Source organism: Rhyacophila brunnea, unplaced genomic scaffold (genome assembly GCF_057557595.1).
Source record: "Rhyacophila brunnea isolate RB1 unplaced genomic scaffold, BYU_Rbru_1.0 scaffold_6, whole genome shotgun sequence".
Lineage (NCBI taxonomy): Eukaryota > Metazoa > Arthropoda > Insecta > Trichoptera > Rhyacophilidae > Rhyacophila > Rhyacophila brunnea.
In genome coordinates, this window is record NW_028233276.1 from 43,329,270 (window position 1) to 44,315,797 (window position 986,528).

Here is a 986,528-nt window from a genome sequence, read left to right on the forward strand (position 1 = left end):
AAAATATGTGTATAACTTGAAATCCTTTTTATTTTATGGTCGGCAGAAAGGCATCACGGAGTGGAAGGCGTAATGGGCTTTGAATTACTGGCGCGAGGAGAGGAGCCGTTTTTTTCATGTCTCTTGGAACTGGTAACTGGAAGTAGTCAGACGTCTTTCGGATTCCCGGTCCTCGGACGATCGGATGGCGGAGAACCCAGACCTTCGCTTCATGTATTGCAGGTTGTGTCGTTCCTTGTTTTAATCGTTAATTATCCACTGAATTTCTGTAGAATGTTATTTATATTTTCCATTGTAATACGGCAGTCATTTAGATCAACCGTTCTTACTTATTTACAACCCACGTTCGAATCTAGTCTCTGTGTTAATTTTTTTTGTGATATTTATTAACAGAATATAGCTGATCTTTCCTAAATAAGAGTGACGCCCAGGTTTGATTTTATTTTTACTCTTTCAATGTTCGATATCTTTGCACGTTTGCAACTTTTTTCATTTTAGTTGTACGAGCCCTCCGCAGTGCAAATCGATTAAGTATTGCTTTTCAATTCATTTACACAACACTTTGCCACGACGACGAAGTGCTATATTGAAACAAAGATTCCCACATCCTGATAGTCTCTTGCTCTCTTCATGCTGACCCATTCCATGTTATATGCCCATTTCTAATTTGACGTTCCCTCGAGTTGACAGGTTACCAACCTGAAGGCGAACTACGGCATAAGAAAAACCTCCTTGTGCCGAATCCCACATAACATGGATTCCTATTTATTATTAACAATCTTACATCCGCATCCCAATTCCCTCCTCCTAAGTAAATTCTTACTAAAACTCTCTTAAATATAACAGTAAATAAAATAAATAATTGTATTTATATGTCTAGTCACCTTGTGGATCAGGGAACTCGATAATCTATTATATTATCTGTTCTGTATTGTGGACGTATGTATATACTTGCTAAGGTTTAGCCCAGTAAAACATATAAACTTGACGAAAGGACTAACTTTTTGTTGGGCAAACTGAATTTAGCATATTCTGCGATAAGCCACAATAAGTAAGTACTGATGGGTATGGGTTTACGGATGGTGTTGATTTACACTTTTCCACTTATTAAAAACACCGATTCAGGGACATTAAGTATATTTCGCTTGGCAAGTAACAATTAATTACTAACAACATTTGTAAACGTGCGCTTTGGCGCGAAAAAGGTAGCGAATCGTATTTAGAGGCGACGTAAGGGCTCAACAAGTGTAGGTAGCCGACTGACTGTATCTACTGTCGACCCTCCATCCGCCCAGAAACAGATAACGGTAACTTTCTTTGTTTCGCTGTGCATCATGGTCTAGCATTGACTCATTTACAATTACAATAATATCATTATATTCCCAACTCTGTCGATTGGAGGATTTTTGATGGGGGATTTAGGCATTATGATAATATAATAAATATTATTTGGTATCAGTACCTACCTATTATAATAATACTGCAAGGCTTTAAAGCCCCAGATTGTAAAAAAATATACACCCGTATTATCCACAGAAAACGAATAAACAAGTAAAATTTTATTTTACTAATATTTATGAGAAAAATATGGTCACACGAGAAAATGGATTCGAGCGCCTAATAAAATAAAGTCAATCACTTTTAATAATTAAGGAGTATGTACATTTCGTATTATGTCAATGCCTTTGTCATTTTAGTGAAAGTAATTAGTATATCATAATTGCAAGCCATCGAAACGATATATGATATGAAATAGAAATATAATGTGATTGGAAAATACTAAATTTTGTTTTGCAGTTCTCAATGTCACTAAAAAACAAAGTAATTGAATATTTACGGCAATAAAATGTTTTTACAATAATAATAATGGTATTAAGTACCTACATGTTGTTATGTATCATATCAATATACTTCCAACAATAATTAAAGGAAAATAAAACAATACAATAATAATTCAATCAATGAATTTTAAATTAAAAAAGATGACTTACAGTAGCATAAAAGCAGCATATTAAATTATGAAATATTTTTTGTATAGTTTATACTCTTTCATATAATTATGCACTCGGCACTATTACTAATTATTGACAACTAATACAGTGCAATAGTATTACTAAAATTCGAATTCTCACACAAAATGTTCCCCTAACGTCATTATTAAGTATACACAATATATAAATTTACAAACCTTATGTAAAAACAGATTAATAAACTGTGTTCCTTGATGTTCGCCTACTAAAGAACAAAATACGGTATTTACTTTATTTGTCAAGTGTCAATATATGAATGGTATTTTACATATAACCTGGTATTATAATATAAAATCATACTTATGCATCGACCATACCCGATTGGTTTATCATTGACAAATATACCGATTCTCGTTGGACACAATATTTTATGTAGAGATCAGTACCTACCCGATTATTATTATCTTATCGTAGCGACATTGTCATTGATTAGGTATTACTACAGGATGTTTCAATAAGAACTGACGGTTTTGTTATTTCGATAAAAAGTTAAGTGGCAGGTTTCTTACCTGTATTATTTTCCAGGCTACGAACCACATTCAGCAATATTAAATATGTAATTATTAACCACAATATTATAATATGATTAACTGATCTGAAACATAACGTCATTTTATATCTGCTCTAAGTCAGACCCTTTTTGGTGGTATACCAAATATATATGATCAATTATATATCCGTCATTAGTGTTTATCTCGAAGATTGAAGGTTCAATTCCTAGTTTTATTTTGTATGCGATATTTACTTCATCCGTTACCGTGTCCTTTATTTTTATAACGTCTCTCAGTGACACAAAAAACATAAAACGGTTTCCAGCGGGAATGTTTCCTTACAATCCAATTGTTATACAGTAAATCAATATTGACGGTTAGTCCACCGAAATACGAGAGTAGTTGTCGTACAAACTACAGCGCGATGTATTTAGAGACAATCGAAAATAACGAAACACATGTCGGATCCGTCTCGAAAAAATCGAATCAATATTTTCAAAAATTGATTAAAAATATTTTGTCACTACTTTCCTACTCAAATAATGAATTCTTATTATATTATATGCTCGTGAAAATTTAAAAATAAACTAATATTACAAATGCGACTTAGCACGATGTTTTACACACTTTTAAATATCAACATTTTAACGAGGTTTAAAAATAATTAAAAGCTAAACACTACGAAGGGCCCGTCGTATCCAAACTAAAGATAATATTATTCGTATCATTTTATATACGATTTTTACCAGTAATATCCGATATTTTATCAAAAAGAGATAAGATAGGGAGAAAATAATATATTCAGAAGGCGATGTTTTTACCTACCAGAGACACCTAGCGGATTTATTCTGGATCGGAACCGTTTTCTCGTGTCAAGCCTATCAGGCACCATTAGCGACGGGTGGACGATTAGTAAATGCGCTCCCTAAAGACAAAGACATTTTCAGTGATGTACTTTGCATTTTGTTTTTGAAACATTATTTTTCTGTATTAAATTGTACTTAAGTATGTTTTGATTTAATTTGTTTTTCTGTTATTATTATTATTATATTATATATTGTAATATTTCTTATAATGTAAATCTCATGTTGTGTACGTCTTGAATTTAGATTTGTTATGTCCACAATGTTTTGTATTCTTAAATAAATAAATAAAAATAATATAAAGCTTGCATTTTGAGACATTTTTTGAATAATTTACAATTTCAACTGTATTAATTAATAAATATTTATCTGAAAACATTAAAAAGACAAATATTTTATATTTTAAGTTAAAGGTAAACTTATAATAGTCACTAGGACCCCACCCTATCTTATTGTCACATATTATATTTTATGGTCATATTTATTATTAAAAATTAGTTTATCAAGTTTTCTATGTTGTACGAGTACCTAAGAAATTTTTGACTAATTCATAGTTTTAATATTTATTAAAAAAAAAACATTGATTTTTATAAAAAAAATATGTGTATAACTTGAAATCCTTTTTATTGTATGGTCGGCAGAAAGGCATCACGGAGTGGAAGGCGTAATGGGCTTTGAATTACTGGCGCGAGGAGAGGAGCCGTTTTTTTCATGTCTCTTGGAACTGGTAACTGGAAGTAGTCAGACGTCTTTCGGATGCCCGGTCCTCGGACGATCGGATGGCGGAGAACCCAGACCTTCGCTTCATGTATTGCAGGTTGTGTCGTTCCTTGTTTTAATCGTTAATTATCCACTGAATTTCTGTAGAATGTTATTTATATTTTCCATTGTAATACGGCAGTCATTACGATCAACCGTTCTTACTTATTTACAACCCACGTCCGAATCTAGTCTCTGTGTTAATTGTTTTTGTGATATTTATTAACAGAATATAGCTGATCTTTCCTAACTAAGAGTGGCGCCCAGGTTTGATTTTATTTTTACTCTTTCAAAGTTCGATATCTTTGCACGTAACTTTTTTTCATTTTAGATGTACGAGCCCTCCGCAGTGCGAATCGATTAAGTATTGCTTTACAATTCATTAACACAACACTTTGCCACGACGACGAAATGCTATATTGAAACAAAGATTCCCACATCCTTATAGTCTCTTGCTCTCCTAATTCTGACCCATTCCATGTTATATGCCCATTTCTAATTTGACGTTCCCTCGAGTTGACAGGTTAACAACCTGAAGGCGAACTACGGCACAAGAAAAACCTCCTTGTGCCGAATCCCACATAACATGGATTCCTATTTATTATTAACAATCTTACATCCGCATCCCAATTCCCTCCTCCTAAGTAAATTCTTACTAAAACTCTCTTAAATATAACAGTAAATAAAATAAATAATTGTATTTATATGTCTAGTCACCTTGTGGATCAGGGAACTCGATAATCTATTATATTATCTGTTCTGTATTGTGGACGTATGTATATACTTGCTAAGGTTTAGCCCAGTAGAACATATAAACTTGACGAAAGGACTAACTTTTTGTTGGGCAAACTGAATTTAGCATATTCTGCGATAAGCCACAATAAGTAAGTACTGATAGGTATGGGTTTACGGATGGCGTTGATTTACACTTTTCCACTTATTAAAAACACCGATTCAGGGACATTAAGTATATTTCGCTTGGCAAGTAACAATTAATTACTAACATTTGTAAACGTGCGCTTTGGCGCGAAAAAGGTAGCGAATCGTATTTAGAGGCGACGTAAGGGCTCAACAAGGGTAGGTAGCCGACTGACTGTATCTACTGTCGACCCTCCATCCGCCCAGAAACAGATAACGGTAACTTTCTTTGTTTCGCTGTGCATCATGGTCTAGCATTGACACATTTACAATTACAATAACATCATTATATTCCCAACTCTGTCGATTGGAGGATTTTTGACGGGGGATTTAGGCATTATGATAATATAATAAATATTATTTGGTATCAGTACCTACCTATTATAATAATACTGCAAGGCTTTAAAGCCCCAGATTGTAAAAAATATACACCCGTATTATCCACAGAAAACGAATAAACAAGTAAAATTTTATTTTACTAATATTTATGAGAATAATATTATGGTCACATGAGAAAATGGATTCGAGCGCCTAATAAAATAAAGTCAATCACTTTAAATAATTAAGGAGTATGTACATTTCGTATTATGTCAATGCCTTTGTCATTTTAGTGTAAGTAATTATTATAACATAATGACAAGCCATCGAAACGATATATGAAATGAAATAGAAATATAATGTGATTGGAAAATACTTAAGCAATTTTGTTTTGCAGTTTTCAATGTTACTACAAAACAAAGTACCTAATTGAATATGTACGACAACAAAAAGATTTTACAATTGTACTAAGTAGATACCTACATGTTGTTATGTATTATATTAATTAATATCTATAGTATACAATAAATAATACAATTCATTTAATCAATGAATTTAAATTTTTTTAAAAATAACTTACAGTATGTAACATAAAAGCAGCTAATTAAATTATGAAATATTTGTATAGATTATACTCTATAATATAATAACTAATAATAATTATTAACAACTAATACAGTGCAATAGTATTACTAAAATTCTAATTCTCACACAAAGTGTTACCCTAACGTTATTTATTATACACAAAATATAAATTTACAAACCTTATGTAAAAACAGATTAATAAACTGTGTTCCTTGATGTTCACCTACTAAAGAACAAAATACGGTATTTACTTTATTTGTCAAGTGTCAATATATTATGAATGGTATTTTACATATAACCAGGTATTATAATATAAAATCATACTTATGCATCGACCATACCCGATTGGTTTATCATTGATAACTATACCGATTCTCGTTGGACACAATATTTTATATAGAGTTCAGTACCTACCCGATTATTTTTATCTTATCATAGCGACATTATCATTGATTAGGTATTACTACAGGGTGTTTCAATAAGAACCGACGGTTTTGTTCTTTCGATAAAAAGTTAAGTGGCAGGTTTATAATTTTTATTTTATCATGAAATATTCCTCACTAGGTCTGAGGTTACTAATGATTATACAAACGAACAGTATTTAAATGTGAATATTTTGTTTTCACTTTCAATACTAAAAATGTCGCTATTGTCTGATGTTTAAAAGCGGTATTTCGGGTATCGAAAAATATAGCTCTCATTGATATGACATTTATGAAGTTAAATTTGAAGCCAACTTTCCAAATCAAAGATAATACAAGTACCTATATAATTTAGGCAAATTCGGTAAAAAAAATTACACCTGAATATTTACTTATATATATGTAAGTATATATTATATATACGACTTTAAATGAGTAAATCTCTGTAGAACTCTAATATGTATTATAAATTTAATAAGTTGTGTATCAGATTGATGGCATAGTGATGGGTTTCGGTACCTAATAACAAATTATTTGTCGAATGTCAAAAAATATTGCTTGAATAAGCAAGATGCGAAAGGAAACCATTCACGTTTCATTTCTGATTATCATTTATATAAGACGTATCTCGCTTTAGCGTTTATTTTCCGTATAAATAATATTCAAGATGTCTTATAATATGTACCTTCAAAAGAAGGGCTCGCACACAACTTCCATATTTAATATAAATTTAGTTAAAAACACGGCGGATTAAAAAAATAAAAGTGTTACATATTATTTTTTTCGACCATGTCCGATCCTAATAAGATCATATGGGCCTCCAAAGAGTGGAAGATTGCATTAATAGATTTCGTTTTTACGTGAAATTTATGTAAGCCACTTGATCAACCTATTAGGTGACCAACACAAATTGAAAAACAATATGAGTATTTGTCAGACCCAGGATTCGAACCTGGGACCCACAGCGCTATAGGCCAACGCTTAAACCACGCAGCCATCGTGGGATAATTAAGAAAAATAGTTGGGAGCAGTTTTCACAGCACAGCAGACCTTTAGTAATGCGTCAAATAGGATTCAAATACGTTACTTTAATAATATGCGTATTTTTAATCATAACATTGAATTACATTCCGTGAACTACTCTATGAATAAAATATTGTGTTACTTTTATAGAAACGGGTACAATTTGATTGCTTTGATTCTTAAAATACTAATAAACATAAGTAAATGTTTTTCTTGGAATAGTAATGAATCATTTGAAAAGAATACTTCATTTACAGATTGTTGAACATAGAAATTGCAATAGGTACTTAATTGTATATTAAACTTTAGAGTCGATTTACCGATGTACTTGTGTTGAACCCTCAGTACATCAATAATCGATAATTCATAACATTAAATTTAAAATAAATTTAATTAAAATGCCTAATTGGTGAGGCTAATTAATAGCGTGCTAGCAGCCCGCGGTCTTCATCTGAGGTAGGGAGTCGACATTTTAACAAGAATTAATATGCTTGTCTTTTATCTACAAGAAAAAAGGCACGTGGCCTTTAACGAGGCGAGTCATTTTTCTGCAGGAACTACTTTGTATACAAACTAAATAGTATACATAAAATATATATTTCATGAAGTATTAATAATCTACGCTTTTGAAAACAAGGCCAAATTTGGGTGGTTCACAATAATTTTGGATGAAGTCCATCAAAATAGATCCTGAGATATTTGCACCTAAAGTTAAAACTCCTTTTGTAAAATTCAGGAATATTTTCACTGTATAAGACTTACCTTTTTTGATAGTACATGGATCAATCTTAATAAATAGTCGAAACATAAAGTATATTCAGGCTTTATTAATTAATATTAGCAAATTAATGTTAGCAAATACCTCTTTATACTGCTGAAGGAACCTGTCAAAATGGACATGCTTCACATTCAATTTGATTTATTATCAATACTAGTATTGCCATTTATGCGGAAAATTGTAGAGCTACGATTGTGATATTAACACACAGTAGGTATAGATCTCTGTTTCATCTAGCCATTGAAACAAAAAATTTAATTTTACGAAAATTGGACTTGGTCGATAATTATTATTGTGAACCACCCAAAAACATTATAGAATGTTGCAAATCATTGGAAATTTTGCATTTACAAATGCATTGGAACCGAGGTATTATTTAACTTTCAAATGAAGTGATTTATTTACTCATCATGGAAAACCAGATTATTTGTTTCGGCACCCCGACAAAACCGCCCGGACAAAACCGCACAGACATTACCGCCCGGACAATACCGCCCGGACAATACCGCCCGGACAATACCGCCCGGACAAATCCGCTTAAAAAAATGCAAAACCAATTCGACAGAATAAAAATCTAACACTAGAGGGTAGTCGATGTACAACAAATTTACGTTTTTTCAATAGGAAATTAATTACTTACTTTAATTTTAATATTATTTTATTGAGAAATTATTAGCTTATTATGAAATGAGCTTTTTCATAATAGTATTGATAACATTTAGGTGTGCAGCTAAATTTTAACCTAGTTTTGTTAATTCAACTAGTTAACAGGGTAAAATTAACAAAATAACTTTGTTTCAAAACCATTGCAATGGAGTTCTTCCACATAAGCGCCAGTTAAATTACTAAATATTATCCATTTGGTTATTCGAGTTTAACCCCGGCCCGGTAGCTTTGGATCCAAGCATACATTAAATATGAAATTTCCAGACAGGAGGGTTGAAGTCGTAACCCAAGGATATAGATGCAGACGTCTTGCCACTACTCCACTTCGGTCGCAATGATATCTGATCTGTTTCATATTATCAATTCGGGAATACACAGATTGCACCGTACGTAAGTAAAACCAAGCCAAACGATCGTCGACATAAAATTTACCGGCATCTCTTCCAATGTTCAATTTATTTTATTACCAACCCTGCCCATTTCCAAGATACCCCACTTCCTCCGAAGGTTGTTACGGTGGGTTGTTTATTCCTGTTCCACTCTTTCCGCGGGGTGGGGTTGAGGTGGTTACGCCATCCATAAACCTCGGGTAACGCCTAATTCTGCCACGTGAGCTTTTGCGTTAGATGCAATCGACCGGTGTTTTCCAATTAATCTGTCGAAGCCTTAATTGGGTATACATGTCACTTCACATTTTCGATTCGTTCATTCGATTTAATGTACATGTAGGTAGGTATATACATGCGTAGCAAAGGATTAAGAAAACTATTTCGGTGGGCATACGTCTGATTTATTAATATTATTTACGTTAAATTAACTATATATTTAGTGAATATCAACTGTAACACGCGATAATTAATATCAACAACTAGCAGAAACGCCTGTATCCGCACCATTTAGGGCGGTAAGGGTTCACAGAAGAAGCTAGTAAGATAAAATCTATGGTACCTTTACAACCCGATTTAATAATAGGTATGTTGTATTTCCGTTGTCTAATACGGTAATGTAATTAATCTATTGAAAAGGAGATATATATAGTTGCGCGTTTAGTGACGCTGACTGAGTTTGAGGTTCCTAATATAAGAAAATAACAAAAATTTTAATTCAATAAAAAAGGTTTAATTCTTCGGACACTTCTTCGTAAGCTATTGTCCTTGAAGCATGTGTTCGTATAACATTCAATCAAATGACGAGTTGTTTCGCATTTTGTAACAAACGTACAATATACTCCACGGTGAAATGGTCAACGAACAACTCGTCATTTGATTAAATGCTATACGTTCACATGCTTCAAGGATAACGGCTCACGATGAAGTGTCCTACGGCAAACTGCATACGTACAACTTAAATGTAACTATTAATATGAGGTATTTCACATCGTGGGACCACTAAATCGTTTTCCAATTAATCCATATTTCTGTTCATTTAAACATTTTTCAAATCATCGAAGTCTACATTCTACAGTCGAACTTGGTCATTACGAGGAAGGTGGGACCGACTGAATTTGCTCGTTATAAGCGTTACTCGTTATATCAGATAATAGGTATTTTTAAATGAGCGGTCACATAACACAAAAAGTCGAAAATAAAAAATCTGAAAACCATCGTAAAATCCCCGAAACAAGCATGGCATTCATAAACTACAAAATAAGTTGTTTATTGTAATGAACGCTGGTAGGTACATATAGACTTCACAAACCTTGCATTTTTCAACCACATGCGTGGATACTTTTTCATTACTGTCGGCGAAAACACCAATTAGGTACCTAGATAGTTAGACACTTAACTAGTGTCATAAGCGTAATCCGACCCCGGCGACATCCTGTCCGATAGGATTTTATTACTTATGGTCGAAATGTTTTTAAACGATAACAGTTTTAAGAAAATTTATGACCATATTTTAGCTCGGTGTAACCGATAAGTAGCTCGTTATAAAGGTGAATAAATGTATGGAGAAAATCATAAACTAAAATGTCAACGAACGTTTCCTTGTTACACCCGAAATCAAGCTATATCCTTGATCGTAATAACCGAGTTCGATGTACTTGTGAACCTGCAAAACTGGTATTTTAAGTCGTCACCAAAATGATAAACGGTAGTCTGCTGACCTTTGTCAGAGTTAGGTTAATATATTCATACGTTGTTGCATATTGGTCTGTTTCCGAAATGTAAATATTATGAGACGACAGCAGACCGGAGTCAATATTAGCATCGCGTGTACTTCTTCATAATCGGCTTTGGGCTGAAGACAAACCGAAAACAAAGGATTAAGGGATTCTCGTAGTAAGGGCGGGGGGATTCGTACAGAACATGGCATTAATAAAAATAATTACAAGATAAAAAGAACTTTTTATATCCTACATTTTAAATTTTCTGTTGAATCATATAAACTTGACAATTCTATGTATTAATAAATACTTTTTTTTGTACTTGATAGAAATACTGAATAAATGTAGAACACTGAAATGTCATTTTGACATTTTATATTGATTTCCATAGTAACGCACGTACTTATATATTAATAATTCAGTTGCTAGGACCACCTTAGCAACCAATAATAGTGTTTTCCTTTTTACACGAATTTTTTTCCGAAATAACTTTCCATACAAAACAGAATTAACTGAAAACGAATTCAATTCTACTTAAAAATGGCTAAAAGTATTAAAAGAATGCATTGGCGTCGTGTTCTGTTATATTCTAAAAGTTTCAAATGTTTAGCTAGTCGGGAAGTTAGTTAAAAATCTATTGCAAGATTTGTACTGGATAAAAAACCACCGGACAAATAAGAATACGAGCTAATAAAAACGTTGTAATAAAAATAGCAGAAGGCAATGTCACTTGCCAACATTCTTAGATATGGCTTAGTTCTGCAACATAGATTATTTTGATTAATACTTTGGACGCTGAAGACGCACCTGGCGCGTAATGACCAGGCGGTCGATCGATGTATTTAACGTGAATTTTAAAGGTGGTAATTAAAAAACCATTATCTAGTCAACAGCGAATGAGCAGACTACCAGGAGACACCACCCTTCTTTATAAATTTCCGTCATTCTACCACATATGAATTGTAATGTCGTTCAATAGTTAGTTTCTATATACTCGATATACCAGTAAGTAGTACTGCACTGTAAACATCTGTCAAAGAATAAAATTATGATATTATCCCATCATTTGTTTTATTTCACAACCCAATTAAAATAACGATTGCTTTAGTTGAGTATCAGTTTATTTTTCAAATTTTTAATTTGCGATTACGTGTATGTATAATGTCAGCTAACCCCTTTTAATACGTCTTTCTCCTGTCTTTCTCTCCCCTACACATTTACATATGTTTTCTCTCATGCGGTACAAACAGACACAAGATATTATATAAATCAAGACAAATATAGGTATAAGCGTATAAGATAATTAACTTCACATGTAGGAACCTGTATAATATAATATTTAATACTCGTGTTTAACTATCAACGGTTTTTTCGCCTATCTTCCGTGAACCCAGAGATGTGATACACCTCTGGTAATAATGTGACATTATATTATATTAAAAATTGTGGACGGTCCGGATCTAGAAATATCAGTGGCGAAGGGTGACTTTTGGAAAGAGGTAGGCTGTGGAGATCAAATAAAAAGAGCACACTTGTCAGGTATACTCACGGGAAATAAGACGATAATACGATATTACTGCTGATGAATAGGTACACACTAATGTCAACGTCACACTAAATCGATGAAATTTAAATAGCTCTCTGACGATATAGAATTCAGTAATGAATATAAATTATATATTTTCCTATACCTACACGTAACATACGCCTAAAAATATATCATCGGTAAATATAGCGGTATCAACAGCCCAATATGACAATCTCAACAAAAAAATAAGTTAGTATATGACTGAATTAAATAATAAATAATAATCACGAGATAGAAATATTAATTATTTTTAAAAATATTCTATCTTTATATGTCGTGATTGAACATAGAAATAATTTTTTTTAATTATCGCAATATTAATTATTATTTGAATAAAGCACAAAAGCGACAGTCCTCGACACTAAATATTTAAGCTTTGCCTTTTCAGCTTAGAGAGTCGTATGAATAAAACCAGACAACCCGATGCCCTTGGCACGCAGTCAATACAATAAGCTCGGCGAATTCATCTCGAGTGAATCGATATTCCAATATTGATCGCTAGATGCGCTGTTTTGTCACTTATTATTTATTTATTCTGCATTATTCTGACGATAGACGGCTCTCATTTATATATTTTTTTAAACATTAATTATTATACTGACGATTTATTCAATTGGTTCCCCCCGCACATATTTTTATTTAAGTATTTAAATTTAAATAGGTAGTTTCTATCTATTTTTCTTAGAAGGTAGGCTTCAAATAATCACCTACAATGGAGCCTTCGACACTGAGAAATATAGTAATTGAACATTCCAAAAAATCTTTATGCGTATAGTGTTATTAACCTGAATGCTTGCTTCACCGTCCGAATTATCATGTACGGTTTTTGATAGGAATGGATTTCATAATAATATATTGGATCGATCCTGATAGCCTGCATAAAAACCCTCACATAACATAATATGACGACATAGTATTTATAACAGGTTTATATTATTTCCCACGATGGCTGGGTGGCTTAAGCGTCGGCCTGTGACGTCGTCCCGACGAGGTCCAAGGAATGAGTCAGAGTATGGGCCTAATAGATTGAGCAAGTGGCTAACATCCATTTTTCGTAAAAACAAAATCTGTTAATACAAACCTCCACTCTGTGGAAGCCCATAATATGATCTTATTAGGATCGGACATGGTCGAATAATAATTATATTTGAAAACACTAACATTTTTTGTAATCATAATTGTATGTCTATATGGAAGGATTGAGGAATTCAATTGCCACAAAACGATGACTGTGCAAACATGTGCTGTCACAAGTCATGGACTCTGAGAGCAACGGAGTGGTAGGCAATTGACGCCATCGAAATAAGACTTCAGATATATGAACGGCTCTCGAGAATATTTGTGAGACGCATGGCCCCCACAAGGGGGGGGGGGCTAACAGGGCTTTAGCCTAGGGGCCCGGGCTTAGGAAGGGCCCGGCGTGACGTATTTTGGTATGACGAAATTTGGTCTAATAGTAAAAAAAGTCGCAAATTATTAATAATTAAAACATTTGATTGTACGATGCAATTTTTAACTGTGTGCCGATACTCGACAACTCCATAATTCAAACGGATGCACATCTTAACAATACAAAAAATCGCTAAAAATACACCTTAATTTTACCACGTACACCATGGAAAACGCTACTATAGCGCGTCACACTGCCTTTACCTTTAGCGATAGGTAGGGGGCCCGCTTCAGGATGTGGGGGCCATGGTGAGACGCATTCGGCAGTTTTACATATTATTCCGCGTGGACGAGATAACCTAGAGAGACTGGTGGTGTTGGGTAACCTCCAGGGGAAAAATCTGAAGGATTACGTGATATATTTAGTTCGTAATTCAAGTACCACTAAGGCACTTAACTATATAAATATTTGTCGATAAAATTTAGAATATATACAGTAATTTGATAAAAGGCAATTTAATTTCACCAACACTATTACTTAATATACAAATAATTAGCTAAGCACACTCGAGGGAGCGGTTTAAAGCCTACAGAATATTCGCATTTCATTGTACGTGTGAATGTGAAAATGGAAAAATTTTGACAGCAAACCTTGACCCGTCGCTTGATCCAAAAGTGGTATATCTTACAGTAGCAGTAATCATACCTGAAACAAATAAATTAAAAATCGTCAGGAAAAAGATCTTCATAAACAGCTGTAATTAAAATTCTTACTAAATAAAATCATGTCTCATGATCTCATGATGAATTATCATTATTACCTATCAATAAAGGAAGTCACGTAGAGCTAATGATAAATATGGAATGTGTATAATTACGTTTACAGTTTTATTTACCTAGGTAATTACTTTTACTGTATCTAGGTTACTGAATCGATATGTACTTTGACAATATAACAAACTCTGATTAAGGTAAACCACGATTAAGACTTTTAAATAAATAATAAAAAACACTGTACATACGCTATCCTAGTGGATGAGAACATATTTTCAAATAGGTACTTGTGCATTTATTTAATTAGACTGTCACATCTCTAGGATGTTAAGTCAAATGTAAGCATGTGTCGCCCTCACTCAGCGGACAACTTATACCGGTGGACCTTATATCTGTCGCACACTAGATAACACAGCAACACCCTTTTTTTAAACTTTGTTTTTACTTCTCAGTCCGGCCCGCATTGAAATACAGTGATTTCAATGGTAAATACCCGTCATATGAAAAACATGAGTCGGGCTTCGTAACAATTTTATTGTTATGAAATTGTAAGAATTGCATTTAAAATAATAACAAAAATATTGATTGAAATTTGCAACGATTTTTTTTTTAATATGTATGATTTAATAGATATTTATTTAAACAGTTTTTTTTCTACATTTGTATAATTTGACTAGGCAAAGTAGCGGAACACTGATATAGAGAGGATGTAATTATTGGGTCTAGGACGATTTGGCGCCGTGACAACTGGACGCCACGGAATTCGAAAATAAATATACGTTATGTACTCGTACTAATACGTACTTAAAAAAAAAAATTAATATTATTATTTATACTCAAATTATTATATTATGATTTAATAGTTGGTGAGAATTTAAATATGCACACGTAAATAATGATGTAATCGTGCATATGTTTAAGTTCTAACGAAAAAAGAGTTTTTTATTTTTACATAAAGCCAGGCGTGGTAATTCTCAATCCGCAATAAACAAAAACATTATGTGTAGAGTAAAATGAATTAAAACTACTAAGTAGTAGATAGAAATTGATTAAAATTTATCGTCTACGTTATGTTTACGTGTCTACGACAGTGCGGCATCCAATCGTCCTGGCGTCCAGTTGTCCCATTCCCTAATTATTGGTCTATCAAAAATATCACAAATAAACTTCATCCCCAGGCTATATTATATCAAAAAAATAAATGTCAGCACTTTACGCCAAATTGTACTTAATCGTTTTTGTTTCTGAAAAAGTAAATAAATTATGCACTTTTAGGTAACAGTCCTATGACATATTTGCTGATGTAAGAGGGTTTTTTATTCCGTATATTGTTTAGTGTTGGTTATATCTTAAACAGGAAAGGGTCCTCGAAAGAGTCCCGTCAAATCCAGGACCACAGCGGACCCTTATCAAGGAAACTTCTTCGGGAATGTTCGAGATAAACATCGTTAAATGCCGAGGAATTCGCGCAACTCGAATAATTATTATTGCGACGTCCAACATACAACAATGAAAGTATTGAGGGGAAACATCCAGATCTGAAATGTCGGGTGGGAAAAGTATGCAGTTAGCCGTATTACGTTTCAACGGGAGCTGCTGTATCGGAAACAAATAGCCGTGAACTAAAATATGGCGAAATGTAATACAAATTATAATATGTAAACCTAAAATATTATCAAAGAACTGCTCTGGAATTCACCGTTAAGTTTTTACTTAGACATTTTTTTTAGAATTTTATTCATAACCATGTTTTTGCTTTTTCGTACAAGGTGGTTGTTAGTAATTTTGAACAATCACAAACACCCAGGCTTTGAGAAAAACACATAAATGTTGTGTCCTCGCGGGGAATCGAACCCAGAACTCTCGGCTTACGCACTGCACCACGAGAACCGCCAACTCAAAGACATTGCAGAAAATATAATATGAAAGAAAAACTGACAAAAGTACTTCGGGTTTCGCGGAAAGCGCTTCAGAGAGTATTAATAGCCATTAGTTCAAATTTGTCGCAATTGAGTATGACGCCTATAGCATAGTGGTATATGTGCATGGGCAAGAAACCCGTGCGATGCAGTTTCGATTCCTGCTGGGTGTCTTACTTTTTCAAAAAAGATTTTTTCTATTGGTTATAATATGTGTTTTCAAAAATATGTAAGTATGTTTAATAATTAGAATGGTACATTCTTAAATCTTGTGAATTATTCGTTGAATAAAAAAATAGTTAATTATAGTACCTACCTACATAGTATATAGGTACCATCAAATTTATTTATTTTATGTTCTTTCTCCGTGCTTTTCTCTCCTATGGCACTTTTTAAATTATGTCAATCAGTGAATTCAGTCAAAGCTCACTTGAGCTGCTTCACATCAAACGTAGGGCCTCGTATAATGAAAATATTAGTTGATTGTCGAGAAAGATGCAGCAGTGTCTTGGAAAACAAAACATACGAATTAAACTATCGCGAAAATAACTACTGTTTACAGGTAACCATGCTTACTGTCTCACCAATGTCATTCTTCAAGCGTAAGCGATAGCGCTCACAGAACGCGTCGAGCGGGCGAAGTCGGCGAATGCAGTGTTTATTCATAACCATAATCACACGTCTCTTCCCGCGCATTACCCTTCACCTATGTAATATGCGGCCCAAGTAGCACAAAATAAATATTATTACAGCGCCTCTCATAACAAAGCAATAAAAATATTATATTATTTCGGGGCTTGTAATTAAAATTTACGACGACATTATTCAACCAGCGATAAACTGAACACGCAATAAAATTAAACAATGATTCTCTGTTATTAAATAATTGCTTTTCGCCCGTCCATCGACAACGCCTCGAGCAGCGTAATTTTGGTAGCCGTGTTCAATGAATGGACTCCATTGTATTTTCTTTCATTCGTATCGCCGAGAAGCGGTGATTCGCGAAAAAACGATGATTCATGCGGCGTGCGCGTATAATGCGTCGTGAAATCCAGTGGGCGCTGGCGTATTTGATTACGTTGTATTTTCGTTGATTTACGCGCCACTTGTAGAAATTTTGCGCGAGCGCCGCACTCGCTGCGTCAATGGGCTTTATGCCTAAGAGTGACGCAGTGTTGTCATTGTATGGTGATATTTGACAGGTAGTGAAAATTCGTAAACGTCAAAATGCGCTACGCGTGTAGTTAGTATTTTTACCGGCAGATTCTCCACTATCGTAATACTGCGCATGCGCACAGGTTATGCAAGTTCTAACTTTCAGAAAGTTCAGAAGCCGCTGAACTTTTTTCATCCATGCGTGCAATCTTTCAACTTGTACGATAACACGTGTTTACACGTGCATTGTCTTGTTATGGCCGCGATAATACGTACTGTTATCAGTAAATCCATGCTTGTGTAAACGGGGTATAAAGCTATGCAGACAGTCAATGTATAAGAAATATTGAAAGATGTTTCAAGACAGCACAAAGAGATTCCACACCTACCGCAAAAGATTTCCCCGTGTATGGATGGACAATAGAGGCAGAGACCTTCGAGTAGGGAACATAATAATATTATTATTTATTACTGCGATATTGGTATAGTATTACGCTATTTATGTGGAATGTCAAATTGGAATCCCGGCAGATAGATACCTAAGCCATTAAATTAAGTTTAGAACTGATTATTATTTCAAAAACAATAGCAAGTAGAACTACGACGATGTTATAGACAAGCCATTCTAAGCTTAAACTACGTAGGTATAGTACTACTAGCCAGAGTTCATTGCTCACTTCCAATTAACAATCAATACATTTTAATAAGTCAACCGCTTTGAGGATGGTGACAGATATCCTACGTCGGTTGGCTAACAGAATAGTTTGTGAAAATACACGGGCTAGCAAATATTACCAGGTGATAGCACCACCTGTCCCCATTCTTCTACGTCATTTCCATGTATCGTTCTCATACGGTGACGTTACGTCTGACTGTCTTTGTTCAGGTGTTTCAGACTAAATTATTAGTCTATGACTTGATGCACCAGCCTGGCAAAGTCTTCGTAGTCTCCGTACTTTTCCAAGCGCGCCATCACTGAACTCGTTCATTTGTCAGGCTCATGGTTATTCCTCATCGATATTCCTATTTTCCGATTGATTGTGTATGTTGCCTAAAGTTACAGGACCCTATCCCTATTAAAATTAACCCTTAAATCTCTTAGATAACAAACGAAATGTCCGATCACTCGATATGCAATTACTGCACTATAGGCATCTATCAAACTATTAAGAGACTATAATTTGTTATATTTCACGACCCGATAAACGATTCTTTTGATTTTTCAAATTTAGAATTTGCGTTCATACGTGTATATATGTGTGCGCTGTCTCGCTCTCTCTTACACATGTCCATAATATGTTTTCTTTCATGCGTTAACGATAATCCAAGACAACCCTACCTATACAATAAATATTATTGAGAGAACTCCAAAATATAATATCATTATTATATCTGAAAATGGCGTTTTTATATATTAATCCTATTACATATTATGCCTCCTGTGTGTATGTATAAAAAATACAGGTACACCTCTAATCACCATGTTAACCCTTAGTGCACCACAAAATAATGACCTAAAATCTCGCTATACACACACATATGGTTTCACGGAATGATTCAGATGGTGATGTGATAAATCTAAATAAACTGGACATACTATTTAACTTATTAATTTCTGTTTTAACAAATACTTAAATGAGTGAGGTGTATCAAATAAACAGCGATAAAATATCAACAAATTAACTGTAGATACTTGTCACAGTTAAGGGTAAACGTGTCAACAACAGAATCTTTTTATAAATCGGTTGTCTCTTTTGTGTCCCAAGCAGGTTGAAGGGTTTGTACGCGAACCCTTCATTATCAAACGGAGAAAAGGCTATTTTATAGGAACATAAATGTATAACGCCTAAGGGCTGAGAACCTTGGTAGCACAAGGTGGAAGAGGGGGGGATTAAATGGTTATCTGAATAACTGATTCATAAAAAGTCATATATTATTGAATAAGAACCGACATACATTACTTACTTACTAAATTTATATAACTGGAGACACTTGGAGGGGTGGAAAAGGATTCTACCGGATATAGGATATATATACCTATATGTAAATCAATAAACATTTTTTTTATTCAGTGAATAACACAATATTTGAGAATGTAACATCATTTATGTTGTACGTACTGTCATTTCCCTCCATTTTCGAAAGTGAAAACACTCTGTCACTTTGCTTCGTTGTATGGATTTTCGTCTGGATTTAGGACTTGGAGGTGGACAAATAACACACCGGAATAGTGGTGGAAACGGCAAGGTATTTTTACGTTAATATATTCTAAATGGTTACATTTTTATACAAATTCTTTTCAATTTAATTTTGACGGATAGCGAGGTTAACACTGCTTACTGCGATGCTGTCTAAAATGCTTTTCCCGCTAAAACAAACCGTCGCTTACGAGCGGTACAAATACGGCGTTGCCGTTCGTATTTTTTTAACGGCATTTAGACAATGTTGCCGATCAGATATTTAACATTATTTAATTATTTTCGCAATCAACCCTTACTATTTGTTGATTTGATATCGATTTGGCCATCTCCAGATTCACAGAGACATCCCAAATGGGGGCTATTTGGGAAGGTAACAGTACCTACATAATTTTAAAACACTTTGTATTATATAATATACTAGCTAAACTCTTTGGAAAAACACGTAGACGAATGGGACTCGTATCCTGATGTCAGTTAGTAATTAATTTATGTAATTGATAACATGATTATATATTTCTGAGGCGTTTTAAAATTACATAATACGTTATATAAAGAATGCTACATTCTTAATTAAATCTTGTTAATTATTCGTTGGATAAAAAAATAGTTTATTCAATTTACAATGGAGCAAACTCGGTTTACGAGAAGCCAGGCGGGAACCGCGCTAATTTTTGTGGCCGGTTTTGGCAAAATTCACGAATTCAAAAATGAAAACCTAACCTAATCTAACAAATAATCTAGTATATCGGCTATTTTCAAATTTTGTTTGCCGCTGGCTTCCCGTAATTAGACAAGAACCTTTACAATTTATGTATGTATCTCTATACCGTCTTCATTAATTTTACAGGTATATATTAATAATAATATATTCGTATGTAAATTCTAAAATAATATGGAGATGTTGGCATTGGGGAACAGTGTTTTTTTAATCAATTGAAGAGAGAGCCTCAATAATGAACGAAGAGAGAATTTGACAGCGGGTCACAGTCAAAACCTCAATAAAATTATATACAAATGGATTATTAAGAACGAAAAGCTGACCATTAAAGATTTTAGCTAATTTAGTGATGTTAGAGGAAACATTTAAACGTTAAAATAAAGTAGTAAGAATTCACAACAAAATTGTGTGCTTTCAGCTTTCAAACTATGTTAAAATAAAATCTAACGTAAAATAGGAGTCAGCATTAAGGTAACATACATTCCATCTGATGTTTGAAGAAATTACTTCAACCCCACCGCAAGTCACCCCCATATCGAGTCGAGGGTTGTTAATGATGGGAAACATACGTATCATACACGTGCGACTATCAGGGGTTTTACAAATTAAACACATGTTTACACGTGACTATTGACAAGACCAAGAATATAATGGAAAACATTACATAGATTTTAAATCCAAATAGTAATTATTATTCTTCGACTGAAACCAATTTTATTAAGGATGACTCCCTACAATTACATCTTCGTTCTGATGAAAACCGGTAGCAAATAGACTGCTTAATGGAAGGAGGTTAATGTTGAGGAAATGAAAATAGTCATAGTAGTCAGCAACAAGGTAATGCGTGACAATTTATTCCTGCGTATTCGGCATAAACGAAACCACGAGGGTCAGTTTCTAATATGCATGTTTCAAAAATTCCAAATCCTTTTTATTGTAACATAGTGAGAGTGCTAGGGGTTTTTATAATATATTATAATGTATAATATTTTTCTTGCAAGCTGTTTAAATATATATATATAATATATAATAACTAATATTTGTAACATAATATCTACTCAATGTTTTATTTTATGACTGAATGAATCTTGGTGTGCGGTAGATGAAATAGTATGATGTGTGGTGATACAGTGTTGATAGCTTTGATATTATATTATATAAATATTTACGCAGTATTAACAATATAGAACATTTGGAAGAAGGAAATTCAAGTAAAGTGTACCAAAAAAATACACAATAAATATATATCTTCATACATAGTAATTAAGTAAATAGTATTTCATTGATTATCTCTAGGGATGCGCTGCATTTCCAGCATACATAGACAATAAGCCACTGGTATGTATATAGTAAAGATTGTATGACAAAAATATCATACAATCGTCATATAAGGGCCCGTACTCACACGGGCCCAATTGGTCATGGAGATCTGATAGCAACCGAGGCCAACTTTGCGGCATTCGAGATATTTGCAGCGTCGTATGGAGAGCGGAATAGTCCCGACTCTTCTGTAGACTCATCTATTTCAATTCGTGACACTCAGTATGCGGGTACACAAAGCGCTTAACGTCAGCGGACAGCAGAGCCAGTCCAAAAACAACAAAAAAAATCTTTCTTATCTTTCTTCTTTAAGCACTACGGTGCATGGTTGCAGCATCAGTCCCGTGCGGCTCCGTCTCGGGGCGGAATGAGCACTTAACATCACTTCTTTCAAGCACGTTTAAAGCGTCATGCTTTGTCTGCTGTTCTTTGTTGTGTCTGATACAATATTAATATTTTTATGGATATAACTTGGATGTTTATTGTTTATATTGCATTTATTTCCTTTCAATCGACAAGTGTAAGAGCCGTTTCACATGTGACACTGGTGTCTGGACACCAGTATCTCTGGACACTGCATATGCACAATAAATATAAATGAACGCGTAGCACGTTTGTTTTCGTCTGAAGGCGCCCATTCATTTTACTATGGTACACTTCAGTGTAAAACATTAAAGAAGGTTCTAGGAATATTTTATATACAATATAAATATTATGCTTATGCTACAAGTCAGCATTTTTAAATTTTGATGCTACATAATATCTTTATCTGAATCATGGAAGTAACCATATTTTATCATTATTTTAATGAGCGATTAAAATACTAATATAACTAAAGCGTAATGTAAACTAAGTGCATATCCACGGCTGTGCATATATGACGGGTGGTGGTGGGAACTTTAACGTAAACCTACATTTATTTTATATACATTGCCATTATATTTATAAATTACAATAGTTGCTCGTATCTAAATTTAAATACTTACTGAAACGTGAAAAGATGATTTTGCATTATACTATTAGGTATATAAAATATGGCATTGTTAATAAATTCTTATGATTTAACTATCTTTTTACATTAATAATAAAAAATTAAAAAATCATTATATGGACATAATTATATGTCAATTAAGCATATTATTTAAAGATGGACGAAGCACTAGATGGATTTTTCCACACAAGTCCACCGTTCCACCAATTTAATCCAAACGTTTCACTATTTGTGGTTTTGTCATTATGGGTAGCTAAACTAAACTTAAAAATAAAAACCAAAAAAAACATTTATTTAATAGAACGTCATTTTATGATAATATTAAGTACTTAGGTATAATATTAAATCAGTATCAGATCCTTTACTCCCTCCCTTCTGCATATAGTATGATGACCGGTAAGATTTTCGTGTATATCAAGTGATTTCAAACCATGAAAAATTTGGTATTCGTATATACTTATCTAATTAATATTCAATGTTCTAATCAATCCTTACCAAGCTCGTAATATCAACTTTTGTGATGTGCAACAATCCAGGGACGTCCTATGAAAAGATTACAAAGGCAAGACATACGAATTGGATTCAAACACCCTTAACGTATGTAAACGGGCTTAACATTATAAATTGAAGAGTCTTGAGTTATACGTCGAATGTTGAGTGAGCCAGAACGCACATTGGCAGCCCTTTCCTTGCATTAGTCACACTAATGTCGCAAATCAGTGTGACCTATATTAACTTCAGAGGGAGGCAAATCATACTGATGACATTAATTCATATAAAACAGCACGTAAACAGCGGGGAGGTAAGTTAATTTACGAAAACTAATAATGTTTTTGTTTACCCCGAAAACATTTTAAAGGGCTACACTGACATTAATGACTTTTTATAAGTGGACTACTTAACTCAGTTCAAACATTTCTTATTCATTAGCCAACTATTGAACATGGGTGTATTCCATTTATTTCTATCAAATAGTCCTGGGTAGGGATTCCAATCCCGGGATCCCGAGCTATTTTCGATACCTATGAATCCTGGGATTGATAAACATAATCCCGAAACTTTCGGGATTGATCTTTTTATCAATTTTTATGGAAAATAAAATAAAAACAAAAATATAACAGAAAAAATACTTTTGATAACAAATAACTACATTAGAAATAAACTGAGTTTGAATGAAGTTTGATTTATATCCGTGTGTAAGTTGCCGATTCATTCTATTTTTTCACATAAATTAATAAAAAATAGAAAGATGCTTAGCACTATTAACAAAGTAATTCCACCATGATATCATACGTTTTACGGCAGTTTCATATTTGGCTGACTAATTAGATTTATGAAGCGAAAAGGCCATAAGTACACCATGATTTGCTTTACTATTTTAAATCTCGCTAACCCTTTCATTAAGTCTTTACTATCAGAAACAGCAATCTCATATTAAATTCACATTATTATTTATATTACAATATTATTAACTCCATTAAACTTATGTATTTCCAAGATTGAACGTACACAATATTAACAATAAATGTCTTAAATAGTATAAATTATACTAGATTTATTAATGACCGATTTTATCAATGTTATTTGTAAATATAAAATTTTTATATTAACAATGGAAAAAAATGCCAATCCCGGGACCAGTCCCGGGATTCCGGGATTGTCAAATTGTAATCCCGAAATCCCGGGATCAGAATTTTGGCTCGGGATTGGATTCCCTAGTCCTGGGCCTTCCGCATCCAACCGATGAAAGTCAGCATGAGATAATTATATTATTTTACTTCTTCAAGGATACTATTGTCAATAAATGGTAAATACACAACATGTATTGTTTGTCGTCGAAACACACAAGCAAATAGGTATAGCAATATTAAAATTTGATGGTTTTTTTTTTACTGCTACATCGAAAGTAACCGGTCTTGTGGAATATTGTTTTATTACTTATTCCTTTCCACGCGAACGGTACACCTGTTGTACACTAATTGGCCATTCGATATAATTAGCATGTTATTTAAATGCGGTAATTCAATAGTAATTAATTCATCACGATGAAAATGAGAGGCGAGGTTTAACCTATTTCGACCACGTACTGCGGATCTGTCGAGATAATTTCAACATGGCTTGCCTGTTCTTCAAGCCAACCGGATTCTTAGGTTCTAGAAGACCGCTAAATACTATCCACAGAGCTACGGGATGCTTCCATGACCTAGGAAAAATGGTGAGCGACAAGGATTCTTGCGTATCTATTCTATACACTGGACTGCTTTCCGTCCGCTACGGCAGTTAAATAGGGTAGGACATTATCGAATTATTAACACTTATTGTAACAATTACAATAATTCAGTTATAATCGTTACAATAAGTGCTGTGTTTTAACAGCACCTCTCTTGGCTGTGATAAATTTTAGACAGTTTTGACAGTTAAGACGGCTAGCTTATAGTAATTATTACAATAAGTGTTAATAATTCGATACTTTCCTACTTTATTTAACTGCCGTAAAGGCCGAAAGCAGTCTTGTGTATATAATACATGCTTTGGAGGCCAAAAAAGTATAAGAAAAACTACATTATAATGGATACAGTTATAAATGACTTGTATTTTACAAAAATAATATTTTTAATTAAATGTCAAGTAATAATGTAACTTCAAGAATATGTACATTAAAAATATTAAACACCTTGACAAATGAATATTATCAAGAAAACCACGAAAGCACTGTTTATTTTTTAGATTATAGGCATTGAACAAAAGGAGATGAATAAATTCAGAATTTAGTGGATATTTCGTAGTAATAGATATTATGATAATGAGAGACGTTAAAATGGCCTCCCCCCAGAGAACAATGCTAAACAAAATGGCAGCCATAACAATAATTTATGACACAATAAATAAAAGCTTTGGCAAAGAAAAGCGCCCATCATACTATCATTTCCCATCGTTAAGGTGACCATTAACCCTGCACTAAATTAATAGCGGCCTTTTGTTTTACGATGTATTTATTTTGATTTTGTGTGGGTTGACGAGCGAAAGGGGTTTAATTGGATAAAATACAGAATGATATCTTATTTAACCAATGGTTTGTAACTATAATCCAAGGCTATTTCAAACTTCAGAATAAAGCTTACATTACACATCATATAGAACCAATAATTAAAATCTGCGTATTATTTATTTAAGAAAACAAACCCATGTGGACATAACAAATCTAAATGCAAGACGTTCACAAATTTACATGAAAACAAATATTACCCTCACACAATGACATTAATATGGACGAAGCATCTGGAAAAAAAATTACACTCACTTTTTTGTCGGGTCTGCCGAATGGCATAATCTGTTCTAACGCCATTACAATAAAGATGATATTGCCATACATTCCCGATGCTTTTTGTCGGGTCTGCCGAATGGTTCGGTTCGAACTGGTTCTCTCAAATGAACATTGACACTAGAAACACTGTTCTAACGCCATTACAACAAAGGTCATATTGCTATAAATTCCCGATGCGTGATATCGCATAATGGAAAGTGCGTGACGTCTACCTATGCATGTGCGAATGTCGCTATGCACGAATTTACTTGTTAGCTACTGAATCGAGTGCGTTGTCCATTAATAATGTCATTTCCTTCACAAGAGAGAAGAGAATAATATAATAATAATAATAAAAAACATAAGTACAATTTTATACAGAAAAATTAAATTTGGAATACAAAACAGGTACATAGCACGTCACTAAAAATGTCTACGTGTTTGGGGAGCGCATTGTCTTGTCTTGCACCCCTCGCAAATGGTGCCTGATAGGCATGACACGAGGAAACGTTTCTGATCCAGAATAAATGGCTGCGGCCACGTAGGTAATTGACATGCGTATGTAATTAAAAATTCTTTAGGACACCAGGATTGGAAACCATCCCTGGAGATAGCAGGCAAAAATGTTTCAAGAGCAGAAGTGACCTACGACCTACGAAATATAAATTATTAGCGTATATAAACGTGGGTGAATGTAATATATTTATGAACACCTACTATACTAATTATTTAAATAGTATCTAATTGTAATCATTAAATTGCTAATATAAAAAAGCTGTAATAATATATTCAATGGTTCACTACACAACCCTTATTTTGCCTTTTCATTTTTTTCTTCCCCTCCGACCCATGACTAAGGGTTATTTATGAGCTCTTCGTCAATAGGTATAGTGATTAATAAATTGACCAAAGCAGAGCCAGTTTCTTTATTGTTTTAAATACGTGTATTTTTAGCAAGACGTGCTGCGTTTCAAAAATAGCGGTTAATGTATGCGCTTTATCATCTGTATACCTGGGATCAGTCATCTTCAAACCTAGTTTTAGCCTAACTTAATGGGAAGAAAATGAGCGTGTTGTAAGCTTTAACCCCTTTCAATAAGTTAATTATCAATTCCATAATCGTGTATAATTATTATTATATAAGTGTTCTTTGTATAATGTATAATTAACACCAAAGTACCCATTCGATGGTCTAATGTTAGTACCCCGTACCTGACATATATGACGAAAATGACTTTATTTACAAAAAAACAACAAAAATACTGCCCATCGACTACGAAATTCCCATATCTGTAGTTATTTTAACAAAAATTATACAGCCGTTTTAGTAATTTCCCGTATCTGAACATTGCAGGAATAAACCTGTAATAGCCCGTATCTTGCCTCTAAGAGTCCAAGCTGTGTGTTGCATGACGTGTGTTCAATTCAGCTTCAAAATGTCACTTTCGAATTATTTAAAAGGTAAAACAGTAAGTAATATAACAAATTTAGATGTTTATCTTTAAATGTCACATTTTATTGGATGTTATCATTATATTAGGCGTTATATGCTTTGCTTTGCCACTTTTTACGTTACAGGTTATTGGCATGCAATATAGTTACAAGTTACATGTGTGAACTATTAACAGTCAGATACGGGATATTAAATATTTAGTTATTTTTAGCTTCCTGTACAATTTGTAAACAGTCACTTACAGGATAGGCCATCGTATTATCAATTACATACCATTACACTCTACAGCAGTGGTTCTCATGTGCGGCCACCAGAGGATTTTGCTGCGGCCGCCAACATCATGTTCAGTATTTAATTTAATTAACTACTTTACGTACTAACGTTAAATATGCGTTATTGGATATGTTGATGAATTTATTTATATCAAATTTTATTTATGTATGGTCCTAATATTTAAGCTTGATTTGATATAAATAAAAAGGATTTCAAGTTATACACATTTATATTTTTTATAAAAATCGATGTTTTTTAAAATAGATATAAAAAATATTAAAACTATGAATTAGTCTAAAATATTTTAGGTGATGCTTAGAAAACTTAATAAACTAAATTTTAATAATAAATATGACCATAAAATATATGTAATAATAGGGTGCGGTCCGATTCAACCAATTCACATTTTATTACATTTTTTACAATTGTAAGTTTATCTTTGACTTAAAATAAAAAATATTTTTCTTTTTAATGTTTTCAGATACATATTTATTCATTAATACAGTTGAAATTGTAAATTATCAAAAAAATATCTCAAATTGCAAGCTTCGTATTTTTCCGCTAGGTGCCTCTTTAAAAAAGGCTCAGTGAAGACTTCGCCTTAAAAACCGTTTTAATTATACCATAATTATATAAAAATTTTGGTCGAAGTTATACGTTGACCAAGAATCAAGCCAATTCAGAGAATTGGCAACAATTGCTTTATTAATACTGTCCATTTTTCCTACTAATGTATACTGTGAAAGATCATTCAGTGTAATGCACTTAAAAAAACAAATATCGAAGCCAGTTGACAGATGTAAACTTAGAAGCAGCCAGCCATGCGGCTCGAATTGGAAAAAAAGAGTATTGAGGAATTTCCATTTGTATTATTTTAAAATAAATAGATATGTTGTAAAATGTTCAAATGTCTTTTATTAAATAATAGACTTATTTATAAATAAATTGATTCATTTTTTTAGTAAATAAAATTTAGCTTTAATTTTTTCAATCACAACAAAAATGAAATTTGGTGTGACACTAGGTAGGATTAGAAATGCTACACAATGTCCCAATAAGGTTGTAACAGAATAATTTACACATATTATTTACTCCGTGTATACATTTCAATTACAGAAGCCCATTCAACGAATGTGTACAATGGTCACATTGTCTCGTCGAAAAAAGCTCTCACAAGATGTTGCAAAGCAATACGCGCGACAAAGCCAGGCTCTATAAATTCAAATTAGCAACTGGTAAAGATGAAATTACACTTCCGAGTGGGCTGTTGACTGGCTGGCGGTCAAACAAAAAAGCTGCCTACTGCTGGCATCAAATAAATAATTAAATCGGAGGCGACGTCGAAAACAACGACCGGATGATTTGAAAGCTTTTGATGTGAATTTTAAAAGAAAATTATAAATTGCTAATTTTACAAAGCTTGGAAAGCTACTTTTGTCGATGAATAATAATGCGTCAAAGGAATTTAGTTTCCGTAGGGTCAGTCGATATTTTAATGGACGTGTTAATTTTCATATAGGTATTTGAAACACCCACGTATGGGTACACCCACGGTGGTCGCGCGGCTTGAGCGTCGGACTATCACGCCGTGGGTCTCAGGTTCGAATCCTGGGTCTGGCAAGTACACATATTGTTTTTCAATTTGTGTGTGAGTCAGGGTATGGACCTAATAGGTTGAGCAAGTGGCTGACATCCATTTCTCGTAAAAAACAAAATCTGTTAATACAAACCTCTACTCTGTGGAGGCCCATATGATCCTATTAGGATCGGACATGGTCGAAAAAAAAAGTGTAGGTATGTAGTGAAAGATTGTGGGACCATCCTATGAGCAGCGCATCTATTCTATACACAAGACTGCTTTTGGCCGCTACAAAAGCTATACAGGGTAGGAAAGTATCGAATTATTATTAAATATACAATACGATAGTTGTAATTGTTAGATACAATAAGTACTATATTTTAACAGCACGTCTCTCGGATATGATAAATTTCAGAGGGAGATAGTCAGTTTTGACTATTTAGACGGCTAACTAAGTGTAATTGTTACAATAAATGTTAATACTTCGATTTCTTTCCTACCCTGTATAGCTTTTGTAGCGGCCAAAAGCAGTCTTGTCTATAGAATAGATGCGCAGCCATCAATTTTGAATCAGGATGTGGTCAAGCTCATATTCAATAATTAAGATATGTAGCGGATAACGGTGTTTATTTGAAAATAAATAGGCAAACTACAGTTTACAATATTCAAGTAGTCTAGGAAACTTCGAGTGGGCGAGCGTTAACGACAGAGCCCGGTTCAGCAACAGGCTGAATCCACATATCGACTACTAGGGAATGTAGCATGTCCTACTACCTGCAGCCTGCCTTTAACCAGCTCATTTTCGATACGTGGTCAATTACAAGCTGATGTTGACATATTACTTAATATTATTATTAACAAAATTGAAACTAACTCCTGATTATGGGCCTGCCAGAGGCCGGTATTGATTTAATCACGGCAGGGTGGTGAATTTTATGAACGTCTGTAGATATTAACCAACTTTAACTTACTTATATACATTCATAATAATATAGAACAAAATAATGCATCAACTATAATATATCTTGAGCTTTCGCCGTATATTCCCCCTCCTTCTTTCCTACGCGTTTCTGGCTTATTGCAGAAGTCACAAAAATATAGTAAAGTATACTGTTATGTCTATCAATGGAAACGATGCCCACTAAAATATCAAAAGGTGTTTTGTCCAGCTAAAAGCAAATGTTGTCCAGAGTAGTAGAAGTCCATAGTGTACTGTGGTAATTGTAGCCAGATATGCCAGATCGGACATTGGATTTCGCTGAAATAGCCAGAAGTTATTAAAAGCAATATTCCCGTTGTTCTTCCTATTAATATTGTCAAGGTTCCGATATACCTAAATTATCTCCTGAGAATCACCTTTCAACGAAGAGAAAGAACACACTGTAACAGCCCAAAACCAAAACAAATGCATTTATTATGTATTTAGGTTCCTATAATATTTTAGGCTGCGCATATCTCAGATGGCAATGTGGGAAAAATTGAGGCAACCAGTATCTGCTCAAGATGAAAGGATATTGTTCGAAAATACAATAATTTCAGTGTTCGTCAGTGGGCAATGCTGCAAATAATAAAAAAGGATAATAGGTATATTAACAAGAAGCGATCAACTTTACTTGTACCCAGCGTAATAAACGTGTACTTACCTAATAAATGTTTATTCATGTGAAACAGCGATGGGCAAACGTAAAAAAGACACAATACTTATAAGGAAATAAATAGTAAATTGAGTTACGGTTCAAATACCACCCTTTCTTGAACAAAACAAACGTCATCAAAAAAAAAACAGCCAAACATGACAGTATAATTTGGATCGTTTTATAAAAGCGTTTTCATATTTTGTTACAGTCAATTAAATACTTTGTGTTCGAGCCTTCATCAAAAGATTACCACATCACCATCTTTGTATGTTTATTTTACTGGTACTTTTAACCCATCGTGGTTTTTGGCCTCCTCAAAAATCCGCCTCCAAGATTCCCTCTAATGGGCAGCCCTTCCCGGTATACATCCATTCTGTATGTGGAAGGCCCACACATCCGTCTTCTGACACCTGCCTTAGGAAATTTCAGCTGTTGATCACTATTATCATTATATTACCATGTCGCACCGAAGACGGTGCATATTAACTTCTACAGGATGAATGTAACACGTATTGATTTTTGATGTCGGCCATTCGCGCAATCCATGCCCTAAATCCAAATACGTATTGCTTATTGGTCGAAAAAAATACGTAAGTTAAACCCGACCGCAAAATTCGAACCCAAGTTGTACTCGTGGAATAAGCATGAAATTCAAATATAATAGTCGAAACTTCACATTACTTAGAATATCTTATATACAACTTCCATCAAGTACCTACCCTTGGTATTAAGGTGAAATCCAGTGTTTTGTTTTTTTTTTAAGTAGATTGTAGGCTTACTGAGAGACATCCAGCGAAGGGACTCAGATCCGATTTTGCATAGAAAATGTTGAAATGGATGTTTTGACATACACGTCCAGGGTACCATAAAAATTTCCATAAATTAACAACCCGGTGAAAAATAGCCTTACATATAATATCAAAATAATTATTTCATGGAAAAAACTATGTATGCGTCAAATTATACAAATTTTATACAATGCTGTATACTTATTATATTCTTTATAACACTACAACTGGCCAAGAAGTCGGATGACAGTAATTCATTTAGTAATAGAAGTGAAACAATCACAAACACACAGCCTTTGAGAAAAATCATATAAATATTGATTCTGCTCTCTCCGGGATCGAGCACGTAGCTCCCAGATGTAAGGACAGCGCCTTACGCACTGTACCACGAGAACCGTATATTATATGGCGTATCAATGATTTGACTACATACCTACTTCAAATTTAAGGTAATGGACATTAACAACAATATTCAAAAGTCCTATCTACCTGAAGAACATTCACAGTGGACGGGAAATTATTAAGAGAACCTTAAGAGGCAGGGTTGCAATTGCTCCGGGCGCGAAAAATGAAAGCCGCGGCTAAAGGGTTTATGCAAATTGTCACCGTGTAATTATCGCAGAGGCCAGAAAGTTATTTCAACAATGAAATTGTGAGTGAGCGAGGCGGGGTGAAGGCGGTGGGATAGGGGGAGATATAAGACTCTTGCTGGCTCAAAGAGGACCTAAGTGGCATAATTGCCGCGAGAAAGGCAAGTCACCATCTTTGTCGTTTCCCGCGTTTTACAGTAGGGGGACCATACTACGGGAATATAATAATGCAAGTGCCACATATATCAACGTTCCAATTAGAATGTCAGACTGTTATTGTAAAACCTTAAAACACTCACTAATGCCAAGCCCAGACCAACACACATCCGTCCGAAAGTAAATTAATATTTTGTAAACACATTTGATATATTTCTATGCACTGCAGATGGAAAACATAATACGTTAGTTAAAGGTTGCTTTGATTAAAGCACACGAGTTCGTATAATGTGGACTGTCCAAAAATATTAATTTTGCTGGCGATTTTTGTACGTGTGTGGATGTCATGCGTTGAGTTTCAAAACTTTCAAATAAATGACGGAATTTCGGAAGTAGAAAAGTTTCCAAACGATTGTAAAGTTTGACTGCGAACAATTATTTACCATGGTCTGGACTGGGCATAAGAGCATTTCTCAGTAACATAAGTACCTTACTTACAATGAAAAATGAGACACATATGTAGTATATTCAATTGTGTAGTATCGATGCCTTTGAGACAAATAATAGGTATACGCATTTGAAATGTGATGCTAGAAGTGAATGTTGGGCATCTTGGATCGCTAAACGGTCAAACAAGCCCACCATCAGCGAACTTCATATTCGAAACAGATTTTGATCGGTTTACCTGCGCTGGGCTGCGCTGACTATCGGCCAAAATCCTCAGTTGTGTTCTAACGAAATGAAGTATGGATAATTCTTGCAGAAATGGAATATATTTATGCTGCTATTCTCTATTTTCTTTGTACCTATTGCTATTAATTGGTTATTAAGTAAGTAATTATAATAATATGAACATCTAAAACGTAGACCTAGATCGACAAAAGAATTAAATAAGTTCTCCCGCAGAACATGGCAACAATCCCATAGCAACGAAGGAGAGAAATGTAGTCAACTTGAAGAAGCTTTCATCCAACTGATAATGATGGCGACTGTGTAATATAAATGATGGCTACCCCAGTTACGCACCTACAGCCGTTGAGAAACTGTTTCCGTTTAGCCACCGGAAGCGTCCACAAAATTCTTTTTCTTTTTTTAAATTACAACTAAAAGGTAAAAAAAAAAACACGAGAGAGGGTCAAATATACACTCGGCGTGGGAGTGAAGAGTGCTCAAGACAAGATCGGAAATGACGTTATTGTTATCGTTAAAGGGTTATTTTGTATTAAAAACTGGCTTGGCCGCAAAACGAATAAGTAAGATAGAACAAGGTTCGGTGGAAAAACACCTTAGGCACCAAATGTTATGTCTAATTAGTAAATATTAATTATAAAACCAAAATGAATAATTTCGTTACATCCAGCATTTGTTGCATATCTTAACATGCATTGCTTAATTGATTGAAGTACAAAATTTGCATAACTGTGCTTAAACTGCTATGGTTAAAAACGGATAATTACTTGGGCAAAAAAGATTACTTATGTAATAACGGCAACTAAGCCATGAACAAACAAAAATATTCACATGGAAGTGTCAGTGGCATGTTATAGTCAGGTATGGGACGCGCCAAGGGTAGCTGCCACCCTGGTGCCAGCCAAAATTGCCGCCTCCAAAATACAATAACATTATTTTGTGAAAATATGATAAAAGCCAGAAAGAAACGTTAAGAGCGTACTTCAGTGAAACGGAAAATAATTTTCAAAAGTAGGTGCGACAAAATTTCTCACTAGTCGCTAATCGGAGACCGACAGTCCAGGTGTCTGCACGTCGATTTGTTTTGTCATGGCGTCGGATGAAAATATTCTTAAATCGTGTAAAGATGACTAAAAAACTTTACGTATGTACTTAGAAAAAAACATGTCAATGAACATAGTATTATTATTAGTAATATAACAATAAACATATCATTAAATGGACGCATGTTGGACTTTTATGACAAATTATATTTCGTTCGGCACGCGTCATTTACACAATCCGCGCATCGCCTAGCCACAATCTTTTTAGACCATGCCTCAACTGCCTTAAAGAAAGTGCAAAGCAAAATTGCCAGCTATTTAGAACTATTGTAAATTACATTTTGAAATTTTTGAGAGTTTTTTGAAACAACTTACTGAAATTATTTATTATCTTTATGGATAATATGTACGCATCGTATTTTAGTAGGATTATTGATGAAAAAAATGCTGCATACTCTTATCTATACAGATAATAAATAACTGAAGTAGGCTGTTCCAAAAAACTCATCTGTAAAATATTTGAAATGTGAGTTAGAATAGTTCTGGATTCAGTTATTATTTTATAGTCATCAAAATATACAACATTTTTAATATACCTATATTTCATCTATTAAATAATATCATAGCATCCTGAATTATAATGTTAAGCATCTAAAATCGATAGACTGTGTTGATGTAGCTGTAGTATAAATTATAAATTAATATTTAATGACAATAAGAAAAATGCGTTGCAGACAAGACAAGCAAGGCAACATGTTTTTTTCACTCTGAATGCTAACTACCGCCCGGGTTTTTTCGCACACATAACACTCCTGCTTGGCGCGACCTTGTGTCAGGTAATTATGTCTCCAATGCTTGGGAATCAGACACTCGTTGGATGAAGTATAACATCATTTAAATGGCATCCTTGAGCAGAACGCTATTTGTCAACGTCCTAACATTCCTGTAACTAATATTCGGATATGGACGTAAAAAAATACACCCATAAGAAACAACAGACGTCTTGAGCCACTACAAATAATCGCTGCACGTCAAAGTTCGCGAAAGGGTCAAAGGTACATTCTTTTGAAGTGCGGAAGCAGAGTGTTAACGAGGCACCGGAAGGGTTATTGTGATTTTTTTTATATGAAAACCCGTTTATAGGCAAAAGTATGCGAAAGGATAACAAAAAAATACACTCTCCTCGGAAGTGTGGGGGTGAAGTGTTAAAGCGGTGTTCGAAAATGACATTATTGTAATCGGTTGAAGGGTTACTTTTCGGGGGAGTTCAAAAGCGACCCTCAAATAAACGATTATCTTTATTACTCCTGCGGTTAATTTTAAAAGCGCGATCGTTTTTTGCGATAGCGTTGTAAATTTATTTGATGGTGGTTCTTCGTCTCTCCCCCACGATACGTATTTTATGCTGGAAATTTTACAAAATCGCCGGCCGGAAACGATTGAATTTTTGTCAGAAAACAATGTTTTTGTAATTGCGTGTTTTTTACGTAAATAATAAACTATAGGACGGTTTTTATTTATTTAAAACATAGAAACACTCTGGGCCCACGTTGGTCGCCAGTTATTGAATGATATAGTATTTATAAAATAGAAACACTTCCGATTTAGTATTTATTCAGAGTTCACAGAGATTAATCAACAATAACAGAGCGCTTGCAGCGTCCAGTCAATGGGCAGCGCCATATATGGGTATATTTTCGAAGACACGCCGCTATAAAACATAATAAATTGGACATAGGCATTTCACAAGCAAATACCGATGAACTACCCAGTAATACTAGATAGATGTATGTAGGTCACTATAATGAGGGTTTTACACTTATATGAGGCTCGAGAAATGCCAACATCAGTAAATCAGTAAGAATTGCATAACACATATGATTGTGGTCAAAATTGTTGAAATGTTCATATCAGCTGGGGTCTATTCACTGCTGGATGAAGACCTCCCCTAACTCCATCCACTCTTCTCGGATATTTTGAATCACATACATTAAAATCGTTATTTAGAGATATTATGAAACATTTATTGTCACGCTGAATACTTTTAATAATAATAATAATTGAATAATTTTAAAAGTAAAATTTGTTGTGAAGGCAGAAACATTGCAATACATAAAATGTATAATTTAATGTCAATGCATTCGTATTATTTTTAACATAATTAACTGAAAAAGATTTCAATTCTACTTAAAGATGGCTAAAAGTATTAAAAGAATGCATTGGCATCGTGTTCTGATATATTCTAAAAGATTCAAATGTCTAGCTAGTCAGAAAGCTAGTTAAAAATCGATTGCAAGATTTGTACTGGATAAACAACCACCGGACAAACAAGAATACGAGCTAAAAAAACGCGGTAAAATGGTAGTTGTCAGATTTTTAACATTGTGAATCTCTAGCCCTTTTTTGCCACGTAGTTTATTTTCTTACCCTATTTGGCATACTTTTATAAATGACAGTTGGTGACACTGACATGGATTGTGTTTAATTGTATCATTAACTAAAAATGCAGTGCGTAGAAAAAAAACTAATAAAAAATATCCCAATTCAAAATTACTACGAAGTGTGAAATCCTCAAAACAAAATACGAACACAAAACAGTAGCGAACACAGAAAAAAAATGAAAGGCGAAAAAAACAAAGCAAATCAAAAAAAGCTCGCGATTTTCAGTCGCCCCCGACAATCTGTCGATTTTTCAAACGAATTTGCAAAATGGTCCGAAGTGTTTTTCCGAACACACTCCGCGGGAAACATGGGCAAGTCGACGCACTTAGTAAGTAACTTGATCAAGAATATTATCATTTAAAAATGGTCAATAAAATGTTGTACCCACAACAAACTAATGATGCCGCACAAAGTGTTCTTCGTATATAATTGTATACAAACAAAAATGCATTTTTAAAGAAAACATTTTAAGAAATCCGTTTTTTTTACCAAATATGTCATAAACACAAAACACGAGTACATAGCTTATAATTGGAATGCAATACTACTAAGCTGTTTGTAAGAAATTAATTGTTTCAGATAGAAAAAATTGGAATACGTTATTTAATATTATGAATGAAATATGCAATAGAAAATTTTAATTGTCTACGAAAACGTTTTCGTATTGCATTCCAAGTTAAGCAATAACCAACACCACCATCGTAACAAGCAAATTAGTGCCGCGGCCTGACAGTATATGGTATTGGCATACCTAAGTAGTATAAATGTATATTATATCATTTTATATATATCGACTTTGGAAAGAAAAAAGGGTGTAATACACACAAATCAAATTTTACAGGAGGCACAAAAACGTTATTGTTATGGTTTTCGGTCAAAGTTAAAATACAAAATAGACATCACCTTGAACTGAGTGCATGATAATTTATATATTGTTTATTAAATCATTAATCTGATAATAATTATTCAGTGAATTAAAAAAAAACAACCAAAATGATGGTTAAGTCGTTTGTCCGCGTCATTTCTTTCTTTTATAATTATAATATAATTGCAGCTTACATTCTTTGGAGACAATGTGTGTTTAGTAGTATACAATAAAACATATTTTGAAAAAAACTAAGGGTTACGCCATTTTTCCTTTCCAAACGTCGATATTGTCCTGCAAAGAAACACGATCATGTTATCAGCATATCGTGGGAGAATTTACAGGGAATGCTGTGAATGTAGTCAATCCGGTAGGTAGAAATAAATTTGAATTTAGTGGTTTTCTAAGAAACAACAATAAAATAATTAAGAAAAAAAATCGATAAACAGTTGAAAGAGAAATACACGGAAAAGGGGCTAATGACGTTGCTCCGAATTGTTAAAATAAATATATTTTTAGAATGTAGTTTTAGAAGCATGTCGCGATGTAAAGTAGAAGCATCAATTTTATTGACTGGACAGAAAAAAAGAAATGTCAATCAGACTATGTACACTGTACAGTCTCAGTTTATCAAGTAAAGAAACTAAGCGACCAAGTTGGAGTTGGTTGTAAGTATGGGATAAGAATAAGTAGAAGCCGAGCGAGGCAAGATTACGAAACAAGAACCTAAATAAAGAGCCCATAAAAGGGCCAGCGCCACTCGGAGCGACGGGGACATTTTGGTAAAACTTTTCAAGAGTAACTTGAATGGTGTAAGAATGAAATAACGTGCATGGCCGTGTTCCGAAATGTTTGTTTGATTGACGAACGTCACGTAGTTCGATGATGCACGCCAAAAATGAAACGTCAGACGGAAAAGCATTTGAATATTTTTGCAGTAAACTTGGAATGCTGTCGCTAGCACTTTTGTGTCAATTTTGACGACGCCATATTCTTTTTTTCCCTCTTTTCATCCGAGTCCGATCGCGATGCCCAATAACACTTTTGACATTTTACGTTTTAGTACTGGAAACAGAAAACGTATACACGCCATGTTTGAATTTTCTCCATACAAACTTGAATCCATTTAATAAATTAGAACAAATTTACGATGATTCTGAGTAACATGGTTTTTAGCTCAGTATGTTATGTTACTACTTCAAATGCAAACCCATATAAATAAACTTATATCAATCAAATACATTTTATTCATTCTATACATTATGGAAAAACATACATTTCAAACTTCTGCTTTAATAACACCACTGGTTAATTAATATTTTATGTTATTATGGGATCTTACTTTTTGAAAATACCTGTACCATTTACCAATGGGTAGTGAGCACATAACCTAATTCACAAAACGTTAAAAATATTGGAATAGAAAAAATGGCATGGACTTTTTCAATCTAATCAAGTCATTTTAATCAAAATGGTTATAAGTTAACGTTGTACACCCCTTCAATAAGTACACTGCTATAGACCAGTCGTTTTCAAACTGTTAAGCTTAATGGCGCCCTGCGTGTCTAATTCACGGTCTCTTAAAAACAATTTTATGTGCTGAGCAGCCATTTTAATTATTTTCATCAAAATCAAATTATATGCCCTTTTGCCTTTTTAGCTTTTTTGAACTGCTAATTTTAAAAAATCTACATTCTGGACATAATAAACAGCCCATGTGGAGTTTATTACATATCAATTGATACATTCCCAGCTTAAAATCTCCGTCTGGAGGTTACTGTATAGAAAAATTAGCTATAACTGAGTATATTATTTAATACTTTGGACGCTGAAGACGCACCTGGCGCGTAATAACCAGGCGGCCGATCGATGTAATTAACGTGCATTTTAAAGATGGTAATTAAAAATCATTATCTAGTTAGCAGTGAATCTTCGAGTTCGAATAAGTCTTTTCAAAAACCAAAATTATGATCTGATTTGAACATTCGTGAAGCCTTTCATTTACCATTAACATTGACTATGTGATGTCAGTTTCATATACCCATAAAAACTCTAATCCAGTCTAATGAGTAGGTAATATTAAATAAAACAAAAAGTTCTACAAGATAGACGATAAAATTCAACTCAGTGCATGTTAAACATTATATTGATTGAGTAGGTAGGTACATACTAGCCAAACCAGAAATCTTTACCCTTTAGTTACAAAGACAACCCAGGTAGTCAAGCAAGTTATTGAATTAATAAATCGTTTATCCCAGTTGAATTGGGCAAAAAAACCTAAATAATATTATGTTTAGTTCCTACTGGTCAGGCGCAATCTATTTTCCCTCCATTAGATTACCATACGCCGTATTTGTCAGTCTTCTTTTGGCACAGGGCCGGCGTGCTAGTAGTTGCTACCAGCTGCAGACACAACGCACGCGGCGCCGATGATTGGCGAGCGACAAAAGTACACTAAAGTAACATCGTGGAACAAGGGCAGATGAGCGAAGAATTTTCTCAAATGGAAATGTGTGTGTGACGAATTGATGGTTTTATATTTTCGGGTACATTTTCTAAATTAAACCAAACAGAATTTAATCTTCCCGCTCTGGGAATTTCTATTCTAAAATATATGGAAATATTATTTAACAAAACGCGCATACAATGCAATTGTAAAAAATCATGTTTAAAATAATATATTTTTCGGAAACTACAATATTGTAAAACTGTGAAATGAACGCAAATTATAGAGGAAAATTTAGCAGGCATAGATAGTTTTTATTTTTTAAGACAATAGGTGTTTCACAGACTTTTTTATTCAACACAAATAAGTCAAAATACAGTAGAACCTCTATTATACAAACTAAACGTGGACTGAGATGGTCTAGCTAGATAGACAGATCTGGATATCAACATAATAGTTGATATTGTGTGTACTTATATAATTCTACGGCATATAGGCAGTAATAATAAATTATGAATAATGGTGAAAAACCAAAATATCTATCGACTGATTTTTCAACTATTAACAATGTGCACAATCCATTTACAATTGAAATCAGTACAGTTTCATAGAGAAACACCACTGAATCGCTCTTCAGAGCAAAGTAATCCGATTACCAGAATCATAATAATGGGTTCACACGGTGCGATCTATTATAATTTTTTGCAAATGTAAAGATACTTATTCACGAACAAGCCAATGGCTTGGAAAAGTTATGCGTAGTTTTTCCTGCATGGTCCTATAATGTAATCCATGCGGATCGCCATTACTAACCTCGCGATTGCATTGTACCGATAGGTGGGTATATTTTTTATGATAGTTGGTTGTCAGACATTCATTTGAATACCACACTACTTCAAAATATATATATGTTGGGAAATGCGTTACCTACCTGGTGTGGTTCTAAGAAGGTCCGATACTCAAGTGTGGATAGAAATAATGTTATTTAAAATTACGTCTGTATTATAATATACCTACATTTAAGTTGTAACGTAAACGCAAAGTGCATTAAATATGTGTAACGATTGTGGAAATTCAGGGGGCTTTGAATATTTTGTCTTTAATTGTTCGCTCCTCATTAAGTCATATTAAAACTGTCATCAAAGCCTTGATCTATTGCGACTGACTTTCACATTTATATCTTATTAATCTGTACATTCTTCAATTCTGTGGCATCTATCGTCGCTTGATAAAATTAATTACATAAGTATCTACTAGTTTTAATATATTAATATACATGCCATTAATTTACTTATATATGTTGATGCGGCTCTGTTCTTGTACGTTGGAGTGTTTGCGAGTTAGACTGTGTCCAAACCAAACATTTCGTAGACGTCCGTATAAATGATATCATTTTTCTTCTCGGGTAGCCAATCTGACAATCAAATTTCTGATTATATTTTGAGATGGATAGCATAGCCTGAATAAATCATTTTCACCCCAGCAGCAATATTTTTAGGACGAGAAACTACGAAGCATAAAAAAAGAAACATTCACATTTTTTACAACATGACTTGTACATTTGCAAGCTTATGAAATAAATCCACCGTCATTATGATCGGTCAATATAGCAAACATTGTTAAAGATTTTTTTTTAATTATACATATAAAAAACCAAAATTTAATAATTACATTTACTTACCACCAAATTAAAAATTCATTTAGCAAGGAAAATCCTTTGTTATCATATATTATAGTAGCTGATAATGGAATGTGCTGCATGACATAGGAATAAGAAAAGGCCCTAAGAAAAATACCCTATTCCAAATTAAAAGTCTCAGAAGAATACTTGGACCAGTCTACCAATTTAACCGCAATATAGTTAACATCTTGATGCCACATCATGTTGGTTAGGGATTGGAATACCGAATGAAAATACTAATACCGGTATTTCCTATTGAATACCGATATTCGTGAAATATACTAAATAAAATGAAGTATCTACCAATAAATATATAAATCTGTTTAAAATATTATTTTATAGCACGTGCCATTGCTGGTCGCCAAGAGCGTTGAAGGGCAACGGAAGTAAACCAGACATCGCGTAATCCGACAAAACATACAGTCATGTTAAACCTATTATGACATTAATATATTTTGTTTCCACTTTCAATGTCAAATATATCGGTATTGTCTGATTGTTAAAACCGGTATTGGTATTGGTAAACTCTCTAATATTGGTAAGTGATCAAGAGCTCTCCTTAAGGTTTATGAAGGAACCTCGGTAGACACTTTGTCATTAGGCCGATCCCAAAGGAAATGATTGGATAACACCAATTGGGATGCAGAGTCCAGAGTGTGACGAACTGGAGAAATATACTTCGGGATAGAAATGCATGAAGGACGATTGTGCAGTCGATCATTGACCTAAATAGACAGCTGTACAAGCTGGAGGGAGTACGTGATGTACGTACGCTCATGATAGGAAGGGCAAAAATATATATCATATCATAAGAAACGACTATAATTTCTATCAATGAAATTTCATCATTCAAGGAGGCAGGGTGTTACTTTTGCGGTCTTTTAAGATGTATCTTTCTATGCCACGTTGGGCATTTATTCGTACATAATTATTATTACACAAAAAAAGCTTTATAAATGAGATTGGTGTACTTTGATCGAAAAAAGATATTTATATTCTCTAAATAAAGAATTCGTACACTCAGAAATAGGATAAACAAGGTTAATAATAAATTATGGTTGAATGTCATACTCGTTGCTCCTAATTTTGACGGATGTGGGTGCATTTAACCTGGGGGCTCTAGCGGCCCACATTTAACCATTGCCTACAGCGGTCCTCCAACTTATATTATTAAACCAAAGAGAAAATGTAGTATGTACAGCATGTATTTATATATAAACAATTCTACCCACATTTCTTTAGACTAGTATTGTATTACATACATACATTGTAATTTATAAAATCGGTTATCACTTGATATTCACCAATATACCTAGCTACTTTTGTATACTCGAAAAAGCTCATCAAATGAGCGACACACGGAAGCTTTTTTTAATTTCCATAAATCATAAATTGTGAATAATTACTTTTCTGAAATAAGGTAAAATATTTATAAAATTCAGAATTTAAATAAACATACAAAATATACAAAAGGAAATGTCAATATTATTTGCGTGAATAATAATAAATAGTCCGTAGGAATATATTAATTTCGCCATTCATATATACCTATTCCCTATATTATACAACATTTTAATGCATATTGAATGACGACTGGTACCTAAAATAAAATGCCGTGTGAAGCAATTCAGTGTGGCAAAAACATAAAATATATCTCCGTATACGTATGGGATGATGGTACCTATGGCGTGATTTTACTTATGAAATGATAGCAAGCGATTTGAATGTGTATATTCAAATGGTACAAATTTTACATATTATGCAATAATCGCATGCAATTAGAAAGAGCATAAGTATACATATTAGAGAAAATCCTAGAAAAAAATCACGGTATGGGACTTCAACATCCATCGCAAACCGGGCGGTGATGTTTACCGGTTACGCACTTTTGTATTTTTTAAATCAATGTAGGTATTAACTCTATGTATTAACTTTGATTCCCAGGTGGCATCATAAACTTCCCTACTTAGGTACATGTAATTGCTAAAGGCTATTTACATTGGCATAAGCGCAGATCCATCCAGATACAACGATCCACGCCGACCGTCGTGACCAACGTTTTACACTATAAGCAATTACATGCAACGATTCGACCGCGTTCGTCCTTGATTTAGATTGGTTTAAAATAAACATAGTGTTGCTATTATTAAAAATATAAACTATTTCTTCGTTAGATTGGTGGCTTTTCAAGTCAGTTTACTTTTAGTTTTCACTCGCAATTTTACGTCAAAACTCGGCTCTCAACCTAACCTCGCAAGCGGGCGGCAGCTTCGGATATTTTCGTACGTTCTCAGCAATCTTCGCTTGAATCTTCGTGAATCGTGGCGAACGGAAATAGGATTGTATCCAATTTGCTCACGATCGTTCACGATCTCGGAAAACCATAGATAATAGATATTGGCAATCGTGGCAGACGATTGGGCCAGATGCAATCGGCCAATATAATTTGAGAATAACAATGCCATTGCATAATCACGCATTTTTGGATTGTGTAACAAACCTACTGTTTAAATAAAATAAATCTACTACTAGATACTAACTATTAATTGAACCTCGAAACGAATTGTAAGTTACCATCCAATTGCATACATAAAATATACCTGGGGATACTCTGCATCAACAGCATCTATGGACCCAACGCTACTGATACGTACACCTATTTATAATAGTGTTTTCAGGAAATTATAATAACATAATACTGGAAAAACCTGGATGACAGTTGTAGTGCATTTGGCATTGGCAAAGGGTGCACGCACGTTCTTGGAACGATACTTACCTACATAGTCACGTAGAAGCATTATAATCACGTATTCTACAAAGGATCTCTTCTCGGTACTACGTTATTATTGTGTAGCTACCTGTCTGTAATAATATGAGGACTTCGTGATGCTATTTTTTGGGACGCCGGAGACGAACAGAGGTAACTCGAAGTAGTCATGATTATGTAAACATTCTGCCAAGATGACTTACAGTATGTTTAAAACGACGTTTCCCATTCTAATACTAGAAGTACATATTAGAATTTTGTTTAATAATGCGGTTAAAACTGCGTGCCGCCATAACCACAGTCCACAAGACGTTACGTTTTCCTTCATCAGTTAAAAATTTAACCCATCAATGAAGTTTTTTTTTTAAATTTGTGTCACTGACATGCTTATTAATTATAAAAAACTTATCCCTTAAAAATGTCAAAAAGGAGTGGATGTGATATTTCAATGCCATCTTCAATGCATTCGCAAAAAGTAAAAATTGGTGATAAATATTTGTTTATTCAGAAACAGATGATTGTGCTTCAAAATTAACGTTGTCAGTGTTAAATACATACATAAAATCACTGAAATTAATAAATACCATAAAATATATAAGTTTTAATGAAAAATAATGGTATAAGTGTGTTTGTAGGGGGGGATTCTTCGAGTTTTTAGATAATGTCCAAATTATTCCGCCAAACAAAAAAGATTGAGAATCAGTGATTTAAGGCGTAGGCTCTATCTATATAGAATAAACTTATTCAACATCGTTGGTAACAACGATACCATATAGCCACTACTCAACAGTTCCCTCAAAAAAAAACCGCCCCGCGCCATCCCGAGGCCCTACATTTAGATGTGAAGCATCAGCAGTTGCTCACGCTGGGAATGTCTCAGGGGCAGATACCTGAAAAGACTGAGGTCGCCACGCACTCAAGGTTGCTTTGACTGGTTTGCTGTAACTATGAAAGTGTTGAATTAACCACTGCTGGCTGTAGTTAGAGTTTGGCCCTGCGATTCAATTTGGAACTTTGATGGCGCTAAAATAATGTTCGCCGTGTAGAGTTAGCCGGCTCGCACATCAAAACTCGTCTCGTCTGCAACGTCTCGAATACGACGATCGGACGGCATCGTTGTTCACAAAACACACCTTGCCAAATGAAGCTCCGCAGATTGGTCGAATGCGAATTTTTAGTTTGAAAAAAAATCTAGTGCTGCTATCAACAAATCGCATGCGTTTCGGGCTGCGAGGAGAAAGGCGCCAGAACGCATACACACACCTACGAATTGGTCATTCCTATACCGGCTCGCCGGTCGCCGCATCCAAATATATATACGTTTCGAGAGGTTACGTGCGACTGTCGCTAGGTAGATGTGCGCGGTTTTCATATGCAACATCGGATCGACGTTCTTAGAAGGTTTGATTTATGGCTGTGCGGCAGACGAGGCGAGCAGAAATATAAATTGACTAATTTTTTTATATACTTACATACTTATTCTGTAAATAAAAAACATATCTACAATATAAATACAAAATTATCAATGGTTTTGTTGAGTCACCAAACCTACTCAAAACATTGGGTTTCCACTGTCCATCAAGATTTAGGCGAAACCAAGCTTTGTACCATGTTAGTCGTAGTGATTCAAATTATGCACAAAACTCCTTTATTTGGGGCTCTTCTTTAAATTACAATATGTCTTTCTCCACCGTTGATCCTTTCAATAATACCTACACTGTTTCGTTTAAACGCGCTGTACCCAAAATTTTGTATTATGGATATTAACCAAATTTAAAATGTATGTATATTATATAATATAACTTTTTTTGTCGATAATTATTCCTCATTTTTTTTCATATGTAATTTCGTTATATTTATGCTCTTTTTACTTTCTCACTTTTTATTCTTGTTAAGCTAAAGTATATTATAATTTATATATATGGAAACTTTGTTGATTGCAATATAATTTCACTATTCTTTTTTAAACATATTTTTGTATTCAAAATGTAACTGTTTGTTTCCTTAATAAATAAATAAATAAATAATAAAAAAAAATATTACTTATATGCAATATTGTGATTACACTGTAGCAACATCCACAAACGTCGTGGAAACCCAAATTTCATCAAATCGAGGAGTAGATAGGAAGTAGGTAGGTGGGTATCAAAAAAAATGCCCGAACTTTGGGTTACATCCACTCTTCACGTCAACTCTTTATGGGATCTGACGTAACCGAGAAAACTTTCCATTTATTGACGGGAAATGTGGGTGGAGCACATTTTCCTAACATTCACGACGTTTGCGTTAGGGATTCGTGAATTTTCCCTACATCAAACCGTCCGATTTCGAGTAATATATTATGTTTTATCAAAATATATTATTATCTACAAAGAAATGTATTTAAATAAATGAGAAGAAAGACTATCCACTACATAAATGAATGCACACCACAGGGAAGTATACATTTTTAGCATTTTCAAGTAAAAATTAATTACGCACGGTAGTCAATCCCGCTTATGTATAACGTAAGAAATCATACTTGAACCTAAGCGATGGTGCCCACAGACGCGTCGGGCGCGCGAAGTCGGCGAATGCAGTGTTTATTCATAACCATAATCACACGTCTCTTCCCGCGCATTACCCTTCACCTATGTTATAAGCGGCCCAAGGAGCACAAAATAAATATTATTACAGCGCCTCTCATAACAAAGCAATAAAAATATTATATTATTTCGAGGCTTGTAATTAAAATTTACGACGACATTCTTCAACCAGCGATAAACTGAACACGCAATAAAATAAAACAATGACTTCTCTGTAATTTAATAATTGCTTTCCGCCCGTCGATCGACGATGCCTCACGCAGCTTGTTTTTACTCGCTGTGGTCAATGAATGGACTGCATTGTATTTTCTTTCATTCGTATCGCCGAGAAGCGGTGATTCGCGAAAAAACGATGATTCATGCGGCGCGCGCGTATAATGCGTCGCCATATCCAGTGGGCGCTGGCGTATTTGATTACGTTGTATTTTCAATGATTTATGCGCCACTTGTAGAAATTTTGCGCGAGTGCGGCGCCTGACGCGTTCTGTGGGCACCATCGCTAAGGCCCGTTTCAGATGGGACACGCGCTCGTATATAATAAGGATGCCTTTGTATTCGAATAAAAGGGCCTTTGTATTATGTTTATGAACGCCCCGAGCTAATGAGTCAAAGCGTGTCTGGGGTACACGGCCGCTACATTCTCAAGCCGCCGATACACGTGTTTTTATGACCGCAGCCAGTTTTATGTACTAATTTATATCGCGAAATTATGCGATGACTCATTAGCTCTGGGCGTTTAGTTTATAAACATAATAAAAAGGCCCATGTATTAGAATACAAAGGCCTCCTTATTATATACGAGCGCGACACTGGTGTCCCGTCTGAAACGGGGGTAAGAGTAATGATAGGCACCTATATAGAGAGGGCCTATTTTTCGAGGCCGTGTTTCTTGTGTATGCACAGTAGAACCTAAATTTTATTATTATCAACTTAACTATGAAACGTTATACCATCGTGTTGCTTCTCAGTACGGCTACCAAATTTAAACACAACAAAAATAATTACCGCTAACTTTATATTGGATACAAAAACGATACATTTCAGCAACACGTGCTCGCAGTTTTTAAATGAATGTAATCAGTTTAATCCACTTTTACCGGCGACGTTTTGAAACATATTTAATTCAGCCGTTGAAATTTTATCTTTGTCTAACGCATTGTGCAGAGATATAAGCGTGCCGAATGCTCAATCACTCGCACTTATGGTTCGTTTTTGTTCAAGCCTTGTCTTGAACATTGGCACGAAAGTCCTAACACAACATATTTCTCATATACTAGTTAACTATTTTTCGCTGTACGATTAGTGCGACATCAGCCGCACAACGTTCGAAAGACTCAAAAAATGTAGAGCAATAGGAAACGTTCCACTTCTATCGCATTTGCTCACCATAAATACTAATTTTAATAATTCGTGTATTTTTTTAAATTGGTTAAATTATTGTTTTTTTTTTAATTTAAATTATAATGGTTTTTGATAATGTTAATTACGTTGGTATATACGTACCATTCCTAGGTATTTAATTAAACTAACGCCAGATTTTTTGCCTACGCCTTAAGTATATGTATACCTAATTGAAATTTGGTACACACGTGATAGTGCGAAGAGAATGCATTCAATTCAAAATTGGTAGTGGTCATTTACTCTAATCTGACAGACCCATTACATCGTTCTTTCAACAACTATGATGGTAAAGTGGTGTTAGTTTTTACAAAATTTCATTCATCGTAATAATTAATAAATTCAAAATTGTAAAAGATATCATAACCTCATATCGTATAAATTAAAAGGTACACAGTGATTGTGTTAAATTTTGCACTTTGGCTAACATTGGCCAAGAATTAAAATAGATTGAGGTTATTGAACACAATTTTAATATCGCGTATGTACCTACCTACCTACTTGTTTTGTTGTAGGGAAATATTATGAAATATTCTGTCTTTACACTTTTAGGTCCTTACTAACTGGATGCAAAATATGGGTAGGTAGGTACGATACTTTCATTTTGTAAACAGGAAAATCTTTTCCTAGGAAGCCGAAACATATTGAAACTTTCAAAACTTCAGAAAAGAAAACAAAATGAAACAAAAAGGAAAACGCTGTAAAGAGGCCGGATTTATGAAACAATCCACGTGAGAAGACGGTCGTAATCGGCATTATAGGTGTCTTGCATATTCGATGTTTAATTGATAACTGTGTGCTCAACCCCAACATACTTAAAATGTAATATATTATAATAGTTAAACTTACAACTTGACAGGACACAGATCAAAGAAGAGTTAATCGCTAAACGGATCTAGTTATCTAAAGGCATCCAAGATGTACAATATCAATAAATATACCTAAATGCTACTGGATTAATCAAATAGTTAATTTCTTGAAGAGTACTTAGGGCTTAGATTATAGAAAAAGGGCTTAGGACTTAGGGCTTGCGCAGACAGAGAGCGGTCGGAGTTCTGCGTTCAACCGACCGTTGACCGCTAGCGTTCAGGGACAGCAGACAGGTGGCGGTCAACAATGTGCGTTCCATTTGTGTACAAACGTTGTAGTGACACAGGCGCTGCATAATGCGAGACCGCTATATTCCAACTGCGAGTGGAAGTGAGAAAGCACCGCTGTTGCGTACTCACTCCCCCGTGTGGTTTCCGCTCTATGTTGTTTGACTGCTCAAATTCCTATGACGGGACTGGACGGGAGGTACGGCGTTCTTTGTAATTCCGGGAATAGAACTCTAGAACGCTAGCGTTCCAATTGACCGGCGCGGTCTGACCGCCGGCTGTGTACCCATACAGTATGAAGTCCATACAGTACAAAGAACGCCGAACTCCGAACGCGGAACGCAGACCGCCTGACCGCGCTCTGTCTGCGCAAGCCCTTAAGTGAAGCCTATTGAAATGTCACGCTTACGATAGCATTTTTATCACAAGTTTGAATGATTTTGGAGTTAAGTGTTACGTTGGAATAGACAATGTAGGAAGAGCGTAAAAGACAGACTCTTTCCTGAGACAAACTCTTTAACTTTTTGTCTAGGTGACACCAAATTAAAGGATAAGGGTTTAAATCTTGGTTGGTCACGTGATGCATAATTAGAAGCGTAAATGATTTTTTACTTAAGTGTTATGTTAGAATAGACAATGTAGGAAGAGCGTAAAAGACAGACTCTATGACTGATACGAACTCTTCAGTTCTTTATCCATGTGACACCAAAGGAAAGGAGAAGTGTTGAAATCTTGATGGGACAGGTGATGCATGATTGGAAGCGTAAATGCTAATGATTTTTCAGTTGAGTTTTATGTTGGAATAGACCTGTAAGAAGAGCATAACAGACAGACTCGTTGTCTGAGATGAAATCATCAGTTCTATGTCCATGTGACACCAAAGGAAAGGAGAAGTGTTGAAATCTTGATGGCCCAAGTGATGCATGATTGGAAGCGAAAATGGTACAAGAAGAATACGTAGATAACCCGAACGCAGTATATACCAATCGAATCAAGAATGGGTATGGATCTTTACGTGTGTCGCAAATCAGTTCAGCAGAGTCCATGGACAACTGGAGGAGAATCGTAAGTAAGATTATTAATTGCTCATGATAAAAACTATGTCACATTGCTGAGTGAGACAACGAATAATTCAATAAGCACTATTATAGTTTAAAAGAGCGTTCTGCCATAGTATCATAGTCACTTGACATTTCGAAGAGTGATGTTTGGAGTACGATAAAGTACAACTAACGATGACCCAAACAAAATCCAAGTCTATTCAAATAATAAATGTATCGCTTTACGTTCACTGCATAAACTACAATCATCCCCTAACGCCAGGCTTGGTGAAAATCGCATCCGAAGGGTTAGGTCAGGGGTGGATTTGAGGAAAACTTTTCCAAGTCATCACAGAACTTTATAAATCCTGCGCAGTTTCACTTCGTCCTCTTCTTCGACGTCGATATGTCAAGGTTCCTGACATAAAGGAAATTCTCTTCTCGGAGAAGTAAGTGTATTTAATATATTATATCACCATTGGAAGTTTTCGCATTTACTTTTCGGGTTTATATATGACTGTGTAATAGTAATCTTAGGCCGAAATATCTCATACTGTTCAATAGATATCATCATCAGCCTGAATCTATCCACTGCTGGATGAAGGCCTCTTCAAGCTGCTTCCACTTCTCTCGGTCCTGTGAATTGCGTTGCCACGTACTTCCGCAGAACTTTATCATTGCATCGATCCAGCGGCCTCTAGGTCTACATCAATCATATTTCAATAGATATATAATTACTTATACTAAACTAGGTAAGTAGGTAGCAATGGCGAAGAGTGGAGGTAGGCTGTTAAGATCAGCCATAAATAGTACACACTAAACTTTGTCAGTCATACGTATTAACACACCTTCACGTACTTCCATTTTCTCAGAAGTGTTTTCAAAATTATGTATATTATGTTCGATACTTAGAATATTACATTCTTAAATCTTGTGAATTAATCGTTGAATAAAATAAAAGTAAGTTAAAAATTATTAGCTTTTTCAAGTAAGTTAAAAAAAAAACACTTTAGTTTAACACTAAAATATCTAGTAATCCGTGACGTCGGTTAGTAATCGAAGTAATACCTACTTTGATTTAGAATAAAAAATATAGCCAATAGCCAATCGTAGCTCAATTTGGAAAGTACGTCAGAGAGCATTATAAGAGCCAATAGTAAAAATTTGTCGTAATTAATTTAGCAGCTTTAGCATAGTGGTCTATGCGCGGCGGGCGCCCAAGAGATGCAGGTTCGATCCTGCGGGATTTTTTCTATTCTATTTTCTATTAGTTATAATACATTTTCGCAGAAGGGTTTTCAAAATTATGTATATGTTCAATACTTAATATTACATTCTTAAATCTTGTGAATTATCCGCTGAATAAAAAAAAGTTAACAAGAATTACCGGTACTGTTCGGTTATCAGGAATACAGCGGAAAACACATTATGAAAATAGCCGATAAACTGGATTATTTGTTAGGTTAACCTAACCAAACCTAACCTAACCTAACCCAACCTAACCTAACCTAACCTAAACTAACCCAAACTAACAAATAATCCAGTATATCGGGTATTTTCAAAATGTGTTTTCCGCTGTATTCCTGATAACCGAACAGTACCATATGAATTACCTTGCAGGTATACCTATTGAATCAATAGTATTGATATATTGTATGTTGTTTGAGAACGGATATAGGTAAATAGTCAATACTATTAAAGATAGAACCACATTAACAACATAAATAATATATCAGAGTACAATTTTTGCATTTTATTACTTACAATATTATTTTCTACAGCTTAGTCTTATTACAGCACAGTCCCTCCAGTATTGCAAAATAGCCAAAGGGCAGGTGTTTAAACATAGGAAGGGAAATTCAAACAAGGCAGCTGTTTACATCAGTTGTTAATATAATCAATAGGTACTTACTACTTTTAAATGTTCAATATTCTATGATCTAACTGTTATCAGTGTTACACTTATATTTAAATCTATATACGTGTAATAATAGTAAGGTTATGTGTATGGGCAAAAGATATTTATTAAGTAATAATTACAAGATAAAAAGTTTTATATTTTTTTACGTTTTTATATTTTCTGTTGAATCATATAAACTTGACTTGATTGGCTTAAACGATCAAAAAAATTTGTACTTGATAAAAATAATACTGAAATGTCATATTGATTTCCATAGTAACGCACGTATATATTAATATTATTGATAATTTAGTTGCTGGGACCCACTTACCAACCAATAATAGTTTTACTTTTTACGGATTTCTTCCGAAATAACTTTTCACACAAAACAGAATTAACTGAAAATGAAATCAATTCTACTTAAAGGTGGCTAAAAGTATTTAAAAATGCATTGGCATCGTGTTCTGATATATTCTAAAAGTTTCAAATGTCTAGCTAGTCGGGAAGTTATTTAAAAATCGATTGCAAGATTTGTACCGGACAAACAACCACCGGACAAATAAGAATATGAGCTAAGAAAAACGTTGTAAAAAATATGATTTCAGTTTCATGTAAATCTCGTTATGCTACAATATTAAATTCTAAATTCAAACGAATTCGTAAACCATTTCTTCTTCTTTTTTTGATTGGATGCACTCCTGATAAAACTAGTTTTTTTTTAATAATGAATTATTTTGAATTCAGAAGCTCAAGCTCAACGATCAAAAAGTGTTCCAAATTTTTAAAAAACTACACTGTCTTTGTTACACGGCTGGCTTCATCGGCCCGCAGGAAGTGGGCTTCTTTACATGGGAACTATCCATTGTCCCAACACTCGGCTGGGAAGAGAGAAATGGAGCTATATAAATTATATGAAGTGGGAGCAAGACAATTGAAATTTTTATCCTGGCTTCAACTGGAGAAATTCTATGGTTAAAGTTTCTCAAAGATGCGTTTATTATACAGTAATTAAATAATATCACTTCTATATTAGTTGGCGAATAAAAATAGATCTCACTGAAAACATTTACGATAAGATATTTTCTCTAATCAGTATAGATCCAAAATAATTTATTAAATAATATTATGTAGTGTAGGAGATTGTGGGTCTTAATTTGCTAGGGCTAACTAGGGATTGCAATACATAATGAAAACACCAATTCCGATATTCCCTATTTTGGATACCAGTATTAATACCGGTATTCGTAAAATAATTAAAAAAAAGAAGTATATAAGTACCAATAGAGATATAATATTTATGTAAAAATCTTTTTCAACATATTAATATTATTTTATAGCATGTGTCATTGATGGTCACCAAGGACGATGAAGGGCCACGGAAGTAAAAAAGACATCGCGTAATCTGACAAAAAATTGAGTCATGTTAAAGCCCATGTTAATAATTAATACATTTGGTTTCCACTGTGAATACCGAATATATCGATATTGTCTGATTTTTTAAATCGGTATTTCGGTATCGAAAAATACTGGGATACAGGTTTTGAAATACCGGCACTGCAATCCCTATTTGCAACCAATTAATATATTGCAAACTATATATAAATTCATTACACTTTGCTATATTGTATGGACACATTTTACGCATGTAGGTACCATGGACGGGGTCAATTGAAAAAAGACTAATCCCGGCCAACAGAACGGGTATCATTTTTCATCACGATTCACGATAACTCTAGACCTCATATGACACAAAAAACCGTCAAAAAACTAAGACAGTTTAAATGGGAAGTCATTCGACATTCTGGTAGGGTAGGTACCTACCATCAGATTAAATCTTGTTCCGTAATTTACAAAATCATTTTAATTGGAAACGGTTTAATACCGAAGACGATGTATAAAGAGAGCTTGATTTTTTCCAGATCAAAACCGAAAACCGAGAGAGCAATGGGCAGGATAGGAATAAATATTAAATAATAATGTAATACATACATATCTTGGATTAAGATTAAACAAATAAAATGTTTTAGTATAATCATAACATTCTTAACATAACGCATTATTTGTGGGATGCCCATACGGCTTGACAGAATTTACCACATAAAACCAATGGTAAAATAATAAGCTAACCTTCAAATTTAATAATATCTTTGAATGTATAAAATATATTTTTAAATAATATCAAATGTTGAGAGGCACTCCCCAAAAGATTTTCATTTAAAAAATGGAACAAGCAAAAGAGCGGGCAAGTTTAATTAAAAAATAACTAACGCCAGAATAAGTAGTTCTAAATTTGAAAATCGCATACAACGAGGCTTTACGTTGGCAGGTACCTACTTGCTTACTCCGTTTAAGCTTAAAAAACTGAAACACAGTAGGAACCTAGTTTGTATTATATTATAAAAAGTTAAATCTACGGATTTAATTAAAGTTTCAAAGCAAAAGCGCGGGATTTTTACGTACAGTATGACTCACTGAAAAGAATCTTTATATCTAGACAACATGACAGATATATCACTTTTGTAGGGGATATCGTTCACACACTACGCGATACTCGACTGATTACTTATGGTCATACGGCCAGGTGCATAGTCATACTTACATAATATATTAGTAGCGTCGCCACTAAATAGTGGAATAATTGAGAAATGCAAGAGATAACCACTGAAAAGAATCTTTATATCTAGACAACATGACAGATATATCACTTTTGTAGGGGATATCGTTCACACACTACGCGATACTCAACTGATTACTTATGGTCATACGGCCAGGTGCATAGTCATACTTACATAATATATTAGTAGCGTCGCCACTAAATAGTGGAATAATTGAGAAATGCAAGAGATAACTGTCAAGATATTGTAAGTAGGTATATCTTACACAGAATTTCAGAAAATGTAGTAAGTATTATGTTGAATTATTTGCCACTTGCGTCTCTCAATTCTGCCACTATTTTGGATATTACTAGTCACTAAACGGTCCCCTACGGTTAACCGGCAATTAAGGCCACTTCTGTATATAATTGTGAGTAATGCTTCAAATACATTATCGTCACGTTATGTACCGTCACGTGCTGTCACAGTAAGCTGCCGCTCCGGCAAATAATCTGTAATGTCGCTTTTCTTGGTAATTAAAATGTTATCAGACTGATACTCCCATCCCGTAGCACATTTTGGACCTGTAAACGAACATTGTCAGTTAGCAAAATCTGCCGAAATCGTCAGAACAACAATGAAGTCACCTACGCGTATTGCGTTGCATCATGAATCGCACTAGTTAATGAACATTTTTTTTTAATTATCTGCAGGCCTACACATTTTCGACTCGCATCAATCTATGATTTTAGTGTTTTTATCTGTGGATTTTCTATTAAATTATTATCTATTTCTGCTGTTTACGTCTATTATCTATGGTCGCCTGGTTGGCTTCTGTTCAAAATATTATCCATGGATGCAATATCACAAGTGATTTTAACGTATGCACACGTAGAAACTATTAATAAAATTAATTGAAATTAGCATAAATAATCAATAATAATTCAAAATAAGTACAAATACATTAGAGTTGGCACTCTCTATCATTGAGTGTATAGAGATAATGATCATTAAAAATATTCTGCGGAATGACGAAACCATAGACTAAATTTATACTAAGTTAATGTGTTTGAAGCATAAGATTCTGGATCGTATGTAATGTAAAAATGCAGCGACGAAAGACGCAAAATATAAAAAAATTCTAATGCCATGAAACTCATTTCGTTCGATGTAAGTATATAATTGCAGTAATTTTAAATTTCGAACGAATTATAAACCAGGGACCCATTAATGACAATAATTTTCCACTTCGATTAGAATGAATATCGGTTTTAAATAATAGATTTATTTCGTTCGGGCTTGATAGCTTTCTTCCTATGGAATCATTTATTCATAACACGATAGAGGTGAAATTTATTTAAGCCGGATAATAAATTATGACCAGGCGGCCATTGTGAATTCAAATCATTTCAACCAATCCTCGTCCAGGAGAAAATTGTTAACATAGTTTATTATGCATACATAGTACATACCTACAGATACATATAAAATTAACCACAATAATCACATTTAGATATAAATACCGCCATGTTATTATACGAGTAGTTTAACTAAAGTAACGAATAATTAATAGGGAATGTATTTTGTAAACCTATGTAAAGATAATTACTTAGAAAATTGTATAATGTATGTTTTAATTAACTCATTTCGTAAATAATTATTATTAATATAAAAGTGAGAATATACATAATTCTGAAAATCATGAGAAAATATAGCCAATAGATAACATCTTTTTCTAAAAAAGTAAGACACCCGGCAGGAAACGAACCTGCGTCTTTTGGGTTTCGCGCCCTGTGCATTACCACTATGCTACGACTGCCATGCTTAACGCATTCGCTGCTGACTAGATAATGATTTTTTAACTACCACCTTTAAAATGCACGTTAATTACATCGATCGACCGCCTGGTCATTACGCGCCAGGTGCGTCTTCAGCGTCCAAAGTATTAATTGCGACAAATTTTAACTATTGGCTCAATTAATACCTGCTCATAAGCGCTCTCTAAATTGAGTTTCTTGCCGGGTGTCTTTCTGTTTTCGAAAAAGATTTTATCTAATGGCTATATCTCATGAGTGTTTTCAGAATTGTGTATGTTCAATAATTAGAATGGTACATTCTTAAATCTTGTGATTCTCGTGAATTATTCGTTGAATAAAAGTTAGAATAGTTATTAATTAAAAATGTGAGAATGTTTTGCTAAGCAGATACAAAACCGGTCCTGATTATATATTGCCAGGTGGCAGTACAACATGTCAACATTATCATACATATTCTAACTGTCTCTCCCACGTTAACGTGTATGCTCTGACATTTCAGACTCAATTATTTGTCTATGAGCTACTGCATTAGCCTGGCGGAGTCTTTGTAGAGTTTCCTGACTATGCCGAGCACGCCATCGCTGAACTCCTTCATGTATCAAGCAACGACGCTTAACTGATCGTTCTTCGGCATCCATGTTTCTATTTGTTGATTGATTGTGTATGTTTCCTAATGTTACAGTAGGTTACATCACCCTATCACTATTATAATTTCCCTTAAATCTCTTGAATAACACAATAGGTTCGCGATACCTATTGTAATGCTATTACTGCACTGTCAAACTATTATGAGAGTATGATGTGTGATCTGTGTATACAAATTTAATTCAGCCATAGACAAGATACATACATTAAATTACTGCAAATCCGCGCCAACTGTATATACACCACAATTATCGTATTCTGCCAACACAACTGTAGGTATCCGCATAAAGCTTAAGGCTATACCTCAGTTGAGGCATGGTCTAAAAAGATCGTGGCTAGTCGATGCGCGGATAGTGCAAATGACGAGTGCCGAAAGAAATATAATTTGTCATATAAATCCAACATGCATCCATTTAATGTTCTGTTTATGGTTCTATTAGAAACAATAATAATATATTCATTGACATGTTTCCTTTTTCAAGTAAATGGTTAACGTTTTTTAGTCATCTTTACACGATTTAAGAATTAATACCCCAGTCACCATCACGAAACAAATTGACGTGTTCACAGCTCGACGTATGCTCTCCGATTGCCAGCGAGTCCAAAATTTCGTCGCATCCATAGTTGAAAATTATTTGCCGTTTCACTGAAGTACCTCCTTAAATAATTATTTCCTAATACACGTAACATGAACATGAACATTTTAATTATATTAGGGAGAAATATTTAAAATAATATTCAGTATCAGCTTAGTCTACACAAATAAGTTGAAGGAAGATGCTCGGTAGATCTCCGAGGGGAAGAGACCAGTGAAAAGATAGATACTCCGCAAAAGAGATGTAGGATGTAGTAGGATGGACACCGAGGTGTTGTTACTAGTGGACAGCTAGACAGGAGCAGAGGATTTTTTTGGGGATGTAGCGTCATTGAAGAAGTCTATTAGATTAAGTTGGTATGTAATCGTCAGCCAAAAGAAAACAACAAAAGAATAGTAATGCAGTATTAGTAAATAAAAAAAATTAAGTGCCTTTCTCAAAATGAGACACCTTCTTAAAAATTGAGAACTTTACTTAGGTCTGAGACTGCGTATGCTTCGCTGTTCTTTTAATACTTTTAAATAGTATGGAGTTAGGGACAGTAAGGCCTTCTCCACATGGCGCGTGTCTAGCCGCGATCCGCCGCAAGTGCATGTGGGCACCTCAATGAGGTCACATATAACTGGAATGGGCGCGCGTCAAAACGCGCCATGTGGACAATGCATGCCTAAAATAGGAGATGTTACGATGAGTTCAAGCTTTCGGGGTCTGGCAATACTGCCTCTAAACAGAGGCTCTCTATACAAAGACATTCTCAAAATTCCTTGAGCTGACCAGGTGACAAATGTTGACGTTCTCAATCGATTGAGAAAGGACAGAAAAGTTATGCGTAGTATCAAAAAAAAACCGGAAAACTACAATACCCCAGAATCAATATGAAAGGACAATAGAACAGCATTCCCAACTCGTCATACACATACCAGAGAACGACGGTTTAAAAACATATACGATTAGTACGGAAGCTGCTCGGAACTGTTCCGAGTAGCAAATGATAAAGCTAAGATCACTTTGATGGTGGCTGACTTCCATTAGGGGATGGCACGATAATGAGTAAATAAACGTGAAAAAATGCTAAGTCATTGTTTAAAAAGAAATACATAACAAAAAATCTAAACTGTTGCTAGAACGCACTGTATACAAAAAACGACCGAAGAATGAAGTTAATCAATAGTGCCTAGAACAGCTACATGGTGTTTTTGTATCAGCCACCTGTTTATATGAACCTCACGATACAAAGGAAACAAAACGTCTTGGAAACGACAGCGAAAGGGGAAACGCAGAGCTTTTTTCAAACAATAGCTCCACTGTATTTTTCTTCGATTTAGTTGTAACCTCTTTCGAGCTCTTTATAACAGTGAACGCCAACTAGAACTTATATGGATTCCGATATATGAAATTTCTATATTTCTCCAATACACAATAAAACAAGGAAACCGTATAATATATAAACTACATTAAAAAAACGGTTAACACCAGGTAACTGGAATAATAGCTTGAAAAGAAACCCAACAGCATATCCACCAGAATATAGAGAAAAATTAGTGAAGAAGGTTTAGTAAATCTATTGCATTACCTATGTTATGTAGTATATAATATATCTGATATTACAGTTATTTTCTGAATCCTTTTAACCTAAATGCTTCCATAACATTATAGGTTTGAGCCAATTGATGGTTAACTTAATACCATCTACTGCCATCAGTTTAGTGTATATTTTTATATTATATCTCCCATAATAAAATTTGGCCAAAAACTACAAAATATACCTTAGAAAAAATTGTTCAGAACTCTCCTATCCCCAGTTGATTGCGTATGGACATAAGATATTATTGTTTGGGTAATGATAATATTTTTTTTATTCAAACCACAAAACCCGATAATCAATATTGACGATATGTCAGTTACATTACCACCAGTCAATTTCGTCGTAATAAGGTAGGGGTAGGTGGCTGAGCAATTGCAATGGCAATTTGAACCCGCGCGCATTCTACGTAAATGTGACGTCATTGAGCCATCCACATGTGCTCGCGCCGTGTCATTGGTCGTGCTACAAGCGCAAGCACTCACTAGATTCTCGAGTACGCACGTATTAGGTACGAGTGAGTCGAGGTACTATAGGCGACAATAATTGTCAATAGTTGCAACAATTATTTGTTTGTCTCATGTTGAATAATATCTAGTATAGTAAACTAATTATGATACGCGTTATATGGACGCAGCACACATTTGGTACTCGCGCATAAAGCGCGGTGAGACACGCGCTATCTGGGCAAGGCATTGCCCCGAATCAGATGGATTTAGGTTAGAGTCTAGTCTGGCGTCATATTTAAAAAAAATATAAGTACATATATTATATTTCCAAATTATGTACCTATGTATGTATATTATAATACGATACAAGTCGGTTATGGGGAAGCCAGCGGCAAACACATTTTGAAAATAGGCGATATACTGGATTATTTTAGGTTATGTTAAGTTAGGTTAGGTTAGGTTTTCATTCTTGAATTCATGAATTTTGCTAAAATCGGCAATGACGATTACCCACCTTGCTTCTTCATAACCGACTTGTACTAATTTATTATCGAGAAGATATAATAAACTAAAAAATATATCTAGACGATTTAAAATAATATTATAATAGAGAGACTTATAAAATATAACGTAAAATATGGTCCATTTCAGTATAATATAGATTTAGGTCATGGATTCAGAGCTTCCAAGAACTTTCATTAAATACCAATAAAGGAAAGGCATCCCAGGAAATAAGAAATACAATGTTTGTCTTAGTTAACAATTGAAAAAATCCACCAATAAAAAGATATATAAATAATTTGAAGTAACGTTTTTATAGCCAATCGTAGAGCAGCGAATTCAACAGTTGTCCACAAAGGCAAAACGTAAGACGATGTCGATCCCGCAAATAAAGAAGAACAAAATAAACCTCGTCCCAGAATAATGGCAGCGAAGATTTCAATTCATTCCGCCCCTAACGTACATATACTACACAAAAGCCGACCAATTCAAGGGCCAGTCAAACAATCTTATATTATAATATCGACATCGTTCATTCAATGAATATTTGTGAAGTTATACTTCTTTAGGCACATTTGGGAAAACAGATCAGAGTGTATTTTTGGCGTGTGACGAAGTTGCGCGCGCCGATGCAACACAATTAATTATTATGATTATATTCATTTCGGTCTCGAGGGTACATGCTCATGTACATAGTGTCATTTAGTTAGTCGTTCAATGCAACCAAGTAAACAGCACGTATTGTAAACATAACCAATATTTCTACACTGTTAATTTATATTCATAAAATGTTATTTATATTGGAGTGTATATTTATTTTTCATTGTAAAGATTGTGTGTCAAGATTTGAGGCTATATTTATGTAAGTATTATTTATGAGTAATCAATAAATAAATAAATTTTGTGAATGTTAAGTTGGTAAATAATTCAAAAAATATATTAAAACTTGATTTTTTATTAATTCATCATGGGCACTACTGAATCGATTATAACCGCTGTATGCCAAAGATGAATTTTGGTCCAATAAAACAATTAGATTACAATTTTCATGTGCTATATGAGAAACACATGAATCGCGTACATTTTCATCAACCTAATCCAATGTAATATTAATTTTTGTATTTTTGATCGTTTTGAACTATTTTTTTTATATAGAATTATTCATAACCATGTCCTTGCTTTTTCGTACAAGGTAGTTGTTAGTAATTTTGAACAATCACAAACACCCAGGCTTTGAGAAAAGCACTGCACCACGAGAGCCGCCCGTTTTGAGCTATTGCTGTAATAATTTCGACAAATATACTCCCCTCATACCGATCAGAGACGAACGAGAAATTAATACACGTCAATGGGTACGAGATATACAGAATACAGACAGAGACAACCCGTGCGCAATGAAATCGTGGCAAAGTTTGACTTGGTTGATTTACGTTAAGTTAGTTCTAGGCTGAGGTTCTAGGTATAATATGATACAAGAAAAGTTTTTGTACCGTTGCCAGATCCGCCCATTAAATAGATGTATTTGGAAATACATATATATTTCAGAATCCGTAGTTTAATATTTCCGCAGAATTTATAAATTAAGGCGGTATAAAACGATAAGACGAACAGTAAGTGAGAACGGCTGGAATGTTGGATTTCATTTAAAGGACAGTTCTTATGAAGATTTGTGAACCCCAATAGGAAAGGAGAGCTTGGAGACCAAGACACAATGTAGTGGGATTCTAGTCGTATTAAACTACCAAGGTTCAAGTAGACGAGAGTTAGAACATGACCACCGTATGCCAAACATACAGGTTCCAAAAAAGTTCTCACTGCAGAGATGGTAAGTGAAAGGAGAGAAAATCACAGCTCAACTAAATAGATCCAGGGATGGGGAATCACTGGAGCTTCTTAGCAAGGATTATTGGATCAAGAGCCCGAATCATATTATTATATCTCTTCTTCATCTTCTTCTTCTTCCACCCTATCACGTCCCAACATTGGGGCATAGAGCAAGCACAAGTTGGCACCACTTCCCTCGGTCCATCGCCAACTCCTGCGCCACCCGCCATGTCAGACCTGCAGCACGTAGGTCGCTTTTGTAACATCGCTGCAGGGTGAGGGAGGGCCGGCCACGGCGACGGAACCCTTGACGCTGTGCCACAAGGGTACGAAGTGCCGCACTCTTTGGCGGCATCCGGAATACGTGTCCCAGCCACGTAAATCGTCTCTTCGTGATAACTTCATTGTTCTTTATTTCGTTTGTAACCCTTGAGAATTTGAGATAATCAAAAATTGGAAAAATTCTTAGGAAAGTTGCACTGGATCACAAAAAAATACATGTTTTTTCCAGCCACAGAATCGAACCCTTGACACACGGCTTCACAGACGGCCACTATACCAACAGGGCAATTATGAGTCCTATTTAGCTCAACATAACCAGAATATATCAATCGTGAAAATGTAATAAAATCAAAGAATTTAGACTCTACATAGAAGGAGCCTTATACGCATTCCATATTCGGAGTTTTGAAGGTTGTGGTAATAAGTTATTTTTCTTTGTATATTGGCAGCCCCGAAAATAAAATGGCAGCTTCATTTTTCTTGGAAGTCTACTGCTTTGTTCACATAACGAATGCACACTTTTTTAGAGATTAATTAACCATTTGGAATCGCAATAGTCTTACGTTATAAATGATTGTTGTCCTTTTCAATGTTTCTTCTTTTAGTTTGGCAACACCGAATTGCAATGGATACGAGTTGTTGTGAATTTTGTGCCGGGACTACCTCACTCTCACTCGCGGCTTTGCAAACTCGAGATCCTGCGGAGACGCGCGTCACTACCCCGCCTGACGAAATGACGGATGATCAAACTTTCCCGTCATTTGACGAGACAACGACTCCGTGACTGGCATTTGTTTACCGAAAGATTTCAATCAATCAATGACTAGGAGAAAAGAAAATATATTCGAATCTACGAAACACAAATATTTCTTCATACATAACAAACTACCCACAGTGTGTAGCTACTGTGTCTTATTCTTATTAACAATAGAATATTAATGTAATAAATATTTTTAAGAGCAATAGGCGCCGATTCACAGGGCATAACCTAAATGTGTAACGAAATACACTGTTAAACGAGTCGCATTACAAACTCGTCTCAACTGCAACACGTCAAATTGGTCGATGTCATTTTGCTGGCATTCACAAAACACATCTAACTTAATGCACTTTATGTCCCCGCACACAGAATCCATGAAACATTGAACGGTTACGGAACGGAAACGGTTGAAAAAAGCAGAGCGTTGGAGCGGAGCTCGGAGGAGGAGCACAGAGCAGTGGAGCAATAAGATTTTACCAGGAGCAGGAGCGGAGCCGGAGCACCGAAAGTTTGTAGTGCTCCACAGATTCGGATGTTTTTTTTACTAAGTATTAAATTTTCGTCCTACAATCCAATGAAAATATTATATTTGACAGTTTACAAATATTATATTTGACACTTTACAACACTGGAATTATTTGAAATATGGCAACACTGCCGAGTGATAAATAACCTCACTTTTTTGACAGAAGATGCAGATAATGAAAGACGATTTGCTGCCGAATGTTGTTAATAGAATTAATAATGAAGAGGATGAATAAATAAACCTTAACTCAAAACTACTTTTTATTTTAATTTTTCTATACATAAAACACCTATTAAAACTTTTTACCCAGAGCGGAGCAAATTCAGGAGCGGAGCTGGAGCGGAGCAACTCAAAAAAGGGTCCGCTCCAACCCTCTGGAAACCCCCAAACACGCCCAGGGACACCAGTTGCACTGAACAGTGTCATTACAATTAATAAGTACTTAGGTGGTAAATGAAAATACATTATTTGAAAGGAGAGAATATAGGTAGTTAGCATGACACTTATAGATATTGCAAGTGGAAGAGCCCAATATATTGAGCGAATAGTCAATAACTATTGTGTTAACAATGTGGAATTTTTAACATATATGTATATACCTATCTAAGTATATATAAAAACATCATCAATTAGGATACCCTCAATCGATAATCCAAATTAAATAGTAGGTAAGTATATAAAAATAAACTTTAATCTTTGTAAATTATTGTAAACTTACCATATGTAGATATATGTATACATATGTAGATATATATATGAAATGCCGACATGTGATTCCCGGGTCGCTAAAACCGACTTCTATAAAGTAATACAAAACTCTCCATCAATTATATTGTAAAATCGTATTCACTTGGATACAAAATTTTAATCTGTGAAGATGCGTAGGTACGTAGGAATGTGGATTGTGTAGTGACGTCCCGTAGGGGGGAGCAGGTCATGCGTTGCATAGCGGCGAACGAAGGAACAGATGCAAATAACTTTTCAGAGCAGTAGCAGTTTTGCATGAAGAAGACGAACAGACTTCGTTAAATCCTTACAACATAACTATTATCGTATTGTAACACATATTGTAAAGGCGGTTTATCGCAAAAGCACAATTTTCAGAAGGGTGCCTCCAAACCTGTCAGCACGACAGACCTCCGCGACAGAACACCACAACTGTTTTAGTACGTTTTACGGAAATACTCTAATAGAGTGTATGTCGATTTAAAGATTATTAGTGTATATTTTGTCTGTGTAAAATAGCCAAAAATAAATAATAAAATAAGTAAGTACGTACCTAACCAATTTGGAAATAAAATAAAAGTTGATAGCATTCTAAGAGCAGCATGCACAATCTAAGATTTCGTTCCTAAGGATAAGTCGCCGAAAAGCATGACTTAACTATAGACAATCCTGAGTATAGAGTTAAGGAATCCTTAACCATAGACAACTTTTGTTATGAACAAGCCCCTTTCTGTATTACCATTTACCACTGACAGCTGCTGTCAAAATAAATTCGCATGTCCAAAACACAGTCCATACACTCAAATTCATTTAAAAATGTATCTCAATATGGATATTGATAGTGTTAATTCGTTTGGCATGTACTTGCAGAATATTATTTTACTTTTATACGCCAACCCGCAGAAATACAAAATACCAGGTGAAGAATGACACTTGACGCTAGTGTTACCATGTTAAAAAAATATCTTGCGGTGCCTGTGGAATCACGTATAATGACTTATAACGGAAACATAAGAGTATTATAATTAAATATTAATATGTATTTATAGTTATTGCATTTACAAAATGCAGTTGTCATATTTTTGTCATCGTTTAACAATTATAAAATAATTTACCTAATTTACCTAACGAGAATTTTTAAATATGGTATTATTTTCAATAGGACTATCTTAACTAAGGACAATGTTTCTGCATAGTGTTTTCTGCTAAGGAAATTTTAGTTATGACAAATGTTTCTGCATTCCGCTCTAAGTCTACTTGGGCGGTACTTTGCCTAAAGAAAAAAAATAATGTTCCGTTATGATTTTGGATTAATCTCGATAATCTCGATATAAATGCTATGATTCAGAATTAATGTAGGTATATAAAACAATAAATCATTTTGTTGGTGGGATGGTGGATATAATGTTTACCAGATATTATTTGCAGACATTTAAAAATTGTTTATGATAACATTAAACGATCCAAGTACTTAATGTGATATTTCTATATTATTCGCAGTGAATTGGGAACAAGAAAAGAGTTAAAAAGTAAACGATACCCCGCGGGAGTAATTTTCTATTGAAAGCGATAAAACGTGAACGCTCTTATGGATCCAAAGGTGATTAATCTGAAAACTTTTCGGTTCTATTTGCGAGAAAAAGTTCGGCGATCCGGTTACTTTCGCCGATATTTAGTTCCCAAAATACACTCGTTTCCGATATCATCCCCCGAATAATTTATACATTATTTTTAAAGTTTTCGAAAATTATCATTGTTTTGACGTAGATATCAGTTATCATAAAACTTGTTGGAACCAATAAAAATACTGGATAACTGACAAAACCGTGGGACTTATTTAGAGAGATATTTGAAAAAAGAATATTTATGACGTACCTACCGGCGATTAATTATCAATAATAAAAGATGAACCATATTTCGCTGTTGCCATTGTCGCAGTTACATATTGGCGAACTCTAATTTTACTATTGTCATATACCTACTTTATCGAGGTTTACCGCCTTCCACCATGCATAATATGTAGGTATTGATACCTTTTAGCCTCGGAACTCCTGAAGACGACGGGAGAGGGCAGAATAGCGGTACCTCATTGCCAAGGAGGTTAGCATTATATATAACATTTTAAGTAAACGGGTTATTATAGAATGAAAACACGATATTTGGCGGCGTCGTCTTGACGTAATAAAACATACAAAAATTACTGAGCTACACAGATTACGACAAACCAATTAATTATCCCCATGAGTTGATAAATATGTCCGAACCGAAGCTCGGAGTAAGGGTTGATTTGAGTTACCCCATCTCAATCCGCTATTTATGCACGGCTGCCTTTCATGATACTATAAACGTTTAAACTCAGACCATGAGGTTTAATGACAGTAGTATAGCGAAACCCAGACTTTGAGATCACATAAATAGATTATGACCTCGCTGGGAATCGTACCCGGAGCCCATTCATAAAAAGCCAGCGCCTTACGCACTGGACTACGAGGGCCGGCTATTATAACCGTCCTGACGCGACCGAATGTTATAAGAAAAGCTTTTAACGTATTTTTATCAAATTATAAAAAAAATAAAGAAGAATTTATGCAACATGAGTACCTACTGCATAATATCATGAAAAATATGAGTGGAACCATTGGCAAATCGTCGTGGGCTCCAAGTTAGATCGACTGTGAAATCATAATAATCTACTTCTGTGATTTCATCAAGGCTTGGGTATTTCTGTGATTGTTTCACTACTACTACTACACTACTGTAATTGGGCAGCACCTCATTGCATGCAAAATTATAAGCGTCAGTAAAAAAAATATATATTCATGAATGACGGCAGTAATATAGATACATGTAATATATACATTGTTAGACATGCATGGACAAAACAAAGAAGAAAATTTAGATCACACATCATAAATCAATCAAGAGTAATAAATTTTAAAATTATCGTAATACAAGAATATAATAAATTACCTGATAGACAAATTCAATAATAATTACTATGAAATAATAATTGCCCATGTATCATATTAATATGTTACTGAAAAGATCAATTTTCCACATGTATAAAGTCAGATTTGAACAGCTGTAATTAATTAAAACTTTTAATTGAATTCATAATAATATGATATGCTTAATTGTTACACAAAACCAATTATTGTACTGGGGTCATTATAATACCGAAATAATTTGCTGTGTTTGTGGGTGGTGTTAGTACCCAAAACAATTTGACTAACTAAACCATTTATTTACATATTTCAAATATGCATAATACTAACGATAATTTACTATTTTAAACCAACCCGCCTCGCGCCACACTCAGTCTCAATCGACCTTATCTCGAGGCCCTACGTTTGGATGTGAAGCATGAGTAGTTTTCTGCACTGGTAATATCTCAGGAGCAGATACCCAAGACTAAGGTCGCCACGCTCTCGAATGAGCTTTGATTGATTTTAATGATTTTTTTAGACCATGTCCGATCCTAATAAGATCATATCAGCCTCCATAGAGTGGAGGTTTGTATTAACAGATTTTGTTTTTAAGATAAATGGATGTCAGCCACTTGCTCAACCTATTAGTTCCATACTCTGACTCACACACAAATTGAAAAACAATATGTGTACTTGCCAGACCCAGGATTTGAACCTGGGCCCTCGACGCAATAGGCCGTCGCTTAAGCCGCGCGGCCATCGTGGGTGTCAAATGATTTTACTCTAATACAAAGTGCCGTGGTATAGACAGCAAAATTTATGTGAAGAGATCTTCACGCCCGCAGTAAGACGCCGCAAACTTTTAAAAGGCAATAAAAATTGCCTTTGTGGCGACCAGGTCGGATGGCCCCATGGTGGGTCAAATTTATGTTTTCAACAGGAGTCACACACCTCATAATACTGCACCAAATTCAAAACGTTGGGAATATAACGCTCTCCGTTGACTACAACGTTTAGCCGGCTCCCACATCTAAACTTGTCTCGCTCGCAACGTGTCGAATACGTCGATATGACGTCATCGTTATTCACAAAACACACGTTATCTTATGGACCTTTGATAATCGATGTCTCCTCCGAATCTTAGGGGTAGATTTGTTTGACCACGTTAGAGACACCCGAGTTCGTGAGCAGACACAGCAACCTTCGTGATTGGGGTAATCACAAAGAGACGTTTTACTTGGCTGGGACATGTGTTCCGGATGCCGTTAGAGAGTGCGACACTTCGTCGCTGGCCCTCCCTCACCCTTCAGTGGTGCCACAAGAGCGATCTACGCGCTGCAGGTCTGGAATGGCGGGAGGCGTAAAAGTTGGCGATAGATCGAGGGAAGTGGCGCCAACTTGTGCTTGCCCTATGCCCCAATATAGGGCCGTGACAGGGTGAAAGAAGGGTTACATGAGATTTTACAAAATTCTCCTAGGGTTCCCGAGGCGTAAAAGTTGGCGATGGATCGAGGGAAGTGGCGCGAACTTGTGCTTGCCCTATGCCCCAATACCGGGCCGTGACAGGGTGAAAGAAGGGTTAAATGAGATTTTACAAAATTCTCCTAGGGTTTAACTAAAAGTTAAACGAGAAACGCTATAACGACCGCGAAATCGACAAATTGATTAATTGTATAGAAAATGTGTAGAATAAGAATCAAGTGTAAGGACACTAAAGGTGACCTTTATCCAGTACAAGATTAACCCCCGGTGATTACTATCAATCAAATATATTAATTCAGTTATTATAATACCAGATGTGTAGTAGGCACACTTGTTCACACCCAAAAATTATAGACATAATATTACTGAAAGAATGGCAGACGGTAAATTTTTTATGCGAATGCTATACGAAATAAAACGCTTCATAAATCTGGCAGTTATTATTTATTGAATCATATCTCGACTATGGCTTAACCCTCATAAAATATATACCTAAGATACTATATACTAAATATAGGTAGGTACTTGGCTATTATTAAAAAAACTGTCTTTACCTACATTAATAATTTTAAAATGTGCGCCATACCGTTAGAAGGCAAATGTATCAAGAAATCGATATTTATTATTTAAAAGTGGGTATGCTGAAATCAGTAGGTACCTACACTGTAATAAATAATACATTTTCAATAATTTAGTTGGAATCAAACTTAAAACTATCCATAATTCAATATTTAGTTGAAATACATGTGTAAGCTACGTAAATAATTATTTGCACGATATATTTTTGTAAATCAAGACAGAAAAAAAAGAAATAACATACTTACAGGTACAAACATAAAAAATATTCTAATATCAAATTATGGATAGTTCTACTTTTGATTTTTTACATACTAAAATAGGTATGTAGACTTAAAAAAGATTAATACTATGGATTGAAGGGGATAATTAATAAGGATACACTGAATTCATAATGTATTTAAAATTTTGAACATCTTACTTACTGGAAACTAACACTACTTTTTCACTACACTACTGTCATTGGACTCCATGGTCTGAATAAGTATATTTTTTTAAAATAAATAATAAGCTATACATTGACTAAACTAATTATTTTCAGCCGAGTAGTTTGCTACAGCGCTCGATATGGAAAAGTTTACGAACCGGAGCGCTCGACAGTTTTTTGAAGATATTTAGTTTATTTATCAAATTTTATGTGTATTTCATAAAAATAAGTGTGTTCGTTTATCTATTATATGGCCTATCTAGCTCAGACGGTCGAATTAATTTTCCACGAGACGGGGCGATAATTTTACCGACTTCACGAACAGGAACGGTGCGCTCCGCTCCATTTCGAGCCCTGAGTTTGCATAAAATTAAATTAATTATTAAAAGGAGTTTTGGGAGGACTGGATGGTAGCCACCTGCCTACCGTACTATGGATCCAAATATACGAAACTAAAAAGAGGGCTTTGACCGTAAAATATTGCATATTATGTAAAATACATAACTATATCACAAAAAAACAATGCAAACAAAAAAAAAATAATTGCATGTCAGTGGTTTGAAAATAATGCGATGAGAATAAATATAAAAAGGAATATATATTTAAGTAAGTATATATTATAAATAAGCACATCATAAACAAAGTTTGTCTCGAATAATTAATTATTAAAAAGAAACTTCAGAATTTTCTCATTCCTGCGCGTCTATAGAGAAATAGCGCCATTAGCCCCTGTAGATTGGAAAATTCTTTAATGCTTTCGAGTAGTAAAAACATCGTTAATTTAATACTTAGTTGTATTTTATATACGTAACGTAAGGAAAGTCGGATTGAGTTACTTCATATTGTATATGTTCAGTGGCGTCCATAGAAATGATGTGAATATTTTTATTATATCCATTAACAACTGATTATATTGATACTTAATATGTCCCTATTCCACTTTGATATATACCGACAGAAGATTACTCGTTACTAGGGAATCCAATCCCGAGCCAAAATTCTGATCCCGGGATTTCGGGATTAAAATTTGACAATCCCGGGATCGGTCCCGGGATTGGCATATTTTCCATTGTTGATATAAAATTTTCATGTTTAAAAATGACATTGATAAAATCGGTCAAAAATAAATCTAGTATAATTTATAATATTTAAGACATTTATTGTTAATATTGTATACGTTCAATCTTGGAAATACATAAGTTTAATGGAGTAAATAATATTGTAATATAATAATGTGAATTTAATATGAGATTCCTGTTTGTGATAGTAAAGACGATAGAAAGAAGATAGAAAAGATGAATGGGTTAAAGAGATTTAAAATAGTAAAGCAAATCATGGTGTACTTATGGCCTCTCCGCTTCATACGAGTAAATCTAATTAGTCAGCCAAATATGAAACTGCCGTAAAACGTATGAGATCATGGTGTAATTACTTTGTTAATAGTGCGAAGCATTGATTTTTTCCAATCTTTCTCATTTTTATTAATTTATGTGAAAAAATAAAATGAATCGGCAACTTACACACGGGTATAAATCAAACTACATTCAAACTCAGTTTATTTCTAATGAAGTTATTTGTTATTAAAAGTATTTTTCTGTTATATTTTCGTTTTATTTTATTTTCCATAAAAATTGATAAAAAAAATCAATCCCAAAAGTTTCGGGATAATGTTTATCAATCCCGGGATTCATAGGTATCGAAAATAGCTCGGGATCCCGGGATTGGAATCCCTACTCGTTACTATCTCATCGTACATCGCCGATTTTCTATAGAATTCTTAGACTTCCATCAACGCTAGATTATGGGAACCCTCTAGATTTTCTATTGTATGTGCGGATTACCAACGCATCTGAGCAGTGGCGTAACTAGGGTAGGTGTCACCCGTCAGTGACGGGCCGTCACCCGGTGCACGCAAAAAAGTGCAAGTAAAAAACACTACTTTTTGGCACAAACACTATCACCGTTTAAAAAATATTGTAAGAACTGTGATGTTTTCACAACAAGAACTACTATGAGACTGTACTGACAATGTTTCTTGCAAGTTGCAAGATGTAGAGGACCCGACACATAGGTGGTCATAGATAAATATTAAAATACGTATCGCATACTTTAGCACGCGATAAACAGGATGGATATAGTGATCCCGCTCGACGTAAAATTTCACTTACGTGCTCGCGTTAGTCGCACATAACCTTCGCCTTCTGATAAATGAGTCAAAGAATTGTGCATGTGATGGTTTCGTGCTTTTGAGCAAAACTAAAATCTGACAATGGAAACTTTCTTTTACAATATTTTTGTGTGAGGGCTGTGCGCGGGATGAAAAAATGTGTACGGATATATTTTGGCAGTTGTGCGCGCGCACACCTTACAGGGAACAGTGATGGGAACTTAAGTAAATACTGCTTAAATTAGCTCTATAAAATATCATAATGTTAAAAACCTACGTATCGTATTAGATTTCTTATTCAACCATGAAAGACAGCCAACTTTACAATTATGTGATCAAGTTATTAATACATATTACTGACAAGATTATAATGTATGGCATGAGGTGTTAACTCTAGTCATGGGAAACCAATCACTTAAATTTGAACATTCGTTCTTACTGAGTAGGTCATCGAGTCACGAAATACAAAAATTCTAATCGAATCTTTTGTAAGTACCTATATCGTCTGACTCGCTCCTGCTTTCACAGCGTTCACGAAGTACTAAATGACTCGCTTCAGTCTTCAGCGTGGGTGGTCATGAAAGACGTTGGCTGGATACAGTTTCACAGACAGCCTCAGACTCACATGTTTTAAGTCAGTCGTACATGAACGATGCATGTCTAGTATTATATTATCCCAAATTTATTTATGACGTCCTCTACTTGTCAAGAATTATCAATTTATTTATTATATTTACTATCCAACACATTTAATAATATACAGTTAAATTAAATAATATAGGATTATAATTAATCAAGTAATCTGCCGCCACTGTCTTTCGTGGATTTGTGCAATTTTCTTGAAGCAATTTTACTCACAATATTATGCTGTTTGCATTGAGATTATTTTCCGTACGAAATTGAAGACAGTCATCAAACGAGAATATCTTCTATGTGGAAAAACAGAATTTACAGTTAAGTATTTTGTATGTTCCAAAATGAAAACATTATTTCATTAAATAATAAATAGTAACTCAATTTAGAAAGCGCTTCAGAGAGTATTGCAAGAGCCGTTTGTTAAAGTTTGTCGCAATTAGATAAGATGCCTATAGCATTGTGGTCGATGTGCGTGGGCGCGAATCCCGAGAGACGCAGGTTCGATCCTGTTGGATGTCGTATTTTTTTCAAAAAAAGATTTTTTCTATTAGCTATATATTTTCTCAGAAGTGTTTTTAAATTTTGTAATTAATTAAGGCTATATATACTTCAGTTGGATTGAGCAAATGACGCGTGCCGAACGAAATATAATTTGTCATATAAATCCAACATGCGTCCATTTAATGTTCTATTACTAACAATAATAATATATTCATTGACATGTCTTCTTTTACAAGTAAATGGGTAACGTTTTTTAGTCATCTTTACACGATTTAAGAATTGATACCCCCGTCGCCATCACGAAACAAATCGACGTGTTCACAGCTCGACGTTCGCTCTCCGATTGCCAGCGAGTCCAAAATTTCGTCGCACCTATAGTTGAAAATTATTTGCCGTTTCACTGAAGTACCGTCTTAAGTAGTATCAACAATATTTGAAGTCTGACTAATATAACAGATAGGATATAGGTATATATTCTGGAAATCAAATTACTTATAGCTTGTAATAACTCGATCACCGGATAAGCCAATTAGGGGTAAATTATGATGACGCTATAGAAAATGAGAAATGACGGTGCATACGACGATTATGTATCATACAAAAATGATGACATAATAATTTTATTATCGATACACGTGGAAGCAATTTAGTCTGCTGCTAGTTTTACTGCAGTTAATTTTCATATCCTAGTCTTTCAAAAAACAAAAAATATATGTTATATAGCAACACGTTTATTTTCTTTTCATGACAATATCGCATGGTACCCATTTCATTTTTTTTTCTAGTTGTTATACCGGAGAGATTGTCAATCTCGGCAAATCGGGATAGGTAAATCCAGCCCTGGAGTTGTAAGCCCTAATATAAACCCATTTTAAATAAATATTATATAAGAGAAAGTGCGTATTTTAATCAGTTTCTAGCATGTTGTAAGGAAAAGAACGATATTTTGACTTGTCTTGAGCTATCAAAAATGATATATGTAAGGATCATGGCCCCCACAAGGGGGGGCTGACAGGGCTTTAGCCAGGGGGCCCGGCGTGGCGGGTTGGCCAGATAAATGAGATAAACACACATCGTAAATATGCATTAATAGTAAAAAGTCGCCTGCAGCGCTATTATACTTCATGACCGTTAACATTTTAAAGTATATATTATGATTGTGCGATGTAATTTATGATTATTGTGTGTCCATACTCGACACCTCAATAATTAAAGCAGATGTATTAAAAATACAAAAAATCGCTAGTAATACACTGAATAGGTATCCCTAATTTGACCTAAAACACAAAATGAAAAACGTTAATGGAGTGCGTCACACTGCATTTAACCTTAGCGACACGATAGGTAGGGGCCCCGCCAAAGATCCTAGCCTGAGGGCCCGCTTCAGGATTTGGGGGGCATGGTAAGCATTGTCATATTTAGTTTTTCATTGCCTAGATTTCTTTTCTGCCATATAATATGTATTATTGTATATAGGTACCTACCTAGGGGCGGCAGGTTATATGAAAGTATGGTGAAGCAGGCTGGTATGGTGAAAAAGTATGGTGAGGTGGGCTGGTAATCAAATTGCGGAAAAATTTCCACGTTAACATATTATATGGGTACGTTATAATCACCCAAGTAAATCCTCCGTGATGCCCTGATTTTTTTTATCGCGTCGCTATTTCTCATAAGTTGTCGGCTATTGTTGGCCTGCTTCATTCAGTTGTATGAGAAAGCCGATTCATTGCCCCTCTTTTTATTTAAAACCTCTATGGTACCTACTTTATGTATTAACTAACTAAATTAACTATCGAAACGTAACTAAATACACAAGTACATTGAATAAAAAAAATACACATGGAGTTATATACTCACGTAAATGGTTCATTGTAATCAACTACATAATAAGCTGGGAGGATATGTGGAAACGGCGGCTTACCTGGGGACAATAAAAAGATCATAAATTAGAAAACATTCTGCGACATCTTTTATTTGCTGAAAACGTCTCTATTATAATATTTGCTCCCTTGGTCATAGTTGCAACGCAAGCTTTCCAGCTAAAATGAGTCGTGAAGATTCAAAAATTGGAATCGTGAAACAAGCTTTTTAGTAATTGTCATATTACGTCAATTCAATCATAAATAAATATAATATATATTATTATAAGACACGTACAATCTGTATATTCGCAATCGTGGATGGAAAATGATAAATAAATACCTTTGTGATCAATTATCATGTTCATTTATGAGTTTTATAACACAATAAGATAGTCGGATGAGTAAAGAAAAACGACAAACTGGCCATACATCAAGTCATGCCTAATTACTGGAATACTTTTATCCAACAAAATAGCTGTCATGTTTCCCAAAATGACTATCATAGATTTTAATTATTTTAATACGTATAATATAATACAACTACAAAAGTTAGATATATAGTTATAATATATTTTTGTAGATGTTGAATTCGAACAAATGGTTTAATTGTTGTTGGAAGTCTATTTGATGAAATATCCATTATAGCGACCAAAAAGGCCTCCATGTAATAATGAATAATATGAATAGTGTTCTTTTAACTTGAAGCATGACTTTTTTGTAGGTAAATACTTTGAATTAATAGATATTTACACTTAATACTGTATTAATCTTAAGACGGTACTTCAGCGAAAGGGCAAATGATTTTAAACTACAGGTGCCCTATGTTATAACTTGTGACATGAAGTCACCCGACGACATGACGTGATTGTGACGTGAGCTCAATACACGCATCGAGGCGAGCCGCCCAATGCACACGGCTCACCATAGATATTATTATGCTGAAACACCTATTTGTGTATGAGGACAATGCATAACGCCAGTATTAGAGTAGCGTTAATTTCTCGAAGACTATTAATTGACTCACTCCGATAGTACCTACGTCACAATGATGTCATATGACGTCGACATGTCGCCGGGCGACTTCAACTCGCAAGTTACAACATAAGGCCCCAGGTGCGATGAAATTTCGGACTGGCTGGCAATCAGAGAGCGAAAGTCGAGCTGTGAACACGTCAATTTGTTTTGTGATGGCGACGGGGGAATTAATTCTTAAATCGTGTAAAGATGACTAAAAAACGTTACCCATTTACTTGAAAAAGAAAACATGTCAATGAATAGGTATATTATTATTATTAGTAATAGAACAATAAACATAACATTAAATGGACGCATGTTGACTTTTTATGACAAATTATGTATTGTTCTGCACGCGTCATTTGCACAATCATCGCGTCGCGTAGTCACGATCGTTTTAGACCGTGCCCCAGCTGAAGTATACTTAATAATTTAATAAAATAGGATTTTTTTTAAATCTTAATACCTGAATTCATCAATGATTTTATTACACATGGCTAAAAATAACCAGTTATTTTTAAGTATATTTACATTTCTAGTTGATTAAACGCCAGTATTAATTCGTAATGATTTACTGAACAAAACCAAATAGGACATCACGATATGATTATACACATTAAACGTGATTGAGTATTCTTAGGGGACACATTCAACAGAATTGTATCCACTATACAAAGTTACAGGGTAACAATTAGCATGAGATAATGGCGTGGCTGTAATATGAAACACCAACAAAAAACGAAAAATCGATTGTATGCCATCGATGTAGACAACATATTATTATTATATTTGTTATTAAATCGATAATTTTTTTTTTTTTTAGAATTATTAATAACCATGTCCTTGCTTTTTCGTACAAGGTGGTTGTTAGTAATTTTGAACAATCACAAACACCCAGGCTTTGAGAAGAACACATAAATGTTTTTGTCATGACCGGGAATCGAACCCAGAACTCTCGAGTGGAAGGCCAGCGCCTTACCCACTGCACCACGAGAGTCGCCTAAATCGATAAATTAAGTTATAACTTACAGTGGAACAACTTAACCTTGAAATTGCGCAGATTGCGATTTCTTATACTGCGCACGAATTGCACAGGGTAAATTAAATTATTGTCTCAATTCTTATATCCGACTGCTCTTACTTATATGAGGTCAATTGCATCGTTTTCTCTCGCTCGGCGTCGCGAATTCAGCAAGTCGTATCGGATAACTAGTAACTTGTACAGCTTCTTACGGTGGTTGTTGTAATGGCATTGCCAAGACAATAGTTATTCTTTGACGAAATTTTAAATCGAAACAAAAAAACGAGACAGCCTCAAATAGTGTAGTTATTAGGAATTATTCGCAATAAGGTCCGTTTCAGACGGGAGACACCGGTGTCGATCTCGATATAATATAGGAGGCCATTGTATTCGAATAAAGGGGCCTTTGTATTATGTTTATGAACGCCCCATAGCTTATGAGTCAACGCGTGTCCAGTACACTTTTCCGTCGGCCGCTACATTCTCAAGCCGCCGATACACTTGTTTTTATTACCGCAGCCAGTGTTATGTTCTAATTTATAACGCGAAATTATGCGTTGACTCATTAGCTCTGGGGCGTTCATAAACATAATACAAAGGCTTCTTTATTCGAATAAGAAGGCCTCCTTATTAAATACGAGCGCGACACCGGTGTCCCATCTGAAACGGCCCTTACGGTGGTTTTGTATTGTAATGGCATCGCCATGATTTAAATTACAAAGACAATAGTCATTCTTTGACGAAATTTTAAATCGAAACAAAAAACGGGACGGCCTCAAATCGTGTAGTTATTAGGAATCATTAACAACAACACTCCGGTTGGTAGGTAACAGAATTGATTTATAATCAGTAGTGTAGTGAAACGGAAGCGCGCCTGAGCAATACTCCGGCACTTCTTAAGAACATACATAAGTGAAACGGCAAATAATTTTAAACAGTAGGTGGAACGAAATTTCGCAGTCGTCGCCAATCGGAGACTGGCAGTCAAGGTGTGAACACGTCAATTTGTTTTGTGATGGCGTCGGAGGAATATATTCTTAAATCGTGTAAAGATGACTAAAAAACGATGCATGTACTTGAAAAAGAAAATATGTCAATGAATATACTATTATGATTACGTATATAATAATAAACATAACATTAAAAGGACGCATGTTGATTTTTTATGACAATTTATATGTCGTTCGGCTCGCGTCATTTGCACAATCCGCGCATTGCCGAGTCACGATCTTTTTAGACCATGCCTCAGATGAAGTAGGTATAGCCTTAAGTCAGTTTTCATCAAATGTATGTTACACGCAATAGTTTTGAAACACGTAAATAAAAAAATATGAGTTGTTTTTTTAACATGGAAACAATCGATAATGCGAGGAATGTGATTAATCAGTTCAATTCATAGATTGTGGGAAAGGAAAATGTATATTTTTTGTCAATCAATAATCATTTATGTTAGTCATTACTGTTGCGAAATTTTCTGTATGTATCCGTCATATACTTATTAAAATATGTGCTTTAGAAAAAGTGAGGTTTGGCGGGTGAGTAATTAGGATATTTAAAAACTGCTACTCAGCATTAGCACTACGCCACTGTTATTCTTTAATAACACTGACCCGGAAAGTAAAAAATGTGTGTTCGAATCCCACCCACAAGGTCCAAGATTTTTTTTCTAGGGTTTTCGAATATGTATATGTTATATATTATAATGAACTTATACAGTTTTCACAGTAAACTAATGCAGGTAATTGGAACATTTATGTAGTTAATTTGTTGTCTAAATCTCTTTTGAAAATCGGCGCCGCAGTAGTGTACTTACTGGCGGTAGACTAGTAAGAGCTGCGACAAAGACTATTTGAATAGGACGATAGGTCACCTGAGATGATATCGCCGACTGCATTGCCAAGAAGATGTGCTTGGCTTGCACAATTCCAACTGCATTTGTGCAATGTGCATGCTGCATTCACGTCAAATGCATGCATAGTCTTGACTTGACCCAGCCGGACTGGTAGTTATATATTGTATTATTGTATTTGACAATACAATTTAATAAACAATAATATTCATTGCATTACTTACGTTCAGACATTTTTTATAGAAAAGAAATTAACTATTTTTAATTTGCAAGACCTGTATAAACACTACACTTAGGTATGTACCTACATACTATTATTACATTTAATTCCAAATTCAAAAGAAATATTATTATCACTTACTGCGATATAATATTATTGTAGATACAGTGACTATATATTATGGAATGTGTACATCGTCTATGATACTCTATCTATCATCTGTAATAATTAAAATCAATAATGGGCATTTAAAACTGCGCTGTTCGCAAAATTCATACAATGTGTATACATATTATAGACATACATGCATTAATAATTGGTGTTATACGGCGTTTAATATTTCCAATGTGCTTTAATGAATAAAAGCTTTTTTATTTGTAAATAATCCATACATATACCATACACGAATATAATTGCTTTTCATTCTTCACTCAAAACATTCTCAGATCATAAGATGTTGAAATTTTTACGGAACTTACGGTAACTATCCTAAGATATAGATTTGTATTAAATTTAAACAATCAACAGTTCTATAGCCCATTTAACCCAATCATTATGGGCATTAAGCTCAACCTAACCTAACCGATTTTTTTTAAGCGGTACATGTTCAAACACGCGCGTTAAGATGATCTTACTCCCTACATCAATTTCAGTTTGTCAATTTATAGCTACGGCCGTATGTTGTAGCTTAACCACTGGGGAATGCCAAAAGAAATGGCGTATTTCAAAAAAACACTACCTTATTCTTAGGTCAATAATTATTATAAAGCAATCATTATTCGTAGGATGTTTATCACACTTGAATGGTAAAAGACAAAGCTTATAATATGTATCTTTAGAATTATCTTCAAATGTGTTAATCTTGCCCATTTTTTGAATAATAAAATGCCTAATTCTTGTCAAATTTGGCATCACAGAGATTATCAATATAATTTTCGTAAATAAATCGTAAATATTTCACTATAATAATGTCGACATAAATTATACTAATGGTTTTATAAATGCGTTTAAAAATTAATAAATGTAAAAAATCTTAACACCACTGCACATTTATGTACTGAAATATGACTATATTCTAAAACATTAGAGCGAGAGGTTTAAAAGAATACTATTTAATGTAATAAAAATACTTTATGCAGACATAAAATGTTTAAAGTAAATATAAAGGATAATAAGGTTTCAAAATTATATAAATAGATTATCTACAACGTTTAAGGAATGTCCAGGATCATGCTTTGAAAATATAAAAAAAGCTCCATTTTGACCCACGCTGAGCACGTCCGCCCTTAAGGATGTAATCGAGAAATCGCGAGAAATAATCAAAAAAGGCCAATTTTTCAAAATCGGCCTCGAAAAAATTATTTTCAGATCTTTTAGGAATTCTCATTTCTAAACCTAAATCTTCGAAAGCATCAATAGGAATCTCGAGAAAAAGAGACATTGTCACGGCTGCCAAGCGCAACAGGATTTTAAAAAACTAAACGGAAAATTTCGATACCCATTTAGCTTGCAAAAAACATATTTGCGTGTTTACAAACGTTTTGTCGAACTACAGTTTTAAATGTGCTGAAAAAACACTACAAATTTGTCATACGTAAATTTTTCAGCATTGCCTAGTTTATATATTTGGTTCTTTACCTAGTTAAGTAATAAGACGTTTGTTTATGGTATTTTTATTGTAAAAACGTTGTCAGTGTGCATTTACCATTGGTGAGTGCGCAAAGTGCCCGCTAGGGTTACATGTAAATTGTACGTAAAACATTTCACCGTAGCACAGTCCGCCGTGAGCTTTTTATCGGAAAGAGATGACCGTATACTACACGATCATAATTTCATATCCGATTTTGGAAAAAATCACTAATTTAAGAATGAAAGCCTTACCTAACCTAACAAAAATAAACCAGTAGATCGGCTATTTTCAAAATTTGTTTGCCGCTGGCTACCTGTAAACCGACAAGACTGTGTTTTATTTAAACATGAATTTTATCTCAGTACTATACGACCCAAAGAGGTTGGACGGTCTTATAGGTTAACGATTCTGCATTTATAAAATTAGAAGTATTTAATCTAGGTAACCTAACAAATAATACAGTAAATAGGCTATTTTCAAAATTTATTTGCCGCTGGCTTCCTGTAATTTGACAAAAACCGTGTTTCATTTAGACATGAATTTTATCTCAGTTATATTAAATCTATGATATCAGTACTATACGATATAAAGGGGTTGGACAGTCTTTAATACGTTAGCGATTCTGCATTTATAAAATTAGAATAGGTATTCGATAGAGGATATTACCTTTATGTGTGTTTTTAAAATAAAACATTTATTCCGTAACACGAAAAAGCAGTTATAACCAGAAAAATGTGCACAAAAATACAAGGTGAGTTTAAAAGGTAAGCAGTACATAACCCATTGCCTCGAACTTGCGAATACTTTCCAACAATAATGTACAATTAAAATTTAACAGTAAAAGTTTAATGAGTTAAAAAATTTAATCGACCGAAACAAAACAAGAACACAAGATAACAACTGGTAGACACCGCAGCGCTTTTAAGTTGCTAAGGAAGTCTAAACTGTGAATGTAATTATCATAGAACAAGAGTAATTTTAATGAAAATACATGGGCGTGTATTGGCTGTTATGTTTTAATTGTCAGTGTGGGAAGTGGAAAGTGCTCTCTTGTAGTAAAAGCGTGACTTTTTCAAAACTCGACAACAATAGTGTGAAGAAAGTTCCTAACAATAACAATGTTATTATTATAATGGCGCTTTTGACTAGTGCACGCGACCCTTCGCTACGAGCATGCACTGGTTAATTTTATTCACACTGATAGAAACAATTTTGTTAAAAAAAACTTTTATTTAAATCAGTAAAATTAATAGTGTAATAAAATGAAAGATAACTTTTAAATTATGCGTTGTGACATGCATTTATTTAAACTATTTACAGCTTATTATAAATATTGAGTATGGAACACATTACCTAGTACCTAAATAGCAGTAGCGAAGGGTGGAGGTAGGCTGTGAACTCAATTGTCAATGGGACGCACGAATGTGTGTTTTTGCTAATCACTTTTCAAATGCAAATAACACGTTAATTACAAAATCAATTAAAAGTGCCCGTAGCCATTGTGAAGATCCGTCATATATAATGCACATTAAACTTTGTTAGTCGTACGTATTTGTTTATATTAAACCTTAAACCAAGACTATAATTTACAGAAGGTGTTGGTTGATTTTAAAAATCAATAAGCCAAGTCATAATAGTTTTGGTATATTTTGGGCGATACGACAAAATTGTGCACACTTTTTCATTCATACTTATTTGTTTTCGTTGGATTAAGAATAGGTACATACCTATTACACAATATATTGTTTTGTTCATTTTTTAAATTCATTAAGCCCCGTCTAAACCAAATTATAATAGATAAACAATATCATTATATCTATAAAATATCTTAAGTTATATTTATTATTTAATTGCATAATTTTAGATATTATAGAGTGTTTTTTGACTATTATCTGTTATGGCTTGGTTTTCGCGGGGTTTAATTGAATTTAAAAAACTAACCAACACCATATATAAATTATAGAACAATTTCAATGAAAACAAATACGTATGACTGACAACGTTTAGTGTGCACTATTTATGGCGGATTTTAATTGTCTACCTCCACCCTTCGCCAATGCTACATAGTATATATATAATATATTGTATAATACCATGTACTTTTATAATGAAAGTTAATAAAGGTTATCAAACATATCATACAAAAGCTTACTTCAGCGGAAACGGTTCAATAAATTTGATTAAAACGAATTTCTGCTCCGGTTTCACAATTATATTAAATGCTATAAGTAATCAAAAAATTAAGATAAAAATGTCCAGTTCTGATATACATGTTAGACAAAAATTCCAAAATACTTACAGATGCCATATACCTAACAGGCAGTATATACTTTTTTTAAATAACTAAATAATTTGGGTATAATACCTACTTTCAAATACGACAAAATTTAACCTGTATATAGCAGCGGTATTTATGAATTAGCCTGCAACGACTGTGACCGGGGTTACATCGGAAAAACTATGAGGGCGTTAGCAAATATATTATTATTAGATGCCTAGAAAAGTAACATTTTTCAGAATTTTTAAAACCACACAATAATCATAACTTGTTTAGAGATAGATTTTTTTAATTTTCATCGCTCGAATAAAGTAAGCTGAAAAATAATAATAGTTAAGAATTTCTAAGAATAAATTAAAATATGAACAACAATATACTACATTGCGGGATTCGTGTGCTAAATTAATAATTATTATATGTGGTCAAATATATCAATGGGTCAAAGATGTAGTAATAAATATTATGTGGATATTAGGTAGTAAATAAACCCTGGCCTTTCATCCGGGGGCTCCGGGTACCTACGATTTCGGGTGAGGTCACAATATATTTATGTCATCTCAAAGTCTGGGTGTTTGTGATTATTTCACTTCTATTATTTATATCTACCTATATTAATTTTTTAAAAAAATACCTAGTGATAAAAATACTTTTTATAAATTATGTTTGCTATCCTTATATTAATTGCATATGCGAACTGTGTATATAAGAATACACAGTATATCTCGTGGGAGTAGGCAGATCGTGCGTTGCTTAGGGGCGTTCCTTGATAAAAAGGAAGCAAATGAAGGAACGAATACAAATATTGTTGTATCGTACGGGTAATAATTTCACAAAGGCGGCTTTAAGTTTGGTAGCGCCTCAGACATACACGTAGGTACATGCACCGCTATTTGAGAATTTAATGTAAATGCTCTATAATCATTTAATTTTAATATAAACATCAGTAGATGTGGTGTTTTTTATTTTGATTTTTTTTCTATATTTGTCTGTTTGATAGCCGAAAATAAATAATAAAATACTATTTGAATCTAAAAATTCAAGGGGACAATATTCTAAGTCCGATTAAGGACGGCACTTTGCCTCATCTAATCTTTCCAGAAAATTGTAAACAGGTTTTTCTTCTGTCTTATACCCAGAGATTTGAAAATTGGTACTTACATTAATTATAATGCATTGTATTAAATACATCGTTATTCAAAAAGTTGATTTCAATATGAGCTTTATACCCGAGAGCTTCAATTCCCGACAGCATGACGGAGTTTTTGAATACAATATCAACTTACTTGCTAACTTCGACCCTTGCGAGTTCAAGGAGGCTTGGTTTACTCGCCAAGTTCATGCAATGTGCCACATCTACCCACTACGTAGACTGTAGAGCTACATAAGATTGCATCGTATAGAAACCGGTTTTGACCCCATAACTAATGCGGAGTAGTAGCACCACGAGAAAATAATTTAATATGTTTTTAAAATATATTTATGTTAGAAGTGATTTTTAGAGTGTTTGTTTATAAGATTACCATATAGTGGAGATTTTTTGCAATAAACAAAAAATCCAATAGGTAGGTACTTAAATATAATTTATTAGGTATTGTCCATATGACGTCACGTTCAGCTATTTTTACTAAAATAAACGTGTTTAAATCCATTAGATTTTAAATTGAAATTCCATCAAGTACCTACCTTCGGTCGATAGTATTAATATTATAAATGTGTTTGTCTGAAAATAAAGTTCCGGTCATCAATTACGAGATTGTGTCCAAATTTCTGCCATTTCTTGCAAAATTAAGCCTCAGTATCAGAAATACATCTATATTAAAAACATTTTTTAAACGTACATAAAATAAGTCATCGCATTGATATGGGTTGCTTCTCAACACACTATAATATCCGTGTTATTTACAAATACCGAAATACCATGACTCATCTTGATATGCATAATTCAATTCCGATTATATCGAATATTAGACATAATAAATTGATACGATATATTTTTTTTTTCGAATCTAGACACGCGGTAAGTAGGTACTTACGAGAAATATGTATTGCTATCTATGCCAATTGCACTTGCTGATATGACCAATTCTAATCTTTTAAGATGAATGTATGACTAATTATTCAATATAATTGATTAGGATATCTTTTATTTACACAATATTTAAGATACGAGGGTGGGTCAATAATTCCTTAGAAAAAAGCATTAAAACAGTTTTTATTTTTGTATTTTTTTTTTTATTTCTCAACATAATCTCCTTGGAGCTCAATACACTTGGTTAGACGTTTCTCAATATTTTTTAAACCGTCAGAAAAATAAGTTTTCGGAAGGTCCTCAAAATAAGCATTTGTCCGATCGATGACTTCTTCATTTGAAAAAAAACGTTGTCCACTTAGCCATTTTTTTAAGTTTGGGAAAAGGAAAAAGTCACTGGGGGCTAAACCTGGCGAATACGGTGGGTGGTCGACCAATTCGAACTTCAATTCTTCAATTTTAGCCATTGATCGTAAACATGTGTGAACACGGGCATTGTCCTGATGAAAGAGGATTTTTTTCCTGTTTAAATGAGGCCGTTTTTCTTCAATTTTGTTTTTAGCTGGTCCAATAAAGATGCATAATAATCCCCTGTTATTTTTTTTCCTTTTTCCAAATAGTCAACGAAAATAATTTCACGTGCATCCCAAAATACAGTAGCCATAACCTTACCAGCTGATTTTACGGTTTTCGCCTTCTTTGGACATGGTTTGCCTTCGCAATCCACTGCTTTGACTGTTCTTTCGTCTCGGGAGTATAGTGGTGTATCCATGTTTCATCTACAGTCACAAAGCGACGAAAAAATTCATCCGGATTGCGTTGCATGAGCGACAACAGAGCTTTAGAGGCCACCACCCTACTGCGTTTATTGTCGACTGTGAGCAAACGCGGCACCCATCTTGCAGAAATATTTTTCATGCCCAATTTGTCATGTAAAATAGAAATGACGCTACCTTTTGAGATCCCTGTAACCTCAATTATCTCACTCAACTTTAATCTTTGGTCACTTAACACCATATCGTGGATTTTATTGATCATTTCTGGTGTAGTCACCTCTACAGGACGTCCTGAGCGTGGTTCATCCTTTGTTGATGTACGACCACGTTTAAATTCATTTAACCAGTTATAAATAGTTGCAAGTGAAGGAGCAGATATGCCGTGAACTAAATCCAACTCATTTTTTATTTCCTTTGCTGTTAACCCTTTTATATTAAAATGTTTAATAACAGCTCTAAACTCAATTTTCTCCATTTTTTGTAAACAAGCAATTTTTTTTTTAAATGTACGAGAAACACACAACAACCCGACCAATCTGATTGAAACTTCGCAGCATACTGAATCGGTAGTGCCGCTGCATGAAAACAAACCGCTTACAGTACTAGTCGCGCCACCTGTCGGCTTTTCTAAGGACTTATTGACCCACCCTCGTATCATGTTTTGTGACACACCTTTTTATATAATTACATAATATAGAAACCATCGACATAAATATTATGTCTGATTTTCGTAATATCTTTAATGTACGTAGTCATCATGACACGGGAGTTATGACAAACACTTGGGGAACGAAGTTCCCTTATAATACATTATTTAGATAAAGCAAGTCAAGTCTGTCTTCATTTTGTACATAATGAAGTTTTTTGTCTCTTTGAGACTTTCTCTGTCTGAGGTTTATTAGGCAGCTCAACGACGAGAGATTTCAATCATTCTTCAGTGGCACAACAAAAATTATTCATAAATGAACATTGAAACAGATCTTGTAGCAAATATATAAGTACTAATACTAAGATACATATGCGAATCGCCTATGTAGCCACTGTAAAATGATTTACATAAAAGACTCCAGTGACGAAGTGTGTCTGTTAAACGTAGGTAGGCAGGCTGTGGTAGATAATTTTAAAAATGTCCTAGAACATCCATATTTAAAGTACCTACTTGAATTTTAATTTGACATCTCCAATAGTTTCATTGCTGAACAAAACATATTATATTTTACCATTTCGAAATAAGCAACAGGCACAAAATAGGTATTTAAAATATGAATGCTCTGCCGCGTTTCGAACTCGGGTTAGAAATATTTACAGTCATTAACTATTTTTGGGTGGTAAAGCGCGCCTAAATAAATGTATTAATTTATTATTATATTTATCGCTATAAGCACCGGAGGGTTCGTGAGGCTTAAAAATCTACAGCCTCGCGTGATAGTATGCATTGTGTGTTTTTTTTACAATCCATGTGCAATAATAATATGTATGCGCGAAATATTCGAATTTACTTGCAGTCCTTTTTTATTGTATTGCTTAGTTTATTAGATTGATTGTCGGTCTGGTTATACAAGCATTATATCAATTTATAATACATACCTATAGAGTAGACAGGTGGCGGCTAATTAAAAATATTTATCTTAAGATTGTAGGCTTTAAATAATTGGCAAGTATGGAGCGTTCGCCACTGTCATACTCATTTATAACTTTGAGCATCGTCAGAAGCATATATAATGTTATAAACAGAAATCTTGGAACGAGTTGGATTTGAACAGACAACCGACACAGTTTTTATTCCAAAGTTTTTTTTTATAATAATATCATGATTAAACATTTAACATGTACCTAAAACGATTCGCAAATTTAATAAGGATAATAATATTATAATTCTACGTTTCAGGAAACAAGGGGTTAAATGTTAACTAGACATCAGCTGCCTTTGGGGATATATTTTGCTAATGCTTGAGGCTTGCATGAACGGTAGATATAAAAAAACTACTTGTAATATATGTCTCTATATAGATACAGTAGTTATGGAAACTAAGACCCGTTTCAGACGGGATACCGGTGTCGCGCTCGTATATAATAAGAAAAACTTTGTATTCGAATAAAGGGGCCTTTGTATTATGTTTATGAACGCCCCAGAGCTAATGAGTCAACGCGTGTCCGGTACACTTTTCCGTCGGCCGCTACATTCTCAAGTCGCCGATACACTTGTTAATATTACCGCAGCCAGTTTTATGTTCTAATTTATATCGCGAAATTATGCGTTGACTCATTAGCTCTGGGGCGTTCATAAACATAATACAAAGGCCTCCTTATTATATACGAGCGCGACACGGGTGTCTCGTCTGAAACGGGCCTAACATTCGTTTCTACTAAAATAAATGTGTTTGTTAATAAACTTCTTTTGTGATGCTTACAAGATCCAAATCAGGTTGTAGAACCAAGTTATGAATAAATAATTCACAATTGTTTGTTGATATTCAACGTAATCTGAGGATGTTAGGTATATTTATTTATATGTCTAGATGTAATTCAATTAACATGGAAACACAGAAACCAAAAATAACATTCAATCAGTTAATGTTTCTAGTTTTAGTTAAAGATTGACAGAATAAAATATTATTTTGAAGGAAATGTTGAAACATAATATTCAGCGAAATACAAAACACGAAAGCTTTTGTTCAATTACACGGTTATGTAATGTTTCTTTACTGTAATGTCTGAGGTATTCCATTGTTTAGTTTATAATACAACAAAATATTAAAAATATGTATGTACGACTGTAAAAAAGTTATGTCAGAAAAGCAAACCTTTTCCTTTGAACCAATTAAAAAGAACAAAAACAGGCATAACTATTTTTTTAAATAAGCAAAATTTAAATAAGGTTTACTGCCAACCTTAAAAATATTATGACATACCTACATTTTCTTACTATTTTTTTTTGTCCAAAATCAGATCTTTCGAGCATTAGAATTATTTAGTTGACACAAATGTACATACTTATAATTATACTTATTTGATTCCATTTGAGTATGGAATAACTAGAACAAAACGTAACTAGTGAAGTCAAATTAAGTTTTAATGTCTTTAAATTCAAAAAATTCAAGGTCAAGGAATCTGGCGGGATGACAAAATGTATTGCTAACCGTAGTCAATGAGGAGAAATCCTGATCGAAAGAACCTCATTCAAGAAGACACTGACGAAGGGTAAGTATAAGGTAAATTCGTCGTTGGGCGCCAATGTTAAAATTGTTATCCTTTCTTCGTCAGATCACATAGGTCTTAGATGACTTTAATCAAGCCTTTTTAATACCAAGTTACCTTTCCTTTAATTATTAATACTTGATGTCCTCCAAATAGCAGGCAGTGCGAACACGTGGAGTTCAAATATTTAATTATATTAATCTGGGCGCCATTTTGAGCCCTCAGTGACACAGAAAATTTGAAAGTACAGTGAATACAGTGGCCAAATCAATAAGAGATAGTGACATTTTAGCATAGCACTGTTTATTACCTACAGAAATGAATTTAGCTAACACTGAAATTAATTACGTTTTATTGTCTGCATTTTAAATAATCAATAGTTACGCATCTAAAAACATCATGTTGTAAGTATATCATATCTTAATAAGAATATTTTTTTAATTAAAAGTAAGATAAATAATGTTTAATAATATATCTTTTAGGTTTAGAATGTGACAAAAGATTTTTTAATTGATAGTATTAACGTTTTATAATAAAATAATTGTGTAAACTCGGGATTCGCTTAAGTAACAAGACATAATTCTGAATACAGCAGAAACAGACTTACCCACTTATTAAAATAAAAAAATAGCAGTAATAAAAATAGTAATACATAGCGGGACTCGCACCTGCACCCATACCATACCGTACCATAACACTTCGAAATTAACTAACTAGGCCAGGAGTCGGCAAACCGCGGCTCTTTGCCAAATTCCCAAATTTTACAAAAACTTTTGCAAAATTCATAATTTTTATTTTTTGTCAGTGATTTGTACACTTATTATATTATATAATGACATTATTGCGAGCCTAATTTTTCCTTCGTGATGGTTGATGCAAAGAGGTGTGATTGTTATGATTTTAAATCCGCCCATTGCAAAAGTCGACTAATTAAATTTTTCTCCATTTCATATTGACAAGAGCACTTTTGAAATACAATTTTGTTGGTGCATTTAACAAGCAAAGAGATATGGAGCACCAAATGTGTAGGGCTTGCCACCAAGATTGAGGATTTTGAGAGAGAAAAATGCAATTAAATTTCACAACACAAATGGAGCGCTCTAAAAGATCTACATAAGGTAGATACTGCGATTTTTAATACATGGAATAGATTTCCGAAATCATATTCCAGTCTACATAATATGTATGTGAACAATCATTTTCAAATAATATGAACAATATAAATAGCATTTAGAGAAGCCAAATAACCGATGAGAATTTGGAGTCGCGCCTGAAATTAAAAACTACAAGTTACATACCAAACACACAGAAACTCTCCAAAAAATGCAAGGAAGGTCATTGTTCATATTAGATTAAGGGATGCGTGAAAATTGTATGTAATTCATATTCTGTAAAAAATATGTTTATAATTTCAACAATAAAAACATATATTTACGTTAGTTTTATTCGGGAAATCTTCTTCACTTAATAAAAAAATAATTATAAAATGTAATTAATTCATTTAAATAATTCATAATTATAAAAATATGTATATCTACGTATGGCTCTTGATTTTTTTTAACCTTTGTGCCACTCATATTTGGCTCCTTTGGTCCAAGAGTTTGCCGACCCCTGAACTAGGCGTCCGAATTAAATCAAATTTCGTTAATATCGGCGACCAACTTTTGGAGGTGCACCTATATTTTCAATATACATTTCAAATTATAATACCTATCTATACTTATAATAGGTGCTATGTACAATTGATTAAATGAGTAAACATTCGTCCTCAGACGATAGAGTTGAATGGCTTATAAAAATGAGTTCAACGCCTGATAATAATAATAAAAACCATTAAACATATTGATTTTCTCTGATAAACTGAGATTGTAAATATTATTTACTATGGGTAGTAGGTATAGGTACTAACTGTACTTTGTAACTTGGATTGAAGGAGACAAATTGTCTGTCAGCAATTCAGATTCATTAATATTACTCTTTTTACAACTTATTTATAACTGAGTAATTTATATTAATGAAGGAATGCATCGTTATTTTTGATTGGCTGTATGATGAACTTCATTCAATAGAAGAATTCCAGTGACAGATTTAAAACTGTATAGGTCATCAAGATAAACAGAAACAGTTACGATTTGGATTAGGTACCGAAATAATCATGTGTACCTAAATAACCAAGTGTTCATAAATAAGAATCGTGGCAAATAATAATTATCGATCAGAAAATCTGCCAACGAGGCCTGCTATTAAGGCTATACATCAGCTGGCGCACGGTCTAAAACGATCGTGACTACGCGACGCGAAGATTGTGCAAACGACGTCTGCAGAACAAAACAATTGGTCATAAAAATTCAACATGCGTCCATTTAATGTTCTGTTTATTGTTCTATTAGTAATAATAATATATTCATTGACATGTCTTCTTTTTCAAATACTTAAATGGGTAACATTTTTAGTCATCTTTACACGATTTAAGAATTAATTCCCCCGTCACCATCACAAAACAAATTGACGTGTTCACAACTCGACTTTTGCTCTCCGATTGCCAGCGAGTCCAAAATTTCGTCGCACCTATAATTTGAAATTATTTCCCGTTTCACTGAAGTATGCTTTTAACGCAATAAAACTATCCTTAGTCAGACGGCGGCACTAAATAGCGATTTCCGATGGTAGTGTAAATAGTGATAGTTCAATAACTGTACATAATGAAGGAGTTCGTATTAAAAGAAGATTTTTCGATTGTATATCTACTACGTTTATATTAATTAACATTTATTACCATTTTTTTTTCAATACAAATTAATCATCATTTATTACAGTCTATTTATATACCGCATAAGCATTTTTTTTTTTGATTTTTTAATAACTAGCTTAATAAGTGACTTTTAGTATGCATAGTCACGCATATGCAGATTGTTTGAATGTGCATCCTTCAAAATCATTGAAAAGCGGTAGCCCAAAATCAGGGGCAGGCCAAGCCCCTCCTATGCTAATTTTAACGTTGTTCAGCCAAAGATGATAACCAATTTAATATGTATATATAAGGATTCTACTGTCTTTACTTTTCCCAAGTATTATTAAATTCTTTGTACTTTTGCTGTGTATTGTGACGCGTCACTGATATAATTATGTCACATTACTGTTTGGTGAATAAAGCAATAAGTATATTGCTCACAAGAAAGACGCCGTGTTTAAAATTAAAAATCATTATTATATCAATTATGTACCTACAAATTGTTTTTTCGTGTTAGATTACTCTGTAACATTATGTGATACATTGGCAAAAACTGTAACGCCAACATATTACTAAATCAAATAAAATGTACTAGTTCAATAGAATAATATGTTTCAATTATATTATAAATTAGCATCAAGTTAACGTTGAAAATATAATTATTCTAATGGATTCAAGCTCTGTACTATTCCATTTAAGTCGTTTTTTGCGACCCGGGTTTCGCCTTTTGGCATCTTCAGGCGTCGTTTACACTCACCAAAGGTAAACACACACTGACAACGAACACTCTTAACTCTACCTTATATAGTAAATCAATACAATATTACCTACTTTATTGTATTGATTTACTATATAAGGTAGAGTTAAGATGCCAAAAGGCGAAACCCGGGTCGCAAAAAAACGACTTAAATGGAAAAGTACAGAGCTTGAATCCATTAGAATTTAAATTCAAATTCCATCGAGTACCTTCGGTCGATAGTATTAATAATATAATAATATAATTATTATTGTTGAAACAGCGAAATGACAGATGGAAATACCGATTGGCATGTTTAAGTGAGACAACCTCCATAAAGACCTATTCACTTTCGTTCGCCAAACGACCGTGAAAACGAATCACAGTCGGGCCAACTTTCCCGAGGATCGATTCAATAAAAGAAGTTGACCAATCCACACGATCATGAAGCGCGGGAAATCGTTGAGGGAAGCTGTTAAGGGAAATCCCACTTACAGTTAACGGGGAAACTTGGCCATCGCCGGTAGCGTCGGGTAGTTAGTTGTTGGCATCGATTGTCGCTTTCGACAATGGGAACAAACACAACTGATTTTCTTCGCTACACGTATTTACTATTACTGGATTAGTTGTGACCGGTTAAATAGGGCATACATATCTGCTTAGCAAAGCAAGTCCTGGTTATAATTGCCAACTGAGACAAGATTTTATCATTATACTGATGATTTTTAAGCATACCTTAGCCAGGTAATTACTAAGGGCCACGTGCAAAAACGTCACTATCAAATTAGCCCAACTAAAGGCCAGGTCCTTAGTCGTACATCTTACATTTATTACAGATTTGAAAAAGTAAATGGCAGCTGTCAAAATAATAAAGTGGGGTTTTCAAATAAATATACAAGTAAGGAATCTCGTTTAAATTTTGACGGAAGACTTCGAGTCATGTAAACCTCAAATTAACTAGCTACCTCGATTCACCCCAACCCCGTTCGCCTACGATCGGTGACAGCTCGACGATTAGTGTACATTCTCGGTAATTGTCGACTATGTCGGCTCTCATATCTAAACTCGCCCCGTGTGCCGCACCGTCATAAATCAAACCTTCCGAGAACGGCGATCCAGTGTTGCTTGTGAAGACCGCGCATATCTACCTAGCCAGTCACGCGTAGCCTTCGAAACGTATAGATATTTGAATGCGGCGATCGGCGAGTCGGTATATGAATGACCAATTCGTAGGTGTTTATGTGCGACCTGGCGTCTTCGACTCGGAGACGTGACCGAGAAGCATGAAACTTGTTGATTGCAACAGCAGATAATCTTTTCAAACGAAACAGTCGCATTCGACCAATCTGCGGAGCTCTATTTGGCAACGTGTGTTTTATGAATAACGATGACGTCACATCGACGTATTCGGCACGTTGTACGCGAGACGAGCTTAGATGTGAGAACCGGCTAACAGTGGCACCGATAGTCGACTGAGTTTTTGCATTCTGGCAACGACTCCGTCGAACGATCTACAATCATTGACATGTCATGATCGAGAATCTGATAATGCAATCTTAGTCTTAAAGACAACTGTTCAAATGTGTACTTGTCGGTTAGCTATCATAAGGGGTGTAGTTGTTGTTTGTTTAGTCAACTACCCCCGTTATTATTTTATATTCAGACGGGTCCTTTTCTGTGACATGTGATATTGTATGGGCAGTGTTGAAGGAAAACACGCGTTGGTATTTTATATCGTTTATATGGCTCAAATACATAAGTGGTTATTACACGGCAGATAACATTAAGTTATATTAAGCTATGTTTTACGTGTAAAGGTTTAACATGACTCTTTTAACTTGATAATTTGGAAACGGGCTGAGCGCCCTTGTAACCTCTACATTGATTCAAGGTCTCTAGACAACATTCATTTCCGACTCGCCATTGTCTATGCCCTAAACATCAGTATCGAAGAATGGAGGTAGGCTGTTAAGATCCGCCATAAATTGTGCACATTAAACTTTGCTGGTTATACGTACTTCGTATAACCAGCATACCAGCATAACCAGTATAACGTATTCAACTAAGCTACAATTTACAGATGGTGTTGGTAAGTTTTTAAAAACCAATTAAACCCTGCCTAAACTAAACCATAATGGTTTTGGTATACTTTGGGCGATACAACAAAATTGTGCACACTTTTTCATACATACTTATTTGTATTCGTTGGACTAAGAATACATATTACACATATTGTTGGTTCATTTTTTTTAAATTCAATATGCCATGCCTAAACCAAACTATAAGAGATAAAAAATATTATTCTATCTATGAAATATCCAAAGTTATTTATGATTTAATTGCATAATTTTAGATATTTTAAAAAATAGACTAGTATTTTTAGTCTATTGTTTATTATGGCATGGTTTTGCAAGGTTTAATTGAATTTTAAAAACTTACCAACACCGTCTGTAAATTATAGTCTTATTTATATTCAACGAAAACAAATAATTATGACTCAAAAAGTGTGCATTATTTTTGTCGGATCGCCCATAGCATACCTAAACTATTATGGTTTGTTTTAGGCAAGCTTTAACTGAATTTTAAAAACTAACCAGAACCACATGCTAGATTGTATTCTTAGTTTAATGAAAACTTAATTTATGGCTGATCTTAACAGCCTACCTCCACCCTTCGCCACTACTAAACATGACCATAGACAATAACGTGTCAATTGTGGTAAAACTACAGTATTCATCGCTTACTTTTTGAGCACTGGTGCCTTGAATATAAATGGCCAAAACCCGCATTGTGTTGTGCCGATTATGACGATGATGATGTACAATCAATGCAAGGTTAAATAATCGCGTAGTACAGATAAGTCTCTTCACGTAGTGTGTTACAAAAACTGTAATTAATTCAAATACAGGGGTATTGCTCGAAATTTATCCATTCGGATTCACAGTACCCAAGGCGAAACAACAGGGAGAGATTTTCGACGCCCGTTTCGAAACCGCACTCGGCGTTTGAGGTGATCCAGGCGGGGTCAGGTTTGAGTGGGTTATGTAAGTTAGCTTCTTGCGGTGGAATGTTGGAAGTTAACACATTCCGCGCTGACCCGGATGGACGGATCAGATCTGCGAGCGCCGCTAAGTTTCATTTACTACACTTCCCGTTGTTTCGCATTGTTTACGTATCAAGAAGACACTGCTGGGAATGGTCAAATGTTGAAACTAAAATCTAGCTAATCCATTTCAATAACAATGAAATATTTGAATATTCTTATATCGAATATGTAAAATTAGTTAGTTTCGAAGGATGTAATTATATAAGTATGTAGCGAACGAAATATGAATAAATGCCACATCGCTCGATGAAATAGATCATTGCTGGACAAATCTTAACACCTAAAAAGCCACCAGTGACGAGAGTGGCTGAGGCTGAGATGGTAATGGTGATGTATATATTTATTTATTTAGAAAAGAGTATTATGGCATTACAGCGATTGGCCAATGCGCCATAATACATAATAAATACAAATTATAAAAATGACTTAATTACAAATAACCAATATATAAGAAAGTATGTGCTTCCACAAACATGATATAGTTAATAAATAAATCAACCTTTATGGTGCCATCAAATAAGTTCATCGCACAATACACAGCATCATGAAACATCACATCCGTCCTGCGACGGGGTATCATAAAGACCGTAGAGTTACGATGACATACTTCACTACCATTCTACAATTAATAAATAAATAAGTAGTAAAAAAAAGTAAAAAACTGGGTAGTCTTCTGCGGAACCCTGGGATTCCGCGAACAATGTTAGGGGTGCATATGGGGTTCATGGGGCTCTGAAAGAAGAATTAGCTTAATTATATATATCACTGCTTACTGATTGACACGTCTCTTTTGTAAATAACCATGTGGTTCTTAATTTGTATCATCCATGTAGGCCGGAGGGGTTCACTGAGATTTTATAAAATGCTCCAATATACATAGCAGTGTATTCCAACAATTTTATATTTGAGGACAAGTGATATCAGAAGAAATAAGAGTATAAGGTGGACCGCAAACACGGAAATAAAAACTATAATTTTCTGAATGCGAATACAAAAAAAATATTACTCTTAAATGAAATAATTTATTCTAGAATTTTAATAAAACAATATGTATTTTAAATACTGCTAAACCTACTGATTTTGCTAGAATAGTTAATAATCGTGGCTTCAGGGTTGTTTCGGAGAGACGAAGCGCTGTCATCAATTCAATTTCTCAGTTTCGTTTTTATCACTGACATGGCCGAAATAGTCTTCTCACATAACTAGGTAGTCTAAAATGCGGACCATAATATAGATTTGTAACTTAGAGACAAATATTATTCTTCTCTTCAAATAGGCGATAAGTATGTTTGGACCGGCAGAAAAATTCTCCGGACCGGCGGTTAGAAAACACTGTCCTATAATACTTAATATGTGGATTAATCCGATCTACACGTATTATTGTTTTCCAATGTGCAATTTAATTTTTTTTAATTAATGTCAAAATCAGGGAACTCAGAAATAATGGGATTCTCATTTAATATTGGTGAATTGAAGGTTGCAACACATACTATTGCACGTCTATAATGCGTATTTCGTAGGACACCCACACATTCAAACCCCTGCGTCAATGTATCGGAATATAGCCTATTGGAATTATATGAATTATTTTTATTAATCTGTTCTGTTTCAAAATCATAATATCATGCCAATTCTTGGAATTACCGGATATGAAAATGAGTAATGTACTTAAAAATCACCTTTCACCAGAAATTTTACACACAATCATAAAACACCGGTATTAATCGTTTTTTTTATAAATATATTTGTATTAAACAGATTATATATTATGTTGGTATGTATTTCAATAATTTTATATATCATCATCAGCCGGGGTCAATCCACTGCTGGATGAAGGCCTCCCCAAGCTTTCTCCAACTCTCTCGGTCCTGTGTCGTTCGCTGCCACGTATTTCCGCCGAACTTTACCAGTTCGTCAATCCAGCGGCTTTTAGGGCGACCCTGTGGCCGTTTCGTGCCCCTTGGGTACCATTGGATGGCGGCATTTGTCCAGCGGCCGTCCTTTCGGCGAGCAATGTACCCCGCCTATCTCCATTTCAGCTGTTTGGCAACGTCTATTACATCGCGTACTATTGTCTGCTTCCTAACCCATTCGTTTCTCTTACGGTCCTTTCGCGTGATGCCCAACATGCACCTCTCCATGCCTCGCTGTGTGACTCTTAGCCTTTGGACATCTCTCGTGTTGAGGGTCCACGTCTCGCAGCCATACGTGAGCACGGGTAGCACACATTGGTTGAACACCCTACGCTTAAGACATAGTGGTAGGTCACTCTTGAAGATATTCTTCTATATATATAATTTTATAATATATATTACGATTCATTGTGCTATTCTATGATTCAGACACACTGGCGACTAATTTTTCTTAGGTTATTGTTGTCAAAAGCCATGAACTGATACATATCCCATTAATTAAAACTAAATACTTGGCAAAACGATCAATTTAACGTTCAACAAACCATTAAAACCACAACGACCAGGATATCGGGAAAGGCAAAGAAGATTTCTGTAGCTCTGAACACAAACAGTGAGCTGTACCTGAAGTATACCAACCTAGCGAATTATTTTGTATCACCGCGGAACCTGACGATATTTTTATTTCTTTCTACGATGTTTAAATTAGATAATATACATTGTTCATTTACAACTGACTTGAAACACAAGAGCTGCCTGGAAGTCAATCGTACACAATCTTCCATGCGCATGCGTCATAACTGACTTATCGCGCCATGTCTAAAAAACTAAGTTTTCACCCAGTCTTCGTAATTCTTGATTCTTAAACGTTCTGAAAATATACTGCCCTGCTAAATTAAAATATGTATGTTATTGATTTATGTCTATTTAGAGATTATGTCAAAACAATCCAATAATTTTACATAATATAAGAGAAAATGTAGTTAAAAACTAGGGTTCTCGTTTCACTAAAACGTTAAATACTGTCTTTTTACTTAATAGGGCAGTCAGTATACGTGAGTTGAAGCGTCGTTCATGAAGAATCGTTCTTCATGGTTCGAATGACCTAATCAATCAAAACGGGACATGAGAATGTAATTAACGTAAAAACTTACGTCCATACCTAAGTGACTCATTTCTCATCACTATAATTGACATCATGAACAATAATTGACATCATGAACAATAAAGTGAAGGTATCCAGTATTACACGTAGCATGGACGTCCAACTTGTCATCATACGTATCACAATTAAATCACTAAACGTACTAGTAGTGCACCATGCGATACACAGCACAAACAGTGGTTTTTGTTTCGTTTTGTTTTACAATGACACTTTATTGGTATTGCTACTATTTTTTTTTACCATCTCCATTCCTAATAGAATCATATGGGCCTCCATAGAGTGGAGGTTTGTATTAACAGATTTTATTTTTACGAGAAATGGATGTCAGCCACTTGCTAAACCTATTAGATCGATAATCTGACTACACATACACAAATTGAAAAACAATATGTGTACTTGCCAGACGCAGGATTCGAACCTGGGACCCTCGACACTATAGACCGGCGCTTAAGCCACGCGGCCATCGTGGGTGTAAATTGCTACTCTAGTGCACAATTATTCTACGTATTAATGATCTCTTTTAGTCTAGTATAAGGTTCTCAGTGTGTAGAGTTAACATTACTAAACAAAATCTACGTAATAGTCAACTAATGAGGATATGGAGATGAAATTATGTCAATTATACAAACACAGCTATAATTTTACTGTCCTGGGGCTTATGTAAACATGAACAACATCCCGATATTTGGGGACTACGACTCTTGGCTCATTTTTAAACGCATTGCATTAAATGTTTGTTTTAAAATTAATCATTATCTTATTCAAAGTACCTACTCATATTACTGAAAAATAATTTCAAAATCGGACTTGGCGAATTGAAGGATAGTACGTTGGCACACCTTCAGATTATCATGATTTGATAGTGTAGAAGATCAGTACCTACATATTACGATAACATTTTCTACGTAATTATGTGAAATGCATAGATTACAGTGTAATAATAATTATTAATTATCTAATCTAATAATATGTACTCTGTTCAAATAACATTTTATTTTGCAATTCATAGTCAAAATTTTTGAAATTTGATTTCTTATATACTATGTATACAAACCATATTATTATGTAACATATTTTCTTAGTTTTCTTAATTTAAAATAAATTATCTTTTACAGGCGATGGCAGCTCACCTTTTCGAAGCGCAATAAAACTTATGGCATGGCATAAAAAAGGGATGCGGTAATGGTTCTAACATCTGTTGCCGAGACCTGCATAAAATTTACTGCACAGAGAAACATAACAGGTGATATTCTCATTTCGATTCCCACACAGCAGATAAAAATTAAATGCCATGTTAAATACTTAAATACTACCATAAAACGAGAATAATTTTATTATATTTACGCATTTAATATAATGTCATAAAATATTTAAAACAGGATTTACAAGGCAATGGAATTTATATTTTAATAATACTGTACGGAAAACAATACAAACAAAATTGGAATAAGTATAGTACCTATAGGTAAGGTAGAGTAAATGCTTCATAACTTTGCACTCCGGTTCTAGGATGAAAATGGTGTAAGATGTTTTCTAAAAATATATTTTTCACATATTATAATATTATCGTCTATTTACTACATATTAATACAAGTAAATACTATCATTTTTGATCTAATTTTATGCGAGGTAATCAGGCAATAGCGCAAAAAAGTGTAAAGTTATAAGACGTATAGGTACTCTACATAAGTGACTTAATATAATGTGACAGTAATATTTTGAAATAATGTTACTAGCTTATTAATTTTGAAACATATTATTTTTTTTTTTCTTAAAATTTTCCATATGTATGTATTTTTCTTCAAACATATGTATGTATGTAGTATGTAATTTGCTTGTGTTAATCATAGATTAAATACCTATAATGTTAATAAATAAACAAATATATAGGGGCCAGCCTGTTAGAATTGACAGACTACATTATCAGCTAGCAGTTAGCACAGCGCTCGGAATGGAGCGGAACGCCCCGGAGCGCCGTTCCTGTTCGTGGGATTTCCAAGGATGGCGTTCCTGTTCGTTAAAACCTCGAAAATGGCGTACCGGTTCGTAAAATATCCGACGGACAGCGAGTCGTCTAGTAAAATCCTCAAACGTCATACTTAATATTACGTTCCAGGTTAGATTTAAAATTTACGAAAATGAATTGATAGGTACAAAGGTACAAAAACATAAATATTTTTTTTATTAAAAAATTATTTTACTGGTTTAGAACCACTGAATTTTCTATGACCCGTACATAATGTACTTAAGTTTTTTTGAAATAATGATAGAGTAAATGTAAGACAACGTATTTGAGAACTAACCTTTTTCAAGACAATACTGTTTTCAACGAATTTGGCATTGAATGCACTAATAGACAGACCCTTTTGCGTCAATGGTGATAAAACATTAAAATTGTATACAAAGAAATGCACTGGGTAAGATTTATTGCATTGTCGCACGCACGTATGGGACAATAATTATTTTGAAAAAAAAAGGTTTTTATGATTGTAAGGAAAGGTGAAAGCTATTTCGAGTGCTTAAAGTCAGACAACGTTATCTACAAAAAAAGTGTTTTTTTGTTTTTTTGAGATAACGTTATTTTACATTTCAGGCTACATGATAGTCAAACAACGTTATGTCAATCTTTTCTAATTTGTTATTAAATCGTCAGTAAAGTTTAACGCTAACTACATAAGTTACCCTTGTTTTCACATTTTTTTAAAACTATCCCTATAAATTTTAACATCATCATAAGCAAGATAAATGTACAATACACAATAAATTATAAAATATTAACATTAGGTTTTAAATAAACATTTCTCTTGTTAAGTTACAAGAATCTAAAATAACGATTTTTGGCTCTCCTGTAAAGTTGCACTTTTGTAGATAGTGTTGTTTGACACTAAGCCCTCGATTTTACATTGGAATGTAGATTTACTGTAGTATTAATTTATAAAACAAGAAACTATTTTTTTTCAATTTCATACATATTATTTTAATACAGTTAAGGTTAAGGTACGAGTACATGCCTAAATATAGTGAGTTAATAACGTAATAGTTATAATGCACACTGGAACTTTAAAATTTTTAAATGAAACACATTAAATACATATATTATCTTTACTGTATAAATGACATAATTAATTTGTTAAATATTGCACAAAAAGAACATAGTAAAAATAGTGTGAATAAAACTACGTGCCCTACCTAAGTATCTACCGAGATAGGTATACTATATCTGTCCTACCGAGGGTTGAAATTCTTTAGCACGTTTATGATCAATACGGCAGTAGTAGGCAATTGTTTTTTGTAATGAAACTTTAAATTTTGTATCGAGGCAACCATAATTGACCGAATTGTCCATTTATCATATTATTATGTTAACGAAATTTACATGGGTTTGACGCGTTCATAGTTTTTGTATTTCATAATGCAATCGGGGTCGTTCATTGGTCGTTTATCAATATTAAGTTGTATGCAGCCAATGATAAGCGTTTTCATCAGAGGAAGCGACAAAATTAGACTCCTTATTTTTCCAAATTTAATCATTTTAAGTTGTGTTTTTTTGGTTTCCCATTACCTAACCGGTAACCTCCATGCTTTGCTGCTCTACACTAATTTATTTTTTATATTTCTTACATTATTGATGAATTGATAAAGTTCAGCGGAAATACTTTGCAGTGAAAAACTAAGTAGGTACCGAGAGAGATGGAATAAAATAAGGGAGGCCTTCATCCAGCACTGGATCGACCAAGGTTGATGGGTTGGGTTCTAAATAATTATTATTGCATACATGAAAAATCCTAACTATTGCAGCTGCTTTGCTAAATTTTTAAATTTCCGAAAAACTTGTGCTCTGACATCGTTCAAAAACACTTTTTAGGTAATTAATAGCTTAAATTGTTGTTTAATAATTTCTTATATTCTGTATATATAACAATTTCTATAACATTGGAAACCTATTAGAATAAATTATCCTACATGTCCACATGATGTAAATATTTTTTTTCTAATAATATGTACCTGCACTTCTGAGGTTGTTTAAAATGATTCATATTTAATAAAGAATGCTACATTTATAAATCTTGCGTATTACATATCTTTTAAATTAATTTATTAAAAACCATGCCCTTGCTTTTTCGTATACGATGGATTTTAATTTGATTAAAAAATAGTTTACCTTAATCAAAATATTTCGAATTTACGAAAAATCAGAGCTTTGAAAAAAGCCGCATGTATTTTGTTTAAGCCGAAGTATCTTCACTCATATTTCTATCCACTCTTAGTTGCATATTTTTATTCAAACTGCTAACGAAACCAATGGGAAATTGTGATTAGTTTGTCTATTATTTCATGTATTTTAATAATGTTTCCCACTCCAATTAGATTCATATACGTTTAGTTATTTATATTTGTATAATTATTAATGTATTTTTAAGAAAACGATTTCGTAAACTAAAATGACTCTATATCTGTGTGTTACCACTAATTGTTATAGCCGATAGCGTATTGGGCGAAGATGATGATGAAAAAAGTACATCATGTAAAACTAAAAGTTATTTTTATGTTACAGATATTATTATATCTAATATCACACATTTTTGGAAAATTGTCGAGCGTTCCTGTTCGTGAAATTTTCCATTTCGAGCACTGAGTTAGCAGTTTTCGGGTAAAACGTAACAAGTCAACGGCTCCTAGTGTGAGTCTGCTTCGTCCCCAAGGGAATCAGCAATAAATGGCGATGGGACGAAACTTTCGCGAATTAAGTGACGTAACTATTTACGGAAACGAAACGGATAACTCTCATTGGATGCCTAAAGGGGTCTTGGATAACATCCGGTCACGTAACAATATTATAAATAGGATAAATTAATATTATACAGATAATATCATGCAAGTACTGAACTTTCTGAAGTTAGTAAAATATAGGAGTGAAGTAAGAAGTATATTTCGTAAGTATTTAAGCATTTAATTAAAGTATAGAGTACATGGAGATGGACGGTATTGGTGAGCGTTAATGCTGTTACCAAATAATGGTTGTTATTGCCAGGCATATAAATTATTCAGGTAAATGGAATATTATTTCTTCTTATTCTTCGTCGGGTCCTCATGATTGAGGATCGTCACCCGGATGATTATACTGTCGAACAGTCTATTCCACGGGTTGTTCTCATTCATTTCGGCGTTCTACAACACGCAAGACCTGTGGCCACTGGAAGACCCGCAGTACTCATAAATTGGTGAACCTATCTGGAGTTTCTGTCATGTTTTTATTTCAGCAACGATCAGCGCTATGGCCCTGATAGGAATTGACGAAGGTCCAACAGCAGCACGACAACATACATCACATCGGCCTCTGGCGGTCGCGAAGCCCCCGAGGCCTTGTAATAATTATTAGAATTACCGAAGCCTCCCAGAGATAGCTACTTCATATGAAGGGGATGAAGCGATGAAGGCCTAGCGCCCCTAAACCTGCTTATATGCAAAGAAGAAGAAGGGGTATTCATTGTTTGCTTTAATATTACGATGTTTGTGATGAAGGAGTTATATTAATTAATCTATGGATGTAGGCTTGCCCAAACTGAAAGCGGACAACGTACAATTTTAAGAGCATCTCCGTGAACACAGCGAAACTATCAAACCTGAAATCCACAGAACACTGAGATATTTTGACAAAAATATTTTTATTATAATATTAGTATCCTATTATCCTTTTAATCTACCTGGCCAGCGAAGTTTAGATATTTAAAACAAGGCATGGTAGACAAATCCCGCTGCCTTTTTCTTTTGTGCTTTTAAGTTCGACGCAATGATCCGAGACCGACCAACCTTGCACCTGTTCCTGTTACAGTTTGTTTTTCAAAACCCTACCGGTCGTACCTGACAACGTCGCGAAGTGTCTGCCCATTCGCCAGACCGACGCGGCGCGACGTTGCCGCAAAATTAAAGCTCACAAGTGATTTTTAATTATCGAACGAAATTGTTTTTCTTTGTTGCTCTCGGCTGCCACCGGAGGCGCTGGCTGGCTTTGGCGCGAAAACGCCATCTTGCACATTTTGTTCTCTCGTCTTTTGTTTTGCGCCTTTTTTAAAACCGGGAACGCTTTGTTATTATTATTTCGCTTCGACGTTTTTTAAGAACGGAACACGCTTACATTATTATATTTTTCAGGTTTGGAACGGGAGTTTTGAACGCTGGACGAGGCGAGAAACACGGATAAGTACATAATATTAGCACACATTTCATGTCGTTGCTTTTTTAGAGTTGCAACATAATCATGCTTACAAAATATTTTCATCAAAACTTTTTCATTACATTTTTGCAAGCTGTTAATATTATTAAATTAGTCAGCTTCATACAAATCCTAAAAGCTGATAATATAGAATGTTAATAATGCCAGTATATTGGAATATTCCGCAGAAAATAATAGTAATACCTACATGCTTATAATATAGATACTTAGATAAATATATAAACACGCCATGTTGTTTTTAAATTGTATTAAGTACTTACAAAAACAATTTTAAAACTCCTGTAGATAATCGTTGAAATATGTATCTTACTTATGTATTTTCCACAGAAAGAAATGATTCAGTATACTTAAGGGTTTTTGTGAAGGATCGTATAATCAAAAATAATATTAAACAAAATTACTTATAGAATATTTAATAATATAACTTACTAAATTATTAATTTGTTTACATTTCGTAGTGGAAAAACATCTACTAGCAGGGCTCTAAATGGACCGGAACGCACCGGAGCGCCGTTCCGGTTCATAAAATCTCCAAAATTATCGCTCCGTCTCGTGGAAATATTAATTTGACAGCCTGAGCTAGATATGTCATATGATAAAAAATCTAGCAGACTTATTTTTATAAAATACATATACAATTAGATAACAACCTTAAAATTTTCCATTTCGAGCGCTGTCTACTAGGTATTAAAAGAAATATCTATCAAATTTGAAAATGTGTATCTTGGATGAAATGGTAAGTAGGGACTAGGGAAGTACCCAGTGCCCACATTCTTAGAATAACAAAATATTGTAATTTTTTTTCATTTCGTTAAATAATGCAAAGTGATCCAATCACACAGACAATAAAATTATTAATAGTTAAAAAAAATACATTTGATTTGTATATGTTTATAAGAGTTAATAAGCAAGGAAACTAATAAAGAGATAGACACGTAATAAGTAATCCACCTTGTTAAGTATAAATTCTCACTAAGAGAGACACCTACCTCGGATTATGTTAAATAATTAATATAGATACATTATTAAAAATATTAAGGGTTTAGCAATTGCATTATATGTCATGAGTGTCAATTTTTTCACTTACCAATTCTAAATAATATCCGCATACGAAGTGCAATGTACTATTGTCATCAATTAAAGCGTGTCCTTACCTGGAACATAGAAAACAAACAGTGTTAGGATATAATACTTCAGTTGTTGCATGGTCTAAAACTCTAAAAATATCGTGGCTAGGCGATGCGCGGATTGTACAAATGACGCGTGCCGAACGAAATATAATTTATCATAAAAATCCAACACGCGTCCATTTAATGTTATGTTTATTGTTATATTACTAATAATAATATTATATTCATTGACATGTTTTAAGTACATACGTAAAGTTTTTTAGTCATCTTTACACGATTTAGGAATATATTCATCCGACTCCATCACAAAAGAAATTGACGTGCGAACAGGTCTACTAAATCTCTCCGAATGGCAACGCGGCCGAAATTTCGTTCCACATAGTGTTGAATATTATTTGCCGTTTCACTGAAGTACGCTCTTAATGAATTCTGTATTATTACAGCAAGCTTAAGGCTGATCAGTCTACCATATGTAGCAACAGCATACGAAGCATGCAAATTAATACACTTTAATAATAATCTACATCTAGTTAATTTAACGGGTCGGTTTATGTCGTGGGGCAATGGTTCGAAACTTGGATCTGGCAAATACAAACATTCCTTTTCAATTTGTGTTGGAGACCAAAGTATGGACCTAATAGGTTGAGCAAGTGGCTGACATCCATTTATCGTAAAAACAAAATCTGTTTATACAAACCTCTATTCTATGGAAAATATGTCAAAAGAATAAGAAATTAATCAATTTAAGCTTCCGATCAACAACAAAAAAAAACACCGTGCGCACACCTCTCATTCATATGGATAATATGAGTCACTTTCTTTTGTAATTCGTCTACCCGAGAAAATTAACCAAACCGATGTATCTATAGTCTAAGACCAAACCAAAAATCTGGTACCTATTGCGAGTTTTTTTGACTCACATGACGCCTTAGATATATGATAGAAGTATATGTATCTAATATATAAAACCAGTGGGAGTAGGCAGGCCATGCGTTATTTAGAGTCAGAAAATTAAAATAAGTCTGTTATATCCAGGTTTTACTGTTTTTTATTATCAGATGGGGCCTCAAAATCCCCCAGAACGTAGGGCCTCTACATCACTAAGCGCACAACTGTTCTTCTTTTTATAAAATGTAAATATGCGAAGGTCGCTATGTTGTGTGCTCCTACGCACACGCCGTACACCCGGCGCTGCAATTTGCAACAAATTGACGCAAACTGTTGTGGTTATTGGTTGATTCCAATTGAATCTATTTGAAATAAGCAAGACCTGCGTTGTGGCACCGCAGTCTGTGCCGATCTGCAGCTCCGTGTGTTTTCGATCTAATAGGGTATGTTGACTACAACTCACGTTCATACTCGAAGATCTATAAATAATTAAGTCAAAATAAATGTATAAAAAATCGCCAACGAAACAAAAATCCCCCAGATAGAAATGTTTCCTTCAAACAGTGTGGGTAGCTAATAATTATGTACGTGGTAAAAAGGGAAAATCGAAGAAAAAACTACGGACCCCATTCGTGCCCAATAAAAATTGGTCCGTCAAGTTTGTCTAATGGAGCCTGAAATAAAAATTGTGTCGGATTATTCGAAGCGGCCGCATACTACCCTCTACCTACCCACTCGAGTGGGTACAACGAGTTTGCATGAAAATATTATTGTTTTTAGTGCCCAACAGAAGAAAGCACTTTACCGGGAGAAAAAAAGAGATTTTAACGGCGAATCACGTCGGCAGTCACATGCCAAAAGAACGTATCTCAAATACGTTATAATATGTCAGTTACTACAATGCCGTTGTGACGTGGCGCGTATAGTGATTTATTCGACGAGTGTATTTCAATTGATTTACGTTTTGTATTTTTCCATTTGAGTATTTTTTGCGACCGGCAATCGCAAATGGCAAATGGACACACAAAGAATATGGTCAATTATCGATCATCAAAATATTATTAAGAATGAAAAGAGATGTTTGTGTAGAAAAAATACTCAAAATTGAAAAATACAAAATATAATACATATATAAATTCAAATTCCATCAACTACTCCCTCAGTCGATACTCTACCTTCACATTATAAGTATATTTCTGTTAAGGCTATACTTCAGCTGGGGGGTATGGTCTAAAACGATCGTGCAAATGACGCGTGCAGAACAAAACATAATTTGTCATAAAAAGTCAACATGCGTCCATTTAATGTTATGTTTATTGTTCTATTACTAATAATAATAATATATTCATTGACATGTTTGCTTTTTCAAGTAAATGGGTAACGTTTTTTAGTCATCTTTACACGATTTAACAATTAATTCCCCCGTCCTTATCACAAAACAAATTGACGTGTTCACACCTCCACTTTCCGCTTTCCGATTGCTAGCCAGTCCGAAATTTCTTCGCACCTATGGTTGAAAATTATTTGCCGTTTCACTGAAGTACCGTCTTAAGCTTAGTTCGGCGTTTGCCATTTTTATCTATTTTTCCATATTTTCTGTAGAAACTAGTAGGTAGAATTTTTAAAAACCTCATATATAAATACTATTCATAACGTGATATTTATTTAATCATTATATTTATTTATTTAAATATTTATTTATTTAAAAAAAGAGTATTACGTCATTACAGCGATTGGCCAATGCGCCATAATACACACAAAAATATAAAAATATCTGAATTACAAATAACAACTAATATAACAAGAAAGTATTTAAGACAGCATGTGTTTATGTAAATATTAAAGAAACATGATAATACCAACAATTATACCCATTAAACACCATACTCTCATAAGACCCGAAAGACCTCCAAGGTAGAATGCAAGAACTCGCGGATGTCAGTCAAACGGTCGGTCTAAAGATAAATGTCTCAAAGACAAAAGTGATGAGGAACTGTTTTTCGGACCCTGCGATTATCTGTATTTCTGGCACCCAACTCGAGCAAGTCAGCAGCTACGTCTATCTCGGACAGCAGGTGTCCATAGAAGGAAGCATGCACGATGAAATTGCTCGAAGAACAAAGCTGGTATGGAGTGCTTTCGGACGTCTGCGAAATACGTGGCAGCGAACGACACAGGACCGAGAGAGTTGGAGAAAGCTTGGGGAGGCCTTCATCCAGCAGTGGATTGACCCCGGCTGATGATGATGATGAAACACCAAATAGTACTTTAAAAACGCTAGATAAGTTTTATGTGCACTCCCAAAAATGCTATTCTGAAAGTCACCGACAGCCACTAACAAACTAATATAACTACACATTTTGAGACATTTCAAATTCCCTCAAGAAATGATTGTTTTACAATATTGACTATGTAATTTTAATCGTAGTAATAATATTGCTTACATTTACATGACTTATAATTTGGCAACAGGAGTAACCCAATATTTTATTTGTGACGTCCTTGCACTTGGCAATAAAACAATAATTGTATTTATCATTGCACTGTTTCGTTATCCAGTATGGTCGGGTGATGATATCTAGGGCTGCTATTATACAGCGAAGTCTTGTATGGGTCTTTTGAGGTCTTTCTACGATATAACCGCTCTTAAACTAATTGGATTACTGAACATACGATACAGCAAACTTTAAGGACTGATAGGGATAAAAGGAAATAGCGGAGGCCTTCATCAGGAAGAGGATGAACTTCCAGTGATGATTATGTAAAAAATTGATGGTTACTAATTCACGAACAAACAGACAAGGTGAGAGAAGATTTATGATATGATTTTGTCCTGTATTATCAATACTATGTGAACGGGGGAGGAGGGGTCGTAGTAACTTCAACTTGGCTACTACAAATAGGGGTGGGTCTTGACTTAAAAAAAAGGTACCAATCATTTAGTGGGCATTATAGCCAATATAAGAAATCAAAATAAACTTTGTAAAACACCTCAAAAACATACCTACTAGAAAATGGTGATAAAATGCGCCATCTATACGATGACTGGAGCAATCATTTTTATTTATATACCGATTGATAATAATCAGTGATAAGAGGTGATAGGTAAGTAACACTATTTTTCGATAGATACCACTATACCCCATAATATTACAATTTGTTAACTATTTTCTATCCAATGTAGGTACAATACACAAGACTAATAAACATAGCATTCTTTATTGAGCAATTACACATATTCAAGTAAATGTCTGTTATCAGCTTACTACTAATAAATGTACAGAAATATGAAATAATATTAATCTTGGTTAAATTACACCAAACTCCTACACGACCGTCAGAAACCAGTTCTGGATTAAGTAAGTACCCATAAGTACAAAATATTGGTTTTGTATTGAACTGAAATCCGGAACCGGCACCCAAGTCCACTAAAGCCGATTCTTAAAAAAAAAAAATTGTGGGTTCAAACAGGTCTGATGTCAACTGTTTAAGTGTGATTTAGAATGGATTATTTTTTCCTGAAATGAAATAAATAACAATTGCAGCTAGCCTAAATAAACATCACAGAACAGATAATGAATAGAATAACGATAGGCTATATTCAATACGCCGCATGTTGAACCAGGCTTTTGAATGTGTGAGTGTCCTACGAAAATAAAGCACGCATTATGCACGTGCAATAGTGTGTGTAATACACCAACATTAAATGAGCGTAAATGCATAAACCGAGAGCAGTTTTCAGTATTCGACGTAAAACGTATTCTTAACACGTGTGTAAGTTTAACACGGATTCTTCCTTACTCGAGTCGGTTGCCTGTTATCGCCTTACCCGTTATGTATTTCAGTTCCCATTATTTCTGAGTTCCCTGATAAACATTACTTACTTAATGAGTTTCACCTTTAAAAAAATATTTATAAGAAATTGTGTAGGTATAGGTATATACAGCATTATGTATTTCATATTTCGAGTTGGGCAAGTGGCATTATGGTAAAACAGTTAACTGTATCATGAACCACAGACCGGCTCCAATTATGATTCAAATGTCAACAATGTTTTCAACGACACAAGATTAAAAGATAAATTTTGTATGATGGGTGAACGCGGTTAAAAAGTAATATGACATTTTTAAAATACCACAGGCATTAGTTGAAAAACGGCATTTAACATAATATATGTATAAACAAAATTGCGTATTTAAACTCATTTGAGAATTGCAACATTGATATTTATTTGAATTGTTACGGAGGGTTACACTCATTTAAGATAATGTGATTAGTATGTTCAGGCCCGCAAAGAGAAAAATGTTTTTGGGAGGGGGTCCATTTTCCATAGTACTTTTTTATCGACTTTTAAGAAGCTGTGAGAGGACGGGATCAACAAAATTCTAGCAAGTTCCAATGACAACCACATTTACTCCACCTATTACTTACAGATTCTCGTCGGTTCAATCGCAGAAAGACACAAATTTCCAGGTACATTCCTCATATCAAGACACTCCGCACTTTGAATCTGCCAATAAACACATGGCCTACGGATATAACTAACAGTGTTCGCCTACGAGTTATTACGAGCTGTCGCATCCACAAGTGGTTATTCTTTCTTCTGCCTTGTCTTTTAGACATGCCGCTACGGAATATTGAAGCAATCATTGAATGTTTCAGATAGTTGCACCAATTTATAAGTGACACTGGTCTTGAGGTGGCCACAGGTCATGCGTGTCGTAAAATATTGAGAGGGGTGGGGGCAACATGTTGAGAAGGCTATTCGTTAGTCACGATCCTCATTCGGTCCTGACGAAGAATAAGTAATTTTCAATTCACCTAAGTGATAAATTTGATTGGTACAGGTCGGTTTTTGGGGAAGCCAGCGGCAAACACATTTTGAAAATAGCCGATATACTGGATTATTTCTTAGGTTGGGTTAGTTTAGGTTAAGTTAAGTTAGGTTTTCATTCGTGAATTCATGAATTTTGCCAAATCAGCATGACAATTAGCGCGGTTCCCACCTGGCTTCTCGATAACCGACTTGTTCTATATTTTTTTGTAAATTAAGTCTTAATTAATTGATATAATTTTTGTTTTGAAAAACGCACAAAACTATGTGTTTATATAATTATTAATTTACATCACATTTCAACACACACGTTTGAGATAATAATTAATAATGACGTCACAAGATTTGCCAGCGGCGTGTTCCCTAAATAGTTTAAACTTTTAGCGTTGGCATTTAAGTGGCGTGCGTTGGGGATGGTTATTCATGCGCTTGTCTGCCTATTATACCTGGACTAGACAGGTCTCCCAACAACATTCATTACCTTAAAGTAGAGGCACGGATTTAAAAAAATTAATACAATTTCTAACCGCACACGAGTACACCCCCTCAATTGCCTTAAGCATTGACGTAGTCGACGTAGTGTATGAAAGAGTTAATAAATTACCATTCCACTCCTGAGCAGAGCACGTGAGCATCCATTGAGGGATACCGATATTATTAAAAGACGTTTGTGAGGAATGGTTGTTAGTCATTCGTCTAACGCTAACTCACCATTGGACCATTTTTCAATGGATCAAACATACATTGATAAAACGATATGCACTTTCTCTCAGTCACGAGCTCGAACCCGCATCCCATGGCTAAGTATACGGTCGTTCTAATAAATAAGCAACCATGGGTGTAAAATAAAAGAGCTTTCATAAACGACCATGTACCTACATACAAACTTGGTAGGTATGCCGAAAACCATAAAAAATTGCTTCGCCAAAAAAATGAAACAATGAAATGAATTATGGATTGAAATATTATCATTGCCTACATTTATTAATGAGTCAATTTTCAAGTCAAACCAGATGTTATTGTAAAAATATATGTTATAATATGTAGTTAAAAATTAACTGTACATACTGCCACGACCTCGGACTTCGGGTCTTATACCTAGAGTACCTTTTAGGGGTGTAGAGTGGCCTGAACACGCCCTTGGCCTCGTAGTCAAATAAACTGCACCGAGCCGCACCTTTGATCACCCAGAGGGACGTTTCTTTCCAGAAATAAGTCCCACGGCCCGTGTCTTTGAGGCTGAGGACACGGTTCGTGGAAGACCAGGTGTGAATAAGTAAGAAAGTATGCGAGACGACGAATGCAATTGGGCTTCGCCACTTAAACAGTATAAAAAGTGACCAACTGTCGCTAACAATAATGTATGTAACATGTCAGTAGAATGTATAGAAAAAAACGCCAATAAATTGTAATACCATGTATAAAGAATGAATGGGAAAAATAACTTGTATTGTGACTGAGAGAGAGGAATGTTAGATAGTGCAAGGAGAAGAAAAAGAGTTGTTAGAAAATAATTAAATAACGATAAATGAGCGCCGAGCCGGCAATGCCGTAAATTTTGAACGTTGGAGATATTGCAACGTCGCCCTGAAAGCCGTTGAAAACGGAATACAAGATGGCGGGCAGTATTCGGAAAACAGCCAAACAGTAGACGCACAAATTTTGTCCTCCGTAAAACAAATTATAAAAAAATGTAACAATTATATAACATCCACTTAAATATACCCTGCCGTTTATAAAACAAATTCCGGTGTGTTACGAGGGTGGGTCAATAATTCCTTAGAAAAAAGCATTAAAACAGTTTTTATTTTTGTATTTTTTTTTTATTTCTCAACATAATCTCCTTGGAGCTCAATACACTTGGTTAGACGTTTCTCAATTTTTTTTAAACCGTCAGAAAAATAAGTTTTCGGAAGGTCCTCAAAATAAGCATTTGTCCGATTGATGACTTCTTCATTTGAAAAAAAACGTTGTCCACTTAGCCATTTTTTTAAGTTTGGGAAAAGGAAAAAGTCACTGGGGGCTAAATCTGGCGAATACGGTGGGTGGTCGACCAATTCGAACTTCAATTCTTCAATTTTAGCCATTGATCGTAAACATGTGTGAACACGGGCATTGTCCTGATGAAAGAGGATTTTTTTCCTGTTTAAATGAGGCCATTTTTCTTCAATTTCGTTTTTTAGCTGGTCCAATAAAGATGCATAATAATCCCCTGTTATTGTTTTTCCTTTTTCCAAATAGTCAACGAAAATAATTTCACGTGCATCCCAAAATACAGTAGCCATAACCTTACCAGCTGATTTTACGGTTTTTGCCTTCTTTGGACATGGTTTGTTTTCGCAATCCACTGCTTTGACTGTTCTTTCGTCTCGGGAGTATAGTGGTGTATCCATGTTTCATCTACAGTCACAAAGCGACGAAAAAATTCATCCGGATTGCGTTGCATGAGCGGCAACAGGGCTTTAGAGGCCACCACCCTATTGCGTTTATTGTCGACTGTGAGCAAACGCGGCACCCATCTTGCAGAAATATTTTTCATGCCCAATTTGTCATGTAAAATAGAAATGACGCTACCTTTTGAGATCCCTGTAACCTCAATTATCTCACTCAACTTTAATCTTTGGTCACTTAACACCATATCGTGGATTTTATTGATCATTTCTGGTGTAGTCACCTCTACAGGACGTCCTGAGCGTGGTTCATCCTTTGTTGATGTACGACCACGTTTAAATTCATTTAACCAGTTATAAATAGTTGCAAGTGAAGGAGCAGATATGCCGTGAACTAAATCCAACTCATTTTTTATTTCCTTTGCTGTTAACCCTTTTATATTAAAATGTTTAATAACAGCTCTAAACTCAATTTTCTCCATTTTCCATTTTTCCATTTTCCACAAGCAATTTTTTTTTTTAAATGTACGAAAAACACACAACAACCCGACCAATCTGATTGAAACTTCGCAGCATACTGAATCGGTAGTGCCGCTGCATGAAAACAAACCGCTTACAGTACTAGTCGCGCCACTTGTCGGCTTTTCTAAGGACGTATTGACCCACCCTCGTATTATCTCCACATCCCAATCCAGACCAAAAAAAAACCCATACAATAACCCAAAGTGACACTTTGCTAGTACAAAAAGAACAATTATGATACCCACCTTCAAAAAAACTGAAACTGAGCTAGACCAGAAGTGTGGTGATTTATCAATACCTACTCGTAACTAACTAACTCTAATATGGGTGGATTTTAGATAGTTTGTAGTTTACAGATTTTTTTAACGGGTCCACTTAGTAGCTACTTATTGGCATTTTGTATGAAACGGTGTATCCTGTAGGTATCTACCTATAACTTAACTCTGAACTAATCACCAAGAAGAGTGGAAGGAGCAAGCGGACCCTGGCTGACGATGATATAAACATAGATTTAATATAACGATATAAATGAAATATTCTAAAAAATATTCGATAAAGAGCATGGTTGCCTTGTACTGAGTATTTAAAACCGAAGTTATAATATGCAAACCACTTTGCTTGTCTGTTACGGCAAGGTGGCGCTCTTGTTAAGATTTATGACTCTCTGGGAATGGAAACTACATCATCTTGACATTAACCAGATCATCCAATCAATGCCCGTGCCACTGCCGACCCATAGCATACCAATATTAGATTACAGATGTAGCGCATACTAGAGAAATCCACTTGACATAAATACTTTAAATAAGAATGCGTGCCCTTAAAAAGTAGCCATATCATCTATTAAGACAGTAGGTACATTTACTTCTTTAAATTATCTTGGCAACGCACGCTTTAAATCAAATGATATTTCTTTGGAATGTAAGGTAAAATAACCAAACTGTATAAGTAGGTAAGAAAAAAAGTTGCGAAATACCGTTACATAATTTGCATGCAGGAAAATGTATATTGGGCTGGACTAGACATAAAAGTAACCATTTCTCACGGAAAAGTGCGATTATGATAACAGAAAAAACTGAATGAAAATTTTAAATATATTTTAAAACTACCGAATGATTGCAAATAAGGATTAGGCAAATGGCGAACAACTATTTCTCGTAAAAATTCGAATTCATTTCGAAATTATTAAAAATATTAATGATAATAATATTAAAATATTATACTTAAATAGTAGCGTAAACGTTGATTGTCTACAGATTTGTGGTAGGCAATGCCTACCTACGCATGGCTAGTGGAATATGTTCAAACATGGACGTATACGCAAGTTATGTTGCAATTATTGCTATTACAACTGCAGGAAGATGCTCTATATTCAATATTGCAACAAAATCAACCAAAAATATGCACTCAAATTATGAATTCTTATATCCTGGGTTACAAAACGTGAAGTGTAGTTTGCAGTATCACAGTTAACCGTGAGGTCAGTGAGATGACGTACCGGAAAGACAATAATATGTTCGTATAGCACCAAAAAATGAGGCGTTGTTCTTGGAACACTGCAGAAATCAATGGATCTGACAGTGACGAGTCCCTAGATAAAATGCCGCCCCTAGGCAGCGCCAAAATGCCACCTCATTTTTTTATACATTATTTTTATCATCCTTCATGAGTGCAATATCTAATAAATGTCTTGTATGGATACATTACCAACAAAATATCAGACTAATCGCAAATCTGCAAGTGTGGTCCTTGGTTTCAGGTCACCAAGGACGTTGAGCCCTTAAACTAGTAGAGTTAGAGCCAGTAAACTAGATATCGTGAACCCGATAAAACCAGTGAGCTGATTTTTTTAATGGAAAGATATTTTCATTACTTATTACTAAGTTTATGTAGCTATTTCTACATATTCCAAATAATTTTCCTCGATTTGCTGCCAACCAGTAACTGCCGCCCCCATGCGACGCTCAATCTGCCTACCCCCACGGGACGTCACTGATTTGATATCACATATCTGATAATAACGCTGTCATTATTATCAGATATTTTATGGGTACGACTTGATTCTTACGAGCACCTACCAAAGTTTATATAAAAAAACAAGATATGTGTCGCTACATTTCAAAATCAGCCAAGTCCACCTTTGGGTATTTTTGACCTTTTTTGTGAATTGCTGAAGAACTACTGCTTTCTAACATTTCTGCATTATCAAAATGTGGAATTTATTAATTTTATATATTCTATACTCGAAATAATATAAACTTTCACCCTTGTGACTGTGTATTTGAGAAAACAAAAAGCTGTTTTCCTCCTATTCATCTATTATAGACTTGGCTGATTTTGAAATCTAGCGACACATATGATTGTATTTCTAATTTACTTACCTACCTCTTTTCTCATGTCTTTGTCTTTGTCCGCTGGAATTTATTGGAAGTTTTTCAGACACGAATTTGCTACGGCATACTCCATACGTACAATTTTCTGGAATTTCTGCAGTATTTTTATTAATGTGACCATTTTTTTTCGAATACGAAAGATGGGAGAAAGTCCTACCACAGATTGAAGAGGGTAGAGAAGGTAATAGAAGTTAACTATGCGGGTTGGTGTATTTTCTGAAAGGGTTGGCTATCAAAGAGATATTTCGTTCATTCTATCCCTTCAAGGTTTGCTCTCCGTGGCTTTATTTACTTTATGATAAACTGGCATATTAGGTTAGACGAATTATAATAATAAAAGTATATACTTAATGCTTGATTGTTTTAAATTAGATACCTACATATTATTTCTATAAGGATATTTTCATATTGAACGTATTAAATCGAACTAAGTATTATTATTGAAAGAATTTGTCGGTGGAAAGATTTAATTTTGGTATTTAGTTACTTATAGTTTTTTTTCTTCTATCCGCTGTCATATAAGAGTAAAGAGGGAATAAAAAGAGGGATAACTAAATAAATAGGGTGTTGGTTATAAATGTTAAAATGCACTGTGATTTTAATAAATATTCGACATCCTTGATAAATACCTTTTGACTGACTTCCCTTTTTATGTCAGCACCCATAAATGTACGCATTTCAAGCCTCAATGTTGCTCGTCAAAGCTGCAGACACACTGCATTGCAGTTCATCGCAGGTCTTATTTGATTTCGATTACATCGATTTGAATCACAATTACATAAAACCAATCTAACTGATGATTCTAATCGGATGCAATTAGAATCAAATAAGACCCTGCGTCGACGCACATCTTCTAAACTAAAATGCCGTGTGTCTGCAGCCTAAGGCCCGTTTCAGACGGTAAACCGGTATCACGCTCGATATAATATAGGAGGCCTTTGTATTATGTTTATGAACTAATGAGTCAACGCGTGTCCGGTACACTTTTCCGTCGGCCGCTACATTCTCAAGCCGCCGATACACTTGTTTTTATTACCGCAGCCAGTTTTATGTTCTAATTTATAACGCGAAATTATGCGTTGACTCATTAGCTCTGGGGCATTCATAAACATAATACAAAGGCCCCTTTATTCGAATACAAAGGCCTCCTATATTATATCGAGCGCGACACCGGAGTCCCGTCTGAAACGGGCCTAAGCCACGCGCATTCGATAACCATTTTTGTGGACGCGACACGTCGTGCCTGCAGTTTTAACGGTCATAATTATTTGGATAGTTACTGTCCGTTTGTATCGAAATATTAAAACTAACATGGGTTGTCTTCAACAGCCAAATCATTCTGGTCACGATCCTCAGCCATGAGGTCCTGACTAAGAATAATACAAAGTAGATAATATTCCGTTTACCTAAATAATTCGTATTTTTTCTATTTCTGAGGGGGGGTCCGGTCCCAAATACCCTTGTGTGCGCGTCTGGACATAAATGAAATATACAGATATGTACCTATCTAGTATCTACCAACTTAAACTCACAATCTGACGACATTGACATCTTATATTTTGATCTATCCATCTGACTTGGAGAAAAACAATAAACAAAATGAAATAATAGGCTATTATTATTAAACGAGATTTTTTGGTTTAGATAGGTACCTAGTTTACCAAGCGGCCCGCATGATTCCGATTCATTCCTACTTAGCGCTCACGGACATCAATTCGACGGAATTGGATAATATTTCAATTTGATTTGTAAAAATGTCCATCTTGATTGTTGTGTAATCGCTTTATGTAAGAAGGGAAAAAAGAATTCCCGCAGAGCAAATTGGTACAATCAAAACACTAAATAGACACCCACCTAATAAATACTTACAAATTATTATATTAAATCAAGTAATTGTTTCAACGTCTCAGATATCGTATATCGTGTTTTAAATCAAGGTACTTATCTAATAAGTGCCCTAATTACTAACCATGCCGGATCGCTTCAAATTTTAGTTATAAACGTACCTACGTGCACTTTCGTTGGATAAAATAAATATTTTCTTTGTTTTAAAGTTTTACTAATATAATAAATCATCATCAATGGATGTAAACTGATGTAACCAATGACATTAATATGGACGAAGCATCTGGGAAAAAATGACACTCACTTTTTTGTCGGGTCTGCCGAATGGCATAATCTGTTCTAACGCCATTACAATAAAGGTGATATTGCTATAAATTCCCGATGCTTTTTGTCGGGTCTGCCGAATGGCATAATTCATATTCAATATCGCTCGCTCAAATGAACATTGACACTAGAAACACTGTTCTACCGCCATTACAATAAAGGTGATATTGCTATAAATTCCCGATGCTTGATATCGCATAATGGAAATTGCGAATTTTTGTCACGTGACGTCTACCTATACATGTGCGAATGTCGCTATGCGCGAATTTACTTGCTAGCTACTGTACTGAGTGCGTTGTCCATTAATAATGTCATTGGTTGCAACCCACCTACCCTATAAGGTACCTACTAAGTATTTATAAATACTACTTATTAAAATAGGACTTTTACCAACATAATATGATGCATTGTGGAGATTTTATACAACGCTGCAACTAACATGTTCTTGTTTATATTTATTATTATTATTTCTAGAGCATAGACAAGAACGCAACGGAAATGAAACAGTCGTCAGAGAGCGCTCCTAAAACGTAGTCGATCCGAGAACGTCGCCGTTCCCTTTCAATACCTACTCCAAAAGTATCATGTTACCTACGCCTTTACTCAAAACTGAAATTAATATACCTACATACTGTCCTTTTATAGTGCTGTGTAACAACAACCAATCTATTTGCGCCATAATATAAATAAACCATACAAATACCAACTGTGTGTTTTTCCGTTAATGCTGCCCATCACATACCACACACACGACGCAACCGTCCGAACATATACATACATTAACATCAGGGGTAAGATTCAAACGTCGAACCCCACCCCAATGGCATCAGTAAAGTAAACCGTCTAATTTTATGTAATTTTGTACTCGTAATATTATGTTGATTAGTCGACCGACCACGTGAAATTTTTGATGATATTGAATGAAGCCACTACTGCTAATATTTATTATTGTTGAAAACTCTACCTGCTAGCGAAGGCAGAGAGCACATTCAATGTACTTATCATATAATAATCCCGATAACTGATGTTTTTTTTTTTTTTAGAATTATTAATAACCATGTCCTTGCTTTTTCGTACAAGGTGGTTGTTAGTAATTTTGATCAATCACAAACACCCAGGCTTTGAGAAAAACACATAAATGTTTTTGTCATGACCGGGAATCGAACCCAGGAACTCTCGGGTGGAAGGCGAGCGCCTTACCAACTGCACCACGAGAGCCGCCTGCCGCGTTGGCAAGGTATCTTGAATTACATTACCATAATACCATGGATACAGAGATTTTAAACTCAGGTACTCAACGGAAGTCGTTGCAATGTAATGTTTGTAATAAAACCCACTAGATTACAAAATGTGGTTAAGTTTTTTTCCTGGCACAAAAAATGACTATCGTGATGTTTCATTTAATGTAAAGTCTTTTTAGTAATATAGAGTTTATGAAATAATAACGTTCCACAACAATACACGAAGCATCGTGAAAGGAAAACAAGAAAAGACGTTAATTTCGTTAAGATGGATGCTTGTAGGTTAAATGCGTTGTTACGAGGGGACACTACGCCGAATATATGGCTTTTTATGTGCCAGGAAAACGGACAGGAAGTTGTATTTTCCCCTTTTACCCGACGTCTGGGAAATGGACAACGAAGACCTAATTTCAAATCGCAGTAAGATATATAATAATAAACAGTATGTATACTGCACCACGAGAGCCGCCTGCCGCGTTGGCAAGGTATCTTGAATTACATTACCATAATACCATGGATACAGAGATTTTAAACTCAGGTACTCAACGGAAGTCGTTGCAATGTAATGTTTGTAATAAAACCCACTAGATTACAAAATGTAGTTAAGTTTTTTTCCTGGCACAAAAAATGACTATCGTGATGTTTCATTTAATGTAAAGTCTTTTTAGTAATATAGAGTTTATGAAATAATAACGTTCCACAACAATACACGAAGCATCGTGAAAGGAAAACAAGAAAAGACGTTAATTTCGTTAAGATGGATGCTTGTAGGTTAAATGCGTTGTTACGAGGGGACACTACGCCGAATATATGGCTTTTTATGTGCCAGGAAAACGGACAGGAAGTTGTATTTTCCCCTTTTACCCGACGTCTGGGAAATGGACAACGAAGACCTAATTTCAAATCGCAGTAAGATATATAATAATAAACAGTATGTATGTATATATATATACAATAGGTACCTAACGGATATAAAAGAAAATATATTTTACAAGCGCTTCCTGTTTATCATAATCACATTCTTTAAATTAGATTTTCAAATATCTACAAAATTTAGTTAGGTATCTTAATCTTCGCATGCAAGTTTGTACTTATTAGTTACAAATTAACAATTTAATGAATAATTCTCTGATAATTGGTTTACAATTTACAACTGCCATTCTACCTCAATATTTCTTCTAATTTCAGTGGTTGTTATTATATTAATACTATCGACCGAAGGTACTTAATGGAATTTGAATTTACATTCTAATGGATTTAAGTTTTGTACAATTCCATTTGAGTCGTTTTTTGCGGCCCGGGTTTCGCCTTTCGGCATCTTCAGGCACTATATACACTCACCAAAAGGCAAATATACACTGACAACGAATACAATTAACTCTATCATAAAATATATACCAAATCAATGCAATAAAGTAGGTTAACACTTTATCACTACTACCTATTAAGTCAAGGATCACAATAAAAATAATATCACAATCAAATTATGAATAGTTGAAGTGTTTGTAAAAAAACCCTCTGATTTCGTATCAGACAACCACCCCATATTAGGTACTTCGTCAGCTAGCCGCCAAGATGCAGCAAATAATAGGTTATTCATTAAACACTATGTATTTTAACAGTGTCCCTATAAGAAACGCTACTGGTGTCTGGGTACACCAAAAGAGAAATTTTACGGTAATAAAAAATATGTATCTATTAAAACGATACTACAGTGAAACGGCAAATAATTTTCAACTATGGGCGCGACGAAATTTTAGACTCCCTCACTACTCGCTGGCAATCAGAGAGCGAACGTCGAGGTGTGAATACGTCAATTTGTTTCGTTAGTTAGTTAAAAAGTTACCCATTTACTTGAAAAAGAAAACATGTCAATGAATATATTATTATTGTTACTTATAGAACAATAAACAGAACATTAACTGGACGCATGTTGGATTTATATGACAAATTACATTTCGTTCGGCACGCGTCATTTGCACAATCCGTGCATCGCCTAGCCACGATCTTTTTAGACTATGCCTTAACTGAGGTATAGCCTTGATTATTTAAGATCATTTATTTATTGTCGTATTTTCAGCGAATTGAAGAATATCAAAGTAGATAGAAATATACATAATAAAATTGTAGATGATACAAATTGAATAATGTCCTTTAAACATTGCCTGTGCCTTTCAGCTATAATAACTCCAGCTGCCTTTCCAATATTGAAAAAAGCCAAAATATCAACCCACTCTGCAAACGTAACCTTTATCCCATTACCTAATGTAGGGTAGAGAAACAAGAAACAAACGAAAGGTCGAAATTAAACAGAAATGAGATTCATATTATTACGAGAAATCATAGAATTTCCAAGAAACAGCAGGATAGGAATCATATTGTTTTTGTAAAGGATACGCTAATCAAAGAAAAGGTTGAAAAGAAACGACATTTCGTCATAATATCAACTATACGTATAAATTTAAGATACTTCGCCTGAGTTAGTTCTAAATTTTCATTAAAACTGTTTCCATTTAGTATACACATAACCTCACTTTAATTAAAGTAATTACAAGTAGGTAGGTATATAATCGTCACAAACGTTCCCTCTAATTTTTCTATTCTGTGTCCGGATCATCAACGCATCTGAGCAGTGGCGTAACTAGTGTTGATGTCACCCGTCCGTGATGGGCCGTCACCCGGTGGGGTAAATTTACACCCTCCCCACAAACACACACATACAATTAAAACGTATATTTTTAAGGTATTTATTAATTTCAGTTATTTTATATAATAATAACATTAACAACGATAAATAACTAACGACATAAAATTTCACTTGCGTGTTCGCGTTAGTCGTTTTTTACCTTCGCATTCTGAGAAATGAGTCGAAGAATAAAATTTTGCATGTGACTTGTTTGGCAATGGAAACTTTCTTTTACAATATTTGTGCGAGGACTGTGTGCGGGATGAAAACATGTGTGTGGACACATTGTGGTAACTGTGCGCGCGCACATGCGCACACCTTTCGCTTACAGGGAACATTTCGTTACCAATATAATAATCAAGGCCCACTATATTCTGGCCGCAGCCATTTCGATCGTCGTATTAGTTATGGCATATTCTTCGAATATTAAAAAAATGGTGCCAACTAATTTGTCCTAAATAAAGACCTTCATTTAAGGCATAAAACAGGTTTGTATAATTTGGATTCTAATAACTAGCACAACCACCAGAGCACGAAATTTAGTGCCGAAGGCTGACTATAGACTACCTTGATAATAATCCAAAAGTAAAGTAAGATCTTGTCCAGATGACGCGTGTTTCGCCGCGAGTGTATGTGGACGGCTCAATGAGGTCACATGTGCATGGAATGCGCGCGAGTTAAATCGCACTATCTGGACAAGGCCCAAGTGCAAAGTCGAAAATGCAAATTATTTTTCAATGTTTATTTGATACAGAGCAGGACCCAATGTGTTCAGCAAATATCTTACAGCTTTTAAAAAATCTGTTTATACAAAGCTACTCTGTCGAGGCCTATATGCTTCGCTTAGGAGCGAATATAGTAGTTTATTTTTTGGGAATAAATTTCATTTCTCATTTCGTTAAAAAAAAAAACCTCAATGTTTCCCAAATAAAAGAAGTATGTAAGAACTGTATAAGCATACTTCAATATAGGCCGACATCTTTATGACTACTAGACTAACTAACTCAATACTAAATAAACACTCCATCGAGTATTACAATTTCAGATATAAATAAGACGTACTTACATAATGCAAAAAGTGCACATAATGACTCCTTTAGGAATGTTCCAAATTCAAATAATTTATTAGAGACGTAAACTAATTATTACACTAGCAACACCAGAAACATTGGCACTCATTCCTACAAAACTCTATTGGTTTGTTTTCCATTATATACTTAGGTAAAACATTCGTAAACATCGTAATGTTTATATGTAATTCCATTGCAAATTTTAAAATATAATTTTATTAAAATATTCTATAATGAATTATTTTAATAGAGCTGCATCACAATATACATACCCTTCTGGCGTCTCCGCGAACATTTAGCCCTTCCAGCGAGCGGCTTTTTTATCAATTTTAATACACTCAAGAACACCACTTTTTAGGTTACGGAAACTATGCGTAGTCTCACATAGCTGTTCGTACCACCCAGACTGATTACATTTTATGCTGATGGTCCTTGAGAGAAGGTCATTATCCCTATTTCCAGGAGGAAAGCCTAATACTAGAGTATACGTTCAACGACTATTAAGAAATGTTTGTCTACGATTTATTTTTTATGCCACAGAGCTTGGAATAAATTTAAATAAGCAGCCGACTGTAAACAGGGAAAGACGATGATCATTATTTACCGTTTTTAGTGAGGTGAAATTGGTAGTTATGATAAACTAATTATTATGTTAAAATTGCCCGTTTCAAGATAAAGTATAACACCACCTTTTTTGCACAGCATTATAACGTTTCGTTAAATGTGACGTTTACATGCTTAGTTAGATTATAAATATTGATAGTTCAGGGTATTTTACAACCTATTATATGTACTCAATAACGTTTAATCGTTTGTGTACGTAAGGAATTGCAAATGGCCGACAATAATAAATTCGTTGCCTAAGCAACGGAACAATTCTACTATCAAACTTGCGTTTGTATACAGCTGACTGACTCGCAGCTAAAATTATACTGTCGCGCACTTTCGTAACGGTGTGCGCGCGCAGCTCTCATTTTCACTCTCTAACAAACGCGTGAAAAGAAGACTATAACTTCAAAAAAAGAAGAATGGTTAATTTTATACAAAAATGCATGTTGTAGTTGGACCCGGTTTTGATAATGCCGTAATCATATTTATTGGTGACACGAAGCTCCATGTCGTACATGTTTACAAAAATATAGTTGAGTGAAATGTGCTTTATTTAATGTAATAAAATCTTTATTTTCAAAACTGTGTTATTGTATATACGCCCCTGTGATCTAAAGGGAATGGGACGACTGGACTCCGAACAATTGGACGCCGCACTGTCGTAGACACGTATACAGAACGTAGACGAGGTATTTTAATCAGTTTCTATCTACTACTTAGTAGTTTTAATTCATTTTACTCTTAACATAATGTATTCTTTATTGCGGATTGAGAATTATTATGCCTAAGGCTTTATGTAAAATAAAAAACTCTTTTTTCGTTGGAACTTAAACATATGCACGATTAAATCAATATTTACGTCTGCATATTTACATTCTCACCAACTATTAAATCATAATATAATCATTTAAATATAAATAATAATATTAAATATTTTTTTTAATTACCTTTAAGTACCTAACGTCTATTTATTTTTGAATTCCGTGGCATCCAGTTGTCCCGGTGCCAAATCGTCCTAAGCCCGATCTTAAGCCCCTGTTTTGAAACCATTTTCATCGTGTATTTATCTGTTTTCCAAAGAATAAAAACTGTGTCAGTGAACCGTGGTAGACTCAGAATTCTATGGGCAGACTAGTTTATGGCGGAGCTTCTATTTTTCACATTGTTTTTATCAAGATATTATATCAATCGTTCTATTATTCAAATGTAATCCATTTGTTGCTATTATAAAAACGATAGAATACTATAACCACTGGAAATGTGACAATTTGAATTTTAAAGCAATGTCAGTGTTTTCGTAATATTACCCGAAAATCCCCATTTACAGATCTACAAATAAAAACATCAGAAAAAACATTTTTCGCATTCCAAGATTTTCATCAGAGGTACGCCAACGACGACCCGCGTTATAAAAATACCAAGAAATATGAAATTCATGTGAACATAAAATACATATACTTAATAAGAAAACAAGAAAATTATCACCATTAAATAAATTGGACTACATAACATGAAAGGTAAGGTTTCCATAATAGAACATTATACTACCAATCAATATACTTACCCTACAAACAATTAAATATTAAAACCATCAAAATGCTTATAAGACAGTTTTCATACATGAAAGCAATTTTAAATATAATTTTATTACATAGTCATATATTCGTCACGGAATAACACGGTGGTACTAACACATAATTACCAAATTGTGCAGTGTAAATCTCAAAATAATTGTTGTCATTGATAGAGGAAAGAAGAAAGGAGAGATTAAAAATATTCATACTGCGAGAGGTTTTTCCACTATAGATTCGATCAAAATTATTCACACGGCTAAGTACTGGGCTGGTCGGAAGGGTTACATGTGAATTGTGCGAATTACGTTTCCCGTATCACAGTTCACCGGCAGCTGTCGTACCGGAAAGAGATGGGCGTATAGTATTTAAATCAAAAAAATGCATACAGCAATGTTCCAATTTGATTAGATTCAACAGCAGCATTAATAAATTGTACATTGATTGCAATATCTGATAAAAATGTTGTCATTACGACTTCACACTTCTGAGCACATACATGCTAACCTACCACTTTTAAATCATTCAGAATTAACTTACCTACCTATTTTCTTCTGACTGTCGCCTGTATTCCAGTGGTTTTTAGTAAAGTATTTTAAGTAAGTGTTTTATTTTTGCATGAATTTGGATGATGAATATTTTGAATGAAGGTATACTGCCATGGATTCCGGCTTCCTAGAAGGCCGCCTATAGTTTATACGGCGGAGCTACGGGATGCTGGTTTGACCTGGAACGAAGCAAGAAGACTGGCGAGGGACAGGGATTCTTGGAGGCGCCGCGTGGTGTCTATATCGCACCGTGAGTGTAAAACCAAGACATGTGCAAAAGACATATTTTGGATATATTAGGGTTTGAAGTCTTTGTTTTGATAGGACAAATAGAGTTTCTAAAAAAACCATAATATTTGGTTTATATCTACATTATATGGCATGTTCTTTCAGTTACATCACTTTTACATTATTCACGACTTTTGCAGTTGTTTTGCATTTAATCTCCAAATTGAAAAATTTGCAGATGCCTTGGTTTTACACTTACGGTGCGATATGCTCTGACTAAGGGGCGGACATGGAAGAAGAAGAATACGGCCATATATTTTCGATACAACAGATCAGGGTTAACTGTGATTCGGCTAACTGCACACGTACAACTGGGTGTGGCTCGGAACCTATTATGGCAGAATTCGAGCGTCGGGCAAGCAGGATTAGGTTTTCAATAAAATTAAATATCACGAGAAAAGCCGAGATGATTTTAAGGAAACACGTTATTCATCTCTGCGTAAAAGCGAACAGTTTTCTTTTAGGATTTGAAAGTGGCAAGCCTCTTCGCACGAGTATCGGCAAACTGTCACGTAGCACACTCCCAGCGGACCGCGACTCGCGCGAGTGACTCGCCTGATGTCGCAATATTATTGTACTCAATTTGCCGAAAAACGAAAACATCGCTGTATTAGTGTGTGAGATGAAAATGGGAATATGCGTAGACTCCATTTCTCGCAGTGATTCCCAAATTCATCTAAATAACAGAAAATATTGAACACCATTAACCCATCCTTTACTTTCAGCATTAATTCATTTTTTGTGCCCATTCATCCATTATTTATATTGTATTGACACCAAATTTACAACGTCAAATTAAATACTTAAATTCTCAATCGGAAACCTAAAGACAAATAGAACCGTACTTATTGAAAATACATTAAAAATAAATTATGTTGACGCAATCATACACCGCCTAATAAATACTATCACCTCCGAAGGTGGGGACAGAGAGCTTAACGATGGCCTAATGTTAATATCCCGTAAGTGACTTTTTACCTAGGTTACCTAGTAACTAAGTGCTACATCCATCGCATATAGAAGAAAATAATCTCGTAGTTATCATTTTTCTAAATAATAATTAAGAGAAACTCAGTGACCTTGGAATACTTTAACGAGACAAACCCGACTAACCGTAAAAAAAACGGAAAATTATTTAAATAAATGTCAGTACAAAAAGATCACGGTCCGATAAAGACGGGCGAAACGAATTCCCGCCAAAACCAGGCGAGTTTATTTGTTATAACGTATAATTAATATTAGTAAATAAGTAAAGTGCGATGTATCTCAATACAATACGGCCACCTCTTTCCGGTAAGACAGCTCACGGTGAACTGTGATACTGCGAAATGCAATGTGTACATTCTACATGTAATTTATTTCTGTACCTTCGTCTGTTTTGTAACTTCTAGCGATTCAGTTACGGATGTCACTAGGTACATTAAATTTCGATTGATGATGGTTGATCTCTGTGTTTTCTGATAAAACATTATTTTTTGGCAGCAATAATTGTAGGACAACATTGCTTACAATAGGCACATGAAGGCAAAGATACCAAAATAAGGTGAGAACACCTATCTTGTAAAGTTATAATCCATGCGATACAGTATGTATGTGCCATGTATGTTAGTAATGCAGGACGACTGGGATTCTTGGTTCAAACGATGTCTAACTTGCTCATTCCAACACTCGCTGTATAAAAAAAACTTTTCTAGAGGATATGTCCCTTAGAGGTATGCACACTCACAACATATTAAAAATGAATGTATTTTTCTAGCTACAGGAATGTTTGCTTATTGCCTTTAAAATTGTGAAAAAGTCACGGTTGACTGTAAACGAGGTGTAAACAACGAGAAGAAAGATTTTGAATTTCAGTTATCTTAATTAGGTACTTCGGAAAATTTCAAAATCAACCAGAACTGGTTGATAGTGCATTAAGAATACAAATGGCGAAGAAGCGTAGGAAACGGTTATTTAACAGTGAATATTCATATGTAGGTATATGTAAAGAAACGTGTGACAATATGTATTGAATATTTATGATAACGCAAAAACGACATACTATTTAATTAAAAAATACGCAGTGACACCTCTCCGTCTCCACTGAAATGAATTATTACAGCTTATTCTTCGATATTAAACCATATACAGAACTAAAAACTTATCTGAAGAATGGGATGGGCGAGCCACTGTCAAAAACTACCCAATCAAGACTCGTAACTGGACAAAATCTGACATCTGAATGAAATTTTCAAAATGGCGTTCTATGGTAGTTTGTATTTCCATTTTTGGCCATTCTACAGATAAGTTTGTAGGTCTGTAAAAGTGTGCGCGAGACGTCATACTGATCATACAAAATTATCCGTTTCTATATATAAAAAAGATAAGCGGATTGCGACCAGCTTATCACAGTACCGAAAATGATTTTTTGACAAGACTGAAGGCGGTTATATCATTCTGCTATATTGATTGGTTTCAATATTTTTAACTCACGCAATTAACAACACTCGCGGAGCCCTGGAAGATTGAGCGGCCATCAACTACAATCGAATTTGGTTATTACGATCATGGAAATATGGAGATCTCGGATGTAATGAGGAAACATTCGTTGACATGTTTATGATTTTCTCCATACATTTATTCAATTTTATAACGAGCTACTTCTCGGGTATACTGAGCAAAACTGTTAATATGTCGATCGTTTAAAGACAAGCTTTTCGACCCTAAGCAATAAAATCCGACCGGGCAGTTAACAAAACCGACGCCGCCGGGATCGGATTACGTTTATGGCACTAGTTAAGTGTCTATGTACCTAATTGGTGTTTTCGCCGACAACATTGAAAAAGTATCCACGCATATGGTTGAAATTGCATGTAAAAAATTCAAGCTTTGTGAAGTCAGTAGGTACCTACCAGCGCCGGCGGCTCAGCACTTCATTACAATAAACAACTTATTTTCTAGTTTATGAATGCCATGCTTGTTTCGGGATTTTTTACGATGGTTTTCAGATATTTTTTTTGGCGCGAAAAATGTTATATAACGAGCAAATTCAGTCGGTCCCATCTTCCTACTAATAACCAAGTTCGGCTGTACTTCTCTCCACAGTGCTGTGGTTGATATTAGGTAATTATAGACACAAAGAATTGTTTATAGAAATAATTATATCGAAAACAGATGTGAAAATGAATAAAAGCAAAGATTTTTTGTGAAATTTAAGTGAAATTGATAGGTACGAGGGTGGGTCAATAATTCCTTAGAAAAAAGCATTAAAACAGTTTTTATTTTTGTATTTTTTTTTTATTTCTCAACATAATCTCCTTGGAGCTCAATACACTTGGTTAGACGTTTCTCAATTTTTTTTAAACCGTCAGAAAAATAAGTTTTCGGAAGGTCCTCAAAATAAGCATTTGTCCGATCGATGACTTCTTCATTTGAAAAAACACTTAGCCATTTTTTTAAGTTTGGGAAAAGGAAAAAGTCACTGGGGGCTAAATCTGGCGAATACGGTGGGTGGTCGACCAATTCGAACTTCAATTCTTCAATTTTAGCCATTGATCGTAAACATGTGTGAACACGGGCATTGTCCTGATGAAAGAGGATTTTTTTCCTGTTTAAATGAGGCCGTTTTTCTTCAATTTCGTTTTTTAGCTGGTCCAATAAAAATGCATAAAAATCCCCTGTTATTGTTTTTCCTTTTTCCAAATAGTCAACGAAAATAATTCCACGTGCATCCCAAAATACAGTAGCCATAACCTTACCAGCTGATTTTACGGTTTTCGCCTTCTTTGGACATGGTTCGCCTTTCGCAATCCACTGCTTTGACTGTTCTTTCGTCTCGGGAGTATAGTGGTGTATCCATGTTTCATCTACAGTCACAAAGCGACGAAAAAATTCATCCGGATTGCGTTGCATGAGCGACAACAGGGCTTTAGAGGCCACCACCCTATTGCGTTTATTGTCGACTGTGAGCAAACGCGGCACCCATCTTGCAGAAACTTTTTTCATGCCCAATTTGTCATGTAAAATAGAAATGACGCTACCTTTTGAGATCCCTGTAACCTCAATTATCTCACTCAACTTTAATCTTCGGTCACTTAACACCATATCGTGGATTTTATTGATCATTTCTGGTGTAGTCACCTCTACAGGACGTCCTGAGCGTGGTTCATCCTTTGTTGATGTACGACCACGTTTAAATTCATTTAACCAGTTATAAATAGTTGCAAGTGAAGGAGCAGATATGCCGTGAACTAAATCCAACTCATTTTTTATTTCCTTTGCTGTTAACCCTTTTATATTAAAATGTTTAATAACAGCTCTAAACTCAATTTTCTCCATTTTTGTAAACAAGCAAATTTTTTTTTTAAATGTACGAAAATAAAAAACAACAACCCGACCAATCTGATTGAAACTTCGCAGCATACTGAATCGGTAGTGCCGCTGCATGAAAACAAACCGCTTACAGTACTAGTCGCGCCACCTGTCGGCTTTTCTAAGGACTTATTGACCCACCCTCGTACCAATACGTAATACGTACCGAAGTTCCAATATTGAAATTGCTTCACTGAATAGCTATAGAATTCTAAAAAAAAGTTAAATGAAACTTTTCATGCAAAACCGAACTTCTACTGTGTGCGTAATTTAATTTAATTTCGCCCGACGTCGATCAAGATTAAAAAAAACTTTTATAGCTATCAGTTGCCGACTTATGCATAGGTACCCATTGACTAATAGCATATTCACATTTTGTGATAGATAGTGCTTTGCAACGGCGAAGACTTGAGATACTAACATTTACCTTAGCTTTAAATAAGAGCATTCATTAACTAGGTAAGTACTAGAAAAAAATACCAGGTGGCAGTACCACATTGAAAATTAAAAATTATCTGTCAAATTACTATGAGAGTATCCCATAGTTTGTTTTCTTTCACGACACGATTAAAATAAATGATTCTTTTTATTTTTCAAATTTGAAATTTGCGTTTATGTGTATCTTTCTTTTCTTTCATCTTAACACAGTGAATACGCCTTCTTCCTATCTCGCTCTCTCATACATATTTGCAGATAAATCAAGACACATATATTTCAGTGTTTCTCAACCGGTGGTCCGCAGACATTTTTTGGTGGTAGACGAATTTTTGGCGACCAAATGCCTATTCTAAAAATTCTAATAAAATCTTCAAAACCCATGCACTTTTGCACTGCAAGTGTTTAAGCATTGTGTTTTTGTTCATAAAATAAATCAATAGATCGATCAGACGTCATTATACGTTAAAAAACCTATAAATAATATTTTTTATATCCGTGTTAGCGGTCTGCAAAACGTTTCTACTATTTTCAGTGGTGCGAAGGTGTAAAAAGGTTGAGAAACACTATAAACAGTTACAAATTTGAATGGCACATAACATTTATACTCTAATTTGATTGAAACTGTGTGAAAAACAAGTAATAATAAAAAAATGAGTTGGTAGTCAAATAATGCGTCTGGTTTATTTTTTCTCTTTTCAAATTCACCGACGACTTGATTTCGGGTTTATGCCACGTGTATTTATTTAATTGAAATATACACTATTTTATATTGTATGTGACAATTTTAAATTTAATTGATTTCGTATGTCGTATGATGTGGTATTTATTCATCAACAACAGTATTTATGTATCTATCTAAGTAATAATATATTATAAGTACTTATGAACAATTGTTATTACTAGCTTCGCAGATATAAATTCGAAGAACAGTATTGAAACGATCGTATACATAGCATACAATATATTAATTTAATTAGAATTATATATTATATAATAATATAATTTATATTATCATTTTATGATATGAATATATAAGAAGCTTTTAAAAAGACTGTAGTGAAATACTACCCTGCTATGTAAAAAGACAGATTTTGGTTTTAGTGAAATGAGAACCGAAGTTTTAAACTACATTTTCTCTTATAATATGTAAAATTATTTGATTATTTAGACATAATCTTTAAATATACACTGTCTATTTAGAGAGGATGTCAAAACCAAGCGGCAATTTTACATATAATATAGGAGAAAAGATAGTCTAAAAGTTGAGTTCTCGTTTCACCAAAACTAAAAACCTGTCTTTTTACTTGCAGGACAGAATACACCTCTATTCATTTATTCCACCGCGTTTTATTTGAATCAAACTAAGGCCCGTTTCAGACGGGACACCGGTGTCGCGCTCGTATATAATAAGGAGGCCTTTGTATTTGAATAAAAGGGCCATTGTAACATGTTTATGAACGCCCCGAGCTAATGAGTCAAAGCGTGTCCGGTACACTTTTCCGTCGGCCGCTACATTCTCAAGCGCCGATACACATGTTTTTATGACTCCAGCCAGTTTTATGTTCTAATTTATATCGCGAAATTATGCATTGACTCATTAGCTCTGGGCGTTCATAAACATAATACAAAGGCCCCTTTATTAGAATACAAAGGCCTTCTTATTATATACGAGCGCGACACCGGTGTCGCGTCTGAAACGGGGGTAATATCGACGAGTCAAGTCACGATTAGTATTGAAAAATAATTTGGTTAGGACGGAAATTGGATCTCTAGCTTTATTTTAATTTAATATTAACATAGCGATGTTATTTTATAATTTCATTAATAGTTAATTTAATCGATTGATTTACGATAGTTGGTATGCGGTTATTATTATTATTAAGCTAAAATAACGAGGTCATAATAATATTTCTTTGTTTCAATAGCACAAGGTTATGTAAATTATACGTTTTGACTTAGTATCTATACTGAATATGGCATTAGTGTCATTACTATAAACTGTTTGAAAACTATGTACACATACTTATAAAGTAACGTTTTGTTAAATCTGATAGACAGGCATTTATTTGGAAAGTACCTGTTGGACAAATAACATAAAACGGTGGGCAAAAAATCTAGGAGCATATTACATATCAAAATAAAACATTTCACAGGTTCAAACATACATTAAAAACATCATGCATTCGTTTATCAACCACGGAATCGAACCCGCGACCGACAGCTGAAGAGACATGAACAAAAATATTAATAAACAGCCGGAAAATAAATCGAATTTTCATGCAGGCTTGTCACGTCGTTCGTTATGCAAGATGAGAAGGAAAATATAAGTATGCTATATTTATTGTATTTTACAGTGCATCTATTCTATACACAAGGCTGCTATCGGCGGTTATCGAGGGTAGTTTATCATATTTATGTATTGAGGTATTACAATTGTTACAATAAGATAGTTGTAATTGTTACAATAAGTGCTATGTTTTAACAGCACCTCTCTTGGTTGTGTCAACATTTAGAGCGAGATAGACAGTTTTGACAGTTTAGGCGACTAACTTATTGTAACAATTATATGATTAACTACCCTCCATTGCGACCGATAGCAGCCTTGTGTATAGAAAAGATGTGCTGGTGCTATTAGATATTAGTGGGTAGGTACCATTGGCGAAGGGTGGAAGTAGACTGTTTAAATCCGACATAAATAGTGCGCAATAAACTTTGTCAGACATATTTATTTGTGATCTTTGAACCTTTGATGGTTAGTATTTTTTTCAATTCAAGTTAACCCTGCCTAAACCTGATAGTAATAATAAAACGAATATTTTTTAAATATATTATGGATTGGCGGCTTACGCATTAGTTCAATTTTAAAAACTAACTAACACCATCAGCAATTCGTAGTCGTAGAAAACGAATAAGTTTGACTGACTTTAGTGTGCACTATTTATGTCGGATCTCCACACCCTATTCGCTACTGGTAGGTACCTACTACCACTATAATATTCCATGTTTCCAGCCTAAAATATGAAATAAAGAGACATCCAACCATATACCAAAACGGCGATATACGATCTATTAATTCGACATATTTCCCACCGCCTAAAATAATAAATGATATCCATGAATGTTAAATTATTCCTAAAACGTGTGATTACATTATTATTACTATTGCTTCAGTCAACAATATCAAATAATATTATCATTACCATACATTTCTAGCGTTCACTATCCAAATTTGTATCCATCCACACGTTTTTGAATTAATAATGTAAGTACATAATATTATTTAATCTATATAAAATGACAGTGTGTTCATATAATGAACGTTTTGGTTTCCCAGAATGGAGAAGGCCAATGGATAAAACATGCAATTACGAACATCCTTATTGTATGCACGCTATACTGACATTTTTAATAAAAAAAAACAAACGCGTTTTTCTAACATTGTTTTTTTGTAGGCCCGAAGTTAAGTTTAAGTTTTTTCTGTGCATCTAGGCATTTTATTTACCTGCTTATTTATCAGGAATGCTATGCAGACATAATGAATAAATATACTAAAGATTTGAAATAATTTTTAATACCTATGACCTAACAGGTACCTAGGCTTTATATTATAATTATGTAGTGTACATATCCTTTATAATTCTTTAGTTAGAAACCGGCTTGAGAGAGGGTCGATTTTTTGGGCACCGCATCAGTTGAAATATGGCCTTATGGTGGAGCGAGTTCAAAAGAAATTTTTGAGACTCCTTTCTTTGAGGTTATATGGATACTATCCGTGGCTTTCTTAGGTATGCTTACATGCTGTAGTTTAAATGCTAGAAGATACAGGGCTCGAAATGGACCGGAGCGCCGTTCTGGCTCGTGAAATCGGTAAAGTTATCACTCCGTCTCGTGGAAAAATATTTTGACCGCCTGAACTAGGTAGGTTATATAATAGAAAATCTAACACACTTATTTTTATAAAATACACATACAATTTGATAACTACGTAAATATCTTCAGAAAATTGTCGAGCGCTCCGGTTCGTAAACTTTTCCATTTCGAGCGCTGAGAAGATATCAATATCCACGTATTTTTTTCGACTTATACGTGGTGTAAATGAGAACTTCTTGGTAGTATTGACTTGTGTGTCCCTGATAACTATCTTAGTAATCGGGAGCATCAGATGTTTGTTCTCCCGAGGAGCAGAACTAACATGCCATTGGTGATGCCAATTGGGAGGGCAATAACTCTGTTCAACCAAATCGCTTCGGATCTTGAAATATTCCACCTACGTGAGGATGAGTAGAGGTGGACGTTGTTTTATAAAAAATAGGGTCCACTTAGCTCATTCGGTGTGCTTCCATGCTTTATAAATTATAATTTTTTTATAATTTTTCACATTTTACTTTTCATTTTGTTTTTGTGATACTGTATATATTTATTTATTTTTTACACTGTTTCTTTGTTTTTAAATGTCATGTTGTGAACGTCTTAAATTTATAATTTGTAATGTTTACGATAAGATGTAAAAAAAAAAAAAAAAAACATTGAATAAGTTTGAATTTGAATTCGATCGTTTAATTTTATTTAAAATGCTAGAGCATTAGCTTTTCTATAGTTACTGATAGTATTTAACCGTAATACAAACATTTCTGAAATGATTACAATCATTATGTCCTGTAGTATCTATTAATTGTAAAACAAAGTGTTCGATGTAGAATTCCTCTTTCATTCATAATTTACCCAACATCAGTAAGCCTACAGAAATGCTCCGAAAAGTGAGAGTTCGGTAGTCTAAATTCATCCAAAATCGTGTCAACAGAATCCCGCTGTCGTATAGGACTCATCATCGAAAATGTGATTTACGGTACAGGCCGACAAATAGGCGTCCGACGCGGCTCGTGGCAACATTTTGCGAAGGAGGGCCAAAACTGGCGGCAAACAAACTTTCCGATTGAAATCCTACGGCTCAAAGCGACGAAACGTCCGACCCTGGGGCGAGTATCCAATTTTGCCCCACTTTGTCCAAATTCTATCCGCCTTTCCACGAATTTCAGCTCGGGATTAGTGTTGCCAGCTAGAGAGAATAGCCAATAGTTTATTATTATTCATTAGAGCGCGAGGTGGAGTGGTACATAAAAAAATATGACATGGCCAACGTTCCCTCTACATATTTTTTTGTAAGGTATTTATTAATCTCAGTGATTTTATATAATAATAACACTAACGATATTTTTTTAAGTAGTAAACTGAAAGAACTGTGATGTTTTCACAATAAGGACTACTATGAGACTGTACTGAAAATGTTTCTTGCAAATTGAAAAATGTTAAAGACTAAGAAATGTAGAGGACCCGGCACATAGGTGGTCATTGATAAACACTTAAATACGTATCTTCTTTTCATATACTTTGGCACGAGATAGAACGGGACATATATAGTGACCCCCGCTCGACGTAAAATTTCACATGCGTGCTCGCGTTAGTCGCACTTGACCTTGTCTTCCGAGAAATCAGCCGAAGAATTGTGCATGTGATGGTTTCGTGCATTCGAGCAACACTAAAATCTGACAAAGGAAACTTTCTTTAACAGTATTTTTGTGTTAGAACTGTGCGGGGAATGAAAACATATTGTGTGCGGACACATTTTGGTAGGTGGGCGCGCACGCACACCTTACAGGGAACATTGGACATGACATAGACTGTCGACTTACAGTAGGTAATACAAGTTTGTGAATTTGACAATTTCTGAATAAGTCATAATCAACACCTGAACAAACACAATAAATGCGAGTGAGTGCATTCTTGTATAATCCGAATAATTAGCTTAGTGAAGCTAGAAGTGGAGCCGGTAAAATAAATATTGAATTGACTTATGTATGTGCTTAGGGCAAAATCTGGAAATTGCTGAAATATATAGTTTATGTATGCGAAATATAAAGCAACTGGTAAATTTTAATCAATTTAGTAGAAAATATGGTTAACTGTGTTCAAACTTGGTAGCCGTACAGAGAAGCAAGGTGATGGTATAACTGAAATTATACTGTGCGTAATACGGAAAGAAAACGGCGTCATATAGTCGGACAGTACTTTAATTTTAATCTATAGCATTATTGCTCTAAGGTCGTAATATAAAAATGTCGTAACCTCTACCATGGCCATAAAGGCTGGAAATGTTGCAACTCTTTTCCACGCACAGTGACGGGACCATTTGTTGCGATAAAGGCAAATTGAAATAAGCCATACATAAAAATGTAAAAAAAAAAAAACCGACAATATAATATGGCAACACCGCGACGATTTGTGCCTTACATTTTGATGTTATTGACATAATCATCATCCTGTCCCCGCGCAAATAGCGAAATCTCAATACGGAAGGTCGCCGTTCGCAATGAAAACGGCGGGACACTTCTTGGAAGACCTATTTGAAGGGATCCTATTATACCAAACCTATTGAATGAATAATTTGATTGGCGAATCATGTTCTCAGAAATGTCTTATATAGGAAATCATATTGATACTATGTCAATAATCTACATAGATAAATCAAACATTGCGAAGTAATTACAATCGATTATGTATTTTATTTAACAATTGCGTACCTCTATTTCAGTAATTCTCAACATGTTTTGTTCGGCGGAACACTTGATGTAATTTACATAATTTCAGGGAACCCCTACCTGAGTGATTATTATTGCATTATTATTTGACATTAAGGTACAGAATGGTGTATTAATGCTTAATAAAATAGGTAAGTAGTAAGCAGAATCAAAATGCTATGCATTATATGGAAACATTTTATTACTTTTGCTTGGCTGGATAATACTAAAAATATATATATATATATACCAGTGGCGAAGACTCCATACTAGGCGATTATTTGAAGCCTACCTTCTTAATAAAAATATTTTTTAATTGCATATCACTTGATTATATATTCTATAAAATAATTTATTTTGTCAACGAGAGATGCCGTATGTGTAGGAATGTATTACACAGATAATAACAAAATAATCTGGAAAGGTTTTAAAAAATATACCACAGCGCGCCATCTGTCTTGACGTAAATAAAGGTAGGATTATTTTTCAAATAATTCTGAATTTTTTTCATATGGACTTTACGTCACGTAGCCCCGCCCAGTCTATCGAATTGTATAAACTAAGGTAAGCTCCGATCGCAGAGCCTAAAACTAAATAATTAATAATTAGATAATTTAAAAAAATAATTTCTATGGTGTTTAATCGAAAATTAATACATATAGACTGTTTTTAAAAATAAAAAGAACTTTTATCTAATGATTTTTGATGTGTATAAATGTTTTGAAAAAATACGTAATTTAAACTGATCGCTTAATTTTCTGTCGTCAGTGAGTTTTTGAAGTTTCATTAAATTTGTGTGTCGTTGTCATTAGTGTGTTCATTAGTAGTAATATCGCATTATCTTCTTATTTCTCGTAAGTATACATGACAAGTGTGTTCTTTTTATCAGACCTCCGCAGCCTACCTCTTTCCAAAAGTTACCCTTCGCAACTGATAGGTATATACAGGCGTAAATATTTTATATCCGTTTAGCGCCGTAAGCAGAAAACGTGTCATCTCCACTAAATCTACGTTGTATCGCAGGCATTCCTTCCTAAATTTACAGTCGTATTTAGATTGAGCCACACCTAAACAATGCATACATTTGAAAAAAAAATAACTATACTTAGATACATGAATTATTATAACATAGGTAATTTAATAGTGTGCTGTAACTATAATAGTTTTCTAACTATATTACAATGAATGAGAGAATGAAATCTAAATGCGCAGGCATAGCCACAGTAGAAATATATTTATCATTCTAATACTCAAATGCTGGATCTATTAGTAAGTCAATGATAAATACAATATATTTGAAAATCTAACTGAAGTTTAAAAAGCACATTGACACCCCCGGAAAAATGCGTCAAAAGCTTCGTTACAGACCCCCTCGGAACTTTTGTGCGGGGTCTTCTGAGAGCGGCCTTTGTCAAGATTTATTTTGACTTGTGCATGAGCCACCGGGAACGTTAATATTTACGAAGATTATTAAAATAAGAAGAAACTGAATGAAGACTTGTTTGTTGAAGAATGTTAAAAAAAAAAAAAAAAAAAAAACAATCAAAGGTCCAAATATGAAAATCACACAACGTTATAGCAAATTAACGTACACACTAACCCCCACTTCACACGCAGCGAATAGTATCGCGCGACCATTTTCTATACACACACGAACAATGATCGTGCGATTTTGTGCGGCAAGTTAAATCGTTTTTTCCCGCGCGATTTGCAAAACTATGTATATTATAATACGTAACTATGATATTGGCTTACTTATGGACGCTGTACTAACTAATAAAATGGTAAACGAGAACGACTCTTCTAATAGATGAACATAATATAATATGGGTCAACTACAAATTTGAGAACTTCATTTTTTCATATACAGACAGATCCAGATTAATATTGATAAATAATTGGCTACATTCATGGTCACGTCGTACGAGCAATGTTATCCTATCATAATCTGATAAAGAACCTGTTTAAAGATTGCCACATAATATATACCTACAAGGTATCAGTGGCGGGGGTGGGTTATAGGTTATTTAGATCCGACATAGACAGTGCCAGATTAAACTTTGTCAGTCATACGCATTTGTTTTTATTGATCTAAGACTAAAAAGTGCAGATGGTGTTGGATAGTTTAATTCGATTAAACCCTGCAAAACCAAACCTACCTCCAAATTTCGACACTGGAAGATATAATGCATGTGTTTGAAAAATGAATTCATCTATATCTACTGCAATATAGATGCATATTCCAAATTCGCATTTCTTTCCTATTACGCTAACGTAGGTAGGTAAGATTATATGCATATGTCTATAACTCAAGTATGTGTATGTATGTGTATATGCATGTGTAATTATGTGTATGTATGTATACGTATGTGTATGTATGTATGTGCAAGTATGTGTTAGTTTAATTCGATTAAACACTAAATAAACCAAACCTACCTCCAACTTTCGACACTGGAAGATTTATAATGCATGTGCTTGAAAAATGAATTCATCTTTACCTGAATTCATCTATACCTACTGCAATATAGATGCATATTCCAAATTCGCATTTCTTTCATATTCCGCTAACGTAGGTAGGTAAGATTATATACATATTATGTCTATAACTCAAGTATGTGTATGCATTGTGTATGTATGTGTGTATGTATGTGTATATGCATGTGTATGTATGTATACGTATGTGTATGTATGTATGTGCAAGTATGTGTCGAATATCAGTACTTAAATGTATTATTCAATTACTGTTAGACTACCCGATCGGTGTTTAGGTGTATTTTAGCTTGGCGATGGACCTACATACTTGCAATCCGAAATCCGAAAGTCAACACCAGAAGTTTCTAAGTCGAAAATAATTTTCAGATTTATACGCTACTTACTAAGCTATCGAAATCTGTTTCATTGAAACACAATAATAAAATTGTCATATCATTAAGAAGGTTTCTAGTAAAAGATATTCACACTGAATAACAATAATATGATACTGTGATAGGATGTATTTTCTACTGTAAGTACCTAAATTCTACTGCCATGTTTCCAAACAATGATGACGGTTAAGATATTAAAGTGCATTAAATTTTCTGCAGCCCATTGCTAAAAGCGACAAAACAGTTTCGGGAACCGGAAAACACTAAAAATAATAACAGCTCACGGAAAACATAAAATTCTGATGATTTGCTACACACCCCCCATACTAAAAATGAAACGATCCACTGTTTAATTCCATTAAATCAAAGCTATAAAAACCAAAACAAACATTCACCAATATTAGATGACAATAGTAAAAATCACACCTGTACATTATTTATAGTATGGTATTAAATTTCCCCGAGATAATAATATGTACTAATACCTATTTAACGACTGAATGTTCACACAAAATTTACAAAGATAATTTTTCAATAGTTAGTTATTATTGAAGTAACATCTTCTTAATAAATAAAAATACAGTAAATTAAATCAATATTTATTGTTAGAATAGTTGGGACCGTTTGCTGTAAACACGGATTAAAAAATTAAAGTTTCCGGCCCCAGAAACAAAAAAAAAATCGTGAATGGATTATTACTTTCTGTTCTTCTTCGTCATATCTAAAAGACATGACAGCGCAGATGACACAAACGGACACTGTCAATGGTAATAATTGTGGTCGTGATAACATGCGCATTCGACAATCACTTGTGGCCAGGCCTCCATAGCTATACTCAAAGTGTGGAGTGTCTGGGTATGAGTAATGCACCCGGAAAATGTTCGCGGTTGAAGAGACTAGAAGCCACAGCATGCAGGATTTTGTTAACCTCGCCTCCACCGGCCATCTTACAAAGTTAAAAATAAATTGCAATCGATATTTTCTCGAAATTGCCCCCCAAACCATTTTTATGTGAGCGCCGCCTGAGTAGGTACCAACTTATTTAACATCGAAATCGATTGATTGATCACCGTTCCACAATATGTAATTCGTTTAGTTCCCAACTCATCAATTAGTATTTAAGTATATTATACAGTATCTACTATTTATTTCATACCTTAGCAGTTTTCATCGCTTATGACATGTTATACGAAACACTCCTTACCTGTAAGAAAAAAAACATAAATATATTAGTACTTATAATAAATAGAATTAAAAAATACATAGTTGATACCTACTTTTAATCCACATAATTTCTGTGGAATTTGGGTAAAACTATATAGGTCCATTTTCTTTGTAAATGATATTAAAAAATTAATTTATAGTGTTTTTAAGTAAAGTAAAATTTGAATTGTTAGTTAATCTTAGATATTAAAAAATCTCTTTTATTTTGTTAACTGTCAATTCATGGTGGAACTGCATTGTATTGTTGTTTTATTTAATAAAACGCATTTTTTTGTAGTACTTATTCCACTTTAATAATTAAATATAGACCGGGTTCGTCCGTCTCAGAGGGACATTTTCAACTCAATAAAAAAACGATGCATAAACATAGTAATTAAGCGAAATTTACGTTGAGCATACATTGAAATACTATTGATAATTATAAATAATATAGATCAATAGTGGAAATACAATTTAAATTCTTGTCAATTAGAATTTTGTAATCCCGTATCACTAAATATTATACTAAATATAATGGACGTAATTCAATGTGACTATCGTAGTCTAGTGCATAAGACGCTGACCTTTCATCCGGGGGACCCGAGTTCGATCGTCGGTGAGATCACAGTATATTTATGTGATTTTCCAATTTAAATACACTAGTGACATTCGGGCGTACACCCTGTTGTACATAGTGTTAAAAAAGAAACACTGTACGGCAGTTTCATTATTTTAGATTTTCTCTCTCCAAAATACTTTGTAATATAACATGACACCTGACCTTTTATTTCTGACGTAAAGAATTTAGTCTGTCATACTAAACAATAACTGTAGACAACGATAAATAATTTTGATACATACATAAATAAGGATGCAATTTTAACGTGTTAATAGCGCTCATACCTCTTGATTTATGTTTCATATATATATACCTACATATCATATGCATCTGCACCACGAAACGTTACGTTACATAATATATTTTAACAGTTTTCTCGTTGGCAAAGAATTTGTCTTTTATAATAAAATTCTTTTAGGTGATCAATCAATCAGAGGATGATCTTTTCAAAGAAGTTAAGTTATGTACTCATATATTTCTCAAACACCAACGAGGACCCATTTCCCTTATGTATTAATATTTTACACACTTTCTTATAGGTACATAATAAATAAATACATTTTATTTAAAAAAAACTCACTAAGTATATACCTAGCTATTAACATAAAGCAATGCGATGTTTAAAAATTCCAAATTTAAGTGATTTTTAAAACATCTTAAGCTAAAGTGGGTATTAGGAAACATCACCAATTTAGCTGGGCAGCTTAACAGGCGGAGGACGTATCCGGCGAGCGAAAGATGAGTGTTAGAAATCCTAGAGATGCAGTAGTTCTCTAAGAATTCTTTCTAATAAGAACGTTTCAATGATTCTGATGTTTTCCATGTTATCAAGATAATAATTATTGTAATTATTAGCAAGTTTAAGTACGAGTAGGTAGGGGAGCAAGGGGTAATGGGAGCTTGCGGGAAATGGGAGCGACTGCAAAACAGGTACCATCTAACACTAAAATGACTCGGAAATAACCAAAACATCTTCGTCAATCGTCGGCTAAGCCCGTCGATCGCTGTCGGCTGCTTAGTGGCACGTGCACGCGCGTGGCGAGTGGAAGTGTGTTTTGGGCTAGGTGCTTATATCAATTAACAATACATAAACATCAACGTAAGTACTTAAAATTGTACTTATTTCATCATATTTTGTGTCCATTGTATAGCCAGATACATGTATTTTTGTTTAGTAGTTTCAGAATCAATGTTTAAAATGGTTTGGTTACGTTATTTATCAATCTTCAAAGTGGTTGACATTCGGGTAATTAGAGCCTAGGTGGCTCCCATTACCCCTATATAAATTGCACACCTCTTTTACTAGTAGACAAGATTTTAATTGTTCCAGATGCCCAGAAATAGAAAGCTGACGACTTTCAAGGCTGGTTGAACGGTGACTTCGTTGGAAAATGCCCTCCGAAACCAGAAAGATTATATTTGTGTTTTTTGCTTAGTTCCATAACATGACGTATTATATTCTTTTGATATTTTTAGTACTAGAGCATATTTTTGTTGAATTACATTAGTAAATATTTAACATTTTATTGTACCTATGTCTGTTATAATGTGTGTAAGTGTTTGTAAGCATATTAAAATATGAAGCTCCCATTACATATTTGGTAAACTTTTGGCTCTCATTACCCTACATGTGGGGTAATTGGAGCCAAATGTGTTTTTTGGGAAAACGTTTTTTTTGTACCTTAGTTATAGAATTTTTGAGTGGAAATTGCAGTAATATTATTACTATGTAACCAAAGGACTCATTTCAAGTCTTAATAATAAACGATTAGAACATTTTGTTACTTTTTTTCAACAATTTCCTTAGTAAGCTCCAATTCCCCCTTGCTCCCTTACGTATAAAAACTAAATAATGGAGAGATCCGTGACGTATGTTAGTAATTAAGGAATTTAATTGATATATACCTTAATTTAAGACACAAAAACCGATAGCCAACATTATAACGCAATTTGAAAAGCATTTCATGTAACAACTATTAGTTAAAATCGTTGTAATTAAGTAGGGTGCCCGTAGTTTAATTGGCGCGAATCTAGCGGTTACAGGTTCGACTCTCGTCGGGTGTCATATTTTTTTATTTTTTTCTAAAAAGACTTTTTTTGTGGGTTTGAATGCATGAGATGTTTCCAAATTAATTATGTTCAATATATTATTGTGTTTCGATAAATGAAAACGGTAATCATTTTACACTTAATTTATGCGAACCAATGACATTAATAATGTAATTGATGCGAACACTAAAAATTCATGTAAACTTATAAATAAATACATATAGACAGCATAACATATTATATGTTTTTGTTCAACATCCGTCAATTACGAAGAATTGCCTACGTCAAAAATTAATGAAAATATATAAACATTTTTCTCAATTCCACACGATTTTTACTTTAAAATGGACCTCTCTCAATGATCTGCGAATAGTAGAGATAACATAAATTATATTTTTGGAAAATGGAAAATAAGTGAACACGACATAGATATGTGGGTACCAGGTATGTGCGTTAACTTTTGATTGTATGGATACTGTTGAAAAAGCATAATATCTATTTACATATTATTTGCTACATATTATATTATCGACATTGGTTCTTGTAACAAATTGAATATTTTTGCGGTAGTGTGGTGTTTGTCATTAATTACAGAATCTATGAACTATACGCCACTGGTGGGTACTGGATTTATTGTATTATCTACTTGCGATATCTTTAGTTGTATGTATGGATATACCTATATAAAAGAACAACATGGATTGCAATTAGGCCTAAGTTTTTATTTTAAAATAAAAAATAGTTCGATAATATTTAAGGATAAATTATTCGTATAAGAAATTAATTAGGTATCTACCTATATAATAATATGAACAATCAATAATACAAATACCCATTGTGTATATAATACTTAAGTAGATAAGTATATAAAAATATACAAAAACAACTTTTTATTCATGTCCATTACAGTTATCATTCATGATATCATACTATACAATCATTGTGGATGTATATCTTTTTTCAGTGTTAGTACAAAAACTGTAATTTATATAAAATAACATAATATTATTAATATACAATTTTAAAAAAAGTAATAAATCTGACTAGACGAAGTACTATTCGGCTAACCCCTAAATGGCCTAAATCAGGGGAGGGCAAACTTTTTGGATGGAGGGCCAAATTCAAGAATTCAAAATGAGCGGCGGGCCGCAAGTAAAATACCATTTTTAGATATACACTATTTATTATCACGAAAAATAAACATTTCAAAAAAAATATGAGAAGAATGAAACTGTTTTAAATTCAGGTGTTAATTTTGTGGTTGATATTCTCAAAACTGCTTGTAAATGGGCATCGGAGGTATTTGATCGTAAAGAATTTTTATTGAGGTTCATGATCGAAAATGTTTGTTCACATATATAAATTGATCCAAAAATAACGAACATTTTTCTTGCATAATCTTTAAGTTGGTCGAATTTGCCTGAATTAAGGGCATTGCAAAATTTGGAGATTTACGACGATGCAATTCTCTTAAATCAGTGTCAAACTGCAGATCAATAATCTCAAGTTGTAGCTCTGTCGGTACACTATCAATATCTATTGAAATCGATGTTCAACGTAGAAAATAGTGGTTACATAGTGTGAGACGAGACGCAAGGAAGACGTACTGAGATAATACATTTACGAAACAACAAATTCTTCAAATTTTAATCTATTGTCAATATTTTTTAAAACATTACACAAAAGTTATTCGTAATCAGAAGTACAATTAATGATGGCGGGCCGCAAAAAAATACCCGGCGGGCCGCAGTTTGCCCTCCCCTGGCCTAAATGGATATCATTGGAGTACAAATTATTAAATTTATGTTAAATATTGAATAATACTTTTACGACCAGACAGACATTCATTTTAAAAAATGTATTTAATACCACACATTACTCACTATTAGTTACATTGCTCGCTATTCCGCGAAATTACAAAAGTCTGCGAAACATGTAGGTGGATATATGAAATATGTACTTTACTATCAGTAAAAGATAGCGGACAGACACTTAGAATACCACAGCGTGGTATGGACGGAGGCATCCGTAGTCTAAAACGTAAGGAACTAGCTTCTTCATCATATCTACGTACCTGTGCGTCTTCTCATTTCCTGAATGTTTCGTGATTTTTTCTCTGCTACTACTACACAACTATTTCTCTAATAATAAATACACTGTACTGTTATCGGGCCTAGTGATATCATGCAGTGTTAAATTGATACATGAAAAGGATCATATTAGGCACAATGCGTAAGATCAAAAACGACACAATTGTATACGCCATAAGGGAACAAACAAGGGTAGGTATGCAATGCAATATAGTTTTCGAAAACCCTTAAATGGAAATTTGCAGCATACCACCCTGAACAGGGCATAAAACCAGATTCTAGAGACATATAAAACGTCCAGATCCTGATAGACAAGATAGTTAAGTTCTGCGGGATTACATGAAACATGTACTTATTTTGATGACCATGAGGATTGGAGTCGGCATACAGAAGTCATCACCCATGGACCGATCCAGGCTGATGACAATCTTTAGACTACCACCTGAAATATCGTCCTGTTAATATATCAAACCCAATAAAAATTTACAGTAGACAGAAAGTATTGCTTTACAAGCACAAATTATCAAACAGCCCTCGTAGTCTAGTGCGTAAGGCGCTGGCCTTTCATCCGGGAACTCCGGGTGTTCGATCCAGGTGAGGTCACAATATATTTATGTGATTTTCCCAAAACCTGGGTGTTGTGATTGTTTCATTTATATTACTGATTACATTACTGTTTCACGACACCACTGTCATTGGACCTCATGCCATGCTGTAGTGTTAAAAAGGGGAAAAATCATAACGGCAGGCCCATTTTTAGCAAGTCTCTTTTTTGTAAAAACTTCGATTTGATGACGGTCTAAAATGAAACATTGTACACCAAAGTTTTCTATAGTTTATATTTTTAATTAGGTAACTATATAGAATAGAACATTGAAGGTTTTAGTAAACTATAGAATGTTATATCATAAACGAAGAAAACATATTATTTAAAAAAGCCGTTTTGATAAAATTGGAACATCAGACGTTTAAACACCTCAACAACGATTTGTATGCAGAGTAACAAATTCACCTGAACAAATAGAGTAAGTACCTAAAAAGCTTACCGATGTTAATCAGTTATTTATTTTTAAACTGTATTATTATGATAAAAAAATGTCTCGTAAGGTCAAAACTAACCGAAATATTCATTGAATACGCCAACAGATCGCGTGTGATGCCGAAACAAAAATAACTATGCTACAAAATCTTTTTTTGTTAAGGGCTAATCTAATCGGTATGAAGATTATATTTTTTTAAATAAACTATTGATTCGCATATTTAACTGACTGATTAAGATAATATATGTAATGTGACGATCGTTGACTGTGGTAAAAGCGTGTAACTATATAGATACTTATCAAAGTAAGAAAAGATTTCTCCATAGCCATGCAAGGTCTTACAATCATGCAGTCAATAAACAGATGAGTGTTTATATACTTACTTACAGTAAAGGGTGGAGGTAGGCTGTTAAGATCCGCCATAAATAGTGCACATTAAACTTCGTTAGTCATACGTATTTCTTTTTATTAAACAGAGATTATAATTTATAGATGGTGTTGGTAAGTTTTTTTAAAAATTAATTATTAAACCCTGCCTAAGCCATACCATAAAAGTTTTGATATACTTTGGGCGATACGACACAATTGTGCACACCTTGGATTAATATTACCTACACATATTGTTGGTTCATTTTTTTTTAAATCCATTAAGCCTTGGCTAACCAAACTATAATAGATAACAAATATTATTATATCTATACAATATCCAAATTATGTATGATTTAATTGCGTAATTTAGATAGGTATTTTATAGATGGACGAGTATTTTTTTACTATTATCTATTATGGATTGATTTTTGCAGGGTTTAATTGAATTTAAAAAACTAACCAACACCATCTGTAAAATGTAGTCTTATTTCAATGAAAACAAATAAGTATGACTGGCAATGTTTAGTATGCAATATTTATGGCGTATCTTAACAGCCTACTAACACCCTTCGCCACTGAGTCTTACAGAAATGCTACAAAACAGTTGGTCATGACCTAGGGGCGGCAGGTTATATGAAAGTACGGTGAAGCAGGCTGGTATGGTGAAAAAGTATGGTAATCGATCTGTGCTCTGTGCTTCGGTAAATCAAAATAATTTAAATACAAATGAAAACCTCAACATATTATAATTTAAAAAAATAAGAAATACATACCTACATTGAATACGAATTATTTTGCTGTCGAAATGATATGCTGTAATTTATAATTAAGTAATTATTATTATTACATTTTTTACCCAATAAAAATATTGAATTTTCTTAACTGTAAAATATTGTCCCAGTCACATATAACCATTTTCCATTAAAGTAATTGCCAGCTATTTTTTTTTATAAACTAAAATATATGATAATATAGAGTTTTATTTTACACGTGTAATTGTGATCGTATGCCTACATACAGATAGTATACGATGTGTGTGTAGATCAATTTATTATTAGGTAATAATGGTAAGTGGGTTTATGGATAAAATGTAATTCAAAATGATTGAAGACGTTGGAGGACTGTTATATATATGAGTTAGCGGCAAAGCATGAACTTTTCTATTCAGGATATACAAGTTTTCATCGGTATATTTATATTATATAACATGTTATATTATATAGACTTAAAAAACATACACCTGATTTTTTTTCAGGATAACTCATATTTATTTATGTGGTCTGTGTGGTTTCGTCTGATAAAAACAAAATGTGTAATACAAGAAATGAAAATATAATTGATATTTAATTCTACATGTTTTTAAAAAGATTTGTCGATAGCTAGTCTTGATAATGGTGTTACAACCGAAATAGCTATCGACAAACCTTTTTAAAAACCTGTAGAATTTAATATTAATTATATTTTCATTTCTTGTAAAATGGAATTCTACCAAGTAAATGCTAACTCAATTAATAAAATGTGTAATGTTAGCTACATTAGAAAAACGAATAATCAATTTATTGTAAAGACCAGCTGAAATAATCCTGGTCCTGGCTTCGTCTACCAATAATTCTCAACGGCAGTCTTCGGTAGCCGTTTCTAGGAAACGAATTTTTGAACTGCATTTTTACTGGGTAGTGTTAGTATGTCTAGACATTAAACTGAGCTGAAATCGTCGTATATATACCGTAAAGCTCAGTATTATAGCTTTTCATCCCTAATTTGCTCACAGATAAGAGAGAGAATTAAGTAATTATTTTTGAAAGTTAAATCCCTTTTTCAGATGGAGGAAAAGGAAGAAAATCGCTGTAACTACTGCGCAAGTAACTAAAATAATCAATTACGAATTTATGTTTAAATGGAAAAGTAGGTATGTAGTAAAAATTAAAAAAAAACAGTACTAACTATTTAATGTTACGTTATTTTTAAACATTGTCGTTAATAGCTTCTACAAACAACACCCGGACTTACACATTTGTATTACGAAGGCCCTACGGTTAGGATGTATACTCAAATGTGCTTTCACTGAATTTACATGACTTTAAGTTATGAGTGCCCATTCGCTAACATTAACATTGCACATTCTCCATATGACAATCGCCGTGACATCTCACATTGTCGGTTGGAAAATATGTAAAAACACTAAATTTATTTTCGTAATTAATTTACATAATCGTAATTAGGTACAGCCTTGTCAAGTAGGTACTGTTTCCGCGGAATATTTCATTTAACTACGCAAAAAAAATACTAGGTGCTTACATGATTTTACGGTCTAGCTGCTTTTACTGTATATTATATACTTACTGCCTAGATGTATGAAAAAGAATAAACGTTGACTTGAAATAAAGGAATTGGAGTAAGTATCATATTTTCCTGCCATTGCTGGTGGCATTTATATTTAACAAATAGCTAATACTGTCACTTTTGACACTCTTTTCGTCGTCAGGTGTCGGGTGACATTTTACAAATGGCCAATATCTTGAGAGGAATCGCAATTTACAACGCTATGATAAAAACAGGCGCGCGATATTTTCAAAGAAATTCGACTACTCATGACGTCACGGGAGAAATTCATAATAATATTACATCTATTTTTTACTCAATGTAGTTACTCTTCGCCTATCAATGACAGTTCTCCGACGAAGAAAAACTCGACAGGAGTAAAAGAACTCAAACTAGGAATCTGAATGAAAATTCCCCCCTTCCTCACTAATAAACAATTTATCAGCACCACCCTAGTAAAAACGTTATTGAAGTAAAACTTCTACACCTATAGAAACGGATACCCACACGGATAAACACATACCTACATATTATATTAACAAGACAACAAATTACTTATAATATTCATACTAACTGAAATGGGGAAATCCTTTTTTTAACCTGTGTCAAACGGAACATGATTCCGTATTTTGTTATATGGAAACAACTGAAGGCTGTATCGGGAAAATCCAAAAGCATCTAGACAAAACAATGACACTCACTTTTTTGTCGGGTCTGCCGAATGGCATAATCTGTTCTAACGCCACTACAATAAAGGTGATATTGCTATAAATTCCCGATGCTCTTTGTCGGGTCTGCCGAATGGTTCGTTTCGAACGGGTTCGCTCAAATGAACATTGACACTAGAAACACTGTTCTAACGCCATTACAATAAAGGTGATATTGCTATAAATTTCCGATGCGTGATATCGCTTAATGGAAATTGCGTGACGTCTACCTATACATGTGCGAATGTCGCTATTGCGCAAATTTACTTGCTAGCTACTGTACTGAGTGCGTTGTCCATTAATAATGTCATTGGGAAAATCTATCAGATAGATAAATCGTGCCGTATTACGTTTTTATTATGAACCTAATCAGCTAATACATAATATGTAAGTAAAATGATAAATTATTTCACATATGTATTAGATTAGGTACCAACCCACCTATAAAGTATTTCAATCTACCATTCGGTAGGATTAACAAGGTAGCGTTTACATTTGAGCATATTATTATATAATTAAGTAAAACCTGTGTAGTACAATAATTATAAGTCTATAATATGCCTCATCCACAAAACTGTTCAAAACGACTTAAATATTTCTGAAAAATATTCAAGCAATGTCCATAAAATTTAATTATAAATATAAACCATAACCTATATATTCTGACTTCAATTAGTATATGCGCGCTTTGGTAGTTGCTAAATAGGTATTATGTATAATGGAAAATTTTCTCGACATGACCCTGACCCTAATTGTTCTCCAATACAATCATTAAGAGCGTACTTCAGTGAAACGGCAAATAATTTTCAACAGTAGGTGCGACGAAATTTCTCACTAGTCGCCAATCGGAGACAGACAGTCGAGGAGTCCGCACGTCGATTTGTTTTGTCATGGCGTCGGATGAAAATATTCTTAAATCGTGTAAAGATGACTAAAAAACTTTACGTATGTAGTTAAAAAAGAAAACAAGTCAATGAATATACTATTATTATTAGTAATATAACAATAAACATAACATTAAATGGACGCATGTTGAATTTTTATGACAAATTATATTTCGTTCGGCACGCGTCATTTGCACAATCCGCGCATCGCCTAGCCACGATCTTTTTAGACCATACCTCAACTGAAGTATAGCCTTAAGAATTATTGTAGCCCCGAAATATTATGAGCCATCCTTTTCACAAATTGCATAACTATTTTTCTACTACCACATAATTTTAATCGTATTGACAATAGTTATAAGTCTGATCGCAAATAGAAAATCGTCTCGACTGAGATATCGTTATAAACTATAGTCTCCGGCAATGTTACAGCTCTCTTTCGCAAGCATAGGGACACGCGGCTACCCGAAACGTATTTATACAAAAACAGCTTCTGAATATGCGCCGATGTGACATTTTGCTATTCGAAATTTGTTACACGCGACAAACAGATGTTTTTTCCAACAAAAATATCGCACTGATGCTATGTGCGGCAGTACTTTAAGTTACATGTCTTTTATGAATGACAACAAAATCACATTGACAAATTCGACGTGTTGCAGTCGGGCGAGTTTGTATGTGCGAATGGGCTTATATATAGGTGGTTTAAAATAATTATGGATCAAGTCCATCAAAATGGATCCTAAGATATTTGGACCTAAAGGACCTAAACTCCATTTGTAAAATTCATGCATGTTTTCACTGTACATACTTACCATATTTTGATAGTACGTACATGGCTCAATTAAAATAAATAGTCGAAACATAAAGTATATTCAGGCTTTATTAACATTAGCAAATTAATGTTAGCAAAAAAATCCTCTTTATACTGCTGAAGGAACTGTCAAAATTGAGACGATTCAAATTCAATTTGATGTCTTATCAAGATTAGTATTGCCATTTATGTGGAAAATTGTAGAGCTACGATTGTGATATTAACACACAATATAGAAATCTGTTTTATCTAGCGACTGAAATAAAAAATCGAGTTTTATGAAAATTGGACTAGATCCATAATTATTGTGAACCACCCCATCCATACAATGATTAGAACGTCCATTTTCGAAATACGTGTCGAAAAATATTTTTATATGACGCGAAAGTACATTTTATAAAAAATAGTAAAAATACTTAGGATGACTCTTTTAGTCTTTTATCAGTGCGTAGGACATTTTAGTGGTGATTTATTTAACTTAATCTGTGGGTGATTCATATCAAACCTAGCCTCAGCAGAATAACATAATTTCTGGTGGCCGTTTTAAGCTAACTTCCACACCTCCCACTATCCTCAAGTATATATTATTGTATTCGGGCGGCCATCACGAAAAATTTGCGAAATTATTTTCCCATTATAAGAGCGAACGCAAACTTTTGTTTTCGCAAGAGTGCTGCTGTGGGCCGAAAATTTTTATAAACGCGAAAGGGAAAATATAATTAAATTTGGAATTCAAGTCTCGATTCAATTTTAACGCGGGAGGGAAATTCATTAACCTTTTCGCAGGGTCCGGGGCCTTATAAACGCCTTTTGTAGGCACCCATTAAAATACCTACGAACGTACATATTATATATAGTACTCGTATATACCTACCGACCTATATAAACGGGGTGTTAAAGATTGCCATACCAACCATAAGGATGTACTTACATATATTTATAATAATATAACTCAGGCCATGGGATTAAACAACAACGTATTTTACATCATTAATCCACCACAGTGATTTGTTTATACTTTATTTGCTAGATTTCCTAAGTCATGAATGTATTAAGGTAATTTTATTATTATATAATGTCACATAATATGTTTACTATTACACGTTGATCTATTACGTATTATCTAGTACTTATTATAGGATTTACAAAGGCACACCAGCTGGCACTCGACCTCTTGGCCGCCCTCGACGAAATGGGCGGACAACATTCAAAGGGATGCGGAAAGGCTGGGGATAGTAAACTGGGAAGAGAGAGCGCTGGACAGAGATGTCTGGAGAAACGTTGTGCAGTCGGCCATGGACCTGAACGGCCCCAAGCGCCAGTTTAATAAAACTGGCGCTTGGGGCCGTTCAGGTCCATGGCCGACTGCACAACGTTTCTCCAGACATCTCTGTCCAGCGCTCTCTCTTCCCAGTTTACTATCCCCAGCCTTTCCGCATCCCTTTGAATGTTGTCCGCCCATTTCGTCGAGGGCGGCCAAGAGGTCGAGTGCCAGCTGGTGTGCCTTTGTAAATCCTATAAAGAGTTCTAGATCTTTCAGATCGCACAACGTGGCCCGCCCATCTGAACCTTCTTGACCTCAGAATATTAGTGATTCTAGGTTGGTATCGGTCGAAGAGCTCAGCGTTTGTGCAGATGCGCCACCGGTGGTTCTCATTGACGGGTCCAAGTCCTAGTACTTACCTAGTCTAAATAATCGAAGAAAAAATAAATAATTCATAAATTATTATCATTACTCATTGGTTAATCTAAAAAAAGGGAAAAAGCTTTTTCATGCTGGAAGGCTGTATTATATTACCTAGCTGTATCATGCAAGTTAATGAAGCTGCATCCAAGAAACTTTATATGGATGCACTTCAAAATGTACCTAAACTATTACTGCTAAAAAAAAATATATAATATTATTATAATATTATATAATATTATTATAATCAAATTAGATAAACATAATATATCAAAAATGTTTATCACCATTGTAGTATTGATTGTGAATAGCGGAACACGTGTGAATACTTTTGATATATGTGTATTAGATTTGATTATATGTTAATTTATGAACATATGCGTTGCAGGTGTGCGTGTCGTCCTGAGGCCCGCCACGGACTGACCAAGCAGGGACACTACACGGCAAGTTTGCATTGCCACCCGCAGTCTACCTAATTACGATTGAATTAAACACTAGTCATGCGACTGAAGCATCTCTTAAATTTTGTTAATATTAGCGACCGGTTTTGTGATTTGAATCAAGGTACCGATAATAATTATTACTTGCCTAGGATTCCCAGCCGGTGTCAAGATGTCTCTAAATTTTATTCTTAACGTACTTGTACTCGCTAAAAATATCTTCAGTTTAACGAATAATTCACAAGATTTCAGAATCCTACGTACTCTCGGTTACTACTGGGTTATCACATTCGTCCAGCAGCCACTCTGTATACAATCTGTGTCATTACAGTATTTATTCCACAATTATTATAATGCTTACACCAAGACCCGGTTCGTTCTAACAAATGTTTTCAATTGGTGACATATAGTTTAACACTTCCTGTTGACACACATACAACTTCCCAAATTCTAAGCATAACACAGATATATCTTGTACAAAATGCACCAATCAAATACTTTTACACACTCGGAACGGACAGAACCAAACCAATTATAAAACGCTAGACTATAAAAAAAAAACTTCGCGACATTATTGGTCCGAGTTCACGACCATATTATTTTTAACGTGGCGGATGAAATGTTATAAATTGAATCAACCAGAATAGATCGATATTCAGTTGTTTTATTAATTCAAAACTTAGCCACTTTCAGATATGAGAAACGTCATGGAACTTTGTAATAGACTATTAATACAGGACTGAATTATTAATCAATTAATAATCCAGATCATGGACCTAGGAATGGGCTAATCAAATATTAAACAACTACTTCTCACAAATCGCACATTGGTTTTGTAGATCTAATCAATAATCTAATAATATTTATTAATTAAAGGACCAATAACTTACGTAAAGTGGATATCAAAAAAATAAAGAATTCATTCATTCTTGCTACTTTTTTTAATGATAATATCATAGCATATAAATTCGTCTACAAATTTTCAAGTGAAACATCTCTCAAAGCCCTTAAATTTCAATTATCTTTTTAAAATATCTCTCCGGGTACGTCCACTAATTGGATTTTTTTTCGTTCATGTTTATTTCGAATGAACCGTTCATTGGCTTGTTGATTTTTACTCACTTTATTTGAAATATGGAACAAGCAAAATAAATATTCATTTAATAAGCTACGCACAACATAAACATGTGTATTAAATGTTTCAAAAATGCGGTACGGTACGTTAATGAAAATGAGATTAATATTGAAATAAACTAAATAATAAAATCAATTTGTCCGATTTCATCTTATATAAGGAAAAATTATAAAAGCCTTCTCTATACATAATAATACAGACCCGAAGCATAATACACGTACGTCAAGCCGTGATATACTCAACTGTCATTGCACTCCCTTTCTCCCCATTTGTAAAGTTGGTATAGACTCTAATAGAGGAAGGACAGAAATAGTGACAAGTTCGTTTTATAGTAATAATATGGAGTTATTCCAGTTGAGTGTGAGACTGATAAGTATTTACGCGTCTATCTGGTTTCGTCACGTCGAGTTTCTCGATTTTTTAGTGTTATAATTGGAACTTATAAACCGAATTTGTCAATGTATAATAATTATATATACAATTAGTGTAAAAATGGCTTCTAAAAAGCACTGACACAACTTTGCACCCCAAACGCTCTATATAATATCCCAAATACTAGTAAATATTTTGGGACAAGTTTCGACAGTAATAAGTATTTTTTTATACTGGTAGTAAGTACTTAGTCTTCAGAATCGACCAGTTTCCCCACCTCTAATGGTCAATGGTAGGTACGATTCGTATGTATTAAATCAAATGTATCATTATTGCTATAAGTAAACTCGTCCTCGATTATATGTCGCATTAAGCAGAATCTTCGCTCTGGCCTCCGCCAATTTGAGGGGCTTAGTGGGAAACAAAGAATTTCTCGAGTTCGCGATAGTTTGCCGTTACATTATAGGAGTTTGAAACAATTTTTGATCATAAATAATGGCTTGTACTAATACCGGGGCACACACCTCTGCGTGCCTCATTAATATTTATGACTATATCCTCGGAGTTTTTTTTTCGCAACTTTTAGGCTTTCCTTTTATATGCTGTATGTACACATACGCATTTCTCTATCCGTGAAATATTTATCGTATATCTAGGGGTTGCGGAAAAAACGTAAAATAAAATTAGCCGCGAAAATTACTTAAGGAATTCTAAGTTATTATATTGCACCCATATATCCACCCATTTATTTATATGCAAGAGTAGGTGCACGGTATCAGTTTCTTGCCATAATATTGTAACACAGATAACCTACCATAATTATTTTTTTATTCAGTATTGAATATACACAGGATTTAAAGAATGTTCAATTATTTATAGGTAATAGACATTAAAGAGGTCCAAGAAAATTAAGTATGCCGAGTAGCACACTCACATATTTCACTTTCCGGGTGAGTGCTCTCGCCTTTAAGCTATCGTTCTTTTTTCAGTACAAAGTTTCTGCCCATCACGACAATCAGTTGCTGTTGATTAAGGTCTTGTCCAGATGGCACGATTCGACGCGAATTTTTACGCGCACATTTCAGGTACATGTGACCTCATTGAGCCGTCCACGTGTAATCGCCACGTGTCACTTTTCGTGCGCGATCGACGTACAGGTGATCTCATTGAGCTGTCCACAAGTACTCGCGGCGAGACATGCGTCAACTGGACAAGCTAATGAGTAGATCGTGTACTGGCTGGTTATGAAGAGAGATGAAGCGGGAGTACCGCTGCAGAAGTAAAAGCTGCAAAAGCTGAGATGAAGTCGCACGGGGGTAAGAAGGGATCACTGTGCGTCGAAAACATCTGGTGGTTAGCCCAGAGATCCGCCGTTGGGTCCAGTTACTCCAGGTACTCAGAAGACAATCCGTTTTGTGATCAATTAAGTTAAATGACATCTTCATAACGTCATAGGAACAGACGTCCGGCGTAGGAATTGCAATAAGTACCGGTATTCTGAAAACCGAGATCGTAATATTAACGAAATACCGCGTTTAATAATCTAAAATACCGGTTTACCGATTACCGGTACCGACAGTTCAGACAGCCAACTTATTGTAACAATTAATAACCGCATCATTACATAAATATGATAAAATACCCTCGATAGCTACCGACAGCAGCATTGTGTATAGAATAGATACGCAGGCCCCTTAATATTTTTTGCACAGCGAAGATAGCCTATTAACAACGTACAATAATGATTGTTACAAAGGTAAAAGAATTTTGTTCTGAATGTCGAAATAACAAGATTAAATTACTGGTGGCGAAGTTTTCATATGTTTCCAAATATAGATGTTCCACACAATCATTTTTAACTTATGTACGTATGTAACTACTAAACAAATTTATTAATATTATAAACATTGATAAGAGCCTGAAATTTAGAGTTTTCAGTAGCTTTCCAAAGATTATCAAAGCACTCTGAAATTCAATGTTGCCACCAGCTACTGCCCTTTGTCCCAAAGAAGCTGTTCAGTGACAAGAAACTGTCGACCAAAGAAAATTATTTTACGAAACTATATTATAAACTATTGATATCCAAATGAGGAACAAGGTACCATACGACAATGACGGTTACATGTAAGTTGTACGTATAACACCACACCGTGGCACAGTTCGCCGTGAGCTTTCTTATTGGAAAGAAATGACCGAATACTATACGGTCTCCAATTTTATTAGATTCAATATGAACATTAATTCAATTTTCATATTATTGTTGTTTTAATTTAATAAAACGGAACTTAAGTTGAAAATGTCCCTCTGAGGCGGACGAAACCGGTCCTAATTTATTGATTAAAAGTGGAATAAGTACTACAAAAAATTGCGTTTTATTAAATTAAAACAATAATACAATGCAGTTCCACCATGAATTGACAGTAAACAAAATAAAAAAATCAATTTTCATAACTGATTTTGTCAAAATTCATGAAAACCTAACCTAACAAATAGTCCAGTATATCGGCTATTTGTTAATATTATTTGTTAAATTGTGTAAACAGACAAGAACCGTGTTTTATTTAGACACGAATTTTATGCAGTTATTATACGACACAAAGAGGTTGGATGGTCTTTAATATACGGCCATATATTTCCGATACAACATTTCACGGTGAAGTGTGGTACGGCGAACTGCATACAAGGTAAATTAATTAGTCCAAGAATGTCTTTACTAATGCTAATGAGATTACCTGTACATACAGTAATGGCTGTATTAAATTAACTGATATTTACTAATTTCATTGATTTCACCACACCCACTCCTATACCCTTGAAAGGAGTACATTCCTACATTTTTTTCCCCACGAGACTGTCACTGGTTCAATCGGGACTTAACTAGAAGAAGAAGTCTAGTAATTAAATAGGGCCCGATAACCTTTCCAACCTTACATACACAATGTAATATGAAAGGAAATTAGTAATAACAAAGGCTACTTACGTGAGGTTAGCTTGTGTTATACTCAATTAAGGTTAGAGACAAAAGGTTATCGGACACTGCCGTAATGTCTGGACCTCATACCCTCGCATGGAAAATACCTTAGGGAAGGTCCCAGCGACTTTGTACAGCGCTTACAAATAGCCAACTAAATTACAAACGTCCGACGAGGGCGGCGATACAAAATACTGACATCATAAGCCTTTTAGAACCACAGGATATCAAAATAATACGTAAATATTACATGGAAATATCACTACGAGAGCAATACGGAAGAATATTATGATTGCAATTATCAAAAACAGACGTAGGTTTTATACTAAATGCTAAGCATACATACCTACACATAGATATTTAAATTTCACGCATGATAAATTTCACTATGTAATCGAAATATGCAACAATGAAACTAAAACATAATTTGTGGGACTTTAAGCGGGTCTATTCTATACACAAGGCGACTATCGACCGCTAAAGTGATAGTATTTATTACATCTTTGTATTGAGGTATTATAATTGTTACAATAAGTTAGCCGTCTAAACATTCAAAACTGTCCATCTCGCTCTAAATTTTATCAGAGCCAAGAGAGGTGCTGTTAAAATATAGCACTTATTGCAACAATTACAACCAACTTATTGTAATTATTACAATAAGTGCTAATACTTTGATACAAACCTACTCTAGTAGTTAGCCATCGTATTTATCACTTTACCACTTTAGCGGTCGATAAGTATAGAATAGACCCACAGGGCAGGTTTCAGTAGAATATACAAAGGTTATTTAATGAAGACATAAACTTCTGCAAAGTTAAGTAAATTTAATTTTTAATAGCGAAGTTATTATTTAATAGGTAATTTTGGTCTTAGTACAAATATTATATTTATTAGTGTTTTTCTCAAAGCCTGGGTGTTGTATACATATTAAAACTTTTTAACCAGAGCGGAGCAGACCCTGGAACCCAGCCGAAGCAAGTATTAGGTCCCGGAGCGGAGCAACTCAAAAAAGGGTCCACTCCAACCCCTTGGTTTTTTAAATTGGCATTTCTTGCAAATAAACAATATCGTGATACCGACAGGTGTTTTTGAATGATCCATATGATCCATTAAAGGAGCGATTTCAATGTTTTAAGCAATTACGAATCATATGGCAGTGTCATGCATTAGTAACATTTGTTGATGGTGACCTCCTTTACCTGCCTTCCCGGAATTGGCCAGACCAGGCAGGTAAAAGGTTTGTTACAAAACTACAATAAAACTTATTATTATACCTACTACAAATTTCAGATTGATGCTCAAGATAATACAACGAGCGCCATGATAAGGATTATCTCAAAGGGAGGAAAAACAATTGATAAAGTAATACAGTTGTTCTCGATGAGTTAAGTTAAAACATTGACGCCATATCCCTCTGGGTGTGTCTCGAGACGGTCTTGAAATAATGCAAAGTCTTTCGAAAAACAAAGACCTTTTGAAGTAGATATGCATCTTATAAATGACGCCATTATAAATTGTGAAGCAAAACAGTGAAATTTTAAAAAATAAGCAGATTAATCTCCACACCGTATAAACTGTACACGACCATTGCGCCAGTAAGTTGTGTTATGCCAAGATTGTATAGTGAGTTTATTTGGATGGACATAATAATCACAATCAGAACGAATTAGAATATATTATCACTAGATTCGCGTTGGACTAGGTTATTATTTGGATACTTACGTATTTTTTTCAGACTTATGATGAGTTTCTAGGGAAAAAATTCCATTTTACAAAATACTTAACATTATAAATTATATCAAAATCTAAAATCTAACGGTTGATATGTGATGGCTATTTCGGTTGTCACATCATTATCAAGCCTACAAAGATAAAATTAATTTTCTCTATTTAAATTTTTTAAGCATACCGAATTTTATTTGGATGGGCATAATAATCACAATTAGAACGATAGAATATAATATTATCACTAGATTCGCGTTGGAGTAGGTTATTATTTGGATACTTACGTATTTTTTTCCGACTTATGATGGGTTTCTTGGGAAAAAATTCTATTTTACAAAATACTTAACATTATAAATTATATCAAAATCTAAAATCTAACGGTTGATATGTGATGGCTATTTCGGTTGTCACATCATTATCAAGCCTACAAAGATAAAATTAATTTTCTCTATTTAATTTTTTTAAGCATACCGAAGAATGAGTCAGTTGGACAACGCCACAGAACGTCTACTTACACTAAAATGCCGTACTTTAACGGGTGCGAGACCCAAACAGTCAACTATTCTTAATACCGATGTGCCTATGTAAATCGTAGGTTTAGGAATCTTCTCAAAAGACAAAATAATCTCAATCAATACCCGTGGAAATGGAATTTCGAAAGTTATAAAGAAAAATCTTAACAAAGAAACTTTTGTAGATAACAAAACTTAACACTCCGGCTCTAGGATGAAAATGATGTTTATTTATTCTAAAAATGTTTTTGTTACATATATTATCTATTTATTTTCTTATTACTGCATATATTAAAGCAAGTGAATATCATTTGATGTAATTTTATGCGAGGTTATAAAAAAATTGAAAAGTTATAAAACGAATACTCTACCTACAACTATACATACTATAAGTATGGTAAATGCAAAGGCACATCTTAAAATAATATTTAGAGTCAAGAGGTTTTAGACGCCAGTAACTAAACAGGAAAATTGAATACAAATTTATAATAAATAACGATGGGAAAAGATATATAGAAGAAATCATTAAGTATAAGATTATTGATATACATAATATGACAATGGTTTATTAATAAGTACCTAATACAATTTTCCACTAACTACAGAAAATTATGAGAATAAATAATAATTATAGGTACACCCAGCAGTAGATATATATCTAAATATTATATTCTAATGGTCTTTTTCAAGCTAGTCAAAGCCCCTAATTATATTCAAGTACTTTGAAGTTGTTAAACCATTTAATACAGAATAAGGAATAAGCATTTGTAGGGAAATTAATAATTCAAATGCCAAGAAAATTACAGAGGCGAAGGTACACAAAACACACGAGTGAAACCCACAGCATAAAAGCGCTTTGGTGTACTCAGAAACTAAATAAGGCTTTGCTAATCATAATAATACCGCGCCCACGGTGGAGTGGTGGACGACTGCCGCTGAAGACGTATGTCTCGAGTTAGAATACCGCGACTGAATCGATTTAAATTTTTATTAAGACGCGGATTATCAATACACACGCGTCGTGTCGTATTGTAGAATCGAGTAAATTAAAAAAAAAAAAGTAATACGTAAGTATTAGGTAATACTAATTATTGGTAGCCTTATAGACATAAGGATGCTCATATTGAGGCTTCTTTCACGAAGTTGAAATATCTTAACAAAATAATGTTTTTAATAAACCGTTTCTGTTATTCAAAGAATAATTCACAAGATTTGAGAATGTAACATTCCATATATTGAACATACTTCATCACTTGTAAAAAAATACGCACTGATTAGTATATAAATTATTTTAGTATAATGTTTAAATAGTAATTTAGCGAAGAATATCATAATATTTTAGTTTATACTCAAATATAACATGGAAAAACACAATTCAATTGTTATTTTCCAAATTAATATCGCGATAAAGTTAAGTATAATATTATGTTATATGATTCCTAATTGAAATTTAATAACTTTGTATATTTGATTATGGTACACAATTTTTTAAATGATTTCCTTCATTCTGAATAGTTCGACATTTTCGAGATGGTGTTTTATTCCATAGGGTAGTCGAAATTATTGTGTAATTTTACCAATTACATTAATCCACAAATAAAAAGACTATTTTTAGCGCAAACAAACAGGTAAAATAAAGCCATTTGCGACTCCATGATTATTTCATCTCCGACTGAAATGTTCCGATAGATTTTATTGAATCTACCTGACTCCCGATTTCCCCCCATTACTGGCAAGCGATTGTCTGATTACTTCAAACAATCAAGCCCGCAGTAATTAAGTTGTATACCTACTGAGCGATAACTTCACTGGGATGCGCGATTCTTTTATTATTTTTAAAATCAAATCCCCGATTCAGTCTGTTTTACCACTTTTAACTGTGGTTTATTTAGTGATTAGTCGGTACCGAAGTAAAGGGACTTTTAGTAATGACTTGACAAAGAATAAATAACACAATCGTTAGATAAAAATGCATTTAGTAACCGATTACGTAATGTCATAACTTCATTATAATATATCGTCACCTCAATACTACAACTAGATAACTCGATTTTCACTGTTTTTGAGATAGCTATTGAATACTTATGATTCTACATTATTCCTTCTCTACAAAATGATATATCTAGGTAAGTCAAAAAGTTAATTAAGGTAATTTTATGTTTAGAAATATTAGATAATTTTAGCAATAAATGCATTAAATAAATAAAATATTATATCTACAATATTTTTTCAAACAATTGAACATTATTTAACTGTTCCCAATTAGACAAGCACAATTTTCCACTTTTATTTTAAATACTAATTATAGTTTAGATTTATGTTAATCAAGTAAGGTTTAAATTTCATTTTCCCAACAATGAACAAATCAGAGTTATCAAGTTGTAGCATTGAGGCGACGATATGTATTTGAGACATGTAAAAATGTGAAAATATGTTGCGTCCCTGGATCCTGGAAAAGAACACATTTCTCGGGACAATCCCAGCTAAATCAGGACGGTTGACAACCCTAAATTCTAAACGACACGTGTCATTAGCATCTTAGCCATGGACTCCATGAATTGGGGGAATAACTGACAACCAACTTTCTTAAAAAAGTGGTTGATAAAATAGGTAGACATTTACTCTATGTTGTCTGGTATATGCAACCAACGTAAACAAAATTAATTTTTGACGAGCATACGCGATATAAGTTAAACGCTTTTATTTAGATCTCTATAATCGCACTCCTGATAACCTAAAGGTCTCGGGTTCGATCCCATCTTTACGCGTTCGTCCCACGAGAGCACTTTACCATCAATTTCCTGTAGGCCCAAAGGTGCCAGTACATTCGCTACATGTGTTCCATTTTTAAATTTACTTTTATTAATGCCATAGTTAGGCATAGAACAAAGACGGCGCAAGACAATGTTTATTGATCAATGTATGCATCTATAGTATTAAAAATTGTTTTTTCGAGATTATTTAATTATTATTGAAAGATATTGTTATTGGGAATTACAATATAAATAAAGACATGACAACACAAACATAGACCTCTACAAACCAACTCGCCCCGCACCAAACTCGGTATTAATCGAGCGTATCACGAATTCCTATATTTTATGTGAAACATGAGCAGTCAAGATCGACACGCACTAAAGTTTGCTTTGACTGATTTTACAGATACTTTCTAATACAATACAATAATACGGACATACAAAAACTTAGCGAAGAGATCTTCACATCCGCAATAAGACGCTGCAAATTTTTAAACGTACTAAATTTGGACTTAGTGGCGAACAGATAATATCTATGGCCTAGGGGAACAATCACATAAGTCGAATTTTAAGTTTGTTTTTATTATATTTCTAAAATATATATTTTTTTTTAAATAATGTTATAATGTCAATGACCTATTTTGAAATAATTTTTAGAAATTAGGGAAAGATTTCTTTGAAAAAATGTCACCAGCCTGCGTCCTGAAAAACATGCAATATTGACTCGTGTGATTGCTCCTCCCCCCCCGGTCATCAATATGGAAATGACAATATTGACTAGGAACATTTTCATCAAGTCGGCGTGGCCAAAAATTAGCTGCGTCATATGGAGGAAGGAATAATTCCGATCCCTCCGTAGATTCATCACTTTCAACTCCTCTGTTTCGGCAGAGTTTCAGTACCCGGGAACAGAGGACACTTCATGTCATTATAGATAAATTACGGCAGAGCAAGTCAAGATTATTTTATTTTCTAAAACTCTTTCTTTAAGCACTAAAGTGCATGGTTACTACGCAGGGCTCGAAATGGAACGGAACGCACCGGAGCGCCATTCCGGCTCGTGAAATTTGTAAAATTATCGCTCCGTCTCGTGGAAAAAATATGTTGACCATCTGAGCTAGATAGGCCATAGAATAGAAAATCTGACACACTTATTTTTATAAAATACACATACGATTTGATGACTATGTAAATATATTTGTCGAGCGCTCCGGTTCGTAAACTTTTCCATTTCGAGCGCTGTTACTACGACAGTCCCGTGCCGCATCGCTTCGGGACAAGGAAGTGTGGCACTAAAATCTTTTCATTCCGACACGTTTATATCATGGAAGGCGGCCGTGCACAAACCGCGGCTGCATACACATGGCGGGTAGAGATGGGGCAACTCAAATCAAATCCTTTTCCTCAGTCGGCCATAGAAATCTTTTATTTCCTACCGCAAGATGTCAGTATACCGTTTCGTTTTATATACTTTCTAGGCATTTAAAAAATTAACAAATATGTGTAATAAAATACAACTTTGTAGAGCAAATATGTACTCGTATTATGTAATCTAAGGACGCGCAAGATAAATAGATACATAATATATTTATCTATGTATGCAGCAATGTACAAGTCGTCATAAATTTTAAGGCTTTCTAGGATACGCAGTTTAGGTCGTAAAGCATGCATACTTGAATTTCATAATATAGACATGCCAGTATCAACATTACCACAAGGCGTAGGAAGGATGTATGTCCTATTCATGTTACAACGTTTTTATTGGCGTATTATGTATGTCAGTGAGCTACGTAGGTATAATACGATATTATATTAAAGCGTGCACATATAAAGAAAGACAAACTATTCTGTTTCATATGTAAAAGAAGTGAGATAACAATGAAACATAACAGCAATAGAATATTATAAGTGTTATTTGTTAGAGAAAACGTAATATTCTTTATCAAGCAATACAAAAAATATAAAGGCACAAGTGATAAAAACTACTTACTACTAATTTGTTTTAGTGGATATTTACAAAAAAATCAATTTACAGTACTTTTAAATAACTTACAAATCAAATCAAATAAAATCAAATTTTATTTTATAATATTAATACTATCAACCGAAGGTAAGATGGAATTTGAATTTAAATTTCAATGGATATAAGTTTTGTACTATTCCATTTGAGTATGGAATGGAATAATGCAAAACTTCAATCTATTAGAATACACATTTTATTTATTTTACATATAGTGAACATTATAAATTATTAATTTAAGACGTTCAAAACATGACATTTAATAACAAAGAAAGAAAAATTATTTAGACAGTATAGGTACCTATACTTACATAAAAAAATGTAAGTCATTAAACAAAAGAAAGTGTAAAAACAAAAATTATAAATTAGATAGAAGGAAGTACACCCAATGAGCTAAGTAGACCCTATTTTAAGAATTCATGAAACAGTGGCCACCTATAATACTCATCCTTGCGTATGTGGAATATGTTAATATCTGAAGTGATTTGGTTGAACAGAGTTATTGACTTCCCAATTGGCATTAAGAATGGCAGGTTAGTTCTGTACCTTGGTAGAACAAACAACCGATGTTCCCGAAATTGAAATTTGGCCAATTCACACTCGGCAGGTAAAATTTTTGTTACAATCTTACTGCTAATTTACATATAAAACGTAATCCTTATTAACTCTTGTTATGAAACTAAACCCGTGTGTAAATGGATTTCAAGAGGTACAAACCTATCTGTTATAAGCCAGTTTTGAGCACCCCCTAATAAAATTTAATTCAAGACGTTGGTAATCTGATACGACTGGCCAAGAAAAATACATACCTACTAGAGATGGGAAAACTGGTCGATTTGAAGACTAAGTATACTTTCTACCAGTGTAATAAAATACTTAGTATAGAAACTTGTTCCAAAATACTTACTAGTATTTGAAATACTATATAGAGCCACACATACTGAGTATGAGTAGTTTCATCCGAAACTTCAGTACACAAACTGGTGACAGTATTTCCAACTCACCTATAATACCTAACTACTGGAATTTAGTATCCAACCTCCGATAGAAAACGGCACCATGGGAGGAATTATTGTTTTCTATATTTATTTCCAGCGATAGGTCCTGTTTATTAATTATTGAACTGTGCCACTAAACATCGGCTGGTATTTGGTAGGTACCTATCTACGATATTTTTTTTTCCATCACAATTTCCAAAAAAGCTGACGTTAACGGGTTAGACGGTTTAGGGTCAGATATTAGCGGGTTAATAGGATTAAAGGGTTAAGATCCGCGATCTGATGATTGCAAGATGGCCGCCGCTGGCGTCAGATTAGGACGCGCAGTGGGACGGGTGTCTTTTTATACATTCGCTGTCACTTTCACGACGTAACCTTTTTAAGTGTGTCGTAAAAAGAGCGGGGGGATGTCTTATGCTATAACCCCCTCCCCACAACCGGCTTCTTAGAGCCTACGCGAGGAATTATTGCCAGGTTTCAGAAGCAGGAAACTGTATATGTACTTACTATAAAACATATTAAACGTGTTTAAAATTTCTCTAAAATAATATATTATTCTACAGCTTTTACAGCTTAGTAGAGGCATAGATACATTTGCTAGAAAACAAATAAACATTGCATACAGACAGTTTACAAACATCTGCATGAAAACATTTTAAATGTATGTGGGCGCGACAATCCGGTGTGGGTCCTGGCCTCCTCCAACAGCTCCCTCCACCTGCCCCTATCCAGTGTGGCCGCTTTCCAATTCGGTGTTTGTTTGAGTGTTTTCAGAATTATGGATGATAATGTTTTGTTTTAAGAATATGTGATTCAATCAAGAGTCGTTCGTCTTATACTTGATTCTTCGCCCATAGTGATTTTGCAAGATCATTGCATTCGTTAATAATTTCTTAATCAAATGCAAAAACAACACATTTATTTGTGTACTTACTTCTAAATATAGTATTGGGTATATGCATTGATATACTACTGGATGAATCATATGCTTCTTAAAATGACGCCCGATTTTCAGCGACTCGGCCTTTGTTAAAACTTACTGAGTAAGCCCAACTAGCTTGCATCTTACTCTAACTAATAGTCAGCGCATGACGACTTGCTCTGTCTGCTTTGCGTTGCAGCACCCTTAGATTCACTATTCCAAAAACGCAAATTTAGTTTTACAGCCAGGGCAATACGGGTGAAATACGGGAATCCATGTTATCGGTCTTAACGCATTATACCTACAAGGAAATATTATAAGACGATATTCGTAATATCTTTTGTGGTACATTTTTAAAATGACACTTGTATGGGAACTGCTCATCTAGTAGTATATCAATGGGTATATGTATATAATTTGAACGGTAAAGATAGAAGAGGAAAATATAATCATATGGCATTCTTGTGTCACGTGGACCAATGGGATTTGATTTTATAGCTGCGCTTATGGAGACGCCGTTATAAACGAAAATCAAACGGAGTCCACATTCAATTTGGCCTCATTAAGGAATTTGTAATTGCGGTCAGTTATTTGATATCGCCGATCAATATGCTGACACGGATTGGGTTGTTTATCCCCATATTATATACCTAGATATATATATTTAAAAAAAACCACGAAAAATGAAAGAAAACAAAGAGACAGACCACTGGTGAAAATATTAAATGAAAAACTTACGGATTTGTCAAACGTCTCCCTGAGCCTACTTGGCAACTGGCAACATCGGATACACGATATACTTCCGGTGGGCTGACGTAGTTCGGGTTTTACGAGTCCCGGTAAGTCCGCATTATAAGGCTTTCGAAACAACGTCAATGCGGCCACTTGTTAATACGCCGGATACTAAAGTCATAAGTTTGAAATGTTGTTTTTTTTCGGACGACTGTACGGTGAACATTTTTTATCCCATGGCGGAATTATTTTTATATTTTCAGATGGGTATTAAAAGGGCGCACGATACTTTTTAAGACAGTGGGCGTAATATCGAAACTCATCGCAATTGATTGGGGAAATTAATGATATCTACCTTAATTTAACACACATACACAAAAATCGATAGTCAAAATCAACGCAATTTGATAAATAAATTAATAAAATCGTCGTGATTAAGTAGGATTCCAATAGCTTAACTGGTAAAGCACATTGGCGCGAATTCAGTGGCTACAGGTGCAAGTCCTGTCAGGCGTCGCATATTTTTTTAAATTGTTTCTAGTAAGTAGGTACCTAAATAATATCTAAAGTGTTTTCAAATTAATATGTATATTCAAAATAAATCATTGCCATGACTATAGCGATGTCCGCAAATTTATACGCATGCATTTTGTCTTATCACAATAATTCACCGTGGGTTATTGTATCGGAAATAGATAACAGTATACTATTCAGATCAATAAAAAGTCTTAAGTAGGGACATGCTCAGCGTAGGTCAAAATGGAGCTTTTGTTCTATTTTCAAGGCATGATCCTGGACATACCTTAAACGTTGTAGATAATCTATTTATATAATTTTGAAGCCTTATTATCCTTTATATTTATTTTAAACATTTGATGACTGCATAAAGTATTTTTATTATATAATAAATATGTATTAATAAATATGTAATAGAAACTGCTAGAACTCAAGTGATAGACTGAAGATAATAAGTAGATAAGAAATATAGTTATATCGTATAACTGTCTTTCTATATTATAAAACACAGTACAGAAGTTAAGAAAGACATTATAAAAATAATATCAAATATAAGTTCATAGGTATCTACTAAAACAGTAATAGGTACTAAAAATGATTTATTAAGATTAAAATCAGCATTACATTTATATCCTCAGTATAATATTCGTGTCTAAATTTTGGAAAGAAAGGTATCTATCTACACACTGTTGTGTGTAATTTAAATTTAACATATAATTATAATGTTTTCCCATCTCAAATGCACTGCATATTACATGTAAATGCTACCAATTAGCAATACAAAATATCAATATAGTATGTATATGTGGGAAATTGACTATTACATGAAATGGGCAAAATTTTGCCTAATTCATGTAATAGTCAAGCCCGTTGCCTTATTCATGGTTTAGGTAAATTATCTGCCGAGTGCGCTAATTCGCCAGGGTATGGAATTCTTAAACTGTCAACATGACAGTAGAAAAAGTAAATTTAATACGGATGGTTTTATTAGTTATAATTGGACATAATATAATATTATTATTATTAGGTTAGGTTAGGTTTTGTAATTCTGAATTTAACTGAATGTCCATTTTGAGGTTAGCTAACAAGTGTCAACAAACTATCACAAACAAACAATCGACCATTGCACGATTGATACCCAAGCCCGAATCAAATCGCGAAAATACCTTTTAGTAAAATTCTTCCGTTGTCATATTATAGTTCTAGATCTTTTTGGGCATAGTAAATGGATATGAACGGCATTGTAGTTATTGATTGGTATATTTTCATATAATCAATGACATTTGACACATTTGGTTAGTTTGATTAGTTGCAAAAAACACCACCGGAGCGCGACCATCTATGTTGACCATGAGCATTTGACACATTTGGCTTAGTTGCAAAAAACACCACGGTAGCGCTACTATCTAATTTGCCCAATGCATGAACTAGGCAGAAAAATTACTGCCGAATTCACGCACTCGCACTCGCAACGGGCTTGCATTTTTCATGATTTAGGCAAAATGTTGCCCATTTCATGTAATTTCGCACATTCGGCGTAACATATACAAGGAATTATAATTAATATAATACTATTATTTAATAACAATACTTAAATAGATATTGTAATTTCGGTTAACCTATAATATCCAAGTCTAAATAAAACACTTAATACGTAATAAAACCAAAACCATCGTTGTATAAGGAAAAGACAGAAGAAAATAGGTAGATAAGTAGATTATAAATACAATCACATCGTATACTTTGTGGTTTCATCATTAATCAATATTTAAAACCAATAATGCTATCTCATAAAATACGTATTGAATGTAGGTAATTGGAGCATTAGTATCTGCAAACCAACGCCGCATTTTGTAACATACGTACTTCACGGTGAAATGTTCAACGAACAACGTGTCACTTGATTAAATGCTATACGAACACATGTTTCCAGGACAACGGCTCACGAAGAAGTATATTACGGGAAACTGCATACAAATTTGTACGTAGAAAGACCAACAACCACATCCTGTTTAAAATATGAGGTGCTCTATATCATGGGGAAAATAAATATTATTTTTCAATTTTCTCTCGAGGTATAATGAAGTTGACACTGCCTTCAAAAATAAAATTAAACTGAGACTTGTTTGATTGAAACTGAAAACATAAAAACTAGTAAATCAATACTCACTGTAGCACAGAGGCAGAGCGTCACGCGATGATACAAGGGTTTCCCACGAAAGAAATGTTTTTTTAATTGTCCGATCCTAATAATATCATATGGGCCTCCATAGAGTGGAGGTTTGTATCAACAGATTTTGTTTTTACGATAAATGGATGTCATCCACTTGCTCAAGCTGTTAGGTCCATTACCATTAATTATTACTGCTTATATATTTTTTTTGTATTCCCGTCAACAGGATAGAAATTGAGCGAATAGTGTATAACCAATCCTTAGACGAAGTCTGCCAATTCATTTCCCACACTGAGGGTTGAATTAGTATATTTAGAGTTTATACTCTACCTACACTGTAGGTGTAGATGATAATATTATGTTATTTATATAGAAGGTGTAGTATATTATCAGTTTTACTGGCGTATGCATATAACAGCAAACTGCATTCAAACTATTTAATGCAAATTTGCATCTAAATAGAGTCCGTTGAATAGTGACGTCACGTCGCTGACGTAATACGCGTTATGCCGTGACTAATGTTACCAACTTTTAAATTTTGATTCCCCGATAATTAATTTAAAAATTTGAAATTGTGAAAAGGTGTAAAAATGTGGAAACGGTACCATATAAATTTAATAATTATAAATGAATAATGATCATGAACTTTAAATAATTTATTTGTTATGATATCGTATTTATTTTATACTTCTTAATGCACAAAATGATAAAGTATACCCAGTAAACATTTCCATAATATGGCAATACAGCTTCGCGGGCTCATTTAAAATATTGACATTTCCATCGATCCTCGATATCTGTATACATTTTTACAATTTTATTATTTTTACCATCATGAATCCAATCTATAGCCCAATGACGACGGGCAGAAAACTTCAATCAAGACGAACTAAACCTACTAAAGGCTTGTTGTGATGAACTCATTTTAGACGTATATTAAAGTGACACTGACAGATCGCCGCCATTTTAAGTTTGGTGCGCATTCCTGTACGCATCTTCGTGACGTATGCATTTTTTGTAGTTTTCTTATTCGGCCGATAAGTAACTAACTGCGTTGAGTGCGGTTTGAGACTGTATCAATATGGCTGTTAGTGTCTAACTTCTCCTTCTGGGAATGTTTCTACATTATCATATTATAGTGTCATACATATTTATTATTTAGACGAAACATATTGGTATTAGATAAATAAACAGCTAATAAAAGTAAGGAAATATTTTTTAGCTTATATTAAGAATCAGTTTCAACCCATATTTATATTATATTCGACCATGTCCGATCCTAATAAAACCATATGGGCCTCCACAGAGTAGATTTTTGTATATACAGATTTTATTTTTACGAGAAATGGATGTCAGAAACAACACACAAATTGAAAATCATTATGAGTAAGTACATGCCAGACCCAGAATTCGAACCTGGGACCAACTACATGATAGGCCGACGCCTAATCCGCGCGGTCAGCATGGGCTCATATGCAGGTAATATTGAAAAGGTTAACTAGTATTATGATAATATAATAAGCATGTGCATAACTTACCTCGAGACTTAACTTACTTTGGAGAATCTAGTATATTTTTATTGCATTTATAATATACGTATCCCATCTCCCAATAGATACTTGAAAAGTGTTAAAATTGTCAGAATACCGAAGGAAGACCATTCAATTATATTATTTATAGAGTAGGACCTTAGGGGTTAATGCCGAGCCATAAAAAGGCCAGTGTGCACACCTCTCATCGAAAATTGATAGGGACGAAATTCCAAATTAGGGTAACGATAAAAAGTATAATCTTCCACTTAGTTTGAGCAGGGCTGGACCATAAACAATGTTATGACGTCAAGATTGTTTTAGGACAAAATTTCCAGACATACTTCAAAAGAAACTTCTCATAAAATTGTAACGGTAAATGGTTTATTGATTTCAAAAACCATGCTTATTTATATAATATAATCGGTATTCAGTTATTGTTAAGGGCGGACGTGCTCAGCGTGGGTAAAAAATGGAACTTTTTTCTATTTTCAAAGCATGATCCTGGACATATCTTAAACATTGTAGATAATCTATTTATATAATTTTGAAGCCTTATTATCCTTTATATTTATTTTAAACATTTGATGACTGTGTACCGTTTAAAAAAAATCGGTTAGGTACATGTTCAAACACGCGCGATAACATCATTTTACTCCCTACTTCAATTATTATAGTTTGTCAATATATGGCTACGGTCGTATGTTGTAGCTTAACTACTGGGGAATGCCAAAAGAAATGGCGTATTTCAAAAAAACACTACCTTATTCTTAGGTCAATAATTATTATAAAGCAATCTTTATTCGTAGGATGTTTATCACACTTGAATGGCCAAAGACATAGCTTATAATTAGTATCTTTAGAATTATCTTCAAATGTGTTAATCTTGCCCATTTTTTGAATAATAAAATGCCTAATTCTTGTCAAATTTGGGATCACAGAGATTATCAATATAATTTTTTTATCGTAAATATTTCACTATAATAATGTCGATATAAATTATACTGATGGTTTTATAAATGCGTTTAAAAATTAATAAATGTAAAAAATCTTAACACCACTGCACAGTTATGTACTGAAATATGACTATATTCTAAAACATTAGAGCGAGAGGTTTAAAAGAATACTATTTTATGTAATAAAAATACTTTACGCAGTCATCAAATGTTTAAAATAAATATAAAGGATAATAAGGCTTCAAAATTATATAAATAGATTATCTACAACGTTTAAGGTATGTTCAGGATCATGCTTTGAAAATAGAACAAAAGCTCCATTTTGACCTACGCTGAGCATGTTCCCCCTTAAGTCATTTTGCTTGGCGTTGGCGATAATATCCAATACCTACCCTTCCAATCCATTGAAAATAATCTATAATATTTAGTTGACAGTTTTCAACGGTAGATGAAAACTATTGGACGGACTAACATCTCTCAATCATTTGTCATTTACAGACATGTCTAAACAAATAAATTCATGAATATTTATTTGCGATACGAATAAATTTAACCATTCTTTATCTAAATACGAAATATATGTTGATAAATATTTGACGTATTGTTTGGCAAACGTACGAAACACAATACGATTTTGATAATGTAGGTACGTACAATAGACCAAGGCAAACTATATTCAGGCCGTGACTCGTGGCACTGAATTGCGAGTAACGGTTGTAGTGCCAGTTATTGACTATCTGCAATGCGGTAACCTGTTCGCAATAAATTAAGATTTTACAGAAAGAAGAGGCCTACATTTTAATATGTAATATAAATATATAAATATGTATTCCTCTGACAAATATCAGTAAAAAATAAAACAGTAATTGCCAATAAATGTAATTTATAATATTAATATTATCGACCGAGAGTACTTGATGGAATTTGAATTTAAATTCAAATTTATTTCAGTTTTGTAGTATATGTACCTATTAAGTCAAGGATCACTATAAGAAATAATATAACAAATAAATTATAAATATTAATACTATCGACCGAAGGTACTTGATGGAATTTGAATTTAAATTCTAGTGGATTAAAGTTTTGTACTAATCCATTTGAGCCGTTTTTGCGACCCGGGTTTCGCCTTTCGGTATCTTCAGGCTCAATGTAAACACACCAAAAGGTAAATACACAATACAACATGCAAAAGACCACTCAAATGGAATAGTACAAAACTTAAATCCATTAGAATTTAAATTATGAATGAATGAAGTGGTTGTAAAAAAAACCCTACCTTATCACTAATCATACATTCAATAGGCGTATAAATCGTAAAAACCCTAATAATACGAGGGTGGGTCAATAAGTCCTTAGAAAAGCCGACAGGTGGCGCGACTAGTACTGTAAGCGGTTTGTTTTCATGCAGCGGCACTACCGATTCAGTATGCTGCGAAGTTTCAATCAGATTGGTCGGGTTGTTGTGTGTTTCTCGTACATTTAAAAAAAAAATTGCTTGTGGAAAATAGAAAAATGGAAAATGGAGAAAATTGAGGTTAGAGCTGTTATTAAACATTTTAATATAAAAGGGTTAACAGCAAAGGAAATAAAAAATGAGTTGGATTTAGTTCACGGCATATCTGCTCTTTCACTTGCAACTATTTATAACTGGTTAAATGAATTTAAACGTGGTCGTACATCAACAAAGGATGAACCACGCTCAGGACGTCCTGTAGAGGTGACTACACCAGAAATGATCAATAAAATCCACGATATGGTGTTAAGTGACCGAAGATTAAAGTTGAGTGAGATAATTGAGGTTACAGGGATCTCAAAAGGTAGCGTCATTTCTATTTTACATGACAAATTGGGCATGGAAAATATTTCTGCAAGATGGGTGCCGCGTTTGCTCACAGTCGACAATAAACGCAATAGGGTGGTGGCCTCTAAAGCCCTGTTGTCGCTCATGCAACGCAATCCGGATGAATTTTTTCGTCGCTTTGTGACTGTAGATGAAACATGGATACACCACTATACTCCCGAGACGAAAGAACAGTCAAAGCAGTGGATTGCGAAGGCAAACCATGTCCAAAGAAGGCGAAAACCGTAAAATCAGCTGGTAAGGTTATGGCTACTGTATTTTGGGATGCACGTGAAATTATTTTCGTTGACTATTTGGAAAAAGTAAAAACAATAACAGGGGATTATTATGCATCTTTATTGGACCAGCTAAAAAACAAAATTGAAGAAAAACGGCCTCATTTAAACAGGAAAAAAATCCTCTTTCATCAGGACAATGCCCGTGTTCACACATGTTTACGATCAATGGCTAAAATTGAAGAATTGAAGTTCGAATTGGTCGACCACCCACCGTATTCGCCAGATTTAGCCCCCAGTGACTTTTTCCTTTTCCCAAACTTAAAAAAATGGCTAAGTGGACAACGTTTTTTTTCAAATGAAGAAGTCATCGATCGGACAAATGCTTATTTTGAGGACCTTCCGAAAACTTATTTTTCTGACGGTTTAAAAAATATTAAGAAACATCTAACCAAGTGTATTGAGCTCCAAGGAGATTATGTTGAGAAATAAAAAAAAATACAAAAATAAAAACTGTTTTAATGCCTTTTTCTAAGGAATTATTGACCCACCCTCGTAGATCATTAGATAATAATCAATAATAATACATTCAATAGATGTAAAATCGTCATTACTGGGAATTTATTATTAGATATAACAATAATATAAGTGGTTACTTACTAATAATTCAAATCCATTTGAATTTAAATATAATTTAAATACATGGTAACAAGGGATCACTGACATATTCGACAGACAGCACAGAGTGGTCGTGTAAGATGTAAAATGTAAAATGTTAGATTTAATAATACGTACCTAAATAGAAATAATTACGAGATAAAAAGAACTTTTTATTTACCACGTTTTTAAATTTTCTGTTGAATCATATAAACTTGACAATTCTATGTATTAATAAATATTTTTTTGTACTTGATAGAAATACTGAATAAATATAGAATACTGAAATGTCATTTTGACATTTCATATTGATTTCCATAGTAACGCACGTGGACCCATTAGCAAACAATAATAGTGTTTTACTTTTTACGATTTTTTCCGAAATAACTTTCCGTACAAAACAGAATTAACTGAAAATGAATTCAATTCTGCTTAAAGATGCCTTGCCGCCGTGTTCTGATATATTCTAAAAGTTTCAAATGTCTAGCTAGTCGGGAAGTTAGTTAAAAAACTTCAATCGTCGAATACAAATCTTGGACAAACAAGAAAAAATTTGTACTGGAAAAACAAGAATACAAGTATTAATAACGTAGTAACATACGGGTTTAAATCGTGTCGGTTTTAATTTTATTTTCTTACCAACAGTATTTTTTGTAGCACACTGGATGTTTTAAATGTCACATAGTATTCTTGAACATGTTGTAGATCGATGTTCGATTTATTGGCACTTGGTACTTTATTTATCAAGTGATAATTGTATTAATGTAATATATTCGTTGAATTTAGACTTGAAATATATTGCGTGCGATTGCTCCAATACAATAATCGATACTATACAATAATGTCAATAATGAATACTGATATAATTATCAATATATTATGAAAATCATAATATTGTTCGTGTATATTATAATGTACATAGAATCAGTAGGTATCTAAGTTGCTATCCGTGTCTTTGATTGGCAAAGTAACATTAGTTAATCGAATCTGTCGCTTCCTCAAAGGATCTGTATGTGAGAGATAGTTGGATTTTAGACATTCCCCATGACGCTGTGAGTAATAAACTGTGGAAATTAAATTATAAACAAGATACGTACGACAACATTATGAATATGAAAATTAACGATGAAAACTAAAGTACAAGGTTTTGAATTCCGGAATTCCATACTATTTCTTGATCTGTAACTTCCACGATTGAAGATAGAATTTATTCGAGAATTGCGGATTTATTTTGTTAAAAATAACTTTAAAGGAAGCCCCGTCCTGACGATTTTTTCCGCGAAAATAATTTCGACCACGAAATATGTTTATAACTTTATATCAACGCTTCGAACAGTTATTTTTTTCGTTTCTCTATATTGTAATAATTTATGGATACCTTAGCTGTAGTCTTTGCCAGTGTCGTGTAAAATAAGTCTCCTTACCTGTAAGAAAGAAAAAAACATGATTTAGTATGACATATATAAACCCTCATATAATGAAACAATTAAATCATAATGGTACATTAATGACAGCATTGAGCGCGACCTTAAAAAACTGGGAATAGATGAATGGATGGGATACTCAAGCATGGGCCCCACAAGGGGGGGCTGTCAGGGCTCTAGCCTAGGGGCCCGGGCTCAGGGAGGGCCCAACATGACGGGTCGAACAGATAAACACATATCTTAAATTTACTCTAATAGTAAAAAAAAGTCGTCTGCGGCGCTATTTTACTTCGTGGTTATTACCATTTTAAAATATATGGTTGTTGTGACGTGTTGAGTGATACTCGACAACTCCATAAATTCGATGTGTTAAAAAAATCACTAAAATACACTGAATTTTATTTGACCTCGAACACCATTTGAAAAACAACAATGTAGAGCGTCAGATTGCCTTTAACCATAGCGATAGGTAGGGGGGGCGTCCAAGATCCTGGCCTGGGGGCCCCCGCTTCAAGATGTGGGGTCATGACTGCGATTATTGGACGCACACTATTGAAGAACGAGGCACACACTTAGTTGTAGTGTCAAAAAATAGAAGAATAATGCAAGTTATAAATGAATGTCAGTTCCACGTTATATTAATTAATTGAACAAAAACTATAATACACTCATATCATAAGTATATTTATGTTATGTTCGGTACATTGGTATTTTAATACGTTTCATTCATTGTGTTTTCATTCATAAAAGGTTAAATAACAAAAATATTAATTGAAAGCTCACTTCACGTCTGAGCCCCAGACGGTCCAAAGCGAGTTTGTTGAAGAAGATATGAGCCAATTCGATTATGAGGGTACTCAACCTGGTGGCTCTGATCCAGAAGACGGCCCAGGAAATCGGGTAGGTAAAAACTTCTACAATAATTGTTGTATGGATTGTTATGGAACGAGATCAATTTCATATAAACACATAGTTATATTTAAACTGACTTTACAAGAAATGAAAATATAAATAATATTAAATTCTACAGGTTTTTTTAAAAAGGTTTTGTCGATAGCTATTTCGGTTGTAACACCATTATCAAGACTATTCAGATGGGCGTTTGCCTTTGCTTAAATACTATACGTATAGATAGAGACAGAATACATTTTCGTATTCATTCCAACAATATTATGACTGTGTAACATCAATACTTTGAAGACCCTAAGTGGGGTTTTAATGGTAATCAAAATTAACAAAATTAATAAAATAGATATATGGATAGACAGATTAATAAGATACTAATGTAAAAGTCATCGTTATGTATCAAGGTTTTGAAGCAGGTTATTTTAATTTATTTTATTGTGTTAAAACCCATTCGCTCCGTCCTTAGATATAATTAGCATGTTATTTAAATGTGATAATTAAATATTAATTGAAAGGTCCGCAGCGAATGGGCTGTCAATTCATGGTAGAAATGCATTGTATTTTTTTTAATTGAATAAAAGACCAATTTCTATCGTACTTATTCCACTTTTATGTAATGTCTGAACCGGGAACTAAAATTTATAAATGTCCCTCTGAAGCGGACGAAACCGGTCCAGATATTAAATAAATGTCATGTTGTGAACGTCTTAAACTTATAATTTGTAATGTCCACAATATGTAAAATAAATAAATTGAATTGAATAAATTAAATTGAATAAAAGTGCAACTAGCACGATACAAATTATCGTTTTGTTAAATTAAAAAAAAAAAAAAGGCTACCTTATCACGGTCAGGACATAAAACCCAAGGAATATTTTCCACCCTCGAGATCCGTAACCTGTTATACCACACCTAGTAGGGCCAGTTCTCATTAATTTTGTGTTCCCTGTGCAGGTGTCTCACAAACCACTAATACAGAGTTAATTACAATTATTTATTTATTAAATAAGTTATGGAACAATTATTCCAGTATTTAAAGAGTTAATTACAAATTGTTTGCGTCACGTCGCCAGTAGTATGTTTTAATTATGTTGAGTATAATCCCTTTTCATCAATACTTTGTCACTGAGAGGATAAGGATCCCCCCCCCCCCCCCCGACCAGACAACAATAATTTCGCCGTGCTAAATTTTAAATAAATTATACGCTTGACCCCTAATCAAACCGAAAACTGTGACAGTTTAAAATCACGGACATCCCCAAAGTTATTTGTGTTAAGGCTTAGCCGACAGACGCGCGGTGAAAAGTTTTTACCGGAAAGTAAATGAGTCGGGTTACGTCACTAAAGCGTCGAAGTTATCCTCCTAAACCAATGTGAAAGGTTAAATTAAAATTGTTTTATAAAAAAAAAATACTTCCAAAAAAATCTGGAAATTACAGCTGCATAAATTCTAAAAGCTAAGTCGCGAACGATAATGTTAGGTCTACCCGGACGAATCTATATTGCGATTGACTCGACTCCAAATAATCTTCTTTACCATACAGTAATATAGTAGTTTTTGGCATATTTAACTCAAGTCACTAAAACCTATTCATATCGAATAGTATAAAGCTATCGATAATTGTGAAAAAAGTATATAAATAATAGGTAAACGGTCTACAATAATTCTGTTCTATAAATTATTATACCATCAAGCATGCCCCCCACATCTTGAAGCGGGTCCCCAGGCCAGGGTCTTTAGCGGCCGCCCTGCCTATCGCTAAGGTTGAAGGCATTGTGACGATTGACAATAGTGTTTACCAAATGGTATCTGAGGTAAAATTGAAGGTATTCAGTGTATTTTAGCGATTATGGAGTTGTCCGGTAACGACAAAAAAACGTAACATAAAATTAGACGCCTGGCTAGAGCCCTGTCACCCCCCCCCCCCCCACCCCTTCTGGGGGCCATGCCGTCAAGCAAATGCACAATGCGTAACTACATAATATAATATTCAGATTAAAAAAAATATGTTAATGCCACTTCAGGAGACAGTATTTCGTTCGCGTGCAAAATCTCTTAGATCTACTTGATTAGTTTATCCCTGTTGAAGAAACTTACGGTAAGATCGACGCAAAATCTGAACAACGCGGGGACAAGTATTAGGTCAGTGGTTATTAAATGGTGTCATCTCGCGGCCCCATTTGTAAAAATACCAATAAGTTGGAAGGAAAATTGTGTAGACTCTGGAATCTACTACCAATATTTATGTTATTCTCATTACTCTCTTAAATTGCTGCTTCCAAGTAACGTTTGACCTTCTAGCCACACTAAATATTACTGCAGCAGAGTTACCATATTTTTTTTCAGATTTTGAATCCATGAACAGTTTTTTGTAACCAATCCATAATGTGTGATAGATAGGTGCTGATTACAAACTGGTGTAATAATAAGATATAATATTATTATTGTAATCGTTCATCAACATGTAGTATTAACATTTTTACACAGTTTAAATAGCACTGTCTTCGAACATGAAAACTTGACATAAAATCCATTAAACAGAAAACTCAATTTTATCTCCAATATCATTAATATTATTTCTATGTTAGTTATAGGTACTAGGGACAAAAGTTAAAAAAACATATTGTGAACGAATCATGAAATCAAGTGATCATTTACGGGTAGGTACACCGCGCAGTGACCGGCGGACTGAATGCTCATTACCCGTTTGAAAGGTTTACGGCAGTGACCCGGATAAAAACACGACCTCAAATCCTGGCAAGGGGTGATTAATGCAGACGCGCTGATTAGCTAAAATTAAAAAAAAGAATAACCTAACTTTCGTTAAGGGATATTTTAATACAAAATTGCGGATTCTCAACGGGGATTTATTAAAAAAAATATGGCACCATAATTGTTAAACTCACTAAATTCTGCTTAAAAATCATTTAAGCAAACACGAAGTTAAAAGCTTCCAGCTAAATAAATTAGATACACATTTAGCGTGATAAAGTTCAACTGACTCTATGATTTATACGTACGACTTTTGAGTTAAGTATTTAAATATAAAACTCTCCCTGACAATCCCATTACTAAATATGTATGTAACACATGGTGCGAAAAACGCGTTTAAGCCAGTGGTTTTCGGAGCGCTGTTAGACCAAAAATATTCTTTCACGGCGCCCTAAAAATATATGTGGGATTTGATATGGGTCATCAATGTGGGGTTCGATTTGAGTTACCACTGGGGGAGTTGTCGACATGTCGTAGGTCATGGTGTTGAGGATGATGATGAAGAAGTCGAAGATGGATGCAGGAGCGAGTTTAATTTGCGGAGTAACGGTCGGTACAATAATATGTTACAGTAGTTATGTTACGGATCCGAGGTCCGCATCTCGGTATAATGAAATGTTGTGCGGGACGATGCGGAGATTGAGATAGTAACAGACCGGTAACGTATATTTGAGTGACATTTCCGAAGAATTATTATTCGTTTTTTATACAGTCAAAATAAAATTCTTTTTATTGTAATAATCGAGTCAGCTATTATCCGTCGTTTGCGTCAAAGGATGACTGACTAAGTGAAAAACGGATAGCTACTTACCGAGTTTGCTATATTTTGAGGCTACGGAAAATAGATATTTAATTTGTAATTCTATATATTTACATACCTATCTATGTTCTGAGCAGCCAAGCTTCCAATCAGATTCAAGTAATTTTTAAGCTTTTCCGAGTTGCTGAAAGTTGTCCTATTGGAATCAGACGGAAGAGGTTTTTCTCTGTGCAGTCTTTTTAGGGTAAGTATAACTTTTTCGCCTTTTTAAAACTTCAAACGAAAATAATCGAAATAAATTACGACTGTGGTTTTTGGAAAATAAACTAAATCGTAAAGAGAAGCCGCTAAAATAATTTACAGTAGCAATAGTTGAGAGTTATTTATAAAGTATTATCGCTTGAAAAAAACAGCCACCAAAGCACGCAAATCTAGCATACTGATCGTGCATCAGCGCATTTAGTAATGGCGAAGGGTGGGGTAGGCTGTGGAGATCCGACATAAGCAGGGCACAATAAACTTTATCAGACATAGTTATTTCTTTTAATTTAACCGATACTACATATTGCAGACAGTGTTGGTTAGTTTTGAAAATTTAATTAAACCAAAACCATAATAGATCTAACATAAAACATATTTTTCTATTTATAAAATATCTAAAAGTAAATACAGCCTACCTCCAGCCTGCGACACTGTCGTATACGAAACGTTATTAATTATCCTATAGGATAATTAATATTTCTAACAGCCTCCGGCGCCCCTGCAATCGCGTTGCACGGATTGAATACCACTAGTTTACACTAATTTTAGTTTATAGGTTTTATGTATAATTAGTTTAAGCTATTGATAATTATGAGAAAATAGAAGCGGCTAATAGGAACTACTTTGGTTCCGGGAAACATCTAAAATACTTATTGTCAAGTCAACAAGTCAGATTTATAAAACGGTATTGAGACAGGTTATATTTAGTGGTGCATGGTTTAGAAAAGGGCTAGAAATGGGCAGCTTGTGTTTAAATGAAAAAAATCGGAGAGGCATTTTTAGAGCAAAGAATGAGACAGCAATCAAATAAATGAAGAATTTCGGGAACCAAATATTGACCAGGTCAACATCGGATAGCCGAGGCGCCGGTCATATCTAGTGAATGGAGTCGCATCTACCAGCCAAACAAGGTTTTATAGCAAAATCATCCGACAGGAGAAGTGTTGTGGTGGTTTGACAACATAACCGGGGATGCACTTACATACATCGAATTGGTGCAGCAGACAAAAGTGCAAAAGAGAGATACTAATGGCGGAGAAATCTTGAGGAGAACAGGGTCCACCACACACTGAAGCAACACCGTTTGTTTTGTTTAAAATTGTTGATTAAAATAAAAACACCGAATGAAAATAAATAATATAGGTACTTACTCACTCCCGGTTGGGTAATTTTTCTTTTGTAGGATAAATTCTATAATTTGATAAAATCTCGTACATTTTTTTGACGAAAGCGCTTCATTAATACTCTAACTAGCAAATTTTATAGTCAGCGTTTTTATCTAACAATCTTCAATTATATTGAAATTCGTTTTATGTGAATTTAAATAATGTTACACGAATTCGATAATACTCGAGACACTTCTTGCCGACTTGTAATTATCGATAAAAAGTGATCAATTACGTCAAATAATTGATTCTTCATTATCCCTCTGAAAGTCTTAATATTTAAATTGAGACTCGAATCAGACCAATCAAGTAATTAAATCAATATAGATTCAATAGCTTAAGCGAATTTAATAACATTTACTATATAGTAACCAATAACTAATGGAAAAATAGCTATTTTTATAATATTTCATGTATTTATAGATAAATGTACCTACACCCTGCCATGTAAGAACGGCAACATGTAGATCGCTTTTGTGGCATCGCTGCAGGCGGCTATAAATACCACAAGGGTTGCGGAGTACCTACAGCACTCTCGGACGGTACCCGAAACACAAGTCCAAGCCACATCATCTTATCCGTCACCGACGATTGATGTATCAGCCGCACTAACTCGAATGTTTGTAGCACGGTGGTAGGTATACGTAGAGTTGGGTATTTCCCGAGAAAATCTCAATCTCGAGATTCGGGATTTCCAGAAATTCACGAGAATTCTCGATAAATCGGGAAATTAAAAAAAAAAAACTAAAAATCCTAAAATCTGTGTAAAAACAGACAAATTCCAAAAAAATATGATTTTTTTTATGTATGTAAGAAGACAAACAAAATATAAGTAGGAAAACAAAAATAATTCAAAACATTACTTATTAAAATAGGATTTCAAAAAACAGACTGTCAATCGCTGCGTCTGACAATCGCGTACGCTTTCGAGACACAAAATTCCCTGATGTTGCAAAATTTGCGCTCATTTTGAGTCGACGTTGGCTTCATTGTATTAAATGCCCCTAACAGTTCTTCAATTTAGTGTTTTCTGTCCACTTTTTCCGCATAGAAAATCGTTTTTTCAATTAATATTTGATAACAAAGAAATCCCGAATCCCGAGAAAAGACTCTCGAGGTCCGGGATTTCCCGAAATGTTAAAAATTTCAATTCTCGAGATTCAGGATGGAAAATCTCGAAAATTTCTCGAGAATTCCCGTCGGGAAATTCCCGAAACCCAACTCTAGGTATACGTAATATGCCGTAATACACATGATTGGCGGAGGCAACAAAAAGACAGAGAAAATACGAATTTGAATCGGTGCGTTAATTATAATACATCATATTATATTGAGATGTCGTTTACTTGAGAAACTTGTCTTACACATCCTAAGTAAATATCTTCCAAATATCAGTAAAACACACAGCACATAAACTTACACGTAGGTATAGGTAATGGAAGTGATAAGTAAGTATTATTATAATACCAATATACATAAAAATCTATACTGATAAATATTTTTAATTGTAAAACAAAACGTAGCAAAGTTTCATTGTAATATAATAATTGCGTAACAAAAAGGGCGTGTATTGTGTACGATATAATACATGTAATAATGAATCAGGAAGAAGCTTTTTCCGGAGCTTTGTCATCCACATTCCACGTAGTCGAGAGTGAAAGCTCTTTGCGTCGCAGAACATGACTCGTACGTCACGTAAGCTTTGTAAACGTGCGATTTTCCCGCTTAAACCTTCTCTCCGCGCTACTACAGCCCAAAACCTTTGTCTGTGGCATTGAAACGGTTTCAGGCTGTACAGTCTAAGTAAAACAAAATAAAAACATTAGCGAGAATGAATCCGGGATGTTGGTTGCTAATTGTTTTGACATTTACACGATATAAGGAGTGATGACAGTAATGCTTTCGACAATTTTCTAAATTGAAAAGTACGACCTCACCACTCACAGACAATATGTGTCAATACGTACAATTATAATGACATAAACTCGTAACGACTATTAATTTTGTATGATTTTAATAAACATAGAAACAAGTAAATTTATGAATTATATATGATATCAAATTGATCATTTTAATGGAAGAAATTGATAAAATGTGTTAGAACCCACCTAGTCATACATTTCACATTGTTAAAACAGTAAAATAATTACATAACCGTGTAAGTACCTATCAATCACATATGTATGGGAAACATGGCCCCTCACTAGAAGAGATGTCCATAAAGGTAAGAGTAGCACAGTGTGGTATAGAAAAGTGGAAGCAGTTCATAACGCGTAACGACAAAAAACGAAATAATTGGATAAGAAGATAAACAAGCGTATGCGATATAAAAGGGTTTGCTAAAATCCTTAATAATCAGACCGATTTCAACCGAATGTACCCAAAAAGACGAACGAACGGTAGACCTGGATGGATGGCATAAATTTTCGGTGACACGTGGATCACGTGGACACGTAATCACCTTGGAAAAGTTCACATTTTTTTTAATAATAACAAGAGACGCTGATCCTTTTTCATATGCCTACCGTCCGCTCATTCTTGCATGGAAGCTTATGAGTCGGGTACCTATTGATGTTCCCCCGTAGTGAAAAATTCTGGATCTCTCGTATCTTGTAATGAAACCTGCCCATCGCGCCCTTACAACATTTTGTATGCGGAAAGCTTAATGAACTTCTAAAGAAATGATGAAATGATATTAATTATGTAGTCAGATCTACCCTGCTTACAGTCGATCGAGGATATTTGGACCACATTAAACCGAAAGTAAAATTAGTATTAAATTTGAAATGGTGAATTGATAATTTTGGTTTAAAATTAATATCACCTCTATTGTTCGTAAAAACGTATTTTTTGTTAATTAAGTATTAGTATGTCAATAATTATTGTATAGAGATTCAGACTATAACAAAATATATTGTGTGCGAAAACAATGAATTATTTAAAATAATGTTCTTAATTTTAACATAAGAGAAATTTAAAAAAAAAAAAAAACATTAAAAACACGATGTAGTGACATTTAAAAATCTTGTTTATCAACGTCTTACAAATACCCATTGAGAGATTGAGTAAACTTCAATTTAACAGTTAGTTTGAATTGTGCCTTTTAACAAAACAATTTCACAGTTAAATTTATACTATACGAATAGAATATGCTACAAATAAAGGTTTCATTGTATATGCTATGCTGTATGAATAGTAAGTTTACTTAGGTATCTCAAAATCTATTAATCAGCACAAAACAAACTTACTGTTTACCACGTTTGACGACAAATTGGACTACTATCGTCAGATTAATTGCTTTTTTCTATTGACACTATGTATTATGTTATTATATTATCGGCAAAATATTTTAAAAAATCTACACATAGATGACAACGGTTAATCTTTTGAATTATCCGAATAGCCCCAGTCTACAATACCCCATACAACATATTTTGTTTTAATATAATATTATGATGGTTTCGCACCAATTGTTACCAGTTAAAAACATAACTGAAAACTTATTAAGAATAATTATGTTTGCTAAAAAAAACTACAGTGATATAATTTAGGTCATACGAACTTCTTTATATCACAAGTGTTATACCGTATAAGCAAGTGATATTAAGTTAATTACAGAGCTTAGATTTATCGGAAGAAACAACTCTATCGCATAATTCTTACGCCGGGAGAGATTACTTGCAAGAAATATGTTAATCACTCTCATACATCACCCAATTACTCGCTCGCATATCCTCTTACTTAGCGTGTTAGGGTGGGTTCTCTGCTTTTACACTAGACTAGATCTAGTGTATATTATTATAAGGAAGGATATCGTATACCTAATATATTATGGATTAACACGTCTTGATATGGGCCTCTATAATAAAGTCACTACAACCTCTCATTAAATCAAATAACTAAAGCTATTACATACGTATATCTAACGCCCAAACTTGAAAACGCTCAGTGAGTGATGACGATAATGCGTGGTGGACGGTATTGAATGACCAAAACATGAAATTATCAAATGACTTTAATTTTTTTATCAATAATTTGCACACACTAGTCACATAGAGCTCCCATTGTTTATTTATATTTATTTTATTATATTTTCTAATATTAAATAATTACTAACCAATCCTGTTCATTAAAAAAGTAACGTCGGTTTATGATTATTTTTCATTGTCCACATATTGCGGTGTGGTCTAATGAGGGCGACGAAATAGCAAATAGTATTCAACATCAAGGCTGACTATAGACAGGCCGTGGCACAAAATAGCGAGTTACGTGTTAGTGCCAGTAAAGGAAGATTTTTACAACAAACAACATTTTCTTCAAGCAGTTTACTACAGTGCATTCGAAGAATGTGCAACAACTACCACTACGATCGAAATTTGCAGCTTCAAGCCCGATTCGGCCCTAATCTAAACTGTACCCAATGCGTTGAAGCTGATTTTTTCAATGTGTGCACCTAGGGACGGCAGGTTATATGAAAGTATGGTGAAGCAAGCAAGTATGGTGAAAAAGTATGGTGAGGCAGGCTGGTAATCGATTTGCGGCAAAATTTCCATGTTAAAATTATATTATATGGGTACGTTATAATGACCAAAGTAATTTTTTTTTATCACGTCGCTATTTCTCGTAAGTTGTCGGCTATTGTTGGCCTGCTTCATTCAGTTGTATGAGAAAGCCGATTCTTTTCCCCTCTTTTTATTTAATACCTCTATGGTGTGTACCTACTTATATCTATAATTATTACATAAAAAAAGAGTTAATTAATTGACCGAAATATGGGTAACTAGAAATAAATTTACCGGTAACCCGGTTTACCGAAAACCAGTAATGCATGCAATAATCTGAACTACATAACGTACTATAGGTACATAATGTGTATATTGTATCATAATTTTATTGTATCTTGCTGTGTTCCTTGAAAATGCTAAACAGCTTATTTTTAAACAGATAATACTATAGTGAAATGGATTATATTCTTAAGATATATATTATAAAATATTAACCTATCAGTAACTATATTACACAAACACGTCAAATTCTAAAGTGGCGTGTCCACATCATCGCAAATCACAACAATACCATCGTAACTCTAATTACGTATCATCCACAACGTGTGAACGGTTAAATTGATTAATGTTTGCTCAGTACCCACTGATAACTCGCCGAGTATGTAATCATTCACAGAAGATTATAGTATCAAACACGGCAACGAGACCAGGGAGTGAAACAAACACTGCTGATTTAGATACAGCAGGCTTTCACACGAGGTATCAAGTTCTTGGGGTATATCATCGTGAAAATTTATCATTATTTTAAATTTATGGAAATTTCCTACGAGACAATGCAGTTTTGCGATAATTACACGTATTAGCTACCAATTGATAATTTCTAAGATACATATATTTTTAATGAGTTATTATAAAATTACATTTTAAAAATATATTTTTATCGTGTTCACTAAATATTAATAGCCCTACAATATACGTCGGCCCCACCAAAAAATCAATAAACAGACCCGATGTGGAGACCTTTGTCGACAATCGCCACTAGTGTTGAATTGGCCATTTTAGGACCTATTATTGGTAGGTCCAACTTAGTTAAAATTTGTTGATTTTTTATCAATGTTGCCGCGACTAATATTAAAACATTTTTTTAGCATATCAATTGCTGAAACAAATATTCAATCTCTCGTTCACGATGACAGCATCAATAGATAATAAAATATTATAAGTGATTTCAAATAACATGCTATCCTATTTTTTACGTCCATAAAATGTTATGTCGAACAATTCGTGGACGGAAGCGATAATGATAATTATTAGTGTTAGCGAAGTGACAAGTTATGTTGTGGGTACCAGTAGCGAAGAGTGGAAGTAGGCTGTTAAGATCCGCCATAAATAGTGCACATTAAACTTTGTTAGTCATACGTATTTTTTTATTGAACTAAGACTACGATTTACAGGTAGAAATGGTTAGTTTTTAAAAATCAATTAAACCCTGCCTAAACCAAACTATAATAGTTTTGGTATATTTTGGGCGATACGACAAAAATGTGCACACTTTTTCATTGACACTTATTCGTTTTCGTTGGATTAAGGATAGGTACATATTATTTACACATGTCTAAACAAAACCATAATAGTTTTGGTAGGTATATTTTGGGCAATAGGTACGACAAAATTGTGCACACTTTTTCATTGACACTTATCCGTTTTCGTTGGATTAAGAATACATATTATTACTTACACATATTGTTGCTTCATTTTTTTAAATTCATAAGCCCTGCCTAAACCAAACTATATAATAGATGACAAATATTCAAAGTTATATATGATTTAATTGCATGATTTTAAATACTTTATAGATCTACGAGTACGTATTCACTATTATCTATTATGACATGGTTTTCGCGGGGTTTAATTGAACTTTAAAAACTAACCAACACCTCTGTAAATTTTTGTCTAATTTCAAATAAAACAAATACGTATGACTGACAAAGTTTAGTGTGCACTATTTATGGAGGATCTTAACAGACTACCTCCACCCTTCACCACTGATGGGAACTATGTATATAGGTTAAATACTGTCCTGGCCTAATATCTACTTTTGTACATACCTCCATTTTCGCACACAATTTTCCGATATAGTTTATCGTTGATCTACATGCGTATAAAATGGTGCAATAATAGTAGTATATTAAAATTAAACACTATATATTATATGAAAGCTACATACTAAATTTGCTACAGACTGATAAAAAAAAACTTAGGAACTTCAAAATGCGGCTTCTGATTAAAAAAAGAAAAAAGTTTAACAGAAACCGGTAAATATTCCCAAAATGCAACCAAAAACACAATCTATTAACAAAACAATGAAATGAATTCGTGGGAGGAAACCGTTTAAAATCAGCTATAATAACGAGGGAAAACAAACGTCAAGCTCCACGCAGTCAGAATTTGTTATCGAAGTAAAAGACATAATAATGGAAAAATTAATATGAAGACATTAATTTGAAGCCGGTGAAGTGGAAGGAGGGTAAACAAAAAATCGTGTTATGCAGCTATAAATCACTCTCCACAAACAATGGTAATTGAGTCAGTTCGTTGTGCGTAAGGGAAGGGTACGAAACATTTTGTGACGCGTACCTAAATACGCATTAGTGACATGATGATATGTGATACCAAATAATTTACTTTACACATTGATTGGGATCATAGGACAAGCACACGGTCGTGACAGTTCCCTCGATACATTGCGATGTCCTATACCACTTTCCATAACATATCACCAACGCATTAGCATATGTACAGTGTTGCCAAATTTAGTCATCCAGTGGTATACAAGAGGTACAAAAGGTCCGCAAGGTAGAGCTAGAGGCCGCTGGATCGATGAAATGGTAAAGTTCTGCGGAAGTACGTGGCAACGCAACGCACAGGACCGAGAGAAATGGAAGCAGCTTGAAGAGGCCTTCATCCAGCAGTGGATAGATTCAGGCTGATGATGTTATATATTATAAATTTTGGTTCCACCTAAAAAATAATACAGTAATATAAAAAAAATACTAAGATAAATTCGAAGGAATCAATACGAAAAAACAAGCGCTCGATTCTGAAGCTGAGACCGGCTGGCAAAAAACACATTTATTGATTTTCAATATGTGTTTGATCCTGAGTAAGAACTTGATGGGTTAATTGCTAAAAATCATTCCTCGAGACAGTATACTAATGAAGTCCACATATTATTACACTTAGACATAAAGCCCACCAACGCGGCGCTCGGTGCGCTCTCTACGAAGTAGGCCCCCTCCGACCCGCGTATTACCCTTCACCTTTGTAATAAGGGGCTCAAGGAGCACAAATTAATTAATATTATCAGCGTCTCTCATAACAAAGCAATAAAAATATTATTAAATTTCTCGGGGCTTATAATTAATTATACCAGCGAAATATCGGACACACAATAACTAAACAAAGAGTTCACTGTTATTAAATAATGGCTTCTCGCCCGTCCATCGACGACGCTGCCAGAAGCGTATTTTGTTTGCCGTGTTCAATGAATGGACTACGAAGTATTTTCGTTAACTCGTATCGCTGAGAAGCCAAAAAACGATGAATCATGGAGCAGGCGGGCACAATGCGTCGTCAAATCCAGTGTGCGCTGGCGTATTGGATTACGTTGTATTTTCGATGATTTACACGCCACTTGTGAAATTTTGCGCGAGAGCCCCACTCGCTCCGTTAAGTTATAATTTACATACTTACTTTTTACTAAGTACAACATAAATATCCGTGTACAATATTTACCCACTGGTGAAGAATAACGAAGTAGGCCCCCTCCGACCCGCGTATTACCCTTCACCTATGTAATAAGGGGCTCAAGGAGCACAAAATAATTATTATTATCAGCGTCTCTCATAACAAAGCAATAAAAATATTATGAAATTTCTCGAGGCTTGTAATTAATATTCACGATGACATTATTATACCAGCGAAATATCGGACACGCAATAACTAAACAAAGAGTTCACTGTTATTAAATAATGGCTTCTCGCCCGTCCATCGACGACGCTGCCAGAAGCGTAATTTTGTTTGCCGTGTTCAATGAATGGACTACGTTGTATTTTCGTTAACTCGTATCGCTGAGAAGCCAAAAAACGATGAATCATGGAGCAGGCGGGCACAATGCGTCGTCAAATCCAGTGTGCGCTGGCGTATTGGATTACGTTGTATTTTCGATGATTTACACGCCACTTGTGAAATTTTGCGCGAGAAATACCCTTATAAATAGGTACTTAGCTCTACACGTGCAAATGTTATTCTTTCGTAAACATATAGATACCGAAATAGAGATATAAATTTATGTTGATATATTTAAGTATAGAATTGTTTCCTATTCTACTGACGCAGCTTCAGGCATACACTGAAATATTGTCACATATTATATATAATACCGTGGGTTGTTGCCAAAGGTTGGCAAGTCGATAATTTATTATTAATTTATAATGTCTTCCGATATATAGAACATGCATATAAAACACAAAGAAATTAGCATTATTAGAGGGCATTTCAAACTTCAAATTGCAATAATTACTCCATAACATGATTTTGAAACTTAACAATGTTGGCAGTAACCCCACTAGGTATATACGTGATTATTTCAAATTTGAGTACATGTCTTTGGTATATAATGGTATTAAAAACATGTTGATAGTGTCCCGGGAGCAATCAATTACTTCAAAGCTGAAAAACTACTCAACATTCAGTTGACATATAAACCATTTATAGTTTGAATCATTTCGGTTAAACTAGCTCGCAAACCGACGTCGCTCAACAACCAAAGTAGATCAAAATAATTATTACATATTATGTTTGTTACTGTGATTCAAGATCATTATCTGCTTCAAAAAAATACACTTGGGCCTGTGTGAATTGTGCTTTACGAATAATCTAACGTTGGAAATAATAAATTGTAAAATTTTAATTAGTCAAGAGAAAATCATTAATTTTAATCGCAATGGAGCTTGCTTTTCCTGCGATAAGAACTCATTAAAACCGTGTTTTTCGTTTCGTTTAATTGGATAAAATAATTGAATATTAAATGTTATACGCGTACGTGAATACAGCCAATAATGTATTTCTTGTAAGTTGCTACATTACGTGTTGCCAGATGTATAATAGTGTAGACATACCACTCTGAGATTTACATTAGGATTAATAGTATCAATATAGGTACAATCATTGATGTTACAATATATACTTATATTTTAAAAGTATTTATTTGTTAATGGTTTTTGTTGCAATATTCTCCGCATGCTCATTAATATGCTCAATCGAGAAAACCGACCACTGTAGGTACATAATATGTCTGGGCTCAAACACCATTTATGAAAACAGACCAGAAAACGAATACATGCAGGCAGTGAACTATTGTTACTTTGAAATCCATAAACATCCAAAATCCACGCTCTCCTCGAATAACGAAAATTCAGATTTACTTTTAGTGTTGTGGCCAGTCCAACTATCATTCACAAAAATATGCCAGATACAGCAAGAAAAGAAGCTATAGGTACCTAATATAGAAAAAAAATTATAGAATTTCTATGAATTAAAAAAAAATGTAGAAACTAGTATTTTACAACGTTTTTATTAGGTCGTATTCTTATTTGTCCGGTACAAATCTTGCAATCGATTTTTAATTAACTTCCCGACTAGCTAGACATTTGAAACTTTTAGAATATATCAGAACACTATGCCAATGCAGTTTTTTAATACTTTTAGCCATCTTTAAGTAGAATTAAATTCATTTTCAGTTAATTCTGTTTTGTATGAAAAGTTATTTCGGAAGAAATCCGAAATCCAATCCACTATTACTGGTTGCTAGGAAATTATTAATATATGAAATGATATGAGTGTCAAAATGACATTTCAGTGTTATTTCTATCAAATACATTTTTTTTGATCGTTTAAGCTAGTCAAGTCATGTTTATATGATTCAACAGAATATTTAAAAACGTTGTATATAAAAAGTTCTTTTTATCTTGTAATTATTTAAAAGTAAGTAATAATTATTAATATTTACCAGATAGATGAAAAGGGTATTATTTCACAACTAATAAATATGTCATAGAAAAGTTAATTAAAATTTGAATTATATTGCATATAATCTTTACTTTATTGGAAAGATATACTATACAAAAGGAAAGCACGTTGATTTTCAAGCAAATCTGGTGTAATGTTTTAGCTTTTTAATGAGATGTATTTAAGCTAGGTAGATATTATGACGTATTGTGTCGAAAATACCAAGTAATAAGTAAATTAATATTGGAATTAAAACTAATGCTAAACTAAATTCAATACTAATCTTTCTACGTGTATTTTTGCTAAGCTTTCAAAAAGCTTTTACTCCTTTTAGGCATAGCTTCCGTGTTAGATACAAATAATTTGTAATACATAATATTACGCATTTGTTCACTTCAATTCGTTACGTATAATTAAGTATTATTTGTACAGTTATAAACGGCTTTCCATTAGGCGCCGATGTTTTCCTAAGTAAAATCAATTTATCCGGTACGCGAGTGGCACGCTGCTCAGCCGCGCCATGGCACGGATTTATTGGTCCCCAGGCACGGCTGTTGCTATACCCCCGCGAAATTCTGTCGTCCTGATAAGTCTCTCCGAAGGAATTGGTATACCTATGTGGCTAGCGATTGTTTCTGCGTGAGGCCTTTTTTGCGGCACAACATTTATTAAGTCCCGGAAGAAAAACAATACTTAGGAAATCCTCAGAGAATTGGTTTATCGGAAAGAGATGTTTTGTGCCATTAATATACAGTGGTGGACTTAGGGGCACGGAGCCCCTATGCACTGCGTGATTTTGAGGAATATCATAATAAAAAATAATATTTGATCATGTTCGAACATAAATCATATCGGCCTTCACAAGGTCCACACATGGACGTTATCCACATGCTCAACTTGTCGGTCTCTAAGGTCCATACTTTAACTCCAAACACAAATTGAGTGTGTATTTGTCAGACCCAGAATACGAACCTGGGACACACGACATTATAAGATTATCGATTGTGTCACCTGCATCAAAGAAAATTGCCATTGTTAATGTATACCTAACCTAACATAACATACCAATATTGACAATAATAAATTTGTATTTTATTTAGTATACGTATTATGAATCCCGCTATTACCAAATGCTGGTGTGACGTCATGGAACAACGACTGCTAGCTGAGCATCCCATCGGTGGTACTTTATAGCTCTTCCAAGTGTCTGGGCATGTGGAATGCATGTGGAAAGGTACGTCAGCCCATTGTGGAAGCGACGAGATGCAGTAATCTAATATGCGTGGTGTGACCGGTTCTCAGTCGCGACAGCTAGTTGTGAACATTTGAACTCCGTAGCGAATTGCATCCGTTCAACGAAGTGAGTACGGCCATCCCATAAAAACGTTATTGGAAATGCATCATCGCGTAGTTACCGCTACCGGCTGTGATTAACGGCAGTGTCGCATACTTAAGAGTTTTCAATGCCTGGGCAATTGAACATACAAGTATTTTTCAGCGTACCTATCGCGAAAAAGATCAGGAAGCATATCATTAATTTACTACTCACGTGACATTTCGATTATAATATACGAGTTGGATTCCACCCCCCTCGTCGAATTCAACCCCATCCAAAACCTATAGGTACCTTTCTTCGTAACACTAGAAATGAACGACGATAATGCATAGCTTAAGTGTCACGACCTAGGGGCGGCAGGTTATATGAAAGTATGGTGAAGCAGGCAAGTATAGTGCAAAAGTATGGTGACTGGTGAGGCAGGCTGGTAATCAATTTGCGGCAAAATTTACACGTTAACGTTTTATTATATGGGTACGTTATAATGACCAAAGTAAATCCTCCGTGATGCCCTGCATTTTTTTTATCGCGTCGCTATTTCTCGTAAGTTGTCGGCTATTGTTGGCCTGCGTCATGACGACATTTGATGTCAGTCTTACCAAAAATTAAAGTTGTATGGAGAACCAATGTTTAGAGTTCCGGACCGCCCCCAAATATTAATAGAATGTACTGTTACCGCATTAGCACCTGTATACCGAATTACAATTATCTGGGTATACGATAAACAAGCGAAAAGCCTTTTTGAGAGGGACAGAGAAACACATAATATTATTTTACATCTTTTATAACGTCATATATCCACGTTCATTCTCTTTAAATATTCATACGAAAAATATCAATTTATAAAAATTCTCTTAAATAATGTATGAAGTATTAAATCAAACACTACATAGAGATGAAACATTCCAAAAGATATGTTGGGATTTGTTTATTGCTTCGCGCGACATTCCCTCAGACGCGCGTAAAAAATAAATATGTTAGGTTGTGGAAAATCAGAGGAAAATAAATTCTTTTATTCATGATGCCGCCACGGGAATTGACCTATGTGGACATTTCGGGAATATGGGACGGGCTTAAAAGATATATATTATTTATTGCCCAAAAATATAAGCGAAAGTCAAAAGAAACTAGCTATTTATTCCAACTGGAAATACGGACTTGAACCACATAATATGGACCGCTTTCTTTCATCAAAGTAGCATTTACACAGTGGAACCGATACAATGATTATGAGGCGCACATGTTTATGTTATAGCAGTTGTTTAGTTCACAACTTTGAAATAAGTTATAGTTAGGTACTGAAAATAGTTACTGTCGGTATACTATATTAAGTATCAGTGAGCGGCCTTTGAATAATTTTAGTATTACTTAGTTTTAGATTTACCTAATAATAATTCTGTATAGGTTATACGAATAGTCCTGAAACACGAGTATGTTTACCATGTCTTTTTGCCAAGTATCGACAGATACATAGAATAAAATAAATACCGTTTGAGTGATATACATACATGCTTTTTAAATGATATGTACCGTAGGAACGATCACATGAATCAAATATTTTGTAGAAAAGGTTTATAGGTAGGTACTGTTTGTACGGTCCAAATTTGCACCCTGCGTACTCGCTGCCCGCTCGCAATGTAGAAGATTGCTAAACATATCCAATGTATCACAACTAGGGAATCCAATCCCAAGCCAAAATTCTGATCCCGGGATTTCGGAATTACAATTTGACAATCCCGGGATCCTGGGACTGGTCCCGGAATTGGCATTTTTCCATTGTTAATATAAAAATTTTATAATTACAAATAAAATTGATAAAATCGGTCAAAAATAAATCTAGTATAATTTATAATATTTAAGACATTTATTGTTAATATTGTATACGTTCAATCTTGGAAATACATACGTTTAATAGAGTAAATAATATTGTAATATAAATAATATTGTGAAATTAATATGAGATTGCTGTTTCTGATAGTAAAAACATAATGAATGGGTTAGCGAGATTTAAAATAGTAAAGAAAATCATGGTGTACTTATGGCCTTTCCGCTTCATAAATCTAATTAGTCAGCCAAATATGAAACTGCCGTAAAACGTATGAGATCATGGTGGAATTACTTTGTTAATAGTGCGAAGCATTGTGTTTTCCAATCTTTCTCACTTTAATTAATTTATGTGAAAAAATAAAATGAATCGGCAACTTACACTTGGGTATAAATCAAACTTCATTCAAACTCGGTTTATTTCTAATGTAGTTATTTGTTATTAAAAGTATTTTTTCTGTTATATTTTATTTTCCATAAAATTGATAAAAAAAATCAATTCAGAAAGTTTCGGGATTATGTTTATCAATCCCGGGATTCATAGGTATCGAAAATAGCTCGGGATCCCGGGATTGGAATCCCTAATCACAACTAAATAACTCTACTCAATCTCACTATTTCGAGCAGTAAGTTAACCGTGTCTCTTCGAATATGTGCCAGGATTTTTTTTTACCGAGCTTGATACAGTCCCTGCCCAACCTTAAAAGGCGATTCCTGTTCGTTACATCATGTTAGCAGGCTCTCTTCTTTCTAAGAACGTCGCTCCGATGTTGCATATGAAGACATAGGCACCTAGGGACAATCGCGCGTAATGTGGCTATATTGTGATGCTGCGACCGGAAAGCTGATATAGGAATGACCAAATCGTAGTTGTACGTATGCGTTCTGGCGCCTTTGACTCTCAGCCCGAGACGTATGCGATTTGAAACTAAAATGTCACATTCCATTCCACTAATTTGCGGACCTCTATTTGGCAACGTGTGTTTTGTGAATAACGATGACGTCACATCGACTTATTCGACACGTTGCAGACGAGACGAGTTTTATACGCACGAAAGGGCGGTGAAGGTAACGAATGTATTGCATAAATTATTACAATATATACATATGTTTTATTCCTATTTAGGTGTCTCTGAATTTAGAATGCGTCTGATCAATGGCATCTTACAAACGCCGGCAACAACGATATATTTTGGAAAAGACAGTGGGACAACACATGATTCAGAAAAATCAAAAACTGACTCTGGTGTTGATATTACGGTAGTCATTATTTTAATACTGTTTTGTATTGTCATTGCATGACTTTCATCTTCGATATTTAAAAATAAGGGCGTGTCTTATAAACGGGGGCGTCTTATAATATAAACAATGCAGTAGGATAACTGAGTAACTATAAGTGGCCACATTACTTATTTGAAGGAAATGTCATGCGATTTCATACCAGCTTATATTAAATTTGTCTGTTTTTTTTAACATATTAATCTCGCGGATTGGGAACATCCTAGATGCGCATTTTCTTATAAATTCTTTGGAAAGATAAATGTATAGAAATAAAGAGAAAAAAACACAAAGAGAACGTGTTGTTGAATACCCATAACTTCATTACGACATGATTAATAGAAACGATAAAGACACCGACAACGGGAAACGTAATAGTGCTTCGGATATTTGATATTTGCCAAGATAATTTTGCTTTCAGGAAAGAAATTGCTATTTTTTTTATATTCACTCTACAATGACGATGCTTCACGCATTGCAATTTATTGCAATCGATGTAATATTCACCTTCGCAGGAGTTTTTAGATTTTAAAGAAAAAAATACACAACCAAAGATATCGGTTTAATAAAACGCATTTTATTTTGTAGTACTTATTCCACTTTAATAAATAAATTTGGACAGGGAGTGGAATAAGTACTACAAAAAAATCAACAATACAATGCAGTTCCACCATGAAATCACAGTTAACAAAATAAAAGAAATCAAAGATATCGGATTTGAAAAGTTTGCATTTGTAGAAAAGTTAGGTGCCTTGGTAGAGGTTTATAGTATTTTACGTGGAATGGCAAGAAACCTGATATGATTTCGATTCGTTGGTAGATAATTAATTATAGTTACTTCATTTGCGATCGGGTCTAACCAAGCACATTAATTTTGATACTAATTTACATCAAAGCATGGATATGGAATTGATTTTAAACTTATTAACGGGGTTCGAGATTACAACACGCTCTCTCGGCCTAAAATAGTTTGGGGAAGTTACATTTTTTTAATTGGCTACTTGCTAACAGCAGTGGAAGGGGGAATGGGACGATTTGGCACCGCGAACTGGCCTCCGCCGATTGGCCTCCGGTAATTGACCGCCTGTACAATCGGACGCCGGCCCAATTGGACGCCGACCCAATTGGCCTCCGGGAGGATTGGACGCCGCACAGTTGAATTAAATGCGCAAAGGAATAGACGTACGTTACGATTTGTTGGAGTAAATAAGCAAGTCAGTTTAATATGATTCTATCTTCTCAGTAGTTGTACCGTATACATTTCGCGCTTGACACATTTTTAATATAGATTGAGAATAATTATTATGCCTTATGATGTTTATTAAAAGAAAATAATTCTTCCCTCGCTAAAACTTAAAGATGTGCATAATCAATTAATTTATTGTCTATACATGGCTACTTATTTATATTTACAACAAATATTAAAAATAATGTTGTCAGAATGAAAATTACAATATATTTCAGCGTTTTATCGACTTAATATTATAATAAAGCTTAAACATGTATATTATTATGCATACATGCGTATTTTAAGATAGTATAAAATTACAAACAAAATATTAAGTAAGTTATCTGCTAAGTATAAATGTTTCAGTAGTTTGATTGATAAACTACTTAGGTACTGGGTGCCGGACGAAGTCCCGAAGGCCGAAATCCCAAACGCCGAAATCCCGAAAAACAAAAAAAAATATAAACATCAATAATTTGCGCAATTTTCGCAAAAGAGACAAAACCCATTTTTGCGGAAAATGGGTTTTCCGATTGCGCAACTTTTTCAGGAGAGACCATTTTGTAGAACATATGGAGTTTGTGTCTCTTGCAAAAATTGCGCAATTCACGATTGCGCCATTATTGATGTTTGTATTTTACATTTTTTTATATTTCCACAAAAAATGGGTTTTTGTGTCTCTTGCAAAAATTGCGCAATTGTTGATGTTTGTATTTTTTTTATTTTTCGGGATTTCGGCCTTCAAGATTCCGGCCATTCGGGATTTCAGCGTTCGGGATTTCAGTATTAGGGATTTCGGCTTTCGGGATTTCAGCATTCGGGATTTCGGCCTTCGGGATTTCGTGCGAGGTTTTAACGAGGGAAGAATTATTTTCTTTTAATAAACATCATAAGGCATAATAATTATTCTCAATCTATATTAAAAATGTGTCAATCGCGAAATGTATAAGGTACAACTACTGAGAAGATAGAATCATATTAAGCTGACTTGCTTATTTACTCCAACAAATCGTAACGTACGTCTATTCCTTTGCGCATTTAATTCAACTGTGCGGCGTCCAATCCTCCCGGAGGCCAATTGGGTCGGCGTCGAATTGGGTCGGCGCCCAATTGGGCCGGCGTCCGATTGTACTGGCGGCCAATTACCGGAGGCCAATCGGCGGAGGCCAGTTCGCGGTGCCAAATCGTCCTAGACCCGTGGAAGGGCAACCGATCTTCTCAGGTGTACGGATGCCAAGTGATTATATTATTCAGGCGTTAAAACGTCGCGGATGTCGAACGAAAATCAAACTGGCTCTGCTTTGGTCAGTTAATCACGATTGCAATAATACAGTTTCTCAGGAATTGCCGATGCATTATTACGATGGTAACAGTACTCAGCTACTTACCACATCCATTTGTCAAAATTTAAAATTACTGACCTACAATCTTTCGATATTGCGAATATACTTACCAACAGAAGAGAAAAATTAAGCTCAAAAATAATTATCAATAAACGAACAAAAGCTGCCAAGGTAATATAAGTGCACGTCCAAAGAGTAAAATGGGCTAATAAGACATTATTATCGAGAAACAAATAATTGGTACCTGCCTATTGTAATACATAGTTTTGTAAGTTAGCCATTTAGATAAGGCCTTCAAGACTATTCTACTAGTATAACGTATTACGATTATGTCAAATACTGCATTATATTAACATTATCATCTTTAACGAACAAAAAAAATAAAACGGGACCATTGAAAAAATCATGTCTAAAAAAAAACACAAGTTGTCACAATCATCTATTTTGACAATCTTTTCAGTAAGTATCAGCTGTCATTGTTCTAAGCAAACGAACCCGGGCCCTTATTAATTAATACAATGGGTATTCACTAAAAATTAAAGGATAACAGTATGAAAGTGAAAGAGATAAATAATTTATAATACAAATGCTTAAATCTATTACAATGAGTAGCTCTATGGTAATGTACCTACGATATTTTGAACACTTCGGATTTAATACTTTCATCCTTACCTAAAATAACAATGTTTTCACAATCTTTAATAACGTATTCCTACTTTGATTATAAAGGAGAATTAACAGCTATATTATGTGACTGTGCATTTATTTGTCTGTAAATTCTAAAGTAAGTAGCTGAAAGGCTAAGCCCGTGTAATAGAACAAAACTTAAATCAATTAAAATGAAAAATAATTTTTAAATTACTATTTCGCATAGTATATAAAAAAAATACAAATTCTGCGCGATGTTCGTGCTTGAATTTCTTCAATCAAGACAGAATAATGACAAATTTGTTTATACAATAATCCGGCTTACTGACGGCTTAACTCCAGAATAAAAATGCCCAGAATAACGTTATGAAATTGAAAATTCCGTAGACACAACAAATTAAAGTGCTGAGGCTTCAATTCAAAGCTCTCAGACAAATTAATTGAACAAGAGAGACCTATTACCATAGATATTATTCAAAATAATGCAATCAATAAAATTATGATGGTGTAAGACCGTGTAAGTATAAATCTAGATTGATATGTTTCAATTTAATGAATATTACACAGTCACCAATCAGACAGTACACAACTCACGTGAATAATGATTGACTAATTACAGGCCTCATTTTTGGGGCAGACATAAGGTCAGATGTTTGACACACTTATTAGGTCATTAAGAAAGGTCACAGAAAAAAATGAAAATTATAGTCATCATGAGTATCCATAATATAATTTTATTAAAACAATACACCCAAAATGTATCGTAGATTCGCGTCATAATAATGTCAAATTTAGTCGGGCTGTTACCACCCAAAACTAGGATGTAAGCATGCAAACGATATGACAAAATATATATGAGATTGTGTAAAAATATATATAAAAATTAACACTATCGACCGAAGGTACTTGATGGAAATTGAATTTAATAAATCCATTAGAATATATTATAAAAATGTTGTCTACGAAAAAAAAGTGAGATGATATTAAATTTGACAATATGTATCGATATGGAGGTGCTTATGTTGGAAGGTTTGTTTTGGCTTTAATTAAAACCACGGATTCGGGGTAAGAAATTTGATTTTAAGTAGGTATACTTTACCTTTCACACAAGATATAAGATAAGACATAGACGCTTATGATATTCATTATAAAATTGTAAAGATATCGCGGGAACACATTTTATTTACTTTATGCACTGACTTTCATCGGGGGTAGGTATTACATTTTAATGGTGTATATATTACGCCGAATGTGTGAAATCGACAAAATTTTGCCTAATTTATGAAAAATGCAAGCCTGTTGCCTTATTCAAGAATTATGCATATTATCTGCCGAGTGCGTGAATTCGGCAGGGTATGGAATTCTTAAACTGTCACCATGACAGTAGAAAAAGTAAATTTAATACGGATGGTTTTATTAGTTATGTCCATAATATAAAATTATTATTTGTAATACGCAATTTCACGCATTCGGTGTAACATATATACACGTGCACTTGGCTGAAAGATGGCGAAATAGGTTCGACCGCACCTATGAATTCAAGGGGTAGTTGCTGATTAACCGTTATCTTTTTCTTCAAACCACGCTTGGGTAACTAACTGCATAATTCCCCAGTTAAATTCCCTTGCAATGGCTTAATTTCAAAGAAATAATCAATGGTGGGTTTATTAACAATTTTTTCACGTGGACCACGAATACTTATGATTTGATAACAAAACACATTTGACTTCTATAAAACCTATATATAATATAATTAAAAAATAAGATTTTTAGTAAGAAAAGTACTTAATTTTTTACCCCGGGCCGGAATAAATTTACATGATTCGATTGCACTCAATAAAATATATTGTGTGCGGCGGTCAACACAGCGACATCCTGAAGCCCGAGTGAGTTCAACAAATACGTCGAATGCCATTTTGGAATTCTCCCGGTGATCGTAGAATATGTAGAACTATGAATATTAAAAATCAACAAATAAGGATGATATGTCAGAAAAACTAAATTTCTCTTACTGATGGATTATTATGTGGTTATAATTTTAAATAATGTGTATATTATAGTAGGTACACAATGTGTCAAGATGAGGCTTAACAATTATAATTATTCATGATGTATGTTTATGGTAAATCTTATTTATTTAAGAATGGTATGAATCACAGAACAGATAATAAATAGATTATCGATAGGCTATATTCAATACGCCACATGTTGATGCAGTATTTTGAATGTGTGAGAGTCCGACGAAAAATGAAGCACGCATTAAGCACGTGCAATAGTGTGTGTAATACACCAACATTAAATGAGCGTAAATGCATAAACCGAGAGCAGTTTTCAGTATTCGAGGTAAAACGTATTCTTGACACGTGTGTAAGTTTAGCCCGGCTTCTTCTTTAATCGGAGTCGGTTACCTGCTTCGCCTTACCCGTTATGTATTTCAGTTCCCATTATTTCTGAGTTCCCTGGTATGAATCTAATGGAATTGAAACCCTGAAATCTTCCAATCGATGCGGGAGAGAACCACTTTGCCTATAGACATTTATTGTATAAAATAATACCATAACAATGAGATTCGCGAGAAATTTGTGCAAACGCGGCATACGTCTTTTTAATTAACTTCGTTGATAGGATAAAGCTCGATATACGGTATCCACTTTCCAAACAGCATTTTCCAATTTTCCGACAGCCGGAAAACAAGTCCGGAAGGTCGAGCGTCTGATATTGGTATCCGCCGAAAGCTCATCAGTGATTCGGGCTTATAAAAACCGGGGAAGCTTAGCAAACACGGTTGGCTCATTTCCGGTTGGACCCGCGGCGACCGGGGCGGCAAAAAAAGCTCGACCGTTGGATGCGGTGAGAGTCAAGGCTTCTCGTATCGCGGCTATTTTGAAGCATGACCCTAATTAACGTCCAGCGAATCTGCCAGGGATGTGCGACTGCTACTGCCATCCGCTAACAAATTAATAAATCTCCTGGGAGCGAATTAAACTACTTGTTATACGACACTGCACACGATTATAATAATGGTACACGCGGTAAATTTAATCCATTGGTAGCAAAGAATAGAGCGATATTTGACAAATTAATGAAGACGATAATATCAGAATGCCCAGATATTAACTGTCATAATATAGTTACCCGTTATAAAAAGTTGCAACAGATATTGGTGCTTGTCTTGCATATTTGAAAGGGCTTTTCGTACAGTTTCAGTATTCAAATTTTTAAGAGCGTTGGAGCGGAGCTCGGAGCAGGAGCACGGAGCAGTGGAGCAACGCGGTTTTACCCAGAGCAGGAGCGGAGCTGGAGCACCGAAAATTTGTAGTGCTCTACTGCCCCGGACGTTTTTTTTATTATTAATTTTTTGTTCTAAAAACCAATGAAAATATTATATTTGACACTGGAATTATTTGAAATAAGGCAACACTGCCAAGTGGTAAATAACCTCACTTTTTTTGATAGAGGACGCAGATACTGAGAGATGATTTGCCATCGGCATTTTTTTTTAAATAGAATTAATAATGGAAAGGACTAATAACAAACCTTATTTCAAAACTACTTATTTTTTAACATTTGTCTACATACGATACATATTACAACTTTTTACCCGGAGCGGAGCAGACCCTGGAGCAAGTATTAAGCCCCGGAGCGGAGCAACTCAAAAAAGGGTCCACTCCAAACCTCTAATTAAAATTACTTTCAAATTAGGTATTGATTGATTCGAAAAGGGTTTGCGAGTGGGTCGATTGTTTGAGTGCCGTATTAGGAAATTAGTGTTATTCGGGACAAAGTATGCTTTATATTAATACAGTACAGTGCTTCCCAGGAGAATTAAAAATATTCCGCTAGTTTATTCCAGACTTAATCTATAAGTTTAAATAAAAATAAAACCTTGAATGAACCCAAAGCTGTGCATGAATCGAAAATGTTTACAATAAAATCATTTCCGTATAGTTAGTTATACTTGAATAAAATTTTGGATGGATGATAAATAGCTTATGTAAAAAATGGATTTGAAATAATAGTGGTTTGTTATTCCAAAAGGTAAAGAACTTTGGAAACGAACGCTCGAATAATTAACGATTTAGTTACATTACGATTGATGATTTGTCCGTATCGAAAAAACAAAACTGGCAGAATTAAACATTGAGCCCCTGATTCTGGCATAATGTTGACTGGAAATTATATAGGTTATAAGAGGAAAATGTGAGGAAATAATTCGGAACGGGGTGAAATTTATAACCCTTGATGGCGAACGAGGATTTACACTCGTAACCGGGGGACGTATAATCAATTGGACCAATGACGTTTCCAACTATCACACAACTTTGATTTATTGGTGATTATTAGCGATTTGGCCAATACGTTATCGCTTTCTTTTCGCCGGATTTTCGTATTCAATACGAAATAGTTATGAATTATTCTAACGCTTTTCTGAATGCTTTTTTTATAACTTTTTGACAAAATAATACAATTGTGCCTAAAGCGTATAAAGAGGTTCAGGAGGATCCTCCGTGTGAAACCGCTCTTAGCCCTGTCGAATTTGTCAATATCATTTTGTTGTGATTCACAAAACGAGCAGCTTAATGCACTGCCGCACGTAGCGGCGTGAGACATTTTTTATTGGAAAAAAAACAGCTGCTTGTCAGATGTAACAAATTTCACTCGTCATGGATCGCAGGTAGAATAGCAAAATGTTGCATCGTACGCATGCGCAGCGCGGAAAAGAATTGCAACATTGCCTGTAATACCACACGCTGCGTGGTGTAACTTGCTCGGGAATTTGGAAAATTCAGGGCCTTAACACCTCTCGTACCCCATATACTGCGCTACCACACCGCATCGCATCCACCGTGGACCCCGCACTTTTCCTCCATACATTCCTTATGCCCAGACACTCTGCGCTTTGATGCTGGTATGCATTTGGAATGCTCACTTAAGACCTAAGACTACAAACTGTCCGCTTCGCACCATGATGAGAAACAACTAGGTCCTAGGAAATTATGTGGAGTGGTCATCTCTTCCAAGGAATTCAAAATACGGTCCTCCTGGATACATGAAGCATCCATCACCAGAAGATTCAGCCCGTATTTATATAAATAAATGAATGCCACAATTGTTTGGAAATATAAATAATAATATTAGCGATTATTCCTCATAATTTGTCAAAACAAAAGCTTTATTCTGATAATGCTGTTTTCCAACCAATGCATTAACTGATATTTCACAATTTTATAGTCGTGTTTGCGTAAAACTGGAAAAACGATAAAAATATTTTATATCCCCTACGATCTAGAGCTGTTTTTGGAAAAGCGTCGAGACAGATTAATGAAATAATTCGTTTGGGCTTTTGAATCCGCATCGGGGTTGTTTCTTATATTTTATAATATTATATGAAAATGAATGTACAATAAAATTATCAGGTTAAAAATAGTAAGCGAGGTTTGTTATAATCGTACTTAGAATATACATATTATCGCAGTTTTCTAAAGGAAAGCTTAGAAAGTTTCTTTTATATATATTCGTATTCATTTGTTTTGTATTAGATAATTATTAATATAACCTGTACTAAAAGGTTTGAAATAACAATATTAGGCATTTAAATTGACTGAAGACCTGACATGTTTTTATGACATGAGAAATTTGTTTGCTAACTTTTGACATAATCAATAACACAAAAAGGGCAGCATTCTGTACATACATACAGTGAAATTATTATCTCATTTTAGGCAAAACGTGACATAATGACTGTTTATTCTGAGACCTGGAACCATCGAATTGTTCAGTGTATTTTATATTTTTCGCTTATCGTATATCTTTATAATATTAGTAATTATGCGTCAATTACATTGAGCTACTTTACGAGCTGTTTGTTGGCGAATTTAAAAGCGGGCGATTCAGCTACTGCAATTGTGATGATGACACACAAAACTTTCCATTCGCTGAGAAGCCACAAGCCAGCGACTATTTTGACAGAACGTAGTTCGTTTTTTACCGGGAGGTTGCTACTACGCGCTACTACGCTCTACTGCGCAGACGTGTAGCGTGTAAAGTTGACCGGCTTTCAACTTTTCTCGGTAGATTGTTTACAATCTGCTTGTTAGCTTGTTCAATGATTACACTGGGCGACTTTACAGGCAGATTTTAAATTCACAACAAGCAGCTCGTAAAGTAGCTCAATGTCATTGACGCTTTAGTTGGAGCGTATGGACGCCACACGGTATCTTTAAGGATCCCTTCACTCGACAGTCTGCTTGCGTAGCTCCACCATATTATACACTCTGTAGGCTGTATTTATCGACCTTCGAAGATGCCGAAATTTGATTGGTTTGAAAAACAGATCCAACGGCGCCTCTTCACTCATAGTATGATGAGAGGAACAGCTCGTAAAGTAGCTCAACGTAATTTACGCATTAGGTATAGATACGGTCAAGTGTAAAAATGTCTCCTATTAATTAAATCCATCATTTAATGTGAAAGAAATTATTTATGAATATTAAGTAGGTAGCATAATATTATACAAAATAAGTTAACAAATGCAGAGTATACTAAGATACCCGATCAATTAAATACTCAATTAATTAGTGCTGGTAGAGATTAAATTTGGGCAAACAATTTAGAGTATTATCGGTTTATCTCTATAACATAATATAGTAGACAAACACAAACTAACATCACATTAATTTGATTTAGATGATGCATGTTAACTTTAACCAACCATAAACATGTAATTATCAACAAACAGAACAATGAGAAATTGTTATAATGAAATGTATAATCAATTCGCTATTAAAGTCTAGTTAGTTCAGTAAATTGGATACACATCTATCGGTTATCGTTAGGGATTGCAATACCGGTATTCAATTATTTATCGATACCAAAATACCGGTTTAAAAATTTAAAATAGGTACCGGAATTTTCGGTATTACGAAAGCATATACACTTATGTTTTTCGAAAATGAATTTAATGTTATTTTGTTCACTACTTACTACTTATATTGTATATTAAATTTAGTGTATAAGATTAATGCTGTCTGTCTAAACGCAACTAACTATATTGACTGAAACTAACAAAAGTTAAATAACGATAAAACAAAATCTCGCAAATATCGTTATAAAATTCTTTCGAAGAAGAAAATATTTGCGGCAAATATTTCCAATTATTCTATAACTATTGATCCAACATTGATAGAACACTCAACAAACGTTAAATTTGGGAGATTTTCCTGTACATGGACTTATATTATTTGTAAAAATTCTAGCACTTCTAAAATATTATTCTTCTTCTTTTCTTTCGACCATGTCCGATCCTAATAGGATCATATGGGCCTCCACATAGTGGAGATTTGTATTAACAGATTTTATTTTTACGAGAAATGGATGTCAGCCACTTGCTCAACCTATTAGGTCCATACTCTGACTCACACAAACTGAAAAACAATATGTGTACTTGCCATGCCCAGGATTCGAACCTGGGACCCTCGACACTATAGACCGGCGCTTAAGCCACGCGGCCATCGTGGGTGTAATAAAAATATTATGATCTAACCATATTTATAAAACTCAACATAATAAATGTAGGTATGTACTTTAGGTTTCCATAAAATAATGATAGATTTTAATAGCTATATTTATTGATAGGTATCTAATTATTTTTTCTAAATGTTTTGATGAACACCAGTATTCAATAAGAAATGCCAAAATACCGGTATTGAAATATTAATTCGGTATTCCAATCCCTAGTTATCGTTATTGGATTACCTACATACTACATACACTATGAAAACTCTCTTTTAGGCAGATAATTTATATGGCCATTGTCCCTACAAATATTTCTAATTTAAATTATCTAATTGAAAGAAAACAAAATCAATTATTAATAACAATCAATTTAGTTAAACTATATTTTTCAGTCGTATATCCGAAATGTCGTAAGTCGAGTGGTTGTAGGTAAATCGAGTAGTCATAAGTCAATAATGTAGAAACATTAAAACTGAAATCCCTTTTCAGAAAATTAACAATTTTTACATACAAGATGAATCCATAAATAAAGAGTGCAAACCACTGTAGCAAGGGAAGATGCATGTAAGACATAATACTAATCACAAAATAAACCGATACGGACGCATAAAAGTGTAACTTTTCGATGTGATGAAACTGATTAAATGGCAATACGTAAGACATGCTGAATGCAGTGATATCCAAGGAGTACCAATCGAACACATAGTACCTACTTATCAGAATTTATCAAGTTCAGGCAAAGTGTGTAGCAGCGAAGAGCTAGGGATCAGGAAGAATGAAAGAAACAGAAATGAATCAACTCCAGCTAATGATGATAAGTCAAACTAGAAATATTGCACACTTTTTAGTGAATGCTGTATAGCTGTAACTGTAATGCTGTATGGAGATCTGGTGGAGAGGCAAAGCACATATTGTACCAACATTTACTAATCATATAAATAAAAACAAAGTAGGTACGTATATATTTTCACAAAATACATTATTCATAACGTGTTTTGATTTATTATTATAAATATTTTGGTTTGCGTCCGCGCTAGTTAGTATACTCAGGCAAGATTTCTATGAACCACGGTTTAGAAACCAGCGTCCGCACCTAACAAATATAATATCGCGTTTAAAGTACATAGCCATGTATGTTTGTTTATTCACCCAAGGCACAGATATAACCTGCCATTGGTGATGACAATTGGGTGGGCAATAACGCTGTTCAACCAAATCGCTTCGGATGTTGATATATTCCACCGAGTATAATAGGTGGGCGTTGTTTTATAAATTCTTAAAATATGGTCCACTTAGCTCATTCGGTGTGCTTCCATGCTTCATAATTTTTGTATCTATTTACTTGTCATACTGTTTTTTGGGATACCGCATATATTTATTTCTTATTTACACTGTTATAATACTATTTAGTCTTAATCCTACTTATTTTACTTTAATAGTTACAACCGTTTGTATTATAATAGCAAATATTTTATTTTATTCACATGACCCCAATATTAGTTATACCTACACTGTACTTCAGTGGTGTAGTCAGAGTGAATAAATAAATGCATTCGGAGAAAATGCACGCTAAATGTATTGTGTACGGCTTAAATAGACCAAATTGTTTTATAATTAAATAAACAGGATAACAGAGGGCTTGCGAGGTGTATTTAAAGCAACATTAATGACCTTTTTGGCAAGTTACCTAGCTGTATGGAAAGCGCTAATTGAGAACATTAGCGTAAATTATAATGGAGCGTAATGAAAAAGTAATATAGGCGACTACATATTATTTCGACCGGTTCATGTTCGAGCGAGCTGTATGGTATCCCTATAGGATGGTGTTTACGACAAATTAACATGGGGGTTCCATCAGAGGTACGATGGTAGGGGATTCACCAATGCGCCCTGCGGGCCAAAAAGGGATAATATTACACTGAACAGACGCATTGTTCAAAATCATAATTGGCAGAAATCTCAATATTTGGTTAACGCCGACCCCAAAATTCATACAAACCGATGCGATCACAGCAAGTATCTAGGGAATGGGATAACTGGTCGCCAGGACAATTGGACGCCGCACTGTCGTAAACACGTATACAGAACGTAGACGAGAAATTTTAATCAGTTTCTATCTACTACTTAGTAGTTTTAATTCATTTTACTCTTAACACAATGTTTTTTTTATTGCAGATTGAAAATTACCATGCCTAAGGCTTGATATAAAAATAAAAAAACTCTTTTTTTGTTAGAAATTAAACATATGCTCGATTAAATCATTATTTACGAGTGCATATTTAAATACTCTAGATATATTTTAACATTACTTTCTGACAGATACAGTTGCAGCTCTAATATTTTGCCACATTAAAGAATTGTACAATTTGGAAACTTAAAACGTTAAAGAAAACTGCAGTTATAACCGTCTGCCATCACAGTATGTACCGATATATAAAACAATAATGTGTTAATCGTATATGTACCTACTTACATTAAAAAATCGATTGTGGTTCAGTCTCTGATGATTAGTAGATGAGTAACTTTTTAATATTGATATCTCGAATCTTACCTGAAAATAAAGAAAACAATATATTAGTATAATAATTATAAGACAAGTATAGATATTACCAAGTTTAAGTATATAGTTAAGTAACATAACATTTTCTAGCGTTTGTCTTAGGCCAGTAGGTAGGTATTGACTATAAAAGATATTTGACAAAAATATTTCATGAAAATGTTTTACAGCATTTTTTTAAGAAATTCTTTTATAAAACACGAGAGGCATATTAATTAAACTGCGTAAAATATTTTATAAAAGTAAAGTTTAAAAAAAAATACAATTAATAAGTACGTTAATGTTTTCAGTCTTTCATTTCTATTATTGTAATTTGGGTGGCGATTATTTTAGAGCATTTCATATTTTTCGTGTTCTACAATCAATAATGTTGTTAGTTATGTATTTTCTTGTCATCTTCCATTTTGAAACGTACAGAATAGTGACAACACTTTATAAGTACCAGTACAATATACACAACTTTGATAAAAGGTAATGTCGTGCTTTACTTTTTAAAAAAGTCATATTTTATAAAATATTCTTCATAAAAGACATTTGTCAAAGTTCTCTGATAGTCAAATAACGAACTTATAGTAAATTCGTGACGTCATACGTATTTTGTATCTAGGCTCGATATAAGTAATAATATAAATAATTATAGGAATTTTATACACTCTCTGGTACGCCACTACAGTTTTTTTCTTGGGGCACTCCCCGTTCGTTACATCATGATATACCTACGCCAGAACAGCACACTCTATCATTTTGTCTTTCTTTATTATGATGACTTATCTATACACTGCAACTATACAAAGATGTATCATACAAAATTGACTGCATACTAAAAAGCAAATTTCTCAAATAATATATCAAAGAATCGAGAGAATATTAGATAAAGTCAGGGCTCGGGGTTACTTTGAAAATATTTATATAAAAGCGAGTGACGACAATGAAAAGGGAAGCGAGATAAAAAGAAAGGGAGGCAAAAGCTCATACGAAAGCAAGAAGAAGAAGGATTTATTGGATTCGCGGGATGACAGGTCCTCTCATCGCGCCGTGCTCTCCTAGAGATGTGATTCAGAAGTATTGACACGCGGTATATATCTACAACTACATCGCAACAAAGTGTATCAGTTATTTTGTCTTGAACTTGTCTTATCATAATTAAAATAATGTCAAATAGTGCAAATAAAATATACGAAATAACGGAACGTATATTGTCAACAACCAGCCTCCACCAAGTAAATTTAAATGGAATAGGCATATCGATGCCATCTACTAACCCATCAACATTTATAATAGAAAGTCGTACATCACCATGCATCGACAGAAGCAAAAGTCAATAGAATATCAGTGTGCTCGAATTATTGAAATTTAGAGGGCATATAAAATGTATCTCCAAACGTGGAGAAATTGGAAGTACTTAGTGGAAAAGGGGTCTCTGAACTCTGCGGCTGTCAAAAATTACATGTTCTTTTTGTCTTCTGCAATATGTGCTTGATCTAGCTAAGGTCCACCACAGAAGGGATCAGATAGGTCGAACGAATCGTTATCGAATTAAGAAATCTTTGTCGGTGCGGTATGATCTGCTTACGAGGGAAATGATTAAATAATTTAAAAATATTAAACTTTGCCTAGTGTTCAGAGATTTTGACAAAAAAAGCATATTTACGAATTAGAAAGTAAGTCCTGTCCAATGACACCCCACGTGAAATACAATACAGATTCTTAAGAAGCTTAAAAATTTAAATAAATTTGTAAGTTAACATTACAAATTTGTTGTTCAATAATAATACATATTTCAATGAAGGCAGGGCAAATAAGTTAGCCTGATTATTTGTATCGGGCACTAAACAACTATTAAAATAAATAATCGCTTGCAAGCACAGATATTTAAATGGACATATCTATATTTCAAAAGACTCCGAGACATGTGTGGTGAATACCAAGTGTGTGATAAATTGTATAAAAGGAACTAACTACAATTTCAGACAAAGGTTCGACTAAGTAATATATTTATTTTCGTGCGAATACTCATAAATATTGATACCGCCTAAATGTGAGTCGATGTTGCAGGGACGAAGTATCGATACCCCTTGGCATCTCTATTAGGCCTTGCCGCAGATGTGTTTCTCTCCTCGCCAGCGAATAAACGACACCACAATAACAACGGATAGACGACGTTTTAAAGGGAGATTTTCGGGACCGGCAGAGATTTTGAACTCGATCAGGCAGAAGAAAATGGTTAACAGTATAAAAAATATGTAAAATAATTTTAAAGGTTCTGCTTTATAAAACGTTATGGATGATATTATAATCGGTATATATTTTAATTTATGTAAATGGACGAAGAAGCACCGAAATAACGCCACACATTTAATGGTCCAGGAGGATATAACTGAATGAAGGAAGACCACACTTCGATGGTTTGATGACATATGGTGAATGAAAGCGGAGAAACCAGTCAGAGTGGAGTAGCCTGCTTCAAGCGGTGAAGGTTTATCCCATGCCAAAATACCAGACAATAAAACTAAATTATACTATAATAGTATATTGTCAGGACATCACAATAACTATAATTCAAGTCCACTCGTAAAACTAGTAAAAATGATATAAATTTAAGGTTTAATTTCATCTTTAAAATTTATGTAAGTATTTAAAATGCCATGTTTTTCTTAAGCAGTACTTATCACCGGGTAATATCATAAAATGACACATACTGGTGAAAACCCGTTTGAATGTGATGATTGTCGTTTTATTGAACAAACATCGTATGGTCATGTTGTCTCCAAAACACATTATGGTCATACTGGTGAAGATTGCCTTTTTGGGTATTATGACAAGTTATAGATACAAAAGCTGTCTATTAAGGAGGGGCATGCTCAGCGTAGGTCAAAATGGAGCTTTTATTGCATTTGCGTGTTTGAACATGTACCGTTTTAAAAAAAATCGGTTAGGTACATGTTCAAACACGCGCGTTAACATCATTTTACTCCCTACTTCAATTATAGTTTGTCAATTTATGGCTACGGCCGTATGTTGTAGCTTAACTATTGGGGAATGCCAAAAGAAATGGCGTATTTAAAAAAAAAACACTACCTTATTCTTAGGTCAATAATTATTATAAAGCAATCATTATTCGTAGGATGTTTATCAGACTTGAATGGCAAAGTTTAGTATCTTTAGAATTATCTTTAAATGTGTTAATCTTGCCCATTTTTTGAATAATAAAATGCCTAATTCTTATAAAATTTGGGATCACAGAAATTATCAATATAATTTTTTATCGTAAATATTTTACAAAAATTATCTCGTCATAAATTATACTAATGGTTTTATAAATGCGATTTTTTTGATCGTAAATATTTCACTATAATTATGTCGACATAAATTGTACTAATGGCTTAAAAATTAATAAATCTAAAAAATCTTAACACTACTGCACATTCATGTACGGAAATATGACTAAAACATTAGAGCGAGAGGTTTAAAAGAATAGTATTTTATGTAATAAAAATACTTTATGCAGTCGTCAAATGTTTAAAATAAATATAAAGGATAATAAGGCTTCAAAATTATATAAATAGATTATCTACAACGTTTAAGGAATGGCCAGGATCATGCTTTGAAAATGCAATAAATGCTCCATTTTGACCTACGCTGAGCATGTTCGCCCTTAAATAAAGGTCAATATCTAGGTGACAACTGACAAGAGGTTTTGGGGGAAGAATGTGGAACATGATAAATAAAATACATAGTGCTATGATATACTCGTATAATGAATACATCGTGCCATTTATAATGCTCACGGACCGTAAAGAAATATAAAACGATAATTGCAATGCAAAGAAGAAATTGAATAGTTTTTATTTGCGAAGAGTAGAAACATTAAAATTTTGAACAGATACTAAAAGCACAGCTTGAACTCGCCTGCTTTCGAGGAACGATGATAAAGTGGTACGAGAATTGAGAATGCCTGACGTTCCTGACGAAATCATAGCAATATCTATTTATTTATTTTCGTTTCAGTTTCAGAATGCGAGAAATTGAGAAAAGGTTCTTGTCGACAGCGTTTCCTCATACATACAATGTGAAAATATTCAAGTGGAATTTCCACCAAAGATGTATTGCAGTCGAATTTGAAGCTTTTCTACGTTGATACTGTGGAAAATCCTAACGTATTATTAAAATCAATTGCGTAGAAAACGGATTCCAAACCTTTTTTGAGTCGTGACTCCCTTTTATAATAATAATTATCAAATGGGGAATCTGGGACCCACAACATATTTGCACAAGGCAATTTAATGGGGTGAAGAAACACATTTTATCTCACTGTTTGTAGATATGGATAATTGTCAAAATTTTATTCACTTTACCAATAGAACATAATTTTTGATAGTAAAAAAAATATGCTATCTCTAAATAATCAAATATAACTTTTAGTTTAGTTAAAATTGTCAAAGTATATGTAGATGATACACATAAATCTTATGTTGGATTTATTCAATCAACATTTGCTATGTGAAAAGGTGTCTCGAACCCTGTATTTATTGCGTTTTTGTAGTTTTCACAGAAAAATACAAGGTTGTCCTTAAATTGACATAATATTGTGTACTGAATACTTAATTGATGATTCAAAGTAACCTTGCGAAGCTTTCTGCCTACGAAAAATGCCAATATTTCAAACTTCGAATGATTGCGCAATGATGAAGTTTGTTATATTACATAGCATGTAGAAAATTACAGTTTAATTTCTTCTGGAAATATAAAAGTTTTTATACAATTCGGAAGTGTATGCCTAACGTTTTCAATGAAAGGATCCGTCCCCGCAGCGATACAAAATTTCTTGCTCGTGCTCAGAGATGATTAATGACTATCGTACATTTAAAAATAAAATAAATATAAAAGCTCATTTGGAATTTGAGTGACACGCTGGCTGACACATAGATTCGGCGATGAAAGAAAGAAAAAACTTTGTATTTTTATATCTAAGTATGTCAAAGGGGAATAAAGCAAGTAAAGATAGATAATAATATTATTATAGTAACAGTCAATATAGGAACGAAATAAAAGTTGGTTATCGAACATTTTTTTGAATATTCTATTACTGAAAAAGTCTGTTAATATATTTGATAGGAATTGAATCATTAGGTACAAGGTAAAAAGCGTGTAGATTAAGCTGTAATATAATAATTACAATTTTCATGATAAAGTAATCCTATTTTATCCTTAACCAGAATAATGAGGAAACCCGCGTTACCTCGTCGTACGGCCTGTCACAGGAGTGAGAGAAGGAGAATGTGTGAATCCCACGATTTTAAACGATTTCCCCTTACTGTCGCGCAGTAGGAGAATAGTTTTACGATGAGTGCAATAAGTATGTACCCGAAAGAAGACCAAAACTCAATCAGATATCTCACAATGGGAGGTGGTAGATCACTACCAATTCTGGTAATGGATACTGGATAGTAACCACAGCACGCTTGAAGCTGGACATGCCTGATGTAGGCGACCTTCTCAATGTATCAACTGACAATAAGCCATTTCAAATTACTATATGGCAAAAGAACTGTAAAACTCTTTGAAGACCTATTTTATAGAGCTAGGTTAATTTTCTTCAATAAGTCCTCGGATATACTTATTTAAATCATAGAATTTCAATAATTATTCCACAGTGTGAAACAGCAATGTTTTTAAAATCTTTATTATCATCATATACTACACACAGTTGCGTTGTGTTTTTATCTTCCGCGCCATATCCAGCATGCACCTATCTAAGTATACCATACAGGCAACATTCAATTTCTGGACCTCAATTTAACTAAGGGTTCATTGTATATGCAAATTTCTTATCAGCAAAGGCGTCCGGCAAGGTGATACAATCTCACACAAATTATATAAAACTACCCATGAAAACTTATTCTAAAAAATTTACTAAATTTTAAAAAGTAATCCATAATATACCGACATGACTCAGGAGTATCCCGAGTATTTGAGTCTGACTTTAATAGTCGTTTTGTAAGATTTAGACCTCCAAAGCAAAATAGTTAACTCTGTGCAGTAAGTAGCAAAGTAGGCTTAAAATATATAAACAGAGCATCCTTATTTAAAGGACTAAGATACAAAAAATCTAAGCTCGAAATCGCTACTCGTTGAATAAAAAGTAGGTACAATTTATTATTATCACAGAATAAGTTAAAAGGTTACGACACATTTAAAAATAAAACACTGATAAAACCCATCGTAAAAATGTCGTAAGACGAGGGTTCTTTTTTGCTTATTGCAAAGACTAAATAATGTTACAATATGATGGTCGTGGCATTTTTGTTACATCTCAATTTATCACAAACGAAAGTTTCTCACACTTCTATATTATTTTAACTGACCACTGTAAATCGTAATTGTAAATAGCTTCAAATCGATATATCTAATTATTAATAATTAAGAATTATATACATAATTCGATACCCCATTTCAATAAGGAAACAACTCAAAATTTAAAAAGGTTTTGAGTTAATAATGCAATTCGATGTAGAAAAATCTTCTCTTTTTAATTCAGCAAAAAAAATAGTCAAAAATTTCTTCAATGTGTCATAAAATCGAATAACCCTTTCTGAGATTAATCAGTAATTGCCACATATGCCAACTGAAAATGATTGGTTAATTCCTTATTTAACGGTACAATTTCATTCTGCGTTGCTGAATTTCACTAAACTATAAGTATATAAAAAAAAACATACACTATCGTCAAAATCAAGGCATTGAAATTAAAATGAGAATTTCTGCAAAATTCAAACTCCATTATCTTGGAACAAGGTTTTTTGAGTTGTTTCCCTACTGAACTATGGTATCGATTATATTCGTGAGCAAGATGTGTCAGTTTTCGGTAACTGATGTGATCATGAAAAAGCGCTTTATGTGGCTGGAACATGCACTACGGTTGCCGACGGAGAGTGCAACACTCTACGCCCGAGTAGCAACTGCACAGATTTCGTCATCATTGCCTCTACTTTACCACGATGCAGCGATGCCTTAAGAGTGTTCTACGTGATGCAGGACCAAGGACCCTAAAATACCAAGAAAAACGTGCGTACATTTGCTGCGTTCAAACGTTAGATATTACACAAATCTCGTAAAGAAAATGGACGAGGCCCAATTTTTTTTGCATTTGTTTTTTAAAATGGACTGGTTGAGCTTTTTAAGTGGACTGTAATTATTTTGTGGGAAGATGAGGAGGTCGGATCTAGTGGTTGGGGCGATGGAACAGAATGCCAGACACTGACTTTTATGATGATGTATGATGGCTACGTGGTCTGGTTTCAACTTTCGCTCGCGCGGTATAGTTGTCTTGGGTCACCCGGTTCGTACACTCCCGCACTTTGTGACACAGTTTTATGGATTAATATGAGGGTGTATGAATGATGATGATTATGACTGTATCTATTGAGTCAATCACTTAAGCGACGGAATGCTATTAGAAGCCCGCACACGTCCGCTGTCGAGATGCAACTAAATGTTCTTTGTAACACCGTCTCTCCTGACCCGTAATTGCTTATTGAATGTCTGGTAACAATAACACTGGGGATTAGGAGGTGGGTGAGGAGACAAGGAGTGGAATGGAAACATAAATGGCCCAATCACGGACCATGAAGATCTATCGGTGAATGTTTCAAATAGACAGCACCATTAAAAAGTTAGATATTTTGAGCACCATATGAAGAAAATATCTAAGAAGATGTTTGTACTTAGTATAAAAAATAAGCGGCCCAAGTTTTACACTTAAGCAAGTTTTTATTCTGGATAGTGGGTAAAAAATCTTAAACAGTTTAACGTTAACTTTATACAAGCAAGTTAAAATTCAGTTGGAACAAAAAAACTAGAGGAGGTACAAAGAATGGTTGTATCTTACAATTTATCAATAAGACATTAGACAAAATTCCACATGGAAATAAGAACATAAAATAAATTTCGACATTTTTTACATGGTAAGTTAAAACATTTGAAACTGCGGTACTTTTTTTCTCTCTTTACGACAATAAAACAAATTCGTTCGCAGCCTTCGGAACGCGGAAAAAGTTTTACAGCTCGGGAAAAAATAAATTCATTATTTTTCCTCGAAGCGACAGTATATTTTATTCACAGTGCAAAAAGATTGAAAGCGCTTGCGTAATGGGTAGATAGGTAGTTAGTTATTGAAAAAATCTTATTTATAGAGAAAAGAGAAAAATCCTTGTCGTTTTTAAGTGCTTTAATAATATAATATAATATAATATGCATACGTGCGGAACCCAGCGTATAATAAATTAATAATGTTCTAAAAAGAAAATTGTTTTTTGAAGCATCACAACTTATGTCATCACCATTTTCATTAGGCGGGGTTGATCCTCTGCTGGATGAAAGCATCCCCTAGTTCTGTATTTTTTTTTTCGATTTTCAGCGTTACATTGAATGGAGATTTTTTCACGGCGAGCCGAGCGTCATTACGACATTATTTACAGTTTGTGGTTGGTTATGTACCTATGATATCGCGTACTTTTTCCACTAGTTTATACTGTGATATTTCTGTGTTACGACCAACATGCACTGTTTTATGTTACGTTGCGTTACAGCGCGACTTTTATTCAAAGTCTTCTACGTCACAACGGTCATTTCTGGAACTAAAACCCTTATTCCCGTATTTCCTTTCCACGCACCCATACTCCAGTGTGTGTTAGATATCACGTGGAGTTTTACTAACATTAAAATTCGTAAACCTTCTCGGAAGTAGATCACGTGATTTAACAGTATCAGCGCCTGTGACGTAGAAGACTTGATATAAAAGTCACACTGTACACTATTATTTTTAGACTTTTCTTGAGAAGACATGTAGCACATTAACACTTTACACCTGAGGCCTAATGGCATTATGCTTGATTATATCTGTTGTTTTTTTTAATCACAAATAACGTCTATATATTTATATTATAATTTGCTATAAGTGCTAGTCGGCTTTAATATTGGAAATTTGTACGCCGTAATTGTAGTTTTCTTTCAACAAACACCGTTCTCCGCTGAACGTTGAATTATTCCTATTCATGCCCTACACCGCATCCTGATAATATAATAATAGTTCTCATGTCCCATGTCCCGTCTTAGGCCTCCAGATAATGGGGTTAAATAGGCCTATGGAAACTGAGTAATTGTAAGAAAAAATATAATTATTTAGCATTTAAGTATGCAGTGTATCAGAGCATACAGCTATGGATTCCAATCCCGGGATCCCGAGCTATTTTCGATACCTATGAATCCCGGGATTGATAAACATAATCCCGGGATTTCGGGATTGATTTTTTTATCAATTTTTATGGAAAATAAAATAAAAGCGAAAATATAACAGAGAAAATACTTTTAATAAAAACATAACTACATTAGAAATAAACTAGGTTTGAATGAAGTTTGATTTATACCCATGTGTAGGTTGCCGATTCATTTTATTTTTTCACATAAATTATTAAAAATGAGAAAGATTGGAAAAAACAATGCTTCGCACTTTTAACAAAGTAATTCCACCATGCTATCATACGTTTTATGGCAGTTTCATATTTGGCTGACTAATTAGATTTATGAAGCGGAAAGGCCATAAGTACAACATGATTATTTGCTTTACTATTTTAAATCTCGCTAATCCATTCATTATGTCTTTACTATCAGAAACAGCATTCTCATATTAAATTCACATTATTATTTGTATTACAATATTATTTTCTCCATTAAACTTGTGTATTTCCTAGATTGAACGTATACAATATTAACAATAAATGTCTTAAATAGTATAAATTATACTAGATTTATTTTTGACCGATTTTATCAACGTTATTTCTAAATATAAAAATTTTATATTAACAATGGAAAAAAATGCCAATCTCGGGACCAGTCCCGGGATCCCGGGATTGTCAAATTGTAATCCCGGAATCCCGGGATCAGAATTTTGGCTCGGGATTGGATTCCCTACATACAGTCAATGTATAAAACAGAGAGTAAACGAAAATCAGAAAGAAGACGCGTTTCTTGGCCAAAGAATTTGCTTAAATGGTTCTGCCAACGCCAAACAAACGAGTTACTTATTTTTCGAACTGCATCAAATAAAACGTAAGTAAATAAAAACAATGGTCGCCCAGCCTACCTCGACTAGAAGACGACACACAAAAGAGAACAATCTCCACGACGAAGTTCACACCGATAGTCACAAGAAAATTGGTTACATCAACATTACATCAAGTTTTCATTAAATTCTTACCATACCGAAACGTAAAGGTTAACCTCGTAAATAATGTAGGTATCATTTAATTAAGTGGTTGGTTCACCGACAGAAAAAAATATGTTCGTCAGTATGATAGTGAGTGTAATGTATGTAAGCCCAACGAAAAATATTTCCATACCATCCACTCTATTAAATGTACTCTATTTTTCACTCAACATTAAAATGAAGTTAACGAGAAAAAAAACGTTTCGGGTAAGTACAGGGTGATCAGAAACGAGGATGAAAAATATTAAATAGCATATTATATAAACGCAAAAAAATATAAATAATCTACATAACAGAGAACTATTTGAAGAGGCGAATTAACCCGGCGGAACACAAGTAGAAAGGAAATATGGCTTTCAAATAGGTATATCATACACAGATGTTGAAGAAATCTTTCTTCTTTATCAAAATCGCTGTAGCTAGTTCGACGTATGTGCCATTTTTCTGTACATCAACCTTTAATACTCCTGGAAGCTGCTTTATGCTCTATGTTTAAATTCCATATGTAGAAAGAAGTTCTCTCCAACATCTGATATTACGGAATTTTGAAAGTGTTGAACTAGATCTTATGCCTTGTCCCAAGGTCCAGTTTATATTTTAAATTATACCTATGTCCATATACAGAATATACAATGATTTGTAAACTTTCGTCACTACATAAAAACAAGTGAACAATATTTTTTTGTTAAAATGTTTCAAACTCAAAAGACGTCCACATATGCAAACATTGATATCCAATCAGTATCTACAGAAGGTACACAGTCCAAACACAATTTTTTATGCATTAATCAAAACAATACCATGCGTCGCTACTTCCGATGAAACAGCAGATATTTTACTCAAATATGACAACACTCTCCTTCATTCAGTACATTTGAACATAATATATAAAACATTTAAATAGATTCAATACATTTTATTTAGTATTGTATGCTATGTTTATGTGTATACCGACATAAGTAACAAATTTTAGTATTGTGTTTATTACATTTTTATCTCCCTCATAGCCGTTTAATATTCGGCACTGAGATGCTGTATTATATTTCACTCATTCAATGTAGGTGTAGGTAGGGATGCATTGCATGTAGGTATGATCAAATTTTGGGCAAATTGACTAAAAAAAATCTTGAGCCATCAGGACCTCAATCCGCCGCTGACAACAAACCCCAGTTTCCATTGTGACAATTTATTAGGTCTATTGAATTCCGTGAAAATAAGTGGATTAAAAATAATCCATAATGTACCACACACTAAAAGAGTTAAATATAGTAGGTTAAGCAGAAAGTAAACAAGATGAAACAACACCCAGATTATCATATAAAATAACAATTTCATAATTTATATTAAACTTTAAGTTAATGTATGATATAGGAATAAAATGTGGCTATGTGTAATCAATGAGTTGCAAAATGTGGGATAGCTTTGGGTGGTGAATTCGTGATACTGTCCCGCTTTAACCAGCCGAAACCAGTCCTGATTAGGGAATCCAATCCCGAGCCAAAATTCTGATCCCGGGATTTCGGGATTACAATTTGACAATCCCGGGATTGGCATTTTTTTCCATTGTTTATATAAAATTTTTATATTTACAAATCATCATCATCATCATCAGCCTGAATCTATCCACTGCTGGATGAAGGCCTCTTCAAGTTGCTTCCACTTCTCTCGGTCCTGTGCATTGCGTTGCCACGTACTTCCGCAGAACTTTATCATTTCATCGATCCAGCGGCCTCTAGGTCTACCTTGTGGACGTTTTGTACTTCTTGGATACCACTGGATGACTAGATTTGTCCAACGATTGTCTCTTCTTCGAGCTATGTGTCCAGCCCATCTCCATTTAAGGCTTTTAATAAACTCTATTACATCGCAAACCCTTGTCTGCTTCCTTATCCACTCATTCCTCTTTTTGTCTTTTCGCGTTATGCCCAGCATGCACCTCTCCATACCACGTTGTGCTACTCTAAGTTTCTGGATCTCTCTTTTACTTAGGGTCCATGTTTCACACGCATATGTCATCACGGGAAGCACACACTGGTTGAACACTTTGCGCTTTAGGCACAGTGGAAGGTCACTTTTGAAGACATTATTCAGGCGGCCAAAAGCACTCCAGCCTAGCTTTACTCTGCGAACAATTTCATCAAATATACATCCATCTATAGATACTTGTTGTCCCAGATAGATGTAGCTTTTCACCTGTTCGAGCTGAGTGCCATTGATGAGGATCTCTTTTTGGCCTGCAAAGCAGTTGAACATGACTTTCGTCTTTGTTACATTTATTTTCAAACCTACTTTGTTGCTTACTTCAGCGAGTTCCTGCATTCTGCTTTGGAGGTCTTCTGAGTCTTGCGAGAAAATTACTATGTCATCGGCAAAGCGCAGATGACTCAGGTATTCTCCATTTATGGGGATCCCTTTGTCATTCCAGTCAAGTTGCCTGAATAAGTCTTCAAGGGTAGCTGTAAATAGTTTAGGTGAGATTGTATCACCTTGTCGGACTCCTTTGCTGATAGGAAATCTGCGCGATGGTTTATGGAGATTTACAGATGCTGTTGCGCTACTGTATATATTATTGAAAATATTTATATAGCGTCCAGGGATTCCTTGTTTTCTGAGTGCGTCGAGTATTGAACATTTCTTTATCGAATCAAACGCCTTCTCATAGTCTATAAAACCCATGCATAGTGGCAGTTTGTATTCCTGGTACCGCTCTATGATTTCTCTGACGACTTGGATATGGTCCATAGTGCTGTATCCTCCTCTAAATCCGGCTTGTTCTCTCGGTTGGTTCTCGTCTAGTACATTTTGCAGACGGTTTGAGAGAATTTTTGTGAACGTCTTGTAGAGAATAGGGAGTAGACTTATTGGACGATAATTTGCTAGGTCTTCTCTGTCACCTTTTTTGTGAAGAATGACAATGCTGGCATTTTTCCATACCTCTGGGACATCCTCTTTGCATATGCAGGCTGTGAACAATTGTGCAAGTACTTCATTTGCATCCTTTCCTGCTTTTTTGAGGATATCTATCGTTAAACCGTCTTCCCCGGGGGCTTTCCCACTTTTCATGTAATTTAAAGCATGGGTTACTTCCCAGGATGTAATTTCGGGAGTATGGTCTTCCGAATTTCCATTTCTCTGAAGATCTAAGTCTATAGTCGTATTGTCAGTGTCATCACTGTAGAGATCGCTGTAGAACTCTTCAACTCGGCTTAACAAGTGTTCCCAATTTCTGACGATAGAACCATCTTTTGCTTTTAGTGCTGTGATTTGACGTTTTCCTATCGACAAGCATTGCTTGTTTTTGTTTAAACTTCTGCCTGCTTTCACAATTGCTTGTATGAGGTTTACATTGAATTTACGAAGGTCTTCTCTAATCTTCCTTCGGAGGGTTTTGCAAAGTGATGAAAACTCCATATCGTTTTGCGCCTGTCTATCGCTCTTGGTTTTCCTTCTCTGCTCCATAAGATTCAATGTTGCCTTCGAAAGCTTGGTGGTAACCATATAACTGATAAAATCGACCAAAAATAAATCTAGTGTAATTCATTCTATTTAAGAAATTTATTGTTAATATTGTATACGTTCAATCTTGGAAATACACAAGTTTAATGGAGTAAATAATATTGTAATATAAATAATATTGTGAATTTAATATGAGATTGCTGTTTCTGATAGTAAAGACATAATGAATGGATTAGCGAGATTTAAAATAGTAAAGCAAATAATCATGGCGTACTTATGGCCTTTCCGCTTCATAGATCTAATTAGTCAGCCAAATATGAAATTGCCGTAAAACGTAATGATATCATGGTGGAATTACTTTGTTAAAAGTGCGAAGCATTGTTTTTTTCCAATCTTTCTCATTTTTAATAATTTATGTGAAAAAATAAAATGAATCGGCTACCTACACATGGGTATAAATCAAACTTCATTCAAACTCAGTTTATTTCTAATGTAGTTATTTTTTATTAAAAGTATTATTTCCGTTATATTTTCGCTTTTATTTTATTTTCCATACAAATTGATAAAAAAAATTAATCCCGAAATCCCGGGATTCTGTTTATCAATCCCGGGATTCATAGGTATCGAAAATAGCTCGGGATCCCGGGATTGGAATCCCGGGATTGGAATCCCTAGTCCTGATAAATATTAAAATATTATGTGAATTCAGCATATACTTTTACTTTATTTCAAACAAGTGAAATTCCATGATTTAAATGTCTACTATATTGATTATAATACAATCGTATTATCTCTATATTATATTTTTATCCAAATTTATTACTCGCAGAACAAATATTACGATACATGCAATGTAATAAAATAAATACTACAAATGATATAATTGAGCTTACTATACCACTGAATCCACTTAGTATAAGAACATAATCTGTTTTTACATTAAAGGATTAAATTTCTTAATAGTTATTTGATGTTACCTATTCCGTGGTTGAAACGCTCAGTTAAAAATAATTATCGAGATTAATTTTAAATATCCTGAAATATATTATACATGTTTGTACTAATGTACAAACCAGATAAATGTAATTGAATTACCCTTGAACAGATAATTCTATTAAAATATTTTTTTGCAATACCAATGTGACATGCCCTCAATAAATTGTATTAAGAATAATTAATTATTAATACGAATTTAGTAGGTAGGTAAAAATGTATTTTTTTAGTTAGTTTACGATGTATGCTGACGAAACTGGTAGGTTTTATCCAAATTAATATACGATTAAAATTATATACTTTTAGTAGTGAGATGGAATAAGGAACAGGAGGGTAGGTTGGTTTGACTCCCAAATGGATGAAATGAACCCTGGTTTTATTATCTCCTTCCAAATAAATATTGATTTAATTATTACAGATAAGTTTACAGATTATAATTTAGATGAGTGAAATCACGAGTATGCGTTCTGATGGATTTACGAAATCGACCGGGCGAAGCGGAACGATAACCCTACGGTTGAATCTTAGATAACTGAATGACTATGTTGATTTCTTCTACTGAGTGTTTTATAGTGATTCGATACAATAGAAAATGCTGCTACCAACTACTTAATATTTTGAATATCATGCTTATGAAGTTTATTGTGTAATGCATGATTCTTTCGTAAATTATAAACAATTGATTTCAATTTGAACAATTATGTAGTGTCAATAATTGAGTAAGATTGATTTTCATACAAACAACTTTTGTGCATATCATAGCAAGCTTAAATAGCATTATTTATTAATTTGCGATATTATTGATTAATTGAATTATTAAATTATTTTGCTAAATTAGCTTTCTGTTGAAATTTGATTGACTCGCATAAATTGATTGTTTTGCAATTTTAACAATATTATGTTGCAAGATACATTGTAGTTATAAATTAATGGTTTCCTGCCAAGTCATGCTGGATGGTAGGGTATTGATCCTACATACTTATCACACAATTCAGACGTTCCACTTCGGACGACTTAAAATCTTGAATACTTGCTATTTTAAATTCGTTTATGACTGGAATGAATTAGTAAAAATAAAATGTATTAATTTTACAAAATTTAAAAAACTACCCCAAGATCAGAACTGGGGCGGAATGCATTCGGATCCACTATCCCTGAAGCGTCAAATATAGTGTAGTCTCGATTGAGATACGGTCATAAATCAGCACAGGGCGCAATGTTGCAACTCTTTTCCCTGCGCACAGACGTGGCCATGTCACGACAGTGACGAATAAAAAAAAAACTCCTGGACATGTGTAATACGACATTTTGTTATTCTACTGTGCCGCAAGTCGAGTGAAATTTGGTACACGCGACAAGCAGATATTTTTTCTACCAAAAGTGTACCACCGATGATAATTGCGGCAGAGCCTTGAGTTCGATGTGTTTCATGAATGACAACGAAATCACACTGACAAATTCGCTGTGTTGCAGTCAGGAAGATGTTCAATGTGCTACATGACTTACATAGACATAGTATGGGAGCGAACATGTAGCTTAAATTTTATTCAAGAGGTTCATCAGCAAGGATCAAAGATGAAAATAAATGAGCAAGAGACCAAACATAATAGATAGGTACATAATGAAGACCTTAAAGGTTGTGCAAAGACACCAAGTGAATAGAGAGTGGTTGATAAATGATGAAGCTCAATAAGATTACTAACTATTATATTATATATTGTGTGTTATCTTAATTAAACATATTTCTAAACTATTTCCAATACACATTCACGACAGCTTTGATAGAAAAAATATACGTGCAAAAGTTTTCAAACACCACGTTCACTTAGACATGTATTGAGTACCAGAGCTTTTTACATAACATAATAATATCTAGAGTGAGGTACTTATTTTCAAAAGCTCGGTTTTCCGTCTATTATATAAAGGTATAATAACATTACGAATGTTATGAAGACAGCTGGTAAAACTGTAGGTTGGTATCTAGGTACTTACAAAAAATATTGCCTCCAGTCAAAATATTTTAATAAAGCTTGGCTGGGAAGGGTGGGGTAATGTGAAGTAGACGTAGCAGATTTCCGAGGCAATGTTTTGTTTTTAATAATTTCCTTGTGTTCATTTTTTACGGAGGATATGAGTGAGCTTTAAATCACATTGAATTAACATTAAGTTATGAGTTTATTTATTGCTACTTTAGTATCTTTGACGTAAAAAAATACTGAAAATATACATCAAACGGTTATATAAAAATTATGTAATATTTTCCACTACTTACGTAGGTATAAGTACATATTAATCACTAATTCGTTCGATGCCTTTGTATTCAATAAAGACTGTAATCTACCCCTTTCTTTTTATTGACATCATAGGCAGTGTGATTTCACATATTGTATTAATGTGACGCTCGCAGATAACGTTCGCTACGTCGAACGCGTGCAACTCGCCGCGGCTGTGAATATGGCCTTGTCCAGGTGGCACGATTTAACTCGCGCGCATTCCAGGAACTTAATGAGCCGTCCACCTGTAATCACGCGTGTAACTTCTCGCGCGCGGTCAAGGTACAACCTTATTGAGCCATCCACATGCACTCGCGACGTATCGCGGCATCTGTACAAGCTCTATGTCCGCTAGACGCTGCCATATAATACAAATTACACGTAGACTGTCGCCTACTGCAGATACAACCACTTGTGACAGTTCGGAGCCACCCCCAGATGCCACCTGTAGCATACATAATAATACTACATACATAATAAATACTGAAACATTTCGCGGCTCCGTAGCAGGGGAGGGGGGGGGGGGGGCAGGGCCCACTAGAGGCCGCGCCTTACATTTTGAGAAGTACTGTATTAGAGGACGTAAATTCGTCAATAAGGACGCGGAGTTAATGATAACTCTTCCAGTATCGCTAGTTTTGTGTCAATGATAACAATCTGAGAAATCGGGAAAATCAGCTGTTTTTTCTTCTAATATCACTAACCTGACTTTGGTATTGGCAATTGGGATGGCAATAACTGTCTTCAACCATGTCGTTTCGGATATTCATATATTCCACTTGCGTGAGAGTGAGTTTAAATAGATATACTATTCTAAAAACTCTATAAGATACGAAATACGTAGTTCACTCGATGTATTTACTCTTATATTATATTATATTATCATTACGTACCTACTTTTATTTTTAATCACATAAATTTATAGAAATTTATGAATTAAAATAGAAATTATATATATATATATATATATCTTTATATTATGTTTCATGTCATATCGTTAACGTCTGAAACTTAAACATTGCAATATTCACCCAACTAAATAGATAAAATTAATTTAAATGCAATGAATAATATACCTAACTGCGTTACTGTGGGGTACTACCCGTATAGAACGTAGGTACCTAACTTATCGATTTTGTGGATTCGTTTCTCAGATAAATCAAAATACAGGATACATTTTTGTAACAGGCAACAAATTTGCATACTTATATAAAAAAGGCGTTTCGCACATACCTTGAAAACGTTCGAGTGAATGACAAATAAACAATGTATACAGTTAGCATTTTACTTTGTAATAAAAATAAAAGTTGCATAGAAAACGCTGTTTTAGTCATATTACAGTATTGTAGTATCCAGATGAAAATTTGTGTATGCATTTCCAAATAAAATGCAGAACATACAATGCAATTCCAGCTGAGAAAATTAATACACGAACAAAACCGGCGTTCAGCGAATGAAAAACAAATTAACGCGCAGTATATTCCGGCTTGGACCGTACTCAAAGCAAACGACAAACAAAAATACTCGCTATATATACTCCCTCCATGTAACGAAAGCTAGGAAAATGCACATGATGCCGGGGAAAAACCACACTTAGTAGAGTTGCCCACTGACTAGATTTTCAACTTATCGGATTTATGAACTGGTAGCATTAAGTCAAACTTGGCTTAGTTTCCAAAATAATAAAAAAATAAACACATTTTCTACAGCAAGCATTTACTAAATATAACTAAAATGTATTAATATATTTCTAAAGGGTGAATTAGTTTCCGAACTAAAAGCACTCTTTACAAGACACTTGTAAAGCCAGTGCTCACCTACGCATCGGAAACCTGGACATTAACTCTGCGAAATGAACGAGCCCTGAACATCTTTGAAAGAAAAATTCTATGCCGTATATATGGACCGATCAGGGATGGCATCAATTGGAGGAGAAGATATAATGCTGAGCTCTACGGGCTGTACGAAGATTGCAGCGCAGTTCAATCAATTAAGATTGGGAGACTGCGATGGCTAGGTCATGTGCACCGTATGAATGACAATGAACCGGCAAAGAGAGTGTTGTCCAGCAATCCAATAGGACGTAGAAGAAGTGGGAGGCCAAAGATTCGTTGGTTGGATGGAGCTGCCAGTGACTGCCGTATTCTGGGGGTACCGAATTGGAAAGCGGCCACACTGGATAGGGACAGGTGGAGAGAGCTGTTGGAGGAGGCCAGGAGCCACACCGGGTTGACGCACCCCTGATGATGATGATGATGAATTAGTTTCATTATTTTCTTTTTAACTAAATTAAATTAATAATACATATGAACGAGGCTCCTTACGATGGGATCCCACAATGTAGACGTAACCTAACAGACATTATTAAGATGGTTGTGTGTTATTCATTACAATATGCTCATCTCATATATCAATTAGAAGGAATTGATTAAAACTTAAGTTCAACTGTAGAATTCGTAAACTCTACAATTCTACAATAAATATGCATTAAGTAATATACCAACTGACTATATATCATTTTCATTTCAGATTTCAGATCTACACTTAAGTTTTAGAGACATTATCACAGAAAACTTCGTGGTTCTACACGGAAAAAACGATCTGACCGAGTCTATGATTAGACCAAGTGTAAGATGCTTCTTGTCTCTTAACACCTTCAGCCATGCATACGACCAAATGAAGAGTCGTTGAAGAGCTTTTGAATGGAGTTACGATCTTTAACAAAGGAGCAGAAGTCTAGATGTTGTGTACCTACTTACTATTTATTATGCATTATTGCTAGTTTTTTTATAATAGGTATGTATGTCCCTTAATCAAAGTAAACACGTATCACTAGTACCTTAATTCGAACCTCAAAAATCCATTGCAAAAATTACAGCAATACGTAAAACGATTTAAATGTAAAATACTGGCTAATTTCGTCGTAATTAGGTTGGACGCATGTGGCACAATTGGTGAAGTACGTTTTTTCTTATTATTTTCAAAGATTTTTTTCTTGTAATTATATACTGCTGAAATGAGAACCCAAGTTTTAAACTAGGTACCTTTTCTCCTATATTTTTTGTTCGACCATATCCAATCCTGATACGATCATATGGGCCTCCACAGAGTCGAAGTTTGTATTAACAGATTTTCTTTTTACGAGAAATGGATGTCAGCCATTTGCTCAACCTATTAGGCCCATACTCTTACTCATAAACAAATTGAAAAACAATATATCTACTTGCCAGATCCAGGATTCGAACCTGAGACCCACGACGCTATAGGCCGACGCTTAAGCCGCGCGGGTATCGTGTGTGTCCATATCTAAAACGACAGTAGGTATCTATTAAGAGATTATGTCAAAACACATTAAACAATTTTAAATGATACAAGAGAAAGGGTAGTTTAAAATTTGGGTTCTCATTTCACTGAAACCAAATACCTACACTGTCTTTTTACTTGGCAGCGCAGTATAGGTATTCGCGGTGTTTTCAAAGTAGGTATGTCTCAAATATTGTGAATTACTATACCAAATTACTAATATTGAAAACTACTATTAAATTATTTACAACTAAAAAAAAACAAGTCAAAAATATCTGCAAGGATGGTAATTGGATGGATATGTCAGTGGACACAACACACAGCGATAGTCTGCAAACCAAAATCGTACGTTCGAACACACTCGGACCAAGATTATTCTATGACTTTACTAATATGTATATTGTATGACTATGAGGGTAATTTAATTACGCAGTGGTCATTTAATTTATATGTATGTATATAGATATATCTATATATATGCTTGAGTACGAATCTCTTCAAAAGAACAGTTCAACATGACTTCCCTTCAATATATCAAAGCTGTCGGTTGAGCTGGAGCAAAATAATCCAAAAGAAAACTGTATTTGCAAAAGGAAAGACTAAGCCAACCACCTGTTACTTGAAGATAAAATCGCCGAACGGAAAATCTCTCCAGGAAACGACTATCTGTAGGATTATCCCTTGTGAGAGGATAATTCTTTCGTTGCACATTGACAGCGCCGTGATAGCTGATTTGTACAATAACAGAAGGGAAGTACGTTACAGAAAATCAACTGATTTGTAACGATTCTGATTCGTTAAACCAATGGAATTGATTCTTATTAATTGATGGGATTAACGTGTAAATTCGAGTTCTTTTTTTATGGAAATGAGAAAAATCTATGCTAGTTTTACCATTGGTGACTATCAAAGAAATCGAGAGAATCTCAGTGGTCTGTTCTCCTATAGTGGAAAACTTACCACCCACAGTTTAATAACTTTAATACTGCACTCTGTTTCTTTTTCACACTTCTTTAATAGGTACTACTTCTTGGTTTTTTTAAATATCATATTTAAAATCTTAAATTAATAAGTTGTAAAGTTCAATATATGTTTTAAAGAAATTGATTGATTATCTGTCAAATTAAAATACGTAGGTAGAAGGAAATTCTTTTAGCAATAATAAATTGTATTTGAATATATTATGTCCAACTGATCTGATACAATTATGACTAGACCAGGATAGGGAGATGTAAGTTTCTAAAACTAGCAATAAACAAAACAGCAAATAAGCAAAAAGGCACGTATTTGCCAAAGTAACATTTTGAGACAATTTGACATTCTCGTTTTTCCAACTTTTCTTAAGGCTATACTTCAACTGAGGCATGGTCTAAAACGATCGTGACTACGCGACACATAGATTGTGCAAACGACGCGTGACGAACAAAACATAATTTGTCATAAAAATTCGAAATGCGTCCATTTAATGTTATGTTTATTGTTATTTAAGTAATAATAATATTATATTCATTGACATGTTTTTTTTTTTCGAGAAAATACGTAACGTTTTATAGTCATCTTTACACGATTTAAGCATTCTTAAATCGTCGGAGCGCATCAATTTGTTTTGTGATTCATTAATCACAAAACAAATTAACGCGCTCACAGGTCGACTATCGCTCTCCGATTGGCAACCCAAACGAAATTACGTCCCACCTATTGCTGAAAATTATTTGCCGTTTCACTCTTAAGAAATTTTTCGGATGAATGTGGATGAATCTTTTGATTTATGGTATAAGCAAAAACCAGTATATTTTCAATCGATGCTGTGTTTTCGCTAATGAATCTCGTTATACTGTCGTCTTGTTTAGAATATCTATTGTTTTCATGAGAAAAATGAAAAACAATATGTCGATTTTTATACTACAGAAATAAATTTTATACTGCTTTTGACTTTATGTTAAATGGTTCAGAATTTCACGTAAAGCATTATCTGTACACTAACTGCCTTTTTCCTTATTATGGGGGCAGAGTACTTAAGTAGTACCCACCGCAAATAGTTAGTTAATCTTTGATATACCTACGACTGCAACAACAAAATAATATCTTTATAAAATGATATTTAATTATTGTCTTTTGTATGGCAAGTCGAAGAAAAACATTAAGATATAACAGGATAAGAGGGATTATTGAAATATGCTTTTCAGAATAAAGCAAACCACATGTAGAATCTTCGCAGCAATAAGATAAGAACAGACCGATTTTCACCTGGCGATAAGTCGCCTAAATTAACGAAATTGAGCCTGGGATAATAATATATCGTTAGAATCTTCAAAGTGGAAGAAAATAAACGAGCGCGTATACTGGCCCGCGGGCCGCCATTTAAGGAACTCACACATAAGCGGAACTAATGAACCGACATTAACGAGGGGGATAAGAAAGGATAATGTATTTGGGTTAAGTTTGGAAGGATAATATTTTACGAAATAATGGGTTCCTCGCAGTGGCGGGGTCAGCCGACAAAGCTGAAGGGATTGTGGATGATACTTAGGAGTGTAATTTTATTATCATAAATAAATATTTTTCCAAGATATTGGCTGTTTCAGAATATATTTTCAATCATTCAAATGGATTCCACTTTGCGATATAAGTATAGATCTAACTGGTACTTACTAGTACAGTTTTAAACCTACTTCTACCCACATAGTTTCAAATACAATGCGATTCGTGAACTGGAAAAATGCATGACGTAGGTACTTACTGACAAAGGTAATATGTTTTTTGCCGCCAATGCTAAGTATGTATACTTATCGTATTTCCTTTATATTTATTATTAATATTTATTTTATTTTTTGTTAGAGACATAGTTATAAGTACTTACATAGGGAAGAGTGGAGTGAAGTAGAAAATAGTTGCCCAAGTCGGTTAAATCAACTGATGGGAACGACCATTGGTTCCAATTTTCAATTTTGTCTCTACACGCTCCTCTCTCCCATGGGATGTAAAGTCATGTAAGTAAATTCAATCAAACCACATTCGAGTGCATGGTGACCTCAGTCTTGGGTAACTACACCTGAGATATTCCCAGTCATAAAAAAATATGTTTCACAGCTAAACGTAGGATCGCGTGATACGCTCGATTAAGACCAAGTATGGTGCGGGGCGGCTACGGTTAGGTCGGTATAAAAACTTTAATATATTATGTAATTACAAATAACTGGTTATTTATGTACACTACTTCAAAATGGTGTCCTAAAATTGCTTGAAAAATAAAATAAAACAAGTTTATTTTCTTATGTATCTGACATATACAAATATCAGACATAAACGAGTTTATAATATCACTGTTATCAACCGTACAATAATTATACTCAATTACTTAAGTTGGCGCTACAGACCAATCTGGTCCATGGTCGACTTGCACGACTGTCTTCCAGGAATCTATATCCCTAACTCTCACTTTCTAGTCGGCCTCTCTCGAGACGTTATCCGCCCATCTCTTCACAGGGGTTCCTGCATATTCTTTGTGGAGAATTCTAGATCCATTGCATCTAATCGTCTTCGCGCCCTAAATACATTGACTATAGCTTAAATTTTTCGCAGACCTCAGCATACAATAATTATAATTTTGATTCCATTTTTTTTTGTAAATAGAATTATTAAACGCCAAAAATAGTATAATTTTGAAGGATCCAAAACGAAAAATGATTGGTATACTAAAATTGTTATAAATACCTAGGTACTTATTATATTTATTACAAATTCGTGAAAATGACAAAACTAATATACATACAAAATATGGTAGGTACGCCACTGACACAGTTCTAACAATAATAGCCGTCAAATCTTTAGTGCAGTGAGGTGAATTTGAACGACTGTAGTACACATCAAAAAATATACTTGTTTTGGGCTTTTTTCAAGTGTTTTCTTACCGTAAAACCCAAAGAGAAAAACACTATTACAAAAATACATAAAAAAATATGTGAGGCTTGTCTAACTATACATTAACTTAACTATTAACAGCTACGTAACTACATATAATCAAAGGCTTGAATACCAGGAAGTTATAAAATAAAAATATATAATATTACTAGCTGACCCGGCAAACGTTGTTCTGCCATATAAATTATTTCTAGTGAATATTTTGGTTGTTAAATAAAAAATAACGTAATATGTATAGTAAGTGTGTGGGGATGGGATCTATGACAGAAAGAGGAATAGAGCGCTGTAGACGATGACCGCCGATAAAAACAAAAAAACATCAACCATTCATTTTCTCAATTCAAAATGACTAATGATGTTCATAATGAATGAATTACCTGTGACAGGATCTCGTTGTTTAATGTGTATGCAATATCCGTCTTGTCCCTTCTAGAAAATTAGTGGATATTGGAGAGCGTCGTATGAACGGTGTGTGTCAGCGCTGAACTCCAGATTATTGTTTCTTCTTCGAATCACGATTTCTCGCGTCGATGTGCGGTCGCCAACCATGATTCCAGCAATGTCGTCAACAACAGGTGCATTGAATCGACGCACGTGCTCTCCAGCTGGTGTTTTATCAGGATTGATGACAATAGCGTGATTGTCACTTTGCAATTCGTGCATGTCTGCTTTAAAAAATTTCAATAATTCATTGTGCTCATTCAACAGGGCGTCCAGTTCGCCGACGATGCGCCTGGAAATAGGCGAATTGAGGCCATTGTAGCCGCAACGTGCATCCACATGATTGATGTCCTCACCGCCCATGAAGTAGATTTGTAAAAAAATATTTGGTTCGTTTGGCATTGGCAGCAATGAGCCTACTTTGTGGTATACTTGGCCTTTGATTTTGAACGTAGAATGGAATTGTTGACCATTTGCCGCAGTATTTTGAACTATTTTTGTTGCTCCGAACGAAGTCATTTGGAAGCATGAATTGAATGTGCGAATGGACTTCAGGAACAGGTTTGAATCTGGAACCGTGCCGATGAGCAAGCCGTTCAATGGTTCTGGTGGTATCTCAATTTCTGGTAGTTGCACTTTTCCTGATGCGCAACACATCCCGGCTGACTCATGTTTGAATTTGAGCGCATGACAATGGGGACATTCTTTGTCCATAGCACCAATCAGCACTTTCGGATGAGCGGAATATTCAATATCTGGCTCGTACTCGAATGCGAGACGAAGGAACGAAGCGGATGTAAATGTTCGATGTACTTGTTGGCGTTGTCGGTCATTTGCTCTGCGTGTGTTAACTACGAACCGGCGCGCTTGGCTCCGTTCCAATTGTCGTTGTTGATTTCGTTCAACTCGTGCCTCTTATGATTGAGATGCATGCAATTGCGACATGCTTACACGCACGTTTTTGTTCTCTTGTTGGATTTGTTCGTCTGTTCTTTCTGCTCTACTATTTCGCATGTTTGTTGCTTTATTCGTTCGACGGCCTAAATGGCCCTCCTTGCGTCTTGCTGGCATTGTGCACTGTAATACACGCACATAAAAATAGATAAATTAAAATAAATCGTACAAAATTTTGCACGCACTGCGTTGTGATATGCCGAATGAAATGTCAAAATGACGTGACGCTTCTCTTGAATTCTTCTCGGATGTAGCGCCATCTGTTATTCAACAACATAAATAATTTCGTTCTGTTTGAAATACGAACGACGGTTAAATTTGTTCATAGAAAAATAATAAAATCGCGATTAAAAAATGGGAGGGTGGGGTTATAGGTATGTTTTTATGCCAAATAATAAAAAAAATACAAAAAAAAAATTGTCAAAAAAATAAAAGAAAATTTTTCTGGATAGAGATACCCTAATCACCTAGCGGTATGAAATATACTTGTTGACCTATTCTCATACTCAAAAAATATACATAAAAAAATTCATAAAAATCGGTCGAGCCATTTCGGAGGAGTTCGACCACAAACATCGTGACACGAGATTTTTATATATATAGAGATTTATAACTATCGTAATACAAACATATAAGTTTTTTTTTAATTACCACAGTAAAAATTATATTTCAAAATAACGTGGATATTTCATAAGTTTATCTGGTTGCGCTTTTTGCAGTGGACTGTAATTTGAAGATGATGGTGGATTACGGATCTAAGGTGGAGGTTAAACAGGATGCCAGACACTGCCATTTTATGTTGAGAGCTGGTGCGTGCTGGACCTGGTTCGGTGTTAACGCACTCGCGCACGTAAACGAGCAGTTCGGAATGTCACTCACGGTTTCACTTAGGTTTTGGGGTGAATGATGATGACAAATTCAGGATGGATGATAGACGCGACTTTCACTCCAACCGTATTAGATTTAGCGAAACTAAGGTCGAACAGATGCGTTTTAGATGTGTCACTCTGTGGTTACCGACGACTTGGTTTTAACAAGCCTAGGCGCGTCCGCTGTCTTGATGTAACTGAACGTAACTTATATCACGATCGACAGATGACCCGTAACTGGTGGCGGCTATTGCGACAATAATTGAAAATTCGAGGTAGGGAGAATGGGAATAATAACAAATACCTACTATCATTGAGGCTTTTTTCTAAATTTACAAAAATTGTCAAATTCTTCCGGATTTACAGGGACAGATAGTTCTATGGTAACGAACGGCTGTTTCTTCTTCTTCCACTTCTTAGAAAGATTTCGGAGAAAATATTCTTCTATTGAGACTGACAATGGTCATATGAAAATAAATGCCAATATGTTTGTGCTGAACTGAGATTAATGAGATGCTTGGAGATTAAAAAAAAACGATTTGTGTTACGAGCGTAAATTTTATTAACTGAGCGATCGTCCTCGTGAAATACGGAAACAAAAAATAGACAGACATGCCTACACAATGAAGAAAAAGCCTCGATTCGTACTATCAATAAAATTGTTCAATTTAGGAGCGAATGCTTTTCTATCCGCACGTCACCTCATATTTTTGAAAATTATTGACAAATAATTTGTTCAATATCTAGGCGCGCGCTTCCGAATCCGCTCCTCATCTAATTTCGTCGAATGTGCGTTATTTTCTAATCAAGATATCCAGAATCGAAATAAAAGTCTTATAAGTTGGTACCAATAGTACCTACAGTCCACAAGCTGTGCAAGTTCAACCTATTTTCATCCATTAGTTTTTGAGTTATTGATGGAAAATTTTACGAACTGGAGCGCTCGATAGTTAAATAATACCATATTTATTTAATATAATTGTTAGCGCGAGGGATGGTTTACAATCCTGGTGTCATAATGAATTTGAATTTACATGCGCCTGTCAATTACCTACGTGGTCGCAGCCATGATTTATTCTGGATTGGAACCGTTTCCTCGTGTCAAGCCTATCGGGCACCATTAGCGAGGGGTGCAAGATTATTAAATGCGCTCCCTAAAGACATAGACATTTTCAATCATGCAATTTTCATTTTGTTTTTGAAACTGTATTTTTTCTGTAAGATAAAAATGTTTTTTGTTTTCAAAAATTAAATTTTTCTGTATTAAATTATACTTAATACTTTGGACGCGGAAACGCACACGGCGCGTAATGACCAGGCGGCCGATCGATGTAATTAACGTGCATTTTAAAGGGGGCAATTAAAATCTCATTATATAGTCAGCAGCGAATGCGTTAAGTATGTTTTGATTATTATTATTATTATTATTATTGTTCTTATATTTGTTTTTCTATATTCTCTTCTCTCTTGTGAGGGTAATGTTTGACTTATAATGTAAATCTCATGTTGTGTACGTCTTGAATTTATTCTTAAATAAATAAATAAATAGTGTAAATTTTGTTAAAATAAGTGTGTTCGATAATTTCTTATATGGCCTACCTAAGTCAGACTGGTACTCGGTACGCTCCGGTCAATTTCGAGCCTTGGTTATTGTTGGGAATAGTGGATTGTTTTGAGGATCGTAAATAAGCAACGTAGTTTTAATATACGATTAACTTTATTTATATTAAACTGCATGAATATTATTATACAGAAAGATTACATTTTATATGCGAGCGTTATCAAATAACCGAAGAGAACTAACTAGTATCACGCCGCACACACAGGTGCGGCGTAAGAGTGGGAAGAAGAATCTGTCTCCCTCTTATAAACAATAATCGGTATCTAGCAGCGTCGCACAGCGAACGCTAGATGTAAATACGTGCTTCTTTATTCTTATATTATTAATTATATTATTTAATTATATTGTTATATTAGACGGCTATATATCAACAGTTATAAACAACAGAACAAACGAATAGACAGACGGGTATACACTGAAATTCTATTATTGGTATAGATTTTAAATGTATGACTGGCGAATCGCATAAGATTGCCCACAAAGTTCGAGTGTCTATGTTCTTATATGAAAATATATAGTAGGTAATATGACCTACAATACTACACAGGTCACGACAATAGCTGATGCTGCAGATTGAACACTTTGTGTATCTACTTACGCACGAAAGAATAATTAAGTATAACAATAATTCATCCGGGATTGTTGTGTGACAGTCCGATTCAATCGTCAGTGTTGAAAAAATGGAATAACAAACGGGGAGATTAAAATTCTTCGCCACTGGGGGAGGCAAGGGGTGTCAAAAATGAAAAAGCGCTCTCGCGCCGGCCAAGCGATAAAATTTGATCCAGATTAATGCTTGAAGCGGAGCCCTTCGTTTCGCATTCCCGAGACGTAACCCTATCCACTGCGCATTAACCCTCGCCGAAAGCCCTCATAAAAAAAACAATGTGTTTCTTCCTGAAACGTGCAATCCGATGACGGGCAGTTTTTTTTACTGATTTTTTTCTATCTCAGTGTATTATCGTCGATATCACTATAGGCGTGAATTGATTTTTAAATTTCCTTATTCGTGACTGTACCTACTTAAGACGGTGCCAAACATACGCGTCAGAATGCAACAAACATAACGTCAGTGTTTCATCGATCTGTCTTAATTGTCTAAGAATAAAACCGACAACCATCACCACATTAAAAAAACGGTCAATAAACAGATGCGTCAACAGAGTTAATTTTATTTGTCATCGCTTCTTCGACCATATCCACCCCAAACATGTGCATATGAACACACGGCGCCTCCAAGATACTGTCCCCCACTTTTTCGCTCATTCAAGTATCGCCGTACACACTCCGTAGATGGTATTTAGCAGCCTTCCGGAATCTGGTTGGCTTGACGAACAGACAAATTTATCTTGATAGATCCAACAACGTCATGAGAGGCTACTTGGTCCGCTCTTTTATCTTCTTATTACTCCTACAGTTAAACTACCACTTTCCCAGTGTCCGCCGCAAACATCTATTCTCGAAGCTCAGTACACGGTTGATTTGAGCCTTATGTACAGTGCCATGACTCGATAAAACAACACCGTCAGAATGCAAGCGTCGAATAGGCAGCATTTGGTAAGTCTTAGACTGTCTGTATCAAGTTAAATGTTTTTCCAGCCATTTCCATTCGGATAGCGTACTCTCTTTACAAACTACCATCCCCTGTGGTGTGGATACCCTCATTTTACCCCGTCGCTAATTATGGGAAAGTCTGCAGTGTGTATATTGTACAAAACGTTGGTTTTCTTCACGTTAATTTGCAAACCGACGCGAAACGAAATGTTATACAGCATATCGACTATCTTTTAAATATCCTCGATTGAGTTGTCGAATAGGACAACGTCATTTTCGTATTCCAGGTCGCACAGCTTCTCTGTGGGGGTTACAGATATGCCTCGGTCAGGTGACATTGACGTTTGCCATATCGACATTAGTTGCTATACTTATAATATCACACGCAGAATATGTTTGTATTTATATTTGACACCCAATTCAAATTTTCGTCTCCCAACTTTTACAATTGAATTCTAATGTCAAGTGTCAAGTTGCTGCATGCCAGTTTCATCCTGTCAAGTTAAAGAAATAACGTTGAAATGTAAGTAATATATTAGGTATATTATGCCATAATCAAGTACTCAGATTAAATTAAATAAACAGATGAAAATCTTCATAAAAATTCTACGAAATAGATTGCTATAAGTTTGAATGCAATTCCGAGATTGGTAGTCATAAAAATTTGATACTGAACTGACATAATTATGAATGTACAAATTTCTAATATAAAAAATCTCTAAAAATGCTCAAAATAATTATTTTTTTACTAAAATATACACTTCCATGGTAGTTGTATTAAAAAAAATGTAAATTTTATCAGAATAAAATTAAAGTTCACCAGATGAAAACTAATTAATAACGATGAAAGATAGAATCTAAAACAGCTGAGCTAATTAATTCAAAAAACGTTTTCGAATCATTTCTTTAATTAATTATAAAATCATAGTTCTTGAAGACCTATCATCTGAAAATTAATATTTTAACGAGCTCAGCGGCGAAAGGGCTTAAAAGTACTCACTTTTATTCCCAGGGCTATAACGCGTCTGCATTCATTACGTCTTTTAAGTCTTTAAAACTTGGTACTAACTAATTTAGTGTCAACCGAGTCAAGTAAAGAATGATATGACTACATTGTCCTATTAACTTGGTCGCTTTACACCCGTTTTCATAATGAGAACACACTGCCATTCTTGCTGTGTCCCTGGTAAATCTAATAAGAACCATTGAGTGTTTGTAATCATAAAGTTTAGGTACAATTAACCTGCCATCTAATTGGGAAAACAATGTGTTCAATTAAATTGCGTAAAATATTGATATTTTCCACTTAGGTGAGAATGAGTTTGGGTGGAAGTTGTTTTCGAAATTCTTAAAATGTGGTAAGTACCTATATATAACTCAATGGACGACTTCACATTTCAATTTAAAGTATATGTCATCGCCGACTCACTTTGCATCTAAGAGTTTAGAGTCAAAGAAACCTATCTTAATTTTTAACAATTTTGAGTTACGTATGGTACTGGACATTAAATGACATGTTATGTTAAGTGACAAAGAAACTTATCAAAAAATTCAATGGATAAAAGATAAGTCTATACATTATCTCCTGCAAACACGTTATTGTCAATGTCTGTGTAATGTAAATTTACTAGTGTTTGGGGATCCTGTAAGGTAGAGAAAAATGAAATATGTTTCTTTGACTCTAAGGCATAAAATCCACTTAAGCGGGCATGCGGGGCGCTCGCGCATATTCTATGTGAATCATCGAAAATACAACGTAACCAAATAGCCAGCGCACACTGGATTTGACGACGCATGAGTCATCGTTGTGTGGCTTCTCAGCGGCACAAATTAACGAAAATACAACGTAGTCCATTCATTGAACACGGCAAACAACATCACGCTCCTGGAAGCGTCGTCGATAGACGGGCGAGAAGGCATTATTTAATAACAGTGAACTCTTTGTTTAGTTAGTGCGTGTCCGATATTTCGCTGGTAGAATGATGTCATCGTGAATATTAATTACAAGCCCCGAGAAATTTAATAATATTTTTATTGCTTTGTTATGAGAGACGCTGATAATAATATTTATTTTGTGCTCCTTGAGCCCCTTATTAGGGGCCGAAATTGGTGCACTGTTTACACTCGCTGTCTTTGATTTACACGGTGGTAACATACGTATTTCATACGTAATATTTGTAGACGGTCATTCAATCATCAGCTTTTCTTGATCTTAATTACAACTAAAGAGCTTTTACTTGTACTTTTCGTTGCACATTTAAAAATCAACTGACTGCGTGAAAGTAAAATTATGATGTGTACTTTTTTACTTACATTTTTTTACGTAATATGTGGCATTAGTGTGAAGTCTCTTACAGTTTAACCGGCAATGTAATTTGAGGCTCTAGTGATGCAGTGCGTAATGCGCTGGCCTTCCATCCGGGAGCTCCGGGTTCGATTGCCTGTGATCTCAAAGTATATTTACTTAATCTAATATGTAAATTTCTCAAGCCTGGGAGTTTTGCATCTGTAATTGGGCTACACGGCCTGTTGTGATGTTTAACAAAGAAACAATTAAACAAATTACTTCAACCTGATTTGAAAATTAAATGTTAGTACCACAGTGCTTTTTCCCATCCCCATTATCATATAATTATGATCTGTCTATTAGAGAAAGTTTTCATCAATGAAAGAAAAAAATGAAACTGCATAAAAATAACTTGTGTCCAATTAATGGCTATGTCTAAAAGATCTTCATTTACAAGGTTGTTTTACACACGTAAACTCGTTAACGTAAAAGCAGTGAGAAGTTTCATTCTAAACATACAAAGTTTTTTCCCCGAGTAGAAGTCCTATTAAATTGCACATAATCTTCTTAAATTAATTTTCCATGAGAAATGAACACATTAACTACATAATATGCACTTTTTTTGTGATGAGAATTGGTTATCTTCACTAATTAATAAAATTTAAGTGAAGTACCGTGTATATATACGGACACATCGCAAACAATCAAATGACATCAAAATATTTTCATTTAGACCAGTGATTCCTAACCGAGTCCGCTGAACCTTGGATCCGAGCGAGAATTCGGAAGTCTTGCCCGAAAGGTAGGTAGGTACGTCTTGAAAACTATTTTGTAATAAGTTAAAAGTAAGCTTTAATATGACTTTCGTTTAAGCAATGGAGTGCTTATTCGGAAAGTGAAACTTATTTATGTTTAGATATCGCATCATAGTTCCTAAGTTGTTTAGCGGTAAATGAAAGCAGGTGAGTTGATAGAGGCAGCGGTGTAGATCGATGGATTATCTTAATGCAGAGTACAGAGAGTTACAATGGTATGAGATATGATCGAGACTGTTTGTGTTGATGAACTTAAGAGACTTGATTCGAAAGGAGTGATGGTTAACTATGTCAAGTGAACAACTCGTGACAATAGTAGTGCGTCACGTGACGGACTCAATGAGTTGAGTTAGAATTCACGCGTTGTCGTTCCAATTTATACAAATTCAGTAGATACATAATATATTACAAGAGTTATTGTCGCAATTACAAATCAAAACAGATCCTACTGATCTAGTTATGATTGAGGAAATGCTGACTAACATTATCGCTCTATTCTTTTGTTTTGACAACAAAACATACAAATTAAAGTGTGTCACACATTTAATGCTAAATGCGAATTCTACTTAGGAAGAGAATTTTTCTAGCAGCTAACTGCTAAATGAAGGAACAAACATTGAGAAATTCAGTAGTATTAAGAATTGTTTTTTTTAATAGCAAGACATTCCAAGAGAACGGCAGATTAATGAAGGAATGCGAATGAACCTTTTGATAGTAGGTTACTTGACGATTTGCCACCTTGGACCTGTGTGTCATCCAAGTAGGGGTCCACGAAATTTTCAAAAATGTGTGATGGGTTGTTTAATTAAATAAATAGCGCACAGAGTTGTTATTGTCTTTTCTCAATTTCCAGAATTATTTTCTTTCTTGGAGGTACCTACAACATAATGTATGAAAAATAAAGTATCAGAAAAAAGCAGTGTATGATTCATTTTTCAAAATTTTGAATGCTTTATTGAACATTTCATTGGACTATTGTTAATGGTGTATGCTTATGGTTATGAGTGACTTTGACAGATAATAGCTATCATCGTTAACGTTAATAAGTCCATAGGTCGGTACCCTTTTAGGCGCAACCGTTAATTATTTTTAGAGGTTAGTTTAGTCAGTTTAGTCACTGTGCAATATGAAAATACAGGTGAGAAGGTGGGCAACTAGGCAGATATACACACAACGTAATGAAGTCTTATCGTCTGGAATGTGTTTACCTCAGTTCGAGAATGGCAGTCTCTTGACGACATACTATATGACTACACCCATTATTGATAAAAAGATAAGTAGGTACACCACCCTCAAAGTTAGCATAAATCTTACTATTATTTTATTAATAATGGGCAAATCGTATTTTATGTCGGATTCGCAAATGATTATTAATGTATTAATGGAGTCAGCGCTTATGTGGTAGAACTCTTTTTTCCAAATGATTATTTAAATTATATTAAATAATTCTACAGGAAGTATTTTAAGAAGATAGCTATTTAGGTTATAACACCATTATCAAGACTAGTGGCGAAGGGTGGTGTTAGGCTGTTAAGATCTGCCATAAATAGTGCATATTAAACTTTGTCAGTCATAAATATTTCTTTTCATTGAAATAATTCTACAATTTACAGATGGTGTTGGTTAGTTTTTTAAATTCAATTAAAACCTGCTAAAACCAAGCCATTAGAATTAGATAATAGTCAACAAATACTCGTCTATCTATAAAATATCTAAAATTATGCAATTAAATCATACATAACTTTGTATATTTTATATCATGATGATATAAAGCCCGGGTCAATCCACTGCTGGATGAAGGCCTCCCCAAGCTGTCTCCAACTCTCTCGGTCCTGTGTCGTTCGCTGCCACGTATTTCCGCCGAACTTTATCAGTTGTCAATCCAGCGGCTTTTAGGGCGACCCTGTGGCCGTTTCGTACCCCTTGGGTACCATTGGATGACGGCATTTGTCCAGCGGCCGTCCTTTCGGCGAGCAATGTGCCCCGCCCATCTCCATTTCAGCTGTTTGGCAACGTCTATTACATCGCGTACTCTTGTCTGCTTCCTAACCCATTCGTTTCTCTTACGGTCCTTTCGCGTGATGCCCAACATGCACCTCTCCATGCCTCGCTGTGTGACTCTTAGCCTTTGGACATCTCTCGTGTTGAGGGTCCACGTCTCGCAGCCATACGTGAGCACGGGTAGCACACATTGGTTGAACACCCTACGCTTAAGACATAATGGTAGGTCACTCTTGAAGATACTATTCAGACGTCCGAAAGCACTCCATCCCAGCTTTGTTCTTCGAGCAATTTCATCGTTCATGCTTCCGTCTATGGACACCTATGGAGATAGATGTAGCTGCTGACTTGCTCGAGTTGGGTGCCAGAAACCTATATATAATATATCATAGTTTGGCTTTGGCAGGGTTTAATAAATTTTAAAAAATGAACCAACAATATGTGTAATAATATGTATTCTTAATCCAACGAAAACGAATGAATATGATTGAAAAAGTGTGCACAATTTTCTCGTATCACCCAAAATATGCGAAAACCACTATGGTTTCGTGTAGGCAGGGTTAATAGATTTTTAAAAACTAACCAACACCATCTGTATATTGTAGTTTTAGTTCAATAAAAACAAATACGTATGACTAACAAAGTTTAACAGCCTACCCCCACCCTTCGCTACTGATCAAGACTACAAAAATAAACAACTTAAAACGATTAAAAGTATAAAAATCATAATATAATGAGACGAAATGATTTCTCTCACACCTGTGACTATTCAAGAATAATACCTACCTACTTATCCTACTTGGAAAACGTATTAAAACAATTATTTTATTTTCATGTAGGCCATTATGAATATTTTTTTCCGCGAATCTGAGTCATTTCATGCCCTAAGCCAGCGCTTCCCAAACTCATAGACCGCACCTCTGGGGGGCCGCAAAAATATTTCAGTAGAAATGCAAGTATTTATTTATGAATATCTTTTACAATCATTTAACTCAGGGGGGGGCAAACTTTTTGGATGGAGGGCCAAATTCAAGAATTCAAAATGAGCGGCGGGCCGCAAGTAAAATACCATTTTTAGATATACACTGTTTATTATCACGAAAAATAAACATTACAAAAAAATTAATGAGCAGAATGAAACTGTAGTACATTTTTTTAAATTCAGGTGTTAATTTTGTAGTTGATATTCTCAAAACTGCTTGTAAATGGGCATCGAAGATATTTGATCGTAAAGAATTTTTATTGAGGTTCATGATCGAAAACGTTTGTTCACATATATATAGGTTGATCCAAAAATAAAGAACATTATTCTTGCATAATCTTTAAGTTGGTCGAATTTGTCTGAATTAAGGGCATTGTAAAATTTGGAGATTTCTTCACGACGATGCAATTCTCTTAAATCAGTGTCACACTGCAGATCAATAATCTCAAGTTGTAGCTCTGTCGGTACACTATCAATATCTATTGAAAATAGATCGCGTACTATTGCTAAACAAATTTTAATCTTTTGTCAATATTTAAAAAAAATATATAAAAAGTTATTCATAATCAGAAGTACAATATTAATGATGGCGGGCCGCAAAAAAATACCCGGCGGGCCGCAGTTTGCCCCCCCCCCCCCTGATTTAACTGTACTTACGTATATTTAAATTTGTCAGATAACAACACATAACCTATTATATATTATTATATATTACTAACCGATAACAATATTATCGAAAGAAGAATTAAATACACGGGAGACAACAATAATACTAGTCAATCAATATTTCGGATTGAACAGAGCAAGTTCTTTGCAATCCTCTGGTAATTTTCCTTAGTAATAAATCCTATGGGATAAGATCATTATGGGCCTCCACGGAGTGGAAGTTTGTGTTAACAGATTTTTTTTACGAGAAATGAATGTTAGCCACTTGCCCAACTAACTTGAAAAACAATGTGTATTTGCCAGACCCATGATTCGAACCTTGGACCCACGACATTATAGGTCGACGCTTAGCTGATATACCTACGTACCTTACACGACATTTTGTATCTAAAATTTTGACAATAAATTATTTTAAAATTATAAACCAAAAAATATTCGATAGGCACAGAAGTAAAAACAAAAAGCTATCTCTTATGACACGACAATCTTATCAAACAGTATAATTAAACATTATTTCTTGTATGTAATTGGCCTTTACGATGAAATGGACGTGGATAATGTGGGTATATTGCCCTGCGTTGTTAAAGGTCCAAAGAGGTGTCTTGTATGACTGACAACGTAACAAAGTCGTATCAGAAGGGACTATAATGGTGCCCTTTATGTTAAGTACGCTATACACATTGGATGGCATTAGTGGGTATTCAGTGAGATATGGCCAATCTTTTTTTTATTTTGTATTTTAAATAAACTGGCAATAATTTATTATACATGTCTTTAATTCAAATGGATTAAGGGCAGTGATGCCAACTGTCGTTGACAAAAACATGCCAGACGCGGTACGAAAACAGGCTATTTTGCAGGAAAAACGCCAAATTTTGTGAAAATAAAATTCCAAACAAATTAAATTATTCTACCAAGAATGAAGTCAATATCTTTCCTTCATTCCGATAATCGTCAAACTGATATCACATACCTAAAGCACACATTAAATTATATGATACCATTTCACCATAAGGTCATTGTTTTATTTCTCACGCTACTAAAATAGGTACCGACTTACCTGCATTAACTATGTACTTATCTGATAGTCATAAATTTGATGCGCATGAAAATAAATGAACTAAATATCTAGCATATTTTCAGCACATTTAAAGGTATTGGAGGAATAAAAAATGATAGTAAAAATGCCATAAGCCAGATGCGTTTTTTGCAAGCTAGATATGTCGAAAAATGCTTAGATATGGCAAGTAAAACGTGGCAACGCAGATTAAGGGACCTCGTGAATTAAAAAAAAAACTACTGGAAGGTGATTGATTTAGTTTAATCTAAAATAATCTTCATACCACTTTAATATCTGAGAAGATAAGATACTAATATGGAACTGATAATGTTTTATAGATAATATAAGTAATATTATTTAACTACAGTATCTCACATGACGCTATCTCTTATTTAATACATAAACAAATAAACGATAATTAAATAAACTCAGTTAGCATTTACGTAAAATAAATCTTTATCAGTAGCGAAGGGTGCGGGTAGGCTGTTAAGATCCGCCATAAATAGTGCACATTAAACTTTGTTAGTCATACATATTTGTTTTTATTGAACTAAGCTACAATTTACAGATGGTGTTAGTTAGTTTTTAAAAATCAATTAAACCCTGCCTAAACCAGACCATAATAGTTTTCGTATATTTTAAGCGATACGAGAAAATTGTCCACACTTTTTCAATCATACTTATTTGTTTTCGTTGGATTAAGAATAGATACATATTATGATATTACACATATTGTTGGTTCATTTTTTTTTAAATTTATTAAGCGGCTTGGTTTTCGCAGGATTTAATTCGATTTAAAAAACTAACCAACACCATCTGTAAATTGTAGTATTATTTCAATGAAAAGAAATATGTATGACTGACAAAGTTTAAATGCACTATTTATGGCAGGTCTTAACAGCCTACCACCACCCTTCGCCACTGATATTTATACAATGAGTGAAACACAAAACTACTAACATTTTAACTTATGTCGATAGCTATTTTGTTTTACGCATTATCGAGACTATAATAATATCAAATTTTACATTGCAGAAGCATTTATCACGCATTACGAGATAGTCAGGGAATCATAATATATTGCTAACCTGCTCCAATAATTTGGTTTAATAGCATTATTAATGGATCGGCTTAAAGTAAATGGGATTAGAAATTAAACAAGAATCTTTATTTAATAATCCAAAAAGGGTTTGCAATTCAGGAAAGAAAATTAAAATTTCCGGGATTATGGATTAGTGCCCATCTTCAATCCCAATCAGTGTTGCCATATTTTTCTATGCTGATTATAGTAAAAAGGCGTAAAAATTATAGTACATATTTATAAAAAATATATAGTAAAGGAACATTTTTCGTCTTGAATCCTTTAAAATTATTGTATTTTGGTATATTTGGCGTAAAATTATAGTATTTTACATTTTTCGCGAAATCAAAATTATAGTATTGTACTATAATGATAGTACGGTTGGCATCACTGATCCCAATCCCGGAAAACTTTTCAATGTTTACAATATAGATATGATTTTTAGTTAGCTTACACCCACATCCATCTTCAAATATCCATATAACCTCTAATATATATTTGTTGGTACTTAGACACACTTAGATATATTTAGGATATTGGCGAAGGTAAGGTCTGTATTCTATTAGCTGGCATTCACGTCACGTGGAAAGCATTGTGCCATCGCGTTCGACTGTTGCAAGTTTTCAATGGGAGGCAACGAGAGGACGCAGTGCTGAATGCTGAAGCAGGGGGGGGGGAAACCGCACGCCAGCTTATAGAAGACAGACTCCACATAGAAAATTTCTGTATAAGTACATACTTTTATTTCGATTTTCGGGCACTTAGTGCCTATTTTATTTCGTGTAGGTATTCTCAAGCCGCATTTAGACCACGCGAGCGAATGTTTGTTTTTCCCCCACTCCAGCGAAATTTTATTGACGTAAACGCTTTTTGTTGAGCGAGCATAAGAATTTCGCTTCTAGTGGGAGAAGAATAAACATTCGCTCGACTGGTCTAAATACTCTAAATGGGGCTTCATATTATGTTAATAAATTAATTTGAAATTTAAATTGGGTAATTAAAATCTACCTACATCCATAACGTTGTAAATTAAACTACATAATATTAATGATATTATTATTAATACAATAATAAGGAGGCTAAAATAAAATAATTATGTAGGTACCAATATGATTATATATTTGAGTATGAAAATATTCTTAACATTTAAAAAAGATATAAGTACATAAATGAAACTTTAACCGTTGGTTAATTACCCCTGATCAACAGGAAAGCTGTAAGTGTACGGTACGGAATGCACATATATGGACCATGAAGAAACGGATGACTAAGCAAAAGCTCTGGAAGGAATTTAAAGCTCTACTATACAATACACCGATAATACAGTGCTGGTTATAATATTCCGCTGAATAGTGTGTAGGTACCAGTTAATAATGGCACCTATCTCCTAAGCATACCATAGACTCGCTTGCAGATGGTTTTAATCAGATGTATAGTGAATAGAAGACATCAGAATAAAGAGTACAATTTCGATCTATTCAATATCCATTAATCACCAGGATTTAACATCAATCTTGTTCAAATCAGGCAGCGTTCGCCTCACTATAGATAAATAAAATTATCCTTCTAAAATACATCCATAATCTAGATCAGGATCTAGATGTACTTATTATATATATTTACAGATATACTAATATATTATGTATTATGAATCTAGGCATCTAAGATTGCAATCACAGTTTTTTTACATGAAATGAAAATATAAATAATATTAAATTCTACAGGTTTACAATTTAATATTATTTATATTTTCATTTCTTGTAAAAAAAACTTTTAAAATCCTCACTAATAAATAATGCTATTATTGCGATTACTGATAAACGTGATAAAGCCATTACAAAAATTTAGCTGCCATGGAGCCCATAGGGCATAGACTAAAATATAATGGAAAATTTAACGCGATCTAAAATGCATGCCGTAGTTTTTCAAGGTTTATCGGACACCGTTCAAACTACAATACATACACACTTACTTTCTAAGGTGCCTCGCGTAAAAAAAGCAAGATGATGTCTTTTATGGTAGATACCTAATACTGCTTATTTTCAAAAATCGAACCTTTATTTTATTTTCATAAAATATCCATTGCATAATGTTGCAATGAGAATAATGTACAATGCCACCCTTGAACGCCTATGCACGTAGATGGGTTCAGAATTTTCATTAAGAAAATACCTACAGATTTGGCCATTCTCTACTTTTATCACGTATAAAGCCAACAAATTTAATAGCATGCGTAAACATATTGAGTTTTCTTCCAAAAAGACGAAAGGTTTTATACCTATCTATATGCTGGGGATAATATATAATGCGGTATACATATTATAAAATATTATATATAATATGCTGATACATCATACTATATTAAAACCAATATACCTAATATAGGCAGCAAATGTTCAATGTTTATAAATTATGACTGCAGACATTAAACTGTTTTGATTAAAACGGTTTAATGTTATTAAAATAAGCAAGTGCTTGATAATGGCAGGAAATATTAGTTTACACAAGCTCTAAAATAACAGGGAGTCATATTATTTTCCAATGATATTATTATAGTTAACAGTTGGGAATGGTCGATACTCGATAATTTTTATAGTACCCTCTATGTAGGTACTTATAATATTATTTATTTTTATTATCGCTGAATGAGTAATAATCAATTCTTAGTATTTTACAATGTAAAAATTCTGAATGCAATTATAAATAAAACGTAGGTTAAGTAGGTGATTACTCAATTAGCGCGGTGAGTAATTCGAAAGGTAATAGAGACTAGGGAATCCAATCCCGAGCCAAAATTCTGATCCCGGGATGCCGGGATTGGCATTATTTTCCATTGTTAATATAAAAGTTTTATATTTACAAATAACATTGATAAAATCGGTCAAAAATAATTCTAGTATAATTTATATCTACTATTTAAGACATTTATTGTTAATATTGTATATCTACGTTCAATCTTGGAAATACATAAGTTAAATGGAGTAAATAATATTGTAATATAAATAATAATGTGAATTTAATATGAGATTGTTGTTTCTGATAATAAAGACTTAATGAATGGATTAGCGAGATTTAAAATAGTAAAGCAAATCATGGTGTACTTATGGCCTTTCCGCTTCATAAATCTAATTAGTCAGCAAAATATGAAACTGCTGTAAAACGTACGAGATCATGGTGGAATTACTTTATTAAAAGTGCGAAGCATTGTTTTTTTCCAATCTTTCTCATTTTTATTAAGGGGGGACATGCTCGTCGAAGGTCAAAATTGAGTTTTTATTGTATTTTCAAACCATGATCCTGGACACTCCTTAAACGTTGTAGATAATCTATTTATATAATTTTGAAGCCTTATTATCCTTTATAGTTATTTTACACATTTGATGACTGCATGAAGTATTTTTGTTACATAAAATAGTATTCTTTTAAACCTCTCGCTCTAATGTTTTAGAATATAGTCATATTTCGGTACAGAACTGTGCAGTGGTGTTAAGATTTTTTACATTTATTAATTTTTAAACGCATTTATAAAACCATTAGTATAATTTATTACGAGATAATTTTTGTAAAATATTCACGATAAAAAATTATTTTGATAATCTCTGTGATCCCAAATTTGACAAGAATTAGGCATTTTATTATTCAAAAAATCGGCAAGATTAACGCATTTCAAGATAATTCTAAAGATACTTATTATAAGCTATGTCTTTGACCATTCAAGTGTGATAAAAATCTTATGAATAATGATTGCTTTATAATAATTATTGACCTAAGAATAAGGTAGTGTTTTTTTGAAATACGCCATTTCTTTTGTCATTCCCTAGTGGTTAAGCTACAACATATGGCCGTAGCCATAAAATGACAAACTATAATTAAAGTAGGGAGTAAAATTATGTTAACGCGCGTGTTTGAACATGTACCTAACCGATTTTTTTTTAATTTTTTTTTTAAACGGTACATGTTCAAACACGCGCGTCAATATCATTTTACTCCCTACTTTAATTATAGTTTGTGAATTTATGGCTACGGCCGTATGTTGTAGCTTAACCATTGGGGAATGACAAAAGAAATGGCGTATTTCAAAAAAACACTACCTTATTCTTAGGTCAATAATTATTATAAAGCAATCATTATTCATAAGATGTTTATCACACTTGAATGGTCAAAAACATAGCTTATAATAAGTATCTATAGAATCATCTTGAAATGTGTTAATCTTGCCGATTTTTTGAATAATAAAATGCCTAATTCTTGTCAAATTTGGGATCACAGAGATTATCAATATAATTTTTTATCGTGAATATTTTACAAAAATTATCTCGTAATAAATTATTCTAATGGTTTTATAAATGCGTTTAAAAATTAATAAATGTAAAAAATCTTAACACCACTGCACAGTTATGTACCGAAATATGACTATATTCTAAAACATTAGAGCGAGAGGTTTAAAAGAATACTATTTTATGTAACAAAAATACTTTATGCAGTCATCAAATGTTTAAAATAACTATAAAGGATAATAAGGCTTCAAAATTATGTAAATAGATTATCTACAACGTTTAAGGAGTGTCAAGGATCATGGTTTGAAAATACAATAAAAACTCAATTTTGACCTTCGACGAGCATGTCCCCCCTTAATGTGAAAAAATAAATGAATCGGCAACTTACACATGGGTATACATCGAACTTCATTCAAACTCAGTTTATTTCTAATGTAGTTATTTGTTATTAAAAGTATTTTTTTCTGTTATATTTTCGTTTTTATTTTATTTTCCATAAAAATTGATAAAAAAATTAATCCCGAAAGTTTCGGGATTATGTTTATCAATCCCGGGATTCATAGGTATCGAAAATAGCTCGGAATCCCGGGATTGGAATCCCCAATAGAGACATCTATATAGTTACGAAATGCATGCAAAACATGTCTACGTATTTCTTACTCATAATTTCTAATTTCTTACTCTAAAAATTACAAATATCCAAAGACAATATAAGAAATATACCTTTTATATTTTGATAAAATGACAAATGACAACAATGAAAAAAAATGTTACATAATGAGCATGTTCCCTTCCCTGTTCTCTGCACCAAATTTAAAGTGCCTTCTCCTTCCTTCCAGATACTTCAATCCTTCAACTGTTTTAATAGAATATATAAAATTATCGGTGTCGAAGACTATCTTTCGTACGGAGGTCAAGCTAACTAATTAATAATTGTGCTGATTTTAATAATAAGATCATCCATTCATATTCAGCTTAAAGAACGAATAATTCTCTGCGACGTTTTATTGTTTCTTTTCTTCGTAGCCACAGTACAATAATGTTTCAATCTTTCTTCTTTTGTCCCAGTGCGGCATTAGTGGTTTCGTACTTTTAATTTTATTTTTAATAATATTTTTATTTTAAATAATTTTTAAATTTTAAATAATTTAAATAATATAAAAATAATTTTTAATAATAATATTTATATAATAATTTTATACAGTCGTGTCTACCACAATGTTTACAGACGACTGTATTTGCGGGAACTATCTATATACATATATTTGGTAAATTTATGATAAGTAACTGGAAAACTGGCGATTATGTGTATCTGTGTATCTTTATATTCAAAGTTAATGTTAAATTTTCGTTAAATACCGACGCTCCGTCACTGTATCATATATTAAAAACTACATAGCATACGTCCATGTATAAATCACTCTACAGCACATAATGTTATGAAGGGATGGTATGAGTTGAAATAATGACCCTCTCACAATGCTGTCTGACTAATGTCACTTGCATTCCAACGTGACTCCCGACTGCTGCTTACCTACATTATTGTATAAACAGAATGGATGTTGGCATTAGTCGTTACATATTTCAGATAAGTGCCCTCCTCATTAGCAAGTAGCTAATTGTCAAACTCCCCCATTTATTATATGACATAGTATACAAAACACGATAATATTGTACCTACCTACATACAGTAATCCGAACCAAAGTATAATAATAATAATAACTATCTGTTTTGAATAATGCTTATGATGAGCTTTATGACATCAATGGCCATGCGTGAAAAAACTCGATAGAATAAGGCCGGTTTCAGACGGGACACCGGTGTCGCGCTTGTATATAATAAGGAGGCATTTGTATTCGAATAAAAGGGTCTTTGTATTATGTTTATGAACGCCCCGAGCTAATGAGTCAAAGCGTGTATGGTACACTTTTCCATCGGCCGCTAAATTCTCAAGCCGCCGATACACATGTTTTTATGACCGCAACCAGTTTTATGTTTTAATTTATATCGCGAAATTATGCGTTGACTCATTAGCTCTGGGCGTTCATAAATATAATACAAAGGACCCTTTATTCGAATACAAAGGCCTCCTTATTATATAGTAGCGCGACACCGGTGTCCCGTCTGAAACGGGGGTAATAAATATATTAGTTGTGCAGCGCTTTCAAACTTTAAGAGGTAATAAATACTACATAATAATATGTCGAACTTAATTACAATAGCACCTGTTTCAACCAGATCCAGCAGCCCTATGTTGTAACTTGTAACATGAAGTCACCCGACGACATGACGTATGATCAATACACGCATCGAGGCGAGCCGCCCAATGCACACGGCTCACCATATATATTATTATGCTGAAACACCTATTTGTGTATGGGGACAATGAATAACGCCAGTATTAGAGTAGCGTTAATTTTATTGACTCACTCCGGTAGTACGTCACAATGATGTCATATGACGTCATGTCGCCGGGCGACTTCAACTCACAAGTTTCAACATAAGGCCCCAGGCTTCCTGCTAATCAGCGGTTGATAGAACGTCGAGAGTAAAATGCTGGGTGTAAAATACGTTCAGATAAACTTAGCCTATTAACTCCTCCAAAAATCAAATAGGTTAATTAAACGTTAAACAGCATCGTGGTACACCGTATCTATCCTGCGAAGGGACATCTTTTAGTAGCGAAGCACACTGCAAGAATAGTGCAATGAAAGCACGGCGCAGGGGGCCTAAACGACACTTCGCTCATGAGAAAACAATACCTCGTATGTCACAATATGACAGTATTTGTACATGATGTGAAAAAATCTATATAATCTCTATGATTCCATCAAATTTATCACGTATTTTTCGTATTCAACTTATTAATCTGAATAGTGAAATACAAAAAATTAAGAATTTTTATACATTAATAGTGACTATACAGAGTTTTCTTCGTCTCGTGTTTTGTCGCATACGAGGTGTTATTTTCTCATGAGCGACATGCTTTAAATGCCTCTCGCACCAAGCGTGCATCGCACGGCCACTCACAATGTGATTTGTCGCTAAGATATTACCATTATAAATAATACAATTAGTCCATGTTAGGTAGGTACAAGCAAATTAACAAATATAATCCACTTGACATTACTATTTATTTGAATTTCATACTAAATTTAATAAAGGCGATACATGGATAATGAGATTTTCATTTATTATCTTATTACTATTTTTGAAAAAATCTTTATTTCTTTCAAACTGTTCTAGTAAATTCAACTTTAGTCCTTTATTAAAAAGTGAAGACACCCCCGGTAATGGATTAACCACATGTTGTGTGAATTTTCATCAAATGCTAGTACATGTAGATGCACATGCTTTGCACACAGCAGCTTTGTCGCTTAGACCGCAAACTTCCGAATGATATTCGCGGGAACAGAATATTTTATGATATATCTCGTATGCTATTCAATTTGAAGTGTAATGTTCTAGTAAACTTTAACTAAAAGATGTTTTAAGGAAAAGTTTTTATAATGTATGTCTTATATATTACGGTCATGAGCCTAATACACAGTTAAATATTAAATAGTTAAAATTTATCGCCATTAAGTATGACTCCTTTAGCATAGTGGACTATGTGCGTGGGCGCGATACCCGAGAGATGCAGGTTCGATTCCTGTGGGGTGTCTTACTTTTATCAAAAAGATTTTTTCTAATTCTTTCTAATTCTCATTCTCAGAAGTGGTTTCAAAATTAAGTATTTTATATAATATTATATATATTTAATATGTACGTTATCTGCTATAAAATCTCAAGACTGGAAATAATCGAATGATATAAAAATATTGCCCTTTCCTTTAAAATGTAAAAGCTAAATATTTGTATTTAATACGCATACCCCAAAATTTGTGGTATAGGGCGTATGGACTTACGTTATTATGTAGTACCTATGTTTCGTTGCTATTAATAAAATTGGCAATATAATTTGCGGAATATTCATTTAAAAATACATCAAACCTATTTATTACAATGAAGGTAACTGAAAAAGTTCTCGATATTTTAGACGACCGAAACTGAATAAATTTTTTACCTGTATTTTTCTTCGACACTAAAATATCCTCTAAGCTTTTTTATTTAGTATAAAGCTTTTTTATGGCCGGGCACTACCGCTCATTTACCTTACGACCAACGCGTAAAATTTATACTTACACAATGTAAGTGGGTATCTACACGAAAAAAGTTTTATCGTAACTGTGTTTGTCATGGTTGTACTACAATAAAGTATGGAAGGTATTTTACAGTCATTATGCCCAGCAGAAGTTCTGAAACTTTTTTTCTACCTACCTAAACTTTTTAACCTACTAGATTAAAATAGTTTTATTAAAACTTGAAAGATAATCTTATTTACATAAGTAAAAGCTAATTATTTTTACAGTGGTGGATAAAATCATTTCTGAAATAAGATTGTTTAACATTTGTGAAAGTTCAGTAGCTACATAGTATTGTTATTGAAATGAAACGTAAAATAATTCTATGACTTGACTAGCAAGGAATATTCCAGGATGTGTATGAAATTAGCTTCATGTTATTAGGGTAATGAAGTTTACCTACTCTTTTATTCACTGGCGCATCTAAAATTCCTAAATATATATTATAATTATTTAGAATTATGTTGCATAGATAATAAATGAATCTGCGAATCTATTCTATACACATGACTGCTTTCGGCCTTTACGGCAGCTAATTAGGATAGGAAAGTATAGAAATATTAACACTTATTGTAACAATTACAATAAGTTGGCCGTCTGAAGTGTCAAAACTGTCTATCTCACTTTAAAATGTATCACAGCTGAGAGAGGTGCTGTTAAAACATAAGACTTCGACTTATTATAATTGTTACAATAAGTGCTAATACTTGAATACTTTCCTACCCTAGATAGCGGCCGAAAGCAGTCATGTGTATAGAATAGATGCGCAGATGCGTTAAATACAGGACTCCGAACCGTTTTTTTATCGTTTCGGTTCTAGGGGGGAAAAAAAACATAAATATCGGTTCGCAGCCGGTTTTCGTTCCGAAAACAATAACGGTTTTTTCGGTTTTCACTTTTCGGTTCAGCACCGAGTGATTCATTTTTAAATGTTTAGTTAGTCCCTTCAAAAACGTCATAACGGGTTTTCACTGTATTAACGAATGCAATAAAGAACAATTTAAAAAATGACCCAAGAGTATAAGAATCCAAGGGAAGACGTAAAACGTGTTGTGTATACGATAACTGAGGTAGGTTCTGTGTCCAGTGAGATCATGTTAATGCGCGTGTTTAAGCATGTACTGAACCGAAAAAACTGATATTTTTTCCGGTTCGGTTCCAGTTTTCGTTCCGACAAAAATAACGGTTTTTCCGGTTCAACGTTCAGTCCCGGTTCGAAGCCTTAGTTAAATATATGTCAATTTTATTACATATATAATATTTACAAATACTAGCAGTGATATAGTAATATCTCATGGTTTTTGCTTAATATGTTTCACATGAAGAATTTCTCGCGGCCATGGGAAGAGCAAAGCAAACAGTACAATAAAAAATAGTGCTACAGTGGGAATATTATAATGATTTATCATAACATTTATTGCCCGGCGTTAGCACTGAGAAAATTATGGTTATTTGCACAATATTTCTTGAAAAGAAGACTTTTCTTTTTTTAAGACTATCAGAATTAATAATAAAAAAAAAAATAGACGCAATAAGCCATGTCGTAATTAATTCATCTTAATTGCACGGTATTTCCTGGAATCCCTTTATTACCCAAAAGAATTTGAGAACATTATATTTTTAGGATCCCTTGAAGAGAGCTACATTAAGGGGGGACATGCTCAGCGTAGGTCAAAATGGAGCTTTTATTGCATTTTCAAAGCATGATCCTGGACATTCCTTAAACGTTGCAGATAATCTATTTATACAATTTTGAAGCCTTATTATCCTTTATATTTATTTTAAACATTTGATGACTGCATAAAGTATTTTTATTACATAAAATAGTATTCTTTTAAACCTCTCGCTGTAATGTTTTAGAATATAGTCATATTTCAGTACATGCATGTGCAGTGGTGTTAAGATTTTTTACATTTATTATTTTTTAAAAGCATTTATAAAACCATTAGTATAATTTATGTCGACATTATTATAGTGACATATTTACGATAAAAAATTATATTGATAATCTCTGTGATCCCAAATTTGACAAGAATTAGGCATTTTATTATTCAAATAATGTCGACATAAATTATACTAATGGTTTTATAAATGCGTTTAAAAATTAATAAATGTAAAAAATCTTAACACCACTGCACATACATGTACTGAAATATGACTATATTCTAAAACATTAGAGCGAAGGGTTTAAAAGAATACTATTTTATGTAATAAAACTACTTTATGTAGTCATCAAACGTTTAAAATAAATATAAAGGATAATAAGGCTTCAAAATTATATAAATAGATTATCTACAACGTTTAAGGAATATCCAGGATCATGCTTTGAAAATGCAATAAAAGCTCAATTTTGACCTACGCTGAGCATGTCCGCCCTTAAGCATTTGGAAAGTGGCCGCCGAAGTGAATAAAATAATTATTTAACAACAAACATGTCAAGTGTAAACTAACTTACCCTCATTAATTATTGAGACGATTAGAAGATAGTGAATACTAGTGAAGACGTTTCAATAAAAGTTATAATAAATACGAATGTAAATCTACAATATTTGTAAATGAAGTCTTATTTCCAGACCTTATTTTATACCTACCTACGTCCTTACTTGTAAAATATCAATACACGTTTGTCAAATAAGGCAAATACGCGAACGTCCGTTTGCAATAATCACCCTTATTATAAAGTTGATAGGTACTATGCAGAATTACTTTTACAATATTATGTACCTACATAACAGTGGCGAAGACTCCATACTACGCGATTATTTGAAGCCTACCTTCTTAAGAAAAATATTTTTTAATTGCATATTGACTTATTTATATAATCACTTGATTATATTATATTCTATAAAATAATTTACTTTGCCAACGAGAGATGCCGTATGTGTAGGAATGTATTACACAGATAATTTCAAAACAATCTGCAAAGGTTTTAAAAAATATACCACAGCGCACCATCTGTCTTGACGTAAATAAAGGTCGGATTATGTTTCAAATAATTCTCAATTTTTTTCATATGGACTTTACGTCACGTAGCCCCGCCCAGTCTATCGAATTGTATGAACTAAGGTAAGCTCCGATCGCAGAGCCTAAAACCGAAAAAAATCTATGGTGTTTAATCGAATATTAATAAATATATTATACTGTTTTTAAAAATAAAAAGAACTTATATCTAATGATTTTTGTTGTGTATAAATGTTATGAAAAAATAAGTAATTTGAACTGATCGCTTAATTGTATGCCGTCAGTGAGTTTTTGAAGTTTCATTAAATTAGTGTGTCGTTGTCATTAGTGTGTACCTATTTTTAGTTGTAATATCGTATTATCTTCTTATTTATCGCAAGTATACCTGACAAGTGTGTTCTTTTTATCAGATCTCCACAGCCTACCTCTTTCTAAAAGTCGCCCTTCGCCACTGATATATAATATGCGTAAACGTGTGGATACGTTGCCAGAATATAAAAACAACATAATTGAACGCGAATTAAAAATAAGCATCCTTACTGCAATGTAGACTGATTTAATTCATCAACTACTTTTACTACATTACTTTTTACGAAAGAATTAAATATGTTTGATCAGACACTTGTGTTCATGAGCAGCGTCTTTTACGAAAGTGAGTTTATTCTTGAGATACAATGTTCATTGGTAATTCAATGTTTTCAAAAGAAACTCATCGCTGTGCTAAAATTAATGGTATTTTCATGATTTTTTTGAAAGCTTCAATGTATACACTAATATTTCTCTGTGATAATAATTTATTAGGAAACGAGTATACAAGTGAGGCTAAGTACCTGTGTTAAAATTAGTTACAGGGCAGTAGATATAATCCACTGTAAGAAATGAGGTGAACATCGAATTTTGCTTAATTTTTAATTATGCATAGATATACTGTTTGTATAAAATATTGATTGTTGCATATGCAATCGAAAATCTTCATTTATTGCGAACAGGTTACTAGCACTCCTATCGTAATACGCAATTCAGTCGCACGGCCTAAATATTGGCCTTGGGTCAGTATGTCACAGTTGACAAAATAAAATGACAAAGTGATTATGGTAGGTATAAGCATTATATAAAAGTCCTTACGATTTGTTTTTAACAGAAAGGCTTTCCTTATATGTACATAGCGTTTGTAGTATTTTAGTAAGAAAAAAAGTAATATATAAAACAATATCTGGCTATTTATAACCCGAAAGCATTGATAACTCAATACGTTTGCACTCTAATAAAACTTATTACTACACGGCGAACATAAAATAAAAGAGGTAGAAAACAGGCTCGAAAGTGAGAGTTCCGTCCATATATGATTTACGGGTTTCCATATCAAATATAATAAAAAGTGTTTCCCTCCCCACTGCTAGGGACATAAATTGCCATTGTCTCTAGCAACTTTGCTACTTCTGTGACCCCTTTTGTGTTAAACTTTCAGGGTACCCCATACTTATTTATTCGAAGATAATAATATTATTAAATTGTATTAACTGACTACAATTACGAAACCGACCGAAGGAATCGAGATAAACTATTAATATAATCGTAGTGATACAAAACGATTTAATATTGATGTTAAACTATAATAAACTATAATAACTACATACACGTACAAAAATTTAATCTATAGGACAATATAATAAGCAAAAGCGTTATTCTTACTTAATTTATTACCTGGCTAAAAAGAAATTTAACCTATTTTGTATTAATCACTGTACTCAGTTAAAAAATAACACAATTTTTCGTAGTTCTTGATATAAAATGGCATTGATTTTAAAATAAAATATATAGAAAATGTACAAACAATATTTCCTACATTAATTTCTTTTCAGGAGTGGAAAAGTGGAGTTACTTCAGACTGAGAGCGAGCAGGAGGATGTCTGGCGACGTCACTGGACTGTACCGGCCGTGAGGAACTTATCTAATTGTGGCTTCCATGCATATACTATAGCGTGTGTCTGAACCGAATCCAGTGTGGACATCCCAAGTCTGCTTATGCTTGGATTGAATTGGAGGATTGAATGAATCAGACCACGGAGCACATCGTAGTCATGTAACACTTTTTCCTTCCCCTGAAGAATTTCAGCCATGCAGCATACCCATGCCAAACCGGAAGGATTGATTACTGGCCGATTCCACAGTGACCTGATTTTATTTCCAATGACTAAAAATTTTGAACAAAATGTTTTACTTATTTATTTTTTACTATCGCCATAGTATTATTGATATTAGGAAATAAAAACATGGCATTTAACTAGATCAGCGATTCCGAAAAGTTTTTAGTTGAGAAACAATTGAAATATTTTTTAGGGATATATAGGTAGTTTGGTACTTAAACATGGCTGACCAACATAATATATTAGGTTTGAAAGGGGTAAATATAAAACTTACATTTTTATTTTACGTAATATAACAAATTCTATAAATAGGTATAGGTACCTACATGGTGTAATGACTGTAATGTATACTTAAAAATTGTTTAATTATAACCTCATACGAATAGTAAAACTATGCCGAAAGCTCCAAATGATTTATTGTTATATCAAAGTGTTCATTAGAGTGCTATTTTTTTCACATGTTTTTTGCATACTCTCGCAGAACCCCAACATGACTTCGCCAAACCTGGATTGGATTCTCTTCACTAGATCATGGTGATAAAAAACGTTAGATAAAAGTAAATATTTATTATTTTATTAGAATATAGTTCAAAACAGCGTATGAAGCTTTTTTCAGTTATGATTTCTTAAATTTAAGTGAATTTGGAGTACAGCCCGTGCACACCGTAAACGTAAACCTTGCATCACTAGATTTTTAATTACCAGTGGAAGTGTTACATTTTAGCTTTCTCTTAGCTTTAATAGAACCAAAACCCTTCCTGTACTAGGCTTAAAAGTATATCCATAGAATACTATCAGTGCGACGGATTATCATAGGTAAAATAAAATTTATATAAATATATAATTTATAACAAATTGTAAATCTAATCTGACCCTATTTAGGTACCGTGGAGGAACCTTCGTCATAATACATTAACCATTTATGGAAAGCTTTGTTGTCCGCATTTAGGCGGTGTTCGGTAAATATTAATGAAATAAATTTAAGTTTTGGTTAGGCGGTCAATTATTAGTCTGTTAAAATGGAGTATGCAATTACTATTTTGCTCGGTTTGTAAATACCGTTTAAGGTCTATAATTTCCTAAAGCCGCTTTGCATGTACATTATTATTCAAAATCCTTCTAATTTGAATTACTTTATGATGAATTGTATGAATTTATACAATGCTTAACAAAACAAACAGTGGATATGAATTAATTTTTCATGAGACTAAATAATTATTATTCATGAATTGTGAACCCCGTTAATGACTGGGCTATACACAAAAGCAGTGGCTCACTCAACTAAAGATGGCAAACAATTGTGGCTTAAAGTTAAAGTGTTCAAGAAAATCGTCCACGTGTGATGTGTGATGCCATTTGCTAGAAATACTATAGAGAGCCCTTAGATTATAGAAAAAGCCGCTACAGGTACGTACTGAGAGATTTTCACCAGGAATTGCAATCCCGGACAGAATTTTCAAACCTGGGATTACGAAATAAGATTTTTTTACGTAGAGATACGACTCATTCTGCAAGCTCGGTAGTGATATTAGAGAACTGTTGAAGGAGTGTAAGAAAGAGGTCCGTTGGTGGTAAATGTCACGTTTAAACCGACGACGAAGCTAATGGGGAAAATCAGAACTCAATACCTGCATTCCTGCGGCCATTTTAATAATGACGTGAGTTCTTAACCGATCTAGGTGTTGCCGTTATACTTTGTAAACTAGCCATTAATTCAATAAATAAAACAATTTTGTTTGATAATTTCGTCCAGAACCACCCTCGCAGCCACGTGTATGTGTGTCTCTGTCCGATTTCTTTTGTATTTTATCAACAGAGACAAGATAGAGATCGCTCTATATAAAGACAAGCCAAATCAAAAGTCGCACAAATTTTTCACTAATGCAGATTTATGTCACTGAATGCTGAGAAAGTTAGAATCGAACAATAAAAAGGCTTGGTGATCTCGACTTTTCAATCATGGGGTTTCGAGTAATAATAATAGAGGTAGGTATCTATTAGAAACGTATTGAAAACGTAGCAATTATTTCTTACTTAATGCATTTATCCCCAGCTACATACATATTATAATGTTTCGACGTCACTGAAAAATACTCAAATTGTCCGAATCCTGGAATAATTGCGGTGTATTTTGTCGCCATAAAGCAATTTAAAGGCAATTAAAATATTAAATTTTGTAAATAAAGTTCGGGATTGAGAAAACATACCGTGTTATTTACGGGCCTAACTAATTCATAAATGCTTTCATCAACACTGCGTGACCCGATGTTTACAATGGCACGAATCGAGCGGACAGAAAAATGGAAGAAAAGAAAATATTCGAATAATAAACCCAGATGTCCAAAATTTTGTAAATTAACACAATATTTCTATTACTATACTATGGCATAAAGCACCTGTTCATTGACTACACGATGCACCTTACTTATTATCTTGGCTTATTAATTATAATAGATTTAACGGTTAACATTTTTTACAACGTTTTTCTTAGCTCGGCTTCTTACCGGTACAAATCTTGCAATCGATTTTTAACTAACTTCCCGACTAGCTAGACATTTGAAACTTTTAGAATATATCAGAACACGATGACAATGCATTTTTTAATACTTTTAGCCATCTTTAAGTAGAATTGAATTCATTTTCAGTTAATTCTGTTTGTAAGAAAAGTTATTTCGATACCATTATTGCTTGCTAGGGTTCTGGGGTCCTAGCAACTAAATTATTAATATATACGTGCGTTACTATGGAAATCAATATAACATGTCAAGTACAATTTTTTTTGATCGTTTAAGCTAGTCAAGTCAAGTTTATAAATGATTCAACAGAAAATTTAAAAACGTTGTTTATAAAAAGTTCGTTCTATCTTAAGTTTAAACAAGACCAATCACAGGAGTAAACATTATTACTGATGATAATAAATAATGAATAAGTGGTGGTGGTACCAATAACAGACGGACACAGAGAGCATTATTAACTGATAAACAGTTAATAGAATTAATTTATTAAGGGGGAGAGGCATGCCAGCAGAGAACCTAGCGGAAAAATACGAAGCTTGCTATTTGAGACATTTTTTTGATAATTTACAATTATTTCAACTGTATTAATTAATAAATATCTATTTGAAAACATTAAAAAGATTTTTTTTGTCAAAGATAAACTTACAATTGTAAAAAAATGTGAATTTGTCACAGAACCACATCTTATTGTAACATTATATTATATGGTCATATTTAGTATTACAATTTAGTTTGTTTATTAGGTTTTCAATTTATTCTCAAAACAGATTTTTGACTAATTCAAAGTTTTAATATTTTTTATATTTATTTAAAAAAAACATCGATATTTATAAAAATATAAATGTGTATAACTTGAAATCCTTTTTATATACTTATATTTTATATTCCGATTGTAGTGATGTCGATTTCACAGGAAATTTAAATTGTAACTTTGAATATAACCCGAAGTTCAACATAAGAAAAAGCTATTCCACACCCCGGTCGGTAGGTAGGTATAGTGTGGCTGTGGTCCAAAGAAAGGATGCGCACAACTTTATCGGTTACATATCTAAAATAATTCGGTCTGCTACGCATAGTCATTTGTAACTTATCTCGTCACATTTTCGTTAAACATAAATCTGATCGAGGTGAATCTGTTATTTAGTTTAATTTGTGGTATAGGTAGGTACCTCTTCCTGGCTACTGTAAATAGTTCTTATAAAATAAACACAATTTAGCTGGATAAAAATGAAACGCTTGTGAAAAATTACATGTTTTGATTACCACTCATTCCCTCCTATTCCTTCCTAGTATCTGTCGTCCACTCAAAAGTGAAGTTAAGGGTTACAAAACATAAAAGTAAATAATATATTATCTAAAATATAAATTTTTGGTTCGCGGACCTGGGGTCGGAGGCGTTGAAACGTTCCGTATCAAAACTTATGAAGATAAATCACAACCTAATTTTAGTTGACTATTGCGTCGTTGTAGATGAAAATTAGTTCGCAAACCTTAATGTTGTGTTAATTCAAAATTAAACAATAAATACCTAGAAAATAGGATAACTTTATAAATAGAGCTTTGCAGGCTTATACAATATCATATTGTGAATAAGGAATATACGTATATATTATAAAATAATACTTGAATACAACGATTGTGCTCCTAGCTAGAAGTTTCTGAATATTAAACAACGCGTAAACATCGCAAGACTAAAATCTCTGTTAAGACCAAAAATATTTAATGTTCCCTCAGAAGTTTTCTGTGATTTCCTTACAAAAATCATTAAAGGACGGAATGGAAGGAAGAAATGGACCGGAGCGCAGTTCCTGTTCGTGAAATCGGTAAAAATATCGCTTTGTCTCGTGGAAAAAATAATTTGACAGTCTGAGCCTAGATACGAGGGTGGGTCAATAAGTCCTTAGAAAAGCCGACAGGTGGCGCGACTAGTACTGCAAGCGATTTGTTTTCATGCAGCGGCACTACCGATTCAGTATGCTGCGAAGTTTCAATCAGATTGGTCGGGTTGTTGTGTGTTTCTCGTACATTTAAAAAAAAAATTTGCTTGTGGAAAATGGAAAATGGAGAAAATTGAGTTTAGAGTTGTTATTAAACATTTTAATATAAAAGGGTTAACAGCAAAGGAAATAAAAAATGAGCTGGATTTAGTTCACGGCATATCTGCTCCTTCACTTGCAACTATTTATAACTGGTTAAATGAATTTAAACGTGGTCGTACATCAACAAAGGATGAACCACGCTCAGGACGTCCTGTAGAGGTGACTACACCAGAAATGATCAATAAAATCCACGATATGGTGTTAAGTGACCAAAGATTAAAGTTGAGTGAGATAATTGAGGTTACAAGGATCTCAAAAAGTAGCGTCATTTCTATTTTACATGACAAATTGGGCATGAAAAATATTTCTGAAAGATGGGTGCCGCGTTTGCTCACAGTCGACAATAAACGCAGTAGGGTGGTGGCCTCTAAAGCCCTGTTGTCGCTCATGCAACGCAATCCGGATGAATTTTTTCGTCGCTTTGTGACTGTAGATGAAACATGGATACACCACTATACTCTCGAGACGAAAGAACAGTCAAAGCAGTGGATTGCGAAGGCAAACCATATCCAAAGAAAGCGAAAACCGTAAAATCAGCTGGTAAGGTTATGGCTACTGTATTTTGGGATGCACGTGAAATTATTTTCGTTGACTATTTGGAAAAAGGAAAAACAATAACAGGGAATTATTATGCATCTTTATTGGACCAGCTAAAAAACAAAATTGAAGAAAAACGGCCTCATTTAAACAGGAAAAAAATCCTCTTTCATCAGGACAATGCCCGTGTTCACACATGTTTACGATCAATGGCTAAAATTGAAGAATTGAAGTTCGAATTGGTCGACCACCCACCGTATTCGCCAGATTTAGCCCCCAGTGACTTTTTCCTTTTCCCAAACTTAAAAAAATGGCTAAGTGGACAACGTTTTTTTTCAAATGAAGAAGTCATCGATCGGACAAATGCTTATTTTGAGGACCTTTCTAAAACTTATTTTTCTGACGGTTTAAAAAAAATTGAGAAACGTCTAACCAAGTGTATTGAGCTCCAAGGAAATTATGTTGAGAAATAAAAAAAAATACAAAAATAAAACCTGTTTTAATGTTTTTTTCTAAGGAATTATTGACCCACCCTCGTAGCATAATAGAATATTTAACACACTTATTTTTATGAAATAAACATAAAATTTGATAACTATGTAAACACCTTCAGAAAACTGTCAAGCGCTCCGGTTCGTACACTTTTCCATTTCGAGCGCTGATTAAAAAAAAACCCAATGTAGATTTAACGTAAATGGCACTTGAATGTGCAAAAAATAATATACCGTAAGTATTAATATCTTATCAGGGCTTGAATGAAGATAAGAAGTCCTAGAAGTCCTTCATTTTCATACCTTTCGGCTATATTTTTCTTCAACATTTTTTATCGACACTGACTTAGACTTGCCTATACATGACTACACGTCATGAGGAGGGAGAGGAGATTCACTTTAATATGTGATGATTTATAACGAAAAGAAGGGGTTGTTTAAAATGAGACGTCACAAAATCAAAGTAAATCATTCTGTTTATTTTGCAAGAACGTTGAAAGTACGTAACGCACGTTTTGTTGAATATGTGACGAAATTTAAGAAGGGGAGTAAAAAATGTGATAAAGTTTGACGAAGGATAAAGGTAGGGTCAAGAAACCAAAAATAGTGAGATCATTTATGTTCCCCTTAACTACTTCTGAACTTGTTTAAAATTATTGTTAAAAAATAATCGAATACAATAATTATTAATATTTGCTTTATTGCATACCAAACACATATTATTGAACTGACAATAAAATATATTAAGTATAAGTAAAATAATGAAAGACAGTGTAATTCGGTAAACCTCCCTAACTCTTTCGCCACAAATCATAATATCATATCACAAACCCCTATAGGGCGTTTATATAATATATACAGATATAATATAGATAGATATAACAACTAAGACGAAAAGACGTACGAGAAGTTCTTATATACTGATATAAAGAATAATGAAAAATCCAGATAAAATTTAAGTCTTTTGAAAAAAATTAGAACCAAACTTTAAGGAAATAAATGGCCGCCTGCATACGACGTTATCGGTACATTGGTCGCGTGACAAAGCAGCGTGTATCCAGCGCACCGCCATTCTGAGTGTTGTTTTATATTTTTCCCGTCGCGTTGCGATGTCAACTGAACGGCGCCATTATTCATCGGTGATTTCTTCCCTACTGTCGCGGCAGTCTTTGCTAAGAACAGAGATATTAACTTATTCAGACTGGGGTAAACCAAGTATATTTTTTCTTGGTAGAATGTGACACTTTTAGCACTTTGCTTTGTAAACGCATTCAAAATGATAAACATAATTTATAGTGCTTAACACTTGTACGAAGTAAATTAGCCGAAAACACAAGACCGATTTATAAATGGCAAAAAGGCATTTACAAAAGATACAATAGTTTTTTAAAACAATAATGATCAACTGAGTACCGATTGAATGAGAATTGATAATATCATATTATTTAAATGTAAGCATGTACAGGAAGCATTCAGAATGACTGGCAAGTAGGCACGTATCGTAAATATTATCAATTTACGAGTAGAATATCATTATTTTCAAAATGTCTCATCTCAAAGTGTTATTACTATTTTTTTTTGATTCGTATAAATTGCCACTTTGGGAAAATGCAGTTTAATAACAAATCTATTTGACTTGAATGCTTTCGGTTAATGGTTTCGGCCAATATCCTTTCGTACTGAATCCAAAAATATTGCAATGATATATTTATTAATGTGGTCCATTATAAAATGGACATACAAAATTGGTTATGCTAAAGGAAACTTAAGCCAAGTGCCGTTATATCCATTGCTACTATGCGCAACAGTGGTCGACAACCAATGTGTATTTAAAAAATATTAATTAATTTGAATTGGCGTTTACGTAGTAGAACTCCATTGTAATGGTTTTGATATACCAATACCACGGATTACACTATTCAATTCAATTTATTTATTTTTTAACATATTGTGGTCATTAAAAATTATAAGTTTAAGACGTTCAGAAACAAAGAAATATAAAACAGTATTACATAAAAAAAGAGATAGATCAGTAGATAAATTAGATAGGTACAAGTAAGTACACCGGATAAGTTAAGCAGACCCTATTTTAAGAATTTATAAAACAACGTTCACGTAAACTCATTCTCACGTAGGTGGAATATATCAACACCCGAAGCAATTTCGTTGAACATAGTTATCGCCCTCCCAATTGGCATTACCAGTGGCAGGTTGGTTCTCCACCTTGGGAGAATAAACAACTGATGGTCTCTATTTCTAAGATAACCATCAGGGACACACAGGTCAACACTGCCCAGAATGGCAGAGTTCTCATTTATAGCTCGTATAAGTCGAAAAAAATACGTAGCTGAATAAAGATTTCTTCTAAATTGCTAACTGCAGTATGTAAGCATGCCTAAGAGAAAGTCAGTTGGATAAAGCCACGAATAGTATCCATACAACCTCAAGTAAAGGAGTTTCAAGAATTTCTTCTGTACCCTCTCCACCATAAGGCCATACTTCAACTGATGCGATGCCCAAACAATTGACCCACTCCCAAGTCTGCTTCGAACTAAAGAATTAAATAAAAGTTTTATATCACCCTACGGTCGGCGTTGAAATTTGTATAAAACCCAGCAGTAGGTACTAGGTAGGTACCTTGTTAAAAAATTATACGTTGCATTTTTTGCTCTATGCTCCTAGACTGGATCGCCATAGACCGAAGTAAATAATATGCATATCACATAAAAAAATATATATTGATAAACTATTTACGAGTATCCAGGACTCAACAGGTTATCGGAAGACTGGGACATTATGAAAAAAAATGAAAAGAGAGAATGAAAAACAATGTTAATTAAATACGCGGATAGGGTGAAGAGGAAGGGGCGTGTTGTCAGCCAACATCCATCTTTAGTAATCAAGGAGAGATTTATGGCGCCTCCATTTTGTTTTTATTTAAAAAGCTGTTTCTTCGTGACCTTTTGTCTCGGAGACAGACCTCCTGGGACACTTCGTTATAAATGTGATAATAATACATTAATAATGCGTATTTAATGACCTATTTTCAATGTCCTTATCTATTATATGCTGTGGTTATTCTTAGATAAGAATTCATGACATATTGCAAATAATTATATTTTTAACTTGACCATTTCTTGATAATATTATATTATTTATTTATTAATATATTGTGGTTACAATACCAGAAATGCCTTTTCCTTGCTTCTACTTTTTATTGATCATCAGCGGTTGTTGCTTACCTGTAAATAAAAACAAACACATAATTAGAAATGACATTCGTTATCATCATTCGTGACATAATCATATAAGTATAGAGGAGTTGCTGCCAAAAGTTGGTAATTTAGGTATTTAGAGTTAACAACGGATTATGTGTCTAAATGTATGTTGGAAAAAAATCAATGTCATCCGATATATGGAACATTCACATAAATCACAAAGAAATTAGCATTATGCCTAATTTTAGAGGGCGTGTCAAACCCCAAATTGCAATTATTAATCCACAACATGATTTCGAAAGTTACCAACTTTTGGCAGTAACAAACAATATATTAAAATCGTAAAGGGCACTTTCATAAGTATGTGCTTATATTTAATATGTTTAAATGTAGCTTTTTATGTCACACCTGATATTCCAATTTTAAAATACATTGTTTTTACTCAATGACAGATTTTCAATACAGATGCATGTAGTATTTGATTACATTAGCATTCCGCACTGACGTGACGGGTACCTATTTAAAAATCATAAAAGTTATTAATTGTGATATATTATGATAGGTAATATTATTGAACTTTCATGTAATATTAAACAACTCACTATCCAATAGTTCCTTATCACACCACGTCTGCTCCCATACGGAGCAGTGCCGGGCAGCGAATATTTTCTGAATTGGGTTAACATTCATTTAGTAAAATTGTAGCTACATTGAAGTTAATGGCCCAATCAAACCAAAGCCACCCCGCACTACACCCGTTCTTAATGACGGGACCCTACGTTTGTGTGAAGCATCGGCATTGAAATTGAACAATAAATGGAATATATAAAATTTAACAATAATTATAATATAAATGACTCAAAAGCTATACATCACTGGGTGAGCTTTATCGAAGTGAAGCTTTGTGAAGCTTGCCTGTAGTAATATGGTGGTTTCAAAGCGAGGAGGTCGTAGATGAAGTGACACCATAAAGAAAGCAACTGAATATTAACAATGACTGAGGTAATAAGATCAACACTGGATCGCTCCAGATGGGAAGAGATTGTTGGCATCGGCTGTAATTCTGAATACTGAGGCAAATGATATCACGAAAAATTTCAAAAAGTTCTCAGAAAATATGTAAGTACAGTAAATTCGAAATTCGAATTCGAAACATTATGATTGTTGGTCGTTTTTGTAACCTATCTTATGACGTATCTATTTAATTCTACTGTGTACTCTATAGGTTAATTATGTTGTGAGAATTCCAGACATCAAAGAAAATGACCATTCTTTAAATATTTGAAATATTTTTCCATTCATAATCAAAATGCAAAATGATTCGAAAAGGCTGGCGTGCGAAACAAGGTAACAGCGGTTGTGTTTTCCTTTCAGAAAGTGTTGATAACGTCACACGCGATATTGATTTAAATACATTCGGAAGTTTTCCTGCAAAGGTGTAATAAATAAATCCCATCACCTTTCTAACCATACTTCATTCATTACCCGTCCATATTTCCTCGACGTAACTATGCGACCTACCGACGGGCCCTAATCTGACGTCTATTTATTATCAGGATATAATATGTAGGGCTGGTGTAGAAGTGGGTAGGCATCATGATCATACAACATCTAGAGGAGAACGATTTTTATTAACACGTAGGTATTACAACGTCATGTCCAAGTAACAATGATTTAAAAACCGCAGGGTCAAAAGGTACCGTAGCTTATCAATGGAATGTGTTCAGTTATATTTATTTTCTTTTGACAATATCCGATCCTGACAGGATCATATGGGCCTCCACAGAGTTATATTACAAAGAAAATAATATAACTTATCGTTTATTTTCTTCATTATAAAGAAAATTTATGGGATACGTACATTTTTGGCGAAGAATTGGTTAGAACCTACGCATTTTAATAAAAATAATATTGTATTAAAATAAGATTGATTTTGGAAAAACCCACATGCCTAACACAATATGATAAAATTTAAAATTCACGCAATAACATTTCATAATATGAGATATTGAAAAATGATATACCGACAATCATAAATTATGCGAAATACTTCAATTGAAAATACAGATTGATTTGCTTCATCCATTTTCATAATAAAAAAAGAGAACTGTTCGGTTATACGGAATACAGAGGAAAATACATTTTGAAAATAGCCGATAAACTGGATTATTTGTTAGTTTAACCTAACCAAACCTAACCTAACTTAAACTAACCCAAACTAACAAATAATCCAGTATATCAGGTATTTTTAAAATGTGTTTTCCGCTGTATTCCGTATTGTAACAGAACAGTACCAAAAAAGCTTCCTAGTGTGTGATATAAGAAAACCATCAGTATGTGCCTACTATATAAATATATTTCATGTTAGTACTTAACCACTGTAAACTGGGGGTTCGCAAGAATTCGCAAAAACTTTCAGAAAAGTCAAACTTGTAATGCAATATAGATTTTTTTAAATAATATGACCTATATTTAAACCAAACGGTCACAGGGATGTTTTCATCCAGCAGTGGATCGATACCGGCTGATGACGATGACATTTAAATAATGAATCATTAAAGTATATGGCCCCACCAAACAACACCCGGTCTTGATTGTGCGTATCACGTACATTTGATATATAGCATCATTTTTTTATGACGGGGAATGTCTGGGGGAGCAGTTACCCAGGACTCAGGTCACCATGCTTGTGCATGTGCTTTGACTGAATTACACGACTTTAAGTTAAGAAGCATTCGAAAACATAGCTTAGGGACATATCGAGACATAAATATTATTGCCGCATACTACGCACTGTTAAAACCCAATGCTTACGAGCCCTTTTAATTAATTTTGTAATTAACGTGTTATTTGCATTTGAAAAGCAATTAGCAAAAACACAATTTTGTGCGGCCCGTAAACAAATTGTTAATTTTATGTCAGACAAATGTCAAAATCTGCTGCTTCTGCTGCTTCTGGCAATCTCATTAAATTTCGATTAAAATAATTTTTGGTGAAACAAATTTTGATAATTATCGTGAAATATATAAATCATTGGTTTATTGCTGCACTATTATTTAGCGATAAATGTTGCTCTGTCCATTAATTTTGGACAAAAATATTTGGATAACTCGTGCATTAAAAATACATTGTTCATGTTTGTGGATATATGTATACCTATAACAATATCAATATTATCATGAGATATAAAATAAAGTATGTAATGAATGCATACAAAATTTGACACTTAAAATAATAAGTACTTAATGGCATTTAGAGTATGTTTTTAATGACGGCACTTTGTGTGCAAGTAAGTTTTATCATGTACCCTTCTGGACCTTAATATGTTTGCTGGTCGCGTGGCCAGTAGATACTATTGGCATGGTAATTAAATGTGGTAGGTAATTAATTAGTAATTAACTGGTCATCAGTGATGTGTCAGTCAGGTAGGGTTCGTACGAGATTTTCCAAAATATTCTGAACAAAAAAATGTTTGGTATCACTGACCTATTGGATAAAATCAGTGAAAAGCTTTGGAATATACATATATAATTAGTGTATAACAGTATATATATATATATATACATATACTCGTAGGTCGGTATGCGTTGCAAAAGGATTTTTTGAAAACGAACGAAAGAATTCCTTACTCGAGTTTCATTTATCTTATAAGTATTCCCTTCCTTGAACCGCTTGCAATACAATATACCATAATATATTGATACGAATATAGGTAGGTATATATATTATATATATATATCTATGATTGAATTTTTATTTCCGATTCATCAATTGATCCCATGACATCCCACCTTTTTCGTTGGAAATCTTGGAATAGAATCATTTCAATATGCGAAAGAATTTCTTTGAAAAATAATTTTATGTTGATGAACATGTAGGATATAAGGTAAATCAGCATTTCCATGCTAAGAGGAAACATATGAGTTATATATGTGCCTTGGCATACTTTTAACGAGGATTGGTTCTTAGTATTGACTTACGGATGCAGCAATCATTTGACACACAATAGACCCTACTCATAATCATCAGGGTCTACTCTCGTGTGGTTGATAAATAAACTTTACATAAGTACATGCAATTGTAAATCAAAATTAGTCTTTACAGCACTATTACCATATACTGCTAACGTGTCCGCACATGTTCTCTTAAATAACAGGACATATTATAATATACCAATTACTATTTATGAATAGGTAATATCACCTCGAAATGACGGGGATTCTATGGGGACGCCAACTGTATTTTGAGAAAAATATTGTATGATATTGACAAATTTCATATTGATTTTGTGTAAAATGTATGCACCTGCTTGTACTTTTATGTGCATTTATGTGATTCTGGAAATCGACAACGAAATGAATTTGATCTTACGGCCATCTATTTCCGATACAACATCTGCCGCAGGACGGATGTGACGTTTTTTGATGCTGTGTATCGTGCGATTAACTTATTTGATGGCACCATAAAGGTTGATTTATTTTTTATTAACTTTATCATTTTTGTGAACGTGTTAAATAGGTTAAATTTATATGTAATTGTATTTATCATTTTACTTTAATATATACAAAAGCACATACTTTCTTTTCTATTTTTCTTGTTACATTGGTTGTTATTTGTAATGAAGTCGTTTTTATAATTTGTATTTATTATTATTATTATATTATATTATTTTTGAAGGTATTATGTCACTCTGGCCAATCCCTGTAATACCACACTACTCTTCATCAAAATCATTCTAAATTTATGACATTTATGTGCTCCTTCAAAAACTTCCTCCGTCTTATGCGTAAATTACATTGAGCTTCTTTACGAGCTTTTTGAGCGTAGTTCGTTTTTTTACCGGGAGGTTGCTACTGCGCTCTACTGCGAAGACGCAGTAGGCCCACACACCGGCGTGTAGCGTGTAAAGTTGACTGGCTTTCAACTTTTCTCGGTAGAGTGTTTACAACCTGCTTGTAAGCTTGTTCGATGATCACACTGGGCGACTTTACAGGCAGATTATAAATTCGCCAACAAACAGCTCGTAATGTAATTGACGCTTTTTAGACGATTCAGCACCGACACTTTTCAGTTGATTTCACCGAGCATTCTTAAATCTCTTATGGCGCATTCCAGCGATCTCAGTTTCGGCCGTTCGGTTCTTCTCTTGCCCTCAGGGGTTGGGTTGCGTACATAGCCCGCCATGCTGGTATCTATATCATGTGGAATTCTATGCATGTGACCGATCCAACACAGTATCTGCATTTCTATATGCCACGTGATCTTTTCGTCCCCATAAAGTGTGCACAGCTCCTCAATATACCTCCAAATGTAACTTTCATAAACAGCCCCAAAGATTTTGGACACGTGGGATGCCGCGGTAGGTATATGGGTTAGCAAAAACAACGAATATTATGCAACCTGTCATTCTTCCTGAATACGAAACGAATGCAAAACTATCAATCTTTTTGCATAACTATGCAATCTCGTTACCCGCAGTACATCCGGTATAATTAATTTCGCAACACCGGCGGATAAATCTATTCAACTTTCGAAAGCTCTCGAAACAAATTGTTATCCGAAAGCACTGTCATATTAAACCGAGAGGGGTATAAATAACGCAATAACATTTCCACCGCACGGGGTTGGTATTGTATGAATTATAATAACACTGCACTCTAGTGATATCTGAAACGTGTATATTTTAGTTGCGTACATAAACAAAAATATTAATTCATACGAATATTTTCAATAACTACTGCTTGAAAATACAACATTTTATTTTGTATTTTTGTTTATGCAAAAACTACATCCTACATCATTTTTTATCTATAATGTATTTTAAAACCTGAAGAGCGTACATAAGTGAAACGGCAAATAATTTCCAACACTATGTGGAACGAAATTTCGGCCGCGTTGAGGCGCGTTGCCATTCGGAGTGATTTAGTCGACCTGTTCGCACGTCAATTTTTTTGTGATGGAGTCGGATGAATATATTCTTAAATCGTGTAAAGATGACTTATGCGTCAATTACATTGAGCTTCTTTACGAGCTGTTTGTTGGCGAATTTAGAATCTGCCCGTAAAGTCGCCCAGTGTAATCATCGAACAAGCTAACATTTCGATGATTACACTGGGCGACTTTACAGGCAGATTATAAATTCGCCAATAAACAGCTCGTAAAGAAGCTCAATGTAATTGAGGCTTTAATAACGTTCGGCATGTACTTTAAAAAGAAAACATGTCAATGAATATACTATTATTATTACGAATATAATAATAAACATAAAAAGGACGCATGTTGATTTTTTATGACAAATTATATTTCGTTCGTTTCGCGTCATTTGCACTCGCGACCCGCAATCAGCGCATCGCCTAGTCACGATCTTTTTAGACCATGCCTCAGCTGCATGCCTTAACCCCACGATGGCCGAGCGGCTTGCGCATCGGCTTATAGTGTCATGGGTCTAGCAAATACACATATCGTTTTTTGATTTTTGTTTGGAATCAGAGTATGGACCTAATGGTGGTTAAAAAAAACTTCCACTCTTAGCAGGCCTATATCATGGTCACATTAGGATTGGACGTGGTCAAAAAAAATTAATACTACATTATGGTAAAGTACAAAAGTCATCAGTATCTTTTGCGCTGCACATGTATTTCACACGTATACCCTACTATATTATTTTATGACACGTGTTTTGTTTACGTGAGCAGTAAACGCTTTGACAAGTAAAAAACAGACAGAAGTTTTCGTAATTAGTTTACGTATCTTTATTAGGTTAATACACATAGCGACGGAAAAGGTGTTTTTAACATTAGGTACTATCAATTCTACGAATATTCTTTAACTTCAGATATACTATACAGACACACATGGGCGGATCATAATGTATCAAAGCAGTGGTGGTGAACCTATGGCACGCGAGCTAATTTTTCTTGGCACGCGTTAGAAGAGAAAAAAACCTATAATAATAATAATAGACAGATCGCATTGTATAAAAAATAGCAGGCAAATACTCTTTAAGAATATGCATTACGTTTAATGTAAATAAATATATAATTATATAGGTCGGTTAGGCTTTATGCGTCACACATAATATTATCGCACTAACCTCATCAGGCGGCAGGGGTAGCCGCAACGCGAACCTCTGATTTTTTCTGATTTACAGTGCTTCACACCACTGAATGCCTCATCTGATTTCATTTCTACCCACAAAAATGGCTGCACCGAATAAGAAACAAAAATTTGGAGGAGCTAGTACCTAGTAGTAATTCTGGCAGATCGTTTCAAAATTGATAGACCGAAGTGTATGACGTAATTGAAAAAATTATAAAGCTATAAATATGCGTGCCATGTTATGCGAGTGGTATCTAGAACATCATCATTTTTAATAGGATTCTTAAAAACCATTTTCCCCATGAATCGCTTTCGGCACGTCAAAAAATAATATTTAGGAAATTTTGGTAAGCGTAGGTACGTAAAAAGGTTTGCAAACCCTGTACCAAAGTGTCAAATAGATCAAACGCTTGAATTTATTTTAGAAGTGCGTGAATTTTAGATTTTAAAATTTGGTTATATTATGAAGAGCTATGTTATTTTGTTCTCCAAATACTCTAAACTAATTATTTATGGTCTCAACCGTATGTCTAAGATGAACTGAACTGAGATGAAAAGGGGGGAGACTATTTAGACAAACTGATCAAAATCGAAAGCAAGAACGCACGTTGAGCTGATTAATTATTTACGATTATGACAAGATTGGTGTCGGCAATCTGCTCAGCTGCCTACGATAATAACTGGATAATAATTACGCAAAGAATAAAAAACTGCTAATTGAGTCTCTCCAGCAGTTAGCAAAGGAAATAACATCATTTCCGCCAAGTTGACGGAACTCTTTGAAATTGCATTTTAGTGGACATGTCAGAATAATTCATGAACATGCATAATTTTGAAAACACTTCTGAGAAAATACATTATAACCAATAGAAAAAATCTTTTTTGAAAAAAGTAAGACACCCCACCCCGCAGGAATCGGGTTTCTCGCCCATGCACATTAGCTTATAGTTAAAATTCTTAAATCTTGTGAATTATTCGTTGAATAAAAAAAAATAGTTAAAAAGATATTATTTCATGATTTGCAATTCGCAGTTTAAACACTTTGTTTGCAGGAGTCCTCATTAGGGCTTAAATTAAACACACGTCACGGCAGTTGCAGCTCGTCGACACATGTCTTACTTGATTCCAAATGCAACCGATTAGAATCTCCAGTTGGATAACAAATCTAATTTGTGATACATTTGGAATCAAATAAGACCCGTGTCGATGCGCTGCAACTGCAGTGCAGTGTGTCTAAGCCCTTACACCGTACCATGAGTATCATTCTGTTCTCTCTAAGGGCTTTCCATGTTCGATACTGACTCCCGGTTAGTGACTCTCTGCTGGCTTTACGGATTATTTTTTAAGAAGCTCAAATTCGTTTTCAAGGTCTGGTTGTTGCAATAAAGCTTTTCCTCAATTACGGATTATTTTTAATTAATAACTTTTTTTATTCAACGAATAATTCACAAGATTTATAACATTCTAATTTTTGAACATTCATAATTTTTCAAAACACTTCTGAGAAAATATATTAAGAAAGATTTTTTCTATTGATTTTAATATATTTTGAGAGATGCTGGTCCGGGATGGGTTTCTTACTTTTTTCAAAAAGATTTTTTTTTATCGGTTTTAATATATTTTCACAGAAGTGTTTTCAAAAATTATGTGTGTTCAATTCAGGATTATATCACTGTAGGCATTGTTTTGCACGTATTATACAATGCTTGGCGATGATCTTTTTCTTGGGTAATAATATTAATAAAAAAAATACAGAAAATGTAAGAAATGCACACTATCGCACTATATACACTTTGGTTTATCAGAACAAAATTATCCGTTAATCAGTAGATAAATGTGTACTTTAGCAAAGTTTAGCGCGAAACAATGATGTAAAAATTGTCTCAAAAGAAAATGAAATTCATTATAAAATGAGTTTCTACTAATCTTAAATTGTACCCTCACGCACAGTATAAAAGCTCAGAGATTTTGAAAAGAGATAAGACATGGAACACAGCGTTGGATGATAAAATAAGCATTTATACTTAATTGGTCTATACCATTAAACTTCCTGAAGCTTTCTCTGATTAAAATGATAAAAACTGTAAAATACAATCGCTTTTACTTATATCTTCACGAGACGGTTGGCAATATGAGTACCGATTACCCGTGAATGTAGTTAGAAAAATGAATTGTGACAATAATATAGAGCATCATCATAACCAGGCTGGATTAATCCACAGCCGGATTAAGAACTCCCCGAGCTGATTACGTTTCTCTCGATCTTCTGTTTATATCAAGGAGTGGCGGTAGGTAGTTGGTGCAAGGTTTGCGGAGTAAGAATTTAATCATTCAATGGCACCACTGAAGGCATATTGTCAACCGAACAATCAAAACACAAATAAGTACTAACCGTATAGTAGACAGTACTTAGTAGTCAGAAGTCCGTTAGTCAAGATTAATTGAATATGTAATACTAAGCTTCACACTGTTTTAAATTCGTTGGTAAAATGCGCAGCTTAACTAACTATACACAAACAATAAATTCAGTTTACATAAAGTACAACCTACATATTGAAGAATTATTGGCTCCAGAGTCAAGTTAACCATCATCCGGATGAAAAAAATCACACAATACTCCGCCATAAATTATTCAGCGCCATGATTCTCCCTAAATGTGTCGCACTCTAGCCTAACAACTGTTTTGGACTGTGAATGATTGGTCCACACTTCATATCGTGAAAATGCTGTCAGTATTCCCAGCACAGAATATTATATTCAAACATTTACTTACTAGAGTATAATAGGACATAGGCTCTCATATAAAATCTAAACGCATATACAAAAATTGGTCACATACGCAGAATAGATCAAATACATGAACGCGATTTTGCAATAATCTATAATAATTTCAATAGCAATAATTTCAGTGTAGGTGGATAGAGTTATTGTTTTTAATTAAATTTAAATATAATACGAGGAATCCTAAATCCTATTTACTATTGTTACACCCCCGAATGGTCCCCATTTGGGGATGTCTCTGTGTATCTGGAGAGGCCCGAGTCGGTATCAAATCCAACAAATAGTAAGGACTGATTACGAAAATAAATAATAATAGAGCCGGCAATGCCGTAGATTACGACCGTTGAAAAATATTTGCAACGTCGCCGTTTTTCGACAACGCTCTCGTTGAAAGCGAAACACAAGATGGCTGGTAATACGCTGGAAACAGCCAAACAGTAAACACGCACATTTCGTCCTCCGTAAAATAAATTATTAAAAATGCAACTATTATATAATATTAACTTAAATAAACCCCGCCGTCTCTGATCACAATTCCGGTGATTATTTGTCCACCTCCAAATCCAGAATCCAGACGAAAAAAACCACAACGAAGAAAAGTGACAGCGTGCTTGTCACTTCGAAAATGGAGGGAAATGACACTATGCATACTGTTTTAATAATATTACTTAGTTTTTTAAAAGTCATACTGTGAACGTCTTAAATTAATAATTTGTAAAGTTCGCTATATGTTTAAAAAAAAAAAATGAAATACAAATTGCGGCGACTCGCTGATGCGAATTTAAATGTCTGTTTACCAATAGGAATATCCACATACATTCTAACTATGAAAATTTTATTGAAGAAATCCAATCAAAGATCGCATCAATTAAAATTCTTTTTTCTAATACATACTTGCATACGACGTTTATATATATTTTTATTAATAAAAAAACATAATTATATATTTATAATTACATGCTTCATTATATTTGTCAATAATGTTTTAACATAATATTTAAAACTTAATAAATACATGTAATATTAAAAAAAATACAACTAAGATGTATTCATCAAAATATCTGCCTAACTTATGTAAGTTACATTGGAAAAAAGTGTTAGCCATTACATTTATGGCTGTTTAGAGTGTTTAGACGATACATCAGTGAAACGGCCAACAATTTTCAACTATAGGCACGATGAAATTTTGGACTAGGCATTCGGAGCTTTGGGCTTTGGGCATTCGGAGAGCGAACGTCGAGGTGTGAATACGTCAATTTGTTTCGTGATGGCGACGGGGGTATTAATTCTTAAATCGTGTAAAGATGACTAAAAACTTTACCCATTTACTTGAAAAAGAAAACATGTCAATGAATATATTATTATTGTTACTAATAGTACATTAAATGGACGCATGTTGGATTTATATGACAAATTATATTTATATTCGTAGCCACGATCTTTTTAGACCATGCCTCAACTGAGATATAGCCTTAATGAAAATATAAGGTATAGATTTAATTCCCATTTAATAATATTATATATCATGCAAGAGAATATTCGAATAACGAATACGATAGAACTATGACAACAATACCGTAAGGATATACACTTACTTCAATGGAAGTAGATTTCGTTTTTCAACCACATTCATCTGAATGTACTTACATATCTATAATAAACCATGAGGACGTCGAAAGACAAATCATAGTCTCGGGAAAACAACTGAAATGACATTGATATACTACTGGATGAACCATATGCTTCTTAAAATAGACTCGGCCAGTGTCTAAAAAGATCGTCGCTAGGCGATGCGCGGGTGTAAACGAGGCATGTCAAACCAAATATAATTTGTCTTATAAATCCAACATGTGTCCATTTAATGTTCTGTTTATTGTTTTATCAGTAACAATAATAATATATTCATTGACATGTTTTCTTTTTAAAGTAAATGGGTAACGTTTTAAGTCATCTTTACACGATTTAAGAATTATTACGGCCGTCGCCATCACGAAGCAAAATGACGTGTTTCCAGCTCTTCATTCTCTCTCCGAATGGGAGCGAGTGCAAAATTTCGTCGCGCCTATAGTTGAAAATTATTTGCCGTTTCACTGATGAATCACCTTAATATCAGCGGACTTAACTCGATATAAGCTCACTTAATATTTGTCTTGAAAACGACCTGGCAATAATTATGAGTAAGCCCGATCTAGCTTGCATCTTACTCTAACTAATAGTCAGCGCATGACGACTTGCTCTGTCCGCTCAGACATGAATTTTTGGTAGCTTGCAAGCTTTGGGTTGCAAAACCCTTAGGGTCACTGTTCCAAGAACCCAAATTTAGTTTTACAGCCAGGTCAATACGGGTGAAATTCGGGAATCCATGTCAACGGTCTTAACGCATTATACCTACAAGGAAATATAATAAGACGATATTCGTAATATCTTCTTTTGTGGTACATTTTTAAAATTACACCTGTATGGGAACTGCTCATCTAGTAGTATATCAATGTGAAATGACCTACCTACACGTTTCCGATAATTTGAAAAATACATTATATAAATTTTCATGTCCGTTGTAGAAGGTACATTATAAAAACGGAATAAGTTTTTCACTATTATAATAGTTTTCTATCGTTCAAACAGCACTGCAATCAAATAGATGAAATGTACTGTTTGAAACAACGTAGCTACTTATAAAATAAGAACTCCATACTAATGTCGTAAGAATCAGGATTTAACTTTAAGTTGTAATATATATTATGTATGTCTTCGTTATATATCTGAAAATGAGCGTAGCGTTCAAAGAATTTTCTGCGGCGAATTGTTACAATTGATTGGTAAACTAGAGCACAAAGAAACCAAGATAGTTGAAAGGCAATCTCTTTTATTCGTTAGGAAAGACGTCGGAAAGAGAAACATCCGAAACCGCCTCCAATAAAAATTATCAATTTATCTGTCCGAGAACAAAACGTCCCACGTAAGCCATTACATTCAGATTTAATTCACTTACTTATAGAATTATATAAAATATATCATTTTCTAGAAATGGAATCGTACCGTTATCGAATAAGACCCGCCGGCGCTGGCGGAAAAGCTTTCAGCTCGGGAAACGGATATTGGCTCAACTTTTCGAGTATTCTTAAACGGAGGCTTTGGGGGCGTGTTTCGAAAAGGGAATAATTCCGCAAATACGCTACAATGTTTCGCGGTTTTTTATACATCCGATAAACGTAACGCAAACAATGTAAGGACGGGCTTGAAATTTTACGCGCGAATCGAATGACAAGAGATACATTGGCCTACTTTTAAAGTAGGTAATATGATTTCATTCGTACTAAATTGGTATAATCACACCGAAGTTGCCTGTTTAAATTAAAATTTATTTATTTACATGAGTGAACATCGCAAAATACAAATTTAAGATGTTTACAATGCAACATGAAAATATAAAAAAGATATAAAAGTCATAAATATAATTAAATAAAATATACAAAATTGTTTTATAATGTCAACCACACGTACATACCTAGTACTTACTGAAATACCTTTTTCTAATTACACCAGCAGCTCGCAGTCCCAACGAGATCCAACGATCCACGCCGATCGTCGTGAACAGTCGTTGACTTTTAGGCCCGTTTCAGACGGGACACCGGTGTCGCGCTCGATATAATATAGGAGGCCTTTGTATTCGAATAAAGGTGCCTTTGTTTTATGTTTATGAACGCCACAGAGCTAATGAGTCAACGCATAATTTCGCGTTATAAATTAGAACATAAAAATGGCTGCGGTAATAAAAACAAGTGTATCGGCAGCTTGAGAATGTAGCGGCCGACGGAAAAGTGTACCGGACACGCGTTGACTCATTAGCTCTGGGGCGTTCATAAACATAATACAAAGGCCCCTTTATTCGAATACAAAGGCCTCCTATATTATATCGAGCGCGACACCAGTGTCTCATCTGAAACGGGCCTTATAGCAACTACTAATTAATTTGATTGCTTATATAACCTCAGTTGCTAGTTTTAACACTACATAGTCCTCCGTCATGAGTTGTTACTTAACAATTAGTAACAAATCGCTGAGGTACCTAATTGTTAACATTTAATATTATTAGAAAAAATAATTAAGTCAAGTAACCTTCATTATGTAAATGTAAAAAATTGCGATACATATGTCAACATCGATCGATACACGCCACGTGCGGGCCTTATTGGAGAGTAGGTACATATTATACAACGCATCTTTCATTAGTTAGATGCAAGGTGTTAATTTATTTCTAACTAAGTGCAAAATAGCAATACGAAGCAGATTAAATCGCGCGGATGTAAAACAGACTGAAAAACGATCGGCCGAGCGTCACCTTATTTACATTCGCGTCGGACCAGCGGAAACCAACGCAAAAACGCCAGAAGCTTCGCACGGTGAAAAAAGCTCCCGACGGAAAAAGCGCCGGCGAAATGACGTCGTTCGTACAAGCGTCGAGCGAACGGCGAACGAGCCATGGCGGAGTGTCGATAAATCAGAGAAGCACAGACTATGACAGGGATTCTCAAACGTTATGTGGTTGCGACTAGGGAATCCAATCCCGAGCCAAAATTCTGAGCCCGGGATTTAGGGATTACAATTTGACAATCCCGGGATCCCGGGACTGGTCCCGGGATTGGCATTTTTTCCATTGATAATATAAAATTTTTATATTTACAAATAACATTGATAAAATCGGTCAAAAATAAATCTAGTATAATTTATACTATTTAAGACATTTATTGTTAATATTGTATACGTTCAATCTTGGAAATACACAAGTTTAATGGAGTAAATAATATTGTAATATAAATATTAATGTGAATTTAATAGGAGATTGCTGTTTCTGATAGTAAAGACTTAATGAATGGATTAGCGAGATTTATAGTAAAGCAAATAATCATGGCGTACTTATGGCCTTTTTGCTTCATAAATCTAATTAGTCAGCCAAATATGAAACTGCCATAAAACGTATGATATCATGGTGGAGTTACTTTGTTAAAAGTGCGAAGCATTGTTTTTTCCAATCTTTCCATTTTTTATAATTTATGTGAAAAAATAAAATGAATCGGCAACCTACACATGGGTATAAATCAAACTTCATTCAAACTCAGTTTATTTCTAATGTAGTTATTTTTTATTAAAAGTATTTTTTCTCTTATATTTTCGCTTTTATTTTATTTTCCATAAAAATTGATAAAAAAATCAATCCCGGGATTCATAGGTATCGAAAATAGCTCGGGATCCCTAGTTGCGACACATTTCTTCGCAAATGAACTACATATTCATAAAAGATCACGTGACACAAACACATGCAAAACTGCACTGAATCTGCCATGTACAGTAAGGTGAAATTTCTACGCATCCCCTGAGAAAAAGAGGATACCTACATGTACCTATAGCATGAGATTTTAAGATTCTCGGAGTTAATAGTTACAAAGGGATAGACAAAAATTCTGGAGAAGGCTAAAACCTTTCAAGGATTGTAGAGTGAAAATAATGACGACGATCAAGTGCACCCTATTCCCAATTGTATCCGGTTACATATAAATTCTCCATATTATATTTTACCGTAGTACAGTTCGCCGTGAGCTTTCTTATCGGAAAGAGATGACCGTATACTATACGGTCATCTCTATAGCACCGAGATAATTACGCGTTGTTCGTGCAGCACTGCAAACAATAATGTTTCAATTGTATTAGATCCTAACCTAAACCAATAATCCAGTATGTCGGCTATTTTTAAAATATATTTGCCGCTGGCTTCCTGTAAACTGACAAGAACCGTGTTTTATTCAAACATGAATTTTATCTCAGTACCTACTATCCAAAGAGGTTGGACGGTCTTTAATATACGACCATATATTTCCGATACAACATTTCACGGCGAAGTGTGCTACGGCAAACTGCATACGTATAAAACTCCGATTGTATCCACACTACAGATAATCGTAGGCAAAATTGTTCATATTGAATATTCCAGTTCAAAATGATGAACCTGGTGACATTTTCTCTTTAGCATAATATGATATAATTAATTGGAAGCGTATGAAAAAAATTAATTGATTTAATAACACTTTCTAATATCTAATATATTTGGCAGGACTTAAGCAACTCTCCTGCCTCAATTTTCAAGTACGATTAGTAGCTATCTGCATTTGATAGATAACAGTTCTTTTGGCATAATTCCCACCCTAAAAACCCTGGGATTCGAAGTCCGATCCGAGCCGCGATTTGTGTACGCGCCTTCTTCGATCTATATAAGTATTCCGCGTACCGCCTTTGGAGAAACGTAGTTCTATGGCGCCCGCCAACGGAATAGCGCGGCTGTGTAAATCATAACTTTGCTGTCCGCTGCATCGTCGGTTCGGTGGTTTATGACGAGCTGCTTTTCGTTCGTATGAATTGGCTATAGATGTTAAGTACTTATCAGGGTTTCAGAAATCAATATAATATAAAATAATTACACTATGTAGGTATAAGCACATTCATGAACACCAGCGGCGTGCGGCGACTTTTGCTTTTGGGGATGCTGTTGATAAAATAAATATAAATGCTTACTAAGAACGAACGATGAAGTAGTATGGTGCATGGTATTGCGGGGTAGAGAATACGCTTCATAACTTTGCACTCTGGCTCTAGGATGACAATGGTGTAATATATTCTAAAAATACATATATTATCTATTTATTTATTTATTACTACATATTATATTATTACAAGTGAATATCATTTGATCTAATTTTACGCGAGGTAATCAGGAAAAGAGGCGTATCATTATAGTAAAAACTGCAAAAAAGTTGCAAGGTTATAAAACGTATACTCAAATAGCTATGCGAAATTTTAAAAATATGTACGTAATATTAATAATATGGACAATTAACCACACAATTGCAAAATGCCAATATAATAGTATCATATAGTAGGTACTTGATTGATTAGTTCTTGTGATACTTTTCATATCGAGGGTATACTGACAGAAAGCATTATTTCAGTTTTTGCTGTTTTTCTGTTTTAAATGCCAAAATGTATACAATTTTACGTTCTACGTCCTGGTAAAACGCACAAAGGCATAGGATATAATGGTGAGAAAATAGAAACATTATTAAATCATATTGTTATTTTTTTATTCTGATAGAAAGCATGATAATGACCTAATGCATTCTGCGTATACAAAATACAGGACTTGTAACAAGTCGTATGTTGTGTTTGCCATAAAGGTTAGTCTTTATAATGTAAATTTAAATCTTTTAAATCATAAAAAAATCTACATGGGAGAACGCTTTGAAAAAAAAATTAAAGTTCTTTTTGCGATTATCTCAGAACTTGTTTTAATGAGTTAATGCTTTCTGTCAGTATACCCTCGATATATAGCAGCTACCTGTGTACCGCACGCCAATGATGAACAAACCAAAAGTCCACTGTTACATTATCAACTGACAAAAGAAAATCAAATGATGAAAAATAGCTGTTACATACTGAAATCGACTATTTATGACACCACACATCTATCTGACCGCGTTTCAAGCCGCGCTTTCTATCTAAAAGTCGACACATTTGGTTTACGATACGTAAGTACCCCGGATGCACGAAGTTCATTCCCCCATAGGAACAAAGTGTTTTCAGACCAGCGCCGTGTCTAAGTAACAAGACCAAGGCGCGTTCTCCAACATTGTAATTTCTACTGTATGTCACAATAAATCAGTTTTGAAAAATATAAATACACTCTGACACCACCCCCTTATTAAAAAAAAAACCACGTTTCCCATCAGGGTGACAATCGGAAAACTAAATAAAATACTATAATGAGTCCCAAGAAAGTGTACGATTATGTCGAAAATCGAAAAATGAGTTAATCACAGTTGTTTAACCTAAATAAACACATCTTTCAGACCCAATTCACATTTTAAGGAGGTGACTGTAACTGAAACAAGAAATATCCAAAACCATAAAGCCGTAAGTTAGTTAACATTTTCCCGATAATATTTTTGTACATATGAGGTACTGAATATATTATACCTATATGAAAATATCTCAGCTGCCAACTCAGTTAATGAAGAATTAATTGGTAGTATATTACATATTATTCTGTTCTATATTTTCAGAAAATCCTAATCTTGTTACAAACAATGATATTTTTAGTAATTATTACGATGTTCGCGTAGGTTCCCTAAGGCATGTTATAGTCACTAAGCGCAAAAACAATTTTCCACACTAGTTTGTAGCCTCATTGACAACCCTGTCACGCAAAACGCTATAGGTGTACCGCACACACACTTATGTATTTAGTGCAATTCGCAGGTCACGTGGTGGTTCGGTAACCAATGCACGATCCGCTAGGAACACACGTCACGTCCTCTGGATGAGCCTTCTTCAGTGTTAGCGACCCGTTAACGGTACACACTCTGCAGGGGTGGCCTAACCAAATAAACACCAAATTTATTCGGCGGAAAACAATTCAATGAACTGGATTATTCAGTAATTTCAAACGCGTAAAAATAGAGATAGATAGATTTATTGGGGAAAAAAGATCATTTCACTGTTTATGTCGTATTCGTTGAATTTTATTATTACTTGGGAGCAGTGGCGAAGGGTGGAGGTAGGCTGTTTAGATCCGCCATAAATAGTGCACATTAAACTTTGTCAGTCAGTCATACGTATTTGTTTTGATTGAAATAAGACTACAATTTACAGATGGTGTTGGTTAGATTTTAAAATTCAGTTAAACCCTGTGAAACCAAGCCTGAGCTGAACTGAAAACCGCAAAAGCTGTAATGTTTTCAGAACGAAAACCCGAACTGAACCGATATAAGTATATTGTTTTACTTGAACTGGAACGAATACCGAAACGAAAAAAAATAACGGTTCGAAGCCCTGATTTATTTGTTTTATTTTCACTGTTTTATTTTTACGATCATGTATATTATGGCGTTTTCTTTTAATATTGGTTTTTACTTTTACGTTTCTTAATATGATTTTCCGCACCCCTTTATTAATAATTTACCATTGATTCTTTATACCCAAGCTTTAGTTTAACTTCTCTACCTTTCCATTTCGCATTTTTTGCATTGAGTTGTCCCCAATAATCAGACAAAACAGCACGTACAAACCAAAGAATCTGTGCCTACTTACAGTTAGAGGCATTATTGTACTTTCATGTAGCTCGTTTTAATCATTGATTATAATGGTGCGATTTAATGCACGAACCGTCCTTGACATAAAATACCACGAACGCCTGGCATAGGTATATATTGCAATTATTAATAATGCAGTGGCGCCGTGGTGAGAAATCACACGTGATCGCAACTTAATCATGTTAATGGGACAACGTGAGCCCGCAAACCAAACGTTTAGAGACGAAGGTACTGAATTTGTCGAGCCAAGAATAACCACCCACCAGTGATTTTCTTCATTTCATTACTTTCACTATGCACTCACTATAAAAACAAAAAAACACAATAATTTAATAGATCTTAGATGATGTAAAATAAATATCTTCATAAAATAAATTCACCATATATAGGGTTACCAACACAATAATGCATCGTCAAGGTGTGTGAGATGATCTATTTGACGTAAATACCCCCGGTTATTTTTTGTTCCCCCCACCCACGGTGGTCGCGCGACTTAAGCGTTGGACTATCACGCCGTGGGTCTCAGGTTCGAATCCTGGGTCTGGCAAGTACACATATTGTTTTTCAATATGTGTGTGAGTCAGGGTATGGACCTAATAGGTTGAGCAAGTGGCTGACATCCATTTTTCGTAAAAAAACAAAATCTGTTAATACTAACCTCTACCCTGTGGAGGCCCATATGATCCTATTAGGATCGGACATGGTCGAAAAAAAAATTGTAAATTTCCTATTTCGCACAGTCCGAAAGACGCATTCAAATAGCAGTCAATGCGACGCTTCTTCTTTGGACGACAGCCATCGCCAATCACAAAGAACTAGTATTAATGATTGTAAAACATAAATTTACACAATGTACCTAACTCCGGCCGTTTTTTTTGTAAGCTTAGAGAAGTCTGTAATTAAGTTCATGTTTAGTGTTAAAATTTTAAAAATAAAATATAAACGTCTGCAACTGTATTCTAACATATGACTCAACTCCAAAATAAAAAAAAAAAATAGGTAATAGATATTTAGAAGAGAAAGTAGCATGTTGATATAGTTAACGTTTCATTTTCTTTGAAAAGTGTTTGGGAACCTTCACAGAAATTAGTGTGTAGGTACATAATATTGTTTGATTTACATGTATTTATTTTTGCACAATCTACCCGTCTATTAAACTATTACATAGCTAATTATTGTAAAGTCTGTCACGCCCGAAGTGATATGTCTGAGTTTTTTTTTACTTACGAAAATCAATGGCTGCACGATTATTATTATTAAATCATATTTTATTGCAGTTACAGCAATTTATAAATCTGATAAACTGCTTCTTGGCCGTAATTATGCAGGTTCGCATGAGAAATTATATGTTTGCACGTCTTTTGATAATCATAAGCTTCAGTACAATATAGAAAAGCTTTCTTAAAGAGAAGTAATATGTCACAAAGTTCCGTATACCAGTGGTTATAAAACTATTTCATTTCGCGACGCCGTTTGCGTTTATAGTACCCATAATGAGATGGGTGTGAGCCTGCAATTAATTACATAGCTTTTCAAAATTTGGAATCAAACTATACACAGCTACCCAGTGATAAATCTAGACACAAAATACACCCACATACACAATAGCAAAGCTCTGCAGGCGAAAAATCTGTCAACTCCACGGAATCTATTATCAATAATTATATTATTCGCACTCCTTTCTTAGCTTTCCACCCTCAACCAAAGTAAAATCTGCCTATCCACGCGGGACATCACTGCAGTAAAGCCTCGTTAGGCTGAAATCTTCCATATGAACTTATCGAGTATCTCCTAGAACAGTGGTGGCGAACCTATAGCACGCGTTTGAAGATAAAAAAATAATACGTACAATCATAATAATAAATGACAGATCGCACTGTATATAAAAGCAGGCTAATAGTCTTCAAGAATAAGCATTACGTGTAATGTAAATATTTAATTGCATAGGTCAGTCCTTAGGCTTTATGCGCAATATATAATATTATCGCACTCATCTCATCAGGTGGCGAGGGAAGCCGCGCAGCAAACCTCTGATTTTGATCAATTTACAATGCTTGAGACCACTGTAGCGAGGGAATGCCTCATCTGATCTCACCAATGATTATGCCAATTTGTGCGTAAAGAACCAACCTAATTAATACAATATCATTTCTACACGCAAAAATGGCTGTACCAAATAAGAAACAAAAGCTTTCTTTCAAAATTGGTCGACCGAAATGCATGGGGTAATTGAAAAAAGTGATAAACCTATATGTGCGCTTAGTTCTGTGAGTGGTATCTAGATTCATCATCATTTTAAATAGAATTCTTAAAATCTCATTTTCCCCACGAAAACCTGTTCGGCACGTCAGACAGTCGAAAAATAAGAATTGGGAAATTTTGGGACGCGTACGTAAAAAGGTTCGCCAACCCTGTCTTAGAAAGTATTTTTGAAAGCAGTTTTATTGTATTGTTGCTATCATCCCATGTCATTTGTATGCTTAAATGACGAGACGCGACACTGGGATAGTCTAAGTACCCATTACCTTTTTAAATCATCTAACAATATAGGGAAACCCATATAGCTGCTTAATTAAATATTATTTTAGGAGCCTTCTGAAGTGATTCCCGTAGAGAAGATAATTAAATTGAAAGCAGGCGAGTAATTTTATATTAGTATCTCACTTTTAAGGTGTTTTTAACTTCCTCTTATTCCGCAGAAAATAGGCGTCATTGATACACTGATACCACAAAGTAAAACAACGTTTAGTTATACGAACAATAACGTTTTACTTTATTATCCGTATCAACAAAGTTCACAGATCTAAAATTTAAATATACCTTCCAAACGTGTTACCTGAGATTAAAAAAACGTTGTATGTACTATGTACGCGCGTTAGAAGTTATACTTCTTTGTCGTAACAAAACAAAAACAAAACTTGTGATAACCTAGATTCTTCGAGCTATATAGCTCTGGTGTGGTGATTTAGAGTCAAGTTCCGCTAGAATAAGGGCCGCTTATTGGAGCTCTGCTGGTTTAAAATTATTTTATTGCTTCATTTCGGAATAATTAATATTATTTAATAATACTATTTTAATTATCTTGTTACACACTCAGAAAAAGCGCCGCTTATTGGAGCGCCGCTGGTTTAACATTATTTTATAGCTTCATTCCGTAATTATTAATATTATGTACTATTACTATGTTAATCATCTTGTTAAATTACACACTCGGGAAAAGAGCCGCTTATTGGAGCGCCGCTGGTTTAACATGTACCCTTGAGACCGAAATGAATATAATCATAATAATACTTACATAAATATAGCCTCAAATCTTAATGAATAATCATAATAATAAATTGTGTTGCATTGGCGCGCGCAACTTCCGTCACCGCTAAACACGCCAAAAATACACTCAGGTCTGTTTTCCCAAACGCGCCTTAAGAATTATAACTTCAAAAAATGTATTAGGTAGGTACCAGCGACCAAAAGGTAAATACACACTGAGTACTGACTAGGAATACAGTTGATTCTAACTAATATAATAAATTAATACAATAAAGTAGATAGGTACAAACTTTATCACCTACATATTAAGTCAACGATCACAATAAAAAATACTATAGCAAACAAATTATGAATAGTTGAAGTGTTTGCAAAAAACCCCTATCATCAATATGCAATCAATAAGCGTATAGGTACATCGTCAAAACCCTAATAATATACCATTAGATAATAATCAATAATAATACTACATTCAAGAGGTGTAAAATCGTCAACATTGTTTCAATGTGGTTCAGATTTAGTTTCAACTCTCATTCAACAGACAGTAAGTTGTTCGACGAAAATCGACAACCCACTCACTGACCGTGTGTTAATTTCTTCAATCACTTTATTTTCATTTCACTCGACAGTTCCCGCGTTTGAAAAATTGCTTCAGCGATTGTAAGTCAGCTTCCGGCATAAAAAAAATAAGCTCGAAAATATAAAAGCTCACATACGCCGGGCATTAATATTAAATTAACACTGTGGATACTTTTAACATATTTTCCCTCTTTGTGTCGAGAAAAGGTTTTTTCTCCCGCGCAATAATACCCTGTAGCAGGGGCAAACAATCATTATGAATAAATATAATCCAGCACTTTGCTCTGAATACTAAATATACACTTTTCAAATCGTGTGTCCCGTCCGTGTTTGCTTTGCAAACGCATGGTTTTCTTAATCGTCACATTTTCGCAAAACAAGAAAATGCACAAAAATGAAATTGCATGTTGCTAAAAGAATTATCGTACAACATTGACTGACCATGTAACCGGAAAAAACATTATATAAATTATGTGGATTGAGTACTAGGTATATATTTTATTTAACCTTTCCCATTCTGTGATGTCAAGTCAAGTTATTCAGCTTCTTAAATACTTAATATTTTAGGTAATAATATGAAAATTATCCACATTATATTTCACCTATCCGTAATAGGGATTGCAATACCGAATGAATATATCAATACCGGTATTAATACCGGTATTAGTCAAAACATATTATAGTAAGAAAAAGAAGTACTTATCAATAAATATAGCTATTAAAATCTATCGAAAACACTATTTTATGGCAACCTAAAGAACCTACCTTATTGACCTTTATAAATATGTATGGATCATAATATTTTAGAAATATTAATTTTTACAAAAAATACTAAAGTCCAGATACCTACAGGAAAATAACTCTCAAATTCAATGTTTTTTGTTTTTTATCAATGTTGGATCAATAGTTATAGAATAATTGGAAATATTTGCCAAGAATGTTTTCTTTTTCGAAATATGTTAATTCATCGCGACAATTCAATAAGTATATTAGAGGGATTTTGATTTATTATTATTTAACCTTTGTTGGTTTCAGTCAATCTTCACACTAAATTTAATATTAGTACAGTATAGTAGTAAGTAATGAAAAAAAACTTGATTAATTTTCAAAAAACATTAATGTGTATGCTTCCGTGTTGTAAGGAAAACTTTTTTTTTAATTGCCAGTGAGAGCCAGCGAGAGAGCAAGAAGGCGTAGCCATAGTTTATCAACAGTTTTTGCTACCCGGAATCGTACTTTCATTTAGGTATAAATGTGCCAATATCGCATATATTTAGATTCTGTCTTCAACTAACCCTGAACTATGGTTTCCAAACCGGCCAATACCACCTTCCTATGGACTCTGGTTAAATCTGGTGGGCTGGGCTAGACCCAATCGCAGAGGGCATAGACAGACTAGTAGCACAACACCAGACCCTTCCTTCTCATATATTAATATTTATTTACATAATGTATATAATTAATAAACAGCTTGTGCCACATTGGCTGAATTCCAATGAAAGCAGAATCCAGACATGTCAGACATCATACATTTAAAATATGAATGTCTCTGAGGTGTTATAGGATATCAAATTATACATATATTATGTTCAATTAAGAATGCCACATTCTCAAATAGTGTAAATTATTCGTTAAACAAAAAAATAGTCATTGTTAATAATGAGAAATCTAGTAGGTAGGTCCAAAATGTTATATTTTTTATGTCGTTTTAATAAATTTTAATAACAGTTTCACTTTCAAGTTGTTTTATTTCTAAACTTACTTTTTGAAATATAAAAATTTCACACAGCTACATACATTTTGATGAAATTAAAAAATACACTTTCAATTTTAATATTAGTCGCGAGCAGGGTGGTTGGAGGAATTGAGAAGGGGGGAGGTTTAAATATTTAAAAAAGGGGGCAGTGAGCCATACACTTTTGGAAACTGACATCTTAAACTGAAATTAATAAATCGCACTTACAACATAATATTAGAAGTGGGGTGACAATACTTGTACTAAGTAACCGGGTAGGGAGGTACCTACAAAGTATCAATACTTTTATACGGAAAATAGTAAATAATTTATAAAATGTAAGTATTTACAGTCAGTTGAAAGAGTGAAGTATCAAGTAGTAAGCACCTGGAACATTCAATTTTAATACTAAGCGATAAAAACCTTACAAAGAGGATTATTAAATCAAGAAATGAATGATTACATTTAGCAAAAAAGGTGTTCTTTAAATTGAAGGAATAAAAAACAATTTTCAATTACTTATATGATTGCTCGTAATGACACTGTGAAGTTATCTAATTTATTTAATCTCAAAGGAAAGCATATAACGTTTCACAAACGAATTGTAGAAATCTTCTTGCGCTGCGGAAACGGGAGGGATAAAAAATTTGCTAAACACGGCTCGTTTATTTTTCCATCTTCGCAATTTGCTACTACCCCGCCAATGGAATCGTTTGTTATGAAATATTAAATATCACAAGGCTCATTAAGCTAGCACAGCCCCACCAAAACTGTGGGCCTAGTAAGAGATGTTATATAATTGTTACTATTACATAATATAATATATATCTCAGAAATATAGTAGGATATTAAATAATTTCTCAGTTCTTAACCGGACACGGTGTTTTTGCCTCCAAGCTCTGTCAACTTGGATTAATAGAATCTCTGTCTTTCTTGTGGCGAATTGCAGGATGTCGATCACATCCTCCGGGAGTGTCCCCATATATCGGTTGAAAGATAAGAGCTTCTCAGGTCGGTCCAACCCTCAGTTGGACCAGTTGGCCATTGCGACTTGGTGTCTACGAGAGAAAATTAAAAACAAAGAATTACACGAATCATGGCTGGAAGGAGAGACGTTAGGTAGTCGGGAAGTAGCCCGTGAAACCACCTAACCTAAATGGCCACCGTTTTTTCCGCGCCAAAGTATGCATATCTAGTTTTAATACTAACATGTAATCCAAACTTTTTGTTACTTCAATCAATATTAAGGTGACGCATCAGTGAAACGCCAAATAATTTTCAACTGTACGCGCGACGAAATTTTGGACTCGCTGCCATTCAGTGAGAGAATGTTGACCCAGGAACACGTCACTTTGCTGCGTGATGGCGACGGGTCAATTAATTCTAAAATCGTGTAAAGATGACTAAAAACGTTACCCATTTACTTTAAAAAGAAAACATGTCAATGAATATATCATTATTGTTACTAATAGAACAATAAACAGAACATAAAATGGACGTATGTTGGATTTATATGAAAAATAATATTTCGTTTGACAGGCGTCATTTTCACCCGCCACCCGCAATCCGCGCATCGCCTAGCAACGATCTTTTTAGACCGTGCCTCAACTAATGCATGGCCTTAAATTAAATGTCCTTATATCTCGTGTGAAAAGCAAAATATGTTTAACATTTAATTTCCCCGAATCCATGGTTTTAATTACTTAAAATGTAAACGAACCCCCCCCACATAAACACATACATACCATTACTTATCTAAAATCTGAACTCTACTTTCATTGCAATAAGGGTTATTCCTACAGATTTTGTCCGATGTCTATAACCGTATCTAGAAAAATACCCAAATGCGTGTGGATATATTTTATGGAACGATATATCCTGCACTTACATAATATAGAGCGCTCGACAGTTTTCTGAAGAACGATACATAGTTAGAAGACATAGTTATATAATTGTATGTGTATTTCATAAAAATAAGTGTGTTCGATTTTCTATTAGGTATATGGCCTATCTAGCTCAGACGGTCAAATTATTATTTTACCGATTTCACGAACAGGAACAGCACTCCGGTGCGCTCCGGTCCATTTCGAGCCCTGATAATATATCGATGAATGTAACCAGGGAACTCAGAAATAATGGGAACTGAAATACACAACCATCCCTACCAGTATATAATATGTAGCTACTTAGAAACTTGCGAATATTCCAATGCATATATACCTAAACTCAAATATTCCTCACGTACTTATTCACATATTACAAAATCTTATGTTACTAATTGTAAAATCTTGTACAATGTGGAGGTACGATTTTTTTTCAACAACACCACAATATAATAAACTATTTCTTTTATTCAACGAATAAGACACAAGATTTGAGAATGTAACGTTCTCTATATTGAACATACATGATTTCTTCGGCCATCCGCCCCTTAGTTGGAGCATATGGACACCACGAGGCGCCTCCAAGAATCCCTGTCGCTCGCACGTCTTCTTGCATCGTTCCATGTCGAACCAGCATCCCGTAGCTCCGCCGTATACACATTATTGATAGTATTTAGCGGCCTTCCAGGATGCCGGTATCCGGTTGGCTTGAAGAACAGGCAAGCCATGTTGAAACTCTATTCTGGCATCCGCAGCACGTGGCCGAGCCAAGTCCGACGTCGCCTCTTCACTTTCAGCGTAATGAGAAGCTGCTTGATGCGCTCTTTTATCTCATTGCTCCTAAAGTTATACCACCCCACCGCACACCCAGTATCCGTCGCAAACATACTCACTACAGGATTTTTTTAATACCTGCCTTAATTTAATATACTAAAACTGATAGCTAACATTATAACGCAATTCGATAAACATTTTATGTAACAAATACTACTAGTTTAAGTCGTCGTAATTAAGTAGGATGCCCGTCGCTTAATTGGAAAAGCACACTGGCGCGAATCCGACTCGAGTAAGGAAGAAGCCGGGTTAAACTTACACACGTGTTAAGAATACGTACGTTTTACGTCGAATACTAAAAACTGCTCTCGGTTTATGCATTTGCGCTCATTTAATGTTGGTGTATTACACACACTATTGCACGTGCATAATGCGTGCTCTTAGACAATTGCGTGCTTCATTTTCGTAGGACACTCACACATTCAAAAGCCTGCTTCACCATGCGGCGTATTGAATATTGCCTATCGGTATTCTATTTATTATCTGTTCTGTGAATGTAACAGATAACTGTAAAATAGAGCGATTTAATAGAAGTTATATATGGCTTTTGTGAAGTGTGAGAAAGACATATGGGAAAGACGAAGCGGTTTCAAATCACGGGCAATACATTTTATTATGCCCCATTACGATTCCTTTGCCAGATAAAAACAAAGAGAAAGATAATTGCATAAGCACGTCGTAACTTTGAAACTTTCCCACGGGGGAGTAAACAAGAAACACTTTGGCAATCATTGACTTAAGGCTTCTTTGCTCGGCGTATATATAACGACAAAAAGCGTAGGGCGAAATGAGATTACCTAGATCGGGAAAATCATAGCAATTTATTCTTTTTGGACAACCGACCCGGTATATTAACTGTATCACGAAAATTCGCCGGATTTTTTGCTCGCCAGCAGTTTACGATAAAGTAGTGATTTTAAACAGTTTTAGAGCGGGAAGCTCAAATGGAACAAAAAATCAAAATGTCAGCAGATATTTTAAGCCCCATACGAATTTGTATTACCTACCTACTTACATAAAACAAGAATGAAATTATAATATTGTAAAAGTACAACAAAAAGCCAAAGAGGAGGACCAAATAATGTCTTTTGTTCAACGCGCGTTTGCTACCTGTGCTTCTGTATGGCTGTGAGACATAGCATCTTACTAAGCCGACACATTTGGCTTTTGAGCTTTGAGAATCGATGTCACCGCTGAATCTTAGGGGTAGGTACATTGGTACGACCGTGTTACAAACGCTCGAGTGAGTGGACACAGCAGGCCTCGGTGATTGAGATAATCATGAAGAAACGCTTTACGTGGCTGGGACATGTGTTCCGGATGCCGCCAGAGAGTGCGACACTCCGTACCTCAACCCGTCATTTAAAGGCCGTCGAACAAACAAATGAGTTTTAAATCTCATTTCCAAATAAACTACGACATAAAATAACTGTATCTGAATTCGAGCCTCTGAAGTTTTAAATTAAATCAAAATAGAATAAAATTGGCATCGAGCATACGTCAATCATTGCTCCAAACAATACATAATATAAAATGATAATTATTGTAAGTAAGGTGCTATTGTTTCGGTAATCCTGCGAAAGCGTCGACACTCTTCAGCACGCAACGCCTCCTCAACAAATTTGAAGCTTTTAAAAATTGACTGTACAAACGCAAGCTTCATACAGTTGAAACCTAAAAATTACGGTGATAAAATGGCCACAAATTATTAAAAATAAAACTAGAAAGCTGGTATACTTTGGTCACAATATGATGTAACATCCCGACAGTATTTCCGTACTACTTAAGGGAAGATTTCCGGTAAGCAAGTCCCAGGTAGAAGAATAACGCCTTGGATTAAAAATTTCAGACTGCTTTAACCACAGTAAACTTCAAATAAGTTTAAATTGTTTGTGATCAAATAATATTTGTTAGGCATACCGATATATCGGTTACTCTACTCTTCTTAATAATTTCATATATTTTCTTGTATTGTGCATTCGAATATGTCTTTACCCTCGAATTGAAGGGTTGAAAGTCTATAGGGTTTAAGTGCCAAACATGGGAAACTGAGATATAAAAAGTAAAACCATACATATATATGAAAACTTACATTTTTATTTTCACCAAGTTACAAAAGACCATCAGTATAATAAAGTTTACATAATCCTAAAGATAAAATAAACAAAGTACGAATAAAATATTTAAACATGGACAATATTGAAACGTTCTATGTAGAAGGGTATGTAGGGGCACATAGACCCCGCCCATATTTCAATGTATTTGTATGACAAAAATGGAAGAATTAGAACTTAGACCCTTAAAAATATCATTAGGCTTGGCATATAGATTGTATTGAAGTAAAAAACTTGTTATAGAATTTGTTGGCACTTAGACCCTATAGACTTTCAACCCTTCTATTATAAGTTCTAATATAATATCTTAACCTCTTTTCCAATATGATTTTAAGTCTGTGTCAGAGCACATGATGATAAATGTTCTTTCATCACAGACCGTATAATAAAAAGCACCAAGAAATACCCAAATATCTACTAAATTTAGAAAGCAGATAATAAGAAGATAATAAAGTTTGATGTATGTTTTTTGAAACATATTTTTTTATTTAACACTAAAATGTCTCAAATTTGGCACGGATATAGTTCAATTTGCACAGATGAAGTCATATTATGCAGCTCGCGAGGCAGGAGTTTCCAATGCCTGCGGTAAAGTGTGCGGAGGATCGGGAAAAAAATGGGCTATCCAGAAAGCTGTTTGGCCAGTCTTGAATTTTCTAACTACGAATACCAATTCGAATTTAGAATATTTTGACTACAAACAGCCTAGTTAGAATAACTTTCATTTGAAATTACTTGTACTTCTTACAGTTCATGTGGATTTTCGACTATAATAATAATTAATCAACCGAGAACGTTGTTCAGTAAAGTTCGGTCGACAATTGAAATAAGTAATATCCAAAAATAAACTCGAAAATATTGGCAAGAATAATATATTAAATCTTTACTAAATGATAATAGGAAGATTAACTTATATTACTGATAGTATGGCCCCCACAAGGGCTGACGAGGCTGTAGCCTGAGGTCCCGGCGTGGAGAGTCAAGCAGTTAAGTGATATGAACACACCACAATTTTTGTTCTAATAGTCGCTTGCGGCGTTATTTTACTTAAAGACTAATAATATTTTATAGTATGTGGTTATGCGATACAATTTGATTTGATTGTGATGACTTGACATGATTATATGGTTAATGCACGTGTAGAATTTTATTTTATAATTATTTTAGTGTGTTTCCTGACTAATAAAAATGGCTATTTATCCAATACGGCGAAGGGTCGCAAATTACTTGGCTACCATAATCAGTAATCCATAATATGCTGACGAGTGCCGACATCTCAATAATTCAAGTGGATTTATTTTAAAATACAAAAAATCGCTAGAAATACATGGAATACCTTCAATAATTTTACCTCGATAACACTGGGGTTCCGCGGAATACCATTTGGGGAAAATTAGTGTAGGTACGTCGTGAGTGGCAGCGTTCGGCGCAGCGTTGAGCGTTTTGCGCAACTCAAATAATGTATAACCGTGTGTGAAAATGTTCGTAGACAATGTCTTTTTTTGGTTATACATTTATAGTACATTTATAGACACTTAGAGTGTAAAACACTACACTACCCTTAACCTTAGGTATGGGTGGGGGGCGCTTAAGGGTAGGGGGGAGCTTACTATGACTGATAGCGATATGATTTTAATGTGTTTACGACGAATGACTGAAGTCTGAAACGAAACATTATATGAAGCTAATGCAAACGCAACGAATTCATCATTGTCTATTGTCTGCTTTCTTACCGATTGGTTAATTTTTGGTTTTTCCGCGGTATGTCCAACCTTTCCATGGTTGCGCTACTCCTATTTTTTATTTCTCTTACACCCACACGCATACGAGAGCACTGAAAGCACACGTTGGTTGAACACTTTACGCTTAATATGTACATTAGTTACATATATTGTATCACATCACGTACTCTTGTCTGCCGTATGAATGGAACCAGCGCCACCGTTGGATTAATAAAGCCTGAGCATATCTTTTTACACAAGCAACGAGTGGTCCAATGTTCAGCTGTCAAAATCAGATCCCAGATTGCTTGACATATCGATTCGCTCTTTCTCGTTTCAAATTGAATTATAAAAAAAAATCAAATCAAATATATTAACTATCGGTGTTATTTATAAATAAATATACATTCATGTTATTCATCAGCTGTCAAAGTCAGACTAGTCCTTCACACAAAAACCGGTGGTAATATCGATATCCAAAAAATATGTAGCATGTATGCATTACATTTGTAGAAGGTGTGTTAATGCTAGTGTATTATTTATCATGTAACTCATCTACCCAGATCAAACCATTCCCTGTGTCAAGACAGCTGGAAATATCGATTTGTAATAGCATTTTAAAACTCATATTTTTATTAGCAGTGTTTCTATATATGAATAGTGTAGTGCAGTATGAGCACTCTATAGAACAATGAAAGGCAATGGCAGGTCATTCATAGACAATGGGAGGGACGGAAAAGGTAGGACCAGTCGTGAATGTTTTGGCTTTCTACTTGAGTCGGCAATGATGGAACAGAATTGTACGGTCCCCTATAATACTTACCTACTATTCGTTTTTCGAATCATAGACTGAAATTTTAAATGTTTTATTTGATATTCGAATATGTTCAAAACAATCATATTATAATATTATTATACATACACAAAAGATTCTCCAAAAATGCTGCGATATTTTTCGTTTCAATGTACCTTACTCTCATATAAAAATGTCAATAAAATCGCAGTAGTAACTTTAACAACAATTTTAATATTGAAAGTAGCATATAAAAACGATAGGTTTAATATGAAGGTATTATTATCATACTAAAACGTGGCAATACAACAACTAACTATCGTTAAAATATTATATTCCCGAACATAAAACGATAATGTCCCGTATTAGATTGGGGACACAGAGCGGAGTGTATAAAATAATTGTTTATTGTACAAAACGAGACAGAAACGTTTACCTATATCGACATATTATTTTGTATAATATATTCAATATTAATGCTAACTAAAGCAGTGCATCCTAAACTTTTTTGCAACACATCGCACTTTTCAGTAGTTTTGATCGTTGCATTGTACAATAACTAATTTTAATATAGCGAAGACTCAATAGTAAACAATGACATTATTAATGGACAACGCACTCAATACAGTAGCTAGCAAGTAAATTCGCGCATAGCGACATTCGCACATGTATAGGTAGACGTCACGCAATTTCCATTAAGCGATATCACACATCGAGAATTTATAGAAATATCACCTTTATTGTAATGGCGTTAGAACAGTGTTGCTAGTGTCAATGTTCATTTGAGCGAACCCGTTCGAACCGAACCATTCGGCAGAACGACAAAAAACATCGGGAATTTATAGCAATATCACCTTTATTGTAATAGTGTTAGAACAGATTATGCCATTCGGCAGACCCGACAAAAAAGTGTGTGTCATTTTTTTCCAGATGCTTCGACCATAATTATTAATGTCATTGCATTTTATCATTTAATTACGTGAATTTATTAGGTTGATATATGAATAGACATCTCACGATTATTATAAGCATGGCCCCCACATCTTGAAGCGGGCCCCCAGGCCAGGATCTTGGGCGCCCCCCCCCCTACCTATCGCTATGTTTAAAGGCAGTCTGATGCTCTCCGGTATTGTTTTTCAAATGGTGTTCGAGGTCAAATAAAATTCAGTGTAATTCAGCGATTTTTTAACACATCGAATTGAGTTGTCGAGTATTACTTAACACGTCCCAACAACCACATATTTTAAAATGGTAATAACTTCGAAGAAAACTAACGCCGCAGGCGACTTTTTTGCTATTAGAGAAAATTTGAGATGTGTATTTATCTCATTTATCTGGTCGACGCGTCACGCCGGGCCCCTAGTCTAGAGCTCTGTCAGCCCCCCCCCCCTTGTGGAGGCCATGATTATAAGCCTACTGTATGGGTTCAAAATCTAAACAAACACTGTGATGATGGTATACACAAAATTACGTTTTGCATAAGTGAAATTAGTCTATTGGTGAGGAGCTTACGACATACCAGAAAAATGAAACAGATATATTTCTGAAATGAGCTGTGTACAGGAATAACTAAGTATCCTACATGAATTCCAATAGCGGTTTTATTGTTCTGTTAGTTTCAGCAGAATTCAGATATATATATACATATATACTGACCATGTCCGAACCTAAGAAAATCATATGGGCATTGTGGAGGTTTGTATTGACAGGTTTTTGTTTTTTTACGAGAATTGACTATCGCGGTATATGTCATTAGTAAAAATATATATTATTTATATATACGGCAGCTTACTGTGACGTCATGTGATAGTACGCGACGTGCAGCATAATATAATCACAACTTATGTCTCGTAAGAATTGACTATTCAATTGAGATCTTTGTACGTTACCCCTCCTCCAACAAGTACTCTTCTCTACCGGTAGGTACGCAACAATCGCTCACGGCATACCCCATGATAAGCTTTGAACTACAGAATAATTTGCGACAATTTTCCTAAAAGGTCTTTTATCGGAAATAATATTAAGTTTCAAATACGAAGTAAGCTTTATAAGCACTATAAAGTATAATTAACATAAAGAGAGCGCTATAGTAATAATTAATGGCGAACAGTATTTAATTTAATGGATGCCTCGTATAAATGTATAACTATATAGGTACCTAGGACAAATTTGGTCTTGGGGAGGTAATGTGGGTTAATCGAAAAACACAACTTGCCCAGATGAAACAAAAACGAAAATCTGTTAGTGTTTCCGTCTGTTACTTATTTATTGAGTGATGCGTATGATGAGTGATGTAGTGACGTGGTATTCCATGACGATAAAGAGGAAGACTCTTTCTGTTTTGTGTGAAATAAAAGTGGATATCATCCAATAACATGTCGATGCTAACGTTAAGGTAGGCATACAGCAGACGCAGGCTGGTCGTGCTGTTTGGCCACTAGCAAGCTTTGTGCGGTTGGAGTGTTTCGACATTTAACTGTCTAAAAAATTACCATACATATTAACTCAGCAGTTTCCAGCCAACTAACTTTTCAGACCGTCTATGAATACTCCATCGAAAAAATTCAATTGAGTAAGCATTTTAAACAGAGCGTTGGAGCGGAGCTCGGAGCAAGAGCACGGAGCACTGGAGCAATGGAATTTTACCCGGAGCAGGAGCGGAGCCTGAGCACCGAAAATTTGCAGTACTTCACTGCTCCGGATGTTTTTTTATATAATTAAATTTTGGTAGTAATATCCAATGAAAATAGTATCTATATTTAGGGTAATAGGACACTTTGCAATACTGGAATTATTTGAAATATGGCAACACTGCCGGGTGATAAACAACCTTACTTTTTTGACAGAAGAGGCAAATAATAAGAGACGATTTGCTGTCGGAAATTTTTGTTTAATTGAATTGATAATGAAAATGACGACTATTTTAAAACTACTTTTTGGTTTATTTTTATAACATTTGTATACATGAGCGGAGCTTGAGCAAGTATTAGTTGCCGGAGCGGAGCAACCCAAAAAAGGGTCTGCTCGAAAGCTGTGATTTTAAATAGTCAATGGACGTTCGTTAATCAATTGTATACATAAAAAAATAATTCAGTGTTTCTAAAATTGTTTATAAATGGAGAAAGCTTTTTACTGCAGTGCAGTAGTACTTTTAACTATATCCCATAAAGCTTTGCTTTTTGCATCAAAACTTAATAAATTAAGCTTTAGATATTGTCTGTGGGTATTAATAATTAATAATCAATTTATTTACTAATCTACTTACGTTTCGCAAAAATTCAACACAAAGCGCCAGTCTCACTTTCCTCAAATAACATCACTTTGTGGCTACGAAGTGTCGCAAACTATTACACAATAACCTAACAAAGCTGTATTTTTATAATGAATACTAGGTATAAAATAATAAAGCACGGATAGATAACTAAAAGCTTCGTCGCGTTGAAGTTAGCGGTGTAATGAAAGCTCTGGCGAAGTGACACCGAGCTTTCGACGGAAGTGAAAAAGCTGTCTCTAAAGAAAGCGTCAAACAATAACTTGTGACTCGGTATATTTCAGACAAAAGCTATGCGCAAAACTCAGCCTTAAATAATTCTCTATTATTGTTATACTTTTTAACAATATTACCGTGTTTTGGTTTAAACTTTTGGCCATTATGCTTTTTTTCGCAGATGAAAGAAATACCGTAGGTAGAATTTTCAAACTCTTAAATTACCTACTTTGCAAGTTTCAACATTTCTTTGGACGTGGTATAATAAGAACTAGATTTTTAATACTGAAATAACAGTGACTTAGTAATACCAAGTTTATACGTGAAAAAGCGTTTATTGAGAAAAAAATTATATATCTGGGGCCTAATGTCAAAGGATCCTATGTCAAACGAATCCACTCTCCAGAATCGATAATAAAAAAACTATAATTTATTTATTCAAATGAATAATTTCAAATGTTACAGAAAGGTATGTATGTGAGTAGCTAGCTATCTATATTAGATGATTGTTTCTCTATAAATAAATAACACATATTATTCAAACGTTTGACAATATACCTATGTATTAATATTTGTGAATCTTTATTCTTACTTAATTGGCAAAGCAAAGTTAAGTGCATTTCGTACATTGTATGACAATTTATTGGTATATTTATCTTATTTATATGCAACACATCGACCTTGGGATTAGAAGTATTTGATAAATAAATTGGCAATGTTCACATTACAATTTGATGCGCACTTTTATAACTACGGCGAGACTTTAGAGGTAGGTAGTAGAGTGAATCTACAGTTTTATTAAAAGGTTTAATGAAATACTAGATCCGGGAGATAACAGTGTGAAATTTGCTATAAACGAACTACATATAATATATATCAATATGAAACGACTTTCAGCTAATTTAAACACTATGCATCGTTATTTTTAATGAATTGAACATACATAATTTGAAAACACCTCATGCATCCACTAGAAAAAATCTTTTTACTACTAGTAGTAATTAAGTGGGACGCACGTAGCTTAATTTGAATAGCACAATGGAGCGAATCCAGCGGTTACAGGTTCATGTCCCGTCGGGTGTTCAATGTATAGAATGTTACATTCTCAAATCTTGTGTCTTATTCGTTGAATAAAAAAATATTTTATTTAATGAATTAATAAAAAAAAAACCTTCCAACAGTTGCGTGTTTGACAGTAAATTTGCCCATCTTATTTTATCAGCGACAGAAATTTTAAAATCATCCTACCTAGTATATAGTTCGAAAACCATTGTGAAAAGTTTTATACATTGTTTTATTATTCACTGGTTAGATTTATATTGGGTCTGAACTAAGTATAATTCCTACGGTATAGTACGTCCCCCGTAGCCTGGCTGTTGATAGTCCTACCACCGCGTCCAATTTATGCTTTCCTGTCGCATTCTCATGCTAATCTCGGGTAGCAAGACATTCTCTGGGGCCACTGTTAACACTTGATAAACCTACATTTGCATACTTCTGTGTGTACGACGAACGTCTCGCTGCGATATCGTCGCTCAATCAATTTGCATTTCGCTGCCGGGAGCGCAGGAATGGATGTTATCCTAGCTAGACAAACAGTAAACAACGTCTCAGAGGCCCAACACATCGCGGGTCATCAAAACGCGTTGCGTTTCTGATCGATGCGTCGAAGATATTCACGCTTTGAAGGTCGATATATGCTACGTCTTGAATAGGAAATTGTGATTTTAATCATATTATTTTAGTAAACTGTTTTGGGGTCAGTTTTAGGGAATCCAATCCCGAGCCAAAATTCTGTTCCCGGGATTTCGGGATTACAATTTGACAATCCCGGGATCCCGGGACTGGTCCCGGGATTGGCATTTTTTCCATTGTTAATATAAAAAAAATATAATTACAAATAACATTGATAAAATCAATCAAAAATAAATCTAGTATAATTTTTACAATTTAAGACATTTATTGTTAATATTGTATACGTTCAATCTTGGAAATACACAAGTTTAACGGAGTAAATAAGGTGTAATTTAAATAATAATGTGAATTTAATAGGAGAATGCTGTTTCTAATATTAAAGACTTAATGAATGGATTAGCGATATTAAAGCAAATAATCATGGCGTACTTATGGCCTTTCCGCTTCATAAATCTATTAGTCAGACAAATATGAAACTGCCGTAAAACGTATGATATCATGGTGGAATTACTTTGTTAAAAGTGCGAAGCATTGTTTTTTTCCAATCTTTCCATTTTTACTAATTTACGTGAAAAAATAAAATGAATCGGCAACCTACACATGGGTATAAATCAAACTTCATTCAAACTCAGTTTATTTCTAATGTAGTTATTTTTTATTAAAAGTATTTTTTCTGTTATATTTTCGTGTTTATTTTATTTTCCATAAAAATTGATAAAAAAATCAATCCCGAAATCCCGGGATTATGTTTGTCAATCCCGGGATTCATAGGTATCGAAAATAGCTCGGGATCCCGGGATTGGAATCCCTAGTCAGTTTGGTATAATTATATCCACTCAACACAAATATATATTGTTATAGATAGACCATACGATCTGCTGTAACTTAGGTGTATTTAGGGATTGCAATATGCAGCGGTATTCAATTATTTATCAATATTAAAATACCGGTATTTTCGGTATTAAGAAAGCATACACGTATATGTTTTCCAAAAATGAATTTAATGTCATTTTTCATTACTTACCTACTACTATATTGTAAAATAAATTTAAAGTATAAGCTTTGTGCTGCCAAAACGCAAATATATTGACTGAAACCAACAAAAGTTAAATAACATTAAAATAAAGTCCTCAAATATACTTGAAATAAAACTGTTGCGATGAATTAGCATATTTCGAAAAAGAAAACATTCGTGGAAACTATTTGCAATTATTCTATAACTATTGACCCAACGTTGACAGTACATGCAACAATCAACGTTGAATTTGAGAAAGATCAATACATATTATGTATAAAGGTCAACATAATAAATGTAGGTAAGTAGGTACTTTAGGTTGCTATAAAATAGTGTTTCAAATAGATTAGTTATATTTATTGATCGGTACTTCTTTTTTTCTATAATATGTTTTGACGAATACCGGTATTGAAATAGTCAATCGGTATTGCAATTCCTAGGTGTGTCCCAGGTTGAAGGTATAGACATCCCGAAGTTCGGTCAATTGATCGTCACTGTATGTAGTGTAAAATAGTACGTGCCTCTCATTAAATAGAAGACACAAGGGGATGAAGGTGTTATGTTACATTTTATGACAAAGTCTTTTTATTGCGTGGATGAAGGTGTTATGTACCCATCTCTCATATAGATGTATCAAACATCTTAAAATAATCATTGGTCTGACATTACGGCAAAGGGATGAAGGGACTATGTTACTTTATATGTTTTAGTTTTCTTTTGTTATTTTCTCTAGTGGATGTAGGTGTCATGTACACGTTTTTATAAAGAATTACATATTTGAAGATTTTAACAAACTATTTCTGAGGTTAGTAAAATTGTGTGATCCTTAGTTACCACTTGATACATCACTAGTTAAATTATCCTCAACTGAAAAAAAATACATCAAAAAAACTTTGACCTCAATTCATCACTCAAAACTTTGATTTCCTAACATAACTCCTTCATCCACTTGTGTCTTCAATACAAATTTATAAAATATAAATGTACTATATTACTTACAAGTAGGTAGGTATATTTGCTATATTATAGTATCTCCCGAACCTGTTGAAAGGATGCTTTCCATTATCAGTAATTACAAGTGTATCCACGAAATAGAAAAGCAACATTTCATGTCAATTATCCGTTGAATAAGAAAATGTTTTTTTTAAATAATTAGTAGCAAGTGCGAGTGCGTTATGACTAAAATTTGGAGAGATCCCGACGTCAGCCAATAAATATATTTTGAATTAAACCACAAAAGAAGATTGTCAAAAATACGCAATTTGTTAAATGCTTTAAGACGTAAAATGCTACTAGTTATTATAGATATAACGCACGTGGCTCAATCGGTAATGCGTCAATTACATTGAGCTACTTTACGAGCTGTTCGTTGGCGAATTTAAAATCGGGCGATTCAGCTACTGCGATTGTGATGATGACACACAAAACTTTCCATTCGCTGAGAAGCTACAAGCCAGCGACTATTTTGACAGAACGTAGTTCGTTTTTTTACCGGGAGGTTGGTACTGCGCAGACGCAGTAGGCCCACACGCCAGCGTGTAACGTGTAAAGTTGACCGGCTTTCAACTTTTCTCGGTAGATTGTTTACAATCTGCTTGTTAGCTTGTTCGATGATGACACTGGGCAACTTAACAGGCAGATTGTAAATTCGCCAACAAGCAGTTCGTAAAGTAGCTCAATGTCATTGACGCATAAAGCACATTAGCGTGAATTCAGTGAATGCGTGTTTGTGTCCCGCCAGGTGTTTTATATTTTTTTTCAAAGATTTATTCTAGTAAGGTAGGTATATTTATATATTATCTGAGGTGTTTTTAAATTATGTATGTGCAACCATATGATATTGTACGAGACGAGTACGATTCCTTGGTGACTGATAAATAAAATAAGTAGGTAGATGTCTCAAATCAATAATATTAGTAATCAGTTCATATTAATTTAAAAAAAAACACGATGACATAATATGTAAGTAAACAAAATACAGAATTACCACTATCATATTTCTTAGATTTAACTCTATAATCTAATCAATTTTGTTACTTAATTTGATAACACGTTGATAAGAGTATGTATTCGGTGTACATGTAGCTTTATGAGATATGAGCCTTAAGTTCCGTTTGATATTAACGCAAAGCCCACTATAATCAGGCCATGATACCGACAGTGTTTAGGAAAAAGGACGTAACCCTCACTGAACAAATTTTACAGGAGAGGCAAAAAACGTTTTTTGAGAGTTTTTTCTTTAATATTTTTTAAAAAATAGCCACAGACATTGGGTGCATGATGATTGATGATTTGGTGTAATATATTTTCGATCTAATAATACTTAAAAAAGTTATTACAGAAAAGTCATTAAAATTGCGGATAAATGAGTTTTTCAATAAATTAAAAATTAATTAATCTCAATTAAAAGATAATAATTCGGCATTTGCGGCTTACTTCCTTTTTATAGAACGTGTGTTTAGTTGTACACATTATTAATATCTAATAAAAGCACTTTTCGAAAAATCGAGGGTTACGCCCTTTTTCCTAAACACAGTCGATACAAAACTCTAAGCTTCGATGGCAGTGTTAATTAAATTGCACGCACCTCGAATGCAACATGGTTAACAGTTTGTAGTAAATATTGATAGTTGCATATTGCAAAAAATTATAATAAATCGAACGGATAATCTTCTTCTAAAAATCTTCATTTAATCAGGTTAACCACGGAATAGATTAACACTACGTTTTGAAGCAAGGGTTTTGAATGTATGAGTGTCCTACAAAAATGAACCACTAGACGTGCAATAGTGTGTGTTGAAACCTTCAAATACACCAATATTGAATGAGCGTCAGTGCATAAGCCGAGAGCAGTTGTCAGAACAAAGGACGAGCGTATTCTTGACACGTGTTGAAATTTATCCCATATTCTTCCACACTCGAGATCGGTTGCCTGTTCCGTCACAATATTTACTCCTGAGCTCCCGATGTTAACGCATTGCATTCGAAAATAACCAATAATTTAAACCACCATCGGCCACGGCCTGAATATAGTCGACCTTGTATTAACGGTAGGTTCCCGTTAGCCGAATCAGTAAAAATCTATCAAGACGTTACCACGTTAATTTACATACTTAATAACAAATTTTGTTTTTTTTTTTAATACGAAGTTGACAGAATCAACGATTTGTATATAAAATATCGATATAAAAAATACACACTAAAACGATTCCATCACATTAATTTGAACTCTATAACCATACATACCTAAGTGTTAGAGGATTATGCAATATGGGATTCAATCTGACAGTAATAATGTTCATAATAATATTATTATAATATCCATATATTTTAACTCGTGGTTCGACATAATGTCATTAAATTTGATATTTTGTGCATGCGCATGGTTTCGAAATAGACAATTATGTCTATGAATGATTTTAAATTTCATTAAGTAGGTACCTAGTACCTACCTACTAAACACATTGGTTTTGGAAACAATTATTATAACAACCAGTGGTGGTTCCAGGCAACACAGAATTAAGCAGGTGGTAGTTAATAATTGTTCTGTGGATGCCTATTTCTATTTGACAATAAAATATACATTAGGTATGTAGACACTACACAAGCAATGATGTCTATAATTCTATGTTACGTGGTGTGCAGAAAGAATAATATTCTATTGCAGAGGATCTCAAACTTTACTATTTCAGAGTCCTTTATATACCAACCAAGTTTTCTTCACGGCGTCTTTAAAAACACCAATTAGCGGTATGTACATGTTGTTCACCAATGTTGTTCTTAAAAATAAAAAAAGACAGAGGGAGGTAAATAAAGCATTATTATTGATTTCGACACCATGCCTAAAATCTGCGATAAGGGCAGAGCAGTATGCTGCGTTGAAATTCTGGGTAACCAAAATAAACCTACTTATCTATCGTGTGTATCGGCGTATTAATTTAATATTGACAATACTGCGAATATCATGCGTATTATCGCAGCGCTGCAGAGCCGAAGCGGATACTTTAACAACCGCATTATCATTGTATCATTTTATACGAGTAGATAATTATTAAAAATCCACTATTGAAATGCGCCACTGGCGTCATAAACGCATTCTAATTTACAAACGCAAAGCCATAAAATGCAATAACGCATTATTTATGGCGATGTCGCAGTAATGAAAATCAACTGAGTACCTGTAGCGAAATGACATATCACAATATGGCATATGACATACGAGTCGTGTTGGTACTTAGTACGTACCAACGGTGGTATTCAATTCTTTCAACAACTGGCTCGCTGCACTCAAAGAAACTTTATAGCAAACAATTTACATACTCGCGTGTAGAGTTGGGTATTTCCCGAGAAAATCTCAATCTCGAGATTTATCGAGAAATGATGAAATTTTGAATTCTCGAGATTCGGGATTTCCAGAAAAGAATTCTCGAGATATCGGGAAATTTAAAAAAACATGTAAAAATCCTAAAATCAGTGTTAAAACAGACAAATTCCAAAAAAATATGGTTTTCTTTTATTTACGTAAGAAGACAAACATAATCGAAGTAGGGAAACAAAAATAATTCAAAAGATTACTTATTAAAATAGAATTTCAAACAACACAGACTGTCAATCGCTGCGTCTGACAATCGCGTACGCTTTTGAGACACAAAATTACCTGAAAATTGCGCTCATTTTGAGTCGACGTTTGCTTAATTGTGTTACATGCCCCGATCAGTCTTTGAACGTTATGCCTGGTCCACACCGGCAACAAGTCGCGCGACAACTTGTTAAATTTTACGATAATTATCATAATTGCTTAAGAAATTTTACGATAATTATCATGCTTATCGTAAAATTTAACGAGTTGTCGCGCGACTTGTTTTCGGTGTGGACCCGGCATTATGTGTTTCCTGTTCACTTTTTTCATATAGAAAATCGTTTTTCAATGAATATTTCATTATAAAGAAATCCCGAATTCAGAGAAAATATTTTCGAGATTCGGGATTTCCCGAAATGTTAAAAATTTCAATTCTCGAGATTCGGGAATCGGGATGGAAAATCTCGAAAATTTCTCAAGAATTCCCGTCGGGAAATTCCCGAGACCCAACTCTAAGCGCGTGTAATCCAGTATTCATAATTTGGAAAAGAAAGGCAACGTCATTCGTAGGAGCGAAAGGAGTCGAATCAGCTTCGTAAGGGCTTCATTCAGCAGTTGATTCAGGCTGATGATAATAATCGCATTGAACAGATTGCCATATATATTTGAATTACAAATACTCAATATATAACACGAATTGCGTTAACTATATTATCAATATCCAAAAGCTAGATAGGTATAATCAAACGAAATATCAAACATTGAATTAGGTTAAGTGCGATATTAATAAACTTTTTAACATTCATGATGTCCTTATACTATTCAAAATATGAAAAACTATTTTTGTTTTTATTTGCGTGTTTGTAGAGGTAAGACAGGAGCATCCGTTGTTTGTTCCAACCAAGGTACAGAAGAACTAATCTGTAATTTACAATACCAATTGTTCAATCAAATCGTTTCGGATATTGATGGATTCCACTTCATGGAACCCTCATCCTGAAGCGGGCCCCAGGCCAGGATATTTGGCGGGCCCCATTACGCATAGCTATGGTTAAAGCCAGTGGGACGCTCTACAGAAGCGTTTTCTAAATGGTGTTTCAGGTAAAATTATTTTTAGTGACTTTTTGTATTGTTGAATAAATCCACTTAAATTATGGAGTTGCCAAATATCAACACACAATAATTAAGAATTACATCACACACGTAGATATTTTAAAATGGTGTACAAGTAAAATAGTGCCGCAGGCGAAATGTTTTCCAATTAGAGCAAATTTATGACGTATGTTTGTCTCACTTATAGGGTCGACCCACCACGTCAGGTCCCAGGTTAGAGTCCTGCCAGCCTCCTCCCCGTGGGGGCATGTTCCACTTACGTGAGAGTAAGTTTATAAGTTTTAATATATGGGCTACTCGTACACTCAGTGTAGGTACATTATCTTTTATTTAAATATTGTTTACACTTACTGTATTTGTTTTTTTATTCTATGTTGTGCACGCTATGAATTTGCAATATGTCATGCTTCATTATACGTAAAATAAATAAATTTTAATTTGAACGCATACAAATTTATTGACGTTTAAGAATACAGATGAAAGAAAAAGTATTAGAGTAGATTATAGTGACCGTAACGCCTAACGTAAAGATACCAGAGTGACCGAATCTCGGTGGAAACTGTCCAGGAAAGAAATTCTTGAGAACGAACTCTGAAGAAAGTCGAGTCGAAATCTATAGGCCGTTAAGAGTGCCAGAAAAAGAAAAAAAATATTTATGTAGTATGGCTAATTACGTTATAATATGTCGTTGCATTTTTGCTACCCCATAATTCTGTTCGTGTACATTCTAAAGCATGATTATAATACTTATGTAACTTCTAAAATCTGCCCGTAAGAGTAAAATTCTCCAGTAATTTACCCTTATTTTTATTGCAGTGACAAACGACTGCATCACTAACGCCATTATATTATTATTTTAACAACCGGTTCGCATAAAACGATGAGGTTCAAATGATTGGCATCACTGCTCTGATCACGGTACCACTGGAATGCACTTGGGACATAAAATTAACATTGTACAATGCACTCGATTGAAGTTAGAACTCGGTTGATTTATAGCTTGCAATGCGATATAACATGACAGACGAACAAAACGTGACAACGCTGTGTTCCAGTAATACAGGAAAAGAGAATTTTAAAAATCTACAAGTAATAAGTACATAATTAATATTATGTTTTTCAATTTAACTCATTTTATGCTTTGAAGAATATATAATAGCTGATTAATTGCGGCATTATAATCGTTAAAAGGCGTAATCGCCTGTAGCCATAGGATTCACCTAGGTTGCTGCCGGTCCCAAGCCCGGATGAAGGAGGAGGGTTCATCGTAGGGCTAATCACCATACATGGTAAAAACATCCGATTACGAATACCAAGGCCAAATCCCGCCCCGGAATGTAGTGCCGAGAAAGAAAAGAATCGTTAAAAGGTCACGCGATAGCCATGTGGATGAGATAGTTTATACTGATTGATTGGTGAGCAAACTCAGTAATATACAGAACTGGAAGTAGGTGTCCATCGCTAGAATCATCCGCAGAATGTCTGTGTATGCGGATTTTACACAGGGATCGCTCGACCAAATGCAACTCGCTACGAAGTTCATAACTTACACAACAAACCTGCCGCGTCTCGTAGATTCTACGACGGACTCACGCAGTTTCCCTCGAACACTTCGAACCAGCCAGACCACTGTAAGGTATGATTCTAGCGATTAACACATCACAGTCATGTAGTGCCGCATCCAAGGGTGGATCTCGTAAGCGCTTGGAAGTCTTACGAAAAACTATGTCAACTGAACAAACATAATAATATCACCCCCAGAAATATATAGGTATAAATATGTTTTAATTAAATAAATCGTAGGTAAATACATCTCAAGAAAAATACATTTAAGTACTACTTAATCGAATATTAAATCAAATTTGGGTATGTAATGAGTGTAATGACAGTATCACACAAACGCGTTGCTTTAAGGTGATGTCTCTAGGTAAAGTTGTTATCGAAAAATAGCTAGAAAAGTTTATTAATCGGTAAATATATATTCAAAAGTAATGAGAAAAATAAAATAAAAAATTAAGATGTATCGTGGAGTTCTATATACCAAAAATACGTGTCAAATTCGGTACATTTCTATCGGGTGGTATGGATGAATGACATAAGATTTATTATCAAAATTACGATAAAAATGTACGTAAATCTATTACCTAGGGAAACGCTTAACGTTAATTGGAATTTATTATATCCTTATATCTTTTTTTTCAAATTTAAAAAACATCGATTTAGAGGTTAGAAAGCATGCAATTAAAATCGAAACATCTCGGTTCAGATGTAATTTATCGCAATAAACGCTTAGCGTTTCTATTAAAAATATTATTTAATAATTTTTAGGCTAGTTATTTAAATTTAATCTTGTATTTTTGTATATTAACGAATCGATTGTAAATAAAATGAATATTTGACAAGACTTTATCGACATATGCTACTAACGCGGAAATAAATCGAACTATTTTTGAAACAGTACTTGCATAGATTAAAAAATACATACACACACACATACATTGAAAATAAAGGTTCGCCAGGTACGAAGACAAAAACTGTGTTAATTCTGCTGTCAATAATTTTTGTTTGCGATATTGGAGCATATGTCAATGGACTACATATATCAACCTCCACTTTCTGAAATAGTGTTGTGTAATTATTTCAGATATTTATTACTGTTTTGACGTACCTACCTTTTATAAAGCGATTTTAAAATAAATATAGTTTCATAATAATATAAAGAAAGCATACGAGCGAAAATGCCTAAGATAATTCTGACACACATCAAATTTAATCTTTGTCTAGTAACTGTACAATTTATCCATATTTATGTTAAGTGTTTAAAATGTTATAAGTAAAAAAAAATCGTCTATTCACGTGGTAGTCGCGAAAATTATGAACAATATACAATGTTAAAAATAATAAGAATTGTTAAAATTTCTAGTCACAATATTATTCAAAGACAAATTAACCCGATCAAAACAGCCTCGACAAACTTCCACTTCACTAACTTTTGTTCTATATGTTTATCCTGGATACAGCGGCAAACACATTTTGAAAATAGCCGATATACTGGATTATTTGTTAGTTTGGGTTAGTTTAAGTTAGATTAGGTAATCCTAACAAATAATCCAGTATATAGGCTATTTTCAAAATGTCTTTGCCGCTGTATCCAGGATAACCGACTTGTACCCTAACTTTAATTACATACATACTATTGTACTATATTTGGGCCATCAAACGTTCATTCCTGTCTACGGCCTTAAAATTATTATCTACGTGCCTATATAACTGTATGCCGTCCTGTCAAAAAGTGGAGGTTGATAATTTAGTATGTAGAAAATAGAAGTTATTATTAGTCTCCATAAAATATAGGGTAAACAATTCAGTGAATGAACACATAAGAGGTGAATTTGAAAATAAATTAAATTAAAAACGATTAAATGAACTAAGAAAATTATAACAATAGGTAGGTACAATAAATTGTGTATAACCGTGGTATTACTAATTTTATGCCGTGATGCTTTGATAGTTGAACTTTTCATAATATTTGGATCACTATTTAGTTGCTCATTTATCTGCTACATCATAAAGTCGTAAATATTGTTTTTTTATGAAGCAATCATAAATACAAAAAATTAAGATCTACTTTTCAATCATAGTAGATACCTAGGAATATGGTATAGGTGTTGATAATTTTTAATTATTTATTCGAGATCTTCAGGGAATTACAAAAGTCCACACCTAGAAACCACTGGGCCAATAAGGTTTCTTTTTATATCTCCAAATCCATTTCACTTACACATTTATAGGTAAAATAAATAAAACTATCTTTTATTTTATCTTGCACTGTTCTTTAAAATCGACATTAGATTTTTTCAAAGAAATAACGTTCTGTCTTTTTCTTAGAATATTATGTAATCAGTGGTGCACTTACTTCAAATTCTAAATTTTTTTCTTACGTTTTACAATTTTTTTTTTAATTTGTCACTTATTTTGTCCTTGGGTTTGCTTATCAAGATTTGTTCGCATGTTTATTTACGTTTTTTCTTACCTCCAACTTCTTTTTTATTCAATTCGTTGCGTGTCTTACTTTATTCTTATCTCAGATATAGTTAGTTAGTTAATACAAACCGTCCACTCTGTGGAGGCCCATATGAACCCATTAGGATCGGACATGGTTGAAACGAAATGAATTGGGATGTCTATATAATATCGACATTGTCATAATTATAACTACAGTCGAACTCGGTTATTACAATCTCGGACATAGCGAGATCTCGGATGTAATGAGGAAACAGTCGTTGACATTTGGTATATGATTTTCTCCGTACATTTTTATTCACTGTTATAACGAGATACTTATCGGATATAACGAGCTAAAATACTGGTAATGTGTTGATCGTTTAAAGACATTTCGACCCTAAGCAATAAAATCCGATCGGACAGGATGCCGCCGGGGACAGATTACGTTTATGACACTAGTTAAGTGTCTAATTGTTGTTTTCGCCGACAATAAAAATACCTATTCTCTGATATAACGAGTACCGCTTATAACGAGCACATTCAGCCGGTCCAACCTTCCTAGTAATAACCAAGTACAACTGTATATTCCTTATTTTGTTTAATAATAATTCGAATGGCATTTGTTTTGCTATTCATTTCATATCATTCTTTTATTCCACCTCTAGTAGAAATTCGATGTAATTGTCAATTGTACAAGATTAAACTCAATCTTATAAACATTTGTACTTAAATGTTCATTTACTACTATAAATGAATTTTACTGTAGAAAAATATTTATATTAATTCGTATTGACAACGTAAAAAAATCTGGTTCATTGACTGGACAGGATACCCTTGTATTGCCACTGTAAAAAAAACTACGGTAAACAAAATGTAAAAATCATAAACACTTTAAATCAAATCAAATAGACATGTTAGAATTGTAAATATTTTATGAGGAAAATATTAATTGTAAATATTTTTACATAGGTAAGTAAATATATAATAAATTTAAATGCATTTTTATCAAGCTTATGATTTTTAATATGTGGCGACACACAATATTTTATTTTATATTTTATTGCCATCTGGTTGCGATCGACGAAAGTTTTTAGTAACACATTTTTAGAAATTCATGGTAGATGCCTGTAGATGCCTTTAGATGGCGTTGAAGTCACATTTGATCGTAAATTGAGGCAAAGAATTCGCCTTAATTAATTACTAATATTAAAATAATTATTGAATTTATAAGAAAGATAAAGATTACATTCTCCATCGAAAACCGTAATAATTTATTCCTGATAAGGTAGGTATCTGTTAATGGTTATCTGTTAATCTGTTATAAGTTATAACGAATTTTAATATTTAATTAAACCTCGTATTATGGAGACATCTAAAAATACACATACTGTGTAATTGTTTTATTCATTACCGAAAATAGATAAGGATTAAGAACGTTTGATTCTTAATCATAGAAAATCTCAGAAATAAAAATATTTATAAAAAAAAAATGGACCGAGTGGGACTCGAATTCACGTCTTTCACTTTCCGGGTGAGTGCTTTCGCCACTAAACTATCGACCTGTCTATGATGCGTGCAAATTATATCCCATATTTACGTTTATTTATCTATGATATTTCAAATTGCACCAATCGGGAGGCAATCTGCTTTATGATCAACTAAGGTAAATAACATTACTAACTTAATGGTAATAGTCGTCCGATACTAGTCAAATTAGGTTTATTTTTCATTTTTTTTTGTATTAATAATACCTATGTATGATTCTGAGGTTTTTCAAAATTGTGTTGTTTTACATTGTTATACAATCGTTATGCATGTAAGTACTTACATACGTATACAAAACTAACACAATCACGTTTACAGTTATTACCAAAACAACATTATAACTATATTAAAACCTACTCACCTAATCATATGTAAGCAGTATTCTTTCTCAGTCAAAAAGTCAAAATCCAAAGTATATTCTAATGTGTTGGTTTGCTTACCTGAAATCAAAGAAAAAAAAGATTTATTATCACATCAACTTTACTTTGGTATTGCAAATAATACACAGGTAGATATATATGAAAAGGGTACCTAATACTTCAATACTTCCATCAGTTTGGGGAATCTCGAAGACCGAAACTATGAAAAAAACTAAACACCACACTTCCATTTTGTAACAATACAGCGAACCACAATTCATTTTTGTTTAAATTCACATATTACTTGATTTTTAAACTGATTCACCCGGTATTCTGATTTAAATTAAAAACTAATTTTACTCTTACTAATTTAAAAATAATACATTTTACTTAACATAGTTAAAATAACACGTGCTATCACATAGCGGCTACGTTATAAAATGATATCGTATCAGAGCTAATCTTATCTTATCTTATTTTAACTTATTTTATTATGTCTTATCTACCCAAAAAAAAATAATTTTTAAATCTCTTGAATAACACACTAATTTACTATAAGTATTAACCTTTTGAATGGTAAACAACGATATATCGTTGTTCAGGATACCAGCCATAAATGCCAACCACGATCGTTGTTGACATTGTGACGCCAACGTTCAACTTGGCGTAATTAGATTACTTTTTTAAAACTGCGTTTGCGGGTTAAGGCGAAGTCTTCACTGAGCCTTTTTTAAAGAGGCACCTAGCGGAAAAATACGAAGCTTGCAATTTGAGACATTTTTTTGATAATTTACAATTTCAACTGTATTAATGAATAAATATGTATCTGAAAACATTAAAAAGAAAAATATTTTTTATTTTAAGTCAATAAAAAAAAGGATTTCAAGTTATACACATTTATATTTTTTATAAAAATCGATGTTTTTTAAAAGAGATATAAAAAATATTAAAACTATGAATTAGTCAAAAATCTCTTATGTGATGCTTAGAAAACTTAATAAACTAAATTTTAATAATAAATATGACCATAAAATATATGTAATAATAGGGTGCGGTCCGATTCAACAAATTCACATTTTATTACATTTTTTACAATTGTAAGTTTATCTTTGACTTAAAAATATTTTATTTAAATTATCATTATTATTTATTATTTATTATTTAAATTATCAAAAAAATGTCTCAAATTGCAAGCTTCGTATTTTTCCGCTAGGTGCCTCTTTAAAAAAGCTCAGTGAAGACTTCGCCTTAATCTCTTAAAATGGTGGTAGTTATATTCCAGTGGTGTGTGTAGTAATAAATATCGATAAGTACTAAACAATGACCTGAAACAATAATTATTTCAGAATATTTTTACCCATCGCATTTACACATAAATCATTTGTGGTCATCAGTGCCGCTAACCGTACTATAATTTTGATTCAGCGAAATATAAAGTATACTATTATCTTACTTACTTAAGTTTTTTTCCATTACTTTATTACTGTGTACTATAAATAGTATAGAAAAAGGTGGTAACACTAGTGCAGTCATGGCGTACCTATACCTATGACACTCGAGATTATTTTGCATGGCACGCGAATGTTTTTGAAGAGAGAGAAAAAATACCTTCAATCATTTTAAAAAGTATGAAAAAGATACAAATAAATGTATGTATACATAATATTATAAAAATAATGAGTGCGTATTTTCTTCTGTTTTAATATAATTTCAACGGAAACGGAAACGACGAAATTCATGCGTAAATGACAGATCACATTGTATAAAAAATAGCAGGCAAATACTCTTCATGAATTATCATTACGTTGAATGTAAATATATAATTGAATACGTCGGTCCTTCTGCTTTATGCGCCAAATGATATTATCACACTGACCTTATGAGGCGATTGATCGGCACGTCAGACAGTCGAAAAATAATATTTGGGAAATTTTGGCACGCGTATGTAAAAAGGTTCGCCAACCCTGCACTAGTGTGTTTGCTTATTTTGTGCTAATGAATTTGAATTCTTTTGCTTACACCAGACACATAATTATTTAGGCCGATTGTAAGTAATTAGACACCCGTAGGATCCCCGATTTTGTGGTTCATGTGGTTTAGCATGGTATCTGAAAGTATATCTAAAATTATTCTATAAGATCTTGACCTATAGCGTAAACAGTGTCGTTAATGAAATAAAAGGGTGATTAGAATTAAGGCGTCCAAATTTAGTAGTCGCATGGGTCATCGGTATCTCTGTCATGAATAGCGTTTTAATACCGCAATAAACGAACACCCCAAATCGATTAATGTCGCATGAACAGAATTAAATAGTGGATATGGGTTACATCTGGCACTGAAAGGTGTCGATAAACTATAGAACTGTATTTTATAACAAACGATTAAATGTGTTAATTTGATCTTACCATTAATGCATATTGATTAACTACACACCCATATGCATGAATCCAATAATAATGAAACTACTCGTATTAATACAAAATGTAATCTGTAGTGGAATATTGTCTTCAGCGTGAAGAATTTAGTTTACAGTATAACGTAAGAGCGTAATGCAGAGTTGTGGACATTAAGCAGCCATTCTAAGAAGACACACACCACACATGTTCTTTCTCTCTTCCACGTAGGCGATCTAATAAGAATAATATTAGATTAATATATTTCTCACTGAACTTAGGTCGTCGATATTGGTCTCTTATGCCGGCGCTCCATTGGCACGCAAGTCAGACGATTTACAGTCTTCGGACTTTTTTTCGCGTGGAGCACCCCAGATCTGCGGACTTTTTAATCCGCAGACCAGGTTCGTTTGATTTCAAACATGTTTGATATTTCACTCTCCGAGTTGCCAGACTTCGTCCGTCGATCACTACGTAAATTCGTTTTGACATTAATAATACGCTATCATTCGGACCGAAAAATAATCTGTAACTGTTTATTGATTTTTTTATTGATTGATTTGTTAATTTACACATTAGAAAATGAGAGATATATCAATATTTTTTTCATTTGTATTTATGAAATTCATAAAAGAAAACGTAAAACTTGTGTTGTTTTCATTGCTCTATTACTTTATGCAAGTCCACATATAAATAACACAAAATTGTAGGATTGTCGGAAGACATTACGATAATCGCAGCTTTTGACTTTTGACAGCTCGACTTTTTTATTCGTTCGCTGATCAGTAGCAGAGCATAGACAAATCGGACGATTTATTGTCCTTGGACTTTTGGCTCGCCAATGGAGCGCAGGCATTAAAGTTAGAGGCGAATCTAAGGGACTTACGCGCATAAGTATGGTTCTGCATCGCGCTCTAAGATTAATTAATTAGTCTTTCATTGATGTTATTTATACAAGTAAGCGGACAAGAGGGATGGAATTTAGGAAATATGACATTCGATACAATTAACTAATTAAATCCATGAAGTGTACATAATCATTAATCAATACATGCCAAACTACAAATACGAAAAATAAAATTTATAAAATGAGTGCTTATTGATTGGCTTCAGCTCATTGATATTCAGTTATTTTTAATAAACACTCTTCCAAGTAAATGCTGAGTAGTATAATAAGTTCTATAGAAGGTGTAAAAAAAGTCATAGTTTTAAAATATACTATTTAAAAAAAAAAAAAAAAAAAAAACAGAATTAAAATGTATTTCAACTTGAAATCACTATTATGTATAGGTAAGTACTTAAATTCCACCTTTGGCATTGTGACCAATCTCAATTCACAGTGGCGGATTTATGAACGTGGAGGCCCGAGGCACTGACAGATTTTAAAAATAAAATATTAACCATAAATTATAACTATGAAAGTGGGTAACTAAGAAAAATATCAATGTAGATATCTCTTTTTCCTAGAATCATGTCCTGTAATTAAAAATAATCATTATTGAAGATGACATACTTTTTCTGTGTACTAGTTATCGGTTTGAGTGATTATGTTATAGGCCCTTTTGATGTTAAATGCAGGGATTTTGTTATGCTTCGCTAATACTTTATAGGTACCTGATCAATTCGTGAGAAATACGCATATTTTTTAGATCTTAGTATAATTTAATATTTCTATTGCCGGTTTGAACTGTTTCGAGGCACCCTTATAAATCTCCTAACAAACCGATTGCGTCATATGCGTCAAAGAAAATTACTGCTGACAATACACAAACATCCTAAATACAATAAAGCAATTGAAACTAGTTTGCGAAAGAATGTAAGTAGTAAGTAACTATATTAAGTTTACAGTACCTACCTATGTTAAAAATTGAATTATAGTTGGAAATTTAAACATACTTAATACGTAGGTAAATGAGAACAATTTTAAAATTCGAAAATAAACTGTCCAAATTAATATAAAATTTGAACAATTTAATCGTCCAACATGATACCGATAGATATGCTATAACCATTAGCGGATATGCTGTTAATATTAAAATGAATCGATAACATACTAAATTCACGTAGGTACACAATTTTATTTTAATTGCTCCAAAATACTTGATTAACAACATATCCGTTGAAATATTTTAATTACCTCTAAAACTCCGTGAGGTGTTTGCGAGTTAGTATAGGCCACAGCTTACTTTCGTGTGAATAAGGTGTCCTTATCTGTTGATAATGTATCTTAGTCAAGAGCGATGACTTGATGCATTAATCTAGAACACTTTACCTTTCCACTAAGCTTATATTTAGTATCGTTTCAGACGATCTATCTTCTTTGCTTTTAATGACTTAGCACGCCGTTCAGAATAATTGGTGGCTTTTTAGCTTTTATACGCCGTGCTAAAAATACATTAAATCTTCCTATTGGAAGTAACATTTTGTAAACGTTCTTCTTAAATGTAGGTTATAAATATTAAAAGTTATAATAAACCATTTTAATATAACCTTTATAAAATATCAAATATTAAAATAGATTAATGTAGAAAATAATTAAGTAACTTTTAGGTGGGTACTAGACATTTTTGAAGGTGTTTGATTAAATCACTTAACCTACACCTTGAGAATGACCTTTGTATTAATTATCCTGAAATTAAGCAGAACATACGATAATTACGCAAATACAAAATATTAATAAAAACAATATTACATAACAACCATTGATACTTTTATTCAACGAATAATACACAAGATTACAGAACGTAACAAACATAAGTTGAAAACACCTCAGATATAATATACACATTGGAAAAAATCACATATGAAAAAATACGACGCCCGACGAGATTTGAACCCGTACATCCACTTGTATCGCACCAATTAAGTTACAGGCCTCCTACTTCATTACGATACTTTAGACAAGTAGGTACCCACTACATGAAATCCTTATCAAATTGCGTTATTTATGACTATCGGTTTTTGTGTTTTTTAAATTAAGGAATCATTAATTGCCTTAATTACTAACCGACGCTCAGCTCTCGCCAAATATTAAGTTATAACGTCTACTAGAACTTCTTAATATCTTTTAACAAACCATTTCTTTTATTCAACGCATAATGCACAAGATTTAAGAATGTACATTATTTTTATTGAAAATAGATAATTTTGAAAAAACTTCAGTAAAATATAATTCAGTACCTACCTATCCAACAGAAAAATCTATTTTGAAAAAAAAACGAGAAAAGGAATCGAACATGCGTCTCTCGAGATTCGCGCCCACGCGCATTGATCACAATACTCTCTGAAGCGCATAAAAATAGTTAATTATTATAGACATCCATTTAAATAAAATTACAAGGCGAAACGGTCGCAAAAAGGTTGTTATCGGATTTTCGTAGTGGCCATATCCCAGTGATCATTTCCTACGATAAGGTAGAAAAAATAAACCAAATATCTATTTTGAGACGTCGAAATTTCTCGCAAAAAGCGTCTCCTTTAGTGATCCAATTACAGTAATCTGTTCAGTGGAGCGAACTGAGGCGTCAAAACTATCATCGCCTTAACCGAGGCGCACTTATACCTATCAAAATTATTATTCCGTCATGCCACTGACATCTTATTTGTGATCATAATCCCTTTTAAGTCGGCCATTCAAATGGAGAGACTTACATAATTGCCTTGAGCTGGAAGGCACATTGGCATGCCAACATTTTATTTGTCGAGAGGGATTTGAAGAAAAAATGCTTGAATATTAAAAAAACGTCTTGGGGTTAGGGGTTAGGAAATAAGGCGACAATTGCATTCAGTAACTACATGTATTTATTATCAAAATTGCAAAGTAACCAAGATTTCATTGAGTACAGACCTTAGGTACGAGAAAAATGAATCAAAATACATACAAACGAGTATTGATTTGATTGTACATAGCAGATATGTCTAATGCAGCGATCGATGAATGATAAAATTTAGTCTATCGGAAATGAGTCATAAAAATGTAAAAGGCGTGTACATTTGATTGTAATATAATAAGATTTCAGATGAAATTTTGAAGTGTTATCACTAACCATTCCTATTTTTATCTTTTTAACTTTAACTCCTTAGCCTGTGAGGACACTTGCATGATCTCGTCATATCACTTGACTCGTATTACATCACTCACATTCTGCCGCAGGAGTGAGAGAAAGAGAACTTGTGAATTTCCGCACATTAAACTAAGATAATTACAATAAGTTAGCCGTCTAAACAGTCAAAACTGCCTATTTCGCTCTAAATTTTATCACAGCCAAGAGGGTGCTGTTAAAATATAGCACTTATTGCAATAATTACAACCAATTTATTGTAATTGATATAATAAGTGCTAATACTTTGATACAAACCTACAATAAGTTTGATAGTATTTATCACTTAAGCGGTCGATAAGTATAGAATAGACCCACTGATTAAATTATTTGAAATACGTACATCCTAGAAATTGAGTTTTATTAATAGTATTAATTTTAACTAACCGGATTAACGTTCTTGTTTGCGGTGTCTTTATACATTATATTTACTTATAAGTATGTACCTACATACCCGTAACATAGTGATAATATGAATGGAAGTTTAGAAAGACGAAAATTAAGTACGGCTAACCTCTAGTTATCGAAGAAAAGGCAGAGGAAAAGAGACTGTAAATTGTATTATAATAACTGCTTTTTGAACCCCTAAGGTCAGTGATCCGTCGCCGATACGCCATTGAGTTGAGAAATGAGAACCCACTCAATTTAGCGCTGAAGTACATAGTCAATTAGTGGGAGTGAATGGAAGTTGACATTAAAGGGTTACTTCGATTCCGTCTTAGGACAATATGGGTTATTTTGAAAGGAAATTTATGGCACATTTCACATCTCAACAATCGACCCGTCCTCTGCGACAAAAGATTCACTGGGATATTGAATAATCGCGAAAGTACAAGAACCTTGCAAAGCTGACTCACGCATATCATTGTTTAGAGAACAAAATCGCCAGTATTATTAGAGTAAAACATTATGACATTATTAAATTCATGATTCGGTTAAAATCTAGAGAATAAATTGTACAATTTTGTCGAATTAAATATCCATTCGTGCATGATGATATTGTTTATTAAGCTACTCGGTCAAGTGGGATAACGGTAAATTTGCATTCAAAGACTCATTGACGACAAGGTTACACGATATAAGAACACGAACAAGTTGGTTGAAAAGTTTTTATTTTTCTCCCACGTATTACTAACTAAAAAAATACGGCGCGGCTATCAGCGATGCTCATCTCTATTCCCCATATCCTGGAGAATTTTGCAAGCTTCCTCGATATTATAGAGAAATACCACAATCTTGATTTATTTGATAGTACAGGCATGCCCAACCCGCGGCTCAAATGAAGACTGTTTGCGGTAGAGATGGGAAAACTGGTCGATTTTGAAGACTGAGTATACTTACTACCACTATAAAAAAATACTTAGTATAGAAACTTGTTCCAAGATACTTACTAGTATTTGGAATACTATATAGAGAGTTTGGCGTGCGTATGCCACAAAAGTTTCGTACTCAACTGAAACTAAAACCAACTCCATATTTGTATTTGAAATACGTATCGGCTCAGGGAACTCAGACTGTGTATCGGCTTCAATAGAATCGCTAAAAATACGCTGAGCTCCGCTTGTCGAAAAGTCCCATTTATTATAAAATTTTAAACATATTTTGAATCTATGAGTTGTTTTTCTGTTAGGTTGCAATATTCTTGTTAACAAAAATGAATAACAGTGATTTTTTGAAAAAAAAATAAACATGTTTTGAGTGGTCATATAACAAGCTTAAGCCTGTGCGTCATCTCACCCAGTGGTGTCACATCTCACGCTGCGACACAAAATTTATGACCTATTAATCATACATTCGCACGCAATAGACTAATAAATTAAAATATACCTATATTCAAGTGCTATCTCGTTCGCGCGAATTTAATGTCAATGGTGTTGAAAGTCTACCAACTGGCGAGTGCACAGAACAGCGACTCGCGATCATATCATCACAAGTTTTTTGGAATAAGTTTATTGGGCCACACATACTGAGTATGGGTAGTTTCATCCGAAACTTGAGTACACAAACTGGTGACAGTATTTTCAACTCACCTCTAGTTTGCGGCCCAAGGCCCAATTGAAGTTTTCAGCTTTCTAACTAGAAATTGATAAACTTAGGTACTATTGGCGAACGGAAAGCTAAACTGCAATCATTAAAGAACAATCTGACAACTCAACAAAACATATTTTACAACCAAATTGCACAATCAAACGGTATTGTCAGTGCAAGCTTTCGAGTATATCATATTATTGCTAAGAAAATGAAGCCCTTTACGGACGGTGACTACACTACACCAAAGAGTGTCTAATTGCCGCAGTTGAAGAAATCAGCCCAGAAAAAGTGAATCTTTTTACTCCAATTAGTCTCTCACGTAAAAGTTTTTTTTTATAAATGTGTGGCCCACCTAGCTCAGTAACATTTATTTAGCCCACCAAATGATTTGGGTTGGGCACTCCTACTCTAGTATTTATAGATTTCTGGGTTTTCGTTAAAGAGGTAATTTTCAAGAAACATGTTAAGACTGGAACAGACGTAAATAGCCATACTCTCTGACTGACAAATAAGAGGACACGCCCAGAACACATGGTTGAGATCATGCAATTCGCCAAATAAACATATTTTCATGGCATAGGATTCAATAGCATATTCACATGTTTTTCTTCCACCACGCACCATGTCTCCATATATTTTTAGACTTATGCAGTGGAATAACGAACGAGACGCAGCATTCAAACATTTGCTGGAACTATTTCATCATCATCATCAACTATGTATGCCCCAAAAAACTCCCTAAAACCCTGGTTGTGAATGACGTGCATTGTAGGTAGTATGCAAGATTCCAAATTTAAATCCAATAATTACTACTTCGATCGCGCATAATTATATGAAAAAAAGACCTTTATTCTCGTTTGACGTAAATTCATTAAAATTAAAAAGTAAAACAACTTCCTTCTGCAAAAACCAGTCTGCGCTAGTGCGCACCGAACTGCCTGACTATAATTGGCGGTTTAGGATTCGCTAGATGATTTTTGCGATTCTATTAGAAATCATCGTCCACCGAAGAAACTTAGAGGCCTTCTCTCCATATTTACTGAAAGCTAAATGAAACCTAAATGACACGTTCACACGAGCGAATATATTTAAAAAAAAAGAAAAACAAAAGCACGAAACGTTCCAGTCTTAGAAATCCGCTCGACCATAACAAGTCGTCCGCCGGATCCCGGGGGAGAAGAGTCACCAAACGATTGCCACTGCGAGGCGGATGCATTTATTTCGCCGTCGAGCCAAAAACCTGCGTCCATGGACGAGAGTTTAGGCGCTCAGGCGAGCAGCGCAGAACTACGTACAACCGGCTCTGCGAATGTTTATCGCGCTTTCCACTCGATAAACTCCGATCCGGCTCGCCGGGATGACACCCGCGAATTCTGGGTCGGGTCGCAAAGTCTAGGAAACAAAAACATCGCGTAATGCGAAAGTACAAATCTCATCGAGAGCTAAATAAATGTTTTTTCAGGATCCCTTTGGGTAGTGTTGATGAAAATGAGCAATGTGCCGAATTTGAACTTGTTAATAGTTAGCGGGAGAGATGAGAAACGGGTGTTACGTTTTTTATTATAAAATAAAATCAATAAAACTGTACTCTATCTAGGATACTCACCCACCTTTGTCTAATGTAAAATGAAAGGTAGCGTTAATTAAACATGATTCACTTTCGGGGCTTTAAATTTAAAAACAAATATACTTAAATCGCTAAAGAGTTGTAAGCAATTTTGACTTATGTATTTATGTAAGTAACTAGATTGGAATAATAATAGGATACATATTTGATTCATATAAGCTTTGCAGATCACATTCATTAAAAAAATCTAACGACTCCGAGGTTGCTGAAGCGAATTTGGGTTGAAGATAAATGCCTGCAAAACAATGGTTGTGATAAACTGCTTTCCAGACTCAAAAGCACTGTGATAAGTTAAAAATACGTATATCTTGGACAGTAAACGTGCAAGAGATATAATATAATAACTAAAGTGTGACCATTATAGGAACAATGAGATGTTGGATATTTCGTCTTATGTACTACCAAAAACATATAATTTTGATACCTAACATACATATTATTAAGTACATATATAAAAATAATTTAATTTGCAGGGAGGCAATTTGGCTAGAATGGCTGCCATTTTGTTGGAGGGAAAAATTTTAGGTGGTTCCTCTTACTAAATATTGACAATGTGATTGGATATGACGTATGCCAAGTTTAATGGTCTCATAAAAATTGCAAAAAAAAAATGTTGCTTGCAAGTACTAAAAACAGCAAGGAATAGGTCTAAAGTTGTAAGGTGGCATTATTAAAATGTCCATGGCCACACGTGAATAATAAGTTACTATAGTTTAAATCGAGAATATTAGGTTGATACGGAGAAAAAAGAATAAATCCATAAAGTAAACGTTCTGGTTACTGACGTTATTAGACACAACCGAAAACTTTTGTTCTTTTGTTATTAGACACCTGCTGAATTTGAACGTTAACTTCTTGTATGACCACGGGTGGCGTTGTTTAAGAAATTTATAATTAATTTATTGATAACATTGAGTCAATCTCTATAAAACTAACTAATGTTATATAGCTACATTTGTCCATTTTTAATTTAATAAACAACAATAAATAGTAGCTAAGCTGGACACATCGCACTATATTCATAATAGATAGATTACTCAAATTAAATAAAACATAATATTGTATTTATAATTATTAAAAAAGTACCTTTTTATAAGGTGGGTGAAACACGTCATATCTCGGTCATCCTGAGATAAACAAACATAACGTCCTGTTCTGGCAGAACCCACTAACTGGAGAATACTAGTTTTGAGTAATTTGACTTTGAAGTTGTTAAAATGTTTGAAATGGTCTATCATGTAAGTTTATTAAGTAATCGTAAAAAGGATGACTTTAAAATAAAGACTGTTTGTTTATTAAGAAGGTTTCCAGACGGTAAAGTTTGAAATATGGAACATTTTGGTATAACTAACTCAATATGTCATTTTTTCGAATTAGTGTCTTCTGCCAGAACAGTGACGATAATTCGTACGTGATAATCCTACATTGTAATTAAATGCTGAAGATTGTTATTTACGAGTATACAGTATTTCCGCGGTAATCGGTAGATATAAAATAAAAATGAATAGTTTTTGTAGTTGCTATACCTATAGCAAAAGATGCATTCCGTTGCAATGTCAAATGTCTATTTACGATACCTTGCCATTCACTTTTAGTGCATGAGTTTATCTCAAACAAGGTCTAAAACTGGTTTCTCTAGAACTGCTTTTGAAAGGTATAAGTAATCGTATACAGAAACAGTTCACCCACGCCATATTGCATTTTGCCCTAAGGCAGAGCTGAAGTATTCTCAATACTTTCTGACGAGTTAGCTGTTATATAGTATTAAAATAATATGCTACAGCTACATACAAACTACGTATATGTACGAGTACATACAATAATAAATACGTGATAATTTGGATCCAATAACCTCACAAACTAGACATGTTATATTATATTGTGTTACTGTTAATATAGAACACATTTTTTTTTATTTGAAGTGTGTAAAACACAATATAATAAACTTTATTAAATAGTTTAGAATATTAATTTGTTTTCAAACAAGACAGGCACTAGACAAACATACATAATATATATTAGGGCCTAGGCTATTCGACGTTTATAAAAATGAATTCCGAAGGGAGCAGGAATCTCATAATTAAAAAATACTTACCAGTGACGATAAATGCCTGTTGGACGGAGCTAAACGATTATAAAAAAACAAAATAATAACAATATATACACACCTACATATGTAAAATCAAGTAACGCGTCAGTATCAGAGTATTATGTTCAGTTTATTTTGAATAAGTATGTATAGACCGATTTTTTCTCAAAATACAGCGCACATTATCTTTGTTCATACAAATATTAGTTACGATTACAGATCCAAAAAAATATATGTAATTTTCAAATGTGTAGTTACTGTTTGGCTTCTATAATATATTGACATCTACGTCATGGCGCTGTATGCGATGACAGTATTACATCGCGCGCTTTTTACATGCTTTGCTAGCAACAGTTTTAGTTGTAGAAACGGCCGCGGTGATGTCTCGAAAAAGAATCCGGAGTCTAGTTTTTCATGTAGTATTTCATTAGGGCAAAACCTCAATATTTCGGATATAACGGACAAAATTTACCTATTCATCAGATAATGACATTCAGCTTTATTACACCCAATTTCGTAATCTTTGAGAATTAATTAGAAAAAACCTGCAGACTTTCTTTTTTTCAGACGGTATTACCGAAAACTAGCACCACAACATCGAACATAAACGTCACGCCGCAACAGGTGTGCCTGGACATATTATCATCGGAAGACGAAAAAATAGGAAACCTACTATATTATATAATGGGTTTTCGGCATTATCGAACCCTGTATTAGTCGTCCGTTATATCGAGAGGTTTTACTGTACAGATGGAATAATATACCAATTCGCGCTATTTATAACAATTATCGTTAGGTAGTATGACTATTATGATAGTCAATGTAAACGTTAAATTAGCTTGGTCTTGTAATTGAGACAAACTATGTGGGTACTTATCTATTTGCGTAGGATTATTGGGCGCCATTGTCAAATTCGATATTATTCCCATGGAACCTAAATTTTAATGCCAATATTAACGCGAGTTACATCACGACTAGGGACTCCAACCCCGGGATCCCAAGCTATTTTCGATATCTACGAATCTCGGGATTGATAAACATAATCCCGAAACTTTCGGGATTGATTTTTTATCAATTTTTATGGAAAATAAAATAAAAACGAAAATATAACAGAAAAAATACTTTTAATAACAAATAACTACATTAGAAATAAACTGAGTTTAAATGAAGTTTGATTTATACCCATGTGTAAGTTGCCGATTCATTTTATTTTTTCACATAAATTAATAAAAATGAGAAAGATTGGAAAAAAACGATGTCTCGCACTTTTAACAAAGTAATTCCACCATGATCTCATACGTTTTACGGCAGTTTTATATTTTGCTGACTTATTAGATTTATGAAGCGGAAATGCCATAAGTACACCATGATTATTTGCTTTACTATTTTAAATCTCGCTAATCCATTCATTAAGTCTTTAATATCAGAAACAGCAATCTCATATTAAATTCACATTATTATTTATATTACAATATTATTTACTCCATTAAACTTACGTATTTCCAAGATTGATCGTAGATATACAATATTAAAAATAAGTGTCTTAAATAGTATAAATTATACTAGATTTATTTTTGACCGATTTCATCAATATTTATTATTAACAATGGAAAAAATGCCAATCCCGGGATTGTCAAATTGTAATCCCGAAATCCCGGGATCAGAATTTTGGCTCGGGATTGGATTCCCTAATCACAACGCTTACAGTATAGAACAAGTCCGTAAGATTAGGTACAGACCAAAGTATAGATTTTCTCCGCACGAAAGTTTAGATAAGTTTATCAAAATAATGTTATTTTATTTAAACCCACGCTCTTTTATATCGGATATTACTTCAGAGAGACTGGTATTAGAAAATTTCCAGAGAATTTTAATATTGTGAGCAAGTTTGTTTTCACCAATATAACAAAATATATGATATCGGATACGATAACAAGTCAAGTTGAAAAATCTGTTTAAAATATTAACAAGTCCGCATTTGTTAACACGGCCGAGAATATTATTTTATTAAAAGATAATATCAGACTGTCTTCTGCATTCACGGATTAATAACATACGAATGAGTAAATTAAAAGTAGATTCCTACTAGACCAAATGTATTTAGTATTTAAGTTAGAACTTTTTTTTTATATAATAGTCGTATTATTATATTCAAATCGTGTAAAGTAAATAGCAGTGGCGTGAGGTTTACAGAGATGCAGTAAATAACATCATCATCATTATCAGCCACTGCGATATGGAAGAAAAATAATAATCAATGTATCATTCCAAACGATAATTGCGTATCGAATGATTGGTTTCACCACAGATAACGTTTTCTAATAATTAATACCATATGGTTCGACACAGTAAAGGACCTTTCGGGCTTCTCAAAATCGCAAACCACGTGAACAGCAGAATACAAAGGTCGGTGGAGAAGTATACCGTGGATTGCCTTTTAATAGTCACGATCCTCAACAACGATGAATATGGAAAATAAATCTAATGTGCTTAATTTTGTATTAAATTGATAGTCATCATCATCATCGACCGGGTTCAATCCACTGCCGGATGAAGGCCTCTTAAGGCCTCGAAGGTTCTTTACTGCCACGTACATCTACCGAACTTTATGAACCCATCTAACAAGCGGGGTTTAAGGCGTCACTGTGGGCATTTATTACCCCTGGGGTACCACTGTATAACGGTATTTTTCCAGCGATTGTCTACTCGCCGAACGACTTGTCTAGCAGGTTGAAAGGTGAAACTCTGGCGCCTCAAAACGGGAGACATTTGGCTACGCAAACAGAAAACCACACCGACCCGCACGGGCAACGTGGTGTGCGACGTCCAAATACCCCCCCCCCCCCTCCCCCCGATGGCAAAAAACCAAAAAACGATAGTAATTAAATTTAATGAAATTAATAATTATTCGCAAGTGCAAGTCGTCGTACCGACCGAAATAATAACATCTGACGCCATCTGTATTCAATAAATAATATCGTTATCTTAATTTATATAATCGTAAGTGGGTTTGCGTAGATATCATAATTAATATGAATGATTCATATGTACGGCGACAGCTCAAAAGACAAGACTACTCACCCGGACAGTTAAAGTAGTGAGTTTGATTACCGCTGTAATCCAAGTTCACAAGTACCAAGTAATTTTAAACTTCTACATCCAGTGTCTTACTAACAGTTGAATATTGTTCTCAATGTAGAAACAAGTTTATTGTGAGTAGCCATATTTAGCAAACATGAATGTTATACAAACATAATGTTTGCTAAATATGGGTAAAGCTGTTCAAGAATTCACACAGCAAGTAATATAATGCATTACTGAATTGATGACTCATTACATAAGTATTTTATAAAACAGAGAAAACTGTTGGGTAAATATTTGTGCTCGTTATTTACTATCAATACAAGATAATATAACAGTATGGTATCTAAAAATATTCTTATCATGATTAACAATCTATGCGGGTCTATTCTATACAAAAGGCTGCTTTCGTCCGCTAAAACCGCTAACTAGGGTATGTTTGTATCAAATTATTAACACGTATTGTAACAATTATAATTTGCCGGTATTTATTGTTGCAATAAATGATATATTTTAACGGCATGCCCCCTGTCTGTGCTAAAATTTAGAGCATGGGCGATAGAGAGAGAGCGAGAGAGAGAGACAGTTTCGACTGATTAACTGATTACAATACAATTACAATTGTAATATTTCAATATAAAATGTATGTAACAAATACTAACACATTATCACGTTAGCGGTCGATAGTCGCCTTTTGTATAGAATAGACCCGCTGGTCAACTTGGTGATATGGCTTATCTAAGGATATACGCAAAACTATCGAAATTATTGTTAACTATTAAGAACTTCATGTTGGCAGATATAATTTAAGAAAAAGCTTCATGTAAAATAGCACTCGCAGCTTCATATACATGGCGGGTGGAGATGGGGTAACCCAAATTATTGATGTAAAATAATAGTTAAATATTCTAAGTCCTCTATTAAGTAAGAATCTAATCCCATTATTATATTTTTCCATGGACAAGGAAAATGTCTTGCGTAGGTACGTGAAAGTATTATTTCTACGATTAATAACTAATGAAGTTATCTAAATAGTCAGAATATCTTCTAAAACCTATCATTATTTAAACATTTAAAGAAACCATCATAATATAATATGACATATAATTTAATTAATAACAAGCTATTTTTCGGTGCATAATGCGAATTAAAGCACTCTATTTTCATTTATTTTGGCGTCTACTTCAAAATAATGTTTTTAAAATTGGAACTGTGCAAAGACCAGGCGCTTTCAAGCTTTATTGGAATTTTTTTAAATTATTATCTATATATATAATAATATATTGTATTACGTTACAGCAACACATATACGTTAGTGGCAATACGTCAATGGTTGATGGACGATAATTTTGTCCATCTTTTCTCTACCTGTCGCTAATCTTAATAGGTATGGAATGCTAAAATTCTTCTGAAATCTCATGTAGAAGGCGAAAATGCATCCAAGTTGATGGATACCTTGCAAAATGCCGCATGCTATAGGTAAACCGTCAAAGAATGTAAACTTTTTAGTCTTACGTATAGGTACGTACAATATATCGCACCCTCGCAACTAAACTGCCACAATCCAAAAAACGTCAAACAGAGAAAATCAGCGTTGAAGTTTTTACCTTTCGCATTTATGTACTGTGTTTTCGAAATATGTTTAGATATTGAATAAAGTTTTGACTTGAATTTGATCACTTAGGGATATGAAATTTTTGGTACATATACTATGAACGATAGACAATGAAACGTAGTAATTAACTCAAAACACGTAAATTTGGACTTGTGGCGGTTTAGTCGCGAGAGTGCGATATGAGTTGTAGGTTCGAATGGAATTCACGATACGTAAACTCTTCGACAGGGGAGTTGACCCGAAAGTTTTTACCTTCAATTTCAGCAACACGACGCGTCAGGGTGCATAAGGGGATGTGTTTTGAGATGACTCAGATTCTTACAGGTCACGGAGTCATGCGAGCATACCTGCACCGGTTTAAAATAGCATCTGATGGAAAGTGTCCATGCGACGACGGAAGCGACCAGGACGTCCTACATTTACTCCTAGATTGTCAAATCTTTAGCAAGGAGTGGCACAACCTTAACTTCTTATTACAGATGGCAGATGCGGACATTCGAGACCTTCAGGGGACAAACGAGGCCGGAAGAGATGCACTTTTTAATTTCTGTATTGATGTAATAAAAAGAATAAAAATAATAAATGGTGACATGTAATGATGATTCATGCCATTCAGATTCAGTTACTGCAGTCATATAAGATAGGATAAGTAAGTATATGCTCAGAATATCAGTCCTATACGACATTTATTTTATCACGGGAAAAACTCTGCTACAAATTACAGTCCTCAGTTCCCAATGAATACGACAAAATATTCATCAGAATAACCACCGCCTTGCGCTACATAGAATTTTCCAGGGTTTTTGCAAGGCGGTTTCATAGGCCCTGGCTGAATTCAAATTAACAATACCCGATGCGGGTAGAAGAATAGTTTTCAATAAGGCATATACTCTCAGCCGGCACATTTTGTGCCGGCACATTAACTAGCATCAAGTAGAGTAGTTTGCGTGCCAAAGTCCTTAAAGAAACCTCGATAGTAAATGCGAGGTATCCATCCATAAAGGCATCTAGAAAAAAATGCTTTTTTTGAATGACGTGGAAATATCATCAAAAACTTCGTCAAAAGCAGGAAGATATTATGTTTTATTGTGTACTTATTAAAATATCAATGAATATTTACTTATGTAATTAAGTACCTATGTTTAAAAATGATATTCATATTTTTGTTGAAATAAAATTGAATGCTTTTAATGAAAGGCAATGTGTAAATGCGAATAAAAACGCCTATGTACTGTCATCGAATATAACAAAAATGACAACATGGCAATGACACGCCAACTCCGAAATTAACCAATCCTTCTTCCGTTAAAGGGTAGAATGCATCCAAGTCGAACGTCTCTCTGTCTCCAAAAGGAAGTGAAGAGACACCGCGATACGCCCTGCGAGTTGTTAGGGTACAGGAAAGGAGACGAAACTCCAGGAACGGCGTTTCTCAGTTACCTGTGGGGACTATCAGCGCTCGCGATCGCCCGCATCCGGTGTGCCGGCGACGAATTGGGCGGGTACGACAGACTAAGGAATATTAAATTCATACCGTGCGTATAGTCTCTCCAATCCTTCTTGTCAGCGAATCAAAATTAATAACAAACTAACACATTCGATGAATTCACGCATGATATTCACTTTGAAACGTTAACTCTTAAAAATAATACGTACCTACCTATTCGTGTTTTTATGTTGACTTTGCAATAAACCAATCGAAATCTTGGAAAAACTGGAATGGTATTTGGAAGGTTTTTGTTATATGTACCAAAATACAATAATAAGTTGCTACTTCAGTCAATATTTAATCAACACCCTCGAGCATATAAAGCGGTGATGTAAAAAAAGCCAAGTGCGAGTAGTTAAATCTAAAAAATATTGGAGAAATTCCACGACGTCGGTTAGTAATCGAAGTAATAGTAAATAGTTACATACTTTGATTTAAGAAACAAAAATCGATTGCCAAAGTAGCTTGATTTGGAAGAGCGCTGATGAGTAGGTATTAAAATTGACCAATAGTTAAAATTTTTCGCAATTAGTATGTCACGCCGTAGCATATTGGATAAATGCGACGGAATGGGGCGTAAACCCGTGGAGATGCAGGGTTCGATTCCCGGCTGGGGTGGCTTACTTTTTTCAAAAAAGATTTTTTCTATTAGTTATAATATACTCTCTCAGTAAGTGTTTTTCTAAATTATATATGTTTAAAAAAACCGTGTTTACATATTGTTATAAATATTTTCATGCAATCATGGGAATTTAATTAATTGCATTTCCAAAAGAATTGTTATAACATTCTCAGACATTTTAATTTTTATACACGTACTAATTTAATCAATATTTCAATAATTTATGATACCAGAACACTAAAACCAAACAATTTTGATTATCAATAATATAATAAGGCACTTTTTAAAAGTGAATTAAACGGAATTTAGAATATCTAGAAGATCGCGACTGAAATAATTACTATAGTAAATAAGAAAGAAAAATTTGTCACTTTTCTTGCAAATTCTTCACTATTATACCGTTTGGCCTAGATGAGGCAATATAATAATAGCCTTCTATTGAGATAAGAGACAATATGATATGACATGTGATTGCTATGATAGAATTGAATCACTTGCACAACTTGATTATGGTGTTACAACCGAAATATCTGACATAATGTCTCCATACACGTGAAAAAACGCCGGCATACGCGTGAGATCCGAAAATTATGTAAGTATCCGTCACATCTAAATGTACGTAAATTAATTGGAGGACGACGAGCGTGGCGCTTATAGAAAATATGTACTAAAGCAATGTTTCTTAACCTTTTTACATCCGCGGACCACAAAAAAATCAAACAATGTTTTGCGGACAACCAACATTGTAGGTGCAAAGGTGTCTGAAAGATATGTATTACTTGAAACTTAATGTAAGCTTTTAAAAATAGATACTAACTATTTTTGAACTGCAGAAAATTTTTGCGGTCCACCCAAAAATCTTCGCGGACCACCGGTTAAGAAACTATGTACTAAAGTGTATAGTAACAGTATATACTGTAGCAAAATAGGTTGTCACTTGTCACACAGATACCACTGACAGATTTGAATACAGTAAGGTTAGCTCAATGAACGGCCACGATCGTCTTTCGTGCAACATCAATATCATTCGTAAATGTCAAAAATTATGAATGTGTTAAACTGATATAAATACCAATGGCGTAAAATATGATGGTATAGCTATAGTTGCATCTTTCTAAAATCAAACGTATGAAATGTCTGTCAATTATATCTCTCTTCTACGCACAAGGTTTAACGTAGACCCCCTTCGACGAATCAAACGCTTTCACGTGTAAATATTCACATTATAATTTTATTAGGTATATTGACATTATCACGTCGACAAAAATGTATTGCCTGTTCGCAAATTTACCCGGCGGCATGTTCGTGTTTGCCCCGCGCTTTTACTTAGGTATAATATTAATTGCCTAAATTAATTGTTTCGTAATTAATTAAGTGCTTAGTCAGCTATAAAAAGCCACGGGAATCACGATGGCTTAATTCAAACACTAAATAACAGTGCGTTAATATATAAACTATTCATCTCTAACATTCCTTTTAGAATATTTCTAGAACATATTATATGCTATCCTGGAGGATTTTTAATAATACAATTAAATGACTAGGTACCTGAAATACATCCCTAATGTGTACCTATCTCTATGTGACGTCTTAAATCCAAGATGGCCGCCGATCCAAACATTGATAAGAACAAATCAATGATCACTATCAGACATGTTCTAAGTATGTCGTTTATGTATATGACCTTTTTGTGTACAATAACAAAATAAACAAAAAAGTTAATCCTACATATTTATTGATACCATGTTAGATAATATATAAAAAATTTATTTATTTATTTTAAAAATTGGTATTTCGATGTTTGTATTTAATACGAACATCGAAATACCAATAGTCTAAAGCCGTATCCACACTAAAATATGCAGAGCGTTGGAGCAGAGCGCGGAACGGAGCAGTGAGGCAATGGGGGTTTTACCTGGAGCAGGAGCAGAGCCGGGGCACTGAAAACTGCTTCGGATGTTTTTTTATTATCGTTAAATTTTCGTCCTAAAATCCAATGAAAGTATTATTATTTGACACTTTGCAACACTGAAATTATTTGAATTAATTCTAAGTGAGAAGAGGCAGATAATGAAATACGATTTGCTGTCGAAATTTTGATTAATATAATTAATAATGATGACGAATAATAAATCTTATTTTAAAACTACTTATGTTTTCAACATTACCTATTTGTATTCCCGGAGCGGAGCAGACCATGGAGCGGAGCTGAAGCAAGTAGGTATTAGATCCCAGAGCGGAGCTGGAGCGGAACTCAAGAATGAGTTCGCTCCAACCCTGTGAAAATATGTATTATATCTTTCATTATTTATAGCACTGTTTTAGTGCGATATCAGTTATTTTACAAAGTTTTTATTAGGTCGTATTCTTATTTGTCCGGTGGTTTTTTATACCGTACAATTCTTGCAATCGATTTTTAACTAACTTCCCGACTAGCCTAGATATTTGAAACTTTTAGAATATATAAGAACACGATGCCAATGCATTTTTTTAATACTTTTAGCCATCTTTAAGTAGATATGAATTAATTTTCAGTTAATTCTGTTTTGTATGAAAAGTTATTTCTACACCATTATTGGTTGCTAGGGGTCTGGGGTCCTAGCAACTAAATTATTAATATATACGTGCGTTATTTTTGGAAATCAATATGTCATGTAAAGTACAATTTTTTTTGATCGCTTAAGCTAGCAAGTCAAGTTTATATGATTCAACAGAAAATTTTAAAACGTTGTACATAAAAAGTTCTTTTTATCTTGTAATTATTTTATTAATTGTCCCCTAGATTTAATTATCGAGTCGTGCCATTTTATGATGTTGTCAACGTGTGTGTGGACATTCAATGCAATGTATATTTATTTTAATTCTGGCAGGTTGTTTATTTAAACAAAAAAAAACACATGCAATTATACGTACGGGTGAAAAACCATGTAGGTACATGCAATGTTTGCTCATTTAAATGCTTGCGGCTCAATGTTCGTTATAGTAACCTGCTATATGATTAAAACGGCGTAAGTCGAATATTTTTTTAGATTATCTTTACATTTCGATAGTATGTAATAATAATTCAGTCAGGCATTTTCCAAGGAGTCATGACATCGCACATTTATGCCGGTAGAAAATTCTCAGCGACAAAGTTTCGCTGAGAATAAACTATTCCGTCGCTTTGGGCTTTAAATTTGATATTTACAGATCGTCATTTTCCGGTTACAAGTTAGCCCGGCTAAGCAGGGCGAGATCGCGCGCGAAATGACGGCAGACATTCATCCCTCGCTGGAGATTTATTTCCTTGTCAATTGTAACAAAATTAAATGCCTTGACGTCGCTAACAGGGAGCGAGCGGTATTTGACCTTCTACAGAACATTGTAGGTGTTCAACCCTTAAACAAGGTAATATTACTAAAAATATTGTTAACAATGCACCGATATATCAGAGTTTAATTATATATACCTATATATTATTATATTGTAATTTAATTAATTATTATTATTAATTATTATTAATTAAATAATTCAATTCATTTTTTTTATTTTTCTAACATATTGTGGACAAATTATAAGTTTAAGAGGTTCACAACATCACATTTAGAAACAAAGATAAAACAGTATTACATAAAAAAGAGATAGATCGGTAGATAAATTAGATAGGTACAAGGAAGTACACCGGATGAGTTAAGCAGACCCTATTTTAATAATTTATAAAACAACGTCCACCTAAGCTCATTCTCGCGTAGGTGGAATATATCAACACCCGAAGCAATTTCGTTGAACATAGTTATCGCCCTCCCAATTGGCATTACCAGTGGCAGGTTGGTTCTGCACCTTGGGCGAATAAACAACTGATGGTCTCTATTTCTAAGATAATTATCAGGGACACACAGGTCAACACTGCCCAGAATGGCAGAGTTCTCATTTATACTTCGTATAAGTCGAAAATAAAAATTATTACTTATCCTTCCTTCATCTTTATTAATATAATATAAATATGCATGCGCGCACAGAAACAATGGTTGGTATGTGCAATACAATAATATTAATTACTAATTTATATAGAAGAAGGGGGGCTACATATTTAAGTAGGTACTTTGATTATAATATGATTTCGCTATAATACATAATTATTGTCACTGATGAGAGAGATGGTCACGTACGAGTCGTAGCGATCAGTAGTGCCCACAAGTGGTTAGCGCGTGCTCTAGAGAGAACGGTTCTAATTATTTAGTATCCGTTAATGTCGTCCGTGTCGCTCTGGCCTGTCTTTTAGGCATTACTGCATGGCAACATTAAGATCCGACATAAACAGTGCAAACTAAACTTTGTCAGTCAAACTTTTTTGTTTTCATTGAACTAAAAGATACAATGTGTAGATAGTGTTTGTTAGTTTTAAAAATTCAATTAAATTTTGCCTAATCCCACACTATCTGTAATATGTATTCTTAATTCAACGAAAACAAATAAGTATGACTGAAAAGGTGTGCATTATTTTTGTCAGATCGCCCATCACATACCTATAATATACTATATATAGTTTGGTCTAGACATGGTTAAATTTAATATAAAAAAATAACCAGTACCATCTGCAATTTGTATTATTAGTTCAATGAAAATAAATAAGTATGACTGACAAAGTTTGGTGTGCACTATGTATGTCGAATCTTAACAGCCTATCCCCACCGCTCGCCACTGCCGCATGGTCATATTAGAAGCAAACATTTATTTTATTTTAATAACAACACGGAAAGTAAACACTCCGCTTTTCCTAAATAATTTACGGAACAGAATACATGTACCTACCTATAAACGGGAAATGTTTCAAATAAGAATTTCATCGCAATGATTTCTAGGTTGTCATATATGCTACAGATCATTTTTCTTTCTTTAATAATTCATTGGCATTGTATTGGAAAGGTATTTCTAGCATCCATCGAATATATGAGGATGAAAAACTAAATCCGTATCAGTATATTGATCGGCGATATTAAATAACTGACCGCAATTACAAATTCCTAATATCCATTTCCCGTAGTGTCCAATTATGGCAAACTTAGTAAATAGCTTGCTGCAATTATAATTTTCACAATAACTGTTTTTCGTGGCAGCCATATCCAATGATGTAAACTCTATAATATAGAGTAGCTCACTCAATTATAATAATTATTTCCTAAATATTATTTTCAAGATATTATTTTGATTGCGAGTAGGTACGTCAATAAATCTTCTTCTTCGATGGCGCTACAGCTCAAGTCGAGCCCTGGCCTCCTCCACCGCTGTCCTCCAGCCGGAACGGTCCTCCGCACGTCTTTTCCAGTTCCTGATTTTTAGTATCTGGTTGGCATATTTTGTAACATTATCACCCCATCGTGTGCGTGGCTTTCCCACTGGCCTTTTCCCTCCTGGGTTTCCTTCGAGGATCTTCTTCGGTATCCGTGACTCAGGCATGCGCTGGACATGGCCTGCCCAGTTTAGCCTCTGGAGTTTTATGAAGTTGGAGAGTTTTGAATCTTGGTATAAGCGGTATAGTTCCGTGTTGTACCTAATTCTCCACTCCCCACCATCATTCATGGGTCCGTATATCCGCCTAAGGATCTTTCTCTCAAAGCAATCCACCATTTCAGCTGCTTTCACATTTAGCGTCCATGACTCGCACCCGTATGCAACGACTGTGTGTATGACGGTTTTATAGAGCCGCGTCTTAGTTTTTCTGTGGACATTTCTGGATAATTTTGACGAGTAGGTACGTCAATAAATAGCGGATCATAATTCATTGGACACGTCACTCGAATATAAGTTCCCGGTCTATTAGTATCACAGTCTCTGTATCGCTCTGCACAACATCTCATTCTACCTAGACTCTGACCTCAGAACAGTATCATAAGTATTGTAACATAACTAGGGAATCCAATCCTGAGCAAAAATTCTGATCCCGGTATTTCGGGATTACAATTTGACAATCCCGGGATCCCGGGACTGGTCCCGGGATTGGAATTTTTTCGATTGTTAATATAAAAAAAATATATTTAAAAATAACATTGATAAAATCGGTCAAAAATAAATCTAGTATAATTTATACTATTTATTAACACATTTATTGTTAATATTGTATACGTTCAATCTTGGAAATACATAAGTTTAATGGAGTAAATAATATTGTAATATAAATAATAATTTGAGTTTAATATGAGATTGCTGTTTCTGATAGTAAAGACTTAATTAATGGGTTAGCGAGATTTAAAATAGTAAAGCAAATCACGGTGTACTTATGGCCTTTCTGCTTCATAAATCTTATTAGTCAGCCAAATATGAAACTGCCGTAAAACGTATGAGATCATGATGGAATTACTTTGTTAATAGTGTGAAGCATTGTTTTTTCCAATCTTTTTGATTTTTATTAATTTATGTGAAAAAATAAAATGAATCGGCAACTTAAACATGGGTATAAATCAAACTTCATTCAAACTCAGTTTATTTCTAGTGTAGTTATTTGTTATTAAAAGTATTTTTTCTGTTAAATTTTCGTTTTTATTTTATTTTCCATAAAAATTGATAAAAAAATCAATCGCGAAAGTTTCGGGGTTATGTTTATCAATCCCGGGATTCATAGGTATCGAAAATAGCTCGGGATCCCGGGATTGGAATCCCTAAACATAACTACTGTAACATACTATTGTACCTGTAATAAAAACTCGCTCCTCCATCCATCGGAGCAACCACCAAATCTTGACTTCTTCATCCACAACACCATGACACCCAAAAATCTTGAAGACTGATCTCACTCCATCCTTAATTATAGCAGCGACGGACATGAAGAATATGGTTGACCTCAACGCAAACATCCGATAAAGAATATGGCCCAAAAAGAAGTTGTAAGCCAAAAAAGTATGCCAACATTTCAAACTATTTCTATTATTCCCTCAAGTCAAAAAAGATGCAACATGAGGGTTAAACGGCCGCTCTACTTTCTCGTCACCATCAGTCAAACGTGAAAGGGTTTTATGGGTCCCGAGCTAATGGACAATTTTGATGATTCACGTTTACGGACACTGCGGATTCGGACGGACCGGACGAACCGGCGGAATTTCGGACACGGACGTATTTATTGAATAATAACATGTGTCATCCTTATACGACAATTTCTCCCAAAACGTTGCCAAAGGTGGCTCGTTTTCTTTTGACTGATGCGAATTCGTTTTCAATGGGTGGCAGAAAAAAACACAATTAATGTTTATTACTATAATATTCTAATAGCTTTTCGCCATCGTTTTTATTCATATGCTCCAACTACTCCATATAATGACTATGGGCCGAAGGTACTTACTTGATGGAATTTGAATTTAAATTCTAATGGAAGTTTATAGAGAAAACAGTCAACCTTTGTCTTTTTACAACGTTACAACGTTTTTCTTAGCTCGTATTCTTATTTGTCCGGTACAAATCTTGCAATCGATTGTTAACTAACTTCCCGACTAGCTAGACATTTGAAACTTTTAGAATATATCAGAACACGATGCCAATGCATTTTTTTAATACTTATAGCCATCTTTAAGTAGAATTTAATTAATTTTTAGTTAATTCTGTTTTGTATGAAAAGTTATTTCGATACCATTATTGGTTGCTAGGGGGTCCTAGCAACTAAATTATTAATAATATATACGTGCGTTACTATGGAAATCAATATGAAATGACATTTCATTATTTAGTATTTCTATCAAGTAGGTACACATTTATTTGATCTTTTAAGCTAGTCGAGTCAAGTTTATACGAATCAACAGAAAATTTAAAAACGTTGTATATAAAAAGTTCTTTTTATCTTGTAATTTTTTGTTTAGCTAAAATAAGTTAATTTTATGCCTACACATAAATGGAAAATCCTCACCGATTTATTATAAGTACTTATTAAGTTTTTTCTCGAAATTTAATAAGCTTTTTATGTTGTGAAGTCGTCAGCTATAACCTATTAATGTATAATACACATAAATAATTTAATGCACAGTGACGTTACATGAGGACAGACACGTCATGTATTGCTAATGGGCGACAAATAAGGAGACGTGTATGAACATACCAACATTTCTGCGCATGCAGTGGCGGTGTTCCATGATGGTCGCTTTGTTGGAAAGTGTCTTAAATAATCGATTATCTTTTAAAATTATAAAAAACATTTCACCGTGAGCTGTTGTATCAGAAATAGATGGCCGTATAGTATTAGGATCAAATGCATGTATAAATAAAATACGTAATAAACCCTACGGAATACAAGAACATACGTAGGTAAGTAAATATAAATATAATCAAATCGTATATATTTATATAAAATTCTAAATGATTCAAAAATACGTTAGCAAGTAGGTGCTCATAAGTATCGAGTCGTACCTACCTATCAAATTTAAAATATTTGTTCTTATTGAATCTAATAAAATTGGAACATTACTGTCTGCAATGCTACACGAACAACGCTCTTAATGCTATACGCCCATCTTTTCCCGATACGACAGCTGACGGTGAACTGTGGTACGACTAAATGACGTATCAGGTACAATTTACATATTATTATCCATCTTATAGAACAAGTTTGTTTAATATGGTTTAAGATACGTAGGCATGGCTCCCACAAGGAGGGGGCAGACAAGTCTCTAGCCTGGGGGCCCGGTCTCATGGAAAGCCCGGCGTGGTGAGACGACCGGATAAGTGAGATAAACACACATCACAAATTTGCTCTAAAGTACCTATGTGGTGATGCAATGCAATATTTAATTCGATACTCGACAATTCCATAATTCATGTGGATTTAGTACTAAAAATACATTAAATACCCATAATTTTACCGTGAACACCATTTGGAAAACGATACTGTAGGGCGTCATACTGTCTTTAACCTTAGCGATAGGTAGGGGGCCCAACAAAGATCCTAGCTTGGGAGCCCGCTTCATTACGTGGGGCCATGTACCTACGTATGTGTATTATTTTGTGTATTAATACATCCACATATTCGAGTAGCGTTTCCGGTCACCCTGTTAGTCGGACACCAAGAGAGACTACACGCATGTGATACTGGTAAGCAAGTTCGTGTAGAAAATTATGATAGATTTTTTCAATTTATATTACTAAAGGAGTGTACACGCGATTCGCATTATGGCCGGGGTATTAGATCCATAAATTGAACCGATTTATTATACAACATTTGCCATCTTTTTTTTATACACAAGCAATTTATTTAGGCCAATATATCACGTTATTGATACTATTAGAAATATTGAACTGGGTATTAATTCTGCACCCGGAAATAAGGAGGTACTTCCATCACTGTGGCGGGTGGCCTGTATATTTAAATAAAAACCAAAATTTTTTGACGTAAAACATCTTACATTTCGGTAGATATGAGGTCATCTCGAGATTAAGTACCTACGATTGCTCACAGTGCTCCACGCCTACTTCGACTAAAGCAGTAAACGATACATCGTCCGAAAGGTTAGGAATATGCTAAATCATCGTAAAATCAATATAATCCTACGATATTCACTATTTAGATTTAAAACGTTCAATATCTCGTGTACCACCGAACATACGAAAAGGAACAAATACACTTTACAATAATGATTTTGTGTAATCAAAGCCGGACAATATCGTAACGAATTGTATTTTACAGGTTCACGATGCCGAGACCAACTGCTGCACAAAAGAGGGTTCAGAGTAGAGGTCGGAAAACTGGTCGATTTTGAAGACCAGTATAAAAAATACTTGTTCCAAAATATTTACCTACTAATATTTGGGATATTATATAGAGCGTTTGGCGTGCGTAAATACTCGAACATTACTACCTATTCCGGGACTTAAGACTGACGTCAACTCGACATAAAGTCTCATACTCAACTGGAACTGAAACTAACTCCATATTATTACTATAAAACGAACTTGTCACCATTTTTGTCCTTCACTATACCAACTTTACAACTGGGGAGAAAGAGAGAGCAATGACGCCAATGACAGTTGAGTGTATCACAGCTCTACATACTTGTACTATGCTATCTCGCTCGCGCGCATTTAATGCCAATAGCATGCTGCACAGCAAGGCCCACTATATTCAGAAATTGTGAATTCCGATCGTAGTGTTAGATATTGTTTATAGATCGAATGTAATTTATGGTTAACTGTTTGTATAGAATTTTGATTACTTCATATTGAAAAAAATGGTAATACAATATTATGAAAGAAAAATACATCGAAAATCTTCATTTACTGCGAACATCTTAACGCGTTGCATTGTAAGTTAACCAATAATCAGCACTATTATTAAACTTTTTTTGTTTTTTAACACCGCAACAGACCATGGGGCCCAATGACAGTAGTGTAGTAAAACAGTAATGTAAACAGTAGAAGTGAAACAATTATAAAGTTGTTTTTTAATTATTATTAATGTCCTTGCTCCTGTCCGCCTCCGCTCCCGTTATGTATATGCAGTCACGTCGATGCGCGACCGTCTATCATAACCCTTAGGCGTAAAACCCACTTGCTCTCGCGCAAAATTTTACAAGTGGCGTGTAAATCATCGAAAATACAACGTAATCAAATACGCCAGCAAACACTGGATTTGACTACGCATTGTGCCCGCCTGCCCCATGAGTCACCGTTTTTGGCTTCTCAGCGATACGACTTAACGAAAATACAACGTAGTCCATTCATTGAACACGGCAAGCAAAATCACGCTCCTCGAAGCGTCGTCGATAGACGGGCGAGAAGCCATTATTTAAGAACAGTGAACTCTTTGTTTAGTTATTGCGTGTCCGATATTAATTACAAGCCCCGAGAAATTGAATAATATTTTTATTGCTTTGTTATGAGAGACGCTGATAATAATAATTATGTTGTGCTCCTTGAGCCCCTTATTACATAGGTGAAGGGTAATGCGCGGGTGGGAGGGGCCTACTCAGTAGTGAGCACACCGAACGCTTTTGTGGTGGGCTTTATGCCTTAAGTGTGCCAGTTGAACAATCTCAAACACCCAGACTTTGAGAAAATCACATTTAATATATTGTGACATCATCAGAAATCAAGCCCAGAGCCCCCAGATGAAAGGCCAGAGCCCTACGCGCTGGACTTCGAAGACCGCCAAATTGACCAATAGATAATTATTGTTTTTTTAATAGCATTGTAATAATGAATTCTCTGCAATTGGATTGAGTAGGTAATGTTTTATTGAATGAGTTGGGGAGTATCCGCGCGATTAATTTATTATTGTCAAATCTGATATTTCCAACATTCACGACAGTATCATAGGCTTTGACAACGGTACGAGAACCAAAATAGCCACAGACAAAAACAGAGTAGAGTGTAGAGTTTACTTACTAACCTCAAAATGAAACCCTGTCATATAAATTTTAATTCAATTAATTGATTTCAACATAGTACTTTTAATAAAAAAAAAAACACTAACGAAACGTATAAACACCACCTATGACAAGTTATTGATTGCAGAAGTACTGTTTTATCGACAAATATTATAAATACAAACAACCAGGACCGGTTTGATTTATAGAGATATATAATAATATGCTTTTAAAACAGCATTTTTCGAAAATTAAAAAATAACGTAAATTTGAATTAGCATTTATACGAATCTCGTTAGCCTTAAAGGCTTCGCATATTCAAATAAAGAAACTTAATATTTTTCAATCGTTTTGAACAATACCAAAGCATAAAATAGTAGGTATCTAGATCTATTAGTATAAAATAGTACTGCTTCAATTAAAAAAGTTTTGTCTGTTTGAAGTTTGATAAAATGATGAATCAAACATAAGAACGGTGAGCGATTTAAAATAAAATAAAATAAAATAAATATTATAAATAAGGAATATAGTACATATTATATAACCCACTCCGCAGCACACTTCGTCTAAATAATTAAGAGCGTACATAAGTGAAACGTTAAATAATTTCCAACAGTATGTGGAACGAAATTTCGCAGTCGTCGCCAAACGGAGACTGACGGTCGAGGTATGAGCACGTCAATTTATTTTTTTGTAATGGCGTCGGAGGAATATATTCTTAAATCGTGTAAAGATGACTAAAAAACGTTCCGCATGTACTTGAAAAAGAAAACATGTCAATGAATGTACTATTATTATCACGAATATAATAATAAACATAACATTAAAAGGATGCATGTTGATTTTTTATGACAAATTATATTTCGTTCAGCTCGCGTCATTTGCACAATCTGCGCATCGCCTAGTCACGATCTTTTTAGACCATGCCTCAGCTGAAGTATAGCCTTAATTAATAGTATAACTGTCTACATTTGTATATGTATAGGATTGTCGCAGATGAAACCACTCAAAAATTGGGCGCCACAGTAACAGTAAGTGAAAAATGCCAAGTAATTAAATATTAACAGGCATGGGAAGGATTTCACACAAGAGGAAAAAGAAACTACTTAAGCAATATATTTTAAATACCTACCACATCAAAGTCATAGTTGTTAGTAAATCTCCGCATGATTGGTATGTATCAAGTCAAAAGTATAATCGGTAAGACGCGATAAACTTCGCTGTACAAACTCAAAATTTCGGTGGATGTACGTGGGAGCGAAAAACTAAGTACCGAGAAGAGTGGAAGGAGTAGAAGAGGTTTTTCTCCAGCAAAAAATCGACTCCGACTGATGATGATGATGTATGTTTGTTTCTTAAATGAGTAAGCATTTACTTGGTAGAAATCCATTTCAAAAGAAATGAAAATATAATTAATATTAAATTCTACAGGTTCAAATTCTACAAACCTGTATAATTTAATATTAATTATATTTTCATTTCTTTTAAAATGGAATTCTACCAAGTAAATGCTAACTCAATTAATAAAAAGATGGCAGATATAGCCATCCAAGCAAGTTTTTATAAACCTGTAGAATTTAATATTAATTATATTTTCATTTCTTTTATGTTTGTTTCATTATGTCTTAAACGAGATATTAATTAAAAATTAGAGAAACATTCGTATTTGGCACCAATAGTGGCTTTCCATATTGCATTCGAGGTAGGTATAAATAAGCAACAATTAGGTTGTTCGCATTTTCCCGCCAAATGTACTCGCAGCGAAAAATTAAGTACTGAGAAGAGTGGAAGAAGCCACGGGAGGCTGTCATCCACCAATAGATGGACCCCGACTGGTGATGGTGTATGTTTGTTTCATTATGTCTTAAACGCGATATTAAATAAAAATTAGTAGAACCTTCATATTTAGCACCAATAGTGGCTTTCCGTATTAGATTCTAAATAGGTAAATAAGCAACAATTAGGTAATTTCTTGTGTTGTGTTAACTGTCAATGCATGCTGGAAATGCATTGTATTATTGATTTAATTTAATAAAACGCAATTTTTTAGTACTTTTTCCAGTTTTAATAAAAAAATCTGGATTTATTTAGTTAGATATATCCAGATGTATTTATTCATCATCAGCCGGGGTCAATCCACTGCTGGATGATGGCCTCCCCAAGCTTTCTCCAACTCTATCGGTCCTTTGTCGTTCGCTGCCAAGTATTTCCGCCGAACTTTACCATTTCGTCAATCCAGCGGCTTTTAGAGCGACCCTGTGGCCGTTTCGTACCCCTTGGGTACCATTGGATGACGGCATTTGTCCAGCGGCCGTCCTTTCGGCGAGCAATGTGCCCCGCCCATCTCCATTTCAGCTGTTTGGCAACGTCTATTACATCGCGTACTCTTGTCTGCTTCATAACCCATTCGTTTCTCTTACAGTCCTTTCGCGTGATGCCCAACATGCACCTCTCCATGCCTCGCTGTGTGACTCTTAACCTTTGGACATCTCTCGTGTTGAGGGTCCACGTCTCGCAGCCATACGTGAGCACGGGTAGCACACATTGGTTGAAAACCCTACGCTTAAGACATAATGGTAGGTCACTCTTGAAGATGTATTTATTAAAAATGGAAAAAGTACTAAAAAAATTGAGTTTTTTTAAATCAATACAATATAACAATTAGGTAGTTAGTTCACATTTTCCCGCCAAATCCTGAGATTATTCAGTGATACGTCTTTCTTCTATACATCGATTATTATAGGTACCTACATTCATCCAATATGATTATATATTTTGATTCAGTTTTTCTAATATCACACTAAGTGAGTAGTGACTAAGTACATTAATGTAAAAAACACAAATTCTTTACTGCCAAAAGTATAAAGAAGTTTAAAGAAGTTATAGAAAACTGAGCTATTTTTTTTATAAATAAATCTTGGTAAGAAATGATTGATTTAGCTCATCTTTTAAGGGTAATGCTATTCAACTTCGCCCTGCGATTTATATAAAATTTCGAAGGACCCAAGGCCAGGAGGCGTTTTATTCATTTTGATAAAACGGCCGTCGATCAGACACATCGCAGCTGCTTGCTTTTCAACAACGCAAAGGTTTTAATTTTAAATTAATAACATTTTATACAAACAAAATTCGCAGGCTGCTTTTGCTTGCTCCTTATAATAATATTTATCTCTGCCCTAGAGGTAAACTAACAAATTAACTTTTTAGAGTTAACCGGATTTTCGGGTTTTCTAGTTCTATCGAATAGTACCTATAATAAAATAAAATATTACCAATAATGAAAATAGTATAGGTACTGTTATTGTCGTTTCTTACAAACCGGCTTTAGAAGCTCAATGGCGTATTTGATAATGGTTATTGATCTTCACATAAACACACAATATAGGTATATTAACTCTTGGTTGGGTGATTTCTATAATAATTATATGTTTTAGATACATACATATATATTTAATTAGAAGTAACAGTAACAATTTTCAAGTTGCCAGTCAAAGATGCCTTGCATTCAAGGCTCAGCGAGCGAGCATGGTCAAATAGTACCCCTTTAGTGATTACCAACCATGGCCTGAACAAAAACGAACCATAAGTGCGAGTGAGTAAGCTCACCGCTTCTCCGCTATATGCGTGAGACTCGTTAGAGTAAGATGGAATTTCTACGGCTGAATTTTAAAAAAATTGAAAACGCCGCCGGAAAAAAAATGATTTGGCTGATTACATGCATTTAAAAACTGCGAGCACGTGTTGCTGAAATTTGTTGTTTTTGTGTTAAATATAAAGTTAGTGGTAATTATTTTTAGTTATTTTAATATAACATAATATGGTTAACTATGCTGTGTTTAAATTTGGTAGTCATATTGAGAAGCAACACGATGGTATAACGTTTCATAGTAAAGTTGATAATAACAAAATCGTTGTTCTACTGTGCGTTATACGCTAGAAACACGGTTTTATTTTGCCGAAAAATAGGCCCTCTCTATAAATCATTACTCTGAGTAACCAACCTTTTTTGTTTGGCGGATCCCTTGAGACATTTTTTAAATCTCACGGAACTTGTTCATGGTGATAGTAGACAATGGTCGTGCTAAGGCAATAAGCAAAAGCATAATTAAGCAGATATTCGACGAGGGCAGTCTTAAAAAATGCCTAGTTTTACTATTTTACTCTCAAATTTTATCTGAATTAATTACCTATTGCAGTTTTTGTGTCGATATCTTAAAACGATAATGTATGAATAGAAAATCTTTAACACTACAAACTCTACTCTACTCCACTACTCTACAAACATTCATTTTATCGCCGCAGATGAAAATTTTGTAATCTTTATGTAATCTACAGTGAAAAGTTGTGCTGTTGGTATTTTTTCCTTAAGATGGTCCTCTCTTAGGATATCTCGACCTAAGCAACACACGACCTGCCTACCGGCAAGATGGGATAGCAATCACTGTCGGTAAACAATAATAAGTAGGTACCGAAGTATTAAAAACATATTATTATCTACAACCGTTAATATTCAATTTTTATTAGCTGTTAGAATAATAGATAATAAAATTCTCTTCTTAAGCAGAATTCGCACTATTTCAATAATAACAATGATGCGATATCTAATCCTATCAAGCTCAGCTTTCCATCACTCTACTGTTTAACTAGATGCCACGTACTTACTTTTAGCCTATTAGCAAAAAGGTTTCAAGATGTAACCAAACACCTTTTGGTTGAGCTTTTCCGAATTCTCGCGGAACCCCGGTTCGGAATCACTGCCCTAGATTGAGGCCGCCATTAGTTTTATATAAGCTTTATAATTAAAATACCAACTACATAACCTAATTTAGTTAACAGAAGTTATTTTCTGAGATTATCCTGCAATTTTTAAACATCGATTGGAGAAAAAGTCTTGTAAAATATCCAGTTGCTATTATTGGATTATTAATTATATTATTGGACTGAAAAGAAATTTAAAATATTTATTTACAAATAAACGAGTGACGCAAAAAATGGATTTAGTTCATGAAATTGTCTGTCGAGTACGACACTTTACTTCTGGAGTCGAGTTCTATTATAGATAGGTAAAAGCTTCAGGTACCTACCTACTGTTGAAAATATACGAATTTGACGAAAGACATTCAACAATAGAATTATAAGGCTTTATGCATTTCTAGCACAAGCGCCGCTTGCGTGAAAGTGGCATAGTTGAGTTTTAAAGGTGTGCCGTTCTTTTAATACCTGACCTAAGTATAGTGTTGCAATTTGTACAATGTCACGTAATTTCAAAACTCTTAAAAAATAACATTAAACAATATATTCAACTATCGACCTATGACGTTACTAGGTTTTTAATTGGAATAAATTCACTTCATATAAATTTAGTTATATTTAGTAATCGTGGATCCTAAGTAAAAGAGAGATCCAGAAACTTAAGAGTAGCACAGCGTGGGACGGAGAAGTGCATGCTGGGTATAACGCGAAAGGACAAAAAGCGGAATGATTGGATAAGAAAACAGACAAGGGTTTGTGATGTAATAGAGATCGCTAAAAACCTAAAATGGAAATGGGCTGGACACACAGCTCGAATAAGGGACAATCGCTGGAAAAATCTAGTTATCCAGTGGTACCCAAGAGGTACAAGGTAGACCTAGAGGCCGCTGGATCGATGAAATGGTTAAGTTCTGAGGAAGTACGTGGCAACGCAACGCACAGTACCGAGAGAAGTGGAATCAGCTTGGAGAGGCCTTCATCCAACAGTGGATAGATTCAGGCTGATGATGGTGGCAATAAGTATACATATCAGTTTTACGAACTTGTGACACGGGTTTAGGCATTTCGGCATCTTCAGAGGTTATGTATAACTGAATGCATATTCATTGCATCTTTAAATTATTTTATTTCTCATACTAGTATTTCAATATAGCTGTCGAATCTTTTATGACAGGTTATAACTACTTTTCCACTAGATATTGTCGTCGATTTCCACACAAAATGTATCTCTGATTATTCTTCGATAATTCCATATTATAATCACATAGAAACAATAAAACAGTAGGTACTAATGCGGCACCCACCTGTTGTGTTAAATGAAACAGTGTCTTCGCAACTGCTTTGGACTATCAATAAGATTAAAAACAGGTATAAAGACAGATGACTGAGATATTACACAAATAAATTTATCAGTTTTACGTGGAAACCTTTTCACAGAAAACAAATTATTCGACCTCTAGAAGAATTTTCGATTAAGAATGAAATTGTGTTCGTTTTCGTTGAAGAGCTTTTTATGTAGGTACCTACGTGGGGTCGGGAGAAAATTTGGCTGATTACGAGAAAACTTCTATGTCTAGGAAAGTCGCAATGTTGCGAACGAGAGGCGTTCATTTAACACGACTGTTGGAACTTTGCAGACGGGAGGTTTGGGAACGCTTAACCAAATTGGAGAATGGATTAAAATCATTTTTTGGCGAATTAAATTCACTTAGTTTTTAACGACCTCTATGTTTTAATGGCCGACATAAATCATTGGAAACCAATTGTAAACTGTTTTTAATCAATAAGTTTAGTATTCACTGAATTTATTACATTATTACTTACCTAATATTCAGACCATTGTACCGATGTACGATATTCTGGAATATTTGAATTTTTAAGCACCAGTCAATTATATGCGTGGTCGCAGCCATGACCTATTTTGGGTGAAAGCTGTTTCCTCATATTGTCAGGCTCACCAGGCACCAATTGCGAGGGCTGTGCGGTTGGTCAATGCACTCCCCAGAGATAGATGTAGGCATTTTTAGCGATGCATAAAGTATACTGTTCTTTAAATTCTATTTTATTGTTCAATTTGTTTTTTTTTTTTTTTGAATTACTGTGGTTATTTTATGTTATTGCTTTTCTATAAAATTAGTTTGTGCTTCGTTTTTTTTCTCTATCTTGTTATTTCTCTAGTTGATTTACTTGTACTTTTTATTCTAAATGTCATGTTGCGAACGCCTTGAATTAATAATTTGGAATGTGCTCAACGTCTTTTTTTTAATAAATAAGTAAATAATTTAGAATATAACGTAACATTGGGAAATCCAGCAATAAAAGAACAGATATAACATGATCATAGACATCGATGGCAAACACCCTATACCTACTAAGGTGATTTTATTTATTTATATTATTTATTTATTAAGGAAACGAGTATTACGACATTACAGCGATTGGCCAATGCGCCATAATACATAATAAATACAAATATATAAAAATATCTTAATTACAAATAAGAACTAATATAACAAGAAAGTAGAAAAGACAACATGTGTAAATATTAAAGAAACATGATAATATATACAATTATAAATTTAACCTATTTAATATGTCCACAAACATTATATAGTTAATAAAAAAACAAATCAACCTTTATGGAGCCATCAAATAAGCTAATTGCACGATACACAGCATCATGAAACATAACATGTGATCATTTAATTAAATCCTACTTTCTTAAGAAATATAATTTTAAATAACCATAAGACATTTCAAAGGATAAAAAATTCCAACATGGTCATCATTCTATTGAATTTAAAATTGATATACACAGTATTTGTACTAACATAGAGATATACGGTATATAAGTCTATCGAGTCGTCTACTAACATCTGAAAAAAATGCATGATATAATTAATTAATTATTTTGGTTATTAGTAAACACTACTTAATGGTTACCTACCATCGTAATTCGCATTTCAGTGCCACAGCCTGAATAAAGTCGGCCATGACTTTGACGAGACAGTACAGTACCTACTACAATAAAAAGATTTAATAATATGAAGAACGCTACTAAACCCCCAAGTTTTTGAGCCCCCGAATAATAAGAATATTATTACTATTGCAAAGTAGTATTTTTCCTGTAAAATATAAACTCCCCCACCTCAGCGCACTTAGCATATCTAATCTAGAGTGCCATAAGAGTGGGTGGCACACGCAACGATGCGCCCCGTACCACGTCGGTTGGCAATAAAACGTAGAAAATGGCCGGAGCAGCCGTTCGACCCCCGCTTCATGGAAATTGGACCGATTCGCTCTTTTTTCTTCTTCTTCCTCACTTTATTTCATTTTACTACGCGGCGATCACGCGCCTATAAATCGGCCAATAAACTTGATAGCTCTATAACAATCACGTCGGTGAATTTATTTACATTCTAGATTGTGCAGCCAGGAATAATTCTCAGGGAAGGGAAACAAACGAGACCGATATTTGCGAACGGATTATTGTTTTTAGGATATGACCTTTTTTACAGCAAATTGAAATCGAATAAAATACCTACTATATCTTTACGAGACTGAAACGAGCAGCAGGCAAAGGTTTTAATAAAGATATTCACAAGCTTACGATTACACTTGGGAATGGGTCGATTGTTTGGACCCGTATCTCTTATATTTCGGCTTTTTTATTTAGCCACGTATTTTTATCGACTTATACCTACGTGGTGTAAATCAGAACACTGCCATTCTTGCTCTATGTATCTCCAAAATATCCATAAATAATTTAGTCAATTAGAAGGATACGGTTTTCGACTAAATTGCTTCAAATATCGAAATATTCCACTTACGCGAGAGCGCATTTATTTAGGTTGCGTTGATTTATAATTAGTTATGAATATATATTTAGCTCAATCTATTTTTTATGTTACCTAGTTCATTTTACCATAATATGTTTTAAAATCTTTAAACGGGAGTGTTCTTGTATTGTGGCCGCTAAAATATTGTTATCTACAACAAGTATCAGTGTATGCAATTAAAAATAAATTCTAGGCAGGTAAGTAAATAACTAATTTATCTACATTGCAAATTCGCGTTTATGTAGGTATTTATTTGGCTTCCCGTGTTCACTTCAATATTGATATAGGTAAATTAATAATAAACAATTTCTTTTATTCAACGAAAAATTCACAAGCTTTGAGAATAAAACATTCTTTATATTGAATATAATACTATGTACTTATATAATTTGAAAACACTTCATATGCTTATATGTGAACCTGTATTCACTGAATTCATTTTACATGAAATTGCGTTAATTTTTGGCTATCGGTTTTTGTGTTTTTAAATCGAGGTATCAATTAAGTGTCCTAATTACTAACCGACGCCCGTATTTTTTAAGTGTTAGTTTTTTCAAATTACATATCGACCGTGTTTAGGAAAAAGGGCGTAACTCACACAGATCAAATTTTACAGGAGGCAAAAAACGTTTTTTGAATGATTTTGGTTCAATATTAATAAAAAAAAAATAGGCACATACATTTAGTGCATGATGATGGATGATTTGGTGTAATATCTTTTCAATCTACTAAGAATTAAAGAAGTTATTACAGAAAAATCATTAAAATTGAGGGAAAAAGCTTTTTTCTTAAATTAAAACTTAATTAAAGTTCAATTAATACCTGAATTTAGATAATACATCGGCATTTGCTGCTTACTTCCTTTTTACAGAAAGTGTATTTAGTTGTATACATTGTTAATATCTAATAAAAGCACTTTTCGAAAAATCGAGGGTTACGCCCTTTTTCCTAAACACAATCGATATGCATGTTCAATAAATGTAGGCATATGTTTGTTGATGGTCTTAAAATAATAAATCCAATAATATCTTTCGCATGAACAGATGTAATAAAATATAATATAATACTTACAGCAATCATACAAGTGTGACACACTTCAATATTTATGTTCTGTTGTCAAAACAAACCAAAGCGGAGGAAGTGATTGTCAGCAATTTCCTCAATCATAACCTCGATCAATAGTGTATATTAAGATTTATTTATTTGCGACAATGACTCACGTAATGTATTGAGTTTATTTGTATATATATATATCAAGGAAGATCCATAACTCGTCATCACTCATCACGAGTCCGGTCACTCGACACAGTCAACCGTCATTCACTCGAGTTCAGTCTCGCGGTTCGATTAATCCCTCGATAACATCAATATCATCAGTACATCCGTACCACGAGTATAACATCACTGTCATCTGTATCATCGTATGTATTTATTCTTATATCGACATATAAACTCTCTCTTAATCTCTGCACACCTCATCCTCCCTTCACTCTATTATCCTCAGAATCAAACGTATCCATTAACCAAAACGTATAAGAAACAATACGGGGAAACAGGTAAATGTTTTTGTGACATTAATCTTAGGACCAGGTAATCACTCACCACGTCATGGCAACGGAGATGATAAATAATACAATCTACGCGATACCAATTTAACGGTCTGTTGGTGTCATCTTCGACGTTCGTCCAATGATACGAAACCGACCGTCTATTAAGTAAATTATTGTAGTCATCCAATAGTGAAACTACTAACTATGTATTGGAGAAGAGAAGACAATAGAATCCAACGCCATTATTAAAACCGCAGAAATAATTATTATTACAGAGAGTTATCAGCTGGCTGACCTTTTGCAAGACAAAGGCGTTGAGATGTTGCTTTACGAGCGAACGTTGAATATAATACGTAGTGAATATTATAATAATTTACAATATAACTTTCTCACATCTTTGTAACATCATACGATACGTCAAATTTTATGTGGTAGCTAGAAGGACAAACCATAGATGACACAATTTAAATTGTTAAAAACTATAAAATAAAAAAGGATTACTAGGGAACACTAAATTAATGCAAACTGGCTTACCCTGCTGGGTGTGGTAGCAGTTTTAAAGCAGGGTTCACTTTGGTATTTGGACCCATAAAACTAAGGTACTCACAGCGGGCCGACTGCCCTCAAATATTGAATCCGCGTTATGTTTCCGTGACAAACTTCAATGGGTGTACTTCAAAATGAAAAAGTGCTCAAATAAACAAAAATGTGAATGGTAGAAGTACATACGGTAGAAGTAAAATCTTAATAATGATGCCAAGTCTTTTTTAGTCTAGATGTTTATATGCAATAGATACCTATGACTATTTGCATTATTCACAGATGTGTGTCAATTCTTCCGAATGTTTTAGATCTGACAATTTTCATTTCTTTTTAGTTTCATATAGTTAATAATATCATGCTGTCCAGTGCCTTGATACCGAATTTATGATATTTCGTTTTGATCTTATATTCCGTTTGTTCATGCGGTGTTACGCTGTCGCGACTAAAGATATTTGACTTCAAAAAGGTTTGTTAAATATTATAATGAAAAGAAAACTCGAATATTTAGGTCATGTGATTGGAAGATATATGAAATCGTATACGTACGTTATTTTTAGAGGCAAACAGAAACCGCTTTGAGTATAGTTCATGTAAAATGTGTAGTTTGGATATAGGTACTTTCTTATAGTTGTTTGTTTTAATCTAGTTAATTAATGTTAAATTATTTAGTGATGATATATGAACGGAATAATAAAAAAAAAATGTTTATTACAAAACGAATATAATAAGTATGTAAGTTTTAACAAATATTGCACTAGTATAGAGGAAAAAGACAAATAACAAAATCTATTTTATAACATATTTAGTTGATGCATAATATATCTAATATTATCTCCCCATGAAAATAATATAATATCGTACCAAAAGTGGAATAAGTACTATAAAAAATTGCGTTTTATTAAATAAAAACAACAATACAATGCAGTTGCACCATGAATTGACAGTTAACAAAATAGAAGTAGTGAGTCAAAAGAAATACTTGAAGTTTGCACCTACGTAAGAAATTGCACATACATAGTTTATCCTATATGCAAAAAATATTATTCATTTTACAAAAATTGACGCATAGGTAACATTAAGATAAACAAGGCGCCATTGCTGATAATGCAGTCATAAAAAATGCACATCCATTGTTTATAAATACGACTGTGAATATTATTTTATAATTTATATTATGTTGGGAACAAGTACATCCTGTTTTATGCACGCAAAAATACACAATGTAAGTGATATTAAATTTGACACCAGTGGCTGAAGTCACGCCAGGCATGTAAACATACACATTGTCTAAGAACAAACTATGTTAATATGATAAGGATGTCTTGAGATATTCTGAGAACTCTGTGGAGATTTTTTTTAAATTAATTTATGGACAGATAATTATAATATGAATAAAATCGTTAATTACGTTATTCCGCATACTTGAAATCCACACCACATACGCAATATCCAGATAACTCTCAATCTACATCTTTACAGTCAACATATTATTTCAAATAGAGCCATAGATAAATGCCAAAAAATACTAAGCATATGATTTTCTTACGTGCATTGAATATTGTTGGCGGTCGCAGAGAGTCGCTCGGAGTCAGTCTATATGTACTTGAGAGTTGCAATTATTTTTACCTATAACAAAAAAGAAAAACAGTGAATTAGTAGGTGCAATACAGCATTATAAATGACATAAACCTAAAATTCAACAAGCTAACATTACAAGACATCTAACCCATAAATATCGGAAAATATCGTATTTATAACAACGATAATCGCTTGCGGAAGGGAAAGACTATATCAGCATTTCCCAACTGTCGGTGAGCAGAAATTTTCGGCCGGTCCGCAAATAGTTGTCTCGGTTGTCCTTTATTGTAAAATTCATATTATACAAAAATTCAAGAAAACCCTCAATCGACAAAAATTAATTCGTTCATGGAAGATGTCAAACCATGCTCAAATAATGCCCGAAACAGTAATTCATCATCCACATTTTCGACTACCTACCTATAAAACGAAACAGAAAAACCGATTCCAAAACAACACTGAAGCTATGGTTATCAACCATTCTAGCAAAGATGCAGCAGCAGATTTCACTGACTGATCGGTTTCTGATTATTTAAATGAATTAACAATATAGTTTCTGTATCTTCACCCTTCGGCCATTTCGGTTAACTTCCCTTTATGCCGTCTTCTATCAAAAGTTCTACCAACTAGCAGAACACCTTTCTACTCTAGGTCAATTGTATCAGATCCCCAGCGCCTTCGAAAGTAAGACAAAGGCACTTACCGAGGTAGCGTAGCCAGCTTCTGCTGCCCTCTATCTTTCTTTACATTATGAGTTGACGTAAATTATACTTCTCGTCGCGGAAAATATGGCCGAAGTAAGCCCATTTTCCACACTTGATAATACCTACTCGTAGCTATAAATTATGATGTCTTATTGGCTCATCTTAAAACCACCTCATCGGAGTTGTGATCAGCCCAGGATATCTTCTTAGTACCCCGATACAGTCACGTCTGGGGCCTGAAGGGCTATTCTAATTAGTTAACACGATAACACATTCCGTTATTTTTATTGATCCGGAATAACAGGATAACACATTCCATTGACATAATTTGTATATGTCAGTTTGACTTTTGTTTAACGCAAAAAAAGAACTGGCATTATGTACATAGTTTTATTATTGTATTATATATTGCGTTTATAATATATATTGAGTGTATATTATACATTGTACAAAGGAAGATTGCTTTTGCAATTTATTAAACATATGTCGCGTAATCAATGACATTTCGCGGTTGTGTAATACAATAACATTCGCTTGGCGCGCTGCTCGGTGACGCTGGTATTGTAATGTTAGTATTATTTTCAAAATCGCATCAACTTAACATATAATGATCGCCTTCTATCTCGTTACAGACAGGTAGCGCGGCCGTTCGGAGCCCCAAATAAAAACAATAATTATTAACTCTAGGAATACGATATAATATGTAGCACATTTATGATTTTTTTTATTGATTTTTTCGTGCAAAGTGTTATGTTAGAATAGCCCAACAGAAATAGTTTGACGGCCATGAAAGCCTTCAAAAGGCAATTCACAAGGACAACACTGATAAAATATTAAAATATTATGTATCTGTAAATCTTACTCACAAGCTTTTGTTAGTGCTTTTTCACACGCTTTATGTTGAGAATATTTTTGAATATTATATTTAAATGAGGCAAATTACGACCGCAAATTTTACGAAAACAATTTTTTGCAAGGAATATTTTTATTTTATGCTTCGTTTTCTATTGAATATTAAAACATGTTGCCATAAAATTTTCCGAAGTTTTTGATCAGAAAAAACCACAATTTGAATATTGAGGATGAATAATCTATAAGCGACAAATTTGAGAATTTAAAAATAATATATATAAATGTTTCATTTAACTGTTGTGCAGTTTTCTTATATTTACGAATTAAGTCAGTTTGAATAAATTATAAACACGATATATTATATAGAAAATAGTTGTTTCTCAAGGTCATATAATTTTACAATGATAGGTATGACAAGTGACATTCGTGTACCATTGTAATGATTACTGATTATTAATTAAAATACAACAGAATGTTTAATGCATAATATGCCACTTAGTTTAATAAGACCCACCCTTACCGACGATGGTTGCGCGGCTTAAGCGTCGGCCTATAGCGTCGTGGGTCCCAGGTTCGAATCCTGGGTCTGACAAGTACACATATTATTATTTTTCAATTTGTGTATGAGTATGTACGAGTATGGACCTAATATGTTGAGCAAGTGGCTGACATCCATTTCTCGTAAAAACAAAATCTGTTAATACAAACCTCCACTCTGTGGAGGCCCATATGATTTTATTAGGATCGGACATGGTCGGAATGTTAGTAAGAACATGACCAGTTTCGACGTTTATATGAGACATTATCAACTGATAAAAATTAAACAATATTAATACACTTATTTAGATATACGAACAAATTTTAAAGACTTTATTTATTGAAAATATGGAGAAAAAATACATTTAATTTGAAGAAATTCTCTGTTCAAAAATAAATAAATTACATTTATGTACTGTGCATAAGCTGCATAAAATGAATATTAGCATTTTAATAATGGAAGTTTAGTTATGATAATTATTCCTTATTGATCTCACAGGAAAATTCATTTCACTTTAAAATCTTCTATATATATATATTATAAAAGTAATGTTGATTTTTTCAGGTTTGTTTATCACATAATCTAACGTGATGTTTCGTGCCAAATTTTATTTATCTCAAATTCATTTCTTCATGCGAGAATTTTCACTAAAAACAGTAGAACTCTTATCTATTCATAAACAAACCAAACAAAAAATGACATTATTCGTTTGATGGACGTGCTAAACGTAGTGCACGAGTTTCAATGACGCTACTCACGAACTATAAGGACTCTCTTACTGGAAAAATACTGCATTTCTCATATTATTTATTTACTACAACCGTAACGAGTCCAGTGTTACGTGATACAGCCAATAGTACCACTTAAGTCATTAGTGCATCGGGTTATAATTTCCACGTGTCACTTTTCTTCGAGTTTTCGTGCAGTTGGTAAGTGCTGGAACTTGGATAATTTCTAAATATTCAGTAGCGTACAAACATTACGTGTTAAAATATTCTAATAACATTAACAATTCATTGATTTAATAAAACTCAATAAATGCCTAATACTTATTCCACACAATTTAATCACAATCAGGATATATATTTCGTCTACTTAACAGGACATTTACAACTGCACACTATTACAGCTATTTATAGTTATGACATTTGAATTAATGACCCCATCAAGTCACGCCCGGTTTTAATCGGGTGTATTACGGGACCCTACGTTCGGATATGAAGCATCATTTCTGTTATGATTGGCAATGTCTTAGGAGCAGTTACCCAAGACAGAGGTCGCCTATACTATCGACAGTAGGTACATATAATTATAATATATTATTATCTTATAAATCGGGAATATCAGTTGTTTTTTCTCCCAAGGTGCAGACCTAATCTGTTATTTGCAATATCAATTGCGAGGGCAATAATTGCTTTGGTTATTGATATAGGTACTTCACCTACGTGAGGATGGGTTTAGTACGTTTAGGTGGACGTAGATTTATAAATTCTATAAATAGCACATTAGGCGTACTTCGAACAAAGGCGTCCAGCTAAGTGATCTCCACACTCTAACATAAATTATTTAAGTATATACAAACAACTCTTGACAATTTTTCAGGAAACTTGGCTGGAAGAACAAATGAATCCTCATAAATGGAGAGTATCCACGTTTTTCCGATAAAATAGTCTTCTCGCAAGACTCAGTAGACCTCCAAAACCGAATACTGAATTCAATAAAAAAGCAGGATTCCAAATAAACGAAGACGAAAGACATCGTCAGTTGAATGCAGAACTATTCTAACTCACATTTGAAAAATTTTAAGAAGAGTTTTTTGAAACAGCCTACTTCAGTTATTTACTATTTTATATGGACAAGTGTATGCACCATTTTTTTCATCAATAATCTTACTAAAATATGATGCATCCATTTATCCATTAGGATAATAAATAATTTCAGTACGTTGTTTCAAAAAACTCTTTCCTCAAAAATTTCAAACGTAAGTTAGAATAGTTCTGCATTCAGCTGACATGTTTAACCGAGTATCCTCAATAATGCCACTCAGAACTAAATTTATCTGGGAGAACTATATTAACATATAAAAGGGTGAAATTATTCGTACAATAATGCTAAGCTAGAGTGCTTTTAGCCGGTTGAATAATGTCTTCAAAAGTGACCTCACATTGTGTCTAAAACGCAAATTAGGTACCTACCTACTTACTTCCGTAATGATAAATGTGTGGGCCGTCAATAAAAGTGAGGTCCGGAAATTTTGTGTATTACACCGTGTATATATAATTATTTATGTAATAATAATTACATTCGCACGTCACTGAAGTTTTGCAAAAGTGTCAGAACATTTCCCCATAGTCGTTTCGATAGTCAGCGGTGGCTAAACAACACTCAATTAAGGGCGACACGGCATTGCTACAATATTCGACAGGCAATCGCTACATCGAAATATCTCATAATAATAAATTCATAATATCAAATTAATAAATAATTTTATAACTTAGGTTGCACTCTGTGTGATAGATAGCAGGATCCATAACATTAAAGTAAAATGCAGTGTCAGGACAGCCAGGAAGGCTTTTATATGACTTAAGAAAATACCCATGACACCTGGGAATCAGAATGAGAATGATAAAATGACGCCTTTTTGATCCTACTGTACGTGATGAAGGCTTGAGCGCCCACAAAGATAACGCTCAGAAAACTCGACACTTTTTAAATGTGGGTATACTATACAGACAGATAGACGAATGCTCCGTATCAGCTAGAACGATGAGGATGAAAAAGGACAAATAAAATGATCAATGTTGTCAAAAATAGAGAGTCAGGATACGTTGACCACATTGTGATGCATCCCGAGAGATATCAACGTATGTATATTATTATCAATTAAGGGCATATTTTCGGTAAATTATGGCCTGATATGACGCCGGAAGAATATACTCGCTCGGTATTTATTATACATAATATACAAAAATATAATACAACACGTGTTTCGATAAGTACCGCAATTTGACGTTTGAGTTTGTTATACAATTTTAATCATTGCCAACGATGAGGAATAGCAATTGGGCTGCATAATGTACGAAAGATAACCCTGATAAAATTTACAAAAAATTATTATTTAGTACCTACCTATGTATCTCGATCTCTGATATTTTTTTTAATGTTATAAGCATCCGATCAGCGTTGCCAATTTAGCGTTTTTCTTGACAGCTGTAGCATTTTTCAATAGGCATAGATTGAGCTTGCAAAAAATGCATCTGGCTTATGGCGTTTTTACTAGCGTTTTTGATGCCTCCAACAGCTTTAATTTTTTTGAAAAAAACGCTAGATATTTAGTTAATGTACTTTCATGCACATCAAATTTCTGACTATCATATACTTAATGCAGGTAGCTCGGTACGTATTTTAGTGAGAAATAAAACAATAGTTTTTAGTCAGTTAGTAGGGCAATAAGGGCCCTTAAGATATAATAGTATGTTCTCTAATTATCTATGTCTGCCCGATAATAAAGAAGCTCTCGTATTCAAACATGAAACGAAATTTGAACGCCGTTGACACAATATAGGCATTTATTTGTTGTCAATTTTGAAATTTATTTCTGTTAAAATGTGTGGTTTTTACAATCGATTTTTTTTTCAATTTTTGCACTTTTTATCGATACGACAAAGCAATGGTATTGACTTCATTTTTGTATAAAGTAGGTAATATAGGAAGTAAAATTACTTGCAATTTTATTTTCACAAAATCTATCGTTTTTTATGCCAAATAGCTTGTTTTCCATACCCCGTCAGGCATGTTTTTGTCAATGACAGTTGCAACACTGTGTCGCCCAGACTTGCGACAATATCTAGGGATTTGAGGTAGGTGGGAAAAGGGAATGAGGGCCACCATAATTGGCCCACCCAAAGGCGATAATATGAATGTAATCTTGATACGAACAGTGAAAATCCCTAAGTACCAATTACATTGTGACTATAATAATATGGCGATAACGAATTACTGATGGAAAAAACCATTTGCCAGCGGCTCCATGTTCATTAATATTATTACCTTTCATAAAAAGCCAGAATAACCAAATGATTTCAGAATATTATAAATATAGCTATGATATTTTGAACGAATATTCGAGTTTTAAGTGTGAACGATGTTCCCTGAATTAACATCTTCACCTGCCGGTCTCATATGGAAGGTAACATTGTCCAATACTTGGATTATACCAGACAGACAACACTGCTGATATAAGGGTCTTAACCGTAATTTCAGGTAACGGATTTGATTACATCGCTCAGCTGTCGTAATTTGTCCAAAAGGTAGCATTGAACTAAAGTAAAGTCAACAGAGCAAATATTTGAAGTTAAACGAATTGGGGTGTGTAGAACAGTTTACCCATTACACACTGTGACCATGAAATGCTTTTACGATAGCAGGTACTATGTAAATACATATGAAATTATTTTTGCAATTAAGTTACACTTGCAAATTTAAAGACAGAATTAAGCAGTTACAAATGACATACATACCTATAAGTAAAAAAAAGTTAGTAGCAGTTTTCACATCAGCACATACCGATTTAAGCGTGAAAAATGATTCAAATATGGAACAGCTTCAAAAAGTGGTAAGTACCTAAACGTTTTATTGGACTACACTTCATGAATTTTCATTCCTGTATTATCCTGTTATAATATAATTGCATTTCAAAACAAAATTGGATGTTCTGTATGACATGTGCGTATCGACACTACTGACTAAAAATACCAATAAAAATTAAGAAATACCAATATTTTCTTTATATTATAGTAAAAACGGATCATTTGAAAACAATTACGTAGAATGTAGATTATATGTATAAGATCTGTCCGAAGCAACATGACGGTCTTTGTGCGAAATTCAAAAAGCTGCCCCATTCAATATAACGCATGACAAAGTAATCGCGAAGAGGCATTTTGCAGAACTGAAACATGTGCCCTAGATGCCGCCTGACAGTGCAGTGCCGTTGTCGTGGTTTTGAGCCAAGCTACAAGAACGATCTACACCCAGTACGTGCAGATTGACCTAAAGAGATAACAAGACTTTGGGCTTGCTTATTATCTGATGCTAAAACTCGACAGAGCGAAGATAGTAAATCGACATGCACTCTACGTTATATCGCTTGCATGTTCCATTTCAACTTCCAGTATAAAAACTGACAGTGATCTACCACAATCTCTCACATCATTCGTTTAAACAACAATACTAATTATATTTTACTATCACAAAGAAACACAAATATAAAAATTAGTATAAGAGTTTGCCTTCTTATGGGCATTCGTTGTAAAACTATTCAGCTATAGTCAACAACCCTACTGCGAGACTGTAACGAGAATCTACGACTCCATTTAAAGCGCGAATATCCACATTTTCTCTTTCTCTCACTGCTGCGGCTGGGCGTGGGAGATGCAATACGAATTAAGTGACACAAAGACGTCACGCGAGCCTCCTCATGATTAATTTGAAAACAAGTTTCACGTAACCTGATTAAGGATATAAAAATAGGAATGGTTAATGCTTCCCCATTCAAAATCGCAATGAAATCGAATTATACTAAAATCATTAACGGCACTACATATTTTAATTGTTTATGGGCGGTTTGGTGCGATCGATGCGTCGGATATGCTAACTCTATCAGTTACGATAAAAATGACAAGTATTATTCAATTAGAAATATTAAAATCTCGCCGCATGCCATCTATAATAAAAAGTACACATAAACATTGCATGCAAGCCACAGGCACATGTCAACTTTCGACAGGGACACAATATTATCTTCTACGGCACGTAAATATTCTACCTCGCCCCTCTCCTCCCTCAGAAAAATTGTCACGCGATTATTTTCCAATCACTCCTGACCGAGTTATGACTTCCACCGATCGCATGTCGACTGCAATCGATGCATGGACGTACTGACGGACACAGCATCTGAGGAATACAAGGCCAATATTATAATCGCGCCACACCAATATAAAAAATCCATTGTGTCATAATATGATTGAAAAATGAACTCTACTTAATTTATAAAATGTGCTCATTAGTTTACATTCTTTCCATTAAATATTTCCACTCCCTCTAGCTTGAAATTGTGTTAATTTATTAATTATCAATTACACACATTATATGGCTCATTCAAACCCCCACAACTACAGTATCGACAACTACTCTTTGGTACTAAAACTTGATAAAGGTCATCATGTGAGCGAAATACGTGCCGTAAAAAATTCCTAATGATAACACACTTTAAAAAATATCATGAATTAGCACTGAAACCCTAGAAACGATTAACCCTACATATATACAAACACTTTGTATTTAGCTATATATAATAATAGAAAAGGTACGAAATAACAAGGGCGTGATGCGTTATAAAAATAGACATAAAAACGAGTTTATTCATAGATGGCCTCGGGATATTTCAAAATTTTAGATTTAAAGTCGTTGCACGTGTAATTATTTATAATTTTTATTATTTTATTTTCGCGACTAAAAATGCAGAGGATAATAGCACGTTTTCATGTTAGGGTTTGTCGTGTACAAGTCCATGAATCAATGCAAATTAATTGTCAGCACGTTATCTTCACGCGATAACGTTAAAAATAAAATATAACCCACTACATAAGGGCCCAAATGCTCAGCGTAGGTCAAAATGGTCTAATGTTTCGCAATTATTAATGCCCTTTTGCCAGCTTGAGCCCTTTTATCCTTTATATTTATTTTAAACATTTGATGACTGCATAAAGTATTTTTATTACATAAAATAGTATTCTTTTACACCTCTCGCTCTAATGTTTTAGAATATAGGCATATTTGCCTATATTCTATATTGTGTGATGCTGCTTCGGGGAGGTGGCTTAGATTGCTCGCAGATCCGTCAGTCGCCTCTTATGACGTTGTTAAAAGCTTCCGAGATGAGACAAAATTGTTGACAATTACGATCCATCCCACAAACAACAGCTGATGAATGTCGGTTTATCACATGTTATTTCTTTAAACGGATTGTACAGAACGAATCTGAATGATATATTTTGCCACTCAGGAAATTGGATCGACTAGAACACCAACAGAATTTTGGTTTGACTCGTTTTCCCCTACTCGTGGTAGCATAGTGACGCACACTTAATTTTCCGCCCCTGTGGGGGGCGCTCCCATAAGGAGTAGTGCCTCCCAACCGCTCGGTCTGATCCTGGTAGTCAATGTACCACCGGTTAGATGATTACGACCCTCGACAAAGCAGAACAATATTTAATATATGTAGAAGTCCCGCAGTTTGCTCTGGCAGGTCCCACCACTTCTCAGGGTGAACTGTGGAAGAGATAAGTAGGTCACAGACCATGTACCTACATATAGGTAATAAGATAATAGGATTAAATTTTGACTAAATATAATATGTTTAGGTAAAGGGTTAATTAAGATAGATTAAATATAAAATATGATTTGGTTGTAAGATAATTGGTAATGTATAATTGTAATATAATGGTTAATGAAATGTAATATGCAATGGGTTAGCGAAATAATAAAGTGGGACATATGGACGGGCGTTAATAGTATATGGTAATTAATGTAATTAAAGTAATATTAATATTAATCATATTATGTACATCGATATCACTGTTTGGTTGATAGACTGACATCCGTCAACCTTATATAAATGTGTAGCATATGGCGGTATCGGTGTGAATAGGTAAGAAATACGACCACCCCTAACGGATAAAAAGGCAAGATTCTAAAATCCGAGATCAGTCTGCTTGTGGATCCCGGGGGGCGTCTCTGTGACGCTTTGTTGCCCCAGGACCCACGCGATCTCGTCTGCATAACTAATTAGAAATAATTAAGTTAATGTTAAATAATTAGTTAATAATAATCAAGTTAATTTTAAAATAATTAATTAATAATATTCGAATTAAATTTTAATTAATCAGTAATAAATGTGGTTATTTTTGTGGACTTCGAGATATAAATAAATCAGACGTTTTCAAATGTTTTTTTTTTAATTTCGAGATTTAAATAAATGACTTTTCATAATTTACTTGTGAATTGCGGATGCGAACAATTCAGACCTTTTCCTTTTGGATAATTGTGGCTTGTAGACGTTAAATAATTTTGACATTCGACTTATTGTGATTGTTTAACGAGAATCTAGTTACATATAAACATTATTTCATTGAAATTTGATTATAAACTTTTGAATAAAGGGTGGCCATAAGTTAAATTGTGTAACAACATTGATAATATACCAGTTATGAAGTTTAACCAGTGTTTTCTTGAGTTATCGACTTTCTTTCTCTACCGTAACTTCTTGGTTACTCCACGTCTATGAGATTCCTGCCTGTTCCTCCACATTAATGAACCTCCACTTCCAAGTGCCTGAGCTAGTCAGGAAGTCGGAGGCCTTCAATAGGTATGTATTGGCATGATCTTATATTCAGAACAGAATCTATCACCCACGGCACGATAGTCAATAGACGTATTAAAGCAGCCACGACTATAGTGCTAACATCCGTTGGAATATTTATTACATATTAATAATAATGAAGTATAAATATGTAAAAGCTTGCCGAGCTTTTAAGTTTGATCGGAAATAATTCGATATGAAATACACCATTAAACAAAATATCCCGTTACATCACATCCGACTCCATTAGTCCAAAACAAACATGGCGGGTTGAGGTAGGCAGCGTGTTTACTTTAGGGGGATGAAAATATAACAGGTTTAATTATTCGGCGCTTAAATGAAAGCGGAGCTTTTTTCAAGGTGATTCTTTTGACAGTGAAAAAGCTACAGCGTAGGTGTAAACAGAAGTTACGTTCAAAAGCTTCCGCGAGCTTTTTGTTTGAACATTTGCGCGATGGTGAATGGATAATGTTAATGGAAATCGGCTACACCGTGATTGATGCCAATCATCATAAGTTACGTTAATATTTGTACGTCACTAATTATATACTCATCCAATAGCATGGCGGCAGGGTGGAGCAGTGGTCCGCCAACTTTTCAGATAAGCAACTTTTTTTTTAATCGTGTCTCACGAATCACGATCGGCTGTATTTAATTTTATTTAGTTATTCTTTTGTAAAGATAAAAAATAAGCTTTAAAATAATTATCCATCATCATCATTTCAAGGGGGTTTCATGTTTATTATTTTCTCGTAATTTAATATAATACTTAATAAGTAATACATAAGAGGAGTAGAAAATTACAATTTGGAAAGGCTTATCGTAAGCGGACGCGAAAAGGTCTCCTACACGATGGTTCAACCAAATGTAGGACGTTCTGGCCTCTCGATGGATACACGTTCAGCAATGAGGACGATGGCATTTATAAAATGCAAGACATATACAAGAAGTCACCCTTAAAGTGGGGCCACACCGGCAACAAGTCGCGCGACAACTCGTTAAATTTTACGATAATTATCATAATTGCTTAAGAAATTTTACGATAATTATCATGCTTATCGTAAAATTTAACGAGTTGTCGCGCGACTTGTTTTCGGTGTGGCCGCACTTTTATGAACAATGAGACGAAAATAAAAACTATCATTGACCTGTGTTCAGTAAACGCATGTACAAATTCATATTATGTCAACTGTGCGATATTAATAGGGGTTGCAATATCGGTATTTCGGCAATTGGTTTTATATTTTATTTTTACATAGAGTATTTTGTGAGCTAAACATAAAAGGCTTTACAGAAAGTTATAGTCTCTACCTATATATAGTAGTATAAATTTACGGACCTACCTACGTTTAATACTTTGGACGCTGAAGACGCACCTGGCGCGTAATGACCAGGCGGCCGATCGATGTAATTAACGTGCATTTTAAAGGTGGTAATTGAAAAATCATTATCTAGTCAGCAGTGAATGAATTGAAGTGAGTGAATAGTAATCTATAGATATAGCAAATACGTCAAATTTATTATATTTTTAAGACTACAGCTAACATTTCAAGGCAGTTGTAAGTAATTATTAGCATGGATTTTATTTTCATGTAAAATTTAACTATATTACATAATGTTATCATAATAATATGTACTGTACTTTGAAGTTAGGCTTTACCATATTCCGACAAAAGTATTGTAGGTATTAAACGCAAGTATTTATTTTCACGGGATTATGGTATCAACAACTTTTTTTAGATAACAATAAAACTACGTATTTCATTTCACATTCAAGCATAATAAAGTGTTTAATGCGTAAATTTTAGTACAAATACTGCGAAAAAATTTCGGGGATTGGGATCGAAAAGTAAGTAGGTATGTACCTACTAATCTTGAAATCTCAGGAATGAAAAAAATTCTATCCTTCGTAGGTATTCAGTGGGCAACAAATTATAATTAAATAAAAAAAATATTAATTACTGATATCAAATTCCTGTTGACTATAAAACAATAAAAATGCGGAACATTCGAAAACATTTTCAAAAATAAACGAGTCAAGATATAAAAAATAATGTTAAAAAAATAATATCACGAAATGTCAAAGCAATATGAAAAATTCTGAAATTAAACTTATGTTTCGTACGCACAGTGAAGAAAACATTGAAATGCAAAGAAATCCTACAAGATTAATAACGTTTTTCTTTTTCAAATAAAATTATTTCAAAAGTGAGTAAAGAAGGAACACATAATCTTTTCCGCGTAGTTTTTTTTTGTGCGCAGATACTCGTACCTAAACGTCTTATGAGTAATGACTTATTTCCTAATCTACGAAAAAAATCCCACAAATATAAATATATTACAATTTAATATGAGTTTTATCATAGAAATTTAAATGTATGAATAATTATATTGCATTAGAAATCCAAAATCTAAAAGAAGCGGCTAAATTAGTCCGTAAAGAAGAAAAAAGAATATTAAATATCCCAGTTTAATCTATTGCCATACCTAAGTGAAATGTTTCAATTTGTTTTTGACAAGCAATCATTGAATTGTTAAGAGCTTACATAAGTGAAACGGCAAATAATTTTCAACTGTATGTGGAACGAAATTACGGCCGCGTTGCCATTCGGAGAGCGATGGTCGAGGTGTCTGCACGTCGATTCGTTTTGTCATGGCGTCAGATGAAAATATTCTTAAATCGTGTAAAGATGACTAAAATACTTTACGTATGTACTTAAAAAAGAAAACATGTCAATGAATATACTATTATTATTACGAATATAATAATAAACATAACATAAAAAGGACGCATGTTGAACTTTTATGACAAATTTTATTTCGTTCGGCTTTTTGGCGACCCGCAATCTGCGCATCGCCTAGTCACGATCTTTTTAGACCATGCCTCAGCTGAGGTATAGCCTTAACCAGAGTAGGTACTCAATTTCCAACACGATCAAATTTTCTAAATCCATATTGTGTCCAATCCGTGAATTGAAAACCGATATATGATATTATAAGCTGACATGTTAGTTACCGCTAGCGGCTTGATCAGTGGTTCTTATGTGCGGCCACCAGAGGATTTTGCTGCGGCCACCAGCGCTTTACAGAATAATATTTCAAAAATGAATTTATAAAATTATGAAATTGGTTGAATACACATGACTTACAAATATCGGAACCAGGGGCCTTATGTTATAACTTGTGACATGAAGTCACCCGACGACATGACGTAATTGTGACGTAACCTCAATACACGCATCGAGGCGAGCCGCCCAAGCATACGGCTCACCATAGATATTATTATGCTGAAACACTTATTTGTGTATGGGGACAATGAATAACGCCAGTATTTGAGTAGCGTTAATTTCTCGAATGCTATTATCACTCCGGTAGTACGTCACAATGATGTCATATGACGTCATGTCGGCCGGGCGACTTCAACTCGCAAGTTATAACATAAGGCTCCAGTTAGTTAACAGATGTAAATTTAGAAGCAGCCGTATTGGAAAGAAGGAGCGTTGAGGAATTTCCATTTGCATTATTTTTAAATAAATAGATAGTATTATGTACTAAAATGTTTAAATGGACTTGTCTCTAAATAAATTGATCCATTTGTTTAGTAAATCAAATTTAGCTGTAATTTTTTCAATCACAACAAAGTGAATTTTGGTGCGACCACTAGACGTTTCCATAGAACTGTCAATGTAAATTGTGCGGCCACAGTTAAATTTCACGTGAAACCCACTTGGTTAGATGATCGTGGGTATGTACGGACTTCATAGCATTTTAGTTTAATGATTATTTGAATAACTATTACATACAAGAAACATAGTAGGTATTATTTCGTAGAACGCGCTACTATATCTACTTAGGTATAGCACAATTCCAATGGGGTCCACACTTTAGACTTATGCACAAAGTTTTCTCATATTGAAATCTGTCCTATAAGCTTTATAACATTGCCATGTTTAGTGTGTCAACTTATAAGTTTAGTGGTGTACATATTCTGTATTCACACATATTGAAGTGGCAAGTTAGTGGAACTGGTACACGGCAACTTTGGTGTTATAGTATAAGGGCGAGCGTTGAGAAACCTCAAAAGTGCAACGTAGCATGTTATTTAGAGCAATAATTTCTCCCCACCCAGAATACAGGCCACAACTACAATACCGGAAGCAATAAGGGGTGAATTACCGGTATCGAGAATACTGATCCCGGAAATATATCAAATTATCGGTTTATTAATTTACATATATAAAAGATTTAAAAAATAAAAGCGACATTAATATGCGTAAATCAGTATAATGCAATGTCTCAAATAATAATTAAAAAAAAATTAACAATAGCAAATATAAGAGTCAGGTGAATATGCTAAGCATGACAAATATTCTAGTAATAATTATTGGGAGAAAAACCATAAAGAGAACAGTGACCAGTTGTGAAAGTGCAGGATGTAAACAGGACCACCAACACAGAACGAAAAAAAAAATAACAATGCAAAATCTTTGGCGAAGAAACTAGAAAATGGCACCAACATGATACGGATGAAACCTGAAGCATGACCAGCAAGCCGGCTGGCACATCTAAACTCGTCTCGTCTCGACGTCACAACACAGAAGTTATCTAATGGACTCGAGTGCGTCTCGAGCTGCGAGTCAAAACCGGCAGTATTGCGGATATGCATATAGACACGCTACGAATTTGTCATTCGCCGCATCGCATACATAATATATCCACGTTTCGAGAGGTTACGCGCTGTCGCTAGGCGCTTATGTACGCGGTCTTGATATGCAACATCGATGCGACGTTCTTAGAAGGTTTGATTTATGGCTATGCGGTAGAAGATGCGATTTTAGATGTGATAGCCGGCTAACGTGGCTGTTCGGAAAATAAATGTAGTATCTTGTAAAAATGAAAATAGGTAGGAAATAAGATCTGATCACAGATGGAATCTGTACCAACGAAACGATTTAAAATAATCATGAAATCGGTACCACCAGTAAGTAAAAAATTATGAATATCTTGAAGAGTGTATGATCGTGACCTAACGAAAATCCTTTTTGTTACCAAGTAAATTAATGATTGATTTTAAATGCCGCCTATTCGACGCTTGCACTCTGACGGTGCTGCTTTACGGTAGCAAATCATGACACCTTATGAAGGCTCAGAGCAACTATATACTGAGCTTCGAAAATAGATGCTCGCGACGGATACTGGGTGTATGACTTTAGGAGCAACGAGGAGATAAAAGAACGCATAAAGCAGCCTCTCATCATGCTGACGGTGAAGGCTGAGTGTGACTGAGGTGACTGGCTCGGCCACGTGCTGCGGATGCCAGAAGAGGACCTCAACCTAGCTTGCCTGTTATTCCGGCGTCCTGGAATGCCGCTTAATACTATCTATAGAGTATATACGGCGGAGCTACGGGATGCTTTTTTGACCTGGAACGAAGCAAGAAGACTGGCGAGCGATAGGGATTCTTGGAGGCGCCGCGTGATGTCCGTATGTAAGTACCACATACATAATATATACATGCTGTGGCTTTGTACATCAGAACACTACCACCCCGTTGATGTAACACAAGTAACTAATTGTAAAATATACCGGTTTATTTTTAAATACCGGAACCCATATAGACCGGTGAGATGTCCTTGAAGATTAATACCGGTATCTTGTTTCCGGAGTTCAATCCTCATGCGGCATTCATAGCAGTTATCTATGAAGTGCTAAAGGCCCTCAGGCACTTACCAATTTAGCAATATATTAGCGGGTGATAAGGAACAGTTAACGACTAGCTTAGGTTGTTAGACTCCGTGCACCGAATAACAATGCACTGAATAATGCAAGGTATCCCGCTGTACCGAATATCGGAACACAGTAGGATGGAATTTTTGAGAAATTTTGTTTACAACGAAATCAAAATATTCATTTGTATTTTTCTATACTAATTTTCGAGTTGCCACTAATGCTACTCGTCGCTGTCCTGCTGTCGTCATGATACCCCAGACGATCTTATTTGTTATTTTATGATGCTGTCTATCGTGTGGTTACCTTTACAGTTTAACCATGTTATTTTTTTGCGAATATGTAAAATAGATTTATTTTAATTATTAATCGAATTTTGAATAATGCTGAAGCATCGACTTTTTCCGCGTGATATTCAATATCAGTGCCAACCCATCGTTTATCCCGTACTCTCCCCTCTCCACTTTCCCTGTAATAGCAATTACACCCTATTCCACTATTGACTATACAGTCCACACGCAGATTTCGAAATAATAGCGAAGACTAACGTCGTCTCATAGATTTTTAATTTGACGTACATATATGTATAGTGGTGTCAGATTCTTGTGGCAGCAAGTCATTTAGGTGTTGATACCAATACTAACACTGTTCCAAAGTGATTAGTAGTACTTGCGAATATTTTTGTAATTATGTCATTTAGCATTAAATAAAAGATGATGTACCTACCTACTACTTATATAATATTGCACTTCCACCAAACTGCAGTCATCCCTAGACGTTCATGTTGTATAGTGTATAGTATACACTGTATACAGCACTGGCGAAGGGTGAAGGTAGGCTGTTAATATTTGACATAAATAGTGCACATTAAACTGTGTCAGACATATTTATGTTTTCATTGAAACAAGAATAAAATTTGCAGATGGCGCTGGTTAGTTTTTAATATTCAGTTAAACCTTGCCTAAACCAAACCATATTAGTCTATGTATGCTATGGGCGATTTGACAAAAATAGTGCATACTTTCCCAGTAATATCTATTTGTTTTTGTTGAATTAAGAATACATACATATTACAGGTGTTGATGGTTAGTTATTTAAAATTCATTAAGCCCTGCCTATGCCAAACTATTATTTTTCTTCTAGCGTACTACTTATGTCGGATCTTAACAGCCTATCTCCACCCTTTGCCACTGGTATTTATTACATTGTATTGATTTGATATACCTTGTATAGTCTGACGGCATCCACTTTAATTCACCCTTATACCGCATTTATCGTTTAGTCTGGTTCCTTCAAAAAAAAGATAGATCAAGAATTCACTATACTTAAATTAAACAGTCGCAGTAGGTACCCTTGACGGTTTTATTAATAATACAACCACGTAAAATTCATATATGTACAAATCAAATTATTTATCCGAGGGATCGGTTCCAACGTGCAAATCAAGCTTTGTATGACTTTATGAAATTACTCAGTACCAGTGTATAGAGATACTCTGTTATGCTCAGTGCAATATTGGAAAGGGGCGAAATCGTGCCTCGGATGACCCAAATATTTTGATCGCTTAATATTATTTATGACGACTACAACTTACTACCGCTTGCTGTAAGTATTTGAGAGGCTTATTTCTATATCTGGATGTTATTTATTTGGCTCGGTGACACGGTTCAGAGACGATGTCATCAATTTTATGACTTTGCTTGTATTTATTCCAATTCGCAAGACATTTTCTAATTTGGGGATTTTACAAAAAAAAAATATGATACACTTAGGATAGTTAAGATCTTGATCATACATTCAAGATGTTAAAGAAATTATTTTCTTGAAGACGAAACCTAAATATAAGAAAATTAAGCTAAAAAGACTATGTCTAGCAAAAAACTGCATTTGTCACAAACGGCAACAAGAATTAATTTCATAATCACTTCGATGGTATTAACTATCAATTCCCGATTAATAGATATTGTATTAATTAAAATAAAACATTATAATATCGTCGGTGTTTTGTAAAAAGGGTGAATTAACCAAAATGCTATTTTACAGGAGGAGGATTTTTAACTATTGACATTTATTTGTTTATGACCTGTGGTTGATTATAAATATCTAATAAGTTTATAATAAAGCTTAGAAAGTATACTGACATTATAATAGGCAGTATTATATAATATTTTAAAAGGCCTAATATGTCACATTCGCTTTTTATTCGTAATTTTAATTAATTTAAATTTAGTCGATTATCGTTTTTAAGTACTTTCCTGTGGAGATACGAATTCGCCGTTTTTACACAACAAAGCTAGTGGGGTTAGGTACATATTGTATTTTCATTAAAATCTCGATTTCGCCAAAATAGTTGATTCGCCCTTTTTACAAAACACCGACGATATGTAGTAGGTACTTCATCATCATCAGGGTCGCGACAACCCGGTGTGGGTACTGGCCTCCTCCAACAGCTCCCTCCACCTATCCAGTGTGGCCGCTTTCCAATTTGGTACCCCCAGAATACGGCAGTCACTGGCAGCTCCATCCAACCAGCGAATCTTTGGCCTCCGTCTTCTTCTACGTCCTATTGGATTGCTGGACATCACTCTCTTTGCCGGTTCATTGTCATTCATACGGTGCACATGACCTAGCCTAGTAGTAGTAGGTACTTACGACCAGTTTAAACGGAGTAACCATGTCCTGATCATTATTAAATTATTATGTCATATAACCCCATGGTGGCCACGAGGCTTAAGCGACGGCCTATAACGTCGTGGGTCCCAGATTCGAATCCTGGGTCTGGCAAGTACCTACACATATTGTTTTTCAATTTATGTATGAGTCAAAGTATGAGTATAAAAAATTATCAAAATATTATGTAGTTGTTATGTATGTAATTTCAATAAAAAAAATACATTTTTAAATATTATATATTATATATGTTCAATGTTGAATAGGAAAATATAATTACTTAATAATTATTAGCAAGTGCAAGGAAATTGTAACTAAAACTTTGGATTACTCCTGACGACAGCTATAAGCATATTAATATCACAAAGTAGGTACCTAGTCATTTGACTGAAAGTTAAACACGTCAGATAGTTCGCAAGCACTTAATGTATAAGAGCACTCACCCGGAAAAAGAAAGATGTGATGTGAAAATCAGAGTATTTAAAAGAAATGAAAATATAATTAATATTAAATTCTACAGGTTTTTAGAAGGTTTGTCAATAGCTATTTCGGTTGTAACACCATTATCAAGACTAATTCAGATAGGCCGTTTGCCTTTTAAATACTATACGCATAGATAGAGACAGAATACATTTTCTTATTCGTTCAAACAATATTATGACTTTGTATACTTATTATTAATTGTAATATTATTAATACTTTGAAAACCCTAAGTGGGTTTTTAATGGATATCAAAATTTACAAAATTTATCGAAAGTACAGTGTTCGAGTGCTTTGGTTATTGACAATATTAATCAATTAAAATATTATTAGAATAATTTTGTTAATCATGTGCTTAAATTATACTCTAAATAGTATATATCTATACTTCTCTATACTTCTGTCTCTATAGTATTTAAGCAAAGGCAATTGGCCTATCTGAATAGTCTTGATAATGGTGTTACAACCGAAATAGCAAACCTTCTAAAAAACCTGTAGAATTTAATATTAATTATATTTTCATTTCTTTTAAAATGGAATTCTACCAAGTAAATATGCTAACTCAATTAACGGAGTATTTATATTTCTGGGCATTTCCAAACTACATAATAATATGTACAGTACTTATATCTTAATTTCATTCATTTGATTCACCACAGTTATAAATTATAGCCCAAGTTGGCATAGAAAAAATCCATCCGAATTTTACACAAATGAAAATAGAAATTTGATAAAAATCCACAGACGATTTTTTACTTCTGAGACGACGGTATGTAGGCCGTGGAAAAATTACAAACTCACTAGTGAAGCGGCGATATTTCACACGTTTTACAATGAAATTCGACAATGACAATGAAATACCTGCAATAGACGGGCGCGTAAGACGGCGGATATGTCGTTGGCTGGGTGGGAAAAAAAGCGCGGAATTTTATACGAAAAGATATAAATTGCGAATCCTTCGTCAATTGATTTAGAGCTGCCGTTTGTTTCCGCCAGATGCCGTCCATAAAAACTTCGCCGAAACTGAAAGACTTCCGGAGCCTCTTAAGTTGGCAACGTTTTAAGGCAAGGCAAAAAGTCAGTTATCATTTTGTGATCAAAATAAACGGGGTACTTCCAGCTATTATAAAAGTCGTTTATATACGGTTTATCCGAGAGCTCCGGGTTCGATCGGGTGAAATCACTATATGTAATTTTCTCAAAGCCTGGGTGTGTGTGACTGTTTCACTTAGGTATATTATTAAATACACTAAATTCATTGGGCGGTTTGGCCTGTTACAGTGCTATAAAGAATATAGTTATATAATGATGTACATAATTAATAATTTCCCTAATAGGGATGTGCCCTTTGGCACGCCACCCACCATTCAAAATATTTTTTCAAAGTTTTTTGGCACGGTCGCGTGAAAAGCTTCGCCACCGCAGACCTACAGGGAGCTTCTCATCGGCCACTAAATGTATCTACAAAATGTACATTAAACTTATATAAGTAAATGGTGACAATGGTAGGTTTAAAATAATAAAAAAACGGAATAAAAAGTGGAACCTTGCAATAATTTCGATAAAATTGGAAAAATCTAAAGCGTTTTTGATGACTGGTCAAAAACCGAACCCCAGTGTAGACGTTCAGTCAATTTGAAATACGGTTTAAAACGATAGGCCGTTTCAGGGTCGTAAATAATAAAGTTTTAAATGAAAAGGCTTGAATATTTGATAACCTTTTCCCAGAGACGATTATTTACTATGACGTTTTTTCAGGAGCTATTAGGTAGGTACTACCTACTTATTCTTACCTTTCGACTGAACACACCATTTAGAAGCCCGTCACGTGTTTTATCTATCTATTTCCGTTACTGAAAAATATAGATAAGAAAAATTGTTGAAGACTTAAAAATACCTCATTCTATATTCTAAATCTGGATAAAGTAATCTACCATATTAAAATAAGTTAAGAAATCTTAGTAAGTACGAGGGTGGGTCAATAATTCCTTAGAAAAAAGCATTAAAACAGTTTTTATTTTTGTATTTTTTTTTTATTTCTCAACATAATCTCCTTGGAGCTCAATACACTTGGTTAGACGTTTCTCAATTTTTTTTAAACCGTCAGAAAAATAAGTTTTCGGAAGGTCCTCAAAATAAGCATTTGTCCGATCGATGACTTCTTCATTTGAAAAAAAAACGTTGTCCACTTAGCCATTTTTTTAAGTTTGGGAAAAGGAAAAAGTCACTGGGGGCTAAATCTGGCGAATACGGTGGGTGGTCGACCAATTCGAACTTCAATTCTTCAATTTTAGCCATTGATCGTAAACATGTGTGAACACGGGCATTGTCCTGATGAAAGAGGATTTTTTTCCTGTTTAAATGAGGCCGTTTTTCTTCAATTTTGTTTTTTAGCTGGTCCAATAAAGATGCATAATAATCCCCTGTTATTGTTTTTCCTTTTTCCAAATAGTCAACGAAAATAATTTCACCTGCATCCCAAAATACAGTAGCCATAACCTTACCAGCTGATTTTACGGTTTTCGCCTTCTTTGGACATGGTTTGCCTTCGCAATCCACTGCTTTGACTGTTCTTTCGTCTCGGGAGTATAGTGGTGTATCCATGTTTCATCTACAGTCACAAAGCGACGAAAAAATTCATCCGGATTGCGTTGCATGAGCGACAACAGGGCTTTAGAGGCCACCACCCTATTGCGTTTATTGTCGACTGTGAGCAAACGCGGCACCCATCTTGCAGAAATATTTTTCATGCCCAATTTGTCATGTAAAATAGAAATGACACTACCTTTTGAGATCCCTGTAACCTCAATTATCTCACTCAACTTTAATCTTCGGTCACTTAACACCATATCGTGGATTTTATTGATCATTTCTGGTGTAGTCACCTCTACAGGACGTCCTGAGCGTGGTTCATCCTTTGTTGATGTACGACCACGTTTAAATTCATTTAACCAGTTATAAATAGTTGCAAGTGAAGGAGCAGATATGCCGTGAACTAAATCCAACTCATTTTTTATTTCCTTTGCTGTTAAACCCTTTTATATTAAAATGTTTAATAACAGCTCTAAACTCAATTTTCTCCATTTTCCATTTTTCCATTTTCCACAAGCAAATTTTTTTTTTAAATGTACGAGAAACACACAACAACCCGACCAATCTGATTGAAACTTCGCAGCATACTGAATCGGTAGTGCCGCTGCATGAAAACAAACCGCTTACAGTACTAGTCGCGCCACCTGTCGGCTTTTCTAAGGACTTATTGACCCACCCTCGTATACAAAATAAAAGTTATTAGACCAGCGCTATTTTCTAGCTGAAAGTTTAAAATAAATGTGGTGATGGAAACAAATAGGTACTCAAAATCCGACGAACTGATAAGAAATATGTACTTTAACGGGCCTCGTTGTTGAGTGACGGGACCGCTGTGATATGGGATGACCAGGAGGTGTAGATGGAGAGATGAGAAGTCGAGATTTGGCGGTTGCTCCGATGGATGGAGGAGTGAGTTTCATTTGCAGCGTAAACAGTCGGTACAAGAGTATGTTACAAGAGCGTTATGTTACAATATCTACTTATGATACTGTTCCGAGGTCCGAGCTCGGTGGAACAGAAAGCTGTGCGGAGCGACTGACACGAAGCTTACTGATCGGACTGAGATTAAAAATGATACTAATAGGTATTTAGACTGACTAATTATATGCATGAATATTCAGTAAATTGTCAATTGAGTTGAGTTGAGAATTGAGTCATTGCTGATGAAGTTTGCAATTGACAAATCTATTGGCCTCTGCATTATTGCACTTTGAACGTTTCGATCCCATCGAATAATGTCACGCGTGTAGAATATGCTGACTGTAGATGCGACGATTGTGCGATAGTTTAAATGACTTGATAATTTTTTACACTGTCGAAATAATGCTGAGAAGGCCCAAAGTCATTAGAGCCAGCAGAGCCAGTCCAAAAACAAAAAAATCTATCTTAACTTTCTTCTTTAAGCACTACGGTGCATGGTTGCAGCATCAGTCCCGTGTCCTTATCTACCATAGTCTCCTAAAGACATATTGATAATCACCTTCATTATAAGATACGCCAACCTCTGTGAATTGTAAGCTCCTTAGTGCTTCATATGCAAATTTATGTGCTCGTATACCTCGAATATGTTGATCACCTAAGGTGGGATATGTTTCTATACACATACCTACTACTGAATCGGGCACTCAAAGCCAATGATGATCCCAAGAATTGATAATTTTGAACATAATGTACTTACTACCGATTATTTTCATTTTTCCAAATGGGACGGAGTCTTTAGGAGACTATGGTAGATAAGGACAAGTCAGGTTGATTGAAAAAATATAACTAGTATGATAGTGTTAATAAAGGCTTTTTGTCAAAAATCACATTTTTTTTAAAATTGATATTAGTATTCTTCAATAAAACCAAGACGCACGGATCATACGTTAAAGTTCCCACCACCACCCGTCATATATGCACAGCCGTTGATATGCACGGCCGCTTTCTATGACGCTTTAAACACGTCTGAAAGAAGTGATTTTAAGTGCTCATTCCGTCCCGAGACGGAGCCGCACGGGACTGATGCTGCAACCATGCACCGTAGTGCTCAAAGAAGAAAGTTAAGAAAGATTTTTTTTGTTTTTTGGACTGGCTCTGCTGTCCGCTGACATTAAGCGCTTTGTGTACCCGCATACTGAGTGTCACGAATTGAAATGGATAAGTTTACAGAAGAGACGGGACTATCCCGCTCCCCATACGACGCTGCAAATTTCTCGAATGCCGCAAAGTTGGCCTCGGTTGCTATCAGACCTCCATGACCAATTGGGCCCGTGTGAGGACGGACCCTGGCAAACAGCTCCGCTCGTTCGAGTTCCATAAGCGACGCACGGATCATACGTTAAAGTGCCCACCACCACCCATCATATATGCACAACTGTGGATATGCACAGTCGCTTTCTATGACGCTTTAAACGTGTCTGAAAGAAGTGATTTTAAGTGCTCATTCCGTCCCGAGACGGAGCCGCACGGGACTGATGCTGCAACCATGCACCGTAGTGCTCAAAGAAGAAAGTTAAGAAAGATTTTTTTTTGTTTCATGGACTGGCTCTGCTGTCCGCTGACATTAAGCGCTTTGGGTATACAAACTACTGAGTGTCACGAATTGAAATGGATGAGTTTACAGAAGAGTCGGGACTATCCCGCTCCCCATACGACGCTGCAAATTTCTCGAATGCCGCAAAGTTGGCCTCGGTTGCTATCAGACCTCCATGACCAACTGGCAAACAGCTCCGCTCGTTCGAGTTCCATAAGCGACGCACCGATCAATTAGAAATGCGTTAATTTTTACCATGCCATATTACATATTATCTTTGTGACCTCTAGAACCTATGTCAATTGTCAGAATGCGCTCCGCATATTATTATGTATACGAAAAAGCTGTCTGCGCCGGGTCTAGGAAAAATTATACTCTGTCATATTCTCATTACTCAGCAAATTCGCAGTTGGTGAATTATATCATCTTACTAAAATCCTTGAATTAGCAAATACTTCTCTTCCTTATGAAGGTAAATTATGTAGGTTAAGAGGTCATTAATTAATAAGTATTTAATTACACTTGTGACTGGTTAGCGTTGAAGTGACGTCAGAGCCATATTTCGCCGAAAATGTGTGGGTTATTGCAAAACAAACTTATAACAAGATTCAAGAGGTCTTATCAAATTAAATTCGCATGGCTGGGAGGAAACGATAGCCAATTCTTACTGGTTTGATATCATCAACGGTAGGTACTGAACAAAGATGTATTAAAAGTAGAGATAGGCAACGATTTGGCTTCCTCATAGAACTGAATGAAGCATGCCGACAACAGCCGATAACTCACGAGAAATGGCGACGCGATAAAAAAAAATGCAGGGCATCACGGAGGATTAATTTTGTCATTATAACGTACCCATATAATATAATGTTAACGTGGAAATTTTGCCGCAAATTGATTATCAACCTGTTTCACCATACTTTTTCTCCATACTTGCCGGCTTCACCATACTTTCATATACCATGCCGCCCCTAGGTACTGAATCTGACAGGTCCGTACAAGTAGATGGCTGTAAGTTTGATTTTTTATAGATCTATCTATGAAGGTTTCGTGTCACTCACTATAGAATAATTTACAAAGTGTGTCTTGTTGACTGACTCATTTAATATAAACGGACATAAAATTATGTTCCGTGGTGTCAGTAGCCATTTTTTTAGAATTATTAATAACCATGTCCTTGATTTTTCGTACAAGGTGGTCGTTAGAGTAATTTTGAATAATCACAAACACCCATGCATTGAGAAAAACACATAAATATTGTGTCATGACCGGGATCGAACCCAGAATTCTCGGGTGGAAGGCAAGCGCCTTACGCACTGCACCACGAGAGCCGCCTGTCGGTAGTCATTACACGGCAGCTTATCAATAAATGTATGCACATCATAGGGGGGGCTGACAGAGGTCTATCTTGGGGGTCCGGCGAGGCGGGTCAACCATATAAGTAAGATAACACATCACAAATCTATTTTAATAGTAAAAAAGGCGCTATTGTTCTTGCAAAGTAATTACATAAAAAATATATGTTTGGGTGATGCAATTTTTGAGACTCCATAATTCAAATGGATTTATTCAGGAATAGAAAAAGTCGCTAGAAATACATTATATCATACCTACCTTTAATTTTTCCTGGAACACTATTTGGAAAAGGCTACTGTAGAGCGTCACACTGCCTTTAACCATATTATTGATGTAAGGGGGTACCAAAGGTCCTGGCCCGCGAGCGCGCTTCAGGATGTTGGGGCAATGATACAAATTACGATAAATTCATAAATTTATTATTTTTGATACAATATGTTAGATAGTCCTTAGCAACACGAAACACTACGATGGTATATGCAGAGAACACAAAAATAAGTAAAATGGATATCTTCTGGGTATGCTGTAAGAAGGTAGATTCCCGAGTTGGATAAACTTAAACACATGTTAAAAATGTTATTTTCAAAAAAAATTGCGCGTATAATAATTTCCATTAAAGTTTGTCACGTAATCGAAACGCGCATTTAATATTAGTGATATTTGAGGAAAATTAGAAGGCTTTATATTTCTCGCGATTTATGACCTGGCCGTCATTAATTCATAGACCAATACTGCATTATAAAGTAATGGTCTCTCTATGGTGAATTTCCGCATTTATATTATGATATTAATATGTTTGTTGCTCCTCGCATGCGTTGTGATGTGCTATTTTCGTGCCATATTTCATTTGACTTTTAGTTTTCGCGCCATGGCATAAAAACCAACCCAAACACTACCTACGAAAAACACCTATGTACTTAGTAGGTTGTATCATGTTTGAGTTTGCTTTTGGTTTCAAATGAGCTTTCAAGTTTAGACACTTCGCTAGGGTAGATGACAGATCGTTTTAGCGCGTATTTCCGCGTAGGTACTATAACGATTCCCTTGGTGTATGGGTGGGGTGGGTAGGTTATGTTTATTTTTGCAGTAGTTAAAATGCGTAGGGCCACTAAACAAGTGCCTTTCCGTACCAATATGCACATCTTCTCTTGGTGTCGTTATGTAACGAAGATTGGTATTAAATACCTACTAGTACTAGGCAGCCAGAAATGCTAATGGGCCAGAAATGTTGCTAAACATGAGTGGTACCAAAAGACGAAGTCGCAAAATCGTCTCGACTGGGATAATAGTCATAAATCAAAACTAAGTAACGCAACTTTCTTAGCAAGGCCGTGAGAGGACAGTGACGGAAGACAGCAGCAGCAGTGTGCAAAGGTCCATAACATAACGTGTGTTTTGTGAATAACGATGACGTCACAACGACGTATTTGACACGTTGCAGGCGAGACGAGTTTTGATGTAAGAGCCGGCTCTGGCCAGTCCTATCTACCCTGTACCAATCGCATTAGATCACCAAAGTATTTTTCTTTCAAGGTTCTTTCACCGTTTAGTGAGGCTCTATTTCAACTTCAACCCACGTCTCAGCTGCCGCCTACCTTTATCTGCACTATAAATTAAATCAAACCAAGCAAGCATTTTATTATTACGGTATAATAAGTTTATAATATAAGCATGCAGCCTTACTGTGTTTTATGGTAGCCACTTTAAATGCTTAAAAAATGTACAAATAAAAACTATATAAGTATCTACTTACGTATGTATTTTGTTTGATATCATTTTGTGTTCGCATAGACTTGATACCTACAAGTACCGGAGTATTGCATTTAATCTTACCTGAAACAAATAGAAATACATATAATTAGTACCTACATAATTAATATTTAAATTAAAATATTATATACAATAAACAACACAGCTTCAGAACAGATTAATAAATAGAATTCCGATAGGCGATACCTCAATACATTACATTTTGACGCAGGGTTTTGAATGTGTGAGTGTCCTACGAAAATGAACCACACATTATAGACGGGCAATAGTGCGTGTTGCAACCTTCAAATACAGCAATATTGAATACGCGTGAGTGCATAAACCGAGAGCAGTTGTCAGAACATAGAACAAGCGTATTCTTGACACGAACTTGAACTTGAACTTGAACGAGAAAAATTCAAAAAAGTTAAATTGAACAGAATTAAATTTAGTGAAAATTGATTATCACTTTATAACAGAGGGATCAAGAGATCAGAAAGTTAAATAAATTTTAACTTTGACGTTTGAAAAAAATGAATCAGGAAAATATTGATTTAATTAAGTAAATCTATTTCATTAATAATAATTTACTATACGCGATGAGTCCTTTAAATAAAATAATTTTACTTTTCTAATAAATAAAAATCTGCGGAAGTTGATTTAAATTAAATAATAAATTTTGTTATTGAAAAAATGATTTAATTATACAAGTATACAAATATTTTACTCTAGCGGCCAAAAAAACGAAGCCAGAAACAAAGGACAGTTTGAAACCAAGATATCGCGAGCAACAAAAGTTTGACAAGTCGTAAAAACTAATTTAATGCAAATGAATTGTAGGTTATAAATATACTGATAAAGAAACATTGACCTGTTTTAGGAACTCCAAGTATGTAATAGCTAGGAAATGTTTTAATTCTATTGGTATTAATTTTGTTTCCATCCATATCATTATCATCATCGATATTATACCAACTTAAAGTTTCTGTCATCGACAAGCGGTACCAAAATAATTCTGAAAACTCAAAAAACAAAATTATAATATGTGCAAACAATTAGAAAGAATTTGGGGCAAACCGAAAATGGTAGCACTAAAGATATGTCACCACATATATTATAATCTACATCGAAACATGAAATATAATATTAAATTTAGTGTGGGTAGGAAACTACAAAATGTCACACGGCATATAGGTAGGTACTTAGAGTACGCAAGTAAAAACTATAAGAAACAAATGAAACTGAACCAAACTTTGAATTTAGATAAAACAAAACACGTTAAATAAACGTACTATAATAAATGATTCACAAAACTTTCAATGTTAAGATGACAGCAAAAATAAAAATTAAATATCGACCGACGCGGATGACGTTTCGATTTACGAGATATATCAGAATAATAAAAATGTTGCCAGTCTACGAAAATCACGGAACAAAATGCTTGAAAAGGATAATCGCTTTTTTTCTACAACCGAAGTATGAAATACTGTGACAAAACGAAGGTGAGAAAAAAAACAATTCCGGAAGCGCGCCAATGATATATTAATATTTTGTAGTTGTGATCCTTATCGTCACAACTACAAAATAAAAGAGAAATGGTCTCTAGATAGGATGGAATATAGAGTATAGTTAAATAAAAAAGCATGAGACATAAGCAAAAACAAAAGGAAGGGCCGTGGATTACCTGCATCCTTTTCAAGCTGAACAATAATTACTTCCGTAACCTAGCAACTGACAACTGTAAAATTAAATTAGAAAACAAGAAGGCATTACACGGCTGAAGGCACGTGCAATCTATGATTAAAGATGTACTTAATAAAGTCCTGGACGCCACACGGTCTTGATACCGTAAAAGATTATAATTATATAGCATTTATTCATCCACACCCCATTTCAGTTCCCATTATTTCCAAGTTGCCTGTGTGGAATAGTAGCAAATTGTCATGTAAAGGCGCGGGGGTCTGATAACTTCACATGTAATTTTTGATCCAATGTGGACCAAATTACAAAGTGTCATCGAACATAATATATTGCGATAGGTACCCTAAGGCCCGTTTCAGACGGGACTCGCGCTCGATATAATATAGGAGGCCATTTTATTCGAATAAACGGGCCTTTGTATTATGTTTATGAACGCCCCAAAGCTAATGAGTCAACGCATAATTTCGCGTTATAATTTAGAACATAAAACTGGCTGCGGTAATAAAAACAAGTGTATCGGCGGCTTGAGAATTTAGCAAAGTGTAAGTAAGTAAAGTGTACCGGACACGCGTTGACTCATTAGTTCTGGGGCGTTCATAAACATAATACAAAGCCCTCCTTATTATATACGAGCACGACACCGGTGTCCCGAATGAAACGGGCCTAAGCGTTGTTGTAAGAAATTCTTTATTTTATTTTTAGTTTATTTAATTCTTTTTTATACTGTTTATTATTTGCCTATATTCTTTTTATTCCACTCCCATCAATGTATAACCTAAAACTGTAAAGAAATGATATACCTACGGTGCATTCGCCGTTTGCAAACAAACAAACAAATAAGTAAATAATCATGTAGATCATGTCCCTTAGCCGTGAGGAAAAACAGTAAAGTTATAACTAATTATAATCAATAAATCGAGAATAATTTAGGTAAAAAAATAGGTAAATATACAATTTACGCTCAATAAGCATTGATGCATATTACATGCCGTCAATCATCACCGTGTGACGTAAGGAATCAAACCAATGATCACGAACTCTGAAGGAAGAAGCATGTTGTGATATACAGAAGCGTGACTTATATTTTTTCTCCTTCTTCTTCCTAGCGTTTTCTTTGTTGTGAGAAATCACGACTTTTATTCCTATTCATTACTTGTTATTATGAGTTGTCTGTTTCGAATTGTCATTCAGGTTTCTTTACTTAGCTGAATTGTCGAAGTTATTTGTACAATAAATAAATTGTTTCCCATGAAATTAATAATTGATTTGGCAACACCAAAGACATCTTAAAGACATGGTTTTAAAATAAATAGTAATATATAAATCACCAACGAAATAAGGGACCTAAGTAAAATAGTCAGATATATTATAATATACGGTAATTTACTTAACTTAACTTAAAAATGAAGAAAATAAAGAAATTTTATATTAATTTTGAATTTAAGAACCGTTATAAATATTAAAAAAATGAATCGCCGCCTCTCAAAATTTTGTCACCGGAGAATTCTGCAGTTCTTTGGTCTGACGGGATACCGTTAGTTTGGAAGGGTTCATCGTTAGCGGCGACATCGAGGTTTGCTTAGGTTTGGTTTGTTTTGCGAATGCTTGAGAGATAAAATGCATGCACCCATCCTGAGCATTGAGCTATGGGGAGATATAGGTATATTATTACTATGACATTAATTAAAAGGAGAAATCACAACACTGAAAAAGTTAGGATATATCCAGTTTAAATGTCCTATAAAAAAAATTCAATCCTTTTAGACACGTCCTGAGTACGTACTCGTACACGTACTTACATCTATTATAAAAGCACATGGCGATTTATTACATTCAGTCTCAAAGATACATACGTAAACCATACATCCGACTTGTAAATATTACTATTCCTCACGTATTTATGATTTATCAACGTGCCAAGTATCGTGAGCTTTAAGCACAGCGAGGTTACGCAACCAAGAGCTTACAAATATCCAGAACAGGACCGAAAAGCACTTGGGAGAAAGCTTCCGTATCCATAGGCACCGCTCATACCCATGAGGGAACTCTAGTAACAGTGGCGTGACAAACAGTTTACGCAGATACATAAAGGATTAACTGTAACATAATTGAAACTCGTTTGCATCCCGCATTTACAGATCCTGTACATTAAAGATGAGATGACGAACGAACAGTGGATGAATTTTGTATATTTATTAACCATAATGTCCATCCCTAATTAGGGAATGAAAATGAATATGAGGGAAGGGCAACAGGGCAAGGGGACACATATGATTTCATGAATTTCGATATATTCAACGTAAAAACAGTGCGTAGGTATAAAGTAATGAGTAATGACTAATGATAACTCTCGTGCTACCGGTTACATGTATCAAATATATGTATTGTCACTGTGAATACCAATTCCTCATAAGTTGTCTAGAGTTGTTTTACGGGCGGTCAGAAATACCTATACCAGTAGCGAAGGGTGGAGGTAGGCTGTGATGATCCACCATAAATAGTGCACATTAAACTTGATTAGTCATACATATACTTATGTTTTTATTGAACTAAGACTGCAATTTTCAGATTGTGTTAGTTAGTTTTTAAAAATCAATTAAACCCTGCGAAACCAAGTTCTTTTTATCCCTGTTCTGTTTTGTCACCGTTCTGTCTCTTCATGATCTGTTTATTCATATTCTGTTTTATCATGTTCTGTTTATTCATGTTCTGTTATATCATGTTCTCTTTGTCCGGTCACCAATCAAATAATATGCTATTAGACTAGACATCTGACATCTCACCTATTAGGAATATACTTATTTTAAATAAACCCCTTAGTTAAAGTTACTTCTACGACACTGTAAAATAATCACGCTACAGTTTCTGTTCATCTGGATTATTCTCGATTACGATTCTCTATGATGGCGAGGCCTGTAGAGACAGTGAAGTTGTTTCAAGTGGATGTTTAATAGATTATTATAAAACGCCGTTATGAATGAGTCGTACAGATTTTTCTTAGAATACTGATGAATCAACCGCTACAATTATGAATGAAACTCTTTCAAGCGATTTATGTTCTAAGAAATAACTTAGTAAGTATCTAATGTGATTTTAATGGGCAACATGGATACTTAACATTACAATATTTGGCCCGTTGAAGATCCAAGCTAGTCGCATTCACAGTACCAATATGCTGGCATCTTTGATTTTTTTAAGCCGAGCAAAACAGACGTTACGAGTGCCCGATGAATCAGATGGGCAAGAGATGTTGTCACATCTCTACAGGGTCCACGATCACGCCATAGGATTGAGTTGTGATATATATTCGGTTGTAATTATAATACGAAATCATTTACATAATTGAAATGTTTCTTATTTTTGTTTCGTCAACCAGCTTACGTGAAATTCGATTTCAAATTAACCGAGAGAAAACCCGCGTGACCGCGTCATATCACGTTATTTGTATAGCATCGCTAATGTCCTGCTGCAGGAGTGAACGATAGAGAATTTATAAAACCCCACGCTTAAAACTGAGATGTATTTTCCCATTACAGTCGCGCAGTAGGAGGTACACATCAGGAGAATATGAAAAGGACTACAACATTTCTCAAATTGTGTGTATGCGCGTCCGTATACGCCCCTTAGCATGCGACACGACACAGAAATGAGAAAATTCACAGCTAGACTGACAACCGCTCGTACCTCGCCTATTACCTTACCGCGCCACGGCACTTTTTCATGTAAATTCGGAACGTCTATACACTTTCGATTCTAGCGATGGACAACTGGTCTGTAGATATAACCGTAGGTGGAATCCTCAACTATACCAGTTGTGTTGACCTGTCGCACTCACAAGTAGCTATCGTGGTCTAACGGGTCTGTCGTGGTGAGAACTCACAACATAAGTATTGTTAACCGATTGTGGATAGTATGACATCCCTCCGAACGGACTAAATAGGTTATTATCGGGATTAAAATACGTGGTACGTGGATGAATTAATCTAAAATTTATTTTGTTTTAATTCTTATTGGTGGGTGTTAATAATAATTGTAGTATAAAAATAATATAAAATAAATTTGATGATTTTTTAAATATATATAATATGTAGTCGTTAAAACATGTTATTTTCCATCCCTTTTTTAACTAATGATAGGAGAATGTCAAATAAATGATTCACTTACCCACCCAACGTCAAAATTTACATGACACGCGCGAAAAAAAACGGCCACCATGTTTGTTTTCACAATTCACACATCCGCTCTTTGCGGAAACACGCGGCAAAAATAACGTATCGAACGTTGCAAGTACGTTACATTGTACGTTAATGGTACGTAACAGCGCGTTATTTAATTAAGTATAATTATACGTACGTGACGCGGTTTGATTTGAACAGTACGCCCGCATCAAATCACAAAGGTGTGTATTGGAAATAATAATTAATCACATTTTCAAATGAAGCACTGTCATTAAATAAAAACAACGTACCTGCCTACATTTATTCAAATGCTTGATGAAACTATTTGTACATGTCAAACGTGATAATCACATTTAAAAAATCACCCTGAAAATCAGTCAAAAAAGTCATACCTACTTTTTGACTGTCAGTTCTAAGGACTGAACAAATACGAAGCAAACGAGTGAGAAATCATTCGACATGCTTATATCTCCGCAATATGCATTAGAGTAAGATAGAATTTCTGCGGCTGAATTAAATATTTTTTGTAAACGTCGCCAGTAAATATTGATTTGAATGACTACATTCATTTAAAAACTGCGAGCACGTATTACCGAAATTTATTGTTTTGTGTTAAATATAAAGTTAGTGGTAATTATTTTAGTAGAACATAATATGGTTAACTATGTTTTGTTTAAATTTCGTAGCCGTACTGAGAAGCAACATGATGGTACTTATAACGTTTCATAGTTAATAATAATAAAATTGAGGTTCTACTGTGCGTTATACGCAAGATACACGGTTTCTTTTTGCCGAACAATAGACGCTCTCTATATATTAGTACTCTGAGGTTTTACTTTATTTTTTATAGCGAGTTTCAAAATCATTCAGTGCGTCGTGCCTCTACGTCCCTAAAGCCGACACTGTAGTTTATATTATTATAAAAATGTTAAACTTTTTTCGGTTACCGTTTCGTCGACTCTGTCGACATTAGTAAATATTGCTGGATAAGTTTGAGTACTTATTTTCTTTCGTCAAAACATTGCCTACTAGCCAAGCGTTAAGGTTTAGTGACGAAACTGTATTTTCAACGTAGAAACTTATCAACGTTAATGTCTTGGATATTCCAAAATTTAGAATTCGAGTGTTTGAAGAAACAGCTTTAAAAACGGAATGTTACACCAACATCATATTATGCCAACGTAAATTAGAATGTGAAATTGACACAAGAAACTGGTTGGTTGGTATACAAATATACGATTACGATTATGTGACTGTTAAGTTGTGATTCGTACGGTAACGTTCACACTCAATACAAAGATTAATTTAATTAAATATGAAGTTTTTGAAACTTTAAATAAACTGAAGAAGTTCCTCTGTTTACTGCTGGATATAAATACAATATATCTCAACTTCCACTTCTTTCTCACCTGTCACCAAGTATCTATCTATTAAAATATACGTTTTTTGAAAAGATTTTTATTACTTGGGTAGGTAGATTATATTTTATGATTTTTTTTATCATTAAAATGCAGTTTGATAAGTTGGTGAGTTTTTTAGAAGGTGACATAATATAACACATAAATTATACCTACTTAATTTTTTTTTATAAACTATAGGTAGGTAGGTACCTACTTACACAAAACTTTTATAGACAATTCTTAAATTTTAAAAAAGAATGGGTACCTAGGTCACTAGGTACCTAACCCATAAAACTAAAAAAAATCAAAAATCTTTTCTCACATTTTAACGAATTTATCAAAGCAGGGCTCGACATGGACCAGAGCACAGACCGTTCCGTCTCGCGGAAAAGGTAATTTGACCGTCTGAGCTAGATAGGCCATATAACTAAAAATACGTATTTTTATAAAATACTAGCTGAAGTACCCGGCTTCGCACAGGGTCGCTTCGTGGTTATATTTATCTTAGATATTTGAAAAATAATAAAAGGTAATTATTTTTTTAATATTAAAATATCTGTGTAATACAATATGGCAATATGAAAATAATTCTAATAGGAGTAAAGGTCAAATATAAGAACACTAAAGTAAAATCGAATCCAAAATATGAAAACGTTATTAATGTTATTAATATGTAGTAAAAAAAAAAAAAACAAAATTAGATGGAACAAACAAACAACAAACTTTGTATTTTATATAATTTTCCTTCACCTTCGCCTTCACCTTCGCAGGTGTGCGCACAACAACTGACAAAAGTTTCATCGCAATCGGATGAATGGTATAGGAACGCATACGAATAGTAGAAGAAGATGATTTTCTAATTCAGAAATCTTTGTGGGCATGCGCATGACAACTCACCAAAGTTTCATTGCAATCGGATTAATGGTATAGGAACGCATACGAATAGAAGAAGAAGAAGATGGTTGTACTAATTCAAAAACCTTCGCGGGCGTGCGCATAACAACTGGTCAAAATTTCATCATAATCGGATGAATGACATAAGAACGCATACAAATAGAAGAAGAAAAGATGGTTGTACTAATTCAGAAACCTTTGCGGGCGTGCGCACAACAACTGGTCAAAATTTCATCACAATCGGATTAATGGCATAAGAACGCATACAAATAGAAGAAGAAAAATATGATTGTACTAATTCGGAAACCTTTGCGTGCAAGGGCACAACACTTGATCAAAATGTCATTGCAATCGGATGAATGGTATAGGAACGCATAGGAATAGAAGTAGAAGATGATTTTCTAATTCAGAAATCTTTGTGGGCATGCGCACGACAACTCACCAAAGTTTCATTGCAATCGGATGAATGGTGTAGGTACGCATTCGAATAGAAGAAGAAAATGATGGTTGTACTAATTCAGAAACCTTCGCAGGCGTGCGCACGACAACTCACCAAAGTTTCATTGCAATCGGATGAATGGTATAGGAACGCATACGAATAGAAGAAGAAGATGGTTGTACTAATTCAGAAACCTTCGCGGGTGTTGGCACAATTACTGACGAAATTTTGATTGCAATCGGATGAATGGAATAGAAACGCATACGAATAGAAGAATATAGAATAGAAGAAGAAGATAGTTGTACTAATTCAAAACCATTGCGGGTGTTACCACAACAACTGACGAAGGTTTCATCGCAATCGGATGAATGGTGTAGGGACCATACGAATAAAAGAAGATAGAATGAAGAAGAAGAAGAAGAAGAAGATGGTTGTACTAATTCAGAAACCTTCGCGGGTGTTGGCACAACAACTGACGAAAATTTTATTGCAATCGGATGAATGGAATAGGAACGCATACGAATAGAAAAATATAGAATAGAAGAAGAAGAAGATGGTTGTACTAATTCAAAAACCATTGCGGGTGTTACCACAAAAACTGACGAAGGTTTCATTGCAATCGGATGAATGGTATAGGGACCATACGAATAAAAGAAGATAGAATGAAGAAGAAGAAGAAAGAGAAGAAGAAGAAGATGGTTGTACTATTTCAGAAACCTTTGCGGGTGTTAACACAACAACTGACGAAGGTTTCATCGCAATCGGATGAATGGTATAGGAACCATACGAATAAATGAAGATAGAATGAAGAAGAAGAAGAAAATGATGATTTTTCTAATTCAGAAACCTTCATGGGTGTGCATACAACCACTTACCAAAATTTCATTGCAATCGGATGAATGGTATAGGAACCATTCGAATAGAAAAATATAGAATAGAAGAAGAAGAAGATGATGATTTTTCTAATCCAGAAACCTTTATGGGTGTGCATACAACCACTTACCAAAATTTCATCGCAATCGGATGAATGGTATAGGAACGCATACGGGACAGACAGACAGACATTCATTTTTATATATTAGTATAGCCTATACTCTTCGCGCAAGTGCAAGCAATAAGTTTACAACGTTTTATCGCAATCGGATGAACGGTATGGCTGCGCATTCAATACGAACAAACAAACACACAAATATTAATTTTTATATATTAGAAGATTCATAAAACTGGACAAATATTTCGTTAATATTTTCGGAAAATTATCGATCGCTTCGGTTCATAAGATTTTCCATTTCAAGCGCTGTATTAAAGTTCATTTTAACGTTACCAATATTCATAAAATATTATGTAGGTAGGTACATACTACTAAAAATCGGTTTGCAAGTTTGAAAGTTTATTTTTTTAACTAAAAAAAATTTATGTTCTTAGATGAGTATTGATTATTTTTAATTAACGTTCCTAATAGTAAAATGTACTTATTTCAGATTTCGTGATATCTTTCTTACCTTGGTTGGTGTTTTGAAAATCTGTGTTTATTTAATTTTGTAGGTACCTATAATCTATTCAATATTACTCAATGTGTTTTGATTCTATACCTATGAATGACTAATCTACAGATGAATTGGAATTAAGATACAGCTGAGTCTTGTAATATTGCAATAATTGCAATCCAATTGCGGTCGAAGTCACGGCATCGGAGCGCAGCACAAGATGGCGCCACAGTCGACGATTGCACAAAATGGCGTCACATGAGCCAGCTGCACTTCAAATGGCGGAAGTTGACCGTTCACTTCGCCCCAGGCCAAGTCCATTTCTATACAAAACAATACAAAGCAATCTGGTTGGCCTCGCTATCTCGCGATGAATGCGCCTCGAGTTCGATTCCTCCGAGATAATTGGCCGGCTGCACTATTGCGATACGAATTGGCAGCCCGAACGCTGCCATTTTGCATATAAACTGGTTCAAATGGAGATCCATATACACGCGAACCTTACTCACTTATCTCAATTGAGTAATACGCCACAATGCATTAGGGCAGTGGGTGTTTCCTTGAGATTAGTAGGTAATCACACCAAAACTTTACGTATATATTACTATCTCAGTGGTAGGTATAACCATAACCTATATAGAGTTGAACCGGTTGTTGATATCACTAACCATAGACAATGTTAATGGGAGTAACACAATTTATATATTTTTATCTTTATTCTAAATGCAATTGGAAATAACATACATAGATAAATACTTTGATAATTAAATAAAGAATATTATTTAATAAACTCATTCTTTTATTCAAATTAATAATGAACAAGATTTTGAGAATGTAACATTCCATATATTGAACATACATAACTTGAAAACACCTCAGATATAGACCTACTTATTTGAAAAAAAAATACGAAACTACACGGGATTTGAAGCCGTATAACCATCGGTGTCACCAATCCGTGCATTAACCCTATGATAGTTTTTATATGATAGGCAGTGACGTCCCGGAGGGGTAGGTAGATCTCATTTTGCTTAGGGGAGGCAAAGTAAAGGAACTAATATTATGATAATTACGGTTGTTGACTGCAGTGGCGGTTTTCCATGAAGCGGATGATCCGATCGCATAGAAAGTATCGACATCTTCGTATTTTAAAAAAACTACAAGGGGGCACCAAACTTGATGAAACGACACTGATTTGATAACAATTTAGCTGGATTTCTTTTCATCCATTTGTGAATCGGCCTGAAGATTTTGTATAAATTTGATGTTTTTGTATAAATCACATGAACATATCGTCAGCTGAATGCAGAACTATTCTAACTTACATTTAAAATTTTTGAGGAGAGAGTTTTTTGAAATAACTTACTGATATTATTTATTATGTTTATGGATAAATGTACGCATCATATTTTAGTAGGATTATTGATGAAAAAAAGTGGTGCATACAGTTGTCTATATAAATAATAAATAACTGAAGTAGGCTGTTTCAAAAAACTCTTCTGCAAAACATTTCAATAGTGAGTTAGGATAGTTCTGCATTCAGCTGACGTTATGTTCTTTCTTTTGACCATGACCACTTGCGCAATCGATTAGGTTCACACTCTGACTCCAAACACAAATAATTGTGTATGAAATTAAAAACAAAATGTGTACGTATTTGCCGGACCCAGGATTCGAATCTGAGATCCACGACATTGTAATCGAACGCGTAAGCCGCTCGGCCATCGTGTTCAGGTCATGACAAAAATATGTAGGTAGGTACTTATATAAATGAGGTTCAACCAGCGCTTCTTTATTTTGTTCAGTAGATGTCTCTAATTAAGAATAAAAAATGTAAAACCCATGTAGGGTACTTAATATTAAAAAATATCACGTTTACATTTCAAATTCTGTCATTTTGTTTCGTATATTCCGATACATATACGACTACGTTATACTGTATTATGATACATACAATTTCCTATCCAAACAACTTGAAACAAGGTTCACCCTCGCCGTCTTATCGATAATGTGGCCATAGTACCGTATTGAATGCGATTCTCTTTCAATATTATTAATACGTTCGAAGTAAATGCTACGGAATCATTATATCGGACAGCAACAGCGGCGTAGAATCAATAGGGACGATTGCAACATTATATTTAAATGTATTATATTCACACGGTGCTACCTGTAAAAGGTTACCCCAACGAATGTATAAATTATTGCTTATGTGGAAAATCGGGTTATTGTTAAAATGACAAATGAAATTGGTTATAATTTATTTACCTCATGATTAAGTCTGTTAAAAGCGCAGAAATGGGCGAAAGCAGAAAATACATTCAATAGAAAACTGCACTATAGAAATCAAAAGCAATAGTATATAAAATTAAATTTGCATAATACAATTTTCAACAATAATAAAGAGAGATAATATATAGTCATTCAATAAATTGGCAGGATATTTCAAACAATGATTTCAAAAAGGTTAAAATAAATATTAAGACGCATTCTATATTTATGTTTCTGTAATGAGTGTAAAACAATGATAACATCATCATAAATACGTCATCTCATAGATGGAAGCTAATTCATAGATATATTTTTTTTTTAATTAATAATAAACAGGTCGCGAGACCCAATAAAAGTCGTAGAGTAGTAAACACATAAACAGCCAGGCTTGAGAAAATCATAACGATGATTTGTGAACTCATTCGGGAATTGAAATAGGAACCCTGATAAAGAAACCAGTGCCTTACACATCGGTCTACGATGGTCATTGGATTGCAATTAAATATGACAAGCCAGCCCGCCCTCTTCGAATGGATTCTAAGTAATTAAGTATTTTATAATAATATACTGCAACTTGAAGTCATAGTTGAATACATACTTAAAAATTGTTAATACATAATCTTATCATTTGGAGTGTTTTTTAATTGCTATCGTTACCAAGTGGAGAGGAAGCCACTGGGCAAGCAGCAACTAAGCAAGCAGCTATTCCCGGCCACTTGAACATAGAAGTTGCACGAGTAAAGCACCGATACTTGAATGGCCGCCCATTATATTTGAGCAATTAGCCTCGGGGTGAGCCAGACGCTTCCTGCTTGTGCTACACTTGCCTTATTCAAATTACAATAATATCGCACGGAAATTATGCATTCTACGTCCATGTCTAAGATGGACAACGCGATACACAATAAATAATATGAAAGATGTACTGCATTATTTAATTCCCTAAATACGACAAAAGCGATGAACCTAAACAAAACATCATTCAGTGTCTTCAAAATAAAAGTGAAATATGAATGACAAGATTTTTAATACGTATAAATCATCAGGTCGACATTGAGCTTCTCGGTTACTAGTTCTGAATGTTTGTCGGCCTAATGTTTTCGGTAAATTGACAACCGAATAAGCGTTTTCGTATAAATTACCTAGAATCCTCAAAAATATGTTGTTACTTTAGTGCGCAGCATGGCTTAGAGATAAGAAGCTGTTTTATTTTTACTTTTAAGTGAAAACGTCGAGGATTGACGTGGAAGTGAGGGTTCCCACCCATGCTCCAGGGTGACATCATAATACCTTCATATATCTATTAAAGATAGATGAAAGAAATAAAGTCGGAATCACCGGAGAGGAGGAACATGGGCTTTTATAATGGAGGCATGATCAGTGGTGAAGAATAGGATGAAAAAGAAATATTGTACTAGCTTATTAACGGTTTCATAGTTAGAAGTAAGTAGGTATAAAACCGACTATAGTCAGACTATAGTCGACATAGTGAATAGCGAGTTACGAAGGTAGTGTTAGTTATTGATTATCTTCGGATGCAATCCAGTAACCTGTTCGCAGAAAATGAAGATTATCGATTGAATCTTTCGTTCAAATTAATTAATATATTAACATTTTACAACCATCATTATCTACAAACAATTTATCATATCGCATTCGAACAATAAGGAGGCAAAAAACACCGATATTGTAACAAACGACCATGCTGGACAAAAGAGTTTTTCGATGAGAATTTTACAAAATTATAATGCAGATTTCAACAGAAAAACTAACTACTTAGTCATCTAAGAATAATTACAAGATAAAAAGAACTTTTTAAATACAACGTTTTTAAATTTTCTGTTCAATTATTATGCTCAATATGCTCAAACTTGTACTTGATAAATGTAACTTATTACTTAATGTACGTGATAAAATAAAATAATGATAAATAAAAAATAAACAAATATAGAATACTGAAATGTCATTTTGATTTCCATAGTAACGCACGTATATATTAATAATTTAGTTGCTAGGACCACCCACTTCGCAACCAATAATAGTGGATTGGATTACGGATTTCTTCCGAAATAACTTTTCATACAAAACAAAATTAACTGAAAAAGAATTAAATTCTACTTAAAGATGGCTAAACGTATTAAAAGAATGCATTGGCATCGTGTTCTTATATATTCTCGGGAAGTTAGTTAAAAATCTATTGCAAGATTTGTACTGGATAAACAACCACCGGACAAATAAGAATACGAGCTAATAAAAACGTTGTAAAATGGATTAATTTCACGTTAATTTATGAAAATAATAGCTTATTCCTGCGTTTATCTGCATTCCCTTTAAGCTTAAGGGTATCCCCAGATAAGAGATAAGTAAACGTTCGAGCGCATCTTAAGAAGGTAGTAAGAAGCTACTCCATATGTACTTAATAATATATTATATTTAGAGTCAAAAAAAAAATACAATTCGTCAAGGGAACAGGATATGCGGTGTTATAGAGTTTGCTGTATGTCGGGATACATAATATACCTAAGAGACAGACTCAGTCATCCAATTGAATGGTACCCAAGAGACAGAAAACGTAGATGGATGAGATAATGGAAGTACATGGCAACACAATGTACAAGAATTTTATTGTAAGATAATTAGAAGAGTACTTCACTCAGCAGTAGATTGATCCAGTCGGATGATATTATAATAAGAATGTGTGAACCATAACATTATAAAAAAGTCAGAAGCGCGGGAAGTTTGAAATATAATAAAAAGTACCGCGGACAAAGAATATTTGAATTTCAATAGGCACTAAGCGTTGAAATTGCGGGCATTAAAAAAACTGCCTGTGATAGAAAAATGAGTTGTCATGACGAATAATAAATGGTTGTTTGATCCAATTCGTAAAAACGGTCATGACAAAATTTTAATATTCCTAAAATATTCTTATAATAACAGAGTTTACATCGACCGTAACGGAAATCAGATTTGGAAATTTTCACATGGAATTAAAAAAAAAGGAAAGACCTGACATTGGTAGGTACCTATATACCGCCGCCACTTCTCGTTATGGGAAAAACACAGCACGCTATTTTGATATTAGAAAATTTGTTTAGTCTTTTTGAATTTAAGCATTCATTTAAGTATGCTATTTAGGGACTACCGCAATAAAAACTTTAAATAATAAATCGCAAGCGAAATATGTCAAGGTTTCGCTAATATCGACTTACCATATCATTAATAGACAATATACTTTATAATACAAATTCAGCTATTGATAGAACTTTAATTCCAACTCATAGACACGTTATGTACTAAAAACTTTAAATAATAAATCGTAATCGAAATATGTCGAGGTTTCGTTAATATCGACTTATCTACCATAATATTATTAATAGACAATAAACTTTATAATATAAATTGAGCTATTGATATAGCTTTAATTTCATCTCACGTTATGTACAGATGCAGACAAAACCATTCAATATACGGACCGGAGTTAACCACACGCTTTGGACTGCACTTTTCATACCGTTTGTATGGGAACATCACCACTCCACACCTGACCACTCCATCGCTGATACGTAACCACTTTACGTACTCGTGGTGAATATTGTTGCACGTGTTTTATTCGACAACGATTAGACGTAGGCGTGCGCGCTCCATAACATTTACCTCACCTCACCAATCCACCTATTGGACCACTTAATCTAGTATGGTATTTCCGATTAGTTTTATGCTTGTAACTACGGAGCCAGATCGAGAATGGATATGATAGTTACATTTGCTATAATCTATACCTATAAACTGTGCAAGTTTTATCTGTACCTACTCACTGGTCCGGTAGTTTTTGAATTAAAATCATAGGGTTGGAGTTGAACCTTTTTTGAGTTGCTCCGCTCCATCGCCCTGGTTAAAACGACGAAATGAAATCAGACAGACAAAGATACAAATGAATTATTATATTATGTAGTATATGTGTTTAGAGCTCCAAGAATGACTATAACAATAATTCATCTACTTGTAGATGTGTGAATCATTCGGATACTATATAAATCATCATAACCAGTAACCACGCCCTTTCATCACTCTGCGTTCTCACGATTAAAAAAGACTAAGTAATTGATCTAAAACAGTATTTCTCAAAGTGAGCGATAACGCCACCTTGTGGACGCTGGAGGCTTTCAGGGGGAAGTAGAAGGCTCAAAGAAAATCTAGAGGGGCGACGGCAGACAAACTCTATCTATAAAAATCGGACGGAATCTAGATACGACACCACAAATGTCAACACAGCAGGATCATCCCGTTTAGAAGAACTTATAGAATTGACAACAAACGAAGAAATAAAAATTAAATTCAAGAAAGGCTACCAAGAATTTTGGCTTCAAAAGCGAATCTCTCAACTGTACCATGTGTTATGGTCGGTTGTTCAACGATTTGTGATAGCATTCTCATCGTCGTATTTGTGTGAACGTGGATTTCATAAAGGTATTAAATATAAAGAGGGGCAAGTAATCGGCTTTCTCATACAACTGAATGAAGCAGGCCAACAATAGCCGACAACTTACGAGAAATAGCGACCCGATAAAAAAAATGCAGGGCATCACGGATGATTAACTTTGGTCGTTATAGCGTAATTATATGATATAATGTTAATGTGGAAATCTTGCCGCAAATTGATTACCAGCCTGCCTCACCATACTTTTTCCCCATACTTGCTTGCTTCACCATACTTTTATATAACCTGCCGCCCCTAGGTGGATTTAGTGCTGTAGCAACGTTGATAACTAATAAGAGAAATCGGCTGCAAGTTACTGCGACTTACGGCTGTTTTTAAGTGAATTCGAGCCTGATATTAACAAACTCGTCGAATTGCATTAGATAAGTTTTAAATTCAAAGCCTTTTTTAATGTTAATAAAAATACTTTCAAATATGATTAAGTATGAGTTTTATTTCCTCTCATCGAAACTTATTTGATCTCAGAAATAGGATATGGGTCACATCCTACTATCTATCCTATCCATATAATAATGCATATTTGAACTGTTTTGAAGATACGCAAAAGATGGTAATGTAAAAAGGTAAAATAAGTTAAAAAATATGGGGGCACTAGATTTTTTTTTAATCTCAAAGTGGGCGGTGGTCGAAATAAGTTTAAGAACCTGTGATCTAAAAGGTACACATTTAAAAGTAATTTATACCCATTTAGGACAGGAGTATGCTTAATATTTATATTCGAGTTTATTGATTTAAAACAAGACACTGTGGAATTATTAACTTAAGTTTGACAGCCAGAATAAGCGACAGGTAGGTACCTCCCAATTTACTTTGAAAGATTTGAGCTGTCTACTTTTAAAAATGATTTCCTCTAAGATGAATCAACAAGGAAATGGAATGAAGGCAATAACTCCGTTGATTATTTTTTTTATTAAATGTATAGAGCTTAAAGCTTACGCTACGTAGTTATTATATTTATTTCATAAGACTGGAATTTAGATACTTATGTAATATCAATGTTAAACCACTTTCACGCTAAATTTAAAGCTTCGAGTCTTTCTAAGCATTGTGAAAATTATTGTTCAAAATAAAATTATTTATGTTCACGTGACCTGAACTATGGATTAAAATCCGGGATTAGACTAAACACTGAACCAATTAGCAACTGCCTTAAGCATGGAAACTGGAGAGAGGTACCTATGTACAATTTATATATTTTAGTATTTAAGTACCTACGTAATTAAATACATAAAAAATCGTGATTTAAAAAAAAACCAAAAGTACGTACCTGGGCATTTTCGCCAAAGTTTGTACATGTTTGAAATTTGGGTAATATTATTTTTTCACTCAAATTAACCATTTTTATATAGCTAGCAGATTCCTTGTTCTATTGCTGAATTGGTGATAGCAATTTTTCAGCAAAATATTGATTAATACAATATTTATATCATTTTTATTATGAAATTGGGCATAATAAGTTTCCGTTCCGTGACTACGAAACTTAGCTTTTAAAACATGAATGAAACACTTTTTATCACTTAAAAGAGCTCTATTAGATTAAAAAAACCATACACTTCAAAATAAAACTACAAATAGTCAAAAAATATTATTGAATTTTAATTCTTGGGCACATTTCGTTCCCCTCCGTTACCCTATGTCTATAATGGCAGAGCATTTTTCCTTTAGTATTTGAAAAAACCAATCAATGTTCGTTCTGCTATTTTTTTAAAGACAATAATCACTTTTACTAAATTTTATTGGAAAAATAAATAAGTTTCGTTATTTAATAATCAAATGAAAAATAGTTAACGTTCAACTTTTTTGGGGACATTTTCGGAATGGAACGAAATGGTAACGGAGTGTAATTTGTAAAGCTTAAGTTACATGTTACCATAAAAACAAATTTTTGTTTTATGAAATTTATTTGAATTTTTTGATAGACAGATAAATATTCAACGTGCGTCAAAATAACAAAACAAATCAAACTTAATCACTAAAATAGATATATTTTATAATAAATTTCACAATACTTGTAAAATAAGGTAGGTAATAATTTTGACACACTATACATTACCATAACTTTATTTGGCATTTATATTATTTGTAACTCAGATAAAAAATATTTTTAAGCAAATTAACAATATATGAAAAAAAAATCAGCAAGGGATTCAGACGCGAGTTCCTAGCGCGGCACGGAGTATATAACTTTTACGAAAATAATTATAGTCAAACTCGGTTATTACGATCTCGGACATAGCGAGATCTCGGATGTAATAACGAAACATTTGTTGACAATTGGTTTATGATTTTCGCCATACATTTAATTTTTTCACTGTTATAACGAGCAACTTATCGGATATACCGAGCTAAAATACTGTTAATGTGTCGACCGTTTTAAAACATTTCGACCCTAAGCAATAAAATCCGATTGGACAGGATGCCGCCGGGGTCGGATTACGTTTATGACACTAGTAAAGTGTCTAAGTACCTACCTTATTGGTGTTTCACCGACAATAATAAAAAAGTATCCACGCATATGGTTGAAAAATCCAAGGTTTGTGAAGTCCGTAGGTACCTACCAGCGTTAATTACAATAAACAACTTCTTTTGTAGTTTATGAATGCCATGCTCGTTTCGGGGATTTTTACGATGGTTTCCAAATTTTTTATTTTCGACTTTTTGTGTAATGTGACATGCTCATTTAAAAATACCTATTCTCTGATATAACGAGTAACGCTTATAACAAGCAAATTCAGTCGGTCCCATCTTCCTCGTAATAACCAAGTTCGACTGTATGTTGTCTTGAAATTTAATTGTATTCATCAACATAAAATGTAGCTATACAGGTTGATTGTAATCAAGACGTACTTTTCTGACATTTCGTGAATACCTACAGTTCTAGGTATTAAATCTAATCGAGTACACATTTCTGTTAAACGTGACAAAAAAATACTTTTTCATACATTTTTATAAATTTCTATGCCTAAAATGTATGGAGAAGTTTTAAAATTTTGGTGGCGTATAACAGAAAGAGTATGACAGAGCCAGTGCCTGTCTCGCAATTATTTCAGTCTGGTGTTTTTTCTTTTCCTTCTGTTGTTTTTTTTTATCTCCATACTTTTATGTGCGCTATTTTTGCGTATTCAGACATATCACATACTTTTTTAATCTTTATTATATTATTATATTATAGTCAGGTTATTTTCTATATTTTTTAATGAAAATATTTTTGTTTTTCATACGAACAGACAAAATAAAATTTTTATAATCTATGAAGAACTAAACACACACTGTAAACCCAACTTTATGCATGCCATTTCGTTACTTTTACATTCCACATATACGTTACCACCAATATAGTTTCGGAATGGAAGTAACGGATTCTGTTTCAGAAGTGTTTGAAGCCAAAATTTAGCTTAGTTTTATTGTTAAACCTGCGATATGTTTTATTATATCTGTAGTATGAAAGATAAGCTCCATATGTGTAGTATGTGAAATAGAAATATGTGTTTTCTTACCTTATAAATCGTGGTAACAGTAGTGGAACTTCTTAAATGACCAACCCAGAAAGCAACCTGTTCCGATAGCGATACCGACACACACCAACAATTTAAAGTGTACATGGCGATCAGTGTTATACAAAAATGTTGCTACATTAAAAAAAAACATATTTATAGTGAAAATTTTTCGCCTTCATGCTAAAATCGTGGTAACGGAATGTGGAGTTCCACTTTTTCAAATATCCTGGGACACACTTTAAACGTGATTTTTTTTCAATATTGGTACAAATTTACGAAAAAACTATATATTTTCCAAAAATATATAATGTAAGCTGTTGAAAACACTACGAATTTAATTTTACACACTCAAAATTAATGACGAAATCAGACTTTGTTTATTTGAATTTATGGGTGGGACATGGTAAAAACGCACTACCTTTCGATCTAAATAATCAATTAAAAATATATACAGGTCAGATAGTTGTATTTAACTGATTGAATAGAGTAAATTAATAAATTTGCATGTTAAAAGTACATAACTTTCCAACATTTTATAATATAATAACTATGAAAAAATCAATCAAAGTCATGGGACATGCCAAAAACGCAATGTACAAACTTTGGCGAAAATGCCCACCTACTAATGTAACTATGTACCTAGATAATTTGGTACAACCTCAGAAACATAGAAAAAAATCCTAGATTGATTTGTTTACTGAAAGGGTTTTCCGTTGCTACTGTAGGGCCGACTATAGACCAGTGGCGAAGGGTGGAGGTAGGCTGTTAAGATTCGCTATAAATAGTGCGCGCTAAACTTTTTTAGTCATATGTATTTGTTTTTATTGAACTAAGACTACAATTTAGAGATGGTGTTAGTTAGTATTTAAAAATCAATTAAACTATGCCTAAACGAAACCATGATAGTTTTGGTCTAATTTGGACAATACGTCAAAATTGTGTACACTTTTTCATTCATAGTTATTTGTTTTCGTTGGATTAAAAATACATATTACACATATTGTTGGTTAATTTTTTAAATTCATTAAGCCCTGACTAAACCAAACTATAATGAATAAAAATATTATTCTATTTATAAAATATTCAAATATGTATGATTTAATTGCATAATTTTAGATATATTATAGATAGACATGTATTTTTTGACTTGTATCTATTATGGCTTGGTTTCTCAGGGTTTAATTGAATTTTAAAAACTAACCAACACTATCTGTAAATTGTAGTCTTATTTCAATGAAAACAAATATGTATGTTTGAAAAAGTTTAATGTGCACTGTTTATGGCGGATCTTAACAGCCTACCTCCACCCTTCGCCACTGCTATAGACAGCAGTGACGCATCGAATTAAGAGTTACAGTAGGTACCTACCTAGTAGTGCATATATCTATTATTTAAAGTGGCATTTCAAATATAATCGTTAACGATGTTACATTTGTATGTGCTTATTATATCCAACCCACGATGGCCACACGGCTTAAGCTTCGGCCTATAACGCCGTGGACCCCAGGTTCGAATCCTGGGTCTAGAAATAACACACAGTGTTTGCAATTTGTGTATGAGTCTGAGTATGGACCGAATAGGTTGAGCAAGTGGCTGACATCCATTCTCGTAAAAACAATATCTGTTAATACAAACATCTACCCTGTGGAGGCCCATATGATCATAGTATTAGGATCGGACATGGTCAAAAAAAAAAATATTTATAATTTAATTGAAAAAGTACCTAAGTAATTGAATTACAAGATTTTTTATGAAATATTTTTGACAAATCACTTCCTCTCACCAATCGTCGTCCAGCATTTTTTTCTTTATTGTTGACGAATCCTCGAACTTCGGTCGTAAAAGAGACCTCGACAATAATCGTTCATGTCTTTAAGTTTAGTGTAAAAGCGGTAATTGAAACGGCCGGAGCGTAAAGTTAATTAATTGAAAGGGGCCGTAACTGAAAGTAATAAAAAAATAAATAAAACGAGATAAAAAAGAATCAGCTACAACACACAACTCTTTGATTGTCAACAAACGGCATGCCAATCTTTTTTCGCTTCTCGCAAACGTTTAAAAAGGCCAACAATGTTGGACGTTCTCGAAAAATACTTCAGACGAATGGTATATAGGTATATATATACGGTCATTACAAAAAGTAAATAAAACTCAACAATCAATTCATTCCGCAAATTACAGGACGGAATCGAGACTTTCGTCAGTTATCGTCAACTTTTTTATTTGCGAAATACATTCAAATTACATGAAAATCACATTAACTTATTCTGCACTGTATTATGAGACCTATTATTACTGTTGCGAGATTCTATAAAATAATAGAGGATGCCGATTTTTTGACGAGTCAAACTGGCATGGACCCAAAGACCGCGATGCAGAACATTTGTGTGGGCATTCCATAAAATACGCGCCTATCTTTAAGACGCCATTATCGGCAACTTAGATTGGGTCGCCTACAACACCTAAACATAATAATACATCATATAGCAGGTAATAAATCTACGGAAAAAGGTATCTAGTGCCCAGAACATTTTTTTTAAATATTGTATAGTTAGAAGAATATTATTTGTCTTATATCTTATCTCTTATGGTTTCAGGTTTAATCGAATTTAAAAAAAACCATCAGCAACACAGTCTACCTCTACTATTACGGTTTGGTCTAGGTAGAATTTAATTGAATTTTAAAAACGAACTGATACCATCTGCAATTTGTATTATTAGTTCAATGAAAACAAATAATTATGACTGACAAAGTTTCGTTTGCATTTTTTATGACAGATCTCCACAGCCAACATCCACCCTTCGCCACTGCTATATAGCCATATGTTTCCGATACACACAACTCACATTGAACAGTAATACGGCGAACTGCATACGTACAATTTACCGGATACGCGAAAAAAAATGCTATTCATTATAAGAGGGCAGTTTTGTATCAGATTTCTGTTATTGTTAAGGCAATAATTATTAAGGGCATGTTTTAAGTTTAGTAGTAGCTGACATCTATAAAACAAAAAGAACAATTAATTCACCATCGATATAATAACACTTTTTAGGCTTTCGTAGTACAGTGCGTAAGGCGTTCGCTTTCCATCCGAGAGCTCTGGGTTCGATTCCGGTGAGGACACAATATATTTATATGATTTTCTCAACGCCTTGTACGAAAAAGCAAGGTCATAGTTATTAATAATTAAAAAAAAAAAACGCTTTAGTTTTACGGACCAGACATTGGACGCATACGGCCGGGGATAAAGACCTCGAGTATTGAGCGAACAGTCACGGTTCGGTTGACGGACCCCGACTCTCTCGACTCGAGATGCAATCTCCAAATGGCCATTCATAAAAATCTCTGAAAGGGATGGTTGTTTACAGGCCTGTTCCCGAGATAAATACCACACTAAAGATATTTTTTTTAAATATAGAAAGAATAATTTAACGAGAGGCTTTTGTTTTTCATTTTATATGCTCGCTTTCATTGCAGTTTTTGATGTTATTCTCAGATTCGGTGTTTTTTTTGCTGATATAAATTATATTAGGTATATAAAATTTTATTAAACACCATATAATATAGTGGGTGTGTACCTACCAATGACATATTAAATGGACGACTCACTTCATACCCGGCGCGCACGAGAAATTGTGCATGAAAGTCATTCACAGATGTATAGGTAGATGCCACGTGACCATTGACGTATCCGTTTCCATTATGCGATACAAGCTTCGAGAATTTATAGTAATATAACCTTTATTGTAATGACGTATTAGTGTCATGACTCATTGCGTTAGAAACAGATTCTCGGTTACTTACGACTTCTCGGAAATTAGACGCAAGTGAGCCCAGCGAATCACAGGCGACTAACTGTCCAATGGTTCCTGTCATTCAATTGCATTGAATAAACATTCATCAATATCTTAATATGGCATTTTATAAATAATAAATAATACTAATACATGCAAAGTGATATCCCATCTTTCTTGGAGTGTTTAGTGGATTTTTATTAAAATATGAATTTCGCCATCCGGCAGACCCGACACAAAGTGAGTGTCATTTTATTTTCTAGATGCTTCGTCCATATTAATGTCATTGGTACCTACATAATATGACAAAAATTAATTATTGAAAATTATGGGGAGTGAAGAGATGCACAGATACTTCTGCTTCTTCCACCATATCACGTCCCAACATTGGGGCATAGGGCAAGCACAAGTTGGCGCCACTTCCCTCGGTCCATCGCCAACTCCTGCGCTTCCCGCCATGTCAGACCTGCAGCACGTAGGTCGCTTTTGTAGCACCGCTGCAGGGTGAGGGAGGGCCGGCCACGGCGACGGAACCCTTGAGGCTGTGCCACAAGAGTCTCGGCTTTTGAGCTTTGTGAATCGATGTCTCCGCCGAATCTTCGTGAGCAGACACAACAGCCTTCGGCGATTGAAGTTATCACGAAGAGACGATTTACGTGGCTGGGACACGTATTCCGGATGCCGCCAAAGAGTGCGGCACTTCGCACAGATACAGTGCAGTCAAATATGAATAACAGTTTACAATCACTTTAATAGTATCAAGCGTCAATCATGTATAGAAAGAGGATATATTAATTAAAATAAAACATAATGTATAGTACCTAGTCATCTTCCATCATTTAATAATGATCAGGACCTGTTTCGTCCGCTTCATGACATTCTCGGTTACATGTAAATTCCACGTATAACAGTTCATCGTGAGCTATCTTACCGGAAGGAGATGTATAGCATTGAGATAATAAAAAATATCACGTCGTTCGTGGAGCACTGCAGACAGTAACGTTACAATTTAATTATATCCAATAAATCATAAGGACAGTGACTATCTTCAGTTTAAATCCATTATCAATAAACTCTCATTGCGACACATAGGTCTACTGATGTGGTATTATCAATCAAAAACCCTGGTGGCTAATGTTGTTTAGTACATATTTGTGTTGTCTGCATGAAGCTCTGAAAGCTCATCGCTCATTTTCTAGTAATGGGCAGTCGTTAATGACATGCCCCACTTTTTGAGAAGGTAGGTGTTGCCATCACATGGACAGCAATTATCATCATCCAGTTTAAACAGTTTCAGATAAACTTTCATTGTGACCCATATATATACTGGTTTATGTACAATCAATTAAGCCATAGTGGCTGTTGTTTAGTATTTGTGTTGTCTGCATGAAGCTCTGAAAGCTCATCGCTCATTATCTAGTAATGGGCAGTCGTTAATGACATGCCCCATTTCTTGAGAAGGTAGGTGTTGCCATCACATGGACAACAAGTATCATCATCAAACAGTAGTGGCTAATGTTGATTAGTATTTGTTTTGTCTAGCTAGATCAAGCTTGTCGCCCCCTTTCTAGTAATGAGCCAGTGACGTCCCGTGGGGGTAGGCAGATTGAGCGTCGCTTGGGGACGGCAGTTACCCAAAGGGCGGCAAATAGAGGAGAATCATTCGGTATATAGAAATAGGTACCCAAACTTAGTAATAATGGAAATATCTTTCCAATCAAAAATTCAACTCACTGCTTGGAAATAAAATGTATTAATAATTGACATAGAAGGTTTAACAGGACTGTAATTTTTTTGTCGGGTTCGCGATGTCTAGTTTACTTCCGTTGTCCTCGGACGTTACGTCCTTGATGACCTGCAATGACACGTGCGGATTTGCGAATTACATTTGAATTATAAGTAGGTATATACTTACCTAATTAATTTATCCAAATATTTTGCCGGTCACTCGCGAGTTTTGAAAGTTGTCAGGTGTATTTTTAAATGTATCTGAAACCGTGGACTCGCAATACTGTCTATTGAAGTATAGATGGCATTTAAATTAGATTCAGTGGTATTATATTTTGTTAGTATTTTTGTATACAACACATTTCTTAGATATTAGTATCATGAAAGGATGATAAAAAATACTGTATAAAAAAAAATGGAGCGGCATTGTGACGCTGCCTAGGGGCGGCATTTTGTCTAGGGACGTCACTGTAATGAGCAGTCGTTAATGACATGCCACACCGTTTGAGAAGTGTTGCCGGCACTTGGATAGAAATCATCGCTATTCAGTTTAAATCTTTTCAGATAAACTTAGGCACAATCAATCAAAAACTACTCCTTACAATGCCGGATAAATCCATCGGCTATATTTAACTAATCATAATAATGATCATAAAAAACTTTTGATACTCAAAAAGGGACAACAACAAAATGATCGAAATGAAATTATCGACAAATGATTTGTCATTAAAATGTAAATGCGGAAACAAGAGCAACGGTAATATTTCCAACGTGAAATGCTTTTTGAAAGTTGTATCTAGGCAGCGAACATATTTTCGCAATTCAGTTATTGTTATTTTACGTTGAGTGCTTTGCGAGAACTTTCAAAACAATAATACAACAAACACTGCTTCTGAACTTTCGACTTAAAGTGAAAAGCATTGTTTGCATGTAAATTGAGATGTTTTTTTTGTATAAGTATATTTTTCTTTATCGCCATAATATAAAAGGCATAAATTATAATATACATATTATACTTACATAATCTATATTTGCCTACAAAACAAATTCATTTTTCGAAATCATTAATCCCCCCACCCCGGCGCAATCAAACAAATTAGGTGAAAATGTTCCGAGTTCAGTACATATAATGTTCACACAGAATATTTAATTTTCAGGTGATTCTATATTTTGTTTGTTTGGTGACGTCATATTTGCTACGTCTCACTGGTAGGGTTGCCAACCGTCCCGGATTGGCCGGGATTGTCCCGAAATTGGAATCACTGTCCCCGATCCCGGATGAATGCTAAATTGTCCCGGAAATTTAGAGAAAACTCGGTCGGGCTGATGAAAATTGTGTCTTTAATTTTATCTATCCCTGCGAATACCTCATGCTTACCCAGAAAGAGTATTTAGTCACATGAACAGTGTGTGGACAAAGCCCAAGAATAACATGAATATCGTCTTAGTAAACGCGGAATTGCAAATACTACTTAATAGTATATCGTGTGCAGAATTTGCGAACTTTTTAAATACGGGCTCACTTGCGAAAGAATTGGTGATTCCAGCAAAAAGTGAGAAAAAAATTTGGAAAAATTCATAAAAATATAACGTTAAATTTGTTATTATATTTAATTTTTTATTATTATTATTAGATATGTAATATATATATATATATATGTATGTATATGTTTCAAAAATAGTTAAATATAAAAAAAAAATAAAAAAAAAACTGTATTTTAATTATTTCATAAATACAAAGTTTCCTCAGAAAGAAATTCATTAGAAACCCTACTCACTCATTAGCGTTTTTTTTTAAATATGCCACCGGCATACGCGTTATCCCAAAGACCGGAATGGTTGCGCCACTTTTTTTGTGTGAGCGTCAAGTTGTATGCGTCCCTCTTAAATGTATGTAAATGGCAAGTCGTAGTAGTACAGCGTTACTCGAGAGCATGTAAAATGCCCAGTTCCAATGGGTCTAAGTTAGATGAATATCTACCCATTCCCAAGTGGATGTCGTTCACTTGAAAGACATCTAACCCTGGTTACTACTCGTACCACTGGTAGACCGGACTAACGAACACCATGCGGGGAGGTGTACAGATATAGGTACCTGAGAAAAATTTAACATTTTTATTGTCACGGAAGTAACAATATAATGAGTACAATAATGGGTTGAAATAATTTTTCGGCACGCGGCAAAAATAGAATAAGTACGGTATTCTTCGAATTTACAGAATATTGCAAGATTCTAAATTCACAGAACCGAAACAAAGGATTATATATTATTTTTTATATTATTACGAATACAATGGCTTTGATTTTTATTTGTGTAAAACCTCAAAGAAGGTTGATATCTACGCTCGTGTTACCGGCAATGTGTAGAATCTCTGGAAAAAAAATCTGTAGTATAATCATAGAGTACCTACCAGTGGCGAAGACTCCATACTAGGCGATTATTTAAAACCTACCCTCTTAAGAAAAATATTTTTTAATTGCATATTGACATATTTATATACTTAATCACTTCATTATTTATGTTATATAAAAATAATTTATTTTGCCAACGAGAGATGTCGCATATGGAGGAATGTATTACAGTATTACACAGTTTACAAAACTGCAAAGGTAAAATATACCACAGCGCGCCGTAAATAAATAATAAACGCCGCGACGTCTCGACGTAAATAAATCTCCGATTATGTGTGAAATAATTCTGATTTTTTTCGTATGGACTTTACGTCTCGTAACCGCAGCAAGTCTGCTGATTTGTACGAAATAAGGTAAGCTCCTATCGCAGAGCCTAAAACATTCGCGCATAATAATGTTGTCACGACTGCGCACTTTGTCCAAAATCATTAATAATTAGATAATTAAAAAAATAATTTCAACGGCGTTTAATCGAATATTAATAATTAAGGAAGTATAGATTGTTTTTACAAATAAAAATACATTTTATCTAATGATTTTTGATGGATATACATATTTTGAAAAATACGTAATTTAAACACATCGCTCATTTTTATGTCGTCAATGAGTTTTTAAAGTTTCATTTAATTAGTGTGTCGTTGTCATTTACTAGTGTGTACCTATTCATTAGTAGTAAATATCGTACTATTCTCGTAAGTATTTATACCTGACAAGTGTGCTCTTTTATCAGATCTCCACAGCCTACCTCTTTCCAAAAGTCACCCTTCGCCACTGGTACCTACTGAGAATTATTTTTGGATTAAGTTATTAGAGTAAAATCTACAGGGAAGCAGTTGTTATAGTTATAAATAAGTATTAATTCCTTTTATGTACATGAGGCTGTTATACACACACAGTCGACAGAATAAGAGGGAAATTATCCATTAAAAGACTACTTACTGCCAAACCAAACAAAAATAACAAAGTAAAAAGCTAAGGGCTTGCGCAGACAGAGAGCGGTCGGAGTTCTGCGTTCAACCGACCGTTGACGGCTAGCGTTCAGGGACAGCAGACAGGTGGCGGTCAACAATAAGCGTTCCACAGGTAGTGACACAGGCGCTGCATAATGCGAGACCGCTATATTCCGAATGCGAGTGCAAGTGAGAAAGCACCGCTATTGCGTACTCACTCCCCAGTGTGGTTTCGCTCTATGTTGTGTGACTGCTCAAATTCCTATGACGGGACTGGACGGGAGGTACAGCGTTCTTTGTAATTCCGGGAATAGAACTCTAGAACGCTAGCGTTCCAATTGACCGGCGCGGTCTGACCGCCGGCTGTGTACCCATACAGTATGAAGTCCATACAGTACAAAGAACGCCGAACTCCGAACGCGGAACGCAGACCGCCTGACCGCGCTCTGTCTGCGCAAGCCCTTAGTAAATTGAACACAGTAACTACATATTTATAGTATAAGGGGTTGTAACCGCGGTTAATTACTAAGCATACAAGGTAAAGTAGTAATGACACCATATATTGTAATTTTCATGCTGAGCTTCACCGTGGCCCAATTTATACGAATGTCAGTGGTCATGTGGTGTTCACCAAAGTGAATAGGGCGACATACGCGATGGACGGCAAATATTTTCCGTCCGTACTGCCCTGCTAAGTAAAAAGACAGTGTTTTAGTGAAATGAGAAGTTAAGTTTTAAACTACATCCATCCAAATGCATCCGTTTAAAATCTCAAATTGTAAACACACAGTGTGTAAACGTCTCAGAAAGTACCTGTGTTTCAACACGCATCAAAGGGCGTCAACATTTTCCTGACGTGGGCCATTTAAAGGTACAAACGGTTACCACATGCTACGGACAACATATCTGTACGGGACGGTCGTGCACAAAGCGTCGCTGTGTCGAACACATGTGACTAATTGCGGCAGCGGTTGGGTTCGGCTAAATTTCGGACAACGCCTTACAAACTAGATTGCGTTATGCATTTGTAGGTCAAGTAAGGTTCTGAGCTTTTCCTTAAATATGTATGAAATCGACGCGATGGAGCTTTAGTCATTCATGAAACTTCGTATACCTAAATACATACTAATAATTAGAAAATCAATAATAGGTAGGTACCTGCTATCGACTGAGGCCAGGGTAGTTAATGAAATTTTAATTTTAATTGTTTCATACTTTTCCAATTAAATAGCTTTTCGCCACTCAGCGTATTCAGCCAGTTCATTGAAAGCTGAGATTAATAATATAAAGAGTGGCTATTGTATTGTATTGTATTTCACGCGTATAACGCACAGTAGAACCTCAATTTTATAATTAATAACTTAACTATGAAACGTTACACCATCCTGTCGCTTCTCAGTAAGGCTAACAAATTTAAACACAACATAGTTAAACATATTTTCTACTAAATTAAATAAAAATAATTACCACTAACTTTATATTTATAACACAAAAACAATAGATTTCAGCAACACGTGCTCGCGGTTTTTAAATGAATGTAATCAGTCAAATCCATATTTACCGGCGATTTCCAAAATATATTTAATTCAGCCGTAGAAATTCTATCTTACTCCAACGCATATTGCGCGTGCTGAATGCATTCGCATTCGCAGTTATGGTTCATTTTTGTTCAGACCTTGGTTGAACGTGTGCATAACTCAGATGTTTTACGTGGCCAACGCGATCGTCAGTTTGCGAAAATCCTGGTGTATGCATTTTGCCCACAACAAAACTCCGTATGAAATTGGTTTATAGTGATTTGAAAGGGACGGAAGGCATCAGAAATATTTGCGGTCGTCGGCTGAGGAAATTCTCAGGATTTCTTCGCGATTCGCCGTTTGCATTGAGTGGCGGAAATCTCACCCCTGAATTTATGTGCTCCGGTAATGATGGCAATAAATACCTACTATCAACTAAGAAATATTATCTATAGGTAGGTAAAAATAAATATAAATAATAGATTCATTCACTCGTATGGGGCAGGCAAGTTCATGGCCCCCACAAAGGGGGGGGGCTGACGGGGCTCTAGCCTGGGGGCCCGGGCTCACGAAGGGCCCGGCGAGTCGAGTCGACCAGATAAGTGATATAAACATAAATCACAATTTTCATTCAATAATGTTATTATTTACAATTATGTGGTCATATGATATAATTTTTAATTATTTATCGATATTCGACAACTCCATAATTCAAATGGATGTATTAAAATATACAAAAAAAAAACACTGAATATACACATTCATTTTAACGCGCACCTACACAATTTGGAAAACGCTACTGTAGAGCGTCACACTCCCTTTATCTTTAGCGATAGGTAGGGGGCCCCGCCAAAGATCCTAGCTTGGGGACCCGCTTCAGGATGTGGGGCCATGGGCAAGTTACACTACATTCAGTTACGACACAATTCTTGTGGTCTATGGTGCGATCGACCAAAATCGATTCCGTGATCGACGCGTTAGACATAAGTACTTCTTCTATTTGGCCAGCGATGGCAAATACGTGGCACGCGTACCCAACTTGGCACGCTAAAAGTTTTAGACGGCATACGTTTTTCTATATTAAATCATGTACATTCAAAGACTAGAAATAGGTTGACAAAGGAATATTCAGCAAAATTTATTAATTTGCCATCAACAACATGCATTCATAAGTAATTTTTGGGTTTTAGCCTCATATAAAAAGTCTCGTAAATAACACGAAACATTAATCCTCAAACAAAACTGAATGTGTTACTTATTAAATGTTTTTATATTTCCTTATTTTCTTTCATTTTATGTTATGTGTATAATATACTATCGACCGAAGGTACTTGATGGAATTTGAATTTAAATCATAATGGATTTAAGTTTTGTACTATTCCATTTGAGTCCGTTTTTTTGCGAGCCGGGTTTCGCCTTTCGGCATCTTCAGGCGCCGTGTACCTCACCAAAGGCAAACACACACTTACAACGACACTCTTAACTCTAGCTTATATAAAAAATCAATATAATAAAGTAGGTATGTACCATGTAAGAGTATTATTGAGTATTGGTTGTTTAACTAATGACTTTAATATATCATTAGTTATAATAATAATTATAAACTTTACTAAAACATAGAAACCTTTTTCAATATGTGTATTTATAGAACCCAGTAATAACAAATTGCTGTTTAAAAACCTGTTATTATTAAATTGATTCTTTCAAAATTCAATTATATATCCTTACACGAGCCGGTTTAGCGTCTTATATAAATAATTTATTTCAAAGATGTCGCTGTACTCGATTATAAAACATACTTAACGACATCTGTTGCAGACTCGTGTCATGAAATTTAAGCATTATTCGTGAAACATAATATTCTATAAAGCGCGATCGAGAAGACGTCAGCGATGACTGTAGGCGGAACAGTTCAATCGATGAGTCATCGCTTATCTTTCGCAAACAGCCGCGTGCAGACCCGCGCGGAAAATGTGCTTTGCCAGAGGGCGGCTGAATTTAAAGAACCACCGAAAAAAGTCATTGGGTGTAAGTATGTATGTAACACCTCTAACAAGGATATTATACAAACGAAAACAATTTGCTTCGCCAATTCATTATACCTAAATTATAATATCTTTCTTACACATTATTTGAGTATTTATTGAATATAATATGACTACGCTATTTTGAGGACAACCCCCTCGCCCCTTTATCCACCCATACCAACCGATGTGCTTATATTTGCTTGAAACTACACGTTCAAATCACTATAAACAGAGCGTTGAAGCGGAGCTCGCAGCAGGAGCACGAAGCACCGAAAATTTGTAATGCTCACTACTCTGCTCCAGATGGTTTTTTATTAAGTACTATTAAATTTTCGAACTAAAATTAATTCTAAGCGAGAAGAGGCAGATAATGAAAGACGATTTGCTGTCTATGATTGTTAAACAGGATTAATAATAAAAATGACGAATATTAAACCTTATTTTAAAACTAATTAATTTTAACATATACATATAATGCATTAAAACTTTTTTACCCAGAGCGGAGCTGTAGCAAGTATTAGACCTCGGAGCGAAGCAACTCAAAAAAGAATCCGCTCCAACCTCATCCGTTCATAACAAGTCTAGTCCAACAAGGACATAATCTATAATATCTCGAAAATCAAAATTTACTTGAAATAACATTTACGTAGTAGAAATCCTTACAATTCATCAGTTATTACATTTCAAATAAGTTTTATAGTCGATAGCTATTTCGATTGATACACCACGACTAATATCATATAATATTATGCCTGGTTTTGGCTATATTATATAAATATTATAACATTTCTGTAACGCCGGTGGCCGGACATTTCAAATATGAAATACGTGATTTAAAAATGAATTTATACATCATTTGCTGTCATTACCTGCGTGCGGAGTGGACAATCAAAATTTTATTAACTTATTCACAAATTAGTTATTAATTGACATATGATAATAATATTTCATGATATTAAATTGACCACCAACTAGCACACCGCGTCATATTTGCTTCTCTTAGAGAGCAGTACAGCATCTAATATAATAGTATAGGTACATAATAATGTTGATGTTTAATCAATGGGCGGCTAATAATAATATAATAGTATAGGTAAATACATAATAATGTTGATGTTTTATCAAACCATTTAATATTAATGTAACACGGTGAACGAAAAATATTCAAACATATTATAGTGTTTACTTTCTTTGCAATTGCGTATTATAAGAAACGTTAGTGTCTTATTAAAAAGATATGGGATGGGCGGCTTAGTCCCTTGGGGCGGGCCTGGCGGCTTACTACCTGTGCTACCTGCTAATGGAAAAATGTTATCGCAATGTTTCGCACCTTTGGTGAAACCGTGCGACATTTTGAAAATTATTAGATTGAAGATATGAGTCAGTGAGCAAATAATATTCCAATCTTGTGTATTTTGTATGAAATCGCTTTCCCGTCGTTTCTCGACGGTTGACATGTGACGTCATTATGGCATCAAGGTTAAGTACACCTGAAGAAGCGGAATGTCGGTTACAAAAATATGACAATGTCGGTAAACAGTGTTGCCAACCGTAGGTACTCTTAACATATTCCATAACTTGATTATTTCGTTGATACAGCAGGTGCAAAATATACGAATGATTTTGTAAATAATTCTGAAGAATTTTATGTACGCTTGTCGAAATTTTGAAATTAAGACTAACCATGGATTTCTACTGATACTGAACGTAAACAGAAAATATCATCCGCGGACAGATTCATAAGCGTATTCAAAAAATATTACGGTACTAAACAATACTTGTATCACAACCATCCAGGATTAATCCGCTGCTGGATGAAGGCAGTTATGTAAAATCTCGTTCAATGGTACAATGGAAAGATATATTAAAAATGATTACAAGAAAAACAGAGAGGACAGGCAATATAAGAAGCAAAAAATTACAATACAGTTAGTTGTCCAGTCAATGGTACGTTTTGGACTAACTTAATTTGAAAGAGGAACGAGAACAAAACAGATCCATTCGATCACTAGGATGATTCGTAATTCTGCAGAGTCGAACCACCGACTGTATATGTTTATGGGTAGATGTGTAAAGATAATGTGCGTGTTTGCTCCCTTATGAATAAGGGATACAAATATAATATATATAGGTACAATCAATAGCCTCGAAAATACTATACTGATCTGATATGTTTTCGTAATGTTCTATTAATTTGTTGGATATGTTACAATTTTGAATTTCAGAAAATCTATAAGTATTATGAAACAATGTTATCAAAGAAAACGTAAACAAGCGATACCAAAATGGAAAATAAAGGTCTTAAATCTGGTGGTTCAGAAGGGAAAATGTCCGATTGGGTGCTCGGAAAAAAAGTATTCAAAAATATTATATTAATTTGTATCCAATTTTCGTAAAGATGGCAACACTGTCGCTATGATTGAGACTAGTTCTTGGAAAAATGAAAATATTCCATTTATTTCCTTGAATTTAGAGCCACGTATTTTGAGCTAGGACGGAAGTCGATAATTTGTCTTTTTTATCCGGATTTTTTTATACAGACAAAATATTATACAGATTTAGAAATTCATTGTAAAATAGAAAATTTACTAAAAATACATTCCAGAGTTTTAAAGTAGGCATGGAAACGAAAATTAGCCTTTTTCCTGCATACTTCTAAAATGGATAATGGCAGTAGTAAAGATAATATACAAAAATATTTATCATTGAATACATATATATTATATTTACTTATATATTTATTTTTATTTAACTATATATATTTATTATTGATTTGTATTTATATAGTTATATTTATAATTATATTTATTAACAGTAGAATCGACCACTTGGCACTACGGCAGAGTGAAATAATTAAATGATTTTTGTAAGTTTTAAAAATGTTTTGAATGCAAGGCGTGCAGAGCGAATAGGTAAATATCAATACCTTTTTAGGCTGAGAAAATTGTTAGGGTTCCTGGAGTGTATAATGGCGATTTCGTTCATTTTTACTAAATATTCCCCACGTTAAAAGGGATATAAGTGTTCTATAAAACATTCGAGGCTCCTGCGCGCATCATCAATATTTGTTGCCCCCACCCCATAGAAAATATATTTAAAATTAAACTACCTAAAAGTGGCGCGAAACCCCAGATGTCATAAAAGTAATCCGCCCATGTACATAAGACTTATGTAATTTAAGATACAAAACTTATTAAAACCTCAGCAACTTACCTACCCAATATTTAAAAAATGTAGATACTTATAAAGAAGGATTTACAACACACGTTTTTCGCTTACCGTTCAAGAGCTTTAAACTATTGATAAGTCAGTAAATTATTAACCTTAATTTAAATTACAAAGATAGTTGTCATTATTGACGGAATTTTAAAACATCATGTCCACGTCTATTGTCCTGACTGAATTTAAACAAAAAATCTTTATTTTTATAGTATGTTTCAGTGGCTTTCTGTTCAAACATATATTTTCAATGAAGAATGTTCAAGAAAAATCATTAAACGACTCATATTTAATGAAAATTTTACTTCATAGCAAGATTACATAACAACCTATATTTTATAAAATATATTTTTAATTTGTTTTTACAATAACATTATATTATCGTAGTCGTTATTGGTAATGGGATGTGACGTAAGATTTCTTCGACTTTCCAGTCAATGCGGTATACATTCTCATTTCTCTTATTGTTTTCCGTTTCCGGGAAATCGGCTTATGGCATGGAATTCCTACGTTTTCTTTAATTTTCCTTCAGAAGAATGCGACTGACATCCTTGTCGTAAATATTCAAAGACGGGATAAGCATTTTCTCATTCGTAATAAGTTCCTAATTTTTTTTCAGGTCGAACAAACAATGAGTGTTATTAAAAAATCGGAATTCGAGATGAAATAAATACCTACTTATACGTAACAAAATAACAGGCAAATGGAAATATAAAATAAACTAAGAAAAAATAGATTTACAAGAGATACATTGATCAATTATATTCTAAGCTATATTATAATGTATTATACTTCGCAAAATTATTTATCTTACCTGTCCTTTCGAATGACTGCATGCTATAATTTTATTCCAATATGTAGTATAAAATAGATTGGTCCATACCTGAAACAATGAAACAAAAGCAATATTAGGTACAATTAGCACTATCCGCAAAAGAAAATGTATAACTTGTATTATATAACACCGCCATAGTTGTAAGTCGACTCTGATTACAAGAAAAAAACGTCCCGTATATAAATAATGCATAAGCATAAAAAGTTACTTATATTTAAAATTATGTAGGTATATTAAAATCATAGCGAATAAAATACTTTATAAACCAATCCCAATTCCAATTTAACATGTAAAAAAATACTAAAACCTGAAAATAAAAATTTCATAAAAAACGTAAAAATTTCTCGATAAATCAAATAGTACATTCATTCGAATTATTTAACGTCTAGTGCTTTCAACAATTGATTCACATACTGTAGCCCTCATATAGTCAAACCAGGGCACGAGAAAAAATCATATGTTATTTTTGTTAATGAGTATTAATTAAACGCAATCCAATTCGTGATAATATCACAAATATTAATATTCACTGTATGCAGTTAAAGTACTTGGTACTACTTCACCGTGTTCGATGATCAAATGAGCCTGAACAGAGTGGAGGTTGTATTAACAGATTTGTTTTTACGAGAAGTGGATGTTAGCTAGGTACTCATCCTATTAGCTTCATACTCAAATTTAAAATCAATAGATTGTTTATTTGCCAGACCCAGGATTTGAACCCGGGACCCACGGCATTATGAGCCGACGATTAAGCCGCTCGGCAATCAGATTATTATTATAATGGATTTAAGTTTTTTACTATTGTATTATTAATATAATATTATTATAATATTTCTTGAAAGTCAAGACAAATTGTCATTGATTTATTTTTGAAGAGAATTTCTTTTTAATTAAAATTAGGATTGTTCATATAATTGTTATTATACATATCTTTATTATTATACACCTGTACCAGTTGAGAATGTCCCTCTGAAGTGAACGAAACTGGTCCAGATTATTATTAAGCGAAGTGGAATATTGTGTTTCATTTGATAATTTTAACGAAATACGCAATCGAGGTAGGTTACCGCATTGCATTTGAAGATAATCAATAACTAGCACTACCACCGTAATTCAGTGCAACGGCCTGGACATAGATAGCTGACCTTGAACACAATAATCATTGCAAGTTTATCTTTGACTTAAAATAAAAATATTTTTCTTTTTAATGTTTTCAGATACATATTATGTATTAATTATTACAGTTTAAATTGTGAATTATAAAAAAATGTCTCAAATTGCAATCATCGTATTTATCCACTAGGTGCCTCTAGTGAGTCTAGTAGTTAGAGAATTCGCCTTAATAATAACAACAGCAAATATCTGTCTGGAGTACGACAGAGAAACATCAGAAATAGACTCGATAAGCAGTGTTAAGTTGTGCATCTCTAATTACTGTATAAGCCCTCCCATTGATTACGTTGATATAGACTATAGACCCCCAAGGCGCATAAATGCTCGATGTAGGATCTCTAGGTGGCCCAACAAGTCTTGGTAGCTATGTACCACAATATCAAAACAAGTAATTATCAGAAACAATTTTTTTTTCTACAGAGACACTAATTATTAACTGTGGGTACATGAATAGTATGTTAATCTCAACGAAATCTGATTCGTATACATTTATTCAGTGGTAGTAAATAATATATTGGTTTAACAAGTGATTCGAGATTGTGATATTCGCATGTTTATAAAATAATCATTGACAGCCAGTCTGTCATACATGTTCATATCATCTGATAACATTATTTAGATTTATGACGACAAATATATCATATTTTATGCTACGCCAAAAACACACAATAGAAAAGTAGAAATTTTATATTATTTTGTAATCAAGACATGAATGTTTAAAAAACCATTTCTTTTATTCGACGAGTAATTCACAACATTTTGAGATGTATACCAACTAGAATTCGTATTTTTTACTGAAGTGTTTTCAAGTTATGTATGTTCAACATAAGGGGTCTGAATATTCATAAGATTTACATATAGAAACATAATTATTACAGACCATGTGAATATTCACATGGCATGCAATTGATTTAAAATAAAAATTGAAAAGCCTTAGAATTCAGAAACGTACCTACCTAAAAACATCGTCGGCCTAGTGGAATTTGAATATATATCTTCAATTATTATTATGTAATGGATACACCGAAAGGCCTTATAAACAACCCTGCAAATAAACACGCACGTATATTGTGTGTACAACATATGGGCATATAAATGTTATTAAAAATTAACTTTCAAGGATTGTTTACCTATCCTGCTATTGCACCCACTTAAATACGAGCGTGTCATGTATATAACCACCTCCGGCGGTTATAGTCACAGAACAGATAATAAATAGAATACCGATTGGCTATATTCAATACGCCGCATGGTGAAGCAGGCTTTTCAATGTGTGAGTGTCCTACGAAAATGAAGCACGCATTATGCACGTGCAATAGTGTGTGTAATACACCAACATTAAATGAGCGTAAATGCATAAGCCGAGAGCAGTTTTTAGTATTCGACGTAAAACGTATTCTTAACACGTGTGTAAGTTTAACCCGGTTCTTCCTTACTCGAGTCGGTTACCTGCTTCGCCTTACCCGTTGTGTATTTCAGTTCCCATTATTTCTGAGTTCCCTGGTCACAGCAATGTGGAGTGCATGGGCTTGTCGAATATACCAGTGTCAATGATGAACGTGACGAGGCGCGGTGGGATAATAGGCGAGCGGTGTCTAATACACGGATTGGTATTATTTCCGCACCTATCCAGTAGGTACCTTATTTATGTGGCCAATAAATTTATATACTACAGTTTCTATTAAGGTGACACATCAGTGAAACGCCAAATAATTTTCAACTGTACGGGCGACGAAATTTTGGACTCGCTGCCATTCACTGAGAGAATGTTGACCCGGGAACACGTCACTTTGCTGCGTGATGACGACGGGTCAATTAATTCTAAAATCGTGTAAAGATGACTAAAAACGTTACCCATTTACTTTAAAAAGAAAACATGTCAATGAATATAGTATTATTGTTACTAATAGAACAATAAACAGAACATAAAATGGACGTATGTTGGATTTATATGACAATTAATATTTCGTTTGACAGGCGTCATTTTCACCCGCCACCCGCAATCCGCGCATCGCCTAGCGACGATCTTTTTAGACCGTGCCTCAACTAATGCATGGCCTTAAGAAAAAAATATTTACTCATCGCTATTAAACCGAAATTGTACTATGTATTGGGTTTTTTTAATTATAACTGTAGAACAATATGTATCTCTATAATGACATCATGAAGTGTCAGGGTAATAAGAATACACACGGGAAAATGCGCAGTCGCATTTATTTCTGAACTAGGTATGTAGCGAGTTGCATCCTGAAGCTGGGCCCCTCAGATGGTGGTTACTTAAACCCTGACGGCTAAAATTATTGAACATGGAACATGCTTTGCCTACTGATTCTCTGAATGCTGGTTGTACAAATTCGAACGAAAATTTATTTGTCAAAGTAACCGAATCCAAAGGATTCAAACAATTTTACTTTTCTGAAAATTATGTGATTACAATAATAAAACTAAATAAGTGATAATTACAAACGAACAATACGTCGCACAGAATGTAGGCTACTGACTGAACGTAAAATGAAAATAATCGGCGCGCGTAAGTAATCGGGGAGGGCTGCGGGCTGGCTGCGCGGGCGGACTGCGCAGGTTTTTCTCATGATCTCCAACAACGCTTTTGCGTTGGAGATCATGAGGCAAACATATTCATGTTAAAATATGGGGAATGCAATCCCACCGATGGCTGTGGTTAGTGGTGATTATAATGTTTATGTTTGCAATATTTGTGGGATGACAACTGCCGTAACGAGTCAGGTCAGCTATATTGTGTGCGCAGAAATCGCTAAACGGAATTATGTGAGCTCTAAAGACAGCTGCGCTAGCAACTGTATTATCAACACCGACGTGTCCGATTGCAAAAGCAAATTCCGGTTAATCTGTCTATTCAGGGAATCGAACTAAATAATAATTATGTCGCCTGGACATCGGACGGTGTTCGCCGTCGATAGAGTGCCCAGCAGCCTTATTCTGTATACCAAGGCAAACATTAGCGCGTTAAATAGCACGATTTCAGATCAAAGTATTATGAACCATACCATGAACGTAATTGTTAGAACAACCTATAGATGAAGCAAGTACATAGTTTCATCTATTATAACGGGCTGCAGAGGGAAATTCTCAAACGTATATATTTAGCATAACAGTAGCAAAGGGTGGAAGTAGGCTGTTAAAATCAGCCACAAATAGTGCACACTAAACTCATACGTATTAGTTTTCATTGAAATAAGACTACAATTTACAGACGGTGTTGGTTAGTTTTTAATATTAAATTAAACCCTGCGTAACCAAGCCATAATAACAGTAAAAAATTCTCGTATATCTATAATATATCTAAATTTATGCAATTAAATCATACACAACTTTGGATATTTTATAGATAGAATAATATTTTTTATCTATTATAATTTGATTTAGGCAGGGATTAATGAATTTAAAAAAATGAACCAACAATATGTGTAATATTATATGTATACGAAAACAAATAAGTATGAATGAAAAAGTGTGCACAACTTTGTCGTATCGTCTAACTAAAGTATACCACAACTATTATGGTTTGGAAAAACAAATACGTACGACTAACAAAATTTAGTGTTCACTATTTATGGCGGATCGTAATAGCCTACCTCCACCCTTCGCTACTGTAACATAATATGTTTATAATTAACTATTTATTTTATTCAACGAATAATTCACAAGGTTTAAGAATAAATCATTCTGATTATTGAACATATATAATTTTGAAAAACACTTTCTGAGAGAATATATTATAACCAATGGAAAAAATCTTTTTTACCTCTGACCCCGATCTCCCAGGTTTACGTCTTGATCCGTGCATTACCACTATGCTACGAGGTGACATACTAATTGCGACAAATTTTAACTATTGGTCAATTTTAATACCTACTCATCAGTGCTCTTCCAAATCAAGCAATGCACGGATCAGGGCGTAAACCTGGGAGATACGGGGTTCGATTCCCCGTCGGGTTGGCTTACTTTTTTTCAAAAAAGATTTTTTCTATTGGTTACAATATATTCTCTCAGAAAGTGTTTTTCAAAATAACATATGTTCAATAATATGTTTATATATATATATGTTCAATTTAATAGGTACTAAGATAAATAATATTCATTTTATATGCTAAAATAGATTTGCTATTTTAATGATACATTTGCTTTAATTACCTATTCCATAAATAACTACTCAGAATGTTACTAAAGATATTATTTGTAGAGTGCATTTGATACCGCAGATTTATTTGCGAAGCCTCAACCCCCATTTTCCTCCCCGTACGCACTTATGAATAAATTCCACTTGAATACATGTTAGTTTCCTTATGTATACAAGCTATTACAGTTTCATTTAGTCTTGCCAGCTATTAAATATGAATTTGCACCGAAATATATTCAGTAGATTTGGTAGATTAATATCTTGAATTTACACCACACTGTGTGGTGTGCTCGACCTACATACATAACTTAAAATATGATATCGATTGCAACTACATAAAGTTACGAGTAGACTTTTACGAATACATGATTCAACACTTTAGTTTCAGATTAATCGTGGGTTACTGGCAGAGTATAATAATACCAATGTTGAAAATTTTGCGGCTACACTCCCTATATAATCGTTATAAATGAGTATTAACTTTTGGGAAAATTTTAAAGGCAAGCGATCCTCATACCTACGTATATATAATTATATATATATTTTTTAAAGTAATTAACAATTGCCATTGTTAGGATATTGAATGGAAAATATTTTTATACAAAAACGTTCAGCTATGCTGCTATAGGTATATATTATGTTTGCGTGTGGTTACGTTTCAGGACACGGAATTCAGGCAATAAAATATTTAAATACCGACACCATTTTCCATACACAGTCTTACATAATATGAAATCTCAACTTAAATCCTCACCACCGAAATTATTGTCAACACTATGAAGTAGGGATAGAAATCATGGATAAATGTATACCTAGCTGAAAATACCTTCTAAGATACCTAGCTGAAAATACCTTCTAAGATCATCATTGCATCGTTTAGAATTTAATAACACATTAATTAATGTTACACTCCCAAATGGTCCCCATTTGGGGATGTCTCTGTGAATCTGGAGAAGCCCAAATCGGTATCAAGCCTACAAATAGTAAGGGTTGATTACGAACATTGTCGCCGTTGTCGACAGCGCTTTCCGTTGAAAGCGAAACATAAATTGGCGGACAGAACGCGGCAGACTGCCAGAGAGTAAACATTATTAACTCGCGCTACGCATAAAAGAAATTATAAAAATGTAACCATTAGTAGATATTAACGTAAATAAATCTCGTCGTTTCCACCACAATTCCGGTGTGTTATTTGTCCACCTCCAAGTCCCGAATCCAGACGAAAAACCATACATAGAAATAAAGTGACAGCATCTTCACTTTCGCAAATGGAGGGATGACATTAACTATATCCTAGCGTTAATAAAATATTTTTTTTATTAAACGAATTATTTTTTATTTCCGTCGGGTGTCATATTTATTTCCAAAATAGATTTTTTTCTAGTAGACATGCACTTACTTTTCCCTCCACCACCCGCCACGCCTCCACACCCGTTATGCAGGCGTAATGAACGTTAGGCGCTCTTCAAATTTTTGCCGAAAGTTTCCCAGGAGCAATTTCGATATATATCCGTAATGTATTACGGTCAATTCTCGATGAGAAAATACCTTCTCGATCGCCGTAAAATGCCGCAAACTTTTTAAAAGCTGAGAAATTTTCCCTCGCAGATACCAAGTCGCAATGGCCGACCGGTTCAACTGAGGGTCGGACCGACTTGAGAACCTCTTCCTTTTCAACTATAAGATGATTTCAAATTATGTATGAACAATAATATTCTAACCCCTATTTACTCCCCACTACGCTGGATTTTCGTATTCTCTCTCTGCTCGATTGTAACATGGAAATTTTATCATCTGTCCCATTTTCGCAATACATATATGGCTCTTTTACTACCCACACTTGCAACCTCAATAAATATTATAATAAAACTTCGATGCAAATTTTTTCACAATACAACTCCGGCTCTATCTATGCTGATTATTAACGTCTACACTCTACCTACACCAAAGAAACGTCTTTGCTCGTGGAATCTTTTCTGGATTGCAGGAGAGGATTTGCTTGAGAACGAGTTGCAACGGACGTGAGAAACTTTTAATTGCGGATCCACGTGACGAGTTCCATGGGAACCGAATCCAGAATGGAAATTTCACTAGATTCAGACCAAGGAACAAGTCGTGGAGTTGTGCTATCCGTCTGTATGCATTCCGCGAAGGATTTTCAGCTATACACCAGCCGAGGAAACCGTGCGTGGATTGATGGCGTGCCGGTTCAATGGTGACATTTGAAGTTATACTTATTTTGGGGCGTTTGGTAGAGAGTGAAATTGAGAGCTGCGCGCGCACACCATTACGAAAGTGTGCGACAGTATGAAGTCAGCTGCGAATCAGTCACCTGTATACAAACGCAAGTTTGATAGTAGAATTGTTCCGTTGCCTAGGCAACGAATTTATTATTGTCGGCCAATTGAATTCCTTACGTAAACAAACGATTAGACGTCAGAGTGACAGTTGTTACTTTAAAAATAAAAACAACGAGAAATAATTATATAATTTAGTAATATAAGTTAAAGTGTATAGAAATAAACCAACGGCACTCCAATAAACGTCCTTTTTATGAGTGTGTAATTTAACAAGATAATTAAGAACTAGTCGAAGAATCTAGGTTATCACAAGTTTTGTTTTTGTTTTGTTACGCCAAAACATTATAACTTCTAACGCGCCGAACGCGCGTACCTAAATAAGTACACACACCGATTTTTTTATGTAGTTTTGTGATGCTGTTTTCTGATGTCTTTTTTATGTTTTTACCCATTTCTGTTTAGATTATATTATAAAGCGTGTATCGTAAAATAATTATTGTATATGTTGCACGCTTACTATATGTTAATAAATATTAAGTTTGAAAGGTTGAAAAGTGTAAATGCCGTGGAGATTATAACAATATGTCGCGTCTTTCAGCGCTTTCGAGAATTATACGTCACAAAAGCTATCTATTTTTGTGAAAAACTAGGTAAATTAATTCGAATCAAATGTAAAAGCCTCCAGCCAAATCAACCAAGAGCTCGGTCGGCCAGGGAGGATGCGGTGGTAGGGGAGGGATTACATACAAAGGTAAGAAGAAAGGCTTGTCAAAATTCAATCCGAAAATGCTGCGCGGAATAATTTCCGCTTGGGAAGAAATCAATTACAAAAGGCGATATGTACCTGCCTACGGAAAATTTACAAAGACGCATAAGCGGCTCGGCAATAATAAACATTCATAATATCTTCAAAACGGGCGCTTTTCGCATTTTCTTATAAAATTATTTATAACAAATTGCTATCAAGTTCAAGGTTTGAAAGGTTACGTCATCGATGACTAATTACTCGTATGTAACAGATAATATAAACCTTCAATCATAAAACTTCAGGCTTTTTATGTGTATAATATAACCAAACACGTTAGCGGAGTAGATTAGCAATAATAAACATTCAATTCAATATCTTCAAAATCGGCACTATTTGTTTCTTCAAATAAAATTATTTATATTATATATTACATGATTGATGTCTTATTTATGTATGTAATAGATGATGTAAATCAAGGAGGCTCTTGTGGTGCAGTGCGTAATACGCTGGCCTTCCACCCGGGAGCTCGGGGTTCGACCCGGTGAGGACAAAATATATATTATTACATACTCTAAAATTATAATGTGTAAATTTCTGAAGCCTGGGAGTTTTGCCAGTGTTATTGGGCTTCACGGCCTGTCGTGGTTCAATTCCCGGTTCAGCATATTTTTTGCTGTAATATAATTATTTCAGTGCGTGTTAACTTTTTCAGTAAAATATCATTTACAAAAAGTATAATCCAATATTTTTTATGTTCAGTAAAATACAGTATATTATGAAAAAAAAGTCCCGTAAATATGGCTGTCCTAAGATATTTTTTTTCAGTTACCTACTTCAGCCTACATTCCATCAACAGGCAAACTTCGCCACTGTTTCATATTATATACCCGCGTGAATGAATGAATCGTGTATAACATACGAAGATGAAATCCGTTATTTTTAGTCGTATATATAATTTATGTCGGCCAGAATATAAAAGTGCCACTAGTAGATTATGATAAAGGTCGAATTGATGCCCAGTGGGTCTATTCTATGCTTATCGACCGCTAAAGTGATAAAGTGAAAAATATTATCAAACTTAGGGTAGGTTTGTATCAAAATATTAGCACTTATTGTAACAATTACACGAAGCCGGTTTTTATTGTTGCAATAAGTGCTATATTTTAACAGCACCTATCTTGCTGCTGTTAAAATATCGCACTTATTGCAACAATAAAAACCGGCTTCGTGTAATTGTTACAATAAGTGCTAATATTTTGATACAAACCTACCCTAAGTTTGATACTATTTATCAATTTAGTGTTCGATAAGTATAGAATAGACCCACAGGACCTTTAGCTTGCTAGATGCTAGTCCGATTGCGTATTTCCTGCATTCACGCTTGAGAGTCTACTACTTTATAACGAAAGTAGAATTAATGTTAGTTAAGGATTAAATTAAATTTACTCAGTACGTTGAATATTTTAAAACAATAAATGTTTCCAACATTTCCTATTGAATATGCTAGCGACGCCGCGAGCTTCCTTATTCATCAATTTGTTGATAATCGTGACGCGAACAGCTACGTTCTTTGGTTCACCGCTAACAGATTTCTGTACATGACAGAATCCATTAATTGAGCATAATAAAATAAGGATTAGGTACGTACCCTAAATATTTCGCGAAAATAACGACGCCTTTCAACATTCAAGAAATAGCGTGCCTCGAAAAGATCAAACCGCACTACTAAAGCTTCTGTGTATACAGAAATTAAGGATGCGTCTCTCGAAATCATCAAATACAGTATTATACAATTAAGTATTTCGGATATCGGTTCTGCTTCTGGGATACCGGTAAATCTATTGTACATATACATACATATTTATACAACGGGAATCTAGGTTAAATTTGCATTGTTAACGGAATCATTGTCAATGGTTATATGACGGAAATATCGCTATTCAATCAAACCAAAATCAAATTTCAATAGTTGAAGAATTTAAGTATATATATACTTATATGGATTTCTAAGTGAATAACCTGATCGGAACCAGCGATCTCATAGATAAAGATAGCTTTGATGATTTCCTACTTTCATACAGGATTAAAACAATTGAAGAAGAAGAATCTAAATACAGCCGAATTATCTTAAATTAAATCTATAATGTATAGCATTATAAGACACTGTCACAAGTGCAAATAGAATGTATGCGATGTAGGCGAGTGGAGATAGCCTTCGCAGTCAAAATAATATGCGTAAGCACTGGTTTTACACGCGCAAAACGCAATTAAATGTTCAAGTTGCATTATCTTAGAAAGTAGATCAATGACACCCATTTTTTTACATTCCCATCTGGAAACCGTTCGAGAGGAATCTATTAGTGAAGATTGCAGACCGATAGGATAGTTATTAAAAAAATAAAACAATTTTATAGTGGGACAACTTAACTTTCCAATTGCGTAGATTGCCATTTCTTCTACTGCGCATGAATTACATTAATTTATTATTGTTACCATTATAGCCGACTGCTCTTACATGAATCTAATATTGCATCGTTTTCTCTTACTCGGCGTCGCTCTAATTGTTGTCCGACGACAAGAAATTTGCGATAACAGGAATTCGCTGCAATCGCATGTAGAATACTTCTGGTGACGTACCTGTCATGGCAAGGCGTGCTAGAGGCGTGTTTGAATATTGTAGCAGCTACCCTTTTAGATGCTACTCCTTTTCTTCTTCGCAATAAACAAAAAGTTCACTAATAATAATTCTAATATTACTCCTGATCGTTTTAGACATATTTTTATTATAAAAAGCTTTGAATTACATAAATTGACAGATCCGTACATCACGAAAGCGTAAAATGAAATGATAAATTTGGGGGCGTTCCTCATTTGAAAACGGAAGTGTGATTATCTGCTCTAGAGGGGATTGTTAGTTCACAGTTATAAATATCGAACTACACGCCGTTCTTATTAGAAAATAATGATGTATACGTGCAATTTATAAAATTAGTAGAAACATTGCTCGTAAAAACTTCATTAATACGGCATACATTTTACAACCTGCCTTATTTATTATCATATATTGCCTTATATACATTTTTTGGTTAAATATATAACTTGAATATTGCTGTCGTGTCGTTAAATTATGAAAAAAAAAATAATAATATTCTATATAAAAAAAGTCAGTGTTATAACGAAAATGCATGAGTATATCGTATATCGGATATGATTAATCAAAGATGGAATAATATATTCACACGTAAAAGAGATTATTTATGGACATATTTTATGTCAGTTTTATGATTCATTAATTTATTTTTTTAGTCAGGGACGGTCACGTCCATGTACAATATTTTACAAACTATCAACAATAATCCTTGGATCTGTATGCCTTCCTACACGTTTACTCATGTGACTAGTCTAGTTGGATTTATTTCCTGAAAAAACCGGGACACCTACGTTAAAATGAAATGCAACGTTTTTGGCGTAGAGTAAATAAACAATAAATATTCGTAAAGAGATAACTATCGACGAATAAAAGAGTCATACATCACACAAGAGAGACAATGCAATAAATTCATAGAAAACAACACAAAATAAACCTCCGCTATTTGCGAAATGTATAAATCAAAGTGGCGTCGGAAATGTTTATTTTTTATTTATGGCAACCGACGCGGAAAATCGATAGAGGCAATTCATTTGACAGTAGACCAAAAGCATTTGCAACTACTGACGGACAAATAAAAATACCAAACTAGTACCTTTGACCAGGGGAGGATTTACCTGTAATCCCACAGCAGTAGGGCCTCGCGCTGACCTCAGTTTTTTTTAATCTAAAAATAACCCACGACGGCCGTGCGGCTTAAGACGATACATCAGTGAAACGGCAAATAATTTTCAACTATAGGCGCGACGAAATTTTGGACTCGCTGGCATTCGGAGAGAGAACGTCGAGTTGGGAACACGTCAATTTGTTTCGTGATGGCGACGGGGGTATTAATTCTTAAATCGTGTAAAGATGACTAAAAACGTTACCCATTTACTTGAAAAAGAAAACATGTCAATGAATATATTATTATTGTTACTAATAGAACATATAGTGCCCACCACCACCCGTCATATATGCACAACCGTGGATATGCACGGCCGCTTTCTATGACGCTTTAAACGTGTCTGAAAGAAGTGATTTTAAGTGCTCATTCCGTCCCGAGACGGAGCCGCACGGGACTGATGCTGCAACCATGAATAAACAGAACATTAAATGGACGCATGTTGGATTAATATGACAAATTATATTTCGTTCGGCATGCATCATTTGCACCCGCGACCCGCAATCCGCGCATCGCCTAGGCACGATATTTTTAGACCGTGCCTCAACTGAGGTATAGCCTTAAGCGTTGGCCTATAGCGTCGTGGGTCCCAGGATTCGAATCCTGGATCAAGCAAATGCACATATTGTTTTTTTTCAATTTGTGTATGAGTCAGAGTATGGACCTAATAGGTTGAGCAAGTGGCTGACATCCATTTATTTTCTCGAAAAAACAAAAATATGTTAATACAAACCTCCACCCTGTGGAGGCATATATGATCTTATTAGGATCGGACATGGTCGAAAATAGATTAGTTGATACTATTTATTTCGATAAAGCCGGTGTCTTTTATAAGATAAGCTTGTAAGAGATATAGAAGGTATGCAACGTGGGTTTTCTATGTATGCGAACGAGCAACAAATGCGCAAACACATACATATAGGTTGCAATAGTAAGGATTTTTTTTGTAATTCTTCGGAATTTTTTTATTAGGTCGTGATTTTCATTTTACTCCGCAGAGTAAATAATACGAAAATTCCAATATATTTTCATTCGGTGCGAATTTTAAATACATTAATAGGAACCCAGTATTACTTACTTCAAAGAGGTGAAAATTAATTTGCTGATTGTGGCTTTGATATCCGCAAATCGGATTAAATAAACAACAATAACCAAATGCGAGAAATTGACTAAGATTGGTAAACAGGAACAATTCTATGAATTTTGGGTATATAAGTAAACATTTAAATAAGGCATGTTAATTAGATGGCGACCGATAAATTCAACAGTCTATATTTCAGTGGCGAAGGGTGAAGGTAGGCTGTTAAGATCAGCCATAAATAGTGCACACTAAACTTTGTCAGTCATACGTATTTGTTTTCATTGAAATATGACTACAATTTGCAGATGGTGATAGTTAGTTTTTTTTTTTAATTCAATGAAACCCTGCGAAACCAAACCATTTTCAGCAATTTTCTACGTTATAAAATATAAATAATTTAACTTTTGAAATATTATAGTATGTATGCTCAGGATTCTTGGACAGACATGCGTATCAACAAATTAATTTTTGAAGAACTAAGGATAAAAGCCAGTTTCTCAACAATAAGTCTCAGACACCTTTCCACTTGGTGATTTGTGATTGGCAACGTAAATGGTAGGTAGAAAATAGTGAACACCCCTCCCATATAACGAACAAATAAAAATTGCTACAGAATCATAATTGGTATTGGTAATCTAGTCAGTAGAGGACAACTGTAGGAAAATCGTCAATAGCAGACGAAAGTAAAATATATATTTTTTTTTAATAATATTCCTTTGTTAATTCTATGAAAAATGTTTTTAGGTAAGTCACATTACCTTTCAGATTCAAATATATCTACGAGTATTATTATCATTCAGAGAAGATATTAACTACTTAGGTAGGTACAAAGGAAAAATTGTCAGAATATACCTACCCAGTTCTGGGAGAGACCTCAATATTATATTTAATTTGATAAACAGTTATCATTGGATGAATATCTATAACTACTACAGAATTGTAATCAGAAAAAGAAAGTACCCAACAATACAAAAGACTAGACGATATTGTAATTAATTATTCCCACAACTGCGGTGGGTTATGAGAGGAATATATCACGAATATATATGTGAGAACAATAAATTGTTTCTCATTGTGAGATTTAAATATGACAGACGGGTCAATCATAGAATTATCAACGTCAGACACAGACAATAGTGCAGTTGAGTTCAACATTTAAACTTTAATAGACAAAAGAAAGGTGGTATTTTTTTAATACAACGTATTTGGTTTTACAAGAAATGAAAATATAAATAATATTAAATTCTACAGGTTTTTTTTTAAAGGTTTTGTCGATAGTTATTTCGGTTGTAACCCCATTATAAGACTTATGGTGTTACAACCGAAATAGCTATCGACAAAACCTTTTCAAAAAAACCTGTAGAATATAATATTATTTATATTTTCATTTCTTGTAAAATGGATTTCTATCAAGTAAATGCTAACTCACTTAATTAATAAGTATTTGGTTTTGGTTATCACCATATTATATATGGATATACTTAACAAACATTATATATACGACACGTTTTTACTTACATGATAGGAATTATTAAGTATAACTACCAAAATCTACGTTTGAGTTTATGTAGTATTATAATAATCATAGTAAATAATGTTTATTGGGAGTAGAAAAACGGTATGCAATGCAAGAAAGAGATAGCTAATAAAATTTATAAGTGACAGTTACTGAGTAGAAAAGTGGTTATTTTTAATTGAAAATCGTGGGAAAATTGGGATTTTAAATGTTGTAATTCAATGTACCTATTGTTGGCAATATTTTTATTCATTTCTATGAATTTTACGTGAAATTTAAATTATTACAAATTGCCAAGTAAACGTTCAATCTCTTGAAAATAAACATGTTCATTTATTGCTTTTATTAGTCACAGGCGCCGATCCTTAATCGTTATCTCTTGAAGATAATAAGATAATATTTAATATTATTAATAATTCAGCAAACATTACTATATAATATAATATATTATATATACTTACAGGTACTCAATATTATATTTTATTGTAAGCACACAAAATATCGTTTGAATTAGGGTGTGGCGATAAGGAATGTTAATATATAATAAAAAAAATGGCCAATAAATAAGAGGTGAATAATATTATATTAGAGGTACATTTTCACTGTCATGGCTTTGTGTATTTTAGGACTAGGACACACTAACCACATGTGTACTTAAAGTATACTGAAGTGTTTTAAGAATATTGCATATTCTGTGCACCGCATGCACAATCAGGGAATTACAAACCACAACTGTGAAATAGTTCTTCTCGTTCGTTACGCCACGGTATAGTCATAAAATATCACTTCCGTATTAGCGTTTCCAAAGTCAACTTTCTGGATTGACGAAGCCATTATTTTTGCTTCGGCAGCAAAGAATCGAGACCGAGAAGATTGGAAGGAGATGAGGTATACATTATTATTTATTTCACAGAAGAGATTTTTTAAATATATACAACTTTTCCATGCCGCTATTGGATTCAATTAAACATACAATTAAATTAAATACATCCATGGCTACTGTGACGGTATTCCCAACATGAAGTAAATTTGTAAAAAAAAAACGGTTTAAAAATAACTCCTACTTTTACACCAAGATATAAAATGGCCAGGATTTTTCATTCTAGAGTTGGAGTGCAAAGTTATGAAGCATATTATACTCCTTCTATCTACTCAAATACCGCAGATATATGATTAATATTATCGGGCATTGCTATTGAAAGGCCGGGGAATAAGAGTATCTGTCACATTGTTACTGGTCACAGACAATGTGTTCACATTTCGAAAGCTATGAAGTGTGTATTGTGTGTAATGAAGAGCTTCTCAAGCGGTGTGCCGCAAGCGATTGGGAAAAGTTCCGAAAGATATTTTTATGAATAGCTTTTTGAAGCATCGCCAAGTATTTTCTTAAACAAAAGTATACCATTGAATGAACTGATCTTAACTCATCGTTTCTATCTCATTGATCTAACTAAATAAAACTCTAGATCAAAGTTACGAGTCCGGTGTGCCGCGAGCATTTGGAAAGTGTAATATGTATAGATATAAAATAATATGCGATACAATAAAAGGAGAGTTTCAATCTATCGGAGAAAGGGCAAATAGCACTCTTCTACCATTGGCTGACAAAATATATCAATCTTTTTCGTCGATGGTCACTGTCAATTAGAGTTGGGTATTTCCCGAGAAAATCTAAATCTCGACATTCGGGATTTCCCGAAATGATGAAATTTTCAATTCCCGAGATTCGGGATTTCCGGAAAAGAATTCTTGAGAATTCCCGAGAAATCGGGAAATTTAAAAAAAACCTGTAAAAATCCTAAAATCAGTGTAAAAAGAGACAATTTCCAAAAAAACATGATTTTTTTTATTTATGTAAAAAGACAAACAAAACAGAAGTAGGAAAACAAAAATAATTCAAAACATTACTTATTAATAGCATATAAACGGATAATAACCATTATTGGGATAAGTCGACATAAAAAAATTACATGTTTTGGCAATTTTATATCCTAGGATCAGTGGCGAAGGGTGGAGGTAAGATCCGATATAAATAGTGCACATTAAACTTTGTCAGTCAAACGTATTTGTTTTCATTGAACCAAGACTACAATGTGTAGCTGTATATAGTGCTTGTTAGCTTTTAAAATTCAATTAAACCCTACGCAATCCAAGCCATAGTAGATAATACTCAAAAAATATTCTTAACTATAAAATATCTAAAATTATACCATTAAACCATATATAATTTTAGATATTTTATGGATAGAAGAATATTTCTCTATTATCGATTAAACGATTACAGTTTGGTATAAGCTACGGTAGGTATATAGTATAAGGCTTAATGAATTTTAAAAAAACTAATCAAGACCACCTGTAATATGTATTCATAATTCAACGAAAACAAATAAGTTTGTCTGAAGGGGTGTACTATTTTTGTCGGATCGCCCATAGCATACCTAAAGCATTATGGAAAAAAGCTAACCAGGACTATCTGCAAATTGTATTCTTAGTTCAACTAAAACAAATAATTATTACTGAACAAGTTTAGTGTGCATGATTTATATCGAATCTTAACAGCCTACCTCCACCCTTCGCCACTGCTAGGTGTGTGTGTGTGTGTGTGTGTATATATAGTATATTATTATCGAGAAAACTTACGAAAAATTGCATTCGGTTGTTTTTTATGCAGATGAAATATGCACAACCATAAGTCTTAGTACGTAAGTATTCTTCACTGTGTTGTACAAATGATATACTAAAAGTAGTGTGCATTGACGCGAAAAGTTTTAGTAGCACTGGTGTAATATGTACACACGCATATGCCATTGATAGTTCACTTCCTTCCGTCGCCAAAATATACCCGAATCTAATTTCCTGTGTCCCGGCTAATTGGGGGGTTGAGAATGGGGTATAGTAAATATAGGAGGCCTCTTTGTTTATCAGTTACTTTGTACAGGTAGGTACTTAATTGATATTTCTAATTTGTTTCGCTGGAGTACCAACTTCAATCGGTCGGATTTTAACTACAAACATACGTAATTCAATACAACTGGGATTCCAATCCCGAATCCCGGGATCCCGAGCTATTTCCGATACCTATGAATCCTGGGATTGATAAACATTGATTGATTATTTTATCATTTTTTATGGAAAATAAAATAAAAACGAAAATATAACAGATACAATACTTTTAATAACAAACTACATTAGAAATAAACTGAGTTTGAATGAAGTTTGATTTATACCCATGTGTAAGTTGCCGATTCATTTTATTTTTTCACATAAATTAATAAAAATTAGAAAGATTGGAAAAAACAATGCTTAGCACTATTAACAAAGTAATTCCACCATGATCTCATACGTTTTACGGCAGTTTCATATTTGGCAAACTAATTAGATTTATGAAGCGGAAAGGACATTTGTACACCATGATTTGCTTTACTATTTTAAATATCGCTAACCCATTCATAAGTCTTTACTATCAGAAACAGCAATCTCATATTAAATTCACATTATTATTTGTATTACAATATTATTTACTCCATTAAACTTATGTATTTCCAAGATTGAACGTATAAAATATTAACAATAAATGTCTTAAATAGTATAAATTATACTAGATTTTTTTTCGACCGATTTTGTAAATGTTATTTGTAAATATAAAAATTTTATATTAACAATGGAGAAAAATTCTAATCCCGGGATTGTCAAATTGTAATCCCGAAATCCCGGGATCAGAATTTTGGCTCGGGATTGGATTCCCTAAATACAACTACTATAAATCCCCACCCCCGCACTCCAGAGAAGTTGTTTAATAACAGATTCAGTTGTTATTGTCTATTGGATAAAATAATATAAAAACTATATATATCATGTTCAATCCTAAAATCATATGGGCCTCCACAGAATGATCTCCACAGAATTTGTTTTTACGAGAAATAGGCGTTGGCCACTTGGTCAACCTATTAGGTCCATACTCTGACTCCTATCACCAATTGAAAAAGAACATGATTTTTTTATAGATCTGGTATTCGAACAAAGGACCCGACGACATTATAGGCCGACGCGATATCGCTCGGCCATCGTGGAGTCGTAAAAACAAATACCAAATTACAATATTGTTTGCATAAATATAAGTCCTAATTAATATCAGAGGATACAGTTATAGAAACTTATTATCTAAACACATAATAAAACGGGACCAAATACGATTTATTTGATTATTACTTGAATTATTACTAAAAAAAAGTTTATAAATCGTAACATTACGAATTATTAATACTATTCCTCCGTTTCAGAGGATCAGAAAGTTTTATCCATAAGTATAATCAGATATTCGGTTAATCAATAATCTATGGTAAGTATATATATTTTTTAATACGTTTGACATTCAATAAAATCATCATTTTTTGTGACCCACCATATCTATATTTTACGACTTCAAATATTCGGATAAAAAACCGATTTAAATGTCTTCTGTGTTTATGATATCAACATATTTAATTCAGATCTTATTCTTCTTCTTCTTTCTCGGCACTACATCCCGGGGCGGGATTTGGCCTCCTCTACAATTGTCGTCCACACGCTCCTTTCCCTGGCTGCTCCTCTCCAGTCTCCAGACCTCCCCATCTTTCTCCAGTCCTCTTCGATACAGTCAGCCCACCTCTTCTTTGGTCCCGCCCCTAGACCGTTTCCACTATGGGATCCACTTGGTCATGATTTTTGGCGTCCTGTGCTCAGGCATTCTCTCAACGTGTCCAGCCCACCTTAGAGGGCTCGCACATCAGAACTCGCCGCATGCGTCTTACGACGAATTCGTCGATGTGACGTCATCGTAAACCAAGAAACAAACGTTATCGTCTTTGGGATCGACAGAATTTCACCACCGTTTCATGCTTTATTAACTCGTGGTTCAATTTATTCAGATCAGTCAGGTTATAAATACAGGTACAATAACAATGCATAGAATGTCATGAATCATTAAACACTAATTAACAATTTGATGGGTGATTAGCATTAGAGTAAACATGCGTAGACTACGTGCGCGTGCAACAGAAAACCTGCAAATGTTACAACTGTCACATATTACAAAGGAAAATTATTTCGAGTATCGAACGAGGCTTTTGTATTTGAGTATATTATACTCAAATACGAAAGCTTAACATTATTCAATACTCGTACGTTGTACTATATTAGCAACATCGTTGACATAAACCAAACGCAATCATGATACTCGTGAATATAATAATTTCTTGTCAGGTCATTGAATGAAAATATTATCCAGATAACACTCTAGGTTAGGTAAATATACTTAATTACCTTATAACCGTACCTGTATTTCCAATTAAACTACTGTGAGAAAGTATTCATTAGATTATTTAAAGTTAAATCAGTTAATCAATAAAGCAGTTAAGTACCTACTTATCATACTTTTCTAATTGTGGGTATATTTTGAACTCGTTCAAGGAACACGGCGTGGCCTCATTAACTTGCTATTTTTGCAACTGCAATTGTATGCTGATCTGTATGCTGATCTATGCATGCATATCAATTTAATGTATCCCGACATTCTATGCATCTAGGAATACTACAATAATTGAATTAAATTTCGCAATCCACCGTGTCTATATACTACATCTCAACTAAAAGGTGTTTTTTTAGTGTATTTATTTTCAGTGCAATAAGGTACCATCTTCATTAAACACGTTACATTGAATTCTTGGAGACGAGTCGCAACTACTCGTTGATGGCGCGATAACAAGCAAGGATTCAATTCGAAGCGTTACCTAACCTACAGTAGTTCAGCATCAGAGTGTGGTTTCATTCATTAAATTCCACCTCTACCAAGTCATTATATTTCTGGAATCCAAAATTAATTTGTTCTACTTTACAATATTATAATTTAAAATTATTCATACATACATTATCTATCGTTGCCCTTACATGTATCTAGTTGTGTGTAATGCCAAAGATATCCATGATAAGGCTGATTTGTCAGCAAATACGAGCCTTATTAATAGCATGCAAGATTATAGATAATATAATATTTTGAACTCATTAACGTCAAATAAAAGTTACTGAACGGACACACAGATAATTTTGGACCCGAGAAGTAAATTTATTACGTTAATCAAAAAACGCGACTTTTCCATTTGATACAAAAAAATCTAAATTCTACCACTGTTTTCATCCGCCATTGGTTAATTTAACGATAAATAATGCCTTGGCGTAATTATTATAAGAACTTAATTAAATTAAATGAGATAATCCCGTTTCAGCCAAAACTGAAAAAGTAACTTACTTCGATTAATCCATCAGTTTAATAAAGATTTATGATAGGTAAACTAACCGCTAAAAGGAATTTCGAAGGATTTTACGAGGCCAATGTTTTAAAGCACAAACCTTATTGGAAAAAACATTACTCGCAACTTGCAACAAAACCCTAATCTGTCATGAACATATCGATATCCTCATGTTACTCGCTTTTCGTTAATTGGCTTTTTCAGACAATGTCATCGGTCATGTCTTTTCGATTGTGATATTATGTAATTTTCATATTATAATACCATATAACAGAGTATTCCCTTGCTTCTAAAAACTGTATCTTGGAACAATAGAGTTGATACAAACAAAAAACGTTGGTCCACTATTGGTGTGAAACACATACCACTTTTGGCGAATTGGACGTAATGATTAATAAGAATTTAAATATTACAATTTGATATTAGAAAATAAAAACACTTTACATAAGAGTTCTTCGATGCCTGGGCAATTCTTTACTTACGATGTCGTTGCGCGATTATTGTGTTGTTTTGCATATAAGCAGTAAGTAATTTCAGTTATATCAATTTTTTTTTTTTTTTTAGAATTATTAATAACCATGTCCTTGCTTTTTCGTACAAGGTGGTTGTTAGTAATTTTGAACAATCACAAACACCCAGGCTTTGAGAAAAACACATAAATGTTTTTGTCATGACCGGGAATCGAACCCAGGAACTCTCGGCTGGAAGGCGAGCGCCTTACCCACTGCACCACGAGAGCCGGAATATTTTCCAAAGATGCCAAAAGGCAAAACCCGGGTCGCCAAAAACGACTTCAATGGAAAAGTTCAAAACATGATTAGATTAGACTGATTAGAGCATAATATACTTATCTCGGTTCGTTCAGATGAATGTGACTGACAAATAATAATTCCATCAACATTGCATAAGGTTCATTATTTCAAATCCACGACTGTGTATTGATGTCTTTTTCTGCTAACGCTGCTGCTGTAGTCTGGTTAAATATTGCAAGACACACATTACTGGGATTTATATATAGATGAAAAATGAACAAATTTTATTTTATACAATATTCTATTAACAGTGTTAACTTACCACTTTCGTGTTAAGACTTTATACAGATAGTGCAAAAATTTATGTTGTTTATATAACAATTTTATCTGCAGATGGTATATAATATGTTGCATATATGTACCTAATAACAATATCATACGTGAATCATAACTTATCACACCGTCGAGTCTCGCCGGCGGAAAACAGTTTAGTTCCCCTTATCATACTATTTTGTAACAATCGCGAATTGACCAAATCAAAGTCACTATTATCCAGGACGTCTCACAAACAACTCTTAACTTAATATTGTATTACTTATAAATTAATATTTTATAATATTATGTGACTATAATTGTTATTTACTAGTGGATAAAAATATATCAACTTTATTATAAACTAATACTGTTTTTAATATCCACAAACCCATAACACATGCATGAAAAACTATGTTGTTTAAACTGTATAAAACATTGTTTTATAGATATAATAATATATTATTTAATAGGAAAAACGGGCTATGGCACAAACCGATGCTGAATACACAAAGGTAAAAGAGAGAGCTACGTAAGTTATTGTTGCCATTTTTGTTTGTTATGCCGCTAAAATGTGAATTGTCCAAATACACCTGAAAATGTGGTTAAATGCTGAGTGCTAATAAAAATAGGACAGTGTAAGGTTCCATTGTAATTTAAAATGAGTAAGTTGGAAGTAAATAAAAAACACTATAGATATACCTACTCTTCACACCATTTCTATCAGGGAACATAAATAAAAACAACAAAAACAGCGCTACCCTTGCGCTACCTTATGGATGTGGTTTTAATAAGATTTAATTCTCGAGTGTGTAGAAATAAGGAAAAGTGTTAAAGAATATTTAATTTTCGGCGAGTCCAGCTTCACAACCTTAAATTATAGCGACTGACTTTTCCATTCATATCTTATTAATTAGTTGTTGGTACATTTTTAGCTAAGTACCTACTGAAATAAATGCACACATACAGAATGTAGGCGTAGATAGATTCCATTAATGTGCTTTTTCCACCCAATCAATGAAAGAGACAACGGTTGGATCTAGACGCGTGTCCTACCCAGCGTATCTATGAATATCCGGCCAATGACTTAAGACGCCTACGCCATAATAATGGCGTATATTGAGTATAAGTGCAAGAACGTAGTGGTCGCGCGAGGGCGGCGCGGCGGCGTCTTGCGAAACTCAAACGTATAACCGTGTGTAAAATGTTCGTAGACAGTGTCTTTTTGGGGCATAATACACACGGTTATACGCTTGAGTTTCGCAAGACGCCGCCGCGCCCGCCAAATCACTACGGCCGAGCATTAACACTCGATTGAGAGCTCGAGTGAGCCCGCTCGATCGACAACGGTTCTATGTAGACACGCAGCTCTCTTCCCGTACCTTGCCTCACCATTCGACCGCAGCTATCTGACCACTTAAACTAGTCATGATGAATTGTTGAAAGAATGTTAATTTCGAGAGGTTATAATGTTGTAACTTAAGATATCGATATATAATTACGTAATATATTGTACTAGTAATACAGCTCTGTAAGTTTCATCAATATTGGTCTGGTAGTGTTTGAGTTATTACGGAACGCTATTGACAACAAGAAAAAAAACTATATTTTGCGCTTGTACTAGGTTATCATAGAAGCTATCAAAACACTCGTCAAAAGACAAATAAATATGAAATCACTGATATATGTACACATAAGTCGTATTATTAGTACAGAATGTGGCGAAATAATAACCCGGCGCACAAAAATAACGAATGATTTACGTGGACGAACCTATACACTTTTAAGATTACATTGAATTCAAAATTAATGCAGTTATGCAAAAAAGAGCCTGTCCACAAGCCGATAAAAAATCAGAAATGTTTTTTCTTCAGTCAGCAAAAACCACCATAAAAATATTCCATTAATCGATAAACAAAATTTCATTGATCGAATATCCCATATTCAATTTTCAGAAAATAGTTTTGCGCTGTACTAAAATAACAGAATGACACACTAAAATATCATACATATTCTGTTCATCATCTGAAAGGTATCGACACTCATAATATAGTATTTATTATTAAAAAAAAAAAAAAAAAAAAAAAACTAATAATAGGGTGTGTAGTCTTAAATAACCACACCCTACACAAGTGTTATAATGCTATCAATCGATAGGAGGTATTAATTCTGTCGAACCTAATACAAAAGTGTATATTTCAATATTTCTCTGTTCGTATTTTGTGAAGACTGGCTACTTTCTTCATAACTAGATAGAAATTGACTTATAATGAATGCTATCAATCGATAGGAGGTATTAATTCTGTCTAAACTAACACAAGGGTGTATATTTCTATGTTTTCATTATGTGTGAACTGGCTACTTTCTTCATAACTAGATAGAAATTGACTTCTTAAGAATGCTATCAATCGATAGGAGGTATTAATTCTGTCTAAACTAACACAAGGGTGTATATTTCTATGTTTTCATTATGTGTGGACTGGCTACTTTCTTCATAACTAGATAGAAATTGACTTCTAAAGAATGCTATCAATCGATAGGAGGTATTAATTCTGTCTAAACTAACACAAGGGTGTATATTTCTATGTTTTCATTATGTGTGGACTGGCTACTTTCTTCATAGCTAGATAGAAATTGACTTCTAAAGAATGCTATCAATCGATAGGAGGTATTAATTCTGTCTAAACTAACACAAGGGTGTATATTTCTATGTTTTCATTATGTGTGGACTGGCTACTTTCTTCATAGCTAGATAGAAATTGACTTCTAAAGAATGCTATCAATCGATAGGAGGTATTAATTCTGTCTAAACTAACACAGATGCGTCTATTTATATGTTTGTATTCTGTGAAGACTGGCTACTTTTTTCATAACTAGATAGAAGTTGACTTCCAAAAATGCTATCAATCGATAGGAGGTATTAATTCTGTGCCTATGCCTATTTATTATAGACTTTTAACACAACATAGTTGAGTTCTACTTTAAGAAATATTAAATCTTTTAGATAGATCCACAACTTAGTGTTGATTTCATAAAAAAAACTTTGTGCATTTAGTCACGGCAGGAAAGCCATGATCAGCCGCCATGTTCCATTCCTGCCAACACGTTGGAATGAACATTAGCTTGTAATGAACGACAAAATGCAAATGGTTGATATTTTGTTTTAGGATATTTGCACGCGAACCTGCAATTTGACGTGATATTAAAATTCCCTCGTCGACATTTTGTGTAATATCAATTTGAGAAAAGGCAAATACACCGGCCCCGAAGCATTACATAATACATACATATAATAAAAGAATACCTACAACATATCATTACGTAGACGCCTAATATTATGAATGAAGGTAGGTATGCGAAAAGGGAATCAAGAAAGATTTTTTTAGAAGGAAGTAAATTTCAAAGCAATTTGTACTTCTGATTTTGAGAATTACTGATTCAAATATTTATAACACACATACAATATAATATATACTTACATCAAAGCCGTACGATGATATTTTGATAGCATGCTAATATCTTCCTTCTCGAGAATTATTTATTAAACAAGCTATATTACAGTGGCGAAGACTCCATACTAGGCGATTATTTGAAGCCTACTTTCTTAAGAAAAATATTTTTTAACTGCATATTGACTTATTTATATAATCACTTGATTATAATATATTCTATAAAATAATTTATTTTGCCAACGAGACATGCCGTATGTGTAGTGTATTACACATATAATTGCAAAACAATCCGCAAAGGTTTTAAAAAATATACCACACCGCGCCATCCGTCTTGACGTAAATAAAGGTCGGATTATGTTTCAAATAATTTCATTTTTTTTATATGGACATTACGTCACGTAGCCCCGCCCAGTCTATCGAATCGTATGAACTAAGGTAAGCTCCGATCGCAGAGCCTAAAACCGAAAAAAAATTCTATGGTGTTTAATCGAATATTAATAAATATAGACTTTTTAAAAATAAAAAGAACTTTTATCTAATGATTTTTGACGTGTATAAATATTTTGAAAAAATAAGTAATTTAAACTGCTTAATTTTATGTCGTCGGTGAGTTTTTGAAGTTTCATTAAGTTAGTGTGTCGTTGTCATTAGTGTGTACCTATTCATTAGTAGTAATATCGTATTATCTTCTTATTTCTCGTAGTATACCTGACAAGTATGTTCTTTTTATCAGATCTCGACAGCCTACCTCTTTCCAAAAGTCACCCTTCGCCACTGCTATATTATATTCATATTAAATATGGCAAGCTATAATATACGATAGCTATAGAAGTATAGTTTAAAACTTAACATTGTAAGGCTTGTTTTGAGATGTTTTATTATGTCATGTCGAATTACAAATAACAATTAGGAGTATACTGCCCTGCTAAGTAAAAAGATTGTTTTTCATTTTATTGAGATAAGAGCTAAAGTTTTAAACTACCTTTTCTCTTATATTAAGTAAAATTATTAGATTGTTTTGACATAATCTCTAAATATACGTGTTTATTTAGAGATTATGTCAAAACAATTCAATAATTTTACATAAAATAAGAGAAAAGTTACTTTAAAACTAGGGTTCTCGTTTCACTAAAATCAAAAACGACGTATTTTTATTTAGCAGGGTAGTATATATTACTTTATTTCTTAATTTATAATCAATGGCCGAAGATTTTCTACACCAAATGAATAATTGCATTTACCATCATTCCCATAACGCACTGGCGTAGAGTGGATAAGCTATATTTTACTACGTATATTATTTACAACTTTTTTTATAGTGATAATATGTAATAATAATATTCCAGTTTTATGTAAAATACTTCACCACAGTAATTTTATTTTTCGCAACCAAATATCAAGCGCCTAACTACACCATACGTGATCCCATGGGTAGGCAATACCGGACAACTAGTTTAAACTTAAAGCAATGCGTTAAAAGCCCGGCAATTGTGTAAATCGCAAGCACTTCTGGGGATGTTTGTTTAATTCAACATAACTTTCAATTCAGCTGACTGTCCATTGAAAATACTACGCCTAAAGGCAAACGTAGATTACAACGGTACACGGAGATTAGCGGAAACGTCAGCTGATCATTTTAATGTTTTCAAATTAAATTTTAACCAAATCACATTTTAAAATAGTCACGGATAACGTGAAACAAAAGATTTCTTTAAATATTTCAATAACTTGATAATACACTTGCCGTGGTCGAGTAGTGGACTTAATGGGGTTATTAAATAGGGTGAAGTTAATGAATTAACATACAATTTTGTTTGCTAATAAGATTCAAACGATGTTTCAATATTAATACATGTCAACCATGAATGAGTTCCCCGAGAAACATCAAGGGTTACGAAAACCAAAAAAGTTGGGAATCTCTACTGTCAAAACTGTCCATCTCGCTATAAAAGTTAACACTGTCAAGATAGGGGCTGTTAAAAGATAGCACTTTTTGACAGTTTAGATGGTTAATTTCTTATAAAAATTAACACCTCAATACATAAATACGATAAACTAACGACGATAGCCGCCTTGTGTATAGAATAGCTTCGCTAATGTAGATATTGATCTTTCTTCAAAGTTTTCGTCTCCATTCAGCTCTGATGAAAGCCGCATTTCTCCAATATTGAAAAACTCCTAGAATATTTTAACCAACTTTACATACACACGTACTGTATCCATCAATAATAATTAAAGCCCATATTCGCTAATATAAACAAACTGCTGTTGACCATGTCATATAGTAATAAAATTATATGGGCCTCCACAATGTGGAAGCTTGTTTTAACAGAATAGTTTTTTTTACGAGAAATGGATGTTACTTGCTCAACCTAATAGATACAAACCTACTCTGACTCAAACACACGTTGAAAAATAATATTTGTATTTGCCAGACCCAGGATTCAAACATGCCATGTATAGATAAAAACGTTAGAATCCTTCTAACCTTTACTGTAGCGAAACCTCAATCTATTCTACAAGCGAATGACGAAAAAAAAGGATATAAATAGAAGCTTTAAAAATTTGCAATATAAAATCTCTCATTCATTTAATATAAGAAAATGAATTAACAGAATATTCTGGTAAATAAGCTTGTTAATTTTTTTTTTGATATACGAAAACTCTGTTATAAATAAATACGTCCTAACTACCTACATAATTTATGTACATTCTGGTAAATATTGCAGGAATTTAAAGTTTGTTTTCTGGGGGCTTAAAAAAATGTAAATTAGACCCGATAAAGAAATAACATTTTTTCGGCGAATCAAAAAACGATTAGCTCACTTTTGTGAATAATTAAACAGCATACAATAATTCTAATGGTCATTTTTAATAAATTCCACTCCAGTGTGGAGAGTGTTTATAGTAATAAAATATTTTTGAATAATAATATTGCAAGAAGAAAGCCCTATGTGGCGTGTTTGCCCAGCATTAAAAGAGTAACACAACACGAAATGTTCAAAAACACATACATAAAACGTTTAAGATAAAATTGTTTAGTAACGAAATCATTATGGATTGTTTGTGTAAATTGTTAGTTTTATAGTCACGCCTCCCTTCCAATGAAATTACGACTTACACACCTAACCCCTCCAAACACACGTAAAACTTTATGTGTTATGATTATTAAAGTGACATCTGACCCCCATTTGAGGGATTTCTATTGATATATACCTATCTACGAGATACACCATTCCACACAGTATCTTTTGAAAATATGGTTTAAAAACTACTAACAAACCGCCTTTTGTCTCCGGACGAATACGAGGGTTTGCAATAGAGATATAGAATGTTTTTAGTGGGGGTAAGTTGCTTGAAGACACTGCTAATACAAATGCATTTATTGAGGCACATTAGAAATTAGACAAGTAAAATATATGTGATTACACAGCGCTTGTGTGGGGAGAAGTATTTAGTTATGAATGTGTCTTCTTGATTCGACAGGGCGGTCGGAACTGAATTCAAAAGCTCTAGTCAAATGAGGGTGAATGAACTTTATGGATCCGGAGTAAGCGTAAACCAAGTTAGTGTCGAATTGGTTTTTACGACTCGTGCAGTCGGGGAGCGTCCAAATAGGTGCTGTCTTAAAAAGAGGGTTGTTAGTACCTTTGCAGAAGAGGTTATGGTCATCTGATAAAAATCTTTAAGAACCGCCCTTATTGTATTTTAGGTAGAGTTCAGTAAGTACATACATAGTATTCATTACAATTCTATATAAAATATCAAATACAATTCAATTATATTTGAAATCAAACTAAAAATAAATGTTAAGTATTTATCTTATTATTATGAAATAATAATAAAAATATGGAACTAAACGACAGACTAGAATTTTATATCTGGTGTTTTTTTTTTCAGACACTTGCTATAATAAAAATATGACTTATATATTTTGTGTCGTTTGTGTCTAGTAAATAGTGCCTGAAGATACCGAAAGCCGAAGCCCGAGTCACATAAACGATTCAAGTGGAAACGCATAAAACTGCATTAAGTACGTTTATGTTATAATTAGTAGTATTGTCAATATCAACCTTTTTATACTTTTGATAGGGAAGATTTTCGAAGTAGTATTATTACGTTCTACTGAACATACCTACTTATATTATGGTTTTGTTATATTAATTACAGAAAACAAAATATGTAGACTTAAATTGTTATTTTATTCAACTACGGTTTATCACTAGAATTATGATTATTCATAGATTGAAGAAGTTATATGGATACGAAATGAACACAGCCAAAAAGCGTGGGCAAATATCATTGTAAATATGGAAATTTTCTTAGCTAAGTACCTGTGATAATTTGAGTTATAACTCTTGGCACTTCATAATAGTGAAAAGTTATGACTGCAAGAGTGAAGTATTTCGCTGGAATAACGTGTTATTCCAGCGAATGTCTCGGCGGTACAATTATACATTGGGAGCAACGCATGAAATTCATGTTTCCAGTAAATTTAAAGCAATTGAAAGGGTTTATAAGTTTAAACAACAAACAGGAAACAACATTTGAACATTTTACATTATTTCGTAGTACAATAAATTGCTGGGGAAGTGTTTTTAAGAGCCCGACAATGCTAAACGTGAATTATGAGAGCGATGGGAAAAATTAAATTTACAGGTTACAAGTTCAAAGGGGTTATATTTTCGACAACGAATTTACGCGCCAAAGGTTTCAGTTTAAGACTAGCTGCGTGGATGCACCTTGCACATAGAAAATTGGCAGACGTCTTAGATTATAGATACATCTAGACGCCACCCATTGCATTGCTAAATGAACCTGCGTGCCGTGCGTTTGGTTTGTGGGCGAGCGAATGCATTCGTATACAAATGTTTGAGACCATATACCATTTCGCTGGTGTTCGCCCAAAGTGCTCGCACTAGACGCTCAGAATTAAAATATAATTTTCTTATAATTTTCTATTTTCTTACGTTATTATTTTTAAGCGGTCGAAATGAAACCATTAGGTAAAAATATCCATAATTTATGTTATTTTAAAGAAATACTAGGTCACTTGATATTAAAATACATAATAATATACAAATAAATTATCACGAACATGTATCAACTTACCTATGAAACGTAATACCATCTTCTTGCTTATCAGTACGGCTACCACATTTTAATACAACACACAGAACCATCTTTTCTACTTAATTAACTAAAAATATTTACCACTGACTTTAAGTATAACACAAAAAATAGCAATTTTAGCAACACGCGCTCGCAGGTTATCGACGCTTAGTTAAGCAACAAACTAAGATTTGGCGGCGACACCATAGCAAATCATCTCACAGATCTGTAAACCTTTTATCTTACTCTAGCGCGCGTCGCAGAGATATAAGGGTGCCGAATACTTACTCGCTCGCACTTATGCATCGTTTTTGTTCAGGCCTTGGCAGACGTAAATTTGACAATCGAACCGGCCAATATGATTAACCCAGTCGCTCCTATCCACTGAACTTGATTCGTTCGTCAATTACAACTTGTAATACTCCTTGGGTGCCATTACATAATATTAACTATGAATGTACTTAATCGTTAGACAATAATATGACAATAGACGATGACAAAAGTCTTTCTCCTTTTCTTATGACTGGTAATCCGTTCGTCGGTTAAAACGGTCCGGGTAAATGAATCTTCTGTCAATCAAATCAAATGTAATTCAATAAACCACATAGGTAGTATCTTCTGGACTCAATAACAAATGGGCAAGTTTAAAAATATTAACACGAACAAAGAAATAAAGAGCGTAAATAAGTACATACTATATGTATAGATATACTATATATATTATATGTGAGGGCAATAACCATGTTTAATGAAATCGTTTCGGATATTGATATATTCCACTTACGTGAGGGTGAATTTAGGTAGACGTTGTTTTATGAGTTTATAAGATAGGGTATATCAAAGTTCACTCAGTGTGCTTCCATCTACTTTTATTTTTGTTATTTTTTTTTCTTATTTTATTTCTTATTGTATTATTAACTCACAGTTCTCTGTATTTTTATTTTTAAAAAATATTAACACTTATTTTATGTCATGTCGTGGACGCTTTGAATTTATAATTTGTTATGTTCATTATATGTAAAATAAATAAATTTGATTTGTATAGATAGACTACAATCATAAATTAACAATAAGTATTACAATGGGTGGCTTATAAACCGCAGGTGCTTTCAAGGGTGTGAGTTTTTTTCGCGAGAGAGTTTTCGATTGTATGGAGAGCAGAACAAAACATCGCGAAAATAAAATAATTTCCTCGGGCGCCATTGACAGGCGAGCCGGGCGAATAATAATTCATTTTTTGATTCGCCTCGAAGTTTTCATTGGAAAATTTGCGGAAAAATCATTTTGCGAAAATGAACAGACGACCTGCCCAGAGCCGAATTTATTGATATCGGGAGATTTCCTTTGGTTGAGTAAAAGCAAAGAAAAAAACTACGGCTCTTATCATGATAATATCATCCGATAAAGGTAACCCTACTTTACCTACATAGAACATTTTCATTCACTCTCTTCAACATACTTGAGATTTTTTTTTGTATTAATGGTAACTAAGTATCTTATAGTGATATTTATAATTTATATATTACCAGGTGAAGTACACGATCATGCTAAGGGTCGAATCACTAATTAATCCATGACTATGTATCCTCACTGAGATTGTTTTTTTATATGTGTGACAAAAGCATTATTAATTTGAGGCCATGCATGTCATTACAGTTATAGCGATATATAGCATTCTTAGTTGAGGTAGAAAGCACGTGAGAGATGCTTCCAACCAGGGCTTCGAACCAGAACTGAACCGAAAACCGTTATTTTCGTTGGAACGAAAACGTAGTCGTAGGCGCAACACGTCTTACGTCTTGGCTCTGGAAACATTTGAAAATTATTCACTCGGAGCTGAACCGAAAACCGGAAAAACCGTTATTTTTTTCGGATCAAAAACCGGAACCCAATCGATATATATATTTATACTTGAACCGGAACGAAAACCGAAACCGAAAAACCGGTTCGAAGCCCTGCTTCCAACAATATGACATCGTGATGTTAAATTGTCATCGTCGTTTTAAACTAAGCCCCCCCGCTTTATAGTTTGATTGAAAATATTAGCAATTAACAGGTAAAGAGCTCGGAGCTGAACCGAAAACCGGAAAAACCGTTATTTTTTCCGAACAAAAACCGGAACCGAATCGATATATATGTTTATAACAATCTAATAGGACGTAAAAGAAGAGTCAGGTCAACAATTCGCTTTCTATATCGAGCTACCAATGAGTGCCTTATAGCCGTCATATTAAACTGAAAAGCGGTCACCATAGACATGATCAGATGGAGAGTAAGTTGTTCCCAGGTAATAATGGTGATAATAATATCCAAAGTATATACCTACATAATTTAAAAAAAATCTTGGACTAAATGCGATTTGAATTCACAAATTCATCTTGCTTCTCCATAACACTAAATACCGTTTTTTGGTGTGTTTGATAATTGATATAAAAAATCGATATCTGTACAAAATAGTTTGACACTTGAAATCCTTTTTGCTTATATATTGTATATAAAGCCAGTTTTAGCTTGAAAACCTTAATTATAGTGGATACTTATTGTATGATAATAATCATTATTGTGATCAGATCATGTACGGAAAGCATTCATGGAGTAATGGAATATACAGGTCGTTTATAAAACAATTGAATATACGATAAATTGCCGGCGCTTTTCACTAAACGATAAAACTACTGGCAGTCGTAAACTTTGTGAACTGATTGACCTGATATTTATTATGACATAGTTATAAATTGAAATCTAGCCTAGCCAAAAGCGGATTTAAAAGCAATCGTAATAAAATATAGCCCGGGAAAACTGTAGATACGGTAATTACCCTGTCGTAAATTATCACTTCGGGACGGGTTGAGTACAGTGAGCATGAAATGGTTTTATTAAAAGGTGATGAATAATTCGAAGGTAATTTAGTAAAATTGACTGATCTGAAATAATCTGTTACAACATACAAATAACGAGGTAGTTTTAATGTGTTACAGAGATTACAACGGTAAGTAATATAAAATTGTGACAATACATAATATCGATGGTCTGTGAAAATGTCAATACCGGTTTTTCGGTATTTCTTATTGAATACCGGTATTAATACCGTTATTTCTTAAACATTAATAAAAACTTAAGTAGGTGCTTATCAATAAAAATATAGCTATTAAAATCTTTTTAAATATTATTTTATAGCAAAAACCTACATGCCTACATTTATTATGTAGACATTTAAAACATGTATTGATAATAATAATTGTAGAACTACTGATTTTTTACAAATAATTTGAATACATTGATACTTTAACAAAAGCCCTCAAAAGTTCAAATAAGTCCGGCTGTAGGAAAAGCTTCTTAAATTCAAAGCTTGTAAATTCATCAATAATTATAGAATAATTGAACATTTTTGTCATGGATGTTATGATATTATGATAATTCATCGCGACAATTACTTACCTGCTTATATAAATATATTTGATGAAATTTGTTTTATTATTTTTTCACCTCTGCTGGATTCACTCAATATATTTGCATTTTAGCAGCACATAACTTATAATTCATTTTCAAAAACGTAAACGAGTGTGTTTTCTAAATACCGAAAATTCCGGTATTTTGGATTTTAAAACCGGTATTTCGGTATTAATAAATACTGGAATACCGGTATTGCAATCCCTAATTGTTTAATCTTACGCCTCGTATAGTCGTACAAACATTCAATATTTTTGACAGGGGGCAGTTAAATTGTTATTCAAAAACAATTAATTCAATTTAAAAATACGCTTGGAACTGAAATAATTTACTTTATTTTTTAAGGTAACTGTATTTTTGTTTTTATTTAATTTGATTAAGTACCTGATTTTCTATGACATTTTAATTCCCCCTATCGAAAATACGGAACGGAAAGGATTGATCCCCAAAAGTCTATGAAAAGGACAAGATAATTGAGTATAAAAAACTAAAGGAAAGTGACGTTGAAATGAGTTGGATGGAGGAAGATGGATTGTGAACCTATTAATGTGGTAGTCATGTGTCTCCATTTATTATTATGTTAAATATTCCTATAAAACAACGAAAAACAGGGCAGTGGCGAAGGGTGGAGTTAGTCTGTTAAGATCGATTAGTACAGGGGTAGTCAACCTGATCTCTACCGCCCTCTAGCGGGCGTTCCAGCTTTCATGGTGAGCGGTAGGGGTTTGAAAACATATGGCAAAATAAAAAAAATGCCTGTCTTATATCCACATATTTAATTAATTAAATGTAATTTCATCAGACTTCATGCTTCTATGTATGCAAAGTATAACTACAGTAAGTTGTTTTAAAATAATAAAGATTTATTCTGGCAATTTTAGAGAAAGTCCAACATAAAGTATTTGGTAAGTAATTATTATTATAATATGCTTTAACTTGCTGTAACTCTGTTTTATAAAGTAAAGTTACTTCCCTACTTTATAAATCACCATTACTGTGGAACCGGTGGGCGGTTAGAAAATTTTACTACTAACAGAGATACAAAAGTGGCGAGAGGTATTTTTAAGTTTTCATGCAACGATCATTTTCTGAGATAATATTATTTACCATGTTAAACTATCTCCCAAGGGATCGATATACGAATTTCCGGAAACCTTATGTAGGTAGTAATACATAGTAGCGAAATGTTTGGCATTATTTAATACGATATATCCTTAATAAGATGGTAATATACTTCAAATTATTGAAATCCTTGTTGGGAAATTAATTAACTCCGAGAGAAATCTCATTACGTTCAAATGATGATTCTATGCGTGTAAACTATACGAGAGGCTTTGTAAAGTACCTACATATAAAAGCGTGTATTATTATATACATAATACACAGGGTGTACAAAAAACACAATAAAAAAATTGGTAACTGTTGGGAATAGTGGATTGTTTTGAGGATCGTAAACAAGCAACGTAGTTTTAATATACGATTAACTTTATTTATATTAAACTGCATGAATATTATACAGAAAGATTACATTTTATATGCGCGCGCTATCAAATAACAGAAGAGAACTAACTAGTATCACGCCGCACACACAGGTGCGGCGTAAGAGTGGGAAGAAGAATCTGTCTCCCTATTACAAACAATAATCGGTATCTAGCAGCGTCGCACAGCGAGCGCTAGATATAAACACGTACTTCTTTATTCATATATTATTAATTATATTATTTAATTATATTGTTATATTAGACGGCTATATATCAACAGTAACAATTATTTCAAAAGAACCAAGTGGACTGTATGGAATGAGGAATTGCGACTATAAAGAAAAGGGCGTAAAGTACGTGTGGAGTGTCGAATAGTCAATAGGTGATGGGTTTGTCGATGGAATTGTCACAATGTGCACTTGTAAAGCGACATGGATCATGTCATATGACGTAGGTACATAGGCTTAATTTTGTTTTCCATTCAAACAGACGTCGCTAGGTAAACTTTATGTTTGTACAATATGGACATTAATTCAATTTTCATAGCTGATTTTGGCAAAATTCATGAATTGAAGAATGAATACCTAACCTAACGTAACCAAACAATTAATCCAGTATATCGGCAATTTGAAAAAATTGTGTACTGATGGCTTCCTGTAAAGTATAAACCGACAAGAACCGTGTTTTATTTAGACATGAATTTTATGTCAGTACCTACTTTACGACCCAAGGGGTTGGACGGTTTTTAATATACGGCCGTATATTTCCGATAACGGCGAACTGCATACGTACAAGTTTCCGGACACGAAATTTCTGGGTAATTGTGGTATGATTTTTAGATGTATAACCAAATTTTTCAATTTTTGCACTTTTTTCGATCAGCAAAAACAGGTAAGTAGGTAGGTACTTAGTGAAATTTTATTTTCATGCCAAATAGCTTGTTTTCGTACTCCAACTGGCATGTTTTTGTCACCGACAGTTGGCAACACTGATTGAGACTGGCAGGATACAGGTAAGTACCAACTATCATATTATATTCATAAGATATAATATGTACACTGTGACGCGGTAAGAATTGAGACAGTTTTCGAGCCACCAGGTAAACTATGGATATATGTAAGTAGGTATATATAATATGCAAACAAATTAGTTTTGAGCCCAGCATAATAGAGGAGTATGTGGAGTACTTGTATGTTACCCATTAAATATTCACAAACATAAACACTTCATTCAGATAGAATTGCTTTCGAGACAGGGGAGGAAGGTCGACCCCCAAATTCCCCTTTCACAAATAAATACTCGACAAATAAATTGGCATTTCACGTCGCTACGATGTTCGATGTCTTCAATATTTGAGTAACATTCGACTCCATTGACTAGTTAGTCACTAGGTTATATTTTGTTAGACGATACATGGGTACACAGTGTACCTACATCTTAGAAATCATATTGTTATAGCCCCGCAATTTGAGCTTATTTTTATATTATTCTTATCGAGTGTTGGTAAGCAGTACAATGAATGTCTAGGTAATGCGTTTGATAAAGATTTGATTTATCGCTTCTTGTTTCAAACTTCCCTCTAACGGACATTGTCGTCTGAGAATTCCATACGTAACATAAATATTAATACTATCGACCGAACGACGGAAGGTTCTTGATGGAATTTGAATTTAAATTCTAATGGATTTAAATTTTATACTATTCCATATAAGTCGTTTTTGCGACCGGGGTTTCGCCTTTCGGCATCTTCAGGCGCCGTGTACAGTCACCAAAGGCTAACACACACTGACAACGAACACTTTTAACTCTAGCTTATAATAATACTTTTGGGTAGCCTCCAGGGAAGGCGAAGCAGAGGAAGAGCGTCTGCGCGATGGAGCGACCAAGTGAAAGAGCTGACTGGGGGCACCATCCATTCTGCCCTGAGAGAAGCGGTAGATCGAGAAGGATGGAAAGTCTTGGTCGCTCAAAGGATGGCGAAATTTAAATGTGGTCACGATCCTCAGCCATGAGTGCACGACCAAGAAGAGAGAAGAGATAATAAATCGCTACAATAAAGTAGGTAAAAACTCCATTACATACCTATCAAGTCAAAGGTCAAAAAAAATACAACAAACAAATTATGAATAGTTGAAGTGTCGGTAAAAAACCTAATTAGTAAAAACCCTAGCTTATTAATAACAAAATACTCGATAGCAGATTATAATAAATCGGCAATGACACTGAAGATGCCGAAAAGCGAAACCCGGGTCGCCAAAAACGACTTAAATGGAATAGTACAAAACTTAAATCCATCAGAACGTAATATAAATGTTTGTTTTATAATATACTGAATTAAAATAGCTTTTCAATTCAGTTTAAATTCAACGCATCGACTGCATTCGCTGTATCAAACTATACTTTAACTACTTTAACAAGTTATTGTCTAAAATGTAATCGGCTATAAATATTTTATATTAATTAGCTTCGAATAAAATCAGTTTAAATATAGGTATAAGGTGTTTATATGAAAATGATCCCGCCGTTCCATAACATTATATAATATGTATAAACCTAGAATGGGATGTAGTCCTGGGTCGCCAGATTAATAGGGTCACGCAGTCGGAAAAATTAACACATTTATGAAAAAAAAACCTTGAGACAGAAGAACCATCCGCCCCCACGTAAATGGATTTACAGGATTCAAAAGTATGACAAAGGATGGTAGGTACAGTTAACCAATGGGATAAAAATAATACCAGAAGGAATTTTACTATGTCCAAATCTGTATATCAGAAACCACCGCGTTATGACCTACCACTCACTACAATCATCAATTTTGCACGCATCAGCCAAACCTTCATGGTTGAATGGCATCCAATAACATGCAGCAAAAATGCTTAAAGATTTAAAGCATTCAACATTTTGGGAAGTGCCATTTTAACAAGTTCTTTTCTGATGACTCTAATATTAGCCCTAAATGCAATTCAGCCCTGCCCGAATGGAGAAATTTCTTAAAAAACTAAGCCTGGAATGTGAGATGCATTTGGATGCCTGAATAAAATATGTATATTATTTTATGTTAACACTACAGCAGGCCATGAGAGTCGTGTAATATGTAATAGAAGAGAAAGAATGACAAAAACCAAGATTGAGAAAATCACATAAATATATTGTGACCTCACTCAGTGAGTCAAACCCGGCGCCCCCTGATGAAAGGACAGCACCTGACTATCCAGTTAGTGTTATTCCAGCATTTAATAGCGTACATGTAAAAGGTGCAAAACATGGACCTTACATTCAAAAACTAGTGGTCTGGGAGAGCAGCATAGAAGATGGGCAGCAAACCATATCTATCAAAGAACAGAACATCGCCGGAGACATCTCATCCAAGGGTACCCAACAGATATTATTATAAGACCTAGGGCCTTATGTTATAACTTGTGATATGAAGTTACCCGACGACATGACGTAATTGTGACGTATACCAATACACGCTCGAGGCAAGCCGCCCAACGCACACGGCTCACCATAGATATTATTATGCTGAAACACTTATTTGTGTATGGGGACAATGGATAACGCTAGTATTTGAGTAGCGTTAATTTCCCGAATGCTTTGACTCACTCCGGTAGTACGTCACAATGTCATAAGACGTCATGTAGACTGGGCGACTTCAACTCGCAAGTTACAACATAAGGCCCCTAGACCTAGAGGGCGAAAAGAGCCTGCTGGATTGATGAGATAATCAAGATTGGCGGAAGTATGTGGTATCACAAGCACCTAATATTCATTGAATACCCATGATATTTATTGATTTGCCTATTTATAAGCTATTAAACGATCGTTTACTATTCCTATGGGAAAGGGAAATACTTTGATAATCATCCAGTAAGTGGCACATATTATAAATTTCTCATACTTATTAATTTATCATTTTTAAGTAATTGAATACAAAACCAACGTTGGACAGGCGACGACAATAATATGAAATTAGGTATAATATGCCGCTATTATCGCGGTGTTTTAAAACAAGCATATTATTATATTATATAATATAATAAAGGATAAAATAGCCTTAAAGTTGAAAGTCTAGGATACGCAGTTGTTAAATTGTCTCGTACTTATATAATATAATATGATATAATAAATAACTATTTACCCACATGATAATCCTTAGGCATTGATTTATTTTATTTAACTAGTTATGCATGCTCTCTCCTAGTTTAAGCATCCAGCTGCATTATGCCGGTAATATAAATTGTCGCCGTATATCGTATAACATGATATTAAATAATTCAATTCAATCCAATTTACGAGGGGCGACCATAGTTATGTGTACTAACTTTTATCACTATTGGAACCATACCAAATAAAATTGTAAGTAATATATACATAATGGTACAGTTACAACGAAGACAATAGGTTTTATCAGACCAAGTATCAGGTAGTGAGAATAATCTAGTCAATGAGCTTACATTTCATTGATTATACAATCCTACTATTAAAATACGTTAAAATGCAAGTTAGTCTCAAATATCAACACTTTATTTATCCACAGTAAATGTCTCAACATCGAGTTAATTATTTCTTTAATGGTGTTAACTGTAAAATTTTGTTAAAAAAATCATTGTATTGATTAAAATGCTTCCTTCCTTGAGCTACTCCAGCATCTCCCATCTAAGTCAGAGTTGGAGACGCTAAAAGAATTGAAATCCAACTCAACGCCCCCCCCCCCCCTAATCTTGTACGAGGTCGACCAGGTCTTCATTTTCCTTCCGGCTTCCCGAATATCAGTTTATTTGCCACGCAAGACGCTCTGTTTAAATGAGACCAACGCTTTTTCTATGCTTTTAAATAAATAACAATGCGGACCATGTGTCATCTGCTTCAAAGATACATCCACGAAGTTACACAGCTAAGTAAATTGGATTTATTTATTTTTTAACATATAATTTGTTAGAATTTTATTTAATAATGGTCCAAAACTTCAATAAATTTCTTAGTAGAAATATACGTATTCTTGTATATTTTGTATTAGTTGAAGATGACCCTTTAAAGTAGACGAAACAGGTCCTGATTATTAATAAACTAAGTGATTATGTAGGTACTTTTTTTTTTTAGATAACTTCACGTTCACGTTTTGTAATGATTGCGAGTGGGGTATATTTCTTGCTGTATTTTACAGAAGGTATGTAAATCAATCGATAATAAGTACAATTTTAAAACTGTCGACCGAAGGTATGTACTTGATGGAATTTGAATTTAAATTTTAATGGATTTCAGTTTAGTACTATTCCATTTGAGTCGTTTTTTGCAACGTTACCATTGTTCCCAGAATGGAAGATTTTACACCTCTTGAGAGTAGTATTTTTATTGTTTATAATTACTAATGATCAATTATTAGGTTTTGACGATTTATACGCTTATCGAGTGTATTATTAGTGATAAGTTTTTTTTACAAACACTTTACAAATATTCATAATTTGTTTTATTGTGATCCTTGACTTAATAGGTAGGCGATAAAATTTTTACCTACTTTATTGTATTACTTTGTTATATACTTAAGTTAGAGTTAACTGTATTTGTTGTGTGTGTGTTTGCCTTTTGATGAGTGCACATAGTGCCTGAAGATGCCGAAAGGCAAAAAAACGACTCAAATGGAATAGTACAAAAATTAAATCCATTAGATAATAATTATAATTTTAAATACAATAGTTTTGATTATCAGACATGAACGTTATTGCGGAAAGATCGGATAATCTAAAATGACAGATAATCAGGAATCGCCGGAAAAAAGTTTCTAATGCTGTAGTAAGTGTAGAACAAATTAGGTATAACACGATTACACTGAAAATAATTCGGGGTTTTCTGCGATTCCTACCTATTAGGTGCTCTCGTAGGCTGTATGAAAAATAGTATGCCTATTCCGTGTTACTTTTAAATATTAAGATTGATGGGCAATATAAAAAAAGTGGAAGTTGCAATGTCTCCGATACAGTCAAAATGTCCCCCATCAATAAATAGTGAATGGCATTTCGTTGCTTGGTTCAATGTAAGCAATTAGCCTAAAAGCGAAGTACGAGAAAAATAAACAAAATAAGCCTAATCGACATTTATTTAATATGCCAACGTCCCCCTTTTAGCAATAATGGCCTTTGAAAATCCGGAACATCAGTCAGTCACGCCCGTAAACCAACAAACAAAAAAATGATGCCAAATATAGCAATCTAGTGAATTTTGTCACAAAATACAACATGTAATTTCATCAATATTCTAACGGTTACTTTAATGGAGATATATGACACTTATTCATGGTGAAAAAGCATACTAATAAAATATATATTTATGATATTAATACTATCGACCGAAGATACTTGATGAAATTTTAATTTAAATTCTAATTTCAATTTCAATTTCAATTTATTTATTTTTACATATTGTGGACATTACAAATTATAAGTTTAAGACGTTCACAACATGACATAAAAAAGAGATAGATAATATGTTATTAAACAGTAGAAATATGTACATACAAAAATATTAATTATATAGGTACATGGAAATACACCGGATGAGTTAAGCAGACCCTATTTTAAAAATTTATAAAATAACGTCCACCTATACTCATCCTCACGTAGGTGGAATATATCAACACCCGAAGCAATTTCGTTGAACATAGTTATCGCCCTCCCAATTGGCATTACCAGTGGCAGGTTGGTTCTGCACCTTGGGAGAATAAACAACTGATGTTCTCTATTTCTAAGATAGTTATCAGGGACACACAGGTCAACACTGCCCAGAATGGCAGAGTTCTCATTTATACCTCGTATAAGTCGAAAAAAATACATAGCTAAATAAAGATTTCTTCTAAATTGCAAATGGAATTAAGTTTTGTACTATTCTATTTGAGTTCAATCCACTCAAATGGAATAGTACAAACTTCCACATCCATTAGAATTTAAATATACCTATATTAACTTCATAGGCATATATTAGATACCTACTGAAGTAATTGGAGGGACACATAAGGGGACAAAATCGATCCTGAATATTAAATTAAGTGTTACGTGTTTAAATTAATTTTTAAGTGAACAATTGGTAATATTTTTTCATAAATTTACAATAAATTGTATGTATACAGTTACTTACATACTGTGGGCACGCATAAAATATATATAGTAAGTACTTAAATAGTCTCCGATTAAATTAAATACCTACACAAATGTAATAATTTTTCTATACAAAAGAGTTATGAACACGTCAATGTGCTATTTTTTCATAACAAATGATTTGTCATATGACTCTCCCAATTAATCCAAATGGTAGGTATATTAAAAGTTTCCTTGTTTTCAATTAGACTATAGTTCGCAATTATCAGTAGTAGGTACTAAAATATGAAATTGTGATATACCTACTTATTTTTAATCCGAACAGCTTGAGGGCTAAACGGAGGGTATTAAGCACAGAGATATACGGACTACAAAAGGGAATCAATCCTCATCATATTATATAATATGATTATATACACATATGAACATATTTAAATATTTTGATAAGGTCACATCCTAATCATAGTGTGTCTGTGAAAACCGTAGGATGAGTAGAGAAATATGGAGGCTAATCAATTTTATATCATTTTGAAAACAATGCGGCGTCATGTGGAGAACGATTGATTAACCGAATTCACAAAAAAAAATTCAATATTTCGATAGATACTCTCCCCAAAGCAAACTATTTGATTATGTATGTATTGCTCCTGCAATTTTCCTGGTAAAAAAGCCCTGGTAGGACCATTTATATTCGCAATCCACCTAACTTCACACCACCCTAAAATCCCAGTGTTTTTGTCACAAGACCAGACACTTAGCAATTACGGGTCATTATAGACCGTGATGCAAATAACATTCAGTTAGTTCAAGAAATATCCAGTAAGTGGTCGTGTTGCAACTTTGCAAGTTGTTATACTTCAGCGTCGCTTCCTACCGACAGCCAGTGGCGGCCGGTGACAAGAATATGAGGGAGTGCAAAAAAGACTCACCTATTTATGCAAGAAGTCCATCCTCCGATCCTTGGATTTTGAAAACACGTCAATAACACGAATATTAAAGTCCGGTATTGACGATATCAATTGTTTTTCTATACTTAGCATCGCAAGAGCATTTAGCCTGCCTTGAGACATGGTATTTCTCAAAAATGACTTAACTCTCTTTAAAGTTGAGAAACAACGCTCACTTTCCACTGAAGTCATCGGAATTGTACAAATTATTTTTAATAGGGTAACACTTTCACTAAATACTTCCAGTAAATTATTATTAGTGAAAAGTTGAAGTATCGACAATGCTCCATCAGTAACGTAGAAATCTTCTCTACTGTATAAGACTATTAGTTCATTTTTAAGTTTAAATTTGTCAATAATGTCGTATAATGATGTTACCGTATTAAAATCTGTAGTTGGAAAATTTGTATGATAATCCCGGAACTTTTCACTAAAAAACAATTTGGCTATTACTAAATGACCTTTATATTCGAAACGATCTTTCGCTTGGTTCACTATAATGTCGCATACTTCATTGCATATCACAGAATGAGGTAAATCATTGGGACGACGTTTTTTCGATGGTTGAATTTGTGACATATGATTATTTTGACGAATACATCGTATAGCACGCGTAAAGTGTTCAATGTCCATATTTATCTCCAACACGTCCTTTGACCTCGATTGAAGTTGTTTAAAAAGTATATCACAGTTTGGCATAATTTTGGCAAAGAAATCTAACCAATAGTTAAAATTGTCTTCGTTTAAATACCGTAACAACATTCCAGCTTGATTAATGGTATCGGCGTCTAAATTTTCAGATTCTAAAATGTGTTCCATGCACTCTTTTAACTGATCTCGATAAGTATGGACAACAGTAACTGTTCTTATATTAAAATTCCACCTCGTTGTTGGTGCTGCTGGTATTTTTCTATGAACTATTTCTTTCAAGATATCAGTTCGCTTCGCAGACCTCGAAAAAAAAATTGGAAACGCTCGTAAATTAGCAAAAAAGTTTCGGACTATGGTGTTAGCTGAAACACTTCTTTCCATTATCAAATTCAATTGATGTGCATAACAATGTATGAAGTGTGCGTGTGGATACGAAGCTTTTATCAAAGCCTGTACACCACCTAATCGGCCACTCATCACGGATGCGCCATCATAACTCTGGCCAATTAGTTGTGCTTGTTTAATGTCGAGAAGTTCTAGTTCTTTCAAAATTTCAGATGCAATACCTGCCGCAGTGTGGTTTTTCGGCGTCATAAATTTCCAGAATCGTTCATGGATCTGTCCGCGTAGTTCATACCTTATGACCAAAACAAGTTGTTCTGTAGTAGATACGTCCGTTGTTTCATCTGCTTGTATAGCTACAAACTTGCTTTGTGATATTTCATTTTTAATTTCGTTACGGCACACCTCTAGAATCGAATCTAAAATGTCATTTTGAATCGTTTTTGATGTACCCTTAAAAACACTATTGCTCTCCAAATGCTGTTTCATGGCTATGTCAATTTCCGAGACAAAGTCAATAAGCCCTCGGTAAACACCTGGATTATTTGAATCTGCAGATTCATCATGTCCTCTAAGAGCTAATTCAAATGCACCACAGAACTTCACACAGTCAATCAATCTGGATAAAATATAACGATTTTTGTCGACACGTTCGTTAAATTGTTTCACAGATAAACGGTACCCTGCATCCAATTGTGAACGTATATCTATTTCTCCCAAGACTGCAAGTTGCATTTCATTTAAAATATGTTTTTCTGAACCACTGTGTTTTTTGATTTTTACTGACAGGTGGACCAAGTCTTGAATCCCATGGACCGTCCAGTTAACATCTCCGCCAAACAACAGACATGGAAAACAAAATAGGGTATTAAGAATATTACATCCGCAAAGCCATTGTGTTTTTACATTAAATTTCCGATTAACAATCTTCGTTTTCACTGTACACTTTTGAATTAAATTTATAGATGGCAAAGGACGGCCTGCCACTTTAATATCAATTCGTTTAGAAAAATCGTGACGATTGTCTTTAATATATGCAACTGAATACACGGTACTCATTGTAAATACTATTAAATCTATATTATAAACCCAACTGTCGAACGATCAACCCATAGACTATATCAACCAAACTAACAGTCGTGAATATGATTATATTTTTGACACAATATGCATCGACATGAAGTTCGTCATTTCATTATAATAATTAGGCTTCCAACTGTACCTCGACGCGTCGCCTGAGTTATATGTAGGAATATTCATATTGGTTAGTGAGGTTTGTGTATAAAAGTCCACATGACTAGTTTATGTGTGCGTGCTTTCGACCTGTACACTGTACTTGAAATGAAAAAAAGATGAAAAACATCGTTTCCAACGAAGACTCATGTAGTCTTATATAACTTTGGTGATTTTGATTCTACAAGCTTCATTTCTTTTGTCGTTGTGGTTGTCCGCTATAAATGTGTGCGTGTAAAATGTGCGTAAATTCAAGGAACACTTCGAATTATGCTCCTGGCGTGTCACATCGATGGAACTATTACGTGTGTATTGGTCGCGTCTCATCGACATTGTTTTTTCGACATTTGTGTGTATGGGTGACTGAGGCGAAGTGTTGAAGCGCTTGCGTTACCATTGTTCGAAAACGCGCGGAATTTAAAATGAGTGATTTCGCATAAGTTTTCGATATCGCATTTTTCTGAATACATGGGGGTTTTATATTATATATTTGTATTTAATCTATGATGGGAGTGCACTGCACACTTTGCTCCTTTACTAGAGCCGTCCCTGCCGACAGCGTGACTCAAAAAGGAGTTAGATAGACACAGCGGACGGTTTCTAATAGCTTTCCGTCGCTTAATGATTGACTCAATAATACAGACTGATTCAGAAGTAGTTCGTCAGCTAGATATAGTGGAACCGTCGGATACTTCTGAATACCTACCTACCAAGCTGTGATACCGGCTCCCATCACTCATATAATAATAATCATCATAATCATCATAATTCATCAACCTCATTATCATCCATAAACTGTGTACCGTCAATACCGCGCGAGTGACAGTGCAACCAGACCACGGAACCATCATAAATCATCATTAAGGTCAGTGTCTGGCATTCTGTTAAATCGACCCCACCCCTAGATCCGGACTCCACACCATCATTCAAAAATTACAGTCCACTTGCGAAAAACGCCACCTAGCCCTATTCATTGTAAAAAGAGTGTCAACCCATAGATTCGTAAGAAAACTAGTAGTCTGGGTAGAGAGTTAGTAGATATTAATTAATTATTGAAATACAATCTGTTAACCGATTGTGAATTTAGATTAAGTAAGCATACTTGCTTTGGGCAATTGCATCCACAAATTGGAATTGGATATTTCAACCAAAATTGCTTACCTTAATCGAAAATGTTGTGGAAATCCAAAACGAAGCAGTAAATCGATTCAAAATTCGGAACGTACCTGAAACAATAGAGAACAAATAATCATTATTAGCAACAGTTAAGATTACTCAAAATCCAATGAAACAGAACGAACGAATACTTGGTAAAAGAAACTGAGAGGAAGGATATTGTGAAATACTAAAATCATTTTACTGTTCGAATGATTCATAAGACAACATTACTTAGTCAGTTCTGGATACTCAGAACGAATAATAAAATCGCACCTCGAGTTTTTTTATTAACCTTTATTTTTAATTAACTATTTCTTTTATTCCGAATATTAAAACCGATTGTCAATAGTAGCTTGATTTGGAAGAACGCTGATGAGCAGGTATTAAAAAGGCCAATAGTTAAAGTTTGTCGTCATTAGTATGTCACCTCGTAGCATAGTGGATAATGCGCGGATTGCGGCGTAACCCCAGGAGATGCAGGTTCGATTCCTGCCGGGTGCCTTATTTTTTCAAAAAGATTTATTCTATTGGTTATAATATATTTTCTCAGAAGTGTTTTTCAAAATTATGTATTTTCATTAACCTTTATTTACTCTGTTGGAGATTTATTGAAATATTAATGAAATGGATCAGACATTTAGTTTTTTCTTCTTCAATAAAATGAGAAAACACACGACATGAATTCGCCAGATACAAATCGGTGTTGCTTTATGACACGTGTTTCGTTCGTATAGTGGGATTTTCAGAAGCAGACGCGCACACAGAAAAATGGTTGGAGGCAGTCCATTAAAAAAATAGTCATAATAATTTACCATTGATTTTTGAGAAGGAAGGAGCGGGCGGGGTTAACAAAATCTACCAGATGCCACTGGCTTCCATATTTACTCCGCCGACTACTTATAGATTCTCGTCGAGTTTTCCTGGTGCATTTCCCATAGTCAGACACTCCGCACTGTGAGTATAGTGATGAGGCCTTCATATATCAGTAGATCGACCCCGGATGATGATAATGGTAATTATCGTCAATGCTGAGCGATGGAGAAATGTCGTTTTACCGTTTCTAAGGCCACGCGCACACGACAAACATTTGTGAGTGTTACAGATCGTAACGACTTGAAATTAATCATCTCACTAGTGATTTAAGTCGCATGCCAGATGTTTATTGCTAGCATTAAAGCGCGAACTGTCTAAACACGGGGTCTTGACGTGCAACATAATATTAGGTACATCGACACTACACAAGAATAATATTTAATATTAATATAGCCTCGTAACCATTTATCTAGACATCCAGAATGATTGAAAGAATTCAATGTTCATTATTGTATGCAGGAAAGCAATTGCATTGAAAATGAGTGACCCAGTTGCACACTTGCATGCACTTTCCAAATAGCTAAAAACTATTCCGACCCCTGGACGATCCTCTTCCTATGCAGCCATGCAGCGCTGCCACTTTGATTGATACAAACGATAAAGTCAGTAAACGGTCTTGCTGCAGCTGGGTTAAAAATTGCAACTCGCAAAACGGTAGCTGCAACGTGCATGAGGGTAGAAAAACGAATCAAAAATATTTTACGATTATTACTTGACATAGATACAGTCGATCTATTAAGCCTCCCCCAAACCAAAGCGAATATTCGCGGCGAATATTCGCAGCGAATTATTCGCCAATCAAGCTCGTATTGGCTTACGGGACAGAGCACGCTTGCGCGACCGCCTTGCGTCTTGAGTGCGAATTTGCAGCGAATATTCGCTGCGATTTTCGGGAACTCTGTCGACAGCGAATTTATTCGCGGCGGACAATTTCGCCAAGGGAATTAGTAAAATCAAAATGGCGAAGACATTGAGCAGCTGATCGAGTTGGTCCGGAAATATCCAATCCTTTATGATTTCTCTGACAGTGACTACAAAACATAAGAAAGAAAGATAAGATATGGGATGAAATTGGCAGGGAAATTGTTGAAAATGGTATGAAGGTCGTCATAATAATATTATGTAGGTATCTTTGTCTAACCAAAGTATGTAAAGTTTTTTGACAGGATGAATACGCTATTATAAATAAATAACTTTAATCTAAGGTCCCGATATTTAAAAAATACATATTATTAATTTGCGTCATGCACAGCCTTCAATAACAGAAACTTTATAACTTTGATTGTTAGTGCACTGACAGTTCTAACTTATTGCGATCGTTTGACGTTTTGGTTTCGACTTTCGAGCAGTCATATCAATAATGTTATAATTAGGTATCATTTACAATACCTACTTCAATCATATTCGGTATCGGTCACGTAAATACCCATTTTATATTCGTTGATAATATTTTTTTAGGTTAGATAGGTAGTCTTTAAGATTATTTTTTTGCATCTAACATTATGCAGCATAGCATTTCTATTGTAGCTAAAGATATAATATACATATAGGTAGATAAGTAGGTACTCCATGTCGTCATTGTGGTATTTTGTAAGGTTTTAGACCAAAAACCTTACATACTACTTACTATCGGGTTATTTACAGTAGGACATACCTAGGTTGTGTTTGTTTTTTGATCTCAAGAGACCTCAATCACAAAAACGATATTATGTACCTATATACCTACTAGCAGTGGCGAAGGGTGGAGGTAGGCTGTTAAGATTCGCTATAAATAGTGCACACTAAGCTATGTTAGTCATATTTATTTGTTTTTATTGAATTAAGACTACAATTTACAGATGGTGTTAGTTAGTTTTTAAAAATCAATTAAACCCTGCCTAAACGAAACCATAATAGATTTGGTCTAATTTGGGCAATACGACAAAATTGTGCACAATTTTTCACTCATAGTTATTTGTTTTCGTTGGATTAAAACTACATATTACACATATTGTTGGTTCATTTTTTTAATTCATTAAGTCCTGCGTAAATCAAACTATAATAAATAAAAAATATTATTCTATCTATAAAATGCTCAAAGTTATGTATGATTTAATTGCATAATTTTAGATATTTTATTGATAGACGTGTATTTTTTGACTATTATCTATTATGGCTTGGTTTTTCAGGGTTTAATTGATTTTTTTAAATCTAACCAACATTATCTGTAAATTGTAGTCTTATTTCAATGAAAACAAATATGTATGTCTGAAAAAGTTTAATGTGCACTATTTATGGCGGATCTTAACAGCCTACCTCCACCCTTCGCCACTGCCTACTAGGTATATATTTCCTTCATTATGTATAGGTATATTGAGCTAATAAACTGGTTTTGCCCAGTGCCGACCGCGAACCAAGATAATATCTACATGTTCCATGTACCTACCTAACATAACCAATGTTTTCTGTTTCACATTAATTTGTATACCTACAAACATTTTAAACTTGATTGAGATGTTCTTAAACTTCTGTTCATGTAATATTATGTAGGTAGGTATATCTTGGTCTGCTTTAGGCAATAAGATTAATTATTTTATGTGCATGTAAATATAAAGGTCAGGTACCTCCTCTAAGTACATAATATTATATTATCATCATGGATACCTACCTGAATGATGTTGGAGATATACTAATGCTTTGTGATGAATTTAATTTTAGCAAAGATCTTCAACCTTTCAACGTAGGTACAAAGCACCAGAAGAAATTAAAAATGAAACCCCCGGCATTAACAGGAATAAAATAATATTTCATCATAAACATCAGTCGGGGTCATTCCACTGCTAGATGAAAGCCTCTTCTAGCTCCTTCTACTATTTTCGGTCTCTAGTTCTTCGCTGCTACATACTTTTATTGTACTTCACGTGAACAAAGAGATCAACTAAGTGAAGTGTCAATCAACAAAAGTGGCATTTGTGCACAATGTTAATGAATTTTCCAAAACATTAAGTGTGATAATATAATATACAAGGATGAATAAGGCGTGGGCGAGGGCCAAGGTCCATTTCATGATTCCTCTATTGATGTACCTATTTTTATTAAGAAAAATGTTTGCCGTAGAATGGGGTGAATACTGAATAGACCCTTTTTAAAATTTCTATTTTTCTGCTACACATTATTCGGACAAATATGAATGACTTAAAACCTGTTTCTATGGACATAATCATACTCTAAAATATTTTTCAACTACCATTTATTATCAAACAGCCAATTTTGTGTGATGTCTCTTTCTATCCAGCGTTGGGGTGATTATAGACATGGCGGGTGGATAGAATCGAATAATGGTAATTTCCTAATGTTAAAAATGTAATTAAGTACCTACTGTACATTACAAATTTATATAGGTACATTTAAGTATGTAAATCAAAATCAAAAATATAAATTTAAATGTTATACAACACAGTATCATGTAAGTATTTAAAAAAACATATACTTACATAAACATCTATTTATCCAAGAATTATTTGATACTTGAATCTGTATTTTATATACCATATTCGATGGATGTATGTGGTGTATTTTGTAAAATATTTGGTACGTATTTATTATTTAACTAAGCGTATTTAATTTGCTACGTGACCTGTAGCTCTTTTATATTTCACAAATTATCACAAATTTCCGAAAATGAGTTTATGTGCCGAAACAGCTGTCAACGTAAATGACTCAGTTAAAGTAAAATTAACAAAAATAACTATATTTCAAAACCATTATAATCCATCTACCATATAAACACCATTTCAAGTAATAAAGAAATAAAAAGTCACCTAATTAAATAATATTATACTAGAAAAAATATACTATCTATATACCCACTTAATTTTCATTTAAAGTTGTAAAACGCCCGGTTACTAAATAGAGGAAGGACAGAGTCTTCTGGCACGACCGAATCACATTGGAACGGTGTTATTGTCATTTGAAAGTAACAATACTGACACCTAAATGAGTCGCCTGCACTGCCAGAATCATCTGAACCCTGTCTACCTATCTATATACAATTTATTGTTATTTTTTTTCATATTTGTCCATTTTATTACAATATCGTGTTACTTTTAAAGCTCATTGTAATTCTAATAATTATACAAATATTTTTCTTGTATTCTGTGCAAAAATGATTATTAAAACTTTCTTAACCTAAACCAAGTATTTTTTATTGAATGATCCTGCAAAAATATTCAAGTACAGTTAAGTGACATATTTTGTTTCGGTGTATAAGCCATAAATAAATATACATAAATTATATTTAATATATACATGTATACTGTATGTATAGCCACGGTTGGTCTTGCACTTGTTGCTGTAGCTATGCGATCTGGTGTGGTCCATTATCCAAAAACACTCAATCACATCCCTGGTCAAACAGCGGGCAGCCGTGTAGTGAGTCTGGCTGGCCTATGGTGGCACTAGAATGATTTCAATATACACAGTCTGTTAATTTGAATATGTTTTCGACTGAAAGTTGTAAAAATATTAGAAATCAGGATTTAAATAATTAAAAAACTGTTTCATTAAATATCATATTCATACCTATGCAAAATTTTGATTCCTTTGAAGTACCTGTACAAAATACGGATGAATATAAACCAAACAAAAATATTTGTTACTGGTACTGCCATAGTAAAGTAAAGTTTAACATACTTCCCTAATAAAACAAAATTCCCAATTCTTGTCGTTCTGTAGATGTTTCATTTCAGTTTTTACCAACGATCCACTAAATATGAATTGGTCATAAACACTCAAAGGAAATCTGGCACTCACTGCCAGAATGTCCATGTCAGATACCTGCATAAAAATAAATGTCATGTTATGATATTATACGTAATGAATATGAATGTATCAGAAACAACATAGATTTTATTACGAATTTCACATTTACAGAAAATTTTCTGCGCTCATTTTTGAAAGTCTCCAAGTATGACGGGTATATTCGCACATGGGTGCAGTTAATGCACCCAATGATTTTCGGGAAACCTGCCCTTTCTTGAAGTCTGAAATTAAAAAATATTTTTACCGACACAAAATAATATTCCCGTTAAATTCTTATTGAGTAGGTAATTTACTTGTTGTGTCTATGCGCAGTTACTCTAGTTACATGACATGTACATTGTAATATTGTATAAATTGATCAGAGGGTATCAACACAACACTAAAGACTGTCAGCGCTGTATGGCGACTGTATGTAAGTATTACTAAGCACTGCTATTATAGCATCGGACACGTTTCCTATGCATCTGCTTACTGATGCCTGGCTCATTGCGCAGAAGACTTGGCCTACCCGTTTTTGGTACGCTCCCTCTGCGTAGAAACGCAAAATAGTCAAAACCTACAATTCAAATAACGGAGACATGTTATTTCAATAGCATATTACCTTCAAATCCTGTTAACCCTTCATGGTAAATGCTTATTTATAATATGTGCAGTTATGAAACTGAGTAAATCTATCTTACCTATGAGCCATGGCAATCTTGCCCTGTCATAAAGTAAGGTTATATTAAATGTCGATGTAATTTGTCGCACGCCATCTCATTATATCTTCAGCGTGTAATAAGCATTCAGAAGACGTGTACATTTTGTCAACACACAACTGTCACTTTGACATTCGTATATGTATTTAGTCTATGGCTGCATCCAATGCTGCCACCTTGTTTCAGATAATTAAAATACACTTTACGCAAAGTGGGTAAAAGTTGTAGCAATTCTGAAAGCGCTATAGTGTACGTGTATTTTTTATATTTAATTCATAAAAATTATAGAATAATTGGCGTAAAATATTAATAATATTTACAATTTTAAATCTGGCGCGTAAATAAAATTATTTAGTCTATGGCTGCGTCGCTGACGCTTTGGTGTGGGGCCAAACGCGAAATTCGCATCAAATCCAAGCGGTAGCGACAGCGATAGCGAGGGCGTTGCGAATTCGCTGCGAATATTCGCTTTGGTTTGGGGGAGGCTTTAATTCTTTGCTTTATTGTGATACTTTATTAATTTATTGAAATATGTAAAAGTTCACAATGTCGTACAATAAATAGAAAATTAGTATGATTATAAAATTACTATATTTATTCACGATAATATGCATCACGAGGGCATAGACAAATTAAAGATTTAAAGTTGGTGGCTTATATTAATCTATGTGTGGTGCTACTGGTAGGTATATCGGTATGGTGGCAGAATTGATTGATATGCGTCGGCCAATGAAATGGGGCGCGCCGCCATCTTACATTGATTTAGTTCGATCGACGGCGGATCGAACTCTCCTCTCTCTCTCTCTCTCTCTCTCTCTCTCTCTCTCTCTCTCTCTCTCTCTCTCTCTCTCTCTCTCTCGGGATCCAAACTGTGGCAGTAAACGAAAACCTCATAATGCAGACATCCCCCAATATTAATTATATAATTTCATTTTATATTGTTCAAGGGTTTTGCGGTTATTTTTTATCGTATTAGATTAGGCCATCTATTAATGTAGTTAGGGTTCCTGTGAATTTCAATGGCCTTCTTCACTGATCGAAAAATCCCTAGATCCAGACGAATGTATTGATCTCAATGTCACATTTGCGACCTATGGCAATTGCTGACATGTTATAGTGTTTTTTTTATAAAATAGAATTATTATTTAAATTCAAATTATAGTAACTAAGTATATTTTTCGTCAAATATTAAATTAAATTATCTTACGCCATTGATTACATTTACCAAATATGTACATTTCAATGTCGATACTGCGGTTGTTTCATACGACATAATTAATTACTCAAGCGTATTATGTATTTCACTTACAATAAATTATTTTCGTATGTTCAAAGCTCGCTTACCGCACGAGCGCTATAGAGTCTCCTCAATATAAGAGCTTTTAAGTATTCTCGCAAATATTCTTATGTGGGAACTTTCGTGCTGGAAACTTTCGCTTGTTCCTAAGTCTCGATAATTAAAAACGGCGATCAACAATGAATATATTCCGGAATATAAACTTCCACCGCCTGTGGTACCCACTTTCCATACATTTATTTCGGCTTAAAAGTTTCTAGACCTATCCTCGCCAGTTTTCTGTAAAGCTGAAAATTAGGGAACTTATAAAATTGAATGGATTATCCATTCAATTATTCCGATTACGAAAGACAGTGGAATTTATTTCTAAAAAGCGACTAACCAAGTTTACAGGAACATTTTCGAACAACAAATTTTAACAATAATTTAACGACAGGTAAAATATTAAAATGAATAGCCATTTTCTTCCTATTGTGGTGTTAACTGTCAATCCATGGTGGAAATTTAATGCATAGTGTTAATTAAAATTAAAATACAATATTTAGTACTCTTTACTAGTTGACAATATTACTCAGAAGCGGACGAAGCCAGTCCAGAATAATAATAATTGTTAAAAATATATATATATAGAATTACTTAGTACTAAATATTGTGTTTAATTCTAATTGATGAATAGCCCATATTATTGCTAGAGTTAGGAAATTGTTTATTTTCTAAATTCTTAGAATACTGCTTACGGAAGATAATAATAGCCATATTTCCCCCGTTATTTATTTATAAAAAACGTATCTTATGTTTTAGCTGTTGCCAATGTCTTTCTAAGCAGACGATATCAGTTGAGAATTGTTAAAATATATAAATTATAAAAAACTATTTTTTTTATTTAACGCATATATTATTCAACGCTAAGCATAAGACATAAGATTTCATAATGTAGCATTCTATATACTGAACATACATAATTTGAAAACATCTCATCTTTTTGCATTCAATATTTAAATTAATTATTACTTGTATAGTTCGTTATATCCAGTGTCGCCAACTGTCATTCATACAAATATGCCAGATGGTGTAAGAAAATAAGCTAGTTGGCAGAAAAAATGTTAGATTTTCACAAAATTAGAAAAGTAACTAGCATTTAAAAAAAATAGTTTTAATTATGGACATTGTTTTCACGATTCCAAAGATACTGAAGAACTTATTTTTTCGCAACTAACAATAAACCAAACAGCTCAAAATTAATGCAGGTACCAAATTTGGACATCACTAAAATATCGTATGTTACATTTGTTTTATTTCTATGTTAGGTCAGCATAGTGATTTTAATGCAAACATGGTGTAATATTCCAGCGTTTTTATAAGGATTTTAAATCTGTTTACGTTGCCAAAAAATGTTAGATTTAACGCCATATGCCAGATGCGTATTTTGCAAGCTAGATGCCTATTCAAAAATGCTAGATCTGGCAAGAATTTGCGCTAATTCGGCAACGCTGGTTATATCTTGTTCTATCACTGTATGAACATATTTGCATTATTGTATGTGGATTTAATATAAAATAATCAATAGCTTCTGCCGCCCTTTCCTCAGTGTCAAGAAATCCAAGTAGGTAACCATGTTTAACGTATGCTAGATTCATATTAATTTCCTTAGCAGTATTAAGTGTTAATTCTTGGAGAAGGATATTATATTATTTAAAATAGAACACAATAATATAGTAAATAATACCTACGAATTTCACATAGGTAATTAAATAATCATCACGACCGGTTTCGTCCGTTTGAATCGGATATTTCTAATTGATAAAACATACAAAGGTGTTTTGTTAATGGTTACTCATTGCAATTAAATATAATTATAGATGTTTGATGGAATTCCTCATTGCTTACATTATTAAATTATCAATATTAATTGAAGACACAAGTGGATGAAGGTGTTATATTACATTTTATGACAACGTCTTTTTATTGCGTGGATGAAGGTGTTATGTACCCATATTTATATGGATGTATCAAACATCTTAATATGTTCATTGGTCTGGCATTACGGCAAGGGATGAAGGGACTATGTTATTTTTTTTTAGTTTTAGTTTTATTTTGTTATTTTCTCTATTAGATGAAGGTGTCATGTACCTACACGTTTTTATAAATAAATTACACATTTGAAGATTTAAACAAACTATTTCTGACGTTAGTAAAATTGTGTGATCCTTAGTTACAACTTGAATACATCACTAGTTAAATTATCCTCAACTGAAAAAAAAATACATCAAAAAAACTTTGACCTCAAATTACTCAAAACTTTGATTTTGTAACATAACTCCTTCATCCACTTGTGTCTTCAAAAGTATGTAGCTTTAATTACCTACTTAATATGATTAGATCACTGTTTTCTGAGAGCTAGGCAATGTTAATTGACTTATTTTTGAAACAAAGAAGTTCATACAATTTTGTATTTAATTATTGTCCTTATTACCTTTAATTAATTGTATCTTTCAAATTCGTTAGTTTAAATAGTTATAAGATATTTTGTTTTATTGTACTTAATATTTTGTAATGAATAAAGATATATATTATATATGTATGTATATGATGTAGGTACACCCAGCGGAAAACGTAAGAAAAACATAATATTAGATATACCTATCCATTATTTATATTCATCTTGCATATATAGATTATACCTGAAAAATATATAATATAAAAAAATAAGTAAGATATACGAGCAATATATGAATTGTGAATCCTTTTCATTATCTCTTCAGCTTTCAGAATATACACAAAAATGTAAATATTGTATGTATACACAGTTCTTTAAAAGGGAAATCTTTGAAGTCAATCAACAGACGTGCCTTTGATTGAAAAATCAATCGACAAAGGGACCGTCAATGAAATTCCCTAACGAAGTAGACACAGCCGCTAATGATTTCCATCTTATCCTGGAAAACACTCCTATAATGAAATTCAATTAAAGTTATCAGCACTTTGAAACTTAAAGCTCTGCTGTTGAAGTTTCGTGGAAGGCTTTGAAAAGCTCCCTTCGATAGCCAACTTTCGACTTATAATAATTTAAAATATCAATTAATAGCTGCGTACCTACCTACTCTTGATACTTTCACTCAACTTTTGCTACAAACGAAACCTTCGTCAGTATGAAGGAAAGTGCGGAACAACCGATGGGACGCCTCGGATTTTGTTGCCATCGGTTACTAGATTAAAAACATAATCTGTCAATATGACACTGATTCAGTTTTGTATATCAATAAAGGATGAAAATCCTTTGTTAAGTATGCAATAATAAGTGTATTTCTGTCTAGTTTGATTTTATAAAAAATTCAAATGTGTGGTGAACAAAAACAGACTTATCCAACCCTCTGTTTTATGGGTATCGTGAAAAAACTTTTGCACCATTTAGATCGAAATGAATTAAATATTGTCGAAGCCGCGTTATATTAATTACGTAACTACGTGGTGCTTAAATATCTTGAGTTTTACTTTTATAATCATACTGCACTTTGGATATATTGCTTATTTAAAATCGTAACTGTTTCTTGAACGTTTCTGGTAGAACAACATACTTCAAATCTTGAGACGTCCGGTTGAGATGTCCGGTAACCAGGTGGCCCTTTATCAGGACCTCATCGTCCAGACTCCAGAATATTTGTTAAGAAAATTTCATTTAGAAAATCCCCCAAACTGAATATTTAATTGTACGAAGGCAAATAATTATATTGCATTTAAAAAAAATGCGGCGTCTTATTGCGGACGTGAAAATCTCTTCACATACTTTTATTTGTCCGTTTTGTTTTTTGTATCTTAAATATCATTAAATTCATTTAGTCTGCGTGCCTTTCTCTTCCATGGCACTTTTTATTAGATTACGTCTTTCAGTAAACTCAGTCAAACCTCTCTTGAGAGCGTGGCGACCTCAGTCTTGGGCATCTGCTACTGAGACATTCCCAGGCGTAAAAAAACTGCTGATGCCTCATATCCAAACGTAGCCCCTCGTGATACGCTCGACTAAGACCGAGTGTGGTGCGGGGCGGGTTGGTTTGGAGGGGTCTACGTTTGTGTTGTATTTAATGGAATATCATACATAAAATCTTAAAGAAAGTCCGCAGCAAGTTATGTTTCGTATGTGACACTAACGAAAAAGAAATGAGATTTAATTATCTAATCTACCAATATTACAATTTACAGCCAATCCTATCAAACGAGGAATATTTTCTGAACAATAAATTCTTCAAAGTATCTACAACCTTTCATAATATAAGTACACTTTAAAGAGTCGGAAAATGTTCACAAATTTGTGGAGACTAATTAATTATGAAATTGATTCCTATGGTGCGCGACTTATGGTTCACTCCATACACTAAAGATGCATTGACACAACAAAGTTGGAAAACACTGTCTTTCGCCATAACCCATTTCCATATCATTATAAGAATATCCTTGTTTCAAAACAACGAAAATCATAACGAGTAAAAGTATTGAATGACAACGTAAAAAATTATACACGTCTGATATTTTCATTTCTTTTTCCGTCAAAGAAATATATAAAAAGAGATTTCATTTCAGAGTGACAATTTTTGCCGAATTTCAGCCTTGGAGAACGTTCTTGGAACACTTACGAGATTTCAAAGAATTTCACTCACGAGTTAACAATCCGGAAAATGAAAAACTTCACTTAAAAGGTTGTCGTAGGTAAATAATTAAATATTATTTCAATATTGTCGAGTGATGGCCGAAACTGAAAGCACAATGATCAGGTAACCATTGTTTTACATTTTTTTTTACACTATATTTATTCAATGAATAATACACAATATTTAGGAATTGAAGGAATTTTAACTATTCATCGAGCTCGGTAAGAAAATGTGTTCTACTCTATAACCGCCATAATAGGTCAGTTAGCTAAGTCGGATATGCTGGCCATGTCTTTTGATTGTGTAACATTCATTACATCCGCGTATCTTCGTAGCAGTAATAAATCAGTCAATCACAAAATTAAACCATCGACTCGACACTGTCCTTTATAACTTTTTCTCAATTGAAGTCATAATCAGAACACACCTCAAGAGTACTACAAATAAAAATCATCAAAATTAATAAAACTACCGACGTTTTTAAAATATTACATATTTTTGACAAATGTTGATAAGTATTAAATATCACGAAATATCAAAGCAGGATAGCTTGTTTATCTATATCGAAGAGTAGAGATAGGCCGTAGAGATCCGACATAAATACTGCATATTAATCTTTGTCTAATAATACAAATTGCAGATGGCGTTGGATAATTTAAAAAATATAATCTATATATATAATATATGAAAAAATATAGATATAAGTAAGTATTATGGTTTGTTTTAGACAGGGTTTAATTGAATTTTACAAACCATCCAACACCACCTGTAATTATTATTATTAGCTCAATGAACACTAATAAGTATGTCTGACAAAGTTTAATGTGCTTTAATTATGTCGGATCACCACAGCCTACTGCCACTCTTCGCCACTGATGTTTATAATAGCCAACTGTCACCCTAAATCGGATCGAATATAATAAGTAGGTACGCATTGTGTTTTTGAGGTGTTCCAGATCAAGTATATTAACTAACATGGCACTATGAATAAATACTAAATATATTTTATAAGCATACTTCGTTGGTGTTTTGTAAAAATTGCGAATTAACCAATATGCTACTTTACAGGAGGAGGATTTTTAACTTTTGATATTTATTTGTTTTTTACCTGTAGATGATTATAAATATCTAACAAGTTTATAATAAAACTTAGAAAGAATACTGTCATTATAATAGGTATTATTATATAATATTTTAAAAGGCTTAATATGTCATATTTGCTTTTTATTTCGTAATTTTAAGTAATTTAATTTTAGTTGATTATCATTTTTAAGTACTTTCATGTGGAGATAAAAATTCGCCGTTTTTACACAACAAAGCTAGTTGGGTACATATTGTATTTTCATTAAAATCTCGATTTTGCCAAAATGGTTGATTCGCCCTTTTTACAAAACACTGACGACATTGTCCACTACTTGTATATTTCAACAAAAGTTTGTTATGGCAAAAAAATATATTTTGAATTATTTATGCCAAAAGTTGGTAAGTCGATAATTTAGGTATTTAGAGTTAACAACTACATATACATATGTAAGTATGCTAGAAAAAAAAATGAAGGCCATTTGATATAATTTTATAACATGCAGATAAAGCACAAAGAAATTAGCATTATGTCTGATATCATAGAGCATGACAAATTTTCAAATTTCAATTATTCCATAACATGATGATACCAACTTTTGGCAGTAACACCACAATATAATAGTTTGTGGATGAAATGAAGCACTGTGCATTTAAAGATTAAAAAGATTCTTTACTATATTACTTAATACCAACGGTAACATAATAATAGGGAATAATAGTTAGGTACCTTAAAACCCCTAAATCGCGAAATAACTACTAGTGAGTTAGAAATAGTAGGCTGGAAGCTTAAAGCCGTAAGAGAGCGCAAGTAAGAAGAAAAACACTTGGAGATACATTCGTATATTTACTCGACTCGTCGTTTGTTTATTTACGAGCTTACCATAGAAACGGAAATCCAAATAAAGGCGACTAACGATAAACCAATAAAAATTAAAAAAGGCATTGCCGGTTTTAACCTTTTAAAGCCTTCGCAACGAGTAGGTATTACTCGACGGGAATGGGTTGGGATTAGGGACATCAAAAAAGTATCAAAACTATTATAGCGATACCGATTTTGCGTTTTTATTTCAGAAATAAATCCTTCGCAGTTAAGGCATCATTTGATAACGATACTCCGATACTAGGAATCAATATTTTCTCTTTCGATATGACGTCCCTAGTTGACAGCCATTCGAAATCATACGGCATAAATCCTCACATCTTGCTATAGTAGCTATAACATAATACCCCGTTTCCATGTGCTTGGATTTACTGCTGATAGTAGGTACCTACGTATTATCGCAGCCATAAAAAATGGGCGTGTGCATTAATTGATACTTGCATGGCGGTGCGCATGCGCAGTAGAACGATAGTGGCGAACCTGCCGGAAGAAATACGATCTACAACACCGCACAGAATATTTTGATGTCGATGGATTATCTATGAATCTGTCCGAACCTGTCTGAATTTGTCAAATAACACCATACGATGACTTCATAGCGCCTCGCTTACACTTTAAGAATGAGATTAGAGAGACAATCAGTACTTTAACGTGTAAACCTGTAAACAGTTATTACCGCGATAGTTTAAAATAGGTGCAAGTAAATCCATGCACATGCGCAAAAACGATCGTAAATAAAAAATTGGCGACCTAAATCTGAACAATCTCTATATTATTGATAAAACCGATATGGAGTATGTATGTCATTATGATGCTCCGTCTTTTTGTTGGATGCCCGATATATTATAGTCCGAAACATATTATATTTAGCACTTACAGCACGAACGCTAATCGTAAATACATATTGCGGACTGCATTTCCCATATTGTTTATACGGTGCGTCCGCATACGCTTCGTAGCGTGCATCAACCAGACGCCACTCGCTACTGTGTTCAGAAAGCCACATCTGGCGAAGGAGCGCTAATTACTTTACAGCGTCTCATCGCTTTCACAGTGGACCGGCGCACCTTCCCGACAGCATTCCCTATGCCCAAATTCTCCGGACTTTTAATTCTAACATCGAACACCTAACATGCAACTATAAGACGTACCGTACAAGAAAACTGTAAGCGAGCTAGTCTACACGACCGCATTTGAGGCATGGCAGTCGAGATGGACGGCTTCCCCCAAGGGGCGGCACACTTATCGTTTTTTTCCCCAGACGTATTCTGCAGGCACCAAACGCGGCAACTTCAACCGTCGTACTGGACTAGCCAGTTCCTCACCGGCCATGACAACTTCGCCGCCAAGCTTCATGGGTTTCGCTTAATCGAGGATGGGCCAGGTTGTACCTGCGGGCATGACCAACAAGACGCTGAACACGTGCTCTGGGATTGCCCGTTTATGGAATCCGAACGAGCGGAGCTGTTTGCCAGGGTCCGTCTTCACACGGGCCATGGCCACGCGAATCTGATTGCAACAGAGGCCAATTTTGCGGCATTTGAAAAATTTGCAGCGTCGTATGGGGAGCGGGATAATACCGACTCCTCCGTAGAATCAGATTAAATCTTGAGCATCAGTACGCGGGTACACAGGGCGCATCACGCCGACCTCACTTTCTTTCTAAAGTCAGTTTTAAGCATCGAGGTGCAGGTTTACAAATAATCGGTCCCGTGCGGCTCCGTTCGAGACGAAATGTGAGCGATTAAATATTCATTATGTCACAATACAGCGCTGTGGAAGGCGGCCGTGCATAATCCACGGCTGTACAGATACGGCGGGTGGTGGAGGATTGTTAACTTAGATTCGTTGTACGATAATACATGAAAAGAGGTGGTTTCTCTCTGATCTTCATCGATTTGACAGAAACTCGAAAAAGATCGATAATGTACCGCTATCTCTGAGTATTTTTGTTTGGAAAAAAAGGAAGGTTTTAATGGCGGAATAGTGTAAAAATGAAAATTACACCAACAACAAAAAACCCTGTATAATGTGAACTTTCGCACGCCGAAAAATTCGCTATATTCTTATTTCGAAATAAAAAAAGAACAAGTCATCGAAGGGTTAACCGCTGTATTAGATTCCAAAGTGAAAAACAACGCAAAAAACTAAGTCGAGTGTAAAATTAAACCCAGAGGAAAATGAATTTTGGCGGGAAGAAAATATATAGTAAAACAAAACACGACAAAGAAGTATATTTTATTTTATCAAAACCTCGGCGAGAGAAGAGAAAAATGGGTTATCGTGTGCAAGGTGTCCACTAAATCATGGTATTATTTTTTAGACATATTTTTAAAGGAAGAAACATCTAATGCAAAGAATATATACGTATATTTTAAAAATATTAATAAGCCAGGAATCAGGATATATTTAATATGTATATGTTTGCTAGTATAAGTTTCAGATTAATAATATTTTGATTATATTGAAAATTAATAGTTTTTAATTTATTTGAAAATTCCTGTGTGATGACTCGTTTGACAGTGATCTATCTGCTATTGCTAAATCGCAGGCTGATGCTGTATATTTTGCAGTTACCCTATTACCACAGCCTGTGGGTTTATCCTATACTTATCGACCGCTAAAGTGATAAATATTATCACTTTTTCAGATTTATGTATTGAAGAATCGTAATTGTTACAATAAGTTAGCCGTCTAAACCAGCGATACTCAACCTGCGGCCCGCGGGCCGCATGCGGCCCATTAAGCTTTTATGTGTGGCCCGAAACACATTTATTATCAGGAATTTCGTATATCTTGAGATTCGTTTCGACTTTGACGCACAGGCAGTGACACCCGAAGAGGATTGTCATTATGGTCCACATCAGATCTGGTATAAGAGTGTTGCTATTGCAGACGATTAATTTAAAAAACACGCATAATTTTTAAAATCTCAAAAAGTTTTGTAAAAAAGGGGGGGGGTTTCATGATTTTTTTCGTCACACCATTAGTGATGCGGCCCGCGTTACTTTACAATTAATATACTTATTTGGCCCGAAGAAAAAAAAGGTTGGGTATCATTGGTCTAAACAGTCAAAACTGTCTATCTCGCTCTAAAGTTAAGCCAAGGGAGGTGCTGTTAAAACATAGCACTTATTGTAAGTATTACAACTAATTTATTGTAATTGTTACAATAAGTGCTAATATTTCGATACAAACCTACCCTAGATAGCTGCCGTAGAGGTCGAAAAGCAGCCTTGTGTATAGAATAGACGCGCTGATGTGGTAACGACACGCTGCGTCCCGCATTTCCACAATGTTCATATGGCACGTTCATACACACTACACTCAACACAGCTACTTACTACCTTACCACGCCTCTTCAACTCCACTAGGGACCTACGCACTTTCGCCACGTACAGTTTCCTTGTCGATACTACGAGCTTTGATTCTAGCGATGCACACTTACCTTGCAGCCATAAGAACTGGTAGAATGCTCACTTACCAGTCGCTGCGACGTGTCGCACCCACAAGTGGCTATCCACTGCGTGCAGCCTCAAGGTTGATCTATTTCGATCTGATGATGTATTAAATAAGTTACATTTATATTTCTCACCTCTATACTATAACGAGATAACTTGATTTTCACTGTTGTTCAGATAGCTATTGACTATGATTCTACATTTCCTTCTCTAGAAAATGATAAAACTAGGTACCTAAGTCAGAAGGTAATAGGAAATGTATTAATTTTATCTTTGAAAATATTAGATAACTTCAAAACCACAAATCTATTAAATAAATAAAATAATATATCTAAAATATTTTTTCATACAATTAAACATTATTTAATTGTTCCCAATTAGACCATCACAATTTTCCATTTTTATTTTAAATAATAATTATAGCCTAGATTTATGTTATTATAGCCTGGAATTCTTCCGACCACGTCCGATCCTAATAAGATCATAATATGATGGCCCATATTATGGGCCTCCACGGAGTTGAGGTTTGTATTAACAGAATTTGTTTTTACGAGAACTGGATGTCAGTCACTTGCTGAACCTAGTATGTTATGTTATAGTAACCAAGTAAAGTTTGAATTTCAGTTTCCAAACAATGACTAAATCAGAGTTATTTAGTTGTAGTATTGAGATGACAATTTATATTGTTAATTGATTTTACCTGTTAGTACTTTTATCAGTATTATTCATTTTTGTCCAGGTATTGTATTTTTAATATTGTATAATTTTGTCGTCTACTTTTATTCTTATTGGACAATCGTTGCCCTATAACTGTATTTTGTCTGAAATAATTCAATGACTAAATCCCCTTCATAGAAATTTAATCCGCAAGAATTAATTACTTTTCATATACTATGTAGATCGGATTTAACGTACTGAATTTTGCCTTCAAGTTTTATTTTAGCCACAAAAAATGTATGAAATTTCTTGGACACATCGTATATAAAACATAAGCACAGATTTATGGGCAAAGCATAAAGTCTATTTTATGTGTAATGTATAAACACAGATGTCTGGTAATCCATACAAACAATAACTTGCGTATAGAAAACAGACCGAGGAATTTTCAGCAGAACCGTTTTGCTTTTATTTTTAAAACGCGATTTTCACGATTGAGAGATATATTATTATATGAAGTATAAACCCAGAAGTAATATTTACTCATAATTTTAATATTTACATAGATGTAGATAGATGTAAGGAAGGAACGGTTGTGTTTGAGAAATAAAACAAAAGCTTTTCGTAACTTAACCTTAGGTAGATAGGTAGACGAAATAAATTATTACACACCATTAATTTTTAAACACACTCGCAAGCATCTATGGGGTAAATTATCCCAAATGGGCGCGTAAAAAATTGGAGGCAACGTAAGTCCAAAAACTACATAAAAAGTAAATATATTAGAAATACAAAATAAGTATTTTAAAATTCCGCAGGTGGAAGTAACAAAGAGCCTGTTGCCTTTTGCGACAAAATACTCTTGTTACTAGATTTTTTTAACCCCTATGAAATTGAAACAAAGTACAGAAATCACTTAGATTCCAAAAACAGCAGTACTGTACTTACATAAAACAATCATTCTACGATGTTTCTAATATCATAGTACGAGGGTGGGTCAATAATTCCTTAGAAAAAAGCATTAAAACAGGTTTTATTTTTGTATTTTTTTTTTATTTCTCAACATAATTTCCTTGGAGCTCAATACACTTGGTTAGACGTTTCTCAATTTTTTTTAAACCGTCAGAAAAATAAGTTTTCGGAAGGTCCTCAAAATAAGCATTTGTCCGATCGATGACTTCTTCATTTGAAAAAAAACGTTGTCCACTTAGCCATTTTTTTAAGTTTGGGAAAAGGAAAAAGTCACTGGGGGCTAAATCTGGCGAATACGGTGGGTGGTCGACCAATTCGAACTTTAATTCTTCTATTTTAGCCATTGATCGTAAACATGTGTGAACACGGGCATTGTCCTGATGAAAGAGGATTTTTTTCCTGTTTAAATGAGGCCGTTTTTCTTCAATTTTGTTTTTTAGCTGGTCCAATAAAGATGCATAATAATCCCCTGTTATTGTTTTTCCTTTTTCCAAATAGTCAACGAAAATAATTTCACGTGCATCCCAAAATACAGTAGCCATAACCTTACCAGCTGATTTTACGGTTTTCGCCTTCTTTGGACATGGTTTGCCTTCGCAATCCACTGCTTTGACTGTTCTTTCGTCTCGGGAGTATAGTGGTGTATCCATGTTTCATCTACAGTCACAAAGCGACGAAAAAATTCATCCGGATTGCGTTGAATGAGCGACAACAGGGCTTTAGAGGCCACCACCCTATTGCGTTTATTGTCGACTGTGAGCAAACGCGGCACCCATCTTGCAGAAATATTTTTCATGCCCAATTTGTCATGTAAAATAGAAATGACGCTACCTTTTGAGATCCCTGTAACCTCAATTATCTCACTCAACTTTAATCTTCGGTCACTTAACACCATATCGTGGATTTTATTGATCATTTCTGGTGTAGTCACCTCTACAGGACGTCCTGAGCGTGGTTCATCCTTTGTTGATGTACGACCACGTTTAAATTCATTTAACCAGTTATAAATAGTTGCAAGTGAAGGAGCAGATATGCCGTGAACTAAATCCAACTCATTTTTTATTTCCTTTGCTGTTAACCCTTTTATATTAAAATGTTTAATAACAGCTCTAAACTCAATTTTCTCCATTTTCCATTTTTCCATTTTCCACAAGCAAATTTTTTTTTTAAATGTACGAGAAACACACAACAACCCGACCAATCTGATTGAAACTTCGCAGCATACTGAATCGGTAGTGCCGCTGCATGAAAATAAACCGCTTGCAGTACTAGTCGCGCCACCTGTCGGCTTTTCTAAGGACTTATTCACTTCGTCGCTTTGTGACTGCAGATGAAACATGGATACACCACTATACTCCCGAGACGAAAGAACAGTCAAAACAGTGGATTGGGAAGGCAAACCATGTCCAAAGAAGGCGAAAACCGTAAAATCAGCTGGTAAGGTTATGGCTACTGTATTTTGGGATGCACGTGAAATTATTTTCGTTGACTATTTGGAAAAAGGAAAAACAATAACAGGGAATTATTATGCATCTTTATTGAACCAGCTAAAAAACGAAATTGAAGAAAAATGGCCTCATTTAAACAGAAAAAAAATCCTCTTTCATCAGAACAATGCCCGTGTTCACACATGTTTACGATCAATGGCTAAAATTGAAGAATTGAAGTTCGAATTGGTCGACCACCCACCGTATTCGCCAGATTTAGCCCCCAGTGACTTTTTCCTTTTCCCAAACTTAAAAAAATGGCTAAGTGGACAACGTTTTTTTTCAAATGAAGAAGTCATCGATCGGACAAATGCTTATTTTGAGGACCTTCCGAAAACTTATTTTTCTGACGGTTTAAAAAAAATTGAGAAACGTCTAACCAAGTGTATTGAGCTCCAAGGAGATTATGTTGAGAAATAAAAAAAAAATACAAAAATAAAAACTGTTTTAATGCTTTTTTCTAAGGAATTATTGACCCACCCTCGTATTATATCATCAGCAGAGAAAGGGAATAGCAAAATGCAAATCAATGTTTAACAAAAATGAAACTCCACCATTTTTTAAAACCTGAAGTAAAGATGTTTTGAATCAAATGGGTCAGTTATTCAATCTTTTATTAGCTATTTATTTATGAAATTCATTTTATACTTCAAAGTCAATTAATATGTAGGTTCAAATAAATATTCGTTAAAACACAAACAAAATCCCAGGCGCCCGACCTACAATGACGGTTCATGTCGAATTCTTTTTAAAAAGACTACATGTATTTTTAATTCAGGGTAGGCATCTTATCTTTTTCTATACAATTTCTGACAGTTTATATATGGTTAATTTAACTCGTTGCAAAACTCGATAATTCTCTTTTCTTTCCTAGACAATGTACAATATCATTATTAATATTTAGATAAACAATAAAAATTAAAATAAATCAGACCGCAACCAAAGAGCATTGGCATCACAGATATTACCTACTATAACATTTTCTATGCCCAGTTAGTTATCAATTCTACCATACCAAAATTCGTGTCCGAAAATTTGTATGTATGCAGTTCGCCGTATCACTTCTCCATGTTATATCGGAAATATGGTCGTAGATTTTTAAAGACCGTCCAACCTATTTAAGTCATAGTACTGACATAAAATTCATGTCTAAAGAAAACACGGTTCTTGTCGGTTTACAGGAGGCCAGCGGCAAACAAATTTTAGGTGAAGTTAGGTAAGGTTAGGTTAGGTTAAAATTGGCACGGTTCCCGCCTGGCTTTCCGTAAAAACTGACTTGTACCTAAAACACATAATATGTAATAAAACTACTGAAATCGATCGAGATGACCGTATAGCATACGGTCATCTCTTTCCGATAAAAAAGCTTACAGCGAACTGTGCCACGGTGAAATGTAATACGTACAACCACCAAAATTGATCAAAAACAACCGTTAAATGTAATTCGAAAATATCATACGAATGCATCTCTCTGTATAGTTAAAACTCTGCATTTATCAATAATATTTTAGTGACGTCAGTCCACGATTATAATATGTGTTTAAATATGCCCAGAAAATAATATTCGAAGTTTTAACTCAATATGGCACAGAAATCAATCACTGCTTACTTAATACTCCGGAGTCGTAAAAGACAATAAATTTCCACCAGCATATAGTAAATTCAGTTCGGGTAGTAAGACACTAAAATTCAGCTTTCAATTCAATGGAGAATACCCCTCCCCTGCCCAATCTAAATTGATAGATTCATAAACATCCCAGTGTTTTTTCTGCTTTTTTACTGCAAATGGTTTCAATCGGATTGGTCGACGCACCGTTCCAGAGATCCAAGAGTATTTACGTACTTAGTATAAAAATTATGATATTTTCACTTATTTAGGGGAGGGGCGAGGCGTTTAATACCATCCCGAATCTACCCGGATAATTACGATTTTTATTTCAATTTGGCAAACTGGAAAATTAATTGAAAAAAAAGTCTGTATTGAAAGTACGCCGAGGAATTATGCAAATTGAATAAGTTAGCTTTAAGAAAAAAGTTCGAAAAAAGGTCTTAAAAAAAAATCTTGCATTTTTATCAAAATTGAAAAAAAAAACGTGAGGCCTACTATTTCTGAATATCTTTTCGAATCGTTCATTGGAACGGGAAGCGTACAACAAATTATTTTTAGATATACTTTTTAAATTTTTTAAACCAATCAGCCTCAATCGATAGTATATTGATTCGAATAGATTCTGATTTTGTTTTCACTATATCCGCCCTTACACAGTTTTTACGAAAAAATGTTTTTAGACATTCGTTTCATTAACATTTTGATAACGAAAGAGAAAGCATATTATATTATAAGCTAATAAAGCTCTTTCGTGAATATCCCTACAAGATTGTTTTCACATCAAATATTCCACTGGTAGGTACATAATATATCATCACCCCGTTTCAAACACTAATGGATGAATTATTTTCATTTAATAAATTGTCCTCCAGCTACGATGGCCGCGTGGATTAAGCATCGGCCTATGTCGTCGTGGATCCCAGGTTCGAATCCTGGGTCTGGCAAGTACACATATTGTTTTTTCAGTTTGTGCATGAGTCAGAGTATGGACCTAAAGGGTTGAGCAGGTGGATGTCATCCATTTCCCGTAAAAACAAAATCTGTTAATACAAACCTCTACTCTGTGGAGGCCCCGTATGATCATATTAGGATCGGACATGGTAGAAAAATTAAAGCTTTTTCGTAAATATTTTACATCTACAAGATACTAATTTGTTTTCACATCAAATATTCCACTGGTATCTACATAATAATAATTATATCACAACCCCGTTTCAAACACTAATGGATGAATTACTTTCATTTAATAAATTGTCCTCATTATCCCAAATGTGTGTTATTATACTAACTATTGGTTTGTACTCAGACGGCATTGTCATTTTATTTTTTATCAAACGTATTTGGGTCTTGCTTTCAAGTTATACACATTTATATTTTTTATAAAAATCGTTGTTTTTTAAAATAGATATAAAAATATTAAAACTTTTAATTAGTCAAAAATCTAACCGGAAAAAAATTGAAAACTTAATAAATTAAATTTTAATAATAAATATAACCGTAAAAATAACGTAATAATAACGTAACCTATGTACCAAATATGTGACGGATTCACATTTTTTATAATTTTAAGTTTATCTTTGACTTAAAAAAAATCTTTTTAATGTTTTCAGATACATATTTGAAATTGTAAATTATCAAAAAAAATCTCAAATTGCAAGCTTCGTATTTTTCCGCTAGGTTCTCTGTTGGCATATATGGGCATGTATGGGCATATATGATCCCCCTTAAAATATAGCACTTATTGCAACAATTACAACCAGCTTATTGTAATTGTTACAATAATGAATAAGTGCTAGTACTTTGATACAAACCGAAACTAAGTTTGATAATACTTTAGCGGTCGATAAGTATACAATAGACTCACTGGAACGGTTACAGTTCGCTAATGATTACCCTGTTTAATATCGCACTTTGATGACGATTGACATAAGACAGGAATTTAATTATATGTACTACTTACTTCAAAGGACGTTATCACCGTGTGCATAAAGAAATCAATTTCAATGTAGTCAAGTATTCAATTTTCTTAGCAAATTATACGAAACCTTTGAACATTTGCAGCAAAGAACCAAGTCTGCGAAGCATTTAGACTGATACCGAGACTTGTACGTGTCGGGCGATAAAATGTCTATAAAGCCGTTTTATGAGTAGCTTTGCATGCATTTTAAAGTTAGCTTTAAGACCACGATCATATTATGAACCGTTGAGAGCTTGCAAATATTGCCGTGGCTTTGCGCCGCTTTAGATGGGAAATTTCCCTTTGAAATTGTATATATGTGGATGTTAAATTAGTTTGTAGTCATGATCTCGGAACACACATAATTATAACATAGGTATATACATATAATATAAACCACCACTCTCATTGGATTTCAACTAAATTGAAATTGTTTTACAGACCCTTTGGGGACTTCGCGGTCAGGCTTCATGTACCGTCTTAAAGCTAGTTCATTATAATATACCTATACAAATACAGACAATACAATATAATAATTTTCGATGATTACCTAATCCTAAATACTATCTATTATTAATTTAGATAATCATTTTCACAAAGTAAAAATAATGTATAAACCCGGTCGCGCATTGAAACTAGTCTCGGCTACAACACGTGATTTTGTTGTCATTCACAAAACACACGTAACCTAGTTGGTTACATGTAAATTATACGTAAAACATTTCACCGTGGCACATTTCACCGTGAGCTTTCTTATCGGAAAGAGATGACCGTATACTATACGGTCTCCAATTTTATTAGATACAATATGAACATAAATTCAATTTTCGTAGCTGATTTTTGCAAAATTCATGAATTCAAGAATGAAAACCTAACCTAACCCAACAAATAATCCAGTAGTGAGTTAGGGTAAGTGCGTCTACGGGGTAAGAGCGTCTATAGTGAATAACTTTTTAGTGTTTTAAATATAAGTTGTGACATCTGTGGGTATCTATTACACATGTAAATACACACACACCATCCAAAGATGGCAGTATAATAGCATTGTTTAAGGTCAGTACAACATTTCAAATATTGTCAGTTATTTGAAGTCAACGGCCGAGATCGACATGTTTTTTTAATCGATCTGTATCTCGACAATCTTTCGTCCGAAACAAGTGATTTTTGGTAAGTACCTTTATCTTAAATGATATTTTGTTGTCTAAATTTAATATTTGCGATTATTGCCAATGATTATGTTTTATTAGACTAGACACACTTCCCCCGCCAAAAAATATCATTGGGGTAAGAGCGTCCGACGCTCTTCCCCCATGCACTGTTATATTTTTGTATGGATAAGTTTTAGCTAGTGATGTGCCATGCAATCATAAAATATTAATTTCTGTAACTAATGTGTAGAATTTTTTCACAACTTCTAATTTGAGGCGTAGAGTTACTAAACCCGCTCCAGAGACTTTTTTGAGTTTTAAGTAAATCACGAAAAACTGTTTTGGGGATATTATAATAATGTAAGTGTAATTTTAGATGTTATATTTCTTCCGTTACATACGGTATAAGTATATTAAAATGTCAAATCCAATGTATAAGCCGTATTTATTTAAATAAATGCATTTTAATTATCCCAAGAGCGGTCTTTGTCAGTCGCTACCTGACAGAGCGGCGTTCGACGCGGAATTTTTAAAAAAGAGCGCTGTTTGGTGCACAGTGGTACATTGTCGACAGGAGATGATAGTTCAGTAGAGGTCCGTATTTATTTTAATTAAGTATGTAATATATTTTAGAATTTACTTTATCTAGAAAATATTTTGTAGCCATTCTTACCTACTGGCAGCTGTATAATTTTCGCATTGCACTTACATATTTAGCTGTTGTATTGGTACGTAATATTTTTTTTAAATAGTGGTAGGTATGTACTTGTCTTGGAAATAAAATGCTTTGTGTTGATATAAAGCATTATTATTTATTTAGAATAACAATAACACATTTAATAATATCAATAGCATAAATGAAAAAACCCAGCGGAATTAAGTACCTGCCTTTAAATAATTAATCACCCCATTACATGTCACTCAAATTCCATGAATGTGGGAAATCTACCTTACCTACCAACCTATTAATTAAATGTAAAAATAAAATGATAATATTTTTAAGAATTATTATTTATAATCTACTTAGATATATTAGATATTTTATAGTATTAAATTCATAAAACCAAATCCGACAAATAGAAGTCTACTTTTTATATACAATATAGGTAATAGTGGGATTTTTTAAAATTATTGTAAAAACGTATTATAAAAATAACGGAATTTCTACAAGATCGCACAGCATTGTTAACTATGTATCGTTTTTACAACTAAGCTAATCTACAAGTACGATATATTAATAAACATAGGTAATTGAATTAAAATTCATTGATACAATTTCAAAACTATTTTTTTTAAATGGCCCAGAGCGGATTTTGTAACTCTACGCCTCATTTTATTTAGTAGGTACTTATCATTTATTTCAAATTTTAGCCTATACCTACGTACAATACTATAAGTAATAATGTACATAACCGATGTCAGTGGGTATATACAATTTTTTTATTTATTTATTTTGTGGGGCGGAGATATTTTTTATCACATTGATTTCCTCGACATGTAATAAATGAATTTAATTTCGCATATAGTCACTATATTTTATATTGACAAATTCACTTTTATCAATATTTTAGTTAAATTGGAGGATAATTTGTTTCAGATTCCAAATTCCCAGGAAATTATGTTCGGAAGACAAAAGGGGGTGCTTCTTATACAAAGGACGAACTCTTTGAAGCAGTTAAAGAAGTAAAAAGTGGTCGTCTAAATGGTTACCAAGCTTCCAAACAATATAAAATACCGAGGATGACCATTATGTCTCACATAATTGGGAGGCGAGGTGCAAAGTCAAAAACTATGGGACGAACATCAGCTCTATCACATGAAATTGAAGGAAAAATTGCAGAGAATTTACACGTTATGGAGAAATATGGATTTGCTTTAACGAAAAAATAAGTTATTGAACTAGTTTCGCAACATGTTGTAAAAATATAATTTGAAAACACCATTCAAAAATGGAATTCCCGAAAAAAACCTCAAGTCGTCGAATATGCAAGGAATAAAATTTGTGATCCCTTTATTATCAACGAATACTATGATCTACTTGAAGGTATACTTACAAACCTGTGCCTTCAAAATAGACCAGAAAATATATATACTATTGATGAAACTAGTTTTTCAAAAGACCCAAGTAGAACCAAAGTTCTGGGTGAAATTGGATTTCCTTCCACAAGGACGATCAGTTCTGCAGGAAAAGAGAATACGACGGTATTATTAGGATGCAATGCGAAAGGGGATAAAATTTCACCCCTGATCGTATTTAAGGGGAAGTATGTATGGGATGAATGGACTGATAAAACCCAAACCCAAGATTTTTCAAAACTATTTTTATCGATTTTGGTAAATTTTATATGTGTTTTCGTATTACAATTAAAGAATAATCAACTTATAAGAATTTTATGTTGTACCTACACATACAACTTTCCGGCAAATAAAATATCAAAAAAATATTTGTTCTTTTTATTTTACCACAGTCACATCCCTAGTACTAAGTATGCCGCACTTACCCAACTTTTTTGATTTCATTAAATATATTCTATTTCTCAATGAAATTTACATGCATGAACTATCAAAATATTGTACTTCAAACATTCGATAATACTTATGTTGTCATATTTCGTTTATTGACAATATTTTGAGAGATAATGCAACTAGACGCTCTTACCCCAACTGGGGGGGTAAGAGCGTCTATTTGCCTTGTTACATTAAAACGTTTGAATTATGATTAACCATTAAATATTTTAAAGTAACGATTACAGTGATTGAAAAAGGGATAAATTGTTTAGAAGTCAACAAAAATTTCAAAGAGATATTACAATCCGTAAAGAATCACCATTCACTTAAAGTTCATCTAATCGATTTTTATGCCGCACTTACCCTAACTCACCTTATATCGGATATATTTTTTTAATTTGTTTGCTGCTGGCTTCCTGTAAAGTGTAAACCGACAAGAACCGTGTTTTATTTAGGCATGAATTTTATGTCAGTACTATACGACCCAAAGAGGCTTGACCCAAACGGCCATATATTTCCGATACAACATCTCACGGTGAAGTGTGACACTGCGAACTGCATATGTACAAGTTTCCGGACACGAATTCAGTGTACTACTGCACTTCGTCGATGGGACATTTTTGGTAGAAACATCTGCTTGTCGCGTGTAACTAATGTCACTCGATCAGCGTATCTGCAGAAGCTATTTATGCTTTCGTTTTTGCTAACCGGGTAACGTCACTGGCCCGATATGACCTCGCATGTGCGCACAGAAAAGAGTTGCAACATTGCGCCCAGTTTTGATTTACGACGATATCCCCCCAATCGAGACAATTATTGTCAATGTGAGACCTGGTTAAGTTATATTTATTAAAACCGAATGTTTCAATTAAATTATAAGATACTCTGTGTATCCCAGTGGCGATTCTCCCTTGAGAGCGTTGGAGCGGTGCACACCCACCCACTCAATTTATGCGAAAAGACTTTTTTTAAATGAGTATTTAATTTTTATTTGATTAATTAAAAGTGTTCTGATCTATTACCGTAGTCATTAATTCATATACAAAAACAAATTCTAATATGTGTTTTTAACCGGCTATTTCAAATAATAATATTATATGTTGATGTGAGCGATATTCGCCATCGCTCGACCAAAGCGCCCAGTAATCTAATTTCGATTTCTTTGCAATGAGAAAGAGCGTCGTCTGGCGCGTGGAACAGCAATACGTAAATATTTTTTCTACGTGCTCGGGAGCGACAGTTTCAGTCGCTCTCGGCCCGAACGCAGATTCATCGGTTTTAAAACAATACAGCCCGTATCACACGTACAATTATTGTATGACAATTTTTATTCAATATTATTATAAAAATAAATTCTTTTCACAGTACGCATTTAAATTTCTGCACATGTTGACAACATTTCTCAAATTTAGGCGAAGTACAATTTAAAAATAAACTTCAAGTTTTTTTTCAGTTTGATAACTAAATTCACAATGTTTATCAATTATGATATCTCTTCAAACTAGCTCTGTAATACGTCTGACTTTTGAGATAAAAATAAACTCAAAAATGAATTGTCTGTTATTTACAGCTTGGATAATTTTTATAATGCTGATGGCGCCTCAGCATTATAAAACATTTTAATCGAAAAAAATCTCATTGACACATTTACAGAAACGGTTTTACTATTAAATTTAATTTTTACTATTCCGATGACATCAGTGGAAAGCGAAATATGTTTTTTCACACTCAAACGGATCAAGTGTTTTAGTAGAAACACCATCGCGCAATCAAGATTGAACGCATTATGTATGCTCAGTATCGAAAAAAGAATGATACAAGAGATTCCTGACTTCAACAAACGCGTAATTGAAAAATTTGTGTCGATGAAAAACAGAAGAATGGATTTCTCATACAAATGAACAATAAATCCCGGTCACTGCCAGATACGAGATATTTCGGTACTACTAATAATTCGGTCAAAACAAAATAGTTCGTGTCAACCAGTTTGTGTTAAAGTTTAAAATCCATTTTTTTTCAAGAAAAACTGTTTTTAGAGGTACAACAAATAATAAATAGTGAGTTATTTATTATTTCTTTTAAATGTACTAAATTAAAAAAACCAATAGTTTTTTTTTTTGATTTTTTGGTGAAGTTTTGATGAAGGCAAATGCCTTTTTACGGCAGTCAAAAGGTGAAAAAAGTGAACTCCCAGTAAAATAGCTCACCGGTCGCCACTGGTGTAGCCATTTTATTTTACCATTTAAAGCTCGACCAATAACGTTAACGAACTTTCTCAAGTTCCCACTAATTTTATTATCTCCATACGGACACACCCCTACGGTTCACTCGCAACTGGATGCAGGTAATTAACCAGCTATCGTCCATACACAGAGCAGCTTTTCCAGCTACTATTGTTTCCAACACATTAACAGACGAACCCAACTGTATCGCGTATTTTATTACACTGTCATCTTAAAACAAATAACTTTTCCTCCATATCAAGTAATTAAGAAATGAATAGCTCGAAAATATAAGGCAAAAAATTCTTATATAATATAAGCTTTTATTAATAAAGTGTTGGAATAAGATATTATAGGTAGTCATAATTAAATTGAAAAACTATATACACTATTGACTATATACTCGTAGTATATGCCTAGTACTCAATGCACGTAATTGAATAAATGATCCGTTACGGTTTCGTCCGCTTAGAATGAGATTCCCAAATCCCAACAGTTATTTATACAAAAATAGTTTTATAAAACACAGTGAAATCGTGTCATGGATTAATTTTTTAAGTGATTTTGGTACCTAAGCAATGTTGTAAAACTATAGAAAACAAACGATTGTAGTTTTAGTAGTCTATTTGAATACAATATAACTAACTACCAAACAGTTAATTCTCTTACCTGTTTATGACATTTAGATTAACTCGAGTTATATTAAAATATATTAACATTATAAAAATATTCACGCAGTATAAGTTAGTGGTGTTTGTTTGTGTTGATAAATTAAAGCATGATATACGTATTATAGAAATTTATAATTTTTTCGTTGCTTAAAAATATGCTTAACAAAATATAAGCATTCGTTTCATAATCGCTCCGATAACGACCTTCCACAAATCACCGCCATTCTGAAAGATTAAACAGAGCCATGCATCAAAACAAAACTAACTCAAACAAGCCAGCGAGAAAAAGAAAACTTGGAAAATTCTATTTTCCGCTGAGCCTACTAATTGTTTTTCTTTTTCGGGGGCAAAGTATTTCAAGGTCCGGAGTTGAATTATAATTAGTGTAATTAACAAGTCTATTTGGCGTCATGAGGGGTTTCGTGAGACGGCAACAAGCGTTGGCGGTATCAGGGGACGATAAGATCTGACTTGCTAATTTGTACGATTTGTGACTTGCCCCAATTAACGCGTTATTTTCGCGATCGCAATCCGCCCGACTCTGATTTATGAAGCCCTAATACCTATTGCAAACAATAGAGGTAAATTTGACCTCTTAGATGTGTTATCTGTGATTTTAAAGGACTGATTAACCACAAAACGTTGTTACAAACTCTAAATAACAAACGTCTTAATTAATTTATTTTTAAAGTTTACATTTAAATTTATAAACATGTTTTAAATCCTGCATAAATAATGTTATGTAAATATTGTACAATTATTTATAATCACTTTTACAGTGGTAAACTATCAATTTTTGCATTGGGGTCTTAACTCTTAAAATATTTTTATTCAAATTCTATTTATCGTAATAGATTTTTGGGTTTCCACCGTGTGTACTTCTTCCTTCTTTCTTCGACGTTTATCCAGAGATAGATGAGATGATAATGGCCCCTGCAACGGGCCCGAAACGTCGAGGAAAGAAAAAAGAAGTGGGTACCTACACACGGTGGAAACCCAAAAGTCTATTACGATAAAAAACAACCGTGAAAATACAAATTGTATTTGTTTAACTATTTTGTCCACATAGACAGACCCCAATTTCACTGGAAAGACAATCATAGTTGGTAATCGTAGCACATAAGTAGGTCTGTACTCAACCTACTCACGATCGTATGGAAGTCCAAATGTTGGATGTTCAACGCGTGCATGATACCCGTGTTTGGAAGTCCAAATGCCGGATGTTCAACGCGTGCATGATACCCGTGTTACCGTATAGATTGTGAGATGTGGCACCTGACCAAAGCCCAAAGGTCCTCGTCGAATTTTATGGGTACACTGGTACGACCGCGTCACAAACACTCGGGTTCAATAACTCGTCTTTGTCTTTCGGTGTACCTACAAGGGCGATCTACGCGCAAAATATCTAACGTGACAAAAAGCGCGGGAAGTTAATTAGGCAGGGCTAATGTGATTATTGTTACGGTTCATCGCTTTCTCTCTCTCTCGGCGGCCCTCCGACTAGGTATTGTCTCGTGCCAAAATATTTTGCCTCGCGGTAATGTGGTATGGGAAGTTAATTAGGCAGGGCTAATGTGATTATTGTTACGGTTCATCGCTTTCTCTCTCTCTCGGCGGCCCTCCGACTAGGTATTGTCTGGTGCCAAAATATTTTGCCTCGTGGTAATGTGGTATACTTATAGTCTGTGATCACAAAGGTAAGCCAACTCGTCGGCGCTCTTTCAAAACTGGCATCAGGTACTCACCTATATGCTGTCGTGTCAAGTTGGTATTATTTCATAAGGCAATAGAGCAGAAATATCTCTGAATTTAACACACCATTCTACACCGACGCGACCGACCAATAAAAATTCACAAGCGCCATGAAAATCCACAGTCATGAAAATGTTAACCGTTTCAGAAATAAAGTTTTTCGTAAATAATTCATGAACTACATTATACACATACTTACATAAATATATACATACACGATATCTCTTAAAGCAAAATACTTTTTCATAGCTTCGCCTGTTTCTACTATTTAATTCGATAAAAAATAATGTATTCAACCCAGAGTAATATGTAATATGTAAATGATAAACTTATAGACTAGGATTAAAATCCCTGACAGACTTTCGAGCAACGGGATTTTGCGATTAGTATTTGATTTGTATCACAGGAGCCCGGGATTGGTGAAATTTATCATTCATTGCATCAAACTATTTGATCTCTAATTGTTAACAATGTCCCTTTGAATATGTCCCGTACGAAACAGGTCATGACTAATATTAAAATAACTGGATCTAGTATATTATTGTGTTTTATTTTATTAATACAATGTGTTTCCGCCAAGGATTAACAGTTAAAACAGTCATTAAAGAAATTTTACGGTGAAAAGTAATGACGTTTGCAAAAATGTACGGAAAGAGAAAAAATACAGTATTAATTACAACGTTTTTCTTAGCTCGTATTCTTATTTGTCCGGTACAAATCTTGCAATCGATTTTTAACCAACTTTCCGACTAGCTAGACATTTGAAACTTTTAGAATATATCAGAACACGGTGCCAATGCATTTTTTAAATACTTTTAGCCATCTTTAAGAAGAATTGAATTCATGTTCAGTTAATTCTGTTTTGTATGAAAAGTTATTTCGACACCATTATTGGTTGCTAGGGGTCTAAGGTCCTAGCAACTAAATTATTAAAATATTCGTGCGTTACTATGGAAATCAATATGACATCTATCTATAAGAACAAATTTTTTTGATCGTTTACGTCAAGTTTATATGGTTCAACAGAATTTAAAAACGTTGTATATAATAAGTTCTTTTTATCTTGTAAATATTTTATTTTAACTTTCTCGTAAAATATTAAAACTTCACAAAGACTGTGTAATTTTACAACTCTTATTATCACCGTTTTGCATAATATTTTTTAAAATTATAAACTCATTATACCGCAAAATACGATATTTTCACCAAAAAAAGGGTATCTTCTACAAAACTTCCGAAGTGTCGGGATTCCAGCATTGCCGATTCCAATAAACAAGCGTAATCCCGCAGTTGCAAACCCTATCATAGAAGAAGTGCTTGATATAAATTCATGTTACTACGGTCGTAAACAAGTACTCATAAACTACCCATAAACGCTGCTTATTTTAATATATGGGCCACATTACAAAAACTATTAGGATTTCTAAAGTAATTTTTAAAATTCGGTTTAAGATTATAACGCAGACTTTTACGGATACACCTTAGATAAAACGAGAGGCTCGCCATATTGATAAATTAAAACAATGTCAAAAATGTAAAATATAAATAAATATACACATGTGTAGTACGCTGAACGAATGGCGAGCGATCATTCCCAGTATTATGTATTATTTTTCAGTGTCATTTTAATTTAAATAATTTTGTTTTAAATTAATTGCACTTTATGTTTATGAAAATGATTATGTTTATACAATATACATGATATATTTATATATATATATGGGTCCATTGTCTGGAGTCCTTATGAGGTTTACTATGAGCTTGTTTTAGAGCGTGTTCAGAAGAAATTTCTTCGACATCTTTATTTTAATGTACTTATATAATTATTTTCCTTTTGACAGTTTCTCAAACGAGTATTTTCCGACTAACTTTATTCAAGGCATGCTCGCTTTTCATTCTATTGAAAATCGTACGTCACTTCTGCTCAGCATTTTTCCCTGCTGTCGCGTGGTATATATAGTTTCCAATCCGGAAAATTTGAATGCACCCGTCAATTACATCCGTGGTCGCAGCACCTATTTTTGGTGAAAGCTGTTACCTCATGGCAGGCTCACCAGGCGCCAATAGCGAGGGCTGTGCGGCTGATCAATGCACTCCCTAAAGAGACTATGTATTTTGTTTTCATATTCTATTTTATTGTTTAAATAAAATTGTATTTTTCTTGAACTATTGTTGTTTTTTTTTTATTTCATTTCTTTTGCAATGAAATTATTTTTTGCTTTGTTATTTCTTTACTAAATTGAGTTACCTGTACTTTTTATTCTAAATGTCATGTTGTGAACTTCTTGAATAATTAATAATTTGTTACGTGCTCAATGTGTCTTTTTAAATAAATAAATAATATCCATAATAAATAATAATATAATAATAAATATATAAATCCATATCCAATAATAAATATCCAGATCAATAAACTGGACTGAACTAAATGAAGCAAGTATAAGTGACAATATTTTTTATAAGAAATGAAAATATAAATAATATTAAATTCTACAGCTTTTTAAAAAGGTTTGTCGATAGCTATTTCGGTTGTAACACCATTATCAAGACTATTCAGGTAGGCCGTTTGCCTTTGGTTAAATACTACTAGATAGAGACAGAATACATTTCTTTATTCAATCCAGCAATATTATGAATTTGTACACTTATTATTAATTGTAATATTATTAATACTTTGTAGACCCTAAGTGGTTTTTTTTAATGGATATCAAAATTTACAAAATTTATCAAAATTACAGTGTTCGATTACTTTGGTTATTTATTGACATTATTAATCAATTAAAATATTATTGGTATAATTGTCTTAATCGTGTGTTAGTGGCGACGAATGCATTACCAAATTTTCATTAATTATGTGATTACTTTTGGATAATTCGCGATTAATTTCCAACTGTTCGAGTAAATTTAATTTTAGACCTACCAATTCTACCAAGTAAATGCTAACTCAATTAATAATATTTTTATATACACATATTCCAGAAACAATAATGGCTAATAAGAATCACAAAGTACTAAATAATCAGTTATAATAAATTGACAAGTATTTATCTAGTCGTTGCATTTTAAATACAACCGAACAAAATACACAGTAAAATCGTCAACTGCTGTTCTTGTATTCCCGAAACAGCGCAAATTAAATGTAACAGAAAACCTGATAGGAGGCAAGAGACTCGGTATAACTAAATTCTATGTCTTTCTGTATGTTGGCAAAACAATAGTCTGTCGCAGCATCGTCTCTTCGTCATCCTTCGGCGCCGTCGTGCATAAAACGAAAGTGAAACCTTCAACCCCGCTGAGGCAGTGCTTCCAAATTTTGCCACTTCTGCGTATTTCAAATCAAAATTAATTGTGGATATAGTAGCCTAACGCCAATCATGCATCATTAAATTTTAATATATGACTGTGTTAGTGTTATTATGCACACTACAACAATACTCCGATACTGCATATACTGGAAAGATTAGGTTAAAGTTTAAATACACGTGCCATATGACGAAAGCAAGCTGAAGGCTATGTTTCTAACTATATTTAATTAGCGAATTATGTTAGTACCTACTCGTAGCTAGATTGAAGAAAATAAAAATTAAATCCGGTACTGCGATGGCAGACGGTTATAACTACTGTTTTTTTCTTCACTTTTGAAGTTTTCTTCCCTAATATAATTCAAATTGTACATTCTTTGATGTGGCAAAATATTAGAGCTGCAACTTTATTGGTCACCACAATGTAATGTTAAAAAATATTTGCATCTGACCAAATGTGAAAAAAGTTGATATGGCAAAGAGATAAGATAACAATAACATTTCAATCCTTTTAAGATAAATGATCAAATATTCATAAAGGGGTGCTAATTCCGCTTATTTTGGTATAAGTACAATACATACTTAAACGTCCTATAGCTTGTCAGATTGATTTCAAAACTTTGTTTTTGCTCTCCTGTAAAATTGTGTAAACAGTAGTTATAACCGTTTGCCATCACAGTACCGCTATAATGTAACATTTTCGTGTGCCAATAATTTAAAAATAATACCTACCCAGTGTATACTGAGATCTTTAATAAAATTGTATATCATAATAATAATTATGATGAATGTAGTAGAAATCCACACAAGATCAAAGTGAAACAAAGTGTAATTCGTTACCTCGTATTGGCTCTGTATGTGATATTTAAACATAGTTCACTATCGCGGAAATAGGTATGTATGTATTACCAGGCAAAGGTTGGCTCGAACAATTCTCAGAATTGCAAGGGTGAACGTCGCACAACAGATTGAGCAACTCACCACGAAGGAGGCAAGCCGAGCTATCTGGTAGAACAATCAAGTCATTAGGTTTTACGACTCAGTTCGCGGATTTTGATTGCCACAAAGTCTAAATCCGGCGCTGTCGAACGAAAAACGTTACGTTTATCTTGTAATTCTATTAAGGAAAGAACGAAATATTGCAGGTTTAAACAGATGAAGTACGGCGTGGCATCCTAATGTTATGTCTGACATACAATGGAAAAGGTACCATGTTGTTTTATGTATAAATCTGACATTTTAACTATTTTCATAAAAAAAGATACCATGCGTACCGTACATATTGTAGTCGATTTTAAACCGATGTGCTGAGGTATTGATTTGTCAAAACATGTGAACAGCAGTAGTGAAAGGTGGAGGTAAGCTGTTTAGACCTGCACTAAATAGTGCACATTAAGCTTTCTTAGTCACAAGCATTTGTTTTTATTGACCTAAGACTACAATTTACAGCTGATGGTGTTCGTTAGTTTTTAAAAATCAATTAAACCCTGCCTCAACCAAACCATAATAATGTTCGTATATTTTTGGCGATATGACAAAATTGTGCACACTTTCTCATTCATATTTTATTAGTTTTCGTTGGATTAAGAATACATATTACACAAACTGTTGGTTCATTTTTTAAATTCATTAATCCCTGCCTATATCAAAGTATAAGTAATAGATAAAACAATATTATTCTATCTATAAAATATCCAAAGTTATGTATGATTGAATTGCATAATTTTAGATATTTTATAGATAGAAGAGTATTTTATATTAGTATTATTTACATTTATTTGACTTTTATCAATTATGGCTTGGTTTCGCATGGTTTAATTGATTTTAAAAAACTAACAACACTATTTACACATTATAGTATTTTTTAATGATAACAAATACGTTTGATTGACAAAGTTTAGTGTGCACTAGACACTATTTATGTGGGATCTTAACAGCCTGCCTCTACCCGTCGCCACTGGTGTACAGTGATTTTGTAATAAATAAAAGTTTCATAAAATCCCCATAGCTTTCCGCAGGGACGATCAAAATAGTGTCGAAGTCTTAGCGAAAGTACTTAACGAAAAGTATCGAGAAAAACGTGTTTCAAAATATATAATTTAGTATGTAAAAAGTCATCCCGCTATTGTTTTCGGGTGGTTATAAGAAATATGCATTACTTTGAAAATATCTCGATAAAAAAAAATTATCTAACTCTCTAAAATCGTAGGTTTTTCCTAGGTTTTAATTTTAAATCTTTGTGAAAATTAATACGCTGAGCGGGTTGGCGAATGAATTGATTTTCTTAAATATATTAGTCCCTTAAATTGAAATTACGCTTCGTGGTTCTCTGTCTAGCAGAAGATAAGGGATTGCAGCAAATAGGCTTACTCATACCATTTTCCACATACTGAGAATGGTGATCATGGGCATTGTCAACAACCTCCTTCCGTCTGGTGCATTCTGCGGTGATCTGATTGTTTTATTCTTAATTAGGCAATCGGTGACTTTCCAGCGACGCCCCCCATCCAGGCTACTCGGATCTCTTCCAACAATGTGGATTAAAAAATGAAGAACGCGTCTAACACCTACGTATTAAATCTCAGACAAGGTCCGTCCACACAATTAAGTTGGATCGAGTACACAATAGATTTCTTAGATTTCTCTACATAAAGACAAGCGGATTCTTTCATTATGATAAAGATAATAAAATAATTTTTCCGACTCGTTTTCTTCTGGGTATGCTATCAATCCAATCACTGTCCACCAGAGTGGTTGCTCTTTTAAAGCTTTTTTTTTACTTCTTCGTGGGTTCATTTACAATCCGTACATATATACTGGCAAATATTAATTTTCATGTTCCCACCAATATCACTCGTAACGCTACGGTCTTCACGATACCTCGTCGCAGAACAGATGTGATGTTTCATGATGCTGTGTATCGTGCGATTAACTTATTTGGTGGCACCATTAAGATTGATTTGTTTTTTATTAACTAAGTATGTATATCATGCTTGCGGACGTGTTAAATAGGTTGAATTTAAAAATGGATTTATCATTTTTCTCTAATATCTACATAAGCATATACTGTCTTTTCTACTTTCTTGTTACAGGTTTGTTATTTTGTAATTAAGTCATTTTTATAATTTTGTATTAATTATGTATTATAGCGCATTGGCCAATCGCTGTAATGCCGTAATACTCTTTTCTAAATAAATAAATAAATAGCGTTAACATTTTTAATATTTTTACTCTTGCTTTCATAGTCCAGTGTGTAAGACGATGGCCTCAAATTCGATTCTCAGTGAGTTCACAACATAATTATGTGATTTTCTTAAAGCCTGGGTGTTCATGATTGTTTCTCTTCTATTACTAAATATACTTATTACTATTTCATTACACTACTGTCATTGGGCCTTGTAGTCTGCTGAAGTGTTAAAGAGAATATATATTATGTATATAATATACCTATATGTACATATTACTTACTGATTTATAGAATAGGAATCGTGCACACTAGCACACTCTAGTGGACGCTAGCCAGTCTTGGGAAGTTACTCCTCAGCACAATATTAAAGGGAACCTAACGTTGGTTGGTAGATGAGGTAAAAGCAAGTCTACGATTTGTTGACGGTAATGTTTTCATATCTACAATAATTATTAATATTATATGAAGGAGGTGAGTTTATGTTGGTTTTGAAATTCTTTAATGTTACATAATAAACTAAGATTAATTCCATACGAAATCAAGGCGGTGATGAGATAATAAAAGTCAGTTGCAGAGAGCAAGTTAAACTATTAAAACCCTGATTGTTGTTAATTCATATGGAATGCTGTATGTCATATGCGTTAACCCCTTTTAACCCTTCAGCCGCTGCGAGCGCCACATTCATAATACAGGAGGTTGCTTCGCCCGCGGGACGAGAGTTGACCTGTTGTAAAAATGAAATGTGTATACAAGTCGTTTAAATAGTGCCACGGCACAATGCGACGCTCTTCCCGGGGCATTTTTATTAACGGTACGTATGAAAGGAGAAAAAAATTCAAAGAGAAGTGTGAAAGCACAGAATATTTGTAGGGTGTATTAGCTTTTAAAACTTGTGCAGAATGCTACACTCCGTAAGCGTAAATAGTACTTGCGAATTTTCTTTGGTCCAAGCTCCAAAGGAATATGAGTGGCTGTAAAAAAAAAAGTAGAGTGAAGAATAAATAATACTCTTAAAACATTTTTTTTAAAACTTTTTTTCAATTAGAAAATTCAGTTTTTATCTACAAAATGTATAATAAAATTTGAAGAATGTCAGATGGGTCACCTTGAAGGAGGCTAGTTAGCTTAGCTTAAAATATAAAAAATATATTCAATACAAATCCTTGTTATTGAAAATACAAAAACAAATCCTAGAAAAAAATGGTTGGCCAACTATGACTTCAACCACACGTTGTTTCACTGTCTCGAAGACCGTTCTTATCCCTTGAGCTATCGGTCAGCCTGTGACTTATTTGAATTATATATTATACTTATTTTTTTCGTATAATATATAATTAATTTCGTTTTAACTGAGGTAAACTTCGAGGTGTTTTTTTCTATAGTGGGCGAATTTTTCTATAACAATTTATTTGTATGCAAGGAGGAGTCGTATTTTATGTTGATGTATGTTCTTTCTTTTTCCTCACAATTCGTGGCATTCCTCGCAACAAATATGTAAAGGCTGTTGCCAATAACAAAATGTTCCATGAATTTCCGGGTGACTCCCGGAGTCAAGTGTCTTTTGAAAACTACACAAAGTCAGGACGATTGGTCAATAATGTTCGATCACTGACATTTTACTGATACCAACAGAGCGCATAGCGTCATTCTACATATATGGCGGAGCACACTGCAAGAAGCCGTAAGATGCGCGCACAGCGCAGGGGACCTAAAGGACTCAACAAGCAAGGGCTTTTTACGCCTCTCGCTCATCGCACGGTCACTCGCAGTGATAATAATTAGAGGTGTTGACTTACAATTGAATGTATTATATTTTCAAATATTGAGCGGCTCGGATAGCGATAAAATGTAATAAAGACAACACTATAATTCATCAGGAATCACTGAATAAAACTGTTACAAGTTTCTGTGATATCACTTTGTATCTAAGTAACGCATAAAACATCATTTGTACAATTACACTCGTTGGGCTACCAGCGGGTCTATTCTATACAAAAGGCTGCTTTCGTCCGCTAAAACCGCTAACTAGGGTATGTTTGTATCAAATTATTAACACGTATTGTAACAATTATAATTAGCCGGTATTAATTGTTGCAATAAATGATATATTTTAACGGCATGCCCCCTGCCTGTGCTAAAATTTAGAGCATGAGCGATAGAGAGAGAGCGAGAGAGAGACAGTTTCGACTGATTAACTGATAACAATACAATTACAATTATAATATTTCAATATAAAATGTATGTAACAAATACTAACACATTATTACGTTAGCACGTTAGCGGTCGATAGTCGCCTTTTGTATAGAATAGGCCCGATGGACTTCTTCCGGGTAATCCGCCAGTGATAATGGAATTTATTAAAATAATTAAATTTTATGTGTATTTTAAATTTCCATTTGAAAATCCGATTCCAATAAAATATATACCATTTTATCCAAAGGCAAAGTTTTGATTTCCCTCAGTTTACATTAGACATTATAATATCAAAATTGTATTTACATACAAAATAACAATGATAATAATTGATCAGTGATCAGAGAAAGACGCGAAGAGAACCGACGCCGTCTAAATAAACATTTAAATTCATTGACTTATCGTATAATTAATACAACTCCACTCGAACAACGAATAATTGACGCTGACAACCCATAGATTCACAGAAGCTGGCTCAATCGAAATGTTTAAAGAATAAATTAACACTCAAGTGATTTGTTTGGAATTTGAAGCGTCGATTCATTTATGATAAATTATAAATTGATACTGCTCAGAACATAAACCGTGTCAGAATGATACTTCCCAATCATAATAATATGCACTTACGCTATTACAAATACTTTTGAATTTAAATAAATAGTAAAATAATATATTAGGTACCTAATATAAGAATTATATATTATATGAACATACTAAAACATACTTTTGAAAACACTTACACTTAAACACCAATAGAAAAAACTTTTTGAAAAAAGTAAGACAACCCGCAGGATTCGAACTGCATCTTCTGAGTTTCGCGCCTATCACAATGCTAAAGGCGCCGTACTTAATTGCGACAAATTTTAACTAATGGCTCTTATAATACTCTCTGAAGCGATTAAAAAATTAGTTAATTCATCATCATCAGCCGGGGTCAATCCACTGCTGGATGAAGGCCTCCCCATGCCTCTTCCAACTCTCTCGGTCCTTTGTCGTTCGCTGCCACGTATTTCCGTCGAACTTTACTATACTTTATTAAAATTATATAATTAAAGTTTGAATGAAAAGTGAGGAAGAGCAGCGGTCAGAATGTCAAAACTCGATTCCGGCCGTAGTGCAAATGGAAGTACACTGAAAAAGCATTGAATTTCAGATATATTCACCATACTCAGACACTCCGCGTAGGAGTCTAGCGATGAAAAACTTACCTGCACCTATAACTACCGGTGGTGAACGAATGCGCGTGGCATAACTCTCATACTTATTAAGATTATGATTGTCCGTTTGTATCGTCCGCGCTGTCTTATATTTTAAACATGCCGCATCGGAATATTAAAGCAAACATTGGATGGCCCAGATAGTCGCAACAACTATTTTGCCACGAGTTATCCAGTAAGTTGGGCCAACCGGTTCAGAAGGCTGTTCGACAGTCAAATCATCCGGGTCACGAACCTCAATCATGAAGCACTGACGAAGAATAAGATATACCTAATACTACTTGTATTTTTACTTGAATAATTTCTATTTTTTCCGTTTCTGGAGGGTGGGCGGACCCAAAACACTCTTTGTGCCTGGTTGTTTGATTTTGTTGGTAGACCGTCTGACTTGTTTCGAATGCGAGTTCGTATCCCGCATGTGGTGAAAATGACATCTTATTTTTTTAATGAGCAAAGACCCAATAGCAAATTTTGAATTCCAAACAAAGATAGAATATGCATATCTACAAATAAAGTGAACAAGATTTTTACCTGTGTCTATGTGTACGTAGATATTCGTACGCGTATATTGTTGCATTTGCGCAGAGTGTATGTAAACTTTGTATGAAATCCGTTATCTTACCTGAAAATTAAAAAAAAGCAGTTTTAGTAAAGATATTACATACATTAAAAAATAACACAACTGACAATGATATTATAAAGAACTTATTATATTATAAAGAAGAAATAACAATTTATTTTATTTTTGTAAGTACCTACATACCTACGTTATATCACTCGCAGGGTAGTCGATTATGCGATCAAATAGTTTATAAAGATAATTTTCAACAAAAATCGACCTATGTCGACCATATTCAGATTGGTATAAATTGTAAAAGGTGTGTGGCGAGTCGGGAAGGAGTTTCAATGATGACATCACACGGCACACCGCTGATTCATAGACATCATTATCTCCATCTCATTTCACTATTTACATAGACCAGTTCATCCCAACCTAGAAATGATGGCGGAACCCATGAAATATATTTTTTTAAATCTTCAGAAACATCCACCTGGCTGACATATTATATTAGTGTCAGTAAAACGGTTTCAAGCAAGGCCTGAACAAAAACGATGCATAAGTGCGAGTGAGAAAGTATTCGGCACCCTTATGATCTCTGCGACACGCGCTAGAGTAAGATAAAAGGTTTACAGATGTGGGAGATGGTTTGCTACGGTGTAGCCGCCAAATCTTACCTTATTGCCTAACTAAGCGTCGATAACCGTGTTGTTAAAATTGCCATTTTTTGTGTTAAACATAAAGTCAGTGGTAAATATTTTTAGTTAATTAAGTAGGAAATATGGTTCTGTGTGTTGTATTAAAATATGGTAGCCGTACTGATAAGCAAGAAGATGGTATTACGTTTCATAGGTAAGTTGATACATGTTCGTGATAATTTATTTGTATATTATTATATATTTTAATATCATTGACGTAGTGTTTCTTTAAAATAACTTAAATTATGGATATGTTTACCTAATGGTTGCATTTTGACCGCTTAAAAATACTATGTAACGTAAAAAAATAGAAAATTATATTTTAATTCTGAGCGTCTAGTGCGAGCACTTTGGACGAGCACTGGCGAAATGGTCTATGGTCTCGAACATTTGAATACGAATGCGTTCGCTCGCCCACAAACCAAACGCACGGCACGCAGCTTCATTTAACAATGCAATGTGTGGCGTGTCTAGATGTATCTATAGTCTAAGGTTTGAAATTATAATTTTTAGGAAACGTCTTTAAAAATTCCCGTGAAGCTCCAAACCGGTTGGGAGTCACTGGACTTACAATCATTACATAATCTAAAAGTTAATATTCTAAATGGTGTAAGAGAAAAGGTAGAATGAACTCTTGTAAAAGAAAATCTGTGTTTAATTCAATACCCCTCATTTTATATGTTTAATTTATGGTTTTTGTTAATTCCCCCTGTTACTACCAAAAGTCGAGAACACTGTTCTAATATCCGGAAAAACTTAACTACGCATATTGTAATTTCCTTCTCACTGAAAAAAAACTATATCTACTTACCTACCGACATTTATGTGGGTTTTTAATGATAATGAAAAAAAAACTTTTATTATATAGCACAGTATAAAAGGCATTTCAAAAAAATCTTTTTTTTTTGATACTTTCAATGAAGCGTAAACTCGAAGAACTTTAATTAACGCCCACGTAATGACGCTCTTAAATCGTTTGTTAAAGCAGCACTCGTCGAAATGTTAAAGCAAAAAAATACATATATAATATGTACATATATATATATGTATTTTTTTCCCAAGTTCCATTACTGCAATATAGTATCATTCGATGACGGGCTTGTAATGAGTAAAACGCTTAGTCGGATTTTAACGTGTTAGTAATAAATTATTTTCTGTTTCTGAGATCGATTCTAAGTGGCTGTCAAGAGTTAACGAGTTGGGATGAGACGCTTCTTGTCTTATAAGAGGTAACATTTTAAAAAAAAAACGGCCAGGTTTATAATAATATATCTGTACATTAGAGCTGAAAATCTGGAAATCACATATTCAATATTTTGCAGGAGAGCAGTTCTCATAGTTAATCTAATCTAGTTAATACTCACTCGCGTTCGGACTAAAACTCCGTGTGTTGGACATCCGCACATTTGCAATTAATCTTTTTGCTATAGCTTAAAGCAAAAATTACTTAAATTAAACATCCGCTCTTCCACTTATAAAGTATAATAATTAGCCTGGCCCCGACAAAGGGGGGACTGACAGGGCTCTAGCCTGGGGGCCCGGCCTCAGGAAGGGCCAGGCGTGGCGAATCTACCAGCTTAGTGATTTAAACACAAATCACAAATTAATAATAAAAAAAGTCTATTTATCGTCAATATTAATATTATTTAAAATTATGTGGTTGTACGATATAATTTTTAATTGTTTATCGATAAACTCGACAACTCCATAATTCAAATAGATGAATCCAAATACTTATACAAAAACCACTAAATATACACATTAACACAATGCTTACGGGCCCTTATAATTAATTTTGTAATTAACGTGTTAATTTGCATTTGAAAAGTAATTAGCAAAAACACAATTTTGTACGGCCCGTAAGCTATGGGTTAATTTCACCGCGTACCTACACCATTTGGAAAACGCTACTGTAGAGCATCACAATGCCTTTATCTTTAGCGATAGGTAGGGGGCCCGTCAAAGATCCTAGCCTGGAGGCCCGCTTCAGAGTGTGGGGGCCATGATAATTAGATTACCGTCGTTTTAGAAGTAAGTATTTTGAAAACCATGTAACATTGGACTCCCAAATTTTCAGCATTAAGAGAACGTGAATACACATTTAAATCTGCATAATTAATTAAAAAATGATAAAAATGTGACTTCCGCACTTTTAGCTGTAATGTACAGATATATTGCTAAACAAATCTACACGCCCTCCTCTCAACGATAAACCTAGTCACCTTCAGTTACTAAAGCATAATGATCATTATAATATTAATATGATCATATACCCAGCTCCAAGTGAAGCATAAACCTCTAATGTAGTAGTATCCGAACATATTTTTGTTAAGAGGATTACTTGATCGATCGGAAGCCACTGCTTATTGTTTTTATAAGAGAGAATAAATGGAAGTATCAACAATTAACGAACGTTATTTTTACGTTACCCGTAAAATATAGGGGAATGGGACAACTGGACTCCGGAAAATTGGACGCCGCACTGTCGTAGACACGTATACAGAACGTAGACGAGTTATTTTAATCAGTTTCTATCTACTACTTAGTAGTTTTAATTCAACATAATGTATTCTTTATTGCGGATTGAGAATTACCATACATAAGGCTTTATATAAAACAAAAAACTCTTTTTTCGTTGGAACTTAAACATATGCACGATTAAATCATTATTTACGTCTGCATATTTACATTCTCACCAACTATTAAATCATAATATAATCATTTAAATATAAATAATAATATTAAATATTTTTTTTAAAGTACCTATAAGCACCTAACGTCTATTTATTTTCGAATTCCGTGGCGTCCAGTTGTCCGATGCCAAATCGTCCTACACGCAATATAGGACCTGTACGTTGTAGGTACCTATTATTTATTGATTCACTATTGGATAACAATTAATAATATTACGTAAACCAATCAATAGTAATATATGCATATGACCGATAATTAAATATTGAAATTCAATTACCCATCTCGGAAAGTAAATCGATGACCGATTTTTTCAAGAACGTTATATGGGGACGCATGTTTGGAGTTTGGAGTGGCGTATAAAATAAAATGGGTGTAGGTACAAGAAAAGGGTTAAAAATCCATTAACAATTTTTATACAAATATTTATAAATTGATGTAATTATAGCACAAATAAAATTAATGTATGTTTAGTAAATAGAAGCCAATTTCTAAAATCGTTTTGTGTAATCGATACTCAGCCAACTGGTAAAATTCCATTTCCACTACCATACGAAGCATGTGTGGAGGAGAGCCTTAACTGATTTTTGTTAGATTGGGTTGTTGGGCATTTATTTACGCATGCATAAAAATCATCGCCTGCATTCAAATACACAACATTTAAGTAAAAAATGACATATACTTAAATGTTATTCTGGGATTCAAAAGCGTAAAATATGATATTAATGGGGTCGACAACCAGCTATCTAAAATTGTATTTATCGTCACCGTTTTAGCAAAACCATCTATGTGCACTTTCTCAAATTGTGCAGGAGAAGGATAAAACTGAATAAAAAAATAATGTTACATTTAAACATTAAAATTATGAAGAATGCTTTATTATAATCAGAAAATGGTCTAAGATTATTATTTTGTTTACAAAAATCTTTTATTTTTAATACAAAAATAATAAAAATACAGTTTGTGATGTCACATAAGTTGTTTTGACCGTTTTGTAAATACACATAGTTTAATTTATTCATCAAAATGTGAATAATAATAAATTCATGAAAAACTGTTACATAAATAATAGTTGAAATATACATAGTGCGTTAGTGATAAATTGCAATATCATTTTATTAATTATTAATGCAATAGTGAGATGATATTATATTTATAAGTTCGTTTACTTTCTATTAGCAGGTTTAAATGTTAGGTTATCGTAGAAATAGTGGTGATCTTTCTCTATTACACTTTTTAATTCCTGAAGATGTATGTATTTCGACTGCGATATTGGCAATGATTCATTATATATATTACAAAGGCAGTCAAACGGTTGCACTGATAAAGTTGAGTTTGTAAAAGATTGTTCCATCTGGTAGATACTGTAACATTTTAATATCATATCCAACAGGATCTCCGATTCGTTTTCCTGGTCTGATTGAACTTAATCCAGATTTAATCTTATCCATAATTCTTAAAAATTTAAAATCAATGACATTAATTTTATAAGGTTGTTTTGGTCTTGCTAGCCGCATACGTGCTATATAATCAGATGGTGAATATATTGGAGGCTTAAAATACTTTTCTTAGGTGGCATGTGCACTATCGGCCTCTATGTGTGGCCTTTTTCCAGAAAAAGCTGTTGAATCTCGATGTTTTTTCTCTCTAAAGATATAACTTAGAGCAGTAGCGAATAATTTATTTCGGTTTTGATATACACACCCATCCGATATTAGAATTATTTCATTGTATTGTCCTGCTTTCGATGAGATGAGACAAATTCATTAGAAGATACATTATGAAGAATGTATATGGTGAAATTGTGTAGTTGCAGCTTTTGTTTATAATACATTTGTGCCTGTGTTTTGGACATAGCAGCCAATGACATTAATATGGACGAAGCATCTAGAAAATAAAATGACACTCACTTTGTGTCGGGTCTGCCGGATGGCGAAATTCATATTTTAATATCGGTATCCTACGCTCAAATGAACATTCTGCTTGCAAGCGGTCTGGCGACACCGCTGGGTCTGCCCATACAAAATTTCTGACTGTCAGGTTTCGACTCCACCGTTATTATTGTGTTACAAAATGCCAATGTGCCTAGTTAAAAATTGTAAAAAAAATCTACTAAACACTCCAAGAAAGATGGGATATCACTTTGCATGTGTTAGTATTATTTATAATTTATAAAATGCCATTTTAAGATATTGATGAATGTTTATTCAATGCAATTGAATGACAGGAACCATTGGATAGTCAGTCGCCTGTGATTCGCTGCGCTCACTTGCGTCTAATCTCCGAGAAGTCGTAAGTAACCGAGAATCTGTTTCTAACGCAATGAGTCATGACACTAATACGCCATTACAATAAAGGTTATATTACTACAAATTCTCGAAGCTTGTATCGCATAATGGAAACGGATACGTCAATGGTCACGTGACATCTACCTATACATCTGTGAATGACTTTCATGCACAATTTCTCGTGCGCGCCGGGTATGAAGTGAGTCGTCCATTTAATATGTCATTGATAGCAGCACACTTTGTAGATCCATTGTAATTACTAACCGTCCAGTAATACTTCTGGTACTCTCCTTCATTTAATTTTTGGTCTTCTAGCATCTTTTTTTTTTTTAATAATGTGGCTATTGTATTTCATATCTGAAACATTCTTCATTTTATAACTACAGCAGATGGCAGTGATGGCACACTGATCTTTACGTGGTTGGTGGATACTAATTTTTTAGTGGTAAATATACTGGAGTATATTCTGCTGCTTTATGACCATTTTCCAGAGACCATTTTTTATATTCATCATGCATTTGTATTTTGGATCGGAAACACGATTCCACATACACCCTGGAGGTATTTTCTCTGCAATAATGGCTGGGAACTATTACTTATCTTCCACCAACCAATTATTTATCTTCAGTCAGATTCTTATTACCTGTCATTGTTGCTTTCAATTGGCCACTGTCATCGAGACGTTTGTAGTTGTTTATCCAACTTTTAAATTAATTCTCGCCTATACCCTATTGACCATGTAGGCATCTTCCAGAAATTATTGAATATTTCCTGTCTCTCTTTTTGAGAAAGCATCTTTCAAACCGTCGTGCAAGACCATAATGCATAGCATATAACATAGAAACAAACTATGTGTAGCCAAACTGTAAAAAAACATTACACTCTCGATATCAAAATACCATCTATATGTTACTATATATACACATAGTTGTTTTTGTGAACCGTGGTTTTTGAACCTTACACATAGCTGTTTTTTATTTTTTGAAATAACTTCGGAGCGAGTTTACCCAACACATAGATCATTTTACTGGCCTATAGAGAAAAAAATAAGGAACGACTTGGTATTTAAAAGTCATTTTTGATAAAAGTGACACATAGATGGTTTTGCTAAAACGGTGACGTTATATTCAATAAATTTAAAAAAAAATCAACATTTTAGGGAATATTAATAAAAATATGCCAACGCTTATAAGTTAGTGCATATATTGTATGGACTTGCTAATGATTTATAAAAAAAATGCATAATATTATTACGTGACAGGTGTTTTTAATTCAATTGCCAGCAAGTAATATGACATTATCAAAATAGTTTAATGTTTAAAATGCCATCTATAGCGTGAGACAGAGTTGTTCCGAGACGAAGTCGGCGGGGTAGTTCATAAACGATACATAACGAAAATAATAAGGTTGTTAGTTATACTTCTTTTGGCGCGTTTTGGGAAAACAGATAAGAGTGTATTTTTGGCGTGTGACGAAGTTGCGCGCGCCGATGCAACACATAATTTATTATGATGATTATATTCATTTCGGTCTCAGGGGTACATGCGCATGCGCATAGTGTCATTTAGTTAGTCGTTCAATACAACCAAGTAAAGAGCACGTGATGTAAAGATAACCAATATTGTTTTATAATAAATATATATATGTTTATAAATTAATTTCTGGAGTCGAGATGAGTATGCGGAAAGATGAGTTTTGGTCCAATACAATAATACAATTAGCATGTGCTATATGAGACACAGATGAAACGCGTACGGTTTCATCAACCTAATCCACTGTAATATTAATAGACTCAGGTAACGGCTTATTTTGTTTTTTTAATAAATTCTCTTCTGTAAAGATTCAAATTGTCACCAACGCCCTTGTAGGTAAGCGTAATCAATGAATCTGATTTCTCAATTCGAAAATCGAACGTTTTCACGTATAAAAATAATAACGGAGTTGTTGAGCACTGCGATTATTGAGACGTAAAATGATTCCTTCACCGGGGCGCCATTTTCTTTTCACCGTTACAGGTTCGGTTTGCAAAAATACTACTCTCTTCGAAATGATTTCGGAATAATAATGCCGGAATGCAAATTCTTTGAAAAAATACAAAGCCATTTATATTTTTAAAATGGCGTGATCGCAGACAATTTACGGCCATGGAAAAATATAATATCGGCTGAAGCGCTTGTGACGTGCCGCCATTTATTCAAAATCCTGTCACAATCGAACAAAAAGAGCTCGGATCAAAGAGTGTGCTCGTTATTCTATCGTGGTTTTCAATTCGAAATTTAAAAAATCTCTACACTTTTTCGCGCACAATACTCAATAGAGGTTTGCGTTAATCGCTTTTATACCAATCTATTTTTAGCCTAGTCACCCTTCAAAACTTTCACGCTGTTTGAAATTTGAAATTACTTATTCTTTCTGTATTCGAAAGTCAGACGTCAAAACCATTGAAAGATTATCAGTACCTACTCTCTCAGTAATCCGCCACCCCAAAAACCAGACAAGTGTCCAATTAGTGAAAGCGGCGGATTATAGTGCGTACAAACAAAATATGGTAAAAATTAAAACAGGTAGGTAGGTATTTCGTAAAAATAGTTTTTTTTTTAGAAATTTGTACTAGCAAATTGCGGTTTTATTTATAATCAAAATCAAGTATTAAGTATATAAGTTTACTAACTAAATAATAAACAGTAAATCACTTGACACAACCGGTTGTTCAGTGAGGCAGATATTATTCTTGAATGGCTTAGGATTCCTGGCTTTCCCTATTACCAAAAGCTTCAGTTTGTGTCCCGGTTGAATTTGAGCACGGCATAATTGTGATGCGGTCCTTGGGCACTTTCCTCCCTGGTACATTACTTTCTTCACTATGAACGGACGTTTTCGTAGAAGTTTCCAAAATAAATCCGTCTCATCTGCGTTGTATAGGTACTACTTGAACACGGAGGACTACTGAATTTGACAATCGAATACCAGCGAATTATAGAACTTGATTTTGTGCTTTCAACTAGTAAAAATAACGGCGGGTAATAGTAGTTATCGGAAATCGAGCGGCGGATTACTGAGAGTGTACTGTCATAATACAAATTTAGGACTTGTCAGTTGTCATATCGAAAGAAAAAGAAACATTTCATAAATCGTCTTCTACCTACAGAAACCGACAATATTAATATATTATGAAGGTGAAATTGTAAAAAGTTTCTAGATGTATGCGTGGTACAAAACTAGGACGCAAATATGCTGGGTGAATGGTTAACAATCGTTCCTCTTTTTAAAAACCTCCAGTGTGTGGATACGCACACGTTCCGCTTTGGAATTAAGAAGGAACGATGCTAATAAATCAATCTCTGCACTGCATGTCTTACGTGGGGGGAAACGCGCAACATGGCAATGGACCAAATGAAATGGCGCGACCTTGCGCTAGTACTATGCCTCGATACTGTAGCGTGATAAGGTGAAGTAAGTAAGTAATGACATAATGAATTAGTAGGTACCTAAACAAAATGAACCAAAAGAAAATTCACGAATTTATGCTGACTTGTAGGGTTACCATATTTTGCTTTTTAGTTAAGGACATGTACCTACACCTTTTTTTAATTTAAATTTATTAGTATAAAATCTTCAATTCACATTAAAATGCCCTGATTTTTTATAGAAGATAACGGGATTAAGTTATTTATGCATAGTTCAGACCCAATACACACAAAAAAAACTTTGTCTAAAAAATGTTTGTATTTTGTTCCTATCAAAACTGTTACAAAACATTTAAAATGTTCATCCTTTTTGGCATTCATTAAAGATTGTTCACGCACATATGGAGTACGTATTATTAATCATAGACTGTATTAACAATAGTGTATTTTGTTTAAATATTTCTTTATTGATTTGATTAATTATTTAAAATATGCCAATTTTATTTCTGTACTTCGTTCATGACGCAAACATTGAAAGGGGTTTATGTTGATAAATCCTCAGTAGACTAAGAATACCCAAATACACGATACAATATCTAAGAAATTTTGTAAGGAAATTCATGAATTATAATAAATATTATGGTACTAGATTAGTTACCTGCACAGGCAACCCTGAAATGAATACCTGGATAGATAAATAATATCTACAAAATGTTATAAGATTATTTTAATGATTTAATATTACATTTTATTGTATTTAAAAGACCTCAATTTCTATTGATATCAGAAAAGATTGTCCTTCATTTCAGTATTTTCATCTGGTAACCCTAACCACATGGCATATTATATTGACGTATCACCGTTACGAGAGGCCGCCATAAAAGAAGCCCCGAGAGAAAATGTTTTATTTGGTCTTCTCACGTTTTTTCCCCTTTGCTTAGTGGAAAACGGAATTTTAATTTTACTCACAATAAACATTGCTGTTTTTTTTCAAATATTTCCAGCAACGTGGGCAGTAAATAATAAAACAAACTCTCATGCGTATGTTTTATTTCGATGCCATTTATATTGCAAATGGTCAGGTGTAGGGGTATTTTTCAAAACATATTATCGTACAATATTGTGTAAGATAAAAGGTTGTTTTAATAACACATTCCGTTTAATGTTCCAAGTAAAAATAACACTAATGGTGTAAAAAAGATACTCTGCTGTATATATTAATTTTACTGTACCTACGTATTATCTGTACCGAGGTAAACCATCCAAAAAACATAATATTTCGTCGGTAATGTACCTACAATATGACGTACTTACCTAATGTTGATAGCTTTCAAAGCATCAATTTTTTTAAATATAAAAACGATATAAGTATTGATTTTTAAATTTATATCGAAAGTAACAAAAGATGTTAACAGAAACTTTCTTTATCCATATAAAATGAGGCTAAATTTAATGGGATATTGAAACAATATTTGTAAAACTACATTTGATTATGATAACATCGAAAAAGTATACATTATTAATAAGATCCGACATAAATAGTGCACAGTCAGTTAATTGAACTAAGAATACAAAAAGAATATGGTGCTGGTTACTTTTTTTTTAAATTTAATTAGACCCCGCCTAAACTAGATCATCATAGTGGAGGTAGGCTGTGGATATCCGACAAAAATAATGTGCACTTTGTCAGTCACTTAATAATTGTTTTCGTTTCATTAAGAATACCGATTGCGGATGGGATCGAGAGTAGAGTGAGCTAGTGGAGGCCTTCTTCCAGCAGTGGATCGACCACGGTTGATGATGATGATATACATTAACTATATATTTCGGACAAAATAATTTCGACTTGTACCTACCAGAACCAAAGTATTGATTAAAATATTAATACTAAAGACCGGCACTTGGTGGGATTTAAATTGAAATTGTAATTGGTTAAGTTCACAACGTTAGAATGGACGCAGACAGGGTGAGCGTGATTGACTAAAGAAAGAAGGCGAATAGGATAGGGATACCTGGAGGAATGAATCGGGCAATGAATCCTCCAAGGGCATGGACACACTATTTGTTTTTCCAAAGTGTACAATGATAGTAGGATATCACCAGATTGATTCTTGGCACTATACCAGTAAATTTTTAACTGTACACAGTGGGTTCGCTGCCAAGCTCTTTGACCAAGATATGCGTGTTGCGGAGAACTACATGATGCAAACCACATCCTCTGGGAATGTCCCGAGAATGCGCTCCGAGAGGGAAGAGAATCTCAAGTCAATCCAACCAGCTGTTAGCCTGAGGTTATCTAACGACCTGGGCGCCACAATGGCCCATTTTGTTGTGTTTAAAAAAAATACGGGTGATGGATACGAATTTGGACTGATGCGAGGCGGAAGGTCTATGTTTGTGTCGGCCATGGGCCTGCATGTTCTGAAGCGCTAGCATGAGGAAGTGAGTTATTAAAAGTCATTTTTATATATTATCAAACAAAAAACAAATACTAATTATTAATTACTTTGTTATAGCCACAGTACTTTACGACCATTACTTTTTGGCTTGACTACTCCTGAAGTAAATAACTATTTGATATCATCTGACAGACCAGTTTCTGAAGCTTTTAAAGACGTTAAACTGCTGCTCAAACACATCAACACAAATTACATAACAAACGGTCTCATTGTTCCTTTCAAGTTTTAAGAACAGTGGTAGGAACATTATGTACTTACCTACCAAAGAAGTTAAAGTATCTAGTCTTTGAGACTTCTGGAATTTTAGGCATTTACAGTGGCACGATTTCGTGAGATCAAAGGGGAAATATAGTTAGGTACTCGAATTGCAGTATTAATTATATTTAACATATATTATAAATTCTCCTTTATTAATTAAATACACAATTGTTCGTAATTCATATTTCTTTGCGCAATATTACTATCAAGAAATACGTTAATAAGTTAGGAAGCAGTGCCGAATGATCATTATTTAACATACAAAAATTAAAATAAATTATATATCGACGATATAGAGAGCCGTGTTGTCAAGGATAGTGGATAGTGACACGAAACATTAAGTAAACTTCGATGGTAGTGCTAGTTAATATCTATATTTCGAATCCAATATGGTAAACTGTTAGTAGATAATGATGATTGTTTTGCATATTTAAATAAATGGTAATACTAAGAGCAATGCTATATTTTTCGGCAAAATGAAGCAGTGTTTCTTGTGTATAACGCACAGTAGAACCTCGATTTTATTATTTTCAACTTAAATATGAAACGTTATCGTTATACCATCGTGTTGCTTATCAGTATGGCTACCAAATTTAAACTCAACATAGTTTAACCATAATGTTCTACTAAAATAACTAAAAATAATTATCACTAACTTTATATTTAACACAAAAAACAATAAATTTCAGCAACACGTGCTCGCAGTATTTAAATGAATGTAATCCGTCAAATCCATTTTTACTGATTTCATCTGAACCATCTCACAGCCATGGAAGTCCGGGCGAAGTTAAGGTGACGCATCAGTGAAACGCCAAATAATTTTCAACTGTACGCGCGACGAAATTTTGGACTCGCTGCCATTCAGTGAGAGAATGTCGAGCCAGAAGCACGTCACTTTGCTGCGTGATGGCGACGGGTCAATTAATTCTGAAATCGTGTAAAGATGACTAAAAACGTTACCCATTTACTTTAAAAAGAAAACATGTCAATGAATATATTATTATTGTTACTAATAGAACAATAAACAGAACATAAAAAGGACGTATGTTGGATTTATATGACAAATAATAATTCGTTTGACAGGCGTCATTTGCACCCGCGACCCGCAATCCGCGCATCGCCTAGCAACGATCTTTTTAGACCGTGCCTCAACTAATGCATGGCCTTAAGTAACTACTGTTTTAGTCAAATTATGTAAGTCGCAAATGCTGTCAGTCACCGAGAGAGGATATGAAGGGTTTGAAGTCACGACCTTCAACATTCTGGATCCATTCACGATATCAGGACAATTAAGTAAAAGTTGGATAATTTATTATTCAATTTAATTTAATTACACAAAAAATTATGCTGCGGCACTGCTAATAAACTAACAAAGCTCACAATCACTTTGTCACAAAAGCACCTCGTCCTTGCGCGTAAAGAAGCTGAGCTATCTAAAGCCTACTCTGTGACTGAAGGGGTTACATACGTCAGGGGTTGTCAATTAATTGAATTACTTGCGGAATAATAATTTTAATTTTGACACTATTAATATAAGATTAATTAAGCAAATTGTTGGGCGTGTCTTTGCGCTGGAATGACCAAATGAAGGCGCATGCATATTGGAGATAGACCGTAGCCTGGCTTAAAGGCCAGATTACACAAACAGATTCTAATGACAATCGTCTGCGTCGATCATCCCCTGGAATCGTGGCCAAAGTGGAATGATTCAATCGAAGATTGGTTATCGTTGAATAGTCGTATCAACTGTCATCGACCTTTGATTTAGTTATGCGCGAAAACTATGAATTACTCTAATGTGGCCACGACTCAGGTAAAGATGCAAAATAACTTTTTACTAACAGGGTAGACAATTGGTTAAAGGATTGAGAATCTGCAGTTGTCATTTGATCATTAGAGAAGCAGCTGAACAGAAGATAACTGCATTTCTTGGTAGTCGGCATCAGCCACAAGGCCACATGACTTGCCACGGTCGAAAATAAAGTATTGTTTCATTTTCCATTGGCTCCACAATGAGATGTGGATATTAGCCGTCACATAAAAGAGGACTTCACAACCCCAAACTTAATCCAATAGTTAACACTAATACTCTCGAAATAGCACCCATTCCATGTAAAACTATCCAAATATAAATAAAGACAAGTTCTTCATTAAATGTTAAAATTATCTATTTTTAAATGTTAGAAATTAATTGAACGGTTGAAAGTCTATTGGGTCTAAGTGCCAAAAAAAATCTATAACAAGTTTTGTACGTCAATACAATCTATATGGCAAGCCTAATGATATGCTGAAGGGTCTAAGTTCCTAACTCCACCATGTTTGTCACACAAATACATTGAAATATGAGCGGGATCTATGTGCCCCTATATACCCCTCTACATAGAACGTTTCAAAATTGTATATGTTTAAATAGGTATTAGAATTATGTAAATTTATATCAAAATGTAAGTTTTCATATATGTATGGTTTTATTCTTCTTTTTGTTATATCTCAGTTTCACATTTTTGGCACTTAGACCCTATAGACTTTCAACCCCTCAATTGCCATATCTCATCCTTACGACCATAGGTCCTACTCGAACAGGAGAAGCAGGAAAGCTGTGTCCGAAACCCGAAATATTGTATATAGGTCATTCGATTCACAAATCGCATTTCTATACCTCCCGCGTCGCCGCATGATTTATGGCGATTATCACGAACCGAATAAAGGGCCCGTACACTGCTCGCGCGACGTATTTTTGTCACAACTGTCTGAGTTAGTACCGAACACGCCAGCCCACACCGCCCGCATAACGCGACTAATGGAAACGAACGTTATTTATTGCGGTGTATAGCGCTAAGCGGGTTCTCAATGTCCCCTAGCATAGGTGTGTATGTGCGCCTTAAGACAGTGACAACCCTTTGCAAATATTTTGGAACTAACCTCCTCTTTGGTGACCGTAACTCGAAAATTAAATCGTAGCGTTGAAAATTTGACCTTTGACCTGCCTCCATTGAGTTACAACTGGGTTCGGCCTAAGGTTACGCGGCAGTACGTGTGGAAATTAGCGAGAGAGCCATGTAAAATAATAATACACACCGTCGAAGAGTGTAGGATTTTTTAAACATTTACATAATTTTCTATACTAGGCAACGTTCCCTCTAATTTTTCTATTGTAAACAAAAAAACATGCAAATATTATATTTTTACGTAAATAAATGAACTCATTAATCTAAATGGTAGCATCATCATCATCATCAGCCTGAATATATCCACAGCTGGATGAAGGCCTCTCCAAACTGATTCCACTTCTCGCGGTCCTGTGCGTTGCGTTGCCACGTACTTCCGCAGAACTTTATCATTTCATCGATCCAGCGGCCTCTAGGTCTACCTTGCGGACGTTTTGTACCTCTTGGATACCACTGGATGACTAAATTTGTCCAACGATTGTCCTTTCTTCGAGCTATGTGTTCAGACTATTTTCATTTGATATTTTTAGCTCTTTAAACTCTATTACATCGCAAACCCTTGTCTGTTCCCTTATCCACTCATTCCTCTTTTCGTCCTTTCGCGTTATGCCCAGCATACACCTCTCTATACCACGCTGTGCATCTCTAAGTTTCTGGATCTTTCTTTTAGTTAGGGTCCATGTTTCACACGCATGTGTGATTACGGGAAGCACATACGGGTTGAACACTTTGCGTTTTAGGCACAGTGGGAAGTCACTTTTAAAGACATTATTCAGGCGGCCAAAAGTACTCCAGCCCAGCTTAGGAAAATCAAATATCTGGTATCGCATACTGTATGCTCGCGCAACTGTTATATATTTTAGCACGCATGACAAAACACTATACTATAATTGACAACTTTACTGCCAACTAATTATAGTACCATGTTGTCTATAGACGATGATAGTAAGTTAAACTTGATACCTATAATGACCTAAAAGGGTGCGAATCTGACTCTGAAATGGTTATTCGGTTCATGAAGGGCTACTAAGTTGTTTCCAATTTTTGATGAATATGCATTTAATTTGTTTACTTTCATTACCAGCCACGTTTGTACACCGTTTCTAAAATAAACCGTGCCGTAATGAACGAGAGGCACTGTTCGAAGTTATCTCCTGAGATTATGTCGGTCAAGGCGAGGTGAGAAGAAACCTTATATCTTCATATATGACGATGATTCTTACAAAATCGGCTCAACCGAAAGTCAGATAGACCTGACACGTACTGTGGTCCGATCCTACCGAGCGGAGTTGTTTGCCAGGTTCCATCCACATATGGGCCCAATTATATATTGGCTACGCCGACTTCTTGATATCAACCAAGGCTAACTTTCAGGCATATAAAAAGTTTGCTGTGTCATAATATGGAGTACGGAATAGTTCCGATCACTTTCAACTCCCGACTCTTCTACTTCAGTAGAGTTTCAGTACAGGAGTGCAGAGTGCTCTCTACATGTCGGTAAAGATAATTTTCTAAACTCTTTCGCATGGTTGCCACATCAATCCGGTGCAGCTTCGTCTCAAGACAAGGAAGTGTGACAGTAAAATCTTTTCATTCGAACACGTGTATAGTGTCATAGAAGGCGGCCGTATACAAATCGCGACTGCATAATATATATGACGGGTTGAGATGGGGTAACTAAAATCAGACTTGACACTAAAAGTATAAAGCCGATCGCCAATAGTAACTCAATTTGGAAAGCGCTTCATTGCCTGGGTAAAAAACATTGGTGAAAATGTGTCGTAATTAAGTATGACGCCTTTATCACAGTGGTATATGTGCATGGGCGCGATACCCGAGAGATGCAGGTTCGATTCCTGTGGGGTGTCTTACTTTTTTCAAGAAGATTTTTTTATTGGTTATAATATATTTTCTCAGAAGTGTTTTCAAAATTATGTACTTTCTAAAAGTATTGCTTACCTACATTTCATTGATTATTATCTATAAATATATGAAGACAATTAATGCCTAAATATATTGCTGTTATTTATTCAGCGCTATGGTCACCCTATAAAAATACCTACATATATATTATGTATTATAGTAATTACCAATGAAACAGATTTTCTTTTGATGGCATTGGTTCCGTTTCAGCTACTCCTACATTATACAAGTAGCCTCTAACATAATATGCCTATTGCCAACAGCAAGAATTGGGATTAAAACATTTAAAACGACAAAATACCATATTCATATCCATTCGAGATGATAAATATAGAGTATAATTATTATATAATAATTATAATTACTATCCTGAATCCTGATTGCTTCAAACAGATATTATTATTATCTAACATCTCAACTGATTAATGACAAGAAGCCACTAAGCCCTCTTCTTCATTTAATATTGATATACCTGCCAGAGTGTGAACCTTCGTTTTACAAAGGGCAACATTCGTTTGGTAATTTTAGATAATTCATAGTGGGAGAACATTGACCTTTAAAATTTACAATGCCAATGTCACTACTCAACGTCATTACAGTGTAAAAAACAACAACAAAATTACAATTTCTTTATAAAATTTTGGGATAAAATGAAAAAAAGCGACTTAAATTTACAGTAAAAAAGTTAAAAAAAGAAAAAACTCAAATTTCGAAGGTTTTATTCCGTATTTATTGAAGTAAGTACTTGCATATATTTCGATAATTTTCAAGATATTATGGATGATATAACTTTAACTGTTTGATCATTTAAAATAGTAAAAAAAAGGAAAACAGATAAGGTATACAGAATGGAAAAATAGATTATTTATAGATGCCGGTTGGATCTTGGTACTCGCCATTTTACTTGCACGTCACCTCATCACTCCACTGCTAGAACCACAGAACAGATAAGAAATAGAATACCAATAGGCTATATACCAGTACAGTACATTTTGACGCAGGGTTTTGAATGTGTGAGTTTCCTACGAAAATGAACCACGTATTATAGACGTGCAATAGTGGGTGTAATGCACCAATATTAAATGAGCGTCAATGCATAAACCGAGAGCAGTTGTCAGTATTCAACGTATGACGTATTCTTGACACGTGTTTAAATTTATCCCGTATTCTTCCTTACTCGAGATCGGTTGTACAAGTACAAGTATACAACGCAGAGACGGGTTTATTTTGGAAACTTCTCCTTCGTAAAACGTACGTCCATCGCGAAGAAAGTAATGTACCTGGGAGGAAAGTGCCCAAGGACCGCATCCTTAGACTATATATTATGCCGTGCTCCAATGCAACCGGGACACACAAAATGAAGCTTTTGGTCATAGACAGTCAGGAATTCTAACCTAAGCCACTCAAGAATATCTGCCTCACTGAACCACTGGTTGTATTTACTGTTTAATATTTAGTTAATAAACTTAATTTATAAATATGTACTTGATTTTGATTATAAATAAAACCCTGATTTGCTAGTACAAATTTCTCAAAAAAACTATTTTTACGAAATACCTGTTTTAATTTTTACCGTATTTTGTATGCATATAATGTAATCCGCCGCTTTCACTAATTGGACACATCGGTTTTTGGGGTGGCGGATTACTGAGAGAGTAGGTACTGGAGTTCAAAATCAGACAGTTCTATTGTAGTACATATTAGTTTAAAATGACTATTGACAAGTATGTTAATAATATAACAGAGATATTGATATAACTAGTCATCTTCTGAAGTCCCCTTTACGTGACTGTATTCACGCCAAGTAGATAATCTGCCATTTAAAAATCACGACACATCGGGCTACTTTGTATAGTCAAGAGTCATTACCTGGTTTCTGATCAGAAATCACAGTGCATTCGTGTCATCGAGTCAGCAGAATAAAACCCGTGAATCATCAAAGCTGTGTCATCCGATAGATTTTGCCGACGTACGAGTGGAAGTAACTCACCTCAACAGTTATTCAACAACGATGTTGGAAACACATGTAATCACTTCTATCAAAACCGACCAGGGTTACAATATTGCGAATCAGCGGATTTGTCACCACGGACTCTTATCTTGGATTATCTTGCTTTGAAGCAGAGGTTCCCAACTGGTTTTTGATAAGAGCACATTAATTATGGAGATGGTAAAAAATACATTTTTGTCAAAAGATTAAGCGACTACTCAATTTGTTAATTCATGATAATTTATAATACGAATTTATCACCTGATATCCAACCACATCTAAAGATTGTTTTTACGACACGTGTTTTGATCGCATGATGAGCTTAATCAAGTATGAGTACCTACCAAAATTTAACATATCTTAAGGGGGGACATGCTCGTCGAAGGTCAAAATTGAGTTTTTATTGTATTTTCAAACCATGATCATGGACACTCCTTAAACGTTGTAGATGATCTATTTATATAATTTTGAAGCCTTATTATCCTTTATAGTTATTTTAAACATTTGATGACTGCATGAAGTATTTTTGTTACATAAAATAGTATTCTTTTAAACCTCTCGCTCTAATGTTTTAGAATATAGTCATATTTCGGTACATAACTGTGCAGTGGTGTTAAAATTTTTTACATTTATTAATTTTTAAACGCATTTATAAAACCATTAGCATAATTTATTACGAGATAATTTTTGTAAAATATTCACGATAAAAAATTATATTGATAATCTCTGTGATCCCAAATTTGACAAGAATTAGGCATTTTATTATTCAAAAAATCGGCAAGATTAACACATTTGAAGATAATTCTAAAGATATTTATTATAAGCTATGTCTTTGACCATTCAAGTGTGATAAACATCTTATGAATAATGATTGCTTTATAATAATTATTGACCTAAGAATAAGGTAGTGTTTTTTTGAAATACGCCATTTCTTTTGTCATTCCCCAGTGGTTAAGCTACAACATACGGCCGTAGCCATAAATTGACAAACTATAATTGAAGTAGGGAGTAAAATGATATTGACGCGCGTGTTTGAACATGTACCGTTTAAAAAAAAATAAAAAAAAAATGGGTTAGGTACATGTTCAAACACGCGCGTTAACATAATTTTACTCCCTACTTTAATTATAGTTTGTCATTTTATGGCTACGGCCGTATGTTGTAGCTTAACCACTAGAAAATAACAAAAGAAATGGCGTATTTCAAAAAAACACTACCTTATTCTTAGGTCAATAATTATTATAAAGCAATCATTATTCATAAGATTTTTATCACACTTGAATGGTCAAAAACATAGCTTATAATAAATATCTTTATAATTATCTTAAAATTTGTTAATCTTGCCAATTTTTTGAATAATAAAATGCCTGATTCTTGTCAAATTTGGGATCACAGAGATTATCAAAATAATTTTTTATCGTGAATATTTTACAAAAATTATCTCGTAATAAATTATACTAATGGTTTTATAAATGCGTTTAAAAATTAATAAATGTAAAAAATCTTAACACCACTGCACAGTTATGTACCGAAATATGACTATATTCTAAAACATTAGAGCGAGAGGTTTAAAAGAATACTATTTTATGTAACAAAAATACTTCATGCAGTCATCAAATGTTTAAAATAACTATAGAGGATAATAAGGCTTCAAAATTATAAAAATAGATTATCTACAACGTTTAAGGAGTGTCCAGGATCATGGTTTGAAAATACAATAAAAACTCAATTTTGACCTTCGACGAGCATGTCCCCCCTTAAAAAAAAAAAAAAAAGTTATTTATAATAAGTAACCCGAATTATAATTCGGTTTATATTTATTTGCATGAAATAACACCGTTTTTGAAGGTTAAAAAGAGGCGAACAAAATTGCGCAACAAGCCACTTTTTTATAGAACAAAATCGTATAAGAAAATAATGACATTGGAAAAAACAGCTGATAACAACTCGGGATGGGTCCTGGCCTCCTCACGTCGTCTTCCCTTATCCGATATATCGTCTGCAATCCTCGCCAAATCACAGATTCTAATCGTCGGTGCATCCTGGTCTACTCGATCCAACTACCGAAGTATGGGTCTCCCAACACGCCTCCGCCCCCAGATGGCTTCGCATCAAAATCTTTCCGGACTGGTCTGCCCATACCCATTCGTTAAACATGACCAGCCTACTTGATTTGTATTATGTTGACTTCACCAAATTCCTCATAGACTTCGCGGTTATGACATGTGCACTTCACTCAATCTTCTCAATTTGCTCTTAAAACTACCGTCAGGACCGTATGTTCGAAAATCAAGAATAGTTTTCAGACTTTTTGCTGATGACCCACAGCCGACATTCTAATCTAATCTCTGGGAAATAGGATAGCATATTATCAATATTCAAGACATGAACAAAAACGAACCATAAGTGCGAGTGAGTAAGCATTCGGCACCCTTATATTATAATCTCCTCACAATGGCGTTAGAGTAAGATAGAATTTCTACAGCTGAATTTCAAAAAAATTGTAAGCGTCGCCGGTAAAAATGGATTCGACTGATTACATTCATTTAAAAACTTCGAGCACGTGTTGCTGAAATTTATTGTTTTTGTGTTAAATATAAAGTTAGTGGTAATTATTTTTAGTTATTTTAGTAGAATATATTGTTAACTACCTATGTTGTGTTTAAATTTGGTAGCCACACTGAGAAGCAACACGATGGTAGGTACCTATAACGTTTCATAATTAAGTTGATAATAATAAAATCGAGGTTCTACTGTGCATTATACGCAAGAAACACGGCTTCATTTTGCCGAAAAATAGGCGCTCCCTATATATCATTACTCTGAGTATATGACATTTGCGTAATTTAGATTGTGAACTACCTATATTAATTCTTTTAGATATTATATTAAAACTTGACCTCATTTGCACTATAGACATGGTAGTATAAGAATCAGCCGACCTACAGATTTGAAGGTGGAAATTCTGTCAACTTTACTAAGAACCTCACTCCGAGTGCTACTTACAGAATCCTATGCGCTTTTAGTCGTAAACCGACGTATTTCATAAAATTGTAACGCATTTCAATATAAATAGAAACTGTTAGTACAAAGGATGCAAGGAGATTTAAAATATTTGCTAGTACATGATATAATAACATCAGTGATGAGCAACGTGAGGCACCTGGGATGAGCAATGAGGATTTTTTATGTCAAAAAATGAATAAGATAGGTAATGTTCCGATGTATCCATAAATTCCGACAAACTTTGGCACCTATTAATTTGGCCATCGTGAAAAGAACTGTTTTATAAGATGGACAAAAAATATAATGCCAAATTAAGTTTAAAATAACACCACGCGGCACGCACTTACTTATTATACGCTAGCATAGGAGGTATGTTAAATGTTTAGAATACAATATTATGTTTGATTTAATTTAAATAACTTAATTCAACTGCATGTTCAACTTAAATGCCAATACGAAAATAATAATTTTATTATAACAATTTTACCTGTTATGTTTGGCGAATATTCTAATGAGACTTTTTAGAAAAAAAGGAACGCAGCGTTAGGTGACGTCACACACACTAACGGCCACGTTATTAAAATTTCAACAAATCACGGTCAGTCCAATCATTTCGGCTGTGAGTAGTCATGATGTAATGATGAAAAAAATCTAAAAAGCCATTATATTGCAAATCCAGTTTTATTTAACCCTTTAGCAGCGAAAACACGTCATGCAACGAGTTGCAACAATGCGGCAGACATTATACCTACGACGATTGACAACATTTTAATTAGTTTTGTTACTAATATTAACATAATAATATCAATTACCCTTAGATTAATATGCGAAATATGAACCATCAATTCAAAATAGGTTTAAAAAAATCGGTGTGTGTACTTATGTACGCGCGTTAGAAGTTATACTTCTTTGGCGTAACAAAACAAAAACAAAACTTGTGATAAACTAGATTCTTTGACTAGCTCTTAATTATCTTGTTAAATTACACACTCAAGAAAAAGGGCCGCTTATTGGAGCGCCATTAGTTTATTTCTATACACTTTAACTTGTATTAGTAAATTATATAAATATTTCTCGTTTTTTTTTTTATTTTTAAAGTAACAACTGTCACTCTTGACATTTAATCGTTTGTTTACGTAAGGAATTGCAAGTGGCCGACGGTAATAAATTCGTTGCCTAGGCAACGGAACAATTCTACTATCAAACCTGCGTTTGAATACGGCTGACTGATTCGCAGCTAACTTCATACTGTCGCGCACCTTCGTAACGGTGTGCGCGCGTAGCTCTCAATTTCACTATCTACCAAACGCCCCAAAATAAGTATAACTTCAACAAAGTGAAGCCTAACGCGGTAAGGAGAGAGGTTACTCGTGAATATGTTATTCAGACGTTGGCATGCACTCTATCCCAGTTGTTGTCTTGTTCGAATACTTGTTCGAGCTGGGTTCCATTTATACGAATATATGGCTTAACGCGCAAGGATCGAAAAATTATAAAACGGTAATGCAATCAACAGTATCGAACATCACACAACGTGTAAAGACAATGGGTAGGAAATACACCAAAGAACATATTACATGACTGAGGCTAGGAACAGGACACACAATGGGTAAAAGATTTGATGTCCTCATGGGAAGAAGCGATTCGCAGCTCAGCGATGAATGTGATGTTTGGAGGACATTGTACGTATAGCAATACAATGCCCTACATATGAATGACACAGAGTACAGCTGCGAATCGCGGAATCTTTGAGAATGTCCACGAATTGAAAGGTGCCCGGCGGTGGGTAAGACGGAAGAGCTTGGCAAAATTGTAAAGTTATTCAACAGAATTGGAGTGAGGACCGGCGGATCCTCCTCTAGATGAGAAGAGGTGATATGACATCGAGTCGCAGTTAAAGCCTCGGTACAATCATAAAGAAACATATTACATCATCCAGTGGTACCAAAAAAATGTATGAAAATAAAATAGTATTGTAATATTCGATTCATAGTAAATGCCATTCTGATTAGTGTTAATCGTTGTGTCCCCGGCAACGAAACCTGGGAAAGCTGTATATTCAATTTTAATCTCCGTAAATGTAGATTAAGCCTAAAAATTCGTTATGTATTTATAGTTATAAGATGAAACATATAGATGAAGAAACTTTTAATAAGTACCATGCAAACGGCTGTGTTCAAAGAAATACATATCCACTTACACGAGTGTTTAATTGCACGTTGTTTTAAAATGCATTTGCTTTGATAGCAGTATACAGCCAAATCGTGGAGGTGATGTTACGATTCCTATCAGGTACTTAAAGCAATTTATAAATATCTCAAATGACACAAAGCGAAAATGGTCGCCCGACGATTTACTCATTAATGAGATAGTGTGCGAACACCAACGTTGAATATATTTGTATTGACTAGACTAGACATACGACGTTCATGTACGACTGACTTGAAACATGTGAATAAGAGGATGCCCGTGAAACAGTTGTACACGGGATTTATGCGAATAAATCGTGACTGATTCAGATGCCATGTCCAGCCAAAGTCTTTCGTGAACGGTCTGAAGATAGAAGCAAGTTATTGGTTACTTAGTGAACTATATGACTTTCGTGAACGGTCTGAAGATAAAAAGTTATTGGCTACTTAGGGAACTATATGAAAATAGGAGTGAGTCAAACGGTGCATAGTGAACACTCTGAAAACAGAAGCTAGTAATAATGTTTATTATTCGCGACTCGAATGACCTAATCTATAAGAACGAGACAACACAAATGTAATTAACACATGGACTTGTGTTCAAATTAATGTTAAGTACCTACTCGTTTCCTATGATTATTGTAGACTGAAAAAACAAGCAGCAAAATACTTAAGTATCTGCAAGTTATCCTTGAATTGAAGTTTGCAGTGTATTGGAATCAATTTCCAAATGTGTATCGCAATACGTTATAATTTGTACTTTACTCGCTAGTCTAAAAATAGTATATAAGTCACTTGGTATTTATCATACTAATAAACTATCTTGTAAATGTTTTGAATACAAATTAAGACATTGAATATGCTACAAATTATATCAAGTAATTTTTAATTGAAGAACGGGATGGCCCATATAAATCGCGTTGGCTATTTTTAGGCTGACGACCGTCGTCGTCACTGGGAGAATTTGATAGTCCTGCCCTTTCTTAACCTGTTCTTTATAAATCAATTAACATTTCGCATTCTGCTCGAACTTTAACAAGATGACGTCTACATAAGTCATCCGCATTATCAGGGTCAAAGAGTTAAGCAGAGTCACAACTCGCAACCACGTTATTATTCATTTGTATATAGCATAAATCACAAGAGGTGAGGTGAGTCAGTTGATTTCAAACCAATCTTTAAGAGCATACATAAGTGAAACGGCAAATAATTTTTAACAATAGGAGGGACGAAATTTCACTTTCGTAGCCAATCGGCTAGCGGCATTCGAGGTGGGAGCACGTCAATTTTTTTGTGATGGCGTCATAAGAGTATATTCTTATATCGTGTAAAGATGACTAAAAAACGTTTACCTGTACTCGAAAAAGAAAACATGTCAATGAATATATTATTATTGATACTACTAATATAACAATAAACATAACACTAAATGGACGCATGTTGAATTTTTATGACAAATTACGTTCCGTTCGGCACGCGTCATTAGCACAATCCGCACGTCGCATAGTTACGATCTGTTTAGACCATGCCTCAGCTGAGGTATAGCCTTAAAATGTACATCATATAATAATGAAAACTATTAAAATAACAAGCAACACAGTCAATTATTGTTTTATTGTGCGTAGGTAATAACGTAAAAATCAAAACAAGAAAAAATAATGAGGAACCAAAAACTTAGCCTTGTTCATTACTATAATATATTTTTGATGTGGAATACGTTTTTAAAATCGGTTCCATGTGTAGTCCCATTCAGGAGTTGTGGTGAAATGAAAATAGTAACAAATTTCAACAGCTATACCTCAGCAGATAGTAACAAGTTGTAGGTATACCCGTTGGAAAATCATCCGTGAGTTTGTGGACTTCACCTTCCATAACGTCTGCGCTGTTGCCTCAACAAAATCTGTCTACAACACTAACATATTTTTGAAAATCGGTGACGATTTCTGAAAGATATAGTCATTAGAAGTGTCAAAAGTGGTAAATATATCATCACGTCATATAAAACGTATAAATATACACAAAAATAGTTAGTACGCCCTTTGTATCATACTAATATTAGCCACAAATAAATGCAGAACCCGTAATCCCAACACAAATATTCTACGTTCAAACCTAACATGCCTCAGTGATGCAGGCTATAACCTATAACCGTTTTTTTTTTTGTTTTTAAATATATTATTGATAGTGTTAAGCCGAAGCAAGGACAGTGATATACCTACACCAAAATCTATTTCAAATAAATGCTATTATATGTGTATTATGTAATTCTATAAATTACGCAAACACAAACAGGTTCACATGAAATGTATTAAACCCACGTACCGTTTGTTAGATAATAATATTATCATATTATGACCTAAGGGTCACGGGTTACCATCGCTAAATATCGACAGGGTATTTATTTCCTATAATTAATTTTCACAACAATTAATTTACTCTCCACCAAGTTGGCTTTAACTTAATAGCTATTTTGCCTGTGTCAGCATTAATCATGGCTATATAAAAACGGATATAGACATTGTTTTAAAAATATTTTTGTGGAATTACGGTATAAATATGAAACCATTTTTATATCTTGGCTATCGCTCATGTGTTATAGATCATGTCAGGAGACCGGAGGCTCTGAGCTATGAAAACGGAAAACGAACTCTTGTCATGGAGGGCAAAAAACCTTATGCAGTAAGCGAAGATCTCCGTAGATCTCCGAAGATTTACGAACGCGCACGAGACGCGACGGCCGGAAACGAAGATCTCCGAACGAGCTGAGGGTCGATAACCGACGCAGGATCGTGAGCTGACCAGCGTAATGGCGGAGGCTATCGGTTCGCGCGCAATTCAATATCGTTTGTTATTATTTTATTATACGGACGCCTACCTCTGCGCCTATGTAACACAACAGAATGCTTGCTCTCAATATGCATTCATGTGTTGTTTGCATACCAACATAATGAAGCAATAAAAATGGCGACATAAAATAATGCCAATTTATACCCAAGCTTGAAAATAGATAATATCCGATAATGACTGATTTATGCTTAGTCGTCGACAAACGTCATTACACACTATTAAGCAATCCACAATAAAAAAATAGTTTGATAGTTTAAAAAAACGTCCTGCTCTCTTGGGGACAAATCCGTGTAAACCCCTCAGCGTGTGGAATGCTGATTCTGGTTGAATTTACTTTTATCTTACACTACACGTCACCCGATTTGGTACTTTACTCCCTTACATGAATCACCATGCCGATCATTGGTGTTGTACGATTTTGATTGATGATCATAATGTATCGTAGAATATATTATGCATTAACAAGGCATATCTTGAATGTGTCAACTGCGAGTAAAATGTAATAAGGAAAAATTAGAGCAGGCGAAAACCTACAACATACAGCTCAAAATAAAAGCCATTTGAGAAAGATTAAATTGCCATATCTACCTGCCTATTAAAAGTATTGAGGAACTAAGGTGAAAGGTAAAAAAATCGCAGCATTTCGAGAGCACTTTCTTTGCAATACTCACCTAAACATCGAACGTATTAACTTGATTTAACTAAATAATATTCTGTGCATTCTTCGTCTAGTTATCAAACCAAGTAATGATCTGAAGGTTTTTAAATGTTGTTATGTCAAACTAAATACCTATTAAAATGAGAGATAACATACCAAATAAATGACGTATGTACACTTTTCATCATTGTAACTATTTTCCATTTCGTTAAGGTGACGCATCAGTGAAACGCCAAATAATTTTCAACTGTAGGCGCGACGAAATTTTGGACTCGCTGCCATTCAGTGAGAGAATGTCGAGCCAGAAACACGTCACTTTGCTGCGTGATGGCGACGAGTCAATTAATTCTAAAATCGTGTAAAGATGACTAAAAACGTTACCCATTTACTTTAAAAAGAAAACATGTCAATGAATATATTATTATTGTTACTAATAGAACAATAAACAGAACATAAAATGGACGTATGTTGGATTTATATGACAAATAATATTTCATTTGACAGGCGTCATTTGCACCCGCGACCCGCAATCCGCGCATCGCCTAGCGACGATCTTTTAAGACCGAGCCTCAACTAATGCATGGCCTTAAGTTCTGCGCGGTGAATTTATTGAATAGGTATCGTTTGATTTTAGTGGCGATACTGTGTCGCATTTTTATTTCATGTTTAATCGATATTTTAACAGTAAACTTACAAAACCTTACTATATATAAATTAAAAGCTTGCACTATAAAAAAATATATCAAAATATGTCTCAGCACGAAAATAACGATAAGAAACTACGATTAGTGTGGATGTAGTACACAAATAAAATGGTATTGTCGCAAATACGTTATTTCGCTTTTGAATACATAACTCCACACAATTATTACAATATATTATTTATCTAGAGCTATATTAGTAGTAAAAAACGCAATCAATTGTATAACACGGTGGCACGCGAGATGATTTTGCATGGCACGCGTTTGAAGAGAAAAAATACCTATTATAATAATAATCATTACGAATACGCATTACGTTTAATGTATATATAATTGCATAGGTAGGTCCTTAGCCTTTATGCGTCACATATAATATTATCGCACTAACCTCATCAGGCAGTGGGGAACGCCGCGCCGCGTACCTCTAAATTTAATCGATTTACAATACTTGAGACCACTGAGAGAATGCATCATCTGATCGGAGCAATTCTGATGTAAATTTGTGCGTAAAGAACAAACTAATTAATACATTAACAAACAATGTCATGCCTACTCACAAAAAATGGCTGCACAAAATAGGAAACAAAAACTTAGTGGATCTAGTAGTAGTAATTCTGGCAGACAGTTTAAAAATTGGTGGACCGAAATGTATGGCGTAATTGAAATAAGTGACAATGCTATATGTGTGCGCTCTGTGAGTAGTATATTATATAACGTCATCATGTAATAGAATTTTTAAAAACTATTATTTCCCCACAACTGCTTGGCACGTCAGATACTTGAAAAAATAATATTTGGGAAATGTTGGCACGCGTACGTAAACAGGTTCGCCAACCCTGGTATATTACTTACCTAGAGCTAAATTAGTAGTAAAAACGCAATCAATTGTATAACATAATAAATTCTGTCAACAAGTCTGCATTGATATAAAAAGTATGAAGTTATTCAGTTATGGATTATGGTGAAGATATGAACAGAGCGTGAGATATAAATTCTGACAGTTCAGATAACGTTAATGAACGATCAGCCACTGTTAGTCGCAATAACTATGTACCTATTAGACACGAACGGTATAAAAAAAAACATCCATGTAAGTATACGAGATAATAGCTTCATTATCATTACAAAGATGGGTACAAAAGGCAGGGCAATTAATTAAGAATCCGTATCAACGAGTCGAATTAATTCACAGTGAGTGTAAGCAGGTACGTACTCAGTGACTTCGAAGGTTATTTATTTTGTCAGTCAGCTATTTCGTGACATATAAATACGATTAGCGGAAAAGCCGAGTGGGTGAATTCAGAACTGTCCAAATGTCAACAAATTCTGTTGAAAGCCTATGTCAGATAAGTACAGTCGTGTGAAATTTCAACCTACAAAAAGCGATAACTCCAGAAAAAAAACGTTAAGTGGAAAGGAATACCGTAATTTCGTACACATACGTTTATTTTATGTTTACATTTTATAGGTTTACGTTTATGATATAGAAAGCGTCCAGTCAAGAAAATGCGCATTTTATTTAAAAAAAAAAAAATGTAAATAGCTGTACTTGTAATGGTCAATAATTGAAAGCAAAATCATGGAAGCTCAAATAATCGTGAGTTATGACGTCACCAATCATTGTCCATCCATTGAAGATCCAAAGCAGAATACAAAGAAATGATGTAAGTACCTTTCATGAAATTAGTTTTATAGAATTTATGAGTGTTATTCAATGGTTAATATAATCATATAGCATTAAAAAAATACTTGATTAAAAATGAAAGAAACATTAGAAAACAAAATCGTAGAAATAGTCATGTGACAAGGTCACAGTGAAGCCTACAAGGCATCAATCCACAAAACTGCCTCCAATATGGCCTGGTGTACGGCTTAAACTCCTCCGGCCCTCCGAGGAAGGTATACATACCTATTGCATAATTGAATATGTTATGTTATAAATACGACTAATGTAATATAATATTCTATATAATCAAAAAAAGATCAATTCATAGTTGAATATTTAGGCATCGACTCAACACATAAATTTAATAATTATTTGTTTTACAAAACACATATTTACACACAGTATTTTTAGTTTATATTTTGTAAAAGGGTCAATTTCTAAATTTGGATAATATATATTGTAATAATATGATTATGCAGATATTCGAAATATGTATAACGTATTTCATTGATAGTTCAACATATTAAAATTATGGATAGATCTTTTGTAGATTGGATAGAACTCAATTCTTTGTAAGAACTTTAACAATGTTAACTGTTAATCCTCGGTGGAAAAAAACATTAAAAATTACACATAGTTCTAATTCCTTTCCATAATTTAATAATGATTACGACTGGTTTTTACCGCTTATGTTGACAGTTGATATGGATTTAAGGATACTTTAAGCGGAGACACCGGTCCTGATCTTTTTTTAATAGTTAATAATAATATAAATATATGTAGGTATTTTGATTTACGTTAGATACTTTTTCAACGTAAGTATAATAATAATAAATATTCATTTAATTAAGAAAATAAAACATTGTGGATCAAAATTCAGGACGTTCACAATATGAGATTTTAATATGTGACATGTCAAGGAATTTAAAAATATTGAAGTGTAACAAAATATACAAAATACTCCACTCCACCGATTAGATTACACTGCGTAAATAGTAGAGAGACAAGCCCAGTTTTTACGATTTTACAATAAAATTATGAGAGATAACTGATAAGGTTATTGAACAAGGAACCTTCGTAAAATTGAATTTTTAAACATTATAATAATTCCAAAAAACGTATTATGTTTATATAAGTATTGTAATACAGTTTTCTTATTTAGTTTCTAGCATAATTTATCTGTACAACGGAAACCCACAGTCAATGATTGACTATTCATTATTATGAATAGTTGGCAAATCCCAAAGAAGATACTTGATAGAAGACGTGTTGAAAAACCCAAGACTTCGCGGGGAGATGATTTGGGGAAAAATATTGAGGAATCGCTCCTGGTGAACAAACGAAGAGGAGCACGAAGGCCACGGATATTATATTCGGTTGAATCAATATTGCTGATGAAGACTCATGGTTCTGAAAGAGTGCACTGTTTTAATTTGAACAGACTTACTACTAATGTATATTTTTTTTAATTTAATTTGATTTTTTTATTTGTTATGCCACGAACAAATTCTCCTGCCCAGTGTGCCGTAAAATAAAAAAGTTTGTCAGAGACTGTTTTAAGTAGATTCTTTATCACTCTTTATATTATAAATTCAAAATTATTCATGTCACAAAATATTATACAAGGGACACTCGCAACATTGCACTCCCATCAAATGCTATTCTGAAAGTCATTGGTCGCCACTGGTTATTTATACCCACTACGTACTTTAAATACTTGGAAACAATTTGTTTATATTTTTTTGTTAACCTGTTAATTACCAATTAATTACCAGATTTAAATAACATGCTAATTATATCTAGTGGCCATCTAATGGGCAACGCAATAGTTGCGTTGGACGCACGTAATGAGTTGATGTTTTTTATTGCACTTCATATAACTTCATATTAAATCATTATTTACGTATGCATATTAAAATTCTCACCAAATAATACAATAATAATATATAAGTTTACAATACCTATACTTATATTTTAAAGCACCTATAATTTAAAAACGTTTACTTATTTTCGAATTTCATTCGATTACCTAGCGCCCAGTTGTCCCGACGCCGATCATTCTAAACCCCGCGGCAGCTAGTTGTGAACTGCGAAGTAGCGTTACTTAGAGAAAACATCGCATATAATGATATTCTAAGAAGTTGGTTGTGAAAATGTTAGAAATGCAGAGAAGATTTCATCGCATGAAACTATTCACAGATAGATAACTCATAATTCGTTATAAATTGAAAACAAATCATTATATTTCGAAGGCTAACCATCGTAACTGAACGTCATATTTATTAGATGAAGCTTGTCGTAATAAGGCCAATTGTTCCTACAAATAGGCGACTGATAATGATGGACGACGACATTCTTATGGCTTATAAATAACTAACTTGGAACAGAAAAAAATAATACTATAATAATCTAAAATATCTGCCAGGAAAAAATACGAAACCAAAAACTAATAAATAATGTATGGCTATCAGAAATCATAGGAGGTTCACTGTGTCGTCACGCGTTTTTAGCTTTCATTTATGGGTTTTCTATAAATCATAACCATTTTTTCCCAACAAGACATCTTGCTATGAACGAAGGTGTTACGAACGCGATTTTTGGCCAGTTGACTGCCAACCCTGACGTATTAAATGTACGCAGTGTATAAAAAATATAAGCCCCCATAAGGCATAAACGACCATGCCTATACAAACTCCGTCTGCCCTAGTTCATAACTAGGCCAGTAAAAAAAACAAAAACTAAATTTATATACTTACAGTTTATAATATGAAGAATCTTGTATGATCAATTAAGTGTAATTAAAATAAAAGTTGATCAAACTCAATAAGTTTGAGAAGCTCTTGTGTGGTAGGATTATTGTCAATTATCACAAATGTGGTCTCTCTTCGGGAGGAATTGCCATATTTTATTGATCAGCTTTATCTTTGCTACCTGGAATTCTATTCTGTCGTATATTATATTAAGTATATAATAATTACAAGATAAAAAGAACTTTTTATACCTATACGTTTTTGAATTTTTTGTTGAATCATATAAATTAATTGGGTTAGCATTTACTTGGTAGAATTCCATTTTACAAGAAATGAAGATATAATTAATATTAAATTCTACAGGTTTTTAAAAAAGGTTTGTCCATAGCTATTTCGGTTGTAACACCATTATCTCTTGTCTCAGTCTTGATAATGGTGTTACAACCGAAATAGCTATCGACAAACCTTTTTTAAAAACCTGTAGAATTTAATATTAATTATATTTTCATTTCTTGTTGAATCATATAAACTTGACAATTCTATGTATTAATAATTTAGGACAAATAAGGCAATTGCCATCAAGTCATTTTTTTGCTATTTTGCAACAAACAAAATAAATATAGAATACTGAAATGTCAATTTGATTTCCATAGTAACGCACGTATATATTATTAATTTAGTTGCTGGGACTACCCCCTTAGCAACCAATAATAGTGGATTGGATTACGGATTTCTTCCGAAATAACTTTTCATACAAAACAGAATTAACTGAAAATGAATTCAATTCTACTTAAAGATGGCTAAAAGTATTAAAATAATGCATTGGCATCGTGTTCTGATATATTCCAAAAGTTTCAAATGTCTAACTAGTCGGGAAGTTAGTCAAAAATCGATTGCAAGAATTGTACTGGATAAATAACCACCGGACAAACAAGAATACGAGCTTAAAGTGCGGCCACACCGGCAACAAGTCGCGCGACAACTCGTTAAATTTTACGATAATTATCATAATTGCTTAAGAAATTTTACGATAATTATCATGCTTATCGTAAAATTTAACGAGTTGTCGCGCGACTTGTTTTCGGTGTGGACCCGGCATAAGATAAACGTGGTAAAAATATCGCATTGTCAAAGTCGATTTACTAAAAACTAATAAATCGCACTTACAAGAAATGGCGTGGCGATATTTATGATTATTGAGTAGTTTTTTAATAATAAATTCTCCATTTAATTAATTCCTTTTTTAAATTTGGTTTCGAATGACTTATAAGTTATAACGTTATAATATAAGCAATGGTAATTCAAGTGACCCTTGTTTCATACGTGCCCGTTAAGCGGTTTCAATGTATCGTGAACTGTATGGAAGCCTTCATATTACACGTAGGCGAACAATGATGGTTGTGCTACTTTGTGTCGCGCGATAATATTCGCTGAATATGAAACGGTAGTGAGACATTTCTGAGTACTAGTAACTTATTAATTTTATTTACCTATCGACATCGATAGCATAATTGATAAGAATGACACACAGAGATAATTAACGCCAGTCTGACGAACATTGATAGCGATTTGGAAAATCCTATTTTTGTACAAAGTAGGAACTTACCATTTATTTAAATATAAATTTAAAATTAGCTAGTTTACGTGGATTCACGATCCTCACCATTTTAATAAGAATCCGGACTGGTTTCATTCGCATTAAACATAATAAACATATTATCGAAAGCAAGTCAAATTTAATTTTTTGAAGTTATACTTCTTTTGGCGCGTTTGGGAAATCAGATTAGAGTGTATTTTTGGCGTGTGACATGTAACACATAATTTATTTTTTCACACGAAAAAAAACGCACTCTATTGGATTCGAAACACCGATTGTTCGGTTATCAGCCGAACGCACTACCTTTACGCCACAGTATGATAATGCAATCGTGACGATTATACCGTATAGTATTATAGTTTACAATTGTTCCGTTGCCTAGGCAGCGAATTTATTATTGTCGGCCATTTGCAATTCCTTACGTAAACAAACGATTACACTTCAGAGTAACAGTTGGTACTTTAGAAATAAAAACAACGAGAAACCATTATATAATTTAGTAGTGTATAGAAATAAACCAACGGCGTTCCAATAAGCGGTACTTTTTCTTGATTGTGTAATTTAACAAGATAATTAAGAGCTAGTCAAAGAATCTAGTTCATCACAAGTTTTGTTTTGTTACGCCAAAGAAGTATAACATCTAACGCGCGGACATAAGTACACACACCGATTTTTTTTTACCATATTCAATCCTTCCATCCACTGGCTGGATGTTGAATTATCTATTATTCTATTAGGTCCATACTCTGAGTCCAAAAACAACTTGTATAATATCACTCACCTGCCAGACCTGAGAATTAAACTCGGGACCTACGAAATAATTTGCCGATATTTTACTCGGCTTCGTGGGCGTTAAAAAAATAATGTGTGCATAAACAAGCATTCATTGCCTTATTTATACCTACGTTATAAGAAAAATTTCAATAACTTAGTTAACGAGTTATAAGAATATGTCAAATTTACAAAAATTATGTTGTCGTTTGCAATGCTGATAATATTATTTTTCAAGTATTTACATACAATAAATGTTTGTTTGCATTATATTTATGACATTTTATCAAAATAATCTGACATAATCTAAAATTCATTTGGATTTATCATCTTCACTCATACCTACTACATGTGGAGACAGCGTTTTAGTACCTACATAAGTCGTTTGTCGCTATTTTACTTGATCCGAAATAACACAGATAACTCACGGATCAATTCTGTATACATACAATGCGGTTATCTAAATGCAAGTTAACACTTAATACCTGCTGCGCATGCTCATTGTCACTGACATTTATATCATTTTGACGTTTGGTTAACATTAAAAAATAACTGGAATTATTATAGGTATACGCGCAAAAAACAATGTCAATGGGATGGAATACTTGAAAATTGATTTTATTTTATACAAAATAACGGATATCCAACAAGAATAAATAATAAGTCATAAGATGACATATTTATTACAAATTTAAATAATTAGTCATGTTGCAGAATGCAACATCACAAGTCAACAAATTTAAATTATGCAATGAATAATAATTGCAACTGTGTAGAATTTGTACTGTACTGTTGCAAAATCTTAATTGTTTCAAAATTGCACAGTGCTGCAAAGTAATTCTGGCTATTACATATTTTACAAACTGGTGCAATCATTGTTTACGACATTATTTACACATTACATTACGACACTTACTTAAGTATCTTGGTTATTTTTTACGATTGATTTGCGCTTTTCAACAGTTGTGATAAATTCTTGACACAATCAATAATTTACCCATTAAACCAAATTTTAACTGTCGTTTGTTTACACGACAGAAGTCCGGTTATACTTACTTGTACAACAACGTTTATTTAATTCGATATTGTTTAATTTGTATGTCAGTTTCGAATTATAAACGTATCCACAGAATAAGTATTATTTTCTTCTGGCATAACCTGTATTGTCAGAAAAATTCAGAATATACCGAAACTGATTATGCTCAGTTTACCAAAATATAACTCTTATTACCGTGATAATTTGTCATCGTCATTCAAATATAAGTAACGATTACATACCAATAATTTCATACTATTTAAATTAGGTATTTACATTATATTATATCACCATGTTCGATCCTAAATGGATCATAATTATTATGGATCCTCGCAGAGTGGAGGTTGTATTAACAGATTTTTGTTGTTACAAGATACGGACGTTGACAACTTACTCAATATATTAGTTTTGTACTCTGGGCAGAAACACACATTGAAAAAACGACATAAAAAATTGACAGATTTGAGATTCAAACCCGGCACCCACGACATTATAAGCGGACACGTCATCGCTCAGCCGTCGTATAATTATGATGTATGAGTGTGGTGTTATTTTAATAAACGTGGCAATTTCAACACGTACGGGTGGAATACTCAACCAATTCGCACTGTACTGTGTTAAGAGCATTTTGGTATTTAAATTATTTTTTTACAAAATAATGTAAACGTTAAATAATCGTTTGGTAGTGAGTCTTGTCAGTCTTGTCAGTCTTGAGCCAGTGATCTTTACCGTAATGTTGAACAATATCTCAATTAATCTTTATTATGTTCCTGGCTAACTTTGCACCGCTGGTATGAACAATATTAAATTTCTTTCAATTATCTTCTCCTGATTATTCTCGGAAAGTAATCTTTACTTTTTGAGGAATTTACGGGAAGAATATTCTTCAATAATTATTAATGGATTCCTAGAATAATAAATAAATTTTAAATTAGATTATTATTATAAGAACTCTGTTAGTAACTAACTACATTTAAGTTTATTTTAGAATTTGATCTTTCACTTTAGAAGGCAATATATAGCTGATAGATACCTACTGACTTGACTTGAATTTGAATTTTGAATTCCATCTTCGGTATTTTACTGATAAAATTTACAGAAGATAATAATATAGTATTATATTTTACTCTTTTATAAAAGCTATGTCACTAAGAAAGACAACACACACTAAAATATATATTTTACATAGACAGTGATGTTCTACCGGGAATCGAACTTACTCTAAAAAATTCTACCACTTTATTAGTCGGCCCTTTTATCCAGTAGGCTGTTGGTAACTGAGATCACTGTGCGTAAAATAGCAGTAATTACACAATGTGCGTAGGGTTTGTCGTTCGAAGCAAATATCGTTTCAAGACAGTTTTGAGAACTCAAGAACAAATTGATTCAAAATCTACATTTAAAAAAATGTACCTATTAACCCGAACCTTTATTGGCGTGTGTTAGTAGAAGATTCGATAGACTTGGACACAGTATAATATTAATGGGTTTAAACGAAATACAAAACTTAATTAAAGATAGACGGTTCTGTAGGTATGTTTTTCTTTAAAACATGTAGAGCAAGAAGGTGGGCTTTAATTAAGTGATCGCCTACTAGAGACGCCACTGATGAGGAGAGATTGGTATAGTCTTTCTTCTTTTTTATGATTTTACCGAGAATTTGACTGCGACTCGCTGTGATATCGCCCATTCTAATCTAGAAGAGGATCCGCCGACCAGGCCCTCACTCCAATTCTGAGAACTTTACAATTCTGCCAAGCTCTACCGTCCTACCCACCGCCAGGGCACCTTTCAATTCGTCGACATTCTCGAAGATATCTCCAATTCGCAGCTGTACTCTGTGTCGTTCATATTTAGGCCATTGTACTGATATAATATGTACAATGTCTTCCAAAAAATCACATACATCGCAGAGCTGCGAATCGCTTCTTCCCATGAGGACATCAAACCTTTTACCCGTTGTGTCCTGTTTTTAGCATACCTCAGCTGAGACATGGTCTAAAATGATCGTAACTATGCGACGCGCGGATTGTGATAACGACGCGTGCCAAACGGGACATAATTTGTCATAAAAATTCAACATGCGTCCACCTAGTGTTATGTTTATTGTTATATTAGTAATAATAATAATATATTCATTGACATGTTTTATTTTTCGAGTGCAGGATAACGTTTTTTAGTCATCTTTATACGATATAAGAAAATATTTTTACGACGCCATCAGGAAAAAAAAAATCGACGTGCTCCCACCTCGAATGCCGCTCGGCGATTGGCGACTAATGCGAAATTTCGTCCCACCTATTGTTGAAAATTATTTGCCGTTTCACTTATGTATGTTTTTAAGCTCATTTCTCTTTAAAAAAGACTCTGCAAACCGTTATTATAGATAGATATTAGAGCTCAAAACTACAAATTCATTCAATAGTTATGTTTGATAAAATGCTCTCTCGGTACAAACGATCCAATAATGAAACTATATACCTACCTTCCACTTAATTCTTTCGTATTTCTTTTAAAAATTTACGCCCATTCTGTGATATTTACAAGCGGTATATAGAACGAAATCATTTAACCATAAACTCAATGTTTTTATTGAATCAAATAAAAACTCTGAAATAATGGCGGCAGTTGTCGAGCCTAATGAAAATAAGACGACTCCACTGTTATTTGAGCGCATTCAATTCCACGTTTTACTGTTTACCTTTCTTTACGTTGGTAGACGTTATCACAATACCCAATAATCACAAGTTTCTTTGACTCTTATTGCATTGTTAGGCGTAAAACCCACTTAACGCAGCAAGTGTGGCTCTCGCGCAAAATTTCACAAGTGGCGCGTAAATCAACGAAAATACAACGTAATCAAATACGCCAGCGCCCACTGGATTTGACGACGCATTATGCGCGCCCGCCCCATGAGTCATCGTTTTTTGGCTTCTCGGCGATACGTATGAACGAAAATACAATGCAGTCCATTCATTGAACGCTGCGAGCAAAATCACGCTCAGGAAGCGTCGTCGATCGACGGGCGAGAATACATTATTTAATAACAGAGAACTCATTGTTTAATTTTATTGCGTGTCCGATTTTAATTACAAGCCCCGAGAAATTTAATAATATTTTTATTGCTTTGTTATGACTGTTATGAGAGACGCTGATAATAATAATTATTTTGTGCTGCTTGAGCCCCTAATTACATAGGTGAAGGGTAATGCGCGGGTGGGAGGGGGCCTACTCAGTAGTGAGCGCGTCGAGCGCTTTTTTGGTGGGCTTTATGCCGACTAGTATCAGTTACAAATAAAATTGTGGGTAGAACGAAATTGTGGTTTATACAAAACATCCATACTATGGCAGACATCTGAATTATCATTTTCTTATACATCGGAATCAAAAATGGAACTAACCGATCAAACAAGCAATGGCGTACGGTGACTTTAGCCAATAGGGAAAATAAACCTCAGTACAATTTCTTACATAATATCTACTTGGACTTTTGCAACTAATTTAATCATGTCGATCAGCTGATGAATTTGTATGGTAGTGATGGCGAATCTGACAAATAGCCATGCGTATTTATTCGGTTTTTAATAATATGTTTACCAATAATATTTACCAATCGATGCGCAAATGGAAACGACTAAATTCATGCATAGATGACAGATCGCACAGTATAAAAAATAGTAGGCAGATACTCTTCGGGAATAAGCATTACGTTTAATTTGAATTGCATAGGTCGGTACTTTGGTTTTATGCGTCACACATAATATGATCGCACTGACCTCAACAGGCGGCGGGGAAAGCCGCCCCCAAACATCTGATTTACAATCATTTTACAATATATGAGACAACTATAGGCGGGAGAATGCCTCGGAGCAATTCTGACATCAAATTGTGAGTAAAGCACCAAACTAAGTATGTAATACAATAATAGATACTCAAGAACTCAATTATTTTGAATTTTTATAACTATTTTTCTATATGAAAAACTGCTCAGCACGTCAGACAGTAAAAAATAATATTTGGGAAATGTTGGTACGCGTACGTAAAAAGGTTCACAATCCCTGTTGTATGGTATATAACAGTGGCGAAGAGAGGGGATAGGCTGTTAACATCCGACATAAATAGTGCACACTAAACTTTGTCAGTCATACGTATTTGTTTTCATTGAACTCAGACTACAAATTAATTGCAGATAGTATTGATTAATTTAAAAAATTGAAATTGACGTGCAATAAAAGGTCGTCGTGAACATCAAATCAATTAAACGCTTTTGTCGAAGATATTGTCGGATTGGCAATCTATGCTGGAGGCCATTAGCAAAGGAATCAGGAAGAAGATTAACACAAATCAATTTTAAATGTACGAAATTGCATATCACTATAGAAAAATACACTATTATTATTTTACTAATATGCAGGTTCAGCGTTTAGGTTTAATTTTCAATATAATTTAAAATAATCTTATCTATTTGAGGTATTCGAATCTCATGCGTTAATTTTATGTAATCTTTTCCAAAACGATTCGAAATTCGAATACCAAAATCGCTTTGAAAGCCTACCAACTTGACAATAAATATTATAATCATAACGAAATCTAAAATATCTCAAAGTTGGTAGCCCGTAATAATTGTTCCGTAGGTGTGTTCGATATTATCTTTTAATCACATCAATAACGCCCTCCGCCGCTCTCTTCACTTTGATATCGATTACAAAATAAATAAAAGAAAAGAATTATCATTCAGGTCGAATTAACGTCGAGAGAACTCGACTCAAGTGTACTGAAGTGATGCTTCCGAGGGCTAGATCTGGCTACCGCTACTTCATTACAATCAAATAAAATCTGACAACAATCAACAAGGAACGAACTGAGGACATTGATACGAATGTAATATAATATAATCTCAATATCGGTTTCAGTGGAATATTAATACCTATAAAACATAAGTTTGTTTCGTATGTTTCTAAAAAGAAACACATTTTATTTACGGCCAAGGAAAAATAAAATATATTATGAAACCATAGAAACTGCATATAGGTGCAATAAATTTGACGTTGTTTTGATTTTTAATAAGATAATTTATAGTTGCCTTCCTTCCCGGTTTCATTAAATCACTGTTTCGCATAATCGTAAAAAAAACCACTAAGTATTCTAATAATTGATTTACGTTTTGTTTTATGCCATTTGAATCGGTTTTAGCGACCTGGGTTTCGCCTTTCGGTATATTCAATCACTACGCACATTCAACATAAATATATAACTGACTAATACAGTATAATGTATATAGATAATTAGTTTTATACATATACTAAATTGACACATAATTGATTAAAGGATCGCGAAAATACATTATAGTAGAGAAAGTAATAAAAAATACCCAGATATTGAAACATCGGTACCCTCAGTCAATAGTAACTACTTATTAATTAATAATAAAATATGTTAAAATCTACGTAGATATAGTTTAGTGATACAGTGGTGCACCTTTTATGCTAGAAACACATTACCGTCAACGTGAACGTGTTATAAAGTTATAACCACCAGAACATTCAATAATAAAAATTGACATCCGACAAAAACATTGTGTCAATTAGGTGCAACACTGCAATAATAATATAAGATACGTGAGCTCGTGATATGTGTAAACTTGCTGAAAATTTAAATTAAATGTTCTTTCACGCATTACGTTGGTGGTGTGGCGTGATACACGTGAGGTGACCTTGGTGTGGTTCTGATACAATTTGGTAGATTTATCTAACTGAAAGTATTCGTTATTGGTTCAAAATGTACTACGGGATGGGAGTGTCCGTCTGATAACATTTTAAATATCAAGTAAAACGACATTACACTTTTTCCCCGTGGTGCGAGCATATCGTGAGCTCACGGGACGTAATCGTATTGTGTTTCTAGCGTGACTACAATATCATACACCTGCTATTCGTCTCACTAACACATCCTTGGGTGAACACATTATGAATATTTACTGTAAAACTGTACTCAAAGACAATAATATAATAACCTAACGTTAATTAATTTTCCAATGTTGTCCACACTGTCAAATGACAATAATTGTTGTGGTCAGTAATGGAACCGATAATTTTATAATCGTATCTTACATACGTACAGGGGATGGTATTTTGTATTATTTATTCAGATGAAAGTATTATATTATATTTTTACATACCTAGTTGCGAAATGAAAATAGGTTTAACGTCCCGTATTTTTAGAATGAAAATCTGATGTGTATTTCACGGGGATAATCCGATATGGGTCTACTCAAATATTACAATATTATGAAACACCAGAACCTTTTTAGCTTATCTCATAGTTCGGTTCTGTTTGAAAAGTGTAGCCACCCACATAAAACTTCATGTCGACCAATCAGTCTCACGCTCGCCGGTCGAGATTCGAAATTCGAATTTCAAATTTCAAATAGGCTACCGTTTGTTCCGAAACAATGGAATCTTTGGATGGATCGCATTGTTCGTGAGATTCGAATTTCGAAACAAAATACCCCTTATTCAAATACAAACGAAGTACCTACGTTATTATTTACATCTCATTTTATACGAAGAAATGAGAAAGGGAAACTATACATCGTCGGCATGAAGAGTATTTTGTTCGAAGTTTGAAAGCCTATTCAAATATACGCTTATTTCGTTCTATGCATGCGTGAATAGAGTAATAATAAAGGAAGCCATCCCTACATGGAGATTCAAAATCGTTATTTTGTCGATATTAGTTACTTTTACCTTTATACCTACGTATAATGACATTACTATGAATTATTACGACGACGAAACCTACGCATGACAGTGAAGATGGATCGATTAAATTAACTTGCGAATAAATTCGCATTGTAGGTATATCCAATTACAACAATAATTAATTTTACAAGCGCAAGATTTTTTCTTATAAAATTTAAAATTCAGTTATTTGGCGATTCTGTTTATCAGAGTCATCTACCGTATCTATCTACATCGAAACATTACAATATTATAGTTGCGACGACTGTCTTGTTGGACAGAACCGACAAATTACAATAAACTCAATGAATAACAATACACATTTAAACAGTGACAAATTAATGTCTTTTTATAAACCATTCAAGTCAACTCTAAAATTGAATAAACCTATTTCAGATTATGCCAGATGTGTATAAAACATCAGAATCACCCTATTACTCAAAAACGCGATCATAGTAATGTTTAAAAAAAATATTAGTTGCGATTAAATGATTTCATATTATATCTAATAATAAAATATTTTCAAACAATTCCCAAGATCGAAGAATGTAATATTATTTTTAATGGTTTTGAAGCAAAATTATTTTGTTAATTCTACGTTAATTGAGTTATTTACGTTGACAGTTGTTTCCGCCTATAAACCCAACTTCAACCGTGCAAACTCCTACCACGTAAACGTAAGTTAAATTCATAACATTCTTTTATTGAACATACATTATTTGAAAATATCACAGAAAAATATACCTACCTATAACCATTAGAAAAAATGAAAACAATACTACGCAAGACAGGATTCGAACACGCGCCCCTGGAATTTCAGAAAGCGCTTCAGAGTATTGTCAAAAAACTACTAGTTAATTTCGTCGCTATTAGATAGGACGCACATTAGTTGTAGATACCAGGGGCGTGGGTTCGAGCTCGGCGGGCGTTGTATTTTCTTCAAAATGATTTTTTTCTATTGGTTATATATTTTCTGAAGTGTTTTCAAATTCTATAATTGTTCATAATATTATTGTTGTTTTTATTTATTAAAACGCATTTTTTTGTAGTACTTATTTCACTTTTAATCAATAGATTAGGGCCGGTTTCGTCCGCCTCAGCGGGACATTTTCAACTGAATACATTTTTTTTAAAACAATATTTATCAAACAAAATCCAAAGCGACAGAAATAAATAAATAAGTTAAATGATCAATTATATTTTGTGTCTTCTCCATTATTATACCCTATTTAATATTTGGGATTATTATAACATAACTTTATATATTGTACATTATTTATTATTTTAATTTTTACAGTTAACAAAATAAAAGAAATTCATAATATTATTTAAATGTATCGTGAATTACTCACATTACAATTTTACTACTTATAAATATAATACTTCTGAATATTATTAAAAGACGAATGAAACTGAGTAATCAGAAGACATTATAATACAACCATAAAAGCATTTTCCTATACATTGAGAAAGGAACTTACAACATTAGGTACTGTAGAATTACACAATTTAAAAGAAGTTATAAAGGGTAGTGTTTAACAAGCGTCTTAATTAATAATAATAAATGTTTGGACTCCGAATGTTCGTAATGCATGTACTTACTAACGCTGCTTATAAAGCTGAGGCTGGCATGCAAATGAAGTCCTACATAGTTAAATCATTCAACAAAGGACCCATTGTCTCTTAATGTATTAAATTGAAAACACAAAGAACGTCTCAAGTGCTATTAAGCATAAATCAAAAACCCAAGCTATGTTGATGATGATGACGGTTGTATAAGCATTAAATGCACTCAGGTAACTTCCAGCATACATGAGTCCACATAGTTGACTAGATTCACTCCCATTCATTATCAGCTGATAATATGACATAATATAATATATACGTATTCTTTTAGAATTGCCAAAATATTAAGGGTAAAATGCGCACGGGTCTGAAGCGCATTTTCAATTCCAAAACATCAATTTGCTGTAGGTATATAGATACGAATTATAATAGGACCTCTGTATTCGCCACAGAACACTGCCTGTTTATGATTGCCACGCGAATTTTTCCTAAACACTCGATGACACATTAATACAATGTATTTAGAATATTATATAAGTACTTATATACCTATATATTTTTCAATTTTTAAGACAGAAACAGGCCATGATGCCCAGTGACAGTATTGAAGTGAAACAGTAATGCTAAATTAACCCAGGTTTTGAGAAAAAAACTTATGTTTTAAATATATATATTATGTTTTGTTCAACTTTTATTAAAATTAACATATTTAAATGCAAAAGAGTAAAAGAATGTTAGCACAAAGTAATTCAAAGACATTCATTGTTAAGGCTATACCTCAGCTGGGGCACGGTCTAAAACCCCCTGCAAAACAAAACATAATTTGTCATAAAAATCAACATGCGTCCATTTAATGTTCTGTTTATTGTTCTATTAGTAACAATAATAATATATTCATTGACATGTTTTCTTTTTCAAGTAAATGGGTAACGTTTTTTAGTCATCTTTACACGATTTAAGAATTAATATCCCGGTCGCTATCACGAAACAATTTGACGTGTTCACAGCTCCGCTTTCGCTCACCGATTGCCAGCGTGGCCAAAATTTCGTCGCACCTATAGTTGAAAATTATTTTCCGTTTCACTTGGGGTGGGGTATGCTCTTTTAAGTTATCAAGTAAAAAAAATTATCAACAGATAATTATTAAATATATTATATTTCTCTTCAGTCAAAATAAATAATATGAAAATAAACGCCAAAAGTAGGCAATAAAAATAATGTGGGTATGCAATTAATTGTTTGGTTCAAAGTCAAATTATATCGAGTTAGTACAATATGCATACTTCGTGTGCCCCAAGGAAAAAAATGGACAGATATCCTAAAAAACTCTCAACGGTTCTTATTTGTTCTGGACGGAAAAATATTTTAAATGGGAAATCTGGATGGACGCAATAAAATGAAAGATTTACTTGAGAACCACTGATGGCAAGTACGTAGTTACAAAATAATGTACATTTTGAAGTGATTGAAGTGATCCAATGATTTTTTTTATGTGGATTTATTGACTACCTACATCCATCTTAATGCGGCCTTCCAACGAGATAAATATTCCTATTCCTAGACTAAAGCCCTATACTACGGTCATGGCCCCCACATAATGAAACGGGCCACCATGCTAGGACATTCCCCCCCCCCCACCTATAGCTACGGTTTAAGGCAGTATGACTCTTTATAGTAGAGCTTTCCAAATGGTGTTTACAGTAAAATTGTGGATATTTAGTGTATTTATAGTACTTAAATCCACTTGAATTATAGAGTTATCGAGTACCGACACACAATTAAACATTGCATCGCATTACCACATACATACTTTAAAATATTAACATTACAGAAGGAAAATAGCGCCGCAGGCGACTTATTTGCTGTTAGAGCAAATTTGTGATGGGTGTTCGTCTTACTTATCTGGTCGACTCGCCACGCCGGGCCCTCCATGAGACCGGGCCCCCAGGCTAGAGCCCTGTCAGCCCCCCCCCTTGTGGGGGCCATGACTACGGTATAGCTTTTTCACTGTAGTAAAAAGACAATTAAATAATAAAAATCCATTTTAAAAACAGTCCAAATAAAACATAATAATATATTGGGTTGACAGTGTTGACAGGATCAAATTTATTTGAATTTAAATAGCTCGAGTTGTAAAACAAAACATTGACAAATCGAGATTAGACGTTTTGAATAAATTCGCAGTTCTATATACATATATTCTACGCATTAGTTTATTCAATCCATTTATATTGACGTACGTGAATGGGTGTGTGTGGGACTTCATGAATTTTACCACTAAAATGGTAGTATTTTGTTGTGCCGAACATTTATATCGGAAGATATTATTTTAAAAGTACTTTGCGTTATGCACTTCAAGTTACTGTGCACGTGTAAAGGTGCTCACAAAGTTTTTGTGGCATCTACCTTTGAATACAAAACAAAAAGCAACCGGTTTACACCTGGTCTTGAACTTTTTGTGAGCCAAAATAAAAAAGAAATATGCTCCTTGCTACACCGAGCTAAAAATAGGATATCGTCAGAGAAATAAAAATGTGCCTACACAACGTCGCTATAGGATTTGTTTCCCGAATATCCATTTTTGTCGAAATCGACATTTTAATGCAGTTCAATTTCTTTTATCGAACTCTACCGAAATCATTTATAAAAATAATATATTTTTATCTAGGAACAGAGATATTTTTTTAAAAATCCCGAATACGCCATGTTAAGTTACAATTACTCCGTGGTGTTCTCTCGAATGTCCAACTATTCGTACCTGAATATCCATGTTAATTTCGGTCGAAATATATCTCTGGCTGAGTGTTTATTTCCCGAATATGACTTTAGCCAATCAAACCACGCTCACGCCGTGCATCTCGCTCCCACATTCACGCTGTCTAGCTCTAAAACAATCACGCCCACTTTCATATTTCTGGGCCGTCCGGAGACTTCTTTCAAATTTCGTCTTATTGATATTGTTTTTAACGTTACTATTGTTTTAATAGTGAATTCATCAAATTTTAAGAGATTATTCATAGCTGATACATCTCTAGTTCGCCTTGAACTTACAGTAGAGTTGTGGAAGTGAGTATTTTAACCTAAATAACTGCATTTTGTTTTGATAAATGACACAAAATCCCAACGGTTATATGAATTCTACAGTATGACCCGGCAACTACTATGACGTAAAAAATAATTATTATTTCAAATTATTTTTAATCAAACATTATTTGTCTTTATTTTACTTTTAATCTAGGTATTTCTATGAAAATAAAGGCGATGCTATTATTTATTTTTGAATGCGCTGAAAGTTAATTTAATTTAATATGTATGTTAGTAACTATTTATTTGGTGGATATTATATACTTAGGATATTGGTACCTACCTAATATTAGCAGCCAATGGTAATTAATTTATACATGCTATTATTTTGTGTTGTTATTCCTTACAATAGTAAATATATAATATTTATTTGGTGGTGTGTAATAAGTTTAATTGTCAATTATAGAAATATATAGATACTCGTATAATAATCTTACAGATATATTATAAATAGATTTTTTTTTTTTGGAAAAAGTATTAATATAAAATTGTTAGCAAGTACGAGTAAGTACCATCATAAAATATTGGAGAAATGACCGTGACGTCGGCTAGTAATTGAAGTAGTAGATACCTTATAATATTTTTTCTCAGAAGTGATTTTAAAAAATTATGTAAATATGTTCAATTATTAGAATGGTACATTCTTAAATCTTGTGAATTATTCGTTCAATAAAAAAATAGTTAATTACTTAAAAACTATTTAATTACTTAAACCGAAAAAAAATCGAAAAAGCGATTGCCGCATGTTATTATTACATACGAACTTGGGTAATTACGATCATTAAGTATTTAAATAGTAGAGGTAATTATTAACAATTATCGTGTAAATAAATATAACATTTGAGGCGCGTACTTTTTGACCACTCAGTAATCTGTGGGCCGTGCAGCAATACGCTACGGTTTTAAATCCCGAACGTCCACGTTTTGACCCGAATATCCATTATTCTGAGAGAGCGCTGAAAATTTCCCGAATATCCACAGTGAGTACTTGTAAATAAAACGCATTTTCTGTGCATTTAATGATTTATACCAGTATATTATTCTTGGAATCTATTCTTAGATAATGTTGCAATCATACAGTGTAGAAAGAATGATTGATACATCTACTGATATTAAAATATACGACAATGAAATTTGTTTTTCGTCTCCTGTAAAATTGACATTTGGTCTATTCGGGAAACAAATCCTATAGCGACGACAAAGCTTACGCATGATGTCCGGAGCTTTTTTAATAAAGCTCACCAGATTGATAGCATGTGCTCATTCTCACTAAAGTGGATAAGGAATAGATTAATGTCAGTACTAAGGTACTACTTACTACAAGGGTTCTAGGTTACTAGATTTACCGAAATGTACTAGTAGGGTATTAATTGAATGTAGTTAGTCATGCAGAAAGTAACCAGTCAACATTACAGGAAAAATTAATCGCGTTTAACAAAATCGAAGATGTTTTTTTCTACAAAAATCACAGGCTCTTTTCACAAAAATACCACAAATAGATATATTCATATAAAGAAAAATTTACTGACATCGATTTGCAGAATATAGGCACACTACACTTCACTAAAATAACATAAAATTAAATTTATATCCGGAAACTGGACTCTGCATAACTACATTTAATTGAGTTAGCATTTACCTGGTAGAATTCCGTCTTACATTTTTTTAGTAAATATAACCGTAGTACATAGCTTTATATGTGTTTACGGCAGTGATGAGCAACCCTCTTTTTTAAATGATCAATACCACCATTCAATACCTTTATAGAGTCCGCATTTATACACATAATTATCCAAACAGAATATTTTACAAACAATAAAATCTTACATTAGCTATAGTCTTCTATGACTGTTACTGATAATTGTGCCCCATAATAATTCAAATTCAAATTTTATTTATTTTTACATAGTGAACATTTCAAATTATTAATCCAAGATGTTCACAACATGACATTTAGAAGCAAAGAATTATTATTAAAACAGTATCATAATTTTTAAAAAAATTAATAGATCAGCATTAAACAGTAGTAAAGTGTGAATACAAAGAATATATAAATTAGATACAGGGAAGTACACCGAATGAGCTAAGCAGACTTTATAAAACAATGCCCACCTATAACTCATCCTCGCGCAGGTGGAATATGTCAATATACGTAGTGATTAAGTTAAACAGAGTTATTGCCCTCCCAATTGGCATTACCAATGGCAGGTTTAGAACAAACAACGGATGCCCTCGATTCCTAAGATAATTATCAGATACACACTAGCCAATACCATCAAGAATGGCAAAGTTTCCATTTACGCCGCGTATATAATATTAGTATCTACACTACCTATTTACCATAGTATGTTTCAAGATCACACTAATTCCCATTTTCTATTTTGGCATTAAGTTCATTATTTGTTTATTGTAATTTTTGTAAAATACGAATATGAAAACTTTTTTCCATTTTTATGTGGACCCCATCCCATAATGCGTAGATAGTTTTTGCAAAATTTAGTCAAATATATTTGTATTGGAAAATACGCAATGATATGTTAATTTAAACATCATGCGATTTTTTCTACAAGCTGTATTTTTCAAATACGAGTACTTTGAGATTTTCGCTGATTTTTAGCAATTCAAGCTGGGTTAGCTTTTATTAAAACGTTCACTGTAAGTATCACTCTATACCAGTGGCCAGGAAACTTTTCAGGCATAGGAATTACTTATTTTTTTAAATCAGATCTCGCGATAGAACGCCTTTCATGTGAATAAACAAGATGTAAGAAAAATATCAAAATACACTAGCTATACCTATAATTCAATAACAAAAAAAATCATTCACATAATACTTTAAAAATGTGATGTGTGGTATTTTATTTATAATTATCATCTGATATTCTTAAGTGGTCCCCAGTTGAATTGTGTATTTTCGAAACGTTACATGTCACATTTTAAGAAAGAGCGACATAAGTTTCAAAAATCTTCATATTACCTAAATACAGAAATGTACGGTATTTTTTTTTAAGTTTTTTGAAGACATCAGTTAACACTTAAGTACTATAAAATCATATATTTTACATAAAAAAACTGCATTCACTATTTTGACTAAAACACAATAATGACTTCTAACGTTTTAGAAATACAACATTCAGTTAGTCTTGAGTCCATAAATAAGAAAGGATCCTAACAGGAATGAATACATATATATTTTTAATATCGGTCACAGATATCAACCGTCATTGTGACACTTTTTTTTTTAATATTTTAAAAATTCATTTGATACTTAGCATTAGGTACCTACTATGTCATTTTGTAACTAAGTACTGTGGCAAGTTGGGAAATAAATTATATTTTATCTTAATACAGTCATCCTGAAAATCACTAGCAACACCGGACCGACACGAGCATCACGGCTGCACTCGTCACATCATTATATTCTATTCTTGTGCTCGGCAGTGTTCATTTTCGTTCAATTTGTCAAATAATTACCGCGTTCATAAATGCATATTATAATAAAAAATCTAATCAAATTATATGGAATAATCGTTGTGAAACTAAAGCCGTCTTTCAACTTAATACCCGCATCGTATATACCAAGTGGTGACCCCGACATGAACTAAACTTATACAGTACAGTACACTCTCAGTTACTTTTATTTAAATTATTTTAGACAACTAAAATAATCCGCCGTTATTTTTACTAGTTGAAAGCACAAAATCAAGCTCTATAATTCGCCGGTGTTCGATTGTCAAATTCAGTAGTCCGCCACGAACAAGTTAGTATACTACGCTCCTTTATCGCGAAGAAAATAATGTACCAGGGAGGAAAGTGCCCAAGGACCGCAAAACAATTATGTCGTGCTCCAATGCAACCGGGACACACAAACTGAAGCTTTCGGTCGTAGGGAAAGCCAGGAATCCTAAGCCATTCAAGAATATCTGCCTGACTGAACAACTGGTTGTGTCAAGTGATTTACTATTTAATATTTAGTGAATAAACCTAGCTCTTAAATATGTATAATTTAGTAAATACATCCTTGATTTTGATAGTACAAATTTCTCAAAGAAACTATTTTTACGAAACACCTGTTTGAATTTTTATCATATTTTGCATGCATATACTATAATCCGCCGTTTTCACTAATTGGACACTTGTCTGGTTTTTGGGGTGGTGGATTACTGCGAGAGTACTGTACAAGCATAAAAAAATTAACAGTACTTTCGATATTATCACTTACAAAAGGATATGTTTTTAATTAGCTTAATTTTATGAAAACCTGAAAGAAAATCTGTCATGATTTGATTTGTATTATTAAAAGATTTTTATCCTACGTGGGTCGACCACGTAAAGATTCGATGTCGACAGTTTTTCGACCACTGCATTATACTATTATCCATAGTAACCTATATATTTTACGCTCTCTCTTTCTCCCTCTTGAAACAAGTTATATTGAAAAGTCACCATGGATCGTGTGTGGATTACTATTACGGCCAGACGCCACGAGATACTGTCCCAGAAGTCCAAATAAGACCAAATGAAGCGATAATATAGGATACAGGCGGACAAAAGCGACGTCCCATGAATAGATAAAATTACCCCGAGGAAAGATGCAACGGAAATGGTTTCGTAAATAGGACACGTCCTACCTCAAGTGCCTGAATACAAACTCGAAAGCCGTTTCCACATTGAAATATGTATGTGAGAAAGGAACTGGAAGGCCGCGAGATTTTGTTTCCGTCGATAGGCGGCTATCGGGAATAGAAATGGGAAAATGTAAAATGAGGAAAACGATGTGTTCTTATAATAAGAAACTGTGGTAACATTCGCGCTTAAATGTTGTGTTAGCCCGGTCGTACATACAAACATTACGAATGTGTCAATGTGACCTTTCCTTCACTCACAAAACACATGTGCCTAGTGCCGACAACTCAATAATTCAAGACGATATATTTAAAAATACAAAAAATCGCTAAATATATACAGAATACCATTAATTTTACTTCGCGGAATCTGTAGAGGTTTACCCAACTCTACAACCGAGGTATGTCTATGTTCATTTGTATAACATAGACAATAATACTAAGCGGAAATGACAGTCAACAAATCAGTCGCATATTCGGCATTGAACTGTACAGTCAGATATTCACTCGCGACTCCGTGAATATCCAAACTCAATAAAAATTCATAATGCAAAATCCTACGTAATCAACTCTCAATATCAATGTATCTCTATTCGTAATGCCGTGTACAATCTAAAGTGTAGTGCTACAATATAAATCCAAGAAAATAAATCACTGTGTCTTATTTCTATTGTGCCACGACCATATAACATCTGACACACGACGCAACCTTCTACATACAATAATAGATATTGGATCCTACAACCAAACGACATGAGATCTTACAACTATAAATCCAGATTCCACGGAATATCACTTCGGGAGCAGCTCCACTGAGCTGTTCTGGGTAGCAGACGACAAAAAATATAAGATCGCCTTGATGGTGGCCGACCTCCGCTAGGGAATGGCACAATAAGAAGAAGATAGGTTGGGGTCTGCCGAACATCCTGGCCTGGAGGGCCGCTTCAGAATGTGGGGGCGCATCGGCACATATGCAGGAGCGGCAGGAGCCTCAGAGTAATGATATATAGAGAGGGCATATTTTTAAGCAAAATGAAGCCGCGTATAGCGCACAGTAGAACAACAATTTTATTATAATCAACTTAACTATGAAACGTTATACCATCGTGTTGCTTCTCAGTACGACCATGAAATTTAAACGCCGTTACACATAGTTAACCATTTGTTCTATTAAAATAACTAAAAAATTAATACCATTAACTTTATAATTAACACAAAAACAATAAATTTCAGCAACATAATTTAAATGCATGTAATCAGCCAAACCAATTTTTTCCGGCGACGTTTTGATATGTTTAAAATTCAAATTTAAATTCACCCGAAGGAATTCTATCTTAGTCTAACGCATAGAGCGGAGATATAAGCGTGCCGAATGCTTACTCACTCGCATTTATGGTTCATTTTCAGCAGGGGCTGATTTTTCGTTCGTTTTGGCTAGTCGCGACACGTCATTGTCCTTGTACGGCCTTGCTTATGCGCACCGAAAACAGTTGCGACATCGCTCCTATTTTAGATGTATGACTATATCCGAATCGAGACACTTTTCAATGTGCGACCGGGCTTAAGAACACCACAATTTTTTTATGTTACTTACCGATACCTACTTTTATATGAGATAAGATTGTGAGAATAACCTAGTTACATAATAATAATTGACCTGATCTGGTCATATAGCTGTATAAAATGCATAAACAATGAATGCTATTGTAAAAAAGTCATTGTATTCAAAATCCCACGTTGATACTGCCAGAGATATTGTAAATTCTAACTCAAAAAAACAGCTTACAACATTATTATTTAAAAAAGAGTTTCTATATAATATTTTCTGTGTTTAACATTAGGATTAAAGTTATCGATCTATAATAGGGGCAGCGAACTTTTCCTATATGCGTGTTAAATCATGTGCAAAATTTTAAAAACAAAACACTGTAGGTACTTACCGTGTCAGATAAATAAAATCAAATTATGTTTTTACATAATAGCTAGTTTTTTTTATAATTTAGTGAAATATTTGGGATTGATAACCTTATACCAACTGATTTATTCGACGTTTATAGTTGTAAATAAACTTTTAATCCTATGTATTCAATCATTGCCAAGGTAAATCATTTTTTATAATGTATCCACGATTTTATTCTTTATTAATTATTTTTGCATAATGCGCTTCCTGATTTATAGGTCAGTGGAATTGGGTCAGTAATTTTTATTGTTTTTTTTTGTAAGGTCTAATGAAGTAATCAATATTTTTTCCTATCACACTTTGAACTCAATAAGTTGTAACCAGGGAACATATAATTAATATGAATTGAAATACCTAACGGGTGTATGGTGTAACGGGTGGAGTATGGAAAAACATGGGATAAACTTAAACACGTGTCAAAACTACGCTTTTCCTTAGTTCTGACAACTGCTCTCGGTTTATGCACTGACGCTCATTCAATATTGGTTTATGTATTTGAATGTTGTAACACACTATTGCACGTCTATAATATGTGGTTCGTTTTCGTAGGACACTCGCGCATTCAAAACTCTGCGTCAGAATGTAGTGTATTGGGGTATAGCCTATCGTAATTATATTTATTAATCTGTTCTATGGTTGTAACTTTGTAACGGATACGTTAATCATTTATAATCTTCATTTCGATTAATTATTTTGTTTAAATTCATTCTTAATATCTGTACACCGGTTAATGCCATAAACTTTATAAGTCTCCTGTCATATTATTTACATACGGATATCTACCATCTACCTCACAGTAGCAGGTAACTTCTTATCGAATTTTTAATTTAAAAAAAAACAACCTACTTAAAGGTTGCGTAAAATAAATTGAACTTTGCCGGCGTGTCATAGGTTCGCCATCCCAGATCTATATTATTATGAACAGATAGTATAATAATAGATTTAGTTTATTTTGCGTCATCAGTGTGAAAGTAGAACAATAGTGTATACCAAGGAAAGATAAATAATACTTAATTCATAAATTAGAAAAACTTGGGAAACGGAACTATTAAAAAAATTGGTTCTTGTCGGTTTATAGGAAGCCAGCGGCAAACAAATTTTGAAAATAGCCGATATACTGAAATATTTGATAGGTTATGTTTTCATTCTTGAATTTTTCCAAAATTGAAAATCGGTTATGAAAATTGGCGCGGTTCCCGCCTGGCTTCCTGTATACCGACTAGTACCGAAAAATCTTTGGACAATTGTTCGTAAAAACGTTAGTTGGATGGGTAGATGAACGGAATAGAACCATCGCTAGAAATATTATGAAAGATGTTAAATCAAATTCCCAGCAGTTCAAATATGTTTCTTCTAGGATTTTTAGGTTACATGTTATTAAAAATTAATTTTCTTTCATCAATTTTCCATACCTTTTCTATATAATATTATGAACATGGCCCCCAGGCTAGGATATTTGACGGGCCCCCTACCTATCGCTAAAGATAAAGACAGTGTGAGGCTCTACAGTAGCGTTTTCCAAAAAAGTACGCGGTAAAATTAATGTGTTTTAGCGTTTTTTGTATATTTGAATTCATCTATTTGAATTATGGAGATGCCAAGTATCGATACACAGTTAAAAATTATATCGTACAACCACATAATTTTAATAATAATATTGAAGATAAATAGCGACTTTTTTTTACTATTCGAGAGAATTTGTAATGTGTGTTTAAATCACGTATCTGGTCGATTCGTCACGCCGGGCCCTTCCTGAACGCGGGCCCCCAAGCTAGAGCCCTGTCAGCCCCCCTTTGTGGGGGCCATGATTATGAAACTACATATTTTTTAGATACCTAGCAAAAAGTCAAAGAATAAAAAATGTTGACGAAAATCCAATCACCTTCGCGCATAATATAAGTACCTAAGTTCCGTATTTCTTTCACTCAGACTAAATTCCATCTAAATTCAAATTTTTATCCTCGTAGCCAATCCCAACACTCAAATGTAACTACTATGTGAGTTCTTATTCTTACCAATAATGTAGGTAGGTGCCTATGCATATAAAGTACCTACATAATATAGGGGTATGTAGGTATCAATAATGTACGTATATTTTAGTCATTTATTGTTTCAATCTGCAACTGGGCGATAAGCGGCTTCATTATAAAGTATTTACATGATTCAAGTAGGTTGGTGGCAATATTATTAATAGGTCTTTAGGACAATTATTAATGTAAGTGCCCTGTCTACCTCCCCATCCTAAACCCGCTCTATTGTGGACACACTGCAGTGACTTGATGTGGATCAGTGCAATTTAGACAGTTTGAAACAAAATGTTCAGAGCTTACTACCTGCTTAGTGCCAAACAAACCTTAGATGAGGTACGACCTCTAATACTAAACCTTTAACAAATTCAACAAGGTAGGTAGGTACATTGCTGTAAATATAAATTCGCGCAACTAGTAAAAAATATGGGCATACTGTCACCACCATTAATCCTCAAAGTAACATCGCACTGCCGCACATAGCGTCGGTGCGACATTTTTAGTCGGCAGGAAAAAAAAATCTGCTTGTCGCATGTAACAAATTTCCTTCGACATGGGCAACATTGTATAATTTCAAAATGTCGCATCGGCACATGCGCAGATGCTTCTTTTCGAGGTAAATCATTCATTTCAGCTAGACGTGCAATGTCATTGTCCCGTATGTGTGCGCAGAAGAGAGTTGCGGTATTGTCGACAGTTTGTGATGTATAACCATGTCGCAGTCGAGACGATTTTTTATGTGCGACAGGGCAAATGTTTTGTGTAGTGTAGTCGATCGGTGAGGTATTGCCTGTATGTATTACAATATCTTTGGGTATGTATATAATATTATATGCCAAAGTAGTAAACTATTATTCTACACGTTTATAAATATGTCTAAAGTACCTCATATAATTTCGAACGATTCATAAGGAAAAAAATAATTGTGTTTTCTACTGTAGTTAACATCAAAAAGATGGCAACACCGTCGCCATGTGACGTTTATTTACATCAGTGCTCATGACTCTTTGTAGGTAGGCGCGTGCCTTCAAGTTAATAGATAAATGTATGTCTCCATTTCCCATGTACCCAAGTATATAGAAATTCGATGGCCTTCTTGGGCAAGAGTCAAATCGGGGTGAAAGATGATAAGAAATAAAAACAAAGTACGGTCACGGAACCTTTCGCCTCCAGCTAAATATCCGCCTTTATTGCAGGGAAAGGGAAATCGTCACACCAATATCACAACTAAGGCCAGGATCCAGGAATATTATCATCGAAAGGCCAGTGCCAGTGCAACATTGGTCATTTTGTGAGACCATCATTCACAACAATTTTAGTATTGTACGTTTAGCACTATTTATAGTAAAAGTAGGGACGTAACATTGTTCTTTTATAACTCACCTAGTCCTAGGTCCTAGATCATGTGTACGAAATAATTGCATACAAATTCAATGTAAAATATAAATAAATTTAGCAAGTGAGAAACAAGTACATAAGTATTCAAAAATATCGATGTATTTGCAGTTTGTGAGTTGTCATTTAAAAAAATGGTAAAGCACACCGCCGGGAATGCAATGATTGCGTATTTATGAAATTTTCCAAATTATATACTTATCACGTTTTTAAATTAAACTAAGTTATTGTTCGAATATCACGGGTCCTTAGTAGATATATTATTTCAGGAAAATGTCAATGTGTGGCACTGCCACCTGTCAACATTCTTGTCAATGCACTATTAAGCTAACAAAATACTATTTTATATCATAAGCAAATCAATATAGGATAACAATATTCATAGCTAAAGAATGCGTCGATTTGAATACGAATATAGATTGGTAGTTGTATATTTTGATAATGCGGCGTATTTTTCATGAATTTTCTTTGGAACTGTCTTAGTATTAAAGCAGATTATTTTATTTATAAAAACAACTAAACTTTAATACAACACAGCGTATGGGGTAAGAAACGTGTGGGGGGAAGCAATGTATGTTTTCAATTTGTGCGATAGCGCAGCAAAGACGCAAACTCTTTCAAGAACAAATTTACGTATGTCAAATTTAAATATGTGAAAATGTACGTATGTCAGATATTATATCAAGCTGTACATCCCTTTTGTAGATGGAGAGAGTATATGCGTGGCTTTATGTGTGCGCTGTGTTACAGATATATTATGTATACTTATGTCAAGACAAATATATAAAGTGCCTGATGGATAATTTAATGGATGAAATGACTAGTGTGAAGTGAATAGCTTCACTGTACTATTTATTAGAAGACGATATTCCAAATTTCGTTCTGATGGTAGCCGATCTCCGATTGGGTAGCATGAGAGGAAGAAGAGTGGTTGAAAAATTGTAGGACAATTTATTTATGATTATGTTACATTCTGTGATACCGTTACATCGTCGTATTTTCGCAAGTCCTCTTATTTAACCATGACAAAGAGCTCAAGTTCGGCCCTGGTGTGACAGGGATCGTGATGCGAAATGTATGGCTCTGTAAATTCATGAGCTCTAAGTGAAATGTTTCGACATTGTTCCTTATTGTTTCAGAAAAGGGTTAGCAGAAACAGAAAATACGGATTGCTCTTCAGTGCCCTGTTCTTGTAAATATCTTTATAAGGACTGATATTATTCCCGACAAATGGCATTGCGGAGCAAAATATAAAGTCCATGCTGCTAGCCATATCATGATAGCAAACCTGAACACAACATTAATTTGTTAAATTGTAACAGATAAAACGTATTGTACAGTTATAAACATACCACATAAGCGTTAAGTTCGATAGTTTTGACAGGAAATAAATATGACGTAGAGCGACGCCAAGCGAGAGAAAACGATGAGAGCAGTCAGAAATAAAAATACTAAAAACCATGAAGGCTAAATTTTTTAAACATGGAACATGCTTTGTCTACTGATTCTCTGAATGCTGGATGTCCAAATTCGAAAGAAAATAAAATAAATTGCGGGGCGCGGGTTTGTGACTTTATTTTTCGTTACGCCTGTGCGATTTTTCGTAACGAATCCGCCCGGCGGTCAAGACAAAATTAATAATGACTATTAGCTCTGGGGCGTTCATAAACATAATACAAAGGCACCTTTATTCAAATACAAAAACCTATTATATTATATCGAGCGCGACACCGGTGTCGCGTCCGAAACGGGCCTAACACAGACCACTTTTAAACTTTGGCTGGAAATACCAATTTCTAATAAACCGAATAAAGGCGCAGGTTTTAATTAAAATAGGTAGGTATCAAGAAGAAATACTTCATTGTCTTTATCGAGTAAACAATAATTTACCGTCTTTTGTTTCAGGAACAACACAGATACAAAAAATATTTAAAACCAAACGTTCCAAATTTAAAAGTTTATTTATGGGTACTGTTTTCCAAAGTCACATTATGACAATAGCGTTATCGCGCCATCTCATTCAAATTCAGAACAAACAAAAGTCGCATCGGTTTAAAATGAGTTAAAAACTTCAAAATGAGCCATTTTCGTCGCGGATTTAAAAAAAACAAATAGCTAAAACAAAAATAAACACAAAAATTATCGCCGAAGCAGACAACCAAATCTCTTTAAGACTGAGATGCTACACGTTGATTTTCGCAAAACGCGTTCGTGATGTGTTTAACTTGATACTTTTTTCTGTAAACGTAATCTTTTGTCACACTCGGATACTTTTTTTTCTTTCTTTCTCTTCGTAAACAAGTCAAACTTTTTATTGTTTGGCCACTTTGAGCGGTGAAAACTTTTCGCCCTTGTTCTCGCTTTTCCATTCTGCAAAAGTCTTTAGAAAAATCGCTTCAAGTTGAGAGTGTTGCAAAAAAAATCTTATGTAAACTACAACTCAAGATTAGATTACGTTTCAATTTTGTAAAAAAAAAACTTATATTGATTTATTACGCGCACGAAAAAATTGTAATGCTATAATTTGCAAGACAAGAGTATTGTAGATACATTATTAGTAAAAAAAAAAAAATACCAGGTGACAACATTCTTGAATATGACTTAGGCATAGTTCTGCAATAAAAAATACTTTGAACATACATAATTTTGAAAAACACTTTCTGAGAAAATATATTATAACCAATAGAAAAATCTTTTTGAAAAAAGTAAGCCACACCGGCCGGGTATTGAACCCTGCATCTCCTGGGTTTACGCCCCGTCCGTCGCATTTACCTCAATGCTACGCAGTGACATACTAATTGCGACAATTTCTTATCCGACAGCATACTTCTTTATCTATCTGTCCGTTAATATGTCACAATTATTAATTATTGTGCCGTCGTTTAATAATGTCGGTATATTAAAAATTGATATGCGAATACTGCACTGTACCTACTGTAATGTTCAAATATCACATAACTAATTTTATTCCGCCGCCCCATGAGTGGCAACACTTTCTGGACTCTAGTACTGTAATGTTAAAATATCACACAACAAATTTTATTCCGCCGCCCCATGAGTGGCAACACTTTCTGGACTCTATCTCTATGGTCAGAATTTGACAGAGCAAGGAAGAAAGTGGGGGCGATGGCGTCTTTGATCATTTCCGGGCAAGGTTTGTAAAACATAGTTTGCTGTGGTGGACCTTTCTTGGTTTTGGCCGCAAAGGAAGTCCGACGTCTGCTAACAGGAGTCCTGCAGTTTTGCAGAAACACTGCCGAGTGATAAATAAGCTCTCTTTTTTGACAGATGAGGCAGATAATGAAAGACGATTTGCTGGCAGAATTTGGTTTAATAGAATTAATAATGAAAAGGACGAATAATAAACCTTATATCAACACTACATATTTTGTATACATAGAACACATTTTCCAAGCTCCAAATATAATAGAATATATAAGTACATAATACATAAATGTGCCCTCCTTGGCAAAAAGGGACCGACCTCTGATATAGATATAACATAAATAAACATGTCAATAGAATGTCTTCCGCATTTTTATTTTATTTTTTAAAAGGTTTTCATAAACCAAACGGAACGAATAAAATGTCGGCAATTTATTTAATTTCAATTGGCAACAAAATGGCGTCGCTAATCGGCGCGGGTGTGTGGGAAACGGATGAGCAAAAGAAATGAAAATGTCGGCTTGGAGGAAATAAGCGCCAGTATTTCTATGGATATACGTTTTGATTATTATTTTATTGGCTGACTCTCTGTACGTTTTTTTCGCTTTTCGATAAAAGCATTTTCGGATTAAATTTCGGCCGACACTGGACAAAGAAGGTCGCCCGTAATTCGGACGGTTTTTTTTTACACTGGGTAGAAAAATTATGTGAAAAGTAGAATTATGTGGAGCATGAAATTATTAAGACTGACGCGATATCCTTACAGTAAGTACACATATATATACAATAATGATAATACGTAACGTAGGTACGCAAAAACAAAACAGCTGTTATATTAACTGAATAATTAAATATTATAATGATATATAGGGGATAAAAAAACAAATGATTTTCGCTTTGATTACTTTAATATTTCGATCCATAATAATGATATCTTGTTTATGGCTTTAAAAATACATGTGAAGATTGGATAAATAAACCGATTGGTTGGGCCAAATATGGTGGCCGTCATCCCTTATTTCCCCACCTACCTCACATCCTTATTTATTAGTCACAATACCAGGCAACCAGCAATTACGAGTCATGAGACAACCGTGATTGCGGATAACGAGTTACGCGTAGGCTTGTTGAAGTTATCGCGCTATATCTGATACGATACGAACGAGGCCGCGCTAACTACAGAGTGATTCATACAAAATGCACCTGTTTGATCTTCGAAGCGCTAAATCTGATACGGTTTGAGCGTACGTCGCGTCTATCATCATCTTCAAATTACAGTCCACTGCTAAAAGCGCCACCACCAATTTAAAAATCAATATTTAACTAATATTCACAGAAAAATATCTATCTAGAATAGAATGAATCATATTTTGTTATATTCATAAGACGTTTGTTGTGAAAAATAATATTTCGAAACCCTGCGATTTTTTTATGTTTCTTCTTAGGGTAAATTCTTCGCTGAAAGCTTTTACTTAAAAAAAGTAATTTTAGGACACTTGTTCCCTTAACATAGCAGGCATTGTCAACTGGGAGTAAATGTGTATTAAATTAATCGTACATATATTTATGTAAAATGCGTACTCTAATATACATATACCAGGTGGAAAACCTATCCAAGGATGTGAATTCTCTAAATTCTTCTAATTATCATAAACTTTATTCTGGCATCTATGATATTATTTAGGAATGTGCCTCATATAAAATAACAGAAAATGATTGCCCTAAAGTCGCTCAATGAAATTGGTACTTAAGCGCAACATCATTTTTTACCATTGCCGAGGAAAATGTATTGCGTATACGGAAAAGTATTATGTCAATAATTAATAAAATTTATAATAAAGCTTTGCAATAAAGCTTTATAATAAATAAAAATGTTCCCCATTATTTTAAGGAAACACCATAATACAGGTATAATATAATTAATACATATTATGTACATAATTTTCAGTGCCTAAAATACTGTTTTTAAAATTGGAACTGAGCAAAATAAACCCGTTGTGCATCTCAGAGATTATTTTTTTGAAAAATGTTTAGTTATAATATATATATATAACTAGAATACAATAATACTTAATCTCCTTCGATGCCTATCTGGAAGCGCAAAGCCTTTAATTATGTGTATATATTTCGATTGTCAAAAAAAGCAATTTATCACGATAGGTATTAGTGAAAAATAGCGAAATGCCCCCCCCACACCTTTGACGTACGTTTTTGCGAGGGGCATATTAAATTCTCTTCGACGGTGAGGTACGGGTCAGGTGCCAGACGTAATCGCGAAGGCATCGCGCGATGCGATTTCAGATAGCAATAAAATTAACCGCACAAATCAAAGGTTCAGAATTTAATGGTCACAAAGGTAATATTCGCATAATAACATCGAGAAAAAACAGTATATTATATAATATTACGTATCTAGTACTACGGAATATAATAAGAGGTCGTCTAAGGTTAATTGCGATTATTATAATATATGTAGTACGCGGCATACGAGCCCAAGTTACCAAGAACCCGAAATCGGAATACAATACAGATGGTTACTTACCACAGAACAGATAATAAATAGAATACCGATAGGCTATATTCAATACGCCGCACGTTGAAGCAGGGTTTTTGAATGTGTGAGTGTCTTACGAAAATGAAGCACGCATTATGCACGTGCAATAGTGTGTGTAATACACCAACATTAAATGAGCGTAAACGCATAAACCGAGAACAGTTTTCAGTATTCGACGTACAACGTATTCTTCACGGGTGTGTAAGTTTAGCCCGGATTCTTCCTTACTAGAGACGGTGACCTGCTATCGCCTTACCCGTTGGGTATTTCAGTTCCCGTTATTTCTGAGTTCCCTGTTATTTACATACGCTAACGGCTAGCACTACAAACCATTCTGGTCTATGGCCGATAGCTCAACCATCATACCTTGGCTACGATTGTATAGCGTTGTATGCTGTATTACTTACGGACTATAGCGGGGGTCGGGGGCGTAGATTTATACCTGAAAATACGGGGTTCGCAGTTCCCCAAATTACTCCTATGACATCGCCAAGATATAATGGTAAGGCTATAGTACCTCTATCCCGAGCTCTCTCTCGCTCTGCAGTCAGTCACACTCAGCCTCTATTTGTCACTTTTGACGTCGTCTACTAAGGCTAATCGCGTGCCAACACAATGTTTTTGGTTTTAGTGAAATTAGAACCCAAGTTTTAAATTACGTCTAGTATTTTTTTTAAGAATTATTAATAACCATGTCCTTGCTTTTTCGTACAAGGTGGTTAAGCTGGTACACACAGGCTTTGATAAAACACACATAAATATTGTGTCCTGGCCGGGAATCGAACCCAGAAATCTCGGGCGGAAGGCAAGCGCCTTGCGCACTGCACCACGAGAGCCGAAGTGTAGTATTAACAATTGTAGTAATATAGTTTGACATAATCTCTAAATAGACAGTGTCTAGTGAAACAATCCAATAATTTTACATAATAAAAGAGAAAACGTAGTTTAAAAACTTAGGTTCTCATTTCTCTAAAACTAAAAACACTGCCTTTTTACTTAGCAGGCCAGTATAAGAGGTATCAATAATTAAGTACTTATACATGTTTCAATTATGGTAGTATATGGAACATTGGGGTGATACTAAACTATTGGATCTATTTAAGAGCATACTTCAGTGAAACGGAAAATAATTTTCAACTATAGGTGCGACGAAATTTTGGACTGGCTGCCAATCGGAGAGCGAAAGTCGAGCTGTGAACACGTCAATTTTTTTTGTGATGGCGTCGGGGGAATAATTCTTAAATCGTGTAAATATGACTAAAAAACGTTACCCATTTACTTGAAAAAGAAAACATGTCGATGAATATATTAGTATTATTACTAATACAACAATAAACATAACATCAAATGGACGCATGTTGAATTTTCATGACAAATTATGTTTTGTTCTGCACGCGTCGTTTGCATAATCTTCGCGTCGCGTAGTCACGATCGTTTTAGACCGTGCCCCAGCTGAAGTATAGCCTTAATATAATAACAGGAAATACATAAAAAAAAAACATTTTCAAGGTTTCAACAGCTCAACGACGATTTACAAAATAGGCATACATTCTTATAGTATTAAAATTGAGTCTTTAGCAAACCTTTAATTGGAATCAATAGATGAACCGTCAGCCCAATTACAAAGAAGCATTCGTATGCGAACTCACCTGCAAAAAAGAAAATAAAACAGAATTAGTACCTACGTATATAATATTATTACGTGTCATTGGGGGTTGCAATACCGGTATTTCAAAACCGGTATTCCAGTATTTATTAATACCGAAATACCGGTTTTAAAAATCCAAAATACCGGAATTTTCAGTATTAAGAAAGCACAGTCGTTTATGTTTTTGAAAATGAATTATAAGTTATGTGCTGCTAAAATGCAAATTTATATTGACTGTATCCAATACATATAGGTGAAATAATAATAAAACAAAATTGATCAAATATATTTATATAATTGTCGCGATGAAATATCATAGTATTTCGAAATAGAAAACATCCGTGACAAATAATCAATTATTGTTGATGACTGTACAAGCGTTGAATTTAATCCTTACAGAGCTGACAGCACAGTTGTTGTGTCGGCATTATATGGCCATTAGATATAATTAGCATATTATTTAAATGGACTTATTGCACTTGTTGAACTAGGGCTTTTGTTAAAATGATCAATATATTCAAATTCAACATAATAAATAGTAGGTAGGTAGGTTTTTCCTATAAATAATGTTTATAGCTATATTTACTGATAAGTGCCTACTTCTGTTTTTCTTAAAAGTTTAATGAATACCGGTATTCAATAAGAAATACCGAAAAACCGATATTGACATTTTCATTCGGTAATGCAATCCCTATGTGTCATGTCATGGATTAATATTGCGACAGTGTGTAATTTTTTCCATCACGTTTTTTAAACACGAAATATCAAAGGGATATCTCCATGGCGACCATAATCCTCAACGAGGGGAAATAATGCGAACGACGGATTCTTGGAAGAGAAAACCCCGTAAAGCTTAACAAGGTCTACGTAGGTACTATTCCGTTTGCATATAAATAATTATTCCCGATATTATAAACATCAGCGATGATACTACGATACGAGATTAGGATTAGAGCGTGTTCTCAAGCGAGTATTTTCCGACTAACTTTCTTCAAGGCATGCTCGCCTTTCATTCTCACTTCACTTTCTTCGTCACTTCTGCACTTAAAGCATTTTTCCTTGCTCTCGCGTGGTATAGTTTCCCATCCCGATATTCTGGAAAATTTTAATTTTTATGCACCCATCAATTACATGCGTGGTCGAAGACTCGCAGCCATGACCTATTTTGGGTGAAAGCTGTTTCCTCATGTCAGGCTCACTAGGCACCAAAAGCGAGGGCTGTGCGGCTGGTCAATGCACTCCCTAGAAATGTAAACATTTTTAGCGATGCATTATGTACCTATGTTTATAAAATTCTATTTAATTGCAAACACCCACGGTGGCCGCGCGGCTTAAGCGTTGGACTATAACGCCGTGGGTCCCAGGTTCGAATACTGAGTCTGGCAAGTACACATATTGTTTTCCAATTTGTGTGTGAGTCAGGATATAGATCTAATAGGTTGACCAAGTGACTGACGTCCATTTCTCGTAAAAAAAACAAAATCTGCTACTACAAACCTCTACTCTGTGGAGGCCCATATGATCCTATTAGGATCGGACATATCGGAAAAATAACATTGATTATTTAATTTGAATTTTTTTTTTCTATAAAATTATTGTTTGCTTTGTTTTTTTCTCCGCCATATTTTTTCTCTAGTTGATGATTTCCTTGTACTTTTTATTCTAAATGTCATGTTGTGAACGTATTGAATTAATAATTTGTTATGTGCTTAATGTGTCTTTTTTTAAATAAATAAATACATTCATTTTGGGAATTTACAGCTTATGGTCCGATTCTGAGACCAGAGTATATTAGTACCATCTAAACGTACACAGTAAAAATTGAATTTTGAATTACATATTATATATTATAGATAAATAACAAGGAACCTGAATGTTTTAAAACATAGCCCGAATAAGAAACTATCACGGAGAAAATCTAGAAAACCAGTGGTACTTAAGAGGTATAAAATGTCCAAAGTCAGCTGGGTCGATGAATTAGTCAAACTTTACAGAAGTACGCGGCGACGAAACGCACATGACGAAAGGAATGGAATCAGTTTAAAGATGCTTCCATCCTGCAGTGGATTGATCCAGGGTGATTGATGATATTGATGATATTGATGAATATGTATAAGAATCTAAATTTTTAGCACTACCCACAATTACCAAGGAACTTTACGAAATCGAAGCAAGTACCTATATAATAAAATATGAATAAGTGGTAGGTACCTACACAAGAAAAAAACACATGAGACATTATTATGTATTGAAAATTCACTAAATTGCAACAAAAAACATAATACATGAGGTATCTTCAATTGTATGGCGACATGAAGCCAATGACAAAAACCTGAAACACTTGAACGCGTTGAACACACTAAACCGTTTATTAATTACTTATAATAAATTACACCCATTATTTTTTTTGTCGATAGCTATTTCGGTTGTGACACCATTATTAAGTATGTGTGCCTTTATAATAGGGTATTGAGTGTCAGTGTTAGCTTAGAGGTGAAGATGCCACGTCATAGATGCCTCAAGTAAGTGATCCGCCAGGATACTTGTATAACCTGGTAAGAAAGCGAGAGGGACTCTGTTACTGGTTACTTGTAAATTGTAAATTTACAGTTCCCCATATCACAGTTCACCGTGAGTTGCCGTACCGGAAACAAATAGCCGTATAGCATTGAGATAATAAAAAAATTACGCGTTATTCGTAGAGAATTTCACAAGCACCTACTTTTGAATCATTCATAATTCCTTGTACCTAAACGATATGATTGTATTTCTAATTTACATAATATTTTAACGTTTTTTTCCTTGTATTTCGGTGGTTTTTATTTACGTATTTTAAGTATTTTATTCAGACATGAATTTCATCTTAATGTTTTACGGCTATATATCTCCGATACGACAGCTTACGGTGCACTGTGATGGCGGTGAATTGCATACATATAATTTTGCGGACACAATGGGCTTTTGGAGGCGCCACGTGATGTCCACATTATGCTTCACAAAAAAAGTGAAAATGAATAAAGCAAAAAATAAATAGTTTGATTATATGTTACAATAACGATATTTGCTTGATTTGAAAATTTGACAATGAGATTAACAAGAAAAATGAAAGCATTGTGGACTTGATATGAAATATTCTCACGCGTTATTATTATAAATAAGTTTTAATGTGAGAAATAAACAGAAAATAAATGAAACCAGGCCGTACCTACTGGCAGGTAAGTCTTACATTTTGTATCATTGAGAAAACTTGATTTCTAGCCAGTCGTAAACCATAGTGGTGTCCAAAAAGTATTTTTTTTCTCAAGATTTCATAAAATTAATTTGAATTTATTCATTGTGGGAACCAGTCACACAAAAGCAATTATATTTTTAGGGTACAACAGTGTTCAGAGTTCTGACTCAACGAAATAAACACGGCGATTCACGGAATAATTCCATCGGCGGTTTGATACCTTGCCTATAATCAACAAACTAAAATATGATTATTTCGTTGAAAAAACAAAAAAAAATGTATATCTATATAAATGTATATCTATATATATAAAATCTCGTTTGATTAACTAAAATTGTACGGCAGATTTATTAACTTGGTGTAGATGACAGTTCGATGTGAATTTGTGAGTTAGTGAAATCCTTACGTGAAACAGTGTCTACCAGGTAAAGTTTACCTGGTAAACAGATTGGACTAGACTAGGCGGGCTATACAATATTGATGACTGCCGGGGGCTGATTCATAATAAGTATTCTTTGATATCCAGAATCATGCATGAAATGATTTTTTGAACATCAATTCAACATCGTGGCTATATTTTATTAGTACCTACTAGCTTTATGTTGCTAGTTACCGGTACGAAATCGGGCGGGTACAATGTAGTCACTAACGTTGACGCAGCAACGTGTGCAGAGTCGAAGAGCCCATCCCATCAACACTTGGGTATACCCATATTCTTTATTTCGTGTACAATATCCTACCTACATTGCAATATTATGTCATGTCTTGACAAAAATGTTGTCCTAAATTAATTGTTAGGCCTTGTCCACGATTCACCGCGAGTGTTTGTGGACGGCTCAATGAGGTCACATATACTTGGATTGCGCGCCAGTCAAGACGCGCCATGTGGACAAGGCCTCACTGTAATACTCGTGGTTGAAAATTTAATTCTTACCCCATTGCAATAAGGCAGCAAATTTTAAATTCTCCTTCATACCGTTTGACTTATTCTGCTTACATGTCAAAGTGAGTGCAACTCTCTAGTAAAACTGTTTACTCGGACTGCAACTATGGTAACTGCGGGAAGTTGTTTTATAGCATTGTTTTAATAAATACAAGTAAATTAAGTGACGTATTAAATTGTGTTTAAAATGTATATATCTACAGCTATAACATACAATAATAATTGACGGTAAACGAAGTACTGAAACAATATACAATATTGCCAATTGCTGGACAAATCTGATCATACCCAATCCCAAGAGCTTTAAAACGTCCGAAAGGTAAGACCTGCGTCCATTGAATCAACGAGATAGTTAAGTTCTACGGAAGAAACGCGGTCTTCATATGCAACATCGGAGCGACGTTCCTAGAAGGTTTGATTTATGACTGTGCGGCAGACGAGGCGAGTTTAGATGTGAGAGCCGGATTACTCACAGTTGAGGCGAGAACTCGATACAAAACAATAATTGTATGTATGAAACTACTTACATAAGATTAAATAGATCATTTATTTTTATTCCACATTTACTACCTATAGGTACTACGAAAATATTATGGGGTCCCGTAATTGGTAAATAATATTAATTGTTTTAATATAGAATCATCAGTATCACACTTTGAAGAAATATGATAGCATTTTCTATTTAAGAAAATATTAAAAAAAAAAAAACTGAATAATAGAATACGTGTCATACTGTAGTTATATGTATGATAGAATTGAGCACTAATCTTTTACTTTCGTTCAACAGGCTGACGTCGCCGCTGACGCAAAGCGTAACACTATCGACCGTGCTGTAAAAAAATACTTTTCAGGAATACATTCCGAGATATCCCAATCAAACCTTATTGCTAGAGCAATTTTTTTATCCATCTAGCTAGCCGGTATCAGTGACTTAGTTTTACGTCTCCGTGAGTAAAAAAACGTAGGCCAGAAGGCAGTAAAATCACCCCTTGTGGGCTCAATGTCGGCCAATAAGAAACAATCCATTCTGCGAAATGAGAATTTTATCTACATACGCTTCCTTCTGCTCTCCTAGGGGAAACTGAAGACTTCCCGGCACGTTGAAGATATCTAGCATCGTCGGAGTAGGACTTGTGCGTTACAAGGGTAGATTTTTAAATCGGTAAAACGTTCAACGGTTAACCGACAATTTTCCGGTTATTTTAGACGTCAAAAAAAATAAGACGAAAACAATGAACGTTTAATATTATGCCAAGCAAGTAGACTAAGTAGAGGGGCACGGTGCGAATACTCTTAGATACGAATATACATTGAATCTCGCGATAATATTTGCAGAGACAGACAAAAAAAATCATCAACATGTAATCTACTCCAAACAGTTATATTAGTCGCATTCCTCTCTTATTTGATGCCGAAAATGTGTTGCCCCGAAGCAACGCATGGAAAAATATACTGTTTTTATTAATAATAATTAGGTAACCATCAATGTTGAAAAAAATATATTAAAACAATATTTCATTTCTCGTCTACATTTCGGATAAGTGCGATTTATATTAATATATTTCTACATTGTCAAAAACTAATGGAATTAACAATAAAAAAGCAATACGCACACAAATGCTTTGATGTACCTGTAACGTTAATAGTATGCTTATTTTAATAACATAAATGAAAGCAGTGCGCAGTAGGTGGTGACAGTCAATAGTAACAACTAAAACCTCATTATTTTTCTTTACTCCTTGTTACTTCACCCCCCACATTAATCCTCGTTATTACACTACTATCAAAATGGTTTAAATTCTACTTTTTTCGCAAGATTTTACGAACTCTCGAGGAGCCTCAGGGTTTTTGCGGAAGCCGGTTGGGAATCACTGATCTATTCGAAATATACAAAAATCAAAATAGTATCCGTATGCGTACGTGCGAGTATACAAAAGTGTTCTGTCTTATACCGGTATTTGTAAAATCATGACGAATCGTTTCATTACCGGTGGTATTATTTGTTTATTTGTGTCGAAAAACCGGTTAACCAGAACCGATAATGAAAGCCCTGCATGGAAGGACAAAGAAGTACCGAAAAAAAACAATAATAAGGCAGAGAAATAACAATGCCATGGCAGTAGAATAAAGCCAAAAACGGAGTTGGATTATCCACATAAAAATAATATAAAAAGATAGAATTGGCCGCGAGGAGAGGTTCGGTAATTGACCACAATAAAAATCTGGCGCTGGACGCTGGACGTTAGGACGGGTCCTACATACGCTGGAGGAGATAAACGAAACGGAGCGACTGCGAGAATGAGAAGAAAAACCAAAAAGGAATAGCTAGTACAGCGACCAAATTGTTGGGTAACCTAATACTGACATGTTTGTACCTCCCTAGGGGTTAGGATCAGTGATAGCCAACTTGAGGTCGTGACCCGGAACAGGGTCGTCGATTGTGCGGAATGGGCATAAAAGGGTTCTCTGAAAAATCGGAGGTATTTTTAAAAGTAAATAACTTTCGATGACAACCACGCTCTCGACGAAACACCTCGAATTACAAATGCAATTAAAAAAAACAAAAGGACCCGACCCAAAACCCCGTTAAATTGAATTTAAAAATAAATAATAGATAGCTGATAATACTGTTGACTTTACACTTATGACAATATAAAATACACCACACAAATATAAAGTGCACCAATTCGGTTATTTTATGCTGTTTGTCGCCAATCTAGTGTCCTAGAATATTGAAAAACTTTTATAACAATTTTGTAAATATGTAAACCACATTGTGGCATACAGATTTTGAAATATTTATGCAAAGAACCACACCATACTCAGCTATACAATAATTAGGTTAAAAAGTAATTTAAAAAAATAAATCTTTATGTTGTATGTTGTGATAGGTGTGTAAGTATATCTACAAACCCATAACAATTTAGAAGAAAGCAACAATGAATTAAATTTTAGTCAGATCATATATCACTAGATACCGCGAAAATATTGCCAGTCAAACTATAACTATATTATCAAGCGACGATAAACCGAGACAATATACCTGAAGACTTTGAAGCAAACCTTCTCTAAAAGACATGGCTTAAACTAAATAATATGTTATATAAATATAATATGCGATTTATTTAAGTATAGCAAACTTCACATTATATTAGTAAATATTTGAATACAATTATACAATAATAATTCAATTAGTTAATTCCATAAATGATTAAATATGCAAGATATCACCAAGATAAACTCTGAAACTTGAGTTTATGAATGGATTGTGTTGTTTTATTAATTTATACAAACATTCACCATTTCGAACGCAAAACATGGTTGACTTGTACTGAAACCAATACATTCATATGCCTGTGGCATGTCATCATCATCATTGTCTCTGCGATACCAAGCGAATTAACACAATTATAAAAACAAAACGTGGATTCGAGACGCAACCCACGATTTCATAAGCAGACACTTTACGCTCATTCATCGCTCATACGTGTAGGCACCGCGATGAATATGAGACCGCGTGGATTCGCAGCAAAATACACCGAACTACAATTATTTAGAATATTTATATGAATAATCACAAAAATCGCGTACGTAAATCGTGATATGTTAAAATATCTACAAGTGTACATAATCTTAATTCTATGCATCAACGCACAGAATCTCATATTTTCTGTGGTTGACAATTCAATCATAATTCAAAGTTTCAGAATCGTCAACAAGTGCTGTAATAATAGAAATCTTGTTGTATTATTCCAAACTCTCTGGATATACCGTATAATAGTGTGGTCCCAAGACTGGCATCAGGTTGATGATGTGAAGTTGGTAAACGCTGGTTAAAATCTTTCTTAAATGCGTAAGTATGTATCAAGGTGGCAGAAAGAGGGATAATAAACCTTTGGCGGTTATATTACGCGGAAGTTATCGTTTTTCTTATGCGGTGACCGCTTTAAATGTGTATTAGATAAGAAGAAAGCTCAAAGTTCCGCTTAGGGATACGCATACTCTTTATCTTATGGCAGGAATTAGACTGTTTCACGAAATACGCTGTTTTTATGTCTGGGAGGCGTATTTATTCTTTCTCTTTGGGTGCACGTTAAGGTCACAACGATAGTTAAAGAAACCTTAATAACACATAAAATCCACTGAAAGCCGAGCGTGTTTTTGGAAACAAATTAAAAAGAAAACGGTTAATACCCATTTTAACGATCTGCCCGATGTAACATTACGCCCTGACTTTCATATTATCAGTAGGTATTACAGAAAGCAATAATAATATATTCTTATTTCGGCAGACAAATAGGTAAGTATATATTAACAATCGAACGTTATTTTATAAATTCTTTTTCTTCTTCCATGTTCGCCCCTAAGTCGGAGCACATGGACACCACGCGGCGCCTCCAAAAATTAAAATGGCACTTTCCAAAATGTTGAATGCTTTAAATCTTTAAGCATTTTTGCTGCATGTTATTGGATGTCATTCAACCACAAAGGTTTGGCTGATGCGTACAAAATTGATGATTGTAGTGAGTGGTAGGTCATAACGCGGTGGTTTCTGATATACAGATTTCTTCTTCTTTCTTCTTTGGCCATATCCGCCCCTTAGCTGGAACATATGAACACCACGCGGCGCGTCCAAGAATCCCTGTCTCTCGCCAGTCTTCTTGCTTCGTTCCAGGTCAAACCAGCATCCCGTGGCTCCGCTGTATACACTCTATAGATAGTATTTAGCGGCCACCTAGGACGCCGGAATCCGGTCGGCTTGAAGAACCGGGAAACCAGGTTGGGGTTCTCTTCTGGCATCCGCACCACGTGGCCGAGCCAGGTCCGACGTCGCCTCTTCACTCTCAGCGTAATGAGATGCTGCTTGGTGCGTTCCCTTATCTCATCGTTGCTTCTAAAGTCATACCACCATATTATAAATTCACCAGACAATAATAAAACACGCCGTCTTTATTAACATCAACTATCGACCCACCGGTATGAAGGCCTATCCTTAGATCCTTCCACTCTTCTTGGTCCACAGTTTTTCATTGTAATGTACTTCCTCGGAACTTCATCGATAAACTTGATTTTAGGGTGACCTTTTGGTTATTTGCGTACAATGTAGGTATGATTGCGTTTGTCTAGCGGTGGACAGGGCATGTACACAGTGTGTACATACACGGGTGGCGACAATAAACTTCACTGAACAACCGGAGCTGCTTATCATGCGAGACTGGTCGAAGACTACTGAAGACCAAGGTGATATGAGGATGAGAATTGAGAAGACCTAGACTCGAATGGAATTATGATATAAGTAGGTAGCTTGAATAATATGCACGAGAATCTTATAATAAAGCCACCATAGCATTGCAAAAGTCAACCAATTAAAAGAATAATTATCAAAGCTTTAAAAATCATTTAAGATACATCGTAAAATAGACTACCTAGCGAGCGCCCGCGATGGATGAATGGTGAAAAGTGTTCATTGATGAAACCGTAGATCGAAAGTTCGACAAATTCACGTGTCGATTTTTAATGCAAGAGTGAAACAGATTAAGAGCATACATAAGTGAAACGGCAAATAATTTCCAACAGTAGGTGGAACGAAATTTCGCAGTCGTCGCCAATCGGAGACTGACTGTCGAGGTGTGAGCACGTCAATTTGTTTTGTGATGGCGTTGGAGGAATATATTCGTAAATCGTGTAAAGATGACTAAAAACGTTCCGCATGTACTTGAAAAAGAAAACATGTCAATGAATATACTATTATTATTACGAATATAATAATAAACATAACATTAAAAGGACGCATGTTGAATTTTTATGACAAATTATATTTCGTTCGGCTCGCGTCATTTGCACAATCCGCGCATCGCCTAGTCACGATCTTTTTAGACCATGCCTCAGCTGAAGTATAGCCTTAAGCAAGTGACTAACATCAATTTCTCGTAAAAATAACCGTTAAGGATCGTCTACGAAAAGCAGCTAAGATTTACCAACAGCCAATGAACAAAAAAAAACTTGGGATACTTACGTAAACTAATTCACTCTGGTAATTCAACGAGGGTTGGAGACCCCTCAATCGAATTGAACTGAAAATAAAAAATATCCAGCGCTGGCATTTATATCCAGGTAGCAAAACTATCCCTTGCCACGTGGGGTTGGTTACCAGTATTTCAACTCACCTGTCCTTCGCGCAGTGGCATACCAAATATTTTTCTAGAAAATCAATCATAGTGAATTATGTAAATAAGAAAAAGAAATTGTAATGTAATTAAATTTGTAAAAAAAATTAGGTTTAAAGTGTCGATATCTATTTCGGTTATAATACCAATATCAGGACCAATCATTAGTATTCATAACGATGGTTATGAATATTATTAATTATAGTAATCCTAGTAACCTTACATTCGAGACCTTCCGGGGACCATGGCAAACGAGGCCGGAAGAGATGCACTTTTTAATTTCTGTATTGATGTAATAAAAATAATAAATGGTGACATGTAAAGATGATTCATGCCTTTCAGATCCAGTGACTGCAATCATATAAGATAGTATAAGTATATACTTAGAATATCAGTCCTATGCGACATTTCTTTTACCACGGGAAAAAACTCGACTACAAATCGCAGTCCTCAGTTCCCAATGAATACGACAAAATATTCATCAGAATCACCTCCGCCTTGCGCTACTAAGAATTTTCCAGGGTTTTTGCAAGGCGGTTTCATAGGCCCTGGCCGAATTCAAATTAGCAATACCCGATGCGGGTAGAAGAACAGTTTTCAATTAGGCATATTCTCTCAGCCGGCACAATTTTCATTTGACTAGCATCAAGTAGAGTAGTTTGCGTGTTAAAGTCCTTAAGAAAGCTCGATAGTAAATGCGATGTATCCATAAAGGCATCTAGAAAAAAAAAAAAACCTTACAAGAGTTAAAACTCATACGGGTAAAAGATTCTAAGGCAGGTACTATAGCAAAATAATTAATTAAATAAATATTGAGATACATTTCAAACGAACCTCCTAGTGAATGGGTGTTCGTCATAGATTATCATTTTTTGTCTTTAATTATTGTATTAGTTTTATAAATCTAACATCACTTTCTATTGTGGCATTTGCATTTATTATTTAACACTAGATATATTGATACATACAACTTTGACATTCGTGGTGACAGCTTCCTAAAATTAAGTGAAGTTTGACGTTGAGATTTTTAATCATTACCCAAGGCTTTGAATGGGCCAATAATGAACAGTAAAAATATTTTAATGTCATTTAGTAGGTAGGCACAAACAAAACTTATACAAAAACAGTTTTGATTCAAAATATGTGATTGATGTATTACCAACAATGACATTAATATGGACGAAGCATCTAGAAAAAAAATTACTCACTTTTTTGTCGGGTCTGCCGAATGGCATAATCTGTTCTAACGCCATTACAATAAAGGTGATATTGGTATAAATTCCCGATACTTTTTGTCGGTCTGCCGAATGGTTCGGTTCGAACGGATTCGCTCAAATGAACATTGAAACTAGAAACACTGTTCTAACGCCATTACAATAAAGGTGATATTGCTATAGATTCCCGATGCGTGATATCGCATAATGGAAATTGCGTGACGTCTACCTATACATGTGCGAATGTCGCTATGCGCGAATTTACTTGCTAGCTACTATATTGAGTGCGTTGTCCATTAATAATGTCATTGATTACCAATATGATTATAAGTGTCGATATTGAAACAGTCATTATCGCTTGTCATATAAGGAAAACGGTATTCAATTCAAACCACAAAATATATGTGTTTATCCTTACCCAATCAGCACGCCTTTGACCATTTCAAACCCTTCCTTCACACCGAGCGTGATTTTATCAATCTCGAAAAAACAACTTTCAAGGACACTGTATAAATTATTTCGGGGTTAAGTGGCGTGCTATTGTTGCACGGGGTGGGATGGTAATACAACGAAAGCGGGAAGAGTTTAAACTTTTAAGTGTAGTTAGAAGTACGGCATCATAGTCGGTCGAAAGGGTTTTGGCATTGTGTACATGCGAATAAACAACGTACAAACCTTACAGTACGTTGTATTTTTTTATATCTCTACACACTATTTTGAAATAAAGAGGAGATTGCAATTTTTTATTATATCGATACCATGGAAGAATACGGAATAAGTGTCTTAGTAAAAAATTGTATGTAATTAAGGGGGGACATGCTCGTCGAAGGTCAAAATTGAGTTTTTATTGTATTTTCAAACCATGATCCTGGACACTCCTTAAACGTTGTAGATGATCTATTTATATAATTTTGAAGCCTTATTATCCTTTATAGTTATTTTAAACATTTGATGACTGCATGAAGTATTTTTGTTACATAAAATAGTATTCTTTTAAACCTCTCGCTCTAATGTTTTAGAATATAGTCATATTTCGGTACAGAACTGTGCAGTGGTGTTAAGATTTTTTACATTTATTAATTTTTAAACGCATTTATAAAACCATTAGTATAATTTATTACGAGATAATTTTTGTAAAATATTCACGATAAAAAATTATTTTGATAATCTCTGTGATCCCAAATTTGACAAGAATTAGGCATTTTATTATTCAAAAAATCGGCAAGATTAACACATTTGAAGATGAATCTAAAGATACTTATTATAAGCTATGTCTTTGACCATTCAAGTGTGATAAAAATCTTATGAATAATGATTGCTTTATAATAATTATTGACCTAAGAATAAGGTAGTGTTTTTTTGAAATACGCCATTTCTTTTGTCATTCCCTAGTGGTTAAGCTACAACATACGGCCGTAGCCATAAAATGACAAACTATAATTAAAGTAGGGAGTAAAATTATGTTAACGCGCGTGTTTGAACATGTACCTAACCGATTTTTTTTTTATTTTTTTTTAAACGGTACATGTTCAAACACGCGCGTCAATATCATTTTACTCCCTACTTCAATTATAGTTTGTCAATTTATGGCTACGGCCGTATGTTGTAGCTTAACCACTGGGGAATGACAAAAGAAATGGCGTATTTCAAAAAAACACTACCTTATTCTTAGGTCAATAATTATTATAAAGCAATCATTATTCATAAGATGTTTATCACACTTGAATGGTCAAAGACATAGCTTATAATAAATATCTTTAGAATTGTCTTGAAATGTGTTAATCTTGCCGATTTTTTGAATAATAAAATGCCTAATTCTTGTCAAATTTGGGATCACAGAGATTATCAATATAATTTTTTATCGTGAATATTTTACAAAAATTATCTCGTAATAAATTATGCTAATGGTTTTATAAATGCGTTTAAAAATTAATAAATGTAAAAAATCTTAACACCACTGCACAGTTATGTACCGAAATATGACTATATTCTAAAACATTAGAGCGAGAGGTTTAAAAGAATACTATTTTATGTAACAAAAATACTTCATGCAGTCATCAAATGTTTAAAATAACTATAAAGGATAATAAGGCTTCAAAATTATATAAATAGATCATCTACAACGTTTAAGGAGTGTCCAGGATCATGGTTTGAAAATACAATAAAAACTCAATTTTGACCTTCGACGAGCATGTCCCCCCTTAATATGTAATTCCCTAATAATCAGTTGTGATGCGATACATTTTTCTTCAATATTTGTTCTCGTGAAAACAATAAGTTTAATAATCATTAAGAGTTTTTTTTTGAAATGCTTGTTCAAGAGATTTTTTTAATGATAAAATCTTCATAGCTTATTTTCTTACTCTAAATGGCATATTTTAGATGAATAACAATTGGCAACACTAGATAGATGACACCTATCTAACCAAGAGGTTCGTCTTCAACAGATCGGAACGGATTTAATACAGATTAAACAGACTGTCGAAAGAGACATAGCATCCCTGAATATAGAATATAGACTACAACTTGTGACTTTTAAAGATTCGAGAATTCTCGAAATATTTGTTTTCTCAAGAATTCGAGAATAGTTTTTTGATTTCTCGAGAATTTTCATTATAATGAAATAAACCTTTTCTTGCCGATTTTTAGATATTCCGGCTAAAAAAATCTGTTTAAGTTTAAGGTAGGTACTTAAGTAATTCCGTTCCGGTTGAAAGTCAAGAACATTTTTTTAAAATTAATTTTAAAGAGACGATTTTTTTACCAAGAAAATTTTCTTAAAACATTTATTCTGTTCAGTTTTTTAGTAGTTGATGTCGACATCTTACAAGTGGTTAATTAATTAATTAATTAAGAAATAAAAATTCTCAAAATTTCGGAAAAATTATTTCTTGAGATGAGAGATTGTTTTTTTATGGCTATATCTCGAGAATTCTTGAGACGAAATTTCTCAATCACAACCTCTAGAACTGACGACAGGCAAAAGAGAGTGTAGATAGACCTTTCCCAAAGGCGGCAAATAGTCAACGCATATATCATTGGATTATAGCAACGATGATAGTAATAATAATAATATGGTCCTATAAAGACGCGGGGAAATACCCTCAACGTATAGTAAAACAATGTAGTTACAATGCAAGACAAGAGAATGTTGCGTAATCTGAGATAAATTCGTTTTATTGCGGTTCTAGTCACTGTAACAGTAACAGCAAGAATAGTGTGATGACGAAAATGAGTAGGATTTATTCCACAATTAGATGATTCCTGATAATAAACATGCCGAAGGAAAACGTTACACGGTATATAGTGAAACTGTTTCTAACGGAACCAAAGCATGGCTCCACCGAATTTGTAGTGTGAATTTAAATTGGTAGCAGTATCAGAACGTGCATACTCAGAGGATATATTAAATGTTTGTATTGAAGCATTAAATTTGATTATGACTCGACAACGATTTTACTATAGTACAATTAATTGATAACATCGACACAGACTAACTACTACATAATCATTCGATTGATACAGGGGTAGACAAACGTTTGAGGCAGGGAGGCCAAACATGTAAAGCAAAACAAATTGTAATTTTTTAAGAAAGTTATAAGTACCTACCTAATTATAATTTTACAGAAAATAAATCACACGCAACACATTCCTTATAAACAAAAAACATATTAAACATAAACCTATCCGTTGTATAGGAGTATATACTTTTTATTAAAAAATAGAAAATCATGTATTTATGGGTTAAAAGTTATATGAAGAATATATAACATTGCATTAGAATTCTTCAGATGCAGGTATATAACACCTTTATAATATTGTATAATCACCGACTCCGAATGGTTTAATTTTCTTATCAATTTACTGATTCACAATAAAACTTATATTTTCACTTTCGATATTTCTGAAGAACCTCGCTCGCTACAGCTGTTATTCTCAAAACTCTGAATTTATACATAAAAAATTAAGAAGATTTAACATTGGTATTTAAGTTAATTAGGTTGACAGCTATTTCTGACTATAAACCCATCTTCAAAACTGAACGCCTGTAATTCTCCAAAACATGACAGAAATAAAGCGTACATTGTGGTAATAATTATGTTCATTCATTCGCCCAACAGTGGCGGTATTAATTATGTATGTGTAAATAAATATCATTTATTTTTACTACACAGATTTAGTTATGCGAACTTAAAATATCTTTGTGTATTTTGGCTGTAAAACATTTTAGTAGGTACTTAATACCATTATCTTGATTTAAATTACAATACAGATAGTCCTCCTTCGCGTCAAAAATCTTAATATGTATTTTTCTGATGTTTATCAAAATGATTTACTTAATTTTCCTTTTTATATTAACTTGTGATAATGCAATATTACGCAGACTATAGGAAATCGTACTGTCTCGGTGCTTCGTAGGATTTACGCATCTGCCAGTATCAAACATTCACTTCACACACATTAAATGGCATAGCTACAGTCAGCGAGCCAAGTTCTATATGTAGGTGGATAAATATAATATAAAGATTGAGTATTATTTCGTCACATAAAAAATAATTGGAGTGAGTGGGGAAGAAAGGAAGATAAGGTTGTTATTTTTGACGACGAAGGAGAAATAACAAAAAGCGAGTATTGTATATCCACATGTCTATATTCTTAGAAATATAAAATAAGTTAAGTGAAATGCGAAAATGATGAATTGTCTTGTGATTTAACATTTTCGTTAAATAAAACGTTAACATTTTAATTTTGTGAGCGAAAAGAAAAGAGGGTAGGCCTAAAATCACTACTTTTCAGGAGAGCGGAGAAGATGGATTTTAGGAAATTTACTAATTGGTTTGACTCATCACGCCAAGTTGGACTGTGTTGGTGAAATGGCTAACAATAATTATTCATCACAAAATTAATTAAACACAACCTCCTCTCTGTGGATGTTTAAATACTCCGAACAGGTAGATAAACTGATAATAATTGACTTCCTATTCCTAGTTCAACATTTCGCTATTTTACAACTTTTTTCTTAGCTCGTATTCTTATTTGTCCGGTGGTTGTTTGTCCCGTACAAGTCTTGCAATCGATTTTTAACTAACTTCCCGACTAGCTAGACATTTGAAACTTTTAGAATATAACAGAACACGATGCCAATGCATTTTTTTAATACTTTTAGCCATCTTTAAGTAGAATTGATTTCATTTTCAGTTAATTCTGTTGTGTATGAAAAGTTATTTCGGAAGAAATCAGTAAAAAGTAAAACTATTTTTGGTTGCTAAGTGGGTCCTAGCAACTTAATTATTAATATTAATATCTTATACGTGCGTTACTATGGAAATCAATATGACATTTCAGTATTATTTCTATCAAGTACAATTTTTTTTGATCGTTTGAGCTAGTCAAGTCAAGTTTATATGATTCAACAGAAAATTTAAAAACGCTGTATATAAAAAGTTTTTTTATCTTGTAATTATTTACAGCTACAGAAATAAATAAGCTTAATGGGTAGGTACAAGTCGGTTATGGGGAAGCCAGGCGGGAATCGCGCTAAAAATTATTGTCATAGCCATAGACTATAGATACATGTCATAGCCGATTTTGGAAAAATTCATGAATTCAAGAATGAAAACCTAACCTAACCTAACAAATAATCCAATATATCGGATATTTTCAAAATACGTTTGCCGCTGGCTTCCCCATAACCGACTTGTACCGAATCGTGTACTCCCATGTACCTATAACAATTAAATTATAAGCCATCTAACAGAATACTTAATATATTAAAATATACTAGCATACATCATTAAAATATATACTAATAATCGAATCTAATCGAACGGAAATAAATTCAACGTATTTTTTTTACTTATTAGCTTTTTCTTCGCATATATTCTCAGTAGGTAGACAATAAAATATTGTCGATATAATAATATGATTGATTAGATTTTACATAATAAACCAAATATCAAATAACAGATGCAAAAAAAATCCAAATGTCATGTTGTGATCATAATATTTTAAAATAAATAAATAAATGGAAATAACGAATGTGATTTTGTTTTCACATGTCCCGTAAATATAAAGGAAAACAAAATAAAATCATGAAACCATAACTGGCCACCGAAGAGAAAACAAATCTAAAGGGAATTTTGGACGGACCCAGAGGGGAGGGGCGGTCGCATAATAGGCCTAGTTTTCCAAAAAGGCGTATCAAAGTTGAAAACCGGAGAAATTTGACTAACATCGGATGCAAGTCACCATTGTGAGCGTCCAGGGAGGACATAGCACACTTTTCAATAAGGAAAATTGGCAGGAGTTGGACATCGTTGGTCTACAGAAATAATCAATTATTTTTCTAACGTTAGGTAATTTCCCATTAATAACATTAATTAAATAAATTAACAATAAAAAAATTCTCTAATAGCCACCATAAAGGCCAATTTAGCACAGATTGATGAAATTTAATATAATATTCAAAATATGAGTGGGTACATTTTGAACTGACTATTTTGTTATTAAATAAGTTTGTACAATCAGTTTCATATTGGCGAAAACAATGGGCTATTTATTAGGGGATGAAAGCTGGTCAATAAGTAAAAGTTTACTATATTACCATTATCCTCCCCCTCGGTATTAATATAAATATTATTTAATATGTATCATATTATTATATATTAATCTAGAAAAATGTTTTGTGTTAATTGGATATATAACTATAATATACAAAAACTATACTTTATTCAATTTATAACACATACGATTTAAAAATATTGAATTCTTTATCGAATATACTTACATGATATTTAGAAGAACGAAATATACTTTTATTAAAAATAATATTTTGACAAAAATATTAGTGTCAGGAATCGAACCCGCATCCATCGGATTTCGGACAATGCAGTTTACCAATTAAGCCACATGCACCATACATAATGACAAAATTAACCAATAAAGATGTGTCCGAGGTAGTCTCAAAATTCGTTCATATCAGCGATTATATTTTGTGATCTTTTTTAGTCAAGGTATAAAATAAATAAACAACTGTTTTATATTGATTATAAAAACAGTTCCTATACTCGACGTAAAAAATGATCTGTATTATAAAGTTAAATATATTTTGATCTACCTTGATCGCAACGTATCACTTACAATAATTAGTATCATCCGGAACGTTATGAGTTTAATTCTCAAGAGTATCAAAACAAACATGTTTTATAAAATTTCTAGAAAATGCATTGAGGAATCTATGGATTCCATACATAAAATAGAAAAAAATAAACGACATTGTAAATTTTATTATCTATATGCCACATTTTGATATCAGAAGTTTTTCCTAACTCGATGGCTGTGTGGTTTTCGATCCCTGAAACAGGATATCCTTAACTTCAGATCGTGTCCTGCTGAGTGCCGTCTCAAAGGGAATATAATAATACCAAGACCAAGAGAAAAAGGTTTTTTAAAAGGAGTCAATAAAAAAAAAAGTTTCAGTGTTCGTCTACTATTTCTTTTTCTCAGAATTGTTACATCACGATAGTGTCGATTTTTAGATATTGACTCTGCTTCTTATTTGTATAGTTTTCATACTACTGAAAAATGAGAAATAAAAAAAATATTTATAACCACAGAACTATGTACTACTACACATATACATCAAACCAAATAAAATTTATTTATTTTACATATAATAAACATAAAAAATTATAAATTCAAAGCGTTCACATGACATAAAATAAGTGTTAACAATTATAAAAATAAAAATACAGAGAAATGTGAGTAATAATACAATAAGTAATAAAATAAGAAATAAAATACAATAACAAAAATAAAAGTAGATGAAAACACACAGAGTGATCTATTGATAGACCCTATCTTACAAACTTATAAAACAGCGTCCAACTAAATTCACCCTCACGTAAGTGGAATATATCAATATCTGAAGCGATTTCATTAAACATGGTTATTGCTCTCCCAATTGGCATCACTAATGGCAGGTTAGTTCTGCACCTTGGGAGAACAAACAAGGTAATTATCAGACACAGAGGCCAACACCACCAAGAATGGCAGAGTTCACATTTACGCCGCGTATAAGTCGGAAAAAATATGTAGCTAAATAAAGACCCCTTCTAAATTTTAAGCTACAGTATGTAAGCATACCTAAGAGAAAGTCAGTCGGATAACGCCACGGATAATATCCATGCAGCCGAAAGTAAGAGTCTCAAAAATTTCTTTTGGACTCTCTCCACCATAAGGCCGTACTTCAACTGATGCGGGGACCAAAGGTCAGGTCAGGATCGGTTCCCCGGTCAATGCTTAAACATCAATGAATTTTTCTTTTTAGACGTAACTGAATAATAAATATAGTAAGTATAAAATAAACAAAGAAATAGTAGAGGTACTTTTACTAATTAAATTACTCCATGAACCTTGAAAGTTGAAAAAAATGTTTATTATTAAAATTGTTTTTTTTTACTTGTATGATTAAAGACGCATTGTTTATGAATCCAATCCCGCCATGATAGCAAAGGGAGTGCAACAATAAGGAGTTAGGAAACCACGCAACTGAGAGTAAGCCCTGAGAATCGCGGGGAGTGCGCTCCAACAAGTCGGCGTCCGTTGGCATTAACCGGGATAAAGCGGACCCCCAGGATTAGCGCGTATATTTTTCACGTGAAATAACGTCAGAAATAATATTCAAAGCTGCCCCGCTGAATTTTTCGCGGCGAAAACGTCGAAACTGGCGGGAAAGCCACACAGGAGAGCTGCTCAAAATTTGGGGCACGAAAATTATATTATCACTATAATATTCACGTACCACTGCTGGCAATTCTTCCGGTCACTAAACACACATCATAAAACCAAACCACCTACCATTGGATATCAATATTTCAACGAGCAAACGAATATACAGCCTCGATCGATTGTATAATATAATTTAATGCATCAACCTTTATTCTGTAATATCAAATTTAAATTATATATGAAGCATTTTCCCGGGTCTTTCAAGTTTGAATGTTGTATTCGGTTTTCTTCGATGTCCCCCTCCCGGCCTCGTTGCTGATGCGATTCGCGAGAAACAACGTGTTAATGTTACACAGTCATCACATTTCACCGTGAGATGATGTATATATGTTAAATACGTAATAAAAACCACCGGAATACAAGGGAAAGACTGAAGAAAATATGTTAGTAAATAAAATAGAAATACAATTATATCGTACATATTTACATACAATTCTGAATGATACAAAAGTAGGTCAGGATAATAATGACTGAGTTTTGATCAGATAATTGATACCAATTAATAAGTATCTATCAAATTAATGTTTTTATTGAATTCAATAAAATTGAAACAAGACTGTCTGCAATGTTCCACGATTTTTTGAAGACAATGCTATACGACCATATATTATATTTCCGGTACAACAGCTCACGGTGAACTGTGATACGGCAAACTGCGTGTAACCGGTAAAAATATATTATGAGGCATATGAATGCGAAAGTTATTTGGTAGTTTTCAATATGTGTTCATTTATACCGAAGATGTCAGATGGTACATTGAAATGTGCTGCAAAACCAAAAAACGTAGTTCATCCATCGTCCTGTAAATACCGACAGGGGTTACGGTCTATTTCGTTAGCCTGTAGCCATTTTTCGGGATGGGAATTTTGGTGTCAAAGTCAAAAACAATACCACTACAACTGCAAGGCGCTTTTTACTGTGCTCATGCGCATGGTGCCACTGTATACTGATTTAACTAGGTATACAGCAAACAAAAATACATTGCGACAGTCCAAAATATACAATACATTAAAATCAGTTTATGTATGTATGTAAAATATACAATACATTAAAATCTGTTTATGTATGTATATTAAGCAAGCAATGCGAATTAGGTACAAATTACGTCAAGGGATCATTTAATTTAAAACTAAAAATAATTATTGAACTATTATTGATAAAATATTCTGTATAGATACTTCTTATCTAGAGTTTTTGTTACCTTTTACCGAAATCATTTCGTTAACGGTAAGCCACCTACATCTCGAAAGTATTATGTATACACATAAATTTGTACTAATTATACTTTTTGACAAAATGACGAGGGCGGGATTGCGTCGATTACGTGGGTCTAGGTTTTTTGAATACTAGATTTGATACTACCTTAATCATTCAGTGTTGATTTGAGAATTCACTTAAAACGTAAATTCACTGCTTACATAAAAGGTGCAAAGGGAGTGTCAAGTGGACAAAGGTGTGATGCCAAAGCATAGCTACAATACTTACCATCTGTTGATTTAATTTTTCAATTTATAGCGTAAATTTTAATTTCGTTCTTCAAATGAGAGTTATAGTTTACCAGTAAGGAGCGTCAACCAGGGACAATGTATTTAAAACTGAAAATGCGGTCAGAAAATTACTACACAATCCGCTAAACACTACTGCATTCCACGATCGGTATTGACTAGAACATGACGTGTTCTGATGTCCTATTTACCTTTACTATTTTAGATACTGACATGTGTGTTTGGTCATTGTATACGGTTCATGAGTAGTTAACTCTTTAAAATTACATGGGCAGTAAGTACCCTGATGTTTCAAATAAGTTGGTAACTACAAAATTGTCTTAATTATATTGTCAGATTCAGGGGCGCGTCACGCTTGGTGCAAGGAGTGTATAACACCACGGTAGAAGGATGCCGGGGGTGGCAAAATTCGAAAAAGGATTTTTAACAATATTGAGTACTATTAAAAACACAAAATGAACTTTATGATGAAAAAAGTCGGCTGCAACCTGCAATGCAATTATCTTTCAAATGTTATATTATTAATAATTTTTAACAGACAATACAATAATTATTGTTTAAGATTTCTTCGACTTCTGTCATATTTCCTATACTTACGTATTCTTTTTAAATTATTAGGGGCGTGGTCAATTAGAGTAGGCACTAAGGCGGCAGGCACACTTGGCGTGTCCTTGCTCCGGTTTGATAATGAAATAGATAATATTATATTTGATAATATTTACTTTTCTGATTTTTTTTACACTTTCTACATATCTGAACATATTATTATAACTTTCTCTACTAACCTACGATGACAGATCTGAAATATTTCCTACGTCTTATCTATAAACAAGGCCAACCTATTTTTTTTCCTTTGAGAGTCAGATGTGAGAACTATTTTTTAAAGTACCTATTTACCTACTTACTGTTTATGTCTTCCTATCAACCAAACGAATCAGATTCTCGAGTCGATATATATTATAATATATATTGGATATTATATTGAATTATCCAATTTTTTAAATTGTAGTATTTCCGACAAAAATATTACACTAAATTGAATTTCAAATAAACGACAATCTACTGTTCTAATAAAAGCAGTAGACTCATGGAAGGAAATAAATTATTTACTTAAATGATTAACTGGAATCAAATCATGAAGTGACCTCTAACATATAACTAAAGAAGGTTCTTACGTATCAGGCAAATATAGTTACAGAAACTCTGGCATCAGGTAATGGGAAGATACTCCCGATGGATTAGAACCCAGCGCGTTTCCATGACAGGTAGATGCTGCCGACTCATCCATTACGCGCCGAGCTAAATTTATAAGAACCCATTTACAAAGGCTTCCTTGCAAAATCAAGAATTCGCGGTACGTAACGCAGGATGGATTGCGTAACGCCGTACCGCAAGCCGATCAGGCGCTTCTGCGGATAGTTTTATTTTGATTATACGTACACCCGAGCCAACGAGAGTTGCCATTTAAATACGACTAAACTATACACACTGAATCACATACAAAAATATTACTATGTATTTTAAAATTGTAAAAAGTATTCTCTTTGATTTTACGCTAAGCTGACGAAATCGGCCCTGATCCTTAATAAATGATATATTTTTTATTTATTTATTTAGGTCAACCAATAGGATCTATCACAGAGGATAAATATAATATAGAAAAACAAAATATGTGATGGTCCCAATAACAGGCGGACACAAAAAGTATAACATATCAAATCAAATTCGATCAAATAGTATGTACAGCTGTAATGAATATAATTGGTGTTATTGAAAATCGTTAAAGGAAATAGAGAGAAAAACAGAACATAAAAAAAGTATATACATACATAGATAAGATAGGCAATATAAGACAAGACATTTTTTCTTAAATACAATAAAAATAAGCAGTCGTCCATATACAATTATTAGTCGTGGATTTTGGAGCAACTTAATTTGAAAGAGGTAAGAGAACAAAACAGATCCACTCAATCACTGTGAAGATTTAAGGTTCAGCAGAGTCGAGCCATCGGACAATTGTTACCTAAATTGGATGTATGAATGTATAAAAGTGAGAAAATTTGAGGACGTATATTGACTTTAGGAATGTATAGACCAGTAGATAGATGTGGGGAATCTGAATGGTTATTAATTATTTTGAAGATAAAAAAAGGTCAGAAATAGTACGCCGTGTTTCTAAAGATTTCATTTTATCAATTGATAATAGTGAAAATTGTACAGTAAGATTATAATATTGTTGTTATTAATTAAAATTTTACAATGACATGATTTATCAGTATATCAATAGAGTACCTGTAGAGTGTAGATATTGATTATATAGAGAATTAACATGCATATAATAAGAACAAAAAAAATGTAATACAAAATTGCAATGAGTAGGATTTCCAAGTATGTCAAATATCAAATATGTAATATTTGGCCGATTATTCTGGTTTTAGTTTTGTTATCTGCTTTTATGATGATGACAATTTAGTATTTATTACCTACCATCAGCATTAAATTTTCATGTCAACAGAAAAGGTGAATTGAATCAACTTACTTGTAAGTAAATGGTAAATGCCAGTTTTATTTATAGGTAAATTATTGATCACATTAATCAAATTCTACAATGCCTACGATAAAGACATTGCAAAACGTAACAGATACTTATTAGATATTCTGCCACTTTCTTCAATTAGTCCATGAAGTCAGAACAACGATAGACAATTTAGTTTTTGAGGTACCTACCTAGGTATGCATTACCTTTAAATATTTAAAACATTGAATGACTTTAGCAAGGCTAGTTGAAGCAGACAATTCAAATGTGTATAAATTTGGGCAATGAACATGATTAGCACCCTGCTAAGGGAAATCAGACATGCATTCTGGCCTGTCCATCATTTTACCAAGCTGATAAACAGGAAAGGAAAATACACTAATACTTCTAAATAATCTTCGAAAAAATGTTCACACATTCTATCATTAAAGATGTAAAAAAATTTAACGGTTAAAGCAGCGAAATCAGCTGAAAATTCGCCAATTCAGCGTTTATTTAAATACGTAGCTTCCCTTGCCGCAGAGCAGAAGGCCTAAACGCCTTCCCTTGAAAGGTTCAATCCGACATTATCGAGAAGAGGTGGTGAGTGTGGTGACGATCGCCAGTCGTCGATCGGGGATACGAAAAAACGTGAATTTTTAATCAGGGGACGACTCCACTCGGAAAAATACTCTCCCTGCATACAAAGTGGTAGATAACGATTCATACAAAGATTCAGCCACTCTCTTCATGCCAAGTCCAGACCACGATTGGTGTACAAACTGTACGAAAGTTATATCAAAATTATTTCCGAACTTCCATACTTATACATTATTAAATATGTTCTGGTATATATAACGTAACCATTTATTTTTTTCTCAAAACGGGACATCTACTAATTTGTAAGTAACAGTATATTCAAGAAAACGAATATTTCTTCATAGTTTTATTAATAATGAAAAGCAGGAATGAACAAGATATATATTTTTCTGAAGAACAAGTATATTATTTGGTTTCGATTTCAAATAGGGGTGAAATTCTTGGCAGGATTTTTTTAAATTCACTTTGGTAATTAACATTGTTTTAAAAACTGCGACTTGCAACTGTGTCTTTTCTTTTTCTTAAAGACACTTTCTACCAATGCTTTTCTATTGAGTTTTTAATTTTTCGCGCCTTTTTTTGAAATTGTTACTGTGGGTTGCTCTCTTTCTGAAAACGGGACATTTCGGCGTTCCGAAGCTGTGCCTGGGGACAACGGGATAGGCTACCTAAAAACGGGACGTATGGTCACGTTAGGTATAAACTACCTAGGATTTTAGTTTTCCAACGCGAATAGGAAACATTGAATATGTTATATAACATTCCTTTTGTAAAAAATAAGTATTAGTACATACCGATTTTCCACCACACGTTCATCGTTATCCAAAATGTATACTATGAATTTATCGAAACTCACCTGAAAAGAAAGAAACAAATAATTAAAATGCAATCAAATATACCCACAACTATACAAGATTATTTGTCCAACGATTGTCTCTTCTTCGATCCATTTGTCCAGACAATCTTTGGACAAATTTAGTCATCCAAGAGGTACAAAACGTCCGCAAGGTAGACCTAGAGGTCGCTGGATCGATGAAATGATAAAGCTCTGCGGAAGTACGTGGCAACGCAACGCACAGGACTGAGAGAAGTGAAAGCAGCTTGAAGAGGCCTTCATCCAGCAGTGGATAGATTCAGGCTGATGATGATGATGATACAAGATTATGAGAGGGTATTAGAAAATAAAAGATATAAAGCTAGTGTCCTTATGATATAGGGGATGAAGCTAAACTTTGTAACTGGTTAATAATAATAAATATAATACATATTAACAAGCACGGTGTATTTTATATATTACCTACGCAGTACAAGTATATTGCCATCTTAAAATTAATAAAGAACCCGAATTCCATATTAGTTGATTAAAAGATAAAGAAGTCAAGAGTTTTTACATAAAAATGTTAATATTTCTTCAAATACGATAATACGGTGTTGATATAAATAATTAAATATTGTATTAATAAAATAATGTATCTCTGGCAAGACAGACTACAATATCATTAACGTGGTTTTTAGAAAATGGATTTGTATCCCTCGTAACTCGTGTCCCGGAGAAACGACATAGGACTTAAGTCCTTAGCTTAGATTCTTGTACGTGTCTATAATGTGAGACAATCAGAGAAACTCTTATAATCGTAATATTTGATGGCCACAACGACAAAATGAATTTATTGATATTATGGTATTTCGCGTTTCCATATTGTGATGTCGATTTTTGATCGTCTTTTGGTGATGTCAATCCAACATATTTAATAAGATACGTTTGAGTAAGTACCTGTGAACTGATATAAATGATTACAACCGATTCATTATTGAGAAAGCCTACACAATATAAACTATAACTTAAGTTTGGTGTAAGAGTGATTCGAGATACCTAGCGCGCAGGAAACTAACAAACATCAACATCAAGGTTAGTTAGAGATGGGTTTCGGGAATTCTCTAGATTTTCCATCCCGAATCTCTAGAATTGAAATTTTTAACATTTCGGGAAATCCCGGATCTCGAGAATCTTTTCTCGGGATTCGAGATTTCTTCATTATCAAATATTAATTGAAAAATCGATTTTCTATATGGAAAAAGTGGACAGAAAACACAAAACGTTCAAAGACTGATCGGGGAACACAATGAAGCCAACGTCGACTCAAAATGAGTGCAATTTTTGCAACAACAGGGAATTTTGTGTCTCAAAAACGTACGCGATTGTCAGACGTCTGTGTTTTTTGAAAGTCTATTTTAATAAGTAATGTTTTAAATTATTATTGTTTTCCTACATCTATTTTGTTTTTCTTCTTACATAAATAATAAAAATCATATTTTTTCGAATTTGTCTGTTTTTACACTGATTTTAGGATTTTTACAGGTTTTTTTTTAAATTTCCCGATATCTTGAGAATTCTTCTCTGGAAATCCCGAATCCCGAGATTGAGATTTTCTCGGGAAATACCCAACTCTAAGGTTAGTTAGTGCCCGTTATCCTACACTTCTGATTAATTTACAACCATAGTGTCTTATAATTATCTACGTGATACTAAAATACACATTAGGGATACTACCGGAATCACTATGTGAAATCAAGTGTAGCACTTGTATGTCGGGAATAATTCAACGAATAAAAAGACTTCAAAATTAGCGAACGATTCGTGCTTTGGGAAACAGCGGATGGGGGGATACACATGGTGTTTTTAAATTATCATCTTACTGAAAACTGTTTGCAAAATCAGTGTGATTGTATTAGATAACAGCGGTCCTCAACAATCTTGTCCTGGCGTATTGCCAATAAGCCTACAATGTGCAGCGGAAATTGCGAGAATTACTGTTTTTAATGTCGTCACAAATGTAGGTAACTGTAAAATGTGTGTGGACAGTGAAAAATATAATTTCAATTACTTAAGTAATCAGTAATCACTTATGCAGTCATTTTTGGTGTAAAGTATCTACCGCCCTCATACAGCGAATATACCTACCAACATACCAGCGATCGATATATCGATGGATGTACGGTGTACACTGTACAGATATGATAATGTCAAGTTTTACCTGAATAAAATTATTATAAACAAAAATGTTCGTCTCCATTATATTTTTATGGTGCAAACATATTGTAAGTATGCCAAAATATATTATTATTATTGTGCCATTCAAACATATACATTATTTAGATGTTCAATTAATTCAAATTTATATCACTAGCTCTTTGGTATTTATGATGTTCAGTCTATGCCAAGATGCATGTGTTTGTGAACAAATTATACAGATTTCTGTAAACGTCTGTACAATATTTTGTTTGAAACTAACGTATCGACACCTTGCAATCACATTAATTATAATTTGAACAGATGGTAGGTATACGACATACGTCGTACAAATTTACGCGGTTTAATCATAACCTACCACGATTTCGCATCGCTATTTCCGATAAAACACTAAAAAATTCTCATCAAACTTGGCCACACTTAAAAAACAGAGTAATTTCTGACGAGGCGTTTCAAAAATTCATTTCTCTATGGATAGGTGTTTTTTGGTCTGGACTAGCCTTTATATTTAAAAACTAGGCTCCAATCTATTATAAAGACCCCGTACTCCCACTCTATTATTTTATTTTTCTCAACGCTGCCACCCGGCGTAATATGATGGGTAGATAGATATACCTAAGGTAATTCTACTTTTCATACTCCAATAAATTCAACCTTCGGAAACGGAGCAATTTGAAAAATTAACCCGTTGCGTGCCGGCTAGGACGTGTTCCTAACTCTCGAATACCGCGGGCTGAGACGGGCTTATTCGCGAATAAAAAAGAGCGCGAGGTGTCTAGAAAAAAATTGCTGTTATCAATAATATGCTCCTTTTGTATGCGAAGAGGCCGAGGCAGCGGCGCCAGGACAAGACGTGAATTTCAATTGGTCGCGAGGCTGAGAGAATGAGCTTAATATCCATATCACACAGAGAGACCCGATTGTTTTTATTAATGCTGGATGGCGATAAAAGTAAATCACGAACACCACCACAGATTAATTGTTAACTTAGACGTACGAGAATCAACAGCCAATTCATGAAAAGTTCCAAAAACATAATAATCTGTACCCCTTACTAACTATGGGAATAATAAGGAGCATCGTTAGTTGTGTTATTCTAAAAGCTAAGTGCCCATACGCACTTGCGGCAGGCCGCTGCGGCTAGCCGGCATACAAAAAACGATATGCGGCCTGCCGCAAGTGCGTATGGGCTCTAAATTGTAGAACTAACCATTAGCGATCACAATTATTGAGGGGGCAATATTTTTATTCAAACATATTGCTTCGGATATAATATAATATATTCCCATCGCCCCCACATCCTTAAGCGGGCCCTCTTACCTATCACAAGGTTAAAAGCAGTATGACCAGGGTTCGAAATAGACCGGAACGCAACGGAGCGCCGTTCCTGATCGTGAAATTCCAAAAGATACCGTTCCGGCTCGTGGATTCTTTGAAAATTGCGTTCCATTTCATGTTATTGAGATGATATTGCAGATAGGTATGTAGTTTTTAGAGTTGTAAGAACTGATTCGTGGGGAAAAAATTGATGAGTATATAATATTTTAATGATTAGTCCTACAAGGTCTATACTTAGGCTGTTCGGACTTCAGATGTGTTTACAAAAAGAGCTAAAGGGGCTACAGGTCCAGGACCTTAAATTAGTAGGTCTCCGGAACCAGAAAAATTATTATAAATCACAAAAGAACTTGCAGCGAAGGAATACACAAATGTACGAGCATTTGAATTTTGAAGATAAGAGCCCAATTCTAAGAAAATTGGCGAAAAATAAGTGATTTTGCAAAATTGAATGAAACCCAGATTATGAAAATGAAACCCTGATTATTAGGCATATCGCCCTTATGATATCCGAAAAACATTTAACGTAATTTGATGTTTTTGAATGATTATTCAGCACTTCGGTTCGTAAGATTTTCTATTTCGAGCACTGAGTGTGACGCTCTTCAGTAGTGTTTTCCAAGTGGTGTTATAGGTAAAAATACCCAGGTTACAGTGTATTTTTTGTATTATTGAATTCATCCACCTGAATTATGGAGTTGTCGAATATCGACATATAATCAAGATTTGTATCACACAAACACATACTTTAAAATATTCATATTCTTCAAGTAAAATAGCGCCGCAAGCGACTTTTTTTTAACCATTTGAGCAAATTTGTGTTTATCTCACTTATAAGGTAAACACGCCACGCCCCCCCCCCCCCTGAGAGCCCGGGTCCCCATACTGGAGTCCTATCAGCCCTTGTGGGGACCATGCATATTCCACTTATGACTTTATGTGATCGTTCTTTATACGTTTTTGAGATAAGTTTCAGTAAGAGTAATATAATTTTAAATATGACGTCTTTTTTGTACTGTCTTTATCATATGAAATCTTTATTAGCCTAGATCGCTGCTGAATGAAAGCTTCTCCACGTTTCCATTCTGCGTAGTCTTGTGCGCTTCGAAATGAATGAAAAAATATCTTCTAAACACGCGACAAGCAAATATATTTTTCTACAAAACATGTCGCACTGACGTTATGTGCGGAAGTACATTAGGTTACATGTGTTATGTGAATGACAACAAAATCGGGACGGCAAATTCGACGCGTTGCCGTCCAAACGCGTTTCAGTGTGCGACCGTACTAACTGAGCGGTGTACGTTGTACGCACAATGAGAGACTTTGAAGGTTATGCCATGTCCACACTGGCAACAAGTTGCTGGCAACCTCATTAAATTTTACAATAAGTATCATAATTATCGTAAAATCTAACGAGGTTGTCAGCAACTTGTTGCCAGTGTGGACCCGGCATAATATTCATAGCAACCCAGCTTTGTTATTCAATAATAAACTTAACCATTCCCAATGAGTTTTGTATACGATACGAAGTACAGCATTTGACAGCTATTCCAATGACGTTTTATGGTGATCTATCGGTCAGAATATAATGTCAAAAAAACTAACAGTGACTATTACTCTTCAATGGATCTAAGATAAGGCTGACTTGTGCGACAATAGCGGCACTAAAATCTCCATTCAACTGAAAAACTGTTGTTTACAGTCTATCATCTTCGGGTTGGGTTTAATTAAGCCGTCAATGTAATATTGTAATACAACCGACCGCCAAACCATCGCCAATATTATTATCGCATCGACTCTACGATGACATTGCTAAACCTTTTAGCGGCCGGACAAAAACAGGAAACATAAACCTCACCATAATAACGATTTTTTTTTCAAATCCTCTTCATCTAAGGAGAGCAATCCATCACAGGATAAAGTTATCTTTATAACAGAACAGTGTAACGCCAATAAAAGGGTTGTTGGAAATAAACAGCATAGCAAAACATTATGCTTTCTTTCATGTTTTATCATAAACTTCGTAAAGTTGTTATTCTGGGTGTAAATGATTCATTAGAATGGCAACACGTTGATAATAAAACGTAAATATAATCAATGAATGTAACAATAAATATAACAAATCCCTAAATGTACCTACTTGCCTAGTCGACACATTGAGAAAATACATTGAGTGAATACATTGAGAAAAGAAAATTAGACCGTTTTTCCAGACGGTCGCTGTGTGGAAAACCGGCGTATTTAAATGTAAATCTGTCACATCACTCACATGGAGATAACCGCTTTGACTCCAGATCATTAAACCAGTCCAATTCTTGACTGGACATGGTGGCTTCGCCGGCAGGCTCTTTAAGCTTGGTCTTGTTACCCGTTCAACATGCCTATGTGGTGGAGAAATACAGGATGCAAACCCCATCGTCTGGGAATGTCCTAAAATGTGTACGGAAAAGTAAGAGCTGCTCAAGTCGGTTGAACCAGCTGTTGGGCCCATCGGACCATCTGACTACCCGACCTGGACGCCACAAAGGCTAATTTATTGCATTTAGAAAATTTGCGGCATCACATTGCCAACGTGAAGATCTCTTTACTTAGAATTTTCGGCAGTTTTGTACTTATTAGCTTTAATTTGTTACTTACAAAATCTACGTGCTCATCTCTCCCATGGGTAACTTAACTTAAAGTCATGTAAATTCAGTCGAAGCACATTTCAGTGCATGGCCTTAGTCTTGGGTAACTTATCTTGAGACATTCCCAGTCATTAAAAAATTATGCTTCAGATCGAAACGTAGGGTCCCGTGATACGCCCGATTAAGACCGGGTGTGGTTTGATGGAGCCATTAACTTCAAGGTCACATCGGACCATCATCTCGGATCACGGATTCGGACGTTCGGATCAGTCCGTGGAAAAATATCCTAGTACTGGCGCATACATACTGAATGAACCAGATCGCACTTGTGGGATAGCACACCGACTTGCGTTTGTCCCATCACCAGAATAATAGCATGAAGTCAGCTATGCGTACGGGAAATGAAGCGACAAGGTGCGGTAAGGTAGTGAAATCAGTGGTCGAGTTTTTTTCTTCATTTGATTGCAAATGTAAGTCGCATTCGTTCCACGTAAGCTACACAGCTTGTACATTGTCTTATACATACATTAGTAGCTACCACTTTCCATAGTAACGAGTGGTTGTGTATGGGGTAGATTTTAACCTTGCCCATGTAGGTACTCCAATTTTGCAAAAAATCTGAACACAACATATTAAGCAAGCATTCATCGCATCTTCATATGACAAATACGTACGAAAGATGGACCCTTAGTAAAAGAGAGGTCCAATTTCATCCAAAACAGTGTTGCCAACTGTCATTCATGAAAATATGCCAGTTGGCAGAAAAAAATGCTAGATTTTTCACAAAATTAAAAAGAAATTAGCATTTCAAAATGTAAGTCATTATTATGGACATTGTTTTTACGATATCAAAAATATTGAAGAACTTATTGTCTCGCAACAAACAAAATAATCTATATAACTAAAAATTAATGCTCGTACCGTTTGGACATCATTTCAATTTAATATCGCATGTTACATTTTTTTATTTTGTTGGTTTTAAAGCAAATATGGTGTTATATTCAAGCGTTTTTTTTTTATGGGAATTTTACAACTGTTTGCGGTGTCGAAATGCTAGATTTAACGCCGCATGCCAGATGCGTATTTTGCAAGCTTGATGACTTTTCAAAAATGCTGGATCTGGTAAGATAGACGCTAAGTTGGCAATGCTGATCCCAAATGCCTGCAATTCACGGCACCAGACTCGTCTAGGCTCGTGAATCGTGATAATGACGCGTCTTCGTATTCCTGTTCCCAGAGCACTGAGGTATGTTTCAGTGTTTGCATTACATATTTTCTGCTAAAATACGACCACCACCCGAGTTAGCAGTGCGGTAGTAATTACTACAACCGTAGCATTGTGAACATAACTGAAATAACCCTCTCGTACTCAAAACAGATGGGATTATTTCTACTAAGCAATGCGTAAAATGTAAATTGCAGCCGGGCTAGTCGTCCGCACCAGAATCTGCCAATTGTACGAGACGAAACACAATGTAAACGCGGCAGGGGGGTTAAAATTAATAATTTTAATACCAGGGTTGACCCAAAGTGTGCGTAGGTTATTATAATAATAAGCACACTTGTGTTTCCGCGCCGTTTAATTCTGTGAACGGAGCCCCGGCTAGTTTTGGAGGGATCAATAAATTAAATCTGAACTGACAGACGGGATAAATAGCGGCTTGCAAACATGTCATTCTATATAATATTTTGAAAGGGGTCCCTGAAAATGAAAATAACCACCTAGTCTTACACTGATTTATGGCACATGTGCAGCTAAAATCTAAACACGAATTTTATTCATACATATTTAAGATAATATCAATATAACCAACACCCGTTAACGTTTTGTTGGAAATAACAGCAAATTCGAAGTGAATTATTACATTAACTAATCTACTATGTATTCAATTAGGTAAAAAAAGATTAACCCCATGCGGTCCTTGCTCTTAATCAAGCGTACATAGAAAAAAAACGGTTCTTGTCGGTTTACAGAAAGCCAGCGGCAAACAAATTTTGAAAATAGCCGATATACTGGATTATTATTGTTAGGTTAGGTTAGGTTTTCATTCTTGAATTCATGAATTTTGCCAAAATCGGCTATAAAAATTGGCGCGGTTCCCGCCCGGCCTGCAAACCGACTTGTACCGAAAAAACAATATGTAAGTATTATTTTCAGACGCGGGATTCGTGTCCTTTTCCGTGGCTTGAGAGTCACTCTACCACCGCACGTTAAACTATTGATTTAACAATAAATTAACGGAAAATACATAATATAATTTTGATTATAATTCTACCATTCGGTAGTTTATTAAGAATAATTATTATAATATAACATTATTGGAACTTACTTAAACTTTATACAAGCTTTAAACAATTTCCATGTTCAACTACTCTTCAGTCAATACTATCAATAATATATATTATGTTTTTCTATATGATTAGGAAGAAACCAAAGAGGTTTTTAGAAGATTGGGTAATTTTATGTCAAGGAAGGTAGGTATATATAACCACGAACTCTATGCAATCCACAGTAATCTCCATGTTTGGGGTCAGAGGCTATGTCTCATTAGAATGGAGTTAGAGTGCGACTTCTATATCAAATCTTCTTCGTCACCGCGGTCGTCTCTGGAACTAAAACCCTCACCTCGCATCTTTTATTGGCTACTACATTCCCCACGCATATGTGTGTTTGATATCACGTGGAAGTTTTCTAACATTAAAATGCCTAAACCTTTGCGGAGGCAAACGAAGGGATTTATTTCAAATGTAAAGTATTGTGAGGAGGAGAAACAGAAATAAAAACTTGTAATTCTTTTCAATATCGCCAGAGATAGAGTATCTGCTATGACAGGTCAGCAAAAAAGACCACGTGCCGTAACAGTATGAGTGCGTGCAGCGCTATGACGTAGAAGACTCGATATAGAAGTTGATATATACCTACTAGAGTTGCCACTTCATAACTTTGCACTCCGGCTCTAGAATGACAATGATGTAATCTATGTATTCTAAAAATACAGAAGTATATTATCTATCTATATATTTACTTATTACTACATACAGTCGAACTTGGTTATAAGGAGGAAGATGGGACCGACTGAATTTGCTCGTTATAAGCATGACTCGTTATATCGTTATATAACATTTTTCGCGACACGTTTTACTTAAGCATAGAACATAACAAATCTGAAAACCATCGTAAAAATCCCGGAAACAAGCATAGCATTCATAAACTACAAAGGAAGATGTTTATTGTAGTGAAGTGCTGAGCCACCGGCGCTGGTAGGTACCTACTGATTTCACAAAGCTTAGATTTTTACATGCAATTTCAACCATATGCGTGGATACTTTTTCAATGTTGTCGGCAAAAACATAAATAAGGTACTTAGACACTGAACTAGTGTCAAAAACGTAATCCGATCCCGGCGGCATCGGTCTAGTTAACTGCTCGGTCGGATTGTATTGCTTAGGGTCGAAAATGTTGTTTTTAAACGATCGAACAACAACAGTTTTGCTCGGTATACTTTGGCATATTTGGCGTAAAATAATAGTATTTTACATTTTTAGGAATCAAAATGATAGTATTGTACTATAGGTATAGTACGGTTGGCAGCACTGATGTCAACGAATGTTTCCTCATTACATCCGAGATCTCGCTATTTCCGTGATCGTAATAACCAAGTTCGACTGTATATTCAAACGTTGAAGATATTAATTTTTGACATAAGAATTGATTGAAATTATATTAATCTAAAAAAATCAATGCCATATTACGTCGGCTTCAAGATACCAGTTAAAAAATAAAATAATATTTCTTCTACGTATGAGTATTGTGACGAATTGAAAACGTGCCGTTTGTTTGAATTGTAATAATTAAGGTTATTTTATGACTGGATTTTAAAATATTTCCTAACCAAACCGTAACATAAACTTTAACATATCAATGAAAAGAAAGGGTCGCACTACTTGTATAATAATTTAATTTATGCATAAGAATAGGTAATTTTGGAACGCTTGATTAACTGGACGTGCGTCAGTAGAAACCGCCCTACTATTAATTCTATTAAATGAAATCACCCTTTGAATAAATAATTACGCACTGCATACATAATTATAATAATATCAAAATTATTATAAAGCATAATCATGAATTCAGATATAAAACGAGGGGCTAGTCAAATCCGCCTCTCCCCAGAAATTGCATTGAAAATTATGAATTGTAAATCAGCTAGTTGGGTTGTAGAATCTAAAATATCATTATAGGGAAGCGAAATACGTGGAGAGCTATATTTAGTAAAATTATCGCAGCTGATAATGTATTCAACATACTGTTAGTCAGAGAGACAATAGAGATGAATGAAATTAGAGGACGAATCTCCGTGAATCAAAATATTGTATTACGTCACGTCATAAAACGTCATAAACGACATTTGTTTATTGTTAGATATTAGCTACATACAATAATTTGATAGCATCCATAGCTTAAACGACATCAAAAATTGATAAGCTAGTAAAAACTCAAGCGTAAATAGGACTAAGTAATTTGAAATATGACAAAATTCATCAATAATTAAAGTCACTTTGCCGATTGGATGTAGGTACATAATATATTATAGAGTTGGGTTTCGGCAATTCTCGAGAAATTTTAGAGATTTTCCATCCCGAATCTCGAGAATTGAAATTTTTAACATTTCGGGAAATCCCGGATCTTGAGAATCTTTTCTCGGGATTCGGAATTTCTTAAATATCAAATATTAATTGAAAAAAGGATTTTTCTATATGAAAAAAGGGGACAGGAAACTCAAAACGTTCAAAGACTGATCGGGGCATTTAACACAATTAAGCCAACGTCGACTCAAAATGAGCGCAATTTTTCAACATCAGGGAATTTTGTGTCTTAAAAGCGTACGCGATTGTCTAACGACGAGATTGACAGTCCGTGTTTTTTGAAATTCTATTTTAATAAGTAATGTTTTGAATTATTTTTGTTTTCCTATTTCTGTTTGTTTTCTTACATACATAAAAAAATCATATTTTTTAGGAATTTGTCTGTTTTTACACTGATTTTAAGATTTTTGACATGTTTTTTGTTAATCTCCCGATATCTCGAGAATTCTCGAGAATTCTTTTCTGGAAATCGCGAATCTCAAGATTGAGATTTTCTCGGGAAATACCCAACTCTAGGTACATACCTATATCCGACTTTACATTCACACTCCGAAAGTGAATGAACGCGTGGATTGACATATTATTGAGAAGCCTGAACCAAATTTCAGGTAAACATACGTTCGTAAAAATTGGTCGAGAATCTAGATAGGTGGATGATGCAATGCGTGTCCGGAAACTTGTACGTATGCAGTACGCCGTATCACACATCACCGTGAAATGTTGTATCTGAGATACATGTCCGTATATTAAAGTCCGTCCAACTTCTTTTGATCGTATAGTACTGACATTATAATTCATGTCTAAATAAAAACACGGTTCTTGTTGGTTTACACTTTACACTTTACACGAAGTCAACAGCAAACAAATTTTGAAAATAGCCGATATACTGTATTATTTGTTAGATTAGTTTAGGTCAAGTTTGGTTAGGTTTTCATTCTTGAATTCATGCATTTTGCCAAAATCAGCTATGTAAATTGAATATTATTATATTGAAGTATTCAAGTTAGGTTAGGTTTTCATTTTTGAATTCATGCATTTTGCCAAAATCAGCTATGAAAATTGAATATTATTATATTGAAGTATTCAAGTTAGGTTAGGTTTTCATTTTTGAATTCATGCATTTTGCCAAAATCAGCTATGAAAATTGAATATTATTATATTGAAGTATTCAAGTTAGGTTAGGTTTTCATTTTTGAATTCATGCATTTTGCTAAAATCAGCTATGGAAATTGAATATTATTATATATATTATAAAATATGGTCATCTCTTTCGGATAGAAAGCTCACAGCGAACTGTGCCACGTTGAAATGTTTGACGTACACTTTACATCAGGGGGGGGCAAACTGCGGCCCGCCGGGTATTTTTTTGCGGCCCGCCATCATTAATTGTTGTACTTCTTATTACGAATAACTTTTTTATAATTTTTTTAAAAAATATTTACAATAGATTAAAATTTGAAGAATTTGTTGTTTCGTAAATGTATTATCTCAGTACGTCTTCCTTGCGTCTCGTCTCACACTATGTAACCACTATTGTTATCTACGTTGAACATCGTGACACATTTAAATACTTTTAACTCCGCGTTGCAAGGAAAAAAATATATGCCCATGATATGGTAAAAAGTTTGAATGGATTTCAATTAAAACTCAAGTTATTCCTTCGACAAATATCGAATAATAACGAGGACCACTTTCCAACTTTTAAGTTGCTGAATATACCAGAACATAAATTTGAAGAATATGGTAAAATTTTTAAAGCTCTGAATGACGATTTTTCACAAAGATTTGGTGACTTCCGAAAAATTGAGACAAGTTTAGCAATATAACGCTATCCATTTTCAATAGATATTGATAGTGTACCAACAGAGCTACAACTTGAAATTATTGATCTGCAGTGTGACACTGATTTAAGAAAATCGTATCGTCGTGAAGAAATCTCCAAATTTTACAATGCCCTTAATTCAGACGAATTCGACCAACTTAAAGATTATGCAAGAAAAATGTTCGTTATTTTTGGATCAACCTATATATTATGTGAACAGACATTTTTGATCATGAACCTCAATAAAAAATCTTTATGATCAAATATCTCCGATGCCCATTTACAAACAGTTTTGAGAATATCAACAACAAAATTAACACCTGAATTTAAAAAAATGTTACAAAATGTACAACAGTTTCATTTTTCTCATTAATTTTTTTGTAATGTTTATTTTTCGTGATAATAAATAGTGTATATCTAAAAAGTGTATTTTACTTGCGGCATTTGACCCTCCATCCAAAAAGTTTGCCCCCCCTGCTTTACATGTAAGCAATGCAATGAGGTTAGTAAAAAAGCCTTTATTTTAATTACCTACTAGCTACTGTTTTGTCCTCATTAAAATGAATAACCATAAATCGGAATTTTGTGAAATAGAATTAAAGTTTGTAAGTTTTCATATTATGTTTACAATACATAGTAAAAATCAAAAGCACTTCGCTTTTAGTTTTTCACGTTTAAAAAAAAACCTACTAAAGTAATTATTTATATAAAATAAATAATCGTTGAAAATGTCCTCTTATATAAACGGGACCGGTCCTGATCATTATCAAATTATGTGCATTAACTGCTACTATATACCGGACATTATTAAAATTAATTAATACTTTAGTGATATATTATTTTCTTATTAGATTATGTCAGAAACTTTAAACCTAATCGTCGCATAGGAGTTAGTGTGATTTATTTTTATAGGGCAAGTATTATAGTTGACAATGTGATTTTATTGCTTAATATTCAAATCAAAAATCTGGGATGTGGGTGGTGGTCTTTTCTATCCGTAATAAATTCCATAGTTCGAATAATAAACGACTCACACTTAAATATTTGAATGCCTCGATTCGACTATCACAAAAGCACCACGGGAACATGTCAATTTCGGTCTGACAAAACATGCATTATTTTTTATATCATTTTTTTTATTGCTGACGACTCAGTTAAATTATGTATACATGGCTATGATGAATTATTACAAATTCAAAAAATATAAGCTAATCCCGATTTAACGATCTTTATCCCTTGTGTATTTTTTTTTCAACTGCTTTAAAATGTCAAACGAAAGTCAGTCAGTCACTCGTGATTAGGCATGCTGGTGGTATAGGGGTCAATTTTCATAATACAACCGGCCGAACACGAGCGACGACTAATCAATTCACCAACCACGAATAATATAATATTGTGTATATGTTACGCCGAATGTGCGAAATTGACTATTACATGAAATGGGCAAAATTTTGCCTAATTCATGTAATAGTCAAGCCCGTTGCCTTATTCAAGAATTAGGCAAAATATCTGCCAAGTGCGTGAATTCGGCAGTAATTTTTCTGCCTAGTTCATGCATTGGGCAAATTAGATAGTAGCGCTACGGTGGTATTTTTTGCAACTAAACGAAATGTGACAAATGCTCATGCATTGGTCAAAATAGATGGTCGCGCTCCGGTGGTGTTTTTTGCAACTAGTCAAATTAACCAAATGTGTCAAATGTCATTGATTATATAAAAATATAAGGGGTACGAAACGGCCACAGGGTCGCCCTAAAAGCCGCTGGATTGACGAACTGGTAAAGTTCGGCGGAAATACGTGACAGCAAACGACACAGGACCGAGAGAGTTGGAGAAAGCTTGGGGAGGCCTTCATCCAGCAGTGGATTGACCCCGGCTGATGATGATGATATAAAAATATAGCAATCAATAACTACAATGACGTTCATATCCATTTACTATGCCCAAAAAAATCTAGAACTCTAATATGATAACGGAAGAATTTTATAAAGGTATTTTCGCGATTTGATTCGTGCTTGGGTATCAATCGTCGATTGTATGTTTGTATAGTATGATTTGATAGTTTGTTGACACTTGTTAGCTAACCTCAAAATTGACATTCAGTTGAATTCAGAATTACAAAACCTAACCTAATAATATTATATTATGTCAAATTAGAATTAATAAAACCATCCGTATTAAATTTACTTTTTCTACTGTCGTGTTGACAGTTTAAGAATTCCATACCCTGGCGAATTCAAGCACTCGGCAGATATTTTGCCTAATTCATGAATAAGGCAACGGGCTTGACTATTACATGAATTAGGCAAAATTTTGTCCATTTCGTGTAATAGTCAATTTTGCACATTCGGCGTAACATATATATCTGAATAACATAATATTTCACGGGAATTTTGACAAAGGCCCAACTGACATATTTTGCCGATGGATTAGTTGCCAATCAGTGACGGGAGAATATTGCAATTAGTCGTATGTAGAGTAAACGTGTAAACGGTTGAATCAGTTTTTTGCGCTCCTGCATAAATGGTACATTAAACATAAAAGCACGCTCCTAAAGAACTAGGATCATATACACCTGGGTCTGCTCTACAAATGTCATACTTTCGTAAGCAGATAAACTCAGATGCATATAGTAACTGCATTCAACTACATTGAATGTGGTTGAAAAATGAATTCTGCCTGCACTGCAATTAGGAATTCAGAGGGTTGGAGCGGACAATTTTTTGAGTTGCTCCGCACCAGCTCAACTCCGGGACCTAATACTTGCTTATTATTATATGTATACAATTATTGTTAAAAATTAAAAAAATAAGTAGTTTTAGTTATATTATAGTTAGTAAGTAATAAGTAGTTCGTCCTTTTCATTAGTAATTCTATTAAACAAAATTTTCGCCAACAAATCGTCTTTTGTTATCTGTCTCTTCTGTCAAAAAAGTGAGGTTATTTTTCACTCGGCGGTGTTGCCGTATTTCAAATAATTCCCATTGTTGCAAAGTGTCAAATATAATATTTTCATAAAAAACGGAGCAGTGGAGCAATACAAATTTTCCGTGCTCCTGCTGCGAGCTCCGCTCCAACGCTCTGGTTAGGATGTATACTGAAAATTTATCTTCATCTCTTTGCTAATTTATCTACTTAATATTGAGATGTTCTGAAAGACCGAAAAATGATTCAATCATTTATTCTATATGAAGTTGGAAGTTGCATATTTTTGTATTTTGTAATTTATTTTATATCGCACAAAATTTAACATTATTTAATACGCAAATTTGCCGTTACTTTTCTATATAGGAAAGCAAACATTTGAATGGAGCTAAAAAATATCAATTGCGATTACAACATTATTGTGTTATACTAACATTATTTAAATTGGATTATTTTTAATTTAATGAAGCGTTGACGTTTTTTATGTGGTTTTAATAAGACAGATTTTTATAAGAACACATATAAAGCGTTAACGCCACAGATTTATTTTCTCTAATAGGTCAGTCAGCAGACTTTTATCACCTAATTACGACCAATTGCAATGAATGAGGAACTTTGATTGGCAGCTTAACCATTCACAATATAAACTACAAAAATAGGAGAAATAAATGACATTCAGTCAGATTATACTTAATTATGTTATTATTCGTGTTAATGATAAGATTTTCATAGCACTTAACTACTATATCGCGCAGATAAATGACTGAATATGAACAGTGATTAACAGGTAACCTATCATTGCTCTCTCTGGGTGACAAACGCCTTACTCCGCCACTGCTTTATGACCTCTCTGGGGACCAATACAGATGAGAATTTTACAACCTTTGCAGAACCTACCTGGTCTTAATTTTAGTAGAAAATACATCAAAGACTAAATTTCCCCGAGTCTTCGTTATGAGTCAATTAATATATTATATTTTAACAGTCTGCCTGCAGAAATTTTAGGCGGATGTTCAGTAGAATTGACGATTAGGTTTACAAAGACTTGTAGGTATTGCGTTATACTAATAACAAAAAGTTTATTTTATACCTACTATTTTTTTAAAAAGAAAGTAAAAATATGTAGCGTATAGGATTTTGAAATGTAGCGACACAAATAGAGTGTCTCTGTAGAATAATTATTGTTATACACGTCAGGGTTATAATGTCGTGTATAGTGAATTGTGAATCATTTGTATATATTAGGTCGATTTTTTGGGCACGTCATCAGTCGAAGTACACATTGTTGTGGAGACTGGTCTTCGCTTGCTGTATCGATATTATTAGTGGTTTTATCATAATATAGAGTTTTTATAGGCACGTTTACATACTTAACTGTAGTGTTTTTTTGACGCCGTACGTATTTTTTCGACTTCTTACAATATACAATTAAGAACATATACGAACCTAAGATATCCATATGAAGTTGTATTTATTAACAAACTTTTATATTTAGTAGAAATGGCTGTTGGCCACTTGTTCAACATATTAAGTCCATACTCTGGGTCCAAACACGCATTAAAACCAATATGATAATTTGCCTGACCCGGGATCCGAAACTAGGAGCCACGGCATAACCCGACAAGGTACCGCACGGCTATCGTGGATATAGGTGCAAGCGCATTAAATTTCAAAAAGTTTTTATAGTTGCTTGTTTACTTAGTTATAAGGTTTTTACGTTACTCTATTGTAATAAAACGGGGTAGCAAAAAATGCCTCAAATGGAATATTACAAAACTTAAAGCAATTTTAATATAAATTAAATATAGACTTGGTACAAATCGTCACCTTACTATTAAAACCTCGTAAGTCTGTTTGAAAAGAATGTTGAGGGGAAGGAAAAAACGTAATAAACACAATATTTTAAATACCTCTCTATTCGATGAATCTGCCAACACTGGTTGTAAAATACGAGGAATTAATTCCACGTTTGAAATCATGAGACCTACGAGTTTTTAAAATTTGTTGATAGATCGACAGCATACTAGTGTAAAGAACCGAGGTTTTGATATGATTTAAAATGTTTTTTTGTTTAAATTTTATCGAACAAACTTCATTTTTCCATACTATCGGACTTACGAGGTCTTAATAGTAAGGTGCCGAAATAATAAATTATGCTTACCTACAGGAAATGAAAATAATAATATTAAATTCTACAGGTATACACTATATAGTCTTGATAATGGTTTCAACCGAAATAGCTATAGACAAAACCTTATATAAAAAAACCTGTAGAATTTAATATTATTTATATATTTTCATTTCTTGTAAAATGGAATTCTACCAAGTAAATGCTAACTCAATTAATATACTTACCTAGATACTTACTTAAAATAATGTATAAGTGTTTATTAATGAATTTGAATTTAATTGAAAGACGGTGAAACGTTCATCAGTTATTCATGAAACAATAAATTAATGACATTCTCAAAATTCGCATCGATCAAAATTCAAAGTATATATATTTGGCGCAACTGTATAAAATACCTGTTAAGAAGTATTTAGCAGGATGTCACGTTTTGTATCTCACTAAAAACAAAACTGAAGTGGTATCCACGAAACAGATTTAGCCTCAGAGTCTGTAATGAGCTAAAAGTTTACGGAAAAACTTCCCCCAAAAACGCTTTATAAGCTCAGAGGTCAGTACAGAAATTGGCAGGAGGCCAAAGTGGCCGCGACAAAGCGACCGCAGAGCCTGCTAACTATTGCGGTGGAGGCGGTCGGCAACCGACTGCCCGCGGGCTGCATGGTTTGACTCCACTGACCTAGTAAGACATTGGCGAAGCAAACCCGAGGATCTCAGACCTAATGCAAGGCTTAGAAATAAGTCGGTTTGATCCCCAGTACGGTCCCGAAATAGTCCAAATCAAAAGGTTGCGTTGTTCAAATATCACGTCCGGGTGCTGTAAAGGTGAATGAATGTCTTTAATAAATGAAGCAATGCGTGCAATACGGAAACTTCGAATAGGTATTAAGACTACCATTTATATTTCTAAAATATATATTATATTGAAATAATAATAATATGAAGTACCATGGCCAAACGGCCTTTTATCAATGTCATCGTTAGTACTCACGACCATGGCCCCCACATCTTGAAGCGGGCCCCAAATCTAGGATTTTTGTCGGACCCCCTACCTATTGCCAAGGTTAAAGGCAGTGTGACGCTCTACAGTAGCGTTTTCCAAATCGCATTCATGGTAAAATTAAGAGTATTTAGTGTATTTTACAACGTTTTTCTTAGCTCGTATTCTTACTTGTCCGGCACAAATCTTGCAATCGGTTTTTAACTAACTTCCCGACTAGCTAGACATTTGAAACTTTTAGAATATATCAGAACACGATGCCAATGCATTTTTTTAAATACTTTTAGCCATCTTTAAGTAGAATTGAATTCATTTTTAGTTAATTCTGTTTTGTATGAAAAGTTATTTCGACACCATTATTGGTTGCTAGGGTTCTGGGGTCCTAGCAACAATTTTATTCAACAAAAACGTTGTATATAAAAAGTTCTTTTTATCTTGTAATTATTTAATACTTATATCCACTTGAATTATGTAATTAATTAATATCAAGTTATGATTCATTTAAAAATTACATCGCACAATCACATATTATAAAATATAATTATTATTAATGGAAAATAGCGCCAACTATTAGGCAAATTTGTGATGTGTGTTTATCTCACTTATTTGGTCGAATCGCCACGCCATGCTCACGACTGTACCTATCCTTCCTTTGAGATTTTAAAAATGTGTTGTAGGAATAGCACATCCCCGGATAGGGGCAGCGTATGTTATAATGCGACGGGCAATAATTGCAGTATAAAGAAGAAGTAAGCTTCTAAGGGCGAGCTTGCTTTTTCTATCTATCATATGGCCTTGTCTGGTGTTCGTGACTGTTTAGCGCTATTTTTTGATTTGTAAAATATAATGTTAGATGTTCATGTAAAGTTAGCCCATGTATTTGACAGTAAAAGTCCAACTAATATTAGTTTGGTGCATCCTGATGCTTTTGACTGTATGCTTGTGGCGGTCGGATCTTTCTGTGAAAGTTTCATCTCGATCATATTATGAAATGTATCGTTATTAATTGGTTCAGGTGGGGAGGAAATTTCCGCTGACGCAGGCACTGCGAGCCGAGTGTGACCATGATTTTCATCTTCATCTTCATCATGAGGCTTCCACGAAAAAATGAGACATTTAATTATTAGGTACAACCAGCCACTACAAACCAATATAGGAACAATATTATAAATTATTATGCTGTTAGGTAAAACAGAGTGAGTATAATTATTATAGTTCATTAAGCAAAGTCCCAAGGGATGAAATGTATCGAAATAGTTACCTTGTATTATTGGGTATACATCCAATACGATGCGGAAAACTGTACTCAGTACCATTGATAATACAGAGTACACCAAACCATCACTATCAGAACACTAAAGTGGGCAGGTGCTTTGCCCAGTTAAGGTTATAGACATCTGATAAAAAATGGTAAGAATCGACTTTATTACAAAATAGGTACCTATAATACATTTTTAAATATCTACACACTGTAGGTAATAAGGCCAGTGGTCACTTATGGCTGTGAGACTTGGTGCTTAACTCAAAACGAGGAAAACAAATTAGCTGTCTTCGAGCGCAAAATACTCCGCAAAATCTTTGGACCCACGTTGGAAAATGGGAACTACAGAATAAAAATGAACCACGAGTTGGAAGAGCTGATTGCACAGTAAACAATGATAAGATACTGTAAGTCCCAAAGACTACGATGGGCGGGACATGTGGAGAGAATGCCTGAAATTAGAGCGCCAAGGATCATGACGAAGTGGCTACCCCAACGGAAGAGACCCAGAGGCCGTCCAAGAAGGAGATGGGCTGACGCCGTAGAAGTGGACTGGCTTCATATCGTCGGTGTTTTGTAAAAAGGGCGAATTAACCAAATTGCTACTTTACAGGAGGAGGATTTTTAACTTTTGACGTTTATTTGTTTTTTACCTGTAGATGATTATAAATATTTAACAAGTTTATAATAAAGCTTAGAAAGAATACTGTCATTATAATAGGTATTATTATATAATATTTTTAAATGCCTAATATGTCACATTTGCTTTTTATTTCGTAATTTTAATTAATTTAATTTTAGTCGATTATCGTTTTTAAGTACTTTCCTGTGGAGATAAAAATTCGCCGTTTTTACACAACAAAGATATTGGGGTACATATTGTATTTTCATTAAAATCTCGATTTCGCCAAAATGGTTGATTCGCCCTTTTTACAAAACACCGACGATATAGGAAGACCCGGTAACTGGAGAAGTGTGGCGAGAGACCGGAGTGAGTGGAGAGCGGTTGTGGAGGAGGCCAAATCCCACCCCGGGATGTAGCGCCGTGGAAGAAGAGAACATACCGTCATATTTTCACAGTACTACTCTGGAGTTAGCCGAAGTTGAATTGGGCAGAGTAAAATAATTAGCGGAATTCGAATAACCTCGGATGACGTAGTTTTTTGCATTAAATTTTGGATTTAATCATAGACGAATCGTTAGCTTAAAGAATACGATCACTCATACAGAAAATGAAAGATGTGAGTTTGAATCCTACTCTGTCCAACATGATTTTATCTAAAATGTATGTTTCTGATATTTTTTAAAAATACGTGTATAGGTAGTTATATCCTAGAAAGAGTAAATATTTGTAGAATATAAAATATCTCAATATGAATTGAGTGGCCAAACAAGCACAGGACACATTCAAATCCAATTATGACAGTTGACACAAGCCTAAATTGGCACCCCTTAGGTCCTCGAAACGCAAACACAATACATACAAATATAATATGGACGGTACTGTCCGAATGCATAGCAGCTCGCCTTTCCTTGACTGTCAGCTAACCAACCGCGAAGTACCAGACACTGCTAATTAAAGGTTACCGATCGCTGAAATTGTATAATAGATGATTTGCAGTGGTGGATCAAATTAATACGCAATAAAGGTGACCCTTAATTTAGAGAAACAATAAATAATCACTTTAATGGTGTAACGTTACTACATTATGCTTGGCTGAAATATATGGTATTGAAATTTAACTGTAGGTATATTAGTCGTGAAATAATCCTGTAACACAAACGTACGACTTTATAAACACGACAGTATAGGAATTATGAAATATGTCAACTGATTGTGGAATTATATTTAATTACCGTAAACCCGGGTGGAATTGTGCCACTATCTATCAGTAGTGAAATAAATGTCATCGAACACAATACAGTCGTAATGTTGACCGTCGTAAAGTGTGTGACTTTTCGGAGCGAGGATCAAAATAGCATCAAAAAAATAATTAACAAGCTCACTCAAACATCCAAAAGGTGCCTTTGAGGTGCTTCAAATGCATTTTTTTTTTATTATATAAAATATATTATTTTTGTATGAATAAAAGGTTTTCCTTAAGACATTCAAATTCATTTTGTAGCTACGATATTGTAGTGTTAGAAAATCATGGTAAGAATGTGCCAGCATGATTGGTTTATGAGACAACATATCCTAAGGTTCAAATAGACTATATGACGATCGGGCACATATATGCTAAGAGCGTTTTAGTGTCTATGATCAAATCTATGCCATTCCGACATTTATACATACATATTGTATGACAGCTATGACTTCGTATTTACACTCTGTGAAACCCTGTGACACACGACGCCAACATAAGAAACGGGTTTTTCGACATATATATGACCGATCGTCATAGAGTGTATTTGAAGCATTATAAACTAAAGTGGCACAATCTCACCCCGAAACGTGAGGTGAGATTGTACCGCAGATAATATCTTAAAAAACAAAATCAAGATAATGAGACACCGATTTAAATCATCCTTTTTGCTTTAACTCACTCATTCTATACACAATCTTTAAAACCCTTCTAGCACAATTTGACCGCAGTTTACAGTACAATTAGACGACTGAAAATGTGTATCGTGGAGTTAATGCTATGCTGCTTTGCTAGGCATTGCCCTGCAGACGAATTTGTATTATAGAATTGTCCTTGAATAAGTATGTAAATTTAAATTACTTCAATAATTATTATTTAATTTGAATAAGTACCTATCCACCTATGTCAATTTAAAATATGTATCGTTAAATAGTATTTAATGTTATAAAAAAATATCTGGAACCCACGTCAGTACTAGTTTAAACCAAATGCCGCTTTTCAACATTTTTGACGGTACTTTGACGGACTCGGAGCATTCATATGCTGAACTTTATACATGCGACGGATATAGGATGCTCGGTGATTGTATAAGTAATAAGGACAAGAGAACAGACGATGTCGCTTCTCATCACATCTAAGGTAAAGAAATTATGTTTGACCTGGCTCGATCCGTGCTACGAATGCCTCAGGAAAATATAAACCTAGCTTGCTTTTCTGCAAGCTGACTGGACAAAAACACTGGCAAAAAACAAGGATTCTTAGAGGTACCGCATAGTATCTATAAGCTTTGAGGAAATAAAATTTAAATGTTACGTAATTTTACAATATTTTTATTGATAGACAAAAAAAAACAGTAAAAATATTTGGAGGGTATTATTTTATTTTTTTACCCCGACCCGCCCCTGTCCGACCGCACAGGCCCGGTGCCAGGCAGAGCGAAAATTTGAAATCACATTATTCCGCTAAAATTTGCTGGGGACGAAAACCTCTGCGAATAGAAAATTACTTATTATTTTATTCAGTAGTCGGTCGCTCTAGCGTGGAATTCAATTAGCACGAGTGTCGGAGCAAATCCTTCTTGCCACTTATTGGTGTATTTGGACTTAAACCGCATCGGGATCTATTTTAGTATTTTATAATCCGATAATAATATCCGAAATTATTGATAAAATTCTTATAATTTTTTTTTTTGCAACAATACTCCAAAAATGTATTGATAAGAAGTAAAATAAGGAAAGGGTCGACAGGGGTCTTATTATAGTCGTAGGAAATGTGACGTCGCAAACAAACGAAATAATATTAACTATTTTTAATGTTTATTATTCGCAGACAACATTATACTTAGGTACTTAATGATAAAGAAAAAAATCAATGATTGTTACGTAAATTAGACAGTAATTGAAACCTCCACCTCAATAATGATATAAATGTTACATTTTGGCAGTATTGAACTAAATAATATATGCAATAATGATCTATAACTACATCGTATTGCATCAGTTTTGGCATATTTATTTTTTTGATCTAGCAACATTAAGTCACTTGTTTTTGATCTGTTATGTTGGCCACCCTACAACAATAATAAATGAATCTGTCAAAATGGAGGATAACACGATAATTTTTGTTAACCCTGCAGGTGCAAAAAGACTTCACAGAGAAAAATTCACATGGAAAATTGGAAGAGGAATGAAAATAAGTGATTAACGAATTCAAAAGATGCCTTTTAATTATAAACAATTTCTTCTCAACAAGATAGTTTTATTTGATTATCCCAAAATTCCCAAATATAACAAAGATCATTATTGAGGGGAAAGCATCAATTTACGAAATTTAGACAGGGGGTAAAAGATTGTACAACAAAGTGCGACGCATGGGGAGGTGGTCAATATACCGAAAATTCTATTACATCATTAACGCACCACTCCTAACTAAGATATACCTATATAGAAAATAATAAAAAGTCAACAATGCATAGCTAATAATAATTAATATGATTCAATCAAGTTATTGTGTTATACAAAGTGAGGCTACTTGTACGAAATTATGGTGGTAAGTAGGGTAAGCCCTACAATGGTTTCAAAACCATTGCTTTAAAATCATTATAAAGGAGTTTTACCACGCAAACGTCAATTCAATTAATTGTGTAACTGCTCTTGAAATGCATGAAATTTCAATGAGCTAATACACCCTTTTTACAATACATTTTTTGGTTTGGATTGATCTTAAACCAATAAATCATTATTGTTTGAGTGGACACTATACTGAATTACTGATATTACCTATAACATATAGGTAACGGTCTTCAAACCTTGGATTAACATTATTATAATATCGTTAATTATATTATCTAAATAATGTTTTCTAATTCACGGAAGATTAGTAGTAAGTACAATTCCATTCAAACCATTTTCAAACGACAGTACCTATTATTTTTCAATGAATATTTTTTTAGATTTTATAATGTAGCATTCTTTACTGATACATCTGGAATGGGAATATTGTGGGCTCAAGTCTTAAGGAGGGATATGCTCAGCGTAGGTCAAAATGGAGCTTTTGTTCTATTTTCAAAGCATGATCCTGGACATATCTTAAACGTTGGAGATAATCTATTTATATAATTTTGAAGCCGTGGCCGCGCGGCATAAGCGTTGGACTATCATGCCGTGGGTCCCAGGTTCGAATCCTGGGTCTGGCAAGTACACATATTGTTTTTCGATATGTGTGTGAGTCAGGGTATAGACCTAATAGTTGAGCAAGTGGCTGACATCCATTTCTCGTAAAAAAAATCTGTTAATACAAACCTCTACTCTGTGGAGGCCCATATGATCCTATTAGGATCGGACATGGTCGAATAATAATAATAATATTATCCTTTATATTTATTTTAAACATTTGACGACTGCATAAAGTATTTTTATTACATAAAATAGTATTCTTTTAAACCTCTCGCTCTAATGTTTTAGAATATAGTCATATTTCAGTACATAAATGTGCAGTTGTGTTAAGATTTTTTACATTTATTAATTTTTAAACGCATTTATAAAACCATCAGTATAATTTATATCGACATTATTATACTTAGTGAAATATTTACGATAAAAAATTATATTGATAGTCTCTGTGATCCCAAATTTGACAAGAATTAGACATTTTATTATTCAAAAAATGGGCAAGATTAACACATTTGAAGATAATTCTAAAGACACTCATTATAAGCTATGTCTTTGACCATTCAAGTGTGATAAACATCCTACGAATAATGAATGCTTTATAATAATTATTGACCTAAGAATAAGGTAGTGTTTTTTTGAAATACGCCATTTCATTTGGCATTCCCCAGTGGTTAAGCTACAACATACGGCCGTAGCCATAAATTGACGAACTATAATTTAAGTAGGGAGTAAAATGATGGTAACGAGCGTGTTTGAACACAAAATAGAAAAAATGTTAAAATTAAAATTTAACTTTTGTTCATCGTTTGCGATCAATTTTCCACGAACGCAATAAATAAGTAGATGATTATTATATCAGTACTTATAAAACAATCAGAATATTGTAACCTGTCAGAATGATTATTAATAAGATCATCAATCTTTCTCAATTTCAATGGTTGAGTAATAAATAATAACTTACCAGTTGTTTATTTACGTAGAAGCCAGCCGGAATCGATAATTAGTGACAAGAAGAATGGCGTGACCGTGACTTGGACTCAACCGTGACCGACATTTTTTCATCGAGCGACAGGTCATTATTTGTGATTAGCCGTGAATGGATTTGCTGGTTTTACCTGAAAATAAAAGAAAAGAAAACGTTAATTAAACGGGCAGAAACCACCAACATCAATTAATAAGTACAAATACAGGTGAATTAAAAAGATCGATGGCTTAATCGAATGGGACATATTTAGCCAATAGTTTGAGAAAAGTTCGATTAACGGTTAGGCGTGGCGCACACTGTCACTGTATTTAATTAACGAAGTACTCATTTGTACAAGATGAGGATTTTAATATCGTTGTTTTTTTTTTCAAAAATTATGTTTAATATGTGAGTACTTACTTAATTATTAGTATTGCACGTTTGAAATCCGTGCAAGCGACAATCATCCCGACATTCCAAAAATTAATATAATCTTTTTAAGTGGACTGTAATTATGTTGTGGGATGATGAGGAGGTCGGATCTGGGGGTGGGGGCGATGGAACAGAGTGCCAGACACTGACCATTGTGATGATGTATGATGGCTCCGTGGTCTGGTTTCAATTTTCGCTCGCGCGGTGTTGTGGTTTTGGGTCACCCGGTTCGTACACTCACGCACTTTGTGACACAGTTTTATGGATTATATGTGAGGGTGTATGAATGATGATGATAGATTATGAATGAGTCTGTATATATTGAGTCAATCACTTAAGCGACGGAAAGCTATTAGAAGCCCGCTCACATCCGCTATCGAGATGCAACTCAATGTTCTTTGTAACACCGTCTCTCATGACCCGTAATTGCTTATTGATTGTCTGGTAACAATAACACTGTGGATTAGGAGGTGGGTAAGGAGATAAAGAGTGACATGGGAACATAAATGGACCGACCAGTTAATAAATATTACAAAAAACGGATTGTGAGCAGAAATAATACATGCGACAGTAGTGATTTCACATTCGATATATTTGCAATATTGCACTATTTTTTTAAATTATTTTGAATGACTTTTATGAATAAAAATACAACCCTTAAGTATCTACTAATTGTTAAAAAATAGTATATTATAAGTATACTGTTTAGATATATTTTTTCGCGGAATAATTAAGCAGGTAAATTAATTTAAATACTAATAATTAGTGAGGCTCCGGTCAGCTGCCCGCCTTCGGTAGCGCAACGCTCGTCAGGAACCTCTGTGTAGCGTTTTTCATTTAGGTACTTACGGGAATGATATTTGAATGAGACAGTAAAACGTGACAGATTTTAACTAATCTTTTTATATTATAGGTAGATTTATTTTCTATCATTTATTTCGGGACTTTCATTTGAACATATTTGCACATGAACAAATAACTGGACTGTGTACGATGAGTAAGATAAACAGTGCAAGCAATATAAAATAAATTTTTATCAAGTTTTAGTGGTATATTAGAATATGTAGTACAGTATTTATACAATTAATATGATAATAAAAACAATGAAAGAAATTATTATATGGTAAAATAACAATATGTTCTCCAATTAAATTAAATATATATTGTTCGAAGTGAATGAACAAAAAGTTAACAACCGTAAAATCATAAAAAAATATTTCTATAAGTAAACAATTATAAAAAACATAAACAATAAAAGTTTAGTAGTACGCGATACAAAAAATATTTCCCATTTTGCTAGTCCAACGGAGATATTGAACATGTCCATCAAAGGACGAACGTGAATTTAATGTAGCGTCAATTAAATCAGTTATTTTTAATAAAAATACGTAGCTTTACACGTGCATGGATTTACTTGCACCAATAGTATGTATTTTAAACTATCGCGATATTAACTAAACACGCAAAAGTGCTGACTGTCTCTCCAATCTCGTTCTTCAAGCTAAGCGAGACACTATCTTGTTTTTGATAATACATGTTTACATGTGCATTTAATTGTTATGGCAGCGATAATAGATACATGTTGTCAGCAGTAAATACATCCACGTGTAAACAGGGCATTAGCTGAAATACTTATCATCACTAATCTAAAAACTCCTTAATACTAGATATGTGGGTGGTTAGAGTATATGATTCATAACTTTGCACTCTGGCTATAGGATGAAAATGATGTAATATGTTCCAAAAATATTTTTTATATATATTATATATTTATTTAATTATTACGACATATATTAATACAAGTGAATTTTATGCGAGGTAATTAGGCAACGAGGCGTATCAGTGTAGTAAAAAGTGCAAAAAAGTACAGTTATAAAACGTACTCGAACGTATGGGTACTAGAATTCTGTTTTATATTCTTAGAATAAAACTTGCAACATTTATGTTGATAACACGGCTACAGTAACAAATGTTGTCAAGTTGTTAGGTATGATTGTGATAAACGAGGTGGAAGCAGTGTACATGCCTACAAAGTAAACTACAACAGGAAAATTTCAGAAACTTTGAAAACAGGATACCGTTATGAGTTAACCTTAATTTATAAACCCAGATAAATTAAAATTATTATAAGGCCAAAGCCATAATATTTAATGTCCGGAATCCATCCTCACAATAATGTACGACAATAATCCCAGATCTCAAATTAGTCCCGGACATGACGCAGCGCGCACCTACAACATTAGATTATTCAAAATTAGAAACTCCGGCAATTTGTCCTTCCGTTTGTAAACGTCACTTTAAACTACGGGATTAATAATCCAGGTAGGATGTGTCGGTTATAACGAGTAAGCTTATTCGCATGGCGGATATCAAACAAAGGCAAAACGCCAGTGTGCGGCCTCCCTTGGCGATGTTAATACGTCAGAATTAACCCCTCAGCCGCCACGCGAGCGGTATTACGATCTCCTTTGTTTAGATTTTTTTCAGGTTGTGTTTTAAAATGCGATTAATTTACAGACTAGGTGGAATATGTGAGATACAGATAATAAAATAATAAATTATGTGCTTATGTACTTATACCCACAATAAAAACAAAACATGTAGGAATACGAAATTCTTTCATATTAAAATCATTGAACAATTCATTCGTACTTAGAGTACCACTTATACGTTTTATAACTTTGCACTTTTTTGCGCTCTTTACTATACTGATACGTCTCTTTGCCTGATTACTACGCATAAAATTAGATCAAATGATATTTATTTGTATTAATACATGTATTAATACATAAATAGACAGATAATATATCTAAAAAATATATTTTTGAATATCGTCGCTTAAGAAACAACACCGCGGAAGTCAATTAATTAAAATTTTCAGGGGAAACAAAAAACGTCTCAAAAAATTGAAAATTGATACCTTTTAATTTTTTTTTTTGTGTTTAGTTAAAAAAAATGTTTCTTTTAACTAAACAAAAAAAAAAATAAGTTAAAAGATATCAATTTTCAATTTTTTGAGACGTTTTTTGTTTCCCCTGAAAATTTTAATTAATTGACTTCCGCGGTGTTGTTTCTTAAGCGACGATATATTAGATCATTTTCATCCCAGAGCCGGAGTGCAAAGTGATGAAGCATATACTCTAACACGAAATGGGAATATAAGTCACTGTATTGATAAATAATGTTCGCGACGGCCGAGTGGTAACGCGTCGGCTTATAATTTCTTGGGTCTCAGATTCGAATATCAAATCTGGAAAAATGTTGTTTTTGAAATGTTTGTTTGGATACAGACCATCGGTATCATAAGCATCGATCAATACCTACTAAAAAAAACTGTCAAAGTTATGGAAGTGATTTTTAATCAGAAAAAAACAGAGAATTTTAATTTCTGAATTAGGGTTTTTTTATATCGCTGTCAAAAACAACATTGAAAAAATATTTTTAAGTCACCTACTCATAATTCTTAAAGTGCCCAAAGGATAACAGAAAATGCCCTATTTAAGGTAAGTATCTATCTATCATCATCAGCCGGGGTCAATCCATTGCTGGATGAAGGTCTCCCCAAGCTTCTTCCAACTCTCTCTGTCCTGTGTCGTTCGCTGCCACGTATTTCCGCCGAATTTTACCAGTTCGTCAATCCAGCGGCTTTTAGGGCGACCCTGTGGCCGTTTCGTGCCCCTTGGGTACCACTGGATGACGGCATTTGTCCAGCGGCCGTCCTTTCGGCGAGCAATGTGCCCCGCCCATCTCCATTTCAGCTGTTTGGCAACGTCTATTACATCGCGTACTCCTGTCTGCTTCCTAACCCATTCGTTTCTCTTACGGTCCTTTCGCGTTTCACTAAAAGCGCAAGATGGAAGTATAGTGCGTAACTGGGATCATCTACTGGACACTGTTGTAGAGTTTTACAGCGCTCTATACAAAGATGATACTGACAACATTTCAGATCTTCTGGTGAACGGAGAATATGGAGATCCTCTTCCCGAGGTTACTACCACAGAAGTGGAATATGCTATAAGTACACCCACGGTGGCCGCACGGCTTAAGCGTTCGATTATAACGCCGTGGGTCCCAGGTTCGAATCCTGGGTTTGGCAAGTACACATATTGTTTTTCAATTTGTGTGTGTCATGGTATGGACCTAATAGGTTGAGCAAGTGGCTGACATCCATTTCTCGTAAAAACAAAATCTGTCAATACAAACCTCTACTCTGTGGAGGCCCATATGATCATATTAGGATCGGACATGGTCGAAAGAAAAAGAAAGAATCTATACCTATTCAAAAACGTGTATTTCGATTCAACTCCGATGTGAAGAAAAATCATTCAATTAAAATTTTTAAGAATCGATTTAAAAATGAATCCAAAACCAACAATAATTTATTAGATTTACCATATAAACAATTTCAATCATAAGATTTCCCTACTGCGATCCATTTCGTCATTTACTTCACAAGAGTTTAAAAACATTATATTTTATAAATAATTGACATCAGAATTCAGATACAGATATAAATAGAGATTCAGATATAAATAAGTTCCATCCTTTATTATATATAATCCAATATTAAGCCAATCTTTTAAAAACGTTATTATTGATTAGTTTACAATAGCTTCATATTTGTCTACGATACGATCAAAGTAAATATACACAGCACTAAGAAGACAATTTGACTGTTATATAGACGTAATTAAAAATCGTTATCTCTCTTTAATCACGTCCTAAAGGCGAATCGTGGAAAACTGTACTCATTTTGCCCCACTCATAAATCTTACACAGCAGAAACAGACGATACGTATAAAAGAAAATAACGGGTTAATACAGGCACTAGAAGGAGACGCCGTGAATACAATTCTGGGGCGTTTTTAATTCAAACTAATTGTTTGTGCGTAGGTCCGCAGACATATCTAGGACGCGTCCCGGAGGCCGGAAGACGCAGTGGAAGGAAGAGATTTCAGCGAGAGACGTCGGATTAAGGGAAAGGCATCGTTTTAGTGCCGCTTTATTAATTATACTTATCCTTAAATGGTATACTATTATAGGTATCTAAGCGCGAATAAAAGTACAACAGCATCGGGCAGCGGCGAGTGAAGAAAACATACAATAAAAGAAAAGAGAATTCTTTTGAAATTAGTTTTAACCAACGTGAACATCGTATTTATTATCAAATATAAGTAACTAATCACTGTTATGTTATGACATTATGCTATGATCATTCAATGTAAATTCTATAAAACTAACCATATAAAATTTCAATAATTTATATACATACATATTATGTCAAAAAAAAATAATAAACCTAATAAGTGCGATGTTTGCTTATTTAAATGCTTTCTGCTCTATGTTCTCAAAACACATAATGGTGAAAAACTACAAAACAGATTAATAAATAGAATTCAGGTACCTCAATACACTACATTTCGAAGCAGAGTTTTGAATGTGTGAGTGACCTACGAAAATGAAACACACATTATAGACGTGCAATAAACCTTCAAATACACAAATATTGAATGAGTGTCAGTGCATAAACCGAGAGCAGTTGTTAGAACGAATAACAAGCGTATTCTTGACACGTGTTTCAGTTCTATAATCTCATAATCTTCCACACTCGAGATCGGTTGCCTGTTACTCCACACTTAAAATAAGGTCTGCTTAACTCATCCTGTGTACCCACTTCCTTGTACCTATCTAATTTATATTTTTTGTATTTACACATTTCTACTGTTTAATAACTTACTATCTATCTCTATACTGATATATCTATTTTTTATGTAATACTGTTTTATATTTCTTTGTTCCTAAATGTCGTGTAATTGTGAACGTCTTAAACTTATAATTTGTAATGTCCACAATATGTTATAAATAAATAAATTGAAATTGAAATTGAAGCCCGTCAGGTTAGGTTACGTATTTCAGTTCCCATTAATTCTGTTTCCTGTAAAAAATTGTATCAATGACTTCAATGATTTTTAAAGTCGTGTAATAATAATATACAGGTAGGTACTGCTGAAGACCCATGTCAATGCGTTCTTTGCTCATTTGGAAGCATTGATATACTACTGGATGAATCATATGCTTCTTAAAATGACGCCCGATTTTCAGCGACTCGGCCAGTGTTAAAACTCACTGTTTTAATATCAGCGGACTTAACTCGATATAAGCTCACTTAATATTTGTCTCGAAAACGACCTGGCAATAATTATGAGTAAGCCCGATCCAGCTTGCATCTTACTCTAACTAATAGTCAGCGCATGACGACTTGCTCTGTCCGCACAGACATGAATATTTGGTAGCTTGCAAGCTTTGGGTTGAAGACACCCTTAGGGTCACTATTCCAAGATAGTTACTACTCTTATACTATTCTCTTATACTATTCCTATTTCGTTTTACAGCCAGGGCAATACGGGTGAAATTCGGGAATCCATGTTACCGGTCTTAACGCATTATACCTACAAGGAAATATTATAAGACGATATTCGTAATATCTTCTTTTGTGGTACATTTTTAAAATGACACTTGTATGGGAACTCCTCATCTAGTAGTATATCAATGTTTGGAAGCATTTACATCGTGACAATATTTGTATACAAAAATTAATAACAACAAACGTGTCAACATGCCTTATATTTCTCTAAATTATCAATGATGATTCCATAGTAATCCATAGTATATTGTTTTTTAAGTACTTGACCTCAGTACCTTGACGAGGTTATCATCAAAATATCACCACCAGACCATTGGCAGCTGATCGGAATAATGAGGTTGCGCTCTTATGAAATCACATCCTTAGATTCCAAACACATTATACCTATCCGTCTTTGCATAGAGGTCGCCTTTCCTGGAGTTTTCGCATATATGATAAGTTGTTTTAGGTATCTAGTATTTTTTTGTCAGATGCTGGATTTGTACCCGCCCCACAGCTTCAGAGACGTGAACTCTACCAACTACTTTACTGTGGGCGTAGGTTCCTATTGAATTTTTACTTTCTGGTGAACCATACTTCACTGCGGACACGTCAGCGGTTTTCAAAGTGTGCGCCGCTAGCGATTCCCAGGGGCGCTATAGGTTGTTCAGTCAAAAAATAAATCAGACAGTCTCATTTCAATTTGCTGGTGACAATAGTATGTTTATCATATTCACTTAATTTACAACACGGGAAAAATGTTTTTAAATTAAAAAAAATACTTTATCGATTGGCAGATTGAAAGACGTAACAAATAAAAGCTCTTACATGAGTCTGAAGAAAATTGTGTTTTTGTCTCTGAAAATAAATATAGAAGGACTCGTCGCAAGAGACAAAAATCCCGACAAAATGTCTGCAGACAGCATGTTCTTGTTATATATTTTCTCAAAGTATTATTTAGCACGATGTGAAAAAGAATAGATATATATACCTACACACAAGATGTCGTGAAACGAAATAGTTTGAAAGGCACTGTATTACGGCATTGAATGTTTTTTTTTCATACAAAAAAATCATACAAAAGATAGAGGTTTATACAAAGAATTTGGACATTGGTAGGTTTCCTATAACATCGTTGGTTGTATTTATTTATACATGCGCGTATTTAACTAATGTTAGTTGTAAAACTTTCATTGTATTTACATTAAACAAGATTGCTTTTTTTTATTTCCACTATAGAATGGATTCGAATGCCAAATTGATTGTTAAAATCTCGCAGTGCTGCCAACTCAAACTTTTAAAACATAATCGAGACTTTCGAATGCGATGTTTCGTTTGACCATTCGCTGTTACTTATTCGGCCGTTCAATTCGCCGTTTCCTGGCACAGCGATTCGGTACAATTTCAATTCTACGCTCGTTTTTAATCTCGAAATTGGTTTGATTATACTACAATTTATAGGCCACTAGGGCAGTTTTAATGTTATTACAAGAAACTGTTTATTTGGAGCACAGTGAAAATTTCGATATAATACGCCAACAAATATGTATAGCAATTATATCAAGTGGTGTTTTTACAAATGAGTTAAAAACGTTCCTTATTAAACGGAGTCTAAATACAGTGACGTCCCGTGGGGGTTGGCAGGTCATACACTGCTTAGGGACGTCACATTATAAAGGGCGGAAAATGAAGGAACGAATGCAATGATTGCAACTTTTGAAACAATGACGGTTTTCCGAAAATACTGACATCATAGACCTCTACGCACCTAAAGCCACCGCTCTATGAGAGAAGTTTATGGAAATGTGTTTTCCTAGTACGTAGGAAGTTATAAAAGTTGAAAGGTGATAATGTAGGTATGTTAATAACGGATTATGTGTCTATATATCACTGCCTCAGTACAAGGGTACACTATATGACAAAAACCTGTTAAGAGAAAATGACTGTCAAAGTTTTTGAATACCAATAAGAGAGTAAATAATTAGATATTTTTATAAAGTATTTATATATTATTGTATTAAAATGAACATTTTATCTAAAATTATAAAGAACCACTTTAAATTCGCTCCCATATTTAAAGTAAATAAATTTATGTAATGAAGTGTAGTTTTGCACTAAAACAATAAAATTATTTTCTTTTGATATTCATGTTGATGTCATACAAATGAATCTGAAATAATATGGTAAAATAAATTTCTACAAAAATAGTGCAGCCCTGGCCAGAAACTTCAACTGATTCTCCATATTTTGTAATTCATAAGTCAAAACTGGCATTTTATTGATTTGTACTGAGGCAGCGATATAAATATGTATTCTAGAAAAGAAATTCATGGTCATCCAAAATATAGAACATGCACATAACGCACAAATAAATTAGCATTATGCCTGATTTTCGAGTGCAAGTCAAACTTAAAATTGCAATTACTCCATAACATGATTTTGAGTATGTCACGAATGTTTCTTCAAAAATCCCAATTTGATGGATTGACTGTGTGAAGAGAGGAAGATCTTCAAATCTAGAGACACAACACACCACGAGTAAGTATGAGGGGATATCCTGATATTGGTTTGAATGTAATGAAAAAATCATTAAAAAACTATTTCATTTTTTTAAAATTAATTTAATACCATTTAAAATGCTTAAAAGGTTTAAAAAAAACTCTTTAAAATGCTCAGGAGGAACTTTTACTAAAGCCCAATTGAAATAAATGTTTTTATCGGATATTGTTATAGTACCTACCCACTAGGAGGTGAGTTTTACGTGTTTCACTTTACAACGACCATAAACAATTTAATTTAGAATTCATATTCAATTCGGTGTTTTAACGCCGCCGTTTCGTGTGTTTGCGGCCATTGAAAAACGGAAAATGATCCAAAGACTCGATAAAAACCAACACACAATCAAGAGGCGTGACGGAAATTTTAAAATCAAGTGTCTGACTCTCCCCTCCCCTCTTCCACACCCAATGCAAACAGTGGGCACAATAATAATTTGACAGAATTGAAATAATTTTATCGCCGCATAAAAATGTAACGATAGAAATCTGTGTGGAGTTTATTCAAATCTGAAATATACGCTACAGGATAGTTACAAAATAACTGAATACAGTCGAACCTGGTTATTACGATCACGGCGAAATAGCGAAATCTCGGATGTAATGAGGGAACATTCGATGATATTTTAGTTTATGATTTTCTCCATACATTTATTCACTTTTATTACGAGCTACTTCTCGGGTGGGTATACCGTGCAAAACTGTCAATGTGTCGATCGTTTAAAAACAACATTTTCGACCCTAAGCAATACAATCCGACCGGGTAGTTAACTAGACCGATGCCGCTGGGATCGAATTACGTTTATGACACTAGTTAGGTGTCTATGTACCTAATTGGTGGTTTTGCCGACAACATTGAAAAAGTATCCACGCATATGGTTGAAATTGCATGTAAAAATTCCAAAATTTATGAAGCCAGTAGGTACCTACCAGCGCCGGCGGCTCAGCACTTCATTATAATAAACAACTTTTTTTGTAGTTTATGAATGATATGCTTGTTTCGGGGATTTTTACGATGGTTTTCAGATTTTTTATGTTCTATGCTTAAATAGAACGTGGCGCATGGCGCGTGGAAAATGTTAAATAACGATATAACGAGTCATGCTTATAACTAGCAAATTCAGTCGGTCCCTTCTTCTTCGTAATAAACAAGTTCGACTGTATAAATATTTTCCATTTATTCATTAATCGAATGACGGTCAACGATCGTAGGTATGTCAAGTAATGGTTGTGTGCAATCGAGAATTCGTGTGTGTATTTGGTGTTCACATAATATTTACAAACCACAATACGCCAAAATTTATTTCTCCGCGGTGTATTTTCTTATAACTTAACTATAAGTATAACTTCAAAAAATACAATCCAGTTTCTGGTGTAGGATTTTGTCATGTTAAAAATATTGATAAATATTTTCTAATAACCCTGTACGCGACTGTTCACACGAGGGACGGCGTGAGAAATTATTACGGCAACTTACTTTCAGTTTAACGAGGAACTCAAAAATAATGTAAATTGTAATAGGATTTTTATCAATTTGAAATCAAATCCGATTTCAACAATTGAATTATGTGATGTAGTTATCATGTGATTGCATTTACTGCCACTCGCGAATTATCGCAAACATCAATCGGAACAATAATTCGACGGTTTTGTAAAAACAATAATGAATGCAGAACTATTCTAACTCACTTTTGAAATGTTTTAGAATTAGAAATAATCTTCTTCAATTATTTATTATTTTTATAGATAAATGTATTCATCATATTGATGCAAATAATGATGCATAAATGTACTATATAAATAATAAATAACTTACATAAATGATGATTCAAAAAACCACTTCTGTAAAATATTTGCAATGTGAGTTAGAATAGTTCTGCATTCAGCTGACATGTTCATTGATTTTGTTGACGTTTTCTGAAATTTCTGAGGTTCATTATTTGCTTTTACAGAGTCTTCAATACCGTCTGTGTTCAAACTCAGCTACATGGCATATTATGATGAACCATATCGATCAGTTTTAGTGAAAATAAAGCCTTTGATAATAAAAAAAAAAACAATCTGTCTTACCGATTAAAATTCAGTACCTAAGTAACAGCAAGTCTGCGATCTGTGTGACATATTATTGTGTAACTCTGTAGACGTAGGTAATCGAAGCCTTGATTTAAGTATTGGTAGAGATTAGAAGTGGGAAAACTGGTCGATTTTGACGACTAAGTATACTTATTACCAGTAAAAAAATACTTAGTATCAAAACTTGTTCCAAAATACTTACTAGTATTTGGAATACTATATAGAGCGTTTGGCGTGCGTATGTGACATAAGTCTCATACTCAACTGTAACTAAAACTTGACTTCATATTAGTATTTGAAATATCGGCTTCAATAGAATCGCTAAAAATATACTGACCTGGGCTTTTCGAAATGTCCCATTTATTATAAAATTTTAAACACATTTAAAATTTATGAGTTGTTTTTATGTTATGTTATAATGTTCTTGTTAACATAAATGGATAACAATGCTTTTTTTAATTTTAAACTGCCGTCAACCGTCACCTCACAATTTATGACCTATTGTTCATACATAAGATGATGTTATTCACAAGCATAGACTAATAAATTAAACTATAATTGTATTCAAGTGCTATCTCACTCGCGCGCATTTATTGTCAATAGTATTGAAAGTGTACCAACTAGCGAGGGACTCGCGATGATATCATCACAAGTTTTTTGGAACAAGTTTATTGGGCCACACGTACTAAGTATGAGTAGTTTCGTCCGATACTTGTACACAAACTGGTGACAGTATTTCCAACTCACCTCTAGACTAGAGATGGATTTTCATCGGTACTAGGATGATTCGATTACCGGTATTCGAGTCGCTGAACCGGTAAAGCAAGGAAAGGAGACTCCGCAAACGTTTGGGGGGTTAAATAATATGTTTGTTACCCCATCTACGGACCTAAGACAATACAACAACCATATACCGGTAATGGTCGCACTTCACGAGTAGCGTAGCTAATTATAAAAATAACGTAAAGTATAACACAATTATAATAGTATTTAAATAAATAATAACACAGGGTTTTTTGAATTGATTAACAGGCACTTTTACTTTTTATAACATCAACCCTGTCTGAATGGAATTCATTACGCGTAGCTACTTCTCAACTAAAATGCCAATACAGTGGTAGGGAACCTGCGTTGTTTTGAATGAATCCAAATTGTCATTTATAAAAGAAAGTAGTTAGGTAATTGAATTGATGTCTCTTGAACCTTGTAAGGTTATAGGTAGGTACCTAAATTAATTCGGACTTTTAAGATGAAAAGGTTCTATTCCATCGTGCTTATAATACATTATGTGAGATATAAAAAATAAGAAGATAAAACCGCCAGTTTTGTCTTGTTTCGCGTATTTTAGTCGAGAGTTTTTTTTTGTCATAAGTTTTAAAATACCTACTGCTCTGCGTTCAATTAAATTATATTAGCTACATTTTATACGTGTATGGTTGGCCATATAACAGTTCGCCATGAGATGTTGTATCGGTATTAGATGGCCATATAGTATTACGTCATGTCTAAATAAAGCACTTAATAAAACTAAATTAAACACCCAATAAAAGCCACCGGAATACAGTAAATAAAAATACAGGTAAGTAAATTATAAATACTTACAATCATATCGAATATATTCATATAAAATTCTGGTAGGCGCTCGTAAGTACCAAGTCGTACCTATGAAATATCATACAATAATGAGATCGTTATTATCAGATATTTTATAAAAATCAATTAATGTTCTTATTGAATCTAATAAAATTGGAACAATATTGTCTTCAATACTCCACGAACAACGCATCATTGTTCTTAATGCTATACGGCCATGTCTTTCCGGTAATACAGCTCAGCAGGTGAACTGTGTTACGGCGAAATATAATATGTAGAATTTACATGTAGCCATATTATGCACGTTTTAAGTATTAAAAAAACTATTTGTTTACCTAATATTATTATAATGTTGACAAATTTCTTATAAACGGACGAAACCGTTCCTAATCAGTAGTATGCCATGTAAAGTAAGTACTACGCATATACTTACAATGTTTTTTTCTATTTATTTTAAAATATTATATATTATTTAATGTTCTATGAATGTATTTAATTACAGAAATATGAACATTTTTATGTGAAAACTTTCGAACCATTCACCTAATATAATAGTAGTAGTGCTATTTTTACGAGGGCAGAATGCCAGTACTTCTCATCATCATTGGCTACGCCAGGAAACGTTTCCAATACGTCAGTCTACCACACACTCTCTACACCGCCTAAGCCTTTAAACACCTGTTATTTACTCTTACGGTCATTTTGCCCTACAAGTAGGTATGTCACATGTGTTAAATCTTCGTTGCGTGTTTCTACCAAACTTTTGGCGTGGTACCTATCCACATTGTCGTATTTAGAAAAAATACACTTTTAGGACATGCGAAGATAAAGTTTTTAGAAGAGGAAAACAATAAAAACAGATGTATTTCAATTAATGGATAAATTTAGTACGTGAATAATCAATCACGTCGTAAAAACACGAATGTGTACCTGTATACCTTCCATGCGCCATAACCTATCCAATATCGGTGCATCAAGTATCCAATATCTGATCGACCTTCATTATCCATCTCGAACGACTTAACTATTCCTGATACACTATTGTTTAGCATTAAATATGTGAGATGATGTTATGAACCACTGTTGTAGTATCTATTGATAGGTTTCATTCAAATTAAGAATAATATGTGTCAAGTGATCTTTTTTGGTGTTCCAAATCTAAACTAAGCGTCTTTTATGCTGTCATTTTTGTGCTGGGGCAATTAGAATGATTTTATTTTTTTCGAGTGCAAGCATAGAGTTTTAAATCATACTTTTTAAATTTTACTATAAATGATGTAAATGAACGAAAAAGATACACACTTTGGCGAAATGAATTAAACACGCGATCATTTAAGTAAAAAAATATTGACGTCATATTTCAAGTAGGAATAATGTCTAAGCGAATTAATTTGTACATGAATAAAAAAAAAATAGTTAAATATTAATACACTACACCACGTATCCGAATAAAAATATACAAGTATGTACTTACCGCGTTTTCAATATTACCACGCAAACTTTTGATATATCGTTTGACATAGATTTAAAAAAACTTCTGAACATTGACAAAATTCGAAAAAATATTTAGTTCACAGAAATATATCTATCAAAAATTCATATTTTGTTATGCTCGTAGACTATGCGAAAAGTGTAAGGAAACCCTGCGATTTCTTGCGTTTCACTGAAGTTTCCACTTAAAACCTACATATTCTGCCACAACAATGCCTTCCGATTTAACGTATATATATGTATTGATCGAGTGTATAGTAGAGTTATATAAAATTATTTTCCTTATAATATTATTCAAGCATTTCTTTAAAAAGTTCGATCAACCAAAACCCACCAGCGGTTCTCCGAATGTGCCCCGCGGTTGAATACGCTCCGTATTCCATACAAAACTTGACAAGATTTTCATAATGTGCGTTCGTTCGATTCGCTTTGTTCGAATGTACAACAGAAACACATCGCACTTCTTTAGAAACCGAACTCGCCTAACAATAGGCCCCCTTACCTTGCGTTTACCTGAAATAAGTGGGCGCAGTGGCAGTGGCGTTCCCGCAACAATATCTGTGAATATCTATACCTAATTGATTAAAAAAAATATATCTAAGTAAATAATATGTAATAAATTCATTATTCGAATAAGAGTTCTCATTTCATTTTGCATTTGCAAAATGTCATTTGGGCAGCCAAATATGATATTTATATTGTTAGAAACGATGGCGCTTTCTAAATTGAGTTACTATTGGCAATCGCCCTTTGTGTTTTAAATCAAAGAAGGTATTAATCACCTTAATTACAAACCGATGTCACGGATCACTCCAAGATTTTTTGTTGTAACTTACTTGAATTTGCTAATAATTTAATTAACTATTCTATACTGGCGCAATTATATATGACGCCTATAGAATTGTGGTGATTGTTCCCGAGAGACGCAGGTTCGATTCCTACTGGGTGTCGTATTTTTTTTTCAAATTTTGTAAGTACGTTCAATAAAAGGAATGTTACATTCTTTGAATTATTCGTTGAATATATATATATATATATATAATACTTAATTAAAGTAGTACATAATACACACGTAAATATTAAAAATAACACATTTATTTTACGTTTTTCCCATATTTATTCTATCCACACTCAAGAATAATGCCTTCTGCCTTCTGCCTTCTTACAAACACATCCAGAAGGTATCATACTTTTTTGTGTTATCCGGAAAACCCCTTTCGACGTGAAAATGAGTACCCCATTGCCAACAAAATAATAATATATTCCTTGGTGTACCTACGTAACTATGTACTCTCCTACCTGAATGTTTTGTAAAGCGGGGTCTGTTCTCTATATTTTGTAAATAAAACAAGCCAAAGTACCTACTAGGTTAACAGCAGACCCAAAAGGGTAGTTCATTAAATCACCGCGTACCAGAGACTACACAATATAGGTCGCTGTCACCATTTCGTAGTACATCTAAGCTCATTTTAAGCTGTGGTTTCAATTACTATACAGTTATACTAATATCTATTTTATGGATCCTACAACGTTCACGCTAAAAGCGTGTTTGTTGATTCAAAATCAATAACCAGCAAACAGGCAGACGTTTATAAAATGAATAAATAGGCTATAAATATAATTTGTAATGTGAATGAACTGTATATATGTAGAATTTTTTTTAAAGGTATTGATTAATATTTTTTTATAAGGCACTTTAAAATGAAAATTGTATGTATATATTATATGAGTTGCCTAGAGTCATAACTCACATTTTTCATTTTTTAGATCAAGCCTATGACAGCTATGTGATTCTAAATGTAACAATCTATAAAGAAAAATAGTTACATCAAAGATGACTAAATTATATTCTGGCCCTAAGGCCCTAAACAACCAGGAGCCTGTATTTTTCTTCAGTGCCATGGCTAATTTTATATATTTATTATACACAATGAGATCCGTATACATATTATGCTATATAATGTTTGAGGCTTTCACGGTTGTCGAAAAAAAAAAAACAACTACGACATATTATGCTTTTTAAAAAAATCGGTAGAAGTCGGTTTACAAGAATCCAGGCGCAGGAACCGCGCCAATTTTCATAACCGATTTTGGCAAAATAATTCATGAATTCAAGAATGAAAACCTAACCTAACCTAACAAATAATCTACAGTAAGTATATCTGCTATTTTCAAAATTTATTTGCCGCTGGCTTCCTGTAAAGTAAACCGACAAGAACCAAAAAATCAAATTGACAATGTCACTCATAAAAATTCATGATAATTTAATACTGTTTTGTAATTACAAGAAATAGTGCTCTAGTATTTTTTGTGATTTATACAAAATTAGATTTTTGGACAATGTGAGTTATGACTGTAGGCGACTCATATTATAAATTATAGTAATCGAAAGATATTAAACCCACGATTATATCAATAATTATTAATTTTATAATGAATTGGTGACATATTATTTTTATTAATTATTATTGTACTTGAGTGTGTGGAATAGTTCATATTTTTATTATCTTATCTGACTGATTTACCGTAATAATATACTGATTAGGCGAATCGGTGAATAATAGACATAAATAATCTATCATAACCAATACCCAGACTTCAATTTATCGGTAGTTATTAACCAACCGTGTTTGATATCTAATTTACAATGTAAGCTCAAGTGTTGGTGCTAGAAGCAGTAGTGGTTTTAGGTACTGACCGGTTTGGAAGAGGGCCGAGTGTTGAGCAATGAGAAGCAGAAAAAGTACACAACAATAGAGTGGTAACCCTGCGAAGCAATTCCAGAAGACTTCCTAAATAGATTCCGTTCCTGAAGAGACTCACACACAACAGTAAAAGAAGAAACCTAATAAAATCTGGGTAGAGCTGATGTTACTAAGTGTCTTTTATTGGAAGGTACTGAACAGATTTACAGTATAAAACTCTAAAGATAGAAGACATATTTTAAATGATGATTAATTTAAACTAAGAAACTAATGTGATGAATGAATGTCACCTATTAGTTTTCCCTAAAGATGTCGAAAAAACCTTCTTCGATCTATAAATATGGAACCTAAACATGATATAAAAGTGGATTAAAGAAAACCCCACGTATATTAATGTAGATACAAACTAAATAATGAGTCAGTGGTGTTTCGATTTAGAAAATTCAGAAAAATTCAAAATGCATTTTGGAAAAATTGATAGGTTACTGAAGGCTCTATCTTAACCTATCGTAATTGATAGGACAATTAAAAAGACAATATCTACCATAATTCATTAAATAAGTGCCTACATAAAAAAAATATATGAAAATCGTGAAATAAACTATTTAATTTAAAAAATTCAATAAATTTAGAATGTGTTGGGAACTATCTCAACTGAAATCCGGATAAAAAACAATACATCTAACGAATGTAACATTAAGGAACCCGGTGTAGTGTGTAGACATTATATATTATGGAGATAGGGCCCAGGAAAAAATATATTAGTATTCCACAAAACACATCCACTGTGGTTAAATTACACCGCGAGAAGAGAGGAGAAGGCCACAATAGGCTGAGCTCAATACCAAAGCGTAAGTTCCCTTATTTATGGGCCATATTACGTCTACGGTAGGGGGTCCACCAGTGATGGAAAATCGAATCGAAATAATATATTGAATTAAAATTCTGTATCAAATAAAACACACTTAGGTATTGTCTTATATGATATACATCGCATATAAACAAACCACGATATTAAGCCTTCAATACCTTTTTCCCTTTAGAAAAAAAAGTGCAGAAAAAAATCACACCACATTTTCCCAGGAACTCATTTCAAAATTGACAAAAAAAAATTAATAAATCTAACAACCTATGATAAGTAATAATTAGGTAGTACCAGAGGGTAGAATTCCCGATAATCGTCAATGCGATGCCACATGTCTAAGCACACATTAAATTCTAATATCTGATACCATTATATTACTACAACGCCAAGAATGCTCATATTGTTTCATTGTGTTGTTTTATTTCTCAAGTACCGACCTACCTTCATTAAAATAGATCTGAATAAATAAACTAAATATCTAGCTTATTTTCAGCACATTTAATGCTGTCGAACGTATCAAAAAAACGCTATAAAAACGCCATAAGCTAGATGCATATTTTGTGTTGGCCGTGCGGCTTAAGCGTCGGTCTATAGCGTCGTGGGTCCCAGGTACGAATCCTGGGTATGTGGTTATGTTTGAGTCAGGGTATGGACGTAATAGGTTGAGCAGATGGCTGACGTCCATTTCTCGTAAAACCGGAGCCCCCCATGTGATCTTATTAGGATCGGACATGGTCGGAAAAGAAATACTCGATATACTTAAAGGTTCCTAAATTACACGATAAAACTTCTCGAAAATAACGCACTTGCAACAATTCGCCATGAGTATGTAAATTGGTCTAATATCGGCAGTGGGGTGGTGACGTGATTTGAACAATTTGTCGTTCGCGCGGACTCACTCTAGTTACCTGTGGAATTTCAATTGTCTAAAAGCAATGAATTGATAATTATTATTTCTATAAAATGGAACGACTGGATAGAAGGGCTTCCGCTTAGATCTAAACGTTGCCTATTTTGTTATTTAAAAAAAAAATCAAATCGAATTTCATCGTTCTATATATTTGTCTATTTTTATGGATCAAGTTGCGGGCTATCGCCACAGTGGCAAATAAGTTTGCGTATATCGAAACAAAAGAACCAAGTTCGTGCGCCAAAGACTGCGAACGTATATTTCGGAAACAGTACGCACGGCAGTACTTAAACTTGGTATCGGTCGGAAAGTTTCGACTGCGGCGGGATATATTTCTATCTTGATCTCGGATAGAATTCTCCACTCGACTTTACGCATCCGAGAGAGGGAGAGAAAAACTAAAGACAAAACGAACCCACTCTTAACGCACAAAAAGATTACCTATAAAAGATTAATGTGTTCTACTGACACCGCGCGATTAAAGTTGGGAAATATACACGCGCTGAGTTAAGCTCGCCATAAAGAGGCCACCTTACTTTACCACGGAACAAAAAAAAACTTTGCAAGGTAGTGTAACCGGCTGTAAAATTTGGCTGGATCGCACGAACCGGTAGATAAAATAAATTTTAAATTGCGAGCCGGTTGTTGATTTTTCTAAAATTACAATGGGAAAAAGATGTTGAATATAGTGGTCACTTTATGACATAATATGCTTTTCTTCAACATTTTGCAATTATAAAAAATATAATATGTTATAAATGTGGTCAATAGGCACGTACTGACTGAGCGAGCAGTTCGCGAACCAGCTCGCAACAAATTTAACCTCACGCGAGGCAGCCGCGCGTAGCCCTTTTGAGCTGACTGACTGACTGAACATTTTGCCTCGTGAGGCTTTTACGTATATTTTCTATGGCGAAGCTGCCTCGCGACTACGCGCGACTGCTCGCTCAGCAGTACGCACCTAATAACGAAGATATTTTTTTATATTATAATGAATTGTTACAAAGTAGACAAGCCGTTGAAAAATATGACATCTCAATAAAATCGGGGAGTAGATAAACTCAAAATCTTACTACTAGGTATTAATAACCTACTAGTGCTAGGCAGTTGAAATGCCAATGTGCCAAAAATGCCAATGGGTCAGAAATGTTGTTAAGCAGTTGTGCCAAAAGAAGAACATCGCTCTAAGACCAGTCGCACATTGAAAATCATCACGACTGGTATAATAGTCATAAATCAAAACTGAGCGCCGACAGTGACGTCACACGGCAAGCCAAAATCAATGACGAAGTGCGACATTTCGGGATTATACTTGCGCTGCATGTCGGATGAAAATATTTGCATGCGACTCCAGCTGTTTTTTTTTTCAAACTAAAATGACGCATTCCATCAATGTGCGGAGCGCCATTTGGCAACGTGTGTTTTGTGAATAACGATATCGTCAAATCGACGTATTCGACACGTTACAGACTAGACGAGTTTAGATGTGCGAAACGGTAAAGGCCACCGGATTGACGAACTTATCAGTTACGGAGGTATTCAGCGGACATGAGATCGATTCCGGCTAATAATGATGCATTTTTACTACGGCTATATTTTGCTTTATTTTATACATACACAATTCTGATAAGTATCCGTTCATCATTCATAATATACAGCACTATTAAATAGTGTTGTATATTAATTGTTGTATAAAATTTTACCAATATTCAAACTAATACGAGTGAGACGAGTTTTAAAATACTGTCGATGATTTGATATACCCAGAACTTATATTAATTTGCCATTAAACACTACACAGTAAGTATACGTACAGGTAACAGTTAGTAGCAATACTGCCATCCACGATAGACGCCATGCGCAAAAATGAACGAAATTGGCATGTCAATATCATTCTATATTACTTTCATCAATAATACTTGCGTGATTAAATGTCAGAAATTCTTCTGCTCTTACTCTGCATAAAAAATCACGGTTATAATTAAATTTCTAAGAACACTGTAACTCTAGGGAATTATTTGAATGTCATTATTATCAGCATCGAATTCTTTGTATGTTATCGCCATAGTAATCTGACTTGAACGTGCTTACAATCACAGCTAAATTTAAAAGTCGTCTATTCAATCAAAGGTGTGTTTCGATAATAAATTGTGTTACTTACACAAGTTTTGACATGTAATTTCTGTAAACTTAATTGAATAAAGTTTAAATGTTTACACCTAGTTGGTTAATGGCGCGTGGGATGTAGACATCATTCCAAGCCGATACTGTTCACAAATCAATAATTAATTCTAGCCCACGCTATAATACTTAGTAAGTACTCATAAAATATTCCTGTAGGTGAAAGTACAAAACACCATCAGTGACTTTTCTCACCACAATTTATACACCTAATCAAAATAGCAAGCGGGCGGTCGGTAAAACAGAAAACTGTACGAGGGAACGCGAAGAATAACCAGTCCCGTAGCGAGAAGCGGCGCGCCGGGTTGCCGCAGAGCGCTCGAATGCGAGGGCGCCGTTCGGACGCCCCGCTAAGCCAGCGCCTCCGGGGTTCAATTTATTAAATTAGTTACAAGTAGCTGGCGGTGTGTGATGCAATCAAATCACGAGGCCAAGAGGATATGAGAGACTTACAAGATTTTCACCCTGGAGTTTACTTCACTTATGGGTAGCTGAGAAGGTAACATTTCACTATAAGACAGCGTAAGTCACGATCAAGGCCTTAGATCAAAATGAACTTCGTGAATTGTTATATATTTATTTTTTTAGATACTGATGTACTATGTGCTATAATAATGAGCTTTTAAGCTCAATCTCATGCCAAAACGTGAGTGTTATTTCTAATATATTAAAAATGGGTCCACTATATAATGATTGTATTCTGGTCTATTTAGAAGCTATATTAGAAGCCAAGTTCCTTTTGTTTTTACGTATTCCTCGCAAATACGAATAGTATATCCCTTATCGGTATATCCGGTATCTCTATTTCTGTATATCCCATCTACCTCACATAATTACGTTTTAAAACGTGTCTACTTCTTTCATTGTTGTCAATCATAGTTCCAAGATTGACCGCCTCACGTCGGGTATAAAACTTGGATTAATCGCTAAATTCAAATAAATCTCAGATTCTGTTTATCAATAACATCATGGTGATGAAAGATTAGTTTATTTTAATTCTACAATTTTTGAATTGGGGATGTTAGCAATCGTGGTAGGACGTTTTCCGCGTGGACAATTTACGTTGTTCACAACCATTAAAAAAACTAATGCATACCTACTACTGCTAAAATGAGTCACCACGTAACCACGACATTTAAAAAATATAGTTTTATGTGTATTTGAATGAACCGCTTTCGATTCACCACAAATAACATTCCAAGTTAAGGAGAAGTGTAGAATCTGATGGTTTGAAGATGTACGTGGTGAACATAACGCGTATGGACAAAATACGAAACAATTTGATAAATACATAAACAAGGATACCATATGCGAAGTAATATTTTGCAAAAAGCTTCAACTGGAAATTGGCAGGAGGCAATTGCTGGACAAATCTAGTCACCCAATGGTGGTTAAGAGGTAGAAAGCTATCTAAAAGTGAACTTTGTCAGCAACTGTGTCAGTGAAATGGTTAATCTCTCCAGAAGTACGTGACAAAGTAATTCACAATGGAATCATCCATTGAGCACTGCGACTATTCAGTGACCAGTCTGATGATTATGAAGAATATGGAGTAGACTTTCTTTAAAAAAAATCGAAGTTTACAGTGTCAATTGAATGAGTACCCCCCGTGTTTTTTTGAAGAAATAGAAATGGTAAAAAAACGTGGAAAGTTATGCAGTTAATAATACGATCATTATTCTTGATCCCATGACTTCTTTCTCTTACCCAATATACTTCACTCGCGTAATCCAATCAAGAGAGGCCATAGTATGTTTTACACCTCGCATCCATAGAGCACAAGAGCTGTATATAGCACAAAAATAAATATTACCACACGTTCTATGAATAAAAAAAGAAAAAAAACAGATCGACCTATTAAATATTAAAGAACGTAGGTTTATTTTGCCACCCACCGTTTAATCTTGTTTGGTCTACCGAGATTTATTACTGCACTCGAACAAAAGGACTTTATGATTGATGTCTGGCTCTGTTTACGTTTTTTATGGCGCTGCTCGAGAGAGATGAGCAAAGATTGATGATAAACAGATCGGTTCATACAATCTGTACACAGGCACATTTTCCTTCCGGGTTATCATTGTCTGGCAGCAAAAGTAAATTCGGCAATTAAGTACTCAATGCGGAGCTGGAAATCTTATAATTACGTCATTAATTAACACACTCCTGAAAAGAAATACGCCGTATTAATTTTCACTCTAGGGTTATTTTATTATTTTGTAAGATTGATAGAAGAACGTAAATACACCTACGTTCTCGGTTAAGTTATTTTTTTATTTATTTGTTAACTCAACCAACAGGATCAATCACAGAGAATAAGTACAATTGCAGTAAGTATAGAATAAAATAGTATGCGATGGTCCCTATAACAAACGGACACAAAAACATAATAAATCAAATTAAATTATTAATAATATCGACCGATGGGTACCTGATGGAATTTGAACTTAAATTCTAATGGATTTAAGTTTTGCACTATTCCATTTGGGCCTTTTTTTGCGACCCGAGTTTCGCCTTTCGGCATCTTCAGGCACTATTGTACATTCACCAAAAGGCAAATAAACACTGACCACGAATACGATTAATTCTAACATATATAACCAATCAATACAAATAAAGTAGGTAAAAGCTCCATTACCTACCTATCAAGTCATGGGTCACAATAAAAAATTAACAAACCAATTATGAATAGTTGAAGTGTTTAAAAAACAGTTTCTGATTAGCTGAAATTATCAGACTGTTATAATTATTGATTTAAAAACTATTAAATAAAATACTAAACTTACTTAGTTTTATTTCTATGTTGGCGGTCCGTAAAACATTTCTACTATTTTTCACCGGTATTTAACGCAGGTATACAACACATACATACTAAAATAAACTACAGTATAACCCATATTTTACGTTTTTTAAGGGACTGGAAAAAAACCTAATTGGAGGGAAAATTTAAAAGGGGGGTATTGAAAAAAGAACATTAAAATTTTATGTTTCTAAAAAAATACCGTTTTATTAAAAAACAACATTCAATTAAAATTTTTATTGAAAAAATCATGTACATATGTATATTAGTTTGTTGCATTTTTGTTTTTTTGTTATGTAATTCTCTTTCAAGACTATATAAACATTTAAAAGTGTCATCTTGGATATCAGCAAAGTTTGTAAAGTAGGTTTTTAAACCCTCGGTGAACCTCATTGCTTCTTCTTTTGTTGGAATATCAACCTCGTCTTCATCAGACAGTTCTTCAGAAGCGCGCGTAACTTGCATATTTTGAATATTTCCGACGTAAATCGCGGGAAAGAAAAACGTAAATGCGGGTATTAAATGTACTGAAATACATCGGGACCGAAAAAATTACACGCAATTGCCGGGAAAACGTGAATACCGGGCACGTAAAAACGAGGTTATACTGTACTTGAAAAAGCTTACCAAGTGACCGAAACACGTGGCATAGAAACAATGTTTATAATATATTGTGATGACCACCAAGTGATATACCATTTTATAAATCCCATGATTTCCTATTTAATATTCTCTTAACAAAACGTCAAAATGGGTAGTTTTACAATGCTGTCATGGCATAGAATACTTATTTTCATGGTTACCAATTCAACTAAAATAAAACAAATCTGGAAATACTATTACGTTAATATATACTACGTATAATCAATAAATAGAGGCGATGGAAGTCAAGTTTTATTATTAATTATTATTGCCAGTTGTTCATAAATTTGTTAATATTTCGATGAATATTAAAAGATCTCTCCTTATTTCGTAGAAATTTGTAAGCGTATTTTTTTTACAGGAAACAAAAAGAGAAAAAACTGATTCGATTTTAAAATACCAAGGACGGGGTAAAAGAAAACATAAAGATGAGCATCTCCGCGGAGGACAAAGTCGTAACTTATAAATTATTCCAAAAGCGAAAGACTCTCATATAATAAATAGAAAATCACTTTGAAAAATCGTGTAGGTAGATTCTCACATACAATGAGAAATAAAAATCAAATTACGTCGCGTGGTTTATTGCCGTGAAAATCTCTCGGGGTGCGAGGTTTTAAGAACACATTTTCAGATATATCAAGTTAAGTAATAGCCTTATATACGCATACAAAAAAATGTAGGGTGAGTACGTATAAAACAACACAAAGAGGTAAAGCCATAGCGAAATCGTGTAACGAAATATGCATACTTAGCCATAGGGTTACAGTTCTTCGTAATGTTACTGGGTTACTGGTTACATGTGAAATAATAATTGCAACGTAGTAACGTTGCTAAAACGACCAAACATCGTCAATTCGTGGCGATCACATTCTCTGATGACTCATCATCGGGCCGGGGTGGATTAAGGCCTCCCCTAGCTCCCACCAATTCTTCGCTGCCACGTAAATCCACGAACTTTACGTTTACGTCCAGCGGGTTTTTAGGGTGTCCATGTGGTCATTTATTTCCCCTCGGATACACCACTGTATGACGGCATTTTCCAGTGGTTATCCACTCGCCGAACGGCATGCCCATAGCCATGTCAACTACTTAGCGACCTCTATCGCATCGCGTATTATTTTCTGCTTCCTTATCCATTGGTTTATTTTGTGCGTTATGCCCAACATGCACCTTCACCCATGTCACGTTGCGCTACTCGTAATTTTTGGTTTCTCTTACAATGACTTTAGTGTCTATGTTTCACAAACATACGTGAGCGTTGGTAGCATACATCGATTGAACACAATTTCTCTATACCTAGATATATAGAATACTATTATACCTGTATACTTTAATAATACTTTCATTATGTGTTGGCCTGTTATTGGTACTATAATATATTCGATTTGATTGAGATGAGTTCAGGTGGACGCTGTATAAATCCTTATGGTCTTCTGCTCACTGGATGCACTTATTTGTACTTTTGTTATTACGCTATTTTTTGTTTAAATATTGTTCATTGTAACGTTTCAAAGAAACATAACGATGAACACATCACTGTACCCATGAACCACGTTGTACGAAAAACCAAGGGTATGGTTCGCAACTTCGCAATAAATAATTAAAAAAAATAAAAATGTTTTAAAGACATACACAGATGTGCTATAAAGAACAACGCCATGTTTATAACTAATATTTATTTATAAATAAAAATCAAATATATCTAAAACTCGCTAAGGAGGGGGCCATATCGAGTGGTCACCCAACGGACACCCCTCTCCCGCCTCGTTTAACTCCAATTACGTGAAAAGCAGCTAACACATTAGGCAAATTCACTCTTAATTAATAAACTTTTCTTTTTTTATTAAAACAAACAATTTTTGTTCCTGCGCGAGACGCCTCGCTAATAGCTGACTTGTTTCATTATAGCCCAGTCACGACAAACATTTTCTGTGTAAATACAATTTAATAATATTACATTGTTACTTTCTTTCACATCAAAAGTAGTCCAGTGAATAAACCCCCGATAGCAAAAAACTAAAGACCGGGAAGATTAGACGATTTTTGAAGATTTCTTTATCCAGCGATAGATCGATCCCGGCCAATTAGGTACTACAATGGAGATTGAACTGTCGGTTCTCAAATTCTAACAAAATTCACTCATTAGTTAAACCGACTCGAATAATCCAAAAGATTTAAATGTAACATTCGCTATTGAACATATATAATGACGAGAGATTATTATAATACATCAGATGCATAAGAAAAATATTCAACGTAATTACTATAACACCGGTTGCTTAATCGATAAAGCGCATTGGCCGGCATCCTATGGCTTAAATTTCGAGTTGAGTTTGATGTATTCCAAATTATGTATGAAAATCTTATGCATTTATACATTACTATTATTCGCCACTTGGTTGTGTTCGAGGCACTATCCTGATCTAAATTAAGCTTTATAGTTCAAAGAACTTACTTCAAAACAATTACGGACATAATTATGTAGTGATATATATGTGGAAAAACAATCCTGGAGAGATTTTTTAATCTCAAGATCCATACTAACATATTATATTACAAACACATATTTTTATTTTTTTTAAACTATGTATGAATTACTAACTATGTATGTATAATCTTTTGTCATCGTGTAGATAATGTTTTTTAAATCTATCATCCCAATGACAGTGCTTAAAACGACCAGAGCACGGTTCCTGGGGCCCGATTTCCTAACTATCGTTTCGTGTGGCACCAGACGACATGACGTAATTGTGACGTCAGCCAATACACGCTCGAGCGGGCGGCATGTACGTGTGCGTACCTGTTCGTGAAATTCTCGAGACTACCGCTCCGTCTCTTGTAAAATTAAAAATAACATTCAGGTACTTGAAATGTTAAAATGTAATTAGATTCAATCAAGTACTTAACATATTTTTTTATAAAGTATAATACGAATCTTGTCGGACCCATAGAAAAAAAAATATTTAAAATGTAATGTCGTAAACTCCTTTTTCCACAAGCAATAATGGGATTCTGTGTTGTTTAGCTAAAGAAAATAGTAAATTTAAATATGTATTAAATTTCGGTCAAATATTGACGTCTCGTAGAGGTAGACGGAAACATCACTGTTTATGTGCGATAGATAAAGAAATAAAAGGGTATAATACCATTTCAAACAGTATAACTTTTAGAAATTAGTTTCATTGGCCTGCGGCGGCGAAAAATGTTGCCTGCCCATATTTGTATTGTAATTGTCCCTCCTAGGTATATAAAAACGAAGATTATAATATTTTTGGAAAATTATCGAGCGCTCCGATTCGTAAAATTATCTATTTCGAACGCTGCAGTTATTATAAGGAAGGTTAAAGTATTTATTAAGTATAAGTGAATATGTAATTATTAGAAATGATATCTACGTTTTAAAAAGCAATAGCTTTAAAAATACATAAATAGTACTCTTTTCAATTAAGGCTAGGCCAGATCATTAGTTAAAAGATATGCTTTTCAATTAATAATTATTACACAACGCGTTTGAGATCCGTTAATAAAAATAACTAATCGTCTTTAACATCAACGCTGCGCGTCTAATGTGTTTCGTTCTGGCAAATCAGTTTCGAGTGTCAAAGGTTGCGCGGACGTGATCCGATGAAAATATTCCCGGTTTAATAAATAAAAAAGACGAATGGAGCGAAACGAATTTTTTCTGTGTTGTTGTATATAGCGGAAACGCCATTTTCAACAGATGAAGAAAATTAAATTCCATCCAAAGACGACAAAGAGTCAACTAATTTGATTAAATTATAATTGCGCCCCCCTCTGAAAAGCGGGGGCGGCGCGTTTTGTTTCGAAATAATTTAAAGTATTACACGCTTACATGTTAAGCCTTAATGCATGCATTTTAATAAGAGCAATAACCGGGGATGATACTCGTAATTTCGTTTTAGGGTTGAAATGTGTAGGTACACAACCTTACCGCGTAGGAATACAATATGCAATTTCAATTTATTTTAATACATTGTTAACATTACAGAGTACATATTCAGTACATTCAAAATATCAACATATTATGTTGAATATATGATTTTGGAAAACTTCAGAAATATTTCTTTACATGATATATAAATAATATTCATTTGAAAACTACAGCAGGCCATAAGCCTAATTATAGTACCTAGTGTGAGTGAAACAGTAGTAGATACCTACATATTATTAGCTAACTATTTTTTTATTCAACGAATAATTCACATGATTTAACAATGTAACATTCTAATTATTGAACATACATCATTTTGAAAACACTTCTGATAAAATACATTAACTACTATAACTTATAACCAATAGAAAAAATCTTGTTGAAAAAGTAAGACCCCAGGGCCTATGTTATAACTTGTGTCATGAAGTCACCCGACGACATGACGTAATTGTGACGTAACCTCAATACACGCATCGAGGCGAGCCGCCCAAGCACACGGCTCACCATATATATTATTATGCTGAAACACCTATTTGTGTATGGGGACAATGAATAACGCCAGTATTTGAGTAGCGTTAATTTCTCGAATGCTATTATCACTCCGGTAGTACGTCACAATGATGTCATATGACGTCATGTCGACCGGGCGACTTCAACTCACAAGTTACAACATAAGGCCCCAGAGGATCGAGCCTGCATATCTCGTGTATCGCGCCCACGCACATATATCACTATGCTAAAAGAGTCAAACTTAATTGCCACAAAGTTTAACTAATAGCTTTTAATACTCTCTGAAGCGTTTTCCAACTTGAGCTACTATTGGCGATCGGCTTTTGTATTTTAAATCAAAGTAGGTACATATTACTTTAATTTCTACAGATCGCTCCAAATTTTTTTGCTGTAACTTACCTGAACTTGTTAATAATTTTTAATTAACTACTTTTTATTCAACGAATAATTCACAAAATTTGAGAATATAACATTTTTATTATTGAACATACATAATTTTGAAAACACTACAGTAGTATATTAGAAATAGAAGATATACAATCACAAACACCCAGTCTTTGATAAAAGCACATAGATATATTGTGACCTTTCCAAGAATCGAACGTGGAGCCCCCGGATGAAAAGCCAACGTCTAACACACTGGACTACGAGGGACTCGTGCAAATTATTTTAAATAATTACGTTATGCGAGGTATTTAAAAAAGAAAGAAAGAGGGGTCACTTCTAGCAAGCGCGAAGCCTGATTTTAGATTGTGCGACAGACCCCTAAGTATATAAGAACAGTTGCAGGGGGTTGATCAATAGATTGAATAGTTTACTTGAAAAAGTAAAATTTATTATCTATATTATAAACAGGTTACCAGACATATTCGTAACATAACAAAAGCTTGATTTGGAAGAGCGCTGATGAGTAGGTATTAAAATTGAGCAATAGTTAAAATTTGTCGCAATTAGTATGTCACGCCGTAGCATATTGGTTAAATGCGACGGATGGGGCGTAAGCCCGGGAGATGCAGGGTTCGATTCCCGGCCGGGGTGGCTTACTTTTTTCAAAAAAGATTTTTTCTAATTTCTTTTAGTTTATTATTTCTATCGCTCTGGATTTTGTTTTATAAATATTGTTTTTAAAAAAATGTATTCAGTTGAAAATGTCCCTCTGAGGCGGACGAAACCGGTCCTAATCTCTTGATTAAAAGTGGAATAAGTACTACATAAAAAAATTGCGTTTTATTAAATAAAAACAACAAAGATTTTTTCTATTGGTTATAATATACTCTCTCAGAAAGTGTTTTTCTAGATTATATATGTTCAATAATCAGAATGATATATTCTTAAATCTTGTGAATTATTCGTTGAATAAAAGAAATAGTTAATTATAACAAAAGTGCTTACATAATCAAGATGATTGTATAGGCTTTCTGCCGGCAAAGTATCCATGATTTTAGAAAATTTTAGCCCATATTCCTACGGTGACAGCTAATTAAGAGATAAAAATGCAAGATATCAAAATACTTTGCTTTTCCCTCCACCACCCGCCACGTCTCCCCACCCGTTATGCAGGCGTATACCGTGGCGTAACGAACGATAGGCGCTGTTCAAATTTGTGCCGAAAGTGTCCCAGGAGCAACTTCCCAAGACCTTGGTTGGCGTGCACTAGAGTGTGCGTGATCCCTAATTCCATATAATGTATTACGGTCAATTCTCGATGAGAAAAGACCCTCTCGCTTGCCGTATAATGCCGCAAACTTTTTAAAAGCTAAGAAATTTTCCCTCGTAGATACCAAGTCGCAATGGCCGACCGGTCCAACTGAGGGTCGGACCGACTTGAGAAGCTCTTCCCTTTCAACCGACATATAGGGACACTCCCAGAGGATGTGATCGGCATCCTACAATTCGCCACATAAGCAAGTCGGAGATTCTATTAGGCCAAGCTGACAGAGCTTGGAGGCAAAACCACCGTGTCCGGTTAAGAACTGAGAAGTCCAATGGTCTGGAGTCAATCTGGTTATCTCCATGCGCCACTTAATATTAGGAAAGAACAAATGCGTTTGTCTGCCCTTGGAAGAAGTGGTCCATCGCCCCTGCCACACACGCAGCGCCGTGTCATACGCCAGGTCGCGTACAATAACTTTTCGAGCGCACCGGCTCATGGATCCAAGACCTAAAGGCGGCGATATAAAGATACCGCCAACCTCCGCCCCCAGACCCCCAAGCAAGGCGGTCGTGGCACCACGGACTTGAATGTGCAGGTCTAAAGGAAGCACTCCAGCAAGGACAGGCAACGCGTCGGTAGAAGTCGTCTTATAAGCCTTAGTGAGGGCAAGTAATGCTGAGCGTTGACCGCTGAGAAGAGTTTTCCGGATGGACAATAACTTACATCTATGATACCACGTGCTGGCGGCATATCCAGCGATACTCATAAATATTGCATCATAAGCTATTTTAAGAGATCTGAACTTAAGTCCCCAATTACTTCCAGTAAGCCAGGAGACCCGATGGTAAGCTGCTTTGGCTTTAGCCACCGAAGTTTTGGCGTGTTGCATAAATGATAATTTGTCATCCAATAAAATGCCTAGATATGTAACCTTATCTTTGACTTTAACTAAAGTACTACTCAAACGGATGGTGGGTGGGTGGGTAGGTGGGAATACTGGCAGCTTTTATTCGTTTCGAAATATTGTTTTGTACTGCAACCCCATATGACGCAAAGGAAATAATTTTGAATGTGTTTTCAATACTGGTTGTATTGAATAGATATGGCTCTATTAAGAAAATGCCGACCTCATTTTTTGTTTCCAAAAAATCAATGATTCTATGATTGGGTTCAATCGGTCCGATCGCCCAAGACCATGACGTTTATGACTATGACAATCTATAGCTGGATATGGATATTTCTTCCTTCATCGCGATGCAATTCACGATAATAAATTTGTAAATTGACTGTCTTGCCGAAATCGATTGCCGTCTTCGTTTCCTTCTGATGTCTCTAGCTTAAACGCCTGACACCATGTCCTGTTATTCCCTTCACTATCTGGTACTTCTTAACATTCATTTAGTGTGTTGTATTGGCAATAGATGCCCGTATAGTATTGAGATCAAATTCATGTATTACAAAAATGCAGACGGAGTTCTTTTTACCGTCAGTTTAATGCGTCAATTATGGATGATTACGAAAGAATATACAAAAAAATTGGATGATTCGGCCACAATCTTTAAGGTGGACTAAAATTTTATTTTTTTATACATTTCTTCTATACTACGCAAACAGTAAATTTTAGTACATTCCTCGCCAAGTTTCTTATTACCCTTTTTTACGAGGAGTCACAATAAAATTAATGTATTATAGTACGAGTGGCAACACAGTGCGAATAGCAGTCGCGAGTGTCGCGACCAATAACCATCACATTATCGTCACTTCCACAGCATACCTACGCATTTTTCTGGATATATTCCCATGTCCATACAAACAACCGGACAGCAGCAGTTATAACCAGCACAGGACCTGAGTACAGTACTCAGCGACGTAACGTTACAACTCGTTGCACCTAGAAGTGGTTATAGTGTATGTGTGGCCAGTACCATATCATCGGAATAATTTCATCTTCAATAATAATCTTTTTTGTATTAGATATGTATTTTTTGTAATTATTGTCGTCTGATATTATTCCGAAATGTTTAGTGAAAAGTCGTAGTATTCAGAATATTTAATTGGATACGCCACTGTTACCAATATCTTCAAAAAATAAATTTACGTTCGATTTAGGTAGTGGATATATACCTAATATTTATCAGAGTTTGTTTTCTTTTTATGTATATATTTAAGCTCAAGAGAAGCCGCGCAATATTGTGTTTTTTTTTTCCCGAGAAATGTCACATTATTGAAGGACGAGAAAATTCAATATTGACAGGATTATTATTTATTCTTGATAAGGAGGATAATGTTCTGAGGAAAGATAAATACATCGTAAATTTTTAAGAGCTATAACGAAAAATGTACAAAAAGACGCGGACGTTGTGTTTATCTTTCGGGATATTATATACTTTGCTGATGGCAACACTACAATCAAAATTTCGGCGGCATTTTTTTCAGATGCTGTTATTTTTTATAAACTAACATCGAAATTACGTGGACACGCAAAACATTTTGCTGTAACCACCAGACTACAATGAATACCTACTAACTACTTGATTAACAATAATAATAATATTTATAACGTTTACTTCAGACAGTCAACATTGAAATTATCGGCATTATCCGCCAGTAGAACAGTCGTCGCCATGTTATTTATCGAAGCTGGGATGTTCAAGTAACGAACAATAAGAAGACTGATATTTTTCGAGATGTGGCTGTGCGTACATACCATGTTTATATCCAGGGCCTATCACATTACCAATAAGGAAGTTTTAAGACGAGAAAACAAGATATCGACTGCTTAATCTGCAAACCGGCTAACTCCACATGGGAAAATTGTTCAGGAGGGAGAAAATACTTAATAAGTTAACTATCGAATGGAATTTAACAATTCCAAAAATACACTTGGATTTTTTTCGAAATAAGCTTCTTATTGTGCCACCCCTAGCGGAGGTTGACCACCATCAAGGCGATCTTAATTTCGTCATATCGTCGCTATAGGATTTGTTTCCCGAATATCCATTTTTGTCGAAATCGACATTTTAATTCAGTTCAATTTCTTTTATCGAACTCTACCGAAATCATTTATAAAAAAAATATTTTTTTATCTAGGAACAGAGATATTTTTTTGAAAAACCCGAATACGCCATGTTAAGTTACAATTACTCCGTGTTGTTCTCCCGAATGTCCAACTATTCGTACCTGAATATCCAAGTTAATTTCGGTCGAAATAAATCTCTGGCTGAGTTTTTATTTCCCGAATATGACTTTTAGCCAATCAAACCGCGCTGACGCCGTGCATCTCGCTCCCACATTCACGCTGTCTAGCTCTAAAACAATCACGCCCACTTTCATATTTTTCGGCCGTCTGGAATCCTCTTTCAAATTTCCTCTTATTGATATTGTTTTTAAAGTTACTATTGTTTTAATAGTGAATTCATCTAATTTGAAGAGATCGTTTATAGCTGTTACATCACCAGTTTGCCCTGAACTTATAGTAAAGTTATGGAAGTGAATATTTTAACCTAAATAACTGCATTTTGTTTTGATAAATGACACAAAATCCCAACGGTTATATGAATTCTACAGTATGACCCGGCAACTACTATGACGTAAAAAATAATTATTATTTCAAATTATTATTAATCAAACATTGTTTGTCTTTATTTTACTTTTAATCTAGGTATTTCTATGAAAATAAAGGCGATGCTATGATTTATTTTTGAATGCGCTGATAGTTAATTTAATTTAATATGTATGTTAGTAACTATTTATTTGGTGAATATTATATACTTAGGATATTGGTACCTACCTAATATTAGCAGCCAATGGTAATTAATTTATAGATGCTATTATTTTGTGTTGTCATTCCAATAGTAAATATATAATATTTATTTGGTGGTTTGTAATAAGTTTAATTGTTAATTATAGAAATATATAGGTATAATAATATACAGATATATATACATAGTTTTTTTTTTTTTTTTTGAAAAAGTATTAATATAAAATTGTTAGCAAGTACGAGTAAGTACCATCATAAAATATTGGAGAAATCCGTGACGTCGGTTAGTAATTGAAGTAGTAGATACCTACTTTTATTTAATAAACAAAAACCGATCGCCAATAGTCGCTTGATTTTGAAGAATACTGATGAGCAGGTATTAACAGGCCAATAGTTAAAGTTTGTCGTCATAAGTATGTCACCTCGTAGCATAGTGGATAATTCATGGACTTGGTCGTAAACCCAGGAGATGCAGGGACGATTCCTGCCGGGTGTCTTACTTTTTTCAAAAAGATTTTTTCTATTGGTTTTAATATATTTTCTCAAAAGTGATTTTCAAAATTATGTATGTTCAATAATTAGAATGGTACATTCTTAAATCTTGTGAATTATTCGTTGAATAAAAAAAAAAGATTATTAAAAACTATTTTATTACTTATTACGAAAAAAACCGAAAAAAGCGAATGCCGCATGTTATTATTACCTACGAACTTGGGTTATTACGATCATTAGGTATTTAAATAGTAAAAGTAATCATTACCAATTATCGTGTAAATAAATATAACATTTGAGGTGCGTACTTTTTAACCACTCAGTAATCCGTGGGCCGTGCAGCAATACGCTACGGTCTTAAGTCCCCAACGTCCATGTTTTGTCCCGAATATCCATTATTCTGAGAGAGCGCTAAAAATTTCCCGAATATCCACAACGAGTACTTGAAAATAAAACGCATTTTCTGTGCATTTACTGATTTATACCAGTATATTATTCTTGGAATCTATTCTTAGATAATGTTGCAATCATACAGTGTAGAAAGAATGATTGATACATCTACTGATATTTCAATATACGACAATGAAATTTGTTTTTCGTCTCCTGAAAAATTTACATTTGGTCTATTCGGGAAACAAATCCTATAGCGACGATATGCTACCCGGAACAGTTCAGTGGAACTGCACTCGTTCCGATCACGGAGGTTCAAATAAGCTGCACTATGAATTAATACACTATTTTAGCTTCCTTTTTATATATAAAGAAAATTTATAGACAGAGCGGAGTTGTTCCATTTACGATAATATAAATTTGGCTACTGCAATTGGCTGTTTTGTGTGAAGAACAACATCGCATTTAATGTTCAAACACGCGCGTTAACACCATTTTACTCCCTACTTCAATTATAGTTTGTCAATTTATGGCTACGGCCGTATGTTGTAGCTTAACCACTGGGGAATGCCAATAGAAATGGCGTATTTCAAAAAAACACTACCTTATTCTTAGGTCAATAATTATTATAAAGCAATCATTATTCGTAGGATGTTTATCACACTTGAATGGTCAAAGACATAGCTTATAATGAGTATATTTAGAATTATCTTCAAATGTATTAATCTTGCCCATTTTTTGAATAATAAAATACCTAATTCTTGTCAAATTTGGGATCACAGAGATTATAATTATAATTTTTTATCGTAAATATTTCACTATAATAATGTCGATATAAATTATACTGATGGTTTTATAATTGCGTTTAAAAATTAATAAATGTAAAAAATCTTAACACCACTGCACAGTTATGTACTGAAATATGACTATATTCTAAAACATTAGAGCGAGAGGTTTAAAAGAATATTATTTTATGTAATAAAAATACTTTATGCAGTCATCAAATGTTTAAAATAAATATAAAGGATAATAAGGCTTCAAAATTATATAAAAAGATTATCTACAACGTTTCAGGTATGTCCAGGATCATGCTTTGAAAATAGAACAAGAGCTCCATTTTGACCTACACTGAGCATGTGCCCCCTTAAGCAGTCGATATGAGAACTTATAGTTACTATCAAGCACAGAAAAGTTGCATACTTGCAGTATAACTCATACATAATAAAGAGGCGGATAGAGGGCAGCAGAAGAGAATAGTTTTTAGTAAATGGCGCAATGTCCAAGGCGAAAGACCTGATAGGATTGATCCATCATACGGAGGTGTACTGCGAGTTGGTTGCCAAACTTTGATAGAAGGCTGCGCCAAAAGAAAAAGCTCACAATACGCTTCAAATTGATCTCTAGTGAACAGTAGATAGGTACATTAAAAACGAAAATTGTCGATATTATGTATATTTTACGACAGTTGTAATAAAAGCCAATTTTCGATTAAAACTCAATGTAGACCTAGAAAGGACAGTTATGTCCTTTTTGGTGCCAAGATTTAAATGGAGAATGTGTGGTGAATACGGGCCATTTTTTTACAGTGCCGTGAATAAATCTTCACACGAAATGGGCGCCGCGAATCGAACAAGTTTGAAAATAACTGTCATATGGGGAGGGGGTAGAAATGATTTTAAAACAATACCGCATTTTTATTGCCAGCGAATGGAAAGGGATATTTTTATTTTGCCGTAAATTTGGCACGCGCCAGTTCAAATTGTCGTTTGCGTCGAGTCTGTATCACTTGTTAAATTTACATTTGTATGGTTTCAGAATTAAGCATGAAATATGTTATTGCGAATGACGTCTCTCTAGTGCCTGCAAACAACTTTCAATGTTGTAAAACAATGCATAGGCTTTTGTGATCAGTGAGCAATAATCGTGTAGATAACACATTAATACGTTATATACATACATCATACAATTACTACTACAGCATGATAAGGCTTTTATACACTGGGGATTACACGTCCAACATCGCTAAACATTGCCTTCAATCCGAGCATCAATCCATTGTCCCGAAATGAAAACATTAGTTGACCCGGTTTACCCCTATTGGATAATTTCAGTTTTAACAATTTAACAATATTTTGTGACGTGCTGCGAGTATACAAAAACGTGTCTAATGCTGAGGCCTCGATTTGCATTCTCACTTTATCTTAATGGCCCATCCTCGTCGTTCCAGAGACACAAATCCAATGTTATAATAATAATTCTTGCAAGGACTTTCTCTTGAGAGCATTCACCCGCATGTACCTCGTAACGCGGAGCAGACCTTTGCGTCAGACCGTCTGGATAACGGAATACTTTGTCATACAACTGGTTGGCTTGATTTTTTGTATCATTAAATACGTAAGTACCTAATAATAATATGTACGTCTGATTATCTGAATAAACTATGCGAAAATACATGTTTTCACTTTACGATACTCCGTAGGTATCTCTAAATATTTCTAACGTGCGCCTACCGCCCTGGTAGAGAGGTACTATGTACAATAGGCTATGAGGCCAAGTGGTAGTAGTATGATAGTTGAAGTGAAACAGTCACAGAAACGCCTGAAAGTATTTATTAGTTATGTAATATTATGGTAAATCCTACTTCAATTTACGTCAAAATGTTCAATACTATATTACGTACGTATTTACATATAATTATATCAGAGGCACCATGTTGCCACACTAGCGGCCCTCGTACTCCAGTGCGTAAGGCGCTGGTCTTTCATCAACTCCGGATTCTCAGTGAGGTCAAAATATATCGCACCCCCAGTAAAATACTGTCGTAAGTCTGAAATGGGCGTTTTCGAGTTATGGATGTGGTTGGAAACGTATTTTTTTTTGCTATTTTAATAAAATACTATCGTATCTCAAACTCAAATAGTGTCGGAGAGAAAGCACTTAATACAGTACATTACTTTCCGAAAACTGTTGAATAGATAATAAAATAGTGTTGTATCTAAGTTACGACAGTATTTTACAAGAAGCTTTCTAAAAAACTAAAACAATACGTTTCAAAAAAATACTGTTGTAACTCTGTTACTACAGGAAAATCTTGAGATACAGCGTAATTTTCTCACTAATTGCATGGATATTATTGTTCCAAAGAATTCAAACAAAAAAAACTGGAAGCAGCAGAGGCAACAATTTTTGTTATCAACAATTAAATGGAAGTAAAATACAAGAAGTATGCAAAAAATACTTTATCAACACATTTGGGGTGAGTGAAAGGTACTGCTCCACTGCATGGAAAACAAGAGATCTTCTTTCCGGAATGCCAATTCCAGAACAAAGAGATCACAAAAATCACAAAAAAATTAGTGATGTTTAAAAAAATGATATAAGAGCTCACATTAAGTCTTTCCCAGTGATCGAGTAACATTATTTGCGTGCACAGACGTCCAAATTGTATTTAGATGGTAAATTAACAATTGCTGAAATGTATCGGTTATACAAAAAACAACAAGCTGACAGCAATATGCCATTTGGAAAAGAACACTATTATACGCATCTATATTTAATGACGAATTTAATATTGGCTTCTTTAAGCCTAAAAAAAGATTTGTGCGTTAAATGCGACCTATACAATAATTCTTCACCACCAGATGAAAAAAAACAACTTCAAGAAAAATATGAGACACATCAACCTGGAAAAAAGAGGCAAGGGATGAAAAGATCAAAGACGTAGCAGAGTCCCGAACTAATGGCCAAAATACCGTCATTAATGTAGCTGAATATGATTTGCAGGCTGTTTTACCGCTTCCTTGCGGAAATGTGTCAACTTTCTATTATAAACGAAAGTTTGGCAATGTACAATCGTACAGTCTATAATATCACTGAAAATATTGCAAACTGATACATGTGGGACGAGAGTCAAGCTGCATGAGGATCCAATAAAATTGGTAGCTGTGTACTCGATTACAATGCATGTAAAAAATATCACCACAATGAGCATTTTATTTTTTACAGTGACAATTGTGCCGGGCAGAATAAAAATAAATACATTGCTGCAATGTATTTATATGCCACCGGGAATTCACAAAAAAATACAACGATCTCTCATAAGTTTTTGGTCACCGGGCATAAACAAAATGAAGGCGATATCGTCCATTCTACAATTGAGCAGCAGAAGACCAGGGCTCTAAAAAGTGGACCAATATTTGTGCCCAGCCAAATGATTACCATTGTACAAACAAGTAAGAAAACAGGACAACCATACATAGTTAAACCCATGACGACAAATAATTTTCTCAACATGAAAAAACTAGCAGATGAAATCGGTAAAAATTACAACACGGATGAAAATGGAGAAAAAGTTTTGTGGCAGAAGATTAAAGTTATAAAAGTAGACAGAGACTATCCATACATTATTTTTTTTAAAACCAGTTATCATGAAGAATGTAGGAAATTGAATGTTCGACAACAGCAAATAGGCAAACCGTTACCAATGGATGGTCTCAATATATCCAAAGCATATCAAGAGTGGCCAAAAATAACGACAATTAAAAAGAAGGATTTGCTTTCCTCTGCACCGCTAAACATCGTGAATTTTATTATGATTTTTGCTTCTCTTCCAAGTGATGTTTAAAAATTAAAAATCGTATGTAAAAAATTTATTTTCCCATTAAATTAAATAATTAAGTATTTTTTTGTTGTTTTGAACTAATAATTGTATTTTTCTTTTTTTTTCAATATATCTTCAAAGATTGTACCATAACTTAATATTTTGAAAACCTTCCTTTACAGTGCCCAACAAATTAGTTGAAATTATTAGAGTGATGGTAGGGAAATTTACATAGAAAGTATTGAGTTGATTCAAATTTTAACATGAAATTGTCAAATATCCTAATAAAATACAGTCGTAACTCAGTAATATTCAAATATCTCCGTTTGTATATGTTTTAGAGAAAAATGATGAATACAGTTGAAAATAGATCATGTTTTTCCATAAAAATGAGTAATAATTTTTACATTCAGACTTTTCCTGTATTTACAAAGAATATTTGAAACTTCAAATGGCTCTCCTGCAAAATGCCAATTTTTGACTTACTACAGTATTTTACTGGGGGTGCGATATGTATGCGGTTTTCTCAAGGCCTGGGTGTTTGTGATTCTCTCTTATATTACTAATTACACTACTGCCATTGGACCTAATGACCTGTTGTAGTGTTTAAAAGAATATATACTTAATATATAAATTTGAAATAAAATTTAAAAAAAAAAGCACTACACACCATACTAGTTGATCAGCCACCCCACGCTAAGATTCAATTAGTTACAATAGCTTGCCAGCAATTTTCAATAGGATCCCTACAAGCAAAAGTCACTGCACGCTTTTAAGAGCATACATCAGTGAAACAGGAAATAATTTCCAACAATAGGTGGGAATATCTATAGTCTAAGGGTGGGACGGAATTTCGCACTTGTTGCCAATCGGAGAGCGATAGTCGAGCTGTAGACACGTCAATTTGTTTTGTGATGGCGTCGGAGGAATATATTCTTAAATCGTGTAAAACTAACTAAAAAACGTTACGCATTTACTCGAAAAAGAAAACATGTCAATGAATATATTATTATTTTTACTAATATAACAATAAACATTAAATGGACGCATGTTAAATTTTTATGACAAAATTATGTTTTGTTCGTCACGCGTCGTTTGGACAATCTGCGCGTCGCGTAATCACGATCTTTTTAGACCATGCCTCAGCTGAAGTATAGCCTTAATATAAAGTATATACTCGACATAATAAGGTTACTTTATTACCTAATTCTTCACCACTACAAAGTAATGATATATGTATACTAGTATCTAATAATATGTACCTACTTAATAATATTATGCTCTTTTAGACTTCGCAAAGGAATAAGCTGAAAACCAACATTTCTTTTAATTAGGGTGTTAGGACGTTTAATTAAAAACCGCCGTTGACCCTTTTTCATAATATTACGAAAAGCAAGGATTACATTACAACGTCCATATAAAATACACGTTACAATTTTATTTCAATTGTAACAATTTTCGTTAGGCTAATTAAACCCCTATTAAAAAGAAAGTGTGAAGTATATATTGTCCAATTATTTTAATGCGTAGTTCACATACAACTAATGTGGCCATAGAGATTATAATGACTAGAGGGACGATTTATATTACGAAAGTATAATGCGCAGGACAATTACCAATTAGTAGCCTAGCTCCTAGTAGACTTGAAAATGATTATTAATCGAAAAACTGAGACGATGATAAAAACTAGTTACCAGTAACACAATTACATACATACTTTGACTGTGACATGCATCAACAACTCAGGCGACATAATATATAAACTTAAACTCATAGTTATGATGACTAAATATTTGTAAATAAAAATATTTAAGACAAAGTGTAGTGCTACTATAGTTCTACTAGGGATATTTATTGAGAAAATACGAAGTATGCAACTCAATGTTTACATTTCCTACACCGAATTTACATAATTCAACCACTGACTCCTCCCCTTCGGCATTGTTTCAGTACACGGATACAGAGGACACTTCATGTCCCTAAAGATAAATGACAGAAGAGCAAGTCAAGATTCTTTTTTTATTTTTTTAAACTCTTTCTTTAAGGTTACACCTCAGTTGAGGCACGGTCTTAAGATCGTGGCTAGGCGATGGGCGGATTGCGGGTCGCGGGTGCAAATGACACATGTCAAACGAAATATAATTTGTCATATAAATCCAACATGTGTCCATTTAATGTTCTGTTTATTGTTCTATCAGTAACAATAATAATATATTCATTGACATGTTTTCTTTTTAAAGTAAATAGGTAACGTTTTTAATCATCTTTAACACGACTAACATAACATCTAACACGATTTAAGAATTAATACGCCCGTCGCCATCACGAAACAAATTGACGTGTTTCCAGCTCAACGTTCTCTCTCCGAATGGCAGCGAGTCCAAAATTTCGTCGCGCCTATAGTTGAAAATTATTTGCCGTTTCACTGAAGTACCGTCTTAAAGCGAAGTGTAGTGCAACTTTAGTTTTACAGGGATGTCTATTGACAAAATACGAAGTATGCAACTCGATATTATTTACATTTTCTATACATACCAAATTTTCATATACCCCTGACTCCTCAGCTTCGGCATTATTTTAATACACGGATACAGGGGACACTTCATGTCACTAAAGATAAATGACGGCAGAACAAGTCAAGAATCTGTTTTATCTTATAAACTATATCTTTAAACATCAAGGTGCATGGTTGCTCCATTAGTCCCGTGACAAGGAAATGTGGCATTAAAATCTTTTCCTTCAGACACGTTTACAGTGTCATGGAAGGCGGCCGTGCACAAATCGCGATACGCGTATACATGGGTGGATATGGGGTTACTCAATCCATTGTAACCATACCGAAGGTAGTTTCGTAATACATTAAATGTATGAATATATTTAACTATATGGCACTATACTCCCCACCCTTGAATTAGATTAATAATATTGATCGATGTCACTTGCAGACAGTTTTGAATTTATTGCCATTAGGTAAGCATAAGTTATTTAGGAAACTAATATGTATAATCGACTGGAGTTATGAAACTTTTGTATAAATACGCGTTGTCACACTAGGACGCGTGGTACTCGAACGGCAGAAATCTCGAGATGCCTTCAATTCATGGGAGATGGGAGTAGTAGGTAATTGATAATAGGTACTTTATTTACGGTCGGATCCGGCCAATGGTTACACAATCGACTAAAGGACATTTATGTATACAATAATAATTATTGACGTTCATGAAATTTATTTTTAAATTATTCAGAGGGGGTCGAGAAACGCTCCTTTCCATTGCCTCAAAAAAATGCCGACTAATCAATCTGCACAAGATTTTACGAATTTTAGCAAGTAGGTATACAATATAATATTAAATAGGTAATGTACGTTAAAACTCTGACGTTTAATTATTATAGTATTAGTTTGGCGAAATTCTCACCTGTACAATAAATGCATAACTCTGTCCAATTAATTGCGTTAATTAGAGTTAACTGTTGATATATTGCAGGGAAATAAAGGGTTAAGGCAACACATCATCGGATACCTGTCTTCCTACATCACCACAAAAGTAATTTTATACGTCTATAAATACATTATTACATCAGCGACCGATAACCAGTAGTTTTTGGTCAGGATATCGATTTTATAGTCAAGATTATCTAATTCTAAAGTACAAATTCTGTAATAGTAAAACTTGCTAGTCGATAAAGTTGGCAACGACAAAATTCAAATAATGCAATATTTTTATTGTTTGATTGAAGAGTTTGTTGCAGTTGAACATTATCAGCCATTACTGAATAAAAGCCTCTCCACTCTTAGCTATCCTTAATCTTTCGTTGGTATCTACATAATAATAATATATCCGTGAAACTAGATTACCTCATCAAGTAAGTTGATCTCACAGGACCATAAAAAGTTATCCGCGTATGGTTTGGTATAATATTGTATTTAGAGTAATAAAAAATGTATTTTTAAGTCACCTCAACTTAATTTTGACTATAATATTATTGTTCTAAAAACTGAGATTATATTAAAATCGTAATGGCTACGTTCAGATACTTGTACAGACCTACAAACTTATCTAAAGAATGGCCAAAAATGGAACTACGAACTACCATAAGACGCCATTCTTAAAATGTCATTCGAATGTCAGATTTTGTCCAGTTACGAGTCTTGATTGGGTAGTTTTCGACAGTGGCTCCCACATCCCATTATTCAGATAAGTTTGTAGGTCTGTAACATTTTGTTGTCGCACCGGATGTTCCAATTATGAAATACATACTATTATTTCAATATTGATTTTATACGAGATTTTTAAAACAATTGAATATTTACCTTCATTCTCATTGCGGACTGGTTGCGTGAAGTGTGTATCATTAAATTATTTATAAATTACTTATTTATAGGGATACATATTATTATGTATACGATTATAATAATCAACTATCAGGTAATGTTAAAACTCAACAGACCACACCTTTGTTCCCATAATTATAATATAAACACTGCCGGGCGGGCATATAGTACCTATATATTATAACGTCAATTTTTATTTGGACTGCTATTGTAGTAGGTACTGCAATCAAAAAACATATCGGTACATAATACCTATTATGTTCTATCTTCTTTTAGTCTATGAATAATAAACTATACTTAGGTGCATGTTGTCGAAAAAGCATTGTGTACAAAAATAGGTACAAAATGATACAGTATAGGTACCTACCTGATTTATTGAATTATACATGCAGGGTATTATTGCTGTAAAATACTATACACAAATATACCAATGGTTGTTGATCACTGGGCATGTATATAAACGTGAGTCATTCGATACGCGGCATAGATAACGAACTCTCCCTAACCATCACACCGGTCAGGTTTTGACTTCAATGCACCTTATGTCGAAATAATTTTCTATGATTAGACGACTTCTATCTTTTTGTCGTGAGGATGACGTGACCGAAAAATGACGCGCCATGAGTATCAGGGGTTAACAACTATTTATTATTTAAAGATTTGGAACAAAAAATATAATTACTAAAATATTACATATATAGACACTTCAGAAAAGATATTATTATTATCTACTCAATCGTTTTCCAAATATCGAAGTTGGTGGACATTTTAATTAATAAGAAATTAAAAAAAAAAAACATGAGTCGAAAATGTGTAGGCATGTAGAAAATGATAAAAAATGTTCATTGAGTCATGCAGATGTCGATGCAGTGCAGTACGCGTGAAATGACCTCATTGTTGTTCTGGTGATTTCAGCAGATTTTGCTAACTGACCATGTTCGTTTACAAGTTCAAAATGTGCTACGGGATGGTAGCACCAGTCTGATAACATTTTAAACACCAATAAAAACGACATTACACACTTCTTTCCCGTACCGGCAGCTTACTGTGACGTCACATGATAGTCCGTGACAAGCACCTCAGTTTGGTTCGCGCTTTACCCAACTTTCTATGATAATATGTATCAGTTATGAATAAGTGTATAAAATATGCTTATGTGTAAGTATTTATATTGATTGTAATTTTACTCTTACATATTTTGTGTTACATGTACGGATACTAAAATGAAACACCTAAGTGCCAAAAAACATCAAAATCAAACTACAGCCTGTGTAGAAATGTTCCATCTTCCATCGCAAATGCGTTTTTTAATGTGGCACAAAATCCATAGAGCTTACAAAGAAAGTACCTACATGTATGTTTCTTTTTATAATAGAATATGAAAGGCACTATGTCCCACCTGACAACAATTTGAGCATTTATTTCACCTATTCAATTAATTATCCAATAACCATAATATAATATTATAAAAATAAGTACGTATTTAAGTAACCATTCTTGTCATATGTTATGTTATGATAAAACACTATGTCACAAAAGAGAGCGATATTTCATTCCATGACGACCCCTGCCCATGTGTGATACAGGCCGCTACGTAAAATTATTATCCCCTTACCTGTGGTGTAAAAAATGTGAAATAAATCGTCGACACATGGGGTGTCCCTTTTTGTCATGGGGGACGAAGCACGAAGAGGGGGCCGATGTCATGTTCGAAATGGTGAAGGATGCTCCTCGAATGTGCGTTTGTCATTTTTGTTTCCATATGGACGGACACAAAAACGATAAATCCACTGCATTGTAACTGATTTTTAACCACTCATATTATCAAGAATGCAATTTCGTGAAAATGTCTTGTAGTAGACATTATTTAATACATATAAAACTAAAGTGAGTTTTACTAACTTTTTGTATTACAATATGTTATGCCGATCCACAATTAGTATTTTTGAGGTTTAATTCATAGCCAATATGTAGGTAGCACGATTATTAATATTATTTACTTCAGTGCATTGAAAAAAGGCGCAAGAAAATCATTACTACTCTATGACAACATTTTCTTGGCTACGTGTTAAAACTGTGAACTAACATGCTCCTCCCATTTTTAACCGCACTTCAATTATAAACTAACAAGCTCCTCCCATTTAGTCGACAACAGCGCCTTCCTTCACGTAGCCAAGAAGATGTCGTACAATAGTTGTCAGTCTTTCGACGTATTCTTATTAATAATTATATAAGTACGTATGACTTACGCTTTTTTATTGTTATCTGTCTAAATATTCTAATTATTCATAATTATAGTTATTCGTATTTGGCTACCTATATATGTACAATAATTGACGCTTGCTACCCTATATAATCAGTCACAAGATATTTTTTTATATTATACTATGAATGCTTCAGTTCCGGTACAAGTCAACAATATTTCGTTTTCGAAGAGCTCAATGGACGTAGGCAGTAATTGAAAAAAACAATACCGTACACTGATAATCAATTAATTTTTATGGAATATCTTGAGTCTTGACTATATCTGCACATTTAATAATTCATGGAATTGACGATTTAGTGAATTGTGATGAATTGGCAGATTGATATTGGTAAGTAGGTATATTAGTTGTAAAGGAACCTCTACTTCGCGACGCACCGGTGTGTCGCCATCAGTTGCTAGGTGTGCTACGAAATATTTGACGTAATTTTTAAATCACATCTGTGGGTCTATTCTATACACAAGGCTGATTTTCGACCGCTAAAGTGATAAATATTATCACTTTACCATATTTATGTATTGAGGTATTATAATTTATTGTTATAATAAGTTAGCCGTCTAAACAGTCAAAACTGTCTAAAATCTCGCTCTAAAGTTAATATAGCCAAGAGAGGTACTGTTAAAACAGCACTTATTGTACAATACATTAGTTGTAATTGTTACAATAAGTGCTAATAATTCGATACAAACCTACCCTAGATAGTTGCCGTAGAGGCTTTCAAGCAATCTTGTGTACCATATAACAGAGTCGCTGTTATCAATATAATTTTGAATTTTTTCTGCCTATATCTATGCAAACATATCACAATGGCGAACAGTATGTATGTGTGGTTTGTCGTTATCAGAAAAGGGTTCAGAACCACTGTGTTAATACATAACAAGGAACGAATATCAAAAATAATGACAAATGTGTTCTAAATGAGATAATTATTTTTTTGACGTGACTGAAAAAATATACATTTTTCATATACGACAGTTACACGATCAGGCTCAGGTAATAAAAGAGAATTAAAGTAATTATAAATCAGCATTATTTTTTTTGTGACATTGTCCATTCATTATATTTTACACAAATATTTTTTATACATTAAATTAATTTCAAAGGATAATTTAAAATAATATACAAGGGATAATTAATCTTCGTCCTTCGGTGGCGTTTCAGATTCAGGCCTAATGAGGGTGTAACCGTGGCTTGTTGATCCTTCTGTGATGAATATTTTTTTTAGAAGATTTACAGAGACAGCGAGGCTTGGTCCCTGATTAATCATATTATAAATTATTCAGGATAGTTCTAATTTTATTAATGAACACATTCTTAATAGACAGATAATAAGACATAAATTTTAATACGGAACATATTAATTAAGACTTTTGGGTGGTTCACAATAATTATAGATCAAGTCCAATTTTCATAAAATTCGATTTTTTTGTTTCAATGGCTAGATAAAACAGATTTATATATCGTGTTAATATCAAAATCGTAGCTCTACAATTTTTCGCATAAATGGCAATACTAGTATTGATAAGACATCAAATTAAATGCGAATCATGTCCATTTTGTTTGACAGTTCCTTCAGCAGTATAAAGATGTATTTGCAAATACTAATAAAGCCTGAATATACTTTATGTTCTTAGGTTTTGATATTATATACTATCAAAATATAATATCAAAGTATATACAGTGAAAACATTCCTGAATTTTACAAAAGGAGTTTTAACTTTAGGGCCAAAATATCTCAGGATCCATTTTGATGGACTTGATCCATAATTATTGTGAACAACCCATTTATATTTTGGACACTCGATAATCTATTAAATAGTTTCCCTACCTTTTTACACCTACGGGACCGGTGAAAGTATGAATAATATTTCGCGAACCACCAACACAAAATAAAAACTGTTTATATCGTATTTTGTTTATTACTTGTATTGTTAAATCCTGCATTATTATAAGTCTGATTGTGAATACAAAACAATAATATATGCCATGGAAATTTTATCATTAATTAGAAACCGGTCTGTAAATATTTTTTTAATAATAGTGCGAAATCTGCTGCTGCATTTTTGCTAGAATAGTAGTTAGACGTGGCTACAGTGTTGTTTCGGAGACGAAGCGCTGCATTGACAACCATTCGATTTCTATAACCGAAAAAGTCTTCACATATGAATATATTGTATGTAAGTAAGTAGTCGAAAATCCGGACAAGAGATTTTCATATGAGAATCTGAAGCAATGTTTGTATTATTTTATGTCCGAACACCAGCGGGGTATTAGAAGAATAATAATGCGTATATTTCATTTTTTGCACGAAGATTTGCGTGGAATTTTTGGCATATGCATTTTAAAATGGGTGACAATACTATTTGTGGTCCGGCAGAAATTATATACAGGGCGGCACCAATCCATGGACCGGAGCCGGTCCATTGAGCATCGACCTAATAGGTTGGGCGACTGATTAGCACCAAATTCTCGTAATAAACCTCTTCAGAAGGTGGCTTAGATCCGCACTGGATTCTACAATCATCAACCGCTTTATCGTTTTGATTTTACTGTTAATACCTGGTGAAACAGATCACAAAAACATCCAGAATCATGCACCTAGGTGCATTGTAACTTCACCGGAAATCCAAGACGAAACCTCCGGTATGAAAAACCGGTGACTGGCGCATTGGACTACGTTTTCAGGATCGCCATAGAATAATATAACAGCATACATTTTTTACTACACCATGGTAAACATATTCATAAAGTATTTTGTCTTCGTCTCGTGCCATCCTCTACCGGAGGTTAATTCAACGTCAGGGCTATTTTTCCTCTATCATCGGTTAGCCGGAATAGTACGTTGAAGCTGCACTTGTACCAATGACGGAGGTTCGAAATAAATCTTGTAATTACAATTAATGGTGTTGTAATTCGGCCCCTTAAGAGTCAAAGAAACGTATCTCATTTTTTTCTACTTTACAGGAGACCCCAAACACAAGTTAATTTACATTCCACAGACATTAACAAGAAAGTGTTTGCAGTAGATATATATTGACTTATCTTTTATACATTGAATTTTTTGAAAGCTTCTTTGTCACTTAACATAACATCTCATTTAATGTCCAGTACCATACGTAACCCCAAATTGTTAAAATTAAGATAGGTTTCTTTGACTCTAAGGGGCCGAATTGCATGTTAATAAATGACTAAGTACATATTTTTAAATCATATATAAAAAAGCTAAACGGTCTCATTCCAAAATAAAATAAAGTACAATCGAAAAAGACTGTCACAAAATGAAAATAGTGTTTGGTTTCGCCATTCGTTTCTGTTTACGCTCAGCATGTATGGAAGCCGTCCATGCGTGAAACTTTAAGTGCACTCCACAACGCGGGACCCGCGGCCCATCGATCTCCCGGCCAATAATAATCATAGTTTACAAACACCATCTGGCGAATTATTGGCGGGGCGCTTGCCGCCCCATTGGCTGGCAATCGAATCAATTCATTGGCGACGGGAGGGTGGCTTCGAGGGGTGTCAAGTGATGAAGCTGCATCATCGGATACCTGAATTGGCTTTCACCTTTTGGCGGTCATATTCACACGCCACAATATTATGACAATGTATAAAAACAATGGTTTTTCGCAATTATAGTACGTAAGTAAAAAAAAAAGTGATACTAAACTGCCGAACAATTTAAGTGTAGAGATCTTCAAGTTGGCATATGACGCCGCAAATTTTCTGTATATGCCATATGTATATGCCGTATCTATAGTCTATGCATATGCTATATTTGAGTTTAAAAATACCAGGTAATGATCTTCATATATATTTTTTTCGACCATGTCCAATCCTAATATAATCATAATATGGGCCTCCACAGAGTGGAGGTTTGTATTAACAGATTTTTTATATATTAAGAGGCTATTATATAATTGCTAATTAGTGATATCAAGACTGTCCACTGACAATGAAAAACACCCCGATCGCCTGGCGACACTTTCGCCGTAGGAAATGTATAAGCCAGTCGGTATAGAATGCCTGCGCGGGGTGAAGAGGGACGTGCAACCACAAGATGGCGTAAAGCGTTAAAACTAGCGCCATCTTAAGTCGGCTTTGGTTAAAACCCATATTTTGTTCCCAGGCGAATATATATATGGTGGCTGTAGATACCGGAAAGCTATACTTACCCGGAGTCACTTAAAAACAATTTAATTTTAGATTTTTTCTATCTAGCACCTGCATTTAAAATATAAGCCGCATTATTGACAGATCTTGCTTATAATACGAGATGTTACATGAAAAAATTACATCATGATTATTAGTAATTACGTAAAATAAATTGGTAGATATTGTAATGAAATAACTAATACTTAGTGCAAAAATACGTATTGGTTTTATTGACAATATCGCCAATATCCCAAGTGTGTGTAAGTAGGTACGTTACAATACGACGTCTACAAAACATAATAAATACCTTTATTGATGCGATGCATCAATAGAATTCCCCCTAAGGTGAATTATTATTATCAATTTCATTAAACGGTATTCGTAAATCGATCTACAGTGTGTTTAGAAAATACCCGGCATGTTTACTAATCACACCGTGAGTGTAAAACCAAGACATCTGCAAATTTTTCAATTTCGAGATTAAATGCAAAACAACTGCAAAAGTCGTAAACTTGACAATGAAAAAGTGAAGTAGCTGAAAGAACATGCAATAGGTATAATGTAGATATAAAATAAATATTATGTTTTTTTTAGAAACTCTATTTGTCCTAACAAAACGAAGACTTCAAATCCTAATATATCCAAAATATGTCTTTTGCACTTGCCTTGGTTTTACACTCACAGTGCGTTGATCATGTTATACATAATCATCATCATCATCAGCGGGTCGACCCACTGCTTAACGAAGGCCTCTTGCCATTTCATCTTTCATCATTATACTAAATATACGTAAAATACACTACTGTAACCACACTGACAATATTAAGTAATTTTTAAATTAAAAACCTTGTTTTAATTTATTTATAATCTATATTCTATAAATTCTCAACAGATGGTCTATTTTACTTACCTATTGGGCATCGCACTGTATATGCATATGAATTATATTGTTAGGTACTTATGTCCTAGGGATGGCACTTATCAAAGACAGCTCGCTATTCATATGGGAATAGCTGGAGAAATATTTTACTGGAATTGGAATGCCTGGGACTCACGGCAGTGTTATTTTACTGTGGATAGTCATGGTACCTTACGAAGGGTCAGAGCAACTGTATTTTGAGCTTCAAGAATGGCTACTTGCGGCGGACACTGGATATGCAAGTAACAATGAGGTGAAGGCAGACCAAATAGACATATCGTCACAACGAAAGATGAAGAAGCGACGTTGGATCTGACTCGGCCACGTGCTACTAGTGCGGGCAGTTCCTACGTTTTCTATAAGCCAACTAAAATCAAGCGTCCTGGAAGGCCGCTAAATATCGTCCACAGAGTGCATACGGTGGGGCTACTTCATGACCTGAATCAACGCAAGAAGGCTGGCGAGCGACAGGGATTCTTGGACACGCCGCTTGATATCCATATACTCTCAAGGAGCGAATATGAACTAAGAAGAGGTGTTCCTAATATTCATATTGAGAACGTCTTATACGTAATATCCAAACATAATCGATTAAAATATAACTGTAGATAATCACATTCATTGTGGAACTAAAACTTCATTACGCTCTGCTTATGTATGTGTTGATTGATTATATGATTTGGTCCATGGGTAAGAAGAAGTTGAGATCGAGAATTCTCTAGGATATAATTATGAGAAATCTTGATTCTCGATCCTCAATAAATTGTTAACAATATTCTCGAGAATCAGAGATGTACCTAGTACCTACATAGGTAAAATAAATACACTAAATATGATTAAAGTTTTCCTTTGCATTTCAGTTTCACATCTATACTGTCGTTACTTACAGTGAGATTATCTACTATGGCGTAATGAAAACTATTAATAATATAATAACGATAATAAATCTAATAACTCGAAAGTATCATTGACTTTCATAACAGTCTGTGGGTGCAGAGTCGATCGCAGATGTGTTGTAATAACGGTGGCGATTTAGGGATGTAATAACACATCCCCTACTACAATGTTCGCGAACCGCTCGATTAAAACCGGAAATTCATTTGCTGTTTTCCCACCCCTGTTCGGCTCCAGTTCGATTACTTATGTTATGACTGCGCCGATAAAAAATATTTACCGTGCAATTTCTATCGATGGGTGCAATAGTAAATTATTGTCGGCTTGTTCTTCGATAGTTACATAAGTGAGGGTTACTTAATGTAAAGGCAAATATTATTTATTTTTGAATGGGTAAATTATGCCCCTTCCCCAGCCTCATATAAACTAAGTAACGCAATGAATACTTGAGGTAATCGAATGGAGTACAAATTACTAGAAGCCTAATCGCCTTCCACGAAAGCCATTCCGTAAGTATGATATACCTACTACGTTAAAGTTCCCACCACCACCCGTCATATATGCACAGCCGTGGATATGCACGGCCGCTTTTTATGACGCTTTAAACGTGTCTGAAAGAAGTGATTTTAAGTGTTCATTCCGTCCCGAGAAGGAGCCGCACGGGACTGATGCTGCAACCATGCACCGTAGTGCTTAAAGGAGAAAGTTAAGAAAGATTTTTTTTTGTTTTTGGACTGGCTCTGCTGTCCGCTGACGTTAAGCGCTTTGTGTACCCGCATACTGAGTGTCACGAATTGGAATGGATGAGTCTACAGAAGAATCGGGACTATCCCGCTCCCCATACGACGCTGCAAATTTCTCGAATGCCGCAAAGTTGGCCTCGGTTGCTATCAGATCTCCATGACCAATTGGGCCCGTGTGAGGACGGGCCCTGGCAAACAGCTCCGCTCGTTCGAGTTCCATAAGTGGGCAATCCCAGAGGATGTGTTCAACATCTTGGTGGTCATGCCCGCAGGTACAACCCGGCCCATCTACTATCAAGCCAAACTCGTGGAGTCTGGCGGCGAAGTTGCCATGGCCGGTGAGGAACTGGCTAATCCAGTGCGAAGGTTGAAATCTTCTAGTTTGGTGCCTGCAGAATACGTCTGGAAAAAAACGGTAAGTGTGCCACCCTTGTAGATATACTGTCAGTTCAAGTCAGGGAATATCCCGGGATTCTTCAAGACAACTTCATGGTCCATGCCTCCAAATCTGTAATCGTCACTCACTCCGCCTCCCTCCCCACTCGGTCGCAGTCACGCCTACTAATACAGTCCACTTGCGCAAGATGATAATATTTGGAATCAATAACTTACAGTCAATGGCTTTATAAAAAGATATTAAAAAATGTATCGTTAGTTGAATGATATTTTAACACTCCCAAGATAACAGGAGGGCACCAATTGGGCTTCAAAGAATCAATCAGTGTTGTGACTATACCGGGAATCGAACCCGGAACCTCTGATTTAAGAAACCAGTGCCTGCCTCATTTTCCTCATTATTAAACATACAAATAAATGATTTGGAAGTAAAGCAGCGCACATAGTTCGTATTCCGACAATAAAAGTAACCGTACATACCTACAGTATTGGCGACGTCATGCGCCCGATGTTATCCAGAGTTAAAATATCATAACATGGCGAAACTCACCTGAAAAGAAAGAGAAACAAAGAATTAACATGCATTCGAATACAACATGTTACATTATTATTAAGGGCGTGTTATGGGATTAGTTTGTTTGCTTTTTGGACAGTGGTAAAGAATCACTTAAAAGGGTATTTTTACTTGTATATCGCTTGCACCCTTTTAATCACCAGTCCCTCAATTAAAAACATGATTTGAGTATGTTGAAGAAGATGTTTTACTGTATGTATATATTGTTATATTATAAACATTTAACGCAATATTAAACAAACGTATGTAATATACACGTAAAACTGAGATGATTTTTTTTTGACAGAATATCAACATACACTTTGACTGAAATTTGTGCATGTGATATTATTTTTGTACAGGAACTGATATTTATTGTGTCTCTAACTTGTGGCGAAAAATACGTAAGTTCATACACGATTATAGACTCAATAATTGCATGGCGGTTTCGCCAGTTTCTCACGTTGTATTAAAATTCTTTGTAGGTATTAGGTATCTTTGGAAATTTTATTCCATTATATTGAATACGACTAAAACGAAACTTATACAAATTGGGGGGGCTAAACAACGCTTTGTGTTCAGTCATACTTGAGGATTCATTTAATATAGGAGAATATTAATGAAGCCTCAAATGCTGAGAGCATTAATCGTCTATCTGCCTTACGCCGAGGCGTGTCTTAAAGCGTTTTATACGTCTGTAACAAGCCGCTCTTATACACAATAGCGCGTTTACACGCTATGTTTTGGATGATCTAAAATATTGTAGGTACACACATATATTTTGGGATGATGATGAAATACAAAGCCATGACAGATTTCAATAATAGCAATGTCTACCATGTCGTTGGTGCAGGAAAAAAATCACGGCCTACCGGGTACCGTCATAGTAATACCCTGCTTATAATATGTACTTACTTGAAATTGATCAAAGACGTTGGAAAATCTTCTTCTATAGAGATGGATCACAAGTGTATAAAATTTGAAGTAGAAAGGGGATGATTACTACTACTGATTAAATTAACCACAGGTGACTTCGCATTGCAGTGTCACTTGAAGCGATCTTCACGTCTTATATTAACTATGACATTTGTTTGACAATTTGTAGCGCCACTCTATAGCTTGTGAAAAGATGTCAATGTTATGCAGGCAGACAAAATCAATGTACCTACTGATTTTTATTTTGAAGATGAATAATCATGTAAAACACTTAGTAATGTAAACAAAGCAACACACATCAAATCAATTGTTTTATTAAGGGATGCCAATAGAAGAAGACGTCATAACATCATTCAAATTCGAAAATCGAATTGTCTTTACTCCTTCTATCAGAGTCCAAATTCTTAGATATTGATAATAATAATTGTATGTACCCATCATTAGGAAGGTAAACCTTTAAGTATTCGAAATGCAAGAAAGGAAATGGTAGATTTTCCATCCGCGAACGAAGGTCATACAAACAGGGCCACAAAGCCCGTAAATAATGGCCCATAAAAGGTGAATATAGCAATAATTCCAACACAACAGAATGATAAACGAAGGAAATAAGCGCAAGACAAACATAGATCAAAGATATTACCAATTTGCGAGAGGCATACATCGCAATTTATTTTCGCCGGCGTTTTTTGAGGAAAGGTGTAACAACTAAAAACGTTATAAAAATAATGGAAGGTGTAAATTTCAATTCACGCTACATTTAACAAGCCCCACCAAGAAAGAACATTGCGAAATTACAGTGACGTGTCTCCATTGGGTAGCGTTGACGTTGACAGGGAGCTTTCAAACGGAAGTTTGCTGTCAAAAAAGAAAACTCTAAAAATATAACTATCGTTGCGAAGCTAAGAAAATATTAAAACTATGCCAAGAGGGAGTGTTATGAACTTTTACTATTAACAAAACAGAAGGCCAATTTTTAGTATGGCTGAATTGACAGCCATATAACAATTATTATTAATAGATACTAACAATTTATTATAACTTGAAATGCGGGTGTGGACAATAATATAACAATATGTACTCGCAATAGACACATCGCGACACTAGCGCCACCAGCAGTGTTGCCATCCTTTTCGATTTTGAATATAGTAAAAAAGGGTAGATATTATAGGTAGATAGTATGTATTTCTGAAAAAAACTATAGTAGGTTCAGGAACATTTTTCGTTTCGTATCCTTCACAATTATAGTATTTTACATTTTTCGCGGATTAGTGATATTATAGTATTGTACTATAATTATAGTATCTACACGGTTGGCAACACTGGCCACAAATAATCGGTCGCGAGCCTAATACTACAAGGTTCTAAGTGTTCGTCCTTGAAAAAACAAACTCAACAATGAAGTAGTATTCTAAGCTGCCACATTGTTACTTTTGTTTCGTCAAGGACAAACACTTAGAACCTTGTAGTTCTCCACTCGCGCGGTGTCTAGGTTGTGACATTTCATTCGTGGGGATGGCATACACGTCGTTTATATAATAAGTATGTTTATTTAATTAATATTCTTAAAAAATACGGATAATATGTGTATTCAGCTGCATATTATTATTATATATTTACAAGAATTTACGCACTCCGTCATTTCACGGTATTTATAGCAGTAGGTAAATATATTAATCTGCCAATTATAACTGTATTGCATTATAATGCCAATGATATTATGTATGTTGGTTTTGGTCGACTGAGTTTAGTATTCGAAATGGTCAATATAAACGTACCAGTGTGTATGTACATAGTTATTAATAATACAATAAATTCAAGTTACATGGTTTGTCTGCGCAGTAAAATATATTTTAATCTCTATTCTACGTATTCTATGATCAAAATCATAATCTAGATTCAATGCTTTCTTTATTGTTTAGCGGTACCTACATACTAATTTGGTTGTTCCGTAAAAAAATGCCTAATGTTTATAATATCAATGAATGTGACGTGAGTATTTTCACCCCTTCGGTATGGCATTTCTGCACTGCCATGTACATACAAGTAGCGTTGTATTTCTGGGTACCTGAAAAAATGCCGCGAAAAGTAGAAAATGGTGGTAAAACAAATAATCCCCGTCAAATGCCACTAAGCTCGGACCGAAGCGAGCTGCTTGGCGTTTTTATAATGGCCAAAATAAAGAAAAATTGGCCACTTTGATCATTGAAGGTTGGGCCAAAATATGAAGAGCGGACTGGTGTTATTCGTTAAAGCAGAAAGGGTAAATATAGGGTACGCGTGAAACTCTGCCAATTTAATGATGTCATATAGAAAGACGTCTGTTTCAAGCAAATAGTATTAATTATCTATAGATGGTGCGAAAACATTGTAATCTATATCGGGATGTGTCTATTCAGCAATAAATCGATAAAGAATCGAATAAGACGTAAGCTTCAAGAGTCTGAAGTTAACTTCGTACTATGTGTCCGAAATGGACCGAAGTATTGAAGTTTTCTTTGAATAATTGTGTTGAGTAGTTCACGGTGTTTATTAATTCTGTTTAGAACTTCTTAGTCACTCAATTCGTCAATCTATAAGATACACAGCATTCGTTTTCGTAGCTCTTTTAATACAGCATAATTTACACATCCATAACATACACGTATGGAAGGATCAGGGAATTTCGATTGCCACAAAAATGATGCTTGTGCAAACATTAGTGTTCTCGATATTTCTATACGGAGTCGAGTCGTGGACCCTGAAGGCAAGAGAACGGAAGGCAATTGATGCCTTTGAGATGTGGTGTTGGCGCCGAATGCTTCGCATTTCTTGGACGGAGCACAGGACGAACCAGTCAATCATCCAGAGACTGAAGATAAAGGAACGGCTCTCGACGATATATCTGAGAAGAATTCTGCAGTTTTTTGGACAGATTGTCAGGCGCAGACCGGACAACCCGGAGAGACTAGTAGTTTTGGGTAGCCTCCAGGGAAGGCAAAGCAGAGGAAGAGCGTCTGCGCGATGGAGCGACCAAGTGAAAGAGCTGACTGGGGGCACCATCCATTCTGCACTGAGAGAAGCGGAAGATCGAGAAGGATGGAGAGTCTTGGTCGCTCAAAGGATGGCGAAATTTAAATGTGGTCACGATCCTCAGCCATGAGTGCACGACCAAGATGAGAAGAGAACATACACATGGGTAACCGTATGTGTACCAAGCAATGGAGAAGGATGAAATGATGTAGAACGCAGGAAACTGACGTAGTAGACTGACGTTACTGAATATGGAGTAGATACAGATACAATGCGAGATCCTAATAAGGTGATAATATATACAAAAAACAATATTTTATATTTTAAAAAAAAAACACTTACACGCATGTGTGCATAAGTCAGACTATATATATATATGTGTGTGTATAATGACTTCACTGGTGTGAATTTAACAAATACGTTTAGATGTATTGAATCGGCCTACCTGATATTTTAGTTTTTAAGCGCATTTCTTTAAAACTCTCTTGCCAGACATTCTCGACAGTTTTGTTCAAACCTTGACTTTCGTGAATTTAATGTTATAAAGTCTGCAAAGTGTACGCGGAGTACTGAAAACAAATTCCCAATAATTTATAGGTGGCATTTACGATAAATCGGCATTAATGTAGCGAAAAGACGTTCATTTTAAACGCCTTGGCGTTACTTATTGGAGGATTAGAGTAAACGGTGACACTTCAAACAACCCGAATTAATCCAATTAGCAAGGAAATCTAACACTGAAAATATCGTTTTACAAACAACAAAATTGCAATAATTTCTTGCAAGGTTGTCCTATTATCAAATTTATTCATTCGAATCCTGATAATTTAAAAGCATTAAAGTAATTATTAATTCATTTATTACCCTATTAAACAGATTCCCTAAATCTAAATATAATTTTTAATTATGAGGTTTCAACATAAATCCAAATAGCAATTCGCCTGTAATAACGAATTAATCGCTAATCGTACACGTTGTTTCTGTTGATGTTATGAAATTATCGGGCAATAATTGAATTTAAATTGTATATAAATAATACATGATACCCGCTAAACGAATTAGCAAAGCCGACTGTCAATGTGGGATCTTAACCAGCATTCTTATTCTTCTTCTTATTGTGCCATTCCCTAGCGGAGGTCGGCCACCAGCATGGCGATCTTAGCTGTGTCATGTCCTACCAGTTCTTAGGCCACGACCTCTGCTACGTTTACCATTGATCTTTCCTTGAATGACAAGTTGGAGGATGCTGTACTTTTGTCCTCTCAAGGTACTGTAGTTTCCTGGCTTTGATACTACACAGAACATTTGCCACCCGGTCAGTCCAAGGAATTTTAAGGATGTGTCTATACAGCCATATCTCGATATCTTCAACTCTCCGTGACAACTCTTGATTAGCGTCCATAGTTCCAATGAGGGGGAACACGTCATTAATTCCAAAAAGTTATGCGAAAAAATATGATTAAGGCAATTCGCGATTTTCCATGCACTTTTAAAACTATCTGATGGGTAATAAAAAAATGTTTTCTTTAAAACCTTAAACCTAGGTACATACTACAACTGTAACACTTTTTTAAAAGCACAACAAACAGACGTATCTGTTTTCACTTAATATTAATTTTAGAAATTCAGTTGGTATGGAAAAAATGTGGAGATTAAATTATTATGAAGTATTGATTCATCCGCGTGGTTTAATACTTAGTATAGTTCCAAATTTGAATTTCTTTTATTCATAAAAAAATGTATAAATAATATTATTTAAGTACATATTATTTCTATTATGGGACGAATTTTTTTTTTAAATACTGTAAGGCTGTACTGGCTGTAAGTAAGTTGTATAATAAAATATTACTGCGTGTCAAATCGCTGTCAAATAAATATATATTTTCAACATGTAACTCTTTCAATTGGAGAAGGCACACAAAAATTGTGCGGTATTTCAACAGGAAATAGGCCTAGGCCTAGGGCCATGCCGCCCATGCCGCGCTCGACTGATGAGTAAAAGGGTCGACGTATGTAGGCAAATAATAATGAAAAATATTTGTTCGGGGCGATCATCGAATCGAGACGGTCGGTCGGTTTTCCTTTTTATATTTTGTTAGCTCGGCCGGAAAATATGTGAAGACGCGAGCAAACATAAAAACGGATGAAAACATCGTTAAATCTATATCATTCGATTGTAACATTATTTGTAACTCCGTACTAACTAGGGATTGCAATCCGGGCAGAATTTCCAATTCTGAGATTTGTATTTTCTTTATCTCTGTGATAAAGAATAAGTAGAATTTGAATATAAATTCTAAAATTGATAAAAGTTATAGAGATATAGAATTACAAATTAAATATCTATTTTTCGTAGTGTCAAATGCAGTGGCGATGCGCCCTTGAGAGCGCTGAACACCCAATTTATAAGAAAATATTTTTTTTTATATTTCGTTTATATTTGATTTATTAAAAGACAGTGTGGTGATCTATTACCGTAGTCATTAATTCATATACAAAAACAAATTCTAACGACTCAAATGATTATAACAAACTCGGTAAGGAGCTGACCCCAATAATAAATTCTGCATATCCGTTTTTCCGTCAGTCATCCATTGACGGAAACGTCAGATAGCTGACTCGATTATTTCATTAAAATAATATTATAATATTATGTTGATTGTATAAATAGCGAATAATAATTCATCGGAAAGGTCACTCGAATCAAAGTATGTACCTGGTTCGTTACTATCTCAGTATATGTACTGTCAGTTTATTTATATCATTCTACAGCTTGTTACAGTTTGACGTCGTGAATACCATAATTCAATTCGCGAGTCTAATTGCGAACTCCATACAGATGGCTCATAAGTGACAGTTCAACCGTGTTGCATAGACAGCCACGAGTCACCATAGCCATTATTCAGTCACGAGTTACGGTTCGACCGCTGCGTCATTTACCATATTTCACCCAATCATAAATTCATTACCCACTAAGTGTCAACATCCATATAAAGGAAGTTCCGATTAATTTGATGGGAAAGTGAGAGTGTTATACATAATAATCAGCAAAAAGTCTGTGCGTGCAGGAGCTGGGAGTCAGAAGAGCGCCCCAAGAGCTTGCGGTCTGGACCAATTTAACATCAAAGGTGAGTGCCTGGACACATTCTCGCTTCCGCTGTCCCTCACCAACGTCCAAATCCTCAAGCCCCTTCATACAGTCCACAAAAGCGTAACCAATATGGTACATCTGGCTAAAGGCATTATTTCGTGTTATATCGACTATAATTTTACCTATTACATAAGTATTTGAACGATTGTTAATAATAACTAGTCTTAATAAAAACCAACACTTGATACATCCGAATGTATATAAAATTATTTCGGGTACTTACGAAGAATATTTTTAATATGACAATTTCCTATGGAATAGTAAAAAATTCAATCATCAAAGAAGTGTCACTTTACTACTCACGAATCCAGCGGTTTCCAAACTGAGGGCGTAGTCCGCCATTGAAGGGCGAGAAAAGTTTAACTTTTAATGCTTTGTTGCATTAAGTTTATGGCATATAGGTACGTGCATTTGCAATAGGGTGAGTGACAATATTTTGTTTAAATATGTAGCGTAGTAAAACCAAGTATGGCAACCACTAAACACTCGAAAATGGTGTAATATTGTTAGACATAAATTTATTTATGATAATATATCTGTAAACTTCTTACAGAGGCACTAATTTCACTATTATGCCAAACCCTACAGCATGTAAAAAACCACAGGTTAAATTTTGTTATATTGTACAACAATACAAGAAACTTGTTATGGTACGTATAGTTTTGGAGTTTCGGATGTCCCGCTACCCCACGCACTTGTGGATCAGCCCCACGGATTCAGTCTTTCTTTAACCCTGCGACAATGTTACAAGAGCGATCTACGCGTCGTACGGTTGACATAGCATGGGTAAAATAAGTATGTAACACATTTTCCTACGCACGCTTGCCAATCCATTAATTTAAATAAAATTATGACTAATAATTATATTATTTAAGTAAGTACCTATAGATTTTAATATTTTGATGAGGTATAAGTACTCAATTCCATCATTTTCAGTCCCGGGATATTAGAATTAGCTAATCGACCGGAATCCCGGGATTGCAAACCTTACTACTGACTCAAAATAGACTGTGTATGGCTTTGGCAAACAAAGCTATAATTATAGTCATAGAAAGTTATATAAAGTAAAAGATCTGTTGCGACAACAACAAATTATTTATCGTTTTTTTCGAGACAGTTACGTATAATCATAGAATAACAAAAGTAGAGAATGGCTACATGTACCGATATTGGGAAAATTCTTGTGAAGCCTGATATTAATGCGGTGATACCATAAATGGTAGGTGTTATACATAATATTCCTTTGGTAACGTTTTGGGCGAATAAAATATGCATTTTAATCTTACACTGCATCTATATCATGTAGCCACAGAAATAGTTTTGCGATAGCAATATACATTAAGATAGGTAGACCGATAATCACCACACTCAGTAATGTCAAGTAGATTCACAACCACACCCAAACATCTGCTATTGTGTCATATTGTTTACTTTTCCGAACAAAAAATAAACCAAAATTTCAAAATTGACAAACGACTACACAATCTATTAATAACGTAGTTTGTTGAATTTGCATTTAACAAAATTACAGAAATCAAGAGGTTATATTAAAAAAAAAGGTATATGAAAATTAATATTATGTAACGGGAGTTTCACCCCACACCAGTGACGTCGAACTTTTTTTCGCGTGTGGATTAAAATTGATTTTTAAAACGCGAATAAATTATTCATGAGTAATTTAGGAAAAAAAACAACACGTTAACAAATTTTAATCTTACTTATTTATTATATTACTCAACTAATTACCATAAAGGAAAAATATTTCGTTTAATGAGACATCTGCTGTTGTTGATAATTTTTCTGTATGGGATTCATAGTCAGTGTATTTAAATTTTACAAATACGGTAGTAATTTCTTTGAGGCGTTGGGTTCTTTTTCAAAATTTTAATTAATTAATTAATTAACATGCATCATTTTTAATACATCACAAAAATACATGTAAGATTTATTTTGCAGCAGATTTTCTGGGATGTAGGTACTGTAATTTGGGTAGCAAGCAAAAAAAAAATCGCAACAACATGCATCTGAGGTTTTATATCAAATTTCGTTAATAATTTTTGACCATCTTTGTTAACCTTGAATCAATGAATCAACATGTACTTACTAGCAATTGATTCAATGTCATCAATTTTTATTTAAAGAACTTCAATTTGTTTATATTATATTTTAAATTAAATTATTGTAACTCATTTACCTCATGAATGCGCGTCTCCACCCCGTCAACAGTGTGCGCAAAGCAATTTTATTGAAAATTGTTTCTCTTAAAAAAAATGCTATTGCGCATCCTGCTTAGTACAGTGGAGGGTGCGTCATAGTTGTAAAATATTTATAATTACTTTAACCAGTTTACCCTAAGCGGTAGATTGACTCTAACAGAATAATTAAAAAAAAAAAACCTTGAGGGGATCATTTTCGTTGATAAAAAATACTAACGTGTGTATTATTTACAAAATGTACGGCATTTTTACGTGATTTAAGGATTAACAACCACTGTCCAGGTTCACGATGACGCATGGTGTCAGGGGGTGCGTGCCTGTGCCCAATTTATTACGCAACCCCGATAGGTAAGTAATAATATCTACCCCAAACATCGCGGAGGAGAATATCCGCCGCTGTTTTTTTTTTGTATCGCCACAAATCATGCGATCGACGTCTCCAAGGAAATACACCCCTTTCGAGAGCGGACATACGCACCCCAAGACGGGTTATTTCTAAAGGCTCGATCCGATGGATATAATAATAATAGCCAGTGCTTTAAAATGCATTACGTAGTTAGGTCAGTGGCACTGCTATAACCACTAATGGCGCTTGGCTATTTTTCTCTGTAGGTATGCTTTTAAACAAAACACATATCGGTACCTCGGTACCACCTGCTACATATTAGCTAATTAGGATTTGATAACTAATTAAATCTTGGCGGGCGACCGTCAAATACTTGGTATACCTAATACAGTTGCAGCGTGGTAGCTCTGATTTATATTCTAAAATATCTATGTAATTTAAATAATATAGAACCTTAGAAGAAGTGAGGTTAAGTCAAATTTATTGCATTATAAATACTAACGCCGATCTGCAGCATATATGAATTACAACTAACTTATTCCAAAATAACAGATTATACATACAGAAGAAAATTTTAAAGACAAGCGACCTGTAATTAAAATTCAACAAACAAGTCATAGCCTACCCAAAGACGTAGAAGATTATCTATATTATTTATAACAGTGAAGCTGAGAAAAGGTTACAAATATTGATAATTAATATTATTATTAGTATCCACTGCCTTTGGCGATTTTTGCTTTCGCGATGTAAGGCTTTGCACTCCCTAATATTTTTAGCACCAGCCGCCACTGCTGGTAACATTTACTGTCGAATGTCGAAAGGATTGCTCGATGATGTAGATTACGATTCAAAAAACAAAGTGCAACAAAACGGTAAAAGATATTTAATAATACTGAAGACTTCGGAACCATTGAAAAAATGGAAACAATAATATAAGTACTGTGGAAACACTTTACACAGTCTATGGGAAGGCGTCAATTATATAGCCTTGATTTTTGATACATTCGTTGTGTAATTTAATTAGATAAAGAGATTGGGAACATTAAAAATGAGTAAATAATTTTGAGTTGGCGATGAACCGAGGGAAGGGGCGCCAACTTGTGATTGCCCTATGCCCCAATGTTGGGACGTGACAGGGTGGAAGAAAAAGAAATAATTTTGAAATACAGATGTATTGCCATTCTTGTGAAGGTAGTTATAAATTGTTGGATTTTTTTTCTATGGTAGGACCTAGTAAGGATTAAGTTCACCCCTATTTATTTATGCGTGGTTATTAATATACATATTATAATGTAAGCTACAAAGTACAAAGGACCAAGCCCTGCGCCAATACAGTTGTATTGTATGGCAGAATATGGTGGCTGATGTAACAGTATCAGATTAAATGTATAAAATTGATTTACACGCATGCATTCACCTCTCTCAACACATTTGAAAATGTATAAAAATAAATCAGGAAAAAAAACCAGTTTCGGCAAAAGGAATCGATAACGACTGTTGTTTACCTACATCGGGTATTTTTATCGGCGGCCACTGTTGTAGGTATATCTGAGCGAAGGATTTCCCATAAACTCTTGTACGAAATGAATAAATAAGTATAACGCATTTAATGGTGTAACAAATTACCGCAAGCAATACGTTCATGATTTTATTGACAGCTAGATTAGACAGGGTTAACTCGGATATCGAAAGTAAACAAATCATTGTGATTGGTTACAATATCAATTGATACTCAGTGGCAAATATAAATAAAGAATAAAGCGAAATAAAACTTTTCAATAATAGATTTATATTTTCGAGGATAATGGGTAAATAAAATATATAGAAATTAGATGACTAATATACAAAATTTCCAATTTTTTGGGAATATTTACATGAAAAATACTCATCCGCGTGAATTTATTAAATGAATAATACTTAGTCGTTATACGCCTAGTTCTGGCCTAGTCGAGGCCTAAATACATTAGGTATAATAACAATAATATGTCTGTAAATAAATTGACATTTTATAAAAACTGTTAACAAACATTTGAAATGTTTTGATACAAATTTCAACGTTTTTTATTCCGCCACGAATAGAAAACATGAACAAAAATACCGACAAATAATATGCAAGTAGAGATCGCGATCGAGAAATCAGAAAAGGCCAATCTCAAATCTAGAGAAATAAATTTTCCAACGATCACGACTTTTATTCTGAACGTAATTTTGTTATTTTTTTTTCGAGAATCACGAGAATTCACAAGAAACCCAAATATGTACACTCAAAATCTCGAGAAATAAAAAAAATCGATAAATCATAAGTTATACCTATATGCAAGTGATAGAACTGTTACCATGTTTGGAGGAAATTTTAATATTTCACCGGAGGTACCATTGCATGACCTCGTAGGTTTTCATTAAACCAACGAAATTTGTACGATGGGATCCGTCCAAGCTATTTGTTTTACTTTTGCATTAGTTTAGATGGGTTTAGATTTTTTTCCATGGGCATATATATAATAGTATTGTATACTAAAATAGGAAAACATTCCCAATGAATACTTATATCTCGCAGTACGCAAATAACGATAGGAAACTGCGATCAGTTTGGATTTAGAACCCACACCAAAATCCTTATTAAATACACCATACCATGTGATATGCTTGTGGGCATGGAACAACGTCGCTAGGAGTGGATAGTGTGCCACAGTGATAATATCTTCATGGTCTGGTATGCGAAACGGAAGCATATCCGTTGCGAAGACACGAAACCAATCAAGAGCTTTCTCTTCAATAAACCGGATGGGATATAGGGATCGGACCACCTAAACTTAGATAATAGTCATATGCAGCAATCTTGGAATAAAACGAAAAACATTTTATGATGTAGATATAACGATACTATTCCACGTAGACTAGCACTACTAGTACTAGTCTAGGTGGTAGTCTACGTAATAAATTTGTACTTCGACTAGTAGACGTAGTACAAATTTATAAGACGTTTTTGTGTAGCTTTTTGTCATCAAAAATAATAGTTTAAACTAAAAGATTATATACAATAAAATTTAATTAATATAACTGATAATACTGACTATTTATATCGGCCAATGGGTAGCCATATACAGCAAATTCTATCGGATAACAAATATTATGTTTGTGTTAGTGACCGTCTTAAATATTAAATTCACCTCTACCTACGTGAGGGTGAATTTAGATAGACGTTATTTCATAGTTTCAATAAAATCCGTTTACCTCACTCGGTGGAGACGATACTGTTTTCACATTATATCTTTAAAAAAATATATTGGTACGTTGTAAAAGTATTGAACATAATTTAGGTGGTACATATTAAAATTTGCTCAAAATAAATAAATTTAACTGAATCGAATAAACTTAGGAAATATTACTATTTATTATGTCACTTGTAACACATACATAACAAATAAATGCACATAATTTCTTAAAATACGTTAAGTAATTTGTTTGGTTTAAAATAAATACAATAGCTATTTAGGAACTATTATTATTATTTTATTGTGTAACACACACACATACATAATATATAAATTCACAAATACCAACGAGTAATGTGACACAGATTGTTCCATGAATAACAAACACAACTTCCGTTCATTCTTGGCTAACTTGGAAAGTGAGAGAAATTAATTCTCATAGGTGCCGTAATTAATTATGCATTTGTGGGATAAACCACAAAAGATGATCGACGTAACCAAACTTTTATTTTTGCGACAAAAACAGTCGGCAAGGAATGAACATTTTAAAAAGGCAAAATAAATAACACATTTTTTGTCAAATACACAATATGAATACAATACATATACGTAGGTAGGTACTTGAAATGTTTTAGAACCAATTCAATATAAGTATTTAGTGTATTAAGTAACTTAATAAAAAAGTGTATCAATAGCTATAAAATATTGTGCAGATAGCAGATGCCTGTTAAGGAATCAAATTGATCGTATTTATTTATAAGCAATGTTGAAAATATTATTAAATCGTTCTCCTTTTATGAATTACTCAATTCTAAGGTTTCTGCACCAACGAGTTACTTACTCCAAGGCAAAACCCAACCAAGAGAAGAAGTTTTCTATACGTACCTACATGGTGTCCAAAAACAGCGATTCCAACATTTAAAAAATGAAGGAATTATCATTGACCGATAACGTGTCTGAAGTGAGTAGCTGTTGAAGATTACTTTATTCCATAGTACACTTTCAGCCATCATCGCAGGTAGCAGTCTTTATACATGGATACGTGAACTCTCATAGTTAATACCCAAAATACTCAAATTTTACATGGTCTTCTACTTCAGCTTGCAAACGTCCACTGTTGAACATATGACTATTCCATTTCTCTCCATTGCGTTCGGTCAAGTGCCTTTCACATCCAACTCAGTCAAACAACATAGCATCCGTATATCTAGCAAGAGGTCTTCCAATACTACGAATGTCCCGTTAGACGTCTGGGGCCTTATGTTAGAACTTGCGAGTTGTAGTCGCCCGGTCGACATGACGTCATATGACAACATTGTGACGTACTACCGGAGTGATAATAGCATTCGAGAATATAACGCTACTAAAATAGTGGCGTTATCCATTGTCCCCATACACGAATAGGTGTTTCAGCATAATAATATCTATGGTGAGCCGTGTGCGTTGGACGGCTTGCCTCGAGCGTGTATTGGCTGACGTCACAATTACGTCATGTCGTCGGGTGACTTTATAGCACTAGTTAGAACATATGACTGCTGAATTCTAAAACCTATCTTCTCCCTGAAACTTCCATAAACGACCAATCGGTGATTTAAACGTCTGTCACAGCAGTTAGCCGTCGCTGTGGGCCCTAAGTCTGAGCCGGCTCTCACAACAAAACTTAAAAATCTAAATCATTTCAATATATACCAATATAGGTGGTAGCCGCCCGGTTAGTAGAAACTTACTTGCCTTAACACAGCCAGTGCTTAAAACACGCATGGCGTCTGATCATTAGATACATTTACATTCACTGCTGACCAGTAGAGGTGAGTTGGAAATACTGTCACCAGTTTGTGTACTAAATCTCCGATGAAACTACCCATACTCAGTATGTATGACCTAATATACTTGTTCCAAAAAACTTGTTCTGACATCATCGCGATTCGCTCGCCAGTTGGTAGACTTTCAACACTATTGACATTAAATACAAGTAGGTATATTTTAATCTATTAGTCTATGCATTCGAATGTATGCACAATAGGTCATAAATTTTGTGTCGCAGCATAGTGGTGAGGTGACGCACAGGCTTGTGACTGCTCAAAACATTTTCAAATTAAAAAAAAAACAGTTATTCATTTCTGTTAACAAGACTAACTAACAGAAAAACAACTCATAAATTTAAAATGTGTTTAAAACTTTTTAATAAATGGGACATTTAGAAAAGCCGAGCACAGTGTATTTTTAGCGATTCTATTAAGCCGATATTTAAAATACTAATATGGAGTTGGTTTTAATTCCACTTGAGTATGAGACTTATGTCGCATATGCACGCGCCAAATGCTCTAAATAGTATATAGTATTCCAAATACTAGTAAGTATTTTGGAACAAGTTTCGATACAAAGTATTTTTTTTATACTGGTAGTAAGTATACTTAGTCTCCAAAATCGACCAGTTTTCCCACCTCTACTGACCAGTGAATTACCACATTTATGTATCATTAATTGCTTGTGTCTTGAGCACTGACCGAGTTGTGGTAATTAACTGGTCAGCAGTGACTGTGTTAAAGAATAAAAGTGTCTCCACGTGCTAAATGCAGTGTTTAAATATATCAAACCCACCCTTTCACAAGAAATCTAGCTCGATCGTAATAAGTTGACCTAATGTCATTAGTTCACAGTTATAAGAGTTATATTTAACATTGTTGAAAATTTGAACGAAATTACCCATTTATAGCAATCATGAAAAACACAATAATCAAAAGGCAAAATTACACACCATAACATTAAAATAATTGCACCAAATAAACAATAGATTTCATACCCCGCCACTAACAGAAATCTATAAATAGAAATCTTAGAAATTCTTTTACTTCTCATGTCTAGCCGACGTCGTATTTAAATTCGATTTTCAAACTGCCCACGACGCTAAGACTAAATTTCGAATAAACAATATTATCACTGACATTTCAAGCAATCGCAAATCTTTTGGGATACCGTGTACAACAGATTGGAGGTATAATACCTGTGCTCACATTAAAGTGGAAGCCTTTAAGGAGGAAAGATGAATACATCCCAAGTTAAGGCACATCCATTCACGCGGTGGCCAATGAAATATGCATGGAACTGAGACGGAGGGCGGTGGAGGCCAGGAACAGTTTTGGCTGCAGGTCACATTCGCGGCCGCACGTGCATTGTTCATGGTTGCAATTGATACGTTTCAATGTGAGCGCAGGGCCGAACTGGGCCCTTACCAAGGCCACGTAAGTTAACACAAACCATGTTATACAATACAACACCCCAAGTAATATATTCAGGTAGAAATCTTTAATAATAGGTATATATTATTAGACATAACTCACATTTAGCAATTTCCTCATTTTTAGTTAATAATAATAAGTGATTCGAAATGCATTAATACAGTGGTTTCCAAACTTTATGTTACTACGCCTCCCTTTAAAAAAATCTAATCTTGGCGCCTCCCCCCCTGTATTTCATTAAATAATACAGACACCGTTTTAAATAGTCAACAATGTATAAATACAAAAATGAAAAAAAATATAAAAATAAACAAGGTTTTACCATTTATGTTTTATTCATTTTTAAATTAATTTCTTTTTCATGCGATCAATGTGCTTATTTCTTAGCACAATCAATTTTAATAGTAGTCAATCCTTTCCAGTTTCCTAAATTATATACGGGAGTTATCATTTAAATATATCAATTATCATATAGGTATCACATCAAATTGCAACGCACAACCACATATTTAAAATATTCATAAACCTTAAAACAAAGCAGCACCGCTGGCGACTTTTTTTTACTATTAATAAAATAATATGAAAAGTGCATTAGCAAACTAACCAAGAATTCAGAAAATAGATTTTTTTTGCTTCAATATATCTGGCGCAGAAATCATTTACAAGTGGAAACATGGCGAACTTATTTTTTGTAATTTTGATTTTTTTTTCTCTTTGAAGCTCCAATTTTGTATGAATGCCTTCAATTTGTCTTTTTGAATCAGTGAATGCATTAATGGTCCTTGCATTGATTTATTCACTCAATTTTTTTTAAACTTTCAACCAAATAGACAAGTTTAACGGCAAAATTATCTTCCTAAACAAATTTGCCTCGAATTTAAAAATTAAGATTTGACCCTTTTATTTAATTTTTTCACGAGATGTGATTCATGTGCATCACAACTCCCTACTTTAATTATAGTTTGTCAATTTATGGCTACGGCCGTATGTTGTAGCTTAACCACTAGGGAATGACAAAAGAAATGGCGTATTTAAAAAAAACACTACCTTATTCTTAGGTCAATTATTATTATAAAACAATCATTATTCATAAAATGTTTATCACACTTGAATGGTCAAGGACATAGCTTATAATAAATATCTTTAGAATCATCTTCAAATGTGTTAATCTTGCCGATTTTTTGAATAGTAAAATGCCTAATTCTTGTCAAATTTGGGATCACAGAGATTATCAATATAATTTTTTATCGTGAATATTTTACAAAAATTATCTCGAAATAAATTATACTAATGGTTTTATAAATGCGTTTAAAAATTAATAAATGTAAAAAATCCTAACACCACTGCACAGTTATGTACCGAAATATGACTATATTCTAAAACATTAGAGCGAGAGGTTTAAAAGAATACTATTTTATGTAACAAAAATACTTTATGCAGTCATCAAATGTTTAAAATAACCATAAAGGATAATAAGGCTTCAAAATTATATAAATAGATTATCTACAACGTTTAAGGAGTGTCCAGGATCATGGTTTGAAAATACAATAAAAACTCAATTTTGACCTTCGACGAGCATGTCCCCCCTTAAATCACATCAATTTGCACAGATTGCAACTTGCCACATTTGATTAGAATGCCGATTGTGCGTTTAAAATGTGGATTCAATTATTGTACTTTTTCATTAAACTTCAAAAAACTCTACTTTATTTAATTTGTTTTATTTTAGAAAATTATGGTTCATTGTTGATATATAATTTTTTTGCTACAAGATTGTTTGTTGGCTTGTTTTACCTGTTCCTTTCATTCTAAATGTCATGTGGACGTCTTGAATTAATAATTTGTGAGGTACACAATGTGTTTTTTTTAAATAAATAAACTGCTATGAACATATACGACACTACTCGCTATGTAGTCAAGTTGAGTATACTGTCATTTCCCTCCAGCATTGCCGGCTTTATTATTATTTATTTTCGTGATCAACCCTTACTATTTGTTGGTTTGGTACCGATTTGAGCCTCTCCAGATTCACAGAGACATCCCCAAATGGGGACGATTTGGGAATGTAACAATACGTTTCATAAGTTTGCACTCCGGCTCTAGGATGAAAATGATATAATATAATCTAAAAATATGTTTTTTACATAATATAAAAACTTTGGATTATACCACACATTTGTTTGCACATCGTGTTAGTAGAAGATTCGATAGAATAATATTATCCATGTGTATGTGAATCCTAAATTCAATACTTATGACGGATAAGACGGGTGGGTATTATATATATATATATATATATTTTTTTTTTTAACTATTAATATAAGCGAATATCATTTGATCTAATTTTATGCGAGGTAATCAGGCAAACGGGCGTATCAGTGTAGTAAAAAGTGCAAAGTTGTAAAACGTATACCTACTCTATAGTCTACAATCTATATAGTATTTTATTTTTGTAGTATCTACGATGCTATTACAAATTTTAATAAGTATATTTTAATTCTAAAATACGACTTCTGAACGTGCCTCAAATTAATAATCTCATTCCACCCCTAGCCGGAAGGAAAGGTAAAGTGGCACGTTTTCTATCTAAGACTGTCGGGGGTTGAAAAAATAAACCCAGTAGTGGAAATTAACTGTCGAATTACAGACAGCCATGCTGAATTTTTAAAGACGTGTTACGTACGGATTTAGAAACTGGAACAATCTATTAATATTTTAACTGAACTTTTATAGGACCTACGGACAGAAGTAAAGTTAAATAAAATTACTTATACTGGCAATATGCTAGCGTAGTATTTAATCCGCATTGGAATTATTTTGCTATTAGTGTCACACAGTGGCGAAGGGCGGAGGTAGGCTGTTAAGATCTGACACAAATAGTGCACTTGTCAAACTCGTTTTTGTTTTTATTGAACTAGTACTCCAATTTACAGGTGGTGTTGGTTAGTTTTTAAAAATCAATTAAACCCTGCCTAAACCAAACCATAATAGTTTTGGTTATGTTATGGGCGAATCGACAAAATAGTGCACACTTTTTCATTCACAGTTTAATTCACTAGCCCTGCCTAAACTAAGCCATAGTAGATAAAAAATATTATTTTATCTATAAAATATCAAAAATTATGTGATTTAATGACACAATTTTAGATATTTTATAGATAGACGATTATTTTTTGATTATTATCTATTATGGGTTGGTTTTCGCAGCGTTTAATTGAAGTCTTATAAAAAACTAACTACTTAACACCATCTGTAAATTGTAGACTTAGTTGAGTGAAAACAAATATGTATGATTGTAAATGTTATTGTGAACTAGCTATGTCTGATTTTAGCATCCTACCTCCACCCTTCGCCACTGATGTCACAGTATTCGCATTCATATAATAATAGGTACCTATTATGTATAATCGATTAGTGAGTTCAATGACGTGCGGTGACTTGCTTATAGGGATGCAGTTGAAAAAAAAACATATATATATTTGTACATTAAACTACATAGGTACCATAAAGCTATTATTTGTGTTTGTTATTGTGGAGAAGTTTGGCATTGTGAAGTAGTAGCAATGCGATATACCGAAAAATATTCTATTAATAATATAAACCGTTTATAAAAAGAACAGTAATTACTAATTAGAATGTACAGTTGCACAATACAGACATAAGTTATTTCTGGTGATGCTTCTTATCTACAGATCTATGGACTGCAAGCCACTGGCATTTAGTGTATCTCAATTACGTTTTGCAATCCCAGAACTTCGGCATTAGTATTCTCGACACCGATCCCGGGCACACTATCCCGGGATTGGCAAGAACATGAAATTTTGGCACAAAATTTACCTCCACTACCCACCAAAGTCGGTAATACAAAAATACATAAACAATTATGACATTATTTGGGGACTTTTTTTGCAGAAATATTAAGGCTATACCTATCTACTTCAGTTGAGGCATGGTCTAAAAAGATCGTGGCTAGGCGATGCGCGTATTGTGCAAATGCGTGCCGAACGAAATATAATTTGTCATAAAAATCCAACATGCGTCCATTTAATGTTATGTTTGTTGTTATACTACTAATAATAATAATATATTCATTGACATGTTTTCTTTTTTTAAGTAAATACGTAAAGTTTTTTAGTCATCTTTATACGATTTAAGAATATTTTCATCCGACGCCATGACAAAACAAATCGACGTGCGGACAACTCAACTGTCCGTCTCCGATTGGCGACTAGTGAGAAATTTCGTCGCACCTACTGTTGAAAATTAATTGTCGTTTCTTAATTCTTAATATTGAAAATATTCAGAAAATCAAAATGGATTCGACTCGGATTCTGGACGGAAATTAATATTTGTTTAATATAAGCTTTCGATATTGTGAATATTTTCTTTTTTGGGAAGAAAATTTCTCGGAAGAAGATAAAAAATAGGGTAAGTAAATAATTAATATTTTTAGGACCCCACCTTTTTTCAGTTTTTTTTTCCACCTCAGAATAAAAAGGTCTGTCATCGCTGTTTACGACAGTCGCTATATGACACAGGAAAGAACAATGAAAATTTGAAAAATATATATTAAATTAAAACACAATGCGATAATATCTACATTCTCGACATACAGTAGGTGTGAAAGAAACAATTTGATAAATATGTAGACGTGACGGAACTCAGTACATCGAGTTAAAAAAATACTTACAGAGAAGAGTATATTTTTATCAGTATCAACGGAGACGAAATGGGATGCTTGACGTATGCTTGTGGTAGATTAGATACATTTGTAATTATCCTAATTGCTTAGTGTCACATTATTGGTTTTCGAAGTAATGCCTTCAATTTAAATGTATGGATCTTACTTATTTATGCATCTACTAAAAATATGCGGAAGCAGTGTCATTCCGACTAATACCTAGAACCCCACTGGTTTCCAAAAGTGGAGATAGGCTGTTATGATCCGACATAAATAGTGCACACTAAACTTTGTGAGTCATACGAGAACGTATTTGTTTTTATTGAACTCAGAACATCGTGTTTTATTCCTCACTAAAATAGGTACCGACCTACCTGCATTAAGTATCCGATAGTCAAAAATCTTATGAGCATGAAAATAAATAAACTAAATATCTAGCGTTTTTTCAACACATTGAAAGCTGTTGGAGGCATCAAAAACGCTAATAAAAACGCCACAAGCGAGATGTGTTTTTTGCAAGCTAGATGCCTATCAAACAATCCGAAATCAGGCAAGAAAAACGATAAATTGACAACGCTGGTAACTAGCTTTTAAAACAACTTAAATAATATGTGCGGTGCAACAGTAAGTTATCCACGACGATATTTTAAGTGATGAGATCTATACTTAATGGAGTATGTATATTGATTTACTAAATTTAGTATGTGGAAGCAGATTCATTCGAATAAAAATCACTGAAATGTGTTCATTGCGATAGTTAAATGCGACTGAATATGTTAATGAATTGAAATAGTTCACTGTCGTCTTCTCCGTGAATACGAAATGGTCCTTGGCTTTAATCCGATGTTCCAATTACCACAAGCATGTCCACGAGTTTGCAAAACCTGGACGCGAGTTAATATATAGGCTAACCCAGCGAAGGCTGTACGGGCCGAGGACGGGCGCTGGCGAGAAGGCGGAAATCAGAAGGGGGCGAAGGGCGGCGCAACAAGAAGCCTGCCTGGGCGGGCAGAAGCCTAACAAGGCAAAGTGAATTTTCAAAGAACTGAATCGCTTTAAAAGGCCGCTATATTCATATTTTACCGGGCGTTTGCAATGTTGGTACACTGTATGTATAATTGAAAACTGAAAACTGTGAATAGCCAACGTTGAAAAATGTCCTAACTCGTAATATAAGGAAACGGATAGTGAAACGAATTTTGAAAATTCAAACTTAGTCGACGGGACGGGTGGACACATCGAGCATAGGCATAGACAACCGAACGTTGTAGGTTTCGTAATCTCTAAGGAAAGGTAAATTTGAATGCATCAGTATTCCTAATAAGAAGGTACTTGATAAATGTACCAATAATTGTGGAGAATACGTAGATCTAGGACCTAGATGTAAGCGAATACCCGTTAGTTGTTAGAAACTAGTCAATAGGTGTATTTGGGAAATACACACGCTCCTTTCACATTTACCGCTAATTTTAGATTTAGACTTTAAGAAGAAGAGAATTAACAAATTGACTAAATTATTGTTTATCCTAACAATGGTAGTGCACTAAAAAAATGAACTCAAATACATATTGTAAATAATCTACGCAGGGTTTTCAAAAACCTACCTAACGAGTCTTAATGTCAAACAACACTATCTACAAAATTGCTTTACAGGAGAGCCAAAAGACATTTTTTTAGTTTCTTGTAACTCAACAAAGGAGGTTTGTATTTAAACAATGTTCATATTTTATAATTTATTGTGTATTGTACATCTCGCTTATATAAAAAATATGAAAACAAAGGTAACTTTATGTAGTTAACGTTAACTTTACGGACGATTTAAGAAGAAACTAGAAAAAAATGACAGAGTTGCCTGACTATCATGTAGCCGAGAATGTAAAATAACGTTATCTAAAAATTTGTAGATAACGTTGTTTAACTTTAAAAACCAGTTACTGGTACATACGTTGCTTATCGATATGTATTATAACAGTACAACTCAAACCTAATCTAACATATACTTGACTGCGTTGCGTGAAGTTTTGGTACATTCTTACGCAATCCACAAAATATTGGGGTTTCGTATCAGGTCATAAATAAGTCACAAAACACCCTGTAGATTCAGTTACGCAGTGCCAGTGCGCCAATTTATCAAGACGAGTAAAATTATCGAATTTCACGGGGAAGTCCATTAATTAACAATCGTTCTGAGAGTCCCATCCACAGGGACGAACCGGGAGTTGTTCTAGACTACATCTATTTTTTCACAAAGGAACAAACATAATTTGTATAATAGATTTAGGCAAGTACAAAAACATATGTAAGTATTTATTGGATAATGCACATCGTCGTCCATGTACATACAATAATAAATAATGACTCATAATGTACGAAAAATCCAAAAACTACGAGAGGCATAGAAAGATGCATGTTGGACATGACGCGGAAAACTACAAAATCAAGCAATGAATAAGGATACACAAGAGTACGCGACGTGATGGGCGGAAAATGTCGCTCGGTGATTGGACAGCCGTTGGGAAAATTCAATCATACAGTGGTACTCAAGGAGCATCTAAACGACCGCATGGCCACTCTGGATTGGCTGGATCGACGAACTAACCAAGATTGGCGGAAGTATGTATATGACAGGCAAGAACTAGGTATCGATGCAAATTAATTGCATTCTTGAAAATTTTAATTTTTTATCACTCCGGAATTGTAATTGTGGCATTCTGAAACTTCTTCAATTTTCCATATTTTCTGGAAGCATTTGGTGGATGATTTGGTTGTTTTGTAAATTCCATCACTTGGTCACTCAACGTAATGGGCATTCGTCTGATGCCTCTTTTGCCAGGCACATTGGGCAGAACAATTAACCTTTCGAGGCTTTCTGGGCTACGGCGAATTTATTAAATCGATGTATATAAAAAAAACTAAAAATCGTGTCTAACCTACTTCAATAAATATAATATATATTAAAACGTATTAAGTACTTAAAAGTAAGTAATATCTTCCTTTAGTTCTTAAAGTAAGAGTAAAATAAATTCGAATTACAAAAATCTTTGTCCTCGAATATACTCAAAGAACTATGCGAAAATTTTAGTAGGTCATTCATGAAACATTTAATTTATGTGCAAGCTCCGGGTTGGGCCCTGTTTTCAATAGAGTATGGAAAAACTTTTCCCTTCGCGTTTATTAAATATATACGCAATGAATCATAAAAGGGGCCCCCAGCTAATTGAGAAGACATATAAAATTCGTATCAGGTTTGCAAGTGGGTATCTTTCTTGCCACTGTCGCGAAAGTACATAATTACTATGGATACTTATCTTATCCTTGTAACGATTGTTCTAAAATGCTTATAATACTCGTATGACCCACAAAAATCTAAAGTGATTATTTAAGAATCACTACGAAGAAGAAATTACATATATAGATTTGATTTTAAAATGTTTATAGGCTAGATATCAGAATTACAATAAGTGTATTTACGTCCTTTCCGTTTATGAAGCCTAATTTTGTATGTGGCCCAGTTTTTAGAATTAAGTAACTATATAAAACGTTCGGTTTTTACTTTTCAAACGAGGAACTATGTATACAAATCTGCAATTCATGTGTTCGATAAACTTACATTATACCTATGCCTATTTTAAATTAAATTAAATAATGTTTTTATCAAACCGAAAGGGAAATGAAATTATTTATATATATTTTTTTTTCAGCATACAACCTAATATTAATTGAAGGGTTGAAAATCTATATCGTCCTTTGTTTATTTTACCTTTAGAATTATGTAAACTTATCATATTATTATACTGACGTTCTTCTGTAACTTTGTAAAAATAAAAATGTAAGTTTTCACAAATGTATGGTTTTATTCTGTTTTTTGTTATATCTCAGCTTCACATTTTTGGCACTTAGACCCCCCCATAGACTTCAATTATGTTAGATGTCCTTTTTTTACTGACTAAAATAAGGTAATCGTATATAATTAATATTAATAAATTATTATGCATATAATATCGTGTTTACGAAACGAGTAAAGACTAAAATAATTATATAACCTAAATACACTAAGTCGATTAATGTAGCTAAGTGAAAGGATGCATAGATAAAGTACAGTGGTGTACACAGTCTTTATTAAATAAACATCGTATATGAATAAGGTGCATTGCACTTCCATCAAATTGGGCAGTTTTAGGTCGGGTTGGCTGAATGGATCAGTCACTCATAAAAGTCATAAATAAGAAACTGACATTCGGGAAGCTGGAAAGTAAACAAATACCTGATAGATTTCGTAGAAACGGATAGTGTCCAGTTGGATTTAAAGGCATTAACACTCCTGTTACTATATTGTCCACCTTAGGTTATATGCAAATATTTCAATAAAATGCACGTTGCCATATTAATATTCCGGCTATTCCTAGAATAATCAATATTACATCTAATTAAAATGTTATCATTTTCAAAATCGATAGCATTATCCAATAAATACATAATTACAAATGATAGATATCTGTCAGATTACATTTATCAGTCATAAATTATAAATGCACTTTGCAAACAGAGCGTCGCATTCCATTACGTACAAAAGAGATAGATCTAAAAGTAAATGGGACAAAAAAATACATACCTACTCAATTGTGAGAAAGAGATATAAAAGAAAGGTGTGAGATAATATTATTACTTGTAGGCTGTACAAATGTATGTATAGAAATATTCGTATGATTGAAATTAAGTTTTGATGCCTTTTTGATAATTTTATAGATAAAACAAATATTGATGAAACCTTATTAGACTTATTTATGTTGTCAAACTAGACACATTGTCAATTTCGTACGGGAACCCGAGGTGACATCACCCGCACCCAAACGAATTTATTATAATCGTAAAGGGAAGGTTAAGCATCTAAAATTTAGAGGATCCTGGATGGAGGCAGATGCTAGATAAGGTCAAGACCCTCACACGGTTGTAGCGCCAGGAAAAAGTTTGCGCTAATAAAAAGAATCGTGAGAATAAATACAGAAGATAATTACACTTCTATTCTAAGCGGCATAATTAATTATTCCCCAAATTAACAGCACACTTCTTATTCCGTTTAGCAAGAAATTAAGTACCTAATTCAGTAATTCCCAAACAAAGGTACCCGCGAGCCGTGTTCGGTGTTGCATGGAAACTCGCAAAAGCTTGTAAATAAAGTAGAACTTTTTAGTAATCAAATAAAAATGTTAAACGGGATATAATTTAAACTGTATGCGAATAGGTAGATCATGTGTTGCTTAGGCACTAAATACAAATGATGCGAGTGGTTTTCATTAGAATGGAAAAAATCGCCTGTGGGTCGCTAACATTCGAAGGTTTTATTAACGTGTAGGTACTAACTACGTCAGAATTGTTTTATAGATGTTTAAAATAAATTGTAATAAGTAAATTGTCAATATAAAATTTAAGACTTAAAATTGTAGGAGGGGCAAAATTTTGAGTGTATTTACGTGCGACACCACGCCTACATAATTGGACATAGTTATGCAAAAAGTAGCCAGTCCACAAAAATAAAAAAAATGAGATACGATATAGATCAGATGCGAGAAGGTTTTCTCTACGTTCTGCTGAAAATAGCCAAGCCGCAAAATAAGTGCCATTATCTCAGCTCGACATTGTTGTGGACTGGCTACATTCTGCATAACTACGTTCAATTATGCTTCTGTTATTATTTCACACATCCAGATATGGGTTGTTGTCCGTGATTTTACAAGTTTATGCCAACCAAAAAATGTTGGGTATCACTAATCTAATTCAACGTTTCTGCATAATTACCACAATTCCAACGCAACAATGGTAAACCTATGATGGTAATAAAACAGGTAAATTATTTATATTACGTTGCATACTTACATTACATTTATACATCAAAGAAGGCCATAAAAGAAAAGCCTGACCCTCTGAATTCGTAGTCAGGAAGCTTTAAAAGCTTATTTTAGCTTTCGTCAAAAGCTGTTTCCCGGGGTCTCCCTTTGAAATGGGGTTTCTATTTAATACTGGTTGACAGATGCATGGCGGTACACTTCATACGTCATACAGGACCGGTTATTTGAACCATTATTATTCGTTTTTTTGGTCTCACAAAAATACTGGGGTCGTATTGTAGAATATATGACATAAGCTAAGGGTCAGGTCAGGTGGATACTATCAAATAATAATATATTCACTTACACTATTGTGGCAATAGTTTTAGTCTTACTAAATATAAATATGACGTTTGACACACTTATAATATATGAATAATATTTCGTGTGGCAAGGTTTATTTGATAGGGCTGAAAGTGCTTCTGAAGCCCAGTCCAGGCCAATATACGCATTCCCGCAAAAGAATTATAATATAATGATTTGTAAACTTTTGCCGCCACACAAATGTCCGTGCGCAATCATTTGATTGAAACTAATGTACGTCCCGCACCTGCAAATATTACTATTGAATTAAATGTAGTTATACCGTGAAAATTTGAGCGCTTTAGTCTAAGCAACATTTCTCAAGACCGCGCGTCGTTATTTCAAATTCAAATATAAAGTTATACAATATAATATTTGCAGACGTTTTCGATGCAAATTAAGATGGATATGTGTATAAAATTTCAAATGTTTTTTGTTTTATTTGTTTACGGACAGATGAATAATTTTATTGCGGCCTGGACTAGGCTCAAAAATTGTCGATGTTGTACAAATTTTTAAAATATAAATATATAAGTAACAGGATAATTTTATTGTACCAACATTTACAAAAACATTTTGTCACTAATGACGTTTCTTTAGCGTTCTACTAAAAATATAGCCGATAATATTTGAGAAAAATCAATAATGAATAGTTTAACAATGAAATATATTGAAAACAATGACCCTGATCACGATATATGATACATGTTATTAACTATCAGCATATATATACCATATTAATTCATAACACGGCGTTTCGTAGACAGACAAATCTAGGGATTCGTGTACTATATTATTATATACGGCGATAAGACAGATAACTTAATTTACTGGCACCTATAAAAAAATGTATACCTAACTTTATTTATGATAAAACCTCCAGAGCTCAAAGTTGATGTTTGACTGTGTGGCCTAATCAATTATTGGTTGGCGAGCGCCAACGATATGCCTGTATTTAAATTTAAATGAATGTAAATGGATAAAAGGTTGACTTTGCACTCTTACAATTTATCATTCATGACTCAAAAATAGGCCGCACCGGACTTGATATGTAAAAAGGAGGGCAATTGATTATATCATTAAGTACAGTATTAAATTCACCCTGTAATTTTTCAGCAAACAATATTACCAGAGGTCAAACAACACAGCTATTTCTGGTTTCAGTTAGGGGTGGGGGCGTATTTTGGTCGTAGTGTCCTTCATTCCATTCCTGTCGAATAGTGGACCCTAAAATTTTAACCTTGATAGTACGATCTTGTCAGTTATCGGTCGGTGAGCCATAAAAAGGACTGGTAGCTATTCCTAACATTTCTAAAAGCGATGAAATTCCTAAACAAAGAATTCAGACACAAATGACAAAGCTTTCAAAAATCTGCGAACTGAAATAATATGTTAAAATGGAGAAATCAGGGCAATTCTACGTTGATCCAATATGTTACGAATTTACGTGAACTGGATAACTTCGTTAAGTGGATTATGTTTGTTATTTTCGGAATTCAAAGTAACAAACATTACCGTGTACTCCTCTGGAAAACATGTTGTTACCTATGTTTCCCCGTAGGAGAGAAATGATGCTACCCCGATTATTTAGACTCCCTTATAAATTATGAGAGGAATCTATTTATTCCAGAAACGACGCAGGGCTCCTGCGTAAATCACTGACCTACATGCCTGAAAAATGTTGTACCTACAAGTCCTACAACTCACATGAACGAAAAGTCTTGCGAGGGATACGAGGAAAGGTAATTGAATTAATTTAAATTCGAAATTAAATTAATTAGCGTAATTAGGAGTTAAAATTCAAGTTGGGGAAAACAAATTGTTATATAAAATGTGTATTAAGTACATGGTATTTATCACAATATATAGATATACATTTTTTACGATACGCGTTTCATTCACATTGTGAGCTTTTTCAAATATGGTTACCGAGAGAATAATTTAAAAAAAATTCACTACAAAATATGAACTGCTGCAGTTGAGGATTCCTATTTATAAATAACATCATTATAAGCCATAACACATTAATAAACCACAAGTTTTTAAAATGTAGCATTCTATATATTGAACATACATAACTTGAAAACACCTTACCTACATAAGTATTAGAAAAAAATGCATTTTAAAAAATACGATGCCTGACAATTCCAAATGTGATTTTTTCTAGTAGGTATATATTATCTGAGGTGTTTTCAAGTTATGTATGTTCAATAACACATTAATTTAAAAGATTTAAACCATTATTGCTCCTAACCATTACGATTTTCCCATTAATTAAACATTCCAACCCACTTTACTCAATAATGACTTACAATTATACTAAATGTGTCTCCCCCAAACACATTCCACCTTTACTACCATTGACAATAATTTTATTATAACCCAACAAATTAGAAAATCCTTGAATAAATGTGACATGATTTCACGTCGAATCACAGTGTTAGCTATTCTAATTACTCAATTAAATATTCAATTAAAAAATAGTAACCAAGTGCAACAACGCTATAACTAAAATTATATGTAAAACTGACGCTAGTTACGATAGTTATTACATTAACGGAATTGGAGGATACTTCATGAGCGTATTAGAAAATATCGACTTGGATAATAATAGTAAGTAATTGAAGCATTAACTTAATTAGTAAATTTCGCCTGGATAACGATGGATGTGAGTCTCTGTCGCTGTTTCAAAAGTAAGTATTATTATATTCAATTTCTACATTTCAGTATCTATAACGCTATATATGAATGTAGGAAGAAATCGTCCGGTAAACACTAACTGATATGATATATATGTGAAAGCATCTTCTTAAGGCGTGACCCCAATAAAATCACTTAAAAAACATTAAGAATATTTTAAAAGAAAAAAGTGATTCATCACGTTAAGTGCTTTAACAGGAAAACCACTTCCGTTAAAACAAAGATATCTGAGCAATAAAAAAAGATACAAGTCGTTTATAGTGAACTGTCAGATTGCCCGTATAATATAATTAACCCAGAACCCACTGAGATTAAGTGCGACAATGTTAAAAAAAACAACGTTATTTTTTCCACACAAAGGTTAGTGTTTTTCAAATTTTCTACCCACTTCACACGCAAAGACACTATTATGGTACATTACACGCCGATCGATACCTAATTCCATTCTTTTAAAATAAAAACGTGATATATCGAATAATTCCGAATAAGAAAAGTAGAAAACTCTCATTTTTTGGGAGAAGCATAATTTACATACATAAGTAAGTATATTATAATAACTTATGTTTGCAAATTTCAAAGGTGTTCTTCTCAAAGAGTTTAGACTCTACCTACATAGAAGAATGAAACCACGTGATTGTATTATATACATAACAATATAAATCTATAGTAATTCCAGAAGATTCAAATGTAAATAGAAGACTACATCAGTATACAGACTATATCAAGAGCTGTAGAGACTATAGCAAGAACAACTATATCAGTGCAGACTATATTTCAAGAATAGATCAGTGAAACGGCAAATAATTTTCAACTATAGGCGCGACGAAATTTTGGACTCGCTGGCATTCAGAGAGAGAACGCCGAGCTGGGAACACGTCAATTTGTTTCGTGATGGCGACGGGGGTATTAATTCTTAAATTTTGTAAAGATGACTAAAAACGTTACCCATTTACTTGAAAAAGAAAACATGTGAATGAATATATTATTATTGTTACTAATAGAACAATAAACAGACATTAAATGGACGCATGTTGGATTTATATGATAAATTATATTTCGTTCGGCATGCGTCATTTGCACCCGCGACCCGCACATCGCCTAGCCACGATTTTTTAGACCATGCCTCAACTGAGGTATAGCCTTAAGTTCCTCGAGTAATCAGTAATCACAATGAAATACTCAATTGTTATTAAATTGCATACTTATACTTATGTACTAACATAATGAGGAATGTTGTAATTATTTATAGCTATCAATGTTATGATATTAATTGTTTCTCGATACATAGAGAATATTATCTATTTCGGGTCAACGTGCAACATAAAATCCATTATAATGCGACGAACTAATTTATTGTTTTTATTAAACTGCATAATATCAATATTCAATAAGATATATAAATCAAAATTAATATAATATTTTTTATGTTATATAATAAGTGAAAATATTTCTGCTAACAGTTGTGTATAAGACCCATTGTCATACACCAGGACACTCCTTCACAATATACAATAATTCACAATAATACATTAGATAAGTTACCAGAATAAATCAAATACCTAACCGAAATGTTGCAATAATTAATCGTATTGCAATGTAGGTGTCTAGGTAGAAATCCTTCTTTATCCATCACAGGAAAATGATGGATAATAATTCATAATGCTGTGTATCTTGCGGTTAACCTATTTGATCTTAATTATTGAAATTCAGTAGGTACGCATCATGTATAGTACAATACTATAGACGTACGTTTCCCTTAATTGCAATGACTGCAATATAAGAATATTTATTTTTTAGCGTCGTTCACCCAGATAAGCACGTCTACCTATACTTACAAAAATTATGACAACTAAATCAAAAACGTTTGCAAAATATTCAAATATAGATGTATTTATATTACATATAATGAACTTTACAAATTATAAATTTAAGACGTTCTCAACGTGACATTTAAAAACAAAGAAATATATGCAGTATAAAGAACAAATACAAAAATTATAAAGTACATAGATACAAATGGAAGTACACCGAATGGACCCTTTTTAAGAATTTATAAAACAACGCTCACACTCATACACACTTAGGTGGAATATATCAACGTCCGAAGCGATTTGATTGAACAGTGTTATTGTCCTCCCAATTGGCATCACCAATTATTTACGATTAGAAATGGAAGAGACAACCGCACCGTATACATTATCATACATAATAATATATATGTCCTACGATTAGAGATATATAAGAATTGGAAAAGGTTAAGTTACCTCAAGAAATCAAGGAACTTATAAATAAAAATAAACTAAAAATAAAAACACGTCGAGAGGTATGTAATGATTAGAAAACTATACCTTACTAAAGGTCAACTGTTCCCTTCTCAGTTCTCCCCCCTCAACGACAAGGGATCAATTTTCATTAGTGTTTTCTTTTTAATCTACTTTTCTGCTGTGTCCTGAAAAGTTTTGAGCCCTCTAAGTATCCACTCCCTTTAACAAGGGCGGTAAAGCATTTCTCCAGGTCCGCACCTATAATTTTATTATGCCCATTGCATAAGTATTCAGTATCATTCACAAATTTTATGGCAGCGCGGCAGGCAATCCTGGCGGCGTTCAGACAAATCCCAGAATCCCACGAAATCCGTTCCAGAATGACGGAGTGAACATTTAAAACGAAACGCATTAGCAGTTAAAATATACAAAATGATTAATGCGACAATAAACTTAATGGCCGTCCCGAGGCAGTGTTACCAGGCGCGAGATAACGGAAATATTTTAGTACTGAGAGGTTTTTTTTTAAAGGAATCTTGTCGGATGCATCAACCGCGTTTGTTTCGCCCAACAATGGCTTCTTTATATCGTGGAATTCCACTCAATATCACTTCTGCATCAACATTTTAACCATGGGTACACAAAATACGACCTGCGGGCCGATTGTTACGAATGCACGATAAGTTAATTTTGATTAATCAATAAATAATTTAGTTAATAGATTATTAATTAAATTATGTACCATGTTCATTCGTATGTAGTTGTATAATTAAACTTTTTACGTGGAAAACTTGTAAGCAGTTCTCCCAAACCATTCTGTCATTGCAACGGATCGAACACACGTAGATAAAACAAAATACAATTATTTTTTGCGCGATTGTGGGGTCCACCCTGCGATCCATGTCTCCATAAACGGCCGGTCTACGAACATGGCCACTGTGGATGCCTACAATACTTTTAATGAACTAAATTAAAGTTTGTTATTGTGCAATAATATTCATATTAATACTATTAATAATACATATGAGGCGTCTAATTACAAAAAACGACCACAATTCAATATTTTCGGGAAACAACGTTTTTATGATTCAAGCTTCAATTATTTGTTTTAAGGGGAGATTATTTTTTCCGTTGTATTCTATGTCGAAATTAGAAACAAATGGCAATTTTTTTCAGCCGATAAACTCTTAAATGAAATATATATAGGCAAAATAAAATTGGACGTAGCGCTACTTGTACCTCTTTTTTTAATTTATTCCGCATAAGGCACATATTTCCGTGGCAATGTCATGAGTTTATCATATTATGCTACAGCGTGGGAGACGCCATTTTCAATATTGAACATTCCCTTATTGGTTGACTTAAACAAGCACGAAATCAACCAATCTTTAAATAATATGAAACACGGACTTGGTGCTTTTTGTAATAAATCGAGACTTAAAATATTTTTTTTCGTAGGGTTATGTCGTGTTTTGGAATTTATAGAACAATACATATTGTGTAAAATTATACAAAGAATACGTGCGTTTTTTCTCGATTTTGACCAAATGTGGACTTATCGCTCTTTGGAATTAGACGCCTCATATTATGTAATAATATAATATAATAATAATATGTATTATCTCGTAAAAAGAAATTCACATGAGGAGCTTATTCAATATATTTGAAATTTGACAAAACTAAGTAACTATTCCATAATTATTTAGCACAATAGGTTGCACTTAAATTTAAGAGCATTTAAAGCCATCCTAGGACCGTTGTTACGATTGCTAATAATAGTGGTCCCCGTAACCCAACGCGTAAGACACTGGTTTCTTTCCAACCCGGGGATTCCGTGTTCGTCTCGATGATGTCACAATGCATCCATGGGGTTTTTCAAACCCTCAACACGACAGAAAAAATACAGCTGTATACGGAATATTGCGTTCGCATTTAGCAGTCTAAATCTTAACAAAATGATAACCGCAAATAAAACTTGACACCTAGTACCTAATATGATAGATAATAAGTTTTTTTTTATAATGACGTTATTTAGATATGTCACAAATACTCAATAACTTATATGTGTTTAAAATTATAATGAGGAAATCTTTTTAAGTATAATATATTAGTTTTATTCAATATACTCCTATCTACTTTGCGGGATATTCGCCGATAATGTTGTGGTTTTAGCAATTTATTGTTGGAACCCATTAATAAAATATTATAACGTTTTATAATATGCACCAATCACTTAATATTCACCACATGTAAATTAACTATTATAAATTATAATATACATTTATGCACGTCATGTTGGTGGGTAGGTATACCCGATTTATCATTCAACTATTTCTTCATAATTATATTAAAATGTTACGTATGATTGCATGAATCAGTGTGGAGAACTGCCAATTATTCACGATTACAAAATGCCAACAACACTGTGGTTTGTTGTGAATCCCTCTTTGAAACAAACCAGTGGACCATTATAACTAAGCCACATTTTATCTAACAACGGGTCCCCCATGAAATCTACATGGATATAAACTACATCTTAGCCTAAACACTCGCTAAGCGATAGAATAATTTATGGCGGGCCCTGGGATCATGGGGTGATAAGCTGATAAGTGTTATCGAAAGCTATTTTCAAGATTACATTGAAATATTTGACAAACGGATCATGTGTGCGCCACAAACATTTTCAAAAGATTCAAACAATTTATACTTATCTTTTAATGTTATATTAAATACCTACAAGTTGTCTCCAAACTCACAAAGGCTTCTTTCCAAGAAATTCAGCGTTTACTTAGTTGTAATTTCATGATCATAAATTTATTTATCACTTGTTATTCACCACATACCTATAAAGATTATTTTACGACACGCATTTTGCTCACACGGTGAGCTTTATAAAATATCAGAACCGAAATCTTTATTCGAGTTTACATAATGTTATGATTATTGTCAATACTACGTAATGGGAGTAGAAAAACTCCAAAAGCCCCGTTTTTGGCCTATTCGCGTATACGCAGTCGATCTCTTTAACAAAAATGATGAAATACAATGACAGTGCATTTTTAATAAATATATAATTATCGTTATACATTAAACCGACTCACGTGTGACCCATTGATAACAGATTTTAAAGGGAAAAAATGTGGACGAACAGCCAGATTTAATTTTATCGTAGATTTTGCAATAATTTACCACACTACTACACTTTTTTAATATGAATAGGTATGCTTAATTAATATTTATTTTAAAATATGTGGGTGAATTCTTTAGGTTTGAAGAAATAACCGCCAAAATGGCGCCGATTATCCAGAATCATTTTGATCAACAGCAGCGTCAAATTGGCGCCTATTTTTTCCAATGAGTTAATCTCTATTCAAATTATTGTACCTCATAATATTATTCAATGAGTACTCGATAGTTTACTCTTTTAACAAGATTTTATTTATATATTTTCCAAGCTTTAATCCCTGCATAAAAGGTAGTGTTGTGAAAGCTCATTTTTATAATGGATAGGTACACAAGATCAGACAAGACTGATTCATCTTCTCCTTTTTTCTATATTTAATTCAGTGCGACTGTTGATCACTTCCATTTATTACATTTTATAATCTCGTACCAGTAACTTCAATCTTGCTACAGACCTACATTTATTTCGTATTACAAATTACCGCGTCTAGAATGATTTTCTAACATTTGTGAATCGGCTTGGTGATGTCGACCAATTCTCCTTCGTACAAATGTTTCATTCAAATTTCAAATGATATGCAACATACTAAATTTAATTATCTATTGATTTTTTGAAGTCAACCAAGTCACCCATAAAACATACATATATTATTTTTGTATTTTTTCAATAATGTAAATATTGTAAGTGACATAATTGACATTATGATAATATTGACAGCAATTCTAAAAGATTACGTGTGGTTTAGAAGCACATTTTAATATATTATTATTACAAAATACGTTTATTGAACTGAATATTCTGGAAACGCCAAGACATTATCTTATATGTTAACATAAGTAACCCGCACTATGACAAGACAATGCAGGGTTCATCTTTATTACTTGGATTTGAAAATATGTGTGTTAATTTTAAAACTTTTAATTGCAGACCCAAATATTTATTATTCGACTGTCTGACGTGCCGATCAGTTTTTAAGAATGCTATTAAAAAGGTTTAAAAATTACAATTGAGTTCTTGAGATTCTATTTTCACCGTATTTTTAACCGAAAGCATATCTTTTATTTTTTGAATATTTTTTTACTTACTTATTTCATAATTTTCAAAAATATCGTGGAATCATTTTAACCACGCTTCTTTCATTCCCCATCACTGAACGGTTTTCAATTTTCAGCGATTATATTTGAGGCAAAATAACAAGCAGCTGTTTATATTTGTATGACTGCCTATGGTTGGCCTGAAGCATTCTAAATCGATCAAAACTAGAGTGTTGCGGCGCAGCTCCCCTCGTTGCCCAATGAGGTCTGTGCAATAATATTATATGACGCACAAAGCCTAAGGACCGACATATGCAATTATATATTTCAATTATAAGTAATGCTTATTCATGAGAGTATTTGCCTGCTATTTTATACAGCGCGATCTGTCATTTATGCATGAATTTTGTCGTGTCGTTAAAAATAAAATTAAAAACCGAAGAAAATACGCAAAGCTATGTCATTATTTTTCAATATTATATTATTAGAAGTAAGTAGATATGCTTTTATTTCTAAAACTTTTTTGTATTTTATTAAAATTATTTTGGGTATTGTTTTTTCTCTTAAAAATAAAAAAAATCGCGTGCCATAGGTTCGCGACCACTGTTATAGGTTAATAATATCGAATCATATACAATTTATCGCACAACGTGGCGACAAAAGAATGAATTTCCCTTGTGGAACTCATTTCAATAGACAACAAAAACAATTCAAAGATAAACGAGAGACAAACTCCAGATCATAGACGACACAAAACAATTGATGCTGCGGTTGGTTGATTTGTTTTATGCAAGCGTTTATCTATCACACAACAGAATGACATTCTACAATAGGTAGGTACGCCGAGTAGATAGGTATTCACAGTAAACATGACTGAATAATTATTATTATCGATTCAATTAAAATTCTTGGCGCCAGTAACAGATGATTGCATGAATTCCTTGAATAATGATAAGATTGATAAGATAAATAATGAGCAAGGTAGTTATAATAAGGTGGTACCTACCTACATATTATATCATTTATATGTCGTGATTTCTCGACTTTTCTTGATTCAATAGATGCGTAAAGAACATTATCTCGGCATATTTGAGTGGCGAAACTTATCGGAGAAATCAAAAGGTTTATTCCAAGGCCTGCAAAAACGATAAGGGTGAGTGAGAAAATATTCGGCACGCTTATATTCTCCGCAATATGCGTTAGATTCGCGTTAGAGTAAGATAGAATTTCTACGGCTGAATTAAATATTTTTTGTACACGTCGCCGGTAAATATTGGTTTGAATGACTCAATTCATTCAAAAACTGCGAGCAAGTATTAATTAAATTTATTGTTTTTCTGTTAAATAATAGTTAGTGGTAATTATTTTTAGTTAATTTAGTAGAAAATATGGTTAGCTATATTGTGTTTAAATTTGGTAGCCGTACTGAGAAGCAACATGATGGCATAACGTTTCATTGTTAAGTTAATAATAATTATCAAATGGAGGTTATACTGTGTGGCTAGAAACACGGCTTCATACAGCTGAACAATACACACTCTCTTTATATTATTACTCTGAGGTTTATTCCGTTGAAAAAATGTGCTGGATTTTTTAGATCATCCGAGATGTCAAACTATTATTTTACTCTCTTACCTACTGAATTGCATTATTTTTTAGTACAAAAGACGGGTTTAAAGCAGACGTAAGAGGGCGCATGCCGCACACATATTATATCGATGACACGTCTTGCACTATATGGAAGGATGGAGGAATTGCAATTTCCACGAAAATGATGCTGGTGTAAACAATTTAGTATTTTTACCACGTTTTTCTTAGCTCGTATTCTTGTTTGTCCGGTGGTTGTTTATCCAGTACAAATCTTGCAATCGATTTTTAACTAACTTCCCGCCTAGCTAGACATTTTAAACTTTTAGAATATATCAGAACACGATGCCAACCAACGCTTTCTTTTAATACTTTTAGCCATCTTTAAGTAGAATTTATTGAATTCATTTTTAGTTAATTCTGTTAAATCCGTAATCCAATCCAATCATTACTGGTTGCTAAGGGGGTTGTCCTAGCAACTAAATTATTAATATATACTTGCGTTACTATGGAAATCAAAATAACATTTCAGTATTCTATATTTGTTTGTTGCAAAATAGCAAAAAAAAAGATTTGTTGACAATTGCCTTATTTGTTCTAAATTATTAATACATAGAATTGTCAAGTTTATATGATTCAACAGAAAATTTAAAAACGTGGTAGGTATTTAAAAAGTTCTTTTTATCTTGTAATTATTTTATTGTTGTACGGTGGCAAGTCATGAAACCGGAAGCCAAGGGAGCGGAAGGCGATTGATGCCTTCGAAATATTGTGTTGACCCCAGATAAAGTTCTCGACAATAATTATGTCCGAGTCGCATTCAGCGGTCATATTAGTCATATTTGGTATATGTCATAGTTGGTCATATTATTCGTCGCGAACCGTATAACCTGGAGACTGATGGTTTTGGGTAACATCTAAAGAAGACGAGGACCGAGAGGGGTGGAGAGTCTATCTTGCTCAGAATATAACTACATTTCAGGGTGGTCACGATCTTCAGTCACGAGGGAACAACCAAAAAGAGAAGATTGGCGAAAATTTTGTAGTAGGTACATTTGGACATTGCGCCATTTACGGAGATTGAGTAACCAAGACAATCTTTCCCTGCAGCTCTGGTAAATCATACTTCTCATTTTGGAAAATATACCTGAAGTATGCAGTCTGTATGCACTTAATAGTAGCTATTAGTTCTCTTGGCTTATTGCTTCGTGAGAAAACCGGCTCATCGGTAATGTGATACAAAGATAATCGAATATAAATTATTATAATAATTTTGTATAATTCTATTCCATAAGTTGTTATCAAGACATGTTTTTAAAATAGTATTTGTTATTTTCCATGGCTACCTGTATTAATATAATAATTATTATCTACCTTAGGTTTCTATAAAGCTGTGATATCGTGACATTTTCAAGGACGAGAGAATAACAATACATATTATTTAGCTGAGCAAATTTTGAATACATGAATGAACTAATTAATTCTAACCATCAGACCATAAAGTTATGAATATTAAACACGTTAATATATAATAATATGTAACAGTAACGAAGACTCCATACTAGGCGATTATTTAAAGCCTACCTTCTTAATAAAAATAATTTAATTTCCTAACGAAATCTACCGTACATGTAAGAAAGTAGGAATGTACCTATTATAAATAAAGTCAGAAAGTTTAAAACAATATGCCACGGCGCGACATCTATCTTTAAGAGCATACTTCAGTGAAACGGCAAATAATTTTTAACTATAGGTGCGACGAAATTTCGGGCTCCCAATCGGAGAGCGAAAGTCGAGCTGTGAACACGTAAATTTGTTTTGTGATGGCGTCGGGAGAATTAATTCTTAAATCGTGTAAAGATGGCTAAAAAACTTTACCCATTTACTTGAAAAAGAAAACATGTCAACGAATATATTATTATTATTACTAATAGAACAATAAACATAACATTAAATGGACGCATGTTGAATTTTTATGACAAATTATGTTTTGTTCTGCACGCGTCGTTTGCACAATCTTCGCGTCGCGTAGTCACGATCGTTTTAGACCGTGCCTCAGCTGAAGTATAGCCTTAACAAATTTGTCTAATTATTTGCCGGGAAAAGTGTTTTTTTTTCACGTATGGTCTCTATGTCACGTGATCTGATGATGTTTGGAGCGTTGCATATAAAACGAAAGGTTTTAATGTGTAAACCTAAATCTTTGCGTATAATCAATGATGCGTATAATATACTATTAAAATAAGTGATAGTTGATTTAAAAAAATAATTTTAATTAAAATAATAATGCAATTACATATAGGTACCTAAATAAACAAAGATAGATTGTTTTTAAAAAATAAAAAATAATTTTATCTAATGATTTTTGGTGTCTACACATACATTCTTAGGAAAATACATAATTTAAACTTAAACTCATCGCTCAATTTTATGTCGTCGGTGAGTTCTTGAAATTTTATTGAATTAATGTGTCGTTATAATTAGTGTGTATCATCAGTATTAATATCGTATTAGCCTCTTATTTCCCGTAAGTACCTATACCTGACAAGCGTAGACATAGTTCGAATAAGGGACAATCGCTGGACAAACTTAGTTATCCAGTGGTACCCAAGAGGCACAAAACGTCCACAGGGTATATACCTAGAGGCCGCTGGATCGATGAAATGGTTAAAATCTGCGGAAGCACGTGGCAACGCCACTCACAGGACTGATATAAGTGGATTCAGCTTGGAGAGGCCTTCATCGAGCACTGGATAGATTCAGGCTGATGATGATGATGACGATATACACCTAATTTGCGTCGCCAACGGATTACGATCATATTGCGACTAATGAAAACTGCTAATGATATACATACAATACCATAAATCGTCTGGTTTTCGAATTTAGAACTAAGCTGATCACAGTACAAAAAATATTGAATGATTATGCGAAATGTTAGCATGTGGTGCTCTCACTCAGCGGACAACTTATACTGGTAGATATATAGTAAAACCTCGAAGATGACGATCAAGAAAGGCGGTCGAAACCGTTTTAATCAGGGGCAATCAATATAAATACTCAACAATGAGATTTAACGGCACAGAATAATCAAAGATTTAAAATAGAGAGGCCTTCACCATCAGGCGTCAGCAACAGCACCGGCTTAGACAGATATATTATAATATCGAAAAGAAGAAGAAAGTTTCTATAAATCTATTCAGTAAAGTATTCTATTGAAATCAGATATAATCAAATCACGGAACAATATAATATAGGCTTTGTTCGGTTTTTTTAGAACCGCTGGCGTTAAATTTCTCAAGACGAATTTAATAATATCGAGGTATTTTCAGTATTATGGTATTCATCCATACAGAAAGCTGCTCATCGTAATGGAATAACTCGATTTGCAATGATTTTATTAACACTTGACCGAAATACAAATATAAGAGTTAAAAAGAAAATAGAATTGGATTTTATACAATATCCTACAACGGAGGAGAGAAAGATAGAGGTATTCTTGTCACTACATATTTTAAACATACTTAGATTCGTATGGCGGCAGCGTGTATACGACAACGTGAATTATTGTATTGAGGCGGTTTAGGTCTCTGTTATATTTGCAGAGACGTCTGTGAGCTCTAACGATTGGGTATTTCACTACAAATATACATATAAATATGGTGTAAGCGTAAGGTAAGTCATGAAAATCAACAGAGGCAGGTTGTAAAATGGGCTTTCGGGCGAATGGAATATCATGGACGCTCAAACGGACAAAAAGGTTTATGTCCATGGAAGATTTCTGTATATCTCTAAAGTGCAAACAATCTCCAGTTTATTCCCAAACCGCTCTCACAGATGGACGTTCTTATTAACAGTTCAACGGAATTTCTATATCCAGATACCATGCGTGCTAAAGATTGTCAAAAAAGTTGCTGAGAATGCCAACGGAAACACATATAATAAACATAATATTATTACATATATTATGTAGATCGAGATATTTACCTATGAGAAATTAAACTACAACATAAGACAGATTTAAAAACAAATGCCTCACGCTAATGATGTGATGTCGTTATGAGTAGTGATTCACAGCTCCGTGATTGAGTGTGATTTTACACAATGATTGTACACATCATGTACCAGTGGCGAAGGGTGGAGGAAGGCTGTTAAGATTCGATATAAATAGCTCACACTTTGGCAGTCATATTTATTTATTTTTATTGAACTAAGAATACAATTTGCAGACTGTGCCGGTTGGTTTTTAAAATTCATTTGAACACTGCCTACTCCAAACCATAATAATTTAGGTATGCTATGGGCAATCCGACAATATAGTGCACACTTATTCATTCATACTAATTTGTTTTTGTTGAATTAAGAATACATACATATTACAGATGGTGTTGGTTAGTTTTTTTTTAAATTCATGAAGCCCTGCCTATTCCAAACTATAATTGATAAAAAAAATTGTTCTATCTATAATACACCTAACATTGTGTATGGTTTAATCAGTTTAATGTCATACATTTACATATTTTATAGATAAACGAATATATTTTGACTATTATCTGGGTACTATGACTTGGATAAGGCAGAGTTTAAATAATTAAAAAAAAAAACTAACGAACACTATCTACACATTGTAGCCTAAGTTCAATGAAAACAAATTCGTATGACTGACAAAGTTTAGTGTGCACTATTTATGTCATTTCTTAACAGCCTACCACAACCCTTCGCCACCGTCATGTACGATGCCCCAAATCTAAGCAACATAGAGTATAACTGCGACTTGCAAATACCTTTGAGAGTGCCGTGAAAAGTGAAATATTCCCGGGCATAGGGGTGGATGGAAGAGTTCGCCAGAATTGTAAAGTTCATCAAAAGAATTGGAGGGAGGGGCTGAATAAACGGACTTTCACTCGGAAATAAAGAGACGGTATGACAGCGGGTCCTTGATATAAATTAAAAGAATATTTACAACAAAAAAACTTCGTAAAGTTACGAGCATCCCATTCAAAAACAGGTGAAATTGGAATTTCCAATCTATCTGTAATAAGTATTACTTGTCCGTTCAAAAGAGAACACACAATATGAAACAAAAATACGAATGGTATCACCTTTTCATAACATTTTCGTTAGTAAATAATTTACCAGGCTGGCCACAGTTACGTAAAAGCCTATTCTACTCTTTTGACTCTGCCTGTTGGTGTATCGCAGGGTTTCCCAAACTTTTTCTGCCATGGAACAGTTTGCAAACCCGGAAATTTTAACGGAACACTTATTTTAATTTGTAGGTTATTTATTAGCGCAGCTAACCGTTCTGCCAATTTTAATCTGGCAAGACTTGTCAGCCGGTAAGGAACAATATACACCATCTTTTTCATGCGCACGGTGTGAGAAAAGATGGTCCTCCGTCTGTATCTAGATCATGGCCCCCACATCCCGAAGCGGGCCCCCTAATTTATCGCTAAGGTTAAAGGCAATGTGACGATCTACAGTTGCATATTCCAAATGGTGTTCGAGGTAAAATTAAGGGTATTTTTAGCGATTTTTTTTTATTTTTAATACACCCACTTTTATGTTAATATATTATGCACAATTATGGACATGTCAAATATTGACAATAATCAAAAATTGTAAGTATGGCAAAACCACATAGGTAGATACTATTAAATGTTAGTATGCTTGAAGTGAAACAGCGCCTTTTTTTTACTTGACATTTTTTTACTATTAGTGCATGTGTGTTTATCTCACTTGGCTGGTCGATCTCTCACGCCGGGCCCCAGGCTAGAGGCCTGTCAGGGCCCCCCTTGTGGTAGCCAGGACCTAACTAGATACTTGACGACATAAACATCAGTGGCGATTGATCATCACTCGCCTTTAAATATGAAGTAGGTTCTTTAATTATTTTAGTATTAATTATTTTACTTCTACTTAGAAGATCTTTAAATGTGTTGCAGTGTATAAAACCTTTCCAAATGGTCGCGGAACACCTGTTCAGGTTCGGCGGAACATAGTTTGGGAAACCTTGGTGTATCGTATCATACCTATCATTTCTCTTTGCACACTTGCATACGCAAAGACAATGGCGAACAAAAACATCGAATAAAACACTTCCCGAGCTGACGTGATAAGTGATAGCAAACCGTTCGATGGTGTGTTGAAAATTAAATAAAACAAAACATTGTTTGCGCCTAATACATTTACTCGCTCCACTGAAGAAGTTTTTAACACTCAAAATAGATTCGATGGTAGTATTAATACAGGTCTATTGTATTATGATATGGTCGAGATTTTAATTTTTATAGAAAGTAATACGTATGACGTATTTAGGAAGGTACTTGAGATATACCCTAGTATATGCACAATATTGTAGCTTTTTGCGAGAAATTTTAAGCTGTTTAGTGTCTACCAAAACTAGATTTAACGCCATATACCTAGGGATTGAGATAACGGTATTTAAAAATCGGTATCTCAGTATTTTTCGATACCAAAATACCGGTTTTAAAAATCAGACAATACCGATATATTATTCGATATTGAAAGTGGAAAAAAATGTATTAACCAACATAAAAAATTTAACAGGACTGTAATTTTTTCGTCGGGTTACGCGATCTCTGGCTTACTTCCATTACCATTTGACGTGGAAGTGTGTTCACAAATATTCCTGTATATCTGCTACTTTCAAAATGTGTTTGCCGCTGTATTCCATAATATAACCGACTGTACCTAAAATCTTTATACATGGTGCCGAAAAATGCTAGAAATAACACATTTCACAAGTTACTGACTATTCAAAATGTTAGATGTGGTAAAAACCGCTGTTCACGTTTGTCTTCACACTGTAAAACTTAGGTACCTAGAGCAGAATGCACAATCTAAGATTTCGATCCTAAGGATAAGTCGCCGAAAAGCATGACTTAACTATAGACAATCCCGAGTATAGAGTTAAGGAATCCTTAACCATAGACTACTTTTGTTATGAACACGCCCCCTTCTGTATTACCACTGACAGCTGCTGTCAAAATAAATTCGCATATCTATAAAACAGTCCATACACTCAAATTCATTTAACAATGTACCTATCTCAATATGGATATTGATAGTGTTAATTCGTTTGGCATGTACTTGGAGAATATTATTTTACTTTTTTATGCCAGCCCGCAGAAATACAAAATGCCAGGTGAAAAATGACACTTGACGCTAGTGTTACCATGTTAAAAAAATATCTTGCGGTGCCTGTGGAATCACATAATTAATGACTTATAACGGAAACATAAGAGTATTATAATTAAATATTAATATGTATTCATAGTTATTGCATTTATAAAATGCAGTTGTCATATTTTTGTCATCGTTTAACAATTATAAAATAAATTACCTAAACTATAGGAAAAAGAATTTTTAAATATGGTATTATTTTCAATAGAAATGATCTTAACTAAGGAGAATGTTTCTGCATAGTGTTTTCTGATAAGGAAATTTTAGTTATGATAAATGTTTCTGCATTCCGCTCCTTGTTAATAACATTTTTTTTCTTTGATTAATAAAATAACATACACACGCCACCAACTCTATGAGAACATTATTGCATTATTTATTATGCACTATGAAGCATTATTAGTCATTATCGATGACGTATCGTAATAATAATAATTCCACGTGATGCACATCTGAGTTATATTACAATAATATGACAGTCGTAGAGAAATTATTATAAATGAGAAGATGTCCATCCGATTGGACAAAGTGAATCTGAAGTCCGGACAACAAACACAATGGACGTAATTGATGACCGTGACATCTCTTGCCACGAAATGTTAAATTATTATCATTACGGAACACTGACATTAAATTTCTTTGTAAAGCCATGCGTCGCTATTGGTCGCGCCGAGTCTTCTCGAGTCACAATACTCAGATGTAGGTAACAAAATATAATAAACAACATTTTACATAGTCTTACCAGCATTCACCTATGTCCTATCTATATGTAGGTAAAGTGTGAGACACTTAGGCCACGTGGCCTTTTATCCTCGTTCAAACTCTCGATTGAATACCTATTGACAAAGAACGCATGGCCATTTGAACGCATGGTCGTCAGTTTCGTGGGTCATTTCGGTATAAGTAAAATATGCAGATAATATATCAAAGAGGACACGTTACCAGAATAGGGCGAAGATTCGCAACATCGAGTGTGCTCTTTTCATATTAAATTCGAATGAATTTATGTTTTGTACTCATATTGAGTCGTTTTTTTTATCCGGGTTTCGCTTTTCGGCATCTTCAGGCACTGTGTGCACTCACCAAAAGGTAAATACACACTGACAACGAATACAATTAATTCTAACTAATATAAGTAATAAATTAATACAATAAAGTATGTAAAAACTTTATCACCCACCTATTAAGTCAACAAATTATGAATAGTTGAAGTGTTTGTAAAAAACCCCCCATCATTAATAATACAATCAATAGGTGTATACATTGGGTTTGACGATGTTGACAGTGTGAATCTTGCTACAACTGAATCTGCTATTCACTTTTATATAGTTTTATTATAAGGTTTTCTTCAACATCTTTGACTAGTTTCGATTCACTTTTGACTCGAATTTAATAGTACAAAACTTAAATTTATTAGAATTTAAATTCAAATTCATGCATTAATAGTTTCGATTATTTATTATTGTATCCAATAACTAAGATGGTATCAATATGAGGTATAAATCATTTTACTTATTTAATAATATTGACGGGAAATTTTACTCCATATAATTTCACTTACAATGTATCCTTATTTTAGTAAGAAATTGTTATTAAAAATTACCTAATAATATTATAATGGTGTACGTATGTATGCGAGCAAGCAATCTTTGCGGTTAATTCATTTCTACCTACATAGACCGGATAATGTTTTGTTTACTTATCATTCAAAATCGGCTTATCTCTATTTACGTGGAAATCAGAGAAGTTCGTGGTCATTTTAGTTTGTCAAGAGCAACGTCCTCTCAAAAAAAATATGAATCATACCATACGTCCCGTCATACATTTTCAAAACCATAATCCAGTGACCACGAAATTCGTGACCGGTCCACATCGTGTCGTGAGGTGACAAAATTCAATTAAAGCCCTACTTGCATAAGTGGTCAGTCGAGTAACATTTCGATTTTACTTTGAAGAATAAGTTCAAAACTAAATAAACTTATTACTAATATTCTAAAGTAATCTGAAAGGTTAACAAAACAGGTCCACACTACGACCAATTTAAAAGTAATAATTAATATAACATAAAGTCGTATGTGTGTTCCGCCCTATTAAAATAAATAATATTATTTCCATAATATTATTGGGTAGATGCAAAGATTCAATATTGATTTTTGGCTCGTAAAATGAATTTAAATAAGAGAATAATTTTCTAAACACAATACGTAGAAGGCAATTTTCGAAAATAGTGCGAATTAATTTATCATTCTTTCAATGAGTAGGTACATAATTAAAATATCACAATATATTATGGCAGTAGCGAAGGGTGGAGGTAGGCTGTTAAGATCCGCCATAAATAGTACACATTAAACTTTGTTAGTCATGTATTTGTTTTTATTGAACTAAGACTATAATCTACAGATGGTGATAATCAATTAAACCCTGCCTAAACCAAACCATCATAGTTTTAGTGCTTATACTTTTAGTGATATGACAAAATTGTGCACACTTTTTCAGTCATACTTATTTGTTTTCATTGGATTAAGAATACATATTATTGTTGGTTCATTTTTTTTTAAATTCATTTAGCCTTGCCTAAACCTAACTACAATAGATAAAAATTATTACGCTACCTATAAAATATCCAAAGTTATATATTATTATGATTTAATTGCATAATTTTTCGATATTTTATAGATAGACGACTATTTTTTTGAATATCATGTATAATGGATTGGTCTTTGAAGTGTTCAATTGATTTTTAAAAACTAACTAACACCATCTGTAAATTATAGTTTTATTTAAATCATGGGTGGCCAACCCGCGGCCCGCGGGCCACATGTGGCCCGCTGGGTGTCAACTTGTGGCCCGTGGAGCAGTGAAAAAATAAATAATATTAATTGCTATAGCGGTACCTGTGCTAATGGGCTAATTTCGTAAATTGAGATTCGATATTGGCTCAAGATTTTAAAAAGCACCGTGTGCTTTTTGCTGCATTTGTTACGCCATTCTCTGTAGACGTGAATTTATTACCAGGAAATTTACAAATGGAACATTGTGAACTATGTTGCGATGAACAGTTAAAGAAGAAATCCCATCAGGTTGGTTTGGAAGAGTTTTACAAAACATATTTGGACAAGGAGAAATAGCCTGCATTTTACAAACATGCTCTAATGATGACTTCGCTATTTGGAAACACTTACACGTGTGAACAGCTTTTTAGTCGGATGAAGCATATTAAATCCCGAGTGAGAACACGAATCACTGATGTGCATTTGGAAAACTGTTTTCGTGTAGGAACAACCTCACTCGATATCGATATTGATGCACTTAGCCACACAAAATCAAACTTCTCACTAAAATTTATTATTTTTATATTATTTTGTTTATTTTTTATTATTTAAAAAATATGTAATCTAATAAATATGTTTGATTCTGATTTTTGTTTTATTAATATATATAATATTTATTTCTTTTTTGTTTTGTATTATAAAAAAATCGGTTTTGCGGCCCAGTAGGAAATCTCATTTTTAGAATCTGGCCCAGCCGCTGAAAAGGTTGGCCACCCATGATTTAAATGAAAGCAAGTACGTATGACTGACAAAATTTTGTGTGTACTATTTATGGCGGATCTTAATAGACAACCTCCACCCTTCGCCACTGATATAATATGTTAAGTACTTAAGTAACTCAATGAATTGTGAAGTTATTTTGTTTTATGTAATTTAATAGTTTTCTAATATTGTTTATGTACAAAAAATGACAAAAATATTCATATTACTTTGGCACGTTTTAACATTTTTTCTCAAGGAGACGATACCGATCATGATCTCTTTTTATTAAAGTTTTTAGTTTGAATAGAATTGATGTTGACCTTATATGAAATACATGTTTTATTTAATCATTAAAAAGTTTAATTCCATCACTTTATTGATATTACCACTATGTCTAAAACTTTTAGAGCCATTTATTTCCTAATCACGTAATCTAATATAGAGTTAATGCTACTTATTTTGAAAGGGCAGCATACATAAATAAATTTCCTTGGTTTCACGTGCTTTTATCTTAATAAAAGGGCGCAAACAATCCACATGCGGCCCTGGCATTACCTACTTATGCCATTATATCCACCTAACAGCCAGCACTCTGTAAATCTGTGATAAATTAAGACGTTACCTAAATCCATTTATCTAATGAGAAAAGCCGCAATAGTTTCGGATCCAGATTGGATTGTACTAAATGTATTTCCTAACGGAAAAGTTACCCCAAAAGTAAGAGACAAACCGCACTAAGTAAGAAAATGATGTGGTAGATATGAAGGGAACAAGGTAGGGAAGGGACCAAAGATACCTTATCAAGTGTACATATCACGTTATGTGGTTTTTGCTACACTGATAAAAATAGTGAAATTTGCGTACGTGTCATATACCTACGTAGATAAGAAAATGGGTGCCGTCTTTCAACACAAAATGGAATCAAATATTTACAAATTTTATTAAAATAAATATAAAATAATATTACTATATTTTCACTAATAAGTATTAAGTAGTATTTTATATTATTGACAGAATTCTAGAATGTAGTGATGTAATTTGAAAAGATTTCAGATAACGTGTTATTACGTAATTAATATGTACAAAACTCTGCAATATCTGGCGCAGAGACCCATAAAGCGAGTGAAAGACAAGTGTTCGAATCCCAGTTGATCCAAATATGTTTCTGAGGCTTTTCCGGGTATTGTGACCAAAGGTGTTGAATCTTCATATATAATCTATTTGGAGACTATCGTAATTTCAATGGAGAAAAAAATCAGAGATTGTATGAAAAATAAATTAGTGGTCCTAATACTCCTAATGACCGTTTTTGCAATTCCTTTCATACGTTGAGGCTTCATCTCTATATATACAATGAAGGTTTCCTTCAACATATTTCGTTGTAACATAATGTTACACACCACTTTAAAATAAAGTAGCATTTACTAAATACATAGTAACATAGTTACTTTACATAAATCAATCACAATAGTTTTGTAAGAACGTATTTATTTTTCTATGTCTATACTCCATCTTCACATTATCTATTGCAATTCTATCAATAGCTGTCAATCATCTGCCAACATCACCAATCCAAATATCGCAGAAGTAGAAAACAAATCTTCCGAAAGAAGTATTTATGTCCAGTTGACATCACATATTTTGAACGCTGCAAATTTATTGATTTTCGAACAGACTCTGGTGTTCCTTAAGGCTCAATGTTTGGTCCATTTTTATTTTCAAATTTTGTTATAACTGATTCTTCGTGTTTATTCGCAAAATGATCTTAAGCTATTCCTTACTATTGAAACCACATCATGCTGTGCCATGGTGTAGTCTCGTTACTATTTCGCAATGGTATATTTTTAATATACTTACGTATGTAGGTACTTGAATTTATTTTTATAGTATATCCAGTGGCGGCTCGTGGATAAGATATCTGGGGGTGCTGCGGTTGATTAAAAATAAATGTTTATTCGGATTATATTTTACTGTTAACATTAAATTATATTAATATGTAATTAAAATAAAGAACTTTGCATAAATTGCTTGCAGAAATAATTTTTAACAATGTTAATAAATCATTAAAGCTATATTTCTTTCCTTCGCTGTCGCGCGCGTGCTCACGTACGAACGCAGAAACGGCGAAACACTGTCGGGCCGGCAGTACCGATCAAGCTCCCACTCCAAGCGCACACCTCTCCTTCGCCCATTCGAGCATATTCGTTTGAAAACGGTACTGCAGTACCGCGGTGTATGATAATTATTGGACATATCGGTGCGCAGGCGAGCTTAATTCACGCTTAAATAATGTTGATATTGTCATATAGATTTATGTATATTATAATATTACATTTTTCTCAATTTGCTTGGGGGTGCTGCAGTTCCGCAGTGCATATGGACGAGCCGCCACTGAGTATATCTATCTTCAATATACCATATACGTACAGATTATGTATGGTGCCATGTCGTTTATCAAACAAACTGTGAAATAAACATTTTACTTGACCGGTACAATCACGTATGTAAATATTCATATTATATTGCTTTGATTAGAAGGTGGCCGCGCGGCTTAAGCGTTGGACTATAACGCCGTGGGTCCCAGGTTCAAATCATGGGTCTGGCAAATACACATATTGTTTTTCAATTTGCGTGTGAGTCAGGGTATGGACCTAATAGGTTGAGCAAGTGGCTGACATCCATTTCTCATCAAAATAAAATCTGTTAATACAAACCTCTACTCTGTGGAGGCCTATATGATCCTATTAGGATCGGACATGGTCGAAGAAGAAAGAAGATTAGAAATTGTTCGCTGGATGGTGTCATAGATTCTCATACTAATTCATATTATCTTGAATGATTTTTCGATAAATCCGTGAATTTATCATATTATAATATAAAAAAAACAACTTGTTTGATTACAGACATGACAATCGTATGGCAAAAGTCGGTTAAAAAAATTAACATAAAAACGAATTTATCTACACTATTGCCGCAAACGTCACTGGCAAATAGTGTGGGTGCCCATTTAGATAAAAAAATAAAACTCATCTCCGGTAAAAACAAATAAAAGTAAGTGAGTAATATCGTTCCCTGGCATCTAAGGAAGTTATTCAGGATACGTAAATACTTGGGCACTTATTGGAAACATGTCAGATGCACAGATTATAAGCTGACTACAACAATAAATAGGAGTAAAATTGACGAACGTGAAGACAATCCGAGGAAGTAACTGGGTCGTTGTGTAAGCAATATTATTGTTTTTAATATTGAAATGTAGACATGTTGATAGCAATGTCAGGTACATAATATTAATAATGTTTCGATCATTCACCTGCCCGGCAGAGCCGCGTAAGCGGATTTCAAGACTTAGGGGGTACATTGTTCGTTGATGGGGTAGTTTGACAGGTCTCATTATATTGTGATAAACGCCTGAAATCTGTCAGGAAAGATAATCATTTAGAAATTCCGGCTTAAATTAACAAGATCCTAATATGACGTATGGAAGTACATATATACGAAAGGTGAATACTTCATGTTACACGATTATTTAAAAAAAGTCTAATTTCGTATAAAAATATATTTATTTAAATAACATTAAAACACTTCAAAGCTAAAAAATACCTTCATAACCAACCGTCTATAAGTAGTATTGAATATAGAATTTACATACACATAATATATACTGTCCTCAATTCTATCAAATTTTCTACTAGCAAATGCTTGATATAATCCAAAGGCTTGATATAATCCATTTTTTTATGATGTTTGATGGTGTTTGTCCTTGAGATCTGAGAACTGTCTACAGTAGTATAGTGAAACAATCACAAACACCCAGGCTTTGAGAAAAACACATGAAGATATTGCGACCTCACCGAGTCGAACTCGGGGTCCCCGGATGAAACGGCATCACCTTACGCTCTAGCCGCCTATGTATCTACTTAAGCACATATGTAGGTATATATATTTCTAAAACATATTCACATATACCACGATATGTAGAAAAGACAGCGTAGTCAAGATAGCATTTTAAATAGCTTTTTCTAGCTTGCAAAATACGCATCTGCCGTATGGCGTTAAATCTGTCGTTTTTTGACATGACAAACAGCTCACAAAAAATAGAATATTATTTACACCAATTTGCTTAAAAATCAACACGCTGGCCATTTGTAGCTTATAATATCCTAAGTACTTACTAATAAATTTAATTTAATGTAAAATACGATATGTACCTACCTAATGACCAAATTTCGTAACTGATATTTTTTACGTTGCATGATTTCGGTATTTATTGTTTAATAAATAATTAATTTTCTTTCAATATAGGTACTTTGGACACACAAAACAATGTTCAAAATTATGACATTTTTTAATTATTAAGTGCTAGTTTCTAGACATTTTTTAAGATTTTGTGTTTTATTCGTCAACAAACTTATTTTTAGCTCTATCTGGCATATTATATTTGTCAAACAAATACTTAGGTACTTTACCTACAGAAAATATTTTTTTAAAATATAAACTTTAGAAAATGTAGGATATCTACCTAGATAGTATGCGAAATCGGTTTCCTCGTGATATTATCCCAAAACCTTTTAAGAAGCATCCCACAGTAAATTTCCGCGAACATTGAACGCTCCATCTACCAACAGCATACGACCAGGTAAAATACCTGCCGCTCGGACCTGCGGTATCCAGGTAATCAAAAATGAGAGATGCCTATCGTTATAAACCGGAAATGCCAGACACGTGATAATGCCTGACTGAAATTGCAAATGTCGGAGAGCTCCGGCCATTTTGATCAAAGAGAAACAATATCGACGATCGACGCTAAGTCGTATCTCCATTTCTGACATGTCAAATTACGTATACTAATGGGTTGTATTTTAATCGACTAGCTAGACAGTAATTAAATGTATTATTATTATAATATTTATAATAATATACTACAAGCCCAAAATATAAATGACAACACAATACAGTTTTGTTATTGTAATATTTTGCATTAATGCAATGTTATAATAATATTGCATCCATATTTGCAGTGCAAAATGCTATGCAATCATCCCCTTAATAATATAACTGACTCACGTTGAGGAAAAGTATTAAGTATTAATAATCCAGTGCCTGCAATTAAAGGATTTTTTATTTTATTCTTGTAATTTAGTTGAAATCTGTAAAACATTTCTTGGGAAATCGAACCCTTTTTTTGGGTTTGTATACTTTTTGGTTGCTGCATTGGATAAATTACCGGTTTTACCCATTTAATTGTCTTCATAATCGAACCTTTCAGAAGTATATCGGAGACGCCCCAACGCGTATTATCGAATGCTTTATTTGCGGTGACAAAGTAAAAGGTAATACAATTATTTTTTTTGTTCAATCTTCAATGTCGCTGGGTAATAGTTTTTTTTAATTAGCTTGTGAATCTATTCGCGCACTAACTATTATAATAGGACCCAAACACATATAATTACTAAATGCATTGACACGCATGCAGAGTCGTTAATAGGACCTATTTTAGTCAAAAAAATGTGATAGATTTGTGACAAAATATTTTCAGTAAGTACAGCGGAGTTGTTATGTAAAATCGTCGCATTTGATACAGTTCTTTGATTGTCAAATCGTACATTTATTTTGTCAGACAAGATGACGTGTTTCTCACATTTAAAAAAAACACTTTGTTATAATATAACATAATTAATATGAATGTTACACTTTTTCGCGTGTTTTGACAGTTTGCTGACGATGATGCTTCGAACATTTGACAAAAGACAAACGGGCATTGAGGACGGTGCGCGACATCATAATAATTAATTGATGTTGCTCTGATGCTCAGTGTGCGAAACGCCTTAAGTTTTCACCAGACATTGGCATTGTTGAAAGTCGTAATATCACATTCATAGTTGCGACGGCATCATCACGCTTATCGAATTAACTTACTTTGCGGTTACGCGAACCGCAGCCTTGCGTAAAATATTGTCATAAATGGTCGAGTTTCCTGAAGATAGCAAAAAGACAATAGCAAATTATATTTTAAGCAATAGACAAGCGATTAGGCATTTATACATCTACGTGTATTAAAATTAATTGTACCTATCTAGTAATTTATTGTAAAGCGTCAAAGTAAAGATAAGTCACGATTCACTCCACACCAACTGAGAATACAAAATACAATAACATCATCGTTACACTCATGTATATGTTACGCCGAATGTGCGAAATTGACCATTACATGAAATGGGCAAAATTTTGCCTAAATCATGAAAAATGCAAGCCCGTTGCTTTATTCATGAATAAAACAAAATATCTGCCGAGTGCGTGAATTCGGCAGTAATTTTTCTGCCTAGTTCATGCATTGAACAAATTAAATAGTAGCGCTACGGTGGTGTTTTTTGCAACTAAACTAAATGTGTCAAATGCTCATGCATTGGTCAAAATGTACGTATATTATCTATGGGCAAAATGGATGGTCGCGCTCCGGTGGTATTTTTTGCAACTAATGAAACTAACCAAATGTGTCAAATGTCATTGATTATAATATAAAAATATACCAATCAATAACTACAATGACGTTCATATCCATTTACTATGCGCAAAAAAAATCTAGAACTATAATATGATATTTTGATTATGAAAAGGTATTTTCGCGATTTGATTCGTGCTTGGGTATCAATCGTGTAATGGTCGATTGTATGTTTGTGATAGTTTAACACTTGTTAGCTAACCTCAAAATGGACATTTAGTTGAATTCAGAATTACAAAACCTAACCTAACCTAATAATAATAATATTAAATTATGTCCAATTATAACTAAAAACCGTCCGTATTAAATTTACTTTTTCTACTGTCAGTTTAAGAATTCCATACCCTGGCGAAATCACGTACTCGGCAGTTAATTTACCTAATTCATGAATAAGGCAACGGGCTTGACTATTACATGAATTAGCCAAAATTTTGCCCATTTCATGTAATAGTCAATTTCGCACATTCGGCGTAACATATACACAGGCGCCACGTCGTGATATTTATTAATTAATATTAATAAACAAAATAATTGCCATATCCGAGAAAATGAGTAGAAATACTGTCTGTATGTACAATTCGGGGAATATACAATAATTGCAGGTATGTTGGAACGTAACCAACTTACACAGTAAAGTCTCGCTGAAGGCAGATACAAAGGTGTAACATTACAAAATAATTACTTACAGATTACGCCATCCACTTTCTTTTCGTTATTATTAAATAACAAAGGAGTAATTCTCATAGTTTTACGAATTTGTCATTACACCTTTTATTAGTATCAAATACGTATGTTAAACTTAAATACATGTTTACTATAGTTTATTTTTGCAAACAGCTGTTTAAAATAAAGAAGTTATACAAATTTAAGATATTCGGTCTTTACCTGGTGCTAATTCATAATAATTTATAAAATGTGTGTATCGCTTTATAATGTATTCACCAGTGGCGAAGTTGGAAAGAGGTAGGCTGTGGAGATCTGAGAAAAAAAGCACAATAATTGTCAGGTATACCTACTTACGACAAATAAGAAGATAGTACTACCAATGACCTACACACTAATGACAACTACACACTAATTACTACTAATTCAATGAAACTCCAAAAACTCACTGACGGCATAAAATTGAACGATGAGTTTAATTTACCTATTTTTTCACAAAACATTTATACACATCAAAAATCATTAGATAAAATTTCTTTTTATTTTTAAAAACAATCTATATTTTTATTGATATGCGAAATTATTCATTAAAATTATTTAATTAATAAAATTATTTTTGGACAAAGTTCAGTCATGATAACAAAATTATTATGAGTTATTATGGTTTGAGCCTCTGCGATAGGAGCCCACCATATTTCATACAATTCGATAGACTGACTGAGGTTACGTAACGTAAAGTCCAAACGAAAACATATTACCATTCCTTGACAAATAATCCGACATTTATTTAGGTCAAGATAGATGGTGCGCTGTGTTATATTTTTTTAAACCTTTGAAGATTGTTTTGTAATCTGTATCTATAATACATTCCTTCATATTATACGAAATCTGGCAAATTAAATTATTTATATAGAATATAAAATAATTACTTAAATATGTCAATATGCAATTAAAAAACATTTTTCATAAGAAAGTAGGCTTTAAACAATCGCCTAGTTGGAGTCTTCACCACTCATATTCGCAAAGTATAAAAATTGTGTTACGACACGTGTTTCGCTCACATAAGCTTTTTCAAGTATTAGGACCCACGGTACGCTGATAACATTCCAAAAATTGCAACCCCCCCCCCCCTACTTAATTATTAATTGCAATTTTATTTTCATAAACTATCAATTTCCCAAATTGCATAAATATACTTAGGTATACACAATATTTACAATAATTATAATACTGCATAAGTGCATAAATAGATAATATTTCAGTTATTCATACTTGATTAAATGAACATGCTGTGCCATGTCTGATAAATGATGTAAATAAAACAACCAAAACTCTACAATCGCATACGATTTAACAAAAAGAACTCAAGTTACTTGGATATAAATTAGAAATAATATATCAACCAGTAACAATACCATCAGATTTTATTTTGCTTAGATTTATTGCAATTCGGCTAGTAAAAATGCGGATATTGTTTTAATTTCAAAATACAAGACGATGAGGGAAAAAAGGAACTAACGTTGAACCAATCTTTGTTGGCCAAAAATATTGTTTTATGGACTTGTCGGTTTTTCGAGAAAGATGCCTAATTTGGTCGACAGCCTTGATAAGCGAGTAACAAATCTAATCAGCCAGGTGTGCTCGCCCTTTTATAAATTGTATTTAACCAAGAATAAGATCATAAAGTGTCCGTTTTGAAAGGGGTAATTTTGTTTTACTCTGCAATCAATTTTCATTTGCATTGTGATTCAACCAAGTTGCAAGTGATCAAGAAACTTATAAATTAAAGGTCATTACCAAAATTAGATTTTACTTCAATTAAAAACGAATCGATCATAATTTATTCTAATGATCATTAGACAATGAGAAATTCTTTTTAAACTAGTATACTTTGTGGAAGAGTGAATATAATATTATATTAATTTAGGTTTAACAAGATGCCAAAAAGAATTACTTATGTATAGCAAAAAATCTGTTATAATCGAGGAGTTACGTTATTGCCATAGATAAATTGATTATTTACGTTATTCTTATTTATTTCATACCTAAGAAATTAGTTACGAGTACCTGTTTCCTACTGATTTCGAGTGCCGAACGCACTGAACGTTAGGCCTGAACAAAAACTAGCCACACATGCGAGTGATAAAGCATTTAACACGCGTATAATCTCCACAATATGCGTTGGACTGTTAGAGTAAGATAGAAGACATGCAAACAAACGACTTAGTGAAGCTAAACATGAAGCCGATAAATTTAATATTGGTTTGGCTGATTGCTGATGCTTAGGGCAAAGCCGGGATTAAGCTTTTTGTTTTCTTTGGCTTTAGAGTTTAGACTTAGAAAAAATAGATACCTGCATATACCTCACTACCTAAATTCCATTAACAAGTATGTATACAAATATTGAATGAATAGTTGTGTAGTATTTGACATTTATAAGAAAGTGAAATATTGACATAATGAAATATCAGAAAAAATAATTCAATGCAGTGTAATGAATGTCAAAATCGAAGTTATTAGTAAGTACATATTATTAAACTGTAGAATTTTGAATCAGATAAGTAAATACTTATGTAAGTTATATTTTTATCAATATCTTACGTTTTATCGTAAATATAAATAAATCTAACAGGTAAATATTACTAATAATAATTATTGACTTGAATGTAGGAAGGTGTCTTCGTAAATATAATAATCTGTAGGTAAGCCTATTTTATCAGTTCTTACGTAATTAAGAAGCTGTTATCTCTCTACTATCGCCGTGGGCCGTACCATTTATATAACTAGATTCGTAGAATGTAGATTATTTTAGTACCTGGGCTAAATCGAAAAGTTCGAGTGTATTAATTATTGAAACAATACAATATAATAATATTATGTTGAATTGATGTACGTATATTCGAGTATAGAGATAGGTGGTGTAAATGGCCCAATATAATAATTTTATACATCATATCTGATACAAATCGCTTCCCTTTTACAATGCCAACAAATAAAATAAAACTACTTACTACAAAATCAGCGCAGGATCACTCTAATTTAATGGAAGGGACGCGACAACCGAGGCATTATTTCCATGCATGATCTTTCTCACGATTGAGCATGTCTCTCTTTTTCGTATTAACTTTTAATCTCTTTTGTTCGTAATCAGGGGCGGCTCTACCTTAAGGGTTCGTAGGAACCATCCTCACATCGTTATCATGTCAAAAATACACGTCCGATATTTTAATCATTGTCATAATATACCTACATAATTATATGTTTGAATGAACAATTTAATTTATTTCATCCAACTAAACACGTCCCAATTTTATAGTAATATTTATTATTATCTATTTTATACAAATAAATAAAGCAATGATTGTAAATTGTGTAATAACATAATGATGATTACGCGGTATCAAAGTAACTAAATTAAATACATATGCCCTATTTCACGGTGGCACCTATGTACAAATTAAGATATCTATGACGTATATTTTACGCAGACCGGGGTCACTTAGCCACGGTACCTACAAATCTCGTTGTACAAAGTATGTGAATGCATTAGCGTTAGCATACGCATACTGGGGAGTGAATAAAATAACCCCTAGGTGAGTAAACACACTCGCTGCATGTCGTTGTTCAAAACTGTTAATGGTTAGTCTATAATAATTATTATTTCCTCATTTATAAAATCATATTATTATGAGTAGGTAGGGTGGCCGCGCGGCATAAGCGTTGGACTATAAAGCCGTGGGTCCCAGGTTCGAATCCTGGGTCTGGCAAGTACACATATTGTTTTTCAATTTGTGTGTGTCAGGGTATGGACCTAATAGGTTGAGCAAGTGGCTGACATCCATTTCTCGTAAAAAACAAAATCTGTCAATACAAACCTTCACTCTGTGGAGGCCCATATGATCCTATCAGGATCGGACATGGTCGGGGAAAAAAAGGTATGTATACTTAATAATTAATGGCTAAGCCCCACCACATAGAAAGTAGAAGAGCCGCCACTGTTCGTAATGGAATGCGATGACAGGTAAATTAAATCTTAGAGATATCTATCAATTAAGTATAAGTATGTATTTACTAGATAATTCTATCGATTTTTAAAATAGTAACATTTTAATTATATGGTTTGTTGCTGATTCTAGGAATAGCCGAAATATGAAGGTGACGAAGTGCATATAAACTGAAATAATTGCAGTTTAATGGGCTGGGTAACCTTAGGTGACATTACATTAACGGGAGGGTTAATAAGGGACAATCTTTAACCCTGATTATCTCAAAAAAATATGTAGCATATTAAGGCAGTGATGTACAACTATGTTGACCTATAATTAAATGTTATAATCAATGTTAATATTACTATTATAGTTTGGTTTAGACAAGGCTTAATGAATTTAAAAAGAATAACCAACAACAAGTGTCATGCTTTTCTAATTCAACGAAAATTAATGAAAAATTGTGCACAATTTTGTCGGATCGTCAAAAATATATCAAAACTTTTATGGTTTGGTTTCGGTAGGGTTTAACTAACCAACATCATTTGTTAATTGTAACGATAGTTTAATAAAAACAAATACATATGACTAACGAAGTTTAATGTGCACTATTTATGTCGGATCTTAACAGCCTACCTCCACCCTTCGCCAATGTAAAATATGTTATTTGATACACTTGTAACATATTTAATAACAACTTTAAAAATAGTTAAGCACTGAAAGTTGATTAAAAATATCTCAGCATCTCTCTCTAATCAGTGCTTTACATAGAGTTGATTTTTAGCGATTTTACTGAAGTGACTAAAATAATGTAGGTACCTCTACCGGCGTCTTAAAAAAACAATTATCCATATCACTCACATCGTCTGTGTCAGTAGTTTACGTACCAATACATACTTAAGTCTTATTAACACCTTACCTAAAAAAATATTATCTGGTATGATCAAACTGAAGTGATAATAACATGATAAGAGATAAGGAGGTAGTACCTACTATAATGGCGCCTGGGCTTATCAGGTAGACAGGTGGAGGGGGGGGGGGGGGGGTTACGTAAGTAAGTGCTTACCTAAGTATGTAGGTACCTACTGACTTACTGAACCTTCACACACAATTCAAGTGGGCCTTTAAGAATGAATTATGAAACTACGTTTACTTACTGTTGATTTGACAGTACAAAATACCATAATTACATAATGTGAAGGTACTCATATAATACCAATATGTATAAGTAATATATAATATAAATAATTAATGTTATAAATTGGACTGCTGCGTTATGCATTTATCGATTTCACTAAACCGGTAGGTAAGTATATGCACATATTATTTTGTACTTAAGAGGTAGGCTGTTGAGGTCCGATATAAATGGTGCACACTAAACTTTGTCAGTCTTACTTATTTATTTTCATTGAACTAATAATACAAATTGCAGTGTTGGTTCGTTTCAAAAATTCAATTAAACCCTTCGTAAACCAAGCCATAATGGATAAGACAAAACATATTCTATAGATAGATAGAAGAATATTTTTTATACTTATACTATTCGTATACATACTGGCCTAAACCAGCAGAGTCTTAAAAATACGAACCAACAAAATCTGCATTTTGTACTCTTAATTCAATGAAAATAAATAAGTATGACTAACAAAGTATGCACTATTTTTATCGGATCTCCATAGTCTACCTCCAATATGATGGTTTGGTTTAGCCAGGGTTAAATTGAATTATAAAAACTAACTTTCGCCATCTGAATTCGTATTCTTAGCTCAATAAAAATAAAAGCTAGGTATTAGATACTGACAAAGTTTAGTGTGCACTATTTGTGTCGGATCTCCACAGCCTACCTCCACCCTTCTCCTCTGCCACATCTATATAATTATCAATTATATAGGCACCTATAATCGTTAACAATAATTTAACCAATATTATTGGTCTGAATGTAAGTAAGAATAAGTACGTACCTAGGTTATCTAAATATAACTATGTTTTCGGTAGGTGCGTAATTATTAAATAATATAGCAGTGATTGACAACAATATTATTATCGGTCATGCCAAATTAAAAATAATTATAAACGGTATGCACCTAACATTAATTACCCTGATAACAGGTTACTTTCCGCTGAATCATTAGTCATTTACCTACAATACAATCAATTTAATATACATGATCTAACTTAGTGAGATCGCTGACACTGCGAGCTGACAATAATAAACTCTATAATGTGTCAATACTCAATAAAATACCTGTAATACATATATTTACGAATTCTCCAACAACTCTGTAAGTATATAGGACATAGGTATTATTCATTCGTCAGTTGCACTTCAAATTTAATTCGCCAACAATCATTCAGTAAATAGATGCCAACGTTACGAACATTTCTTTCTAGATCTAGTATTTTGACTAGTTTGCAAAAAACGCATCTGGAACATGGTGTCAAATCTAGTGTTTTTCGGCACTGTAAACAGCACAAGATATCTGATTAAAAGTCTTTCAGTGCTATAGACGCGCTAGGCGCGTAACGATTAGGTGGCCATTAGATGTAATTAGTATGCTATTTAAATGTGGTAATTAATAGGCTTTTTATAACGGATAACTTACTAATCAAATAAATGTAACATACCTTCAACATTCTTTTATGTGCATTTTAATGGGCCAATTTCGTTTCGTTTTATTATGACTTTTTAAAAGATTCAGCACTTACTAGGTGGGTAACCAACCCATTATAATTTATTATAAAAAAACGTATTTATTAGTTGTGAAACAATCATAATTACTTATTACACTTTTTTTTTTGACAAAATTTTGCATTTTTTCTAGGGACTAGCTTATTTTCATACACCATACTATCTTATATTTTTAGACTGTTTGCAACACTCATAGCCATTACAGTACGATATACTATTCAAATTGTACTATGTATCAATTTTTAATACATTTTATATTAGCATGTTCAAGTATCACGTATTTGGAAAATATTATTATTAATCTCAAGATGACCAACTTGACGATTAAAAACTGCATCATTCCAGAATTGCTTATCCTTTCGGAATGCAACCTTTGCAGGTATACCTTGTACTTTTAATATAACACATCCAGGTAACGTTTTATTTTATTTGAGTTTCGCATAAATTTATTGGCGAAAGGATGCATCATCCGCTCCGACGCTGAATTCCATGGCGATGACTAACTTCGAAATACTTTTGACTGCCTTCTTACTAATTCGTTGCAATATGACGCGATCGTTTTTATCGCCAGTAATGTCATTGTGTAAATAACATTGTCATTGATTAAAAAAAAGTTACTTATAATTTATAATATAATACTTATATAATAATAGGTACTAGTTATGTAAAGTACAGTTTTATGTTGATTTATTGTGTAGTCAATACTTTATTAAATATAATACTGCCAAGGAAGATTATGAAACACCTAACCAGTATGAACACAAATGTCTTATTTTTCACATATTAATAATAAATGACGTTTTACATTACAATATAATGATTTATTTATTGGATAAGGAGTTGAATTCCCTTGAATGAAGGTCTATGCTCTGGCCTATACTGATTTAGATGGGACCAAATTTCTATTATCTATTCGTAAGTTACGAGAAAAAAAGTAAAAAAATAAATATTTAAGGGTGTTACAATACGAAAAAATAACCGTGAACTATTTTTATTTTTAAACCTTTATTTATTATAATAATTATGTATTTGTATTTATTATTATATCGGTATATGACTCGATTATCGAAACGATGGTCGTCAACGCGAACAGGTAGCTGATGGACTAGTGGAGAAATAATACCATATTTTTTTCACCTGGTGATTCCAGGTAAACGCGCGTAGTGAATAGTTTTATTCGACAATATTCGCATTGTCAGTGATAAATTTTACCTGATAAGTCGTGGCTGGCGGAGGTATAGCAGAGAAGAAACCCGAAGGATATAGTCAGCATTGCCATCGAGGATAGCATCCGCAAACTGGGCCCTCGCACGCTGAATCTGCCGGCTTCATCCATTGTCTTTCACAAGAATTACAACTTAATCCCACCATAAACAAAACTTCACTGAATAATCGCACTATTTTTTTTTATTATCTAAAATCGGGAAACACAATTCAATAATAATTATTCGAAGACGGTAGAAAAAAAAACACTATCACATTATTTCAAATTTCAACCGTCACTAAAGAAATTGAATACAATCACGCTCGTAATCGCTGGCGACCGACACACCTTACAGGTAAAAAGCCAAGCCGTTGATAAAACTCACTGCAAACTGCAAAGAAACTTTTTTTAAACCGGATTCCTCGAGAACTTCGGGGATGTATCCATGTTAAAACTGTCGGAAGAGTTTACGGCACTTGTTTTACGTAATTCTCGATTAAAGTTAACACTTGCAATCATTTTGATTAGTTAATAACATCGCCGAAAACATAGTTTGTCCGGTAATGAGCGCTCCTCAAACACCCGACTATGCGTCAACTCGGCAGACGGCAACTGACTGGCGTTGGCCGGCAACAAGTTGTTGCCAGTGGCGGCGGTAGGAGGCGCTGTACTCGAGACACGGAAAGTTAACAGACATGCGCGCCTCGTGGAGTTTACGCGCGCGAAATGTATTCTTTTGTTTTGACTAGTAATGTCACAAAATAATAAACATCCAATGTGATCAAACCTAGAAACACATTGTGACATTATTACCATCACGTCACGTGAACCATCCGAATATTCACTAATAAAAACTGACAACTGGCGTTGCCATCTTTTCAAAGTGGAATTATAGTACAGAGCCTCCAAAATTATAGTATACGTATTTAGTACGCGTCGTCATCTGTTGAAAATGTATGTTTTTTGTTTCTCAGTAAAAAAAAAAATAACGGATAATTTGAGAAACTCCGAGACTATTTAGGTACCTCTTCCGACCAAAAATGCTTATCGAAGAATTCAAGATCAAGTCAAGGGATTTTTTTACTATTTTCGAGCAATTTTTTTTCCAAGTTCTCCAAATCTTCTTATATTGCGAAATTATAGTAGGTACTTTGCACCAATTTATCGAACGTAAATATCGAAATTTTAGTACATATTTTTTCCGATATTCAAAATTATAGTATTTTGGGCGTACTATACCTACCTGTTACGCCATGCAATGAACAAACGACATTTGGTCCTCAGATAATACGGCCTTACCTTCATGCAACTCCTTACCAACCTCTATTACAGATAAAATTTCCAGATGAAGAGGGTGCGGGATTAGCCCAGGTGCCTCATAACCGAGGACTATCAGAAGTCAAAAAAAGTCATGCAACTCCAAGTTGGCTGAATGCAGCCCACTATACCTATGCGGATTCCAAGTTCACAGGAAATACCACCATCGTCGGCAATTGTGGTACCTATTTGAACGTGGTCACCAGCTCGATGGGCAGACCGGAAACCCGCAGAGGGGTGTCAATGCGTGCAGCACTGCACATGGATTTGGTCTTTGGTCGATCGTCGAGTCAAACACAAATGCGTCATCTGCGTACTCGAAATCGCACAGTGTCCCTTCGCATACTTTGGTTGCGTCATCATGATGTATGCGTATCCAGGACTCGAAATGAACCGGAGCGCTGTTCCGGTTTATAAAATCCCCAAAATTATCGCTCCGTCTCGAAAAAATATTTAACTGTCTGAGCTAGATAGACCATATATATTATAACAAAAGTCTAACACAATAATTTTTATAAAATATATACAAATTAGATATCTATGTTGATGTTTTCGTAAAATTATCGAGCGCTCCGGTTCGTAAAATTTTCCATTGCGAGTGCTGGGCGTATCCCACTGTCGGAGCGAACCATCCTACGTTTATGAAATCCATCATGATGATAAAAAGAAAAAGCTTCACTCCTGATGTACTTTCGAAGAGGTCAGCTGATGTTGTTCCATTACGACGACCAATTTCTGTGTGATACCATAGCGCCATAGCCACCCAGAATCTGCCATAGAGAGTCACGGTGAGGGCTGTCAAATAGTTTTTTTTCAAATACCTAGTAATATGAAGCGTTCACATTACTATACAAATGTTAATGTGGCTGATACCCAACTGCTTGCTGTAAAGAAAATGCCACGCTAATTTTATTATTATTGTTTATAGATAACCAATCAAATAAACGAATCCATACTATTTAGAATACCTAATTAATTTAGATGAACAATCACAAAAAAATGTATCGTCATACGTGGGTACCTAATTACGTAACGTCAAAACATGCAACCTTTCAATGCTCGAACGTACGAAATATAATTTTATATAATATGGCCTCCAATTTGTCATACAAAAAACAATGCTACAAAAAGTTCATAGTATTTTTGTTATATTCAATATTTTGGGCACCAATGCATAGGAACAGACATACAGGCTGTATCCAGGAAGATTTAGGACATTTAGGTAAATTGTGAAGACCTGCGGTCTATGGACCCAGGGCCGTATTTACTCTTCCAGGGAGCCTAGGACAATAAATTTCAGGCCCTCCAAAAAATACAACATATTAAAACATTTTAAATAATGGAAAATTTTAATAATATCGTTTTAATTTTCTCCGCAAAATATGTTATAATTTCAAAACATATTGTCATTAGAACAATAATTGTACTCGTCGATGTTGGCCAATGATATTAGATAACCAATGCTTTATTTTTAACAATCCGGAAAACGATCTACTGCGTTGACAATTGAAGCCTCCCCTCAATAACGATCTATGTTACATTTTGACATTTTGAGATAATCAAATAAAGCTATTTTGTTTAGAAGACATTATTTATAGTTGAAAGACCTCTCCTGAATTCTTTAATCACTTATTTTTATTCCTCTTCCGATTTTCCATGCGAATTTCTGTCTGTGAAGTTTTTTTTCATCCCTAGGGTTAACAAAAAGTCCCGTGTCATCCTCCTTTTTGACAAAAATGTATAGATCATTATTGTAGGGAGGCCAACATTACCGATAACGGATCAAAAACAAGTGACTTAATGTTGCTACATTTAAAAAAAATATGCCAAAACAGAGACAATGTGATGTACATAGATCATTTTCCATATTTAGTTAAAAACTGTCAAAATGTAACATAGGTCATTATAGAGGGGGGGCTTCAATTAGTTGATGGTATATAATATATATAGAGAAAAAAAATGCCTTCTATGCTTTGAATGTTTAGTAAGTTTGAACTGCTCCTAAAATTGTATAAACCATCTACCAACTCATGAATATCATGGATTTTGTCTATTTATTTTTCTGGTTCTGCTTCTGGGAATTGTAACACTGTTGGTAAAAACGGATCTGTATGGGGGCCATGATGCCCTACCTTGTATTTCAGCGCTGATGATTAGAAGAAACATACGAATCAGGAGATTAATTTTCGAGTCCTCTACCTACCAGAGGCACCTAGCGGACAAAATAAGAAGTAGAAGAAGCTTAAAATTTGAGACTTTTTTTTTGATAATTGAATTTACAATTTAAATTGTCCTAATTAATAAATATGTACTTATCTTAAAGCATTAAAAAGAAAAATATTTATTATTTTAAGTCAAAGATAAACTTGTAATTTAATAAATGTGAATTTGTTAAAGGATCCCATCTTATTAATACTTACATACTATTTTATGATCATATTTATTATTCAAATTTAGTTTATTAAGTTTTCTATGTTGTAATGAAGAGATTTTTGACTAATTCATAGTGTTCATATTTTTTATATATTTTTTTAAAAACATCGATTTTTATAAAAATATAAATGTATCTTTAAACCCTTTTTATTTATATCAAATCGAGCTTCAGTATTGGGATTATTGGTTTGGGACCATACCTAAATAAGATTTGATATAAATAAAAAGGATGTCAACATACGACTTTGGCATGACCTGGCTCTGTCTAGCATTTTAACAGTTTAAAAATTCTCTTGAAAATCAGTACTACGTCATATTAACAATATAACAATAAATTAAATGTAACACGCGATATTTTAGCGATGACCACATTTCGTACTTGCAATCTTTTTTTCATTTTATGCGTATTTATAGGTTACAGAATAATATGTTTCTATGTAACCGTTCACAAAATTATATACTTACCTATTAAAAATTCATCGCACGGAATGACATTTTTTGGACTGATTGTTTACGACAGAAAAGCCGATTTGAACGTATGTATAAAATCGAAAGAAAACTTTGATTTTGGACGCAAATTTTGTTTTTTTATGAAACTCTAAGCCTTAGTGGTTCCCAACCTTTTGGACCTCGCGAATAAACTCTTTAATCCAGCGCACCATTACCACGTATTTTTTCCACACTTGTTAAAAATTCGATGTCAATATAATGATAAAATAATTATATTAACACAGATATTCATTACGAAAAATGCAGAAAAAAACATTTATAATTTCATTTTATTAAAAAAGAATCAATACAATAAATTATTAAATTAATACGAATTCTACGTCGACATAGAGGTGCAAAAATGATTAATTACAGTAACAGAAAGATAATCAGACTGACCTTTGTTGCTACTTGAAAACATCGCTCTTTTCTCTATCTAATTTCATTCTTTATAGTCTGTACTTGCACTTTCATACTATTAATGATTTAAAAATAAAAGCTACAAGTTGCACCTATTAAATATAATCAAATTACTCTGCGGACCACCAAAATTCTCTCACATTCTCCACCGGTTGGGGACCGCTGCTCTAAGGGGTGCCATTTTTAACTACGTCACTGAGGCGAGGTACCTACCTATTACACTTTGGATTTTAGGCATTTGAAAATAATCATATTCGTATCTTAATAAACACTAAAATAATCATTATTTTGGACAACATTTTATTTATCTTCACCGATCCCGTGTTCGGGATCGAAAATACTAATCCTGAAACCACGCGATTGCAATCCTTAGTAAAGACTTTATATCAAAACTACCACTCTTCTACTTTTTTCTAAATAATTTGTATTTTTTCCGTTTAAAGCATCAATTACTTTGAGCTACTTTACGAGCTGCTTGTTGGCGAATTTACAATCTGCCTGTAAAGTCGCGCAGTGTCATCATCGAACAAGCTAAGAAGCAGATTGTAAACACTCTACCGAGAAAAGTTGAAAGCCGGTCAACTTTATATGCTACACGCCGGCGTGTGGGCCTACTGCGTCTAAGCAGTAGAGACCTCACGGTAAAAAAACGAACTAAGTTCTGTCAAAATAGTAGCTGGCTTGTGGCATCTCAGCTAATGGAAAGTTTTGTGTGTCATCATCACAATCGTAGTAGCTGAATCGCCCGCTTTTAAATTCGCCAACAAACAGCTCGTAAAGTAACTCATAGTAATTGACGCTTTAGGGGGGTCCGGCCCCTAATCCCCTTTCGTATTCGCGTTTCCATTATAGGATAATTTCATGCAATATGCATATGTGCACGTGCTCTTTCTTTTAGCTTTATCAAATCTCATCAAAATATGTTCTTTGCAGGTGCGCCAACTGAATTAATTTTCAGTCTGGCGGCTGACGTTTATCATATTATGTAGGTAGTAGCTATGTGCAGTAATAGCGTAACTTCACTAGTAGTGCAAATACTTACGTTCCAGAAAAAACTACATTATTTCAGTTGAAAAATCATTGTAAAGACTCATTTCCGACCACTTGTGAACAATATTTTTTTGCTGAAATTTATCTGCTGCATGTATGATAATTATTAATTAAGACATTGTCCACACTCATTGCTTCCGCGTGCTCCTCTTAATTTTAACAAATCTATAATCTACTAATACATAACACATATCAATAAATTATTACCGATCCGCGATCGTATAAACACCTGTCGAAGTAAATGTTCATCTGTCCTAATTGAATTCAGTGGCGAAGGGTGTAGATAGTAGATAGGCTGTTAAGATCCGCCATAAATAGTGCACATTAAACTTTGTCAGTCATACGTATTTGTTTTCTTAGAAATAAGACTGCAATTTACAGATGGTGTTGGCTAGTTTTTAAAATTCAATTAAACCCTGCGAAAACCACAGCCATAATAGATAATAGTCGGAAAAATACTCGTCTATCTATAAAATATCTAAAATTATGCAATCAAATCATTCATAACTTTGGATATTTTATAGATAAAATAATATTTTTTATCTATTATAGTTTGGGCAGGGCAGGGCGTAATGAATTTTAAAATGAACTCAATATGTGTAATATGTATTATTAATCCGACAAAAACAATTAATAAGTATGAACAAAAGTGTCCACAATTTTGTCGTATCGCCTAAAATATACCAAAACTATTATGGTTTGGTTTAGGCAAGGTTTAATTGATTTTTACGTACGTACGTGATTTACGTACGACTAACAAAGTTTAACGTGCACTATTTATGACGGGTCTCAACAGCCTATCTCCACCCTTCGCTATTGCCATATATTGTGTTATTTTAATTATGTACCTACTCATTGAAGGATACAGTCCGGTAATTAGATACATCAGCAGACTTGCAGACTGGTTGACTGGTGATTCTAATCGGATGCAATTGGAATCAAATAAGACCTGCGTTGACGCACGTCTACTGCAATACCGTGTGTATGCAGCCTTATCGAATTCAATGCGAATTTTATCGCTGCGATAATTTTCCGCCGAGCGGTTGCAGTGGAGCTAGAACTTTTGAGCAGGTTTCACATAACACTGATGCGGCTTTTTTCCGCGCCATGTCAGTATAATGTGAAACCTGCTACATATACGGTTCTACGGTTCATTGCAACAGCTCGGCGGAATATTATCGCGGCGATAAATTCGCTGCGTGAGAACATCAACCCTAGATAGTGAGACGATTCTGGTACCAATTGGATCGTTTCGATGCTTTTGTAATTTATTCATATTCATCCGCTGTGTTGCTCTAGTACAGCGATTTCCAAACTGGGAGGCTCGAAAGGTTTAACACAATTGATGTAGCCACAGGTTTGCAGTTTGCAAATGCATAGTTTATAAAACGGCCGCTTGTTATAAACTACACAAAAACCGTCCTATAAAAGGTTGTTTGCAAACCTGTCTGAATATATGGAGACTAATTTTATAATACCTCACTTCTATACTATTGTGAAGCACATGAATCACATCTCGTGAAAAAATTAAATAAAAGGGTCAAATCTTAATGTTGAAATTTGAGGCAAATTTGTTTAGGAACGATAATTTTGTTGTTAAACTTGTCTATTTGGTTGACATTTAAAAAAAACTTAGTGCATAAATCAATGCAAGGATCACTAATGCATTCACTGATTTAAAAAGACAAAGTGAAGGGATTCATAAAAAATTGGAGCTTTGGAAATCAAAATTACAAAAAAAATAATTTCGGCATGTCTCCACTTTTAAATGATTTCTACGCCAGATAATATATTGAAGCAAACAAAAATCTATTTTATGAGTTCTTGTTTAGTTTGCTAAAGCACTTTACACATTATTTTATTAATAGTAAAAAAAAGTCACCTGCGGGGCTGCTTTGTTTCGGGACTGTTAGATATTTTAAATATGTGGTTGAAAGATCCTGGCCTGGGGGGCCACTTCAGGATGTGGGGCCCATGATAGAATCCATTTGTCCAACCAACGATGGCGAATTTGGATTGACTACTATATTGAAATGGATTGTACTAATAAACAAGCACATTCGTCGCATGAAAAACAAATTAATTTCAAAATGAATATAAAATAAGTAGTAAAACCTTGTTTACACTTTTTCTTAGGTCGTATTCTTATTTGTCCGGTACAAATCTTGCAATCGATTTTTCACTAACTTCCCGACTAGCTAGACATTTGAAACTTTTAGAATATATCAGAACACGATGCTAATGCATTTTTTTAAATACTTTTAGCCATCTTTCAGTAGAATTGAATTCATTTTTAGTTAATTCTGAATTATATGAAAAGTTATTTCGATACCATTATTGGTTGCTAGGGGGTCCTAGCAACTAAATTATTAAATAATATATACGTGCGTTACTATGGAAATCAATATGAAATCGTCACCGTTCAGGCAAAAGTCACCAAACCTAAAAATGGCAGTTTTGAGTTGAGTATGTCACTCGAAGCGTAAAATTATGTTCTTTAAGATGCAAAAGTCACCACGGTACATTAGTTAGTAAAATTTTCCTTAAATCGGAATTATTTGTTTTTCACTAAATGACTTTCGATAAAATCTTAACAAGCATAAATCATTATAGTCGAATAGACATTATTGACTCTATAAAAAAATAAATTATTCGTTATAAATATACAAGCAAAAGTCCCTATACTATGGATGGTGAGTTTTACTGATTTGTCATTTGAAAACATCTAATACTTGTCTGAAATACGCAAAAATAACCAAACAAGAATAGTTTGTTATAATAAGATCGCTTTGATCTAAATTAAATCAAACAAAACTCGCCATAGCGTGATGGTGACATTTGTCTGTTCGTAAATGCAGCACAGCGATGACGAAATAAACAAGCAAAAGTCACCATCCAACCATAGAGAGTTGTGATTGACAATTATTTTCGTTTATGGTCATTTTCGTCTATGATTACACTTGCATCGTGTCAACTGTCATTGAACGTTTGGATTTTCGAGTTACGATATTGTTTCGATTGTGGATTGTTTGGGACTAATTGTTGTTATATTACCAGATTCCGTAATGCTTTGCAAGATTTGTAATATTTATTTGTCGAACAGGAGTTCTGTTATCATGCATTACTCGAAATATCACAGTGCATCAAGTGACGTTGAAATTGTTGTACCGGTAAGTGTTTGTCGAAAACAAAACTTTTTATTCAATTCCCAATGAAATTACAATGAAATATTTGTCTTATATTCAATAAAGACATTAAAGTGAATCGACTGAAATTGTCTTATTTACCATATTAATTATTTGGAGGTTATACTTGATAATGAAGTACTTTTCTTGTATTTCAGAGTGCTTCAACTGAATTTATTGAAGATGGATACAGAATATCCGGTACACAACATAATTTAAGCACTATGAACGTCAATGAATCTGATGTTAACTCTGCCCCTGCGGTAAATTTGTTTTCATATTCATTTTAGCATAATTAAGGCGTTTTGTTCCACACCTAAGTTCTGAATTTAATGTAAAAAATATTATTTATGTTTCAGAGTACAACCTATGATTCTATGCATCGTAAAGATGTATTAAATCAAAATCCCCATATCATGGAAATTAATGAAGTTGATTCCAATGACGATACCCAGGATGTGAGTTAACTTTAACAGAACCAACCAATTGTATTGTTTTTATTATTATGTTGAAAAAATAATAATTCTTACATACTGTATTGTTTCAGAATGTAATGGATAACATTTCTATTAGCGAATCGCCTAACTATATTTATATGGAAGTGACAGATACAAGTGCTGTGCCTATTATTGTAAGTATATTTTGTTGTGTAGGGTAAAGCTAAAACGTTCACCAGTAATAATATTATCAATATATTAATAATTGTATTACTACTTATTACAGGAACTAAATGAGGAGGAGGAGGAAATGAGGAAAAAATCATCGAGCCGGCAATATTTAGACAGTAAATTATCGATATCAAAAATGTTTGCACTGTTCACAGAATTTTGCAAAGGAAAGGATGTCATACCTCCAAGCATCACATCTTACAAAAGGATATTTTGCAAGGACTATAATTACTCCTTTTTTAGACCGAGAAAAGACCAATGTGCTCTCTGCACAAAATATAACGCAATGAAGGACGGTGACGAGAAGAAACAATTGGAGAAAAACTACACCGAACATAAAAACAGGGAGAGGGAAGCCAACACCGACAAAGCTATGGACAAAGAAAGGGCAACTCGAGAAAACACTTTTGCAACAGTAACCTTTGATTTACAGAGTGTTTTACAAATTCTAAGTAGCGATGTCTCACCTCTGTATTACAGCAGAAAACTCTGTTGCTACAATTTGACAATTTATGAAGGAGCTCCGCCTAATAATGCTTTCTGTTATGCTTGGCATGAGGTAAATGGCAAGCGTGGTAGCATCGAGATTGGTACATGCTTGTATAGTTATATGACTAACTTGCCAAGCAATATAAAAGAAGTGTCCATTTTTGGTGACACGTGCGGTGGCCAGAACCGCAATCAAAATATAGTGGCCCTTTTGATGTACGTGGTGCAGAGCTCAGACAATATTGAAGTATTGGAGCAAAAGTTTTTAGAATCCGGACATTCAATGATGGAATGTGACAGTATGCACAGTGCTATTGAGAAACAGAAGCGATTCATGAGTGTGTATACGATGCATGATTGGATAAACATTTTTTCAGCTGCTCGATCTAATCGCAATAAAAAAACTGCGACACCGTATACCACAAAAGAACTGAAATACAGCGATTTTTATGATTTGGGTCTCCTGTCCAAACAAGTATTAAAAAATAAAACCAGGAACACGGCTGGGCAAAAAGTTAACTGGTTAAAGGTGAAATGCTTCAGATTTGAAAAACAAAGTCCTTCAATTATAAAATATAGGTATGGCCATTCCGGCGAATATTTAGAAATTAATATTGCTCTTCGGAATCTTGCTCCAACATTTCCAAATATATTGTCAAAGGCGTATAATAAGCCTCTACCAATAAGTTCACAGAAACATAAAGACTTAATGGTATTATGTGAAAAAGGTGTGATACCCCAAGAATTCTACCACTGGTACCAATCTCTGCCGAGCTCAACCAGCGTTATTAATAGGAATGCAGAACCTGATGTCGGAAGTGATACCGACGAGGAGTACTTTTTAATTATTATCTGTTAATCTTTCTTTGCTTTCATTATGTTATTACTTAAATTTCAAATTTTTTTGTTGGTTTGTTATTAGCATTAGTTTTACAGTCAAACAAACCACTTAATTCATTAACTTTATGTATTTATATCTTAAAACACAAAAATAAACATGTTAAAAGACTATTTCATTCAATAAAACTTATTATTTACCACTTTATCTTCATTATTACTTATATCACTACCTGTCACTATCCTTATTTTGGCTAACATTGTTCAGATTATTAACAAGCAAAAGTCACCAAACCATAAATTGAGCTACCTTGCCTCCTTCAAAGCCTTCCAGATTTTTTAATTATCATCAAAAAGTAAAAGTAGCTTAAAGAAATTGCAAAGAAGACATGAGAAAATAATTTAATGTAGATAAAACCATAAAAACATGTAAATCTGATTTTTCCTGCATTTTCAAACTTTCAAATTGCGATATCTCAAAACTATGTTTTTAGGGTTGGTGACTTTTGCCTGAACGGTGACGAAATGACATTTCATTATTCAGTATTTTTATCAAGTACAAATTTTTTTGATCGTTTAAGCTAGTCAAGTCAAGTTTATATGATTCAACAGAAAATTTAATCACGTTGTATATAAAAAGTTCTTTTTATCTTGTAATTATTTTTATATTTTTTTTCATTTTTGTATCAGTGCATTGTTGGCTATTTAAAAAGGTGTCTGTATTATTTAATGAAATAAAGGGAGGAGGCGCCAAGGTAAGATTCTTTAAAAAGGGAGGCGTAGTAACACAAAGTTTGGAAACCACTGCTTTAGTATTAAAAAATACAAACTTATCAATTTCACGAAACATTATTTTTTTGTTCAGCGTGGCGGCTACACTATACAGTTTTTTCTTCATATTTTCTTCTTTTATGAGTTGGATCAGGTAATATTTTTTTCTATTTCGGTCACAACTCGACGAAAACCAATGACATTAATATGGACGAAGCATCTGGGGAAAAAAATGACACTCACTTTTTTGTCGGGTCTGCCGAATGGCATAATCTGTTCTAACGCCATTACAATAAAGGTGATATTGCTATAAATTCCCGATGCTTTTTGTTGGATCTGCCGAATGGTTCGGTTCGAACGGGTTCGCTCAAATGAACATTGACACTAGAAACACTGTTCTAATGACATTACAGTAAAGGTGATATTGCTATAAATTCCCGATGCGTGATATCGCATAATGGAAATTGCGTGACGTCTACCTATACATTATGTGCGAATGTCGCGTTGTCCATTAATAATGTAATTGACGAAAATATTCAAAATGATATTTCTCGATAGGGCTGTTCTGCCCTATCGGTTTCAGCGCCTCTCATCGTGTAACTTCGGCGCAATGCTGTCGAATAAATTATTATTTCGTCGAAATCCTCGCTAACAACATAAAACTAACATAGCGCTCCCTAACTTACCACGCATTTTTTTCTCTGAAATACTCGAAAAGAAGATTGAAGTTAAATAAACTTTTTCCTAATCATTTTTTTGTTGTCTATCTATTTTTACATAAATGTCATAAATCGAGCCTTTGCATAACTCTGATATTTGTAATAACAATTAATATAAGGTACCGGCGGTTCTGGCAAGGTTCGAAATGAACTGGAGCGCCGTTCCGATTCATGAAATCCCCAAAATTATCGCCCGACTCGTGGAAATATTAATTAATTTGAAAAAAATCTAACACTTATTTTTATAAAATACACATACGATAAATTAGATAATATTAAGCGCTATGGTTCATAAAATTTTCCATTTCGAGCGCTGGGTCCTGGATAATAAGTAACCACGAATATTTCACAATATAAAAATACATTTCTCGACGATTATACTGTCAATGGTGCCATCTATGAGCATATCATTGTAAATGTTTCTCTAAATAAACCGTAGCGCTCAATAATAATTCAAAATTTTCACCCAACAATACAATAATATTATTGTCAATATATCGTATTATCTGATAATCGATGGTTACTATTTTACCGGTTGATTATTTGCATATTTTAATTTCTAGTTTTAACCCGATCGCCGCGGATGGGACATATGTTGTTTTTTACATAAGCTCTGATACTGGGCGGATGTCGCAACTGTTGATATCGAAAATTGAAATGTCGGTAAAGTAGGAAATACTTCACGCTTAGTATTAATTTTTGTATTGAAAAATGCTCTGATTCGTGTTCGTACCGCCATATCGATAACTTTGTCAAAAATATGTTGTTTTAAAAGATGGCTTCGCTATTTTCCGAGACTACAAATTTTATGAATAAAAGTGATGTAATAAAGTTATGTCATTGTCGACTTATTCAATACAACACATTAAGGTTATACCTCAGTTGAGGCACGGTCTAAAAAGATCATGGCTAGGCGATGCGCGGATTGCGGGTCGCGGGTGCAAATGACGCATGTCAAACGAAATATAATTTTCCATATAAATCCAACATGTGTCCATTTAATGTTCTGTTTATTGTTCTATCAGTAACAGTAATAATATATGCATTGCCATGTTTTCTTTTTAAAGTAAATGGGTAATGTTTTTAGTCATCTTTACACGATTTAAGAATTAATACGCCCGTGGCCATCACGAAACAAATTGACGTGTTTCCAGCACGACGTTCTCTCTCCGAATGGCAGCGAGTCCAAAATTTCGTCGCGCACCTTAATCTTCGGTCAACAAACTTTATATACCTACCGTCAGTATTTTTTTATTTACAAATTCAATTATTTTTTCTGGTACAATAGAATATATAGCGACATCTAGTTATTTATTAATGTACAAAATCTACTATTCTCTTTCGTTAATATAATCAGTTAAATACTGCCATCTATTAGTGAATAGGAAAAACTAACTTTCAGTGTGTCAAATTATTTTTAGTTTATTTTAGTGGTACACTACCTATTTCACAGATGGACCTGCTTATCCATTTTCTAATTGTTCATGGGTCAGTGTTGGTTAAAGTTTTGAAAAATAATGATACATAATAATAATTATGTAAGTATAATATTATATTCGAGGCTAGACCAGTGTCTGCCAAATTGTGTGCCGCGAAGGAAGAAGCCTCCAAACTGTTCATTTTAAATAATGCCTATACATTTAAATTTTCTTCAACTTTAAATAAATTCAACATCAGCTACATAATCAAATAAATATTTGTCATTTCACTTTCACTGTGTGAAAATGTGCATTTTGATTTTAATTGTTTGGTGCTTCATACTGAAGTACGTTGGCTCTCAAAAGGAAAAGTACTATCGCAAAGAGGCGAGCAGCAATAATTTCTTTTTTCAATGCTGAAAATATGGGTTATAATTTTCTTCACGAGGACAATTTGTGGCTGGAAGTCACATTTCTTAATGATCTAAAAATTTTAAATTTAAGGCTGCAAGGAGCGAACGAAAATATCATGACAATTACAGGAAAATTAAAATCTTTCGCTGACAAGTTAGACCTGTGGACCAGAAAAGTTAAAAACTCATGGCTCGATTGCTTCCCAGGTGTAGATGCCTCCTCAACAAATTTTAAATTTTACCAGAAGTGCAGAGGACAATAGAACTCCTTTTTGCATCATTTTACAAGTATTTTCCATCATTTGATTATCAAATAATGTACCAGTGGGTCATCAATCCATTTGCAAGATTCGACGGTACACACCTGACACTAACAGAGGAAGAAATTTTAATAAACATAAAAAACGACCCTGTGCACAAAGCCTCATTTTCTGAGCTAGAGTTGTCAGCATTTTGGACATCGCTTTGGGGTCAAAATCCTCGATTGGTTACAACAGCAATTAAATCTCTTTTACCGTTTGGATCGTTGTATCTTTGCAAATTTGGTTTTCCAGCGCGCGTTGAAATGAAATAAAAAAAAAAACCAGAGCGGTTACAGATGGTAAATGAGGAGTTACGTGTTTGTTTATCTGATTTTTAGTCGCGTTTTGACAGAATTCTTTCTAAAAATCAATTGCAACTTTTTCATTTATAAAATTATTACCACCTATGTGCATATAATAATATGTTAGTTAAATATTAAAATAAAATGTTACCTTCCCTGGGGCGGCGCGGAGGGTTGCAAAGGGAGGCGCGAAAAGTTTAACACAATTAATGTAGCCACAGGTATGCAGTCTGTAAATTCATAGTTTATAAAATGGCCGCTAGTTATAAACTATATAAAAAAAAACAGTACTATAAAAGGTTGTTTGCAAACCTGTCTGAAAATATGGAGATTAATTTTATAATACCTCACTTCAATACTATTGTGAAGCGCGCTTGCTATCTCGTGAAAAAATGCAATAAAAGGGTCAAATCATAATGTTGAAATTTGAGATAAATTTATTTAGGAACGATAATTTTGTTGTAAAACTTGTCTATTTGGTTGAAATTTTAAAAAAGTTGGGTGAATAAATCAATGCAAGGATGACTAATGCATTCACTGATTTAAAAAGACAAAGTTAAAAAATTGGAGCTTCGGAAAAAATAAGTTCGCCATGTTTCCACTTTTAAATTATTTCTGCGCTAGATATATATTTACTGAGTTCTTGGTTAGTTTGCCAATGCAATTTTCACATTATTTCATTTGTTTCAAAGCTGTTATCTATTTTTAACACCGCGGAAGTCAATTAATAAAAATTTTCAGGGGAAACAAAAACGTCTCAAAAAATTGAAAATTGATACCTTTTAAAAAATAAGTTAAAAGGTATCAATTTTCAATTTTTTGAGACGTTTTTTGTTTCCCTTGAAAATTTTAATTAATTGACTTCCGCGGTGTTGTATCTTAAGCGACGATATGTGGTTGTGCGTTGCAATTTGACGTGATACCTAGATATATATGATGATTGATATACTTAAATGATAACTCCCGTGTATAATTTAGGAAACACTACATTCGAGAACCACACTGTCCTTAACCTCAGCGATAGGTAGGTGGGCCCGCCAAAGATCCTGGCCTGGGGGCCCGCTTCAGGATGTGGGGCCCATGATAGAATCCATTTGTCAATGAACGATGATGAATTTGGATTGACTACTATTGAAATTGATTGTGCTAATAAACAAGCACATTCATCGCATGAAAAACAAATTAATTTAAAAATGAATATAATATAAGTAGTAAAACCTTATTAATTTTTATAATTATTTTTTTTTAATTTTTGTATTACTACATTGTTGACTATTTAAAAAGGTGTCTGTATTATTCAATGAAATAAAGGGGGGGGAGGCGCCAAGATTAGATTTTTTTTTAAAGGGAGGCGTAGTAACATAAAGTTTGGAAACCACTGACCTACACTATGATTTCCTTTATTCATACATAAGGTACATTTCCTTTCTAAGGCATTTTTATTTGGTGTGCCACAGAACAAATCCCATTCACCTGTGTGCCGTGAAGTAAAAAAGTTTGGCAGACACTGGGCTAGACCATAGATAAGGTATGTCTAGACTACACAAACATTATATTATATTAAATTTAATAGTCACCCACATATCAGATACTCCAATCACTCTTCATTCAGCATTATGTGAATATTTCCTCGGTGGAACTTAGTATCAACCCTATGAATCATATTCAATGAAACACTTGGTGATAAAGTTACTATTAGGAAAATGTGTAACTATAGTGAAACCACTTGAGCATTTCTATTCACAGGGCCAATGTGTTTATTGTTGTTATTGCATGCTTCGTAAACCTTATCACTACCAGCCAATTTTTACTAGGTGGACTACACTCCACCTTGAATATTGTCATTCCCCAAATGAACTTATAGCTCTCTACCGACCAGTGGAAGTAAGTGAAATGTCATGCAAAATATAAAAGTGATATAATACTTGCAATGTATTGATGCCATTCTTCTGAACCCCTAATTATGAGGCGATTATTTTATATCTAAGTATTAATATTTAATTGGTATAAATCATGGGTAGTCAACCTGGTCTTTACCACCTACTAGTGGGCGTTCCAGCTGGTGGGCGGTAGGGGTTTTAAAAACATTTTCATTATGCATCAGCCTCAGTAATATATCTCATTAATAATTTAATTAATTAAATGTAATTTCATCAGACTTCATGCTTCTATGTATGCAAAGTATAAATAAAAAGATAGATTTAACTACATTAAGTTGTTTATATAAAGATTTATTCTGCCAAACTTAGCGAAAGTCTGACATAAAGTATTTGGTAAGTAATTAATATTATATGCTTTAACTTGCTGTTACTCTGCTTTATAAATTTTATAAAGTAAAGTTACTTCCCTATTTTATAAATCACCACTACTGTGGAACCGGTGGGCGGTTAGAAAATTTTACTACTAACAGGGATACAAAAGTGGGCGGTAGGTATAAAAAGGTTGACTACCCCTGGTATAAATGGTAAAGATTTGATACTATGGGGATGGAAAATACAAATGCAAATCAGTATACAAAACATATTTTATTGCTAATTATAATATTATTTTATAAAATACAAAATTCATATCGTGTGGTAAAATTTTACAGCAATATTTTTTAAATAACTAAACATAATAGAATAAATAAATTTTGTCGAATTCACATTCAAACAATAAAAACGTACCTACAATCTACTGAAACAGAAAGCATAGACGGTACACTAGTATTGAATGTTATCTTACGCGACAAATAATATTAAGAATTACTATGATTATTAATTAACTATGTACATATAAGAAAATATAATTTATAATAGTCGCAGGCCAATCAATGCCTAACTATTATTGTATACTTAACATGGGTCGCTACATTTTGATGTACACTCAACTTCGTGCATAAAAATTTATTAAGCATGTTTTTCTTTATTACTGTTTTCACCATGAGAGATTAACTATGAAGAAATTGATCAGGTCAAAACAATTATTAATAATATTAAGCGTTATTTTGTCAACAGCATAAATGAAGATAATTCTAAATTGATCAATTCACAGCTCTGCATAGGATTATAAAACCATAGCTGTTACATATTGTTTAAATTAAATATGTTTAAACAGAGGAAACCTTAATTACATTCTCGAAAACTCGTAATTATTGCAGTCCATTTTGTCCACGTAAAATTAATTACATATCGAATGGACAAAATTTATCACAGAATAAAACATGTAAACATATCATTTTCCTTTTTGCAACCATTCGCGAAAACAATCATTGGTGTCCGATTCCATTAACCTCCTCTTATAAATTCAAATGATACTATCCAATAGTAGCGAGTACCCCTAACTTAGCAATTATTTAGCGCTTACATTAGTAAAAATAAATACTCAATAGCAAATAATTATTCAATGTTTACTTTGTGTTGTAAAGAAATTTAATGCTGAACACTTATTTTTTGACATGTTGAAGTTACGCACATTGAAATTTAATTAATATCGATGGAATCTGATTTATTACAAGAATAAATTGATGAGTTAAAAATATATAAACGGCAGACGCTAACAATACATCATAAAAAAAATATTTTAGCTGCATAGAAAACTAGATACTCAGTGAACAGTTTGCCACGGATAACCAGGAAAACAAAACTGTATTTGCAAATAGAGAATTGCGAACAGTCTGCCGAAGGCTGTCTCAATCTTCTGTAGTACATTACCTAAACATTTTGATTTAAATATCGACTGTAATAATTTAAAATAAAAATAATTTAGAAGGTAGATAATGCTATTATTAAAATTTTTATGTATTACCTAATATAAATAAAAATAAACTAATTATATATTATTTGTAAATTAAAAATTACAGCATTATATAATTCAAAGGTAAACATGTGAAAAAGATACATGCAAAATACTGAATATGAAACAATATTCAACTTCAAATACTGCACGCTTTCTCTCTCCAAGACACTCTTCGCCACTGTTATAAAAACAGTTATCATTTGATTCTGACATCTCTTTGAGAATGATCGAGTTGAATTCCACCATGTCACATTTACATCAAAACATGTTTTATCAGTCCTAAATACATAGGATATTTTTATTATAGCACCTGATGACGATATCATAGACAAGTAAAATTTTAAATATAGTAGCAATATCAATGTAACGTATTAGTACCGTTCAACAATAATTACTCTCCTTACTTATTGGCGCCTTTTAAAAGTGCCACAAACGAATCAAAAATGCGGTGTATGTAATGCATGTGAATAGGAAGCTGGTGAGTGTAGCTGGTGTTTGTGGCGTTGCTAAAAAACATGCAAAGTGTAAGGAGACTTAAAATGCAAAGATCAGATTTGTTCTCAGAAAGTAGGCAGTAGGAAGTATTTTGTGGTTCTGAGAATTAAAATACTACAAATGAGATAATATAATATTATACATACAAAATATGAAAACACCTCAGATAATATAATATTGACCATTGCTACATATAACGCAAGAACATTGTCCAGCGATGCCAAACTTGTAGAGTTTCAAGAAGAGCTCCGGAATATCCACTGGGATGTTGTCGGACTCAGCGAAGTAAGGCGTAAAGGTGAGAGTATTATTACTTTACAAAGCGGACATGTGCTGTACTCCAAAGGAACCGATGAAGGACGCACGAGCGGTGTTGGATTTGTTGTCAACAAAGCCTGGAGGGACCGCATAGTCGAGTTCAACTGCATTTCTGACAGGGTCGCAAGCGTGATACTTAAAATCAATGCTAGGTACCGGATTCAGATTTTGCAAGTATATGCTCCGACACAGAGCTATCCTGATGAAAAAGTGGAAGAGTTTTACGAGGAAATAACATCCTTGAAAAATAAAAGTAAATGCCACTTCAACATCATAATGGGAGATTTCAATGCACGTATTGGATCATACCAAAGAGATGACGTAGCGGTCGGACATTTCGGACATGGCTCAAGGGATGGTAGAGGGGACATGCTTGTGGAGTTTGCTGAAACCAACAATCTTCACATCATGAATTCCTTTTTTCAACATAAACCTACACGTAAATGGACGTGGAGAAGCCCGACAGGAAGGACCAGCGAAATCGATTACATCCTCACTGACAGAAAATATACATTTTTAAACTGTAAGGTGATCAATCAGTTTAACACCGGCAGTGATCACCGGATGGTGAGATGTAAGATAAGATTGAACGTCAAATCAGAAAGATCCAAACTGCAGAAGAAGTCAAATGCTCGCGTATACCTGCAGAACAATACTGAATTCCAAAATGAACTCAAAAATGCACTATCGGCTTTCTTAGATGAGAACGAAACCGTTTCCCTATCCAACGCGGAGGATATAACGAATATTATTCTACAATGTGCAGAAAAAACAGGTGTAAAAAGCTCAGAAGTTACACCTTCCACCAAGCTTTCGAAGGCAACATTGAATCTTATGGAGCAGAGAAGGAAAACCAAGAGCGATAGACAGGCACAAAACGATATGGAGTTTTCATCACTTTGCAAAACCCTCCGAAGGAAGATTAGAGAAGACCTTCGTAAATTCAATGTAAACCTCATACAAGCAATTGTGAAAGCAGGCAGAAGTTTAAACAAAAACAAGCAATGCTTGTCGATAGGAAAACGTCAAATCACAGCACTAAAAGCAAAAGATGGTTCTATCGTCAGAAATTGGGAACACTTGTTAAGCCGAGTTGAAGAGTTCTACAGCGATCTCTACAGTGATGACACTGACAATACGACTATAGACTTAGATCTTCAGAGAAATGGAAATTCGGAAGACCATACTCCCGAAATTACATCCTGGGAAGTAACCCATGCTTTAAATTACATGAAAAGTGGGAAAGCCCCCGGGGAAGACGGTTTAACGATAGATATCCTCAAAAAAGCAGGAAAGGATGCAAATGAAGTACTTGCACAATTGTTCACAGCCTGCATATGCAAAGAGGATGTCCCAGAGGTATGGAAAAATGCCAGCATTGTCATTCTTCACAAAAAAGGTGACAGAGAAGACCTAGCAAATTATCGTCCAATAAGTCTACTCCCTATTCTCTACAAGACGTTTACAAAAATTCTCTCAAACCGTCTGCAAAATGTACTAGACGAGAACCAACCGAGAGAACAAGCCGGATTTAGAGGAGGATACAGCACTATGGACCATATCCAAGTCGTCAGAGAAATCATAGAGCGGTACCAGGAATACAAACTGCCACTATGCATGGGTTTTATAGACTATGAGAAGGCGTTTGATTCGATAAAGAAATGTTCAATACTCGACGCACTCAGAAAACAAGGAATCCCTGGACGCTATATAAATATTTTCAATAATATATACAGTAGCGCAACAGCATCTGTAATTCTCCATAAACCATCGCGCAGATTTCCTATCAGCAAAGGAGTCCGACAAGGTGATACAATCTCACCTAAACTATTTACAGCTACCCTTGAAGACTTATTCAGGCAACTTGACTGGAATGACAAAGGGATCCCCATAAATGGAGAATACCTGAGTCATCTGCGCTTTGCCGATGACATAGTAATTTTCTCGCAAGACTCAGAAGACCTCCAAAGCAGAATGCAGGAACTCGCTGAAGTAAGCAACAAAGTAGGTTTGAAAATAAATGTAACAAAGACGAAAGTCATGTTCAACTGCTTTGCAGGCCAAAAAGAGATCCTCATCAATGGCACTCAGCTCGAACAGGTGAAAAGCTACATCTATCTGGGACAACAAGTATCTATAGATGGATGTATATTTAATGAAATTGTTCGCAGAATAAAGCTAGGCTGGAGTGCTTTCGGCCGCCTGAATAATGTCTTCAAAAGTGACCTTCCACTGTGCCTAAAGCGCAAAGTGTTCAACCAGTGTGTGCTTCCCGTGATGACATATGCGTGTGAAACATGGACCCTAAGTAAAAGAGAGATCCAGAAACTTAGAGTAGCACAACGTGGTATGGAGAGGTGCATGCTGGGCATAACGCGAAAGGACAAAAAGAGGAATGAGTGGATAAGGAAGCAGACAAGGGTTTGCGATGTAATAGAGTTTATTAAAAGCCTTAAATGGAGATGGGCTGGACACATAGCTCGAAGAAGAGACAATCGTTGGACAAATCTAGTCATCCAGTGGTATCCAAGAAGTACAAAACGTCCACAAGGTAGACCTAGAGGCCGCTGGATCGATGAAATGATAAAGTTCTGCGGAAGTACGTGGCAACGCAATGCACAGGACCGAGAGAAGTGGAAGCAACTTGAAGAGGCCTTCATCCAGCAGTGGATAGATTCAGGCTGATGATGATGATGATACCCACTAGGAAAAAACTTTGAAAAAAGTACGACACCCGACGGGAGAAACTTGTATCCACAGGATTCGCACTTTACAAATTAAGCCACAAGTGTCTTATCTAATTTTGATGAAATAAACTGGTAATTTTCACCGTGTCCAGAAACTTGTATGTATGCAGTTCGCCGTATCACACTTCACCGTGAAATGTTGTTTCGGAAATATATGGCCGTATATTATTAAAGACCGTCCAACCTCTTTGGGTCGTATAGTACTGACATAAAATTCATGTCTAAATAAAACACAGTTCTTGTCGGTTTACACTTTACAGGAAGCCAGGAGCAAATAAATTTTAAAAGTAACCGATATACTGGATTATTTGTTAGGTTAGGTTTTCATTCTTGTATTCATGAATTTTGACAAAATCGGCTATGAAAATTAAATTAATGTTCATATTGAATCTAATAAAATTGGAGACCGTATAGGATACGGTCATCTTTTTTCGATAAGAAAGCTCACGGTGAACCGTGCTACGGTGAAATGTTTTACATACAATTTACATGTAACCAATTTTCACATATTGAAATACTTATCATTTGTGTTAATTCTTGGCTATCAGTTTTTGTATTTTAAATCAAGGCATAAATTAAGTGTCTTAATTACTAAGCGACGTCTGTATCACTCCAAATTTTAGTTATAACATACTAATAATTTAAAAGTCCCATCGGGCGTTGTATTTTTTTCAAAGAGGCATATGTATTATATGAGGTGTTTTCAAATTATGTATGTTCAATATAAAGAATGAATTATTCGTTGAATAAAATAAACAATTTATTATAATATATTATTAATTAAAAAATGATTTATGAGCAGTTTTTACATCACCACATACCAATTGTGTGAAAGAAGACTTATGAAAGAAAAATATGGAACTACTTTGTAGGAAACGATATAAGCAATTTATTCCCAACATGATGAATAAAATGTCATTATTATTTTCATAACAACCGTATATAAGAATTTGAATGTTTTGACTTGTCCTCCTTCAAACGCTAAAAACATAAATATTTTTTCATGGATTAGTAATAAAAGCTCAGTTCCTCATTTACAGACTGTGGAAAATAGTCATGTGAAATTTACATTTTGCATTTTCAACTTTAAGTCGATTTCCTCAATTTGGTCATTGGTACATTTGTATTAGTTCAATCCTCAGCCCCTCAATTGGTACTTTGCTGGCATTAAGCGCGTGCATCGTTCCTAGCATATATGAAGAACATTTTTAACGATACTATATTACTGATATCAAGATGTTTTAGAATAAACGCATCGTCTGGATTAGACTATTGAGGAATTACAAGCGCAAGAAATATTATATTTAATGATACCAGGTCATGTGTTATAATAGTACTCTGAATGTAACAATATTCCACGTTTGAATAAAGTCCATATAGATGACTTTTTCAAAGGACCTATTTGTGACTAAATTTCTGGAATTTTACGTTGTAGGAAAAGTTACTATTATGCTAAGTACACATGCACGTTCTTGCTCGATGGTTTTACGCTCATTCGAACATGTCTACCATCTCGCTTGATACTTTTTTGTTCGATATCGAGCAAACGGCTCGATGCGAAAAAGATTCAAGGTCCGTAATTCTTGCTCGATGTTTGACAGATATTCCGTTCAGCATGTCTCAACGTGTAGCGCTTTGGCGGCTTTGACTGAGCGTCTTGAACGACAAGCATGCTTCCAAGTCAACATGTTCGATCGAGCAAAACCATCGAGCAAGAACGTGCGTGGGTACTTAGCATTACATTGAAGAAACTATAGGCAACCGACCAGGAATCAGCTGTCACACGGATACAATATCAGAGTAATGTGCAATTTATCTTGTATGTAAGTATAGATACATTTCTTATTTTTTACATTTGAACAATTTACTACATGTAATACAGGCTTTTTATCCGACCGAAGCAAACTGAGCCCAACTGAACTTCTGAACCTTATAATATGACATGTATTTTCAATTGTGTGACTACAATAATTAATTGTCTCTTAATAAACTGAAATCCAATTATATTCAAACAACGTGCAGGAATCAAAGAAATTATCTACGGCCTTAACGTACTGACCCGATTTATCCTTTTGGTAATTAGGAGACTAATATTTCTCTGAATATCCTAATAATGAAAACATGGTTTGTATTTTATTTTGGACAGAAAACTTAAATTAAAGAAAAATTAAATCAACAGATATATCATTCTTTAGACTTCAGACAAATGAGAATATCACTCCTACATACCAAATTATGATATCCAGGTTTTTTTTAAATCATGCAAGCTCATGGTTCTATGACTGTATCGGTGTAATGATGCTACATTTTTATTGAGCGATAATGACAGGCGATAGCTATTTGCATGGTCACTCTCAACGTAACACTGAATAATTTTCAATATCCTTCTGTTATTCATTAGAGATACTATACCACACTGTGAAAAAGACATTAAAATTATTACAGCGGCTAAGGATGGAGGTAGGCTGTGAAGATCCAACATAAATAGTGCACACTAAAAATTGTCAAACATACTTATTTATTTTCATTGAACTAAGAATACAAATTGCAGATGGTGTCAGTTAATTTTTAAAATTCAATTAAGCCCCACATAACCAAATCATAATAGATACTATTATGGTGGATCTCCACAACCTACCTCCATCCTTTGCCACTGAATTATTATATACTGCAGCGCATCTATTCTATACACATACACAACTATATTTAGTATTTTTCTTTCCGAAGCTCTTCTTTGATAAAACGTGAATTGTAATTGTATTTCAAATAACACTGTATTCTATTATTGATACTAAATTTAATATACACTTAACATCAGCACATTTATTCTATACACAAGACTGCTATCGGCTGTTATCCAGGGTAGTTTATCATATTTTTGTATTGAGGTATTATATTTGTTACCATAAGTTAGACGTCTAAACAGTCAAAACTGTCTATCTCGCTCTAAAAGATAGCACAGCCAAAAGAGGTGCAGTTAAAACATAGCACTTATTGTAACAATTACAACAAACTTATTGTAAAAATTATAATACCTCAATACAAAAATATGAAAAACTGCCCTCGATAGCGGCGAATAGCAGTCGGAATAAATCCGCTGATGTTCAAGTATATATTAAATTTAGTATCAATAATAGAATACAGTGTTATTTGAAACACAATTACAATTCAAAGAACAGCTTCGGGAAGAAAAATACTAAATATAGTTATCATATTTGGTTTTCGGGTTGCCAAGTTCTTCATTCTTTTTCCTCAATGTTTCCGGCTTGTTGCAATGATGATTCTCAAGAGTTAATGTATTGAAGTATACAGTTAGGCGTATGGGTGCAAGCGCTGATTTAAGTGTGTCGTAAGGAGTTCGGTTTAGCTTACAGCAAATATTGCGCAGAGTAAAAAAAAATTAAATTATATTATATCTTCTGCGGTGTCACCGCTTCGATGAAAGTATAATAAAGAATCCAGAGTGACAACCCAAAAACCAAATACGATAAGAGCCAATCGTGAGAGTCTCGCGATATACATCTGGTTGTTTGTTTGCAAGAATCGTCCATCATTTGCAAAAACAATGATTGTTTTTTAAATTATGTTGTAATCATTAAAAAGGAAAGTATTGATATATCGCACCTCGCAACTAAACCGCCACAAGTCCAAATTTACGTGTTTTGAGTTAATTACTACGTTTCATTGTCTATCGTTCATAGTATATGTACCGAAAATTTCATATCTCTAAGTCATCAAATTCAAGTCAAAACTTCATTCAATATCTAAACATATTTCAAAAACATAGTACAAAAATGCGAAAGGTAAAAACTTCAAAGCTGATTTTCTCTGTTTGACGTTTTTTGGATTGTGGCAGTTTAATTGCGAGGGTGCGATATAGCTGTAGTAGTCTGCAACAAAATTAAATACATTAACGATGGAAAGGAAGGGTTCCAGGGAAATTAAATAGTTGCATAATATTGAATGTAAAATAATATAGTCTACATAATGCAAATACAGGTAGCTCAATAATTATTTATAATAAATATGTATATTATTTTTAACTGTATATAATTTTATTGTTTGACTTGATGTCTTATCCTTCTAAAAACATTAATAAACATGAAGGAATATATCAGTATTTTTTTGTGGGATTATAATGAATCATTTGACAAAAAGATCACATTTATACAATCTTGAAAACAGTTAGATATATAGAATTTAATAATTGCATATTCAACTTTTTAAAGAGTCGATTTACTTAACACGGTCACCAGTACACATGTATTCGTTCAATCCTCACCACGTCAATTAATTATTTTATAAAATTCATGTTTGAAATAAAGAACTTCTAATGAATGTCAAAATTCTCAAAATTTTTAATATTACGTATACTTGACGATACCTGCTGGACCGATGAGACAATCAAGTTTAGCTGAAGTACATGACGACGTAAGAGTATCGACCGAGATGAGTGTAGACAGCAAGGGTGGGACCTTCACCCGACAGTGGATTGAGAGTGACTGAGATTATTATCAGTCTTACTACACAATAGTTTTTTTTAGTTCTGACACATGCAAGATTGTTACAGCGGGGGAGGAATTACTCAATTGTACGATTTGAGTGACCCTGCATACCCACCGGAACGACGTCGCATGCATCAGGACTAAAAGTTACTACTATATCTATGTTTATACTTTTAAGTACCGCAAATTAGTATACACTTAGTGCTCGGCCGTAGTGGTTTGGCGGGTGCAGCGTCTTGCGAAACTCAAACGTATAACCGTGTGTATTATGCCCCAAAGAAGACACTGTCTACGAACATTTCACACACGGTTATACGTTTGAGTTTCACAAGACGCCACCGCGCCGAGCCCGCCAAACCACGACGGCTGAGCACTGATAGTGGGTAACTAGTGAATAGAAATGTAGAAAATGCGTGGGATGAGCTACCTGTACTTGGAACATACTAATAACTAAATTAGTTATGCAAAAGTCCTTAAAAATATATATTAATAAGTTTATGAGAACTTATAAATTGCTGAGAGAATTAAATAAATACAAGTGACATAATAAAAATGAGTTACGAACAGTTTTCACATCACCACGTACTTAACGCATTCACTGCGTCTCCAACGCAACCGGTGCGTTGCCCATCAGATGGCCATTAGATATAATTAGCTTCTTATTTAAATGTGGTAATTAAATATTAATTAAAAGGTCCACAGCGAATAGGTTAATTACGTGTGAAACAAGACTCTTAACATGTAACAGTTGTGCATGAAAAGTTATTTTATTTCTAATATTGGATTTTAGCCTATGGACAGGTGTATAAAATGTTATTATTTTCATACAAATGTATGTAATTTCACAAGAACAAAGAAATATCAATATTTTTTCATGGAATCGTAATAAAGGCTTGTTAGAATGACACCTAATTTTATTTATAGAATGTTGATAACAGTTATGTAGAATTTAAAATCGTATATTTAATTTTGAAGTCAATTTACCCAACTTGCCTTCCATTGCAATCGTATTAGTTCAATCCTCAGCAACCCATATATTTCATACAATAGTTATCTTAATATAAATGCAGTTGATGAAAGGACGCGGTGAAAAATAATTTCAACTTAAATTAGCAACTTCTTGTACATTTTGAAATAATTTAATAATGATTCTAATCGTGAATTCACCATTACCGTAGTTTTAAATCTTCTTTTAGTTTCCAGATCAGCAATTCCATGCATACTGTAGCGTCCTCCGCACTGTCATGGCCGTCCACTGAATTCTGTATAATCTTTCTTATATATTCGGAGGAGAGGTTACGGAGGGCTCTTTTATACGGGGGGCCCATTTTATGAGGAAATAAAACACTAGTGTCCACAACGGTGTCATGAAGGAGTTTCAAAGCCTTAAAATCTGACTCTAAACTGTGACCGACGAGGATTGTCTTATCAGAAAACATGTGCAAAAAGGTCGCTTGCACATCCAAAAGGGAGGTCGTCACGCCTTCCATCTGTTCCTCCGTTATTCCTGAATATCTTGTATTATAATCGATGATGGGATAAATCGGTTTGACTAAGGTTTCGTAAATAACTTTACACGACGTATCGATGACTGTGACCCTCGTCAAATCTAACCCGTGGGTCGTATAACACATCTCGCAATCGAGAGCGTACACTCCATAGTCGATATTTTCATCATCGTCGTCATGTTTGGATAGAGTTTTGACAAAGCCTCGTAAGTTATCATGATCTATGTATTCGTAGACGTGACATGAAGCCGACAGGCAGCCGTCTGAAGACCCGTCTTGACTGCAGCATTGATATTTAACTTCACCTCTGAATCTATATTTATTATTCGGATGATAGATGCATTCTTCTTTGATGATGGCATTCCCTTTTTTATCCACCGCAAATTCTTTCTTGCAACGGCAACACCATCTCAGATTGCCTTTCTGCGGTTTCTGTCTAGTATTTATCGTATATATTTTAGCGACACCCTTTTCTCTGATATCAGGATGTACTCTTGGAAAACCGTTCTCCCGGAGTTGTTCCTCATTAAGTATCCAATGAGATATATTCTTATAGAACCTTATTCCTCTGAAATTCGAGGAATCTATTTCATTTTTATTTTTATTTTCTATACTCCAGGACGCTTTTTGTCCTATTTTGCCTATGAGCACTTTGCTGTGAGAGATGCCGGTCGAGTCGTCAGATATGCTTTTCTTGATTCCATTCGCTTCTTGAAATTCTTTCCTCAGTCTCGATATAGTAAGGATTGCGGAATTTTTGTAAATCGGAATGGCGGTGCATTTCTTGTTGGTGTTGAGTTCCTCTTGTTGCGAGCGAGCGTACGCGTCTTCCGCTGTCAGATAGATCTTCAAGCATTCATCGATCATCAAATTCAAATACCTGGAACGGATGTTGACAGGAATTTTAGACGCCAATGCTTCAAGGACTCCCGGCCTCTCGGAGAACGTGTCGGTGGGCATGTGAGCGACTCGACTCACCCCTTTCGAAATGGTCTGCGATGTGGTGAGCACGGGTGGAGGGGCGGCGGGTTTTGCCAATGACTTTTTGGCGTTGAGAAACGTTGAAACATTGGGAACATGGGCTATTCGAACTTTAGAAGGGGCATTAGAACTGGAAGTGCTCGGCACTTCAGATTTGACTGAAAGACATTTCTGAGTTTGGGGCGGCTCGGGTGCAGGTTTTTTAGTACCTCTCTCCTCATGATATTCCCTCACTTTAGCGTACCTGTCTGTCATCGTCAATGCGGCTTTGGTTTTGAAATTAGGCGTTACCGTCGGAGTGGACCTGTAAATTGTCTGATTGGTTGGATGTGCGAGTCGTTTTTTACCCACCGTTTCATCCTTCTTTTCCTCCGGTTTGCTAGACACATGGGAATTGACTCTCTCTTTAGCCGTGGGAATATACTCTTTAAATATTTTAAGGCACTCTTCGTTTATCTCATCTTCATCGTTATCAGATAAATCTTCTATCAATTCGATATCACTGTCCGCATCCGACTCGTTAAAATGCTGCATACTGTCATCTTTGGATATTTTTTCTTTCGAGATTTTACTAGAATCGGATGATGATTTACCGCTACTGTGACTGCTCTTTCGCCGCTCTTCAGTTATCAAAGTTTTGTCAGTTTTTTTATTCGATTTAGAATCATCGTGTCTCGATTTTGAGCTGCTATGTCTAGATTTCGATATGTCATCCTTTGATTTCTTATCGTCGTGCTTGGATTTAGAATGATGACCATCGCGTTTCGATTTTGATTCAGACGATTTTGAAGTACTTCCCGATTTACTTTCAGATTTGCTCGATGATATGATGGACTTGCTTGAATGTTTATGAGAAGTGCTATTACTGCTAGAGCTAGATTTCCTACTTGTCTTGTTAGAATGTTTGTCATTTTGTAAATCCTTATTTTTCTCTATTTGTTTTTCACTTTCTGCTGATTTTTCTTTTCTGGGATGTTTTTCACTTTCTGTTAATTTTTCTTTTTTGGTATTATTCTTTTCAGAAGATTTTTCTTTTTCTCGATGCCTCTCCTTCTCCGACCGTTCCTTGTGAGAATGTTTTCCTTTATCTGAAGCCTTCTCTTTGTCAGATGATTTTTGTTTATCGAGATTTACTTTTTTGTCTGAGTGTTTTTCTTTATCTTTCGTTGTGTTGGGTTTGTTTTTATCATTATCTTGAACATGACCATGACTATGCAACGATTCAGGCTTTGTAAGTCTTTTATGAATGTCAATATCTGATACACTTTTTGGTTTAGACGTGGCCTCACTTTTTGAACTTGAATTTTTATCTTTAAGGCTTACGGAAACATTTGACAAGTCTACAGTGGGGTTGACTGCTTTTTTACTAGTAGTCGTATTTTCATCATCTAATATTTGTCCTAACAATTCAAATTCGGATTCAAAGTTTTCATCAGAATCGTCATTCTGCTTAAGTTTTTTGGCGGCCGGTTCTCCTTCTTCGTCGCTGGAAAATGCGGGATATCTTGACTTCGACAACGGAGTCGGTTCATATCTCAAAGCTGAAGAATAACATGGACTCGTAGGACCCGATTTACTGGTGGAATAATTAATATTTTCCGGACAATATCCTGATGTACTATAATTAACCGAAGGCACGACTCCAGGATTGTATGTCGCTCCCGTGTTTTTTTGCCCTGAAGGTGTATAAAGGGCGACTTTACTGTTGGTTTCTATACTTGTAATATCTGTAGGTACATAGCCACTACTTCCAATGGCATATTGATCTTTTACTGCCACGTCGGTCGCTGTATTGACAGGATTATAGGGTGTCGGCTGTTTGCCCCCCGCTGAGCCCGGTAAATACTGGATACTTGATTCCTGCCCTGCATTAATCGGTGTGTACCTGCTTTCATCGGAAACTTGTGTTCCGCGAAGTTCTTCCGGCCTTTTATAAATGACGCTTTTCGGTTCGGATGGAAAAGGAAGTCGCAATATATGACTTCTTGCCGGACGATGTGGTGTATATGGCACAGGAATATGTTTCCTGACGTGACTTTCTTTTTTCTCGGTAACCACCGGAGGGGCGGCATTGGGGGTGTCATTGGGATGTAATTTATTCAACTCTGCAATCGGCGTGGGATTGTAGGTGGCCTTTGCTGTCGGATTGACGACTGCGTTGGATGTCGTAGGATTTAACTCCTGTACCACTTTTGATATTATCGATTTGGAGGTTGAGCCGTTATCAACAACTGCAGCAGTGGCTTCTTTATGTAATAAAACCTTTTTGACGGCTTCTGAAACGAGCTGCTGCAAGATCTCTCCGTTTTCGAGTGAGTCTCCGTTTGCTTCGGCACATTCTCTGCGAGAATGTCTAAAATGACAATACGGTCTCTCGCACAAACCGCTGTCATAAAAGGGACAATTGATCCCTTTAAAATATCCTGTCGATGGAAGCATTAAATATACGCTATTTAAAATGTCAGGGATAATACTTTACTATTACACCACTACGAAACACAAACAATAACCTAGAAAATAAATGACATTTCTCAGACCTGTTGTTATATTACATTCAGCCAATATAAGCAAGCTATAGATGTTTGTCAATAAAAACTCTATATTGTGAAATTTTGGTTATCTCTATTTTTCTACATATTTTACCTATAATATTTTACTACCTACCTTTTTTCTGAAAATATGTTTTCAACAAAGACATTGCAGGGGTTTCCAACATTTATGTGAATTTTCAGCAAATGACGATACCCGTTTTAATTACCTTTATTACTATTATAGGTTGTGAGTTATTGTAAATTATTCATAATTGTTAAGTAGTTAGGTATCTACCTATATATTTTTCAAATCGAGGAGTTCATGAAAAACTATCCTTGACAACCAGGTCCGACCTTGGGGTACCTAATTGTCCTAGCGCCATAAGTGAGTCGCAATAATAAAGAAAAAGACCTACCTACCTAGGTAGTACCTATGTAGTTTAAACTCAGTTTTTAATTTTAATTAAATGCAAGATAATCATACAATTCAGAGGAATAATTGTAGAAACTGTAGACGATGTAATATAAAACAATATTGTTAGAAGAAATTACAGTAGGTAGCTAGGAAGGTACTTTAATAAGACGTATCTAGATACTTAGCAATGTTAGTTGTTCAATACAGAATTATGAATCTATGATCTTACATTTTGAATAATTTATTAGGCGGTAAATATCAAAGTGTGCGGTAAATTGCTATAATATAAGTATAAATAATGAAAATGTAATTAATCCATACTGGGAGTTTTTGAGGGTTACCAAAATAATATAGGTACCAAGGTAGGTAGGTACCTACCTCAGGGCTTCGCGCACAAGCACCAATCGGCCCACGCACTTTCTAGGACCTTCCCTGCTAGGTACGAGGGTGGGTCAATAATTCCTTAGAAAAAAGCATTAAAACAGTTTTTATTTTTGTATTTTTTTTTTATTTCTCAACATAATCACCTTGGAGCTCAATACACTTGGTTAGACGTTTCTCAATTTTTTTTAAACCGTCAGAAAAATAAGTTTTTGGAAGGTCCTCAAAATAAGCATTTGTCCGATCGATGACTTCTTCATTTGAAAAAAAAACGTTGTCCACTTAGCCATTTTTTTAAGTTTGGGAAAAGGAAAAAGTCACTGGGGGCTAAATCTGGCGAATACGGTGGGTGGTCGACCAATTCGAACTTCGATTCTTCAATTTTAGCCATTGATCGTAAACATGTGTGAACACGGGCATTGTCCTGATGAAAGAGGATTTTTTTCCTGTTTAAATGAGGCCGTTTTTCTTCAATTTTGTTTTTTAGCTGGTCCAATAAAGATGCATAACAATCCCCTGTTATTGTTTTTCCTTTTTCCAAATAGTCAACGAAAATAATTTCACGTGCATCCCAAAATACAGTAGCCATAACCTTACCAGCTGATTTTACGGTTTTCGCCTTCTTTGGACATGGTTTGCCTTCGCAATCCACTGCTTTGACTGTTCTTTCGTCTCGGGAGTATAGTGGTGTATCCATGTTTCATCTACAGTCAGAAAGCGACGAAAAAATTCATCCGGATTGCGTTGCATGAGCGACAACAGGGCTTTAGAGGCCACCACCCTATTGCGTTTATTGTCGACTGTGAGCAAACGCGGCACCCATCTTGCAGAAATATTTTTCATGCCCAATTTGTCATGTAAAATAGAAATGACGCTACCTTTTGAGATCCCTGTAACCTCAATTATCTCACTCAACTTTAATCTTCGGTCACTTAATACCATATCGTGGATTTTATTGATCATTTCTGGTGTAGTCACCTCTACAGGACGTCCTGAGCGTGGTTCATCCTTTGTTGATGTACGACCACGTTTAAATTCATTTAACCAGTTATAAATAGTTGCAAGTGAAGGAGCAGATATGCCGTGAACTAAATCCAACTCATTTTTTATTTCCTTTGCTGTTAACCCTTTTATATTAAAATGTTTAATAACAGCTCTAAACTCAATTTTCTCCATTTTCCATTTTTCCATTTTCCACAAGCAAATTTTTTTTTTAAATGTACGAGAAACACACAACAACCCGACCAATCTGATTGAAACTTCGCAGCATACTGAATCGGTAGTGCCGCTGCATGAAAACAAACCGCTTACAGTACTAGTCGCGCCACCTGTCGGCTTTTCTAAGGACTTATTGACCCACCCTCGTACCTACCTAGCTACCTAGTATTAAAATTTATAATATTTTATCGACGTGTGTGTGACTAATGATAGGTGGTAGGTACCTAATCACTTGAATGTGACATTTTAATTAATTATCGGTACCTACTTAAATTAATTTAATAGTTATTCAATTGTTATATACCTAGTTCATTTACCGCTAATTGTATTTAAATGTCTTATTATTAACATATTAACTAATAAAAGCAAAACCTACTTACCGCGGTATTTTAAACATGTTTGTGCTTTATTGGTGTTATAATTATTAATAACTCTAAACATTCTCAACCATCCCAACATACACAAAAATATTGCCAACTAGGTAGTTACCTACCAGCTACCTACCTGCCTATAATCTAGTTTGTTGATTTAACATTTTACGTAAAAGTTCTTTACGTTCAGCCGTTGCGTAAACCCATTTTTTTTTAAATTATGCTTTCGACGATTTTGTAAATGAATCACAGAATTATTTATGTAGGTACCTGCATTCATCGCTAGCCTGGTGATGAGCCTTATCGATTAAGCTGCCGAATAATTACTAACCCCACCAAAGAGGTGGGAGTCTTTCATCTCTTTGACCCCCACGAAAATTTTCTAACAGCAACTGCCGGTTTGAGGTGTTATTTCAAATTCTGTGTTTGAAGTTCCAAATAATGTAAAAGAAGGTAGCTTAGCATTAGCATTAGTAGCGACCGCCTGGCCCGATCGTCTGCTACGATCTCCCTTTGAAAAATCACCCCTCAAGGCACCGGGAGGTCGTTTCCTGGGAGTCGTCAACAGATCAGATGACTAAAAAAATCACGAGACTGAGCGATGTTTTTAAGGATTTTACGAATTTGACGCAGCGATTCTGTACACTTAGAGCCCCGAGTGCAATGTTCTTTAAATTTTAAAATCCAAACATACCTAGGTGAGGTACCTTTATATTGATCATGTAACAGGTAACTCACATTTATCTTAATCGCCGATTGTCTGCTATGATCGTCTCCCGACCGACGATTACCGTGTGATCTTGGCCATCTTCGACTCGACTATGACCAAAATCGACAATTGAGCTATGCGTGAAAAATAGAAATTATTCTATTTTGTTCATGACTCTAGGAAACGATCTAAAATGACATTTCACGATCAGGGGTGACAACGCAGACAATCGGCTTGAGAGTCTGCCCGTGTAATTTGAGCTTTAGTAATTATTATTTCCTTTTGATTTTTAACTAGAATTTTTCATTTTCAAAATGATTGTAGGTAGCTAATCATTGATATATAAATAGGTTGGCAAAAAATACCCATTAAATAAATTAGTATTTATACTACTAAGTATACAATGTGTTCTAGTATCACTAGACAAATCTATTTGATGGTTCGCCATAAATCGTAAAAGAGGATGAAGAAGTCGCTACGTCATTGTGGCAGATTTGGCGCCAATTTGCCAGAAACAGCCGAATGAGAAGCTCAAACGTGGTTTCGTAATTTGTCTTGTCGATTCGGAATTAATTCTATCATTAATTATTTTTTCGTATTTGTGGTTTCTGTGATATAAAAGCAACAGTAGAAAATGCCTGCAGAAACAAATGTCGTCCTGCGATTCGCTAAGCTGTCGGAAAAGGCATTTCCACCAATAAAAGGATCTGAGCGGGCAGCCGGCTTCGATTTGCGAAGGTTGACATAATTCATTTCTCATAACATGTAGAATTTTTTCGTGTTTGAATTTTACTCACATTCTTTGAGTATTTCATATGGAGAGTTTCGATTTCCTTTATTCAGTAAAATCCATATTAGGTATCAATTATCGTGGCACAGCCCGGTGAGGGCTCAGGGCAACTCGTACAATTTCTGAAGCTCAAATCAGAGGAGTCGTGGTCTGTCTCATTTCTGTACTACATCGTCGGCCTGACATTAGTTTTGTCTAGCTGTATCTTGGTTTTTCTGGATAATTGCTTTGATTTATTCCCTAAACCATATTATAAACATGTTTATAGTGTTGTCTGGTCGGCAGCCCATACAAATTTAGCATGACCGGTATTATAGTCGGGAGACTAAATGTTTTGTTTTTGTCTGATTTTTTTTGGGCTGATTATGAATCTTCCGGAAGCACTCTGGCACCCTTGGGCAAACAACGCCAACTTGGTAAAATGGCGGCTCCCACCAGGTGGTCTTGGAACTCATTAACATCTGCGTATAATGCCTAGTCCAGACCAAGATATATCGGTTCAGAGAACATTATATCAGAATTGTTTCCGAAGATTTAGGTACATTTGACATGTTCTGATACAATTATTGTCCCATGTATTTTAATTTTTTGACAAGGGATGGAAAACATTGTTCATCCGGATATTCTTGGTCCGGACTAAGCTTATTTTACACGCGAAACTTTACTGCTGGCAGTACATATTGTCGCAACCCTAAAAATAAAAGACAAATCTAAACACTAATTGCCTGAACACATTACTATCGCGTCACATGCTGCCATTCTGAGATAAAGGTAGTGAATCACTACCTCTATCTCAGTGTAATAGTATGTGATGTGATGGTAATGTGTTTTGCATGAATGAAAAAAAATGAACAGCTTCTGAATTTTCACACAGTAATTATAACTTGCGCGCATAAGCATAGATTGATGGTGGTGATTCAGAATGATTGGTGTGACAATTGGCATTCTTGTGTGTAAACAGTTATTTTCACTTGTATTGCTGGCATTAAATTCTAGCACGTGCGCAGATGCTATAACATCAGAAGTCAACGCACATGCATCAAATTGTTTTTTTATTATTTCAGTGCATACGAGTGCGTCGTTCCAGCAAGAGGCAAGGAAATGGTGAAAACAGACTTGCAGATTGAATTGCCTCATGGATCTTACGGTAGAGTCGCACCCCGGTCTGGACTGGCCGTGAAAAACTTCATTGATGTTGGAGGTAAATGTTATAACATGATTATTTACAAAATTAATTGTAACAGTTTTCTCACTCATTAAAATTGATAAAGTCAATCTCCAATCATAAGTCTGTATCATTCAACCTGAATCAAACAAACAAAATGGGACGGTTTGGTTTGGGACTGTTTGGTAAATGTCCACGGAAACGCTTTTCTGACGACTAATTAGTGTTGCCAGTACTTAAAATTAATACATAACATATAAGTCTCTAAAACAGAAACATATTTATTGAAACGTCAACTTGTTATGAAATTCTAACCTCCTATCGTCGTCTACAATAATACAAATTCGTATTCATTCATTTTAAATGTACAAAATATAAAGAATGCTTCGTGAATAGGTAGCCATTTTTAATAATTATTACTTTTGATTAAAGCTTTTTATAATTGACCACTTGTTCATGTCGACAGTATGATTTTGTGACTTGAAATTCGTTAGGTAGGTAATATAAAGATCATTCCGGGTTGATTTAACACAGTTTGCAGCTTTGAATCTCCGTTACAAAATATAAATAAAATCAAAATAAATTCTTGGTTTGACATAATAATTTTAGCAATGATATTAAATCAAACTCTGCATAGAAAATATGGCTGGATTTTGAGATAATAAGACCAAAAGCGGCGTCTTGTTCGCGTATGGTACTAAAATAATATGTATTGATTATTAATCTATAATATACATAATTCAAGTAAACTTCTATGATGTAAATGTCTAACATATTAATATAAACACCTCATGATACATAAATGGATCGTGGATGGAAATATGGATCGTCCGAATCGGTTTGACGTTTCATGTTAAACCATTTCTGATGATCCGAGAACGGTTTGATTTTCAATGATACACTGAACCCAACGTCAAATCTCAAACCATATCCGGTCTACTTTCTACTCATACAATTTGTACGTATATTGTCTATGGTTTAATTGGATTTGTTTCGTTCAGGTTGAAAGATACGAACCTCATAAATGCTGTTTTATTTTGTTCTTATACGAACACAACTAAAACCCCCTACATATTTTAATTTGGTTTGGATCCGGACAGTCGGGCCGATTGTGTGTTGCCTAACAATAATTCTGTCACACGTCTGAGCCATCCGACTAACTAAATCATTTCTGTAGCATTGTCAGAACCCCACCTGATCATTAGGGCTTATACTCCGGTCAGTGTTGCCAACCGTACTATAATTTTTAATCCGCAAAAAATGTAAAATACTATAATTTTGAAGGATTCGAGACGAAAAATATTCCTGTACTTACTATAGTTTTTTCTGAAATACTATAATTTTTACCCTTTTGTACTGTAATCAACATAGAAAAAGATGGCAACACTGACTCCGGTGCAAGTAGATATAGCTCTATGGTCCAATGAAAACATGTAAGACGTAAGACAATTATGTCTGTAAAATTGTGTAAGTATTATTTTTCTTTATTATGGTTTGGTCTGGGCAATTTGTTTTCCATGTTGTCCATTTGTTGTGCACCATTTATGTAGAACCTCCATCGTTTGCCACTGGTTCATATCCTCTTGCGTCCTGGGGTCGTCGTGCGTGGACTTAAATTAATTACTACTGATTTGAAATGATACTTAAACCACATTTGACTTCAGTGGTCTAGTTCAGCAGTCCCCAACTGGTGGTCCGTGAGAGAATTTTGGTGGTCCGCAGAGTTACTTGAATATATTTGCAATTTTCGTATTTATTAAAAAGTCTTGTTTTGCAATTTTAGCCTTATTACGTCGTCAGTCCATATTCAATGTGTTATAGAAGAAATAAATTGAATAAAGTTTGCTGTTTGGGATAAAATAAAATGCAAATATCTATACACTGATATTATTTGTAATTCTTGTACACAAGTAGAATTCATATTAATTTAATAATTGAGTCGCTTAGAATCATAACTCACATATTCCAAAAATCAAGTTTTGAGTTAATCGCTAAAAACCAACAGAGCACTATTTTTTGTAATTAGAAGAACAGTATTGAACTCCCTTGAATATTAACGAGTGAGAGAGTCGAATAACTTTCTTTTTTTTTTTTTAAATATATATACCTAATACCCCTAACTTCCAGACATACAGCATACTATGAGAAATAGAGCTCCCCGATTAGTTAGGAAGGCGTTGGTGACAAAACTCTATTCTTTGAAATATGCGAGATATTACACCAACAATGAACTTTGTCAACGATTTTCACATGGTTTAAATTGACTTTTAATACTCAACTATTTTTCGGTATATAGATTAATTCATTTAGAATCACTTGGCATATTTAACTAAAAAACGACAAAATTGCAATATGTGAGTTATGACTCCAAGCGACTCAATTGTATTAATTCTTTTTTAATAAAATGAAATTTTTATAATAATTTTTCTGTCATTATAATATTCACATATCGAATTTTTAACAAGTGTGGAAAAAATGCGTGGTAGTGGTCCACGGGATTCAAGATTTTGAGTTTAGTGGTCTGCACTGTCGAAAAGGTTGGGGACCGCTGGTCAAGTTAAATGACATTTTAAAATAAAGATTCAGTTTGACTTTGAACATATGCAAATCGACACTTTGTGAAAATGGCCGCCGAACGCTCACCTCGCGCATGTAAGTGCTCTTTATTAAATAAATTAATAATTTGTTGAGGTTCACAATGAATCATAGTTATTTTCCATATGCTTTAACTTATGTGTATGTGTTTTTAGTAACGCGTAATTGTGAATTGAAAAATTGCTACACACACGCGTCACTCAAGTCTGAAGTAATACGTTTCACACGAGTATCCGATTGTAATGAGGTTATGTTTTTTGTTTACGTTTAGATGAATTCCTGAATGCTGCCCAAATCGATGAAGTTTTGGAAGACAGCGATTTTGAAGTTGGTGATGGTTATGATTCTGACAATGGCAACGACATTTATATTTTACACGTGGAGGCAGGCGAAGAACCGGAACCAGAGCAAGATGATTCATCCGAGCCCGAGATTTATTCACAACCTTCGACATCGCAGTCTAGGGTTCTTCGCTGGCTAACGAAATCGTAAGTTTACAATGTTCATAATATATAAATTTGTTTCATCTACCATCTAGTGACAAGTCATATACAGTCGAACTTGGTTATAACGAAGAAGATGGGACTGTATTTTGACTCTGACTTCCTCTGAACTGACAGACTTTAGTCTGACTTCGGAATGAATTTGCTCATTATAAGCATTGCTTGTTATATCGTTATATAACATTTTTCGCGCCACATTCTATTTAAGCATAGAATATAAAATATCTGAAAACCATCGTCAAAACCCCGAAACAAGCATGGCATTCATAAACTACAAAAGAAGTTGTTTATTGTAATGAAGTGCTAAACCGCCGGTGCTGGTAGGTACCTACTGACTTCAAAAAGCTTGGATTTTTTACATGCAATTTCAACCATATGCGTGGATACTTTTTCAATGTCAAGACCAATTAGGTACTTAACTAGTGTCTTAAATGTAATCCGATCCCGGCGGCATCGGTCTAGTTAACTGCCCGGTCGAATTTTAGTGCTTAGGGTTGAAAATGTTGTTTTTAAACGATCGACACATTAACAGTTTTGTTCGGTATACCCGAGAAGTAGCTTGTTTAAAAGTGAATAAATGTATGGAGAAAATCATAACTAAAATGTCAACGAATGTTTCCTCATTACATCCGAGATCTCGCTATTTCTGTGATTGTAATAACCAAGTTCGACTGTAATAGTTTCTCTTTCATTACATGCTTTTTCAAAAGAATCAATACATACATGAATTAACTACTTGTAAAAACATAGTTTTGTTTGTGGTCTGAAGAGTTGTCGGATAGAATATTAAACTGAATACATTGTTTCATAATTGTATTTTTCTATTGTTTCAGTATGACTGGTATTGGCCCACAGCTGGACAAAGACCTGGTCACTGTGGGGCATGTCGTCGATAATGTGCTGGAGACTTTTTTCGACTACTTCAGCGTTAGCCTATTTTCTGCGATAGCAGAACAAACTAATCTCTATTCTGCCCAAAAAAGAGATTTACGGTCGGTGAATACTAACATGAAAGAGTTCATAGTATTCACCGACATCCAAGTAATGATGGGCATGCTGAAGTATCCGCAGACTCGAAAAGTACTGGTCATATGATATGAGCTTTCCTATTATAAATTAGGCAATTCCCAGAGACTGGTACTTCGAACTGCGGGACCATTTGTATTTTATAGCTGACAATACTGCCGACCGCACAGGCTCCACAGACAAATTGTGGAAGGTGAGCCCGTTTTTGAACTACGTGTTGAAACAATGCCACACATTGCCCAGACCTGCTCATAACTCCATCGATGAGCAGATGATACCGTTCACTGGCCACTGTGAACACAGACAATTTTCCCAAATAAGCCCAATCCGGTTGGGATTAAAAATTTTGTTCTAGCGGTTAGAGATGGATTAGTTCTAGACTTCCATATTTATGTTGGGAAAGTAACGATATCAGATAGAGATATGAAGCAGTTCGGTCTGGGTGCTAGTGTGGTAAAGTTGCTTTTTCGGGCTCTCCCCAATGGCTCCTCCTGTATCATTTAAACTGATCGATTTTTTACAAGTTTGAAGCTAGCCGATTCGATACTTCAGGACGGAATATTCCTTACTTGAACCATCAGAAGTAACAGAATCGGTAATGTGATAAAAAAGTTAAAAATCGATAAAGAGATGCGCAAAGGAGGTTCGACAGGACGTCAAAAGTCTGTGTCGTTGAGTGGAAAGACAATATGTCAGTCTTATTGCTTTGCACTGCGGTCGGCAGTAGCCCTGTTGGCACCTGCACGAGGTGGTCAAAAAGAGGATCAATGTCACTCAGCCGGTTATTGTGAACCATTGCAATAAGTCAATGGGTGGCATTGATTTTTGCGATCGGGTGATCGCATCTTATCGAACGGCAATGCAAACCTGCAAGTGGCCGGTACGTGTTTTTTAACCACTTCGTGGACTTGGCGATGGTAAATTGTTAGCTCATGTATATGAGAAATTGTCTACAGGATAATGTCCCCCGAAGGGACACTATGGGCCTGTTATCATACCGAATTCGGTATGAAGGTCACGTAGCCAGCATTTTAACACCGCCAACACGTGGTCGGCCAAGAAAAATGCTACAGCCAGCCTCATCATCGCTGGATGATTCTGTTGGACCACCTTGCAAACAGAGGAATGTTATCCCGCCACCGATCCCTGAAGTCCGCTTGGACACCTTCGCTTCCAGGATTTCAAATCGGCATCACAGTGCAGATATCCTGGATGCAAGTGTCGAACCAGGTACATATGCAATATGTACCTGTGTACTAAATTCTGCTTTGAGTTGTATCACACAGTGTATGGCAGGGATGGCTCTTGTAAAGGAGCAAAAGTCCAGTGCACCTTCGTGTTAAGGCTATACCTCAGCTGAGGCATGGTCTAAAAAGATCGTGACTAGGCCGGAACTAAATGACGGAAGCCGAACGAAATATAATTTATCATAAAAGTTAAACATGCGTCCTTTTTATGTTATGTTTATTATTATATTCGTAATAATAATAGTATATTCATTGACATTTTTTAAGTACATACGTAAAGTTTTTAGTCATCTTTACACGATTTAAGAATATTTTCATCCAACGCCATGACAAAACGAATCGACGTGCAGACGCCTCGACTATCGCTCTCCGAATGACAACACGGCCGTAATTTTGTTCTGCAATCTACATACAATGTTGAAAATTATTTGCCGTTTCACCTATGTACGCTCTTAACGAATACATAGCAGAAAAGTGTAAGCAAATGTGGTGTATGTATGTAGGAACATGAGCCAGGAGTTCATAAGATAAGTGACAGATTGGTGTCGTCTGTCCAACAGCCGAAAAGTTATGATTCCCATACCAGCATTTGAAATACCTACTTATTGATGTATAACATTGAGATTAAATACGCAAATACACATGATTGGTGGTATTATATACATCTCATTGTGGTATCAATAATGTTGACATTCACTTCCGAAAACACACGATATCTCAGCACGAATACGAGTTTCTTGCCATGTCAATAAAAAATATACGAATTTTGTACCTACCTAGAGTCAATAATTGATTCAGTCAGCTACTGACAATGCAACGGTAATATTATATAAAGTTTATAATATTAAGGTGATACATCAGTGAAACCATTTACTTTAAAAAGAAAACATGTCAATGAATATATTATTATTGTTACTGATAGAACAATAAAAAGAACATTAAATGGATTCATGTTGGATTTATATGACAAATTATATTTCGTTTGACATGCGTCATTTGTACCCGTGACCCGCAATCCGCGCATCGCCTAGCCACGATCTTTTTAGACCGTGCCTCAACTGAGGTATAGCCTTAAGATTAAAAGACGATATCCAAAATATAATAATGTATATGAGTTAGCCTGTTTTAAAGTTGCCGCGCATTCCTTGCAAAAAATACTGCCAACTCCAGCGCGCGCATCCGCGACCGTATTTTTAAACTTAGTGAGCATGATCGAAATTATTCTGCCTGAAACTTATTTGTGACGTCATACCAATACGAATTTCATAATGGAATACATTTGTGACGCATTCAAATATGGGATATTTTATAAACCGTTTAATGTTGCTGTCCTCCCGCTCGAGATCGTCGGATCACTGCTTCGGCTGCTGCTTACGAACATTACTGAATACGAATATCTCCTTGAAATGTTCGAGGTCACTGGTCAGTTTGCGTACTTTTTTTGTGCTAGTAAGTTCGTTAACTATTTGCAGCATTGACCAGTGAATAATGTCATTTTCAGTTGAATATAGTAAAGACAATCATCGCGATTTTCCAAAACGACTCAAGATTAGTGCAGCGGGACGCACTACACCATGTTTAGATTTAATTCAAAAGTGTACAGTTAAAGGCAAAGTGATAAATCGAAAATTTTACGCGGAAATGTATACAAAAGTGCCATGGTTATGCGGTTTTTCATATCTAAATACTGTTTTATGTTTTCCGTGTCTGTATCGTGTTGTGATAATGGAAAGAAGTGTTTCTGCTAACACAATGGTCCAGAATTTTTTTTGCTAATTTACGAGCATTTCCAGTTTTTTTTTCGAGATCTGCGAAAAGAACTGATATTTTGAAAGAAATAATTCTTATAAAAATACCATCAGCACCGACAACTAGGTAGAATTTTAATATAAGAACGGTAACTGTTGTGCAGACTTATCGCGAACAGTTAAATGAGTGTATGGAGCACATTTTAGAATCAGTAAATTTAGACGTTGATACTATAAACCAAGCTGGAATGCTGTTACGATATTTAAATGATGATAGTTTTAATTGTTGGTTAGATTTTTTTGCCAATAATATGCCCACTGCGATATACTTTTTAAACAACTTCAATCGAGATCAAAAGATATATAAGAGATTTATAAAGTTATTGAACATTTTACACTTACGTAATTAATAATACATTACAAATTCATCCCACGAAAAAACACCGACCGAATGATCTACCACATTCCATGATATGTCATGAAGTATGCAATACTATAGTGAACTAAGCTTAAGATCGTTTCGAATACCATGGTCATTTAGTAATATCCAAATTGTTTGCTAGTGAAAAAAATCCGATTACCATAGAAATTTTCCAATTATAGATTTTAATACGGCAATGGCAACATACGATTTCATTGACAAATTGAAACTTAAAAATGAACTAATTGTTTTATACAGACGAGAAGATTTTTACGTCACCGATTGCAAATAATTTGTACAATACCGATGACTTCAGTGGAAAGTAAGCGTTGCTTTTTAACTTCAAAAAGTATAAAATCATTTTTGAGAAATACCATGTCTCAAGACAGGTTAAATGCTCTTGCGATGTTAACACTCCCGTTGCCACGATGGTCTCGCAGTTTAGAAATGACCTAAAATCATAGATACCCCACTTATTATTATGTATATAAACGTCTACTTTTAGCTATTTGTAGATAAAATATTTAGGCATAAAAAGAAAAATATGTAGGTAGTTGAATTGAATGTCTTATATGTAAAATTAATCATTTTTCGAAAGTCTAATCAATATTTTGATAAGACAGTGACAGGGCTATCTAGAAAGATATACGTTAGAGAAACGCGCATAATAGTAATGTAAACATGAGACACTATTTTAAAATGTCATTTGTTAGTCAGAGATAGAAATGTATGTCTTTGTTCAACATAATTCTGTGAAAAATGCATTCAGTGATAGCCTCCCATAATATATCGAACCTTGAAGTTTACATTTTTCAAATACATCTGACGATAAACGCCAGAGCAACCTTTAACGCAATGTTATTAATGTTCATTTTTCCGTGTTAACTTCGCTACATGTGGCGTTTTTTCACAAACAATTGACAAAAAGGGTCCATTGCCATTGACCATAATTCTAGTAATAAAATAATAAAGTAATAAAATCTCTCTCCCCGGATTTAGAATACGGACCCTTGTTGCAAGGTTGTGTAAGGATTACATCAGTTTGTGGGACACAAGCAATTGAAAAAAATCTCGAGCGGGCTAAATAAAAACAGCACAGCATGTGGCGTGGCGTATTCACATGTTCTACATGTTTATACTACGAGTATTATCATATTAGGCAATGCAATATGTTAAATATTGGCGAGGGTAATATTATTTCATTCTGTTTTAGAATTTTAGGAAAATAATACAATGCGATAAATTTCATAATATTGTTGTACCTACCCATTCAAATGTTGTATTCAAACCCAAATGTTAAACCCGTTTAAATAAATACCCTGCATTGAAATCAGACAGCTACAGAAAATGTAGGTATGTTCTAATGACTGGCATCAATAATAATATATTTGTATTTATTTATTATCGTTAACTGTAGCTTTGTAAATTGCGGTGCGGTGTAGTTAATACGATATTCTAAAATATCCTTTTTTTGACGATATTACTAATACCTACCTATATTAGTTTTTTTTTAATTATAAAAGATTATAAATGAGACATTATTTTGTTGGTCCATGGTTGAACCGTAATAAATTGTATTGTCGTCGTAAATCACTAATAATAGCTTTCTTCCGAAAATAATATTGAGTCAGCAAATGCAATTCAAGTGCAACTAGGTAGTACACGTGGAGTTTCTTTTGTTTATGAAGTAGACACACAGTTGCAAAAAATATTTTATAGTGTTTGCAGTTACCTATGTTCAAACTTTCCCGTCGGAAAAATCGGTATAATACCTTTTAGTAGGTACAATGAATATTTACTTTTTTTTTTTTACATTTGTATCTCTTAATTTTATAAGTACCAATAATAAAATTATAAAGTAGGTACCTACTTACATACCTAATATGTAAATAAATAATCATAGTTAACCTGTTGTGTTTACATGATATTGTGTTATAATATTATATATTATTAACTATATAATATAATATGTCCATAAGATCGGTGGATTTTAGGTAGGTACAAGAAATTCATTTTAAGATTACTGAATCATTCTAATTTCATAAGTACTTACCAAATAATATTATTATATAAATAAATATGATCATACTCAATCTGATGTAGGTATATACATAATATTATACTATTATTTCTTAGTGGTGAAGTGTGGAGGTAGGCTGTCAAGATCCGACATAAATAGTGCATTGTGAGTCATACGTACCTATTTGTTTTTCTTGAACGAGTACTACAATAATTTACATAGTATGGTGTTGGATAGTTTTAAAAAATCAGATAAACCCAGCCAAAATAAAACCATAATAAGTAGTTTCGGTACGCTTTGGGCAATCCGACAATTTTGTGCACACTTTTTCATTCATACTTATTTCTTTTCGTTGAATATAAAATACATAATATTATTACACGTCATGTTGTTGGTATTTTTTAACTCTTCAAGTGAAGCGCCTAGTTTCAGAAGCCCCTAAAAAGGTTTTCATAAAATTTTGAGTTTGATATATATTTAGATATATGTTTTTGTCCACTATATATTGGACAAAATGTAAGCAATAAAACTTAATGTGTTCATTAACATATATCGAAGCCAATATTATTTCATAATATGCTTGGTATCTATTATTTTATGTGGCGAACGTAATAACGAACGCCTGCACTCGTGCTAGTCTACCTTACAACACCCTCGTCCGCTTCGGATGAATTAGCCATCCCCACTCTCCGTAAAATGCCAGCGTGTGTTCGTTGTTCCATTTAAAACAGATCGAGACACACCGTGGTTTGGTTATGACGTACATTTATCGATGTCCGATTATTATACACGATTATAAGATAATTGCATGTGATATACACAGAATAACATGTTAAACGATGACTAAATAGTATTTAAAAACATACTTTACCTTTTGAAGCAATCAATTAGCTTTTAAAATGCCTTAAAATGCCAAATTTCTATCGGAACACTGAGTGGACGGCATGGGAACAGACGTAATTTTTTTACCATGGTAAGGGAAAGGTTAAATATCGAATAAAAAATGATATCGTCAATGTCGGACTTCAATATTCGTGTAATCGACGTATTTTCAAAATCCAAAAATCGGAATTCTTGCATAAATAGGTGAGTCTTTTTTTTGCACTCCCTAATATTCTTGTCACCAGCCGCCACTGGTGTAGGCTACAGCTCAAAGCAGTTTTCGATTATGTTAATTTGTAATTTAAGTGTAAATAAATTTAATTAGGCTATTTTTATTGAATTGTTTTCTTCCTTTTAATTGTATTATTTTCTAATAAAAATGTTTTAATTTTTATCAATGTGTTACTCTTCCGTATTATTTTCATATATGTAGTAGTAACATTTATCTGTATTGTTTTCATATATGTAGTACTAACATTTATCTGTATTGTGACCTGGGTTGTACATAATATGTGCACATAGTGTGTTTTACTTAGTATAAAATAAAAAAATATAAAAAAAAATTGTTTTGATATTCCTTTCACATAAAATCATTAAAATAATTTTTCTGATGGCTGGTTCTTCCTTGGGTCTCAAGAGGATATGGTTACAAAAAAACCAATGACAGATTTCACGTTAAATAGATGTCAAACTGGATTTCTTGGATAAGATTTATAGTATTTCCCAAATGGAGGACCTACAATTATTTGTTATAAGTCACTTTTTGTCTTTTGTTCATCTCACTTACATAGTTGGCTGACCCGCTACTCTGGACCCCCAGAAATCAGCCATGTCAGCCTCTACCTTGTGGGTGGTATAACCATTATTGGTATGGTGAATATTACTAATGATTTAAACCGTGTTCTTCAATTGAATTTTTGCATTTACAGCTGGCGTCGTCGATGAAGATTACAGAGGAAACCTCGCCGTAGTACTATTCAATCACTCCGACAAAGACTTCATTGTGAATCCGGGAGACAGAATCGCTCAGCTGATCTGCGAAAAAATTTACCATCCGGAACTTATTGAAGTTGATTCATTGACGGAAACAAAGCGCGGGGAGGGAGGATTTGGATCGACCGGAATACAATAAACTGTCTTTAATACATGGAATCTCAATTTCACCACATTCATCCATAATACCTCAGCAATTGCTTATTTAGTTTTAGTTTCATCATTACCCCAATTTTTTTATTTTGAATCTTTGAGAAAAATATTGCCACGCTTAATTTTTTAAAAACCATGTTATTTTTAATGTAATAATTTTCTAACATAAAAATAGTATTTTAAAGATAGTCATTGGTCAATAATGTCCGAAAACACATCAGATATTGCTGAAGTTAACTGAAAATTGAATGTCTGTTTTAGAAGGATTTGTTATCATTAAGACATAACAGTTGATACTTATTTCATTAGATTTATAGTTCTTACTTTTTTACGTGAATTTATAATAAACAATTTTAATGTGAAAATATTAAATTTTTGGCACAAATAAAAATACCAACATTTTGCGGAATCTTAGCTTTTTTTCCGGTACCATCAGTTGATTGTGATTCATCCAGTGGACATCTAGAATATGTCTTATTATAATTTTTACTTGTAAGTGTGTAATAAAATATCTTTTGTACACGATGTATTCATATCAGCTCATTTTGTTACTGAAGTTTATTATTAATAAAACTTGTCTATGTTAGACACAAATAAATTGACTTGTCTATTAATTTATGATATTCTTTCAATTGAGGCAGTTCCCATTAAATTTGTGTTCCCTGGGTGTACTGTAAGAAGATACGATTCATGAGTTGAGAAATATGGGATATCCTTAAACACACATAAAGAATGTTATTTTCAATGTGTATTGTAATAATTATTATTAAAGTTTGTCACGTCAAGTAAACGCGCAATATTAGTCATTTGAGGACACTCATCGTGTTTGATGACCTGTCATAAAGTAATACACCGAATCTGGCTTCAAATCATATCCATGGCAACTGGCTTTCACATTTCTATCTTATTAACCTGTTGTGTGATAAATTCAAATTATTTCAAGGTTCGTTTCTTTCAACATGAACGAAACAAATCAAATTAAACCATAGACAATATACATACAAATTGTAGTTGACCGGAAATGGTTTGAGATTTGACGTTTGGTTCAGTGTATCATTGAAAATCAAACCGTTCTCGGACCATCAGAAATGGTTTGACATGAAACGTCAAACCAATTCGGACGATCCATAGACTAATGGCAATCTGTCAAAGTGTTGATAAGCATTATTCGGCATTTAAATATCGTGAGGTGTTCATATTAATATGTTAGATATTTACACCATAGGAGTTCACTTGAATTATATGTATTATAGATTAATAATCAATACCTATTATTCATAAGTAACCATACGCGAACAAGACGCCGCTTTTGGTGTTATTATCTCAAAATCCAGCACTATTTTCTATGCAAGTTCGATTTAATATCATTACTATAATTATTATGTCAGACAAAGAATTTATTTTCATTTTATTTATATTTTGTAACGGAGATTCTAAACTACAAACTGTGTTAAATCAACCCGGAATGATCTTTATATTACCTAACGAATTTAATATGTTCGATTGTCGTCTAAGTCACAATATCATGCTGTCGACATGAACAAGTGGTCAATAATTATGAAAAGCTCTAATCAAAAGTAATTTTTAAAAACTCGTCATACCTATAAATCTTATAAATTAACTAAATGGCTACCTATTTATGAAGCATTCTTTATATTTTGTATATTTAAAAGGAATGAATACGACAGTTTGTTAAATTTGTATTATTGTAGACCACGATAGGAGGTTAGAATTTCATAACAAGTTGACGTTTCAAATATGTTTCTGTTTTAGAGACTAATATATTATGAATTAATTTTAAGTACTGGCAACACTAATTAGTTGTCAGAAAAGCGTTTCCGTGGACATTCTACCAAACGGTTCCAAATCAAATAAATCCAACGTGCCATTTGATTCGTTCAGTTCAGGTTCAATGATACGAACTTTCAGAAAACAGGAAACAATAGTTTTATTTAAAATCTAATATTGAAACAAGTTTTCGTGTAAGATTTATAAATTTATTGTGTCCTAATTGTTAATAATTTAAACCTAATTTCACAGTTTATGCAGAATATGATATGCAAATAAATGGTACATAAGAAATGTCTTAGAATTACGATACATATTATGATAAAAAATTAACAATAGTTTTCTAAGTTAAAAGAACTCTACGGGTAGCACATGTAATTTTTAAATTTCTGTGTACATAAAAGCTGTTTGTTTACTACTGTATCTGGACAATTGGCTGCACAGATAGGCAAAGCTTATTCAAAAAAACTCTCCCTCCACTGATATTCAAGAAAATTATCAACCATGAATCACACAGATAACAGTAAATGAATTATTTCGTTATTCAATACTCAATATATGCAAGACTTAAGAATGTTTAATTATATTATGTATTCTTGTAAATACATCATTTTGAAAAACTTCAAAAAAACATTTATTAGAAAAAATCCCAGAATAAAAGTATACGTATTATTCTTTTTAACACTGGAAGCCAAGAGGCCCAATGACAGTAGTTAAAGTTAGTAATAAAAATGGAACATTCATAAACACCAAGACTTTGAGAAAATCACATGAATATTGTTGTGATTTCACGGGAAACGATCCCCGGATGAAAGGCATTACACACTAGACTACGAGGGCCGACAAGTTAAAACGATTAGAACTCAAACTCATGTTTTGTGTAAAGACAGCATAACAGTGCACTCCAAGTTATGCAATGACAAAAAATATCAACTTTAATTTAGAATAAATTCATTTGGCTGAAAACTTCAAATGCATGCAAGATATAAATAATTCAGAAGGTAATATTATATATAATCAAAATAATAAGAATATAAAGAACTGGAAATGCAATACATCTTTAGCCATAGGAATGAGTGAAGCCAATGTTATGCAGTAATTAGGCAATATATTTGCAGTCTACAAAAAGCAACAATTATTATTCATTAACATTGAAATAATCTGAAGTCTTGAACGTATTCGGGGCTGTATAGTTAAAGTTTTCTGGTCGATTTTCGGTCGGCGATGTCGGTAAATCCTTGGTAATCTTACTTAACAGAGGTTTGAAAAGATTCTTGAGTTTATTGTCCGGGATTCCAATTTGGCCTTCCGCAATTTCGACGTGCTTTTCGATTAAATTTAAATCACTGTTGACTTTGCTCACAAACAATTGCAGAGCGTCAATTCTCCTGCTCAAATCGTCGACTTCTTGTCGGCATTGGAAAATTTTGGTAAAAGCGTTCGACGAATATTCTTGGCTCTCTCCTTCCACCACTTTCATGAGGCTTTCAAATTCTTCAAGCCTCGTTAACATTTCGTCGACCGTTTCGTGTATCGGTTGCAGTTCTTTTGATATGTCTATTTTTAAATACTTCGCATAATCGTTAGCGACTCCGTTAATCATTTTCATCACTTACTTGAGACTTGATTAATTTATTTTGACGCAATTTCACTAATTCGACGTTTTGAGAAAAATTTGATTATCACGACGTTGACACTGTTGACAGTTCTTTGACGTTTACTCGGGTTCAGTGGTGCCATCTTTTCAAAGTGGAATTATAGTACAGAGCCTTCAAAATTATAGTATTTGGGGAAAAAATATAGTACGCGTTGTCATCTGTTGAAAATGTATCGGTTTTTTGTTTCTCAGAAAAAAAAAACGGAGAATTTGAGAAACTCCGAGACCCTTTTTTATTTCGGTACCTCTTTCGACCAAAAATGCTTACCGAAGAATTCAAGAAATTTCATTTTAAACCAAAGTCAAGGGATTTATTACGTTTTTCGAGAATTTTTTTTTCAAAGTTCTCCAAATCTTCTTATATTGCGAAGTAATAGCACTTTGCACCAATTTATCGAACAGAAATAACGAAATTTTAGTACTGTTTACATATTATTTCAGATATTCAGAATTATAGTATTTTGGGCGTACTATACCTGTTTTATATCGTACATAGTACGCGGACCAAAATTATAGTATAAATACTATAATTATAGTACGGTTGGCAACACTGCTCGGGTTTCCATTATTAAGGTTTCTGAAAATAGCGTAAAAAATAACAATTCCCAATCTCAATGACAATCTCAGAAAAATAAAATTATACCCACAATGTGAATTTCTTTAAAATTATTACAGGCAATAATATGTAGATGTTTCTAGATAGTACATCGAACATGTTTTACTCACGATCTCCGACGCAAAAGCGTTACGACAAATAGGCGTAGAATAAGTGCAAGAACGTAGTGGTTGCGCGGCGGCGTCTTGCGAAACTCAAACGTATAACCGTGTGTAAAATGTTTGTAGACAGTGTCTTTTTTGGGGCATAATACACACGGTTATACGTTTGAGTTTCGCAAGACGCCGCCGCGCCGCGCCCGCCCAATTACTACGGCCGAGCACTAACTATAGACGCGCAGCCCGCACCCCGCCCCGATTACTTACGCTCGTAAATTATTTGAACTGGTCATTTCAAAAACCCCATAACTTACAGAAATCAAATTTTTCAAGAGAGATAAAAAATCTTGTATTCTCTTGTAAAAAACTCATCGAAAGCTGTAAAATAATATATGGAGCATTTGAGATCTAAAATAAATATGAAATTTTATCTAATTTAATGGCAAAATCTGTTTTAATATCTTGTAATTATGTTGTTTTCGAAATGAACACGTGGAATACCGTTATAATTGATAATTAATTTCAATTTAAAAAGAAATATTTGATATAGATTATGCAAGTTTAGTATTTTAGATAAGTAATAAGTTCATCAAAAAAATCAATCAATCGTCGTTTTCAGTTTCTATGGTTTGCCACTGGAAAATCGTTTCATAAAAAAGGATATATTTTTCTCAGGAATATACTGCCGAAGTTTTTTCTAGTCATTTAATTTTTGTTGTACTGGATCTTTCTATGTGAGAAGAATACTCATATACAGTATTGATCCTATCTTGACGCCGGATTAAGTGCTTTGCAGTATCGAAATCCCTATCACAGGGAAGAAATGAGTGACCCCGCATTGGTACAACATGAATAATACTTTGAAATATTTTGTGTCAGTCAAAGTAAGAAAAAATCAAAACCACAGTCTGAAAAAATGTACAGTTCTGTAATTTCCTAGAGTACAAATCGATAAATGTAGTCCATCCAGGGCTCGAAATGGAATGGAACGAACCGGAGCGCCGTTCCGGCTCGTGAAATTTGTAAAATTATCGCTCCGTCTCGGAAAAAATATGTTGCCCATCTGAGCTAGATAGGCTATAGAATAGAAAATCTGACACACTTATTTTTATAAAATACACATACGATTTGATGACTATGTAAATATCTTCAGAAAATTTGTCGAGCGCTCCGCTTCGTAAACTTTTCCATTTCGAGCGCTGAGTCCATCAAAACTGTGCACACTTCATTTGGCTCTTTTTTGCTAGTCCTTCGTGGTAGCAATACAATCCTGCCTTATTTGACTTAAGGTTGTGTATAAAAAAAGAGTTTACCCATAGCTGGCGAAATCATAAATTCATGCACAGGAATATTCAGAACTGAAAGATTTTGCATATAGTCGATGTACGGTAGCTAAGGATAATCCGTGCGAAAACAACATAACTACTACATTTATGTTGTTTTCGAACTGACTTGAAACATGACTTGAAATAAAATCGTGTTGCATATTCACAATTGAGTTGTTTTCGAAGAGAATGATAGGTCTACCCCCAATAAACAATAATCCGCAATAAAAGCATTTTGCCATTTTGTGTCAGTTATGGGGTTTTCGAAATGACTAGTTCATTTTCATTTTACATTCAGTAGCCTACATTCTGTGCGACGTATTGTTCGTCTGTAATTATTGCCTACTTCTTTAGTTTTATTATTGTAATTAGGTACGTAATTTTCAGAAAAGTAAAATTGTTTGAATCCTTTGGGTTCAGTTAAGTACTTTGACTGACACTGCAAGAAGCCATTAAAAATTCAATACCACTCTTAAAAATATTTTGCTGAATCAGGCATTCACATCCTTTTTCTGTCTTATGACTGATACACTGTATCTACGTAGGAACGTCATTAGAGGTGGAAAATCTGGTTGATTCTTTCCCCCAACCCACGATTCTTTACCTATCGTACGCCGGTAATTTTCACTCCTAACTCTTTGGGATTTATCGCTTCTTGTATGATGGCCTTTGTTGATGCGGAATCTTTTATTTGGTCATTTGTCGGGAAAACCAATACTACAGACTTGGTTGGACGTGCTGCAGCGCTTAGACGGGATATAGGTGGTGGGATTGTTGTTTGTTTTACAGCACCAGCATAGGATGAAGTGGAACATTTAAAGGGTTTCATTTTTATGAGTTCCATTGCTTAACGAACAGTTCCTTCATTCGTGGAAATCTGTTGTGCTAGAATAAATTCTAGCAGCTGCTGAATTTTCTGCTGATTCGGCAATTGTTGCGGCAAACATATACATCAGTGTATCCATCTTGTATAGGATTGTTGTTTTTTGTTCCTTTAGGTTTCTAGCTGACTGGACAGCCAGTGCATCCTTGATGATTCAGCAGTTCAGTGGGATTTATTTTTGAGCATATCTTGATACTGTTTGCTTCTGAATGAGTTGGAGTTCTCTTAACAAGCGTATTGGGGGTGAATAGTGAGTCTTCTCTCAATGAAGAAGAGTCATCCCGGGCGTCGCTATTTATGAGTCGGCGTCGTGGAGAACGCCGCTTCTTCAATTAGGTGTCACTCATTTTTTTATGCGTAATCGAGTGTGAGACCTTTCTCAGTGAAGTTGATAACCCCTGTTCGACTGCTACTGGTGCGGTGGTTATCGACACTAATGAGCCAACATTTTATTGCACTAGCACTTAATTGGAGATTAATACCATAGATAACAGACGTATATATATATATAGGTACCCACTAGAAAAAAATATATTTGAAAAAAATACGGAACTCGACGGGATTTGAACCCGTATAGCCATTGGTGGCCAAACCGTGCATTAACCATACGAAATAGTTTATTAAAAAATGTTCAAGTAGACGTTATAAGTACTAACATATTGTAAGCAAGCTTTACATGACGTTTTCACATGTAGTTATTCTTGTTTGTCAAACTCAAGTCTTTCATTTGCCAGGGTTTTAAAGAGGGTTAACAACCCCTGGATTGAACGCTCTTACATTTAAGCATCACTGAACTAAGAAACGGAGGCCAAGATAAATTGTATATCTACCTAAAATAGGTACTAACTAACTTAATCAAAAGCGGAGGCCACCTACTAGCTTCCGCTCTTTCTCATGCATATTATTGCACGTGACAATTAACAGAGGTGTGTATTCAATTAGCATATGATTAAAAATTACAGGATGCATCATACTTACCTACTTTACTCTTTTATGAGATGTTTTCACTACCTTATCATAGAATTATATACATATGGACAAACAATACGTGTCTGTACATGAATGTACCTACCTAATATGTATGTTAAGAATACGTATTATTTTTATTTTAAATTTTTAAATTCATTAATCCCTGCCTAAACGAAACTCTAATAGATGACAAGTATTATTCTATCTATAAAATATTCAAAGTTCTGTGCGACTCAATTGGACAATTTCACATATATTATTTTATAGATAGGCGACTATTTTTTTTACTACATAATATGATGGCTTGGCTTTGCAGGGTTTAATTGAATTTTATAAACTAACCAACACCATCTGTAAATTGTAGTCTTATTTCAATGAAAACAAATACATAAGACTGACAAAGTTTAGTGTGCACTGTTTACCTCCACCCTTCGCCACTGCTACAGTGCGACAGAAGTGCCCATATTTTACAACGTTTTTATTAGCTCGTATTCTTGTTTGTCCGGTGGTTGTTTGTCCAGTACAAATTTTGCAATTGATTTTTAACTAACTTCCCGACTAGCTAGACATTTGAAACTTTTAGAATATATCAGAACACGATGCCAATGCATTAATTGAATACTTTTAGCCATGTTTAAGCAGAATTGAATTCATTTTCAGTTAATTCTGTTTTGTATGGGAAGTTATTTCAGAAAAATCCGTAAACAGTAAAAGACTATTATTGGTTTCTAAGGGGGTGGTCCTAGCAACTAAATTATTAATGTATACGTGCGTTACTATGGAAATCAAAATGAAATGTCAAAATGACATTTCAGTACGTATTCTATATTTGTTTGTTTTTTATTTATTTCATATCAAGTACAAGTTTGAGCATATTGAGCATAATAATTCAACAGAAAATTAAAAATGTTGTATATAAAAAGTTCTTTTTATCTTGTAATTATTTTTAAATATCTCATACTGCAATGGCAATGTCTTACCTGATTCCAAATACATCCGATTAGAATCTCCAATTGGACTGTGTTACCAACCGTTGTGGGTAACCACCTTGTATACGGAATTGCCGCGAGTGATATCCATGTTATTTTGAATCAATAAAAATAAAGTCATGTAGACATTGTAATTGTTTTTGGTATAAGGAATGTGAAGTTCTCTCGCGATGCCGGTTGGTGTTGGTTGGTTGAAGAGTCCACAGATCGATACGCGTTGCGTGATGCAAGTTGATGGGTCGTTGTATGTTCGGCCGTTGCATTTGTTTGTTTCGAGTAATTGATATAAACAAGTTTTTATTTAAATACGTTGATGAATTTAAAAAAATATTTTTCTTAAGAAAGAAGGCTTTAAATAATTTTCTAGTATTAAATCTTCGCCACTGGCGTACCATTGCTAGGAATTGTTCGAGTTTATTTAAGGTGATGAGGGTCCAGAAGAAATTTTTGAGACTCCTTTACTTTCGGCTGTATGGATATTATCCGTGGCGCTATCCGACTGACTTTCTCTTAGGTACGCTTACATACTGTAGCTTAAAATTTAGAAGGGATCTTTATTTAGCTACATATTTTTTCCGACTTGCCAAATGGATACTCTGCCATTCTTGGTGGTGTTGGCTTGTGTGTATCTGATAATTATCTAAGGAGTCGAGGGCATCCGTTGTTTGTTCTCCCAAGATGCAGAACTAACCTACCATTAATAATGCCAATTGGGAGTGCCATAACCATGTTTAATGAAATCGCTTCGGATATTGATATATTCCACTTACATGAGGGTGAATTTTGCTGGACGTTGTTTTATAAGTTTTTACGATAGGGTCTATCAGTAGTTCACTCTGTGTGCTTCTTTCTACTTTTATTTTTGTTATTTTATTTTATTTTATTTCTTAATTTATTACTTATTGTATTATTAACTCACTATTTGAATAATTGTGAACACTTGTCGTGAACGCTTTAAATTTATAATGTGTTTTATTCATTAAGTATATGTAAAATAAATAAATTTGAATTTAAATTGTGTTATAAAAATGAATACATATTACATTTATAATGTATTTATAAAATGTTATCGTTGTAATGTTGTGTTTATAAAAGATTTTGCTTACTAAGTATAAAAATATTTGTTGTTCAGTAATCATTATTAATTTCTTTTATTTTGTTAACTGTCAATTCATGGTGGAACTGCATTGTATTGTTGTTTTTATTTTATAAAACGCAATTTTTTTGTAGTACTTATTCCACTTTTAATTCGCAAAAGTGGAATAAGTACTACAAAAAAATTGCGTTTTATTAAATGAAAACAACAATATAATCAATCATTATTATTTAATTAAACTCTCTACTGACAGGATATCCTTCTTGATTACAGCATTTTTTTTAAAATCTTATCGTATAGTTTTATCTATTACGTTGTGGTGAATGTTTTATAAAATAATATAGTTGTTATTAAATTAGTAGGTACCTACCAACGCATTTGTAAAACAAAAAGATTGTACTCTTGATAGATGCGCTTGAGTAATCGTTCAAATTATCCTAATAACTCGACTACATTGAAGTTAAATTCCCTCCACCAAACCCGCCCCGTACCACCCTCGGTCTTAATCGAGAGTATCACGGGACCCGTCGATTGGTGATGTGAAGCATCTAAGAATTGGCCTGGGAGTGTCCTGGGAGAATATGCCCAAGACTTAGGTTGCTACGCTCAAAGTGAGCTCTGACTGAGTTTACTGAGTTTACTCTAATGCAAAGTGCTAGGGAGAGAAAAAGCACATGGCAATTACTAAAAAGAAAATGAAGCTACTTGTTTATTAAATCAAAGAACGAAGCTAATCATACGGGCAGCAAAATTTATGTGAAGAGATCTTCATGCCCGTAGTAAGACGCCGCAAATTTTTTGAAAGCAAGATAATTGGCCTTAGTAGCAACCAGGTCGGACGGGCCGATGGGTCCAACAGCTGGTTGGACCGACCTGAGCATTTCCTCCCATTCAGAGCACATACTCAGACACTCCCATAGGATGTGGTTGGTATCCTGTATTTCCCCTCCGCATGGACATGTCGGACGGCTTGCCAGCGAATCCACCATGACCAGTCACAAATTGACTGATGTAATGGTCTGGAGTCAGATATTTGGTTATCTCCATTCGCCACTATATGTCTGGAAAAAACGTATAGGTATGTGTGCCGGCCCTTGGTCGATTCGTCCCACTTTCGCTGCCAGGTCTTAATGGCCGCATCGAGCGACATGAGTCTAAGCGATGGTGCCCACAGAACGCGTCGAGCGGGTGAAGTCCGCGTATGCAGTGTTTATTCATAACCATAATCACACGTCTCGTGCCGCGCATTACCCTTCACCTATGTAATAAGCGGCCCAAGCAGCACAAAACAATTATTTTTAAAGCGTCTCTCATAACAAAGCAATAAAAATATTATATTATTTTGGGGCTTGTAATAAATATTTACGACGACATTATTCAACCAGCGATAAACTTGACACGCAATAAAATTAAACAATGATTCTCTGTTATTAAATAATTGCTTTTCGCCCGTCGATCGACGAGGCCTCAAGCAGCGTAATTTTGGTAGCCGTGTTCAATGAATGGACTCCATTGTATTTTCTTTCATTCGTATCGCCGAGAAGCGGTGATTCGCGAAAAAACGATGATTCATGCGGCGGGCGCGTATAATGCGTCGTGAAATCCAGTGGGCGCTGGCGTATTTGATTACGTTGTATTTTCGTTGATTTACGCGCCACTTGTAGAAATTTTGCGCTAGCGCCGCACTCGCTGTGTCAATGGGCTTTATGCCTAATTCTGCGCTTCAATAATGCTACTCCTTCGCCAGCTAGCCGAGGAGGGGGGACGAGGTGAAAATCACAAACGTCGGCCTCATCGCCCTTGAGGAGCAATATTGAAGCGCCGGTGGCCTGAATGTGCAGGTCAAGTGGGAGAATGCCGGCCAGGACCCGGAGCGCGTCAGTTGAGGTAGGCCTTGGTAATGGACAGAAGTGCGATGCGCTGTCCCCTTGAAAGAGAGATTCTAAGTTTGACACTTTTGAAATGCGCGGGCACCAAGCACTGGCGGCATAAGCCGCGACTCCCATAAAAATGGCGCCGTAGGCGATCTTGAGCGCCCTTACTTTTAAGCCCCATCCTTCACCAGCCATGCGGCCGACCCTCTGGAAGGTCACCCCAGCCTTGTGGACTTGGGTTTCGGCATGGTGTTGGAAATTTAACATTGTGTCCATTTTGACGCCTAGATAGGTGACGATATTCGACACTTTCACTCTCGTGTCGCCGAATCGGACCGTGGGTGGTTTCGAACAGCTAAGTCGTCTCGGTCCTTTGAGGACCTCTCGGGTACCGTACATGGAGAGCCCTAAACAGACTGAGAACCATGGTAGGGCGCACTCGAGACAACATAGTGAAGTGGGTTTCTTTGATGACTAAACCTGCGAGTGCGGTGAAATACAAAGCATGGAGCACCTCTTTTCATGCAAGGCTCCCCAGTAAGCTGCGATTTCAATGAGATCCTACAAACCGAGGAAAACGGTGTTGCCTTCGCCAACTTCTAGAGTGACACATTGTAGCTATTGAAGACCCGACACGACGAAGGAGAACATCGATTCTCAAAGCTCAAAAACCGACACCTTTGAAGCTTTGTGATGCCACGTCTCACAACTATACAGGAGCACAGGTAGCACGCACACGTTGAACAAACGACATTTGGTCCTCACAGAATACCTACAGCCTTGATCTCCATGCAACTTCAAAAACAGAATGCAGCCCTCCACACCCATGCGGATTTCAAGTTTACTGGAAATAACACCATCATCGGTAACTGTGGCACCTAAGTATTTGAACAGAAGGATCACGACTATTAAATAGTTTATAATAGGTAGATACATTATATTAAAATTAAAGAACATCTTTTCCTTTGTACTTTCTTGTTTGTTTTCGCCAATCGCGAGGCCTGATTGGACCCAATCGGTATATCGACTTAAGACCAGCCCGCGTATTGCCAAACCCTACTTATCAAAAGGCAAACACATATTATTTCGCGCCTACATCGATATAGCTATTGGCGACCACATTTCAACATCGCCCATACAAAGTACACTCCAAACCCAATTTATCGGAACACAGTACTTACATCGTTTTGAATTAATTGGCTCTGTCATGTTTTCCGACAAGTAGGGTTTGGGCAAGTCGCGAACGGTCCTGGAAGGAAAGATGTTCGGTGGCAGCATCCTGTTTGATGAATCTCTGAACCTGGTTTGACTCAGCAGTCCATCTGTTTTTAGAGCAGCGAACAATGACATTAGCAGCGAAAGACAAGGAAAATATGTACTTATACAATAATAATTATCGTCGGCTTTCGATTACAGATATGATAAAAAATTAGAAAACAATACATTAATTAATTGACTACCTTGCGCTTCTCCAAGCTTAAAATTATAATTATCATCACATGGTTAAAAATAAGTAAAAAGTTGAAGTTGAAAAAAAAATTCGTATGCCCGAATAATCTGTATCCCAATTATTGAGATAATTGAGATTGAAATGTAGATACGTCATGTTCGTATTAATACGCAAGAAAACGGTTGCATATTACGGCTCGGACACACGATTCTGCAGTTGCAGCGCGTCGACGCGTTGATTCCAAATGTATCCTTTTTAAATCTCAAATTAGATTTTATAATCCAAGTTAGTCGTACGTGTAAGGAAAAATCTGAAAAGGAGAAAAGAACATGATTTTTAAATGTTCATTTTAGCCGTATTGTAATGTTATTTAAATTAAAACATTCATTTAAAAAAATGGTAAGGTTTCTATAAAAATGGCCGTCATATCATTTGCTACACTAGGCGACACCCCTTACTCAAAACCTATATAGGCTATATCTTATAATATATAAAAATGAATGTCTGTCTGTATGCCTGTCTGTCCCTTATGCGTTCCTATACCATTCATCCGATTGCGACGAAACTTTCGTCAGTTATTGTACGCACACCTGCCAAGGTTTCTAAATTAGAAAAACCATTTTCTTCTTCTTCTTCATTATACGAGGGTGGGTCAATAATTCCTTAGAAAAAAGCATTAAAACAGTTTTTATTTTTGTATTTTTTTTTTATTTCTCAACATAATCTCCTTGGAGCTCAATACACTTGGTTAGACGTTTCTCATTTTTTTTAAACCGTCAGAAAAATAAGTTTTCGGAAGGTCCTCAAAATAAGCATTTGTCCGATCGATGACTTCTTCATTTGAAAAAAAACGTTGTCCACTTAGCCATTTTTTTAAGTTTGGGAAAAGGAAAAAGTCACTGGGGGCTAAATCTGGCGAATACGGTGGGTGGTCGACCAATTCGAACTTCAATTCTTCAATTTTAGCCATTGATCGTAAACATGTGTGAACACGGGCATTGTCCTGATGAAAGAGGATTTTTTTCCTGTTTAAATGAGGCCGTTTTTCTTCAATTTTGTTTTTTAGCTGGTCCAATAAAGATGCATAATAATCCCCTGTTATTGTTTTTCCTTTTTCCAAATAGTCAACGAAAATAATTTCACGTGCATCCCAAAATACAGTAGCCATAACCTTACCAGCTGATTTTACGGTTTTCGCCTTCTTTGGACATGGTTTGCCTTCGCAATCCACTGCTTTGACTGTTATTTCATCTCGGGAGTATAGTGGTGTATCCATGTTTCATCTATAGTCACAAAGCGACGAAAAAATTCATCCGGATTGCGTTGCATGAGCGACAACAGGGCTTTAGAGGCCACCACCCTATTGCGTTTATTGTCGACTGTGAGCAAACGCGGCACCCATCTTGCAGAAATATTTTTCATGCCCAATTTGTCATGTAAAATAGAAATGACGCTACCTTTTGAGATCCCTGTAACCTCAATTATCTCACTCAACTTTAATCTTCGGTCACTTAACACCATATCGTGGATTTTATTGATCATTTCTGGTGTAGTCACCTCTACAGGACGTCCTGAGCGTGGTTCATCCTTTGTTGATGTACGACCACGTTTAAATTCAGTTAACCAGTTATAAATAGTTGCAAGTGAAGGAGCAGATATGCCGTGAACTAAATCCAACTCATTTTTTATTTCCTTTGCTGTTAACCCTTTTATATTAAAATGTTTAATAACAGCTCTAAACTCAATTTTCTCCATTTTCCATTTTTCCATTTTCCACAAGCAATTTTTTTTTTAAATGTACGAGAAACACACAACAACCCGACCAATCTGATTGAAACTTCGCAGCATACTGAATTGGTAGTGCCGCTGCATGAAAACAAACCGCTTACAGTACTAGTCGCGCCAACTGTCGGCTTTTCTAAGGACTTATTGACCCACCCTCGTATCTTCTTTTATTCGTATGGTTCCTATTTATACCATTCATCCGATTGCGATGAAACCTTCGTCAGTTGTTGTGGTAACACCCGCAAAGGTTTCTGAATAACTTCAACCATCTTCTTCTTCTTCTTCATTATATCATCTTTTATTCGTATGGTCCCTATACCATTCATCCAATTGCGATGAAACTTTCGTTAGTAATTGTGCTAACACCCGCGAAGGTTTCTGAATAAGTACAACCATCTTCTTCTTCTTCTTCTTCATTCTATCATCTTTTATTCGTATGGTCCCTATACCATTCATCCAATTGCGATGAAACTTTCGTTAGTGGTTGTGCCAACACCCGCAAAGGTTTCTAAATTAGTACAACCATCTTCTTCGTCTTCTTCATTATATCTTCTTTTATTCGTATGGTTCCTATACTATTCATCCGATTGCGATGAAACTTTCGTTAGTAATTGTGCCAACACCCGCAAAGCTTTCTGAATTAGTACCACCATCTTCTTCTTCTTCTTCTTCTATTTTATCTTCTTCTATTCGCAATGAAACTTTGGTGAGTTGTCGTGCGCATGCCCACGAATATTTCTGAATTAGAAAATCATCTTCTATTCGTATGCGTTCCTATACCATTCATCCGATTGCAATAAAACTTTCGTTAGTAATTGTGCCAACACCCGTAAAGATTTCTGAATTAGAAAATCATCTTCTTCTTCTATTCGTATGCGTTCCCATACCATTCATCCGATTGCGATGAAACTTTTGTTAGTCGTTGTGCGCACACCTGCGAAGGTTTCTAAATTAGTATTATATGAAATACAAAGTTTGTTGTTTGTTTGTTCCATCCAATTTTGATTTTTTTTATAACATATTAATAACATTAATAACGTTTGCATATTTTGGATTCGATTTTAATTTAGTGGTCTTTTGTTTGACCTTTTCTCCTATTAGAATTATTTTAATATTACCATACTGTATTACATAGATATTTTAATATTAAAAAAATAATTACCTCTTATTATTATTTAAATACCTAAGATAAATATAACTACGAAGCGACCCTGTGCGAAACCGGGTACTTCAGCTATCTATAATATAAAAATAAATATTTGTTTGTTTGTTTGTTCGTGTTTTATGCGCTGTCATACCGTTCATCCGATTGCGATAAAACTTTGTCAACTTATTGCTTGCACTTGCGCAAAGAGTATAGGCTATATCTTATATATAAAAATCAATGTTTGTTTGTCTGTCTATCTGTCTGTCCCGTGTGCGTTCCTATACCATTCATCCGATTGCGATGAAATTTTGGTAAGTGGTTGTATGCACACCGGCGAAGATTTCTGAATTAGAAAAATCATCATCTTCTTCTTCTCCATTCTATTTTCTTTTATTCGTATGGTTCCTATACCATTCATCCGATTGCGACGAAACTTTCGTCAGTTATTGTACGCACACCCGCAAAGGTTTCTAAATTAGAAAAACCATAATCTTCTTCTTCTTATCATGAGTATCACGAGGCTCTACGTTTGAATTTGAAGCATCAGCTGTTGTTTACGTCTGTGAAGGTATCAGGAGCCAACACCCAAGACTGAGGTCTACACGCACACGCAGTGTGCTTTGAATGAGTTTACTGAGACTTAATTTAATAAAAATTATCCATGGAAGAGAGAAGCACGGTGAATTACAAATATAAATAATTTACATAATATAATATGAAGCTAAAACAATACGGACACAGTAAACTATGTGACATAAGACGCCACATTTTTTTTTAAATCATCATAGTTGACCTTTATGGCAACCAGGTCGGACAGTTCGATGGGTCCAACAGCTGGTTGGACTGACTTGAGCATCTGTTTCCTCTCAGAGCACATTCTCGGACATTCGCAGAGAATGTGGTTTAAATCTTGTGGTTCTCCGCGACATAGCCATGTTAGTCGGGTGACAAGCCCAATCTCAAAGAGCTTGGCAACGAATTCACCGTCGCCAGTAAAAAATTGACTGATGTGATGATCGAGAGTCAGACTGGTTATCTTCAATCGCCAACATTAGGAAAGAACAAAAAATATGTGTCCCTGCCTTTGCTAGAAGCATTCATCTTCAAGATTAAGAATATGTCCTGGTGATGATTGGGTCACTTGAGTGGGTAGAAAGATATGAATCTTACGGCGTTTATACCTCTTGCCATCTTGCTTAACGGCCCACATGTTTAAAAATTAATAACACTGCACATGGATGTACTGAAATATGACTATATCCTAACACATTAAATCGAGAGGTTTAAGGGGGGACATGCTCGTCGAAGGTCAAAATTGAGTTTTTATTGTATTTTCAAACCATGATCCTGGACACTCCTTAAACGTTGTAGATAATCTATTTATATAATTTTGAAGCCTTATTATCCTTTATAGTTATTTTAAACATTTGATGACTGTATAAAGTATTTTTGTTACATAAAATAGTATTCTTTCAAACCTCTCGCTCTAATGTTTTAGAATATAGTCATATTTCGGTACATAACTGTGCAGTGGTGTTAAAACTTTTTACATTTATTAATTTTTAAACGCATTTATAAAACCATTAGCATAATTTATTACGAGATAATTTTTGTAAAATATTCACGATAAAAAATTATATTGATAATCTCTGTGATCCCAAATTTGACAAGAATTAGGCATTTTATTATTCAAAAAATCGGCAAGATTAACACATTTTAAGATAATTCTAAAGGTATTTATTATAAGCTATGTCCTTGACCATTCAAGTGTGATAAACATCTTATGAATAATGATTGCATTATAATAATTATTGACCTAAGAATAAGGTAGTGTTTTTTTGAAATACGCTATTTCTTTTGTCATTCCCCAGTAGTTAAGCTACAACATACGGCCGTAGCCATAAATGGACAAACTATAATTGAAGTAGGGAGTAAAATGATATTGACGCGCGTGTTTGAACATGTACCGTTTAAAAAAAAAAAAAAAAATTGGTTAGGTACATGTTCAAAAATGCGCGTCAATATCATTTTACTCCCTACTTCAATTATAGTTTGTCAATTTATGGCTACGGCCGTATGTTGTAGCTTAACCACTGGGGAATGACAAAAGAAATGGCGTATTTCAAAAAAACACTACCTTATTCTTAGGTCAATAATTATTATAAAGCAATCATTATTCATAAGATGTTTATCACACTTGAATGGTCAAGGACATATCTTATAATAAATGTCTTTAGAATCATCTTCAAATGTGTTAATCTTGCCGATTTTTTGAATAATAAAATGCCTAATTCTTGTCAAATTTGGGATCACAGAGATTATCAATATAATTTTTTATCGTGAATATTTTACAAAAATTATCTCGTAATAAATTATGCTAATGGTTTTATAAATGCGTTTAAAAATTAATAAATGTAAAAAATCTTAACACCACTGCACAGTTATGTACCGAAATATGACTATATTCTAAAACATTAGAGCGAGAGGTTTGAAAGAATACTATTTTATGTAACAAAAATACTTTATACAGTCATCAAATGTTTAAAATAACTATAAAGGATAATAAGGCTTCAAAATTATATAAATAGATTATCTACAACGTTTAAGGAGTGTCCAGGATCATGGTTTGAAAATACAATAAAAACTCAATTTTGACCTTCGACGAGCATGTCCCCCCTTAAACGAATACTATTTTATGTAATAAAAATACTTTATGCAGTCATCAATAATGTTTAAAATAAATATAAAGGATATTAAGGCTTCAAAATTATAAAAATAGATTATCTACAACATTTAAGGAATGTCCAGGCTAATGCTCTGAAAATACCATTAAATCTCCATTTTCACCTACGTGGCGCATATTTGACGAATAAAAAAGCAAAAATAGCCATCTACTGATTTTAAGAGAAATATTTTCAGACGGATTCCCATGAAAAATATTCAAAGGCTTCTTCGAGGCATCACATCGTGTCCATATTCTCCGCCTAAGGAGTAGATATGGACAAAGAAGATGAAGAAAAAAATCCGATAGGCGATGAATGCTGTAGTATCTTGAGTTAGAACGTTTTAATTATTTAAACACCGTCTGTTATGTCTCTAATTAAAACTCAAATTTTACGTTACGCGTTACAATGGTTCTACATCCCGTCCGTTGAGGATTTTATAAGTACGCCTTCGTAAATGAATTAGTCTATTAGTTAACCAACCGTTTAGTAGGATTAAAGTTTTGTGAAGTGGTCTCTTGTAAGATATATTTTTTAAGTTCATTTATTTAAAAGAAAAAAAATTTCCACGAGTGAAAAATAAAAAAGCGATATCCCCTCCCAGTAGGAGTGAATTTAAAAATATATAAATAGAAATCTTTTACTGGCTATTTATAATAAAAACTAAAACATTTTGATCATCAAAAGTCAAAGAAAAGGGATATAATATATTATACAATAATTGCTATCGTATCCGTTCAGTTTTTTTTAATATAATAAAAACGTATCTTCTTGAATAAAAGCTGGAATACAAAAAGAGTTTAATACGTCTAGTTAAATCTATTTGTCGTTTAGAGCATACAATTTATATTTTATTAATATTATTATTAATTATAATATTTATTATTAATAACAATTTTACTGTCATTAAGGGGGACATGCTCAGCGTAGGTCAAAATGGAGCTTTTGCTCTATTTTCAAAGCATGATCCTGGACATTCCTTAAGCGTTGTAGATAATCTATTTATATAATTTTGAAGCCTTATTATCCTTTATATTTATTTTAAAGATTTGATGACTGCATAAAGTATTTTTATTACATAAAATAGTATTCTTTTAAACCTCTCGCTCTAATGTTTTACAATATAGTCATATTTCAGTACATAACTGTGCTTTATTGATTACATATTATGAAATAAAAAGCATTTACCAAACGCTATGATAGTATTCAATTTTACCACGTTTTTATTAGCTCGTATTCTTGTTTGGCCGGTACAAATCTTTTCGTGTTTGCCCAAGATTTGTATTGGACGATTGAAGATTTTTAACTAACTTTCCGACTAGCTAGACATTTTGAAACTTTTAGAATATATCAGAACACGAAGACTGCATTTTTTAATACTTTTAGCCATCTTCAAGCAGAATTGAATTCACTTCCAGTTAATTCTGTTTTGTATGTTTCTGGAAAAAATCGTTAAAAGTAACATTTACATTAAAAGTAACAGTAATTATTGGTTGCTAAGGGGTCCTAGCAACTAAATTATTAATATATACGTGCGTTACTATGGAAATCAATATGAAATGTCAAAATGACATTTCAGTATTCTATATTTATTCAGTATTTCTATCAAGTACAAAAAAAGTATTTATTAATACTTACATAGAATTGTCATGTTTATAATATGATTCAAGAGAAAATTTTAAAAAGTGGTAAGTATATAAAAAGTTCTTTTTATCTTGTAATTATTTGAATATTAATAGACTCTTAAATGTTAAAATTATAAAAACTATATTAACCCTTCAGCTTACAATACGCTTGAATCGGATGGCTAATTTTTAGGTGTCAGTTTAGATTTCACATGTCCCTATTTTTTTGGCTGAATGGAATATTTGGGTACCAAGTTGCACTACAGGATGTATACTTAGATATACACTAGCAATCAAATGGTTCTGTAATAAGAATCCGAAATAACTATTTCAATTAATAATATTATCTGTAGACAACACTGAATATTGATATAACTAAAATAGGTAGGTAGGTAATAATAATTTGACCTCAAATAAGAATTATTTGGTTATTAAATTCCTTAGCAAATACAAAGATTTATAAAGTAGATTAAATAATATATGAATATTCAAACGAAATAGCGTGTTAGTAAACGATTTTATTTTTGTCCAGGCATGTTTTATATTTAAAAAAATGAGCCCCGATATGTTTTAGCCCAGTAGGCCCTTTGAGATATATTATTTCAATCCCTGCAAATGTGTTAAGATCGAAATAACTATCAACCAACTGTACATACCTGTATTAGACCATTTTGACAATTGTTACATAATGCATAAAGGATTATTGCCACTCCAAGAGACAGTTATTTTTTCAGTGACATTTATAACGCGAAAAATTAGACAATGGTCGGAAATAATTATCACAACGCTTTGAATAAAAAAACAAAATAGTTGAATTGTCATTTTCAAATTTGGAATAATTTAATTATTTTTTAAATTATTTTTCTCCCCGGGAATATTAACATTTGGCTGACACGTATCTGGTAATTAATAGAAAATATACATATAATAATTAATATGTATTGTTAGGTATTTGAGATTATTTGGATGTTACTTAGGAAGTGGAATTTATTATAGATTGACAGTGGATTAATCGATTTTTTATCACATAAAAAAACCTATGTGTGTTTAGTGAAAAGGGGAAAATACATATACGTGGAACAGCCGTTTAAAAATAAAATAAAAAAACTATGCACTACATTCCCAATTTAAAATAGTTTCCCCAAATAACTTAGGTACGATGCAAAATAAAATGTCCAATATATTTTTGGCGGTTGTGGTGAGTTTTCTATTCGGAAAAGTGTCAGCTACCGGACACGAGCAGCCATTTTGTGCCGATTTAAAACCACAAAATAGCCTGGATATAAATCAAATAATGGGAATGTGGTATGGTGTGGAAATAATACCACATTTACCAGATGAGGATGGTATAATTGTGTATGATTCGTGCCCAGTTGTACACTTGTCCGAAACTACTTATGAGGTATGTACCAACCGTATTAATAACATAATTATTATAATACACTAATATTTATATGTTTAAAGAAATCCCGAAGTTCATAATTGTTTATAATATAATACGAAATTTGGTCGTTATTTTATTGCCGCAGACATTGCGGTATATTAGTTTAGTAATAGAGCTATTACTTTTTGATTATTTAGTTTCCAGTTCATTGCAATGCCTGAAACGTTGGGATTAGAGACTCAATGGTCGAAAAGAATAATCAATGGTGATAATTGAATTTTCAGTTCCGCAATCGTGACTCACATCGTGCCAATCGATTGGTAAATAAACTTTTTTTGTTACAGTAAAAAATATTAGTTTAGATACGTTGGTCTACATAATATCGAGGGCTTAGTGTCAAACAACACTATCTACAAAAGTGCAATTTTACAGGAGAGCCAAAAATCGTTATTTAAGATTCTTGTAACTCAACAAGGGAAATGTTACTTAAAACATAATGTTAATATTTTATAATTTATTGTGTATTGTACATTTATCTTGATTATGATGATGTTAAAATTTATAGGGATAGTTTTAAAAAAATATGAAAACAAGGGTAACTTATGTAGTTAGCGTTAAACTTTACAGACGATTTAATAAGAAATTAGAAAAGATTGACATAACGTTGTTTGACTATCATGTAGCCGTAAATGTAAAATAACGTTATCTCAAAAAAAAAAAAACACTTTTTTGTAGATAACGTTGTCTGACTTTAAGCACTCGATATTATGTGTAGCATAGCACCACAATCAGGGACGCGCCAAGAGATGGGTTGGAGGTGCACAGCACCCAAGCGGCACGGTTCAGAGGGCGGCAAAATACCCGTCCTCTCAAAGTCTCAATAGCAAATTCAATTCATTGTACGGTAAATTCGTGAATATGTATAATATATTATGAAATGAGTCATAAAGCTATATCGATAGCAAATATCGCATGCCTTTTTTTCTTTCTTGTTTCAATTTTCTTAAATGTATTTACGTGGCTGGCCAATTCCATTAATACGTGTTGATAGTCAAGTGGTCAATCGCTTCAATGTAGACTACTGTGTAAAATAATTATGTATTTTATAATATAGAATTAAAATTATGTGATGATTTAATTTATATTGGCATTGAAATATTTTTAATTTGATGGGGCGGCCATTTTGGGTTGGCACCCGCGCGGCAGTGTAAATATACGTGTAAATATACGTCTGTAGAGTTAAAATCTCATGGCCACCTCTGCGGTATATTTACCAAAAATATTTAATATTATTATTTATATTTAAATTATTATATTATGATTTAATAGTTGGTGAGAATTTAAATATGCACACTTAAATAATGATTTAATCGTGCATATGGTTAAGTTCCAACCAAAAGGGTGATTTTTATTTTATATAAAGCCTTTGGCATGGTGATTCTCAATCCGCAATAAAAAAAAACATTAAGTATGTTAGGAGTAAAATGAATTAAAACTACTAAGTAGTAGATATAAACTGATTTTAAATTCCTCGTCTACGTTCTGTATACGTGTCTACGACAGTGCGGCGTCAAATTGTCCCGGCGTCCAGTTGTCCCATTCCCGATTAATTTAAAGAGAACTTCACGCTTCTACTACGACATTCCTTTATAATTTCAGATTAACCCATTCAATTAATTGCTAAAATAAGTCGTCTTTACTTTCATAGGATTGGAAAGTACCCATGTAATTAAATTCGACTTCAATTTGACAACACTCACGTATGGCCCTCGTAGTCCAGTTCGTAAGATACTGGCCTTTCACCGGGGCTCCGGGTTCGATTCCCTCAGAGGTCACGATAAATTTTTGTGATTTCTGAAAGCCAGGGTGTCTGATTACACCACTGGCATATGACCTCATGGCTTATGACGGAAGAAGTCCAATTGTGTTAAATAACACGATCAGAAATATGATATGCAATAACTCCTGTGATTCATGCGCATTGTGACAGGTGGCGCCATCCTGCTGAAACCAGTGCTCGAAATGGAAAATTTTACGAACAGGAACGCTCTATAATTTTCCGAAAAAAAGTATGCTTGATTTTTTCGTTAAATACGTACGTACTTTGGATGTATAAATGCAACAATAAACTTTGAACTTCTTACGTGAATGTATATTGAGTAAGTGGGCAAGGATTGTCAGCGCCGCAGGCGAAAGAACCTTGTCTCAACAAAGTATAACGTCAAAAATTGTATTATTCTTCATTCTTACTTTATCTACTACCCCATAATCAGCAGGCATGATACTTCTACCCAGTAGCGCACCCAGGGGGGGGGGGGCAAGGGGCCTTGCCCCCCCCCAAAAACATTGAAATTGAAAGCCAATAGATTAGACAAATAAAAACATTGGCAAAAAAATGATTTAAAATTCTCCAGCACCTTCTAGAAAAATTTCTTAGATTTTAATTTCTAACACAAAAATTTCGAAACACTGATAGAAACTCAATCTCTAATGGAAATGTCAAAAAATTCTCGGTGTCCACCCGAATTCCGGAGTGGTGTACACCGAGTGCAATAGATAAAAGTCCGATAAACGAGAAATTAGGCTGTGTTCTGTTGGGTAGGTTTGTGTACCTATAAGTTAAATGCAATAATACTTTTTTTTTTCATTTTCAATTAATATTTTGGAACTTCACTATTAAAAAACCCAAAATCGACGATAAAAATTCGGCGAAAAGTACGACTACACCCACCACCATGGGCTGACAGGGCTACAGCCTGGGGGCCAGGGCTTAAGAGGGCCCGGCGTGGCGGCTCGTCTAATTGTGAGATAAACACACACCAGAAATTTGTTATATTATAAAAAAAATCGCATGCGGCGCTATACTACTTCATCAAAATTAACATAAAAAATATGAAGTATGATGAAAATAATATGATATACGTAACTACATGATAATAATTCACGTGTATCATTTTACATTACAATTATTTTTAGTGTTTCTAGAAAAATAAAAATTGTTATTTATCCAATATCGAAGGGTCGAATGCTACTTGGCTACCACAAGAGGGGGTCGCGACCAGTGGTTCATCGTTCGATAATATGATATGAGGTCCGACAAATCAAGAATTCAAGGGAATTATTTAACAATACTATTTGGGAACACTACTGTAGAACATCACATTCCCCTTAACCCTGGTGATAGGTAAGGGGGCCCGCCAAACATTCATGATGTGGGGGCCATGCCCACCACAGTCGGTGATGGTGTAAATTAAAAAAGAAAACATTTTTATCGGTGGAATTCAGCATAAATATTGTGGCTCTAGACCAGTGGTTCTTAACCGGTGCACCGCTGGCTTGTTGCAAGTGCACCGCGAAAATAATGATAAAAGCAGAAAAATCCGCGAAATAGCGAAAACCGAAAAAGTCCTTCGTGAAATCATGAAAGCCGATGAAAGATCTAATGTGATTTCGATGTTGCCGAATCGATCGCACGCGTCTACCATTGGGCTCACAGGTTTAGTGGATCAATATCTATGCTGCAAAGAACTCACCGAGCCTACGACATGACAAGATATTTTTGATTCTATTTCTTCATATTTAGAACAATCTAAAATACCATGGAGGAATTTGTATGGATGGTGCTCCGTCAATGTTAGGCTCATTTAAAGGATTTGTTACCCTCGCAAAGACAAGAAACCCTGACATTATATCTACGCACTGTTTTATTTACACAGGGAATCTATAGTTTCGAAAACATTACCGCAGTGCTAAAACCTGTACTAGACCAATATGGTAAATTTCATCAAATCCAGACCTTTTAAAACAGGCATTTCTTTAAAAAAAAACTTTGCATTTCTATGGAAACTAAGTACGAATGTTTGCTTTTTCACACTGGAGTGAGGTGGTTACAGTGGTGCGCCCAGGGGGGGGGGGGAGGGGCCCTGACACCCCCCAAACATGAAAATTATCAGAATGATTTTAACCATTGAAATTGAAAGCCAATAAACCTTAATTCTATCTACCTAATTTCTAACACAAAATTTTCGAAACACTAATGTCAGGTTTTTTTAGTAAACCCAATCCCTAATGGAACTATCAAAAAATTCTCGGTGTCCACCCGAATTCCGGAGTGGTGTAGGTCATGGCTGGGGAGGGCTGACAGGGCTCTAGCCTGGGGGCCCGGCGTGTCGGGTTGAAGAGATAAGTGAGATAAACACACATCATAAATTAGCTTTAATAGTTAAAAAAGTCGCCTGCGGCGCTAGTATACTTCATGGCCATGAACATTTTCAATTACTTATATATTTGTGCAATATATTTTTTGATTATTATGTGTCGATACACGACAGCTCCGTTATTAAAGTGGATGTATTGAAAATCGCCAATAATTCACTGTATAAGTACCCTTAATTTGAACTAAAACACAATTTGAAAAACCTTAACGTAGTGTTTCACACTGCCTTTAATCTTAGCGGTAGGTAGGGGGCCCGCCAAATATCCTAGCCTGAGGGCCCGTTTCAGGATGTGGGGACCATGGTGTAGGTACACCGAGTGCAATAGACAACGAGAAATTAGGCTGTGAAGAAGAAAAAGAGCCTATGGGACTAATTTACATTCTCCTCCTTAGCCCCTTCCCCCAATATTAAATCCTGGGTGCGCCACTGCTTCGACGACCACTCGTCACTGGTCATAACTTATATTACTGTCTCATTTGGAATAGTTCAGTTTGTTAATTAATTAGACTTAAAAAACAACATAATTATCCACATACCTACCATACAGATTCAGATTAAAAATTAATTTACATATAGCAAATTTTACAGATTATAGATTCAAGAGCACAGAATATTTAAAAGAAATAGTAAATATTAAAATAATGTTTAAAAAATAAAGAAATAGATGCAGCAACTATTAGAAAAAATAGTAAGTACCTATACAGGAACGAGTAAATACAAAATTTATACAGTACATATCTGTATATATAGATAGAGCTAACTACGCCATTTAATTATTTAAGAAGTTATAAAACTAAGAATTTATAAACCGTTCACATAAACTCGTTCTCACGTAGGTGGAATATACCAATATCCGAAGCGATTTGGTTGAACACAGTTATTTCCTGCCCGATCATTATTAGCAATTGCAGATTAGTTCTGCCGTACAATATGTAAGCATACTTAAGATAAACAACAATAAGATAACAAAATAAAAGAAAATAAATCAATCGGATAAAGCCATGGATGGTATCCACACAGCTTCAAACAAAGGATCCTCAAAGATTTCTTTTGAACCTTCTCCACCATAAGGGCCATTAGGCCATACCTACTTCTAAGAAAAGTTTCAAGCCATCATCACCAAACAACGTAATTATAGCACTTTAAATTACCAATGGTGTATCATTAATTATCGGCTTTTGAGCTTTGAGAATCGATGTCTCCGCCGAATCTTAGGGGTACATTGATACGACCGCGTTACAAACACCCGAGTTCGTGAACAGACACAAAAAGCCTTCGGTGATTGAAGTTATCACGAAGAGACGATTTACGTGGCGGGGACACGTATTCCGGATGCCGCCAATGAGTGCGGCACTTCGTACCCTTGTGGCACAACCTCAAGGGTTCCGTCGCGGTGGCCGCCCCTCCCTCACCCTGCAGCGGTGCTACAAAAGCGACCTACGTGCTGCAGGTCTGACATGGTGGGAGGCGCAGGAGTTGGCGATGGACCGAGGGAAGTGGCGCCAACTTGTGCTTGCCCTATGCCCCAATGTTGGGACGTGACAGGGTGGAAGAAGAAGTATCATTAATTATATAAGATAAAACATGACGGAAGGTGAAACTCGAGTTGCTAAGCACGATTCCTATAGAATAATATAAAATTGTAATTAATCAGTAGGTACCTACCTATATTCAACATTATAAGGACTAATATTGTAGTGTATGTATGTACCTATATCATGGGCCCCACATCGTGAAGCAAGCCCCCAAGCTAGGATCTTTGGTGGGCCCCCCTTCCTATCGCTAAGAATAAAGGCAGTATGTACGCGGTATTATGTAATCTGTATAATTAGTGTTTTATTGTATATTTTAATACATCCATATGAATTATGGAGATGTCAAGTATTGATACACAATTAAAAATTGTATAGTATAACCACATAACTTTAAATAATATGACTTTTTTTTTACTATTAAAGCAAATTTGTGATGTGTTTTTATCTCACTTATCTGGTCGATTCGCCTCGCCGGGCCCCTCCTGAGCCCGGGCTCCCAGGCTAGAGCCCTCTCAGCCCCCCCTTTGTGGAGGCCATGACCTATATGTTACAATGATGACGCTTTGGTTACCGTTATTGTAATATACCTACACTTACCACCTCAGATTAAAGAACCACCGTATTTATTTAATCTATGACTACCACCTAAAATTATTAGATGTCCGCACTGAACACGTACCCACCTAATTTGTGAGTGTATTTTAAACTAAACGATTCAATTTATGATGTTTGTCCTTACCTAGTCTCATTATTATTGCCACGGTGATGAATGATGATAATACAGAACAATAATTTATTATTACGATAGTAATAAATTTTTATTGGAGGATATTCCTATTTTTTTTAAATAAATTTACAAACAAAAATTAACTAAAAGTTCTCTACATAGTAGGTATGTATTATTTCTATTATTTTTAAAGTAGCAAGTTACAACGTATGTAATTATAACACAATAGAAACGTCCCTTAAAAATAAACCAATTACGGTAGGCTATTCAATAGTTTCTTACCAAAAACATTTTTGTAGGAAAATGGCGCATTCATTCATTATTCATTGTAAAAATAGGGGTTTACGACACGTCATAAATATTTTTTAACACGAGTCAATTGTTGAAATGACATTGAATCAGAAAACCCTGTTTCCACTGTATTGTCGATCTTAAATGCTTATTGGAGTGAATTTTTAATGTTTTAGCAGATTTACACGAAGTACCTACTACTTAATTAAGCCTTCATTAAATTTATAAATATCCACTCATATTTATCATTTTCAAAATGATAAAAATCTGCTTGTGGCCACTGGCCAAATTACGCAATTTTAAATGAATCCACAAGCCGGAACGGTATATTTTGGAATTCCACGAACCACAACGGCGCTCCGGTGCGTTCCGGGCGAGCGCTGGCTGAAACCATACGTTTTCCAAATCCATTCAGTCCAATGCATGCAAAAAATGTATTTATTATCCTGCCTAGAAACCACACGCGTAAGTTTTTCAGAATGTGGTAAGTACCTCTAATAGGTACTTAGAGATTTTTAAATCAGGCAATTTTTTTTATTAACGTAACCACTTTGTTTTAATTGATGGCACTTCATTTTATTAGAAAATGTCACATAACTTTCACTGCACAGCATAATGTAGTTTTTTTATGATTGTTAGTCTCCATTATTGTATCTACGGAATAATTTTCCATATATATTATCTAGATAATTCGCCAACCCTGTTCTAGAGTACAGTGAGTCTTAGCCGATGTTCCGCAGAAATTTTCAGGTCAACAACTGTTACAACAAGTATATGGTACCATTTTCAACTCATATTTTACTCGCGTAATTATTGCAGGTCACAACTGACCCCAGTCTCCGACCCGGAGACTACGGCTACGCGTGGACGGAGCCCAGATCTTACGGACCCTACAACTACGGAGAGAGACTGGGAGAGAGAGAGTTCAGAAATCTACGATTATATTGGGACGAGAATGGGAACAATATTGAATATACTGTGAAATTCAACGCCAGTCGAAAGGGGGTCTGGTTGTCCACACGGAATACATTTATCGGTTAGTGATAAATAATAAATTTCCTTTGGTTTCAGTTATGTCCTCTCGTTTTATAGTGGCTATCCAGGGCCGCCAAAACGTTACAGCTGCCTGTTTTCGTAAAAGACGCCTTTAAATTAAGTTAGACATAATTTATTAATAAAAAATACTTAAACCCTGATGGCTAAAATTAAAACATGGAACATGCTTTAGCGCGTTGGCTGCCGAATATCTGATTTTCTGCCTACTGAATTTCTGAATGCTGGTTTTCCAAATTCGAAAGAAAATTTATTCGTGAAATTAACCGAATCCAAAGGATTGAAACAATTTTACTTTTCTACAGACGAACATTATGTTGGACTGTAAGCGAGCTAGTAAACAAATAAAATATTAGGCTTGGCGCGAGCGGGAAGGGAGAGCATATTATCTTGCCGGCACAATGAGACTCCACTAAACTTTCGTAACGATTTTGGCTCGGAGTCATGAGTAAAACATGTTCTATGTTAATAACGCGGCTGTTTAGCTCAGGGTCACAAGACTCACAGGCATTAGGGTTTGTCATAGAACTACGTTTGTCGGGTTGTAACTGTACTATCGATTAGATCTGATAGTTGATTTTGTTTAATGAATTATAGGTATAGCGAAAAAAAGTGTTGGGTTATACAAAAAGTGACGTTACAAAACCAACAACCTTCACCAATTCACTTTTTAAAGATGGTGTCAAAATGTAATGTGACAACAGTAAATGGATGATGGAGGGAAGGATCAGGGCTCGAAATTCACCAGAGCGCCGTTCCGGTTCATGAAATCAGCAAAATTATCGCTCCATCTCGTGGAAAAAATAATTTTACCGTCTTAGGTAGATATGCCATATAAAAACATCTAATTAAATAATATAAATAAAAAATTAAAAATACATAAAATTAGACAACTATGTTCAAATTTTAGGAAAATTATCGAGCGCTCCAGTTCTTTTTTTTTTTTTTTTTGAATTATTAATAACCATGTCCTTGCGTTTTCGTACAAGGTGGTTGTTGTTAGTAATTTTGAACAATCACAAACACCCAGGCTTTGAGAAAAACACATAGATGTTTTTGTCACGATCGGGAATCGAACCCAGGAACTCTCGGGTGGAAGGCGAGCGCCTTACCAACTTCACCACGAGAGTCAGTTCGTCGGTCAGTCGGGCTGGGAAGGATTAAAAATATCTAAAACCGTGACACGTTATTATTTATAGACGACCCTTAAGTACATAGGTATGTAGATAAAACAGAATATGGTAGTCTATGAATTATCTATTCAGGGCTTGAAAAGGCCGGAGCACAGGAGCACCGTTCCTTAAAATTAGCGACCTTTTTCGTGGAAAAATTAATTTGAACATCTGAACTAGATGGGCCATAAATAACAAAAAACTCCTGTTTTTTATAAAATGTATATACAATTAGATAACTATGTTGATATGTTCAGAACATTATCGAGCGCTCCGGTTCCTAATTTTTTCCAGTTTGAGCGCTGTAATTACTTCAATGTTTTACATACTTAAACCACGCTTGAACTCTTTTGGAGATATAAATTTCACCGATCAAAGCGGACAGGCTATACATGCAGAATTTCATTGTACGAGGCCGGCCAAAACATTATTTGTTTAGATATACATATTATTTTTTCATTGTTAGTTTGTTCATAACATCAATTTTATATAAAATATTGTTATTTTTTCAGGTGGTATGAACCAGCGACCTTACAACCATTTCTCAGGAACCATCCAGGTTATCAAATTCGTCGAAGACCATTTGGTACTGACTTTTTGCCAGAGCCTTCCCGAGTCGAAGATATTCACCGTCATACTGTCACGAGAACCGCAGCAGCTGTCTACACAGGTCATTCATAGCATCCACAACCAATTGGACAGAAGACACTTATCCACGGCCGAAGTTAGAAAAGTTTGCAGCGGGGCGCTATCCACGGATATTTCGTTGGGACATTTGGCTGCGTTTATTCTGATGTCACTAACTGCATATTTCAAATCGATATAATTTGAATTTGACGTTTTAAACGTAACATTTCCCGCCATAATTAAATAATACGGCCCATTTACACCCGTATACTTTAAAAGCGAATATTCATAAAATATTTAATCGACAATATTAATATAAAAATAGCTTCACAGTGGGGTTATTACAACCCTTATAAAAAATTAATAATTGGCACTATAAACGTAGAAGAAATTCTTTTCCTGGCCAAAATAAATTAAAAGAAAGCTATTTTAATTAGCTGAAAATAAATTCGCATTGTACATTCATTTGTAGTAGCAAATTTAGCACTGATATCAAATTTAATTAATTTGTCAAGAACCGGAAGTATTTTGGTTTTGGTTTTCTTAAGCTTAAACAGCTTTTGGTTTCGCAATTTCGAGTCATGATTCTCTACCAATGAGGAATCAATCGGAATAGATTTGATGATGCCACTAGAGATATCTTTTATATTATTATTATATTTAATATTAAGAAAACGTATGCACTTAGAAAATGCTCAAGGAATAAAGCTCACAACTCCTTCTTGTTATGTATTAAACAACATACATATTTATTTTTTTTACCAAATAATAACGTTATTATAAAACACAATAGCATTATATTATTTTTTGTACCTACATATATATCAGTATAATTCATTTCGTTGAACAAAACTGTTTTTAATAACCAAATAATCTTTTATTATGTAATTACGAGTATATTATTAGGTAGGTAATTGAAACCATTAATAAAAAAATAAATGAAAATAATAGCAATTACATATAAAAATGGTGTAAGTCATTGAAATAAAATATTTTAGAAAAAACGTTGAAAGCAGAAGTGGTGTAATAAATGATACATTTTCCAATGTATTCAGGTAAAAATAGTCACTATTAGTTAAAGATGCTTTTAATGAGTAGATTGTGCAAAGGGCATCAAAGTGTCTCTATTACACCAAGCTTTACAGAGTTTCTACTAAAACCCCAATTTCTGGAAATCGACCTTTTTTGACTTACACCACTTCAGCTTTCAAAGGCTCAATTTGCAATTATGGTGCCGGTTAGTTTTTAAAATTCAATTACACCCTGCCTATCCCAAACCATAATAGCTTAGGTATGCTATGGGCGACTCTACAAAAATATTGCAAACCTTTTCAGACAAACTTATAGGTTTTCGTTGAATTAAAAATACATAATACTACTGTTGGTGTCGGTAAGTTTTTAAAAATCATTAAGCCCTGCCTTAACCAAACCATAATCGATAAAAAAATATTCTTCTATCTACAAAATATCTAAAATGATGCATGGTTCAATGGCTTAATTATAGATATTTTTTAGATAAACAAATATATTATTATTTACTATTTATTATCTAGCTTGAATTAGGCAGGGCTTAGTTAAATTTTTAAAATTAAGAAACAGTATCTACCTATACATTGTAATCTTAGTTCAATGAAAACAAATATATAGGTATAACTGACAAAGTTCAAAGTGCATTATTTATGTCGCATCTTAACACCCTTTGCCACTGGCTATATTAAAGGTCGCTAGAGAATGTAATCAAAAATTATCGTCTCGGGAATACATCGAGACATTCCAAAAAACATTGATTCTCGTTCCTCGAAATTTTATGAAATTTTGAAATTTTTATTTCTCGAGAAATTATAAATGAGATTCTCGAGAATTCGAGATTTGTTCACCATACGTGTACGTTGAATATTCAATCTGTGAGTATACAAAAACGTGAAAATGTCGGAACTGATTATGATACCTCGGGCATAATTTAAGTAGGTATAATTTGTCATAAAAATAAAAACCTGTTAATACAACTTCCACTCTGTGGAGATCATATATGATCCTCTTAGGATCAGACATAGTGATCTAATGAAATGTTAAACCACCGAAATTAATAAAATAACATCTGACGGAACGTGTCCATGCGACGTCCTACATTTACTCCTAGATTGTCCAATTTTTAGCAAGGAGCGGCACAACCTGAACTTTGTATTACAGATGGCAGATGCGGACATTCGAGACCTTCCAGAGACCATGGCAAATGTGGCCAGAAGAGATACACTTTTTAATTTCTGTATTGATGTGAAAAAAAGAATCAAAATAATAAATGGTGACATGTAATGATGATTCATGCCTTTCGGATCCAGTGACTGCAGTCATATAAGATAGGATAGAATATCAGTCATATGCGACATTTCTTTTACCACGGGAAAAACTCGGCTATAAATCGCAGTTCTCAGTTCCCAATGAATATGACAAAATATTCATCAGAATCACCACCGCCTGGCGCTAAAAAGAATTTTCCAGGGTTTTTGCAAGGCAGTTTCATGGGCCCTGGGCCGTTTCAAATTAGCAATACCCGATGCGGGTAGACGAATGGTTTTCAATAAGGCATCTTTCTCAGACGGCACAATTTTCATTTAACTAGCATTAAGTAGATTAGTTTGCGTGCCCAAGTCCTTAAAGAAACTTTGATAGTAAATGCGAGGTATCCATAAATGCATCTAGAGGGGGAAAAAATGCATAATATTGAAATCTTGAGAATAACGAGAAATCACAAGATGATGAATAGAGCCAAATGGATATAAAAAATACGGTCCGAAGTAAATTAAATTTGGGGCCCTTCGACTATAAAATTGGCCAGGCTTGTCGCAAGTCACCTCTCATCATCATCATCAGGGGCGCGACAACCAGGTGTGGGTCCTGGCCTCCTCCGCAAGTCACCTCTATTGAACTTATAATGAGAAATAATAATTTCAATAAATCACCCAGATACGTAATTATTTGAACAAGAAAAAGATGTTTTCCTCTATTACCCCGCGTTGTCTATTGATTGGCACCTTCTCGGATGTGTCACTGCGAGCCATCCCGGTTGACCTCACGCCCACCTTAACGCCTCCGCCAGTCACTACAGTTACACGGTGTTCATAAAAAAATCTATCTAATTACAATTTTAAATAATTATCTACGTAGTGTTAAATGTGGCTGAAGAATTGAAGACACCCAAACATCACTGGCATGGCCCCCACAAGCGTGAGGCTGACAAGACTCTAGCCTGGGGGGCCGGGCTTACGGGGGGGGGCTTGGTATGTGTGTGAATATGTATGTATAATCGATTCAGAAGTGCCCATGATGAATTAATAAAAAATCAAAGTTTAATATATTTTTTGAATTATTGACCAACCTCAACATTCACAAAATTTATTTATTTATTGATATATAATTTTACTCATAAATAGTACTTACATAAATATAGCCTCAAATCTTGACACACAATTTTTACAATGAAAAATAAATATACACTCCAATATAAATAAAGTTTTATGAATATAAATTAACAGTGTAGAATGTTAGTCTCCAGAAATTTGTTTATAAACATGTATATATATTATGGACACAATATTGGTTATGTTTAAAACACGTGGTGTTTACTTGGTTGTATTGGTACGCGCATGTACCCCTGAGACCGAAATGAATATAATAATAATAATAAATTATATGGTGCATCGGCGCGCGCAACTTCCGTCACACGCCAAAAATACACTCTGAACGATGTATCTATAGTCTATGCTCTGAACTGTTTTCCCAAACGCGCCAAACTATAACTTCAAAAATCTTTTTGAAAAAAGGTAGGAATCGAACCTGCATCTCTTGGGTTTACGACCCGTGCGCATTGTCCACTATGCTACAAGGTGACATACTAATTACGACACACAATTACATATTCTGATAATACACCGGTGGCGAATAGTGGAAGTATACTATTAAGATCCGACATAAATAGTTGACACTAAACTTTGTCAGTCATACGTATTTGTTTTCATTAAACTAAAACTACAATGTTTAGACAGTGTTGGTTAGTTTTTAAAATTCAATTAAGCCTTACCTAATCCAAGCCATAGTAGGTAATAGTCAAAAAATATTCGCTTATCCATAAAACATTGAGACCAAAATGAGATAATTAAACCATACATCATTTTAGATACTTACCTATTTTATAGTTAAAAAAATATTTTTCATCGATTGTGGTTTGATTGAGTCAGGGTTTAATGAATTGAATCTGATTAAAATGAACTAATCAACTACAACTGCTCCTAATATGTATTCTGAATACAACGAAAACAAACAAGTATGACTGAAAAAGTGTGCAATATTTTTGTCGGATCGCCCATACTACCGTACTAAGCACAGAGGTCGTAACTGACGTATTGAGGTATTTTCATGTTTTTATGAATTAGCCGCGGTTTGCAGACCACTGGTCTACCTTATTTAGATTTAGTACAATTATTTTAACAAAAAATTGTGTGCACTACTTATGGCAGATTTTAACAGCCTACCTCCACTCATAGCTACTAGTGTGCACTATTTATGGCGGATATTAACAGCCTACCTCGCTACTGATGTCAATCCATATCAGTCTACCCTATTTATATTTAGAACAATTAGGTAAACAAAATTTAGTATGTATTAGTATGTAGTAACACTATCATCATTTTTACACTTTTTGTCTTCAAAATGACTAAAGGCTTTATCCTTTATCAGTATAAGGCTTATCGGAATTTGTCGCTGTTGCATATTATCTTCCACCCATGTAACCAATATTTCCATTTCTTCTGTTAATATTCCTCTTTTCTTGATAATTATCGTAGATTGCATTACTACTAATTTTTTTTGATCCATTATAACATAATATTCTATGTATGCGCAGAGAAACAAACTGCAGCAAAAATGGCATATTTAAAAAAATCGCATAAGTACGAATTCACGTCAAGTCGAGGACTTATTGTATTGTGTATTTGCCAGACATAAGATTCAAACCTGGGACCCATGACATTATAGTATTAAAGGACAGACATTGCCTAAGTGTACGGCCTGAATGGACAGCGTTCGGCGGGGCGGTGAGCGGCATGCGCAACTCAAATGTATGTATAACCATATAAACGCACAACCAGAAAAAGACATTATCTAGGAGCATTTTCACACACTGTTATATGTTTGAGTTGCGCACGCCGCTCAGCGCCCCGCTGAACGCTGTCCACTCAGGCCGCACACTTGGGCTGTCTAGTCATAAAATACTCAGATATTCAACTGAATCTTCACTTAACATTACAATTTCTATAAGTTTAATAATCTTCGATGTAATTTAAAATTTTTGAATAGCTATGTTAGATTTTTAGTACCGAGAAGTTCAACGTAGTATCAAAACCAGGAAACTACAGTACCTCAGCTACATTATGATTCCCCAACTTGTCATTCAAGGAAAGATCAATGGTAAGCGTAGCAGAGGACGACGCCGCATTTTGTGGCTTAAGAACCTCCGTGATTGCTACGAATGCAGCTCCACTGCACTGTTTCGGGTAGCAGACGTCAAATCCAAGTTCGCCTTGATGGTGGCCGACCTCAGGGACTAATAAAGTGGCACAAAAATCAGAGAGAATTGTAAACGACTCTTAGGATTACTGATTCTTGATTATAAGTTAAACACAATTTTAAAGGCATAGTTTGTTTAATTCGATGAGAAAATATAAAATACATTTACAAATATATGTTCTAAACATGCAAAATTATATATTTTTTCTGATTTACATTGCACTTTCTTTTAACAAATAGTATGATGCAATAGTGTGGTTAGTGGAATTAGAAATCCACCATACTCTGTTTCCATTATCCTTACCAATCCAGATGAATGGTCATCTCATCACACATTGAAAAATATAACATGTCATAAACTTACATAGTTTTATAATAATATTATGTCTCTGATAAACACTTGTAGGTAAATCATTTAGTTAAAATTTTCATTACACATTCGGTGTATTTTTGAATTGTATTCATCCAGAATGCGTTGTTTTTCTTCTTGTATTTGCCGTTCGCTGAAAGAATAATGATGAGTAAAATAACAGCCTGTAGTTTTATCATTTTTAATATGACAGTGGTATTGTGCATTATCGATTACAGCAAAGCTTTTGACTATAATTATGAGATGCATAAAATACGCTTATGGCAAGTCTTTATAACCATAGCTCTACTATAATAAAGGTAAAATCAAGAATACCACAGGTTATACGCTGACCTGCCCTACATGCTGTGGAGTGCCGAGAGGGATAGAGCCGAGCCACGGAGAAAGCAGTCATACGACCAAATCATCCGGATCACGATCTTCAGTCGTGAGGCCCCGATGAAGAAATTTTATCATATATTCAAATGTGGATGTACGTGGCAGGTAAGAACTAGGGACCGAGAAAAGTGTAAGGAGCTAGGTGAGGCCGTCATCCAGCGAAGGATCAACCCAGGCTGATGTAACAAAAAACTTGATATTTGTTTCTATTCGCTGGTGTTGGTGTTGGTGTTGGTGTTGGTGTTGGTGTTGGTGTTGGTGTTGGTACTTAATTTAAGCGTTCTACTTAGTAGTAATATCCAAAGAATTTTGACTATAAATAGAAGAAGTCTTATACGTTATTTTTGTTATGACACTTGAAATAATTTTCTAAGCGCGTGATGCATGGTTATGTTGGTAAACCTCACAAATATTAAGATAGCTCGGTTGCCATTCTGATTTACTTATATACGCTATGGCGGGCATTTTTTATATTCATTATGATTACTTACTGATTACTCGAATGCACTTATAAATGGTTTGACACAAATTTTACATGATTTTTTCTACTTAATAATAATGCCAAAGTGTAGTATTATTGGCTACTTATCTACTTATGATGGATTATCTTTTTATACACCCTGCAAATTGTAAAATGTCATAGCAGTATTAAGAAGTTCTCTGCAAATGAGCCCGCAATGCGAAGTCACTTGTAGCTAATTTAAACAGTGGACCAGTGGTCCTTTTTTTTGCTTCAATTTTATACATTTAGGCTCCATCTCTATAGAAGAAGGTTTTTTTAATATCTTTGGTATTATCGCATTTCTCCGCAAATAATTAGTTGTATATTATTATAATGTTGATGAGACTTACATGTTTTCATTATATTGTTTAACATAATTGTCACTTTCTCTAGTGGAAATCTGTTGCCGCTTGCGCCTCTCTAAATCATCTTTAATTTGTTTTTTTAATGCGGCGGCATATTCAGCTTGTTTACGTTCGTGGTCAATTACCTTTTTATTGTCATCACGTTCTAGTGTCTCTTGTTCAAGAGAAAGCTAAAAATAAAAAAATCATTCCTACTTATAATGTCATTTTTACGGTTAATTGATTAGTTCATTTGGATTTTAATATACAACACACATTAATCTTTTTTAGGAAGATACTGAAAATTGAAACTCAGGTCGCTAAAGTTGATTACCACTGAATAATAACAAGACTTTAATCAACCAAAATTGAACATACATAATTTAAAAACATCTCATACATATTATTCTCACTAGAAAAAATCTTATTTTAGAAAAAAATACGACACCCGACAGGACTTGAACCTGTAACCGCTGGATTCGCGTCAGTGTTATTTTCCAATTAAGCTACAGGCATCCTACTTAATTATAACGATTTTAACTAGTAGTTCTTACATGAAATGCTTATTGAATTGCGTTACAATGTTGGCTACCGGTTTTTTTGTATTAAATCAAGGTTTCAATTAAATGCCTTAATTACTAACCGACGTCACGGCTCAATCATCATCCGTCACCTAGCTAACACAACATTGGTAAATCGAGAATCAACCGCAAAACATACATTTTTGGGATCTATGTTACGACCGTACTCCCTGGGTAAACGTCAGATTTTTATATTCAATACTTGAAAGCATCTAAGCGAGATTTTTTGAGCATAGACAATCATCGAAAAAATCGCTATTATATGGCGAAAACGCTATTATAAGCGTAGACAATAAGTAAAAATATAAAAATAATTTACAATGTAAGTATAAAATTCAAACATTTTAAATTAACAAAATTCGCCGTTTTCAAAAATCAGTATAGCATAATAGAGTTCGCCAATGCATTTCATAAAATTTAAATAATTATAAAGTAACCTAAAACATTCGTGCACACACCAAAGCGAATTATTCGCCAATCAAGCTCGTATTGGCTTACGGGAAAGAGAACGCGACGTTCAGATTTCGGAAGGGAATTAAGTTATTATCTTACAAAGTTCAATATGGAGCGCTGCGATTGTTTGACGTTTCGGTATCGAGCATTCAAATAATATATCAATAATTTTATATTATCATTGATACAATTATTTGCTCTGACACTGCCATCCATTCGCATTTACCACGTCAAAATAACCCGAAAAAAGCACCCGCATCGATATGGAAGGTCCGGTCAAAAGAGTCTCAAAAAATAGCCAAATATATGACAAATTGATGGCTTTCATTGTATCTTTTGATCCCCTGCGTGAATAAATGTCACGTTTGTTCATTAACAACAGGTAAGTAGAGAGCATTACAGCGGCATAGGCTTTTTTTGAGACTCTTTTGACCGGACCTTCCGTACCGATGGCGGGTGCTTTTTTTGGGATATTTTGACGGGGTACTTGTGTGAATATTCGCGTTGGTTTGTGCGAGCCTTAACCTTCACATAAAAACGCTCTAAATAGATAAGTAGGTATGAGAAAATAAGGAACATTTTTCAAAATAACGTTATAGAAAACAATATTTGATATATAAAATTGAGCCGTGTTAACTAAACGACATTGTTATAATTTCTTCAATGGCTTTTATTTACTCTTTGATTAGTGATTGTTCTTATAAGATTGTAATATTAATATCCATAATCAGTATTCCGTATTAACGCATTACCGAGAAAATTAAGATTAAAAAAAATACGAGGTTAGTTTGGTATAATATTTAATATGAAAGATAACACGCTTCATGCATATTTATGATATGTATATTATGCCGAAAGGTAAGTTTTAAGTAGGAAAAGTGGCATTTTAATGAAAACCAGTGACGTTTAATTTCAATCAGTGTGAGCCGTTTTATCGAGGCTATTTGACCGGGCCATTTGTTTGTGGAAGCGAAATAATAAATATCATAAACTGGAGCCTGTTTTATTTATTATACATTTAATTAAATGAATATAAATTAAATACGGAATACTGACTATGGATAAATATTATTATCTTATAAAAACAATCACTAATCAAAGTGTAAATAAGAACAATTCAAGCCATTTTCACTCGTATTTCTTATTTTATTGATTAAATTTGAGTCGAAATTATCTGAAATAATAACAATATCGTTTAGTTATGTAACACGGAAAATTTTTATACAAAAAATATTGTTATCTATAACGTTATTTTGAAAAATGTTCCTTATTTTCGCATACTTAAGCCTCAATTACATTGAGCTTCTTTACGAGTTGTTTGTTGGCGAATTTATAATCTGCCTGTAAATTTGCCAATAAACAGCTCGTAAAGAAGCTCAATGTAATTGAGGCTTTACCTACCTTTTCAGAGCGTTTTTAGACGAAGGTTTAAGCACGAGTGTCTTTGTGTCAAAGATTACTTTATAATTATTAAAATTTTATGAAATGCATTGGCGAACTCTAATATACTATACTGATTTTTGAAAACGGCGAATTTTATTAGGTAATTGAAAATGTTTGAATTTTATTCGTTGTAAAAGATTTTTATATTTGTTCTTATTGTCTACGCTTATAATAGCGCCTAAGCCATATAATAGCAATTTTTCCGATGATTGTCTATGCTCAAAAAGTGACGCTTAGATGCTTTCAAGTATTGAATATAGAAATCTGACGTTTATCCAGGGAGTACGGTCGTAACATAGAGCCCATTTTTGTGACTCATTCTACAATTTTTGTTAGTTTGATTTCAATAACCATTTTATTCAGAGGTGAACAAACATTATTTGACTAAAACCAAACTACTTATTTTCAATTAATATTACCTGTCTCCTGTATTTGTCTTCATCTTCTTTTAATTTTTTTTCACATAGCATGTTTGAATCTAATTGTAGTTTTAAAATTTTCCTCATCGATTCCTTAACTAAATTTTTCTGTGCTCCTTCTTCAGTATGATTTCTCGACTGACTTTTATTGTATTCAAACTCTTGCATCTCCTGTATTAACTGCAATCTCTCCTGTTGAGCTATCTGTATATTGAAAAAGAAAGTTACAAAAAATATTATCAAAATCAAATCAAATTTATTTATTTTACATATAATGAACATAACAAATTATAAATTCAAAGCATCCACAACATGACATAAAATAAGTGTTAACAATTTTTAAAATAAAAATACAGAGAAATGTGAGTTAATAATACAATAAGTAATAAAATAAGAAAAGAAATAAAATAAAATAAAAGTAGATGGAAGCACACAGAGTGTACTGATAGACACTATCTTAAAAACCTATAAAACAACGTCCACCTAAATTCATCCTCACGCAAGTGGAATATATCAATATCCGAAGCGATTTCATTAAACATGGTTATTGCCCTTTCAATTGGCATTAGTAATGGCAGGTTGGTTCAGCACCTTGGGAGAACAACCAACGGATGCCCTCGATTCCTAAGGTAATTATCAGAGACACACAATCCAACACCACCAAGAATGGCAGAGTTCACATTTACGCGGCGTATAAGTCGGAAAAAATATGTAGCTAAATAAAGATCCCTTCTAAATTTTAAGCTACAGTATGTAAGCACACCTAAGAGGAAGTCGGTCGGATTGAGCCACGGATAATATCCATACAGCCGAAATTAAAGGAGTCTCAAAAATTTCTTTTGGACTCTCTCCACCATAAGGCCGTACTTAAGAATTCTTCATGTATGGCTTTAATAGAGAACTTCCTGTCATTCATCAAAATAAGTCATAGGTTCTGATGTATATCAAAACTATGACATTGTCGCTAAAATCTGGAATTAGACCAAGTACAATTTGTTGCAGCCAGAAAATACTTTTTTTAATATATCGAAGTATGAATAACATTATTTTGTAAAGTAATCGGCTTGGATAAATATATACAAGTATTTAGTTCCACCTTATCTATGGTTCCACCCTTCGCCACTGGTATAGAGACAATATAATATATCATTACCTTTTGGGCTAATATGTTCGAAGAAATCTGGCTTCGAATTGAATTCTTCAACTGGGCTTTACGCTTGTCTTCTTCTTCTCTGAAATATTAATATTTTTTGTTCATACTTATTTGAGTGTCAAACACATAATTAATACGAAAGCATTTTAATAGATCATTCCAAAAGAGAATTTCATTCCTGGACCATATTATCCCTTGATAATGAATCTTGAATCTTCTTTCAGATGGAGACTTCTGTCGTTTCCCTATAAAAAATCACCGAAGCAAGTTCTATTTTGACATTATGTGTCATTTTTGTATGCAAAAAATATAAGAGTTCTCTCGCATTTAAGAGTTTTTAGATATCCTTTGTTGCCTCATTTTCACATATCTAGGCTCCATATTGTCTATAGAAAAGGGTTTTTTTTCCCCTAATATTATTGCATGTTAACCATTAACCCTACGTATAGTACAAACTTAAGTTTCGTTTCTTTGAACAAAACAAAAATCCATTTTACCATACATGTTATGTCCAATGGTAAAGTAGGAATCCTTATTTCAATTTTGCCGATAGATGTGATTGTAAGTTGTGGTTGATGGGTATAATTTGTAATCAAACGACGCGAGCCGGAGATAATATTATATATTATGTGTGGCCCGGATTTTGACAGTTATTTTTTAACGGCAATATTCAAATTCAGTTTTAACCACAAAAATATTACCACTACCAATAATGAGGTTTTTAGACAAGCTAATAAGCTAAGAGAACAGTTGAGACTTCGGCATTATTTTCTGCAATGAGAGGTATGATTAACTTCGGCTTATAATGTAAAGGTAGGCATAGGCAGAAGAAGATTCTCTTGGCAAAGTGGTGCAATTTCCAAGGCGTTGATTTAATACGATTGGCCGAAGGATAAGAAGATGGACTGAAACTTGGTCATGAACCTTTGATAGAAGACTGCAACAGGAAAAATTAACTAAACAATATTAATATAATATATAGGTACTAACCTGTTATGAAGTCTTTCTTCTTGCTCTATCCTCTCACACTCGATCCTCTCACTCTCGTAAAGTTGTAGAATATGATTTTTTTTAATATGTATATTTTTCGCTGTGTTAAATATTTTCATTTCATATTGTTGATCGGCCACTTTACTTATCCTTTCCAATTTTTGCCTTCAACGAAAACAAGTAAATTCATCATTTATATTATTACAATAACCAATAATTGTGAATTTATTGTCAATTTTTGGATGGCCATAGTAGGTAATTAAATACATTAATACCAATGATATTATTAATGGACAACGCACTCAATACAGTAGCTAGCAAGTAAATTCGCGCATAGCGACATTCGCACATGATGTATAGGTAGACGTCACGCAATTTCCATTATGCGATATCACGCATCGGGAATTTATAGCAATATCATCTTTATTGTAATGGCGTTAGAACAGTGTTTCAAGTGTCAATGTTCATTTGAGCGAACCCGTTCGAACCGAACCATTCGGCAAACCCGACAAACAGCATCGGGAACTTATAGCAATATCAACTTTATTGTAATGGCGTTAGAACAGATTATGCCATTCGGCAGACCCGACAAAAAAGTCAGTGTCATTTTTTTTTCCAGATGCTTCGTCCATATTAATGTCATTGATTACCCAATTCCACCAGAAAAGCACATGACAATTTGCAAGCTTCACAGAACGTCTCAGCTCAAGTCATGCTCAATTGAAAATGACTTACAAATTTTAAAAGACAGACTCCAACGAAGAACACGTTATAGCTACAAAGCGAGGAATAAAAAAATTATTAGCTTGCTACGAAGAAATTCTGCGTAAGAAAAAAAGGCATTGTGATTTTATGAAGCCTAATAACTTTTTATGTAACTCATTTATTTTTTTAATATTTTGTACAAATTAATATGCACAAAGAACTGCAATTTTATTAAATATTTTTCTTCTAATCTAGTATTTATATGGCAGTTATACTTCGACTTATGTGAATTCGACCTATCGCGTAACTTCGGGGTATTACTGTAAACTATTTGCATAATTTAGTCTTTTTCTTGTGTGTTTAATTTATAGATAAATCAATACCGGTTTTGTTGTTTATGTAGCGTAAGGTTATGTTATCAGTTGAAAATGTCGAAACTATGAACGAAACTGGTATTGATTACATCGTACCCGGGGAATAATAGTGGCACAACTCGATAAACTTGTTTTTGCAGGAGAGCAGTTTGAATATTTTATTTTGGTATGTTAAATCAGTTTTTTTTTTAATTTACTTTATAATAGCGTGAAGTTGGCACACTTGAGTCATCTAATTTTGAATGTTATCCGCAATAACAATGGCACAATGATTATTTTGCCACTATTTCTGCTTAAATTCAAGTAAAATGTTATAATATGATAATGACAAAAATGCTTTTAAGGCCACCATTATATTTTTAATAATTATGCCCCTATTTGTGCGGATAGAAATGATATCTTGGAACATTTCTGCATACTTAACTCAAAAATGACAAATTTGGACTTGTGCCACTATTATTCCCCGGGTGCGACATGTACAAAAAAAAATGTGTTGTGTATTTAAATAAATAGAACAATGAAAAAATGTCAAGAATAAAAATATGTGTACCCACCCACGGTGGAGCAGTGGAAATTTTTTTTACACCTCTGAACTCATAGGTTACCAGTTCGAACCTGGTGTCTGGCAAATTCTAAAATGTTAGTTTACCTAGAACAAGGACCTAATGAGTTTTGTCAACGGTTAACAACCGTTCCCGGAAAAACTGTGAACATAGCTTTAACCCTGTGTAACCCCAATCAGGACCATAAATGGTAATTTACCCTTTTTACCAATTGAAAGCTGATTTTTCTTTATTTGTTTAAAACTTTTCAAAACATTAATAAATTGATACGGTTCTCCCATAGAATGAAGCTTATAGTAATAGATGTGGTTTTATGAATTATAGCCATTGTGTTCTTGTTTTAGGTCAAATACATGTTAGTTTTGACACGACTTCGGGAAATGGGCGTCTTAACGGCTACGGCATTTTAGGCCTGTACACATGGATGGATTTACTGGCACCAATAGTATGTAAATTAAGCTATCACGATTACACGCAAAAGTGCTGATTGTCTCATCAATCTCATTATTCAAGCGTAAGCGAGATGCGTATGTATGGTGCTATTTGACAGGTTATGAAAATTGATAAACGTCAAATTGCTCTGTGTGGTGTAGTTTGTATTATTTCCGGCAGGTTCACCGCTATCATTCTGCTGCGCATAATATGTCATACGAGTTGCAACTATCACGTGAAAATTCAGAAGCCACTAAACTTTTTTGATCCATGCGTGCAGTCTTGAAACATGCACGATAATACGTGTTTATATTTGCATTTTATTTTTATGGTCGCGATAATACATACTGCCACCGGTAAATCCACACACATCGATACCCTAGTTCAATAGGGGAACAACTCATAAAACCTTGTTCCAAGATAATGGCGTTTGAATTTTTGCAGTAATTCTCATTTTAATTTTAAAGCCTTGATTTCGATGAAAGTGTATGTTTTTTAATATTCAATTTAGTGGAATTCATCAATGCACAATGAAATTGTACATATTAATAAGGAATTAGCCAATAAATTTGATTATATAACGGAATTACTGATTAATCTCAGAAAGGGTTATTCGATTTTATGACACATTGAAGAAATTTTTGACTATTTTTTTTGCTAAAATATAAAGAGAAGACCTTTGTACATCGAATGGCATTCTTAACTCAAAACCTTTAAATTTTGAGTTGTTCCCCTATTGGACTGTGGTATCGACATGTAAATGGGCTATTATAATAGTCCTTGAAACTAGTTTATTTCAACAACTTAAGTATTAAAATAATAAAAAGACTGGATGAACACCATTAACAGTAAAAAGATTTTACCTTTCTACTTCTTCAAGAATGCTGTTCTGAATTTTTTCGTTTGCTTCCATCTCATTCTTAATCTGATCCTTTAAGCAAGATTTCTGTTTCTGCTTATGATCCACTTGAATTAGCAATTCTTTTCCGTATATCAATTTATTTTTTTCCAATTCGTCAATTTCACGCTTTTTCTTTTCTGCATCACGATTTTGTTCAGCTTGAAGAATCTTGATTTCACGTTTCCTATAAATCTAGAAAAAAATAATCTTGCTTCTGAAACTGGTCTGAAAGCAGGTTTCTGTTTGTTAGTGCATCATTCTACGGTTCCAAAATAGGAATATGAGTCACTCAAATGCAAACGTTTGCATCAATTACATTTTATCTATCATTCTCATTGCGTTCACATGGAACACTCTGACTTACTTATGTCTACAGGGTGCTCACGAATGACGTTGCCTAGATGGAAACATTGCTTTGTAACCATGCCATCATGGGTCAGTCACTACCTTTACAACTGATTTACGGGCAGCATCGTGTGTTTAAAAGTCAGTCGTATGGCGCATGTCTATTCCAAAATAACTTTCAATGTAACAGACAGAAAAGAGTGGAAGATGTCATTGTTCCATTTAGCCTGGGGTGGATTCTGCCTCCCTTCGATGACTCTCTCTACCCGTTCCTATCCAAATTTGGTCATCATCATATGGTAGTTTTATCAAGCCAGATATTCCTTGGCCTGTACCCTATTGGATTGCCGGACATAACTCTCTTCTGCTGGCTCATGGTCGTTCATACGATATACATTATGTAACTGATACAGCCCCCTAATATTGATTGAACTGCGTTGGAATCGTCAAATAGGTCATAGAGCTCACCATTGTATCTTTTTCTTCAATTGTTAAGGTTCCCGATTAGTTTTTCTTCCAAAAATGTTCAGGGATTGTTCATTTTACTGAGTAATTCATGTCCAGGATTCCAAAGCGTGTATCAGTGCAAGTTTTACAGGTTTCTTATAAAGCATGCAATTAGTTTCTCAAGAGAACAGGCAGAACTTATGGGCTATGTGTATATGGATAATTTTAATGAGAACCAAATTTTGATATTCTACTATTGAAAGACAGAGATTGTCAGCGATATTTTTATCTCGGGTCGAGCATCTCCGACAAAGGTGGATGCATGATTGATATCAAAATGAAAATAGCAATTGCAAAAAATGATATGTAGAAAAAAAAAATGGCAATATTTGGTGGAGATAGATAATACAATGCTGAGGTCTACAGTCTGTACGGGGATTGCAGCGCAGTTTAATCAATGAGGATTGGGTGACTGCGCTGGCTAGGTCATGTACACCATATGAATGATAGCAGATCGGCAAAGAAAGTAATGTATAACTGCCGCATAGGCGGGGACTCGGGCTACTGAACTGGAAAGCGGCTACCATGGATTGGTGTACTACTATTATACTGAGAGTACTACTATTATATTTTCCAATTAATTTTTAAGTTACCTCATCCTGCAGTTTCTTGTATTCTTTTTCTTTCATTTGGCATACTTGATTATTGCCAATATAAATATTTCTTAATTTCTGTTCGAAATCTCTCAACTCTGGTACATTGGACCGAAGAGACGATGATTGTTTTTGCTTCAAAAAGGGCACTTCGGTAAATTGATCATTATTGTAAGTCATTTTGAATTCCAGTGCTAAAAAATTTAAATATTATTATATCACTTGAGTACTACTTATTTAAATGATTTTTATTCATTAAATATTGATGCAATGGATGGATTTGTTTAAGGCCATGCATAAGTTGAGGCACGGTCTAAAAAGATCGTCGCTAGGCGATGCGCGGATTGCGGGTGGCGGGTGAAAATGACGCCTGTCAAACGAAATATTAATTGTCATATAAATCCAACATACGTCCATTTTATGTTCTGTTTATTGTTCTATTAGTAACAATAATAATATATTCATTGACATGTTTTCTTTTTAAAGTAAATGGGCAACGTTTTTAGTCATCTTTACACGATTTTAGAATTAATTGACCCGTCGCCATCACGCAGCAAAGTGACGTGTTCCCGGGTCAACATTCTCTCAGTGAATGGCAGCGAGTCCAAAATTTCGTCGCGCATACAGTTGAAAATTATTTGGCGTTTCACTGATGCGTCACCTTAAGTCCTATTCAGAATATTTTGTCTTACATTTCAGTATTCGTAAAGGGTCACCTCCGCGCTCGCAGTGTCAGTCTGTCAGACTTTCGCGGTACTTAGGTTTGTTCACAATTATTGTCCATGCATATTTGGACTAGAGCTATTACGATACAACGTTTGAAAAGTAGGAATAAGCCTCCATGCCAAGAAGGAGTCCTAAGGAGGAATGCCAAATTACGACAATGTTAAAAAATCACCTACGACTAACACTATCCAAAATATTTAATAGGTATCTTGTGAACCACTCAACATACAATTCCTAACATTGCAACAATTTTTTACATTATTACAGGTTCACGATACTGAAACCAGTGATGTCCCGTGGGGGTAGGCAGATTGAGCGTCGCTTGGGGGCGGCAGTTACTCGAAGGTAGGCAACTTGAGGAGAATCATTAGATATATTATATAGAAATAGGTAGGTACCTAAACTTAGTAATAACGGAAATATTATCTTTCCATTAAAAAATTCAGCTCACTTCTTGGAAACAAAATGTATTAATTAACATAAAAAGTTTAACAGGACTGTAATTTTTTGTCAGGTTTGCGATGTCTAGTTGACTTCCGTTGTTCTTGGATGTCACCTCCTTGAAGACCAGCAATGACATGCAGATTTGCGAATTATATTTGAATTATAGGTTAGTACATAAGTACTCAAGTACCTAATTAATTTATCCAAATGTTCTTGCCAATCATTCGCGAGTTTTAAATGTTGTCAGGTGTATTTTTAAATGTATCTGAAACCGTGGACTCACAATATTGACTATTGAAGTAGGATATAATAATATTTTGTTAGTAACGTATCCGTACAACACATTTCTTAGATATTGGAGTTTTGAAAGGATGATAAAAATATACTGTATGAAAAATTGGGCGGTTTTTTGACGCTGCCTACGGGCATTTTGTCTAGGGACGTCACTGACTGAAACTAACTACCATACAAAAGCAAGAAAACTACCAATACGGAAGGAGGCAGAGTAGGGTTTATGGGTGGTTTAACGAGGCCGAAAAATAAAACTAAATTTTCCTATAAGTAACTATATCTCATGTTCACATTTAGGATTGAATAATATTAATAGATTCTAGTGGACACAACATAACGTGAAGTGTTTATGTAAAAATACCTTTAGATTTACTTATTAAATGCAACTAATTCAGAAAACATACCTACGTTATTGATAAATTAATAAGAAATGAAAATTAATTCAACACGAAAATCAAAGTTCAAATCGATTTTCATAATATTTTGAAAACACTAAACAATAACAAATTCTTGGCTGTCACGTTGTCATGTTGTCAAAGTGCAAAGTATTACCAGCTATAAAATACATTACCAAAATATTCCAAAGTTTTTTTAATGTAGGTAATAATATGAAAAATGTTTAATTTCGAATAATTTTTTACCATTATTCGCCAATATAATAATTTTATTTATTTTCGCCATGTTATATCCTATAGATTAGATATTTTGTTAAACACTGAACATGGCATTAGTAATGTTGGTACGTTGGGTGCACTTGCATTATCTATGACTTGCATATACTTAAGCCTCCCCAAACCAAAGCGAATATTCGCAGCGAATTCGCAACGCCCTCGCTGTCGCTGTCGCCACCGCTTGGATTTGATGCGAATTTCGCGTTTGGCCCCACACCAAAGCGTCAGTGACGCAGCCATAAACTAAATAATTTTATTTACGCGCCAGATTTAAAATTGTAAATAATATTAATATTTTACGCCAGATATTCTATAATTTTTATGAATTAAATATGAAAAATATACGTACACTATAGCGCTTTCAGGATTGCTACAACTTTTACCCACTTTGCGTAAAATGTATTTTAATTATCTGAAACAAGGTTGCAGCATTGGAAGCAGCCATAGACTAAATACATATACGAATGTCAAAGTGACAGTTGTTTGTTGACAAAATGTACACGTCTTCTGAATGTTTATTACACGCTGAAGATATAATGAGATGGCGTGCGACAAATTACATCGACATTTAATATAACCTTACTTTATGACCGGGCAAGATTGCCATGGCTCATAGGTAAGATAGATTTACTCAGTTTCATAACTGCACATATTATAAATAAGCATTTACCATGAAGGGTTAACAGGATTTGAAGGTAATATGCTATTGAAATAACATGTCTCCTTTATTTGAATTGTAGGTTTTGACTATTTTGCGTTTCTACGCAGAGGGAGCGTACCAAAAACGGGTAGGCCAAGTCTTCTGCGCAATGAGCCAGGCATCAGTAAGCAGATGCATAGGAAACGTGTCCGATGCTATAATAGCAGTGCTTAGTAATACTTACATACAGTCGCCATACAGCGCTGACAGTCTTTAGTGTTGTGTTGATACCCTCTGATCAATTTATACAATATTACAATGTACATGTCATGTAACTAGAGTAACTGCGCATAGACACAACAAGTAAATTACCTACTCAATAAGAATTTAACGGGAATATTATTTTGTGTCGGTAAAAATATTTTTTAATTTCAGACTTCAAGAAAGGGCAGGTTTCCCGAAAATCATTGGGCGCATTAACTGCACCCATGTGCGAATATACCCATCATACTTGGAGACTTTCAAAAATGAGCGCAGAAAATTTTCTGTAAATGTGAAATTCGTAATAAAATCTATGTTGTTTCTGATACATTCATATTCATTACGTATAATATCATAACATGACATTTATTTTTATGCAGGTATCTGACATGTCTGACATGGACATTCTGGCAGTGAGTGCCAGATTTCCTTTGAGTGTTTATGACCAATTCATATTTAGTGGATCGTTGGTAAAAACTGAAATGAAACATCTACAGAACGACAAGAATTGGGAATTTTGTTTTATTAGGGAAGTATGTTAAACTTTACTTTACTATGGCAGTACCAGTAACAAATATTTTTGTTTGGTTTATATTCATCCGTATTTTGTATAGGTACTTCAAAGGAATCAAAATTTTGCATAGGTATGAATATGATATTTAATGAAACAGTTTTTTAATTATTTAAATCCTGATTTCTAATATTTTTACAACTTTCAGTCGAAAACATATTCAAATTAACAAACTGTGTATATTGAAATCATTCTAGTGCCACCATAGGCCAGCCAGACTCACTACACGGCTGCCCGCTGTTTGACCAGGGATATGATTGAGTGTTTTTGGATAATGGACCACACCAGATCGCATAGCTACAGCAACAAGTGCAAGACCAAACGTGGCTATACATACAGTATACATGTATATATTAAATATAATTTATGTATATTTATTTATGGCTTATACACCGAAACAAAATATGTCACTTAACTGTACTTGAATATTTTTGCAGGATCATTCAATAAAAAAACTTGGTTTAGGTTAAGAAAGTTTTAATAATCATTTTTGCACAGAATACAAGAAAAATATTTATATAATTATTAGAATTACAATGAGCTTTAAAAGTAACACAATATTGTAATAAAATGGACAAATATGAAAAAAAATAACAATAAATTGTATATAGATAGGTAGACAGGGTTCAGATGATTCTGGCAGTGCAGGCGACTCATTTAGGTGTCAGTATTGTTACTTTCAAATGACAATAACACCGTTCCAATGTGATTCGGTCGTGCCAGAAGACTCTGTCCTTCCTCTATTTAGTAACCGGGCGTTTTACAACTTTAAATGAAAATTAAGTGGGTATATAGATAGTATATTTTTTCTAGTATAATATTATTTAATTAGGTGACTTTTTATTTCTTTATTACTTGAAATGGTGTTTATATGGTAGATGGATTATAATGGTTTTGAAATATAGTTATTTTTGTTAATTCTACTTTAACTGAGTCATTTACCTTGACAGCTGTTTCGGCACATAAACTCATTTTCGGAACATTCAACAATAATTTGTGATTATAAAAGAGCTACAGGTCACGTAGCAAATTAAATACGCTTAGTTAAATAATAAATACGTACCAAATATTTTACAAAATACACCACATACATCCATCGAATATGGTATATAAAATACAGATTCAAGTATCAAATAATTCTTGGATAAATAGATGTTTATGTAAGTATATGTTTTTTTTAAATACTTACATGATACTGTGTTGTATAACATTTAAATTTATATTTTTGATTTTGATTTACATACTTAAATGTACCTACATAAATTTGTAATGTACAGTAGGAACTTAATTACATTTTTAACATTAGGAAATTACCATTATTCGATTCTATCCACCCGCCATGTCTATAATCACCCCAACGCTGGATAGAAAGAGACATCACACAAAATTGGCTGTTTGATAATAAATGGTAGTTGAAAAATATTTTAGAGTATGATTATGTCCATAGAAACAGGTTTTAAGTCATTCATATTTGTCCGAATAATGTGTAGCAGAAAAATAGAAATTTTAAAAAGGGTCTATTCAGTATTCACCCCATTCTACGGCAAACATTTAGATCAATAGAGGAATCATAAAATGGACCTTGGCCCTCGCCCACGCCTTATTCATCCTTGTATATTATATTATCACACTTAATGTTTTGGAAAATTCATTAACATTGTGCACAAATGCCACTTTTGTTGATTGACACTTCACTTAGTTGATCTCTTTGTTCACGTGAAGTACAATAAAAGTATGTAGCAGCGAAGAACTAGAGACCGAAAATAGTAGAAGGAGCTAGAAGAGGCTTTCATCTAGCAGTGGAATGACCCCGACTGATGTTTATGATGAAATATTATTTTATTCCTGTTAATGCCGGGGGTTTCATTTTTAATTTCTTCTGGTGCTTTGTACCTACGTTGAAAGGTTGAAGATCTTTGCTAAAATTAAATTCATCACAAAGCATTAGTATATCTCCAACATCATTCAGGTAGGTATCCATGATGATAATATAATATTATGTACTTAGAGGAGGTACCTGACCTTTATATTTACATGCACATAAAATTATTAATCTTATTGCCTAATGCAGACCAAGATATACCTACCTACATAATATTACATGAACAGAAGTTTACGAACATCTCAATTAAGTTTAAAATGTTTGTAGGTATGTATACAAATTAATGTGAAACAGAAAACATTGGTTATGTTAGGTAGGTACATGGAACATGTAGATATTATCTTGGTTCGCGGTCGGCACTGGGCAAAACCAGTTTATTAGCTCAATATACCTATACATAATGAAGGAAATATATACCTAGTAGGTATATAGGTACATAATATCGTTTTTGTGATTGAGGTCTCTTGAGATCAAAAAACAAACACAACCTAGGTAGGGTCCTACTGTAAATAACCCGATAGTAAGTAGTATGTAAGGTTTTTGGTCTAAAACCTTACAAAATACCACAATGACGACATGGAGTACCTACTTATCTACCTATATGTATATTATATCTTTAACTACAATAGAAATGCTATGCTGCATAATGTTAGATGCAAAAAAATAATCTTAAAGGCTACCTATCTAACCTAAAAAAATATTATCAACGAATATAAAATGGGTATTTACGTGACCGATACCGAATATGATTGAAGTAGGTATTGTAAATGATACCTAATTATAACATTATTGATATGACTGCTCGAAAGTCGAAACCAAAACGTCAAACGATCGCAATACCTAAGTTAGAACTGTCAGTGCACTAACAATCAAAGTTATAAAGTTTCTGTTATTAAAGGCTGTGCATGACGCAAATTAATAATATGTATTTTTTAAATATCGGGACCTTAGATTAAAGTTATTTATTTATAATAGCGTATTCATCCTGTCAAAAAACTTTACATACTTTGGTTAGACAAAGATAAAAGATATTATTATGACGACCTTTATACCATTTTCAACAATTTCCCTGCCAATTTCATCCCATATCTTATCTTTCTTTCTTATGTTTTGTAGTCACTGTCAGAGAAATTATAAAGAATTGGATATTTCCGGACCAACTCGATCAGCTGCTCAATGTCTTCGCCATTTTGATTTTACTAATTCCCTTGGCGAAATTGTCCGCCGCGAATAAATTCGCTGTCGACAGAGTTCCCGAAAATCGCAGCGAATATTCGCTGCAAATTCGCACTCAAGACGCAAGGCGGTCGCGCAAGCGTGCTCTGTCCCGTAAGCCAATACGAGCTTGATTGGCGAATAATTCGCTGCGAATATTCGCTTTGGTTTGGGAGGCTGTCGACAAAAAAAGTTAGGGCCCTCGCATTGTCGTCCAGTCTCCGGCAACCAGAAATTGAGCGACAAAAGGCGAGAGAACAATAAGGCAACTAAACTAAAGATAATACCTATTATACTTATCATCAGTGTCACGCCAGCAGCTAAGTCTCGAGATGGTCGTAAAAGATATTGTGGCAGTACCTATCTTTGTCCCCCAAGAAGCAGAGGAAGAAAAAAAATATTGGGTGCACCCCTACTACAAGACATCGTACCTAGTAAAGGGATGTTCAATGTATTTTCACTTTCAGTGATTTGAGAAAGTGTGAAAATTATTTTTCAATAATTATGTTAGATTTGTTAGAGTCAGTAAGATCAATTTTGACGAGATCTTGAATGCACTGAGGTTGATAATCACAGGGCAGCATACAAAGAGATCTCTGCCAGGAAATTAATATGAGACTGTATCACGCCAGAATAATATATTGGGCATTAGAGGTAAATTCATTGATTAGGAAAGGTAAACGTACCAGTAGTTGACCACTTAAGAAAAAAAATTAACAAAAATAACGATTAACATTTAGCATTAGACCGAATGATGGCAAAGCAAGTCTACTCATAATGGATCAAATGTCTTAATTAATATGATTAATAATATGATGACAATAATTAAGAAACGGTCTGTTACAAAAAAAATGTGTTTAATTTATCAAAACCATGTTACTGTTTCAGCAGTTGACCATCCAAAAAATTGAAAGTTCCAGTAGTTGACCACTATATTTTTCAGTAGTTGACCATGTCTAATGAGGGGGCTTCATGGCGAATCTTTCATCAGAATTGCCTCAGGGCTTCCTGTCAGACCACTCTAGCCCATAGCTACTTTTGAATCAAGTAGCAATGGGCGGTTCAGGAACAAGTTACATTGGAGAGGATTTTGTTTGACAGCCAATCATCAGCTTTATTCTGGTAACAAAAGGGACAAAATTAGTTACTTCATCAAAGTAAAAATACAAAAATTATTTATTGTAGCCACTAAGTACATACACATTACATAGTAACGCATAGGTTCAGTACTTAACAAAATAAAACTAAACATAAAATTCCTTAGATATTCTAAATAAAGTCTAATTCCGGAACTGAACAAACATTACGAGTTTTGCTTGCTTGTGTCGGGTCATTTATGTGGGATACTACCGCCTTCCATACATAATTAAATACACCGGGCCAGACCGGGCCGCTCTGGCCATTTCCATAGTCTCCCGCTCTTTTGCATCGATGAAATAGTAGCTTCTACTTTAGAAATATGGACGGTTTTCCGCGGGAAGTTTTCTCCTTCATATAATGTTCATTAATGACTTTCATAACGGGCAGCCATCAAGTTTTACTAGTTTTAGGCTTAAAGTTTTCATCACTAGACACTAGCCATTCACTCTCTGAAATTTCAACACTTGGGTTAGAAGACTCAGAAGAAAATGCGTTTTCAATTTCCATATTTTTTTTCTTCCTTTGCTTGCTCATTCAGTTCTTTCTTTCTTTGCCTCTCTGCAGCTCGTTCTTTTTTCAACCGTTCCATTTCTTCTTTCTTCCTCTTTTTGTTTAGGAAATACTCCTGGCACAGTTTATCGGAAACTATGGTGGGGATTTTTTCCCTTTTCGCCCTTTTCTTCCCCATTACCGGGGAAGAAAAATGTCTCTTGAATGGACTAGAAACATTTGATGGACCAGCCACCGGTGCACTGGCGATTGGAGACGAGCATCATTACAAATCATTAGACCAGCCTCAGGTGCACTGGTGATTGGAGATTAATCACCATCACAGGTCGTTATAACAGCCACAGGTGCCCTAGCGATTGGAGATGAGACATCACAACAATTCATAGTATTCCAGGCGGCCAAAGACATCATATCATCGGATTCCTCTTCTTGCAATGCGTCATCGATGACCGGCTCAGGTGTAGTGATATTTTCCAACTCAGTTTTTACTTTTCACCACACTTAATCAGGCTCGTTGTTTTTACGGAATGATTCAAGTTTTTTCTCATCAATGTTTTTACTCGGGAACTGCAGTCCTCTCTCTAAATACCGCTTGCGTTCCTCTGATGTAATCATTGAAGGCACACTTTCAGATTCTCCTGGTACTATCACAGCTTGAGGGTTCCATGGACAAAATCCACATTTTCGGAAATTTTTTGAGGAATTCTTTTGTACTTGTAGATGACTTTCGTTGGTGTGACAGCCCCACCGGCTCTCCCTGTTACCATGCCGGTTATGCATTCTTTTTCATGGGCATTTACCTGCTGGGTACACTGTCTTGTTTCCTTTTTTGGCTAAGACCTTGCTCCCTTTGGGGTTAAGGAAAAAGCTGTTTCATCACAATTAAATAATCTATTGGGATCATTGAGGATTTGGTCGAGATTATTAGCTGTTATTTATTCTATAACTTCTTTGACCCAAGTAAGGATATTTTGATTTGTTACTTTAGTCTTATTTGATGTAAAATTTTGAGAAATCCTATACGAATTATCTGGGGCTCGTTTCATAAACGCTGTTATCCAGCTTCTGCCAGGGCGGTCATCCTTAAAATGTGTTTCTCTGTCCATATCTTTTATTAGATACTAAACGCTGAAAGTGACCTCATCCATGGTCACTTGAAACCCTGCAGAGGCCATTTTCAAAATCCAATGTCCAATGTCTCGAATGACGTCCCCTTCTGCTTTTGTCAGCACTGAAGCAGGAGCCATCTTCCTGAAAATTTAAATTGAAGTGCTTATAATTTCGTATGTGGATACGGAAGTACTTATATTTCGTTATATGGTAACTACTTAATGTAGTAAGCAGTGGCGGCCGGAGGTTACCTACCAAAATTGCTTTCATTGGGGGTGCACTAAAAATTTTCTTACCTTATTTAAAAAGCATATCAATTCAGCGTTGTTTCTGTTTAGCGAACACCTCAATCACTTCTCATTAAAGTCTGGAACTGTTTGTAAAAGTTTTTTCTCAATGCTTAACACAGGTAGACAGCTAAGTCTATCCTGATTCATGATAAGTATTTCTTAAAGACGATTTAATTTATGACGACTTTTAATGGTGAAAAACACTTTTTACTTTCCACAGATGTCTTCGGACCATCCTTTTTTATTCTGACTCTTTCTTCGGAGAAATTCTTATTCTACGTTAAGTCTACGTTTACCGACATCATTTTAAAACACATACACTTCACTGATTAAACTATTAAACTATATCTCTACTGTCACTGCGAGTAGTAGTGTTCGTACCTTTTCGGCCGATTTAATATTATTTATAGTAGTAATCGTGTCTGTGCATAGATATTTCGTATGCATAAAGACGTATTGTAACAAGATCATTTTAATCGTTAACCTAAAATTCAAGATCAATCATCGTTTTTGTGAAATTAAGAAAAGTTTGCTTCAAAGTTATATTACAATATCAATATCGATATTTATGTGTCAGTGCTTAGTCAGGCCAAAAGTGCTTAATTGACGTCATTACGCTCATTAACATTTAATTAGTATCTACGAAATAACTGAAAGTGTTGATATTGTTTATCGTGTTTTTATTATCTGTCATAAAATTTAAACTATCTACCAATTTAAAATTTAAAATGAATACAAAAATGGAATTGGTTCAGTTGCTCGCATTATTGAAGTCAGCTGTTGATCGAGTGGAAGCTCTTCAGAATGTAATCGCTACTGGATTGTGTGACAAATGCAGCTGTCACCTGGAGTCCTTTTCCTTGGAGCAGCCATCGACTATTACCACTGCTGTACAGCCAATCTCTTTGGTCAGTCCAGTCCCCGCTGTCCGTTCTAGGACAACAGTCATTACAAGGTCGAAAACAAAAAAATTAACCATGAGTAAGCCACCTGTCGCTCCTAGCTGGGCGGAAAAGGTTAATGTAGTGGCTTTACCGGCCACACCGGCCCCTTTCCAAGACAATTTGTCGCAGTCAGCCGGCACTGATGATAAAATATGGACCACGGCGGAAAGCAGCAAACGTCAAAACAACAAGTTTACCACAGCAGCTGTCAACATTAGAGGTACCAAATCAGGCACTGCCTCCTGCTCTGGTATCGAGAAGACGAAATTGATTCACGTTTGGTCGCTTCATCCTGATACTACCGCGGAGGCATTGACCAGTTTTCTAAACGAAAGTGTAGCTGGTGTGAAAATATCTGTTCATAAACTTCTAACAAAGAAGAATTACGCTTCATTTAAAGTTGTCGTTCCGGAGTCGGATGTACCCAAATTTATGATACCTGATATTTGGCCTGTTAACTCGGTCGTAAGCGAGTGGCAGTGGAAACGGCCTTCTCGTAGTCCGAAACTGTGACGTCCAAATAATATTAATTCATTTCAGAAGCTAGATGTCTATTATCAAAACGTTCGGGGTCTTCGAACTAAGTCCGTTGATCTGCGAAATGCTGTTCTAGCATCTGACTTTACAGTCATATGTCTGAGCGAAACTTGGCTCAACGACTCAATGTGTGATTCCGAGCTGTTTGATGAAAGATATCTGGTATTTCGTTGTGACCGTAGATTTGGACAGAGAGGTGGTGGCGTTCTCATTGCTGTACGCTCCGACTGAGTGGACAGTATATCTGTTGTTGACTGTCACTTTGCTGCAGCTATTGACGTCGTTATTATTCGATTACGGTGCAATGGGTCATTTTTCACTGTTTGTTGCGTGTATTTTCCACCGCGATCGTCTCGCGATGCATATAATTCGTTCTTTTCATACTTTGAAAACTTGCCAGTTGATAATTGCATAACCATCATTGGTGATTTCAATTTGTATTCATCCTCGACAAATATCGATCTGGAGTTTGCTCATTTTTTGTCCTGTATGAATCTCAAGCAGTTTTCAGAGATTAGAAATGCGAAATCGCGAATTTTGGACTTAGTTTTGGCGGATTCAGATTGTTGTGTACCGGTAAATGCCTGTGCCGACCCACTTATACCTGAAGATGCATATTATCACCCCGCGCTCTCAATAGATTTGCCATTAAATTCTTTACGGTTCACAAATAGTCGTATTCAACATCATAAATGTTGGAAATGGAGACAGTGAATGTACTGAATCAAAGTTTATTAATAATAATTTGTGGAACTTCTTTAAGGGCGACCTATTGTATATGTATTACGAATTTCAGAATGTTGATTGGGAAATTTTATATTCGATTAGTGACGTCAATGCTGCAGTGAAGGTATTTTACCAATGTATATAATATAATGTATTTGACAAGTCATTCTTTATAAAAAAATCATTGGGCTCTTCGCGCAGCTACCCAAAATGGTTCAATTTTGATTTAATTAAAAACATACGACTAAAGCACTTGCATCACAAAAAAATGGAAGAAAGCGAAGTGTCTCAGCGATTATATTTTATTTTCTAATCTGAGTAGGAGTGTGCATCGTTCCATCGGTGCTGCGTATAAGTCATACATTGATGGTATCGGGGGGAAGTTAGCGTCAGATCCTAAATCATTTTGGAATTACGTTAGAAGTACGCGCGACTCTTCTGCTCAATTATCATCTATGTTTCTTATATTCATTAAGGCGAATTCTTCACTGAGCCTTTTTTAAAGAGGCACCTAGCGGAAAAATACGAAGCTTGCAATTTGAGACATTTTTTTGATAATTTACAATTTCAACTGTATTAATGAATAAATATGTATCTGAAAACATTAAAAATAAAAATATTTTTTATTTTAAGTCAAAGACAAACTTACAATTGTAAAAAATGTAATAAAATGTGAATTTGTTCTATCGGTCCGCACCCTATTATTACATATATTTTATGGTCATATTTATTATTAAAATTTAGTTCATTAAGTTTTCTAAGCATCACCTAAGCGATTTTTGACTAATTCATAGTTTTAATATTTTTAATATCTATTTTAAAAAACATCGATTTTTATAAAAAATATAAATGTGTATAACTTGAAATCCTTTTTATTTATATCAAATCAATTATTTTTATAAATATAAATAAAATATTTATATTAATATAAATAAAAAGGATTTCAAGTTATACACATTTATATTTTTTATAAAAATTGATGTTTTTTAAAATAGATATAAAAAATATTAAAACTATGAATTTGTCAAAAATCGCTTAGGTGATACTTAGAAAACTTAATAAACCAAATTTTAATAATAAATATGACCATAAAATATATGTAATAATAGGGTGCGGACCGATAGAACAAATTCACATTTTATTACATTTTTTACAATTGTAAGTTTGTCTTTGACTTAAAATAAAAAATATTTTTATTTTTAATGTTTTCAGATACATATGTATTCATTAATACAGTTGAAAGTGTAAATTATCAAAAAAATGTCTCAAATTGCAAGCTTCGTATTTTTCCGCTAGGTGCCTCTTTAAAAAAGGCTCAGTGAAGAATTCGCCTTAATGACATTGTCAATGTTATAAATGGAATCCAGTTTTTACTCTTTGCAGACGATTTAAAATTATATGCGTCAATTCACAGTGAATTAGATTGTCACATATTACAAAATAATCTCAATTCAATTGAAATTTGGGTGAAAAAAAATAAACTCGAATTTAATACTGATAAATGTGTGTGTATTAGCTTTTCGAAATCAAGATCTCCAATTATTTTCAACCATAATATGTCAAATAGATTACTGAAGCGTCAATCAGAAATTAAAGATCTTGGCATATTGTTTGACTCATGTTTATCATTTCGCTCGCACATCACTTCTACGGCATTGCGTGCGAGCAAGCTTCTAGGATTCGTCATGAGACAAGCCAAGTCATTCAAGAATCCAACTGTTTTACGTACACTCTATGTGTCGTTAGTACGGAGTATTCTTGAGTATGGCTCCATCATCTGGAGTCCTTATGAAGTTTCCTATAAGCTTGTTTTAGAGCGTGTTCAGAAAAAATTTCTTCGTCATCTCTATTTTAAAGTTTATAATTATTTTCCTTTTGACACCTTCTCAAACGAGTCCTTTCCGACTAACTTTCTTCAAGGCATGCTCGCCTTTCATTCTCTTGAAGCTCGTAGGTCACTTCTGCTCTTAAAGCATTCTTCCCTGCTCTCATGTGGCATCATTTTCAATCCCGATATTCTAGAAAATTTAAATTTTTACGCACCCGTCAATTACATGCGTGGTCGCAACCATGACCTATTTTGGGTGAAAGCTGTTTCCTCATGTCAGGCTCACCAGGCACCAATAGCGAGGGCTGTGCGGTTGGTCAATGCACTCCCTAGAGATGTAGATATTTTTGGCGATCCATAATATATTCTGTTTTTTAAATTCTATTTTATTGTTTAATTTGTACTTTTTGAATCATTGTTGTTTTTTTAAATTTTATTTCTTTTGTATAAAACTATTTTTGCTTTCTTTTTTTCCTCCACTTTGTTTTTTTCTGATTTTCCTAACTGATTACTTGTAATTTTTATTCTAAATGTCATGTTGTGAACGTCCTGAATTAATAATTTGTTATGTACTCAACGTGTCTTTTTCAAATAAATAAATAAATAAATAAATAATTAGATGTATTATTATGAATCTTTTATTCAAAATTTATCATTTTAAAACATAACACACTTCACTGATTAAACAATAAGTATATGTATTATTACGAATCTTTTATTCAAAATTTATTTTTAAGAAAAAAAATTATCGAAATAACGTGACAAAACACCTAAAAAGCCGACTATAGATCGCAACGACAGAAACCACACTGAATTGTATTGTAAGTAAATAAATATTTGAAGAAAATATAAAAAAAAAATGTAGCTATCGATTGTTTTGAATAGGTAGGTACGTATTTTTCGACTCTCGACAAGGCGTCAGTTACTTCGTCTACAAAAAGCAATAAAACTCCGCGCTAGCCACTCCGGAAAAATGCCTGCATTGTTAAAAATATGACATCTGTTATAATAATTCACTCACTTCGAGAAAGAACATGGAAACTGAGATATTCATTTTTATAAATTATATTCAAATATTTGCAAATATAGAACGATTTAAAGATCGTATCCATAATATTTATGTTGATAATCAATTTGTATTCAATAGCAGCCTATTTTCAATTAATTTATGAGATTTAAATTTAAAAAAATGTATTTTTTATCAATTCTGCTAAACCTAAGTTACTACATTTTCCCGCGTAACTGTTTTTTTCTGTGTTGAATTTTGTGCTGCGTCCCAAAAGGCCATAAAGTTTTGTGTATTTATGACTTGTTTATGGGTTTCACGTGTTGGGTTGAACTGTTATTACACAGTGTAATATGAATGGCAAACCAAGATCGATATTGGGGCGCTCACCATAGCGCTAGTTTTCGATGACTGTTCAATGGGTGCATGCTTTTGGTAATTTACATGGATTAAATTGCGATAAACGAGTGATGATGTATGAATAGCATTGTTGCACATTGAGAGATGTTTAGGGAAAAGGAGTGCAGCGCACATGCATGGTGTTAGAGAAGCCGCTGCTGATAGTAAGTACCTAGTCTCAAATATATGTTATTGCATTCAAAGAAATTTGTCAAATTAATGCCAGATAACCCACTTCTTACCTTTCAATCGGATGTTTTCGCTCAACCTTGTACTTGAAGGTTATTCTCGGCACACCATACCTACTTCTTGGCCGCCGCCCTTATGACAGTTTTGTGTAATCGGATGTCTTCTACTGCGGCCAACCTCAGACCTCAGGGCTATAATTCAAGAAATTTTTTTTTTTCGAAGAAAACATTGAAAAACACAAAATATTCAGTAATTGACCATGTGATGTGTCAGTAGTTGACCCCTAGGTCATCTACTGGATAGAACTACCCTGGACAAATAATAAGAATTAATAATTAATCATTGTTCCACACTTATGAATGTAAAAATTGTTCAAAACTAAGTGATATAATTTTAATCAATTTATTGAGTAGTTGACCGCCCTGATCAACTACTGAAAAAGTATTAAAAAAAGTTTGAGTAGTTGACCCCCCACAAACTTGCTTCCTTGTAAATATAACTTAAAAATTAAAAATGATCTCAATACTGCCCGCAATGCATTAATTTGATATTATGAACTTAAAAATATTAAATTGCCATATGCTTACATCCACTGATATCCTTAACAATTTACTTTCCTTTATAATAATTAAGAAATTAAAAATAAAATACTTACTGCGTGAGGCGTTGTTTTTATTAAATAAAATTTTCAACATATACCTGTATTTTGTATGTTATAGTTTTATATAAACAGTAAGTAATTTTATGTATAAACAATATGTCAAAAACAAGCCCGTGCTTTATTCTTCTTTCATAAAATATTTTCAAAATATACATACCTATCCACATGAGTGAATAGTTAATATAATTAGATTTTTTTTGTTTATAATTGACTGTGTAATTATTTTTCAACATAGCTGTGTTTTGTATTTAACAGTTTTATTTAAACAACAATAATATGTAATTTTATATACTTATTATGAACAATAATATATAAACACAAGACCATATTTTTTATTCCAAGATTTACCCATTTGTAAACATGGACGTATTGTTATTAACCGATTTGTGTTTATTTTTCAAAATATTATGTGTTTTTTGTATTGCTATTAAAAATAAAATTACTTCCATTTGCATTATTCTTTATTTTTATTGCGGGAACTTTTCATAATTAAAATACGCTCATCAAATTGGTTGCGAACTGAAGTATTGATAAAAAAAATACTCAATGGGGCATTTTTATGTCCGAGTACGGCCCTCTTCATCTGTAGGCAATTGCCTACAAAACGTGCTTCAGTCTGACATTTACGTGCTCGTCTGTAGGCACCGTGCAATGTCTTTGGTACCTGTCGCTATTAATTAATACATACTAGCTGAGCCAGCTGGCTCTCGCCAGTCTGTCTCGCTAGGTATTGCTGACAGCTTGCCATCCTAATGACATTAAGTTTGATTTTAATACAATTATTGTGAAGTGTGCATAGACGACGCCATAGTTTTCCCTTGTCACTGCCAATACAGATTTGAGGTCATCTGCGTAGTTTAATCTGGAGTCTGGCGTAGTTCAGAATGTTGCCTGATACCACCTCAGGCTCCTAGGCCTAGCAAAACAGCTGGTAATCACCGATTGCTACCACTGACATTTTGATACAATATGTGTGTAGGTATATGAATGTTTCGTTAAATCACGTGCATTTAAATATGATAAATTATACATCTTAACCGTTCGAATATAAAGCAATATGTGATTATAATGAAAATAGCGATCCAATATAACGTGAATATTAATCTCCCGCGGGGCCCATTTAGAATAGAAGAAGGTACATACGCAATTTAAAAAATAAATTCAAATATTATTTTGTTTCAATGTCGGTGCGGGACATTCATATCAAAACAAATGTTGATAAATAATGAAGGAATGTATGCATCTGAGAGGAATAAACTAATTCTGATTAGAATAAGAATTTATAAGACCCAAAAGTGTGGAATCAGCTTAGAGAGGCCTTTATCCAGCAGTGGATTAATCCAGATGATGATGATAATGACGATATTATGAATGGGTAAATATAATATCAGCAATTTTGATAAAAATAGCAATTCATATGACCGACAGAAATACAAACAACTTAGAGAGGCCTTCATCCACCAGTGGATTGATTCAGGCTCATAATGATAATGGCAATATGAATATATATAATATAATATCACCGATTTTGATAAATACAGCAATTCAAATGACAGAAAGGAGTAGAATCAGGCTAAGGAGGCCTTTATCCAGCAGTGGATGGGTTCAGGTCGATGATGATAAGGACGATAGAAATAGGTATACTATCACAAATTCGTTAAACTGATAGTAGTAGAATCAGGTTGCGGAATCCTTCATCCAGCAGTGGATTGATTCTGGTTGATGATGATGATGACGATATGAATATGTAGATAGATATAACATCACTGATTTTGATAAATACAGCAATTCATATGACAGAAAGGAGTATAATCAGGCCATGGGAGGCCTTTATCCACAGTGGATTGGTTCAGGTCGATGATGATGAAGTTGATAGAAATAGGTATAATATCACAAATTCGTTAAACCGATAGTAGTAGAATCGGGTTGCGGAACCCTTCATCTAGCAGTGGATTGATCCTGGTTGGTGATGATGATGACGATATGAATATGTAGATAAATATAATATCACCGATTTTGATAAATACAGCCATTCAAATGACAGAAAGGAGTAGAATCAGGCTAGGAAGGCCTTTATCCAGTAGTGCATTGGTTCAGGTCGATGATGATAATTCCCGACCATGTCCGATCCTAATAGGATCGTAATATGGGCCTCCACAGAGTAGAGGTTTGTGTTAACAGATTTTGTTTTTACGAGAAATGGATGTCAGCCACTTGCTCAACCTATTAGGTCCATACTCTGACTCACACACAAATTGAAAAACAATGTGTACTTGCCAGACCCAGGATTCGAACCTGGGACCCACGGCGTGGTAGTCTAATGCTTAAGCCGCGCGGCCACCGTGGGTGTTAATGATGATAAAGACGATAGAAATAGGTATTATATCACAAATTCGTTAAACCGATAATAGTAGAATCAGGTTGCGGAACCCTTCATCCAGCACTGGATTGATATTGGTTGATGATGATGACGATATGAGTATGTAGATTTGATAAAATATACCTATTATCACCGATTTTGATAAATACAGCAATTATTTATATGACCGACAGGGTTTAAATCAGCTTAGAGAAGCCTTCATCCAGCAGTGAATTGATACTGGTTAATGACGATAATGATGATATAAATGGGTAGGTATATAAAAACACAATTTAAAAAAATATATATAGCAATTCCTATGACCAAGAAAAGTAGAATCAAGTTGGGATAACCTTCATCCAACAGTGGATTAATCCAGATGATGATGATGATGATGATGATGACGATATGAATAGTAGATAATTATCATACATTTTGATAAATTTATAATGGTTCTAAAAAATAGTATTTATAGCCATACTTACAAAAAAAAGAACACTATCTATGTGTGTATACATTTTTATGATGACGTTACATTTATTTTGAAGTTATGGGTACCTATTTAATTTTTGAGATGATGTTATGAATTAATTCGCATTTAATATCTATTGGGAACATGATTAAATTAAATAAAGTATGTGTATCAGTCGATCCGATTAAGGATAGTTTGTCAAAATGCATTTTAATATAAATATCGCACTTAAAAGTATATATTAGTATTACAGTGTGGCAAACATGTAAACGTGACAGCCATAAAAAAGTATTTAAAAAGATCAAATTTTGAATAGCAGTGGCGGATGCGCCTGTCAGAATATAATTTACGTAGTGAATTCTACCAAGATTATGATTTTATCACCGGAAAAAAGTGCGCCAATGCATACATTACGTTATTTGAATAAAAATAATCGATTCCGTTTGTCAATAAAGGATTAGAAGACGTCATTCGGGTCTTTTTACTGGTTCTCCGCCACCGGCCGCTGTCATCAGCTGTCAGTGAGCGCAGTGTTGCCATTCGAACTATAATTATAGTACATTTTGGTTCGCGTACTATTCGAAAAGTTACATTTTCGTCCGCGTACTATTAAAAAGTATAGTACGTCAAAAATACAATTTTGAAAATTTTTATTAATTGAATTCGCCGGTTTGGTTAGGTTAGTAAAATGTTCGTACTTCAATCACAGCTAATCGTAATAACGTGAAGCGAGGGACGGTAGGGACGGTGTATAATATAAATAATATAAGATCTCAGTGTGCGATATTAGTCTATGGACGTGGTTTTGTGTTGTATACCTACTCTAAAAAACTAACGTGACAGTTAATGACGGCGGCCGGTGTTAGCATTTTTCGGTCGTAAGAGGTGTTATAATTAAGCAGGGCATCGGAATTTCTCGAATTCTCCGTTATGTTTATGTGACAAACAAAAAACTTTCATTTTCTACACGTCCTATAATTTTTGCCGAAATACTATAATGGCTTGGACCGCGTACTATAATTCGATGACAAAAAGATAGCTTAAATTCAAAATGGCGACTGACAGATTACGATGACGGAGAACCAGTAAAAAGCACCCGTCATTCTGTTGTGCGTTAAAAGAAATATGGCGAATCGTATACGGCATAAATACCGGATATAAGCGTCACGTTTCTGGAAAATCATCGGTATTTCTCAAATTTGGTCAATTCAATCGGTAGATAATTCGTTAGCGCACATATCGAGTGAAGATGTAATAACAATAAAATGTCGCTTATATGAGCTGTTGGTGCGTTTTCCAAAATCTCTTAGGATAATAATGAATATAGAGAAAGAAAAGTATTGATACCAAAATATTGAATCGATACATTTAACGTCCCTCCCTAGTGATTTACCGATAGAGAATAAGTGTTTCCTTATCTACTGAAATTTCAGTAGATCTACTGATATATTTTGATATTTTTGGCAATATACTGAATCTACTGATATTTCTTCATTCCGCAAAATTCCCACCATCCGGAAAAAACGAGTCGTCTTTGAAAATTTGGGAACCTGCGGCCCACGGCGAAATATTTCTACTAAAAAAAAATAAGCCGACTATGAAATCGGGAACTGCCGCCCGCGGCGAAATATTTTTCCAAAACAGAAATCTACTGATATTTTGTCGAATCTACTGATTTTTTTTTACACATTCTACTAAAATTAAAAATTTTGACTTGGCAACACTGAGAGAAATGTCAGATTGGAGACAGTATTGTCACACAATAACCTCGAAATAGTCAAATCCAAAATTTAAATTTATATAAGAATATTCATAATATTATATTTGATTTCATTAGATGATAATGGCTTCTAGCATTTGTAAGAAATTGTCACCTTTCAAAATACGCCAGCTCGCAGTCCACTTCTCATCACGGCGTGTACAACCTGAAGAAGAAGATAACTTGACGCAATTTGAGAAAGATGAACTTCCGAGAGCTGATAGGAAAGTACACGGAGAACCTTACCCTGAATGGCGGCGACCCTGGACCGAGCTGAAGGGCGAGTGGTTCAGCAAATTTAAAGTTTTCGGAGAAAATTCAACCTTCAACACCCGTATATTGGGATTCATGGGAAGATGTGAGCGAATGACAGTTCAGGAGTGGCGGAGAATGAAAAAAGAGGATAAGGAAGTACTTGATCAATCATACATACCTGAAAGACATGCCGCTTTAGGAAATAATTTGGCAACAGCTCATTTTGTTTGTCACAGAGGAGGAAAAGTGAAGTAAGTGTGCCACGATAATCAAAGTTCTTTTATAAAAAAACGGCACTTTACAATTTGGCCAGAACCAATCAAACGTATCGCTGAAATTGGCGAAAACGACTTTGTAAAATGAATTATTACTCAGTGTAACTAATGCCATGCTTAGCTCTATTTGCTGGTCATTACCTCTGCCGTTTTTCCCTGCGATTCCTTACAGGGTACTGGCTTACCATACTGAGTGTCGTATAACAGGCTAAATATCTCGAGTGTGAAAAAATATGGGATAACTTAAACACGTGTTTTACACAATCTTCTTATTTATTGAAAATCTATATATAAAAAGTTGTTATTGTAAATTACTTTTCATACCTACTTACCTATTTCATGAAAACCTTGCAGATTTTGGAAATCGTAATATACGTTTCACTCATATGGTAGCAAGGTATTGGATACAGCATAGAGATATTATACACCTAAGTATAGTTTTTTTCCTCAATTAGGTACTATGAACGGATCTCACGTCGCACATAATAATGCAACACACCAATATGCGATCAATATTGAATTATATCCTGTATTTAAAATATGTAGGTAATATATATTTTTTTAAACATTACCTACGTTTTTGAGGAACCAATAATATACAAATGTATTTCATTATTTCTTTCCCTCGTGTATTTTCAGTAGTTAAGTAATAATATTATGTATTTTAGTTTGGCACGTTAATATGTGCTTTCAATCTTTGGGAATAATCGCCGCAGTTTTTTTTACTAGGGTTTTATGACGGTCAGGCCATAAACTATCCTGCTACAGAACTTCAGTCCATGGTGATCTTATGTTTCTATTTATTAATCTGTTCTGTGGATTCCGTATTTGTGGAATGTTCTTAATTATTCCAGTCTACGACTATAAAATCATGAATTTTCTAGTTGTTTTACACTGACTGATACGGATGTTAATTTATCAGTCCAATAATATTATAATTATGAAATATAGTGACTGCCTCAAGCAGACCCCTCCCTTTTCCCGCTTTCCATTTCTAGTTGTTGACTTCCAGTCTAGTTATTTTTTATATGCCATCAAGCCACTTAAGCATTGGTCTTCTAGATTTCCGTTTTGCATTTAGTCCACCAAACGTAAGGCACTTAATCAGTACTAAGCCGACCCATCACTGGCATTGAATATTGGTAAATCTAACAAAATCATGTTCATTAAAGATCTTAGCTTGTGCTTGTGACGCTAGATGCTATGCTCGCAGATAGGACGAAAGATCTCTTGGTAGATTCCGTGCTTCAACACCTGCAACATCTGAGAATTGTTGACAGTCAATGTACTTGTTTCAGAACTGAAATATATTATTAGAATCGTCCTAAGCCATATGTTTGGCGAATGGATAATAATTATTGAAACATAATAATAAAGTATTCGACCTCGGATCCATGGGCTAAGGGAAGAGGCGGGGTGTATCATGAAAGATGTACAGACTGATACCATTGTGGTTGCTATTATGACGTTGTTCTTATTTCCGATAGGATATGACCTAGGGATGGAGGTGGGCTATACAATAAAAGCTTGTACATATTTATACTGTGTATTATAGCGCCGGCAATCGTGCTTATTTTAAACTATCATGACACTGTTTACACGTAAAAGTGCTGACTGTCTCTCCAATCTCATTCTTCAAGAGTAAGCGAGACGCAAGGTTGTCATTTTATACTACTATCAGACAGGTTGTATTGAAAATCGGTTAAGCACAAAATGAGTAGTTCGTTTTTTTACCAGTATGTTCGCTCCTATCGCTCTACTGCGCAGGAGCAGATCGAAAATAATCTTACCTGCACGTAATAAATCATCACAATTCGGAAGCTTCCAAACTTGTTTGATTTATGCACGATTTGCCTGTCCATGATTTGCATCAAATATCCTCAGTCAATGGTATTAATTTTCTTGTTTTGCTGTCATTGTTTTTAATTTTTTTTTGACAACCTTACATTTCAGATTTATTGGAGCACCAGATTGGGTAATGAAAACTAAAGATGAGGAAACCCCATTACCAGGCCGATATGTGCAAAAATTGATTTTAGAAAAAGTCGATTGTGAGAATTTTCACAACGAAGGTCTGCGATATGAAGGTCTGGATAATTTTATCGGACTAAACGGCCTCAAGTGGCTGTCCTTCAAGGGAAATAAACACATCAATGATTGGGGACTCGACAGAATCACCCGCATAACTCACAAAACAGTAGAATACCTGGATATCAGTGACTGCTCAATAACACACCGCGGTCTCGTGGCTTTATATAGAATGAGCTCGCTCAAATTTTTAACCGTAAGCGGCGAACAAAATACCCCAGAGATAGAGCAAGTGTGCACTATGTTAGAAGAGATATACCCTCAATTACTTGTAAAGATAATATAATTAAATATTCTCATTAAGTACCTTATTGTTATTGGGGCAACTGGTCAATCTATTTCAGCTTTGGTCGTAATCTTTTGTGAAGAAGATTTCAATCAATACATGCAAATATTATTAAAACCACCCAAGTATATGATTTTTCATATATTATAATTTTGTTGAAATTCGAATTGATTTTAAATTTGTAAATATAGTAAAACCTTGGTTATCTGGATTTTGTATTCGGATTTCTTATGATAATAAGGAAAAGGTTTTTTGATTATCCAGAATAAATCGTTAGCCGGATCGGCTTGGATAATCGAGGTTCGACTGTACTCATACAAAACAGTTTAAAATCAATAATATTTAACTCCACAAAATAACATAACTTGGAAATACCTCAGAAATATAGGTACCTTATTAGGATAAATCTTTGAACTGAGTGGGATTCAAACACACATTTTTCACTTGATGTGCGAGTGTTCTAATTCGACCGACCAACCATTTCCGGTCCTAATAGGATCATAATATGGACCTCCATAGAGTGGAGGTTTGTATTAACAGATTTTGTTTTTACGAGAAATGGATGTCAGCCACTTGCTCAACCTATTAGGTGCATACTCTGGCTCATACACAAATTGAAAAACAATATGTGTACTTGCCAGACCCAGGATTTGAACCTGGGATCCACGACGCTATAGGCCGACGCTTAAGCCGCACGGCTATCGTCCAGTGCTTCTCAAACTTTCTTGTGGGCGGCACAGTGGGTATAATATATCTTCAGTGTATATGTATCCAGGAACCGACTATTTTTTTTTAAAAAGAGGTATTAAAAATATTTTTTAAATATAGTTTTATTAAATTCAAAGAAATATGATTATATAATATGTAAATATTTCGATTTAGAGGTACCTATGTTAGTAATTATGTAATGTGACGTATTATGAGCTTATTGTTATTACATAATTCATACAAAGATTCCTAAAAATATTAAAAGTGTTCAGTGCAATTTCACGAATAGCTGGGAATCCTGTTTACAATTTGATTCTGAAGGAGGGTGGCAAATGAAGTCGCACTCTCAAAACACTATTTAAATCTTGATTAACAGCCAGGTCATCAGTTGATTTTCCAAATTAACTGATATATCATTTCATGGTAATGGATTTCTGCTTCATCTATCCTGTTTCGTGGATCCCCATCTGCTGGGAAATAATAATCAAAAGTACCAACATTTGAGTGGCACTGCTCTAACTATTGAGCTACTAATTCGGGTATCTTTCATGCAAATATTTCCTAGTAAAAAACATTATTTTTTAAATTCAGTAATTTTATTATACCACTTTAAAATGGAATTCTATTAATGCCATCACAACTGACTCATATAAATTTTGAATCAATTGAAAAGGGAATGCTCGTCAATCGGACCCACATTCAAAATAAATCAATTATTTTTTTTTTAGAAAAAAAAAATAATCATCTATTCTGCTATACCTATAGAGTATTTTTATTATCTCCATGTTACTTACTGACCGTGTTATCATAATATGTATTAGTCGAGATATACACATTACATACACGGCCAATATTAGTATCAATGTTAATAATGCGTTATTTTCTTGGCAATTGGTTTATATTCTGTCTCAGCAAATCAGGTTTATCGTGTAGTTATGAAATTGATATTGTTTGAAAATGTCGAGTACCCACATTCAAGGAAATTTGTTTGTAGCTGAAACTGTAAAATTAACAAGTATGTTTGGAATTGTGTCATTATTGCTCTAGTGTGAAATGACAATTTATTTTAGTGTGTATACTGTAGAGATATCAACTATTTATTGTAAACTAAAATAAGAAATGTAATAATAAATAATATGACGTATCGTGTGAAGTATGATGCGTAACATGAATACATATTATTTTACCATCACAAAATGTTTTTCTTCATCCAATTTAGTTAGTATTGCAAATGCTTTAAAAGAAACATCCTTTGGATGTAATTTTGTTAGAGTAATTAATGTTGACAGCTGTTTCATCGCCAGAACAGTCCTACTACCTACAGTTCTAAAGAACAAATGTTTGCTTTTGGTTAGAACATCATGCTAGGGTGGTTAGGTAAGAACAGATTTTTTCGTCCCTTATGCATGATAGAAGAATGCTGGGCACTCAGCATACAGGTGAGAGAAATATAGATATCTTTGAGAGGTTAGTTTTGAGAAGAATCTTTGGGGCAAATTCATACTTATACAATTTAAAAAACATGTATTTTGTGTCATTCTACGATTAGAACAATAAAATTATACTCAACGTTAGAATCGTGGATCATGTAAAAAAATCAGTACCATTGCAATCTACGATAATTACTAAGAAAAGTAGAATATTAATAGAAAAAATGGAAAGTTATTTGTAATATTATGGATACAAGATATACAGCAACCACAAATTCCAATAAGCCTTATGGTAATACAGGAGAACGCCTAAAGTCTTTTTAAAGACCTAAAGTGTAAAAATGATAATTGTGTTGATACTCATACATTCACTGCAAGCCATGGACGGTTTCAAAAATTTAAAGGCCGTAATGAACTACACAATATCAAAGTAACAGGTGAGTGCCATCCTCAGTTGTAATGCGGACACATTCAAAAAGCTTAATTACAATGCACTACAAAATTTACATTATTTTGTAAAATGTAATTCATTCAAAAGGTTGCTCTGGATGGTGTTATTTTACTTATGCGATGATTACAACTGAATTGAATATGTACATTCAAATGGCAGTGATTTTACTTGTGAACCCCATGAACAATAATTAATGCATGTACCTACCATGAGCGAAAAGACTACTTGACATCGCAGGTTTGCCACCTTTGGTGTAGGTGAAATTGCAATGTGTATTACAAGAGTTTCACTGTAGCCTGCCTTTTCTTCAAGCCAATCGGATTCCTGGATCATGGAAGACCACTAAATGCCATCAACAGAGTTGTATACGGCAAAGTTACTACTTTATGTGCAAAAATCGTAAAGCCCACTTTTAATTTTGACTAACCTGCACGTTTCATTTTCAAAACCAATCGACTGGTAACCACTCTAAACTAATGGGGCGACATCTTGTTGGGTATGTAATACCTAATACTAATAGACTGATCAACGAATGGGCCTAATTGCCCCACGAAATGTCAAACCTATTATACATACCAATATTAAAGCCCTGTGAGTAACAGGGATTATTGGTGGCACCATATGGTGTCCATATGCTCCAGTTAGCTATATATGTAATCGCACTATGGAATACTCACCACAGCAGCAGTTTTCTTACATACCTAACTGACGGCCTACCTACACAAAAATGTTGAAGAAAACCTAAATGTATAAAAATGAAGCAAAAAAAGGACCACTGAAACCTCCAATTTTCATACAAACTCTCATGGTCCTCCAGCTTGGTGTTTCAAATGGCAATTCAGTTGACTGGAACTTGGTTCAATGATTGCCACAGACAACTCCATCTGGAAAAAGATTCAACATCTTTGCTTACGCTAAGCTCAGTGGCACATACGAAATTGTCTTGACAGGGACATGGTCGTAAATTAAAATAGCCATCAATGTCGCAACTCTCTTCCGCGTTCACAGATGAGATCAAGGGACAGCGATGTCACGCGGTTAGCCAAAATAAATGACTGACCGAGAAAACCATTATCTGAGCATGCGCCAATCTGACATTTTGCTATTCTCTGCAGTACATGTCGAGTGAAATTTGTTACATGCGTCAAGCAGATGTTTTTTTCTACCAAAGATGTTACTATTTCTTTTATTCAATGAATAATTCACAAGATTTAAGAATATATCATTCTGATTATTGAACATATATAATTTAGAAAAACACTTTCTGATTGAGTATATTATAACCAATAGAAAAAATCTTTTTTGAAAAAGTAAGCCACCCCGGCCGAGAATCGAACCCTGCATCTCCACTGGTTGCCAAAGTAGCTTGATTTGGAAGAGCGCTGATGAGTAGGTATTAAAAGTGACCAATAGTTAAAATTTGTCACAATTAGTATGTCACGCCGTAGCATATAGGTTAAATGCGACGGAATGGGACGTAAACCCGTGGAGATGCAGGGTTCGATTCCCGGCCGGGGTGGCTTACTTTTTACAAAAAAGATTTTTTCTATTGGTTATAATATACTCTCTCAGAAAGTGTTTTTCTAAATTATATATGTTCAAAGATGTTGCACTGACGATATGCATGGCAGTACATCAAGTTACATGTGAACAGGTTCGGAGACGTCATTTTCTAGGGACGTATGGCAGTCTATTTCCTGCAGCTATTCATTAGTTAAGGGTTCACCGTGTGATTTTAACAAACTCTGAATATCATCTACATCAGTACCTTCGATGCCCCGGATATAGCTATAAGACCTCTTCGATGATATTTTGAACATCATTTTCATAATTGCAGTGAACTTCAACAATTTCACTGAACACATTTCATACACGACTGGGTGACTTCATTCCACGCTTCGTCGATGTTTCTGATAGCTTTCATAATATTAAATTATTTCCACTAAACCTACATGGCATCTCTATCACCTCCATCAGTTTCTTCAATGAGTTGAGAGAAGAAGAGTAGACGATCCTTGGATGCTTTAAATCCAGAAGCAGTCTTCTCCCCTATGGAAATAAACATACGTGTTGGCATTCGTTTCCAATAGAGTCCCGTCTCATCCACATTAAAAATTAAATTAATTGGTGGACAATATCCCCTTTCCACAATTTCCGGTTTAAAAAAAAGATCGCGATATAACGAATCCACACTCGCCGGGGTCGCGATGAATGGGGGGGGGGGGGGGGGGGTTACCTGTACGTGTCATAATTAGGAGTTAAGTAAATATAATAAAATAAATAACAAGCATTCTTATAATAAAATTTTGTTTTATTCCATCAATCATTGTATCCAATACAACTTTCCATTAATTTGAACATAGTTCTATGGCCCTAAACATGGCTTTGTCAACAAACTTCAACATGTTCTCATCATCATTTATAACCTCATATTAAGTATCTTGTATTGGTCCATCGGTTGGATGTAATACATTGTTTCAAGTAAACACAACATATCGATCACGGTATCCGATCGCGCTCTCAGATGTGCTTCACAATATGCAACTAAATTATTTACACGATTGACTAACCACATTTACGGGATTGAGTATGCCGGCTGACAGTTACACGCGTACGCGAAATAGATCGCACGGGGTTTTCACTAAATTACTTTAAAGATAGATATGGTACGGTTTCACATATTGACCATTTTAGATTCATTATTTTGGATGCTCTCTTCAAGTTAATTGCTTTCGTTAAGTAACAATAAATATATGAACCGAGACGAATTTATTTGAACATAATGATTTATGGAAAACAATTTATGAGCACGTTAATTTGACGATATTAAAACATTTATTTGTATAAAAAGAATTGACTCATATTCTTCTGGCAGTCAACGATAATCAGATGTAAACTAGGATAAATACTCTTAATTTAAGCCATCTTCCAAAAAAGCAACTTATTTTTCAACGTAATAAAATGTACGAGATCAACCAATGAAAAAATTATACTTCACATAAATAATCTAAAAATATGTCTATTGATAAATACAATGGACGCGCGGCGTTCAGCTCACCCGCCGCGCGCGCCCACGATATACTTAAAGAATCTCAACTTTACTATTGTAAATAAAAACATTAGAAGAAAATATTTATAAAATTGGAAAATAGATAAGCACCTCCAAAGTCATGCGATACTACGACAATTTAAGACAGGTTTTTTTATTAATTCAGTCAGTTATTGTTAGCGATTGTCGCAATATACCAACGTAATCTGGCAATGAAATTTTTCCTCCGAATCAGTTTTGTCATCTTTTAAGAATGCGTTTGATATTCATTCTGAATCTTACCAAGATAATGGCAAATTTCGAGAAGCACTATTTGTGTCTTTTATACTGTCGATCGAAGATAAAAACAGTCGGTAATGCTATACAATGACTAGATCTCTTAATGTATTCTGATTATTATAAATAAAATTCTTTAAACTCTGTGAACTGAGTAAGATCCATTATAAAACTTCACATTATAACCATTCCTGTGAAAGATAATTATTGACAAATTAAAAAATAGACTGATTAGAAAAATGCAACAAAAGGAAATCAATCTCATGCTAAGTATGAAAGAAAAATATAATAAGTAATCTTAACGTGATGGGAATTTAAAAAATGTGAAATGTATTGCCTGATACATTTCAATATTAAAATTAAAGAATTGGAGCTATCAACACTAACACTTTCAAACAATTCAATTTTTATATATAAATACTTTCTGAACAATTTCTATTACTTATTATAACATTGATTGTATGTACACAGAAGTAAATGGAAACATATTTTTCACTATTATATATTGCTATAAATACAAGAATGTATGTACGGTTTTTAAAGTATCCATGTTCACTAGGTATTAAATATACTGCACATTCACTTTGATTGAAAGTGATATGAAAATAATGAAGAATGCATTTACCATATTTCTCACGAATGCCAAAATTAACCCAGCCCATTGTTTTTTTTTTATAAAATTGTGCATGCGAATATCCATCTGGAAGACAGATTAAAAAATATAAAAGTCGCCTATTTCCAAAATTCACTTTGTTTTGTTTTGAGATATTCACAAAAAACCAATATGGAAGCTCTAAATAGAATTTTTTTTCTTGAGTCATTGGGCGGGTGATTTTAATATTTTAACTACAGAGCTTTTTCAATTAAACACTTGAAAGTTATTTGGAACATGATATACTTTTTCGTATTGAGCAAAAAATTCAAAATACTCACTATGTAACAATGGAAAAGATGATATTTGAAAATTGCCACCAGACGGACAAGATGCATTTTGAAATTGGATGATATTGTTCAACTGTTATACTGACTGTTAACGACTAGTTTTGGAAATGTTTCTAGAATAAGTGTGTGCCATTTTGAACAAGGAATAAAATTGCATATTCAGTTCATTTTTGGTCAAAACTGTACAAGATGATTTTTGGAAATGGGCGACTCATATAATATGACCACGTTTGGCAATATCAAATATTATTCTAGTTGAAACAGAATTATTGATAGATTTTTGCACATTGAAATTAGATAAACAAAATATTATAATTAACTTCAGATATTTTAATAAAACATGCATTCGGTTATACTTTTTGAACACATTGAGATAATTAATTAATACATGAAGTTTGTAGGCTTCTTATGCATACATACATATTATAAATCTCCAACTACAATTGACAGTAAACACATTAACCATTATTTTCAGTTGTATTACAACATTTTGACAATTGATGTAGGTAATCGTGTTGATTATGAATGTGATCAGGCTAGAACTATTGTAGGTGAATGATATATTATTATTTTCAGATTTATTATAATAAATAATTATTCAATGCTAAATAAAGGTAGAGAAACTATTTATATTTAGTGACTTTGCTGCTGCAATCGTAAAAAAAACTATAATATAACAACTCGCATTGAGCCATGTAGATAATATATATATATTCCACCGTTTTTAATAGAATGGTAAATAAAGTAATCATAGAGAACGGTTGACAAATTATTAATCTTTATTGCACGTACGGCAACACGTCTTTAAAAGAAATCACATAATGCTATAAAGAATAAGTAGAAAAAAATAATAATGAACCGACGGAGAATCATTCGCTTAAAAACTAAACGGTTATATAATAAAAGAAAAAACAACAACCGACCGACTACATTTATTTAGGTTACATACAAACTCTCATATATATACCTAAACAACAGTTCACTTTTGTTATTCATAGTTACATCATTATTCTTCACAATTCACTACTATGCCTAATATATTTTTTTTATTAAACATTTACCTACTGTGATAGTCTCTCGACGTGTGCGATAAAAATATCTGATTTCCTACATTTTCCTTAAATAGTTAATTAATTATGACTAATGACAAATAAGTGTTTAAACTTAACATCGACATACGAGTGTCATCGCTCACCGCTACTCTGGCACACAAGTAATAATGATAATTTAATTTTACACTTATCGAATGATTAAAATTAACTTTCGCTATGGGGTCGCCTTATAACAAAATACTTTAAAATTACATAAAACCGACCCCATAACAGATCATAGAAAGGAAATAACTCAATATTTTCAGGAAGACATTAAGGTTTAAACGATAAAATAAAAAAAAGGACGAAGAAAGTCTCTTTATAAACCCAAGAATACATCACAAGAATAAATACTAGTATTTGAATTACGTTTTATTAATAATAATTGAAAATTACAATACCTACATACATGTACTTAAATGAGTGGGATAAAAATTAGATCTTAAAATTAAATTGTATTTAAATGACGTGTTAAAAATGGTATGCCTTTATTATGGTAATGTATTCTTAGAGTTAGAGTTCGCCATATTTTCTTATTTTAATAAAATGAACGTAAGATAATAATATAACACTTTGTAACCTATCACATTTTATGAAGATATTTTTATTTCATACAAGGGGTTATTATTTAAATAACGACTGAGCTATGAAGATTGTAATAATTTTGAATAATCATTTTTTTTTAAAATACAACACATTAAATCTACAATATACATAACTATCAACACTCCTAGAGCATAATATTATGTAAAAATATTTGATACTTTTAATATCTTAAAAAAATACACAGAATATTTCATTTAGTATTTAAGCTTTTTTTTGAACATTCTGCAATTCAAGATACTCTTTTTTTTTCTCGCCGAATCATCGAACTTCGCTTCATTGAATACTTTAATAACGCAAAAATGCCAAATCGATCGATGACAGAATTCGTTTTTCAGTATCAAATTGATTTCCGAACGAGTAAGGTTATATACTTCACAACCTTGGGTAAGATTTTTCTTCTTCGATCCTAACGATGAAACGATAACACGCAGTTCATAAAAATAAAACAAAAAAGACATACAAATGGACATGTCGATTAACATTTTGGGAGATCCATTTTTAACTATCAATTAATGTCATTAAAACTGTCAACGCATACTGGGATGCATGAAAAGGGGTCCGAGTTTCTATATTAGATATATATAAATCAATAATTTATTACAATAGTTCCAAAATAGTGCTATAAATTTATTCATCCAAAATTGAAAGCTCAATAAAACCTCTTCTCTGCAAAAGTGTAGCAAAATAAGACAATTTTTTTGTTAAATACTACAAACACAATGTAATAGATAATAGTGGTAACACTTATTTAGATGTGGGACATGGTGAATATGGAGATGGTTATGTTTTGCTAACTGCCTGACGAAGACGACGATGTCGGAATATGGGGGCCGCTGATACCGCTGTTGCCTGATGACACAGCCGGGGAATTCACACCTGACCAAAAAAAAAAACACAATAGTAAGTAAGTATCACAACTGATACCATATTTTGAGTGTCTTGATGATTGTCAATTGGGTTCCGTGAGATTTCGCAAAAGCTATGTTCAGATAACTCAATGAATCTGAAAATGTGTATCCAGTCAGTGTTAACATCTCCGAGTATTAGGTTTATAATGAATTTAGATAAAATCTATGACTGCCGACTTGCTGGTAGGATTGCCTACTGTTTTACATTTCTATTTTGTAATTTTCTCCTCTGAATCTTGTATACGTCCGGTAGGTGTTCCCGAAGATTTTACAAAATGTTTCAAGGGTTTTGCTGAACAAGAAAGGTTTGGAATTACATAATTTTAGTACGTAAAACACGAGGAAAAAATACAAACACAAGGTGTTATAAACACAGTCCATAGCATAAAGCTCGGATTATACTAGAAGGAATCTTATGAAATTAGTATTGTGTACAGATGCTGCCAGAAGTCAGAAATTGCTGCAAAAAGGTCATGGATAGGTAAATCCCGGGAATACAAAATTGATGGCAAGTGGATTGCCTTCTAGGTGAGGATGTAACAAGGTTTAAGTCTTGAGTATGGAGTATGGAAATATGTTACATATTTTCAATAGTTACATCTGTATCATAATATGCATTAACATTAAAGTTTGTCAGGTAAACGAAATAAACATTTAATATTAGTTGGATTTATGGCCTGATTGTCATAAAGTAATAAATCCGGCTTCGAAGACTCGGTCCATGAGGACTGGCTTTAACTTTTTTATCTTATTAATCTGTTCTGTGGGTAAATCATACTGCAGTGGCACCATGTGTACGGTAAAAGCGACTTGCAATTGCATCGGTATTGCTTGCTAGCATTGACAGGCATTGTAGCAAATTATACCAATATGGACACCTGCGAATCGCCTATGGTGCCACTGTGAAATGATTTACGCATTACGTATGCAGTAATTAATAAAACAATAATATCCAACTGCGGAATTGACTGAATGAATCTAAATGGCATGTTTTGACAAATGTGATGTTTGCTCATCAGTACATCAATGCGAAATGACTTGAAACTAATCTAAAAATTAGCCTTTTTTTCAAGGTTCATTTTCATAATATATTTACGCATCCGTTTAGTAGAGAAGGTTTTCAGCAACATCTTTGGTTCATAGTGAAGTTACATGGGAATCTGACCGGACAACAATTTAGATGCAAAACAGATAATAATAAGGTTGGAATACAAAATAGGCTCGTAGTATAATATTTTAACATACCTGTGGGCGTGCTGTGTTCAGATTGCGGTGTAGCGTTGGTCGGCGCGTTAAGTTTCTGCCTCACCTCACGAATTTTCAGCTGCAGGGATGTCTTATTGGGAAAAATGTTTATATGGGTCGCCTGTAAACAAACATAGATAATGTGATCAGACAAAATTAATAAACCATAACATGCCCTTCTTTAGCATAGAATCGTAAATGCAAAGATTATACTCGAACAGGTTTGACTTGTGCGCAAAGGTGTTTTCATTGCCAGAATAATGTCTTCATGGATAGTGACATTCCATTGTGCTACAAATAAGGTTATACATGTAATAGATTTTGCTAAAAACCTCAAATGGAGACAGGCAGGACTACATAATTCGAAGAAACAATCGCTGGACAAATCTAGTGGTACCCGAAAGGTATAAAACATTTGAAAGGCAGACCTATACGGTCACCGGATCGAAAAAATAGTCATGGCTTATAGAAGTAAATGGCAACACATCGCATAGTACCGAGAGGAACGGAAACAGTTTGGAAAATCCTTTATCCAGGCTGATGATGATTTTAATTTTTAAATACAGCGGTAACATGGAATTTTGTTTGGCAATTTGAGTAGAATTGGACAGTGAGTGTACCTGGAATTGAGAAGTGGCCTGCGAGGAGGGAAACATGCCGTGTTCTTGGAAAAGGCGGATAACCAGCTGGCGGCGCTGCTCCAGGATGCGGCGATGGCCTGCTTCGCCACGCCCTGCTGTCCCCGAAGGCGTCCGCGGAGAGAGGCCGCTCATATCCTCTTGATCACCTGAATAGACATACATTACGTTAGTTTAATACAATAATAATTAACCCGGCGCCCGCTTCTGTCACGAGTGTAGTACGCGAAATTTCGCAAAACTACGGGGCTACAGCGCTTCTGTCGCCAATGTTGTACGCAAAAATGCGCCGGTCGATTATGTAGAATATACATGACGCATGATTTTGAAATCTCTACCATAATTTGCCTTATTTCATTACCAACGGTGACATATATGTAATATTGTCAAATAAATTGTGTTACAATACTAAAACTAAGATGTTTGACATGCCTTCGACAGACCGTCAATCTACGCTCATTTAATTTTGGTTTGAAACATCGTGCCACTTTACTGCGTTTGCGCAGTATGCGTAATATCATTGTTGTGAGAGGACTGTGCAAGGAATCGCTCTTGTCGTTTTTCCGTACAAAATATTACGTATTTTACGCGATCTATTGTATTGTGTGAATTTTATTATAATATTTTGTCTGTGTTATTGTTTATGTGTTTTTAACTATACCATTCATGTGTATTAAACTGTTATAAAGTGTTTTGACTATATTTTTTTGGACTATTTTACCTTTGTTATCGTGTGAGTGTTTGGTTGAGAACTTTTTCAAACTTCAATATGGCTGGTTTAAGTGAGGAATTGGACTCCGATTACGAAATGTCTGAAGAAGAATTGGAACCATCTGACCTCAGTGATGTAGATATATCAGAAGAGCCAATTGAACACTTGAGAACATGGACATCTGGACCCCATGTTCCGATCGTATATGAGTTTGATGATTTTCAATCCGGCATAGCAAACAGCGATTTGACTGAGACTTCGCCTGAGTGTCTTTTTTTTGAACATTTTTTAAACCGTGATATAATGTTGAAGGTAGTCCAACAAACAAACATTTTTTTCCACTACCAGTATAACACTCAAGAACTTGGACCAAAATCACGTTCTCATAATTGGATCGATACAACTGGATCAGAATTATATGCATTTTTTGCGGTGTCAATGCTCATGACACGAAACAAACATTTGTCACTAGAAGAACACTGGAGTACGGATTGTTTTTTAAGTGCACCCATTTTCGGTCAGACGATGCCTAGAGACCGATATGAGTTATTGCTCCAAATGCTCCATTTTTCCGATCCAACAAGTGTTACCTCAGATAGACTAAATAAAATTAGGTTACTTTTAGAGCATACACGCAAAATTTTCAAAGACACGATGATTCCGCATCAAAATCTCTGTATCGATGAGAGCATTATTGTTTTTAAAGGGAGACTTATTTTTAAACAATTCATTCCATCGAAGCGTCATCGTTTCGGTATCAAAATGTTCGTGCTGTGTGACGTTATGACGGGTTATATTTTAGATTTTATTATTTATTGTGGTGACGGGACAGACATAGTGGATAGCCAAAACTTTGGAATTTCCGGAGCTGTTGTGACAACGCTGCTGACCGAGTATCTGGGCAAAGGGCATTCGTTGTGGTGCGATAACTGGTACACCGGTCCACAGTTATTCAAACACCTCCATGAAAATAAAACCAATGCTTGTGGGACTGTACGTAAGAATCGCAAAGAAATGCCATGCTTCAAAAAGCTGAAAAAGGGGGAGACAGAGGTAAAGTCAAACAGCCCATTGTTGGCTCTCAAATGGTGTGACAGAAGAGATGTCCACATGCTTACAACCATGCACGATGACTCCTTCGGTCCAACCGGTAAAACTAATTTTAGAACCGGAGAACCCATTATGAAGCCAAAGTGCATCTTAGAGTATAATAAAAATATGGGGACTGTCGACAAGTGCATGAGGAAATCTGTGAAATGGTACAAAAAAGTAGCATTTCACATGATTGACCTCTATTTATTAAATGCGTTCTATATGTATAAATCTGTTACTGGTAGTAAAAAAACTTTAGGAGAATTTCAGTTAGTCGTGATAAAACAATTAGTAGCTAAGTACGCTGTGAAAATCACGAAAACTCCACAACCCAGACCATCGACTAGTGAAAATCCATTGAGGTTGTTGCCTAGAACTTTAACAGATCATTTGCCGCAACACATTCCGCCCACGGCAAATAATAAAAAGCCCAGAAGACGCTGTCATGTGTGCGGAAATTCAAAAATTAATAAAAAAAAAACATCTCTATCTAGATATATGTGTTGTATTTGCAATGTGGCTTTATGTCTCAGTCCGTGTTATAAAATCTACCACTCTTCAAAACAATTTTAAATGTGTAAAGTAAAAATAAATATGTAACTCAGTAATAATATTTAATAGCTGTTTAAGTGTCTGCCTAAAAGTTTGTTTAGTCTAAAATTATTGTGCTATTTTTACGACCCTACTCAGGGAAAAAACATTATGTGTGATTTTATTACCATTTGTGAAGTGTTTCTATACTCGCGTCAAGCACGAGCGTGACGAATAACAAAATGCAAGCCTTGCAGTGCTCCATATACATAAAACAAAATGGCGGAAATCTTATAAATGGTGAGTCTTTGTATAGAATTAATTTCTTCGGATATTTTTGACATTATGACTGATTTATTACGGTTTTTTAATGTTGTAAAATAATCTGAACATGTCTAGGCGCCTAAAGAGCCATAAAACTCATTTTTTATTGCCATTTTTATTATGAAACACAGAAGTTAAATTAAACAAAAACCGTCACCGCGGAGAGTGAATTCGTCATACTACAATAGGCCGCGAGTGCCAGGTTAATTGTAGAATTAATCATTTAAAAAAGCAAGTATGTAGGTAACTTAACTAACACGTCGTCATTCTATCTTTTAAACCCAGTAGATAGATAAAAAGACAGGAGACAATAAAAACCTAATATTCGTTAATAAATTGGAGTTTCGAAATTTAAACAATGAAAACAAAAAACACACTCAAAATAATAATAATTTAGGAGGATTCTGTGGATAGCTTTTTGACATTATAATTAGACATATGAAGGGTGCAAGCAGGTGCAAGAACCTCACACAGAGGTAGATAATAATATGTTCAATAATAATGTAATTTTTTACCAGAAAGGAATTTATAAGATAGCTGACGATATTGTACTTGTTTATCCCATTGCTACTGACATCCCGATAAATAAGTGTGTTAATTTAATTCAGAAGTGCTGGGGTCATATATCGGTGTATGGGAGATTTTGGATCAGTAGATATAACAATTAGAATAAAATTTAATATATTCGGTTTATAAATAGTGAGAATACCCCTTAGTTAAATAAGACAGCATATCATACAGGGTGAAACTGAAGGAATTGTATCTCAGTAAGAATAAACTTACTTCTGAAAGTATCGACGTTGAAGTCAGGTCCAAAGAAAGCGATTCCGTTGAGCTTGTTGGTGGCAGACTTGGGTGTGGGAGTAGGATGGGGATGGGGGGTGTGTGAATGTGAGAGAGAAAGGGAATGCGTCAGAGGGGTGTGGATGGAGAGGGGGGTGGTGTTGACACTGCTAGACTCCCCGGGCTGCAGCTCACAGTTTGACGTTGGAGTGGAGTCATCCTCATTCATGGCTGCAACAATATTTACAGAAATTGCATTAGAAAATATATTGCCAGACTTTCATGATTATTTGTAATTTTTGGGATGTCAACGTGTGTTCTTCTTTCTCCTTTTTTGTTGCAGACGTTGTTGTTTATACACTACGAACGCGAATACGTCAAAGAAATGTGTGCATTAAAAAATGATATGTTTAGGTGACAATGAATATTGGTCAGAGTATCAAAATATCAAAAAAAGGGAAATGGAGGTTACCGACTTTGAAACTAACAGCCTTGCATATGCTTTAGACTGCAGAGTAAAACATCTTAGCAGCAATATGCGGAACTAAAAATCGCTTCGGTATCTATCTATATTCGAAGTCATTTTAATGCAGATCGCAATCGAAGAGGCACAGGCCGTTAAGCTCAAGCAGCAGCAGACTAGCCACATATATATATATATAAGTAAAACATAATTTCTAGGCAGTATATACCCATATACACACCCAAACCAGGCAGAATAGATGAAAGACTTTTATGCTTTAACACAAACAGTGCGGAATACGCGCCAGGCGCGTAAATTACTGTAGTAATTAAATTTTCTCAATGAAAGGGTATTTATGGCTATTAGTAAAACCATAATTCATCCAATACTATGTTATTTTATGTTACATAATGTAGAAAAAAATGAATTGGCAAAGTCACCATTATTAAGCCGGCCGTGCTGCTTTTTCTTCAAATAGACCTGAGGGCTGCTGGGAATGGCGATGGCACTCGGACTGCAAGACTCCGGTTTGAATTGTGGAAGGGTGCTGAACTTCTTTTCAAAGTTAACCGTCTCCAAAATTCTGAAAGTATAATGAAATTTCAAATATTTCTAACTGCAGAATTACATACTTAGTCGAAATAAATCATAACGTTCAATTATGGATTATATGGATTTTGCAGAGACCAGCCAGTCTGAATTTGACCTCTGCATTGCAAGTTTCTAATACACAGCATAATACATCAGCATTCAGCGTTGATTATTTTAACGAAGCAGAGAAGCTAAGAATAATTTTAACAGAATGAATTCAAAGGGTCATACTTATCCCGTCCATCCTCGACGGTTTTCTTGAAGAGGCTCTTTTTAGTGCAGGGGCTGATCAAGATGGCAGAGTGGACGTCCACGCAGGACTTGGGAGACATCATAGCGTTCATGAGACTGCCTGCGCTGCTGGCCATCACGGGGGACTTGACGGTCTGCATAGCGTTGGAGGCCGCCTGGCTCAGCGACTGCGCCGACAGAGGCGATTGAACCGTACCGCAGCTCGAGTTGCTCAGCGTGGAAGAGATCGGGGTAGTGTTGTCAGCATTCGATGTGACGGCTGCAATCCAACAGATCAATATAAATGTCAAATGAAATGGAATGCAGAAATAATAATAACACTGTATTTAAACATTAAATAATAGTTAATGTTATTCAAATTTCAAATTATTTGTTTTGATAATTGATCCATACTTGCTACCTGACAGTTTTAAAAAACTTGAAATATGAAATAAACATAAATGTAGCAGTCGAGTGTCATTAAAATTTGTGTAGATAATAATACATGGTATAGGAACACCTTAGAAACATACCTATATATTAGAAAATATTTGTTGTAAAAATAGTGATTGGGTATGACATGGGTGATTTAATTGGTAAAGCACATTGGTCAGAATCTGAGTCTGAGGTGTTCCAAATATACATTCTTACATCTACTAACATATCATTTGAATAAAAAGAAAGTTTAATTAACCATGTAGTAAATAGTTTGTACTTATATCTTTATTTTAACAGCCATGCCATACCCACCAGAAAAAAAATACAGCATACTACTGCAGTAGATTTTTGAACCTTTCTATGGTTGCTACCGAGTTGCGAAATACAAAAGTTGATTTTTAAAATACATCATCTTTTTTTGTTTATTTCTTTGAAAAGATGTCATTCTGCGGAAAGCTCCTGTGAATGCGAATACCATGATGTGAAATTGTGAAACAATCAACAAAAGTAATCTTTACATGTGAAATACATACATACATTCTCCAAATTTACTCAGTATGATAATAATAATCGACCGATTAAATGAGTTATCACTCACTTTCCTTTTGCCTTCATAAGCAGCGGAAGGATTGAGTATAATTTCAGCGAATATTATGTACTGACTCGTATCAGTTATTTCAACAGCGCGGTTACGGTATGATGAAATGTGCACTTACCCATGCTGAGTCGTCTCTGCAACGGCGCCCGGCCTAGCTGAGCTGGGGTGGGGGCCAAGGGGAATGGTTGCAGTGGAGTGATGTGAACATAGCCGGTCGAAGTGTTGGGAGGCGCGGGTTGTTCCCGATTGGCCGGCCGCTGCAGGCTGGTGGGCGGAGCGGATAGGGGTGGACCGCGCCCGGCAGTGGGCGAAATGGGAACCATCTCTTGCTTTATTTTGTCGGTGGTAGCGCGTGGCGACAGTAGAGACAGCTGCCTGTTCAGGATGTGCGTCTGCAATGTTCCCGTTAACCGGGACGGCTCCGTATCCCTGTTCAAATTAATTTATGTAAAATACTTGACAAAACTTAATATGTGAGCAAAACAAATGTTGTATTTGTAGCTGTCAGTATATTATTGATCAAATATCTATTTTTAATGTATTAAATTATTCGACCGCAATAATAAATTCCCAGTGACTCATATGCCGGTAAACAACTTATTACCTGAATCAGCAGATTGATTGGTGATATTAATTACGGTATTGCAATGGAAAATTAGTCTAATATCCATTCCCATAGTATCATATTATATTATGACAGTAATAATAAATAAAATTCACAGCTAGTCGTATTTAAGCCGCTGACTCGTTCAATATAATTATATACTAGAATATAATGTTTAGGTATTACTTTCGACTGTATAAATTACGAATAATGATTTATCAAAATGTCATTCGAATATACGTTTCCAGTCTGTTACCATCGCAGTCTCTATATCGCTTCGCCCAACATCTGATTTACCGAGATGCGGACCTCGGATCCGTACCTATCATAAGTTTAGTATTGTAACATAACTGCTGTAACATACTATTGTACCGACCGTTACGCCTAATAAAACTCGCTCCTGCATACATCTTCGACTTCTTCATCATCATCCTCAACACTATAACCTACGACACATCGATGACTCCCAAAGTGATAACACACACACACATCGAACACTACATATTATATAATTTTTATGTGTGGTGATGATACCAGTGGTGAGGGGTGGAGGTAGGCTGTTAAGATTTGACATACATAGTGCACACTAAACTTTGTCCGTGATACTTATTTGTTTTCATTGACCTAATAATTCAACTTGCAGGTGTTGCTGGTTAGTTTTTAAAATCCAATTAAACCCCGCCTAACCAAACCATAATAGTTTAGGAGGTATGATATGGGCAAACTGACAAAAATAGTGCACACTTTTTCAGTCATACTTATTTGAATTAAGAATACATAAACATTACAGGTGGTGTTTATTCATCAAGTCCTGCATTTCCCAAACTATAATTAATAAAAATATTCTTCTATCTATAAAATATCTAAAATTATGACAATGTATGGTTTAATGACATAATTATAGATAAATGAATATTTTTTGACTATTATCTATTATGCCTTGGACTAGACAAGGTTCAATTGATTTTTAAAAACTAACAATACACATTGTAGCCTTAGTTCAATAAAAACAAATACGTTTGATTGATAAAGTTTAGGATGCACCATTTATGTTGGATATTAACAGCCTACCTCCACCCTTCACCACTGGATGATATCATGTGAAAGATAAATTTCATAAAAATAAAATCTATATCGCAGCGCTTGGGAATCCGAATACATTCTCACTCATTCACTCGGATGTACACAGCATCGCCCACCACCCGCTGCATCAACGTTATCACGTAAGAGGTAGAAATAGGATTGCCCGTTCAGCTATATATAAGACTGTTTGATCTGCAGTTATTCAATTCAATTCAATTTCAATTTATTTATTTTTACATATTGTGGACATTACAAATTATAAGTTTAAGACGTTCACAACATGACATAAAAAAAGAGATAGATAGTATGTTATTAAACAGTAGAAATATGTACATACAAAAATATTAATTATATAGGTACATGGAAATACACCGGATGAGTTAAGCAGACCCTATTTTAAAAATTTATAAAATAACGTCCACCTATACTCATCCTCACGTAGGTGGAATATATCAACACCCGAAGCAATTTCGTTGAACATAGTTATCGCCCTCCCAATTGGCATTACCAGTGGCAGGTTGGTTCTGCACCTTGGGAGAATAAACAACTGATGTTCTCTATTTCTAAGATAGTTATCAGGGACACACAGGTCAACACTGCCCAGAATGGCAGAGTTCTCGTTTATACCTCGTATAAGTTGAAAAAAATACGTAGCTAAATAAAGATTTCTTCTAAATTGCAAACTGCAGTATGTAAGCATGCCTAAGAGAAAGTCAGTTGAATAAAGCCACGGATAGTATCCGTACAACCTCAAATAAAGGAGTCTCAAGAATTTCTTCTGAACCCTCTCCACCATAAGGCCATACTTCAACTGATGCGGTGCCCAAACAATAGACCCACTCTTAAGTCTGCTTCGAACTAAAGAATTAAATAAAAATTTTAATACCGTAACATCCGAAAAGACCCGGGAAGTACGCATGACGAAGCCCAACATTTTAAGCGCCTTATTACAAATGGTAACTATATGGCTAATAAATGTCAGTTTACTCTCAAACGTAATGCCAAGATCCCTTACAGATGATATTCGTGACAGAACTATGCCATGCATCGAGTATTGAAAAAACAACACTTTTGAGGCTCTGGTAAACGACAAAAGATTGCATTTATCAATATTGAATTCTAGTTTGTTACGCCTGCCCCAATCTAATATATTATCTATATCAAGTTGGAGCTGACAACAATCGTCCAAGGTGACAACTTCCAAAAAGAGTTTCAAGTCATCAGCGAACAACAAAAACATAGCATTTTTTATTACCAATGCTATGTCATTTATAAAAATCGTGAACAGCAACGGCCCTAAGTTTGAGCCCTGAGGGACACCAGAAAATTATCATTGGGTTCAACTCAGTCTAGTATCTAGCTCACCCAGTTTAGTACGTTTGAAAATAGATATTATGCCGTGTTCAGTCTCCCTATCAGAGTCAAATGAGCTGGTTGATTAAACTGTATACATAATCAGACACACCACAGCAATTATACTATACTTGCGTTGTATTAATTGACAATGTAAACTTTCATAAATCCTACAAACTTCGATCACAATCCACGACCTCAATATAAATCAGGGACATACGAATAAACCCACCCCACATCCCCTATAAATCGTAAGTCACGTAAGGTTTCATCTGAACTCTATTACAAGCTTTTTCAAAAATATACAAAACAAACTTACGTTGTAGATTTCCCGATTTGATTTGATTGAGAGACTATCACAGATTGTCCTCCGCTCGTTTGTATACGGTTACCTCCAGTATCTAAAGAAAATATGGATAAAGAGGAATGATTACAATAATATTGATGTAATGGAATCTAACGCAAAAAAAAATCAGGCAGAAGATTGGATGGAGTTAGAGGAGGCCTTTATCCAGCAGTGGATCGACCTCGGCTGATGATGATGATTTATTAAGCAACCCAGTGACAGGGTTCATTATTGACACCATTTTTATATACATTTTTTTTTCTTTTTCGACCATGTCCGATTCTAATAGGATCATATGGGCCTCCACAGAGTAGAGGTTTGTATTAACAGATTTTTGTTTTTACGAGAAATGGATGTCAGCCACTTGCTCAACCTATTAGGTCCATACCCTGACCCACACACATATTGAAAAACAATATGTGTACTTGCCAGACCCAGGATTCGAACCTGGGACCCACGGCATGATAGTCCAACGCTTATGCCGCGCGGCCACCGTGGGCGTACTTACTTAGATGAGTACCTTTTCATAATATCGTAAAATTTAAAAAAAATCAGGCTTACTTTACTATAAAATTTAATTACTCGTGACAACTACTCTCCAACAAGATCTTCTTAGCTACGTGTTAAAACTGTGAACTAACAAGCTCCTCCCATTTTTAATCGCACCGATTGAAGCGCCTTCCGGTTAGCTATGAGTTGTCCACGTGTTAAAACTGTGAACTAACAAGCTCATCCTACTTTTAACCGCACTAGCCACTTCCGGTTATTGCCTAGATCTTCTTGTCGGACAGTAATACCTCAAATTGCTAGGCATATAATTTAAAACTATTGGGAATAACACAATCATTATATTTGTTTTTCATTCTTCATCGTCGGCACCACAACTGTTGCAAGCTCTCTCCACCGCCTTAGCCTAGAGGATGCTTTGTCTCGCTCTACACAGATCAACCATCACAGCTTTCCCACCTTCCTTTTTCCTTCTGGTCTGTTGTCCGTTGAAGAGGTGACTCTTTGGTAGTTGGAAGTCGCCCCATTTTCACGTGAGAGACGAAAGAAGGATCACCATACAACGCGTACAGTTTGCGGTTGTACCTACCTTGCCATGTGCTCACCTTTCAAAATCCCTTCTCAAAGATGTCTAGTTTCCTCTCATTTTTTATTGCCAGAATCTGACCCTTTAGTCAATACGGACCCAATGATGGTAATATAACAATAGAGTAAAATTAAAAAATAATGTAGTGTTAAAAAAGTTAGTAATGAGATATGGAGTCAACGTACAATAATTACTACCTGAAGTGACGGGCAGATAAAGACTCTGGAGTCGCACGTATTGCAAAGGTTGCGTGACGGGTTGACTGTCGGCTGCGCTGGAATTGATGTCACTCGAAGGGGCATTCTGCGGGGTCGCTCTCAACAACACGTTGCGATAGTGTGTCGGCTCCGACACAAACAAAGTCAAAGGGGCTGGAATAATACATTGGTTTATTAATCCTGCCAACAGTAAGTAAATGTTCTCTATGTTGAATCATTAAAGATGCATCTAATTGGATATAAATAAGTCAATTCAACTATCACATCGTCACCTCAATACTATAACTAGATAACTCTGATTTGGTCATTGTTGGAAAAATGAAATTTAAACTTTACTTGATTGACATAAATCTAGGATATACTTATTATTTAAAATAAAAATGGAAAATTGTGCTTGTCTAATTGGGAACAATCAAATAATGTTCAATTGTATGAAAAAATGTTGTAGATATATTATTTTATTTATTTAGTGCATTTATGGTTTTAAAGTTATCTAATATTTTCAAACATAAAATTAATACAGTTCCCACTAACTTCTGACTTATTTAGTTCTATCATTTTGTAGAGAAGGAAATGTAGAATCATAACATTCAATAGCTATAACAAAAACAGTGAAAATCATGTTATCTAGTTGTAGTATTGAGGTGACGAGATATTGAAATAAGATATGATCCACTAACGTAGTTCATTACTCTATGACAACATCTTCTTGGCTACGTGTTAAAACTGTGAACTAACATGCTCCTCCCATTTTTAACCACACCTCCATTATAAACTAACAAGCTCCTCCCATTTAGTCGACAACAGCGCCTTCCTTCACGTAGCCAAGAAGATGTTGTCGTACAGTAGTTCAATAATCGTACAACATAACTATGCCTGATACGAGGGTGGGTCAATAATTCCTTAGAAAAAAGCATTAAAACAGTTTTTATTTTTGTATTTTTTTTTATTTCTCAACATAATCTCCTTGGAGCTCAATACACTTGGTTAGACGTTTCTCAATTTTTTTTAAACTGTCAGAAAAATAAGTTTTCGGAAGGTCCTCAAAATAAGCATTTGTCCGATCGATGACTTCTTCATTTGAAAAAAAACGTTGTCCACTTAGCCATTTTTTTAAGTTTGGGAAAAGGAAAAAGTCACTGGGGGCTAAATCTGGCGAATACGGTGGGTGGTCGACCAATTCGAACTTCAATTCTTCAATTTTAGCCATTGATCGTAAACATGTGTGAACACGGGCATTGTCCTGATGAAAGAGGATTTTTTTCCTGTTTAAATGAGGCCGTTTTTCTTCAATTTTGTTTTTTAGCTGGTCCAATAAAGATGCATAATAATCCCCTGTTATTGTTTTTCCCTTTCCAAATAGTCAACGAAAATAATTCCACGTGCATCCCAAAATACAGTAGCCATAACCTTACCAGCTGATTTTACGGTTTTCGCCTTCTTTGGACATGGTTCGCCTTTCGCAATCCACTGCTTTGACTGTTCTTTCGTCTCGGGAGTATAGTGGTGTATCCATGTTTCATCTACAGTCACAAAGCGACGAAAAAATTCATCCGGATTGCGTTGCATGAGCGACAACAGGGCTTTAGAGGCCACCACCCTATTGCGTTTATTGTCGACTGTGAGCAAACGCGGCACCCATCTTGCAGAAATTTTTTTCATGCCCAATTTGTCATGTAAAATAGAAATGACGCTACCTTTTGAGATCCCTGTAACCTCAATTATCTCACTCAACTTTAATCTTCGGTCACTTAACACCATATCGTGGATTTTATTGATCATTTCTGGTGTAGTCACCTCTACAGGACGTCCTGAGCGTGGTTCATCCTTTGTTGATGTACGACCACGTTTAAATTCATTTAACCAGTTATAAATAGTTGCAAGTGAAGGAGCAGATATGCCGTGAACTAAATCCAACTCATTTTTTATTTCCTTTGCTGTTAACCCTTTTATATTAAAATGTTTAATAACAGCTCTAAACTCAATTTTCTCCATTTTTGTAAACAAGCAAATTTTTTTTTTAAATGTACGAGAAACACACAACAACCCGACCAATCTGATTGAAACTTCGCAGCATACTGAATCGGTAGTGCCGCTGCATGAAAACAAACCGCTTACAGTACTAGTCGCGCCACCTGTCGGCTTTTCTAAGGACTTATTGACCCACCCTCGTACATATACTAGTGGATGCTAAATCAACATCACTTTAAACATGTTACATAACTGTCAATAATTCTTGGAAAATATTGTATAAATTTTGACTTTCTGATACCGTTCAAAGTGGGTATTCTGCTGAATTTGATAATGAGATGGCAAAAAGGTTGTGGGTAATGATGGCAAATATGTAACTGATTAGGAAATAATAATAAAAAAAGTTGTTAAGTGAGTTTTTAAAGTTGAAGTACTTAATTAGCTTTGAAACTTATGGGTATTAAAAGTAGATTTAGGTGATACCCAAATGAATTTTCTGACCCCTGAACTAGAGGGATCTCATTAAATGTTGGTAATAAGGAGACCTAGGTCTGAGACTGCGTATGGTACGTTGTTATGTTCTTTCAATTCTTTTCTATGGTATGGAAGTATGGATGCTAAACCAAGAGATGTCACGGAGACTTGAAGCTTTCGAGATGTTGCTGTATAGACGCATCCTTAAAATTTCTTGGACTGACAAGGGGGCAAGTGTTGAAGTTCTCAATCGAATGGGGAAGGACCGAGAAGTTCTACGTAGTATCAAAACCAGGAAACTACAGTACCTCGGCCACATTATGAGAGGACAAAAGTACAGCATTCCAGCATTCCCCAACTCGTCATTCAAGGAAAGATCAATGGTAAGCGTAGTAGAGGACGACGCCGCATTTCGTGGCTTAAGAACCTCCGTGATTGGTACGAGTGCAGCTCCACTGAACTGTTCCGGGTAGCAGACGACAAATCCAAGATCGCCTTGATGGTGGCCGACCTCCGCTGGTTGATGGCACAATAAGAAAGAAATAAGGAGATCGACTTACCCGTATTGTTGCCAGTAGAAGTCCTGACAGGCTTGACAAGGGTCACCATGGGAGTCTTGAGAACGGATCCGGCGATGTTCTGACCGGTGACGGCTGTGCCCAGGCCGATAGTCTGCGGAGTGAACTTGATGTGGGCGGCCGACCCCTTGAGGGGGTTGAGAGAATTGAGTGTGGCCGTGGACCACTGCCGCCCGTTCTCCGTCACGATGCTCACAATGTTGGCGACGGAGGCGGCCGGGGAGGCAGCAGGAGACGCACTCTGCTGGGTCTGGGGCATAGACTTGAAGGCGCCGCCTGTCGGGTGGAAGGCCGACACCCCCGAAGGGCTTGAGACCGTCAGACCGCCGCCCATCATACTGTCCGATGAGCCCACTCTGCGCATAACAAATTTGCCAATCATAACTACACGTAAACTATTTGTCGTGGAAATATTATTGAAATCAAACAGTTTGGACAATAACTAGACTAAAATTTTTGATATGGGGTTTTAAATGAACAAAATATCTCTCAGCACCAAGAAAATTGAATTTCACTACTTTATTACTTTTTCAAACTAAATGGCCACCACCTGAACTATTTCCTGCATGCGGTAATGCATGAACTACTTCTTCTCTTCAGCACTAAATTCCAGGGTGGGTAGTCCATAGGTAGGGTCCATAGTGTTCTTCGACCGATACAGGCTTTTTCATTCGATTTAAATCAAAATTTGAACTTTTTGCATCATAACCATCGCAGATGATTCCTCAATGTGTTTAATGTGAATGAGTTGGTAGCCGTAGATAAAATTTATATCCGTACTGTGTGTGCCAATTTCCTAAACCAACATATACCTATATATATATAATATGACACTGTTATTTGCAATTTTTTATGATTGTTCATATAAATATCCTAAGCGTGTTCTCGTAAAAAACTTCTTTTACATAACAAAGTAACATGTTTTTATCTCAGTGCAACACCCATAGCAAATAAATCTCAGCACAGCACACGCAATATGTTTGCAACAAATGAATCTGCGATGCAAAATAACACGCAGCTAATTTAATCACTAGCTTCACTACATTATACTCCATCTCAATATGTATAATACACTGAAGTATCGTGAACATACCTGGCTTTGATAGGTTTAGGCCTCCTGGTGTGATCGGTGGGCGCAGTGACGTACCCCGTTTGAGGATCCGCCTTGTCGTGTGATGGCTGCTGCGGCCCTCCACTGTCGTTGGCCGCACCGTGCGCTCCAGGGAGGTGTTGCTGGGAAGCGTGGTCGGCGCCGTGAGACGCAATGAGGTTAACGGACTCTGAGTGTTGACTCTCCGAATCGGAATCTGTCACTTTTTCGCCACACTTCAGATCCACTTCCACGGTGCCGAGGCCCACTTGGGAGTCTTCACATATTACCTGTGAATAAACCAAACACAATTATCATAAACACAAAAATTAAGACTACCGGTTGTTCCAATTTACCTGCTGCGATTGACAATATTTCAATACAATAACTACACATTTTTTAGATGCTAGTTGTCACTAAAGTGTCAGTTGCACAAATTGGTAATGCAGCGTAGCACAATTAAGGAGCCGGATAGAAGAGAAGCGCAAGTGTTAAACTACAGTTATGTGTTTTACACGGTAAAGAAAGAATTGAGGATTCTCATCATCTATAAAATAAATAGAATATAACAAACCATTTGCTCGTCGTCACTGAGCATGTCTTGTATGGTACTATGAGGAGACGGCATGTCCCCACAGTTGTTGATGGCGTTGTATGACGAAATGGTCAAAGGAATGTTATCGTTGGTACTCGTACTCGGAGTGTTTCCACTCTCCAGTGGAGTTCTGGGGCTCTGAAAACAAACCACTTTTAATTACATCGGCCAATTCATTCAACAAGTCATGTACACCCGTATCATAAAATTCGACAGATGACACCATTAACTGTAAAATTTCATGATAGAAATAAATAATAAAAGAAAAATAATACTAAATTAGCTTTTTACTCTTTCAAAGAGCTCAATCAAATCATTCTCAAAATCAGACTATACCGTACAGACTATAAGTGGCACCATAAAAATAATAACTACCATCTTCTATTAAGCAATTTTAGTTTTGTCTCCAATGGCTTAAGGCTATTACTTCAGTTGAGGCATGGTCTAAAAAGATCGTGGCTAGGCGATGAGCGGATTGTGCAAATGACGCATGCCGAACAAAATATAATTTGTCATAAAAATCCAACAAGCATCCATCTAATGTTATGTTTATTGTTATATTACTAATAATAATAGTATATTCATTGACATGTTTTCTGTTAAGTACGTACATAAAGTTTTTTAGTCATTTTTACACGATTTAAGAATATTTTCATCCGATGCCATGACAAAATAAATCGACGTGCAGACACCTCGACTGTGTCGGTCTCCGATTGGCGACTAGTGAGAAGTTTCGTCGCACCTACAGTTGAAAATTATTTGGCGTTTCACTGAAGTACGCTCTTAACATCGAAGGATTTGTCAAAAACGTAATAAAAAAGGAAATTACATCTTACAACAAATTAACCACGATGAAGAACGCGTTTATGTTTGAAATGGAAATGTGTTTTTGAAATAAATAAAATGCATTTTCAACTTCAAAATGGGTACTGATGATCCTATGAAAATTGTACAGAAATAGACAGCATTTCGTTTTATAGTCAAATTTCCAGGAATGTGTCTCGATCGTAAAATTAAGTATTAATGGATTATGACATTATGTACTAATTAAAATATTAACCTGTGGAGTTGAGTTGTTAGAGGGGTCCCGACCGCTTGATGACTTGCGTCTGTCTTTGTTGCACCACTTCCATTCGGGATGGGCTTTGAAATGTGCTTCTTTTACCTGAACAGAAAACAATACATTTTTATATTTAATTACTATATTATGCTTAATAACGTCATGAAATGCTGACATCAGATATTATATATCTACATAGCGAAGGTTATAATAACAGATTTTTAGTCATTTACCCAATCCGTTGGGGCATTGCTCTGGATCAAACACCCATTGAAAAAACCATTTTGTGTATCCATGGCATAAGTGACAGGCACTCTGCACTACTCCACTACAGGGTGTGAATACAATAATAAAGAGGGCTTAAATGAAGGTTCGCCACATAAAGATTGGATGATATTAAAACAAATTTGTTTACCTCGGTGGCCAGCTCGTGATATTTGAGTTTCTCATCTGGCTTGAGGGCATACCACCACTCTCCTAAAATCTTGCTGACGGTCCTGTTGTCCTGGTTGGGGTTCTGGCTGTGCACCATTGCGCGGTGCCGCTTCGAGAAGATCATGAATGCATTCATCGGGCGACGGATTCTTGGGTCTTTCTATTAATCCAAATGACAAAAAAACATTACACAACAAAGCTTAGATTATAAACAATCATAAATCTGTAATCTGCTGTCGCATAATTCCAGCTAGGGCTTCTAGCGTTCTAGCGTGACAGAGGCACTGTCAATTTTGCATGAATATAATTAATAATTAACAAACTATTACACATCCAAAGCAGCGGCGGCTCCTCTAATACCATGCAAGTGCTACGCACCGCCTGCATTTTTGAAGACATCGCTCAACTTTTCATTGCTATTCATATGTGTATCACTCACTTCGCGAAGTAGAACATGCAGCAGTATTATGAACAATACTCCGTTCATGGGCGCAAAGCGATTGCGATCCAAATAGATTTTCAGTTTGCACAGGATTACAATGAGGTCATTGTATACTTCTTAAACCGTGGTCCAATGTCCCTGTTGTAGCATTTGTGTAGCATTTTTTACACACTTTATGATCGGCGCACGAAATTAGGACTCCAGATACAAAAACGCCAGTTTCTGTTTTATAACAATGTTGACGAGTTAATTTTTAACATTTTTACATTTAAGATTTAATGTATCGCCAACATTTTACGAAAATACGAACCGCCGCATTTATTTCTAAACCACTCAAATACATTCAATATAATAATAAAAAAACACAACAGCACTACATGAGTAGTAGGTCGTAGCTGAATATAAAATAAGAACGATAATATAAGAGAAACATACTTTTAATGCCATATAAATACATCAGAAATAAGAAAGAGTTCGAATGAACGTTGATTTACAATATAAATATTACCCAGGTAATGTTAGTTCATTTTATAATTTCACATAAATTAATAATAATGTGAGATTTAAAAAATAAACATACTGCTTTGCACTTTTAATAAAAGTGAATTACCCAGACGTTTGGCTGACGCATTGTTCGGAGCGTAAAGCCATAAACGGTGACATTTATATTTTTTTATTGATATTAATAGGCCATCCATGGACTGAAACCGTATGCGGCTTAGAACCGGTGTGCCATACTAAGCTTATCTTTTCTGTTCATGGAAATATATTTTCACAAACTATATTATAAGCATCTGATCGTATCCGTTTATACCATACAGTCACACTTACAGATTTAGTGAAAATATATTTTCATGAACAAAATAATAAGTTTAGTATGATGACACACGGATCTAAACCGCATACGGTTTCATTCCATGGATTGCCTCTTAATCATTCTACGTGTCCAAAAACTTTTTTAAGAAATAGAATAAATAAAACAAAGACATATTTAATTTACCTTCTGAGAAGTTCGACGTTTCAGTCGTTTTACACTAGATAATATCTTAGCTTATGGCCTTCGATGATTAAGGTAATCATGAAGAGACGCTTTACGACCTCTACATGGCTAGGACACGTGTTCCTGATGCTGCCAAAGAGTGTGACACTTTGTACCTTTATGGCACAGCCTCAAGGGTTCCGTTGCCATGGCCGGCCCTCCCTCACCCTGCAGCGGTGCCACAAAAGCGACCTACATGCTGCAGGTCTGACATGGCGGGAGGCGCAAGAGTTGGCGATGGACCGAGGGAAGTGGCGCAAACTTGTGCTTGCCCTATGCTCCAATGCTGGGTCGTGACAGGGTGAAAAAAGAAGATCTTCTCTTTATAGAAGGTAAACCATTGCGCACTACCAGAAAATGCTATTTTGAAGACCACCGGCCGCCACTGATCCAGAGTATTGAATACTTGGTGCAATTTCTTACAGACTGTTGATCACACACAGCTACGAAGAATGAATAACAAAGACAATGGATATTTTTGTCTATTTGGTGAGACCTCTTCCTCATCCACTTCAACCTGACCAAATATCATGAGTTTTTTCAGATTGTCATTTTCCACGAGGACTCTTTTTTTACCACGCTCGATCCTAAGAAGATCATATGGCCCTCCACCGAGGAGGAGGTTGTAATAACAGATTTTTGTTTTTACATAAAATGGATGTTAGCCATTTGTTAGGTTCATATTCTGTGTCCAAACACACATTGATAAACAATATGTGAATTTACCAGGCAAGACATTAAAAAGATGGACTCTATGACCAAAAAATTACTGCGAAGGTAAGTCGAGGAGAGGAGTTTACTGAAGATTATGAGAGGTTTTATCAGCTTCTCTTTCATAATATGTTTAAAAACCGTTTAGTACAGAATATTTCTTTGGCGTCGTTGCAGTATGGTAAATATGAAATTATAGGATACCTTTCCGGTTGGACCGGCCAGGCCAGCATTGGACAAGGCCGATAAGGAGTGACTCCGCTTTTTATTGTTAGCCAAGTTTTGAGAGGCGAGACTGGCGGAGATTTCTGCGCTGGATAGCTGTTCCCCAAGCGTTGTGGGTGTCGCGAGCGGGCTCTGCAGCGGTTCGCATTCAAACACATCGTCATCGTCCTCTGTAAATACAGAACAGTGTCACAAAAGAAATATAAATCATACATTGAGGGAAAAGTTAGATTAAGATAACATTTAAATATAGTATATTATATCTTTTCTAAATATTCTATAGTGTAAGGCCGTGACACGAAACTGTAAATTTTAACGGCAGTGCTAGCTATTGTTCATACTTTGAATGCAATATGGTAAACTGTTTGTAGAAAATTATAATTGTTGCATATTGAAATTAATTGTAATAATTTGAACAAAATAGGCAATTGAAAATCTTCATTTATTGTGAACAGGTTATTATAATTAGCACTACCATCGTAATTCGCCATTCACTGATACTACCTGTATATTATAGTCGGCCTTGCATGTTAGTAGAATTTTAGTTCAATTCCATGGCATCTAATGAAATGATATTAGTTATTTATTTATTGATCTTAAAAATATAAATAAAAATGTATATATTATATATCTTGGAATAATTAAAAAAAATATAAAAATTACCGATGCAGTCTTCCTCCATCTTGATTTGGTAGGCGGAGGCGATGGTCGAGGCAGAGAGCGGGGGGTTAGGGGAGGGTGGACCGAGAGGAGGAGCGGAGGGAGGCGGAGAGAGCTGAGAGGAAGGAGGTGACACGACAGTCGAATGAGCAGTGCCCTCCAAAATAGGAAGTATACTCTGCCAAGGGAACACATTGCGCCCATTGTTCACTGAAAACATGTCATGATTAATATACCTTTGTAGTACTTACGAATATATAGTGGTCTTTATCAACTTTGAAGAGTTTAGGATAGATTTCACCCAGATAATGACAAAATGTATATCCAAAGAGAGAGAACCACTTAACAGTTAAAAGGATATTTCTATTACAACACTTGATGGCGATTTCTCATTATTCGTGTAGTTGAATTAGAGGATAATAATTATACTTTTATGTAACACAACAAGTCATGAGCCCCAATTACAGTAGTGAAACAATCACAGAAACACCCACGCTTGAAAAAATCATATACCGATGGTCTAATGTCTGATCTGACCAATATGACTTTGATGTAGGTACTAAAAACAACAAAAACACTGCCCATCAACTGCGGAATTCCCATATTTGTAGTTATTTTTTACAACAATGGTACAGCCATTTTAGTAATTTACCGTATCTGAACATTTTAAGAATAAACCTATAATAGCCCGTATCTTGCCTCTAAGCTGTCAAGCGTGTTGCATGACGTGTGTTGAATTCAGCTTGAAAATGTCACTTTTGAATTATTTAAAAGGTATAACAGTAAGTAATATAACAATTTTGGATGTTTATCTTTATTTATATGTCACATTTTATCGAATGTTAACATTATATTAGGCGTTATGTGCTTTGCTTCACCACTTTTTACGTTACGGGTTATTGGCATGCTATGTAGTTACAACATGACGTGTGAACTATTAACACAATGGCTATGGGCACTTTTAATTAATTTTGTAATTAATGTGGTATTTGCATTTGAAAATCGATTAGCAAAAACACAATTTTGTGCGGCCCACAAGCATTAAGTTCAGTCAGATACGGGATATTAAATATTTAGATTTTTTAGCATCCTGCACAATTTGTAAAAAGTCACTTACGGGATATTAACATTAGGCCATCGATATATTATTATGTTATTATTCTTACTGGCAATCAAACACGGAACCTTCGGTATGAGAAGCCAGTGCTTGGCGTATTGGACTATGTGGGTCGCCATACTGTATTTTGGATGTTGAAACATTGAGAAATGTGTAGCTGTAAAATCTCTTTGGCGGCCTTTTGACGTTGCGTAATAATTGACGCAGTTGGTCCTTTCACAGGCACTTATAAGCTACATAATATATTATATTATAAAGTGAATTTTTTTTATTCTCAGTGAAACTCAAACATGTTTTGAAATAGTCAATACAACATGTAATATTTAATAAAATAATATCTATTCATAACAGTAAAATTTTTCAGGGTTTATCTTTGCAATATCTGTATATTTAATATTTTTTTGTTTTTGAGTGAATCTTGAACTGTAGATTTGAGACATACGCAGAAGATAAAGATAGGCGGTTATCAAATTTTCAGCACTGGTGTTTTTAAGATACATAATCGCTTTGCTAAGGATACTTAGTAAGTAGTCTTCGCCGCCACTGAAACAATACTGAGAATATGTTAAAATATGAGTCGAGCATGTTCACCTATGATCGTGGGGTGCGGAGTAGTAGGCGTGTGCGGGTTATGCTGGCCGGGCGGGGGAGGCAGAACAGGCAAAAGATGGCGTCCCTGGTGAACGATAACTGCGTTGCCCACCATACCTTCTATGTTGTTTCGCTGAAAGAGAATTTAAAGCGATGATATTACATTATTTCATCGGAGGGATACTACGTTCGAAATAACATTATCGCACTGAAGACGACTTGGATTTATGCGAAAACTAGATACCTGATCCGAGGAATCATTTGTTTGCCGATGTACAACCGAATGTGTGCCGCCTGCCGTTAGCAAGGTTCCACTTTTATCCTGGAACTATAAATGCGACTTATTAGCTGAAAGTTTCAGAATATTAACCCCACAGTGCAGTGCTTCCAAATCAATTTCGCATCACGGCACAGCTTTCGAATTATAGAATTTTCACGGCAGACTGAAGAAAAAATTATGTTCCCATCACCATCACTTTAAAAACACCAGTTAATTTGTTATTAAAAAAAAAATCCTTTCAGTTTAATACAGTAAAACCTCGTTAATACGAATTCCATGGGACTGAAAATCGAAAAAAAATTCGAATTACGAATTATGAAATGGTGGAAAAATATTAAAATTAAAATTTTTTTTTTTTTATTTTCATCAATATTGTTTACGATCATAGATGTGCTGACCAAATTTCCGGTGCCGTGTGTTAATGGGTCATTAAATGTCAGGATTATTTTTATTACATTCTTAAAATAAGTAATTTATGATGTTTTACGAAAAGTCTGTCACAATTTTCAATGACTGGCTCATGAAATAGTGTACTTTATTACGATTTATTGAATATTTTTATATGCCTGGACTCTAAAATAATTTCGAATTATGAAATTTGAATTAAAGGTATGGTTTTATATGAAAATAATGTTCAAGGGACATTTTTTTCACAAAAATTTCGAATTACTGTCAAATGGGGCGACATTAAAATCGAGAGGCTACTTTGATACTTTGAAAATATTTTTGAAATTGGCAACACAGTACCCACCGGAACGGTATAATTATAAGTTACCGGTCTATTTTAAAAGATATATCTATGGTCTACCTGTCAAACTACAAATACGGTAATTAAGTGTCCGATTTGTTGTATATCGGAATCCGTAAACATCAAGGTGAATTTGGTGTCTTATTTGAAGAGCTATAAAATGTGAGTACCCTTTTATTATCATCGTAGTAATCCAATGATTATTTAAATACTATAGTGATATCACTATTTCTTTTTCATATTTTAAATTCAAATTTATTGAGGTGAAGTACACTTTTGTGTAACATGCTGATTTAGAGTATGGGGCGTCATTGATACGGGGTATCAAAGTCGCCCCTTCACCTAATACCTATACTGAAGATGGTGTAGTTGCTAAATTTTAAGAATATTCTTGTGATTTTTTTTAATTTCCACGTTTTTAATTTCAGAATAAGATGGTGCGACAGTACAAAAGAAAACTAGGTTCAAATTATTTTATTTTAAGTTTTATTGGTTATTTTGTATTGTAATTTTGGTCTCGTATAAAAATGTTCCTAGATCGTTGTTGTTTAACCTGTTCTTTTTTGATAACATGATGAATAAATGCTATAATGCAAATCTGTACATTTTTTTGATTGAGAATACGTTTTCATATTTTTATTTTATATAATGTAGCTTGTAACTCCTGGAAAAAAAAAAAAAAAATATAGGGATGGGTTTAAAGTCCCACATATAAACTAACGAAAGCATAAAAAAATAGGTATCAAAGTAGCCCCACCCCATGGTGTGACTTTGATAGATTTGACATTTTATTTTTTATTTCCATACGTATTCATTAAAATTTAAATTTAATAATATTATTCGGTTGGTATTTATAATGCAATATTTACATTATTTTTTCAGTCTATTCCTATAGTCGGTTTTCAAAATATCGTAAATATAAAATCAAAATCGATCAAAGTCACCCCACTTTACGGTACGGCGAATTTCGAATTATCTGTGTTCTTATTAACGAGGTTCTACTGTACCATATTTTATAATTATTATAAAAACTGCAAATTAATAGTGTTATGCTACATACTTATATTTGTTAACAGTTTATTTTAGAATTAAAAAAACATAACGTCTATTCAATTCTAAGCTATCCTAAACGCCAAATCATAAAATGTGCAGGAAAGCAAAATTTAGAAATTATGAACATATACTTAATTTGATTTAGTTCTGTAATATCGAAATATTAAAAAATCATTTTTTGTGTTTCAAATTACAATAAATTTTGGTGAATTTTTTCCAATTTCAAATTTATAAAAATTCAATACATTGGCAAATAATGTCACTTAGGATACTTAAGAAGTGGCATGAAAATAATTGTTTCTTAAATTCAATATAATCCTATGCATTTAGGTTTATACAGACATGTTAGAAATTTCATAGAGAATCGATTGATGTAAAAAAACGTATTTCGAAAAAATGGCATTTAGGATAGTTTAGAATTGAATTGACGATAATTGATATCGAGACTCATTAAAATTAATTACAAATTAAAATGATAGGTGATAGGTACTTAATCAATTCTTTCAATGAGCCAACTGCATTCATATGCCTGGGTCGAATATTGAAAGAGTTACTCGTAATTACTGTTAAAAAAATATATCACAACGCACCGTATCATCACAACAGATGGAAATTAATGCTAAAAAATATGTATGTCATCACGCCACGTTGAATAGATACATGAATTTTATTGTATGCAATAAACTCGAGGCGACTTTCTAACCACTCATAGCACACCAGTTGGGAAGTACTGTATAGTGCTCATTGTGCGTCTGTATTAACGTCTGTTACGCGAAAGTTTGTTGGCCCATAATGTAAGAAATACAAGTTGTCCGATTAGTGACCACTGGTGACATCTATATATTGTCAAAATTATTCTTGAACTCCCGTCAACTGACCATTACCAGTTCCTAATTGGTTTAAATCCTCCATCATACCTTTTTATGGCGATTGTGTACCCTGCTTCTTTGTTGCCCTGTTTCTTTGCGTAAAAAAAATGAAGTATTTCACGCTTACATTTTTGAATGAATTTTATTATTAATCCCAATAATTGTGTATGCTATTGTTTGTGATATTAACTATATCGTTCATGTGTGTAAAAAAAAATTGCTTGATTTGAGATAGCGTACACAGTGTTGGGACCGATTTATTCAAGGTTTACTCACACTGGACTCATTTTAGGTTAAAAATATTTCATTGAAAGAAGATAGTTAGTTATCTTCAGGCATAATGAATAAAAGTAACTATTGAAAAGCTCTATTCAACAATAAGTAATTTGTTAGTTAGGCTAGTTCTGCATTAAGCAAATTGTGAAAAGGTCATTTAATTCAATTTGAGTATAAAACTAAAACACAACCAAAAGGAGTAAGTACAGAATTTGAATGTGATTAAAAATTATTTGACTATATGAAAAATGTGTAAATTACCTGGACTGAATCGAGAGGCTCTCGTTTTATGATGACAAACTTCTTGTCGGGCTGGGGGTGCGGGATGACATAGACGGTGGGCTGGCAGTGGCGGTATGCCAGAGACTCCACTCCCGCCAGAGACATGTGCTGTGACTGAAGGGGAGACTGCTTCAGGATGCGCATCTCTCCCATATTGTTGTTGTTGTTCCTGTGCACGTCCCGGCTGTTCACCGTCCCCACTTTGGGCGGTTCTGCGCCTAATGTGGGACTGCAGTTTTTCAGCTTTCTATGCAGACTCTCGGTCAGGTTGTTATGGAATATGTTTTGTCGCTCTGCGTTATTCATGTTATTTCTGAGGCCACCGTTATCTGAAGCGTTTTCTTGGGTGCAATTATTCATACGGGAGAAATCATCGGCAGAATTTCCGTGGATGACGTACTCGCCATTGTTCCGTTGAGACGTGGTGAGATCGTTGACATTGTTCGACGCCAACATTATCTCGTTGATGTTATTGTTCAGATTGATGGAATTCCTCTGCGAGAGGCGGATACTGTTTCTGTCCTGTGAATCGGGATCATTTTTTACAGCAAAAATCTGCCGACTGATGGTTTTCAGATTGGAATCCGTTCCGGAATCAGCCCGGTCAGAGTCGAAGCGGGAGTCGACCCTTCCGATGTCCCCGTTCCTGGTGGAGTTGTTGTTGAGCTCATCTATCCGAAAGCGAGCGGAGGGAAAATCCTGGATTCCGTTCCGGAGGTCCACCCCGGAGCTGGGATCGTCACGGGGATGATTTTCTGAATTGACGTTGATCTCTCGGGAGCATCTGCCATAGTCAGTATTGTTCCTGAGAGGTGACGGTTCCAGGTTTTCTTGTTTGACGATGGTGGTGTCCGCTTCTGGAGCGGTATCGGTCAGAACACGGTGGAGGATCATGGGCGGTCGGGATGGAGACGGGGAGTGAGAGCGGGGCGCAGAGTCCGAGACGTGCGGCGGATGGAGGACGTCAGAAGGGAAAGTGACGGCCACTCTTGCCGGTTGATTTAGCCCGCTCGTCAGAAGGCGATGTTCCCCCTGAAATATTCCAAAACAAATTATTGTAATATGATAAGCTAGAGGGGTATATTCGTTTAACAATGTCAACATTTAACATTTAACAACCGATTAAAGTGATATAAATAAAAGCTGGCATGCCCAATATTTTTCATATATTTATTATAATAAGAGGTTAAATCAGCTAATAGAAATTAATGAGTAAGTAATTGTTCTAATTTAGAAATAATATACAATGGAAAAAAGAATCTAACATAAAAATCCACCAGTTACGCTTGATGCACATAAATGTAATTTTAACACAAATATTGAATTGTTGTGATTAGTCACCTTAATTATGCCGCCACATTAAAAAGGTTGGGACACATATGGAGAGCAATAATATTAATCTCTTTCTCGGGGGCCTTTTGTGCTAAAAGTAGCTTGTATTATTTATAATTTGCATATTATGCATTTGTCATTTATATTATTACCAGATATACCTGAGAGCGAGGGGCGGCATGCGGAAGAGGCAGGGCGGGGGATCTTCGAATTACACTAGTAGCGACACTTCCCACGTTCGTGTTCGTCTCCGGCGGAGAGGAAACCATTTGACCTGGCCTGAGTAATTCGGGTCTGGAAATGACAGTGGAAACAATCAATAAATTGAACCGGTAGTGACGATGCGAGAGTGCTCCTTGACCCTTGTGACTTCTGAACATTGTCAATGACCAGATTACTCATCTTGAGAATGTACAAATATAAAAAATGAAATACATGGACAAAATAAGTTAACTGTATCAAAAAAGAGTTTAACAAAAGAGTGCCGTATTATTAAAACATGCCAAGGCATTTTTGTTATGTTTCCAGTGTGGTGGATAGGGAATTTTGTAAATTTGCAGATCAGGATTAAAACACGGCGACTTATTTACACAGCCTGCTGCCATCATTGTTTTCATTCAATACGAATGATATAATATACGCTCCGACATATTTTGGCAATATCTACATAAGTTCTGCTGAATCTGTGAACATGTCCAAAAACCCGTGTCGCATTGTCAGTCATAAACACAATGTATCGCGTCACATGCTATTTAAACTACAATAGAACCTCGATTATCCAGATTTATATTCTATGATCATCAGTTTCCAATGATTCTGAAATGTTGTTGAAAGCATGCAGTTTTTGACGCATGCAGTTTTTGACACATGCAGGTGAAAAAAATAACCTTCGCTACAAATGAACCCACAGAGAAAGGAATTTTAAGGTCATTTAAATGGTAAACCATGTGGCTTTTTTCAGCTTCACTTTTATATATTTAATCTCCATCCAGTAAACAAAGTTTTCTTCAACGTCCTTACATAACAATCATTGTTCCGACACGATCAAACCCAAAAGGAATGAATTAAGTAATAGTTTGCGGCGGAGACTGGTTTCTTTCGAGGGTTGTAGGGCCCATTGATCTTTCTTCAAGAAAACATTGAATTGTCACATGCCTTATAATTAAACAGACGGGTTGATATGAGGGTCACCTGATGAGTTGCTGGTGTGTGTAGGCATTCCACCTCTGCTTGTGGTGGTGCTGGGGCGTGGCCATGGGACTGCTGATGGGCATGAACACATTCTGGCGAGGCCCCACCATCACAGGACTCCCCCCTCTGTTGCCGACGCCGCCGTTGTTTCCCGTCGGTCCCCCTGCCGCGGCGGCCATACCGGCGGAGGACAAGGCCCGGGGGGCGAGGGAGGCAAGGCGCGGTCCGGGAGCAGGGGGAGAGAAGCCGGGGGTGCCCGATCGGGAACTGCCCAAAGACACTGCGAGGCAAATCGATTGTTATAATACATTTTCACACACATGCATGCTAATTTTTGAGATTGATATTTAAGGTTGAAATCGAACAATATATTGTTTTCTATTTCAATCCTTAATTTTATGTAGTATGTATTGTGAATTGAGACGTCTATTTTCAAAAATCGTTAAGTTCACATATTGTCAAAATCTAATACAAAAAAGTACACAGCCGACACTTGTCAAGGGCAGAGGAAAAAAATTGTCATGACTTGCAGAAACTGATGAATTAAAATAGAACAAACAAAAGTATTGTAATTATATTTTGCTTATATTTAAGACATTAAATGCCGGGAACACCTTTGGTTTGAATCCAGAGCACTGTGAATGGTTAACAAAAATACTTCATCAATTAATATTTTTTGTATGTACATATTTCTACTGTTTAATAACATACTATCTATCTCTTTTTTATGTAATACTGTTTTATATTTCTTTGTTTCTAAATGTCATGTTGTGAACGTCTTAAACTTATAATTTGTAATGTCCACAATATGTTAAAAATAAATAAATTGAATTGAATCATTATTTCTAGTCCCCAGTTTGAAAAGACATAATATATTACCAAGCATATTGGCGGCTTCGGTTTCTTCGGGGTCGAATCGTCCGGCGACCCGGCTGTAATGAGGAGAAGTGGTTTCCGAGTCCCTAGACGTGTCCTCGCCGTCCAAAGGTCCACCCGACGATGATAATGATTTACTGCTGCTCCTGAACAACGACACGCGATTATTCAATATGCACAAAGGAAGGATTTGTAATGAACATGACATAAATTTAATATTAGTTCAAACAGTGGAACGGACTTTGTTGTTTTTCAATAAAACAAACATGACATGGCAATACTCCAGGAATCCAACTATGATGTTCCCCCAAAGGGTTTGGACAAATGAAGAGGGAGCCTATTAATATTTTTGTACTTCAAGACTTGGTTCATACTATTCCAGAATGTTTTTAGTACCTACGTTACATAATATGACTGAATAGAAATATTGAAAAGTCAATATAGTAAAACGATATTAATTCCAAATTGTGATAAAAAATGAAAATAGAGTAGAACCTCGATTATCCGGATAAGATAAATGTATGATTTAAAAAAATATATACCTAATGAAAAAGTGAAATTTTCAAAAAGATTTTTGTACGAGTTTTCGATTATCCCATCATACGCTATTCACCCCCGATGGACGAGCAGCTTACGCGTTGTCTTGTAATATCGTGGGGTCCCAAGTTCGAATCCTGGATTTGGCAAATACAAATATTGTTTTTCAATTCGTGTTTGAAGTCAGAGTATGGACCTGATAGGTAAACAAAATCTGTTAATACAAACCTCAACTCTGTGAAGACCCATATGATTTTATTAGGATTGGACACGGACGGTCAAAAGAAAAGAAAAAAATGAATTTCGATTATCCGGACTATCTTCATCCCCAATCAATCCAGATAATCAAGGTTCCACTTTAGTAGCTTAGGGATTAATATAAACAAACTTTTTTCAGGCATATTATTACAGTTCATAAAATAACAATCTTATTCTGATTCTCACACTGATTTTTGTGAACCTAATAAGGTTGAGCAAGTGGTTGACATCCATTTCTTGTATAAATGAAAATCTGATAATACAAACCTCAACTGTGTGGAGGCCCATTATATGGGCCCATAATATATAATAATCATATTATGATCTTATTACGATCGGACATGGTCGAAAAAAAAAATATTTTAGTATAACGGGAGTCGTAAAATATTTCACATTACGACTTTCAAAGAGGGTTTATTTTAATAAACAGGTTTTTATTGTATCATGGTATTAAATAATTTGTGAATAAAATGCAAATGACGCCCTGGCCTACTGCTGATGGATTTCTTTTAATAATTACAGTAAAGCGCAATACGTATGTATGTAATACTTATTCCACATAATTTAATAACAAACAGTACCAGTTTAATCCACTGCGATAGAGCATTCCCAACTGATTGGAATCATTCTATGTAGTCTGAAGAAACAGAGAATTTTCTTAGAATATTTTATTTTTTCATCAGTTGTGAATAAGCAAATGAAACTGGATCAGATTGTTATTAAATTATGTGGAATACATATTACCAAAATTAAAATGGTCGAATCTAGTTATTTACAATATGAGTTTTATAATTTTAGTGATCTGATGTGATCATTCATAATCGTTCATTGTATATAAAAATTTCCTCTAGGTCTATAAAGAACACTAATACCATAGCAGCTAGAAAATAAATCACAGAGCACAACTGTGAAGACTCACAAATGAAACTGCAATGCAAAATAAAATGGAGCTACTTTAACCATTGAAATTTTGGAATTAGTAACCTCATTAACAGCTCCACTTTCAAATATAAAAGATCTATCTCCATAGAAGATGTCTTCCCAGTCCTCATATAATGGTTGATAATTAATAATCCCAGTGTAAAATTCCAAGATTTGGTTAAAAAGAAGGCAGAACACAAACCTGTGATAAGGAGTGTGAGTGGTGCTGGTACTGTTATTGGTGAGGGGCGTGTTGGTGGACCGCGGCGCCCCCTTGAGTGAGAGGTGTCGTGAGCAGAAGCCCTTTCGTTGACTCTCCTTGGAGCACCCTTCCTTTGAGCAGAGCCTCCGCCATTGTTTGCCGTTGAATTTCTTTCTGACCCCCGAGGGAGTCGACACCACATCCCCTTTCTTGTATTTGTGCGGCGTTGCTGCTTGAGATCTACGTAAAGAAAAAAAGAAAAAACTGGATTACCAATCCTCCATTCATCTATTATTTATTATACAGTTTTGTATGAATACAAGTTACTTCTATCTATCAAGATGTTTTAAATCCCACTGAACTAAGCTATCTTTTTTTAAAACACTTCTTCAAAAAGAAATTTTGGATGAACGTTTCCCCCAGTTAGCGAAGATCATTGATGAGCAGAATAATTATATATTTGAGTCATTTGAAGAATACGTAGGTGTTATTGACGTATTAAGAGTAGGTATAACAGAACCAATGTGATTCATATTTCAGTCGAACAGAGTCCACAGAGCGAGTAGCACGTCATTTTAATTCAGAATTACAACAAAATCCCTGGTCATCGAAGATTTTATTTTAAAAACATAATAATAATTATCGTCGGTAGAGCAATTCATTGCAATGATTTATTAGGTACCATCAACGCTGTTTGCCGGCCGGCCGAATGAAAACAACGTGAAAAATAATAAAAGTGTATGGGGTGCCTGCACGATAATATTTATTTTTAGGCGTTATAAATTATTTCGTGCATTGGCTTTACTCAACCAACAAAATACAATAATGGTACCTACCTATTGTTTCACTAGTACATATTATAAAAATAAAGTTGCGTTACTAGTTTGTAAAAGTGTCAGACTAAACTCGGGTACATCACTAGATATATTCTACGTTTTTTTTAAATATGCATTAGAATTAAACAATACTTACCTATTTTTTTAAATAATTATGTAGGTCTTATACACATTAAAAATAAATACTATTCATTAATAATGTTTTTTGGATAGCACATGAAATAAAAATGTAGGTAGATAATGTGTTTCAAAATCCTTCGTATGTTTAGTTCTCGTATAATTTCAGGTTAAAAAGTTATTAATCTATTACTAAGTTTCTAAACTACTAAACTAAACTCTAAGTTTAAAAACGTCACAATATCCACCATATTGGTTGCAGTACTTCCCACCAAACAGCTGATTAACATATTGTATTTAGTAACATTTAAGTATATTAACTCTTTTACTCCCAGCTGATTTAGCCTAGCATATGTGAAAACTCCCAAGCGTTTTTTGACAAAAAATCGTCGATTTAGTTTTTTTTAAATAACTAATTCTACACATGTTTTAAAAATTTGAAACTTTTTTTGTGTGTTCTCAATGGTGTATAAAGCAATAATAAGTAATAATATTGATAGTTTACATCAATAAAACAAAAGAAAAAAATAATGTATCAATATTTATTTAGAAATGAACGGATAAAACTATGTTTGAACAACAAAACAAGTGTGACAACATTTTTTTATTTATAATTGATATATCAAATTTTATAATATAATCTATCCTTATGTAGTAACAGAAAAAAAAATAAACATATTATTATTTCTCTATGAAATAGAATTTTTATAAAGTAATCAAAAAAAATCGTATAGTGTCAAGGTATTCAAGAATATTATTCAATTCACGAAATCGCAAGAGAATTCGATACAGTATCGAGGACTAACTGATAAGGGAATGAAGTTATTTCAAAAAATAAGTCTCAAAGCACTAAATCATTTATAATAATATTTATATTCGTGTATTTTTTCACCATCTTACCAAAAGTACAGTGGCATCCATTGTTAGTTCAAAAATTACAAAACCCATTTTGTAATCTGATATATGAATCATAAAACAACTAAAAGAAATATCAGAATTTAAAATGTGTCATAAAAATAATGTTTTATTATTTTTATGACCCTCTTTGGTCTCGAGTTCGACAGCAAGAGCAATTATGACTTGTGAGTTATTAGGGTATGCCAAATTATAAACAAGTGCAGCACTAAAATAAATATTAGTCATGCCCAACACAGAGTGAATATAATGCTGTGTCTACATGAGACGAAATATGACGGGAAAAAATTTGGAATAAATCGTAAATTTGGTTCCAAACTTTCGGCCGATGGATCGGCCCAGATGGAGTTTTCGCATAGGTATGGTGGGCTGAAATATCGGCAGAATGGGAGTAAAAGGGTTAAAAGATACTATTTTTGGTCACCCCATACTCGCTTAGTTGGAGGAAGTTTGTTTATTTTAAATTTAATTTAGTGACCATTACTTTTGAGGCACGTATCGGCGGCGACTTTTTAATATTACTAGTAGACCAACTATTTCGGACCACATATAAAAATATCATATTTTCAATTCTCAAGGGCATTTTTGTAGAGCGTCCCCTTAATTATAGGATACAATGAAAGGTTTATCGATTTTAGGACTCATGAAATCGCACTGAAATTAGCATTTCAGCCTCACTTAGTTGATGTCATCGAGGCAAGTAAAGCGCTACAGATGGAATTGATTGAGCTCTCAGTAGATGATATGTTCAAGTCATTGTTTGATGCTAAGAAAGATCCAATTGAAATACGGAAAAATGCCGTAGAATACCGATGCCTTCGGCAACATGCTCGTAAAATGCTTTCCTGCTTTTCAACCACATATTGCTGTGAATCTACATTCTCCTATCTAACCCTAACCAAGACACAATTAAGGTCACAATTGATAGATACCCATTTAGAGGATCAACTGAAACTGCGGAACTCCTTCCAATGCTTTCCAAGAAAAAGCAGACACAACCCGGTCATTTAAAGCTTGACACTAAAACCTGTCAAATTTACAAAATAATGTACACTTATCCCTCGATTTACGCGGTCGTAATTGTAAAATTTCCTTTCTTAAAAATCTTTTGGAACCTATATATCCCATAAATTGAGGGATGACTGTACATGCATTTTTATGTGTGTTTTTTAAATGGGGCCTATTTGATTTAAGATAAATGAATGCGGCCTTCCGACAGCAAAAGGTTCGTCACCCCTGTTCTAAACGGTTGCTGAAATACGATTTTTGAAATAATTACTAGACTGAATGCCATTTCTTTCTGTAAGTAAAATACCTAAGTAGAATCAAATAGTTTATATTATTGATCTTAATAGTTTATATTATAGTCTTGATAATGGTGTGACAACAGAAGGGTACCGGCAAAAACAGGCTCATCACATTTTTTTAAATTTTTGAGATTTAAATGCCTATTTGTTCAACAGAGGAAGTGCTCAAGAATGGTATCTTTAAAACTATTCATTGCTTCATAAATGAAGTCTTGTTTCATAAATGAAGGGAGAAGAAAGTGTTGTCAAGGCAAAAATCAGCTCTTTGTGTATAAAACAATACAAAAACGTAGGATATGTTTTATTACTTTTGTTCACTTTTATTATATTTCAAAATATATAAATATATATAAATTCTTTTACAGACCTTATCTGAAGAATGGGATGGGGGAGCCACTGTCGAAAACTACCCAATCAAGACTCATAACTGGACAAAATCTGACATTCAAATGACATTTTCAAAATGGCGTCCTATGGTAGTTCATAGTTCCACTTTCGGCCATTCTTTAGATAAGTTTGTAGGTCTCTACTTAAATTAAACCCATTTTCCAACCAATAACAATTTTATTCTTCTTGCTCTCCTGCACAATTAAGCCTGTTTTTGCTGTGTACCCTTCGAATGAATATAACACTATCAACTAAAAAAAACTATATTTATTAAAAATGTCTTATAATTATCTATTTCTTTTATTCAACGAATAATTCACAAGATTTAAGAATATATCATTCTGATTATTGAACATATAATTTAGAAAAACACTTTCTGAGAGCATATATTATAACCAATAGAAAAAATCTTTTTTGAAAAAAAAAAGCTTAGCTTGATTTGGAAGAACACTGATGAGTAGGTATTTAAAATTGACCAATAGTTAAAATTTGTAGCTATTAGTATGTCACCTCGTAGCATAATGGTATGCAACGGATCAGGGCGTAAGCCTGGGAGATACGGAGTTCGATTCCCCGTCGGGTTGGCTTACTTTTTTTCAAAAAAGATTTTTTCTATTGGTTATAATGATCAGAAAGTGTTTTTCTAAATTATATATGTTAAAAATGTCTTATTAATCATAATTAAAAACAATTTGACATTGTGTCATAATCAGACAGCACGAGATGAATTGTTTACATAAGATACCTAATTAAACAGCATGATACGCATACAATTAGTAGTGAGGGCTCGGCAACACAGAATCATCCTCGCCACACGACGTGCTATCTATCAGCGTAGCATTCGCAGCATTGAAAACTGCTAGTATTCGTACGGTCGAATGCATCATAATATGCAGGCACCGTAACCACAAGAAACACTCGGCATAAATTAATGCGATTACACAATTGAATATTCAGCGTATTCATTGAGTTGACATACATCCCGGTGAATCATAATTTATTATTAATATGCTACTAAAAAAAACCCACTTAATTAACAAAATAATGATATAAACTATGTAGATAAACTCAAACATTATCAATAGATTATTTTACTACACTACATACTTATATGGTTTACTTTACAAGTCAGAACATGTCTAATATAATATCTTGCTGTGTTATCTTTGAATTTAATAAAAATTAGAAATTTATACATTTTTAACATAACATTATATTTTTTTTCACTCACTTGGCCCCTTTAATGATAATAAATTTTATTTCTGCACTCCTTATAACAAGATCAACTCAGTCTCAACAGACATTTTCGATTGAAGTGGTCTTGTTATAACATAATTTCGGAAACAATTAAGAAAAATATAAATATAACTGACATATTGAATTGTTTGTTATTTTCAATACCTTATCATTTCAACAAGAGAAAAAAATTAATGTGTTTACCAAAATTAAAGTATGTAATGTCTCCATCATAATAATATACAATAATATGTACGTGAACCTCAATATAAGTATTGACTTAGTTATATGATTGTAATGGCTGTCAGCGTTGCCAATTCAGCATTTTTCTTACCAGATCTAGCATTTTTCGATAGGTCTCTAAGCTTACAAAAAACGCACCTGGGTTGTGGCGTTTTTACTAGCGTATTTTGATGCCTCCAACAGCCTTAATTGTGTTGAAAGAATGTATATTTAGTTTATTTATGTTCATGCGCATCAAATTTCTGACTATCAGATACTTTGCAGGTAGGTCGGGTACCTATTTTAGTGAGAGATAAAACACGATGAAACAATTTCATGCATTATTTAATGTTTTGTATATTACTCTGAATTTCCGCATATATAAAATATCAATTTAACATATTTTATTCATCTAAAAGGTATGTTCTTTAATTCTTTATGTCTATCCAACAAGAAAGAAGCTCTCGTCTTCAAACATGAAACGAAACTTTAATGCCGTTGACACAATATAGGTAGGTATTTGTTGCTAATTTTGAAATATATTTCTGTTAAAATGTGTGGTTTTTACACGTATCGACATTTTTCGATTTTTGCACTTTTTTCGATATGCGAAAGCAAAGGTATTGACTTTGTTCTTTGTAGAATAAGTAAGTTTATTTGAAATTTTATTTTCACAAAATCTAGAATTTTTGATGTAACGTGTCTGAGGACAAGTGGATGAGATTTGTGATCAGAATAGATACTCGTAAACCACAGTAATAAGGTGACAACGTCGAAAATTTAAGTAAGTCTATTTTACACATACAAACGATTTCTTTACTTGAGAAGCCAGAGACTTTAAGATCTTTAGCTCCATTATTTGGCAGCATTTATGAAATTTTTGATTATCCCTGAATGACTTATATAATTTATTAGCCACCCGTTGACTCACAGAAACCCGCTATCTCACATGTGTAACAATACACTCACAGTTAGCTAACTTCAACTAGCTGTAATGGCGTCGTGGAATACGTCTTTTTCGTTTGACGGCGAGCGAGACAATATTGCAAGACAAAACGAGATGCAGAATATTTTTCATACAAATACAATATCTACAATAACCAAAGTATAACGATAACTAGTCATGTTTGATAGAATTATTCGCTGCGGTAAGTTATGGTGACAATAGTTACCTAGGGGTGGGTGGTTGAGATCTTGGAGTGATACTCCGCTGTTCCAGCAGGCTGGAGGTGCTCCCTCTGCTTTGCAGACTACTCCTCTTGCTGCTTCCGCCTTCTGAATTAAATCATCAATTAAACATTCAGTATTAGGTATATTATTTGTATTGATATATCTACCTGTCTATCTGTATGCCTGTAATACATGAGAGAAAGCATACATAAATGCGTAGGATTGAACGAGACTGGGAGAAGACGTATTAAAAGGGATAAGATGAGAGTAAACATACACATAAACGCAAATTCTAAATTTGAAAAGTAAACTGACCCGCAAATAAAGGAATCGTTTATTTTAATCGTGTTGTGATAAATGACAGATGATTGGATACTCTCATAATAGTTTGACAGATGCTTACAATGCAGTACTAGAATATTGAGTATAATATAGAAAGTAACAATTCATTTGTGACAGATTGACAGAAAGGTAGAAAGAAGTATGGTGTCGGATAAAGAAACACGATTTTGAAAGTGATATATATCTGAAAATGTCAATTTTTTCTAGAAGAATATGCTTGATTCAAATTGAGGAGATTTCGGGAGTGGATAAATCAAAGTGAAAGCGTTAAAATATCAACAAAGTGGCATTTAGATAAAAAAAATAGTGTGATCCAAAACACAATCAATCAAAAAGTAGAAAAATCATGGACGAGGAAGAACTATCAGCTAAGCATCGCCGCTTTATAAATGAACGAGTTCGAGCGACATCCAAGAATGTAAACCAGTGGCACTGGCACCTGGTAATTTTTTCTAGTTTAGGTATGCATATAAAAGAGAAGCTGATGACATTAAACCAAATGAAAGTTTATTTCTAAATAAGTAATATTGAATTGATCAATCCTTAGGCATCCATTCATCACATTCGATTTGACATCAACATAATCTCTACTCAGAAATGTCAACCATATTACATTCACACATGTGGCATTTGGATTTAAATAAAAAAAATACAAAGTAAAACATAAAAACAGCTTAATTATTATTATTAAACATCCATCTAAATTTGTCCCCATGTGATAAATATTGATATTAAAAACAACTATTGCCTTCCCAATTGGCATCACCGATGGGAAGTTAGTTCTACTTCCTGAGAGAAAAAACAAATGATGGCTCACATCTCAATGCTACCAAATAAAAATCTGTTCTAACTTTTAAAGTACAATATGTAAGTATACCCAAGAGTAATAATATCCATACAGCATCAAGTAACGGTAGTTCACGTCGTGATTATTCCTAGTAATGCCACTAGGAATAATCAAAAGGCTGGTTGATAGTGATTATAAATGTTTTATCAAGACGACTATATCTTTGGTGGAATTTAAAAACGTTAGGGTGGACACTTACCGGCTTCCGACGGGAATAAAATGTCTTCCCGTCTGAGATCGTCGTCACTCTCAAAGTCGTCTATTTGGCGCCGCCTGAGATCGTCTACGGAGCCATTGGAGAGTGGCGCCATGCCCATCCCATGCCCCACCATGCTCATCGTCATGTTCATATTCATATTCATGCCCATGTTCCGACCCGGATCACCGATGCCGATCACCGGGGAACCGCCGTAGAAACTGCTGTCGGATGGATTCTGGAAAAAAATCACAAATCGAATTAATGGTGAATGCAGATTGACAGCAATCGTTGGGTCTACGAATCGCTTCTTGCTCCTGCTTAACGGGGAAGTCATTAATAGGAAGCGGATTTATATGCAACAAAAAACATGATTATATGCATGCACATATGCACTTAAAGAAATCATTAAAATACGCACTAATGTCTCAAATATGCTTTAACGCAGTGATTCTAAAACTTTTTTGTTTAAACCCTTAAAATATTTTATAAAATCTCGGGGAACTCTTTCCCATCTGACATATTGTTTATAATAGAACTTCAATAATCCGGACAAAATGGGGGATGAAGATTCTCTGGATATCAATAAATCCGGATAATCGAAAAAATAATAAAAACATTTATTTTACTTTCAGAATTAGACCTTATGATAGGAATAATTGAAAAATTCACCTGATGTTGTAAAAATATTTTTCAAATCGTACATTTTTCTTATAATCATAAGAAACAGATGATTAATTATTGATTGAACTAGTGTGTGGTGGATGATCATATAGAAATCCGGATAACGAGGTTCTACTATAATAGACTCAACAGGAGTTTATTCACTGTTGCACAACCGTAATAGAATTATAGTATTTGTACTATAACTTTGGAATGCATAATATTATGTATAATAAATAATATGCCAGAAGTACTATATTTTGAAAATGTACTATTGTTGGGTGACAAAAAGAAGGTAACACTGACTATATTACAAAAACAGACGTGTTAAGAAGTACGGTTATGGTTGAGCGTATTGAATACAGACATCTAGTGATGGAATCAAGAAATATACAATATAATGAAAATTTACTGTAACTTTTAATCAATCTAAAAAAATAAATAAAAGACAAATAAATATTATTTAAATTCATAGTTTACAATTAAAATATAACATAGTTCAATAAAATGTTCATATGTTGGAAGGCTTATTTTTTATTAGATATTTTATGTTTTTTGTATCATTGGAATGTAGTTTGAAGTAGAGTTGGGTATTTCCTGAGAAAATCTCAATCTCGAGATTCGGGATTTCCCGAAATGATGAAATTTTGAATTCTCGAGATTTGGAATTTACAGATAAGAGTTCTCGAGAATTCTCGAGATATCGGGAAATTTAAAGAAAACCTGCAAAAATCCTAAAATCAGTGTATAAACAAACGAATTTCAAAAAAATATGATTTATTTTTATTCAGACTGTCAATTGCTGCGTCTGACAATCGGGTACGCTTTTGAGACACAAAATTCTCTGATGTTGCAAAAATTGCGCTCATTTTGAGTTGACGTTGGCTTAGAGGGCTCGCACATCAGAACTCGCCGCATGCGTCGTCTAGCTAGAGTGTATTTTGACATTTCGGGAGATTACGCGTGAATGTCGATGTCGCTAGACAGATGTGCGAGGTTGTAACATGCAACATTCGCCGGCAGTCTCGGAAGTTTTGATTTATGGCCGTCAGGCACACAAGGCGAGTGAGTTGTGATGTGCGAGCCGGCTTAATTGTGTTAAATGCCTCGATCAGTTTTGATCATTTTGTGTTTTCTGTCCACTTTTTTCATATAGAAAATCGTATTTTCAATTAATATTTTATAATAAAGAAATCCCGAATCCCGAGAAAAGATTATCGAGATTCGGGATGGGAAATCTCGAAAATTCCCGTCGGGAAATTCCCGAAACCCAACTCTAGTTTGAAGTACTCTTGAATGTGTAGAAGTAATTTTTTTAACAATATTTGAGGTGCTGAGGATTAAACGACTACAAATGACGTATAATTTAAAAAAAAGTTAGGAGCAGTTTCCACATAATCGCATACCTATTTATGAGTGAGACAAGATTTAAACTCGCAACTGCTTTCAATAAAAAGGTTTTTAATCTCAATATTGGAACAACTTTATTAATGTTTTTATTGTGTTTGAAGGACAAGTCGAGCCAAAACATTTAAATTATATACAGATAATATGAAAATAATAATGGCATTTTATGCACTGCGTCCATGGATATAACTCCAATGTTGGGAATAAAATGCTTATAACTTTTCATACAAAGCAGTTGCAAGTTTGAAACTTGTTTCATTCATAAATAATTATGAAACAATTTTGCCTTGACCTGTCCCTTTCAATGTTTTATATGGAGTAGTAGAGTAGAAAAAGGTCATTTGGGAATGAGGTCTCATCTACAGAATGCAGAATTTACAATCGCGTTATGCAGCTTTGAAGTAAATTTATTCAACTCGGAAGCAGGTGCACTTGTATTCATTCAATCATCAGTACCTCAATTCACAGTTTTAATGTACAGTGAGTTCTCGACATACGACCATTCGGACAACGAACAAAAACATCTGTTTTAAGTATTTGTCACCCCCACGTGCACTGCTGACGTGAATGGGATGTAGCAATCGATTGCGTCTATTGGAGTTCAAAAATTATAAAATTTGGACTGCCGCCTCATACAGCGAGCACTTGCCTGTTATAATGAAATTCGACTTACGACCTGGGTGGCTGAATGAAACCCATTGTAAGTCGAGAACTCACTGTATTTTTAGATTAAAAAAAAGAATTAGAAAATAAACAAGTGTATAGGTCTGAATCCTATGCATCGATTAAAGCTTCAGTACGATCATATTACTAAAGCTTGATTCAATATAAATATCTCTTTAAAAGATTAAAGGTGTATAAAAAATCAAAATATTAGCGTGTTTGTATTTTGTTTCATTTAGTGACTTTGATCCGTTTCAAGAGTATGTTGTTAAATAACTGTTACAAGTTATTTTAAAGTTAATTAAGCTATTTGTTTAATTTTATTTAAGCAAAACGGCCACAATATTGCGATAAGTGATATCATCGTGTTATCACAATATTATTGTTTGGGTAAATAATTTGAAAGAGACTTAAATCAAAGCTTTTATCAAAAGGGTATTATTTTGAGGTTATTCCAAATTATGTACTTATATTCAAAGAAGAATGTTATAAGTATTCATATATTTCGGTTCTTGATTATTTCTTTTTTATTTAAAAATTTGTATTCTTTTTATAAAATTTGCAAGATTTCGGATATTCTTCATGGTTACATGTAAATTGTACGTAAAACATTTCACCGAGGCACAGTTCGCCGTGAGCTTTGTTATCTCAAAGAGATGACCGTATACTATACGGTCAACAATTTAATTATGAATATGAACTTCAATTTTCATGGCTGATTTTGGCTAAATTCATGAATTCAAGAATGAAAACATAACCTAACCTAAATCCAGTATATCGGCTATTTTCAAAAATTGTTTGCTGCTGGCTTCCTGTAAAGTGTAAATCGACAAGAGCTGTGTTTTATTTAGACATGAATTTTATGTCAGTATAATAAGACCCAAAGAGGTTGGACGGTTTTTAATATACGACCATATATTTACGATACATTTCACGGTGAAGTATGTTTTCGGACACGATTCTTCATCACCATCACCAGAATACGATGTTGACAAAGGCTTTAGAATTGAAAAGAAAATGCACTAACCGTGAAAGTTGGAATGACTTGATGCAGCTGCAGGGGCTGCTGGGAGTGAATGGCGGCATGCGACGAGACGGAGTGCATTCCGTGCACCTGCCCCGCCCCCGTTTGCACCTGCGATTGCCTTTCCTGGTGGTGCGGGTGCGAGTGGGGGTGAGAGTGGGAATGGACGGTCGCCCTGGCCACCAAGTCGTCCAGCTCCTCCCACCACGGAGGCACCAACAGGCGGATATCCGACCGTTTCACCAGCACCTCGTCTCCCAGCATGTACTCCGTATTTGTTAACTGCACATCCACACATTTCATTATTGCAAAACGTTGTATTACAGTCACACAGATTTAGTTACATCGGTTGACCACACTAGTATTACCAATGTATCCCTTTATTATTGTTAATGATATGTACGATACGACGATACTCTTTAGGAAATGCCTCAGTTCTGTTCCAAAGTGAAGAATTTGTGTCATTGTCCATATCAATAATTGTCTATCTAAATCCGTTGCCTTTGGAAAAATAATATTGTATGTCCATTGAAAGAAGGCTAGTTGCCTGTGTTGATGTTTATTATAATATACTTAGTACATGACAGACTGTTCTTTGCAATTTTTGAGACTGTTCATCTAAATATAATAAATAATAATTTAGTTAATAGACAACTGTATGTCCATTTACAGACAGTTATAGCTAAATTTGTATTCTAATGCCAATGCTTTGGTTCAGGTACAAATGGAATTATGACAATTATTAAAACAATACTTACTCCCTTAATATTAAAGTGGACACGTTAGCAGAATAGATACATGAATAGAATACAATGAAAATCTGCAAATCATTCTTATTGCAATGCATGTTTTGCGAATTTTTCAACCACGTTTATCTTTATCTATTTATGAAAGAACGAAATCTGTACAGGCGGACCTCGACTTACGAACGTTCGACTTTCGCACAATTCGCTATTTCGCACATTTAAAAAAAAAATCGTTTTTTTAAAACGTCGCGCTGGCCGTCACTTGCATCCTGCTCGCACCCGTCACTTTGCTTGTGAGCTACCTAGGATAGGTTTAATCTTGCGCAGGAGCGCGTGCGGGCGTGTCATGTTGTGCGTTTTGCTAATTTTATTCATTTGAAATTTTTCACCCTAAAAATTTATAAACATGAGTGAGAAACGGAAAAACTGCAGTGTTGATATGAACAAAGAGAAATCAAGGATTTATAAACTTCACATGACGTTCTGATTGCGGTGAATCTTTTGCTTCAATCGGACGTTCGTATGATACAAACAGGTCTACTACGATATGTTCAATTTTGAAAAGTAAAAATAAAATTAAGGAATATGTTACAAATTGTGGAAATATATCTTTAAAGGTTGTTTCCAAAAGACACGGCATAGTTATGGATGAAATGGAAAAATATAAATCTTAAATCTTAATAAAAAAGCATAAACCTTCTAAAAACCGATTGACATTGCTTCTTGGTGGAAACTTGGCTGGTGATTTAAAATTGATGCCAATGTTAATTTATCAACCAGAAAATCCCAGAGCATTGAAAGGGAAGGATAAAGAATTGCTTCCAGTAATCAAATAAGAAAGCCTGGGTTTACTGCGTTAATATTAAAAGATTGGTTCACTTTACATTTCGTGCCAGCAGTTAAGCAATATTGTAAATTTAATGATTTACCATTTAAAATATTTTATTTAAAATAAAGAAGAACTTTTTAAGGGTAACACCCGCAAACCCCACTTAAACATGTCTCTTAAACATCTTATAATATTTCAAAATACACACTATTTAATTTTTTTTTACTTCCCTCTACTTTCGAACATTCAACATTCGCACACCTTTTCAGGAACCAATTATGTGCGAAAGTCGAGGTCCTCCTGTATATGCAGACCCAGATGTTTATGGGCAAGTTCATTTACCGGGGCACTTTTATTTGACAAAATGAGAAAGAAATGGTGGAATTAAAAATGTCGTAATTTTGAATATATTTTAAAATAAAATAGTGTGTGATGATTATCCCACATAAAACTATAAAATGCAATACATAAAATCTACGAGATATTTTGAATCAAAATATCTATAATAGCTTTGTAGTTGGCTTGTCTGAAGAAACGACGTATGAACCGACAACACGTTGGTATTTTGAGATATCAATAAAATGCAAATAAACATGTGTGAGGCGAAATGAAGAACGTCACACCGTCAACGATTTTTCCGGGCCGTTCCCAGAGATGAATGAAGACAGAGATAATTATTTATGTCCAATCTACACTTGGCAGATCGCCTATACAACTCGGCATTCGGCTAGTAAAAATTACGCCAAGAATACCTGATAAATGAAGCACTCTTTTTAAGCCAAAATATTTTTTAACGTGAATAACTCGCGTTATTCATCAGTATTTTAAAAGAACCTGTCTTTACCTCATGCCAAACTGTGATAATTGGATAAAAATACTATTTTTAATAGATACAATAATGTGAGTTTATGACACAATGCTCGAGTAAAACATCACTGATAATATCGGGTTAAAATTATTTCATATTAAATACCTACATAACCAATTAGAAAAGTCTTCAAACACACATTGCAAGGCAAATTTCTCTACCCACTGAGACATTGGCTCGAGTGCATTCCCTGCGCATTTAATCAAATAGATAATATGATCTAAGTGTCCAAATTTCCCTGAACAAGTGGTTACCATCTTTAAAATAAATTGATCTGGTCAATAGCTCAGTGGCTAGAGGACTCACCCAAAAAACGATGGATATCCTTTTGAATACCACTGTAATAATATGGACCACAGAATTTTATAAAACACATAATAAAAGGTGTTTTATAGAATACGTGCTAAGCTATATACAGTCGAACTTGGTAATTACGATTACGGAAATAGCGAGATCTCGGATGTAATGAGGAAACATTCGTTGACATTTTATTTTATGATTTTCTCCATACATTTTATTCAATTTTATAACGAGCTACTTCTCGGGTATACCGAGCAAAACTGTTAATGAGTCGATCGTTTAAAAACAACATTTTCGACCCTAAGCAATAAAATCCGACCGGGCAGTTAACTAGACCGATGCCGTCGGAATCGGATTATGTTTATGACACTAGTTAAGTGTCTAAGTACCTAAATGGTGTTTTCGCCGACAACATTGAAAAAGTATCCACGCATATGGTTAAAATTACATGTAAATTACAAAAATTCCAAGCTTTGTGAAGTCAGTGGGTACCTACCAGTGCCGGCGGCTCAGCACTTCATTACAATAAACAACGTCTTTTGTAGTTTATGAATGCCATGCTCGTTTCGGGGATTTTTACAATGGTTTCAGATTTTTTATGTTCTATGCTTAAATAGAACGTGGCGCAAAAAATGTTATATTACGAAAAACGAGTAATGCTTATAACGAGCAAATTCAGTCGGTCCCATCTTCCTCGTAATAACCAAGTTCGACAGTGATATATACCATTTACAAGATACAAACTTTGTAAAATGTGTTCGACAACCGTTTTTACTGTCATTGAGATAAATTGAGGTAGGCACCTCTTTAGCTGATATGTGGGAATCGAATTCAATAATCTAATCTACAAATATACCTACGTTCCTTACATCATAGGTGAGTATTACTTACAGGTAATCTAAAAAACCCATTTATTTATCATTGATACCAACAATCATTGATAATAATAGAATACATTGAATGGAACAGATAGTAAGTTTTTTTTTTATAATTCTTATCTATATGATTATTATTTTTATTATTTTTAATTAACTACAGAAAAAAAGAGCTCATTAGGTTTTAAATCAATGAAGGTGCATTTTGTATGTGATTATTGGAATAATTATTATCTGTCAAATTTCAGTAATGTATGTGCGGGTAGTTTTAGTTTTCTTCTTTACGTTGTGTCTAGGAATCGGTAAATAAACTATTGATGTTGATGCGTAGATTAGTTGGCTAGTACGATATCAGTAAAAGAAGTGGTCCCCAATCTACACGCCCACAAACGCAAACTACTGTGGTCTCTGTTATCACACTTAGCGATTCCACAGATTAAGTATTGCTTTCTAAAGCAAAATAAAAAATATGAAATGCACCAACATATTATTATTATTCTGGCAATAATATTGAATTTTCAGTTTTTATTCGTCGGTATGATTTTTACATCGGAATACTATTACCAGGGAAAAGGTAAACAACCCTGCTCATCATCCCTGTTCGTACAAATTTAATTCTTTCATAAACAGATACAACTCACACAAAAATATGATATAAAATGAATTCGATCCACATGGCAATAAGGGTTGTTATTGCAAATCTGCATTAATATCTTAACTGCACTGTAGTTGTCCTGCTCTGCGATGGCATCTGCATATAATATTGAATACATAATAATATGTATGATATGTAGTTAAAAAAGGAACACTACCAACATTAAATAATGGTGATTATTTCAAATTTGCATTCATGTCATTGACATATTCTGCCAACGGATTTACTATAATATTGAAATTATGTATGTGATAGTGTGTCGTGTTCAAAGAAATTCATTTTTCTGGTACCATGTAATTTAATAAACTCCCATAAAAATGTAAATTCAATTTTTAAGTTAGTGACATTGGTCTTCTGAATAAAATTTTCCAACTGTATTTTTCTTTTATAAAAATTACGTTTTATCTTTGTCTTTATAAAGCACAGGGTGCAGATTATATCAACAGTATTTTTCTCCGAATCTAACGAACATTGATATCAAAATGTGTAATTTGCAACAAGCAGGATATAAATCTGCAATATACAGATTCAGCACTACTACACACCTATAATATATGCTATAATAACGTCACTGTTCTGGCAGAAGACACTAATGCGAAAAAATGACATATTAAGTTAGTTATACCAAAATGTTCCTTATTTCAAACTTTACCGTCTGGAAACCTTCTTAATAAATAAACAGTCTTTATTTTAAAGTCATCCTTTTTACGATTACTTAATAAACTCACATGGTAGACCATTTCAAACATTTTAACAACTTCAAAGTCAAATTACTCAAAACTAGTATTCTCCAGTTAGTGTGTACTGCCAGAACAGAGACGATATGTGCAATTTTATTGAATAATCTCAGTAATATCGACAGGACAGTTAGCAGGATGCGTCGTAACTTAACCTAATGTAATCATCGACTAATTGTTTTAGTTAGTACATGCTGAAGCAGGTCAATTTTATATCTTTATTGGTCCTGCCAATTTCGAGGTTACGTGAAGAAAAACATTTACACTAATAATATTTGATCAGTTATCGCTGAAATAACGCCACAATTATGCTTTGGAACGCGATGGAAAACTTATCAAAACAATGAGCTGTGGAACACGCCATAGAACCCGAGGAGGGCAGTTGTCTGATATTATAATATCCATACATACATAACTCCTGAGTTTAAACACCATTTTGATGTCAAAGAACTTGAAATACTCTAAATATCTTGCATTTTATTGAAAACAAATCTTTTCGAGTTACGTTAAACAAGTTACGTTATTCCATCTCTAATAAGTAGTTGTTTCATGAATTACTATCATTACTTAGATACAGTCAGTAAAATGTATGGAGTCTCTAGCAATATTAAGTTAAAATGCACTAAGCAACAAAGCACTAAATACACAAGCCACAAATATTTTTGTAGTTCACAGTGTGTTGAATTTTGAGATACCAACAAAAGCAAAAAAATAATAATTAAATATGCATAAGTAAGCATGTAGGTAGGTGGCTAACTTGTGGTGAGTCATTTATTGTCAGTAAAACAAACTGTGTGCACTGGTCTGTTTACTCTGTTATACTGAAGAAAAATCTATATCTGTGTGTAGGCACACTTAGTGGCATTTTTTTTTAAGTCTTGACTCATCTCATCATCATAAATATATAATTTATTTATTGGTTGGAAGGTAACAAACGAAATTGAGGTAATCATGTACATTACCAATGTGCTCTAGTGTTTCATAATAATTGGGGTAGAATTTTCTGACAACACTTTGCAGTCAAGATGTCATTTTGGATCTTATAAATACGACTGTAAAAATGTAATTACAGAAAGTAAACTTGCTGAATTGATACCGGGAAATAGGAAACTCTGGATTGGGATTCGTCAGTTGAGACACCAAATGACATTCTGTTATTGTTTATGTCCACTATTCATTTATTCGACGGTAACACAGGGCTCAATCTTTTCCTAATGGCGACATGGCGCAGATATGACGTCCACCATTGCGACGCACCTGGATTTTACATTGATATTGACAGCGGGGAATGTCAATTCGCCAATGTAATGCTCTCTACTGCACTGCATCAGCATATCACCACTACATATTCATCAACAAGCTAACATTTTCAGTTTTTAATAGTAATTAACACTATTCATCGACTCTGCCCCATAATTTCAGTGAATCTTTTCGAGTACGATCAAATATACAACTGCGAGCGAGACACCAAGGTGTGATGACCCAGAGTTTGAGAATAGTCAGTATAACATCACTTATTTTAATTAAAATCGCATGTGTTTTAAGTGAGATAAAAAAGTTGTGGTTTTCGAATAACCTAGAATACCCCTTTGTTTCAAAACTGACATCAATGGGCGAGATGTATCGCTGGGAGCTTGTGCGATATTGATAACGTTTAAAAAAAAGAGATGTAAAGTTAGACATAAGTGAATTCAACTCACCCTAACTCTAAATCGCGTGGGGGCGTTGAGGACGTCGCAGACGATACCCTCCACAAATATGTTTTGCACGTCGTTGTCTCTGTCTATTATCCTCACTACGCAACGAGAGTGCGGCGTGACCTGCCCCACGGAAGGGCTGGCGTCGCCGATGATGTCGTACTTCCCCGCCCCGAAGATGTCGCTGTACGCGATCGCTTCCGATAGCGGACCGTCGAGCTCGACCGTGACCCGGCCGCCGCGGTCCGCCTGCTTTATCACTCCCGGAAGGTAGACGCCGCGCCGCTTGGCCAGGATGCGGTGGTCGCGCCAATCCGACAGGTCCAGGCTGGGGTAGCCGGAGGGCGCGCCAGGAGGGGCGGGAGAGGCGTGCATCCGTACCGGCTTTTCTTGGACGGCGGGCGGTGCCGCGTCCAGCCGCCGAAAGTCAGACTGCGTCACAGCCGACACCCCATTGCTCTCGACGCAGCTCCTCTCTATCTCCTCCAGTTCGGCCGGATCAAACTTCCTCTTCTTGGGCAGGTTTCTGACAGAGGCCTGGGCGGCGGGAGCCGGCCGGGCGTCGGGCGAGGCGGCGGGGAGAGGGGCCGCCCCGCTTCTTTGGGGAGGCTGCTGGCCGCTGGGGTTGGCCATGGTGGGGGCGCTCGCCGCCGAGTTGTTCAGGATCGACGGCGAGATGCTCACGGCCCCCACACTGCTGATCACCGATGCGGGGATCTAATATGATAAAATATTCATGAAACATTAATGATTAATTTGATCAATGTAATGGCAGTAGCATGAGTTCTAGATCTCCTGTTAATTATTGTCACCACATTCAAACTCAAAACATTCAACACAAACAATAAAATACCTTCAATTACTTAGTAACTTTAGACCAAACTTTTTAGTCTAAAATTAAGGCTATACCTCAGTTGAGGCATGGTCTAAAAAGATTGTGGTTGGGCGATGCGCGGATTGCGGGTCCAAATAACGCATGCCGACCGAAATATAATTTGTCATATAAATCCAACATGTGTACATTTAATGTTCTGTTTATTGTTCTATTAGTAACAATAATAATATATTCATTCACATGTCTGCTTTTTAAAGTAAATGGGTAACGTTTTTAGTCATCTTTACACTATTTAAGAATTAATACCCCGGTCGCCATCACGAAACAAATTGACGTGTTCCCAGCTCGACGTTCTCTCTCCGAATGCCAGCGAGTCCAAAATTTCGTTGCGCCTATAGTTGAAAATTATTTGCCGTCTCACTTATGTATCATCTTAAGGATTAAAGGAGAGATGAAATTGAATAGAAAAGCCCAAGTGGCTCTCAATAATTTTTCTGTAATAAACGATACATACGTAACCAACTGATAACGGCCAGGGTGTCAATCCTTTTGTTACGCATTAATTATTGTATAATCTATTAATTAACTTCACAAACTTGACAAAATTTCATTTCAATTAATTTGGGACTTAACTCTGGGTTTAAATTCCCATCACAACATCGATTCGATTTGTTTGAGCATATTTAAGTTCCCATGGTTATACATGGAATCATCATTCACCTGTTTTAATAGTATTTATTGTACCTTTAATAGAGAGATAATTACCTGGTGATCTATATCAGGGTAATGGTAAATGGGCGCCAGACGCGGAAGCACGTCTTGGCCAAGGAGCCTGTGATGCATCCCACACTTCTATTGTGGTCACGCCTGCCTGCTGGGTCTCATCTGATCAGAAAAATAAATATCGATTATCCCAACTAATTGGGGATGAATGGATGGGGTGACATTGTATAATGATTAAACTGGAAAACCGAAAAAATACCTAAAAATCTATTTTATTTTTTATTGATTTGTTTTTGGAATCATAATAAACCGATGATTGTATAGAAATTCGGATAATTGAAAATTTAGAAAATCAAGGTTTTACTGTACAGTACACTCTCAGTAATCCGTAGATCCATTATCCGACAACTACTATAATCCGCTGTTATTTTTACTAGTTGAAAGCACAAAATCAATCTTTATAATTCGGCGGTATTCGATTGTCAAATTAAATACTCCACCGCGTACAAGTATACAACACAGATGAGACGGGTTTATTTTGGAAACTTCTCCTTTGTAAAACATACGTTCATCGCGAAGAAAGTAATGTACGAGGGAGGAAAGTGCCCAAGGACCGCCTCACAATTATGGTGTGCTCCAATGGAACCGGGACGCACAAACTGAAGCTTTTGGTCATAGGGAAAGCCAGGAATCCTAAGCCATTCAAGAATATCTGCCTCACTGAACAACTGGTTGTGTCAAGTGATTTACTGTTTAATATTTAGTTAATAAACTTAGTTTATGATTATAAATAAAGCGGTACTTTTGCTAGTACAAATTTCTCAAAAAAAAAAACTGTTTTTACGAAATACCTGTTTTAATTTTTACCATAATTTGTATGTACTATAATCTGCCACTTTCACTAATTGGACACTTGTCTAGTTTTTAGGGTGGCGGATTACCGAGAGAGTACTGTATTACATTTACTTTGGTTCATATGAATTCACTTATTTTTATTGAGATTTACACGTGCATGGGTTTACTGCTGACAGTACGTATTATCGTGGCCATAACAAAAAAATATATTATCGTGCAAGTTGCAAGATTAAATGCACGGATCAAAAAAGTTCAGCAACTTCTGAATTTTCATGCGACAGTTGAAGCTTGTAAGAGCCGGAAAAAATGAACTACACGGTGCAGAGCATTTTTGACATTTACTATTTTCGCGATCAGTCAAATAGCACCATAAAATGACAACAATGTTTCTCGCTTAAGCTTGGAGAATGAGATTGGCAAGACAATCCACGCTTTTACGTGTAAACAGTTATTATCGCGATAGTTGAATTTACACACTATTAAATCCATGCACGTGTACAGGCGCTATAATGCTATATAGATAACAGTAATAGCACGTTATGTGGCAATCACTGCCCAGAAAATAAATAATAAGAGAATCGCAGATATTACATTAATCGCTGCTGATCTAAGGGAACTCAGAGAGCTGATACCGTGTCCGGAAACTTGTACGTATGCAGTTCGCCGTATTACACTTCACCGTGAAATGTTGTATCAGAAATATATGACCGTATATTAAAGACAGTCCAACTTCTTTGGATCGTATAGTACTGACATAAAATTCATGTCTAAATAAAACACGGTTCTTGTTGGTTTACACTTTACAAGAAGCCAGCAGCAAACAAATTTAAAAAATAGCCGATATATTGGATTTGTTGTTAGGTTAGGTTAGGTTTTCATTCTCGAATTCATGAATTTTGTCAAAATCAGCCATGAAAATTGAATTAATGTTCATATTGAATCTACTAAAATTGTATCTTGTCATCTCTTTCCGATAAGAAAGCTCACGGCAAACTGTGCCACGGTGAAATGTTTTACGCACAATTTACATGTAACCAGCTGATACACTAGGGAGAGGACGAGATCCTCAAATACAGCTGCCAGCAGAATAAGACCAAGTTAATCATTATCGATCGGGCTAACCTACCCAGAGCAAATACACTCAGATCTACAAACAGTCGAGTTTGTATATCTGAGATCGACCATTACTGAAAAAGGCAGACATGCAGCAGTCATACGGCGCACACAGATTACAAAAATGCAATAACACGTCTAACCACTAGGTATATGGAAGGATCGATAAATCTCAATTGCCATAAAAATGATACTTGTAGAAATACTAGTGTTCTCCATATTTTTGTAAGGCTTCGAGTCATGGACCCTGGAAGGCAATTGGTACCTTCGAAATGTAGTTTTGGAATGCTTCATATTTCTTGGGCAGAGCACAGGACAAACTAGTCAATCATCCGGAGGCTCAAGATAAAAGAGCGCCTATCAACAATAAGTCTAAATACGATTTTTGGACATATTATTCAGCACTGACCAGATAATTTGTAGACTAGCGGTTTTGGGTAACCTCCAGGGAAGCAAGAAAAAAGAGACAAATTAAGGAGCTTACCAGGGGCAAACTTCAAAAGCAGAGGACTCTAATAAGTGGACAGTCTTAGTTGCACAAAAGATGACTACATTTGAGGGTGGTCACGATACTAATCTACGAAGGAACGACCGAGAAGAGAAGAGAGTCGACTTTATTACAATAACTAATGTGAAAGAGAAATACTGAATACATTAATTCTTGCTCATCTGAAAAACAAGAACAGAACTATTATACATTATTGTGCATAACCCATATATTTATATAAAACGTATACAATAAAGAACCACCCCAGTGACTGACGAATCTCCGAACGAGGGTGGCTATGTTTTTATTGCATTTATTGTACACACAATATAACTAAATATCGCATTGCTTCTTGTCACATCGTCGCTATAGGATTGGTTTGTCGAAATCGACCTTTTAATGCAGAATCTTTTTTTGTATATAAATGGACTAGAACCATACTTTTCTTTAAATTACTTTGTAATGGTAATGAATACATCATTCATATGCTGTAAAAATAACAATTTTAATATTTCCATGTATTTAAATATAGGATTATGTTTTTTGTCTTGTTTTTTGAAATTTGTTTTTTGTCTCCTGAACATTTGGTCTATTCGACAAACCAATCCTCGAGCGACGACATGCCATTACCATGAGTAGATAAGTAATTACTATTGTCAATGCTTTTTTAAAGTCTTTTAAAAATGCTAATCTGGAAGGGCTGACTGATATCAGATAAAACTGCATTGTGTACATATTGCACAAATTAATGTTTTTATTATTTAACATAAAATATATGTATATAGATTTATTAAATTAATTTTAAAAGGTACTTCTGTTTACTAAAACAAGATGTACATTTATTTATTAATACCAGATAAATATTAATAATAAAATGGAGAAACATTGAAAAAAAGACACTAGGTATCATAATAAAATTAAAATTACTATGTCCGGTTCATACCTGCTCATGTTACTGGTTTCTGAGAAATGCTAGAAAATAATTTGTACAATGACAAAAACTAACACTTCGTAATATTGTTTTATAAAACCTTTAATTTGGTATGGCACTAATAGTAAAGTTATTTATATTATAACATATTCACTGACGACGCACCGTTCGCACACCTGACAAAAATATAATTCCCGTCTGTCAAAATCTGCAAAAGGTCAACAGTTTCCGAAAACATTTTCTACCTCTGGATTGCAATATGAAAATGAGCCAGTCAAAAATCAGCTGGCACAATGACACATCCGTAAAATAAATAATTTACTACATCAGCGACGGCACAGAGATTGAACAAAATCGCTTTCGGCCGACTGAAATGTAAAAATGACAGCATTGATATGACAGTACTGCAATGTATGAGGTAACGCGACAAGATTGAAAACAATTCATTGCGCTACTGTGGAATTCGACAACAATGACGACGTGAGGTCTTTCTCGCGACGATATTCACCAAAAATGATTAACACAATAACGGAGAAGAGCACATTATCTCGAAAAAATCACAAAGACCTTGAGTATAACAACTCATTACACGACAAATTAACGCTCGCTAATACAACATTTATATATCGCGAACAGATTCCTATACGGACGTACCTATCGGTGCTTTCCATTGTTTTATGCACAAACAAGGAACACAATGAAGCACTAAAAAAACTGCAATATGGACGTGTTGTAATAAATAGAAAACCGAGCGAACGATGTAAATTGGTAAATGGTAATATGCAACATAGCGAGCTGGGTTGATCCTAGCAAAGTAGTAAAATTGTTACTATCCAAACCATCGTAGTATTTCCAGAGCCCCCCTCCAGCTCGGCTTATCTCCCAGAAGCTGACAGTAAATAAACACTTGCATTACTTCCACTGAATTATTTCAAATCACAGGTTCCCGACGACACGACTGATTACAGCACGTTATTATTCACGATCGATTCCGCGGGTGCAGCCAATTTTCGAAGAGTGAAACGTAAATGGTCCATTTTTATAAAATATTTGACATCCAGCAACACACGGGACACCCACATCAAAAGATCTACATTGCCCATGGTTCTGAAATCCGCGTATACTGTATCCCCATTTCTTTCTATAGCTAGATAGAGCTATAGCGCACACGTGAAAAAGAGAGATAACTATATAGATTGAATCATTTATAATACGCGGTGCGTATGTCCCTTCCCCGTCCCCGTACAAAAGAGCTCGAGACGAAGTTGAATGGACCTGAAAGACGCACTCTGCGATTGGATCGATCGCGGTCACGTGACACGGAAATCAATTCGACACAGACGAAGCGCGCGATTTGAACAATTTTTTATCTACCTACGGATTACATTATGATTTCATTTTCACACTCGTGTGACTTATATATTTGCAAATCTAACAACAGCAATGGCAAAAAGAAATATAGATATTATTAAATTTACTTTCTACCTATGGGAGGTATAGATTTACCGATTTAACAACAAAGATAAATGACATTCTTGGTCAGTAAAGTGCAAATCTCAATACATTCAACGTTTATAATCTTACCATTACTAATTGACTACCTTTACCAATATTGCCCCGGGATGAAGAGTCGTAAACAAAAATCTTACATGACATTAAAATTATCATAATTTTTGTCAAAATGATAGATTATAGTTTCCATTTTAAATAAACAATATTGCTATATAAGTGCTCATTTTCACATGAGTTTATGACTCGATATTCACTACCTAGGTAGGTACGTATCAATATTATGAAATGTGCATTATTGTAGGAATATACTTATATTTTAGTAATTTTCAATCCAAAATCGGAATAGGTATATATTTAAATACATGGTAAAGATACAGTACTCTATATAATTTTTGTGGTTAATGTGCTTTGGTTTGGTTTTTAATCACAGAACGCCTCGAACAACCTACTCTTAATAAATATCTAGATTCTACTCAATAACAAAGATTGTGAACCTTCTTCTTCCAGAGGAGGTTCCTGTGATTTTCTATGACGAAAGTGCCGTTTCTGTTCAGAAAAAAATTAAAACACATTCTTCAATATTTCAATAGTAGGTACCCAAACGAAAATTTTGAATTCCACCACTATCATTAAAAAACAATACGTTTTCTCATAATCACTTCGAAATTGGACTGACTAATCGCTTCTCTCGCTACCTACATTCCCAGGTATGTGTGGGTTCATTTTATGATCATAAGAACCTTCTTTCTGTATTAGGAATTGGTATTAATACTCATGTTCCTACCAATCTCCATAGCAAGACAGAATGATGTAATGTTCTGAGATGCTGTGATTAGTGCATTACATAGATTGAGTTTATAATAATATATTATTGGACTGTTGATCACATTACCTCTCATTATTTCTCTACATTATTTTATTATATTAACATTAATGCAAGATGATTTTTACCTCAGTACAGCTTTGGCTCCATCCTAGGCGATTATTTAAAGTCCACTCTCATAATAAGAATATATTATTTAAATCACCCAAAGACATTTCAAAAGTAAAAAATACCGACATAGCCATCTGTCTCTACGTAGGGTAGGTATTATAATAATTGAATTTAGGATTCACCTTCATATAGACTGTATCCGAGTCTAAAGAATCTTCTACTAATATACAGAAAGGCTTTGGGACATAGTCCCCATAAAGAGGGGGCCCGGCGTGGCGAGTCGACCAGATAAGTGAGATAAACACACACCACAAATTCTCTCCAATAGTAAAAAAAGTCACCTGCGGTGCTATTTTTTTTCAAGTGTTATTATTTAAAATTATGTGGTTGTACGATACAATTTGTAATTGTGAAACGATACTCGATAGCTCCATAATTCAAATGGATCTATTAAAATATAGAAAAAAAAAACTAAATATAGAAATTAATTAAACCGCGGACACCATTTGGAAAACGTTACTGTAGAGCATCATACTGCCTTTATACTTAGCGATAGGTAGGGGGGCCCGCCAAGGATCCTAGCCTGGGGGCCCATTTCAGGATCTGGGGGCCATGCTTTGGGTAATCCAAAGATTTTTTGTCTGAAGTTTCGCAATATTTGTCCATTTTTGTTTTGTCTGGCTAATATGAATCAAGCCATGCCATGCTTCTAACGACTATGCATCGCGTATATTATCTATGAATATTTTATTTTACGTATGGTGGACTCTGTGATTGCGGTCTATTGGATAAAAAGCACCGCTAATGAGACTGTAGAATTTTTTAGCAAAAGTTTGATTCGCGGAGGAGGGCATCACTTTTTTTAGTTAAATTTCGATTACTATCTGAAACTAAATTCAAATTCAAGTCCCATAAATATGGCTGCCTTGGGACTTTTCTTCAGTTATCACACCTTCCTTCAACAGGCACCTTTTGCCACTGCTACCTTCAGAATAAGTTTGTCATGTGAAAAGACTTGCAGCTAATATTAAGTTGTTTTTTGATATAACCAATGTCTAAATCACTTCTATCCGAGCAAACAAACGTTTGTATCCATATGTAATTTATAAATTGGTATTGGAACAATTTACAGCTATAGGGCCACATCTGTAGCTTGTAGGATAGATGAGATTGAACCGAATGAGGCATAGTCGTCATCGTAAAACTTTTGAAGAAATTGACAAACATTTTGAAAACTACATAAACTACGTTCCTTTGCACTCGAGCCGATATCTCACTTGCAATAGGTGACCTCATTACTTTTCTACCAGCAGTATCGTGTTGTGTCAGTGAAATATAAATAATCAGTTGACCAACAGGACCCTAAAGGGATAAACCACCGGCATAGTGTAAGAATATTGTGCAATTTTCAAAAAAAAAATATTACTTAACGATTATCAAAGATTCAAGATCATATTATGAATGCTGAGCTCTGCTAACAATTTAAGTCCGATTTAGTTATCTTGAGGGCGCAAAGACTTAGAAGGGTCTGTCACATTGTTAGATGCAATGGATCTAGAGCCCTCTGTAAAGTTTTTGAAGGAACTCCAGTAGGCACTCGGCGTCTAGGCCACCCCCAAGGGAAATGAATAGATAACGTCAAGAGGGACACAGAAAGGCTGAGTGTGACCAATTTAAGAGAACATGGGATAATGATGTCTGGAGGACCGTTGTGACCTGGATGGTGTGTAGCTTAAGTAAAGCCTCAATTACATTGAGCTTATTTACAAGCTGTTTATTGGCGAATTTAAAAGCGGGTGATTCAGCTACTGCGATTTGATGATTACACACAAAACTTTCCATTCGCTGAGAAACCACAAGCCAGCGACTATTTTGACGGAACGTAGTTCGTTTTTTTACTGGGAGGTTGGTACTGCGCTCTACTGCGCAGACGCAGTAGGCCCACACGCCGGCGTGTAGCGTGTAAAGTTGACCGGCTTTCAACTTTTCTCGGTAGAGTGTTTACAACCTGCTTATTAGCTTATTCGATGATTACACTGGGCGACTTTACAGGCAGATTGTAAATTCGCCGATAAACAGCTCTTCTTACTTTCCTTCGTAGCATAATAATTTCAGCTTATTTTATCCACGTAACAAATATCTAGTGAATACTTGCGCACATCATTTTTTGGATAAAATTTACTGTACAGATGTGTCCTATTAGCCATGTTCAACGTGTCGATCACGAGATGGATTTTAGTCAATCATAGGCCAATGGAAATGGAAATGTGAGAATATAAAAAGCGTGTATATTAAGTGTTAACCCAATGCTTACGGGCCGCACAAAATCGTGTTTTTGCTAATTACTTTTCAAATGCAAATTAACACGTTAATTAAAAAATTAATTAAAAGAGCCCGTAAACATTGGGTTAATATATTTTAGTTTCATTGAAATTTTGAAGGGGAAGCATTAAGCATTCTTACGTCTATTTCCTTGAGTCATTTTCACATTAATACTGAGTCATATTGGAACACTCACGGCTTAACACAAGAATGAGACTTTAAACTTCCGTGTAGCTTCTCCTTAACGTCCCGCAGAAGGCTCTTTGCATAGTAGGAGAATAGTTTGACGATGAGTGGGAAAAAGAGGACCAAAACTAATCATTATCATTTTCACCATGAGTGGAAGTTGACTATTTCTTTGTAAAGATGAACGATAAGTGTTGTTCAATTTTTAACTCCTCAGTGTCCTCAGCCAAATATACGTTTGTTTATATTGAAGAATGACAATGTAAGAGTATGGTAGATCGTTGCCAGTTTTGATATTGGATAGATCACAGCCTGCTTGAAGTTGGACATGCCCGAGTTATATGATCCACACGTACAATAGAAAAATCAGAGGCAATATTGATTATAAAACATCTTTGAGAACCAATTTTACAATTGGCATTTTCACCTCAATCTTGATTTCTTTGAATATTGAAATTTGCAACAAAGGACTATTTATAGTTGTCAATGTGTGATATAATAAATACTACTTGTAAATATTTATATTATTATTTACTATTTAGACATTGAGTGCAATGATTTTGAGTACTGTTTGTTGCCCACCTCCATCCCGATTTAGGTATCAATATTTTTTTTTAGAATTATTATTAACACATTGATCGCCAACTAGTTTTACATAAAATAGTTAAAAAATGATTATTTGTTTCTAAGGTATTATTTGATAGGTTATGAAAGAATATAATGTTTTTTTTCTTTTTGATGATTTTTTTACGTAAATATTGGTTTTTCTGATGTGCCGGCCTCATGTGTCCGTCACGGCGCCAACAAGTTAATTTATTATATTGCGCCGGGCCGGCCATTTCGCCGGTCACTTGTCCATATGTGTTGACGAGAGCATGGTGCCATATCGAGGTTGAATTATATTTAGATAGTATAATAAACAGAAAAACTTTTCAAATTGGGTAGTATAATACATACCTGGATACACATAAACTGGAAATATACGTATACATACATTATAATCATTTTTGTAATTCTATTTTTTTATTATTTACATAATTTTTATTTTTCTATCAATAAAAACACATTTACAATTTAAAAGGAAAACTTTATTTTTCATTATGTACATTCTTTACATTAGTGAGCCTATATTTCGTTACTTTGAAGGAATATTCTCAGGCCAAGCTGCATTAACATACAGAAGAGCCATGCCGGCCACCTCACATAGGCGCGCGTGCCCGCCGGCGCTGAAAAACAACCCAGTGCCGGCCACAGGTGACCCCCATGGCGATCAACGTGTTAACCATGTCCTTGCTTTTTCATACAAGGTGGTTTAGTAATTTTTGCACAATTACAAACACTCAGCCTTTGAGAAAATCACATAAATATTGTGTCCTTACCGGGAATCGAACCCAGAACTCTCGGGTGGAAGGCCAGCGCCTTACGCACTGCACCACAAGAGCCGCCTTAGGTATCAATGTTATTAAAGCAGTCCTAAACAGGGCCACGCAAATAAATTTTCTGTTTTGCTTTCATCCACCACTTACTGAGCTCATCGCAGACAACAGTTTAGAAATTGTTACTAAATACGAGGGTGGGTCAATAAGTCCTTAGAAAAGCCGACAAGTGGCGCGACTAGTACTGTAAGCGGTTTGTTTTCATGCAGCGGCACTACCGATTCAGTATGCTGCGAAGTTTCAATCAGATTGGTCGGGTTGTTGTGTGTTTTTCGTACATTTAAAAAAAAAATTTGCTTGTGGAAAATGGAAAAATGGAGAAAATTGAGTTTAGAGCTGTTATTAAACATTTTAATATAAAAGGGTTAACAGCAAAGGAAATAAAAAATGAGTTGGATTTAGTTCACGGCATATCTGCTCCTTCACTTGCAACTATTTATAACTGGTTAAATGAATTTAAACGTGGTCGTACATCAACAAAGGATGAACCACGCTCAGGACGTCCTGTAGAGGTGACTACACCAGAAATGATCAATAAAATCCACGATATGGTGTTAAGTGACCGAAGATTAAAGTTGAGTGAGATAATTGAGGTTACAGGGATCTCAAAAGGTAACGTCATTTCTATTTTACATGACAAATTGGGCATGAAAAAAATTTCTGCAAGATGGGTGCCGCGTTTGCTCACAGTCGACAATTAACGCAATAGGGTGGTGGCCTCTAAAGCCCTGTTGTCGCTCATGGAACGCAATCCGGATGAATTTTTTCGCCGCTTTGTGACTGTAGATGAAACATAGATACACCACTATACTCCCGAGACGAAAGAACAGTCAAAGCAGTGGATTGCGAAGACAAACCATGTCCAAAGAAGGCGAAAACCGTAAAATCAGCTGGTAAGGTTATGGCTACTGTATTTTGGGATGCACGTGAAATTATTTTCGTTGACTATTTGGAAAAAGGAAAAACAATAACAGGGGATTATTATGCATCTTTATTGGACCAGCTAAAAAACAAAATTGAAGAAAAATGGCCTCATTTAAACAGGAAAAAAATCCTCTTTCATCAGAACAATGCCCGTGTTCACACATGTTTACGATCAATGGCTAAAATTGAAGAATTGAAGTTTGAATTGGTCGACCACCCACCGTATTCGCCAGATTAAGCCCCCAGTGACTTTTTCCTTTTCCCAAACTTAAAAAAATGGCTAAGTGGACAAGGTTTTTTTGCAAATGAAGAAGTCATCGATCGGACAAATGCTTATTTTGAGGACCTTCCGAAAACTTATTTTTCTGACGGTTTAAAAAAAATTGAGAAACGTCTAACTAAGTGTATTGAGCTCCAAGGAGATTATGTTGAGAAATAAAAAAAAAATACTAAAATAAAAACTGTTTTAATGCTTTTTTCTAAGGAATTATTGACCCACCCTCGTAGCTATAGGACTTTTGATAAGATTACACGCAGGGCATTTATTGACGGTTTAATTACTGGATAAGGTTCTTGTTTTAAGTGCCACTTATGGAATGCAGATTTTGTATGAGAATTGAATCGGTCTATCGTCTCCCAGAAAGTGAGTAATCTGTTTTTTTGAATAATGGATTGGGGGAGGATCCATGGGATGCTGATGGTATGGGTTAATTAAAAAAAAATTTATATTTAACATTTTATTATAATGCATCTCTACGTAGAATGTAATCACAATTTATATTGTTTTCATTTAAAAATGTACCAAAGACATAATTTGTTTTGCTTTAAAATACCTCGATTGCTATTTTGTGTAATAAACCACAGTTGGAAAACTCATTTCTTCCTATAGCTAACTGCTAATTCATAACAGTATAATTTCGATTCCGCACTTGTCATTCTCATATTTAATTACATAAGACCTGTTACATCAACACTTACAAAGTAACTTTAATAGTATTTAATGAAATTCATTATGTACAATAGAGCCATGCTTTTCAATTTTATTAGAACCTAAATAGTATCACAAGAAATTCATGCTAGGCCTTTTCCGCTGTCACTAGTGAAACGATGTCACCTGCCTAACCGTGGCCAGATTTTTTTTAGATCAAAATGGCTTTCAATTTTTTTTTGTCAACGATTTCAAGCATTTGATGCAAATACCTTTTATTAATTAAATTCATCACTGTAAAAAACTTGTCAGTTATCATTAATCTAAAAATGGCAAGATACAATAATTAAGTGATGTGTTCAATATTACGGATACATTTTTCATATTCCTCAATTTAAAAACGTTTAATTACCAAACATTGATTTAACCGATTTAAGATTAAACTAAGTTGTCAGATCTATTGCGAATATCTCTTTCCGATTCGGACATTCGCAATTAAACAGCGGTAGAAAACTGATTAATCTTACATTAATCTAAAAGCGTAATAAGACCTACCCGATTTGTGTTCTTGACAAAATTTATTACAAGAGTTGCCAGGAAATTTGTATGCGTTTTAAACGTACAAGTTAGAATATATTGCCGTCACTTCAAACACAATTTTAACACGAGTACATATGAAAGTAACACTCACTGTAGCTGCATTTTGATAGACTGCTCAATGTTTGAGGGTAGTACGTGACACACCATTATATTCTTTTATTCTTGTGGTTTTAGCAATATATTTTATGACAAATTTATTTAATTCATTTTGTTGTTGTAAATAACGGCAACTTTTTTAATTTACGTAGTGAAGTTGTCTCGGAAAAAAAATACAATTAAACTTTGGTCTTAAATGCACAAAATTAATACTTTTCTTCACTTATTAGTTATACACAATATTATATACTTAAACAATGTCAAACATATTTATAATTTAACTATACTCACAGTCAATCTCATTGCGAGTCTCAAGTCAAACGAAATAATACATTTATATTTCATGTTGTGTTACAAAAATGAACTTAGAAATTCTCAATAAGATTGAAATAGAGTTTAACATACAAAATCGTTCATCACTGGGGTAGTTTGATTAACCTAACCGAGAATTTTTATACACACCATTGCAATGTTTAATAAAATTTTGTTAAAAGGAAACAAAACTTCAATAGTCATATATGACTATGAGATGCATGTATAAAGAACGGTATACACGCATTACCTTCAATATTGTAAAATTGGGATAAATCATTTCATGTATAATGTACAATTGATTCAACAATGTATAGTTAGGTGCCCATATGCCAGAGTATGTAATGACTGTATATGCAACTCCATGAAAAAAATCATAACCGATTATTTCTATTATATAGAGCACTTTGAATTCGTTGTGAAATGATAGACATTTATATATCATTCAATTATGTCTTTGATTATTTTGTCCAATTTTCGGTAGACGAGTACCGGTGTCATGGTGGAATATATTTAAAAATTTTGACTGAATAGCATGTATACGTTGATGAGACATGTCCGCAACCACAAAATTATCTAAGTCAATAAAAATAACGCTCTCACAGTCGAATCTCAGCTAAACGCTGAAGGCATCATGATCGATTCACGGTCAGTGTTGCATCAAACGAAATATAGATAAATATTAACAAATACAATTGACTTTCAATTCAAGGTACATGGAATAATGCCACTATACATGGCGACACTATGATATCATTCAGTTTCCTAAGAATAAAATAGCTTTTGAAGCAAATTATAATACATTCACATAATCTCTTACATTATACATGTGTGACTAAAATTAGATTGAAAATATCACTAAAAATATTCTATCATATTAAATGATATCCGTTAAATGATTAAATGAATGAGCCCAGAATTATCAATTTAATTGAGACTTCTTTATACTGAAAAAAAAGAAAAAAATGTTAGAGGTACATATTTATCAGTATAATAATTTCAAATTGACAATAAAATACCAAAAAATGGTACTTATATTTAAAATATAATCGCAAAGGGGTAATATAATGATATAACTGGTAAAATGTATGGCATATTGTGGTACAGATTAGAAAAAAAATATGATTTTATTTCAAAAGAAATACAATCTATTATATAATATTAATTAATGCGATTTCGGAGCCAGTAACTAAACTTCTACATAAGAATATTATTTAAAATGGTTTGTACAATAATAATTAACAAGTAAAAGTTGTTGAATCACTGGTTTATATTATGTGTATATAAAATGGAAAAAATAAATATATCTAAAACCTAATTGTGATAAAATACAACATTCAGTTAGACGACAAAAAAATTACATTGAAAAAACACAATAATTCATCATAAGAAAAACATAATTAATTAATATTAAATGTACTAAGAAAAAATTGAAAGCGTTCACATCAGTGAGTAGGTAAATAGGTACCTAATCAAAATTATTAAAAAAAAAAAAATACACAATAATTTTATAAATAGAAAAAATAACAATTCTAAAGGCAGCAATGTAGGTATGTAAGATAAAATATATTTTTCACAAAGGTAACACTGTTACCAACATTTAGATATCAGAATAAGTGTCTGATCTACTGAGGTTATGATCATAAGCAAATAGCCATAAACGATGTGAATAAATATTAATAAAATAAACCGTTATGACACCGTCATGTTGCCTTTGCATAGTCAGTTTTCCCGATATAAATAATTAAAATCGAATTCATATCATTTTAATATTCCATATAAAATCAACACAATATTGTTACATTTAATATACAGTACGACCGTATTTTTAATATACAATAATTCATCATTTAACATTCCAACAGACACGTAAATATAATCAGAGTTGCCATAGTAGAATTTCCATATTTATAATTAAAATTTTGGCATAGATAGCTTGATTTTTTATTTGCACATTCCATATAACATAATATAGAGTCCGCACTGTGAATGTGAGGTAAACTAAAAACCGTCACAAAAAGCTACTCAATCTAAATGATACTAGATTTATTATTATTATTTACACTTTTCATAATTTATATAAAATCCTATGTACAATTATATTTACAGATATTATTTAAAAAAGAAAAAAAAATATATTGAAAATTTACAATGAGACAGTTACAAGAAATCACAACGCTGTCTAATTTAAAAATAATTTTATATCATTAGTTTACCTATTATTTAAAATTAAAGAATTAATTAATACCTTAACCAAAAATATTAGTTTTACAATATGTACTATAATTATTATAATATTTTATGACACCAATTAAAAGCACTTATTAACGTGATAAGTAATTGAGATTCCATCAAGATTGATTTTTAGCAAGTATATTGTGTTAATTATAATATTTCTTTGCATGTACATATACTTAATTCATCTTTAATTAGCTACGTATGTTTAGAGTGATAGCAAGTATTAAACTATTATTACAATTAAACTTACTTACTCGCGTGTAAGAGCAAATTCACAAAATGCATATTATTTTACTGCTTAAATACAATATCATTATCATGACAATAGAATATAAAATAATTACGCATTACTTTATACAATTTGAACGTATTGAAGTGGTTTCGTTGAAAAATCATTTATTGTATATTATTATGTACTAGTCAACACAATGAAAACAACAGATTTTATTGTACTAAATAATTAATATTGTAAGAAAATGTATGTTTTTAATAATCAGTTATCAAAATTATCAGAGTATTTATTCTTCAATAGGCAGCTATTTTTTTTTATTAAAACAAAAATATTATCAGAAAAACACACCAAAGTGCCAGCTAGACGTTCATACTTTACCACAAGCTTACCTGCGCAAACCAGTTTTATCGGGAAGCCAGTGTGTATGGACAGTAAAACTGTAGCTTGCGCAAACTGAAAGCGCTGTAAAAATATTCCGTATTTTTTGTACAAACTATACCGCGCAGGCAAGTCGCTGCTGTCTAGCCGGCGCATTACGGATGAATCTGATGGGTGACAAATAAATCTGCATAAAAAATGAAACGCAGATAATTTGAAATTAATGAAGTCATATTAAAACACACGTGTTCAATGTCCTATAAGTACATTAAAACATGATTCATAACATATTTTATAAAAAAAAAATGTCATAAATAAATTGTATCCATCGACATATCTCTAGAGATATAAGTGTTCAGTCTATCAGCGGGCGGCCGAGTCGGTCAATCAGTTGAGATATTTCCTGCACTTTTTGGCGCCGCAGCTGCAGGGTATCTTGACTTCTTCGAAGGGGAACTTGTAGTCGTAGGTGAGCTCCTCACCCTGGTTGATGCGGCGCAGGGCGAATATCAGGATATGCTTGTGGCCCAGGATGTCCACGACCCGTGAATAGCAGTTTGGCTGAAACATTTTAAATATCATGTCAAGAAACTCGTTTGTCGCACAGGGTTCGACACTGATATATTGTACACTTCTGTTTGACATAACACGACATTATTATTCACTTGTTTCACTTGAACCTTCAGATTCACTATTGACTTATAATTTCAATATATAAGTCGGATTACTTCAAAAAGTTATGAACATTATAGTTTCTTTTTAATATTTCTAGATTTATCTATTTTATTTATTAATTAAAATAAATTATAAAACAGTCTAATATTGCAAGCATCATATTTTTCCATGTCTTTGATAGCCATAAAACCCAAAAAAAATATCATAGTTATGAATTGCAACTACAGATCACGTTATACATAAACGAATATGCCAGAAGAGACAATAAAAAAAAATGACCAGACAAAATAAAATTACTAATTCATAATACATATTACTTCCAGAGTAATAAAGAGTAACCTACTTATTAATTGAACAGACTATTACTAGTAGAACTCCATTAGTATAATAGTCATTTTTAAGCAAAGTTTTCTACATTACATTGCAAAAATGAACAGACTGAACTGAACTAAACTAACCGAATTTTTTTTTATTTTTTTTTAAACGGTACATGTTCAAACACGCGCGGTCAATATCATTTTACTCCCTACTTCAATTATAGTTTGTCAATTTACGGCTACGGCCATATGTTGTAGCTTAACCACTGGGAAATGACAAAAGAAATGGCGTATTTCAAAAAAACACTACCTTATTCTTAGGTCAATAATTATTATAAAGCAATCATTATTCGTAAGACGTTTATCACACTTGAATGGTCAAAGACATAGCTTATAATAAATATCTTTAGAATCATCTTCAAATGTGTTAATCTTGCCGATTTTTTGAATAATAAAATGCCTAATTCTTGTCAAATTTGGGATCACAGAGATTATCAATATAATTTTTTATCGTAAATATTTTACTAAAATTATCTCATCATAAATTATACTAATGGTTTTATAAATGCGTTTAAAAATTAATAAATGTAAAAAATTTTAACACCACTGCACATTCGTGTACCGAAATATGACTATATTCTAAAACATTAGAGCGAGAGGTTTAAAAGAATACTATTTTATGTAACAAAAATACTTTATGCAGTCATCAAATGTTTAAAATAAATATAAAGGATAATAAGGCTTCAAAATTATATAAATAGATTATCTACCACGTTTAAGGAGTGTCCAGGATCATGGTTTGAAAATACAATAAAAACTCAATTTTGACCTACGCCGAGCACGTGGGCCGTTAAGAAATGAACAGTGGAAAGTTGAAAATTATCTGAGAACTCACATCACAGGAATGATTGATGAATCTGGCGGCGTTCCCCTTCATTGTGGCATCCACGACGAGGTGGTCGTCGACCCGGAACATGTAGCAGCCGGTCACACCTCGGCCGCCTCGTGCTGCTTCGTAGCGTCGCTCCCTCTGGTCGGCCAGCGCCGCACGAATTACCTCGCCCGCATACTCGATCACCATTTCGCCTGGAAACAAAGAAATTCCATCATCACCGCAATCCAATCATTCATTATTTTTCTGTCACAGTGAAAGCATAGTATAGTATATCAATAATATGCCAACGTATTTGTACACAGTAACAGCTAAAATCAAATGAATGAACTTGAATAATTACATATAAAATAATAAATACATAACATCCTTGCATAACATGTTAATGTAGTGAATGCATTTAAATTTTGACACAAGAAAGTGATGAATAAAAAAAAATTCAAATTTCTCCCTAAAATTTTACAAACTTAAATTAATAGGTAGCACGATTTTTTTTGCTTTCAAAGGACCCACACATAAATAACAATATAATACATATTCATATATATACCTATATAAGATTTATATAAAGTGATCTTAAAAGCAAAAGTTACCTCCGTCTATTTCTCTCCGGCAAAACAGGCCCCTGCCGTGAATATGAGATCGGTAGACACCCACGGTCAGTTTCGATGTTTCCTTCAGATTTCTGAAGCGCATAGCCATCGGCAAGGCTGTGCTGGGAAGTCGCCTGTGACAGAAACCATACAATTGCACAACCGTTAGATACTCTTTTATCTTGCAATTCATTTTAAATAAAGTAATAATTGTCTACAATTTAATTGTAAACTGAATATTATCAATCAGTTGAATATAAACAATGGCACTGCATTGAAGATTATGGAACGAACAATGCTTCTGCGTAACCGAGGTTTAGATTTTGTAGAACAATCGGCGTGTTGAAACATACAGTATAACCTCGTTAATAAGAACACGGATAATTCAAAATTCGCCGTAATTCAAAATTTTCGTGAAAAAAAGTCCCTTGAACATTATTTTCATATAAAACCATACATATAATTCAAATTTCGTAATTTGAAATTATTTCAGAGTCCTGGCATATAAAAATATTCAATAAATCGTAATAAAGTACACTATTTCATGAGCCAGTCATTGAAAATTGTGAGACTTTTCGTAAAACATCATAAATAATTACTAATTTTAAGAAGGTAATAAAAATAATCCTCCTGACATTTTATGACAAATTAACACACACGGCACTGGAAATTTGGTAGGCACATCTATGATCGTAAACGATATTGATGAAAATCATTTTTTTTTTTAAATTATAATATTTTCCCACCATACATTTCATAATTCGTAATTTGATTATTTTTCAATTTTCGGTCCCGTGGAATTCGTATTAACGAGGGTTTACTGTAATTCACAGGAATACGAATTTAGTTGTTTTGATTTGACATGTTACAATTTGACACATTAGCAAGAGCAACTCTATACTACAGCATATACCAGTGATTTTATACCTATTTTAGTTACCTTGGAGCATTTTGTAAAATCTGAAAATCGGATGGCACCATGTGACCCAGAAGGATAAACAAAGGAGACGTGTAAATCAGTAAGCAGTGATATACCTTACCAAACTGCCGTCCAGAAGCAGATTCAAATTGTCACCTTTACTATTCTATAGCCTCACAATTTATGTATTTTATTATTTCTGATGGATAAATGCAAACAAATTCTGGTCAAGGCAATGTTCAATTGAATTTTAAAAACTAACCGATAAAATCTGCAATTTGTATTATTAGTTCAATGAAAACAAATAAGTATGACTGACAAACATTAGTGTGCACTATTTATGTCGAATCTCCACAGCCAACATCTGCCTTTCGCCACTGGTACGTAGGCCATTCTGGAGAAGAATTTCGTCCACTCTGAAAGCTGTAATGCCATGAAATATTTTGTTAAAAATTATTTAATAAATGATAAGACAGTACCTGGAAATGATGCTATCATTCTCCTGCGTCATGACGAGTGGGGGAGGGGGATCTCGGTAAGGCGATGCCAGCCAACTGAACATATCAGGGCACGTTTTGATGACGGCTGGTCCCACCCTCGCGCTTCCAAATGGACTCTCCCTTAAACTTTCCACAGGGCCAGTGTCCAACTCCCACCCGCTCGGTAACTTGTTTCCGTGACGTGCTTTGTATTTTATGCAGTGACTCGCCTGGAAATATTTGATTCATTATACATTCTGAATGAGGTCCCACCAATCATGAAAGAGTTGTCGACTTATTAAAATTTAAATCAGTCACTGCAATGTCAGCTATGGTTTATTGATGAAAATATATAATTTTTAAAAACTTCAGAAAACATACCTAGAAAAAAGGTAAACCAAGGTAAAATAATCATATTTTTTGTGATTAAATCGAGGCAATGATATAACACGATTTATAGATGGCGCCAGGTGTTGGCCAAATTTATTTATGTCTTTATAATAAAATTGAGAACATTTTATTTTGTTTTTGAACCGGATTTCTTTTTTTTTCGACATCATATGGGCCTTCACAGAGTGGAAGGTTTGTATTAACAGATTTTGTTTTACGAGAAATCGATGTCAGCCACTTGCTCATTCTATTAGGTCCATACTCTGACTCATACACAAATTGAAAAACAATATGTGTACTTGTCAGACACAGAATTTGAAACTGGGACCCACGACGCTATAGGCTGACGATATGAACCGGATATCGGATAGAAACATTAAATAGATTATTTTCAAGATCTCACTCTTCTAGTCTACCTGGAATAAAATGCACTACCTAATCTTAATAAGTCATTATGATATTCCAAATTACAGTTAATTTACATAATTTACACATATGTAATGAATTTTCAATTTAAAATGTGATGTCTTAAAGCAGAATCTATATTTGTTCAACATTCTTGCACTAGAAGAATGTCAGAGACCATTGTCACTTTTACTTTGGATGCGGTAATTGTCAACGAAACAATGATTGGTAAAAAATAATACATATTTGTAAAATTGAACTGACTCACCCCAGGCAGCTGTTGGATGAGGTACTTGAGGGCGTTGTTGTGTAGCCCCAAGATGTGTGTCCCGGCCATAGTCTGCATGAGATTGCACTGGAGAGGCAGTGGCGTGAGTCTCTGCCGCTTCCGACCGTTCTGCACTGCCTCCAATACCTTAGACCACAGATCTGTGAGAGATGTGGAAGAATAGCTGAATCCGTCGTCGGAGCTCACCTCGTAGATCAACTTCGGCCCGTCATCTTTGGGGATCTTACCGCCTGACGGAGGTCGTTTGGTTGACTTTGAAACGTTCTCTATGCCAACTTTGCTGCGCACCTGTGTTTTCCGCTGAATGGCCGCAGGAGAATTTTGCATCTTCAGGGCATTGGTATGTTCCCTGTTCGGCTTCGAAACGTCCAATTTCTGTAGGGGAGGTTTCATCGAATCCGCAGACACGTTTTCCTTTTCTTTCATGCTCTTTCCTGGCGCCTTTGAAGCATTTCCGCTGATAGATCTGTTTAGAACGGTAGCTGGTCGGCTTGAGCTTTTCAATTCCTCAGTTTTGAGTGACTCCGTGACTGCAACGGTGACTGTGGACGTCTGGGGAGCGTCCGCGGCTAGCGCGGATTGAATCATCAGCGCTTCGGTATTTTTTTGCTCTTCAAGCTCCAGCATGGCTTTGGATTCAGCTATGGCTTTGTCGAGATCACCATCCACGTTCGTGTCTTCCTCTTTGATATTTAAATCGGGCATGTCTTGACTGCGGGGCGGGGGCTTGGGCGGTTCCACTCTGGTCTTGGGCCTCGCAGCCCTTGGCGTCTGGGCGTCCCGGTGAATGGGCAGCACCCTGTTCATGGGCCTCGCAGATTGGGGGATGGGATTGACGACATTGGTAGGAATTCCGCTCTGGTGCGGTGGGGCTTTTGGAAGAGTGACGCTCGAACCGCTCTGAGTGGGCAGATTGATCGTGCCGCAGAGACTTTGGGTGGGCAAGCTGATGGTTGTGCTGACGCCGTTAGCATTGTGTACGCCGGCATTGTTCTGTATCGGCAGATTGATTTGATTGGTCGGTTTGCCATTGGCCAGGCAGCTACCTGCCATGCTATGCTGAGGCAGATTGATCTGTTTGACACCGGCGGCAGAGAGCGGGGGGACGACGAGCGATCCGCCATTGATGTTGATCACGGGCATTCCCACGGACCGTGTATCGGGGACGGTGATCTTCGGTTGCATCTCTGACGCGTCCAAGTTGATCATGTTTCTTGGCAACGCCATAATTTCATTGGGTCCGACTGTTATGATGGGTCCACTCTGCTGGGACACATGACCGCCTGTCGAATTACTGACGCCCGTGATTTGACTTCTATCCTGATAATTACTAATAATTTGATTATTGCTATTGCTCATGTGAATGTATCCAATTTGGTTGCCGCCCTGAATGGACAGAACGGGGGTGTTCAACTGCTTCCCTGGTGAATTCTGAACGGGATGCCCGATCTTCATCGATTCCGATTCCAACGACGGCATAGTATTAGAATCGCCGGAATCGCTCACATTCGCAGGACCCTTGGCAGTAAAGTTTTGATTCAGAGCGGTGACTTTAAGCGAGGTCTGATGATGCTGATGCATGGTATTCTGCAACTGATGAACGCTCTGATTCATGACTGTATTTTGTGCAATCTGATTCCGGTTGATGACATTATTGTTTATTTGAATTTGATTCATGATATTGTTGTTGCTATTGTTATTGAAGTGGTTTCCTGAATTGTTCTGCATCATAATATTGGAGGATGACATTTGGTTGTTCACCAAGAATATCTGTTCATTCATATTATGACTGTGGGGCATTTGGTATTGTGGGTTACCGTTACTAGAGATCGACATCTCGTGCGAGTTCTCCGGAGTAATGATTTGATTACTATTTGAATTAGCCACCATTTGCACTTGATTGTTGGCCATCTGTATTTGATTGTTAGAATTGTTGGACATTTGAATCAGATTGTTAGAGTTATTGGCCATCTGTATTTGGTTGTTAGGGTTGTTGGTCATCTGTGACTGGTTGTTAGAGTTGTTAGCCAGCTGCATTTGGTTGTTGGCCATCTGTATTTGGTTGTTCGAGTTGCTGGTCATCTGTATCTGGTTGTTTGAGTTGTTGGTCATTTGTATTTGGTTGATGGAATTGTTGGTCATCTGTATTTGGTTGTTAGTATTGTTGGCCATTTGTATTTGGTTGTTAGAATTATTGGCCATCTGTATTTGGTTGTTAGAATTATTGGCCATCTGTATTTGGTTGTTAGAATTGTTGGCCATCTGTATTTGGTTATTAGAATTATTGTTGGCCATTTGTATTTGGTTGATGGAATTATTGGCCATCTGTATTTGGTTGATGGAGTTGTTGGCCATCTGTATTTGATTGATGGAATTGTTGGCCATCTGTATTTGGTTGATGGAATTACCAGACATTTGTATCTGGTTATTGATATGGATTTGATTCCCTACTACACTGCCGCTATGCATCTGAAGGTGATTCGTTGAATTGTGATTGTTTATCTGATTTTGGTTTCGTTCATTAGGACTTTGCATGTGAATTTGATGATGCCGGTTGTTCAATTCCTCTTGATTATTCTGACTGATCATCTGGATCTGGCCATCGGCAAGCTGCCTTGCATTACAAATGTTACTGTTCAAATTATTGGACATGTGCATTTGGTTCCCGGACATCTGCATATGATTGGCTGAATTGTTGATGATGTGAATTTGATTGGGCGCTCCGCAGCCAGTGTTGTGAATTTGGGCATTTAACATCTGGTGTTGACCATTGCCCGAATTGTTACCCAAAATTTGCTGGTTGCCAGGATTGAATTGGATACTGCTGGAATTCACCATCTGATGGTTACCGTTGGAGTTCAATATTTGGTGTTGATTATTCGAAACTCCGTTCACGATTTGCTGGTGGCCGCCGTTGGAATTGATGATCTGGTGCTGGCTGCATGCATTGCTCATCTGACCGCTTGTACACTGCATGTGATTGCTGTTGTTATTAGGGACGTGCACGTGACCGCTGGAGGAAGTCATCATCTGTCCCTGGTTGACGTGTGAGTGTAGGTCTGTGACATTGATCTGAGAACGATTGCTGTTGTTGACATGCATCTGGACATTGCAGCCAACCTGATTCTGTGTGTTGCCCATTCCCTGTCCGCCGCTTACCACGGGGCTGCCGGAGGCCGTCATTTGGAATACTTTCTCACCTTGCAACGACATGTTCGACATGTTACTCGGTAGATGGAGGACATTCACAGTGTTTTGATTATTTTGTACGAGACCTGAGTCAGACGCATTTCGGTGCAGACCGCAAGGGACCATCTGGATGCTCACAGGCTTGTTTGCTTGATTGCTGTCTGCGATCTGAGGTGACTGTCGACTCGGTGACCCTTGCATAATACTCTGACAGTTGCCCGGATTCTCCGGGGAATATTTTACATTAGTAGAATTGCCGCCACTGTTTACTGCATAAGAGGTGACGAGCGGTGCACCGGAGGAGGAGGAAGATACAAAGGAATTGGCGTTGGTGTGCCCTATTCCGTTTGAGCCACAAGACGGCGACTGAGATGCATTGGAAGAGTCAGCGCCATTGAGGTCATGAGTGGAGAGTTGTCCTCTGGCGGAGGCCTCGCTAAAGACAGGATGAGTGAAGTGTGACTGTGTGTAACTCCTGGAATTGTTGACCGACGCACTGAGAATGATGTGGCCGGGAGAGTTGAACACCTGACAATTTCCGTTGGCTGCGATGAACTTCTGTCCATCGTTGCTCTGAACTGTCATCATCTGCTGAGACTTGACGTTAGCTTCGGAGACGGTGCTCATCGGGCTCTGAGTAGACCTCCACAGAGGCTGAGGGGTTGCACGCGGTCCTTGCTGGTTCCCCAGGACTGCTCCGGGTCGACCTGTGTCTTGGGTGATGCCCAACTGCACCGGGGAAGTGTAAACCACAGGCGATGACAAGGCGGAACTTGTAACCGTTGGTTGAGAGATGTGAACGGGAACACCACCAATGGAGAAATTGCAATGGCCGGAGGCTGAGTTCACGGGGAGCTGGATTCCACTTTGCTGTACGGACACCGATTGGATGGGTTGAACATTGACATTCTGCTTGCCAGGCGCAACACTAAAAGTCTGGCGGCTGGTATGCACCGCAGGCTTAATCTGTCGGCCACCTGCCGGCTGGAGAAACTTGTCAGCAGCCGGTTGGACAGCGACGGGGCCGTGGAATGTCTTGATGGTCTTCTGACCCGGTGACTGGTTAGGCGGTGTTTGCCGGCTAGCGCTGGGCTGAGAGACAACCGTACCATCATTGTTGACCACCACGTATCCAGCAGGCATCTCCACGATGGGCTCAATCTTGCTGGCCTGGAATACTTGTGTGGTGGTGGCAGAAAAGCTGCTGTTCTGCGCCAACACACCCTGCACTGCTGTCGAGACAAACTGCTGAGAGGACATAACTGTATTTTGCACGATTGTTTCCAGACCATAGTAGACAGGTTGTGTGGTCAGGTATACGCAACCCGATGAGTCAGTCACCATTTCGAGTGCGGGAGTCGATCCCAACAGGACTCGGTCATTGCAGAAGTGTAGACCCTGGGGCAGAATGGCTCCTGCTGGTAAGACTGTTGCCCCGGGTTGGGAAATAACGGTGCCCCCCGCCGACTGGAGGGTGGTCTGGGGTACGAGGGCGGTGTGCTGGCCGCTTGTGGTGCCGTGCTGCGCCAACGGCCGGCCCTGAGATACCAGGGCCGGTCCCCGGTTGGGCGGGTTGCCCTGAGCCATCCCAAGAGGCTGAGAGGAGACGACAGTGGGTCCACTGGCCGTCTGCATCGTTCCCTGTGGCAGAATCCCGACCCCTCCCTGTGGCAAGAAGACGGGGATGCCCCCACTCGGGACGGCCACTAGGCCTCCAGACTCCGTCTGCTGGATTTGAAAAGTCTGGGGGACGATGCCGCCAGGCGATATATAGTGGGCGGGTGCAGGCTTGTAGTCTCCCTGTGGGGCGATGGTGGCTATATACTGCACATTTTGGCCTTGCTGCCGCTGGAGAGCCTCCACGTAGGAAACGATGTTGCCGTTACCCATTTGCTGGACGATAATGGAAGGCTGGGCTCCGCTCCCACCATGCTGAAATTGCAGGATGCTTCCGTTTCCAGCGCCAGGTGGACGGCCGTAACTCAGGACAGGCCGGTCTGGCTTGGTCTGCCGCTTGATTGTTGGGGTCTTGGGCGCAGTCCGCCCCCGGCCCCTGGTGGTCTGGAAGATGGGCTTTGGCTGCACGGGTGGGGGCTTCTTAGGAGACTTCTGGACTGCCTGCGGTGATACTGTCCGACTTTTGGGCTGAACCCCTTGGACGGCCACTCGGCGAGCACAGTTGGCAGGCATCAGCACAGGGGACGACCTGAAGGAGAGGTGGGGACCTGCGAACGCATTCAGGCCGCCACTGACAGTTTGGGGTAAACCTTGTAGGGAGTTTATCGGGACGGACACCGTTTGACAGGTCAAGGGGGCTGAGAAAGTCTGCGGCTGAACCTTTGCCTCACTCTGATGGGGGGTTGAGACGGCCACCAGCCGGCCGGGACTAGAAGATAGGACAGCCTGGTATTGCCCCTGGCCTGAGATCATCTGGGGCGCACCCATTGTTTGCTGTGGGCCGACGCCCGGCTTGACACAAATTCCGTAAGGCAGAGGCTGAGGGATTCCCGCTTTAGATGCGTTGACGGTCTGAGTTCCCGGAGAGCATATGAGCATCTGTGGAGTTGTGTATTGCGCCTGCTGAAGGATATTGGGTGCAGCGAAACTTTTGGGTGGCTCTTGTACGAATGTGCCCTTGAAGTCACCCCCGTCAGCCCTAGGAGGAGTGGTGGGGCCAGGCGAACCGGTTTCCACAATAGTCCCATTGATGGTGATCTGTCGGGTGTTGGCAGAGCTTCGGCGGTGTGCCACAGGCTCAGGAATGCCAAATCGCTCATCGTCGAAACGAGGTTGTGACAGGAACGACGGCTGCGGGAAAGAGCCGAAGGCGTTCTGGAGCGTCGTCAGGGTCCTGGACTCAGGGGAGCGGGGGGTCTCTCCCTCGCTCTCACTGGTGGACATCATATCGCAGGTAGGAAGGTGACGGTTGAAAGAGTCTTCTGTGCGGTAGGTGCAGTGGCAGCGGTCGCAACGGACTGGGCGCTCCGGAGGGCCGGCTGCAAATGCTCCCGCCGGGTCTGCAGAGACGGCGATAGTCGGATCACCAGCAGCGACCGTAAGAGCAAAGCGGCCATCTGTGACATCTGATGTGAAAAATAAGGCTGCTGCTTGTTCCCTCGGTGGGGAGCCGCCCTCGCTGCAGCTGCTGGAAGAAGCGTCATCCCCGGCCCCATCTAGCTGGGTGATGGGGGAGAAAGCCCTCCGAGCAGGGCTGGCAGGTGGCGAGTCACTGTCGGATGGGCAGTCGTGATCCATGCCGTCCAACTGTGAGATAGGGCTACAATGTATTTTTGTGTAAAAATCTATCACTCGCTCGCTGGAATCCTCTGACTTCTCATTCTTTATCGCTGACTGTGCGTCATCTCCATCATTTTCTTCTGTTTCATTGTCTTCTGCCATCGCTGAAAGGAGGGATGGCCGCTCGTTTGGGGATGATCCATCTTTCTCAAGTGGGGCCCGAATGACAACAATTGACTGTTTTCGCTGCCAGGGTTTCTGTGAATCGGGCGCGGTCGGTCTGATGTGAACGATGTCACCTGCTCCTTCAACGGAATCAGCAATTTTGACATCCATAGAAATTTTTGACTTTTTAACGGCAGGCAAATTGGCGACAGCGGTTTTCAGATTTCGGAAAAGATCCACTTTGCTTTTCTTTGCTTCTCGTCCGGGGTCCACCTGCTCGTTCGAAAAGTTCTCTGGTGACACCTTATCATCCGGCCAGGACTCAGCTTCAGTGCCCCTTCTGGATCTGTCTGGTCTGGGCTCCCTCGGATCTCCGCCGTAGACGAGCTCATTTTTTGGATCGACAGCAGCCATGTCCTCATAGGACATCAGCTTAGGAAAGATGTCCTGCATAGATATGCCGTCCAAGAGGTCATGGTTGAGATCTTCAAAAATGGCATCCTTCAGCTCAGGGGGCAGCAGGTCGGCCGTGTTCTGTGGCTCTTCCTCGGGCGGATCGTCGGACTGCTCTTGGCGGCATACAGTATCCAGCATCCGCTCTACGACCCGCTTCACAGCTAAGTCCTCAAGTGACACCCCGGAAGCGGAGGGCGAACGCACCTTCCCGCCGCTCTCCAAGGAGCGGTGCCATGAGCCGATCTCTGCCAGGATCCTCTCGGTACGGCGTGGGTTCCCTGAGTGATCTAAAGTAATGTTGACCCCTGTGTCGGAGCCGGGGGCGAGCTCTGGCGCCAGCAGTCTGGTGCGGATGGTGTACTCCACAATTCTGAGCGGCCTCTCAGAGGACCAGTACAGCCTCCCACAAGCAAAGTCGACAGGGACCAGGGCGTCATCCGAGTCAGACACAGCCGGAACAATCCTGCCGAGCCTCTTGACAGTGAGTGATCCCAGGAGAAACTGAGCCCGGCGGGGGTCGCAGTACTTCTTCTTCTTCCTGTCCAATTCCACATACACAGGGCGGGCGAGCTCGAATTCGTCGTCCTTCTGCAGGGCCTTGTCGCGGGCCTCACCTGCATGTGCGGGGCAAAAGACCCGCTTGTCGTCAAGGAAGGCGCAGGGGGCGAGGCGGGCACAGCGGAAATGGAAAGTTTCACTACAGTTCTTGGCGCAGCAGCCCACACTGGCACCTCTGCCTGAGCATAGGCTGCAGCGGATCATCCTTCCCCTTGAAACGGCGCTCTGAACGTTCTGCAGCGAGCCGTCAATCTCTTCAAACACTTCGGCTGACCACAGCGCACAGTTGGCGTGCACCCAGTCACCTTGGCCGCAGTGTAGCAGGCGTCCCTCTGCCGCTGGCTCCCCCTCTCCGCTTGCCCGGCACAGGGCACAAGCCCTCACGTCGTGCGGATCATCCTCATAGAGGCGCTCTTCAGGAGGGTCGTCCTCCCGAAGGGCGGGGACAGCCCGGTCGCCTGGCAGTGCTCGGTCTCCGGACGGCTCTCCTCCCAGATGTCGGCCAGGGCGCTCTGAGAGGTCTTCGTCCTTGACCGACTCGGAATCGTCGTCATCCTCTATCTCGAGGCTGGGATCAAGGCGGTTGGACTCGCAGTCAAACCAGGGGAAGGCCTCCGCAAACGCGTCCCGGTAGACCGAGCCGATCTCGGATGCCGCCGCGGCCGCCACTGCGTCCAGCATGTCTCGGTTGAAGTCCTTAACCGAGAAGTACTCATTAGCGTTAACTCGCATCTTAACATCTCGCAATGAAGGTGAAACTTCCCGTCCTGAACCGGAACACGCGCAGTCGCGGTCCTCCTCGTCTGCAGCCAGGCCAACAAGCGGGGTGTCTGCGCTTGCCTCTGAATCGCCGGTGTCATCATCCTGCTCATCTCCGTCAGGGCGGGCAATATCATGAACGCGGACACGACAGTCGCGGATGCGATACTTCTCCTTGAGGCGGTCATGGGCATTATCGGCCGGTTCAAACTGTCCAACTGACAGACATATCTCGTTATCGCGCAGCAAGGACTCTTGTAATTTGTGAACGGTCCCCTTGGCCTCGGCCGGATCCCTCGCATCTAGAGAACTGGAGTCATCCTTAAGGCCGGCGATCAGCCGGACTCCCCGGATGTCAGTTGCAATTCTGTCCGATCCGGAGAGTCCGTACCTCTCAGACTCGTCATCGAACACAAGCTTTCTGACGGCGACAGGGGAGACACACACGCAAGTTTTCAGGTCAGTGGGAGTGCTTTTGTGCGGGGTGAGCTTGAGCAAGGCGCAAGCCTTTTTGTTCTTGGCCAGCGCTTTGAGAACCCCCAGCAGCTTCCCGCGCAGATAGGCGCCCAGCATGTTGCGCCACGGTGCATCCTCTGGGACACATAGGCGGCAGATATACTCGACCGAGTGAGGCAGAGCCGACACCAGCTGGTAGCCCTCACCGCTCAGCCCCTCGCAGCGAGCGTGCACCCACCGCGAGCACCGCCCGCACTCCATCATCTGCCCAACAAAAACACCATTAGTTAGTTATTCTCATGTTGTATGATTTGTCCTTATAAACGACCATAGAAAAAATGACAGCGACTCACCTTACTGTCAAAGTCATTGTCTTGATAGCAGCCCTGGCACAGCGGACAGTAGTTTCCCTTCTGGCGGAGGCGAAAGCAGGACGAGCAGAAAGGAAGATTTCCCAGGAACTTGGTCACTTTGAAACTGTCACAGCTCTTGCATTTCAAACATGAACTGCAGATCTACAAATAACACAAGAATTTTAACGCATTGAAATCGATGTAAAAATATTTTTTTTACAATAACCTTGCACATCTGATTAGACAAGGATATGCCCCACATTTGTATCAAAGCAAATTGTTTGAGTACCTATCCTTTTCTAAAAAAAAATTGTGTCACTGGATAATATTTGCATTTCTTCTTCTTCATCTTATGTGGTGATTTTGACGAAAATTAGTTGTTGGTACCAAGTGATGTGCATTTTTTTTTCACTAACTTCTGTATTATATCACTTGTGGAAAGATCAAATAAAAAAATAAAATCGATATTAAATTAATAGGTACTATGTGAGAGCATCCAAAATCATGCAACGTATTTAATCCTATGTGAGCGTCCGTCGCAATAGGTCACTAATTAAAATAATCTTATGTGAACACGGCATGTTCAACGTATTCAACACGGTATGCTACTATAATGGTTAATAATAAAATATGATAATGTCATTTTCGGACACCGTTCGAAGTATCATGCTTCCTTTTCAAGCTATTTTGCATTTTCAAACAAGTGTTCATATTTTATCATACTGCTAGCGTCAAATAGCGTACCTGCGGCCAGTCGCTGCGGTATTTTATGGGGCGGTTGGCGGCGAGGCAGGCAGCATGGAAGTGGCGACGGCAGGCGTGGCAGCGGGCGGCCGCCGGGCCGGCATGGGATGAGCTGCAGCCGGAGCAGCGCACGCAACGAGCGCACAGCCAGCCGGCGCTCGTCTTCTCTGCACCCACCAGACCGCCCTCAGCGCAGAATCGGTGGTACGGTTCGCAGCAGCTGGAGCAGTGGATCAACTGCAAAAGTACAAAGATATCTATACGAATCCAGCATATGGTGTTGAATCTAAAGTTTTTTGATACTGCAAACTGGTTACAATTTTCAATAAAAGCATTTGTTTGAAAAACACAATTCTCGCTTTTAATTAAATTTTTTTTCATGTAAAATCAATTTCCATGATTATAATGACTTATTTTTTGGAAATGCTGGTTTTCAGATTTCTTTTTTAATTCAAGCAGATAATTTTTTTTTCATTTATGTAACTGTTTACTTTCTTACCATATCTGCAACTTTATTCAATTGAAGGCACCCCCCGAACCAACGATAAGCAGCACATATTTTGCATATTGAGTTAAGTATAGAACAATGATAACTAAATTCCTGTAAACGTGTTCATGTATCGAAAAGGTTTATCCTTCACACCTAGATGGTGCTGTAAGGTTTTAAAAACTGCTTACTCAAAGAACAACGATAAGCAGAACAAAGATGGCGGATGTTAGTGGTGTGAGTTTGTCATCTAGTGGCATAAATCAATTAAATGAAGGCAGAAAAAGCAAGATTCTATGAAGTCGAGAAGTATAGAAGTCTATGTTTTCTATATTAATATGTAATATCAATTAATAAAATAATTTTCTTGTAAAAATATTTGGTTAAACGTTTTTCTTCATTCCTCAAATTTATTGAAATGTGACCCTTATCATTGTTCGGGGGTGCCTTCAATTATTGCAACAACTGCGAGTAGTACCTCTAGGCCTAATTGCCTAAAGTAACTAACCTGATAACAACCTTGATGGTGTTTCAGGAATAATGTATGTTAAATATTTTGAATCTGCACGTTTACAATCTTATCTACCTTGTGAAGAAGTTATGGTAAATTGGTACCGCACTTCAAGGCTCCTCAGGAAAAATTACTTTGGTAGAAACATTTGCTCGATGATTTGTCAGATTCAGTATTTCGTGAGACTAAGCCCGTTCAAAGAGTATTGTTTTCTACTGATAGTGACTTTTACCTGAATGCAAATGATAATATAATTATTACCATGCTGCGAATGCCTCATATAATTATTTTTAACGTTCAAGACAAATCAAAAAATTCAGAGAGAAAATAAAATGTGTGCGATGGCTGACCTTCTCCTTCCCCCTGCTACCGCATAGAAAGCAGAGTCCGGTGACGGTGAAAGGGGCAGCTCCTATGAGCCCCCATCCCGTCATGCATACTTCGTCAGGATCATAGGACTCCCAGAAGTCCGTGCAGATGGTATCGGACAGCCTCTGCTGGTTGAATTTCTGCTGTAATATTTTAGACGGAGCCCGCACCTGTTGAAATATCATAGTTACCAAAATTAATATATTGTACCATCGACTGAAAGCACAAAATGGAATTTGAATTTTAATTCTAATAGATTGAATATTACTTGAATCACTTTATATTTTATGAACAATATTGTTTTCGAGGCCCAGAGAGTAAGGAGGAGGGCCTTCATTCAGCAGTGGATCGACACCGGCTGATGATGATTACATGAAATTCTGCACCTTAGTTTTTATGATCGAGAATAATTTCTGTCATCAAACCGTTTATCAATACTTAACGAATGAATTCGTTCGCAGACATCATATTATAGGTTTTATGAGAAATTTTATATTGTATCAAAATTTATCTGCAGTTCAGATATCAGTGGTCAGGTCAAACATGTGTGTGCATATATTCAGCTGAAACAGTCGGATGAATATTACGATACCCTAGTTTAATACAGAAACAACTTTAAAAATCATGTTCTTTGATAACAGCATTAGAAATTTATAACCTGTAGTTTTGAGTTAGCCCCACGGATGCTCGATGAAACTTTACATTATAGTCTGTTGTCACCAAAGTTTTTCCTTATAGAAGTAGGGTATCGATTAGTCAAATATCCCAAACAGAGAATAAAGAGAATTCGATCAGAAAGTATCGGTACAGATAAGAATGAAAACTTACATTTGAAATATTTCCTAAAACCGCTTTGTGATATTTCTTTTGGATTATCTCCAAAGGCAATTGGACATCTCCGACCTTGTCTTCGGCATTACGTTTAATGGATTGGACATCGCGAGCAGGACACGTTTCTGGAAGGTTTTCCTTGTCGGCTGCTTTGATTGTAGAATCAAAACTGTCAGTGGAGTCTTCTTCCTTGCAGATCAACATTTCTTCTTCTTTACAAGAGACCATTTCTACGTCAGTCGGTTGTGCGTCGTGGGCAGCATCAACGGTCGGTAACGCCCCGACACTCTCTACAGGGAGGAGCGGGTCGCTCTCCGAATGGCACTCGTGGCAAGGAGGACAGGGCGGGGGCTCCGCTTGTCGGTGTAGGGTGTCCTCCTTCTCCCCGTCCGTGAGAGAGGCGGCATCGGAGACATCCGACAGGTTCTTGTCATCGCTGTGAGGGAAGGTGGCGATGGGCTGCCCCAGCACGATGGAGGCCGAGCGGCACACGTGCTTCACCCTCGGCCCCTTCAGTTCCATTTTCTGCCTCTTGGTGGAGTCGATCCGCTCACTTTCACCTGCTTTCTCTTTCTTCCGAACTTTTATTCTGGCGTGCCGACGTTTTCTGTTGCCTTCCGAGTTGTCTTCCGATTTGGTCTCCTCTTCAGGTTTGAGTTTCTCCGGTTTAGCGGTCTCCTCTTTCTTTGCGGCCTGTAAAGCCTGCAAGTACATTAGAAACTGAGAATAAAGTTCAATTTTCAATGAGGTAAGTGCAGACATTGATATATTTTCAGTTCGCCGAGAACAGATGATATACTTATTAATAGCAATACGTTAATATAGAAAAATCTCGATTGCTCAGACCAATTGTGTCATAGTTGTATGCCCAGCGCCTTCATTCCATGTATCCACTGTGAGTGTAATGTATCGCGTTGAGATTAGTGAGATGTTATCACTCTAAGCATTGTGATACATTACAATTACACCCATGGTGGGTACATGGAATGAAGGTGAAGATAACCAAAAAGACAAAACAAATTTTAATGGCATATTAAAATTATTGTCTGTAATACGTCCATAAAATAAAGACCGTCAATAATAAAATTACTAAAGTCAGGAGACTATGATTATAAAAGCAAACATCAAACAGACAGCACTGACAGGCACATTGCATATTAGGGTGAGGCGTCTAATAATGAAAATAAGTCCACAATTCAATATTATGTAGTTACTTATATTTTAGTGTCACCACATAGTTTTTTTTTCCCAACCATGTCCAATCCTAATAAGATTATATGGGTCTCCAAAGAGTTTGAGTTGAGGTTTGTATTAACAGATTTTGTTTTTACGAGAAATGGATGTCAGCCACTTGCTCAACCTATTAGGTCTGTACTCTGACTCATAGACAAATTGAAAAACTATGAGCACTTGCCAGACCCAGGATTCAAACCTGGGACCCACGAGGCTATAAGCCAACACATTGAGCCGCGCGGCCATCGTTTCTTTATCTATTGTATTATATTTTCAAACTAGAAGAATATGTGTATGTTAACACAATAAATTTCTGTAAATCGTGTGATTTCGGGACATTTTAAAATGTAAACACAATAAAGATAAATTTGAAGAAACGCAAGCGAACCTTTTGATTTTCGTCATTATTCTTCTTAGATATATCCGTTTTAGCATTCTTCCCAGTGGTGATTTCATTCTCTCTCTCTTCAGAGATACCAGACAGGGTGGCGAAAGAGGGTGCGGTGACGGCGAGGGCAGAGTTGGGCCTCAGAGGGTTGGTTTGAGGACTTCCAGCAGGCAGGGTTGTGTCGGACGGCTTGGCGGCGGGTCGCATGTAGGGCGGCAGCATCGCGTAAAGTGACGCCTTGAGCGGGGCGGGGACCTGGAACGCCTTTATACACATCTTCAGCCAGCACGCGTGGCACCGGGCTTTGTAGGCGCACCGGAGCAATTTCCATTGTTGTGATCTCACGATCGGAGGCACGTGGCAGGTGCCTAAAATTAATTTGTTTAGTTAGAAATCTTCAGGCGAGTTTTATTTTTTGAGCAAAACAATGTACATAGTCAGTTTGCAATCTTAATTAATCCCCACGGGGACATAAAAAAGACTAAATTTATCGACGTATTGTCGTTAATTTTCTACAAAAACACGTCTCTATAAAACACAACTTTTCAGGAGACAAAAAACCACTTTATTTTGTTTTAAATTCAGAAATAATTTTTTTCCCATGAAATATCCATTCCACAAACAACATTATCATGAAAAAAAATGTTATGTTTCTTCAATCTATCGGACTATACTTTCGACCGATCAGTCATATTGTCGAAGATACGAGAATGCGATGCAACTTTACTGTGAATCATTCAACAATATTACAGCAGTAAACACGTATCTTGACTTACGAGAAAACTTCAGTCAGTAAAATCATCTGTCGAGTTCAGTATTCTGTGTACTTTACAAACATGTAACTCAAGATACGAGTTTATAATATTTATAAAAGTCTTTTATTGTGATACAATTTTTTTGCATTGCTTAAATCTAGTATGTTTTGAGATACGTGTTAGTGGAATATGTGTGTATTCAAATTCTGAATTCATTACATCAAACAACTCAAAACTGACAAAAATTGAGATACGTGTTTGTAGAAAATTATCGATGTCTTGTTATATTTTTTAATGATTCACATGCTTTTATATGCAGACCTTTGAAATGATAGCATCTTTCCATTAGAAGGTAGGGATCAAACGACCTTACCCAGCATTCGAAATTGAATTAGGGACAAAAATATAGTGGTATAAATAGACCTTCTCCCTTGAGGCAGTGCAGCTGTGGCAGGGCGGTGTTCTGCGCGACACTCTGTTTCTTGATCATCTTGGAGATGAACTTGCGACAGGACTCGCATGAGTAGATGCCGAACTTCCGAGCTTGCCTCACGAAGCGGTAGAATCTCACCGCACCACACACACCACATGACACTGTGCAGGGGGGGTTCGTACCTGCAAAACCATTTGTTAGCACCAGAGTTTATATAAATAAAGTGGCCTAACCACTCCACAGCCATTAGTGTCTTTGAATCAACAACTGCTGAAAAGTTAATATTGTGTGTTGGCAGCACCTTGTCAGTAAAAATGTAATTGCCAGTCTGCCGTCGGTCGACGTTCTTGATTTATTTACAGATTTTATGCAATTGTTCATCTAAATATTGATGGTTCGCAGTAAAAGAAAAACTTCTTTTAGTCTTGTGGCAACCATGCATTTTTGTCTCCTGCAAAATAAATCTCAGAGCATAGAGTGAAATGTGAAAAGAAAACAAAGAAAGTGTGCGACAATCACTTTAATGGTTTTAAGTATTACCTGATGAAAAATAAAACGTAATAAAATACATTTTGAACATAATTTAATAACGATTAAAACAAATTTCATCTACTTCAACAGGACATTCTTTTCTGATATAATGCTGTAAGAACGTACGAAGGGTGTTCATTTTATTATATACCTCAGTATGAAAGAAAATAGAGAGTGCATTGAAATAAGGATTAGATTGTCTCAAGGACATTCATGCATAGTTTCAGCTCAGTGTGACTCTCACATTTAGCGAAACATGGGTCCTCGTGTAAGCCTACTAAGAAATTGTTCAATTTAAAATACCATTCTATGATCAAAATGTCTCCTCAAAGGGAGGAAGCCAAAAGAGATCCATGAAGACATGGTGGAAGCTTATGCGGAGTCTGCTCTTTTAAATTATAGTCAAATTTTAAAGGAAGCAGTATGATGGAGAGGCCAATGAAGACAACTCTCATATTGGGCAATTGTGGAAGCAACATCTGAAGAGATGCGCATGAAAATTGAACATTTAATTTTAGCAGACAAATAACTGAAGGTTTTTCGAATAACTCAGGATATGGCGACCTCGGTAGATACAGTTTGTAAAATAAATACGTGGCGTTAATGCTGAAACTATTTTACTAGCGCTTAGTTTCTGTCATTAGAAATAAGAAATGGGCGTTTTATAATAGACATCCCAGGTAAAAATTTGAGTATGCAGTCAAAGTACCGCACTTTCCCAACCCCTAAAAAGAAAAAGGTAGAATAATCTGTCAATAAGGATATGACAACTGTTTTTTGCTTATACGAGTTCATGCCAATTCAAAACAATTGTAACAAGGGAGAGTTATGCTAACAGAGTGACAGCTTTGCGGAAGACATGCTGCTCCTTCACGATGATGTGCGTGTGCACATGTCTACAAAAATACAAGCCGGCATTTGACGATGTGAGCCACCCACTCAAAGTTATATCCTTCTGGACTTCCCAGGATTATTATCTGTTGTAAAAATCTTCAAAGACGGCGCGTCGCGTATCAAGTGATAAAGAAGTTAAGAAGGCGGTGAGAGCCTGGCTTTTAGAATAAAATAAATATTTATTTTTCAAAAGGTTTAACATTGTTCGAGTATATCACATTCGAGTCAACTCACTAAATTTAAAAATAAATCGTTTTGATTCATCATCGTTCTCGTGTAGATAATATAATGAAAGCCCCTCGAATGTTTCATATCAGTAGAGAATGTCCTACTAAAATAGACATACCTATTAAATTAGGTGGAATAAGTATTAGGTATAATGTTGTGTTTTATTTAAATTAATCTTAGTAATCCTATTGTCGGCGTCGTATACAATAGCTATATCTTCAAAGAGGGTTTTTCAATGTCTTTGAAAATACCCGATTTGTCATTATTTATAAATGGATATGAATGATGAAGTGCAAACAAATTGCACAGTTGTGAACGTAACTCCCCTCCTTGGGAAAGTGAAATGCTCAATCGCCGGCGTTAAACAATAATTTAACAGACATATTGTATGAAATGTGTGAAAACAGGTTTTAGATATTATCAATTTGCTTATAAATAATTAATTTTATTGATAACATTGGTCATTCGGTTTTATGGCTTCATTAATATTCCTAGGACAAATCACAAAAGACAAACAAGCGAATCTCCAATAAAAAATCTCATAGAATTTGAGCAGGAGATTCCATGCGTAAAATACAATTCAATTGGAATTCCCAAAGAACTGGATTATATACAAATATTAGAACGTCAATTATCCAGACTAATTGAAAATGTCTGGATAATGACAAGTCCGGCTATTGAAATATAGTAAAACAAGGAATTATATAATTGACATTGTACCATTTTCATATAATCAAACGAAACTAACGATCAAAAAGAAATTTGGATAATCGAGGTTCTACTGTATTTACAAACTTGAAATCAATTAAAACTCGAAAGAAATTGTAATATGAAAAATCATATTATATTAGGGCGGTTTTTATAATAACATTTGCATGTCATTCGATTCAAGTCTTCTTCACAAAAGAGTGAGACCAAAGCTGATATAAATCGGCCGATTGCCTCAATAACAATTGGGTTACTTAATGAGAATATTAAATTACAGCCATACTGCGTCTCCGCAAACCAAGTAAACAGGCGATTCGTCACATCGAGAGCAAAAGCAATGAAAGTCAATTAACCATCTGTTTGGTAAATTCATGAACATTCATGAGTTTATGTGAGTTTTACCGTAGAAATTTATCAAAGATTTCGGCATTGACAAAAAAACATCAATTTATAAAGATAATAATGGCTAAGAAGTAAAGAAGTACAAGTAACTAATAAGTGAAACTGAATTCTCTTTCCCAACATTACTTGCAAGTTCTTCTTTTATTTGACCATCTCCATCGTTTAGTAATATGCAGTTATTATGATTGATTATTTAGCCGGCTCTCACATATAAACTTGCCTCGTCTGCAACGCGTTGAATACATCAATGTGATGTCATAGTTATTCACAAAACACACGTTGCCAAATGGAGTTCCGCAGATTGGTCGAATGCAATTTTTTAGTTTGAAAAAAAAAACATCTAGTACTGCTATCAACAAATTGCATGCTACTGCGAGTCGAAGATGCCAGAACACATACAAACACCTACGAATTAGTCTTTCCTTTACTGGCTCACCGATCGCCGCATCCAAATATCTATATGTTTCAAGAGGTTACGTGCGACTGTCGCTAGGTAGATGTGCGCGGTCTTCATATGCAACACCGGATCGTCGTTCCTAGAAGGTTTGAACTATGGCTGTGCAGCAGACGAGGCGAGTTTAGATGTGAGAATCAGCTTAATTCAAGACTGGGTATAGAAAAGATTTAAAAATCAACGGTACTGTTCGGTTATCAGGAATACAGCGGAAAACACATTTTGAAAATACCCGATATACTGGATTATTTGTTAGTTTGGGTTAGTTTAGGTTGGGTTAGGTTAACCTAACAAATAATCCAGTTTATCGGCTATTTTCAAAATGTGTTTTCCGCTGTATTCCTGATAACCGAACAGTACCAAATCAACTTTCTTCGATGAACATTTATGACCTGATAAAGCCGCCAGGATCACTACCCAACATATGAGAGAACCTATATGTTTCTGAGGCTTGTCCGAATAATATAAAAGTTAGTATATCCAATTGTTGCTGTCATTGATCGACACAATAATATAAAACTATGTAAACATTTCAGGGATAGAGCCATTCTTTATGTGTTTATCACATTATCAATGACATATCTCTCGAAAGCCATTCTTAGTGTAAAGGTTACGTATGTATCAGGGATTACAATCCCGGATGGAATTTTCATTCGCAGGATTAATATTTATCTCAATTTATTTTGATTCGACACTGACACGGACACCCTCACTTCTGGTTTCCTGATGGTGATTTCATTTATAAAAAGATTTATAATTTATCTATAATACCTATTTAAAATTTCTGAGATATCAACAATTTTAATCGTTTTTAATTGTCAAAAAACATATAAGTAACTGCGAGATGTCAGGATTCCAACATTTTCAATACTGGGATTGAGAAATCGAACGGGACCCCAGGATCGCAAACCCTAGTTCATATACTTTGATAAATGTTCAAGGGTTTTGCAAGCCTTATCCATGACTTAATGTACTAAATGCGAAATTTCTGAAACTACTGAATTTATTGGGTCGTTACAGATAGGCACATCACATGTATTGAATCCTCCATGATGAATCGATACTCTCATTTCACTGCATGAGCACTGTAATGTTTTTATTGGAGAGATCTGCTTGCATACTTAATATGGACAAATAGCATTTTCACAATATTGATAAAATGCTCACTCGTATTGGTAGAGTTGGTGCCGAAAGCCGAGAAGGGGCCATCGGCGCCGTTACTACTGGGTGTAGATGCGTTGAGCTGCAGCCGCGCTTCGCGCAGTATCACCTTCCCGCCGAGCAGGCGCGAGGACAGGGGAGAACGATCAGGCGGCGGAGGAGGGGGCTCGGCCTCTCGCTCGCTGTCTTCCTCGCTCTCGGAGGACGGTAAGCTGTCGTCTGAGTCAGATGCGCTGCTGCTGCTCTGATCTGAAGTGCAGGGTGTCTCCGAGGCGTCCCGGGAGGGCTGAAGCAGGCGCCGTGAGACGCCTTCCCCCCTGAGACTCACCTCAGATAGCTCGGAAGGCAACCCGTCGCCGCCCGGGTCGGAGACGGGCGATTCCGGACCGTCACCAGGCGAAGCATGGTCGATTGGGCGAGTGGCTCCCTTGAGGCCGTTGGCAAAGGTGTCCTGGAAGGAGGCGGACACGCTCTCGGCGGAGGCAGAGCCGAACAGGCCAGCAGCGTTTTCGATGAACGTCGCCCGCTTCGAGTCCGAGCTGTCATTGCTGTTGGCGGAACTGTCACACGTCTCGTAAGCTTCATCGCGGCATGAATTGTTCGCGTCGCTCCGATCGAGGATCAGTTTTGGCTTCTTGAGAAGTTTGGCGGACGTGCCGCTCAGGTTGGCACCGGCCACAGCGTCCTCGGAGTCGACGAACCGCTTGTTGGGTTTGACGGGTCGCGCGGTTCGGCGGCCTACCGCGTCCCTCTCCGGCGCGGCAGGCGGGGGTGACACGCTGCGGCCGTCTCCGAGCTGGGAAAACTTAAGCGCGGACTTTTTCACGGGAGGGCTCCGGTTGTGTCGGGCCCGCAGACCGCCGAAGTCCACGCAGGACTCGGAACCGAGGTCCGTCAGCCTGGCCGGCTTCACAATATTGTAGAATGCGGTCCGCTCCGACGCCCTGAGGGCCGATCGCTTCTTGATGATGGACACCAGAGGTCGGGCGGACTTCGCCGGCACCCGCTTCAAGGGTTTGAACGGGTCCCCGCAACTCTCGACACCGCCGAACGTGACCGTCTTCTTGGCGGGGGCGGGGACGGCCCTCTCCGCGTCGTCCCTGACGGCCTGCATCTTTTGCCGGGACCTCGTCTTGGCGGCCTCGGGTCGGACGGTGTCGGCGGCCGCGTCGGCGAGCGCCGATGCCCCGTCAGCCTCTTCGACTATCTTAGGCGAGTCTGGGTCGTTTTCATTTTGCCCCTCGGCCTCCTCCTGCAAATGTCAAAGAAAAAGATGGTTACAGAACATACCGAATAGTAAAATCGCTCACGACGCATCACATCGACGACAATAATGCGAACGAACACTTAATAATACTACCCTGGGTTAGTATTTTCCCAAATTACAACGGCCGAAAGACGCTTTGTCCTTTGTTGACAAAAAGCGCAACAAACGTCAAACGACGTGCTCTCAAGGATAAATTGTACAAGTAAAATTTCGATTCGACGGTTCGATGTGTCAATATGCGATCTCAAAACGACGAGGATTCCGGTGATTCATTTTAACATTCGCCGTTCACAATTAAAAAAACACTTTTTTGACAAAATGAAAACCGTTGCGAGCGAAGCCAGCGACGAGACCGCCGTTCGCCAACGAATCTGTAGCTAAAAACATGTCACTCACATTACTCTTGCCGGCGACCGATGCACGATCATTTTCACTATGCTCCGCGTTCAATAGGACGCTAATTCTTTTCCTATTCTGAAATTTAAATGGTTTCCCTGGAAATCTTGACCTTCCCATCTTAATTTGTGACGAACGGGCCGCGACCGTCGTGTTTCCATTGAAAGTAGTGAAACTCGCACGCATGCTCCTCACCCTCGCTCGTCAGCGCGCGCGGAACAGACGGAGACGCGGTCGGATTGTCGTTTACGCAATGTGTACAAATAATTGCGACGTAATTCAAACTCAAAGTATTCTTTGCTTATTCTGGCCACGGGAAAAAGTATTGATTGAACGTTTCCGTATCAGATGTTAAACTATTGTTTTTGTAATTTACACTATAAACAGATCGCCTAAAAATCATGATTCACGTCCTTATTGATAATATTTCAAAAGTCAATTAACATAAATAAGTCGTATCATAATATTCACGGGGTTGCAAACTTATTATTTTAAAATTTTTGTCAAAATAGTAATCCAAAACGCAAGGCCACGGTGTGAACGACACCTGGCTCTTGTGGGCCTCTGTCTGATCAGTGATGGTTACCTACCAATCAAAATACACTATAAATATGAACGTCCAATAATAATAAGCGACAAAACAATTATTACGGGCGCGTTCATTTGTTAATGGATTGTTATGTTGTTATGAATTTATTATTGAACGCCAGATGATACATTGATGGCAAATAAAATAACGAAGCAATTCAAACGACGGCGGTAAAAGTAAAATGAGTCAAACTTCAATGTACCCACCTAAATAATATTGTAAATACGAATTCACTTAGGTATTTAGTTTATTATTGTTATATTATAAAACATAACTGCTGTTATAATTATGGAACCTATTCTGCTACCCATTAAGATTAAAGTGAATAGACTGTTCAATAGTTATAGTATGGGTGTTTTAGAGAATTTAAAAGAGGATTATAGGTATTTTGGTTAGGATCGTATTTCTTTTACCAACTATTATTATTTATTAGGTACAACTCAAATATTATTTATTACTCTGTCATATAAATGGAGAAATATGAAATACCTATATGACCAGCAATGACAAATGACATTCAGAAAACAATTTGGGTAAGTAGGTACCTATGTAGATTAGTAGATTCATAATATTATCATTAAAATTAAAGTGTTGGCAAAGAATCGTAATACATAATAATATAATAATTAAAATATTACTGTTATTCTGATAAAAAAACGTGAGTAAGTATTTAAAAATCCACAATATTATTTTGTGAGTTTCATAATAATCCTACCTGATTACCTGAATCGAATATTAATAGGCACTTTATATGAAAATATACTTGACTTGTTTAGGTGCTTGTTTTTTTCTTGTTACAGGGCGAACTAAAATGTTGTATTATTATTACCCTATTATACAACTAACTACGATAAGTGAGCACTTGTACGATTCATTTATAATATTTTAATATAATAAATGTAATGTGACAAAGTGCGATCACTCTTGTCTAGCAATGGTCGCCTAGTGTAGTAGGCAGGTACATACTTCAAGTAAATTACGTGATCATTATTGTAAACAATAACCTTTTATTGAATTTCAGTTTTTTGATTCGAATTTACAGACTGGTCGCTGTTTACAAGAGAACTTCATTTTTAATTAGATACATAATATTTATTTAAATTTAAGTACGTATAAACATCAACCGTAAATACATAGCGTTTCCCATTAACTATTAATTATTATCATAGAGAAATAATAACTCTCATGATTTTAAACTAGGTACATATAGATAATTAAATAATTGTCAATTGTAAAATACCCAAAATTCGATTATGCGATAGGTACCTATCTGGGTAATTGTGCCGCAGATGCCGTCATGAGCTTTTATCATTTTTTTTACGAAAACAGTTTAAGTATTCCATGTAAACAATTATAATAAATACCATTTTCTGTCGGCGCATAGGCTTTTCGATCCAATAATTGTTAATTTAAAATTTTCATCCATTTTGATGCATCATTATAACTAAGATTATATTATTAGGTTAGGGTAGGTTAGGTTATGTTGGTTTGGTCTAAATAGAAAGTTATGAAATCTCATGACGGCATCTGCGGCACATTTACCGGTATCTATTCAATTTGTTTTACATTATAAAGTTATAACTTAGAATTTGAAAGATTTAGCGCTCACCGTTTGCAAATCAAACTATAAACCCGAAATACGCACCCTCGATCATGCGTAAAGGCAAAGGGAGGGGATGCGAATGGGGGAGCGTAAAACCTACTACCTAGGTATATGACCCTAAACGAGTACGTTTCCCAAGCCCACCCAAAATAATCTTGAATTGGCTAACCTAAAATGTTAAATTTCAATCGAACAGCACTGGAAACTATTAGAAATTATTCGAAAGAGTTACAAATAGTAAAGTATTCACAATATAAATATTCAGCTTTTCATACGTACCGTAGATAAAACGACCCTGACAATTATTCCCCATTATTTCCTTTCTGAGGAGACCGAATGCAGTTTTACACACGACGGTTATAATATTTTTGTTGGAAACTTTTTAAAACGTGATTAATATTCACAGCTTTTGTTAAGTTTAGTAAACAAACACTTATGTGAACTAACAATATAATATGCACTTATTTGTTAGAGTTAGACCGACGTTGAAACAGCGCATAGAAGCGATGCAAATATAACACTGCACTATATCGCATTTGACACAGTCACTCCGAAAACTCGTCGGTATTTATTTTTTGTTTTTCTTGCTTCCCGGCTGCAAAGTTTGATTTTTTTTTTCAGAATATTTCTGAGAACTGCAAGTGCTCCGGTCTTCTGATATATCTGTGATTCACATTCAACTTTTTGGAGTTATTTGAAAGATTTTAGAGATGTGAATTATTGTTTGGTGGTTTCGCGCGCCTCGGTACTCTCTGGCTGTGGCTTGTTTATACCTACGTTGGTATATATTGATCGACGCTTATCTTTCAAGATGAAGGCGTAAAGGCCACCCTTACGATTTTTATTCACGTAGCGCGTCCTTTATTTCTCCCTATTAGGTACTAGTTTTGCATGAAACATTAAAAAAAAACTCTTTCGGTGCAAGGAATATTTCCACGTTACATTGTATTATTATACATTTTTAAATAATTAGTATTACTGGTGAATTCATTAAATACTATTACCTACTTAGTAACTAATAATAATTAGAATGCAAGAAATTCTTTTTGATTTTACGACTATTAAGTAAATCGTTACAGAATTTATTTTCAAAAGTTTTTCATTTTTACCTGTAATAAATTTTCGAAAGTTAAATTTTGCAATAAAATAATAACGCATATTTAAATAAAAAATATTTTCTGACGCCCACACTTAACAAAATTATATAAAATATCATCAATTATATTTTTAATCATACAGCCAGGTGATTTATTCGTGAAATTGATACTTTTGGGTCAGGGTAAAAAAGACACAACCCATACTTAGGTAGGTACTTACCCAAATAATGATAATATTTTAATTAATTTACTTAAATTAATTAAAATATATAATACAAGGATAGTACATACTTGACTTTTTATTTAAAAAAATTAGGTGCTTCTTTAAAAAATATTTTTTAAAGTTGTAAGGGTTAAAATGTTATGATGAGGCCAGGCAAATGTTTTAATTCATATATGTATGGATTGTTGCACCAATGTGTGACCTCCAATGTTTCATCTCACTATATAAAATTATTTTTGAGTAGTAGCTACCCATCAGCTACCCTTATAGAACCAGATTTACCAGAATAGAAGCTACCCCTTGCAACTGATTTCAAAAGCACTTTCAGGAAAATAATATGGATTCAAAATCTAAGGGTGCATTGACTCCCCATGTGGCTAGGAGGTCATGTGTTGCTTGGACGCATTAAATTAATGATGGAATGTGAATAATATAACTTCAGAGAGTATATCCCATGGATGCGATGAATGGAACCTGTGTATATAAAAATTTAAAAAATATGTATTTTAAAAGGATACACCTTTCTAACGCTTAATTGTCTCAAGATACAACCCGTAGTTGTGCCTTGGTACAGGGGTGGGTCTAGCAGTAAGCGGACTAAGCGCCCGCGTGGGGCCCCTAGATCTTGGAATGTCTTTAAAGAGAGCATAATCCAAGTGCAATTTTTATTCCGTGTGCAAACCATTCTTTAAATTTAATTGGAAATTTTGCTGCGGGCAGTTGTAGCGCTGCAATACAGTATTTTATGTTTTATGTTTGTGCATAATTTATTCACATTTTTTTCTGCGTCTACCCATCACTGGAAAATTTTAACCAATAATTTAAAAATGTGTAAAAATTCCGTAACAGTGAAAAGAGTTCGAAAAGAATAGGTACTATTTTATATACTTAATAAAAATACTTTATGCAGTCATCAAATGTTTAAAATAAATATAAAGGATAATATGGCTTCAAAATTATATAAATAGATTATCTACAACCTTTAAGGAATGTCCAGGATTATGCTCTGAAAATACCATAAAACTCCATTTTGACCTACGTGGCGCACGTGGGCCATTAATGATGAAAATGGACAAACTCGCAGACAACAAAAGAGGAAAATGTTTTTTGATGAAAAGAAAGAAGTCGAACATGAATTTACAACTAGAGAAGATTTCAAAGTAAATTCATTGTATGTCATATGTGATAAGACCAGGGCAGAACTATCGCAAAGAACACAAACATGAAATAGTTATAGAACCTTTTCGAATATTTTATGATTGGAATCTATCAATGGAAGAAAAAATGAATGCGATAAAAATGTTGATGGATATTTACAAAGAGGACATAGATGTTTCTACTTTTGAAGATGAATTTGACCAATTTATAAATATTTCTTAAAGAAAACACTATTAAAACCACACCAGACATCTATCGAGCCGCCATAGAAATGTCTTGCACATTTCCAGATGTAGAAATATTATTGAAATTATTTTTAACAATCCCCAATCTAATGCGTCAGGTGAAAGATCGTTTTCTGTTTTAAAGCGTGTAAAAAAATATTTCAGAAGTACTATGGGAGAAGAAAGATTAAATAGTATGGCCATTATGTATATAGAGCAAGAAATTTTAAGCCGAATTGACATTGCCAAAATAATTGACGAATGCAAGAAATAAAATGTTTTAAATGAAAAAAACATGTTTTTTTTATTTTATTTTTATTAACTTTGTTATATTTTATGTTAATAAATTAATGAGAGTTTCTATGTATAAAACTTTTTTTTTTTTCAACTTGAATTTGGGGGCCCCGAAATTTTTACCGCTCAGACCCTACACTTGACTTGATCCGCCACTGCCTTGGTATAAAAATAGCCAACTGGTTCAACGGGTAGTAGTGATGTATGCATTGATAGCATAAATAATGATTGTTACCTAAAGGTTACCTACAGTAACTCTCTATGCAGGGCTAAAAGGTTTTCTTACTCAAACAAAAGATGACAGTACAATAATTAAAAAATGTCCCATGGTACAACCTTTTCCCTTAACATGATTTATAATATGTAGTGTCGGTATTTTTATTTGTCTTGTACTTGCGAATATTTCTTTTGTTCAATACTGAATACAGACTAGATTTAAGAATGTTAAATTATTATTTTTGAAAAACTCCAGAAACATACGTATTAGATAAATAGTTGAACCTACCAGGATTCGAACTCACATCTTTCACTGTCAGATCGATAATTTAAAGGATAAGAGCACGCCCCCAGAGAAGATGTTAGAGAAACCGAATGATTGAAAAGGCGGCGGGATTCGACAGCGGAGCATCCATCTCAAACAGTCGCAAAGGTCATACTGAAGCAGCTACTGAGCCAGCTCACCACTCATTCTGGAGAGGGAAGTCTACGCTGCACGCTAGTGCTACCATCTTTTGAGAAATAACATTCACGTCGCCAAAAATTAATAAACGTCTTTAATTCTTGGACAACCCTCATACTTGATTTTGATTATAAATAAAAGTACAAATTTCTCAAAAAAAAACTATTTTTATGAAATACCTATTTTAATTTTTACCATAATTTGTATGTATGCACTATAATCCGCCGCTTCCACTAATTGGACACTTGTCTGGTTTTTGGGGTGGCGGATTACTGAGAGAGTACTGTCCCTTTTTGCTCAAGATTTTGAAAGAGAAACGTTGATTCACCTGCTGAAACATGGCCAACTAATGAGGGCACAACAGGTGTGCCGTCAGCGCTGAAAGGATTAAAAAACTTCTTAATGCTACTGCAATTGCTGGATTTAAAAAACAAAAAATCATGTAGTTCATTTGACGATATGGAAACACGGAGAAAAACAAATGTGAACTTAGTTCACAGCACAAGTGGTTTGAAAGACCTGGAGATGGAAGACATGATGATTTGATCACCTGGGATAGTATTCCTGATTCATATGATCAGTTGAAAAAACTAGTGTTTGATATTCTTTCCCTTTTTAGTTCTACATATCCATGCGAACAATCTTTTTCAAGCATGAACCTTATCAAGAGTAAATTGAGAAGTCGTCTTATTGATGAGAGCCTTTAATTGTGCCCATAGTCTATGATCGTGCCTAAAATTAAAAAACGACATACAAACCCGACTTACCCAAACTTTCCAAGGAGATGCAAGGCCATGTTCACATTAAGTGTTTGTCAGTCATTGTCATGATTTAATTTTATGGATAGCTTACTTACAATTTAATTTTTATCAATCAATAAGATCATTATTAAGTATGATATCAAGTTTTATTCAGTGTATACTACCCTCCATGTAACCTTGCAATTTGCAAGATTTTTTTGAATTATTTGATGAATCATCCAATCAGGCGCCTGGCACTTACTAATACGCAGTGCGTATTACACACAAATCTTGTCACTGTATACAATTGCTAAGTTACGTGGAGGATACTCTACCTTTAGTTTAATTAAGACTTAAAACTTTAATTAAAGTTTATTAAGTTAATAGTGTACATACCTATATAGTTTAAGAAATTTGGCTCTCAAAAAGAAATCTCCATCGTTGTGCTGTTGACTAATGAGTTTGCCATGCACACATTGAATGTGATTTTTTCGCCAGACCCGGGATATTACAGGAATACGCGTAACCTGCTTGGCCATCGTGGGCGATAAACAGCACAATTTTATATTAAATGATTAACATTGTTGGTAACAACGACTCTGTCATGTGTGCGATGCTAATATTATATTTTCTTAGAATATGAGAGTATTGTTTTAAATGTTTTTAAATTTTGCCAAATGTATAAGGGAATATTGTAGAATAAAAAACAGCCTATAATACATAAAATGATTTTATTATTGTTATTAACACAGTACGGGTTTAAAAATTGATTTTCACATAAGTCATTTTTTTAATCACCAGTTGAATGTAAGGATAATGTTTTAAAAATAAGGTTAGGTACTCAATATGCTAAATATTGCCTGGTTGACACATGGTACTTTTCAGATATTGCAATTTCAAAATGTTAACACTAATTAATCACTATATGTTTCCAAAGTTATCATGCAGAGTACAAAATACTTAGGTTTGGCATTATTAATTAATTCTCTCATTTCCATATTAAATAGATCAAATCAAATCAAATCAAATTTATTTATTTTACATATAATGAACATAACAAATTATAAATTCAAAGCGTTCACGACATGACATAAAATAAGTGTTAATAATAAAAAAAAAAAAAATTAAAATACAGAGAAAAAGTAATAAAATAAGAAAATAAATTAAATAAGTAACAAAATAAAAGTAGATGGAAGCACACAGAGTGAACTTCGATAAACCCTATCTTAAAAACTTATAAAACAACGTCCACCTAAATTCACCCTCACGTAAGTGGAATATATCAATATCCGAAGCGATTTCATTAAGCATGGTTACTGCCCTCCCAATTGGCATTACTAATGGCAGGTTAGTTCTGCACCGTGGGAGAACAAACAACGCATGCCCTCGATTCCTAAGGTAATTATCAGAGACACACAAGCCAATACCACCAAGAATGGCAGAGTTCACATTTACGCCGCGTATAAGTCTGAAAAAATATGTAGCTAAATAAAGATCCCTTCTAAATTTTAAGCTACAGTATGTAAGCATCCCTAAGAGAAAATCAGTCGGATAGAGCCACGGATAATATCCATACAACCGAAAGTAAAGGAGTCGTAGAAATTTCTTTTGGACTCTCTCCACCATAAGGCCG

The 986,528-nt window shown here is 34.4% G+C and overlaps 11 protein-coding genes and 1 long non-coding RNA gene across 24 annotated transcripts; 5 read left to right on the forward strand and 7 right to left on the reverse strand.

The window, feature by feature from the left end:
* Nucleotides 1–324,506: 324,506 nt before the first annotated feature.
* Nucleotides 324,507–756,787, reverse strand: LOC147065706 (uncharacterized). Of its 2 annotated transcripts, none has more exons than XR_015071790.1 (2): nucleotides 756,182–756,787; nucleotides 324,507–324,753 (listed from the first exon to the last, which is right to left on the reverse strand). It is a non-coding gene; the product is annotated as an uncharacterized LOC147065706 (long non-coding RNA). The 2 variants fall into 2 exon arrangements; XR_015071789.1 differs by lacking the exon at nucleotides 324,507–324,753 and adding an exon at nucleotides 586,505–586,636.
* On the reverse strand, nucleotides 483,850–485,312 carry LOC147065707 (uncharacterized). Of its 2 annotated transcripts, XM_085956839.1 has the most exons (4): nucleotides 485,166–485,307; nucleotides 484,595–484,706; nucleotides 484,357–484,500; nucleotides 483,850–484,121 (listed from the first exon to the last, which is right to left on the reverse strand). In XM_085956839.1, the coding sequence occupies exons 1-4, from the start codon at nucleotides 485,174–485,176 to the stop codon at nucleotides 484,074–484,076; spliced, it is 315 nt and encodes a 104-aa protein (XP_085812965.1). In that variant the 5' UTR covers nucleotides 485,177–485,307; the 3' UTR covers nucleotides 483,850–484,073. The 2 variants fall into 2 exon arrangements, 1 of the variants encoding a protein (XP_085812965.1); XR_015071788.1 differs by lacking the exon at nucleotides 484,595–484,706 and having other exon boundaries at nucleotides 485,166–485,312.
* Nucleotides 756,788–764,838: 8,051 nt separating the features above from the next.
* LOC147065708 (uncharacterized) lies at nucleotides 764,839–767,585 on the forward strand. Its single transcript, XM_085956836.1, has 5 exons — nucleotides 764,839–765,052; nucleotides 765,226–765,330; nucleotides 765,427–765,525; nucleotides 765,615–765,698; nucleotides 765,791–767,585. The coding sequence occupies exons 1-5, from the start codon at nucleotides 764,948–764,950 to the stop codon at nucleotides 767,081–767,083; spliced, it is 1,686 nt and encodes a 561-aa protein (XP_085812962.1). The 5' UTR covers nucleotides 764,839–764,947; the 3' UTR covers nucleotides 767,084–767,585.
* A 14,227-nt stretch (nucleotides 767,586–781,812) lies between these two features.
* Nucleotides 781,813–787,880, reverse strand: LOC147065709 (uncharacterized). Its single transcript, XM_085956797.1, has one exon. The coding sequence runs from the start codon at nucleotides 787,754–787,756 to the stop codon at nucleotides 783,998–784,000; it is 3,759 nt and encodes a 1,252-aa protein (XP_085812923.1). The 5' UTR covers nucleotides 787,757–787,880; the 3' UTR covers nucleotides 781,813–783,997.
* A 3,579-nt stretch (nucleotides 787,881–791,459) lies between these two features.
* On the forward strand, nucleotides 791,460–805,083 carry dUTPase (Deoxyuridine triphosphatase). The gene is made up of 3 exons (XM_085956691.1): nucleotides 791,460–791,680; nucleotides 792,797–792,933; nucleotides 804,269–805,083. Exons 1-3 carry the CDS (start codon nucleotides 791,577–791,579, stop codon nucleotides 804,469–804,471), a joined length of 444 nt encoding a protein of 147 aa, XP_085812817.1. The 5' UTR covers nucleotides 791,460–791,576; the 3' UTR covers nucleotides 804,472–805,083.
* Nucleotides 805,084–806,469: 1,386 nt separating this feature from the next.
* Blos4 (biogenesis of lysosome-related organelles complex 1 subunit 4) lies at nucleotides 806,470–807,995 on the reverse strand. The gene has a single exon (XM_085956616.1). The coding sequence runs from the start codon at nucleotides 807,880–807,882 to the stop codon at nucleotides 807,412–807,414; it is 471 nt and encodes a 156-aa protein (XP_085812742.1). The 5' UTR covers nucleotides 807,883–807,995; the 3' UTR covers nucleotides 806,470–807,411.
* A 15,375-nt stretch (nucleotides 807,996–823,370) lies between these two features.
* LOC147065712 (uncharacterized) lies at nucleotides 823,371–835,846 on the forward strand. The gene is made up of 4 exons (XM_085956837.1): nucleotides 823,371–823,405; nucleotides 825,665–825,912; nucleotides 833,484–833,700; nucleotides 835,402–835,846. The coding sequence occupies exons 2-4, from the start codon at nucleotides 825,670–825,672 to the stop codon at nucleotides 835,713–835,715; spliced, it is 774 nt and encodes a 257-aa protein (XP_085812963.1). The 5' UTR covers nucleotides 823,371–823,405; nucleotides 825,665–825,669; the 3' UTR covers nucleotides 835,716–835,846.
* Nucleotides 835,847–841,195: 5,349 nt separating this feature from the next.
* LOC147065713 (uncharacterized) lies at nucleotides 841,196–854,134 on the reverse strand. 2 transcript variants are annotated; one of them, XM_085956294.1, is made up of 8 exons: nucleotides 854,001–854,134; nucleotides 852,132–852,325; nucleotides 850,649–850,878; nucleotides 847,712–847,876; nucleotides 846,722–846,800; nucleotides 845,569–845,772; nucleotides 842,679–842,863; nucleotides 841,196–841,581 (listed from the first exon to the last, which is right to left on the reverse strand). In XM_085956294.1, the coding sequence occupies exons 2-8, from the start codon at nucleotides 852,309–852,311 to the stop codon at nucleotides 841,494–841,496; spliced, it is 1,131 nt and encodes a 376-aa protein (XP_085812420.1). In that variant the 5' UTR covers nucleotides 852,312–852,325; nucleotides 854,001–854,134; the 3' UTR covers nucleotides 841,196–841,493. The 2 variants fall into 2 exon arrangements, with proteins under 2 accessions (XP_085812420.1, XP_085812419.1); XM_085956293.1 differs by having other exon boundaries at nucleotides 853,997–854,134.
* A 596-nt stretch (nucleotides 854,135–854,730) lies between these two features.
* On the forward strand, nucleotides 854,731–856,183 carry LOC147065714 (uncharacterized). 5 transcript variants are annotated; one of them, XM_085956913.1, is made up of 4 exons: nucleotides 854,733–854,879; nucleotides 855,339–855,450; nucleotides 855,545–855,697; nucleotides 855,933–856,183. In XM_085956913.1, exons 1-4 carry the CDS (start codon nucleotides 854,869–854,871, stop codon nucleotides 855,978–855,980), a joined length of 324 nt encoding a protein of 107 aa, XP_085813039.1. In that variant the 5' UTR covers nucleotides 854,733–854,868; the 3' UTR covers nucleotides 855,981–856,183. The 5 variants fall into 5 exon arrangements, 1 of the variants encoding a protein (XP_085813039.1); XR_015071802.1 differs by lacking the exon at nucleotides 855,933–856,183 and having other exon boundaries at nucleotides 854,731–854,958; nucleotides 855,545–855,921; XR_015071801.1 differs by lacking the exon at nucleotides 855,933–856,183 and having other exon boundaries at nucleotides 854,731–854,958; nucleotides 855,339–855,921.
* A 15,159-nt stretch (nucleotides 856,184–871,342) lies between these two features.
* Nucleotides 871,343–877,564, forward strand: LOC147065715 (distal membrane arm assembly component 2). Its single transcript, XM_085956840.1, has 3 exons — nucleotides 871,343–871,396; nucleotides 872,841–873,268; nucleotides 875,246–877,564. The coding sequence occupies exons 2-3, from the start codon at nucleotides 872,841–872,843 to the stop codon at nucleotides 875,664–875,666; spliced, it is 849 nt and encodes a 282-aa protein (XP_085812966.1). The 5' UTR covers nucleotides 871,343–871,396; the 3' UTR covers nucleotides 875,667–877,564.
* Nucleotides 877,565–883,439: 5,875 nt separating this feature from the next.
* On the reverse strand, nucleotides 883,440–941,372 carry cic (Putative transcription factor capicua). 6 transcript variants are annotated; one of them, XM_085956842.1, is made up of 29 exons: nucleotides 941,106–941,372; nucleotides 936,923–937,042; nucleotides 935,326–936,039; nucleotides 928,619–928,897; nucleotides 924,862–925,096; nucleotides 923,476–923,578; nucleotides 917,284–917,523; nucleotides 915,369–915,511; nucleotides 914,490–914,769; nucleotides 913,460–913,592; nucleotides 911,946–912,998; nucleotides 908,703–908,786; nucleotides 908,459–908,591; nucleotides 906,754–906,960; nucleotides 906,070–906,260; nucleotides 903,654–903,833; nucleotides 903,239–903,343; nucleotides 902,158–902,316; nucleotides 901,587–901,873; nucleotides 900,476–900,849; nucleotides 897,438–897,623; nucleotides 896,133–896,214; nucleotides 892,892–893,202; nucleotides 891,738–892,017; nucleotides 891,356–891,498; nucleotides 890,453–890,683; nucleotides 886,993–887,159; nucleotides 886,373–886,493; nucleotides 883,440–885,095 (listed from the first exon to the last, which is right to left on the reverse strand). In XM_085956842.1, exons 2-29 carry the CDS (start codon nucleotides 936,998–937,000, stop codon nucleotides 885,010–885,012), a joined length of 6,585 nt encoding a protein of 2,194 aa, XP_085812968.1. In that variant the 5' UTR covers nucleotides 937,001–937,042; nucleotides 941,106–941,372; the 3' UTR covers nucleotides 883,440–885,009. The 6 variants fall into 6 exon arrangements, with proteins under 6 accessions (XP_085812968.1, XP_085812969.1, XP_085812967.1 ...); XM_085956843.1 differs by having other exon boundaries at nucleotides 897,450–897,623; nucleotides 913,451–913,592; XM_085956841.1 differs by having other exon boundaries at nucleotides 913,451–913,592.
* A 10,933-nt stretch (nucleotides 941,373–952,305) lies between these two features.
* Nucleotides 952,306–978,865, reverse strand: trx (histone lysine N-methyltransferase trithorax). The gene is made up of 13 exons (XM_085956255.1): nucleotides 978,289–978,865; nucleotides 976,632–977,877; nucleotides 972,238–972,429; nucleotides 971,060–971,427; nucleotides 969,436–970,140; nucleotides 968,589–968,777; nucleotides 967,241–967,477; nucleotides 966,497–966,658; nucleotides 957,303–966,407; nucleotides 956,240–956,469; nucleotides 954,842–954,975; nucleotides 954,252–954,442; nucleotides 952,306–952,925 (listed from the first exon to the last, which is right to left on the reverse strand). The coding sequence occupies exons 1-13, from the start codon at nucleotides 978,472–978,474 to the stop codon at nucleotides 952,752–952,754; spliced, it is 13,119 nt and encodes a 4,372-aa protein (XP_085812381.1). The 5' UTR covers nucleotides 978,475–978,865; the 3' UTR covers nucleotides 952,306–952,751.
* Nucleotides 978,866–986,528: the final 7,663 nt, after the last annotated feature.

What these genes read in the sequence shown, in the direction of transcription:
- LOC147065712 (XM_085956837.1), top strand. Translation starts at nt 825,670, where the DNA reads ATGCAAAATAAAATGTCCAATATATTTTTGGCGGTTGTGGTGAGTTTT. An exon ending in TGTCCGAAACTACTTATGAG is followed by an intron (nt 825,913 to 833,483) that starts GTATGTACCAAC and finishes TAATTATTGCAG; the next exon opens with GTCACAACTGACCCCAGTCT. An exon ending in CACACGGAATACATTTATCG is followed by an intron (nt 833,701 to 835,401) that starts GTTAGTGATAAA and finishes TTATTTTTTCAG; the next exon opens with GTGGTATGAACCAGCGACCT.
- LOC147065714 (XM_085956913.1), top strand. An exon ending in ATGAGCGCAGAAAATTTTCT is followed by an intron (nt 855,451 to 855,544) that starts GTAAATGTGAAA and finishes ATTTTTATGCAG; the next exon opens with GTATCTGACATGTCTGACAT. An exon ending in AATTTTGTTTTATTAGGGAA is followed by an intron (nt 855,698 to 855,932) that starts GTATGTTAAACT and finishes AAATCATTCTAG; the next exon opens with TGCCACCATAGGCCAGCCAG.
- LOC147065713 (XM_085956294.1), bottom strand. Translation starts at nt 852,311, where the DNA reads ATGACTTACAATAATGATCAATTTACCGAAGTGCCCTTTTTGAAGCAA. An exon ending in GAAGAAAGACTTCATAACAG is followed by an intron (nt 846,801 to 847,711) that starts GTTAGTACCTAT and finishes TTAATATTTCAG; the next exon opens with AGAAGAAGAAGACAAGCGTA. An exon ending in AAACAATATAATGAAAACAT is followed by an intron (nt 841,582 to 842,678) that starts GTAAGTCTCATC and finishes TTATTCTTTCAG; the next exon opens with CGAACGGCAAATACAAGAAG.
- LOC147065707 (XM_085956839.1), bottom strand. An exon ending in ATGAGCGCAGAAAATTTTCT is followed by an intron (nt 484,501 to 484,594) that starts GTAAATGTGAAA and finishes ATTTTTATGCAG; the next exon opens with GTATCTGACATGGACATTCT. An exon ending in AATTTTGTTTTATTAGGGAA is followed by an intron (nt 484,122 to 484,356) that starts GTATGTTAAACT and finishes AAATCATTCTAG; the next exon opens with TGCCACCATAGGCCAGCCAG.
- trx (XM_085956255.1), bottom strand. Translation starts at nt 978,474, where the DNA reads ATGCGTGCGAGTTTCACTACTTTCAATGGAAACACGACGGTCGCGGCC. An exon ending in CGGTCGCCGGCAAGAGTAAT is followed by an intron (nt 977,878 to 978,288) that starts GTGAGTGACATG and finishes TGACATTTGCAG; the next exon opens with GAGGAGGCCGAGGGGCAAAA. An exon ending in CCGGAGAGAAATAGACGGAG is followed by an intron (nt 954,443 to 954,841) that starts GTAACTTTTGCT and finishes CTTTGTTTCCAG; the next exon opens with GCGAAATGGTGATCGAGTAT.
- Blos4 (XM_085956616.1), bottom strand. Translation starts at nt 807,882, where the DNA reads ATGAAAATGATTAACGGAGTCGCTAACGATTATGCGAAGTATTTAAAA.
- LOC147065715 (XM_085956840.1), top strand. Translation starts at nt 872,841, where the DNA reads ATGATAATGGCTTCTAGCATTTGTAAGAAATTGTCACCTTTCAAAATA. An exon ending in CACAGAGGAGGAAAAGTGAA is followed by an intron (nt 873,269 to 875,245) that starts GTAAGTGTGCCA and finishes CTTACATTTCAG; the next exon opens with ATTTATTGGAGCACCAGATT.
- dUTPase (XM_085956691.1), top strand. Translation starts at nt 791,577, where the DNA reads ATGCCTGCAGAAACAAATGTCGTCCTGCGATTCGCTAAGCTGTCGGAA. An exon ending in GCCGGCTTCGATTTGCGAAG is followed by an intron (nt 791,681 to 792,796) that starts GTTGACATAATT and finishes TTATTATTTCAG; the next exon opens with TGCATACGAGTGCGTCGTTC. An exon ending in AAACTTCATTGATGTTGGAG is followed by an intron (nt 792,934 to 804,268) that starts GTAAATGTTATA and finishes TTGCATTTACAG; the next exon opens with CTGGCGTCGTCGATGAAGAT.
- LOC147065709 (XM_085956797.1), bottom strand. Translation starts at nt 787,756, where the DNA reads ATGCTTCCATCGACAGGATATTTTAAAGGGATCAATTGTCCCTTTTAT.
- cic (XM_085956841.1), bottom strand. Translation starts at nt 937,000, where the DNA reads ATGCATCACAGGCTCCTTGGCCAAGACGTGCTTCCGCGTCTGGCGCCC. An exon ending in AAGTCATTCCAACTTTCACG is followed by an intron (nt 925,097 to 928,618) that starts GTTAGTGCATTT and finishes ATTTTTTTCCAG; the next exon opens with AATCCATCCGACAGCAGTTT. An exon ending in TCCGCACCCCACGATCATAG is followed by an intron (nt 906,961 to 908,458) that starts GTGAACATGCTC and finishes ACATGTTTTCAG; the next exon opens with TGAACAATGGGCGCAATGTG.
- LOC147065708 (XM_085956836.1), top strand. Translation starts at nt 764,948, where the DNA reads ATGCTTTGCAAGATTTGTAATATTTATTTGTCGAACAGGAGTTCTGTT. An exon ending in CCAATGACGATACCCAGGAT is followed by an intron (nt 765,526 to 765,614) that starts GTGAGTTAACTT and finishes GTATTGTTTCAG; the next exon opens with AATGTAATGGATAACATTTC. An exon ending in CAAGTGCTGTGCCTATTATT is followed by an intron (nt 765,699 to 765,790) that starts GTAAGTATATTT and finishes TACTTATTACAG; the next exon opens with GAACTAAATGAGGAGGAGGA.